This window comes from Giraffa tippelskirchi, chromosome 10, assembly GCF_054371585.1.
Source record: "Giraffa tippelskirchi isolate mGirTip1 chromosome 10, T2T-mGirTip1v1.2.pri, whole genome shotgun sequence".
Taxonomy (NCBI): Eukaryota; Metazoa; Chordata; class Mammalia; order Artiodactyla; family Giraffidae; genus Giraffa; species Giraffa tippelskirchi.
The window spans coordinates 89,716,099-90,686,867 of NC_137284.1; the positions used below are offsets into that span (position 1 = coordinate 89,716,099).

The 970,769-nt window shown below is 38.5% G+C and overlaps 11 protein-coding genes, 2 long non-coding RNA genes, 1 other non-coding gene and 3 pseudogenes across 119 annotated transcripts; 11 read left to right on the forward strand and 6 right to left on the reverse strand.

The window, feature by feature from the left end:
* The first annotated feature begins 3,342 nt into the window (after positions 1-3,342).
* On the forward strand, positions 3,343-3,491 carry LOC145524940 (small nucleolar RNA SNORA57). Its single transcript, XR_014067970.1, has one exon. It is a non-coding gene; the product is annotated as a small nucleolar RNA SNORA57 (small nucleolar RNA).
* Positions 3,492-18,987: 15,496 nt separating this feature from the next.
* PTPN12 (protein tyrosine phosphatase non-receptor type 12) lies at positions 18,988-112,083 on the reverse strand. 20 transcript variants are annotated; one of them, XM_081535716.1, is made up of 19 exons: positions 111,690-112,083; positions 111,439-111,545; positions 72,756-72,864; positions 59,217-59,293; positions 57,552-57,647; positions 56,635-56,673; positions 53,723-53,794; positions 50,286-50,345; positions 48,115-48,257; positions 46,148-46,214; positions 43,992-44,069; positions 43,797-43,895; positions 33,834-33,919; positions 29,157-30,133; positions 25,039-25,116; positions 24,139-24,206; positions 23,188-23,218; positions 20,395-20,502; positions 18,988-19,860 (listed from the first exon to the last, which is right to left on the reverse strand). In XM_081535716.1, exons 2-19 carry the CDS (start codon positions 111,502-111,504, stop codon positions 19,799-19,801), a joined length of 2,316 nt encoding a protein of 771 aa, XP_081391842.1. In that variant the 5' UTR covers positions 111,505-111,545; positions 111,690-112,083; the 3' UTR covers positions 18,988-19,798. The 20 variants fall into 20 exon arrangements, 16 of the variants coding, with proteins under 16 accessions (XP_081391842.1, XP_081391841.1, XP_081391844.1 ...); XM_081535715.1 differs by having other exon boundaries at positions 112,061-112,077; XM_081535718.1 differs by adding an exon at positions 110,424-110,775 and having other exon boundaries at positions 111,439-112,053.
* Positions 110,699-328,400, forward strand: GSAP (gamma-secretase activating protein). Of its 5 annotated transcripts, XM_081535704.1 has the most exons (33): positions 110,699-110,990; positions 111,459-111,514; positions 178,458-178,724; positions 235,335-235,411; positions 237,149-237,205; positions 239,119-239,188; positions 239,482-239,535; positions 243,622-243,710; positions 248,081-248,150; positions 249,335-249,384; positions 254,890-254,994; positions 255,233-255,292; positions 256,396-256,439; positions 257,615-257,694; positions 267,970-268,047; positions 269,499-269,576; positions 274,234-274,326; positions 274,447-274,664; positions 286,635-286,704; positions 287,236-287,318; positions 290,549-290,602; positions 299,748-299,876; positions 300,883-300,941; positions 301,620-301,651; positions 303,451-303,512; positions 310,857-310,952; positions 313,448-313,518; positions 313,994-314,088; positions 322,544-322,663; positions 323,494-323,555; positions 325,102-325,203; positions 325,375-325,474; positions 325,869-328,400. In XM_081535704.1, exons 3-33 carry the CDS (start codon positions 178,577-178,579, stop codon positions 325,958-325,960), a joined length of 2,598 nt encoding a protein of 865 aa, XP_081391830.1. In that variant the 5' UTR covers positions 110,699-110,990; positions 111,459-111,514; positions 178,458-178,576; the 3' UTR covers positions 325,961-328,400. The 5 variants fall into 5 exon arrangements, with proteins under 5 accessions (XP_081391830.1, XP_081391831.1, XP_081391834.1 ...); XM_081535705.1 differs by lacking the exons at positions 110,699-110,990; positions 111,459-111,514; positions 178,458-178,724 and adding an exon at positions 225,916-226,107; XM_081535708.1 differs by lacking the exons at positions 110,699-110,990; positions 111,459-111,514; positions 178,458-178,724; positions 325,375-325,474 and adding an exon at positions 225,916-226,107.
* LOC145524119 (large ribosomal subunit protein uL23 pseudogene) lies at positions 149,025-150,767 on the forward strand (annotated as a pseudogene). The gene has a single exon (XR_014067211.1). The product of XR_014067211.1 is annotated as a large ribosomal subunit protein uL23 pseudogene (transcript).
* On the reverse strand, positions 172,076-172,660 carry LOC145524120 (peptidyl-prolyl cis-trans isomerase A pseudogene; annotated as a pseudogene).
* A 1-nt stretch (position 328,401) lies between the features above and the next one.
* On the reverse strand, positions 328,402-467,684 carry CCDC146 (coiled-coil domain containing 146). 22 transcript variants are annotated; one of them, XM_081535675.1, is made up of 20 exons: positions 467,383-467,684; positions 443,318-443,487; positions 376,638-376,720; positions 373,264-373,473; positions 367,801-367,858; positions 367,638-367,719; positions 365,767-365,943; positions 362,141-362,214; positions 361,021-361,248; positions 360,196-360,382; positions 346,198-346,293; positions 345,460-345,630; positions 341,835-341,923; positions 341,578-341,742; positions 340,108-340,332; positions 338,314-338,542; positions 334,796-334,924; positions 334,118-334,255; positions 330,173-330,421; positions 328,402-328,865 (listed from the first exon to the last, which is right to left on the reverse strand). In XM_081535675.1, exons 6-20 carry the CDS (start codon positions 367,674-367,676, stop codon positions 328,662-328,664), a joined length of 2,400 nt encoding a protein of 799 aa, XP_081391801.1. In that variant the 5' UTR covers positions 367,677-367,719; positions 367,801-367,858; positions 373,264-373,473; positions 376,638-376,720; positions 443,318-443,487; positions 467,383-467,684; the 3' UTR covers positions 328,402-328,661. The 22 variants fall into 22 exon arrangements, with proteins under 22 accessions (XP_081391801.1, XP_081391786.1, XP_081391802.1 ...); XM_081535660.1 differs by lacking the exon at positions 367,638-367,719; XM_081535676.1 differs by lacking the exons at positions 443,318-443,487; positions 467,383-467,684 and adding an exon at positions 384,141-384,346.
* Positions 413,888-417,626, forward strand: FGL2 (fibrinogen like 2). The gene is made up of 2 exons (XM_081535800.1): positions 413,888-414,566; positions 416,746-417,626. The coding sequence occupies exons 1-2, from the start codon at positions 413,951-413,953 to the stop codon at positions 417,453-417,455; spliced, it is 1,326 nt and encodes a 441-aa protein (XP_081391926.1). The 5' UTR covers positions 413,888-413,950; the 3' UTR covers positions 417,456-417,626.
* A 98-nt stretch (positions 467,685-467,782) lies between the features above and the next one.
* FAM185A (family with sequence similarity 185 member A) lies at positions 467,783-609,912 on the forward strand. 11 transcript variants are annotated; one of them, XR_014067205.1, is made up of 10 exons: positions 467,783-468,459; positions 471,695-471,804; positions 476,836-476,928; positions 485,539-485,677; positions 501,011-501,052; positions 510,644-510,739; positions 514,608-514,742; positions 571,356-571,409; positions 591,349-591,495; positions 593,339-593,579. XR_014067205.1 is itself a non-coding variant. In XM_081535811.1 (9 exons), exons 1-8 carry the CDS (start codon positions 468,030-468,032, stop codon positions 571,397-571,399), a joined length of 1,089 nt encoding a protein of 362 aa, XP_081391937.1. In that variant the 5' UTR covers positions 467,783-468,029; the 3' UTR covers positions 571,400-571,409; positions 609,775-609,912. The 11 variants fall into 11 exon arrangements, 8 of the variants coding, with proteins under 8 accessions (XP_081391937.1, XP_081391938.1, XP_081391941.1 ...); XR_014067207.1 differs by having other exon boundaries at positions 593,415-593,579; XR_014067206.1 differs by having other exon boundaries at positions 591,395-591,495.
* Positions 545,574-760,842, reverse strand: FBXL13 (F-box and leucine rich repeat protein 13). Of its 22 annotated transcripts, none has more exons than XR_014067184.1 (22): positions 760,676-760,842; positions 744,774-744,877; positions 744,166-744,256; positions 731,829-731,896; positions 730,852-731,006; positions 727,755-727,864; positions 725,343-725,507; positions 689,082-689,177; positions 686,395-686,527; positions 659,854-659,906; positions 656,337-656,437; positions 640,768-640,897; positions 617,217-617,315; positions 616,547-616,664; positions 616,285-616,447; positions 609,693-609,812; positions 608,832-608,958; positions 584,422-584,505; positions 559,741-559,875; positions 554,369-554,532; positions 552,958-553,073; positions 545,574-545,947 (listed from the first exon to the last, which is right to left on the reverse strand). XR_014067184.1 is itself a non-coding variant. In XM_081535691.1 (21 exons), exons 1-21 carry the CDS (start codon positions 760,739-760,741, stop codon positions 545,764-545,766), a joined length of 2,466 nt encoding a protein of 821 aa, XP_081391817.1. In that variant the 5' UTR covers positions 760,742-760,842; the 3' UTR covers positions 545,574-545,763. The 22 variants fall into 22 exon arrangements, 19 of the variants coding, with proteins under 19 accessions (XP_081391817.1, XP_081391824.1, XP_081391818.1 ...); XR_014067182.1 differs by having other exon boundaries at positions 760,667-760,842; XR_014067183.1 differs by lacking the exon at positions 584,422-584,505 and having other exon boundaries at positions 760,667-760,842.
* LOC145524125 (uncharacterized) lies at positions 549,217-556,206 on the forward strand. Its single transcript, XR_014067217.1, has 3 exons — positions 549,217-549,609; positions 553,421-553,488; positions 554,357-556,206. It is a non-coding gene; the product is annotated as an uncharacterized LOC145524125 (long non-coding RNA).
* On the forward strand, positions 591,435-677,619 carry LRRC17 (leucine rich repeat containing 17). 7 transcript variants are annotated; one of them, XM_081535807.1, is made up of 10 exons: positions 609,775-609,917; positions 612,733-612,802; positions 637,358-637,493; positions 638,895-638,940; positions 639,262-639,410; positions 640,449-640,827; positions 662,403-663,308; positions 672,563-672,718; positions 676,139-676,512; positions 676,994-677,113. In XM_081535807.1, exons 7-10 carry the CDS (start codon positions 662,537-662,539, stop codon positions 676,994-676,996), a joined length of 1,305 nt encoding a protein of 434 aa, XP_081391933.1. In that variant the 5' UTR covers positions 609,775-609,917; positions 612,733-612,802; positions 637,358-637,493; positions 638,895-638,940; positions 639,262-639,410; positions 640,449-640,827; positions 662,403-662,536; the 3' UTR covers positions 676,997-677,113. The 7 variants fall into 7 exon arrangements, 6 of the variants coding, with proteins under 6 accessions (XP_081391931.1, XP_081391933.1, XP_081391928.1 ...); XM_081535805.1 differs by lacking the exons at positions 609,775-609,917; positions 612,733-612,802 and adding an exon at positions 591,435-591,495 and having other exon boundaries at positions 637,358-637,485; positions 676,994-677,619; XM_081535802.1 differs by lacking the exons at positions 609,775-609,917; positions 612,733-612,802; positions 638,895-638,940; positions 676,994-677,113 and having other exon boundaries at positions 676,139-676,887.
* Positions 644,093-653,167, forward strand: LOC145523931 (large ribosomal subunit protein uL6 pseudogene; annotated as a pseudogene). The gene is made up of 3 exons (XR_014066970.1): positions 644,093-646,136; positions 648,379-648,431; positions 653,133-653,167. The product of XR_014066970.1 is annotated as a large ribosomal subunit protein uL6 pseudogene (transcript).
* Positions 760,843-761,145: 303 nt separating the features above from the next.
* On the forward strand, positions 761,146-830,108 carry ARMC10 (armadillo repeat containing 10). 2 transcript variants are annotated; one of them, XM_081535820.1, is made up of 6 exons: positions 761,146-761,387; positions 790,101-790,249; positions 793,052-793,186; positions 796,250-796,426; positions 827,721-827,792; positions 828,658-830,108. In XM_081535820.1, the coding sequence occupies exons 1-6, from the start codon at positions 761,249-761,251 to the stop codon at positions 828,910-828,912; spliced, it is 927 nt and encodes a 308-aa protein (XP_081391946.1). In that variant the 5' UTR covers positions 761,146-761,248; the 3' UTR covers positions 828,913-830,108. The 2 variants fall into 2 exon arrangements, with proteins under 2 accessions (XP_081391946.1, XP_081391947.1); XM_081535821.1 differs by lacking the exon at positions 796,250-796,426.
* Positions 829,843-918,861, reverse strand: NAPEPLD (N-acyl phosphatidylethanolamine phospholipase D). 17 transcript variants are annotated; one of them, XR_014067203.1, is made up of 6 exons: positions 918,657-918,860; positions 855,063-855,111; positions 840,482-841,128; positions 837,497-837,611; positions 832,848-833,147; positions 829,843-832,673 (listed from the first exon to the last, which is right to left on the reverse strand). XR_014067203.1 is itself a non-coding variant. In XM_081535789.1 (6 exons), the coding sequence occupies exons 2-6, from the start codon at positions 908,488-908,490 to the stop codon at positions 833,019-833,021; spliced, it is 1,230 nt and encodes a 409-aa protein (XP_081391915.1). In that variant the 5' UTR covers positions 908,491-908,551; positions 918,657-918,861; the 3' UTR covers positions 829,843-833,018. The 17 variants fall into 17 exon arrangements, 12 of the variants coding, with proteins under 12 accessions (XP_081391915.1, XP_081391918.1, XP_081391917.1 ...); XR_014067201.1 differs by having other exon boundaries at positions 854,805-855,111; XR_014067202.1 differs by lacking the exon at positions 918,657-918,860 and adding an exon at positions 882,953-883,036.
* On the forward strand, positions 835,005-843,817 carry LOC145524127 (uncharacterized). The gene is made up of 2 exons (XR_014067219.1): positions 835,005-835,106; positions 841,850-843,817. It is a non-coding gene; the product is annotated as an uncharacterized LOC145524127 (long non-coding RNA).
* Positions 918,862-918,880: 19 nt separating the features above from the next.
* On the forward strand, positions 918,881-933,939 carry PMPCB (peptidase, mitochondrial processing subunit beta). Of its 3 annotated transcripts, none has more exons than XM_081535785.1 (13): positions 918,881-919,005; positions 920,070-920,210; positions 920,790-921,036; positions 921,447-921,576; positions 924,437-924,635; positions 925,076-925,155; positions 927,570-927,682; positions 928,506-928,649; positions 931,466-931,626; positions 933,025-933,110; positions 933,194-933,282; positions 933,451-933,526; positions 933,617-933,939. In XM_081535785.1, exons 3-13 carry the CDS (start codon positions 920,962-920,964, stop codon positions 933,679-933,681), a joined length of 1,218 nt encoding a protein of 405 aa, XP_081391911.1. In that variant the 5' UTR covers positions 918,881-919,005; positions 920,070-920,210; positions 920,790-920,961; the 3' UTR covers positions 933,682-933,939. The 3 variants fall into 3 exon arrangements, with proteins under 3 accessions (XP_081391911.1, XP_081391910.1, XP_081391909.1); XM_081535784.1 differs by having other exon boundaries at positions 920,946-921,036; XM_081535783.1 differs by having other exon boundaries at positions 920,946-921,032.
* DNAJC2 (DnaJ heat shock protein family (Hsp40) member C2) lies at positions 933,893-968,641 on the reverse strand. Of its 4 annotated transcripts, none has more exons than XM_081535781.1 (17): positions 968,419-968,641; positions 966,166-966,267; positions 963,667-963,742; positions 951,854-951,952; positions 950,474-950,615; positions 949,046-949,126; positions 948,077-948,142; positions 947,663-947,754; positions 947,465-947,586; positions 946,921-947,070; positions 939,942-940,030; positions 939,799-939,868; positions 938,187-938,371; positions 937,450-937,550; positions 937,220-937,327; positions 934,273-934,427; positions 933,893-934,026 (listed from the first exon to the last, which is right to left on the reverse strand). In XM_081535781.1, the coding sequence occupies exons 2-17, from the start codon at positions 966,196-966,198 to the stop codon at positions 933,952-933,954; spliced, it is 1,644 nt and encodes a 547-aa protein (XP_081391907.1). In that variant the 5' UTR covers positions 966,199-966,267; positions 968,419-968,641; the 3' UTR covers positions 933,893-933,951. The 4 variants fall into 4 exon arrangements, with proteins under 4 accessions (XP_081391907.1, XP_081391905.1, XP_081391908.1 ...); XM_081535779.1 differs by having other exon boundaries at positions 966,166-966,356; XM_081535782.1 differs by having other exon boundaries at positions 951,854-953,762; positions 966,166-966,356.
* Between the last annotated feature and the right edge of the window lie 2,128 nt (positions 968,642-970,769).

Here is a 970,769-nt window from a genome sequence, read left to right on the forward strand (position 1 = left end):
GCCCAGGCACCCCTTCCCAGTAGAGCCTCATGCTTTGTCAGCATGTGTGTCTCCCCAGACAATTCGTTTCTGAGTGTTAGACAAGCCCCACTGGAGCCCTGGAAAGGATCCCCCTGACAGCAACAGAACTTCTGGATCATAGGGTAGTTTTATTTTCAATTTTTTAAGGAATCTAAGTACTGTTTCCCATAGTGGTTGTACCAATTGACATTTCCACCAACAACACAGAAGGGTTCCCTTGCTCTGCATCGTTTTCAACACTTCTAGTCTTTTTGATAACAGCCATTCTAACAGATATGAGGTGATATGTCATTGTGGTTTTGATTTGCATTTTCCTGATGATTAATGATGTAGAGCATCTTTCCGTATACCTGCTAACCAGTTATCTGTATGTCGGGGGGAAGCTTGTGCTCCCTTCTGTGCTGTGCTTAGTCACTCAGTCGTGTCCAACTCTTGCAGCCCCGTGAACTGTAGCCCACCAGGCTCCTCTGTCCATGGGGGATTCTCCAGGCAAGAATACTGGAGTGGGTTGTCATGCCCTCCTCCAGGGGATCTTCCCAACCCAGGGATCGAACCCAGGTCTGTGCATTACAGACAGACCCTTTACCATCTGAGCCACCAGGGAAGCCCAATAATACTGGAGTGTGTAGCCTATCCCTTCTCCATGGGACCTTCCTGACCCAGGGATCGAACTGGGGTCTCCTGCATTGCAGGCAGATTCTTTACCAGCTGAGCTTCCAGGGAAGCCTATCAGGGAAAACTGTTCTATGCAGTTTTTATGCAGTTTTTAATCCGATTATTTGTTTTCTGATATTGAATTATATGAGTTTATTGTATTTTTGGATGTTAACCACTTATCAGGTATATGATTCACAAATATTTTCTCCCATTTGAGTAGACTGCCTTTTCATTTTATTGATGGTTTCCTTTACTGTGCAGAAGGTTTTTAATTCGATATAGCCCCAGTTGTTTATTTTTGCTTTTGTTGCTTTTGGTGTCTATTATTCTTATTCTACACATGATGAAATTGAGAGGATTAAGTGACTTGCGATGATACTGCAGAAGATGAATTGCCTGCTGCATGCGTGTGCTTAGTCACTCAATCACGCCCGACTCTCTGTGACACCTGGGACTATATACCACGCCAGGCTCCTCTGTCCATGGGGATTCTCCAAGCCAAAATACTGAAGTGGGTTGCCATGCTCTCCTCCAGGGGATCTTCCCAACCCAGGGATCGAACCCAGGTCTCCCACATTGCAGGCAGGTTCTTTGCCGTCTGAGCCACCAGAGAAGCCTATCACAGTGTTTTATCAACACAGTCCAATTATTTGGTGGTGATGAAATATGAAACTCAGAGTAAATTCTTGTTTGATTTTGTGTCTTGCATACAAGATTCTCTCAAAAGTAGTAAGTTTTATTTTAAAGAATAATTCAAGTAATTTATTAAGGATATGTAATATGACAGTAGCCAAAAGGTGGAAATAACCTAAGTTTTTATTGATAAATGAATGGATGAACAAAATGTGGTATATCCATAGAGGCGAGTATTATTAACCTTAAAAAGAAGTGAAGTTCTGATACATACTACAACATGCCTTGGAAACTTTATGCTAACTGAAGTAAGGCAGACACAGAAGGCAAATATTGTATGACTTCACTTATTTAAGGTGCCTGGATTAGTCAGATTCATAGAGATGAAAAGTAGAATGATGTTTCCAAGCGGCTGGGGGATGGGGTGGTTGTTGTTTACTTGGTAAGTCGTGTCCAACTCTTTGCGACCTATGGACTGTAGCCCTCCAGGCTCTTCTATCCATGGGATTTTCCTGGCAAGAATATTGGAATGGATTGCAATTTCCTTATCCAGGGGATCTTTCCGACTCGGGGGTCGAGCCTGTGAACCCACATCTCCTATGTTGGCAGGTGGATTCTTTATCATTGAGACACTAGGGAAGCCCAGGGAATGAGGTAATAGGTAGTTATTGTTTAATCGGTACAGAGTTTCAGTTTATGATGATGAAAAAGTGATGATGAAATCTTTAGATAGGTTACCTGATTTAATATTCACAACAGCCCTATGATGTAGATACTATTATTATCTTCATTCTATGAATAAGGAAATCGAGGCACAAAGTGGGTTAAGTAGTTTGACCAAGGTAATGCAATTGGTAAGTGTCAGAGCTTAGGCAATTGACTTCAGAAGCTGTGTTGTATTAGTTAATTTTATTACATTCCTTGAGGGAATTTCAGATGCTTTAGGGGGCTGAAAATGGAGGAATTCCTGCCCTAACAACCAGTAGTTTTTGATTTATTCAGTTTCATGTCCAGTACCTGAATAGGGAAAATGAATTCATAGAGTTGTTGATTATTTTATTTATTTTTTGCATTACAGAATCTTAATTTGGAAGAGACTTTTTGACTTTTCCAGACATTAAGCTTTCATGTACAATTAAAATTTCAGGATAATTTTGGAGACTAACATGGAGTTTTTTACTTTCATTTTTACTAAGGTAAGTACAATGAAAACATGAAACTATCATTCATTACCACTATTAACAAAAAGGATATCTTAACACCAAAATAAATAGGATGGTCATAAAGACAGAAAAAAAGGGAATCCAATTCAGTTGGATGAATTTACCTTTATGAAAATGACACTTGCTGCTTGTTTATTATTTCACTGAATGTACCTGTGGTTAGAGTAAACCTTGACATAGAGAAGCAGCATTCTGAGAAAGAACAAATGAATATTTGGTCTCAGTCAACTGCCTCTCACCAATATCCAGTTGCTTGGATTCTATCACATTATATCAAGTGGCAGGGAGCTCTAATGGCTCACTTAGAAGAATGTGGTTTCTCCGAGGTATGTTTTAATGACCATCTTCACTGGGCTTATTTGAAAGTGTGTAGGGGCCTGCAGATCTTACCTTCCTTTAGTAAGAGGGTAGCACTTGCTGTAGCAGATTACTTTGGACATTTAACCTTTTATAGCTTATGCCATGAATTTTCTCTAAATACCTATTTTGAGTACAAAATACAAGGTGATTTTATGGATTTTAAATCTCGTTTGCTTGTCCTTGATTCCCATCTAGGTAGGCTACCAATTGTGATCTCTAATAGGAAAACGGATAGATCTGAAATTATTATTTATGTTGCTCTCTATATAGACACATTAAAAAACAATTTGTCTCTCATTCTCTTTTTTTTTTCTCATTCTCTTAAAGAGACAAAAATATATGTTTTTTAAAATATCACAGTAGCGGAGGGCGGTGACTGAGTGACTGTGGCCTAGTAAACGTAGGGGTCGGGCTGGGGATCTCAGGGAGGGAGACGGTGCCTGTGGACCCTCCTTTTCTTGGCGAGGGTCGGGCGTGCAGTCCCGATCCGCATAATGTACAGAGGTAGAGGGACTGGGCTCTGGCCCCCTCGGTGTCATGTCTTCAGTACCAGCAGCTACCAGTCTGCCGGTTCTATCCTCAAGCGCTGGGACACAGAGAAAAAAACAGAGGGGTGGGGGCAGGGGGAGAAAAAGAGAAAGAAAAAAATAAAAAGAAAAAAAGGAAGAGAAAAAGAAAAAAAAAAATCACAGTAGCTGTTGAGATATGTGCTAGCTTGGTGAATTTGTGCTGAATATGGAAATACTCTTCCAGGCCAAGGAAATCTCGAAGAAAATGTTCACCTTAAAAAGGTAATTTTAAAGTTGCAGCACATTTGAATTTCCTCAAGTATCACCAGTCTAAAAGCCCAAAAGGAGAGTAACATCAATAGCAATAATTCAGATTCCACTGACTCATCCCCATTGGTTCACAGACAGACTTTATATTTGTTTCTAGGAAGTCCCATCGCGTGTTTGAAAAGTGCCCTAACAATTCTGTGAAGCTTTCCTGTGGTCTCCATCAAAAGGCAGTGCGGCTTCTGCCCAGCCAGGGGCTTCAGCAGAACCTGCTCACCAGTCAAGTGAGCCTCAGCAGTGGATACACTATAGGCTTGTGCTGAAGTTCCCACTGCATATGGAAAACGTGTCATTTCTGTATAATTGCAGCTCTAGCTCTAGATAATCAACCTGTGCACTTATTTTTAAGTTGAGGCTTATTTTTATTTTAGAAAAACCTCTTTGATTAGTAATGACAGGAAATATGTGAATATTATATTTTGAATTAAGCACTTGAATTCACCCATTCTTTCAGTGAATATTTATTGAGCACTAGTATGTGCTAGGCAGTGTTCTACATGCTAGGGATAAATGATAAACTAAGCTCCTGCCCTCATGGAAAGTTAACATTGAGTTCATGATGCCAGCTCATTTCTGTAAATATAACATCTTGATTTCCATCAAGTTTTCTGAAATTCTTTAAAGAGTTTCTACCTTCAATAGCACAAATCACTTGAGTGGGAGAGAAGCCAGTTATGTGTTTTCCCTTTTATAATTGAAGTAGCTGTAAAAAGAGGAGGAGAGGTATGAGGGTAAAAATAAAAAATGTTGTAGTTTTGCTGGATTTCAGATTGGGTCTCTCCGTCTGATTGATGCCCTTTATACTCCATGCAACTTCTTGCCTAGACCTTCCCCAGGACTTGACAACTTAGACACTATAGACTAGTTTGGAGTTCCCTGATAGCTCAGCTGGTAAAGAGTCTGCCAGCAATGCAAGAGGGCCCAGTTCGATTCCTGGGTTGGGAAGATACCCTGGAGAAGGGAAAGGCTACCCGCTCCTGTATTCTGGCCTAGAGAATTCCATGGACTGTATAGTCCATGGGGTTGCAGAGTTGGACACGACTGAGCGACATTCACTTCTATAGACTAGTTTTCCTTTTTAATGCATTTTACAGCATTTGGAAGCCCTCCAGTGGCCAGATACTATACTTGAAAAAAAAAGTTTTTGCTATTCTGAAGTATTTAGGCGTGAAGTGTACTCAAGTTTCGGGCTTCCCAGGTGACACAGTTGGTAAAGAATCTGGCTGCCATGCAGGAGACTCAAGAGATGCAGACTTGATCCCTGGGTTGGGAAGATGCCCTGGAGTAGGAAATGGCAACCCACTCTAGTATTCTTGCCTGGGAAATTCCATGGATAGAGGAGCCTGGCGGGCTACAGTCCATGGGGTCACAAAGAGTCAGACAGGGCATGACTGAGCATGCATGCACTGTACTCATGCTTGCAACTTACTTTGAAATGTATCAAAAAATAAGATGGATTAATGTTTGATAGATGTATAGATGGTTAGATGTGTGGTAAAACAAATATAACTTAATTTTAGAGTTCAGGTGACAGGTATAAGTATAATTTGGTCACTGGATAGGTCATGGTATAGTTCCTTTCAACATCTCTCTGTTTTACATTTATGTAATAAAATATTGAATAAAAATCTCTTTGCCAGACTCTGAAGATTTATTGCCAGACTCTATAATATTTATAAATAAATATTACTTCATATTATAGAATTAAAATTTTGTGAAGATAATAAATTACTTTTCAATAAAATTGTCTTCATTAATGGATGTGGATTAATTTTTCTTAACATGGATTAATTTTTAAATGTTTAAAAAACACTGAGAGGAGGGGTAATTGGAGGAAGGTGGTCAAAAGGTACAAGTTTTCAGTTATAAATATGTACTAAGGATATAATGTATAACATGGTGACTAGCTAACACTGCTGTGTGACATGGGAAAGCTATTAAGAGAGTAAATCCTAAGAGCTCTCGTCACAAGGAAAAAAAATTTTTTTTCTTTTCTTTTTATTGCATCTACAAGATAATAGATGTTAACTGAACCCACTGTGGTAATCATTTCACAATATATGTAAATCAAGCCATCATACTGTATGCCTTAACCTTGTACAGCGATTCATGTCAGTTATTTCTCAGTAAAACTGGCAGGGAAAGCACTTCTTTGTTTCTTTTAGAAAGTTTATACAATGTTAATGTGAAATTGCTACATGATTTTTTTCTTTTAAAAAGGCTTATCTTTCTAGGATATCTATTTTACATATGTAGGAAATTGTTAACAAGCTTAACTAAATTCACTCTTAAAAAAGTGAGAGGCAACTGTTTGGCAATTGCTGAAAATATTTTTTCTTAGTGGAGCTATATTAGTCAGGATTCAAAGCAGAGAACAGAATCCACTCTGGTGGTTTAAGCCAAAAGGGATGTATTACATGGTCTATCACAAATGGTTGGCAGGGTTGAGGAAACAGCCAGTGGGTTGAGCTTCAGGAGTAAATCACAAATCTAGGCTAAAGAACTGAGCTGCCAAAGGACTGTTGATCAGGCCATGCTCAGGAGGTTACCTGCTGAATGGGGAAGACACCCCTACAACCACTGTTTCCACAGCCACGTGTCTTTCACTATAATACACCCTGTCATGAAGGTGCCTCACAACCTGACCCTTCACAACTGAGTTCACTATACACAACTGCCTATAGTTGATGGAATTCAAATCACGTCAGTAACTCTAGCTGCAAGGGAGTTTGAGAAATGCATTTTTACCCTTCTAGATACTAAAGCCCAGGAAGGCATATTAAGAGGAGGATGGCATTATATGAAACGTTGAACACTTTTTGATGAATAAATCAGCCTGACAGCATTCATTGATCAACATTACCACTGAGACTTCTAGACACTATGACTGGGTATAATGAGTAGATGACAGCATATATGAGGCATTCTTGCCCCAAACATCAAACCTGAATCTGAGAAGCTCACTAGATCCAGCTATCAAGTTTACAAGAGTTAGAAGGATACAGGCACATGTTTTAAAACACCACAGGGATGCAGTTAGCAAAATCGTGTGGGAAACTATATAGGAAAAGTGACACAATTCAACAAATAAATGGCAAGGGGAAAAAAAGGGAGAGGAACCTAAAATTAAGAAATTTAAAAGATGGATCAAGTAAATGCAGTATGTGAATCTTGCATGTATCTTCATTCAAATAAAACAATTGTCAAAAACATATTATGAGACTCTCAGGGAAATTTGAACATGTAAACTTGGAAAACTAATATTAATAATTATTTTTAATTTTTTAGATTTGATAATAGTATTGTGTTTATGACAACAATCATTTTATTCAGTTACACAGTAAGATCTTTGCTTTTTCAGTTGATTATATGTTGTTTCTTTCATAATTTATGGCTTTGTGTTTTATACTAAGAAGAAACTATATTATGCTAGGCATTTTATGTATATTAAATAATTTAATCCTTGTAGCAGTGCTTTGGTAAAAGGAAATTATAGTGTTCATTAAGGGAAACACACCTATTATAGCCTTTCTGGATGGGGATGAAAACAAATGTCTATTTTAAAGTACACTTGTCAATAGTATGTTTAGGAAGGAACAGGAGGTAGAGTCAGGGAAGGAACACCATTAGCATTTTAGCTAATTAATGGGTAAGGCACATTATCATATATCTCCATTCAAGAGAACGAATTTGTTAGATTCCATAAAATAAATATTAGATTCAGTGTTCAAAATATTTTCAGATTGTTCCCTTGTCCCTGAAACTATAAGAGGGCATGAAACTACTGTCTCATTTTAAAGATGGAGACAAACCTGAAACATCCCATCAGGGTGATATAAGGGTGAGTAGCACATTGAGAGTCTTAATATTACCAGACACAGCCAAGGGGATGCAGCCAAGGGGATGACACCTGGACCACCAGTGACTCCAAAACTAGTTGGCTGCAATCTTGAGTTTGCAGTTTTCTGTTCATGGGCTTACACCATGCATTCTGAAACTTTCTTAAAGGCAAAAACCTCTCGGATATAATAATGATTTGTGTCCTTTCAAAGCTCAACTCTACCCAACAAAATCTTATTCCTTATCACTCTCACTAGGGAGAATTTAAATTTAACTTAAATATTCTCCTGTAGGGGTAGAGCAATAATGGAAAAAAGTTTCAGAAACACTGGCTTAGACCAAAAGGCTTTATTTAGAATACAGTAATTTTTTAAAAATATAGTTGATTTTAAAAGTTTCATGTACATAGCACAGTGATTCAGTATTATATATATATATATATATATATATATACACACACACACATATATATAAAATGGAAAATAATATATATAGGAAAATACACATATAATGGAAAATAATCCAAAAAGTATACATCTATATACATGTATATTCTTTTTTCAGATTATTTTCCATTGTTGGTTATTACAAGATACTGAATATAGTTCTTTCTGCTATATAGTAGATCCTTGTTGTTTATCTATTTATATCTAGTATTGTGTTTCAGTTAATCCCGAATTCCTAATTATCCCTCACTACTTTCCCTTTTGATAACTGTAAGTTTGTTTTCTATGTCTATGAGTCCATTTCTATTTTATAAATAACTTCATTTGCATCATTTTTTAAGATCCTGGATATTTAGTTCAGTCGCTCAGTCGTGTCCAACTCTTTGCGACCCCATGAATTGCAGCACGCCAGGCCTCTCTGTCCAGCATCAACTCCCAGAGTCTACCCAAACCCTTGTCCATCAAGTTGGTGATGCCATCCAACCATCTCATCCTCTGTCGTCCCCTTCTCCTCCCGCCCCCAAACCTACCCAGCATTAGGGTCTTTTCCAATGAGTCAACCCTTCACATGAAGTGGCCAAAGTATTGGAGTTTCAGCTTCAACATCAGACCTTCCAATGAACACCCAGGATTGATCTCTTTTAGGATGGATTGATTGGATCTCCTTACAATCCAAGGGACTCTCAAGAGTCTTCTCCAACACCACAGTTCAAAAGCATCAATTCTTCGGCGCTCAGCTTTCTTCACCGTCCAACTCTCACATCCATACATGACCACTGGAAAAACCATAGCCTTGACTAGATGGACTTTTGCTGGCAAAGTAATGTCTCTGCTTTTCAATATGCTATCTAGGTTGGCCATAACCTTCCTTCCAAGGAGTAAGCATCTTTTAATTTCATGGCTGCAGTCACCATCAGCAGTGATTCTGGAGCCCAAAAAAATAAAGTCTGACACTGTTTCCACTGTTTCCCCATCTACTTCCCATGAAGTGATGGGACCAGATGCCATGATCTTAGTTTTCTGAACGTTGAGCCTTAAGCCAACTTTTTCACTCTCCTCTTTCACCTTCATCAAGAGGTTCTTTAGTTCTTCTTCACTTTCTGCCATAAGGGTGGTGTCATCTGCATATCTGAGGTTATTGATATTTCTCCCAGCAATCTTGATTCCAGCTTGTGTTTCTTCCAGCCCAGCGTTTCTCATGAATTACTCTGCATATAAGTTAAATAAGCAGGGTGACAATATACAGCCTTGACGTACTCCTTTTCCTATTTGGAACCAGTCTGTTGTTCCATGTCCAGTTCTAACTGTTGCTTCCTGACCTGCATACAGGTTTCTCAAGAGACAGGTCAGATGGTCTGGTATTCCCATCTCTTTCAGAATTTTCCACTTATATTCTGCATATAAGTGATGTCATATATATGTCTTTCTGTCTGACTTCACTTAGGAGGGTAATCTCTGCATCTATCCATGTTGCTGCAAATGACATTATTTCATTCTTTTTTTGTGGATGAGTAATATTCCATTGCAGAATACAGTGATTTTTAAATCATGGTTTAATGTTCTTAGAAATGGATATCATTACATTTACTTTTAATTAATTTTAAAAGCAAATACTCAAGCACATATAGGTGTTTTTGCCCCAGATTCCAAGTGACTTATGAAATCAAAGTACTACCTTGTCTTCCTAAAAATGATTCACCAAAATTGTGGCTTCTCTGCCTAATGGAAAATTGGTATTAATTGATTAAAAGAATGACTGGATAGCTCCTTGAAGGAACTGCAGCCATATTTGACTTGGTCTGTATGTCAGTGAGCTTATCTATCAGTGAAACTAGTAGTAAATGCTAGTTACCACTAAACTTTGTGCTTCATAAACAATCTAAAACTTGTTGGTGGGTCGACTGTTTAGTTAGTGTCCTCTGCTTCTAGAGTTTGTCCCCTGAAAGTGAAAGTCGCTCAATCGTGTCCGACTCTTTGTGACCCCATGGACTATACAGTCCATGGAATTCTCCAGGCCAGAATACTGCAGTGGTAGCCTTTCCCTTCTCCAGGGGATCTTCACAACCCAGGGGTTGAACCCAGGTCTCCCGCACTGCAGGCAGATTCTTTACCAGCTGAGCTACCAGGGAATCCCTGATTTCGCCCGCTACGCTTGCTCATATGAAATTGCTGTGGAATTTTCTAACTTGAACTGAAAATAAGAGGTTGTTATTCTTTACCCTGAAACTGACAGTGCCTTGAGGCAATATCAGAAATGTCACCTCTACTTGTCTCTAAAGTTTATATTATAGTAACTGAGTCTGGAAAAGATGCCCTCTTCACCCTGACTGAATGCCACCTCTATTCAGATGATATCATTACAATGAATGTTTTCAAATACACACTGTAAGCAGAAAAATGGGTTAGGCACTCAAGAAAATTGCAAGTTACTATGGAAGATATATTTTATGAACAACTAATTAAAGTCATGTAGGAGGAACTTCCCTGGTGGTCTGGTATTTAGGATTTGGTGCATCTACTGCAGGGGGAATGGGTTTGATCCCTGGGCAGGAAACTAAGATCCCACATCCTGCAGAGCACAGCCACAGAATTAAAAAAAAAAAAAAATTAAGAAAGTGATGTGAAAAAATTGATTAGAATCCTAGAGCTAAAGAAACATGATGGAAGGAGCAATTGATTCTGCTGGAAGTCTAGAGAGTAATATTAACATATTGAGAATTTGGAAGGCTTTGTGGGGAAAGTACTATTGGTGGACTTTGAAAGGTATATGACTCCACTTATACATTTGAAGAAGGTTCTGTGTAGTGGGTGGCTGTTGGATGGAGCCAAATGAGCAAAACAGGAGAAAAATTCCAAGGTATATTTAGGGGCTGTTTTCTATAGCTATAGGGTGGAGGGGCCCATGGTGGTGGACAAAAGCTGGAAATATTGGAGACACATCATGGACCTCAAATGACATGCAGCAGCCTACTTGCTCTCATGGTTACTTCCCTGGGAAGAATTACTTACACAGAGCTGTTATTTGAATACATAATACCATCTAACTCCATTTCTGCTTTCTACTCTTCCCCCTTCATCCCTCAGAGAGAGCAAAATTTCCCTGCATTGTAACCATGGACAACTTAACTTCTCTCTGTACCCTTATTTCCTCATCTATAAATGGATGTTAAAGATAATGCCTTCTTATTAAGTGAGTCACAGCAATATATGGACATAGTAACACAGAATGTTTGTTACATAAATAATGTATATAGTTCTACTTAGTAGAAAGTCTCAATTGTTCTGAAGCATATAAGGAAAGGAAAGGGTTTCAGATCTGTTTGGATCTCTGCTAACTTGCAACCTTGAGCTTAAGACCTTTCACATTACAGATTATTTATGTATATCATTATAGCCTTAAAGAATGTAATTGCTAAAAGAACTACTAGTGTGTCTTTTTATTTTAGAGCTCATTTCAGTTCAGTTCAGTTGCTCAGTTGCAACCCCAGGAACCACAGCACGCCAGGCCTCCCTGTCCATCACCAACTCCCATAGTCCACCCAAACCCGTGTCCATCGAGTCAGTGATGCCATCCAGCCATCTCATCCTCTGTTGTCCCCTTCTCCTCCTGCCCCCAATCTTTCCCAGCATCAGGGTCTTTTCCAATGAGTCAACTCTTCGCATGAGGTGGCCAAAGTATTGGAGTTTCAGCTTCAACATCAGTCCTTCCAATGAACACCCAGGACTGATCTCCTTTAGGATGGGCTGGTTGGATCTGCTTGCAGTCCAAGGGACTCTCAAGAGTCTTCTCCAACACCACAGTTCAAAAGCATCAATTCTTCGGCGCTCAGCTTTCTTTATAGTCCAACTCTCACATCTCTACATGACCACTGGAAAAAACCTAGCCTTGACTAGATGGACCTTTATTGGCAAAGCAATGTCTCTGCTTTTTAATATGCTGTCTAGGTTGGTCATAACTTTCCTTCCAAGGAGTAAGCTTCTTTTAATTTCATGGCTGCAGTCACCATCTGCAGTGATTTTGGAGCCCAGAAAAATAAAGTCAGCCACAGTTTCCCCATCTATCTGCCATTAAGTGATGGGACCAGATGCCAGGAGTTGAGCTTTAAGCCAACTTTTTCACTCTCCTCTTTCACTTTCATCAAGAGGCTCTTTAGTTCTTCTTCACTTTCTGCCATAAGGGTGGTGTCATCTGCATATCTGAGGTTATTGATATTTCTCCTGGCAATCTTGATTCCAGCTGGTGTTTCTTCCAGCCCAGGGTTTCTCATGATGTATTCTGCATATAAGTTAAATAAGCAGGGTGACAATATACAGCCTTGACATACTCCTTTTCCTATTTGGAACCAGTCTGTTGTTCCATGTCCAGTTCTAACTGTTGCTTCCTGACCTGCATACAGGTTTCTCAAGAGGCAGGTCAGGTGGTCTCGTATTCCCATGTCTTTCAGAGTTTTCCATAGTTTATTGTGATCCACACAGTCAAAGGCTTTGGCAGAGTCAATAAAGCAGAAATAGATGTTTTTCTGGAACTCTCTTGCTTTTCCAATGATCCATTGAATGTTGGCAATTTGATCTCTGCCTTTTCTAAAACCGGCTTGAACATCTGGAAGTTCCTGTTTCACGTACTGTTGAAGCCTGGCTTGGAGAATTTTGAGCATTACTTTGCTAGCGTGTGAGATGAGTGCAATTGTGCGGTAGTTTGAGCATTCTTTGGCATTGCCTTTCTTTGGGATTGGAACGAAAACTGACCTCTTCCAGTCCTGTGGCCACTGCTGAGTTTTCCGTATTTGCTGGCATATTGAGTGCAGCACTTTCACAGCGTCATCTTTCAGGATTTGAAATAGCTCAACTGGAATTCCATCACCTCCACTAGCTTTGTTCATGGTGATGCTTCCTAAGGCTCACTTGACTTCTAGAGCTCAGAGAAATGCTTTTCCAGCCCTTGGAGCTGCTTACGGAGTTTCATCATGGGTACATTTCTAATTATGTAAGGTATTATTTAAGATGTTGGAAAGTCCTTGGCTTTTAGCTACAGCCTTTTGATATTTTCAGTTCATTACCAACTGTGTATTATAAAAAGGAAGAGAAAGAACACATAGGGCTATTTTATACCTTTATGAAAATTGGAAAAGTGATAATAGATAGGAAAAAAGTGGAATCTACATTAAATATTTTGAGATTTAACTTATGCATTTTTTTGTTCCCCATTTTTGTTTTGGTTATATACTACATAATAAACTTTATGATAAAATGTAATGTCTTTAAAACATCACTTTGTCTCTCACAGTTCTGGTGATTTGGAAGTCTTCCTAGACGCTCCTCCACGTGGTGTCGGCTGTATTAGCTCTCCATATAGTTTCTCATTATTCTCTCATTGTTCAGTGTTTTAGCCTGCATGTCTATACATGCCAGCAGGACCCCCAAGAGATTGAAGTAGCCTGCCCTCTCAAGGTCTAGACAGAGTCAGCTGAGAAAACACATCTGCTGCATTTTATGCGTCAAAGCAAAGCACAAGTCCAGCCCAGATACTCAGGGTGGGAAAACAAACTTCACCTTGATGGGAGGAGCTGGAAATACCGTGGCCATGATTTCCAACCCACGACAGTATCTGACCAAGTTAAATATAAAGTTAAAATTGACCAAGTTGGTAAAACTCCAGATTCTGACTTCTGTCCCACACTTTTGCCCTAGAATTACTCTACTGCAGGATAGGAAATAAACAGAGACACCAAGGAAAAGCATGCAAATGGACTTCATCTGGTTTTAACTTTTTTTTTCCCCTTTTTGGGATCTTAGCTCCCAGATGCCCCCTGCCATGGGAGCTCAAGTCTTAACCACTGGACCACCATCAGTTTTCAAGCCATGTATTTTAAAGCCTATTAGTGACATTTGACTTAAGAAACTAATCCCTTTTCTAGTCAACTAACATATCCATGTTTCTTGCCTGCTAAAGCCTACACTCCTAGCTTCTCTGAAAACTAGGGCATATAGTAGTGTCAGTGGTTAAGTGCAAGGACTTTGTAATAGGAGCTAGGCTTAATTCCTGGCTTTGCTACTTTTTGTGACTTTGTGTTCCCCAGATTAACAGCAATGTCAATCTTCCCAGATTAAGAAAGGTAATGTATTCAGAGATTAGCAGGTCTGGCACTTGGTAACCATTCTGCAAGGTTAATAATTTTTATTAGATAGGCCTGAGTCTGCATGAAGGTGTATTGATGCCTTAAGATTTGCTTATGGGGTGGAGGGCACTTGGCTTTAGGGACTTTACACTCTCAAACAGTGAACCCCAAGAAGCTTTGGGGCTATACCTTTCTGAATTTTCTTGAGTGACTTTCCTAAGTCTTTTTTTTTTTTTCAGGGGGTCGGGTGGGGGGTAAGTTTTCCTATAAATTTCCTTTGCTTGCTTTGCTTGCCCCCTTCTGGCAGAATGGGGAAGAGTTCAATGATGTCCCACCCCTGCAACCACTGAAACTGCTAAAAGCTATTAAGGTTAAAGAATCCAACTTTCAAAAACCTTTAGCCCTAAATTCAAGTGAATTCACATGAAAGCAAAGTCTAAATGTAAAATCTCTACATATAGATTTTTGTTTTTATCTGTTACATGGAAATTGATATTGACAGATGAAATAATACGAAAATGGACAACTCATTTTAAGTTGAAAAAATGTTGAGAATAATTTGTTCTTCTAAATGGTAATAGTAAATTTCTTATAAACTTCATTTTACCTTTTTGACACAACAAAATCTTTACCATATATAATTTTAATTTAAAACATGTTTTCCTAGGGAATTCCCTGGCAGTCCAGTGGTTAGGCCTCAGTACTTTCACTGTGTGACCAGGGTTCAATGCCTGGTCAGGGAACTAAGATCCTGGAAGCCAAATGGTGCAGTGCCAGGAAAAAAATTAAAAATAACACAAAAAGATTTTCTAATGTTAACCTCAGCTAATTGCAATATCCTTCAAATGATACAACATATGTAGTACCCCTAGATTGGTATTTAAAAGTGTTTGTATAGAAGCTGCATGAAAATGTTTTTGTGTACTTATTTCAAATACAATGAGAAAACTAAATACTTTGATTTTTATATTTAATACAGTAAATTCTTTCTCATATTTTAGTTTTAGGAAGTATTGAAAATACTCTAACAAGTTTACATACAAGTAGATAAAGATAAAATTTAAAAACCACAATATTTTAAAACATCACAGATGTATTACATGTTTGTATACTTATATGTTCTGGCTGAAATGTTGGCAAGAGTGAAGTCACAAGTGCTATTACATTAAATCATGATTTTAGTACATATGGCATTTTATCTCTAAAAAATGAAAAGTGGCTGGAATCTTTGGAATTCTCTTCCCCCACTAACTCAACAAAGCCCAGATTTGTTGTACTTTCGAACACTGAGACACATCTTGAGCTACTCAAGCATAGCTGCTTTTTCACTGGTTCAATTGTTCACGATCTAATTGGTTATTTGCCTACGGTCATCTGCCTATCATAGAAGACTTGTGCACCTTAAAGACAAATAGCAGGGGAAACAGACTACAGCAAATCAGTTAAGAAAATACAGTTTGTATTAAAAACTAGAGCTACTTTTAGGTGTTAGAGCTACTTTTAGGTGTTATTGAATAGATATGTACAAAAATCTTTTTTCAATATCTAAAATAACATTACTGAAAGCAGGAAGGCTTCCCTGGTTGGGTAAAGAAACCACCTGCAATGCATGAGATCCAGGTTTGATCCCTGGGTTGAGAAGATCCCCTGGAGAAGGGAATGGCAACGCACTCCAGTATTCTTGCCTGGAGAATCCCATGGACAGAGGAGTGTGGTAGACTATAGTAGCCCATGGGGTCGTAGAGAGTTGAACATGAATAAGTAACTAACACATTTACTTTCACTTTCAAAAACAGGCAATTAGAGGAGATATCTGTGTAAGAAAACAAAAACAGCAAAAATTCTTCCAAAACTAGCACAAGAGTGATTTAATTAAAATTTATTCTATATTTAAGATTAAACTAGAACGACTTCATGGATTGCAATCAATACTACCAAATATGTACTTCAACAAAAATATTACAATCAGAACACATTTTAAGACTAAATATAATTAAGATGTCATTCTTCACTTGAATTTCTCTCAAACCTTCAGACTGCATTATTTTTATTGTTCCCTGTCACATTTAGCACAAATTGTCTCTTTTTAGTTAACTAATTATGTGCCCATCAATAGACAAATGGATAAACGTGGTGTATATATACAATGAATATATATTACCCAGCCCTGAAAAAGAATGAAATTTTGCCATTTACAACCAAAAGTATGGAACTAGAGTGTATTATGCTAAGTCAGACAAAGGAAGACAGATACTGTTCAATTCCACTTATACATGGAACTTAAAAAACAGAACAAGTGAATCTAAAACAAAAAAACAGAAACAGATTCAGATGATAAAACTGGTTGTTGCGAGGGAAAAGGGGTGGGGAAATGAGTGAAATAGGTGATAAAGATTAAGAAGTATAAACTTCTAGTTATAAATGAGTCACAGGCATGTAATGTACAACATAGGAAATATAGTCACTATTGTAATAACTCTGTCTGGTTACAGATATTAACTACAGTTATTATGGTGATAATTTTGTAATGTATAAAAATACTGGATTACTAGGTTGTATACCTGAAGCTAATACTATAAGTCAATTATACTTCAATTTAAAAAAATGACACAGGCCATAGCATTAAGAAATATTTTAAACAATTAAAAAAGAAAGAATTTCATAGATTCATCTATTTTAAGTGACCACAGGGGTTTAGGATATACAGTTATATAAATTTGCTCAGGCAAAACCAACCACATGTCCTACGAGGCTGTTACCTGTGAGGAAGTCACTTAACTATTGTCTGAGCCTAGCTCACCACTCACGTACAACTATGGCTTTATTGCTCTGTTTATCAGTATAAGGAAAAAATGTCCATAAAGTGAAAAATACTACAGTAAAAAATCCTATTTGTGAAAAATTGCTTCCAAAAGAAAGGTAACTGATAGTGTTACAATGGAAAAGGAAAGATTAAAAGTCTTGCAATATAAAAATCACTGGGAGAAAGCTAAAGATGGAAAAAGGCAGAATTTAAAACATAAAGATAGGCAATGGAATAGAAAGAAAAAAATCTAGTAATTGACTAAGATCAATGAATATATAACTTATAATGACAAGAGTATATTTAATGGAGAAAGGACATTAAATAGTGATTCATCAAGGAAAAAGAAATCTACTTCATACTCTATACAAAAATTAATTCTGCAGTTTTAGATAAAAACATAACATAAAATAAAAATATAAATAAAAAATTAAGCTTCTAGAAAACTGAAGAATATCTCGTGATCTTGGAGTGGGCAAACATTTCTAAAAGAGAACACCAAAAAAGAATAATTATAAAATAAAACATTCATAAATTAGATTTAATTAAATTTAGGAACTCTTTTTATTAAAAAAATAAAATAAAAAACACCATTAATAGAGTGAAAAGGCAAAGCCCAGGCAAACCCACAAGGATTAAAATGTGGAATATATAAATAATTCCAACAACTCAATATGAAAAAGACAGTAACTCAAGAGAAAAACAGGTACAGAGTTGCCAGATGATAGAATATGTGTGTACTCAGCTTTAGTAGATATGCCAAACAGTATCTTTTTGAGACTTGAACAGGTCCTTCACAAAAGTGAACAGCATGGTCCTAAGCACATAAGAATGTACTCAACCTCATTAGTCAGGAGGGAAATACGTAACAATCAGAACAACCAATTTTGAAAACTGTTTGGCCATATCTACAAAGCTGAATATATATGCTAACTCTACAAAAATTGCACTCCTGAATTATATACCCAACAGATGGATATATATAAGTGCACCAAAACACATTAAAAAGCATTTGTAGCGACAAAATTTTTATAATTTTCCAAAGCTGAAAACAACACAAATGTCTGTTAGTAGCAGAAAAGACAAACTGTGATATAGTCACACAATACAAAACTCTAGCAATGAAAAATGAATAAAGGAACTGCTGCACATAATGAACAAATCTTACACGCCCAGAGGGAAGCTTCTCAGTGGCTAGTCCTGTTCTACTGCTTGAGGGTGGTCACACTCATAGGAGTGTGTACTTTGTGATGGTTAATATACTTTCTGCACCCTCTGAATACATGTATACTTCAATGAAGTACTTCAGTGAAGGTGTTCCAAAGCAACTCCTTCCCAAAAGAAGTCTTTACAAATGATTTCAGCGCCATATTATACAAGTCATAAAGTGTATGGAGACTAAGTATTTTTTTCAGTTAAACTTTATTAAGAAAATGACATGCTATAGAGGTGTTTGTTTCTTGTGAATATCAGAGGTCCACTGGATTCACAATTTTTTTTTTTTACCAAATATATGAGGCAAATGTGAAATTCTAAGACTATTGAGCTTTGAAAAATTTTTGATATGAAATTATAGTACTATTTTCTCTTCCACAATGATCCTCCTTCTATTCATATATGATTACTTTATCTCACCTTAGTCTTGTAATTTTTTCCCTCTTTTGTATGCAGAGGAAAGGTACAGATGTCTATCAACTTCAATCCACGATGTCAAAATTCAAACTTGGTACTTATGGACAGGACCTCTGCTGCAGTGCAGGATGGGAAGAAACCAGTTCCCCTTATCCAACCGCACCTTTGTTTGGAGTTTTCCTGGATCCCAGTAGGCAATAATGATAAGGCTGAGAAGTATGCATAGGGCTGACTCAAGATAAGTATTTAGAACTGCACAGCCATTTTGCTGCAGAAGGTGCTCCCTATTTTTTAATCAAGAGATTAAACCCCACTCACAACAAGACTTAAAGATAAGATTGAGCTGGCAGGAAGGTGGATATTAAGTCTAATTTTCTAAAAATGAGGAATGAAAAACCAAAACAAATAGGCACTGTAAAATTGTTTTTGTTTTTTTAATGGCAGGTCAAATATCCTGAAACATACATGTAGTTTGATAGTCTTCTAATCCCAGTTGAGTTCAAATATTAAAGTAATACACACAAGCTAAGAGAATTCAATATTGTTCCAAGGCACTTACTGAATCTCCATGACTAGATGAAAACAAGGACAATTAGGATGGACAATTAGACAGTATATAATATAAAAATAACTTTTTGCTTACAATTTACAAAATGTATTATTATTACAATCTTTGATCTCTGATAGCCTGTAAAGCTGGCTGCATGAATCCAGCAATTTTAAAAATCAGAAACTATTTTCTAAAACTTCAGGGCAAATAATTTACAAGTAAGGTACACAAAGATTTAGCCCATGCAGAAATTTCTTACATCTTCTGTTAATAATATTTTATGACTGCAACTTTATCAAATTATATACCTACTTGCCCTGTACATATACAAAATAATGCATACATGATAAAACATTAGCAAAAAAGAGTAGTCCTTAAACTCAATTTATCATAAAAGTATTACTATATTAACATGTCTACAAGCAGCGTGTAACAGGGTTAAGAGACATTAAGGCAATAATACTTGAAGTTACAAAATAAACCAAATGTAATACTTTTCCTAAGTGTAATATAAGGCAGGTAGATGGTCCCAGCAAAAAAAAAAAATAATGAAAAAATCACTAAGGTAACAATCTACACTGCTGTTAGTCCCACATTTTTAAGATGGAATACTATTAAATCTGGCTTTCAGTGGCACTTGAATTTTCCAGTATAATTTAAAGTTTCTTTTAGTTCCCTGAATCATGTCCATTCTGAAGGTGGATCTCTTGGTCCTTTGGGTTTTCCACAGCGATTACCAAAACCTATAATCAAAATACCACAATAGTTGGCTAGTGTTCAGAAATACTTTTACACTATTAAACCATATCTGTAGACATTCTTGTTTTCTGGAACAAATAAATTTCCATATGGGAATTTAGCATTTAAACAAATATCTACAAACATAAACCAACTCTTAATTTCTTCTGTATAGTTGAAAAAATAACTGCTTCTTTTATAAAAATAAAATCAATTCTATAAAAATGTAAAAGAAACATTTAGGATATTTTAGTCTTTTCAACACAAAAGTAAGATTTGTTTACATACTGCATTTTACATTTTAGTTTTTAATCTCAGTATGAAACAGGATAAATTTATTTTACAATTAATTTCAAGCAACTTTGACAGTACGTTTTATTCTTAGCAAGTGTTGTTTAAAAACCTGAAGAAATCATAGCAAAAAGTTTGATAAACTTTGCCTTAAGGTAATTCTGGAGTGATAGCAAATAACTGTTTTTCATTCTTGCCAGCATTAACTACACAATTATAGCTTAAAAATTATTTTGGAAACAAATTACCCATGTCTGTGGCTTCTGTTGGACTTTCTGACATTTGATCTTTCTTGTTACTAAAAGTAGGTGGACATTCTGTACAGGTCTCTGTATGAATACCTCGTGCTGGATGATCTAAAATTCAAACCAAAGCCATTATTAATCACAGTAATTTGTAGGATAATATGTAAAAAATTCCTCTAATTGCTTTTAATGTGGGCAAATAGTTAAAAGAGCAGTTTTCTTTTGAGCATCATAATTTTAGAGGCCCAGGCAAATGCAAGGATAATGAACACAGGAAACCATGTTAGGTGTGCTTACTGCTGCTGCTGCTGCTGCTAAGTCGCTTCAGTCGTGTCCGACTCTGTGCGACCCCATAGGCGGCAGCTTACCAGGCTCCGCTGTCCCTAGGATTCTCCAGGCAAGAATACTGGAGTGGGTTGCCATTTCCTTCTCCAGTGCATGAAAGGGAAAAGTGAAAGTGAAGTCGCTCAGTTGTGTCCGACTCTTAGCGACTCCATGGACTGTAGCCTACCAGGCTCCTCCGTCCATGGGATTTTTCCAGGCAAAGAGTACTGGAGTGGGGTGCCATTGCCTTCTCCGAGGTGTGCTTATAGGCACCTAGAAATCTACAGCGAGTACTTCTGCTATGTGAGACTTCTCCTTATACTCTTACTTTAACTTCAACTGAAATGCCTTTCTGTGGAAATCAATAGCAAATAAGTTCATAGTTTATTAATGGAGTTAACATTTGCACCTAAAAAAGTAGTAATTCTTTTAAGGTTTAGCATTGCTTAAATCGTAGATAGTTTACTTATTTAACTGCCAGTGCTTAGGACTAGTAACAAAAGAAATCAACTACTATGATTCAGTCATTCTTTCACCACTCACCACCTTCATCACATCCCCTATATCCCTGTAAGGAACCTTTCTGGAAACTTGGAATACAAGTCAAATGATAAGACTATCCTTGTCATCAGGTACTCATAGTCTAGAAAGAGGCTGACAAACTTTTTCTGTATATGGCTAGACAATAAATATTTTAGGCTTTGTAAGCCACATATGGTCTCTGTCCCACATTCTTCATTGATTTTTGTTTTTATTTTCTAAAATTAATTTTGGTTTAAAAAATAAAAAAATTTATTTTATTTTTTAATTTTACTGGAGTGTAGTTGATTTACAATGTTGCATTTCTTTGTTTTAATGTTTAAACAACTCTTTAAAATGTAAAAAATATTTATTCAGCTCAAGGGCAGAATAAGAAAACAAGCCAAGAGCAGAATTAGGCCTATGGGATATAGTTTGCCAACCCTTGGTCTAGTAGGAGAAACAGACAAGAACATTAATTATTACAGCAGTGTGGTAAGCATAGGGACAGAGAAGAGAAGCATGTAGATGAAACTAGTGGTGGTGATATATTCATGGTTGCCTTCTATGAGGAAATGATGATTTAGATGAAAAGCCTCAATTTTCTGGATGAAGTAAAATGTTTACTACCGAGTAAGAGTTAGTGGGATTCATGATTTTATAAAAAAATAAATGCAGAGGATTGTGGATCAATCCTAGAACTGTACTGTGGATCAATCCTAGAACTGTATGCTCAATCTATAAAACTGAACAATGTTCCCCAGCAGTATTGAATAATCTTAAGGGATAAAACAAGATGGCATAGGAATCAGGGACAAGAAAGTTAAAGATAACTATGTGTGTGATTAAAGTGATGGATGATGGTATCTAGACTGAATAGAGGAGAAAGAGAAACCAGAAAGGAGTTAACAGATACAAAGAAAATAAAAGACCCAGGGATCTAGCAGTAGTAATATAATACAGATAATAATAACAGCACTGCTGTTAGGCACTTCAATGCCTACCATGTGGTGGGCACTGTGTATATATGATTTAATTTAATTAAACCTTCATAACAATCATAACCTACTCTAGAGTAGGTTACTATTTTTATCTGCATTTCACAGAGAAGAAATTGAGGCCTAGAAAGATTAGGTCACTTCCCAAAGCTACGTCATAAGTAAAATGGCAAAAATAAGATTCCAATCTCAGTAGGCTTGACGCTAAAACTTCTGCTCTTTTTCCTTATATGTTGCCTCAGAAAAGTAAATAGAGAGTAATAAAGAGTTTATGTGATGGAATGAGCCCGACCAGGCACAGATTCAGGAAGACAGCAGCTGAGGCAGAAGAGAGGTTAGTGCAGAGATGATAGATAAATTGAGGGAATTGTACAGGCTAGGATGTTCGGTGAGCCACTCACATGGTTACTCCTTTAAAGGAATGAACAACAACTTGACCTATTTTACTATGATAGTAAAAGTAATGCAATGGAAAAATTTTCTAACTTGGCATTATAACACTGGGTTGAGCTAACATAATCTTACAGGCCTTCACAAATGTGAAAGTCCTAAAAAAATTTCTAAAACAACCCAATTCTATCATGTAGGTTAATTTCGGGCATTTATTCAAATCACTGTCACATCTAGATTCTAGGTGTTTTTATAAACAACAGAAATAAAATATAAGAAAATATTCTAAAAATAATTTCCTTCCCATCAGCCATTAATGACTGATGATAAATGCTGTTATGCTCCTGACCCATAATAATACCTGGTATAATAATAAATTTAAAAGAATTACACTACATAATTCAGGTTTCAGAAAAGTCATCCTACATATTTTTTCACATGGAGAAATAACCAAGTAATAACAACAAAAACAAACAAATAACCAAATGTGTACACCATGAGACATGCTATTTTATGTAACTTAATCTATATAATCTATAGCAGAAAAGAACACAATCCAACTTACCACATGTTTCACTTCTAGAGGTTATCAAGCCCTATAAGGAAGACATTCAAAAACTATTATAGTATATTCCTTTCATGCACAAAGTATAAAAATGTGGTGTTATGAGTATATATCCCAATAAATCAAGATCTGTCAAGACTCTCAGTGTCAAAGGAAAAGAAAACAAAGATCTTTTCAATTAAGAGTTAAAAAGTTTTAATGTGGTATTTTTATATTGGGAATAAAAAGACAGGGAAATTCATTTTTCCCTCTGGATGAAGACTGAACTTGCAGCATTTACTGATGAGATAATATGCATACAAGTGCATTTTGCCAAGCCTCTACTGTATTCATCAAATTATATTACTGACCATAAGACATATCTTTATTATTATGTTACCAATACTTTATGTACCAGTTAAAGTATATCACAATGCTTTTTTTAACCAATTTTAAGATAAACTCCAATTTCAGAGATATTCAAATGAGGAAAATATGCAAAATATTAACATTGATAAAAATAGCAATCCCATTGCTAAAATATTGAGCTACCAAAACATTTCCTGAATGTGAAAGTAAACCTCACATAACCAGAAGAAACAACGGGATAGACTATATACCTGATTTTATAATGGAAAGAACAAAATCTAGGATGTACTACGACCCTGAAAATAGTAACTCCTGTTCCATTCATACCTCCAAAATGGTATGAAACAAGGCATAATTTACAAATTTCAAAAGCAGCTTGGAAAATAATACTCTGAAGTGATGGTCATGATGTTCTTTAAAAAAAATTTTGATCTGGCATTTTATATAGGCTTTTTATCTGAAATCCTAGCATAAGATACAATTATCAAAAATTATATTTAATAGTCTTAAGGTAACAGTTATTACAATAAACAACTGTTAAGATCAATTTTGTTAAGAACAAAAATATTGAGCTATAGCTGTTCTAATACCCAAAAGACTCACTTCAGGTTTTCTTTGTTCAGACTGTTCCTGATTTTGATGTTCACTCCACTCAGCTCTTACAGATGTATCTGAGAAAAATAAAATCTTACAATTAAAACTAACATCTTTAATTCTTGAAATTTCTTGCATTCAGGTAACATTTAAAAACAGATACTACAGATCTTTAGAAATTATCACTTCCACTAAATCTTTTCCCAGTTTTTATTACCTGAAGAATATTCCTTCAATTTTTTCTTCTTAAAATTTAAAATTTCCATTATCAGAGCTTATATAAGCACATTGTAATCTACAGGTATGACAGATTTACTTATTTAGTATTAGTGAAGTTTACAGCTTCACTATTTTTTTTTAAACTCTTAAAATCAGTTAAAATTAATAAAATATTGGTAAAATGCAACAGATAAGACTGGTAGTGAGCACCTCCACTGAGCACAAGACATTGTAAATACAGTAAAGTTGTTTCTGTACTCTTTTTCAGGATGAGGAGGAGAAATATGTATGTGTTCACTTTCTCCCACTTTTCACTGATATTCTTGTGGACTTAAGTGTCACACAACATCACCTGAGTGACGCTGCCAACAACAGAATTTAAATGTATGTCTTTTCATATGTAAGTGCTGTTTTTAATGAATGAAAAGACAAATTATATACTGTTACAATTACATTTAACTGAATTATAGTATTTGACATAAATTCAGCCATTTTATTAGCAGTCTTAGCAAATAAAAACACCATTTTAAGGTATTTTTCATACAAAGTATTAAAAACATTTATCAGTATAAATTCAAACTTGTTTTTGAATTTAAATATACAGCTCAAGAGCAACAGATTATAATTAGCCATGTTTTTCAGAGCTTATTATTCGAGTATAAAATACACAAAATCAGAAGATACACTCACTGTGTTCATTTGCTAATACAAATGATTCAGGAGTTCTTTCAGGTAGGGGAGGAGGCGAATCTTCACTAACATCAACATCTATATTAAATACATAAAATTTACACAAATTATGAACTTGTTAGAAATATTAACTCATTTAAAAATGAACTTGTTATCTAAACAAAATGAGAGCTTTTTTGACATTCTTAAAGATCACTGTCACAAGTATCTAAGAGAACCAGTCTTTAAAAGTGCAAAAAATAAACAAGATATCCTTATCACTAGACTCATTATCAAAAAGAATTAGGAAGCTTACTGAGCAAAAAAACCTCCATCATTGTTGCACAGAGGAAATGACTACCGTGATTCTCCTGACACCCTCTAGGCATCAACCATACTGTCCTCTGAGTTTGAAGGCATCTCCCATAGAGAAGTCAGCAAGGAAGTGCCTTTTCTACTGGGCTTGCTGATGATCCTTTGAGTCCACGAAGGGAAGCTTTGTCATTTGAAATCAGTGTTTCCCAAACTATAATCAACTGCTTAACTCCTTTTATGAGTTTTGCCATACTGTGGACCATATAAATATATATTTAAATCCCACTCATTTTCAACTTAATGATGTACTTCAGTCATGTTTTAAATAAATATCCATGACTAAAATAGATTGACAGTGCTATTTATTTTTCTAATACACAAAATATAACCATTACAAATCTTAGGGCAAGAGAGGGGACTTATGTATACCTATGGCTGATCCATGTTGACGTATGGTAGAAACTAACATAATATTGATAAGCAATTATCCTCCAATTAAAAATAATTTTTAAAAAGGGTCCAGTAAAATGATTCACATGAAAAAGAAATTTTTTTTGGAATGTTCATTTATTTAATGCCTAAAATCTTGTGAACATTGTCATATAACCATACTTTGAGAATACCGATTGAAGCCATATTATAAAAGCTTTTCATCAGCAAAAACAAAATTAGCTCTTGGAAAAGATAATGCATTAAGTAAGTCTCATCAGTTAGCCTTATGATCCACATGAAGACTATTAGATCCTTTGACGTTTCACTGGAGGTAGCTAAAGAAAATATGAAGATACAATTCTGTATCTCCCTAACCCTTAAAAATATTAACAACTGTGCTATGATACTTTGCTGTTTTACATTTGACAGGACATGCATTAAAAAGAGAGTGAAAATCAAAAAAAGCCTTTGCAATTTTAAACATGCATGAGGCCAGGTATGATTATTCTGGTCCTTCCTACATTTATTTAACTGAAGCCAAAGAAAATACAGCCCCCAGGATTCTCCTGAGAAGAGTTCCAGCCCAGTACTTTATATACATAACATCAGTACTGTAACTCTTTCTTGCATATAAAGTCAAGCAAGTAAAAGAATTATCCACCTTGCCTGGCAGTAACAGTATGAGTATTAATCCTATTTCCCCTTGCCCCTTTGTTACTAACAGCTCACAGTGAAGAGATGGGTATTGGAAGGAAGGAATGCATAATCTTGGCACTGTGGTGTCATTTCATAATTAAGTGAACAAATCAGTAAGTAGTCTGGTTGTTCACATCAAGTATCAAGTATCTTTTGGAAACTCTATACCTCTTCTGTTGTAACAGTCCTCATTTTTAAGACTTTATTTTCTAACCGTAAACTTGGCTTCTCAATTGCATGTTTCTCCTTGGATCTTTGAATTGCCTTTTCTGTGTAATAAAATTCTGTTTCAGATGTTAGCTAACCAGAGATGCACATTTTCATAGACTTTTGTAAATAATACACTTTGTGGGAGCCTAGTGTAGCCATGTTTGAGAAATCGTTCAGGAGGCCTGAGTCAATATTAAAATCAGAATTCATAGCCAGGAATTTGTTTTCAGGCAATAACTTATGCAAAAGGTTGTTTCAGGCATCAAAATTATTCCATAACAAATTTTAAAACAAACAAGCAAACAATAATCTAATCCTGGTGCCAATGGTTCACCTACAAGGTAAAGAATGAATAACATTAAAATTTAGGACTGCTTGAGGGACCTCCCCGGCAGTCCAGTGGTTAAGAATCCACACTTCCACTGCAGAGTATATAATTTCGAGCCTTGGTCAGGGAACTAAGATCCCAGTACAGTGTGATCAAAACAAAAACAAACAAAAAAAGAACTGCCTGTAGTTATGTTGCAACACAGAATGTTCTACAGGAAAATCTTTAATGCCAAAGTCATTTAAGCATAGTTTTGGTCACACTGCACTGCCTGGTATGCTAAAACAAACAAAAAAACCAAAAATGACAATTTCTTGTCTAAGTATTTTCTTGTGTAGCTATAACTTAGCAGTTATTTTTCAAATCCTGAAGTTGAGGGAAAAAATATTAACAATTTTAAATTACGCCAAACTGTTGTATTTACTATGGCAACTAATATCTTCTAAAGATCCCTCAAATAAAATGCAGAAGAATCAAGAACTAGCTTAGTTCTTAGTAAATTTAAGAAACTAGCTTAGACTCTCATCTACTCTATCAGATACATCCCCCAAATAAAGAAAATGATAACAAAGAATGTTTGAGGTGAGGAAAACAGGTACCGCAATATGGGTGTACTTATCAGATCAGAATTAGAAAAAGTCATCTTTCATGTTCACAGTGCTAATTTTGCCTGCACATAATAAATAGCAGTCTGTATGTGTCACTACCAAAGTTCATGGACAAGTAAAAGACCATTGATAATCAATCTATCAGTAAATAGCTTTTGTGTTTATATATTTGCTCTCAACTTTACAGTCTGTTTAAGATAGCAATCATGGTAATTTTTATCAGATTAAAGAGGAGTTTCTGGAGAAGGAAATGGCAACCCACTCCAGTATTCTTGCCTGGAAAAGTCCATGGACAGAGGAGCCTGGTGGGCTGCAGTCCATGGGGTTACATGACTGAGCATGTGTGCACGAGGGTGGAGGGAGACGAGTTGGTAGCAATAAACTGGTAGAACTAAAAAATAAAAATAAAAAAATAAAGAGGAGTTTCAAGACCCAATAATACATCATGGAACTTAGGGCATGTGTTATCTTGAAATGCTTAGATTGCTTAAAGAGTCATTAATTCAACAGTAGTAGCACTGATGACTAGATATGGAAATATCTCATTTTTTACTAACTGAATTAAACTTCCCATATTCTGTTAAGCAGTTGCAATATTGCTCCTTGGTTAAACTCAGTGTTGAAAGGAGCCTTTACTAAGAACAATTTTAAAAAGGTATGGTGTAGTTAAAAGATCATACAAGATAATGAAATAGATATCTGTTACGTTTTTGTTGTTTAGTTACTAAGTCGTGTCCAACTCTTTGTGGATTGTAGCCCACTCCTCTGTCCATGGGATTTTCCAGGTAAGAATACTGGAGTGGGTTGCCATTTCTTTCTCCTGAGGATCTTCCCAACTCAGGGATAGAACCCTCATTTCCTGCACTGGTAGGCGGATTCTTTACCACTGAGCCAACTGGGAATCCCTTACTTTCTGTAACATACATGGGTGAAATTAAATAGCCAATCAAGCCATTCTACAGTACTTATGTCAGTGTCACTTTAAGTAATTCTACCTTCTCTAAATTATTTCTAACTATTCAGTCATAGAAACTTTTAACCCATTTATACTAAGAATTGTAAGATATAAGGAGAGAAAGTTTTCAGTTACAACTGAAATATTTTGGAAACACAAAGTCTGGTAATGCAATGTGATCAAACTAAGGTAACAATAAAAATAAATTGTTGTTATTGTTCAGTTGCTAAGTCATGTTTGACTCTTGTGACCCCATAGACTGTAGCCCACCAGGTTCCTCTGTCCATGGGATTTCCCAGGCAAGAATACTAGAGTGGGTTGCTATTTCCTTCTCCAAGAGATCTTCCTGACCCAAGGATCAAACCCATGTCTCCTGAAATGACAGGCCGATTCTTTACCACTGAGCCACCAGGAAAGCCAACAGTAGAGGCTTACTTTAAAAAAAAAATTAGCATAAAAAATAATTAAATTTTGCTGTATGTTCCATAGTAATGTGTGGAATAAAACATAATGAATTAATATAACAAAACTGCTTAGAACAGTGACTGACTGGCACAGAGTAAAAATTTTTAAGTGTAGATACTATTATTATTACCTTTTTCAGCACCTGAATGTATTGTTCCCGCTATATCATGTCTAGCAATGGACATTGTTAATACTTTCCTTGTAGAAATGCTACTAGTGGCAGCAGAAACAGTGGCACTTGCTGTTGAAATACTGGTTTTATTCTTGGTCACAGCACCATCAGAGTTCCTTTCATCTGAGTCAGAGTCATCAGAGTGAAGAGGATTAGTAAAACTGAGGGGTGCTCTGAATAGAGGGGAACTGTCATGATGATCTGCAAGATCATGGGTTTCAACTTGAATTGTGGGGCTTGGTGTTGAACTCACAGTTTTCATTGTTTGACAGTGGATATCTGAGGATTTGCCTTCAGATGAATCAGGCATGGGTAGAGTGTTCTCAGGTCCATGAAATGACCACGTTAAATGTCCTTTTCCATCAAGAGGTAAGTGGTCTGGCCTTGGAGGTGTGTCTGAATTCTTCTGTGATGCTTCTGGTAGAATAATCGGATCTTTATTTGACTGTGTTGCATTGCAGTCCACACAAGAATTCTGGGAAATATCATCAACTTTTTGATCTCTTGAACTCAATTCCTGTGACTTAGAGATTTTATCAACTGTACACGGTGAAGCCGAAGCTGATTTAATTTTAATTGCATGTCCCCTATTCAAGAGTGTGTTCCCATCAAAACTTTTTGGTCCTTCTTGAAGAGGAACCTTCTTAATCTCAAAACTTAAATTTCGCTCCAATTTTTTATCTATCTGTTCAACAGTTGATTCATTTTTCCCTGTAAGTTCTGTTGATTTATTATAGTTTCTGTTGAGGTCTGTTGAAGGTTGTTCTGATGAAACCATGTGCAACACTGGCTTTGGATGGTATCTGTCATTGTCCTGCCACACAGTAGTGACTGTTGGAAAAGCTGAAGGGGGAGAAGGTGTCAAGATGGGGGGCACTGGGTGAGGTTCTGGAGGCTGCAGTATTTCTTCCTTAGCATCCCCTTCTACAAGGCAACTGGAAAACATGAAAAAAAAAGGTATTATAAGAATGTTCATCCTTTTAAAAAATAAGTTGATAGGTAAGTTATATAGCTAAGCCTCTTATGTTAAAAGTCAGTAAATAAACTCTGTAGTTATGAATAAAAGATTAAAATTTGCCCAACTAAGAAAATTAAACGTTTAACAAGGCAGTAATACATGAACATTGTTTCAAGAAGTCAAATAATAGTAAGAATTTTAATAAAAAACCAGCTGTCCCCTCCCGGCCCTCCAGTTACCCTGAAACATCAAATTTCAACTTTCTTTCTTTTTCAACTTTAATTGAAGGATAACCACTTTACAATATTGTGTTGGTTTCTGCCATACATCAACATGAATCACCCATAGGTATACATATGTCCCCTCCCTCTTGAATCTCCCTCCCACCTCTCACTCCATCCCACCCCTCTAGGTTGTCACAGAGCCCCAGTTTGAGTTCCCTGAGTCACACAGCAAATTCCCACTGGCTATCCACTTTACACACAGTAGTGTATTACATGCTATTCTCTCCATTTCTCCCTCCTAAAGTTTCAACTTTTTAAAAACTGCTGCTTCTAAGATTTACACCCATATTTCAAAATATTATAAAATGCACAAACTTATTCTGGATCTTTCTATTTCACACATACTTTACTGTCTTCCAGCTACGTAAATGTCTTCTCCATCTTCCCAAGACTACTAATGTTTGGTTAGTTCAGTCTTATGACTAAAGCTATCATTCACAGCAATGATAGCATCATTTCCTATTTTTTCTTACATAACTCTCGTTTTCCCCTAATAACTGCCTTGGGTTTTGTATATATTATCAGTAATTCAGTCCTTCAAATTTTTCTGCAGATTTGAATACCTCCTCTCAACTGGTCAAAAACACCACATAACCATCAATACCACAGAGACATCCCTCTTAGAAACCTTAAGCTTCCCACTCCAGTTTGGACCACTGGCCGCTGAGGCCACCACAGAGCAGACAATCCTGATTCCCAGATCCTATCTTCCTTTTTCTAGGTACACACGGTTGATTTAGTGGGTTATACCCTCCAACTGCTTCTTAAAAACTATAAATAGAAAACAAATTTCCTGAGGCCTATATAATTATTATATTTTCAAGGTTACTAACTTTTGGAAAAGGTATATAATTCTAGACTAGATGTAACTTTCCTTCAGAACTTCTTATCAGAATTATGATTCCTGTTCCTTTGAATGTGAGCTGTTTTTTCTCCCTCTTAGAGCTTTCAGGTTCTCCTTTAAAAAAAAAAACAAAAAACCTTTGATGTTCTATAATCTCAAGCATGCTTAATTGCTCAGTTGTGTCTGACTCTGCGATCCCATGGACTGCAGCCCCTCAGGATCCTCTGTCCATGGGGATTCCCCAGGCAAGAATATTGGAGTGGGTTGCCCTCCTCCAGGGGATCTTCCCAACCCAGGGATCAAACCCAGGTCTCCTGCATTGCAGGTGGATTCTTTACCATCTGAGCCACCAGGGAAGCCCACATTCTCACAGTGTTAACTTTTTAAAGTCCTTTGTATTACAGTTTTTAATCGATTATATTGAGAACTTTCTATACAAACATTTATGTGAATACTAGGGACTTACTTCTTTGCTAATTTATTCTCTTCCAGTCTCCTTCCAGACTATGGCTAGGTTTAGTTTTAGTTACTATTACTACTATTACTATGTGACATACTTCCTAGTTTGATTCCCTAATATCTTTTCTCCACATTTTCTCTTTTTGTTCATTTTCTTGGGAAATTTCCTTATCTTCGAGCCTTCCTTAATTAAAATTAAATTTTAATTTTAAAAACATATGCTATTATTTTTAATTTTCAAGAGTATCTTCTTTATTATGATCTGGCTCTCTGGTTCTTATTTCATGGTTGTAATATTAAGTACTGAGAAAACAGACAGGCCCCTCCCCACATTGTGTGTTGTCTCTATTTCATCCATGTCCCCTTTTTTCCTGCTTATTTGGATATGTCTTTTATGTTAGAATCTTTTATCAAATGTCTGATAATTCCTGGCTCTGTTCATTTTAAATCTACAATTTACATATTTATAAACCAGAATCATATGACTGACTAAATCTAATACAACAAACGGGCCTTCTTCTCCAATAACTCCAATATAATCTATACAACAGATTAACTTGCTTACTGCAGCCATACTAAAAAACAAAATATACTGCTTTTTTATCAGTCTTATGCTATTTGGATTTTATTTTCAGTTAACAAAGTATTCTTTGTGGAACACAATGAAATTCTGCCAATTTACTGCATGAATAAGAAAGAAGATGACCTAAGTGTGTTATACAAAATCACACACACATAAAAATTTGAGTATCTATCACCAAATAAAACCCTGACATAAGTTGAATGAACATTTTCCTGTCAACACTCATTTACTACTTTTTAAAATTACCTTTTTGTTTGTTGAAAAAAAACAGGAGTCAAAGTTTTAAAAAAGGTGTATGAGAAGGGTTTAAAATTCAGAACACTCTACTCATTTTTTCTCCTTCAAAATTAGGAAGAGGCTACCACTATTTGTTGTTGGAGGTAGATGACCATATCAATCACAAATATCAGTGCACACTTTGAGGACCTCTACCTTGGCTCAATCTCAAAATCCAAATGAAAAGACTTTAGTGTAGCAAAATAATGTTTCTTAATTTCCTTTAAGGTCATTATAGTGTCTTTAGGACTCTAAAGAAATAATATGGAAGACAAAAAAGTTAGAGAACTGACAATCTATAAGTTTAAACAGTCTATAGGTTTAATCCTATACAAAGAAGTTCTACTTTGAGGAAGGTCAAGCTGTTTGGGCAGATCTATGCTCGGGATAAGACATAGTAAAGTCATTCCAACAGTATTATCTTCCACTGCACTTCCTTTTAATTCATTAACTCAATCTTAACTCCACATTGTAAAGAGAAAACCAACATTTGGTGAAAACCAAGTATGTGCCATGTCCTATACGTAGCACTTTCATATACTTCATTTCATTTATTCCTCAGGAAAATACTTAAAAAGAAACCAACGAACCAACCGAACAAACAGAAAACAAAAATCAAATAAATTAAGTCACTTACAACTTCAAAGCTCGTAAGCAGCTGAAAAGGATTTGAAACAAAATCATTTTGACTATCTATATTCCTTCCACACTACCATCTACCTGACCTAGCACTAACCTAAAAGAAATGGGAGAGAAAAAGGTTAACAGGAATATATATTTTTATCTATTATAAATGAGCACTTGGTATGAGATTAAGATAATCTAGAGATAAATTAACTCATCTTTGCTAATAATATTATTTAACCTCTTCATATAACTTCAACATGCAAATAATTTGACAGTCTTATTACTTGTTATTAGAAAACTGAAATAAATCTTTAGAATAGCTAAAATATTAGTTGTACCATACCAAAAGACCAGCTATAATCAATTCATGATTATGCTCACTGTTCTGGTATACTACTGAAAATTTATCTAAATTGAAAAGAATTTTTTATAGTATACCATTATGAGATCAGCTGCCATACATATGCTACATTCTAAACAACAGAATGATAAAAGAAGTTATTAAAAAAAAAAAAAACTTAGTAATATTCAGATTTTTGTTGTTGTTTTAGTAACAGTAAGTAAAAGTTAAGTATCCTTTTAAACAAAATGTGACATACAATACCTGCGGGTCCTTGGTGGTTTTGGAGGGGGAGAATCTTGTTTGTCATGATCTATGGAGCTGATCATATTTTCAGTGTTAACTTCATTCTGCCAAGAGGAAAAAAAGCTTCATTACGGTTAAGGGAAAAATAATTTTCCTTCCTCATGTTTCAGATAAACTTTTTTATTGGGCTTTTGAATTTTTAAAACAATGTTAATTTTGCTAAATAATAAAATAGGTATTATATCTTCTGTATTTAAGAATGAAAAGCCAAATTCAATGAGAAAAATTAATATATAAAAAAAGTCCATCTCTAGTTACTAAAAAAGTCAATCATATAGAGCAGCATTTCAACATACTTCAAATGCTCCTGCAAAGAAACAGATGTTTCAAGAAAAGGAAGATCAAAGATCTTTTTTTTAAGGCATCACTACCACTAGATTCATAACATGCAGATGTCGGGGAAGGAGGAACCACAAAGTAATTCTTATGTCCTTCACCTTTCCTAAACTTCTTGGAAACACCTATTGCTACCTACTATTTTTAAACAGGTTATGAAATGAACTTTAATCATTCACTGCTCCACCATCCGTCTGTCAACACAGAATGCCTACTCCATTAGGGTACACAACCCCTACATCACTGCCTAACCAAATGGACCCAAAACAGGCAGGCAGAGCCTATCCAGGGATATACTCGGTTCTTGCTGGTGACATGGACCAGTGAAGTCATTAAAAGGGATGATCCAGAGTTAGTACATCTTTAGGTTGTATTTAGTTATGATTGTGAATAGAGATGTGAAATTATTATATAAAACATTGTCTTGAATTAGTTTAGCTTCAGAAAGTACCTCATTTTTATATAGCTAGGCTGTGTTATGGAGAAGGCACTGGCAACCCACTCCAGTACTCTTGCCTGGAAAATCCCATGGACAGAGGAGTCTGGTAGGCTGTAGTCCATGGGGTCGCTAAGAGTAGTACATGACTGAGCGACTTCACTTTCCCTTTTCCCTTCCATGCACTGGAGAAGGAAATGGCAACACACTCCAGTGTTCTTGCCTGGAGAATCCCAGGGACAGGGTAGCCTGATGGGCTGCCGTCTATGGGGTCACACAGAGTCGGACACAACTGAAGCGACTTAGCAGCAGCAGCAGGCTGTGTTAATTCTGGGCCAGAAGACAAGAATGATTTTCACCCTTGCCTACATCTTAGATAATTCTAGAAAACAAACAAACATCTTTCTAGGTACTATAGTCAACTAAAAAGTTAGTCACTCAGTTGTGTCTGTCTCTTTGTGACCCTATGAACTGTGTCAACTAAAATCTCTGAAACTATAGTTTGCTTTTTTTTTTTTTTTTTTAAATCAAACAAACCTCTTCCATGTCCATCATGGCATCTTCTTTACATAACAGTTTCTTGGCAATGTCCTTTTTTAACTAAGTACTCCCAACAAAAGGAATCAGAGACTTTAACTCTACAGCAAATTTTAGTGCACCCGTCTCCTAATATCAGATGCATTTGAAGTGTCTTACACATCTTACTGAGTACCTTGTTCTAATCAAAACAAGTGTTACATTATGAGATGAAAGTTTTCATCCTTCATTACCACCTCTCAAATTAGAGGCTTCTGCAGTAGGGATATCTGCTATAGATAGGGTGACCATGGAATTTATTGTCCAAATTAGGACTTACACCTAGACAACAAGTATAAACTGGTTTTGCTTCAAGTAAATCAGGACTTTTCATTACTACACTTTTAGATCCTCAACTATCACCAGAATTTAGACTCTGCATCCTAAAGATTCCTCTAACATGGTAGTAATTCATTTGCTTATTATTTCTATCAATTAAACAATCATACACCCAAAATAACACTCATTAATATTTTTGTACCAAAATCTATATAAATATTCTAAGTAGGTTAAATAACTGTTTCTAACCTACAAAAACACAGCAATTTGTAATAATTAAAAGATAAATAGCCTCATGTCATGTCAAGTCAGGTTTTGCTGCCAAATACCAAACACACAAACACACCAACCGTACGTTTTCAGCGCATTTTCAATTTTAGAACAGCAAGCATTGGAAAAGATACAAAAATGTAAAGGACATGGCCCCTAATTTCAAGAATTATATAACCATCCAACAAAAAAGTGAAAGGGTAGTAAATGATAAAGTGGTAAAATCTGTACACTGAAGCTATGAAATCAGAGAAAGAAAATGTTATAGATGAGATTATTAAGGATATAGTTGGGAAAATATTAAGAAGTTGAAAATATGAACGTATCATGCAGAGTGGCATTAAGGGGTGGATAAGACATTGACAAGGAAAACAGAGGAGTGAGGTACAGAACAGGTGGGACTGGAACAGGAAGAGAAAGTAAGGGTATTTGCAGGCAAATGACTATATGTGACAAGGAAAGAAGGTGTCATTAAGACTCCTTATTCTGGGTGAAAGAGTACCATTAACAAAAAGGGACAAAAGAGGAAAAGACCTGGGGGAGGTCAGATTTTGAGCATGTTGAATTTCCAATGATTAAAGGAATCAATGTGGCAATGCAGAAATGCAACTCAAGAGAGCCACTGCCCACACTGCAAGAACAAATCCTCCTACTCCCTGGACTTAAGAACGGAACAATGTTCTTGGATTCCTAGTTTTTACCTACAATAATGTTTGCTGTACTTTTATATCTTCTGATCCTCTTATATATACACCTTTTGTCCCCACATTTGTCCTAATGTATACTGCTCTCTTTGGCTACTTTTATTAGCAGTTAAAACAATCACCAACTTTTGAAGTTGAAAAGTATTTTAAAAATTAAAGAATCTACCAGAGATTAGGTTCTAGTATATTGTTTGTTTCAAGCAGAGATTACTAAAATTACTTTTTAAAAAACTTCTAACCACCTTCACCCATTTCACTAAAGTTATTTTATGTATTAATATTTCCAGATAACAGAGCTGTATCAAGGGCCACAAAAAAAAAACAATTAGAACCTAATAATCAAATACTTAAAGATGACACCACTCTTATGGCAGAAAGCAAAGAACTAAAGAGCCTCTTGATGAAAGTGAAAGAGGAGAGTGAAAAAGTTGGCTTAAAGCTCAACATTCAGAAAACTAAGATTATAGCATTCGTTCCCATTGCCTCATGGCAAATAGATGTGGAGACAGTGGAAACAGTGGCAGATTTTATTTTGGGGGGCTCCAAAATCACTGCAGCCATGAAATTAAAAGACACTTGCTCCTTGGAAGAAAAGTTATGACCAACATAGACAGCGTATTAAAAAGCAGAGACATTACTTTGCCAACAAAGATCTGTCTAGTCAAGGCTATGGTTTTTCCAGTAAGTCATGTATGGATGTGAGAGTTGGGTAATAAAGAAAGCTGAGCGCTGAACAATTGATGCTTTTGAGCTGTGGTGTTGGAGAAGACTCTTGTGAGTCCCTTGGACTGCAAGGAGATCCAATCAGTCCAAACTAAAGGAAATTAGTCTTGAATATTCATTGGAAAGACTGATGCTGAAGCTGAAACTCAAATACTTTGGCCACCTGATGTGAAGAACCAATTCATTAGAAAAGACCCTGATGCTGGAAAGATTGAAGGCAGGAGGAGAAGGGGACGACAGAGGATGAGATGGTTGGATGGCATCACTGACTCGATGGACATGAGTAAACTCTGGGAGCTGGTAATGGACAGGGAGGCCTGGCGTGCTGCAGTCCATGGGGTCGCAAATAGTTGGACATGACTGAACGACTGAACTGAACTGAACTAAGGATGTATTATCAGTTGCAGGACAAAATATATATTAAAACAAGGTGCTTAAAAAAAAACAAACACATATGAGGAAAAAACTCAGAATTCAATAATATCACTACTAAAATGTACAACATAAACATAACAAGGATCATAACACAAATTATTGTTGTTGTTACTCAATAATCCTAAAACCGAAAATTCTGGTGTCAACTGATGGTGCACACATTAGAGATACTTGCTCACTGGGGTATTTCTATATCCCAAGTCCATGCTACTGAATTTGAAAACAAATTTTCTCTTTAGATCTCCTACTCTTGGAAGCGATTTTAGTTGTAGTTGTAAATATCTCTAACATACTATTTATTAAAGAGCCATAGTGTTGACTAGCATTTCAAACTAAAATCTCTACAAAAATAATTCCAGAACATAGAGCTTTAAGAGGTTTTTCTTTTTAATTCCTCAACTTCCATATTAAGTAGTCAGAGAAATAATAAATGGAGATTTATGATTATTTCTCAGAGCATAGGTTCAAAAATGTAAGTTCAGTTCAGTTCAGTTCAGTCGCTCAGTCGTGTCCGACTCTCTGCGATCCCATGAATTGCAACACGCCAGGCCTCTCTGTCCATCACCAACTCCCGGAGTCTACCCAAACCCATGTTCATCGAGTCGGTGATGCCATCCAAACATCTCATCCTCTGTCGTCCCCTTCTCCTCCCGCCCCCAATCCTACCCAGCATTAGGGTCTTTTCCAATGAGTCAACCCTTCACATGAGGTGGCCAAAGTATTGGAGCTTCAGCTTCAACATCAGACCTTCCAATGAACACCCAGGATTGATCTCTTTTAGGATGGATTGATTGGATCTCCTTGCAGTTCAAGGGACTCTCAAGAGTCTTCTCCAACACCACAGTTCAAAAGCATCAACTCTGCTGCGCTCAGCTTTCTTCACCATCCAACTCTCACATCCATACATGACCACTGGAAAAACCATAGCCTTGACTCGACAGACTTTTGTTGGCAAAGTAATGCTCTGCTTTTAAACACGCTATCTAGGTTGGCCATAACCTTCCTTCCAAGGAGTAAGCGCCTTTTAATTTCATGGCTGCAGTCACCATCAGCAGTGATTCTGGAGCCCAAAAAAGTAAAGTCTGACACTGTTTCCACTGTTTCCCCATCTACTTCCCATGGAGTGATGGGACCAGATGCCATGATCTTAGTTTTCTGAACATTGAGCTTTAAGCCAACTTTTTCACTCTCCTCCTTCACCTTCATCAAGAGGCTCTTTAGCTCTTCTTCACTTTCTGCCATAAGGGTGGTGTCATCCGCATATCTGAGGTTATTGATATTTCTCCCAGCAATCTTGATTCCAGCTTGTGTTTCTTCCAGCCCAGCATTTCTCATGATGTACTCTGCATATCAGTTAAATAAGCAGGGTGACAATATACAGCCTTGACGTACTCCTTTTCCTATTTGGAACCAGTCTGTTGTTCCATGTCCAGTTCTAACTGTTGCTTCCCGACCTGCATACAGGTTTCTCAAGAGACAGGTCAGATGGTCTGGTATTCCCATCTCTTTCAGAATTTTCCACAGTTTATTGTGATCCACACAGTCAAAGGCTTTGGCATAGTCAATAAAGCAGAAATAGATGTTTTTCTGGAACTCTCTTGCTTTTTCGATGATCCAGCGGATATTGGCAATTTGATCTCTGGTTCCTCTGCCTTTTCTAAAACCAGCTTGAACATCTGGAAGTTCACGGTTCACGTATTGCTGAAGCCTGGCTTGGAGAACTTTGAGCATTACTTTACTAGCATGTGAGATGAGTGCAATTGTGCGGTAGTTTGAGCATTCTTTGGCATTGCCTTTCTTTGGGATTGGAATGAAAACTGACCTTTTCCAGTCCTGTGGCCACTGCTGAGTTTTCCAAATTTGCTGGCATATTGAGTGCAGCACTTTCACAGCATCACCTTTGAGGATTTGAAATAGCTCAACTGGAATTCCATCACTTCCACTAGCTTTGTTCGTAGTGATGCTTTCTAAGGCCCACTTGACTTCACATTCCAGGATGTCTGGCTCTAGGTGAGTGATCACACCATCATGATTATCTGGGTCATGAAGATCTTTTTTGTACAGTTCTGTGTATTCTTGCCACCTCTTCTTAATATCTTCTGCTTCTGTTAGGTCCATACCATTTCTGTCCTTTATCGAGCCTATCTTTGCATGAAATGTTCCTTTGGTATCTCTAATTTTCTTGAAGAGATCTCTAGTCTTCCCAATCTGTTGTTTTCCTCTATTTTTTTCACTGATCGCTGAGGAAGGCTTTCTTATCTCTCCTTGCTATTCTTTGGAACTCTGCATTCAGATGAGAATATCTTTCCTTTTCTCCTTTGCTTTTCGCTTCTCTTCTCTTCCCAGCTATCTGTAAGGCCTCCTCAGACAGCCATTTTGCTTTTTTGCATTTATTTTCCATGGGGATTTTCTTGATCCCTGTCTCCTGTACAATGTCACGAACCTCTGTCCATAGTTCATCAGGCACTCTGTCTATCAGGTCTAGTCCCTTCAATCTATTTGTCACTTCCACTGTATACTCATAAGGGATTTGATCTAGGTCATACCTGAATGGTCTAGTGGTTTTCCCTACTTTCTTCAATTTAAGTCTGAATTTGGCAATAAGCAGTTCATGATCTGAGCCACAGTCTGCTCCTGGTCTTGTTTTTGCTGACTGTATAGAGCTTCTCCATCTTTGGCTGCAAAGAATATAATCAATCTGATTTCGGTGTTGACCATCTGGTGATGTCCACGTGTCGAGTCTTCTCTTGTGTAATGTAAGTAATATATATCAAATCATTTTACTCATTATACAGTTCTAAGATAATTTCCCCCAATTTTTTAGATCCCACATTTCTCCGACTGGGATTTGTGCTTCCAACCATATATAAACATGTTTAAAAAACAAGTCATTTATATTTTAAAGTACCTAGAAAACAAGATTTCTTGAAAGGAAAACATTAAAAACTTATCTAAAATGATAAGCTATCTTATCTTCTATCCACTTGTCTTTCCACTTTTTTACCCATTCATCCACTGAAAAATACAGTTCCAGACATTATGGTACACAACCTTTGGCAAAGCTGTCAAATACAGCTTTCTTAGAATGGATTCTATAGAAAATTGTTTTTCCCTCTTGCAAAACAGGAAAACCCACCTTGTTCCAATGGCAAATTCAGCAGTCACCCTGTCAGCTTTAACAGAAGTTAAAGTTGCAAGCATGTAGTATGTGTCTCCTATATAACCAGGCAATGAGATGAGAGACTAGGACTGAAATAACTACTATCTGCTATTGTCTGTTATTTTATCTAATCTCATATAATTATGATTTTTATTGTATTCCTTGGGGATTTGTAAACCTTTGAGCTACTAGGCGGAAACTATAACAAAATTATACTTATAATGTGGAGTTCAGGCTAGTAAAAAGGAAGTTTAATTTTAGGAATAAAATCTAAAGAAAACTCAGGTAATGAGAAAAACAAAGATGAAAATAATGCAATATTTATCACATTTTCTGGAGATAACTTAAATACAGTTAAAAGCTTTAAAAAATACAACACTGAACACTGTATTAATTTTTTTTTTCCTAGCAAAGGCAACAAAAGCAAATTTAAGCAAGTGAGATTATATCAAACTAAAAAGCTTCTGCATAGCAAAGCAAACAATCAGGAAAATGAAAAGGTGACCTACAAAACGGGAACCAATGTTTGCAAACCATGTATCTGATGAGGGGTTAATACCTAAAAAAATTTAAGGAACTCACATAACACTGTAGCAAAAAAAAAAAAACCCACCACAAACAAGTCAATTAAAAAATGGGCAAAAGATTTGAAAAGACAGACACAAGGATGGCCAACAGGTATGTGAAAAGGTGCTCAACATCACTAATCTTAACGGAGATGCAAATCAAAACCATACTGAGACCTCATATCTGTCAAAATGGCAATTATCAAAAAGACAAGGGAAAAACAAAGTGTTGCAGAGGATATGAAGAAAAGGGAACCTTTGTGTATTGTTGGTGGGAATGCAAATTGATGCAGCCATTAAACAAAACAGCACAGAGGTTCCTCAAAAAATTAAGAATAGAACTACCATATGATCCAGCAATTCTACTTCTGTATATTTATCTGAAGAAAACAAAACACTAACTTGAAGATACACACACACACACAAATGGAATATCATTTGGTCTTAAAAAAGAATGAAATCTTGCCATTTGCAACAACATGAATGGAACTTGAGGGAATTATACCAAGTGATCTAAGTCAGAGAAAAGACAAATACTGTATGATCTCATATGTGAAATAAGAAAACAAAAAAACAAACTCAAATATACAGAAAACAAATTGGTACTTGAAAGAGGTGGTGTCAGTGGTAGACCCAAAGTGAATGAAACAGGGTCAAAATTTGCAAATTTCCAGTTATAAAATAAGTAAGTCATGGGATATAATATACAGTTTGGTGACTATAATTAATAATACTGTATTTTATATTTGAAGGTTCCTAAGAGTATATAGGCTTCCCAGGTGGTGCCAGTGGTAAAGTATCTGCCCGCCAGTGCAGGAGACATAAGAGACATGGGTTCAGTCCCTGGGTCAGAAAGATCCTCTGGAGAAGGGCATGGCAAGCCACTCCAGTATTCCTGCCTGAAGAATCCCATGGATAGAGGAGCCTGGCAGGCTACAGTCCAAAGGGTCACACAGAGTCAGACACAACTAAAACGACTTAGCACATAAGAGAATAAATTATTAACAGTTCTAACCACAATAAAAAAATTCTGTTAACTATGTATGATGATGGATGTTAACTAGACTTATTATAGTGATAATGTCACAATATATGCAAATGTTGAATCACAATGGTGTACACCTGAAAGTAATGTTACATGTTTATATCTCAACAAAAATTAATGTAAATAATTTCTATACATTAAAAATATTTTTGTTTCTAGATATAAGGAAATGGTATAACTCTGAAATACAAAAACTTTAACTTTGAAATTAATATTGCATTTACAGAAAAAAATAAAAATATTTTTCAATTAAAGTTTAAAGAAAAATGTAGCCTACTTAGTTTTTGTAAATTTAAAGGAGTCTCAAGTTAGGTAAAATTATACACAGTAATATACAGACATTCTATTCTATATTATAAAATATTTGGCTATGTTGAGCACAGGCTATAACAGGCTTTAATTAAACTAAAGAGAAAACAGATGTGATAATACACGAGGCATAGTTGCACAATGATTCCTTTGTTGATGAAGGAAATAAGAATGAGGTCACATACGTGAATCTTAAAAATCTGAAACTATCACATGTCTAATAAAGGAAATACACTAAAGCATTTGGTTAACAAATCTCTCATTTATAACACCAAGATATTTCAAACAAATAGTCTCGGAAATTGCCAAAACCACATAGAGGGGGAAAAAAATTAAAACAAAGGTTATAAATTTTACCACTAATATCTTCATTTTACTTAAGTTATTGGGGCTAAATTGGTTTATCAAGTGACAGTTAACTTAGGTTCAATAATAAAGACATAAAAAAATGTATCCAAAAAAACTCCAAAAAATAGCCCAATACCTTCAAGGATAGAATGATTATATAGAGGAAGGAAGAGGAGTACTTTTTTAAAAAGCAGGAAGAGAGCACTGTGAGAAAACAGTACTTTTGTCAATAAAATAGCCAATAAAATCTTTTAACACTAAAATGACAAAGAACTAAAGCCCCAAAGGGACATAATCGTGGTCCTATAATTCTACTTAATTAAAAAGCACAAAGTAATGACAAAGCTGTATATCATGATGACCAAAAACAAAATAAAATTCATGTAGAATCAACTTAGAATTACTTTGGTTGGATGGAAGGGGAGACAAAACTGCAGTTAATTTGTTAAAAAGTAATCTATACTTGAAATGATATTGAATTATATAATTTTTAAGATCTAAATTCATAACTATATTTTATTTAGAATATTATTTAACTTTTATTAGGGTCATTAAATATTCATCACAGTAGAAACTGAAATAGGGAGAAGAAAAGGAATTAAAAAATAACAAATAAAACTAATAACTAACAGATATTTATTATTAGATAAAACACAAGATGGAAATTAAAAAGCTAAATATCACATCTTGGTAAAAAGTAAATTTTCTAAAATTAATAGGTAAAGAACACCTACCACTCCATCAGTAATTTTCTGGGTGCCATGAATTTCATATAGTTGTAGTTGTTTTTCAAACAGTTGGGCGATAGCTCTATGAACAAGCTCATATTGCTCCTATTAAGGAGATGAAGTGATAAACAAGGGAAGAAACATTAAAAAATGAAGGCAATTATGAAAATTCACTTCATAAAGTGAAACAGAAAAACATACCTTAGTTTGTACTGCAGAATGCCTCTGTGTTCTCATTTCTTGTATTAAGTTAAAAACATTAAATTCTTCTGGTATTTTCTAAAACAAAGAATTTAATACATGAACTCTGGACAACCATTCAGAAAAACAGTGTAACAGTCTTCAACTTTTCATACAAATGTTATATATAGCCGGACATAACTGAAAACATTTATTAAGCACTATCTACCATGTTATCAGAGACTGTATAGAACCAAGAACTAATCTCGACTCTCAGCATCAAGTTACTGAGCCAGATACACAGACAGATAAATGACCAGCCAACATATGGTTGCAGTACAGTGGGAGTAAATATGCTGCGACCAACTCTGATTGGTATGTGAGTGAAAAATGAAAGAAATGTACACAAACATGGCAGATAGAATGTATAATCTATTTGGGGAATAGAGAAGCTTGATGTAGATAAAACTGACTAAAAGATGGAAAGAAGGAGAGCTATTCAAAAGAGAAAAGATAAGGCTACTTGGCATCAGAATACAAACATGATAAAGAGTTTGAATTCATTCTATAGGCTACTGTTTTCTTGGCTGTCTCTATAAGGACCAGTTAAGAGAGCTACATCTCTGGAGACTGATTGTTAATCCTACAGAATTAGTTTCTGCACCTGGTATTTTAACTACTACAATAGGCAACCAATGAGCACATCTGATATTTGGGTAACTTTTGTAGCAGGGAAAATAACAGAGTGAAAAGGGGAGAAACTGGTGGAGGTTTACTGAAGCAGTCCAAAAAAAAAAAAAACAACGTAGAAACAGATTTGAGGCATATTGCTGAGGCAGAATTATTAGAACTTGGTCATCAGCAGAATACTTTGGAGAGATAAAGATAGAAAAGTTAAACATGATTTCTAGGTTCACTGCTTAGGAGTCTTGACATATATCAAAATATTTTTATATCAATTCCTAACCTAACGCTTAAGATTATATTTGTTATGTCAAACTCAATCAAATGGGGACTATATTCAAGATACACAACCCTTTCGAAATGACAAGATGTTTGTCTGCTTGTATTCATCCAAATGCTTCCCACCCCCAATTTTAATCCCTGATTTTTATGTTAAAGTGTGTTATCAAGCCACTTAAATTTTGTTCACTTAAAAATTTTCATATGAGTATCAGAAAATGATTAGAATGGGGAAATACAAAAATAAAATTCAACAGCAGGCTTTTTGAAAAACTATTGAAAATTTAAATATTCCTTATGCAAAAGTACAAAATGGAAAGGCAGAGAAAAAAACGTAAAATGAATAAAAGGAAGAAGGAAAAGAAAACAAATATTTTATTGTATTTCATATGACAGATTGACATATTCATAGCAACTATAAAGCTATGAAGAATAAAACTTCCTGACTCATAGAAAATGAATGTACTATAGAACCAGCAAATAAACCAAATCTACCTATAATGAGGAGACTTATGCTTTTTAAATCTGTAATGAAGGCTATTTCTTTATATTCTCCATTGTATCAAAACCAATTTCTTGGAAACACAACTAGTAGCAACAATAATAACAAGGATAATAATAAAAACTAACAGTAAATGGAGCACTTGCTACCTGCCACACATAGTAGGGATGAACTTCACAAGTTTCTTAAGAACTTATTTAATTCTTCAATTATTAACATTATGATTCCCACTTTCAAATAAAGAAATTATGGTACAATGAGATCAAGTAATTCAACCAAGATCCCACAACTAGTAAATGACAGAGCCAGAATTTTAACCTGGGAGGTCTAACTCTAGTCAGCATTCTTAACCACTATACTATATAATGTTTCTAGTTAGACATAGATATTCACTGAATTGATTATATTTATACATAAATATAAAAAGCAACAGGGGTGCAGTATTTGGAAAAGTCAATGCAGAGCATACATGTCTAATGTAGGTATAAAGTCATCCAGAACAAATGAGTGACAATATGTTTATTTTGCTGCCCAGTGTATTACCTCAAGCTAACATGCATCATTTATACCTTTCACTGCCTTTATCTCTTACATAGCAAAGCTACTTCTAAAAAAGTAGTAACATGTATGCTATAATTTATTGCAATTAGTCATAAGTCTAAAAATCATAACAGATGAATTAGATATAACACTATATAAAAATTATTCTTACCCCAGCTTTTAGTAAATTCCATGTATAATCTATGGCACAAATGGCACCTGTTCTTCCACAGCCTGCACTATGGATATAAAATTTGAAAAAACAATTTGATTTTTGTAATAAAAGAACTATACAAAAAAATCATTTAAAAAAGCTGATAAAATTCTACTTATTTAGTAAGTAAACTACAACTTAAGGTGTGTGCAGGGCAAACATCCTTAACATTATGATTTATATCTTGTTTTCCTCTAATTCAAGGAACTTTCAAGAGTAATACCTAGAAGCTTTCACTTTGAAAGTCTGTCTACCTCTTGAAACCTTGTCTAGCTAACAAAATACCTTGCAGAGATAAATTTATACTATGTTCTAGATAGCTCTGGTAGAGGAAGAAATCTACATTATTTAAATCTGCAAAAGGTACAGGAAAGATGAAGATTAACAAGCCCTATAAACTGGTTTGAACATGAGCAGTGATTACACTAAAGAAAGAAGGGCCACTAACGCTTTCTAATCTCCTAAAGAACAGAACCTAAAGAATATAAGATAAAATATCAAATTAGTTATTTTAAAACATGACAAAAATACTTTAGAGCAACTGGTTTTCAGCTAGAGGGAGGCAAATACACCCAAGGACTGGAAATTACTATGAGGAAATAAAGATGTTATTGACATCTTTATTTTTAAACCACTGATTTATTTGTCAATTCCACACATCAAAATATTTCTAAAATTTTAGAGTTAACAGTTACTAGAGCTAAATGATATATATTTAAAACTTGATGGTTAAAAGTGTGATATGACAAAGATAGAGACAACAATATCAATGAAACACTACAGTTAGTATTTTGGTTGTTCAAAAATATTAAATGATCAACTTTATTTTATTAAAAGAAAATCTTCACATCAAATTGGGTTCATGACCTATGTACATTGGCTGGACAATATGACTACAAAGGACATAATTTCAGTTAACTTGTAAAGAAGTCAAGCCAAAGCAATTTCTTTATCTTATAATTCTACAACTAAACAGATCCTTCTCTTTTTAACCAGTTAACTACTTAGACTCAACTAATCACAGATGAACTAAAGAAAAATAATCTTAATTAAGCAGGTTGCTAACTTATTCCCACGACTACATCAGCAGGTCACCTTTCTGGTTCATAAAGAAAAAGCAGCCCTTTCACTTCACAGGCATCACAATCCAACCAACTGGCTAAGAAAACTATCTTTGGTGTTCCATCACCACTAATGTCTTTTTTTAACTTCTTATTTTTTTATTTTTATTTTTTTAATAATTTATTTATTTGAGTGCACCAAGTCTTAGTTGCTGCATGTGGGATCTAGTTCCCTAACCAGGGAATGAACCTGGGCCCTCTGTATTGAGAGCTCAGAGTCTCAGCCATTGGACCACCAGGGAAGTCCCAACTTTTTATTTTTTATATTTGAGTCAATTAACAATGAGGTGACAGTTTCAGGTGGAAAGCAGAGACTCAGCCATACATAGACATGTATTCATTCTTCCCCAAACTCCCCTCCCATCGAGGCTGCCATATAACATTGAGCAGAGTTCCCTGTGCTATAGAGTAGGCCCCTGTTGGCTATCCATTTTAAATATAACTCCACTAATATCTTTTAACTATTGAATTAACCGGAGTTAATTAACCTCTGAATCTGAAAAATTTCATTTACTTTTTATAACAAATGTGAATGTAGGTATAAATCACTTAAAAAATAAATTGCTGTTTTATGAAATAAGTACTATAATTTTAAATCTTTTGGAAGAATCTAATGTAAAATAAAAAATTAAGAGAAGGAAAACTGCCTCAGGATTCAAATAGCTTTTATTATTTAGAAACCCATACAATAACCAATCTAATGAAATTTCAAACTTATGTTTCAAAATGCTATACATTACCCACATTATAATGCCATCTATATTGAAAAATATTTAATTAAATATTTAGAAAATTCTTTTGTACCTGCAATGAATACAAATAGGCACATCTTCATGTTCCTGGTATTTCCTCATTAAGCTTATCATGTCCAGAATAGAATCAAATGATGAAGGAACATCATGGTCTGGCCAGTTCACATAATGAAACTGATACAGCCTACGAGATTCCTTCAAGAATAATAGAAATTCAACCATTATGAAAATACAGTTACAAATTTTAAACCATACAGAAAAGCTGCACATCTCACTTTGCTGCCATTTCTAATTTATGTATGTAATATTCAGCAGTTCATTAAAAAAAAAAATGATAGCCTACATTTAGCACATACCTTTACTTAATCCCCCATGTAATACAATGGAGAAAAGTACTGTTAGTACTATCCTAATTCTACAGGTAAGGCAATTGATTCAGAAAGAATAATTTGCATAATGTTTCACAGCAAATGACAGTATGGGATCTGAAAGCAGGCAGTCGTACTTCCAAAACCTGCACTTTAACCATTATGCTATATATACTATTTAGTTAATCTACAGTAGTAAATGGATGAGCAATATACCATAAGCATTGTTTTAGAATCTATCATAGTTAGAAGGCTAATAGACTATTTAAATGAAAAAGAAAATTAGAAATGAAAATTTCTGAACCCAAACCTACTCAAATTATGGTGCAAGCTGCCATCCATCTCCCTACCCTTTCAAGGGGTTTGTGAAATAGCTTTCACGCTATTTTAATAATAATACTAAGGTGCTATTTGCCATTTCCACTCTCATTCTCTCATCAGCAGTCTTCTCAAGGCTATGTGACTTAGGATGATGTCATCACTTTGAGAGCTAATGGAATGTCTGCTTGTGTATTAAAAAAAAAAAAAACTCAGTTTTAATTTCAAATATAGTAAATACTAAAAGATATAACCCACATAAACAAGAGCTCTTTGGAAACTTCAGTAATTTTTAAGAACCTGAAGAATGGCTATTCTAGGTGTTAAACAGAAAAAGCACTGCTTGGAATTCAGGCAAAACTGTATTCAAATTTACTTCTGTCATTTACTGAGTAACTTTAGGTAAGTTACCTACCTTCTCAAAGACTCTACCTTCATCAGTGGGCAATGGAGAAAACAGTATCTACTGCTATACAAGTTAGGAGGACTGAAATGCCTGATATACTACTGAAATTTCATAAAGTACCTATCATTATTAGTACAGATTAAAAAATAGCAACCAAAGTGATAATAATTCAGTCAACTAAAAGGAAATGATTAGTCGGGTCAGGGGTTGCTACAACTACTGGAACCATGCCCACTTATCATCAGGAAGGAATTAAGTATGTTTATAAATGCACTGGTTGGGGAAGAATGGTACGCTTTATGGCCAAGCTTATTTACTTTAAAGTGATTTAAATTTAAGACTGAGGAAGAATTGATAGGCATTCTCTCATATCTGTCAGATTTTTGACTCCTTCCTGAAAAAATCCAATTTTATATAGTTCTGTTGAAGTCACAGGCCTCAAGTGAAAACAAGATATATCTAACTGAAGGCTTAGTTTTGTTTTTTTTTTAATTTTTCATTTTTGAATGCACTGTCTTCATTGCTGCACACAGGCTTTCTCTAGTTGTGGTGAATGGGGGCTACTCTTCGTTATGGTGCAACGGCTTCTCATCGTGGTAGCTTCTCTTGTTGCAGAGCACAGGCTCTAGACAAGCAGGCTCAGCAGTTGTGGCACATGGGCTTCGTTTCCCCAAGGTACGTGGGATCTTCTGGGACCAGGGATCCCTTGCATTGGCAGACAGACTCTTAACCACTAGACCACCATGGAAGTTCGAAGACTAGCTTTAATGGTGGCTTGTCTCTTTCTAAAACATTGTAAACTAGTAAAAGTGGGTAATAATTATGTAAATAATAACATAATCTGTTTATTGCAAGAGGGAAAATATCTACAGCAAAGTAACCAATTATTTCACAGTATAAATTTAATTTAGGGAAAGATTCTAAGTCAGTTAAAGTTTATATTACTTTAATTGACAAATATAACGCTTAAGATATATTACATCTGATTTTCTTCTTTGTTACACTACATAACAACAACAACAAAAAAACACATCTCCTTAACTATGTAAGATAAGATAGTATGCTGTTTACACATATCCTCTCTTTAGGGTGCATATTCTTAGAAACAGTCTCTAAATGGAAAATACTTACATTTTGAAATTCAAGTAAGAGTGTCCTAATGAAGTAGTCTGTTCTTGCTTGTTCAGCTTCCTAAATAAAGAGAAACACTTGTGAATCGGTGAGAACACTAAAACAAAAATATTTACATGCCAAAACAATAATTTCATATTTATAGTTTACAATATGAAATTACCTTTAAAATTCTAGGTATGTCTAATAATTATAAAAACAACCATTCTAAAAGTCATCAATTTGGTTATTTAAGTTTTATTTAGAAGTTTGTTTTTAAACAGAAGTGTCTGTCAACCAGTTACTTAGCTAGGAGTGGATCATCCAACAAAATACTTGCAAGGTGACAACCATCACCAGAATCATGTAACAGAAATAACACCTACAAACAAAATGTCACTCCTAAGTACCTACAAACACCTTCAATCATTTTATCTATTAAGCTTGATTTTTCTCTACCTAATACTCAAACTCTTGAGTTAAATGGATGTGAAATGGGTAAGGAAAAGGATGCATTCAGAAAATCCCAAATTATTATTTTGGTTGATGACAACATAGTCACTTTAAAAGTCTCTTGCTGTTATTTGTCATTGTATTAGAATGAAGCCTCTTCATCAGTTTGTCACTAAGTAAACTACTATTTTTTTGCCTTTTTTAACTGAAACTACAGATAGGCGAGGATACCAATTGTCAAGAGCAACAGGTATGCTGCTTTATTAATAAAAAAAAATCAACATTATTCCTGCTTTAATGTTATAAACCATAATAATTTATTTTGAACTTTTCAAATAACATTAGGGGGAAAGTATGTTTTTAAAACAGAGAATAAATGAAAACATTGGTCCAAGACAACGTTTTCTCACCTATAAAAGGTGAGATGAATATTTTTGACTTTGTAGGCCATAAAGTCTCTGTTGCGTTGTGATAGGCAAATATGTAAATTAGTGGGTAAGGCTGTACACCAATAAAACTTCACTCACAAAACAGGCAGTGGGCTACACTGATCCATGGACAGTGCTGATCGAAGTGGTTACAAGCAGCAACATGCTCCTAAGCTCCTGCTAGCCAGGCCCTCACCCTTCACCAACACTCGACCCTCTTTCCCATCCCCAAATCGAGAGAGCTTCTAATACTCTCAGTCTGAAACACTGTGATTGCCAAGTCGAGTCAAATCACTTACTATGGTTATTTTCACTACCTTGCTTTCTATTCATACATTTGATTTGTGTTGTACAACAGTGATAACTAAGTTCTCTGAAACAATAACATTACATACAAATTATTTTCCATTTTGAAATCTTGAAAGAAAAATTTTGCTTCTTCAGCAATCCCATCACTGACAAATCAAACCAGCTCTTATTGATCAAATCAAACTTTTTATTAACAGGACTTTAAAAAATTACTCTTTAGTGCAATTGAAAAACCAACCCTCAAATGAATTCATCTTTTTCCAGATTTTAAACTATTTCCTACTTTTCTCTATTCATTATGATAAATTGTTTACTATTCCTGATCCCTGCCTGTTAAAAAATTTTGTTTTGTTGTTGACCATTAATCACTATATGCTGTCACCTAAACTGTGACACTCATTAGTTAGTCCATTTAAAATTTACAAATGTTCAACATAACCACAGTGCACAGAACGAGGTTTCCTGAACTGTCCAGGAACTTAATACTGTAGAATACTCTCTAAACTGGTGATGGGGGTGTGGGTGGGGGTGTGGGTGTGTGGTTAGGTAGTGTTCCATCACAGAAGTACAATATGGCTATATACTGTTTTTTACTCATTGCAAATAATATGAAATGCAATAGGATTTTAATTTTTTTTAATATTTAATCCACAGTTAATTCTAACCAGGACTTTAGAGAATACATTAAATGCAGGCTGTTATAATTATGAGTTAAAGTTAACATTGTAACAGTTACACTGCATTATAAAGGAGACTGTGGAACATAGTTTGAGTCCTTATCGAAATCAACCTAGATAGCACTAAATTGCTGGTAGCATCAGAGGAATTCATGAGTCATAAAATTAAGGACTTCTTGAATACAACAATGACGAGTAAGAGCATAGAAATTATATTTCATTTAACCATGGAAAACAAAAAACAAACACTTTTGAGATGGGTAATGAAATGGTCAATTTTATGTGTCAATTTGGCTTGGCCACGGTGTGCTCTGATTCTTGGTCATACGTTATTCTTGATGTTCCTCTGAGGGAGTTTCAGGGTGAGATGAACATTTAAATCAGTGGGTTTTGAGTAGAGTGGCTGGCCCTCATCCAATCAGTTAACCCATGAATAGAACGAAAGGATCAGACTCCTCCAAGTAAGAGAGAATTCTCCAGGAGACTGCTTTCAGCACTGGCTCTTCCTGGTTCTACAGCTGACCGTCTTTGGACTGGAGCTGAAACGTTAGTTTGTCTAGGTCTCAGCCTTCCCACCTTCAGACTAGAATTGCGGTATTGGCTCTCGGTCTCCAGGCTGTGGGTCTTCAGCCTGAAATCGAAGCATCAGCTCCTCCTGGATCTCCAGCTAGTCCACCCTGACTGCAGATTTTGGACTTGCCAGCCTCCATAGTCACGTGAGTCAATTCTGTAGAATCTCTTTTCTGTATTATACACATTCTACTGCTTCTGTTTCTCTGGAAAACCCTGACTAATATGGGGAAGTTATTTTATTTTCATGTATGCTTGATCATGGTCTTTTGAGTTGAACAAATAAGACAATTTTCTTTTAAGTTATTAAGTTATTATAAAAAGACACCATCATGTGTAATCCAAAGCAAAGTGTTGGTTCTATTCTAAATCTTGCTGTTTTTCTTTTTTCCCCCCTCATTGTTTTTGTTTTTTAATTCATCTTCTCAGATTTGTGCTTTGTTAGTTTTAGAACTTGAATTCATTTCCAAAGCTCATTAAATAGGTATCTATTTTAAGTTTCATGTCATAAAGGGTCAATCTCTGCTTTTAGGATGGAGGTTCTCAAACCTATCTTTGTACATAATTATAATAATTCTGGAGAGAATAACATAGATGTGAAAGAGTAACATCATAAACTATGCTTCATCATCAAGGATCTTTCCCATTAGTTGAATAAGAGCATAGGTATTTGTTTATTCTTAGATATGTAACACTTATAATCAACTTACATGCAAAGACTAAGACAGAATTAACATAATAAGGAAATTATACATTTATGAAAAATCATTCTCAAAGTTCCTTAATTTATAAGCACTATGCAACACAATATTGTAAAACAATTATACTCAAATTTAAAAAAGCATTATAAAACAAGCATTATTAATATTTGTTTATTATAATTAAGTATAGATTCACATGAAAACATTGAGTGCTTGGCTTATACAACCCATAAGATTCAACACATATTATAATTTAACTACTCATCAGTCTGACATACCCACTACCTGATTAAATAATATATATGAAAATAGGTACTTACACAAGAAATTTTAAATGGTGCAAATGTTATAGGGTCTTCTCCATACAAAGGCCAATACCGTTCACATTTTTTCTGTTGTCCAAAAAAAGGTTAGTAAATAACTGATAATTTGTTTTATTTGAACTTTTACAAATATTTTGTGTTCCGCTTGTTCTTCATTCCCAGAAAACAATCTAGGAGCTTAGATTTATCCAATTCTTTAAAGGTGGGCTACTAATTCCTCTTCAAGATTAGTAATAAGAACTTTATTAACCTAAGTGTATAAACTGTTCATTTCTACCTGCTTGTTATATAGACTCCAAAGATCCTCATCTAGAAAAGAAAAATTGCTTTTTTTTTTTTTAAATGCCTAGCACAAGGAGGTCAATTTAGTATAAGAAGTTGCTCAATTTAGTGTAAGAATTTAGCATATAAGTTTTAATGGTTATAAAATGACAATATCTATAATACCTAGTTGAATTCTCATTAAGTATAAAATCTGTGGCATAGCGGAAAGAGCACTCCATTTGGTATAAGAAAATGTTACAGGTAGCAATTTTACTATTTGTTTACATTTAGTTCCTTTACCTATAAAAACAGGGATAATAATCTTTATCTTACACGATTGTTTCAAGTAATTTGAGTATATTTCAAATGTTCTACTGTTGGTAAAAACACTATACAAGAATAATGTATTATTTAAACTATTCACTTTTATTTGAGATTAGAGAATGTATAATTAAACAGTATCCTGTCTTATTTTCCCATAATAAACAGGTCTAGAAATAGTAGAATATTCATTTACATTGGTTTCTAGTATCAAGCCTCATTATTTTAAAATTTTAGGTAAGTGAATAAAAGCCTAACTTCATAGAAGAGCCAGTGATTCTGATGCAAGAAATAATGTAATTTTACCAGTAAGACCCAATAAAATGAAATGTCTTTATAATTGACAATCTAGCTTAAAACACACATTTTAGCAGTGGGAAATATATCAGCTCTTACTAAATCCTCATAGTTCTAAATACAGTAAGTGGAATTGTTACTTACAGGCTGGCATTAACTGTAAGTTGACAATCCTGCTCTCAGGGCAAAAGTAGAACTGCCTAGTTGGTCAGTTTAGCATAGAGTAAATACTACTAAAATTTTTAGAAAGCTTAAAGTAACAAACTTCATGTCCTAGTAGAAGTTTATAGAAAATGATAAAATTAATTATTTTGAAGTTTTTTTTTTTTTCTTCTTCTTGGTCTTTCACTTAGTAAAGCTTTAATATCTTGAAATAGAAAACAAGTTTATAGGAGATTAATTTAGTAAGAATTGAAAGTCTGTGACTAACATGCCTCTCATTCAGAGCAACATTGAGTAAAGATGATACTGGTATTTATCTTTCAGATATGAACTAATTACTGATACAACTGATACCAAATGTATGTGTTAAACATCATACATGAATTTTATTGTTGTTCAGTTGCTAAGTTGTGTCCAACTCTTTGTGACCCTATGAACCACAGCACACAGGCTTCCCTGCCCTTTACTATCTCCTAAAGTTTGCTCAAACTCATATTCAATGAGTTGATGATGCCATCCAACCATGTCATCCTCTGTTACCCCCTTCTCCTCCTGCCCTCAACATTTCCCAGCATCAGGGTCTTTAATCTATAATAATTTGTCATTGGTTTCAGAGATGAGGAAACTGAAGCTCAGAGGGGGCAGTTCACTGAACCATGCTCCAAATGCCAGTAAAGTGTAGGTTTGTTTGATTTCATTACCTGTGCTCTATTAGGTCACACTCTAAGTCAAAGTGGAAATTATCAAATGAATTCATAGTGCTGACCGATAAAACAACAAAACCAACTAACAAAGCACTATGAATCCAAAAATTCATTAGGTTCAAAAAGTTTTTGCATTCAATACAACTTAATCTAAATCTTAAAAGTAACTTAAAAAAATTTAGCAAAGTGAAATTTAAATTTTGCAATACGACTAATTAATAATAATAATGGTACCAAAGTACATACTGACAATATTTAAACAGATAATTACTTAACAGTATCTCAGTCTGTATATTAATCTTACACTGTTCATTTTCTGTCCAATGTTGCTAATGTTTCCACTACTGGTAACTGATGTGGTTGGGAGGAATGACAAAAATTACTAGTAAAAATAAGGTTTTCTAGTGATTTATATATAATAATATCTCACATAACTGAAAGATGTAGTAACTTGTTTTATGCAATGTATCCTTGACTGAAAATTTTAATAAGAAGTTTTAAAACTTTTAAATCATTTCTTAGTTTAACTATAATGCAGTTAATGAACTATACTTGCATAAGGATACTTCAAATTATCACATAGTTTTTGTCACATTTATAGATTTGTCACATTTATAGATGCTCATGCTTAAAATGAAGATTTAGGAATCAGTTCTGCAGGAGATCAGAATGATTTTGATACAAATTTCATTTGTACACGTTTTTTTACCAATGTAAAAAATTTCAGATTAAGGAATTTTCTTCTCTTTATTTTGGAGATACCATTACAATAATGTAGTGGAATTGGCAGACAGAAATTAGAAATTTCAAGCTGTAAATTAATCAGAATTATTTAAATCATTTTTATTGTCCATAAATAGTGTTCTACTTACAATGCCATTAAATATTGGAAGACTACTAAGTAACAATACAAAATCTATTATTTTAAATATGTCATAAAATGTACCTATAAAATATAAAAGTATTTTATGTGCTTAAGGATGATTTGGCTCCTTTTGTTAAAATGAAAGCAATAGCAGAACACACAAAAAAGAAAAGAATGAACTACTTTAACAACTACAGCTAAGAATATAATAAAAGACCAAGAATATATATCCCTAGAAATGAAATAATAAAAAAAAATAGTCCACAATTACTTTAAATGTTAACAGTTATACGTACCCTTCCCATTTCAAATTCACGACAGGCCATTACAATGATCTAAAAAGAAATGGGGTGGAATAAGATTGAGAATATATCAGTTAAATGCAATTTTACTTTTCCAACAAAATGTACATTTCAAGAATTATTTTATCGGGGCTGGGGTGGTGGGATGGCCTGGAGGGAGGGGGGAGGGGGGTCCAGGAGGGGGAACACATGTAAACCCATGGCTGATTCATGTCAATGTATGGCAAAAACTACTAAAAAAAAAAAAAAAAAAAAAAGAATTATTTTTATTCTGAGCAGAAGTATACCTGGCCTGTCAAAAAAAGTAGGTTTAATATTAAAAGTATGAGTTATATTGGCTTTAAATAACAAGATGTATTTAATTTGAATTGAATTTTTTGAATCTTACAGATATGTCTTTTGTAATTAAAATAATGCATTCAGGATATTTACCAAACAGAATAGCAATATTAAATACTTTGCTTACTAAAGGTTGAATGTAACTGTCTTTAAACATGAAGGTTATTACATTTGCTTTCCCATCCCAACAGTTTTATAATGTAATGTTTCAAACATACAGCAAAGGTGAAATAATTTTACAGTAAACACTGTATAGCTACCATCTATGTTCTACCATTAACACTTGACGATATTTGTTTTTATCACATAGCTGTCCTTCCACCCATCTATCAGTGTTTGGTAGTTGTCTTATACTACCAACTTAGACCAAGATTTAAAGTACTGTCATACTGTATTCTTGAAATCTTTCAACAAATTTGTCAAAATTTAACAAGACAACCTAGCCATCAGTTTCTGTCATTTTAGTAAACTAACTATAATTAACATATCATTATGGCTCAAAAGTCATATTGTAGGATATAGTTAACACATCATTATGGCTAGAAAATCATGCCATTTCTTGCAATACTTACTACAACATTGTACTCCCATATCATCCTCCAAAAATCTATTACCGTATTTGCTAAAGGTCCTTGGGTTGCCACATATGCTTTTGGCCCATAGACACCCTAAAAAGGTTAAAAGCACACAAATTATGATTACCAAAAATATTTTCTTACCTAAATTTTAAGTTTTCAAATTTTATTAGCATTCCTGCTGTTTTCACCTAAACAATTTCCAAATAATTTTCTTTAATAATGTATAAACGCATGACAAAATATATTTCACTTCAGCTTCTGGTGAAACATGGTTCATAGAATTCAAAAGTAAACCTCCTTATGCTGTTTTAAAAATTATTAGTTACCTAAGAATTGAAAACCCTGTCAACAAAACTAACTAGCAGAAACTTAAAAGCATGCATCAATTCTAAATAATAAGACTAGAACTAGCTAATAGTTCTTTCTTAGCTAAATTCTTCCATAGCTGTCTTTGGTTTAAGCACCTACTAAATATACTTTTAATAGTAAACCCAAGAATATATCAAACAAACTAGCAGACTAAAATGTTAAACCAGCACATACAGTGAGCCAGTGTTATTAGGTGCAATTAAAAACTAGAACTTTTAACAAATGTCCTTATAAAAGAACATAAGCATCAATTACATCTGAAAGAATGAACTACGTATTAGTTTTTTTTTCATATTTATTCATTTATTTGGTTATGCCAGGTCTTAGTTGCAACACTCAGGATCTTCGTTACTGTATGTGGGAGCTTTCTGTTTTTTAGTTGCAGAATGTAGGATCTAGTTCCCTGACCAGGGAATGAACCAGGCCCCCTGCATTAGGATTGGGAAGTCTTAGCCACTGGACCACCAGGTAAGTCCCTATGTATTAGTTTTTGTTTAACTATTAGTCTTGGGCTCTGCCATATTTGTAATAAAATTGACTTTTCAGGAAAAAGCTTTTATTTGGAACCGCAATTCTTCAATGTTGACACTGGTATTAATTTTACCATATAACTTTTACCACCTTAGTATTTTTCTCAACAAAATGCTTTATTAAATAGATTCAAAACCAGAGTAACAGAACAAAATAGTCTCTTATTTACTCAAGTAGCAGTCTGAATCTATCTACTGATAAATACCCTATATGGTTCATTAACAGAAATGACTAAGTATATTTGTGTACATAACAAATGAGACAATTTAGCAATCAGTAAAGGCTTCCCAGGTGGCTTGGTGGTAAAGAACCTGCCTGCCAATGCAGGAGATGCGGATTCGATCCCTGGGTCTGGAAGATCCTCTGGAGAAGGAAACGGCAACCCGCTCCAATATTCTTGCCTGGGAAATCTCATGAACAGAGAAACCTGGCGGGCTACACAGTCCATGGGGGTCAACAAAAAGTTGGACATGACTTAGCAACTAATTGGCAACAAAGGTGTTTATAATAAGTCTTCAATGTAAAAGAAGAAACACACAAACAAAAAAATTTTATCACCACTATCATAAAATTAAGCAAAAATCTTTTAAGAATAAGGATGCTAGAAGGAAAACATAAAAATATGTCATGGCTGTGACTTTATTTTTACTTCTTTTACTGTTGGTATCACATTAGGCAATTTAAAATTTTTTAATAAAACTAGTATTGTAGGAAGTCATTAAATATGGCAGAGAAACACCACTTAAAGTTAATACATACCTTAATAAAATTTGCATTGATATAGTCTGAATCTTGAGAAGGAGTCTTTAAAGTCAACTTAACTCGGCTATGATCAACTACAGGGGAGAAAAGGGATTTTTTAAATAACATCCTATAAGCAGACAAGTTTTTTCCCTAATGAACCATAAATAAGATTAAATAACTAAAATTATTTACTTTAAAAAAAATGAATGAAAATTGACTTTAAGTATAAGCAGGGTAATTTCCAACGTCATATTGATAGGAAGTAGGTCTCATTGTAAAGCTGTGTTTCAAAGTAGGAATCAGAATATTCAGGACCTCTTTTAAAAATACAAAGTTCTGGGCATCATCTTAGATTTACTATACAAGAGTTTGGGATTTACATGTCTACAGTTTTTAATAAGCATTCTAGGTGGTGAGCACTAAAACCACTTAATACACTAGTTTGTTTGTCAAAATTCTTTTAAGGAACTCTAACTTTCATATTTTATACGAAATAAAAAAAATTAAGTAAAAGTAAAAAAAATTAAGTAAAAGTGACAAATAAATTAAGATCATGTATGAAAAGTGCTGAATACTTCACTTGACCAATAATATTTATTATTGGGTTGTGTTGACTCAGCTAATTTGGTGTCAGCTGATACCTCCACTGTTAAATTACTATCCTTTCTTTTGTACTTAGTAAATATCTGGGGCGAGATTTTGAGCCTATGAAATCCTGCTAGAGTAGTCAGTTCAGTTCAGTTCAGTCACTCAGTCGTGTCCGACTCTTTGCGACCCCATGAATCACAGCACGCCAGGCCTCTCTGTCCATCACCAACTCCCGGAGTCTACCCAAACCCATGTCCATCAAGTCGGTGATGCCATCCACCCATCTCATCCTCTGTCGTCCCCTTCTCCTCCTGCCCTCAATCCTACCCAGCATCAGGGTCTTTTCCGATGAGTCAACCCTACGCATGAGGTGGCCAAAGTATGGGAGTATCAGCTTCAACATCAGACCTTCCAATGAACACCCAGGATTGATCTCTTTTAGGATGGACTGATTGGATCTCCTTGCAGTCCAAGGGACTCTCAAGAGTCTTCTCCAACACCACAGTTCAAAAGCATCAATTCTTCAGCGCTCAGCTTTCTTCACCATCCAACTCTCACATCCATACATGACCACTGGAAAAACCATAGCCTTGACTAGACGTACTTTTGTTGGCAAAGTAATGTCTCTGCTTTTCAATATGCTATCTAGGTTGGCCATAACCTTCCTTCCAAGGAGAAAGCGTCTTTTAATTTCATGGCTGCAATCACCATCAGCAGTGATTTTGGAGCCCAAAAAAATAAAGTCTGACACTGTTTCCACTGTTTCTCCATCTATTTCCCATGAAATGATGGGACGAGATGCCATGATCTTAGTTTTCTGAACGTTGAGCTTTAAGCCAACTTTTTCACTCTCCTCTTTCACCTTCATCAAGAGGCTCTTTAGTTCCTCACTTTCTGCCATAAGGGTGGTGTCATCTGCATATCTGAGGTTATTGCTATTTCTCCCGGCAATCTTGATTCCAGCTTGTGTTTCTTCCAGCCCAGCGTTGCTCATGATGTACACTGCATATAAGTTAAATAAGCAGGGTGACAATATACAGCCTTGACGGACTCCTTTTCCTATTTGGAACCAGTCTGTTGTTCCATGTCCAGTTCTAACTGTTGCTTCCTAACCTGAAGACAGGTTTCTCAAGAGAGGTCAGATGGTCTGGTATTCCCATCTCTTTCCGAATTTTCCACAGTTTATTGTGATCCACACAGTCAAAGGCTTTGGCATAGTCAATAAAGCAGAAATAGATGTTTTTCTGGAACTCGCCTGCTTTTTTGATGATCCAGCGGATATTGGCAATTTGATCTCTGGTTCCTCTGCCTTTTCTAAAACCAGCTTGAACATCTGGAATTTCACGGTTCACGTATTGCTGAAGCCTGGCTTGGAGAATTTTGAGCATTACTTTACTAGCATGTGAGATGAGTGCAACTGTGCAGTAGTTTGAGCATTCTTTGGCATTGCCTTTCTTTGGGATTGGAACGAAGACTGACCTCTTCCAGTCCTGTGGCCACTGCTGAGTTTTCCAAATTTGCTGGCATATCGAGTGCAGCACTTTCACAGCATCACCTTTGAGGATTTGAAATAGCTCAACTGGAATTCCATCGCCTCCACTAGCTTTGTTCGTAGTGATGCTTTCTAAGGCCCACTTGACTTCACATTCCAGGATGTCTGGCTCTAGGTGAGTGATCACACCATCGTGATTATCTGGGTCGTGAAGATCTTTTTTGTACAGTTCTTCTGTGTATTCTTGCCACCTCTTCTTAATATCTTCTGCCTCTGTCAGGTCCATACCATTTCTGTCCTTTATCGAGCCTATCTTTGCATGAAATGTTCCTTTGGTATCTCTAATTTTCTTGAAGAGATCTCTAGTCTTTCCCAATCTGTTGTTTTCCTCTATTTCTTTGCACTGATCGCTGAGGAAGGCTTTCTTATCTCTCCTTGCTATTCTTTGGAACTCTGCATTCAGATGGGAATATCTTTCCTTTTCTCCTTTGCTTTTTGCTTCTCTTCTATTCCCAGCTATCTGTAAGGACTCCTAGTAGGATCACCTAATTTCAGGTCCTAATAACATGTAACATGCCATAATCATTTTGGTTGTTTCTAATCCAGGGACAATGATTATTAAAGGCAATTAAAATACAAAAAGACACATAGAAATGGTAACAAATACAAATAAACTTCTTAACAAACTTTTTGTTTTTTGGCCTCGCTGCATGGCATGCAAGATCTTAATTCCTCAACTAGGAATTGAACCTGTGACCCTGCAGTGGAAGCGTGGAGTCCTAACCACTGGACTGTCAAGAAAGTCCCCTAGCAAACTTTTTAAGAAGAATAACTAATTTATTAGTCAACAAACTTGAATTTATACATTAATACAAAGGTCCAGTTCTGCTAATTTCATTTCTTTATTTTTGGTGAAATCTTCTTTGGAAACATGTAGGAAGAAATATATAAGAAAGACATACTAGTTTCCAATTAAATTTATTTATCCCCTTCCCATGTTTCCAGGAAAGAGAATACATACATGTGTATCAATGCTTTGTTTCTTGTTTCATTACATCATACATGTCTTTTTTAAAAAGCCATTTTAGATCAGAAATGTACATATGAAAAATGCTATGCTTTGGGTAAATGATAATAGGACAATTCTGAAGTTAGTACCATGGCAGTTAAATAACTATATGACGCTTCTTCTTACCATGTTTGCCAATAATAGGTCCCAATTAATTACCCTTATTCATGTGGCATATCAGCCTCTATTCAAAGTATCTCAAAGACAGAGACTTTGTACCAATAGATGGCTGACCACTGAATCCTTAGTAAATGTTTCTGGGGGCTGTGAATCCAAATGAGAGCCAATACTGGTGCCAAGTTGCTTGCTATATACAAGTTGGGAAATTTTTTAAAAAATTTCTCTGGAAAATTTTATGTGTATATAAAAATAAAATAGTATAATGAACTTCATCTATCCATTACCCAGCTTCAATAAGTGTCAACATTTTGCCATTCTCATTTCATCTATTGCTAATCATACAGCAATGAGGGGCTGGGGGAAACAACTTAGAAAGCAAGATTTCTGAGGCCCATATTCTGCAGTAAGTCTGATTCAGTCAGTTCAAGATGGGACACAGAAAAGGATTTTTTTTTTAAATGAAATAATGCCATTAGAAACAATATGATGGACCTAGAGATTATCATACTAAGTGAAGTCAGAAAGAGAAAGATACCATGTGGCATCACTTATATTTGGAATATAAAATAGGACACAAATGAACATATCTATGAAACAGAAACAGATTGACAGACATAGAAAACAGACTTGTGGCTGCCAAGGGGGAGAGTGGAAGGGGGAAAGAAGGATGGGGAATTTGAGATTAGCAGATGCAGACTATTATATATAGGATGGATAAACAACAAAGACCTACTATATAGCACAGGAAACTATTCTATATCCTGTGATAAGCCATAATGAAAAGGATTATGAAAATGTGTATGTATAACTAAATTACTGTGCGGTACAGCAAAGACTAACACAACGTTGTAAATCAACTATACCAATAAGAATTTTTTAATGGCTTTTTTTTTAAACACTCTAAGGCATAGGCAAATTTTCTAGTCACTACTTCATACTGTATAATCATAGAATATGATTGAGAATTTAAAAATCAATATTATGCTGTGTATAACATAGCATGCATATTTTAATATTCCTCATTGGTGGTCCTATTAAGCAGAAACATGAAGAGAAATAACTTAGAGAATATGAAAGAAATGATTGTTTTCATTTCATGGTTTTGCTGCCTGCTTCTGCAGTCTCCCAGGAGCCAATTCCAAATAGATAAAACTGATATTCGCTACACAGGAGGCTCTTTAAAGTAGCAGTTTTTTCTTCTTCAACATCAACATCTATTCCAACAACAAACACACACATACACAAAACAATATATAAATGTACTGTTGCCTCCAAGAAAACACACACCTATTGATAAATCCTAGGTATGAGAAATAAAAGAATCTCCATAATAACATTGGAATAGGCAGGATATCCTGATCCATCACTTCTAAAGGCTAGCCAGCTCAGTTTTAGCCCTTTCAACAAACAAAAGCAACAGGTCATCCTTGACACAAGAGTATCTAGAAATTTCTTAATTATGGGACTGGTCTCAGTGGTCTAGCATAAAATAAACCAAATATCCAAGATAGCCTGAGAAAAACCTAAGTGATCTTTGAATAGTGATGAAATTAGTTTTAATGGATCAACAGCAAGAATGTCTGCTCTTGCCACTTTAAGTCAACATTATACTAGAGGTTTCAGCCAGTGACATAAGGCAAAACAGACACTCAGACTGGAAAAGAAGGAGTAAAACTATCATTATTTTAAATGACAAGATTCTGATATGTAAAAAATCCTAACATTTCCCCAGAAAAATTACCAAGATAACTGAGTCCAGGAAGGTCATGGTCATTTAGTCACTCAGTTGTGTCTGACTCTTGTGACCCCATGGACTGTGGCCGGGCAGGCTTCTCTGTCCGAAGGTCAGTGGATTTAAAAAAAAAAAAAATTGATGTGCAAATATGAACTATATTTCTATATACTAGTAACAGAAAACTTGAAAATAAAATTAAAATAATTCCATTCACTTTAAAAGAAGAGATACAAGATTTGTACACTGAAGACCATAAAACACTGCTGAGAGAAATTAAAGATTTAAATAAACAAAGTTGTATTATATATATGGTTCCCTGGTGGCTCAGATGGTCAAGAATCTACCTGCAATGCAGGAGACCTGGGTTCGATCCCTGGGTTGGGAAGATCCCCTGGAGAAGGGCATGGACAGAGGAGCCTGGTGGGCTACATATAGTCCATGGGGTTGCAAACAGTCAGATACGACTGAGCAACTAAGCACAGAACATATACATATAAACTCTTTACCCATTCATCCGTTGACGAACACTTAGATTGAGAGTCAATATGGTTTAAGATGGCAATTATCCTTAAACTGATCCACAGATTCAACACAATCCTTATTAAAATTCCAGGAGGAATTTTTGCAGAAATTGACAAGCTTATCCCACAATTTATATGGAAATTCAAAGGACCGAGAATAACCAAACCAATTTTTTAGAAGAATACAGGGAATTTGACACTTCTTGCTTTTAAAACTTACTATAAAGCTACAATGATCAAGATACTGTGATCTGGTGTCAATGAAATAAAAACAAGGGTCCAGAAATAAACTCTTACATTTAGGGTCAAATGATTTCCAACAAAAGAGCTAAGTCAATTCAGTGGAGAAAGGATAATTTTCAAAAACTGGTGCTGGAACAATGCCATGTGCTCGAAGATTATTTTAGACCCTTACCTCATACCATATTAAAAATTAACTCAAAATAGACTATACACTTAAATGTAACAGCTAAGACTATAATACTTACAGAAATGAAATGAAAAAACATAGGAGAAAATCTTTGTCATCCTGGATTAGGCAAAGAGTTCTTGGACTGAACATGAAAAGCATGACCCATAAAACTGATAAACTGGACTTCATGAAAATTAAAAGTGGGCATTAAGACACCACTAAATGCTGGGAAAACTGGTCAACCACTTGTAAAAGAATGAAACTAGAACACTTTCTAACACCATACACAAAAATAAACTCAAAATGGATTAAACATCTAAACATAAGACCAGAAACTATAAAACTCCTAGAGGAAAACACAGGCAAAACACTCTCTGACATAAATCACAGCAGGATCCTCTATGACCCACCTCCCAGAATATTGGAAATAAAAGCAAAAGTAAACAATTAGGACCTAATTAAACTTAAAATCTTTTGCACAACAAGGAAACTATAAGCAAGGTGAAAAGACAGCCTTCAGAATGGGAGAAAATAATAACAAATGAAGCAACGGACAAAGAATTAATCTCAAAAATATACAAGCAACTCCTGCAGCTGAATTCCAGAAAAATAAACAACCCAATCAAAAAATGGGCCAAGGAACTAAACAGACATTTCTCCAAAGAAGACATACAGATGGCTAACAAACACATGAAAAGATGCTCAACATCACTCATTATTAGAGAAATGCAAATCAAAACCACAATGAGGTACCATTTCACGCCAGCCAGAATGGCTGCTATCCAAAAGTCTACAAGCAATAAATGCTGGAGAGGGTGTAGAGAAAAGGGAACCCTCTTACACTGTTGGTGGGAATGCAAACTAGCACAGCCACTATGGAGAACAGTGTGGAGATTCCTTAAAAAACTGGGAATAGAACTGCCATACGACCCAGCAATCCCACTGCTGGGCATACACACTGAGGAAACCAGAATTGAAAGAGACGCGTGTACCCCAATGTTCATCGCAGCACTGTTTACAATAGCCAGGACATGGAAGCAACCCAGATGTCCATCAGCAGACGAATGGATAAGGAAGCTGTGGTACATACACACAATGGAATATTACTCAGCCATTAAAAATAATACATTTGAATCAGTTCTATTGAGATGGATGAAACTGGAGCCCATTATACAGAGTGAAGTAAGCCAGAAAGAAAAACACCAATACAGAATACTAATACATATATGTGGAATTTGATAGACAGTAACAATAACCCTATATGCCAGACAGAAAAAGAGACATAGATGCATAGAACAGTCTTATGGACTCTGTGGGAGAAGGTGAGGGTGGGACGATCTGAGAGAATAGCACTGAAACATGTATATTATCATATGTGAAACAGAATGCCAGTCCAGGTTCGATGCATGAGACAAGTGCTCAGGGCTGGGGCAGTGGGATGACCCAGAGGGATGGGATGGGGAGGGAGGTGGGTGAGGCATTCAGGATGGGGAACACATGCAAACCCACGGCTGATTCATGTCAATGTATGGCAAAAAACACTACAATATTGTAAAGTAATTAGTCTCCAACTAAAATAAATAAATTAAAGAAAGAAAAAAGATACCACTAACAAAATGAAAAGACAAACCATAAACTGGGTGTGTGTGGGGGTGTGTGTGTGCAAATCATAATATCTGAAAAAAGACTTGGATCTGGGGTATATAAAAAACTTTTATAACTAAATGGGATAAAAAAATCAATTAAAAAACTACAAACACTTTGAAGAGACTGTTCACACCTTCTTTATCCATTTATCCACTGATGGACACTTAGGTTGCTTCTGTATCTTGGCAACTAAATAATGCTCATATGAATACTGGGATGCATGTAGCTCTTCAGATTAGTGTTTTTGTTTTTAGTGTATATACAGCCAGGAGTAAAATTGTTGGGTCATATGGTAGTTCTGTTTTTTGTTTGTTTCTTGAGAAAACTCCATACTGTTTTCCACAGTGGCTGAATGAATTTACAATCCCATCAACAGTGTAAAGAGTCCCCATCCTAAAAATGGGTCAACTTTATGATATGTAAATTATACCACAATAAGGCTGTTAAAAAAAAAAATACCTGCAAGCACTGGTCATGCTAAATACTCAAAAAAATTGTCAACTTGCATTATTCTTATGACAGGAGGAAAATATGTATCTCTAAACACTATTACTTTCAATTTAATTCTCCAAATTAAAATGATTAGAAATTTATTGGAAACTGACTTATCAAACCTTAAATAACTTAAAGTAAAAAGGTACTGCTACTCTGCCTATAGCACAATGGTTAAGAGCTCAGACTCTAGGGCAAGGTTTCTCAACCTCAGCACTAATTTTTATTTGACCTTGGCTAATTCTTTGTTGTGAGGAGGCTGGGGCCTCTAGATTGTAGGATGCAGTAGCTTCCCTGTCCTCTACCCACTAGATGCCAGTAGCGGTCTGCTCACTCTACATCCTAGTTGTAATAACCAAACAACCAAACCACCTCTAGCATTGCTAAATGTCCCTCCAGGAGCAAAATCACTGTGGCTGTAAACCAATGCTTTGGATAAAACTGCCTCGGGTTAAATTCTCACCACACTATTAGCTGTGTGGCAAGCTATTTAAGTTGGTGATGGACAGGGAGGCCTGGGGTGCTGCAGTCCACGCGGTCTCAAAGAGTCGGACATGACTAAGTGACTGAAATGAACTGAAGCTATTTAACCTTTGTCTCAATTTTTTCATCTGCAAAATGGCATACAATAGTACCTCCCTTGGTTTTGTTTTGATGATTATGGTAAATAATCCATTTCCTAAAGAAATTGGCAAACAATACAAAGCAAGACTTTTATTTTTCAGAGGGCCTGTGTAACAGCACTGAACTTCCCGCTTATCTCTAGTTAAAATAAAGATACCCCCTATTCTCAGTTTTCTCTGTGTAACTCCTACTACATTATTCTCAATAGCACGAACCACTATGAGAGACCACACATGTTATTTGAATTTTTCATCGCCTTGCCTACACTATAAGCTCTACAAAAGCAGAGGATTTGGTCAGTTTCTTTTCTGCTGTATCTGCAGCACATAGTATATGTTCAAAGCTTCTTGAAAATTAATGAATGAAACAACATATGAAAACAGAAACCTGAAGCTATTTGAGAATCCTTTCCTCAGATGGTAGAAAAAGCAGGTGGAAACACTATTTCTTTAAGAGTGTGCACATTAATTCTGTCTCTTCATTCCAAAGCAAAAACAACACCCAGTTATGGATGTGATTAGTGACAGAAGCAAAGTCTGATGCTGTAAAGAGCAATACTGAATAGGAACCTGGAATGTTAGGTCCATGAATCAAGGCAAATTAGAATTGGTCAAACAGGAGATGGCAAGAGCGAACGTCGACATTTTAGGAATCAGCGAACTAAAATGGACTGGAATGGGTGAATTTAACTCAAATGACCATTATATCTACTACTGCAGGCAGGAATCCCTTAGAAGAAATGGAGTAGCCATCATGGTCAACAAAAGAGTCCAAAATGCAGTACTCAGATGCAATCTCAAAAAAGACAGAGTGATCTCTGTTCGTTTCCAAGGCAAACCATTCAATATCATGGTAATCCAAGTCTATGCCCTGAACAGTAATGCTGAAGAGGCTGAAGTTGAACGGTTCTATGCAGACCTACAAGACCTTCCAGAACTAACACCCAAAAAAGATGTCTTTTTCATTATAGGGGACTGGAATGCAAAAGTAGGAAGTCAAGAAACACCTGCAGTAACAGGCAAATTTGGCCTGGGAGTACAGAATGAAGCAGGGCAAAGGCTAATAGAGTTTTGCCACGAGAACGCACTGGAATGCGTTCCTCTTCCAACAACACCAAAGAAGACTGTACACATGGACATCACCAGATGGTCAACACCAAAATCAGATTGATTACATTCTTTGCAGCCAAAGAAGGAGAAGCTCTATAGTCACCAAAAACAAGACCAGGAGCGGACTGTGGCTCAGATCATGAACTCCTCATTGCCAAATTCAGACTGAAATTGAAGAAAGTAGGGAAAACCACTAGAACATTCAGGTATGACCTAAATCAAATCCCTTACAATTATACAGTGGAAGTGAGAAATAGATTTAAGGGACTAGATCTGGTAGACAGAGTGCCTTGTGAACTATGGACGGAGGTTCATGACATTGTACAGGAGGCAGGGATCAAGGCCATCCCCAAGAAAAAGAAATGCAAAAAGGCAAAATGGTTGTCTGAGGAGGCCTTACAAACAGCTGTGAAAAGAAGAGAAGCCAAAAGCAAAGGAAAAAAGAAAAGATACCCATTTAATGCAGAGTTCCAAAGAATAGCAAGGAGAGATAAGAAAGCCTTCCTCAGTTATGAGTGCAAAGAAATCGAGGAAAACAACAAAATGGGAAAGACTAGAGATGTCTTCAAGAAAATTAGAGATACCAAGGGAACATTTCAGGCAAAGATGGGAACAATAAAGGACACAAATGGTAGGGACCTAACAGAAGCAGAAGACATTCAGAAGAGGTGGCAAGAATATACAGAGGAACTATACAAAAAAGATTTCAGGACCCAGATAATCACGATAGTGTGATCACTCACCTAGAGCCAGACTTCCTGGAATGTGAAGTCAAGTGGGCCTTAGAAAGCATCACTACGCACAAAGCTAGCGGAGGTGATGGAATTCCAGTTGAGCTATTTCAAATCCTGAAAGATAATGCTGTGAAAGTGCTGCACTCAATATGCCAGCAAATTTAGAAAACTCAGCAGTGGCCACAGGACTGGAAAAGGTCAGTTTTCGTTCCAATCCCAAAGAAAGGCAACGTTAAAGAATGCTCAAACTACCGCACAATTGCACTCATCTCACACGCTAGTAAAGAAATGCTCAAAATTCTCCAAGCCAGGCTTCAGCAATACGTGAACCGGGAACTTCCAGATGTTCAAACTGGTTTTAGAAAAAGCAGAGGAACCAGAGATCAAATTGCCAACATCTGCTGGATCATGGAAAAAGCAAGAGAGTTCCAGAAAAACATCTATTTCTGCTTTATTGACTCTGCCAAAGCCTTTGACTGTGTGGATAACAATAAACTGTGGGAAATTCTTCAAGAGATGGGAATACCAGACCACCTGACCTGCCCCTTGAGAAATCTGTATGTAGGTTAGAAAGCAACAGTTAGATCTGGACATGGAACAATAGACTGGTTCCAAATAGGAAAAGGAGTACATCAAGGCTGTATATTGTCACCTTTTTTCTTTAACTTACATGCATCATGAGAGATGCTGGGCTGGATGAAGCACAAGCTGGACTCAAGACTGCCAGTAGAAGTATCAATAACCTCAGATATGCAGATGATACCACCCTTATGGCAGAAAAGTGAAGAAGAACTAAAGATCCTCTTGAGGAAAGTGAAAGAGGAAAGTGAAAATGTTAGCTTAAAGCTCAACATTCAGAAAACTAAGATTATGGCGTCCAGTCTCATCACTTCATGGCAAATAGATGGGGAAACAGTGGAAACAGTGGCTGACTTTGTTTTTTTGGGCTCCAAAATCACTGCTGATGGTGACTGCAGGCATGAAATTAAAAGACACTTCCTCCTTGGACAGAAAGTTATGACTAGCCTAGATAGCATATTAAAAGGCAGAGACATTACTTTGCCAACAGTGGTCCGTCTAGTCAAGGCTATGGTTTTTCCAGTAGTCATGTATGGATGTGAGAGTTGGAGTATAAAGAAAGCTGAGCATCAAAGAATTGATGCTTTTCAACTGTGCTGTTGGAGAAGACTCTTGAGAGTCCCTTGGACTGCAAAGAAATCCAACCAGTCCATCCTAAAGGAGATCAGTCCTGAGTGTTCATTAGAAGGACTGATGTTGAAGCTGAAACTCCAATACTTTGGCCACCTGATGCAAAGAGTGGACTCATTGCAAAAGACCCTGATAGTGGGAAAGATTGAAGGCAGGAGGAAAAGGAGACAACAGAGGATGAGATGGTTGGATGGTATCACTGACTCGATGGACAGGATTTGGGGTCAACTCCGGGAGTTGGTGATGGACAGAGAGGCCTGGCATGCTGTGGTCCATGGGTCACAAAGAGTCAGACACAACTGAACTGAACTGAATATTAATTCCAGAGCACAATAAGAGTACCTCAAAATCATGTTGCTTAATTTAAAAGAACTGTTCTGAAACCCATACTATTCACTACTCTTACGTGGATTGGTAAGAAAAGTGAAATATATTTTCCAAAAGCTTAATGGGTAGTTACTATGTGCTAGAGACAACTGTAAGCATTGTACATGCACAAAATAATTTTTAAGGTAATTATTATTTTAATCTCCATTTTGAAGATGAAGAAACCAAAGCACAGAGAGGATGAATCCAAAATCACATAGATAACAGGTGATAGAAACAGGATTTGAACTTCCAGTCAGAACTCTTCATTATGCTCTGCTGCCACTTTGTAATAACTGTGCTACTAGCAGCCACCCACAGATCCGATATCTGAGAGTAAAGTTGAATAACAACAGAAAGATGAAGGATTAAATTTATGCAAAGAGGACAGTAAGAAACAGAGGGAAGAAGACAAGTGAGGGAGGAGGCAATTTGAAAAAGGGGTATTATAGAAGAAGGAAATTTAAAAAATAAAGACTGGTCAACGACGTCAAAATAGTTAACAGAAAAGAATACACACTAAACAATAGTAAGAATAATAAAAGACTATCAAATATGATAATTAAAGTCAGTGGAAGATTTATCAAGGACATTTTAGAGAGAATAAGCTTTAGGAATGAATGAGATTTTGTTAATTATACTTCAATAAAGCTAGAAAGAAAGGATGAAAGGAGAGTTGAGAGAATGGTATCATGGAATGTATACATTTCTATATACTTGAAGGAAGGAAAAGAGAAAGATTATTGGCAGCTTTAAAAGACAGCAGGTATGATATAAATTTTTAACTATTACAGTTAAAGGTATTCTGATAGGAAACTATACTATTTAAGAATAGCAAGGAGGAGGGCTTGTAAGAATATAATATTATCATTATTAGAATGTAATGCTATCAGTCTTAAGCATGCCCTCAGAGATACATACCATGTTCTTAGACTACTAAGAACAGCAGACACACAAGTATGAATCATGATTCATTTTTTTTTCATGGTTCATTTTTAATGCTCAATTAATCAATTATAGTTCTTATGAATAGACAATAGATGAGTTAATATTTTTAGCATTTTATAAAATGTATTATACTTACTGACTTACGCCTGTATTACATTATTTTTTACAAAAAATTTCTCTAAACAGGGAGTCCACAAAAGATATTTTTACTTGGATTTTTCAGATTTAAAAGTGGGGCAGTATCAGAGTAATTGTGATGCTTAAAGGGGAAAAAAAATGAATGAACAATAAAACAACAACAACAAAATCTACTATCATAAGGAAAGGCAAGCACAACCACAAATTATTATCTTGTAGTGTACCTTGAAAGAGAAGCTCATCATCATTTTCTTAACAAATTAACTCATTAGGAAAAATAAGGCTAGTTTAAGCTATAAAACTACTAATTAGCATATCCATTTGTTCCGTTAATGGCATTTTAAACTTACATGGCAGTATGTCCTTATATCTGTTCTTTTTAACATTTTCTTCTTTTTCTCCAGTGGCTGTGGGATAAATCTTTTCTGTTCTATATTTGGTTGACAATCTTCTTAGTCGCTTAAAATTTAAAAAAAAGAAGATTCAAATTTAGAAAAACATTACTATTTCAAAATGTTAATGAAAATTTGAATGATAAATAGCTCTTCATTGAATTTTGCTAACCCCAATTTCTCACAACGCAGTTTCTTGTTTTTCTAAGTTCACGGTATCTCCCTAGTGCTTAATAATTAAGCCCTTAATAATTAACCCTAAGATTTTTTTTCTTAGCATAAGAGCAAACCTAAGATTAATATTCCAACTAGTAATTTTAAAAGGGGGGCAGTAGAATAACAGTGGTAAAGAATCCACCTAACAATGCAGGACTCAAGAGACTGGGTTTGATCTCTGGGTGTGGGAGATCCCCTGGAGTAGGAAATGGAAACCCGGTCCAGTATTCTTGCCTGGAAAGTTCTATGGACAGAGGAGCCTGGCGGGTTACAGTCCATGGGGTCACAAAACAGTTGCACATGACTGAGCAACTGAGCACAACAAGGCATCAGATATGAATAATTTTATTTAAAGAAACCATTAATAAGCTGAGTCAGAATATTTAACTCAGGATCTGAAAAACAAACTTTAAAATCACACCTAAAACATTACATAAAAGTTCTTATTTCTTCTCTCAATAAACCTTGAGCACCCATGATGTGCCAGGCTCCTTCCAAGGTATAAGCTAATAATTACTTATAAGACACTGCAAAACAAAGTTGTTTGATACTCAATTGGAAATGTTCAACAAAGACCAATTCTGCTTATTCAGTGCATTACAGAAGTGGTTTGTGAGTTAGTGAGAAATTCTTACCACATATGGCAGTAGGGATGTTCTTTGGGCTGGAATATTTCTGCATGTCAGTAATACACTTCCTGCTTTCAGAAGCACTGAAAGTCAGCATTGTGAATTGTTTAAATTCACTACTCAACCACATTGCTGAAATCTAATTTCAAAGAAGCCTACTTTCTTCCAGGCTTAAAAACATATCAAAGGCATTCTCGTTTTACTATTCAACCAAAGTATTAAATACAAATGAAAAAGATGTCTGGTAACATTTAACTTTTTCACCATTTTATTTTTGTTCCTTGTGATACTGATAATTAAGCAACTAAGAATAATATGTCCGTATTTTTATAGATAGAACTTTAATTGAAGATCCTTAACTTATTCTTGTATTGACATACTTAACATTTAACATTTGAAATAATCTTAAAGTAGACCCTCACATAGAATAGTAAGCTTTTTTTGTTCTTTTCTGAAAAAACTCCTAAATTTTATCATCCCAATCTTAAGAGACCTAAAGCAGGAATGTATGTTTTTTAAAAATGAAAAATCTTAACTAGAATTTTGTTTTGCACAGGCACAATGCCAAAGCAAAACTGTCCACTTTTATGATGTTATTTCCTGTAGTAATAAAGTTTTTAAAGTATGTAAGTGCATGCGGGGGCAGGGAATTGTAGTTATTTAGAAAGTAAACGGGCTGTTGGTGAGGGTGTGGGAAGACCAGAACTTTGATGCCAACACTGGTAGAAAAGAATATTAGTACAACCCCTAAGGAGGGTAATTTGGCAATTACAAATACACATAACCTCTTAACCTAGGAACTTAACTTCTACAAATTTGTTCTCTAGATTAATGGCACACGCTCATGAAATGATGTACACACAAAGTTATTTATGGCAGAATTATTTATAACAGGAAAAGAACACAAAATTGGAAAAGACAGTAGAGGACTGGCTAAAAAGATTTGTTTCATTTACAGAAGTAGATATGATAGGGCTGAAAACAAATGAAGAAGCTCTTAATATACAGTGATATGGAGAGATCTCAAAAATATATCTTAAGTGTAAAAAAGCAGAGAACACAGTAGTGTATATAGTACTGTTAGTGTTAAAAATATTTATTTGTATTTGCTTATACATGCATAAAACATCTCTGAAACTATTTATAAAGATTGTGGTCTATGGGGAAGAGAATGAGTAGCTGTACGATATGGATGGGAAGGAAACATTACTATACATTCTTTCATACATTTTGGATTATATGAATGCATGACCTATTCAAAAATAAAATTGTTTAAAAAAAAGTAGAAAAGATTATTCACGATTTCTTTATTCTACATTAACAAAGATCCTCCTAGTTACTTACAATATATCTTGCATATTTAGTCAGAATTTTTGTATTTTCTCTGCTCAAAGATTTTCAAATATAGTATCAATGTATTACAAAATATTCTATGTGAATGTGACTAACAGAAAGATAGCAATCCAAACAGTAGCAGAAACACAGGGGTAATAGAATATAACTTAGGTAGCTATCATTGGAAAAAAAAAACACCACACGCACACACTAAAAAAAAAAAAAAAAACCAACAAAAAACTACAAAGAAAAGGAAAGAAGGAATGAATTTAATTGTAAACTGTAAATGCACTTCTGGAATACCTGCTCCAGTCACTCCAAGCATTTCTTCTTTTATAAGATAAATTATGTTATTTAAATGTGCAAATTAAAATTTTTATAGGAAATGACTTTTCATTTCTCATATAATGAAACTTTAAGAACACTTTTGTGTACGAGTAGATATCTAATTTGAGTCTGAATTTTTATAGATCCAGTTTTCTTACAGACTAACACAACATGGGATGTTTTTCTACAGGCTTCCAACAAATCTAAGTAGCGTACTTAGAAATTTTCTTACCTCTTAGAGATACTAACCTATGTTCTTATCTCTTAGAGATAATCTATGATATAGTATCAATAAAACCATAGTGGTCCATTAAACATAAAAAATTGTTTTGTGCATTTGAAAAATTGACATAAAAAATTCTACCCAACTATATCAAAAAGATATCTTCAAATAGGAACTTATTTCCTAACAAAAAATCAGCTTCATAGTTGGTTGAATTAAAAGTGTTGATCTGAAACTCTCTAGCTGCAAGACACAGAATATATTTAACCTGTGTCTCCTCCTCTGCGATCTGAGGATAATAACTACTCTCAGCAAAGAGCCTGGCATGAAAAAAATGGGCTCAATAATTGTTAACAATTACTACAGAATATTACTGAAACTCTTTAAATGTTATTTGCTACTACCATTTTCTTCCTTTCTTTAAATAAAACCTTTCCTAGATCAGAAATCACACATATTCTAGGCAATTTGTTTTCCTGGGAGTGTTGCATATTATAAAGCATGCTTCATTCATACTGTCAATTTTGAGCATGCTTCACAATCACCTGGAGGGCTTGTTAGACCAGAGACTGCAGGGACCCATCCTCAGAATTTATATTTAATGAGTTCCCAGGTGATGCTGCTGCTGCTGTCTGGAGTCTGTGCTTAAGAACCCCTGCTGTAAAGTATGTTCAAGGAGGAGTATAGTGACTGAACTGCATGATAAGTACATAAAGAGAATGCATGTTACTTCCTCTACTAAACTTTAAACTCTATGAGTACAAGATTACTGTCAGATTAAAAAGTGTAATGCCCTGTATTACTAGAGCATACTTAATGCTTATATGTTAAATAAGTTAATTTTAGAATAAGATCTGAATGCTGGGCTAAACAAAAGAAAATGGTTTTATTTTTTTAATACCACATAAAATTTAATGTCTCAGTAGTGCCTGGAGGAAACATAGCACCACCAAGGTTTATTTAACTTTATGAAATGGAAAGTATTTACACAAATAATGTCATTTTAATTTCCTGACCACCATTTCCATTATCTGTAGTGAAGTTGTCACTATGAAATTGATAAACATGTCATAATGTACTAAGGAACGTTATTTTTAAGTATAGTGCTATGTGACAGTTGTATGAGAACAGCACTGAACCAAACACTAATAAAAATTATTTATTTATTAAGTTACACATAATTATACTGAAGCAAGAAAATACTTTGAAATCACTGTTCTAACTGAGTAAAAATATAGCTAAATGGTATATTTACCTAAACTTATAAGTATTATTCACACCCTTTATTATGTGTGGCTTTTTTAACTAAGCAAATGAAAAAAACCTTTAAGAAAGACATTTTCAGGTACCCTTAAAAGTCTTGAGAAAAATCACATAATAAACTCATATAATTCGACTCTAGAGTTTCTATTCTATAAAGCAAGTCTAGTCATTTTAAATCCCACACCTAAAAATTCTCCAATGGGTCTATCACGTCCTAGACAAATTACCAAATCCTTTAATTTTAACATATTTTGAAAGCTGCCTGTCTAATTTCCCAGCTTCTTTTTATAACACTCTCTCACACAGAGTATGACACTTCAGCCATACAGATTTACCACCATCGCCACCACCACCACCAGCAACCTTCCACCCCTCATTATGGTTCTACAGGTTTTACTCTTCCTGGTAAGTTAATAGGAGGACTCTGGCTAGAGTGTTATTTCCTTTCCGAAGCCTCTCTTAAACCTTCCCTTCCTCATTGCTCCCAATTCCCAGAACTAAGTAGTCAAGAATTCATTGCTCCATTACCGCTTGTGAAAAGTATTTATAGTTTAATGTCTCACCCATTAGACTATAATACTGAAGACAGAGACTGGGTATCTTATTGTACTTTATAAACTAGTGCAGTGCAAATCACATTAAAACGAGTGATTTCAAGAACTGTTTAATTAGATTTCTCAGACAAGTCACAGAGATGTCTCTGATACGTTAGAATTTGTGATGCAAACAAAAATAGGGTTTAACAATCACTGTGCTTTTAAAGTTTCAAACAAATCACTTTCTCTTTACTTTTTAAAAACACAAAAGTTTTACTCCCCAATCCTAAATCAGTAACTGATTCCCAGAGGACTCTAAAGCCATATACAATATGACTATCCTCTTTAAGGTATCCAGTTGTGTGTCAAGACTTGGTTCTTTAAAGCGTAGAACAGTTTCCTTGTTTATCTAAGGACCAAAGCTAATGAGAATGTGTTTGTGATACTTGTTGACTCCAGAACTCTGTCTACTCAATTGTCCACTGGGTGTCCCACAGGCATCACAAAATGTCCAAAGCACATGTCTACACAGCACTACCATTCAACAGTCACTCAAGCCTAAAAGCTGGGAATCATCCTGACTCCTACCTTTACCTCCTCTCACCTCAACATCCAATCAATCCATTAGCAAGCTGTGTTAGCTCCACCCCTCAAATTTATCTAATTATTTTCATATTAACAAAACAGAATTCAGAGTACATGTAGACAAGAACAAGTATTAAATTTGATTCTTACCTAGATTTTCAATCAGGAAAATTAAGAAAACAAACTGACAGAAAAACAGTAGAGCTTAAATAAAATTAAGGTAACTCAAATTCTTTTTGGTGTAAAGATGGAAAATAGATAAATTAGGTATTGGAGATCAAGCCTTCTCATACTTAGTTACTAGGCCATACACTACTGCCTCCAATTCCTAAATGTCCCCAACAATTGAAAAAAAAACAGTATCAACTTCATAAGACACTAATTTTAGTAAATATGCACACAAGAACATGCAAATCATAATAATGTAGCTTAAAGTTAAAGTGAAATTACTTACTTTAAGCTTTAGTTATACTGTAGCAAAATATAAGAATAACTGAACAGTACTGCTTTTGCCATTGCTCTGAATATTTCTGAAGCAATTAGGAAAATTCATCTGAAGTTTTAAAAGGCAGAAAAGTTTTAAAATTCATCTACGTATACTGTGGCACATAGTTGGCACACAGTAACAACTGTGAGATGGAAAAAATTCATCTGTTTTTATGCCTAAAATATTAACGTCGTCACAAAAAGCCCCTGAATCATAATACTACTGGGTTAACCCAATGACAATAACTGGATGATTATTAAGACAAAATTAAAAAATTTAAAACCTCAAATACAAAGTAGCAGCAGTAAGTAGTAAAATCAGAGTATAATTTCCATAAAACATATACTATCTCTAAATGGCTATTCTTTATATCTTTAAAAATATATTTATGTAAAAATATGTATGCTACTAATAATAACTGTTATAAGCAATTAAAATAACAGGTCTTTCAACTACACAACTGCAATGTTTACCTTTAGTTGTAAATTATGCAACTCTGCCTTTCAAAATTCATCTTCCTATCTTTGCTCACCCTTTTATCTACTGCTGCATGACAGACTACCTTATCTGTCATTCTTCTTCAGAAGTGCATAGCTATGCCTTCTCATTAAAGCTAAGTCAGGGCCCATACTACTGCTGCTAAGTCGCTTCAGTCGTGTCCGGCTCTGTGCGACCCCATAGACGGCAGCCCACCAGGCTCTGCCGTCCCTGGGATTCTCCAGGCAAGAATACTGGAGTGGGTTGCCATTTCCTCCTCCAGTGCATGAAAGTGAAAAGGGAAAGTGAAGTCGCTCAGTCGTGTCCGACTCTTTGCGACCCCATGGGCTTCAGCCTACCAGGCTCCTCCGTCCATGGGGTTTCCCAGGCAAGAGTACTGGAGTGGGGTGCCATTGCCTTCTCCAGAGCCCATACAGCTGATTCATTTTGCTGTGCAGTAGAAACTAACATAACATTGTAAGGCAACTATACTCCAATGAAAATTACTTAAAAAAAAATCTAAGCCAGGGCTGATACTTAAAAGACATACTTTGAAGTAAACAGGGGCCAATTGTGGGCTTCCCAGGTAGCACAGCAATATAAAAAAAAAAATTCAACTGCCCATGCAGGAGATGTAGGTTTGATCCCTGGGTCAGGAAGATCCCCTGGAGGAGGAAACAGCAACCCGTTCCAGTCTTCTTCCCTGGAGAATCCAATGGAAGGATGAGCCTGGTGGGCCGTAGTTCACAGGGTCACAAAGAATTGGACACGAAAGAAAATGCATGCATAAAAGGGGCTAATCTTACCAGTCTTTAGGTAATAAAACGATTTTACTCTTTGTTCACATAAATTTCAATGCTTCAGTTATTTTCAATTGGCTAAGCAAACTCCTTGCTTCTTTACAGCTCAGTACAGAAATCATCTTGTTGAAACATTTCCTGAGAATAGTACTGGCACCCTACCCCATATTCCACTTCCTCTCATATTGCTTCCTCATTTCTACTCACAGCACTTGATATTTCTCTCTCATCTAGGACATATCCCAATTCGCAATAATTATTTATATGTGTACATATACCATCCCTGACAGAATATGAGTTCCTGGAAGATAGAGACCATGTCTCTTATGCTATTAACAACAGCTACTACCAGCGTAACCTGTGACAAACTCCAGCAAGTCAATAACACTGTTTAGGTCTCCTCAGGTGGTAATATTCAGAGGGAAAGGATGCAAATCAGAATTGGCCAGTAAACTTAGGAAGTGATTTTCCTTCCCTCCTTAAACTTCATTACCACTTCATAACAAGACAGCTTTGAGTCAAAGAAGCTAGGGTTCAATTCCTAGTTCCATTAAACACTAGCAAAAGAGATGTCTTCAACATAGTAGTTTTATAATACTCCATGAATGGATGAAGCAATAGAACTTCATTTTGAGAATTAGTTTTTAAAAACTTTTTACTGCAGACTTTATATTTTAAAACAATAAATATGGCAAAACACAAAAGCTAACAGAAAAAAGGTAGTAAAAAATTTCACATCAAGCCTATAATCATTTTTTGCATACCCTAGACAACAAGCAAATGGCTTGCTTTTCTTATAGGAAAGACTCTGGTTCTCTAGTTGGAAAAGAAAATATAGTACTTTCTCAAGATCAAAATATTAGAAGGATGTAATTCAAGTTTATCCTTTGCCTACCTCTAGGCTATTTTTTTTTTAATGTAAAAAAACTAGAATCCTATTTGAACTAAGAGAACAATACAATTGTTTTGCTAATACAGCAAATGGAGGGACTTCTGTTGAGGTTCAGTGGTTAATACTCTGTGGCTACTGAAAAGGTCATGGGTTCAATCCCTGGTGAAGCAACTAATATCCCACATGCCATGTGGTTTAGTCTAAAAATAAATGTAAAAAATAATTAATAATTTAAATACAGCAAATGGGAAAAAATGGGTTCTCAAGTTTATTTTACTTTTGTTTCTGTTCACAAAGTCCTCAGCTTCTCTTTCATCTCTTTCTTCATCATCCTTTATCTCATGCCTCTCTAACCATTTAACTCATGCAACCACTGACTCCGTATTTTCAATGTCAAGCCCAACTTCAAATATTTTCTTCCACTGTCCCCACAGCAAATTGCTCAAAAATTTCAAAAATCTACATATTAATACTCTGGCTTCTGACTATGCCTCTCTTCGTCTGGTAATGTCTTGATTTAAGAAAACACAATCAATACAGTTCTCTTTACTCTGTAGTCTAAACTGGGAAATACTCTATGCCCAGACTTTCAAAGTATTCCAAAGCAATTCATCACTAATCTCATTATTCCAAAATATATAGTATAAATATACAGTTAACTTGAGGATTTTGAGTCCCAGAGTCAACACATTAAGTTACAATAACTGTCCAACTAAAAAATAAAGACCCCTCAAATTAATAGCATGGATGCAGAATTCATATTTTCATCTTTGCAAAAACAAATGTAGCACAGGAAGAGTCAACTTTGCAGTTTCAGTTCAGTTCAGTTCAGTCGCGTCCGACTCTTTGCGACCCCATGAATCACAGCACACCAGGCCTCCCTGTCTATCACCAACTCCTGGAGTCTACCCAAAATCATGTCCATCCAGTCAGTGATGCCATCCAGCCATCCCATCCTCTGTCGTCCCCTTCTCCTCCTGCCCCCAATCCTTCCCAGCATTAGGGTCTTTTCCAATGAGTCAACTCTTCACATTAGGTGGCCAAAGTATTGGAGTTTCAGCTTCAACATCAGTCCTTCGAATGAACACTCAGGACTGATCTCCCCTAGGATGGACTGGTTGGATCTTCTTGCAGTCCAAGGGACTCTCTAGAGTCTTCTCCAACACCACAATTCAAAAGCATCAATTCTTCGGCGCTCAGCTTTCTTCACCATCCAACTCTCACATCCATACATGACTACTGGAAAAACCATAGCCTTGACTAGACAGACCTTTGTTGACAAAGTAATGTCTCTGCTTTTAAATATGCTATCTAGGTTGGTCATAACTTTCCTTCCAAGGAGTAAGCATCTTTTAATTTCATGGCTGCAATCACCATCTGCAGTGATTTTGGAGCCCAAAAAAATAAAGTCTGACACTGTTTCCACTATTTCCCCATCTATTTGCCATGAAGTGATGGGACCAGATGCCATGATCTTAGTTTTCTGAATGTTGAGCTTTAAGCCAACTTTTTCACTCTCCTCTTTCACTTTAATCAAGAGGCTCTTCAGTTCTTCGCTTTCTGCCATAAGGGTGGTGTCATCTGCATATCTGAGGTTATTGATATTTCTCCTGAATCTTGATTCCAGCTTGTGTTTCTTCCAGCCCAGAGTTTCTCATGATGTACTCTGCATATTAAGAAAGCTGAATTCATATTTACCACTATATGGAAATGAAACTTATACTTCTGGTAAACCGTTAACTCCTGAACTTCCTGAAAATTTCATTCTTCTCTTTACCACTTGTACTGAAAACTACTTCTATGAAGTCACCAATAATCTCCAAAAGGCATCAAAATTAATACCCTCAATTCCTATAAAGTGTTTAACAAATGATCTGAGCACCAAAGAATTGATGCTTTTGGACCGTGGTGTTGGAGAAGACTCTTGAGAATCCCTTGGACTGCAAGAAGATCCAACCAGTCCATCCTAAAGGAGATCAGTCCTGGGTGTTCATTGGAAGGACTGATGTTGAAGCTGAAACTCCAATACTTTGGCCACCTGATGTGAAGAGCTGACTCACTGGAAAAGACCCTAATGCAGGGCAAGATTGAGGGCAGGAGGAGAAGGGGACGACAGAGGATGAGATGGCTGGATGGCATTGCCGATTCGATGCACATGGGTTGGGTGGACTCAGGGAGTTGGTGATGGACAGGGAGGCCTGGCGTGCTGTGGCTCATGGGGTCACAAAGAGTCGGACACAACTGAGCAACTGAACTGAACTGAACTACCTCTTTTTAAAACTCTTTTCTTCTATTCCATGAAACAACTGTCTCTTGACTTTCCTCTTACCCTTTCTAGTCCTTTAGGCATGTATTCTCTATTCAACTATTTTCTCCTCAAATTTTGTCTTTTAGCAAGTCTATCCCCTGCTTACTCCTTTAACTATTACACTGGGCTTTGCTGGTGGCTCAGTGGTGAAGAATCCGCCTGTCAATGCAGGATACACAGGTTCGATCCCTGGGTTGGGAAGATACCCTGAGGAAGGAAATGGCAACCTGCTGCAGTATTCTTGCCTGGAATCCCACGGACAAGAGGAGCCTGGCAGGCTGTAGTGCATAGTGTCGAAAAAGAGCAGGACACAACTTAATGACTAAACAACAAACAACTATTATATTACACAATCCCCAAATCTGTGTCTTCTGGAACATCCACAACAGCCTCTCAAATCTAACTAGATACAAAGAAATTGACTGATTTTTTCAAATGCTTGTATGTCCCTTTTGATTTTCATGGCACCTCTGCCCTCCTTAGCCATTGAGGCGTAAAACCTCACAGCAGTTTTGGACTTTCCCCGCTTATCTGTCCACTTGCTTCCTCTCAAATCCAACCAGTTTCAAGTTCTAGTGAGAATACTTCAGTAAACAGCTACCAAACCTGGTCCTTAACTTTCTAGTCCCACTACCAATGAAGAAAGATAGTTGTTTTAAGGACGGAATGATGGGTAACTTAATTTTCTGCCCTTTAATTATATTAAAGGAATTGTATTGTCTTTTCAATTAAAAATATTTAAGAAACCCTTTGAATGACTAAAGAAAAATGGGAAATTTGGTGGCATAACAAAATAGTATAATAAATAACTGATAATTAATGTATCCCAAGGAGCAGACACACAAAAATGCATTTGTGTTCATCATCATGCAAGCAAAGCACGCTACCCAACATTTACCATAGGGGTTGCCTTTAAATATGTAAAGACTGAGAACAGCATATAAGATCAACAGATGAGGAATTTAAGGAACATTTTTAATTACCTGCCTCAGATTACTGACTTCTTATGTTGGTGGTTTAGTCGCTAAGTCGTGTCTGATTCTTGCGACCCCATGGACTGTAGCCCGTCAGGCTCCTCTGTCCATGAGATTCTCCAGGCAAGAATACTGGAGTGAGTTGCCACTTCCTTCTCCAGGGGATCTTTCCCAACGCAGGAATCGAACCTGGGTCTCCTGCATTGCAGGCAGATTCTTTCCCAACTGAGCTATAAGGGAAGCCCCTGACTTCTTATAGAAACTAGCAAATACCAAAATGTCTTTATTTGTATATTCAAATAGTGTCTTTTTTTTGTTGTTCTTAAACAGATTTTAATCTCTTTTTGTGTGTACCCTAAGATTTGATGCAATACCAGAATAGAATACTTGAGACCACATTGCTCAATATCAACTACAATTTCTATTTAAAATTCAGAAAGCAATTTCCAACTGTACATTATAAGTCTATTTAGGCAGCATTGGACAAAATAAACTACAGGCAAAACTCCAGAACGACTCACTGATGTTCTCCCTAATCCTTCCATTATGGATCTATGCAGAGACCATATATGTCCTTTAATTTACCTAAAAGCTTGAAAATTACCTGGCAAACCAGGCTTAAGTTTACAAGCCATATTTTTGCGTCCTCTCACTCCACTCCCCAAGTCTAGTTACATATAAGGAACTCCTATTAAAGGATATGCTCTGCCAATTTTCCCTATCAATGCATAAAAATGCTTTGATTAGTATGAAGTATTTATGTTTTTAAGACATAAAAAATTAAGTATAATAAAGGATCTACTTGCACACAATCGTTTCATTTTTCAAAAAGGAGACCAAGTAGAGATAAAATCAAGTTAGGTTGTTAAACTTTTGTTTGTAAATTTAAATCTTAAATTCTTATTAGAGACACTTTGGCAATACCTTAAAAGGTTAAATATAGAGTTACCATGTAATCCAGTAATTCCACCCCTAGGTATATACTCACGGGAACTGAAAACATATGCCCACACAAAAAACTATACACAAATGATCACAGTAGTATTACTCGTAGGAGTCAAAAAGTGGCAACAACCCAAATGTCCACTGACTGGTAAATATAAACAAAATGTAGTCTAGTCAAACAATGGAATATTATTTGGCCATAGAAAAAGAATAAAGTATTGACACATCCTTAACTGATGAAAGTTGAAAACATCATGCTAAGTAAAAGAAGGCAGACAAAAAAGGAACATATCATTCCATTTATATGAAATGCCCAGATTAGGCAAATTTATAATCAGAAAGTAGATTAGTAATTTCTAGGATGCTGGGGTGAGGGGGAATGAGGTGTGACAGGTAATGGGCATAAGGTTTATTTTTGCAGTGATTTCTGATATTAGATACTGATGATTTTTTGCAAAAAGTATTTCATTCTGGCATTATTTTAGACTTGGTCTGGAAAAGGCCAGATTATACTACTGTGAAGGTATGTCCACCCAAAGTTACCAAGGGCATAATTTTGTCCTTGAATATCTCTTTGTAATAAAGATAAATAGTACTCCTCTTCAAACAAAAAGCCAGACTTCAATCATGAAAAGCTAGGACCTACCTACATACAATTATCAAGATTTCTGCAATATTTTAAATAAAAACAAACTTGCAGTAACAGAGTAAATACACAACAAAAATAATTCACAAATAAAATCTAGAATGTTTCTTAATTTTAGAATCCTTGAATCAAAATAACCCAAGATTTTAAATAAAAGATGTGACATTTTGATGACTTTCAAAACCATGGTCAAAGTCATTGAAGAGAATTTACTAATATTTCCTCTAGTAAAACCTTTACTAAGACAGGCAGAAGATAATGTCAATCTGTATAGCAATCTTGGTAGAAAAAATAATAACCACAACCTCAGCTGATTTTAAGAATTGTTAATTAAACTGAATTCTAAGTCCATATAAACTGTTCTGAGAGAATTTTCCTTTGAAAATGAATCACAAGTTTTATTTTCTTATGACTGTTAAATTTTCATAAACTGTCCTTTTTATGCAAAAGATGAATATGAATAGAAACACTATATAAAGGACTCCTACAACTCAATAAAAAAAAAACACACAATTTAAAAAGACACAAAGGACTTAGATACTTCTCAAAAATATATATAAAAAGCATATGAAAAGATGCTCAATACAACTAGTAGGCACAGAAATACAAATCAAAACAACAATGAGATGCCACCTCACCAGTGCAACGGTTACGATCAAATAAATGCCCCCCACCCCCAAAACAAGTGTTGGTGAGGATGTACTGTTGGTAAGATTGTAAAATGGTGTAGCCATGGTGGAAAACAGCATAGTAATTCAAAAAATTAAAACTTGGATCCAACAAGTCAACTTCTGGATATATACCCCAAGTAACTGAAAGTACAGAATGAAGCAGGGCAAAGGCTAATAGAGTTTTGCCAAAAGAACTCACTGGGCATAGCAAAACCCTCTTCCAACAATACAAGAGAAGACTCTACACATGGACATCACCAGATGGTCAACACTGAAATCAGATTGATTATATTCTTTGCATCCAAAGATGGAGAAGCTCTATACAGTCAGCAAAAACAAGACCAGATCAGATCAGGAACTCCTCATTGCCAAATTCAGACTTAAATTGAAGAAAGTGGGGAAAACCACTAGACCATTCAGGTATGACCTAAATCAAATCCCTTACCATTATCCAGTAATGAAAATTAGAGTAAAAAAAATTAGAGATACTAAGGGAACATTTCATGCAAAGATGGGCTCAATAAAGGACAGAAATGGTATGGACCTAACAGAAGCAGAAGATATTAAGAAGAGGTGGAAAGAATACACAGAAGAACTGTACAAAAAAGATCTTCACGACCCAGATAATCACAGTGGTGTGATCACTCACCTAGAGCCAGACATCCTGGAATATGAAGTCAAGTGGGCCTTAGAAAGCATCACTACGAACAAAGCTAGTGGAGGTGATGGAATTCCAGTTGAGCTATTTCAAATCCTGAAAGATGATGCTGTCAAAGTGCTGCACTCAATATGTCAGCAAATCTGGAAAATTCAGCAGTGGCCACAGGACTGGAAAAGGTCAGTTTTCGTTCCAATCCCAAAGAAAGGCAATGCCAAAGAATGCTCAAACTACTGCACAATTGCACTCATCTCACATGCTAGTAAAGTAATGCTCAAAATTCTCCAAGCCAGGCTTCAGCAATATGTGAACCGTGAACTTCTAGACGTTCAAGCTGGTTTTAGAAAAAGCAGAGGAACCAGAGATCAAATTGCCAACATCCGCTGGATCACTGAAAAAGCAAGAGAGTTCCAGAAAAACATCTATTTCTGCTTTATTGACTATGCCAAAGACTTTGACTGTGTGGATCACAATAAACTGTGGAAAATTCTGAAAGAGATGGGAATACCAGACCATCTGACCTGTCTCTTGAGAAATCTGTACGCAGGTCAGGAAGTAACAGTTAAAACTGGACATGGAACAACACACCGGTTCCAAATAGGAAAAGGAGTACGTCAAGGCTGTATATTGTCACCCTGCTTATTTAACTTAGATGCAGAGTACATCATGAGAAACGCTGGGCTGGAAGAAACACAAGCTGGAATCAAGATTGCCGGGAGAAATATCAATAACCTCAGATATGCAGATGACACCACCCTTATGGCAGAAAGTGAAGAACTAAAGAACCTCTTGATGAAAATGAAAGAGGAGAGTGAAAAAGCTGGATTAAAGCTCAACATTCAGAAAACTAAGATCATGGCATCCAGTCCCATCACTTCATGGCAAGTAAATGGGGAAACAGTGGAAACAGTGGCAGACTTTGTTTTTTGGGGCTCCAAAATCACTGCCGATGGTGACTGCATCCATGAAATTAAAAGACGCTTACTCCTTGGAAGAAAAGTTATGTCCAACCTAGACTGCATATTAAAAAGCTGAGAAATTACTTTGCCAACAAAGGTCCGTCTAGTCAAGGCTATGGTTTTTGCAGTAGTCATGTATGGATGTGAGAGTTGGACTATAAAGAAAGCTGAGTGCTGAAGAATTGAACTGCTGTGTTAGAAAAGACTCTTAAGAGTCCCTTGGACTGCAAGGAGATCCAACCAGTCCATCCTAAAGGAAATCAGTCCAGAATATTCATTGGAAGGACTGATGTTGAAGCTGAAACTCCAATACTTTGGTCACCTGATGTGAAGAACTGCCTCATTTGAAAAGACCCTGATGCTGGGAAAGACTGAAGGTGGGAGGAGATGGGGACGACAAGGATGAGATGGTTGGATGGCATCACAGACTCAATGCACATGAGTTTGAGTAAACTCCGGGAACTGGTGATGGACAGGGAGCCCTGGTGTGCTGCAGTCCATGGGGTCACAAAGAGTCAGACATGACTGAGCAACTGAACTGACTAGTGAATTAACTGCTGTATTTGAAAAAAAAAAAGAAAACCACTTTCTCAGTTTGTTGACATACTGGATCTGGACACCTATAATAAAAGGAAAAAGTAAGAATCAATTATCACCTCATGAGGATATGTCTTATATCATTTTTTTCCTAACCTACTCTCTGTGTCAGGTATTCTTTTAGGTAGTACAGATAAACCTGCCCTTATGTAGCATATATTCCAAAAGTAGATCCTAGTCATATATTTCATTCCTTCTTCTATCCATCATTTGTTTATAAGTTTTATCCCATCACTACTACTACTGCTGCCACCCAAGATTTTAATTTTCTATCTGCCAAAGATAATCTTCTATATTTATTTTTACTCCTCTACAATACATAGGGTCTTCCATGTATCACATATACAATAAAATATGACAAGTCTTTTAAACAAAATTGGCACTGATAAGCATATTCAGAGCATCACATAGTCAATGAATTGGCACCCTATTATCACACTTATAACATACTCAGTTTGGTAAGTTGAGATAACATAGTCTGTATAACTCGAGAGTATACATTTAAAATGCTACTTGAGGGACTTCCGTGGTGGCTCAATGGTAAAGAATCTACCCACGCGCCACAACTACTGAACTTGTGCTCGAGAGCCCACGAGCCACAACTACTGAAGCCCGCACGCCTAGAGCCCGGGCTCAGCAACAAGAGAAGCCACCGTAATGAGAAGCCCACACACAACTAGAGAGGAGCCCCCACTTGCTGCAACTGGAGAAAAGCCCATGCAGCAATGAAGAGCCAGCACAGACATAAATAAATAAAATTAAAATGCTACTTGAAATTTCATCTGTGTTGTTTACCATTATACTGATATATGAAACTGATAAAAAATCAAGTGTAATTTAAAGTAATTATTTAAATGGAATAAGATAGAAAGTCCAGAGATAAACTCACACACCTATGAGTAACTTATCTTTGACAAAGGCAGCAAAAATACACAAGGGAGAAAAGACAGTCTCTTTAATAAGTGGTGCTGGGGAAACTGAACAACTATGTGCAAAAGAATGAACTTAGAACACTTCCTAACACCATACACAAAGATAAAGTCAAAATGGATTAAAGATCTAAATGTAAGGCCAGAAACTATAAAACTCTTAGATGAAAACACAAGCAGAACAATCTATGACATAAATCAGAGCAAGATACTCTATGACCCACATCCTAGAGTAATGGAAGTAAAAACAAAACTAAGCAAGTAGGACCTAATTAAGTTTAAAGCTTTTGCACAGTAAAGGAGACTATAAACAAGATGAAAAGACAACCCTTAAAATCGGAGAAAAGACCAGCAAATGAAACAACTGATAAAAGTGTATGTGTGTGTGTGCTCAGTCATGTCCGACTCTTTGCGACCCCAAGGACTGTACCCGCCAGGCTCCTCTGTCCATGCGATTTCCTAGGCAAGAATACTGGAGCAGGTTGCCGTTTCCTTATCCAGGGGATCTTCCCAACCCAGGGATTGAACCTGTGTCTCACGAGTCTTCTGAATTGGCAGGCAGGTTGTTTACCACTAGTGCCACCTGAGCAGCCCCACTGACAAAGGATTAATTTCCAAAATATACAAGGAGCTCATGCAACTCAATATCAGAAAAACAAGCAACCCAATCAAAAAAAGTAGGCAGAAGTTCCATTAACAGACATTTCACCAAAGAAGATAGATGGCTAATAAACACATGAAAAGATGCTAATCACCACTCATTATTAGAGGAATGCATATCAAAACTACAATGATATATCACCCCACACAGGTCAGAATGGCCATCATCAAAACATCTACAACAATAAATGCTGGAGAAGGTGTGGGAAAAAGGGAACCCTCTTGCACTGTTGATGGGAATATAAATTGATGCACCCACTATGGAGGACAGTATAGAGATACCTTAAAAAACTAGGAATAAAACTATCATATGGCCCAATGATCACACAATTGGTCATATATCCTGAGAAAATCATAAATGAAAAAGACATATGTACCCCAATGTTCACCGCAGCTCTATTTACAATAGCCAGGACAAGGAAGAAAAGCTAGATGTCCATTGACAGATGAATGGATAAAGAAGCTGTGGTACATACATATAATGGAGTATTACTTGGCCATAAAAAGGAATGCATTTGAGTCAGTGCTAATGAGGTGGATGAATCTAGAGCCTATTACACAAGAGTGAAGTCAGAAAGAAAAAAAACAAATATTGTATATTAACACATATATATGGGATCTAGAAAGATGGTACTGATGAACCTATTTGAAGGACAGCAATGGAGACACAGAAATAGAGAGCAGATTTGTGGACACAGTGGGGGAAGGGTCATGGAAACATATACATTACCATATGTAAAACAAATAGCTGTAGGAATTTGCTGTATGCCTCAGGGATCTCAACCAGGTGCTCTGTGACAATCTAGAGGAGTAGAATGGGGTGAGAGATGGAAGGGAGATTCAAGAGGGAGGGGACACATATATACCTATGGCTAATTCATTGATATATGGCAGAAACCAACACAATATTGTAAAGCAATCATCATCCAGTTAAAAATAAACTTAAAAATAAATAAAATAAAGTAATAAGCTCCTTTTCCTAAATAACATACATGAAAACACTTTGTTTTTGATTTGTTTCTTTATTTTATTACCTACAATGTCACCAAAGAAAGTTTTCAATCTTTCATCGCCAAGGAGGAAAAGGTGTAAATGGGTGTTAATACACACATATAAAAACCCATCCACAGAGTGTTAGGGATGAGGTATGTATGTGCGCCTATGTATACACACGGTTTCCCAGATAGCACAGTGGTCAAGAATCCGCTTGCTAATGCAGAGGATGCAAGAGGCTTGGGTTCGATCCCTGGGTAGGGAAGATCCTCTGGAGTAGAAAATGGCAACCTACTCCAGTATTCTTGCCTGGAAAATCCCATGGGCGGGCTACAGTTCATGGGGTTGCAAAAGAGTCTGACATGACTTAGTGACTAAACAACAACAACATATTTGTACAGTAAAAGCAAAAGGAGCCATTCTCATCATGGAATGATGGGAAGCCTCTCAAAAGTCCAAGTTCCCAGATACCCACCAAGGGCAAATCTTGCAAACTGGCTTTCCTGAGGATAGCAGTCCCAGAGTTGTTAACTTTTTCTGCACATAATTATAAATGAAAAAATAATCACCTCTCCTCCATATCCCTCCCCTTTGAAGTAATCAACCATGCTAAGCTTCTTGCCTTCCAAAAAAAGTCTTAACCTATCAACAGATCTAGAAAGCTAGTTTTTCTCTATCCTGGCCGACATTTGCTATTATCAATTTCTGAATTGCCGTAATTACCAATTTTTGAAATTTCCCAAATTTGGTGGGATCTGATAGACCTGTCTCCAAAGTAAATGCTAAAATAATTTGTATTTCTCTGATTATTGAATAGGTTGGTGACTTTTTCCCCATGCTTAGTAATTATTTGCATTTTTCTCTGTTAATTTTCTTAGCATTTCTTAATTTTCCTATTGGAGTATTCTTTTTATTTATATATAGAAGCTACTTATATTTTGGATAATAATCCTCTAACTGTTAAATGTGTTAAAGTGTATTATCTTAATCCACTGCTTATGTCTGCATTACCTTTCATATTATAGATTTTTTTTAGTGAGGTCAAATTTGAGCTTTATTATTGTAATATCTGGGCTTTAAATACAAGTCAGGAGAAAAAGCATTCTAATCAGATTGGCTCTGTCCCTAAATGTTTCACCAGTCTCTTTACATGGCATACTGACTCCTTTAGAGAACTATTACATTAAAAAAAGTTTACCCAAATATGATGGATCTTTTTGTACTTATTTGAAAATAAAATGAAAAATTCTTGTAATTCAGCTACTATTTTAGACTACAAAGGGAAGTCTCAAGCAAAGCAGTCTTCTCTTGCCTCACTTTGTAAAGTAACTATTCTTAGGTACTAGCTAATTTCTAATAGGATGAGGCCATTAGGCATCTGGTCCCATCACTTCACGCCAAATAGATGGGGAAACAATGGAAAACAGTGACAGACTTGATTTTCTTGGGCTCCAAAATCACTGCAGAAGGTGACTGCCACCATGAAATTAAAAGACACTTGCTCCTTGGAAGAAAAGTTATGACCAACCTAGATAGCATATTAAAAAGCAGAGATATTACTTCACCAACAAAGGTCCATCTAGTCAAAGCTTTGGTTTTTCCAGTAGTAATGAAAGCTGAGTGCCAAAGAATTGAACTGCTGTGTTGGAAAAGACTCTTGAGAGTCCCTTGGACAGCAAGGAGATCCAACCAGTCCATCCTAGAGGAAATCAGTCCTGAATATTCATTGGAAGGACTGATGCTGAAGCTGAAACTCCAATACTCTGGCCACTTAATGAGAAGAACTGACTCATTTGAAAAGACCCTGATGCTGGGAATGATTGAAGGAGGGAGAAGGGGAGGACAGAGGATGAGATGGTTGGATGGCATCACCAACTCCATAGACATGAGTTTGGGTAAACTCCAGGAGTTGGTGATGAACAGGGAAGCCTGGCATACTTCAGTCCATGGAGTCGCAAAGAGTTGGACACGACTGAGGAACTGAACTGAACTGAAGTGAGGCCATTAGGGTGACTTGGCACTTCACTGTCAGCTTGATTTCTCTGAGTTATACAAAACTTCCTGTCATAATACTTAATGTGTAGTGTAGTTACACTGACATTCTCTGGGAGTACATTATTTTAGAGCATATCCCCTATAATCAAACACTTATTGTTTAAATTATAAATCTTCTGCTACCCAGAACATTTCCTCTAAATCTACTTTTACTACTTCTACTGTGGAAAACTGATTTAGTATTTATTCTAAAAATTCATAGTATTTTTAAGCAATTCCGTGTTTATTAAGTATGTCTTAATACTTAAGAATCACTAACAGCTCAACTATATTAGTTATTTCTAGAAATGTTCTTTTTGACTGTGCTTGTTTAGTTAATGATTCTACAAATTGCTGTTCCCTGTGCTCGCTTAGTCACTCAGTGGTGCCCAACGCTTTGTGACCCCATTGACTGTAGCCCTCCAGGCTCCTCTGTCCATGGGACTTTCAGGTAAGAATACTGGAGTGGATAGCCATTTCCTTCTCCAGGGAATCTTCCTGACTCAGGGACCAAAGCTGTGTCTCCCGCATTGCACGCAGATTCTTTACCACTGAGGTACCTTGGGAAGCCCATCATACCCAAAAGTAAACTCATGTCATTTAGAGTAAAAGCCCAAGTTCTAACAATGACCTACAAGAACCTGGATGGTTTGCCGTAACTCCCAACACTATCATAAATCTACTAAATCTACTACTACTCTCTTCCTCATTCTGCTCAAGCACACTAGCCTCCTTGATATCCCCTCAACACACTCTTCACTCAGATACTTGGGCACTTAATGCTCTTTCTGTCTGGAATACTCTTCTCCCAGATAAATGCATGGCTTACTCCTTATTTCAAGTCCCGGTTCTATGTCTTAACTACTTTATATAATAATAATATCTCCTACACTTGTCATATGGTAGATTTATCATATTAAAAACCTGTTTTTCAGCTCTTCCTATATTAAAACCACACAAGACTTTGTAGTCCTTCCAACTTAAAGGGTATAATCTATTTCCTGAACCTTTGAGGTTGAGGTGGCATTATAACTTGCTTTGGCCAATAGAATGTAAGAGCACTTAGAACATATTTTAAAATACTAGATATGGCATAAACAATACATGCACACAAAACATGGCTTATTAACAATATAAAAACTGGCATATAATAAAGCAACAATGGGAAAATTAAATGTGTTGGTTAAATATCCCATCTTTTACTTCTGGTCTAGATTAAACTGCATTTTCCAAAAATAGTTTAAAAAGAATCCACCAGCCATTACAAGAACGTAGAGTATGAGAAAATATCAATGTTTTATTATTGTCTGAGACTCTTAATAAGCAGCATTAGAATTCATGTCACTGTAATATTTTATAAGATTTGTAAGATTATTTTCTATTTTTTAAATATTCAAGTATTCAATTATATTTCCCTTAAAACCCTAAGAGCACAAAAAACAGGAAATATGCTGTATCTGAGCCAATAATAGAAGAGAGAGACTAAAGAGGTAGGTGAAAAACTAGGTATAATGATATTTCATCATTTAGGAAAGAAGAGGCCAACAAAGTAGAGTCAGCCAGTGCCTAATTACCATTCAAGAAAGTTTAAGCATATATCTTATAATTAATAACTTCTTTGAATGCTCTTTTTCACACAAAGTATTTCTGTTTCTAGCTTTTAAACTATTAAAATACCTATCCTCTTTACTTTTCCATAAAATGAAAAGATCAAAACATCTAGCATATTAAACATTAAAACTGTATTCCTTACCTTAATGATTAATTTTCTACTATCTAAATCATACAGTTATGAAAAAATAAAATTTGTTATTTTATGCAACATCTAATAATGCCAGTGAATAGGTTTAGAGATAAATATTTAAATACATTCAATTTCTTCAAAAAGTTGCAAAATCCTAATATTAGTATCTACCTGAGCTACGTTCCTCCTTGGCATTTATAACCTATTTGCAGCACTAGAAGTAAAGAATTATAAACAACTAGGCATAAATTACAGGAAATTTCTGAACTATACAGTACATCCAAATCTACCTCTGCTGCTGCTGCCGCTGCTAAGTCACTTCAGTCGTGTCCAACTCTGTGCGACCCCATAGACGGCAGCCCACCAGGCTCCGCCGTCTATGGGATTCTCCAGGCAAGAACACTGGAGTGGGTTGCCATTTCCTTCTCCAGTGCATGAAAGTGAAAAGTGAAAGTGAAGTCGCTCAGTCGTCCAACTCTCAGCAACCCCATGGACTGCAGCCTACCAGGCTCCCCCGTCCGTGGGATTTTCCAGGCAAGAGTACTGGAGTGGGATGCCATTGCCTTCTCCAAATCTACCTCTAATACCCATTAATGAATCTTTGGCACAGATAGGCCAATGGACAGAGTAGATAAAGATAAGACAGAGGTACACAGTCAGGCAGACAGCACAGAGACAGACACACTGGCAACCAGGCAACACACAGTATTAAAGTACTTAAATTTTAGATGAATCTAACTATATTTAGATTTATTCATGCAAAATCTACTGGGAAGAAAATATATTAGTCTTTCAGATAGTGATAAATTTCAGATGTATATTTAGAGAGAGAATAAAAAAATGACTAGATGTAATACTCTGATAAAACTGATCTTTAGAATTACACTTTCATCAAGAAGGTAATGTTCTGGTTTCATATTTTAACACTGAAAAATTATAGCTTAAATCTTAAGTACCATAAATGGAGCTTATAGATTATCTTACTTTTATAGTTTCTACACAGTTTAAGGTTTAGTATGTACTGTATATGTGAAATTATGCTCTGCCAGAGCCAACAGAGTTCTCTCAAGTCACAAGGACTCTGTGCTTCTTTGTCCCTTCTCTGAAAGAAGGTGGGTGGAGTTTACTTGGGACTGAAACCTTAAAATAGAAGCTCATTTTTTCCCCCCAGTTTTGCTTCAAAGATTTTTGTATTAGATACACCTTGGGCTGTCAGTCTAGTTAAGTTCACTTCAGTTCAGTCAGTTCAGTTCAGTCACTCAGTCGTGTCTGACTCTTTGCGACCGCATGAATTGCAGCCTGTCCATCACCAACTCCCAGAGTTTACCCAAACCCATGTCCATCGAGTCGGTGATGCCATCCAACCATCTCATCCTCTGTCATCCCCTTCTCCTCCTGCCCTCAATCCTTCCCAGCATTAGGGTCTTTTCCAATGAGTCAACTCTTCGCATGAGGTGGCCAAAGTACTGGAGTTTCAGCTTCAACATCAGTCCTTCCAATGAACACCCAGGACTGATCTCCTTTAGGATGGACTGGTTGGATCTTCTTGCAGTCCAAGGGACTCTCAAGAGTCTTCTCCAACACCACTGTTCAAAAGCATCAATTCTTCTGTGCTCAGCCTTCTTTATAGTCCAACTCTCATATCCATACATGACTACTGGAAAAACCATAGCCTTGACTAGACGGACCTTTGTTGGCAAAGTAATGTCTCTGCTTTTAAATATACTATCTAGGTTGGTCATAACCTTCCTTCCAAGGAGTAAACGTCTTTTAATTTCATGGCTTTTAAGGAACTATAACTTTCTTTCACTAAGAAAAGTCCCTACCAATCACATATGAACAAACTCCCCACCCTGGTCAACCCCGCACATTTATACTACATAGTACCCATCTCACTGGAAGCAGGTTGACTGATGGGATGTGAATTTCAGGAATGTGAACGTGAAGCAGCAATTCTAATTATTCTGAGCTCTTTCTCTAAACAGAGATAAAGTGAGGAACATAGGTTAGATCACTTAAGAGATGCCTTTATTCAACAGCACATGCAGTGAAGGTTGAATGTGGAGAGCTAAGAGTAAAGCAGGTGCACAGAGAAGCAAAGACAAGTGTCCAAGCAGCTCTAGATGGAGAAATTGATAATATAGAGAACCACAAAGAGCTGAAATAGTCGTCCAGGTTATGAATGGCTCCCATTTCTTCGTTCCTGTCCCTAAAGCAGTTAAGTAGAATACTCAAGGGCAGTATTCTACTGTGAGATATATACATAGGTAGATAGATAGATAGATGGATAGATAGATACATATATTCTGCACACACACACCCCCCACCTTAAACTAGTTTCCTGGAGAAGGAAATGGCAATTCACTCCAGTATTCTTGCCTGGAGAATCCTATGGACAGAGGAGTCTGGCAGGCTACAGTCCATGGGGGTTGCAAAGGGTCAGACATGACTGAAGCGACTTAGCACACGAACTGGTTTGCAAGTAGGCTACAACCAAAAATCTATACCAACAAAGAATTCTTCTATATTTTTCAGTATATTTATGCCCCACTTTTTTCCTTTTATTAACTTTTTCCCTAAATAATAATCAGGTAACTGTTGGTGTCAGCAACATCATGCTACAGAAAAAACATCTGCTATGATAACTTGGGACAAACTTAGCTCTAGTAACTTCTAAACTGTAAAACCTGTAACAAGCTCCTTAGTTTCTAAATACCGTTCATGTTTCCTTTAACATCAAAGGGTCTATGACTTTTAACTCCAGTGTACGATGAGGGGAGAAGGCGTCCAGAAGAAGCCACTCTCCACATTTTCATAGAATGGGAGTTGACTTCTTTCCATTCTCACTATAGTTGTGGTCCCAAATATGTTGTCTCAAAATCTCAGTCATCACCTAGAAAACTCAAATATACTGAGGAATCTAAACTAAACAGAGGCTTACCACTATAAATAACTTGCTGAGGTTCTACAGACTCTTTTTTAATGTAATTTTTTTACAGAGCACTTTTAACAGAAGCTAATGAAAACCACTTATCTGGCCAATTACTGCTACTGCTACTGCTAAGTCGCTTCAGTTGTGTCCGACTCTGTGCAACCCCATAGACGGCAGCCCACCAGGCTCCACCGACCCTCGGATTCTCCAGGCAAGAACACTGGAGTGGGTTGCCATTTCCTTCTCCAATGCATGAAAGGGAAAACTGAAAGTGAAGTCACTCAGTCGTGTCTGACTCTTAGCGACCCCATGGACTGTAGCCTACCAGGCTCCTCCGTCCATGGGATTTTCCAGGCAAGAGTACTGGAGTGGGGTGCCATTGCCTTCTCCTATCTGGCCAGTTAAGAACTATATAAACCGACAGTACTACTTTATATATCTGGGATAAGGTAAAATTACCAGATTAAAAAACACTGGCTTTGTGGAACTCCATTTTAAAAAGATCCTTCATAACAACCAAACCATACATTGTAACTAAAAGTAAACAACTATGCCACAATCATGAGACATCAAAACACTCCTCACCAAAACATTCAGGAATGCTAAGGCCAATACTATATGCATCTCATACTCAATTTAGGCTCTTCTCCCTTTGGGAATCTCTTCCTGTTTATTTGGTTAAATCAGCTTTGCTTACTTTTTACACTGCCAGCCACCCTGTTCCTCTCATCTAAAACCTACAGTTCTTATCTCTGTGTCTTTGCAAATGCTGTTTGTTTTCTACCTCTGAAATGCCTTTTATCCTAGTCCACCTGACAAACTCTCCCTTCAAGAGCCAAGTCAAATGTGGCCTCTGTGCTAAAACTGTCCATGTTCTCTTCAGGCAGATTTAGGCTCTCCTCCCTCTATGGTTTTAATCTTGAATATACTTCCCTTAGAGTAATAACACGTCTTAAACTACTATTGAGCACCTTCTATGTACTACATTAGAAGCTTTAAATACACATTATCTTGGTCCTTCTAGGTAAGTATTATAGCCCCAATTTCCCTACATAACCTGCCTATATGGATAACAGGGCCAGGACAGAAATTAATTACTGTATGGTTCTGAAGCTGATTATCTTTCTACTAGTCTAGAGTTTCTAAGATTTTTTTGAACCCTTGAGAATCTAAGAACCTTCTCTACCCCCTCCCAACAGGTTTACACACAAAACATTAAGTATAATTTGAAAGGGTTCACAGACCCTCTGAAGCCCATCCACTGCTCCCAGGAAAACTTCTTGCTGCTTCTCACAAGTCTATTCACAGCCAGTAAATTTCTTAAGGGAAACAACTGTCATATTTTCAGTTGCCAGTTCTAAATACAGTGCCTCAGGTGTAGTGAGTGGATGGTAGGAACCATGATAGACCTGCATTGTTGCATTTCTTCAGAGCCAGCGTAACTACTCAAATGTTGTTAAACAGCTTTTCAAATGTAGATTACAACTAAAAACAGTTATTACAGGAAATGCAGGTATTAGTGTACATCCCAAAGCCTCTGAGATTAACATGATCCACATTCCACATTCTCTAGGAAAAGCTTTTAGGGAACAACTACTTACGTCTGCCATAAGCCAGTTCACAGACACTCTAATCTTATACAAATGGAAACAATATCTGTATTATTTCACAAGGAAGGAGGTAAATGTCAAGGTTTGAATGCATGAATCTAAAAAAATTAAATACTACAGGAAATATGAAATGCTGGGAGAGGGGTTCAGTTCTTGTTTGGAAGACTAGTGATTTAGAACAAGTGCGTTTATCACTGGACTTGCCTTAACAAGTCTTCAACTTAGATCTAATGAAAGGCTTTTTCTCCATAGTATTAAAATTCAAATTTGCAAAGGAGAACAAGTGCTTTAAGATAAACTGGACTAACAGATTTATCTCAGAAAGTGAGTTAATTATGATTCTTGCTTCTGAGTTCTGGGTGAATGTGGTCAAGTTATTCTAAATTTTTAGTGTCCTGATCTTCAAAGTACTGGACTATAGAATAGAAGGAAAGTTTTCTAAGAAAGCGGAAAAATGTGTTTAGCAGTACAAACACAGATAAGCATTTTCAAAGGATGAGAAACAGCTCATTCCAGAGGAAAGAAAGGACACACACTGCAGAGTAGATGAGTTTAACACTGGAAAGGTATGAGAGACTATGTTAAAAGGCTCTGGAAGGCCAGGTTAAGAAGTATAAACTTTATCCTATTGGCCTGTGATTCTAACCAGGACAAAAACTACAAAAAAGGGGTAGGGAGTAGGGGAAAGGGAAATTTATAAGGTAGACATATAACTACAGTTTGAAGAAAAGCAGAGCTTGGGTTGAATGCTTTGAGTTGCCTTAGGCATTTAAAATTCCAATACTTTTAATGATCATCAAAAGGATTTAAAATTCCAATACTTTTAATGATCATCGAAAGGAGCCTTGAGGGTTTCTGTGAAGCCACATTTTTCTGTGATAAAAATAAAACCGTGTTTCCAAAACGGTTCTATATAAATATTAAAGAAAACAGAAGTAGGCAGCAAACAGTGGGACTCAAACCCACATCTTCTGATTTTAAAACCAGTATGCCTTCCATTATCCTACAGATGCCAGCACTTGAAAGCAGTATTTTAGGAAAGTGAGCATGATATATGGAAGGAATTACATCAGGCAAGAAACTACAGGCAAGGAGAAAACAACAGCTATTGCTGTAATCACTCCTAAGACACCCACAACTTACAAGATACGGCTACTGTTGAAGAGATGCCAGTGAACTGATATCTGGATTTTCTTAATAAAATCTAAAACCAAAAGTTAAAAATGGACATTTTTAAAATTAATAGTCTATGATAATATACCCAGAGTATGATTCATGGAGTGGAGGATACACAGGCAGTTACTTTAAGTGCTTCCCTCAGTCCTTATGACAGCAACCAGTGTCCAGAGAAAAATATGTACCACACTATTTTCCACATTTATATAGAAGATATTACAATTAATAAATATATACTTACTTAAAAGTTTTACTGAATTCACTCTAGTGCTTTATCTTTTATTTTCTTTTTTCTTGTGTACTGAAAATAAAAACATTTGTGCAAGCATGCCTGTAGGCAGGTGAAGGAAAAAGCAACTCCCATGCTGGTCTAAGAGACAAGCCTCTTGGACCACTTGAAGAATCCACCTGAAGAATAAATCTGTCTTACAGCATTAAGCTCGCTACAATTTCTGCTCACGCAACAGCCATTAATGCCTAAATGCCAGGCACTACATTAAGCTGTGGGGATACAGAGATAATTAAGTCCCAGTCTCTAGCCTCGGAGGCTTTCAGTCTGGGGAAGTCAGAAATGTAAATGTTTATGAATCTAATGAACTGAGTATTACAGAAACTCAGAAGTGTTTAACATATGAGCAAAAAATTTTAACCTATCTAAATGTTAGTATCTTACTTTCAGTTTCAATCTTTCAAAACCCTTTTCCAAATTAAATGTCAAATATTGACGGAAAAAAGCTAACAAGATTCTAAAAGTAAATACAATAATACAACCTTGAGAATTAACACTTCAGGTAAATTTTTAGTGTGCTAGCTCAGTGAGCCATGTCTGGAAAGTTACTTAAAAGTTCACTTCCAATTGTGAAGTTAGTTAAAAGATAAATACGTTTGGCTGGACACTCATCAGAGTAAGAAAATCTTAACTAAACCAGTGGCAATGGAAAAGGACTAAGATTAGCTCAAATGCTAGGACTGCAAAATATTGCCTATCATTCTAGCTTTAAAGACATTTTAGACATACCACACCATTTATATAAGCTTACTGAGATATATCTACAAGCCAACCACAAAGTAGAACTTCACACCCTCTTAGGCGGTTATAAGAAGACAGACAGACAATAACAAGTATTGGTGAGGATGTAAAGAAATTAGTGGGAATGGAAAACGTGCATTTTCCTGGTAGAACCATAAAACGTACAGCAGCTTTGGATAACAATCTGTCAGTTCCCTCAAAATGTTAAGGGTACTTATAGGTATATATCCAAGATAATAAAAAACAGATATCCTAACAAAAATTTGTATAGGTTCACAGTAGCAGTATTCATAAAATAATACAAAATGTGTCATATTTCATGTATTATTATACAATACAAAATATTCCAAAAAGTGGAAACAACTCAAATGTCTATCAAGAATTGAATGGGTGAACAAAATGTGATATATCCATAGAACAGAAAATTATTCAGTCATAAAACAGTATGAAGTCTTTCTGACCACGCAACAACACAGATGAATCTTGAAAACATGTTAAGTCAATGGGGTCAGTCACAAAACACCACATATTATGATTCCATTCATATGAAATGTCTGCTGCTGCTAAGGCACTTCAGTCGTGCCGGACTCTGTGCAACCCCATAGATGGCAGCCCACCAGGCTCCTCCGTCCCTGGGATTCTCCAGGCAAGAACACTGGAGTGGGTTGCCATTTCCTTCTCCAATGCAAGAAAGTGAAAAGTGAAAGTGAAGTCGCTCAGTCGTATCAGACTCTTCGCGACCCCACGGACTGCAGCCTACCAGTCTCCTCCGTCCATGGGGTTTTCCAGGCAAGAGTACTGGAGTGGAGTGCCATCGTCTAGATGAGGCAAATCTATGGAGACAGAAGGTAGACTAGTGGTTGCCGAGGTCTTCGAGGAGGAGAGAGGGTGGGAGGAATAACTACTAATGGGTATGGGGTTTCTTTTTGGGCTAATAAAAATTGACTGTGGTAATGACTGCACATTTTTGTGAACATACTAAAAACTATTAAATTGCACAGCTTAAAATGAATGAATTTTATGCTAAATAAATTATATCTCAATAAAGCTGTTATTAATTTTTAAAACACTACAAGCCACAATATTGAACAGTTTAACAAACAATGAAATTTTTAATACTATCTAGTGTATGCAGTACTATCTAGTGTATAAGCTCCTGCCAGGCTTTCAATCTTTCCTCTCTCACTTTTTTAGCAAATCAAATTCAAACCTTAAATCAAAACTTCAGAAGTCTTATTTGACAAGTTCTTGTTATCTGTATTTTTATGTGCGTGCTCATTCGCGTCCAACTGTTTTGTTACTCTGTGGACTGTAGTCCGCCAGGATCCTCTGTCCATGGGATTTCCCAGGTAAGAATACTGGAGTTGGTTGCCATTTCCCACTTTCGGGAATCTTGCCAACCCAGGGATCGAACCCACGTCTCCTGCACTGGCAGGCGGATTCTTTATCACAGAGCCACCATCTGTCTTTTAAAATTATACCTAAATAGCAATCATTTTACCAAAAGATATACATATAGATAAGAAATACATGTATGAAAAATGCTGTCCCTATCTTATTATTATTTTTTTAAGCAGAAAGCAGGAGGGGATCTGTGTCTTCCTCTGGCTTCAGCCATCTACATTCAGAACGCTAAAGTAAATGGAAGGAATTTATACTACTTCAGCTATTTCCTCTTCAGCCTATGATAATCTGGCTTTTTCCCATACCCCAACTCCAAACTGCTTTTTCTAGTCACCAAATCACTGCTACTTAGCAAACAGAATGGGTGCTTTCTTAAGCTCACCTTACCGGTCCTCCCAGAATTATCTTACTTTGGTAATGTCTTCCCTGAAACTCTCCCAGGCTTTTCTGACATCCTCTAGGTTCTTTTCCTTCCTCTTTGACCACACCTAACCAGGAGCAATCACCAATATTTTCATTTAGAGGCTGCTCTTTAAATGTTGATGCTTTTCAGCCTTAGGTTGGCCACACCATACACTTGTCTGAATGAGTTTGTGATTCTCATGCTTTCACATACCTCTTACATGCTTTAATTCTGTCCCATTAGCTCTCTTGAGCTCTACATTTCTACAGTATGTCTCACAGGCACCTCAGTTTTAACGTGTCCAAAACTAAACTCATTCTCTTTAATTCTCTAGTTTCTTCCAACCATCTTCTCCCTGGTCGCCTCTGCTTTTTGTCCTTCCTTCCTCCTTACCCTACCAAATGGAACCTTCCAATTTGGGTGACAGTATTATCAAGCTAGAAACTCTGCAGTCATACTACAATATTCCTCTCTCTTTCACTACTCACATCTAGTGAGTCATGAAGACTTCTTTCTTAATCTTTATCAGGTCCTTTGTATAGTCTCTGTCCCACTGTCTTACGTTTGGCTCAGGCCGTCATATCTCACTTCCTATATTTCAACAACTTCAAAAATGCTCTCCTTCATCTGGTCATCCATTCATCCATCAGAATCAACTTTCTGCAACACAAATCTGTCAAATGACTGCTTACTTTCCCTGTAATGCTGAGATCTGTAGAGTGTAAACTGTTCAAAATTACTATTACTGATCTATAGAATAAAATACAGCACAGATTCAAGAACCTTCACAACCTGATCCCTAACTGGCTTTCTCAGCATCCCATTAGCCTTTACCATGCTAATACCATTGTTTCACTGGTTCTCAAAATATAGTCCAGAGATGGCCCACACCTAGACCATTTTAAAGAATTCACGAGGTTAAAACTGTTTTCTAAGTTATGCTTCCTCACCTGAAAATATACAAATGCACAGACTTTAGTACAATATTTTTATCATGCTCATTCTCTTTAGGAGTGTACACTGGATTTTTCTAGAGGATACATGACACTTGATACTGTGAAATATGATGCTGCATCAGTATGAATGCAACAGATATGAGAATCCAGATCTGTTAAGCCAAACGGTAAAAATAATTTGCAAAAGTATAAAAATAATGCTTCTTTCCACCAGTAATTTTTTCAAAAAATCACTTGTTATAAAATACAGTGTATGTACGGAATGGTTTTATCACCATTATTTTAAAGTAAATTATTTTTTAAAGTATCTTTTAATTTATAATACAGTAAAAACAAACAAACCTCCTTGGAGTCCTCAGTAATTTTGAGAATGTAAGACTCCTGAGATCAAAACGTGTGAGAACTGCTACATTAGTTATAGCAGATTATCTACCACTCTCTAAACATGCTCAACTCTAAAACCCCTATGCTTCTGCATGGAAATGCACCCTCCACGACCTGCCAAGTCCCAGCCAGGTCCAAAGTGACCTCAGATGCATTCTGGAGGATAAAAAAGATCAGGTTTTGAAGTCAAGCAAGATACTTTACTTCTCAGAGTGCATTTCCTTATCTCTAAAATTTAGGTTATAGCCACCTCATAACGGCAGACATGTTAAATAAGACACAGTGTAAAATGTATGGCACAGTGTTTAACAAATAGAAGGGATAAAAAATGTTAATCTTTGTTCTACTTAATTTATAACATCACAAACACTACTGTAGTAAGATAAAAACAATATAACAATTATTTAATCATAGCAAAGCAAGCAAATTGGTTGCTTTGAGCAGTTCTGTCAAGATTACTATTTGTAGAGCAGATGGTTTTATATAATAAATTCCTTGAATGCATAACTACTAAGGTACTTCTGCAGTTACCTGTGATTGATAAATTTAGATTAATCTAAAATATCAGTTAGTTTAAATGGTATTTTAACACAGGAATGCTTGCTATAATGCCTGTTTAGCCTTAAAAAAAAATCCATAAATCTTCTCCTTCATGTTTCACAAAAGTACTGTAATTCACACCTCTGCTGCATCCTGTTTTTGAAATACTCCACTGACTCTACCTACTATTGTTTTTATCTTCATAAGTACGAGAATGGGTTTTTAAACTGAAACTGCCATATTTATTTGCAGCTTTACTGTTTATCTTTTACAATTTTTAAATATACAAGTGTCTATCACATAAACTTTAGCCCAATTAGAATAAATTTACTTCTTGTTTCAATACTTTAATAATACATGACAAAGCTTTAAAAAACAAAAGAAAATTACTGAAAAGCGAAAGCCCAGACATCTCTTTTTCCTTCTATCTCATCTCTTTTTCCTTCTATCTCTAGTTATATGTAACTGACTACATAAGTCAGCCATTTGAGAATATTGAAGACAGCACGATCGTTTGTTGGATGAAGATCCTAAATATCAGTCCCATACTTCAGTCTTGTGAAGTAGGTAGCATTTATCTTCTTCTTTTTTATTTTTTTTAACTTTTTTTTTTAATAAATTTATTTATTTTAGTTGAGGGCTAATTACTTTACAATATTGTAATAGTTTTTGCCATACATTGACATGAATCAGCCATGGGTTTACATGTGTTCCCCTTCCTGGACCCCCCACCCACCTCCCTCCCCATCCCATCCCCCTGGGTCATCCCAGTGCACCAGCCCTGAGCACATGTCTCATGCATCAAACCTGGACATATGATAATATACATGTTTCAATGCTATTCTCTCAGATCATCCTGCCCTCGCCCTCGCCCATAGAGTCCAAAAGACTGTTCTATACATCTGTGTCTCTTTCTCTGTCTCGCATATAGGGTTATCGTTACCATCTTTCAAATTCCATATATATGCATTAGTATACTGTATTGTTGTTTTTCTTTCTGGCTTACTTCACTCTGTATAATGGGCTCCAGTTTCATCCATCTCAGTAGAACCGATTCAAATGTATTTTTTTAATGGCTGAGTAATATTCCATTGTGTATATGTACCACAGCTTCCTTATCCATTCGTCTGCTGATGGACATCTAGGTTGCTTCCATGTCCTGGCTATTATCTTCTTTTAAAGTTGAGAGAACTCAGTCAATTCATTTCCTTTCAAGTGGCCAAGGTCAGAAAACTAACCAATGGCAGAGATGGCAGTAAAACCTACACATGGGCATCACCCTATGTACACATTAACTTTGCATGACCACTATCTGCAATTTCATAAAGATGACAAGCTGAGATAGTTGTGATCAAGTTCTGGATCTGACACAGATTATCGGTTTAACCATCAACTTGAAATCATTTTGGTGCTGTAGTTTACACCATCTCAGTACCTTAGTATTCTCCTTTTTCACAGGATGGGGCACACAAAAGGCCAATGCCAGGAATAGACAACTTACAGAGTAACGACAGTCAGAAAAGTCTCTACCCTTACTAGTCATTGAGATATTCAAATTAAAACAGCATACTATTTTTCAACCTCGAATTACCAAAGATCCAAGATTATTATATGAACACTCATGCATTATGGTTAGTTGTAAAAAGTGATACTTCAAAAAGGTATGCATTTACATATATCAGATGTTTACATCCTTTTAGCTAGTACTTCCAACACCACTGGAAGATATCTTATGCAATAATTCAAAGTAAAGAAATTTTATGCTTAAGTGTTCTCCACAGAATTATGACACATAATAGAAGAAAATCAGTGGCCTAAACTTTCAACTGTAAGAAAATGGTTAAGCTAAATGACAGTGGCTAGGTGAAATATTATATAGCCACCTAAAATTATTTTTACAAAGGAAAAACACCTAAATATTAAGTTGGAAAAAACCTAAGAATATTAGATGGTACATGTAGTATGGTCACAGAGAAGCATTAAAGACATTAACAAAGATAGCCTTTGGGTGATGGAACTATAGGAAGACTGAACAGAATAATGGAAAGACCACAATATGAATGCCTATTCCATTTTCCTAAAGGTAAGGCATTCTTAATTACTCTTCTATAATTTCCAAATTTGAAACAAGGAACATTATCACTTTATAACTGAATAGGGTTATAATAGCTAGATTATCCCTAAGGCTCAGTTCTCAAATGCTAAAAATTTAAAAATGCATTTTTAACCCATGTCAGAATTTACGAATAACAGAAGTTTATTATTAGAAGAATCTATTAGTTGATATATTTTCTTTTTGTCGCAGAAAGGACAAAGTTTTCCTCTAGCTTTCTAGTCAAGAGAAAAAGAGGAATAACTAGCAGACTTAATTATAGCTATTGCTTATCAAGTCACAGAATAAAAAAAGCAAGCATTGTAAAAGAACAGCCTTAGTCATCAAATCTTAAATGCAGAATCACCTAGCTATCCCTAGGTATTACAGAAGAAAAAGGAAACTCATTTAGTCCTGGAGAAATGAAATCTCCAATAGGAATCCCTGACTCATCCCCAAAGCATGAACCCGAAGGCTACTTCCCCTGTACAGGAGTTCAGAGACTGGGCACTTGTCCTGAAGGCCTGCATCACCAAACAATGCCCTTTCCTGACAGGATATGCCCATAGAGAACAAGAGGACCAACATGCCAAGTGGACAGGGGTCTCACACCTCTCCTTCCACAACCAAAGTAAGACTGCATAAGACTAGTTTTAAACATTTTAAATCTAAGTAAATATTTTCTTTTATGTTTGCTAGAGAGTAATAAAAGGGGGACTCTGTCCAATTACTGTGATATCATTCCAAAGATACCTAACACATTCAATATTCCCAATAGGAAGAAGGACACGTCCTTAACTTTTTCAGATAAAAGAGTAATGGGGGGGGGGGGGGATACATGGGCTAAGTATCAAGAGAAAATGTTTAAAATGAACCATAAATTATTTAATCAACATTTTTTACACTTTCAAAAGATACTAACAAAACCAAACTCCTATCTTCTATTATTGGTTTAGGGAGGCGGGAATCACGAAGCTCAACTATACTGTTATGACACTGAGTCAAGTTAAGGGTAAAGAATTTTAACGCTGAAGTTTTACTAGACCGAAGTCTCTTTAAAATGTGAAAAGTATTTCGTATTTCAGTGCGAAAAGCCATTTCACCTGCACCTTGTAAACAATTAAACTGTACTTTGAAACAAAAACTAGCCAATGTTTGCGACTCATTTTTATACACATTAACTGTGTATTCTTTTCACAATCCATAATTTCAGAGTTAGGTGACTACTCTTGGAGGTGAATCCTGCCCAGAAGCAGAATTTTCCCTAGCTTATTTCCCATTTCCAAACCCCGCCAAGACTAAGGAGCAACCACTTCCCAAAGTCCCACTTCCTTTTCCATGCCCCAGACCTCCAGGGTTTCCAACGCCCCAGTCTTGCGCAATATCCGTAGGAGCAGCGCCGCAACCACCGCCTCCTAAGCCGAGAAACAACCCTAAAGGGAACATTGTCCAGCAGAAAAATAAAGGAGGGGGGGTGGCAATGGAGGAAGTCGACTTCTGGTCCCACGCCTTTGGATCTGACCCCCTCGTAGTGATGGCTCGAGAGCAATTCCACGACCAAGACTTTTAACCTCCTCTCCAGCCCGCCAGTACAAGCAAAGGGCGGAAGGGGGAGGGGGGATGTCGGAAGGGGGGTGGGGAGACTACGAAGGTTATCTCCCAGTTCAGGGCTTCAGTCCGTACAGTCGCCTCCGCCCCACCAGGACTATTGTTCCCAAGTTCCCCACCCCCACCCCGGATAGGAAGTGATAGTCACATCCCCTCCGCCTTCGGCAGTATCCCCTAGGGAGTCTGAAGTAGGCTTCCTTAAGGATAACCACGCACCCTCCACCCCCACGTCCTGCCTCCACACACACTTATCCCTCAACCTCAAATCACGTTGACCCCTACACCATGTAAAACCTGGGTCTCAAGAGACAAGAAACAGGACGGCAGTAAATGGAAATTGAACATACCACGAGATTTCCTATGGGTTATCCTTTCTCTTGCATTGGAGATAATACTGCGAACCCAGAAAGAGCAAAAAGTCCTACCTTGCCCTCTTTTGAGACCAGCTTGAGCAAAGGAACCCCACGAGTTAAATGCAACCTTAATAGCCCCGTTCCTCAGTCCGGCGCTATCCGCTCTCATTCCTGCCTCGACCCTCCCAGGAGGAGCAGATTGGATGGGGATATGATAAAAGCCCACCGGCCTGCACCTCATTCGCCTCCCGCTCCCAGCCCGAGAAACAATAGGTGGTCGCGGGCGGCGGCGCTGAGTGCGGGCTTGGCCAGCGGCCTCTCTCTTCGCGTCCCGGACGCGGGCGGAAGGGGCCGCGATCGCAGGACGAGAGAGGAAAGGAGGACGAGGGGCGATCTCACCTCCCAGCCTCCGAGTCCAACCCGGCCCTTGGGGTCGGCGCGCGCCCCCTCGGCCTCTCTCCTTACAGCCACACACAAAGCGCTGGCTGCTGGGCCGGGCGGGAGAGGCGGCAGTGGGCTCGGATGCCGGTGAGAGGAGGCAACATTGAGGGGAGGGACTCACCATGAAGTCCCGGGCGAAGTTGTCCTCCCCATTGTGGTCCGGACTCTTCATGGCCTGGACCCTCTGGATGAATTTCCTCAGAATTTCCACTTGCTCCATCCTCCCGCGTCCCCCCGGCTGCGGTCGCTGGCCCCCCCGCCGCCCGCCCGCCCGGCGCAGAGCCCGCTCAGTCTTCCCCAGCTCGCCCCCCCTAACCGTCCTGTCTTTCCCGACCCCTGACGCTCCCTGCTCCTCCCCACCGCCCAAGGTAGCGGCGGCACCGGCGGCACCAGCCCGGCTCCCGATCCTACAACTTCCAGGAGCAGCCACTCTCCCACAGTAGTAGCCGAGCCGCAGCGGCTAGCGCCAACCCCAACCCCCAGCTTGCTCCATCCTCCTTCCCCGCCCTGCTCCTGCTCTGTCGGAGACGCAGCCACCGCCTTAGGAACACGGCTCTCCGATCGCCCTGCCCCCCCCACCCCTTCCCGGTTCCTCCTTCCCTCCCTCCCGACTAGCAACCGCAGCCGCCACTCTCCACGGGCGCGCCCCCGCCGCCACCCAGACGCGCGGCCCCGCGCCGAGGCTAGATCCCCGGGGCTGCGCGGAGCTGAGCCGCGCCCGCTTGCCACGCCCCCAAGCCCGCCCCACCGGTCCTAGCCCGGCTAGGAGTGGCTGGAAGGCGCTTCAGCAGTCAGCTGGGAGACTTGACCTCATTTCCGGGGCGTGATTCCGCCCCAGCAGTTTGCTGGTCTGAAAAGAGCTGGTCGTAGGGGATTCGCCTCCGTCGGGCAGACCCTAGTCAGTTGGAGTAGGACTTGAGTTGGAGAGTGAGGTCTCACTGCCTTTTTGTGGGAAAAGCACATTTCTAGACTGCTTTCGCGCCGCCGCCAGCCGTGGGCTGGGACTGCAAGTCCCGGCCGGCAAGAGTCCAGGAGTAGGGGCGGGAGAGGGCGGCGGTGGGAAGAGAGGCATGCTGGGAACTGTAGTGTCTTCACGTTCGCAGCAGGTACGTCTTCATCTTAATGTTGACGGCAGTTGGATCTTGGCACTTTGGGCAATGGCTACGGCCAAGAGAAACGAAACGCTTCTTCAGTGAGAGGACTTTTTTGCTTTTTTGCAAATCAGTCTAAAACCTGGTGAATGAGCGCCTGAGATTCACAGTGTGTCCTAATACATACCACAGGTTTGCTGAATTGGAGAGAATTTGTCTTCTTGCTTTTAGGTTCTGAGCAACTCAGAACTGAATAATGGATTTTTCACCATAGAATGCATCTTTGTAAGTCTTCTAGTAATCAAAGAAAATCTGTCCTAGTCTAAGTCACTATTTTACAATGAAAGTGTCTGCTCACGGTCCCCCAGTATATTCTTAGTAGAACCCAAACTAGAACTCAGATCCTTTTTCTCTCACCGGCACCATGTTGCCTCTCACTAAGGAGCGTAAACGTGATAATGTAACTGAAGTGAAAGACTTGATCCATGAACTTCTCTAGGTCACTTTCTTTTGTTCACTATACCCACAAACAACGCTTTTTCCAGATAAGATTGGTTAGGCAATTTGGTTAAAATAAATATCAGTAGCAGGCCCCGTTTCCCAGATGAATGTTTAGAAGCACCGTGGAATTTAATAATAAACTTGAAGAAAACAGGTGTGAGTAGCAAGATCCAATTTCCTATTTGTTTTAAAGAAAAATACTTCTTTTTAAAATAATACAACTGATACATACCAATCTACTCTTCTTCTCAGAAAGAATCACTTCCAGATGTGTCCTTCCAAATGTCTTCCTGTGCATTTGTATACAGGTATGTGCATATAAAAAGATACAGTTTTGTCCTATATTTAAAAAAAGAGTCCCCTTAGAGGAATAGTTTAATTTCTGAGGTGAGCTTTTAAATCAAGTATCTGGAGTATTTTACTCTAATCAGATTATTGAGACTCACTGGATATGAGAAAAGATTAAGATCTGGATTCGCTCACCCACGAGTATAGCTCACCGTAAGGTACCCTTTTCCCCTAGAACTAGGCAAGAAATAAGACTGTGAGCAGAGAAATGGGCAGATGATCAGGACTGCCTCTACTTTTGATATGTCAGAAGAATGTGCAAATCAGGTTGATAAAAACTATATGCTGGACAAACTATATCATTCTAGTGACAGTAGGGTGGGAGGTGTTAATTTGTTTGAGTTATCCAGCCCTATTTTGGCTGATGGTTTTGCTGAGGCTTTTTTGTTTTTGTTTTTTTTAACTTTTCTTAGTACAAGCTTCTCTCTCTTTCTTGCAACACGAGTGTCTCCAGATCTCAGCAGCTACCTTTGGCATCTCATGTAGATTAGGGAAAGCTAAAGTACCCTTATGGATTTCAGGTCTTTCTGGCTGTGTATGAGTAAGCTGTGAGGTAATAAGGGGAGAGAATGGAATGAACACTATTGGGAGGCAATACATGACACAACAAAAGCTGAAACTAAGATCATAGTGTTGCAATTACAGAGACACAGAAGCAGGTGAGAGAGAATGAAAGAACTCACAGAACTCAGTGACTGACTTAGTGGGCAAAAAAGAAGGTGAAATTTTAAAATAACTAAAATTACCAGATTAGAAAGTTTGACAGAACACGAGGCTGTGCATGGTATGGACAAATGGAGACTTTTGCACAGATGGTGTGAGAAATTGGCACACCATCTTTGGAAGCAGTTTGCGTGTATGTGTGTGTGTGTATGTGTGTGTGTGTTAGTTGCTCAGTGGTGTCTCTTTGCCCCATACCCCATTAACTGTGGCCTGTGAGGCCCCTCTGTCCATGGAATTCTCCAGGCAAGAATACTGGAATAGGTTGCCATTCCTTTCTTCAGGGGATCTTCACAACCCAGGGGTCAAACCCAGGTCTTTCACATTGCAGGCAGATTCTTTCCCATCTGAGCAACCAGGGAAGCCCAATTTGGCCATGTGTGTGAGTGTGTTAGTCACTCACTCATGTCCTACTCTTTTCAACCCCTTGGGCTGTAGCCCACCAGGCTCCTCTGTCCATGGGATTCTCCAAGCAAGAATACTGGAATGGGTTGCCATTTACTTCTCCAGGGGATCTTTATAACTCAAGGATCGAACCCATAAATGTATCAAAATGTAAATGTCATGCATACTTTGACTAAAAAATTTATTGATAATATTTAGAGCTGTGTACAAGCATATGTACTTTATACAGGCTTATTTGTAATGTAAGAGTGAAAACAGTGTACCTGCCTATCAAAAGGGCACTGATTAAAACAAAAATCACGTTTTTAAGTTCTATGAAGCCATTAAAAAATGAAAAACATAGTCTATATGTGTTGAGGTCAAATAGGTTTCAGAATCTGCTTATTAAGTGAGAAAAGCTTAGCACACATTGTGTTCATGTTATTCTTCCATTTATGTAAAATGGAATGTGGATAAAATATGAATAAAATGCCTGAACATGCATAGAATTTTTCTGAAGTATGCTTCAAAAACTGTTAGCTGTGATAGCCACAGAAAGGATACAACTTCCAATGAGCATACTCTGTTATATTCTGAGTATTTTAGGATGTGTGTGCATTACTTTTCAAACAAAGTTAAATCTATCTAATTAAAAAATGTTTAGACTTTCAGTCTAAGCAATAGGAAGAATGGCAATATCTTTAATAGAAACACACAAAAAAAGGAGGAAGCAAATCTTGTCTAGGTGATGTTTTAAAATGGCACAGGCTGTTTCATAATATCCACCTACTTATATCACAGTTCCCAAGGAATGTGACTGCTCTAACCATCCACAGCCAAGGGTTTGGGCGCTTGACCCAGGTTAACCAACCCATGTTGACTGGCCAGCAGCCTTGACCTGATGTGGGAACATGATCTGAGAGTGTCAGTTCTCACTGTTAAGAACTGGAACTTAAAACCTAGAGAGAGTAAGTCATTAAGCTCAAGGGCAGAAGGTGAATGCCCTAGGGTAGAATTAGGGATTTGACAAGCTGAAGCCCTGTAAGAAGAGTAGGAAGTATGGAGAATCCGGTTAGTAACCATACAGAAATAGGTAGAGATGTCACCTTACATGCATGTGGCCATGGGAGAGATGGGGAGAATCTCTGGGGCAACTTAATTTCCTTGTAATTTTCTAAGGCAGATTCTGTTAACATTTATTCCAGTGGTCAATTCTGCTTTTCCTGAAATACAGTAGGGCAGTAATAAAGATCATGGGCTCTGAAATGAGAGAGATGAAGATTCAAAAACCCATTGCATTTCTTAACTCAGGGCAAATCACTTAACCTTGACTTTAAGCCTTAGTTTCATCTTCTAGAAATGCTAGCTGGTGCTGTCTTAACACGGTGTGTTTCAGAATTAGTGTACTACACCTTATACTTACTTATAGAAAACACAAAATAAGAACTGGTTAAGCAAAGAAGGGAACAACAGAGGGTGAGATGGTTGGATGGCATCACCGACTGGATGGACATGAGTTTGAGCAAGCTCTGGGAGTTGGGGATGGACAGGAAACCCTGGCGGGCTGCAGTCCTTGGAGTTGCAAAGAGTTTGGACACAACTGAGCGACTGAACTGAACTGAAAGAAGGAATTAATGATTTCCAGATCTTTTACTTTTTTGCCCCAACCTCTCTTCTTTGGCTCTTTCCCTACTCAATAGTAACCTTCACTGTGGGGAAATATGTGAGGGGTGAGAAGAAAGCCAAATGTCTTAAAAGATCTCCGTTAGTACTTTTGTGAAGATTTGAGTGGGAATTTAAAACTAATAATCTGAAAGAGAGTTCAGGATTATATATCTATTTCATATTCATAGTATTCCTTCCCCTCCTAGCCCAGGTAGAAGTAATGCTTTATATCTATATAGAAATTTAAACTTTTATAGTATTATTACATCTATTCTCATAAAAACTGCCCTTGTTATAGCTTTCATAGTTATAGCTCTATGTGAGTTCTGGTTTTTTTCTATTACCTGGAAAGTTATTTGGCATCTTTGATTCATTAATAGATGAAAAACTAAATAAAACATGGGAGTGAACCTGAGTAGCTCATGTGAAAAACAAATGTCAGGTGCATGACCAGAAGCCACAGGTCCTAAGTTTCCAGCTTGTTGCATAAACCACTGAGTCACAGTGCTTTTATACCTATTATAAGTGAAACTACAGATAAAGAACCAAACCCATTCCTAAGATTCTCCTAAAGTAGCACTTCTAATATTAACCTGTCATATCATGCTCCATTCCTCAGTCTTCTCCCTACTCTCAAACTTAAGGACTGATTGCTGAGAAGTTATGGGAGCATGGATAAGAAAAGAGAGAGGGAAATTCTTCTCTACTTTATTTCTGGTATTCTTTACTCCCTCATTCCTAGACCTAGTTATAGCAACAAAGCTCTTTACGTCTTTTTTTTTTTTCTTTTTTGATTGAACTGGGTCTTCATTGCTGCAGGCAGTCTTTCTCTAGTTGCAGCAAGCAGGAGCTACTCTCTGGTTGAGTGTGCAAGTTTCTCATTGTGGTGGCTTCCCTTGTTGCAGAGCTTGGGCTCTAGTGCACTTCAGTTGTCGTGGTGCACAGTTTAGTTGCTCTGCAGCATGTGGGGTATTCCCAGAGCAGGGATCAAACCCGTGTTCCCTGCATTGGCAAGCGGATTCTTAACCACTGGACCACCAGGGAAGTCCTGTGTTCACAGTTTTTTAATATGTAAGTTTATTATCGAAATAAGAAGTCCAGTTTATAGGGAACTGGATGGGAAAGGAGCATATTTTCTTTAGTCTATAGTCGAATAAGACTTTTAGAAGAAAGTCATATAAAAATGGAAAGAAGTTTTGAAAGGATGAAATTTTAAATACACTTCTAAAGTTATATGTCAAGAGTTTTTTTTTGTTTTTTTTTTAATACTGTACTCCTTGTTTATTCTTATCACTCTGCCCTAAAGTAAGCAAGCTGGATAATATCATCTCCATCCTTATTTATACATTAGAATACTAGTAAGGATATTAATGCCTAAGCTTAAAGAAATGAAATGATTTGCCCAAAATCATATAGATGGCAGAACTGAAATCAAAACCCAGATGATTCTCAACTCTCTTGAAGCGTCAGTGTTATGCAACAAAGGCTGAATAGGATAACAATAAATGCTAACTACAGTAGAATACTGTAATTAAATCCACTCTCTTCTCTAAATTTTCTGTCTCATATTTGTTATGCTGTTTCATTTAACATTCAAAGAAAGATTAAAATTTTATAAATAACTTCAAAGTCAAGTACTACCTGAGCATCTAGTTAGTGATCTTTTAACGGGATGACTTTTAGTTCCTGTATTCAGGAATGGGTTGTTAACAAGGGCTGTAACATATGACTGCACCATGTATAAAAATCCATCCAGTATATTGGCTGGACTCAGGTTCAACTGTCAGCAAAAAGCCACAAAACAAAACAAGCAAAAAAATCCCTTTTATTCAGTGACTGCTATGATTTTAAATTAAAGATAAATTGTGGACAGAGACAGAGAAATACTGTATTATTTCACTTATATATGGAATCTAAAACAAACTCATAGAAAAAGAGATCATACTTGTGGTTGCCAGAGGCAGAGGTGTGGGGAGGGGAGACTAGAGGAAAGTATTCAAACGGTACAAACTTCCAGTTATAACATACATAAGTACTAGAGATATGATATGCAATATGATGACTATAGTTAACACTTTGATGATATACAGGAAAATTGTAGAAAGAAGAGTAGATCCTAAGAGTTCTCATCACAAGGAGAAAAACTATTTTCTTCTTTTTATTGTATTTATGAGATGATTGATGTTAGCTAAACCTTGTGGTAATCATTTCACTATATATATAAATCAGACTATCATGCTATACACCTTAAATCTACACAGTGACTCATGTCAACTATTTCTCAATAAAACTAGAAAAAATAAATAGTGATTCCACTTATATGAGGTATCTAAATTGTCAAATTCATAGAAACATAAACTAGAATGGTGGTTATCTGGGTCTAGGAGCAGGGGGAAGGCCAGTTGTTTATTGGGTTTAAGTTTTGATTTGCAAGATTTTTTTTAACAACAATGTAAATATACCTAATATCACTGAACTGGACACTTTAAAGTGTTTTACTGTTTCCTGGAGGTAAGAGACACTTAATATTTACTTAGCTCCCTGATTTTTATGTCTGTTGCACCAGTTGGGTGGCTGCTGTCTGGAATGTCTCTTCATTGCCTAGTTCTGATAGCCAGGAAGCTTGCATTTCTGGGTCCCATGGCAATGTGGCAATTTTTTGGCAAGTTATACCCCCAAGGCACTGTACTGACAGTGGACTGAGGCACACACCCCCAGCATTTCTGTGAAGGAAGCCTCTTTGTTTATCTTGGATTTTCAGTCTGAGGAGCAGTCTTCAGGTTTGGCCACATTTTGTGGCATGTAGATCTGCCCTCAAGGAACATAGGCCTTGCCTTGCCATGCCATCTGGGCTGTTTCCCTCTGCCTTGCTTCAGTTAATCAGTATCATCCAGGAAAGACATCATGCACTTGTCTGAAGCTCTGATATTTGCAAGTGCCACTTAGGGACCCCTCCAGATCATCTGGCTATGGTGGCCAGTGGGGCTTACACTTGTGGTCCTACAGGACTGTATATATTTGCATACATTTAAAAACTGATACTTGAATGTCTGACTTCCAAACAGCCTGAATCTAGGTGCTGAGATCGTCCCCTTTGGGACACTGGCAGATCTTGTCACATACTCAACAACTGGGAGCTATTAGAAATATAATAAGTCTGCTTGATCAAGCACAAAGATTTGAGAGACAGGCAAGAGGAAATGAAACAGCAAATTTCATCTCCTACTTGAGGCCACACCTTCAAGACTGGGAGAGATGGTTTCTTCTGCTATTAGAAACCAACACACAGAGTCACACAAAATGAAGAAACAGAGGAATATGTTCCAAATGAAATAACAAGATAAACCCTCAGGAAAGCAAAACATTAATGAAGTAGAGATAAGTAGTTTTTATGATAAAGAGTTGAAATTAATGATCATAAAGATGGTCACTGATCTGGGGAGAACACAGTGAAAATGTCAACAAAGAGATGGCAAATGTAAGAAAGTACCAAAAAAAGTCACAGAGCAAAGAATCCAATGACTGAGCTGAAAAATACACTAGCTGGGTTTAAGAGCAGACTAGACGAAGTAGGAAAAAAGATCAGTCAACTCAAAGATAGAGCAGTGAAACTCACCCAATCAGAGAAGCACAGTGAATATAGCTTAAGGGATTAATGGTACATCAAACAGACTAACATTTGTATCATTGAGCTCCCAAAGGAGAAGAGAGAAAGGGGCAGAAATCTTATTTGAAGAAATAATGGCTAAATACTTCTCTAACCTGAGGAAGGAAACAGACATTTAGATCCAGAAATCCCAGAGTTCCAAATAAGGGGAAATCAAGAGACCCACATACCAAGACGTGCTATACTTTAAATGTCAAAAATAAAGGTAAGAGAATCTTAAAAGTAGCAAGAGAAAACTAACTTGCTACACACAAGGAAACCCCCATAAGACTTACCAGAGTTTTCAACAAAAACTTTGCAGGCCATAAAGGAATAGCACAATATATTCAAAGTGCTGAAAGAAAAATACTTCTAACCAAGAATACTATACATGGCAGCAGAGCTCACTCAGACGTGAAGGAGAGAGAAGGCGTTTTCCAGATGTGCAAAAGCTAAAGGAGTTTATCACCATTAAACTGGTCTTAAATGCCAGTGGAAATTCTTTGAGCTAAAAAGAAAGGGTGCTAATTAATAACAAGAACACATGAAAATAAATCTCACTGGAAAGGCAAATATGTAGTAAAGATAGTTAATTAATCACTTATAAAGCTAGTGTGAAGGTTAAAAGACAAAAGTAGCAAAAAAATTAGTTATAAGGGATCCACAAGAGAAAAAGATGTAAAATGGGACATCAAAAACATTAAAACATGGTGGGAGAAGTAATAACAACAAGCTTTACAATTGGATCAAACTTAAGTTATTTTTACTTAGAATGTTATAGATACAAGTTGTTATGTATAAGCTTCATGGTAACCACAAAGCAAAAATCTTTAGTAAATACACAAAAGGTAAACAGAAATTAATATAAACATACCACTAAAGAAATTTAACCACAGTCAAAGAGAGCAGGAGAAGAATAAAGGCACAGAAAGGAACTACAAAAAGAATCAGAAAATAATTTACAAAATGGCACTAAGCACATACCTTTCAATAATTACTCTGAAAATGGACTAAATGCTCCAATCAAAAGACCAAACAGCTGAATGGATTTTTTTGTTTTTTTTTTTAAGGTCCATCTATATACTGTCTACAAGAGACTCACTTTAACTGTTGAGAATCACACAGACTGAAAGTGAAGGTATATTTTCCATGGAAATGGAAACCAAAAGTAAGGTGAAATAGCTATGCTTATATCAGACAAAATAGAATTTAAAACAAAGAGACAAAGACATTACATAATGATAAAGGGTCAATCCAACAAAGAGATAAAACATTTTATAAATATTTATGTAACAAGCGTAGGTCACCTAAATTTTGGAAGCAAATATTAGCATAGCTAAAGGGAGAAATATATAGTACAATAATAGTAGGGGACTTTAGTATCCCACTTACATCAATGGATAAATCTTTCAGACAAAGCATCAATAAATAAACACATTGGTGTTGAACAGCATATTAGACCAGATAGACTTAACATGGGTTTACATATGATCTATATTCCATCCAAAAGCAACAGAATACACATTCTTCTCAAGTGCACATGGAATACTTTCTAATATAGATCATATGTTAGGGCACAAAACAAGTCTTAATACATTTAAGAGGATTGAAATCATATCAAGCATCTTCTCCAACCACAATGGTATGAAAGTGAAAGTGGTAGTTGCTCAGTCGTATCCAACTCTTTGCAACCTCATGGACTATATAGCCCACCAGGCTCCTCTGTCCGTGGGATTTCCTAGGCAAGTATACTGGAATGAGTTCCCATTCCCTTCTCCAGGAGATCTTGAACCCAGCTCTTCTGCATTGTATGCAATTCTTTACCGTTTGAGCAACCAGGGAAGCCCTTGAAACCAGAATAAATAACATGAAGAAAACTGGAGGATTTGCAAAAATGTAGAGGTTAAACAACATGCTACTGAACAACCAATGGGTCAAAGAAGAAATAAAAAAAAAACATAAAAATATACCTTGAGACAAATGAAAATGGAAAAGGAATATACCAACATTTATAGAATGCAGCAAGAGTAGTTCTAAGATGGCAGTTCAAAGCAATAAATGCCTTCCTCAAGAATTAAGAAAAGTCTCAAATAACCTAACTTTATTTTTTTTTTCTTTTTCATTATGGTTTATTATAGCATATTCAATATAGTTCCCAGTGCTATACAGTAGGACCTTGTTATCCATCCATTCTATATGTAATAGTTGGCATCTGCTAATCCCAAACTCCCAATCAATCCCTACACCGTTCCCCCATCCCATTGGTAACCACAAATTTGTTCTTTATATCTTTGAGCCTCTTTCTGTTTCACAGTGAAAGTCGCTCAGTCATGTCTCTTTGCGACCCCATGGCTATACAGTCCTGGAATTCTGCAGGCCAATATACTGCAGTGGATAGCCTTTTCCTCCTCTAGAGGATCTTCCCAACCCAGGGATTAACGCAGGTCTCCCACATTGCAGGCAGGTTCTCTACCAGCTGAGCCACAAGGGAAGCCCAAGAATACTGGAGTGGGTAGCCTATTCCTTCTCCAGGGAATCTTCCCAACCCAGGAATTGAACCAGGGACTCCTGCATTGCAGGTGGATTCTTTACCAACTGAGCTATGAGGAAAGCCCTGCCCTTCTGAAATCAAGAACTTGTGTCATATTTTAGGTTTCAGATATAAGTAATATGGTAGTTGTCAAACAACCTAATCTACGCTTAAAGGAATTAGAAAAAGAAGAATGAACAAAGATCAAAGTTAGTAGAAGGAAGGAAATAACAAAGATTAGAGCAGAAGTAAATTAAAATGAGACTAAAAAGACAGTATAGGGAAATGGGAGGGAGGTTCAAAAGGGAAGGGATATATGTATACCTATGGCTGATGCTGATTCATGTTGAGGTTTGACAAAACAACAAAATTCTGTAGCGCAATTATCCTTCAATTAAGATATAAATTAAAAACAATAGAAAAAATCAATGAAATGAAGAGCTGGTTATTTGAAAAGATAAACAAAATTGAGAAGTCCTTAGTGAGACTTACCAAGAAAAACAGGACTCAAATAAAATCAGAAATTAAAGGAGGTAATATGATCAATACTACAGCAGAAGAGTGGATCATCAGATCAGTTCAGTCGTGTCTGACTCTTTGCAACCTCATGGACTGCAGCACGCCAGGCTTCCCTGTCCATCACCAACTTCCAGAGTTTACCCAAACTCATATCCATCGAGTCGGTGATGCCATCCAACCATCTCATCCTCTGTTGTGCCCTTCTCCTTCTGCCTTCAATCTTTCCAGCTTAAGGGTCTTTTCAAATGAGTCAGTTCTTCACATCAGGTGGCCAAAGTATTGGAGTTTCAGCTTCAACATCAGTCCTTCAAATGAACACTCAGGACTGATCTCCTTTAGGATGGACTGGTTGGATCTCCTTGCTGTCCAAGGGACTCTCAAGAATCTTCTCCAACACCACAGTTCAAAAGCATCAGTTCTTTGGCACTCAGCTTTATAATCTTTATAGTCAAACTCTCACATCCATACTTGACTACTGGAAGAACCACATCTTTGACTAGACAGGCCTTTGTTGGCAAAGTAATGTCTCTGCTTTTTAATATGCTCTAGGTTGGTCATAACTTTTCTTCCAAGGAGCAAGCGTCTTTTAATTTCATGGCTGCAGTCACCATCTGCATTCATTTTGGAACCCCCAAAATGAAGTCTCTCACTGTTTCCATTGTTTCTGCATCTATTTGCCATGAAGTGATGGGACTGGATGCCATGATCTTACTTTTCTGAATGTTGAGTTTTAAGTCAACTTTTTTTTTTTAATTTAGTTTATTTATCTATTTTTTAACTTTACAATATTGTATTTGTTTTGCCATACATTGACATGAATCCACCATGGGTGTACATGTTTTCCCCTTCCAGAACCTCCCTCTCCATCTCATCCCTCCAGGTCATCCCGGTGCACCAGTCCCGAGCACCCTGTATCATGCTTCGAACCTGGGCTGGCAATTCGTTTCACATATGATAATTTACATGCTTCAGTGCCATTCTCCCATATCATCCCGCCCTTGCCCTCTCCCATAGAGTCCATAATACTGTTCTATTTATCTGTGTCTCTTTTGATGTCTCACATACAGGGTTATCTTTACCAATTAACTAAATACCATATATATGTGTTAGTATACTGTATTGGTGTTTTTCTTTCTGTTAAGCCAACTTTTTCACTCTCCTCTTTCACTTTCATCAGGAGGCTCTTTAGTTCTTCTTCACTTTTGCCATAAGGGTGGTGTCATCTGCACATCTGAGGTTGTTGATATTTCTCCTGGCAATCTTGATTCCAGGTTGTGCTTCATCCAGCCCAGCATTTCCAGTGATGTACTCTTCATATAAGTTAAATAAGTAGGGTGACAATATGCAACCTTAACATACTACTTTCCCGATTTGGAACCAATCTGTTGTTCCATGTCCAGTTCTAGCTGTTGCTTCCTGACCCACATGCAGATTTCTCAAGAGGCAGGTCAGGTGGTCTGGTATTCCTATCTCTTGAAGAATTTTCCACAGTCTGTTGTAATCCACACAGTCAAAGGCTTTGGCATAGTCAATAAAGCAGAAGTAGATGTTTTTCTGGAACTTGCTTTCTTTTTTGATGATCCAGCGGATGTTGGCAATTTGATCTCTGGTTCCTCTGCCTTTTCTAAATCCATCTTGAACATCTGGAAGTTCACGGTTCACATACTGTTGAAGCCTGGCTTGGAGAATTTTGAGCATTACTAGTGTGTGAGATGAGAGCAACTGTGTGGTAGTTTGAGCATTGTTTCGTATTCCCTTTCTTTGGGATTGGAATGAAAAGTGACCTTTTCCAGTCCTGTGGCCACTGCTGAGTTTTCCAAATTTGCTGGCATATTGAATGCAGCACTTTCACAGCATCATCTTTTAGGACTTGAAATAGCTCAACTGGAATTCCATCACCTCTGCTAGCTTTGTTCGTAGTGATGTTCCTAAGGCCCACTTGACTTTGCACTCCAGATTGTCTGGCTCTAGGTGAGTGATCACACCATTGTGATTATCTGGGTCGTGCAGATCTTTTTTGTATAGTTCCTCTGTGTCTTCTTGCCACCTCTTCTTAATATCTTCTGCTTCTGTTCGGTCCATACCATTTCTGTCCTTTATCGAGCCCATCTTTGCATGAAATGTTCCCTTGGTATCTCTAATTTTCTTGAAGAGATTTCTAGTCTTTCCCATTCTATTGTTTTCCTCCATTTCTTTGCACAGATCATAAAAGACTGAAAAAGTGAAAGTGTTAGTTGCTCAGTTGTGTCTGACTCTTTACAGCCCTGCCAAACTCCTCTGTACGTGGGATTCTTCAGTCAAGAATACTGGAGTGGGTTGCCATTCCCTTCTCCAGAGGCCTACACACACACACACACACATGTGGAATCACACAGTATTTGTCCTTGTGACTGATTCATATCTAATACAACACATTTTCTTTATTCATTCATCTAAGAACTGGGCTGTTTCTACCTTTGGCCATTGTGAGTGGTGCTGCTATGAACATGTGTGTATATGTATGTAGAGCAATATTGCTAGGTCATATGGTAGTTCTGTGTTAAACTTTCAGAGGAACCACTAACCTATTTTCTATAGTGGCTGCACCATTTTATATTCTCACCAGCAATGTACAAGGGTTGTACAATGTACAATTTCTCCATATCCTTGCCAACACTTGCTATTTTCCTTAAAATTTTGTTTCTTTTGCTAATTTCTAGCCATCTTAGTGAGTTTGAAGTGGTACCTTGTGGTTTTGATTTGCATTTTCCAAAGATCTTCGATGTTGAGCATCTTTTCTTATGCTTTTTGACTATTTGTATATCTTCTTTGGAAACATGTCTATTCATGTCTTTTACTCGCTTTTTAGTTATATTCTTTGTCTTTTTACTGTTGAGTGATAGCAGTTCTTTCTGTCTTCTAGTTACTAACCCCTATCAGATATACATGAGTTGCAGATATTTTTTCCCATCCTGTGGTTGTCTTTTTCCTTGGATTTTAAAACACTGTTCTCTGCTATTTTCATCCTATCTCTTTTTCAAACAATTAATTTCTTCAGTAGGATAATTTTGAATACCTAATATATTGTTAGTCACTGCTTTAGGTACTAGCAGTAAAAATACAACTATCGTTTACTCTTTTCACACACTTTTTTTTTCACTATCTGCTGTTTTTCTCTTAATGAATTAGTGTGAACAGTTTCTGGAGTTATGTTGCCTTCTCTGTGGAGGCTTCTTGCCCCTTTTTTTTGTCCCAGACAAAGTGTGTTTAATCTTCACGGCCCAATCTAAACATCAGTCCTCTGGGAAGATTCTGTGATTTCACCAGGAACAATCAATCACTCCTTCTTTGCTCCTATAACACTTTATACATTTAAAACAATATTCTAGTCTTCACATTGTTTCATAACTGTTTGTTTATATCTCTGGGATGTGAGCTCTTTAACATAAAGATCTTATCCTCATAATTAATAAATTTCTCCCAAGCTCCCAGTAGAAGTCGGACACATAGAGGTTATTCAACGAATATTGTCTAAATTATCAGACCCTGATTTTTTTAACTTTTCATTATGAAAAATTTTTAATTTATTCAAAAATAAAGACAACAGTGAGATGAATCACTGTTACTTATCTGTCGGCTTTGACAATTGTTAGCCTGTGGCCAGTCTCATCTCATCTACTTCCCTTCCATTCTCTCTCTCCAATGAGTTATTTTGAAGCAAACCTCAGAAATCATTTCAGTCAAAAATGCTTTTCTGATATTTTTAAAGGAAATGTTTAAATATTAAATATAAAATTTTAGTATGCATGGAATCAGCTAACTAGTACCCTCAATTAACTGTCCCCCAATTTTAACAGAACAAGACAAATAAGAAATTATCTGTGACCTCAAAGCTTATATAATTTGATTTAGTAGGTTCTAATCTTGTAACAAATCCAGCATAACCTTCTAAATTTCTATACTTAGAAAAACTCTCAGATTTCACTAAGCTTAACGGTATTGCAAGACCTAAATTATCATAGAAATAGCCAAGGTAAAGTATTTCACTTAGGCAAGAAATATACTTTTTTATAGTAAAGTTAAAAAAAATTTTTTGTTAAATCTCATTTTATCAGAAACATGTTTCATTACATTTAGATATAAAATGATAAAGCTGGAGGCACAATTTTTTTTTTTAATTACATTGCATAATGAAGTGTGGAGTGTTATATGAGTATGGTTGAGAATATTGAAAATTACTACCCTTTACTTCTTTTAATCTAAGGGACATTTTTTGAGCTCTTTCTATTTTCTGCATTACCTTTGGGGGTCTGTTGGAAACTTGTGAAGGTTTTTTTCCGATACATCTAATGATTTACCACTTTGCTAAGCTACTATCCTCTCTTGCCTGCCTTTTATGATAGTCTTCTAACTGGTCTTTCTGCATCAGCCCTTGCCTGTCTGCCTCAAATGTCAGAACAGTCCATTATAAAGTATGTCAGATTCCATCACTGCTCAGCTCAAAACCTCCTAGTGACTTCCTATCCCACTAAGAGACAGCATGCTATATTCTCAGTGTATATGATATTGCTCACTAGGGTGTGTTTTGGAAATTTGTGCAAACCTTTTGGGATGTACCTTGATTGAGTGGCATTTAGTGTGTTTGGGCCTGCTAGTCCCTTAAACAATCATTTCTCATACTGTATGATTTTCAAATCAATTTTAGAGGTAAAATTTATATAAAATAAAATGGGCCATTTTAACTGTGCAGTTTGATTAGTTTTGACACATGTATACACCCTTGTAACCACCACAACAATCAAAGTATAAAGCATTCTCATCATCGCAAAAAGTCCCCTTGTGTGTCTTCTGCATGACTTTTGGATGTCCTTCGGACATTCTTGAAGGTGAAAAACCTGTTTATAATGATCTGAACCTAGACCTAACTCCATTTATATAAACATACAAAATGTTTTTGCATGGTTTTAAAGTACATTTGATTTTCCAGAAATGCAACCATCATATAATTTGAGGGAAAGATGACACTCTAGAGTGTTCAGAATTTTACCAGAGGTTTGTCATTTGGAAAGGCGTTTTAAAGATTGAAACAACATCACCACTGGTGACTTTTGAGGCTTAAAGAAAACACTCCTTTATCATTCTGCATTTGTAGCTGTCACATTTGTAGTGGTTAGAAAGGTGACATTTTTATCTTTTATAGTGTTTATGTCTAAACATTTACCTATTGAAATAGATAAATTTTGTTATAACTTGCTTCCATTTATTTCTCATTTGTATTAAAGGTCCAGTATTGTATTAGTTCTTTTGAAGTTAAGTATGTAGAAAAGTTGTATCATCAGTGAGGTCAATTTCAGAATGTAAGGAATGACTAGAAAACATTTGTTATAAAAAGAGAGCACTGAACCTTCAGATTAGAGGACTGTCCTATATATTCCAATCCTGCCTCTTTCCTCCCCTAGATTACCTCTCTGAATCTGCTATTTACTATTCTCCTCCCTGCCCCTTTGCTCTAGCTATACTGGCCACTGACTTCCTTGCTGTTCCATGAAATTTCCAGGCATGTCTGGACCTGTGTCCTCATTTGCTGTTGCTTCCTCTGCTGGAATGCCTTGCTACCACATATCCATATGGCCCTCTCCCTCCCTTTCTTCAGCTCTTTACTTAAATGCCACTTTCTCAGTGAGGCTTTCCCTGACCGCCGTATTTTAAATTGCACCTCTACCACTCAGCACTCCTCATGACTCTTCCCTGATTTATTTCTCTTACAGACTTATTACTCTCTGGACAGACTTTGTATTTTGCTCTTTTTTTTTTTTTGGTTAACTGTTGACCTGCCCTATGCCCTTCCCCTCACCCTCGCCCCCCAAAACACACTCTAAAATCTAAATTTCATGAGGACAGCTGCAAAATGTGGATTGGTGCAAAGTGGAAAAAAAAAAATCATCCAGTTCCCCAGCCAATTGAAATTTGTTTTTGATATGCTACAAAATCAGCCCTGGGCTCCCTTTATCTTCCAACCTGGTGTATTGTACTGGCTTCCCCAACCTTTAGTCTTACTTATAAAGGCAGCAGTATCCATAAAGTTTAGAACAGTGCCCAGTTCACTGTAGGTACTCAATAAATATTTATTGAATGAATGACTGTCTTTAGAATTCCAAGAGAGGTGTTTTTGTGTGATTTTATCTAAAAATTTGGAGCCTTAAATACCTTTAGTTTTATATTAATGCAGCTTTCTAGAGAGTAATACAAAATATATTACCTGGAGATGTGCCATTTGCATTCTCTTTATGTTGTAAAAGTTGGTTGATTCATAATTTGTTCTCTAAAGGTCCTATTGTATTCTTTTCCTCATTAAGAAGATTGATAGCTATAACCTAGTGTTATTTATAAACTATACCCATAAGGCACATTGATGTGTGTGCTACATATGGTATAATTAATCTGAATCATAAATTACTTACCAATCATTTGCCTCCAGGTGTCAGAGGCAATATATGGGATCTTTCTTAAGAATAATACGGGGGAAACATTGTTAATACAAATATACCTCATTGATTTGAGCTCCTACTAATTTAGAAATTGAATTAATTTTCTTGAACTGAGCTAAAAATTTTAACCCTTGAATAATCTCCAGATAAAAGCAAGTCAGTGGTTTAAAGAGAATTACAAGTGGATCATCCACCTGTTTAAGAGAACAACCTACCTATAGATAATCATTTGACATAATCATGTGTTTATTCATTCAGGCCAATATTTATTAAGCAGCTGTATGCAGAAAGCATGGGTCTGGAAATATAAGGGCAAATGAGGCAGACTCTCAGTCTAAGACAAGCAAGTATTGACACAAGTATAGACACAATAAAATGTCAAGGTCGTCAATATAGCAGTCTTACAGGGGACAGAAAGGAATAGATGTGGGCCTGCAATGGTCATATCTACCTGCAGAATTGAGAATTAGATTGAAAAGTCTTCAAAAAGAAGTTAATGGTTGAACGGAATCTCTGGAGTTAAAAATGTGGTTGTGTGGGTTGAATGATGAGATGAAGATATTGTAGGCATAAACAGCGACAGGATCTAGAGGATGGAAATGATCCACCTGATTAGCAGAACTGTTTGAAAGTATTGGAGTACAGACTACTGTGGGAGCTAAATGAGTTAAGACTGGAGTAGTGGGTAGAGATCATTAATGAATGGCCTGGTACCATGTATTAGAGGAATTTGAACTTTATCCTGCGGGCCATGGAGAACCAGTTAAGTCCTTCAAGAGGATCATTGCATCACTTTACTTCACTGGAGTTCAGGAATTCATTAGACAGATGGAACAGGAGGTATTTCAACTGTTAACAGCAGTCCAGGTGAGCATTGTTTGAGATCCCACAGTAAGAATGTAGCAATTGAGATGAAGAAGAGGGAGACAGATTGGAGAAATGCTAGAATCTGTAGGACTGGCTGATGGTTTGGGTGAAGGTATGAAGGGGAGAAAGGACTTAGCACAAGTCATAATCTCAGATGCCTCAAGAGCCAAACAGTTGACAAAAATGAATCAAAGAAACCTCAGCACCCACTGTGGCTGTTATGAATACTAGCTGAAATGAGAGCTCACCTGAGTCTAAATGGAACATCTGCTCTTCAGTTTTATCCCATTGTTCTGTATAAGTGGAGCCTGATGTTGCATCTTCTGATTTTTAAAGAGAATCCTAAATCTTTATTTTTCTGTGACATCTCCCAAATCTTATATGTTGGCTCAAAGTTTGTTTTTTTTATAAGTTCTGTCTGAACCAAAATAAACAACTTCAGTAAATAAGCAGCTAGGTTGCAGCCTCTGTTCTAAGATGATGCCTATTTTTTTTTAGTGATTAGAAGTACAATGCTATTCACTAAGATAGGAAGTAGAGGGAGAGAAGCAGATTAGGGAGATGATATGGAGAAGACTAATGAGATTTTGAACATGTTGAGTTTGAGGTACATCAATTAACAGCAAGCTACAAATGCAGGTCTGGAACACAAGTGAAAAGTCTGAACTGGAAAATAAAGACCTGGGAGTTATTAGTAAATGAATGGGAGGTGAAATTGTTAGCCAGTTTGCTTTAAACAACATTTCAAGAAACCTTTGTTTTTCTGTTCTTGCTCACTGGCAACAATTGTTAGGGATACCTCTCCTGGTCCATTTAGGAACCCTCCATAGTACCTGACACAGTCAAGGGCTTCAGAAAAATTCACTTTATGACAAAAACAAGGATTTTTCTTGAAGATAGTTTCTGTAACACTACCCTTATTCCTATGTCTGTTTGCCTTTTGTCTTTCTAAGCAGGATCTTCCTGTCACTGGTGGAACCAGAAGAACTGACTTGTGGTAGTCTCTCTGAAGGCAAAAGTCAAATCTCCAAATACCACTGTTTTTGTTTTTTTTTTTTTAAATATTACAGATTGTAAGATCTTAGAAAATAGAGATTCTTCTTTGTTTCATAGCTCCTCATTAGCAGCTCATTTTCTTCTGTGAATACTTAGAAATAAGAATTGAGTGACATTATTGAGAGTTTGAATGCCATGTGAAGATGAACTCATTTCCCAAGGTGGTAATCTTAGTAGCTTGCTCATATTACATGTAGGATGTGAGTTACTTGCAGCTCTATCAGCCTTCAAGTAGGTATAACGTGTGTCCTCATTTCAGGACCTAGGCTGAAGGAGCATTGCTTTTTGGGATGGCAGGTAAAGATGGCTGGTGGAAACTCACTGTCTATTAAAGCTTCTGCTCAGACATTATGTATATCATATCTGTTCACATTCCGTTGGCTAAACCTGACATCTGTGGGTGGGGATACATAATCCTCTTGGGGATAATCACCATGATCTACAGTAGTAGGCAAGTGTATTTTCTGTGCTGGGGTGTGATGAGATGATGAAAAGAAAGGAAGTACCATAATTGAGATCTTACTTTTCTGATGGGATAGGACAAGTGCTTATAAATAATTCGATATCTGTGTGGGAGAGTAGAGGATTTATTTTTATTAACGTTGTGAAAGAAAGAGCCAGATTCCAGGTACTATAAAAAAAAAAAGAAAAGGGCCAGATTCCAGTGAAGTGAGTCTACAGTCAGATCACATGCTGGGTGCTGGTGACAGCCACTAACGTGGAAGTAAGTAAAAGCAATACTGACACTACAATGGCAGTAGGGATGCATTCCTGGCATTCAGTTCTCTGGTGGCCTCTCTGATTTTAGACTCTCTGTAGATCATGGCAAACACAGACTTTTATGGACTATGATCACCTGGAGAGCCTCTGCCCCAGCTATGGGGAGCAGCTGCCATTTCTCAACCCCAACAGATATTGCCATATGGGGACATTAAGGACACTGTTGCCACCTTCTATATTTGAAGTCTCACTATTTTTCAGTGTTGGCTCAAATTTTAAAAAAACACACTGTGGGCCAAACAAAATATAGGTTAAATCAGTAGGTTAAATCAGTCTTAGTTTGTGACTACTAGTCACAAACTAACTAGTAGGTTAAATCAGTCTTAGTTTGTGACTACTTATCTAGAGGAATGGATTGATTTCATATCCTTCAGATAATCTCCCATGAACACACTTCTCTCAACATATGTATTTGTTCTAGTTGTTTTCCAGGTCGGAGGTATGATTAACTTCCTTTTGCAAGAATAGAGTTGCTTAAATGACATACGTTCCTGAATAAAAGGCCAAAAGGAAGAGAAGGTAAATTCATCCCTTCTCGATTTTTATGCAATGATCAAATTATCAGCAGAATATTAACTTTAGAGCTGGCTTTTTTCCATGGTATACTTGGAACCAACCTGGAGAGGCCTGACTTATTGCATAGAGGCTGAAAATGATCTGGTAGCAGCACCTAGAAGGTACTCCCTTCTCATTTCTATTCTTGTATTTGTTGTTTCCACCACTGGCATTAGTGCTTGATGTTCTCCTCATACATAGCCAGTTCAGAGTTCATAGATGATGGTGACTAGAAGAAGGTTTTACCCCTAATTTTATTAGAACCAAAGAGTAATATTGAAATGTCTGTATTTGGATGTGTGGGTGTCCCAGTTGTTTTATAGTGGCTTCCACAGCTAAGCCCTTTGGTTGCATGAATAAGGCTAATTCACGAAGAATAAATACTCTACCGCAGTGATCTTCACTGGGGTCTTCTCAAGGACAAGTACAACATTTCCATAACCCCTGGACTGACAAGATTCATATTTGAAGATGACCTCAAATATTCAGCTAATCAAAGGGGATAAAAACTTTAGAAACCACACCCAGAAATATGTCACATGTGTTTCTTTTCTGACTATAAATCCAGAGAACAATTGAGATTCTTTAAGTATAAAGCCCTATGGTTTATAGAATTAAAGGAATTTTTCAGAGTATTAGAAGTGCATAGCATTGTACTGATAGGGTTGTTGTTTAGTTGCTAAATCACATCCAATTCTTTTGCGACCCTGTGACCCCATAGCCCACCCAGCTTTTTGTCCACTGGATTTCTCAGGCAAGAATACTGGAGTAGGCTGCCATTTCCTCCAGGGCATCTTCCCGACCCAGGGACTGAACCTGCATCTCCTGCATTGTAGGTGGATTCTTTACCGCTGAGCCACTTGGGAAGCCCATACTAATAGTGTACATATTTCTATTTGGAGCAGTTTGACATAGTTAGAGGTAACAACTACATATACTTGCCACTACAGTATGTTAATAGATTATGTCTAAATAAACACATATTCGTAGCATTTGCCTCTTGTGATCGAGTATTGTTTAGAAAGAGATAAATTTAAGCTTTCGTATTATATACTCAAATGCATTAGCTTTAATTACAGTAATGGTTTAAATTAAGAAAAAAAGTTGTATTAAGTTTGACAATGTAAAGTTATTTATCTGTACTCTTTAAAGAATATTTTAATTTGAATTAGCATATAATAAAATACAGAAGTACTTATAAATGAGAAAGAACAAAAGCTAGTTTATGAATGAGTTTGTGGGAGTGGAAACAATGTGTAGAGATGGTGAATAATTTACCTGAAACCTTAACAATGACTAGATGTTAAAACTGAGTAGAAAACTTAACTCAGGATTTCTTGGTAAAAGGGGAAATGTAAGTTGCATAGTCTTACTAACCACTAAATTGAAATATATCGGTTGCTCAGAAGAAACAAATATTGCTTAACATTGAACTCAAAGGAAAATTTACCTCACAGATCTTATTATGAAGGACACTGTACAAAGAAAAATATCACCAAATTGCAATTTAATGAAAGATGCCACAATATTCTTTTCATGGTCACTTCAACATGGGCTTTTGGCAGAAGTCCAGAGATACAATGTTAAATAGATTTCTATGAAAGCTGAAGAAATGTACGTTAATTTTGTAATTTGCGGGTGATGGTAACATGAATGAGGATAGATTAAATAATTGCTTTGCCCTTTAAAGTGTCCGCTTAGCAAAAAATGAAAGCAATATTGAGGACAACATATTGTAAAACTCACAGACCTCCTGAGATCTTTTTGTTTTCATTAATTCTAAAAGTATTTGTTGATGTCACAATGTATATACTTGTTCTGCATGTGACCTAAAAATGTTCATGAAGATCATATCTTTAGATGATCCTTTAGTATTTATATATGATTTATATATCCACTTGTTCTAAGGATTTTCACCTATGCTGAGGTGAGGATATACAATTAAAAAGAAAAAAATCAATAAAATAGTTCATGGGTCTAATTTGGACAAAATATTTTAAATTATTAATAAGACAAATAGTTCAAATAATGAGCAAAGGATTTTTAAAAATCCAGAAAAATGTGAGATTCTCATAAATTTTATCTGTCTCTTTGACCTAGTCATTTGCATTTCTGTTAAATAAGTGTTTCAGGTCATGTTCATATGCATCTATTTTGAGCTTTGACTTTGGGAACACAGATAGCTAATGTACGTGCCGGGTGATTTAGATCATAATGAGTGATAAAAGATGAAAGAGAAAATGTGGTGACACAAACCCTATATCAAACTCCAAAGCATAAAACCTAATAGTTTTCTCACTTTCTGCCCTTTTTTCCCAAGGGAAATTGTGTGTGACATTAGTTTGAAATGGGTAAGGAACCTTTCCAAAGGTAGCAGAAAGGATGGGATTTACTTTATTAAGGCTCTCCTATGAGAGACATTGTGAAGTTTTATGTTGTGTTTCTTTTACAGGTATTATATGTCTTCAGCTCTTGTCCATAGCATCTTGTACACGGGTTAAGTAATTTGACCAAGAAAGTGTACCGAGTGAGGACTGTAATGATGGCAGTAACACAAGGAAGCTGGTTCCACAGGGGGTTAGGTAACCTGCCCAAAGTCCCACACTGAGGAGAGGGCACAGCTGGGGTCTGACTCCATAGTACACAAGCAGCAGTATCAGCCTAGAGAGACCATAGAAACAGATACGTTTAAAATGGAAAGAGACTTCATAGATCATCAAATTAGTTCATTGTCCTTTAGCACACCCATTTTACACACAAGGAAAGAGAGATACAATAGCATTTATGGTCTTTCAGATGGAAATAAGGTGTGAAATTATTGAAAGTGAAAGTCCCTCAGTCATGTCCAACTCTTTGTGAACCACAGTCCATGGAATTCTCCAGGCCAGAATACTGGAATGGATAGCCTATCCGTTCTCCAGCAGGTCTTCCTGACCCAGGAATTGAACCAGGGTCTCTTGCATTACAGGTGGATTCTTTACCAACTGAGCTATCAGGGAAGTGTGAAATTATTGGATCAATTTAATTCTTTGACTAGTACATAATTTATCGTTGTTGTTTTAGTTATTAAGTCGTGTCCAGCTCTTTTTCAAGCTCCTGGACTGTAGCCCAGCTGGCTCCTCTGTCCATGGGATTTTCCAGGCCAGACTACTGGAGTCTGTTCTCTCTCCAGGGGATCTTCCTGACCTGGGGTTTGAACCTGCGTCTCCTACATTGGCAAGACGATTCTTTACCACTGAGCCATCAGGGAAGCCACTCATATTTTAATAAGTAAATAAGAGGACAATGTGGTAATAATTATTAACTTTTTTGTGAAGAGAAAGACATTGGCAGTAAGACAAACAGAGTGAACTGAATAAATAAAATCTAGGTGCCTGAACTTTCCTGAGGTCCCCACCTAGACCTTCCCCCACTTCTCCCACTGTTTTCCTGTCAAATGCTTATAAGCTGGTTTAAGACAACATGGGAGTTTAGAGAATTCATAAGAGCATATTTTCATGTCTGAAGTTCACCCAAATCATTTAGCCTGCCCTTTACCAATTCCTGGCTTCCCTGGTGGCTCAGTGGTAAAAGAATCTGCCTGTCAATGCAGAAGATGCAGGAGACACAGGTTTGATTCCTGGGTCAGGAAGATCCCCTGGAGGAGGAAATAGCAACCCATTCCAGTATTCTTGCCTGGGAAATCCTATGGACAGAGGAGCCTGGTGGGTTACAGTCCATGGAGTCACAAAGAATCGGACACGACTGAGGACATGCACAGCACAGTCACCAATTTCCAATTGGAAGTATTTCTGAAAATTAGGAGAGGTGGCCTATTTAAAAAAATTAGTGGTTCTGAAAACCTGAACTCTGAGGTTCTCCAGATAAAATGTTTTTGTAATGTGGTAACTGTCTATTTTTGCTTTGGATAGAAATAACTACTTTACTCCTCATATTTAATTTTTTTTTTCTTACCAGACGGCAGCAGGTTTAATAGTGGCCCCAAAGGTATGCCCAAGTTGTAACCCCCAGAACCTACAAAGAGGACCTTATTTGGAAAAACAATCTTTGTACATGTGATTGTGCATTTTGAGATGAGATCAGTCTGTATTAAGGTGGGCGTTTGTTTGTGCTCAGCTGCTCAGTTGTGTCGACTCTTTGCGACCCCATGGGCAGTAGCCTGCCAGGCTCCTCTGTCCATAGACTTTTCCAAGCAACAATACTGGAGTGGGTTGCCATTTCCTACTCCAACATTTAATTTTTTAAAAAAACAACTACTCCTTTGCCTCTTATTCAGAGCAATGCTTGTCTTCCCTCAGTGTGTCTAGTCATGTCCAGTTAGGGGTATGTGGTCCACAGAGGTTTTACCCGTGAGAGAACTTGGAGACTGCAAGCTCTCTCTCCCTGAGTAGCTGGTTCCAGTGTTTATCCATTCTTATAATTAGGGCGTTCATCTTTACACCTACTATGCACGACTCCTGCATTTTCTCTGGCTCTGCTTGCTGTGCTGACTGGGACAAGCTGGACAGAAATTCCCTTCCCAGGGAAGCTTCCCACATGCAGGCAGATGATGCTCAGTGCAGTGGTTGTTGCCATGTGAGATGCAAAACAAATTGTAATGTGTCCATCATATCCTTTAAGTCACAATAATCCTACTCTAATGCTCAGCTCAACCTAGTCACCCTGGTAAATCTTAGTACCCCTAAATTATTGTATCTTCTCCTTCCTTTCCCCCGTCAAGACTGCTACTTGTTAGATATTGAGTACAACAAAATAATTATGTGATGAAATGTTTTTCATTTGGTAAGATTGAAGGAAAAGACTGTTTTCTTCAGCAGCCATTTGCTTTTTAAAGTAAACACCTATTGATTAAGGAATAAAATGCTTATTACTAGTAATTATTAGAACTTGAAGCTAATGTTACTTCCTTTCAGGCTTGTGCAAAGTTTAGAAATAATAATGAAGTGTTTAGCAAGTTGTATTCATCCCCCAAAGTAACACCAATTATTATTAGATCCTGTAGTCCAAACAGTTTTTTGGTTCTATAAATAATATTTCCATGCCCTTATCTGAAAAGTTTTCTGCTTTAATACAGTCCATATTAACAGTTCTGAAGTAGACAGTAGGTTAGTAAGCTCATTTTCTTAAATTTGTCTTTATAGGTCTCATTATATGTCCTTTAAAGCTTTAAGTTGCCTTTCCCTGGAATCTAAGTAATTTGTAATATGTCTATAAGCATTTATTTTTCCCATATTCCTATAAGATACATACTTTAAAAAATGTAAACACCCAAAACAGAAACATTACTGTAACTTAGAATTAACCCATCCTGGGAACAAAGGAAAGGTAGCTTCTCGGTTAATAGGTTTTGCAGTATTGCTCATACAGGACAATGTTAGACACAGTTTCAAATGTGTTACTTTCTTGACTCATATTTACAATGAAAATCACCCTAATCCTCTATTCTTTTCTGTTCTCTCCTGGTATACTTGTATAAACCCCATCCTGTGCCACTTTATACTTGAACAGATTGTTTTTCTTTCCTAAAGTAATTACACTACTGTGTTGTTCAGTCACTAAGTTGTGCCTGATTCTTTGCGACTGCATGGACTGCAGCACGCCAGGCTTCCCTGTCGTTCACTATCTGCTAGAGTTTGCTCAAACTCATGTCCATTGATGTGGTAATGCCATCCAACCATCTCACCCTCTGCCGCTCTCTTCTCCTGCCCTCAATCTTTCCCAGCATCGGGGTCTTTTCCAGTGAGTTGGCTACTTGCATCAGGTGGCCAAAGTTTTGGAGCTTCACCTTCAACATCAGTCCTTCCAATGAATATTCAGGGTTGATTTCCTTCAGATTGACTGGTTTAATCTCCTTGCAGTCCAAGGGTCTCTCAAGAGGTCCTGGAGGCCTCAAAAGCATCAATTCTTCAGCACTCAGCCTTCTTTACGGGCCAGCTCTCACATCTGTACATGACTCTTGGAAAAATCATAGCTTTGACTATGTGGACCTTTGTCAGCAAAGTAATGTCTCTGCTTTTTAATATGCTGTCTAGATTTGTCATAGCTTTCCTTCCAAGGAGCAAGTGTCTTTTAATTTTGTGGCTGCAGTCACCAACTGCAGTGATTCTGGAGCCCAAGAAAATGAAATCTGCCACTGTTTCTACTTTTTCCCCATCTATTTTCCAGTAAGTGATGGGAACGGATGCCATGCTGTTAGGTTTTTTTTTTTTCCAAAATACAAAATATTGCTTATATTATTTAAAAGACAGTTCTTCACACAATGCCTAGCCATCATGTAGCTAGTAATCAGAAAATGTTTGCTGAGGAAAATGTAACCAGGATGATCTCTATGTCTGCCTTTATTCTTTAGTTTGACTTGAAAACAGCTTTTCCAGTTTACCAGTTAATAAACCCTGAGGTTTTTTTCTATACTTATATACATGAATGTGTGTGTGTATGGTATATATATATATATATATATGTGCATAAGTAAAATCTCAAGAATTTGCCATTTAAAAGTTGTAAGCCACTTCTAAGTCTCTCAGTAATGATAATCTTTAACCTTGGACAGATCTTCATTCTTAGCTGAATCTTATCAATGGACTATTTTAATCATGTTTTAGAAGTAGAAGGTAAAATTAGAGCTTCTGGGCTTCCAGGTATGCAGAATTAAAGGATCCCAGGGAAAAAAAAAAAAAAAGTGCTTGAATTCACATTAGGAGATTGAGAGCTCTCATGTATGAAAGAGATTGAAATTTATTCCCTATCTTTTAGCATTCAATATAAACAGAGTACCACAGCACTGATGAGGTCCCAGATGAGGCCAGCTGTCTATAAAGTTTATTAAAAGTTCTGAAGAAGGCATTCAAACTGACAAAAGAGATGGTCAAAGATTGGTGAACTTGGCTCAATGCCAGGACCTCAGTTGTATGAGGGAGGTTAGGTTTTGGCATATTAATGGCTAGAAATAGAACCCCTTCTCTTTCTTCAATCACCCAACCATTCTAGGTTGAGTGGACTTTAAGGAGGGTGGTCATATAATGCATCATTCAAACCTAGATTTTTGTTTTTTTAATTTTTATTTATTTTAGTTGGGGGCTAATTACTTTACAATATTATAGTGGTTTTTGCCATACATTGACATGAATCAGCCATGGGTTTACATGTGTTCCCCATCCTGAACCCCTCTCCCACCTCCCTCACCATCCCATCCCTCTGGGTCATCCCATTGCCCCAGCCCTGAGCATTTGTCTCATGCATTGAACCTGGAATGGTGTTCTGTTTCACATATGATAATATACATGTTTCAATGCTATTCTCCCAGAACGTCCCACCCTCACCTTCTCCCTCAGAGTCCATAAGACTGTTCTATGCATCTGTGTCTCTTATTCTGTCTCGCATATAGGGTTATTGTTACCATCTTTCAAATTCCGTATATATGCATTAGTATACTGTATTGGTGTTTTTCTTTCTGGCTTACTTCACCCTGTATAATGGGCTCCAGTTTCATCTATCTCAATAGAACTGATTCAAATGGATTCTTTTTAATGGCTGAGTAATATTCCATTGTGTATATGTACCACAGCTTCCTTATCCATTCGTCTGCTGATGGACATCTAGGTTGCTTCCATGTCCTGGCTATTGTAAACAGTGCTGCGATGAAAGAAAATGAAATCTGTCACTGTTTCTACTTTTTCCCCATCTATTTGTCAGTAAGTGATGGGAATGGATGCCATGCTGTTAGTGTTTTAAATGTTGAGTTTTAAGCTAGCTTTTTCACTCTCCTCTTTCACCCTCATCAGGAGGCTCTCTTAGTTCCTGTTCATTTTCTGCCATTAGAGTGGTATCATCTGCATATCTGAGCTTATTGATATTTCTCCTGGCATTCTTAATTCCAGCTTGTGAGTCATCCAGCCTGGCTTTTCACAAGATGTACTCTTCAAATAAGTAAAACAAGCAGGGTGACAATATACAGCCTTGACATACTTTTTTTCCAATTTTGAATCAGTCCATTGTTCACATCTGGTTCTAACTATTGCTTCTTGATCTTCATACCCGTTTCTCAGGAGACAGGTAAGGTGATCTGGTATTCCCATCTCTTTGAAGAATTTTCCAAACTCTGTTGTGATACACATAGTCAAAGGCTTTAGTGTTGTCAGTGAACCAGAAATAGATGTTTTTCTGGAAATCTCTTCCTTTTTTATGATCCAACAGATGTTAGCAATCTGTCCTCTGGTACCCCTGCCTTTTTTAAACTCAGCTGGATGTTCTCGGTTCACATACTCCTGACGCCTAGCTTGAAAGATTTTGAGCATCACCTTGCTAGCATGTGAAATGAGCTCACTTGTATGGTAGTTTGAATATTCTTTGGCATTGCCTTTCTTTCGGGTTGGGATGACAACTGACCTTTTCTAGTCCTGTGGCGACTGCTGAATTTTCCAGATTTGCTGGCATATTGAGTGCAGCACTTTAACAGCACCATCTTTTAGGATTTGAAATTGCTCAGCTGGAATTCTATCACCTCTACTAGGTTTGTCCTTTAATAATGTTTCCTGAGGCCCACTTGACTAAACAGTCCAGAATGTCTGGCTCTAGGTGAGTGACCACACCGTCGTGGTTATCCGGGTCATTAAGACGTTTTTGGTATAGTTCTTTGTGTATTCTTGCCACCTCTTCTTAATCTCTTCTGCCTCTTTTAGGTCCTGGCCGTTTCTGTGCTTTATTGTGCTCATCTTTGCATGAAATGCTCCTTTGGTATCTCCAGTTTTCTTGAGGAGATCTCTAGTCTTTCTCATCCTATTATTTTCCTCTATCTCTTTGCATTGTTCACTAAGAAAGCTTTCTTATCTCTCCTTGCTATTCTCTGGATCTCTGTATTCACTTGGGTATGTCTTTCCTTTTCTCCTTTGCCTTTCTGTTCTTTTCTCAGCTATTTGTAAGGCTTCCTCAGAGAGGCACTTTGCCTTCTTACATTTCTTCTTCTTTGGGATGGTTTTGGTCATCGTCTCCTGTACAGTGTTATGAACCTCCATCCATAGTTCTTCAGGCACTCTGCCTACTAGATCCAATCGCTTAAATCTATTTGTCACCCCTACTGTATAATCACTAAGGGATTTGATTTAGGTCATACCTGAATGGTCTAGTGGTCTTCCATACTTTCTTCAGTTTAAGCCAGAATTTTGCAATAAGGAGTTCATGATCTGAGCCACCGTCAGCTCCAAGTGTTGTTTTTGCTGACTGTGTAGAGCTTCTCCATCTTTGGCTGCAAAGAACATAATCAGTTTGATTTTGGTATTGACCAGACGGTGATGTCCATGTGTAGAATTGTCATCTCTTGTGTTGTTGGGAGAGGATGTTTACTATGACCAGTGTGTTCTCTTGGCAAAACTCTGTTAGCTTTTGCTATGCCAAACTTTTGCTAAGGCCAAACTTGCCTGTTACTCCAGGTATCTCTTGACTTCCTACTTTTGCATTCCAATCTGGTATGATGAAAAGAATATATATTTTTGGCGTTAGTTCTAGAAGGTCTTATAGCTCTTCATAGAATCATTCAACTTCAGCTTCTTTGATGTTAATGGTTGGGGCATAGATTTGGATTACTGTGATGTTGAATGGTTTGTCTTGGAAATAAACTGAGATCATTTTGTCATTTTTTGAGATTTTACCCAACTACTGCATTTTGGACTCTTTTGTTGACTATGAGGGCTACTCTGTTTCTTCTAAGGTATTCTTGCCCACAGTCATAGTTTTAATGGTCATCTGAATTTAATTCACCCGTTCCTGTCCATTTTAGTTCACTGATTCCTAAAATGGCAATGTTCACTCATGCCATCTCCTGCTTGACCACATCCAATTTCTCTTAGATTCATGGACCTAACATTCCATGTTCCTATGCAATGTTGTTCTTTATAGCATCAGACTTTACTTTCATCACCACACACATCCACAACTGAGCATCATTTCCTCTTTGGCCTAGGCTCTTCATTCTTTCTGGAGCTATTTCTCCATTCTTCCCCAGCAGCATATTGGACACCTACTGACCTAGGAGGCACTTCTTTCAGTGTCGTGTCTTTTTTGCTTTTTCATACTGTTCATGGGGTTCTCAAAGCAAGAATACGGGAGTGGTTTGCCATTCCCTTCTCCAGTAGACCATGTTTTGTCAGACCTGCTTGACAGGTGGAATTCTCCACTACGACCTGTCCATCTTGGGTGGCCCTGCACAACATAGCTCATAGCTTCATTGAGTTACACAAGGCTATTATCCATGTGATCATTTTGGTTAGCTTTCTGCAAGTGTGGTTTTTGTTCTGGATGCTGTGGGGTTGTACTTCTTGCTTCTTCTGTCTGCCCTCTAATGGATGAGGATAAGAGGCTTGTGCATGCTTTCTAATGGGAAGGACTGGCTGTAGTGAAAACTGGGTCTTGCTCTGGTGGGCAGAGCCATGCTCAGTAAATCTTTAATCCAGTTTTCTGCTGATGGGTAGAGCTGTGCTCTCTGTTAGTCGTTTGACCTGAGACGACCCAGTCCTAGAGTCTGCAGGCTCTGTGGTACGGTAATGGTGACCTCCAAGAAGACTTATGCCAGTACGCATCTCCCGGGACTACTGCTGCCTGTACCCCTGTCTACACGGCAGGCCACTGCTGACCCATGCCTCCTCAGGAGACCCTCAAACACACAGGCAGGTCTGGCTCAGTCTCTTGTGAGCTCACATTAGTGGTATCCCCCTAAGCATCTCCTGTTCTTATTCATCCATTTTTCTGTCTTGTTAGAAATTTTAGTTTTAATGCAAATTTCCTTGGTGGCAGCCACCTCTTTCAGTTTGAAATTACTCTTAGCCATCATCATTAAAATTACTAATGAAAATGGTTATGGCAGAGGGTTTAGGATGGATCCCTTGAGATGATCTTCAGTGCCCAAGTCCCTGTTAGCTGTGATAATATAATGGAAATTAGGAAACACTGAAAAGATGAAGATAAAAATTTGTTTTGAAAAAGGAAAGAGGCCATAATGTCAGAGAAATCTAGAGAGTCAAATATACAGAAAGAAAGATACAGATTAATAATATGACTAAATGGGAAGATGTGGGAACAGGGAGAAAGTATGTGATCAAGAAAGACATATGGCAAATAAAAGTTCAATAAGTAGATAAAAGTTCAATATATGCAGCAAGACTTGCTTAAAACTGGCACACCAGATTTCCATTATTCTCAATGCTGGTTTTAAGATATACTTCTAAGATAATTTTTAAAATTTACCATTGGCATTTAAAATTCTCTTCAAAAGTTAATCTACTTTTTTATATGGAGAATAATCAACATTTATATTTGATTTTGGCTAACATAGAAACTTAGATTTTTCATTTAGTAGAACTGGAGTATGAAATGGAAGAGTAAGCAGGGCTTTGAGATCCAGGTAGATTTGAATTCAAATCTTGTTTTTTCCATTTGCTACTTGTTAATTCCAAAAGAACCACTGAATTCTCTTGCATCATAAGCAAAATGGAGCCAAAATTAAAAATGTTCAGGTCTATAATAAAGTTTAGAAATTATACATGCTGAAGTGTTTTTCAGATAGTGTACATAAAATATATAAAAGCTATTAAGTCATGTAGTCCCATTAGTCATTGATATAATAAGTAATATTTCTTGTTTGGATTACTTGCATTTCATTTAACAAGTCTTGTATATTTTCTTATTTTTGTGTGCTTGGTATTGTGTCATTAAATGTGAAATTTAAATATTCAAAACCAATCCATACAAAATAACTCTAAAATTTAATATAATTATTTCCTATTTGCAACCAGAATTCATCCTATTTTGCTAATGGGTATCACTTAAACCGAGTAATCAAGTTAAAATCACTAATGAGAAAAACTTCTCATTGTGTGTCCCTAATGCAATGCACCAAAGACATAGTATCACTTACTACACATTCTTGCCAGTGATACATGCTTTGATCTCATAATGAGGAAACTTCAAAGTAATCCAGATTGGAGGATATTCTGTAAAAACAAATGGACTGTATTTTTTAAAAACATTTAAGAGGAAGGCTGAGCAACTTTCCAGATTAATGGAGATCGAAAGCTATAACAACTAAGTGCAGTGAGTAATCCTTGATTGGATTCTGAATTAGGAGAAAAGTTGCCATAAAGATCATTATTGGTGAAGTTTGACTATGGACAGTATATTAGATAATAATATAATATTGTATTAATCTTGAAATTACTGATCATGTAAAATAATAACTATAAATACATACATAGATAGATAGGCAGAGAAAGAGAGAAAGCAAATGCTGAAGCAAGTGTGACAGACTGGTAAAGCTGGTGAAACTGGATGAAGAATATCAGGAATTTTATGTCCTATTTTTGCAGTTCTTTTGTAAGTTTTGTAAATTATTTAATACGAAAAAGTTCAAAAATTACATATCTTGTTTTATAGAAAGTAATTGATTTCTTGATGCAACCAGTTAACTTTTAAAATAAAATTTATTTAGAAAAGGCTTACAAGTCCAAATTACAGGTATAAGTCTGCCCTTAGCAACCTATCAACTTGTCATAATTGATGTATTATTCTCATGAATGTACTTAAAAGAAGTAATGAGAGTGATGAATTCTCTCTCATCCTTTTTAATTTGTGGTTCCTCTAGGCTAGCATAATGCCATAGATAGACCTGCAAGTAGAAGTTTGCATTATTAATGTGAACCAAATCGATGATTAAGTAGGAAGCGACAGTTACAATAAACAGTTTTGAAGTTTAATTTTTTTTATATTTTTACCTTTTTACATATGAATATGTAAAAGTTGGACCTAGTAAAAAAATAAACTTCTTTTGGGAAAAATAAATCTCAACCTAGCCACTGATTTTCAGTGAAGACCATTGATATATATGTTTTAAAGAATCATTTTAAATATTTTAGATTTGTTTTCTTTGAGAATCTAAGAAGATATCTCTCATATAACTTTCTCTGAAATCTGGAAACAAATTAAATCTTACTTTTTAGTATTTGGTATTTCAAAAGGTAAAAGAGAGTCTTGAATGTTTCATTGTTTCCTCCTCTATTAGGAATGAGAAATTCTTTGTATGTGACAGTCAAAATGTGCAGTTTTCAAACAACACAAAAATGGTACTGTTATTTGGATTAGTATCATTTCTGTATCGGAGAAGGCAATGGCACCCCACTCCAGTACTCTTGCCTGGAAAATCCCAATGGACGGAGGAGCCTGGTGGGCTGCAGTCCATGGGGACACTAGGGGTCGGACACGACTGAGCGACTTCGCTTTCACTTTTCACTTTCATGCACTGGAGAAGGAAATGGCAACCCACTCCAGTGTTCTTGCCTGGAGAATCTCAGGGACGGCGGAGCCTAGTGGGCTGCCATCTATGGGGTCGCACAGAGTCGGACACGACTGAAGTGACTTAGCAGTAGCAGTAGCATTTCTGTATTCTCAACTTTGTGTGCATGCATTCATTTTAGGTTATAATTTTAGATTCTATTTTTGTTTAAAAAAGATTTTCTTTATAAAACTAGCAAAAAGCAAGTGCCAGTTTATTTCATATATTCTCCAGTTGAGAGTGGCCACAGGATCCAAGAGGCCATGTGTCATGAAGTCAGTGTTGCGGGGGCTGAGGGGCTTTTGTAAGCCCCTGGTTGGTCTGGCTGGATTTCCAGGGTGAGTTAGAACAGTCTTTTATATCATGGGATACCTTTCCCAGGTTGTGCAATGTAACCTTTAAAACCAAGCAAACCTGTTGCTCAACTACTTCAGTCCTGTTTCTTCTGTATCCAAATCAGGTTATTTCCATACAAACACGGTTCATTCAATAGGATATTTATACCACCTGACAAGAAGGACTGGAAAAATGTCTATGGACTTCGTGAATTTTTTTTTTAATTAATTTGAAAATATGCTGTAAGCCAACTGGGGTTTGGAACACACTCTGAAAAGCAGGCTTTATTGTCTGGATAAAATTCAGGTTCAACCAAGAAGAGGTGATATCAGATGTAATTGTTGTTTATGGATGGCTCTCCCCCTTCTTTCTAACCACCTGGGCTACCACTGGGCTATGCTTTATTGCTCATCCTAGGACTATGCCACAGGTGTGGCAGGTGTGGCACTGCCACTGCATAATACTGGAAGAGTCACTTCCCACCAAGACCTAAGACCAGGTCACTGGAGTAGGAATGGACATGCATGTTCTTGTTCTGGGGCAGAAGGTGGGAGGGAAAGTGAGAAGAGTATATGAATTGTCCTGACAAGAGAGCATACTTAATAGTTTTAATCATTACAAATTTCTTTAGTTTTTACACAGTAACTTTAAGAGTCAGTCATCTATTCTCTTTGAAGTAGACAATTCATTTCTGACACTTTGTGTTCTGCCTTCCAAATTTATTTTGAGAAAAATGTACATCAACCAAGTTTGAACTCAGTTTTAACTGATACTTAATTTGTTCATTCCTCAAGTATCAATCCCTCAAATAAAAAGAAAACAATGTGATCCCAAAAAATGAATTTGAAATTTTTATTTTTAAAAAGAGGAAAAGAAATTGCTAACATTTCTTTGGGTGGTTCTATGCTGTAACTTTTCACTGTCAACATCTGAAACTTCCAGAGTTGCTGTTACAAAAGCAGCTCTTGCATAAGGCTCTCTTCTTCACTTTATTCTGTAGTATTTCAAGCCCACAGTTACTTTGCTGCATTATGAGGATATTTCAAGGTCTACCCCATGTAAAAATACACGTATTATTAATTTTATCCAGGTATTCAACAAATGATTACTGAAGGCCTGTTGTTGCTCAGTTGCTCAATGGTGTCCAGCTCTTTGCGATCCCATGGACTGCAACACACCAGGCTTCCCTGTCCTTCACCATCTCCCAAAGCTTGCTCAAACTCACGTCCATTGAGTCGGTGAGTCCATCCAGCCATCACTGTCTGTGAGCCAAAGATGCAAAAATGAAGCCCCCAGCCTAATAGGAGAAATGTATACACAATAATTATAGTCACAGAAATGTTAGAAAAAATACCTACAAAGTGAAACCGGGACCAGACAATGGATAAGCTAGTTGTGCCAAAGAGATTCAAGGAATGTGGTAATATTTTTATCAAGGTCTTAAAGGATGACTAGAGATTCAACCAGTGGGTCCACCCAGTGGGAGTAGGCATTCCAGTCACAGGGAACATTGTTTGCAAAAGCACGGAGGCCTGAAATGCAAAATAAATCCTGAAAGTGGCCTGGAATCACTGGAATTTAGGGTACAAAATTAAGAATAACTTCCTTTCACTAGTTGGCTGGTTCTCAGCTGCCTCTCACATTATCCTCTTGATTTCTCCCTGGCTTCTGCTCCCAATACAACAGGGCTCTTATTAGCACTCAGCATCTCTGGTCATTGAGGGTAATTTCTGAGCTAGTTTATGAGCATCAGACTCCTTTCATGAAAGGGACACACCTTGTGCCTCTGCGTATATTACTCTCTTTAACAAACCAGTCCTGCCCAGTCTAATTATTCCCCCTATTTGTTGGGGTTTATTCCCAAAGACTTTTGACTGTTTTCAAGTCAAGTCTACCCTTGAAGAGTAAAGATTTGTCATCATTTCGGATAATTAACTAAGGAATACAATGCAAATCCTGGAAATAATCCTGAGAAGTATTCCAAAATGCTTCTAAAAAGTATTTAGAAATGCTAGCATCTTTATAGCCTTTTAAGATGGTTCTTTGGAGAGAGATACATCCAGAAATAATAAGGTAAAACTGTGGAATTCAGTGGTGGGAGGGGAGGGTAGTGTGGAGAATTTAGATGAAATAATACTAGTGAATAGACATTTGAGGTTCATTGTAATAATCTATTTTTATATATGTTTGAAACTTTTAATAATAAAAAGTTTAAAAATTCACCTTACATTATAGTCATACTTCATCTGTTTTATAGGTTGGCAAGGAATAATCATTTTCATAAACATCAAGATATATGGTACACTTTAATGTCATCAGTTCATTCATTACTTCCCCCACCCAAGTTGAGAGAATCTAAGTTCTCTATAAGGACCTCAGGTACCTTTCACTATAAATTTTTTTAATATCTATTCATATATAGATAAATAATCTTTTATTAATTTCAAAGATAATTAAGTAGGAAACTAAGTATGTACTGTAAATCTAGTAGATTGTTCAATCGTGAAATCATGTCCAACTCTGTAACCATGTACACTAAAAATTCTACCTTTTACCTCAAAGAGTGCATTACTTCTTATGTTAGCTTGTCATTTTTTTTTAATTTTACAGTACAACTGCACTATGAACACTAATGAAAATATTGTCAAATGTAAAAGTAGAGTTATTTTCCCCTCTGTTATATCAAGTTATAGTGATTTATTTGCCCCCTTTATAATGCCCTCCTCACCTATTAAAAAAAAAAACAACTTTTTTTGAGAACTGGAGGCATTCTTAGAAAATACAAATCATGTTCAAATCCGACTCTATTTCAAATTGCCTAGCCTGTAAAGTAGCTTATAGATGTCTTCAGCCCATTTCCAGAATATAAAATGTTTTGTTACAGGAATGGTAAAGTGACTCAGTGGGTCCTGTTCTTCCCTGGGAGAACCCACAGACTCCAGAGCACAGGGCAAGCTTGCCAGTCCAGCTCACCTTTCAACCCAGAGAGCCTGTGGAGGTGAACGATGACCGCAAGCAAGGTTGTGCTCTTCCTGTTCAAGTCAATCCTGAACTCACAGTATGTGTGTTTTGTCATGGTTCTCCTTGCTCCAAATCCAGCTAAATTAACACACTCCTGGTTCTTAACTTTTTCATTTTATATATCACCTCTCAAATTTGCACATTTTCTAGGACACTTTCCCTTTAGGTGATGGTTTCCTGAAGTGTCTCACACCTAAATCACTCGGAGTGCTGCCCCCACCACAGACATTCTGGATCAGAAACTCTGGAGTTGGGGCCTGGGAATGGGACTCCAGTGCACATTGATGACTGACAGCTAAGTCTTTGGAGGAAGTTTTCATTTGGTTATGGAACGGCAGAACCAAGAGCAGTAAACCACCTCTCTGTTCCTGCCCACCCCCATCTTGAGAAGTGTATTTCCTCAAGTTGTAAAATGCACTGTTGATTTTACAACACCTTTTCATGCAAAAAAAAAAAACAAAAACCTTTTTGGTAAAATTTTAGAAATAATTGCAAAAATATCCATCAGTTCTAGAAATGGTGACATTACACCTGTATTTACCAGTTGTCAAGTCACTTAATAGTGAGCTCTTTTAAAATACATGTTTAAGTGATTAAGAATCACTTAGATTTGAAATTTTTATTTTCAAATTGTGAGTATTTTATGCCAATGAGAAGATACTACTGAGGCAAGTTGTGCTGTTTTGCAGTAGCAGTCTTCAAACTGTACCTATGCCTAAACTATGATATAAATACTTTGCAAGAAATATGAAGGCCAGAAAAAAAGAGTTTTAGGAGAATTAGGATTCTGTATATTTAGTTTCTCTTTGCACTCCTTAACAGTGATCTGAAAAAGAAATTTCTGGAGAGAGGACCAAGATGACAACCTAAGAGGCTTCCGAGCTACCCTCCTCCCATGGATGCACTAAAAGTTGCACTTAGAGCAGATACCCCTGAAAGATCCAGAAACTAGCCAAGCAACTCCTACATGCTAGATAAGTAAGAAAATACCCACATAAAAACAGGCAGGAGAGAATGAGACATTCTCTCACCATAAATCTTACTCCTGGCACGGAGCCATACAGTAAGGACTAAACCCGCAACCCCCAGTTTTCCCTTCAGTGAAAGGCTTGCACCCTACATGAAGCACCCCAAGTTTTAGAACTCCCATTTAACTAGTTCCCCAAACACCTAGCTCTGAAAGCTGATAGGACTTACGTTCACAAGGCCATAGCAAACAAAAATAATATTGTTAATAAATTGTGTTGGAAAATTGGATGCTTATCTAACATCCCACACAAAAATCAATTCAAAGTGGATTAAAGACTTGAATATAGCGATTCCATAAAATTCCTCGAAGAAATCATAAGGGGGTAAGCTTTTTGACACCTGGGCTTCCCCAGTGACTCACCAGGTAAAGAACCCACCTAGAAGGCAGGAGACACAGGAGACACGGGTTCGATCCTTGGGTCGTGAAGATCCTCTGGAGGAGGAAATGGCAACCTACTCCAGTATTCTCACCTGAAAAAAATCCCATGGACAGAGGAGACCGGTGGGCTACAGTCCACAGGGTCACAAAGTCAGACACAACTGAGTGACTAAGCATGCATGCAAGCTCTTTGATGTTGGTCTTGACAGTGATTTTTTTTTGGATTTGATACCAAAAGTAAAGGTAACAAAAGCAAAAATAAAGAAATGAGGTGACATCAAACTAAAAATAAAAAGCTGCACAGCACAGGAAATCATCAATAAGATGAAAAGGAAATCTGTGGAGTGGAAGAAAATATTTGCACACTACATATTCATAAGGGGTTACAATGCAGAATATACAAGGAACTCGTAGAGCCCAGTAGTAAAAAAGGAAATAACCCAATTAAAAAACAGACAAAGTATCTGAATAGACATTTTTCCAAGGAAGACATACAAATGGCCAGCAGGTACATGAAAAGGTGCTCAGCAGGTAAATGCAGATCAAAATCATGATAAAGTATCACCTCACACCTTCTAGTATGCTGCTGCTGCTGCTAAGTTGCTTCAGTCATGTCCGACTCTGTGTGACCCCATAGACGACAGCCCACCAGGCTCCCCCGTCCCTGGGATTCCCCAGGCAAGAACACTGGAGTGGGTTGCCATTTCCTTCTCCAATGCATGAAAGTGAAAAGTGAGAGTGAAGTCGCTCAGTCCTGTCCGACTCTTCGCGACCTCACGGACTGCAGCCTACCACCCATGCTTCTCTGTCCATGGGATTTTCCAGGCAAGAGTACTGGAGTGGGGTGCCATTGCCTTCTCCTGCCATTGCCTTCTCCACCTTCTAGAAATGGCCATCCTCTAAAAGACAAGAGATAGCAAGTATTGGCAAGGCTGTGGAGAAAAGGAAACCCTTGTGTCCTGCGGGTGGAAATGTAAATTGGTTCAGCCAGTATGGAAAACAGTATGGAGATTCCTCAAAAAATGAAAAATAGAACTGCAGGATGATCCAGCAATCCCACTTCTGGGTATATATCTGAAGGAAGCTAATCACCATCTCAAAGAGATAGCTGTACACTTCTCTTCATAGCAGCAATATTCAGAGTAGCCAAGATGTGAAAACAGCCTAAGTGCCTGTCCTCATGTGAATGGATAAAGAAAATGTGGTTTTATATATACACATACACATATAATGGAATTTTATCCCGCCTTAAAAAGGAAAGTCATCTTGTCATATGCATTGATAAGGGTAAAGCTGGAGAGCATTATACTAAGTGAAATAACCCAGACAAAGATAAAGACTGCATGGTATTACTTATATGTGGAATCTGAAGGAAAAAAGAAGGTCAAACACATAAAAACACAGAGTAGAAAAGTATCTTCCCAAACCCTTTTCATGAAGATGGCGCCGAAGGCGAAAAAGGAAGCCCCTGCCCCTCCTAAAGCTGAAGCCAAAGCAAAGGCTTTGAAGGCCAAGAAAGCAGTGTTGAAAGGTGTCCACAGCCACAAGAAAAAGAAGATCCGGACGTCACCCACCTTCAGGCAGCCCAAAACACTGAGGCTCAGGAGGCAGCCCAAATATCCTCGGAAGAGCGCCCCTAGGAGAAACAAACTTGACCACTATGCCATCATCAAATTCCCCCTCACCACTGAGTCAGCCATGAAGAAAATAGAAGACAACAACACACTGGTATTCATTGTGGATGTCAAGGCTAACAAGCACCAAATTAAACAGGCTGTGAAGAAGCTCTATGACACTGACGTGGCTAAGGCCTGATGGAGAGAAGAAGGCATATGTTCGACTGGCTCCTGACTATGATGCTTTGGATGTTGCCAACAAAATTGGGATCATCTAAACTGAGTCCAGCTGGCTAATTCCAAATATAAAAGTTTTCACTATGTAAAAAAAAAAAAAAAAAAGTATCTTCCTGTGGCAAGGGTGGGGAGCTGGGTCCAGTGAAGGAAATAGGGAGAGGCTGGTAGCGTGTTGTACAAAAAAAGATGAATAACATCTGAGGATATAAGTATAACATGACTATGGTTAATAACAGTGCATTTATTTATTGTATGGCTGAATTTGGTAAAAGAGTAGAACTTAAATGCTCTCACCAAAAAAAAAAAAAAGGTAAGTACGTGAGGTGCTTGATATGTTAATTAGCTCAGTGGGAGCAATTATTTTACAATGTATCATATATCAAACCATCACATAGTACATTTCAGATGCTTTATAGTTTTGTCAATTATACATCAAAAAAACTGGAAAAAAAAGTTTTTTAGCTGATCTGCCTGAGGATACAACATTTCCCCCTCTTCTTTCACACAATCCTTCCCCATTATCTCATTTTAAAGAGGCAAGGCCTTCTCTTACTCTAATCTTTCCATAGTGTATTACCCTACAGTAGAAAAACCTCTGTAACTCACTGGGATAATATAGAATAGATATTGGTATTGTTGTTGAGAAAGGGAGTCACACTAAAGAATTAATAATGCATCCTTTTCCTAGTTTTACTATGTTTTACATATATTTTCCTAGTTTGCTTTTAGTAAAATCAGAGGAAGATGGCAACTATTTGGTGCTAGGTTTCCCCTGATTTTTGGCATATGTTTCTAACAGAATGCAAAGAATTGAGGGCATTGCTGTAACAAAACTCCCTTTATTCCCACCTTTTTATTTACACGAACAAATTTTTCTCAACATCTACATTAATAATAAAATGCAAAAAGGTGGGGAGATAATACTGAGATTGAAGCCTATCTCAATTTAGTCATAAGTAATGCATAATCATCTCTAAATTGATACCTGACCTAATTTTAGTAAAAGTTAAATGCTTGACCTAACTTTAACAAAACCATCCAGTCCTCATCCATCTGATTAAGAGACATACTTAAAGTTTTGTTTTTTCTGTTTAATAATCAAAATTTATAATATATTTATATTATCTTTATGAATAGAATACTAGTAGTAATAGAAATGATAACTCAGTCCAGAATAATTTTTAAACACAGCTGCATGGTCACTGATATAAAAAATGCAGTTTCAACATTTATGCCTTTTGTTGTGATAATTAAGACAATTGACAAAAGACAATAATAAAAATTTGTCATATTAGGATCAAAAATTTTAATAGAAGCAGAATGAAAATACAAGTTAAAGGAGAAAAAGGAAAGATGCAAAATCTCATTATTAAAGAACAGCTTGTTCATGTATTTTTTAAAAAATAGACGTTGTGATACTTAGATTCTGTTGGTTATATTTTTTACAGTGCTGTATTACTTTTTTAGAGACAATATTTACAAGACACTGGAAGTTACATCCTTTGCAACTATTTTAACTTGGGATGAAAAATTTTAGATGTCAGCTTAATAATATGCAAGAGAATACAAAGCTCTACAAGATTCTTTTGGAAATGTTTGCAAGTAAAAAGTTTGAAGACCACTATTTTAGGAAACTCTGTCAGCGATCAATGTGTAGAATGGAATAGAATAGAGAGAAATTGGGAAGGATACCAGTTAGGGAACAATTGATTTTTTCCAAACATAAGGAATTTGAACTGTATTAAGTTTATAGTCATGGAAATGAAGATAAACAGACTGAAACCAAAAGCTACTATGAAATAAAAATTGTTAGTGTCAGTCCCTGCTTCATTTCATCTTAAGTTTTAAATATTGTCAAAACTGAATTCCCCAGTGTTTTCCATCTATGGCTTCTGCACAACTTGATCTTGAGCTCTTTCCTATCTTCTCTTCCCCACTCCCTTCCTTTTCTCCTCTCTTCTTTTCTTCCTTCACCCACTATTCATTAGATACTCTGCAAAGTGCTGGGACTTCTGAAACAGTTAAAATCCCAAGTCCCTCCTCTATAGTAGGGAAGCTTACAGCTGAGTGTGGTGGTGAGAGAGATGCCATATGTGGCTCACATAACTCCACCTCCCTCCCGTTTGTAACACGCTGAAGGATAGGAAGCGTAAGGGTCCATTTCCCAGATTTCCTGTGTGACCCAGCCTCTACCCTAGCAGACGTATGAATGTCATATTTGGAAAACAAAAGTGAGACAGAGGTGGCACATCTGCTGTGTCCAATAGCAAGCAGGGATGCCGAGGATCTGGTTTTCTATGGCAATGTAGTGGAGGTCCCAGGGTCTGGTACCTACTTCTGTGGGTGCCAGGGACATGCATTTTGATGACGTGGACCTGGGCTGACGCCATGTGCCTGGAACCAGCATCTGAGGCTCCTATTTCCTTATTCCCTAGCTTTCTGATCATTCCCCAGTTTTCTGACCATGGCACAGGCAATAGCTACCTTGGTTGACAATCATTCCTGGAAGCTCAGACTGGAGCCTGTTTCCCCAGACTGTCTAACAATTTTATTAACATCTGATTCATTATATTAAATCTCTTTATTTTCAATGAGCTAGAGTGGCTTCTTTTATTAGCAGCCTAATTCTGAATGACACAAATGAAGCCCATCATTTCTCACAGCCTCCTAACAGCCTCTTGTATTGTTTCCTAGGTCTGTTTTTGTTGTCAGAGCTGTTACCCTACAAGCCAGGGATAACCCTGGAATGGATACATTGTTGCCTGAGTTGCTACTGTTCCTCTCCTGTGTATTTTAATTCTCAGAACTAGTCTCTGACATGACTTGTTGTTGATCCTCTTTTTGGTGAACTAGAGTCTCTCCTGCCCTATCCTCGTGACAGCTATTCATGAATAGATCTAAAAGGTGACTTTGGAAATATTAAACCCTTACAGACTGTTTCTCCGTCTCTGTGTTCCACCCACCTGCTTGGGACTCCTTTACTTCCTCTTGTGCCCTTTGGACAGTATGCCTTGCTCACATGGCTGTGCCTTCATGGTGTATCTTTCTGTAACTGGGTAATTTCTTTTAGAGCACTGATTCCGTTTAGCTCGGATGATAAAGGATCCACCTGCAATGAAAGAGACCAGGGTTCAATCCCTGGGTCGGGAAGATCCCCTGGAGAAGGGAATGGCTACACACTCCAGTATCCTTGCCTGGAAGGTTCCATGGACAGAGAAGCCTGGTGGTTTAGGGGCTTCCCTGGTAACTCAACTGGTAAAGAATCTGCCAGCAATACAGGATACCAGGGTTCAATCCCTGGGTCGGGAAGATCCCCTGGAGAAGGGAATGGTTGGTTACCCACTCCAGTATTCTTGCCTGGAGAATTCCCTGGACAGAGAAGCCTGGCAGGCTACACAAAGTCCATGGGGTCACAAAGAGTAGGACAGGACCGATCAAGTTTCTGTTTAGTTGACCTAAGAAGTTCCCTGGAGAGCTCATTTAACATGTAGGTTGCCCAACCCAACTCTGATTCAGTAGGTTTGAGGTGTGTCTGGTAGTCTGCATTTTAAACAAATGCAGCAGGGCTCTCTGACCCACCCTGACCTTGCATTGCACCTTGACAATTCTCTGATGTCAGTGCCTACCCCACTTTGACATCAGAGAGTTGTCAAGGTGCCATGCAAGGTTAGGGTGGGTCAGAGAGCCCTATTGAGAAATCTGTATGCAGATCAAGAAGCAACAGTTGGAACTGGACATAAAACAACAGACTGGTTCCAAATAGGGAAAGGAGTACATCAAGGCTGTATTTAGTCACCCTGCTTATTTAACTTATATGCAGAGTACATCATGAGAAATGCTGGACTGGATGAAGCACAAGCTGGAATCAAGATTGCTGGGAGAAATATCAGTAACCTCAGATACGCAGATGACACCACCCTTGTGACAGAAAGTGAAGAACTAAAGAGCCTCTTGATGAAAGTGAAAGAGGAGAGTGAAAAAGTTAGCTTAAAACTCAACATTCAGCAAACTAAGATCATGGCATCCGGCCCCATCACTTCATGGCAAATAGATGGGGAAACAATGGAAACAGTTACAGACTATTTTGGGGGGTTCCAAAATCACTGCAGATGGTGACTGCAGCCATGAAATTAAAAGACACTTGCTTCTTGGAAGAAAAGTTATGACCAACCTAGACAGCATATTAAAAAGCAGAGACATTACTTTGCCAACAAAGGCCCATTTAGTCAAAGCTATGGGTTTTTTTTAGTAGTTATGTATGGATATGAGAGTTGAACTATAAAGAAAGCTGAGCACTGAAGAATTAATGCTTTTGAACTGTGGTGTTGGAGAAGACTCTTGAGTCCCTTGGACAAAAAGGAGATCCAACCAATCCATCCTAAAGGAAATCAGTCCTGAATATTCATTGGAAGGACTGATGCTGAAGCTGAAATTCCAATACTTTGGCCTCCTGATGCGAAGAACTGACTTGTTGGAAAAGACCCTGATTCTGGGAAAGATTGAAGGTGGAAGGAGAAGGGGGACGACAAGAATGAGCTAGTTGGATGGCATCACTGACTCAATGGACATGAGTTTGAGTAAACTCTGGGAGTTGGTGATGGACAGGGGGGCCTGGCGTGCTGCAGTCCACGGGGTCGCAAAGAGTCAGACATGACTGAGCAACTCAACTCACTCTCACTCACCCTACTTTAGTGGGTTAGAGCAGAGACTGGGTCCTAGCTCCTTCTCTCTTCCATGTACCGTGAAGAATGAGGGAAGAGAGAGGTTAAAGGTAGCCCCTAGGTTGTAAATTTGGATGAGTAGGATTATGATGGAGCACTGATTCAAACAGGGAAATGAAGAAGGAAAGCTGGTTTGTAGAGGAAATAATGAATTCCATGTGAGACATGTTGGTTTTGACATCCAATTGAAGATGGTGATTATACTGTTGGCAGCTTGTAATTGATTGATGACTCAGGTCTTGAGGTTGAGTAGTGAGATAAATTGTCTGTTGGGTGAACTTCAGAGAATTGCTGCTATAACTGAATTATTTCTTTAATGTGATGCAACCATGATTGTCCTGAAGATGACATACATCTATTGGTGTCGTTCCCAGTATGACATGGAGTCAAATACAATGTATTTTGCGTTTTCTGTTGGGTTGTAGAATAGGAAAAGTGAGAGGATTCATGGTGGGATACTCAGTGTTATATGTTGCTTAGGAGATGCCTAGGGCCTAACTCTTTCCCTTAGAGCTCTCCTCCTCTCCCTCAATCCTTCCTTTCCTCCCCTCCAGCTAACTGACAGACATATCTCTGTTTTATAAATTGGGGGAGGCAAAATTATGTAGGATAATTGTAAGAGAAGAGAATAAAACCCAAAACTGCAGTTATTACTGTAAATGTTTCAACTGGGCACAAAACTAGGTAATATGAAGTAATACTTTTCCTATAGATGTCTCACAGGTCTATGTCTAGGCTCCATCCAACCTATTGTAGAAGTTCTTTTTCATCACTTGGACTTAAAGCCATTATTTAAAAGTGGCTTTCAAGCTCTCTTTTCAAGTGAAATCTTTCATAGAAATAGTATATCAGAAATGTAACTGTACTTGATTGAGTTCAAATATATACCATTTATTCAGTCTAAAGTTGTTGCCTACATTTCATGAGAACAGTGAGGTTATTTTGATGAAGATAAAAATTTTAAACTAGGATATATATGGATGATGGTTGTATATGAGCAAACAGATTTCTTTCCATATATATATATATATAGTTTAAAATCCTGATTCATTCAGAAAAGTGGATTCAAATTGAATGCTTAAAAAAATGTTTTGGAAATACAGGACACTATAGATAAACAGATATGGTACCATAATCGTAACTCTGAAATCTACCCTAAAATGATTTGACCTTGGCAGTGGGTCAGTCATAAATAGTCATTGAACACTTAGTATGTTCTAGATACTGAGACTGCATTAGAGAAAACAGACACATGGAATTTATAGCCTAACCAGGAGGATAGTCACTAAACAAATAATTCTAAGTGATTTTAAGTACTTAAATTGCAAGGTGAAAGGAATTCTAAGTATGCTTGGGGATGTATGACAGGAGACCTAACTTTGTGCAAAAGTGATCAGAGATGTTCTTCTTAAGGGACATGATGTTTAAGTTGAGACATGAAAGGTGAATAGGCAAAGGGAAGAGCAAAAAAAGTATTCCAGGTAGATAAGCCACTATGTGTGATGGCCTAAAGGCTGGAGAATCATGGTTTATATGAGAAACTAGAACTTGTCATGGCTTTTCTCCAACAAAGCTGGAGAGACTAGTGAGCTGTTCATTAGAGGCTGTAGAGTATAAGACTTTCTAGCCAATGCAGTGGAGTAATTTATAAACTATTAATTGATGTGTTTTTAGTACCTGAACTGTATTAACCATCAACCCTACACCACTTGGGCTATAGGCAAAGAAGTATTTCCCCAAGATGTAAAAAGAATACCACAAAGAAAACAAAAAAAATAAACCTCAAATTTTGACATTTAAATCTAAACAAAACAACAAAAAAATGATAGTAAGAGGCCAGAAACTAGAAGACATGGGGCACTGTAGTTGCTGAGTAAGGTTATAGTACAAGGCCATCATAGGGTGCCTAGAAGGACTGGCAGAGACTTACAGATAAAGATGATTTCCAGCAGACTGTGGGGAGAAGCCAGATACTATCCCACATGACCAGAAAGTGACACATAAGAGTAGGCTGACCTTGAGGGTACTGGATGCAAGGCAAACACTGATGAAGCAAGTGACTAGAGGAGGAAGGATCAGGGATCATTATATTGGGGTGGTGTTGAAGTCCATCAGTTAATAAATCCTATACCATCCTGACATATCAATGTTAAATGTTTGGGCATTATTTGAAAGATAATGGAAAGCCACTGAAGGATTTTAAATAAAAACCTGATTTGATATTGTCTCTGTAGCTGGGTATAGAAAATGATTTGAAGGAGGTGAGGCTCATCTGGAAGGATGTTACAGTCATTTAGGTAAGAGATGATGGTAGTCTGTGCAACAATGGTAGCAATTGGAATAAGAAGAAATGAACAGCTCGCAGACATCTGTTTTAGTTGGCTCAGGCTACCGTAATAAAATATATAATAAATACTGGGTGTCTTAAACAGTAGAAACTTATCTTCTCACAGTTATGGAGGCTGAAAGTCTCAGATCAAGGTCCCACCAGGACTGGTTTCTGGTGAGAGTGCTCTTCCTGACTTTCAGATGGCCACCTTCTTACCATGTCCTCAAAAGGAAGAGAGATCTCTATTCTGTTTCCCTCTCTTCCTCCTCTTATAAAACCACAGTCCTAGCTAGGGGAGGGTGGGAGGAGTCAAACATGACACTTAGTTTTCTTGAGTGGAAATGATAGTAATGTTTATGGAGATTAGGATCACTGGAGGTGGAGAATATTTGGGGAAGAAATATCTGAACCTAATGTTAAATGTGTTTATTTTGAACTACTATGAGATATGAGAAAGCAAATGCCCAGAGAGTAAGTTGATTGTATGGGTTTGGAATTCAGAAAAGACGTCCGGGGTACAGATGCTGACTCAGGACTTATCTCTCTACAGATGGTCAGTAGCCATGGGAGTGGGTGAGAGCCCCCAGGGCAGTGGTTCTCCATATTATACACGCATCAGAATCACTTGGTTAGCTTGTTAAGACACAGATCGCTTGGCCACACCCCCCAAGTTTCTGATACCACTGTACTTTCAGAGGCATATGAACAGTTTAAGGCTTTTGAAATTTTGACTTTCAAGAGAGCTCATAGCAATTTGTATTTTTAATCAGTTGAGTATGAGAAAGTCTACCCCACTGTACCCTTTATTTCATTCAATATTGTAACTATTTGATGTTAGGGGCAAAAAATGTGAACTAACTGCAGGTTTGTTGTTGTTGTTGTTGTTTTCTTGGCCACTCCACACATCATGAGGGAATCTTAGTTTCCTGACTAGGGACTGAACCCATGCCTTCTGCAGTGGAAGCTTGAAGTCAACCACTGGACCACCAGGGAAGTCTCTAATTGCAACTTTATTTCACACATCTTGGGTATTTTTTCAAATTGGTTTTGTTTTATTTATTTTTTATTTCTGTCAGTGAGCAGCATTTCCCAGTTTTGCCTTCCCCCAAAAAATTGTTGGTAACTTCATCAAGTGGAATTATAGGATGCCTCTGTGATGGTGAACATTTTTTCCCCACATTTTAAAATGCTGTTTGCGTGTCCTTCAGTTTTTGGTAAAAACCTTTCTGTTTTTACATATTTATCTTTTAGCACATCTATTCTTTGGCCCCTTCAATACACCATCACATTTTGTGACTGGCATATTTGGGAGATAACTCACATTGATGAAATGTACCCTATTGTGTATGGATCATCACAATTAGGCAGGTCTTTAATATTCATCTCTGTGAATATGATGAAAATACTCTGCTACTGATACTTTTCCAAGTTGAGTAATACAAAAATGTGACCTAGATGGTGCTGGAGACAGTTTCCATGTAGGGTAAGTAAAACCAAGACGTCATTCTGATTGACCCTAGTTTGTCCTATGGCTGATTAAGGAGATACGGCCCAGAAAGTCTTCCTCTTTGTCTAAATGTAGATCACACTTGACTGGCTCTGGTAAACTGGCCATGACCTAATGTTCCATTTTACACAATCCCACTTCATGTGAAAGCCAGCCCATATGCTTAGCAATGAAGCTACTGATGACAAAACCAGATCCTGCTAGGAGCTCAGCTATCTTGTCCCTGTGGCTCTTCCAGTCAAAACTGGGTTTACTTTTCTGACAACCTCTTTTAGTCAGCCATGTTAGGTGACTTGAAATTGTACTTCAATGTATGCTTCGAACAGTTTCTGACTTTCCTGACCTGCAGTCTCCCTTGTTAATTTGTCATAACATCTGCCGGGGCTCCCTGTCATCACTTCCTTTGGCACTTGACAATCTCAGTGCAGTGAAGCTGGGATTAGGTCTGGTTTCATGGCTGTGAAGCAGATGTTCCTGCAGTCATCATCAAGTTGCATTTCTTAAACCCCTACCCTAGTGTTAGTTAATCATAGAGATACTTTCTGGCTCTTTGAAGTGAAGAATAGTTGGCAGATTTTGCAGAAAGTGAACAGAGACATAATGTGGCCTCATAGCAAGGCCAATTCTCTCCAAATCCAAGGGACATTTGATTTTACAATATATTTTTACTCCAAATGGAGATTTGGAGATCCTCTACCTTCTTAGATGGGGAAAGGACAAAACATAGTGGGATAGACTTGAATTTTGAGTTATGAGGTCAGTCCTCTGGCTGTATGATCTTGAGCAACTGCTTATTTCTTAGAACTTGTTCCTTCATTTGTGAAGTGGGGTAATACATTTCTTACAGGGCTGTTGTGAGAATGTGGAAACATGTAAAACATATTGCAGGTGCTCAGATGTTAGTTCCCTTCCCTTATTGACTAGGAACAGCTATGATTCTGTGAAACAGGTTGTCAGTACATGACTAGGACTCAGAAAGTAAGTTCTTTAATAATAGCCTGAATCTTGGTTAACACTGGCTCAGCCACAAAGGCTTGGGTAATTATTTTATTGCCTTGAACTTCCTTTGGCACAGGGCCCCACCCACCCCACATGAAAATGAATACTACTGAGTAGCCAAGTGTTCCTCAGTTGTAACCACTCTCAACACAAAGGTGTACAAAGGAATTTAATGCTCAGAAAGCAAAGGACTGCAATTGAGTATTGCATATGAAGAACAAGATTCCCAATAAATCCAAGGACTCTCATATGCATGTCCTTAGCATGACTATCTTCCCTTCTCTTTTTATAGTCCACAATGATAGGAGGAAACAAGGAAGTAGATACAGAATGTTCCTGGTTAGGGCTCATTGAAAGCCTCTGATGCAGCTTCCTGCCAGACCTTCACTTTCTCTTTGCTGGAGATTTTTCACAAGTAAAATAACACCATAACTTGAACTTCTGAAAATCACAAATTAGATAGAAGCTGGCTGGGCTTTAGATCCCACCTATGCAGAGGGAGATGAACCATCCAACTTAGACTTGAGATACGCTGATCACTACCATCCACATCAGTTACTAAAACAGAATCTCTAATCTTTATGAGCAAGACATGGTGGACTCATAGTCTCATGGCTGTGTTTACTCCAAAGAACATATTCTTATAAATTTTTTAAAATTTCATTCTTTTGATTAATTTGGGCTGTTGTCCAAACAACCTTCCTTCTAATCCAAATTCGACAGGTATAATTGTTTGAATATATTTTACTTTAAGCATACTGAATACAGATATGAAAATCAGAATTTGTATAAAATATAATGTAATTTAGAGGCTGGTTATTAACTTTATAAAAAAGAGTTCCTTCTTTAGTTGAAATTTCATTGGCTCAATGGGAAAGACAGGCAGGGCTACATGGGAAGAGCTCTAATCTAGATCCTAGGGCCATCACCAACTAGTTTTATCTTGTTAGTTATATCAGATAATCCTTTGACCCTCAAAGAATTTCTTAATATTGGAAAGTTTAGCAAGATATTCTCCATTGTTTCTCCTGTAAATTCTAGTTATAGGAACTCATTTCTTGTGTCAATCAAGGCCCAGATTTCTTTCTTGGACATTGAGTTATGTCCAATAACTCTTATGGAATTCTTAATTCTTATGGAATTCTTAGTGGAGTCAGGAATTTCCCAAGCTCTATTTCCCATAATTCCTGAGTTCTGCTGTTAAGCATCACTGGTAATCGAGTTCTAAATATTTTAACAACAGCAATATAACATTCAATGTAATGGCATATGGAGAAAAAACAGTTCAAATTAAAAACATGCTAATATGTTTCATATGATAATAAGCTTATTCAGTAAACTTGCAAAGTTTCTAACAATGTTATATGTTGCAACTAATATTTGTATCTATTTGTTTCTAACTAATGCAGTATTATGTTTTTCATTTTTATCTATAAAATCCATTGAGCAGTGCCTTTCCCATTTGATTCAAATGTGTGCAAATTGACACTAGTGAGATCACTTTCCTTTAAATCACACCTGCCATAATACATGATTTGAGACCTAAATTTAAATTCATACTGCATTATAATTCCCTTGCCTTTTTCTGATTCATTTAAGAAGGTTGATAGTATTACTCAAATTTTTTAACATTTTGGATAACTCTCATTATTTAAAACAAATTTGAGAACCGAAACTCCACTAATCATTAGAATGACTTTAAAAGTGACTCACTGAGTTTGGTGGTCAGCCTATTTTTTAAAACCTTGGTTTGAATGGAAAATTGAAAAAGCAAAGGGCTATTAATAATGACAGGAGGTGGGTGTATGAACAGGTGTAGTAGATTGTGGTGAGAGAGATGTGAAATTGCTGCATTTCTAAAGAACCACATCCCCATCCCCATTTTTTTTGTCACCTTCTTCGCAAATAGTGGTTTTATGATTCAGAAAAATATGTACTGAATATTGAGACTACATCATCAAAATATTTTTCATTGAAGAGGCTGAAAAGATTTCAGTATAAAGTTTTCGTACTCAAAAGTAAGAATGAGTATTATTTGTTTTAACCTGAACTTTATACCAGTAAAGGAGATCAAACATTTTCACAAGTATTTATAATGACCATGACCAGAAGGTCCTTCATTTCCCACATCCATGCAGTTATCAGGTCTTACTGGCTCTGTGTCCTAAACATCTTCAGTTTCATCCTCTTTTCTCTCTCTTCACTGTCACCATCTATGCTCATGCCATTATCATTTCTTCTGATTCCATTAGCTCCCAACTATTTTATTTCCAATATTGGTTCTTCATTCTGTGAAAAACTACTGACCTTCTAAAATACAAGTCTAATTATGGCTCTCTTCTGTTAAAAAGGTTTCAGTGAATTCCCATTGCCTTAAAAATAAAATTCAAGCCTCCAGCGTGACATGGAAGATTCTTTATGATCTGACATTTGTGCTTCTGTTCATCCTTATCCTCTCCGTTCCACTCTCCAACTTAACTTCTTGGTCATGCTAAACCAAAATTTAGCTCCCTAAATGCGCCTTGTTTTCTCACCATACTTCTCTGCACGTACTGCTCCTCTTGCTTGCAATGACTTTCTCACTTTTTCATCTGGGAAACTTACTCATACTTGAAGACTAAGCCACCATCTCCTTTCTTCACCTCTAATCACTCTTCCAGTTTGGTGTTCCTCCAGTATGTTCCCGTAGGTACCCCACTGCCTCTTCGTTCTGCTCTGAATTGTACCTCATCACAGCACTGTAGTACAGTTGTCCACTGTCTCTATATTGAGATCTCTTAGAGGAAGAGGATTGTATCTTGTTTATCCTTTTCTCTCAGCACTTAGCATAATGCCTGGCACAGAGTAGGCCTTCTGTAAATGTATGTTAAGATAACCAATGTATAAATACCCTGGGAAAGAAAAATTCAACATGGAGCAGCTTTAAAATGGGATAATTTTGACAGTTCGGATTGTTTTCAGTGCTATTGAAAGTGCTATGTTTTACAATAGAAAGGCTAAAAAAGTATAAAAAACTCACAGTAAACATTATTTTTACTTGACTAGAAAGAACCACATTAAAACCTTTCTTGATACACTTTTATTTTACTTAGAAAAAGAAACTTTTTTCCCCCTCCATAATTTTGTAAATTCATAATTCCCTTTCTCAAACTGCAGTTATCACTTGCATTTTAAATCTGTGAAACCTTACCAATCCCAGTTCAAACGGTAGAGGTAACTATTGTTTGCACTTCAACAACCACTCTCTATAGTAACTAGAAATTCTTCTAGTTGTATTTTCACAATGTAATTCTGTGAAAAACCCAAGTCCCAAAACAATATACTTTCATAGGGAGAAACAGTAGGCACAGCAAGGATGAATCTTCATAAACTTGGGCATCCAGGAAGTATTATCTTATTTTTTTTTAATATAATGGTCATTCTAAGAACTTAATTTCTACATAAGAAACCCATTCCAGTATTCTTGCCTGGGAAGTTCCATGGACAGAGGAACTTGGCGGGCTATAACCCACTGGGTCGCAAGAGTTGGACACAACTTAGTGACTAAACCACCACCACCAAGATACTGAAAACGAAAGTTGCAGCATGTAGCTTTCTACCAGAACCAAGTGATGGATATTATTATCTAAGCTCCAAAGCACATAATATGCCTTCTGGGGTGTTCAAACCAATTTCAAGTAAGTTAAGAATGTTATACAAGGTTAATACATGTAATGAATTCTGTGTAAATTAAAATATTGTATAAGGTTCAAAGTGTGTAATATTGTGTTGAACAATAAAAATTTTTAATGTCAAAAATAAATTATTTTTAAATTGTCAGCACTGTATCTGCCAAACCAAGGATGTCTGCAGGACAGATTCAGCTTCCTGGTAACACATTTGGACCTGTTGATCCATACTTTGATTAATCAGTTTCCAGTGTTTCCTAACATATTTGACACCAATATACAAGTAAAAGTATGAAAATATTTGTACAGCATATTCAAAGCTTCTTGTTGCCTAGAGGTATCTCAAATGTGGCCTCCTAATGCTTAGTTCTCAGCCCTCCCCTCTTAATTATGGAGGGGTTGAAGAGCTATGTTGGGTACCCCTTCATTGCATCTCTTTGCAGTACCCACTAGGCGTGGCCCAGTCTACAGTAGAAAGCTTTGAATAGTGTTTGGAGAAAATGAGATGGCAGTAACTTTTGGTGATGGTGTAATAGGGAAGAGGGGATGGTGGGAGGAGAAATACAAAAATGTGGAGAAGTATTTGGTAGGAAGCAGGAAGGGTGGCTGGCTAGAGCACCTCAGTGAAGAACCTGAGTCCTGAGTGGTCAGTGTAATTCCCTTAAAGGTCGTTGTACCTCTGAGGCCTGGCACAGAAGCTGACCTAGTGAAAGTGAAAATCGCTCAGTTGTGCCCAACTCTTTGTGACCCCATGGACTATACGGTCCATGTAACTCTCTAGGCCAGAGTACTGGAGTGGGTAGCCTTTCCCTTCTCCTGGGAATCTTCCCAACCCAGGGATCAAACCCAGGTCTCACACGTTGCAGGCGGATTCTTTACCAGCTGAGCCACAAGGGAAGCCCAAGAATACTGGAGTGGGTAGCCTATTTCACCAGAGGATCTTCCCAACCCAGAAATCAAACTGGAGTCCCCTGCATTGCAGGCAGATTCTTCACCACTGAGCTATCAGGGAAGCTGACATAAAAGGTACCTAAAAAATGTTTGTTCAGTAAATGAAATACAGTACCAAAGTGTTGATTCCAGGAGCGGGCTCAACTCTACCTTGGGGGGAATAGGGTAAAAGTAGTTCCTTATCTGTCCCACCCAGGAATATTTAACCTCTCCTTCCTCCTTCTCCTCACCACACCTCCTTCCCTGGAGAATTCTTTATCCTTAGGGATCAGACTCATTTTCTCTTTTACTATAACCCTCAAAAAATATTCCCAGATTTATGTTTTCTTTCCTCTCTCTTTTTTTTTCCCCTATGGTAAGGTAAAATGAAAGAAAGGAAATACTAGTTGGTTTAAACCAAGTAAGGGTGCGCAAAGACTTCTAAGGGATAAGAAAGCCAAAAGACAGAATTACTGGATGGACCCAGCTTCTGAATTTCAACTTCTTTCATTCTTCTTAAAACTGATCTGCTCGAGACACCCCCTCACTACACTTCTTTCTCCTTCCTCACCTCCCCTTGCATAATCTCCATCCGCTCCACCTCCCACATTAAGAAAAAAAGACTTCCCTCCCTCTGAGATGTTACAGCTCTTTGCCTTAGGGTAGAGGAACTTCTGAAGTGCCAGGCAATTCAAATTATTGCTGTGGACAGTGAGCAAGAGGAATAATTATAATGATCCTTTTGAAACTCAAGAGGTTTTCACTTCTTTACTTTCCACAAAATTAAAGGAGGAGTTAATTGAGTGGTCAGTTGGTGATTCATTAAAGATAATTTTTAGTTATCTATAACTATGTGATTTTAATTATATAACTCTTAGAGGTTCAAATAATTGTAGGTTATTGCTATAATAAAACTCCTTTCAGTCCCATCTTCTTATTTATGTGAATAAGTTTTTTCAGAGCTTGGACTTCGCTGTTGGTCCAGTGGCTGGGACTCCACACTCCCTGTGCAGGGCTCCTGGGTTCCATCCTTGGTTGGAAAACTGGATCCCACATGCTGCAACTAACTCCCAACACAGTTAAATAAATTAAGTATTTTTAAAAATAGAAAAGAACAAAATATATGTCTAAATTCTGGCAATGTGTAATATTAGCCCATAGATGCATGTTGTTGTAGTTGTTGTACAGTCTCTTAAGTTGTGTCTGACTCTCTGCAACTCCATGGACTGCAGCACACCAGGCTTCCCTGTCCTTCACTGCCTTCCAGAGTTTGCTCAAATTCATGTCCATTGAGTCGGTGATGCTATCTAACATCTCATCCTCTGCTGCCACAAATGCATACACTAATTGAAAAAAGGCCCCTTCATGGTAGGTGGTGGTAGTGGTGGTGGTGGTTTTAGTCACTAAATCTTTTCTGACTCTTGTGACCCCATGTACGATAGCCCACCAGGATCCTCTGTCCATGGGATTTCCCAGGCAAGAATACTGGAGTGGATTGCCATTTTCTTCTCCAGGGGATCTTCCCGACCCAGGGATTGAACCTGGGTCTCCTGCATTGCAGGCAGATTCTTTACCACTGAGCCACAGGGAAGCTCCTCAGGGTGTGTAGAGGGTGGCAAAATAGGCGAAGGAGATTAAGAAGTACAAATCTCCAGTTATAAAATCAATAAGCCGTAGGGATGTAATATTCAGAATAAGGTATATATTCACTAATACTGTAATAACTTTGTGTAGAGAGAGATGATGCCTAGATTTATCATGGTAATCATTTTATAATGTATGCAAATGTCAAATCACTATGTAGTATACCTGAAATCAACATAATATTGTACACTAACTGTATTTCAACTTTAAAAAATGAAACCTCATCTACTTCAGGGGAGTATCAATACATAATGACTAAAACTTTTTTAATCAACAAATAGCAATATAACTGTTATTTGGACATATGGAGGTAAAAATAGAAGTAGTTGCCTGTTTAAAATAGGAAGTAGGGGGAAGGCATGTAATACTTTGTTATATGTCTTCTAGGGCAATTTGAAATGGCAACCCACTCCAGTATTCTTGCCTGGAGAATCCCGGGGACGGAGGAGCCTGGTGGGCTGCCGTCTATGGGGTCTCACAGAGTCGGACACGACTGAAGTGACTTAGCAGCAGTAGCAGTAGCAGGGCAATTTGATTCTGTTTAAACCATAAAGAAGGCTTCCCTGGTGGCTCAGATGATGAAAAACCCACCTGTTCACCTGCAAAGCAGGAGATTTGGGTTCGATCCCTGAGTTGGAAAGATTTGCTGGAGGAGGGCATGGCAACCCACTCCAGTATTCTTGCCTGGAGAATCCCCATGGACAGAGGTGCCTTGAGGGCTGCAGTCCATGGGGTCGCAAAGAGTCAGACTCAACTGAGTGACTAAACACGCAAACCATAAAGATGTGTCACTTTAATATTAGAAAAGCTAATAAAATAACACATGCTTATCATACCCTTATTGAAGTAGTAAGTAAATAACAGAATCTTGAATTCGTACACAAAAAAGAAAAAGAAACCCATTATCTCATTAAAGCATATATTTATAATAAAATTTTAACTTTGCACATTTGACACTTATTTGTGTTGTTTATGTTCTTTGATCATTTTAATCTGTTTATTAACTGTAATGGTAACTACAAAAGAAAAAATAACACAGCTTTATAGAACCAGAGAATATATCAATTTGCATGCAGATTTTTACTGCAAAAAATTGATAGTGATCAAAGATTTTCAAACATCAAAACATGGTATAGGGTCTTCCCTGATGGCTCAGTGCTAAAGAATCCATCTGCCAGTGCAGAAGACAGGGGTTCAGTCCTTGGTCCAGGAAGATCCCACATGCCGAGAAGCAACAAACCTGTGTGCTACAGCTATTGAGTCTGTGCTCTAGACCAGGGAACCGCAACTACTGAGCCCACATGCTGCAGCTCCTGAAGCCTTGTGCCCTAGAGCCTGTGATCTGCAACAAGAGAAGCCACCAGGATGAGAAGCTCGTGTACTGCAAGTAGAGAACAAAGTCTGAGCAGCAACAAAAACCCAGCACAGCCAAAACAAAAAGAAATGAATAAATAAATAATCCTTAAACAGTCAATTAAAAGAAACATATCAATAGTTATGATACTCCAAATCACACCTTTTGCCATTATTTAAATTTGATGAAAAAATTTATATGCAAATTTTAAAAGATACAAGAGAATATAAAGTTTTTCAAAGTTATTTTAGGGATGTTGCAAGCAGAGTCTTAAAACACTGCTGTTTTAGGAGCCAGGCCCCAAATCTTGGGACCAAATAAAATCCTATGTACTTTTTTCAGTGGTTGGAGAGAATCCATCTTTAGTATTGTAATAAATGGTCTTATTTTTCACTTTGGCAATGGAGCAGATACTAAAGAATGCTGCAAGAAAATCTCAGTAATTAATGTTATTCAGATAGGAGAAAATGTCTAGGGTATTTAGCTTTAAATAACTTCTAAATGCAGATGATTCACGAACTTATAATTCTACCCAAGACCTCTTTTCTGAGTTCTAGATTTACATTTCTAGCTACCTGTGACATATCCACATGGTATCTTCTCACAGGCAATTTGCCAATGTCTTGTCCACAGTTACAATTCTGGTATCGTGATTACCCTCCCTGCAACCCCACACTGGTTTCTCTTCTCAATAAACATCTTTTCCATCAGAGTTTCAGGCACTGTGACCCCTTGCTTCTGTCACAGTTACAGCTGCCACCACTGATACTCCTAGATTACTTGGAGTCTAAAATGGGAAAAGAAGAAATGGAAAAAAGAAATTAAAACACTAGGTGATTTCTTCTGTCTTCTTTGGGCATTAGAGATCCTCTTTCTTTTTCTTGGGCCAGAACTAGAGGCTTCTGGAGTCTCTCTGTCCAGGACCAGGTCCCAGTTCTGGTTTCAGTCTTCCCTGAGTCCAGACTAGGAGATACTGAAAGGGGAAAAAAAAAAAAGAAAACAAAATACAGGAAACTCCCTGCTGATTTAGCAGGATTTCACATTCTCATTGTCTTTTCCAACCTGACTACTATATTTCATTTTAGAGCAGTTGTTTATTCTGTCCACATTATATCTCCATTCAGTGGGAAAGACAGGAGGGAGTCACTTACCCTCAACTAGAACCTCTATATTCTGCATCTTCACTTCTTTTTTACAAGCATTTTCTATTTTATAAAATAGTCAATAGGCACCTACCACACTCTTGATCAGACATTTAAGCTGCTTTCAGTTTCACCCTATTATAAACTATAGTGAGTGTATACTTAGAACTCAGGAAAATCTCTTTTTGTGGGGCTTAGGTCTTCCAAGCAGATTTGTATTATAATGAGACTTCTATTCACCATCAGGATCTCTCTTACATTAAATGACTCTAATAGGTATTAATTTATAAACAAGATCAAGGAACTCTGTTACGGTACAATAGTTCTCATTTAGGGGCAAGTGTTGTATGTGACCTTTAAGACCACAACTGTCTTTTTGCAATGTAATTTGAGGGTGTAGGAATGGTCCATCTGCAAGTTTGACCATTGTTGACAAGACCCTCGGATGCTGGATAGTGCCATAAAAATCAGTCTCCCCCTGACTCTGTCTGTCTCTCCAGGGCAGCTTGGCACAATAGGATGCAGGTCAGCGTGATATGTTACACCTTCTGAAACCTAGAGAAAGCACTGCTTTCCTCTCCTATGGGTCTGAGGCAGACCCTGTGATCTGGAGAGACATCCAGATGCTCCCAGTTCTCTCCACTGTCAGGATGCTCTGCCTCTGTTGCTGGAATGGTGACAGTTACAGACCTTCCTCTCTCTTGGGGTAGAGATTCTCATCTTTCCATCCCACTGAGTCAGCCGAGGGCTAGAGGTGGCATAAAGCTTGCTTTTTGTTTTATCATATATCATGATTCTGTATTGTCTATGTAAGGACTCACTTGATTAGAGGAAAAAGAACCAGATTTTAGTTCCAACTTGAGTAGTAGGAAATTTCTCTGATTTTCTTCTGTCAGATTAATCTCTCTATATGGTTAGATTTCTCTCCAGAAAGATGGTACCAACTTTTCATTTCTACTAATCATATATGAAAATGCCTGTCTCACCATACCCTTGCACATAAGTATAATTTTTAATATTCATTAATTTGACAGAAGAAAGGTGGCAGTTTCTTACTTTAAATGTGTGTTTCTTTAATTGCCCGTGGAATGGAACATTTTCTGATATTCATTGCCAGTTGAATTCCTTTTGTGAATTTTCTATTCTTGTTTATTGCCCATCTATTTCTCCACATTTTTTGTTATATTTTTAACGATTTAACACTTTATATTGATCATTCAGAAAAATCAGAGTGAAAATATAGAGAAGTATAGGTGGTGCTAGTGGTAAAGAATTTGCCTGCCAATGCAAGAGACATAAAAGCCATGGGTTCATTCCCTGAATCAGCAAGATCCCCTGGAGGAAGGCATAGCAACCCACTCCAGCATTCTTGCCTGGAGAATCCCATGGACAGAGGAGCCTGGTGAGCTACAGTCCATGGGGTTGCAAAGAGTCAGACATGACTGAAGCGACTTAGCATGCGTGCAGTGCAATCCTAGTCTCCAGTTCTGATCATTTTGCTCCATTGTTTATTCTGTGGTGGGAAAATTTCCATTCATAACTGAAATCTAGAAAGACTCCAAAACTCTAAGTTGAGGTAGTGGTCTAAGTTTTCTTCTTCCAACTCTTTGATCAAGCAGGTTACCAGTGCTCTTCTTCCTGCTCTGCCTGCCCTCTGGTGGAGGTGCCAAAGAGCAGACGAGGAGAGCAAGCGGCTATAAAAGGGGGTGGGTGTGGGGGGAAGACCGAGATATGCCTAAATGGCAAACCAGCCCCTGAATAATTAAAGAACCAGTGTTTGACTTAATAAACCTCTGTTCCTTGGCTTCTCTAACCTCAAATCGTGTCCCCACAATAGAATCTATCATGAGGCAATTATTCCCAAACTGGTACTTCTCTATAGATACTGCTCTGCACCTTTGGTTTTGTTGACCTGATAATTCTTGCACAGGGAAAACATTTTCTTTCCCAATTTTATATCTGGAAAAAACACAAGTTGGTGAATTAGAAAGAGCTAGGAAGTGAGGGTTCCATTCCCAGCTTTGTTGTTCAGTCACCCAGTCATGTCCAACTCTTTGCGACCCCATGGACAGCAGCATGCCAGGTCTCCCTGCCCCTCACTATCTTCCAGAATTTGCCCAAGTTCATGTTCATTGCATTGGTGGTACCATCCAGCCATTTCATCCTCTGATGCCATCGATCTTTTCCAGCATCAGGGACTTTTCCAATGACTCTTTTGTGTGCATCAGATGACCAAAATAATGGAGCTTCAGCTTCAGGATCAGTCCTTCCAGTGAATATTCAGGGTTGATCTCCATTAAGATTGACTCGTTTTATCTCCTTGCTGTCCATAGGACTTTCAGAAGCCTTCTCCAGCACCACAGTGTGAAGGCATCAATTCTTTGGCATTCTGCCATCTTTACAGTCTGTCTCTCACAGCTGTATGTGACCACTTGGAAGACTATAGCCTTGATTATATGAACCTTTGTTGGCAGAGTAATGCCTCTGCTTTTCAACATACTGTCTAGGTTTGTCATCACTTTCCTGCCAAGAAAGAAGCATTTGTCTTCTGATTTCATGGCTGCAGTCACCATCCACAGTGATTTTGGAGCCCAAGAAGAAGAAACCTGTCACTGCTTCCACCTTTTCCCCTTCTATTTGCCATGCCATAATGGGGGCGGATGCTGTGATCTTAGTTTTTTTAGTATTTAGTCTTAAGCTGGCTCTTTCACTCTCCTCCTTCACCCTCATCAAGAGGCTCTTTAGTTCCTCTTCACTTTCTGCCATTTAGAATGGTATCATCTGCATATCTGAGGTTGTTGGTGTTTCTCCCTCCTATCTTGATTCCAGCTTGTAACTCATCCAGCCCAGCATTTCTCATGATGTGCTCAGCATATAGGTTAAACAAACAGGGTGACAGCAGATAGCCCTGTCATACTCCATTCTCAATCTTGAACCAATCAGTTGTTCCACACAGGGTTCTAACTGTTGCTTCTATTTTTTTAATTGTTTAGTTTTTATTTTATAATCATAAATTTAACTTTGAAATCCAGCTAAACTTGGAGGGGGATAAGGAAAATATGGAACCCAAAGAACTGTAGCGAGAGCACAAAGATTATAGGATATTTCAAGCAGATGGGGGTGAAGGGATGCTCTCCTGGGCTACAGAAGGAATGGTCTGGTGGTTAAGTAAAACACAAGTCAAATTTATTAGATTTGTCCACAGTCAGCAATGATGATCTTCTTGCTGGTCTTGCCATTCCTGGACCCAAAGCGCTCCATGGCTTCCACAATATTCATGCCCTCTTTCACCTTGCCAAAGACCACATGCTTGGCATCCAGCCACTCAGTCTTGGCAGTGCTGGGAACCATTTGTGTTGGGGCCAGCATTTGCCATGAACAAGATGCCAGGACCTGTATGCTTCAGGATGAAATTCTCATCATCAAATTCCTCGCCATGGATGGACTTGCCACCAGTACCATTATGGCGTGTGAAGTCACCACCCTGTCACATAAATCCCAGAATTATTCTGTGAAAGCAGGAACCTTTATAACCAAATCCTTTCTCCCCAGTGCTCAGAGCATGGCAGTTTTCTGCTGTCTTTGGAACTTTGTCTGCAAACAGCTCAAAAGAGACACAGCCCAAAGGCTCGCCATCGACAGCAATGTCGAAGAACACGGTGGGGTTGACCATGGCTAGACAGCACGGGAGGCTCCAGGGTGGTGGTGTCTGCAAGGCCTAACTGTTGTTTCTTGACCCACATACAGGTTTCTCAGGAGACAAGTAAGATGGTCTGGTATTCCCATCTCTCTAAGAACTTTCCACAGTTTGTTATGATCCAAGCAGTCAAAGGCTTTAGTGCAGTTGATGAAACAGAGGTAGATGTTTTCTGAAATTCCCTTGCTTTCTCTGTAATCCAGAAAATGTTGGCAATTTGATCTCTAGTTCCTCTTTCTCTTCTAAACACAGCTTGAACATCTGGAAATTCTTGGTTCATATAATGCTGAAGCCTAGCATACTAAATTTTAAGCATGATCTTACTAGCATGGGAGATGAGTGCAATTGTCTGATGGTTAGCACATTCTTTCACACTGCCCTTCTTGGGAATTGGAATGAGGATTGACTTTTTCCAGCCCTGTGGCCACTGCTGGGTCTTCCAGATTTGCTGATATAATGAATGCAAAACCTTGATGGCATCATCCTTTAGGGATTTGAATAGTTCTGCTGGAATTTCATTGCATCCACTAGTTTTATTAACAGCAGTGCTTCTTAAGGCCCACTTGACTTCACACTTCAGAATGTCTGGCTCTTGGAGACTAACCACACCATCATAGTAATCTTATTCATGAAGTTCTTTTTTTTTACAGTTCTTCCGTATATTCTTTCCATCTCTTCTTGATCTCTTCACTGTCTACTAGATCTCCACCATTTTTATCTTTTATTGTGTTCATCTTTGGGTGGAATGCTCGCTTGATGTTTCCAGTTTTCCTGAAAAGATCTCTAGTCTTTCTCTTTTTTTGTTATTTTCTTCTATTATTAACCATTGTTCATTGAAGAAGGCCTTCTTGTCTCTTCTAGCTATTTTTTGGAACTTTGCATTTTAACTGAATGTACCTCTCTCTTGCTTTTCACTTCTCTTCATTCTTCCACTATTTGTAAATCCTCCTCAGATTACCACTTTGCCTTCTTGCTTTTCTTTATCTTGGTTCAGATGGTAAAGAATCCCAGCTCTAGTGCTGCTAATTAGTTGCATACCCTTGGACCAGTCCCCTGATCTCTCCTAGTCTGGGTTTCTTTATTTGTAAATTAAGAACAGTGTTACTAATGGATCTATTGTGAGGATTAAATGAGGTAATGGTAGTGAAAGTGCTTTGTAAACAATAACCACTCCACACATCTAGCGTAATACTAATGGTGTCCACAGCTCTTCTCCTTCTGAGTCAATGTTTAACTTGACTTCGTTGCCTTTGTATTTTAAAGCAAGAAAAAAATCATCTATCCTTTTAATCTTTAGCAAATAAATGAAGCCTTTGGGCTTAGATCCATAGAAGAGGCAAATTGCGTGTCCTGATGTGACCCAGGTCTTTGTGTATATTCTCTAGATCTCACGTTCATTTTGCTTTTTATTACAGCATTACAGAGTGGAAACTTTGAAGTGACACCTTTTAGAACTAGTCATTATTTAGTGACTCTACATTTCAAAAATATTTCTCATGTCTTAAAAATAAATTGTCAAGTTCTTTTATTATTCAGTTCAGTTTAGTTGCTCAGTTGTGTTCAATTCTTTGCGACTCCATGGACACCAGGCTTCCCTGTCCATCACCAATTCCCAAAGTTTGCTCAATCTCATGTCCATTGAGTCAGTGATACCATCCAACCATCTCATCCTCTGTCGTCGCCTTCTCCTTCTGCCTTCAATTTTCCCAGCATCAGGGTCTTTTCAAATGGGTCAGTTCTTTGCATCAGGTGGCTAAAGAATTGGAGCTTCAGCTTCAGCATCAGTCCTTCCAGTGAATATTCAGGACTGATTTCCTTTACGATGGACTGGTTGAATCTCCTTGCAGTCGAATGGACTCTCAAGAGTCTTCTCCAACACCACAGTTCAAAAGCATCAATTCTCTGGTGCTCAGCTTTCTTTGTGGTCCAACTCTCAAATCCATACATGACTACTGGAAAAACCATAGCTTTGATTAGATAGACCTTTGTTAGGAAAGTGATGTCTCTGCTTTTTAATATGCTGTCTAGGTTGGTCATAGCTTTTCTTTCAAGAAGCAAGCATTTCTTTTAATTTCATGGCTGCTGTCACCTCTGCAGTGATTTTGGAGCCCAAGAAAATCAAGTCTGTCGCTGTTTCCATTGTTTCCCCACCTGTTTGCCATGAAGTGATGGGACTGGATGCCATGATTTAGTTTTTTGAATGTTGAGTTTTAAGCCAGCTTTTTCACTCTCTTTGTTCACTTTCATCAAGAGGCTCTTTAATTCCTATTCACTTTGGGTGGTATCATCTGCAAATCTGAGGTTATTGATATTTCCTCCGGCAATCTTGATTCCAGCTTGTGCTTCATCCAGCCCAACATTTTGCATTATTAATACCCAGCATAATGCCCAGTGTTATTACTACCTTGGCCTAAATATAAATTTATTGACAGAGTGATGATAATGGTTTTTAGTTTAGTTTTATTTTTTAAAACATTTCCCTGAAATTGTAATAATTTAAAAGATTTACTTATTTAAACATATTACATGTTTAAATTTAAATGTTTAAATTGTATATATATTTTGTTCTGTGTGGCTGAAGATAAATGTGCAAATATATAGAATTTTTAAAAAAATTTTTTTATTGATTTAATGTCAGGAGAATGTGTAATTTCCTTGTTTCTGTCTCGCTGCAACAAAGATTTGAAACTGCAGACCAGTGTTATAGCTCGGTTATGGCTCAGAATTTTATTCAGTAAGCAAAGAATAGTACACCCTGGAGGCGTGAGGGCTGGCCAACCCCAAAGGAGAGGCCTCAAACCGGCTTGGCTCCCTCTTTTTATAGGTTTTGTTTCCTCCCCCCATGAGCCTGCACAATGCAAATTAGGCCTAGCCAGGAAGGGGGCGTGCTTGTTTCACCTGTGATTCTCATTCGGGTTTGCGGATTTTCTTTTGTTCTGTTTTTCACGGACTTTTCCCTTTCTTTGTTGTTTAGCCACCGCCATTTTGTGCTCCTTTTTCCTATTCTAATTACCTAACATTGAATTATTTATTTTTGGCTGTGCTGGGTCTTCATTGGTGTTCTGGTTTTTCTCTCATTACAGTGAACAGGGGCACTCTCTGGTTGCAGTACATGTACAGCTTCTCATTGCGGTAGCCTCCCTTGTTGCAGAACACAGACTCTAGGGCATGTAGGTTTCAGTAGCCGTGGCACATCGGCTCCATAGTTGGGGCTCCCAGGCTCTAGAGTACAGGCTCAACAGTTGTTGCACTCGGGCTTAGTTGCTTTGCGGCATGTGGGATCTTCCCAGACCAGGGTCGAACCCATGTCTCCTGCATTGGTAGATGGATTCTTTACCACTGAGCCACCAGGTAAGCCCCAAAATATATTATATAATATAGTTATTATATAACTATATATAATTTGGGAGTTCTGTACTCCTTTCCCTTCTATGCACACAATCTCTCTACCCTTCTGCATCATACTAGAAGAAAAACAGAAAAGGTAGTTATCTGAAAAGAGAAAACTGTCAAAAGTACCTGGTCTGAGTCACCATTATTCTTGCCTCCATATTCACAATAGCCACATATCTGGTTTTCCAGCTTCAATCTGTTCATAAAATAGCAATCAAATGATTCTGTTAACATCCAAGTCAAATAATGCCACTTATATATTCAGAAACATCCGATGGCCTTTACTCTTCAGTCTTCTTTTCCTGCCCACCCCTGCACTCCCTCAGTCCAGCCACACTGGCCTTCTTGACCCTCAGATCCACTTCAGCCTTGACCTGAAAGATGCTTTCCTCAGGTGTCTGCAGGAGTGGTTTCCTCACCTCCTTCAGGTCTGTTCACCTTGCTGGCAACTTCCTTGTCATCTCTTAAAATTCCAATTCTCACCCCACCCATATGTTCCTTCCTTTTGTAACAGTTCTTACTGAATAACATAACAATATGTTTACTTATTTCTTTTGTTTATTATCTATCTTCCCCTCACTGTAAGTCCCAGGAGTACAGAGGGTTTTTTGTCTGTTTCATTAACTGCTGTATCCTCAAAACCCAGAAGAGTGCCTAGTTCTTAGTAAGTGCTCAATAAATGTTCAATGAACAGATGAATAAAACAAAGATAAGTCATGGCCTTACTTGATTTGCAACACTTACTTGAAAAATTGCAAAATTTTCATTAAAAACTTTTTAAAAATGACACAGAAGCTTTGAATATCTCCTGAGGATGAGACCTATGACTATAACATCCAAAGCATCAGTGTTCTTTTCCAAATATTTTGGACATTCTATGTCTCAAGAATTAAGATCTCTTTTAATCTATCACTGTCAAGTCTAATGTAAGTATAACTATATAAACCACTCCTAATTTGTCATGAAAGGAGGGAAGAATTGAATTATAATGAAACATCTGCCCTTTGTTTTCCTTTTCTTTACCTTTTCATTTTTTTCTTTTTTTGAAAAATATTTATTTATTTTAATTGAAGGATAATTACTTTATAGGATTGTGATGGTTTTTGCCATACGTCAGTATGAATCAGCCATAGGTGTACATGTGTCCCCTCCATCCTGATGTCCTTTGTTTTCTTTGGCTCTATAATTTCCTGATGATCTTAATTTTGGCCATCCATTCTCTGACTTCCGTTTCTCTCCTATTTCCAAGATACAGATAGTAACAAAGAGTCTTGCTTGCATTTCTTCTCTCACTTGGCATGCCCTTATCCATTTTTATGGCTTCTGTTACCTCCTTTTTTAGATTGCTCTCAAATGTGGAAGTCCAATCTTGACATTTCTTTTCTTTTCTTTTTTAAATTTGTTTGTGTATTTATTTGGCTGTGCTGGATCCCAGTTGCAGCACACGGGATCTTTAGTCGCGGCATGTGAGATCTAGTTCTCCGACCAGGGATAGAACCTGGGCCCCCTGCATTGGAAGTTCAGAGTCCTAGCCACTGAACCATAGGGAAGTCCCCAATCTTGACATTTCTTATTGGCTCCCAGTTCTACATTGCCCAGGGTGGTTACATCCATCTGGCCATCTTTCAAGTTCTCAAACCTCTCATATCTAAAATCACATTTACCTTTTTCCTTTGAAACTCTTTCCTATTCCAGTAACCTGTTTCCGTTAATGACTCTGCCTTCTTCCAAGTTTGGAACTGTTTCCAAGTATTGTAATCATTTGTGACTATTTTTTTTTCACATTGTCAGTTGTCAAGCCTTGCTGCTTATACTTTTAGAATATCATTTTAACCATCCTCTTCTTTGCTTTCAGTGGATCAGGGATGGGACCTGAGATTCTGCATTTCTAATATGCTTCTGAATCAATCTGATGGTGCTTCTGTATTGACTGCACTTTGATAAACAAGGAGGCCCTGCTCTAGGCTGACAGTGGCCACCTGACCTAGTTGCCTACTTCCCAGCCCATGGCCAAATCTGAGACTCAATTCTCTTTCAAAAATAGAGATCAAATATTGCCTAGTCTTGCTTGAAAAGAAAAAAAGGTCTTGTCTATGTCATAGAAGATTTGGAAAGTTACAGAGTCAAAAAATAAAAAATTCAAATCAGCCATATTGGTCATTAATACTTTGAGATATATTAATATATATGTATTTCCTTTTAGTTGTTTCTAGATTGTAAATATATGTTCAGGTTATATCTGTGTTTTTCAAACCCTAAAAGGATCATTTACAGCTTTCTTTTGTTTTCCAGTGTAAAAATTTGCTAATTGTATTGAATCCCCTGACTTACAAAGTAGAATCTGTCTTTTCTATATGATAAAATGCTTAATTCTCCTTTGCGCAATCTCCCTTACAGCTGAGAACTGAGGACTTGGTACAGCCAAGCAGATGCATCCTCTAGGCTTTGATTCAGGACCTGGTGACTCAAAGCAGCAGGGATGACACAGAATCCGTTCTGGCCAGGGCACAGCAGTGATGGCAGCTGCATCCGGTTTCCAGTGGCAGCAGAGACAGCTGTTCTGGGGCAGTGTGCAGTGTCCGGCATCTGAAGACTTGGCAGTGCAAGCCATGGGGTCAGTGCTTGGCAGCTGCTGTGATGACTTCACAGGAACAGCTCTGCAGAGTATGTTGGGTGTGGTTCTTGCCCTGTGGTTTGTCTTCCCACCTTTACTTCTTAAATTAGTTTAAGAGTTGAATTAATTTACTGGCAACGAGCACTAATGATGTTAATAATAACTAACTCTTAGTTACTAACAGTAACTGACTCAGATATTAACAGTAACTAGCTTTGGATAGTGCTTACTGTGTGCCAGGCAGATTTCAAAATGCTTTATGTACATTAATTCATTTAATTTTTACAACAACCCTATGACATATATACTGGTATTATTCCCAGTTTACAGATGATGAAACTGAGCTGCAGAGAGGACAGGTTACATGTTCAAGGTCATATGGCTAAATAGCAGCTCTGAAACTCTAATTCAGTTAGTCTTAACCTAGCTCTTAAGAGGTCTGATACATATAACATTTCATATCCTACATTTTTCATGTAATGGAAATTTTGTGAGCATTTCCATGTTCCTCTGAATATTTAAAGTAGTTGTATACTGTTCACTTATAAGGCTGATTCATGATTCATTTAACCAACTTGCTGTTGTTGGACATTAAGTATATCCTGGTGGCAAAACTTTTTTTTCTTGTTTCAGTTAATACCCATCACTGTTTCTCTAAGATAAAGTTCTATGAGTAGAATGCTTGGTCAAAGGGTATTCTGATTGCCTTCCAGAAATATTATTCCAGTTTACACATACAGCAGTGTGTGGGAGCATCCTGTTTTCCTTGAGACCTTATTAGCACTAAATGTTATTAACATTTTTAAATTTGTGGTACTGAAAATGATACATAGTTTTCTTTTAAATCCAAAATTCTTTAAATATTTAAAAAATACATTTATTGACCATTTGCAGTTCTTTTTGTGAATTGACTGCCTCCATCACATGTGGGATAAAGTTGAAACTTAGAAGGCAATTCAAGGCCTTTCTACTCTAACCCCAACTACTTGCCTAACTAGTTCTCCTAAACATTCACCCAACACACCAATGGGGATTATTTTGTGTTAGTTGAAACCATATGAGGATACTATGTTTGCAGACAAGAAAGTGATTGACTATTGGCAGTTTTATGTGGTTAAACCTTATAAATCTCCAAAACATTTGCTCTCCCACTAGTATTTTCACGAATGTCCTCTGCCTGTCTCTACTTGGTGAAATCCTTCGTATTCTTGATGAGGCTGAGTTCACTGGCATGTTCCCTGTTTCGTTGCCAACCTTATCCTGTTCGCCTCTCACTGCAGCAGAGGTTACTGTAAATCACCCTTCTTCATAATTTCTACTCTATGTCTTTCCTGTCAGAGCTGTAGGATGGTCCCAAGGTACTGCAGCTGAATAATGCATTTGTATCTGTGTGGCAGAGGCCAAGCCCTCTGTTGCTTTTTGCCAGCAGAGACTCTGTCTTATTTATTTTGGCAGCCACAAAGCTAGCAGAGTTTCAGGCTCATAGCAGATACACAACAAATATCTGTTGACTTGAATAACCAGTAACGCTAGGGCCCAGAAAGTGCCCTATTGGCCACATATTCATTGTGATTTCCTTCCACGTTAAGTAAGGAAGAACATGTGTAACACTCTCTAATATCTTCTAATTTGACCGGTTTGTATTGTGTTTGTAATCAGTCCTCCTTATTTTGAATCCTCTATCCTTATAATTTTTTTCCTGTATTTTCAGATGTTATCATTATATTGGAAATCATTGATCATTATATTGGAAGCAAAATTCTTAAGGATGAAAGAACACAGTTCTCTTGCTAGCTAAATAAGTAATCTATGTACTTCTTATTTTTTTCCCTTTTAACCATATTCACCTTTTAGTCTTGGATGAACTTTCAGGAACTTCTAGTGACTTTTAGTGACAGTCACTAATGCTAATGCTGAAGTTACTATAACAAGATTCAGGATCATCAAAAGTAAAAATGTTTTTAAGTAAACATTAAAAGCATTTCAGCTGAGCATTAAGACAAAGGCTTCTGTTTATAAAAGAGATACATAGTGCATTCAGTTTAAATTGTACTTCAGAAGGAAAATCATGGAATCATATAACTTTAAAGGTAGAGAAGAACTCCCAAGTATGTACTCAATATGTACTGTCTGGTGGAAAAATCCAAGTGAGAGTGGATGAGAGAAGATAACTTTGGCTCCATATTCCCCCACCCAGTTAATTTTCAAATGATGAACCTTTGTTCATCTCTTACCTACATATCCTGCCCTTGCCATGCCTTGAATAAGTTCAAGTAAAAGTAGTGTCAATGCCAGGCATTGTGTTTTTTGTGTTTTTTTTAATTTTATTTATTTATTTTTGGTTGTGCTCAGTCCTCATTGCTGTGATGGGTCCTCATTGCTGTGCATGGGCTTTCTCTAGTTGGGGCAAGCAGGGGCTAGTCTCTAGTTGCAGTGCACGGGCTTCTCATTGCGGTGGCTTCTCTTGTTGCCAGCTCTTGCAAGCTCTAGAGTGTGTGCTCAGTAGTTGTGGCACATAGGCTTAGTTGCTCCGAGGCATGTGGAATCTTCCTGGACCAGGGATTGAACCTGGGACCCCTGCATTGGCAGGCATATTTTTAACCATTGGACCACCAGGGAAGTCCTTCTTTGTGTTCATACTCAGAAGGGACTGGGTGCCCTGACATTGGCCTTGTCTTTCCTGCTTGGTCGTTGGTATATGTGTGTTCAGCCTTTTGCCTTTTGTAAGTGGGCTCCTCTAACCAGGGAGCTGGTTCAGTTACCAGACCGAAAGATCCAAAAGGTCTGTTTAAGATTTAAAATAAGAGATAGAATGTTACAATGAAGAAGACAGATATTAATAAAAGCAGCTACTGACAAGAGTATAGAGAAACTGGAACCCTTCTGTACTGCCTGTGGGAATGAAAAATGGTACAGCTGCTTTGGAAAACAGTCTGGCAGTCTGTCAAATAGTTAAACATAGAGTTATCATATGATTAAACAATTCCACTTCTAGGTATACAGAAGAGAAATGAAAATATATGTCCACACTAGAGCTCACGCTTGTATGTGAGTGTTCTTTGCAGGGTTATTCAGAATAGCCAAAAAGTAGAAAAAAACCTAAATAATCATTAGCTAGTGAATAGACAAATAAAATGTGGAATGTTATTCAGCAATTAATAGGAATGAAGTACTGATACATGCTACAGCATGGATAAACCTTGAAAAGAGGCTGAGTGAAAGAAACCAGTCATAAAGGACCACACATTGTGCACTTCTATGTGAAATTTCCACATAGGCAATTCTCTACAGATAGGAAGTAGATTAGTGGTTGCCCAGAGTGCTGGCTAAGAGGGGTGGAGTTTCTTTTTGATATAATGAAAAGTTCTAAAATTGATTGTGGTGATAGATATACAAGTTTGTTAATATACTAAAAGCCATTAAATTGTATACTTTAAATAGGTGAATTGTACAGTATGTGAATTATATGTTAATAAAGTTGTAAAAAGGAAAGAATGTGTGTTCTTTTCTTTTAATTTTGTCTCCTATTACTTCTCTGACTAGCTGGACATTCCCAGTGTAATTTCACATTTGCTTTGCCCTTTAATTCCACTTGAAGTCCAGCCAATAGCTAATGTAACAGGGTAGAAGTTTAACTCACACTACAGCTCAGACGCAAAGAGAAAATGGAAGTTCTTTATTTAGTCTATAATTAGTCTGGCTTTCCCCCTGAAGCCCAACTAATGGATAGTGGGAAAAATGAATGGCATGTTTTGTTACCAGTCTCTGGGAGGCTGCTGGTGTGGAAGGAAAGGCTGGAACTCATCTACCTGCTGCTAACACGTACTATTCTTGCTGTAGCTAGATCCACTCAAATGACCAGCGGGCTGTGTGGTGCTCCACTTGCATGGTTCTGAATTCTTGTCTTGATTCTTGATCCCGTGCCTTACTTGGGCTTCTGTTTTTTATGTGATTCAAGGCTTACTTTGAACTCTGGTTGTATGTGCTCCGTAACTCATGCTGGCTCTTCTGATTACTGGCTCTGTTTTGAGCACAGGCTCCCAGTCAGGGCCTGTGACCTGGGTTTGCTGTGGCTGGTCACAGAGATTCATTGTTTTATTCTCCTAGTCTTGGCTTCTTATGCCACCTCTATGATCAGTAGGAGCTCAAGTGATGAAATGAGCATTTTGTGGTTTTCCGAAGCAGTAGAGCTTAATAGAATAGAATGTGTGAGTGCGTGCTAAGTCACTTCAGTCGTGTCTGACTCTGTGACCACCATGGATGTAGCCCACCAGGCTCCTCTGTCCATGGGATTCTCCAGGCAAGAATATTGGAGTGGACTGCCATGCCCTCCCCCAGGGGATCTTCCCTACCCAGGGATCAAACTTGTGTCTCTTACGTCTCCTGCGTTGACAAGCGGGTTTTTTACCATTAGCGCCGCCTGGGAAGCCCCAATACACTAGAATACGTGCACGTATTCCCTTCTTTTGAAACTGTATTTAAAAGCACTCTAAAGTGTTTTAAGTAAAATTTGTCATGTTTTTGTAATTTTGTATTAATGATGCTATGAATACTTTATTTTTTTTTTAGTAATCTTTCTGTCTTTATCTACATCTATATCCATATTTTTCTTTTGGCAAGAGGGCTATTGCAATTTGAATGGAGGGAAGTATAGAATAGTACCATATTCATTGATCTGGAGGGAGATACCCTACGATGTACATGTGTTTTTGTTGTTGTTGTGGTCCTTGCAGTATTATTATTTTTAAATTTATTTTTCATTGCATGTTGATTGCTTTACAATGTTGTGTTGGTTTCTGCCATAGAACAATGTGAATCAGCCCTAAGTATACATACATCCCCTCCCTCTTGAATCTTCCTCCCAGCGTTACCCATGCTACCCCACTAGGTTATATGTACTTTAAAACTTGTTTTAGCTTGGCCAACCCAAGTCAGTGATGTGACAGTTTGGAAAGCAGTTTGAAGTAATATATTAATTGAAAAAAATATGTGTATAAGTGGACTCAAGCACTTCAGACCTATATTGTTCAAGGGTTAACTATTTACTGGCTATTTTGAGAAATTTTTATTCTGAAAATTATTATGTTATATAAACAACCAAAGGCAAAAAGGAAATAAAGAGCCTCTTGATGAAAGTGAATGAAGAGAGTGAAAAAGCTGGCTTAAAACTCAACATTCAAAAAACTAAAATCATGGCATTTGGTCCCATCACTTCATGGCAAATAGATAGGGAAACAGTGACTTTATTTTCTTGGGCTCCAAAATCACTGCAGGTGGTGACTGCAGCCATGAAATTAAAAGATGCTTGCTCCTTGGAAGAAAAACTATGACCAACCTAGACAGCATATTGAAAAACAGAGACATTACTTTGCCGACAAAGATCCATCTAGTCAAAGCTATGGTTTTTCCACTAGTCATGTATGGATGTGAGAGTTGGACTATAAAGAAAGCTGAGCGCCGAAGAGTTGATGCTTTTGAAATGTAGTGTTGGAGAAGACTCTTGAGAGTCCATTGGACTGCAAGGAGATCCAACCAGTCAATTCTAAAGGAAATCAGTCCTGAATATTCATTGGAAGGACTGATGCTGAAGCTGAAACTCCAATACTTTGGCCACCTGATGGAAAGAAATGACTCCTTAGAAAAGACCCTGATTCTGGGAAAGATTGAAGTCAGGAGGAGAAGGGAACAACAGAGGATGAGATGGTTGGATGGTATCACTGACTCGATGGACATGAGTTTGAGTAAGCCCTGGGAATTGGTGATGGATAGGGAAGCTTGGCATGCTGCAGTCCATGGGATGGCAAAGAGTCGAATCAATTGAGGGACTGAACTGAACTGATGAACAAGCAAAAATATTTCAAAATTGATATTTATTCAGGACTGAATGGTGTCCTACAGTGTGAGAGCCAATGTGAGGATAGTAATTTTTTTTTTTCTTACCAAATAATATATTGTTTTGGGAAGGAAAACTCAAATTTAAAAATATTTAATAGACTTCCCTGGAAGTTCAGTTGTTAAGACTCCATGCTTGCTCTGTAGGGGGCATGGGCTGATCTCTGGTCAGAGAACTAAGATCCCAAATGCCACATGGTGTATGACCCCCCAAAAGCTAAACATTTAAAAATGTATAACATATACATGCAGTTTTTTTTGGCTGTGCCCTGCAGCATGCAGGATTTTAGTTTCCCAAGCAGGGATTGAGCCCACACCCCCTGCAGTGAAAACACAGCTTTGACTCAACCGCTGGACCACTAGGGAAGTCCTGCATATTGAGTTTACAAAAAGACAAACTTGATTAAAATGTTTGATTACTAAATGAATAGGGATTTGAGAATGTATTTTTTTTAGCAGGTATTTATTTATTTGGCTGTGCTGTGGCACATGGGATCTTAGATCTTCTTGAAGCATGCTGGATCTTTAGTTGCCGCATGCGGGATCTAGTTCCCTGACCAGGGATCAAACCCAGGCCCCCTGCATTGGGATCATGAAGTCTTAGCCACTGAAACACAAGGAAAGTTTTGAGAATGTACTTTTTTTTGAGAATGTATTTTATAAAATCTTTTATTCAATAGAAGCTATCTATGTGTCTATTATGTACATATATGTAAATTTAAAATTCACAGATATATATGTAAAGGTATAAAATAAATATGCATATATAAATAAATAATAAATGCATGTATATATTCTTAGGTATATTGCCTAAGATTCAACTGGACATAATTTTCACATTATCACTTAATCAAAATCATACCTGTTAATTCATAAATTATACCTGTTAATTCACAAAAAAATGAAAGGTTGATAAAGACAATTTAAAACAAGTGGTACTCTTTTGAGTATTTATTACTTATTCAGATATTCAAAAGTATTAAGGAGGTATAAAAATTGCCCAGGTCATTTCTAACAACACTAAAGCGGTTAGAAGTAATACTAATAAAACGTGTGAAATTACATAGGTCACTAGACCTAAAAAACTGTTATAATGGTAGACAAAGAATAGCCAAGCAAGAAAAGGAAAATTGGAAATGAGAAGAGGGAAAAGAAGGACTGAGCTAACCAAAGCCCTGGAAGGATCATTGGCAATCAGCATGGAAGAGTATAACATAGGAAAAATGTGCTTATACAAGTTAACCACTGATTGCAAGGACTTTATGTACTGTTCTTACACAGCTCATACCTCTCATTCCATTTGTATTGATTGGGATACAGATTAGACAGACTGCTGTATCCAAAGGGCCCAACATATAATGACAGCAGGTAAAATCCAGGGTCTGTAAGGTGGCTTGACTTGGGCCTCAGTGTCTGGGACCAAGGCTCCCTCTATTTTGTGGCTTTGCCGTTCTTAAAGGCGTTGCTTTATCATTCACGCCACTGAAAATGGTTCATTACCATACCAACCGAGTCCACATTCCAGCCAGTGGGAAATGGAAAAGAGGGCACAGAAGGCCTTATGAAACCTGGCCTGGTTATTGGAAAGGGAAATGAAAGAGACAGACACCTGACAGTGTGTCCAGTACAATTTAAGAAGAGTTCGATTTGGAAATTTAAACAGTCCCAGTAGGCAATACTGTATCTTTCCAGGAAAAAATTATCAATCTATGAGATACCCCCATCCATCTTGTTTCTCTCCTGAAGGTTCCTGGTGTAAATGGAAGAGGGATGTGGTTTATGTTTCCCTGTAGATGTGGGATGAATTGGAGAGATTTGGCTGCTCACTGGTTTCAGCAGGGTACAGTCATTGAGATGATCGCTTTCCAGGTCACTGTGTAAGAATCAAGGACAAATTCCTCTGCCCTTGGTTTTACTTTCACTTGTTCAATACAGTGATTCCTGGACCAGCAGCCTCAGTACCACCTGGGAACTTGTGAGAAATGCAAATTATTGAGTCCTAATTTAGACCTACTGAATCAGAAACTCTAGGGGTGGAGCCCAGCAACTGTGTTTTAACAAATACTCTAGGTGATTTAAGGCTTATTACAGTTTGAGAGCCATGATTTAATGCAATTCACTGAAAGGACAAATCAGAATACATGCTTAACTGACTGACTCTGCTTTTGTCTTGGTCTCTCTCTTGTTTTTACAATTCCCTGGATCTAAATGAAGTAAGCTGTTTACTTCCCCTCATGTAATGGGCTACTACCGTAAAGCACCAACTTTCAGAGCAACATCCCACAACAAAACAAACCAACAAACAAAACTTGTGGGAATGGGCTCTTTGAGTTTGGTTGGCATAAGTTACTTGGAAAATAACCTGGATTGCTGCATGATTCTATTTTGAGTACCAGAAGCTATTACATTTGCCTTTGCATTGCTTCTTTAAGATACACTAATTTCCAGCTCCCTCCCCTGCTGGATACCATGAACTGACCTTGCCAAGTTGTCCTGTTCTCAGAGCAGTAAGAGAAAAGTGTATTATTTTTCCAAGTATTGCATTAACCAGTTGCACGTACTCACTTTTGCCAGGAGTCTACCCCTAAATTTGATGAGAATGATGAAGAGGACTGGCTGCCTGCTCCTGCATACTACACAGGAAGAAATAGTACAAGGACAGAGAAATAGCCAAAATAGAGAATGTCTAATTCTGGCTCTGTTTCTGTCCCAGCATTCTCAGTGAAGTGCACAGTTTCCTCAGATTATAAAATAGAGATAATGTTCTGAATGCAGCATTACATAAAAAGGCATTTGTTTTGATTCCTTCTCTGCATAGCAATAATCATTTGACTTCCTTCTCAATGTGAGTTAGAATTTATACTGCCTGAATAGAAAACAGTTCAGTTTTCATTTATTTAACAGTAGTATGTTTCCTTCAGAAAGGATTCTAGTAATGCCTAGTAAACAAACAAACAAAAACAAGTGGAATATAAAACTTTTATAATTATTTAAAAACAATAACTCTATGCTACATTAATATAGTTGTAAATTGGAAAGTTGTCATTTTTGTGAATGGGGGATTTAGAGAGAGAGATGATTCTGTCTCCACCTAAGCTCTTCTCCATATCTAACCTTTTGAATAATTGTTTTAAAAATGTGAATTGCACACTCCCCTATTGTGGGGCTTCCCATTGCATTTAGAGTCCTTCGGTTTTCAGGGCTCCACAGGCGCTGCCCTTGTGTTGTGTTCCTCCCCAGTGTCACATCAGGGATTCTCTCCTTAGCCCCCCACCCCCCACTCCTGCCCTTTGCTCATTTTGGCTTTCTTGCCATTTCTTGAAGGAACCACATTCTTTCCCACCCCAGAGCTTTGGGATATGCCCTTTGCCAGGAATGTCCTTTCTCTAACCCTTCACAAGGTTAACTCTCACTTACTCTTAATTTCTCAGAGAATTGTCTCTTACTCAAAAATGTCTCTTCCTATGTAATTTTAGGAGTCTCTCTTTGGCTTCATATTGATTGTCAAAATTTGTAGTTATGTGGTAATTTGGTGCTTTTTACTGTCTAAATTAGATTATAAATCCTGTACCATCAGAGATCTTTTCCATTTTGCTTCCAGCATAGTGCCTTGCACACAGGAGGTGTTCAATAATTTTTTTTCAAACCTTTCACTTCTATTTATTTACTTTTGGCTGTACCTTGAGGCATGTGAGATTAGTTTCCTGACCAGGGATCCAACCTGTGCCCCCTGCATTGGAAGGTGACGTCTTAACCACTGGACCACCAGGAAAGTCCCTAGGAGCTGTTCAATAAATATTTGATGATTAGATTACCAAGTATGATACAGCAAAATTGACACTGTAGTTTGAAATGTAGATAATAAATTATCCATAAATTTTAACATTACAATGAGTTGAATTTGATTGGTCACAAATGGGTTGAATTTCAGAATTTGCAGACTGGTTATTTGACACTCAGATTACATTTCTCTAACGGAAAAGCTGTTACTGTCAGTTCAGGCCTGCATCCACTGAAAGCAACAGCTACAGATCTTCTGCAAGATCAGGACCTTGGTTTCCAATCAGGATTCCTGGTTTTCAGCCCGTACATAATTTTTAAGGCCTGTGTTTGTGAAATTAAGATAGGAATGACAGATTCAAAAGGTGATTTTTAGTTTTCTTCTCTCTCAGTGTCTCTTTCATGATCCGATTGCTGGCACGGGGAGAAATATTGCTGTCAAGCTGTGCTCAGGATAAGGGATAGCCTTAAGAAGCTAGGCAAAAGGATCACTTCCAGAAGTAGTTTGGAAGGAGATCTGTCAGCACACCACTGTAGCTCCGGGTGTAGAAATATGTTTGTGAGTAAGTGAATGAGGGGTAGGGAGTAGGGGAGGAAGAGGACGACTGCTCCAAGGAGGGGGGTGACCCTGGAATCGGTCCCTTGTACAGTATGGCTGGAGTATCCCACTGTTTAGTCACAGTGACAGCTGCACAGACCTAACTACTGTTGGAATGCTGGCTATCAAAGACTTTGCCAGTGGCACGAAACGGCCACCCACAAGTGCAGTTGTATTACTAAAAGGGTCTAATATTGCAGCTCTCTTCCCTTGAGGTCAGTTCACATCAAACTCAGTTTTGTTTTTCAGTCTGTCCCACACCTATAGATGCATAACAAGCTCGCAAAGGCCTAAGTGGCTAAAAATTTCCTGATCAGAACAGGAATTTCCACTAAAAACATGCCTGACAGGTATTCCTCCGGCCTTGTTTGAATCAGTTAGTCAGTTCAGTCACTCAGTCGTGTCCAACTCTGTGACCCCAAGGACTGCAGCACACCAGGCTTCCCTGTCCATCACCAACTCCCAGAGTTTACTCAAAATCATGTCCATAGTCGGTGATGCCATCCAACCACTCATCCTCTGTCGTCCCCTTCTCCTACCGCCTTCAATCTTTCCCAGCATCAGGGCCTTTTCCAGTGAGTCAGCTCTTCGCATCAGGTGGCCAAAGTATTGGAGTTTCAGCTTCAACATCAGTCCTTCCAATGAATATTCAGGACTGATTTCCTTTAGGATGGACTGTTTGGATCTCCTTGCTGTCTAAGGGACTCTCAAGAGTCTTCTCCAACACCATGGTTCAAAAGCATCAATTCTTCGGCAATCAAGTTTCTTTTATAGTCCAATTCTAACATCCGTATATGACTACTGGAAAAACCATAGCTTTGACTAGAGGGACCTTTGTTGGCAAAGTAATGTCTCTGCTTTTTAATATGCTGTCTAGGTTGGTCATAGCTTTTCTTCCAAGGAGTTAAGTGTCTTTTAATTTCATGGCTGCAATCACCATCCACAGTGATTTTGGGCCCCAAGAAAATCAAGTCTGTCACTGTTTCCATTGTTTCCCCATCTATTTGCCATGAAATGATGGGACCAGATACCATGATTTAGTGTTTTGAATGTTGAGTTTTAAGCCAAGTTTTTCACTCTCCTCTTTCACATTCATCAAGAGGCTCTTTAGTTCTTCACTTTCTGCCATAAGAGTGATGTCATCTGCATAGCTGAGGTTATTGATATTTCTCCTGGCAGTCTTGATTCCAGCTTATGCTTCATCCAGCCTGGCATTTCTCATGATGTACTCTGCATATAATTTAAATGAGCAGGGTGACAATATGCAGCCTTGACGTACTCCTTTCCCAATTTGGAAACAGTCTGTAGTTCCACATCCAGTTCTAACTGTTGCTTCAAGAAGCAACCACCTGCAGGTCAGGTGGTCTGGTATTCCCATCTCTTGAAGAATTTTCCACAGTTGGTTGTGATCCACACAGTCAAAGGCTTTGGCATAGTCAATAAAGCAGAAGTAGATGTTTTTCTGGAACTCTTTTGCTTTTTTCATGATCCAGAGTATGTTGGCAATTTGAACTCTGGGTCCTCTGCCTTTTCTAAATGCAGCTTATATATCTGGAAGTTCATGGTTCCTACTGTTGAAGCCTCGCTTGGAGAATTGTGAGCATTACTTTGCTAGCGTGTGAGATGAGTGCAATTGTGCGGTAGTTTGAGCATTCTTTGGCATTGCCTTTCTTTGGGATTAGAATGAAAACTGACCTTTTCCAGTCCTGTGGCCACTTCTGAGTTTTCCAAATTTGCTGGCATGTTGAGTGCAGCACTTTCACAGCGTCATCTTTTAGGACTTGAAATTGCTCAACTGGAATTCCTTCACCTCCACTAGCTTTGTTCATAGTGATGCTTCCTAAGGCCCACTTGACTTCACATTCCAGGATATCTGGTTCTAGGTGACTGATCACACCATCATGGTTATCTGGGTCCTGGAGATCCTTTTTGTATAACTCTGTGTCTTCTTGCCACCTCTTCTTAATATCTTCTGCTTCTGTTAGGTCCATACCATTTCTGTCCTTTATTGAACCCATCTTTGTATGAAATGTTCCTTTGGTATCTCTAATTTTCTTGAAGAGATCTCTAGTCTTTCCCATTTTATTATTTTCCTCAATTTCTTTGCATTCTTACTGAGGAAGTCTTTCTTATCTCTCCTTGCTGTTCTTTGGAACTCTGCATTCAAATGGATATATCTTTCCTTTTCTCCTTTGCCTTTTTCATCTTTTCTTTTCTCAGCTATTTGTAAGTCCTCCTCAGACATCCATTTTGTCTTTTTGCATTTCTTTTCTTGGGGATGGTCTTGATCCCTGCCTCCTGTACAATGTCACAAACCTTGGTTCATAGTTCTTCAGGCACTCTGTCTGTCAGATCTAATCCCTTGAATCTATTTGTTTGAATACTCACCTCCTTTACAGTCAGTCCACCTCATATTTGGACAGGTCTCATTTTTACATCTTTCACTTCCTTATACTGTAATGAAATCTGCCTCCCTAGACTTTCACCCCATTTGTCTTTGTTCTACCCTTGGGAACTATGCGGAATATGTCTAATCTGTCTTCAGCATGATCGTTCTTTAGACGTTTGAAGACAGCTGTCAGATCCTCTTCCCTAAATTCTCTTTTTACCCAGGTAAAATAGCTTTCAGATCTTTCTGGTATACCTTTTATAAACAGTGTATTAATGTGGAAAATATTTGAGCAGTTGCCCAAGGCAGACCTGAGTTCTGTCAATTTGTTTATTCAATTATTTATTCTCTTTGCACTTATTCCCACTATAAGTAGAATAAGCACGATAAGTCCAGTAAAGAAGAGGTACACTAGGGAGGAATCTGACCATGGCAGGGGAGTTCAGCTGAGGCTGTTTTAGGAAGTCATGATTGAACTGACCTGATAGATGAATAATCGTTAACAAGGTGAAGAGGAGAGAAAGTGCTTTTCTGACAGAAGAAGCAATATGTACAAAGGCCCTGTGTGGGGTAGGGCATGTGATGGAGGCATCACTTATCGTTGATTTAAGTTCTGTATATATATGACTGTAGATTAAAATAATGTCTTCCCTATTGTCCCTATGGAATCATTCATAATAAGGTAATCCGTTAACCAAGTCAGGTCTGTTCCTTCACTGTTCCACCAACAGTCATTCCCACTTCTGTCCTTTTCCTTCTGTTATTCTCTTTCTAGAAAGGTCTCTCCTTTTCTGTATATCCAGTTCTTACAATCTTTACAGTCCATCTCCAGTTTTGTTTCCTCTGGGAAGTTTCCCTGGGCTCAGCCTCAGGTCTGTTTTGAGGTCTGTTCCTTCACTGTTCCACCAACAGTCATTCCCACTTCTGTCCTTTTCCTTCTGTTCTTCTCTTTCTAGAAAGGTCTCTCCTTTTCTGTATATCCAGTTCTTACAATCTTTACAGTCCATCTCCAGTTTTGTTTCCTCTGGGAAGTTTCCCTGGGCTCAGCCTCAGGTCTGTTTTGTGATATTATGGTTAAATGCAGGATTTTGTAGTCCTGGGGCTTTGAGTCTAGGTTTGATTACTGACTACTTGGTGGCCTTAGGCAAATTACTTAACTTCTCTAATATTCGATTTTCATATCTGTACAAAAGAGGTAATGACAGTAATGCTTCATTAAAGTGCTGGTGAGGATTAAGTGAGATTACATGTACATGTATCTGGAAGCCCTTCCTAGTGGTTTTTACTTCCTTGTTCTGTACATCCTCTGTTACTCTTGTTCAGTAGCTAAGTCCTGTCTGACTCTTTGTTACTCCATGGACTGCAGCACAGCAGGCTTCCTTGTCCTTCACTATCTCCCAGGGTTTGCTCAAGTGATGTTATCTAACCATCTCATCTTCTGCCTCCACCTTCTCCTTTTATTAGTAAGATTGACTCTAAGGATATAGGAGCAGGGAGGAAGCCATTTGCTTTGCTCCTGGGTGTTTGACGTCACTGGTTCCCCAGCTATCATTGCAGCCCACCCAGTGGAGGTGCTCTGGCAGTTAGCCCTGAGCTACTGAGCATGCACTCGGAGCCTCGGAGCTATTCACGGGCTGATCTACTTACCTTCCGGCTCCCCAGGTGCAATGCTATTATGCACAACCAAAAGAGCCCAGGAAATTACAGAAGGAAGTTATATTCATGCTTTAAATGGCAAGTAAAAGTATTCATCAGAATGTCATATCCAAGACTTTTTTGATTTAATAATTCTTTTGCAGAATCTTATTTTATAAATATAGCCTGGTGATTTTTAATAACAGAAAAACAAATTATTTAATTAATGAACAGACAAGTTTTTAAAGAACTTAAATTCAAATGAGGTTAACTAAGTGAAATTCTAGTATTATCTTTAAAAAGATAGCAACCTATATGTCAAGACTGCAGTCAAAGTTGTAGTGGAAGAATATTGAATTTCTGTCTCAAAAGAAGGAATAGAAGTATGCTAAATTGATTAAGTCCATTGATTTAAGATTTTGTCTGTTTACAGACTGAAGACAATTGTGATTCAATATTGCGAGTAATTTTCTTTGTAGAGTTAAAAGAATCTGCAAAATAGAAACCGAATCAGTGCTGCATTTGCAATTTAAAATGCAACCCCTTACCAGTATCACTCTGCATTTATTTCATACTTCAGATATTTCTCATACTTTGCTAGGTCAGGGACTATAAAAGACATTTTAATGCATGTCTAATCCTGCAATCAATTAAGCTAATTTAAACTATCCTCTAACAGGTGAGGTAAAAGATTAGGATTAAGGTCTGGGATTAACAAGTGGAAACAACTCATTCTGTGAGATCCTCAGGGACACAGCACAGTTCAGGGTTTAAGGCTCAAAGAAAATCTATTTTGAGAAAGGCATGAGTCAAAAACTCTGTTGTGGACAGCTTTGTGTCCTACTAAAGATTTTATCTTTAGCTTTTGTTCCCAAAACATCATCTCTTTATTGTGATATAACACATCTTTACCCCATGGCCCTCAATTCTATCAACTGAATTTTTCTGCCCTTTCCTTTGTGAAACAGAACCTCCACTCACATTTACTTCAATTACTGTTTTGACAGATACTAAAACCAAGATCAGTGTGCCTGTTTTTCTGTTACAACCATTTTGAATGTAAGTATTCAAACAGTATGTAAAATCTTACTGAAGCATGTAATTCAGAGTTTGCAGCCCTGATTTTTGTTGTTCCACATTCTTGTCAACAATTATTGTTGTCAGTCTTTTGAATATTAGCCATTTTGGTGGGTATATAATGATGTCTTCATATAGGTACTCATTGGCATTTCCTAGTAACTAATAATGTTCAGTACTTTTCATATGCTTCTTGGTCATTCATAGGCCTTTATTAGTGAAATTTCTCTTTAAATCTTTGTCTTCTTTTTTATTAGGTGGCTTATGTTTTTGTCATTGAGTTGTAGTTCTTTATATGTCCTGGATACCAATCCTTTGTCAGATATATGTCTGTGAACCCATTTCTTCTCTGATTTCATCCATCTTGGTCTCCTTTCTATAGCATAATTGAACCAGCGTCAAGTATTGTCTACGTGTCTTGTCCAAAGACCCTTATAAGTCTGTAAAATAAATACCTGCTAGGTGGTGTCCTTCTTTAGTGCCATAGGAAGGCAAAAGTGCAGTTTCAGAAAACTATTGAATGTCAGGGAATGTTTTTTCAATTTGTCATTCTATAGTATCAGTGGTTATTTTCAGAATGGAAATTAGCATTTTTAGTTTACTTTCAAAAAATAGTTTCATCTAGTTTTTTTTTTTTTTCTTTTTTGGTTATTGTACATATCTTTTTATTAATTTATTTATTTTTAATTGGAGGATAATTGCTCTAGAATATTGTTTTGGTTTCTGACATACATCAATATGAATCAGCCATGGTATACCTATATCCCCTCCCTCTTGAGCTCCCCTCCCACTAGTTTTTTTTTTTTTTCTGTTCATAAAGTAACACAAAGTAAAATAAATATAAGAATAATTGTAAAAAAATATAAATAAAACTAATGTTTTAATGTTACTTTATTCATAGTTATCTAGGGGAAAAAGTAGCTAGTGCTATCTGTAATTTCATGGTAATAAAGTTGATAATGATATTTCAAGTTTGTGAAGACATCTTTTCCCCCCTCAAAGTACTTTCACACCTTTTTTCAAATCTTTAAAATCAAGAAATAAACTTAGAATTAATCTCTAAGAGAGGAATTAATACTGCAACTTGTGTAACTGTTATGGCAAATTATTGTATTCAGTATTTGTTCTTAAAACCAAGATGCAAGTGAAAATCTTGGCATATTAAAGTACTTTTGCACCATGCATTACCACACTGATAGTAATGCAAAAGATTAAAAACATTTCAAGCATCCCCCTATAGGAGACCAACTCAGATAAACTGTTCATGCATATGATGGAATACTTCCCCTTCTATGTCTCCTCCTACTGAATATATCACTTATGTTGTTTTATTTTTTCTTCATTATTTCATAACCCTGGAATTTTACCGATAGAAAGTACTTTGGGGTCATCTGACTCTATCCCCTCATTTAATAGAGGAAGAAAAAAGATACTTAAAAAAAAGTCCGAAACAATAGAACTCACAATTTTGGAAGTTGGGACTAGATATAAGTCTTCTGATTGAATAATCTTTCAATTTCATCTTTCTCCTCTGTTAATCAAACCCTATGGATTTGTGCTTTAAGATGACACTTACATTTACCCTTTTCTTTCTACTGTGTTTGCCAATATGGTGTGTAATTATATCTAAATTGGATTGTCACTCAGACTGATCTTTTATCCTCAGGTCCATCTTGCACTCTTTTGTCTCACTGATTTTCCTAATATAGACCTTTCATCAGTTATGCTTGTACTCCAGAAACTTCAGTAATTGCCCCTGAATCATGTCCTAAATTCTCAAGGATCTGCATACTCTAATCCCATCCTGCCTCTGCATCCTTATTTCCCACTCCCTCCAGCCTGCACCTGCCCACCAAAATGGCCTCACTGTGCCCTAGCTGTATGTGAACTGCTCTTGTGGTTCCTGTGTTGGTTCCTTACACTGGTTAACTCCCTACTCTTCTCTCCATTTAGCTACTTACATATAGTTCATAGTTGAACATCTAGCTCAAGCTCTGCCTTCTCCAGTTTTCTAAATTTTCTCAATTGCAGTGATTTCTAACCCCTACATATACACTACAGCATCCCACTTAGCGACAGATACCTGTACTGGCTTTATAACTGATAAAACCCAGAATCTCAGTGGCTTAATATCATAGATCTATTTGTTGTTCAGTGAAGATAGTGTAAGTGTTCGTGTGTTGCTCATGGTGCTGGTAGGGGTGCTGTGCTTTTCGCAGCCGTTTAGGGGTCCAGGGTGATGCAGGCTCTGTCATATTAAATGCAAAGTTCCCAGAGTTGCCCAGGCATTGGAGAAAGAGTGGAGAAGGTACATCTGCTTCTTAGGCACCTCAGTCAAGTAGGGAGAAGTCAACACTTTTGGTAATGAGAACTAATCACCTTTGCTGGGTAATGTAACCCCTGACTGGGCAACTGCATCCTTGGAACTACTGTACTCTTACTCTGTTGTTTGGTGGAAAGCACAAATCTCAGAGAGGGGAATAACCATCTGGCTTTGTTACAGTGTTATCCTGTACTGATTTTAATTGCTTGGTGTCTTTGTATTCCCAGTGGGATTTTACACTGTAACTAAAATTCCACAAATATATACAACAAAATGAGAGTCTGCCAGGTAGTGCCAGTGAATGATTGTTAAATAACAGAATAATTTACACAATCTTCTTTTTCTTTGAGTTTCTAATTCCTAAATTAAACCAGAAAGAAAAACAAAATAACAAATCTCTAGCGGTTCTGTCGTTGTCTTTTTAAAGAACACATTTGCATTGGATTCTTCACAGGCAGAAAGTGAAATTTAGCTGCTTCGTGTGTGTTAATCGCTCAGTCGTGTCCGACTCTTTGCGACCCCATGGACTGTAGCCCGCCAGGCTTCTCTGTCCATGAAATTCTCTAGGCAGGAATACCAAGTGGGTTGCCATTCCCTTCTCCAGAGGGTCTTCCCGACCCAGGGATTGAAGCTGGGTCTGCTGCATTGCAGGTGGATTCCTTACTGTCTGAGCCACCAGGGAAGCCTTAGCTGAGTTATCTTCACATTAAGAATAATGAGATTCTGTCCAGCTTTTAAAACTGTTTTCAGTTGGTGTATTGTTTCTCTTTCTTTTCCTAAACCTGTTCTGTTATTGAAAAATTGACACATATACAAAATAGAGTGAATGTTATAACTAAACCCTATGTACATACCACCTGCCTTCAGTGATGATTGAGGATCCAAATCCTACATTTTAGACATACCTGTAAAATATATTTTTTTAATTACAGTTCTCTCTTCCTCACTTTTTTCTTGGAATTTATTTATTGAAGAAACCAACCCATTTGACTTATAATGGTTCTCACATTCTGAATTTGGCTGAATCCATCCTTATGGTTCCTTTCACAGTTTAGTATACCTCTGTCCCCAGTATTTCCTGTAAACTGAAGTTAGGTCTAGAATCTTAATCAGATTCTGGTTTGATTTTTATCATAGATGAGGTTATGTATATCCGTCAGAAAAGACATAATGTCTCGTTATCTCTCTTTTTTGCTTTTAACATTTGTCAGTGGGTTTAAGAGTTGTCACCCTCATGCATCCATTATAAAGTTCTCCCTTAGCTTTCACCTTTGGTCTTGGCTGCCATTGATGATCATTACCTAGATTCATTATTTCATTAGGCACATCCTGTGTTTGTTTACAATAAGACCTTCCAGAATTTTGAAATGTTTTATTATTTTTTCATCTTATATTATTAAATATATTTTAGAGATTTAAACCCCACCCCCCATCATAAATGTGGTAATTAAGATCTGTTTGACACAAAGTATTTTCACATACACTGTTTCCCAGATACCATCTCATTATCTCAAAACACCTTGGTGTTAAGCTGGCTCTGTGACCTTGGGCAAAGGTCCTCATCCTAGAGATGAGGAAAACAGTAATAGCCACCTCTAGGATTATTATGAAAATTAAACAAGTTAAATACAGTCAAGTTATTTAGAATAGTGCTCACCACATTATAGTAAGAGTGAAATAAAAATTTGCAGTTGTTATTATATTGTTACATTGCTATTGTAAAAATTTCTTTCAATTTTAATCTATTATGTTGCAGTTTTAACTAATGTTTCTTTGACATTTTTATTTTAGTTTTTATGAAGATTAATAGAAACAATTTAATTACTATGTTTCCACATAGTTTCATAGTCTCTGATCCCCCGAGTCATAACCTTGATTAGCTTACTTGTGATAGCAACTTAGCTTTTACTGTTGCTTACTGTTAAATATTATTTAAATGCTCTGTTTTCTTTATTTATAGAAGACCAATGAACAATCATTTTCTAGCCCCAACCACTCCCTCACCCCCCTAAAAAAAGCAATTAAAAAAAAGATAATATTTAACTTGTATTATTTAGGCTACCTATACCATATACCTGTATCTATATCATTATGAGATTAAAAAAGCAGCATGCTTTCACTATTTTGTATGATAAGCTTTTAACACATGTTAGAATAAATGTTAATGAAATCATAGCATCAGAGCTTAGAGGATTTTGGAGAGCATTTCATTTGCAGGTGAAGAAGCTGAGGACTAACTAGGTTAAATGACTCATCCCAGTTGTCCAGCTGCAACAACCAACCAATGGCAGAGCCAGGACTAATATCCAGATCTTAAGTCAAAACCAGCCCAGGTCTCCAAACTCTCCATTATACTGCATGATGCTCAACTATTTTTACTGTTCCTCCATTAATGCTCACAATGTCTTTCTACAGGCAACAATATTAATATTTAGAGTTAAAACTGCACGCTTGAAGACACAAATGTCAGTGGAAGTTAGCAATGTAGATCCCAGAAATCCCTCTCTGTTTCATGACACCTGAGTGATAACAGATGGTAAATGTATGTAAGACTGAGTATAATGTGTATGTACATTAATGCTTAGACATAAAGAGAAAGGACAGCTCCTTTCCACCGACTCTGTGGAAAGGTGACACACTCGTGACACACAGTCATATATGAGGATAGAATTGCAAGGCAGATTTTAGGTAATTTTTTATTTTTTTTTTTTTGGTTTTACCTTTAATTGTGGAGAATTTTAAATATACACAAAAGTAGACATAATAGTATAATGAATTCTTCTGTTCCCATCACTCAGCCCCAGTCTACATTAACCTAAGGTCAATCTTATCCCATTCCTCCCCTCATCCACTCCCTGTTTTGTGTTATTTTTTAGCATATTTTTCTAGAAGACAAAACCAGTTTTTTTTTAATATTTATTTTAATTTATTTATTTGGCTGCGCTGGGTCTTAGTTGCGACATGCAGGATCTTCATTGCAGCGTGCGGGAACTTTTTTTAGTTTCAGCCTGTGGGATCTAGTTCCTTGACCAGGAATTGAACCCAGGCCCCCTGCATTGGGAGCTTGGAGTCTTAACCTCTGGACCACCAGGGAAGTCCCCAAAAACAGTTTTAAAATAATTACCACATGACCAATTATCATGCCTAAAATTTCTTCATATAATTAAACAGGCAGTTGGTATTCAATTTTCTCATTGTTTCATTGATACAAACATCAGCTTTCTTAGTTTGTTTTTTAAATCAGAATCTAATCCCTCACACTGTGATTATTTCTTTATATGTTACCTCGCTGTTTCTTTACTCTTTGCAATTTACTTGTTGAAGAAAATAGATTTTTTTTTTTAACCTGTCACTTTCCTCATAGTCTGGACTTCACTGCTTACATCCCTGCAGTGTAGTTACAAGACAGCTTAAAACAGTAAAGAAAGGTTTGCACGTATTATTATCAGGTTTCACCAGTTTGGTGGTAATATCTTAGGCACCGATGATGACAACCAGAAGTCTGTGCTTTGATCCTACTGGCTGTGAGTGCCTGGTGATGGTGTGAGGTGGGCTTCTTCAAATGAGCAGCTGCGGCCAGGCTGAGAAAGCTTGGCTAGTGCCCCAGTCCCTTCCTCCTTTCTAATCTGAATCGGGCATTTTTTATATAGTTTCAGAGCATCCCTTACTTTTCCTTCACAGTAGTTGTCACAATGTGTAATTGTAGTGGTCTTTGAAGATTTATAGTCAGAAAAGTCAGGGGTGCATGAATGTAACAGTGTATATAACTAAATTCTTTATAACAGGCAAAGCATGGTTTCTAGCTCAGCATGGGAAAATATAAATTTGACAAGTCATGTTAATCATTTCCACATTGGAACTGTTTTTCTCTTGTGATTAAGCACCAAGTCAGATTCCATTCTTCCTTCCTCTTCTTTTCTTCCCAGGGTTGACTGTGTTCTTAGGCTGGGTCATGCAGTGTATATGCTGTTCTTAACTTGGTCCTCACCTTTAACTGAGTTTAACTGAGTTAGGGACTATTTCCTCAGCTTTCATTTTTCCCAGTTTCCTAGGCTTGTTGTAAAAACTCTATGGTGAATCAGTCTTCCAGACAAGAAGAGGAGATTCAGAGGAGGCGGGAGTAGACTATAGACGCTAAAGGGCCCTGAGAAGGGTGCTGGCATTCTATCCCCTGCTGGGGCAAAACTGAGGAGGTAATGTCAATACCCAGATTTACTTAGTTTAATCTCAGGTTTGGCCACACCCAGCTAATAGGACCTGGCCAGGAAGGACTGAATGAGTCCTGGCAGATGGGCTGCGGCCACCTTTATAGAACCTTGCACATGCCAGGGTGCTCTGAGGAAACTGTTGAGAGGTTTTAAGCCTCTGAAGGGTTTGAGGGCAGTGGCAAACTGCCAAGAGGCCCAGCGAATCAGGAGAGACGGAGTATGTGGACCTTGAGGCTGGAAGCATGGCAGGGACCAAGGCCACCAGAGTGGATGCCAAATACCACTTGTGGTAAGCTGTACCTGCTGGTGCATGTTCGTGACCCACCAAGGACTGCATGGACATCACCACAGATGTCCCCAGTGCTGGAAGGTAGTTAAAATTTCTTGGGGAAGTTGGCTCATTCTCAAGAAAAAGGGAAGCAGAAAGAAGAGGAAAACTTTGAATCATAATGAATATTTGTGCTGTGCTTTGTTGCTCAGTCGTGTCTGACTGTTTACGACCCCATGGACTGTAGCCTGCCAGGCTCCTCTGTCCATGGGGATTCTCCAGGCAAGAATACTGGAGTGGGTGGCCTCTCTCAATGAATATTTAGTAGTTTTAAACAAAAGGAACTGAGCTATCTTCAAATGGCAAGGTTGAGTTAATTTTTTTTTTCTTCTGTCAGCAGAAAGAGGACTAAAAAGCTAAGTTTGAAAAAGATAGATAAAGGCAAATTCCAGCACGTCTGGGTAACTATAAATTTTAAACTCACTACACAACTTGGATTTATCTGTTAATTTTTAAATGTCTGTCTTCACTATAATGTAAGTTTCATGAGGGCACAAACCATCCCTTTTAGTCTTCTGCATTCTTAGCACCTAACCCAATGCTCAGCACTTGACAGATACTGAAGAGGAATTTACTATATGAATATTAGGCCCACACATCTGAGCTCCTTCCAAAGTACTTGATACAGAGCAAGCACATAATAAATGATCTTTCTCTTCCTTCCTGGAAGAATATATATTTCTTTGGGCACAGTCCAATAAATAAGCAGGGTGACAACATGCAGCCTTGACGTATTCCTTTCCCGATTTGGAACCAGTCTATTGTTCCACATCCAATTCTAACTGTTGCTTCTTGACCTGCATACAGATTTCGCAGGAGGCAGGTCAGATGGTCTGGTATTCCCATCTCTTGAAGATTTTCCACAGTTGGTTGTGATCCACACAGTCAAAGGCTTTGGCATAGTCAGTAAAGCAGAAATAGATGTTTTTCTGGAACTCACTTGCTTTCTCGATGATCCAATGGATGTTGGCAATTTGATCTCTGGTTCCTCTACCTTTTCTAAATGCAGCTTGAACATCTGGAAGTTCACGGTTCACATATTGTTGAAGCCTGGCTTGGAGAATTTTGAGCAATACTTTGCTAGTGTGTGAGATTAGTGCAATATTGCGGCAGTTTGAACATTCTTTGGCATTGCCTTTCTTTGGGATTGGAACGAAAACTGACCTTTCCAGTCCTGTGGCCACTGCTGAGTTTTCCAAATTTGCTGGCATATTGAGTGTAGCACTTTCACAGCATCATCTTTTAGGACTTGAAATAGCTCAACTGGAATTCCATCACCTCCACTAGCTTTGTTCATAGGGATGCTTCCTAAGTCCACTTGACTTTGCACTCCAGGATGTCTGGCTCTAGGTGAGTGATCACACCATCTTGGTTATCTGGGTCATGAAGATCTTTTTTGTACAGTTCTTCTGTGTATTCTTGCCACCTCTTAACATCTTCTGCTTCGTTAGGTCTGTACCATTTCTGTCCTTTGTTGTGCCCATCTTTGCATGAAATGTAGTCTTCCCCATTCTATTGTTTTCCTCGATTTCTTTGCATTGTTCACTGAGGAAGGCTTTCTTATCTCTCCTTGCTATTCTTTGGAACTGTGCATTCAGATGGGTATATCTTTCCCCATCTGTTTTCTGTGATTGTGGTTTTCATTCTGTCTGCCCTCTGAGGAATAAGGATAAGAGGCTTATGTGGAAGCTTCCTGATGGAAGAGACTGACTGAGGGGGAAACTTGGTCTTGTTCTGATGGGCATGGCCATGCTCAGTAAATCTTTAATCCAATTTTCTTTTGATGGGTGGGGCTGTGTTCCTTCATATGTTGTTTGGCCTCAGGCCAAACTGTCCACCCACACCTCCACTGGAGACCTCTGGGCCCTCACTGGCAAGTCTGACACAGTCTCTTGTGGGGACATTTCTCCTTTTTCCTGGCTCCTTGTGCACACAAGATTTTGTTTGTGCCCTCCAAGAGTCTGTTTCCAGTCCTGTGGAAGTTCCTGTAATCAAATCCCACTGGTCTCCAAAGTCAAATTCCTTGGAGTTCTCAGTCCCTTTTCTTGATCCCCAGGTTGGGAAATCTGTTGTGGGTCCCAGAACTTTCTTAACAGTATGAGATTTTCTTTGGTGTAATTGTTCTGAAGTTTGTGGGTTGTCTGTTTGGTGCTCTCTGCTGGGGATAATGGCAACCTTCTCCAAGAGGGTTTATGCCACGGGCTGTGTTACCCAGGTATGCTGCAGCCAGAGCCCCTGTCCCCTGGCTGACCCATGCTTCCATAGGAGACACTCAAACACTCAAAGGAAGGACTGGCTCAGTCTCTGTGGGACCTCTGGGTCCAGGTATGCACAAGGTTTTGTTTGAGCCCTTTGAGCATCTGTGGCAGGTATGGGATTTGATTCTAAATGCATGTCTAACTCATTGAAACTATGAGTCATGGCTTGTAGGGCCACCCAAGATGGATGGGTCATGGTGGACAGTTCTGACAAAACATGCTCCACTGGAGAAGGGAATGGCAAACCACTTCAGTATTCTTGCCTTGAGAACCCCATGAACAGTATGAAAAGGCAAAAAGATGTGACACTGAAAGATGAACTCCTCAGGTCAGTAGGTGCTCAATATGCTCCTGGAGAAGAGTAGAGAAATAACTCCAGAAAGAGACGGAGCCAAAGCAAAAACAACGCCCAGTTGTGGTTGTGACTGGTGATGGATGTAAAGTCCGATGCTGTAAAGAACAATCCTGCATAGGAAACTGAAATGTTAGGTCCATGAATCAAGGTAGATTGAAAGTGGTCAAACAGGAGATGGCAAGAGTGAACATTTTAGGAATCAGTGAACTAAAATGGACTGAAATGGGCAAATTTAAATCTGATGACCATTATATCTACTACTGTGGGCAAGAATCACTTAGAAGAAATGGAGTAGCCCTCATAGTCAACAAAAGAGTCCGAAATGCAGTACTTGGGTAAAATCTCAAAAATGATACAACAATCTCTATTCATTTCCAAGGCAAACCATTCAATATCACAGTAATCCAGTCTATGCCCCAACCACAAATGCCAAAGAAGCCAAAGTTGAGATATGATGACCTACAAACCTTCTAGAACTAACACCTAAAAAAGATATTCTTTTTCCTTATAGGGGACTGGAATGCAAAAGTAGAAAGTCAAGAGATACCTGGAGTAACAGAAAAATTCGACTTTGTAGTACAGAATGAAGCAGGGCAAAGGCAAAAACAGTTTTGCGGAGAGAACCCACTGGTCATAGCAAATACCCTCTTCCAACAACACAAGAGACGACTCTACACATGGACATAGATGGTCAATACCAAAATCAGATTGATTATATTCTTTGCAGCCAAAGATAGAGAAGCTCTATACAGTCAGCAAAAACAAGACCAGGAGCTGACTGTGGCTCAGATCATGAACTCTGTATTGCCAAATTCAGACTTAAATTGAAGAAAGTAGGGAAAACCACTAGACCATTCAGGTATGACCTAAATCAAATCCCTTATGATTATACAGCGGAAGCGACAAATAGATTCAAGGGATTAGATCTGATAGACACAGTGCCTGAAGAACTTTGGACAGAGGTTTGTAACATTGTACATGAGGCAGTGATCAAGAACATCCCAAAGAAAAAGAAATGCAAAAAGGCAAAAGGGTTGTCCGAGGAGGCTTTACAAATAGCTAAGAAAAGAAGAGAAGTAAAAGGCAAAAGAGAAAAGGAAAAATATACCCATCTGAATCCAGAGTTCCAAAGAATAGCAAGGAGAGATAACAAAGCCTTCCTCAGTGATCAATGCAAAGAAATTGAGGAAAACAATAGAATGGGAAAGACTAGAGATCTCTTTAAGAAAATTAGAGATACCAGGAAACATTTCATGCAAAGATGGGCACAATAAAGGACAGAAATTGTACAGACCTAACAGAAGCAGAAGATATAAAGAAGAGGTGACAAGAATACACAGAAGAACTATACAAAAAAGATCTTCATGACCCAGATAACCAAGATGGTGTGATCACTCACCTAGAGCCAGACATCCTGGAGTGCAAAGTCAAGTGGGCTTAGGAAGCATCCCTATGAACAAAGCTAGTGGAGGTGATGGAATTCCAGTTGAGCTATTTCAAGTCCTAAAAGATGATGCTGTGAAATTGCTACACTCAATACGCCAGCAAATTTGAAAACACAGCAGTGGCCACCGGACTGGAAACAGTCAGTTTTCATTCTAATCACAAAGAAAGATAATGCCAAAGAATGTTCCAACTACCGCACAATTGCACTCATCTCACACACTAGCAAAGTAATGCTCAAAATTCTCCAAGCCAGGCTTCAACAATATGTGAACTGTGAACTTCCAGATGTTCAAGCTGGGTTTAGAAAAGGTAGAGGAGCCAGAGATCAAATTGCCAACATCCATTGGATCATCGAGAAAGCAAGAGAGTTCCAGAAAAACATCTACTTCTGCTTTACTGACTATGCCAAAGCCTTTGACTGTGTGGATCACAACCAACTGTGGAAAATCTTCAAGAGATGGGAATACCAGACCATCTGACCTGCCTCCTGAGAAATCTGTATGCAGGTCAAGAAGCAACAGTTAGAACTGGATGTGGAACAATAGACTGGTTCCAAATCGGGAAAGGAATACGTCAAGGCTGCATATTGTCACCCTGCTTATTTAACTTATATGCAGAGTACATCATGAGAAACACTAGGCTGGATGACTCACAAGCGGGAATCAAGACTGCTCGGAGAAATATCAATAACCTCAGATATGCAGATGACACCACCCTTATGACAGAAAGCAAAGAAGAACTAAAGAGCCTCTTGATGAAAGTGAAAGAGGAGAGTGAAAAACTTGGCTTAAAACTCAACATTCAGAAAACTAAGATCATGGCATCCAGTTCAGTCACTTCATGGCAAATAGATGGGGAAACAATGGAAACAGTGACAGACTTGATTTTCTTGGGCTCCAAAATCACTGTGGATGGTGATTGCAGCCATGAAATTAAAAGACACTTACTCCTTGGAAGAAAAGCTATGATCAACCTAGACAGCATATTAAAAAGCAGAGACATTATTTTGCCAACAAAGGTCCTTCTGGTCAAAGCTATGGTTTTCCACTTGTCGTGTATGGATGTGAGAGTTGGACTAGAAAGAAAGCTGAGCACCTTAGAAACGATGCTTTTGAACTGTGCTGTTGGAGAAGACTCTTGAGAGTCCCTTGGACTGCTAGGAGATCCAACCAGTCAATCCTAAAGGAAATCATTCCTGAATATTCATTGGAAGGACTGATGCTTATGCTAAAGCTCCAAAATATTTGCCACCTGATGGGTGAACTGACTCACTAGAAAAGACCCTGCTTCTGGGAATGATTGAAGGCGGTAGGAGAAGGGGGTGACAGAGGATGAGATGGTTGGATGGCATCACGAAGTTGATGGGCATGATTTTGAGTAAGCTCCAGAAGTTGGTGATGGACAGGGAAGCCTGGAATGCTGCAGTCCATGTGGTCACAACGAGTGGGACAAGACTGAGCAACTGATCTGACTGAACCAGTAAGAAAAAAATCTATGAGCTCGATTTTAGACTTGAAAAATATGGACCCCCACTGTATAGTATTCCTGTACTTGCCTGCAGCTTTTAAGTGTGCCAATTCTCTCAGCAGTTAACCTAGAGATCAAGAGGGTTGGCCTGAAACCTTTTAATTTTCTTTAGTTAATTCTTTGCATCTGTTAAGTTTAAGAAAAATTTCCAATGTACACAGCAAGGACTAGGAGGACTACATATGATAAGTAGGGACATGATTGGCAGAGAGCAGAGACAAGGAAATTTTTGAGTGAAAAGGAATTTGATCCAGCACCTTTGTTCTTTCCCCAGTACCAATATATCTGCGTGAATGCTGATATGAAAAAAAAGAAAACTGGAACTTCCCTGGCAGTCCAGTGGTTGACTCCATACTGCCAATGCAGCGGATGGGGGTGTTCGATCATCCTTGGTTGGAGAGCTAAGGTCCAACATGCTGTGCAGCCTAAGGGTTTTGGGGGAACCTCATGGAATCATGGTAAACTGATAATATTGTTGGTAGCAAAAGATATTGAACTATCAAAAAATACTGAAAATGTTGGTCAAGCTTGCCAAACAATATTAATTACAGTAATTTCAATGACCTTCTTTCTGTTTTGTCTTACTACAATGCAGCACAAACAGTGACATATAGTATCAAATGTGTGACTAAGCTGTAAGTTTTATTTGATTAGAACAGTAACCTGCCTCCCTCTGAATACCTATTTGTATCTTTATATAGTCAGTGTTCATAGGTAGTTGTGTATGAGCATGTTATTTTCTCAACTGTAAAATGTTAAAAAGAACACTGCATAGATAAGGCCACTCTTTATTCTCATTTTTTGGAAATTCAAGGCAAACCCCTGTTAGAAAAGTAGGTTACCCTTGTTATGATCTCTGCCTCTTTTGAGAATTTTATTTCTACCCCATTCCACCTTGAATAGGAGAATTTCACACTTCAAACTTACTCTACTTGGTAAAGAACAGCACTTACAGAAAGGAAACCCTGGAGCTTTGTACTCTGAGACCTCCACCCACCCACCTTCGCCACTGAAGGCATTCTCAGTCGTCTCTCATTCCCTGCAGTCTCAGGATCAGGGGAGGAGAGCTTTCTCCTTTCTTTGGGTGTGTGCCAGCGGCAGGTAGGGAAAAGAAGAGTAGAGAGCGGGAGTGGGCTGGTGATGCCTGGAGTCCTCAGCGCTGGGGGTTTGAATGGCCTTGTGGAAGCTGGAGCCGTCTAGGCCTTCTGGTTCATAATCATGTCACTGTGTCCATTCCTTAAAAAGTGAGAATATTAGGATAATAATTCTTAAAGGAAACAGTTTTGTAGTACGAATCTCTTCTTAACGAAGCACATGAAAGAGGATTCATAGCATGGGCTTTCAGGCTGTTGTAGTCTCCTCTCCCCAGAATCTGTGGCTCTGCTGTTTCATGTCAGCAATCTGGCTTGTGGCCAGAGACAGCATAATTTCCAAGCCTGTTGCTCTGAAAACTATTGTCATTCAGAAAAATTCCCCCCTGCTTCTTAAACTAGTACTTCCCAAATGTTGGATACTTTGAGAGGTTTGCAGACTTGCAGTCATGTCATTTAGTTTTGTATTAGCCACTCTTCCTGTGGTATTATGCAACTAAAAGCATTGTGCTAGCTGATCGGGTACTGATGGAATTCAGCATTGAAGGACCTTGACTGTATTACTCAGGAAAATTAAACCTTGGTTCCCCGAGACTTGCACTCATGTTCATCATTTCCTCTCTTTAGCTGTACCTACAGAGTTGAGAACATCACTGAAGAATGAAAAAACAGTGCCTTCTGAGTTCTCCACAACCTATTTTTGTGAATCAAAGGAAAATGGCACTGATAAGGAGAGGCAGGTTGTATCAGAATTATTTGAGTCCTTAGCTGGATTTCCTTACTGTCTGATTCAGTCCCTTCCTTTGTGTCTGCCTATCCGTCTGTGAAGAGGGGATAATTACACCTGTTCCTTAGAGGGACATTACAGAGATTCGTTTTAGAAGTCTGTAAAGCTTTGTGAGCATAGTGAAGTATAATTACGAGAAAAATATATTGTCATTGCAGTGGTCCTGGCAAGTCTCAATTCCAGTCATTAATATATCGATGAATATGCATTATTCATTTTCATTACATAGAAGTTGGCTCTTCATGCTCCATTTTTCCTGATGCATGTATGTCTAAGATGAGGGCATTGGGAGAATGGATAATCAGCCACAAATGTGGGTTTTAAAAGATCCATTTTCTTTTCACTCACTCGTGTTCAGGCTTTAAGCTAAAGGAGATGAATTAAAGAAATGGCATGAAGAAAGTGTCAATCCTGAATGCCACTGTGCAGATTCTAATATTTTTCTAGCTTATGATCAAAAGGGATCACTTGAGTCAAAAAAGATTTCTTCAGGTCAGAAATGTTTGTTCTGGAAAAAAACATCCTGTGTAAATCTTGGCAAATCACTTGAACCATTTTAATTGATAAATTTCCCTAAAGATTTGAAAGAAAAAGTCAATGGACAGAATCCCTGTAATGGCAGTTGTCGATTATGCCAAAGGCAAGGCTATCACAGATATATAGGAAAGGCTAGTTTCTTCCCAAACATCATTTAACCTATTATTAAATTTCCATTGTCTTTTAAGGAGGAAAGCAACAGCTGTTTCCTGAAAATTGTTTAAATTGCAGTAACAATGCTAAAATTGCATCAACAATGTGGTCAACTGAGGAAAAGTGCAAACAAATCCATGTTAACTCAGAAACCCAGAATGGAATGATTGCTCTTTTCTTCTATCCCACAGCACTGATCCCTCACCTCTCATTATGCAGATCCACAACAAATGTTGGTTAAATGCCTGCTGTGTGGTGGAATGGCAGTTCTCAAGTGTGGTTCCTCACACCAGCAACCACAGCATCATCTGAGATCTCTTATTAGAAATGCAAATCAGAAACTCTGGCTGTGGAGCCCAGGGATCCTTATTTTAACAATCGCTGCATGAGATGCCCATTCACATTAGAGGCGCCTCGTAGAGCTGGGATTTCACAGGGTAACAGCGAGGTAGACTGGGCTGTGCGTTGAATGGGCAGTGCGTCCTATGGGCGGTGCAGGTAGTGGCTGATCACCAGGGGCAGAGCCCATCCCTCGCACTCCTTACAGGGTGCTCCTCTGTCTGAGCCAGCTCAGAACTTGTATTTTGGGAGGGAAATTATTCTCTGGGATTCCGATCTCATTCCAAGTAAAAAGCTCACATGGGAGCTATTCCAACTTGTGGTTAATACTGTGTACGATGAAAAACAAAGCTTTCCTCTACTGCTCTCATAACGTCACTTACAGAGATGGAGGAGGGGCCCATGATGGAGAAAAAAACGGACGCAAAGGCCTGAAAAGGACTTAATCCTTACCATTACTATCTCTTGTCTCTATCATTCCCTACCACAACGCTTCTCCCCTTCTCCTCTTAACTTCCCCATGTCTAGCATGCTCTCCAGTGAACATTGGGAGAGGTGAGAAAGTGAGGGGGAGAAATGTTAGAGAAGGCTCAGAGAGAGGATGCCCCGGCCAGTCCCCTGCCTGCCCATTCACCTGGGATTCTCATTTCAAGGGGCCAGTTGCATGTTGCTAACCATAGTGATCCAGTATCCAACCCCACTTCCTTCTCCCTCTCCTCAGACAAAAGGCGGTTTCTGGAAATAGAACTTGTCTTTCACTTGAACAGGATGTGACTATGATGTATGTTCCAGTTTCAGCTCTTGGTGACCCGACTCTCAGTAGGAAAAGCCATCCCCACCCCAGGCTTTGGTGGAGAGTGGTGGACAGTGTGGCCAAATCCTGAGGCCCATAAAGCACTTCGGTCCTCACACAGTCTTAGCAGTCAGATTCAGGGGACTGATCATACTTGGAATCAATATTCCCTGCAAGAAACCTTCCCTTAGGAAGCCTTTGATCTTTGCAACATCAAAGAGAGACTGGGAGAGAGCAGACTTTACTTTACACCTATGGTTTAAAATTAATATATAAATATATGAAAGAGAAAAAGGAAACTGAATAGATCCAGCTGTCTGAGGCATCTGGGTCTTTATTTACTCCAATCTATGTTTTTTTAATGAGATGATTATTTACAGAATACACTGCAGACTTCCTAAGGAGAGGAGGACAGCAGGGTTGGATTCCATATCATCAGTACACAGGGAGTTAGGATTTTTTTTAACAACGAAAGAAACTTCGAAGAAGGCATTTTTTAATTTTCTTTTTTCTTTCAATCTTTTTTTTTTTTAGATGAAGACATTTTAAAGAAAAAATTAGCAACATTGCTTGAATTTTAGAAGGGATTAACTACCCCTAAAGGATTATCAGGCATTTATCCAGTAGTATGTGGTAAAACCTACAGTTTGCTTTTTGAGTGGGAATTAGGGAGTATAAGTGAACTGTTTCTTAAAACTCCCTAATATTTCTTAATCTTCTATTCCATTTTCCTCATTGGCTTTGTAGGATGTGTCTTACCTGGCTATACAGGATATCTTTCACTGTTAAAATTTTTGTGTTTCCTTGGTTACTCAGTTCAGTTCCGTTCAGTCAGTCGCTCAGTTGTGTCCGACCCTTTGCGACCCCATGGACTGCAGTACTCCAGGCCTCCCTGTCCATCACCAACTCCTGGAGTTTACTCAGACTCATCTCCAATGAGTCAGTGGTGCCATCCAACCATCTCATCCTCTGTCGTCCCCTTCTCCTCCTGCCTTCAATCTTTCCCAGCATCAGGGTCTTTTCAAATGAGTCAGTTCTTTGCATCAGGTGGCCAGAGTATTGGTTACTAGAGTTGCACTATTTCTCTTAAGCCTCTCTCCACATATATAGTTAGTGACAGAGGTTGGTGTGTGAATATCCTTTTTAGATTATCTTATTGCCACTACAGTTAATAATCATAGAACTGTTTATAAAAAGAGACTTGGGGATCATGGTCAAGCTTCTTGTATTTTACAAACAAGAGAACCAAGTCCAGGAAGTTTGAGTGACTTGCCCAAAGTCACAGAGCCACCTGATGCCAGGGCTGTAGCAAGAATTCAGGCTTCTTAACTCAGTTGAGTACTGTGTAGGTCACCCTTTTGCTTTTTTTTTTAAAGTTAATTTTTATTGGAGTATAGTTGCTTTACAGTGTTGTGTTAGTTTCTGCTGTACAGCAAAGTGAATCACCTATACGTATGTGTGGTGGTGGTGGTGGTTTATTTGCTAAGTCACGTCCAACTCTTTGCAACCCACCAGGCTCCTCTGTCCATGAGATTTCCCAGGCAAGAATACTGGAGTGGGTTGCCATTTCCTTCTCCAGGGGATCTTCCCTACCCAGGGACCCAACCCAGGTCTCCTACATTGTAGGCGGTCTCTTGCATTGCAGGCAGAAAGTATTAGTAGCTCAGTCATGTCCGACTCTCTGCGACCCCATAGACTGTAGCCTGCCAGACTCCTCTGCCCATGGAATTCTCCAGGCAAGAATACTGGAGTGAGTTGCCATTTCCTTCTCCAGGGGAATCTTCCTGACCTAGGGATTGAACCTGGGTCTCCTGAATTGCAGGCAGATTCTTTACCAATTGAGTCACTAAGGAAGTCCATACAAATGCATATATCCCCTCTTTTTTGGATTTCCTTCCCATTTAGGTCACCACTGAGCATCAAGTAGGATTGCCTGTGCTATACCTACAGACTATCAGACAGAGTGAAGTAAGTCAGAAAGAGAAAAACAAATACCGCTTGTATGTGGAATCTAAAAAATTATACATATGAACTTATTTGCAAAGCAGAAATAGAGACACAGATGTAGAGAATAAACATATGCTTTTTTTTTTTTTTAAATACCTGAAATTCTTCACCCTCTTGAGACTCAGCTAAGCGTTTGACCAACCTGGTGTAGATATCAGGCTTTTTCTTAAGCAGCAAGTTTTGATACTATCAGAGAACACCCTGACTGGGAACTGTACTGTCTGCTCCCAAGGGTGGACACAGATTAGATGGGCGTTTGGAAAGGTGGAGTCGGTGAAGGAAAAGGGGGCGCATTACAGGCTTCAGGCCACCATTCGTACCAGGCATTCCACGGTGTTCAATTCCATGCAGGACAAAGAGATACCTCATTCACGTTGGCTTGTATTTTTCTCTCTAGTCTCTCTTCCAGTGAAAGCCCGGAGACCAGCCTTCACTATAATGACATAGATAGAGATCATCTTTTTAAAGAAAAATTCTGCAGGGCAAGGAGGTATAACTCAAAATTTGGAAAAGGTTTGGATTTTTGAGAGTGAAGAGGGTTTAAATTACATATTTCAAAAAACTAAATGGACATATGGGGGAACATTCATGGGCTCTTCAATAAACGTTTTTTTTTTTCAAATTATCTGCAGATCTCACTACTTCCACCTATTAAATTATTTTTGGTAAATAACAGGGATTTTAAAGAGGACTAATGCGTTGTCATTTTAGTGATTAACTGCTTGGATCCTCTTTTGAATGTGCTGGGCTTGTTTCTGTTTCTCTGAAGTAATCTGTATTAATAGCATGCACACAGGGAAAGGATCAGAGGCTTCCTTTTTTTTTTTTTTTGGCGCAGTAAAATCTTTTTCAAAAAGGTTTTCTATGATATGGATTTTTTCTGTCAAGTCATATTCCCTTTGCATATTGTTATTCATGGTAAGAACAGAAAAAATAAGCCATCACCAAAATTTAAAAAGAAGCTACTTAATGAAGAAGATCTTCAAGCAGTTAATGAGTCAGTGTGTATTCATAGAACTTTGATCAATGCTTTCAGGGACTATTTTGTACTGAGAACAAAGACACTAAAGAGATAGGCCACTGGGAGGAAACGGGAGGGAGGGAAAAGGCTACCATGGAGCGCTGGAATCAGGAAATTCCCAGCCCTAACTACCAAAGCCCAGTGGAGGGGACAGTAGCGAGAATAAAAACAAAAACAAACCCCGAACTGCAAACAGGTAAAAATTCTTTCATTTTAGATCCCTTACAGCATATTTTCACTGTGGAATCTTGTCCAAGAAAAGAGGTTCGTCTGATTCAACAGCTGAAGGACAGCCTGTCATGTCCCTTCCCCCTACAGCTGACACTCACTGGAATCCACTGAATTGGAGCTTCACATCATCCAGCAAGAATATTTCATTTTCATCAAATTTATTTTCCCAGGAACATTCAAAAGAGCACCCTAAACCACCCTTTTCGAGATGGTAATTTACTTACGTAGTTTTTATTTATTCAAGACCCTGGACTGGCTGAAGCAGTCCCTGCAGGAGTTGCCCCTCCAAAGGGGGTGACAATAGGCTTCTGTGGAGGGAATTGCAGCTTCAGTAAAGGCAGCTTTCAGGGAAACAGGAGCTGCGGGCTCTGCTGCCAAGATTTTAATGAATTGCTTCAGATATTCTCTCTCGTGGTTTCCACTGTGCTTAGAAATCTGAAGGAAAAAAAAATCTACGTACAGAACACATGGCAGTTGGACATTAAAAATCTGCTACACACACAAATATCTGTTACACATTTCTTTTTAAATGGGTGAGTGTTGTTAATGAAATTCAATGTGTGCATTTTTAGTGAAAATGTTTTTGTAATATATATTTATTCTTTTTATGTATTTATTATATTTATGCCATCAATTTTTCTATGAAATAAAGCCATCTGATTGCTCTGAAAAAAATGTTTAATTTTAGGAATTTTTTTTTTTTCCCCTGAAAATAGTTAATGGAAGATTCCTATTAAGGAAAAAAGATAGTCATGTAAGAGGTGAAAAATTTTTCATCACACTTCTCCTTTTATTTGACTATGGTTTCTTTTCAGCTAGTTTTGGAGAATTCACTTCATAGAGCACAAGAACTACTAAGTTTAGTAATTTTCTCTGCATTTCTGTCAGTGCAATCTAATTAGAAATCTTCGCATCTTCTGATAATTCACTGTTTTAAATCGAATCCATTCATGTCACTATTTCAAGTTTGCTCTTAAGACAATAGATAGTATTTCCTTCTATAGAAAATAATGAGACTTTTGAAACACCAATCATTCTGATAGCATTTATGCTTTTAAAAATATTTTTCACCTTTAAAACAATCACTGAGAGTTGGGAGTATCACCAAAATAATTTTTTTTTTTTTCCTGAACCATTTGGGAGTAATTGCTGATCTGATGGGCTTCCCAGGTGGCAGAGTGGTAAAGAATCTACCTGCAATGGAGAAGAGATAGGAGACATGGTTTCCATCCCTGCATCAGGAAGATCCCTTGGAAGAAGAAATGGCAACCCACTCCAGCATTCTTGTCTGAAAAATCCCATGGACAGAGGAGCCTGACGGGCTACAGTCCAAAAGGTTGCAAAGAATTGGACACTACTGATCGACTAAGCATGCACAAACGCTGATCTGATGTCTCATTATTCCCAAATACTTTAGTATGTATCTTCTGCAAACAAGAATATTCTCCTACATAACTACAGTACAGCAATAAAAATGAAAAAAATTAATTTTGAAACATTACTACTGCCTAATTCTCAGACCTGTTCAAGTTTATTCAGTTGACCCAATAATGAACTTTTTTTTTTTTTATGGAAGTATAGTTGATTTACAATGTTGTGTTAGTTTCAGATGTACAACAAAGTAATTCAGTTATAATTTCACATATATGTGTGTATATATATATGTTATTTTTCAGATTCTTTTCCATCATAACTTCTTATAACATATTGATTATAGTTCCCTGTGCTATTCAGTTGGCCCTTACTATTTATATATTGTACATGTAGTCATGTATATCTGTTAATCCAAAACTAATTTATTCCTCCCCTCTTCCCCTTTGGTAACCATAAGTTTGTTTTCTGTGAGTCTATTTCTGTTTCATATGTAAGTTCATTTGTATCACTTTTTTTAGATTCTACATGTAAGTGATATCATATGATATTTGTCTTCCTATGTCTGACTTCACTTACGATAATCTCTAAGTCCATGCATGTTGCTGCAAATGGCGTTATTTGATTTTTTTTGTATATTTGTACCACATCTTCTTTATCCATTCATGTGTCCATGCACACTTAGGTTGCTTCCATGTCTTGGCTATTATAAATAGTGCTGCTATAAACATTGGGGTGCATGTATCTTTTCAGATTTTTCTGAATATATGCCCAAGAATGGGATTGCTGGATCATAAGATCTCTATTTTTAGTTTAGTTTTTTTTTTTTTTTTTAAGGAAGCTTCAGACTGCTTGCACCAATTTACATTCCCACCAACAGTGTAGGAGCGTTCCCTTTCCTCCACATCCTCTCTAGCATTTAGACCCAATAATGAATTTTATATCAAAGTATTCAGGTTATAGTGTTGTGCAGCATTTAGCTGTCATGTTTCTTTAGCCACCTGCTGTCTGGAACAGTTTCTCAGTTTTCCAGTGTTCTTCATGACTTTGACACTTTCAAAGATAACAGTCCAGTTATTTTGTAGAACTGTCTTCTATTGGGTTTGTCTGATGTTTTCTCATGATTAAAGTTATAATTTTTGGAAATGATTTTATCCTGTAATTTCTGTTTGTATTATTACCGATATTGTTTACTTTGATCCCTTAATTTCGGTGATATATTTGAGGCTTAACCAGTATTTTGTGGAGTGGTACTCGGAAACTAGCTAGATATCCTGTTCTGCATCAAACTTTATTTATGTGTATTATGGTGTGTGTGTGTGTATTCCTGCTTTATTTGATTTGTTACATTAATTAAACAGGGAGGCCATTAGACTACGGTGAATCTAATGCTGTGGCAGCCTTTGTAAACAAACCAGAATCTAAGCCCATATATCCCTCAAGATTATGAAATCAAAACCTAAGAGTTACCAGTCACAAAGAGCAAACCAAGTTGAAGCTAGAGCCAATCAATAATTTCCTTTTGTTGTTCCCTGGTGGAGTGCTCTTAACCAGTTTCAATTTGGTGTTGCCCAATTCAAATGGAATTTTGTTCAAATAAACTCTTAAATTTTTAATATGCCTTTTATCTTTTAACAGTTCACAATCCTTTATTATAAATATTATTTCAATGCTGAAATTTTCCAAGGTGTGGCCAGTGGGAACCTCCTTTACACTGGCTCCTATGTGCTGACATGTTGCTATCATTCTTGGAGCACATTCTTGCTTTCTGGCACTAAGAGATGTTTCCAGCTCATCTTCTTTCTCGTACCAGACAGGTAAACTGGCATTGGAAGTATTGCTGCTCCCAGGCTTTCAATGGATGGAACTAGTGTATGTGTATATGTATATCTAACACATACACACATTTATATCACATCTACATTTCTATCTATCATCACCATCATCTCTCTAAAGAAAATTGTAGGTTTACACTAATACTTCCAAGTCCTGTCAATACTACAGAGTTTACTTAAGCCTTTTTCTCTTTTCTGGTGACACCCCTGCTGCCAATGAGAAACATGACTTATATCATTCTTAATATATTTACTTATCTGATACAATCCCCATGGTAAGTAGCCAGTCTCCCATCTCGGCTGCCATACCCACCCCTGTGCAGATGCCCTCCCCAAACCACCCGAAAGCTGATATCCCATACTGAGCAACCACCCTCACCTACCTGCCCAGCTCACCTTGATTGGATTCTGACACCTCATGCTAGGTGACACCTTCCACCCCCCTCCACCCCCTATAAACACCCTCTTCATCCTGCTTGGGCCCCGAAATATAAATCTTGGCCAACATCCTGCCCTCAACTCTAGCTATGTGAAAGCTTTGCCCCACCTGATGGTTAGAAGATGGAATTGTTTGGGATCAGAAGGGGAAAGGGCTTTGAAGGAGGAAGGGAAAAGAATAAGGAGAGAAAAGGGGGAAGAAGAAGGGAGGGGGAAAGCACACCTTTGTTTAAATAAATCACAAGTAAGCAGATTCAGTTTCTGTTAAAATGATACAGTTGAAATAAGAGAAAACTCTAAGAAGCCCCTTAGAAATGGAGTGCTTTCTGACTGAGGTAGAATATAACAACATTTTTTTCCTCTGGTCGTTACAAGTAATACCAAAGTCCAGATATTAGAGATGGCAACCCAAATTTCACATGATTGTATACTTCTTAGATGATCTTTTTATATTTTGTACATACCACTGTTCTTCCTATTTGAGAAATAGTAATTCCGCACAGATGATATTTACTCATCAGCTAAACTTTAAAAGGGAATTGGGGAAGCATTCTTGCTGTCAGAAGTATTTAGCACCATTCTGATGATTTCACCCCATTTTTTCCCTATGCCCTGATTAAAGCAGGTGTAATTCCTTTAGAATGGGTCCCAACTGTTGTCTAGTCCATCTTGTTAAATGTCAGCCCTCTATATCCCTTCTAATCATAGGGGCTATTATTGTCCAGAGCCTTTCCTTACAAGATCTATGTCAGTCTTTTCAACAAACTGCAGGGGAAGTACTCTCACACTAACATTGTAAATGATAAGCAAGCAGATTTAAACAGTTGTTGTACCAATCACTGCTGGGAAACAGTGTCAGCTCTCTAAGAAAACCTGTAAGAACAAATACGATGTCCCTAAGCATACAGCCATCTCCACAACACACAGGACAAAGATTTGCACATTATATCAGGAAGATGTTCCTTAAAGCTTAAACAATAATTTTATTACCAAATTCAGAGTGAAGATAATTTTTTTTTAATTTAAACTAGCTTTTAAAATTAAAAAAATTCATATGTGGCTAAGGTTTTAAAAAAAACTTTATCTAATTATATTTCCCAGAGTTAACCATTGTTAACAGTTGAGACAATCTTTAGAATTCCATTTGTAAATGGTAAGAAATAGGACTATGTCTTTATCTCTTTAAATACAGAGAAATAGGATTACTTTTTTAGATGAATAAGTCTATTGGATGTCAATGTGCTTCACTTTCACATTTAGGACAGAATTTTAACATGACTGCAAAAACATCCTATCATAACAGAATTTGGAATTGATTTAGGTACATACAAATTATCCACCTTGACCATCTTGTATATTTTTAAAGATTCCCTAGAAAAAACACATCTTTGTTCATTTCCTGTTGTGTAGATCTCTAATATTGCTGAAGCCACATTCAGTAAAACAGTGTAAAGTATGAACACAACGAAGGAAGTCCCTTTATTTCTTTCAGGGTCACTTGATATGCATAGAGTAGGTGTACCTTGCAAGGAGTCTTGCAATTCTGAACCACTTGTCTCCTGTTTCTTGGAGTGAGATCTCTACTTCTGCACCAAATCCACACACACTTGGAACTCAATAACTCAGTCACAAAGAAAGAGAGAAAACAACTGTTATTTAAAGCATATAGTAGCTAGAACACTGCTTCTCAAACTTTAACAGGCACGTGAATCATTCAGGGTCTTGTTAAAATGCACAGTCTGCTCCACTCTTGACCTCTTTTCTTGCCTGTGTTTGCATCTCTCCTGTGAAGTGTTAGCATTTTACTCTTTGTCCACACTCTGCTTTCTAAATGTCCTGGGCTAAGATCCTTTTCTGTTTCCTAAAATTTCCTCCCTTCAGTTTCTGATTTCTGCAATTTGCTGCTAGAACTTGTGGCCCATGGTCCGGTTCTAATTTATGTAATCAGTACTCACCCCCATTTTAGACTTTTCTCTGGACCGAGACTTTTAGTTCTGCGATGTCACCACAGCTAACCCATCCAAGCCTTTTCCTACCTGGCCCTCTCTGTGGTGAAAGTAAGGTAGCAGTACACAAATGGAAAGATCCTTGCATGATGTAGCAGGACTTTGCTATTCAAAGTGTCAGCTGTGGACCACCAGCATCGGCATCACCTATGAACTTGTTAAACTGGAGACCTCAGCCTGCTGAATCAGAATCTACAGTTTCACAAGATCTTCAGGTGATGTGTATGCTCATTAAATTTAGAAAATCTCCACTTGGGGTGCTTTTAGCAGAAATAACTGAGAATTCAGTCCAAACTGGCTTATATAATAAAGGAGATGTATTGGCTCTTATAATTAAAAAGTCTGCTGAGTGAGTTTTAAGTGTGATCTGATACAGAGGTTCTTAAGTTATCAGGGATCTGAAACTAACTTTTTGCTTATCTGAGTTTTTTCCTCCAAGCCTACTCCCTTAATATTATTTCAGTCTATGTTAATAAGAACAATACAAAAATATAGGACAATGATGTGTCCTAATGTGTTCAAAACCTATAGGACTGTAGATTCTTTCGTGGAAGTTATGAAAATTGCAAAATGATAGGAGAGCCTTGGCCTCAAGTAAAATAAAAATCTGATTCAATTTTGTTTAAACAATAGGGAAATTTGTTATCTCTAGTATCAAGAAGGCCAGAGATAGGGCTGGCATCAAGAATCAGAGGCCAAGGCCCTCTTTCTCTGCAGTTCTCTGGGCTCCACCCAGTTCTATCTGTTGACTCCCTCTTCAGACTGGTAGCAGGACTGATGAAGTTCCAGGAATCATATCCAGGCCTTGAAAAAGATAAAGGCTTTTATAGATTTCTCACGTCATTTTTTTTTTTTTTCTTTTTTTTTGGGAGGAATAGAGAAATCTTTCCCAGAAATACCATATTAAAGGTTTCCTTAAAACCCATTGTCCAGAATCGGGTTTCATGCCATGACAGAGACCTCTAGTTGCTTCTAATATATGTTCTCCCCATTTCCTTTAGTAATATTATCCTGATTTTTATCAGAGCTTATGACTAGTCATTTAAATTCAAATTAAATTCCTTGTAAATTATTTCCATGTAAATGTAAATAAAAATGTTATGTAGAACTTGTGGGAAGTATTTTTTAAAAGGAAGGCAGCATCTTCTTTTATCTTTCATTCTGATTTCTATAATGCAGACATGATGGCTGAAACTTTCACATTCACCTTGGACCATGACGACAAAGACATACTCAAAAAACTGGAAGAAGCCTGGGTCCCTGACGATTTCAGAGACCTGCCGTTAACGAGCATTGGACTACCTACCTTCAGATAGTAAGACCTGTGTCTTTAATTTGTTGTTAATTTGGGTTTGCATTGAGTTCTGGTGAATCTAATCCTGACTAGTACACATGCCCATTCCCAATCAGTCACTGGCAGGAGGAACTGTCACCACCTGACTGGGGGCAAATGGATTGGGGGTGGGGGTCGTAATGATTACCACAGTAAAGACTACTTAAAAATATATTAAGTACTTCTGCTAGAAACAGATTACTATAGGAAAGCAGCATTCGCAATATCTACATAAGAAGCCACCTTATTGTAAGTACTTTATCATCTTAGTTACAAAACTTAGATTTTTATTTCCTAGAAAGTTCAGAAGAATCTTCAGTTCAGTCCAGTCTCTAAGTTGTGTCTGACTGTTTGTGACCCCTGAATTATAGCACTCCAAGCTTCCTAGAGCTTGTTCAAACTCATGTCCATTGAGTGAGTGATGCCATCCAACCGTCTCATCCTCTGTCATCCATTTCTCCTCCTGCCTTCAATCTTTTCCAGCATCAGGGTCTTTTCCAATGAGTTGGCTTGTCTCATCAGGTGGCCAAAGTATCGAATGGAACTTCAGCATCAGTCCTTCCAATGAATATTCTGGGTTTATTTCTTTAGGATTGACTGGTTTGATCTCCTTGCAGTCCAATGGACTTTGAAGAGTCTTCTCCAGCACCACAATTCAAAAGCATCAGTTCTTCGGTGCTCAACCTTCTTTATGGTCCAACCCTCACATCTGTACATAACTAGTGGAAAAACCATAGGTTTGACTATATGGACCTTTGTTGGCAAAGTAATGTCTCTGCTTTTTAATATGCTGTCTAGGTTTGTCATAGCTTTTCTTCCAAGGAGTAGGCGTCTTTAATTTCATGGCTGCAGTCACCATCTGCAGTGATTTTGGAGTCCAAGAAAATAAAGTCTGTCACTGTTTCCATTGTTTCCCCATCTATTTACCATGAAGTGATGGGACTGGATGCTATGATCTTAGTTTTTGAATGTTGAGTTGTAAGCCAGCTTTTTCACTCTCCTCTTTCATCCTCATCAAGAGAATCTTTTGTTCCTCTTTGCTTGCTGCCATTAGGGTGGTATTATCTGCATATCTGAGATTGTTGACATTTCTCCCAGCAGTCTTGATTCCAGCTTGTGATTCATCCAGCCTGGCATTTTGCATGATGTACTTTGCATAGAAGTTCAATAAGCAGGGTGACAATATACAGCCTTGATGTACTCCTTTCCCAATTTGGAATGAGTCTGTTGTTCCATGTCTGGTTCTAACTATTGAGGAAGAGGAACCTTACTTATGCATTACTTAGATTCTAATGGGTTTTCTGATAACCTCTATTAATTTTCATGAAAAAGTCATCAGCTGTGCTTTCAAAGAACTAGCCTCCAAACTATGAAGTTTGGATTTTAGTTGATTCACTTCTACTTAATTTCAACCACTTGAGCTTACAGGTAAAAATGTCCTTTTAGCACAGTTATTGCTCCAATGAATGCCAGTTTCAACCCTAGTATCTATAGTCCTTTCCTTAAAATCCTTGCAATTTTAGAATTTTTGGTTAGATTTGTTAAATAAGCCATTTTCTAACTTCTTCAAAATCAACATGTATAGTTTCCCACTTTCAGAAGTCCTTTCTTGGTTAGAAGAATGGTGTGAAACTTTTAATTTTAACATCTCTATTAGATAAACTATTTTCATTTACAAATGAATCACTCATCCCACATTTCCAATTCCTTCAGTTTTTCTTCAACTCTAAAACTCTAGATGAAACTACAAAGAACCTAGGCTATTTTGAAGAAGTTATGTGGTTCAAATTCTGTGATTTCTCACTGTGGTCCCAGAATTCCACTCCAGGTAGGGTGTGGTATTTGTATAACTAGGAATCCTCAGCCTGGATGGTAATTTGAGTCTTCTAAGTCAGTTCACTGAACATAATCAACACAAACACCAGTTGCCGTAGACCTATGTTCTGATCCCAACCTTGTGGTTAACTACTAGCTTTGCTTCTTGAGACCAGACACCTTTTTAAGCCTGTGTCCTCATCTATAAAATAAAGGTCTTGATTATAAGATCTTTAAATCTCCAACTCTATCCTATGCTCTGATATTAAGAAAGATGATGGTTAATTCTTAGAACCCTCCAAAAGCAGAATATCCCTACTCTATCCAAAAGACAGTTCCAGTATGTAATAATTCTGAGGCAGCTTTCTTTTCTTTCTTTTTTTTTTTTTGGAGGTAATATTTTTTATTTTTTGGAGGTAATGTTTTGGAGGCAATGTGAGGTTTAATATAAATTGTGAAATGATTACCACAGTCAAGTTAACACATCCATCAAAGAAACAGCTTTTTAACTAAAGATAGGACATTATCCAGTTCTGCCTTCTCTAGAGCTAAAGGATAATCCATCAGCATTCTTTTCCTATTTCAGTTCAGTTCAGTTGCTCAGTCGTGTCCGACTCTTTGCGACCCCATGAATTGCAGCACGCCAGGCCTCCCTGTCCATCACCAACTCCCAGAGTTTACCCAAACCCATGTCCATCGAGTCAGTGATGCCATCCAACCATCTCATCCTCTGTCGTCCCCTTCTCCTCCTGCCCCCAATCCTACCCAGCATTAGGGTCTTTTCTATTGAGTCAACTCTTCGCATGAGGTGGCCAAAGTATTGGAGTTTCAGCTTCAACATCAGTCCTTCCAATGAACACCCAGGATTGATCTCCTTTAGGATGGATTGATTGGATCTCCTTGCAGTCCAAGGGACTCTCAAGAGTCTTCTCCAACACCACAGTTCAAAAGCATCAATTCTGCGGCGCTCAGCTTTCTTCACCGTCCAACTCTCTCATCCATACATGACCACTGGAAAAACCATAGCCTTGACTAGACGGACTTTTGTTGGCAAAGTAATGTCTCTGCTTTTAAATATGCTATCTAGGTTGGCCATAACCTTCTTTTCCTATTTACCTTCCACAAATTGTAAACCAGTAAGTCACCTTTCAGGGCTTCCCTGGTGGCTCAGTGGTAGAGAATCCCCCTGTCAATGCTGGGTTCCATCCCTGTGTCTGGAAGATTCCCTGGAGGAGAGCATCGCAACCCACTCCAATATTCTTGCTTGGAGAATCCCACAGACTGAGGATCCTGGTAGGCTAGAGTCCAAGCGTTCACGAAAGAGTCGGATGCAACTTAGTGACTATACAATTACAAAAACCTCACCATTCACTAATCTTTTCCTTAGTGAGTTATCTCCAAAACTCATCTATTTGTATACTGTTTTTATGACTTTGGCTGTATCTTTCTGGTACCTTAGTTATTATTTCTCACCTTCTCTATGTTCTTTTTTTTTTTTAATTTTATTTTTTGGTGGTTTTTGCCATACATTCACATGAATCAGCCATGGGTGTACATGTGTTCCCCATCCTGAACTCTGCGTTCTTTTTTACTTAAATTTATTTTGAGGGGAATTTTTATATAAACACTGCTTGATGAGGACTATAAAATCAATCTTGCTTCGCAAAAATAGAGGTTAACAGAAAAAAAAATCAGAAACCTACTGAATTTTTAAAATAGGAAAGTGAAGACGTTTCTGTATGACAAAGGCAACCTGCTCCATTTGCTATGAAAGGTTCAGTGTAGTATCTCCCCATGATTTCAGTGGTCTCACTTTTATGCACTCCCAATATTATCAGCCTGAATAAGCATTTCTGTTAAGAGTTTCATGCACTTTACAGGTAGGATGATTTTCTTATGAATATGGTGGTGAGAAGTGGAGAACTACCTGAAATCAACCACTACCTCAACTGGAGAAACATGTCTGTATGAGAAAATCAAGAGTTTCTTTTATCTTTATTTACAGAGGAAGCTTTCAAATCTTAGCAAGCCTAAAAAATCACCTTAAAAAAGAAAAAAAGTGAAGCTGTTAGTTGCTCAGTAGTGTCCAGCTCTTTGCAACCTAAGACTCTGGTTAAAATGCACATTTTCTATGCCTTGCCCAAGTCTAGACTAGGGCCCAGGAGTCCACATTGTAAAACACCTTCCCAGATGACTGCAATGCAGGTATTTTCAGACCCTCACTTTGAGAAACGTGACACAGAGCTCCTTAGTCTGTTACTGCATTTACTCACTCTTCAGTAACGGACAAGCAACTTCTGGGTGCTGCTGCAGAGAAGTGTGCCAAGACGCAAAACTCAGTTGATGTCTCCATGTGGTATTTGATTGTCAAATGAAGTGTGCTAGCAACACTTCTCTAGAAGTTCAGGGTTAGGAAGGTCACTAGGGGCTGAAGCTGTAGGAAGACTTTGTGGATCCAGCTTGGAAGGCTCTGGTGATTTTTTTTTTTCCCCCCAGAGGGAAGATGGTGGAATCAGAGGGTTTCTGGAGTCAGGCCAACCTGGGAACTGAAGGTCTAGGTGAAAAGGCTGGAAGGGTCAGGTAAAGCATAGGCACTTGTTCCTGGGGTCGGCTTTCCTCCAGGTCTTTACATAGGGACATGAAGACAGCTTTGAGGGAGAGTAATAAGTTGGCATTCGTGTTCAGGATGGATTGGATCTGCAGTGCCAAAGGTACAGCAAGCAGTAGTAACAGAACACTCTCAGTTGGAAAGAAACCTGAGTGGCAAGATTAAAAACCAAACAAACAAACAAAAAGCAACACTGGACTTGTTTGTACTTGTATGGGGGTGAGATGGCGTCCAAAGTGACAGGTGACCCTGGAAGAAGGAGAGCACTTTTAAAAGATAAAGTGCAAAGGGAGCCTTAATTCAGCTCCGTTGAAGCCAGTGTAGGGAACAATCTCCTAAACAGGCAGAGGACCTGTTTGTGTTGAGCCAACTGACCCTTTCCAGTGTCTCCCCATCTCTCTTAAAATAGAATCGTCTTTTTCACACACTCTTCGCTGCTACTGACTACCTAAATAATACTAATAAAACACCGTCACCCTGAAATTGGGTCTAATAGGCCCAAGTCGCCACCCTCTTTGGCCTTGGCGATGAACTTGAAACTTCGCAGGTGAACCAGCTAGTATTACCTCTCTCTAGCCAACTGGTTTCCGAACTTTGTTGCACAGTGGACTCACTTGGGCATTAAAAGAGGGAAAAACAAACAAAAAACCAAACACCTAGTGCCCACATGTAACGTGCAGCATAATTTGGAAACCATCGGTCCAGCCACATCTCCACAGCTTTTTTTTTTTAATTTATTTATTTTAATTGGAGGCTAATTACTTTACAATATTGTAGTGGTTTTTGCCATACATTTACATCCACAGCTCTTAAAAGACCAAATCCTTCTTCTCTGCCTTCAGCCTGGAGAGTGCCAGCGGCGGGTTTGGGGCCGGGTGGGGTCTGGTCCCCGCGCCGCAGTCTCCCTTCCCCCCAGCCGGGTGTGCGCAGCTCGAGGCTCGCGTGCGCGGCGCGGGCCGGGAGGAGGCGGTGCTGGGGCCTCTCGGGCCCCGGAGGCGGCGGAACCGAAAGCGGCGGCGGGGGTGTGGGGGGGAATGGGGAGGGGAGAGAAGGAGGGGCCGGAGTCGGGCGCGGTGGTGCGCAGAGGGCCGGGAATGCCCGCAGCGCGGGGCCCCAGAGCCGCTCCGTGGCCGCGTCCAGGCGATGGCTCTCCGTCTGATCGCCGACTTCGATCTCGGGAAGGACGTACTTCCGTGGCTGCGGGTGCAGCTGGCGGCGTCAGCGGCCGCCGGGGCCGGAGGCGGCGGCCCAGGTGCTGTAGGCGCGCGTCTGGCCGGGGGGCGGGGCGGGGGGCGCGTCTGGCCGGGGGGCCGTGGGGGGAGTGGAGGCGGGACAGTCATTCATACCTAGGGATTCTCGGGCTGCGCCCAAGTGGTGAGCACAAGTGGTGAGCGGCAGCCTGTGCCCCCTGCCAACCTGTGAAGTTTGGTCCTGAAAGGGGAAGCTTGCCCTCTTTAGAGTCGGGGCTGGGGCTTTGCCATCCTCACCCCGGGCCGCTGGGTGAAGGTTGGAGGGGCAGCCCCTGGGCAAAGTCTCGGCCGAGCTACGCTGCTTCTTCTGGCGAGTCTTCCATCTTCTGGCTTACTGTTTGCCCACAGTAAGTCACCTTAAGTAGAAAGGCAGGGGACACTAGTGGTACCCTAAGCATCATCTCATCAGGCAGGAGAAACAGCTGCCCAGGCTCTGCTCCCCTCGCTCAAGGCTGCGGGGAGTGGGAGAGGGTGGTTCTCTATACTTCATTCACATCTCACCTGTTTTAAAAAGATTTGTCACCCGGGTAGGGGCTCTAGCAAGACTAGGGGCTGGAAGGTCTCACCTTATGAGAAAGAAAAGATGCTCAGGTGTCCTGCCCTACTTTCTCAGGGTGGATTGGAATACATTCCCGCAGTTGAGGCTTTGGTTTTCGTGTGTCTCAGAAATCCTTTGATTTTGAGGGAGTGAAAAGTGACTTTTGAGCCTTCCCAGCATTGATCAATTGAAACTTTAAAGAAGGGGAACTCCGTGATTTCTCATGTTGTTTTGTAAGAAGAGAAGTTTGCTTTACATAATGTTGCATCTTCAGGGCTTAGGTTCAGGTCCTAAGCAATGATACCCTGGAATCCCGGTTGTGCACAGGAGCTAGCCACTTCAGTGTATTTCCCCCACTTCTGGTTTTCCTTAAGCACTGTAGACTGCTGGAAGGCATTTTTGGGAAACAGCTATCAAATTACCCTTATCTACAACTCCTTTCCCCTCATCACTGGAGACAGTTTTCTATCCTGTGGTTTTAGCAGAATATTTGTAGGGTTCCTTGTTTTGGCATGTTGGCTCTCTTGGTTCCAAATACAGAGTCATCTTTGTCTAGCTCACGACTCCAGTTTGGGACTTCCCTGGCAGCCCAGTGGTTAAGACTTCACCTTCCAATGCAAGGGGTGCAGGTTCAATCCCTGGCCAGGGAGCTAGGATCCCATATGCCTCGTGGCCGGAAAACCAAAACATAAAACAGAAACAATATTCTAACAAATTCAATAAAGACTTAAAAAAAAAACAAACTTCAATTTGGCTAGTGAGTTTGACTAACGACTAGCGGAAAGGCAATGGCACCCCACTCCAGTACTCTTGCCTGGAAAATCCCATGGATGGAGGAGCCTGGTAGGCTGCAGTCCATGGGGTCGCTAGGAGTCGGACATGACTGGGCGACTTCACTTTCACTTTTCACTTTCATGCATTGGAGAAGGAAACGGCAACCCACTCCAGTGTTCTTGCCTGGAGAATCTCACGGACGGTGGAGCCTGGTGGGCTGCCGTCTATGGGGTCACACAGAGTTGGACACGACTGAAGCGACCTAGCAGCAGTGGTAGTGTCATTATTGTAAAGGCTCACTTTGGCGGGGTAGGGGGGTGGGGGGTTGGGGGGTGCTGCATTTTAAAAAGTCTCCTGGATGTCTAAAGAGTTTCTGAAGATTTGTGCTTTTCAACACAAAGTAGTCCTTTCTCTGGCATATGTACTCAGTCATGTCCGGCTCTGTTACCTGGTGAACTATAGCCTGCCAGGCTCCTCTGTCCATGGAATTTTCCAGGCAAGAATATGGAGCTGGTTGCCATTTCCTACTCCAAGGGATCTTCCCAACCCCGGGGTCGAACCTGTGTCTCTTGAGTCTCCTGCATTGGCAGGCAGATTCTTTACCGCTGCGCCACCTGGTAAGCCCCTTTTCTCTGGACCATCTCATATAGCTAAGTGGCAGGTGCTTGAGAATGAGAAGTTAGATGAAGTGTGAAATGCCACAGTCTTATGTTTCATAATGTGTTGTGATTGAAAAGCTGTGTGTGAGCCGGTTAGATTTTGGCTTCCTTGTGTCTTTAATTCATCTGTGAAGACACATAGACTTGTGCATTGACATTCCACCAAACAGCAGATACCCTTGGGTCCTCAGAAAGTAAACTTACTAGAAATACCAGCCTTTTCTCATATTGGTAGTATTTTGCTCCTACAGAGCAGCTTGGCAAAAATATTAGCCCTGTTATACTAAAAGACATTGTTACTTCTGATAATCACTAGTGGTGGCAGCTTAAAAAACCCCACAAGTTAATTCTTCTTCTGCTGTAATTTGTAGCACTGGCAGAGCAATCTGGAATTCTATTTTATTTCTAGCACAGCTCTGACTCCACACATTTGTGCAAATTATTTTCCTTTCAAAGTATCGGCTTTTCAAATGTAAATTATGAATAATTATACCATTTTAAAGTCTCCTCTCTGCAGACTTGCTCTCTAAATTTGAAGCCTTAATGTTTTTACATCAATAAATACAGTTGAAGACTTCTTAGTGGTGCTAAGTAGTACTCCTGATGTATGACATATTTCTGGCAAAATAGCCAGAGAGCTAGGCTAACTTAGCCAGGCAGAAATTCAGTGGGATAACATTTTAGTCAATAGGGGGTTAAGAAATAAGGAGACCAGATTTGGTTACTGCCTCTGTTCCTGGTTCTGGGTTGAACTTTGGGGAAATTATTTCTCCTGAAATAAATGAAGAAAATATTTGTTCCTTAAAAAAATTAAAACAGTTATACAAAAGAATATTTTAACACATGTAAGCTATAAATAATATAAAAGCAAAACCATGTACCTGTATTAAAAATAGAACACTAGCAAGACTTTTGTCGGTTCTTGGGTCTCCCTATTTGATCCTATTTCTCTTTATATTCCTCATCTATATGTTGTTGCCTACAACCGTTTAAACTTTTATATTTTCACATTCCTTCAATCTTATTTGTAGTTTTAACCTGTATCTGTCTCCCTAGGCAAAATATCATTTCCTTTTCTTGTTTGTGAACTTTAAGTAAGTGAAAGAATATCATATGTATTCTTTCTGCTTTTTTTTCCTTCTCAGTATTGTAAGATTTATCCATGTTGACTGGTATGTGATGTGTGATGAATTGCTTCAGTCATGTCTGACTCTTTGTGATACCATGGACTTTAGCCTGCCAGGCTCCTCTGTCCGTGGGATTCTCCAGGCAAGAATACTGGAGTGGGTTGCCATGCCCTCCTCCAGGGGATCTTCCCAACCCAGGGATCTAACCTGGATCTCTTATATCTTGTGCATTGGCAAGCGGATTCTTTACCACTAGCGCCATGTTGACTGCTATAGGGCATTACTTTTCACTGCTATATAGTATTCCATTTGTGTGCCTATACAATATGGTAAACATGGAGATGCAATGCTTAGATCTTTGTTTCAAGGAAGGGCTTGTCCCAGGTGCTGTGAATGTGGTAGCAGAGGCCTCAGATGTCAGCATCTCTAGGGATGGCCTTGGCAGAGGGCTGTATCACCCAAGTTTATGCCCCTTTAGGTATGCCCTCCTATAATAAGGGGTTCAGGTAGGATAAAAAAGCCTGGGCATTTTGACTCACATGGGACAACTGTGGCAATTCATTTCAATTCTTGAGTTTCCTTAATGGAGGACCTCAACATCACCTGAGGCCACTGGACCTTTATTGCAGCTTGACTTCTTCCCCCTGCCCTGGTCCTGCTTTCTTCTCCTTCCTGTTACAGGCATTAATCCCACTTTAATAAGCACAATCTAGTAAATATCCTGTGTACTAAAGTGTCTCAGGGTGTTCCCTAGGGAACCCAGCTTACTTATCCTTTTCCTGATGGTGACATTTGGGAGGTTTCTGGGGTTTGCTGTTATACTCAATGCTCTTACTGACCGTGTGCACGTCACCTGGTGCAAACTTCTCTAGGATAGATGTCTGGCAGTGAGGTTGCTGAGTCACAGGCCGTGCACATCTTCTCTCTTCCTGCGTGCTCAGTTGCTGCAGTTGTGTCCGACTCTTTGCGACCCTATGGACTGTAGCCTGTCAGGCTCCTCTGTCAGTGGAATTCTCCAGGCAAGAATGGTGAAGGGGGTTGCCATGCCCTTTTCTAGGGGATCTTCCAACCCAAAGATCGAACCTGCGTCTCCTGCGTCTAAGACATTGAAGGCAGATTCTCTATCTACTGGGTTACCTCCTGGGTAGTACCAAATTGCTATCCAAAATACTTGTATCATTTGTGTTATCAAAATGTTTTTTGTACTCTGTATCTTTACAAGCTCTTGATTTTTCCAAGTGTTTAATTTCTTGTCAGACTGGTGAGTCTAAATAATACTTCTTTATGGTCTGAGGTTGAACATCTATATATACTTAACTGGCTATTTGTGTTTCTTCTTCTGTAGGGTGTTCATCCTTTTGTCTGTTTTTCTGTTGTGGGGTTTTTTTCCATATTGATTTTAAGGCATTCTTAATGCTGGATTCTAGTCCTTTGTTTATCATATATGTTGCAAGTATCTGTTGTTTTTTTTCAGTTTGTAATTACCATTGATAAATAAGTGTTCTTGATTATAATGTAGTCTAATTTGTGAGTGTTTTTCCTTTATGGTTTGTGCTTTTGGGATATTTTAAAGAAACTTAGAAGCCGTATAGGCATTTTTATATTAACTTCTAAAAGCTTTAAAGCTTTTCTTTTTGAATTTTGTTATTTTTAAAATTCATCTGGAATGTATTTCTATGTGTAATGTGATATAGGAATCAGATAGGGGAACACTGGAGCCTTTAGAAGTAGTCTTGATATCGGTTACTTTTAAGCTGGGTGATCGTTACATGGTTTTATTTTGTTATTATCTATAGCTTACATGTGTTAAAATATTCTTTTGTAAACTGCATTGTTTTTCTGTGTTAATAGCTAGTAGTTCTACGGTCACTAACCAGATAGCCCTACCTTTTCTCATTGACAGCAAAACCACTTCCTTTACACATCATGTTTCCGTATGCGTGTGAGTCTTCTTTTCTGGGTTTTAAATTTTGTTCCATTGGTCAATATAAGGTGAAGACATCTTAATAACTATCTTTCTGTTAAGTCTTGGTAACTGGTAGAGTAAGTCTCCTCACCTCAGTCACTGTTGGGATCCTCTTGGCTATTTTATGCTCCTTGTTCTTACATACAGATTTTGGAATCAGCCTGTCAGATTTCACCAAAAACTCTGTTGGATTTTTTATTTGAGTTACATTGAATCTATAGATCAACTAGGGGAGAAGTTGCATCTTTACAATATTAAATCTTCCCAACTGTGAACAAAGTATATAGCCTGTTATTTATTTAGAGCCTTTTTATGACTCTTAACAAGTCTTAGAATTTTCTTCATGAAGATTTGCTAGATTTACTCCTGAGGTATTATTAGTTTTTGTTGCTCTCATAAATGGCACATTTAAAAACATTATATGTACTATTACTGGTATGTAGCAATATAATAGATTTTATATATTAATTTTTGTGTCTAATGCTTAGTCTCCTCTTGGGATGTATCAGATCCTCAGGAAACTTAAGAAAAAATCTGTGGTATGTAAATTTTCTGAGTTTCAATGTCACATATACTTAAGACCAGGAAGAATGTAGGTTTCCATTCCTGTGTCTCCTTGTCCGTGTCGATTAGTACTAGATTTGTGAATTTGTTAGAATCTAGTAATATTCCAGACTGATTATTCTTTCTAATATTGTAATTATTCAGCTTTTCCAGGGAAGTGATATATTGTACCAAGTGACTGCCTCAAGGGTAGTGCTTTTGTTGTTGCCTCCTAGATACCCCCAGACACGTTTGGGGGCCAGAGGATTGGCTTCGTCACATTATTTTTGTTTATTGTTTCAGTCTTCTCTTGCCACTGTCCTTCCTGTTCACTATTCCTTCCGCTGCTTTCCTAGTCTCCTTTTCTGAGTCTCTTCTCTCTTTATGGCTTCATCATCCCACCCTTGATTTTCCTCATTTTATCCAGAATATTAAATATAAATCACATAATGATGTTTACTTCATAAGCTTAGGAATTATAGCATCTAGTCATGTTGAACAGGAGGATTTATGTGAATTATGTACAGAATAGAAATGTCATAGGTATAATCATATTTTAGCACTCCTTGATCTGTGTTTTAGATACTAGTTCAAATTTTTGTATAAGGCTGTGAGACTCCCCATGCTCCTATAGTCAGTCATTGGAAAGAAAAGAAATACTTTTATATGAGATTTATCTTATTTCATAGCAATTGGAAACCAAATCTGCGTACTTGGTAAACATCTTTTAAAGTTATGCACTGGAGAAGGAAATGGCAACCCACTCCAGTACTCTTGCCTGGAGAATCCCAGGGACGAGGGAGCCTGGTGGGCTGCCGTCTATGGGGTCGCACAGAGTCGGACACGACTGACGCGACTTAGCAGCAGTAGCAGCAGCACTGGTGTTTAGCAAAGAATACATTGAGCTGGATGAGACTATGTGGCAAACCAGCTTAAATTTCACAAGAACTGTGACTTGCCAACACCTTTAGTATCTAGTTATTTATTTTTTTAATAATAGATTTACTTTTATGCAAGTATCTATCAAAATGCTACATTTTTTCTTCATGAACTCTGATTTAACTAAACTGTAAAATTAAACCACATTTCCTCATTTGAAATTGCTAAACTTCCTCCTCTGGACTTTCCAGTGGTGAACTGTGGGAGAATAGTCAGAATGAATAAGCAAAGAGGTTATTGAATAAGTCTTTTAAAAGGGTGTGTCTAAAACATGAGCAGCTAATCTGAAGGGGAAGGGCTTGCAGGTTTATAGTATGTGGTAAGATGCCACTCTCTGGATTTCCAGTATAGCCAAATTTATCTAATGCAAATGTCCTAGAGATGAGAACCATGTGCTTAACTGCAGGATTATTTAAGACTGCAGTCATTGCTCCCTAACAGACCCATGAAGGCATAATTTTTATTATTTCCTTCAAATCTGTATATCATGATTACATTATAAGCTGGTTATAATTGTACTGTCTAATAAATATTGTTTAATGTATATTATAAGCATGTAGTTCAGTGGTTCTCAGTACTGGCTGCACATTAGAATAACAAAGCGAACTTAAAAACACACACAGGAGAGAGTAGGACTTTCACCAGCTCAAAAAAATCAGAATATTTCGGGGCAGGATTTGGGCATCCATGTTCTTTTAAAATTTCCCCTGATGATTCTAACACAGCCAGCCTTGAGAACTACTGATTTAATGGAATATGCATATATCATTTGTTGTAATCTGCACTTGTTGAAGACTTTTTTTTCTCTTAATATTATAGTGATTTGAAAATGGGTGTGCTTTTGCAAGGAAATTGGATTTTCTTAGCAAGAATCTTATAAAGCAGTTTCTTATCTTAGTTAAAACCTTTTAAGTGTACTTTTGAGAAAGTCCCAGCATCCTTATAATCGGGAAAGAAAAAAAAATACTTTGCAAAATATTGACACATTCCATTCCAGGAGTTTTGAGTCATATGCAGGATGAAAAATAACTCACAGAAATTCTCTTTAGATGTCTGCAAAATCTACCTTAAAGGATTTTTCAGTAATTACCCATTTTCCTATTCTAAGTATGATAGAGGAAACAGTTCATTCTGTTTACCTTTTCTTTGCTATTCGGCAGTAAGCTAACTGAATCATACTATTATCCCAAGAGACCAAGTGATTATTATTATTTTTTAATCATTGAGAAGTGTTTCTGATACCTCACTAGACATTGAAAGTTGTATACACAGATATATAAGCAACACTTGCCCCTCCCTTTGCCGTGTCTGCAGAAAATCCATGCAGTTTCTTTCTGTGAAGAGTTGGGAAGAGAGATCGCAGGATGATTCCTGGGTTCTTAGTGAACCTGTTCTTTGCCTCTCTAAATGTTTTCCACTGCCAGCTCCAGTTCAGAGATTGAGCTCACCAACTATCCTGATTTTGTATATTGATTTTTCCTTTTTAATCAGGAATACAGGCTAAAATTTGCTCTGATTTATAGGGTATTTTGCGTATTTTTTTCCTGAATATTGGTATTTGTCATAATCAACATGATATTTTAACATCTAAAAACACTATTCTTGTGTGGGGAAGATGAGTCAAGTTTAAGCAATTTATTTTGAGGAAATTGGGGAAATATGCGTTTCTCTCTGATTAATGACGATGATGCTGTTTCTAACCAGTGTTTGAATCCTTTAACTGTAGAATTCAGAGGAATATCCTAAAATTTTAGAAGAAAGGTGATGATCAGTTAACTTACAAGTTAAATGTTTTGTGTAAACAATCTTTATATCCATCGTTGAAGATGGCCTTCATACAGAAAAGTATACAGATCACAGTGCACAGCTCAGTTAATTTTTTACAAAGTGAGGCACCTCCGTGGAAGCAGCACTCAGAACAGGAAGGAGAACGTTAATAGAACTCCAAAGATTCCCTTCGTACTCCTTTTCAGCTGTCATTCATCTAGCACCATAGATTCTTTTTGCCAGTTTTTGAAACTTGTGTATAAATTAAATCATACAGTTTGTGCCTTTTTGGGGAGGAGTGAAAATATGTGTTTCTTTTACTCAATTATTTATGTATTTATGCATGTTACAGCAAGTTAATTAATTCTTATTATTATATAACATTCCATTGCTTGAATATATAATGATTTATTAGTTCTTTGCTTAATGAATGTTTTGGGTTTCCAGTTTTGGCTATTATGAATCATAGTGCTGTATATGTCATATGTGTCATTTGCCAAACTATGTATATACTTCTGTTGAGATGTAAGTACACAGACAATTGTTGAGCCATATATATTTAGCCTTAGTGGATTCTGCTAGTTTTGTCCAATGTACACTTCCATTAGCAAGATTCCCTTGAGATACTTGCTAATCACTACTTTCCTCTTCCTTAAAGGTCATTACTAATCTGATCTCCAGTAAAATAGATTAGCTTTGTCTGGTTTTAAGCTCTATATAATGGAATTATCAGTGTTCTTTTGTATTTGGCTGTAAAAAAAAAACACTACAATATTGTAAAGTAAATAGCCTCTAACTAAAATAAATTAAAAAATAAATAAAGAAAAGAAAAAAAGTCTAATGCAGATATATTTTTGTTAGGTATGTTTTTAAACATCCCCTTCTAGATATTAACTTGTGATTATTTCTGTTCAAGGTGTTTTAGAAAACAATTATGAGTGCTTACGTGTACTAAATGTTGAAAGAAACAGAAATATTATTTATACCTATAAGGTAAGTCTATATTCTTTTTTAAATTGTGGTAGAATATACATAATATGAGGAGGGCATGGCAACCCACTCCAGTAGTTTTACCTGGAGAATCTCCATGGATAAAGGAGCAAAGCATCCATGGGATCGCAAAGCATTGAACACAAAGAGCAGCTAAGCACACACACACATACTTAACATAAAATTTACTCTTTAACCATTTACATATATATATATTTTTCAACAGAGTTTTATGCTTTATCTTTTTAAGGTGTAGTAAATAAGACTTGTTGGCATTTGATCTTTAACATATGACTTTTTTTTAATTTTGTGAGATTGAATAGGGTAATTGAAATTCAGTCTTATGTAATGTTTTTTCTTTTTTAAATAAAATAAAACTATACCCAATGTCTGATACAGTGCTCAAAGGTTTTGAATAAATGAACAGTTTCATCCTCTAGAGGAAAAGTGCCAAGTAAGACATATTTAAACCTCATCAATATGTTAAGTTTTTATCTTTGAGAAAACATTAAATGTTATTACTGTATATCATCTGTTTGGATTTCTGTATACTCAGAGTTTTGAGGCATTATTATTTAACAGTGTGTTTTCAATGTTAACTGTTATAAGGAAAGAAAATTTAACTTTGTGGATAACTTTACTGTAATAGTCAAACATGAAAGAATAATTGCAGTGGCCAGTTTGCTTTGCAAGTTGTATACTTTTTTTGCTTAAAAAAAGTTATTTTAATTTGTATCCATGAGGATGCTACATTCAAGGAATTCTATGATTCATGAAGTTTTTGGTTGTTGTTCAGTTGCTTAGTCGTGTCTGACTCTTCCCCAAGCTTCCCTGTCTTTTACCATCTCCCGGAGTTTGCTCAAACTCATGTCCATTGAGTCGGTGATGCCATCCAGCCATCTCATCCTCTGCTGTTCCCTTCTCTTCCTGCCTTCAGTCTTTCCCAGCATCAGGGTCTTTTCTAATAAGTCAGTTCTCATCAGGTGGCCAGAGTATTGGAGCTTCAGCTTCAACATCAGTTCTTCCAATGAATATTCAGGGTTGATTTCTTCTGGGATTGACTAGTTTGATCTCCTTTCAGTCCAAGGGACTCTCAAGAGTCTTCTCCAACACCACAGTTTGAAGGCATCAATTCTTTGGTTCTCAGCCTTTTTTATTGTCCAGCTCTCACATCCATACCTGACAACTGGAAAAACCATAGCTTTGACTATACAGACCTTTGTCAAAAAGTAACGTCTCTGCTTTTTAATACACTGTCTAGACTTGTTATAGCTTTTCTTCCAAGGAGCAAGCATCTTTTTATTTCATGGCTGCAGTCACCATCCACAGTGATTTTGGAGCCCAAGAAAATAAAATCTGTCACTGTTTCCACTGTTTCGCCATCTATTTGCCAAGAAGTTTTACTTATAAGACTATCATGGACTTATTCTACCTACTTTCAGTATCCATCGTTCATATTCTTTTGTAGAAATAAATGAAAGTAGAAAAAGATTTGCTCCTTCACTATGCTGTGTCCTATAGACAGGCTCCCTCAAACTCACTGAGCTGTACGTTTGGTTCTTGGTTCCCTTTCCCCGCTTGACCTGTGTTGCTATAGGAAACATTCTCTGACATGCACAGCAGGCTACTTTTAGAGTGCTTATTGCTAATACTGGTTGAATTATTGCAGATTTCTTTTAAAACTAGTAAATTCCTAAACAATGACCTTTAATAAACATCTAGTTAATTTTTTCTTTTCAGGATGATAAGGGAAATGTCTTCTTTGGATTGTATGATTACCAAACCAAACAAAATGAGGTAAAATCAACATAAATTATACATTAGTTATCAGTTATTTTATTGCCTTTAGTTTTCCTTTTTTTAAGATACAAATTTATTTTATATTTCTTTGTCTTCCTTCTCTTCTCCTTTTATACTGTCTTTAAAAAAAAAAAGTGTGAGGACTCCTAGACCAAATGTCAACTGCAGTCTTTTAGTCCTTTGAAATTTAAGCTGAATAGGCTCAAACCAATTATCCCATGTTCTGTAGGAATGTAGGAAGTCCAGTGGCCTCCCTAGGATGTGTGTTTCCCAGAAGCTTAGGATGTCAGAATGACCTCTGACTCTGAGTTCTGCGTCTGCAGAACTTCACTGATTTTCTTCTCGTTATTTCTCAAAGATCCAGTTATAGAACCAGCCTCTTTTTCTTAATCTTTCCCCAGACAACTCACATAAGACATTGGTTAATGTGACAGGCTTGTCTAATTCTTGAGGCAAATGCGAGAGGGTCCCTTTGTATCTATGTAAAAATAATTTGTAAATATCAAGGAACTGAGAAGTCTATAAATGTACACTGTCACAATCATTCCAAAACACATTATTACATGAAAAAGCTAGTTGCCAGTATAGTGCATTCCATTTATGTTTTAAAAAAACTTGCAAGAAAATGACATAATACATATGTGTGTAAATATATTAAAAACTCATTTTGAATGATCTGAAAGACTACAGAGTAAATTACAAAATGTTTCTTTTTCAAAAGGGGTTGGGATTGGGTGAATATAATGGAGAACTTAGACTTTTTATTTGGTAGTGTTTGAATGTTTTAAACACTTATTAGACTATGTGTGTTATTTTATAATTAAAAGGATGAAGCAGTTACAATTAAGTATATACATTCATGCCTCTTCTTACTTATAAATAAGAATCCCTCAGAGCAAGAATAAAGGAAACCATAATTTGTCACATGAATTCAGAGCCTTCTTATTAGCTCAAAGTTTACTTTTCCTGACTTCTCGACGTTTTTTATCAACTTTTGGCCATTGCATTCTAGTATGTTCTCAGTGCTTTTTCAGTCTGCAAGTACTATTTACCTTCTTAATAGTTCTGCTAGTCACTGTTCTCTTAACTTGTTCTCTCCTGAAGTCTAAGATTCTATCTTTCCTTATACCCTGAATATGTTTTAAGAGAGTTTGCTTAATATAACTGTGATTGTCTCCATTTCCTCAGTCTGCACCTCACATCCTCCTTCTGCATGACCATTTTAATTTTCTTTGATATTACAGGAAATAGAATCTTGCAACATTTAAACAACAAGAAAATAAAATACAGGTTAAATAAAAATAGCAGATTACTTTGCCAGTATTCTAAATATGGGCATCCTTTAGGAGGTGTACTTGTGACAGTCTCTTAGACATAGTTAATGATGTCATAGTTATGTAATTTGATTAATATGTTAACTTGCCTTCATAATCCTAATTGCTCACCCTTGAGTGCTTATTATGTGTGGCAGACATTGTGGTAAGTATTCTCACATGGATTATTTAACTTAGCACTTCTAAGGATCTCCCAAGATAGGTAGTAACATGATTCCTATTTTGCTGATGGGAGGATAGAATGGTTGAGTAACTCATCCAAAGTCACACAGCTAGCAAGTGACAGAATTAGGGTTTGAGCCTGGGTCAAGCTTGACTTCAAGGTCTGAGCTTTTAACCATTACACTGTGTTGTCTCATGGTTAAATTTCAGTGCCAAACATGGCCTACAATAGCAAACTTTTTTCTTAAAAAATAATCTGAAACTTCTCAGTATAGATAAACTGGTTCATTGGTGGTCCTTTAATAAAATATTTGCTACAGTGATACTTGCTAAAGAGCTGAGTGGGGATTTGCATTCATAAAATTGTTATTTAACATAAAAATACAAATTAAAAAAATCCTTCTGTTTTAATAGCATCTCTATACATTTGAGAAAGATTTGCAAGTTGTCAGTTGCTCAGTCAACAGGGAGAAAACTTTGCTGGGTAAGTTGAACTCTTTTATTGCTACAAGTTGAGAACTAAGCTATATTTTTTGAGTTTCAAAGTATTGAATTTTTACAATAATTCATTATTCTGGGAAAAGATGTACTTTTGAGATAAGATTTGAAATAAAGAATTTGTAAAGTCTACCTACAATAAAGAGTGCTTTGTATTTTACTTTAATCATCCACTGACAGATCCTTTGAGCCCTCACTTATTCTGGGTATTATCTGGTCAACTTTAACAAGCCACTGCATAGATCATTTGCTAATGGATTTTTTTTCTTTTTCCATTAGCTACAAGTTTAGTTCAAGCTGCTAAAGAAGGAAGGAGTAATGAGCTTCAACCAGGTAATGAAATTACAGTTTTTAGTACTTATTGATAAATGACGATTTATTGAGCTACTAAGTCAAACTGCAAGCATATTTACAAATAGCTTTATCTCAGAATAAAAAGGCAAAGGTCATGTCAGGCATGTTCTTTGCATTTTTTTCCAAGTAAACAAGAAAGTACAGAAAATAATATAACAATGAATAACAGAAATATTAAAAAAGGCAATTAGCACCTGCAGACTAAGCAGGTGCTACAGGCAGAAAGAAGCTGGTACCAAAGATTGGGAAGAGGTTAGTATTTGAGCCCAGATAGTTTGAGAGATGATCCTAGGAAACTCCATTAAAGGAGTTTTTAACAGAGACCTGAAAGGAGGGAGGCAACAAGCATGCGTCTATGCAATACAAGAGACCCAGATTTGATGCCTGGGTCAGGAAGATCTGCTGGAGGAGAACATGGCAACCTACTCTTGCCTACAGAATCCCATGAACAGAGGAGCCTGGCAGGCTGCAGTCCATAGGGTCACACAGAGTCGGACACCGCTGAAGCAACTAAGCAGCAGCAGCATGGGGAACGACATTTTTGGCAGAAGGAACAGTCAGCATGAAGGCCCTGAGGCCAGAGTGTTTGGTAGACTCTCTGGCTGTTCCAGGATAGTGAGGTCAGTGAGGCTGGACTGGAGTGAACAGGGCAGAGTGGTGGAAAATAAGGCCAGCGGGACATAAAAGTGAGTTGCAGACAGATCATGGAAGCCCTTAGGAGGTCTTTTGTTCAGCTACAATTTCAGAAATTATGTGACCAGAAAGAACTATAGGATCTGTTTTAATGATTAGTCCTTTGAACAAATATTATGCAAATATTTTGCCTTTTGCTGAAGGCTAATTTTTTGTTTGTGAATAAGTTGATAAGCCAGTTGACTATAAAATGTAGTTTGCCTCAAGGTGTTAACACTGTTGCTTATCATGAGATTTTTCCATTGCAAATGAGACAGACTATAATGTATCTCATATAAGCAAGATAGGATTCCTTGGTCTACAAACTTTACGACAAAATTTTTGTCAGCAGTGCTTCTTCTCTTCTTGGCTGAGGCCATGCAAACTTGTTTTATTCAGGAAATGGTCTTCCATAGGAAGCCAGGCACAGCTGCCCCTTTCACCCTTCCTGGAGGTATTATATTTTCCCTAAGGCATAGCAGGTCCCTGTGGGCAGTGTCTTTGGCCCCACTGCTGCTCCAGGGCCCCAGGAGCCTTTGTAGTCAGTTAAGTGCTGCAAATGGTCCATGGAGCTCCAGAGCTTCTAAACAACCAGACTTGATTGAACTCTTCCGACCTTTTCACTATTTCACAATACGTACCTTTACCTGCATCTGACCAGGTTCTTTTTCTCACTCTTCACCCTCCCTGTGCCATGCCAATGCTTGTGCTTTTTTTTTTTTTTAATTTAAATTCAAGTTAAACAAAGCAAAAATATTCACTCATTTCTCCCCTCACCTCCTACCCCCTGCCTCCTGCAACCACCAATCTGTTCTCTGTATCTAAAAGCCTGGTTTTGGTTTTGGTTTGCTTTTTTTTTTTAGATTCCACATATAAAAGAGATCATACGGTATTTGTCTTTTATTTTAGTTGATTTACTATATTGTGTTAGTCTCTGGTGTACAGAAAAGTGATTCAGTTACACACATATGTTTTTTTTTTTCAGATTCTTTTCTATTATGGGTTATTACAAGGTATTGACTATAGTTCCCTATGCTCAACACTAAGAACTTGTTACCTATTTTATATATAGTAATGTGTATCTGTTAATCCTAACTCCTAATTTATCCTTCCCTAATCCTTTCTCCTTTGGTAAAGTTTGTTTTCTATGTCTGTGAGTCTGTTTCTGTTATGTAAATAAGTCCATTGGTATAATTTTTTTTTTTAGATTCCACATATAAATATCTTGATATTTGTCTTTCTCTGACTTAACTTCATTAGGTCCATCCATGTTGCTGCAAATGGCATTATTTCATTCTTAATATGACTTGCTTCACTTCGCATAATGCCTTGAGGTCCATCCATGCTGTCCCTTTTGGTCCTTCTGCTCTACTCCCTACAGCATCGGTGTCCTGCTGGGTCTGTTTTGCCTTTCAGTGATGTACTCCCAGGCTCCATTGATACCTGGATTGTCTGAATTCTTAAGACAGCTTTAAGCACTTCATGGAATCACTGTGGATTTTAGGGCTGAAAGTGATCGTAGAAATGATCTGATTCTGTAGTTCTTCACTTTATTTTTTTTAAATAACAAAACACTGATAATTCCCTGGCAGTCCAGTGGTTAGGACTTGGCTTTTTCACTGCTAGGGCATGGGTTCATTCCCTGGTTGGGAAACTAAGATCCTGCAAGCTGCACTCAGTGTGGCCAAAAAAAAAAAAAAGCAAAAATAAACTAAAAACAAAGCACCAAGGCCTAGGAAAGCTTCGTGATTTATTGAAGTATAGTTATCAGGTTAGTGACAGATTTTAAACTAGAACTGATATCTCTAGAATCCTATTCCAGAGTGCTTCCCGTTACACTGTGAAAGCACATGGTATGTTATTGCGAGACATTTTTGTTTGCCCAATTACTCTTTTCATCAAGCTACTTATAGTAAGTATCTGGGCTGCCCTAAAGAAATGAAAAATTAGTGTAGGAAGGTGATTTCTGCCCTGCCCTCGATAAGCCTCCCATTTTAAAGGTAAGTGAATTTAGCTGATAATCTCATCTGGGAACAGATTCATTGACAAAAAACCTAAATATAGGTGATTTGTTATTTTTCCAATGAGAAGATTCCCCTGCCTGCCCCCTAAAAAGCTTTTTCCTCTAGTTGGAATATATAAACGTTTTGGGCAAGAGGTGAAATAGTCAAATATCAACTTGTACTATTTACTGTATTAAATTAGTTATATACACTTAAGACAATAAGGAAAATTGCTTTTTTTTTTGTCATTCCCACATTTCACAGAACATTTCTGTTCTATTTTTCTTCACAAGTATCTTTGACATCAATATTTCTTATTCTTAGAGCCATTTTTTGAGTCATCAAACAGACTCCCAAAGCATCTCATTTTACCTTGTCTCAGTTATTAGAAGTATAGCCCTTTTGAATCGTCAATGACCTGTCACTGGAATTTTTATTCTAAATATCCATCGACCAAACAACCTTTACTTTTGATTTTTTTTGTTGTTGTGTATTTGTGATCCCACATAATAACTCACTCACTGTTTTGCTTTCAGTAAACTCTAAAAAGTGTTTTTACAGAAATATCCAGTTCTTGAAAATGTGAGGCAATATCCCAGAAAATATTTTATATTCTTTACATTTTTTTTTCTTGACATACAGCAATATTGTTAGGTTGCTTTCTTAAATAGTGAAAACTGGCATTGATTCAATTCCAGGCTCCTATGCCATCCCCAAATTGTAAATTATTATTCAAAATAAAGTCATTGAGAAAGCACATGAGAATATTAAAGCTGTTATAAGAACTCAAATATAAGGCAACTCCTTTTCTGAGAAGGGAAACTCTTGGTCTAAATTTGAATATCTGTGGTAACCCCATTATAGCCTGTGTCCAAAACTTCCTCCTAATTACTATCTTTAATGACATTTGCTCAGATGTGACACTGAGGAAATAAGTGAGTCTTTATCCATGCAGCTCCACCCTTCCTGAGGGAAGCGCAGCCCCTGTCCTAGTTGCTGTCAACCCTGACACATTCATTCATCAGAAAGTTTTTTTTATATTTTCCTACACAAACTGTATTTGCTGTTGTGCTACAGAATTGTAGTGACACTGAACTGAGATGTATTTGTTTAGACTTAAAAGCTGAGAGGGCCTGTGAAGTGATGGAAAAATGGCTGAGAAATGAGTGGGAACTGGTTTCTCATTCCATGTACATTGAATTCTTTATGATGTTTTCTGTATCTACTTGCGGTTTTAAGAAGTCTCAATTTTAAGATAACTGCTTTGGTTTGTGGAGTAACTAATACAGTAAGTAACACGTTTTACATTTTCAAAGTTCAGGCCTATGTGGAAGAGTAATGTGTAATATTCTGGACTTTGCTACTATTAAAAGCATCCTTTACTTTATAGGATCAAAGTGCTTAACTTTGTTGGTTGAGATCCACCCCATTAACAATGTGAAGGTTCTAAAAGCAGTGGATAGCTATATTTGGGTACAGGTAAGTGAGCATATCTTTATCACTTATCTCTTTAATCAAAATGCATGAGACCTAGAGACAGTGGTGTTAAAAGTGTTTTCATACACATTATCACATTTAATCCTCAAAATAATCCAGTGAATGGGTATAGCTGGAATGAACACCTCTTCCCTCGCAAACATGGAAATCAAAATTCAAATCTAGCTCTCTGTCTCTATTACATCATGGTTTTTTGATATAATAGATGTTTTTACATGATAAAATATTGAATATCAAAACACATTGAAAGGAACATTAAAAATGGCTTATCTAATGTTTCATAGAGTTGACAGGTTAAATACCTGTGTTTAAATGACATAATTAATCCCTGCATTTCTCAACTCCATGCACTGATGGAGAAGCACTGTGTGTATAACACAAATAGATATAGTCAATCCTCATTACTTGCACATAGAATTTGCAAATTCTGCTACCCACTAAAATTCATTTGTAACCCCAAAAGCAGTCGTTGGTAGACATGTGAAAATTTGTCACCCAATGTACATGTTCCCAGCTGAGGTAGAACAAGGTGACCCTGCCTTTCAGATTCAGTTCTCAGACTATAAACAAACATTGTTTTCATAGTCAACTTAATGCCATGTTTTTCACATTCTTTGGCAGTTGATTTCATATTTAACATGTCCTCCAAGTATATTGCTGAAGTAGTGTTTCATGTTTCTAAGTGCAGAAAGGCTGCTACATACTTTAGAGAGAAAAAATGTGTGTTCATTAGATCAACTTCGTTTAGGCATTAGTTTATAGTGCGGCCGACTGAGTTCACTGCTAGCGAATCAACAGTATCTTTAGTTGTGGCACACCAGATCTTTTGATCATGATGCAGCATACAGAATCTTTTTAGCATGCTAACTCTTAGTTGCGACATGTGGGACCTGGTTCCCCTAAAATTGGGAGCACGGAGTCATAGCCACTGGACCACCAGGGAAGTCCCACAATGTCTTTAAATAGGGACACACATTAGACCAAGTTTTGTTTTATTTTGTTGACAAAAATGTTGTAGCTAGAGACTCATAGGAGCCTTTATCACTATTTCCCTTGGGAACAGTGGTTCATAGTTCAGTGTTTGTGGTGACCTTATGGAACATAAGGCTTCCATGGTGACTTAGAAAGTCAAGAATCTGCCTGCAATGCAGGAGAGTCAGGCTTTTTCCCTGGGTTGGAAAGATCCCCTGGAGAAAGGCATGGCTATCCACTCCAGTATTCTTGCCTCGAGAATCCCATGGACAGAGGAGCCTAGCGGACTACAGTCCATGGAGTCACAAAAGAATTGAAAACGATTAAGCACTGAAGCAGGCATGTATGGAATGTAACTATCACTGAGAACAAGAATCGATTACCTGCGTTCCTGCTGGGTTGCATGAACAGTTACCTGGTGTAGCCTCCCCCTACCCTACCTACTTTCAGCCTCTGACCTTGGGTCTCCCTCTGGCAGTGTGTGTTGGGAGAATGGGTTGTCTCTCATGTGCCTGGTTGTCCACTGTCAGCCAGTCCTTCCAGTTGTGCATTTCACCATCACTCCTGGCTTCTCTCTGGGCTGCTGCTTGCTGCCAGACAGGGCCTGGCCTGGAACTTGTAAGCTACATTCCCTCCCCCAGGAATCCACTCTGTTTATTTATACTGTCTTCAGTGCAGGGGTGACTGTGGGACACTTCCCTTTTCTGGCATGTTCTTTTGGTTTCTTTACCATTTTTATCCAGCACTGTGTAGGCAGTGATGATGTTGTTGAAGGATGGGTAATCAGAGTGTAGGAAGGAAAAAGGTTTTACAAATATATAGTTGCACAACACTCTGAATATATTTAAAAAATACTGAATTGTATTATTAATAGTGAAAACTGTGAGTAGTGAATGTTGTTATGTGCATTTTATCTTAATTAAAAAAAATAAAAATGCAAGGTGCATAATTGCACCCCCACCCATGTGAAGTAGACCCACACTCATCTTGGTCTGTCCAGTTTCCAGCCCTGCTCCTTGCTTTCATGCTCAGGCCTCTGAAGAAAGAAACTCCTCCAAGCCTCCACCCATGGCAAATCCCCACCTTCACCCTCTCACCATTCTGCTCTCCTTTAGAGAAACACCATTCATTGTCCACAAAATTTGCTCCTACCCTGTGATCTATTTCCTTTTTCTTTCCAAAACATCCATGATGATTTCCAGTAGTATATTTTCCCTCTACCTGTGCAGCCTCCGTGAAGAAACTTCTTCAGGACAGTAGTGAGTGGAGTCCGGATCTCAATCTGGGACCGTTATAGAGTTCCCCACTGGCATGATCACACCTTCCAGATAGTTCATTGGATAATTACACACTGGCCATGTCCTCATGCCTATAGTATGTACCTTCCATCAATGAATATTAACAATCACAATCTAGCTCAATATTTACAAAAATAATTATTTTCCTAATATAGTCTATATAGATTCCTACTCACAAAACAAGCAAAACAAAATCTTCAAAATCGTTGCATGCTTTTGTAGAGCTGTGTCTGAAGCCTGTCTTATGTATATTCTCACTTGTAGTCTTTGCTCCGGGGTTGCCTCAAATTAGAAATAAAAACAACCACATGAATGGAACTTTTAAAATCATGATTGCCTCACAGAGACCAGGCAAAGGTTTAGAACTGGTCATCACCTTAGTCTAGGTCACAGCCCTAAGCCAGCAGGCCCTGGTCACCTCTGGAGACCCAGGGAACACCAAATCTGTAGTTTCTCCTTATTTTGAGGCATTGAGTATTTGCTCTTCCATTATCTGTGTGGTTTCTTTCATCATTGCTTCTCCGCAACTCCAGTACACAAAGTATGCTTTTTGATGTACACAGTTTCACAAATCAGCAGAAATAAGTTCAATATTCTTCTCATAGCTGAATTTTGCATTGCTTTCTATTTTACAGTTTTGAGTTTATTGCTGTGAAGAATGCGTGTGTGTGTGTGTGCTTAGTTGCTCAGTCATGTTCAACTCTTTTGCTACTCCATGGCCTGTAGCCCGCCAGGCTCCTCTGCCCATGGGCTTTTTCCCAGGCAAGAATATTGGAGTGAGTTGCCATTTCCTCCTCCAGAAGATCTTCCCTACCCAGGGATCAAACCTGGGTCTCCTGCATTGCAGGCAGATTCTTTACCTCTGAGCCATTGGGGAAGCCCTGCTGTGAAGAATGGTATAAGTTAATGCTTTGTTTTTCTCAAAGGGAAATGACTACAAGCAGTTTTAAAAGTTAACCAATTCTAGGGACTTCCCTGGTGGTCCAGTGGTTAAAACGCCAAGCTTCCACTGCAAGGGGCATAGCTACAATTCCTGGTTGGATAACTAAGATCATGTATGCCGCAGTGTGGCCAAAAAAAAAAAAAGATAAATCTTTTTAAAAGTTGACGAGTTCTATTCTAATTTGGCATTATGAAAAGTTAGGATACCATGTAATGTATTTTGTCAAAAATTTCCCTAGTGTTTAGAAAAGCTGTAGGCTGTAAAACAGGGACGTGAAAAGTTCTGTTCTTTTATTACGCTTTCAAGTTTGGAGGGAAAACCCAAAATTCGCCAGTGGACCTAGTGAGCTGTCTTTCATGTTGCAAAGTGAAACTTCAGATTTATAGTTACTCTTATAATGATGAAGGAATTAAGTCACTGGAGTCATCCCATGGCCAGGTTCCCCTCATTATCACAGCTGATGGTGTCAGGCCTTGTGTTTCTGGCTGCCCGCTTTGTCCTGTGGGCTGACAAATAAGGGCAGGCACAGAGGAGGAGGAAGGGCTGGATCAGGCCTTTTCTTCCAGTGGCAGTCGTTGAATACTTTGAGGTAAATCCTCCACCACATGCCACACTGTGACTCACTGTCCTTTCCTGGAAAGTCCCTGGTTCTGTTGTGCTTTGTCTCTTGGATGTGGGACTTTGGAAGTTGTCGTGGAGAGTTTGTTTACTTGGCTCTCAAATTAAACACTAGGTTTAGCTGCATAAGAAATTGTTATCGATCACTCTTTTTTGGTGCTTGTGAAATGGAACTTTCTGTTCAGATGTTGTTTATTGAGATTGTTTTTGATTGACTTCAGAATCACACATTCCAAATAGGAAGCACCATCCCTAGGAATGGCTAACAGTTTAGCCTAACTGTTTAAAGAAATTGTGTTGGACCTACCATCAATCCCCTCCTGCAAAACCGAGCTCCTGAAAGTGTTCCTTTTTCTTCCTTGCTTCCATCTATAGTGTGTGTGTATGAATGTAATTTGCTTAAACTATTTTGCAGTTCCCACTCCCTTCTATGGTATGTAGTAGTACAGTAATTGAACATAACTTTTGAAATAATTGTGTAAGCAAGGTAGTTGCTTATGACTTTAATTTCCTTTTTATAGTTCCTCTACCCACATGTTGAAAGTTGCCCTCAACCAGAGAATCATCTGTTACTGCTTTCAGAAGAGAAATGTAAGTATATCTTTAGGTTTTTTATAGGGACTTCATGAACAGCATATCTCCTAGTGAAGCATAGGATGTGATGAAGCTGCTAACTGTCCACTCACCAGTCCAAGAGTCCACTGACTTTGATGTCCGTTGGAGATCTAGGACTCCTGTGGAAGGACTTTCTGCCTCACTTGTTGTTCTCTTGGGCTCTGTCTCCATATGTGATGGCTTCTGCAAATATGGATTTCCAGTTTGGGCACATGGTAGAATGTTTGTAGAACAGTCATTTTTGTCTTCTTTAGTCCATCCTTCTTTAGGATGTCTGTCACGGTTGAAACTATAATGTAAGGAGGGAGGCTTGGATGGACAGAGGGAACGGCATTAGAAGCTGGAAGAAATCCATGGCAGAACTCGAGGATACATAGTGACTTGGTCACCTTCAGGTAGAGGCAGATGAGACTGGGACATCCTTTAATGATGATTTCAAGTAGAAGGAGGGATGGAGAAAGGACAAAATTCACTGGTGCATCTTATCTAGGAAGCCGTCTTTCTTGTTATGAGGTGAAGCAGCTGATTTATAATTGGAGGTACAAGACTGAAGATTCGGTTTGTGTTCACTTCTTTTGCTCTTGCCCAATTATGTATCTCACATTTTTGTAGGTAGAACCAGCAGAAGATCCATATGGCTCAATGTAAACTGCTTCCTGAGAAAAATGGTCCATCTATACATCAATAAAGTGTTTATAGTGTTCTGTTAATGACCCCTATAAAAATACCTCCCCCTAATATCTGGCATAATGAGTTTTCTATATGATATTTTCATATAAAGAGGTATTTGGTATTTGGAAATTGAAGATAAACCCTGCCAAATGAGCCCCTATTAGCCCTATATAAGACTGATGGTATTGGGGAGGGAAACACTTGTTCAGTTAAGCCAGGGGAGTAGCAGAGTTAAATGCTTCATGTGTTGGTATTGAGGAGCAGAGTAAACGCTGGACTTGAGACAGCCTGTAGAGGGAGGGTGGAGAAAGGTGGGTTTTGTTTTGAACCTTACTTGTGAGATTGCCATCTGTGATAATACTATTTTTCAGCCAGTTGTTTAATCCGCTTTGCTTTTATAAAAAAAAAAAAGTTCACAACTGTTGGGTGAAAAAAAGTACTCATATTTTTCATGAAGGTTAAACTGTCTCTGTTTTCGTTTTTAAAAGATATTGAACAATTTCATATCCAAGTTGTCCAAGAAGATGGAAATCGAGTGGTAAATATTTGAAATTCCTTTTGCTTCAGAGTTTTTTCCCATAAAGAGTAGCATTTCTAGACTATTAAGGATGTATTAATGTTATGGAAACATTCTGTTTTATTTGGTGTCTTTCAAGTTATAGACTGGTTGTTATAACATGTGAAATAATATAAAATACATGAAGGAGTTGATTATCTCCTTCACGTCTATCACACCCCCACCCCGCAATCAGTCTCCTGAGATAACTAATGACAGCCTTGTGTGATGATTCCATGCCTTGTACCTTGCTCAAGGTTAGGTGCACAGATACTGGGATTCAGTTGCTTTTACTAAAATAGATTCATAGTATAAATATTAATTTGCTGCCTTTGCTTTTGCTTAATATATCAGGGGTATCCCTGTAGGTTTCTAAATAGAGATATGACTTCTTTTAATTTGTATACATGTATACGTATACATGGATATAATAAATGAGATCATAGCATATATGCTGAGGTTCTATATAGTTCAGTTTTCTTTTCTTTTTTGCTTGTTTTCCACATCCCCCTTGACTCTTCACCTCTAACTTTTGTTCACAACCATGTGTATTGTGTATCTTTTCATACTTTTCTCCATACCTCTGTATCTCACATCCCTACCCTGATACACCCAGGGGTTTGTTTGTTATTCACTCTTTTCTTATTCAGCTTTGTGGAATTACTGCCGAGCAACCTAGAGTAGCTTAGTTCATTGTCTTCAGAAGTGCAAACAGTCCCTGGCATGGATGTACACAATTTTGTCACCATTCTTTTATTTTATTTTATTTTATTAAATTAGTTTATTTATCTGTTTTTTAACTTTACAATATTGTATTGGTTTTGCCATACATTGACATGAATCCCCATGGTTGTACATGTGTTCCTCTTTCAGAACCCCCCTCCCACCTCCCTCCCCATCCCATCCCTCTGGGTCATCCCAGTGCACCAGCGCCGAGCACCCTGTATCATGCATCAAACCTGGACTGGCAATGCATTTCACATATGATAATTTACATGCTTCAGTGGCATTCTCCCACATCATCCCGCCCTCGCCCTCTCCCATAGAGTCCATAATACTGTTCTATATATCTGTGTCTCTTTTGCTGTCCCGCATACAGGGTTATCTTTACCGATTTACTATATTCTATATATGTGTGTTAGTATACTGTATTGGTGTTTTTCTTTCTGGCTTACTTCCTTCTGTATATTAGGCTCCAGTTTCATCCACCTCATTAGAACTGATTCAAATGTATTCTTTTTTTGGCTGAGTAATATTCCATTGTGTATATGTACCACAGCTTCCTTATCCATTTGTCTGCTGATGGGCATCTAGGCTGCTTCCATGTCCTGGCTATTATAAGCAGTGCTGCGATGAACATTAGGGTACACGTGTCTCTTTCAATTCTGGTTTCCTCAGTGTGTATGCCCAGCAGTGGGATTGCTGGGTCATATGGCAGTTCTATTTCCAATTTTTTGAGGAATCTCCACACTGTTCTCCATAGTGGCTGTACTAGTTTGCATTCTCACCAACAGTGTAAGAAGGTTCCCTTTTCTCCACACCCTCTCCAGCATTTATTGCTTGTGGACTTTTGGATAGCCGCCATTCTGACTGGCATGAAATGGTACCTCATTGTGGTTTTGATTTGCATTTCTCTGATATTGAGTGATGTTGAGCATCTTTTCATGCATTTGTTAGCCATCTGTATGTCTTCTTTGGAAAAGTGTCTGTTTAGTTCTTTGGTCCACTTTTTGATTGGGTCGTTTATTTTTCTGGAATTAAGCTGCAGGAGTTGCTTGTATACTTTTGAGATTAATTCTTTGTCCATTACTTCGTTTGCTATTATTCTCTCCCATTCTGAAGGCTGTCTTTTCACCTTGCTTATAGATTCCTTTGTTGTGCAAAAGCTTTTAAATTTAATTAGGTCCCAATTGTTTATTTTTGCTTTTATTTCCAATATTCTGGGAGGTGGGTCATAGAGGATCCTGCTGTGATTTATGTCGGAGAGTGTTTTGCCTATGTTTTCCTCTAGGAGTTTTATAGTTTCTGGTCTTACATTTAGATCTTTAATCCATTTTGAGTTTATTTTTGTGTGTGGTGTTAGAAAGTGTTCTAGTTTCATTCTTTTACAAGTGGTTGACCAGTTTTCCCAGCACCACTTGTTAAAGAGGTTGTCTTTTCTCCACTGTATATTCTTGCCTCCTTTGTCAAAGATAGGGTGTCCATCAGTTCAATTCAGTTCAGTCGCTCAGTCGTGTCTGACTCTTTGCGACCCCATGAATTGCAGCATGCCAGGCCTCTCTGTCCATCACCAACTCCCAGAGTCTACCCAAACCCGTGTCCATCTAGTCAGTGATGCCATCCAACCATCTCATCCTCTGTCGTCCCCTTCTCCTCCTGCCCCCAATCCTACCCAGCATTAGGGTCTTTTCCAATGAGTCAACCCTTCGCATGAGGTGGCCAAATTATTGGAGTTTCAGCTTCAACATCAGTCCTTCCAATGAACACCCAGGATTGATCTCTTTTAGGATGGATTGATTGGATCTCCTTGTAGTCCAAGGGACTCTCAAGAGTCTTCTCCAACACCACAGTTCAAAAGCATCAATTCTACGGCGCTCAGCTTTCTTCACTGTCCAACTCTCACATCCATACATGACCACTGGAAAAACCTTAGCCTTGACTAGACGGACTTTTGTTGGCAAAGTAATGTCTCTGCTTTTAAATATGCTATCTAGGTTGGCCATAACCTTCCTTCCAAGGAGTAAGCGTCTTTTAATTTCATGGCTGCAATCACCATCAGCAGTGATTTTGGAGCCCCAAAAAATAAAGTGACACTGTTTCCACTGTTTCCCCATCTATTTCCCATGAAGTGATGGGACCAGATGCCATGATCTTAGTTTTCTGAACGTTGAGCTTTAAGCCAACTTTTTCACTCTCCTCTTTCACTTTCGTCAAGAGGCTCCTAGTTCTTCTTCACTTTCTGCCATAAGGGTGCGTGGATTTATCTCTGGGCTTTCTATTTTGTTCCATTGATCTACCATTCTTCCATGGATGGATATTCACTTGATTGCCTTTCCCCCCCTTTTATTTGTTTACATTACAAATTGTTTCAGATGTTTTTAACTTTACATGTTTGGTACACATGTTTCTTTGGCTTAAGCCCTTAAGGATGGATAAGTGGGTTGATGGTTATATGCGTTTAATAAACTTCAACACATTTTGCCAGATTACTTTCCAAAAGACTTGTAACAATTTAGTTTTGCAAGCAAAATATAAAAGTACCCTTTCCTTCTATCCATACCAGTAATAGATGTATTTCCCTTTTTAAAAAATCCAGTTTGATGGATTTAAGTTGTATCATTATTATTTGAGTTTGTATTTCCTTTAATATTGTTGAGTTTGAACATTTTCTATGCTTATTGGCTATGTGAATTTATTTTTCTGAAAATTAGTTATATTCTTGTCTATATTTTTGCTAGGTTGTCTTTTTTCTTGACAGTTGTTGTGATATTACTGATATTAAAATGATTTCCTTCATATTTAAATAGTCTACATCAAAATACTCTTTCCCTGATTTTAATTTTAAATTCTGTGAACAAAATTGAAATGAGAAATGGCATTTGTTAATTGTGTATCTATGATTGAAAGCCTCAAATCAAGAGGCCTGGCTGGGAAATGACCAGAAAGTATGTGACAGAGCTCTGGGCCCCAGATGGGTGGGAGGCAAAGACAAGGACAATGGTTGGAAATGGTCAGGCCAGAGAGGAAGGACCAAGGTGCAAAATCCCAAAACCATCAGTGAGGATTTGGAGGTAGTTAAATAAACAGATTGGAGTCGGGAACTGGAAATGGATACAGACAGAGGACTGCTGGTCAGAAGAGGGGTTGGGAGTCATGAGAGACATTCCCGGGAGAGTGAGGCCAGGAGGCACTTGTCAGAAGCCCAGGAAGGAGTCTCCTGGCCAAGATGATACAGCCCCAGCACACCTTCATCCATGTGTGCCCTTCTGTGAGGCACTGCTAACATCCCTATATAAAAACCCTATAACAACCTATAACCTGTATAACCTATAACAACCTATAACCCCTATAACAACCCTAACATGCCTATATAAAAGTGATGGTATTATATTTATCCCAGTGATTTCAGGAAATACAACAAAGTAGACTCACACAGGTGAGGTAACTCTGGAGAGTGAAGAACTGCTATATGAACCTGGGTTGCCATCAGATGGAAAAAAGATGGGTTTCCCAAAGTTAAGAATCAGATAAGTACTCTTGGATCTTTTTCCAGCAAATGTGATGGAACCAGGCAAACAGAAATAGAGGTGTATGATTCTGCTTGCCCTGTGCCTCCCTTGAGTTCCAACTTAGCCTCAGGGGAGAAATCCCGTTTGAGATTAGAGAGGGTTTAGGTACAAATATGGACCATTCTGATGATCCATCAGACCATCAAAAAAAGGTCCATCCCTTTTTTTCCTCATTCTCCTACATCAACTTGTCTTCGTTCTTTATTTACCTGTCCCACTATAGATAGCTTTTGCTTGTTGAGCATTTTGAGGAAAATGAACTCTTAATTCCTTGTATTACATTTAGCATTTCTTTGTCAATTTACCCTTGCATACCTTATTTCCTTTCCCTTCATTTGACAAGTATTTCTTGAGTACTACTACATACTAGAAACAGTCAAGTCATTGAAAATATAAAGGTGTTGTAGAAGAGTGCATACTCATTGGGGTAGACTTATAGCATTAATTAAAGTATAAATGTGATAGAAGCATGCCAAAGTGACATACAGAGATGGGGACCTTTGCCTTCATAGTGGGAGGTGAAATTGGGATTTGTACAGGAAGCAATGCCTCAGCTGGATCTTGAAGGATGAATAATTAAGTATTGCTGAGAAATGGGCAGTATCATCATGCTCATTGTAGAAGATGGACGGGTAAGAACTGTGACCAAAGCCACATAAAGGGTTTATGGCAGATCTAGGATTGTTGCCCAGCACTCCCCTCTCCTAGGCTTGAGTTTTCCCTTGTCCTCACAGTCGACCTTTGGTAGTAAAGCCCTCTAGACTGCAGATACTTGAGTGTGTTATGTCCAAAACAGGAAGCTTTGAATCTTCTATTTGCCTAGCTGTTGATTTGTGATAGGTATGGCCTTGCTTTCAACAGCCCCAGCCTATCTGTCTAACTAATAACAAGAATAAAATAGTTTATTGCTGAGTGTTATGAAGAGCAAGTAATGAAATGATACCTTAAATCTTTTTTGGAAAGAGTTTCCATGTGTATGTGTTGGAGGTTCAGTTCATTTCAGTCACTTAGTCGTGTCTGACTCTTTGCGACCCCATGAATCACAGCACGCCAGGCCTCCCTGTAGGGGGCAACTAAAAATAAACTGAGGAAATATTTACATGCATTGTAAAGATAGAATATTCAAAATAATTATGAAACCCAGATATGTTCTCCTTTAAAATAGTTATTTATTTCTAAAATCTCTTTGCCTCCTTAGGTAATTAAAAATTCTGGCCATCTCCCAAGAGAGAGAGTAACCGAAGATTTTGTTTGGGCTCAGTGGGATATGTCAGAACAGAGATTATACTATATTGATCTGAAGGTAAAAACTAGCCCACTGGCTTTCTTTTTTATGGGAGTGTTTTAATTTTGACATTATCATTATTGTAATTTATTAATTACTTCATTTTCATTGATGAGAGCAGTCAGTCAAAGTTTATTACAAATAATGAAGATTTTCATTACCGTTTGCTTTTTGGTTGCTTCCTTTTCTCTCTCTCTTTAGTGTTTGTTTGTTTGTTTGTTTCTTAATTTGTCACTTACTCTGTTTTCTCTTTTAGAAATCAAGGAGTGTCTTAAAATGCATCCAGTTTTATGCTGATGAGCACTTTAACTTAATGGTAAGTCCAGAAAATGACTGGGCTATATCGTGAAATTTTATACCCATTTTGTGATTTGTGTGAAAGTTGCTCAGTCATGCCCGACTCTATGACCCAGTGGACTACACAGTCCATGAAATTCTTCAGGCCAGAATACTGGAGTGGGTAGCCTTTCCCTTCTGCAGGGGATCTTCCCAACCCAGGGACCGAACCCAGGTGCCCCACATTGCAGGTGGATTCTTTACCAACTGAACCACAAGGGAAGCCCTTATACTAACCATTACTCCTTTTTAATGAAAGTTATCATAAAGAGCATTTTGGCATTCTTGATCATGTATTAATAACTTGTATGGGTAAGTAAAATAGTTCCTGCCAGCTCAAAGCTTCAGCTTTATAGTAAATGCAATTAATATAGGTGATTAGAAAAGTACACACAGGGAATTTCTGCTAACTGAATGCTTCACAATAAAGAAACATGGTTAAGAGTGAGGGTTAGTAGAAGTTAGTATTTAGTAGGAGGTAGTATGTGGTAGGTGTGTTCAGTAGTACATGATTACACGTCATTTAATCCAAAAGGATGTGTGAGGATGGTGGATTGAGTCTAAAGTCGATGAGAGGATATAATTTAATTAGTAAAAATCTAGAATCACTCCTGGAAAAGTATTTGGAGTGTAGTGAGAAGTATCATTGTAGTGAGGAGTCATAAGTATCTTTATCTGTGATGGACAGAACATTATTATTCTTCCTGGCTAGGAGTAATATTGGTGTCTAATGCAGATTGACATCATACCATGATAAGAATTTCATTTACTCCTCCTGTCCCCCTCCCCTTTTTTGGACTCACACTCATCCTCTTTCTAAAGATACCATTCCTTCCCTCCCTACACAATCATCTGTGTCCTATAAAACCCTACTCCTTCCAATTGACTTATTACCCAACCCATCTACAGTAGTCAAATCTCAAGCAAAATCTTGATGTATATTTATGATTGATAAATATGGTAGTTAAAGGAGCTCTTCATCATTATGTAAGCACAGTGTCATTAGGTTTGCTCTGGTTTCCAGAACTATTGTCACTTAACTAATGTCATCTTTTGCTTTGTTATCACCTGATTTTTTGACAGTTTGAAGCACCCTTGGATATATCATTAAGTGACTCAGGATTCAAGTAGGTTACTCCTAAATTATTATTATTTTTTATAGACACTTCCGGACAGAATGATTATATTTAAACATAATCTGTGATATACTGCTAAAAGGATAATTTGATGTTCTGTTTGTGTGAGGGAGTGTTTGTCATCTTTTCTGTTTCTGTTTTCTATAGGGGATATAAACAATGTTATCAAGTATGAACACAGGGTTTTTCCATGTAAAGGCAATCATATTGATTTTCTTAGCCATTTATTTCTATAGGGCATCTTCATTCTTTTTTGATCTGTGGAAGTGCTGTTTGATTCAATAAAAAGATTCAGAGTCAGAGTCAGAGAGCTCTATGTTTAGAACGAAGCATCAGAACTCTTTTCTTGTTGCCATCAAAGAGGATGTCTCAGGTCAATCCACTTATAGCTCAGCTGAGTCTATTGCTTTATTTTTTCCCCTGTTCTCATTTTTATACAAAAGGCAAGATCCCCCCCCCAGACTATTTTACATTTAGTAAAAACAAGAGATACTTTTGAAAAAATAGACTCAAAGCCATAAGTGCACAGAAGAAATGAAAGTCTTCCTGAATTAATGATAATTGCAAAATGCTACATTTCACTAGCTTTATCATATATGAGTATTCAGTTCTGTTTATATTGAAATGTAGCATCGACAGTATTCTAAAATTAGACAAAACTTTGAAATATTGTGTATTCTTTTCCCTATTGCCAGGACCATGCCATTTATGTACCATGTATTTTTAAAAATTACGGTTTTTTAAAAAATAATTTTATTTATTTATTTTTTGGCTGTATTGAGTCTTCATTGCTCTGTGGGCTTTTCTCTAGTTGTGGCAAGCAGGGACTACTCTCTAGTAGCTTCTCATTATAGTGGCTTCTCTTGTAGAGCACAGACTCTAGGGCATGAAGGCTTCACTAGTTGTGGCACGAGGGCTCAGTAGTCGCGGTTCCTGGACTCTAGACCACAAGCTCAGTATTTGTGGCACGTGGACTTAGTTGCCGTCTGCAGCATATGGGATCTTCCTGGACCAAGGATTGAAAAGTTATAGTTTTATTTATTTATTTTAACAAAAAGACATATTATCTATTTAAATTTCTCAGAGACATGTGGATAAACTATAGTGGTTACTCACATCTTTTATGAGGGAACTTATTTGTAAATTCTTATCCTTTATGTTCTTAGACTTGTCAACTTTGGATATAGTGATCTTCAAGAGGAATTATCCGAACACCTGACCTTATGTGTTTTTACCAACCATACAGGTAGAGCCGGGCTGTATTTGTCAATTTATTTAATTTTACTTGAGTTCCATGTATTTAGCCATTGTTCAGCTATATGGATCCTGAACGTAAGTGATCATGTGGATATTTACATACCAAATTAACTTCTCCACTGTAATTTTATACATTTACTGTCTGTATAAAAGAAGCCACAGTCCAGCTATTGTTCTAAAAGTTTTTCTTTGTATTATTTCTCTAGTAGAGGGGATGGGTTCATATTTAATCAAGCTACGTTTTCTCACCTTCATTTTAAAGAAACGACGTACAATGAGAGGGATGCTTTTTGTGTCTGGCTTACTGATGAAGTTCTAAACCCATGTGACCTGCTACTTTCAGAGCCATGCTATAACCTACTGAGCTGACAGTCAAATCTTCACATGCAAGTTATGAGTGTACAGTATTCCATCTCTTAAGACCTGTTTATTGTAGATAGAAAAAATAGGGAGGGGGGAATATAATGCCTGAAAATGAGAGAAGAGGAGTATGATTACAGTCAATGAACCTCGTGAAAAAACTGCTCATTGACTTTAATAATCATCTAAGTAATAAACTCTAATAACTAAATCTAATAGCCATATTTAATACCCCAACTTGAGTAGACAGTTACTATGAGAGTTAAGTAGCACTTGGACTAAAATTACATTCATTTAAAGCCATATTATGTGGTATTCATTGAGCTGACACTTATGGAGCATTAATAGAAAGTTACTACTTAGTATGGATGTTGGACATTAAGTAAGTGCACACATAGTATTTGAATAGAATTGTGGTACCTTTTATGAATGAGAATTATAGGAAGTCATGAGAGCATATGCTGCTACTGCTACTGCTAAGTCGCTTCAGTCGTGTCCGACTCTGTGCGACCCCATAGACGGCAGCCCACCAGGCTCCGCCATCCCTGGGATTCTCCAGGCAAGAACACTGGAGTGGGTTGCCATTTCCTTCTCCAGTGCATGAACAGGAAAAGTGAAAGTGAAGTCGCTCAGTCATGTCTGACTCTTAGCGACCCCATGGACTACAACCTACCAGGCTCCTCTGTCCATGGGATTTTCCAGGCAAGAGTACTGGAGTGGGGTGCCATTGCCTTCTCCGAGAGCATATAGTGGAGGTTTAATAGAAGATACTGTTATAGTATATTCAAGTATGTTCTGCTTCAGCCAATGCATTCTTAGTCCTGAAAATTGCTTTCTTTTCCACCTCACTCTTTCAAAATGCATCCCATAGTTTTCTCTCCATTTAGGGTCTCCTTTAGGCCCACAAGTCCCTCTATAAACCAGTCTTGGGGAATTTAGGGCAGGAAATAATATTTCCCTTGATACTTGAAGGATATATGTGAGCTAAGAACAGGGTGACTAGTTGCAGTAGAGTGAGCAATAGGAAAACTATTGGGAGAGAGAGCTGAAGAGATAGGCAGGGGCCAGGTCATGTAGGGCCTCGCAGACCATGGGAGGATTTTAGCAAGAGATGAGGGTGGCTTCTCTTGTGTTGTTGGAAGAGGGTGTTTGCTATGACCAGTGTGTTCTCTTGGCAAAACTCCATTAGCCTTTGCCCTGCTTCATTCTGTACTCTAAGGCCAAATTTGCCTGTTATTCCAGGTATCTCTTGAATTCCTACTTTTGCATTCCAGTCCCCTATAATGAAAAGGACATCTTTCTTGGGTGTTAGTTCTAGAAGGTCTTGTAAGTCTTCATAGAGCCATTAAGCTTCAGCTTCTTCAGCATTACTGGTTGGGGCATAGACTTGGATTACCGTGATATTGAACGGTTTGCCTTGGAAACGAACAGAGATCATTCTGTCGTTTTTGAGATTGCATCCAAGTATTGCATTTCAGGCTCTTTTGTTGACTGTGATGGCCACTCCATTTCTTCTTCTTGTGGGATTCTTGCCCACAGTAGTAGATATAATAGTCATCTGAGTTAAAGTCACCCATTCCAGTCCATTTTAGTTCACTGATTCCTAAAATGTTGATGTTCACTCTTGCCATCTCCTGTTTCACCACTTCCGATTTGCCTTGATTCATGGACCTAATATTCCAGGTTCCTATGCAATATTGCTCTTTACAGCTTCAGACTTTACTTCCATCACCAGCACATCCACAACTGGGTGTTGTTTTTGCTTTGGCTCCATCCCTTCATTCTTTCTGGAGGTATTTCTCCACTCATCTCCAGTAGCATATTGGGCACCTACCGACCTGAGGAGTTCATCTTTCAGTGTCTTATCTTTTTGCCTTTTCATACTGTTCATGGGGTTCTCAAGGCAAGAATATTGAAGTGGTTTGCCATTCCTTTCTCCAGTGGACCACGTTTTGTCAGAACTCTCCACCATGATCCATCCATCTTGGGTAGCCCTTGGGTAGCTCTTAGTTTCATTGACTTAGACAAGGCTGTGGTCCATGTGATCAGATTGGTTAGTTTTCTGTGATTGTGGTTTTCAGTCTGTCTGCCCTCTGATGGAGAAGGATAAGAGGCTTATGGAAGCTTCCTGATGGGAGAGACTGACTGAGGTGGAAACTGGGTCTTGTTCTGATGGGCAGGGCCATACTCAGTAAATCTTTAATCCAATTTTCTGTCGATGGGCGGGGCTGTGTTCCCTCCCTGTTATTTGGCCTGAGGCCAAACTATGGTGGAGGTAACAAAGATAATGGCGACCTCCTTCCAAAGGTCCTGTGGTCCCGTGCACACACTGCTGCACTCAGTGACCCCAACCCTGCAGCAGGCCACAGCCGACCCACGCCTCCACCAGAGACTCCTGGACACTCATGGGCAAGTCTGAGTCAGTCTCTTGTGAGTCCATGGAATTCTCCAGGCCAGAATACTGGAGTGGATAGCGTTTCCCTTCTCCAGGGGATCTTCCCAACCCAGGGATCAAACCCAGATCTCCTGCATCAGAGGTGGATTCTTTACCAACTGAGCTATCAGGGAAGTCCAAGAGAAGACACAAGACTCTACACATGGGCATCACCAGATGGTCAATACCAAAATCAGATTGATTATATTCTTTCCAGCTGAAGTTGGAGAAGCTCTATATACTCAGCAAAAACAAGACTGGGAGCTGACTGTGGCTCAGATCATGAACTCCTTATTGCCAGATTCAGACTTAAATTGAAGAAAGTAGCAAAAACCACTAGACCATTCAGGTATGACCTAAATCAAATCCCTACGATTATACAGTGGAAGTGACAAATAGATTCAAGGGATTAGATCTGATAGACAGAGTGCCTGAAGAACTACTGATGGAGGTTCGTGACATTGTACAGGAGGCAGGGATCAACACCATCCTCAAGAAAAAGAAATGCAAAAAGGCAAAATGGTTCTCTGAGGAGACCTTACAAATACCTGTGAAAAGAAGAGAAGCAAAAGGCAAAGGAGAAAAGGAAAGATATACTCTTCTGAATGCAGAGTTCCAAAGAATAGCAAGGAGAGATAAGAAAGCCTTCCTCAGTGATCAATGCAAAGAAATCGAGGAAAACAATAGAATGGAAAAGACTAGAGATCACTTCAAGAAAATTAGAGATACCAAGGGAACATTTCATGCAAAGATGGGCTCAATAAAGGACAGAAATGGTATGGACCTAACAGAAGCAGAAGATATTAAGAAGAGGTGGCAAGGATACACAGAAGAACTATACAAAAAGATCTTCATGACCCTGATAATCACGATGGTGTGATCAGTCACCTAGAACCAGACATCCTGCAATGCGAAGTCATGTGGACCTTAGGAAGCATCGCTACGAACAAAGCTAGAGGAAATGATGGAATTCCAGTTGAGCTATTTCAAATCCTAAAAGATGATGCTGTGAAAGTGCTGTACTCAATATGCCAGCAAATCTGGAAAACTCAGCAGTGGCCACAGGACTGGAAAAGGTCAGTTTTCATTCCAATCCCAAAGAAAGGCAATGCCAAAGAATGCTCAAACTATTGTACAGTTGCACTCATCTCACACAAGTAAAGGGTCAAAAAAAGGGAGGAGGGTTAGGAATTAGATCTGGACATAAATATACAAAGGTTATGTGGAACATCCAATGAAAAAGGAAAGAGTATGGGGAGAGAAGAGGGAAACCAAGTGAGATGTTATAGCCGCCAAGAGCCAAGGGGGTTTCATAAAAAAGAGTGACTCTTAGTAGGTGGTAAGAAGTGGAGCCCAGTTACTGTGTGTAGTTTGTGCTGTGTGATTGAGGTAAAATCTTGATTGTGCTGGGTGAAATCTCATGTGATAACTGAAAGATTATAGCAATGTGTATATGCATAAGAGAGGCAGCAGCTGGATGGGGAAGTGGGATTGTGGGGATATTATTTTTTGAGACGGTAGAGACTGTAGTATGTTTGAATGCTTATAGGATATTTAGTGGAAAAGAAATCATGACAATATACAGCAGAGAGAAATAACTAGTAGAGTGAATTTGCTTAGAAGGTGGGATGTAATGGGATCCAGAGTTCATGTGGTGCCCCCAGGGTTGGTTCTTCCCTGCTACTTACTTTAAATCTGTTGGATATAAACAATCATTTTAGGCTTTTATTCTGTAAAGATTTTATTCCTTTTTACTTTATTCCCACAGGAATTTCTCACAAATATTAGTAGTTTATAAATAGGCTATCTATGACATATCTTAAGAAATGTTAGGTTAATTTGGCAAAAGATGTGAAAGAGCCTATTTTTCCTTTCTCAGTGACGTCTAGGAGCCTTGCTTTTCACAGTCAGCTTTGAAATAGAAAAAATAAGCCTGTTTCAAATGGGATGCTTTCAGATTTAAGATGAAATAAACCAAGAGAAGCACCCTTTTTATTTTCAACTCGTAAGTTGTCAGTTCATGTATTTCCCAAATTACTTTTCAAAAACAGCTTTTGAAACTTTGTGATTAAAACAGATACCTACTTCAGTAAATGGAGAAAGGTGCAAATAGTCTAATCCCTATATGGCTCCCTCTATAATAAGGAGCTTAGTTTTCCACTGGTGTGGAGAACAGAAAACATGGTTCATGAAAGAAATGCCAGTAGACTCAGGGCCTTTTACAAACTCTACTTCTTTCAACTATTACATTCATGCTGATGCTGTAATAACATTTGTTGTTCAGTTGTTCCATATTGGTCGTTGAGAGCTACTTTGTCCTTTCACCATCACTTCTTACATTCTTAAAAGCATCTTTCTCCTGAATTTTCCTGCCCTAAGAAAGGAAATCTGCTATCCTTTCAGGGATTTAAAGGTTAAAATCTTGATGATGAGGCTGATCATAAGAGTTAGTGGTTGGCAAAAGTGCTCTGCTAATGTCAGACCACTGATATATTAGGATTATGAGTTCCTATAGTTTTTTCTAATACATTTTTAACAATAAGGGGGTGAATCAGGGACTTTCTAAAGCATTGAATGAAAGACTGCACACACTATCTGAGTTGCTCAGTCGTACCGACTCTTTGCGAGCCCATGGATTATACAGTCCATGGAATTCTCCAGGCCAGAATACTGTAGTGGGTCAGTCAGTTTAGTTGCTCAGTTGTGTCAGACTCTTTATGACCCAGTGAATCGCAGCATGCCAGGCCTCCCTATCCATCACCAACTGCCGGAATCTACCCAAACCCATGTCCATTGAGTCGGTGATGCCATCCAACCATCTCATCCTCTGTCATCCCCTTCTCCTCCTGCCTTCAATCTTTCCAGCATCAGGGTCTTTTCCAATGAATTGGTTCTTCACATCAGGTGGCCAAAGTATTGGAGTTTCAGCTTCAGCATCAGTCTTTCCAATGAATATTCAAGACTGATTTCCTTTAGTTTGGACTGGTTGGATCTCCTTGCAGTCCAAGGGACTCACAAGAGTCTTCTCCAACACCACAGCTCAAAAGCATCAATTGTTCAGCGCTCAGCTTTCTTTATTACCCAACTCTCACATCCATACATGACTACTGGAAAAACCATAGCCTTGACTAGATGTACCTTTGTTGGCACAGTAATGTCTCTGCTTTTTAATGTGCTGTCTAGGTTGGTCATAACCTTCCTTCCAAGGAGTAAGCGTCTTTTAATTTCATGGCTGCAGTCACCATCTGCAGTGATTTTGGAGCCCCCCAAAATAAAGACAGCCACAGTTTCCACTGTTTCTCCATCTATTTGCCATGAAGTGATGGGACCAGATGCCATGATCTTAGTTTTCTGAATGTTGAGCTTTAAGCCAACTTTTTCACTCTCCTCTTTCACTTTCATCAAGAGGCTCTTTAGTTCTTCTTCGCTTTCTGCCATAAGGGTGGTGTCATCTGCATATCTGAGGTTATTGATATTTCTCCTGGCAATCTTGATTCCAGCTTGTGCTTCCTCCAGCCCAATGTTTCTCATGATGTACTCTGCATATAAGTCAAATAAGCAGAGTGACAGTATACAGCCTTGACGTACTCCTTTTCTTATTTGAAACCAGTCTGTTGTTCCATGACCAGTTCTAACTGTTGCTTCCTGACCTGCATACAGGTTTCTCAAGAGGCAGGTCAGATGGTCTGGTATTCCCATCTCCTTCAGAATTTTCCACAGTTGGTTGTGGTCCACATAGTCAAAGGCTTTGGCATAGTCAGTAAAGCAGAAATAGATGTTTTTCTGGAACTCTCTTGCTTTTTCGATGATCCAGCAGATGTTGGTAATTTGATCTCTGGTTCCTCTGCCTTTTCTAAATCCAGCTTGAGCATCTGGAAGTTCACGGTTCACGTATTGCTGAAGCCTGGCTTGGAGAATTTTGAGCATTACTTTACTAGCATGTGAGATGAGTGCAGTTGTGTGGTAGTTTGAGCATTCTTTGGCATTGCCTTTCTTTGGGATTGGAATGAAAACTGACCTTTTCCAGTCCTGTGGCGACTGCTGAGTTTTCCAGATTTGCTGGCATATTGAGTACAGCACTTTCACAGCATCATCTTTTAGGACTTGAAATAGCTCAACTGGAATTCCATCACCTCCACTAGTTTTGTTTGTAGTGATGCTTTCTGAGGCCCACTTGACTTTACATTCCAGGATGTCTGGCTCTAGGTGAGTGATCACACTGTCGTGATTATCTGGGTCATGAAGATCTTTTTTGTACAGTTCTTCTGTGTATTTTTGCCACCTCTTCTTAATATCTTCTGCTTCTGTTAGGCCCCTACCATTTTTGTCCTTTATTGAGCCCATCTTTGCATGAAATTTTCCCTTGGTATCTTTAATTTTCTTGAAGAGATCTCTAGTCTTTCTCATTGTATTATTTTCCTCTATTTCTTTGCATTGATCGCTGACAGGGATCAAATCCAGGTCTCCTACATTGTGGGCGGATTCTTTACCAGCTGAGCTGCCAGGGAAGCCCAAGAATGCTGGAGTGGGTAGGCTATCCCTTCTCCAGGTGTCTTCCCAACCCAGGAATCGAACCAGAATCTCCTGCACTGCAGGCGGATTCTTTACCAGCTGAGCTACCAAGGAAGCCCGAATCAGGGACTTTCTAAAGCATTGAAGGAAAGACTGCACTCCCTATCTTGAGAGTCAGCCCGGGAGTGTTCCCTAGAACGCTGTGTGTGTTCTGAGTCCACAGTGGCTGGAATTCTTTCTTGTGCACCACCTACTGGGAGGTGGTGAGGGGTGAAAAGTGTAACTTCTCCATCCTGCACATTTAATTGTAAGAGTTGCCCTTCACAAGTTCCCAGAATTAGGCCTCTGTTTAACATTTTATAGAGCTTTTTACAATGAGATAATTTCCCTTGGAAAACTTGGTCCACAATAGCTTTCATTGTCCAAATGGTTTCCCCCAGGCTAGCCAGCTTTGAGATATTATCTTCATCATTGATGAATATTCATTAAACATCACTGGATATGCCATAAGAGCATGCTTTCCCCCCCCCCCATACTCTGACTTCCCCCAACTCCTAAATAGCAGCAAAATTATTCTGGAATAATAATAACAGCAGCTAACCTTTATGACTACATATAACTTTTTTGCCAGAGCTTTATACATATTATCTCATTTAACACTTATATTAGAACCATATGAAGGAGGTGCTGTTTTCCTTATTTACAGATGAGGAAACTGAGGCTTAAAGATTTCAATTAATATGATTCAGGCAAATTTAAAAAATACTGACGCCTGAGTATCAGCCCCAGAGATTCTGATGTAGTTGGTCTTAGATGGAGCCTAGGTGTCTGTGAGCTCAGGAAGTGTTAATTTACTTTCAGAGGTGAGAACCAGTGCTCCAGAGTTGTGTTGTCCGTTATGGTAGCCACTAGCCATGTGCGGCTATTAAAGTTGTTAAAATTAAATAAAATTTAAAAGGAGTTTGTCAATCACAGTAGCCATCTTTTAAATGCTCAGTAGTCATATGTGGCTCATGGCTACCAGATTTAGAACATTTACACTATCAGAGAAAATTCTAGGAGCGGGACAGGTTTGCAGAGCCTGTGCACAGTCCATTTCCCCTTGCTGTGTCTTTTTTCCCACTTTGGGATTGAGAAGGGGCACTAAGCTGCAACCTGTTTGGAGATACTTGATATGAAATCTGAATGTGGCTCTCGTAAGTTTATCCTATATTCCATGTTAACTTTCTTCAAAACAAGGAAAACAATAACCTCGATTCTCTAAAGAATGGTGTGTAGAGTTTTTTGCTAGAATGGAGATTATAATCGTCCTTACATTGTTTACATTTCATGCTCATTCCTCAGGACAGATTCCTAAAAGAACAGTTACTGGGTCAACAGGTGTGAATATATTTAATTCTCTGCAAAACTGTTTTTCAGAGACGTTGTACTAGTTCACTTTTTCATTACTATTATTTGAGATTGTTCTTCCATTGGCAGAATTGATTATAATTTTTAAAACTTTGTTAATTTTAAAGGAAAAATGTGGTACCTTGTTTTAATTCTTATTTCTTTATTATCAGAGAGAGGCTGAAGTTTTAACTCTGTCTGCTAAAAATGTCTTTGTCCTTGTGATCCTAGAACATAAAAGAACAGGATAAACCAGTAGGTTTACATTCTATAGTAAACATATGTTTACTATATGAAAGTATTCAAAGTGGTACACGGGACCTTGGTAACTCTTTTAATTACTATTTTTGTTTATGCTTTAGTGTAGCATTATTTTATGCTTGGTGAGTCTGCTGTAGTTTTAAAGAAAGATATTATTGTGTGGTCATTAAGCATAACGGCAATTTAAAATCTAACAGAATTGTTACCTTTTTTAATCTGATAAAGTTATTCTTTTTTGTCATTTCATGTTGAAAATATTGCAATAAAATGAATTTCTAACAATATATTGCAATCTTAAAAATCATTAAAAGTGTCGAAACTGATAAATATTATAACAGAATGCTTAAATATATCCTGAAATAGCCTTCTTAGGGAAAATGAATCTTTTTTCCCTACCATGATTTTTAACAAAGGAACTCTAGTGGAGTATGGTAGAGGAAATGATTCACTGAAGTAGAATAATGATAGAGTTCACATAGCTAGTTAATATTCGCTCTGGGACTAGAACCAGGTTTGTCAAGTTCCTTTCCTCCCTAGAAATCTCCTATTTCAGGTGATCGCATAAATGCTAGCATTAGAATAGAAGTATCAGTCTAAGCATAATGCCCTCATGCGTAAGTCGCTGATGGATTTACCCAAATGTACAGGTGGCAGCAGCTGCTGGACGTGATGGCCAGTTTTACACATTGAAGCGGGTGGGCAGGCTGAGGTTGTTCTGAAGTGGTGGACGAAGTGAGGGTGGTCAGGGCTCATCTGGAAAAACCAGTCTATCCCAGGAGCTCTCCTTTGACCTTGGCCACGGACCTCAGTGACCCAAATATAGCTGGGAACAGGCTCACACACTACTTGCTCTCATTGCCTCAGTTTGCCTTCCATTGTAAATAAATAATAAGACTGGAAACTTTCTGTAAAAAGGAGACATATTTTTGATCAACTGAGGTCCACAGCTATTAGTAATGGCTGGAGAACAAACTGAAAAAGAGCACAGGGGAGGATATGTATATAAGGAGAATCTCATGAAGCTTTGTGAACTTCTCCAGACTCCCATGATTTCGTATATGGAAGTCTCTCTTCATTTCCCTAGCCTTCAGTAGCCTACCACAATACATTGCATATAGTGTGTGCTGAGTAATTGTTGAATTGAAATTCTTAGCAACTTGTTAATAGTTAATTTCTAGAATTTGGGAATAATCTATGAGGTAAATTGAGGCAGAACATCTAAAGGAATGGCAGTAAGGTTAAGTAGCTTAGGAAATTTTATTTATCTGTGATTCTTTTAAGCTTTACTAAATACTTTCTTCCTTCTAGGAAGTTTGTGTGTATGTTACTGCCCGAACTTTGACTCTTGGGAACAAATCACATATTCAGTGTTTTACTTGCATAAAGGTACTTTTCATTTATTCCTTTTTTTTAACATAATCATTTTTTCCAAATAGCAAAGTATATAGATTTTAAAGTTTTATTACCTTATAACAAATTTGATCAGTACATCATATATCTGTATACCTATATAATACATATTTCCTAAAGAAATTTATGAATGATAAATATTGTCAGCTAATTATTTTTATATTATTTTAAAAATAATATTATGTAATATATATATTTTTCCTGACCTATATCTTTTTACCAGGCATATAGACCAATGCAAAGGGATGTATTTGCTGATAGTGTGTTTTTGATTTTTATATTATTACTAATTGAAAGGTACCTATAGATTTAGCTTACAAAGGTACATAAGGTTTTAGTTAAAAAAGTTTCTACCATCTTAGACTTTAATAGCTCTTAGACCTAAGATACATTTATTTCATTTCATACATCTGTGGTTCAAGAAATTGATATTCAGTAGTCAGCCTGGAGGACAGGAGTAAAGTGTCCAATCTTTTCCAGTTATGTAGTTGACAGCAGAGTGCCCTTTAATGGTTTTAAAATTGACTTTTAATAGTTTTAGCCTGAACCATGCTAAAGAGTATTTATTCTGCTTGTTTAGTTGCTTAAAATTAGTAGTTATGTAATAATACTGTGGGTAGACTTAAAATTATTTAAAATTAGGATTTTCATTTTTTTTTTTTATTAGGATTTAAAAAAAAAAAATTATGCCAGGTCACACCAGATTTTATTCTGCAGCCACGCCTAATGTTATATTAAGAAGTTAGAGATCAAAGTAGAAAATGTTTAATAACTTAATAATGAAGAAGACAGAAGAAAATTCAGAAGACCTATATGCATGTTTTAATAATACAAGTTTGATATTTGTGGAATGTTTTCATACCTTTTTCAAATGGTTAATAATTAAAGCCAGTAAATAGAACTTTTCTGAAAGTTGTACTAAGAGCTAATACCCATGATTAAGAGTTAGAAGAATGGCAAGTGAAGCCCAGTACTACCCAGAGTGTGCTAGATAAACAGCCTCTCTGACTCACAGTGGGCTTCCTCAGTGATTCAGAGAAGCCTTCAAGGGCCTTAATGACTGCAAGAGTGTGGCAGTGAGCCTTGAGGCATAAGGGCCAAAGAGCCACCTGGTTCTCCATCTCTTGGATTCTTAAGGAAAGTTCTTTAGATTCTTCTATCCTACCACAACCCACCTTTTAAGCTCTAAGACTATGTGTAAGCCCAGAACAACTACTGACTTGTGACTACACTCAGGTGATCCGTCTTCAGTGCTGGCTTCTGGAGAATGATGGGGGAACCATGAGCTCTAGGGCTCTGAAGACACTTGCTTTGTCAGTTTCACAGTTACTCAGTGTGGAGAGTATGATGTGGAGTCACTGCCTTGGGTGGAATCGCAGCTCTTTGTTTCTTAACATCCCCTCTCTGGCTTGGTGTTTTCTCCACAGGGCACAGCAAGACCTTCACTACTACTCTTGGGAGTGTTGACTCATGTGTGACAAAGGGCATTACTTTTCTCAACCTTGGTGAGTGAGCAGCATATGTGTCTCTCTGCTCTGACCTTTCCTTCTGGTACATGTTAGGCCTCGTTTTTCTTTGCACCCCATTTTCTCATGCCTCTTTGGGACTCAGGTTGTGATGACTATGACTGACCTTTTTGAAGCCAGACAGGGGAAGGTTTTCTCTGGATACACCCCCACCACCACCAAAATGAGCTTTTTGAAAGGAGGGACAGTGTGAGGGGAAGGTATCTCCCTTCTTAGAACCTAGGATGTCAGCGTTCCTGTGTTTTTAGTAGCAATCCTAAAAGATCATTTGTTAGTATAAAAATGATGACAGTGAATGAAATGTTTCTTAAAAGCCTATGAGAAATAATAAATACATCATGTTGTCCCTTGATTTTAGAGACAGAAACCCTTGAGAAATCATCTGTTCCCTGTTACTAATTGCTAAAAGCTTCTGAGTCCCATAAATCATTTATAGATAGATCAGCTTGAGTGAGTTGTTTTTCACTGAGTAAATATGGTAAAGGGAACTTGAGTATTAGACTTAAATACATTAAGTGAAAAAAAAAAAAAAAACATATTAACTGAGTCTATAATGAAGCCAGTAAAGAAGGGATTTATTGTGGCTCACAGTGGAAAGCTGCTTTTCCATGACAGTTGGGATGAGGAGGCACAAACCAGTTAGTTAGTACAAGACTAAACAGAACTATTGCTTGCCTGCATATGGGACATGGCACAGTATTTTTAAAAGAAAAACTTCAGGTTTAGAGCAGATGAGTTCTTTAATATTTTCTTTATCTCTGTTTCCCAGTTTGCCTACTATCATGGCAAAAGCTTGTAAAGGAACTGGGCAAAGAAAGAACTAAAATGATAAGAAAGTTTATAATTTTTTTTTGGTCTTTTAAATTGAAGTGTAATTAACTTATAATATTATATTAATTTCAGGTGCACAACAGTGATTCATTATTTTTATAGATTATACTCAACTTAAAGTTACTACAAAATAATGGCTATGTTTCCTTGTCTGTAAAATATATCTTTGTAGCTTATTTATTTTGTACATACTTTGTACCTCTTAATCTCCTACCCTTATTTTGCCCTTATTCTCTCTCCTCACTGGTACCACTAATCTGTTCTCTGTAAGTCTACTTTTGTTTTGTTATAGATAATTGTTTTATTTTTTTAGATTCTTCATATAAGTGATACAGAATATTTCTTACTTCTCTATCTGACTTACTTCACTAAGCATAATACTCTCTAGGCCCATCCACACTGTTGCAAAAAAAAAGATTTTTATTTTGAATGATACTGTTGATAAGGGGAGATATCCTATGCTAAGTGGGCCAATATGTGGCAGTTTTTAATATGAGCTCTGAACCTGTGGGAAATTGTTTTTGAGAGGCCTGATTCTACTGCATCCTGTGGTAAGAGAGATAAATGTAAGATTTCCTGGGTCTGAGACTTGATTCTTATCAGCAAACCTATATCAGTATCCCATGTCTAGAGTGATATGGGAAACTTTTCACTAAAAAACTTCCCATTTTGCAAGGTCAAATGTATGCTTCCTTTTTTTTTTTAACCCCTAGGAATGACTCTTGATAAGGGCAGCCATGATTTAATCTATGATCTTTAGAGTGTGGAGAGTGCAAAAATCGTAGAGCTTTGTAAAAACAGGCTATCTTACGTAAGTTGTCTTTCCTTCTTGAAACAGATTTTATTACATAGACACAAGTTTGTACCCAAGATTAAAACTATTCTAGAGGTGACTTTTATGACAATAGTATTGCTTTTTGAGTGAGGTCTTTTTGCAATTTACTGCATGTAATTTCCCTGAAGTGTCACCCTGTTAGAATGGGCTTATACTGATTTAAATATCAAAGAATAGAGTTTTGAGGGAAGTTTTTCATGAACCCCAAACCACCTCTATATCAGAGAGATGTATTTATACATTAAAAAACTATCTTTTCTAAAATTAACATTATATTCTAAGTGTTTTGCTTAAGTTTTCTTCATCTTTACAGCAGTTCTTCTTGGTGATGTTATCCCTGCTTTCAATTCACTTCAGTTCAGTCGCTCAGTCGTGTCCAACTCTTTGCAACCCCATGGACTGCAGCACGCCAGGCTTCCCTGTCCATCACCAACTCCCGGAGCTTACTCAAACTCATGTCCATTGAGTCAGTGATGCTATCCAACCATCTCATCCTCTGTCGTCCCCTTCTCCTCCTGCCTTCAATCTTTCCCAGCATCAGGGTCTTTGCAAATGAGTCAGTTGTTTGCATCAAGTGGCCACTTAAAGTACTGGAGTTTCAGCTTCAACATCAGTCTTTCCAGTGAATATTCAGGACTGATCTCCTTTAGGATGGACTGGCTGGATCTCCTTGCAGTCCAAGGGACTCTCAAGAGTCTTCTCTAACACCACAGTTCAAAAGCATCAATTCTTTGGTGCTCAGCTTTCTTTATAATCCAACTCACATCCATACATGACTACTGGAAAAACCATAGCCTTGACTAGATGGATCTTTGTTGGCAAAGTAATGTCTCTGCTTTTTAATATGCTGTCTAGGTTGGTCATAACTTTTCTTCCAAGGAGCAAATGTCTTTTAATTTTGTGGCTGCAGTCACCATCTGCAGTGATTTTGGAGCCCCCCAAAATAAAATCTGCCACTGTTTCCACTTTTTCCTCATCTATTAGCCATGAAGTAATGGGACTGGATGCCATGATCTTAGTTTTCTGAATGTTGACAGCTCAGTTGGTAAAGAATCCCTACTTTACAGATAATGAAACTGAAACTCAGAAAGTCTGTGTTGTGTGCTCAAACTTCTTATAAGTGTCTCTTATCAGGGACACTGCTTCCCTTGTGGCTCAGCTAGTAAAGAACCCACCTGCAATGTGGGAGACCTGGGTTCAACCCCTGGGTTGGGAAGATCCCCTGAAGATCTTATATTAGTTTATTGCTACAATAAAAAATCACCACAAATTTAGCTCTTAAATAAACAACACATTGTCTTGTGGTTCTGGAGGTCAAAATTCTAAAATGAGCAAGTCTTAGAGCATCAAGGTAGGGGCAGAAATGGTTCCTTCTGGAGATTTCAGGGAAGAGTTGATTCTTTGCCTCCTCCAGCATCTAGAGACTAGCATCTCTTGGCTTGTGATCACATCACTCCAGTCTCTTTCATCATCGTATGGTCTTCTCTTCTGTAGTCAAATCTTCCTCTTCTTCCTTATAAAACCATTTGTGATTACACTGGGTCCAACTGGTTAATGCAGGATACTCCTATCTCAGGATCCTTAATCACATCTTCAAGGTCTCCTTTATCACTTGAGGTGACATAGTCTTAGGCTCTGGGAATTACCACATGAACATCTTTGGGATGTTCAGCCTACCACAGGTACTACTGACACTTTTGGTGAGACAGTAACTTTTGTGTGCACACTGAGGGGTTTGACATTCTTGGAGCCCACTCATTCATCAAATGGCAGTGTAAATCTCCCCTCTGCCTCGATAATTGTGACAACTTAGAACACCCTTATGTATTTCCAAATGCCCCCTTTCCCATGGACATAGTACTACCTTGATTAACTGGTTAAGTAAGTGGTAGGATAAGGTGTTAATTTAGGTCATGATGTCTTTCCATTGTGCCCTACCTTATCATGATTTGTGTTTTTCTACTTAATTTGTGTTTTTCTGCCATAATGATAACATTGCAACCACTTATGCTAAGTACTTTAACATCACTTAATCCACAGTGACTTGAAAGGACAGTTGTAAGTCAACTGTTTAGAGTTTTACATCCTCTTTCCTTTCCCTTCCACAGAATGCCTTTTATGCAAATAATTAGCATGTATTTCTTTATTTCTTAGGGAGAAAAAAATGAGTCTAGCTGGTTCACTTATATTAATAATCTAAATGCTTCATCTGCATGAAATTTGCTCCTGCTATATGAATTTTTCTGTTTTTCTAAGATCCTAGAAAAATTATTGGCAAGGACTACTTCTATCCTGCCCCCTTCTCCAGAAACCTATTTTGTATACCTTGCCTCAATCCGTATACAAAAGTTCTGTTCTTTATACAAGAATATCTCATGAAGGGACTGTGAAGATATGAATTCTAGGAAGCTTGTTATGCAAGGAAACAAATTAGTACATCATGAAGTATCAGAATGCCTACAGAGATTGTTTTGATGAATATCAGTTTAAAGGTTCTTTAGAGAAAATGCTGCTGCTGATGATAATGGTGACAGTGAGCAGTGGGCAAACATAGGACACTAAATTTTAGAACTTCCCTCACATATCAGAAATTATGAAGCAAATTCCCATGATAAACTATTTCCAGCCTGTCATATTAAGGAATAATTCATGTTGCTGGATATTTTTTTAATTCTGATTTGTTCTCAGAGTTCATTCAGATTCATATAAAGCCACAATTCATAAACAAAACAACAGATATAAATTAATATAACCATAGCTAAATATCTGAAGAAAGCTATAGGTAGAAATAAATGATATCTTGCTAGTAAGATGAAACATACTGACATCAGACAGCTTTTTATTACATTGGTCAAAATTTCTGTGTTTTAAGAGGTTCAAAGAAAAATAGGGATACTGTAAAGTTGTTGACTTTAATCTGTACTGTACAGCACTTGCCACTTGGAGCTGACTTAAATCTCTCTTCCATAGACTATTATGTCGCTGTTTACTTACCCGGTCATTTCTTTCATCTCCTTAACATTCAACATCCAGACCTGATCTGCCACAGTCTGTTTCTGACAGGTATGCCTATAGTTTTTCCCTCATGAACACGGTCTGTTTGGGTTCATTTAAATGTTAATATTTATATTTGGGGAAGTAGGGTTCTTTTATTTGCTGATGTACTTTTTTTTTTTTGGCCAGAAAACAGTGAAGTGATTGATATGCTACCTCATAGTCCTTTACAGTCACTGTCAGGGTCTCTGGTCCTGGATTCGTGTTCTGGAAAGCTCTATAGGGCGCTCCTCAACCAGTCATATTTACTGGAGTTCCTGTGGAACACCCGTCTGGACTGTGAGAGGATGGCCTTGCTTCACTGTGTGCTCTCGTGTGGCCGAGACCCACGACGACTGGAAGCCAAGGTGGGAATATAGCTTAAGTTTAGAAATTTGCAAATGGACAACCCCAGATGTATACGTTTAGTGGTTGAAATGAGCAGAAGTTAGGTTTATTTGGTGATAACAGGTTTATCAGTTTCATTCTGACTTGAAGGTATTCTTCCCTTGTATTCTCCTTTTTTATGCACACAGACCTCATAACTGTGAGGCATGTCTGTTCTTTTCACTATTCTCTTTTCCATATTGTGAGTGAATGTTAGCTCTATCAGTAACATTCCAAGGAAGTGCTCAGTAAAATAAAGAGTTTCTCAAATATCTACCTTTTTCTCCTGGTCTGTATTTTGTGTATATCATCAAAAGAACTAAATCTATTTATTACACTTTAATTAGAGATAGCTCACATTTATAGTTCACATTATAGTTTATGAAGCACTTTCATACATCTTATTGCTTAATTTTACAACTATTTGGTGAAGTTGGAGAAACTCTTCATTAGACTTGATTGGGACCAATGGGTGGTTGATCAGTTGAAAAAAGATATCTTAAATATTTTATTATTTTAACCTAAAACGTGTAGATGTGCATTTATTTCCCTATCTTTTAATGTAGATTAAGGCCCATTCTTTGTCAGCTAATTGGAGTTAAAAATTATTTTTCTTACATAAAACCACTACTAATGTCTTAGCTTTATCTGTACCTGTAAGGCTCTTCCAGTTACTTTCTTTTTCTTTTCTTTTCATTTTATTCTCTAAGGAGGTCAATAGTTTAAAGATCTTTTCAAATCAGTTTGTATATTATCAGGCAGTTTTTCCTATTATAGTTGTCTCACACCTAGTTTTTTTAGTAAGTGTTTTTAGGGACATGCCTTGGAATCTTTCCCAAACATTCAACTTTATTTTTGTGTGTGTGTCTGAAAATATCTTTATTTGACCTTTACTTGTAGCAGGGAGTGAGATTTATATTGAGAGTTTTGAGGGGAATAACAAGAGAAGAAATGATGATAAGGACCATAACCAGCAGCCGTGCCAGCATCCCAGGCTCATAACTGCTGGGGAAAGCTGCTCTCCTTCTTTAGTCATCATTTAACTGAGTATAGATATGAAGTTGATAGTTACTTTCTCTTATTTAGAAAATAGTAGAGAAGGACCCAAGGCAAGGGAACCCTCTAAGTGCCTGAATGGGTGGAGCTATGGAGAAGGACTGGCCAAAGAGGCCTTCTGATCACCAGCTACAAGAAGCTCAACAAAAGACTCTGATAGGGCCATAACTCCTGCAGTAGAGGCAGTCCGTGTCCCTGCACACTTGGCGCCGACAGGATCCCCGCAAGCCAAGCAGCTGCACCACCCTCAGGCTCAACCCTCACTGGGGCAGAGCTGCCACAGGCAAAAGAAACAGTCTTACGTTTGTGCGCACAGGGTCGCTTCAGTCGTGTCCGACTCTTTGCAATCCTGTAGACTGTGGCCTGCCAGGCTTCTCTGTCAGAGAGGGGGTTCTCCAGGCAAGAATACTGGAGCGTATTGGCCAAGACTGGTTGCCATACCCTTCTAGAGCACTGTATTTCCTACTACCCTAGCCGCCAACCCCTCTGAGTCCCTGGTGCTGCAAGAACGCCTGTGACCCAAGCAGGTGCACTACCTCCACACCTGGCCCTCACAGGGGCAAACCCAAGCCCTCCAGGGCAGCCTCAGGAGCTAAACCCCAGTGGATGACCCACATGCAGAGGTGGAAATAAAACCACAATTGAAACCCAGGGGCAGTGTGGCTAACTGAGTAAGAAGATCCAAAACCTTCCCACCAGTTGTACAAGCTGCAGATTAAATCCACACAATCAACTAAGCAGACTCTGTGTCTATGGAATATATAAAAGGCCATTAAGAGCTCCCACAAAAGAAGACGCACTAGCTCTGATAGCTGTGGACATTGGGGGCAAGAACACACAGGAGTAGGACCAGATTAGAATCTGAGCAGCCCCCACAGCAGGTCCAGAGATCAGCACAGTGTTGGAGGGCATCCTAGGGAGGGGACTCTGACAGCAGTGACTCAAGAAAAACATTTATTATTCTTATTTTTTGACTTGTTCTGTAGATCTTTTTGGATTGTTTTTTCTATTTTCCCCCTCTGTTGTAGTTGTTGATTTTATTGGCACTAAGAAACCCAGTTAAGCTTTTGAGCTTTTCTTTCCCCCCTCAGTCACATTTTTTATTGTTGTCATAAACCTCTGCCTCTATGTTGGGCTTTTGCAGTTCTGTGGAGTTTTCCTCTTTTTTTTTTTCTTTTCTCTTTTTTTTAATTTTAATTTTTAATTTTTTAAACCTATTGTTTTTTCTACATTTATTTCTTTGTTTGCTTTTGCTACTGTTCTTTTCCCCTTGCAGTTAATCTTTAACATATATAAACATTTATATGTTATATTTAACATATCTATATTTAGCATTATCTACCTCTATTTAACTCTGCATATCTATTCTTTCTTTCTTTTCTTTCTCTCCTTTCCTCTCAACTTATTTGTTACTTTTATTTTCATTGCTTTATTCCCCAATTGGCACTTTGCTTTAGTTTTGTTTCCCAGTTTGTGCTTTAATTAGTGTTGTTCTGGTAGATATAATTTTCAGTTTCCTTTGTTCACTGGGTCAATCTATTGTACTTTATTTTTGTTGAACTGTTTTGATTTTGCTTATGGGTGTATATGTATATGTGTATATTCAGTCACATTTTCTATTCTTGTTATAAACCTATGCCTCTACAGTGGGCTTTTGCAGTTCCGTGGAGTTTTCCTTTTTGTTCCCTTTTTTCTTTCTTCTTCTGTTTTTACCTCTTTTCTCTTTTTTATATTTCTAATTTTTTTAAACCTATTTTTTTCTACATTTATTCCTTTGCTTGCCTTTTCTTCTGTTCTTTTCCTCTTGCAGTTAATCTTTAATTTATATAAATCGTCTTCATCTACCTCTGTTTAACTTTGCATATCGATTCTTTCTTTCTTTCCTTTCCTCTCAACATATTTGTTAGTTTTGTTTTCATTGCTTTATTCCCCACTTGGCACCTTGCTTTAGTTTTGTTTTCCAGTTTGTACTTAAGATAGTTTCATTCTTAACTGGTAAATATAATTTGTGATTTCCTTGTTCGCCAGATCAATCTACTATACTTTATTTTTGTTGGACTGTTTTCAGTTTGCTTATGGGTGTATATGTATATGTGAATATTCCATTATTTTAATTATTATTTGATTGATTTTGTAACTGTCATTTATCTGGGGTTCATCTTTGGTTTCTTGTTTCTGGATATTTGTTTTAATATCACTTAATGCCATAACAAACCACTTGTGGAATCTTCGTTCCTGACCAGAGTTTAAGCCCTGAGCCTTTGGAGTGGGAGCACTGACTCCAAGACCCTACGCTACCAAGGAACTAACCCTAGGGAGTATCAAATAGTGAGAACTCACACAAAGGAAACTACTTGAATACAAGACCCAGCATCACCCAACCACCAGTAGCACCCTCATCTAAACAACAAACAAAACAAAAATACAAACCCAATCATCAGCCAACAGGATTACCAGGATTACCTCACTCAGCCTTTCCCATCAGAGGAAAAACAAACAAACAAACAGAAACTCAGCACAAATCTCACCCTATATGAAGCTCACACAAACCACTGGACCAACCTTAGGAGGGCAGAAACTAAAAGGAAGAAAGAATTCAACCTTCTTCAAGGAAAGAATTCAACTTTCCTTGAAGCCTGGGAAAAGGAGACCTCAAATACAATAACTTAAAAAAAAAATGAAAAGGCAGAGAAATACTGCACAAATGAAGGAACAAACTAGAAACATAGAAGTCCAAATAAATGAAGAGGAAATAGGAAAATTACCTGAAAAATAATTTAGAAAAATGATAGTAAAGATAATCAAAAACCTTGAAAACAAAATGGAGAAAATTCAAGAATCAATTAACAAAGACCTAGAAGAATTAAAGAATAAACATATAGAGACAAACAACACAATTACTGAAATTAAAAATACTCTAGAAGGAATCAAGAGCAGAATATCTGAAACAGAAGAACGAATCAGTGAGCTGGAAGATAAAATGGTGGAAATAACTTCTGAAGAGCAGAATAAAGTAAAAAGAACGAAAAGAGCTGAGGACAGTCTCAGAGACCTCTGAGACCGTATCAAATGCACCAACATTCAAATTATAGGGGTCCCAGAAGAAGAGAAAAAGAAAGGGTATGAGAAAATTTTGGAAGAGATTATAGTTGAAAATTTCCCCAACATGGAAAAGGAAACAGTCAATCAAGTCCAAGAGGCACAAAGAGTCCCTTACAGGATAAACCCAAGGAGAAACACACCAAGATACATACTAATCAAACTAACAAAGACTAAACACAAAGAAAGAATATTAAAAACAGCAAGGGAGAAGCAACAAGTAACATACAAGGGAACCCCATATGCTTAACAGCTGATCTTTCAGCAGAAACTCTGCAGGCCAGAAGGGAATGGCAGGATATATTTAAAGTACTGAAAGGAAAAAATCTACAACCAAGATTACTGTACCTGGCAAAGATCTCATTCAATATTGATGGAGAAATAAAAAGCTTTTCAGACAAGCAAAAGTTAAGAGAATTCAGTACCACCAAACCAGCTTTACAACAAATATTAAAGTAACTTATATAGTCAAGAAATACAAGAGAAGAAAAAAGATCTACAAAATCAACCCCAAACAGTTAAAAAATGGCAATAGGAACATATATATCAATAATTACTTTAAATGTAAGTGCATTAAATGCTCCAGTCAAAAGACACAGACTGGCTGAATGGATACAAAAACAAGACCCATATATACTCTGTCTACAAAAAACCCACGTCAGATCTAAAGACACATACAGACTGAAAGTGAGAGGATGGAAAAATATATTCCATGCAAATGGGAAGCAAAAGAAAGCTGGAGTAGCAATCCTCATATCAGACAAAATAGACCTTAAAATTAAGAATATTACAAGAGATAAGGAAGGACACTACATAATGATCAGGGGATCAATCCAAGAAGAAGACATAACAATTGTAAATATCTATGCACCGAACATAGGAGCATCTCAATACATAACATAAACACTAACAGACATAAAGGGAGAAATTGACAGTAACACAGTAATAGTAGGAGACTTTAACACCCCACTCACACCAATGGACAGACCATCAAAACAGAAAATTAACAAGGAAACAAGCCTTAAATGATACATTAGATGAGATGGATCTCATTGATATCTTCAGGACATTCCATCCAAATGCAGAATACACCTTTGTCTCAACTGCACATGGAACATTCTCCAGGATAGACCACATCTTGGATCACAAATCAAACCTCAGTAAATTTAAGAAAATTGAAATCTTATCAAGCATCTTCTCCAACCACAATGCTATGAGACTAGATATCAGTTACAAGAAAAAAACTGTAAGAAACACAAACACATGGAGATTAAACAACACGTTTCTAAATAACCAACAGGTTACTGAAGAGATCAAAAGGGAAATAAAAAAAATGTCTAGAAACAAATGACAGTGAAAACACAACTCAAAACCTACAGGGTGAGGCAAAAACAGTCCTAAAAGGGAAGTTTATAGCAATACAATCCTACCTTAAGAAATAAGAAAAACATCAAATAGATAGCCTAACGTTACACCTAAAACAACTAGAAAAAGAAGAACGAAAAAACCCCAAAATTAGTAGAGGGAGAGAAATCATAAAGATCCGAGCAGACATAAATGAAAAAGAAATGAAAGAAGCAATAGTAAAGATTTATAAAACTAAAAGCTGGTTCTTTGAGAAGATAAACAAAATTGACAAACCCTTAGCCAGACTCATCAAGAAAAAAAAGAGAGAAGAATCAAATCAACAAAAGTAGAAATGAAAAAGGAGAGGTTACAACAGACAATGCAGAAATACAAAGGATTATAAGAGACTATTATGAACAACTATATAGCAATAAAATAGATAACCTGGAAGAAATGGACAGATTCTTAGAAAAGTTCAATCTTCCAGGGGGGAACCAGGAAGAAATAGAAATTATGAACAACCTAGTTACAAGTACTGAAATTGAAGCTGTGATCAAAAATCTCCCAAAAAACAAAAGCCCAGGACCAGATGGCTTCACAGGAGAATTCTGTGAAACATTTAGAGAAGAGCTAATGCCTGTCCTTCTAAAACTCTTTGAAAAAATTGCAGGGGAAGGGACACTTCCAAATTCATTCCACGAGGCCACCATCACCGTGATACCAAAAGCAGATAGACAACACAAAAAAAGAAAACTACAAGTCAATATCCTCAACAAAAGTCCTCAACAAAATATTAGCAAACAGAATTCAGCAACACATCAAAAAACTCATACACCATAATCAAGTTGCGTTTATTCAGGGATGCAAGGATTCTTCAATATATGGAAATCAATTTGATAGACCATATTAACATATTGAACGATAAAAACCATATGATAATCTAAATTGATGCAGAAAAAAGCCTTTGACAAAATTAATCAACCATTTATGATTAAAACTCTTCAAAAAAGTTTGAAGAGTACATAGAAGGAAACTACCTCAACATAGTAAAGGCCATATATGAAATAGAGGAAAACAATATAATGGGAAAGACTAGCGATCTCTTCAAGAAAATTACAGATACCAAGGGAACATTTCATGCAAAGATGGGCTCAATAAAGGACAGAAGTGGTATGAACCTAACAGAAGCAGAAGATATTAAGAGGAGGTGGCAAGAATACACAGAAGAACTGTACAGAAAGAACTTCATGACCCAGATAATCAATGGTGTGATCACTCACCTAGAGCCAGACATCCTGGAATGTGAAGTCAAGTGGGCCTTAGGAAGCATCACTACAAACAAAGCTAGTGGAGGTGATGGAATTCCAGTTGAGCTATTTCAAATCCTGAAAGATGATGCTGTGAAAGTGCTGGACTCAATATGCCAGCAAATTTGGAAAACTCAGCAGTGGCCACAGGACTGGAAAAAGTCAGTTTTCATTCCAATCCCAAAGAAAGGCAATGCCAAAGAATGCTCAAAGCACCACACAACTGCACTCATCTCACACGCTGGTAAAGTAATGCTCAAAATTCTCCAAGCCAGGCTTCAGCAATACGTGAACCATGAGCTTCCAGATGTTGAAGCTGGTTTTAGAAAAGGCAGAGGAACCAGAGATCAAATTGCCAACATCCGCTGGATCATCGACAAAGCAAGAGAGTTCCAGAAAAACATCTATTTCTGCTTTATTGACTATGCCAAAGCCTTTGACTGTGTGGATCACAATAAACTGTGGAAAATTCTGAAGGAGATGGGAATACCAGACCACCTGAGCTGTCTCTTGAGAAACCTGTATGCAGGTCAGGAAGCAACAGTTAAAACTGGACATGGAACAACAGATTGGTTCCAAATAGGAAAAGGAGAATGTCAAGGCTGTATATTGTCACCCTGCTTATTTGACTTATATGCAGAGTACATCATGAGAAATGCTGGGCCGGAAGAAACACAAGCTGGAATCAAGATTGCCGGGAAAAATATCAATAACCTCAGATATGCAGATGACACCACCCTTATGGCAGAAAGCGAAGAAGAACTAAAGAGCCTCTTGATGAAAGTGAAAGAGGAGAGTGAAAAAGTTGGCTTAAAGCTCAACATTCAGAAAACTAAGATCATGGCATCTGGTCCTATCACTTCATGGCAAATAGATGGGGATACAGTGGAAACAGTGTCAGACTTTATTTTTTGGGGCTCCAAAATCACTGCAGATGGTGATTTCAGCCATGAAATTAAAAGACGCTTACTCCTTGGAAGGAAGGTTATGACCAACCTAGACAGCACATTAAAAAGCAGAGACTTTACTGTGCCAACAAAGGTACATCTAGTCAAGGCTATGGTTTTTCCAGTAGTCATGTATGGATGTGAGAGTTGGACTATAAGAAAGCTGAGTGCCGAAAAATTGATGCTTTTGAACTGTGGTGTTGGAGAAGACTCTTGAGAGTCCCTTGGACTGCAAGGAGATCCAGCCAGTCCATCCTAAAGGAGATCAGTCCTGGGTGTTCATTGTAAGGACTGATGTTGAAGCTGAAACTGCAATACTTTGGCCACCTGATGTGAAGAGCTGACTCATTTGAAAAGACCCTGATGCTGGGAAAGATTGAGGGCAGGAGGAGAAGGGGACGACCAAGAATGAGATGGTTGGATGGCATCACCGACTCGATGGACATGGGTTTGGGTTGGCCCCGGGAGTTGGTGTTGGACAAGGAGGCCTGGCGTGCTGCAGCTCATGGTGTCGCAAAGAGTCAGACATGACTGAGTGACTGAACTGACAGCAAACATTATTCTCAATGGTAAAAAACTGAAAGCATTCCCCCTAAGATCAGGAACAAGACATGGGTATCCACTTTCGCCACTATTATTCAACATAGTTCTGGAAGTCTTATCTACAGCAGTTAGAGAAGAATAAAAAAAAGCAATCCTGATTGTAAAAGAAATAAAGCTCTCACTGTTTGCAGATGGCATGATACTGTACATAGAAAACCCTAAAGATAGTATCAGAAAGTTACTAGAGCTAATCAGTGGATTTAGCAAAGTTGCAGGATACAAAATCAATACACAGAAATCACTTGTATTTGTATATGCTAACAGTGAAAAATCAAAAAGAGAAATTAAGGAATCAGTCCCATTCACCACTGCAACAAAAAGAATTAAATATATCTAGGAATTAACTTACCTAAGGAGACAAAAGAACTGTACACAGAAAATTATAAGACAGTAATGAAAAAAGTCAAAGATGACATAAACAGATGGAGAGATATTTTGTTCCTGGGTAGGAGGAATCAATATTGTGAAAATGTCTGTACTACCAAATGCAATCTACAGATTTAATGCAATCCCTATCAAATTACCAATGGCATTTTTCACAGAACTAGAGTAAAAAATTTCACAATTCATATGGAAACACAAAAGACCCTGAACAGCCAAAGCAGTCTTGAGAAAAAAGACTGGAGCTGGAGGAATCAGCTTTCCTGACTTCAGATTATACTATAAAGCTACAGTCATCAAGACAGTATGGTACTGACATAAAAACAGAAATACAGACCAATGGAACAAGATAGAAAACCCAGAGATAAACCCATGCACCTATGGAAACCTTATTTTTGACAAAGGAGGCAAGAATATACAATGGGGCAAAGACAGTCTCTTCAATAAATGGTGCTGGGAAAACTGGACAGCTACGTGTAAAACAATGAAATTAGAACACTTCCTAACACCATACACAAAGATAAACTCAAAATGGATTAAAGACCTAAATGTAAGACCAGAAACTATAAAACTCTTAGAGGAAAACATAGGCAGAACACTCAATGATATAAATCAAAGCAAGATCTTCTATGACCCGCCTCCTAGAGTAACAAATAAAAACAAAAGTAAACAAGTGGGACCTTATTAAACTTATATAGCTTTTGCACAGCAAAGGAAACTCTAAGCAAGGTGAAAAGACAACCCTCAGAATGGGAGAAAATAATAGCAAATGAAATAACTGACAAAGCATTAATTTCTAAAATGTACAAGCAGCTCATACAACTCAATGCCAGAAAAACAAACAACCCAGTCAAAAAGTGGGAAAAAAACCTAAACAGACATTTCTCCAAAGAAGACATACAAATGGCTAACAAACAAATGAAAAGATGCTCAACATCGCTCATTATTAGAGATGCAAATCAAAATTACAATGAGATATCACCTAACACTGGTCAGAATGGCCCTCATCAAAAAGTCTGCAAACAGTAAATGCTGGAGAGGGTGTGGAGAAAAGGGAACACTCTTGTGCTGTTGGTGGGAATGTAAATTGATACAGCCACTATGGAAGACGGTATGGAGATTCCTTTAAAAACTAGGAATAAAACCACTATATGACCCAGCAATTCGACTCCTAGGCATATACCCTGAGGAAACCAAAATTGAAAGAGACATATGAATCCCATTGTTTCCTGCAGCACTACTTACAATTAGCTAGAACATGGAAGCATCCTAGATGTCCATCGACAGATGAATGGATAAAGAAGTTATGTTATAAAGAAGTTGTGGTACATCTACACAATGGAATATTACTCAGCCATAAAAAGGAATGCATTTGAATCAGTTCTAATGAGGTGGATGAACCAAGAATCTATTATACAGAGTGAAATGAGTCAGAAAGAGAAAGATAAATAGTATTCTAATGTATATATATGGAATCTAGGGAAATAGTACTGAAGAGTTTATTTACAGGGCAAGAATGGAAAAACAGACATAGAGAATAGACTATGGACATGGGGAGAGGGGAGGAGAGGGTGAGATGTATGGAAAGAGTAACAAGGAAACTTACATTACCAAATGTAAAATAGATAGTCAACAGAAATTTGATGTATGACTTAGGAAACTGAAATAGGGACTCTGTGTCAGCCTGGAGGGGTGGGATGGGGAGGGAGATTAAAAGAAAAAAAAAGAAAGAAAATAATATTTGATCATCTGTGGCATCTGTTGTAACCAGTCAAAAGTCTGCTGTCTGATTGCTGCTCCTTTTCAGATACACATTTTAAGATTTTTATATCATCTTGCATATTCTGTAGTTTCATTGCAATGTATTAGCTGTGGATTTGTGTTATGTATCTTCTTCAGAATTTAGGGTTCTATTGCAAACTGGTCTAATGCTTTTTCATTATGGAAAATTCTCTACCAATATGTCTTTGACTATTATCTCTCCTTCATTCTATCTCTGATTTATTTCTGTAATCCTTATTAGCTGTATTTTGGAGCTTCTTGCTTTGTGTTCCTTGTCTCAATTTCTCTTTCACCTTTATACCAACTCTTTGTCTCTTTGAGCTGTATTTTGAGCATTTTATTTTTTCAGCTTTGTCTTTTTTTTTTCAGATTGGAGTATAATTGCTTTACAGTGTTGTGTTAGTTCCTGCTGACAACAAAGTGAATCAGCTATACATATACTCACATCTTCTCCCTCAGGAACCCTCCTCCCACTTCCTATCCCAGACCTCTAGGCCATCACAGAGCACTGAGCTGAGCTCCCTGTGCTATAGAGCAGCTTCCCACTAGCCAAGCGCTCAACTTTTACTGACCCACCAGTATTCTTTTTGTATCCATATTTCACTTGTCTGGGGTGATATTTTATTAATATTTAAAGATTTAAATATTATTTAAACATCTAGTTGTTTAAATATTTAAATAATGTTTAAATATTCAAATTTAATAATATTTAAATAATATATTTAAACAATCAAATATTTAAATATTATCAATTAATAATATCATTAATATTATTAAATAATAAATGTTATTTAAATATTTAATTGTTCAAAATAAGACAACTAGCATGAGTACGTTTGGAAATAAGAACAACTTATTGGCAGGATCAGAAATGTGAGAGGTTCCATGGCTAGTCAAACCTCATAGCATGAGTTCTAAGGTTCAGGAACAAAGAGTTTTGTTTCTGCAGCAGGATGTTATAGAGGTTGATTGAGATAATCATAGATATAACAGGGATTATACTGTCCTTGGGAAGACAGCATAGCCATGCTGACAACGATTAAATGGTGTGACTGTGCTGAAATTCAAACCCAGGTCTGCTGTCTCCAAGCTCAGTGGCTGAGTTTGATTTTCTCCTGTATCCATAGCTCTTCACGCCGTGATTTTGCTGTTATATATCCTACTCTAGCAAAAACAAACACTGAATTCAAGAAGACTTATTTGGATCCCAGCCAAGGGCGTTTATTAAAATGATGTATGAAGAGGACCTCATTTATAGTGCTGTTTTACCCACACAGCTTTGTGTTATGTAGAAGTGAGTGTATTCCTAGGCAATTCTAAAATAGATATCACACTGTAAAAGATTCATACATATCTTGTACTTCTTTGGTGGGGGAAGGGCACAGTTTAGATTTAAATACCAATGAAATTGTCTTCTTACTTTTTAAAGATTATTCAGTGGATTTCTGAGAACATCTCTGCCTGCCATTCATTTGACCTCATTCAGGAATTTATAATTGGTAGGTGTTTCTGATGGTGCATGTTAAATTGAATCCATGATCCTTTTGCTTAAGGGAAAGCAGTAAATTGATAATGCCTCAATATGTCAAAATGTTGGATAGGAGCATTTTATTTTTAAGCTCTATTGTAGTCAGCAGCTAATTAAACTTCATTCTCTTGTGGTTTTGCAAGAAGCTGTGACTCTTCGGAGACTGATGAAATATAAGACGTGATCTTAATTCTATCCTTATTAGTGATTTTTTTTTTCCCAGTAAAAAGTAATGCTCAGCATTGTGTTGGCTGGTTCTGTGTGAAGTGATATAATGTCATTTGGACAGATGTAAATGTCAAATAATTTTTGAAATTGTTCTCAATGTAAAAAGTAGAACCTGAACATTTTAATCAGCAGATAGAACCATGACGATTAGCCTTTTGAGAATGAAGAATAAGACAATGAAAACTTTTGTTGGTTTGCTTGTTTTTATGAATTACAAAGTCTACTGCCTGTTCTTCATATTAAAACATGTCTCCCCATCCCCAAACTTACTCAGCTTCTTCATATTGGAGCATTTATCCAGAGACAAGTAACATGGATAAACTTTTGCCATATTCCTCACTGCTCACTTGGGATACAGTAAGTTAACACTTTATATATTCCTTGTGTGATTAAAATTGATTCACAGTTGTGGGTCAGTTGTAGGACATCCTTGTCGCAGTAACCAAGGCCGTGATTTCATTTCTATTTTGACTCATAAGAATCTGAAAGTGAAAGTGAAAGTCACTCAGTCGTGTCCGACTCTTTGTGACCCCATGGGCTGTACAGTTCATGGAATTCTCTAGTCCAGAATACTGGAGTGGGTAGCCGTTCCCTTCTCCAGGGGATCTTCCCAACCCAGGGATTGAACCACACTGCAGGTAGATTCTTTACCAGCTGAGCCACAAGGGAAGCCCAGGAATACTGGAGTGGGTAGTCTATCCCTTCTCCAGCGGATCTTCCCAACCAAACAATCAAACTGGGGTCTCCTGCATTGCAGGCAGATTCTTGACCAACTGAGCTATCAGGGAAGCCCCCGTAAGAATCTGAATTGGAGATTTCTGGCAGAAGAAAGATAGTGAATTGTTACTGTTGGCCAAATGTATTTAACATAAAACTCTAGAATTGAAGGAGAAGATACAGTGTATGTGTTACCCTTCCTACTGCCAAGCAGAATGAAGCTTCTATCATCTTCAGATTGTTTTAGTTTTTAAAGTATTTTTAGCAGCGGGAGTAGATGAAAATAAATCTTAGGATTTTATAAATGAGCAGCGGCTGGACCACTGCTGTTATTCAGAGCCATTCTATTTACTTAGTAGATTAGCACCTTCATAAGCTTTTCCCTCAGCCTTAGGAAGAAAAGCTGTGATAACTCTAGAGTGTCAAGATCAGTTAAAGTCAGTAATCTTAAGCAAATTCACCCCATTCATCGTTTTCTTCCTGTTGGTCCAGACTCCCTTCCTTTCAGTTGGGAAGAAATGTTTCAGGAGAAAACATTGTTCATTTTCTCTTGAATGTGGTTCAATAAACTGAACTTTGTTGGATCAGAAGTGAAAACCATGTACAAGCTGCCCCTGAAAAAGGTTCCGCCTCTCCTCCTTTCATATTTAGACATTAGAACTACTGTGTGCTTACTCTTGAGGCAGAAGTTTGTATCAACAAGGCATTTAGAAAAATAAATTTATTTCAGGAGACACAGGAAAATAAGTACTAGGATAAACTGTAACACTTCCCATTTTGTTTTAAAACCATCTAAATTTAATCCTTTAAAAAAGCCTTTCAAATGTGTTTGATTTTTTTTTTTTTTTTTTTGGTGGTGGCCCTGTCATGCAGCATGTAGGATCCTAGTTCCCCTCACCAGGGATCGAAGCTGTGCCCCGTGCAGAGAAAGTATGGAGTCTTAACCTCTAGGGAAGACTTAATCACTAGTCTTCCAGCCAGGGAAGTCCCATGTTTGATTAATTTCTAAATTTTTGACATACACAATGGTAGTGTTTTCCCAAAGGCCCTTTCTTCTTGTCTCTCACTGTTAGAGTTGTTAAACTTTCATGTCTCGTTGTGAAGTTATAAGGGAAAGATCTGAGCTTGTTTCTTCTCCAGGTCCTCACTGTTTGAAGAACAGGGTTCTTCAGACATGCAGACTCTGTGGTAATGTGGCAGGAAGTTTGCAGGTTAACCCCCACCTCCACCCTGGCCAGAAGCAGGAAATGTACATTTCAGCTTCCTCCCCTTGCCACCAATGCTGGCTGTCACTGTCCTGTGTTCAGTGTCTGGGAGACCAAACAGGATCTCTAGTTCCCAGGGTTGAGAACATGTTAGTTGGATGTTGTGTGACTGTCACCTGACAGACAGTTCTTCACATTTGTGTTTCTCCTTTTTTGTGGGGCAGAGGAACTTTGTGGACATATAGAGTGACATCAGGAAGTCCTACGAGAAGTACAATATGAAAAATATGAAAAAACCCAGTTAAACCACTGCACAGAGCTTATTTTAGGGTTTACCACGTTGCTTTAAAGTTCTTGTGGTTAGAGTATGTTACCTTAAAGGTCTCTCCTAGTTCTGAAATTCTATGATCCTATGATTTGATTTTAGCAATGATATAGATCATTTACTTTTCTCTAATCTGCATATGCTCTTAATGCTATACCCTTAATAAATACTTGCCACAATAGAATATTTTAATTCATACTTCTATTACTACATACTTCGATTACTATATGGAAATAGAATATTTCTGTAAATAGCTGAATTGGATTTTTTAAGATACTAGGAAATATTGTGCTGTTACATATAGATAATCCTGAATTATGCTTTGCAGACAATGAGGCCTGTTGTGCCTATTTTAAGATGCTATTTATAACCTAAAACTGTAGTGAAATTTCTGTTCCTGAGTAGTGATAAGTGAAGCACATATAGATTCTTAAAATAGGCTTTCTCCTGTCACAGTGAAGATCTCAGTTGCTTGAATGTTCCAGAAATTTATTTCTCCATCCCTGTGATGCTGTTTTTCTCAGGAATATTGTATGTCAATGAAACCCAGGACATTTGAGTTCTAAACAAATACCAGATTTTATTTCTATTTTCCCATATATCATCTACTTTTTTTTTAGGAAATGAAAGAGGAACTGACTAGTTGAGAGATTAATATATACATAACAACAAGGAACCACTCTTTTCAAAATAAGTGGCAATTTTGGCAGTTTATCTTTTTATTTAAATTTCTGTTGTAATGCTCATGAGTTAGAAGAATGTTATTATTTGGATTTCCTGATATGACTTGCCTCTTGCACATTTGCCATGATGATTGTGCTGTATAAACTCTTTATGGAGATCTCTTATTTCTGAAATTATGTTGGAGGATGAAGTGCAGAACAGTTTTCCACTGAAGTCAAAAAAGAATCCCATTAGTGAGACGGGAATCAACTATAATATATTTAAATGAAGGGGAAGAGGGAGAAAGGAGTAAAAAAAAAAAGGAAAGTGTCCATCTTATCATCACACTTATGGTACAAATGTAATTTGCCTCCTTTGTTCTTAAATGGAAATGTATAAATAATACATTATTCTGTGTTTCTTCATAGTAGTCTTATTCTTTCCTTTAGTGATACTGTCAACTATTATAATCGTAACTTTACAGAATATTTCCTTCCTGAGGTAAGAGATAGGCTGTGTTCACTAGTATTTATAAACCCCAAGGTTTATTTAAAGTAGAGGTTAGCAAACTGGGAGCTGCCCTCAGCTTCTGTGTGCACAGAAAACACTTCCTGAAGGCTCAGGCTGGTGGTAGTTGATACGTTTAGCAGTAGTATGTGTGTTTCCCCCCTCCACAGGAAATTCCTGGAATAACCCTTGTGACAGAAGAGATTCCGTTGCCTCTTATGAAGGTAAGTGCTTACAGAGAGACAAAAGCCCAGGCCTGCATGGCTTCCTTTCTGGCCTCCACAATCACCTGCCCCAAACATCATGGTGGTTCCAGAAGGGATTGTAAACTATCGGGGGAGGATGGGGTGAGGAGGGGTAAGGCTGGTTGTCTAGGCAGTCCTTCCTAAGTGGCAGTCTCTAAGGATGGTATCAGGGCAATTCTTAGGAGTGCTCTTTAAAGAGGGAGGTTTTCTGAAGACAGAGAATATGAAGCATGTAGAAGTCATACTTTCCACTGTGCTTGAAGCCAGTCCACGCTGGAGGAAGTCCTGTAAATTTTCTCTAGAGGACCCGAGAGCTGTGTGTTTTTTTTTTTTTTCACTTCATTTACTTTGTCACCCCCTCAACACACACACACACACACACACACTCTCTTAAAACCATTAACACACACACACACACACACACACACACACACACACACACACACACACACACACACACACACACACACACACACACACACACACACACACACACACTCTCTTAAAACCATTAAGTAACCTGGGCTGGCTGGGATTATCTAGTTTCCTTCTGGTTCTGAGAGCGAGCTTTCTGCTTCTTCAGAGTGACCTGTTCGGCTGTCTCTGTGGTCTCACTGCACCTTCTTCCTGCCCACCAAACAACAGCGTTAGTGTCTCTCTACAGGCTGGTGGTTTCACAGGAGTTTCTAAGACAATGGGGAGGGTGGGGTAAGGTGGGTGAGTAGAAAAGAACGTGTATGTAGTTAAAAACTGGGGAGTATTTTAGCACAGTTTCCTTGAGGCTCCTTTGTTGTTTTTGGCACTGCCTCCTGTTAATTATAGCTTGCTGTGTGCTGGGAAATCTCAACTTTTGGCAGCGGGCAGCCCAGTGTGCCTCTTGGTATTTACATTTGATTATTTTGAATCCATGAAGAGCAGGCCAGGCCCAGGAAGCTTGGGGGAAGCTGTGGGCGTTTGAGGTCATGGTGATGCCCTGGGGGTGAGAGAGGGCCAACTGGGGCAAGTTTAGTGGTTCTTGGTTTTGAACTTCAAGCATCCTTTAAGTGGAGATGGATAAGAGAGGTTTCTAGGCAGCAATGTGAGACAACTTTGAAGATCTACAAAAGCAGGAAAACGATGCAAAAGAAAGGTTTAATAGCTTAAATATGCTTATTAAGAACCTCCATCCTTTCATTTTATTGTTTTTGCTTTTACCACTAGTTCAACAAATCCAGAATGCGTTTAATGGACACACAATAAACCAGTGAAGGAATATTTAGAAGAGAGAAATGTCACCCACAGTTCTTTAATTTCTAACATAGCTGTCTATTTGCCCCATTTCCTCTTGGTCTTTGTCATAGGTGTGCATATTTTGCCTAGTAGTACTGGCCATCTACTGCTGCTGAGTCACCTCAGTCATGTCCGACTCTGTGCGACCCCATAGATGGCAGCCCAGCAGGCTCCACCGTCCCTGGGATTCTACTGGCCATCTAGTGATATTTAATAAAGATTATGAATTAGAGTATATCATGTACATTTTCATGTTGGTACATAAACTTCATAATTTTCATAATTATGATTCCTAATGACTCCATAGGTTTCCACTGTGTTGCTGTGTCTTAGTTTACTTAATCATTCTTCCATTTTGAGACATTTAGTTTGTCTCTAGCCCCCATTGAAAAAATCATTTTTGCTATTAAAAATAATTTGGCAGTGAATGCTTTTATGTAGGTTTTTTTTGGGTGTGTGTGTGTGTTATGTGATTTATTCCTCTAAGGTTAAATGCTCAGGAGTATTACTGAGTGAAAGGCCATGACAATTTTTAGAGCCTTTGATTTTTATTGCCAAACTCATATTCAAAAAATGTTGTGATAATTTACAGTATTACAAGGGATTTATGAGTTTATCAGTTTTACCTTACCAACATTGTGTATTTTCAATTAAAAAATTAAGTATAAAAGACTGATGGGAAGGTTCTCAAGATTTTTACCCATTGATTTATTCTAAGAATACAATTTATTTTTGCTTGGGAACAAGCTAGCTTATTTTTGCACTCTCTAACTGTGTGTGTGTGCACATAAAATTATTTTTTTATGTAGTTCATTTTTTTCCTTCTTTGTTATTCACTTTGCCTTTTCCTCACTTTTTTCTACTCTCCCCTAATTATCTTTAGTATTTGGCTCTGCAGAGAATTATTTCCCATTAACTGTTCCCAAACATGCTTGGGAGTTCTTCTGAGACGCTACATGTTTTCATATACGAGTCAGAAGTATTACATAGGACAAGTTTGAGCTGTGGATCTCTTCACTGTCCTTTCCACGCAGACATGATCCATCAAGGAACCATAGTAATGCTGAGGGATTTGCCCTTGGACTCAGGAGAAGATGGTACTGGGTTTGGTTTGGCCAGCTCCTGCCCCTCTCCCCCACCCCCATAACTTATCGAACCTTTCAGTTCACAAGACACTTGGCCCTCACAACTCTCATTTGTTTCCCCATCTCTGCTTGCATAATACCCTCACTATAAGCAGCTGCCTTTGACCTACTTCTACCGCAGATCCCAGCCCAATTATATTGCAGTGGATCTTGTTGTAGTAGCATATCCTCCCTACTTTTCCTCCCTCCCTGGCCCATTATGTGACTGTTCTTGCAACTTCCCTGATAGGAGTTGGCTTTGAGCAGCCTTAACCTGAATCACAAGTTAACTTTCAAAAGTGTGCTTGCTACTGGATTTTCCATGAGGCCCAAGGGACCCCTGTCTGCTCTGAGCACACTTGCTTCCATTCTGCTTGTAAAATGACTGCCCTGATAAGGAGTCTGGAGAAGGAAGGACCAAATGAAACTAGACGAGCACTTTCCTTCTGGTCTTCCTGCAAATAATTTTAGTGTGAAGTGGAGCACTTTATAAATGTTTAATGTATGGACATCGAATTTAATTGGTTTTGTACCAGTTTATCATCTGAAAGGCAAAAGGTTTCCTTTATAGAATGGTTTCCAAAATAATTTTTAAAAATGAAACAAAAAGTATATTAAAACATGGTCTGCACCTTAAAACATTAAAAGGAATGTCATCGAGAATGGCCTTCCAAAGAATGATTTAATCCCTTCCACAGGAAGTCATGTAAGAATTTAAAAAAAAAAAAAAGTGGAAACAATAGCTTACTTGAATATCAAGAATGGAGAAATGGAGTATTTTTATTAAAGTATTTTTAAGCCAGACATCTTTAGTTTCATTTTATACAGTAAGGAAGGCTTTAATTTAACCATTTGTGTTGTGACTATAACTATCTGACCCAGAGACTGGCAAGGAGAAGGACTTCACACCCTTTCCCAGTTATGGCCACTCCAAGTGAGGAGGCTGCTGCCGTGTCCAGCAGGGGTCTGGATGCCCCTGAGCAATTGGAGAAAGAGTGGTTGACACCTGTGCTGTTCTCCATTCAGAGACGTTTTCACTTGATTATGCTTCTTCTCTTAAACACTTAAAAAGTGTTTAAAAAATACTGTTTTAATTGGGCAAAGCATGACCATAATTAAGCTTTTAGTGAGACACGAAAGACACCTTTTTCCTTGACCCTTCCAGTGCAGGCAGCCACCATCACTTGAAGAAAAGGTTTCTTAACGATTCAAAGTGTCAACACAATCACAGCGTAACAACTTACAGGTTTTAAAAATGAGAATTGTTGCTTTGACAACAGTGTAGTATTACCAGAAATGTCAATTGGTTATGTGTGAGGTATTGACTTTCCAAAGTTTAGTTTGTACATATGCAATATTGTGATATAACTAGAAATACATATTTCATCTTCTTCCATGGTTCCTGGCACAGAGCTCTTAAAATCTTGGTGATTTCCTAAGCGATAAGAACTATAGGGAGATCTTTTGTTATAATGTTTAGTGTTCTAGTTCCTGAAATAGCTCCAGAGCACAAAGGTGAAAAGAAGGTCTTATTATTCCTAACAAGCCCCTTTCAGCCGCACCTGAGTTTGTCAATGAAGTTACTTTTGGAAAGCACCAAAGGGTGGAGCTGGTTGCCAGTAGAACTGACCATGTGATTAGAGGGTTGGCCCTTTCAGCCCTCTACCAACACCACCTTCCAAGGCTAGAGTGGCTAGAGATAGAGTTCAGCCACTGATGGCCAATGATTTAATCAGTTGTGCCTGCGTGATGGAGCCTCCATAAAGAACCCTAGTTGAAAGGCTTCAGAGATTTAATGGGTTGGATGAATATATGGAGGTGCAGGGGTGGGGGTGGTGCACCCAAAGAGCACATGGCAGCTCAGAGCCCATTCCTGCCCTACGCAGCTCTTCAGTCTGGCTATTACTGAGTTGTATCCATTTGTGATCAACTGGCATATAGGAAGTAAACTGTATTCCTGAGTTCAGAACCACTGTAACATATTATAGAACCCACGAAGGGGGCGCTGGGAACCTCGGATTGATAGGCAGTTGGTCAGAATCACAGGTAGCAACCTGGACTTGAGATTAGCATTTGAGAAGGGGGCAGCCTTGTGGGACTGAGTCCTCAAGCTGTGGGGTCTGAGACTGTCTCCAGATAATTGTAGGACACCTTGCTGGCACTGGAGAATTGATGAATGTGGAGGAAAAAACCCACACATTTGGTGACCAGAAGTGAAGAATTTTGTGAATAGACTGTTGGAGAAAAAAAACACGAGTTATTCCTATATAGTATATTTTTAGAGGCAGAGATTTATGGCAAGTTCAATTAGGATTGTAGAAACATAATTTTATAATGGTCCAAAGAAACACTACTTGTTAGAGACAGAGCACCAGGCTGGAAATTCCTGTTATTTTCTGTAGAGATGGGAGTACCTTCAGTTTACTTCCCAGATATTGAAATTGAGGAACAGACCTGATCAAGGATTCTTGTTTTTCTTTCTCTTCTGCCAGTCATTCGACTGTGCTGCTTTTGTCCATAGTTTGGTTGAAGACATAATGTTTAATTCTTAAGATTTAGAGGAGGAAATTATCTTAGCATGGGCTTTCTCAAGATACATGCTGATCATGAGATGTAATAGTTTAGAGCCATATTTAGGAAGTTACATTAAAAATTACATCCCATTAAAAATGAGTACTACCCAGCTGGGAAGAGAAGAGAGATATTTTTACTAAATGTTGGAAAGAAGGAGAAAGTCCACTTGTAAATAGGAGAACTTGCACTTACAACATGCACTCTTCCTAGCAGGAAGCCTCAGGAGTTATAGTCACTGTCCTCTGTATGGATGGCCCTGCTTAGAGCATCTTGGCTTAGTATGGTACCTTGCTAGCTTTATGGACACATAGATGTTTCTGTTTTATTCTGTTTGTACTGGAGGTGGTGGGCCACTGTGTTTCTCTGGACTCCAAGTAAAAGCTGATACTGAGATAGTATGCACTGAAGAGCCAAGTTTGGTGCTTTACCTCTGCTAGTTGAGCCCTGGCATGAAGGGTAAAGTTGGCTTCCTCTTTTGTAAAAGAAGATGCTGGTTAATCAGCAGATGTTGGATCAAAACCAGAGGGCCTTTTAGAAATGAGAGGCAGATGTTTTTTTCCTGGCAGTAATTTGCAGATGAGCCAATAAGTACCACAGTGTTTTTTGGGGTTTTTTTGTTTGTTTTTTTTTCCCTTTCTTGGTACTTCTTTTTTAAAGAGAAAAAAATCAAATTTATTTCCCACATAAATGGGAAACAGTCTCTTAATATAACCCTTTAGTCCTTTTGTTCAATTAATATTAGTTTGTGGTGGGCTGCATTTGGTAATTATTTCACATCATCCTAAAAGTCAAATAAAGATTATCAAGAAGAGACTTGAAATAATTCTCCTTCCTTTAAAATCAAAGTGTAAAACTGTCCCTTGTATAGGGAAATGCTCCTGGGTCATTCCTTGAGGATCTGATGGCTTCTAACACCAGAGTCTCCCAGAAGCAGCTAAACTCATGGGTATTTTCTTATAAAGCATTTTTGTGTATTTGAAAGCATTATAAGCTCTTATCAAGAAGCTGGCAATGTCCTTCTTAGATTGTTGTGGCTTTTCCTTTCCTGTTGTCCCTGATGAATATGGTGCTTAGTGCTCAGCTAGTTCCGTAAATGCTGGCTGACGGAGAGGAGTGTCTTTCTGTGCTCCCAGGTTGGCTGGTAGGGTATGATTGTGTAGCTTCCACGCCCTCTTCCCCCCATACTATGTAACAGCAGCTAACACTTTATCTTGGTGCTTCTTTTACTCTCTGGGTCAAGGAATGTGCTGGTGTTACACTGGCATTTGAAGTTTCTTTGAAGGTTAGATTGAATCTCTCTAACCCTATCTCCTATTATGTCACAACACAATTGGAAGTCTTCAGGCAGGTGGTTCTTCATCAGCCTTTAAGCCAGAGATGTAGATGAAAACCTTCAAGAGTGGGTAAGAGCCTGACATGACCTGGATGTACTCAAGCATGTTCTCAGCCCAGGCTGAACAGTAGACTTGCCTGGGAAATGTCTAAAACTCACAAGGCCCAGGTCACAGCCCACACCAGTAGGAGTCTAGGAAATGGAACCCAGGTGGTTACTGAGGTTGGCAGTCATACCCAAGGGGCAGATATCTTCACTGCAGAGATTGAAGTGCCAGGCGTTGTTTTCTCTCCTTTTTCTAAAGCTCTGTCTATGGTCTGAATCTTTGCTCATTTCCTAGGAGCTGTACCTGGAACACCCTCTCTTCACCCTTCACTTATGTATTCTTTTTCATCTTCTGGGGCTTATCTATTTCCCAGACTTCCAAATGGGTTTCCCTGGTAGCTCAGCTGGTAAAGAATTCACCTGCAGTTCAGGAGACCCTAGTTCAATTCCTGGGTCGGGAAGATCCCCTGGAGAAGGTATAGGTTACCCATTCCAGTATTCGTGGGGTTCCCTGGTGGCTCAGACAGTAAAGAATCCACCTACAATGTGGGAGACCTGGGTTCGATACTGGGTTGGGAAGATCCCCTGGAAGAGGGAATGGCAACCCACTCCAATATTCTTGCCTGGAGAATTCCCATGGACAGAGGAGCCTGGCTGGCTACGGTCCATGGGGTCGCAAAGAGTTGGATATGACTGAGTGACTAAGCACAGACTTCCAAATAGACCTCCCAATTTATAATGATCTTTGTGAATTTTCATAGCTTAAAAAATTGCATCACTTATCTCATAGATACCAAGTAGTGACATATGCCATTAACTGTTTGCACTCTCTCAATATCTATATCATAACATCTAGCCCAGTAACCTTCTTCAATGACCTACACATATTAAATAGACCTACAAATATTAAAATATTTCTGGGGCTTTTTGGCTATCCTTATTTAAATGTAAGTTATTGTTTTAAAATTAGATAATGTTTCCTTCTACCTCCGTAGTTTTAAACTACTTTAAACTGTGGATTCCTCTGAAACTCTGATATGAGCTGTAGACCTTCATCCCAGCAAAGTGATCATAAGAACACATACTCTGTTTTACATACAATCAATAGACTCAGGATCGCCTCTGAAGCATGTCCTTGGACTTGTTTTATCTGCTTATTCTCAACTAAGACAAGGTTATGAGGAAAGGGACTTTTTTAATGGGGTGAGGGTGAGAGGAAGGTAGTTTGGGAGAGATCTTTTCTTGGGAGCCACAGTGTGAGTATGAAAATAGGGACTTCTGACAGAAGGACGCCTTTGGCCTGAGGAGAAGAGGGTCTTGCACAGGTAGGGCACCATCATCCCTCCCTCCCCTGTCTCATCCTGGGCAAGGTTGAGTGGACCGTGCAGTGGGACTCCAATGCAAAGCAGGCAGAACTAATTGCATAAATGACCACTAGATGTCACCACAACACCAGTTAATTTGCTGGCTTTGTGCACTAGTTGCCTAAGCTCAGATGTAGAATAGCTGCAGCAAGAAAAGCTGCAGTGACTTCCTGTCGGGGTCCTAATTCTGTCAATTGTCTACAAGGTTTGCTTTCATTATTGTTCTTTCAATATAAGGGAGACAAAGTGGTGGACAAAGATATATTCACTATCCATGCATGGAGAAGGAAAGAAAAGATAAGAGAGAGAGGTCAGGTGGAGAGTGGGACCTGACTCCAGGGTTCCGATTTCCTCTTGAAATAACACTTTCTTGGAAATAGCTCTTCCTGTCTCTGTGAAAATGGGTGTTGGCTGGACAGGCCTTTCAAGCTTCTAAAACAGCAAGTTCGTTTTGTTATATAACTCACTTTCCTGATACTCCGGTATCCATTTTAAGCCACTTGTGACTGTGCTTTCAATAAGAATTTGCGTGATTACTTAACAAAGGGCATTTTTTCTTGATGGGACATTTTTTTTTAAGTTCTCTTTTCTTTCCCCTTGTCATACAGCCAAGTCTGTTCCCACCATAGGCATTAAGCTCGCTTTGTTTCCTGGCCACACATTGCACCCTTGATCCCAGTCAAATCTTTTATAAATGCATATATTTTGGCAAGATAATAGGTATCATGAATCTGTCTTCATTAATTTGCAAAAACAATTTTTTGTCAGGATATCCTTTAACATTAAAAATGGATTACTATAGCATTTTATTTTAAAATGAACATAATGAATATTTTTTGCTTTGGACTAGTACAGTGATATCAATATGTCAAAAACCTAGAGGGGGATGGTTGCCAGCTAATTCCATTTTGAAGTAGTTGACAACTGAGTGTGAAAGGAGTTCACTTCACCTTTCTGATTCTTGAGTTTTGAAAAAGACCCTTTGGAAGTAAATAAACTTAACTGGAAAGTAAACCTATGCTTCCATGTGCTCCAAATCTTGTGACCATTCTGTCACTGAACATGGCATCGTTGATATAACCTGAGTCAGAGTGGGTCTCTGGGAGGAAATGACTTGATGTGTTCAAAGCAGGCTTCCCTGCTTAGCCCTCACCCAGGGGAAGTCACACTGGCTTAGGGAAGTGAGCAGCTCTCTCTGTGTGTAAAAGGGGCTCGAAAAGAAAGGGAGGGAGGCAAGCCTCTTTGAGTCTGTTTTAGAATTCCTATTGGGACAAGACTGCCATCCCTTGCGGGAAGTATCTGCTCAGAAATGCTGCCTCATGAGAGCTTTGTAGCAAGGCTTGCACGGGCCGTGCCATGTAGTTTGGGCCACAGGACCTGCTTCTCAAGCCCACTGATGTTTTTGTCTCTTACAGGTGCATAGCTTTAAGGGCTACTGGGAGAAACTGAACTCCAACCTGGAATATGTTAAGTACTCCAAACCACACTTACACTATAGCAACAACGTGGTCAGGAGAGAGTGGCACAACCTGATCTCAGAAGAGGTATGTGTGGGTTCCTAAAAGGAGAGCAAGAAGCCCAGCAGATTAGGTTAGGTGAGGCCCTTAGGTCATAAAGCTGGCTTAGGTCCAGCACGCTCCACTGTTGCCAGGCACTGTTGATTAGTGCTGCTGATCCTCAGTAGGCAGACCAAGGTGCTTCTGTGATCTCTTTTTCTTCAAGAGGAAATTAAAGTGCAAAGAGGTTAAGGGACACACACAATACGTTCATAGTAGAAGTGGGATTCACATTCGAGTCTCAGATGTGTTTTTGCATTACTTACATAGTTAAAAAATGATTTTAAAAAATCTATATGTTCCCAAATTTGTGATTGCTAGGAGTTAGGGAGGGCTTCCCTGATGGCTTAGTGGTAAAGAATCCACCTGCCAGTGCAGGAGACGTGGGTTTGATCCCTTGATGGGGAAGATCCCCTGGAGGAGGAAATGGCAACCCACTCCAGGATTCTTGCCTGGAAATCCCATAGACAGAGGAGCCTGGCTGGCTACAGTCCATAGAGTGGCAAAGAGTCAGACACGGCTGATCAACTGAGCACAGACAGATGGGTTAGGAATGGTTGAAAGCAAAAGAGTGAATATGACCCCTATAAAGGGGTAACACAAGGGAGATCTTTGGGGTGATGGAGCAGTTCTGTATTTGGATTATGGTTGTACGTTGTCATACGTGAATCTATACATGTGATAAAATGACAGAACTGTATGCTCACTGATTTGGGTATTGTACTGTTGTTGTTTATATAAGTTATGAACACTGGGAGAGACTGGGTGAAGAGTATGTGAGCTCTCTCTGCAGCATTGTTGGATATAGTTGTAGTGTTATTGTATTGATATATAAAATATAGTTGGACTTACAGCTCCCTGAAAACTTGTAATAGTTTCAGAATAAAAGTTTTTTAAGCCACAAGGGAAACTATATTGTATTATGACCTTAATGTGAAAAATGTTACCCACAAAACCTTCACCTTCCACACCTCTGATGTATTTTCACTCCTAGAAAACAGGAAAAAGAAGGTCTACGGTGTATGTGAGAAATATTCTTGATAATGCAGTAAAGTAAGTAAAATGAAGGATTATTGTAGCTATAAGATGGCTATCTTTTGTAATTACTTTGCTGGCTGCCTTTCAGGGAAGTAGCTTATTACTTTTGTTGTGTATTCTCAATGAGATGATGCTGTCAGCAGCCACCCGAGCCCTGTTCTAGAGATTGGAGCTAGAGTTTGTTGTGGGAAAAGTTTATACGTTAAACCTTTTAGATTTGCATCCTGGGGATGGATGGCTCAGGAGGAATAAGTGGGAATGAAAGCTCTTATCAATAGAGCACTTTGCAGGGGCACAAGTAGTGGGTTGGTTTTAAACAAGAGTTAGTCGGCTGGTGAACCTGCTCTTATTTTGAAAGCATATTTTCTGAGTAGATGAGTCATCTCGGAGTTCTACAAGCATAGGCCCCATTCCAACCCCTGTTCTATTTTCTGTTCCCATTATTTCCAATAATGAGAGCTGCAATTGTTCTAAATTACCGTCATTGTTTGCACTGAAGAGTTTTGAGATTTTATAATTGCTTAATGTGGCTTTTGCCAAGTTGATTAAAGTTTTTGAGGTTTTCAGCAGCCTGAGAACAGTTTCTGCAGTGGTTTTATGGGTTTTTAAACGACAATATCTTTGTATCGTATTGTGGGTTGTTTTTTTATTAATGTTTCCTGTGTGCATAACATTGGCTAATTTTTCTTGTAGGGTGATTTCTAACCTAGAAGCAAGGAATTTGGGTAAGAAAAGACCTGTAATAAAGCTTTCTGGATTTGAGTCAGTTGTTTGTTTGTAACACCATTCTTCCTCCCACTGTGGGCTGGCAGGGAAATCACTTCCACTAGCTCAGTGAAGACAACACCCTTTACTGTCTTCCTGTCAGAGCGGTTCCCAGTTTCTTCCATGTCTCTTTTGGCACCAGGTCCTTCGGGAACAGCTGCTGAATGTGCTTTTGCTGGAGGACTCCCTGACTGTAGGTTTTCCTCCTGTTTCCCCATAGAACTGATCTAATTAACGTGCTCACTGGCTGTATTCTCAGGGTGTAGTTCTCTTGACTTAGAGCTATTCTCTCTCCAGCTGTCTATCTGTGGGACTCTTTCACACCTCTTAAAGGTCAGCCTCACTTTTTTTTTTTTTTTTAAAGCTGTTATTTTTATGTTGTTTTATGGGCTTGGATGTTTAGGTATATGCTGGGTAACCCTAATGGAAATTATTTTATACAGTGCTTTGCTGCACATCCTGCAGCTGTGCACACAGCCACGTGAGCAGTGACGTTACTGAGCAGCCCTGGGGGAACAGGTCGTCCCGGCCTGAAGCCAGGGCTCTGCCACCAACCCCAGGCAGGAGCAGTCAGCCAGGGGTGCGAGGATGCTTGCAGGCTCCCCTTGCATCGCTCAGGGATTTGTAGTATGGGAAGTGTGACTAGTCTGGCTGAGGTTTCTGTGTCCTCTGCTCCCACAGCTTGTTAGAGCTCCTTCTGCTCCTTCTGTACTTCAGGGCCGTTTGCATCTATTACTAGTCATTCTCTCTTGATGCACTTTAGGGAACTCACTGCTTCCTCTCACATTCTTTGTTTGTGCTAGCTTCCTAGGAAGAAAGTCACTGTCAGAAGCGAACATTCTTTGTGAAATGCGGAACAACCATGAAAACTGCTGGGCTCTAGTTTTGAATTTTTCATGAAGGTTGTGTAGGATCCAGTTAGGATTTATCCCAAGGAGTCAAGAAGCATCTGTGCCCTCCTGAAAGGAGTCCTCAGCTCCCTGACCAGGGCAGTTCTACCTCTTGACCAGCACTGTGATGCAGGTTCTGGCAGAGGACGATGGGGCACGAAGGTGCTCTAGGAGATCTTCCTAGAGACAGCGTTTGCCTGCCCCTCCAGTCTTGCTGGCACAGTGCAAATCATGGTGGAGAAAGTGCCATTTGGTTTAACCTTACATGCCACTTTTCCATCTCAGTCTAACTACATTTTCAGTCTAATAACTTTTGCCAATTATTATTTGCTGCAGTAGTTGACTGCAGTGACTGGTCCCCTCACCTCAGTAACTCTATAAACTACAAGTTGGAGTCAGAAAGAAGGGAGTCACGTGATCCTTCCACTTAGTCCCTGTTCCTGGGTTTGCCACTCCTTAGGTTTAAGAGAGGACCTGAGTTGTTTAGTCTCCTGTGAAGCAGAGGATCTCAGTGACGAGTCTCTACATTGAAGAGAAATTGAAGCCAGAGGGTATTGGTGTTGGGACGAGTCTCCACACTGAAGAGAAATTGAAGCCAGAGGGTGTTGGTGTTGGGAATGTGTGCCTTGTGTTCTTTCTTCCTTTCACAGTCTGTGCCTCTCTCTGGTTCACAGCACTCCCTGCATATCACCTGAGTGATAAGTTGCAGCGTGTAGGACAAGGTCACACTGAATGAAAAGTTTTCATCCCATCAGGAAAGTGATATATTTTCCCAATGACTCAGAGAAAGGAAGCCCAGACTGAGGCCTCTTCCTTCTGGTCATTTCCTAAAAACCACCCTGCTTGACTATCGCTCTGTTTAATTTCAGAGCCAAGATTAACACCCCTCTTCCAGGAGGAAGACAACCACCAGAAGCTGCTTATCGGGCTGGTAAGTGGGACGTTTGGTGCTGGCAAACAGTGAGCTCCAAGGAAAGGGGGAAGGGCTAGATTGTATTTCTCATTCTGATCTTGTTTTTCATTCATTCTGTCAACACATGGTTGTTGCCATCCACTCACTGTAGGGACCTGCGTGTTCACTGGTAAGGAACACATATATAATTTCTGCTCTCTTGGTATTTGTAGTCTTGTGAGAGAAACACAAATTAATCAGTCACCCCAATAAATGTATAATTATAAAGCATCATAAAGAAATGTATAGCACTGAGAGTATTTAAAACAGGAAAGACCAACATCTCTGTGGCCTTTGCATTTGGGTTTAAAATACAAAGGAATAAAGTATTCTTTCTCAAGAGGTCTTACAGCTAGGAAGACCAAAGATGTAAATCAAAATAAATTAATTAAAGAGCAGAATTGGCAAATAAATCCAAAATCTTAAAAAAAACAAAAAACAACTAGTTAAACATCTAAATCTGAAAAACATCTTCAACTGAAAAACTAGTTTTAAAAAAATTTAATAACATATTTTTAATGCTGTGCAGGCTTACGAATGGGATAATTTATTAACTTAGATAAGGCTAGTTTAAAAATATGAGGAAAATATGTGTAAATACATAGCCATACACTTAAAAATTCTAGTTAAACAATGTTTCCTTGGCAAATAGAAATTACAAACTTGAGCCCAGAAGAAATAGAAAACCTGAAAGTATAATAACCATAAAATAATTTAGAAAAAATGTCAAAGATTATCTCTAAAAAAGGCCTCAAGTTATCTAATGAGTTCTTTCAAACTTTTAAAGACTAGATTATTCTCATATTATATAAAGTATTTTTGAAGACAGATGGGAAGCTTTTTATTCACTTTAAAAAGCATAATCTTTAAACCAGAATCTGACAATGACCACTTTTACTTGTGAATATAGATACCACAAGCTTAATTAAAATACTTTCCAATACTCTGTTTGAAAATACAACTTGGCCACATGGGCTTATTTCCAGGAAGGCTTAATATTAGAAAATATATTAATGTAGTTCATCATATCTCTGAGTCCAAGAGGCAAAAATGATTCTATGGGTGCTAAAAGTTGATGAAAGTATAATTCCACTCTTGGAATTTTAAACAAAGTATAGTCTCGTACTAGTAGTCAACATCCTTCTTAATCCCACTTTGGAGGCATTCCTATTAAAATCAGAAAGAAGCTAAGTATACTTGCTGTTTTCACTGAAATTTTACATTATCCTAAAAATTCTAGCCAATGAAAGAAGAAACAAGAGTAAAAGAAGATGGTATAATTGTCTAATGCAACAACAAAATAATCAACTGGGAAAATGGAAAATAATAAAATTTTAAAAATAAAGAATAAAAATAATAATGTAAGTTAGTAAGCTGACAATGCTATATTTATTTTCATTTTATTAGAATTAATGAGTTAGAAAAGATGATGAAAAACAGTATAAAACTTCCAAATCCTTAGCATCTAGATTTAATGAAATTACAAACAAAAAGCCAATGAAATTTCTCTGACAATTGACTAAGTGACTCACTTAAAAAAATAAGGAAGAGTGGGACCGACATTATGGGATATCTAAATGTGCTTTTGATCTACAATAATTGGAAAAATATGGCACTAACACAAAGATAGGAAATTCTAATTTACTTTTGAATATTTGGTGAATGATAAATGAAATATTTAAAAATCAATGTGAAAAGAAATAATTGTTAGTCCGTTGAATCAGTGGTTGACTATTTTGAAAAGTCAGTTAAATTAGATTTTTCCCACCCCAAATACCACTGTATGCCATAGAAATATCAGATTAAGGAATCTAATATAAAAATTAGTATAATGTGTATGTTAAATAAAATTAATATATAAATATAAAAAATTAAACTGAAATAATTTGAATAAGTGGACAATTAAATAATACTGAGAAAGCTTTTCAAGTGTATTATTAAATGTAAACATATTGGAGAAGAATCATTGAAATCCTGAAACAGAACAACAAAAAGGCAAGCAATAATATTTAGAAAAAAATATTTGCCACATAATGTGATAAAAGGATAACATTTGGCATATACATAAAGCTTATAAATCAGTAAGAGAACAACATACCAGAAGGGAAATGAACAAAAACTGTTACCAATGAATTTTCAAAAGTTAATTTAGGCTGAAAATATCTCGAGTTGGGGCAGAGAAAGAAAAACAATACTTAACATTGCCAACCAAATGACAAACAAAATAAGTATTTTTTTTTGTTTGTTTTTGCCTATCAAATTGACAAAAATTAAAAATAGAGACCATAGCAAAAATCAACAAAACTAAAAGCTGTTTTTTTGAGAAGATAAACAAAATTGACAAACCATTAGCCAGACTCATCAAGAAACAAAGGGAGAAGAATCAGATCAACAAAATTAGAAATGAAAATGGAGAGATCACAACAGACAACACAGAAATATAAAGGATCATAAGAGACTACTACCAACAGCTATATGCCAATAAAATGGACAACCTGGAAGAAATGGATAAATTCTTAGAAAAGTATGGCTTTCCAAAACTGAACCAGGAAGAAATAGAAGATCTTAACAGACCCATCACAAGCACGGAAATTGAAACTGTAATCAGAAATCTTCCAGCAAACAAAATCCCAGGACCAGACGGCTTCACAGCTGAATTCTACCAAAAATTTAGAGAAGAGCTAACACCTATCCTACTCAAACTCTTCCAGAAAATTGCAGAAGATGGTAAACTTCCAAACTCATTCTATGAGGCCACCATCACCCTAATTCCAAAACCAGACAAAGATGCCACAAAAAAAGAAAACTACAGGCCAATATCACTGATGAACATAGATGCAAAAATCCTTAATAAAATTCTAGCAAACAGAATCCAACATCATATTAAAGAGATCATACATCATGACCAAGTGGGCTTTATCCCAGGAATACAAGGTTTCTTTAACATTCGCAAATCAATCAGTGTAATACACCACATTAACAAATTGAAAGATAAAAACCATATGATTATCTCAATAGATGCAGAGAAAGCCTTTGACAAAATTCAACATCCATTTATAATAAAAACCCTCCAGAAAGCAGGAATAGAAGGAACATACCTCAACATAATAAAAGCTATATATGACAAACTCACAGCAAACATTATCGTTAATGGTGAAAAATTGAAACCATTTCCCCTAAAATCAGGAACAAGGCAAGGGTGCCCACTTTCACCACTACTATTCAACATAGTTTTGGAAGTTTTGGCCACAGCAATCAGAGCAGAAAATGAAATAAAAGGAATCCAGATAGGAAAAGAAGAAGTAAAACTCTTACTGTTTGCAGATGACATGATCCTCTACATAGAAAACCCTAAAGATTCTACCAGAAAATTACTAGAGCTAATCAATCAATATAGTAAAGTTGCAGGATATAAAATTAACACACAGAAATTCCTTGCATTCCTATATACCAATAATGAGAAAACAGAAAGAGAAATTAAGGAAACAACACCATTCACCATTACAACGAAAAGAATAAAATACTTAGGAATATATCTACCTAAAGAAACAAAAGACTTATATATATAGAAAACTATAAAACACTGATGAAAGAAATCAAAGAGGACACAAACAGATGGAGAAGTATACCATGTTCATGGATTGGAAGAATTAATATAGTGAAAATGAGTATACTACCCAAAGCAATCTATAGATTCAATGCAATCCCTATCAAGCTACCAACAGTATTTTTCACAGAACTAGAACAAATCATTTCACAATTTGTATGGAAATATAAGAAACCTCGAATAGCCAAAGCAATCTTGAGAAAGAAGAATGGAACTGGAGGAATCAACCTGCCTGACTTCAGGCTCTACTACAAAGCCACAGTCATCAAGACAGTATGGTACTGGCACGAAGATAGAAATATAGATTAATGGAACAAAATAGAAAGCCCAGAGATAAATCCACGCATCTGTGAACACCTTATTTTTGATAAAGGAGGCAAGAATATACAATGGAGAAAAGACAATCTCTTTAACAAGTGGTGCTGGGAAAACTGGTCAACCACTTGTAAAAGAATGAAACTAGAACACTTTCTAACACCATACACAAAAATAAAATGGATTAAAGATCTAAACGTAAGACCAGAAACTATAAAACTCCTAAAGGAAAATATAGGCAAAACATTCTCCGACATAAATCACAGCAGGATCCTCCATGACCCACCTCCAAGAATATTGGAAATAAAAGCAAAAATAAACAAATGGGACCTAATTAAAATTAAAAGCTTTTGCACAACAAAGGAAACTATAAGCAAGGTGAAAAGACAGCCTCTGGAATGGGAGAAAATAATAATGAACGAAGCAACAGACAATCAATTAATCTCAAAAATATACAAGCAACTCCTGCAGCTGAATTCCAGAAAAATAAATGACCCAATCAAAAAATGGGCCAAAGAACTAAACAGACATTTCTCCAAAGAAGACATGCAGATGGCTAACAAACACATGAAAAGATGCTCAACATCACTCATATCAGAGAAGTGCAAATCAAAACCACAATGAGGTACCATTTCACGCCAGTCAGAATGGCGGCTATCCAAAAGTCTACAAGCAATAAATGCTGGAGAGGGTGTGGAGAAAAGGGAACCCTCTTACACTGTTGGTGGGAATGCAAACTAGTCAGCCACTGTGGAGAACAGTGTGGAGATTCCTTAAAAAACTGGGAATAGAACTGCCATACGACCCAGCAATCCCACTGCTGGGCATACACACCGAGGAAACCAGAATTGAAAGAGACACGTGTACCCCAATGTTCATCGCAGCACTGTTTACAATAGCCAGGACATGGAAGCAACCTAGATGTCCATCAGCAGACGAATGGATAAGGAAGCTGTGGTACATATACACAATGGAATATTACTCAGCCATTAAAAAGAATACATTTGAATCAGTTCTATTGAGATGGGTGAAACTGGAGCCTATTATACAGAGTGAAGTAAGCCAGAAAGAAAAACACCAATACAGTATACTAATGCATATATATGGAATTTGAAAGATGGTAACGATAACCCTATATGTGAGACAGAATAAGAGACACAGTTGCATAGAATAGTCTTATGGACTCTGAGGGAGAAGGTGAGGGTGGAATGTTCTGAGAGAATAGCATTGAAACATGTATATTATCATATGTGAAACAGAACACCATTCCAGGTTCAATGCATGAGACAAATGCTCAGGGCTGTGGCAATGGGATGACCCAGAGGGATGGGATGGGGAGGGAGGTGGGAGGGGTGTTCAGGATGGGGAACACATGTAAACCCATGGCTGATTCATGTCAACGTATGGCAAAAACCACTACAATATTGTAAAGTAATTAGCCCCCAACTAAAATAAATAAATTTATTAAAAAATAAAAAATAGAAATATACCTGACTCCCCCCAAAAATTAATATAATGTGTATGTTAAATAAATTTAATATATAAATATAAAAAATTAAACTGAAATAATTTAAATAAGTGGACAATTAAATAATACTGAGAAAGCTTTTCAAGTGTATTATTGAATGTAAACATATTGGAGAAGATTGAAATCCTGAAACAGAACAACAAAAAGGCAAGCAATAATATTTAGAAAAAAATATTTGCCACATAATGTGATAAAAGGATAATATTTGGCATATAAATAAAGCTTATAAATCAGTAAGAGAACAACATACCAGAAGGGAAATGAACAAAAACTGTTACCGATGAATTTTCAAAAGTTAATTTAGGCTGAAAACATCTCGAGTTGGGGCAGAGAAAGAAAAACAATACTTAACATTGCTATAACCAAATGACAAACAGAATTAAGTATTTTTTTTGTTTGTTTTTGCCTATCAAATTGACAAAAATTAAAAATTTTATTAGGAAAGGTCAGAGTATGGGGAATTTGACAGTTTCATGCAATGGAATTTGAAATTAGTATTAATATAACCTCAGTAGATGGAATTTCAGCAGTGTCTCTGTAAGTCTAAGTACAGGACCCAAGAAATTCCATTTCTAGGAATTTAGCCTGACAAAATAATCAAGGATATGACAAACAACCCTTGTATACAGAGTTTTCGGTGGTATTATTAATAGTAATAAATATTCCATATGTATAAGAAGGGAATAAATAGCTCAATTATAATATTTTTTTATAAAATTGGTTACTCTACAACTATTACAACTAGTGTGATAAAGAATATTTAATGACAAACTATTAAATAAGAAAGCAGATTGTAAAATATTAGAATGACTATACACACTGGACAAAAGGAAAGTAAAAAACCGAAATGTTAATGTAAATGTTAGGATTATGAGCAATGTAAGTTTTCATGTATATGATTATTATAGAAAAATTAAAATGACAAGAATATGCATCATATCTTATGCAGAAAAAAATAATGTTTTTTTAAAAAAGCTTAATCATTTAATACATTCAGGAGACTGAAATAATATACCACTCTGTCTTGGCCCAGGATGCCGTGGGCTTAGTTTTGCCCAGGGTGTCTGTTGTAAATCTGCTTAGATATTAATAGAAGATACATATATACGTGTGTGTGTGTTGTCAGTTGTACAACTCCCATGGTGTTTATTGGTACAAAGATTTCTCTAGCCAAGAAGGTCTGTTGCTGAGCAAAGCATTTAGACAAAAGAGACAAGAAAAGGAAGAAGAGAAGAGAAAAGCAAAAAGCTGGGAATGCCACACTAATTGGGGAGCCCCAGGGATGGTCATAGCAGTGTGGCTATAGAAACAAGCCCATTTGGAGGCACTAGAATAAATATTTCCATGCCTTTGCATGTCAGGGAACTGTGTGGAATTGTTTTAGCCATTGTGCAGAGGGAGGTACCTGGGGCATTTCCTTTTTATTCCAGCCTCTGTCCTTCCAAACATCAAAACCCTTATTCCTTCCCACTAGCATAGACTTTCCATGTTTAGAGTTGCTCCTGTTAGTTCTCCAGAGCCAGGAGCAGTAGACTTCAATCCTTTGGTAGATCCCAAAGCTTTTGACTACTGAGCCTAGTGATTTCCACTGGCTAACTTCCACTGGCTACTTTGGAGAATTCTTAACAGGACTGGCAGCCTGACTCTCAGCTGCTCACTGGGCTTTGAGTGTATCATAAGTCATTCCTCTTGAGGAAAAAGGTAATGCTGCCTGATTTATGCCCATCAAAGGAACATCATGGGTTATACATTTCTGCTAGTGGGATCTTCAGGTCCAATATTTTTCCTATTGATAGGGAATGTTAATAAATGAATTCAAACCAGTTGCAGATGTGAGTGAGTAGGTTGTAACTTATCTACATTCTATTTTCAGATGGTGTCTGAACTAAGAGACCATCTTTTGAGACATCTACAGGGTGTAGAAAAGAAAAAAATTGAACAGATGGTTCTGGACTACGTTTCAAAACTGGTTGGTTTTGCTTTATCTTCTCTACCCGTGCACCCCTCCCCCAACCCATCTCCTTGGTCCCCTGCTGTATAGTTTCCAGTATGTGGTTCAGTATGTTTTTCATATTAGGATTTTGGATCTCTCAACCTGTATATATGATGCTGTAGATTGAAGAAAGGGGAAAAAGAACCAAAAAACGAGGAGAACATGGCCTTGGAAGTGGTTTATTTTTCTCTTCCAGTAGTGGTTATATATGCTTATGGAATAGTGCATATATATATGTTTACATATGCGTGGAACAGTGATGAATTCAGCATGGGTGCCAAATGTTCATGTCATCTTGGCATTTTCCAGCTCCTTATTAAACTGTAGGTAGTAATTTCTGTACATGGAGGTTTATGCAAACGTGAGAAAACCTTGAACTTCAATTCTTAATTAGCTCCAAAAGCCTAATTAGGTGAGATTCCAGCTCAGTTATATAAATACTACCACGTTAGAATCTGCAGGTGAGATTGGCAGCTTATTCACCGGGTAGCCACTCACTGAAATTGTGTGATCGAACTTAATAACACTGGTCCTTGTGTAAACAGAAGTGATGAGGCCGGATTGAAATTTGAGCCTGTCTTGGTATCTTTCAAAACATGTATGGAACTGAGGCCTGACCCTACTTTGAATCTAGAAATAATATGATAGATAAAACTTTTTTAAGTATTTAAATATAAAGAAAGAGAAAAAAAAAACTTCAATACTCCATTTCTCTAGTTTGGATAGGACTAGTGTATAAATGTGAGCAAATATTTTTGCATTGAACTCCAGAAGATTCAATTTATTGGATATGGCCCTGATTTAATTTCATGTTCAATTTTTATAGTTTTCCCCTTTTATTGCAGTCACTAGTATCTGTTTTTAAATGATATATTTGAATTTCTACAGCAAAGTTTGACTTTTATAGTTTTTAATATATTAGGAGAGGTTGGTAATTGCATATACTAATGTGTACAAGCAGGGCATTGGAACTTTCTTAAATAATAATTCTTTGCAGTAGAAAAGGAGCTCACTTTACAAATATGTTACTGATCTTTCTTATGTTGATACTGACTTGATTTCATTGTCCTTTTTAAAGAAAAAAAATTTTTTATTTATTTTTGGTTATGCTGGGTCTTCATTGCTGTGCAAGCTTTTCTCTAATTGTGGCAAGTTGGGGCTACCCTTTGTTGCACTGTCTAAGCTTCTCATTATGGTAGCTTCTTGTTGCAAAATGCAGGCTCAAGGGTGCATGGGCTTCAGTAGTTATAGTGTGTAGGCTCAACAGTTAATATCGCTAAGCTCTAGAGCACAGGCTCAATAGTTGTGGCGCATGGGTTTAGTTGCTGTGTAGCACGTGGGATCCTCCTGGACCAGCAATCGAACCTGTGTCTTCAGCACTGGCAGCAAATTCTTTATCATTGAGCCACTAGGGAAGCCCCCTTCTTTGTCCTTTCATAATGCACAGTTATTTATCATATCATGTATCATCTTTCTTTCTGTTGACTTTAAACGTCCTCTTCCAGAGTGTTAGGGTTTTTCTTCAAGCATCAGTCTTCCCTTTAGTTAATCATATTAAAAAAAAAAAAAAAAATCCATGTGACACTAGTTTGTGCTAACAGCTCCTAGAACCAATAGGACCAGAAATGTAGCAATGTAGTTTCAGAAAACTGAGACTTGGTGCCCCCTGCCTTTCCAACCCAGCAGTCACTGACTGATGCCAAAGCTGCTTACCCTGCCCAGAAGCAAACATCTGCATCTCCCAGTCCTAGAAGGGTGACTGGACAGCCTTTAAAAATAAATCCTGGGAAGTTGCTGCAGAACCTGATTATATCGCTTGTGTGTTATCTTACATGATTTCAGCCAGAAAGAAACTGAGAATCTATATCATTGAGAATAAATAGGGTCTGTCTGTGAAAACTCTTCCTAATTTTTCTCCCTGTCCTTTGCCTACATGTGCAGTACATGGATTTGTGGTCCTGATAACAATTCCTTGAATACTGTCCTATTGCTGACAAGCTAGTAAAATGTAGAACTAGACTTGAAACTGGTTTTACTTCACAATCCATGCTCGGGACCTCCATTCTGTTCAAAATCGCCTTTCCTCTGTCAGCTGTCTACCGTGTCACCCTCACCACGTAACAGGCCTAAGGCAAAACCCTGTTGCACTTGACCTTCACTGGTGGACAAAGGCCTGCGATTGAGGGCCTGTGTTGTGAGCAGTCGGGCGGGTTAGCGGTGGGGAAGCCCAGCTGGGGCACTACCCACGATGACAGTGGATGCTCTGTTAGATGTGGCTGCACATTTTCAGTCTTTCCATTTTGAATTCCAGTGCTTCAGAACTGACCTCTGAAAGGCTGGTTCTATGTCCAGGCACAGCCTGAATGCCAGCTGCCCTGAATGTGCCTGTCAGAGCTATGGAAGCAGAGCTGTAGGGGCTCCTGAGGGGAAAGGGTGTGAACAGAGGTTAACAGACTCTCTTTACCCTCTAGCTGGATCTCATTTGCCAAATACTGGAAGCCAGTTGGAGGAAACATAATCTTCATCCCTGGGCTCTCCACTTGTACGCAAGTATTTCTTGCTCTGTTTTATTCTGGTGTACAAAATGCCAAACAACTCTGCTGCTGGTATTAGCAAAGCCTTGATTAAACTTAGTAGATGAAAGTAACTTTCACCAGTTCTTGCACCATCCATCCTAGTTCTGAACTCAACATTTAAAGTTATGCCCCTGCTGTTTCACCCGTCCTCTTTCTTTGGCATATGCTTGGTGAGGAGGGAGGGGCACATAAGCTCAGTACTGCCAAAAATGGGAATTTGAGTTAACGCGATTTGTCATTTATGTGCCTACTGTCTTGTTAGATTCTAGGCATTACAACAATGGTCATCATCATATCTGTGAAGCTTTCCATAGGGTATTGCCTTTCACGGATAGCATGAATTTCATCTGAACGTGGCACTCAGAGCCACTGCTTATGTGCAAACGGGGTTTTGGAAATGAGCTGCTTGGCTGAATTGCTGCTTTGTTCTTTGACCTGTAGCAATAAACAGGCGAGTGCTGCTGAATTTGCGGTCTTTCACATCATGACCAGGATTTTGGAAGCTACTAATACTTTGTTTTTACCCCTGCCTCCTGGTAAGTCTTGGCTTTTTGTTGTTGTTGTTGTAATAAATTTGTTCTTTCTTCTGGACTTTGGCACATTATGAGTTTAAGAATGAAACCTCCTGAGTCTGAGAAATTTTGGGTCTCATGTCACTGTAAGAGATGGGTCTAAGGTTGGTCTCTGCTGACCACATCTCTGATTTTTTTTTTTTTTAATATTTATTTATTTGGCTGCGCCAAGTCTTAGTTGTAACACATGCGATCTTTAGTTGCGACATTTGGGATCTAGTTCCCTGACCGGAGATAGAACTCAGGCCCCCTGTATTGGGAGCATAGAGTCCTAGCCACTGGGCCACCAGGAAGCCCACCTTGTATATTTTAAAGAGCAGACTGAAGAAGGCCAAGACAATAGCCAAGTCTAACTTCTATGGAAACTTGCTAGTACATGCTTTCTCAGTAGATGCGGGAAGCTTGGAGTCAGCTACTGTTCCTTTCTGGAAAGATGAAGTACTGAGCAGGGGAAATGGGAGAAGTCTTTTAGGAGGGTGCAGACTGCAGTGATGTAATCCATCTCCTCTTTCCTAGGGGAGGATTTATGGCCTCCTGCTCCCTCTCCTTCAGTGTCGGTAACTATTACCTGGATTCAAGGCCCTATGGACGAGGGAGCTATGGTTACCCAGAAACTCTCCTCTGATTATTAAACTGTACTGTAAGCTTGTCACCAACTTTAGGGAGCCAAATCTGGTCCCCTTGCAACTGTCTAGGATATTTTGAACCAGTGGAAAACTTTCGTTGGTGTCTCCAGGCCTAGTTTATCTGATCAAGAAAGTTAACACTCAGAAGGAAGTGGGCCTGGCTGTGTTTCAAAAATTGAGTTGATTCTTATGTGTTCCTTGGAAACTGAAAACTTCCCTTGGGATTTTGAAACAGGACCAAATCAGGTCTCAAAACACTCTTGGCACGTGTGCCTGCAGTCATTGATTTAATTGGTCATTTTTTTAATTCAATCAACAAACATTTGTTGAGCAATTACATGCCAGGTACTGGCCTGGTAATTAGAGCAGTTCCAAAAATTAACAAAAGTCTACTAGGGAAAATATGCATACAAATCAATATTCATTTTAAGAAACAAATAAGCTCCTGTTTGCTCTAAACTGCTTAACTTAATACTGAATATGTTTAAGTTCTGATGAATTTTAAGTTATGGTAGCTATCACTATGTAATATATATTAGCCAATTTTATTTAATTTGTTCTTTCATATACGTCTATCCATCCATCCCTCATTAATTTGGTCCTTTGCTCATTCATTTTCCACTGACATGTATATGGTACCCATTTTTGTGCCAGGTACTGTTTTAAGTACTTTACATAAATTAGCACATTTATTTTTCATAATGATGCTATTGATAAGAGCTTAAATTGAACCACAATAAATTATTTCTATACAATCAGCTTTTGACCAACAAAGATGGCACTTTCATGTGGTTCCATTTAATATTATTCCCATTTTATAGATGATAAAATTGAGGCACAGAAAGGAAGTAACTTGCCTAAAGTCACATAACTATTAAGCAACAGAGCAGCACTCAAATCCAGGGAGTTTGGCTCTAAAATCTATGCTTCTAACTACTCTTCTGTGCTGCCTCTTGAATTTTATATTCCAGTTGAATTAGTTGATATTGAAACATTGGCTATTTATGGGTGCAGAAAATCCCCACAGCACATCTCAGCTTCTTGGCATTTGTGAAGTATCTGATACAGTCTGGAATCCATTATACTTTCTCTATCCATACACTTTATCTTACAAGATCTGCTTGTAGTGGAGGCACAAAAGGAGTTTCTGGTGACTTTGTAGGGATCTGAAAGTGACGGTTCATGAGAAGAATGGTAGGTTTTAAATGGAATATGAATTGTGAAGTACCCTCTAGAAAGAATGAAAGGATTTTGTGAAAGTTATGTATGGTTTTCTGGCTTAAATTCTTAAATGCTTGTCTTTAACACAATAGACCTGGAGAAGGAATGTTCACCATGGATATCTAAGCTCCTTTTATAAATAAATAAAACTGACTCACTGGGGATAATATTCTATCTGGGAGATCATAAAAATCCACTTTCTCAAAAGGAGAAGAATCAAATCAACAAAATTAAAAATGAAAATGGAGAGATCACAACAGACAACACAGAAATACAAAGGTTCATAAGAGACTACTATCAGCAACTATATGACAATAAAATGGACAACTTGGAAGAAATGGACACATTCTTAGAAAAGTACAACTTTCCAAAACTGAACCAGGAAGAAATAGAAGAGCTTAACAGACCCATCACAAGCACGGAAATTGAAACTGTAATCAGAAATCTTCCAGCAAACAAAATCCCAGGACCAGACGGCTTCACAGCTGAATTCTACCAAAAATTTAGAGAAGAGCTAACACCTATCCTACTCAAACTCTTTCATTTAATTGCAGAGGAAGGTAAACTTCCAAACTCATTCTATGAGGCCACCATCACCCTAATACCAAAACCAGACAAAGATGCCACAAAAAAAGAAAACTACAGGCCAATATCACTGATGAACATAGATGTAAAAATCCTTAACAAAATTCTAGCAAACAGATTCTAACAACATATTGAAAAGATCATACATCATAACCAAGTGGGCTTTATCCCAGGGATGCAAGGATTCTTCAATATCCACAAATCAATCAGTGTAATACACCACATTAACAAATTGAAAGATAAAAACCATATGATTATCTCAATAGAAGCAGAGAAAGCCTTTGACAAAATTCAACATCCATTTATGATAAAAACCCTCCAGAAAGCAGGAATAGAAGGAATATACCTCAACATAATAAAAGCTATATATGACAAACCTACAGCAAACATTATCCTAAATGGTGAAAAACTGAAAGCATTTCCCCTAAAGTCAGGAACAAGACAAGGGTGCCCACTCTCACCACTACTATTCAACATAGTTTTGGAAGTTTTGGCCACAGCAATCAGAGCAGAAAACGAAATAAAAGGAATCCAGATAGGAAAAGAAGAAGTAAAACTCTTACTGTTTGCAGATGACATGATCCTCTACATAGAAAACCCTAAAGACTCCACCAGAAAATTACTAGAGCTAATCAATGAATATAGTAAAATTGCAGAATATAAAATTAACACACAGAAATCCTTTGCATTCCTATACACTAACAATGAGAAAACAGAAAGAGAAATTAAGGAAACAATTCCATTCACCATTACAACGAAAAGAATAAAATACTTAGGAATATATCTACCTAAAGAAACAAAAGACCTATGTATAGAAAACTATAAAACACTGGTGAAAGAAATCAAAGAGGACACAAATAGATGGAGAAATATTCCATGTTCATGGATTGGAAGAATCAATATAGTGAAAATGAGTATACTACCCAAAGCAATCTATAGATTCAATGCAATCCCTATCAAGCTACCAACAGTATTTTTCACAGAACTAGAACAAATCATTTCACAATTTGTATGGAAATACAAAAAAACCTTGAATAGCCAAAACAATCTTGAAAAAGAAGAATGGAACTGGAGGAATCAACCTGCCTGACTTCAGGCTCTACTACAAAGCCACAGTCATCAAGACAGTATGGTACTGGCACAAAGACAGAAATCTAGATCAGTGGAACAAAATAGAAAGCCCAGAGATAAACCCACGCACCTATGGACACCTTATCTTTGACAAAGGAGGCGAGAATATACAATGGAGAAAAGACAATCTCTTTAGCAAGTGGTGCTGGGAAAATTGGTAACCACTTGTAAAAGAATGAAACTAGAACACTTCCTAACACCATACACAAAAATAAACTCAAAGTGGAGTAAAGATATAAATGTAAGACCAGACAGTATAAAACTCCTAGAGGAAAACATAGGCAAAACACTCTCCGACATAAACCACAGCAGGATCCTCTATGACCCACCTCCCAGAATATTGGAAATAAAAGCAAAAATAAACAAATGGGACCTAATTAAATTCAAAGGCTTTTGCACAACAAAGGAAACTATAAGAAAGGTGAAAAGACAGCCTTCAGAATGGGAGAAAATAATAGCAAATGAAGCAACTGATGGAATTAATCTCAAAAATATACAAGCAACTCCTGCAGCTGAATTCCAGAAAAATAAACGACCCAAAAAGTGGGCCAAAGAACTAAACAGACATTTCTCCAAAGAAGACATGCAGATGGCTAACAAACACATGAAAAGATGCTCAACATCACTCATTATCAGAGAAGTGCAAATCAAAACCACAATGAGGTACCATTTCACGCCAGTCAGAATGGCGGCTATCCAAAAGTCTACAAGCAATAAATGCTGGAGAGGGTGTGGAGAAAAGGGAACCCTCTTACACTGTTGGTGGGAATGCAAACTAGTACAGCCACTATGGAGAACAGTGTGGAGATTCCTTAAAAAACTGGAAATAGAACTGCCATATGACCCAGCAATCCAACTACTGGGCATATACACTGAGGAAACCAGAATTGAAAGAGACACGTGTACCCCAATGTTCATCGCAGCACTGTTTACAATAGCCAGGACATGGAAGCAACCTAGATGTCCATCAGCAGACGAATGGATAAGGAAGCTGTGGTACATATACACAATGGAATATTACTCAGCCATTAAAAAGAATACATTTGAATCAGTTCTAATGAGGTGGATGAAACTGGAGCTTATTATACAGAGTGAAGTAAGCCAGAAAGAAAAGCACCAATACAGTATACTAACGCATATATATGGAATTTAGAAAATGGTAATGATAACCCTATATGCGAGACAGCGTAAGAGACACAGATTATAGAACAGTCTTTTGGACTTTGTGGGAGAGGGCAAGGATGGGATAAATTGGGAGAATGGCATTGAAACATGTATATTATCATATGTGAAACAGATCACCAGTCCAGGTTCTATACATGAGACAGGGTGCTCGGGGCTGGTGCACTGGGATGACCCAGAGGGATGGGATGAGGAGGGAGGTGGGAGGGGGGTTCAAGTTGGGGAACACATGTACCCCCTTGGCGGATCCATGTCAATGTATGGCAAAACCACTACAATATTGTAAAGTAATTAGCCTCCAATTAAAATAAATAAATTTATATAGAAAAAAAAAACTGTATGACCAGAGCACATGTTAAAAAGTTACTCTCTGTATGGTTCTCAATCTGATATACAGCTTATTTGTTTCTGTTTATATTCAATTTGGGGGATTTTATTTTTTTATAAATCTTAAAAAAAACTTCGCAATTTTGAAAAAACATTTATGTGGTCCAAGAGTCAAAACCAGATTTAAAAGTTGCTTGCAGAGAAAAAAAAAAGTCCACTTTCTACAGAACGTTGCATTTCTTCACAGAGATGGATAAAGACAGAAAACAGAAAAACATTACCCACAGTGACTGAGGATTATTATGAGTAAGACTTAAATGACTGGTGTCCATGGATCAAGTAAGGAAGAGCAGTTTCTCTTTCTCTTTTTTTCTGAAATGTTTCCCTAATATGAAGTGGCACTGGATTGTGTGTGTGTGTAAATGCAGGTTATTTCTGTGTGTTCATATGTAAATGAGCTTGCTTTCCAGGCCCCCTGGACTAATGAGAACTGTTTGAGTTCCAAGTACAGGAACTTGTAACTGGAATTAGTTAAAGATAAAAAAGGGAATGGGGACCACAGAAGGGAAGTCATAGTTTAGAGCTGGAGCACTTACAATTTAAAAGGGACCTGTGTTCCCCTTACTGCCTGGAGAAGGCCCAGAGCCCTAGAGGATGAGTACTAGAGTCGGCTGGTAGAACTCTCTCTTTTGGAACTGATGCCTACTTCCCAGTTTGCTCTGTTGCTTAAAGCTGACATGCTGAGAGGAAGCCAAGATCGGACTGTTGAATTTGGGACTGTGCCCTTGGGAAAGAGGATGAAAGGGCGTGAGGGATCTTTAGGACATGAATGTGAGGCCAGAGAGGGATTTTGAATCCAGAGAACTATAAGATCAGTAGCCTATTATAAACTCTTTTTCAGAAATAATCTCATAACTTTTTAATCTTGGGAAGACTGTCCAAATCCATTTGAAAAATCTCATGTTGTTAACTAGATAGTAGAATCTTTTTTTTTGAATCAGGGCATTTGGAAGATTCATCCCATTGTCAGCCCATTAGCATTTGCTTGAGGGCAGAGTCTGAACTTTATCTGACCCTCAATGTTGCCAGGACAAGGGACTCAAGTCTCCCTCTGCTTGTGATTCATGTGCTTGGAGAAAGAAGCTCTGCGACCTCTCTGAATCCAAGTCCCAGCTGTCTTTGGCCATTAGGTCTTTGTCACGTGTGCCTTTCAGGCGAGGCAGTGAATCTTCGTCATTCCCCACCCACATCTAATCAGTTTCCAAGCCAGTTCACATCACATTGCCCCTCCAGTCCCTTCCCTTCCTGTCACTATCAGTGTCCGCAATCCCTCATGCACTGGTCTCCCAGCAGGCCTTCATTCCTCTGGTAGCAAACTGTCACTCCTATCCATTCTTTGCCTGCACAGAGTGTGCTTAGTCTCCCAGTTGTGTCTGACTCTTTGTGACCCCATGGACTGTAGTCTACCAGGCTCCTCTGTCCATGGAATTTCCCAAGCAAGAATACTGGAGTGGGTTGACATTTCCTTCTCCAGGGGATCTTCCTGACCCAGGGATAGAACCCCCATCTTCTGTGTCTCCTGCACTGCAGACAGATTCTTTAAGAAAGAATCTGAGCCATCAGGGAAGCCCATTCTTTGCCTGTTGCTATGTTAATATTCCTAAAGTAAAATTCAGAACCTCCAACCATCCTGCTCAAAAGCTTCCGGTGCCTGCCCAGAGTTTACTAAATGATAGATTCCTTGCTGTCATTCAGCATTCAATCCCTGACACCTACATTCAGAGCACGCTTTACTTTTCCTTCGTAGAACTGGTCATTAAAAAAGTGTATATTTATTTTGTGATTATTTGATTGTCAGTCTTCCCCTTAGACTGGAAAGTGGATGAGAGCAGCAGTCATGCCTGTTCTCATCACCACACACCCAGCCCCTTTGCCTGTTTGTTGAATAAATTAACCTTTCCAGCCTTACCTCCCACCATTCCTCTTATACACCTGTTTTAACCCAACTGGATCGTTTACTCTTTCCTGAATGTGCCACATGCTTTCTCACCTTTGAGCCTCTGTTCATATTATTCCATTAATACCAGTTATTGAGGCAAGATAACATGGTTAAAAGCCTAGACTACAATGCTACAGCCTGGGTTCAAATGTCAGCTCTGCCATTTCCTATTTGTATGATCCTGGGAAGGTTTCTTAGCTCCTGTGAATCTTGGTTTCCCAATTTATAAAATAAGGATTGAGTAGTACCCACCCCATGGTGTTATATAAGAATCAAGTGAGCCTGTACATAGATGAAAGACCTCAGTACGTGTCTGGTATCAGTCACTGTTGTTGTACCATGTGCCAGGCTCTTCATAGAGCTAGCTCGAGTTCTCATAGCAGCCCTGCAGGAAAGGTGCTGATGATTCTATTTGAGGGATGAAGAGACAGAGACCAGAAAGGCTTAGTTACCTGTATCTAGTAAGCAGCATAGCACGATTCTGGCCTCTGTTTACTCAGGCCCACCTGGCTTTTGCTGCTTCTCCAGTCTGTATGTTCTCTCACATCATTTCCACTCTCAGGAATGGTATCAACCCTTCAAAGCACCTCTCACCTGACATCCAAGAGGGCTTTTCTGGTTCTCTTCCATTGTGATATCTTCTTCTCCCATGGATGTTGTATGTCTGGGTTAGTGTCAATAGTGGACTTAGAGCTCTAGCTTTGTGAGAACTAGGGTAGCCCTGCCCATGAGACTTTGAGAGGCATGAGAATGCCTTTTTCACTGAATTCGTATAGATTTGCTATCTGACCATATCATTTTAGTTTTTCTTTTCTATGATTTAGTTCAAGTGGACCCCAAAAGCCTTTCTCCAGGGCATACCCAGAGATGAGTCATAAAAAGTGTTCCCTTCTGGTCCAAATATTTTCTCCTTCAACAAAATGGTCCCTGGCCACCAGCCTTTAGCCTAGGCATGTGGAGTTTGAAGCTCTTCTGTTAATTTTTCTATTTTGCAATTTTACCATAGAATTATAGACCTATTAAAAGTATTAAAAAAAAAACTATATAGAAGAACTGTAAAAAAGAAAAAAAGTCCATTTTTATGCACTCTTCTTCTCTTTGGCCTAGGAAGATGTACAAGGTGGAGGGAATACATGTTTATTGGGAACTTACTATATATCATACTTAGTTGTGATAATACAAAGAAGGAACCTTGGACCTTATCTTCAAGGGTCTTCAAGAAGCATTTATTTGACTCTAGGCACCAAGCGGGGAGCTGAGTGCTTTATTGCCATTACCAGATTCATTTCCTCTGGGAGGCTGGAGATGCTGATTGACCGTGTTTATCACCCTGGATCTCTCTTCCCAGGTTTTCACACTCTGCACACGATCCTTGGCGTCCGCTGTCTGCCTTTGCATAACCTGTTGCATTATATTGATCACGGAGTGTTACTTCTCACAGAAGCAGCTGTCACAAGGCTCATGAAAGGTAAGGCCTCTGAGTTTGCCTCATCCCAGCCCCAACACCCCCAGGGCTGCCTTTGTGGGTGTGCAACTGTGTGGCCACTCCAGGCCCTGCCACACTCAGAAGGGCCCACACACTGTTTAATGTTCTGCTTTCAGTCTATAGCTGAAGACGGGCTCCATGATTCCACAGCTGGGCCTGCTGAGTACAGTTTGTTTCCCGTAACCATCCTTGGGCCAATGTGCCTTAGCCCTTCAAGGGCTTCTCAATCCACACACAACTCTTAGACTCCTTTTCTGTACATGAGAGTACTTGAGGATAGGAGACTGAAGGCTTGTTTCTCAAGAAAAATCTCATGAGACAGCTTGCTTTCAGCTGATTAACTCTGTCCTCTCAAAGTAAGACTTGGAATGCAAGGAAAAATGAGAGATACAGTACCTATGGGAATTTGAACGTGAAAAAAGGTCTGTATATAATGATTGTTAAATTATTCGATTGTGGTATTTTATGGATGAGTTTTGTTAATATATATTGAAGTATTTGCCATTCCTCAAGGTGCCTTCTGTTTTAAGTTAGCAAAACTGCTTTTGTGACTGGCAGCCTGTTTCAGAACCCTGTTCCATGATATGTAGCAGCGGCTTCATTAAGAAATGCCTTTTTTATTCATAGAGACACAAACTAATATTTTCATAGCGTTGTTAGACTTGTCTTGGATAACAAGGTTGGGACATGTTATCAGGATGAAGCACGAAGTATTAGCTTGCTCAGGTATTAAAATGGAGATTTATGTTTTGTTTTGTTTTTTTCTTTTTGTTTTGTTTTATTTTGTTTGCCAATTTCTAACTTTCTCGTAGATCTGGACAATGCAGAGAAAAATGAAAAACTAAAATTCAGCATCATTATGCGGCTTCCTCCGGTAAACCTGAAGTATACTTTATTTTCTAAGCCTTGGCATGTACCTTCTTCAATTTTTTCTTGCAAGAAGAGCATTTACTTGCTTTGGGTTGAAGTCAGTTGAACTGTTTCACGCTTCAGCCTCTTCCAAGAAATCCCGTCCGTCCCCACCCCTTTGTCTGCTGCCCCCGCTGGGCCTACCGAGTACTTGCCCCTCTGGCTGTGTGTGTGCTTCTTGGCACAGACCACCTGGAACGTTTAACCGTTTTCTCCTCTTAGGAAACCACACTAATGTTTACATCTGTGAGTCTGAGGGGAGGCAGAGGGGAAACACATGCTTTTGACATTTAAACTGATAAGAAATTTAAATAAAGGTGAGGTCAGAAGGTTCTGGAACTGCATTTCCTCCCACTGTTGTTCCTGCCATGGCAGGAAAACATTCCTGGGTTGAAGGAAAGATGAGAAACATGAGCGAAAGGGTTAAACAGGCACTCCTTGTTTTTGTGGAGTATATTAGCTCTCTGAGTCAGAAATGCTGTGAAATTAAGAAATCCCACTGCAAGGTCTTCAGAGCCTCTGACTCTGTCTGTGGACTTCCTGGCCCCAAGAGCCTTGGCCAGCTCTGTGCTGTTTACATACCTTGAACACTCATATTTCTAGCACGATCCTCCCACCAAGGGGTGTCTGATGCCTTTCGGGACCTAATCATCTTGCTTTGTAATGTCTTCTCACCTTCACAGGCTTACCGAAGCAAAAGCAAGAATAGAAAACAAAGCATATTTTCCATGGCTAGATCTCTCTGGGGAATATCTCTGAACATTTAGTTTGGTTTTTGAGCATGTTTTTTTTTTTTTTCCCTTATACTCTTAGGGAATTGAAATTTTTGGGCAAGACATTGGCAGAGTACATGCCTACAACCTTTAGCTTCATATCAAAATATCACTTAGGATCGGCATGCACATACTTAGTTTTGAAGAGTAACAGATGAACTCCATTTCACAAAAAAAAGAGTTTGGCAGCATCAGTGCACAAATTGCTTTCCACAGAGTTGCATTTAAGGGAGTATTTATTCAAAATTCAGAAGCATACCTCATAGGAAAGGGCCTTTCTCCAAGGTCATTAACCATAAAGATGATATCTTTTAGACTAACTAGCTGGAATACAGCTTGTAAAATTATGAATAGATATAAGATAAATTTACTTATTACTATGAGCTATAGGCTCCTCTCTATATTTTTGAATATTTTTATTTTTTATTACTGACTTAAATTTTTTTTAGTGTGGAAGGTACAGAGATTTCCTACATGCCCCCTGTCCCTGCACATGCATGACCTCCCCCATTATCAACAGCCCCCACCAGAATGGTCCATCTTTTACAATGGATGAACCTACACTGACACATAATCATCAAAGTCCATAGATAACATTAGGGTTCATGCTTGGTGTTGGTCATTCTGTGAGTTTGGAAAAATGTATAAGGAGATATATCTCTCATTGTAGTATCATACAGAGTATTTTCACTGCCCTAAAAATCCTCCTCTACATATTTTTTTAATTTGCAAAAATAGCTTACAGGTCAGAAGATCTGTCGACTTTGGGATCATCCTGTTAGTTCTAATATTATTTCCCGGAACCATGTAAAGCGACTGCTTCAGAACTACAACAAACAGGTGAGTCTGTGTGAAGCAGAGCCCTGCTATATGTTTCTGGGGGGCTGCTTTGCCCATTTTATGAATGGCCTTTCTTTGTGCTGAAGTATGGACAGCAATGTATAGTTCTTACCACTTTAAGTTCATGCTTTTTTGGAGAATCAACTGACTTCACAGCCATTTCCCTTTTAGCCCTGGAGTTCTGCAATGGACAAGTCGTCATTCAGTGTAGAATTTCTGCCTCTGAACTACTTCATTCACATCCTGACAGACATCGAGTCCTCCAATCCAGGTAAGTCACTCTGTTTCTCACAAGTTGCCTGTTTTCCCTTGATACATCCATCAGTCTCTGTTTACTTCTGTGTACCCTTTTCTTGCCAAAATGTCCCTTACTGGTAAGTAGGATCTTATTGCATTTGGTTTTAATTAGCAATATACAGTTTACTACCTAAATTACCAAGGGAATAACCACCTTTCATGTCTTAAAAAAATCAAGAGTTATAGCCCATTTGGTTGGTGTGACTGGCCTTTCTTGGTGCTGAAGATTAATAAATTTTAACAAGACATTCTCAGAATAATACATTTTACTAGGATATAAAATAACTATGATTTCAGTGAGTTGTAGGCACAATATTATAAATGTTCTGTGACCTCATAGTAACTCTTTTCTCTGTTTTTCCTTTCAGCTTTGTATGCTTTTGAAGGACATGACAATGTGGATGCAAAATTTGTAGAGGAAGCAGCTCTGAAACACACCACAATGCTTTTAGGATTATAATGAGAAAATACAGTTATATCTGCTTCCAATATTTTAATCTTGCTTATGAGCTCCTTTCTCATTGAGAATTCTTTAGCAATATTTTAAGTTGGTAACCAAAGTCAGAGTACCTTGTTGAACCATCTGAAAGTCAGTTTGATACTTTGTTCAGCTAGAACTAAACCACTGTGCTTTATCCCATTTTGAACAGAAGATGAACAGTCAAGTGTAGAGAAATGACAACCTGTCCAAGGAGGTATGCAGTGGTGTAAATTCTTCCAAGTGACTGATCTTCCTAGTACTCTCATAGGCCAAAAGTTAGCTTCTGTTATACTCTGAAATAAAATATGCTTCAAAAATGTAGGAAGAGTGCTTAGAAAAACAAAAATTAGATGTATCATTGAAATGAGTATGTGACAAGCAGAAAAATTAAAAGTTGCAGAAAAACTCTATTGGAAAGAGGATACTTCTTTAAAAAACTAAATTTAAACAAAGTGAGATCTATTAATTCCAATACAGAATAATTTGTAGAATACAACCATTTGTACATACATAGAGTAGGATTTGTCTTTGTGAAGGTTCAGATGAAACTATTTAATATTGTAAAGTGTTTTTTTATATTTATAAAAGTTTGATTTAGCAATACCTCATCATTTAAAAAAAACGCTGAAAGTTTTAGCCTGACTCCTTTGTTCTTTGAACTTTGCCTTTTCATTCCTGTCAAGAATCATGAGTCCATGAACATGTTCCCCCAACCCCATGAAGCCTAATGAGTTCTCCCACTTTTCTTTTTTTTTCCCTTTCTCTTCTATAGTGACATTCTGACCATAATATAGTTGCTTCCTGTAAAAAAGCCCATGACACTTTACTTTTGTCTCTTTACACTGTTTCCCTCAGTGAACTTGTAAAATTTTAATGATTACAAACATCACTAGCTGGTGTAATAATTTAGCTTTTCTTAAATCATCATTGTATTCTAAAAATTATCCTTTCCTACAGAATTTCCCATTTTGGTTAAATATTTCATGGTCACTGAGGCTCAAAATCTTGGAGCCATATCAGCAAGGCGGTGCTGATTTTTCTTCCTGATAAGGTCACTATTTTTCATTCCCTGCGCTTTCCTTTTCTCACTGGGGTTGTTTCTGTTGCTTTCTGAAGTCTAATTCATCTGACGCATATTTGACATAAACACTAGTTTGATCCTGTCACCACTTTCCTCATAATCCTTCAAGCACTTGGCATTTATAACAGGATAAATTCCAAACTCCTTGACGTTCAAGAGCTCCCGTATCCTGGCCTCATACACTTCCCTAGCACTAGTGTTCCCTTCGCACCGCGCTGGCTCACTGGGCCTGGAGCACGGCTTTTGTCTTCTTACTTCCAAGTCCCCTCCACTTATTAAAATCTTATTTATGCTTAAGGGCCAGATAAAAAGTTGCATCTGAGTGATCGATCCCTGGCCACTCCAATGCACAGTGATATCTCACTCTCTAGACCTGTAGCATTGTTGTAATATTTAAGCATTCAAACCTTTCTGATTTTTAAAAATTATTTTTCCTTTCGATATTGTTAAACCTCCTATGTGTTTGTTTTTTGAATCCCTAATTTCTGATCCTACAGCACAGCAGTTGTGTGTAAGTATGCAGTATTTTCTGGCGTTAATCACAGCTTATACAGCATCACTTATAGGCACTCCCAAGGAATTGCCTTTTAATGATTTCACAAAGCAGTCAGGTAGATTCAGGACTCCTAGACTGAGGAGGAGATTCAGTCTATCTATAGATCCAGTCTATCAGGTGGGGGCTTGGCACAGATTTTGTTTGATTTAGCAAAACAAACGAATGTGATATTTCTCACTCCCAGAGTAGAGAAATTAAATCTGTAACTGATATCAATGTGAAATTACAGTAGTTTGAGCATATTAATGAGTGGAAAAACCACAGGCTTCAAATCTACTTGTGTACTTTTATATGAGAAAGTAAACAGAATCATGAAAGTATATTGGGGTGCAGTGCAATATAGAGTAATGAAATATGTGAAACTGGCCTCATTTTCAACTCTTTCACATGCAGAGTTATAAATATTTTCATTGAAATTTTGAAAGATCTGGCATCAAAAGAAAGTAATCACAAGTATATTTGCCTATTATATTGTGGAAAATCTAGTTTATAAGAAAGGTAAAATAGGGCATGATTGTTTTTGCACAAAAGGATTATTTATTTGTAAACAGAATCATTTATAATGTCACTTTAAAAAAGACAAGGTCCCTTACTGCTTTTCACTCAGTTTAGATTTACCAACATCAACTTCCAATACAGCTATTTACTTAACAAAGTGAGTTATGCCCCTGTGATACTTGGGATATTTTTCTTTTAAACCATTTTTTCTTTCTCTTTAAAGTGAGTATTTTGAGTGGGATCTCCTTTTCTTTCTGTAATAAAGACCACTGCCAATTTCTGTACTTTGTTGAAAAGTTATTTATTTTTATTGCATTTGTATAGCACTCAGATTACTATATATTTCTGAAATGTAATCAAGAGATGGAGTGAAATAGAAAAATCGATGAGTGTGAAAGGAAGGAAGTATATGTTGCTGTCTTCTGGGTAATTGTGGATACTGTGTTTGTTTGTAATTTAGGGCTGTTTGCTGACATTTTCTAGCTGTGGATGTGAAGAAGCCTGGTTGAAGTATCTCCTTCAGAAGCCTGGGTTGGTTCACATGTTCAGATTTCAATCGGCTTTATAACAGGTTTCCTTATGTGTCTTATGTTGGCTCCAGGTTCACTGGGTTTGAAAGGAGCCAGAGCACCATACGGTTTTGGCAGAGGAAGAGTGGCCTCTGCCTCTGGGATGTAGGCATTTGGACGCTGCTCCGCAGTTGTGTAAACACCATTGGGCAGCTGGCGAGTTTCAGCTTCCAAGAATTCCTGCAAAGAATGATTTAGCCTTTTCAGTTTTTGAAAACAGTGGTTAAGTCACTTCATCCCCAGGGCCCATCAGGCACAGCTGGGTCTGAGCACCCCTTGGCTATGCTGGCCAACATTCCAAGGGACAAAAGAGTGTGAGGGTGGACTCACCAAACACACACACGCCCACACACATTTCCTCTCACTAGAATGACCCATGTGGCTCCAGCATCACTCTGTTCCTGGGGTTTAGGGTTTACTGTAAACTGGTTGATAGGACCTAAAGTCACCACATTCCAAACTCAGCATCTTATGTTAAGCACTAGTTATTTCCATGTCTGTGACAAAGGCAGGATAATCTATTTCCTTTGGTAGGTAACTGGTGAGCAAACGGTACAAAGGAAGAGATAAGGAGTAAAATAGCATCAGAGGAGAGAAGTGGTCAGCAGCTTACTTTGAGCCTCAAGATTCTTCCTGTGTTTCTGGAAAATAGGAATCTCATAGCATTAAAAAGAACTTGGGGGAGAAAATGGAGACAGGTAAATGACAGCTGGGACACCACAGGTAAAAATCTGAATGCCTTCAAAAATACAATCCTAGGCAGTGAGTGTGAGAATGATAAGTCAGACCCTATTTTCAAGAATTCTTAGTCTGTGTTTGGAATACACTTTTTTCTTGGCTTAGAGAGTGAACAGTGATCTTCTGGGTATGTCCGCCCCATAGTCAAGAGTAAGTTGTAGGTCTCTTTTGAAAGAGATGCCTAATTCCACTCTTAAGATTATTGAAAGGTCATGGGAGTAGGAAAAAGAACTGGACACCCAGCTCCTAGGTGGGGTCAGTGATAGAGTTAGGTCATTGGTGGGAGAAGAAGGGTGGCACTGGAGTCATCGCTTCTGACCAAATGCAGAGTCTGCAGAAACCTGTGATGAGCATATGCTTGAGGCCTCACAATATGCTGTGATGGCCACAGCAGACAGACATCGAAGAGTAAGGTATGGTCTGAGCAGGGCTGCAAAGACAGAGACTAGAGATCTAAGATAAAACCAATGCCAGCATGGTCATTGCCATGCCAGTGAAAGGCCCTGGCATAGGACTTGGTGCTTGCCGAATGTTCTCCAGGGAATATTCTGATGCTTTGCACTGTTGTACTTTGACTGCCTACATAATAGCTTGAAAAAGCAAAACTTCTCTCTAATGAGTTGTTGGGACTCTGTGTGCGGTGGAGTAGAAAAATTTCATGTATTTTGGGAGGATTGACAACTCCTGAAACAGCCCTTCCTGGCACACTTTACAAATGTAGTGTAGAAAATACAGAAGCCATAGCTTACCCGAGACTTTTCAGCGATGGCCAAGGCATACATTTCTTCATCTCGAAGTACTTTCAACCATTCTCTCTCAATCTCTTTATTGAGAGGCAGACCCTTTTCCATCCTGGAATTGCAAGTGAAGATGAACTCTTCCTTCTCCTTGACTTCCTTTTGGAGTTCAATGGCCATAGCTTGTTTCATGGACAGCTCAGCAACAAGAGCCATCATTTTTTCAGTAGCATCTTTGATCTTTTTCTGGTAGCCATTCATCTAGGATTAAAAAGCCCAAGGCTCAGCCTATGTATACACTCCATGAAGACAGGCTACTGGCTGTCTGTGATAGTAGGTGGCATTCTTGCCTGAAGAAGGGAGAGGTTAAGTGGGAATTCACAGAGACTAAGCACTGGAGGAGACCTCAGAGATTCAGCCCAACACTGGCTGTGAAATAAGGACAAGAAGGAGGGAAAAGAAAGAGATCTGTCCATCTAGTCAACAGATTTCCAGGTAGGTACAATTGAGGGGAATAGTTTAGTGTCTTCTTATTTAAGAGATGGTAAGAACAAGGGAAAGGATATTCTTGATGTTTAAGTTTTGACCTGATTTTGCCTTCTTACTAGTTTGCTACTTATCCAGGGGGGAGAATCCAATAGAATGGAACTGTATTAGTTACTAATACATTGGCTTAAATAAGATAATCAGCATCTGTGATGATTTTTAATAGAAGCTATTACCCTTCAACATGTGTGTTTTATTGATCATAGTTCCAAGGATGCATCATTATGAGGTCATAAGCAAGCATGAGCTGAACTGGACCATCTGGACAGTAATTTGAAATGCAATATTCCTAGTTGTGTGTGTTTACATGCATGTGCTTACCTTTTCATATAAGCTATTTATCATTAAAGAATCAAAGAATTAAAAGATAAGACTAAGTGGAAATTTTGATTTTAAAGGACAGAAAAGAAGTAAAAGTTGAAATTGGTGGTTCCTATAAGCTTTCTGGCCCACTGCATGGCCTTTCAGTGTGGCCGTAGCCCTGGTGGGGCAGTAAGAGATGACTCTTCCCATCCGCCAACACTCACTGTTGTATTACTTTGCCTTAGTATTTCTTCATATCCTTTCCCTACTGACATCATAGTATAAATGTATTTGGTTATAGCCTGTCATCCCACAGGAATGTATTCTTCATGGGGACAAGGACTATTTGTTTTATTCATAATGTTCCCAGTGCTTAGAATATAGGAGGCAAAATTAAAACTGAATGTTGAATGAAGGAATGAATACATTCTTAGTCTATTTTAATTGCTCAGTCCTTTGAACCAAGGTAAATTGAGACACAAATATGAGCTTCCAAAAACTACACCCTACCTCAAAACACTTTCTTCCCTAGAGTATATACTGGTCTATCTGTACATTTGCTTACAGAAACATTGCTGCTGGTGATTTAACTTTCCTCTGAAAATATAATGACCAATTATCATGTGCAAACTTTTTAATGCAATAGGGAATATAATTTTTTTTTTTTTGGTTGCACTGGATCTTCGTTGCTGGACACAGGCGTTCTCTAGTTGCAGCAAGTGGGGGCTACTCTCTAGCTGCATTGCATGGGCTTCTCATTGTGGTGGTTTCTCTGCTGTGGAACAAGGGCAAGCAGGCTTCAGTAGTTGTGGCCCATAGGCTTAGTTGCCCCATGGAATGTGGAATCTTCCCAGACTAGATACTGAACCCATGTCCCCTATAGTGGCAGGCAGATTCTTGACCGCTGGACCATCAGGGAAGTCTGGGAATATAAATTTTTATAACTCTTCTATGCTGCACTAATTTTCAGGAAGCATAATTTGAATAAAAATGATAGGCATTCAAAGCTTCAATGATGAGTCATTATCTCTTTTAAATGTCATTAATTAATCAGCCATTGCACACTTGAGTGTGTGTATAAGTAACCAACCTCTCTTCTCCTCCATAAAAAAAAAAAGGATGGTGTTATTCTGGGTTCTCTAAGTCCTTGCTGAAATTTCCCATTTTCTGTTCATTTGGGAAACTTGTAAGAGGAGCCATAAGCTCTCCAGGAGAGATAAGAGATGAGCTATGCAACCTTGCTGAGCACCTGCAAGGGGCCAGGCCATTTCTGCTCGACTATGTGATGCTTGCCACCACGTTAGCTGACATCACACCCATTTCACAGATCAGTAAACTGAGTTTTAAGATTATGTATATTTCTCAAGATCACTTGCTAGTGTTGGTAAATCACAGATCTGGAATCTGAATGTCTTCTCTTCCAACTCTGCCTACTATGAAGACATTATTTTAAATGGAGGAGGATGAAAGCCAGGTAGAGAGCATGGAAGGTGGGGAAAGGAAAGGGGAGATAAATCATGAGGACAGAACTCAGTTCTGCTGGAACCTTCCTGGCCACGTGTATGGTCTTGACAGCTCCTATTTGGGTTACTGTAGCTTTCCAGTTGACCACTGGAGAGACTGCCATCAGCTTTGACAAGCCAACCCTCAGCAAAACCAACTTCCCCCACAGAAAGAGAAATTCACTTTCCAAAAGAAAGGAAGGCAACATTTAAAGAAACTCCAAATATGCTAATTCAGGCTAAGTTTATGAGCTTAAAAAAGTTTCTTAAGGTTTCTTATTTTATGAGGTAAAGCTGAGATTTGCACAAGTGCTGCAGTCCATCAGTGGAAGTGATTAGAGCAGAAGAGGAAAACCCAAATAAAAGTGGCTACGAAGGCTTAAGATTTACAGTAATTTAGTGTAAAAACAGCCAGAACAAAACTGTCAACTTATTCAATAAATGTTTTTCTAGAGGTTAGTACATGCGAGGTATCTGGAAAACTAAGAATGAGAAAGAACCACTGCCCTCAGGAGCCCACAGTGGGGGACATGGTGTCATTGTTATCTGTGGTATCTTCTTTTTGTGTGTGTGTGTGTGGTATCTTCTTAACTGTTCCCTTCCTTTTGCAATCTGTGGACATTGGTCCTTTCCCCTTTTGCACACAGCAGCTTAAGTAACTGTTGCTGACTGAATAAAACCCTGAGCTGTCACAGAAGGATTCTCCAAGGGGCTGGGGAGGCCACGCAGGCAGCAGACTCTCTGACCCCGGACAGTGCAAAGTCCTGCTGCATCCTAATCACCAGCCTCCCTCCTCTTGGTATAGCTTCCAGAGTCTCTGCCTGACCCCTAAGCTTTGGATCAGAAGCCCTGGTATATTAAGCTTAAGGAATTAGGAAGCTCAGTGTTACTGGCCTTTCCTCACTAGTGGGGCCTGGTGGCAGCTTCACCCCATGGTGTTGTGTGATTGCTGTTCTCTTTAATGGTTCCCTTCCATTCTGGGGGGCTTCCCTGGTGGCTCAGTGGTAAAGAATCTGCCTGCCAATGTAGGAGACGTGGGTTCGATCCCTGGGTCAGGAAAATTCCCCTGGAGAAGGAAATGGCAACCTACTCCAGTATTCTTGCCTGGGAAATCCCACGGACAGAGGAGCTTAGCAGGCTACAATCCATGGGGTTGCAAAAGAGTCAGACACGACTTAGAGACTAAACAACAACACTATTGCTGGGATCTGGCTGCTTCTGGATTCAGGCAATTCCCATGCAAACCGCTGGATAAGTGAGGCCCTTCCTTCACAAGGAAGTAGAAAGGATTTAACATGGCACATGAAATATGAAGATAATGATGGTTATTTTTGAGTACGTACTCTGTTAAGTGAAATTTGTGTACTGTCATTGAAAGGCTTAGAATTTCCCATTATAATGAGAATTCATTCAGGGAAACGACTGAAACTTACCTTGGGCAATTCTCTAAGAGTCATCTTTACAGTATAAATTTTAATTCTTTGTATTTCTCTAGTCATAAAGCCTAACCTCTCCAGGGCTTTTCTCAGTAAATGAAGCCATCTATGGAAAATGGAGGGTGATGAGGAGGAAGGGCAGAAGAGAGAGGGCAGGGACTTGGGCAGACCTTCTTGGCTAAGAGTAGTGTGTCCTGCTTGCAGGCCTGCGTCTTGCTGTAGAGCCTGTCTGTGAGCCGGGAGACCTGTTCATAGATGAAATCCTTCTCCAGCAACTTCTCCTCCTTCTTGGCCAGCTGTAGTTCCAGCTACAGTTAGAAAGAATTTCAAAGGGAGAAAAAAAATCATGCAAGTCAAAATCTTTCCTAATTAGAGTACTATTCCCCGTTTCCCCCAATGAAAACCCCTTGCCTTCATAATTCCAGAAGGTCTTTAGAACTGGACAAAGTCCAGACTTACCCTCTCCAACCTCCTCCATCCCCTCCCCTCACATGCGCTGTGGAGTTCTTTCGCCCCGTGGCAAAAAATGGACCTCTTGGCTCCATCTAGCTCCCATATTGTCATTCCTCTGATACGCTCCCATCAGGAAGACTAATTCATTTAAGATGCCAAAATTGTTCCTATGGGCTGTGAGACAGAGATGTGTATCTTGAAAGCACTCAAATTTTGCTTCTTTTGGCAACATCTAATGTCAAGCTTAGATTTTGTTACTAAATTACAATGAAAGGACTATATTAGTGACTAGAATCATGAGGGATTAATCCGCATAACATGAAACAGTACCACAGATATCTGTGACACTGATCAACAAGGGGATAACAGATGCTATTTTAAGAAAAGACATTTACCGCATCCAATTTTTTGATCATTTCTTCCTCAGTCATATCTTCCCCTGGAAGTAAGCGTGTTCTGTTCTCACCCTCAGGGTTTATAAACTTTTTCTCCAGGTCTTTTATTCTGTCTGTACACTGTGAAAACTATTAAACAAGAAAGAAACATTAACTTTGCTCAGTAAATCTTCAAGTCACATAGCCCAGGGTCTTTAGGGTCCTTCCAGGCAAAGCTGGGAAGGGAAGGGAAGGGAATTCTTAACAACCCTTCAGCTGGGACTTGGGATGAGACAGTATTTCTTCTCACTCATGGTACCATGAGGAAGATGCCTGTTAATTGACTCTATCAATACAAAGCAAGGTGGTGACTTCTGGGGCATAAAAAAAAAAAAAAAAAGACTTTATAACCAGTCCTTTTATTACTTCCCATTTGTGTTATATTCATGAGATGCTGTGTAGCTGCAGAGCTGTGACTGTACACACTTGATCTCTTTATTGCGTACTGTTAACAGGGGCCAAGGTAGACAGCACACAGGGTACACAACACACTAGACTCCAGTTTAAATCCCTTTGCTGGCAATAGGCTTAATGGTACCAGAGAAGAGTGAAGTTCTTATTACTAGGTGAACACAGTGTACAGTCTGTGAGGAATAGCCAGAACTATTTGTATTTTTTGGTAAACACCCATTATGTTGTTTCTTGTATCAGCTCTATTTGTTGACCCTGAGACTTTGGAGGTAGATGAAGAGTACAGAAACTCCCAAGTAGGATGGCAGCTAACCCTATAGTTGTTTTATAGGGAGAGATGTTGAAGACAGTGAAAACCAAGGTAAAACCATCACTTTTAGCTTTTCTACTGAAAATCTGTATAATCTCAGGCAAATCATTTATCTTCTCTAAACCTTAGTTTCCTCAACTGTCAAATGGGAAAATAAATCCCAAACTCATGGGATTGATCCATTAAAAAAGATAATACATTTAGAGTACTTGACAACATGTCCAAGAGTACTATAGTTAGAATTTAAAATTTTAAATTCTTGTCCTCCCAACAAAAAAGAATTTCAAATGAATATTTTTTTCTTTCTCTCTCCACACTTCCTAATTGCCCTTAATATGGAGTTAAAGTATCCTTGTGTGTTTAATCAAGCATTTGTTGTATTTGTTATTAATAGTATTTAATGTCTCCATGGTTAATTAGGGAATTAAATAGAAAAAAATATATAGTACTTGCTTATCAAACTGGTACCTTGATTGATCTTGTTTTCCCATGGGCTTGAAGAAAAACTGTTTCCTTTTTCTATATAAAATGGTGTTCTTATGTCCTAAAATAGTTCACATGACTTCTGAGAACTCTAAAAAGAGGCTATCATTACAAGTTAAATACTGCAGGAAAATGTGACTCATGGTAATCCTTGAATTAGACTGTTGGACAATTAAAAACTGTTTAAGGAACCAAAAAAATTCAAACCTTAAGAGAATTCTGAAAATGATACAAAAAAGAGGAAGATTGGGGGGAAAAAAAAGACCACAAAACACTGTCACTATAACAACTAACAGGATATGACAGGGATCTGGCACTACATGGCAGGGGCTTGCCTGAAGTTCCAAATTTCACATCATATCCTTCAAAGGGCCCAAGTGATCAGTGCTGAGGATACAATGAAATGCAGTCTGAAGACTAATAGGAAACTTTCTATTCAACTGTTCTTTAGCTTAGAACTAACTAAGATTGCCCCTGGGAGGCAATCTGGAATGGTGAGGCTGTGGAAGGGAGACGGTGGCCGATGAAGGATGGAAAGACAAGCCTGTGAAATGGAGCTAGGCTGGGGTGCTGCATGGGTCAGTACACCTGGGGGACTGTTCCCAGTGGTGGGGTGATCCTAAGAACTCTACTTGTCTGATACTTAATTTGAATTCCTTTGCATTTCTTTAACATATCCTCTCACACTAGTGTCCCAGTTCTTCAGTAAAGCCAGTTTACAGACACAGACCTCACAGGAATGGCCTTCTGTCAGCGCAGGCGGAAAGAGGAGTGTGACACAGAAGTGGACCCAACACCATGTTTGCGATCTGAGGAGGGGATCCCCCAAATGAACCACTAATTGGAAGCAGGAGTCAGTTTGTGGGAGACCTGGTCGGGGGGCTGGGGACTGTTCCAGCCAATCCGTCTGACTCAGGGCTGCACTTATTGAAGAAGTGAATGGGAGGACATAGAGCTAAAGAAACGCTGGAATCAAAACCTTAGCATATTTGTGCAAAATGAAAGATCGTTTTGTCTGTATAGCATATTACACAAATGCCATGAAATAGTAGACGCATCATCCAGTTTCATAAAGTCCTATAAATTTCCATGACATGATTTAAAAAAAAAAAATGACCCAGAATTGTGTCTATAGCATGAGCTAATGAAAATCATTTGCCTGTATACCTAGAAAAAGACCAGAAGGATCTCATCTAATTTTTTCATAAGTTTAATAGTAATTGTATCTTAGGGATGTAATTTTTTCTTTAACTTTTTAACATGTTTTACAAAACTTCCTAAGTGGAACTTGTCTTAATTTTATAATCAAAAAATCTGAAAGCAAACTTGACTTTTCAGAAAACATAGATTAAAATGTGTTCCTGCTACATTGAATCAATGGAAAATATTTAGCCTCAAATCTTTTAGGTTTTTTTTTCTTGTATTTTCACTAAGAAAAAAAGTATAATTATTACATAAGAAGAAAATAGCTTTATATTAATGGTTTTATTTATTGGCTATTTTGTGTTTAAATGCTATGACTTTAGTCCACTTTAAAAAAAAAAAACACATCAAAGGCCAAGTTATTAAATTACAGGGAAATTACAGGTGTTAACAAGGAGTCTATATATGATTATCAGTGTATAAGAAACAAAAATCTTGGCTCTAGAGAACAAGAGTATCAAAAATAAGAGAGCTAGATGGTCTGCAAGATCTTCCAGCAGGCATCAAAAACATAATTATGTGGGTAGTGGTGGGAGCCTGTCATCTTCCCAGGAGGTGCAGTGGTAAAATATCCACCTGCCAATGCAGAAAATGTGGGGTTCAATCCCTGGGTCAGGAAGATCCCCTGGAGAAGGAAATGGCAACCCACTCCAGTATTCTTGCCTGGGAAATCCCGTGGACAGAGGAGCCTGGCGGGCTACTGTCCATGGTGTCAGCTACAGTCTAACATGACTGAGCACACACAGCAAAAGCCTAGATTACTAAAGTTTTGAGCTCTGAAGAAGCTGAGCTAGAGTTGAGATTTGTGAGGGTCTAAGTTCCAAGAAAGGCAGAAAGTGATTCACAAGGGATTGAAAGACAGTCTATAGTTCAGATGTCTGAAGCACAGATTGTACCCTGGAGCAGTGTTCAAAGGCATTTCTAAAGAAGACATTTAACTCATGAGTTCTCCTAGGTACCAGGAGTAGCATGGCTTGATTTACAAGAAAGAACTTATATGACATACAAACAAAGGAGGGGAAAAAAAAGGGGCAAATGGTCCCAGGAATTGTGTCATGAATACATTTCCCACCTGAATCTGGAGCACTGCTAAGTCAGCATCCAAAGCACTCTTGACTGGCAGTAATTTCCGGGTCACGTGAATCTGTCTTTGCTTCTCAGCAATCTTGAGTTTCAGGAATCGGATCTTTTCCTCCAGGACATGTAGTTCAATTTCTCCATTTAGCTTCATCTTCTCTTGGATATTTATTTTTTCATAAAAAATGCACACTTCCTCTTCCCGCTCTATCAGCTGAACACCACTACGGTCAAATTAAAAGGCAGAGGCTGAGAGGATTTTGAGGCCACTGTTTTACTAGTCATTGTGGTTCCCTCTGGATTTGGGTGCAAAATAACATATCAACATTGCATAATTCCAGAAGACAATAGATACTCACTGTTGGCTTTCTAGTTAAACTCTACATTTTGAATTTTTCTGGGCATGAGACAGAGGGGGTTGTTTAGCATCTGGACTCTGAGCTAACTATGTTGTTGGCTGGCCGTAGTATATCTGCAAGTCCCAAAGGTTCTCCTGGGGTGGGAAAGAATGTCACTCTTCACGCATGAACAATGTGATCCCAGAGTCTGATTTTCTGCAGACCCTTTTCATGGGCCAGACTTGCCAGCCGAGATCTGGCCAGAAGTACCCAGGCAGGCAGCCAGGGAATGTGTTTCTTGCAGCTATTCTGCTCTCTCTAACTTGCCAGACCCATTAGGCTCTTTCACAGTTAAATAGTTCTGATGCACATTTCCCCATAAGCAAAATCCTGTCTTTTGAAATCATGCCAGGGGAAAGACCCCTCCTGAGGAGACTATGGGAAAAAAACAAAGTAAGAATTTTCTAATTCCAGCCTCACAGAACTGACCAGGGTCTGGGAGCACACTGCCTACATGCTTTGATTTGTGCCAGTAGCCACATAAGAGGACTTTCTTTTCCCAGAGAGAACACCTGCCAGCCCTTTGAAAAAGTTGTGTCCGTCAGGACCCTGAAGTTCTCCCCTGATACTTTCAGCATCTATTATCCCAGAGTTATCCCATCTATTATCCCAAAGCAATCTTTAATTGCTTTTTCTTTCTTTCTCTCGCCTCCCTCAAGACATGTGTGCACAGGGTTATATTTGGTTAATCTTAGCTCTGTTTTTGTCTCACTTGCTGTTCACTGGGTCATCTCCTGAGCTTCTTTGATCTCTTGACATCAGAAGCCAGGTGCGATGCTTTATCACCTCTTTTACTTTCAGGGCCCAGCACTTACACAGAACACCGCACAATCAAGGTTTGATGAAAAAAAAAAAATACATAATGCCTGACATAATTACTACAGGGTTCTATAGTCTCAAATGCCAGATTTCTTAGAGCACAAGAAAAGGGAAAACTGTTAAGTAGTAATTGATTAATATTATTATACCTGGGAGAAATAATGCTTCAAGAGTAACACCTCTTGACGGTGATACTTACTTGCTGAGAAAATGTACTGGGTGAATCATTTAATAGATCTGTCCCCAAAGTGAATACAGGATCCAAAGACTTCTTATTTATATCAATTATTCTGAAATAATTTGATAGTATCCTAAATGGTAGCCTGAGAAAGGACTGTGATCTTTAAGCGAGCAGCTTCCCAAACCCTACTCTTGCCTGTCTCTCTTATGAGGACAAAATGTCTTATTTTCAAGGAAAGCATACAGCCCCCTCCCCGCCCTGCAGAGGCTAATGACATCTAAGTGTCAAATGTCCCTCACTGTTCACTGTCAAGTCTAGACAGAAAAATGGGCAACATTTCTAAATCAGATCTCTTGGTTCTTTACTCTCACATCAGGTTCCTGGTTTTCACCTTTCATTTCGACGCTGAACAGCTCTTTCATATTTCTTCCGAAGCTGTACCATCTCCTCTTCAATCATTGTGATCATGTTGGCAAGTCTGTCGATGTTATTTAACTGGGCTTCTTTCTTCTCTTTCATTTCTTGAAGTTTTGCTACAATTTTGCACACATCATTTTGCATGCTTTCTCTGATGGTAATGTTGTTGGCATGCTTCAGCATAGAATTTTGTAGCTTTCTTTAAAAATAATGGGAAAAAGGGTATAATTATGACTTCCTTTAGTTTCTTTAAAAACAATGAAGACTTCAGAAACATAAACTATCAAAGTAGCTCTTGCCTTAGTATGTTCCTTGAAATGACAATAGTAATAGTAATGATGATATTCATCATGTCATACTCTTAAGGAATTTCTGTAATTTTCCAAGTCTCCAAGTTCCTCTAATCTGGATTAGGACATCTTTCCCTTGTGCCCCAAGAATCTGCTGCTCCCCTTTATCAAAGCAAGAGACTATAGTGATTCATTTACTGCTTTGTTGTCCCCAGGGGACTCTGCTGTCTTGAGGGTGAAGGTGGTTATATCTGACAATGTCCATTGGACCTAACGTAGTGCTTGACTTAATATGGCATCAGAATCAATGCCAAATGAATGCATGGCCTCTGTAAATGACATTTGCTTTCATGTAGGATGAGAACCTGATTAGGATGTTAGTTTTGCCTTTTCATACCAGTCTCCTCCCAGCTCTACCCCCATCTCCCTTCCACTACCCCCGACACAAGAGCCTATTTTGTAATATCTTTAGAAAAGAAAACCAGGCAATAGTGGCCACTAGAAAAAGTTCAGGTTGTATCGATTCTATGGATCAGGGACTAAATACAGGTGGGAGAGTCCACCAGATCTTGTCACATGGTAAATAATAAAGTTAAAAAAACAACCATTGGGTTAATTCATTTAATAACAAAAAGTCCTATATAAAGGACTATTTCTATGGATTAAAAAAAGTGGGCCCAGAGAGGTAGGATTGCTTGCCCAAGGTCACACCACTAGTAAGTGGCAGGACTGCAATTTGAGTCTAGAAAAGTCACCTCTCTTAACACCTCTGCTATACTGCCTCCCACAAGCACATTAGATGCTTTAGGACTACAATCTTGGGATGCTGGTTAATTAACATTTGATTGTCTTCTAACTTTAAATGCAGATTGTCAAATTTGTGCTTTTATTTCTAGATGAATAAGTGAAAATAAAATGAGAATAGTTACAGATTTAGTTTTCCCCTCACTTAAAAAAAATACAGCTCCCAAGTAGGAGCATAAGGAATCACATTCAAATGCTTAGTTTGTCAGCTCTAAAGCAAGGTATGTGAGCAGGGGCTTTTCTAGCTATGTAGAAGACTTGTTTTCTACTTCATCATCCACAGGGTATTTTATCATTCAGTGACTCAGAAGAGAAACTTTTGAAAGGACAGTAGTTACTGTAAGACTTACCTTTCTTGAGTAACTGCACTATTTCTTAAAATCTCCAGTTCATTTAATGACATTTTATGCCTTTCTTTTATTTCATTGACTTTCTGGTGAGCTTTGTGAAGTAAGTTAATAAATTTGTTTCTTTCATTTCGAATAGTGTCATACAGTTTAGCAAACTCTCTGAGTCTGTGAAAACACAAGAATTTTTTAAACTTGTGAAATAAATATCTGTTTCCCTCTCTAAACTAACTAGATAAGTCCTCAAGTAATTCTTTTACCTCCGATGAATTTCACGTTTTTTCTTCCTGTGTATCCGGATTTCAAGATCCTTTGCTTTGATCTCCCTAACAATGTTGGTATATTTTTGCTGAAATATAAAAGTTAATTGTGAAATTTTTAAAAAGTCCACCACCCACAGCATATGGATATTCCCAGCCTCACCCCATCTCATAAATATCCAATAAAGACCATTCTATCTTCATCAGCTGGGTTGTGCAGATCACAGGGAAGAGGCAAGGGCGGGGGCTGAAAATTACCTGGCCAGCTGAACTGAATTGCATTGACTAGGACAAAGTGTTCATTAAAGGACAGAAAGATCCAGAGAGGAGGAAAAAAAAGGAGCCTGACCAGGTTGGTTTGAGGAAAAGTTCAGGGAACTTTTCAAGAGCCAAAGAATGATTACGGAAAGCACGATTGGGTTGGGTGAGTGAGGAATTTGTGAACAATAGTTGAGGGAGGGGGTTTGGAATCAGGTGTTTTTTTCCCTTTAATTAGAGGATAACTGCTTTACAATATTGTGTTAGTTTCTGCCATACATCAACATGAATCAGCCATAGGTATACATATGTCCCCTCTCTCTTGAACATCCCTCCCACCTCACCTCCCACCCATCCCACCCCTCTAGGTTGTCACAGAACGGTTGTGAGTTGAAGCCTCAATGATTTTTGGTGAGAGACTGAAGTCATAATTTCATTTTTATTTATTTATTTTTGGCTGCGGTGGGTCTAAGTTGCGGCAGTCAGGATCTCTGTTGCAGCACCAGGGTTTCTCTCTAGTTGCCTGCAGGGGCTCCAGAATGCGGAGGCTCAGTTCTTGGGGCGCAAGGGCTCTAGGGTGCAGGCTCAGTGATGCACCAGCTTAGTTCCCTCCCACCCCCACCCCCCGCACGTGGAATCTTCCTGAACCAGAGCTCAAACCTGCGTCCCCTGCCTTGGAAGATGGATTCTTAACCACTGGACCACCAGTGAAGTCCCTGAAACCAGGATTTTAAAGCACCTTTCTATCTTTGAAAGATGGTAACGATAACCCTATATGCGAGACAGAATAAGAGACACAGATGCATAGAACAGTCTTATGGACTCTGAGGGAGAAGGTGAGGGTGGGACATTCTGGGAGAATAGCATTGAAACATGTATATTATCATATGTGAAACAGAATGCCATTCTAGGTTTGATGCATGAGACAGATGCTCGGGGCTGGGGCAGTGGGATGGCCCGGAGGGATGGGATGGGGAGGGAGGTAGGAGGGGGGTTCAGGATGGGGAACACATGTAAACCCATGGCTGATTCATGTCCATGTATGGCAAAAACCACTACAATATTGTAAAGTAATTAGCCCTCAACTAAAATAAATAAATTTATTAAAAAAAATAAATAAAGCACCTTTCCATTATTTTGTATGGTGGGTGTTTTTTCCTACAGAATGAAGTGCTATGCTGAGACCAGCCCCATAAGGAGGTTAAGAAACAGATTCCACACAAATATTTTAAAAGACAGCAGTTATTGTTTCCAAAGTCCTCAAGATATACCAAGTGCTAAATGAACTAGTTACATCTTCAAATCTAAAGATGTTTTGTCTCTCATCAAGGGTGAGAAATGTATTCAAAGAAAGTACAGAATTTTGCTAGTAGAAACCAGTTTTTGCTGGCCTCAAGGACTGTGAGAGTAATTCCCATATGGTGTGAGTGATGTAAAAAAAAAACTAGGCATTTAAGTAACTGTGTCTATGAAGAATTAAAGAGATGTAAAATGTAGTCATCCACCCCCACTTGGAGGTGACAGCAACGTTGACTTTCTTTGTCCCTTCACCTTTTATCTTAGGGATATAGATGAGAGGTGAAAATAAATGATAAGATTGTTCCTTATGGAAAGTATAGTGTATTACCTTTGTTTAACAGATTAATCCCCAATGCTCAGAATACTTCGGGGAAACAATATTTTTCCTTTATTGATTTCCATATTTCAAGAGAAAGAATTGATCTCCTTTGAGAGCAATTAGAGAGCTAAATTAGCCAATTTAGTCATGAGATTTGGCAGACATAGATTAGTCACATATGGGTAACACACGTATCAGGTTTTGTCTAGTTCATGAAACAGATCCATGTACCTTGTAATGAGTATCCTGCTCCTTACTTTGCTCCTCTTCCTCCTCCCCTTGGCCACGCTGTTCCCTCAGGCTGCCTTCTTTTCCCCATTCCTCCCTGGCCACTGCCTTTCCTTTCTTAACTGAACCCCCCCCGAACTCTACTGGGCTTTGCCTGAGCTTCTGAGACAAGGATCCAAACTGTTCAACAGGGATTAAGTGACCTTCACTGCTGGACCTCTCCTCTTGGGTCTCACTATTTGACACACTTTCCCCATCTTCCCATGCCCCAGCCATGCTAAACTTTTAGTTTCTCTCTCTCAAATATTCTGAGGTGGTGGGGGATGTGGCAATAAACAGCTAAAGGGCAGTTTGAATAGTTGGCTGTGGGTTGTGTGATGCAGATCTATACCTTAGTTTTCTCTCATCTGTATTTACCCTCATGGCTCACTAATGCTTTGTTGTGCATTCTTTCCGAAAAATAAGAAACACTACCCTGTGTGAATGCTTGCTCAGAATTAAACAAAAGCTGCACTCAGAAACAGCCAGCATCTGGGTCACATGGTAAATTTAGGTATTCTACTTTAGTAACATGACATATCATTTTTAAGGAGAGTTATATACTTATTTATTTTTAGTTTTGGGGGTGGTGGGTCTTCGTTGTTGTGTGTGGGCTTTCTCTAGTTGCAGCGAGTGGGAGCTACTCTTTCTGGGGGTGCTCGGGCTTCTTATTGTGGTGGCTTCTCTTGTTGTGGAACACCAGCTCTAAGTGTGTAGTCCTCAGTGGTTGCAGCACTCGGGGTTCGTTGCTCTGGGGCACGTGGGATCTTCCTGGACCAGGGATGGAACCCATGTCTCCTGCATTGGCAGGTGGATTCTTTACCACTAGACCACCAGCGAAACTCCATAATTTTTAAAAGAGGGTCTCTGGACACAGTCCTTATGTGGAATAAATGATTGTAATGTTAGGATTTTAGCTATGATAGAAGGATTGTTTTGCTATTGTTTCATTGTTGATTTTGTTTGGGGATGTTGCACTGGGTCAGCTCTGGTACTTGGTCAGGAGCCCAGGAAAGGCATAGGGTGAAACAGTTACTAAAGGTAACTGTCCTCACATTGGTATAAATGATGCTGACTCGATGAACTTGGGAAGGAGAGTGGTCTGATGCTGCGGCTCCTGAGTTGTTCTGAGTAAATCATGATGGACTGTGGGATGGTGGTGAAGCACAGACACCTGTGGCTTTGGGCCTGTCAGCCGTTTCCCCTGGAGGTACCCACCTTATTCTTACTGAAATTGTCATCTGTTCAAATCCTCTGCTCATTGTCATTGATCTAATTCTTTTCCCCTCTAGATTGTTGACTGTTGCCAGCTGAATCCTGGGACTGTGTTTCAATGCATGGTTGAGTTTTGTTTAGGGAAGCTGTGTAGTCACTGAACTTGAAGGGGACTTAAAGTCATAGTTCTCTAATGAACATTGTATTAACATGAGGCTACCCTGGACTGTTGGGGTAATTAATGAATGGTTACAAAAATGCAGTTACCTGAGCTTTCAGGAAATCCTTGGATTTTTGCTCCTTCTCATCAATTTTGATTTGAGTCATACGGACAAGGTTGAATACCAGTTCTTGAATGTTTTCTTGCTCCTTTAAAAGCTTGTTTTCCTCAGCAAGTTGCTGTTCTACTAACTTAGACTCAGCTTCTGATAGGATTTTCTTTTGGAAAAACACAAATATTATAAAGTATTTATTTGAAGGAACACACTAAAGCCAGTATCTCAGACTACTTTTTAAATCTTCTATGTAGAGTTTATTTTATTAAAACACAAAAAGTAACTCTGCTGCCTTAGCACCAAGTATTTATCTTATAAAAAGAGTGTGCAAACATGATAGCATAGAACTTTTTCTTATTCAGACTGTATTTTCAAGTAAATTTTTGAAGATAAATGAAGCATGTTTTACTTTGACAGTGGTTTTGAATAAACAAAATTTGAAATTGGATGTTGGTGAAATAATGCATTTATTATTTATTTTGAATCAGTAGGCTTTTTACTTTAAACTCTCATGAATTTGTATAATATTTTTGCCAGCTCAAACATACTTTTTCCCTCCTCCAAAATTTTAATGTGGATTTAAGTGGACTTTAAGATAAAGAAACAGACTCATATTAGGTAACATCATACTCTCTTTGACTCTTCTATTAACGAGGTTTCATGGAACACAGTTAAAAACACAGCTTTACATTAGTCATTCTTAGAAACTTAAGTGACAGTTGATATTAACCTGCTGGGTTAAATTCCTCTTAGCTACTTCAACTTCCTTGTGGAGTTCTCGCCTTCTCTCAGATAATGTAGAATCATCTTTAGGAATAGCTTCAATCTGGAAATCAGAATTTAAAACAGGTATTTATACAAGAAAGAAATTTTCAGTGTCCTGTAGTCAACTCCATCATGAACCTTTTGAAAATGGTGGGCAAATTATGATTCTCACTCTTACAGGAAACTGCTTATTATGCTGAATATTCTTTGTAAAGTCATGGTAAATTGAAATATGAAGATCTGCAAGAGATTTGTAATTCACCAGCTGCAACTATTCTACTTCTTATTCATTTGGAAATAAAAACCTTACTACTAATAGTTGCTAACATTTATAGAGCATGAGTGTGTGTTAAGCAAAGTTCTAAGTGCTTATGTGTATAGTCTTATTTAATTCTCATAATAACCCCATTGCTGCTGCTGCTGCTAAGTCGCTTTAGTCGTGTCCGACTCGGTGCGACCCCATAGACGGAAGCCCACCAGTAATATTTTCTCCAGTTGTACAGATGAGGAGAATGAGGAACAAAGACATTTAAGCACCTTGCCATGGTGGTATATGTGTAAACCCAGGCAGTTAGACTCGGAGCCCATGGTCTTAACACTGTATTTTACTACCTCTTTAACTAATGACTCAGCACTTTGGAAACATGTATTCAAATGATATTTTTTATATCAATACTTACCTGAATTCATTTATGAAATACTGTAAAGAAAAATAGGAATTATTAAGAACAGAGTAGTTGTCTACTCTGTACCAGTTTGAGTACCTGGAAAGTTGTTATACAAAAGAAAACTCTCTTTTTTGTTGATACTTGAGATTCCACCATTACATTTCTATTGTATTAGCTTTTTGCTTTTGTCCTCTGTCAAAGTACTTTGAAAAGAGAACATCTTATTATAAGATGTTGTTCCCTTATTAGCAATGAACTTATTGGATTCTTTATGATGGAGAAGAGCAGAGAAAAAGAGGACAGGTGGCAGCTGATGGGGAAGGAATACCATCCAAGGATACAAGAAGGGTTACATTGGGGTGTTGACTGCATACTTGACTCAGAGAAGATTTAGAGTTGGATCTTCACATCAAAAGCTCAGGACTCCAGTTTGATGTGGTTTATTTCCTACTGTGACAGCACACACTTCTAGGCACCAAAGTTGAATATGGGCTAAAATTTGTCCCAAGAAGAGAAGATCACACTCTTAGTGATTTAAAGGTCACTAAACAGGATCCTTCTGAAGTTCACACTGATCTTTTAAAGGAGCTGAAATGTGTCTTTGGATGCTCCACGAACATGTGCATCTTCGGTAGCATCTTTTTTGCCCACAGAGGCCCAATGACATCCTGCTTTCCATGGCCTCTCCTACTGCAGAGAGCTAGCTGCTGAGAAGCACATACTGGACTTAGGAAAATGAGACATGGTATTGTGAAATCCATATAACAATATATAGAATTTGTGATTTGGATGAGCAGATAATTCCTACAGCAGGTCAGAAAATGGAGAGCTCCACATAGACTTGAATAATCAAGGAAGGTTTCAAGGAAGAGTTGAGAAGCCACCGAGGAAGACTGATTTTTCCTTCTGGAAAGTAAGAGTTAATTCTTCCTGGACAGATTGGAGTCCAGCAAGTATCTTGGTCCCTGACTATTTCTCTGCCACTGATGCCCAGGAGCAGGCTGCTCCAAATATTGCTCCCAAGTGTAGGCAGATCTGTACATGCACACTGACAGGGACTAGAGAAGCTTATACAGTTTCTACAGAAGATATGATAAGAGCAAACTCATCGACTTCTCTGTCAACTAAAGGCTCCTGACAAATTTTCCTGGATTCAGATCTCAGGCATTAAAATTAAAAAAACTTAAAAGTTTTTTCCAATGTTTTAAATTACAAACGATGCTACAGTGAATACTAATTTTTGAACTCTGCATAACTGCTTTTTGACATTTTCTCATTCTCCACAAACCCAGCCCTCTAGTTTCAGGAGGGAATTAAGTGTGGTTTGTTTGTGAAAGAGGTAACAAGGTGAGCCATTGGTAGCAGAGCTTCCTGGCTGCCTAGCCAATATCTATCCTCCACTTTGACCTTACTAACAGAACCCCAGTTTTGTTCAGAGCTGCAGTGTATCCAAAAATCTTCAAACTCCTTCAAAGTTGGGGGTGATGATAAGAGCCAGGGCGGGCCAATAAAATGTAAGTGGAAATCTGGAGGGGCTCCTGGAAAAGTGACTGTTTTAGAAAGACAGTGTCAGCCAAGTCAGCTGCCATATGCATTTTGCTCTCTGCCCTTCCTCACTTCTGTATGATTTTATGTCCAAAGGCTTAATGGCCATTTTTGCAACCTTGGAGAAAAAAACATACATGTTAAAGATGACAGACAAGAAAGCTCAGAAGCTCTGGACTTTTCGTTATGTGAAACTGCTTTGTGTGTGCCTATCTTTGGATTTTTTTATTATTTGAATGAAGCAACCCCCTATTTACTTAAGCCACTGTAATTGAGTTTCTATTACTTCTTGAAGCCAAATTGAAAACCTGATTGATACATGTTTTCCAAAGGAAATCTTCCTAAGGTAATCTGGGGAATAGGCTGGAATTAGGCTGAAGTTTCCACTAATGGAGAAGGGAAAAACTGATCAAGTACCAGAGTTCTAATATTAAGTTTTAATACCGAGGTAAAGTAACTGACTATTATTTTCGAGCCCCCAAGCTGTATATATAGCATGTTTTGTTTTAGTTATTTATTTGATTTTTATAGAGTAGCATTTGATATATTTTTTAAAACTGTGTGTTTATTGTAACAAAAAATGAAAAAAATAGGTAAAGTAAGAAATTAAACATCTTCGCTCCCCACTTCCACATTCAGATGCTACTCATCAGGAGGCAGCATTAATAGTTTGGTGTCTGTTTTTCCTGACATTCTTAATACATGAACAAACATTTACTTTCATAGAATTAAGAAATTAGGCATATTCTGTTGTTGTAAACATCCCAATTACTTTGTATCAGTGAACTTCAGTTTCTTTAAGGATCTGTTGTTTTTCTAAACTGTTTCAAATTTTCATGAGGTCTGTAGAACTCTGGGAGAGTCTCTACAGTCAAAGGCCTAAGAGAATCAAACAGTTATCCCTAGGGGGAAACAAATTTTGAAGAATAGTCTGAGCCCTTCATGCTTATCGTTTATCTTTTTTGTTTTTGGAATGCTTGCAAGTCTGAAATGTTCATTCAGGCTGGGAGTGACTGACCTGAGCCACTCCTATTTTCAAGTACTGCCAGTCAGCATAGGACCATGACTGGGCTAATTATAAGCCATAAGTTCAAAGAGGAAGTTAGTCTCTCCCTGAAACTGAACTAGAACAAAAGCATAGACTTTTCTTGAAATCAGTGAAGGAAAAGGACTTTTATTTTCATTTCTGTTCTATGCTATATGAGTGTTATTTTATGGACTTAATAGCTAGAAGTAGTCCAATATAAACAGCATTTCTTTACTAAAATATGAACAACTTGTGAGCATTCTACCACAATTTCTTCTTTGGTCAGGAGAAATCCCTTATATATTTGTGTCAAGTGAGATAAGTCTATAGTGGCAAACCTCATCATCAGAAACAGCATGCAGTTAGCTTTATAGAACTCTCACTCTTAAATATAACTTGATATCTAAGGATTACCAGATATATGAGAAAAAGTTCTAGTAAGAGAGAAAAAATAAACAAGAACACAAAAAAACACAAAAAAACAGAAAAATGTAATTTGCAGAGAGAAGAAAAAAATAAAAAGCTATTAATATCTTTGGTGAGATTAAAAAAGATATGAAGTATGCATAAGGGTACAATAAAAAATAAGCATTAGGAGGAAAAGAGCTCATGGAAATTTAAAATATGACAGAATGGGAGAAAAAGTGGAGGAAAGTTCGCTTGTAGCAAGTCAGAAAAACGAAACAATGGAAAATATGAGAAAAAAAAAAGACAAGAAAATTAAAAGGATTCTTTGAGAAGGTCTAACATCTGGATAATAGAAGTCCTAGAAAGAGAATAGTAAACTAAAAGTGGACAAACTTGGAGAATTATTTAAGATGGTGTTTCAGAGATGAAAAACATAAGTCTCTTTATGCAAAGAACCCACTCTGTGTCCAATATGATGGCTAAAAATAGAAGCCTCACAAGTGGGAACTTCATTGTGAAATTTTAAATTTCAGGGGGCAATAAAAAATCCTACAAGTTTCCAGCATGGAAAAAAAGAAAAACTGGTTTCAAACAAAGAATCAAGCATAAGAATGGCACCAAGTGTCTTAGTAGTGCAATAAAAGACAATTGATCTATACCTTCATTATGAGGAAAAGTAATTTCCAATTAAAATGTCATATCCGGTAAAATTATTAATGATCTGTTAAGCTAAAGTGAGGATAAAATATTTCCTGATATGCAGGATGTCCTGACAATGCATTTTCTGACACACCGGTCTTAAAAGATTACTTTCCATTCACCTTTTCTCAGGGAAAGGTGGACAATATCCCCTTCCCACAAAAAGAGAGTAAGTCAAAAGAGAAATAGAAGAGACTCATGGAATACGGGATCCAACATAGGAGAGAGATAAAGGGAGTCACCAAGATGGTGGAGTAAGGCTCCTAAGCTGGGGAGTGTACATGTAGAGAAGTGAGTCCCAATTTGCAACATATCAGAAAGCTGAGAAGAGAAAAGCAGCTTCTGATATCTGGCAGTTGACCTGGCACTCACAGCTGGGCCTTGGTGTTCTGTTGAACACAATTTTACAGAAAATCACCATCAGACAAGGCCATTCTATGATCATAAACAAAAACAAGACCACTTTGTATTTGTCTTTGGTCACAGATACAAACAAGAACATTGTCCAAGCCACAAAATATCATGTATTCCCATCTCCTGGTCTTCCTTGCCTATTACAGCTTTAGCCTCAATCTAGTCTTTTCTCTTTCTGTCATAAAATTTATTAAGATACTCAATCATAGGGTTACCCTCACTTTCTGACAATATTCAAATCTAAGGCAAAGTCTTGTTTTCTTTAACCATCCCCCAAAACATATAACACTAGCCCCAATCCTATATGTCCTTTCTAATAGGCTATACTGAGATACCCTACTATTCCGCCTGGTGTGTATTTTCCCTTGCTGCAATGAGTAGTAAACTCAACTCATTGAACCATAGATGTGTTCCTACTGGTCTTTGGCTAGAGATTACTGAAAAGTCTCAGAAGTGATTTCTATGAGAAGATTAAATGAATAGACTACCAAATGTGTTTTAACATGCTGAGAGGAAATTTACACACTTAACAGGACAGTTTGGGGTTGAACTAATGATAAGTACACAGAAAACTACAAATAAAAACACAAAGTATATAAATATTGGGGAACACAATTTTGTAAGTAATCATCTAATGTGACTCAGGTGTGAATAACATTTATTCATAGTAATGCAAATATGAAACTTCAAAATTGTTAAAATTATAGCATAAAGCTATTTAGTATATGGCAGGACAAGAAATAGGTATGTTCAATGGACAGGGTATAAAATAAGCTTAATTCTCATCTTTTATAGTGAGAAGTAAAAATAATCAGGTCTAAAACTGAAAAATGATGTAGTAGCATTATTCACATATTACTTAAATGATGAAGATGGATCACAAGAATTAGCTAAAGGAAGAGGACTTAATTAAGAATAGGAAATATATGATGTGTGTGCTGTCATCTACTTTCTATACCTGAGGCAGACATCACTAATCAGCTACAGAGCTGATAAGCCAGTGCTGAGTCTCAGAATCCTTTGCAAAATGTTCACTACAGGGGGGCTACCACCAGCTGAAGAGAATTGGCACTTGCCTTCCTTGGACCATATGATCTTTACAATTCCTCTCAGTTCTTTCATTCCTATGATTATATAAAATAAAGAACATTGAATGTCTTGAGCAGGTGACACATGAAAGTACCATTTAAATTTTTTTTTTAATTTTATTTTTTCATTTAAGAATATTAAATTAGTAGCAAAATGGAGAGTAGATTGAACCTGGAAAAAATAGAACAAAGGGAGAATAGCTGGTGGCAGTGGCAGTCATTCAGATAATGCAGAGTGGATACTGAAAGGCTTTCCTGAGGGTTATCAATAGGGCCTGAATGTGCTATCCTCGCCATTGGAATGAAATAGCCATATTCAAAGTCTTATTCTGATTATAAAATTTTCTTTAGCCTTTGAAAAAGTTTATACAGGAAGAAAAGCAACAGTTGTTTCTTGGTACCGTCTTCTTGGAACCGCATACTTTCACATCTGTAATCACTTTATTCCTTGCAATAATCCCAGTTCAAAGGTTGAAAATGCCAAACATCAGCAGCTGTTCAGTGAATCTACGATTTAAACCTGACTCTGCCTGACTCAAAACTGATGCTCTCCTCCATATAGTTAAGTTGTCACAATTGCCTTGAACACTGGAAGGGAGTCACTAAGAGAAACGCAGAATTACTTCTAAGTCAGAGCAGAGAGAGATGAATCTTCTGGAAAACTACAAATAAAGGAAAAGTGCTGTTGGAAAAAGCAGTCTCCTGCCTGCAGCCTTTCCACCCCCACTTGGCTACAAAAGAATGGGCTTTGGCCCTAGAACTCTTCCTTATGAAGAGATAGGGAATCCACACAGCCTGTACTGGGTTTATCACTTTGTGTGGGAATATCTTTCCCTGTTTCAGGCACAATGAGAACTCCTTGGTTCTGCTTAAGCCTGTATGTCAGTGGCCCTCAGGCATACCGCCAGCTTTCAGTATTTCAGACTCCACAAGAAGGATCAAGGTTCCTTTCACTGTGCTAAGACAATTGTGAGCATAGGCCAATCACCCTGAGTTGGCCATCAAGAGAGACTGCTGGCCACTGGGGACCAAAGTTCACTACTGAAGCTGATCTTCCTCTGTCTCTTCTTTGTGTAGGTAGCGTTGTTCCATCCAGTGCTTGACTGTCGTGTTTTCCTTGGTAACTCCAGCACCAAGATGCAATGGGCCCCCTCCCCAAGATAGGTGAGTTGGTGCATGGCATTCTGCTTCCTCGGGATTGATGACCTGCGAGGTACACGACTTGACATGTCCATACAGAAAATGACATAGTGACTTGGTTAGAGCATTTTGTTGTTGTTGTCACAATCCTGAGCATGTTTTTATTTTGAAAGAAAATAACCTTACAGACATAATATTCCAACCCTTAAAACATGACAGTGAATGTCAAAGCAAAATCCCCAGAGTCACTGAGGGGACTATGTTAGAATGTAGATATGGGGTTTTATTCCTCTTCTGTATCTCAATGGAAGTCAATATGAGCTATGATTAAAATCAGAAGTGTACTTTAATGTGTAGTTTGATTTCCTGAAAGTGTGATATCTTTAAGAAATTCTCTACATTTCAGTTTGTCATGGTTTTGCCTAACCCTAGCAAAGTCTCTCTCCTTATGGCAGGCTGGTCTTCTTTTTCTTTTTTTAAAGCCCAATAAAAATCATATATATATGTCATGATACTGCATGATCAGCTGTATTTCAACATACAGAAACAAACAGAGCCCACTGTACTTTAGTAATATAGGTAAAATGGCACTTAAGGCTTTTCTTAATTAATAGCCAAGAATCTTATTTGCATTTATTTGAAGGAAAAGACTGTAAAGGACAAAGTATTGGCAAAGTGATGAACCAAACAGAGAGGAAATTCTGATTATAGACTTCAGAATTCAGTTTAAGATGTATATGTATGTCGCTTTTTTTTTTTTAACACTTTTCACATAACTCATTATTTATTTTGGATATATTTCATTTTAAAGTAATTTACAGTGTTATGTTAATTTCTGCTATACAGCAAAGGGGTTCAGATATATAGAGAGACATTCTTTTTAAATATTCTTTTCCATTATGGTTTATCACAGAATACTGAATATGGTTCCCTGTGCTATACAGTAGGACTTTATTGTTTATCCATTCTGTATATAATAGTTTGCATCTGCCAACCCCACATTCCCACTGCATTCCTCCTCCACCTCCTCTCCCTTTTGGCAACCACTGATCTATCCTCTATGTCTGTGGTCCTGTTTCACAGATAAATTCATTTGTGTCATTTTTTTAGATTCCACATAGAAGTGATATTTGCCTGTATTTTCTCCCAGTCCATTGGTTGTCTTTTCATTTTGTTTATGGTTTCCTTTGCTGTGCAAAAGCTTATATGTTTGATTGGTTTAGTCACTAAGTCATGTCCGACTCTTACAACCCCATGGACTATAGCCCGCCAGGCTCCTCTGTCCATGGGATTCTCCAGGCAAGACTATTGGAGTGGGTTGCCATTTCCTTCTCTAGTATGTTTGGTTAGGTCCCCCATTTCTACTTTTGCTTTTATTTCTATTGCCTTGGTTAACTGACCTAAAAAAACATTGGTACAATTTATGTCAGAGAATGGTTTGCCTTTGTTTTATTCTAGAAGTTTTATGGTTTTGCATCTTATATTCAAGTCTTTAAGTCACTTTAGTTTATTTTTGTGTGTGGTATCAGGCAGTGTTCTCTTATAACTTCATGAATTTTTATGAGGTTGTGTTCAACTTCCCCAACACAACTTACTGAAGAGACTGTCTTTTCTCCATTGTATATTCTTGCCTCTTTTGCCCAAGATTAACTGACCGTAGATGTGTGGGTTTATTTCTGGACTCTCTATTCTGTTGCATTGATCTATATGTTTTTGTACCAGTACTATGTTATTTTGATTACTGTATCTTTGTAATATTGTCTAAAGTCTGGGAGGACTATGCCTCCAGCTTTGTTCCTTCTTGGCAGGCCCACCTTCTTTCTACCTGCTCATGCCTAGAATTGGCAAATGCTTCCCTGGTGGCTCAGAGGTTAAAGTGTCTGCCTGCAATACGGGAGACCCAGGTTCGATCCCTGGGTTGGGAAGATCCCCTGGTGAAGGAAATGGCAACCCACTCCAGTATTCTTGCCTGGATAATCCCATAGAGAGAGAAGCCTGGTAGGCTACAATCCATGGGGTCGCAGAGAGTCGGACACGACTGATTGACTTCACTTTCACTTTCAAGGAGAAAAAAGGCTACCTGTATCTGTTCACCTAGGAAGTGTTTATACTGTTATAGAATTTGCTTCCACAACTCTCATACGTCTTTTAAAAATATGTGATTTTTAGTTTATTAATTTTTTTCTTGTTCTTATGACAGGAACCATGGTCTACTCCAATACTTTATGTCTTAACTGGAAGTAGAAATGGCAGAATTACATTTTATATTCTGTTTATGTGCCCTTCTATTTTAGATTTTCTGGTAAAGACAAACTTAATTCTGTTTAGTGTGTGTCATATTTTAGAACCAATATTGCGACTGTTATCAGCGTATAACTGCTTTTGAGATCACTAATAGATATTTCTCTATGTGACAAGCTATCTTTTTTTTTTTTATTTTTTTATTTATTTATTTTTTTTAATTTATAAATTTATTTATTTTAGTTGGGGGCTAATTACTTTACAATATTGTAATAGTTTTTGCCATACATTGACATGAATCAGCCAAGGGTTTACATGTGTTCCCCTTCCCGGACCCCCCACCCACCTCCCTCCCCATCCCATCCTTCTGGATCATCCCATTGCCCCGGACCTGAGCCCTTGTCACATGCATCGAACATGGAATGGTGCTCTGTTTCACATATGACAATACACATGTCTCAATGCCATTCTCCCAGAACGTCCCACCCTCACCTTCTCCCTCAGAGTCCATAAAATTGTTCCATGCATCTGTGTCTCTTATTCTGTCTCGCATATAGGGTTATCGTTACCATCTTTCAAATTCCATATATATGCATTAGTATACTGTATTGTTGTTTTTCTTTCTGGCTTACTTCACTCTGTATAATGGGCTCCAGTTTCATCCATCTCAGTAGAACCGATTCAAATGTATTTTTTTTAATGGCTGAGTAATATTCCATTGTGTATATGTACCACAGCTTCCTTATCCATTCATCTGCTGATGGACATCTAGGTTGCTTCCATGTCCTGGCTATTGTAAACAGTGCTGCGATGAACATTGGGGTACACGCGTCTCTTTCAATTCTGGTTTCCTCGGTGTATATGCCCAGCAGTGGGATTGCTGGGTCATATGGCAGTTCTATTCCCAGTTTTTTAAGGAATCTCCACACTGTTCTCCATAGTGGCTGTACTAGTTTGCATTCCCACCAACAGTGTAAGAGGGTTCCCTTTTCTCCACACCCTCTCCAGCATTTATTGCTTGTAGACTTTTGGATAGCAGCCATTCTGACTGGTGTGAAATGATACCTCATTGTGGTTTTGATTTGCATTTCTCTAATAATGAGTGATGTTGAGCATCTTTTCATGTGTTTGTTAGCCATCTGTATGTCTTCTTTGGAGAAATGTCTGTTTAGTTCTTTGGCCCATTTTTTGATTGGGTCGTTTATTTTTCGGGAATTCAGCTGCAGAAGTTGCTTGTATATTTTTGAGATTAATTGTTTGTCTGTTGCTTCATTTGCTATTATTTTCTCCCATTCTGAAGGCTGTCTTTTCACCTTGTTTATAGTTTCCTTTGTTGTGCAAAAGCTTTTAAGTTTAATTAGGTCCCATTTGTTTATTTTTGCTTTTATTTCCAATATTCTGGGAGGTGGGTCATGGAGGATCCTGCTGTGATTTATGTCGGAGAGTGTTTTGCCTATGTTTTCCTCTAGGAGTTTTATTGTTTCTGGTCTTACGTTTAGATCTTTAATCCATTTTGAGTTTATTTTTGTGTACGGTGTTAGGAAGTGTTCTAGTTTCATTCTTTTACAAGTGGTTGACCAGTTTTCCCAGCACCACTTGTTAAAGAGATTGTCTTTTCTCCATTGTATATTCTTGCCTCCTTTGTCGAAGATAAGGTGTCCATATGTGCGTGGGTTTATCTCTGGGCTTTCTATTTTGTTCCATTGATCTATATTTCTATCTTTGTGCCAGTACCATACTGTGACAAGCTATCTTATTGCTCCCATTCAACTTACCTTGCTTTCCACTTTTAAGGAGAATGTTTTCTTGAGTCAGCATTAATAACATATTTAATAGACTAACTTCACTTACTACTGGAATCACCGTAGTAGATTACTAAAAGCAATGATAGTTTTTCCCTTATTATTATTTAAAGAAATCTTACTATGGTTATTTGCTTAATAAACAAGGATTGTTTTATTAATAAAAGCAACATTTACTGGTCTTAAGAGCCTTCTATTCACCACATCTAGGTTTCCACCAATTCTTGGAATAAATATTTTAACTGCTCATCACTGTAGATCTCACTGTGAGTGAGGTAGAGTACCAGGAAGTCTGTGTTTATCCAAAGTTCCAACTTAACTTTCTAATGTGCAAGGCTTTGGGCTAAGATTTAATAGCTTGCAGTAAGCCAGTAATTTGAGTAAGAATAACCTGAAAATTTGGATTAAAAAATACATTTGAAGGTATAAGAGTTGCGAAGATCTAGTCTTCAAAAGTTCTAACATTATCTAGGATAAAAGAATTTATGCTGGACTCTAATAAGTCAAGGATGAATGATGTAATCTTAAGGGTAGCCACTGAAAGACTGAAAAGAGAGTGCAAAACTAATGCATATCAAAAAATGGGGAAAACAGAAAAATCCATCTTTTTGGTTAATTTGAAAGAAGAAAAAACAAGAGAAAAAATGGTACAAAAAATAGATAAGACAGAGAAAAAGCAATAGGAATACAGCAGCCATAAGCCCAAATGTACCTGTGCATGCTCAGTCGTGTCTGACTTTTTGCGACCCCATAGACTGCAGCCCACCAAGCTCCTCTGTCCATGGGATTTTCCCAGCAAGAATACTACAGTGGACTGCCATTTTCTTCTCCAGCAAATGTGCTTTTGGACTAAATACAAGAACTGAAAGGCAGAAATTTTCAGACTAGATATTAAAAAGTATATGCTGGTATGAAAGACACACCTGGGTAAGGACACAGAAGGAATGAAAGAAATGGATAGATGAGGAAATAACCATGAAAAATCTGAAAACAACAACCAAAAAGTAGTGTAATGGTGGATGTAGAAAATGTAAGCTTTTATGGAAAAAAAAACATTTTTAGAGTTTAAAACTTTTCACAGTTATAAAGGAATCAATCAATCTACATGTAGGAATTTTAATAAAACTATTAAAAATAGATGAGAAATATAAATACTGTTGTTTTAATAATAAAAATAATAAATGTTCTGTTTGTTTTGTAAAAGTGTGAAAAGCACTTTTTACCCCAATGAGATATAAAAAAGTTCATGAGCGCCATCTGACAGCAAGATCAAGACCTAGTCGTTTAGAACATTCATAAGTCTACCAGTTATTTTCACAATTTAATGAAAGTTGGTCTTTCAATCATAATAGGGTAGGTTATTGCCTCAGAAACAAGCCTAACTATCATTACCCCAAAGCATGAAAGCTTATTTCTTGCTCTGACAAAGTGTCTGGCCAGTCAAGGTGGTTCTCCAAGACCACAGATGGCTCAGTATTCCTGGATGCATTCATTTACAACATTTCCATATCATCATTGGAAGTCACCACAATGGCCATGGGAGGGGGGGAAAGGGGCTAGAGGTTCTCGCACTGTCATAGGATGGAAGGAACGTGTGTCCTTTCTGCCCACAATCCATTGACCAGAACCAGTCATATGACCCTGCTCAATGGCAGAGGGTACAAGGAAGTATAAACTTTCTATATGCCCAGAAGGAGAGGAGAATTAGGCTTATAGGTTAGAATTGAAAGTGTCTACCATAGCTGGAAACTCCTGTGTACGTTTCTGAGGTCATGAACCTCTATAAGGTCAAGGACCTTGACAATCCTGAAGAAAACAGTATGATCTTTGTACCCCCAGCTGCTTCATCACAGAGACTGATCTCTTTTTCACCAAAGGAAGCACTGGCCAAGGCCTGGGCACAGGGATGCAGTCCTTTTTATGATTCACTGCCTTTCAGCTGTGCTTGGTCCATTAGCACAGGAGGTACCATGTGAAAGAGGAGGGAATCAGAGACAACAGGACCAAAATCCCTCCATATGGGAGCACAGAGCTAGTAAGAAGGTAATAGGTATATTGAACATTCTCTAGCTGTAGTACACCTCTGATACACACAGAATTATTCAGGGAGCTGACACTGGGTTCTGATGCTGCTGCTGCTGCTGCTGCTGCTAAGTCACTTCAGTCGTGTCCGACTCTCTACGACCCCATAGACGGCAGCCCACCAGTCTCCCCTGTCCCTGGGATTCTCCAGGCAAGAACACTGGAGTGGGTTGCCATTTCCTTCTCCAATGCATGAAAGTGAAAAGTGAAAGTGAAGTCGCTCAGTCATGTCTGACTCTTAGCGACCCCATGGACTGATGGCGTTGGCTAATTGGAGGTGCAGGATGTCTGTCTGTCTGTATTCACATGATCTGGTCTCCTTTCTGACTGTTGTAGTCTCAGTAGCAGCATTCTGGATCTGACTCTGAACTCTTTCAAACATAGTGGTTCACTTGGTCCTACCCTGAAGTGAACCCATTAGCTCTTCCAGAACTGGATGGCCTAACTGCCTCCCCTGGCCAGGCTGATGCATGATCCCAATAAAACATTTCTCTAATCTTGGAATAACAAAAAGATTGAAACATACTGTAAAGCTGAGCCTCTATAACAGATCTGATGCATTTTAAAGCTATCTTTTATCTGTTCTTTTCCTTTCCCTCTTTCTCTATTGAGAGCAAAAACAAGTTCTTGAAATATTTTTGCTTTAAAAAGATGGTACTGAGGGAATTTCCTGGCTGTCTATGGTTAGCACTTTGTGCTCTCACTGCTGAGGGCCTGGATTCAATCCCTAGTCAGGGAACTAAGATCCCACAAGCTGCACCAGTGCTACCCAAAGGAAAAAAAGAACAAAACAAAAAACAAAAAGATGGCACTGAGCTTGCAAACCAGATAGCAGTGTTCAGCACCCACCTCTAATAGAAGCCTTTGATGCAGTGCTTGAGTTTGAGTGAGTGCATCCCAGGACACTTTCAAGAGTAGCTCCATTTTTTTTAAATTTCGAAGATCTCGTTCTTTTTCTCTTTGCTTACGAGAAAGTTCATCGTGGTAGTTATGCTTGTCAATAAGACAGTTTCGTAAATTAAGATCCAAGATCCCTCTGTTCCAGGTAAAAAGAGAATATGAAAGTGATTTGTCATCAACTGCTCCTTTTCAAGGTAGCATCATCAGCAGATATATACAGAACTATTTTCATGTTAGAATCAAATTTTAAGTAATGCCAAAAGCAGTTTTGTTTGCAAGTTCTTGTCAGTGTCACAGTCATAAAAAACCCAAATGGAAGAGCAAATTGGCAGACAGAAGTCCCTAGTTGCTCTGAAATTTTACTTAAAAATGGGAATTAATACTCTCCTAGAGACTCACATCACAAAATTGCTCCCTTTAGGAAAAATATCATGATTACCTCAGAAATACTGTAATCTGCAGGGGAAAAAAATCCCTCAATTATAGCACACTCCAATGATACAATTTTCCAGAGGTACATTAGAGAAACTTTAAAAAAATACAATAAATTGTGTCCTTAAGATTTGGTCACAAGAAATCGAGGACAATGAAGAATAAAGGATAGAAAAATACTTTGAAATGCTTTATTTAATAATATTATATTTTTATTAATGGTAAAATGATTTAAAATTCTATAAAAATGTTTATTAAGTGAATATAAATGTTTGAGATTATTTTGAATCTTAAAATATAAAAGAAATATTTAGATGACAAAAACACGTTAATATAACAAACCTTTCAGTTAGTGAACTTGCTTCATTGTCTCTAGTTAATTCTAATAGCTTGACCAATTGGTTATATTCTCGCTCTTTAATTTCAAGTAAGGCCCGTTTGCCTTCAACTTCCTTTATTACATCTTCCTTCTCTTCCATTACAGCATTAATTTTGGTTTCAACTTTCTTTAGAGAATCATTTAGCTCTTTGAGTTCATTTTCCAAGACAAGTTTTTTCTTTTCCATTTCTCTGTGGGGATACATGCGTACATATATGTGTATGTACACAACATATTCACACATACCCATTGGCCTTATTTTGAGCCCGGTCTTCACCTGTTTGTACTTTCTAACCAGGCAACAGAAGGTCTAGTCATAAATTCAGAAGTGAGATGAAGACCGCAGATAAGTGGGACTGAGGGGTATCTCCACTGAGTGTCACTGAGGGTAAGCATTTGTCCAGCTTCCCTACTTTCTCCCCAGGTCCCCAGCACTACCGTCTCTTGGGATTCAGCCCTTATCCCCACCAGCTTCCCTGAACTGACCTAAATTTCTCAGCATTGGTACTGGTGGGGCTTGGGTTTTAGAACCACTACTACTGTCTTATCTCCTTTTCCCCCTCTTCTCCAGACTTTTGTATCTTCACTTATATATCTTTTTTGGTTCCTCTAAACTTTGAGAATTTTCTCTGTGATTTCTGCCTCCAATCTACTCTAAATGTGTAGGGGCTTATGCACATGGATAGCTGACAAGTGAAGAATTACTGTTTTTTGGGCTTCAGGCATCTGGCTGGCTAACATATCTAGACCATGAAATTCTACACAGTTCAAACAACTTATTCCATATGCAGTTCTGTTAAAGTCAGTTAGAGCTCTCCATAAAGATATGATTTATATATTAGAAAGAGAATATTGTCCCAAAATTAAGACATAAATAAGTGTTAGGAATGACAGTAATGGGCTGCACTACATTCTTTTAAAGAACTTGATGTGTACAACCTAGACAGAGCCAAATGCAGATATTTCTAAAATTATAGTAGTAATTTGATATGTTCAGTGGCTAATATTCTTGTTTTAGCATGCACACATAACTTGGGGAAGTGTGGGCTGGAGGGATAAAAAGTAAAAAGTATTAAACCATACACTTTCTTGCGTGTTGTTTTTTCTATCTCTTTTCCAATTTGCACGGGGATAGATTGATGGTGGACCACTTCATCCTAGTAAAGAAATGGAGCCGTGTTAAATTATGTACTCTTAGATGAGAAGCAATTAAGCAAATTAAATAGAGAAAGGACCTACAAGGTGTAGAATTTTTACTATCTGTCCTGTGCCCCGCAGTGTGCTTTAAATATTCCATTTAATTCTCATAATGACCTTTCAAAATGGTTGTGGTTACCATTTGAAAGAGGAGCTAACTGACTGTAGCGAATGCTGTGGGTGCTCTGCCCAGATTCTCTTTACGGAGATACACCCATCCCTCAGAGGTTCTGAAGGCTGCTAACAGCTTATGCTTGTTCTCGCCACAGAGTGCCATGGCTGTGCAGGGTTGCCTTGGTGGCGGGCGGGGGTGGGCGGGTAGGGGGATGGAAGGAAGAGGGGCATAGGCTGTACCTGATGTGGAGGTACAGCAGCCCACCCCTGACTCAGGGTGGAACAACTTCTGTGGTGCGATTCATGATCTCAGTTCCTTATAGGATCAGGTTGAAACCAGGGGTCTCCTGAAACCATGTTTTGGCTTGACTTCTGCAGCGCTGTCCTGTTTCCCTCACTCACCTATCGGATTCTCCTTAGAGCTTTACCTCCATGAATACGCATCTTAATCTCTAAGGCTGAGGCTAAGAGAAGATAAATGATTTTCCCAAAGTCACATAACTTCTAAGCAGCAAGGCCAAGATCAGAAGCTAACTTTGTCTAACGCCGCTTTGCACTATGCTCTGTTGATTCACGAAGATTCCCTTTTAGCCTCAACAATGGTATGTACATACATGGCAGGGGTTGTGGAAGAGCCCCTTCCCACCTGAGGATCGTGCTGGACTTTGGGGCCTGGGGTAACACAGATGCTTGGGGCTTGAAGACATCCCTGCAGTGCGGTATATTTCTGGGGGTCCTGCTCAGTCTTGATCAGATCTAAATTTTGTGAGGCTAAAGCTTGTACAATTTGGGGACTTCTTTTTAAGAGAAAGAATCACAAGTTACAAATGCTAAATTAGGTTCAGGGCCTTGGAGATGGTTCATGCATGTGAGGAGCTAAAGCCTTAGCTTCACTGGGTTCCTTGTAAATCCATCTCGGCTCAGTGTCCATGTTCTAGGTGGCAGTTGGGTATGTCTTGGCTGACTGCTTCATCTCTTAAGAAGGAGGTCAAAGTGAATCCTAATTCTAAGCCAAGGCATCTCAGATGTGTTGCTTTAAAAAATAGCTCTAGGTTACTTAAATTGTTTCAAGACCTGTTGCAAAATATTTCCAAATAAAATGAATTTTAATTATTTCTTAAAACATAAATATGTTTTAGGAAAGAGTTAGACACGACTGAGAGACTGAACTGAACTGAAAACATAAATATGGGCCTTGTATAATGTTCACAGTGAGAGGGAAGTGAAGTGGAATCAAACAGGTAGACAAGGATAAAGTAATAACAATATATAAAGAGGTAAGCAGAAATAGATGTTTTTCTGGAACTCTCTTGCTTTGTCGATGATCCAGCGGATGTTGGCAATTTGATCTCTGGTTCCTCTGCCTTTTCTAAAACCAGCTTGAACATCTGGAAGTTCACGGTTCACGTATTGCTGAAGCCTGGCTTGGAGAATTTTGAGCATTACTTTACTAGCATGTGAGATGAGTGCAATTGTGTGGTAGTTTGAGCATTCTTTGGCATTGCCTTTCTTTGGGATTGAAATGAAAACTGACCTTTTCCAGTCCTGTGGCCACTGCTGAGTTTTCCAGATTTGCTGGCATATTGAGTGCAGCCCTTTCACAGCATCATCTTTCAGGATTTGAAAAAGCTCAATTGGAATTCCATCACCTCCACTAGCTTTGTTCGTAGTGATGCTTTCTAAGGCCCACTTGACTTCACATTCCAGGATGTCTGGCTCTAGGTGAGTGATCACACCATCGTGATTATCTGGGTCGTGAAGATCTTTTTTGTACAGTTCTTCTGTGTATTCTTGCCACCTCTTCTTGATATCTTCTGCTTCTGTTATGTCCATACCATTTCTGTCCTTTATTGATCCCATCTTTGCATGAAATGTTCCCTTGGTATCTCTAATTTTCTTGAAGAGATCTCTAGTCTTTCCTATTCTGTTGTTTTCCTCTATTTCTCCCCCCACCCTTTTTTTTTTTTAGTAAATTTATTTATTTTAGTTGGGGGCTAATTACTTTACAATATTGTAGTGGTTTTTGCCATACATTTGCACTGATCACTGAGGAAGGCTTTCTTATCTCTCCTTGCTATTCTTTGGAACTCTGCATTCAGATGGGAATATCTTTCCTTTTCTCCTTTGCTTTTCACTTCTCTTCTCTTCCCAGCTATCTGTAAGGCCTCCTCAGACAGCCATTTTGCTTTTTTGCATTTCTTTTCCATGGGTATGGTCTTGATCCCCGTCTCCTGTACAATGTCACGAACCTCTGTCCATAGTTCATCAGGCACTCTATCAGATCTAGTCCCTTAAATCTATTTGTCACTTCCACTGTATACTCATAAGGGATTTGATTTAGGTCATACTTGAATTGTCTAGTGGTTTCCCCTACTTTCTTCAATTTAAGTCTGAATTTGGCAGTAAGCAGTTCATGATCTGAGCCACAGTCTGCTCCTGGTCTTGTTTTTGCTGACTGTATAGAGCTTCTCCATCTTTGGCTGCAAAGAATATAATCAATCTGATTTCAGTGTTGACCATCTGGTGATGTCCATGTGTAGAGTCTTCTCTTGTGTTGTTGGAAGAGGGTATTTGCTATGACCAGTGCATTCTCTTGGCAAAACTCTATTAGCCTTTGCCCTGCTTCATTCTATACTCCAAGGCCAAATTTGCCTGTGTTTCTTGACTTCCTACTTTTGCATTCCAGTCCCCTATAATGAAAAGGACATCTTTTTTGGGTGTTAGTTCTAAAAGGTCTTGTAGGTCTTCATAGAACCGTTCAAGTTCAGCTTCTTCAGCGTTACTGGTCGGGGCATAGATTTGGATTAAGGACTGATGCTGAAGCTGAAACTCCAATACTTTGGCCACCTCATGCGAAAAGTTGACTCATTGGAAAAGACCCTAATGCTGGGAAGTATTGGGGGCAGGAGGAGAAGGGGATGACAGAGGATGAGATGGTTGGATGGCATCACCGACTTGATGGACATGGGTTTGGGTAAACTCCAGGAGTTGGTGATGGACAGGGAGGCCTGGAGTGCTGCGGTTCATGGGGTCGCAAAGAGTCGGACACGACTGAGTGACTGAACTGAACTGAACTGAAAGAGGTTAGGACATTTGGTTGCTCTTGAAGGAAGTGATTGTGTCTGTGACACTGCTTTCTAATATTGGAAAATGCTTGACGAGGTCTAGAGAGACCTTTTCTTCCAGTCAGGGCTCCAACTGAATATTCAAAAATCTTTTGTGAATCCCCAGAGCCAGGTTTAGTTTGATAGGATCAATCACAACTGCATAACATTTCAGTTTTTGTGTTTTGGTCTTTGTCAAACCTATGTAGTCAATGCAAAAAGTGCAATGGTACCGATGCATTTTTATGTCTTGCAGGTACAATGTTTACATATGTATGAGTTGAAGTAGCACACCTTTAAGGTGACCTGATATTCAAGCAGTTCTTCTAGCTCCTTCTGCTCCTTTAGTAATTGCTTTTGCTTAGATGTCAGATCTTCCCGTAAATTTTTAATTTCTAATTTCTTCTGCATTACTTCCTTACGTAATTCTTCAGTGCTTTCTTTCAATATTCTCATCTTCTTCTCCATTTCCTTTAAAAGGCATGAAAATCATCAGGTTATACAGAGTCCGAGCAAGCATCTGTTTGGCTAAAAATCAAATTAAAAATTTTACTTACCATTTTGATTATATTTGTTTTGAGCTTCATAAATAATTTCTTACAGAGTTAAATGCAACTTTTGATTTCTGACCTCTTCAGTAAACACATAGCAATTATACTGTATGTGTTAAACATTTTACATTAGATTTGAACTTTTTTTTTTTAATTAATGCTCTTTTCTGTCTTCCTACATTTTAAATATTTCCTTTTTCTGAGTTAATGTTTATTTGATACCAAAAAGCATTAGTAAAAATTTCCAGCCTTTTTTCTAGTAGCCTTGTGATTTGACAAATCAGATACAAATAATGTTTGAATATCTAGGTTATGGTTAGTCTGAGTCACACATGAGAATTAAAGATTAGGGAGTTCATATTTGGAATGTCTAATCCTTGACATTCCTTAATCCCCCACTCTCATTAATACTACTTCTCCAACTCAAGCACATTCTCCTCAAATGCCCTCTGCCTCAGACTCCTAACAGGGCTTTGACTGTTTCCCGTGACTGATTATCTGAGGAGTGTTTAACTTATGAGAGAGAAGCCTTCTTGTACTCAGGAGGGCCACACATTACTAATGACTAAGGGGAAGGATCCACTTAGCCTCCTCTGGCCTTTCTGCATATGGCTCTCTTCCACTGCTGCTCCTGGAGGGTAAAATTGGTGAGTGATCCTATGATCTGAAACTAAAATTCAAAATACTTTTTCCCATAGAATCTCTATTGAAAATGGTGGTTAGGAATACTTATATGATAGTATATAATATATATATATATATATGCATATATATATACATTCTTACATTCATATATAATATGTATATTCATACTCATATATGTAATAGTATCTTACTCTATGTTTAACATGTTTTTGTGCCTTGGAATTAAACTACCAACAACATACTTTTTTAATAAAACCATTCAGAAGATGTAGTGCAGTCCCATTCAATGTGATGTGTGCTGATCTTTCCATTTACTTTCTATGATAGATTCCAAAAGAAAGGGACATAAATTCCTCCTATTCTTGTTTGCATGCCTCTTTGCAATATGGCTGTGTCATATTTAGATGTAAGACTTCTGCCCCTTGATTCCAGATGTGGCACTATGACTTGCTTGGATCAATGTGATGTTACCAACAGTGATTTAAGCAAAGGCTCAAAAACTGCTTGTGTTGAGGTTTTCCCTTTCTTGAGACTATTTGTCTCTTTCTTGAGACTGGAAACCCTTCCATCATCATGAGACTAACCAATGACATGTGACCTTAGACCAACTACACCCCAATGACTGACATGAAGCCATCCTAGGTCATCCAACCCGAACTGAGCCAGCTTAGGCTAGAAGAATTCACAACTGTTGAAAATAAGAAATGGCTGTTGTTTTAAACTAGTACGCTTTAGAGAAGTGTGTTAGGCATGAATTACTAAGTGATACATCTGTATAAAAATTTCTTACAATAAGCTTAAGACATTCAGGAAGCTAAGAGAGTAATAACTATAGCAAAAATAATGTTTTTAAGTGGCAACCATAGAATCCTTTTTTCTTCTGAAAACAAAGCAGATATTGTCCAACCAAACACAACCTAAATTAGATGCCAAGTAGCTAAATCCTGTAATAGGCACACTTATGCTTACTGCAGAAGTTATACAGGTATTCCTTTCATCATCATCCATAGTTAAGACTTCTGTGTCTTTCAAATGTTTCGGGATATGGTTTCTGTGATAAACATTAATATTTATCAAAAAGGTTGTTTCAATCCAGCTGTATTTAACAAAGTCTAGATCATCTAAGACTTACTCCTGGCTTAGGTATCTTCTCGAATTCCTTTAGTATGAGGTTTTTTTCTTCCACTAAGCTGCAAAAAAAAAAAAAAAAAAAACTGACAAAGTACAAAAAAATAAACTATTTGCACAGTAATAAGTTTCTACTTTCTCTTCTCAGAACGCTCTCCCAGGTGTGTTTGTCAGCCTGGTGTCCATCCTTCCTGATGGTTTTACTGACTCCCACAGGCTCATGTAGGGGCTCCCTCTCCAGTCCTCCCTCAACACTGTACACACACCCATCAAAGGAGTTCTCTCGCCACATTGTAACTGCTTGGGACCACGACCTCTCCTCCAGACTCAGGTTCCTTCCAGGCAGGCTCTGGGCTTTTTCTTTATATTATTTACGAGAAACTAGTACCTGTCTCGGAGAAGGCAATGGCACCCCACTCCAGTACTCTTGCCTGGAAAATCCCATGGATGGAGGAGCCTGGTAGGCTGCAGTCCATGGGGTCGTGAAGAGTCAGACATAACTGAACAACTTCACTTTCACTTTTCCCTTTCATGCATTGGAGAAGGAAATGGCAACCCACTCCAGTGTTCTTGCCTGGAGAATCCCAGGGACGGGTGAGCCTGGTGGGCTGCCATCTATGGGGTTGCACAGAGTTGTACACGACTGAAGCGACTTAGCAGCAGCAGCAGCAGTACCTGTCTGGATTACTGCTACAGCCTTTACTGGTTCCATCAAATTAGCAGATCCCACTAGCCAGTAGGTCTAAAGAGGCATGCATACCAAGTTTATTTTTATGAAACTATATTTGCAATAAAGTAAATGAAGGTTTTTGCAATAACTGGGTGCCACACAGAATTTTATAGGTTAGTTGTGTGGCCTTTAGGCTGAAGCTGAATTTCTTCAGAGTTTTGAATACTTATACCTTTCCTTTTAGAAAGAAAGAAAGTGTGCGACCCCATGGACTGTCACCCGCCAGGCTCCTCTGTCCATTGAATTGTCCAGGCAAGAATACTGGAGTGGGTAGCCATTCCCTTCTCCAGGGGATCTTCCCAACCCAGTGATCAAACCCAGGTCTCCCGCACTGCAGGCCAGTTCTTTACCATCTGAGCCACCAGGGAAGTCCTTTCCTTTTAGAGCTTGTGTATTTAGTTCAGTTCAGTTCAGTCACTCAGTCGTGTCTGACTCTTTGTGACCCCATGGACTGCAGCACGCCAGGCCTCCCTGTCCATCACCAACTCCCGGACTTTACTCAAACTCATGTCCATTGAGTTGGTGATGACATCCAACCATCTCATGCTCTCAACTTGTGTGTATATTGGTATTTTACTTCCAAACTGTTGATCCTGCACCTCAGCTGTGTTGCCACCAGGGGGCGATAGTGTGCTGCCATCTCTGGGATGCAAAGCCCACCTGAGTGTCCCTGAATTTCAAAATGGTGACATGAGACTCTCCCACAAGATAAGACTTAGTCTCTTCTTTAAATGTAAAATGTTTTTTTTTTTCTTGAGCAAACGTAAAATGGCTAATTCTTTTGAACGTTTTAAATTAATTAAATTTCAATCATACATTTTCCTCTTTTTCATTAAGAAACATTGAAACTGAGGAGTTAGGCACCTCTTCCAAAGTCACCAGTCAAGGCTAAACAGACTTTTAAACTCAGCTCTGTCTGACTCCAAGGCACTGTTCAGTATCAAGCTATACCTGGAATACACTATTATTGAAATATTCCACTGTTTTTTAGAATTTAGATTGCTTTAGATTTTTTGCTTTTATAAATAATATTAGGCATCTTCATGCAGTGTCTTTTTTCTTGTTTTGGATTCTTAGTTTTGTGGGGCATTACTGGGATGAGAAAAAGTTGTTGTGTGTGTGCCTTTTGATATACATAAACCTCTAATCTTTCATGCATTGGAGAAGGAAATGGCAACCCACTTCAGTATTCTTGCTTGGAGAATCCCAGGGACGGGGGGGCCTGGTGGGCTTCCATCTATGGGGTCGCACAGAGTCGGACACGACTGAAGCGACTTAGCAGCAGCAGCAGCTAACCTTTCAAACTGACATTAAAATCTAAAACTGACACTTTCAGCTTTCCTGACTTAGGGGTGTTTCAGGATCAAAGCTCCTCAGGATTAATTTCTTTTCTGCAGCAAGAGCCCTAACTGAAACCATGTCATCAAGGGATTTTGGTTTCAAGGACTTGTAGGCCAAGAAGCAATGCCGGAAGCCATGTGTGCTGCCACGTGCACGAGGCATCATCCACCATCAGGAGTAGAACCAGCTTGACTGGGTGGAAGTTGTAAGAAGGTCGATTTCTTATCCAATATAAGCAACAGCCATCTACGAGTCAGGCTGTCCCAAGCTGGGCTGCGCTGCTGTGGGAGGCTGTGAGCCCCCATCACTGGAGGCGTTTGAGCACAGAGTGAGTGGTTACTGAGAGAAGGTTTGGGTGATTCTGAGAGTATGCAGGGTTGAGAACCTCTTTGGAGACCAGCAGTTTTCAAACTCTGACAAGAATAAGAATCACATAGGAAGTATGTGAAAAACTCAAATGTTACCTGGGGTGAGGAGGCCTGGACAGAAAGTGGAATCGTTAGTGTTAGAGTTGGATCTGCCTTTTAAGCATGGATGTAAGGTGCTTCTCTTTCAGTTAGGAGGACTATATGCAGCAAAACCTGTTCTAAGCTCTTTCTGTTCTTGGTTGCCACAAGAACATTTTTTTTTTTTTTAATGTTTAGAAGGTAAAATCTGTTCCAGCTGTGAGTTTTTTCCTTGCTACTAATCTTGATGATTTGCATGCCCCTCTGTCAGTCTAACTTTCTGGAATTCCAGAGGCATCACTAAAGTAATCTCTCTGTTCCTTTCTTATCAGATCTGTTTGTTTTTTGGTTCCAACTTTGCTATTGCTATTGGACTAAGAATGGAAAATGACTACTAAACCCTGGGGTGAGCACCGACAGGGAACGAGCCATGGCGGAGGAAGTAGTCACTAAGGCCATGATCGCACTGCGCCGTCCTGCACACGTGCAGCATGCCTGTCCCCCACGCCACATCCACACCCACAACAGATAGCACTGACCATGGCTCTGTTTCCCCAGCCGACTAAGACTTGTCAGGATATTTCAGATTTAGCATGAGAGACTCAGCTGATTTGCTGTCCAAATCTTTAGGATTTCTAGGAAGCAGAGAAGCCCCCAAAAGGTAACAAAGTAAAAGCTAGAAAAACCTTGAAAAGAATACTAAAAAGTCTTTTCAGGGAGAGTTGCTGGAAAAATAATGACTTCTACTTTGTTTTAAGCATAAGTTCTCAGTGGTATTTAATCACTTCATTGTTTATTTGTATGTGTTTACTTATTGAAGTAAGTTCCATATTCATTCCTGAACTGCATAGTTACCAAGAAAGCATCAGTGAGTATTAATCCAAAGCCAAAAACTATTGCAACAAAATTTAATTATTAACCAACCATTTAATTATACTTCCCTTAGCACTGTATTAAGGAGTTTATATTATTTGAAAACATAAGAAAATCAACTAAATTAGAGAGGGAAAATCTTTTCTCTGGAATATTTAAACAATATATTGTTCTTACTAGTTGCCAGTGATTCAGAAGTTCCTGAAGATGTTGGGGCAGAGGAGTGGTAGTTATTTGGACTTCTGTTATTCAGGCCCAGAATAAAATGAGATTTTGTTGTGCTGATCTGAAAAATATCATCTGTATATTTGGATGAATAGTTTTTGTTTTTGTTTTTTTTTTATCTCACTGGCTTAGTTTCCTTATTTTTATGTGGGGATGGAAATATCTACTTTCTTCCCAGGGAGGAAGTGTTGAGTGAATTTGTTTCCGTACCATGTAATACTAAGTATGTTAAGCCAGTGAAATACACAGTCTAAGTCTTTCCTAGTATTTGTTTTGATATCACCATTATTTTTATGGAAATAAGTTTGTTAATTCTTGAGCTGCTAATAGTTGAGAATGCAAGAAAGTCTGCTTAAGCTAAAGTATTACATGTTAACAAATCCAAAAATAATACACAAAACATTTCTGCAAATGTTCACTTTAAATGTTCTTGTTTACTGTAGATCACTATGTACAGTCCCCACCCCCACCCCCATCCCAAGCAACTCAGTGAACAATTTCCCTGTCTATACCTAAAAGGCAAGAGTTCTGGTCATTTTTTTCCTTTCTTCTTGGCAGGAATACTTGGAAATTTTAAACAATTTAAATATCAACTGACTTATGTTCCTCTTACCCTTTCATGGAAATGTCAAGCATTCATATTTTCAATACTAATGAACAACTACCAATTGTTTTAATTTCATTATTTTCTCAACTGAAAGAGTGCTTACAGAGCACAGAAATAGCAAAGCTTTCTTTTTATAGATCTCACTGGTGAGCCTGAAACAAGTTTAGATTGAAAGACAAAGAAGAACTCAAAATTTTTCCCCCTGAATATAATTCTCCTGATTAAGCTAATCTTCATTCCCCAGTTGAAATAATAGGCCTCAAAGAGAGGATTCAGAACCAGGGCTAGCAAAGTCCTCCAAAGGTCACTCAAAGCATTCCCTTATCTCTTGGCAGGACTGAGTTCCATTACTCTGCAGGGAATCTACCTACTCTTAAAAATAGCCAGAGAAAGTTCTGCCACCTTAAATGGTAACACATTCTAGAAGAGATGGTTTGGCTTTCTCTCTGGTGGTACCCAGGCATAGTACATATCACAAAACCTGGACTGCAGTTGTTTTGAAATCCTATCTAATCCTATCCTATTTGCTGAACAAACTCTTTCACTGACTTGCTACTCACAGGAGGAATGCTAGAGGAGATTTTAGAAATAGCATTTATCCCTTCCAGCAATACATTTCTGCTCTAGTTCACTGAATGACATACCCCAAATTTGGATAAGTGAATGTGTCTTCCAAAAGGATATCACTTTTTTCCTTTACTTTAAGGAATAGTCTAGTAATAGGAGAATAGGGTTGACTATGTGGTCCCCGTCCCTGTATTAGAAGAATTGAGGGAACCAGGTATGACCCTCAGCTCACATAGGCTTGTTTGGAAAGTCCTCATGGGGCACTCGCCATGCAGATACGGGATCCGGTACCACAAAAGGAAAGGGGCCACCACCAGGGCTGAGAAGCCAAGAGTGTATGCCAAGTCCTTGTTCTATGGAGTGTATCCTTTGGTTGCAGCTCCCAATGCTTATGGTTTTCCTGACACACGGAAACCCCTACAGGGATCTCCTCTTCCTAAGAGCATCGTCCTGAAACTTGAGCTTATTTTTCTAAAATTTTGTAACCTTGTTGTTCAGGGACTGCCTGTTCTAGGGAATCAAGGAAAGAACTAGGCTTGTAGTTCTATCATTGCTATCTCATAATCCCTGTACCTAAAATTCTTTCTTCAGTTAGTCTTAAGTTTTTTCACTTAGTTTATGTGGAAGCAGCTTTGCTTGCATCTGTCTTCAGTGAACTTGAGAGAATCATGTACTTACCTATTCAGTCTGTACTGATTATGGAACTCTCTTTCCTTCACTGCATTGTATTCATTTTGATACTTGAGAAGTTGTTCTCTCATTTTGGAAACTTCGGTGGTGAACGCCTGTGGAAAATTATCAGCTTGCTGCAGGTGAAACTGCTGCTCTTGTATTTGCTCAGTGAAACGTTTGGCATCCTGTAGCAGTTGGACCTCTGATTCTTGTGTGCTGGATCCCATAAAAACAGAGATTCACATAATGAGAAGTGTATAACTTCAATACCCTTAGTAGCTCCTGTGGGGGGTCTGGTAAGGTGTGGAGAGAGTATGTCCACACTGCTGCCCTGTTTCTTCCATTCCTGGGTTCAGTTCAATTCAGTGGCATTTCTGTGCCAAGTATTGCACTAGGTATTAAAGGCAAATGGACCTCACAATCTAGCCAAGGGGAGCAGACATGAGTAGGAATCTGGAGTACCAGCTGACAAGTGCTGCCACTTGTGTCTAGATCAAGATGGTGGGAGATGACAGATAAAGCATTAGTTGTATGGGAATGTGATATTTGCACTTGACTTTAAAGAATGATCATGACCTTCCAGGGGGTGAGAAGAATAATACCGAGAAGAGTGGGTTCTCCCTCCAACTGCCCTAGCAACCCTGGCTTTCTTGAATTCTTGGATTCTCATGACCTGATTAAAGGAAAATCTTTTCTTCCTTAGTGATAAGAAAAAACAGTTAAATTTTCTAGTGACACTTTACCAGGAAACTAGGACGAATAATTCTTCTATAAAATTATGAACTTAATTTACATATTTCTGATCATAACTTCAATGCCTGGCTACAGCTGGATGTGAATGTCACAGAAAAGAGCAATTCCTACAATTCCAAGTATATTCTATGGCTTTGGCCTTATCTTGGGAAAGGGTTAAGCATCTGGCTTGAGGCAGAATTGAATGAGCATAGAAACTGGACTTATTGGAATCTCTAGTGTCTTCAAGGAATCACTGACCTGTGGTGCAAGCTAGTGTCAGAGCCAGCTTTATCAGCAGATTTGACTCTTCTTTCTCAGAAATCCTCTCTCCTTGCATTTGCTGTCTCTCTTGTTCGGAAGCAAGACCCTGCCAGTTCCTGTTTTAAAGGCAGCACTGTCTGCATGCTCCCCACCAACTTTTCTCACTGGGAGAACTCTTCAGGGTTCTGTTCATTTGCAGAGATGCCCAATGATTTAATCAAGCCTGTCTTGACTGAAGTTACCAGCCCCACCCATTTTCTCAGTCTTTACTACATCATTTCCTCAACAGCCAAACATTTATTGGGACATCAGACATTTCAGGCACTGTGTTAGTTACCAAATAGCAACAACAGCTATAAAGATACACATGTAATTTCCATTCATGAATGCTAGAGTTATTTCTTACAATTCATTTCCTTGTATATACTGTATATATATGAAGTTACCTGATATTCTTAACATGAGTCTTCAACTATGGAATTGTAAGGTATTGTCTCAGGCCATTGAGCCCATTTTCCCTCAGAAAGTAAGCAAACACAGTGGTTACGGTTCCAGCCAGAACACAAATGGTAATTTACACACATGAACTTGAAATAGAGCATCAGCAGAAGAGAATTTAACAACTCTTGTAACATGATTTCTATGGAAACCTCGTTCAATTTCAGTTCAGCATTTCCAGCCTGTATCTGTCCTGCTGCAGCCCCAGCACCAAGAATGAGGAGTCTGCATCTTCATGTCTTTCCCACCCACCAGGCAGTGGGGGTGGGAGAGAGTGGTGGGTGTTCGTTGTAATCACAAAAGAGGGAACTCTTTTGTGTTTAGGGGTCAGAAGGAGGTAAAATGTGGTAGCCGAAGGGAAGTGATGGTTTTGCGACACAGCCTGGAAGAAGGAAGAAAGAATGCCACGGCCTTGGTGCTGCATGACTCTCACAGGAGTCCAGGGAGCTGAGTTGTGAGCCAGGCAAGGAGGCAGCCACATCAGCACCACACAGGACTCTGTGGGGCTCTAGGTTCGAGCCATCCAGAGGGTGAGAAGTGTTTCAGTCTGCAAGGAGGCTCAGATAACTGTGTGGAATTTCTCACAGTAAAGCAGTGTGAAATATGTTGAAAAGCTCACCCCAGACTTTCCATCTAAATCCTCTAAGTTCCTGAGTCCTGAGAGCTGCGTGTACACGCTGGCAATTGGGATCAGTTGTGGAGTCCCTGTTATAGGGGTGAGGGTGAGAATTTGGTTTGGGGCTGGGGAGGAGCAGGAGACAAAGCTGAGGGCTCTGGAGGGTGGTTAGGAGCCAGGATGTAGCTGAGTGTGTATGAGGTGGAGCCTAGGGGAGGGTCCATAGGGATGCAGCTCTGCTCTCCTTCACTCCTCCCCCAGGCTCCCATCCTCAAAGTAGCCAAATACCTGGGCAAGCAAAGCAGTAGGAGTAATGGTTGGATATGAGCAAGGGGGAGGATGGGGTGTCTATTCACTGTGTCTCTCCTTGGACTGTAATGAAGACGTCATGCAAAGCTCTGAGGCAGGAGGTGGGGAAAAGGAAGAATGGGACTTGGGAGTAGCAGCACTACAGGATTTCCACTTCTTTCTTCACTCTCCTTCCCCCTTGATTCCCACTGGCTGATAGCACACGCTTAGGAAACCTGGTTGAATTATTCTCTTGTCGCCTAGTCTTCTAACCTCTGCTGATTAGAACTGGGCTAAGGTGAGTAGCTGGGGATAGGAGGAACAGGTAAGAAGTAAAGACAGAAATCTTAGCAGACATAGATTGGAGTTGTTATAGAACCTACACCTCTTGAGTGGTGAAGGTGGGGAGGAGAGAATCTTACAGGAGTGTCCTGTAGCAGATAATGTCAGTGCCTCACCAAAGTCACCTAGGCCCACTCTAGTGGTCACCAGTAGCTTTGGTGGACAGTTGTCATATATAACAACAGCATCTGTGTGCCTCTGCCTGAGAGCTTTCTCTGGCCATTGGAACTTATGGCTTCTCAGAGGGTAAGCTAGAAGTGTCAGGAGCTTATATACCTAGAAGCAATCCTAGATCAACGAGAGATGGAAATTAGTGAACAGATATACCAGTGTTCTCACCCTTCAGTGGGAGAGTTCTGAGGCGTGTTCTGTAGTCACTCAGAGAGTCCTCAGTGAGACTGAGCCCCAGTTGTCTGCAGTGTTAACCTGAAGATTAACACATCCCTAGCTGAGTAACTTTCTTCCCCATGTCGCTTCCCCGCTCCCTCATGATAATTTTTGGTATCACTTCTTAAACTGCTTGAACTCAAATCTTTGTCTCAGAGTCTGCTTTGGGGAAAATGAAAAATAAGACGGGTCCCGTTTCAAGTAAGAAGTAGAAGCATGAGTAAACATGTCTCCACATTGGTAAATAGCATACCTCATCACGGTATCATGCAGCAAGGTGTACTTGGCTTTTAACTCTGCCATCCTGGTTCCAGGAAGTTTCCCCAGAGCATGTAACTAGCAAAGAGAACACAAGGAACACAAGACCACTATTAGCCATAACCCTCTTTATGCTTTAAGCAAAGATAAAGTGGATATATCATAAAATCTTTCAATTAAACATTAGGAAACATGAGGCAACAAGGCATATTAGAAAGGTGGCAGGTGTTCAGAGAAAATGGTTCTAGTTCTATTCTGCTGAGTTCCTGGGAAAGTCTTTTACCTCTCAAGATGAATACTATGATTTCTTCATCTGTAAACTGAGGGAAAGAATTGATTTAAATTCTTCCAACTCTAAAAAAAATCTCATATATCTAGCTTTAGCAAACAAGGTACAGAGTATAAATTACTAGGGTGGCTATTTGTAAGTTGAAAGAACTAATAATTATTGAGCATCTATTATGAACAGCTGTTGTACATCAGCTATTTCATTCTTGAAAATGTTTTGTAAATAGGGATTTTTTTCCTCTCAAACTAAAGTTTAGAAAGCTCAAGTAATTTGTTTAAAGTTACAGAAGTAGTTAACATCAGTCGTTGTTTAGTCACTAAGTCACGTCCGACTCTTTTGTGACCCTGTGGACTGTAGCCTGCCAGGCTCCTCTGTTCATGGAATTTCCCAGGCAGGAATACTGGAGTGGGTTGCCATTTCCTTCACCAAGGGATCTTCCTGATCCAGGGATTGAACTCGTGTCTCTTGCACTGACAGGTGGATTCTTTACTACAAATGTCCCCAAATGTATTCATATGCCACCTTAAATATAATTCATATGTAACTTTTTAAGTGTTGAGTTGTTTTTGATAGGTTGACCTAATATTTGATTTTATAAACATTTAATTAAACATATTTATTTTGGTTCTGCAGTTTTCTTTCTGTATTTCTGAGCCAATATATAATTTATTTTGAATCACATACATTTTCATTGGCTTCAAAAAAGGGTGTAGGCCATAGGCATTGTGCCTTTCAAGTCTAATTGGTTAAAAAAATTCACATATGGGCACTCTTAAAGGAGACAAGTAACTGGGAAAATGTTGTGAAAAGGTTAAGTGTGTGAGTGTGGGCTTATATGATTATGTGTGTACCAGGAAGCCCACGTGGGAGCCAGCCTTGTAACTAGCAACAAACTAGCCTAGTGAGATAGTCACTGAAGTTAAGCCATTAGGTAAGGTAATCATAGAATCATATGTTTAAAAACACATATAGTATTTTGTTTTAAGTCTGTAAAGACCATTACTTCCCATCCATTGCCCTGCACCATGGAAACAAATGAATTGACATAGGGCCTGCCCTACAGTAGCTCCTAGTTTGAGGCAATAGGCACAGAAGAAATCACTGAATGCTTAGAACTACACTCAGTAGTTTCATTGCTCATAAAAAAAGTGTATTTGATATTTTGTAATTATTTTTTCTATATTGTAAGTTAAAGCAAATAAGTAAAATTATAAATTATAGACCCCTTCCATGGGGTGGAACTTCTAAAATGGTGGTGTGAAGTGGTTGATGAAGCCCCTCTCTCAAAGAAACATTGATCAAGCTGGTCAAAATTATCTAAGACACCCCTTTATGGTCTCTGGAAATTGACCTAAGGGCATGAAAGAAACTGAGAGCTATTTATTTAATAAAATCTACTGAAACTCAGAAGAGTAAGAAGACTATGGCATTTACCCCATGAGCTGCATCCATCACTCTTAGCTCCCTCTTGTATAAGAAGCATTCTGAGCAGGGTTGACAGTCAATGAAAATCCCATTGCCCCACCTTTCAATTGCTGAAGATGTATTCCAGGGGGTGGGGCAGCCCCAGAAAGCTGCTGCACTTTACCTCCGCTCGCCCCAAGCTCTGTATGTGAAAGAGCTTTACTGGGTAGGTGACTGAAGCTGTTAAGTAGTGCCCATCCCCACTCCCCAATCTCCTGCTGTACAGGGAGACTCTGGGTGGGCTTGGCATCCTAAGAAGATCAGACCCCTTAACAGATGCTGATCACCTCCTGCCTGAGGATGCTCACTCGATTTGGAACAGTGTAGACTATTCATGCCCCAAAGAATTGTCAAAAAGAATAGTTATCACAAGAATTAACAGTAAAAGGAGGCTAATAGCTTAGTGATACCAGTGGAGGCAGACCAGCAGAAGTTTAACAGAGAAATTGGGGCCAGAAAGAGTCAAAGAGGGCCCTGCTAATATCACACTTGATACCAGTGGTCCAGAGGCTGCGGATAAGCTTAAGGCTGTGACCTGTGAGGAGGAACCAGAGAGGATACTTCCAAGGTCCCTGAGCTAAAGGCAGGGCAGATATGTAAACTCCCTGAACCTTGAAAGCAGTCCCCAAGCCACATACAGACTCAATGGAAAAGAATGAAACCTTGAAATGTTTACTGGCTCAGGAGGCTTAAATACAATCTCTGACCAACCAGTGGTTGACCAAGCTATGGAGCACCCCCCACCCAAGAAGCCAATCTTAACAATAAAAACAAGGAAACAGAGACATCAGAGGCTGCACAATAACAAAGACTAAACAGCAAGAAGAAGCCTGGAGAGGATCAGAATCTGGACTTGCCCCAGTGTTATCCAAAATGTCCAGTTTTTCAACAAAAAATCATGAGAATGCAAAGAAAAAAAGTCAGAAACTGCTTTGGGGTGTGTAAATGTTGGACTTAAAGACTTCAAAGCAGCTATTATAATATGTTCAAAAAATGAAACAAAATCACATTTAAAGAATTAGAAGAGATTATGATGACAGTTCATCAGATAGAGACCATCAATAAGATATTGATCTAGGTTAAGAACTAAGATTTTTTAAAAATGATGTTCTTTGGGTAATAAGAATATATAGTTTTTATATTTTTATTTTTGCTTACCTATATTTCATAATTTTCTCTAAGTGGATACATACTACTTTTAATAACAAAAAGTTAAAATATGCTTGAAAACAATTGCTATAAGCAGTAAGAATTCAGAACAGAATTTCAAACTGGAGAATACTGTGATCAGATCGTAGTGGCAGATACAACCGAATTCTAGCTCAGACTTATTGAAAACTCAGCTGAATTTTCCCTAACTTGAGTCTCATCTGAAACAGCAGTAGTTTGAGGCCTGATGGCAGGTCAGCCATGGATGCCTGTTGGCAGGTTTTATGACCATGGAAAAAGCGGGAAGGTGGACAGGTTTCTTTTCCTATTTGCTATGTACATCACTTCACCAGCCAGATTACTTTTGGTACCCAGAATCTGGAATAAAGCTAACAGTGCAACACTTGTGATATGTGTTTGTAGTTTCTGCATAACTTGGAAAAGGTTAAATCATAGATGTTCAGAAAAAGGAGTGATAAGCCATCTTACTATGATCTACTCTACTAAACACAAATCTCTCTTAAAAAGAGTCAGGCTTCCCTCGTGGCTCAGTGGTAAAGAATCCGCCTGCCAATGCAGGAAACAAAGGTTCTATCCCTGGTCCAGGAAGATCCTACTTAGTGTAGAGCAGCTTAGTCCATGCACCACAACTGCTGAACCTGTGCTCTAGAGCCTAGGAGCCGCAACTACTGAACCAAATGTCCTGGTGACTGTGCTCCACAAGAGAAGCCACCACAATGAGAAGCCTGCACACCACAACTAGAGAAAAGCCCCCATAGCAATAAAGATCCGGCACAGCCAAAAATAAATTGCATAAATAAATATAAATAAAATTTTAAAAAGAAGAAGATTCAGTTCTAGTAGATGAAATTATTTGTCTGTAAACAAAAACGTGGAAAAGACAGTTGCATTTTCACCCTGCATGACACAACTGGGTACAGAAACCAAGTTTGTCATGTTTTAAAAATGCATGCTCTGAGAAATAGAGCGTAAAGCCCAATCTTAAGTTGTCAAAGAGTATATACAACAAAAGGTTAGATATAATGTCAGAAGTTCATAAATATGATTTCACAATAGATTCTTGTGTTACTGAATCGCCTTGTTGGTAATTGAGATTGGAAGGAAACATTTACTCTAGAGCTAAAAGTTTAACAAGAATTCATGATTCATAGATGACATGTAATAATATGGAAAAAATTCCAAAAATTGAAATTTTAGGACATTCCAAGGAGACTAATAGCTCAGTAAGAGCTTTTACCAAGTGGACTTATCTGGAAGGGGGTCAGCATGAGGAAACAATTAGGTGTCTGTGTGGGTGTCTGCAGGGCAACCAAGGTGACCATGGTTATTAACCTACTCCATTCTTGTTGCTTCTTTGACATTACCTGCTGGTGGTCTCATCCTGAGAAATAGCTGCCATGCTTTGGGAGATAGGATAAATATTTACCATCCTTATCTCTCTCTCACCCTCTCCCTTTCACTGCTAGAAATAAAGAACATTACTTATAGCTCAAATGCAATCAAACTCAACAACAATTCATCACTCGTTTTGTTTGACTTCTCCCCTTGGTTGTCATATCAAGTTTCAGCTTTTCTGTACACCTAACCTAACACATTCACCAAGCAAAATTTGGCCACCTAAAGTCATCAACAAATCTATTTATCTACACTTACACACAGCCTTAATTTCTTTCCCCAAATCTCAAAACTGAAGTCTTCCTTTCCTTCTGGTCGTGTCCCACCCATCCACATGTGCTCTCAAATATATATCTCCTACCCCTTCCTAGGCATCAGTTATACCTTCTCGCCTTTATAATAACCCCTGCTTCCCCTCTTTGCTGGCTCAGCACATACAAGTCAAGTACATTACAAGTGGACTTTGATTTGAATTCCAGCTCTGCTACTTTTTAACCCTGTAATTTGGAGTAATATTTAATCCATCTGTACCTCATTTATAAAAGAGAAACAAAAATAGCCCCATTGCATAAAGCTGTGAAAGTGAAAGTTGCTCAGTCTTGTCCAACTCTTTGCGACCCCATGGACTATATAGTCCATGGAATTCTTCAGGCCAGAATACTGGAGTGGATAGCCTTTCTCTTCTCCAGGGGATCTTCCTAACCCAGGGATCCAACCCAGGTCTCCCGCATTGCAGGCGGATTCCTTACCAGCTGAGCCACAACGGAAGCCTTCATAAAGCTGTAGTGAAGACCAAAGGAATCAATATATATAAGGTATTGAGGTATAGTATCTGGTAAACAAATAAGGGCTTTATCAATGTTAGTTATTTTATTATTATCATAACATTATCCTCAACCTATAAATTCGCTCAAGTCTATCTTATAAAAACAAAACAAAACATACCTTGAATGCTATGCTCCCATTCAGTTACCTCTTTCTTTCTCTCCTCTTTCATTTCAGTTTTTTCTCAGAAGAGTTGGCTCTGCCCTTTATCTGTACTTTCTTACCTTCCAGTCACTCACCAATCCATAGTGATCAGGCTGCCACAGTATCACCAGATTGGTAAACTGACTGATGATTTCCTTATTTCTCTGGCTGATCTTGATATTTTTCTCATTATCACTGTTTTTCAATAATTTGTTTAGGATATGTCATGGTGTGGTTTTCTTTGGCTTGAGATTTGTTCAGTGTTTTCAATCCGTGGATTTATAGTTTTCATCAAATTTGGAAAAAAATTCAAGTGTTATTTCTTCAAATATTTTTTTCTGTGCCCTTTTCCTCTCCTTCTGTGATTGTAACTAAACACGTTGGGCCACTTGATGTCCACAGATCACTGATGTTCTGTTCATATTTGTCTTCCAGTCTTTTTTGTTTCATTTTCAATAGTTTCTATTGTTATACCTAAAGCCTCACTCATCTCTTTTTCTTTAGTATCTAATCTGCTGTTAATCCCATCCAGTGAACTTTTCACCTCAAATGTTGTTTCTTCATCTTTAGAAGTTTGGTTTGGGTCTTTTTATAATTTCTACCCTCTCATTATGCTCATGCTGTCCTCTGCCTTTCCCCCTACATTCAAAGTGTGTGTAACAGCTGTTTTATTGTCCTTGTCTACTCATTCTGTTTTTGTGTCTACTCCATTATTGGTTTTTCTCATTACAGGCCACATTTTCTTGTTTCTCTGCATGCCTACGAATGTTTGATTGGACGACAGACATTGTGATTTTTACACTGTTGTGAAATGCATTTTGGGGGGGGTAGATATTCCTTTAAATATTTTGGGACTTTGTGAATCACAGTTAAGTTACTTGGAAATAGTTTGATCCTTTCAAGGCTTGCTTTGAAACTTTGTTGAGGAAGTCTAGAATGCTCTTTCTTTCTGGGCCAGTTTGGCCCCACTCCTGAATCAATACACTTCTACAGTGCCAAGAGGTCTTCCAATCTCCTAATGAACTATTCTTGGCGCTGTGTGAGCTCCAGGTATTGTTCTATCCTGATCTCTCTGGGAGTTCTTTCCCAGCCTCAGCACTGTCCTCACATGCATGCACTGATCAGCATTCCTGGGCAGATTTCTGGAGCGCGCTCTCTCTCTCTCTCCCTGTGAAATTCTCCCTTAACCTCACCTGCATAATTTAGCCAATGTGGCCTCCCTGAACCCCAAACTTATCTTGTCAAATCAGCAAGGCCAGCTGGCTCTGTTTGGAATCCCCCCCCTCTGTTATCACTTGGAGAAACACTCTTGTAAGTAGTAAAATGGGGCAATTATAGTTCTCAACTCATTTATTTACCTATTCCAAGGGATCACTGCCCTGTGCTATTGTCCAAAGTCTGGAAACCATTGTTTCACCTGCTTTGGTCCATTTTTTAGTTGTTTAAGGTAAGAGGGTAAACCTAGTTTCTGTTACTCCATCTTCGTAAGAAGTGGAGCCTTAGTGACCCCTTAATTATTAAATTCAAACATCCCTCTGTCCTTATTATACTTGATAATCTTATGACATTTATTACTATTGACTTCTGACAGTTGATTGTTTTTGAATTCTCTCCTCTGGTTCCTGTGGCATATGGTCTCATGGTTCTTTCCTAATTCTTCTGTTTTTTTCTCACCAACTTTCAAAAAGTTGGTGTTGCCCATGCTTTTGCCATGACCTGTTTTCTTTTTAAACTTATCCACTGTACCTAGTCTGAACTACCTGTATAGTCTGAACCTGCCTGTATGCCAATGACTCTCGAACAGAGGAGCCCACAGGCTACTGTTACTGGACAAACTAGGACTTTGTTTGGGCAAGAGCCATTCAAGACTCTGGGAATTAAGAGTTAGAGGGCAGTAAACATCTTTCTCTAAAAGTTAGAATACATGATTTATTTAAATGATATAATATCAATGTTCATATACCGTGACCATTTTTTAAGAGAGAAATTTGATATTACGGGGGATTTCATCCATAGATTCTGTTAAACTAGATATGTCAGATACTTTCATAGAATAGACAGAATCTATTTAGTGCTGTACACAAGTCTTCATCACTTCTTTTTGAGAATGTGGCAGTAGATAACTAAGCACTTTCCTGACTTCAAGTTGTGTCCCCTTGAATCTCCTTCAAGCTGCCAGCAGAGTGCTCTATCTAAAATAAATTTTCATACCTTTCCCCAGGGAGAGGTCAATCCTGTTGAGGCATAGCCATTTGGGGAAGAATGCCCATGCCTTAAAATACAATTTTCACCTTGCTTAAAACCCTTCAGAGGATCCTGTCACTTTCAGGATGAAGTCTAAGTTCCTCTAGTTGGTATACAAGAGCCTTGGTTATCTGGAGATTGCCACCCTCTCCAGACTTGGCTCCTTTTCTTCTAAAACCTACTGTGACCATTTCATTTCTAGAACATGTCCTGTGGTTGGCAGAATGATGCCCCTCCCCCCAATCCCAAGATGTCCACATCATAATCCCTATTATGTGTACATATGTTACTTTTTATGGCAAACAGGACTTGGCAGATATGGACTTTAAGATGAGGACATTATTGTGGATTATCTGACTGAGCCCGGTCTAATCACATGACTCCTTCAGAGCAGAGAATGTTTCTTGGCTGAGTTAGAGAGATGAAATGGAAGAAGGAAAGGTTGAAAGTGTGAGAAGGACTTGACCTGCCAGAGGAAGTGGACCTCAAGACAAGAAATAAGGGCTGCTTCTAGAAGCTGGAACAGGAAGAGAACCAGATACTCCCCTAGAGCCTCCAGAAACGAATGCAGTCCTGTCAGCACCTTGATTTTAGCCCATCAAGACCAGTATTGGACATCTTACCTACAAAATATAATAAATTTGTGTTGTTTAAGCCACCAAGTTTATGGTAATTGGTTATGAGAGCAGTAGAAAACGAATACCATCTCACACCATGTCTTTGTATGTTGTATTGCCCTAGCTTCAATTTCTCTCTCCTGTCCACTTGGAGAATTCTTATTCTTCTTTTGAAACATCTCAGTTGTCAGCCTCTGTGGCTGCCTTACATTTCCAGGCAGATTACTTCTTTCTCTCTTCAGTTCAGTCGCTCATTTGTGTCCGACTCTTTGCGACCCCATGAACTGCAGCACGCCAGGCCTCCCTGTCCATTACCAACTCCCGGAGTCCACCCAAACCCATGTCCATCGAGTCGGTGATGCCATCCAGCCATCTCATCCTCTGTCGTCCCCTTCTCCTCACGCCCTCAATCTTTCCCAGCATCAGGGGCTTTTCATATGAGTCAGCTCTTCCCATCAGGTGGCCAAAGTATTAGAGTTTCAGCTTCAACATCAGTCCTTCCAATGAACACCCAGGACTGATCTCCTTTAGGATGGACTGGTTGGATCTCCTTGCAGTCCAAGGGACTCTCAAGAGTCTTCTCCAACACCACAGTTCAAAAGCATCAATTCTGTGGTGCTCAGCTTTCTTTATAGTCCAACTCTCACATCTTTCTCTCTACTGCTTCTTTAATTTTAGATGCATATCTTTGTATACATGGTAAACTATTATCAACACATGTTTAAATATATCGCCCCCGTTAGGCTGTGTACTCCCTGATGATAGAAATCCTAGGGTGTTCATCTCTAAGCCCCAGCACATAGCTTGGTATCTTATAAGTACTCGGTAATATTCTTTACATTGTGTTGACTTAAGCTTATCTTAAAACCAATGATGTGGCTCTAAGAACTCTTGTTCATTCATTCACTTCCACTCCACCTTTCCCATCAGAGAGGGCAGGTGTAGAAGGAGGACAAGAGCAAGGTAACTTGGCCTCAACACGGGGCTTGAAAGAGCAGACTATGTGCCGTACAACACGGGCTGCCTCACCCACGGCTCCCTTTCTCCCTTCTGTATGGTTGGCAAGGCTCACAGGATGAGCAGAGAGCTCTGGGACTGTTTTCCACAGCTGTCTTGTTCCTCCTTTGGTGGCCGACCACAGGAATGCGGGGGAGGCCACAAGTGGCAAACAGGGCCTCCCAGAGTTAAGGTATCAAATGCAGTGGACACTGGGTGAGTAATGCAGGTGGCTTAGCTCTGTGTAAGACTTTAAAGTTAAGTTACAATAATTTTAAGATAACATGCACAGCCAAATAAATAAAAAGCATGTCTAAGCACGTACATGCTAATGAGTGGCATTCCTTTAAAATACATTTGTCCCAGTTAAACTGCAGTTGCTTGGAATTTTAACAATCATTTATCCTTTGTTTAAATGATTTCCCCCCTGCTTCCAAAGATCATGGGAAAAGATGATAGCAGGTTGGAGTGGCTGTAAGCCCAGGAGGTAGGAAATGAGCCGGATTAAAACCCAGATTCCTCTTTCCGAACTTCAAAGGGCGAACTAATGGTTAAGAGTAAAGAAGCTAACTGGGCCAGAGTCCTGAGGGGTATTTACATGAGAGTCAGAACATAATGGAGTTAGGAAACAGAGTTAAAACCACGAATGACTAAAATCACAAAAACAGGAACTAGAAGAGTAGGGGTGGGGACAGAAATGGCGGTGTGGGGGCGGGGACAGAAAGAACTGTGTTGGCTGCTGACTCTGACCAATCAGTTTTCATTCATTTACATGCAGGGGCCCCACCTCTAGGGCACCTTCACAGACCTGGAGTGCCTTTAGGCAGGGAGAGATCGAAAGTGGAGCTGGGACCCATCTCTCACACAAGGGTTACAAATGTATAAAAGATGGTCAATTATTCATCTCACTATGCAGATCACAGAGTACAACCCCTGCACAGCTGCTGTCCCAAGGAGCCATGACTGTAAATGTGGGTGAGCCTGGAGCACAGTGGCCTGGGTCCCTGGACCTGGCTACTCTCTGCAGCTGCTCTCACCTTTCAGGCTCCTCTTTGTGCTAAGGACTCCGCCCCTCTCACCTGGCTGGCAGCCAATTCCTCCAGCTCTGGGCTGTGAGGTTACAGATAGAGGATACAGCCACTTCCCACAACAAAGAAACTTGGGACCTTTGGTGCCCATCTTCCTGTTTTGAAGATGCATCTGCCCACACTGCTCTTCCCGGTGTTCATAAATAACAGTGCATTTACCAGAGAGGCATCTGGGAAGCCCCGGTGCCAGCTGAGCATTCTCTGTGACAATGTCCTCCACTTCCCCTTCTAGCAGGCAGATTGTGATGGACAGTGAAGCGTTTCACTGCTAACCGAAGAAGTGTTCTTTGGAAAAGAACAAAAACCCAAAGTGACAGCTGGCAACTTCCTCATTGATACCATGAAATGGAAACTCAGGAGCAGAATATGAGGATGTTTGAGTTGCATTCTTGCTAATCCCCTGGTAGAGGAGCTTTAAATCCTGGCAACGTATTTGGGCAAGCCATTTAAATTTTGTTCATCTTATTCCAAAGTATTTTAATCTTTTTGATTCTATTATCAGTTCAGTTCAGTTCAGTTCAGTCGCTCAGTCGTGTCCGACTCTTTGCAACCCCATGAATTGCAGCACACCAGGCCTCTCTGTCCATCATCAACTCCCAGAGTCTAACCAAACTCATGTCCATCGAGTTGGTGATGCCATCCAACCATCTCATCTTCTGTCGTCCCCTTCTCCTCCTGCCCCCAATCCCACCCAGCATTAGGGTCTTTTCCAATGAGTCAACTCTTCACATGAGGTAGCCAAATAATTGGAGTTTCAGCTTCAACATCAGTCCTTCCAATGAACACCCAGGATTGATCTCTTTTAGGATGGATTGATTGGATCTCCTTGCAGTCCAAGGGACTCTCAAGAGTCTTCTCCAACACCACAGTTCAAAAGCATCAATTCTGCGGCACTCAGCTTTCTTCACCGTCCAACTCTCACATCCATACATGACCGCTGGAAAAACCTTAGCCTTCACTAGATGGACTTTTGTTGGCAAAGTAATATCTCTGCTTTTAAATATACTATCTAGGTTGGCCATAACCTTCCTTCCCAGGAGTAAGCGTCTTTTAATTTCATGGCTGCAATCACCATCAGCAGTGATTTTGGAGCCCCAAAAAATGAAGTCTGACACTGTTTCCACTGTTTCCCCATCTATTTCCCATGAAGTGATGGGACCAGATGACATGATCTTAGTTTTCTGAACGTTGAGCTTTAAGCCAACTTTTTCAATCTCCTCTTTCACTTTCATCAAGAGGCTCTTTAGTTCTTCTTCACTTTCTGCTATAAGGGTGGTGTCATCCGCATATCTGAGGTTATTGATACTTCTCCCGGCAATCTTGATTCCAGCTTGTGTTCCTTCCAGCCCAGCGTTTCTCATGATGTACTCTGCATCTAAGTTAAATAAGCAGGGTGACAATATACAGCCTTGACGTACTCCTTTTCCTATTTGGAACCAGTCTGTTGTTCCATGTCCAGTTTTAACTGTTGCTTCCTGACCTGCATACAGGTTTCTCAAGAGACAGATCAGGTGGTCTGGTATTCCCATCTCTTTCAGAATTTTCCACAGTTTATTGTGATCCACACAGTCAAAGGCTTTGGCATAGTCAATAAAGCAGAAATAGATGTTTTTCTGGAACTCTCTTGCTTTTTCGATGATCCAGTGTATGTTGGCAATTTGATCTCTGGTTCCTCTGCCTTTTCTAAAACCAGCTTGAACATCTGGAAGTTCACGGTTCATGTATTGCTGAAGCCTGGCTTGGAGAATTTTGAGCATTACTTTACTAGCGTGTGAGATGAGTGCAATTGTGCAGTAGTTTGAGCATTCTTTGGCATTGCCTTTCTTTGGGATTGGAACGAAAACTGACCTTTTCCAGTCCTGTGGCCACTGCTGAGTTTTCCAGATTTGCTGGCATATCGAGTGCAGCACTTTCACAGCATCACCTTTGAGGATTTGAAATAGCTCAACTGGAATTCCATCACCTCCACTAGCTTTGTCCGTAGTGATGCTTTCTAAGGCCCACTTGACTTCACATTCCAGGATGTCTGGCTCTAGGTGAGTGATCACACCATTGTGATTATCTGGGTCGTGAAGATATTTTTTGTACAGTTCTTCTGTGTATTCTTGCCACCTCTTCTTGATATCTTCTGCTTCTGTTAGGTCCATACCATTTCTGTCCTTTATCGAGCCTATCTTTGCATGAAATGTTCCTTTGGTATCTCTAATTTTCTTGAAGAGATCTCTAGTCTTTCCCAATCTTTGTTTTCCTCTATTTCTTTGCACTGATCGCTGAGGAAGGCTTTCTTATCTCTCCTTGCTATTCTTTGGAACTCTGCATTCAGATGGGAATATCTTTCCTTTTCTCCTTTGCTTTTCACTTCTCTTCTCTTCCCAGCTATCTGTAAGGTCTCCTCAGACAGCCGTTTTGCTTTTTTGCATTTCTTTTCCATGGGGATTGTCTTGATCCCTGTCTGCTGTACAATGTCACGAACCTCTGTCCATAGTTCATCAGGCACTCTGTCTATCAGGTCTAGTCCCTTCAATCTATTTGTCACTTCTACTGTACACTCATAAGGGATTTGATCTAGGTCATACCTGAATGGACTAGTGGTTTTCCCTACTTTCTTCAATTTAAGTCTGAATTTGGCAATAAGCAGTTCATGATCTGAGCCACAGTCTGCTCCCGGTCTTGTTTTTGCTGACTGTATAGAGCTTCTCCATCTTTGGCTGCAAAGAATATAATCAATCTGATTTCGGTGTTGACCATCTGGTGATGTCCATGTGTAGAGTCTTCTCTTGTGTTGTTGGAATAGGGTGTTTGCTATTACCAGTGCATTCTCTTGGCAAAACTCTATTAGCCTTTGCCCTGCTTCATTCTATACTCCAAGGCCAAATTTGCCTGTTACGCCAGGTGTTTCTTGACTTCCTACTTTTGCATTCCAGTCCCCTATAATGAAAAGGACATCTTTTTGGGGTGTTAGTTCTAGAAGGTCTTGTAGGTCTTCATAGAACCTTTCAACTTCAGCTTCTTCCGCGTTACTGGTCGGGGCATAGACTTGGATTACTGTGATATTGAATGGTTTGCCTTGGAAACGAACAGAGATCATTCTATTGTTTTTGAGATTGCATCCAAGTACTGCATTTCGGACTCTTTTGTTGACCATGATGGCTACTCCATTTCTTCTAAGGGATTCTTGCCCACAGTAGTAGATATAATGGTCATCTGAGTTAAATTCACCCATTCCGGTCCATCTTAGTTTGCCGATTCCTAGAATGTCGACATTCACTCTTGCCATCTCCTGTTTGACCACTTCCAATTTGCCTTGATTCATGGACCTAACATTCCAGGTTCCTATGCCATATTGCTCTTTACAGCATCGAACTTTGCGTCTATCACCAGTCACCTCCACAGCTGGGTATCGTTTTTGCTTTGGCTCCATCCCATCATGCTTTCTGGAGTCATTTCTCCACTGATCTCCATTAGCATATTGGGCACGTACTGACCTGGGGAGTTCATCTTTCAGTGTCCTATCTTTAGTGGGCATAGGAGGGCCGAGAGGAGTTACTCCACATTCAAGGTCAGGAGGGGCCGTCATGAGTAGATACTCCTTGTCCAAGGTAAGGAGCAACAGCTGCACTTTGCTGGAGCAGCCGGGAAGAAATACCCCACATCCAGGGTAAGAGAAACCCAAGTAAGACGGTAAGTGTTGCGAGAGGGCATCAGAGGGCAGGCACACTGAAACTAAAATTACAGAAAACTAGCTAATCTGATCACACGGACCACAGCCTTGTCTATCTCAATGAAACTAAGCCGTGCCGTGTGGGGCCACCCAAGACGGATGGGTCATGGTGGAGAGGTCTGACAGAATGCGGACCACTGGAGAAGGACATGGCAAACCACTTCAGTATTCTTGCCTTGAGAACCCCCTGAACAGTATAAACAGTATGATTCTATTATAAGTGGAGTTGTTTTTGCAATTTCATTTTTAGATTGTTTATTTCTAGTGTGCAGAAGCCATTTGATTTTGATGAGTAAAATTATTAACCATGAAAATATGGGCCAATCCTTAAAACCTACTGTAAGCTTTCCTATGTGTTCTACAGATGTTTCTGTTAAGGCAGAATATCTCTCACTCTTTTATTCACTTGATATAGCCCAGATAACTAGAACCTGCTGAACAGTAGAAATATTTCATGAGTGATGTTACTATAGCTCACACATTCCTCAATTAGAGTGCTTATCTTGTAATGTTAAAATCATGCTCAAATGTCTGTCCACTAGATGGGAAGCTCTCTGAAGGTGAAAGTCATTCTGATGTCTCAAGAACCTAGCACACAGCAGGTGCTCAGCACATGCCTCAAGAATCCATCAGCATCTGGCAGATAGGGGTGTGGCATGAAAGGTTGCACATATCAGTAAAATTATTAACCATGAAAATAGAGGGCAATCCTTAAAACTTGCTGTTTTATCTCAATATATGACCTGTCCTCTCCATGTACCCATGTGAATTGGGCCAAAAGGGTAAAGGACATCACCGAAATAATATAAAAAAGTCAATCTAGAAGAACACCAACAGCCTGAAGGGTGTGTGTGCTTGTGTGGTGTGTGTGTATGTGTATGTGCATGTGGGTGTGTGTGTATAAAAGTTAAGAGGATATAAGCTGGTATTATTTGTGGAAGATTTATGGATTGGTTGATTGTATGTGGAATGCACACTCCCCATACAGGTTGGAATGAAATATTAGCCTTTGAATAGAAAAACTATCAAACATTTTCTCCTGACAGCTTGTCACTGGGGGAAAGTCCTCAACTCAACCTGATCTACCTCCAAGGATGCGTAGCTCAGCCCATAATTATTCAGACTTCCGTAGACTGTTAAGTCAAATTTAAGTACCAGAAATATTAAAATCCACGAATAAAGCATAAAATCCAATACCTGAATGTTTGAATCCTAACAAAAACTCTTTAAAGGGAAAGATAATAGACTTTTTATAACTAAATGGGTATTAGAATGTGTTACATTCAAACTGAAAGTTAGATCCTCAGAATCTTTTGTTATGTACTTATGTGAACCAGGAGAAGGCAATGGCAGCCCACTCCAGTACTCTTGCAACCAATTAGTCACTTTACAGATTTCTTGAAATACTATAACTTGAATGGTAACTAATGGATAGCAATTGCTCATGGTAATTATATAACAGCCGATTCTGGGATTTCCTCAGAAAAGGGTGGAATATTCAGAAATTAACAGTTTGCCAAGAAGTCTGTTTTTTTATGATATTTGAAGACATAGTTTTTAGTTTTGGAAAAAAAAGAGAAAACCATATGTCACCAAGTATAATTTTAATTTTTTTCACTTGATACCAACTTTGATACCCAAGCAAAGTAAAATAAAAATACATGAAAAAAAGTTTAAAAAGTAGATTTTAATAAACATTTCACCAAATACAGCTGTTTCTAGTTCACTAAGTCAGTGATTACAAAATATTTTTATGTGCTTTCTGGCAAATATAAAGAGCCTCATTTCATGGAAATGCCACATTTCCAGTTATCCTTGATAGGTTGTAAAATTTAGGGGCTGGTAACTATTCCTACATATTTCTTAATCAGGAAAAGTAGATAAGATACTGCCTATATCTCTTAAAATATGTGAGATGGACCTTAATCCATGTCACAGCAGTATATTTTACTCCAAATATTGCAAACTAGCAGTCCCAGGTGGTGCTAGTGGTAAAAATTCCACCAGCAAATTCAGGAAACGTAAGACTCAGGTTCAGCCCCTGGGTTAGGAAGATCCTCTGGAGAACGAAATGGTAACCCACTCCAGTATTCTTGCCTGGAGAATCCCATGGACAGAGGAGCCAGGTGGGCTACAGTTCATAGGGTTGCATAGAGTCAGACATACGTGAAGCAACTTTAGCACACAGCAGTCAAAAGTATAAATCTGAAGATATTTTTAGTATGTACAATTTTTAAAATTAGAAAATTAGCTGGTAACATCTAAAAATTTGTAGATTTTGCCATAAAAACTGAATTTCCAGCTTCTCTTGAGAAACTTGAGATTTGATGACACTGGATTCATATTCCAACATTACAATAATCAATTGGCATTTAGCAGAGACTGACTTTCAGAAGTAATAAAGAAGGATTCCCCTTTTAAAAGGAGCCCAGTCTACCCTACTCTTTCAATGTGTGTACAATGTACTAACACCTAGGCTGTTTCACTTGTTACCTTTACAGACCTTGTGCAGCTAAGTCGCTTCAGTTGTGTCCGACTCTGTGCGACCCCATAGACGGCAGCCCACCAGGCTCCGCCGTCCCTGGGATTCTCCAGGCAAGAATACTGGAGTGGGTTGCCATTTCCTTCTCCAGTGCATGAAAGGGAAAAGTGAAAGTGAAGTCACTCAGTCATGTCCGACAGACCTTGTAGTAGTAGGCATTTAACATTGGGACGCTGCTTTGTTTTATGTTTTATTAATACACATACACAAACACACACAGCTATATTATCTGAAGTTTAAAACTTAATGCTTTAAAATTTTTGAGATTTTCTTACTGTTTTTCCATTTTAGTTTCTGATAATTGTATGAAAAGATTAAATAAACATGATTCTGATACTTTTGACTAACATTTTAAAAATATTTAAATTGAGATATTTTATTATTTGGATATTGAAATATATTTTATTCAGTTTATTAAAACTTTATACATCATGGAAAAAATTAAGCTAAAAAGGTTCTGAGGAGAATGTGAAAAAATATGTCAATTGGCTCAATTTTGGAGGAGGGAGCTGAAAAACAGGAAACATTCAGTTAAAATAAAGAGATTTTCCTTATCTACAAACATTATCCTAGCAGCTAAGGATATTTTTGACTTTGTACATTATAAGCTTTGAGAAAATAGCAAATTATAATTTGTAAGAAAGTTGCAGATAAATCCTGAACAACTTACCCTAGCAGTTATCATTTTAGCTGAGGTTTGAGCCAAATAAGAAGTAAACATTGAGTAATGTAGTCAAATGAGAAAATTATTTCCAGGCAAGTCAAGCAGTGGAACCCTAGGGATTCTAAGAGGGGAGTCATTGGGACAAAAATATAGATTCAAAAAGAGCATAATTTATGACTTATGAAAGACTGAAAATTCCATTCAGGTAGGGACCATGCTCATCTTTCCCATCACTATGTTTCCAAGGTCTAGTTCATATGGAACTCAAAAATACACGCTGAGTAAGTGAAAGGAAACACATATGCAAGTGCTTAGCAAATAGCAGTCATTCAATGAGTATTTATTAAATAAATGGGTAAATCATTGAATGAATTTATTCAATAAATATCAATATTAATGAAATAGAACCATACCATAGTGAAAGTCGCTCAGTCGTGTCCAACTCTTTGCGACCCATGGACTATATAGTTCATGGAATTCTCCAGGCCAGAATACTGGAGTGGGTAGCCTTTCTCTTCTCCAGGGGATCTTCCCAACCCAGGGATTGAACCCAGGTCTCCTGCATTGCAGGCGGATTCTTTCCCAGCTGAGCCACAAGGAAAGCCCATGAATACTGATGAAAATATACAAAAAGTACAAATTAATAATTCTTCTTTTTGACATTTTTTATTGAGAGATTATTATGTACTATGTTAGGTGCTTTATGTATGTTATTTTGTCATCACAATAACCCTATGAAATAAATATTCCAATCTAAAATTAAAAAATAAAACTGAAGATGCTTGAGAAACCTGAACAAGGTCACAGGCTCTTAGGAGGCTTTGTAGGAATTCGACCACAGTCCTGTTCTGTTACTCATTTTTAAGTGAATTGGAGAAGCTCAGGAATAAGTAGCATAATCTTGCTGGTAGCATGGAGATAGTGTGAAATACATCTAGAGAACTAAAGGTAGTACAGGTTGGCAGACATAAAACACCATGTCGGAGGGGGTGATATTTGTAGAAGGACACTGGGCCACATCGATGCTGTGAGGATGGGTAAGAGGAAGAAGATGATATTAGCTAATTTGAAATCACTTATAGTGTGAAACCAAACAACAGTAATCAAAAATAATTATAAAAAAGGAGAAATGTTATTATGTAATGGTATGAATATAAAGGTAACTATTATAACAAAAGCACAAGTCTTCCTAAAATCCAGATGCCTTACTATGTATAAAGAGAGACATATGTAAATATAAAGGACAAATAAACTTTAAAATAGAATTATACTGTAAGAAGAGAAAACAGGCAAGGAGCTAGGGATAGAAACAATAATTGTTTGAATACTTTGTTTTATAGACATGATTTAGAGCAGTATAGTACCTTAATTATAAAATTAAAATCACTTCCTAAAAGCTGAAAACAAAATCAATCAATCAAACATAACTATGTATCCAGTTGTTTCATAACTGCATAATAACTTTAAAAATTATGTAAAACAGAGAAGTATGAACTGACTGGATAGCTAATATATCAAGTAACTTTTCTTAGTTGAGGAAATATGATAATGGCATCATGGTTACATTTTAAGGGAGTTTTTGTCTTTTAGAGATACATAATGAAATATTTATGAACAAAATTGCTTTGACATTAGGGATTGCTTTAAAGTAGTCAGCAGTTCAGTGATATGGGAAATGAGTGAGGGATAAATCAATGATTGCTAAAGCTAAGTTTTGGGTTCTTGGTGGTTCATATACTATTTTCTTTAATGTAGGTTTGGAAATTTTCCTTAAAAGGTTATGTATATTTCTTGATAATCAGAAGTATCAGAATTTAGATATCCAAGAGTGTTGACCTAAAATACTTTAAAGGCCATTAATTTATTCCAGTAATATTATAGTTTCTATATATATATATTATAATTATATATTATGAGCTTCCCTGGTATCCTATATAATTATATCTTATAATCAAAATTATAATATATATTTAATCATCCATATAGTCAACATTGGGCTTCCCTGGTGGCTCAGATGTTTAAAGAATCTGCCTGCAGTGCTGGAGACCTATACCACAGAATTAGAATATACTATATTGACAAGTTTAAAAGGAAAGCATAAAGGAACAAAACTTCCTAGAACATATTAAAAAGATACTTTGAATATATTCTGATATTCTTATCAAACTTAGAGACTACATTCTATTCTACAGAGGAAAAGAGATACAACATTGATTGGTATTTCATCAAAGTGGTTATTTATTTATTTTTTACAGAGAATACCCTTATTTTGAGCATTTTGAGAAGTACTGTGTATTTTGGGAACAATAGATGAATGTAATTAATATATAGATGAATAAAATATTAGTTATAATTGCAAAGAAATCTGTGGAAAAATCTAACAATCTAAACAATAGTGTTTAGATTTTGCATAATAACAATATATGCCAGAAAACTACACTAGGAGCCTAGAATATGTTATCTCAATTAATCTTCTGATAATCCTATGAAATAGGTATGTGTCAGAGAGTCTGTGTTCTAAGGAGAGAAGCAAGGGTTCAAATTCATGGTGACTTCAGGGTTCATCCTCTTTTCACTATTTTACTCTGTCTCCTGCCATGTTGGCTAGAATCAGACAACAACAGTTACAGATTTAGTACTAACTATTGAGAATTTATTATTCCTTAAGCACTAATTTCAAACAAATAGCTGGCACCATATTTTAATTATGGAACTCTAGAAGAATTCCCATTAAAATCAGAAGTAAGGTAGGGAAGAGTGATAGGTATGAATCATTAAATATAAATCAGAAAATATATACCAACACATTTAGACAAGAAAATGATGTGTATATATGGCAAAGAAGGAGAAATAGTCATTACTTGCAGCTGATATAAATGCCTACATGAAAAATAATTTTGTAATGCAGTAACGTAACCATTTATAAAATAAATTTATAAAAATATAGGTTTCCAAACTAATCAGACTAAGAAGTTTTAAAACATATTGAAGAAGAGGCCTGATTCATAACAATGATGGGAAAGACAAAAAAAAATATGGAAATACATTTAATAAGAAATTTGAAAGCTCTATATACAGAAAACTATACAAAAGTGTATAGGAAAATGTAAAAGAAGATTTGAACAAATGTCCCAGGCTGATTTCTTTTTAAAAAGGCCAGTTATCCCCAAATTAGTCACTAGAATTTTTGGAACTTAAATGATTGCCCACTCCTAGGCATATAACCTGAGGAAATCAAAATTGAAAAAGGCACTTGCACCCCAATGTTCACTGCAGCATTATTTACGATAGCTAGGACATGGAAGCAATCTAGATGTCCACTGACAGATGAATGGATAAAGAAGCTGTGGTACATATATGCAATGAAATACTACTGAGCCATAATAAGAAATGCATTCAAGAGTCAGTTCTAAAGAGGTGGACGAACCTAGAGCCTATTATACAGGGTGAACTAAGTCAAAAAGAGAAATATAAATATCAAATAGTGATATATATATGGAACCTAAAAACATGGTACTGATGAATTTACTTTCAGGGCAGCAATGGAGAAAGAGACATAGAGAACATACCTATGGACATGGGGGGAGGGGAGGAGGGAGAAGGTGAAATGTATGGCGAGAGTAACATGGACATTTACAATCCCGTATGTAAAATAGATAGCCAGTGGGAATTTGCTGTGTGACTCAGGGAACTCAAACAGGGGCTCTGTGACTGGCTGGGAGGGTGGGTGGGGAGGGAGTAAGGAGGGAGGTTCAGGAGGGAGGGGACATGGGTGTACCTATGGCTGATTCTTGTTGATGTATGGCAGAAAACCACAAAATTCTGCAAAGCAATTATCCTGCAATTAAGAAATTTAAAAAAAGAATTCCCTAAAAAAGATTGTAAAGTACAGTTAGAATAATAAGTTATTTAAATTTTATAAAAGGAGGACTTTTTAGTGTGCATTTTCCCTTTCAGATTTAAGATGCATTCTAGATCTATGGTATTTAAACAGTAGGACAGCACCAGAATAGGAGCCATATCAATGTAAACAGAAAACATTTTGCTTATGGATAGGTTCAAGTCAGAGCAAGGAAAAGGTGGAATTCATTAACACATTATATTGGAAGAACTAATCAAACATTTTGGGGAAAGTTGTAGCTAGGCTTCTATCTCACACTTTAAAACAAATCCTAGAGTAGTAAAATTCAAACATAAAAATTAAAACCATAAAAATAATAGAAAATACACATGGCCTTTAGATGATTGTAGTATTATGAAGGAATCATAAGGAAAAGATTAATAGATATAAAAATGAAACATCTAAAGACTTCCATATATTTAATTACTACAACTGAAATTCAAATGTCAAAGTTGAAAAAAAGTATGCAAATATTTGATATACAAATGGTTAATAATACAACTTACTTAAAAAAGAACAAATAAGGTTTTACAAATTAAAAAAAATCATGTTAGAAGCATGAAGATCATGAAAATATAAGTCACTTAAACCCAAATGACTAATAATTATATGAAAAATTTCCTGATTATACAAAGCCCGTAACAGGCAAATTTGGCCTTGGAGTACAGAATGAAGCAGGGCAAAGGCTAATAGAGTTTTGCCAAGAGAACACCCTGGTCATAGCGAACACCCTATTCCAACAACACAAGAGAAGACTGTACACGTGGACATCACCAGATGGTTAACACCGAAATCAGATTGATTATATTCTTTGCAGCCAAAGATGGAGAAGCTCTATACAGTCAGCAAAAACAAGGCCGAGAGCAGACTGTGGCTCAGATCATGAACTGCTTATTGCCAAATTCAGACTCAAATTGAAGAAAGTAGGGAAAACCACTAGTCCATCAGGTATGACCTAGATCAAATCCCTTATGAGTATACAGTAGAAGTGACAAATAGATTTAAGGGACTAGATCTGATAGACAGAGTGCCTGATGAACTATGGACAGAGGTTCGTGACATTGTACAGCAGACAGGGATCAAGATAATCCCCATGGAAAAGAAATGCAAAAAAGCAAAACGGCTGTCTGAGGAGGCCTTTACAGATAGCTGGGAAGAGAAGAGAAGCAAAAAGCAAAGGAGAAAAGGAAAGATATTCCCATCTGAATGCAGAGTTCCAAAGAATAGCAAGGAGAGATAAGAAAGCCTTCCTCAGCGATCAGTGCAAAGAAATAGAGGAAAACAAAGATTGGGAAAGACTAGAGATCTCTTCAAGAAAATTAGAGATATCAAAGGAACATTTCATGCAAAGATAGCCTCGATAAAGGACAGAAATGGTATGGACCTAACAGAAGCAGAAGATATCAAGAAGAGGTGGCAAGAATACACAGAAGAACTGTACAAAAACGATCTTCACGACCCAGATAATCACGATGGTGTGATCACTCACCTAGAGCCAGCCATCCTGGAATGTGAAGTCAAGTGGGCCTTAGAAAGCATCACTACGAACAAAGCTAGTGGAGGTGATGGAATTCCAGTTGAGCTATTTCAAATCCTCAAAGGTGATGCTGTGAAAGTGCTGCACTCAATATGCCAGCAAATTTTGAAAACTCAGCAGTGGCCACAGGACTGGAAAAGTTCAGTTTTCGTTCCAATTCCAAAGAAAGGCAATGCAAAAGAATGCTCAAACTACCACACAATTGCATTCATCTCACACGCTAGTAAAGTAATGCTCAAAATTCTCCAAGCCAGGCTTCAGCAATATGTGAACCGTGAACTTCCAGATGTTCAAGCTGGTTTTAGAAAAGGCAGAGGAACCAGAGATCAAATTGCCAACATACACTGGATCTTCGAAAAAGCAAGAGAGTTTCAGAAAAACATCTATTTCTGCTTTATTGACTATGCCAAAGCCTTTGACTGTGTGGATCACAATAAACTGTGGAAAATTCTGAAAAGAGATGGGAATACCAGACCACCAGACCTGTCTCTTGAGAAACCTGTATGCAGGTCAGGAAGCAACAGTTAGAACTGGACATGGAACAACAGACTGGTTCCAAATAGGAAAAGGAGTACGTCAAGGCTGTATATTGTCACCCTGCTTATTTAACTTAGATGCAGAGTACATCATGAGAAACGCTGGGCTGGAAGAAACACAAGCTGGAATCAAGATTGCTGGGAGAAATATCAATAACCTCAGATAAGCAGATGACACCACCCTTATGGCAGAAAGTGAAGAAGAACTAAAGAGCCTCTTGATGAAAGTGAAAGAGGAGATTGAAAAAGTTGGCTTAAAGCTCAACGTTCAGAAAACTAAGATCATGTCATCTGGTCCCATCCCTTCATGGGAAATAGATGGGGAAACAGTGGAAACAGTGTCAGACTTTATTTTTTGGGGCTTCAAAATCACTGCTGATGGTGACTGCAGCCATGAAATTAAAAGACGCTTACTCCTTGGAAGGAAGGTTATGGCCAACCTAGATAGCATATTGAAAAGCAGAGACATTACTTTGCCAACAAAAGTACGTCTAGTCAAGGCTATGGTTTTTCCAGTGGTCATGTATGGATGTGAGAGTTGGACGGTGAAGAAAGCTGAGCGCCGAAGAATTGATGCTTTTGAACTGTGGTGTTGGAGAAGACTCTTGAGAGTCCCTTGGACTGCAAGGAGATCCAACCAGTCCATCCTAAAGGAGATCAGTCCTGGGTGTTCATTGGAAGGTCTGATGTTGAAGCTGAAACTCCAACACTTTGGCCACCTCATGCGAAGAGTTGACTCATTGGAAAAGACCCTAATGCTGGGTAGGATTGAGGGCAGAAGGAGAAGGGGACGACAGAGGATAAGATGGTTGGATGGCATCACCAACTCGATGGACATGGGTTTGGTTAGACTCCCGGAGTTGGTGATGGACAGAGAGCTCTGGTGTGCTGCAATTCATGGGGTCGCAAAGAGTCGGACATGACTGAGCGACTGAACTGAACTGAATTGTGACAAAACAATTCTACTCCTTGATAAATGCCCACAGAGGTGCATGCACGAGTACACCAAGAGACAAGAATGTTGAAGTTGCATTATTAGTTATATATGAAAATTGGAAACAACCTCAATATCCACTGGCAATATATTGGATAAATAATATTGGTATAACCATGCAGTGGAAATAGACATGCAAAAATATGAATGTTTCTCATAAATATAACATGGAGTGAAATAAACTAAACAGAAAATAATTTATAGGATTCTGTTTACATCAAATTTAAAAATGGGTAAAACAAAACTATGGTGTTTAGGGATTCATTATGAGATGGTAAAACTGTTAAGAACAAAAAGAAAGTATTATCATAAAAATCAGGACAGTGGCTACTACAGGGTAAGTGGCAGAATAGGAGGGGAATTTGAGGGAGCTGGCCGTATTTTTTTTTTTTTTTTGCCTTGGATGGTGGTTGAGTATTTGATTTGAATTGTCTCTCTATATTTTGGACACTTTATGTACACTTCAGACTTTTGAAAGATTAAAATCTATGTAGAAGATGGTCTAATTTTTCTAAAGTTACACACACACACACACACACACATATATATTTGGAAAGATGATTTGAAATATCTGAAAATGTTAAGAAAAGTATCATTACACTGTACTCAGCAACAACAACCAGGCATCCAAAATGGACAAAGGATCTAAATAGACATTTCTCCAAAGAAGAATACAAATCGTCAATAAGCACTCAACATCACTAATCACAAAATCAGAATGAGATACCCCTTCACATCCATGCCATTGCCTTCTCCTATCCAATAGGATAGCCATTATCAAAAGAACAGAAAATAACAACTATTGGCAAGAGTGTGGAGGAATTGGAACACCTGCGCATGGATGGTCAAACTATTACAATATTGTAAAGTAATTAGCCCCCAACTAAAATAAATAAATTTATTAAAAAAAAAAAAAGAATATAAAATGGTACAACCTGATGTGGAAAACAGTATGGCATTTTCCTCAAAAAGTTAGAAAACAACCAAAAGTCCATCAATATATGGGTAGATAAGATGTATTAATATAGTGGAATATTATTCAGCCTTAAAAAGGAACTATATTATGATACCTGCTATACCATGAACAGATCTTAAAGACATTATACTGAGATAAGCCAGATGTAAAGGGACAAATATTGTATGATTCCGCTCATACAAGTTACCTAGAATATTCATATCCATAGAGACAGAAAGTAGAACAGTGGTTACCAGGAATGGGGCTGCAGAGAAGAGGGGTTTATTCTTTAATGAGTACTGAGTTTCAGTATGAGATGATGAAAAGGTCTGGTGATAGATGGTGGTAATGGTTGCATAGTAATGTGACTGTGTTTAATGACAATGAACTGTATATTTAAAAATGATTAAAATAGTGAATTCCATGTTACGAATATTTTACCACAATAAAAAGTGATAGGAAAAAAAAGATTTAAAAAAAGAAAAAAATGGTGGAAATGTAGTTGTCATATATACTTCTACATTTTCTTTTTTTCTTTTATTGAGGTATAGAAACAGTTGATTTACAGTACCATGTTAGTTTCAAGTGTACAACATAGTGATTCAAATTTTTTTAGATTATGCTCCATTTAAGATTATAGGATATTGGCTATATTCCCTGTGCTTTATGATATATCCTTGTAGCTTATTTATTTTATACATAGTAGTGTGCCCCTATTTCAGTCTTGGTAGTTTGTACATTTATAGGAATTCATCTATTTCTTCTCGGCTGTCCACTTTATTGGTATATAATTGTTCTTAGTAATCGCTAATGCTTTTCTGTATGTCCGTGGTGTTGGTTGTAACTTCTCCTTTTTCATTATTGATTTTATTGTTTTGGGCCCTCTTGTTTTCTTGATGAGTCTGGCTAAAGGTTTATCAATTTTGTTTATCTTTTCAAAGAACTATTAGTTTCCTTTATCTTTTCTATTTTTTAAGTCTCTATTTCACTTATTTATGCTCTCATCTTTATGAGTTATTTTCTCTTACTAACTTTGGGTTTTGTTCCTTTAGGTGTAAGGTTCTAGTTTTTTTATGTATAAGGTTAGGTTGTTTGAGATTTTTCTTGCTTCCTGAGAATTTCTGTATTTTCTAATTTTTTTTTATAATGAACAAGTATTACATTTATAATCAGAAAATTTTTCTATGAAAATAGATTAAAAAAATTTTTTTTTTCACATGTCTTCCAGAATGTAGCTCTGGGCAGGGTGAGGCATAAGATGTGTTTAAGAAATTATTATTCTAAGAATTTATATTCTAAGCCAAACAACACAAACAAGCATAAAAAACAGGTGAAAAAATTGTAGCAATGGATTATGTTTTATATAATTAAAAATTGTAGCAATGGATTATGGATTATATACATATGTATATGTAATATATATATAAAAATATAAGGAAAAGACCCTGATGCTGGGAAGGATTGGGGGCAGGAGGAGAAGGGGACGACAGAGGATAAGATGGCTGGATGGCATCACCGACTGGATGGACATGAGTTTGGATAAACTCTGGGAGTTGGTGATGGACAGGGAGGCCTGGCATGCTGCGATTCATGGGGTCGCAAGGAGTCAGACACAACTGAGCGACTGACTGATAAGAGAAACTGAATCATATAACAAGACATATGAATAGCTGATTTGGTAACTCCCAGTTATTTTGAACTATAAGGAAACTATTGCTTTCTAAAACCCCAGAAGCATTTAACTAGAGAAGTTTTCATATGGGTGGACTTTATTTTTGTAGCATGTTTCTATAGTCTAGCTACAAATTAAGGGTACTGTCGAGATCAGTGTAGAGTAGATGGTGTGGAATTGGGAGACTTGAGCGGCCTTGGTCAGGCATGGGCAGGACATTTAGTTGTTCTGAGACCTCCTTGCTCATCTGTAAAATGAAGCGGCTGGTCCTGATAACATGTAATGTCATTTCCTGAAGTTTTACAGCACTAGAAAAGTGTGAAATTGTTGTTTAATATTAAAGTTCATTTAATAAACTAAATGCAGTTTGTTTTAGATATATTAATTACTGGAATACATATCTAGTATATTCAACTTCCACCTGATCATGTTATTATTATATTTGCTATAGTACTGGTATTATAAAATATGAAAAATTCAAGAAATCACAGTGAATTAAATTGTTATGAAAGCAAATAGCTCCACAGTGAAACTCCTTTAAACATTGGAAATTAGGTATGTTAGCTAAAAATTTACATTGTTTGTAAAGTAAAGCTGTTTGGAACTCCTATGTCCTAAAAGTTTATTTAACTTCATTTATATCGATGTAATAATACAATCTGAAGCAATTATTAACACAACTGACCACTGTCAAAATGATGGATAAAGGATTTATCTTTGATGCCCTAATGCTTGAATGCAGTCATGTCCTCTAACTTTGTTCTCTCAATACCCATTCCTGAAAAGAAATCCTATAAAATTAGCTTTACATATGGACTTAATATCTTCTTTAAACAAAATACTCTGGTACAGACCCTACCATAATTCAATTTCTCTCCCTCTTTCCCCCTTGAGTCTCTTTTCTTTGTTTCTTTGTCATCTTTATCCCACCACCTTCATCTCTCTGGGCTCCACTACATTCCTCTGCACTATATTTTTGTCCTCTGTGTTTGGATGGGAATTAGCAGGAAAATTAGAGAAGATGGGCCACATAATAAGCAGCAGATGTTAGCTAGCTGTGGAGCAGGGAGGAAGAGCAACTTAAACTCAGCCTAGATTCTCCAAGTCAGGCTAAACCCCTCTTCTGGGTCTTGCCTTAGGAAAGAGAAAAGTAAAACCCCCTAATCCACATACTTGTAGTTGCTAAAGAACAACTTCTTCCTCCATGCCCCTACTGCTTCACAATGCAGAATCAAAGATAAAACAGGAGGGAGAAAATTGGTAAAACAGCATATATAAAAGCAAAAAGTTTTAATATATTTACTTTCTATGCTCTTATATTTTCAGTGCTACAGCTATATCTTTATTCTGTGCATTCTGCAGAATCCATTCTTTATTGAATTAATAAACCCTATGCTCATTAGGACTTCCCAGGTGGCGCTAGAGGTAAAGAACCGCCTGCCAATGCTGGAGACATAAGAGATGCAGGTTCAATCTCTAGGTTGGGAAGATCCTTGGAGGAGGGCATGAAACACAACCCACTCCAGTATTTGTGCCTGGAGAACACCATAGACAGAGGAGCCTGGCGGGCTACAGCCCATAGGGTCCCAAAGGGTTGGACATTACTGAAGCAACTTAGCATGCACATGCTAATTAAAGTAAAATTTAGACCTAGGGAAGCTATACATGCCATTTGTATAAAATATGGTTTTCTTTTTAAAATCCCTTTCGTTCCAAACACTTGTTTTTCTTTGCTTTGTAAATGGATCATTTTGGAGTGGTAGCAGTTATGGAGGTGGGTGAAGAAGCAGAGAAATAAGCCTAATAAAGAAAAGAGAAATTTCTCTTCTCTGCCAGGCAGTATATATCCAACATAGCCATCATTATATACGGAGACTGTGCTATCTTTGTGGTCTAATTTGAAAAGAATGACTCTAAAAGTGGCTATTTTCAGAGTTAGCGAAGGGAGAGGCCAATGCCATGGCATTGAGTGAGGGAGTTGAGGGGTGCAAAAGACCTTAGTGTGCTTACTGACCCCTCTCTAAGGCCAAACATACTGTCTTGGCCCAAGGCTGTGTCTGGTTTGAGCTACTTCGCAGCTTAAAGCTCCATGAAGTGAGGAATAGGTCTGTTTTTTCACTTTTGTCATCCCCAGGGTCAGTACAGAGCACGACTCAATAAATGGAAAATAAGGACTCATTGAATAGAGGAATAACTGAATTAATGATTTAATCAAAGGACCATCTGCACTTACAACTTTCTTTGCTATTACATGGCTTCTAATTAATAACATTTAGTCATAAACTATTACACCTGAGAAGGACCTTGAGCTCTCTAATCTGACTTCATATTACAGATGAGGAAAAGTGACAAGAAAGTGAGAGTTTGCTCACTAAGGTCATGGGTTTCTGGACTACCACCCTAAGGCTCTTTTCACTCTGTCATGTCATGCTGTTTTTAAGATGATAATGGTAGTAAATGGAAACTTACTTTAAGCCTATGTTTATACCATAACTGACCACAACTTATGCATCTATTTTGTCATCTTTTTGTGCAACAACAATTGTTAAAGCTGAACTTTAATATATATAAAGTATCAAAACACATGCCATCTCATTTGTACATGTAAACATGATTAAAACAAATACACAAGCAGAGGAAGCTGTGGTAAATAATGGTGGACACTTTAAAATAAACAAAATAAGGGCCAAGCAATTTTACACTTGTTGATAATGATCAAGAAATGGTTTCTTATACTCTGAAAATTTTTCACTGCAAACAACAGGATATGACTGAAATCATAGATAACATCAAGCCAAGAGCAGAGAAAGAAACTCAGTAAGATAGACTATACCTCAGAATGCTATAGTTTGAATCATGTTTAAAAAGATTTACTTAGAAGAACTTGGATGATGAGTTATCAGTGTGTTCAAATGTTTACTATTAAATTACTACATTTACTCCATTTCATAAATTTTCTTTAGCTACTAGTACAGTGGAAATCAGCTTAAAATGAACATTTATTGAGAATTCATATACTGAGATGTATTTCATAAGATAAACTTGAGTCTTTTAAAAACAAGTTTTGAAGAAAATAAAGAACAAGCATGCAAAAGATATACATTCAACATGAAATTATTCAAGTGGCATGGAATTAGTTTAATAGTTTTGCTTTTCCATAATAATTTAATTGTTTAAGATGCACACTATATTTATGAATGAACTGAAACAAATTCCTAAGCTAAAGTTTATTATTCAGTTTAAATTTATATGACCATATAATATAAATGATATTGCATGATATTATATACATTATATAAAATATAATTAGACATGTAATATGTTATATATTATATAAATTCATATTTATATATTATTTCTAAATGCCTAGCAAAAACAAAACAAATAATACCCTAAGGAACAAAAATGATAAAACAGATAAAACCAAATTAACACTTAACTTGAAATGCCTATATAGACATTTCCAAGAATTTAAAGCCTTGGATTTTGTAACAATATACAGTGAATCTTAATTATTCATGTACTGTGTGTTTGCAAATTTGCTTACTTATTAGAATTTATTTGCAACCCCAAGTAATACCTGTGGGCTTTGGGGACCATTTGCAGACACGTGCAGAGCTGTGAAAAGTTTGAGTTGCCCAGCACGTACATTCCCAGCTAAGCTCAGAGATCAACACTGTTGTCTTGTTTCAGCTCTCATACTGTAAACAAGTGCTCTTTTTGTGGTCTAAGTGCCATGTTTTTCAACATTTTTGTGTTTTTTTTAATTGATGTTTTCACTATTTAAAATGGCCCCTGAGCATAGTTCTGAGGTGCTATCAAGTGTTCCTCAGTGCAAGAAAGTTGTGATCTACCTTAAGGAGAAAATACATGGGTTAGAAAAGCTTCCTTCAGTCATGAATTATTGTTCTCCTGCTCATGAATTGTGTGTTAATAAATTAATAATATATGTTAAATAAGATGTCTTTGCTGCTGCTGCTGCTAAGTGGCTTCAGTCATGTCCGACTCTGTGCGACCCCATAGACGGCAGCCCACCAGGCTCCGCCATCCCTGGGATTCTCCAGGCAAGAACACTGGAGTGGGTTGCCATTTCCTTCTCCAGTGCATGAAAGTGAAAAGTGAAAGTGAAGTCGCTCAGTCATGTCTGACTCTTAGTGACCCCATGGACTGCAGCCTACCAGGCTCCTCTGTCCATGGGATTTTCCAGGCAAGAGTACTAGAGTGGGGTGCCATTGCCTTCTCCGAAGATGTCTTTAAACAGAAACATATTTAAAATAAGGTTATATATTGATCAGTTGACAAAAATATTATGACCACAGAGGCTCATAGAGACCTAACCCTATATTTCCCCTAGGAGCAATGGTTTGGTCTTTGCTAATTCAGTGTTTGTGGTGACTTTAGAAAATATAACTACCATAAATTATGAGAAACAATGGGAAGACACACAAAAAAACACAATTTCATTTTTTTATGATTTCTTTCTCACCATATTTGTTTTGTTTGAGGAATATAAAAGGAAACTCAAGATCAGTCTCTAATACAAGATACAAAAATATATTTTGCTTCTTCATTGGTTATGTGAAGATTTTTAAGTCTCTGGAAATTTAGAAAAATGACAGCAAAATTAGATGCCATGCCCCATGGATCTCTTGGATCCTCCATGATCCCCTTCTTGGTGTGGGATACATAGTAAAGAGATTTTGTTGCTAAGGTATTGACAGATGGACATTCCAAGACTCCCATGGAATATTCTAGTTTCATAAAATTCTAACCTGACAATCTCTGGATACCCCGCTGAAGACAGGCCATTAGTACATCAAGTGACTATATGTTCTGTAGTCTTATAAAGAGTGGACTTTTGGATATTTCTGTTGATCCAGAACCCCTCTAAGGACCCACATAGTGGGTCTTTCATGGTAGGTCCATGCTGGAGGGATTTCTAGTCTGAATCGCTTCATCTATGCTAGTGTGAAGTACTTGCAAAATGTAACAAAGAACCTACCAACTGTTATTCTAGCTTTAACCAAAATCAGGCAATTCATGATCCCTCTCTGGGTTGCTGAAATCAGGCTTTTGTTTAAAGTTCTTTCCATGAGATATACAATGAACCTTTAAGGAGTATTAAGATAAACAGTATTTACTGTTGACATTTCAATTCAAGTAGTTTAAAAAGTGAAAGTTTTAATTTTATCACGAAAGCATGCACTCCCTAAAGAACCATTTAATAAGTCAGAAACTACAATATGTTAAATTAATAGGTGTAATATCAACAAAGGGATCTCAATATTACAAATAATAATAATTATTAAATTTACTTATTCCCTTTGATAAAAATAGAAACATAAAGGGTTTCTTTATTTTAAAAAAAAACTGTATTAAGGGAAATGAAAATTTGCTTTTGGAATCTGATCCAGATACAGTAAATGCAAATCCCTTCTTGAATATACTTTGCATAAAAAAAAAAGTTTGAATATGTTGTGAGCATGGACTGATGAAAGCACTTTTCACATAGGGCTTATAAAAACATATCTTACTACTTTAAAATTCCAACATATATTGGTGTTAATTTGTTTAGATCTGAAAAACAAGTGTATAAGTGGGCATAATGTGTCAGTTTTACATTAAGAGTGGATATGGGATAGAAGGTTCTGACTGCCATCATCAGTAGATGATCCTAGGAGTCAGGACAGGCTGAGCATGAGAAAGTCCAGAATGGTTTCCTAGCAAGAGGGAGAAGACAGAGAGTCAAGGTCAGAGGGTGGGAATTTTGTGCAAGTTGAGGACAGGAAGTCAGCTCTTCAAGTTGTTGGTCATTTGATGGCTGACTCCTTGAAACCCTCTGCCCTGGTCTTTGTGATACTGTACTCTTCTGATTCTCATATTTTACAATCCTTTTGGTTCCTGTGGTTTCAAACTGACATCCGTTTCCATTCTGTGTTGTTTGTAATACTTAGATATTCAACTGTATATTAGATATTTCTACTTGGTGGCTTGTCACTCTATTCAAAACAGAAATACTACTGCTACACTCTCCCCAATTTACTGCTCCCTCTCGACTCTCATTGCCATAACATTACTTAACTTCAATTGGAGTTATATTTCATGTGCTTTCTCAACTCTCCCTCTCCTTCCATTTTTCATCCCTTATCAGATTCTGTAGCTTCTATTACTCTTTGCTAAAAATAGCTGCTTCCCAGGTGACTCAGTGGTAAAGAATCTGCCTGCCAATGTAGGAGACTCAGAGACACAGGTTCTATCCCTGAGTCGGGAAGATCCCCTGGAGAAGGAAATGGCAACCCACTCCAGTATTCTTGCCTGAGAAATCCCATGGATGGGAGGAACAGAGGCAAGCTACAGTCCATGAGGTCACAAAGAGCTGGACACAACTTAGAGACTAAACACACACACACATAACAATAGCTGCTACCCCTTCACCACCCTTCTGCCACCATGCTAGCACCTTTCATGTGCAATAGCATTTCCTACTGGTTTCTAGCAGAAGATTCATTCTTTAAAATTGTGCTAAAGAAAAAAAAAAAGATTCCTATTATCAATCATAATTTAAAAAATGCAGCATATATTATTTAGCTTTTTGCCAGCTATAATGCACGCTAGCAAATGACTGATAATTTTCAGATCCACCTGTCCTGGAACTCTATTTTGACATAATAAACATTTAGCAACATCTACTCACATTCCAGAAAACACACTTTGGGAAACAATGACTTGGACTATTTAAATGGCCTCTAAACTGTTCTCCTTACCTGATCTTTCCCTTTCCAATGCACCTACAGTTTCAATGATTAACTTCTCTCAAATGCTTAACTGATTAAATTATTCCTCTGCTCAAAACTTTTAGCAGTGATTTAAGCACCAGGCTCTCCACAACATGGTACCAGTATTCCTTTCCAGTAGTATCTCCCTGCCCCCCACATGACAGGATGGCATAGGAGAAAAGACATGAACTTTGGAGTCAGACCAGGTTCAAATTCCAGCTCTGTCGCTTGTTGTTCAGTAGTGTCTGACTCTTTGCGACCCCATAGACTGAAGCACGCCAGGCTTCCCTGTCCTTCACCATCCCCTGGACCTTGCTCAAACTCATGTCCATTGAGTTGGTGATGCCATCCAACCATCTCATCCTCTGTCATCCCCTTCTCCTCCTGCCTTCAATCTTTCCCAGCATCAGGCTCTTTTCTAATGAGTGGGCTCTTCACACCAGGTAGCCAAAGTATTGGAGCTTCAGGTTCAGCATCAGTCCTTCCAATGAATATTTAGGATTGGTTTCCTGGTTTGATCGCTTTGCATTCCAAGGGACTCTCAAGAATCTTCTCCAACACCACAGTTCAAAAGCATCAATTCTCTGGCATTCAGCCGTCTTTATGGTCCAACTCTCACATCCATACATGACTACTGGAAAAACCAGAGCTTTGATTATACGGACCTTTGTTGGCAAAGTAATGGCTCTGCTTTTTAAAACACTGTCCCTTAAAAAGTGTGAAACTATAGGCAAATCATTTATTTCTTTGAACTCTTTCTCTGCTCATCTGCACATGCAGGCAGTAATTATGTGGATGGGAGGATGTAGGAGGCAGTGTTTGTGAAAGCTTCTTGAACAATTGTAGCAAACTCTCTGCCCCCACGGGCTGTAAATTTACTAGGCAGGTTGCGCCTCTTTCCCGTGGTAGTCAGTGTCTGCCTATGGTAAGTGAACAATAATCTTTTAAAATTAAGAACTCAGAATCCCACCTGTTACTGTCAATAAAAATGATTAATAAAGCAATTTTCTGCCTTTATTTTGGGTATTTTCTATGGTCTTGAAGGGACAGGAGCCAGTTGCCATAGCACATCCAAACATTTTAGGTGGAACTATAACGCTGGCCTTTGGCTAAGTGAGGTTTGCAGGGCCCAAGAATCAACAGCAGTGCCTGGAAAGCAAATCCCTGAGTCACAGGGATGAAACAAAAGCCCAATGCAAGAGTCAGAAAGCTGTGCTTTTGTTAGATTTGGAAAAGCTTAAAAGTACTTAAGATTTCACTTGAAAGTTCAACATGAACAAAATGCAAAGTCCTCAATACTCCTTCCTAAGAAGGAAAAGGGGATTTTTGTTTGATGTCTGCAGCCTAAGTGCCTGGAATAGTGTCTTGCATGTACGGGATGCTCAGTTAATATAGGACGGGTGGCTCCATCTTTTATAAGCTCTAGTATACATATCTTTATGCTCGGAATATACAAATCTGAGTATACAGATCTTTAATAAATACTTGACGGGACTTGACTGACTAAATGTGTGGATTAAAAAATATATACTTATTAAACCCAGCTGTGCCAGGCGTTAGTTTCAGCACACAGGATCTTAGTTCCCTGACTAGGGATCAAACCTAGGCACCCTGCACTGGGAGTGTGGAGTCTTAGCCACTGTACCACCAGGGAAGTCCCTAAACATGTGGATTTATAGTCAATTCAGTCAAAGGCATTTAATAATATACCTTAAACTAAACATTGTTCCTATGTATTTCTACTTTATAAGGTATTTTAATCTATTATCTATATTATCATCATTCTTATTCTTTTTAAAATTCCCTAATCATTCATTTACTTCTCCCCTCACAATACGGGAGTGTCATAGCTTGAATGTGGGTGAGGAGAGAGAAATGAAATTAGGAGATTAAATATATATATTTTAGTCAAAAAGTTAAGAGTGTATCTAAAATTTATTTGAATATATTAAGGAATGAAGAGAAAAACAAGCTTAATTTTTTAAAAAGCTGGAAGAAGATGGAGGAAAATGAGACCTAAGGTGTGTATAACATGTTTGTCAAATTTGTTTGGAAAGAATGTTACATTTTATACACTGCATTTTTCCTTCAGCACTCCAGCACTCAAGGTGTTTATAACTATCATTCCTGTATGAGAGAAGAATAGCCAAACCCCTCTTTCACAGTTACAGGAACCAAGATTCAGCAAAGCTAATGATAGATCCAATAAAAAGTAGATCCAGAGGTAGAATCTAGGTCTCCTGAGTAGTCAGGAATAAATACAGTTTGTAAGTGTAAAGTGAGCCTGACACATTTAGAGAACATGAATAGTTAGGTTGAATAGGAGAGTTTGGCTGGGATGAAGGAATATATAGAAAAAGAATAGGAAATCAGGTTAAAGAAATAAATAAGAGACAAATTATAGAGTACTGCAAATAATAATAGTAAGAATTTAGATTTTTAGCCATAATTTTGAAATGAGTTTTAAAGGCTTAAAATCCTTTTTAAATAAATCTTGTTTTAGTCGCTAAGTCATACCTGACTCTCTGTGACCCCAAGGTCTGTAGCCTGCCAGGCTCCTCTGTCCATGGGAATAACAACCCACTCCAGTATTCTTGCTTGGGAAATCCCATGGACAGAGGAGCCTGGCGGTACATGGCGTTGCAAAAGAGTCAGCCACAATTTAGCAACTAAACTACCACTACCACCAATAAGAAATCTTGTATGAGATGCCAATATGTAAAACAAATTAAAAGGAAGTGGTTTCTCCAATAAAAGCTGTTCCCTCTTCCTGCCCTCAGCCTCTCAGGAGAAAAGTTTGAAAACTGTGGAAAAAAAAGTTTGAAAAGTGTGTAAAGTCAGGAATGCAGACATGTTTGGGGCAAAGTAGTGACATAGCAAGTGGCATTGAGACCAAGTGGAGGGCCCACTGTGGAGGCAGAAAGCACAGAGGCGGGACTGGCAGGGCTGCCAGGAGGAAGGGAAGGCAAAGATGCTCGAGACAGAGGAAGGATCAGAACACAGATGGGACTAGCTCACAGATTCACTTGGGTGGTTGTGGAAGGACAGCACAGTCACAAAACTGCTGAAGGGCAAAGGAGAAGGCTGCTGGTTTTGATAAAAGACAATGATGTACCTTATAAAGTGTGTTCATAATTTAGACATCTCTCCTACACTGTGCGACAGTCAAAGAAATAGAAAGCAGAACTTTTTTCTTTACTGGTTTTCTTCCCTTTTCAAATAGATTAAACAAAAGTCCACTGCAAGAGTCAGAAAATTGAGCTTTATTATATTTAAAATTGTGTTTAAGTGCTTGAGATTTCACCTGAAAGCCCAATGTGAAGGCTTATTCCAAAAAGAAAAAAAAGAACCATATCCATTTTGGTAACATTTCTGTCCTTCACACAATCTGGATAGCTAGCACATTCAATTTTATCTTTAAAAACTATTTCCCCCACTGGGGAGTTAAGTATCATGAAATGATTTACTCCAAGTACAAATATTTTCTTGTGCTTCATAAAATAAACAATGAAAGTGAAACTTGTTGAATATGTGCATCTGACTGGCTGCAGGAATGCCAAAGAGGATGATTTTGATTGAGAATAAATAACAGTTTTGGCAAACTGAGTTTGATGAGGACAGTCTCTTCCTCTGCGTAGTTTCTGAGACTTGTGATGCAAAGAGCTCCCGCCCTTTCCTGAGAACACAGAAAGCCTGACTCAGGCCGGCAGCTGCCGCTCTTAAAACAGCTCCAGCCCGGCACCCTTCCCTGCTGGGGTGAGTGAGCGCCACCGCAAAGATGAAGCTGGCGAACTGGTGCTGGCTGAGCTCAACTGTCCTCGCTACATATGGTTTTTTGGTTGTGGCAAACAATGAAACAGAGGAAATTAAAGATGAAGCAGCCCAGGATGCCTGCCGGGTGAGACTAGAAAGCAGAGGGAGATGTGAGGAGGAAGGCGAATGTCCCTACCAGGTGAACCTGCCCCCGCTGACTCTTCAGCTCCCCAAGCAGTTCAACAGGATCGAGGAGGTGTTCAAAGAAGTTCAGAATCTCAAGGAAATTGTAAATAGCCTGAAGAAGACTTGCCAAGACTGCAAACTGCAGGCTGATGACAATCGAGACCCAGGAAGAAATGGATTGCTGTTACCAGGCACAGGAGCCCCAGGAGAAACGGGGGACAGCAGAGTGAGAGAGTTAGAGAGCGAGGTGAACAAACTGTCCTCTGACCTTAAGAATGCCAAGGAGGAGATCGACGTGCTTCAGGGTCGCCTGGAGAAGCTGAATCTTGTAAATATGAACAACATAGAACATTATGTTGATAGCAAAGTGGCAAACCTCACATTTGTCGTCAATAGTTTGGATGGCAAATGTTCATCTAAGTGTCCCAGTCAAGAACAAATACAATCATCCCCAGGTATGTATAATAATGTTTTCTTATCATTTGTTGATGAATGTTATGTAACTCAATAGGATCTATAAACATTAACCTGAGAAATTATACTAAACAAAGGACAAATTAAAAGTTAAGCCTTTTATTCATCAAGGTAGTACAAGGGAAACTATTATCTTTCTAAATGTGACCACAGAAAAGAGATAGGACCTACTTACAAAAAAAATCATAATGAGTTCTGTATCCATTTTAAAGCACTTTTAAAGGTTTTAATTTGCTGATACCAGAGCTACACACAAGCAGAAGTGGAGAGAATGTCTTAATGTTTCAGTGACTTTAACTTACTTATCTGTTCACTGAAGTATTCGAAAACAATAGAGTTAAGGCAGTGTTTGTGGTTGTACTCTGTTCCTCGCAAATCAGTTATTTTGTGGTTGGGAGATTGCTTCTTATACAGCAACAAGAGACCTTTGAAAGATTTTAGCAAGTAATCTGCGGTTAATAATCCCAAACATCTAGTGGAAATGGGAGATTTTATAGATCGGATAAAAATATTTATATGGCTTCATGTGTGTGCAAAACTCTTTACTTTGAGACCTAGTGGCACAAAAACTATTTTATGCAGAGTTTTGACATGCTACTAAGGAAAGGTATACATTCTTATTTCTTCCTTTCTTTTACTAGAATTCAAGCATATAGCAGTAGAATCCATCCTCCCCATCCAGATTATTTGAATTAACTTTAATAAATACACGTTAAAGACCACAAACCTAACTACCCACTCTGTCCAAGAACTGCTGGCTGTGGCACTGGTTCCCCCAAACCCTGGTTTTTCACATGAGTTCCTGGGACCCTTGCTGATGGTCTTCTGAAAGCTGTCTTTGCATGAGTGTGACGTTGAAGGGGTGTGGTGCCTGCGGCAGAGATCGGGTTCCTTTGAAAGAAGCACCTCATGCGTGCTCCACTCCCAGGGAATCAACCAGTGAAGGTGTTTGGGAGTTTCAAGGACCACTGTTGCTAATACTCCCAGCAACCTGTACCTAAACAGATCCTGCACATTGCAAGACAGGTTCATGTTGTGGGTGGCATACCTGGGTGCGTATTAGATTGGTACTACATGGCAATGTGTAATGACAAGAACAAGATTCTGCTATTTTTCTACTAAAGTTTTGGGGAACTGTCTGAATATTCTGAGTTCTAAATACACATGAATAGATTATTTGTGGCTCATAGTGACTTGTATTAAACTTGCCTGATCTGGCAAGGATTTTTATAAAAATTATTTTGGAGTAAATATCTCTAGTGGTTCCTACAGAGCCACATTATTTGATTATTATACTTATCCTGAATGTAATCACCTATGGTTTCCTTCTAAAAACCAAACATGTGAAATGCTAAATATTTTCCTGGATAATAAATTCAGAATAAGAATATTCATATATTAGTTAAGTTTTTTTTTTTTTTTAACTTGAGCTTCTTTAATTGTCAACCAAGTAAGATAAATGGAAATGTTGATCAATGCTGTATTTTAGAATTTTAATAAATCATTTGGAATAATCTTGTAAAATGGCCTGAAAGTGGAGTATATCAGCCTCTTTAGGTGAAAGGAAATAGAAGCCTGTGCATCCTCTGTATGCATGGAATGCAATTCTAGGAGAGTTGGAATCATCTGAGTTTCAGGACTAAGGAATGAAGGGTTACAAGGACAAGCTTTGCCCTGTTCTGGCTCTGCCATTTAAAGATCCTATATAATTGAGCAAGCCACTGCTTCTTTTTGAGCCTAAATATTCTTTTTCACCAGCAGATTAGTAATATTACCTATGTCATAAAGTTCATGTGCAGATCAACTGTAAAGATGTCACCAAGTCTTTGGCAGAATCTCTAAGACACAGGCAGAGCCCTCACTAAATATCATTAAATTACTAAAACTATCACTTTTATTTCTTGTTGTTATTAGTTGTTGATATTGTCAATATTATTAAACCAAGAGTGTGTTAGAGAACTTTGCCTGCTTTATAACACCAAGGTCTTGTTCCGAGGCTTTAATAACCATTTGTTAAACAGGTTCAAGTAATTTAGCTGAGCAACGTTGCATTGTCACCATTGATCGAATTATCAAACTGCTTTTGTGCATATCAAGAATTCTTTAGATGCTTAGTTTTTATTAACAAAATCCAATGCCTTTCTTTTTTTACTCCTTCAGTTCAACAACATCTTATATATAAAGATTGCTCTGAATACTACACAATAGGCAAAAGAAGCAGTGAGCTCTATAGAGTTACACCAGATCCCAGAAATAGTAGCTTCGAAGTTTTCTGTGACATGGAGACCATGGAGGGAGGCTGGACAGTGCTGCAAGCCCGTGTGGATGGAAGCACCAACTTCACCAGAACATGGCAAGACTACAAAGTAGGCTTTGGAAACCTCAGAAGAGAATTTTGGCTGGGGAATGATAAAATCCATCTTCTGACTAAGAGTAAGGACATGATTCTAAGAATAGATCTTGAAGACTTTAATGGTGTCAAACTCTATGCCTTGTATGATCACTTTTATGTGGCCAACGAGTTTCTCAAATACCGTCTACACGTTGGTAACTATAATGGCACAGCTGGAGATGCCTTACGTTTCAGTAAACATTACAACCACGACCTGAAGTTTTTCACCACCCTGGATAGAGACAATGATCGATACCCTTCTGGGAACTGTGGGCTCTACTACGGTTCAGGCTGGTGGTTTGATGCTTGTCTTTCTGCAAACTTAAATGGCAAATATTATCACCAAAAATACAGAGGTGTCCGAAATGGGATTTTCTGGGGTACCTGGCCTGGTATAAGTGAGGCACAACCTGGTGGTTACAAGTCCTCCTTCAAAGAAGTCAAAATGATGATCAGACCCAAGCACTTTAAGCCATAAATCACTAATGCTAATTCTTCTGGGTATTCATTACCCAATAGGGCAATTAATTCCTTCAGCACTTTGGAATATGTTTCATACTCCTTCTCTATGGCTTAAAATTTATCTCTGAGCAATGGGTTCTTATGCTACATAGCATTTGAAATAAAGCTGAAAAATATGCCTTTTAAAGAAGTCGTTTGTCGCTATTCTGCTGTTATCCAAATAAACACTTGCAAGCAGTTGGGAATGTTAAGAATCACACATTAGACTTATAATTCTTTTAATTTCTCTTAGTTTTATATTATATTACTCACTCTAATTAAAAAAGAATTGTTTTTTTCAGCAGGCTAGATTTCACACAAGTGACCTCTATTTTGACAGTGATTTAAAAATATCTTTTCAGGCTATAGTTACTGGGTATTTATTTGTCTCTAAATACCCTGTTCCTCATTATGAGATAAATTTACTCACTTTATGGCACTTACAGAATTTTAGTTTCCAAGAAAGGGGAAATATATATAATTAAACCTGCTCATGTACTATTCGTGAAATGTAAAATTTTATCATTGAAAATATTTTAAAATGTGATAGTATAATGTCACTCCAAAAAGCATTCAGAAAATTAATTTAACCTTAAAGACCATGATTTAAAGGTAATTCTTTTATAGTTTATAACTCTTTAGATGTTTGAAGGTAAAAACTGCTTTAATATAAAAAATATCTTCCTTTGCTCTAATGCATAATAGTTTTTAATTTAAGACTGCTCATTGCTGTGCAAAACTACTGGTAAACTTTCTTTTGGAGAAGTAGGTGTGGGTAAGGAATCAAGCACTTATTTAGAGGCTATAATATTCTGAAAGCCAATTTTAGATCCAAAGCATTAATATTATTAAGTGATTCACTTTATACAAAGCTAAGTTTGTATGACAAATAGGTAAATCTTCATATTTATAAAAAACTTGAATTTGAAATATATAGAAGAGCAGTTCAAACATGTATTTCAACCCTAACTGGTGTATTGCTTACTTTGCTATCAGAAGATTCAAACACAGTTTTGTTTTTTTTTTAACAAAAGTAGCTAGAACGCTTATAATCCATTAATTCTAAAATGCAAGAATCATATTTAAAGGATTATAAAAATAATTTGTTAAACTTCTCTATCATAAAAAGGAATCATTTCAGAGAGAACAGCAGTATTCTACAGCATGTTTTAAAAATGCTCTAAAATAACATTTGGAAGAATACACAATACTGTATGTGAGTCATAGATATACAGTCAATCTTTAATTTCTAGTGTCTTTTTCCACTAAGGTAGCCAAGTTTTCAAAAATAAATTCACACAAATGCAGCTTTACCCATTATTTGAAAATAATTGAGAATAGTATCGTTAGGTAAGAAGTTAATTTTTCAAGTATTGCCTTTTTATAGATAATTTGAATCGAAAAGCAAGACATTCTTTTAAAAATATATAATGTACAAAGTTCAGGTAAACATAATAAAAAATTATGTTATTATTAATAATTATTAAAATGCCAAAACAAGGGGAATGCAAATAGAATTAAGTAATTACCAAAATGTAAGATATCACTGTAGATTTCAAAGACTTCATATCTCTCAATTGGATACTAAGTGTAAATGTTGTAACTAATTTATTCTTTACTTCTCTCTCTTTTCTGATTTTTACAAAAAGGCTAAGAAGATTTTGATATTATACAATATAATATTTCAGATAAAGGCATTTTTACTTACTATATGTAACTACTAACATGTATAAATTTAGGCAAATTTCTGAGATGAAAAATAGATTCCTTAAAAAAATACAGTTCTAAAAATAATAGCTAACATAGCAACTATCCACACTGATTTTAATAGGATGCAGGTATCATTTCAGGAGAATTTGGCAAATAATTCATTAATCAACATAAATATTCAAAAGCCTACCTATCTCTCCACCTTATTCAAAGAATCAAAATTTTATTTTCTATTATACATTTATGGCACCTTTCTAATAACAAATTCTATAACAAAATTTCCTTTATGAAGTCAGTTCATGTCACTTATAAAATATATTTTAGATTTTTATAATCTTTAGCATATTGATGGGAATAGATTCTATTTGAGAGAGTTTTTTGCCCTAGCAAAACTATTCACGAATATCATGAGCTAATGTTCACAAATGTGTATTGACTACTAACAAATATTTTAGAGTCTTGTCTTGGTTCCATTTTAATGACTAATATTTGTTATCTGAGGTAACAAATTATTTCTGAGCTTTATTATACTTTGAAAATACTGACTAAGATTAGGTCTTTAGAAATTCCAAACGGAATTGGTTCACTAATCACTGAGGAAAAAAATCAAATTTTTCTGATAAGTAGTAATGCTCCAGATGAAATGATGACACATTTATCCAATAAATAAAGAGCTTAAATATACAAGACAAAAGAAATCTGAGTAACAAATTTGCTGCTCCTTATTTTTGAATGTCTACCAAAGGAAAGGGTAGAAGGTTTAAAGGTAAAAAGTGATGGGTAATATCATCATGATAAGCCTTTGTTTAGAATTCTTATTTTCTTTTATGTATAAAAGGAAATGTTTATATGTTTATATAAAACATAAAAATAGGTTTATGTTTTATGTCTTTTAAAAACGTTGTAAAATAAAAGATTTAATCGTCACATCTATTTATTTCTTCAATTTGGAAACATTAAGTACTATTGTTTGTAAAATAATTTCTATATATTTACTCTTAGCTGAAAAGTTACATAATGTTTACCTAATTAGACAGTACCTTTGACTCACTGACAACTTTAATGAGAACTATTTCATTAACAGGAAGACAGGGGCAAATACAGGAACACCATTATCTTATTTTCCTCTTGAATACTGTTGACACATTTGAAATATGGAAGTTTTGGTTTCATTTTTGTGACATTTAACCCCATCTCCTCTTTTTTCCATCATTCATGTTGCTCTTCTGATTTAGCCCTCAGCATCCTCTTAGGATAATGCAAGCCCTTTCCTAAGTGTGATCTGTGTCCTCAGTTTGAATCTGTTCCAACCTGTCCTCCATATCACTGCCAGAGGAATGATTCAAAAGTACAATCCCTGGTAACCCAGTGGTTAAGATGCATGTTCCCAATGCAGGGGGCACAGGTTCAATCTCTGATTGGGGAACTAAGATCCAGCATGCTGACTGGTGCAGAAAAAAATTAAAAAAAAAAAAAATATATATATATGTATAATTCTGATCATGTTATTTTCCCGCTTAAAACCTTTTAACTATTCCTTCTTTTTTTATACAATAAATTTCAGCAAATAAGCTCCTTCATTAACTGATTTCTGCCTATCCTTTCTGCTACTATTCACACTCTTGCCATACTGAATGCCTTGTTCTAGAATAAACCATGTTCTCTCATATTTTCATTACTTCGTGTTGTTGTTCCCTTGGTCTAGGTAGAATGCCATCCTTAACCCCCACTGAGTTTTGTTTTATTATCCATGATTAAGAGCAGGGACTCAGAAGCCAGAATTAAGTTTGAATTTCAACCCCATTATTTGCAAGCTCTGTGAGCACAAGCAAAATCACCTAATCTCATTTTTTTTGGTTCCTTCAATTATAAAATAGGAGTTATAGTAGAATCTGACAGAGTTATTGAGAATATTAAATGAGATAGTGTATATAAAGCACCTAGAATATACATAGGTATTATCATCATTATCATCTATCATCATTATCATCTTTCTAAATAATTATATTTTCTGGGCAGTCTTCTCTGATGACATCAAGGGAGATTTGGTGCCTCTTCCCATTGGTTTTATACCATCCTGTATTCCTTATTATCCATTATATTATTCAATAATTGTCTAGGTTCTACTCTGAAATCAGTCTGTTCGACTAGGATGTAAAGGAAATTTGAGACAGGAGTGTTATTACTCAAAGTGGTTCATGAATATGTTACCACAGATGCAGAGCTATAGTCAAAAGAACCCAGAGTTATAAATGGGGAAGGACTGGGTATCATCAAATCTGAGAACTTAGGAGATTGTGAATACAGGTTAGCACTGAATTGACTTCAGGGGAGGATATGGCAAGACAGGATCAGATATACTATAGGGTTGGGTACTTAAAACAATGGCAAACTTTTAGAAAGGATTCTGGGAACATGCTTCTGGGTATATTATCATGCAGAGAAGGATGGTTTTATGAGGCCAGTGATTGTTCTACCTGGCTGAGTTCCTAAAGAAAAAAAGCATTTTACATACTTGTATTGCAACTTTGAAATTAATTTTAATCATAAAAAAATGCATGAATGCTTTAATTTTTTAAACAATCATCACTTAGACTAAAGACCCCTTTGCAAACCACCTTCAGTTCCAGGCCCCTCCCTCTCCCCAGAGGTAACAAGCAGAGTTGGCTAAATCCAGACTTGAATTTCATTCTGCACATTGCCAAATTGTAATGTTTACTGAATGATAGCTTTGCCAGGTTTCTTTTGTTTATTGATTGGGACGAGTGGAAAGTAAGAATAGAAGCGAGGGAGGGAAATGGGTGTACTTGGAGAACTCAGAGTCCCCTGAATTCCTAAATGTGACTGAGCCTCCATTGCTCCTTGAAGCAGTTCCCCCCCCACATGTAATAAGGTATTTCTTGCTAAAGGCACTGTTGCATTCTTTCCTGAGGGAATAATCTTTCAAAAAATTTTTATATAATTGTTAAATGTTACTTTCCATTTACAGTCATTACAAAATATTGGCCATATTCCCTGTGGTGTACAATACATCCTTCAACCTGTCTAATACCGAATAGTTTATACCTTTCAGTCTTCCACCCCATATTGCCCTTTTCCTTCCCCAATGGTAATGACTGGTGTGTTCTCTATGTCTGTTAGTCTGCTTTTTGCTATATTCACCAGCTTGTTGTATTTTCTAAATCCCACATATAAGTGATATCATGAAGTATTTGTCTTTCTCTGTCTGACTTTTTTCACTTAGCATAATGCCTTCCAAGTCCATGTTTCTGAAAATAGCAAATTTTCATTTTTAATGGCTGAATAGTATTCTATTGTATTTATATACCACACATTTCTTTATCCATTCATCTATTGATGGATACTTAGGTTTCTTACATATCTTGGCAATTGTAAATAATGTTGCTATGAACATTGGGGTTCATTTATCTTGACAGCTACATGTAAAAGAATGAAATTAGAACACTCTCTAATACCATATACAAAATTAAACTCAAAATGTATTAAAGACCTAAATGTAAGACTATACAACTTGTAGAGGAAATCATAGGCAGGATACTCTTTGACAAAAGTTTCAGCAATATTTTTTGAATGTGTCTCCTAAAGTAACGAAAATAAAAGCAAAATTAAACTTAACTTTTACACAGCAAAGAAAACCAGCAGCAAGATGAAAAGACAACCTACTGAATGGGAAAAAATATTTGCAAATGATATGACCAAATAGGGATTAATATCCAACATATATAAACAGTTCATACAACCAAAAAAAAAAACCAAAAAACAAAAAACCCACAAACAGCCCAATTGAAAAATGAGCAGAAACTGAATAGACACTTTTCCAAAGAGGAAATACAGATGGCCAACAGGCACATGAAAAGATGCTCAATTTTGCTAATCATCAGGAAAATACAAATCAAAAACCATAATGAGATATCACCTCATACCTGTCAGAATGACAACCGTAAAAAAAAACACACACACAGATAACAAATGTTGGCAAGGATGTGGAGAAAAGGGAAATCTTGTATATTATTGGTGGGAATATAAATTGATGCAGCCACTGTGGAAAACAGAAAAGAGTAAAAATAGAACTACCATATGACACAGCGCTTCTACTCCTGGGTATATAGCTGAAAAAAACAAAAACACAAATTCTGAAGGAGTGAGGTTAACCCTCCTTTAGGCTCTTCCATCTCACTCCTCAGCATCTCCAGATCTATAACCAAGGTAAGACATGCCCTCCTGAGAATTATAAAGTCAAATTGCCAGAGAAGCTTTTATACAATTTGGCTAATTTATATCAGCAGAAAGTTGGGGAACACACATAAAGATAGATTTTGAGGTTGCTTGACCAAGAAAGAAAGAAAAAAGTACCAGAATTTCATATGTGACTGAATTCATTGACAGAGGTATATTTACCAGAAATTCTGTATTCAGTAGGCTAGTTTGAGCAGATGTATTTGGTTCTAATTGTTTGATTAGTTAAAACAAACTTTGATTCAGTAGCAGCTAATACTAATTGAGGTTGAGAAGTCAAAAGTGTCTTGGAAATAAAAGACTTATGAAGAGAGAAATGTTGGGGTGGATTCTGCTGTAATTCATTTTCAAAGTATTTATTGAGTGTCTACCATGTGCTAGATAGTCTTCATGGAAGACCAAGATATATCAGTGACTAAAATGGACAAAATTCCTGTGGCTCAGATGGTAAAGAATCTGCCTGCAATGCAAAAGACCTGGGTTTGATCTCTGGTTTGAAAAGATCCCCTGGAACAGGGAATGGCAACCCACTCCAGTATTCTTGCCTGGAGAATTCCATGGACAGAGGAGCCCGGTGGGCTCCAGCCTATGGGGTTACAAAGAATCGGACACAACTGAGTGACTAACAGCATACTTTGGGAGTTTATGTTTAATCAGAGGAGATGAATAAACAATATATGATAAGTGCCATGAAAAATTAAGCAGGGCAAGAGAGATAAGGAGCTTCAGAGGGAAGGTGTTATTTTATATAGGGAGGTCTGAGGAGACCTCCTTGAGGAAGTGACATTTGATCAGAGACATAAAAGATAAGGGAGAACAAGCCAGACAGACAACTGGGAGAAGTATGTTCCAAGCAAAGAGAGCATCAGGTACAAAAGTGCTTGGTGTGTTTTAGAGTCAGCAAGGAGCCTGGAAAAGCAGGCAGTCTGGGGAGGAGGGGGCTTAGGAGATGAGATCAGAGAGAGCTTGGGGAGCTGGGCTTCAATAAGAAATGAGGGTGGGGGCTGCCAGCTCATGTGAGTCATGATAAGGATTTTGCCTTTTAAGTAGATAAGAGCCATAAAGGTTTTGATTCCAGGAGGTAGATGATCTCATCCAGTTTTAAAAGGCTCACTCTTGTAGCTACGCTACCCTGGTGGCTCAGCTGGTAAAGAATCCACCTGCAATGCAGGAGACCCTGGTTCAATTCCTGGGTCAGGAAGATCCCCTGGAGAGGGGATAGGATACCCACTCCAGTATTCCTGGGCTTCCCTGGTGGCTCAGCTGGTAAAGAATCTGCTTGCAATGTGGGAGACCTGGGTTTGATCCCTCTGTTGGGAAGATCCCCTAGAGAAGGGAACAGCTACCACACCAGTATTCTGGCCTGGAGAATTCCATGGACTGTATAGTCCATGGGGTTGCAAAGAGTCAGACATGACTGAGTGACTTTCACTGAGTTCTTTCTTGTAGCTGAGGGAAGAGTACAGTTAGGACAGAAGAGTGAAGCATGAACACCAGGCTGATGGTGTTTGCAATAAACTTGGAGAGTGATGGGGTAAAGGAGTGGACAGTGGAAAGATTTAGAGGTATCATAGAAAACTACAGTATTTTAGTCTGAGCAGCTTAAGTAGAGAGCTGCTGTTAACTGAGAGGGGGAAGATTGCAGGGGGAGCCTGTCTGGAAAGTGTATGTGGGGGTGGTGGGGGAGGGGATGGGGATCAGCAGTTTTGAATATCTTAAGTTCAGATCTATAACACATTTAAGTGGATGGCATTTGGATGTTAGTGTGATGTTCAGGGAAGATACGTAGGTTGCTAAAATATAGCTGCTAACAAATTCGTGGGACTAGAGGAAATAACATAATAAACAGATGCATGTGAAGTGAAGACTTTCAGAGAAGAAGCTGGAGATAAGGAGGAACCAACACAGTTGCATCCCATCCGATCACCCTGTAAATGTGTCATTTGAGAAGTCCCAGGGTAGCTTCCTTATGAAGAGGGCAGAGATTTATTCCTAGTGGAACAGATACTTTCTCTGGATTATTGGAGATTTGGATGTGCTTTTCTTGCTTCTGCCAGCCACACTGTGGTGTTGGCTTACTGGATGTCTTAGAAGCCATTATGTTACTGTGGATTTCTACAAATCGTTGCTTTTGTCTTAAGCAGTCATTTCACGATGAAGGGAGGAGGAATACCATATTGAGACTATATTACACAGCGCATCATCTGGGAGACGCCACCTTCTGAGGGTGGAGGGTTGTCATTCATTCAGGATATGGTGTATGCGTGTGTGTGTACACATGTGTATATAGCCAAAGAAATATGACCTAGGCTACAGACTAAAAAAAACATTCTTTGTTGACAGTGTAATGCCCAAGTATGAGGAACCATGTATGGACATTTTAAATCATTAGAGCACTAGTTTGCTATGATTATAAACCTTTAGTTAAGAGGAGACTTAGTTTTACTCCTTTTTATTTTTGAGATGTTAGTGATCTTAAAACTTGTTTTTTTTCACAAATATTTTCTGATAGTTTTCCAAGTTAGATGTAACCTAATGTTGTATTTCTAATAGCTTTCAAAGTGCTTACAATGGAATGGTTATCAGTGAATGTGACTGGAAGTTTCCACTTAGGTTGGGTCCAGCAGCAGATAGAGGGTAAGGAAGACCCCCTAGAGAAGGAAATGGCAGCCCACTCCAGTATTCTTGCCTGGAGAATCCCCATGGACAAAGGAGCCTGGTGGGCTGTAGTCCATGGGGTCAGAGAGTCAGACATGACTGAGCTACTAAGCAGCAGCAGCAGCAGCTGCAGATAGCAATCAGTGTAGGTCTCTGCATGTGGGGAGGTTCCCCTTGTGGTGTGTAGATGCATGCACACATGCACATACATGTGCACTCCACGTGTACATATATGATATACATGCAAGCTTACACACGGAATTTGTGACATGCATGCTATAACACACAAGGAAGCCTGTCCATTGAAATAAAATAGATATGCAGCTCTTATATGTAGTCCAAAGTCAATACAACAAAAATCACAATGGGCCAATAGCTAGCTTATATAACATAGCTCGTTTTATATAAACACATACAAATAGATTGCCATAAAATTGAGCTTTCGGCAGTTTCTTTAAATCCTTGAAATGAATTCTGTGCTCTTAGTGCTGCTGGTATTCCTTGATCTGCTCCTTCGGCACTGCCTCTCTTCTCATCCACAGTCCCATAGCATGGCTCCTTCTACTTTGCTCTTTTTTACTACTTTGCTCTTTTTACTCCTTTGCTCTTTTTACTCCTTTGCTCTTTTTACTTCTCTGTCAGGTAAGCAACCTACTGTCTCCATCATTATATTCAATTCTCCCTGTGCATCTTTGCTCACCTAAAGTCCCAGGAGGGAACCGAAATTAAAACCTAGCTAACTTGTGATCAGTGTCCTCCTGAGCTTCACATAGTAACTCAAAAAGATCGTTATTATTTTATTAGCTATTTTCAGAAGGAAATCTACACTATAATGCTGAGAATCTATACTCTTCTCTTGAAAGTGAAAAAAATCACATTTTAAAATAAACACTTTTTTTTTTGTTTTAGCCCCTTATAACAACTATTACATGTATAGTTATTATTTTAATCCAATAAATATTTATCATTTGCCGACTATGTGTATAGCATGGTGCTATGTGCTTATTAAAGTATTCTGAATAAGATTTTTTCCAAATAACAACTTTCTGAACTCTCAAAATCTGAGTTTAATTTCTAGCATTCAGGATTTTCTCTGAGTAATTAAGGATGACACTATTAAGATGAATTGCTTCTCCATTACAAAAGGCCTCATACAAAAGTTCAGCAAATTTGAAATCATGTAGAATCTGAAAACTTGCTCACTTGATATCTCTGGAAATTGGGTTTCTCATCTTCTACAAGAGGGAAGTACTTTGTGCTTATATAGTTCTGAAATTTTATCAAAGAAGGGACTCAAAACTGTTTGCTTACATTTATTTCTCATTCAGTAATGAGTATCATAATTTTTCAGTCAATCAATTAATCTGTTTTACTTTTTGTTTGGAGAGTTTGTTCTAAATGCTCATAATAAGCAACTCTCACTTGCCGAGAGCCAGCCATGTGCTGGACACTTTCCTAGGAGCATTTCCAGTGTTATTTCTGTTTGCTGTGATTCATGCCACAATAAGGAGGTAATGTTTTACACTCACTAAAGTCTTCCCTGAAGGAGGGAAAAAAAAACAATTTTTGTTATCTACAAGCTGTATATCATGTGTGGGCCATTATCTATTTTCAGCTCTCCTGGCCTTCTTGGTGTTTTTCTCACGAGATGAACTAATTTTCTATGATAAATTACCTGTGATAATTCCATGGTAAAGTATTGAGTTGGCCAAAAAGTTCTTTTGGGTCTTTCCTGTAAGATGGTATACAAAAGCTTGAACGAACTTTTTGGCCAAACCAATACATACATTATAAGCCTCAGTATCACCCCTGCTCTGACTTTTTGTGTGAATCTACAAAACAGAAAATGATTCCAAATAAGTCTCAACTTAAGGTGAAATAACTCTCCTTGTATCTTCTCAAAAAACAATTACATAATATTCTGTTGACAGGAGATATTTTTTAAAAAATATATATTTTCAAGGGTGTTAATGTCCTTACTTAATCTAGTGGTTAAAAATTATTTTCTTCCTGTAGCTAAGTCAGAATTAATTCTGACAGAAAAGGCAAGCAAGTTTCTGTACTCTCCAAACACTGTTTTACTTCCATGGTTACGTGGCGGGATTCACTAAGGAAAACATTCCATTTAAGTACAAAGCACTTTGTAAGTTCTTTGGGAGCCAGAAGATTTCTCTTGTAAACACTAAAGTTTTTATTTTCATTTGTTATATAATTCTTTTCAAATGCACATATCATTTATATGAATGGTACTGGTGATGGTGACTTTGAAAATTTCTAACCTATAACAAGTCAGTGATTAAAAATCTAGAGAGACTCATGGTTATATCATGGGTAGTTATGTCAGTTGGATGGTTATGGGAGTTACAGTATTTATGTACAGTATTTATGGGGTTGGTATTTAACAGGCTGAACCACTAGAGGAAAGGTTCTCGAACTGTGTCCCCAGTCACCCTAAAAGGTTCTGCAGACATATGTCATGAATGCTAAAGGAAGCGGGGAAGGAGAGGATGCCAGGAGAATAGATGGTACATGAAACACTGTTCACCTTGAATAGTTCTGGTTTTACTTTTATCTTGAATCTTGGGGCTTCACCTTCAGTTTCACTTAAAAGATTTTGTTCTGTTTTCAAAAAATATTGTAAAATCACTGCCTCCCCATTGCATATCCCTTTTCGGGATCAGTCAGCAAAAATAAAACTAAAATAGATGCACAATAGTTCTAACTTGGTATGATATTTCCAACTTTAAACATTTAAATATCTGAGGATTTTGGTGCACTTGATGTGGAAAATGCATTCAGAAATTCAGAAGAAATTTCTTCTCTTTAGTGTGCCTTGTAAAGTAGCCATTCAGTAGTGTGATTATTTTGGTGGGGGGCTTTACTAATTACTATATACATCTATTCCTTTGAAAATGGCAGTCTATGGCCATACCACCCTGAACGAGCCTGATCTCATCTGATCTCAGAAGCTAAGCAGGGTCAGACCTGGTTAGTATGTGGATAGGAAAATGGCATGGCTACATGTGCAACAGTGTGCCAAGAGTTTGCAAAGAATATCAAGAAGAATAACAGGCTTCCTGCTTTCAAAGTTCCTAAAGCTACTATAGATTAGCTTTTTAAAAAAAAAAAAGAAAAAAAATAAGTGATATGTGGTACAAGCACATGCAGAGAAGTTACAGCAACAGAAGTGTCCCCGCTTTGTCAGGAAATACCATGCTTTAAGAAGGTGGAATCTGAACTGTCCTGGGGGAAAAATGGGTAGAATTCTGAAGCACTGAAATGTGGAGGAGAGCAGTCCCAGGCTGGGTAGAGGATGAACAAAAGCAGGCTGGAAAACCAGGAGCTAATTAGGAAAAAAATGATACGTGTAATTTGACTGGAGCATAAGGTATGTAGCAGAGAACAGTTAAAAAAACAAAATAAAAAAGGAAGAAAGAAATGGTGAATGAGACTACATGGAAGTAACATTTGATCTTTATGTTAAAGCAGGAAAAAATTCACAATCTAAGTATCTACAGTCTCCCCCTGCCACCTATTGACTGGTTTTGTGTCTGAATCTGGAGTGATGTTGGGACACTGGGTGGGGAGGGAAGCTGGAAGTAACTCTGAAGATTGTTTTATAAAATAATGAAATGGCCAAAGATATCAAGGAAAAGATGGGTGTAGATACGAAGAGGAAAACCCAGCTGGGGATGGGAAAAAAAGTTCCTGGAGGAGTTTTTAAAGAGGGAACAATGGGGGTATATGTGGTGGGGAGAGGCTTCTGCTATGATGAGGAATTTTAGGAAGTTTGCCATATGACATGCGGTGGAGCTCCCTCCTCTCTCCCTGAAGGAACCTTCAGTGTATTCACATGGCTTTCTACAGGTTTCTGAGACAGATCTGTGTTTCCTTTGGCTGTGCTGAGATGGGTTTTAGGGTGGGAAGAGGCAGCTCGATTATATTCAGTTCATAGACTATCTGCACAGAGCATGGGGGCTTTCCCCAGTGCCTTGAGGGACTGGGGCCCTAGTGCTGGTGGTGACAGGAGATGTGAGTGGAAAGAATAGGGGACCTTCACCTCCGCATCCTTCACCTCTACATCCACCACATCCAACTCTGTCTTACATATTGTGCTTCTGTGTAAGATTTTTTTTTACTGGGAAACAAGTAATAAAAGCAGTTTAAAAGGAGGGTGAAAATCACAATGGTAGGCAGTTTGAGGTGCCTCTGAAGATGAGAAATGTACTATTAGTGTAAAGTGAGGCCCAGGAATTGAAAGTGTATGACTAGTACATGCAGAGCAGGAAATTTGACCCATTTTTTACTGAACCATTTTTCCACTCCCTGCCTCCCCCCGCCACCATGCCCCACCAATCAGAGATTTTCTTTCCAAATCATTCAAATTTAAGATAGTTTGAGCCTGTCCATTCTTAGATGTAGACAGCAAAATTCCTGTCTTCTTAATCTGTGGTTCAATATTTGGTAATTCTTGTACCCACTTAATTCATATCTCTGATGCCACCCAGGTATACCTATTTGCCCACACCTAGGTATACATGGGCTGGGAGAATATGTAAAGAACATTTGCCTCAGAAGATAAGTCCAGAGGTTCTGGACTTGGCATGAGGATCTAAGCTTGCTGTCATCTCCTTTCTGTTTCCCCTTATATCAGCATACATGCTAGATAGAATAAAGGTTAAAATATGATGACTCAAACTATCAATATACTAGGAGAAAACACAGGAAATAATTTATGATAACAGAGTACCAAAGGTCTTCTTAAGTATGGCATAAAATCTTGATGTTGTAAAAGAAGAAGTCAATAAATATAAGCACATATAAAATAAATTTCCACATGGAGAAAAATCATCTTAAGCAAACTCAAAAGAAATCCAAAATCAGAGAATAAGATTTCTGCAATGCATATTATGCACAAAGGGCCATTTTCTATATGTATAAAGAGTGTCTATGAATCTCTAAGAAAAAAACTACACACAAAAAAATTGAAAAAAAGGATGTGAACAAAATTTACCAAAGAAACAAACAAAAAAACCAAAGTACAAGTAGGTCTCTGTATTAACCAGCTTCTGTAAATTTGATGCTTTAACATCTGCCATACATGCCTATGCCAGATACGCCTTGTTCTAAACGACCTGATAATATGCCTGAGTCACCTTGCCTCCCTCATCGTCCTTCTCCCCTACATTGACAAGAGTCTTCCTCCTTGGAAGAAGACTACTTGTCAAATGGAAACCAACCAATCCAGAGTCCACACCCTCACCAATTTCCTTTACTGGGCCCTCATGCTCAGGTCACTGTACAACTGTGCTAATCATCCCAATGCCAGGTGCCAAACAACTCAGGACATCACCTATGCCCCAGAGTCTGCTGAAATTATTCACACTAGCCAATCCTAAGCTGTTTATCCCAAATCACCCATTCCTTCTCAGGGAAACCACAATAAAAGTTCTTACATACCATTCCTCCCTCTCCTCTGTCTCCTGATCAACCTGATGCTTCCCCATGTGGCTCCCCGCCCCCCCATGTTATGGCATGCCTCCTTTTTTATTTTTTTAAAGAAACTGTGAGTAATAAACTATCATTTCAATGACAATTCTCTCCTGACCTTTTGGCCTTCCTATACCTCACATTTTCTATTAATACATCTTATTTATTTATGTATTGGCCATGCCCCAAAATTGTAGGTTCTCAGTTTCCCAACCAGGGGTTGAACACAGGTCACAGCAGTGAATGCACTGAATACTAACCACTAGATCACTAGGGCGGAGAAGGCAATGGCAGCCCACTCCAGTATTCTTGCCTGGAAAATCCCATGGATGGAGGAGCCTGGGAGGCTGCAGTCCATGAGGTCGCTAAAGAGTTAGACACGACTGAGCGACTTCACTTTCACTTTTCACTTTCATGCATTGGAGAAGGAAATAGCAACCCACTCCAGTGTTCTTGCCTGGAGAATCCCAGGGACAGGGGAGCCTGGTGGGCTGCTGTCTATGGGGTGGCACAGAGTTGGACACGACTGAAGTGACGCAGCAGCAGCAGGAGATCACTAGGGAACTTACAATACACTATATTTTAAAACAGTCTTAAATATATGAAAAGGAACTATTCATTTTGAGATAAATGTGAATAAAGACTTGGGTATTCTTGCCTGGAGAAGTCCAAGGACAGAGAAGCCTGGCGGGCTACAGCCCATGGGGTCACAAAGAGTTGGACATGACTGAGCGATTAACACACACACAACCTCACTTACAGGAGGCAGAGGAACTGCCAATTCCTTTCGGTTCCCAATTTTTAACAGTCTCTGACTCCTACTTGCCACTGATCACATGTTCAGATAGCAGAGTTTGTTTTGTTTTGTTTTGTTTTTTAACCACACCCCAGATTCATGTCCAGAATCATCTTTGAAGGTGCCAAGGGTGAGGATACCCTAACATGGGACCTTCTTTTATCTTTTCCTGATACATTTGTTACTGACTGAACTGGGGGTGTTAATCACTTTGTGAAGTGGAGTATGGCTTCTATTCCCATAATCCTAATGTGAATTTCCAATCTTTATAGATAGACACAAGCCATGTTAATACCCCAAATGTTTAGTGTATTCCAAGCATGATCCATGATCTTCTTCCATACTGTAAAGATTTTAAAATTTCCATCTTGCTCTTAAAGTAAAAAACAAAACACTTTATGGGGAAAATGGAACCTATCTGTATTGTTTAATAAATTATTAGTCTGTTTGAATTTTCTTTACAGCCAAACAAAATCCTGAAGAAATATTCTTGCAAGCCTACCTAGATGTCTGAAGGAAAAGTAAAAAGATTCTGAAAAGTATAAGACTTGTAGAAACATTTTTAAAAGAAATTTAGTTTTTTTTTAGTGCATATCCTCTAAGTACAACTATTAGTGAGGTGTGATAACTAAGAAAGGATAGGGAAACCAAAGAGAAATATTTAAGGGGCGAGTTAAAATATTTATCTTTATTTTTTCTTTTAATATACAGTTTATTTTAAAAGTAAATTTGTAAAATCCTAAAATAGCAGTGTTTAAATGTGTGACTGTCAAGTGAATCATGTCAGGTGAAATGTGCATCACGGTTGGAGACAGGAGACTAGGTTGCATGCCTGGCTCTGTATCTGCCTCGCAGTGCAAAGCAGGGCAAGCCTCAGTCTTTCAGAACCTTTAAGTGGAAATAATGATATCTCAAACTTCTTTATGGAATTATTATGAAAATTAAATTACATAGTTGAAACTGCCTTGCCTGTAAGCTCCTTGGGGTGGGGGGATACCTTACATTTTCTTCTTTGTAACCAGTTATTTGATTAATTAGTTCATGTATGAAAGAAGTAGAAAACATTATCTCAAGAAACTCATCAGTAACTCAAAGATCCAACTTTGAAAATGAAGGAAGCTTTAGTAGCATCAGAAAAATCACCAGTATTTTCAGAAATTTATAAAGTTTTTATTTAAAATTCCAAAATTTATTTAATCTGTTACAAGCCTTATGAAAAAGATCAAAGTGAATACAAAATAAGAAAGTGCCTTTTGAACATGTGAAAGAGATCATTTTAAAGGTAGGAAATTAGGTGAATGATAGTAACATCTTTTTTATAAATATGCAGTGGTAGACTATGCTGTTAAATATACATAAGAAGCAATTTGCATTCTTTTCAGAAAAGCCATCCGAATAACAAGAACCTGCTATGTCTGTATCTTCAGTCAAGGGCCTTCCTTGGTAAGCTCAAGACTTACATATTGGACACTTCCTTCAGACTGTTGCTTATTCTGAATTTTCTGTCACTTACAATACCATAATCCAGCCACTTTCCTAAATCACAAATCTAAACATCAATTTAGACTCCTTTCCCTCACTCCATCCATATCAGTTCAGACAGTTGATTTAGCATTTTGTACTTCCTTACTATCTCTCCTATATGTGTTCTCTCCTTTCCATGGCCACTGCTTGGTTTGGTCTCCACATCTTATCTTGATCACTGAAATGGCATTCTGGTTGGTGAGATGGTGGGAATGGAAAACAGAAAACTTTAATGGATATTTAAGAGTGAAAACCAACTGACAGAATACAGGAGGAAAATTAGGTTTGGGAGGAAAATAACAAATTTAATTCAGAACATGTTTAGTTGGAGGTAACCTGGGATCATCCAGGTAAAGATATTCCAAGTATGTGCATATATCAGTGTGGGCAAAGCTTAAGATAGAAGAGTAGGTCCACAGTGGACACCATGGATTTGGACAAAATATTCTCTCTCATGTCCTACTGCTTCTGAAAAGCTCTTTCCAGATCATCTCAACCAACAGTGTTTGTTTCCTCCATGTAGTTCTAATCACAGTGTTTGGACCTTTAGGTTCTCAACCATCCATTGCCTTTTGTTGATGTTTACCACAACAAGTTTCTTATTTCCCAAATTAAGTTTCTAAAGAATTGCATATTGTGTGCATGCTCAGCGTCTCCGATTCTTTGCAACCCTATGGCCTGTAGCCCGCCAGGCTCCTATGTCCATGGGATTTTCCCGGCAAGAATACTGGAGTGGGTTGTCATTTCTTCCTCCAGGGGATTAGCACCCTTTAAAATACTTTATGCCTATGAATGTCCATGACATCTAGCACTGTACAGCACATAGGAGTTTCTCAAAAGAGAGGAGGAGCTGAAGGGATAAATTTGAGTAAATGTTAGTAACTTTAATAACAATGGTAATAAATATTTCCTAACACAGAGCCTGGCACATAGTGGGTGCTGAATTAATATCTGTTAAATAGATTAAGATTTAACATCTCTCACTGGAATTCAAAAACTTCTTGCTATCTCAATTCTTTTCCAATTGGACATGCAACTAAACCTTGATCACAGATATATTTATTACACATTTTTAAGGAGTCCAACAGTGGATAGTTTTATATAGAATCTGTTTCAGTGAAAAGGTCACTTATCAGCAAGCCTAATCCATCTCAATCTACACATCCACAATACTTGCATACCCTACACTCTAACAGAATTTTGCATTATATACAGATTCACACTTTTACTTCCTTAGCATTTTCCTCCAGTGTTCACACTGTCCCTTGTGTCTCCCAAATGGTCTGTGCTACTTTTTCTCTATCCCTTGGTTAAATCAGGTCAAAGACTTAACAATGATTGGCATAAAAATTATTTTTAGGAAATGAAAGGAGTTGCTGACTAGTTCTGATGAAAAGCAAAAGAGCCAAAAGGCTCAGGCAAGATACACTCATGTTTTGGTTTTGGTTCTTGGCATTCAGACAAGAATGATTTTATGACTTCCAAAGCTTGGAAAAGTTCAATATCTGACACACTGACATTTGACAACCAAGTTGACCCTTAGAAATCAGTGCTACTTTACATAACCATGTACATATTAAAAGTAGAAATTTTGACTTGGGGAATACCATGAAAGCTATCACTTAAATTAAGCCTGAATGTGCAACAGACATGATGCTTTGAACAAAGAGACACACACTATTTGTTAACAATATTTTTAAATCCTAAATATTTACTACTTATCTCTGTGCAAGATCTTGAGGCAGGTCCTGTTTAACACATGGTCCTTGCCATAGTGTTGGAAGAGGACAATTGCTTATAGCTCATCAGAGTGTATATCTTGGTACAGTTTTTTCAGAAAGTCATTTGAAAGTATTTCCCAGCATCAGGGACCCAATTAGTCAGTGCTTCCCATCAGGTGGCCAAAGTATTGGAGCTTCAGCTTCAGCATCAGTCCTTCCAATAAATATTCAGGGTTGATTTCCTTTAGGATTGATTGGTTTGATCTCCTTGCTGTCCAAGGAACTCTCAAGAGTCTTCTCCAAGACCACAATTGGAAAGCATCAATTTTTCGGTGCTCACCCTTCTTTATGGTCCAACTCTCACATCTGTACATGATTACTAGAAAAACCATAGCTTTGACTGTACAGACCTTTGTCCGCCAAGTGATGTCTCTGTTTTTTAATATGCTGTCTAAGGTTTATCATAGCTTTTCTTCCAAGGAACAAGCATCTTTTAATTTCATGGCTACAGTCACCATCTGCAGTGATTCTGGAGCCCAAGATAATATAATCTTCCACTGTTTCAACTTTTTCCCCATCTATTTGCCTTGAAGTGATGGGACTGAATGGCATGATCTTAGTGTTTTGAATGTTGAGTTTTAAGCCAGCTTTTTCACTCTCTGCTTCACTTTCATCAAGAGGCCCTTTAGTTCCTCTTCACTTCCTATCATTAGAGTGCTATTTCTCCTGGCAGTCTTAATTCCAGCTTGTGATTCATCCAGCCTGGCATTTTGCATGATGTACTCTGCATGTAATTTAAATAAGCAGGGTGGCAATATACAGCTTTGATGTAATCCTTTCCCAATTTTGAACCAGTCTGTTGTTCCATGTCAGGTTCTAACTGTTGCTTCTTGGCCTGCATACAGGTTTCTCAAGACAGGTCAGGTGGTCTGGTATTCCCATCTCTTTCAGAATTTTCCCCACTTTGTTGTGATCCACAAGTCAAAGGCTTTAGCATAATCAATGAAGCAGAAATAGATGTTTTTCTGGAATTCTCTTGCTTTCTCTGTGATCCAACGGATGTTCACAATTTGATCTCTGGTTTTTCTGCCTTTTCTAAATCAGCTTGTACATCTGGAACTTCTTGGTTTAAGTACTGCTGAAGTCTTGCTTGAATGATTTTGAGCATTACCTTGCTAGCATGTGAAATGAGCACAAATGTACAATAGTTTGAACATTCTTTGACATTGCCCTTCTTTGGGGTTGGAATGAAAACTGACCTTTTCCAGTCCTGTGGCCACTGCTGAGTTTTCCAAATTTGCTGACAAATTGAGTGCAGCATTTTAACAGCATATCCTTTAGGATTTGAAATAGTTCAGCTGGAATTTCATGACCTCCACTATCTTTGACGCTTCCTAAAGCCCATTTGACTTCACATGCTAGGATGTCTGGCTCTAGATGAGTGACTACATCGTCATGGTTATCTGGGTCATTAAGACCTTTTTTATACAGTTATTCTGTATATTCTTGTCACCTCTTCTTAATCTCTTCTGCTTCTGTTAGGTCCTTGCCATTTCTGTCCTTCACTGTGCCCATCTTTGTCTGAAATGTTCCCTTGGAATCTCTAATTTTCTTGAAGAGATCTCTAGTCTTTCCCATTCTATTGTTTTCCTCTATTTCTTTGCATTGTTTGTTTAGCAAAGCTTTCTTATCTCTCCTTGTTATTCTTTGGAACTCTGCATTGAGTTGGGTATATCATTCCCTTTCTCCTTTGATTTTCACTTCTTTTCTCAGCTATTTGTAAGGCTTCCTCAGACAACCACTTTGCCTTCTTGCATTTCTTTTTCTTGGGGATGGTTTTGATCACTGCCTCCTATACAATGTTATAAACCTCCATCCATAGTTCTTCAGGCATTCTCTACCAGATTTAATCCCTTGAATCTATTCATCATCTTCACTGTATAATCATAAGGGATTTGATTTAGTTCATGCCTGAATGGCTGAGTGGTTTTCCATGCTTCCTTCAATTTGGGCCTGAATTTTGCAATAAGGAGTTCATGATCTGAGCCACAGTCAGCTCTAGGTCTTCTTTTTGCTGACTATATAGAGCTTCTCCATCTTCAGCTGCCAAGAACATAATCAATCTGATTTCAGTACTGACTTTTTGGTGATGTCCATGTGTATAGTCGTCTCTTGGGTTGGAAAAGGGTGTTTGCTATAACCAGCACGTTCTCTTGACAAAAATCTGTTAGCCTTTGCCCTGCTTCATTTGGTACTCCCAAGGCCAAACTTGCCTGTTACTCCAGGAAACTCTTGACTTCCTACTTTTGCATTCCAATCCCCTATGATGAAAAAGACATTTTTTTGGTGTCCTTGTATGTCTTCATAGAACTGGTCAACTTCAGCTTCTTCTGTTTAGTGGTTGGGGCATAGATTTTGATTACTATGATGCTGAATGGTTTGCCTTGGAAGTGAACCAAGATAATTCTGTTGTTTTTGAGATTGCACCCAAGTACTGCATTCTGGACTCTTGTTGGCTTTGAGGGCTACTCCATTTCTTCTAAGGGATTCTTGCCCACAGTAGTAGATATTTGAAGATATCAACTAAAGTTGAATATAAGCATAAACTATGACACAGGAACTCCAGTCCTAGGTATACACCCAAGTTAAATGACTTCATAAGTATAAAGCATGCACAAGAATGATCATGGTACTATGATTCCATTCATATGATTTTTTAAAAGAGGCAAAACAAATATGTAATGATAAGTCAGAATGGTGGCTAACTTCGGTGGGAGCAATGACTTGGAAGAGTTTCAAGGAACACCCCTGAGTTGCAGGAAATATATTTTCATGTCAGTGTGAATATGGCATGAATGAAGAAGAGATAAATTCAATAAATAGTTAATGGAGATATTTAGCCCTCAAACTGATAAAAAGAACACAGGAGGAGAATTAGGATTGGGAGAATAATGAATTTAGTGCTGAACATGTTGGTTAATGGCATACATAAAAAAGTGCTATAGCCTGAGTATTTGTGGTGTTTACTGAATATATATTACACCTTAACAAAAATTTTTTTTTTAAATAAAAGTTTTCAACAGGACAAGAAAAGTCTGTAGAGTGTCAGTCCTCATCATTAGGCAGCCATGGCAGGGTTGAGGAGCAGGTGTCCAGAATTAACCCACACAATCCATTGATGTGACTTCGTTCCCAAGCACCACTTTGAACATTAATCCCAAAGAGTGAATTTAACACAATGTAGTCCCTGCCCTGTTAAGTCTTACTGTTTAATGTGATCATAATATCAGTGAGGAATTAAATCTGCTATGCAAAATATTGCACAATGAGAAGATATTCAATAAATATCTGTTAATGATCCTGTACCAAGTGGAAGGTACAGCCTACAAATGCCATAAGAATTGACAGGTTGGAGAAAATACTGTGCACTGGCTGCTCAGATACAGTTTCTTGAAGGACGTGGGAACTAAGCCAGATTCTAAAACGTTAGGAACTAATGCAGGGTTGCAAGGTGTGGCCTATGCAAGTGTTTGATCTGATTTCTTTTTTAGGGGAGTAGAATAGTCTTTCAAGAGGCAACATGAATAGGAGGATTATGGGTGGCCATGACCTTGCATCATGCTTTGTGAATATGTTGCTAGTTTCCTAGCCATCTAAATATGGGAGACTCCATACTAAGAGGAGTAACATAAACAGAAGATCATGAGGGCCTATGTGAACTATTATATTGGAAAAGTAGTTTGGGCCCAAATCGCAGAGTGCCATGACTGCAGAACACATTCTGTATGCAGTGTTAGATGAGAGCATGACATCCATGCTTTACAATTAAGTAGCACTGGGACAATTGTATGACTTGCATTAGCAACAATAAATGCGTAAGCAGCGTCTGGTTATTTCAATGAAATGCCAAGCATCTGGATCTTTAGAAGTGGATTTCTGACTGCTTTCTTTCAGAACTTTTGTTATTCTGCAGAATCAACTTCTGTTTGACAACTGAAGGAGGAAGGCTTATATATAATAGGTTAAAAAATTGTAAGACTTGGGAATCTTAGACTTGTGAATCTTAGAAAATAAAAATAGATGCCAATAGGAATAACCTCAGGGGTGTTTATTATGGAAGTAAAGTTGTTTGAAGCCAATAATTCACTCTGTAAGATTTTGCTGGCTAAAAAAAAAAAAAGTTCTCAGGCAGTAAAATCATTGGTGTAAATACTACTCAAAACAGTTGGACAGTTCTTTGACCTTACAATCAAAGGTATCCACTCTATTAGGGGGGTCATACCCAATGATTAATAGCTATAATTTGTGCATACATAAGTATTAACAGATTCTTGAAATATTTAATGAATCGTTACCTTGAAGAGCAATATTCAGGAGAAGTTGTCCTAAGTTCTCCTTTAACGTTACAAAGCAAACATTTCCTGTTTCTTTATCTATGGATTAAAAAATTTGACTATAGTTTTTATTGTTAGCATAACCTTTGGTAGAAATAAACTGTTCCCTTATTTGATAGAATTATTAGGAATAGTGGCATGAAAGTAGAAATACTATTTCATAGTTAGACATATGATGGATTTTAACAGAAATAGAGAACCTTGATCATTTGAAAATATTAATAATAGAGATATAAACTCATCATTATAAATATATAAAGATACAGATAGAAATATATATAAATTTGTGTAGAATAAATATATTTATGCGCCTATTTCCTGTCTCTGAGAGTACTTAGAAGCAATGACAGTCCAGTCAGCAGTGAACACATCCAGCACTGAGATCTTAGTTTTCAAATATCGTTCTCCTCTGAAAAGGGAACTAAAAATCCTTTGAGAAATGGCTGATCCTAGAGTTGGAGCAAAGAAAATGCAAGATGAACCTGCCGTATATTCTTATGACAGAAAGTTAAAAAGTACATAAAGAATCTTAGGAACATGTCAAAAGGGTAAGTGAGCCTTCTTGAAAGAGTTACACTGGCCAAATCTGGGACAATTGAAGTATCAAAATGAATAATGGCAATGATGGATTATAACTCACTGAGTAGAATAAGAACTCATAAGGTCACCCTGATGGATGGATGGATTGATAGATACAGGAAGAAGAGAACATTCTACCTTACAGTAGGAAGCTGACTAATAAATGTAGAAGAAATGATGGAATAAGAAACTTGCCATTTTGCAGCCATCATAATAATAATTAATTTTGGCAAGAATCATCAGACATGTAAAACTAGTAGGTGAAAATTTTAGCAGAGCAGGATACTTAAATGGAGGCGATGTAATCCCAGCTAAGCTACTTCAAATCCTAAAAGATGACACTGTTGAAGTGCTGCACTCAATATGTCAGTAAATTTGGAAAACTCTGCAGTGACCACAGGACTGGAAAAGATCACTTTTCATTCCAATCCCAAAGAGGGGTAATGCCAAAGAATGTTCAAACTATCATACAGTTATGCTCATTTCACATGCTAGCAAAGTAAAGCTCAAAATCCTTCTAGCTAGGCTTCAGCAGTATGTGAACTGAGAACTTCCAGATGTACAGACTGGGTTTAGAAAAGGCAGAATAACCAGAGATCAAATTGCAAACATCTGCTGGATCACAGAAAAAGCAAGGAAATTCCAGAAAAAAAAAATCTGCTTCTTTGACTACGCTAAAGCCTTTGACTGTGTGGATCACAACAAATGGTGGAAAATTCTGAAAGGGATGGGAGTACCAGACCTGTCTCCTGAGAAACCTGTATGCAGGTCAAGAAGCAACAATTAGAACCAGACATAGAACAACTAACTGACTGATTCCAAATTGGGAAAGGAGTACAACAAGTCTGTATATTGTCACTCTGCTTATTTAACTTATATGCAGAGTACATTATGTGAAATGTTGGGCTGAAAGAATCACAAGCTGGAATCCAGATTGCCAGGAGAAACATCAACAACCTTAGATATGCAGATGATATCACTCTAATGGCAGAAAGTGAAAAGGAGCTAAGGAACCTCTTGATGAAAGTGAAAGAAGAGCGTGAAATGGCTGGCTTAAAACTTGACATTTAAAAAACAAAGATCATAGTATCTGGTCCCATCACTTCATGGCAAATAGATGGGGAAAAAATCAAAACAGTGACAGATTTTCTTTTCTTGGGCTCCAAAATCACTGCAGACAGTGACTCAGCCATGAAATTAAATGTGCCTGCTCCTTGGAAGAACAGCAGATTAAAAGGCAGAGATAACACTTTGCTGACAGAGGTTCATACAGTCAAAACTACGGTTTTTCCAGTAGTCATGTATGGATGTGAGAGTTGGACCATAAAGAAAGCTGAGTGCCAAAGAATTGATGCTTTCAAATTATGCTGCTAGAGAAGACTCTTGAGAGACTCTTGGACTACAGAGAAATCAAATCAGTCAATCTCAGTCCTGAATATTCATTGGAAGTACTGATGTTGAAGCTCCAATATTTTGGCCACCTGATAGGAAGAGCCAACTCACTGGAAAAGACCCTGATGCTGGGAATGATTGAAGGCAAAAGGAGAAAAGGGCAGCAGAGGATAAGATGGTTAGATAGTATTACCAATTCAATGGACATGAATTTGAACAAACTCCAGGAGATAGTGAAGGGCAGGGAAGCCTGGTGTGCTGCAGTCCATGGGGTTGCAAAGAGTTGGACATGACTTAGTGACTGAATGACCTCAAAGAGGATACTTATATAGCCTCAGATTATCTCCCCATAGGGCCTTATTAATTTTGAGAAGAAAAACAATAACTTGATAGAAAAGAAAGCTAGAAGTCACCACCTTAACCAAGTGATAAAAGCTGAAAACATGAGTAATGGGACAAACTGACATCAGGTGTGCCTGATATGTGGTTTATATGTATATGTAAAACAAAAGCTCAAGAATCAATTATTCAAAACATTTACACCAACAAAATATTTGGGTGGGGATTTACTTTTGCTTCTGGTTTTAAGTAAACTCTGATTTTACCCAAAGATTTTTTTAGCTTATTTTTATTATTACTATCAAATTTCTTAGATGTTTTATTCAGTTATATTCATGTAAAGTAGGAGTCCAGAATTCATATATCCTCTAAATTCTTTTCTCAAGTATAGCTCTCAAAACTGACAAGTTGCTATGTGGTCAGTTACTATTAAAGAAAATATTCTCCTCATTTTTGGGTATTTCCTAAATGTTCATCTTATTTTTTAAAAAAATCAGACAAAAATGTAACAAAAATCATTTTCCCTATTTTGCTTCTCTGCTAACAGAAAACAGTATATTTCAGTGCTCTTCTGAAGTAACCACATTTAGTTAACTAAATGTATATTCTGTCTATCATTATAAGACAAAACCTTTTATCTTCATTTTACCAAAGTAGTCTATCCAATAATGAAAGAAATCTCTCTTAATTAATTTACCAACAGACAGAATGTACTTAAGTAGTTGCATGTATGTAAAGATTTATTATGCCTTTAAAGTATCAGAACCTACACTACTGCATTAGTCCAGGATTGTATGATAGGCTTTTGGAAGAGAAGATAGGGATTATTTTAAAGAGCTTCAAACAGTAAGTATCACATACAGATTACATATAATAAATTATTTTGATAATGATATTAACTTCATCTGAATTTTTAAGTAGATAAGGAGGCAAGTCTCATTGTAGTAATTTATAAAGATAGAAATAAATATATATGTACCTCATGCAGACAAATGAAAGCTGGAGTTGTAGATAAATCAACAAGTCGCTCATCTTGGATATTAATTGTGGGTGCAATGGCATAAATGGGGTCTTCTTGAGCCTTTCTACCTTTCTCCTCTTCCTCCTCTTGTTCTGTGTCTGTGGTACTGTCTTCCATTTTTCACAATTCTAAAATAAAATCATTCCATATTTAGCTATTTATGGATATCTTCAGTTATAAAGTAAAAATTAATGGAGGATAGGATAATAAAAGCAATTAGAGTAATCTATTCAATGAAATTATAGGTCAGGAAACTTAGCTGCAATCACATTACTATAAAAGACTGCTTTGTTGCAAAGGTGCTCTCCATTGATACACTCAAAGCAATACTTCCGATTTTAAAGAGTAGATTATTTCATTAATTGGAAAAAATAATTAGTAACTAGAATTTAGGTTCCATGAAGGCAGAAAATAAACCTAATTTTGTTCACTGAGTATTGTAGTAGGCACTCAATTATTATTCATTGATTGGATTAATAAACAGAACCTTTATCCTTAAAATAAAGCACAAAGTTAATGCAAATTATTTTTGGAAACATAAAAAACAACACCCTGTGGTGCCCTACTCTGCCTTGGGCATGCACTTGTGCACACGGCCACCAGGCTAATTGCTCGGTACCCACACTGCCAGCTGCTGCCCCTGCTCAGGCCTGTATGCTTGTGTGCCCCAACACCTGGCCGGCCCCTGGGCTCCTGTGCATATGCTCAACTGTTCCATCAGACTCCACTTACAAAATACAAGCTCAAAACAAAACTACTAAGTATTTCAAGCTGGTGACACCAGAACATTAAGCCAAGTACAGGCCCCTTCAAAAATGGGTCATTTTATCACTGCACAGGTCACGCATTCTTGAAACCAGCCCTGTTTATTGACCATTGATTTGCTCATGTAGTCAAGTGGACCTAGAGTCATTTCTAAAAGGACCCCTGTGTTGGCTAGCAAGGTCTCTACCAGTTTACTTTGGTGGCACTGGGATGGCTGCTCCTCTGAGAGCCGGTAAGAGGCCTCCACTGCCAATCTAATCTGCTCTTTTGATCTCCGCATATGTGAATGTGCACTCAACAGAAGAGCGTACCTGCTTTCTTCTCTTACTAGACAGGATAACTTCAACTGTCATAATTTCTTTTTGCTTTAATTTTTTTTTAATTTTTATACAATTTTTAAAAGTTACTCTCCATTTCACTTATTACAAAATACCGGTTCTATTCCTTATGTTGTATAATACATCCTTGAGCCTATGTTACACCCTACAGTTTGTACCTTCCTGCTGGTAATCACTAGTTTGTCTATATATTTATGAGTCTGTTTCTTTTATGTTATATTCACTAGTTTGTTGCATTTTTTAGGTTCCACATATAAGCGATATCATACAGTATTTATCTTTTTTCCGTTTGACTTATTTCACTTAGTGTAATGCCCTCCAAATCCATCCATGTTGCTGCAAATGGCAAAATTTCATTCTTTTTTATGACTGAGTAGTATTCCATTGAATGGTTTTCTGCATCTTCTTTATCCATTCATCTGTTGACAGACATTTAGGTTGTTTCCATATCTTGGCTGTTGTAAGTAGTGCTGCAGTGAACATTGGGGCACATGTAGTTTTTTGAATTAGTGTTTTTTCAGATATATACCAAGGAATGGAATTGCTGGGTCACATGGTAGTTCTATTTTTAGTTTTTTGCGGAATCCCCCATTCTGTTCTCCACAGTGACTGCACCAATTTACATTCCCGTCAATAGTGTAGGAGGGTTCCCCATTTTTCCACATGAATGCCAGATTATGTTACTTGTGGTCTTTTTGATGTTAGCCATTCTGACAAGTGAGGTGATACCTCATTGTAGTTTTGATTTGCATTTCCCTGATGATTAGCGATGTTGAGCATCTTTTCATGTGCATTTTGGCTGGCCATCTACATTTTTCTTTGGTAAAATGTGTTTTCAGGTCTTCTGCCCATTTTTTGATTGGTTGTTTTATTTGATGTCGAGTTGTATGAGATATTTATATATGTTGGATATTAATGCCTTATTGGTCATATCACTTGGAAATATTTTCTCCCATTCAGTAGGCTGTCTTTTCATTTTGTTGATGGTTTTCTTTGCTGCACAAAAGCTTTAGGTTTAATTAGGTTCCATTTGTTTACTTTTGCCTTTATTTCATTTACTTTAGGAGAGGATCCAAAAATATATTGCTGTTTTATGTCAAAGACTGTTCTGCCTATGTAATTTTAAGGTTCTGTTGAGCACGTTTCGCCTCTCATGTCTATGTTATCCCTGCTCTGATGATAGGGATCCTCCTTCCTTTAATATGGAAAATATGTTCTAAAATATGAATCTAGATGGCATGGTAGGCTCTGATTCCTGAATTTATTAAAGTGGTCACAGGCATATCACTGATTCATTGTTTTCTCCTCTCTAAAATGGAAGTGATAGTAACTAATTTTTCTGTTTCATAAAGAAAATGCATATTAGATGTGATAATGCCTCTGGACTTCTAGCTTCTGCTATACTATCACCACAGCCATAAATTGCACATGCACTTGCCTTCCTCCTCTTGCTACAAAAACACTTCACAGGTATAGCATGCACTTCCATCATGAAGCACTGAATGTCTGGTTGTTTTTCTTTATGTGATATTAATAGTAATTGATATTGTTTGGACTGCCCCTCCTTTAACACACATATTTTTAATGCCATAATACAGTTTTTTAAAAAATAGAACCTGTTATTATTAAGATAGCACAACCTTAGTCAGTTTATTGTTTAAGTCTTCAGGGAACTGGAGATGGCTTGATGACATATCTAGATTTGTGTTAATAAGCTAAAATATGTACGTTCAATCATTTCATGGATGAAAAATGTTTAGGGCTTTCCCAGCAAAACATTTTCTTCAGAAAATCAGGTCATTACTGTTATTTTCAGCTCTTTCTTTTAGCCTTTTCTTTAAGAAATATATCAAACATAACCATAGTAACTTCAACAAATAACAATTCATGAGTAATTTTTTTTATCTAAACCCTTTCACTTTCCATCTCCACTCTCCATATTATTTTGAAGCAAAACCTAGACATCTAGACTTAATAATATATACTGAAGAACTTCCTAAATATTTCTCTATATTTGTAGAGATAGTTCTCATTTCATTTCACAGCTGCAAGGCACCCCTTTGCATAGGTGTGCCACAAGCTAGTCAAATAATCCTTTATTTATAAATATATGGAATGTTTCCAGTTTTATGCTATTACAGTTTTGCAAAGTAAAGTACACCAATTTATTTAAAAATATATTTTCAAGGCTCTTGGAATCTTTATAATCCAGATGGCATTAACCTGAAAACGGAAGCTCAGGCTATCTTCTCAGCGCATGGCACCTTTAAATATGGTACAGCTTACCTGGGCAACAAAAGAAGATGTCATGCTGAATTTGCACAAATTCCTGAGTCTGTTGATGTTTTCAGGCTCTACTATCTTGAAAACATTCTAAATATTTTATGGCAGGTAAGACATTTTACATAGGAAAGCAACTAAAGGACACTAATGGAATTTTAATAGACATTATCAGACAAACTTCAGCCGTTAGAAAAGAAAGGGAGAGTAAGAAAGTAAAAAAACACAATAGAGGCGAGTGCAAAAGTCTCATGTGAATTAAATATAAAACACTAATCAATCTAGTTAAATATAGTGACAGAAAGGCTTTAAGTAGATACCAAAGTTTAACAGACAAAAAAATATTCAAGGATTAGTTAATATAGCGAAGCCCATTGTACTAATATTATCATGCTGCAGTCAATATGACTTGAGAGCTGTAAATAAAACAACAATATATACTCACAGGCCACAGTGATGTAAACAAGAGAATATTTATAAAACTTCTAAATGCCTGGTGTAAGAACTACATAGCTATCAAGTATAGTGGTTCTAGAGCCATATATATCTCCATAATACCTAAATCAATTAAGCAAACATTTATTGAGTCGTTTTATGAAGACCAAGAGTCTACAAAGGTGCAAGCGATTTACAATCTAAAGAGGAAGGAATGCAGGGAAATAATTTCTGTGTCATACAAGATAAGGTACAATCAGTCAGTTCAATTGCTCAGTCGTGTCCAATTGTCTGCGACCCCATGGACTGCAACATGCCAGGCTTCCCTGCCCAGCACCAACTCCCAGAGCTTGCTTAGACTCATGTCCATCAAGTCGGTGATGCCATTCAACCATCTCAGCCTCTGTCATCCCCTTCTCCTCCCGCCTTCAATCTTGCCTAGCATCAGGGTATTTTCCAGAGTCAGTTCCTCGCATCAGGTGGCCAAAGTATTGGAGCTTCAGCTTCAACATCAGTCCTTCCAATGAATATTCAAGACTGATTTCCTTTAGGATTGACTGACTTGATCTCCTTGCAGTCCAAGGGACTCTCAAGAGTCTTCTCCAGCACCACAGTTCGAAAGCATCAATTCTTTGGCACTCAGCTTTCTTTATGGTTCAACTCTCACATGCATACATGACTACTGGAAAAACCATAGCTTTGACTATATGGACCTTTGTCAGTAAAGTAATGTCTCTGCTTTTTAATATGCTGTCTAGGTTGGTCATAGCTTTTCTTTCAAGGAGCAAGCGTCTTTTAATTTCATGGCTGCAATCACCATCTGCAGTGATTTTGGAGCCCCCCAAAATGAAGTCTGCCACTGTCTGCATTGTTTCCCCATCTGTTTGCCATGAAGTGATAGGACTGGATGCCACGATCTTCGTTTTTTGAATGTTGAATTTTAAGCCAACTTTTTCACGCTCCTCTTTCACTTTCATCAAGAGGCTCTTTAGTTCCTCTTTGCTTTCTGCCATAAGGGTGGTGTCAGCTGCATATCTGAGGTTATTGATATTTCTCCCGGCAATCTTGATTCTAGCTTGTGCTTCATCCAGTCCAGCATTTCACATGATGTACTCTGCATATAAGTTAAATAAGCAGGGTGACAATATATAGCCTTGACATACTCCTTTCCCAATTTTGAACCAGTCCATTTTTCCATGTCCAGTTCTAACTGTTTCTTCTTGATCTGCATACAGATTTCTCAGGAGTCAGGTAAGGTAGTCTAGTATTCCCATCTATTTAAGAATTTCCCACAGTTTGTTGTGATCCACACAGTCATAGACTTTAATGTAGTCCATGAAGATAAACCTAAATAAAAAGCAATTTTCTTAGAAATGTGGATAAGGCTTAAAAAGAATCTTGTATCCTAGAATTTAGATTTTAATCTATATGTATTGGGAACCATTACATTTTTTGCAGAGAGAAGTTATCTGAATTTGTAAAGATGTTGCTGGCAGTGAGAAGAATGATCTGGAAAGGGTGTGAATTTGGAGGCAAGGAGACAATTTAGAGGCTTTAAGCCAGTCCCTGTGCTATGGGTAGCAGATGGATGCCATAGTGAGCAAAACCAGACAAGTCCCTGACCTCAGGGTGGTTCACAGACTGGTGAGCAAGATGGCAATTAATCACAGAATCACAGAGATAAATATACAAATTATGAGTAACTGAAAGAGGTGCTGTGAAAGCATGGATGCAGAAGCAGGGTTATGGGGCAACTACATGTTCCCAGTGAGTGCCATTCGCAGGGAAAGTTCTTCAGTGAAGCAACCCTGACTGGAAGGTTAGGTACTGAGAGCTGTAACAAGGCAGCGCCATGCTACACTGTAGGAGTCCAGAGGAGCGAGGCCGTGGCTGTCTGAGGCTTTCTACAAGGGAAAGGACATGTACTGAGCTTTGACACAGAAAACAAAAGGCCGGTGAAGGAGGAAAGAAGAAAAGTAAAAGCTTTAGTCCCATTGCAGAAGAACACTGAACTCCTCTATTATTCACACTTCACCTCGGGGCTAAAAGATAGAGCCAAAATAGGAAGCTTCCCAAAGAATAATTAAGCAATAAACATTGCAGGGCATGCCTTGTTTTGTAAGATACACCACTACTTCCTCTTCTCTAAAGCTAAAGAGGTGATCATTTTGTCTTGATTTTTTTTTTTTTTTGTTTGTTTGTTTTTTTGTCTTGATTTTGAACTGTTCAGGAGATTTGTCTTGACATTTACAAGAAACACATGCACAAAACTGAAAACCCCACACACCAGAGAATGGGCAGGATACACAAATGATGTGACTTTGAAGGTAAAATGGCAATGCTTGCTTCAAAATAGATGCAGCGGGAAACCACCATATTGCCTTTTGATATCACTAGTCACTAAACAGGCATACATTTTGCTTATCTTAGAATAGTGAGGTGTAATGTAGAGTCAAACATAGTATTTCTTTGTCCCACACAGAACCTGGGCATTATTTTTCTTAATTTAGCATTTTTAATTGCCCTGGAAACATAATCACATACTCCTTTCCCCATCACCACTGCTATAAAAGGTTAGTTACATGAATAATTACATAATATTTATACATAATTACATAATATAATATAACATACATATATAATATACATATATGTATACATATATAATTTATACATAATTATGTATAAATAATTTATACACAATACATATATACATATATATAATTTATACATAATTACATAATATAATTACATTATATTATTACATAATAATTCAGAGCTAGACCCCTTGGAGGACAGGAAAAGTCTGGGACACCTAATTTTTTGTTGTTTCAGTTTCCTATATTTATTAAAAAACATAAAAATGTCAAAATGGGGTTAAAAACTGTGGTATATTTAAAGTTGTAGGGCAAGTGCCTCTCAATCTTGTCAGTGCGTCTCTGTGATTACATGTGTATTCTCTTTTGAAGGTAACATTAAAGTCTACACTGAAGGCTTTTCTTTCTGAGAGGCCTCTGGTCCACAGTGTGACAGGCTCAGAATACTGGGCAGCCAACCCAACATGCAGCCTGCAGTCACCTCGGATCCAATTAATTCAACAATAACAACAACAAGATCATTATCAGATATTAAGACATTGGCAGTCTTAAATGCAACAGATACAATTATTGAATTTTTTCATGTCTAGGTACTTTATTCTATGTACAATTAAATAATACTCATTAGTACCATGCAAAGACAAGATTAGACTTGAAACTTTTTTTTATTAATAACATATAGATACAGATTTCAGGTCATGTTTTTAAGAAGAAGGAATAGAAAAGCTTTGTCATTCAAAGACCCAGCAAATCAAACCACAGCTTCTTTCTGTTCCTAAAAAAATGAGAAAGAAAAAGAGCCACTCAAAAAAGAATCTTGAAAAAAACCCCACAAAAAACCATTCTTGCACAGAAAAAAAATAAGTGAAACTACTGCAGTCAGTAGATAAAATCTGGTTCAAAATCAAAGGGTTAAACTAACAATGTGGCTTGGACATCCTTTAATTAAAAACATTTCATACACTTAAAAGAAAACAAAACTCTTGAGAGGAAGCTCCAAGTGCATATCTAAACTTTAAAGTAAATGTTCACAGTATTAGAGAGTTAAGTCTTAAATGATAATATATGCATGTGTAATCAATGAGGAGGGCTTCCCAGATAGCTTAGTGGTAAAGAATCTGCCTGTCAATGCAGGAAACATGGGTTTGATCCCTGGGTCTGGAAGATCCCCTGGAGAAGGAAATGGCAACTCACTCCAGGATTCTTGCCTGGGAAATCCCATGGACAGAGGAGCCTGGCGAGCTATAGTCCATGGGGTTGCAAAAGTTGGACATGATTCAGTGACTAAACAACCACCACGGCCAGTGAGGAATCTGTTAACTGTCCATGATCATAGGGAACCCAGGACTCTTACAGGATGAGCTCCCTTCTCTGGGATGGAAAGATGCTGAGAGAGCTCTAGCCCCACTCCCAATTCATTTCACGGTCCTATCACCTCCTCCTGCACACTCCCACCCCAAACACAGATATAAGAAAAGCTATCCTTTCTTTAAAGCTTCCTGCTTTCTTCTTAGAAATCTGCACTGCTAAAAGGAGCTCTATGTTACTCATTTTTGAGTGGGTGTAACATATTGGGTCATGATGGTGAGTACCATCTATTTCAGGAAGAACTGTTTCCATGACAGTTCTTCTACACAGATGTGAAACTGACATGATTTTTGTCTCTAACATATCCTCCTGATTGCCCCCATAAGCATGCACTTACTCTTGACCAATGGTCACTTACCTGTGCACCTAATTATAAAAACATTTATATAGTCCCCTACTATTTAAACAAAACTTTCCCTCATATTGTTTTACTTAATCCTTACAACAGCCATGTTCCATAAGAATAATTATCTCCATTTCATAGGTGAGGGAATTGAAGGTCAGAGAATATAAATGATGTGACTAAGATCAGACAGCAATAAACGACAGTATTTATTCAAACCCATGTTTACTGCTCTAGATCCCTTACTCTTTTGCATTTTACTCTGTGCTACACTTGCCTCGGTCTTAGCAAAGCCCTTGCCCCTAGGCCTCCAGTAGTGGAAAGCAGGATCAAGAACACAGGCAGGCTGGTGGAATTCAAATTCTGTCGCCACAAAGATGTAAGGCTAGGAGCCCTTTGGGAAAGAGCAGGCCAGCAGAGTATAAATCAGTTAGAAACAAATTAATTCTTGTAAAGCAGTGATTGTCAGTCCAAAAGGCCTTAAGACTGATCTGTGCAAAACCATGGACTATAGAACTTGTTGTTATAGTTACAAACCAAAGGAATGCCTTCACATATACGAAGTATGACAAGAAATGCTGGATCTTACATCTGTAATAATTTACAATCAGTCCACAAGTCCGGTCAGGCTTCAGAAATTCAAAGAGTGCCTGAGAGTTCCTATTGATCTCCCTAATGGTTTCCAAATAATTTAGTATTAAGCAGAGACCGAGTATCAAAGCCTGTGTGAGTTATGAAATGCCCAAGTATTTCTGGGCATTTCTGACATCTTCTGCTATCTTCTGCCAGTCTTCCAAAAGGTCTGTTAAACAGAGATTCTTACACATGTGCATATAATCTAGAATCTTCACATTGTAGGCCATTCCTCACTCTTGCTACGAAAATGTCCATGGTTTTGAAGTTCCATTGTCTTTGCTTGAATTAAAAAAAAAAAAAATGATACCAGAAAGCACATTCATAACATTCCAACATTTGTCTATCCTATCTAATCAGACCATTGCCTTGTATACCTCTTCTGTCATTTACATCTTTTCTCTTCCCCATATCACAGTCAGGAGAAACTGTGGGTCTACATGGGTCTGTTTCCGTAGCAAAGATGTTCATGAAATATGGGAGTGTCACTGCCTCTGATCTGCAAGAACCCAGGTCTCTCCCTTCTTCCTTCTCCTTCCCTCTGTCCTCCCCCTTCTCCTGTTATTTCTTCTAAGACTGAGATTAGTGTCTTTTACTTAGTCTACCAGGATGACAGCATGGGCTAACTGATTGACTACTTGGAAGTTCCTCAGTGTGGGCTTATCTCGTTCCTCTCCCCTTCCTGTATAACCTTGGGTAAGACCTTCAGCCTCTAAGTGGCTGTCTCCTTAACTGCAAGATGATTTAAGAGTTGTTGCAAAGATAAAATGGGACAGTGTATGTGAAGTCTCTGCCCAGATTCAGCATATAGTCCTCAATAAATGGCAGCCCTCTCCCATCTCTGCCTGGTTCCTCTGCTTTCATATACAATATGCCTTGGATTATTTTTATAGGGAAAAAAAGTAAACAGAGGTCAGCCTGGGACTGGACCAAATTATTTCAGGAATCTATGGTCTGGAAAAGGTGACCTGGGTCCTCTTCAGCATGATTTTGTCCCAGAGCTCTCCTTAGGATTTGGTGTGAGAGTCCTGGTAAACCTAATCTTCAAATCCCACTGTGAGATGGTTAAATCTAGGATAAGAAAGGCTATGTAGGATATTGGGTACTGGAGAAGCAGAAAGGGAGCAACTAAAAATTTTAAAAGTCCTTAAAAAGAATATGTGTCAACTGTGAGTCACGGAAGAGCCAACTTTTTTTTTCCCTAGATTTTATTTGTATTTATTTTTGGTTGCACTGGGTCTTTGTTGCTGTATGTGAGCTTTCTCTAGTTGCAGAGAGCAGGGCCTATTCTCTCGTTTGGGTGCACAGGCTTCTCATTGCAGTGGCTTCTTTTGTTGCAGAGCATGAGCTCTAGGTGCATGGGTTTTAGTGGGCATGGTATATGGCCTCAGTAGTTGTGGCTTGTGGGGCTTAGTTGCTCTGTGGTATGTGGGATCTTCCCGGACCAGGAATCAAACCCATGTCCCCTGCATCGGCAGGCAGATTCTTAACCATTAGGCAACCAGGGAAGCCCTGTGGGAAGAGCCAACTTTACAGACAGTAACTAAAGCAAGCAAGTTCCTTATCCCATATTTAGAAATTTCACAGATTTCTATTTTCATTGCATGAGTATTTCCTGTTTACAGGTTTCCTCTGGTCCAAGGCAGATCTCTATTTTTGTCTTCCTCTCCCCAGGCAGCATCCCTTACTCAATTTCTTTCCTTTCTCTAAAGGCAAAGGTTTTTACATTGCTTATTACAGGGTTAGAAAAGCAGAGACATTAATTGTCAACAAAGGTCCATCTAGTCAAAGCTATGGTTTTTCCAGTTGTCATGTATGGATGTGAGAGTTGGACCATAAAGAAAGCTGAGTGCTTTTAAACCATGGTGTTGGAGAAGACTCTTGAGAGTCCTTTGGACTGCAAGGAGATCAAACCAGTCCATCCTAAAGGAAATCAGTTCTGAATATTCATTGGAAGGACCGATGCTGAAGATGAAGCTCCAATACTTTGGCCACCTGATGGGAAGAGCCAACTCATTAGAAAAGACCCTGATGCTGGGAAAGATTGAAGGCAGGAGGAGAAGGGGACAACAGAGGATGAGATGGTTGGATGGTATCACCGACTCGATGGACATAAGACTGAGCAAGCTCCGGAGTTGGTGATGGACAGGGAAACCTGGAGTGCTGTAGTCCATGGGATGGCAAAGAGTCGGACACAACTGAGTGACTGAACTGAACTGAAATGATAGGGTTAGAAGAATATTTAGCAAGACAATCTTCCTATTGTACATTGGAAGAGGAAATTAAAAATAAAATAAATCAAAACACCCTCTTTCTGAGCTGGGGAACAAGGAGAGGTGGTGAGGAATCAAGCTGGCATGGTCCCCTGAGGCACTCTGTCCACCCATGATCAAGCTCAGGAAATGAGACAGTGAAACTTGGACTTTCCAGGACATCAGAGGGATAATGTGCCTCTCTTGCCAAGTAGGACTTGGGGAAAGTGGCAAGTTTCCAGAGCCATCATCAGTCCTACCCTTTCATGTGATAAAGCAGAGAGGGTTGAAGAGATTTTTGAGTGGAGTAGGTGTTGAGGTTGACTGGGAGTGCTGCACCCTGAGAGCCCTTGGTGTTATGATGAGAAGACATTACTTCAGAAAGTTCTGTGGATCATACAATTGAGCATCAAACAGGGATGTAGGATTCTCAGACGATGCCAGCATGGAGGCCTACATAGGGGACACAGGTGGATGCATGTCTCGGGAGGAATCAGCATGGTCAGACACCACTAACTAGACAGCCACCCTGAACTCTAACGCTACCTAACAACCCTGAACTTGGATCTCATGCTCAGGAGTAGGAGAGGAATGGGGAAACATGAATTCAGTAATTAAAAAAAAAAAAAAAGCTTTATTGAGGTATATAATTTATGTTAAATAAAACTCAATTGTAAGTATACATTTGATCAGTTTTTACAAATACTGACAGGGTGTGATCACTGCCATGAACATTCCCATTGCTCTCAAAATTTCCTTTGTGCCCCTTTGCAGTCAGTGCCCCTTCCCTTCCCATCCTCTCCATCTCAGGCACCTGGAAACCACCAGTAGTTTTGCCTTTTCTAGAATTTCATGTATGTAGAATCATATATGTTCCTGGCTTCTATCATTTAGCATAAGGTTTTTGAAGCTCATATACATTGCTATGGATATCAATATTTCATGTCTTTATTGCTGAGTAATACTCCATTGTATAAATACACCATGATTTATTTGCCATTCTCCAGTTGATAGACATTTGTTTCTCTTTCCCGGCTATTATGAATACAGTTGCTATGAATATTTAAGTACAAGTCTTTTTGTGAATGTATATTTTGGGTAAACACCTAGGAATGGAATTTCTGGGTCAAATGGTAAATTATGTTTAATTCTATAAGAAAGTCAAATGGTTTTCCAAGATGGCTGTACCATTTTATATTCCTACGAGCAATGTATGAGGGTTCCCACTGCTCTATATCCTTGTCAATACTTGGTATTGTCAGTATTTTTAGTTTTAGCCATTTTGGTAGGTTTGAAGTAGTATCTAATAATTTTGTGGTTCAATTTGCATTTCCATAATGACTAATTATTTTGAGCATCTTTTTGTGGGCTTAGTTGCCATTTATATATCTTCTTAGTTTAAGTGTATGTTCAATTTTTTTTTTTTTTTTTGCTCATTTAAAATAGTCAGTTTTTCTTATCATTGTTGTAAGAATTCTTTGCATATTCTGGATACAGTCCTTTTTTAATTTTATTTTTAATTGGAGGATTGGGTACAAGTTGTTAATCAATGTTTCATAAATATTTTCTCTCAATCTTTCCTAGGCTCTTCATTCTGAAGAGCAAAACTTCTGAATTTTGAGGAAATCCAATTTATAATTTTTCCTTTTGTAATTCATGCTTTTTGTATCTTATTTAAGAAATCTTTGCCAAACTCGAGGTCACAAGATTTTCCCTACGTTTTCTTCTAGAACTTTTATAGTTTAGCTCTTCTATTTGCAACTTAAGTATTTCAAATTTTTGTGTATGCTGTGATGTAAAGGTTAATGTTCTTTTGGAGGAGGGATGGAGAGGCATATGGATATTTAAAGTTTCAGCACATTTTCTGAGAAAAGTATTCTCCTCCTATTGTTGTATTATAATTATAGTACTACCTTCCTCAAAAATTAACTAACCAGATATTTTTAGGTCTATTTCTATAGTCTCTATTCTGTCCCACTGATTTAAATGTCTCTTCTTACAATCATACAACATTGTGTTGATTATTGCAGTTTTAAAATAAGTCTTAAAATTAAGTAAGATAAGTCCTCAAACTTAGCTATTTTTTAAAAATTGTTTTGGCTATACTTGGCATTTTACATTTCCATTTCCATTTTAGAAGTAACTTGTCAATTTCCATTTTTTAAATAGAATTTAAAATGATTCATGTCAGTCTATGGCAAAAACTACTACAATATTGTAAAGTAATTAGCCCCCAACTAAAATAAGTAAATTTATTAAAAAAAAAATAAATAAAATAAATAAATAAAATAAAATAGAAGCCAGCTAAAAATTTTGACTGAACAATGAATCAATAATTAGTGTGAGGTATATGCCATCTTGAATCTTATTTTCCTTGAATATGGTATTTCACTCCACTTATTTAGACCTTCATTTTCTCTCAGCAGTGCTTTATGGTTTTCAGAAAATAGGTCTTGTATATAATTCATTAAATTTATCCCTAAGTATTTCACATTTTGTATTTTATTATAAATGGCATTGTCTTTAAATTTCAATTTCCAAATGCCATTTTAAGCCCTTAGAAATAGAATTGATTTTTTTCTTATTGACCTTGTTTCTTGTAGACTTTTTAATTAATTCAGTTAGCTTTGTATAATAGTCCTTAGAATTTTCTACTTAGATGGTCATGTCTACATATAGCCAATTTTACTTCCTTCTGTCCAACGTAGATGCCTTGCATTTCCCTTTATTGCCTTATTATAATACTTAGGGCCTCCAGAACAATCAAGTGGTGAGAGTGCACAACTGTGCCTTGTTTCAGATCTTAAAAGGAAAAAGCATCCAGTCTTTTATGGTTAAGTGTGGTACTAAGTGTGTGTTTTTCATGAATGCCTATATTAGGTGGAGGAAATTCCTTCGCCTCCAAGTTTGTGGAGGGTTTTTAACCAGGACTGGGTACTGAATTTTGCTAAATGTTTTTTTTTAATCCATTAAGATGATCATATTTTCCAACATGATGCTGGAACAACTGATCTTTAACATCCTTATGTAAAAAAATGTATCTCACCTCATACTCTGACTAATTTATAAAAACTAACTTGAAATGAGGCATAGGCCTAAATGTAAAACCTAAAAGTAGAAAAACTTCCATAAGAAAATGTAGAGGGAAATCTTTGCAACCTTGATTTGGAGAAAGTTTTGGGTTTTTTTGTTTTATTTTATTTTATATTTTTTGTTTTTAGATGGGTGAGTTTTACTTTGTGGAAATTATACCTCAATAAACTTGACTTTAAAACAAACCAAAGTGAACAAAAAGATCTAAACACACACAGAATACTGAAATGTAAACTATTATAACAAAGGGAAAAAATTTTAAAAATAACCAAAAATAAAAAATAGATTCTCCACAAAGGAAGTAAATTAGACAAATAGAAGAGTTTTCATTAGCAAAAACTGTACTTCTTCAGAGTACTGAGAGACAGTGCTGTGTGCGTGTCACTCAGTCGTGTCTGGCTCTTTCTGACCCCACAGACTGTAGCCCACCAGCCTCCTCTGTCCATGGAATTTTCCAAGCAAGAATCCTGGAGTGGGTTGCCATTTCCTACTCCAGGGAATCTTCCTGACTCAGGGATAGAACCTGTGTCTCTGTGTCTCCTACACTGGCAGGCAGATTCTTTACCACTGAAGCCACCTGGGAAGCCCACTGAGAGACAGTGTATGTCAACGAAGTTATTACTTAAGAGTGGGGGTAAAATAAAAACACTTCATTGTCTGAAGAAATTACTCAGAGACTCTCAAACAAAAATAAATCTAGAAGAAAAGAGATGAGCAAATAAATTGATAAACTTTGCTAAATTTAAATAAGCTTTAAATATAAACAGCAATAATAATAGCTACTTGCTTGGCTTCAAAAACAAGGTGGAACTAAAAAGCACAAGACAATAAATGACATGAAAGATGGAAGGGAAAAGACTTATGTTAGAGAATTCTATTATTTGAGATGAAGATAGAGATATTGATTGATTAGATATTTGCTAAGTCAAGTGAGTATGTGAAAAATTTAAGGATAATGATTAGAAGAAAATAGCCTTTCAAATTACTATAGAGGCAAAAGGTGAACAAAGAAAAACATTTAAACTAAAGACATGAATGAATAAAAGCAGGAACAGCAAGAACTACAAAAAAGGCACAAAAAGGCAAGGTTAATAGAAAACACAAAATAAGATGGTATGAATAAGTATAAATGTAAAAGTAATTACAAAAAAGTAGGTAGATTCAATTTACATGTTGATACAGGTTCTTGAAATAGATTTAAAATATCTATCTATATTCTGTTTATAAGAGACAAGTCCCAAATATAATGTCACAGGTTTGAAATAAAAGGATGAAAATATTATTATTAGATTAAAATATACATCAAGATAGAAAGCAGTATTAGAGATAATGAGGGGTATTATTTAATCACAGAAATTTTATTGTGTAGTATTAATCCTGACCCTGTACACAACTAACAGTATTGCCTCAAAATATGTAAAATGTAAATGGAATTTCTACTCAGAGTATATGTTAATGGTACTGTAATGTAAATGGTTGCAACACTATTGCTGCTTTGTAGAAGTGCAATGAAAAGTTAGCACATATAAGAACTCTAGCCTAAAGTGAGCTTTTAAAGTTTTTCTCTTATAAGTTAACTTTGTTTGCAATAAATATTATCTTAGACACACACACACACACACACACACACACACACACATTGCTTAATGTATATCCTGAGAATCTTCTTCAGATATTTGTAAACCAGACGATTTCTCAAGGTGTTCAATGTGAGAGAAATTTGACTACATTAACAAGCTTTTTCTGGTACATCATCTGCATGAAAACAAATAACATGGGATTTACAAAACAAATAAGATGGGATTACCTACATATTCATTAACTACTTCTTAAGTGTTATAGTTATTACTCTAAATTATTGAGTTTATTAAGATTTTGTAAGAAGAACAGAAATTGTAAGATATATTTATTTCAAAAGTTTATAATTAAGAAAGTTATTAAATTCCTAGGGCATCCCTCACTTAAAGTGAATTTCAGAATCCTTTCTTTAGGTTACTTTTTTTTTTTCTGAAAAGTCTCCAATGCCCTCTGCTGTTCATTTATTGAATTTTTTGTTGAAGTATCAGATGGTAAAGGGAGAAGGAAATGGCAACCCACTCCAGTATTCTTGCCTAGAGAATCCTGTGGACAGAGGAGCCTGGTGGGCTGCTGTCCATAGGGTCGCACAGAGTCAGACACGACTGAAGTGACTTAGCATGCATGCATGCATTGGAGAAGGAAATGGCAACCCACTCCAGTATTCTTGCCTGGAGAATCCCAGGGACAGAGAGTCTGGTGGGCTGCCGTCTATGGGGTCACACAGAGTCGGACACGACTGCAGCTACTTAGCAGCAGCAGCAGCAGATGGTAAAGAATCTGCCTGCAATGCAGGAGACCTGGGTTTGATCCCTGGGTCAGGAAGATCCCTTGGAGAAGGGAAAGGCTACTCCAGCATTCTTGCCTGGAGAATTCCATAGACAGAGGAGCCTGGAGAGCTACAGTTCACAGGGTTGCAAAGAGTCAGACGTGACTGAGCAACTAACGCTTATAGTTGATAATGTGTTAATTACTGCTGTACGGCAAAGTGATTCAGTTATACATCTATCTATATACATTATTGATATATATATTATTTTCAATTATGAGTTATCATAGGATACTGAATATAGTTCTCTGTTTTACAGTAGGATCTTGGTATTTATCTATTCTTATATAAAAGCTTACATCAGCTAACCCCAACCTCCCACTCTATCCCTTCCCCTTGGCAACTACCAGTCTGTTCTCTGTGTCTGTGATTCTGTTTCTGTTTTATAGATAGTTTCATTTGTGTCATATTTTAGATTCCACATATAAGTGAAATTGCATGGTATTTGTTTTTCTGTATTTGACTTACTTCACTTAGTATGATAATTTCTAGCTGCATTCATGTTGCTGCAAATGCCATTTTTTCATTCTTTTTTATGGCTGAGTAGTGTTCCTCTGTTTATATGTACCACATCTTCTTTATCCATTCATCTATTGATAGACATTTAGGGTTCTTTCCATGTCCTGGCTATCGTGAATAGTGCTGCTATGAACATAGGGGTGAATGTATCTCTTTGAATTATAGTTTTGTCTGGATATACGTCCAGGAGTGGGATTGCTGTATCATATGGGTAATTCTTTTTGAGGAACTTCCATACTGTTTTCCACAGGGGCTACACCAACGTACATTCCCACTATCAGTATAGGAGGGTTCCCTTTTCGCCACATCCTCTCCAGCATTCATTATTTGTACAGTTCTTAATAATGACCATTCTGACTGGTGTGAGGTAGTACCTCATTGTAGTTTTGATTTGCATTTCTCTAAGTTATTAGTGATGAGCATCTTCTCATGTGCCTATTGGCCATCTGTATTTCTTCTTTGGAGAAATTTCTGTTTAGGTCTTCTGTCCAGTTTTGGATTGTGTTGTTTATTTTTTGTTGTTGAGTTGTATGAGCTGCTTGTATATTTTGGAAACTAAGCCCCTCATTTGTTGCATTGTTTGCAAATATTTTAGAAACTAAACCCTTATTGGTCGCATTGTTTGCAAATATTTTCTCCTAGCCAGTAGGTTTTCTTTTTGCTTTTGTGACAGCCTGCTGTGGCTGTCCACACATGATTTTTGTGACTGATGTCACTCAGAGCATCTTGTAAGATGGAAGACAGGTGCTGATTTCATGTAAGTATCATCTGTCATTCATAGGGTGTAAGAGTTGTAGAGCTCTGCAACTTATAAAACCTAACTGACATTTTTTTAATGCTGTAATGAAATTACTTACAATAATACTTATCCTTGTATGTGACCTTACAATTGTGAGTTATTGGATCTTCAAGGACAAATCTTTTAAGTTTCTTATTTCTGTAGCAGGAGACAAGTAAATTTCCCTTTTTTAAAACTTGAGAGAGATCCCTTTCTGAATAGATTCAGTCCATAGAACTTAATGTGAGGACCGTTTCCTATCATCCACAAAAAGCCTTGAATCTTCACGACTTTACAGCCTGAGAGCCTTGGAGGCTGAGGATGGGTTAACTCTGAGAAGAACTCTCTGTAAATCACAGCAGCTGGCCACTGCGAAGGGGATGGAAGACACAGGGAAGGGATCGCCTGAGCGTGATCAGGACCTGGTGTACTTCAACCAAATCGAAAGTCTAAAGAGCCCTAGGTGGACCAGGACTCCCAGCTGCAGGGGCCCCACCCTCCCTGCCCCGACACTTGAAAAGACTCAGCCACTCAATGAGAAAATGTCATTCACTTTGCAGAATGTATACTCCAGTATGGAATGAATTTGTTCCATTAGGCTGTCTGGAGTATGTTAAGTCTTCATCACAGGACAGGTATCACAAATTAATCACTAGGCTAGCTTAGGAAACAGCTGCTTAAACCACGGCTTTAACTATCAGAATAGTTAAATATAAAATATCTCAGACAAAATTTCATCATACTCTATTAAATTGTACACTTACTGAATATTAATTATTAAGTAAAATATTCATGGGCATTTAGATGGTAAGAAATCCTCTACCTACTTAATTATTTGAGTCGGTCTTAGGAAACACATGCTAAGAAATGTATCTAAATTTTTATATTATAAATATAATATATATTCATTGTTGAAGACACACACAAAAAAAGATGAAGTAATTTGTCTTACTACTTAGAGATAACCATTGTTATCAAGCTGTGTTTCCCTATAATTGTTTCTATGGAATATATTTTTAAATATAGTTTTATGTTAAAATTCCTGTTATTTTTATTATAGAGCTGAGATCATACACTATACATACAATTTGATATTCTACTCATGTCATTTAACATTATTGTGAGATAACAGAACAATATATATCTATTGGTCTCTGCCCTTGGCTCTCAACAAAGGGCTCCTGAAACTCTTGTATTTCCTGGGTGATAGGAGTGTCTTTTGTTTTAACTAAGTCCCTTTGGGTAGACTCCTGATGAGGTCTGGTCACCAGAAAGAACAAGACATGATTTGAAGCTTGGAATCTACAGCTCTGCCCCCAAGTCTCTTGAGAAGGAAGGACTGAAAATGGAGTTGATAAGCCTACGTGATGCAGCTTCCATAACAATCAGACTGTATGCAGTTTGGAGAGCTTCCAGATTGGTAAACACTCAGACCAGGAGAGGAACACATCCTGACTCCACGGGGATAGAGGCTCCTGCAGTCCAGACCCTCCCAGGCCGCACCCTCTGTGTTTCTTCATCTGACTGTTCATCTGTATCCTTTACTAATCCTTTAGTAAAGTGGTAAATTCAAGTATTTTCCCAATTTCTGTGAGGCATGCTAGCAAATTAATTGAATCTGAGGAGGGGCTTGTGGGAATCTCCAACTTCTAGCCAAATGGGTTAGAAGTTGTGGGTAACTTGAGGCCCTCCTACTTGTGATCGGCATCTGAAGTGGGTGGGAGCAGTTTTGTGGAATTGAACCCCTAACCTATGGGATCTAACATTAGTGTCAGAATTGAGTTGAATTGTAGGACATCCAGCTGGTGTCACAGAAATTGTTTTTTGTTGAGGGGAAAACCTCCACATTGGATGACTGGAAGTGTCAGAAGGGAAGTTATGTGAGTGTGGGAGTTGTGGGTGTAGTTCTTCCATACAAAGAAGGAGAATTATAGGTTTCTCTTTATGTTGTAGAAGATTTCACATATCATTGAACAGTCTTCAAAATATAATTAAGTTATTGCATAATATTTCAGATGTTCACAAATTATGTAACACCCTCCTATTTTTGGACATTTAAGTTGCTTCAGTTCTTTATTATCATAAGTAATCCTGTAAAAAAAAATCCCTGAATGTAAGTTTTTGTGAATATCCCTAATTTTATGTCTACATTAAGTTCCAAAAAGTACAATTTCTAGGTCGTGGATACACACATTTTTAAGGTGCTTTACGCATATTGCTAAACTGAACTCTGAAAGTTTTAAGAACGTACTCCTACCAGCACTGCATGTTCATGACCACAGAAATGGCTTTTAAAACACTGACTGTGCAAAAATATTTTACAAGTAAATTCTAAATATGGGGGGAAGTTATATACAACTTTCTATTCATTTTGTAAATAATTTTTTTTTCTCCAAAGGTGTCAGGAAGATAGAAGGACCTTTTAGTAGAGTGGTGAGAGGGTCAGACCTTCTAATTGTTTCTTAGTCTTTCAAAACTTGTTTCTTCATCAATAATGTGAGCATAATAATACTTGCCCTGCTAAACACAGAGTGTTTTATGAGGATACCATGAGATGATACATGTCAACACACTCTGAAAACTATAACGTCATAAAGGTGGAAGATGGTACTTTTATTGGTTATTATTGATATGTGGACAGACTTGCTACATGACATCAGACTTATAAATGTATCACTAACTTTTTAGTATCTTATGTTAACCTTGATGTACATAATCTCCATTTTAAAGCTCAGATAATCCAAAAAGTAACGGTTTTGGTCACTTTTATTTTATTTATTTGAAAATAGTAAAGCAATGACTTTTGCCACATAGACAATTATTGTTCAGTTGCCAATTCCACTGACTTGATTTGTGTCAGAAAAATCACCATAACAAAATTACCATACCATAACGAAAACATCTATTAGGGTTTCCTATTTAATCTAAAAATATTTGCCACCTGTAAGTTGAATGGTTCTATGAAGACCTACAAGACGTTCTGGAACTAACACCCCCAAAAGATGTCCTTTTCATTATAGGGAAATGGAATGCAAAAGTAGGAAGTCAAGTAACACCTGGAGTAACAGAGAAATTTGGCCTTGGAATACAAAATGAAGCAGGACAAAGGCTAATAGCGTTTTGCCAAGAGAATACACTGGTCATAGAAAACACCCTCTTCCAACAACACAAGAGAAGGCTCTACATGGACATCACCAGATGGTCAATACTGAAATCAGATTGATTATATTCTTTGCAGCCAAAGGTGGAGAATCTCTACACAGCAAAAATAAGACCGGGAGCTGACTGTGGCTCAGATCATGAACTCCTTATTGCCAAATTCAGACTTAAATTGAAGACAGTGGGGAAAACTACTAGACCATTCAGATATGACCTTATGACTACAAGGTCAAATCCCTTATGTAAGTATCATCTGTCATTCATAGGGTGTAAGAGTTGTAGAGCTTAAATCAAATCCCTTATGACTATACAGTGGAAGTGAGAAATAGATTTAAGGGACTAGATCTAATAGACAGAGTGCCTGATGAACTATGGACATAGGTTCATGACAGTGTACAGGAGACAGGGATCAAGACCACCCCCAAGAAAAAGAAATGCAAAAAAGCAAAATGGCTGTCTGAGGAGGGCTTACAAATAGCTGTGAATAGAAGAGAGGTGAAAGGCAAAGGAGAAAAGGAAAGATATACCCATTTGAGTGCAGAGTTCCAAAGAAGAGCAAGGGGAGATAAGAAAGCCTTCCTCGGTGATCAATGCAAAGAAATAGAGGAAAACAATAGAATGGGAAAGACTAGAGATCTCTTCAAGAAAATTATATATACCAAGGGAACATTTCATGCAAAGATGGGCTCAATAAAGGACCGAAATGGTATGGGCCTAACAGAAGCAGAAGATATTAAGAAGAGGTGGTGAGAATACACAGAAGAACTGTACAAAAAAGATCTTCACAACCCAGATAATCACGATGGTGTGAGCATCATCTTGAGCCAGACATCCTGGAATGTGAAGTCAAGTGGACCTTAGGAAGCATCACTATGAACAAAGCCAGTAGAGGTGATGGAATTCCAGTTGAGCTATTTCAAATCCTAAAAGACGATGCTGTGAAAGTGCTGCACTCAATATGCCAGCAAATTTGGAAAACTCAGCAGTGGCCACAGGACTGGAAAAGGTCAGTTTTCATTCCAATCCCAAATAAAGGCAATGCCAAAGAATACTCAAACTATTGCACAGTTGCACTCATCTCACACGGTAGCAAAGTAATGATCAATATTCTTCAAGCCAGGCTTCAATAGAATGTGAACTGTAAACTTCCAGATGTTCAAGCTGGATTTAGAAAAGGCAGAGGAACCAGAGATCAAATTGCCAACATCTGTTGGATCATCAAAAAAGCAAGAGAGTTCCAGAAAAACATCTATTTCTGCTTTATTGACTATGCCAAAGCCTTTGACTGTGTGTATCACCACAAACTGGAAAATTCTGAAAGAGATGGTAATACCCGACCACCTGACCTGCCTCTTGAGAAATCTGTATGCAGGTCAAGAAGAAACAGTTAGAATTGGACATGGAACAACAGACTGGTTCCAAATAGGAAAAGGAGTACATCAAGGCTGTATATTCTCACCCTGCTTATTTAACTTATATGCAGAGTACATCATGAGAAACACTGGACTAGAAGAAACACAAACTGGAATGAAGATTGCTGGCAGAAATATCAATAACCTCAGATATGCAGACGACACCACCCTTATGGCAGAAAGCGAAGAACTAAAGAGCCTCTTGATGAAAGTGAAAGAGGAAAGTGAAAAAGTTGGCTTAAAACTCAACATTCAGAGAACGAAGATCATGACATCTGGTCGCATCACTTCATGGCAAATAAATGGCGAAACAGTAGAAACAGTGGCAGACTTTATTTTTTGGGGGGCTCCAAAATCACTGCAGATGGTGACTGCAGCCATGAAATTAAAAGACGCTTGCTCCTTGGAAGAAAAGTTATGAGCAAGCTAGACAGCATATTAAAAAGCAGAGACATTACTTTGACAACAAAGGTCCCTCTAGTTAAGGGTATGGCTTTTCCAGTGGTCATGTATGGATGTGAGAGTTGGAGTACAAAGAAAGCTGAGCACAGAAGAATTGATGCTTTTGAACTGTGGTGTTGGAGAAGACTCTTGAGAGTCCCTTGGACTGCATGGAGATCAAACCAGTCCATCCTAAAGGAAATCAGTCCAGAATATTCATTGGAAGGACTAATGTTGAAGCTGAAACTCCAATAGTTTGGCCACCTGATGCCAAGAACTGACTCATTTGAAAAGACCCTGATGCTGGAATAGATAGAAGGCAGGAGGAGAAGGGGGCAGCAGAGGATGAGATGATTGGATGGAATCACCGACTCAATGGACATGAGTTTGAGTAAACTCCGGGAGTTGGTGAAGGACAGGGAGGCCTGGTGTGCTGCAGTCCATGGGGTCGCAAAGAATCGGACATGACTGAGCGACTGAACTGAACAACTAAGTTGAGTGCATTCTCAACATGCTTAAATCAATGCCTTTTGTAAAGTTATTCCTGTGGGATTTTATTAAAAAGACAGTTTGAAGATGAATTTGAATAATTATGATGAAATGAAACACAAAGCCAAGGACAGAACTAATATGCAGTGGGAACTTGATGAACTTAAAAGCTTGCACCTATCATGAGTGAGCCTTTATAAGGAGGGAGGAAGGACTAGGACAGAAAGGAGGAAAGGCTAACTTAAGAGAAACACTGAATTTTTAAACAGGTAATGGCTTGCGAAGAACTCTGTGACTTGGGCCCCTGAGGACTTTAGCTCAGTTCATTAGGATTTTTAGATATAAAATAAAAACAGTATAAACTGCAACTTGACAGCCTGTGCACCGGTGTTCACATCCATTATCTCATTTGATCCCTAAAAGTAAAAACCTCTGAGGCAAGACAAAGAAGGTATTATTGACCTAATTTTAAGAGCAAGCAGTTAAAACTCAGATACATTGAATGAGTGGCCTGAGGTCATTTAGAATCTGAAAGGAGACAGGACGCTAATGCTATTCCTATATTTGCTCTCGACGAGGGAGTTTCCTTTGAGAGCACTAATGAGTCTTTAACCTCTTGCAGAGGTATTCTCTATCCCAGGGTAACCCGCACTAATTTAATGACGTTTGGAGCTAACCACTCACTAAGGGTACTCCTATTTTAAATCACGTTCTCACCTTTAAAAGCGCAGTTTCTTAGCTCTTCTCTTCGTCCTGATCCTTATTTAGGCTCCTAATTTTTCTCAGTGGATCTTCCTCCTTCTCACTCCAAAGCTCCACCCTCTTCGAAGAAGTCGCGTCCTCGGTATCCAAGGAAACCAAGCAGCCTGGCCCATCTTGTGCTTTCCTCGCTTTCCATTGGCCAGTGGATTCCGGTGTAGATTTTTTTCCCCCCGTCCCTCCAACGGCTAATGGGCTTGAGGGAAAAGCGCAGGCCTTCCAAGTTCCGTCCAACACCTGCTCTAACTACCCTTAGCATCCTGCGCATTGCCTTCTGGGAAATGTAGTTTCTACGTTGTTCAAGCCCTTCAATATCTAGTCACCAATGGAACTACCTATCCCACCGGCCTTTGCGAAAGGGGCGGGAGTAGGCTAGGGGTTCTGGTCAGGATGGATACTCAGAACTTTAAAATTCCAATTTGCTGCCCAGAACCGTGTAGCTGACGTTTACGTTGCTGAACGAAGTGAGTGGTCTTGCTGTTGCTTCCGCAAACCCTCTTATCAAGTGTCTCCCTTTTGGCTTGGTCAGCACAGCGGCAAGCCAACAGAACGTGGGGAGACTAACCTGAGGCTGAAGTAATCTGAGGAAGAAAGAGGGGCACGCCATGTTCCCCTTCTCGGGATGGGGGGTGGGCTGCCTCCGGCTCTGTCTGCTCAGAGTGTGGGCCGGCGAGGCCACCGGGCGCTGGGCCTGTGGGACGTGTCAGGCCCGGCTGTACGGCTCAGGTGGGTCCCAGCCCGAGGTCTCTAGGTCTGACTCTGCGCGCGGGACTCTGAAGGAGTGGGCGCTGCTGGTGAGCCCTTTCGGCCGGCTGCGGGCGCGGCTCCCATGCCACCTGACCGTGAGGCCCCTGGACCCCCTCACCTACCCAGACGGCGACCGCGTGCTGGTCACAGTGAGCGGAGTGGAGGGCGGGGCGCGGGCCCTGGCCGGCCTGCAGGTGAACTACGACGAGGCGCAGAAGGAGGTGACCATCATGGCTGATGTCATCGACCACCAGGCGTCCGTGGAAGTGAACGCGCCCCTGAAGTTTGGCAAGTGACTGTAAAGCGGGTTTGGGTCCCGGAGCACACCCTGGGAACTGAAATTAGGCCGACGTGCATTTTAATTTGTCTCTTTGGATCTGACTTTACAACGTAATTTACTCTTGACCCCTTCAGAAGCTATGTCTTTTTTTTTTTTCTATTCTACTTTGGGTTTCTGAGTAGCAGTTAGGAATTAAGTTTTCAGTTATAGCAATTTTGTAAGTCTAGTAGAAACATGATTTGGAATAACCTAAGCCACATAACATTTTTTTGCCCTATCCTCCTTTGATAACTTTGTTCCTATTTGTGTTACTGCACTTTGTCCATAACAAAGTGTTTTATTTTTCAGGGTTAAAGTATCTTGGTAATCCATCGAGTGGCATGGCAGGCCGTTCACATTTCCACTTGCTCATGGCCTGAGGTCCGTTCCCCAAACAGCCTTGCCTATAATATGTTCCATATAATCTGGACCAAGTGTTTGGTTTCTAATAGACTTCTTACTGAAAACGTCAGCATTCATTTTGGCCTAAGTAACTTTTCTGTGAGTTGCAGGCTTTGAAGAAAAACACATAGTTAGGTTGCCCCAGAAAGGTCAATTGATAATGGCTGCCAGATATGTTTTCTAGGTGTTTTGAGTTCCATGTTATTTCTTACAGGGAAGCCACAGTTTCTGCGACACTTCTCTAGGAAAGTCTTCCCACGTTCTCTGCCTTCCTAGGACTGAAGGAAGATCCTATTAATGATCATAATAGCAGATAACACTTATAAGATAATCTTTTCTAATTATAATTGCTCTATATTATAGACACTGTTTTTGTCACCATTTACAGTAAGAGAATTGAAATACAACAAGTTTGATGACCGCCCCCTAGTGGTAAAGAACCCACTTGTCAATGCAGGAGGCCAGAGACAGTGGTTTAGTTCCCTGGGTGGGGAAGATCCCCTGGAGGAGGGCATGACAACCCACTCCAGTACTCTTGCCTGAAGAATCCCATGGACGGAGGAGCCGTCCACAGTGTGGCAAAGAATTGGACATGACTGAAGCAACACGGCACAGCCCAAGTTTCATATGCTGAGTATTATGGGTGAAAAGTAGAGGAGATCCATGCCCTCATGAAACTTAATTTCTAGTGGGATAGATAAAATATGCCTGTTGTCTCTCAGATATAAGGTGGTGGAACTGAGATTTGAACTGACTGAAGTCTACTGAACAACTATGCTTTATTGCTTCTCAACTTTTTTTTTTAACTAACCTAGATGAGTAAGAGACCCTGATCTCAAAATATAAAGTTTACGGTGGGGAGGAAGATTTGCTAATGCATTAGATAGTACAGAATAAACTGAATATTGAAATGCTGCTGCTGCTAAGTCGCTTCAGTCGTGTCTGACTCTGTGCGAGCCCATAGATGGCAGCCCACAAGGCTCCCCCGTCCCTGGGATTCTCCAGGCAAGAACACTGGAGTGGGTTGCCATTTCCTTCTCCAATGTATGAAAGTGAAAAGTGAAAGTGAAGTCACTCAGTTGTGTCCGACTCTTAGCGACCCCATGGACTGCGGCCCACTAGGCTCCTCCGTCCATGGGATTTTCCAGGCAAGAGTACTGGAGTGGGGTGCCATTGCCTTCTCCAGAATATTGAAATAGAGATAAGCAAAATTTTATGGCAGCTCTGATAAAAATGAACTACCCAAACCTCATTATTTGTTGATTCCTCTTTTTAGAGCCAGAATCCCATTTCCAACTTTACTGTTTCCATATGTGTATTCCACAGGCCCCTCAAATCAACATAGTTCAGTTTTCTTCATACTCAACTCATGTTCCTCCAGTTTGTCTATATCTGTTTCAGTGAAGGAGTGAGAATAGCATTACTACCACTCAATATCTAGCCTTAACTTCTCTACCCACCTGTTGAGGATAGAGTGTATTTAGAATCTGTTTTCTTCTCCCCATGCCTATCTTTACTGCCTGAGATCAAGCCTTATGTTATAACACTACTTAATGGCTAAAAATTTGCCAGTTATATTTGCATCCATGTAAGTATGGGGTAAAATTGTCTTTTATGTTTTGTAAATTAATCCAAATCAAAATATTGCCTTTATTGAGACTGCCATATACACAACTGTAGAAACTGATCTTTATACCATAACTATTGGAATTGTAGTGTTAGGCCCCAGTAGATTGTGTTTGGGGCACCTTTACTTTGCTTGTCTGGTTCAAGGGAAATCATCAATATTTGAATTAGGTATTAAGAATTAGTGTTTTAAATTTTTATACAGAGACATCTAAGGTTACATATTAAGTTGAATTTAAGGTTAAAGTTGGGCTTTCCAGGTAGTGCAGTGGTAAAGAATCTGCCTGCCAGTACAGGAGATGTAAGAGACGTGGGTTTAATTCTTGGGTCGAGAAGATCCCCAGGAGTAGGAAATGGCAGCCCACTCCAATATTCTTGTCTGGAGACCCGTAGACAGAGAACCTGGTGGCCTGCAGTACATGTGGTCGCAAAGAGTCTGAGACGACTCAGCATGTACGCATACACACAAGGTTAAACTTTCAAGCTAAGAATGGCTTATTTTCTAAACTTTTTTCATGTGTATTACTGTTATCCACAATTTTGAGGTTTTAATATTATTTAGTAATAAATTTTTCAGAGTTGTTCTACTCTTTATTACTTCACATTACCTTGTGATATAGCTGCATGATAATATGAAAGGTTAGAGGTAGGATTTGAAAACCTTAGTCATGATCATGTACACTGATACATACATTTCTTCTACAGTATGCTTTAAATTTGAGGGAGGTTTGGAAACAAATCTTTAAACTTTAAAAGAGAATAATCTAACTGACTTATCCAGTTCACCATAATGATGTTAAGTTGCTGTATTCTTACTCAAATTTGTGTGTGTGTATTTTCTCAGTGGGAAAGAGGCTTCTATGATCTTTCCCAGGTGTGCCTATAAGAATTTGGAATCTTCCACCTCCTTTGCTTACCTCCTATGTTACTTCCTTTCTTTAGATGATAGCGGCCAACAGAAATAACTGCTTTTTAAAAACTGGTAGAAAAGGGCTTACATTTGGTCCTGCTGTGGTGGAGGTCCCTTACTTTTAGAGAGAGACTACTGACAACTATGCTCTTTCCAGAATTCTGTAATGTTATGAACATGACTGAGGAACTGAATTTCTGTGGAATACTTAAATGCTTTGGAGCCATTAGCCATAGTAACTTGGTTTTTCTTTTTTTCATTTGTAGATTTGAATATCCAGTCATCAGGGTCTGGCTGTGTAAAGGTCCAAAATATTGAGTGTGATAATTGCAAAATTGAAACTGAGCAGGGGACTAGCATCTTACAGTCTATTAAGGTATATTTATTTTTCTGATTTTGTTTTAATATTATTTTTTAAAACACTTTAAACTGTGAATCATGGTATCTAATGAAGGCTGTTATTCTGAACATCATTTACTGAAAATATTGAGTATCATTTATTCATCACTCAGAAATTCCTTGTAAAACTTATGTTTTAAAATCAATTTTGTTTTGACACTGTAGAGGTTGTAGCAACTTTGGAGGTTTTCATCATATTACATTTAGATTTCATTTCAAAGTGTACAGCAAAACTCATAATATATTCTTAGTATTCTTAGATCTTACCAAGTTTAAGAAATTAAAGAATGATTTTCTTACATTTATTAAGGAGTAAGGAAAAGTCTTTAAGCATTATAAATGTGCTTAAAATATTAAGTTAATCAAAATGATAATGTACCAGGTAGCCCATTACTTAAGGATTAAGTAGGTATTTCGCTAAACAACAAAAGCTTCGTTTTGTGCTGTAACACTTTTATATTTAATTTTCTTAAAATTAGATTTGTCTCAGCTCTAAATGATTTCAAATTCATATTGATAAATTTAGCTTATTCTTACTGGTACTTCTTATATTTGCATATTCAAAACTCAATACTTTTGTGAACTTTGTTAGTATTGTTGAAGAGAAGTCAGTCATCTCTGCTTCATAATTGCAAAACATTTTCACTTTTAGTTTCATAAACACTAATTAGAATGATTAATTGGATGCATTAAATTTTTTTTTACGTTATTTGTTTTGTTCCAACCACCTTTGTTTACACACCTGCATTTGTCATCTGTTCACATGTGATCATTTTCAATACATTTAGTTGCACAAATATCAAAAAGATTACATACCCTTTTGGAAAAATGAGATGGTTCCCATTCTTGTTGTAAAAGGTTGCACAATGCAGTTTTCATGTTGAATGACTAACTGGATGAGAATACCATGGTTCCTTTTTGTTCATATAAACGTATTGTTCACTCATCAATGCTTGAATTTCAGAACACTCATCTAGAATATTGTCCCCTGGAGACTCAGAGTCTTAGATTTTAAATTTCACAATCAAAATTAGAAGCAACTGTATTGCTGTCTTTGTCTTTGCAATCATCTTTTGATTCATCTGAAAATTCTGAAATATCTATTTTGTCAGTTTTTCTTTTTTCTATCATTATGTACATAACATGAAAAATGATTTCTCAGCTTTGGCACTATTGACATTTTGGGCTGGATAGATTTTTGTTGTCAGGGGCTGACCTATGCACTGTAGGGTGTGTAGCAGTATTCCTGGCTTCTACAAACAAAGTGCTAAGAAACAGTCCTCATTTAGGACAATGAAAAATATCTCCACACATTGTCCTCCTGTGGGGGGCAAAATCACCTTTAGTTAAGAACCACCATTCAAAGCTTCCCTCGTAGGCCAGTCTGTAAAGAATCCACCTGCAATGCAGGAGTCCTCCTGCAATGCTGGAGACCTGGTTTCAATTCTTAGGTTGGGAAGATCCCCTGGAAAAGGAAATGGCACCCCATTCCAGTATTCTTTCCTGGGAAATCACATGGACAGAGGACCCTAGCGGGCTACAGTACCTGGGGTCGCAACAGTCGCACATAACTCAGCAACTAAACCACCACCACCACACACACCATTCAAAGCAAGTTTATCATTCTTCTGTTGTCTTATTCTTTTAGACATTTTCTGTCAGAGTTAGGAATAATTGAAAAATGATATTGAAATAACTACTCGGATAATGAAGTAGGAAAATGTTTTGAGACATATGAAAAATAAGATTACTAAGATCCCATAATGTATTTTAGATTTACAAAGGAGCCCAGTGGACCATTACAGTAATTTTAAGATAGAATACTACTACTGCTACTGCTAAGTCACCTCAGTCGTGTCCGACTCTGTATGACCCCATAGATGGCAGCCCAACAGGCTCCACTGTCCCTGGGATTCTCCAGGCAAGAACACTGGAGTGGGTTGCCATTTCCTATTTAAAATATTAGTAGATCTTCTATTTATTTTTTAGGATACCTCTTAGAAGGAATAAAAGTCATAATATATCAATCCTACAAATAGAATACGTTAGCTGCTCAGTTGTATCCTACTCTTTGCAACCCCATGGACTGTAGCCCACCAGGCTCTTCTGTCCATGGAATTCTCCAGGCCAGAATATGGGTTTGGTTGCCATTTCCTTCTCCAGGGGAGCTTCCCCACCCAGGGATAGAACCCAGGTCCCCTGCATTGCAGGCAGATTTTTTTACCAACTGAGACACCAGAGAAGCCCACAAATACAATAGTTCAAAAATATTCAAAAATTAAATTTGGGTCCACTGAATCTTAGTGATAGTTAGGAGAATTGAGTTGAGAGAATCATTCTTGAGATCTCTGAATTTAACTGACTTAAATTCACAAATGGGAACGCTTCTTAAAATATCTGGTTTAAAGCTTTAAATACAGTATAATATTATTTCTAGTTAGTGATTGCCTTTAATGTAAGTTTCTCTTCCACTCATTTTAAGGATTTGAGATATATTTGATCTATGTAATAAGATGTTTATAGAAATAATAATAGCTACTGGTGGCTCAGTGGTAAAGAATCCACCTGTTAATGCAGGAGACATGGAAGATATGGGTTCCGCGATCCCTGGGTCGGGAATATCCCCTGAAGGAGGAAATGGCAACCAACTCCAGTATTCTTGCCTTGGAAATCTCAAGGACAGAGGAGTCTGGTGGGCTACAGTCCATGGGGTCTCCAAAGAGTCATACACAACTTAGTGACTGAACAACAACAAATAACAAAACTGTCCACTGAGTTCTTATTATATATCCAGAAACTTAGCTAAGCCTTCATTTATTCCGTGAATTGTCTCCTTTTTATCAAGGAAGAAACTGCCAGATAGAGACTGAGGAACTCATTTAGGTTCTCATAGTTAATAAATAGAGCTAAGATTTGAACTTGAGTCTTTCTGCATTCCAAGCTTGTGCTATTTCCACCTTTCTTTATTGTCCAAGCAAAATGTCTAGCAGTAGTACATTTTTTCAGCATAATTGGGGAAAAAATAAGTAAACTTTTCAAGCAATAGTCTCTTACCTCATTGAATGCCACACATTTGCATTTTTTAAAATGCAGTAATAATAGTTTATATTTTACTAAATAGCTTCTGACTTATTTAAACATTTTAACTATTTCATAATATTTTTGAGCTTTAGACTTCTTTGAAAATATGATTATTTACTTGGAAAAATATACATATATATGAAATTTTGCTTACAATTTCATAACTTTTGCAGACTCTAGAATGTCATGTAAGTTTGGTTAAGAACTCTCGTTGTTGTTCAGTCCTGTCTGAATCTGCGACCCCATGGTCTGTAGCACACCAGGCCTCCCTGTCCTTTAGTTATTTTGGAGATACTCTTTTCTAAAGTTCATCAATTACTTGTCTGCTTGATAAAGACTGTATTATTAAATACAATTGGACTTCTGACTCATGTTTCTATGGGCATGAAGTAGTCTACCATGCTGTAACATAAATGAACTTTTTAAGAGTGGTTCGTTTTGCCCTTTTCACTGGATTTTTTTGAATTTCATCCCTGGGCTGTTTTACCTAAAGTTTTACTGTTTTTTGTTTTTCCTCCGAGTAAAGCAACCAGAAGGTATATGATTGTTTTGAACTTTTTTCTCTACTTTTTAGATACTTTTTTGTTGTTGTTGGTTGTGATATTGATGGGTTTGCTTTTGCTGTCTTTCATTCTCTGGTATTTACCTTTTCTTTTTCTCTTTATACTTGTGGTAGTACTGAAGACTTAGGCAGATATTAAGGTGAAGAAAAGTACTCTGAAAAATAGATCAAACCATCTAATAGCTCACACACAACTATAGTTTAGTTTTCATTTGTGTCCAAGTTTATTTTTCATTTGTGTGGGTGACTCGTTTCTATTCAGTTACTGTAGGTTCCTTTCATCTTCTACTCTGTCATCTGCTGCTGTTGCTGCTAAGTCGCTTCAGTTGTGTCCGACTCTGTGCGACCCCATAGATGGCAGCCCACCAGGCCCCCCTGTCCCTGGGATTCTCCAGGCAAGAATGCTGGAGTGGGTTGCCATTTCCTTCTCCAATGCATGAAAGTGAAAAGTGAAAGTGAAGTCGCTCAGTTGTGTCTGACTCTTCGCGACCCCATGGACTGTAGCCTACCAGGCTCCTCCGTCCATGGGATTCTCCAGGCAAGAGTACTAGAGTGGGGTGCCATTGCCTTCTCCACTCTGCCATCTATTAAAGCCTTATTGTAATATACACTCACCTGATAGTAGGGGCAGAGCACAGAGAAGTCACATCAGTTCTTCTAAAAGCACAAGCCTGGGTATTAAACATAGCATTTCCACTTATATTCTATTGGCAAGAACGTAGAAGCACCTAGGTGGAGCTAGTGGTAAAGAACCTCACCTTCGAGTACAGGAGGTGTAAGTTTGATTCTGTTAGTTTATAATTTGCTGTTTTCCAGTATATAACCTGATAAAGTTGTTTAACCTTTCTGATTCTTGAATTTCTTTCTCTGTAAAATGGGGAAACACATAATATGCATCACTCTGAGTTGTGAGAATTAAATGTTAGTTTGTATAAATAATGAACACTGTTATTGATGCAAAGAAAATACCAAGTCATAGATGTTATTATTATTAATAATATGCATATTAATAATGATGAACAGTTACATTGATTATTGTTATCATCTTCATCATTTATGTTTAGTTCGCCAGTCACAGTGATCTTTGACTCCTACCCCTTTCTTCAGTTAAGCCGCTGAAACCCCTGAGTATCTTTTTTTCCCCTTTAGTCCAAACAGCTTTATTTAGTCGCTTTAACAACAGTTGACATTCTTTTCTCACAGATGTTATTATTCAAAGCAGTACATTTCTATTTCATTCCTAGTTCCTGTGTTACTGCTTTATTATTATTTAAAAAGAAATGTATAATATGTTGAAATATTTATTAGTGTAAGTCAAATTTATGCTCTCTTTTTCTATATATGTATTTTGTATTTGTCTTTCAGAGTCAAAAATTACATGTTCAAACAACAGGAGGCAAAGTGATCTGTCTGGGAACGGTTTATGGAAATATAGATATCCATGCATCAGATAAAAGTGTAAGATTGAAATTTTCTTTTTTAGTAGTTGCAGTTTTGTCTCAGGTTGGCTTATATAGAGGGTAGGTTCTACAAAATTTGTGGTATAACTTCCCGTTTTTAATGCATTTTAGTTTATTAGTAAATTTAAGTTTGAAATAGAGATGATTAAATATTATGCAATTTATTTTAAATTTGTGTTTTAAAACTTTTGTTATTTAGTTCCTTATTTGGTATCAGTAATATCTTTAAATACTTAATATTTGTTTCAACTTTTTTTAAATTGAAGTAGAGTTCATTTACAGTATTGTGGTAATTTCTGCTATATAGCAAAGTGATTCACTTATACACACATATGCGTTCTTTCTAATATTCTTTTCCATTATGGTTTATCCCAGGAAATTGAATATAGTTCACTGTGCTATAGAGTAGAACCTTATTGTATATCCATTCTATAGGTAATAGTTGTGTCTAACCCCAAACTATTGAAGAAATGGAGTAGCCATCATAGTCAACAAAAGAGTCTGAAATGCAGTACATGGTTGCAATTGCAAAAACAACAAAATGATCGCTGTTCGTATCCAAGGCAAATCATTCAATATCATGGTAATCCAAGTCTATGCCCTGACCAGTAATGCTGAACAAGCTGAAGTTGAATGGTTTTATGAAGACCTACAAGACCTTCTAGAACTAACACCCCAAAAAGATGTCCTTTTCATTATAGAGGATTGGAATGCAAAAGTAGGAAGTCAAGAAACACCTGGAATATCAGGCAAAATTGGTCTTGGAGTACAGCATGAAGCAGGTCGAAGGCTAATAGAGTTCTGCCAAGAGAATGCACTGGTCATAGCAAGCACGCTCTTCTAACAACACAAGAGACGACTCTACACGTGGACACCACCAGATGGTCAACACTGAAATCAGATTGATTATATTCTTTGCAGCCAAAGATGGAGAAGCTTTATACAGTCAGCAAAAATAAGACTGGGAGCTGACTGTGGCTCAGATCATGAACACCTTATTGCCAAATTCAGACTTAAATTGAAGACAGTGGGGAAAACCACTAGTCCATTCAGGTATGACCTAAATCAAATCCCTTATGATTATACAGTGGAAGTGAGAAATAGATTTAGGGGACTAAATCTAATAGACAGTGCCTGATGAACTATGGACATAGGTCTGTGACATTGTACAGGAGACAGGGATCAAGACCAACCCCATGAAAAAGAAATGCAAAAAAGCATAATGGCTATCTGAGGAGGGCTTACAAATAGCTGTGAATAGAAGAGAAGTGAAAGGCAAAGGAGAAAAGGAAAGATATACCCATTTGAGTGCAGAGTTCCAAAGAATAGCAAGGAGAGATAAGAAAGCCTTCCTCAGCGATCAGTGCAAAGAAATAGAGGAAAACAACAGAATGGGAAAGACTAGCGATCTCTTCAAGAAAATTAGAGATACCAAGGGAACTTTTCAAGCAAAGATGGGCTCAATAAAGGACAGAAATGGTATGGGCCTAACAGAAGCAGAAGATATTAAGAAGAGGTGGTGAGAATACACAGAAAAACTGTACAAAAAAGATCTTCATGACCCAGATAATCACAATGATGTGATCTCTCACACTCACCTAGAGCCAGACATCATGGAATGTGAAGTCAAGTGGGCCTTAGGGATCATCACTACAAACAAAACTAGTGGAGGTGATGGAATTCCAGTTGAGCTATTTCAAATCCTAAAAGATGATGCTGTGAAAGTGCTGCACTCAGTATGCCAGCAAATTTGGAAAACTCAGCAGTGGCCACAGGACTGGAAAAAGTCAGTTTTCACTCCAATCCCAAAGAAAGGCAGTGCCAAAGAATACTCAAACTGCTGCACAATTGCACTCATCTCACACGCTAGTAAAGTAATGCTCAAAATTCTCCAAGCCAGGCTTCAGCAATACGTGAACCGTGAACTTCCAGATGTTCAAGCTGGTTTTAGAAAAGGCACAGGAACCAGAGATCAAATTGCCAACATCCGCTGTATCATCAAAAAAGCAAGAGAGTTCCAGAAAAACATCTATTTCTGCTTTATTGACTATGCCAAAGCCTTTGACTGTGTGGATCACAATAAACTGTGGAAAATTCTGAAAGAGATGGTAATACCCGACCACCTGACCTGCCTCTTGAGAAACCTGTATGCAGGTCAGGAAGCAACAGTTAGAACTGGACATGGAACAACAGACTGGTTCCAAATAGGAAAAGGAGTACGTCAAGGCTGTATATTGTCACTCTGCTTATTTAACTTATATGCAGACTACATCATGAGAATTGCTGGGCTGGAGGAAGCACAAGCTGAAATCAAGATTGCCAGGAGAAATATCAATAACCTCAGATATGCAGATGACACCACCCTTATGGCAGAAAGTGAAGAACTAAAGAGCCTCTTGATGAAAGTGAAAGAGGAGAGTGAAAAAGTTGGCTTAAAATTCAACATCCAGAAAACTAAGATCATGGCATCCGGTCCCATCACTTCATGACAAATAGATGGGGAAACAGTAGAAACAGTGGCTGACTTTATTTTTCTGGGCTCTAAAATCACTGCAGATGGTGATTGCAACCATGAAATTAAAAGACGCTTACTCCTTGGAAGGAAAGTTATGACCAACCTCATTAGCATATTAAAAAGCAGAGACATTACTTTGTCATCAAAGGTCTGTCTAGTCAAGGCTCTGGTTTTTCCAGTGGTCATGTATGGATGTGAGAGTTGGACGGTGAAGAAAGCTGAGCGCCGAAGAATTGATGCTTTTGAACTGTGGTGTTGGAGAAGACTCTTGAGAGCCCCTTGGACTGCAAGGAGATCCAACCAGTCCATCCTAAAAGAGATCAATCCTGGGTGTTCATTGGAAGGTCTGATGTTGAAGCTGAAACTCCAATACTTTGGCCACCTCATGCAAAGTGTTGACTCATTGGAAAAGACCCTGATGCTGGGTAGGATTGGGGGCGAGAGGAGAAGGGGACGACAGAAGATGAGATGGTTGGATGGCATCACCGACTCAATGAACATGGGTTTGGGTGGACTCCGGGAGTTGGTGATGGACAGAGAGGCCTGGTGTGCTGCAATTCATGGGGTCGCAAAGAGTCGGACACGACTGAGCGACTGAACTGAACTGAACTGATGCTGGGAAAGATTGAAGGCAGGAGGAGAATGAGGGGACAGAGGATGAGATGGTTGGATGGCATCACCAACTCAGTGGACATGGCTTTGGCTAGACTCCGGGAGTTGGTGATGGACAGGGAGGCCTGGTGTGCTGCAGTTCATGGGGTCCCAAAGAGTCGGACACGACTGAGCGACCGAACTGATCTGAACCCCAAACTCCCAGTGCATTCTTCCCAAATACTTAATATTTAATTCTGACTCTGAAGAGATTTTTTTTTTTTGATCATGGGTTAAAATTATTCATTAAGTAATACTATGAAGAAGTGAAGTGAAGTGAAAGTTGCTCAGTCGTGTCCAACTTTTTGCCACCCCATGGACTATACAGTACATGGAATTCTCCAGGCCAGAATACTGGAGTGGGTAGGCTTTCCCTTCTCCAGGCGATCTTCCCAACCCAGGGATCGAACCCAGGTCTCCTGCATTGTGGGCGGATTCTTTTACCAGCTGAGCCACAAGGAAAGCCCCAAGTAATACTATAATTGGAATTAAATTTTTCTTAGTGTTAGGTTTATTTGAGTATTTTTTTTTACCGTATACCAGTTTATTTTGCGTTTAAGCAATTGAAGGATGAGTTTCAAAACTCAACTTTCTTCAGTGTTTTCCACAAGATGGCGCCATTAGATAGCATTACTGTTTTCCAAACACTTACTAGCCATAGGAATTTTCATTTTTATAAGACCGTTTGCATTTTTCATTCAACTTTTGTTGCTTTCTGTGGTTTAACATAGTATTAAGAATAAAGATATGATTTTGAAGTATAAATTGTCAACAATTTTTCAGCACAATCAGTAATATACTGAATCTTTTAGAAAGGTGTAAGCCACCTTTTGGGCTTCCCAAGTGGCAATAGTGGTAAAGATCCCCCTGCCAATGCAGGAACCATAAGAGACGCCAGTTTGATCCCTAAGTCAGGAAGATCCCCTGGAGGAGGGCGCGACAACCCACTTCAGTATTCTTGCCTGGGGAATCCTATGCCCCTGGAGGGCATGGCAACCCATTCCAGTATTCTTGCCTGGGGAGCCTGGTGGTCTACAGTCAGTGGGGTCGCAGAGAGTCAGACATGACTGAAGTGACTTAGCACACAAGCACAAGCCACCTTTGGGGGCTTCCGTGGTGGCTCAGCAGTAAAGAATCCACTTGCAATACAGGAGACAAAAGAAATGCAGGTTCGATTCCTGGGTCAGGAAGATCCCCTGGAATAGGAACTGGCAACCCACTCCAGTACCTGAAAAATTCTATGGACAGAGGAGCCTCGCAAGTTACAGTGCATGGGGTTGCAGAGTTGGTTATGACTGAGCACACAAGCCATCTTTTATTTTACACTTAGATAATTTACATGGCTCTTTCGTCATAAATTTGTTCAGTTCCATACTCAACTTTATCCTCAGATGATTGGTAGAGAGGAACTGAAATCCTATATGTAGATTATTGTTGGCATAATTAAACAAGGCAGGTTATCACACTAATTATTCTACCTTTTTATTTTTATCGCCTTTTCCTTAGAACCTGTGGGAGACTGTTTAAATCCAAACATTCAAATTTATCTTTTTAAAAAGTGTTGAAAGACACTGCCTGACTTTATGTGGTGGTTGTTTTGAGATGGCATTTAGTTTCACCTCTCTGATTGTGATCTTGGAGGTACCAAAAGGAAATGAGACAACTGCAGTTGTAGAATATTACATAATGATGTTCAGATGTAACTATCAAAGATTTAAATCATCATAATTATTTACTATTTTTAATATTTTGGCCACTGTTTCCACTCATCATTTATCTGTTCTGTCAACTTTCATGGTTTATTGAATATTCATTTTTTCCTACTTTCTGTTTTTTTTGTTTGTTTGTTTCCTGCCTGAGTTTTGTGTTGTGCTAACAAATCTATTTTGATATTTCTTTTAGTTTATATTATGCATAGTGTTAATTTTTAAGACATATTTCTAAGTTTGTGGCTGCTGCTGCTGCTAAGTCGCTTCAGTCGTGTCCGACTCTGTGCGATCTCATAGAGGGCAGCCCACCAGGCTTCCCCGTCCCTGGGATTCTCCAGGCAAGAATACTGGAGTGGGTTGCCATTTCCTTCTCCAATGCATGAAAGGGAAAAGTGAAAGTGAAGTCGCTCAGTCATGTCTGACTCCTAGCGACCCCATGGAGGCTTTATATAAAAAAATGCTTATAAAATATATTCTTTTAATATACAGCTTTCATGGAAATGTTTTGGATATTTGAGAGGTAGCATAGTGAATTGGTTAAGAGCACAAAATTGAGAATCAGCGTACTTGGGTTTGAATCCTGGCACAGCCACTTACTAAGCTCTTCACTTTCAGATTAGTTATTTAACCTCTATGTATTTTGGTTTTCTGGAAAATGGAATAATAATAATGGTGTTAGCTCAGATGGTTGTCATGAGAATTAAATGAGTTAAAACATAATATAGATAAAGTACTTAATACAGTCTCTGGCATAGCTATCTCTGTTGTAGTGTTGACGTTGATGATGATGATAGAGGTAAATGAAACAGGAAAGATAATTTGATAAGTCATAAACCTCCCAGTTAACTTCCCAGTTACCTCCCAGTTAATCTTTCATGATTCATAACGGGATAGTGTTTTTTTTTTTTTTGCTCAAGAAGATTGTGAGAATCAAGTGAACATTGTAAATACTCAACAGTATTCTTTATGTATCATTTTATATGGAATGGCTATTTTTAAATTGTATTGTTAATTTCAGTATCCTAAGTTTGATACAGAGAAGATAGAAATCCATTTTATCTGATTGTTGAATGAATTGATGATACAGTTATCATTTGACCTTCCTTTCTTAGTTTGGGCTACAAGGCCACAATTTTTCCTTAAAACTTCATTTTAATTTGATAATGGAGAAGGCAATGGCACCCCACTCCAGTACTCTTGCCTGGAAAATCCCATGGACGGAGGAGCCTAATAGGCTGCAGTCTGTGGGGTCGCTAGGAGTCAGACACGACTGAGCGACTTCACTTTCACTTTTCACTTTCATGCATTGGAGAAGGAAATGGCAACCCACTCCAGTATTCTTGCCTGGAGAATCCCAGGGACGGGGGAGCCCAGTGGGCTGCTGTCTATGGGGTCGCACAGAGTTGGACACAACTGAAGCGACTTAGCAGCAGCAGCAGCAGCAGCAGCAATTTGATAATGTTTATTTATAATAACTAGACTTTTTGAGAAAAAGTTCTTTTTGTGTAGGAAGGCAGATTAATTTATAGCAATATCTCTCCAAGAAAGGTATTTTTGAGTCTGCTTTTTGTTCTTTCTTTAAATAGCTCCTTTTCTTAACAAGCAAGCTGTACAGTTTAAATGAGTCTATTTTTTACTCTTTGTGCTATTGCCATTAATAACTATAAATCAGACCATCAATATTTAAACTATGGTGTCCTAAGTTTAATTGTTCCAGTTAGTATCTGATACAATGCATTATTATGGCCCTCAGTGAATTTTCTATTCCTTTAAAGTAATTTTATTGATTGATTGGTTAAAATAGTTATATTATTGTGGCAGGGAGAGTTGTATTTTTGCTTGCTTTCATTTGCTTTGAGGATATTTTGTTAGCTTCCTACAGGGTAAAATATTTAGTATTTAATGAACAAAGTAAATTTTTAGCTTTTTCATAAATACATAAGGAATGTCTTAAAGGCTTTATTTGATTGTGGGGAGCATCTAATCAAAAGTTCCTCCTTTGCTAATTCAATTAATTTTCAAATATTCTTTCAATATTTATCTTTTGGTATTCCCTAAAACATCCTCACTGTTTATAAAAAGCTAGAGTATTCATACTTGTCTGCTTTATGGAAATACTCAGAGAATTTGAAGCTATACATAGAGCAACTTTTCATAAAGAAATTTTGTAGGTAAAGGATAATTTTTTTAGAAATATTAAACTTTTACTGTTACACTGAAGAATGCAAAGCATGTGTATCCTCACAAATCTGAATGTATTTAATATATCTATCCTTCTTTGACAGATTTATCAAAACTAGATTTAAAGTAAACCTGTGAATCCATAATTAGTGGAAAAGAAACTGTAGTAGATAAGAACTAATTGGGTGTATTTGATGTATCTAATAAAAGTCCATTAAAAAAGAAAATTCTATACTTCAAATCCAGATGGCAAAGTAATTCTAGTGTACTTACCATAACAACCTCTAGGTTCTTTTATTTCTCTTTTCATATTTTAGTATTCTTGAAACTCAGTTCTTATTAGATAATATTTTGCACTCAACAATTTTTGAAGTAAGTGTTAAGATTGAATAATACTGATGCCAATGTGTTGAGAAACAAAGATGTTCTGTCTTTAAATACCTCAGTGTAATGCTTGAATCTGACCCCGGGCAAAACTGTGGCATGCCTTCCTGGTGCTTTAGTTTTTATGTCACAATTTTACATTATCACTTTATACTTATAAAATATTTGTTTAAAATACTATAAAGATAATCTGGAGTTCTTAATTAGATATCTTCATTTTACACTGTGCTCAGTATTTGAGACATAAATGCATACTAAATTTTGTTAGGGAAGCTTAGACATAAATATAAAAGTATTTCCATTTTGCCCAATGTAAAACCACTGACATTCGATGTAAGGGGGAAAATTTCTAGAAATAGTTTATTTACTGTATTAACAGATGAGAGGAGAAAAATCATATGATAGTCCAATAAAATCAGATAAAGTATATGCTAAAATTTAAAATCCATTCATGATTTAAACAGCAACACAACAAAACAGATATGAAATAAAAGGGAACTTCCTTAGTCTAACAAAAAGGGATCTAGAAGATCTCTATAGCAAACATCATACTTAATGATATGGTGTTGTAAGCTTTTCCTCTGAGAACAGGAATAAGATAAGGATGCTTACTTGTAATCTCATCACTTCTATTCACTGTTGAATTGGAGGCCTGAGCTGGATAAGCCAAGAAAGAACAAGAAAAACAGTATGAGAATTGGAAAGGAAGAAATGAAACTATCACTTATAAACAATATAATTATGCATATAGAAAAATTATTTTAATTCGGGTAAATTATTAGAATTAACTGAGTTTAGTGAGGTTTTGGATTTAAGGTCAAATACAAAAGCCAGTTAAGATGAAATGATGTTTAAAAAAATGCCTTTTATAATGATATTTAGAAAGCATAAAATATGAATAAATTTAACAAAATGTGAAGAACTCTACATAGAAAATATAAAACATTATTAGGAGAAAGTAGAGAAGATCTAAATAAATGAAGGAATATAATGGGTCTGTTCCACAGAGAATACACTGTTGCTCATAATCATGTAATTAGAGCTGGGGAGTTGAAGTCAATAAGTTGATTGCATGCTATACATATTAGTTGCTCACTAATTCTGTTGGTACCATTTTCACTTTTTGTTAGCCTTCATTTTATGCTGATTTGAATCTTTCTCTTACTAGACTGTGACTGTAGATAAACTACAGGGAAGTTCTGTTAATATATCTACTGAAGATGGTTTGCTGAAAGTCAAATATCTTTATACAGAATCATCGTTTCTGTCTTCTGCTGCTGGGGACATTACATTAGGAAGTGTTCATGGTAAGATGACAAAGGCCTAATACATCTTAGATATACCATGTAACAAATTTTAAGAGATGACTCTATTTCTTTGTAGTTGAAGGAGGATCTGCAAATTAGGAAGGTGTCCCTCTAAATAATTAATTACAAACTAATCATCTTTAAAAACTCACAAAATAAAGTGACTCATAATGTACTGAATTTTATTTTGTCAAGAAATTGAATATCATGTTGTTATACATGAAGCTAAAAATAATTCTGATTTTTAATGCATTTCCTTGTAGAATGGAACAAACAACAAAGAAATGTGTGCAGGATTATTCAGAGGAAAGCATGATGAAGTGAAAGCAGTGTTAAAAAATAAAGATGGGTTCTGAGTGTTTTATGTTATGATAGGAAAGCTAAGGATGAAATAAATTAATGAAACATTTGTGTGAGAGGTTATAGCAATTCAGTGATACTAATTTTGGCTAAAATACTTTAGTGTATTAGTACTAGCACCAGGTCCTCTCAGTGCCCTGCCATTTTCAGTGTTCTTTAATTAAATACAATCTTACAACTTTCAAAACATGTCTCTGCAGTTAAATAATGTACTTAGTTAACTTTTGTGTTATTGAAGGAAAAGAAGAGAACATTATGGTCAAGTATTATGGCAGAGGGCATGCTGGCATTTACTGTCACTCAGCATGCTTCTTAATTTCCAGATAGCAGGTGATTTAAGTCCAGGCATATTTTCTGAAATATATATCGATTTTAGTGGAATTAAGAATCTCTTATCCTGGCAGGTAGTGTATACACATCTGCTCAATGCCTTTTGGACCATTTTCCAGGAGTTACAAACCAACTTTTGCTGTACATAGACCATACTCATTTAACTTCTATAGGAAAGCTGAATATTATTATCTATATACTTTGGTGCAACTTCCAGATTTTTATAATCAACATGAATTATTAGGTAGTATTAGAAAACCTGACTAATGCTAACCATGCTGTATAGCAAACTGGCAAGTAGTCTTACAGTTAAAAAGAAAACTAGAAAAATGAGTACTTAAATGCTTGAAATAATTCTTGAACCTCAATTTCATAGTTAAACCTTGTCAATCATTCTTGTAGGCTTAAAGTATTATTTTAGACCAGAATAGCTTGTGTCCAGTAGAGCTGCACCTAAATAAAGCAAATAGCTTTCTTACTTATTCATCAGGTTTTTTGTTTGTTTTTTTTTTACTCAATTGTGCCTTGAATAGTTCTGGTACTTTGTAACTCCATATTTGAACAATGACTTGTATGTAAGGATTGCATTTCTAACTGTCAATTGTAACTAAAAGTGCTGTTCTTAATATATTAAGTAACTTTTAGTGGAAAAGCAGTTCCTTACCATATTACATGTTGATTAACACTCAGGATAAGAAAGCTCTCTTCTCTGCAGTACTTTATATCATGTTTATTCTAAATTCATTAATGTTTAATCTTTTTTTTGCTTAAAGTTAGTCAAGAATTGAACTTGGTACAATTTAACATCAATAGTTTCCATGGTAGTAAAACAAATGTACTTTTTTGAAGCAGTCCTCAAAATACTCTAGGTCTCTTGATTAGTTACAGTGGCTGCAATGAAAACAGATGGCTAGGAATAAAAGGGTTCATTCTTTAGCTTTTGTAAAGTGTTTTTTATTTACTGACCTCTACTTTGAAGTCAAATAAGAAATAGAGGAAAACAACAGAATGGGAAAGACTAGAGATCTCTTCAAGAAAATTAGAGATACCAAGGAAACATTTCATGTAAACATGGGCTCAATAAAAGACAGAAATGGGATGGACCTAACAGAAGCAGAAGATATTAAGAAGAGGTGGCAAGAATACACAGAACTGTACAAAAAAGATCTTTACAACCCAGATAATCACGATGGTGTGATCGCTCACCTGGAGCCACACATCCTGCAATGTGAAGTCAAGTGGGCCTTAGGGATCATTACTACAAACAAAGCTAGTGGAGGTGATGGAATTCCAGTTGAGCTATTTCAAATCCTAAAAGATGATGCTGGACAGTGGTGCACTCAATATGCCAGCAAATTTGGAAAACTCAGCAGTGGCCACAGGACTGGAAAAGGTCAGTTTTCACTCCAGTCCTAAAGAAAGGCAATGCCAAAGAATGCTCAAACTACCGCACAATTGCACTCATCTCACACGCTAGTAAAGTAATGCTCAAAATTCTCCAAGCCAGGCTTTAGCAATATATGAACTGTGAACTTCCAGATGTTCAAGCTGGTTTTAGAAAAGGCACAGGAACCAGAGATCAAATTGCCAACATCTGCTGGATCATCGAAAAAGCAAGAGAGTTCCAGAAAAACATCTATTTCTGCTTTATTGACTATGCCAAAGCCTTTGACTGTGTGGATCACAATAAACTGTGGAAAATTCTGAAAGAGATGGGAATACCAGACCACTGACCTGCGTCTTGAGAAACCTGTATGCAGGTCAGGAAACAACAGTTAGAACTGGACATGGAACAACAGACTGGTTCCAAATAGGAAAAGGAGTACGTCAAGGCTGTATATTGTCACCCTGCTTATTTAACTTATATGCAGAGTACATCATGAGAAATGCTGGGCTGGGGGAAGCACAAGCTGGAATCAAGATTGCCGGGAGAAATATCAATAACCTCAGATATGCCGATGACAACACCCTTATGGCAGAAAGTGAAGAAGGACTAAAGAGCCTCTTGATGAAAGTAAAAGAGGAGAGTGAAAAAGTTGGCTTAAAACTCAACATTCAGAAAACTAAGATCATGGCATCTGGTCCCATCACTTCATGGCAAATAGATGGAGAAACAGTAGAAACAGTGGCTGACTTTATTTTTTTGGGCTCCAAAGTCACTGCAGATGGTGATTGCAACCATGAAATTAAAAGACGCTTACTCCTTGGAAGGAAAGTTATGACCAACCTCATTAGCATATTAAAAAGCAGAGACATTACTTTGTCAACAAAGGTCCATCTACTCAAGGCTATGGTTTTTCCAGTAGTCATGTATGGATGTGAGAGTTGGACTATAAAGAAAGCTGAGTGCTGAAGAATTGATGCTTTTGAACTGTGGTGTTAAAGAAGACTCTTGAGAGTCCCTTGGACTGCAAGGAGATCCAACCAGTCCATCCTAAAGGAGATCAGTTCTAGGTGTTCATTGGAAGGACTGATGTTGAAGCTGAAACTCCAATACTTTGGCTACCTCATGCAAAGAGTTTACTCATTGGGAAAGATCTTGTTACTGGGAATGATTGTGGGCAGGAGGAGAAGGGGACGACAGAGGAGGATATGGCTGGATGGCATCACCGACTCGATGGAGATGAGTTTGGGTAAACTCCGGGAGTTGGTGATGGACAAGGAGGCCTGGCATGTTGCGATTCATGGGGTTGCAAAGATTCGGACATGACTGAGTGATTGAACTGAACTGACCTTTCCTTGAGTGGTTTAAGTCTAGTCAGACCTGGATCCTCTTTCAGACTTTGTCTCTGGTTGGATTTTTGAAAGGAGACTCTAAGATGGAAATTAAGAGTGCAGCAGATTTACCAGGGAGGCCTCTGGGGCCCAATGCCATACAAAGGAAGAAAGCCTAGTTTCCCCAGGAGAGATTAAACTTGATGAGTCTCAACAACCCCAAAGGATGCTGTGAAGCTGAGATGGTCCTTAGAATTGTTTCAGGTTGGGATGAGGGGAGATGGACCTTTATGTCCCCAATCCTAAGATGCAGGCTGCCCCAGAAGCATGGATCCTGGATCAAAATGGCTCTCTTTAGCTAAACCAGTTTCCTAAGGGGTCAGACACCTGAGGACTGTCTGCCAGCAGTATTCCCAGTAGATCGGAAAATAAGTCCTTCAGTTGCACGGGGATTCTGGATGACAGCGCACAGCATCCTCTCTCTTTATATTTGTTGATTCATGCAGTACCTTTATTGACCACCCTACTGTGTGCCAGATTTTCAGGCCCCAGGGGTATGAAGTTGGGCAGGAGATGATCTCTATCTTTAAAGAACTCATAGTCTAGTGGGAAGATCTTTCTTGTTTGTAATACTAGTAGAGCAGAAAGAAGTAGAAGGGAAAATTGGTCCAGTTGCTACGGTACAAAAGGTTCCATTTGTACAAAGGTTGTACAAATACAAAAGGTTGTTCAGCCCTACTTTCTCTATCTAATCCTTGGCTCTCACTGTACTTGGTTTTCCAGTGGTAGTCAGTATAAGAAAGAGAGAGATTTGAAAGAAACCTTTTTTGTTTTTTAGTCACACCCAGTGCCTGCCTACTTTTTAAGTCACCCTTCAGAGAGGCCCAAGTTTCTTGCCTTTCCCTTCTATGCCATACCTAGTTCCATCCTTGTCCCAGGGGATTATATGCACATGTTCCTTGAGTCTGGAGTGTGAAGATGGGATGGGTACAGAAGAGTAGCCAATGTTCTAGCCCTACATCCTAATAAATTTAAAGATAGAGTCATGACTGGGAGGAGGAAGTCCTTATGTTCTAGCTACTGGAGTTTAGTAGGGAGAGATACTTCCCAAGGATCACCCTAAGCTGGAATGCTAAATATATATTCTAGTGAATTCTTTGTTGTAAGTGGTGATGGTCATATAATGCAAATTAGATCCATATTTTGGTTGTATTTAAATAAACTAGCTTGGGAATCTTTTATGGGAAAATAGATTGCTATTTCTAAACATCTTACAGAAAACAAACTCATTAAGAATATATAAATTTTAAGACCTGCCTGTTCAGGATTTGTTTAGTTTGGCTTCTTTTTCACAAGGTAGATTTTTGTTTTTTGACTCCAACATACGGATGTTGTAAAAGCCTTTTATACCACAAACATCATAACAATAACTGTCTTCAGATATATGAATTTGGAGCCCTTGTGTCAGTAGGGTTGTGTGTGTGCACTAAATTGCTTCAGATGTGTCTGAATCTTTGTGACCCTAGGGACCATAGCCTGCCAGGCTCCTCTGTCCATGGAATTCTCCAGGCAAGAATACTAGAGTGGGTTTCCTTGCCCTCCTCCAGGGGATCTTCCCAACCCAGGGATCGAACCCATCTCTCTTAGGTCTCCTGCATTGGCAGGCAGGTCCTTTACCAATACCATTGCCTGGGAAGCCCATCAGGAGGTGGGTGGGTGTTTGTGTGAAAGAGTGTTGAAAGCAAACATTTATTGTGTGCTTAAGTGAGTCTGCTTCTTTTACTTACTGGTTAATTGGCTGTTTACAAATGAAGAAAACAAAACTTAGAAATGTCTAATTGTTTGCTCTCAGTTATAAGTTAATTAGTGGAAGAGCAAGTATTCAATCCAGCTTTCTTGACTTTTAGGGAGATGTTTTAAAACAGTGTTCAAAGAAATGTGTGTACATAGCCATGGTGAATTTCTTGATTGCAACCCAAATTCTGTCATTGCTTTGAGAGCTTCCTGGGTTGCTCTACAGATGCTTCCTCTAGGCAAACAACACTATAACACAGATGCACTGCTTCACTTAGGTTCTAAATTGTAAACTCCAATTTCAGGATCATTTCAGTTCAGTTCAGTTCAGTCGCTCAGTTGTGTCCGACTCTTTGTGACCCCATGAATCACACCACGCCAGGCCTCCCTGTCCATCACCAACTCCCGGAGTTTACCCAAACCCATGTCCATCGAGTCGGTGATGCCATCCAACCATCTCATCCTCTGTCGTCCCCTTCTCCTCCTGCCCCCAATCCTTCCCAGCATTAGGGTCTTTTCCAATGAGTCAACTCTTCGCATGAGGTCAATTTGCAAGGCCAGGAGAGACTTCACCTTCAACATCAGTGCTTCCAATGAACACCCAGGACTGATCTCCTTTAGGATGGACTGGTTGGATCTCCTTGCAGTCCAAGGGACTCTCAAGAGTCTTAATGCCTTAAATGAATTTTTGGTATTCCATATAGTGTCTGGGTTCAGGTTAGCTCCGTGGAGCCATTCAGGTACTCAGTTCATTCTATAAGTGTTGCTTCTATCTTCAGTGTGTGGCTTCGAAGGGTTCCTTCCATAAAGGAAGAGGGAGCTTGAAATTTATTTTTTGTCTATGTATTCTCTTTGTTCATATACTCTGATGCAACCAGTACTGCTGAATACTTAAAAGAGGATGCTCAGTAATGAAAAAAGGGAAAATGAAAGGAGTAATAAGTCTCTCCTGGCCTTGCAAATTGACTCCTATATGTAGAGAAAAAAAAAAAAAAATCTAAAATGTTTTTTTAAATGAAAATTTAAAGTATAGCTAACTGTATTTTCTTGATAAAAAAATGAGTAATCTAACTAGTAATATTTACTATTTGTAATATTGAATACCGCACAGTTGCACTCATCTCACACGCTAGCAAAGTAATGCTCAAAATTCTCCAAGCCAAGCTTCAGCAGTTCGTGAACTGTGAACTTCCAGAATTCAAGCTGGATTTAGAAAGGGCAGAGAAACCAGAGATCAAATTGCCAACATCCGTTGGATCATCGAAAAAGCAGGAGAGTTCCAGAAAAACATCTGCTTCTGCTTTATCAACTGCACCAAGCCTTTGACTGTGTGTATCACAAAACTGGAAAATTCTGAAAGAGATGGGAATACCAGACCACCTGACCTGCCTCCTGAAAAATCTGTATGCAGGTCAAGAAGCACCAGTTAGAACTGGGCATGGAACAACAGACTGGTTCCAAATTGGGAAAGGAGTATGTCAAGGTTGTATGTTCTCACCCTACTTATTTAACTTATATGCAGAGTACATCATGAGAAATGCCAGGCTGGATGAAGCACAAACTGGAATCAAGATTGCCGGGAGAAATATCAATAACCTCAGATATGCAGATGACACCACCTTTATGGAAGAAAATGAAGAAGAACTTAAGAGCCTCTTGATGAAAATGAAAGAGGAGAGTGAAAAAGTTGGCTTGAAACTCAACATTCAGAAAACTAAGATCATGGCATCTGGTCCCATCACTTCATGGCAAATAGATGGGGAAACAATGGAAACAGTGACAGACTTTATTTTGGGGGACTCCAAAATCACTGCAGGTAGTGACTGCAGCCATGAAAATAAAAGACACTTGCTCCTTGGAAGAAAAGTTATGGCCAACCTAGACAGCATATTAAAAAGCAGAGACATTGGTTTGCCAACAAAAGTCCATCCAGTCAAAGCTATGGTTTTTCCAGTGGTCATGTATGGATGTGAGAGGTGAACTATAAAAAAAGCTGAGCACCGAAGAATTGATGCTTTTGAATCATGGTGTTGGAGAAGACTCTTGAGAGTCCCTTGGACTGCAAGGATATCCAACCAGTCCATCCTAAAGGAAATCAGTCCTGAATATTCATTGGAAGGACTGATGCTGAAGCTGAAGCTCCAATACTTTGGCTACCTGATGCATAGAACTGACTCACTGAAAAAGACCCTGATGCTGGGAAAGATTGAAGGCAGGAGAGGGAGATGACAGAGGATGAGATGGTTGGATGGCATCACTGACTCGATGGACATGGGTTTGGGTAGACTCCAGGAGTTGGTGATGGACAGAGGCCTGGCGTGCTGCAATTCATGGGGTCGCAAAGAGTCGGACACAACTGAGCGACTGAACTGAACTGAACTGAACTGATTGGAAAAGCACATTGAACACGGCGTTGTCTTACCCAAATCCTTTCCTGCTCAGTGACTTAGCTAACTTACTACCCTTTTTTGACCTTATGCTTTGTGTTCTAAAATTACGCAATCTCTTACTTCTTCCTGTATACACTCATACCTGTTTTATACTTCTGAGTTTTTGATCAGAGCCCTTGATCATACTGATAGGTTATAGTCTTTCTAAAATGTTTTCCCCAGCTTTCTTCATCTCATTTGCTTTTAGTAATCTTTTCATAGTCAGCTAAAGCAGCCTTTCTCCATTTCTGGTCTTCCATTGACCCATAAATTCTTTCCTGATTATAAACTCCTCAGTAGCAGGGATCATGTTTTATTTACCTCTTTATGCTTTGCACTTAGCCATGTGCTTGCAAGTAGAAAATACTTTCTTTCTGGTCCCGTAATCTTCCCCTTAAAAAAGAAGCACAAAAAGGATCTAACCTTTATGAATATTTTATTTCTCTGTTTGTATAATGAGAGAATGTATGCTCTTTTTACCAAAATCACATTTATTTTAGTGAAGAAAAATAAACTATTTCTCTTTAAATTGATAGCTAATTCTTCCTCTGATCCTATTAGAATGAAGAGTGGTTAGTTAAGGAGAACTGTTTATTTTCTCGAACTTTGGGTTTTGTGCAAAAATTTAATAACTTGAAACAAGAGTAAGCACACATAATTGTTACAGATCATATGGCATCTGCTTTATTGAAAGGAAAGCTTTTACAAAGATCTGCTCCTCTCAGATGGTTGATTTGTTTATTGTTTTCACTGTCTGGTGATGGAAAAAGGTAAAACAAATTGTAGAAAACTGTGCTGGTAATGTCCATTTGATTGATCTGTGTACTTTAAAATATTCTGTCTTCTTCCACAAAGTATTTGAGATAAAAGTTCCATGTTGTGTATTTTAATGTCGTTGGAATATTTCTGTTTAGGGTAGAGATTTTCTAAATATTTTGATGAGTTGAGAATATTTTTTTGTTTATTGTTTTAAAAGTCTTTTAGCACTAGCAAAAATATTTTGATATATTCTGTATATTTACAGATATTCTTTATTTCCATAGTTTTCTTATTCTTTTATGCTTTTACTGTACAGAACTCTAACATTCAAGAGAGATGTAGTTTGAGACTGTATAGATTCTGCTATAATTTAACTGACTTCCCTGATGGCTCAGATGGTAGAGCATCTGCCTACAATGCGGGAGACCCGGGTTCAATCCCTGGGTTGGGAAGATCCCTGGGTTGGGAAGAGAAGGAAATGGCAACCCACTCCAGTACTCTTGCCTGGAAAATCCCATGGACAGAGGAGCCTGGTAGGCTACAGTCCATGAGGTTGCAAAGAGTCAGACACGACTGAGTGACTTAACTTTATAATTTAACTAGTCCTTTTTTTTTTTTTTTTTTTTTTAATGAAACTGAAACTTCTATTTTTTGGCTCTAAAACCATTGTTTATTGATCACTTTTATCGTGCTCACTACTGACTGACTTTTTGAAAAAGACCACATTTTCTGTTTTTGTTTAAAAAAGTAAATTTTTACTGCATTCATTGGAAACTAGTTTAGTAAAACTAAACTCCTTTTGTCTTGCTGAATGGATGAACTCACTAGCTAAATGACTGACTATAGAACTATGTCATAGTTTTTTTATTGTTGTTGTTGTAGTTTTACTAATAGTTAAAATCACAAATATCAGAGGTCTGCTTTATCTTATTTTTAAGGTATCCATAAGGTGAAAACAGTAAAGAGAATTCTGAGTGTCTGACACTAGCTTAATCTTCCTAAGGATTAGGAAGGAATGAATACTAGATGGTTTTCTTGTGTTCTTCTCATCTTGAAATTCTTCTTTGACTCCTTTAGTGTAGGACAAAGTCAATAGACTAAACACTCTATGATTCTTCTACAAATTTCTTTTTACCTGTTTTTCCAAACTAAATTTGAACATTGGTTCAAAAAATAATAGGATTTACTATGTACAGGGCAATATGCTAAGCTCTCAAAATATAACGCTAAGTAAGAAACAATCCCTGTCCTCATAGACTGGCCTAATTGCTCCAACCTAACTGATGAGCATGATTTAAATATAGCACGTGTTGTTACGCCTTTTTACCTTTGCTTACATACCTTTTCAACAAAATCGTTCCCCCTCAGCATCAAATTTTACGCATATTTCAAACATTGACTCTGATGAAATCTCCAATATGATTTTCTCCCTGTTCATGCCACATCATTTTAGTCTGCTTCCTCAGAATGGTTATGGAACCTAATACATACTATTCAGTTACAACATAAACTTAAAATTATTGATAAACACTCATTTTTAACTTTTCATGTGTATATATCTCCCTAGAGAGCCTGTAAGGTTTTGAATGGCCAGGCTATCTTCTGCACCCCCTGCAAGTGATTTGTGTACTTCCCACGTACAAAATACACTCCCTTCCTTTAGAGGTTCCCAGAGTCTCATCCTATTGCATATCTGCTCAGAGTCCAGAATGTCTACACCAAAATCAGATCCAGATATAGATGAGCCTCCTCGGATATAGTTGCTTAGGTCTAACTCCTCAAGTATAGTTCTCAGTCTTAAGACCTGTGAACAAAAGAGACAAGTTCTCTAGCCTCCTCAACCCATACACATCACCTGCACACTAAGCATACAGTGATGGGATACACATGGGATAATTGCTATAGACTTTCCTTTTCAAAAGGGAGAAGAATAAGAGGCACAAAGGAGTCATTGGTCCATAATGATTTTGAAATATAGGTAGGAAAACATTGGAGGTTCTTTGATTAGATCTCATGGCCTTGTGATAATTCTTTATGTTTCCAGGCTTTGCCCTCTGAGCTCTTGGTTTCTCCCTTCGAGTTATCATTCCTTTTTCATGAAATGTAGCCTGTGTTTGCAGCTGAGGAATTTTCTTAGTCTCCTTCCTGCCAGCAGAATTTTGGGGCTCCAGTGGTCTCATTTCACTTTGTACTGTTACTGTCCCCTTAGGTCAAAGTTAGCAATGTGTTTGCTGATATAATTTTCACAAATTTTGTCAGCCTTCTAGAATCACATTGGTGTTTATTCCATTAGATGAAGGCCACATCCAAGAATCTTTTCAAAATGTGGACTTCTGCAGAGAAATTAAGATATGGTGCTCGCAAGCTTTCTAGGGGACCTGTTGCTTGATTTAGAGGATCTGTGAGACACCCTCAGCCAGTTTAATGGACTTTTTATACAGCTAAATTAATACTGTGAGGTATCGCTCTTAATCTTTCTGGAGTCTTGACAAAAGATTTTACCATCAGTTTCATTTTTAGGCCGTGTTCTGGCGGTACACTGAACTCAAACTTTGTGTCGAAGCTATTCTTAACTTTCTCATCTTTTGCCATCTTGAGAAGCTGAGAATTTTCAAAATGATTCTTGTCCTGCTTCTTTTTTTAAACAATCATTTCTTTAGTTTATCTTACTTTGTTTGCATTTTACTGACGCTACAAGAAAAAAATAGGGAGCGCCTACAACACTTTGACTCTGCTTGGCCATCTTCTTAGCTAGATCATTCAGTTCATTAGGCACATTTTCTACTTTCCACATTACTGAATGTGATAATGTTGTGAAGTTTCTAATACTGCTTAACAAGGATCTGCCTTCCTCCAGTTTCCAAAACACTTTTTTCACTTCCATTTAAGCCCTTATATGAGAAGCACTCAAAGTCTAGCTTTCTACTAACACACTGTTTAGGCAATTTAGGCTTTCTCTACCATGCTCCTAAAAATCCTTCCAATCAATGCCTACTGCCAAGTTCCAAAGCTATTCCCATATTTTTAGTTATTTATTGTGGCATCACCCCACGTCCAGCTTTCAACATCTTTTCTAGTTACCTCTTCCTTTGTAACATATTTAGCAGCTGAAAATAGCAAACACTTATTTTCTTACACTTTGGGTGGTCTGGAATCTGGGTATCACTTAACTGGGTCTTCTGCCTCAAGATCTCTCTTGAGGTTGTAGTCAAGGTATAAGGTGGGGCCATGGGTTTATTTGAAGGTTCAGCCAAAAGTGAATCTGCTTCCTAGTTCACTCATGTTGTTGTTAACAGAATTCAGTTCAGATTCTATTGGCTGGGGGCCTCTTTTAGGTCCTTGGTCTTGGGCCTCTTTGATAAGGCAGATAGACAACATGGCTAGCTGGCTTCCATTGCAGCAAAAGAGAGCTGGCAAGATAGATGCACGAATCATTGGTAACCTAGTCTTGAAAGTAACATCTCATTGCCTTTGCCCTTATTCTCTTTGTTAAAAGCATCAGTAGGTCCAGCCTACATATGAGTAAAGGAGCTCATACATGGGCATGAATACCAGGAGGCAGGGTTCATTGGAAGCTGTCTTAGAAGCTATGTGATCCTTGGCCACTATTTGCATGTGAATCTACATTTGCTGGGTTTGAAAATTGGAAGAGTATCTAGAACACACCAGTGAAATAATATTTACTTAACCATGTAACAGGAGGATCTGCACAGGCTTGTAAATTACTGAAACTTGAAAATAATTTTATAAGCTTAAGTTCACACAAACCAAGTTTTACTCCTACATAAGTGTGCCTCTTGTTCATATGCTCACATGAAGTATGATGAAATATAAAACTTTTAGAGAAATTTTTACAGTCAAAGCACTTTAACTGTTGGACAAATGAATCAAGTGCCTCCTTTCTTTGTTTTTTCTTTTTCCCAAGTACTGATACATGTCAGTATTTACAAGACACATAAAATGAAATAAATGATTTTATTCATCCTCGATTAATTCTGAGACAAAATTCGTTCTTTTACTCTTTACTTCTTTTGTTGTTTTTGTTCAATTGATAAGTTGTGTCTGACTCTTTGTGACTCCATGGACTGTAGGTTGCCAGGCTCCCTATCCTTCACTATCTCTCGGAGCTTGCTCAAACTCAAGTCCATTGAGTCAGTGATGCCATCCAACCATCTCATCTTCTGTCACCCCCTTTTCCTCCTGCCCTCAGTCTTTACCAGTTTCAGGGTCTTTTCTAATGAGTCAGCTCTTCATATCAGGTGGCGAAAGTATTGGAGCTTCAGCTTCAACATCAGTCCTTGCAATGAGTATTCAGGGTTGATTTCCCTTAGGATTGACTGGTTTGATCTCCTTGCAGTCCAAGGGACTCTCAAGAGTTTTCTCCAACACCACAGTTCAAAAGCATCACTTCTTCAGCACTCAGATTTCTTTATGGTCCAACTCACACATTCATACATAACTACTGGAAAAACCATAGCTTTGACTAGACAGACCTTTGCTGGCAAAGAGATGTCTCTGCTTTTGAATACGTTGTGTAGGTTTGTCTAGCTTTTCTTCCAAGGAGCAGGTGTCCTTTAATTTCATGGCTGCAGTCAGTGTCCACAGTCATTTTGGAGCCCAAGGAAAGAAAATCTGTCACTGTTCACACTTTTTCAACATCTATTTGCCATGAAATGGTGGGACTGGATGCCATGTTCTTAGTTTTTTGCATGTTGAGTTTTAAGCCAGCTTTTTTCACTCTCTTCTTTCACCTTCATCACGAGGCCCTTTAGTTCCTCTTTGCTTTTTGCCATTAGAGTGGTATCACCTACATATCTGAGGTTGTTGATATTTCTCCTGGCAATTTTGATTCCAGGTTGTGATTCAGCATACCACATGATGTACTTTGCACATAAGTTAAATAAGTAGGGTGAGAACATACAACCTTGACGTACTCCTTTCCCAGTTTGGAACCAGTCTGTTGTTCCATGTCCAGTTCTAACTGTTGCTTCTTGACCTGCACACAGGGTTCCCAGGAGGCAGGTGAGATGGTCTCGTATTTCATTTCTTTAAGAATTTTCCACAGTTTGTTGTGATCCATACAATCAAAGACTAGTATAGTCAATGAAGCAGGAGTAGATGTTTTTCTGAAATTTTCTTGCTTTTTCTATGACAGTTTGATCTCTGGTTCCTCTGCCCTTTCTAAACCCAGCTTGTACATCTGGAAATTCTAGTTTCATGTACTGCTGAAGCCTAGCTTGGAGAAATTTGAAGATTACCTTGCTAGCATGAGAAGTGAGTACAGTTGTATGGTAGTTTGAACATTCTTTGGTGTCAGGATACATTTAACAGGAGGCTTCCTGTGTGCTGTTTTCAGTCTTGCATGAATTCTATGTTCCTTAACAGCACCTGAATATGGGTGCCAGAGAGCTGGCAAGCCGGCTTTCGGGGATAATAGAAATTCATGTGTCTCATTCGTATGGAAATTCCATACGGTGAATAGCAACCATTTACAAGCCTCCTCCTTTCTGATATGTAAAGTTACTTTTACAGCCCCCTCTCTAGAGAATAATTCTAGCCTCCGGCTTTCTGGATGACTTGTTAGATTTTTGATCCCTATCTCTGCTAAAAAGGGCTATCTGGTAAGAGAGTATATATATGCCCATAATATGTTGAATAAATGCCTTTGTTCCACCAGAGCACTGGTCCCGTGTCTTTCCTCATTTTCCCTCTCTCTCTCGCTCTCTCCCTCTCTCCCTCTCTCTGTTTCAGGCTGCTTCCACGGAGCACAGGTGTCCACCATGTCTACTTATTTGCCCGGGCTTTCAAGACCTCTTTGAGAGGGTGCCCTGAGCCTACGTAGACGGTGCTAGCTCTTTGTCCTATAGTTATATTGGCATACTGTGTAAACCAGGGAATATCAGCCTCTTTTCTTCCTTCTTTCACTTTCTGATCAGTCGACTCTGTACCCTCAAGTTCCGGTCCATTAAAGGACCATAACACTTTGGCATTGCCCTTCTTTGAGATTGGAATGAAAACTGACCTTTTCTAGTCCTGTGGCCACTGCTGAGTTTTCCAAATTTGCTGACATATTGAGTGCAGTACTTTAACAGCATCATCTTTTGGGATTTTAAAAAGCTCAGCTTCTTTTACTCTACATGTTTCTTACCATTTTTTTTTACTCCTTTTTTACTCTTCACTATAGTTTTAGAATCACGATAGTGCAGTAAATATAGCTGGTATAACTACTCTAGGAGTAGTTATCCCTTATTTAAACACACATGAAGAAAAATCCTGCTGTTTTTGATGCTGGAGGAAGGCACTGGGAAGAATGGTTTCAGAGTCCTATGTTTATCGTGGAAAATAGATTTTCATTGAAAGAAAGGAATATTTGAAGTTTTTTTTCTTTGTTAGTCATATTTCAATTATGTATTATTCCTGTCCCAAACCTTTTAAACTCTTAGCAGAAAAACCACCGTAATCTGACAGATAGATTTGCCAAACTGGCCTGAAAAATAACAGTAATTACTTTTTTTCCATGGATTGTTTTAGTGTTATTTGGTTCAAGACTTGGCTTTGTGTGGTCTGATAAATATTGTGATGTTTAGGTTGAAAATGTGTAGTCAGTACATTTAAGTCATTTTTTTTACATTTTTTAAGTTTTAGAGGAATCATTATTTTTCCTCCATGTTTCCCAGAAAGTACGAGGGTTTGTTTTTTCAGTTGTGCTATAGTAGATTAAGGTAGAATGGAAGAAGAGAGTTTGTATAGATACCTAAAGCTATTTATTTTGTAGTTGCACCTAAATCTCTGACAAAGTTTGTAATACTGAGAAAAATTGTGAACAACAATAATAATATTATTAAATAACCTTGTGGGTATCTAACCATGTTTTAGAACATTATTAATAAATTTCCTTTCTAGATTATCCCTAATGTGTAAAGTTGTCTTTTTCTCTCTTTTGCAGGTAATATAACATTACAAAGCAAGATGGGTAACATCACAGTAGGTATGTGCTATGTCATTGTTGGTAAATTTTACATTCTTTTCAAAATAGCTATATTTGCCATATTTTATTAGAGTACATAAAGTCTACAGTTTAGCCGACGAACCTAATAGTATCCTGATATACCAGTCAGATGTAGGCAGACCCAATCTATGAACTGAGGGTGAGATGGTTGGATGGCATCACTGACTCAATGGGCGTGAGTTTGAACAAATTCCGGGAGGTAGTGAAGGACAGGGAAGCCTGGTGTGCTGCAGTCCATGGGGTCACAAAGAGTCAGACATGACTTAGTAACTGAGCAACAATAAACATATGAATGTGTGAAATTATTTCTAAAAGTTCATTGATTCATCATCCTATAAATACTATATAATTATAGGTTTGCTATCAATCAGAATACTGTTAGAATTCTAATTTCACCACTTTCTATTCATGGAAAATTACCTACCTGCTCTGTACCTAAGCTCCACCTCTGAAAAAAGTAGAAATAACAGTAAGTACCTATCAAATGGGGCTCTTGTAAGGATTAAATGAGATATATAAGGTACTTTAGCATAGTATCTGACATATGATAAGTACTCAATAAATAATAGCCATTTTAATTATTGTTATTGTTCTATTCCTAGGCCAGAACTAACAGTGGCTAACGGTCCTTTAGACCTGATCACCACATGTGATGCTGTGCCTGTGGGAATAAAAGTTCAGATTCCCAGATAACTTAGATAGAGCTCTTCTCTATCCCTAGTTGCACCTGCTTGCCTGTTAGGCAAAGGCACACTCCGAGCTCTAAGAGTGGTGGTTGATTTTTAGACCTTAGAGCATAGAGGTCAGTGGTGGGAAACCAGGATCTTTGTTGAGGAGCTATGGCTTACTGTCAGTATGAATGCCCTGGCTTCCTGGTTTTGTCCTTTTGACATTTTACGTTTTCTTTTGTATGTGTGCTGATTGAAATGGTAAATATACTCAACAATCCTTTTCACTATCATTTATTCTGGTTTCTCAAACTTAGGGTGCAAATGCCTTTTTAAGTTTTCTAAACATTGTAACCTTTATGTTCAGTGAGGGATAAGTAGAAGATAAAGGCTTCCTAAGTGATAGTTGTAAATCATTTTAACTGAAAACATGACAGGATTTACTTTTGTCCCAGAGAGAAATCAAAATTCACTGCTGACTCTTCAGGCCATTCCATCAGAGGGTGCATCTGGGGTTAGTAAGGAAAGTTTCTATGGTGAAAAAAAGATACACTGGTAAAAAGCTGAGCTATCTGGCGGGGAGCGTGTCCTAGACATGGGTAGAGTTTGTAGCAGTAAGGGACGGGGAGGAAAGAAAAGGAATATTTCAAATTGGGAAGCACATTGAGTTTCACTGCCCACTAGCAGGCCCTTTAGGCAGATGAGAATTTGAGAAATACTTATATGATAATGCTAGTATTATTGTTGGATGAATTGTGGGAACGTAAAGGGAAAACCATTCTTTCGAAAATTGGAAATAAATGCATTATTACTCATACTGAAAAAGAATAGCAACAGGCAGGATGAAATGAACAGTAATTTACATCTTTGAAGATGGTTTCACACTATATAAATGATTAACCGTATAAATTTTAAGGCCTTCCCTGGTAGTTCAGCTGGTAAAGAATCCGCCTGAAATGCGGGAGACCTGGGTTTGGGAAGACCCTGGGTTGGGAAGATCCCCTGGAGAAGGGAAAGGCTACCCACTCCAGTATTCTGGCTTGGAGAATTCATGGACTGTATAATCCATGGGGTGGCAAAGAGTTGGATACGACTGGGTGACTTTCACACACATACACAAACTAATCTGGATGGGGGTAAGAAGAGTGGGTAGTGTCCTTCTCTTTCCTCTTTCTTTTTATTACCTATAAGACAGTAAGCCACAATGATTTAACGTTAATAATAGTGTTCATTTTTTAAATTCCTTTAATTCTTTGAATACTTTTATTAAGACTCTGAAAAAAAGTATAAATTATGTCACTGTTTATATTGGTCTTAAAATTGTGTTAGCATTTGAAGACAGCCCTGAATTTGGCAATAACTAGTCCACATATATTTACCAAGTGCCTGCTCCATACCAGGAGCTATGTAGATACTGGGGAAAATGTTGGTCAAAAGATATTGTCTTCGTGCTCACCTTTGGGCTGAGAAGCAAGAACAGTAAGTATGTGAATGACAAAAGATAATTTCACATAGTGTAATGAATAAATAAGAAAGGGTAATGTAATAGAGGGGAAAGAAAGCTGCTTCGTTTAGGAATCAGGGAGAGTCTGGAGAAGAGATACTTGACTTAAGGTCAGAATAATGGGGAAAAGGCATGTAAAATTCTGGATGCACAGCTCCGTAGATATAGAGGGCAGCCAGTGCAAGCCCTTAACATGGAATGAGTTTATCAGTTTACATAGAAGATACACTCACAAAAATTGAGTCTTTCATAAGCAAAGAGTCATTTTTCATTTATATATATCTTTAATTTCTCTTATCTTGTTTTATAGTTTCCAGTGTAGTGGTCTGAGATATCTTTGGTTAAATTTGCTTTTTTGCCCCCATTATGAATGGAATTTTAGAAAATTTCATTTTCTAATAGTCTGCTGCTGGTATATAAAAAAAATACAACTGACCTTTATTCGTGGACTACGTTTCTTGTGACCTTGCTAAATTTATTTATTTATTCTAAATAGTGTATTTTTTAGAATCCAGAATTCTTTTCTAGGTAGGCAGTCATTCCATTTTCAAATTAATACAGTTTTATCTCTTTCTTTCCAATCTGTTTTCCTTTTTTTCTCTTTTGCCTTATTAGGCTAGGTAGGTTCTACAGCACAATATTGAATAATAGTGGCAGATTGTTCCCAATCATAGTATCCAGTATTAGAGGGAATACATTCAATGTTTTCCCTTTTAAGTGTGATATTAGCTATGCAGGCTTTCTACAGATACTCTCTATCAGACTGAGGAAATTCTTTTTATTCCTAGTTTCCTGAAAGTTTTTTTTTTTTTTTCTTTTCTTTGATTTTGAATGGATGTTGAATTTTGTCAAATGTATTTTCTGTATTTATTGAAATGATTGCTTTTTTATTCTTTTTTTACTCTATTAATGATCAACTGCATTGATTTTTGATGTTAACTAACCTCTTATTACTCGGATCAACCATACCTAATCATGAGGTAGTATCCTGTTTATGGCAGAAAGTGAAAAGGAACTAAAGAGCCTCTTGATAAAAGTGAAAAAGGAGAATGAAAAAGCTGGCTTAAAACTCAACATTCAAAAAACTAAGATCATGGCATCCAGTCCCCATCACTTCATGGCAAATAGATGGGGAAACAGTGGAAACAGTGGCAGACTTTATTTTCCTTGGCTCCAAAATCATTGCAGATGGTGACTGCAGCCATGAAATTAAAAGATGCTTGTTCCTTGGAAGAAAAGCTATGACAAACCTAGACAGCATATTAAAAAGCAGAGACATTACTTGACTTTCAAAGTTCTGTCTAGTCAAAGCTATGGTTTTTCCAGTAGTCATGTATGGATGTGAGAGTTGGACCATAAAGAAAGCTGAGCGCCGGAGAATTGATGCTTTTGAACTGTGGTGTTAGAGAAAACTCTTGAGAGTCCCTTGGACTGCAAGGAGATCAAACCAGTCAATCCTAAAGGAAATCAGTCCTGAATATTCATTGGAAGGACTGATGCTGAAGCTGAAGCTCCAATACTCTGGCCACTTGATGTGAAGAGCTGACTCATTGGAAAAGACCCTGAAACTGGGAAAGACTGAGGGCAGGAGAAGGGGGCGACAGAGGATGAGATGGTTGGATGGCATCACCGACTTGGTGGACATGAATTTGAGCAAGCTCCTGGAATTGGTGATGGACAAGGAAGCCTGGCATGCTGCATTCCATGGGGTCGCAAAGAGTTGTACATGACTGAGCGACTGAACTGAATTGATCCTATTTATAGATGTTGGGTTGAGGTTGCTAATTTTATTTTTTTTAAGATTTATTTATTTATTTATGTTATTTTTGGCTGTGCTGGGTCTTAGTGGCTGCATGTGGGCTTTCTCCAGTTATGGCAAGTGGAGGCTACTCTTTAGTTGTTGTGTGCGGGTTTCTCATTGCAGTAGTTTCTCTTGTTGTGGAGCACAGGCTCCAGGGTGCATGGGCTCAGTAGTCGTGGCTTGTGGGCTCTTGAGTACAGGCTCAGTAGTTGTGATGAATGGACTTAGTTGCTCCAAGGCATGTGGTATCTTTCCAGACCAGGGATTGAACCCATGTTCCCTGCATTGTCAGACAGAGTCTTTACTGCTTAGCCACCAGGGAAGCCCAGTTGCTAATATTTTGTCAAGGATTTTATATTCATGTTTATGATGAATGCTGATCTGTGATTTTTTATTTTGTAAAATCTCTGTAGGTTTTGTTATTAGGATTACCCTATCCTTATAAAATGAAGTTGAATATATATATTCATATATAATCTCTGTCCATATGTGTGTACAACAGATGAGAGGAAAAGGAACACTTAGTGGGATGGGAACATGGATAAACATGAACAAGCAGTTCACAGAAGAAATACTGTATATACATGTACAGTGTTGTCCCACCTTACTGCTAATCAAAAGCATCTAAGTATAAACCGTCACGAGTTAAAACATTGATAATATCCATTGTTGGGAAAGTTAGGGTGAAACAGGGATTCCCATCAATTGTTAATTCAGATTTAAATTGGTCATTATATAGGTCAGTTTGTCAATGTATAAAATTGGAAGCATCTACATTTGCTTTGTTCTAGAACTTCCTCTTTTAGAACTTTATCTCAAGGAGATAGTCTGGTAAGGATATAAGGATATATACATGAGGATATAAAGATATATACATGATGTATGTATATATCATCTCTATTTTTAATAGCAAAAGAAAGTATACATTTTAGGTTGTTCCCAGTAAGAGAATAACTAAGTGTAGTATGATACAGTCATAAAGTGAATGTTCTTCAGCCTTTAACAATATTATTACTTAGATCTGTAGTATACATTATAGAAGGATATTCCTGACATTTAATTAAATGAAAAACATTGTAAAACATTGTACTATTATTTCAAAATATGCTTTCATATTGAGTCAGAAAAAAGAAGGGAGGGAAGGAGGATGAGAGTGAAGTAAGAGGAGAGCACAGCAGACTTCATCCAGAATTTATATAGAAATCAAAGTTGTTTGGATCCTGTTACAGGTTTCTTCCTTTGAATATATCTGGACCTAAGTCACTGATTTGTGGGAATACATCCCATTTTTACTGACAACCAGAGCAGGAGATGCCATACAATTCATCAAGAGCCCACTGGAGCTCTTTTGTAAGTCAAAAATCAGCATTGCTCATTTTTTGTTCAATAAGAGCATACTGTGTAAAAGATTAAATATATAAACAAATAAGCTGACATAATCTTTATGCAAGTCATTATAGTCCTGGTTACTTACTTGGTGATGTGCTGTTTCTCACTTTAATAAATTGGATGGAAACAACTCTGTTAGTGCTAGAAAATAGTAAACAATCAGGGTCAATGAATAGTCAGAACTGCCCTGAGACAACAATTTTTTTCATTTCTGTAAGCAAGAGTTGTGTACCTGTCTACATTACTGAAGTCTTAGAAAAAAGAACTGATTTTACTAAATTGCTAAATCTTTGTCTTAAATAGAATCAAATTTAACATTGTGGTTTTTTTGTGGGGATGGAAGCTCATTTTCTTAAAATGTTTTGCTCTAGGAGCAGTAGACTTTATCTGTAAAGAGCCAGATAGTAAAATTTTTGGACTCCGTGAGCCACAATAGTGTATGAACACTGCAGCTTTCTCATTTTGATATGCTAGCAGCCATTGACAGTATACAAACAAATGGATGTGTCTGTGTTCCAATAATACTTTATTAATAATAAGAAGAGGTGGACTGTAATTTGATGACCCTGCTATAGAATCTAAAGACCATTGTTGTTATGATTCTGGAGAAATGTTGGGTCTGTTACCTTAATCCCAAAGGTGACAAGTGGGTAATGTTTATTTGAAATTTCTTGATTGGTTGATTTTTGCTTTCCTTAAATCAGAAGATTTGTTGGACAAAGTTGAGGCAGCTCAGCAAATCATGACAACCCAATTAAAGTCACTTCATAACTTGGGTTTTGAGAAATTGAGATCAGTAGAAGCAAAACAATTACAAAGAAACAAAAAGTGATTTAGGTACCTGAGAAGGAAATTTGTTAGTCTACCAGAGGTTTCAAAATATTGGAATGGATGTAGAGAAAAGGCTATACAATATTATCAAATTGGAATATTAAAACACTAAAGATGATACAGGTATTGTATTGTTTGATTTCAGGAAAATAGATTGTGTTATCTCCATGATTCCTTTTAGGAAGAATATGTGTAATTATGGTCCTTTAAATCTACTTTAGATAATATAATTGATCAGCTTCTTAGGTAATGGCCTCAGTCACTTGGATTTTGTATATACATTCTAACCTACATACCAAAACCCTGTTCTTCCTAATTTCCATAATACATATAGAGTGCTCTTAGAAGCTGAAGTTCTAGAAAAAAAATTGATTATGTATATAAAAATCCTAATTTTCCCTAGACTTATATTTTTAAAAATAGTATCTTTCTTCTGGAATATCTGGTCATCTTCCATTTTAAAAAAGTCAGTAGGAGAAAGCAGAGCTTGAGAGTAGATAATGGTGGAATAGAAGTTGCTCACCCAGCCTTACTTTTCCTGTTCTATGTTCCCTCTTTTGGAAGGCACTGCCAGAAGCTGTATACTGGAAATTATATCTTTTAAAAAGGGATATTTTCATAGTTTTTTGTTTTGAGGTGGGGCTGGTAGTAGCAGTTGCCTTGTGTGTTTCTTATAAGCTCAGCCTGCTATAAGCTACCTTCCTAACATAGAATACCTAGGGGAAGGACATTAATTTTGAAAATTCTCCTCAAAGTGACCTTAAAATTCTGCCTTTGCAAATCCTTTACATCCTGTATATAAAATTTGTTCCTTGTTCTTGAAATTAGTGTAGCTTTGGAAGTATAGGAATCAAACTGCAGAAATCATTATCTTTTGTGTTGCTGTTCCTTAATTATCTGCATGTTGAAACAAGGTAAAATTATAAAAATTAAGAAGAACTTTCTGAATGTGTTTGAACAATTTCAAGAGAATTCTCCCTTTATCTGAAAGAAAATAGAAAAGTTTGGAATTTTAGCCTTTTGAGCTTAGTTGTTATTCTTTGCTTAATAGCAGAGTATTTATTACAATTTATTTGGTTATATGTAGTGTTAGCTGGTAGCTGACATCAGTTTTTCCCTTTTGTTTGTGTGATTTTCCAGGAAGACTCAGTGGTCTCTGTCAGATGAACAAAATCTTTTTCCAAAGTTGTGGTGATAGAAAACTCTCTGTGGGATTTTATTTATTCCAGTCAGTGTCTGTACTAGTAATTTTTGTTCACTTAATCTCTAACGCTTTTTTCCTTAAGGCTTCTTCCAAGATCTATAATAGAATTTCTCTGTTTTGTGAATCTCCAAAAAATGAAATTCTATGAATGAAGCCTTAATTTGACTCTTGGTAATTAATTTTTAGTTCCATTCATTTGTATTAAAGTGAAAAGTGAAGTCACTCAGTCGTGTCCAACTCTTTGCAACCCGGTGGACTGTAGTCTACCAGGCTCCTCCATCCATGGGATTCTCCAGGCAAGAATACTGGAATGAGTTGCTGTTACACAGCTTTTAAAATATTACCTTTGCTTTCTCTTTTGAAAATACATCTTGAGTTTTAATTTTTTTGACAGCCTCCAGTGGGTGGGCCAACATTAGAGCTCAAGACTGATAACATGAGTGTATAATTTATTAATGGGTTAAGTGATAATTACTTAGCTGTTGTTTATGTCCCATGTGAAGAGAAAAAGAAGTGAAAAGCATTGCTGATGAGCTATATAAAAATCCTGTGGGTTTCCTCCTAGAAAAAGCAAGAAATTAAATATTGTTTCAAATATTTTACTTTGTTCAGCTTGGGGTAATACACATTTTGTAGTTTACTTTTTTTTTTTTACCATGATATATTTTTACTTGGATTTTTTAGGATGCAGTGAGAAGTTTTTCTTTAGGATGCAATAAGGCAGGAGAAGGGGACAACAGAGGATGAGATGGTTGGATGGCATCACTGACTCGATGGACATGAGTTTGAGCAAGCTCTGAGAGTTGGTGATGGACAGAGAAGCCTGGCGTGCTGCAGTCCATGGGGTTGCAAAGAGTTGAACACTACTGAGCGACTGCATTGAACTGAATTGATTGAAGAAGTTGTTATAGGAGTTTCTCTTGGTACCTGAGGAGAGAAAGATTCATCTTTGTCCAGCTACTCCATGTCATTTATCTCCAGTGGCTTAAATTCCCAACTTCAGTGTTCACTTGTGACACTTAAAAATTAAATACATTGGATCTGATAAATGGCATTTAGAGTATAGGTTAGAGATAAATTATTATAAATTATCTTGAAGTCACATTTTAAACTATTTATTCACAAGTTTTTGTCTTTGTTTAAAGTCTTAAACATTTATTTTAAAGAAGAATGATGGTTCCTGTTTTTTTCCTTCACATTTTGTAAAAAGTGTATAATTTTTGGCATTATTTTCCCCATACTCCCTAATTTGTTTCTACCCTGAAGTAATAAAAGCACCTAATAAAATATGCTTTTTACAAGATCTCTCTAAAAAATATGCTTTGATCTTCTCAGGACAATCAAATAGAAAAACTCAAAGTTCTGTTGCTGTGGGAAAGGACGAAAAAGGAGAAGCTACACAGCACGGACTCTTCACCACAGTTATCTTACTTCTTTATCTGACTGCCAGCATTCCCTGAAACTTGAAACGTTGGATGATTGAAAACTGGGTTCAGTGATAACAAAGGGAAATCTGAGTGTCAAACCAGGACCACCTTAATTATGATTTTCTTCCCTTGACTTAAAGATAATCTGTTCAGTTCCCCAAACTTGAAATATTTAGATATAAATAAACTTCACCCTTTTTTCATGTCATTCCTTCCCCTCCGCATCTCTCTAAGAAATGCAACAAAACCTTATGTAATGTAGTCTTTCACTGTTAGCTGCACTTTTTAGTACTAGCTCATTTGCTAAAAGAAAATATAAGAGTTTTTATTTTTATTAACTTTGCTACTACTTCTATGTGACTGTATGTGAGATAGAATTCTTTAGTAAATATTGAAAGTTGATAATAAACTAAATATGTCAATGATGCTTAATGGTTTGGGTTGTCATTACTTCCATAATATCTTTCCTATGAATTGGGTTTTAGATTAAACATGTTTAGAGTTAAGTTTTGTAGGTTACTGCAGACATAGGGATTTTCTTATTAGCTACCTAAGTGTAGATTTGTAGACCTCTGATTCTGTTTTCATTTTTAAAGCAAAAGATGGTATGGTTACAAGGAAAATAGAAAGCCTTCAGGACTCTTAGCTCCTTATCCTAATGCTGAAGTAGAGCCTTTTATTTCAAGTTTATAATTCCAGTTACTCGGTTAAGAATGATTATGCTTATGGTTCTTTCTTCCTCCTAGATTCGTCTTCTGGATGTCTAAATGCCTTGGCTCAGCAGGGTGCCATAGATGTTTATGTCAGCCAACTGGGAAAAGTAGAATTGAAAGTCCATAAAGGTTAGCCAAGTGGAATGTTTTATTTTGACATATGATATCAGGAAGATTTTATGTAACATTCAGGAAACAGATGGTCAAATTATCTTATCTATACTGACAGAGATTTCAATAAAATTTTTCTCTGTTAGAACCTGATTTAAAGACTGGAATACTGGCCCTCTAGACCAATGATCTTTGAAACTTTTGGAATAGATGGCCATGAAGACTATCTTTTTTTTTTTTTTTTTTTGTATTACAAACAAAAATGTTGTAATTTATTGACTGTTATTTTGGAATTTTTCAGTTTAATGTGTGAAATAAATACTGTTTGGAGGGAAAGAGTTCTTATACATTATTTTGGTAGCTTTCCTGCTCCCTTGTAAGAAGACTTTCTCAGGCCATTATGCTAGAATAATACTTTTAAAGGTATGATCCTGAAATAAATGTGTCACCAAGAAGGTCCGCTAAAGTGATTATTAACTAAGTCTCTTGTAGCAGGGGTCCCCAACCCCTGGGCCACAGACCAGTAGTGGTCCCTGGTCTGTTAGGAACTGGGCTGCACAGCAGGAGGTAAGCAAAAGACCAGTGAGCAAAACTTTATCTCTATTTACAGTCACTCCCCATCCCTTGTGTTATGGCCTCATCTCAGGAAAATAAGCTCAGGGCTCCCACTGATTCTGCATTATGATGAGTGTATAATTATTTCATTATATATCACAATGTCATAATAATAGAAATAAGGTACACAATAAATGGAATGTACTTGAATCATCCTGAAACACCACCCTCTGACCCCGGTCTGTGGAAAATTTGTCTTCCACAAAATCTTTCCTGGTGCTGAAAAGGTTGGGGACTGTTGTAGTATCAGACTTATGATGTGTCTCTTTCTGTAATCTTATTTCTAATACAAATAGCTTATTCTAAGAGTTCAAGTCTTTCATGAAAAATTATTTACTTTTTAATCACCTGAAGGCTGAATATACAAGTCTTTGTATGCATGCATGCACATAGATGTACACATACATGGTGATAAGTGACTTGGGTACTTGTAGCTTGGCTCTAGGGGCTTAAGTGATCTGGGTTCGGAAGGTTAAGAACCATACCTCTATATAAAAATTTTTTTAGAGAAAATCTGGAAGCTCTTGCATATAGGCCAGAACATGGCTATGTTTATAACAAGGAAAAACACCTCCATAGAGACCAGTTGTTCCTGTTGTTAGTAATTTCTTTGTCATGTTGGTTTAGTACTTTTTTTGTTCACTGAGGCTCTCTTCTCAGTATCAAAATAAAACTACAAGCATAAACTTGTGAAACTGAAGTTATTGCTGATACACAGGTATTATTTGATTTCTCAAGATCACATTTTTTCCTTTTAAATAAGATAATATTATGCTCTCACTAAATTTCTAAGAGCTTCAATAATACTATTTAGGATATTTTGTAAATGTCAAAAAATTCATATAATTGCATTCTTCTATTGTGAAGACCCAAGGAGAAAAACCATTACTACATTTAATGTAACTAGTAACAGAGTAAAAATATAGTTTTGGATAGCTCTTACTTGGAAATCATTTACTATTTTGTATGAATGGGCAAAAAAGTAAAAGCAAACAAAAAGCATTGTTAATCTTCATCCGCTTGAAGTATTTTTAACTATTATTTGGATTGTTTTCCCAGTAACTTACTGAAATAGCACATGATAGTGCAAGATTTGATTGGAATTACAATTTTATGTTTTCTCCTATTGGGACCATGATACTGGCAGGAGTGTAAAGATAACTGGAAACAAAGTTTTCTATCTTAATTTAGGTCTCTTAATTCTCACTAGACTTGGGAGCACTAACTTTCCAGAGTGATGGAAAGTTTTCACAATTCTGTTGCTTACTAGTTAGTAAAGACATCTGGAATCCTTTCCAGCTCTGCCACTGTCTTGCTGCAGGGTTTAAGAGCCAGCCACTTGAGTCTCCTCCACTGTCCTTTCAGTCCCTGTAGTCATTTTGCCAAATGAAAAAAACTGTCACAATGCTTATTTCCTCTCTTCCTATGAAAGTTAACATGGTGACCTTATGAATTCATTTGAAAAGGCTGTGTTGAGGCTTGAGAGTCAGAGTCGCATCTGAGTACTGACTTTTCCACTTAAAATTTTTCCTTGATAATGCCTTTAACCTTAACCATGTAATATCCCTTCAATAAATGATGTTATCGTTAGTATTCACTTTTTAATTTTTAAAAAATAGAATTGATGTCAGTAGCCATGAAGCAGTTTTTGAAGTGGAAAGAGGTTGACACTTTGGGTAGAGCTTTCAGAAATTGTGAGACTTCATTCACAGATAGGAATGGAATTTTGATAGTGATAGTTTTTGCTCTTTAAGGGTGTGGAGAGATAAGGATAGAACTCTTTGCATCATTTAACATTTTTAAGACTCCCACAGATTTACAGTCCCTTTATTTAAGAACAGAAAAAAATAATTATCACATTTGATGTATTGAAAGTTTTAAAACCTTTAGAAAAGTTTTTAAAATCCATTATTTTCTACATTTTAAAGTATATTTGGTAGAAGAACATGTATCTTCTATTTATCCTTATATTTTCCTAGTTTGCTTTTATTTTGAGTTTTCCTAAAGCCCTCATAATATGTTTTTATGGGCAGCTCCTATTTAAGTAGCTGACATTGAAACTCTGAGAAGCAATTTGTTTTTTAAATAAGATAAACCAATTGTAGTAATGTGCTTTGTTCCTCCCTTTTTGAGGAGTAAATACTAAAGTTCATCAGTTTTAACTCCATATTTCCAGCTCCCATTAGAAAGGCTGAGAAGATACAGAATTACTTAGGGAAGCGTAAGCTGATGTTAACCAAACTGGAAAGCACACAATGACCCATAAACAAAAGCCTTCTAGAAGAAATCTTTACAACATTCACAATAGTTGTCATCCTGACCTTCTTTGTGGACAGAGATGAGGTTACTGTTTTATGGGAAGGGCCTCTTATTTATTTGCTATGTAAGAAATGGAGAAAGAAAACTCTTGAAACAAGAATGTACTGGTGAATTTTCACTGCAACCCATGTAATTGTTTTGAAAAATGACTTCTCCTTAACAAGTGTTTTGTTGTTGTTTTGGTAAGATTGTAGTAGAAATAAAATTGAGTGTCTTGCTTCAGGTACCCCAAAAGAAGTCTATAATCTATTAAAAGAAACATTAGTGAGTTGAAATCTAAATATTCCTTTTAAAATTTTTGTTATTGACCCTCCCCTCCTCCACAAACAAGGTACTACTGAAAGCATAAGAGCTCAGGGTTCTAGTTGTGTTATAGTGATCAGTGAGATCACAAGTCTGGTGATAAAATGAGGTAGCAGTGTATGAAACACTGCAGTGATTAAGAGCACTGGTTTGCTGTCATTGCAATGGATCTTGATTCTAGCAATAGCTGTCGTGGAAACTTGAGCAAGTTCTTACCTGTAAAATTGGGATTACAATAATACCTCATAAAGTTGAGAGGGAAATTAAAAGATAATGTAATGAAGGTGTCTGGCTCTTAGTAAATGCTCAATTAATGGTAAATTCTGTCTATAAGCTGCATGTCTATTAAACTCCTCACTTTTCTGGTATTGGACAAGCTGACTAAGACTATTGGCAAAAGAAGGAATAGTAGTTCATGATGGCCTAGTGGCTCATATTCTTGACAAAAGATACTGTGATTGCCTTGGGAATAAGAGATGCTGACCACCTGAGAGTGAGGAAAAGGTATTGCTACTTAAATCAAATATACTGATGAGTAAAGACAGACTATTGGGAGCAATGCAGCATGCTCTTTAAATAATTTTTATAATAGTCTCCAGTACTTTTTATTTCTTTGCATTAAATAAGCTCTCCTTTAAATTTATCACAGGCTCTATTCTTGTCAAGGTTGCATCTTCTCTTCAAGCTTATTTACAGTTATCAGGGAAAGAGATTGATGTGAACTCAGATGTCCATGTTGAAGAAATGAATGAAGCTCATAGAGATGATGGTGTGATAATTACTGGTAAGGAGACTGCATTTTACTATGTAAGATGAATAGTCATTGTCCATCTGTAAGTAGAAATATGCTATACTTAACTGCAGCTTTAGTCTTTTATTCTTTTCTGTTGTCACATAGTGATGTTTGACACATTTTTCTTCCAGCTGCTTATTAGTAATACAATTGCAGGCATTTAGTCCTGTCGTTGGATAAAGTAGATTTTAAAAACTTTCCTATCAAAGAGATTTCATTTGTACATTCATCCATCAATATAAATTTGAGTTGCTTCTACCTCTTGGCTACTGTGAATAATGTTGTCATGAACATGAGTGTGCAAACTTAGCCTTTAAAAGGAAGGGACTCTTGTTATATGCTTACAACATCAGTGCACCTTGAGGACACTACAGTAAGTGAAATAAGCCAGTTACAAAAAGACAAATAATGTTTGATTACATTTATATGCGATATGTAAAGAATCAAAATAGGAAAATGGGGAGTTGTTCAGCAGGTATAAAGTTTCAATTTTGAAAGATGAAAAAGTTCTGGAGATCTATTGCACAACAATGTGAATATACTTAACACTACTAAACTGTAAATTTTAAAATAGTTAAAATGATTATAATTTTATAAAATGACTGATTTTTGATTATAATAAAAAACAAAATAAAATGGTAAATTTTATTTTCTGTGTTTTTTACTATAACCAAAAATCCTTTTTTTTTTTTTTTTCTGGCATAGTTGCTTTCTAATTCTTGGTCCTAAAAATCAACTACAGTTGACCCTTGAATAACAGGGAAATTGTGGTCATTGGTCCCCCACCCCAGTGCAAAGTCAAAATTCCACCTGTAATTTTTCAGTCAGTCCTCCATATTTGTGGTTCCACATCTGTAGATTCAACAGACTGCAGATCATGTAGTAATGTCATATGTATTATTTTTAAAAAATCTGTGTGTAAGTGGATTCACATAGTTCTAACTTGTGTTCTTCAGTTTGAACTGTAAACACATATATTATATTGTAAGATATGAAGTTAACTTTGTATAATTGTAATAAATAAATAGGAGTTTGGTGTGGTATTATGCACATTGTAAACTTGATCTTTTAGTTTGACAAATTCTTAATTCCAAAAATGTGTGAAGTTTTTCCACATTTTTTTTAATTACATTTGGCTATACTGATAGCTGATACTACTTAAAAAAATATTTATGGTATGGATAATACATTTATATAGTAAAAAAAGTAATAAGTAATGCCAGTGAACTTCTCCTTTACATTTTACCAGAGTGCAATTGAGAAAGACATTGAAATCACCATGAGGTTTTGATATAATTATATATATATATATATATATATGTATATGTATGCAAGATTGTTTTAAATTGCTGGTCTCTTAATTTCAAATGCATTTCCAATATCCTGCATTTGCACTCTCTTCTCACGGTTGCTGGTTTTGATATCATATTTGTGTGTGGATGATTCCCTATCTTTATTTTATGTTTGTCTTTATTGGTGAGCTTTCCTATTTGTAATTTGTTTCTAATTGTGGCCTTTTCTTTTCCACATAGAGAAGTTCATTCAGCATTTGTTTCAAAACTGACCTGGTGATGCCAAATTCTCTTAACTTTTGCTTGTCTATAAAGCTTTTGATTTCTTCATCAAATCTGAATGAGAGCCCTGCTGGGTAGAGTATTCTTTGTTGTGGGTTTTTCCGCTTTCATCACTTTAAATGTATCATGCCACTCCCTTCTGGCCTGCCAAGTTTCTGCTGAAAAAATCAGCTGATAACCATATGAGGATTCTCTTATATGTTGTTTGTTGCTTTTCTCTTGTTGCTTTTAATCTTTTCTCTTTAATTTTTGTCAGTTTGATTAATATGTATCTCAGTATGTTCTTCCTGGGATTAATCCTGTAATGGGCTCTTTCCACTTCTTGGACTTGAGTGTTTCGTTTCCTGTGTTACAGAATCTAAACTATAATCCCTTCAAATATTTTTCCTTCCTTTCTCTCTCTCTTCTCCTTCTGGGACCCTTATAATGTGAATGTTGGTGCATTTAACATTGTCCCAGAGTTTGTCTTTATTTCTTTTCATTCTTTTTTCTCTATTCTGTTCCACAGCAGTGATTTCCACCAATTTGTCTTCCAACTCATTTACTCATTCTTCTGCCTCATTTGTTCTGCTTTGATTCCTTCTAGTGTATTTTTTCTTTCAGTTATTGTATTGTTCATCTCCATTCTTTAAGGCTTCTAGTTCTTTATTGACCTTTCTTGTATCCTCTCAGTCTGTATGCCACTCATTTTATGAGATCTTGGACCATTTTACTATCATTCCTATCAATTCTTTTTCAGGTAATTTGCCTATCTCCATTTCACTTAGTTGTTTTTCTATAGTTATATCTTATTCCTTTGCCTGGAACATATTTTGCTCCTATCCCATTTTGTCTAACTTTCCATGTTTGTGGTTTGTTTATCTCAGGATTGTAGTTCTTCTTGGTTGTAGTATCTGCCTCCTGGGAGGTGAAGTTGGCCCAAGGTCTTAGGCAGGCTTTCTGGTGGGTGGAACTGGGGCCTGCCCACTGGTGGGTGGAGTTGAGACTTGTCACTCTGGTGGGCAGGGCCGTGTCAAGGAGTGTATCTATAGGCAGCTCTTGTCTCAGGACCAAGAAACAGAGAAGAAACGGAGTAGCCCTCATGGTCAACAAAAGAGTCCAGAATGCAGTACTTGGATGCAATCTCAAAAATTACAGAATGATCTCTGTTTGTTTCCAAGGCAAACCGTTATAATATCACAGTAATCCAAGTCTATGCCCCAACCAGTAATGCTGAAGAAGCTGAAGTTGAACAGTTCTATGAAGACCTACAAGACCTTATATAACTAACACCCAAAATAGATGTCATTTACATTATAAGGGACTGGAATGCAAAAGTAGGAAGTTAAGAGCTACCTGGAGTAACAGGCAAATTTGGCCTTGGAGTACAAAATGAAGCAGGGCAAAGGCTAATAGAGTTTTCCCAAGAAACCGCCCTGGTCATAGCAAACACCCTGTTCCAACAACACAAGACAAGACTCACACATGGACATCACCAGATGGTCAACACCGAAATCAGATTGATTATATTCTTTGCAGCCAAAGGTGGAGAAGCTCTATACAGTCAGCAAAAACAAGACCTGGAGCTGACTGAGGCTCAGATCATGAACTCCTTATTGCCAAATTCAGACTTAAATTGAAGAAAGTAGGGAAGACCACTAGACCATTCAGGCATGACCTAAATCAAATCCCTTATGATTATACAGTGGAAGTGAGAAATAGATTTAAGGGACTAAATCTGATAGACAGAGTGCCTGATGAACTGTGGACAGAGGTTCATGACATTGTACAGGAGACAGGGATCAAGAAAATCCCCATGGAAAAGAAATGCAAAAAAGCAAAATGGCTGTCTGAGGAGGCCTTACAGATAGCTGGGAAGAGAAGAGAAGCGAAAAGCAAAGGAGAAAAGGAAAGATATTCTCATCTGAATGCAGAGTTCCAAAGAATAGCAAGGAGAGATAAGAAAGCCTTCCTCAGCGATCAGTGCAAACAAATAGAGGAAAACAACAGATTGGGAAAGACTAGAGACCTCTTCAAGAAAATTAGAGATACCAAAGGAACATTTCATGCAAAGATGGGATCGATAAAGGACAGAAATGGTATGGACCTAACAGAAGCAGAAGATATTAAGAAGAAGTGGCAAAAATACACAGAAGAACTGTACAAAAAAGATCTTCACGACCCAGATAATCACGATGGTGTGATCACTCACCTAGAGCCAGACATCCTGGAATGTGAAGTCAAGTGGGCCTTAGAAAGCATCACTACGAACAAAGCTAGTGGAGGTGATGGAATTCCAGTTGAGCTATTTCAAATCCTCAAAGGTGAACCTGTGAAAGTGCTGCACTCGATATGCCAGCAAATTTGGAAAACTCAGCAGTGGCCACAGGACTGGAAAAGGTCAGTTTTCGTTCCAATCCCAAAGAAAGGCAATGCCAAAGAATGCTCAAACTACTGCACAATTACACTCATCTCACATGCTAGTAAAGTAATGCTCAAAATTCTCCAAGCCAGGCTTCAGCAATACGTGAACCGTGAACTTCCAGATGTTCAAGCTGGATTTAGAAAAGGCAGAGGAACCAGAGATCAAATTGCCAATATCCGCTGGATCATCGAAAAAGCAAGAGAGTTCCAGAAAAACATCTATTTCTGCTTTATTGACTATGCCAAAGCCTTTGACTGTGTGGATCACAATAAACTGTGGAAAATTCTTAAAGAGATGGGAATACCAGACCATCTGACCTGTCTCTTGAGAAACCTGTATGTAGGTCAGGAAGCAACAGTTAGAATTGGACATGGAACAACAGACTGGTTCCAAATAGGAAAAGGAGTACATCAAGGCTGTATATTGTCACCCTGCTTATTTAACTTACATGCAGAGTACATCATGAGAAACGCTGGGCTGGAAGAAACACAAGCTGGAATCAAGATTGCCGGGAGAAATATCAATAACCTCAGATATGCGGATGACACCACCCTTATGGCAGAAAGTGAAGAAGAACTAAAGAGCCTCTTGATGAAGGTGAAGGAGGAGAGTGAAAAAGTTGGCTTAAAGCTCAACATTCAGAAAACTAAGATCATGGCATCTGGTCCCATCACTCCATGGGAAATAGATGGGGAAACAGTGGAAACAGTGTCAGACTTTACTTTTTTGCGCTCCAGAATCACTGCTGATGGTGACTGCAGCCATGAAATTAAAAGACGCTTACTCCTTGGAAGGAAGGTTATGGCCAACCTAGATAGCATGTTTAAAAGCAGAGACATTACTTTGCCAACAAAAGTCCATCTAGTCAAGGCTATGGTTTTTCCAGTGGTCATGTATGGATGTGAGAGTTGGACGGTGAAGAAAGCTGAGCGCTGCAAAATTGATGCTTTTGAACTGTGGTGTTGGAGAAGACTCTTGAGAGTCCCTTGGACTGCAAGGAGATCCAATCAATCCATCCTAAAAGAGATCAATCCTGGATGTTCATTGGAAGGTCTGATGTTGAAGCTGAAGCTCCAATACTTTGGCCACCTCATGCGAAGGGTTGACTCATTGGAAAAGACCCTAATGCTGGGTAGGATTGGGGGCGGGAGGAGAAGGGGACGACAGAGGATGAGATGGTTGGATGGCATCACCGACTTGATGAACATGGGTTTGGGTAGACTCCGGGAGTTGGTGATGGACAGAGAGGCCTGGCGTGCTGCGATTCATGGGGTCGCAGAGAGTCGGACACGACTGAGCGACTGAACTGAACTGAACTTGTGAGTCACCCACTTGGCCGATATGGAATTTGATTATATTGTCAAAGCTCCTCTTAAACCATCTTGTTGTAGCTTCTCCATCTTTGGGTATAGAATATTATTTTTGGTAAGTTTGAATCTTTTTGTTGATGATCGCTCAGCAGTTAGTTGTGGTTTTGGTGTTTTCTTGAGAAGAGGTGAACTCAAGTCCTTCTGCTGCACAATCTTGTCTCTAGCGCAGAGGACACTGAAATGAAAGTGTGTATATGCATGTATGCTACAGGCTTACCCATGAGATATTCTTGAGAAAAAGGAAGTATTTGTGGTCGTGGTGGTGGCAGTGGGGTGTCTTCTTGAGATCAAGTTTCACAATAATTACCAGCCACTATATTAAATCTTGGCAGAGAGTAGAGATTATTTGGGGGGAGGGAGAATTTTTTTCCTCAAAAGTAAAGGAATTTATTTAATGACCCCCCCAAAAATCAAGTTTTTGTCTTAGATATTCATTTTATATATCATGAAAGTTAAAAAGGCAGTCTTAAAATCATAAAATATTAGCAAAAAGTGTAGCAGTAGTAAAAAATAACACCTGTACAATTTCAGATTAACTCTGTGCTTGATGGTCAGACTCTTGGTTACACAGAGAAAATCTGATGAAAATTTAAGTGTTAAATGTGGTAAGAATCAATTTCTTGTGATATGATATCTTGAATTTGATAAAGAACCAATAGAGTTAACCTTTTTTGGCCCTCTTAATGTAAAGTAATAATACAAATTTATTTAATAATGCTCTGAATGATAGCATAATCAAATTATTTTGCATGTTAGAATGTTTGAATTACAAATTTTTTTTCACTTTTCATTCTGTAGCTCATAAAGTCATGCATTTCTGAAATTTAGATTTAGTCTAAGTTCTTTCCAAAAGCCTATTCTCATCATTTCAGCCTTTAAAAAAAGACCTCATTATATCCTCTAAGAATACTTAGTAGTCCTGTCATTAGATAAAATCATTATTTGCAGACCCAATATCTTTTATTAAGTTCTTGCCCATTTCCATTCCACTAAACGGGTACCACTTCAAACTTAATATATGTAAAAACAGATATTATCTTTTACTATGCTAGTTCTTCCTCCTCCTGTCGTCTCTATTTTCGCTTTTTTGGTCAGTCACTCAACAAACATTTATTGAGTCAGGTACTGCTAGAAATAAGGAGTGCAAAGATAAGGTAATAAAGCATGGTCTCTCTGACATATGAGAAGCTTATGTCCTAGTGAAGCAAGATAGACAAACCAATGAATATAATAAAGTGGAATAAATGGTGTAATAAAGGTATGTGCATGGTACTGTGAGAGCATGAAAGTGGCACGTCTAAATTATACTAGCACTGTGAATTTGAGGAAGTAAGACAAGTTCAATATAGTAGAGTGTAGCGAGTGAGGGGCACAGTGGTATAAAAGGAGGCTGGAGAGTTCAAGAGGGATCAGATCATAGAGGGCTAATTTGGCTTTTATAACAAATGCATTGCAAAGGCACTGCAAGGTTTCAATCTGGAGTTCATATAATCGGACCTGTGTATTAGAAAGATCACAACTTCCTAGTGGTCCAGTGGTTAAAATCCACCTGGCAGTGCAGGGGACATGGATTCAAACCCTCGTCTGGGAAGAGTCCACATGCTGCGGGGCAACTAAGTCCATGCATCACAACTAGTGAGTCTGCATGCTGTAGAACCTGTGCTCTGCAACAAGAGATGCCACCATAATGATAAGCCCATGCATTACAACTAAAGAGTAGTCCCCTCTTGCCACCACTAGAGAAGGCCCCTGCACAGCAATGAAGACCCAGCACAACAACAATAACAACAAAAAAAGAAAGATTACTGAATGTTGAGTGGGAAAATATTGGAAAGGACAGTGGCAGGTGGAAGGAAAAGAAAAGTTAATGATAATTAACAGGTTATCACGGTAATTCAGGGGGAAGAGTTTAGTGGCCTGGACTCCACAATGATCTATTTTAAACCAAACAAGTGAATTAAAAGCCTTAAATAAATTTTGGTTGAAAAACGTAGATACTTCACAGATACTGTGTTTTTCACAAATTGAAGTTTTATGACGATTCTGCGTGGAGCTTGTATATTGGTGCCATTTTTTTCCAGAACATTTGCTTCCTTTGTGTCTCTGTATCTCATTTTGGTAATTCTCACAGTATTTTAATTTTTAAAATTGTTATTATATGTGTTTTGGTGATCTGTGATCTTTGATGCTACTGTTAAAATTGTTCTGGGACACCATGATGATCCCCCTATGAGACACTGAACTTAATTGATAAAGGTTCTGTGTCATCTGATTGCTCCACCAATTGGCTGCTCACCTGTCTCTCTCCCTCTCCTCTGATCTCCCTGTTTCCTGAGAGACAACATTATTGAAATAGGGTAGTGAAATAACCCTACAATGGCCTCTAATAAGTGTTCAAGTGAAAGGAAGAGTTCTAAGGAACTCTTAGAATGAAAGGAAGAGTTCTAAGTGTTCAAGTAAAAGGAAGAGTTTGAGTGAAAGGAAGGAACTTCTAAGTGAAAGGAAGAGTCCTAAGTGTTCAAGTGAAAGGAAGAGTTGCATATCTCTCACTTTAAATCAAAAGCTAGAAATGATTAAGCCTAATGAGGACCACATGTTGAAGCCAAAATAGGGTGCTAACTTGACTTCTTGCACCAAACAGGTAAACAAGTTATGAATGCAGAGGAAAAGTTCTTGAGGGAAACTAAAATTGGTACTTCAGTGAACACATGAATGATTAGAAAGTGAAACAGCCTTATTGTTGATATGGTGAAAGTTTTAGTGGTTTGGATAGAAGATCAAGCCAGCCACAACATTCCCTTAAGCCAAAACCTAATCCAGAGCAAATCTCTAATTCTCTCCAATTCTACAAAGACTGAGAAGGATGAGGAAGCTACAAAAGAAAACTTTGAAGTTAACAGAGTTTGGTTTAAGGAAAGAAGCCATCTCCATATCATAAAAGTGCAAGGTGAAATAGCAAATGCTAATATAACTGTAGCAAGTTATCCAGAAGATCTAGCTAAGGTAATTAATGAATGTGACTATTCTAAACAATAGATTTTCAATGTAGAAGAAACAGCCTTATATTGGAAGAAAATTCCATCTAGGACTTTAATAGCTAAAGAAGTCAATGTCTGGCTTCAAAGCTTCAGAAGACTCTCTTATTAGGGGCCAGTGCAGCTGGTAACTTAAAGCTGAAGCCAGTGTTCATTTTCCATACCAAAAATCCTACACAGCTTGAGAATTATGCTCAACCTACTCTGTGGGAAAGACTAGAGATCTCTTCAAGAAAATTAAGATACCAAGGAAACATTTCATGCAAAGATGGGCACCATACAGGGCAGAAACGGTATGGACCTAACAGAAGCAGAAGATATTAGAAGAGGTGGCCAGAATACAAAGAAGAACTATACAAAAAAGATCTTAATGACCCAGATAACCACGATGGTGTGATCACTCACCTAGAGCCAGACATCCTGGAATGCGAAGGCAAGTGGGCCTAAAAAAAAATAGAAAAAGCAACAGAATTCTAGAAAAACATCTACTTCTGCTTCATTGAATATGCTAAAATCTTTGGCTATGTGGATCACAACAAACTGGAAAATTCTTTAAGAGATGGGAATACCAGACCACCTGACCTCCCTCCTGAGAAATCTGTATGCAGGTCAAGAAGCAATAGTTAGAACTGGACTTCGAATAACGAACTGGTTCCAAATTGGGAAAGGAGTACATCAAGGCTGTATTTCATCACCTTGCTTATTTAACTTTTATGCAGAGTACATCATGCGAAATGCCAGGCTGCATGAAACACAAGCTGGAATCAAGATTGCCAGAGAAATATCAATAACCTCAGATATGCAGATGACACCACCCTTATTGCAGAAAGCAAAGAAAAACTAAAGAGCCTTTTTTTGAAAGTGAAAGAGGAGAGTGAAAAAGTTGGCTTAAAAGTCAACATTCAGAAAACTAAGATCATGGCATCCTGTCCTACCTCTTCATGGCAGATAGATGGGGAAATAATGGAAACAGTGACACTTTATTTTGGGGGGCTCCAAAATCAATGCAGATGGTGACTACAGACATGAAATTAAAAGACGCTTGCTCCTTGGAAGAAAACTATGACCAACCTAGGCAGCATAATAAAAAGCAGAGACATTACTTGACTGCAAAGTTCTGTTTAGTCAAAGCTATGGTTTTTCCAGTAGTCATGTATGGTTGTGAGAGTTGGACCATAAAGAAAGCTGAGTGCCGAAGAATTGATGCTTTTGAACTGTGGTGTTGGAGAAGACTCTTGAGAGTCCCTTGGGCTGCAAGGAGATCCAACCAGTCCATCCTAAAGGAAAAAAGTCCTGAATAATCATTGGAAAGACTGATGTTGAAGCTGAAGCTCCAATACTTTGGCCACCTCATGAGAGGTGGAAAAGATGGAAAAGATGCTGGGAAAGATTGAAGGCGGTAGGAGAAGGGGACGATAGAGGATGAGATGGTTGGATGGAATCACCAACTCGATGGAGATGAGTTTGTGCAAGCTCTGGGAGTTGGTGATGGATAGGGAAACCTGAGCATGCCTCAGTCCATGGGGTCACAGAGTCGAACAGCACTGAACGACTGAACCTAACTGACTCTGCCTATACTCTAGAAATGGAACAGCAAGTCCTGGGTTTGTTGTTGCACATCTGTTTACAACATGGTTTACTGAACATTTTAAGCCGACTGTTGCTACCTAGTGCTCAGGAAAAAAAAAAAAAAAAATTCAAAATATTGCTTCTCAGACAATGCACCTAGCCACCTAAGAGCTGTGATGGAGACATACAATGGTGTTAATATTGTTTTCCTGCCTGCTGATACAACATCCAGGTTGATGTGGAGTAAATTCAACTTTCAAGTCTACTGTTTAAGAAATAAATTTCATAAGGCTCTAGCTGCCAAAGATAGTGATCCTCTGATGGATCTGAGCAAAACAAACTGAAAACCTTCTGGAATGGATTCACCAGTCTAGATGTCATTAAGAATATTTGATTTCATGGGAAGAGGTCAAAATATCAACATTGAAAAGAGTTTGGAAAAAGTTGAGTCCAACCCTCACGGATGACTCTGAGGGGTTCAAGACTTCAGTACAGGAAGTAACTGCAGATACAGTGGAAATGCAAGAAAGCTTGAATTATAAGCAGAGCACAGAAAGATATGACTAAATTACTGCAGTTTCATGATGAAACTATAATGGTTGAGGAATTGCTTCTGTGAATGAGCAAAGAGAGTGATATTTTTGAGGTGGAATCTAGTCCTGGTGAAGATGCTAGCAGACTGTTGAAATTATAACAAAGGATTTAGAATATCACACATATTTAATTGATAAAGCAGGAGCAAGATTTGAGAGGATTAGCCCCAATTTTGAAAGTTCTACTGTCGATAAAATGGTGTCAAACAGATAAAATGGAGAAATTGTGAAAGGAGGAGTCAGTCAGCAGAGCAAACTTCATTGTTATTTTATTTTAGGAAATTGCCATATCCATTCCAGCCTTCAGCAACTACCACCCTAATCAATCAGCAGCCATCATCATCAAGGCAAGACCCTCTGCCAGCAAGAAGGTTATTAATTGCTAAAGAGTCAGATAATGAGCATTTTTTAGCAATATATTTTACTTTACAATTTACAGATTTTTATTATACTTAAAAATGTATCAAATTTTAACTTATGATTGTAAATGTATGCTATGAGGAAGATGTATGCTTACCTCATTCATTATTATGAAGCTCCTTAGCCCATTTAATTATTTTTTGTGTTGTTATGTCTTATACTCTAGCCCGTTTCCTAAACCAGGAAGGACCAAATTGAAGAACAAAGTTTATTTCCTGCTCACAGCCCAAGAATCAGATTTCTTTTGGCGAGTGGCACATGGTACACTGTGAGATTGGGCCCCAAATGGATCTGTAGGTTGTCTCTGATATTAGATTAAATCCATGAGAGTGGTAATACAAAGAGATTTCAGATAAAGACAGGAGTCTTTTGTAGAGAGAGCTATATGATCAAGTTATTGGGTTTAGAGAAACGTTTATGTTTCATTTTGATTTCAAAACTGGTACTCAAAAGTCCACAGATCTCATTTATGAACTGGATATAATAATTTAAGAGGTCTTGAAAATCAAAACAGATGTTTTTTCTGTAGAGATCTCCAGTCTGAAACCCAGTTTTGGAAGTAATGAGCAGCTTTATATGTGAGTTGTTATTATAGGCAGCTGAGCTCAGCTCTTCTGGGCCTTCCTTACAGAGTCTGTGAGGCATAGAAACAGAAATACTCTTGCTGCTAAGAGGTCTGGATTGTATCTGTAGCATGATTTCTATAAGAAACCATGCCAGTAAACCTTAGTTCCTAGGGCTCAGACTTCCCACAGGGTTAGCATGTGTCAGCATGTAATTTTATTTGATTTCCTGCTCCATGGTTTCCCTTGTTGCCATCACTGATAAATAAGTGTATGTTGTATAATTCTTAAAGTGATTTATAAATATGTGCTATTCTAAGGTCAAAAAAAGCCTGGAACTCTTAGGCTAAAACACCTACTAAAGAGTTATGCACAGTATATTCTTTGGGATATATTCTCTAATCCTTTTGAGATCCTTGATTCTAAAGTTTTGTGCTCTACCCATATATGGTAGGGCTTCCCTGGTATCTCAAACGGTAAAGAATCCACCTGCAATGTGGGAGACCTGGGTTAGATCCCTGGGTTGGGAAGATTCCCCTGGCATGGCAACCCACTCCAGTATACTTGCCTGGAGAATCCCCATGGATAGAGGAGCCTGATGGGCTGCAGTCCATGGGGTCACAAAGAGTCGGACATGACTGAGCTACTAAGCACAGCACAGCAGGTATATGGTAAATTGGATAGGTGGTGAATAGTTTAGGTTAGATATTTCTAGAAATAAATTGATTTATCTATTAGGTTTTAAACTGGATTCTCCAACTTAAATTTGAAACCTCCCCATTGTATATCAAGCCATTCTCTAAGACCAGAAGTGCATGTGGTACAAAGTTCTTTTATCTTAAAAGTGCCCCAATTTAAATGGTTAGAGAGTATTAGAAATAAAGTATGTTGTCAGCCAAACAATTGTTTGTTTGACATTGTCTGCATGGTAGGGAGAGTGGTATTAAATATTACTGGGTTCACTTTATGTTAGTCAAACTGTAAATGTAAAGCATGATAAAAGTAAGTTCATTTGGGATCAAAATAAACTACCAAGTCAGAAGAGAGTTCTCAGCTTGTTTGTATGCTGGAAACATATTTAATGGTATTGTGATTTCTATTGGAAAACTAGTTCATTGGTTGGAAAAGAGGTTGAAATGAGACTAAGCCCACAGGATGCTACTTTTAAGAGCTAGAGACAATATTTTCTCTCTAAACAAGAAAAAAAGTCTCGTCTTTTGATATGACTCATAGGAATAACTATTTTTTAGAACACACAAGTTTTGGTTTTCTTCCATTTTATAGCATTTGGAGGAATGTTGATTTGTCAGTCATGTAGATGTGCTTCAGGATGACAAGGAAGAAATTTGGTTAACATTGAAGAATGCTGTAGGTTTATGGCTGGCTGCTTAAAAATACTTTGACAGAGAGTTAATGTAGAAACTGCCTTCAGATTATTTGGTATTATTTGGTATTTTTGTTTCTCCATTTTGTTAAAGTTTAAAATCCTGGGAGTGTAATAGATAGACATCAGCTTTATTTGTTAAGGTTTACCAAAAAAGGAAGATCAGGTTTTGTTTCTATTCATCTGCAAACCTTACCTGTTAAGGACAGATTGTAAATGTTAGATTTTTCAGGCTACATATGGTTTCTGTTGTGTATTCTCTTTTGTTTTTTTTATAACCCTTTAAAAATGTAGAAGTCATTCTTAGCTCTTAGGCTATAAAAACAGGCCTCAGGCCAGATTTGGCCTGTGGGCCATAATTTGCTAACCCCCTAGACTAGAGATCAAAGTGCAGACCCCAATCTTAGAGCATGTGAATTCTGTGTGTGATGCCTAGGTTTGTTTCTTTTTAAATTGTTTTTGTTTTCATGTTTGTTTTGGTCATTCAAGAAAGACTGAACTGTAGCCAAATCTTACCCTGAGGAAACTCTTCCCAGTAATGAAGAAAAAAAGATTTGTGCACATAGAAGTATAATAATGTAAAATTTAAGAAACAGTACAGACATAGAAAATTTAAGATAGCAAGTAAAAACACAAAAATATGTTCAATATTGCTAGTCAGTCGTGAGATATGAATTAAAACCAGAATGAGATGCTACTACATACCTATTAGCATGACCAAAATAAGAAATATTGATAATATCAAATACTGGCAAGGATGTGGAGAGATTGGGTCCCTCCTGCATTGCTGTTGGGTATGTAAAATAATATAGCCACTCCTGAATTCAGTCTGGCATTTTGTTAAGAAAAAAAAAACTAAGTGTGAAACTACCATATGATCCATATGACATTCCTGGGCATTTACCTTGGAGAAATGAAGCTTAGTGTTTCACATAAAAACCTGTACACAAGTATTCATAGCTTTATTTGCAATAGCCCAAAACTGGAAATGACTAAAATATACTTCTACCAGTAAATTGTCACACTGTGTGATACGTCCATACAATGGAGTACTGTTCAATAATGAAAAAGAATGATCTATTAATACAACTTTGCTAGAACCTAAAGGCATTATCCTGAGTGAAAATAGCCAGACTAAAATTGAATTTCTAGAAATGAAAGCTGCATTATCTGAGATGAGAAGTACAGTTGGTGGAATTAGACACAGAATAATATTTCTTGGGCAAAACTGATTACTTGTATACTTGCTCAGAGCCTAGCCTACTGTTGACTTTGTCATTATCCATGATAATTGAAAGAAAATACAATAATGGGCAGCATTAAAACCAGCTCAAAAATACTTTCTTGTAGAAATTTGTCAAGATGTCCTGGGTTGCACTTTTGTCAAGGGAAGACTGTATATAAATAGTTTGAGAATGTTGACAACATTGAAATATTTGGTTATGTGCTTGTGTTTGGTATTAGAGCTTTTGTTTGTGAAATATATAAAATAATAAGATTTCAAAGTAATTATTTTCATGCTTTTTCTTAAGTGTATAATTTATTTTCCTAGCCAGCTGGCAAGCTTTTGAGTATATTAGCATGTCTCTTTACATTGTTTAAACCTCCCTAAGATACTTAGCATGGTGCTTCCCACTTTGGGTGGTCATTAGTGTTTATAATGTAAAAGAGGGAATCCTCCAGCTGTGATGCACTGAAATTTGATTGGTTCCTAATAAGATAGCACCAGAATTATCCCTCTGAACCCAATGTAAGTAAACAAAGTCAGTTACAGGGTTTGGAGTGGGGAGTGGTGGGATGGGTGGCAGGAAGAAGCTCACCTTAGCCAAGATGCTTAAGCCTGTTTTTAGTTGGGGGCTAATTACTTTACAATATTGTAATAGTTTTTGCCATACATTGACATGAATCAGCCATGGGTTTACATGTGTTCCCCTTCCTGGACCCCCCACCCACCTCCCTCCCCATCCCATCCCTCTGGGTCATCCCATTGCCCCGGCCCTGAGCCCTTGTCTCATGCATCGAACATGGAATGGTGTTCTGTTTCACATATGATAATATACATGTTTCAATGCTATTCTCCCAGAACGTCCCACCCTCACCTTCTCCCTCAGAGTCCATAAAATTGTTCCATGCATCTGTGTCTCTTATTCTGTCTCGCATATAGGGTTATCGTTACCATCTTTCAAATTCCATATATATGCATTAGTATACTGTATTGTTGTTTTTCTTTCTGGCTTACTTCACTCTGTATAATGGGCTCCAGTTTCATCCATCTCAGTAGAACCGATTCAAATGTATTTTTTTTTAATGGCTGAGTAATATTCCATTGTGTATATGTACCACAGCTTCCTTAAGCCTGTTTTTAAACAAGAGACTGAAATTTTGCCACTTACTCCTTACAGCCCTATCTTTGCCCGTGGCTAGTGCTGATTAGATCAGGTTCATTTTGGGTTAAATAATGTGTAACACCTCTCAGTTAGGTATTTGGAAATCAATCAATCATATAAATGTCCAACTTGGATGTTGATCTACTTGGGTAAATTTGAACATGGCAGATTTTGAGAGCAAATGCATAAGTTTAAAAACATTCTGAGAATAAACTTTTCTCCCAGTTAATGAAAGCCAGGCCACATGGGAATAGAGTAGTCATTTCCCATTTCTTGGTCAAAAATATCGCCTAATTTTCATTGGCAAAGGGAATTAAAAAAGGAACAAGGGTTCTGCAACCCCAAGTTCTAATCCATGTTACAAGATTTTTGTAGGAAGGGATTTATAAACTTTACAAATTAGAATTGGAGTCTCCACAGATTCAACCCAAAGTTCAGAGCTTTTAGTAAATTACTTATTGGCAAGATAAAGCTCTTTTTCAGCAAGCTAAATGGAACTTTATAAACTGTCTTGCTTGTGAGTATTTTTTATAAGCTAAAATCACTTGTGTGTTCAGTTTGTTAGTAGTAATAGCACTGTGCATGGTCTCTATGGTTGCAGAAGGAAATAGGTAGATTTGGCTTCTCTTTCCATAAGCAAGCAACTCATGATTGGGGAGGTAAAAGGTCTTACTTTTTTAAAAAGATTTTACCTCTCCAATCATGAGTTGCTTGCTTATGGAAAGGAGGAGAAGGGGATGACAGACAATGAGATGGTTGGATGGCATCACTGACTCAATGGACATAAGTTTGAGTAAACTCTGGGAGATGGTGAAGAACAGGGAACACGGGCATGCTGCAGGCCATGGGGTCACAAAGAGTCAGACATGACTGAGCAACTGAACAAAAGATTTTAGGTATTTGGGAAACCCTTACTATTTTTGACACTTTACTGTTGTTGCTAAAAGGTGTAAAAAAAATAATAGTTATCATTATTCCTGGTTGTTTTAACAACTGGTATTCAGAATTACCAAAAAATTGATGTTTTTGTACTGTGGTATTGGAGAAAACTCTTGAAAGTCCCTTGGACTGCAAGGAGATCAAATCAGTCAATCCTAAAGGAAATCAGCCCTGAATATTCATTGGAAGGACTGATGTTGAAGCTGAAGCTCCAGTACTTTGGCTACCTGATGTGAAGAACTGACTCACTGGAAAATACCCTGATGCTGGGCAAGATTGAAGGCAGAAGGAGAAGGGGACAACAGAGACTGAGATAGTTGGACTCTGGACATGAGTTTGAGCAAGCTGACTCAAGGACATGAGTCAAGGACACTGACTCAAGGACATGAGTTTGAGCAAGCTCCAGGAGATGGTTATGGATAGGGAAGCCTGGCGTGCTGCAGTCCATGGGGTTACAAAGAGTCGAACATGACTGAGCAACTGAACTGAACTGATTCAGAATTACCAGTTCTTTCCTTTGTGTTTGTTTTAATTACTAGAAAAAGAAATTCTATACTATAGAAAAACTGTTGGTTATAGATACCTTGAAATCATGATCTATTAAATACAGTATAGGCACAAAAAGATGAAGAGATTAAAATTGACAAAATTGTGAATCCCTTAATAATGAAGATTAGAGGAAAAAGAGAAGCCTCTAACACAAAGATTCACCGGTTGAATGAGAAAGATTTTAAGCAGTTTCATGAGAAATTTGGATGTGATGATACTGGAAATACAGCAAAAGAAGTGGAAGGAAAAATCTCCAGAGGAAGTCATTGACTACTCAACTGTCTTTTGCAAAAGATGCAATAAAGAAATAGACAAGATTATGGCTCAGATCAAAGGGGAGAGGCAAGAATTCAGAGAGTTTGTATCAAAGATACAAAGTCTTGACACAAAGACTGAATGGTACAAAGTACCTTTTCAGCAGGTGGGAACATCATATATACTAAGGAAGGAGAAAACTGTAGTAGAGAAGAGTTTATTTCCTGATTTGTGTGCTTGGATTCAACAAAGAAAATGTATTATATGATGAATTGAGACAGTGTATTCACAATATTCCTCAGTTCAGATTTGACTGGTTTCTTAAGTCCAGAATTGCAATGGAGCTCCAGAGGTGTAACACTTTAACTACCTTGATTGAAAGAAAAAAGAGAACTAGAAGACTAGAGATGGCAAAAAAAAAAAAAAACAACAACAAACAAACAGGTGAGCACAATGATTGCCATAGCCTATTAGCTTGAGAGTTTCCAGGCTGTAGGGCAGGGAGAGGAGTAACACAGGCAGAGCCCAACAGATTCACCACATGGAAGAGATAAGGGCTGCTGGAGTTAACAAGAGAAAGTTCCAGAGTGAGCCGAGTTATACAGGGTGCCCATGACTGTTTAGTAAAGTATGGATCAGCATATGTGTAAGGAAACCACCTGAAACATGCTACAATGTGAACAAACCTCAAAATAATTATGGTGAAAGAACCTAGATATTTTTTAAAAGACTACATAGGGTGCATATTGTATGATTCTATTTATTAAAATCTTAGAAAATGCAACTAATTCACAGTGACACAAAGTAGATTAGTAATTCTTGAGAGATTGGAAGAGGTCCAGATAGGACAGGCATGGCAGGGCAGGAGGGAAATATTACAAAGGGACACAAGGAAACTTTTGGGAGTGATGGATATGTTCATTATCTTTTTTTTTTTTATCGAAGGATAATTGCTTTACAGAATTTTGATTTCTGTCAAACCTCTTGAGGATGGTTTTTCAGACTTTTTCATACGTAAAAGCTTATTCCATTACATACTTCAAATACATGTATTATTTAGTCAGTTATACTTAAATAAAGCTCTTTTTAAAACCTGCATACAAAAAATGAATAAATAAAAAACAGAGTAGTTTCCCTTTCCCTGTTGTTTTGAGGAAAAGAAAGGAGAGAACAAGCCCAGGTAACTAACCTCTTTGCAACTCTTCTAATTCAGGCTATCTTTACTAAGATTTTTGCTGTTTGAAATGTTTTTTAGTTTTAGAGATATATTGTTAGGATATATGTAGTCAGTATTGCTCTTGTCAATCAGGATATAACTTTATGCAATTTTGTGTTTCAGGATTCCTGAATCAAACAAGCAAACATGAAAAATGGATTAAGGCTGATGCCCCAAAAGGCACTGTACGTCTTAGAAGCCAAAGCTGGTTTCAGTCCCTGAAGCTGCAGGACTGAATGACTTGAATTATATTTCTAATTTTTAACAATGACTAGTAGATCTATGACTACAAAAAAGCAAATAACAGTGTTCATACAAATGTTGAAAACATCAAACTGGAATGTCTTGGAGAAATCTTTTCAAAATTTGTACTTTGCTGTTACTTTTCTTTCATAACAGATTACCACAAACTTACTGACTTTAAAAAAATACCTGTTTGTCCTGGAATCTCCTGGTTGCTGACACTACCCAACACTAGCCCAAAGACCTCTACAGTCAACCACCTCATTACCTGATTCCATCAACCAGTGGCCAGCAGCCTCTGCACAAGGAAGCACCTGGCAACCAAACAGATCAGGGGCCAACCAAGCCTGCCAGACCACCTACACAGTCAGTCTGCCAAAACAGAAAGACCCATGCCCTCATAGGGGGAACTCCTAGGGCATATAGCTTTTGATGAGAGGAGAGTACACTGCTGGAACACAGAAGATCACTTCTTCATGATTGGAAAACATAACCAACCTGTCAGATACATAAAAAAACAAAAACAGCTAGTTAGGCAAAATGAGGCAACAGAGGACCATGTTCCAAACAAAGGATTGAGATAAAAACCCCAGAAGAAGAACTAAGTGGTGTGGGAGATATGAAATCTAACCAAGAAAGAGTTTAGGGATATCATCATAAAAATGACCAAAGAACTTAGGAAAAGAATGGCTGCACAGACTGATAAGTTAGAAGTTTTTAACAAAGAAAAAATAAAAAGAACAACCAAACATAGATGAAAAATACAATAACTGAAATGAAAAATACACTAAAATCTACCAGTAGTAGACTAAATGATACAAAGGAATGGATCTGAAGCTGGAAAACAGAGTAGTGGAAATCAGTGATGCCAAAGAGAAAAACAGTGAATAGAAATGAGGACAGTTTAAGAGATTTATGAGACAACATCAAGCTCATTTTTATTTGCATTTTAGGATTCCCACAGAATAGAGAGAAAGAGGGAACATAATTGAAGACATAATAGCTGAAAACTTTCCTAACTTGGAAAAAACAAACAAAACCCAAAATTAGTCAAAGGAAAGAAATCATAAAAATCAGAGCAGAAATAAATGAAATAGACTCTTAAAAAATACAGTAGAAAAGATCAGTGAAGCTAAGAGCTTGTTCTTTGAAAAGATAATCTGAATTGATAAACCATTAGCCAGATTCATCAAGAAAAAATACATCCAAGTCAATAAAGTCAGAAATGAAAAAGGAGAAGTTACAACTGATGCTACTGAAATACAAAGGACCATAAGAGACTACTGCAAACAACTATATGTCAAAAAAGGGAACAGCATTGAAGAAATAGGCAAATCTTAAAAATGTATGCTAAAAGGAATCAACAGTAGACTCCCAAGACTGATTCAGGAAGAAGTAGAAAATATGAACAGATCAATTATAAGTAATGGAATTAGTGACAAAAAATTCCCAACAAACAAAAAGTCCATGACCAGATGGCTTCACAGATGAATCCTACCAAACATTTAGAGACTAGTTAGCACTTATGCTTCTTAAACTATTCCAAAAAATTGCAGAGGAAAGAACACTGCTGAACTCATTCTACATGGCCAGAATCACCATAAGATCAAAACTAACAAAGATAATTATGCTAATGCTAAGTCGCTTCAGTCGTGTCCGACTCTGTGCGACCCCATAGACGGCAGCTCACCAGGCTCCGCCGTCCCTAGGATTCTCCAGGCAAGAATACTGGAGTGAGTTGCCATTTCTTTCTCCAGTGCATGAAAGGGAAAAGTGAAAGTGAAGTCGCTCAGTCGTGTCCGACTCTTAGCGACCCCATAGACTGTAGCCTACTAGGCTCCTCTGTCCATGGGATTTTCCAGGCAAGAGTATTGGAGTGAGGTGCCATTGAGGCCATTATAACTGATGGATATTGATGTGAAAATACGCAACAAAATATTGTCAAATCAAATCCAACAATACATCAAAAGGATCATACATGGTGATCAAGTGGGATTTATCTCAGGGATGCAAGAATTTCTCAATATACACAAATCAATTAATGTAATACACCACATTAACAAATTGAATAATAAGAACCACATGATCATCTCCATTGATGGAGGAAAGGTTTTGACAAAGTTCAACATTTCATTTATGTTTAAAAACTCTCCAGAAGATGGGACTAGAGGGAACATACTTCAGCATAATAAAGGCCATATATGACAAATCAGTACAAACATCATACTTAGTGGTTGAAAGCTGAAAGCATTTACTCTAAGATCAGGAACAAGACAAGGATGCCCACTCTTGCCAGTTTTATTCAGCATAGTTTTGGAATTTCTTGCCACAGCAGTCAGACAAAAAAAAAAAAAGGAATAAAAGGAATCCAGATTGGAAAGGAAGAAGTAAAATGGTCACTGTTCACAGATGATGCACGGTACACAGAAAATCCTAAAGATGACACTGACAAAACTACTAGAGCTTATCACTAAATTTGTAAAGTTGCAGGATACAAAATTAATACAGAGAAATCTGTTGTTTATTTGCACACTAACAACTATCAGAGAAATTAAGAAAACAATCCCATTTACCATCTCATCAAATATAATAAAATACTTAAGAATAAACTTACCTAAAGAGGTTAAAGGTTTGTATTTGGAAAACTATAAGACACTGATGAAAGAAATGGAAGGTAATTCAAACAGGTGGAAAGATATGCCATGTTCATTGATAGGAAAAATTAATTTTATAAAATGACCATACTAACCAGGGCAAGCTACAGATTAAATGCAATCGCTATTAAAATACCGAGGGCATTTTTTTCACACAATTAAAATAAATCTTTCTAAAATTTGTACGGAAACACAGAAGACCCTAAATAACTAAATGATCTTCAGAAAGAAGAAGGAAGCTGGAAGAATCACATGCTCTGACTGCACACTGTACTAAAAAGCTACAAAGTAATCAAAACTGCATGGAATTGGCACAAAAACAAGGGTGTAGATCAGTGGAACAGAACAGAGAGCCAAGAAATAAACCCACACACTTATGGTCAATTAATCTGTGACAAAGTAGACAAGAATATATAATGGAAAAAAACAATCTTTTCAATAAGTGGTGTTGGGAAAACTGGTCAGGTACATGTAACAGAATAAAATTAGAATATTCTCTAACACCATATGCAAACACAAATTAAGGATGGATTTAAGAATTAAATGTAATACCAGAAACAAAACTTCAAGAAGAAAGCATAGGTGGAACACTCTTTGACATAAATTGTAGCAATATTTTGGGTAAGCTCTCCTAAAGCAAAGAAGGTGAAAACAAAAATAAACAAATGGGACCTAATTAAATTTAAAAGCTTTTGCACAGCATAGGAAATCATCAACAAAATAAAAAGGCAACCTACTGAATGGGAGAAAATATTTGCAAATGATATAGCCAATAGAGGCTTATATCCAAAATATATGGACAGCTCTTACACCTCAATGTAAAAAAATAAAAACTGATTGAAAAATGGGCAGAAGATCCAAATAGACAATTTTTTTCCCAAACAAGTCATACCAATGGACATCATCACTTGAAAAAATGCTCAACATCATAATAATCAGAGAAATTCAAATTAAAAGCATAATGAGATATCACCTCACATTTGTCAAAATAGCCATCATCATAAAATACCACAAATAAAAAAATATTGGCAAGGATGTGGAGGAAGGGGAACCTTCTTATATTTAGTGGGAATGTAAATTGGTGCAGCCACTATGGAGAACAATATGGAGGTTTTACAAAAAACAAAACCTAGGACTAACATAAGACCCAGCAATTCTACTCCTGGTTATTTATCTGAAAAAACAAAACCCACTAATTTGAAAAGATATTTTCACCCCAATATTAATAGCATTTACAATTGCTAAGGTATGGAAACAACCTAAGTGTCCATTAACAGGTGAATGAATAAAGAAGATGTGGTATATATACATATGATAAGGGACTTAACCTATTGGTCTAGTGGCTAAGACTCCATAGTCCCAATGCAGGGGTACCAGGTTCAGTCCCTAGTCAGGGAGCCAGATCCCATATGCTGCAACTAAGAGTTCGCATGCTGCAATGAAGATTGAAGATCCCAGATGCCACAGATAAGAGCCAGCACAATCAGATAAATAAATATTTAAATGCATTGGAATACTACTCAGCCATGAAAAAGAATGAAAATTTCAGCAAAATGGATGGACCTGGAAGGTACTATGCTAAGTGAAAGTAGTCAGAGAAATATGCATACTATATAATATCACTTATATGTGGAATCTGAAAAATATAGTTACTGAATATAATTTTTTAAAAAGAAACAAACTCACAGATACAGAGAACACGTGAGTGGTTACCAGTAGGGAGAGGAAAGTGGGGAGGAACAGGAAATAGGTAGGGGATTAAGAGGTACAAACTGCTGAATATAAAATAAGCTACAAGGATATATAGTACAACATGGGAAATAGCCAATATTTTGTAATAACTAAAATGGAATATAACGTTTAAAAATTGTCAATCACTATGTTATATACCTTAAACTTACATAATATTGTATATCAACTATACCTCATAAATTTTTTTTTTTTTAAATATGAGTTATTGAGCTAAAAAAAAACCCTGTTCATCAGCTCACTGTTCTGTATATCAGGAGCTCAGTGTGGTTAGATCCTCTGCTCACGGTATTGCAAGGCTGGACTTAAGGTGTTGGCCAGACTGAATTCTCATCTGGATGATCTGAGAAATAGTCTACTTCCAAGCTCATTCATATTACTGGCAAACTCCAATTCATCATGACTGTGTGACTGAGATCGATGTTTCCATTCTGTCAGTTGGCAATCACGCTAAGCTTCTAGAGACCACCTGCATCCCTTCTCATGTGGCCCTCTCCATTTTCAAGCCAGCAATAATGCAATTAGTCCTTCTCATAATTCGAATATCTGAGTTCTTTTTCTGCAACCGGCTTGAGATAACTGCTTTTAAAGAGCTCAGAGGATTAGGTCAGGCCTACTCAGGATAATCTTTGTTTTGTCATCTAATCTAGTATAATCATAAAGTGATATTTCATCATATTCATAGTTTCCACTTAATTTAAAAAGAAGAAATTATACAAAAATAATAGGTAATGGGGGCAGTTATTTTAAAATTCTTTACACCAGGGCTCTTTTATAAAATGTTTTCTACTTAGCACTTATTATGACAACAATATAAATTTAAGCTGTGGCTACATCACAAATACATACACAAATAAAATACATCACAAATATGATGCAATTGCTACTGATTTTTTTTTTTAATGTAATTTAAGGCATAATGCATTCTGGTGGTGGGGCAGCATTCAGCTACTTTATGGACTGTTGTATGAAGATAGAGTTTCAATTTTACAGTGACATACTGAGTTATTTTATGAATTTTCTTTCTTCAAACCTTGTTTACCCCTGGAAGATTTAACAGATACAATACTGAATAGATGTTATCTATTGGATTGTATTTCTTTGCTCTTAAATTCTGATTTTCTAATAAACCTTTCCAAATATGACCTGCAATAGTCTCTTTGTTAATATTTAATTTATTTGGAGTTCTGTTTATAACTTTTTATTTATGAAGCAAAAAGTCAGCTTTGTCAGGTGTCTCAAAGTCTCTTTTTACTTCATACTTCATAAAATTATAATTTGTATGGGTTTGGACAAATCTCACATGTTAGTATGTTTGATGTGGTTGTGGTGTGTGTGTATTAAATTATTAAGTAGAAGGAACTGGGAGGCAATAAAGCAATTTTTATCATCTTTTCCACCTTCTGCAATTATATAAACATTTTCATGACTAAAAATAAAGTTCATGAACTTGGTCAACAATAGCCATAAAGGTGAGCATAAACAGCAGTCAACTATATTTACAATTATTATAGATATGGTACATATTTGGATGACAGATTCAAGTCCAAACTGAAAGGTAAAGTCACATATTTTACTGTCTTGAACACGGACCTATATATTTCAAATGCTTAAGATCTGAAGACCCAAGTATCAATAATATTATGGATACCTTGAGTAATTTGTACCCAGAACTTAACAATTTCACCACTTGTTTACTCCACTTCTTGGTCCCCTTTCATAGCCAACCTTTTCTAACACCTAACCTTTTTCTTTCATTTCTGCTACTATAAAATCTGTCTCCCCATAATGAACAAATGTGTCTCTTGTTTTTGTTTAAAACAGGATCTTACTCAAAGAATTTTGCAGCAAGTTTTGACAGTTAAATACCCTGCTTGGTTTCTAGAGAAACATATGGGTGTGTTTCTCCTTACTGTGGTTTTACCCAGGCAGGCATTATTCCTTTAGAAAGCAGTTGCATCTTGCATATCTTTCCAGTTGTGCACTCGAAATACTTAGGGGTCAAAAGCCAATTTCTATGCAGCTGCCAGAATCTCCAAATTTAATTAAAACTCACCCTCTGGAACAGTCATCTTATATCTCGGGTTAGGTGTTAAAATTTCCTACTCAGCTGATTCCACAGCTATCCACTTCCAGGAACCATTTCACAGCTAAGTGATCCTGCTTATTTCAGAAACTTTCAAAACCAAACCTAAGAAAGGGGAGAATTACTAAAAGCATTTAGCTAATTTTAGTTCAGTTCAGTTCAGGTCAGTTGCTCAGTCGTGTCTGATTCTTTGCAACCCCACGGACTGCACAACGCCAGGCTTCCCTGTCCATCACCAACTCCCAGAGCCTACTCAAACTCATGTCCATCATGTTGGTAATGCCATCCAACCATCTCATCCTCTGTCGTCCCCTTCTCCCACCTTCAATCTTTCCCAGCATCAGGGTCTTTTCCAATGAGTCGGTTCTTCACATCACCTGACCCAAGTATTGGAGTTTCAGCTTCAGCGTCAGTCCTTCCAATGAATATTCAGGACTGATTTCCTTTACGATTGACTGGTTTGATCTCCTTGCTGTCGAAGAGACTCTCAAGAGTCTTCTCCAACACCACAGTTGAAAAGCATCAATTCTTTGGTGCTCAGCTTTCTTTATAGTCCAATTCTCACATCCATACATGACTACTGGAAAAACCGTAGTTTTGACTAGATGGACCCTTGTTGGTAAAGTAGTGTCTCTGCTTTTTAATATGTTCTCTAGTTGGTCATAGCTTTTCTTCCAAGGAGCAGGCATCTTTTAATTTCATGGCTGTAGTGACCATCTGCAATGATTTTGGAGCCCCCAAAAATAAAGTCTCTCACTGTTTCCATTGTTTCCCCATCTATTTGCCATAAAGTGATGATGGGACCAGATGCCATGATCTTAGCTTTCTGAATGTTGAGTTTTAAGCCAACTTGTTCACTCTCCTCCTTCACTTTCATCAAGAGGCTCTTTAGTTCTTCTTCACTTTGCCATAAGGGTGGTGTCATCTGCATATCTGAGGTTATTGATATTTCTCCCGGCAGTCTTGATTCCAGCTCGTGCTTCATCCAGCCTGGTGTTTTGCATGATGTAATCTGCATAGAAGTTCAATAAGCAGGGTGACAGTATACAGCCTTAATGTACTCCTTTCCCAATTTGGAACCAGTCTGTTGTTCCATGTCCAGTTCTAACTGTTGCATCTTGACCTGCATACAGATTTCTCAGGAGGTAGGTCAGGTGGTCCGGTATTCCCATCTCTTTCAGAATTTTCCAGTTTGTTGTGATCTACACAGTCAAAGGCTCTGGCATAGTCTATAAAGCAAAAGTATATGTTTTTCTGGAACTCTCTTGCTTTCTCGATGATCCAATGGATGTTGGCAATTTGATCTCTGGTTCCTCTGCCTTTTCTAAATCCAGCTTGAACATCTGGAAGTTCACAGTTCACGTGCTGTTGAAGTCTGGCTTGGAGAATTTTGATCATTACTTTGCTAGCTTGTGAGATGAGTGCAATTGTGTGGTAGTTTGAACATTTTTTGGCATTGCCTTTACTTGGAATTGGAATGAAAACTGACCTTTTCCAGTCCTGTGGCCACTGCTGAGTTTTCCAGATTTGGTGGCATATTGAGTGCAGCATGTTTATGGCATCATCTTTTAGGATTTGAAATAGCTCAACTGGAATTCCATCACCTCCACTAGCTTTGTTTGTAGTGATGCTTCCTAAGACCCACTTGACTTCACTTTCCAGGATGTCTGGCTATAGGTGAGTGTTCACACCATCGTGGTTATCTGGGTCATGAAGATCTTTTTTGTGTAGTTCTGTGTATTCTTGCCACCTCTTAATATTTTCTGCTTCTGTTAGGTCCATACCATTTCTGTCCTTTATTGAGCCCATCTTTGCATGAAATGTTCCCTTAGGATCTCTAATTTTCTTGAAGAGATCTCTGGTCTTTCCTATTCTGTTGTTTTCCTCTATTTCTTTGCATTGATCCCAGAGGAAGGCTTTCTTATGTCTCCTTGCTATTCTTTGGATCTCTGCATTCAAATGGGTATATCTTTTCTTTTCTCCTTTGTCTATTGATTCTCTTCTTTTCTCAGCTATTTTTAAGGCCTCCTCAGACAACCGTTTTGCCTTTCTTTTTCTTGGGGATGGTCTTGATCACTGCCTCCTGTACAATGTCATGAAACCTTCATCCATAGTACTTCAGGCACTCTATCAGATCTAATCCCTTGAATCTATTTGTCACTTCCACTGTATAATCGTAAGGGATTTGATTTAGGTCATACCTGAATGACCTAGTGGCTTTTCCCTGCTTTCTTCAGTTTCAGTGTGAATTTGGCAATAAGGAGTTCATGATCTGAGCCACAGTCAGCTTCCGGTCTTGTTTTTGCTGACTGTATAGAGCTTCTCCATCTTCGGCTGCAAAGAATATAATCAATCTGATTTCGGTGTTGACCATTCTGGTGATGTCCATGTGTAGAGTCATCTCTTGTGTTGGAAGAGGGTGTTTGCTATGACAAGTGCATTCTCTTGGCAAAACTCTATTAGCCTTTGACCTGCTTCGTTTTGTACCCCAAGGCCAAATTTGCCTGTTAATCCAGGTAGCTCTTGACTTCCTACTTTTGCATTCCAGTCTCCTATACTGAAGAGGACATCTCTTTTGGGTGTCAGTTCTAGAAGGTCTTGTAGGTCTTCATAGAACTGTTCAACTTCAGCTTCTTCAGCATTACTTGTTGGGGCATAGACTTGGATTACTGTGATATTGAATGGTTTGCCTTGGAAACAAACAGATCATTCTGTCATTTTTGAGATTGCATCCAACTTCTGCATTTTGGAGTCTTTTGTTGACTATGATGGCTACTCCATTTCTTCTTGCCCACAGTAGTAGATGTAATGGTTATCTGAGTTAAATTCACCCATTCCAGTCCATTTTAGTTCACCGATTCCTAAAATGTTGATGTTCACTCTTGCCGTCTCCTGTTTGACCACTTCCAATTTGCCTTGATTCATGGACCTAACATTCCAGGTTCCTACACAATATTGCTCTTTACAGCATCAGACTTTACTTCTGTCACCCGTGACATCCACAACTCGGTGTTGTTTTTGCTATGTCTCCGTCTCTTCATTCTTTCTGGAGTTATTTCTCCACTGTTCTCCAGTAGCATGTTGGGCACCTACTGACCTGGGGAGTTCATCTTTCAGTGTCATACCTTTTTGCCTTTTCATACTGTTCATGGGGTTCTCAAGGCAATACTGAAATGGTTTGCTATTCTCTTGCAGTTGACCACGTACTAAAAAAGGGGAGAATTACTAAAAGCATATAGCTAAGTTTAGGGAACCATATTAAAAATACCTTATTAAAAAGTAAGACTTTAAAAAATTTTTCAAAATAAGTTTCATATCTTTTACCTAAAGTTTTATCTTTACTTCGTATTTGTGGGGTACAAAAGACAGTAACCCAATTTAAGAGATGAGTAATGGAGGAAATAGAAAGGGTAAAAGACTGATCTAATATTATAAACATTGTGGCAGAACAAAATTTTTTCTTGGACTCTATAAGCCTTAGTGTTACATAGTATGAAATAAATAATCATACACTGGCATGTGATCATTTGAATTCTGTTAAAACCTAAAGAGAGTTATTATCTTTTACCCTAATGATATAATTCCATAGATTTATAAAAAAAAAAAAAAAATCAAAAAAAAAAAGATTAAAAAAAAAAAAAAGAAAGCTTATTAAAAACTATGTGTAGGTATACAATCAGTAACCCATATGTCCTAGCATAAAGTTGGAAGCTTTTTTTGGTATAGGATAGTTTAAAAATTTCTCCATAGTGAAAATTTGATTAAAAGAAAATCTTTTTGTTTTTTAAGTTACCTCCATACATTCCCCATAGTGGCTGTACCAGCTTACATTTCCACCAACTGTATGGGAGGGCTCCCTTTTCTCCATTCCCTCCCCAGTATTTATTATTTGTAGCCAGTGAAGTGGTACTTCATTATAATTCTGATTTGCATTTTTCTAATATTTACTGACATTGAACATTTTTTCATGTGCCTGTTGGCCATCTGTATGTCTTTTTTGGAGAAATTTCTATTTAGATCTATCCAGTTTTTTGGTCATTTGGTGTTTTTTTGATATTGTGCTATATGAGCTGTTTATATAGTTTGTAAACCCCTTGTTGGTCACGTCATTTGAAAATTTTTCTTTCATTCTGTTGTCTTTTCGTTTGTTTAAAGCTTCCTTTACTGTGCAAAAGCTTTTAATTAGGTCCCATTTGTTTATTTTTTATTTTATTCCCATTATTCTAGGAGATGGATACAAAAAGATACTTCTGTGGTTTTTGTCACAGTGTTCTACCTATGTTTTCCTCTAGGAGTTTTATAGTACTTAGTCTTACATTTAGGTCTTTAACCTACTTTGAGTTTATTTTTGTATATGGTGGTAGAGAACATTATAATTTCATTATTTTACATATAGATCTCCAGTTTTCCCAGTATCACTTATTGAAGAGACCATCTTTTCTCCATTGAATCTTCTTGTCATAGATTAATTGACCATAGATGTCCAGGTTTATTTCTGGGGTTTCTATTGTTCCATTGATTTCTAGTTCTTTTTTTTTGTGCCAGTACCATACTGTCTTGATTACTGTACCTTTGTAGTATAGTCTGAAGTCAGGGAGCCTGAATAAAAACAACTTTTTGTTTAGTTCTATGGAAAATGCCATTGGTAAATTGGTGAGAATTGCATTGAATCTGTAGATTGCCTGGAGTAGTATAGTCATTTTAACAATATTGATTCTTCCAATCCAAGAACATATCACATCTTTCCATCTGTTTGTATCATCTTCAATTTCTTTCATATGACCTAGCACTCCCACTCAGTGCTCTAATTTGAAAAGATACTTGCGCCCCAGTGTTCATTGCAGCACTATTTACAGTAGTCAGGACACATGAAAGCAATTTAAGTGTCCATCGACAGATGAATGGATAAAGAAATGTGAAATATATAGAGATACGTATACATACATACATACACCAGAATATTACTCAGTCATAAAAAGAATGAAATAATTTGCAGCAACAAGGATGGACCTAGAAATTATTACACTAAGTGGAGTAAGCTAAAGACAAATATCATATTATACCACTTACATATGGAATCTAAGAAAAAGATACAAATGAACCTATTTACAAAATAAAAATAACCCCACAGACAGAAAGCAAATTTATGGTTACCAAAGGGAGAGGGTAGTGGGAGGAAGGATAAATTAGAAGTTTGGGATTACTACTCACTACTATATATAAAATAGATAACAAACAAGGATCTTCTGAAAAACACCGCAACTATACTCAAGATTTTGTAATAATTTATAAGAGAAAATAATACAAAAAGAATATGTATGTATGTGCGTGCATGTATATAACCGAATCACTGTGTTATACACCTGAACTAACACAGCATTGTAAATCAGCTATACTTCAATAAAAAAAGATCTTTCTGAGACATTGCAGGGACAGTGCAAATTTGATTAAAAGGGACTGTTTCTTTTTAATTTGCCTCTGATAAGTCAAATGTTGAAATGAGTCCTGGGTTAATTGGCATTTAGGTGTCTCTTGTTAAGTGTCTAGAAATTACTATAAAGCTTTGTTTCTTTTAAAAATGTATATCTATATCATTTATAATAAAGCCTTTATAATAGATCCTTAATGTCATTGCTCTCATTCAAAACTCTTACTGTTTTATATAGCCTTCTGCTTTCTTTTCTAAGGAGAAGCTTCTAAATTTCTTGTCAAAAACATCACATCTGTCAGGATTGCTTTGTATACAACTGTAACCATAAATTTGATAATCTCATCAAAACAGTTGGTTTGATTAAGGTAAATTTAAGTAGAAAAGTTACATAGTAGCATTACTTGATTTGGCTTTTTTTAATCGTGATTGTTAGAAGAATTCGTAGATGTATTTACAAATACATGGCTGGAATAAAAATCTGGAAATGATTTCCGGCTTGTTTACACTGTTCAGATCCAGCTAGTAAAAAATACTTGCATCAAATGAAGTTGCCAGATTCTAGATTTTTTTGTTCTTGCTCGAGGTTGAAGGTCATACTGCTTCCTCTTCACTACTGTATGTTGACTCTTTTGCGGTCGATTCTGAATCTTTAAGTGATGTATTTTGTTGCTCTGTAAGAGACTTGCCTTCAGAATCATAGCCAAACCAAACTGGAGGGTCAGAATCGCTATATTCCTGGTGCTGAACTATAGATGACATTCTCATAGCTGCCTCCCTGTAATAACAGTGATGCGCATTAGCTAGTTGAAAAAGTAATTGCTAGTGCAGAATTTTCAAATTTGACCACATTTGAAGTTAAAGAACTCACTGTCACAACTCGAATTCACATCTCTTTTGCCTTCCTGAGGGGGAGGGTGTGGGTAAATTGTGCTAATAATCAGGATCCCAAAGCTTCAGTAGCTCAGTAGTTCTCTGATTCAGTCAGTTCAAAGATTAACAGATACTGAAATGGGTAAGGAAATAGCATGGCCAAGGCATGGAAACACTGAGGGCATTCTGTAGCTAGCACTCTTAAGTGAGCTCTCTGCTTGTTATTCGAGTTTCTTTGATGGGAGTATCCTAACTAGGCAACCTGTGAAAGTTAGCTATGCACCAGGGCAGGAGCTCCTAACCTTGAGTCCACAGATCCCTGTTGGATATGTGGATGAACTTCAGGGAGGACCCAGGGATTCCTTGAAAATTCATGCAGTTTTGTATCTACTATGCATTTTCTTTTTTTTTTTTTTGAGGTGAGGGTTTGTGTCTTTCATTAATGTCTCAAAGGTGTCCATGGCCAAAATGGTTAAAAATATGTGTTTCTTAGAAAGAAGGAAGCAAATAAATCATCTGAAAGTTATTTGGGACCCCAGTTCTAACATGGGGTGGTGGTGTTCCCCACACCACTGAACAGTTCTAAGATACCAGCTGGCCATCCTATAATTCAACCCAATTCTGACACTATATATCCAGGTATAGCATTAGATTCTGCAAGTTAAGGGCTCAGACAGACCCACGAAAAACCTTCCAGATGTCAATCTCAAGTCCAGGTTGTTACCTGGGCTTCTGATCTACCACCTAGAGCTGCTCACAGAAAACAGAGACATTTACTTACTGAATCACTGGTTCATTAAAGGATATTACTCAAGAACAACCATGTATCAGAGCTGCATGGGGCAAGATATGGGGAAAGGATGCCAATCTTCCTTGCTCTCTACAGGCATACCACTTGCCCCAAATCTATGCATTCAGCAACCTGGAAGGTCTTCATCCCTTTCCTTTTGGGTTTTTATGGAGGCTTCATTATGTAGGCATGATTGGTTAAATCATTGGCCATTGGTTACTGGGTCAACCTCCAGTCCCTCATTTCTCCCCAAAAATCAGAGGGTGATTTTTGAAAGCATCCCGAAAATGTTCCACTCCTCTATTCCTGGTTGATTCCTTTGGCAACCAGCCCTCATCCTTAGGTGCTTTCCAGAAGTCACCTCCTTAACATAAACTCAGTTGTAGTAGAAAGGGACTTGTTATGAATAACAAGACACCCATATTTCACCTTGTGGCTCTGAATCGGTTTCAGAAACTGAAGATAAGAGACCAAATACTATGATAAAAGATTCTTCCATTGCTCTTATCACTCAGGAAATCCAAAGATTTTGGGAGCTGTAAGCCAGAAACCATGGAGGAAGACCAAATATATATAAAAGATAAATTTTGATTCTCTGAATGACCAAATATATATGTCCTATAAAGCACAATATTTCAACATCAGAAAAAGAGTATATCTAACTTGAAAATAATGTCATTTCCAGGATAGAAGGATTTTCCTGGGAAGCTGGTTTGAATGGTGAGATCAGCACTAGAAAGGAAATAAGTAACTGGCAGCATCTGTAGGAACAGAGATAAGTAACGTTTGCCCATGTGGGGGATTCTTTGCTTGCTATTACTGTATAAACATTCAGTTATTAATTGCATAAAGTTTGGAAACTGAGTCATTGATACAGAGGCTGGTGTCATATACTTTCACTTAAGTTTGTGTTCAATGGCCATTTGAGTTCTGCTATGGCTATGAAATTTACAAAAAAGCTAAGATACATCAGCTGTTTAAAATACTGATTCACTTCAGTCAAATCTTAGGTAGTTTAAAATAATTGTAAGCAAACTCAGCAGAGAGACAGCCAAAGCATTACCAGTTCTTTTCTTACCACATTGCTTTTTGGCTAATATACTTGGACTCATAAAACTTAAAAAAGTTTAAAGAACAATTTAAGGAAAAGCAGTTGTTATACTAATTTCTAGTTCTGAGCCACGAGTCCCTGTGCGTTAAAACTTAGCAAACAGATGTCTTCTCTTTAGAGAGATATTTATTCTCAAATTTGAAGATAAATTCATAGTCCAATATCAATATAAAGTTTTGCATTCTGCTAATTTTTCAATCTTTTTTAAAAAGTGTGATCCTATGTTTTAAATTTCTTATATAATCTTTGTATGTCCTCTAAGTAGAATAGTATCATGCAAAAATAATAGATATATTTAGCTTTCTCTGTTTTCTTCTGAAGATTTTTCTCCTTTTTCAGTTCCATGTAGTTTACAAGATTGCCATGTTTTTGAAAGTGTTTCCTGTGAGATTTTTACCTCAAAAACCTGCCACAATATGATACCAAATGCTGGGGGACTCAGAAGCATAGCTGAATGGTTAAAGCACTATCCCGGGCAACAGAGATCTGTTGTTACTTACCCTTCAGCCTGTCTCTGCCTGTCTAAACTTTGCCCGTCTTTTAAGACTCCAACCCAACTGTTTCCTCCTCTAAACTTTCATAGGAAGTTGACCATAGAATTAGTTTCTTTCCAGTACATAGTTTCATGGTATTAACTGTTTATAATTTTAGACTTTTTTATTTTCCTTTCCTTTAAGAAGGTATTTAAGGGCATATTACATTTCTTTGTATCTCCTGAAATACAGCAGTAATAGCAAAATCAAGAGACTTTAGTAGTTTACACAGGAGCCCTTTAGCTGTCTTATCTTCTGCTGGTTTTTGGTCTAGTTTGGTTTGGTTTAAGTTGCTGTTTTCAACATCCTAACAGCAGAGCGCTGGACACACATACTATATTTCACAGTTATTGATAATGATTTAATGCCACTGATGATAACGGTGCTACTGAGTTTAGGCAACAAGGTCTTGACCTACAGAAAAAGGACATGTTTGGGAGTAAAAGATTTGTAAATAGTTGAGCAAATTATGTATAACTTTTGGCCTCAGAAGAGCAAGAGTTTTTGAGAATTCTAGTTAACTGATAAGAGGATAAGTACTCTTAATGCTAAGTTTGTTCAGTTGCTAAGTTGTGTCTTACTCTTTGCAACTCTGTAGAATAGAGCCTGCCAGGCTCCTCTGTCTGTGGAACTTTCCAGGAAAGAATACTGGAGTCGCTTGCCATTCCCTTCTCCAATATTAAGTTTGGGGATACATAAATACTGGGTAATAGAGTTCTTCAAATGACTTATAAGACCCAGTAAGATAGGTTGTAGGTCATGTGATATAAAAAGTTAGCAAGTAATGGGAGTTTGAAAAAATAACAAGGAAAAGAAAGTGGGGGATTTTGACTCAATATAGACAAGAAAAGGAATAAATAGGAAAACTCCTCATTAAATGCAACATCATGTGACAGAATAAAAATGAACTGCATATTAAAAAATAAAAAGCTGCATATTGAGTCCTGGCCATGGATGAAGTACACAGTGGTATAAGCATTTCTTAGATCTGCAATTCCATACCGTCTCTACTTTAGCTCTTAGTGATAAGCACTGCTCTGCCTTTTACCCACAGTCAGCTTCAGTGAAACTACACATCAGAGGGTCTCCTGGCCATTGAAGGTGATCCAGACAGGAGAGGAACAAAGGATCAGGTCTGAGACCCCTCTTCCCCCAATCACAAATGCAAGGAGGTTAAGGCTTCCTCAAGTCTAGAATGTGTCTAGGGCTAACTTAGTCCTACATATTTTACCAGCAAGCATGGTCCTGGGGAAAACTGAAAAATCTGAAACTGTTTAGGGCAAATTTGGCATTAGTTTTAGAGTTTGAATACTAGTGTAGACTATTTCCTAGTCTGCTTCCTCTCCACCCTTTAGAAAATCTTTAGACCATAAACTAGCTGCCCTCACCACCTTACTAGGACCTTTGTCATCCTTGCATTGACTGACTCCTAAGACTCAGGACCTAACCAAGAGAACAGACCAGCATGGTGACTGCCAGTGAGTTTCAGAGTTACTTTTCACAACATTCTGTGTAGCTGTGTATTTGCACCTAAGAACTTTTGAAAAGTATCAGGAAACTTGAAAATGTAGAAACTGATTGCTCCTGCTAGAAACGTGTTTGTCTGTCTGTCTGTCTCAAACTCCCCCCGTCTTTTTTTAATAGCTTGATGCTCTAATCTATATGGGAGCTGGGAAATATTGAAAAGAAAATGTTTACTTAGGAATCACTGTGTGTTCTAAGTTCCTTCAAGTGCATATGGAATCCTTTCAGTACCTTCTACTCAGGCTTGGCCTGAGCAATACCAAGATCTGGTAGGAAATTATTTGAAAACTGAAGCGGTCTACTGCAATGGTTAGTCATTACACATTTAACCTGGTGAGAGAGGTTTCTTTGGATCAGGATAGAACAAAGATTTTCAAACATGATATGCCACAAACAGTTGTATTACGTTAGAGGGTTTAGTTTATAAATGATTTTTATTTTTCATAAATTAAAAGGGATTAAAAGTTATCCCTATATAAACATTGCTACCCTCAATTTCCTTCTAGTTAATTGAGTAAGCTAAAAGAAAGGAGAATTTGGAGCCTACATCAAAGACTGCTTATAATCAGCCTTTTATTTATGCATCAGCTAGTAAAGTAGGCAGAAGAGTACTTGTCTTCCTTTACTGATCAAATCTCTTGAATGTTAGGGCTTTAGAAAAGCTTGAAAATCAGTAATCTAAAGACAAAAGAGCAGAATAGCAATGATAAGACCTAGGTACAAAGTATGGCTCTTTTATTTGTATGACTTTAGGCATGTTATTTAACCTGTTTAAGATAGTTTCCTTATTCTTTTTTATGGTAATAGAGTATTTGTGAGTATTAGATAATAAAATAGGATTTTGCACAGTACATGGCAAATAATAATAGTTAAGTAATATTATTTGTTTATATTAGTAATAAAATTCAGTAGGTCCAGATTACAAAGGCCTTTCCACAAAGACATCCCCATGAGCTGGAGAGGAGAACTCTGAGTTTTATTAAGATTTTCTAACAATGCAGATCTCTTAGAGTGTTTAGGTGGTAATTGATGCTGCCAACAACTGCTAAATAGGGTCTTCAAAGAATCTCTGTATGCTCTGACAACCATCTAGATTTTCTCTGCTCATCTCTCTAATGTTTAAAATTTTGGATTCCAGACCCCAATAATGTTAGAAGGGTCCTTTTGCTCTTTGCCAGTTATAGACTTAATGGCTCTTCTGCTTCTTTGTGGCTCAGACCCTCCTGGATTGTGGAGACCATTGTTTGGGTCTTTCTCTGACTTTCCCATTATGCTTTTCATTCTTTCCTTTGCCTATCTTGCTTTCCTCACAGAGGTCTATAAGTTGAAAGACTTGTTGAATACAACTGCTTCAAATGTAGACAGCTAGATTTTCTTTTCCTATTTATAATCTCATTTATTAAGAATTTCTCCTTGAATTAAAGGAGAATTATGTCTCTTATGGGCTTCCCCGGTGGCTCAGACAGTAATGAATCTGCCTGTAATTCAGGAGACCTGGGTTCGATCCCTGGATCAGGAAATCCCCTGGAGAATGGAATGGCAACCCACTCCTTGTGGGCTATAGTCCACAAGGTTGCAAAGAGTCAGACACGACTGAGCAACTTTCATTCACTTATTATGTCTCCACATGAGACTTCTGGAATCATTTCCTGGGATCCCTTCAGGCTCTGAGGTTGTAGAATGACATAATATCTCATGCTAGAAGCTCTCCTGCAAAAGAGCTATACCTAATTTGCTCACTGACCAAAAGTTTACTACTTCCCTGGTTCAGAAAGGGTGGGCTGAATAGACCTCTTTGATTTGTAAAGCTGGTAAAGTGTTTTCAGATTCCATTGAGTATGGAGGAATTTGTATATAGGATAGTTTCTTCTGAGGGCTATAACTAGATTTTATATGATTTCATACATTTTTATGTTCAAATGGAGTTAAATGTGTGGGAATATTTTGCTTTGTGATTCAAAGTCACGAAACCTCTTCCCAAGAAAAATCTCCTCCATCCTAATTTCCAGATGTTTCATTTCACCCAGACGAAACAAAGCTCTTGCTGTTGAGGGAGCAAGAGCAAACAACTGCCTTTTTTAGACTGGACATAGGTAAGGGATTAGATACCATTGTGAGCTTGTGTCTTCAAGGGTTCACATACTCTGCAGCATTTTCAGCTCCACCCAAGGATCCCATGGGTCTAAGTGAAGAAGAAAATGCTCTAGTCTTTAGATCTGAGCCCAAACAGCGAAATGAGGCCAGACCTTACCACTTCTCTAATCAAAATTTTGAAACCCAAGTATCTTGGGACCTCCTTGACTGACAAGTAGCATGCTCTCCTGGAAGCTGGATGTCAAGGCAGATGCTCCTGGAGCTTTACTAGCCTAGCCACCATGCTGTGGGACAGCCCTGTCCATTGCTAGACAAGGACAGAATCAGAAAATTCTAGGCTTCTTTCTTACTGGATCTTAGCAGAAGTGGAGCTATAAGGGAAACTAAGATGGTTTGGCCTCTTTAGACAATAAGATGGGCAGACAAGCTGGCTCCCCTTTAAGCATGAGGGCCAAGTCTCTGTCTGCTCCTGGCTGATAGGGACAGCCAGGCCTGGTGGTAGAAAACAAAATAGGCCTTTAACTGTCCTGGATTGAGTAAAGGAATTTTACATAGATTCAGCTAGTTAACTAGAGTTTTGCATTGGTTTGGGGGGCCAACCCCAGCTAGTAGTAAAGTCTTACTTGTTTATTTTCTTTGCATATATATATTTTTTCAATCTAAGGACCTTGTATGAGGAGTGGGTAACCATGTTTAGGTTCACAGGGACCCTAGCTAAGTCTTCCATTCATTCTGCTTAACATCCTATATTTCAGAAGTTTAATAATATTACCTCCCCCAAAATAATGATTGGCAAAATATAATCAAAAGACTAAAAACTAAACTCCTTTGTGTAATACATTGTCCATTGACTATCATCTTACCCAAAGGTGACATCTTGGCTGTTGTATGATATCACAAGTTCAACAGAAACTCCTAGGACCTTATTTCATGGTGTAATACTCTGAGTTAGTAATATTCATGTCAGTCATCTCCAGACCTATCAAGAAAGGTTGAGTCTCTATTCAACAGTTTTCAAGAACCTGCCCTCTTTTTTCTGATCCATTTTCAGTTGGCTGCCTTCTCCCCTGGCAAGTCTAGGCCCAGTGGGAGTGCTTATTCTATAAGTAGTAGTTTTGTTTTTGTTTTTTCATTTCATTTTAGCACACATATCCTTAGATCAGAAATCATTTTATTCCTCAGTTATCAAGTGACCAGATCTCATGGTTCAGCTCTTGCCAGGGCTGTTTAATTAAGAAAGTTCCTCTGTGAAATCTACATGCTTAGAACACATTATGTACTTTGTACCTTGATATTAATTCTAGTATTCATTTTTCCAACTTTAAGAAAAGAACCTGACCTTCAGGGACTGGTCAAGAATTCTCATATGAACACTCTATGGGTTACTTCATCAGGTCAGTTAAAATACTTCCACGTTTTTATTTCCAGTCAATAGAAAAAAAAAAAAAATTAACAACAAAGCAAAAAACTGCTTTCTATCTAAAAATTATGGGGTAACACCTGATACCTTCTACCTTTATAGGTTTCTTGTTTACCTAGCTGTTATTTCATTGGAAACATTTTGTAAATTGAGGAAATAGGCATTTGGCCTGTAGCAGTTATCAGAATACCTTACTCTGAGCTCTAGATCTTAGTAAAATAACAAATATAAAACAAATAGCTTTGGGGGAGATGGGACTCTTAGGATAACTATTAGTAATTTGTACCTAATTGTGAGCTAGCTCAAACAGTAAAGAATCTGCTTGCAATGCAGGAGACCCGGGTTCAATCCCTGGGTTGAGAAGATCCTCTGGAGAAGGGAATGGCAACCCACTCCAGTATTCTTGCCTGGAGAATTCCCATGGACAGAGGAGCCTGGCAGGCTACAGTCCGTGGGATCACAAAGAGTCAGACACAACTCAGTGACTAACACCACTACTACTATGTCTGATGATTTTCTTAACCCACAGGGGAGAGTAACTGAATGGTATTATTTTGAGAAGGAAGTAGAGGAAGACCTAGTGATTATTCCTTGAGGAGCTGAGTTAGGGCTTTGGGCATCTGCACAGTCAAGGAAAGGGAAGCACTAAGAGTAGAAGGGCTACTGGAAAAGGAGTATAAAACCACAAAGACCATTTTAGAGGTCAGCTCAATATATTGGCTTCAGTTAGGTGAAAAATAAAAACTTCCTAACTCTGAAAGCCACTATGTATTGTATTATGAATGCTGTGGTGACATAATCTGTTTTCTCAGGAAGTAGTTCTCAAAACTTTTCATATTCAGGTACACACTTACTTGGAAATAAGTCTGCAGTACTGCATCTTTAGGATCCGGAGCTGTCGGCAGCCCATTTCAAGATTCTCAAGCATTTGGTTGGTAAGCAGGATACAACCAGAAACATCCAAAATGTGCAGGTAATGGCATTTTGCTGATAACATCTCCATTGCTGAGTCAGTAATCTGGACATAGAGCCACAGTAACTACTGATTATTTCTACCAACTGCATCCCAAAGAATAGTGTATTGATCAGTTTGGGCTGTTATAACAAAATACCACAGACTAGTTAGTTTAACTAGCATACATTTGTTTCTCAGAGTTCTAGAAGCTGAGAAGTTCAAAATCAAGTTGCCCATAGGTTCAGTGTCTGGTAAGGGCCTTCTTCCTGATCTATAGATGGCTACCTTCTTGCTGTAACTGTACATGGTGGAATAATGGAGTGGGTTGCCATTTCCTTCTCCAGGGCATTTTCCCAACCCAGGGATTGAACCTGGGTCTCCTGCATTGCAGGCAGATTCTTTACTATCTGAACCACCAGGGAACCCCGAAGGGAGCTCTAGTTTCTTCCTATTCTTTAAGGACACTAATTCCATCATGGGGGTGCTACCCTCATGACCTCAGTCTAAACCTAGTTACATCCCCAGAGCCTCGCCTCCTAATACTGTCACACCAAGGATGAGAGTTTCAACATGTAAATTTTGGAATGACATAAATACTCAGTCCATAACAAATATAATCAGAACCCTTACATATTCTCTTATCATGTGGTGAGACTATAACTCAGATCAGTGACTTAGTCTGTTTCCAGAACAGTGAAAGATCTGTTTCAAGTGGCACTAATAGAATTTATGATCTTGCTGTTATTTTTATTTTAGAGTTACCTGTTTGGGATGGGAAACTTCATCAAAATTTTCCTAGTAATACTTGTCACAGCAGTATGAGCAACTTACAAAATTCTGCTGTAACAGCATTTGGCTTTAAATTTGAAATCCACTCTAAGGCATCATCAATTTGAGAAGCATAAGTTTAATAACATCACATGTTACAAAACTGTAATATATGTATTACATAAATATATATATGTATGTAAAATGTATATGAACCTGCAAACAGAATCAACTTGCTGTAAGAAGGGATCTGGACACCTCTGATGATTTGTATATGGAATAATTGGTTCTGGAAAGGGACTAGTTGGTAAGAGAGATGTTTGTAGACAGCAGAGGAAAGAAGAGCAGAAGCCACAGAGACTACATGAATCTCACGCTGAGAATTTCTGCTAAGGGTTCCAACATCTTGAGGGTTTGCACAGATGTTCTGTAGAAGTAATTCAACTCCACTTCTTAGATTACTTCACTTACTCAAGGTCTAGCATTTGAATTTATAGCTGAACTGAGACTTGCTGCAGAATCAACTAGACTACTCTCCCCAAAGGAATTTTTTTCCAACTGGATTTAATTTACTTTAAATGTTTGAACATTCTAAAAAAACATGCCATGAGGCTAAGCTCTTGTTTTTTACATAAATTGAGAGAATTATGCAGAAATCCCCTTTAATTTGAAATGTATACTTTTTACTTTTGGAAAGATAGATGTCATTGTCTAAGTATGCCCTGTTTCCAGGACATGCTCAGGACCAAGGTTTAACATTGCAACTGATTCTCACATAAATGCCTACAGACATTCCTGCCACACTCTATGGGTCTCTGAGGATCTGATATCATGGGGAGCAGGAGTTAGCCTGCCTCTAATGAACTGTAGGGGAAAGGAAAGACAATGAGATAATGGAAAAATCCCAGAGAGGTAGAGGTCAGAGTACTAGGTTTTTTTGATACCGGAGGAACTGAAAAGGAGCCCAACATTTCCTGTAGATCAGAATCCCAAGTGTTCAGTGACTGAGGTGATGTTTTTGGAACTTATGGGAACTAGAAACTGGAGGTCGAGGTGACTGGCCACATTCTTAACTCCCAGATACAAGGTCTTGATCTCAGTCCTATTGAGCAGAGATTATGTTATTCCCATTTTAGTGCTGGGTAGAATGAGGTCATAGTACTACTCACTAACCTTGGAGGTGAGCTGGTTGTAGGGACCTTCCAGGAGGTGTATAAGATGCCCATTCAAGATTAACTCATGGACTTTTGGGAAATGTAGCCTAGAATGATAAGCCAGACACTGAAGTGTATTATGGCTCATCAGAAACAATGGAACTGAAATATATTAGACAGGACCACAGCCTTATGATTTCTGAGGCTGTGGGGAATGTTCATATTATGGTCATTACATCTTCTGAATCAGAATTTTCATTTCACCTGCAGAGATGGTAAAGCTCAATCCTTTTCCTTTACATTGAGATTCTGAAATCATCTACTCTCCTTCCTTTTTCTTAGTCTAGATCTTCAGTGTAGAGTGATGCATTTTATAAAATGTTATTTGTGTAATCCTCCTTAGTTTCTAGGCTATAAGACAATGTCCACTGCACATTCTGTAGAAGGAACTCTCGGTTTTTCCTTACAAAAACAAAACAAACACAAATCCTCTGCCTCAGTTCTTGTTCTCTTTGGAGTCTTTCCTTTTCTCATTCTCCTATTTCCCTCTCTTATTAGTGGAGCCTCTTAAAAACCCAATCAACATCTGTGCTTTTTTTAGAGCCAGGGCAGTTCCCAGTGAGCCATGTGTTACCCATGTGTCTGTGTGTCCGTGTGCAGTGAAAGCAAGGACCCTGCGAGCTGTGACTGACCAAGCTGCAGAGGGTTGATGGTCACTGCTGTCCTGAATACCTTGCCCCAGCTTACTTCTAGAACAAGATGATGCTGACCAGAAAGACATCTGGTTTCCCTAGTTCTAAAGGCTGTTGAACAAAGAAGAATTTTATTGTAAATTTTCTAGATCAATTTTATCATGATTGACCATAGCTTTCCCACCACTGCCTCCTCCTTATTGTGGGATGGTTAATGATAGAGAAATCAGGAGGTTCTAGCATCACTCTCTTAACCTATTCATTACCCAGACTGAACAACTGAGAAGCTGAATTTTTAGACCTGTTAGAATTCAAGGAGTCTTGAAAGTTCAGGTGATACTTCAATGTGTGCAACAGAAGAGGACAAAATTGTTAGTAACTTAGCAATTTCTGAGGATTTTTTAAGAGATACTTTAGTTTTCTTCCCTTTGAGTATTTTACTTCCTCTAAGGTTTTTCTGTTAATTTGTTTTGGTCTTTATCTTCTCCTTTAGAGGCTTTTCTCCTAAGTGTGGCCTCATGTCCTTGACTGTCTGCTCATGATTAATAGTGGAGAGCTAAAAACTGATTGGACTTCCCTAGAGGCTCATCAGTAAAGAATCCACCTGCAATGCAGGAGATGCAGGTTTGATCGCTGGGTCGGGGAAATCCCCTGGAAAAGGAAATGGCAACCCACTCCAGTGTTTTTGCCTGGGAAATCCCATGGATGGAGGAGCCTGGTGGGCTACAAATAATGGTGTCGTAAAAGAGTTGGACATGACTTAGCGACTAAACAAAAACAACAACAAAAGCTGAATAGAAGGTCTGAGTGCATAATATGGGCCTTCTCTTCTTTCAGCTTCAATGGGCTAAATGAGTTATTTGTTGGAAAATTCACAAATGTCAGTATTTTTCAGTGTTTCATCTTGGACTAGTCAGAGTCCTTAGAAAAAAGGATTCCAGCCTCCTGCCTGGAGGGAAAGATCTGGCAAACAAATTCTGGATGCTGTGTTGGAAAAGTGCTGAGTATCTCTGCATTAAGCATTTAGTCACTTAATTCCCATTTCACTTTTGTATCCAAGCTCTCAGTTTTACATGATTTCTCCCAGCCTGGCAACTTTCTGTTTTATTATCTGTAAAGCAGATAGTAGAGAGATTTTACATCAGAGGACATTCAGCAATATCTGGAGACATTTGTTATTGTTATGACTGGAGGTATGGGGGGGCTAGGTGCTACTGACATGTACTGGATAGAGGGCAAGGATCCAGTTAAACATCCTACAGTGCATGAAACAATCCCCCACTGTAAAGAATGATCTTGTCCAAATGTCAGTAATGCCACGGTTGAGAAATCTGGCTCTAGGAAATATATCTCAAATCTGGTGAGGATGAGGAGGGGCAGTTGCCTGAAAGCATAGAATAGCGAAGGAGATCTACTGATGTACCTACTTCTCAAGAACTTTTAACCCAGTCTTCCTTATTTTAGCTATCCTCTTAACCCAATTACAGAAGTATACAGTATTGACAAGTTTGAAGGTTATGGTGTAAATACATTCTTTCCCCAGCTTTCTCTACTATTGGTTTAGGATTCAAAGTTGTCTCTGGTATGCTAAATTAATTCATCTATTTTCAGGTTTCCAAAATTTTGTTGCTTTTGTCTCCTACTGTTTTCCCTATCATTGTGGGCCCTCACCCTCTTCTGCAGTTTTGGTGGCATTTCAAGACGGAACAAAATTATCAGGATATATTTAATCTGCCGTATTAATCTAGAACCAGAGACTTCTATTTCTTGACCTGGTGATATTATCCGTATTATATTAAGAGAAAAGAAAGTAGGTTACAGTGTATTTTAGAAAGTATGATTCTATTCTTTAAAAAGCAAGACAAACCTTCTTTAACTATAATGTCTGTACATAGGAAAGAATTCTAGAAGAGTAAGTATAAAATGCCAGTGGTTATGTCCTGGATGGTGATATGGCTTTGAATTTTTACTTTCATACTTTTAATATATGCAGTCTAAAGATTTTGCAATGGGTATATATTCCTTTCAAAGACAGATGTCAAGAAAAATTGTCAAACACTTGAAAATAAGACAAAAGATGGTTGCCTACCCTTTCAGCGTTTCCTAGAACATTTTAACAGGTCCAACTGAGAAATTCTACAAGGAATTATGCCGTTTTTTGGACGTACTATTTATTATCGATTAGGGCTCAAACTCTACCTGTTGTATTTTTGTCTAAGAGAGATGCAGATTATTTCTGGTAGAAACTATAGCTCCAAGGTTATTGATTTGTTACTTTGTAGGACTTTAACCAATTTTGGATTTAACCTAACAATCATGTTCCAACATTCTTTCTTCAGTTCCTATAAATACTCAGTTTGATCAAATGCTGTATGAACTGACTTTATCATTTTGCTGGTTCTCTCATTAGTGAATTAAATAAATATTTGACACATTTTTATACTTGTATGAGAATTGTCTTGAACTTTTTCCAGGTACTACTTTTACACAAATGAAATCATAAAGCTATTTACAGTTTGGAGAAGGAGAACTCAATGAATACCTCAGATATGGCAAAGAAAAGTTCTATTATGAGTCCAACACCTAATTGCTACCCTGCCTGTGTTCTTTGGCAGTACTTCAGTCTGACATATCTGAGCTCTAACTCCTGCACATACCTTTGGACAGCCAGCAACACTGAGAGATGTGAGATTAATACAATAAATGGCCAATGCTTTAATAATCACATCCGATAGTTGGGGGCAATAAGAGACATCCAGATGTTCCAAGATCAGTGAGCCTTTGCAGAATACCTGCAAGAAATTCCAAAGTTAGTGGGTTTCTGTTTTTTTCTTTTTCTTAGTCTTTATTCAAATTTTATGCCGTCTTACCCCATGGCAGTTTATTTAGTATGCATTTCAGCCCTTGAGATGTAGACATGTTACATTTTGTTGCAAACAAAGAATCCATTACGTCCAAAATCTCCTTATAACAAAAGATACTCGGATACCACTTAACAGTTCAGTAATATTCAAATTCCTGCTAACAGAATTTGGTTTTCTATCACTAATGGAATTTTACCCATATGGTTAGTACTTATTAGAGTTATATTCAGCTCAGTGAGTAGAAGAAAAGAAATCTGGAGATAAGAATTAGATGGCAAACACTCTGGGGTTGACACTAAAATATAACAGAAAAAGCACAGTTTTTGGAACCAGACAAACTTGAGTTTTAATTTCATTCTACCACTTTATTAGCTTTGAAACCTTAGCAAGTCACTCAATTTTTCTGAGCCTCGGTTTCTTCAAGTTAGGGAAAATAATATCTACCCTCCAGCATTGTTCTGGAATGCCAAAATGTTCATCTAAAATTTCTAGGGCTAGAAAAGGTCTGGAAATGATTGAAAATTCTTCCCTTTATCTTGGCTGTTCTTAATTTTCATTCCTGCTTTCAGGAAGAAAAAAAGCCTATATTAAAATTTATATACAGTGTCATTTGAGAGGCAGTTTAACATATTGATTCGTTCTTGGGAAAGATTGAAGGCAGGAGGAGACAGAGGATGAGATGGTTGAATGGCATCACTGACTCAATGGACATGAGTTTAAGCAAATTCTGGGAGATAATGAAGGACAGGAAAGCCTGGCACTCTGCAGTCCACGGGGTAGCAAAGATTCAGACATGACTTAGCGACTGAACAACAAGCACTCAATAAATATTAATTATTACTGGAATTTGCATATGATACCAGTAATAATAAAGATGCACATTTATATTGTACTTTGGAGAAAACCAAAAGATATTGGTTATTTTATCCTAAATCATCATCTTTTTCTGACCACAGTAACCATCAGTGATTCCTCTTTCATCTGACCTCATACAAAACTTGTTTTTTTCAACTGATTCAGCACTTACAGTAGACTCATTCCTGTTTTGTAGCTCAGTTTATATGGAGATTTGTTTTCTCTAGCAGCTAAGTGATGTCATATATTGGAAGGGGCAGGAGATATTGAGGGGAAGGAGATATTGAGGTCCCTGTTATTGAAGCTAATCAAGCATAGAGGGCACAGCTAGGGAAATCTAGCTTTAAAGGATTGGAATTGGTCTTAAAACTCAGTTCACATTCAACAAGTTTTTCAGTTAGAGTGCAATAAGTCTCTCAGAGGTACTGTCTAGAACTCTGCTATCTTCTTATACCCCTTTCATAAGCATCATATTTAGAATACAGTAAGTTCTCAATAAATACTAGCTGCTTGCTCAGTCTGTTTGTGAGTATCTTCAAGGATATAAAGACTTGTGTTTTAATAATACAGGAATTCTTATGTTGCAAGGGGTAGGATAACATTAGTTTTCTATTTAGAGAATGGATAGAGTTCAAGGAACCAGAGAAAATGTAAAGCAAGAAGGAATAGTTAAACTATAAGAAAAACTTATTAAAAGATGCAACAAGCTTCAAAGGGAAATTCAACTCTCTGCATGTCTGCAGACTCTTTTCAGAAACATCTGTCTGTGTTTTGGACTGCTTGAATCAGTTCTGCTTTAAGCTTTTTTAAAAGCTTTTATATTCTTTGAAGTTAAACTTTCTCATAATTTTTAAATTAAAGAAGAACTTATAAAAATGATTAACAAGGCCTATGATGCATTCGTGGTAGCATTCTCATTCAGGGAAAATCTGAGGCACAAAGATGAGTCCAGGGCTTTATGTTTGGCATAAATCAGTGCAGATCTAAGAAATAAGTCAAAACTTTTCCTCTCTTACAATCTATATTTTCCTTTAGAGACTGTAAGTTGTATTAAGTACTTAAGCCTACAGGCATGTTTTCAGCATAATCACTCATGAAATTCCATACCCACCTTACCCATAAAATTATTTATGCTCTTCTGGCTACAGTGCTTCAGAATCACACATATATCAATGCTGTTGATTTTCTTATCTTGGAAAATGCTAGACTGAGCTTCTTCAAAGTAAAAATCTTTTATAATGAAAATGGAGAGAAAGTGCAAAAATTATCAAGTTTGACTTTCATCCCTTGTATCAACCAGTTTTGCCAAGGGTTAGCAGTCTTGAGAAGGAAATGGCTACCCATTTCAGTATTCTTTCCTGGAGAACTCCATGGAGAGAGGAGCCTGGTGGGCTATAGTCCATGGGGTTGCAAAGAGTCAGACACAGCTGAGTGACTAACACTTTCACTTTCTGAGCAGTCTTTAAGACAACTTCCGAATCTCTTAGTGAGTTAAATAATTTCTTCTCTGTATTTCATGAATTGAATCACTGTGTGGGGGCTCAATGACTGCATTCCTAAATTGGATATGTGGAAGAGACTGAATCTCACTAACATTTACTGATCGTGACAATAATGTGCTTCTGTAAAAATCCTAATTTAAACCACCTCAAAAGGTGCCAGCTCCCAGTCTTAAAAAAGGCTCACCTCATGGCACATACTCAGAAAACCATCTCTTGACTATTTGCCTTATTGAGTTCTGATTAACCCTGCTACAAAGTTCTGTGTGGGAGTAGGATAGAGTTTTCTACTGATAATTATGGAGAATTCTTGTACTATCATGAACCATTTTCTGTAATGAAGACTATTTGGGGCTAGTTGAAATACAACTTCCTCAATTCTAAGTTATAAACTGAATTCAAAACTATAGTCTCTTATAATGCTTTGTCACCATTAGGCATCAGAACAGGTAGGAGTGGTGGTTACCTGGGCACACTGAGCTGTGAAATCTGGGCCCTGGCACCAAAACCAAACTATCAGAGCCTAAGTGTCCACCACCACCTTTACCACCCCACTGATAAGATGCCTCCCCTGCATTCGTGTTCTCCCTGCCAGGGAAACTAGGCTTAGCTTGGGCTCAGCGTTAGAGGATTATACCACTTTTAGAGGAGCCTAGTGTTTCTGAAGGCAATGCCAAAGAATGTCCAAACTACTGCACAGTTGCACTCATCTCACACGCTAGTAAAGTAATGCTTAAAATTCTCCAAGCCAGGCTTCAGCGATACATGAACCGTGAACTTCCAGATGTTCAAGCTGGTTTTAGAAAAGGCAGAGGAACCAGAGATCAAATTCCCAACATCCGCTGGATCATCGAAAAAGCAAGAGAGTTCCAGAAAAACATCTATTTCTGCTTTATTGACTATACCAAAGCCTTTGACTGTGTGGATCATAAGAAACTGTGGAAAATCCTGAAAGAGATGGGAATACGAGATCACCTGACCTGCCTCTTGAGAAATCTGTATGCAGGTCAGGCAGCAACAGTTAGAACTGGGCATGGACCAACAGACTGGTTCCAAATACGAAAAGGAGTATGTCAAGTCTGTATATTGTCACCCTGCTTATTTAACTTGTATGCAGAGTACATCATGAGAAATGCTGGCTGGAGGAAGCACAGCTGGAATCAAGATTGCCGGGAGAAATATCAATAACCTCAGATATGCAGACGACACCACCCTTATGGCAAAAAGTGAAGAAGAACTAAAGAGCCTTTTGATGAAAGTGAAAGAGGAGAGTGAAAAAGTTGGCTTAAAACTCAACATTCAGAAAATTAAGATCATGGCATCTGGTCCCATCACTTCATGGCAAATAGATGGGCAAACAGTGGAAACAGTGGCTGACTTTATTTTTCTGGGCTCCAAAATCACTGCAGATGGTGATTGCAGCCATGAAATTAAAAGACACTTACTCTCTGGAAGGAAAGTTATGACCAACCTAGACTGCATATTAAAAAGCAGAGACATTACTTTGCTAAAAAAGGTCCGTCTAGTCAAGGCTTTGGTTTTTCCAGTGATCATGTATGGATGTGATAGTTAGACGATAAAGAAAGCTGAGTGCCGAAGAATTGATGCTTTTGAACTGTGGTGTTGGAGAAGACTCTCGAGAGTCCCTTGGACTGCAAGGAGATCCAATCATCTGGTATACAGATGAAGTTCACGATGAGAGTTTCCCAAGAGAATGGAAAATGTCTCTCATCAAAGGAGTGAGAAGAACGAGCTCCCATAGATTCCACTAAGCCCAGTCCTACCAGGCACTCTGTTCAGTAACTGCTAGTGAGCAAGAGTAGTTAAGAGGACAGAGTTTGGGGTCCACTAGCCTAATTTCAAATCCTGCCACTTAGAAACTCTGTCTCTAGATAAATTATCCAACTTCTCAGTGTCTGAATGATCTCACTTGCAGCATGGGAATAAAATGGTACAGTATTATGGCACCTACTGCATATAGTTGTTAGGGGGATAACGTGAATTAAGATGAATAAAGGAAGTGAACAATGCCTGGAACATAGCAGTTAGTAAGTAATAGCTAGTAATATTTTTATTATTTATCTATTTTTTTACTTTACAATATTGAATTGGTTTTGCCATACATTAACATGAGTCCACCATGGGTGTACATGTGTTCGCCTTCCAGAACCCCCCTCCCACCTCTTTCCCCATCCCATCCCTCTAGGTCATCCCGGTGCACCAGCCCCGAGCACCCTGTATCATGCATCGAACCTGGACTGGCGATTCATTTCACATATGATAATTTACATGCTTCAATGCCATTCTCCCATAGCATCCTGCCCTCACCCTCTCCCATAGAGCCCAAAATACTGTTCTATACATCTGTGTCTCTTTTGCTGTCTCGCATACAGGGTTATCTTTACCAATTTACTAAATTCCATATATATGCGTTAGTATACTGTTTTGGTGTTTTTCTTTCTGGCTTACTTCACTCTGTATAATAGGCTCCAGTTTCATCTACCTCATTAGAACTGATTCAAATGTATTCTTTTTAATGGATGAGTAATATTCCATTGTGTATATGTACCACAGCTTCCTTATCCACTTGTCTGCTGATGGACATCTAGGTTGCTTCCATGTCCTGGCTATTATAAACAGTGCTGCGATGAACATGTGTCTATTTCAATTCTGGTTTCCTCAGTGTATATGCCCAGCAGTGGGATTGCTGGGTCATGCGGCAGTTCTATTTCCAGTTTTTTAAGGAATTTCCACACTCTTCTACATAGTGGCTGTACTAGTTTGCATTCCCACCAACAGTGTAGTAGGGTTCCCTTTTGGCCACACCCTCTCCAGCATTTATTGCTTGTAGACTTTTGGATAGCAGCCATTCTGACTGGCATGAAATGGTACCTCATTGTGGTTTTGATTTGCATTTCTCTGATAGTGAGTGATGTTGAGCATCTTTTCATGTGTTTGTTAGCCATCTGTATGTCTTCTTGGGAGAAATGGCTGTTTAGTTCTTTGTTCCACTTTTTGATTGGGTTGTTTATTTTCTGGAATTGAGCTGCAGGAGTTGCTTGTATATTTTTGAGATTAATTCTTTGTCAGTTGCTTCATTTTCTATTATTTTCTCCCATTCTGAAGGCTGTCTTTTCACCTTGCTTATAGTTTCCTTTGTTGTGCAGAAGCTTTTAATTTTAATTAGGTCCCATTTGTTTATTTTTGCTTTTATTTTCAATATTCTGGAAGGTGGGTCATAGAAGATCCTGCTGTGATTTATGTCAGAGAGTGTTTTGCCTATGTTTTCCTCTAGGAGTTTTATACTTTCTGGTCTTACATTTAGATCTTCAATCCATTTTGAGTTTATTTTTGTGTATGGTGTTAGAAAGTGTTCTAGTTTCATTCTTTTACAAGTGGTTGACCAGTTTTCCCAGCACCACTTGTTAAAGAGATTGTCTTTTCTCCATTGTATATTCTTGCCTCCTTTGTCAAAGATAAGGTGTCCATAGGTGCGTGGATTTATCTCTGGGCTTTCTGTTTTGTTCCATTGATCTATATTTCTGTCCTTGTGCCAGTACCATACTGTCTTGATGACTGTGGCTTTGTAGTAGAGCCTGAAGTCAGGCAGGTTGATTCCTCCAGTTCCATTCTTCTTTCTCAAGATTGCTTTGGCTATTTGAGGTTTTTTGTATTTCCATACAAATTGTGAAATTTGTTTGAGTTCTCTGAAAAATACCGTTGGTAGCTTCATAGGGATTGCATTGAATCTATAGTTTGCTTTGGGTAGTATACTCATTTTTCACTATATTGATTCTTCCGATCTATGAACACAGTATATTTCTCCATCTATTTGTGTCCTCTTTGATTTCTTTCACCAGTGTTTTATAGTTTTCTATATATAGGTCTTTTGTTTCTTTAGGTAGATATATTCCTAAGTATTTTATTCTTTTCATTGTAATGGTGAATGGAATTATTTCCTTAATTTCTCTTTCTGTTTTCTCATTGTTAGTGTATAGGAACACAAGAGATTTCTATGTGTTAATTTTATACCCTTCAACTTTACTATAATCATTGGTTAGCTCTAGTAATTTTCTGGTGGAGTCTTTAGGGTTTTCTATGTAGAGGATCATGTCATCTGCAAACAGTGAGAATTTTACTTCTTCTTTTCCATTCTGGGTTCCTTTTATTTCTTTTTCTGCTCTGATTGCTGTGGCCAAAACTTCCAAAACTATGTTAACTAGTAGTGGTGAGAGTGGGCACCCTTGTTGTGTTCCTGACTTGAGGGGAAGTGCTTTCAGTTTTTCACCATTTAGAATAATGTTTACTGTGGGTTTGTCATATATAGTTTTTATTATGTTGAGGTATGTTCCTTCTATTCCTGCTTTCTGGAGGGTTTTTATCATAAATGGATGTTGAATTTTGTCAAAGGCTTTCTCTGCATCTATTGAAATAATGATATGGTTTTTATTTTTCAATTTGTTAATGTGGTGTATTACATTGATTGATTTGCGGATATTGGAGAATCCTTGCATCCCTGGGATAAAGCCCACTTGGTCATGATGTATGATCTTTTTAATATGTTGTTGGATTCTGTTTGCTAGAATTTTGTGAAGGATTTTTGCATCTATGTTCATCAGTGATATCGGCCTGAGGTTTTCTTTTTTTGTGGCATCTTTGTCAGGTTTTGGTATTCGGGTGATGGTGGCCTCATAGAATGAGTTTGGAAGTTTACCTTCCTCTGCAATTTTCTGAAAGAGTTTCAGTAGGATAGGTGTTAGCTCTTCTCTAAATTTTTGGTAGAATTCAGCTGTGAAGCCATCTGGTCCTGGGCTTTTGTTTGTTGGAAGATTTCTGATTACAATTTCAATTTCCATGCTTGTGATGGATCTGTTAAGATTTTCTATTTCTTCCTGGTTCAGTATTGGAAAGTTGTACTTTTCTAAGAATTTATCCATTTCTTCCAAGTTGTCCATTTTATTTGCATATAGTTGCTGATAATAGTCTCTTATGATCCTTTGTATTTCTGTGTTGTCTGTTGTGATCTCTCCATTTTCATTTCTAATTTTGTTGATTTGATTTTTCTCTCTTTGTTTCTTGATGAGTCTGGCTAATGGATTGTTGATTTTATTTATCTTTTCAAAGAACCAGCTTTTGGCCTTGTTGATTTTTGCTATGGTCTCTTTTGTTTCTTTTGTATTTGTTTCTGCCCCAATTTTTTAGATTTTTCTTTCTACTAACCCTGGGATTCTTCATTTCTTCCTTTTCTAGTTGCTTTAGGTGTAGAGTTAGGTTATTTATTTCACTTTTTTCTTGTTTCTTGAGGTGAACCTGTATTGCTATGAATCTTCCCCTTAGCACTTCCTTTATAGTGTCCCATAGGTTTTGGATTGTTGTGTTTTCATTTTCATTTGTTTCGTGCATATTTTGATTTCTTTTTTGATTTCTTCTGTGATTTTTAGTTGGTTATTCAGCAGCGTGTTGTTCAGCCTCCATATGTTGGAACTTTTAATAGTTTTTCTCCTGTAATTGACATCTAATCTTAATGCATTGTGGTCAGAAAAGATGTTTGGAATGATTTCAGTTTTTTTGAATTTACCATGTCTAGATTTATGGCCCAGGATGTGATCTATTCTGGAGAAAGTTCCGTGTGCGCTTGAGAAAAAGGTGAAATTCATTGTTTTGGGGTGAAATGTCCTATAGATATCAATTAGGTCTAACTGATCTATTGTATCATTTAAAGTTTGTGTTTCCTTGTTCATTTTCTGTTTAGTTGATCTATCCATAGGTGTGAGTGGGGTATTAAAGTCTCCCACTATTATTGTGTTATTGTTAATTTCCTCTTTCATGCTTGTTAGCATTTGCCTTACATATTGTGGTGCTCCTATGTTGGGTGCATATATATTTATAATTGTTATATCTTCTTCTTGGATTGATCTTTTAATCATTATGTAGTGTCCATCTTTGTGTCTTTTCACAGCCTTTGTTTTAAAGTCTATTTTATCCGATATGAGTATTGCTACTCCTGCTTTCTTTTGGTCTCTATTTGCATGAAATATCTTTTTCCAGCCCTTCACTTTCAGTCTGTATGTGTCCCTTGTTTCAAGGTGGGTCTCTTGTAGACAACATATATAGGGGTCTTGTTTTTGTATCCATTCAGGCAGTCTTTGTCCTTTGGTTGGGGCATTCAACCCATTTACATTTAAGGTAATTATTGATAAGTATGATCCCGTTGCCATTTACTTTATTGTTTTGGGTTCGAGATTATACACCCTTTCTGTGTTTCCTGTCTAGAGAAGATCCTTTAGCATTTGTTGGAGAGCTGGTTTGGTGGTGCTAAATTCTCTGAGCTTTTGCTTGTCTGTAAAGCTTTTGATTTCTCCTTCATATTTGAATGAGATCCTTGCTGAGTACAGTAATCTGGGCTGTAGATTATTTTCTTTCATCACTTTAAGTATGTCCTGCCATTCCCTTCTGGCCTGAAGAGTTTCTGTTGAAAGATCAGCTGTTATCCTTATGGGAATCCTCTTGTGTGTTATTTGTTGTTTTTCCCTTGCTGCTTTTAATATTTGTTCTTTGTGTTTTATCTTTGTTAATTTGATTACCATGTGTCTTGGGGTGTTTCACCTTGGGTTTATCCTGTTTGGGACTCTCTGGGTTTCTTGGACTTGGGTGATTATTTCCTTCCCCATTTTAGGGAAGTTTTCAACTATTATCTCCTTGAGTATTTTCTCATGGTCTTTCTTTTTGTCTTCTTCTTCTGGGACTCCTATGATTCGAATGTTGGTGCGTTTAACATTGTCCCAGAGGTCTCTGAGGTTGTCCTCATTTCTTTTAATTATTTTTTCTTTCTTCCTCTCTTGTTTCATTCATTTCTATCATTATATCTTCTACCTCACTTATCCTGTCTTCTGCCTCCGTTATTCTACTGTTGGTTCCCTCCAGAGTGTTTTTTATTTCATTTATTGCATTATTCATTATATATTGACTCTTTTTTATTTCTTCTAAGTCCTTGTTAAACCTTTCTTGCATCTTCTCGATCCTTGTCTCCAGGTTATTTATCTGTAACTCCAATTTGTTTTCCAGATTTTGGATCATTTTCACTATCCTTATTCGGAGTTCTTTATCAGGTAGATTCCCTATCTCTTCCTCTTTTGTTTGGTTTGGAGGGCATTTATCCTGTTCCTTTACCTGCTGGGTATTTCTCTGCCTTTTCATTTTGTTTGTGTTGCTGTGTTTGGGGTGGCCTTTCTGTATTCTGGCAGTTTGAGGTTCCTCACCGTGGGTGGGGTTGGACTGGTAGTTTGTCAAGGTTTCCTGGTTGGGGAAGCTTGTGTAGGTGTTCTGGTGAGTGGAGCTGGATTTCTTCTCTCTGGAGTGCACTGAAGTGTCCAGTAATAAGTTTTGAGATGTCACTGGGTTTGTTGTGACTTTGGGCAGCCTGTATATTGTAGCTCAGGGCTATGTTCCTGTGTTGCTGGAGAATTTGCATGGTATATCTCATTCTGGCACTTGTTGGCCCTTGGGTGGTGCTTAGTTTCAGTGTAGGTATGGAGGCATTTGATGAGCTCCTATCGATTAATGCTTCTTGGATTCAGGAGTTCTCTGGTGTTCTCAGGATTTGGACTTAAGCCTCCCGCCTCTGGTTTTCAGTCTTATTCTTACAGTAGCCTCAAGACTTCTCCATCTATACAGCACTGATGATAAAACATCTAGGTTAATGATGAAAAGTTTCTCCACAGTGAGGGACATCTGGAGAGGCACACAAAGTTATATGGAGAAGAGAAGAGGGAGGAGGGAGATAGAGCTGACCAGGAGGAGAAGAGGGGAATCAAAAGGGGAGAGAGCAAGCTAGCCAGTAATCACTTCCCTATGTGCTCTCCACAGTCTGGATCCCTCAGAGATGTTCATGGAATTACACAGGGAAGAGAAGAGGGAGGAAGGAGACAGAGATGGCCAGGAGGAAAAAAGAAGGAATCAAAAGGGGAGAGACAGATCCAGCCAGTAATCAGTTCCCTAAGTGTTATCCACAGGCCAGAACACACAAAGAGATTTACAGAGTTGGGTCGAGAAGAAAAGGGAGAAGGGGGAGATAGAGGCGACCTGGTGGAGAAAAAGGAGAGTCAAAAGCGGGAGAGAGCAATCAAGACAGTGATCTCGCTCCCAAGTAAAAATGGGTACAAGATTGAGTTCTTAAAGATACAAAGTTGATAACAAATACAAAAAAGCAAAGATTAAAAATCTAGAGTAGAGGTTAGATTCTCAAAAATACAATATTAAAAAAAGAAAAGAAAAAAAACAGTCACAAAAATTATGAAATATATATATATGAAGTTTGCTTTAAAAATAGGGTCTTTTTTGTGCAAGGTAGTAGTAGGTTATAAAAATGAAAATTGAAGGAGTAATAGGGGACCTAAAAATAAAATAATAATAATAATAGTAAAGTTTTAAAAATTTTAAAAATGATAATAGTAAAAATATATCTAGGACTTTCTCTGGAGCTGTTGCGGACAGTGTGGGGTCAGTTCATTTTCAGATAGCTCCTTGGTCCAGCTTGTACTTCTCAAGGTCTATAGGCCCCTTCCTATGTAGTCGGTGCCAACTACAGGGGTTTTAATCTAATATTTTCTTGTCACACTGAAATAGATTATCTCGTTCACTTGCCAGAGTAAATGCTTTCTCTAGAGAAACCTACTCAATGGTATGCCTTTGGTTGTCAGTAAACCTTAATGACATACTGGCTATACAGACTCTAGGTATTTGGTAAAAACAAGGGGATTACTGTTAAAGTATCAAATGTGACATGTACATAAAAAGATGTCAAATGTAAGAAAATTATAAACAGGTTGAGTGAGTAGAAGAAAATGCATTTTGGAAGGAAGATCAAGAAAGATCAAAACAAAGTATCTTTAAATTATAATTTGAAATTAGGACTGTTGAAAGAAAATCCTAGATTTTCATCTTCAAAAAAAAAAAAATGAGCTAAGGTTGGACTACACAAAGGTCAGTTAGGTATTTTTTTGTGGCTTGAAATATAACCGATGTTTTTTTTCCATTTTTAAAAAATAAAAAAAGGATATCGAGTGGCCCAGTTACCTGACACTACAGCAGCCCTGTAGGACCAGAAGGGTAAGGAAATTGCTTTTTTCTTTTTTTTTTTTTTTTTTTGCTTTAAATGATTATTAATAATATTTTTAAATTGAAGTGTAGTTGGTTTAAGTGTTGTGCTAATTTCTGCTATAAAGTAACTCAGTTATACAATATATGCAATATTTTTTGTATTCTTTTTCATTATGGTTTATCCCAGGAGATAAGCTATAGTTTCCTATGCTGTACAGTAGGACCTTGTTGTTTATCCATCCTATGTATATTAGGTTACATCTGCTAATCCCAAACTTCAGTCCTTCCTTCTCCCAGCTCCCTCCCCTTTGGTAACCACAAGTTTGTTCTGTATCTGTGATTCTGTTTCTGTTTCATAGATAATTTCATTTGTGTCATATTTTAGATTCCACATATAAGTGATATCATATGGTATTTGTCTTTCTCTTTCTGACTTACTTCACTTAGTATGAAAATCTCTCCATGTTTCTACAAATGGCATTATTTCATTCTTTTTATGGCTGAACAGTATTCCATTGTATATATGTGCCACATCTTCTTTATCTATTCATCTGTCAGTGGACATTTACTTTGTTTCCATGTCCTGGCTGTTGTGAATAGTGCTGCTATGAACATAGGGTACATGTATCTTTTTTAATTAATAGTTTTATCTGTGTATATGCCCAGAAGTGGGATTGCTAGATATTATGGTAATTCTTTTTTTTTTGTTTTCTAAGTGACCTCCATAATGGTCTCCATAGTAGTTGTACCAATTTACATTCCCACCAGCAGTATAAGAGGGTTCCCCTTTCTCCATACCCTCCCCAGCACTTGTTATTTGTAGATTTTTTTTTTAGTGGTGACCATTCTGACAGCTGTGAGGTTGTACCTTATTGCAGGGTTGATTTGCATTTCTCTAATTATTAGTGATGTTGAGCATCTTTTCATGTGTCATCTATATTTATTCTTTGGATAAATGTCAATTAAGATCTTTGGGCAGGGAAATTACTTAAGCTATAATAATCAGCTTTAAAGAATTGATGGGTTTCTATTTGCACAGTCAGCCACTCGACTTATTTTTTTTCCTTCTTTCCCAAGAAAATGGCAGCTCAGAACTTTAAGGATAAAGTCACAGTGTCCTCCTGTGACCTCTTCCATTTAAGAATCTCTATTGAATAATGAGTTCATCAACCATTATTGATGCTTTGATCTCCAATTTTGGTGCATAATGGAATAAGAGATGATGTAATCAAGGGAGGTTACTGGTCTAGAAGAAAAACAAAGGGCCAGAAATTTGAAGTTGTGTCTGTGACCTTGGGCAAGTTACTTAACTTCAGATTTCCTCATCTGTAAGAGGAGAATGAAAACAACTGTCTATCTCTCCGGTTTATTGGAAGGTAGAGAGAAAATGTGTACTCCAGAATCCCTTAGCAGACGTAATACCCTATGTAAATGCTGACTTTTTGTCTGTCAGGAGTGGTACCAGAGAGGCTGTAGAACAATCCTGCCTGCCAATTAAGACATGAGAACACTACCTCACCACCTTCAACGTGCTGGAGGGTTTGAGATGAAGAAATATCATGCACACAATTTAACTGGAAGTTAACAAAGAGGATTATTAGAAGTCATAACATAGAAAAATCATAGCTCCTATAAGACATGCTTCAGGTGCTCAGTTCACGTCAGGTGAGGTGCAATGAGCCTAGGCATGCTGCATACAAGAGAGACCAAAAACACATTAGACACTTAGGCTTAAGAAGCATAAACTCATACTATTGTAGGAAAGTGAGATTCTGACATTTATTTTTCCTGCCCTTTTTTTTTTGCTATAATCTTACAGGTTCTCTTTAACTTTTGGCAAATTTTAGCTTACATAGGATAAACTAATGTTCCAGGGACAGCTTAAATTGAGAGAAGCCTCCAAAGGATTATCTTCCTTTAACACATTTTCTTATAGTTTTTTTCTGTGGATGTTCAACGTGAAAATAACAGATGTGTGCATTCATTTAATGAATCCATCAGCATTTCAGTTGTTGGAGAATGGTTCTCTCCAGTGGGAGTAGGCAAGAAGCCAAGACTTGTGTGGGGTGTTGTCAGTTTCAGCTGTTTATCAGACATGAAAACATGGTACCCAAGACTCCATTATGCCTTGAACAGTAGAGACTGTGGGAAAATGACAAGCTGTCAAATCCCATATCCTTTGAAGTGCTGGCAAATTTCTAATTCTATTGAATTGGCTCAACAATTGGAAACACACTAGCATAAGGAGCAGTGGAGAATTCTGAGCTTATTTCTTTTGCTCATAGCCTTTGAAAAGAGAATAAAGCCTAGGTATCTTAGTAGGAGTTTGTCTGTGACTCAGTTGATTTCAGGTGCCTTAGGTCTCTAAAGAGTATTTTGTTCTATTATAAATCCTAGGAGACTATTCTTGGCATGGGTAGCCATGAAGCATCAATTTCTGTAACAAAGCTCATACTTATTCCAGGTTTTGTGGGAGGTGCTTTTTCCATAAGGTTTCAGATACCCCCTTCTTAATTCTACCAGAGGGATTCCTTAGTTCCTTCTTCTAAGACCATGTAAAATAATTCTAAACCTGGGATCTTCTGGTATCACCATTGTAGACTGTTTAGTCAGTTACTTCCTAATAGTAACCTATATTAGTGGATAAGATAAAGAATTTTCCTGAGTAGTATAGCCAAGAGATAAAGTGTCCAGATGTCTGGATGCCCCATTTTCCCACATGCAGGAGATTTCAGAGCTTCCACTGAACCAGAGGCCAAGAATTGTGGCTGTTTTGGAAATGGATCTTCTGTTTGTTGCTTCCCTTGCAATCAATAAACATAACTGTATCCCTGGGGAAGAGGTGGAGTTATTGAAATTCCATGATTTGATAATTCTTGAATGGTTTAATCTTAGAAACCAAATAGAAATCAATGTTTTTTTAAAAAAAAAAAAACATTGTTACCATGTAGAGCATGGTAACAAGAAAAGAGTCACTGGCGAGTCATTCAGTTCTTGTTTTTAGGTCAAGAATGAATCCAGAATGAGTGCTAGGGCAAAACAAGAATCCAGTTTTTCTTACACTTCCAGAATAGGCTGGCCATAGGCGATTATTAAGGAGGAAGACGCAGATAGGACTGTTGGGGAATGAGATGAGTACTCCTAGGCCTTTCCAACCTGAGTAGCCATGTAGATGCTCCACACTAGTTGTAAGGGTTTCAGATCTCTAGCGCAGGTAGTCCAGGGTACAGGACTGAGAACTCTGAATCCTCAGTCTTCAGTTGGACTCAGCCTGGAGCAGACCCGTATCTATAGAACCATTCAACTTACTAAATATTCCTGGGTTAGGCTGAAAGCCAGATGAATAGCCATGGATCTTGCTTTGCTGTTCTCCCAGCTATGAAATAGCTTATAATTAGCCCCATATGGCCACACTTCCCCTGTGCCTTATTCCTTGATCTCTCCTCTCTTCTCCTCTCTTGACTTTGTAAGTCAAGATAAATCTGTTACTAAAGATCAAATAAAAAATAAAATCAAAAGTTTGTAAGTCAGGATAAAAGAGGTCAAAACATGCTGAAGATTAAAGGGGAAAAGGAACTTGTTATTTCAAGTGTCCAAGCAGTTAGGGCAAAATTAAGGATCTCAAAAAAAAAGAGTCCCTAAGAGAACAATGAGGGATGTGGAGGTTCTAGCACCTCCACTGCTGCTTTCACCCAAAACCAAAGTAATCAGATACCTTTGTGATCATCAGAGAATATGACATTAACCTAGACTTTAACTGGGCTCTTAAAATTCATTAGCGGTGCCATTTTCAAGATACCAGTAAACCAGCTTGTGAAGAATATAAACAACAAACTAGACAGAAAAGACACAAGAGAGTAGATTAAGCTGAACCACTACCACATGCCTCTTACCTCTCTTATGTGGTTATAAGTCCTACCCACTGCATTCTGGTTAGAGGGTTTTAAAAGATAGATAGCCTGCTCTGTTAGAGATACTTTTTTTCATTAAAAAAATACTAATAAATAAAGAGGAGGCCATTATTGGGTTTGAAGAGCAATGACAGTTACCTACATCTGAATCTTCCCCTCTTCCCAAAGCCATAAAATCTATTGAGAGAACAGATAAAACTACATAGGACCCATACATTCATCATTACTAGGACACAGAGAACACCTCACATTACCTATACATAGAGTAAAAACAGAAACAAGTGATTTTCCAACAGATAGGCTCTCATTGTCATTCCCATGCTGGATTATGTATCTCAACTGAATCCTTCTGTAGCTTCCTTTATCATAGCATAATGGCAAGAATTGTCACTCTGGAATAAGACATGTTATACCCTAGCTTACATGCTTGCTTGTTTCATTATTTGGGGTAAGATTCATAACCTCTCTGAACTCCAGTCTCCTTATCTGTAAAGTGAAATCAAAAGTATTACCTATCTCATAAAGTAGGTAATTACTATATGGGAAATACTTAGAACAGTGTCTGGCATGTAACAGATGCTAAATTAATGTTAGCTAACAATGACTGAGTGGTATTGGATTTTTCTAAGTCTCTTTCTAATAGAATAATATTAGACCCAACCTCAATATTCTTTAAAGATTTTAGAATGATTTCTCTTTTCAAAAACAGATTATCTCAGTGACCACTACATACAAAGTCCAGTCCAAATGTTTTCAGTTCAGTCACTAAGCAAACTGTCACATTTTCATAAAATCAGTTAATCTGAATTAGACAGATTATTGTCTTACATGAGGGCGTGGAGTTCTTCATTCAAGTTGAACTTAATCTAAGTTTTCTCCAATTTAGTAATTGCAAATAAAATTCTAGTGTTGTACTAAGGAAACTGAAGATCTTTCTGGAAGAACCTGACCAAAGAAAGTACTTGAACTTTGGGGCAGCCACAGGCCCCATATAAGCACAGCCAGGCACACTGCAGAGAGCTCACAACAGCCACAGGTGCCATGCTCATCAATGACCGCCTACCTGCCCAACTTACCTATGGGCCTCTGCTCTTGGCTCCAGTGACTTTCAGTTCCTGACTTCATTGCTGGGCCTCAAGATCTGATTCAGAACCCACTGTACATTGGTCATCCCTTCTTGGATGCTACTGATTCAGCCAACATCCAGGGATCCAAAACTCGTGTTCCAGACTTCCAGTTTCCAGTCTGTCATGGAAGTCTGGAACTTATCACTCCCATCCTCAAAACAAGAAAAAAGCTGAGCAAACTGAAAATCAGCAGCTCTCCTTAGATCTGTCAGATCATTGAGGTCATAAAGCAAACTACCACTGTCAAAATTGGAGAGTCAGGCAAATACAAAGAATTAGGGCTTACTAGGAGTGGAAACTTGTGGCTGAAGCCAGTACCAGTAGAAACATTGAAAGGGTAATTGACTAATTGCTGGAAACTGAAAATGGAGTAGCCTGAGAGAAAAATTCCTAGCAGGCCAGCCTTAAGTGGGCCTACAGACTTTCATGAGCTTTACCTGTAGGAGGGCCTCTAAGTTCTCACAGCAAAGACTCAAGAGGAGGAATAAAGTATTTAGTAACCATTTTGAAATAATGCTGTGGACATATGCAAGGCTGGTTCAAAATTCAAAAATCAACTAATGTAATTCATCACATCAATGGGCTAAAGAAGAAAAACTATATGATCATATCAGAGATTGTATTTGACAAAACCCAGCACCCATTACTGAAAAACAGTCTCAGCAAGACTAGGAATAGAGGGGAACTTCTTTCAACATGATAAAGAACATGTACAGAAAATCTATAGCTAACATCATACTGGTGAAAAGAAACCTATGGTTTCCCCCTAAGATCAGGAGTGAAACAAGGATGTTTTCCCTTTTCACTCCTATTTTATGTCATACTGGAAGTCCTAACTAATTCAGTAAGAAAAAGGAATAGAAGGTATATAGATAGAGAAGGAAAAAAAAATGCCTGTGTTTGCAGATGGTATGACTGTTAGGTAGAAAATCCCCAAAGAATTAACAAAAAGCCAAAACAAAAAACATACCAACTACTAGAACTAGTAAGCAATTATAACAGAGTTGCATGATATAAAATTAGTGTACGAAAAGGAATGTTCCGTATGTCCATTTTGGCCCTATAGACCTTCTTCCTCCAAGATTTGACAAGCCTTGCTCATACACAGGTGGGCAGTAAGAGGGCTTAAACAGAGAGGCCTGCCTTTGTAGTAGGTGAACATGATGCACAGTGTTATAAGATTGTAACAGAAGTAGATATGGAGTCAGGCTGAGTAAAGATGGAAAAAAAAAAAAAAAAAATCTGGGGGCTTAGGGCACATACACGTTGCCAAAAGCAAAAAGGTTAATTCAGTGCCTAAGTGTACACATCAATATCCTGAGTATTATACTAATTTAACTGGGATGTTGGAAATATGTCTAAAATCATAATCCTAATGAAAAACAATGATCCATTTCCTTTTTACTTTGTATATTCTCTTATAGCATTCTCAAGAATAGTAGTAATTAATTATGTAGTGTCGTAGAATTGCTTAATGCTCTTATACATACATATGTTTAATCAATTATAATTTAGGTGCTACTAAAAAGTGCACCCAGGGATCAAATCCACGTTCTCGCGCATCACAGGCAGATCCTTTACTACTGGGCCACCTGGCAAGCCCCCCAAAATGCACTGGTTCATTCATAGGAATAAAAATTTTTTAATTGTTTCTTCTAAGATCATATTCGAAACTATCTCCTTACCATAGGAAAAGGAGTCTTGCCATTTACATAGATACTTAATTTTTTAAAATATAAACAAAAAGATAATTCTTTTTTTTTTTTTAAATAGACTTGATTTTTTAGAAGAGTTTTAGGTTCGCAGCAGAGTTAAGCAAAAGTTACAGAAATTCCCCATATATCTCCTACCTCCACACATGCATAGCCTCCCCTGTTATTAACATGCCCCACCAGAGTGGTGTGTTTGTTACAATTGATAAACCTGTATCAATACATCATAATCACCCAAAGTCCATAGTTTACATTAGGGTTCCCTCTTGGTGTTGTACATTTTATTAGTTTTGACAAATGTGTAATGACATGTTATCACCATGATAGTATCATACAGAATAGTTTCACTGCCCTTGAAATCCTCTGTGCTCCACCTATTAATCTCTTCCTCTCCTATAGGTTTTGATCTTTTTACTGTCTTCATAGTTTTGCCTTTCCAGAATGTCATATAGTTGGAATCATACAGTACTTAGCCTTTTCAGATTGGCTTCTTTCATAGTAATAGCATTAATACTTCCTCCGTGTCTTTTCTCAACTTGGTGTCTCTTTTATTTTTATTGCTTAATAATGTTCCATTGTCTGGATGTTTATTTATCTATTTACCTATAGAAGGACATACTGGATGCTTTCACATTTCGGCAATTATAAATAAAACTCCTATAAACATCTGCATGCAGGTTTTTTTGTGTACATATACTTTTAGCTGAACTTTGATGCTTTGCAGGATTTATTTCCCATTCTTTGAAACAAATATGTCTAGTCAAGGCTTCCAATATACCTCTCACATTCGTTCGTTGATGTAGTGAACCTTTGAGATATTCTGCAGTATGCCCAGATGTTTTACATCCTTTCAGTTTGAACTGGAAGGACGGACTCTTCCAAGTTGACTTAAACTGAAGCAAGAGGGCTTGGCCTCTGCCTCATAGTATCAACCAGCAGCTGGATTAGCTCTGATCCAGGGAAGAGGCCTACCCTGGGATGCAGCAGCTCCTGAGGAAGGACTCAGCTGGGGGAGTGAGTGCCTTATCACCTGTCCCCCACTGATTCACCAGCTGAAACCATGGAACTCAGGTTGGGACTTGAACCCATGGTCTTTAAACCAAGATCACACACCTGATCTCAGGAATTAATGAAGCTCAGGTTCTTGATGTCTCATTGCAGAAAGAATTCAGTGAGAGACAAAGTGATAGGTAAGAAGCACATTTATTTAGAGACAAACACACTCCACAGGCAGAATGTGGGCCATCTCAGAAGGTGAGAGCAACCAAAAAGATAATTCCTTAACAAGCTAATTTTTATTCGCCTTGAATATTGACCACAATTTATTTGGTATTAGTTAGTTCAGTCGCTCAGCCATGTCTGACTCTTTGCAACCCCATGGACTGCAGTACGCCAAGCCTCTCTGTCCATTACCAGCTCCCAGAGTTTACTCAAACTCATGTCCATTGAGTCGGTGATGCCATCCAACCATCTCATGCTCTGTCATCCCCTTCTCCTCCCACCTTCAATCTTTCTTAGCCTCAGGGTCTTTTCAAATGAGTCAGTTCTTCGCATCAGGTGGCCAAAGTATTGGAGTTTCAGCTTCAACATCCATCCTTCCAATGAATATTCAGGACTGATTTCCTTTAGCATTGACTGGTTGGATCTCTTTGCAGTCCAAGGGACTCTCGAGAGTCTTCTCCAACACTACAGTTCAAAAGCATCAATTCTTCGGCACTCAGCTTTCTTTATACTCCAACTCTCACATCCATACATGACTACCTGAAAAACCATAGCTTTGACTAGACGGACCTTTGTTGGCAAAGTAATGTCTCTGCTTTTTAATATGCTGTCTAGGTTGGTCATAACTTTCCTTCCAAGGAGTAAGGGTCTTTTAATTTCATAGCTGTAGTCACCATCTGCTGGAGAAGGAAATGGCAACTGACTCCAGTACTCTTGCCTGGAAAATCCCATGGATGGAGGAGCCCGGTGCGCTGCAGTCCATGGGGTTGCAGGGAGGCGGACACGACTGAGCAACTTCACTTCACTCACTTCATACTTTATCACTGGAGAAGGAAATGGCAACCAACTCCAGTATTCTTGCCTGGAGAATCCCATGGACAGAAGAGCCTGGCGGGCCATGGTCCATGGAGTCGCAGAGAGTCAGACACGACTGAAGTGACTGAGCAAGAGCAAGTCACCATCTGCAGTGATTTTGGAGCCCCCCAAAATAAATAAAGTGTGCCACTGTTTCCACTGTTTCCCCATCTATTTCCCATGAAGTGATGGGACCAGATGCCATGATCTTAGTTTTCTGAATGTTGAGTTTTAAGCCCACTTTTTCACTCTCCTCTTTCACTTTCATCAAGAGGCTCTTTAGTTCTTCTTCACTGTCTGCCATAAGGGTGGTGTCATCTGCATATCTGAGGTTATTGATATTTATTCCAGCAATCTTGTTTGGTATTAGGCTAAACTAAATAATATTATAACATCCCTATACACAATTTGGGCATACTAAATATACACACACATTGACATATTCATGTAATCTAACAACCACTAAGATGTATACATATATTTAATTTATACACATATACTCAACAATTGGGCTTCCCTGGTGGCTCAACTGGTAAAGAATCCGCCTGCAGTGCAGAAGACCTGAGTTTGATCCCTGGGCTGGGAAGATTCCCTGTAGAAGGGAAAGGCTACCCACTCCAGTATCTTGGCCTGGAGAATTACATGGACTTTGTATAGTCAATGGGGTTGTAAAGAGTCAGACACGACTGAGTGACTTTCACTTTCTCCTGAATTGCAAGCAGGTTCTTCACCATCTGAGTCACCAGGTTAAGGGAATGTAAAAAGCAATTAGACTAAATAATTTTATTTATTCCATTGGTTCTATTCAAACAACTTAATAGAACAAAACTTCTAATATATTTGTACCATAGCATCTCAGTTAAAGGGGCTTCCCAGGTGGTGCTATTGGTAAAGAATCTGCTGCCAAATGCAGGTGACACAGGAGACACGGGTTTGATCCCTGGGTTTGGAAGAGGAAATGGCAACCCATTCCAGTATTCTTGCCAGTAAAATTCCATGGACAGAGGAGCCTGGCGGGCTATAGTCCGTGGGGTTGCAAAGAGTCAGACATGACTGAGCAACTGAGCACACACACACATCCCAGTTAAACCAATTCTTTTGCCAAACTTGACAGTCTGTTATTTAAATTCGCAAAATGCTCAAGGAAAAGTTTCTTGAGAAATGCCCAGCTATGACTATATCAGACATTGCTTCCAAAATGGGTGTGTCTTTCAAGTGTACCAAATAATTTTAGTTTAATGTGATCATTGAATGTCTGATGTTCTCAGGAAAAAAACTAAAGTTGGGAAAAGTAATTAAAACCAGATCCTAAAAAGTTAATACATCTGAGGCTCCAGATACTCAAACTTCATATGCTGTGATTTCCAGTAAAACTAAAATGAGGTAATTTTTTATGCTTATAATGTTCATGACTCTTGCAAAACCAAGCCAGGGTAAAAATGCTTATCTTCTCCTTTTTCTCATTAAATCATTATGTAGTTTTCAATGTCATATGCCAAAAAGAGAGTCCCCTGCCTTCTAAATAAGAAGAAATTTCCTGATAAATTTAGGATAATCTAAACATCTCAATTTAATCACGTTTGTTTCAAATCCAGATAAAGAATTGTGAAATTGGCTTATGTATCACTTTCTCCTCCTCCCTCTTTGTTTCATCTCTTTTGGAACTTAATAATTAGCCTGGAGGAGGGAAGGAGGGGAAAGATTACCACATGTCCATTAGTGTAAACCTTGAAACCTTGGAAGAGGTAAAAAGAGATTGAAAGTCACAGCATTTCAGTGTGAGCATACAGACACACATACACATACACACACACCACACACACCACATATACTCCAAAAGCAGGGAGAAAAGAAGAAAAAAAGGGATGATGAAAAAGAGAAAAAAAGTATTTTTTCATGAACTTGAATAGAACAGCCAATCTTGTGCAACTGATAATTAAATAATTCTGTATTTCCATGCTCCTGTATTCCCCCATCTTTTGTTTTCTTTTAGATCACTGAAATCAATACATCAATAAAAGACTACATTTTTAAAAGCTATGCCAAACTCAGCTATATGATCATACAGTTAGCATATGGGTAAACTTTTTCATCTAAAATCTCAGAGCACCTAAAAAGAGTATGATTTTCAGGCTCCCAAGAGGGAAAATAAAAAGGCCATGGCAGAAAGCACTGGCTTCCTGATACTTAGCTTCAAACTTTGGTCAGCACTCTCTTTCATCCCCAGAAGCACTTTTAAATGAGTAGTGATGAATATTAAGAGGTCTTGTATGTCATCACCATAGGGGGTTTTAATACTTCTGAATGATTTGTAGTTATTGATCAAATGTAATTGATCACCATGAAGGAAATATAACCTGATATTAGAAATGTTAATACCTGTTTAATTTTAATAACCTTTATTCTGTTACCTTGTTAAAGACCTTTTGAAAGCTTGACTAGATCATATTCATGGATAAAGTTTTATGTAAATTCATGTTTAATCCTTAAATGAACTGCAATACATAAATCATGGTTTAACCTTAGAGGAACCTCTTGGCTTTTTCTTCTAGTAGGTTACATGTATTATAACACCTTTTGTTATTGTAGAGTTACAATCTTGCCCTATGCAAGTTGTTGGCCCTCTCTGGAATCTTTGCTTTGAAAAATAGTGTTTGTTCTTTTTACCTCTTTATACAGTTGAACATACTACTAGGTAGATTTCTTAGGAACCTGCTAGAAATTTGGCAACCAGGATCTGAAACTGGGAGAAATTCACATTGTTTGACATTATTGCCTCCTAAAGGAGACTTCTTTTTTTTTTTTCTTTCCCTTCCCTTCTTTTTAAAGGAGACTTCTTATCACTGTTACATTTTCCTCTTCAGTACCATTACATTGTCCCGATACAATGAAGTACAGTGAAAATCATTTGAAAACAATTTTTCCCACTAGGTTATGTTGACCATCAACCATTTAGAACAGCAGTTCTCTGTTTCTGCTCTTCATTTCTGTAAAATTAGATTAGTTTGCTGAGAAGGCATAGGACTTTGGACTGTTTAAGCCCTCTGGGCCTTAGTTTCCTCACTTGTAAAATTAAAGAGATGATTTAGATGATTCTAAGATTCTTTCAGCTTCAGAATGGTGAAATTCTATGCTAAAGTCTAGGCACCATTTGACCTGGCACTCTCTGTAGCCCAACAGTTCATATAATGTTTTAACACTCTCCTATTAGTTATGTTAGAAGTTCTTGAAAAGTTCATTTCAAATTCATGGAAGAGAGCTTAACTTCAGGTCTGCTATGCTCTGGTGGGCTTTTCAGCTAATATTTGCATTATTTTTCTACATGTGGGATGACTTCTTTTATGTCAGTAAGAGTTTGTATTTAAATTATTTTTCTGAGTTTAACCCCAGGTTTTCATAAATATTGGGGTTTCTGAACTCTCAGAATACTTTAAATGGGGTTTCCAATGCATTTAACAGTTTCCACATTCCTAGATTATTCCGTTTAAAAATACTATCTTCCACTATTTTACTAATCAGTAAACAGATTTTGCCTTAGTTCAATACAAGTAAGATACATAATTTCAGTTGTCTTCTTTTAACAGCAAATTGATATGCTTAATGTTGTGATAAACACCACGTGTGGCTTGCTCACAATAGTTACTTTATGACTTCCTATCTGTCCCTCAACACCAGGTCTAGGAAATTTACTGCTCATGAGTTCTTAACGTACCATTTGAGCATATAATCATTTATCTTATCCAATTACTTATCTCATAATTTTCCATCCTGGCAAAGTATACTACCAATTATGTTTGAATAACTTAAGTCCCCAATTTTCATGGTTAGAAGATATAACATTTCTTTCTACAGGACATTTCTATTATATTAATATGAGAAGACTTTTACCACATTGCAGTTCATTATTCTCCAAATAAAATGTCAACCTATCCCTAACTATCCTATGAGTCTGACATCTGGAAGGGGGAGAGTAGACAGGAAAACATGGGAAAGCAAATCCTCTCAATCACCTCGGGCTGTGGAGACCTGACTAAAGGCAGAGTTGATCCTGGCTCAACCAAGATCACATATGTATTATTAGTTTCATTCCGCTTCTTTTTTTTTCCTATTGTTACCTACAAAGGTTATTCAATTTGCACTTAATTTTCAATCTTAATTCTTCAACAACAACAACAAAAAAACATAATTATCTTACCTGGATTCCAAAATCGGTGATTTTATCACACTCAGACACAGAAAGTTCCTTTAATTTTCTATGTCTGGAAAGAGTCATCAAACCCTAAAAATGTTTAATATAAAGATTATTTGATGATATATTAGTATAGAAGGTGTATTTCCAATAAGATAACAACAGTTTATGCAAACTAAAAATATTTAGCTTCTGTTTTATATTTCTTTAGACTTAATCATACAATCACTTTGGTTAGGCAACAGTATTAAATACAATTTTCAGGTTATCTCTAATGTTTTACAAAAAGTATTACAAATCCAAGAACGAGAAAACTTCTTATCTTGCCTCCTGCTGCTGCTGCTGCTAAGTCGCTTCAGTCGTGTCCGACTCTGTGCGACCCCATAGATGGCAGCCCACCAGGCTCCGCCGTCCCTGGGATTCTCCAGGCAAGAATACCGGAGTGGGTTGCCATCACCTTCTCCGATCTTGCCTCCTGTTTTCAGGTAAATGTTATATGGATCAATGTAAAGAAATCTTCAGATGCCTAAGTTTACAGCTTTATTTTATTTGAAGACACTTCATGTGGCTAATGAATCTATTTATCGATAAATTCTTATTTATGCTTAGCCTAAAATCTCAAAATGTGTAGCTCATTTTATTATGTTTAATTGCTTGGAGGGAGAAGAAACACATCTTTATGTGAAGGCCCATAGGCAGATAATTATTCACTAGTAGTTAATTTCTTTTTTCAGGCTAAAAGTTTTGTTTCTTTTTATTTAAAAAAATGTATTTCACTTTCAGCCCTTCACTTTTTTAATGTGTGGCTTTGTTAGTGCTCAGATGATAAAGAATCTGCTTGCAATTCAGGAGACCCAGATTCAATCCCTGGGTCGGGGAGATCCCCTGGAAAATACTGGCAACCCACTCCAGTTTTCTTGCCTAGAGAATTCCATGGACAGAGAGGCATGACGGGCTGTAGTCCATGGGGTGGCAAAGAGTCGGACACAACTGAGTGACTCACTTTCACTTTCACTTTTGTTGGTTGGCCCATTTCTCAGTACCTATTCTCCTAAACTGGTACAACATTCAGTTAAGGAACTGACTATTGTGCCTTATAGATGCCATCCTTCTGTTTTGCATTCAGGATCATGTTACTTTATTTCCTAGATATGGTCCCTGGACTATGTGGACTAGAGCAGTTTCTCCTCCTTTTATGGTCCCAGAGCTGGCTGGCAGAGAAAAATGGTGGAAATGGTATCTGATTTGTCCTTTTCACATTTTATTTTCAGGACTGATTTACCTTTTAATCATAAAAACCACATTTGGACTATAATTTGAAATGGGTCATGCAAATATTATATGCTGTTTTTGTTTTAACCGATTTACATATCAGGCCTTTCATTTTTCAAAAACAAAATGCATATCAAAGAGAAGAGTGCTTGAAATTCTGCTTGATTGAAGTCACTGTTAAATTACAATTTCTAATTTTATTTAACAGTGCTGTACGCCACACAAAAATAAAATGACCCCACTTATTCTTTTAATTTCATTGCAAATGTGGATTCCTTTCCTAAGAACACATTATATTTTCTGTCCTGTTGTTTCAAAACAAAGAATGGGCAAACTCTGTGAAGCCATCACATGTGGTCTGGGTTCCAGATGTGGATGCTGTTTTATTCATGTTAAAAGAATTGGAATTTAGATACTCTCCCAACAGAAGCTAAATTATTTGAATGAAAATATCAAGTAAGTGATGCAGAGTTTTTCTCTTTGCCCTATACTTGATCATAGCTAAACATGTTTTATTATTCTATGTGGAATTTGTTTTATGAAACTATCTCTAAATAGTTTTTCTGAAGTTTTCACGTTTTATTGCTTCTATGTAGGCCATGTTAGAAATTTTTTAAATTAACTATTATGAAGTATACTTGATAAGTATGACATTTAACAGACTATGGACAGATGATAAGCAGCCTTGGCACTGAAATTTATAAATGCTCCAAATTAGAAGGTGTTCTCTGAAGCAATTGATGGTTCCAACATTTTACAGTCTTTCTTTATACCTTAGAAGTCTTAAATCTCAGGTCTAGGCAAAATTCGTTCATTCTTAATTTATTATTCATTTGATAAATATTTAATTAGCATATATTATATTGATCAGGCTCTGGGATAGAAGCTGGGAGTATAAAAGTCAGTGAGGTGCAGTGTCTGCCCTCAAGGAGTCCATAGTCTGGCATTGAAGACATACTTAAAATAGATCGCTACAATCCTGTGAAGGTAAATATTGTGCACAGTGATTAAACCAAAGAGGGAAGATGAAGCCACTATTTTGGATTAGAGAAGATTAGGGGAGAGTCAAAAGGGAGAGTAATGAATGGGGAAGTGTAATTTGCCAAGTAAACTACAGAGGGAAGGACATTCCAGGCTGAAGGAACAGAATGCGCAAAAGCATTAAAGTATGAAATAGTATGGTGTATGTATGAAGCTGTATAGTATGGCATGATTAGATTACATGGATTTTTTAAAAATTATGTGAAAAGCTGGTCGAAGAATTTCTCTTGAGAAGAAACTACAAGGTTTTGTTTTGTTTAATCCCTTGTTAATTGTTTGAGGGAAGAGTCTTGGGAGTTGGCTGTGCCAAACTTTTACTTCTGGGAGGGATGGAAAGGGGAAAGTAGGAAGATAAGACACAAATAAGGAAAGTGGATACTTAAATTTCCAGGGAATTTGTAGTATCATGAAAATGTAAATCCTCCTTCATCTCCTTCAAAAGTAAGCCAAACTCAAGAATGCTTTGCAGGAAAGATTCTGTTTCATTTTGCCAAAACTTAGAAGGGACTGAATTTTGTAATCAGTTAAAATGCAAAGGAAAGCAAATATGTGGTAGCCTGCAGAAGTCACTAGCATTGCAGGTTATATGAGAATACAAGGCCTTAGGAATTCATAGGTATCCTGGGGAGCACTTTTCTCCTCGACAGGCCATGGAATTGAGGGACCAGGAGTCCCTAGTGGAAAATTGATTTATATTATAGCTCCTATGGCTTCTCAGGTGGCTCAGTGGTAAAGAATCTACCTGCCAATGCAGGAGATGAGGGTTTGATGCCTGGGTCAGGAAGATCCCTTGGAGTAGGAAATGGCAACCCACTGCTGTATTATTTTTTATTTTAATTTTAATTGAAGGATAATTATTCTATAATATTTTGATGGTTTCTGCCATACATCAACATGAATCAGCCATAGGTATTCATATACCCCCTCTTCCCCCAAACTGCCTTCCCACCTCTCTCCCCATCCCCCAACTCCAGTATTCTTGCCTGGGAAATCCCATGGACAAAGAAGCCTGGAGGGCTACAGTCCATGGGGTTGCAAAGAGTCAGACATGACTGTGTGACTAAACATGCATAGCTCTGATATCATGTCTATAGAATGGAGTGTCAAGACTTAAGATTCAAAAGGAGGCACGTCATGAGGGCTTTGAGCATCATTCTGGAATATAGACATTATCCTATGCAACACTGTTAAACAAAACTTTCCCTCTTTAGGGAATAAATGGCAATAATGCAAAAAGGAATGAGGATGTGTTTCAAAAGAGGTTATAGGGACCACAGAGCAGGGAGTGATTTATTTTAGTTGGAAGGAGGAGATGTCAGTCTAGAAGAAACTTTCATGGAGGAATAAGAATTTGAATTAAGCCTTAAAGACTGGGTAAGATTTTGACAAGTAAAGTAATAGGAACAGTGTTTCAGACAGAGAAAGTAGCATGAACAAAGGCTTCCTTTGGAAAGTGTGAGTTGTTTGGGAAGTAGTTCGGTCTGGGGTCACTGGGCGTAGTGGGAGGGAATACTGCACACTGCCAGGAAGACTTGCATGTACACCAGATAGTTGGGAGCAGACAAAGCCTTTGAAAACTATCCTTTTTTTCCCCCAGTTTTACATCTGGAATTGTTTAGCTGATGTCGATACACATCAGCAATGAACTAGTTACCAAATGTTGAAATAGTATGTGTGTTTGTGTGTACTATATGACTGAGTCATACTACTCCAGCTTAGAATATCACTGATGTAAACAGAAAACATACCTCCCCCAGCTCTTTATTGTGAAAATATTCAAATCTATAGACAAGTTCAAAAAATGGTATAATGAACACTTACATTTCCTTTATATTTATTTAAGAATATAGATTTATACATGTATACGTTGTTGTTGTTGTTCAGTCATTAGGTCCTATCTGACTTTTTGTGACCCCATGGACTGTAGCCTGCCAGGCTCCTCTGTCCATGGGTTTTCCAGGCAAGAATACTGGAGTGGGTTGCCATTTCCTTCTCCAGGCTAACTTCCTGATCCAGGGATCAAACCTGTGTATCTTGCACCTCCTGCATTACCAAGCAGATTCTTTACCACTGAGTTACCAGGGAAGCATATGTATATATATATAATATATATATATTTTTAAATTCATATGTGTAGCATGAACCATTTGAAAATAAGTCTCTGATATCATGATGCTTTACCTCTAAATATTCTATATGCATCTTCCTAGGACATTTCCCTATGTAGCTATAGAGTCTTACGTATATATAATATGATACCTAAGATTAACAGTAGTACCATACTGTATAATAGAGTCAGTATTCAAATTTGCTTTTTATCCAATCCCCAGAGTTCATGCATTGCATTTGGTTGTCATGTCTCTTTAGCCTTTCTTTTTTTTTCTTTGAATTTTACCTTTCAAGATCCCAGGCCAGCCATTATATAAAATATCCTCCATTCTGGATTTTTCTGATTGTTCCTTATGATTGGATTCTAGGTAAACATTTTCTGCAAAACTACTGCCTAGGTGCTGTTTCATTAGAACTGTATTTTTCCTATTTATTTAATAAATAATCCATGATGTGATCCTTTGAGACCACATGAGTTCCCTGTTTCTCAAAATCTTTTTAGTCAATGATTTGAGCATTAATTGATGATCCTTGCCTAAATCAGTTGTTTTGTTGATAGTTGCAAAAATATTGAGTTTTCTGATTCTGTCTTTCCTTCTGAATGTGGAATCTGGTATTCATTTAAACCTTTTCTTCCATTATTCTTTCTCTTACTCCCTGCTGAATAATTTGGGAAGTACTTCGAATAAAAGATTATTTTAGACATAACAATTACTGTCCCACTTAATTTTTTGTGTCACTTATTAACAACCTTTTTTATTGAGATATAATTAACGTATAACATTATATTAGTTTCAGGTATACAACAGAGTGATTCAATATTTGTGTATATTGTGAATTCATCATCACAATAAGTCTCTTTAAAATCTGTCACCACGTATAGTTCCAGTTTTTTTCTTGTCATGAGAACTTCTAAGATCTCTCTTAGTAATTTTCAGATATACAATGCATTATTATTAACTGTAGTCACCATGCTGTATATTATGTCCCATGACTTATTTATTTTATAACTAAAAGCTTATACCTTTTGTCCCCCTTCATTCACCCTTTTCGCTCACAACCTTAACCCCACCTCTGCCAATTATCAATCTGTCTTCTGCATCTATGATGTTTTTTAAGATTCCACATATAATTGAGATCATGTGGTATTTATCTTTCTGTCTGACATTTCACTTGGCATCATACCCTAAACATCCATCCATGTTGTCACAAATGGCAAGATTTCCTTCTTTTCTATGGCTAAATATACACACACATACATACATACAGACCACATTTTCTTTATCCAGTCATCCATCAATGGACACTTAGGTTGCTCCCACATTTTGGCTATTGTAAATAATGCTGCAATGAACAGGGGGGTACATATATCTTTCTAAATTACTGTTTTCGTTTCCTTTGGATAAATATACAGAAGTAGAATTGCTAGATCATATGATAGTTCTTTTTTTAATTTTTTAAGGATCCTCCATACTGTTTTCCATAGTGGCTACTCCAATTTACATTCCCACCAACAGTGTACAAAGGGCCCATTTTCTCTGCATTTTCACCAACACTTGTTATTTCTTATCTTTTTGATAATATTTATTTTAACAGGCAAACAATGTTTTAATTTTCCCACATTCCTGTTAAGTGTGCTTACAAAATGGAGTTACTCTTTTGCTTAGTGTAATTATGTTGTTTGTTGGCAAAAAATGATACATTGAAGAAAATAAAAACATCAGTATTTTGCCCCATTATAAGACTATAAACATTTGATCATAATTTAAAAAGAACCAAGTTTTATATATGAAATTGAACTGTATGAAACCTTGTTAATCAGTTTCACAATCTGAAAGATTTAGTCTTTACCACTTGGATGTGGCTTTTTTTTCTGAGAGACAGTGCTTTCAGAAAAAGTCTAGGCATTATAGAATACTAACATTAGAATAAAATATAATGTAATTTCTCTGATAGCCACATTACCACAAACCACCCTTGTTTATAGTATATTTCAGTTTGGGAACTGTCAACAGCTTAATAAGGCACACCAGAAAACTAAATAAGCATAGATAAATTTTATAATCTGTTCTGCTTTGATTAAAGAAAGTCTCTAGAAAAAAAATCTATATAAAATTACATAAGACTGCATAGTTTGTCCAACTTTTAATTCATTTTTTCTTTAATATTCTTTATAAGTATAGCTTGTAGACTTTCAAGATTAAAACACTAGTACAAGCCTCTCTTCCACAGTTATGAGATAAGCCTTTATAAAGCTATGGTAAAAATATGAACATATGACAAATGATTAATAACTACATTAGTACAAGTAGTTCATACAAATTGGCAGAAATATTGAGACCCCCAATATATAAATGACTAAAGAATATAAACATAAAATTCACATAAGAAAAAATAAAATCACAATGATAAATATAGGGGGAAATTATATTGCTAGAGTTTTTTTAAAATGCAAAATCAAATAGCAACAAAGTTATAATGTATATCTATTTTTTGTTGAAATTAAAACAGCCAATATTGGTGAATGAGTATAAGGCCGGCCTACTTATTTTTTTAGTTGATGGCAATAAAAATTACTACAACTTATTGGGAAAGCAAGTGACCAAAACAACAAGAAAATATCCTGTTGAAAGAAGAGAAGATTTGACGGGGAGAAAGGTTAGTAAAAACTTTGGGTCAGGTTTCTTGCCTTATTCCTGTCTCTACACTGAAACCTAGAATTACTGCCTTAACTATAGTAGGGATTAGATAATTAAGTATCAAGAGAAGGAGGAAAAAAGAATGAGTGAATAAGTAAATAAAATGTCTCAACATGAAAAGTAATTTAGAATAAATTGGGGGAAAAAAACCAATACATGGGTGCATTATTAAATTCTTATGTATATCAACAAAGAATTATATAAAGTATCAACACCATGCATATTTCCTTTACGAGACCCACAACAGTTGTGGGGAGTTTACTGTCTGTTCCAAATAAACTGTAACAGCACAAAAACACCAATATTCAAGCAAAATATTAAGCTTTGTATATTAACATATACAAGTATGTATGTATATGAGCAATTTTAACAGAAATTAATATATCCTTCTCTGTCTTCATGTTACTTTGTCCATCTGTGAAGTTCAACCCTGCTTTCTGAAACATCACTTCCCTTAGTTCCCATGACACCACTCTGAACTCTTTCCTTATCTACTGCTCTGGATGATCATTTTCAGCTTCCTCTGTGGGTTTATCTTCCAAATCCACCCAGTAAGTATCTTAGTTCCCTGGAGCTTTGAAGTTGACCTCTCTTCTGTCTTTCATCCATAACTTTAGGCACCTCAGTCTTCTCTACAGCTAGCCCAGATCTCTCTCCTGAGCTCCAGAGTTTTTAAATTAGACACCTGAATGTGCCATAAGCACCTGAAACTTAGCACTGTTACTTTCAAAGGAGAAGTATTCAAACTGGAAACCACAGTGTTGAATGAGTTCTTTCTACTGTTTCTTCTGGTTTAAGCAAGAAGTCTGGTTAAAGTTGAATAACTCATGGTAGACTTTTCTTCGATTTAATTAAGTACATTGTTCCTTTCTCTGCATTTTACAACTTTTATGACTCTTTGTTTTGGTCTTTTTTTCTTAATTGAATATAGTTAATTTATAATGTTGGTTAGTTTCAAACATACAGCAATGTGAATATATAGTCTTTTTCAGATTCATTCCATTATAGGCTTTTAAGATATTGAGTATAGTTCCCTGTGTTATACAGTAGGTCCTGTTGTTTACCTATTTTATATATAGTAGTGTGTATATGTTAATCCCAAACTCCTAGTTTATCATCCCTCTACCCTGCTATCCTTTTTGGTAACCGTAGTTTGTTTTCCATATATGACTCTCTCTATAGCGCCTAGATTTCTCTACCTGGGAAATCTATAAATATAATCCATACAACTTAGGATATTTAATATCTGATTACAGGATGTTGGAAAACACATCCTAAGAAATAAGATGGAATGTGGTACACAAGAGTCTAGGATGACTGACAGTTTTGATGTAATTATTGGAGGTGTGAAAAGTGAAGTCGCTCAATCATATCCAACTCTTTGCAACCCCATGGACTGTAGCCTACCAGGCTCCTCTGTCCATGGGATTTTCCAGGCAAGAGTACTATAGTGGGTTGCCATTTCCTTCTCCAGAGGATCTTCCCAACCCAGGGATCGAACCCAGGTCTCTTGCATTGTAGGCAGACACTTTACCGTCTTTGCCACCAGGGAAGTCCATTGGAGGTGTAGGTCTACCATTGGAGGTATAGATCGTGATAAATGTATAAAGAACAAAAGGTCCCTAACAGCAAACATAGGAAGCCTCCTTTCTTGTTGCTTTTTTTGAGGATAAAATGGGATATAAGTTATTGTGATAGAGGGGATAGAGTTAGAAGGTATTGTTGAAAATCTTTTGTGTAAATTTTCTGCTTTCAGTAATGCTTATATTGTAATATACCTAATGCCTATGATTACTTGTCAGACGTGCTGAGAAACAAAACAGACAAAAGTGAAGATTCTGAAGTCAAATGAGTCTCTGTCTTCTATCTGTCAACCAGGACAAAAAGAGCTCTTAGTCTGGAGAGAAGTGTCCTGGTACTGGATTGAAACACGTTGAAATAGAATTCAGCATCTTGCGTCCAAATCCTAATCCTTCTCATGTTTCTTGTCCTGGTAATGGTACTGCTATGTCCACAACTGGTCAAATAAAAACCTGGATTTTATCTGTGTTTACTCCTTGCCCCACTGCTCCGCATAGCCAATTAATCAACCACCAAGCCCTACCTACACTACCTCTAAATATCTCTTATACATGCCTCTTCTGCCACCATGCTCAGAACCTCATTATTTAAGCTGTCATCGCAAAAGCTCATCCTTCTTAAATAGATCTTCCTTACTGTTATGTCTCTATACACAAATCTGTTTGAGTCCTACTCTGAGTTTTGCATTGGCTCCCTTTGTATATAGTACATAGTCTGAATCGCTTTGCACGGCACACAAGGCCATACTCATTCTACCCTCCACCTATTTCTCCAGCCTCATCTCCTGCCACATCCTCTATCTCAGGCCATGCTCTCACAATACAAAGGCACTTGTGGATCCCCAACTCATAACCCTCTCTCATGTCTCCATGCCTTCTTCCCTGCTTCTTCCTTCACTAGAATGCTCTTCTTTTCTTCAACTTACAAACACCTACTAGAGCTCTTAGCTGCACCTCAAGAGCTGAAGAGCATCTCCTGACTCCACCAAAGAGCTAACAGAGACAGAAGCACTCACATTCCAACTCATTCTTGCTGCCAAGATGTAGTGCAGTACACATAACTCCATAACAGCAAATATACCTCATACCATATGTCATAGGTCTGATAAATTACTGCTAGTTTACCATGTGCCATATAGTTACGTTGGAGAAGGCAATGGCAACCCACTCCAGTACTCTTGCCTGGAAAATCCCATGGATGGAGGAGCCTGGTAGGCTGCAGACCATGGGGTCACTAAGAGTCGGACACGACTGAGCGACTTCACTTTCACTTTTCACTTTCATGCATTGGAGAGGGAAATGGCAACCCACTCCAATGTTCTTGCTGGGAGAATCCCAGGAACGGGGGAGCCTGGTGGGCTGCCATCTATGGGGTCACACAGAGTTGGACACAACTGAAGCGAGTTAGCAGCAGCAGCAGCATATACTTATGTTAAGCAGTTTACAAGTCCTCACAACACTATGAGGAAAGTAATATTATAACTACTGCATTAAAGAGAAGGTAATGGGGGCATATTTAAGAGCAGAGACATTACTTTGCCAACAAAGGTCCGTTTAGTCAAGGCTATGGTTTTTCCAGTGGTCATGTATGGATGTGAGAGTTGGACGGTGAAGAAAGCTGAGCGCCAAAGAATTGATGCTTTTGAACTGTGGTGTTGGAGAAGACTCTTGAGAGTCCCTTGGACTGCAAAAAGATCCAACCAGTCCATCCTAAAGGAGATCAGTCCTGGGTGTTCATTGGAAGGACTGTTGTTGAAGCTGAAACTCCTACTTTGGCCACCTCATGCGAAGAGCTGACTCATTGGAAAAGATCCTAATGCTGGGAAGGATTGGGGGCAGGAGGAGAAGGGAATGACAGAGGATGAGATGGTTGGATGGCATCACCGACTCAATGGACATGGGTTTGGGTAAACTCCGGGAGTTGGTGATGGACAGGGAGGCGTGGCGTGCTGCGATTCATGGGGTCGCAAAGAGTTGGATACCACTGAGCAACTGAACTGAACTGAACTGAACTGAATGGAGGCACAGAGAGGTTAAGTAACTTGCCTGAGCTCTCATAATGTAGTGAAAACAGTGAGGATGTAAAGCCACACTCTGAATTCCTGCTTTTAGTAATTTTTAGCCATCTAGTACTGTTACTCTTGGTGGTGTTCTTTTGCCACTAGGCTATACCTTGAGACCAGGACTGTGTCTATAAGTTTAGTACTCCTAGACACTTTCATAGCCTTTGACACACAGCTGACAATGAATAAGTATTTGTGAATGGATGAGTAGTCTATTTATAAAATTACCTATTTTTATGAACCCAATTTTCTCTTATCTTGCTAGTGTACTCTCATAATTCTTGAGTGGAATCTATTTCCCTTTGTAATTGTGCAGCTGGTGGCTCAGATGGTAAAGAATATGCCTGTAGGGAGGAAACCTGAGTTCAATCCCTGGGTTGGAAAGATCCCCTGGAGAGGGAATGGCAACCCACTCCAATATTCTTGCCTGGAAAATCCCATCAACAGAGGAGCCTGGCAGGCTATAGTCCATGGGGTTGCAAAGAGTGGGACACAACTGAACGACTAACAGTTTTGTAATTGTGTGAACCATTGTTTACATTTAATATATTTCTTTCTGAAGCAGTCACTGTATTCAGTATTGCTTACACATTCTTTTAGGAATAAAGAACAAAACTTTTATCTGAAAATATGTTTTATCTTAATTAACACATCCTCTTTCTAAAATCACTGATAACACTATCTTGTACAATGTCCATGAAAATATATCTTTAACCTCACAAGTGATCTTCCCTTTTACACTCTGGTTAGCAATTACAATTTTGTAAAAATAATTTACCTTTTCTTTTTAATTATTTTTATTTCTATTTACTTGATTATTAGTATGGATTTTGTAACCATACTTTTTAAAAATGTGCCAACATTTCCAACCTAATTTACCAAACTACAAGTCTAAAGGAAAGCAGGCTTTGGTCAATACACAGAAATAGGTCTTCTATATGTTTGTGGAGGGAAAGAAAATAAGCATCTCTGTTTCCTGGAAATAGAGTAAGTCACCTTGGGTCTACTTGCCTCCTACCTGGTGGAGGTTGAGAGGAAAGTTATATCAACCAAAGATTCTCCTGGAGGGAAGTGACAAGCTCAAGTTGGTCACTTCTTTTTTGCAATGATTTTAGTAGGCATTTTTCTGGAAACAGGAGAAAATTGACTGGAAGCTCTATGAAGAAAACAACTATTGCTAGTGATGGGACCAGCAGATTCATATAAGGCCACTGGCTGTAAAGAGGGGCCTGGAATGGACTAAGGAAAGGTCCAGCTCCATAGGAAAAAGTTCAATAGGGCAAACTTCTAATGTTTGTTTGTTTTTTTTTTTGCTGCTGCTGCTGCTAAATCACTTCAGTCGTGTCTGACTCTGTGCGACCCTATAGACGGCAGCCCGCCAGGCTCCCTCGTCCTTGGGATTCTCCAGGCAAGAACACTGGAGTGGGTTGCTATTTTCTTCTCCAATGTATGAAAGTGAAAAGGGAAAGTGAAGTTGCTCAGTCATTTCCGACTCTTAGCAACCCCATGGTCTGCAGCCTACCAGGCTCCTCTGTCCGTGGGACTTTCCAGGCAAGAGTACTGGAGTGGGGTGCCATTTTTTTTTTAATCCAAGGCAAATCCATTTATCTCTGAGTTATTCTGCTTTCTTTTCTTTCTGTTTGTTAAATCTCAAGTGATTTCCTGTGCTTCCACTTTAGGAGTTGTGGTGCACCAAACCAAAGCCTTTATTTGTGTTTGTGTTCCATGCAGATGGGTGATCTCTTGAAAGCATATCATCAGGTTAAGACGTGCAGCTGTAAGCACTCCCACTCCAGCTCAGATCATAGCTGAGAAGATGTGGCATTTTGAAAAATCTTGTATTTGGTTTAGAGGAAGAAAATGGTACCAGATCCATTCATCCCCTTACTCACTACTCACTGACGAAATATTTTACATACCTTTTATGTATTAGGTGTTATGCTGGGCATCCCAAAGATTGGACAGTCCAGCTTCTGCCCTGAAAAGTCTTACAATGTTGTTAAGGAGGCAGGCATGGAAAAAAATATTAAAATACATTGAGTGACTCAAAAATATATTGAGCTGATTGCTTTATTGGAGACATTATAAATTACAGTGGAAACACAGGTGGGGAGATCCTAAGCTTTGCCCGAGAATTGCCCAGGAATTCCAGGGGAGCTTCACACAGCTGAAACTTGAGGGATGAGCAAGAAGTTAGCAGGTAGACAGGAAGAAAGGGTGTTTCAAACAGAGAGAATAACTCACATAAGTGAGAAGAAAAGAAGAGCAAGACATGTCTGAGGAGCTGTAGGAGAATCAGTTCTGTGTCTCTGGAGCTAAAAATGAAGGTGGAAATTATCTGGAAGTGAGGCTTCATAGGTGGGCAGGAACCACCTTAGGAAGTCTTGGTGCCCCATACTAGATTGTTTCGATTTTATACTGAAAGCAATGTAGATCTCCTGACGATATGTGAGCAAAGAAGTGAAAGACTCAGATTTGCATGCTGGAAGATCACACTGCAGCAGAGTGAAGAATGGATTAGGGACAGTGATGCTTAAGACAAGAGAGGTTAGTAAGAAGAATGATGATTGAACTATGGCAGTGACAGCAGGGATGGAGAGGAGGCAGGGGGACAGAATTGAGAGATGTTTAGACTACACTAATTATTGTTAAAGATCTCACATCTTTATTCTTCTATTCTTATATATTACTTTCTTATATATTCTTTCTATTCTTATATATTACTTAGTCTTAGAGATTTTTTTTTTTTGCTAGATCTGAAATGATCTTACAATATATACAGTTAAAATTAATATGGAAAACATGCCAATATTCAATATAGTTCAGTTCAGTTCAGTCAGGCAGTCATGTCCGACTCTTTGCTTCCCCATGGACTGCAGCACAGCAAGCTTCTCTATCACCAATTCCCGGGGCTTGCTCAAACTCGAGTTGGTGATGCCATCCAATCATCTCATCTTCTGTTGTCCGCTTCTCGTCCTGCCTTCAGTCTTTTCCAGTGTCAGGGTCTTTTCCAATGAGTCAGCTCTTCGCATCAGGCAGCTGAAGTATGGAGCTTCGGCTTCATGATTTACTTTAGAATTGATTGGTTTGATCACCTTGCAGTCCAAGGGATTCTCAAGAGTCTTCTCCAACACCACAGTTCAAAAGCATCAATTCTTTGGCACTCAGCTTTCTTTATAGTCCAACTCTCACATCCATACGTGACTACTGGAAAAACCGTAGCTTTGACTAAATGGAACTTTGTTGGCAAAGAAATGTCTCTGCTTTTTAATATGCTGTCTAGGTTGTTCATAGCTTTTCTTCCAAGGAGCAAGCATCTTTTAATTTCATGGCTGCAGTCACCATCTGCAGTGATTTTGGAGCCCTCCAAAATAAAGTCTCTCACTGTTTCCATTGTTTCCCCATCTATGTGCCATGAAGTGATGGGACCAGATGCCATGATCTTTGTTTTTTGAATGGTGAGTTTTAAGCTGGCTTTTTAACTCTCCTCTTTCACCTTCATCAAGAGGCTCTTTATTTCCTCTTCACTTTCTGCAGAGTGGTGACATCTGCATATCTGAAGTTATTGATATTTCTCCTAGCAATCTTGATTCCAGTTTGTGCTTCATCCAGCCTGGCATTTTGCCTGATGTACTCTGCATACAAGTTAAATAAGCAAGGTGACAATATACAGCCTTGACATATTCCTTTCCAGTTTGGAACCAGTCCATTGTTCCATGTCCAGTTCTAACTGTTGCTTCTTGACTTGTATACGGATTTCTCAGGAGGTAGTCTGGTATTCCCATCTCTTGAAGAATTTTCCACACTTTGTTGTGATCCACACAGTCAAAGACTTTACCATAGTCAACGAAGAAGAAGTAGATATTTTTCTGGAATTCTCTTGCTTTTTCTATGATCCAACGGATGTTGGCAATTTGATCTTTGATTCCTCTGCCTTTTCTAAATCCAGCTTTAACCTCTGGAAGTTCATGGTTCACTTATTATTGAAGCCTAGCTTGGGGACTTTTGAGCATTACTTTGCTAGCATGTGAGATGAGTGCAATTGTGTGGTCATTTGAACATTCTTTGGCACTCCCTTTCTTTGGGATTGGAATGAAAACTGACCTTTTCCAGTCCTGTGGTCACTGCTGAGTTTTCTTAATTTGCTGGCATACTGAGTGCAGCACTTTCACACCATTGTCTTTTAGGCTTTGAAATAGTTCAGATGGAATTCCATCACCTCCACTAGCTTTGTTCATAGTGAAGCTTCCTAAGACCCACTTGACTTTGCACTCCAAGATGTCTGGCTCTAGATGAGTGATCACACCATCATGATTATCTGGGTTTTTAAGATCTTTTTTGTATAGTTCTTCTGTGTATTATTGTCACCTCTTCTTAATATCTTCTTCCTCTCTTAGGTCCATACCTATCCTTTATTGTGCTCATCTTTGCATGAAGTGTTCCCTTGGTATCTCTAATTTTCTTGAAGAGATCTCTAGTCTTTCCTGTTCTGTTGTTTTTCTCTACTTCATTGCATTGTTCACTTAAGAAGGCTTTCTTATCTCTCCTTGCTATTCTTTTGAACTCTGTATTCAGTTGGATGTATCTTTCCCTTTCTCCTTTGCCTTTCTCTTGTTTTCTCAGCTATTTGTAAGGTTTTCTCAGACAACCACTTTGCCTTCTTGCATTTCTTTTTCTTGGGAATGGTTTGGTAACCACCTCCTGTACAGTGTTACTAACCTCTGTCCATAGTTCTTCAGATCTAATCCCTTGAATCTATTTGTCACTTCCACTGTATAATTGTAAGGGATTTGATTTAGGTCATACCTGAATGGTCTAGTGGTTTTCCCTACTTTCTTCAGTTTAAGTCTGAATTTGGCAATGAGAAGTTCATGATCTGAGCCACAGCCCGCTCCTGGTCTTGTTTTTGCTGACTGTATAGAGCTTCTCCTTCATTGGCTGCAAAGAATATAATCAATCTGATTTAGGTATTGACCATCAATGATGTCTATGTGTAGAGTCGTCTCTTGCGTTGTTGAAAGAGGGTGTTTGCTATGACCAGTGCATTCTCTTGGCAAAACTCTGTTAGCCTTTGCCTTGCTTCATTTTGTTCACCAAGGTCAAACTTCCCTGTTACCCCAAGTATCTTTTGACTTCCTACTTTTGCATTCCAGCCCCTTGTGATGAAAAGGACATGTTTCTTTTGGTGTTAGTTCTATAAGGTCTTGTAGGTCATCATAGAACTGTTTAACTTCAGCTTCTTCAGCATTACTGGTTGGGGCATAAACTTGGATTACTGTGATATTGAATGGTTTGCCTTGGAAACAAACAGAGATTATTCTGTTGTTTTTGAGATTGCATCCAAGTACTGCATTTCAGACTCTTGTTGACTATGAGGGCTATTCCATTTTTTCTAAGGGATTCTTTCCCACTGTAGTAGATATAATGGTCATCTGAATTAAATTCGCCCATTCCAGTCCATTTTAGTTCACTGATTCCTAAAATGTCAATGTTCACTCTTGCCATCTCCTGTTTGACCACTTCTAATTTACCTTGATACATAGACCTAACATTCCAGGTTTTTATGCAATATTGTTATTTACAGCATCGGGCTTTACTTCCATCACCAGCCACATCCACAACTGGGCGTTGTTTTCTCTCTGGCTCAGCCTCTTCCTTCTTTCTGGAGCTATTTCTCTGTACTTCTCCAGTAGCATATTGGGCACCTACTGACTTGGGGAGTTCATCTTTCAGTGTCATATCTTTTCGCCTTTTCATATTGTTCATGGGATTCTCAAGGCAAGAACGCTGAAGTGGTTTGCCATTCTGTTCTCCAGTGGACTTCATTTTGTCAGAATTCTCCACCATGACCTGTCTATCTTGGGTGGCCCTACATGGCATGGCTTGTAGTTTCATTGAGTTAGAGAAGGTTGTGATCCATGTGATCAGTTTGGTTAATATTCAGTTAAGGTTACTTAATTAATTTATTTTTTTACAGTTTGATTTGAAAATAATTTGGGTGCTACCAGCAATTCAAGAGCCTTTATTGCTGTGAGGCCTTCTAAAAGTACAATACCTCTTTTGGAGACTATGCTCTAATGTGGCAGAGATGAGATATGGTATACTAGGAACTAAAGAATGCTAACTTATTTAGAAAGACATGTAGAAAGTTAATCTCACCATGTGATTTATGTTTTCTTAAAAAAAAAAAGAATGCAGGATAGCATGACTAATGTTTATTATAAATAAAATTACATCCAAAATATCTTAAAAGACACTATTAGCTTATGTTAGGAAGTTGCAGCTATTGTCAGAAATATCAGTGATTTCTTGCTCAGCATCTACCCACCCAGGCACAAATATGGAAGGAGGAGCATCCGAAGCTGAAAGAACAATATGTGTAAATATCCCAAGGTAGGAAAGAATTTGGCTTGTTTCAGGAGCTAAAAAGTGGCAGTGGTGATGGAGGAAAGGGAGTGAGAGGAGCAGAGACATGAATGATATTGGAGGAGTCAGCAGTGATCTGTTTAATAAATGGTAAATGTTCTTTAAAACTTTGGTCTTTCTCTGATTTTATTTCTGTTTTATTAGACATTGTTGCATTATCCTCTCAACATTCCACACATGACTGCACTCTTCTGGTTCTCTTAAAAACCTTTTTCATCTTCTATCTTTAGTATACTCCATGGATTCATCTTCTTCCCACTCTTTTCTGTTGTATTCCTCCCAGGTACACATTTCTCCTTACTCCCTACACTCTCTTAGGATCTTTGGCACACACAAACCTCCATGCTTATGACTCCTAAAAATCTGAGTCTTCCTTCAGGAACTCTCCCCCAAGCCTTTGGCCTGAATATCCCACACACTCTAACTCATTCTAATGAAACCAAAACCACCTTTCCCTCAAAACCTGTTACTTTTCCTGCATTACTCAACTTTCTTTGATGTAGGACCTCCATCCACCCAAAGTCAGGTTTGAAATCACTCTTATCCTCTCGACCTATATACTCTTATCTTTCCCATCTAGTCAGTCATCAGATTCTTTCAGTTTCACCTCCTAAGTAGACTTGAAAGTGTTCTTTCCACACTACTACTCTGACCTAGTTAAAAAATTCATGTCTTTAACTACTGAAATAACTCCCACTGCTTTCCCCTCCAATCTGTCCCCCAGAGAATTTGTTGTTGTTCAGTTGCTAAGTTGTATCCGACTCTTATGACCACATGGACTGCAGTATGCCAGGCTTCCCTGTCCTTCACTCTCTCCCAGAGTTTGCTCAAACTCATGTCCATTGAATCAGTAATGCCATCCAACCATCCCATCCTCTACTATCCCTTCTCCTCCTGCCCTCAATCTTTCCCAGCTCTTTGCATCAGGTGGCCAAAGTATTAGAGCTTCAGCTTCAGCATCAGTCCTTCCAATGAATATTCAGGGTTGATTACCTTTAGTATTTATTGGTTTGATCTCCTTGCAGTCCAAGGGACTGTCAAGAGTCTTCTCCAGCACCACAGTTTGAAAACATTCATTCTTCAGCATTAATTCTTCTTTATGGTACAGCTCTCACATCCATACATGACTACTGGAAAAACTATACAACTTTGACTATATGGACCTTTGTCAACAAAGTGATGTCTCTGCTTTTTAATATGCTGTCTATGTTTGTCATAGTTTTTCTTCCAAGGAGCAAGCATCTTTTAATTTCATGGCTGCAATCACCATCCGCAGTGGTTTTGGAGCCCAAGCAAATAGAATAACCCAGATAATCTAAAATGGGAGGCTGACCATGACTGTGACTCCCCTTCTAGGTGCTACTTAATCATCCACTGATTCCAGTCCAGACTCCTGGCATAGCATGATATTCCCTTGGTAACATCTTCTTTTCACAGTATATTCTAGCAGTACTAAGCTGCATAAAGTTCCCTGAATAAGCAAGCGTAGGCATGCTTTTGTGTTAGACTGGCTGAGTTAATAGATCCCTTTCTCTACATCCTCTTTCGCTCCATCTGCCATACCATATTTAAATGAGTCACACTTACTCTTCCAAATTTGGCTGCAGGGAACAAATCTTACTCATATGTGGTATTGTAGAGCTCAGCATTTGTTCCTTCATTCAGTGAATATTTATCAAGCGTCTACTACCCTCAGGATTCTGGGAAAACAGCAGTGAACAAAATTAAGTCTCAGCCTCACGGGTGTTACATTCTAGTGAGGGGACGCCAGGAGATGGCCTACACAATGGACACTTAGGGTGAACATTTTTCTAGTGCTCATGGTGAAAAATTTTGAAAATCAGGCAAATGAAAGAGTCTTCTTAAACCACTGTCTAAGCATATGTCTGGAACATAGCTCTGACTCATTTTTCCTTTAAACAAGTATGGGTGGTGACTAAGCCAACCTAAGCAACAGATTTAACTGCCCTAACTGGGGATCCTGTGGTCTTCAGTAAATGATAATTCTCCTAACTAGTGGAAAACATGTTCCCATATACGTGGAAATATAACCTTATATTCAAACAATCCTCTGGGGTAATAGGGAATGAATAATATCCCACTGAATTAGACATTAAGAAAAAGCTATAGAAAATTAAAGATTTTTAAAGATTCCATAAAATATCATCACATTAGTAAGCTATTTCCTTCACTTACAGACCCTGTTATCTTTATATTGAAAGGTGAAAATTGATATCCTTCCTCTTTCTGTAAAATATGCTTATTAGATAACTTCCTAAACAAGTTTTATTCTTGGATGATGTAATAGATTAGTCACTATTTTTCCCAAAAGGAATGGCTGAAGACAATAAAATTATTAAAAGGAATGTATAAAGTTTGAAGTAACTGTTCTCTTCCTTGCTGTCCCCATTTAAATTAGTTCTCTCTGTTAAATATATTGCTTGATTTCTAAATATCTGTAGTTTTTTCTTTGCTGATTAACTTCCTCATGAGCATCCATGATTTTCCGAACATAAAGGCCCGTTACCCATGCAACCTTAAAGACCTCTTCTACCTTCAAGTAGTAAATTTCACTGATTTCCCTGCTTATTTCTAGAGCTCTTCTACATCTCTGTAAAGCTATCTTGCAAGTGACTCAAACTAAACATGCCTATTTCCACAACCTGTAGCAATCCTTCTCCTCCCACTGTGGAAAGGACACAGCTCAGTAAGGGATACCACCATTTATTCAGACACTCAAGCCAAAAATCTAGCATCATCCTTGATTTTCTCCTTCTCTTCCTTACCTCCATATTCATTCTGTCTCTAGTTCCCATTGATTCTTTCTCCAAATGTCTCTCAAATCTGCTATGCCAATGTTACTACCATTTCCCTGGTTCTAGCCCTAATACAGACCCTCATAATTTTTCACCTGGATTACTGCTTTATAATCAGTCACTGACCATTTATGCTTAGTCGCTCAGGCATGTATGACTCTTTGTACCCCTGGACTGTAGCTTGCCAAGCTCCTCTGTTCATGGGATTCTCCAAGCAAGAATACTAGAGTGGGTTGCCATTTCCTTCTCCAGGGGATCTTCCTGACCCAGGTATCGAACCCAGGTCTCTGGCATTACAGGTGGATTCTTTACTGCCTGAGCCACTAGAGAAGCCCTAGTGCATTATTCCCATGTCTATCCAGCAGATAGAGTGATCTTTTTAAAATTTCAGTTTTAATATGTTATGGCCTAACTGACAATACTGAATATCCTTCTACTGCCAACAAGACAGAGAACAAATTCTTCACTGTGGCTTCTGGGCCCCTCATGACCTGACCCCTGCCTACCTGTCAAACATCATCTCTCCCCACTCTCCTCACAATCAAGCTATATCCAAATGTGCAGATGTCCTTAATGCCACCATACTTTCAACCTCTTTATCTTTGTGCAAGCTGTTTCTGTGACTTACCACATACCCTTTCTCCTTCTCTTGTAAAAGAAGGTCTTCTCTGACTTTGATTCAGGTTAAGTTTCCCTTCTGTTTGTTTCCTGCACCCATCTCGTTTTATAACCATTGTTCCACACCTGTCTTCCACTAGAATATAAGGGCTAGGAGGAGGGGCCGGGTCTGTTTTGCTCATTCCAGTACCCTTAGCACTGGAGCAAAATGTAGTCAGAATAAATATTTGTTAACTAAATATATAGTATGATTCAAACTGAAAACTCACTATTGAAAAGAATCATGAGTGAACATAATTATTAGAAAACATAATCTATTTTTTCCCAAAGGTATAAATGGTCACATTTGACCTCTGGTAATAGCTGTAACATTCCAGAGTTTAAATCCTAAGTGTTAAATCTGTAGTCATATTTGCACTTCATCAGACCTACAGTCCATGCTGGTGTTAGCTGCCCAGTTTGACATCTGGGCTGACTCATTTTAATTTGACTGTTTGAGGTTAGCTTCCAGAGCTGTTGTATCTTGTGTTGTCAGTCATTTGCCTTTCAGGTCAGAATTTAACTGACTTGAAGGAAGAAAACAATAGCCTTCAGAAGACTAATTTTTCCATCTTTTAGCAGAAAACAACTAACTTTCTTCTCCAAAGGTGTTCTTTCAGATTGTTTAATTTTTTTTTTTACAAGAAAATAAAAACAGTGAATGGAACTTGAGGCTATATCCCTAAATTTTATGCTTATCCTCAGTTGATAAAAATTTTAATATATGATCTTTGACAATAAAAACTGAGTTTTTCGCAAATGCTAAAAACTAGGATAGAGCATCTAAACCTTTCGTTAATTCAACAAATGTTCACCAGGTACTTCAGGCTTGTGAGAAGTGCTGTGGTGGAATTATATTTTGATGTAATTTATAATGCGCTTTGATCCTTCTCGTTACCCTGTGATCCTTCAGACAGCAGCTGGGCCTTCTGCTTGTATGTGTCAGGGAAGGGTTTTTACAGAACAGTGCAGTAGAAAAACATCCTGGACTTGTAAGCTTAAAATTCTAAACCCTGAAAGACTTGGAGCATGACATTTTTAAAAACCATGTAATCAGTTGGAACATGTCTTCCACCCCCAGATTAGATGAAGTATCTATGCCAAGAGAAAAGACAGGGAGCAAAGAAGAGAAGAGGGGAGAGGAGAAGGGAAAGGGGAGGGGAAGGGAGAGAGGAGCACAGGAAGGAGGGGAGCTTGGAGGAAGCAAAGGGGAAGGGAGAGCCAGAGGGAAGCAAAAGGATGAGATGCTGGGACACAGGGCCCACTTCCAGACCGCCCTGGACTCTATCTCCTGATAGGCTGGGAATGTAAGAGTACGTGAAAACTCATTCTATCTTTCCCTGGTATGCTTGTGAAAAGCAGCAAGGGATCAGAGTTTCCCTATGCTCATCATTGTACCAGCTAAAATCTAATGAGGAAAATAAAAATAGCTCTTGTTTAAAACTGAGGAAATAGAATCGTGAAAGAAAATTGACTAATAGGTATTAGACACCTCAGGACCCTAATGGAATAAGGACAAAATCTAGAAATTAGCAGTAGCAGGAAGCCAGTACCATGCCTATGCTGGAAGGACAATGTAAAGAGATGGTGTTTCTAACAGCCCAAAGTCCAAGGTCATGTGGGAAACTGGAACCACAACAACCCTGACCAAAGGGAGTAGATCACAAAAGAAATGCAGCTGATAATAATAATGCAGGGAAAGGTGGACAAAAACCCTGGCCTCACCCTGCTTCCGACCCTCCTGTTGTTCACAGATACCTTACAAGCACCAAACCCAGCTGGACTCTAACTGACATAAGTCAGCCACTCTGTAGGAGAGTAAGAAGGGTGAGGCATGGTTCTGAGGACAAATACACCCAGATGTAAAAGTGGGAAAATGTCTGCAGGGGATGTCTGGGACTGTGGACCTAAGAAGGCTTCACAGAGTCCCCACATCTCAGGATGACCCAGAGGGGCCCAGAGCAAGGCACATACGACAAAGGAGCCCCAAAACTTGAGGGGACCTTGGAGCTGGGACAGAGAATAGACATCTGGGATTTCCCTGGAAGGAAACCAAAGACCAGATGGGCTGTCAGACACTTCAGGGGATTCCCCCTTGGACAAAAGGCAGCATTGAGAAGACCAGGCTTGATTTCACCATAATGAGTTGACTACATGTAACTATCCCAACCTCCCCACCTCATTCTACATTTAAACAACACTCCAACACTCCTGCAGAAGGCAGTGGCACCCCACTCCAGTACTCTTGCCTGGAAAATCCCATGGACGAGGAGCCTGGTAGGCTGCAGTCCATGGGGTCGCTAAGAGTCGGACAAGACTGAGCAACTTCACTTTCACTTTTCACTTTCATGCATTGGAGAAGGAAATGGCAACCCACTCCAGTGTTCTTGCCTGGAGAATCCCAGGGACTGGGGAGCCTGGTGGACTGCCATCTATGGGGTCGCACAGAGTCGGACATGACTGAAGCGACTTAGCAGCAGCAGCAGCAGCAGCAGCCAACACTCCTTAGTTGGTAAAGAAGCTGCCTGCAATGCCAAAGACTCAGGTTCGATTTCTGGGTTGGGATGATCCCCTGGAGAAGGGAATGACAAACCACTCCAGTATTCTTGCCTGGAGAATCCCATGGACAAGGGAGCCTGGCAGGCTACAGTCCATGGGGTCACAAGAGTCAGACATGACTTAGCAACTAAACCACCACCAACAACAACACTCCAAGTAAGGGGAGAGGAGACCAGCTAGCAGAATGGATGCCAAATCTAAATTCACTCTTAGATAAAGAAGAGAAAGAACTGTACCAATAAACAGACACGGTTCTTTATTTAAAAAAGCTGACTGAATGTGTGGGGAAAGATGGACATATAACACAGATATATCAGTAATGTGGTGAGAAAGAGGTCACGGTAAAGGATACACGGAGGCTGCAGATGTACACAGAGAAGTTGCTGTGTTTGCCTGTACGGTAGGACTTCTCAGAGAAGGCCTCAGAGACAGTGGTATTTGATGAGATTGAGGGATGACTAGGGATTTAGCAAGCAGATGGGGGAGAGATCCTCACCTCTGTTGTCTTCTTCTGTCCCTCCTAATGCTCTGATTTCAAGAGAAGCCAGCATATTTATTATCTAACTGCAGTCCATTAAAGTCTTTAAGAAACATGACAAATCTCTGGATTTATCTTCATTTTGAATGGAGCAGTGTTGAAATGGTAGGATGGGTGTGACCTGTGTTTCAACTCTAATGAGTAGCTACAGCATCTTGCAGGAAATTAGTTTCTTAAAATATATCCTTTTATAGATTTGAAGAGGACGTTTTTATCCCCCCCCTTTTTTTCATTTTTTTAAAACTTATTTTTTATTGAGGAGGCCATTTTTAGATTTCAGTTTTGAACTAAAGACTTGGATCTGAAGGCACTAAGGTAGTCTTTTGGAATGTGTAATCCACAAGGAAAATATATTTAAGCCATCTAAAATGTATCTTCACAATGAACAAATGTCCATAGTTGAAACAAATTTCAAATCTAATAGTCTGATCTGTCAGGACTTTCCTGCAAATATTGTATTTTGCCATTTTCTGAAGTAGAAACAAAACCATTGATTTACAAATAACCTCAACCATCACTATTCCAGAAAAAATTTTCCCAAACTTACCCTTTATAATCTAATAATTTAAGAAACAAATAATTGTTGTTCTCTCCATTGTTTACAAAATGGAAAATGACTGTGTTACAGAAAACAATAGAAGTCATTTTTTTTTTACCTCATTAGAGATGTCTGTTCCAGAAAGATCAACTGATACCAAAGAAAAGATGTTTGCAATAAATTCAACTCCTAGGTCAGTCAGATGTTCACAATTTCGTAAACTCAAGTAGTTTAAATTGTAGCACCTGAAGGAAAGTAGCATGAAAAATTACTTTAAACTTTTCATCACCCTGTCAAATAGCAATTTCTTTGCATAAAAACTATCTGGGGAAAGCAAATGCTATTGAAACAAGGATTTTATTTTTCTCATCATAATGTTAATAGTGAGCTTAAAAGTGGAAATAATTGACATTACACAAGTGAGTGAAAAATTTTTTCTGTGATTTCATTTCATATTGCAGTTTCTGATAAAAAAATATTGCATGTATGCAAAAAAAACTCATATAAATACCAAGCTGAATAACGACTAAAAGGACAAAGTTAAATCTCTCACTTTTCCTTACACATTTACTACAAGAATTGGACTTCACCCTGTAGTGTACACAAGACCTTTGACAAGTAAAGAGGTTCAAGAATAAATTCACCCACTAGAATATCCCTTGGGATACACTGGAGTAAAGATTTACATAGAGACAATGTTCTTGAAAAGGATAGATAAGTCACCCAGGTATAGCTATTTATAACTTCTTGAGTGATTCCATCTCAAACTTTCTCCAAGATGAAATTAGTAATAAACAGAGATAGAAAAATATTAATTTGATCTATGACTCCAATATCTTACTTTGTTTAATTGAATATTGGACCAGCTTCTAGGCATTCCTTACATTTTCCAAATAGCTTCAAAAGTCCATCTTTGATCTCTCGTATCAACAGATATACAACTACTAATAATATATATAATATTATTGTTTTATCGTACCGTTCTGATAGTTTTGCAATGGAGGCATCACTCAGGTGGATACAGTTACTTAAGTTTAATTCTCTTATCTTTGTGATTGCAGGACCATCAAGAAATTGCTTTAGTCCCATATCACCAATTCTATAGGAAAGAATAAGGAAAGCTCTACATGTGATTTTATGTGGAAATATGTACAGTACTATTAAAATAAGAGCTACTACACCCAGTACATTCCAAAATAGCAAGGTAATATCTATATCTGGTATTTTGTCCACATTTGTAAATCAAATTTGGTTATATACTTTTACTTTAATAGAAAATATATAAATGATAGTAATAGAAGCATTAATAAAAATGCTATTCCTGTTCATTTGTTCATTTAATTAGGTGGCATGACTATTAATAAAACAGATGGCCTGCAAGGTTTCTTCCCTGAAGTTAAAATCGGATCATGTTAAATAGTGCCTGTTGCAATCTCCTGCAAAAGAAAAAGACCAAAGCTTAGAATAGAGAGAACCAAAACTTACAATCAAACTACTATCAAAATCTTGGAGGAATTTCCACTAAGTGCAAGTCAGTTTAGCTGGACTAGAAAAAACCCAGTAAGTTACGTGTCGATCCTTTCTGAAGCAGACAGAACCTGACGCTGTGAGAAGACCTTGACCTGACACATGGGTGTCAGTGCCAACCCCCCTCTCCCTGTAAGCCCTTGATTTATAAATGATTCTCTAAATTATAGTCAGCAAGAAACACACTTTTAATAAAATGGCAACAAGAAGAAAACTGTGAAGTAGTATTAGGCAAATTAAATAAAATTAACACAGGGAAGGCAATTCAGTTAAAATACTATGCTAGTAAAAATATTAAACAAGACTAACAGTTTTATATTGATTAGGATTAACCCCCAGTGACGAGAATATGGATGGGTTTGGAACTTGGAGATCATATTCTTCCCTGCCATGAAATTATGTACAGTGAGATGGTATAATAATGTGGCAATTTAAAATATGTGTTTGTGATCTAGCAATTTATAAATATATATGTTATGTGTTAAAAAAAATCTTACTACCCATAGAAATTAACATAACATTGTAAATCAACTATACTTTAATGAAATAAATGTTTAAAAAATCAGATTGGTCTTGGATTTCTTCTCTGCAAGAGAAATACCAAATGTATAAATATGACAGTATAAACAATATTAATAAAATATCAATTATAAATATATTTGCTGTTTCAGAGGAAAAATCCAAGGCCAGTCTGATTTTTTTTTTCTGGTAATTTGATTTTTTTTTTAACATTTTAAATCAATTTATTTGCTTTGGAACATTTATAGGCAATTCTGGGCTTCCTGGGTAGCTCAGCTGGTAAACAATCTTCCTGCAATGCAGGAGACCCTGGTTTGATTCCTGGGTCAGGAAGATCCCCTGGAGGAGGGATTGGCAATCCACTCCAGTATTCTTGCCTGGAGAATCCCCATGGACAGAGGAGCCTAGCAGGCTACAGTCCATAGGGTCACAAAGAGTCTGACACAACTGAGCAACTAAGCACACACACACAGGCAAAGTCATGTTTATGGTCATTGTAAATCAAATCTTACTCTAAATTTTGGTTGCCTTTGAATATGGGTTACAAATTTCTAAATATTAAGTATATTCATAAGCCTAATCATAAAAAAACTAAATCATCCTACAATCTTTTAAAAAATTACCTTTTAATCAAATAATTCTTAAAAATACTACCATGAAGACAAAAATCCAAGTCATGACTTTGTATGCAACATACAGTGTTAGTCACTCAGTCATGTCTGACTTTTTGTGAAACCATGCCAGGCTGCTCTGTCCATGGAATTCTCCAGGCAAGAATACTGGAGTGGGTAGCCATTCCCTTCTTTAGGGGATCTTCTGAACCCACGGATCGAACCCTGTTCTCCTGCATTACAGGCAGATTCTTAACCATCTAAACTAGCAGGGAAGCCCCTTTATGCAAACATAATATAGCATAAATACAAATTGAAGGAAAAATAATTAGGAATTCACAAAAGAACATAATTAAGATACAATTTTGTATTAGACTTGGCTTTTGACAAACAAATGGGACATAAAAATTAATATAATTAATGTAATTTAAATTCCATGGACTATTAAAGTATATTCAACATGATAAACAACTTAACCATCAACCTTCCCATCAGCCTTACCCCTAAATAAAGACTCCAAAAGACAGAGGTCACATTTTTGTACCATGATGTTATAAAACTAAAAGTTAGTAACACAGTTATAATTAGATATAAACTACTTAGATATCTGAATGCATTTTTAATAAATAATTCTTGGACAAAGAAAGAGAAACTCAAGTATTATAAAACTATATATCTTTCCAAAATTTATTTATTTAACATAATTTCAATTAATATCTCAATAGGATTTTTTTCTGAAATGTGACAAAATTATTCCAACATTCTTTTGGAAGAATAAACTAGCAAAAATATCTGATAATTTAAAAGAAGACAACTCATGAAGAGAGTTTCAGTCTGTTAGATATTAGAATATGTTTTGTTGTTGTTGTTCAGTCGCCCAGTCCTTTCTGACACTTTGCAATCCCATGGACTGCAGCATGCCAGGCTTCCCCGTCCCTCACCTTCTCTCAGAGTTTGCCCAAGTTCATGTTCATTGCATCGGTGATGCCATCCAGCCATCTCATCGTCTGATGCCCTCTTCTCTTTCTGCCCTCAATCTTTCCCAGCATCAGGGACTTTCCAATGAGTCATCTGTTCATATCAGATGACCACAATACTGGAGCTTCAGCTTCGGCATCAGTCCTTCCAGTGAATATTCAGGGTTGATCTCCCTTAAGATTGACTGGTTTGCTCTCCTTGCTGTTCAAGGGACTTTCAGGAGTCTTCCCAGCACCACAGTTCAAAGGCATCAATTCTTTGGCATTATGCCTTCTTTACGGTCCAGCTCTCCCAGCCATATGTGACCACTGGGAAGACCATAGCCTTGACTATATGGACCTTTGTCAGCATAATAATGTCTCTGCTTTTCAACACACTGTCTAGGTTTGTCATTGCTTTCCTGGCAAGAAGCAATCATCTTCTGATTTCATGGACTTCCCTGGTGGCTCAGATGGTAAAGAATTTATTAAGCTATAATAATAATGATAATAGATAACACTTATTGAGTGTTTATTAAGTGCCATACACTATTCTAAACATATTATATGCATTGATTTATTTTATCCTCACAAAAATCCTGAGTATGTACTCTTTATTTTCCCCATTTTTACAGATAAAATACTATGCAAGATTAGGTAGAAGACAGATGAATGATTGAAACAGAAAAAATAGCCTGAAAACACGCATTTACACACACACACACACACTGACGTGTATCTGTGTTTATATGTATGTATATAAAAACTTATAAGATAATCCAGGAAGCATAAATATCAATAGAAGGGATTTTTTCACATAATGGCCAAGTTGATGGGTTAATGTAGTTAGTACTAAACCTGGCTGTGCATCAAAAGCACCCATGTTGCTTTTTTTAAAAAATATGTAAGTTGGTGTTCCATCCCTAGATATTCAGATTCAGTAGCTCTGGGATAGAGCTTGGGCATGTGTAGTTTTATTCATCTCTTCAGGTGATTCTGATGCTCTGGAATTTTCATTTTAAATCATAAATATTTTTTAAATGTAGCTTTCTATAACTGATTCCAAATTTAATTGCACTGTAGTAAGAGAATATAGTTTGTTGTTACCAGTACTATAAAAGTTGTGAGGACTTGCTCTAAAACTCTATACACAGTCCAATTTTTGAAAGATTGATATGTGATAGAGAAAAATATATGCTTTGATTCTCAAATTTCCCATTTTAAATGTATCTTCTATAGATGAATTTTTAAAAATCTAATCTAAAACTCTAATATTAAACCTCCCCTATCTTTTGTTATACTCTATTACATTTTTCTTTTTATTTTTTCACTCTGCTATCATATCTTCAGTTATCTTCCAACTTTGTATTTCTCTCTTCACTGAGTTTTAATCTGCTGATTAGCAATCCATTTTATTTCAATAACTATATCATATTTTTTTTTATTTCTAAAAATTAGTTTTTCAAGTTGTTGTTGTTCAGTCATTAAGTCATGTCTGACTCTTTTCGACCCCATGGACTGGAGCACACCAACCTTCCCTGTCCTTCACTATTTCCTGGAGTTTGCTCAGACTCTTATCCATTGAATCAGTGATGCCATCCAACCATCTCATCCTCTGTCATCATCTTCTCCTCCTGCCTTCAATCTTTCCCAGCATCAAGGTCTTTTCTAAAGAGTTGGCTCTTTGTATCAAGTAGCCAAAGTATTAGAGCTTCAGCTTCAGCATTAGTCCTTCCAGTGAATATTCAGGGTTTATTTCCCTTAGGATTGACTGGTTTGATCTCCTTGCTGTCCAAGGAACTCTTGAGAGTCTTCTATAGTACCACAGTTCAAAAGCATCAATTCTTCAGCGCTCAGCCTTCTTTATGATCAAACTCTCACATCCATACCTGACTACTGGAAAAACCATAGCTTAGTTATATGGACCTTTGTAGGCAAAGTGATGTCTCTGCTTTTCAATATGTTCTGTAGGTTTGTCATAGCTTTTCTTCCAAGGAGCAAATGTCTTTTACTTCCATGGCTAGTCTAGTTATTTTTATCATATTTTGTTTCCTGCTCATATTTCTGGTTCCATTATCTATTTATTCAAACATTTTATACATAGTTACTTAATATTCTATGACTGATTCTTCTAGTATCTGAATTACTCAGCTCAAATTTATTTTGCATATCTTTTTACACTTGATGACTCATATCTTCATACATTTGATGGTCTTTAATTGTGAGCATCTATTTATTTGATCTTAACCTATGAGAATCCTGGATGCTTAAAGAGAAGATGCTTTCCTTCAAAAAAGCTTGGAGATAACTTCTTCCAGGGGCTTGGGTACCATCTATTTGAACTATTTTGTCCCTTTTGAAGGGTCCAAACACTGCAGAAGTCTCATCCTGCTTCTCTGTCTTGAGTCTTACTAAAATTGATTCTCTCAATGCCAATGTTGAAATGAACATTTACGCTAATAGCAGCTCCACCTTTTATGTTTGCTTGCTCTTCACTCTCCATCTCAGAGAGTCTGCTCATTGACAGGATGGTGATGGATCATGAACTGGATATTTCTCTTACTCTTTGTAGGCTCAGCAATGTATTGAAAGTATGTTTCATCAAGAATCTAAATAGTTTGTATTAATAGCAAGGAGTCCTTTGAAGTGTTTTGTCAAGTATACTGCTGGCAGCATAAAAACTTCCATTTATTTTTAAAATTAATTAACCTACAGAAGCCTGAGTGAAATACATGAGTGCAATCCAATTTTATTTCATGTTAATACAAATAGGATTAACTGTTATGTTCTTAGTCACTCAGTCGTGTCCGACTCTTTGCGACCCCGTGGACTGTAGCCCACCAGCCTCCTCTGTCCATGGGGATTCTCCAGGCAAGAATACTGATGTGGGTTGCCATGCCCTCCTCCAGGGGATCTTCCCAACCCAGGGATAGAACCCAGGTCTCCTGTACTGCAGGTGGATTCTTTACCAGCTGAGCCACCAGGGAAGTCCATTAGCTGTTGTATAATAGCTTCCATATTGTGCTTCCATCATGATGCCAGCTTGTTCATGAGCTTTCAACTACAAGATATCAGCTGGGGCTTTAGTCATCTGCAGAATTTACTGAGTATGGAGGATCTGCTTCTAAATTCACTTACATGTCTGTTGGTAGGAGGCCTCGGTTCCTTATTGGCTATTAACTAGAGGCTTCATTTCCTAATCCAGGTTTTTCCCATTTCAGATCCTGTCTTTGCCTTCCCTCCCAACCCTCTGTGCCTCCCCATTTTAATAATAGGGACCATGGGTTAAGATTTTGTTTAGCTTAGCTTATTACTCTGACTTGTCTTATGTTATGCAAACTATTAACCAATTTCTTTGTAGATCACATGCTATTTGTTATCTTCTGGCCCCATAATATTTTAAGAAATTTACTTAGGAAAGAGGCTGAGATAATTAATTGGGGAAGAAATTTTAGCAAGAATTTGATCCTTGCCCACCTGAGAATGCCAGGTTAGAAGCCTATTTGTAACTCAGGTGAAAAAGAGGGTTTCAGTAAGAACTTGCCATCTGTGAGCAGATCCACACAGAGGAAAAATCTAACTAGTACCCAAGAGGAAACACTTCAGTAAGATTGGTTCTTCACAGGCAGGTCAGAATCCATTTGGGAAAAAGACCTATTAACTGAACTAGCTGTGAGAACCTTCACTAGGATAAGTAGCCCACAAATGTTCTAGTGAATTCATTTAATCTTACAAGAGCCTGTGATTCCCACATATCCTGAGCATTCCCTGATAATCTCCCCGTGCCCACATGTAACTAGTCTGGGTTGGGTGCCTCTCCTTTGTTTTACCACAAAACTCTGCACTTACCTCTACTTAGATCCCTGACTTTCATGTTTACTATACTAACCAATGAGCATCTTGAGGAAGCCTGGAACATTCTAGATAATCAGTGTTTCTTGACTGAATGACTGTTTACCTTACACAGTTTGCCAGATTCAACACAGTGAGTTGCTTCAAAGGTGAGAGTGATTTGAGGCTACCATCTGTTATTCCCTTGCAGTCTACCATGTAAATATGACTGATATTTGGATAACTCTTGTCTATAAGTTTGAAGCATGCATCAGTAATCCTTTTATTTCCTGTTTAAAAAAAAAAAAGAAAAAGTTAAGGATTGTATTTGAATCTCCACAAGATTAAAAGTAAAAATTAATGCTAAACTACTTTTTAATATCTCACACCTTCAAATCGAATCTTTTTGATGTCACAAGCAGAAAGAGCTTTGAAAGTACTGTCGGAAATATGTGGTGCACCAATGAAGACTACTGATGAAATACGATGGCAATTTTCAACTAAAGCCTTTAGAAGGGAAAAAATAAAAGATTAATCAGATTATATAGAACACATTTATCAAAGTCATGAGATTAGTTTTTCTCTCAGTCTTTTCAAAAATGGACACATTAACTATTAAGTTGTCCTATTGTCAAAGAAAATGGGAACTTTTACTTTTTCCAATATACTTTACTAACTACAGTTACATTTGAGTAACGCATAGGATTCAACTAAATGATATTATAAAAGATAGGAAAACATGAGACAATGGAATGCTGAAAGAAATCAGTACATTTAGAAGCATAACATTTAGAACTAGACTTAAGGTTTATGCTTAAGCTTACATATGATTTTGTAAGATTTGATTGCAATATCATTGAAATAAAATATCCTAAATGTGAAATGAAGTTTCTTAGGGTATTTAAAGATTCAAATGTTCAAATGTGTGTATAAATTTCATAATTATATAAAACATCAACTGCAATGAAAAGCCCATTCATATTTTTCAATAATTCAAGCCATTAGAAAATGTGCCTGCCAAATGGGACTGAGAAGAAAATGTAGTTTTCAAATACCTACTTTTACACAGTTGTCCGTCAGAGTCGGCATGTCATTGATAGTCAGATGCATTATCCCACTGCAGCTGTTTGCAATGTTCCTGAAGCCTTGGACTGAAATCTGAATTGTACAAAGTTGGTGAAAATGATGGGCAAACCCATTAACATCACCTCTAATAAAACCCAAAGATAGTAATAACCAAAGATGTGTTATGATTTTGCTACTGTGTTTTAAAATTGAAACCATAACATGTTGCAGACGTAAAAAGGAAACACATATTCTAATCTTGATTTCTTTAATTTTTATATGTATGTTTTGTGAAATGATCACCATGGTAAGCCTATTTAACTTGTTATTCTATTTTGTATTGAAATAAAATTAGTCAATTAAAGTCTCTTAACTAATCATAATTTTGTACAGTCACAACTTCTATGTAGTTTCAAAACATTTATCACCCTAAAAAAAATCCTTTTACTTATTAAGAAGTTGCTCCCCATACACACCTTCCCTAGCCCCTGGCAATCACTAATCTGTTTTCTGTCTCTATGGATTTACCTATTGTAAATATTTCTTACAAGTGGAATTAGGCAGTACGTGGTCATTTTGTATCTAGCTTCTTTCACTTGCCTTGATGTTTTTGAAGTTCACAATATGGTATGTGTCAGTACCTTATTCCTTTTTATGGCTGAACAATATTCTATTTTATGCCTATACCACATTTTGTTTATTCACTTATCTGTTTTAGATCTTTTGGATATTTTGAATAGTGCTGCTGTGAACATACATGTACGTCTATTTGTTTGAATACCAGTTTTAAATTCCTTTGGGTATACACCTAGGAGTGAGATTGCCAGATCATATGGTAATTCTATTTTTAACTTTTTAAAGAACCACCAAAATATTTTCTACAATGCCTATACTATTTTACATTCTCACCAGCAATCTACAAGGGTCCTAATTTCTCCACATCTTTGCCAAAGCTTATTTTTTATTTTTTCATATTTTCCTTTCTCAAAAAATTTCCTGAGTTTGAAATAGTACCTCATTGTAATTTTGAAATCTACATCGCAGGCAGATTTTTTACCAGCTGGGCTTCCACCAGGGAAGCCCAAGAATACTGGAGTGGGTAGCTTATCCCTTTTCCAGCAGATCTTCCAACCCCAGGAATTGAACTGGGGTCTCCTACATTGCAGGCAGATTCTTTACCAGCTGAGCTACCAGGGAAGCCCAATGACTAATGAGATTGAAATCTTTTCATGTGCTTATTAGTCGTTTGAAGGTCTTCTTTAGGGAAATGTCTATTCAAGTCCTTTGACTATTTTTTAATTGATCATTTGTCATTTGTTGAGTTATAAGAGTTCCTGTATATTCTGGATTCTAGACCCTTAGGTATATGACTTGGAAATATTTTGTTCATTCTTTAGGTTGTCTTTTCCCTTTTTAATAATGTCCTTTGATACACAAGTTTTTTATTTTGATGAAGTCCATTTTCTCAGTTTTCTTTCACTGCTTATGCTTTTGATGTCATGTCTAATAATCCATTGCCAAATCTAAGATCATGTAGACTTATTCTCAGTGTTTTCTTCTAAGTGTTGTCATTTTAGTTCATATTTAGGTCATTGGTCCATTATCAGTTAATTTTTGTATATAGTATGAGGTAGGGAACCTACTTTATTTTTTTCATGGATAATCCACTTGTCCAGCACCAGCTGTTGAAGAGAATATTCTTTCCCCAACTGCATGGTCTTGGCACCTGTGTTGGAAATCAGTTGGCCATAACAGTATAGATTTCTGGACTCTCAATTCTACATGTCTGTCCTTGTGGCAGTACCACACTGTTTTGATTACTATAGCTTTGTATGTTGATTTCTTTCAGCTATCATTATCTACATTAATAGAAGCAACAATGGTAGAGAGTGTTCAAAAATAGTTACTGGTCAAAAGATCAAATATATTTGCCTATGAATTATCTTAAAATAACATTGTTATTTAGACTTCATTTCCTAACAAATGGTCATGGATGGGCAATAAGATGATGCTCTGATTCAGTAATGGGAAAGTAAGACTCTTTCCAAAAACAAATATCAGGGGGAACTCTCGTACCAAGTCATCTTCACAATATGACAGGGAGATAGAGGAATAGCAACCGTATATATTATGATCTCAGTGTTGTTTTAAAAAATATATGTGTCACAGACAAATAGACAAAAAACTAGAAACATTTCAAAATATTATTTATCTTTGGATACTGAGCTTATGGATGATTTTTTTTTCTTTTATGTTACTTTTATGTTTTAAAAATCTTATTTAATGAACATATAATTCTTCTGTAATCAGAAAAAATTGAATAAAAGGAAAGAAGAAGGAAATTCAGTCCTCTTCCTCACACAGTAGGCTTGCAGTCACATACCTAAAGAAATCTAATGTATGCTGAAAGTGAGTATCTACTGAAGACTTCTGCTCCAGGACATGGTCCTTTTAACTTGTTAAAAAGCCAGGCCTCTAGGTGATATTTGGCCCAGAAGTGTCCTGTTAGATGACTTCAAAGACTTCCTAGTAAAGCTCAGGAAAACATTAATTGAATTCCTCTTACCTCTACTCTTTAGTCATGGACTGGAAGAAAAATTTCTGATCATAGGATCCAAAATGTTCCATGAGAGGCTGTGGTGAGCAATAGGAGCCCAGTAGGGCTCATAATAGCTATCATTTAAATAACACTTATTGTTTACCAGGTACTTTTTAAGGCAGTTTTCATATTGTTGTTCAGTTACTCAAACATGTCCAACTCTGCAATTCCATGAACTTCAGCATGCCAGGCTTCCCTGTCCTTCACTGTCTCCCAGAATTTGCTCAGATTCATGTCCATTGAGTCGGTGATGCTATCCAACATTTTATCCTCTGCTGCCCTCTTCTCCTTTTATGTTCAATCTTTCCCAGCATCAGGGTCTTTTCCAGTGAGTTGGCTCTTCACATCAGGTGGCCAAAATATTAGAGCTTCAGCTCCAATATATTTTCACATAACTGGTCTGTGTCATACTCACAACCACCCATTAGGATATGGATCCTAATGCTACTGTGTTAGTCTGGGTTCCCCAGAAAAGACAGATCCAATAGGAGATAAGTAGATTGATAGATAGATAGACAGACAGACAAATAGATGGAAAGGAAGGAAGGAAGAAAAAACATGCATACATAGGTAGGTAGAGTTCTTATAAGGAACTAGCTCAAACAACAATAGAGTCTAAGAAGTCCCAAGATCTGCAGCTGGTAAGCTGAAGACCCAGGAGAGCTGAAGGTATTGTCTGAAGACAGGCAAAGACTGATGTCCTAGCTTGAAGACAGTCAGGCATAGAGAGTATATGTTTCCTCTCAGCCTTTTTGTTCTATTCAGACGCTCAACAGTTGAGATGAGACCCACCTACGTTGAGGAAGACAATCTGCTTTAGTCAGTCTACTGATATGAATATTGATCTCATACAGAAACACCCTCATGGACAAACCTAGAATAATATTTATCAAAAAAACTGAGCACCCATGGCTCATTCAAATAGACACACTAAAATTAACATCACAGCTTCCTTGAATATTTTGGACGTTGACTTTTCCTAGACTCATGGTCAGTGCTCTTTTTGCTCTTGCCTGCTTTGTCCTGGCTGATCATCTAAGCTTGCCTGGCCACATTTTTATCCAGATCAGCATCTTTGAGACCATCCACCCCATCTGGCACCACTAACTGTTTGAATCATACACAACTAAAAAGAAAGCCTTAAGACCTTATTGTTGCCCCATATTTTCAAGTTAAAACACAAAGTCTCAAGTCTTAAAATTTTAATTCTAAATATTTAATTAAGGAACTTAGTCAATCATAAAGGAAATCAGTCCTGAATATTCATTGGAAGGACTGATGCTGAAGCTCCAATATTTTGGCCACCTGATGCGAAGAACTGACTCACTGGAAAAGACTCTGATGCTGGCAAAGATTGAAGGCAGGAGAAGGGGATGACAGAGGATGAGATGGTTGGATGGCATCACTAACTCGATGGACATGAGTTTGAGCAAGCTCCAAGAGCTGGTGATGGACAGGGAACCCTGCCATGCTGCAATACATGGAGTCACAAAGAGTCGGACACGACTGAGCGACTGAACTGAACTGAGGTCCTAAAGCTAAAGTTTGAAATCAGTAGGGGAAACATTCCATTTTAAAAAATATTTTAGTGAAGTATATAGTTGATTTACAATGTTGGGTCAATTTCTGCTGTACAGCAAAGTGATTCAGATATATTTTTTTCTGTTCTTTTCCATTATGATTTATTACAGGATATTGAATATAGTTCCTTGTGCTGTACAGTAGGACCATGTTGTTTATCAATCCTGTGTATACTAGTTTGCATCTCCTAATCCCAAACTCCCAATCAAAAATTCCATTTTTAATGCTTGTGTATGAGTATTATTTAACTTGTATAGCCTGAATTTTATTATTTAGACTGTATAACTTAATTTTTATTATTTAACTTGTGTAGCTTTGTGACCAATCATGTTTTTCAGCACTGTTAAAGTTCTCACAGAGTATATATGATTATACTATGTTGTGGAAGGTCTCATAACTGACTGCTCACACTTAAAAGACATACTACAAAAATGTCCGGAGGCAGGAACAGTAAGAGAAGAGAGGCTGTTTTAAGGAGCTGAGACTTCTATAGACTGAGGTAGCCCCAGGAGATGAGGAAATGAAGACTCAGATCTCTTGGTCGATTTTCTCCAGATTACAAATTAGTAGAGCAAGAACACAGATGTGCAAATCCTTAATCCAGTACTCCTTCCGATTAACATTCTTCAACAATAACATCCAGATCAACTGTTCCATCCCAGCTTCCAGAGCTCTTCAAACTTCGTCATTCTGGCCAGAAAGGCATCCAACTTCTCCAGTACTCAGTGGACCTGTCTGCTCTTTGTCTGACCTTGTAACCTTTCTCCACCTCTTTCTCTTTTCATCTAATCAAGCCTTAGGTATTCCTCAAGTCCCAGTGACTCCAGCCCTATCCTGGTACCTTTCTTCTCTCGCCCTTACAGGTCTGTAACTACTTTAGCACAGAACAGGCCTGTAATCTGTGCATGTTTTATTTCCCCCAAGGAGATGATCTTATACTCTTTTTCTTTTAAACTTCTTACTGTGTTGAATAACTATTAGGGGATGGATGAATTAAATTTAGGAGAAAGACAAAGTCTGGGAAAGAGTACAGAATTTGGCTACAGACAAGACTGAAAATGATTCAAAGTTGAAGGTAAAGCACAAGCAGAGGCAAAGCAGTGGGAGCACTGGGCTTAGATGAAGTGGCAAGATCACCCTTGGGATGAATAAGAAAAGCTTAGTAGGTAAGGAGGAAGGAAAAACTAATGGAAAACCCATAAGACAAAAATTAGGTATTTCATATTGTACTGCCATGGATTCTTGAATAAGTTTTCCATAAATACTCACAGGGAAAAGTCCATGGGACATAAATTAACATTATAAATCTGGAGAACAGAGGACAGGGAAAGAATGCTGGGCTTGGAGCCAGCAGAGGTGGGTTTAAGTCTATCTCTTTCTCACTTATAACAAAAGGCAACTCAACCTGTCTGATGCTTAGTTTTCTCATCTATAAAATGGGTATAATAATACTTATTTTAGGAGATTCTTGAGAAAACAGAGTCATGTATATAAAAGTGGTTATTGAGCATGATACCTGGTATGTGTTTCAAGTACCAGTTTTCCTATTACTGTTCTTCTGGGCATATTGTGAGCTCACTGAAAAATAAAGATTCAAGAACTAGAGGTAAAAGACCTTGAGAGATCATTCTAGTGGATCCCTCACACCATAAGTATGAAGAAATGGTATTTAGAGAAGTTGGGTGATTTGAGAATAGATTCCTTATCTATTCCTCATTGTGTGTCCCCAGTGCTGGACATGGTGCCAAACACAGAGTGGGTGCTCTATAAGTACTGAATGAATGAATGAATGTTCTTGAGTCACACAGTCAATGGCAGAGCCAAGGCTACAGACCATTTCTCCCCATAATGAATAACTCCAGATCCAGGGATGGGAGCAGTTGTTTTTCACAACACTTCTAAATTTCTCCCCTTATCTCAGCCCTAGTGTATTGCCCTGCTTCTCCAGTGGCTAAGCAGAATCTGCCTGCAATGCAGGAGACGCAGGTTCAATCCCTGGGGTAGGAAGATCTCCTAGAGAAGAAAATGGCAACCCAATCCAGTATTCTTGCCTGGGAAATGTTATGGATAGAGGACCCTGGCAGCCTACAGTCCATGCGGTTGCAAAAGAATCAGATATAACTTAACAAATAATAACAACAAGTCTTTTACCCTAACACTTGTATCTCCAATAATGGCTTCCCCAAAACAAGTAAAACTTTTTCTCTCTTGCTGTCTTGGAAACATGTTCATGACAAGATTTCCTGAACAAGGGGGGAAAAGTGATAGCAGAAATCAGCCACAGCTGAGTGGTTCCTTGTAATGCAGCCAAAAACTGGGTGCTATCAGCCAATAAGATTGTATCCAGGAAAGAAAGGGGAAGGGGCAGGGAAACCTCTGAGAAAAGCTTTTCAGTTTTGTCCTGGCATGAAATGCTTAGTTCTGTACATAGTTTATTTTAGAATATCCAAAAAGATGCTTGGCTAATATTTTATGACTCAAATATTCCTGCCAGAATCTTTTAGGCCAACCAACTATTAGTTGTCCTTTCTCTTCACTGACATAATGGGGATACAAGCCTAAAATTAAAGATTCTTCTCTAAGAGAAAAAGCAAACTATTTCAACCATGGTAAAATACTGGGTTTTGCCACATCTGCTATCTGTGCATTTTCTGTATAGGATTCTTATAAAATTTGGGGTTGGATCTCTCTTTGTTTACTTCTGAGGTAATTTTGGCTTCAATTTGGACAACAACTGGAGCCCTGCCACACTGCTGTTTTCTGGTTAAGCTCCCATTGGTAGGGAACTTGAGGAAGTTGGCCACACCAGTGGTGTTCCAGTCTCAAGTCCTAGCAGACAGCTACTGCTGCTAATGGGGGCAGAGAAGCCTTGGTGCTCACAGGGAAATTCTCTCCATCTGCCTCTGGCTAGGTCTCAGCACAACAGGACAGAGTGGTCTGTGAAGGAAATGAGCTCTCAGTGAGCCACACGAAAAGAAGACCAAAGTGCTGAGCAGCACAATCGAGCTCAGATCCCTCCTCAGTAAGGATCACATCTTACCAAGCTCCCATTTTCCAGTCCTTCTTTACGACATTGTCTCTGAATCAGTTAGCTCAACAACACAGAAAAAGAGATATATGTAGGGTGAGACCCTCGACGACAGAAATACCCATCTTAGGCAGACATAGCCCATGTTGTGTTCCTGTACCATTTTCAGCTGTCCCTCTCATTCTAACCAGCACTGTAACCAATGGCTAGTGAGTAATGTGATGACTTCAGTCATATCCATATATCCTTCATAACTTCTTGATGACCTCAAAGAAGCCTGGCTTAGCAAGTGGAATGAACTGTTGGAAAGAAGGATTTCTTCCAAAACATTATGGGACATTCTGTTTTATTGCATTCAAATGTGCCACAGGCTTCAATAGCAACACTTCCCAGGATCTGTGTTAAGAGGGCTTGACAGGCTTTCAAATATTATGTCCTCTGTGGTGATAGAATAAGAGGCCTAATTATCATACCTACCAATCTGTCTCTTTGGATGTGCCTGTACTTTCCAGTCTATATATTCTTCATGGCCACTCCCGCCGCTATGTTCACTAATACACTTCTCCAGGTAGCTCTGGAAGAAGCTTCAGGTAGAGCTGTCTCTTTCTCTTACATCTCAGAGCACCAACAACCAGAGCCCTCACTTTGCATTGTGCACCTTCTGCCTTGTATAATAATTCCAGGTGCACATGTGTAATATCCCTGCCCATCTTATCCATCAGGCCCTTTACAACACCATGCTGGGAGCAAAGTATGATGCAACAACAGCTTGTAAATAGGCCAAGTAGTTGTCAAGTAAATTGTGTGTAGAATGTAAATTAGAATTAGTAATTCTAAAGTGGAGAGGGGAGGCATGGTCAACATTGTCCTTTGTTAAAGATTGCCATATTTATCTAAAAACATTAAACAGCCAAACATGAAAAAAAAAAAAAAAAAAAGAAAAAAAACTTTCATTTTTCAGTGTGGGTAAGGAGAATAAAACTAAAACACAAGATTAGTGAAACCTGCAGATACCAGGAAGGCAAGCATGGGTGCCAACTCTGCATGTATGTATTCACCGCACAATGACAGAGCTGAGACCTGCAGAAGCAGGCTGACCCTTCCTAAACTCTACCGTTCTTGTCTGGAGTATACTACGTTGTTCTCTTCCTCATCCACTGGCCAATTACTTACAACTTCCCCTGTGCTATAATGGAGGCTTATCTTCTTTTAAATCAAGAGAATCACAGCTACAATACTTTCTTCTTAAAACACAATGATCCACAGAGCTCCTTTGTCTAGATTTATTGAGTTAGATGGAGGCTTTATGGCTACAATCCTAACCACTGGCTGCACCCAGATCCAAAGAACTAAAGTAGAATTTTATGAGCAGTTATGAAATTCTGTGTATAAGCCATTTGCTATGATAGGGAAAAGATAAGAAACTGAAATAAGTTTAGTTTTTCAGAAAGCATTACAATTTTTTCAAACCTATTTTCAGGAGGGGGAAATATGATCTGAGTCCCCAGAGACTCATCATTTCGTCATCCAATTCTTCAAGATCTAAAAATTGTTGCCAGATGTTTTATTTTTTACTACTTAATGTAATAAACATCCTTAAATATTTTGGCTACAGAGATTACATTAATCTATGGATGATAAACAATAGGCTTTTGTTTTATTTATTTTTTATTTCAATGAAACTTGTATTAAGTTTCATTCAAACTAATAATTATGAAAACCATTTAAATTTATATGAGTCTTATCTATAAGATTCATAAAATTTTTCATAAATTCTTCAATATTTTTTCCAAATACGGGTTGAAGTGTGATTCAGAAAGGACACAAAACATTCGTTTAACAGGAAAACTGAGGCCCAAGAGCTGACCCAGAGAAGCAGAAATTTCACTGTGTCTTTTCTGCTTCATGCCTGCTTTTACACTACAACCCCTCCTGAGTGATAACACGTAAGACCATGTAACATTTTTCTCAAATACAAAATTTAAATGCAGCAATATTTTCTTTATTGTATACAGTATATAGCACTTTATAGTTTTACAAATGATAGTCTAATGGCTCAATAAAGGACAGAAATGGTATGGACCTAACAGAAGCAGAAGATATTAAGAAGAGGTAGCAAGAATACACACAAGAACTGTACAAAAAGGATCCTCATGACCCAGATAATCATGATGGTGTGATCACTCACCTAGAGCCAGACATCCTGGAATGCGAAGTCAAGTGGGCCTTAGGAAGCATCACTACAAACAAAGCTAGTGGAGGTAATGGAATTCCAGTTGAGCTATTTCAAATCCTAAAAGATGATGCTGTGAAAGTGCTGCACTCAATATGTCAGCAAATTTGGAAAACTCAGCAGTGGCCACAGGACTGGAAAAGGTCAGTTTTCGTTCCAATCCCAAAGAAAGGCAATGCCAAAGAATGCTCAAACTACTGCACAATTGCACTCATCTCACATGCTAGTAAAGTAATGCTCAAAATTCTCCAAGCCAGGCTTCAGCAATATGTGAACCGTGAACTTCCAGATGTTGAAGCTGGTTTTAGAAAAGGCAGAGGAACCAGAGATCAAATTGCCAATATCCACTGGATCATCGAAAAAGCAAGAGAGTTCCAGAAAAACATCTATTTCTGCTTAATGACTATACCAAAGCCTTTGACTGTGTGGATCACAATAAACTGTGGAAAATTCTGAAAGAGATGGGCATACCAGACCATCTGACCTGTCTCTTGAGAAACCTGTATACAGGTCAGGAAGCAACAGTTGGAACTGAACATGGAACAACAGACTGGTTCCAAATAGGAAAAGGCGTACGTCAAGGCTGTGTATTGTCACCCTGCTTATTTAACTTATATGCAGAGTACATCATGAGAAATGCTGGGCTGGATGAAACACAAGCTGGAATCAAGATTGCTGGGAGAAATATCAATAACTTCAGATATGCAGATGACACCACCTTTATGGCAGAAAGTGAAGAAAAACTAAAGAGCCTCTTGATGAAAGTGAAAGAGGAGAGTGAAAAAGTTGGCTTAAAGCTCAACATTCAAGAAACTAAGATCATGGCATCCTGTCCCATCACTTCATGGCAAATAGATGGGGAAACAGTGGAAACAGTGGCTGACTTTATTTTTGGGGGCTCCAAAATCACCTCTATTTCTTTGCATTGATCGCTGAGGAAGGCTTACTTGTCTCTCCTTGCTATTCTTTGGAACTCTGCATTCAGATGGGAATATCTTTCCTTTTCTCCTTTGCTTTTCGCTTCTCTTCTTTTCCCAGCTATTTGTAAAGCCTCCTCAGACAGCCATTTTGCTTTTTTCCATTTCTTTTCCATGGGGATGGTCTTGATCCTTGTCTCCTGTACAATGTCACGAACCTCTGTCCATAGTTCATCAGGCACTCTGTCTACCAGATCTAGTCCCTTAAATCTCTTTGTCACTTCCACTGTATAATCATAAGGGATTTGATTTAGATCATACCTGAATGGTCTAGTGGTTTTCCCTACTTTCTTCAATTTAAGTCTGAATTTGTCAATAAGGAGGGAAAAAGTTGGCTTAAAGCTCAATGTTCAGAAAACTAAGATCATGGCATCTGGTCCCATCGCTTCATGGGAAATAAATGGGGAAACAGTGCAAACAGTGTCAGACTTTATTTTTTTGGGCTCCAGAATCACTGCTGATGGTGATTGCAGCTATGAAATTAAAAGACACTTACTCCTTGGAAGGAAGGTTATGACCTACCTAGATAGCATATTTAAAAGCAGAGACATTACTTTGCCAACAAAGATCCGTCTAGTCACGGCTATGGTTTTTCCAGTGGTCATGTATGGACGTGAGAGTTGGACGGTGAAGAAAGCTGAGTGCCAAAGAATTGATGCTTTTGAACTGTGGTGTTGGAGAAGATCTTGAGAGTCTCTTGGACTGCAAGGAGATCCAACCAGTCCATCCTAAAGGAGATCAGTCCTGGGTGTTCACTGGAAGGGCTGATGTTGAAGCTGAAACTGCAATACTTTGGCCACCTCATGCAAAGAGTTGACTCATTGGAAAAGACCCTAATGCTGGGTAGGATTGGGGGCAGAAGGAGAAGGGGACGACAGAGGATGAGATGGTTGGATGGCATCACTGACTCGATGGATATGGGTTTGGGTAAACTCCAGGAGTTGGTGATGGACAGGGAGGCCTGGAGTGCTGCAATTCATGGGGTCGCAAAGAGTCGGACACGACTGAGCGACTGACCTGAACTGACCTGAAAATCACTGCAGATGGTGATTGCAGCCATGAAATTAAAAGATGCTTGCTCCTTGGAAGGAAAGTTATAACCAACCTAGATAGCATATTAAAAAGCAGAGACATTACTTTGTCAACAAAAGTCCGTCTAGTCAAGGCTATGATTTTTCCGGTAGTCATGTATGGATGCAAGAGTTGGACTATAAAGAAAGCTGAGCTCAGAAGAACTGATGCTTTTGAACTGTGGTGTTGGAGAAGACTCTTGGAAGTCCCTTGGACTGCTAGGAGATCCAACCAGTCCATCCTAAAGGAGATCAGTCCTGGGTGTTCAATGGAAGGACTGATGTTGAAGCTGAAACTCCAATACTTTGGCCACCTGATGCGAAGAGCTGACTCATTGGAAAAGACCCTGATACTGGGAAAGATTCAGGGCAGGAGAATAAGGGACGACAGAGGATGAGATGGTTGGATGGCATCACCGACTCAATGGACATGGGCTTGGGTAGACTCCGGGACTTGATGATGGACAGGGAGGCCTGGTGTGCTGTGGTTCATGGGTTCGCAAAGGGCGGACACGACTGAGTGACTGAATTGAACTGAATGGTTAAGAGCCTGGTCTTCAGAATTAGATGGATCAACGTCCTAATCTTTGTCCAGACATTTTCAGTGTGACCATAAGCAAGTTACTTACCCTGTCGTGGCATCATTATAAGTGGAGATAGCTTATATTAGCTTGCAAGAGCAGGTTGTTAAAATTTTAGGAACTATGCAAGCCAGTTGTTAAACACAGCCAGCTAAAAAATTAAAACACATAAACTTAAAATTAAATAAGCTATATTAACAAATGTAGTGAACACCCAAACTCATGACTTCATAATTATTTTACTATTATGCTTTACCATTATCTATGCTCTTAAGATATATATGTTTATTATATCTGTATGATTATTACATAGTGCACATTTCTTCCTGTCTCACTGTTCAGTGACCTCTGTTAGCTTGAAATAGACCATATTGAGAGTATTTACACCAGGGAAGTTAGCAACCAGTGTAACTCAGGGATTTGCCTATTCCTTCTCAGGTGTAAGATGTTGACCAACACATTAGTGCTCAGTTTCCACATCTCAAAAATGGGAATAATGATACACACCTCTTATAGTTATTTATAAATATTAAATAGATAATAAATGCAGAGCACATACCTCAACATTTAGTTCATAGTCAATACTCAACAAATGGTACCAATTTTTATTGCTGTTGTTTAGTTGCTAAGTCATGTCCAACTGTTTTGCCACCCCATGGACTGTGGCCCGCCAGGTTCCTCTGTCCTCTGTCCATGGGATTTCCCAGTCAAGAATACTGGAATGGGTTGCCATTTCCTTCTCCAAGGAATCTTCCCAACCCAGAGATTAAACCCTGCATTAGCAGGCAGAATTTTTTACCACTGGGTCACCAGGGAAGCCCACCAATTATTAATACTGTCCATTAAAATATAGAATAAGGTAAAATATAAGTAAATTATAATTTTGAATTTAGCTGTTACCAATTCATTTTGGTACATAATCTCTTTATTCACAGCTGGCTTAGCTGGTCACATAACTCTTACTGTTCCAATTACCCTCTATTGATAAACTACCAAATCTGTACCTCCATTCCCAGCTCTGCTGCAAGGACTGGACTTCCACTTTCAAGTAGTTCTTGTCATTGACAACTAGATGTATCACAGAAAGCTCAAATTCAGCTTTTCCAAAATAAAATTCATTATTCTTTTCCCCCACACATACTCCTTCTTTAGTTATCTTAGTTAATCATCCTACAGAAACACAAAATCCTTAAAGCTGAAAAAGATTTCAAAGATCTAGCCTAACCTAGCCATTCTACAAAAGAGAGAACTGAAGCAGAAAAACCAAGTAACTGCCCGGGGTTGCACAGGTGCTTATGTGGCATAGCAAAGACTAGATGGGGGTCTCTTCACTTTAGTTTGGGGCTCCATTCACCATCCCATGCCTTCTGCTTATGAGGGAGAGAGAATGAGATTGCTCTGCTTATGCAATCTCTGTTCCATTTGGCTAATACATTCATCTCTGGAGGTGACTCCGCAGCTTTCTCCCACTTCTACCACAAACCCCAGGGGTGAATAACTAAGACCTTCCATGATCTTTGCCTCTCTGAAAGGGGAGGTTGGAATTTATGTAGCGTAGAGAGAACTGAAATGACCTTAGAATCTTCCAGTTTGCAGTTTACACAGTCCACCTTTAAGATTCATGAGTCTCAGAGAGATTTAATAGTATAAGAACTACTGATAAACCTCTGTTGTTGTATTGAGTATTCTAATCATTTGAACATTTCTGGGATGCTATCCCTTTTCATTTTTGTTGGCTTGTATAATAACTGAAAAACAGTTGATGAAACCATAACTTTCACTGTAATATTTTGTAGTTTCCTAGACTCTTTTCTCCCAGTAAATCTGAAGAAATGTCAGACTCAGCTCTTACCAAGGAAAGATAATCAGACCTTGCTCTAGCAAGTTACCAACTTCTCAGACACCTAACAAGTGTCCTGAGCTTCTACCTGATGGACTTCGCTAACCATGCTCTGAAATCGGCTGCAGTTTCATTCATTCATTCATTCATGAAACGATCAAAGTCTTACTATGTGTCAGGTATTTATGATATACTAAGGACACAGATACAGATAATCAGGCTCAATCCTAGCCATCAAGAGCTCACAATGGGGCAGAGAGCAGACAAATAAGCAGACCATCAAATACATAGAGAACACTTAGTGGAATTGGAATGAAGAGATCTTAACCCAGATGGGTTAGGGGAAAGGAGGGGTCAGTGAACGGTTCCTGGAGAAGGTTGTCATTGAACAGAACCTCAAAGGATATGTGAAAGTTAACCTGATGAATGGGGAAACATGACAGTATGAGGGTATTTAGGCAGAAGGCAAAAAGTGAGCCTAGTGAAAGTATTTAGGCTGGATGGAAATGAAGAACAAAGGAGCAGAGAGGCAGAAACTCTTCTAAGCCCTCTTGCTGTCTGGTTTAACTTAAATCTGAAAATCTTAAATCCTTGTACCTTGGCCCAAACTACCCCCTCTTCATCTGGATCCTTTTCCCACTCCATGTTCAGGGTTACTGGTTTCTGGACAATTGCGTTTCAACCTGAGATTGGCTACAACCCAGCCTTCATTACCAGCACAACTGTGATCATTCTATGCCTAACTTTCTATATAATGCCATAACCCACTGCTAAACACAATTGGAGAGACATTAAATCTGTAGGAAAAGTGGCTACCCAAAGGCAATATCAACATGAGAACCCTTGAAGTAACACACAAACAGAGCAGAGAGTAAAGGAAAAACATAACCAGTAATCTGCCCTCATAATTGGCACTTTCTCATGTATGCATAGGATAGATTTATCCTTTCCATTAAAACTGTAAATCCTACCCATATTTCTTCTTTGAGATTTTGAAAGAAACAAGATCATATTTTAGAGAGCTCTGATATGAACATGGAAAACTAATGTGGATCTCTTTGGAGCATTTTGGCTGATGCCTTTTAGTCACTTCTTCATTCATTAGGGGCATATATTAGGTAGACTAGGGCTTCCCTGATAGCTCACTTGGTAAAGAATCTGCCTTAAATGCAGGAGACCCTGGTTCAATTCCTCAGTCGGGAAGATCCCCTGGAGAAGGGAAAGGCTACCCACTCCAGTATTCTGGCCTGAAGAATTCAGTCTGGCCCCTGTACAGTCCATGGGGTCGCAAAGAGTTGGACACGACTGAGCAACTTTCACTTTTCATGAGATAGCATAAAAGAAGGTGAGAAGCTGTACAGATGGCTGTAGAGTGTTGCAGGCAAGGAAAACAGCCGGTGCAAAAAACCCAGAGGCAAGAGCTTGTGTGTTGAAAGAACAGCGAGGAAGCCAGTGTGGCTGGAGAGGAATTGATAAGGGGGAGAATAATAGGAAGTGATGTCAGAGAGACAGTTAGGGAAGGAGGCAGATTACACGGGGTCTTGAAGGTCCTTTCAAGGCTTTTGTTTTATTGAGCAAATAGGAAGACTTGCCAGGCATTTGAACTGAGGGAGTACATTGACTTCTGTTTTCCGAAGACCATTCTAGGTGCTACTTGTTGAAAAGAAACTTAGAGGTTGAAGTGAAAGCAGAGAGACCAGTTAGGAAGCTGTCACAATAATCCAGCAAGAGATGATGGATTGGATGATGACTTGGATTGGAGTAGTAACTGTAGAAATGGTGAGGAGTGGTCAGATCCTGGATAGATTCTGAAGTGATAGTCAATTGGACTTCCTGAAAGAATGCATGTGGAGTGTGAGAAAAAGAGGAGTTAAGATTGCCATATTAGTTGGCTAGGTATACTGTAACAAAGGACCACAAACTGGTGGCTTAAATAAGAGCAATTTGTTGTCCAGCAGTTCTGGAGGCTAAAAAGTCCAAGATCAGTGTTAGGGGTATTGGTTCATTCAGTGTGAGGGAAGGATATGGTTCAAGCTTCTCTCCTTGGTTTGTAGATGGCTGTCTTCATGTTTACATGGCACTCTCCAGTATGCATATGTTTGTGTCCAAATTTTCCCAAATTTTAAAAAAAAGGACATTAGTCACACTGGATCAGGTCCCACCCTAATGATACCATCTTAACTAATTGCATCTGCAATGACATTATTTCCAAGTAAGTTCACATTCTAAGATACTAGGGGTTAGGAATTCCACATATTAATTTGGAGGAGATACAATTCAATCTGTAACAGATGAATTCAAGACTTTTGGCCTAAGCATCGGTAAACATGGAGCTGTCATTAACTAAGATAGGGAAGGCCAAAAGGGGAGCAAGGAGTTATTTTTTAAAGCAGAGACTTTTTTTTTTAAGATATGAATCTAAAATTTGAGAGAGAAGTCTGGATTGAACATACACATTGTCTATCATTATATGTGTCTATGTCTATGCATATATATGTGTGTGTATATGTATATAAATGTACACACATATATACATGTATTCTCTGTATAACATATATATACACGTACTCATACACATATATACTCCTATAAGCATATATACTTATATATGTATATATGCATATATAAACATACTCTTATATACATACATTACATACATGTATGTGTATATGTGCATGTGAACATATATTTGCGTGTGAATGTTATACATATATGATTTTATGTGTGTGTGTGTGTGTATTTGTCATTGTAGGTGATATTTAAAGCTATAATCTGTTAATAGGAGATATCACCAAAGGTGTGATGAGAAGAAAAGTAGACCCAAACTGAACCTTGAGGCTCTCTGTGATTAAGAGGTTGAAGAGAAGAGGTGACTTAGAGAAGCACCTTAAGAAACTTTGTCAAAATAGAAAAGAGTGAGAGCTATCAGTTCAGTTCAGTCGCTCAGTCGTGTCCAACTCTTTGCGACCCCATGAATTGCAGCACGCCAGGCCTCTCTGTCCATCATCAGCTCCCGGAGTCTACCCAAACCGATGTCCATCGAGTCGGTGATGCCATCCAACCATCTCATCCTCTGTCGTCCCCTTCTCCTCCTGCCCCCAATCCTACCCAGCATTAGGGTCTTTTCCAATGAGTCAACCCTTCCCATGAGGTGGCCAAAGTATTGGAGTTTCAGCTTCAACATCAGTCCTTCCAATGAACACCCAGGATTGATCTCTTTTAGGATGGATTGATTGGATCTCCTTGCAGTCCAAGGGACTCTCAAGAGTCTTCTCCAACACCACAGTTTAAAAGCATCAATTCTTCGGCACTCAGCTTTCTTCACCGTCCAACTCTCATATCCATACATGACCACTGGAAAAACCATAGCCTTGACTAGACGGACTTTTGATGGCAAAGTAATGTCTCTGCTTTTAAATATGCTATCTAGGTTGGCCATAACCTTCCTTCCAAGGAGTAAGAGTCTTTTAATTTCATGGCTGCAGTCACCATCAGCAGTGATTCTGGAGCCCAAAAAACATAAAGTCTGACACTGTTTCCACTGTTTCCCCATCTATTTCCCATGAAGTGATGGGACCAGATGCCATGATCTTAGTTTTCTGAACGTTGAGCTTTAAGCCAACTTTTTCACTCTCCTCTTTCACCTTCATCAAGAGGCTCTTTAGTTCTTCTTCACTTTCTGCCATAAGGGTGGTGTCATCCGCATATCTGAGGTTATTGATATTTCTCCCAGCAATCTTGATTCCAGCTTGTGTTTCTTCCAGCCCAGCATTTCTCATGATGTACTCTGCATATAAGTTAAATAAGCAGGGTGACAATATACAGCCTTGACGTACTCCTTTTCCTATTTGGAACCAATCTGTTGTTCCATGTCCAGTTCTAACTGTTGCTTCCTGACCTGCATACAGGTTTCTCAAGAGACAGGTCAGATGGTCTGGTATTCCCATCTCTTTCAGAATGTGAGAGCTATAGCACAATATAATTTATGAGAATTAACATCCACACACAGAACCACAATATAAGAATTAAAAAATACAGTAATGTATGTATATTAATGTATTCTTTTTTGTTGCTAGAGGAACACTTTCATGTTTTGCTCGTTTTTTAATTGAAGTATAGTTGAATTACAATATTGTATTAGTTTTAGGTGTATAGCATAGTGATTTAGTTTTTTTGCAGATTATATTCCATTATAGGTTACAAGATACTGGGTATAATTCCTGTGCTACACAGTAAATCCCTGTTGCTTATCTATTTTATGTATGGTAGTTTATATCTGTTAATCCCATACTCCTAATTTGCTCCTCCTGCCCTTCCCTCCCCTTTTGTAACCATAAGTTTGTTTTCTGTGTCTGTGAGTCTGTTTCTGTTTTGTATATACACATATTTTTGTATTTTTTTTAGATTCCACATATAAGCCATAACATACAGATTTCTGTTTTCTCTGACTTATTTTACTGTATATATATGTAATATACATGTAACATGTGTGTGTGTGTGTGTGTGTGTGTGTATTTGTATACATAAAGTTGTTACAGTACCTAAAGAGTTCTGAATGGATTCTGCTAAGGTCATGTTCTTCCTGGAAAAATTGTAGCAATTGCAGATGGAACTTAAGAATGTCTAGGCCTGGGCCAAATGATAGTGGCCATTGGAAAACACTGTTAATAATCTAAAAATAATATCTAATAGTGGCTAAGCATTTACTGTATGCAGCCATCATTGTAAGCCTCTTATATGTGTCAAATCATTTAATTGATACAAAACACAGGTAGTTACCATTAATAGCATTTTCCCTGTTTCATAGATAAGGAAGGTAAGGTATACAGAAAGATTAGGACCTGCCCCAGCCCCATACCTATCAAATAGCAAACTCAGGATTAAAATGCAGGTGCCCCAGAACCTATGTTCCCAATTACTGTGGTATGTTACTTTCACGACGTCATGACTGACAGCTCCTCAGAACCACAAGGTAAGGGAGAGGAGTGGTTCCTTGAAGCAGAGAATGAGATGCAAAGGAAAACTACCAACATCTCATACAGTGGTTCATTAGTTTCACTTATTTAACTAAACCTTAATCCAAATGTTCAACAAGCATCTGATAAACATCTACCATGAGTTAGGTCACACATTATTCCTTAAGACGTAGAAAAAGATGAATCCATTCACTGTCACCAAATGTCTCCCAGATCATAAATTACAAAGGAGCACAGGAAAGAGTGCCTTCTTTACATGATAAAACCATTTTGTCTCCAAAGAGTCTTACCACATTGTATTTAAATGTGGTTTTTAAAAAATCATTTTATGGTATAAGCTTAGATTTTATAACTTTGAATAAATAGTAAATATAAAAGCAAACAAATTAAATTTGTTTGACTGATTCAGCCAGAATCATTCTGTTAAATGGATGTAGCTTTTTTTTTTCCTTCTGAAAATACTATAAGGAAAATGTTGCACTCAGGCTCTGAAGAAAATTTTTTGAGAGAAATATACTAATAGGCTTTATTTTTTAACACCAACTGTGTCAGGAACTTAAGTTACATTATCTCCAATATTCCCCAGTTTGAAAGAAAAATTTTAATTACTTTGAAAAATATTTTAACAGTGGCAGCTTATTGAGATAAAAATGCTATCATTCAACAAATATTTATTAAGTGCCTGTGTATGGTTTAACTTTGCCTGGAAATCAAAGAAATACAAATTAAAAATATAAAATAGCATAATCAATGTTGAATTGACAAGCTTTTTATATAGAATATATTTATGAAGATAACAAACTATTTTACATTCATCATAAATGTAAATTGAGAATCTTTGTAGAGCATGGACAACCTTAAAAATAACCTCTGATCATTTCATTTCTAAAAATTTGTACCCCAAATTGCATACACATATGCTAAGATATGGCTACAATAATTTTCCTCAGAGATTATTTATGATAGCCAAAAAAAGGTAGACCAGGAAAAAGAATTGTAGGCCAATAATGAATGGTTAAGTATAAATTGGTGTTTTGATACAATGGAATACTATATACCTATTAAAAGTAAGTTACAGGAAAATATTTAATGGAATAAAGAAATGGAATAATGAAAGATATGTGTACTGTATAATCCATTTCAATTCAGAAGAAGTCTAGACATGCATAGCATAAAGACCCTGAAATTCTAGTAGTGTTGACTATTTCTGGGTGGTGAGTTTTCAGGTAATTTAATTTTTTTCTTTGCAGAGGATAGTGAGAGAGCTCACTGCAGCAGCCCTATCACAATTCAGGCCAAGAAGGAGCAGAGGTTTTTCCAAAGAGAAGAAACTGGGCAGAGGCGTTACTTCAGCCACATCGAAGATGATAACATGCAGGTGAATATGTAAGTGCTAGTATTCATTAGGAAATCAGTCATATAATTTAATGCACCCTACAGTGTTTATCCAATCCCATAAGAATGTAGAATATTTCTAAAGCATATGTAATGGATTTTAACTTTTCTTTGTAGTTCTCCATCATCCACTTATTTATTTTTTCTAACAAGTATGGTTCAAATACTTTCACAATATTGTATAAATACATCTTTCCTTTTATTGGGCAGCCATGACTACATTAACGTTTAGCTCTTGACATATTTTGTTTATGTTAATCCAGAGTTTCCAAAGACAGAGATGCTATTTTACTCATCACATTGTCCAGTATGCAGCAGGCACTCAGTATACACCAGTGAAAAACATTTAGTCATAAGCTTCTATTCTCAACTCTTTTTGTTTTATTAGGACATTTTTCCTTGGTCAGGTATATTAACACATGTCTTCATAGTGCAAAATTCCAGACATATACAAAGAAACTACATTTTAGTTTCCAAGGGATGAACCTATAAAACCTGTGAATAGTCAGCTTTGCTTCTTTGAAACCATTTTGTATTGTCATACCAATGGAATTAGACCAGGTAGGGTGAAACTATCCTCACAGGTAAGTAGATGGAGCCAGAAAAATAGATGAAACCTCCTCAAAAGACTTCGTAAGTCCCTCGGGAGGAGTAACTTCCTGATTCATCCGGAAGTTATAGCAGCAGCCATTATTAAAATATCTATGGTTCATAATGAGCCCATTTCTTAGAAAGTTTCAAATAGTAAAATTTCCAATGCCCGACACCTAGGGTTAAGTCTCTGTTTGTTGTTAAATTATTAAGTGAACAAAGGGAAATGGAATATAGATGAATAAAAAACAAACACCCTGACATTATTTTGCATGATGTGAAATACCAACATCACTGTGGTTTGAGAATTACTAATTAAGGATCAGTTAGGAAACAAAATCTGTTCTTGATACATTCAGACCAAACTCAAACACCTACTAAGACAGGCAGGCAATGCACTGAAGTGGTAACTGTCCCAGAGTAAGTGCATGTTTGGACATTACTGAGTGGAGGAGAGGGCTCCATTTCAAGGGAGTGAGGCTGACTCTGTTCCAGCCCCTTGTTACCATGTGGGAATGCAGGCCCGCGTTTGCTAGTTCTTATGTATTTTTTTTAAGAGAAACTTGAAGCCTAGGTTTTCATTTGAAAACTCCAAAATTCCAAATGTTGGCTCAAAATTTAAAGACAGACTATATCTATATGTTTTACATAAATATCTGGCCAGAAGGTCATTAATTTGAAACCTCTGACTTTGAGCTGTGTTTGAAAATATGTAACCTTAGGACACGTGTATGTGTGTTTGTGTGTCTCTGCATGTGTTTGTGTTGTTGCTGCAATAATTACTTGGTGGAAACTGAGAAGAAAAAGGAGTTAAGTCACACTGTGAGGAGGGTTCTGAAGCACTGAGGTGAGTTAGACATTACTATATATAAAATAGATAACTAATAAGAACCTACTGTATAGCACAGGAAACTCTACTTAATACTCTATAATGACCTATGTGGGAAAAGAATCTAAAAAAGAGTGGATACATGTATATGTATAACTGATTCACTTTGCTGTACAGCAGAAACTAACACAACATTGTAAATCAACTATAGTCCAGTAAAATTTAATTTTAAAAGAAGGACTAAAGGATGTATCTTTCAGGGAGAGATTGATCAGTGGGATGTATCAAAAGCATATTGAGTTATTTCTGAATTTGCAAATATTCCTCCTTTGTGATCAGGCCATCTGTGTTTGCTGACATTCATATCCAAGTTAGGCCCCCATCATTCTACGGAGACTGAGAGATACCGAAGCTCTCTCTCTTGATGGTTACATATCAAAGGCTGGCTCCCAGGTCCTTGAGGAAGACATTCATGCGTTGTAAAACAGGTAAGAAACTTTTTAAGAAGTTGACATTTCAAAGGGAGCAAAAACAGAATGTACAACTGCAAGTTTTCTAAAGTAAGAAAAAGGAGGTCAGGGATTCAGAGTCAGGAAGAAGCCTATCTGAAGTTTTGTCAATCTGGAGGGAACATTAAGGCCATCTTGATCATAGAGTGGCAGATATCGGTGCCTAGCAAACTATTGATACATCAGTAGATTGGATTTAAACAAATGCAAACTCTAGCCTTGCAGCCCTAGCTTAGCATCCCTTGCATCCTTTCCCCTACATCCTCCCCAATGCCTAGTGTACCAGGAAACCATGATATGCCAGTGGTTGTGGCTAAGTAAGATTTCTGTCCATTCAAGAACTTGGAGGAGAAATCCATTCTGTCCCTATATTCCTTCCAGGAATACCTGCTTATAACAGCAGTACCAGTATGCTTTTACCAGCTGTGCAACCCTGAGAACCTTGGTCTTTTCATCTAAATAAGCTATATTGCACAGCATTTGTATGAGGAGTAAATGTGATATGTATGAAACACTCAACATGATGCCTGGTATATAGTAACAGTTCCCATTTGTGTTATTATATTATTTTCATAGAATGATGAACATACTATGACACTAATAGCAATACACAGAGAGGTGGAAGAAAAGTTAAATGAATGGTGACTTAAATCTAACAAAACAGAGCGAAAGAAACTATCAAGGTTGCAGGAACTGCTTCCACAGTGCCATGCCATGCCATACCCTCCACAATTCCACAATATTTTCTGCCCAAGTTTCTTAGTCTTATTTCTTCAGACTTAAATATTTCCCCACGTAGACCTCAAATCTTCATGTTATTTAGCCCAAGGATATAATGCAATTAAAAAATCATTATCTTTGTTGTATTTCCTTTCTTACATTTATTGCTTGTAGCGTTTTACCTAATATTATTTACTCTCAGAGTCCACGTGGAACCAAAGTAACTTTTCAGGAAGTTCTTTGCAAATTCTCCCCTCCCTCTCCCCCAAATATTTTTCTTTGTTTGTATCTTGGTAGCAATTCTAAAAAGTTTTCAAGATTTGGACTCTGCTATCATAATGGTGCACTGAGTTTCTACACTGAAGTGGTCTGCTTCATCATCCAATGAGCTCTGCCTCTTTGTGGATGTGACACTCCAATGGAGGGAAGCCAAGAGCCTATAGTAGCGATCCTGGGGAAAATTTAAGCAGCTGTGTTCACGTAATTGAAAACCTCTGAAAAGTGTGCTGCAGTCCGTGCACAGCGTTAGTATAACATGAGGGCTGGGGCTGGATGCAGCCCGTTCTCTGGAGGACTTCTTTGCCTGCTGCAGGAAAGAGAAGGCTGAAAGACAAACCTGTGTGCAGCCGGAAAGGTCCAGATAGATGAGCTTGTGGCATCCGTTCCCCAAATTCAGGTACTGTAAACCTTTGTCTGTGAACTTTCTGCAGTAAGCCAAACTAAGATTCTGTAAATTGTGGAAGTACCTGAGAAGACAGGGAGAGAGGAGAGGAAGGAAAGTGATTATACTTAAGCTGTTTCCTCACATCTTTGTTAAGCCACCCTGACAAAGAGAAGTAAAGCTGTAAATTAATCTTTTCTCCTTGCAGATATTCAAGAGTTGAACTTTATTGTTAATTATCTTCCTGTTATGGAGATTGCAGTAGCATATCAGATAATGCATAATCACATTTCAAATGAAAATAAAGATTTGTCTAGATTTTTAAGAAAACCGATTGGGATAAAGCTTTGGGGGCGGGGGAGGTCTGTGCATTCATATTGTTTGCAAGTTAGTTTGTGTTTGAAAGCAGTTTCAGTTTGTGTTATTGTTGCATTTAGCTTTTATATTGGAGCACCGAAATAACAGTGCAAATGTCTAGGAGGACAAACTCTTTGTAAACATTTAAATGGTGATTAACTGTTACATGAGAGTTAGGATTTGGGGCAGAAAGGAGGCAAAGTTAAACATAATAGGCTCTTAAAATGGACATAGTAAGCAAATGGCTTGAAAAAATAGATTTGCATGTGCATGATTTTCTAAGTAACAGTTTCATCATTATAACTAAAGAAAGACTGACTGATACACAGTTTAAAAGTGGATTAAGAACAGTCTGCAAATATGTGGGCAACATGTGAGAGGAATAAAGCCATATCAGAAGCTATAACTCTCACTGGAGTTGCAACAGATTAACTATGGCATTACCACCATAACCAAAATGAGAGCTTTCAGGAAAAATTAGGGTCTTTAGGACAACTCTCTGTAAGACTCACAGTTTGAGGACACTCTATGGGCAACTTTCAAAGCCCTCCTAAGCCTGGCATTTTTTAAAAGTGCAAGAACTCTCACTTCTGCTCTTGTAATAGAATTAAACAACATGCTCTTGGCTTGTGATCTGCAGCAGTTTAACAGTGAGCTAGAAAGCAAAAAGAACAAAAAGTAGGAGGAAAATGCCTGTCTGTCCCTCAAAAGCCCACAAATGACTAATAAAGTTTACTTTCACATAAATGGGAAATTAGATATGCAAGCTTTGATCATTAATCAGATTTATTTCCCAAATCTGAAAATATCATATGATATAATTCATATTTCATAGCGAATTATTTGACTCATACACATTTCCCTCTGGTAATGACTATTTCCATGAAATTCAGTAGAACAGAAAGGGAAGTCTTCTGGATTCCCCAGTGGCTGGGTGGGCAGGGCTCTGAAGGAGAAAGCAGCATTAACATCCCAAAGACACAACCCTCCTGGGGCCCTTGAGAGCATTGCCAGAGTTTTAGAAATGCTTTATCTTCCTCTCCCTGAATTATACCCTTGTGATTCAACTAAGTAAAGTACAATTTTCTTGGGGGGTTGTCATTCCTAAGAACTTTTTAGCTCTCCAATTTGGAGAAAGGAATAGTAAGGCAGGCAGCATGACACAATGGAAAATACACAGGGTTTTGGAATCTGACCAAATTGGATTTGAATCCCAGCCCTGACACTTACTGCAACTGCCCCTTAACTGCTCAGAGACTGTTTCCACATTTTTTAAGTGGAGATTATAGCATTATCTTTTTTTTCAACCCTGACCAACTGTGGGGCCTCCAGCTTTCCTGAACCGTAGTTTTCTGTAATATGAACATCTGTAACATGAACGTAACGTATCTGCTTTTTCCTCTTAATAAAGATGTGACAATTACATAAGAATGTATATATAATAGTATTATATTGAGGATGATTTTTGATGATTAAAATCAGCAGGGATATGGTAGATCCTTTAAAAATACATATATTGTTATTATTGCTACTACTGTCTCAAATAATACATATGAATTATTCTTACAAAGTTTGACCTATCTTTTTTCCGTTTAATGGAATAGGTACTTAACTGGCAATAGTGGTGCATACAACTGATTTGAAGAGTTTGAGGGGCCTCGTATTCCATCTGTACCCTATTTCAGTCGTGGTGGTAAAACCATGTGTAATCTGTTAACCTGATAGTCTGCTGTAGTTTCTGTCCCTCCATCTGTTGCCCATTCATTTGCTGACTGTTCTTCCTAACCTATTTTTAAGCTCTGTACATCAATCAGTCTTTCTTCAGGTATAATAATGAAACCAATACTTACACAATCATGCATATTCAAATATATTCAAGTCTGGTCCAAGTCTATTTTTCAGTTTCTTTAAGTGCATGTGATCCATTAACAAATACCAAAACTGAGAATTGAACAAGCAGCTTTTAACCTTTTTGTGTGTCACAGATACTTTTGGATCTATGGCCCCTTTGTCAGCATGTTTTTAATGTATAAAATAAAATACAATTACAAAGGCAGCCAATTTTATCCAAAGATGTTATTAAAATATTTTTAAAAACCAAATGAGTGAAATAATGTATATGCTTCTTTATTAACATGCTAAACAACAACATCTAGTGACAGGTCTATTAACTACAATGCTTTTGAAGCAGTACTGAGTACCAATGATAATTTTAAATATTTGTAACAACTATAAGAAAATACATGTGATGAGAAAATAATTGTAATTTGTATGGGTGAAAGAGTCCCAGGGACTGCTAATACTACCCTGATTTTTTTAATCTATATTTCAGTTAGAGCTTAGTGAAAATAGAGATTTTTTTTTTCTCCTATCAAAATTTATGGAACCCCTGATTTCCATTCCTGATCTTCTTGGAGGATCCACTGACCCCAGGTTTGGCAAAAGAGTCATTTAATTAAACTAAATGACTCTGAGATTAAAAGTCTAGATCTATCTCTTCAAAGTGGAACCTCATGGAAACTATCGGTTTGAAAGTGAAACACAAATCTTGAGTGGCTCTATTAGCCTTTCTAGGCTTCTATAGTGCCGCAGTCTTAGAGCTTTAGGGGATGAGAAAAATATTGGTTGACAGTGAAATCACACTTGGAAAATTTTATGCAATATTGCCACTTTTTATCCTGAAATTTGGCAAAGAAATATGTCTCTTATATGAGTAAGATCTGGTTCATCATTTTTCCAATCCAGAGATGACTTGATAATTCTAATTACACTTGAGGCAGTGTTTTCAGACAATGTCTTCTAATTATTTGATAACTTTTTCTTATGTGTGTGGGGAAGGTTCTCTTTGTGATTTATTTTTCTACTGTTACTATAATCTTTAAGACATCACAATTCTTATAGAAACTACAGAGATCACTTTTTCTTCTTTCTTTGGGATTTTTTTCTATTAAAGAATTGAGGCCCTCTGTGTTAGATCTTCAACACCTGAGGATAGCTATTACTAGAAGGAATGTAGAATTCTGTATTTAAATTAACATTTCTCTGAAAAATCTCAACACAAGGTCCAGTCTGTAAAAGAGATAATTTGCATATGGATTCTTTTGAGTTGAGTACTGGACTTAGTCTCGCAGAGGCAGTTTTTTAATAGAATTCCTGCAGAAAATCCAAATGAATTGACTTGACCTCCTATTTACAGAGTGGACCCTAAGGATTCCCAGTCACGGCCACAGCTTACTCTGTCTACCCGCCTCTGATGAACTGTGGCTAGACTATATAACATGAGAGTACTTGTCAATAAGAAGTTCCCAGTCAATTTAAGGGTTGATTCATCTATAGGAAAAATAGACATCATGCTGCTATAGCATGTAAGGCTCCATTAAGAAGCAAAGATCATAATATTAATATCTTTACTCACAACTCTGTGCCCAGAATAGTTGGAAATAGCAGTTGATCAATACACGGTGAATAAGTGAATGAATGTTGCTACTAGAACTCAGGGAGGAATCACTGTGGAGTTCTGATAGATGGTGTGACTTGAGATGTAAAGTCTGCAGATTAGCAAAGAGCGGAGAAAGGCATTCTAGCTTGTAGAGAAAGAGAAGCATGTAGCGATCAACTGACCAGAGTTGAGAGTTTCCTTTGGAAAACCTAGGCAGATAAGTTTGATCAGATAATGATAAAGAACAGTAAAGGAAGAGTCTAGACCTTAAGCATGTCAAAGACATGATAAGACTAAGTTCAGGACAATATGCCTCACAACATAAGGGAAGAGAGACCAAGGGTGAACCATCTGGATGCTGCACCAAATGAGATACTGAGAATGCCTCCTTGACTGTGGCAGTGGTTTAATTCAGGAAATATTTAAAAGCAAAAAATACTTTGGAATGGGCATGAGCTATGGGCAGCCCTTGTTTTCAACTTTAGAAAACTGAGCAAGTCCCCAAAGAAGTGAGGAAAAATATTCAGATAAAAAACTGGCAAATCACTGTTGCCAAGAAAGGCAAACAAATCACATTTTTCTTTGGAAAGAAACACTAAATGCACCAGAGAGAGAACAAGAACAGCAACAAACAACACTTCTCTAGTTATTTATAGCTTAAAAAATGTTATTACATACCCAAGCATGATTAAAACAATAGAAAGCAGAGCAGAAATAGAGAATCATTATGAAATGTATTTTTATTATAGATAAGAAAGTCAGTGTACATTTTTTTCATATGATGAAAAATATCAGTATCAAGTAGCATTTATCCTGAATGTTGTCTCAATAGCAAGAACTAGAAGTTAAAATCAAAACAAAATTCTCATTTTAGGTCCTATTTTCCTATGTGTTGCCCACTAAAGATACAGCTTCATTTGTAAAATAAACATCCTTAAAAAACTATGCAGAGCTCTTTGCCGCATCTACTGTGAGAATGAAGACCATTCTCATCAATCAGACTGTCGACATCCCAGAAAATGTCGACATTACCTTGAAGGGATGGACAATTACTGTGAAGGGCCCCAGAGGCACCCTGCGGAGGGACTTCAATCACATCAGTGTAGAACTCAGTCCCCTTGGAAAGAAAAAGAAGAGGCTCCGTGTTGACAAATGGTGAGGAAACAGAAAGGAACTGGCCACTGTTCACACAATCTGTAGTCAACGTACAGAACATGATCAAGGGTGTTACACTGGGCTTCCGTTACAAGATGAAGTCAGTGTATGTCCACTTCCCCATCAACATTGTTATTCAGGAGAATGGTTCTCTTGTGGAAATCTGAAATTTTTGGGGTGAAAAATAAATACGCAGGGTTCGAATGAGGCCAGGGGTTGCCTGTTCAGTATCTCAAGCCCAGAAAGATGAGTTGATTCTTGAAGTAAATGACATTGAACTTGTGTCAAATTCAGCCGCTTTGATTCAGCAAGCCACCACAGTTAAAAACAAGGATATCAGAAAACTTTTGGATGGTATTTATGTTTCTGAACAGTTCAGCAGGCTGATGAATAAGATCTCAGTGATCCCGCTGCAGAAACGACAAGATAGCAGATGGTTCTATGGACTCAGTTCTGATATTTTAAAGAGACAATAAAAACCCTCGATTTGGAAAAAAAAAAAAAAACTATGCAGAGCTGTACTATTATTTTAAATTTCCTAGAAGAAAAAGTTATCTCAAAGTATGTTTGGAAAAAATGTTTTGAGTTTTTTAAAAAAGTGATATATGCTACTCCCAAATCGTCTACTTAAAAGAGTTCAGATTTTCACATATGGATTTATAGATTTTTAAATATGTATCTCTCTCTCCCCTCTCCAGCCCCCCGACTCACTTTCTATCTATAGATAGATAAAATACATATATACACATACACACATGTACTATATATATAAACACATTCATACATGCACATATATTCATTCACACCACACATATATATCTTAATGTGGAATTTCTAAAGAAAACTACTGAGTGATGTTCTATACTGCAGGGCAGAGAATCCTACAGAATTCCTGAAAGGGTCAGAAGCCCTCCACAGTGATGCTGCTGGAGCTGGCTTGCAGTAGCCCATGAGAACCAATTGTTAGCATCTTTTCTCAACTCTACATTCAGTGGCATGTTGATAGCTTAAAACTGGCCATGATGGAATTATTTATGTCACAGAAATCAGTAAATCCTACAAATCAAAACATACCTTGACCCCCTACCTCAGCCAGTTATTAAACATTTATTGGAACACTGCTGTCCTTGGAACACACTTTGAGAACTACTGGTACAGAGAATGCAGTATTGCTGAGAAAACAATGATGAGAGATAAGATGATAGCTTTGAAGGAGTGCAATAAAAATCTGACCTGAAAATGAAAGGAGATTCTTAAGATAAAACATGAACAAATAGGGTTGAAACATTAAAAAAAAAAGAAAAATGTCTATCAGTTAACCCAAATTGAGAGATTGTTTACAAAATAAATAAACAGTATTCTTCAAGTGTCAAGATCATGAGATACAAGGAACAACTGTGGACTGGTACAAACCAGAGGGCACTAAGAAGAAATGAGAGCTGAATGTAGTATGGAAGCTTACATTGGGTCCTAGAGCAAAAATAAAAGAACATGAGTGGAAAATTTGATGAAATTTGAATAAAGACTTTAATTTAGTTAATAGAAAAGTAAAGAGAGAACTATCTCTTTTTTAGCTGAGAAATTAGTTTTAATGACTAAAAGGTTTACTATGTCCCAGGAAAAATTAATTAAAAGAACACAAGTTTGGAAAATGTTTTTAATTTCTCAGAGAAAAGGAAATTCCTGCCAGCATCTTGGCAGAAAGAAAATAGATTACCAACAAAAGAAGAGAAAAATCAGGCTGGCTTTAGACTTTTCTTTAACTTGAAATAGTGAAGATTATGGAGCAGCATTTCCAGGGTTTTAAGTAGCGAAAGGGACATGATTCAAGAACTATACCCTGAGAGAATTTGTTGTTCATCCTCTAACACAACAAAAAGTCATCTTCAGAAAGCAATGACTGAAAATCTAATATTTGCACATATTTCCAGATAAAGAGTTTGTAAAACCATGTTTCCAGTCATCATGTATGCGTCTCTGTCACTTCAGTCATGTCCAACTCAACTTTTTGAGACTCCATGGACTGTAGCGCACCAGGCTCCTCTGTCCATGGAATTATCCAGGCAAAAATACTATATAATATATATATAGTATTCCCAAATAGGAAAAGGAGTACATCAAGGCTGTATATTGTCACCCTGCTTATTCAACTTATATGCAGAGTACATCATGAGAAATGCTGGGCTGGAAGAAACACAAGCTGGAATCAAGATTGCCAGGAGAAATATCAATAACCTCAGATATGCGGATGATACCACCCTTATGACAGAAAGTGAAGAAGAACTAAAGAGCCTCTTGATGAAGGTGAAAGAGGAGAGTGAAAAAGTTGGCTTAAAGCTCAACGTTCAGAAAACTAAGATCATGGCATCTGTTCCCATCACTTCATGGGAAATAGATGGGGAAACAGTGGAAACAGTGTCAGACTTTATGTTTTTGGGCTCCAGAATCACTGCTGATGGTGACTGCAGCCATGAAATTAAAAGACGCTTACTCCTTGGAAGGAAGGTTATGACCAACCTAGATAGCATATTTAAAAGCAGAAACATTACTTTGCCAACAAAAGTCCATCTAGTCAAGGCTATGGTTTTTCCAGTGGTCATGTATGGATGTGAGAGGTGGACGGTGAAGAAAGCTGAGCGCCGAAGAATTGATACTTTTGAACTGTGGTGTTGGAGAAGACTCTTGAGAGTCCCTTGGACTACAAGGAGATCCAATCAATCCATCCTAAAGGAGATCAATCCTGGGTATTCATTGGAAGGACTGATGTTGAAGCTGAAACTCCAATACTTTGGGCACCTCATGCGAAGGGTTGACTCATTGGAAAAGACCCTAATGCTGGGTAGGATTGGGGGCGGGAGGAGAAGGGGACGACAGAGGATGAGACGGTTGGATGGCATCACCGACTCGATGGACATGGGTTTGGGTGGACTCCGGGAGTTGGTGATGGACAGAGAGGCCTGGCGTGCTGTGATACATGGGGTCGCAAAGAGTCGGACACGACTGAGCAACTGAACTGAACTGAACTGAACTGATAGTGGGTTGCCATTTCCTCCTCCAGATTCCACACATCATAGGATGAATCAAAATCAAAATTAAAGAATAAGGAAATTGTGATACAAATAGACCATCAGTGAATGACAAAGCTACAGTTGGTGGTGATGGTGGTTTAGTCGCTAAGTCATATCCAACTCTTGCAACCCCATGGACTGTAGCCTGCCAGGCTCCTCTGTCCATGGGATTCTCCAGGCAAGATTACTGGAGTGGGTTGCCATTTCCTTCTCCAAAACTCGAGTTAGGACTACCTAATCATAAATATGATTATGATATTGAGTACACCAAAAATCAATATTAAAAAGAAAGTTAGATGATAAAAATCACAATTAGTATGTATTTACATATAAGTGAGTCAAAGTAGAGGAACATCAAGTTCAAGGGAGAATTAGAATGTATTAGATCTCTTGTCGAACACAGGGGGAGCCAAAGTTACTGTTTCATTGTGACTGATAATTAGAGAAATGCATGATAGAGCATGTTTTTAAAAAACATAGAAATAACCACTAGTTAGAATACACGACAGAATATGCATTTATCTAAATGCATTCAGATTATAGATATAACACATTTTATAACAAAAAGCAGAAAAGATAAGTACAGTGCAGTAAGAAAAATAAAAAATAAAAAACATAAAGCAAGATGATAAAAATAAGACATATACTCAGTTTTGACAAGAAATATTAGTCTTTTAAACCGGTTTCTTAAAAAGGCAAAGAGATTGAAATTTTTAAAAATAGAAGTTAGCTCTTTTGCTACATGTGAAAGATAAACCTAAAATATAGCAACACAAAGGTTAAAAATTATGGGTATACATAAAGTTATTTCACAAAACCACAAACAAAAGAAAACAAAGGTGACTGTGTAAATAGCATTTTAAAAGAATTTAAGACAAAGAAACATCAACCATGATAGAAAAATATAATTTTATGTAAACAAGTGCTACAATTTATAGATAGATTGTATGTACAAACATACTACTTATTAATCCTTATGTGTTAAATAACATAAAAATAAATTAATAAAAACTTCATTATAATAGGCAACTACTATATCACTATGACATTAAGAATTTATACATGCACATGCATATATACATAGAAATTTTGTTCTCTGAAAGAAACTCTCTTGTTTTAAACATTTATGGATGATTTATTGAAACTGATTTTATTAAGTAGTCCACCAAGAAATCTCCATAAATTTCAAAAAGTAGAAATAATTCTGTCCATATTTCTTGATCACAGTATATGAGTTTGAGTTCAGTCGCTCAGTCATGTCCGACTCTTTGCAACCCCATGAATCCCAGCATGCCAGGCCTCTCTGTCCATCACCAACTCCCGGAGTCCACCCAAACCCATGTCCATCGAGTCGGTGATGCCATCCAACCATCTCATCCTCTGTTGTCCCCTTCTCCTCCCGCCCCCAATCCTACCCAGCGTTAGGGTCTTTTCCAATGAGTCAACCCTTCGCATGAGGTGCCCAAAGTATTGGAGTTTCAGCTTCAACATCAGTCCTTCCAATGAACACCCAGGATTGATCTCCTTTAGGATGGATTGATTGGATCTCCTTGTAGTCCAAGGGACTCTCAAGAGTCTTCTCCAACACCATAGTTCAAAAGCATCAATTCTGCAGCGCTCAGCTTCCTTCACTGTCCAACTCTCACATCCATACATGACCACTGGAAAAACCATAGCCTTGACTAGACAGACTTTTGTTGGCAAAGTAATGTCTCTGCTTTTAAATATGCTATCTAGGTTGGTCATAACCTTCCTTCCAAGGAGTAAGCGTCTTTTAATTTCATGGCTGCAGTCACCATCAGCAGTGATTCTGGAGCGCAAAAACACAAAGTCTGACACTGTTTCCACTGTTTCCCCATCTATTTCCCATGAAGTGATGGGACCAGATGCCATGATCTTAGTTTTCTGGACGTTGAGCTTTAAGCCAACTTTTTCACTCTCCTCTTTCACCTTCATCAAGAAGCTCTTTAGTTCTTCTTCACTTTCTGCCATAAGGGTGGTGTCATCCGCATATCTGAGGTTATTGATATTTCTCCCGGCAATCTTGATTCCAGCTTGTGTTTCTTCCAGCCCAGCATTTCTCATGATGTACTCTGCATATAAGTTAAATAAGCAGGGTGACAATATACAGCCTTGACGTACTCCTTTTCCTATTTGGAACTAGTCTGTTGTTCCATGCCCAGTTCGAACTGTTGCTTCCTGACCTGCATACAGGTTTCTCAAGAGACAGGTCAGATGGTCTGGTATGCCCATCTCTTTCAGAATTTTCCACAGTTCATTGTGATCCACACAGTCAAAGGCTTTGGCATAGTTAATAAAGCAGAAATAGATGTTTTTCTGGAACTCTCTTGCTTTTTCGATGATCCAGCGGATATTGGCAATTTGATCTCTGGTTCCTCTCCCTTTTCTAAAACCAGCTTGAACATCTGGAAGTTCACAGTTCACGTATTGCTGAAGCCTGGCTTGGAGAATTTTGAGCATTACTTTACTAGCATGTGAGATGAGTGCAATTGTGCGGTAGTTTGAGCATTCTTTGGCATTGCCTTTCTTTGGGATTGGAACGAAAACTGACCTTTTCCAGTCCTGTGGCCACTGCTGAATTTTCCAAATTTGCTGGCATATCGAGTGCAGCACTTTCACAGCACCACCTTTGAGTATTTGAAATAGCTCAACTGGAATTCCATCACCTCCACTAGCTTTGTTCGTAGTGATGCTTTCTAAGGCTCACTTGACTTCACATTCCAGGATGTCTGGCTCTAGGTGAGTGATCACACCATCGTGATTATCTGGGTCGTGAAGATCTTTTTTGTACAGTTCTTCTGTGTATTCTTGCCACCTCTTCTTAATATCTTCTGCTTCTGTTAGGTCCTTACCATTTTTGTCCTTTATCGAGCCTATCTTTGCATGAAATGTTCCTTTGGTATCTCTAATTTTCTTGAAGAGATCTCTAGTCTTTCCAAATCTGTTGTTTTCCTCTATTTCTTTGCACTGATCACTGAGGAAGGCTTTCTTATCTCTCCTTGCTATTCTTTGGAACTCTGCATTCAGATGGGAATATCTTTCCTTTTCTCTTTTGCTTTTCACTTCTCTTCTCTTCCCAGCTATCTGTAAGGCCTCCTCAGACAGCCATTTTGCTTTTTTGCATTTCTTTTCCATGGGGATTTTCTTGATCCCTGTCTACTGTACAATGTCACGAACCTCTGTCCATAGTTTATCAGGCACTCTGTCTATCAGATCTAGTCCCTTAAATCTATTTGTCACTTCCACTGTATACTCATAAGGGATTTGATCTAGGTCATACCTGAATGGACTAGTGGTTTTCCCTACTTTCTTCAATTTAAGTCTGAATTTGGCAATAAGCAGTTCATGATCTGAGCCACAGTCTGCTCCCAGTCTTGTTTTTGCTGACTGTATAGAGCTTCTCCATCTTTGGCTGCAAAGAATATAATCAGTCTTATTTTGATGTTGACCATCTGGTGATGTCCACGTGTAGAGTCTTCTCTTGTGTAGAATTAAAAACAAAATTCTCTTCTAAATAATTATTGGGTCAAAGAGGTAAGCAAATATACAACAGTTTGTTCAGAAAAGGAGAACAATACTTATCAAATCATACAAGCTTTGCCTAAGTTCTTCTTTAAAAGTAATTTCATACCTCTGTTTTCTTATTTTATAAGAAAACAGGTCAATTAAATCATACAAATGAAAAGTTTAAAAAGATACGTGTACATCATATCCAAATCCAAAAGTATTCATTTAGAAAATATAATGAGGAATCATAATCAGAAAGGATACCATGCACAATGGCAATTAAAAAGACACCACAAAGACTATCTGTATGAATAAAACAAAACTTTGAGACATCTAAGAGCATTTGAAAAAAGATATTTTTTTGAAGTATACTATGTTCCTGATGGACTTTCCTGGTGGCTCCTCGGTAAAGAATCTGCCTGCCACTGTAGGAGATGCAGGTTCAATCCCTGGGTCGGGAAGATTCCCCTGGAGGAAGAAATGGCAACCTACTTCAGTATTCTTGCCTGGGAAATCCAAGGGATAGTGAGACCTAGTGGACTACAGCCCATGGGGTTGCAAAGAGTTGGACACGACTAAGCGACTGAACAACAAAATGTTCCTGATAGGGAGACTAAATATTGTAAAAACATGGCTTAGTTTCTAATTTTATCTTTAATTATTGGCATACTGGTAAATATCTAACAACTGGCTCTTCAAAAACATATATGCATATGTATATATGTTTACTATAAAATTATACATCTTACTATTTTACATTAACTATTTTACAGATATAAAAGATGAACAGCCCACAAATTACAAATAGTAACATACACAATACTGTTTATTACTGATTTCGTATAGCCAGTTGATTCTTACACAATGCTTTCATTCATTGACTTTTGCCAAACTCATAAATATAGCTGGTACTTTTGTCTTCTCCTGTGTGTACTCAAAGGAAAAATAAAATTGGTCAGTCTGCTATATTTATTTTTACCAAAAAATAGAAGTAAAATTTTAAAAATTGAGGAATGAGTATAATTCCAATGCGGATATATTTATTTATATTAATGAGTAAGACAAAAGTGAAAGAAAAAGATATGTGTCCAGATTTCACTCAGTCATCAACGACGTGACTTCTTTGCTGAATCAGATAACAGTTTTCAAGTCCTGAAAAGATGCTTGCTCCACTTTTTTGTGCTATTCACAATGTTGCAGCTACAGACATGACATGCCTTTTTTCAGTATTTTTTGTGGAAGTATAGTTGATTTACAATGCTGTGTTAATTTCTGCTGTACAGTAAAGTGATTCAGTTACACATATATTTCCACACATTCTTTTTAATATTCTTTTCCACTATGATTTGTCATGGGATATTGAATATAGTTTTCTGTGCTACACAGTAGGATCTTGCTATTTATCCGTTGTACATATAAACACTTACTTCTGCTAACCCCAACCTCTCACTCCATCCCTTCCCCTAACTCCCTCCTTCTTGGCAACCACCAGTCTGTTCTAGGTCCATGATTCTGTTTCTGTTTCATAAGTAAGTTCATTGGTGTCATATTTTAGATTCCACACATAAATGATATCATATGGTATTTGTCTTTCTCTTTCTGACTTACTTCATTTAATATGACAATTTCTATGTCATCCATGTTGCTGCAAATGGCATTATTTCATTCTTTTTTATGATTTTCTATCATGTATGTATATACCACATCTTCATCCATTCTTCTGTCGACGGACATTCAGGTTGTTTCCATTGTCTTGGCTATTGTGAATAGTGCTGCTATGAGGAACATGTATCATTTTGAATTATAGTTTTGTCTGAATATATGCCCAGGAATGGATCATATGGTAATTCTATTTTTAGTTTTCTGAGGAACCTCCATATTTTTTCCCACAGTGGCTGCACCAGCTTGTATTCTCACCAAGAGTGTAAGAGAGTACCTTTTTCTCCACACCCTATCCAGCATTTATTATCTGTAGACTTTTTAATGATGGCCATTCTGACATGTGTGAGTGAGGTGGTACCTCATTGTCGTTTTGATTTGCATTTCTCTAATAATTAGCAATGTTGAGCAGCTTTTCATGTGTCTATTTGCCATTTATATCTCTTCCTTAAAGAAATGTCTATTTAGGTCTTCTGCCAATTTTTCAGTTGGGTTGTTTGATTTTTTTGTTGTTGAGTTGAACTATCTGTATATTTTGGAAACTAGGCCCTGTCAGTGGCATCATTTGCAAATCTTTTCTCCCATTCTATAGTTTGTAGACATGACACAGTTTTAATCTACTATATTGTTTTCTCCAGCCTAAACAATCAACAGAAAAATAAACCAGGCCCTAACTTTGTATTATTTGCCATTTTCCATGCCATTTTGGCTGATTTCAAGCTATCAATGAGAGATCACTGAGCATGGAGTTGGGAAGAGATGCACAGAGCACACTATTTTATAGTATTTTCACCATACAGATACAACAGACATAAATAACCTCAAGAACATAGATAATAGTAATGTGTACAAAAACATTAGAAGGTGATGAGTTTTTAGTACTACCTATATACAAACTCTAGATATGTAAGGAGATATCACACATCACTTGAGAAAAGTTTTATTCAGTAAATGATGCTGCAATAATTGGTTATTTAACAGCTCTTTTTTTAAATCACTGAAGTATAGTTAATTTATAATGTTGTGTTAGATCCCAGTGTACAGCAAAGTGATTCAGCTATACATACATGTATACATATATATATATATACACACACATATGTATATAATATATTCTTTCTCAGATTTTTTCCATTATAGGTTATTATAAGATATTGAATATAGTTACCTGTGCTATACAGGAGGCCCTTGTTGTTTGTCTATTTTATATACAGTAATATGTATATGCTAATCCCAGACTCTAAATTTCTCTCTCCCCCTCCCCTGCTCCGCCCTGCTGTCCCCAGGAGTTTGACAACTCTTGATGTGAAAAACAAATATTCTGAGCTCATGGACTGCACACAAACAGGCTTTGGGCTACATGGGTCAAACCTGTTAGATCGTTGCTTCATTTATCTACCAAAATAAATTCTAGCTTAACTATAAATTTAAAAACAAATCATAGAAGAAAACAAATGTATATCAAATGCCTGGAAGGAGGAAAACTCTATTTTTAAAAGACTCACAAGAAATTTCAAAGGGAAAATTTGGTAGATTTGACTGAACAGAATGTGACAAGTCAATTAATGAGATAAACAAATATGTCACTACCCTTTTCCTAGGCTTGCACATTTCCAGAAAATGGTTAGAGAGATAAGAAAGAGTACCACCTAGAATTTTCTCTGTTTAAGCATCTCTAAATGCCTCATTGTCATTTTTAAAAAGATCTAAAAATAGTTACATTCTCAAAAATGATTCACTCCTTCATAGGAGTTTGAAAAATGTTTTGAATCTCTCCCAATATGAGTATATACTCTTTCCTGATTAGTTTTTCCTTGGTGAAAATAAGGAATAATTGAATGATGTAAATTTTGGATAAAGTTGAATATCCTGTCAGCTCTTAGTAATATATTCTTCTGTGCCTTCTCCTCCAAAGAAGTGCTAGCTTGTCAACAGTCCATAGGTCAAAAAAAGGATATTGGGTTTCTGTTGTAGAGAAGTCTGAACACTGGACTAGAAATGAGGGGCCAGGCTTCAAAGTCCAAGAATGAGCACCACCAGAAAGAGACAAGCAGAGCTTAACTCAAGCTCCTGGGCAAATTGCTACAAGAGTGACACCAAAACACCCGCCAAGGCAAAGGATCAGTTAATTATTCAATGGGTACCCACCAAGAAGGGAGAGCATCGGCACTTGAAAGCAGTGGGACTTGAAAGCAGTCTCCTGTTATCAGGATGGGGGTGTTAGTAAAAGGAACACTGCCTTTGGGTGATACTACAGCAAGTCAGGGCCCAGAGGAGCATAACTATTTTCAGGGTAATACAGATAACATAAGCATTACCTTGGCAGGAGTCTCATTGTCCTGTTGGTGATAATTGTGTTAGATAGATTGAGATACAGGACTCCAGGGCAGCTCTCAGAGATGTATCTCATTGATTCATCCTGCATAACAATAGAGGGAAGAATCTTATCAAAGTCTAACAGGGTTTGCTATTTCCCCATTATCTATCATCTCTCTTCCTGCCCCCCAAAAAGTATATGCAAGACTTGGTCTCATCACACTCTTTATTAGTTATAAATCAAATTAAGTAGAAGGTTGCTTTGCTTGCAACTTCATCACTCCCTCCCCTTCCCTTTCTTTGGGCTTTCCTGATGGCCCAGACGGTAAAGCGTCTGCCTGTAATGCGGGAGACCTGGGTTCTATTCCTGGGTCAGGAAGATCCCCTGGAGAAGGAAATGGCAACCCACTCTAGTACTCTTGCCTGGAAAATTCCATGGATGGAGGAACCTGGTAGGCTACAGTCCATGGGGTCTCAAAGAGTCAGACACGACTGAGCAACTCCACTTCACTGTTTCTTTGGAAATAAAAGTCCCATTCCGTCACAATGACACTTTATTAAAATTTGAGCCCTTGCCATTTCAACTCCATGACAGGAAATTTGAGCTCATGTCAAAGTGTCAAACAGTCTTGACTCGTTAGATGCATGAAAATGATTGAAAAGGGATCCATTTTTAAACTTACTAAAATCATTCTGAAAGACAGGAGTAGTAAACTCTTTCAGCTGGATTTCATTAAAAAGTGAGTCCATATTTATACATGGATAGAGAGAGATGTTTGTGTGTGGTGAAGCTTCTGTGGTTCTGTTACTGAATATTTAAAACAGCTGAACAGATTTTACCAAACTTATGATAAGTTTGAGATGGCCTGAATTATAGGCTGCATACATGTTGAACATGAAATTTAGTGTTGGGGAAACTGTGCAGGAGAATCTTAAAGATTCAGTCAGCCCTCCTCCAGAGAGCTGAAAACCAGAACAGGAAAACAGTGTGACTGCAACATGAGAAAGACATAAAAACAAAGAATGATTTCAATCATGAGCCCTAAACTCACATTTACAAGACAGATGAATTGCAAGCTTGGATTGCAGTGGTGCTGCTTCTTGTGTGTAACTATTTGTAAAATGTTCTAGAATGAGTAGCAGCAAGTTTGTGTTTATTTAATGATGGTGGATGAGTCTCCCCAGAAATACTGAAGAGGTCTGCTAGTTTTAAATATCTGTGGTACATTGTCCTAGAAATAGGCCATTACAGGAAGAGGTAAACTGTCACTAGGCTAGCTGATGTGGTTTGGGGAGGGATTCTGCGTGGTCAGTATGGCTGCCCCCAACAGCACAAAGGATGGCAAACATTTAGTTTCAGCAGGATTATCGGTGCTTAATATTCTATTCCTAGCTACTTCTTGGAATCATGAATATTAAAATAACAAAATCCTACAGGTCAAAGCATCTTGCACATGGGATAAGATTGGTTGATTTAAGGTGCAAACCACACTTTAAAGAGAACACAAGGGTTTTTTTAAGGTGTAAAACTGTAGTTTTGCTGTAGAAAAGATTCTGTATGTCAATAATGCCTGAGAACAAGCACAGGGCTTTTAATAAACAGTGTACTCTTGCCACTGCATTCAAGATGCTGGTGAGTTTTCTAGACATTCCATCACAGAAATGTAGGATTTGGATATACATGTATAGATTTAAAAAAGTAAACAGTACACTTTTCCCCAACAGGAATGGAGAGAAAAAGCATAATGTGTGGCATTATAGTTTAATACAAAGAATCTATCTTCAAAAATATTCATGGTGTCAATCAACTATCAAAGTGACTATGTGCCTGTTGGAAGATTCCGGCAAAAATGCAGATGAAATGGGACATGGAGGAGGAGAGAAAGCTGGTTTACACCCTCAGAGAAGTAGCCACACAGATGTAACTGTGGGAATCAGCGAGAGGAAGATGTAGTAGGCTTTCTGTAACATGGAATAATCTGATGTTCCTTTGAGATGAGGAAGCAAACCATTCTCTTCATTTTCCTGTCTGAAGGAAATTCAAACTAATTTTGTTTTCAATATTTAAAAGAACAAAAGAACTCAAGTTGCAATCCCCAAGTACTTGAGCACATAAATGGAAAAAACTGTCTGTGTTTAACACTGCAAGATGGTCTGTGGAATTTGTCCACAATGCATTCAAATATTTCTGGATGTAATATATTCATAAGGCAAGCTTCTTAAAAATCAAACCTTTTTGAATGAATGTTACTCAGCTCCTTAAATGTAAGCCTGTCTCTTAGTCTTTGTCTCAAAAGGAAAGACAATAGTAAAATGTAGCTGGATAAAATTATCAGCCCTGTATATTATTAGACTAAAACTGGAAAAAAGACTTTGATGTTCACAAATTCAGCACAGATGGCATTGTTTTGACTTTCCTATTAGAAAGCCAAATTTACAGAATATGATCTTTTTTTCAAGCAAGAAGTAAAGCTCCCTGAGGGCAAAAATTGGAACCTAATTCATCTTAAATTCCCTATAATGCCTCTATTTTATAATATATAAGTTCCCTATATATAATATATCTTTAACACAGTAGGTACTAAAAATATGCTCATAAAGAATGAAATAAAGTAGAAACCTGAAAGAAGAAACTAATGATGAGTCTTGGTAGACAGCAAGAAGGAGCTGATTCATGAAGTCTTTTCACCTGTGCCAAGGTGCATGGACTTCAATCTGGAACTGGTGATTTATGAGGAGCACGAAGCAATCAGGCTCTTCATTCTGTTCCTCCTATCTCCAAGTGAAGAGCATAGCCTGTGCAAAGGCAGAACAGCAAGAGGAGCTTGGTGCATGCAGCGAAGAAAACATAGGTTGTGGCTGCTACAACTTAATGTGCAGCAGGATTTAGAAGAAGTTGAGACTGGAGAGCAAGGCAGAGGCAAGATCACCAAGGGTCTCCAGAGTACAGTAATTTTAAAGAACTGACTTTATCCAGTAGTGTGGATGACAGGCATTTGTATAAATGGTGGAAGATAGTAGTGAAATGGTCAGATCTGCCTTTTAGAAAGAATTTTCTGTGATCATGCAGTGGAAGACAGATTGAAAGTAGAGGATAGCCTGGAGACAGGGCCAAGGAAGGAGCTGACTAGGGTTATGTGTTCATTTCTATCCTCTTGGGCACCACAGTTGACAGCCAGGAAGACTGATAAATTGACCCTGTTGTCTCTGCTGGAGCCCATTTTTTTCTGTCTCATACACACATGACCTTAAACATAAATATAGCTCATTTTTGTGTTATTGTTGAATAGTTTTCACTATCCAGAGATTCCATCCTTGGGCATATCCATAGGATAAATAATAGCATTATATAAATTGGATAAAATTTCTTGGCAATGTTTAACATAGTTTGCTTTTTCCATATTTAATATAAATGAGCACACAGGCATGTATTTTGGCAGAACCTCTGTGTTATTAGTACTCTAGTGGAGCAAGTCTGAATCCATATAAAGAACAGTAAAATAAGCTTCTTATACTCACTGTGAGTGTGGGACAGTCAGAGACATTCAGCTCTTGCAGGTTTTTACAGAGACCTAAATCAAACAAGTTACATATTACTAAACAACATATTACAAATATCTAAACTTTAAGTTTTTCCAACCTACATTCAGTGCTGTGTATTCATTAGAAAGCAAACCAAAACCCCTGGTAAGTAACTTGTTCTAAGTATATGGTTTCCTTTCCTAGAAAAATGATTTCTTTGGGCTTTAAAATTAAAATATGCTTATTATTGTTTGAGAATTACAAAAGGAAAGGGGATAAGAGAAAAATACTACTGTAGTTGAGAAACTATATATACTTAGAGCTTTTTAGCTTTGAAGCATTTGAAAAAAAACAATTTGGTTTTTTTTGTGGTGTGACATTTTTGTTAATTTGGGAGGTTTTGTTTCCTTTTAACATTATGAAATTTTTCAAGCATACAAAGAAAGTTGAGAGAATTGATGGATTGTACAATGAATATACCCACCACCCATATTCTACAATTCATATTTTACTATATTTGCTTGACCACATACCCACCTGTACATCTCTCTCTCTGTCCCTCAATCCACCTTAATTTCTTATGCATTTTAAAGTAAGTTGCAGACATCGGGACACTTCCCCCCAACAAATACTTCGGTATGAATGTCATGAATAATTCAGGATGCACAATAATAGACAGAATGTTTATATTTTAGGTTAGATATCCATAAAGTTTACAATGAATTTTAGATTGATATGTGGAGAGTCAGAAAGGCCAAGTGCCTGATGAGTTCTGGGACCAGAGACACCTGCTCAGCTTGTGATCTAGCAGGGAAATCAAGACATGAGTGCAAAGAGCTAGACAGCAAAGTGTTACACAATCAGCTCTCTGGGTCTAGACTGGCATGAGTAAGACTCCAAATATGAGACAGAAAAGAAGCAGTGAGGGAACACAAAACAGTGAATGGGAGGAATGTTTGGGGCAAAGAGGGGAGAAGGCATTCTAAATGGAGGAGACCCCTACAATCAGGAAAACTCCAGGCAAGGGGGTGATCCTGGCATTTACACTGAGACAATGAATAGAAAACACATCTGTTGCTCGTAACCTCAGAGACCCACGATAATAACAAAAGAAATGTTATCAATTATAAATCCATTTTGAACATTTCTTCCTCCTTACAACTATGTCCTAAGTAATAAGTGCAAACCAGAACCAATTTCAGAATTTTAAAAATGAAAAAAATTCTTTAAAATGTGCAGATTTTGGAGTCATCAGTAATACTGAAGAGAAAATAGATTCCAAAACGACAGCTAAATTTATGAGCTTATTTATATTTTAAATAGCAGTTACTTGAATTCATGCAATTCAACAAACATTTAACAAGAACCTGCTATGTGCTAGAAACTCTGCAGGTGCTGGAAATACAGCAGTGAACAAAACAGAGAAAAATTCCTGTCCTTAGGAAGTTTATATCCTAGTTGGGAAAGAAGGACAATAAACAAAAGAGGCAAAATATTTATTTTGACAGATGGTGATACATGCTCTGGAGAGAAATAAAACAAGAAATGGATTAGAGAATCACCAGTGAGTGGGAAGGGATGCTACTTTAAATAGAGCAGCCAGAAAAGGTTTTGCTGAGAAGGTGACATTTGAACCAAGATGTGCAGGAGATGGCAAGGACAGTTGCAATTTACCCTGAGCATTTCTAGAGCCCACATTCAACATGACTGGTGATTGGGAGACAGCAAAGGAAAGAAAAAAATAAGTTCAGAACATCCGTTGGAGTCCTACTCTTGTTTGCACATCTCAAAGCTATAAGAAAAATCCCTTTAATTTCTTGAATCCAGTTTCAGTTTTCATAATGCTAAGCTCTAACAGTTTAACTGAGTTCTTCCCCTGGACCAGGAACTGTGAAGTATTCAATGTGGTGAGCCTGTTTCATCTTCCCCCAAAATACTAGAGGTATCATCAGTCCCTCTTCACAGATGCTGAAGATGAGGTTAAGTAATTAGCCTGAAAACACACAGTTACAGTAGAAGAGCCTTGATTCACATTTAGAGCCCAAACATTTAGCCATGAAACCAGGCAAGCAGGAGGGCATGGAGCTTTGTACACCACTTTCTACATGTACCTTTATTATAATAATTGGAATGCCTTTGCCTTAAAATAAAAAATAACAAGTTCCATGTCTCCTGGTTTAGAGTTTATGGGAACTTGAATAGAATTTGTATCCTGCTGTTGGGTGAAAATTGTATAAATCTTAATTATGTTGAATTGGTTCATAGTGTTGTTCAGGTCTACTCTTTCCTTCTACTTTTCTGTCTATTCTATTAATTTTTGAGAGTTTGATATTGAAACCCCAACTAAAAAATCTTCATTTGCCTACTTAAAAATAATTGTAATATATAGTGGAACTATATGTAACTTTGCTCTGTATTTTCCAAGTTTCCTGTAAGTGTGTTATCATACTTTCATAATTTAGAAAAAAAATAACTTGAAAATTTGATTTTATTCATCAGTTGCAGTGTTCACAAAGGTCTCTATTTTTTTTCCTTTTGCAATCTAGGGACTGCCGTACCTCAGCTGGGTCTCTTTCTTCCTGAACTGCTTTAGTTAAGATTTCCCAAACTTGGATTTCAAAGGAATACTTTCCTTGTTCCATCTGTCACACCAAGTAATTGGGACCAGCTGGATGTCAGGATGCGTGTGGTGACCATCGTAATCCTACTTTTCTTTTGTAAAGCCGCTGAGCTCCGCAAGGCAAGCCCTGGGGGTGCAAGAAACCGAGTGAACCATGGCAGGGCTGGTGGGAGCCGGAAAAACTCCAACCCGGTCAAACGCTATGCACCAGGCCTCCCCTGTGAAGTGTACACGTACCTTTACGAAAAATACTTAGATTGTCAAGAAAGAAAACTAGTTTATGTGCTGCCCGACTGGCCTCAGGATTTGCTGCACATGCTGTTAGCAAGAAACAAAATCCGCATACTGAAGAACAGCATGTTTTCCAAGTTTAAAAAGCTGAAAAGCTTGGATCTGCAACAGAATGAGATCTCCAAAATTGAGAGTGAGGCTTTCTTCGGTTTAAATAAACTCACCACTCTCTTACTGCAGCACAACCAGATCAAAGTCTTGACAGAGGAAGTGTTCATTTATACACCTCTCCTGAGCTACCTGCGTCTTTATGACAACCCCTGGCATTGTACTTGTGAGATGGAAACACTTATTTCAATGCTGCAGATTCCAAGAAACCGGAATTTGGGGAACTATGCCAAGTGTGAAAGCCCACAAGAACTGAAAAATAAAAAACTGAGGCAGGTAAAATCTGAACAGTTATGTAATGAAGAAGAAAATGAACAATTGGATCCGAAACCCCAGTTGTCAGGAAAACCCCCAGTCATCAAGACTGAGGTAGACTCTTCTCTTTGCCACAACTACGTATTTCCCATACAGACACTGGACTGCAGAAGAAAAGGTTTGTAAGTTGCTTACTTTTTCATTTTTGTGGATGATTAAAAATGCTTTTTGAATGTTAGGAATCCCTGCACCCCCACCCCCCACCCCCATGACTTAGAATTTCTGGTGTCATTTCCACCATGGGAGATTTTAGTGAGGCTCTTGACAAATTAGTGAAGACACTCTCAAAGTGTGGCCTGAGCACTGTTAATCTACCCTAGGACAACAAACAATTTAGTTGTCTCTTTCATTTCTGGCATGGGTTAATAACTTATTTGTAATATTAAATTAAAGCCAGATGTCATTGAATTAGGGTCGTATAGAGCATGGTATTATTCCTTCCAATTACTGTAAGGGTTTTTTGTGTTTTTTTTTTTTAAGAACAGAAAGTAAAGGTTAAGATGAACCGAGAGACTCCAGCACCTCTCGAAGAAATTATAGACAAGAATCTGTTGATGTTGAAGAAACAGAAGTCAATTTGTTGATTTATCAGCAAAGTCATGCTTAAGGCTTGCCCCCCTCACTCTGAGTGTGGAAGGTGGCACCTGGTTAGATCACACCATGACCATATGACACCAAAAGATTTGCTTACTATGACACTGTGTGAATTTTGATGCTAAAGTAGAGCAATTACAGCATTGTAAGCTAGGAGATGCCATCATGGGATCCTCTAAGTTTGAGAGAAAGTGCTCATTAATTGAGAACCTACTATGCTCCAAGTATTCCACATACATGCTGTCCACAGCTGCCAGCAAGGTAGTAGTAGTATCCCCATCTGTAGAGGGGAGGAGGAGGAGAAAGAGGCTAAGGGACGTTCAGACACTTGCTTGTGGTCTCACAGGTAAGCAGCAAAGCTAAGTCCACCTGAGCCTGCTGACATCCAGAATTAATCTAATCATGTTCAAACAAGCTCCTGAACAAGGGAAGCATTAAAGAATTCAAGGAAAGTCAGTACACTTAGTTTCTCTGTAGCCAGATTGGGTGGAATTTCCCTAACACTGTTACAGTGAGTACTTGGTGCTTCACACCAAAGAACATGTTTTACTAGGATTTTCTTTGTAATGCTTAAAAACTTGAATTATGTATTTAAAAAAGCTATTACAAAGCTACTATTCCTAGACTTGAGTTAGAAAATTACTTGATATTGCTGAGGTTCTATCCTTAAGCTAAAGTTCATTTGCACTTACTATACCAGAGAAAATAGAGTTAACTCATTAATTATCTGAGAAAAAATGCCATCAAAACAAAGTTGAAGATTTCTACAACTAGACCACACTGTAATTTAAAAAAAGATAACGTAGTAGGAAAGAACTTTCTTTTTTACTGTTTTTCTACCCTTGGGCCATTCCCTCTCCAGTGAGTCTATTTCTGCCTTTGTCTTTGTTTCCATAATATTTTTGTCTCTTGGCAAACTTAGAAAACTTAGAAAAATACGAATTTATTTTTATTGCTTTCCTTCCTCAAGTTATTGTTGTCTAAATATAACCTTTCAGATATGCCCCATAAATTCATTACCCTTGCTTTAGAAACACATATTATTTACTGGAAAGCAAAGTTTCATGACATGCACAGTCAGTACATTTCATTCAGGTTCATACACTAAAGGACAACTTAAGTTCCTCCACTTATTAATAATGATGTGAATCAGAACCTATACATTTTAGATTATAAAATGAAGGGTAGTTTTTTCTTTTAATATCATCAATATAAATCTCTTTCACTGTGGTTGATATCACTCTATTGATTCAGCTGATCATTTACTTTTCATTTTTTATATTGTTGATTCCTATAAGTTTAAAGTCAAAGATCTTGTCTTTTAAATTCCCTTTGATACTGCCTGGCACAGGGCTGTGTTCTTTAGATTGATGGCAATAATTGAGCTTCTTCCTTTGCTCTTACAAAGCAGTAATTTAAGCAACTTTTAAAAATAAAAATACATAGAAATTAAAAATCATGACTAGAACTCAAGTATGACAATCTGAATTTTATCCATTGTAGTTTTCCTTATTTCATTCTACAAATAGATAATAAATGTCAACTACTAAGAATGAATGTTCAGCAGTGTTCATCTCTTAACTCTCTGCCTGAATAGAGTAATATTTTTGATTGTGATCCACATGTTGGACACCATGTAGGATCTCTTTTTTTTTTTTTTAAGTCACACAGTTGTGTCCAACTCTTTGCAGCCCCATGGACCGTAACCTGCCAGGCTCCTCTGTCCATGGAATTCTCCAGGCAAGAATACTGGAGTGGGAAGCCATTCCCTTCTCCAGGGGATCTTCCCAACCCAGGGATCGAACACAGGTGTCCCATATTGCAGGCAGATTTTTTACCATCTGAGCCACCAGGGAAGCCCTAAAGAAGTCAAGAGTGGAACTAGCAGTGTCCAACTAGCACATGTTGGACACCATGTAAGATCTCATGTAGGATCTTCCCAAACCAGGGGTCAAACCCAGGTCTTCTGCATTGCCAGCAGATTCTTTACCATCTGAGCCACCAGGGAAGCCCATATTAATGAGAACTGCCATCTAAATGCTCTGTGTGCCTAAGATATAGCAGTTTTATGCACTTTTTTTTTTTTTTTGGATTCTAAACATCTTTACTAGAAGACCAAAAGCGAAAGCTCAAGACCCAAGCAGAGCTGTAAGGCAGCCTTTCAATGTGGACAGGCCCCTGCATCAGGATCGTCACATCCATGCCGAGTAAAGCTCTGCCAGCCTGGGCAGTGAGAAGGAAGGAACCTGGGGGCAGCAGTCAGACTGATGTGGATGGGTGGGGGTGGTGAGCGATGACTGCCCATGGGCTGGGGTCTGCACAGAGCAGTAGGAGCTGAGGTGGGGCGGGCTGCTTCAGGAGACTCTAATGTGGTTCCTTCTGAAAGCACTTCCTTAAAGGCAAATTAAGCAATTCCTTTTTAAAATATGACAGGACAAACCTAACAGAGATGTCAACATCGTGTGTAATGAACTTACCAATGTGACTTTCTCAAACGAATGCTGCTGCTGCTGCTGCTAAGTCGCTTCAGTCGTGTCCAACTCTGCGACCCCATAGATGGCAGCCCACCAGGCTCCTCCATCCCTGGGATTCTCCAGGCAAGAATACTGGAGTGGATTGCCATTTCCTTCTCCAATGCATGCATGCATGCTAAGTCGCTTCAGTCGTGTCTGACTCTGTGCGACGCTATGGACAGCAGCCCACCAGGCTCCTCTGTCCACAGGATTCTCTAGGCAAGAATACTGGAGTGGGTTGCCATTTCCTTCTCCATATGCATTGTCATTTAATCCTTGGGGCTTCCCCAGTGGTTCAATAGTAAAGAATCTACCTGCAATGCAGGAGACCTGGTTTCTGATCCTGGGTCGGGAAGATCCTCTGGAGGAGGGCATGGCAACCCAGTCCAGTATTCTTGCCTGGAGAATCCCATAGACAGAGGAGCCTGGTGGGCTATGGTCCATGGAGTCGCAAAGAATCAGTCATGACTGAAGCGACTGAGCACACACACACACATTTACTCCTCACAACCTTAAAAGAAATACTAGCATTATCATTTTATGAAGAAAGAAGCTGAGGAGTAGAGAAGTTAAGTTGCCCTTTAAGGTCATGTAGGCAGTCCCTAAGCATTCCCAAGCCATTGGTCACCATACAATTCACCATATACCATCACCTTCAAGATTTGGGGTATGCCTGTTAACCAAGAAGATTTTATAAAAGCCTTCTGGGTGCTTCCTCCCAGTATTGACTGTCCTCTTAGGCTATGTACAACACATCAAAACTCAATCACATACAAGGAACCTGAATACAGATTCCCAAACTTGGGAGTTATGCCTTTCCCAGCTGACAGATGATGAGTCAGATGGTGTGCGTAGGGTACCTAATACATACCAGTTTGACCACATAGACCTCAAAGATCACTATTTTTGGCCTAAACATCTGACAGCAACAAAAAGAGATAATAACTCTATTCACTGGGAGACAGGCACTTTGCCAACAAAACTTAGTCTTTCAAAGGGAATAAATGTGAGATTAGTTGAAAGGCATATTTATGCCTTATTGAGATGGGTGGATTTGGCAAAAATATGTGAAAGTAAGTTTTAAAACTGCTTTTTAGCTTCACACTTACCAGAATAATTTGCTATTTTTAAGGATTCATTTTCCTGCTAAGATTAGGGCTGAGGAGAATTATGCCCAAAAATTGCTCCCAGCTGCCTCCAAAGTTAATTTCACTTTTAGTTTGAAGAGTAATTAGGAATCTTTAATTGGCAATAGACAAGGTCATTTATGTCTCTTCACCTACCACTACCAAACCTTCAGAGTAGTTCTGACATTGCTAACAATCAAGATAGCCTACTAGTTGGGAAATTGCATGGAAAAAATCCCAGTTTCCTCCTCAAATTGGTGAGGGGAGAGGCAATGCTTGTCAGAGGTGATAATCAAGTAAATTTGGTATTTATTGAAGGTTTACCAAAATTATTGGGGCTTCCCTTGTAGCTCAGTCGGTAAAGAATCTGCCTGCAGTACAGGAGATCCCTGGGTTGGGAAGATCCCCTGGAGAAGGCAATGGCAACCCACTCCAGTACTCTTGCCTGGAAAATCTCATGGACACAGGAGCCTGGTGGGCTGCAGTCCACAGGGTCGCAAAGAGCTGGGCACGACTGAGTGACTAACACTTACTTACTTACTTACTTAACAAAATTATTGGATAGCAGCAAATAACCATGTGGCTCCTGGTCTAGAAATGGGGGCATTGACCAAATTTGACTTCTGGTCTCAGGACATTTATATTTATATAATCTTTATCAAAGGCAAACATATTTCACATCAATATTTGCAATTGTCATTTAAGTTTAAGGTTAAAAACAAAGGACTGTTTTTACTCATCCGTACAACAGATGAGATTTTTCCATGTGTTCTGAGCCTACTGGTAGAGGCTTTGGTTTGCCTTTGCTGGTATTACTTGTGGATCCTATTTTTACCCAGGGCTGCTGGTAACAATGCCAAAGTTGGTTCTGCAATTCATATTCCTCTTCCACAGATCTGCCACAATGGTTAAGCTGGGTTTTAGGGTGTTCTCATAAACATTTTTTCTACCCATTTATTTGTGGTAAACCCACTTTAACTTGTTCTACGGTGGTTGCTTGGAAGGTCTCTTGTCATTCACTCTCATGTCCAACCCAGCAGACGCTGGTTCAGCAAGCAAATCCTGATAAATAGGCTGCTTTCCAGAGCCTAGAAGATACTAATTCTGCTGGCAAGGAAGACCTCAGCCCTTAATGGCTTTGTAGGGTTTGGGTGAGGACTTGGATTTTTATTTATAGTGAGATGAGAAACAAAGGATTCTGCCATCTGGAGGATGGCAAGCCATCTGGTAAAATGACAGATCTGACTTACGTTTTAAAGTCACATGGACTTAGGACAGTATTGGGATAATCCAGACAAGAGGTGATGGTGGCTTAGACCAATGTGGTCACAGTGAGGGAAGAGAAGGGAGGTGGGATCCTGGGTATTTTGAAATAAAACTTTATTCCTCTTTTAAAAATCTGAGAAAATGCCACAAACATTCATTGTCAATAGTTATTCTAAATGCTAAATGTCAAGAAATTATTTCTTCTGCCTGCCCTCAAGTGTTCTCTGTGGTTTTCAGTTCTTCCTAGGATCTCCATCTCCTTGTTTACGAGTATGGAGTATGTAAGAGAGAGTATGTAAGTGGAGTATGTGGAGTAAGTGGAGTATGTGGAGTATGTAAGAGAGAATGTAGCTCTCCAGTCAGGGTCTTGCTGGTCCTAAAGGAGGATATTACCTCAGTGTTGCAACATTATAATAAATTCAAATCTCAAAATCTTTCACATTTCTGTGTGTTGGCAGACACAGCTCTAGGTCAGACAAGACAGTATCTTATCACAGGATGGAAATAAAGTCAATCCAAATTTTCAAAGCACTTTTACTATAAGAGGGCTCAATATTCTTATGGCTTCCCTGGTTGCTCAGATGGTAAAGAATCTGCCTGCAATGCAGGAGACCTAGGTTCGATCCCTGAGTTGGGAAGATTCCCCTGGAGAAGACAGTGGCAACTTACTCCAGTATTCTTGCCTGGAGAAGTCCATGGACGAAAAGCCTTGCGGGTTACAGCCCATGGGGTCGCAAAGAGTAGGACATGATTGAGCAACTTACACTTTCACTTTCACACTTTCAATATTGCTGAATCATTTTGGGCTTCAAAAATCACTGCAGATAGTATCTGCAGCCATGAAATTAAAAGACAGTTGCTTCTTGGAAAAAAAGCTATGACCAACCTAGACAGCATATTAAAAAGCAGAGACATTACTTTGCCAACAAAGGTCCATCTAGTCAAAGCTATGGTTTTTCCAGTAGTCATGTATGGATGTGAAATTTGGACTATAAAGAAAGCTGAGTGCCAAAGAATTGATCCTTTTGAACTGTGGTATTGGAGAAGACTCTTGAGAGTCCCTTGGACTGCAAGGAGATTGAACCAGTCCATCCTCAAGGAAATCAGTCCTGAATATTCATTGGAAGGCCTGATGCTGAAGCTGAAGTTCCAATACTTTGGCCACCTGATGCGAAGAGCTGACTCATTTGAAAAGACCCTGATGCTGGGAAAGATTGAAGGCAGGAGGAGAAGGGGATGACAGAGGCTGAGATGTTTGGATGGCATCACCGACTCAATGGACATGAGTTTGAGCAAGCTTCGGGAGTTGGTGATGGACAGGGAAGCCTGGCGTGCTGCAGTCTATGGGATCTCAAAGAGTCGGACACTACTGAGCAACTGAACTGAAACTCAACATACTTAACAAGCTCATTATTTCCCATGTGTTATTAGATAACTAACTTTGTTGCTGCCAAAAACTACCCCAAACCCAAGCAGCTTAAAACAACACACTTTGTTATCTCACAGTTTCTGTAGGTCAGGAAATCAGACATAGGTTAGCTAAGTCCATTGCTTCAGGATCTCTTACGAGGCTGCAATAAGGTATTGACAAGGGCTTGGGGCTGTGGTCTCATTTGAAGGCTCAACTGGAAAAGTATCTTCTTCCAAGCTCATATGGCTTGGCAGGATTCAGTTCCTTAAGCACAGAGGGCCTGAGTTCCTTGCTGGCTGTCAGACAGAGGCCTCCCTTAATTACTTGCCGTGTGAGTCTCTCCAACATGGCACCTTGCTTCATCAAAGCCACCAAAAGAGAGTCTGCTAGCCTGACAGAAGTCACAGTTACTTATTAACCTGATTATGAAAGTGACATCCTATCATATTTGCTATATTCTATTGTTAGAAGCAAGTCACTAGGTTCAGCCCATACTTAGGGAGAAGAGTTTACACAAGAACATGAATATCAGAAGAGGGATTGTTGGGTGCCATTTTAGAAGCTAGCTTATTTATTTGTGATATATTAGGCATTGTTCTAAACCTCCTTCATGAAGCTTTCGTGGCTAGGAGGGTACAAAAATGGAAAAAAACGTCAGTAAGATGTACACTGTGTCTGATGTTGCTATCTACTATTAAAAAAAAACGGAAATGGTATTATTACTGTTGTCTGCTTGAAAGCAGAGAGATGTCATTTTAAATATAGAGCCAGACAGGTCTTATAGCCGTCCCAATATATATTGTTTCCACCCCTGTTGCTGCTCAACCCTCACTTTACCCTACATATGCCAAGTTTGAGGATTCTAGGCAGATGGGCAGCATAAATGAAGCTGAAAGGTACCATGACTAGCCAGCAGAGCTTAGCAGTTAGAAGCATAGGTTTGGGGGCTAGCATGTCTGTGTTTAAATCCTAGGTGTGTGACTATGAACAAGTTGTGCCTCTACTTTATCTGTAAAATGAGGATAAATGTACTTACTAGCTTATAGGATTCTTGCACATAATAGGGCACCTAGCAAAGTTCTTATACAAAGATACTAAGATCCCCTCAAGAAGAAAAAGCTAATTTAACAGTAATAAGGATACCAGAGAAGGAACCATCCATTGACCATGGATTCTAAGCTGTTAAAAGAAGGGAGGAAATAAGACTGGATCTTTATGAAGGTAAACATGCTATTAGTTAAGAGATCATATATACCAGAGGGTTTTTAAGAAATATTTGGAAGAAATTATCAGCAACTCTGTTATTCTGTAGCAAAAAGGGAATCATGGATAGATGGATACCACCTTTCATAAACTTTACTGTACCTAGTTCAAAGAATTTCTACATATTCAAGAAGCCTTTGTGTCATGCTACTTCTCAGGTATGAACTAATCTGCATATTTTATTTGTTGCTTCTAGTTTCTTTGGTCCGAACAGGTTTGTTTCTCTTCACAGGTTCCACTTGCTCTACTTAGAATTGAGCAAAACCTCTTCAGAATATTTTGCTAAAGATTAAAATAAAGGGCAAGTATTATGCTAAAATATAAAATAAACACACTTTATAGTTTTATAAAAGAATAATTTAAAGACAAATATGAAAGATAGGTGAACCTTAATTGTCTATTAACCTATGAAAACTGGACTCTTCTTCCAGAGGCTTCTCTTGTAGCAGTAGTAGTGGTAGCAGCATTATTATTATTAATGTTGTTCCTGAGGAGTCCAGTTACTGCAGTACCTTGGGAAGAGTTAGGGATGAGTGAGTACAGCTGAGTCACAAGGATTCAGGGAGTAAATGGTGATCAGGAAGCAGGAGGAGCAAATGAGGACTATACTTTCTTGAATTCTAGCATCCAAGGAAAGGAGAAATAAGATAACAGCTTGAGGGTCATCAAAATCAAGGGCTTTTGCTTCTTTTTTAGGATGGTGAAATCTAGCTTATCTGTTGAGAGGAGAGGGATGAAATGAAGATGCTGCAGAGAGGCAGTAATTAGTAGTCAAAGCTCTTGGATGAGTAGGAAGGGAATCAGAGGGGACGCGCATGGAATGGTTTGATTTGTAAGTTTTATTTTGTTTCAGCTTTCTGTTTTTAAAAAGCTTTCCAGGTGATTCTAACAAAGGGTTAGCCTTGAGCCCAACTAGCCCACACTGCCTGTTGTCCTCCTGTTGATTTCTTGCCATCTCTAGGAAGTTTCTCAGAACATTTCAGCAATGAGCGATATCTGCTCCTCTAAGTGAGATGCACTTAGGTTGCTGGGCTTTGGTGGAATTCAGTATATTCTCAGGCTTGTTCATAGTAAAGTTCTTTGGCTTTAGATGGGTTATCCCTTTTCCTTTCAAGAGCTGACTCTTTAGTCACATGAGTGATATAGTCAGTGGGGTCAAGAGGAGAGCTTGGTAACCTGAACATGATTTTTTTTCTAGAGTTGAAGAAAGTTCCAAACAACATTCCTCCAGATATTGTTAAACTTGACTTGTCACACAATAAAATCAACCAACTTCGACCCAAGGAGTTTGAAGATGTTCATGAGTTAAAGAAATTAAACCTCAGCAGCAATGGCATTCAATTCATAGATCCTGGTAAGTTCCACAAATAGCCCTTTTAATAGGCCACAAATATTCCCTGGCAACATTTATAGTAAATGCAATTTAGTTTTTGAAAAACTAAAAAGAACTTTGAATTTAAATTAATATGATGCTTAAATTAGAACTTGCTTGGCACTCAAATTGTTGCTTTATGAAGTATGTAATAGTGTATATAACTAAGCAACAGTTATTCAATTGGTCAGTTATTCAATTGGCCCAAAGAAGTGTTTTGTAGACTTTTTGATGACGACCGTTCTGACTGCTGTGAGGTGATATCTCATTGTAGTTTTGATATGCATTTCTCTGATAATGAGCAATGTTGAGCATATTTTCATGTGTCGGTTAGCCATCTATTTGTCTTTGGTGAAATGTCAGTTTAGGTCTTTTTAAATTGAAGTATAGTTGATTTACAATACTGTGTTAGTTTCATTTGTACAGAAAAGTGATTCAATAATACATATGTATTTTTTCAGGTTCTTTTCCATTATAAATTATTACAAGATATTGAATATAGTGACCTGTGCTACACAGGAGATCCTTATTGTTTATTTTATATATAGTAGTGTATAGTTTTACTGACTTACTCACTCATTATTTTAATCTCTAAGCCCATCCATATGGCTGCAAATGGCAATATTTCATTCTGGCTGAGTAATACTCCATTGTGTGTATATGTGTATATATATATATAAACATTCATCTATTGATAGACACTTAGGTTGCTTCCATGTCTTGGGTATTGCAAATAGTGCCTGCAGTATTATCCTTTTCCCCCTTTGTTCAACTCAGTTTCAGGAAAGTATGATATTTTCTACATTAACAAATATGTACTGAGCACCTGGCAAATGTCAACCACTTTCCTTGGTAAATCTTCTGGAACAAAAAAGTATCTCAGAACTTTTAAGTGGTCATTTCAGGCTGGTCATTTAAGTCAAATGACCTTTAAAACTTTTAAAATAAATACCTTCTCTATTTCAGGGTTTTGAGTTGAAATACTGCCAAAGCAAACTTACTTTAATACCTATCCTGGTAGGTATACAAATGCAGTGAAATATATCAATCTTTAAAAGGCAGTGTGAATAACAGTCTCATAAAATGCCAGATATTATTGCAGTAAAAGGAAAAAAGACATCCCCATTTTAGAATCTACCTCCTTTAAGGAACAAATGAAAAGTAGCTTTCCAAAGTGCCCGAATACGTATGGTTTAAGTAACAACTTTAGCATTTTCAAAGTAAAATATAGGACTGTTTACAGATGTTTTCAATCTGAAGGGCTAACTTCTGTTAAGAAAAGTAAACAGTGAGATGATTGACTCACAAATGTTAGCAATTTTTTTTGAATGCAGTGTTTTCAGAACTATCATTGCAAGGGCTGACCTTTTGCTCCTTCGCAGCAGCCTGCTCCTCACTCCCTCCTCCTCCCCACACCCAAGTCATTGCTTTGCACCAAAATATAATTCTCTGAGGGCTTCCCTGGTAGTTCAGCTGGTAAAGAATCCTCCTGCAATGCAGGAGATCCCGGGTTCAATTTCCTGGGTTGAGAAGATCCCTTGGAGAAGCGATAGGCTACCCATTCCAGTATTCATGGGGTTCCCAGGTGGCTCAGAAGGTAAAGAATTCATCTATAATGCGGGAGACCTGGGTTCAATCCCTGGGTTGGGAAGATCCCCTGGAGGAGGGCATGGCAACCCACTCCAGCAGTCTTGCCTAGAGAATCCCCATGGACAGAGGAGCCTGGCGGACTACAGTCCACGAGGTCGCTAAGAGTCGGATACAACTGAGCAACTAAGTATACATGGGTTTTGTCTGAGAACAAATGATATGAAAACGGTTAATGGTATTGGTTTGAGAGTGTATTTTTTAAATTCAACATAAGCTCACTGTATACTCTAACCAAAAGTATTTTATAACAGCAATGAGAAAATGTTTAAAATAAAAACAAAATATTTAAAATCGGGATTGGCCTGTTATAGAGTACCTGGTCTATTCAAATTAACTGAAATAGGGATAATTTATGTTTAGATTTCTTTACTCTCAGAGAAGGAAAAATAGCTTTTTGGTGTATTATTTTGTGTTATGTGTTCAATATTTGTTTTAATTATCTACCCTCTGGTTAAATTAAATACATAATGAGTTCAAAGCTGATAGCTACCATAGCTTGCCAAAATACAACCAGATGTTTTCAAAATATTGATAAATTTTTTTTTGTTTGTTTTGGGCAATACAAGAATATAATTCCTTCCCCATAAACTTGGAAATAGTTGTTTTCTAGGCATTTTCAGAGTTTATTCATATCCCAAAGAGCTGTCAGATTTCTGAACACATTTCTCATTTGTTATGCACTTATGTCTTACATTGAAATATTTTCCTAATTCATGTCTCTCTGTGGCATTTTTCCAGTGAGTATTAAAAAAGTGCACATGAGCACAAAATACATTTTTTAGAGAGCTAACTTAAAACTGATTTTTCAAATAAAAATTGTACTCTAGTTAGTCTAATCAAGGGGAGAGCTTTGAGTAAAAACATGTTTCAGAATTTTGCATTTAGACATGTGTACTATTAGGGAAATATAATTAAAACCAGAGTCCTCACCCAGCACAGAAATTCTGTCCACAAAGTAGTAGAGAAAGAACACTCTTTTATTATTGAATAAGCATTAAATTGGAATGTGATGTACACAACAGGCAATCTGCTAAGAGATTGCCAGAGGCAGAAAGAAATCTCACCCTTTATAATGGCCAAGCAGATACAACCTAGCATATATGTGTTTTCAGGATACATGTTTGATCCCTGGGTTGGGAAGATCCAACCCGGAGAAGGGAAAAGCTACCCACTCCAGTATTCTGGCCTGGAGAATTCCAGGGACTATACAGTCCATGGGGTTGCAGAGTTGGACATGACTGCATGACTTTCACTTTCATTTTCAGTTATTAAGTAAGAAGACTTGACAGCACCACTCGCCAAACATAGTTCATTCTAAAACCTTACGAGCAATTGGAGTGGCCATCTGTGGTAGCTAATTGGCTTTATCAAGAAGAAAACAAACTTCTGTCTTTATGACAAGAGATAATTTTGTGCCTTAAAGGCTCCTACCCTCCCACAGTAACTGGGAGGCAGGAGTGTTTCCTCCCTTGATGTTGCCATTTCAAAGAGATTATTCCCAGGTTTTTAAGAAGGATGTTCCTCAGAGAGCTGAGAAAGGCCTCTTTAGTCTTCTAAAGGATGTGTATACATTTCAAAAAAGAAGAGAAAGTACTTGGAAGTTTTCTAAAGTAAGACCTCTGAGAAAAAGGAGGTTAAGGAAAATCTTTTCCTTTATTTTCAACAGCGAGAATTGTCTCTTACTTTTAAATTTGTCCTCATAATATACAGTGCTAATTACTCATTGGTTTAATAAGTATTTTCTGTTTCTAGCTGCTTTTTTAGGACTCACACATTTAGAAGAGTTAGATTTATCAAACAACAGTCTGCAAAACTTTGACTATGGTGTATTAGAAGACTTGTATTTTTTGAAACTCTTGTGGCTCAGAGAGAACCCTTGGAGATGTGATTACAACATCCACTACCTCTACTACTGGTTAAAGCATCACTACAACGTGCATTATAATGGCCTGGAATGCAAAATGCCTGAAGAATACAAAGGGTGGTTTGTAGGAAAATATGTTCGGAGTTACTATGAAGAATGCCCCAAAGACAAATTACCAGCATACCCTGAAACATTTGACCAGGATATGGAAGATGATGAATGGGAAAAAATACATAAGGATCACACAACAAAGAAGCAAAGTGTAAGAATCACTATTGTGGGATAACAGAATTGTTCTTGTTGCAACTAGTTTTGCCTTTGCTATACTGGTGTTGGAAAACCGCATGTTTACATTTTGATTAACTGTATTACTTACTTATGCAGGATTATCCAACTAAAGGAAGGTTCCCTTGATTATTATTGTTGTTGTGACAATATAGTAATCAAAGGAATACTCTTATCCTGCTTGCCTGCCTGTTTGCCGAACAGCTTTTGATGATGATTCCACACTGGTAACCTGCAGAAGTTGGGTCCTAATGATGGCATTAGATTTTCATAATGTCCTGTATAAATCTTTTTACTGCTTTTTGAAAATAAAAATAAAAAAAAAACTTGGTTCATTTTTACATGTTTCCAAGAGCTGCGTGCACATACCTAAAGATGATCAAAATGAAGAGATACAAATGATTAGTAATAATAAAATCTTATTCTCTCCCCTCTACCCCCCCTTTTTTTTTTTCCAGTAAGTCAGCTTATGCACTGAATAAATTCCATGTTTGATTCCTGTGCACTCCAAAATGAGGTCCTGGTAAACCCAAATTCTCCACTACTTTTCACTGATCCTTGCAAAACAAAAAAAAAAATGTCAAGCTAAACCGGAAGAATTGTCACATTCAATAAGCCAAGAATCTGAGAATTATATTAGAGACTGGTTAGAAGACCGGACTCTGAGAAGCAGTTGTACATGGTGTGAATCATGAGCCCTGAACAGGTATAAACACTAGTAAGTGTGGAAATAGCACTGGTGTTTTAACAGAATTTAGGCTATGGAGTCGCCTGTCAGTGAGAAGGATCTGAGCCCTTCCTGTTAAGCTAATATGTGAAGGAGCATAAAACAGGATTAAATTAGGATTCAGGGTCAGGATTTGAGATGAAAAAGAAACAAAAAAGTAATTGATATAAGAAGCAACTGAGGGAGCAGGTAGTATGGAAGAGAAGCCCTATGGGGTTGCAGGTTAAAATTAGCTCACCTAGAAAAACAGATCACCAGAAAGAGAGGAAATATTTGGAGACTAACCCCATCAGTTTGTATTTTGATAGTACTATTCTATTAGAAAAATAAAATGAAATATGTACATATCACTAGAAATATAACTTTTTTATGCAGATTTCCTTTTTCATACTGAGTTGAATATATTTTCATTTCTTATATCAAGGTATTCACACAAATTTTAGCAACTGATCTTTGATACTTGCACAGATTCCGAAGTATAGAAATGGTAAATAACAAATGGTATTGAACATGTTTTTTTGGCTGTGCCATGTGGCTTATGGGATCTTAGTTCCCTGACCAGAGATTGAATCCAGGCCATGGCAACAAAAGTGCCCAGTCCTAACTCCTGGACCACCTGGGAATTCTGTTGAGCATTTCTGAAGCACCTACTAGAGCTCAGACACTGTGCTAAGAGCTTCACATATTCTTTTTCTAATTCTTACAAGATCCCCCTGAGGTAGATAATATTATCTGCCTTTTCTAGATGAGGAATCCAAGGCATAAAGTATATATTTTTTCTCCTGAAACACCTGTGAGGGCAAGAGACAATCTTTGGGTCAAGTCATTTAAATCTGTACTAATATGTATAGGAAACCAAGAGAGTGGGAAACAGGAAGAATTGCTGGAGCTTGTGGTTCAGGAAATGACACTGCATTGTAAGGTTCTAACCTCTATACCCTTTTTCCTATGGTTTGGGTCAGGGTGGAGACTTAAACAGACACTGGTTCTCAAAGCAAGTTCTCACATTTTTCAACATGAGATATTAAAGGCAGCTGTTAAATCTGAAGTATTACCAGAGAAATGTAATAAATTTACTTATTGTTGATGAGCACTTAGAGTGGAATATTAAAGAAAACATCCAAGATTTGACGGTGGAGAGAGCCCAGGTGTGACCATAGTAGAAAACAAAGGCACACAATGGAGATGTGGAGGTTCTGGAAAGGAATAAGGATATTAAATCTGATTCAGAGAAAGGACCCAAATTACTCTCTGGTTTAGTTTTTAGAGGCTAGTTGGGAATTTTATTGGTTGATTTTTATATTCAGGATTATCCCCAGGGATCTATTTGGAAATAAAGCTGTGGAACACATTGTGACACAAACTGATCTGGATCATCTAAAAGTAAGTTGTTTAGAATCGCTACTATCTTCCATGGCCAAAATTTAAATATGTTTTGAAAGCTTAAGATTGCTATTTTTCTGTATCAGAGTTCATACTTTCTCAGGGAAGCACTGCTGATCAATGATGGAATGAACAATTAGATACTTCCTCTCCTGCCAATTTCTTACTTATCATTTAATAACTTGTCGTTGCAACTTCCTTCTGTTCAATAGGTGATGAAATTCAGGAGTTTTTTAAAAGCATATTTTATAGTAGTCAAAAATAATACAATCCTGAGATCTCCATATTTGAACACATATGTTTAAATATCACTTGAATTTTTATTCAAATACCCAAGTGTTTGTTTTTTTCCACTAGTTCTAAGAGTCTTTGATTTTTTTCTTTTTTTGAAGTAAATAAGATTTACTACAAGCTAAGGTCTCCTGAGTCCTAAGTCTGAGTTAGTTCTGACCTAAATCTTGACTCTTTGAGAAAGATATTTAATATTAAACAGTGTGGATTATTCATTTATTAAACATTCCCTCCCCTGGAGTTTTCACCGTGGCTCAATTAGTACCCATTTCTGAGAAATCTGAACAAGGCTCCTGCTCTGGCAAATAGAAGCAATTCAGTAATAAGAATCTACTTGGCTAAGTTCTGTGAGATTTTGGGGCTTCTTTCTGCAGGAGGCAGAGTATTTGGTGAGTGGATGGGGAGATGTAATATGTATCAGTCAACAGTGTAACTAATCAGTATAAATGAGAGAATCAGTAATAATAACATGAATATGGTAGGCAAACTGGAAAATTACTTCATAAATTCTATTCCAAAAAAAATTAAGTATTTTATTCTATGAATTCTAGAAACATAAACATGCAACTTTGGGAGTATTTACAGGACAAGCGTTTTCTGAACTGGTCTCATCTTGCCAGTTATCGAGTCAGTGTAGAAAAACTGCAGTCAAATGGAGCCTCTCATTTTTTATGAATTTGTTTTGCTCAGGTTCAAAAATGCAACTGCTGGACTTAAAAATCACTATGTGCATCCTTCCTAAATGTATGCTCAAGTGTTTCATCATATACTCTGCATCAGTTCAGTTCAGTGCTACATGACATACGCTGCATCAGTTCAGTTCAGTCGCTCAGTCGTGTCTGACTCTCTGCGACCCTACGGACTGTAGCATGCCAGGCCTCCCTACCATCACCAACTCCCGGAGTTTACTCAAACTCATGTCCATTGAGTCGGTGATGCCATCCAACCATCTCATCCTCTGTCATCCCCTTCTCCTCCCAGCTTCAATCATTCCCAGCATCAAGGTCTTTTCAAATGAGTCAGCTCTTCGCATCAGGTGGCCAAAGTATTGGAGTTTCAGCTTCAGCATCAGGACTTCAGTGAATATTCAGGACTGATCTCCTTTAGGATGGTAGGGTTGGATCTCCTTGCTGTTCAAGGGACTCTCAAGACTCTTCTCTAACACCACAATTCAAAAGGATCAATTCTTTGGCACTCAGCTTTCTTTATAGTCCAATTCTCACATCCATACATGACTACTGGAAAAACCATAACTTTGACTAAATGGATCTTTGTTGGCAAAGTAATGTCTCTGCTTTTTAATAAGCTATCTAGGTTGATCCTAGCTTTCCTTCCAAGGCGCAAGCATCTTTTAATTTCATGGCTGCAGTCACCATCTGCAGTGATTCTGGAGCCCAAAAAAATAAAGTCTGTCACTGTTTCCACTGTTTCCCCATCTATTTGCCATAAAGTGATGGGACCAGATGACATGATCTTAGTTTTCTGAATGTTCAGTTTTAAGCCAACTTTTCACTCTCCTCTTTCACTTTCATCAAGAGACACTTGAGTCCTTCTTCGCTTTCTGCCATAAGGGTGGTGTCATCTGCATATCTGAGGTTATTGATATTTCTCCCAGCAATCTTGATTCCAGCTTGTGCTTCATCCAGCCCAGCGTTTCTCATAATGTACTCTGCATATAAGTTAAATAAGCACGGTGACAATATACAGCCTTGACATACTCCTTTACCGATTTAGAACCAGTCTGTTGTTCCATGTACAGTTCTAACTGTTGCTTCTTGCCCTGCATACAGATTTCTCAGGAGGCAAGTCAGGTGGTCTGGTATTCCCATCTCTTTCAGAATTTTCCACAGTTTATTGTAATCCACACAGTCAAAGGCTTTGGCATAGTCAATAAAGCAGAAGTAGATGTTTTTCTGGAACTCTCTTGCTTTCTCGATGATCCAACAGATGTTGGCAATTTGATCTCTGGTTCCTCTGCCTTTTCTAAATCCAGCTTGAACATATGGAAGTTCACGGTTCACGTATTGTTGAAGCCTGTCTTGGAGAATTTTGAGCATTACTTTGCTAGCATGTGAGATGAGTGCAATTGTGCGGTAGTTTGAGCATTCTTCGGCATTGCCTTCCTTTGGGATTGGAATGAAAACTGACCTTTTCCAGTCCTGTGGCCACTGCTGAGTTTTCCAGATTTGCTGGCATATTGAGTGCAGCACTTTCACAGCATCATCTTTTAGGATTTGAAGTAGCTCAGCTGGAATCCCATCACCTCCACTAGCTTTGTTCGTAATGATGCTTCCTAAGGCCCACTTGACTTCTCATTCCAGCCTCTAGAGTCTGGCTCTAGATGAGTGATCACACCATCGTGATTATCTGGGTTGTGAAGATCTTTTTTGTATAGTTCTTCTGTGTATTCTTGCTACCTCTTCTTAACATCTGTTTCTGTTATGTCCATACCATTTCTGTCTTTTATTGTCCCCATCTTTGCATGAAATATTCCCTTGGTATCTCTAATTTTCTTGAAGATATCGATAGTCTTTCCCATTCAATTGTTTTCCTCTATTTCTTTGCACTGATCACTGAGGAAGGCCTTCTCAGCTCTCCTTGCTATTCTTTGGAAGTCTGCATTCAGATGGGTATATCTTTCCTTTTTTCCTTTGCCTTTAGCTTCTCTCCTTTTCACAGCTGTTTTGAAGGCCTCCTCAGACAACCATTTTGCCTTTTGCATTTCTTTTTCTTGGGGATGGTCTTGATCACTGCCTCCTATACAGTGTCACGAACCTCTGTCCATAGTTCATCAGGCACTCTATCAGATCTAGGCCCTTAAATATATTTGTCACTTCCACTGTATACTCATAAGGGATTTGATTTAGGTCTTACCTGAATGGTCTAGTGGTTTCCCCTGCTTTCTTCAATTTAAGTCTGAATTTGGCAATAAGGAGTTCTTGATCTGAGCCACAGTCTGCTCCCGGTCTTGTTTTTGCTGACTGTATGGAGCTTCTCCATCTTTGGCTGAAAAGAATATAATCAGTCTGACTTCAGTATTGACCATCTGGTGATGTCCATGTATAGAGTCTTCTCTTGTGTTGTTGGAAGAGGGTGTTTGCTATTTACAAGTCAAGCATTTTCTGAACTGATATCTTGCCAGTCATTGAGTCAGTGTAGAAAAACTGCAGTCAAGTGGAGCCTCTCATCCCTTATGAATCTGTTTTGCTTAGGTTCAAAAATGCAACTTTTGGACTTAAAAATCACTATGTGTATCCTTGCCAAATGTATGCTCAAGTGTTTCATCATATACTCTGGCTACCTATCATAATATTTTAACAGGCATTTCCCACCCTTGCTCTCATCTGTCTTTTAAACTTTTAAAATAATATGTTAAAGTTAATTTGCTTCTAAAGATTTTTGTAGATAAGGATTACAAGTACAACTCTTGTGGCTACTCAGCCAAACAGCCTAAAATATCAGCCAATATTTATTTTCAATCTAACAAAAAGAAAGTCAAACTTCAGAAATATGTATAACTTCAGGCACATCAATAAATCAACTGACCTTAGCTGGGGGGAAAAAAAAAACTGGAAAAGCTGAAACATCTCTGAGATTTGTTTTTTAATCTTTGATAGACTCAAGGTTGTTGAAATGAACAGTGATTTTATTAAATAAGCTATGGCAACCAGACACCCCCCCTAACACCTGCTGCCAGCAGCCCTGGGAACTGGCCCCATCCTTCAGCTGGTGAACACCAGCCCCAAGACCTGCACAGCCAACCCAATGGGCCAATAACCACTGAACAAGGCAGGGTCTTTCCACCAAACACACCAGGGCCCAGCCATGTCTACCAGACTGCCCGCTGTCGTTGGCCCTGCCACAACAGAAGGACCCTCACAGCCCGCACTGAGGACAGCCCTAGAGCATTTAACCTGGTAACCAGTGGAGAGTGCTGCTCAGCCCCACAGGACATATCCTACATAAGACCACCTTTCCATGATTGGTAAGTTTTTTACATTTCCTAAACACATAGAAATAAAAACAGTGAATTAGGCTTAATGAGATAACAGAGGAATATGTTCCAAATGAAGTAACAAGACAAAACTCCAGAAGAAGGACTAAGAGAAATAGAAGTAAACAATCTATGCAATAAAGAATTCAAGGTAATGATCATAGAAGTGCTCAATTAATTGGGAGAAGAATGAATTAACACAGTGAAAAGTTTAACAAAGAGAAAAAAAAACAACTGAGGAATATCATAACTGAAATAAAAATATACTAGGAGAAATCAACAGTAGATGAGATGATGCAGACGAACAGAACTGGAAGAGTAGTGGAATCACCCAATCTGAAGAGAAAAAAACAATTTCTTTAAAATAAGGATACTTTAAGAGACTCCTGGAAAAACATCAAGTGTACTAACATTGGGCTTCCCAGGTGGTACTAGTGGTAAAGAACCCACTTGCCAACGCAGGTAGATGTAAGAGATATGGGTTCAGTCCCTGGGTTGGGGAGATCCCCTGGAGGAGGGCACAGCAACCCACTCCAGTATTCTCCAGTATTCTTGCCTGGAGAATCCATGGACAGAGGAGCCGGTCAGGCTGCAGTCCATAGCGTCGTACAGAGTCAGTCATGACTGAAGCAACTTAGCACATCTGCATGTACTAACATTTGCATTATAGGAAGAAGAGAGAAAAGGGCAAAAAACTGGAAGACATGATAGCTGAAAAATTCCCTAACCTGGGAAAGGAAAGAGACATTCAGGTCCAGAAAGAACCAAGAGTCCCAAACATGATGAACTCAGAGGTCCATACCAAGACACACTATAATTAAAATGGCAAAAATTTAAAAAGAGAATCTTAGAAGCAGCTAGGGAAAAGCAACAAGGGAACTAACATAAGACCATCAGCTGACTTTTCAGCAGAAATTCTGCTTGCCAGAAGGGAGTGGCATGATATGTTTAAAATGATAAAGGGAAGAAGAATACTCTGTAAGGCTACCACTCTGATTCAAAGAAAAGACCAAGAAGTTTAAAGAGGAGCAAAAACTGAAAGTAACTGGGTTTACAAAAAATGTTAAAGGGACCTCAGTAAGTCAAAAAGAAAAGACTACAACTAGAATTATGAAAATTACAAAAGGAAAAAATTTCATTGGTAAAGGCAGGTATCCAGTAAAGGTAGTATATCAACCATTTATAAAACTAGTAGGAAGGTTAAAAGACAAAAGTAGTAAAATCATCTATATCGACAATAAGTAGTTAAGAGATACACAAAACAGAAAGGTATGAACTGTGATGTCAAAAACAGTAAACTTGAAGGGGAGTAAAAATGCATTCAAACTTAAGAGAAGAACAACTTAAAAGAATCAAATATGTATAAAGATTGCTCTACATACACTTCATGATAACCACAAAACAAAAATGTAAAATAGATATACACACAAAAAAAGAGGAAATAAATCCAAGCAAACACTGAAGATAGTCACCAAATCACAAAGAAAAGAGAACAAAAGAAGAAAAAGTAAAAACTGGTTTAAGATGGCAGACTAAGTACCTGTTTCAATTTTCCTTTCCTACCCAAATTACCAGAAACAAATTTTTCTAATCTATCATGTCCTTGAAAAACAACAGGGATGGTCTTGGTGGATCAGAAATTAATAGTTCCTAAAAATCCAAATGCAAACATTACCAGATTGAATGAGGAACATTCAGAAGATGGCTACTCTAAAAGATGGAACAGCATTATGTCTTTGTGAAGGGTGTGTCCCAGAAATTCAAATATATAATAATATTAACACCATTCTCATTAAAAATATGAGAAAAGGATTCAAGAACAAGACAAGATAGCTGCATATCCTTGCTACCAGAAAAAAAAGTAGAAGATATAAGAATAGGAATGAATGGAAATATTTCCAGATGATATGATAGTCTACCTAGAATACCCAAAAGAATCAACTGACAAACTATTGAAACTAGAAAGGCAGTTTAATATATGATCAGATAAAAAGACATTATATATAAAACCATTGCTTTCTGCAGCACCAGCAATAACCAGTCAGAATAACTCCATTTTGTATTTTTCTTTTTTCAATTAAAAAGATACAGCTAACTGTTCAAAGCCCTGTGAACTTCTTCCCCATTTCATTCAACTCTCTCCATCTCAGAGGTAACCACTATCTTGCGTTTGGAGTTTTTCATTTGCATGCATGCTTTTTATATTTTGCTGTCTGTGTGTGTGTCTGTGTATGTGTACACAAGTGCCCTTAAATATATAGTATTGAAATTATTTCAAAATATGAAGTATTTAGTATTATTTTACACATTGAAAACTTGTATACAAATGGTATTAGATTATATATATATCATTCTGCAACTTGCTTTCACCCATTAATATCTTTGTCACTCATACTGATATTTTGAAATTTATTTTTTCTCTCATTTCCAGACATATATATATGGAAACTTAAAAATGTACCTCAAAGGACATATGTTTTAATGCAATGGGCTGAATGTTTGTGTCCCCTCAGAATTCATATGTTGGAATCCTCACCCCCAATGTAATGCTATTAGGAGGTTGAGCCTTTGGGACATAATTAAGATGGAATTCTCATGAATAGGATTAATGCCCTTATACAAGGGATTCCAGAGAGCTCTCTCTGCTGCTCTCTACCGTATGTGGATACAGGAAGAATACAGAAGTCAACAACCAGAACAAGGCCCTCACTAGAACCCAACCAAGACTAGGCACCCTGGTCTTAGACTTCCAGGCTTTAGAACTATGAGAATTAAGTTTCTGTTGTTTATAAGCCACCCAGCCAAAACAGAACTTTATTATAGCAGCCTGAACTAAGACAGTTAAACACAAACTTTACAAAGTAAGTTAGAAAACTTGGAAATAACCTTAGTGTCCATCAGTAGGAAGAAAGTTAAATAACTTATGGTATAGCCTTAGTATGGTATTCCCTAAAATCAAGGAAATTATTTTAAGTACTTAAAAATAATGTAGTAGTCCTATATGTACTGACAGAAAAGATTTTCAGGATATAAAAGAAAATATAAAACAATATTATCCCTTTAATGTTACAAATTAAAATTGTGTATTTTTAATCACAAATGCTTAAATGCATTTTAGAAAAACAGAAAACGTGATAATGTTGAGTGCCACTGGGTAAGTGAATGGGTTTGAGAGAGAGGAAAGTAGATTTTTTCTTCCTCTGTCTATTGTTATTATTTCTTTAGTGAGAATATGTCCTTATATTGTGGATAAATTGATGATATGTAGATACACAAATGCTAGACAAAAAAAATCAATGAGAATGACCAAAGGACCAGGTCTCAGGGCATACATTCCAGGAAGAGCTGACTGTATTATAGGACTTTTAAATAGTTTTAATGGGCATTCTCATGGCCTAACTGTAACTGAAGTTTCCATTTTAAAATACAGGGAAGCAAGACAAACAGTTAATAAACATACTTACTGACAGATCTCAGAGTTTTCAATCGGAGAACACAACCACGAAAATTCAATCGCAGCACATTTAGACGCCACCTTTGCAAAATAGACACTATATATTTATCTGTGATTACATTTTTTACTGCAGAAAAATCAATCTAAAAAGGATAAACAAAAATGTTAAGAAATGAGAAAGATCTTTGGCATGTGAAATTTTAAAATATTTTTAAAGCATCAAAGAACTAAAATTTCTTTATCTCATCACTCTTTTTTGTTTGTTAGGGTGTTTGTGGTCATTCCCAGGTTTAATTACAAACAATTGCAAATGTGCAGTCCAGGTTGACAGCTGGGAGGGCAGGGATCTCACATCCACCCCCTAATAAGAGTCAGTTGTGGAGTGCCTGGATGCCCACCCCCCATTATCCAGGTGAGCCCCAAGGCTTCCCCCTACTTCAGTGTCAATGGACCCTTCTTCATTCATCACTAATGTGTGCCTGCTTCTTTTTTCATAAGCACAAACTATACATTGAGTGCTTGACTATGGAAAGACAATATAGTTTGTGGATTATGATGGCTTTTCCATAACTCATAATTTTGTGGGGGTAGTTCTAGAGATAAGGAAAGATGATCTGAGTGCAGTGTATAAAACTGAAAATCACAGGATTTTCTATAACCTCTGAATGGCCAGGGCTGGTGGATAAACAACAACATAGTATTTTTTTATTGAAGTATAGTTGATAACAATAACATAGTGTTAATACCACCTTTCAGCTAAAAGGTTAAGTGTACTGAACATCCCATTTCTTATTGCTTTCTGAACAAAGTTATTCTTCATGCTAAAATGTTTATTACAGTTGTTTCACATTTGAGCACTCACAAATAAAGACAGAAATAATTGCAAATGAAGGGCAACAGATAATTGTGGAAAGAGAAGTTTGCTGAACATAACTAACTTCCTATTCTGGCTTTGCTCTTCGCTGCCATGTATGTGCTCATATTTTCTCCATCTTTACCCAGTGAGGTCTCTGGGCAGGAGTGCTGGCTTTTTCTGCCAGTTTTCTGTAAGATTTGTCCTGATTTAATATGGTACATATTCCTTCTTTCCCAGACCATTTGGATTCAGTTTATTTCTTCTTTATGGGTTTTCCCAAGGAAAAAGTGACACCCCCTAATCTGTCACATAAGTAAGAGATTTATTATTTTAAATCAGTGGTTCTTAGTGTGGTCCAGGGACAAGCAGCATCAGCATCTCCCAGGAACTCATTGGAAATGAAAATTCTCAAGCCCTTTCTCAGAAGTTCTGAGTCAGAAACTCTGGAGGTGGCAACCAGCAATCTAACAATCCCTTCCGATGATTCTGATGCATTCTAAAGTTTAAGTATCACTGCCTTTAACTAAAAATTACATCTAAGATAAGAATACTAAATTTGGTAGCTGCTGCTGCTGCTAAGTCGCTTCAGTCATGTCCGACTCTGTGCGAACCCATAGACGGCAGCCCTTCAAGCTCCCCCGTCCCTGGGATTCTCCAGGCAAGAGTACTGGAGTGGGTTGCCATTTCCTTCTCCAAAATTTGGTGGCTAAGAGGTGTTAATTAAGACAAGCACATTTTTTAAAATTTCCATTGCTACATAAGGTAAGAGTAGAACACTATAGTCAAGAATGGAACGGTGCTCTGATGGGATGTAAAAATGCTGAGTTGATTATGGAGCTAGATTCCTTGTACCTTGCCAACTCCTCTTGGGTTCTTTGTCAAAGTTTCTGCAGAAAGACCCCAATCACCTATTCATAGGTCAGTCTGAGCACATGATATCGTTAGTCCTCTAATCAATAGCAATTAAGGAAGGGTGGTAAAGCCAGCTATTGACTGGACATAGTCAACAAGGAAAATGTTGCCACCCCAACATTGTTGATGGCATAAATGATCACAGTTATTAAAATTAAAGCAGTCATCCAAGAAAAAGAAAAGAAAGGTCATCAAGGGTAATACATGCTTATTTTTATCATTGGCTAAGACCTACCACCCAACGTTTCTTTGGAATGAAAAATAAAGCATGTTCTACTTTATGGGAATAGTACAAATACAGTGCAATGACAAGAATAATACAAGAGGCATGAGCCTAGAAGTCCACATTAGAAAATGCTTGAGTGTATATATGTCTACGTGCATGCAAACACACCAAAAATTATCAAATAAGCTTTGTTTGTTTGTTGTCTGTTTTAGCCTGATTTCAAACTCAGTAGTTTTTTTTCTTCTCTTTTACTCCATATTTTGTGCTTCTTTGTTGTGTGTTTTTTTTTTTTCACTAAGAACAGTAGCTAATATTTATTGAGTGCTCCCCACATGCCAGACTCTACAGTAAGCACCTTTCTTGCATTTTGCTTAGTCTATCTCTGGAGCTCCTTGAGTAAGGCAATGTTAAGCCTAACTCAGATATAATAGGGCTTTATTTCAATCCAAAAAACAATATTCAATTTATTTGTACTATTTAAATTAGAAAATACTTCTATCAAATCTCTTCAAATAACATTTTTTATCTTTTCCTTCAGGCTGTGCCTGGACAAAAGTGAAACAAGTGTACCTCATTTTTGTGATCCCATGTTGTGGAGCAGGGAAGAAGGTAATCCCCATTACTGCTATAAGGTGGCCTTAGAGCAGTCTATTCTTACTTAAGAACTAGAATAAAGACATAGCTTCAGGTAGTGTCTACTTACACCATTCCACAATGAGCCCATTTGTATCATCAACAACCAGGAGCGATTAACTTGACCACATATTACCACATCTCTTAAATTGAGGTAGGAGAAAATCTAAACACAAAGAAAAATAATACACAATTTTGAAAAACGTGAATTTTGATCTAACTCTTCCATTTTGCATTTGTGTGTGTGTGTGTTAATAAGGGTAATGCAATCCATATATTGTGGTAGCAGGGGTTTATATGCTTGCATTTTATCTAAAGATAGAAATTTTATCTAGAGTTCTAGAACTTATCTGATGATGCCTTTGATATAGTGTGATCAAATTGATAGTTGCAGAAGGATGGTGAAGAAGATAGGTAGATTTATTTTGTTTTCTGAATGAAAGTAGCATTCTGCTAGAAAGTGAATGATTTCCCTAAATGAAGGCATTCAATAATCATTTGCTGAAATGAACTGGGTTCTTTTTAAAGTTACAGGATTCCTGGGAATATACTTAAAATGTATGCTGTAGTGAGTTGATATATGTATACTTTGTGAAAGGATTCCTCCATCTAGTTAAACACATCCAACACTCACATATTTATCTTTATTTTAATTAATTCATTTTTATGAGAACATTTAAGTTCTGTTAGCAAATTTCAATTTTACAACACAGTGTTGTCAGCCATAGTCACCATGTATCACTTAGATTCTCAGACATTATTCATATTATAGCTAAATGTTTATACCCTTTTTCTAAACTGTGAGTTACATAGCAGAAGAAACCCAGCTGATGCAAGAAATAGCAAACTGGATTATGTAAGATAAAATTACACAGGATAAGGCACAGAGGTAGAAAGAGATGGAAAATATGAAGGAAGTTAAGAGCACATTATATAACATGAAAAGGTTATAGATAACATTATACAACATTTTATATATACCCTTATAGAATTTCCAAAAGAAAGGAAGAGAGCAAATGAAAATCAAAGCAAAACTCAAAAATATTACAAATAAAAATGCTTTAGAATGATAAAAAGCAACAATTCTCAGATTTAAGAAGCACAAGAAATCCCAAACAGGATACTTATTCCATGGCTTTGTAGTGAAATTACAAAAGGCCACTAGCAAAGGAAAACCTTAAGTGCAACCAGAGACAGATTATCTACAAAAGAATGTCACTTAGCAGTCTCAGAAAGCAAAAGTCAGCAGAAAATACTTATCAATCTCAGATACCACATGTAAGTAAATTACAACTCAAGGATGACTATTAAGTAGACACCCTATGACAAAGATTGAGAGAGTTTGCCTCCAATGGACCCATCACAAAAGTACTTGTAAATGATGTTTATGTAAGAAGAAAGGAGTGAGATGAAATAGTAATGAGGGGCAAAGAAACTAATAAGCATAGGAGTAAACCCAATAACCTTATAAAAGCATATAATGATGATGACTAATGTGGGGGGTACAAAAAGCAAGGGACAAAACCACTAGAAAATACTAATATTCTAAGACTGGAGAGAGTAATCAGGGTTAAAATGTTCTAAATTCTAGTAGTTATTCAGGAAGAAAGTTTAGATATTTATTTGCTTTAAGCTTTATTAAGGTAAATGTGCACATTAAAAATATTTAAGTGAAACCATTGAAATAGGAGAAATAGAATGGATATCTTCTAAAACATAAAAATGGGGGAAGGGAATAGCTTTTTAAATTCAACAAATAAAGTCAGGAAAGGACAAAACAAGGAAGCATATAAAAAAAACAAATAGTATAAAGTGAAATGAAAAACTGAATCTAAGTATATCTAGTAATAATAAATTTAATAAAATTCACTGGTGGAAAGACAAAGATTATCCCTAATAATGTTTTTGCTTTTAAGTTTTTCCTTCTGATATTAATATAGCTATCAAAAATCTCCTTTCAGTTGTGTTCATCTTGTTCAGCATTGTAATTTAGGTGGATTTTTAAAGTTTATCTGATAAAGAAGTATATTTAAAGAAAGTAATTCTAACAATCTACTAAGGATTTATAACAATTCTTAATGTGTAAGCATCTGAAAACACAGCCACAAGGATACAAGGAGAAATTGACAAATCCACAATCATATGAAAGGTTATATCAGAACTCTCAATTGTTGATAAATCACTCTGAGGCAGTAATCTTTCCTGGATTCTTCAGTGCTCCTTCAAAAAACTCTAGCCTCCGGAGACACAGAAATCTGTATGACATAAAGGTAATGTTTTAAAAAATAAATAAAGGTAATATTTTATCTTTACTTCCTCTATAAACACTTTACTTTTCTGTGAACTGTGGAGATTAGATCTGTAGCTATCTGTCTAGTTAATTCTCTGATCTGAAAGGATGATAAAAGTTTTCTTTTCTCCCCAAGAATGTCAAATGGATATAATCCAGCCTACTTTCCTAGGTCAAGCTCCCAAGATGTCAGGAAGATCCTTACTAATTTACATTCAAGGAGATATGGGTCCCAGGACCTTGGCAACATCTCCATGTCATAAAAATCAGAGATACTGATTCTTATCTGTCCCTTGGAGAGATGTATTTAAGCCCTGCCTCCCTGATAGGTCAGTTGGTAAAGAATCTGCCTGCAATGCAAGAGACCCTGGTTCGATCCCTGGGTTGGGAAGATCTGCTGGAGAAGGGATAAGCTACCCACTCTAGTATTCCTGGGCTTCCCTTGTGGATCAACTGGTAAAGAATCCACCTGCAATGCGGGAGACCTGGGTTCAATCCCTGGGTTTGGAAAATCCCCTGCAGAAGGGAAAGGCTACCCACTCCAGTATTCTGGCCTGGAGAATTCCATTGACTGTATAGTCCATGGGGTCACAAAGAGTCTGACATGACTGAACAACTTTCATTAACTAACTAACTCCCTCTTTTGTTTATAAGGACCTTGTTACTACATTGGATCCACCCAGATAAGCAAGGATAATCTCACCCTTTCAAGATCTTTAACTTACTCACATCTGCTAAGACTCTTGCCTTGTATTCACAGGTTCTGAGGATTTGGTGGGGTACAGGGGTAGGGTGGGGGAGCAATTATTATTCTGCCTATCATACTATGTAAGGAAATGAAGGTGAAAGTGAATTTCCCCTAAAGTCAGGAACAAGACAAGGGTGCCTGCTCTTACTACTGCTAGTCAACATAGTTTTGGAAGTTTTAGTCACAGCAATCAGAGAAGAAAAAGAAATAAAAGGAATCCAAATTGGAAAAGAAGAAGTAAAACTCTCACTGTTTGCAGATGACATGATCCTCTACATAGAAAACCCTAAAGACACCACCAGAAAATTACTAGAGCTAATTAATAAATATAGTAAAGTGGCAGGATATAAAATTAATACACAGAAATCCCTTGCATTCCTATACACTAACAATGAGAAAACAGAGAAATTAAGGAAACAATCCCATTCACCATTGTGATGAGAAGAATAAAATACTTAGGAATAAATTTACCTAAAAAAACAAAACACCTATATATAGAAAACTATAAAACATTGATGAAAGCAATCAAAAATGACACAAACAGATGGAGAAATATACCATGTTCATGGATCATAAGAATCAATATAGTGAAAATGAGTATACTACCCAAAGCAATCTATAGATTCAATGCAATCCCTATCAAGCTACCAATGGTATTTTTCACAGAACTAGAACAAATAAGTTCACAATTTTGTATAGAAATGCAAAAAACCTTGAATAGCCAAAGCAATCTTGAGAAAGAAGAATGGGCCTGGAGGAATCAACCTGCCTGACTTCAGACTATACTACAAAGCTACAGTCATCAAGACAATATGGTACTGGCACAAAGACAGAAATCTAGATCAATGGACCAAAATAGAAAGCCCAGAGATAAATCCACACACCTATAGACACCTTATCTTTGACAAAGGAGGCAAAAATATACAATGGAGAAAAGACAATCTCTTTAACAAGTGGTGCTGGGAAAACTGGTCAACCACTTGCAAAAGAATGCAACTAGAACACTTTCTAACACCATACACAAAAATAAACTCAAAATGGATTAAAGATCTAAATGTAAGACCAGAAACTCCTAGAGGAAAACATAGGCAGAACTCTCTCTGACATACAATCACAGCAAGATCCTCTATGAAACACCTCCCAGAGTAATGGAAATTAAATCAAAAATAAACAAATGGGACCTAATTAAACTTTCTGCACTTTTACAAGCTTTGTAAAAAGCTTTGTAAAGCTTTGTAAAAGCTTTTGCACAACAAAAGAAACTATAAGCAAGGTGAAAAGACAGCCTTCAGAATGGGAGAAAATAACAGCAAATGAAGCAACTGACAAAGAATTAATCTCAAAAATATACAAGCAACTCCTGCACCTCAATTCCAGAAAAATAAATGACCCAATCAAAAAATGGGCCAAAGAACTAAACAGACATTTCTCCAAAGAAGACATACAGATAGCTAACAAACACATGAAAAGATGCTCAACATCACTCATTATCAGAGAAATGCAAATCAAAACCACAACGAGGTACCATCTCACGCCAGTCAGAATGGCTGCTATCAAAATGTCTGAGTGAGTGAAGTTGCTCAGTCGCGTCCAACTCTTTGCGACCCCATGGACTGTAGCCTACCAGGTTCCACCGTCCGTGGGATTTTCCAGGCAAGAATACTGGAGTGGGTTGCCATTTCCTTCTCAAAATGTCTACAAAAAAAAAAAAAAAATGTCTACAAACAGTAAATGCTGGAGAGGGTGCAGAGAAAAGGGAACCCTCTTACCCTATTGGTGGGAATGCAATCTAGTACAGCCACTATAGAGAACAGTGTGGAGAGTCTTTAAAAAACTGGAAATAGAACTGCCATACGACCCAGCAATCCCACTGCTGAGCATGCACACCAAGGAAACCAGAATTGAAAGAGACGCATGTACCCCAATGTTCATCGCAGCACTGTTTACAATAGCTAGAACATGGAAGCAACCTAGATGTCCATCGCCAGATGAATGGATAAGAAAGTGGTGGTACATATACACAATGGAATATTACTCAGCTATTAAAAAGAACACATTTGAGTTCATTCTAATGAGGTGGATGAAACAGGAGCCAATTATACAGAGTGAAGTAAGTCAGAGAGAAAAACACCAATACAGTATATCAATGCATGTATATGAAATTTAGAAAGATGGTAACGATGGCCCTATATATGAGATAGCAAAAGAGATACAGATATAAAGAACAGACTTTTGGACTCTGTGGGAGATGGCAAGTGTGAGATGATTTGAGAGAATAGCATTGAAATATGTGTATTACCATATGTGAAATAGATGACTAGTCCAAGTTCAATGCATGAAACAGGGCAGTCAAAGCTGGTGCCCTGGACAATCCAGAGGGATGGGGTGGGAAGGAAGGAGGGAGGATGGAGGGAGGTTCCAGACTGGGGGACACGTGTGCACCCATGGCTGATTCATGTCAATATATGGCAAAACCCACAATACTGTGAAGTAATTAGCCTCCAATTAAAATAAATTAATTAATTTTTTAAAAAAGAAGTGGGGAAAAAAGGAGAGAAAATGAAAGTCGCTCAGTCGTGTCTGACTCCTTACAACTCCATGGACTATACAGTCCATAGAATTCTCCAGGCCAGAATACTGAAGTGGGTAGCCTTTCCCTTCTGCAGGGGATCTTCCCAACCCAGGGATTTAACTCAAGTCTCCCACATTTCAGGCGGATTCTTTACCAGCTGAGCCACCAGGGAAGCCCAAGAATACTGGAATGGGTAGCCTATCCCTCCTCCAGTGGATCTTCCTGACCTAGGAATTGAACCAGGGTCTCCTGCATTGCAGACGGATTCTTTACCAACTGAGCTATCAGGGAAGGATATGTAAGGAAATGATCAACACTAAATTTAAGAAACCAGTTACATCTGAAGGAGGGAAAAAAATACAGTCAGAGAGGCTTTAATTGTATTTGTTAAATCTTATTTCTTAAGCTGAGTGGTGATTACATTCATTATATTTTTTTGTTTATGCCTAAAATATTTTATTTAAAAAACCTCACTCTTGACAAAAATATCTATGAATGAATGTAACTAAGGTGAAAGACTAGTACACTGCAAGCAACAAAGCACTATTGAAACACATTTAAGACCTAAATTAATGGGAAAATATACCATGTTAATAGATTGGAGGACATAATAACAATAACAATAATTTTAACCAGAATTTGAATTCTGTGTATGAGTAAACACACACACACAAACCCTGCAGACTCAAAGAGTATTCTATCAAATATCCAAAGAATTGATAATACTAACAAGAAAAATACTTAAGATGTCAGTACCACCCAAAGTGCTCTACAAATTTAATACAATCTCTATCAAAATGCCAATGGTCCTAGCAGGCAAGAATATACAATGGGGCAAAGACAGCCTCTTCAATAAGTAGTACTGGGAAAACTGGACAGCTAACTGTAAAAGAATGAAATTAGAACACTTCCTAATATCATACCCAAAGATAAACTCAAAACGGATTAAAGACCTAAATATAAGACCAGAAATTATGAAACTCTTACAGGAAAACATAGGCAGAACACTGACATAAATCATAGCAAGATCCTCTATGACCCACCTCCTAGAGTAATGGAAATAAAAACAAAAGTAAACAAGTGGGACCTGATTAAACTTAAAAGCTTTTGCACAGCAAAGGAAACTATAAGCAAGGTGAAAAGACAACCCTCAGAATGGGAGAAAATAATAACAAATGAAACAACTGACCAAAGATTAGTTTCCAAAATACACAAGCCGCTCATACAACTCAATGCCAGAAAAACAAATAACCCAATCAAAAAGTGGGGGAAAAAACCTAAATAGACATTTCTCCAAAGACATACAGATGGCTAACAAACACATGAAAAGATGCTTAACATTGCTCATTATTAGAGAAATGCAAATCAAAACTACAATGAGCTATCACCTCACACTGGTCAGAATGGCCATCATCAAAAAGTCTACAAACAATAAATACTGGAGAGGGTGTGGAGAAAAGGGAACGCTCTTGCACTGTTGGTGGGAATGTAAATTGATACAGCCACTATGGAAGACAGTATGGAGATTCCTTTAAAAATTAGGAATAAAACCACCATATGACCCAGCAATCCCACTCCTAGGTATATACCCTGAGGAAACACAAATTGAAAGAGACACATGTATTCCATTGTTCATTGCAGCATTATTTACAATAGCTAGAACGTGGAAGCAACCTAGATGTCCATCAATAAACAAATGGATAAAGAAGTTGTGGTACATATACACAATGGAATATTACTCAGCCATAAAAAAGAATGCATTTGAGTCAGTTCTAATGAGGTGGATGAACCTAGAACCTATTATACAGAGTGAAGTGAGTCAGAAACGGAAAGATAAACACTGTATTCTAATGTATATATACAGAATCAAAATGCTGTTATGTATACACTGGCCAAGTCCAAGGACTATGTGTTCAAGTTGCTTGGTAAAGCTGAAGAAGGGTGACTATCAGGTTGAGATATATGTATTTCTTGAGGTTTATACAAAAAAGAAAAAGCAGGAATGAGAAAAACGTGCCTGGGAAAGGCATTGGAGCATTGGAACTTCAGTGGGAGAGGTGGGCACCCCAAGTGAGACAAGGGTGAGGGGTGGGGACTGGAAGATGAGGGCATGGTGTGGGAGGTGAGGCTGGCCCCGCACAGGGCTTAGAGCCCAAGTGCACAGAAAAGGGGTCTAGTCAAGGAGTTGGACCCAGGGGAAGAATTGTTAGAATGAGTGTGGAAAGGAAGAAAACTAGAATGAACTCTGTGCTGTTAGATTGGAATTGAGTATTACTGGGAAATCATGGTTTTCAGTACACAAGTAGATAAAGAGATGAGGTTAGGAGTGGGAAAATCCTCCCCTGAAGCTCATGGAGAGTGGACTCTTGAACCAAATCAAGCTTCTGTCAGCAAGAAAGAGCAGAGGGATTGACTGTTGAGCAACAAGCATCTTGCCAGTCCACTGTCCAATAGATCATCAAAGTAGGGAGCAAACGCCTTTAGCTCCAGAACGCTTTTACCACTTATTTGATTTCCTGGGTCTTACTCACTAAACTACAGTATTTCTAAATTATTGATAGACCAGGCATCAACAAACATTTTCTAAAAAGGGGCAAAAAAGTATATATCTTGACTTTGTGGGCTAAGAAGAGAGGTCTCCAACTCAGTTCAGTTCAGTTGCTCAGTCGTGTCCGACTCTTTGCGACCCCATGAATTGCAGCACGCCAGGCCTCCCTGTCCATCACCAACTCCCGGAGGCCATCCAAACCCATGTCCATTGAGCCGGTGATGCCATCCAACCATCTCATCTTCTGTCGTCCCCTTCTCCTCCTGCCCTCAATCTTTCCCAGCATCAGGGTCTTTTCCAATGAGTCAGTTCTTCACATCAGGTGGCCAAAGTATTGGAGTTTCAGCTTCAACATCAGCCCTTCCAATGAACACCCAGGACTGATCTCCTTTAGGATAGACTGGTTGGATCTCCTTGCAGTCCAAGGGACTCTCAAGCGTCTTCTTCAACACCACAGTTCAAAAGCATCAATTCTTCTGCACTCAGCTTTCTTTATAGTCCAACTCTCACATCCATACATGACCACTGGAAAAACCATAGCCTTGACTAGATGGACCTTTGCTGACAAAGTAATGTCTCTGCTTTTTAATATGCTGTCTAGGTTGGTCATAACTTTCCTTCCAATGAGTAAGCGTCTTTTAATTTCATGGCTGCAATCACCATCAGCAGTGATTTTGGAGCCCAGAAAAATAAAGTCAGCCTCTGTTTCCACTGTTTCCCCATCTATTTGCCATGAAGTGATGGGACCAGATGCCATGATCTTAGTTTTCTGAATGTTGAGCTTTAAGCCAACTTTTTCACTCTCCTTTTTCACTTTCATCAAAAGGCCCTTTGGTTCTTCTTTACTTTCTGCCATAAGGGTGATGTCATCTGCATATCTGAGTTATTGATATTTCTCCTGGCAATCTTGATTCCAGCTTGTGCTTCCTCCAGCCCAGCGTTTCTCATGAGGTACTCTGCATATAAGTTAAATAATCAGGGTGACAATATACAGCCTTGACATTCTCCTTTTCCTATTTGGAACCAGTCTTCAACTCATTGAACAATTCACCAAGAGATAAATTGTCTTTTTTTTTTTTTTTTTTTTTACGTTTGAAAATGTGAAAACTGTTCTTAGTTAGAAGTTCATACAAGAAAAGGTGGTGGGGGGCAGTTTTGTCCCTTAGGCCACAGTTGGCCACCCTTGCTATAGCTCATCCGCATCCCCATCTCTCCATGACGGGCCCAGCCAAATTCTTAACCCTGTTTATTTTTTTTGTCACCCCTGTCCTAAGGGCAACCTGTGTCCTGAAATACTCATTCCATCAGAACAAATAGAGCCAAATTTAGGGACAAGAAATGAAAATTCCCCAAAGATATTTTTTGGCAACACTGCCTCAAAAAGGCCAGTTTTCACAATTCCCAGAGATTAAAAATAGAATTGTTAGAATGTGAATGTATTTAAAGATTGACTAGTAATTCAGGTCATCATTAGACATAAGTGTTTTTAAATGTCAGATTAAATGTCTTGGGTCCATTCCACCATTGATTGTGTACCAGTGGGATTGTTTAGTACTGGTTTAGTCACATTTAGTATTGGTAGGCATGTTCACTTATAGATCACATCAACTTTATCCCCACTATACAAATCAGGAAACTGAAGATTGGAGAGATTAGATTACATGCTGTAGGTTATACAGAATCTCAGTCAGGTCAGGCTACTATAACTAAATATCATAGACTAAGTCACAGTTCTGGAGACTGGGGAGTCCAAGATCAAAGCACTGGCAGGTTTGGTTCTTGGTAAGGGTTCTTTTCCTGGCTTGTAGGCAGCTGCCTTCTTGCTGTGTCCTACATGGCAGAGAGGAAGCTCTGGTTTCCTTCCTCTTTTTCTCAGGGCAATAATGCCATTATGGGGACTCTACCCATATGACCTCCTCTACACCTAATTATCTCCCAAAGATCCCACCTCGTAATACAATATCATCTCACTGGGAGTTCATTCTTCAACACATGAATTTGGTGGGGCACAAACATTCAATCCACAACACACAATTATTCAGATCTCAGGTTCATACTCTGATTTTCTACATTTAAGATTCATTTCCTTACACAATTTCCACAGAAACTTTTCCCCATTCTAGAATGATAGATTGTTCTCACCTGACTGCCACCCTGCCTAGAATAGAATGAGTCACAAAACACCTTTCAGCATAAAATTTAATCCTCACCATATAAACTCTATATTGGACATTTTTCCAAAGTCTCATAGTCACTGGACATTTTCTAATCATAAACTTCTTGACAGTATGTAATGACTTTCATACTTTTGCTGATAAATTCTCCTAAGAGACATTTGTATCAAAATTCTGCAAACACCCATTTACTTGAATTAAAAAAAAAAATTGTTTGAAAGTAAACTGCAGTTGTTTAATAAAGCCATTCTCCTCATCCAAAATCAAAATGAAAATTTTACCAGCACAAGGTCAAGAGTTTTCTGTTCATTGTTTAAACTAACCTTTCCTTTTAGCACAACACTGAATGTCAAAAAATATAACAACACTGTCACCTCCAAACACGTAGTGGAAAATTTATATCCTGTTAGAAATAGAACTCCCAAGAATAAAACAATTAATCTGCTTCCATGTTCTATTAATGCTTAATCTTTAAAAAAAATCAAATATTATTTAAACACCTGGACTGTTCTTAGGAACTATCTTGTTCTGCTTACCCAAAGTAGAACATTCCAGAGAAGTTATTTTTGTGATTTTTTTTAATTGAAGGATAATTGCTTTACAATATTGTATTGGTTTCTAACATACATCAACATGTATCAGCCATAGGTATACATATGTCCCCTCCCTCTTGAAACTCCCTCCCACCTCCCTCCTACCCCATCCAACCCCTCTAGATTGTCACAGAGCCCTGGTTTGAGTTCCCTGAGTCATACTGCAAATTCCCACTGGCTATCTGTTTTATATATGGTAGTGTCTATGTTTCCATGCTACTCTGTCCATTTGTCTCACCCTCTCCTTTCCCCACTGTGTCCACAAGTCTGTTCTCTATGTCTGCATTTCCATTGCTGCCACACAAATATGTTCATCAGTACCATCTTTATAGATTCCATATATATGCTTTAACATACAATATTTATTTTTCTCTTTCTGACTTCACTCTGTGTAATAGGTTCTAGGTTCATCCACCTCAATAGCACTGACTCAAATATGTTCCTTTATATGGCTGAGTAATATTCCATTGTATATATGTACTTCTTTATAGCTTATTTATCCATTCATCTGTTGATGGACATCTAGGTTGTTTCTATGTCCTAGATATTGTAAATAGTACTGCAATGAACACTGGTGTACATGTATCTTTTTCAATTATGGTTTTCTCAGGGTGTATGCCCAGTAATGGGATTGTTGAGTCTTATGGTAGTTTTGGAGAAGGCAATGGCACCCCACTCCAGTACTCTTGCCTGGGAAACCCCATGGACAGAGGAGCCTGGTAGGCTGCAGCCCGTGGGGTCGCAGAGAGTCGGACACGACTGAGCGACTTCACTTTCACTTTTCACTGTCATGCACTGGAGGAGGAAATGGCAACCCACTCCAGTATTCTTGCCTGGAGAATCCCAGGGACGGGGGAGCCTGGAGGGCTGCCGTCTATGGGGTCGCACAGAGTCGGACACGACTGACGCGACTAAGCAGCAGCAGCAGCAGCATGGTAGTTTTATTCCTAGTTTTTTAAGGAATCTCCATACAGTCTTCCATAGTGGCTGTATCAATTTACATTCCCACCAACAGTGCAAGAGTGTTCCCTTTTCTCCACACCTTCTCCAGTATTTATTGTTTGTAGACTTTTTGATGATGGCCATTCTGACCAGTGTGAGATGATGCTTCTTTATAGTTTTGATTTGCATTTCTCTAATAATGAGCAAACAGTGGAAACAGTGGAGGGCTTTATTTTTGAGGGCTCCAATATCACTGCAGATGGTGATTGCAGCCATGAAATTAAAAGATGCTTACTCCTTGGAAGGAAAGTTGTGACCAACCCTGACAGCTTATTAAAAAGCAGGGATATTACTTTGCCAACAAAGATCCATCTAGTCAAACTATGGTTTTTCCAGTGGTCATGTATGGATGTGAGAGTTGGACTATAAAGAAAGCTAAGCACCGAAGAATTGATGCTTTTGAACTGTGGTGTTGGAGAAGACTCTTGAGAGTCCCTTGGACTGCAAGGAGATCCAACCAGTCCATCCTAAAGGAGATCAGTCCTCAGTGTTCATTAGAAGGACTGATGTTGAAGCTGAGGCTCCAATACTTTGGCCCCTGATGCGAAGAGCTGACTCATTTGAAAATACCCTGATGCTGGGAAAGATTGAAGGCATGAGGAGAAGGGGACAACAGATAATAACATGGTTGGATGGCATCACCGACTCAATGGACATGAGTTTGGGTAAACTCTGGGAGTTGGTGATGGACAGGGAGGCCTGGCGTACTGAGGTCCATGGGGTCGCAAAGAGTCGGACACGACTGAATGAATGAACTGAACTGAACTGAATAATGAGCAATGTTGAGCGTATTTTCATGTGTTTATTAGCCATCTGTATGTCTTCTTGGGAGAAATGTCAGTTTAGTTCTTTCTTCCCACTTTTTTATTGGGTTGTTTGTTTTTCTGGTGTAGAATTGCATGAGATGCTTGTATATTTTGGAGATTAATCCTTTGTCAGCTATTTCATTTGCTATTATTTTCTCCTATTCTGAGGATTGTCTTTTCACTTTGTTTATAGTTTCTTTTGCTGTGCAAAAACTTTTAAATTTAATTAGCTCCCACTTGTTTGTTTTTGTTTTTATTTCCATTACTGTAGGAGGTGGGTCATAGAGGATCTTGCTATGATTTATGTCAGAGTGTTCTGCCTACATTTTCCTGTAAGAGTTTCATAGTTTCTGATCATATATTTAGGTCTTTAATCCATTTTGAGCTTATCTTTGTGTATGGTATTAGAAAGTGTTCTAATTTCATTCTTTTACAGGTAGCTGTCCAGTTTTCCCAGTACCACTTATTGAAGAGACTATCTTTTCCCCATTTTATATTCTTGCCTCCTTTGTCAAAAATAGGGTGCCCACAGGTGCCTTGGTTTACCTCTGGGCTTTCTATCTTGTTCCATTGGTCTGTATTTCTGTTTTTGTGCCTAACGATATTGTTTGTAGTATAGTCTAAAGTCAGGAAAGTTGATTCCTCCATCTCCATTCTTCTTCCTCCAGATTGCTTTGGCTTGTTTTTGTTTTTAATGCAGTATTTCTGATGTATAAAATGGTAGATATTCTGAAGACTTTATGAGTGTCTTCTCATGTATATAAAATCTTAAGAAAAATAAGAATTTAATGTTTACGTTTTTCACTTTGTATCTTTCTTCTATTTCTCCCTAATTTAAATTTATTCTCAAAGGAGACATATGCTCTCTAGAAGACAGTATCCTAAAAAACATTCTACTATGATCTCCAAATGCCATTATAAATCAAAGGCTGTTTTGGATATAATAAGTTTCATATGGGTCTGAACTATGATGGTTAGAGTCTGACATTCAAGAATTGGGCCCCAGGGACATATAGGCCAATATTTTAATGTGTCACTTAAAATATTAATATATATATATATTTCATAGGAAAAATAATTATGTGGCCAAATAAGTTTGGGAAATTCGATCAAAACAAAGTAAAATATTATGAAACAGTTAAGCACAGAGAGAAAGAAAGTCATAAACACTAGGCTTTTTAATGGAAATTCTCTATTCTCATGCTTCCAAGATGCCACATTGTCCTGGTTTTTCCCTGACACTCCACCCCTGGTTCTCTGCTCTCTCCATTTTCCTATTAGTCTAAAGAAACAATAGGATACACAAACATATACACACACACTAAGGAATTTGCTCCCACAATTACGGAGGCTGAGAAGTCCAAGATCTGCAGCTAGTAAGCTGGAGACCCAAGAGAGCCAGTGGGGGTAGTTCTGGTATGAGTCCAGGGTCTGAGAACCAGGAAAGGCAGTGGTGTAATTCCCAGTGCCAGTCCAGTCAGAAGGCAGGAGACAGATGTCTCAGCTCAAAGGCAGTCAAGTATAGAGAGAATTCTTTCTTGCTTACCCTTTTATTCTACTCGGGCCTTCAACAGCTTGGATGATATCCACCCACACTGGGGAGGGCCTTCTGCTTTACTCAGTGCACTAGTTTAAAAATTAATCTCATCCAGAAACATCCTCACAAAACACACCCAGAACTAATGGTTAGCCAAATATCTGGGGACTCGTGGGCCATTCAAGTTGACACATAAAATTAACCATAACAGTCCCCAGTTGGCTTCCTTGCCTTTTCTTAAATCATGAGTATTTCCCAATACTCACCCTTTGGCACCAGCAGACTTTTAAAATTTCTCTCCTCAAAGAGTTTGTTTATTCTTAGGGCTTATATGATATTTATGATAACAACCTAATCAAATTTTTTAATGCTATACTTTCAATAAGAAAAAAAGGTTGTGTGGAAGTGGAAAGGGCACTTAAATTTATTGTGGACTTCCTCTGTGCTAGGCATTTCATGTCAATTCTTAGAAGACTCCTGTTATGTGTCCATTGTTATCCTATTTTAAAGATGGAGGGACCTAACTCCACATTACTTTCTAGTTCTATCTGGATTAGGCTTGACAAATAAGATACAGGATGCCCAATTAAATTTGAATTTTATATAAACAACTAATAGACTTTTAGTACAAGTATATGCCACATATTGCATAGGACAAAGTTATACTAAAAAGGAATAGCAAACTTTACTTGAATTTTAAATTTAGTTGGGCATTCTATATTTTTACTTGCTAACTCTGGCAACCCTCAATCGGGTTGGGGTCTCCCATTGCTTGTGCTTTTCCTTTAGCTCTGTATATAGACCCTCAGTGTCAGCCTGGCCATCACTTGCTTGTCACCATGGTCATCACATGTTGACAGCTTCCATACCCTGATCCATGTGCTATACACACCTATAGGACTCTCATCAAGAAGGAATACATCCATGCTCAATACTCGGCCTAGTTGTGGCTGTTTGGCCAAATCCTCTAAAGACTATTCTCTACCACAAGCAACCATGGGACAGTCTGCCCCCTACTCCACCTAGAACTAGCACCACCCTGGCAGTCATGCTTCTGGTTGAGTGCCCCACTGGCATATAATTCACCTCCAGGAGAAAATGTGGATGGAGAACTGATTTAAAACAACCATGGGACAGTCTGCCCCCTACTCCACCTAGAACTAGCACCACCCTGGCAGTCATGCTTCTGGTTGAGTGCCCCACTGGCATATAATTCACCTCCAGGAGAAAATGTGGATGGAGAACTGATTTAAAAAAACAAAGCCGGAACACTTACCTGGCAGGGGACATAACCACGATCATACACACACACACACACACACACACACACACACACACACACACACACACACACACACACACACAAAGGCAGAAAGGCATGTCACAGCTCAGGGCAGCATGTGTGCCCCAGAAAGAGAGAGTAAACAGGATTTGTGTTCAACATTTTTTCACCATGGATAAGATTGTAAGTATCATGTTTATCAAAGCAGTGAATTCCACAGGCTGTACGACATAGCTAACTCACTGAATATTGGAACTAGTACCAAAATCAACAAGATGAAATTGAACAGAAATAACAGGAACCACTGTGTTGAGGTTGAGAATAGCAGTGTCATAAAGTAAAACTGCTGGCCAGCAGTTCAGATAAAGAAGACCTCAGCATTTTTGTTCAACACAAATTCAAGGATAGGCATTATGATGTAGTAGGGGGAAATACAAGACTTAGATTCAGACATACCCTATCTCAATTCCTGATTTCACCACTTAAGGAAAGAATGGGAGCTTATGGCAGACATCTGTGCATTCCCATGCAGACAAGGTGACAGGCCCCCTAGTGGGAGCCCTCTGAAGGCCACAGCAACTGACCACTGGATAGCCTGCCTTGAGGGCGATGGGAGAAGTCCCTGTGCTCAAGCTTGTTTCAGAAACTGTGGAGCCTCCTACCTTCAAAGGACTGAGTCAACTTAGGAAGCACAGGTGTAGTGGCCGGTGTGGGCTCAAGTGCAGTATTCTTCTTGGGCTCTAAGATTTGCACAACCAAGGAGCAGGACCCAGGGGGAATCAGGATTACAATTCATGATTGAGATTGACTTTACTGGCTGCCAAATGGGGGCGTATAGCAAACTCACCTAAGGCCCTCAGGGAACACATATGAAGGGTAACTAACCAAGACTAAGGGAGAGGACAGAAGCCTTTCTGGAAATGTAGCCTTTCTGGAAAAGATGATGTCTGAGCTGTGCATAACAGGAGTGAACCAGTCAAGGAAAAGAAGGGGGCCGATACAGAGAAGGCATAGTGCCTGCAGAGAGTGTCCTGTACTTGGGTAATAGACTAAGTAATGCAGTATGGCTAGAGCCAAAGATGCCTACAGAGAAATGGTGGAGGATGAAGCTGAAAGATGGTGACGGGCTAGATCAGGAAGGGCTTTATGGGCAATGTTAGAGCCAGTCGGAAATCAAGGAGAGATTTTTAAGCAGGAAAGTGACGTGAATAAATGTGACTTTAGAAAGACAGCTCTGGTGGACAAATGAAAAATGAGTTGGAAGGTTAAGGTCAAGAATAAGTGCTGGGAAAAATAAAAAAGAATAGATGCTGGAAGACCCAACTAAGATGCTTTGATATTAATAATGTCAGTGAAGACTCCGGGAGTTGATGATGGACAGGGAGGCCTGGCGTGCTGTAGTTCATGGGGCCGCAAAGAGTCAGACACGACTGAGCAACTAAACTGAACTGAAAGTAATGAGTGCCAAAGAGAATGGAGAGGAGAAAGTATGAGAGATTACATGTTAAAATGGAAAGGTAGGGACTTTGCTGGTGGCCCAGTGGTTAAGAATTCACCTGCCAATGCAGGAGACATGGGTTTGATCCCTGGTCCAGGAAGATCCCACAGGCTCTGGGGCAACTAAGCCTTTGTGCCACAACTACTGAAGCCCAAGCACCCTAGAGCCCATGCTCTACAAAAAAAGAAGCCACTGCAATGAGAAGCCCACACATCACAACTAGAGTAGCCCTCACTCACTGCAACTAGAGAAAGCCCTTACGTCACAGTGAAGACACAGCACAGCCAAAAATAAATAAATATAATTTTTTAAAAAAGAAAATATATTAATAAAAGAAAAAGAGGACAGCATATGTAGTGGGGAATAAAGGAGGAAAGTCTATCATAATTTGCAGATTCTAGCTAGCATAGAAGGCAATGACAACCCACTCCAGTACCCTTGCCTGGAAAATCCCATGGACGAAGGAGCCTGGTAGGCTGCAGTCCATGGGGTCACGAAGAGTCGGACACGGCTGAGCGACTTCACTTTCACTTTTCACTTTCATACATTGGAGAAGGAAATGGCAACCCACTCCAGTGTTCTTGCCTGGAGAATCCCAGGGACAGGGGAGCCTGGTGGGCTCCTGTCTCTGGGGTCGCACAGAGTCGGACAAAGTGCCTTAGCAGCAGCAGCAGCTAGATTACTGGAGTCAATGATGATGCTGTTCATTTAGAAACGGGATACAGGAGAAATAGAGGGTTGGGGGAGGGAAATGATGAGTTCTACTTTGGAAATGATGAATTGGCTTGTACCTTTGGAACACCCAAGTAGAGACCATTTTAAAAGCAGTTTTTGAGTGTCTCTGTAGGTAGGTGGGAGGTAAAGTCAAGATATTTGACAACTCTTACAAGGAGAAAAATAGAATATTTGCTCAAGAAAGGAGGGTTGAGAAATGTTTTATAGAATAGGAATGAGTTACATACATTTATAGACACAAGGAAATAAATTAATATAAAGAAAGAAACTAAAGGGGGCAGGGGAGGTGCAGGGGTAGCAGTTCTGTCCTATTTAATTTTACCCTGTAGTGCAGTAAAAGGAGAGCTGTCTTCTGAATATAGCACACAGCTTCTTGAGTTAACTGGTAAATTACCTAGTGCAGATCATAAGCCATCTAAAACAGATGGTAAACTGCTAAAATGAATTAGGTTCCACCACCCATTTTAATGGAACGTTGTATAGTATGGAAAGAAAAACACTTGGCAAGGCAGAAGCATGAGTCAGGAGTAAGTGGTGAGTGGTGTGAGTCATGCATACATTTAAGATCAGTAAAACCCTGGCTCTGCTCCTGACTTCATTACTTCTGAGCTTCTCATCCCTCTAGTTGCCCAGGCTCAATGATATCCTATCAGCCTCCTCACTCACTTTTTCACTCTACATACTACCTGTTTCGGAATTCTGTGAGTGCTTTGGTTCTCACACGGGCCCTTTCCTTTTCATTCCCACTAAATGTCTTTTCAAGTCTGCCATCATGTCACTGCCCACAGGTTTAAGCCCAAATCCTGAGTGGACACTCAAGGCCTCAACAGTATGGCTCTGTCTCATTTTTCCAACTTTACATCTTGCTACTCCCAACACATTATTTTCCATTCCAGTCAAACTGACCTTATTCACCCATACCTGAACTGTTTCTACCATTTTCCTGGCATTATTTTTCTTTTAATTCTTTCACCAAATACCCCTGTTTTTGTTCTGTTAGAAAAGTGTTTCCTGACAGGACTGTCTATAGCAGCACACCCCAGTCACTTTTTCTTTTTCAATTAATCGTGTCTGACTCTATGTGGCCTCATGGACTGCAGCAAGCCAGGCTTCCCTGTCCTTCACTATCTCCTGGAGTTTGCTCAAACTCATGTCCCTAGAGTCAGTGATGCCAACAAATCATCTCAACCTCTGTTGCCGTCTTCTCCTCCTGCCCTCAATCTTTCCCAGCATCAGGGTCTTTTCTAATGAATTGGCTGTTTGCATCAGGTGGCCAAAGTATTGGAGCTTCACTTTCAGCATGAGCCCTTCCAATGAATATTCAGAGTTGATTTCCTTTAGGATTGACTGGTTTGATCTCCCTGTAGTCCAAGGGACTTTCAAGAGTCTTCTCCAGCACCACAGTTCAAAAGCATCAATTCTTCAGTGCTCAGCCATCTTTATGGTCCAACTTTCACATCCGTATATGACTAATGGAAAACCATAGCTTTGACTGTATGGACTTTTGTTGGCAAAGTGATGTCTCTGCTTTTAATATGCTGTCTATGTTTGTCATAGCTTTCATTCCAAGGAGCAAGCGTTTAATTTCATAAAAGTAATTTTATTAATTAATTTTAATTCGTTCATAAATTCATTTTAATTTCATTTAATTTCATGGCTTCAGTCACCATTCACAGTGATTCTGGAGCCCAAGAAAATAAAATTAGCCACTGTTTCCATTTTTTTCCCCATCTGTTTACCATGAAGTGATTGGACTGGATGCCATAATCTTAGTTTTCTGAATGTTGAGTTTTAAGCCAGCTTTTTCACTCCACTTTTTCACCTTTATCAAGAGGCTTTAGTTCCTCTTAACTTTCTGCCATTAGGGTGGTGTCATCTGCATATTTGAGATTGTTGATATTTCTCCAAGCAAACTTGATTCAGCTTGTGATTCATCTAGACCAGCATTTCTCATGATGTACTCTGCATATAAGTTATATAAACAGGGTGAAAATGTACGGCCTTAAGGTACTCCTTTCACAATTTTGAACCAGTTCATTGTTCCATGTCTGGTTCTGTTGCTTCTTGACCTGCATACAGATTTCTCAGGAGGCAGGTAAGGTGGTCCAGTATTCCCATGTCTTTAAAATTTTTCCACAGTTTTTTGTGATCCACACAGTCGAAGGTTTAGTGTAGTCAGTGAAGCAAAAGTAGATGTTTTTCTCTGGCATTCTCTTGCTTTTTCTATGATCCAATAGATGTTGGTAATTTGATCTCTGGTTCCTCCGCCTTTCCTAAATCCAGCTTGTACATCTGCAAGTTCTCCATTCACATACGACTGAAGCCCACCCTGAGGGATTTTGAGCATTACTTTGCTAGTGTGTAAAATTAGCACGGTTGTACAGCAGTTTGAACATTCTTTGGCATTGCCTTTCTTTGGGATTGGAATGAAAACTGACCTTTTCCAGTGCCATGGCTCTTGCTGAGTTTTCGAAATTTGCTTGGTGTATTGAGTGCAGCCCTTTAACAGCATCATCTTTTAGGATTTGAAATAGCTCAGCTGGAATTCCATCACCTCCACTAGCTTTGTCCCTAGTAATACTTCCTAAGGCCTACTTTACTTCACACTCCAGGATGTCTGGTTCTAGGTGAGTGATCACACCATCGTGGTTATCCCGATCATTAAGACCCTTTTTGTACAGTTCTGTGTATTCTTGCCACCTCTTAATCTCTTCTGCTTCTGTTAGATCCTTACCTTTTCTGTCCTTTATTGTGCCCATCTTTGCATGAAATGTTCCCTTGGTATCTCTAATTTTCTTGAACTGGTCTCTAGTCTTTCACATTGTATTGTTTTCTTCTATTACTTTGCATTGTTCACTTAGGAAGGCTTTCTTGTCTCCCTTGCTATTCTTTGGAACTCTGCATTCAGATGGGTATATCTTTCTCTTTCTCTTTTGCCTTCCACTTCTCTTCTTTTCTCAGTTATTTGTAAGGCCTCCTCAGACAACCATTTTGCCTTTTTGCATTTCTTTTTCTTGAGGATGGCTTTGGTTACTGCCTCCTATACAATGTTACAATCCTCCATCCATAGTTCATCAGGCACTCTGTCTATCAGATCTAATACCTTGAATCTATTTGTCACTTCCACTGTATAATCATAAGGAATTTGATTTAGGTCATACCTGAATGGCCTAGTGCTTTTCCCTACTTTCTTCCATTCACATGTGAATTTTGCAATGAGGAGCTGATGGTCTGAGCCACAGTCAGCTCCTGGTCTTGTTTTTGCTGACTGTATAGTGCTTCTCCACCTTTGGCTACAAAGAATATATTCAATCTGATTTTGGTATTGACCACCTGGTGATGTCCATCTGTAGAGTCATCTCTTGTGTTGTTGTAGGAGGGTGTTTGCTATGACCAGTGCATTCTCTTGGCAAAACTCTGTTAGCCTTTGCCCTGTTTCATTTTGTACTCCAAGGCCAAACTTGCCTGTTACACCAGGTATCTCTTGACTTCCTAATTTTGCATTCCAATCCCCTATGATGAAAAGGACATGTTTTTTTGGCGTTAGTTCTAGAAGGTCTTGTAGATCTTCATAGAATGATTCAACTTCAGCTTCTTGTCTTTAGTGAATATAACTGACATTAATATGTTAGTTTTAGGTATACAACATAGTGATTCAACCTTGGTATGTATCACAAAATGATCACAGTAAGTCTAGTTAACATATATCACCACACAGTTACAATTTTTTTCCATGTGATGAGAATTTTTAAGATCTACAGAAATTTTCAAATATATAATACAGTATTATTAACTATACTCACAATACTGTACATTACAGGACTTATTTTAGAACTGAAAGTTTATACATTTTGACCACCTTTACTCATTTTGCCTACCTCCACCAGTCTGTTTTCTGTATCTATGAGTTCGTTTTTTCTTCCTGTTATCTGTTTTTTTAGATTCTACATATAAGTAAGATCATACAGCATTTGTTTTTCTCTTTATGACTTATTTCACTTAACATAATGCCTCCAAGTTCCAACCATATTGTCAAAAATGCCAAGATTTCCTTCTTTTTATGACAGAATAATATTCTAATATGTATTATATGTAATAATTTCACATTTTTTTAATCCATTCATCTGCTGATGGATACTCAGGTTGTTTCCATGTCTTGGTTAATTGTAAATAATGCAGCAGTGAACATGGGGTATCTTTTTGAGTTAGTGTTTTTGTTTTCTTCAGATAAATACCCAGAAGTGGAACTGCTGAATCATATGGTATTTCTATTTTTAATTTTTTTTGAGGAACTTCCATAATGTTTTCCATAGTGGCTGCACCAATTTAAATCCCCACCTTTGCTTTTGGCATTCCTTTTAGTAAAGGTGTTCTTCTTTTACCCTGATATATTTTCTTCATAGCATTTAATTCTGTGTAACATATCCTTTTGTGTTTCCTTTTTTACTATCTGATTCTTCACACTTCTCACACTTTCCCTGTGAGAGCAAGATATTTGTCTAATCCGTCACTATGCCCCCAATACCTAAAATGGAGCCTGTGTATTACAGTAGTATAGGCATCCAACATAGTTATTAAATAAATAAAATTACATCCTTGAGTACCTGCGTGTGCCAGTCTCCTAGATGCTTAGGATAAAGAAATATAAAAAATCAATAGACAGAAACTTCAATTAAATAGAATTGAGAGACCAGAAAGAGGATCTCTCATACCTATAGGGATAACAGAGCCCAAGAAGGACTCCTCTTCCTCCCATGGCAAGACTCAGCCAGTGAGAAGCCGTGGGCTCTTTGTTTACTTAACCCTCGCAACTTCCTTCTCGTTCCCTATAAAAGTGTTCACCTTCCTTTGCCATGGGGGGACTTGCGCGTGACTCACAATGGTTACAGACCTCTGATTGCAATTCTCTGCTGATTCTGAATAAACAAACCTTTGCCAGAGAACTGACAGTGCATTTGTTTTAGGTCAACAGAAGTAATCAAAACAGATGTAATCCCAGTACCCCAAAAGCATGTAATGTAGTGGGAGAGACAGACAAAAAATAAGAACACTGTTAAAAATTAATATTAATACTAATTACAGTGAGAAGTGCTATGAAGGAAAAGAACAGGGATTGATTTTAGATTAAGTAATCATTTGTAAACTTCTTGACTTAGCATTACTGATTAGGGCTAAAGCAATAAAAGTCAGGTCTATGGGGAGAGCAATCTTGTGCCAAAAATAAACTGATCCTAAAACAATTTTTAGATGTTTGGATTCATTTGCTTTTTTATCCACACCACAAACTGAGCCAACGTACACATAGTTCTTTGATGGAGCAGTGTAGTTTTGGAAGCTTCCCTTATGTGAAGTTCACACAATACTTTCCTAAGAAAACTGGAACCACTCTGCTTTGGTGAATTGAGGTCAGACTGACCCCTGAGGTTATGAAAATATGGACTCAAAAGCCATTGAGAATACTCTTTTGTTTTAGAATCCCAAGTAATTTAATCTAATGTAATTTAACCAGATGGCATGAACCATCTGGTTTTCCTCCTGCAACATGGTACAAGTTTTAACAGTTATCCAGTTTTTTTTTAATCCCCCAAGTGAGATGAGTCACTATAAAATCTGAAGGTGATTTTGTAAATTTTTGCAAGTCCACATACTATTATCTTTTACAAACAGAAAGTTATAGGTGTTTAAGATGAAAGACAGCCCTAAAATACTACTTATATTATTAAGCTAATCAAGCCCTCGTTCATCTTAAGACAACTGCATTACTTAACTAGATTATTTAGACTTTCCAAATTCATCAACATAGAAGGTTTTTTTCTGTACTGCTTGCCAAACTACACACATACAAAAAACCTTGCATTTTCATGGAAAATAATCTTTGCCAACCCTCTCAACTAGCTCTGAGTTTGACTGATATTGTATGAGCTCTACCATCTGCTAACAAAGCAGCCTTTCATAATGGATAAATGATACTAAGGAAAATGATAGTGAAACAGCACCTGACTTGTTTTCATAAGTTGATGCTGCTGCTGCTGCTAAGTCGCTTTAGTCGTGTCCGACTCTGCGCGACCCCATAGACGGCAGCCCACCAGGCTCCCCTGTCCCTGGGATTCTCCAGGCAAGAACACTGGAGTGGGTTGTCATTTCCTTCTCCAATGCATAAAAGTGAAAAGTGAAAGTGAAGCTGCGCAGTCGAGTCCAGCTCTTAGCGACTCCATGGACTGTAGCCAATCAGGCTCCTCCGTCCATGGGATTTTCAAGGCAAGAGTACTGGAGTGGGGTGCCATTGCCTTCTCCGATAAGTTGATGCAACTGAACATAAAAAGCAAGACTACACTTTTCCAAGTGAAGTTCAAATTGTATCCTAATAATTGAAACTGGGTGCTGTTTGAAATTATTCCTTCAAAACATTCAGTTCAGTTCAGTCGCTCAGTCGTGTCCGACTCTTTGCGACCCCATGAACTGCAGCACGCCAGGCCTCTCTGTCCATCACCAACTCCCGGGGTCTACCCAAACCCATGTCCATCGAGTTGGTGATGCCATCCAACCATCTCATCCTCTGTCATCCCCTTCTCCTCCTGCCCTCAATCCTACCCAGCATTAGGGTCTTTTTCAATGAGTCAACTCTTCGTGTGAGGTGGCCAAAGTATTGGAGTTTCACCTTCAACATCAGTCCTTCCAATGAACACCCAGGATTGATCTCTTTTAGGATGGATTGATTGGATCTCCTTGCAGTCCAAGGGACTCTCAAGAGTCTTCTCCAACACCACAGTTCAAAAGCATCAATTCTGCGGTGCTCAGCTTTCTTCACCGTCCAGCTCTCACATCCATACATGACCACTGGAAAAACCATAGCCTTGACTAGATGGACTTTTGTTGGCAAAGTAATGTCTCTGCTTTTAAATATGCTATCTAGGTTGGCCATAACCTTCCTTCCAAGGAGTAAGCGTCTTTTAATTTCATGGCTGCAATCACCATCAGCAGTGATTTTGGAGCCCAAAAAAATAAAGTCTGACACTGTTTCCACTGTTTCCCCGTCTATTTCCCATGAAGTGATGGGACCAGATGCCATGATCTTAGTTTTCTGAACATTGAGCTTTAAGCCAACTTTTTCACTCTCCTCTTTCACTTTTATCAAGAGGCTCTTTAGTTCGTCTTCACTTTCTGCCATAAGGGTGGTGTCATCCGCATATCTGAGGTTATTGATATTTCTCCCGGCAATCTTGATTCCAGCTTGTGTTTCTTCCAGCCCAGTGTTTCTCATGATGTACTCTGCATATAAGTTAAATAAGCAGGGTGACAGTATACAGCCTTGACGTACTCCTTTTCCTATTTGGAACCAGTCTGTTGTTCCATGTCCAGTTCTAATTAGGCAGTCTAAATATATAAATCTCTTTTAAAAACTAACACTTCCAAAAACTTTAAATAAAGTTTAGATCCAACTCATATTACATTGTTTAAGTCCCCGAGAATTAATTGACCAGAGAAGTTACCAAATTAAATGTCATTTTAAAACTATGATTAAAAAAATTAGCTCTGAAAATTTATTGCATTAATAGGCTTAATAAACCCAACTCTTCAAGACATGAGTGTTAGAATCATTAATTTCCAGTTTTACACTCTAAGTTTACTCTTTTATTACCTGTACATTTTAATGGATCTCCTTGACAACTTATTTGACTGGGGAAAATTTGAGAATGTCTCCAAAAATAATGCTGTGCTTTAGTGTCATGTCAAGATTTAGTAAATTTTAAAAGTTACTCTTTAATTTTTTAAAAGTAGTACAACTATACAGATATATAATGGCTCTTAATTATTGTTTTTTGTTTCATGATTATTTTACTCATATGTATACATATTATGAGGCTTCCCAGGTGGCACTAGTGGTAAAGAACCCACCTGCCTGCGCAGGAGACATAAGAGACACAGGTTCCATCCCTGGGTTGGGAAGACTCCCTGGAGGAGGGCATGGCAACCCACTCCAGTATTCTCGCCTGAAGAATCCCATGGACAGAGGAGCCTGGGGGGCTACAGTCCATAGGGTTGCAGAGTCAGACACAACTAAAGCGACTTGGCATGCATACTTATTATAAATTATTATTTTACATATATATGAATAGCACATTCATATGTGTGTGTGTGTGTATACATACATACATATATATTTGCACACACACATATATATATATATACATTCTTTTTACTTAGAATTCTCTAAGAGGAAAAACCAGAGTGATATAGAGGCTATAATTTTAGCCAAGTAGTCAGGAAAAACAAGTGCTGGTCTTAGTTTCATAGCTGTCTGGCTTTGGGAATGTCATTTAACTTCTTAGTTCCTCAGCTGTCCCTCCTGAAAAAGGTAAAATCTCAGTATAAAAATCTGTTCTTTTCGAGATCATGCTATGGTTTGACTATTCTGGCAGACTCTATAAATCTATCCCCAAAGGACTCAATATCAGTCCAGACAGAGGCAGGGTGGGAATTGGAATAGAAGGAGGGACAGGAAGCTTGATCATTACCCATGACATGATGTCACAAAGCAATATTTAAAATGCAGAAACTGGCAATGATTTTCATTGTCCTCAGCAACATCCCCAATAATTTTACATGTTTCCCATATCCTGATAGAAGTGAATCCAAATGTCAATTAATTCAACATAAATTCTTCTCTGTAAGTTTAGTTTTGTTGGGGTGATGAGCAAGGGCCAAGAGGGTTGAAACTACCAACAGTCATATCACTAGTGAGTAGCTGGACTTCTAATTACTATATTATCAAACGAAAAGACTTCTTATGAGAAAACATGCAAGCTCATATCTCCATCATAACTGCTGAGGTTTCCATGTACAAGTTTCTGTTAAGGCCTGGATCACATTAAAAAATGGTTTATTGGCTCCTGGGTTCTGTGGTTCTTTATTAGTTGGCATTTTTAGTTTCTCTGAACCGGAAGGAAAGCTATAACAAAGAGACATCACTTTGCCAACAAAGGTCCATATAGTCAAAGTTATGGTTTCTCCAGTAGTCATGAACAGATATGAGAGTTGGACCATAAAGAAGGCTGAGCACCAAAGAATTGATGCTTTTGAATTGTGGTGCTGGAGAAGACTCTTGACAGTCCCTTGGGCTTCAAAGAGATCAAACCAGTCAATCCTAAAGGAAATCCATCCTGAATATTCATTGAAATGACTGATGCTGAAGCTGAAGCTCCATTACTCTGGCCACCTGATACAAAGAGCTGACTCACTGGAAAAGATCCTGATGCTGGGAAAGATTGAAAGCAACAGGAAAAGAGGATGGCAGAGGAAGAGATGGTTAGATAGCATTATCGTCTCAATGGATATGGATCTGAGCAAACTATTAGAGAGAGTGAAGGAGGGAGAAGGCTGAAGGGCTGCAGTCCATGAGGTCACGAAGAGTCAGACATGAATTAATGACTGAACAACAACAGAACTGGAAGGTGGAAGTGGCTCCTTCGCAGCCACTATATCTTCTTGTTTCTTATTTGTTGTAATTTTTGTTTTGCTTTTCACTAAAACCAACACATTTTTTTTTCTGACAAAGAGGAAGGCCCTTTTAAATACTGAATGATGAATGGCAGTTTAGATCCACCTTCAATGAGACTGACTACCTGTTATCTCACCCAAGCCCCCACTCACAGTTCCATGGCAGTCTTGCAGTTAGATGTGGCTTAGTGGCAAAGTTCTAATCTAAGGCACATCACTGGAAGTCTTGACTGTGAAGTCTTAGGGAAACTTTGGCTTTCCTAATAATCGAAGATAGACGACCTATTGCCTCTCACCACTGTGATATTCCCCCTTCTTCTGGGCTGGTAAGTGAATATGAGGTTGAAAGAGGAGAAGCCATATTGCAACCATGAGACAATAACCAAGAGGATACTAAGGGTTGTGAAGTGAAAAAATAGAAGAATTCCATTTTTATTGGCATTGTGGAGAAGCAGCTCCAAATTGCCTTCTTCTGTTATAAAGAAAAAACAAGTCCTTGTTTCTTTAAGCCCCACCATCAGTCATGTTTTCCTGTATTGGTAGGTGAAGACAGGATGACCTGGTACCTTAGAGAATTACTAGACCCCGAGTGTTGTGCCTAAAATAGCTACTGTGAAGCACAGTGTTTGCATCCAGTCAGCTTCTGAAACTAAGGACTTAAATGTTTGTATGCTCTCTGTAAGTCACCTATATGGAGGCCCATAAAAAGAAAGGCACTGTGTTCTTGAGGCCTAAAGATAGTTCAGAACCTTATCCTTTTTCTCTTCTGTTTCCATCAGCACTAGAATTTTTTTAATTATCGAAAACTTACTTTTTATGTCTAACCATCAATAATTGTTGACTGTCACAAGCACAAGAAATAGCCTAAGGAAAACCATGATCCTTTCATTCTAGATCTGTACTACCTTTTTAACCTTGAATTGGAGCAGCATAGTCTAATTTCTTAAATGACATATTCATTCACTTGATTAAATATTTTAAAATATTCTGTATGCTTGTAAATCAGAGAATATAAAATGAATAAGACATACTCCTAGACATCCAGGAATAATTTCATATATGTGTGCCATTGAATGACTTGATTAACAGGCAACAAAACTATGTTGAGAAACTGTCTTGTGTTTGAAGTTAATTATGCCACTTTCTGTCAACTTCTCATGGACTCAAAACTGACATTAATAATGGCCTGAAAATAGCTTGCATCACTACCTATGGCAGAATTTAAAGAAAGGTATCTGATATAAATATTCTATATTATATACACAAAATGCCATTAGAACAGAAAAGGAAGCAAAGATGGGTATGGATGGTACCTTTGAAAAGAGAGTACAAAGATTAGGGAAACAGAATTGAGGAAAGGGGTCAGAAAGTAAGCTGAAGGAGTTCCTACCTGGTGGCATATAGTTATTCAGTGAAGAAGGATGGAAAGTGAAGGTGAAGGACAATGAAGGAGGGTATTTAGCATGAAAAACTGAACAGTGGTAACAGTCTGTTCAGGGTGCCATAACAAAACACAATAAATTAGGTGGCTTAAATAACAAAAGTGTATTTCTCATAGTTCTGGAGGGTGGGAAGTCCAAGATCAAGTGTCTGTCCAATTTGGCTCCTGGTGGGAGCTCTCTCTTCTCTGTCTTCTTGCTATGTACTCACGTGGAGGACAGAGAGCTCTGGTGTCTCTGCCCCTTTTTATACAGGCAACTACCCTATTGGGTTAGGATCCCAACTGTATGACCTCATTTAAGCCTAATCATCTCTTCACAGGCCCTGTCTCCAAATACAGTCACATGGAAGTGAGGGCTTTAGCATAGGAATGGGGAGAAGGGGGGACACAAATATTTAGTCCATAAATAAGAGCTTCCATTTCTGTAAGAAATGGAAGGAAAAGACCCATGGAAGGAGACATGGGCACTGTTTGGAGCAACTGAAGTTAAATACCATTCAGGTTCAGAAAACCATGATCGCCCAGGCTTTCTGCATGGAAGTACTTATTGGTGGCTTGTGAGAGAAAGAGTGCCAGGCAGGCTCACTAAGTCAAGGAAGTAGATAATGGGGTTCTGGAGGTTGCTGGAATTTATTGGCAAAGTGCTGCCAAAGTGGAAGTTACACAGAAAAGAGGGCTCAAAAAGTCTGCTTAGGGATCCTTGCCTCTTTGACTGCATTTTAAACAGTGTGTCTGTGCAGGGGACATGCCTTGAGGCTGAACAAGAAAACCACTCCTGGGGACAAAGCATCTACCAGGAATCTGTAAACAGTACAACTCTAGCTCATACCAGACTGGGAAATTTACAAGTTGAGACAAATCAGAGTAGAGGCATGTCACAGAACACTTCAGTTCAGTTAAGTTTAGTCGCTCAGTCGTGTCCGACTCTTGCGACCCCATGAATTGCAGCACGCCAGGCCTCCCTGTCCATCACCAACTCCCAGAGTTTACCCATCGAGTCGGTGATGCCATCGAGCTGTCTCATCCTCTGTTGTCCCCTTCTCCTCCTGCCCCCAATCCTTCCCAGCATCAGGCTTTTCCAATGAGTCAACTCTTCTCATGAGGTGGCCAAAGGGTTGGAGCCTCAGCTTCAACATCAGTCCTTCCAATGAACAACCAGGACTGATCTCCTTCAGGATCGACTGGTTGGATCTCCTTGCAGTCCAAGGGACTCTAAGAGTCTTCTCCAACACCACAGTTCAAAAGCATGAATTCTTTGGCGCTCAGCTTTCTTCACATTCCAACTCTCACATCCATACATGACTACTGGAATAACCATAGTCTTGACTAGATGGACCTTTGTTGGCAAAGTAATGTCTCTGCTTTTTAATATGCTATCTAGGTTGGTCATAACTTTCCTTCCAAGGAGTAAGTGTCTTTTAATTTCATGGCTGCTGTCACCACCTGCAGTGATCTTGGAGCCCAAAAAAATAAAGTCTGACACTGTTTCCACTGTTTCCCCATCTATTTCCCATGAAGTGATGGGACCAGATGCCATGATCTTAGTTTTCTGAATGTTGAGCTTTAAGCCAACTTTTTTACTCTCCTCTTTCACTTTCATCAAGAGGCTTTTTAGTTCCTCTTTACTTTCTGCCATAAGGGTGTTGTCATCTGCATATATGAGGTTATTGATATTTCTCCCGGCAATCTTGATTCCAGCTTGTGTTTCCTCCAGCCCAGAATTTCTCATGATGTACTCTGCATATAAGTTAAATAAGCAGGGTGACAATATACAGCCTTGATGTACCCCTTTTCCTTTTTGGAACCAGTTTGTTGTTCCATGTCCAGTTCCAACTGTTGCTTCCTGACCTGCATACAGGTTTCTCAAGAGGCAGGTCAGGTGGTCTGGTATTCCCATCTCTTTAAGAATTTTCCACAGTTTGTTGTGATCCACACAGTCAAAGGCTTTAGCATAGTCAATGAAGCAGAAGTAGATGTTTTTTGAAATTCCCTTGCTTCTTCTGTGATCCAGCAGATGTTGGCAATTTGATCTCCAGTTCCTCTGCCTTTTCTAAATCCAGCTTGCACACCTGGAAGTTCTCAGTTTATGTACTCTTGAAGCCTAGCTTGAAGGATTTTGAGCATTACCTTGCTAGCATGTGAAATAAGCACAGTTGAATGATAGTTTGAACATTCTTGGGCTTCCCTTGTGGCTCAGCTGTAAAGAATCTGTCTGCAATGTGGGCGACCTGGGTTCGATCCCTGGGTTGCAAAGATCTCCTGGAGAAGGTAAAGGCTACTCAATCCAGTATTCTGGCATGGCGAATTCCATGGAAGTCCGTGGGGTCACAGAGAGTTGGACACGGCTGAGTGACTTTCATTTTCACTTTGAGCATTTTTTGGCATTGCCTGTCTTTGGGATTGCAATGAAAACTGATATTTTCCAGGCCATTGCTGAGTTTTCCAAATTTGCTGGCATACTGAGTGCAGCACTTTAACAGATTCATCTATTAGAATTTGAAATAGCTCAGCTGGAATTGCATCACCTCTACTAGCTTTGTGCCTAGTAATGCTTCCTAACGCCCGCTTGACTTCACACTCCAGGATAACCACCATCGTGGTTAGCCGGGTCATTAAGACTTTTTTGTACAGATCTTCTGTGTATTCTTGCCACCTCTTCTTAATCTCTTCTGCTTCTGTTAGGTTATTGCTATTTCTTTCCTATATTGTGCCCATCTTTGCATGAAAATCTACCTTGGCGTCTCTAATTTTCTTGAAGAAATCTCTAGCCTTTCCATTCTATTGTTTTCCTCTATTTTTTGAAAATAGAGGCTTTAGAAGGCTTTCTTATCTCTCCTTGCTATTCTTTGGAACTCTGCATTTACTTGGGTGTATCTTTGCCTTTAGCTTCTCTTCTTTTATTTGCAAGGCCTCCTCAGACAACCATTTTGCCTTCTTGCATTTCTTTTTCTCTGGGATCGTTTTGGTCACCACCTCCTGTTCAATGTTATGAACCTCCGTTCCACAGTTCTTCAGGCACTCTATCAGATCTAATCTCTTGAATCTATTTGTTACTTCTACTATATAAGCATAAAGGATTTGATTTAGGTCATACCTGAATGGCCTAGTGATTTTCTCTACTTCCTTCAATTCAAGTCTGAATTTTGCAGTAAGGAGCTCAGGATCTGAGCCACAGTCAGCTCCAGGTCTTGTTTTTGCTGACTGTATAGAGCTTCTCCATCTTCGGCTGCATATAGTCAATCTGATTTTGGTACCAACTATCTGGTGATATCATGCTGTGCTATAAAGTAGGGAAGTGCTCAGAGGATGATAGTTACATGTCAAAGGGACATAGAAGGCAACTTGAAAGGACTCCTACTTCTGAATCTGGAAGAATTTGAGCACCCAAATAAATAGTGATAGTATCAGATTATATCTCATTGAATAAAATAGAAAACCACGAGTCATACGGATATAAATAAACTGAAAGTTTGATGAGGAATGGGAATATTTATATAATTGTAAAGTACCTCCCCACAAAATGCATATCCATTTCAAAGAGGGCAGTTGAATAGTGGAGAAGCAGACACCACCTTAAACAAGCAATCACCTGTGAAATGACCAATCCTGGGCAAATCCAAATTCTGTACCATATAGTAAGAAGAGCACAGCCTGATGTCTGTGGTATTTCTAATAAAAATTCAGAACCTGAATCTATTCTAGAGAAAACAGAACAAGTTAAAATAAGAGATCTTTTACAATAAAATTGTCCTGATCTTCATGTCAAGGGAATGAAAATTAAAGAAAGGCAGACTCAAGGAGACGAATGGCCATGGTAATCAGCTGTTCTTGTGTGATTCTGGACTGCATCCTTTTGCATTATTGGGACAACTGGGGATACCCACATTAGATCCAAGGATTTTGATGGCTGACTTCAAGAGGATGCCCTTGTTTGTAGTGAAAACTCCAGTAATATTTAGAGGTGATAGATTATCATGTCAGCAACTTACTCTCAAATCATTCAGATAAAAAAGTACTTTGTATTGCACTTGCAACTTTCCTGTTTGAGATTATTAAACATTAAAAATACACATTGGAAGAGCCACAGATAAACAGAACAGTATTATGGACTCTATGGGAGAGGATGAGGGTGGGATGATATGGCAGAATGGCATGGAAGCATGTAAATTATCATATGTGAAACGAATTGCCAGTCCAGGTTCAACGCATGATACAGGGTGCTCAGGGCTGGTGCACCGGGATGACCCGGAGGGATGGGATGGGGAGGGAGGTGGGAGGGGTCTCTGGAAGGGGAAAACATGTACACCCATGGTGGATTCATGTCAATGTAGGGAAAAACAAATACAATATTGTAAAGTTAAAAAATAGAAAATAAACTAATTTAAATAAAAAAATACACATTGGATAAAATATAATTGACTGTTTAAAGGAAAAATAAACTCTAGTGTAGGGATTATAAATACATAAAAATAAAGTTCATGGAAATAATAGCATGAAGCACAGGAAGGGGAAGATGAAAGCATACACTTGCTAGGTTCTTACATTACATGTAAAGTGATAAAAAATATTTTAAGGCATAATATGAAATGAATTGAAAATTTAGTTCAGTTCAGTTCAGTCGCTCAGTCGTGTCCGACTCCTTGCGACCCCATGAACTGCAGCACGCCAGGCCTCCCTGTCCATCACCAACTCCCGGAGTCTACCCAAACCCATGTCCATCGAGTCGGTGATGCCATCCAACCATCTCATCCTCTGTCGTCCCCTTCTCCTCCTGCCGCCAATCCTACCCAGCATTAGGGTCTTTTCTAATGAGTCAACTCTTCACATTAGGTGGCCAAAGTATTGGAGTTTCAGCTTCAACATCAGTCCTTCCAATGAACACCCAGGATTGATCTCCTTTAGGATGGATTGATTGGATCTTCTTGCAGTCCAAGGGACTCTCAAGAGTCTTCTCCAACACCACAGTTCAAAAGCATCAATTCTTCAGCACTCAGCTTTCTCCACCATCCAACTCACATCCATACATGACCACTGGAAAAACCATAGCCTTGACTAAACGGACTATTGTTGGCAAAGTAATGTCTCTGCTTTTAAATATGCTATCTAGGTTGGCCATAACCTTCCTTCCAAGGAGTAAGCATCTTTTAATTTCATGGCTGCAATCACCATCAGCAGTGATTTTGGAGCCCCCAAAAATAAAGTCTGACACTGTTTCCACTGTTTGCCCATCTATTTCCCATGAAGTGATGGGACCAGATGCCATGATCTTAGTTTTCTGAACGTTGAGCTTTAAGCCAACTTTTTCACTCTCCTCTTTCACTTTCATTAAGAGGCTCTTTAGTTCTTCCTCACTTTCTGCCAGAAGGGTGGTGTCATCCGCATATCTGAGGTTATTGATATTTCTCCCAGCAATCTTGATTCCAGCTTGTGTTTCTTCCAGCCCAGCATTTCTCATGAGGTACTCTGCATATAAGTTAAATAAGCAGGGTGACAATATACAGCCTTGACGGACTCCTTTGCCTATTTGGAACCAGTCTGTTGTTCCATGTCCAGTTCTAACTGCTGCTTCTTGACCTGCATACAGGTTTCTCAAGAGACAGGTCAGATGGTCTGGTATGCCCATCTCTTTCAGAATTTTCCACAGTTTATTGTGAACCACACAGTCAAAGGCTTTGGCATAGTCAATAAAGCAGAAATAGATGTTTTCTGGAACTCTCTTGCTTTTTCGATGATCCAGCAGATATTGGCAATTTGATCTCTGGTTCCTCTGCCTTTTCTAAAACCAGCTTGAACATCTGGAAGTTCACGGTTCACGTATTGCTGAAGCCTGGCTTGGAGAATTTTGAGCATTACTTTACTAGCATGTGAGATGAGTGCAATTGTGCAGTAGTTTGAGCATTCTTTGGCATTGCCTTTCTTTGGGATTGGAACGAAAACTGACCTTTTCCAGTCCTGTGGCCACTGCTGAGTTTTCCAAATTTGCTGACATATCGAGTGCAGCACTTTCACAGTATCACCTTTGAGGATTTGAAATAGCTCAACTGGAATTCCATCACCTCCACTAGCTTTATTTGTAGTGATGCTTTCTAAGGCCCACTTGACTTCACATTCCAGGATGTCTGGCTCTAGGTGAGTGATCACACCATTGTGATTATCTGGGTCGTGAAGATCTTCTTTGTACAGTTCTTCTGTGTATTCTTGCCACCTCTTCTGAATTGAAAATTCAGGTGCTTACAATGTAAATAAACACTAGCAATTAACATATAGGAGTTCAAAGAAAAAACAGCTACGTAATTGTAGGAAGTAGTTTGATTTGGCTTAGAACAATAGCTAAGAATGACATATTAATATGACACAAAAAGAGAAATAATCAGGGTAATAGTAATGGATTTTGGTACATAAAGCTTTAAATTTTCTCTTGTCAGACTCCATAGGCAAAACTGAAAGCAAGCATTAAGTGTAGGCATTAAGGGCTTCCCTGGTGGCTCAGATGGTAAAGCATCTGTCTGCAGTGCAGGAGACCTGGGTTTGACCCCTGGATTGGGAAGATCCTTGGAGGAGGGCATGGCAACCCACTCCAGTATTCTTGCCTGGAGAATCCCCATGGACAGAGGTGCCTGGTGGGCTACAGTCCACAGGGACTGCAGTCTGACCCAAGTGAGTGACCAAGCACAGCACATTAAGTGTAGCGGAAAAATATTTCAAATATGTTCCAGACAAAAGGTGAAAACTACCAGTATATAATAAAGGGTTTTCTTATAAACTGTAAGAATATTATAGGAATTCCAATTTAAACACAAAGAAGATGTGAACAGGTAATTTATAAAGAAAAAACAGTGGACAAAAATGTCCTCATTCTGACTCTGTGCTATACATAAAGTGCGAGATGAAATATAAATACAGGTATACATCTTGTTCCCCAAAATAACTTGAGCTCAGTTCTGCATTTAGAAAGATGGGTTTAATACATGGGACTTTATAATGTAAATTTGCCATCAACCAGAGTAAGGTGATATTTTACAACTCTTCCACCATTTATCAGGTAGTCCCACAAAATAGGGATTACATATTTATCAAAATAGGACAGAATATAACCAGCAGTTGGAATTATGGTTTATATTTCAGAGATCAATTCAATGAGTTATATCATTCTTGTTTTTATGAACTCACAATCTAAAGAAGAAAGATGAGAGGCATAAATATATTCAACTAACTGCAAGTTGCATTATGACAAGCCCCATTTACATTCCAGAGTGTAGGTTTAACATTAAGGTTAAAGGATTAGGGATTAGAGATTAAAAGGTATGCAGTGAAGTATCCAAAATCTGTTGTACCTTAAATGACAACATATTCTTGAACAAGAAAGGAAAGAAATACATTTTTTTCATTCTTATTTACTATTTCTTTAATTTCTCCATTTTTGATTATTATAACAATTTACAGCCATCCAAATGGATGACTTCCAAAAACTGAGATAGCCCAAATGTAGTTGTAAAAAATATTTTTTCCTTCAAAATATGATTTCCATCGTTCATACAAGGTTCATAAAACCACTGTTTAAGAAAACATTATCAAAATAACTAGTTAAGACATGAATTCATACGAACCTGTAATATTGCTCTTTTGGGTAACTGTGAAATGTCAAATTCATCAATCCCACCTACAAGAAAGTCTTCAGACACAAATTGTTCAGGAAAAAAGTGTTCTTCTTTAGTATTTGTTCTTAATTTTAACTTGGAGAATTTTTGTAACTGAAGTTCATGCTTTAGCATCTGCCATGAAAATAATTTACAGATTCCATGGAATTGTTGTAAGGACTAAATGAGATGATACATATAAAGCACAATGCTTGATACAATGATAGCACCAATTAAACATTATTATCATCACTGTCACTATATAAATTATCATTGTTCAGAGCATATGTAATAGCCTCTGAACCACCAAAGCATTATAGATCATTTCCACTAGTTGTCATACAATACTGGCATAGGCGGTCACCTTGAAGATGTGGGCCAGCCTTCTCTTGTAGAAATGAGAAAGCTGAAACCCACAGAGTCAAGGTTCTGGTAATGAGAGAACTGATATTTGGGGCATGGAAGGGTAAGGGTTACCCTGGAGCTATAACAGGAGAGTCAGGGGACTTCTTCCCTGGTTCAGTAGTTAGGACTCCACCCTCTCACTACCAAGAGCCCGGGTTTAAGGTCCCTGGTTGAGGAACCTAAGATGCTAGAAACCATGTGGCATGGCCAAAAATGAAAAGAAAATATATATATTTTTTTTCTTTAAAAAATGTCAGAAGGAAATAATTTGGAGAATTGCCTGATGTATCATACAGTAAATCCCCATTTTTACTTTCAATACATTCATTAAAAGTGCATTATCAAGAAAAAAACCCTAAAGGGTAAATAAGTGTCGTACCCATACACACACACAATTTTGCTCTAATATATGTACATATTAGAGCCTAAGGCTGCTGCTGCTGCTGCTAAGTCGCTTCAGTCGTGTCCGACTCTGTGCGACCCCATAGACGGCAGCCCACCAGGCTCCCCCGTCCCTGGGATTCTCCAGGCAAGAATACTGGAGTGGGTTGCCATTTCCTTCTCCAATGCATGAAAGGGAAAAGTGAAAGTGAAGTCGATCAGTCGTGTCTGACTCTTCGAGACTCCATGGACTGCAGCCTACCAAGCTCCTCCGTCCATGGGATTTTCCAGGCAAGAGTCCTGGAGTGGGGTGCCATTGCCTTCTCCGAGAGCCTAAGGAAGAGCACAAGTGGAGAGCTAGCACATAGCTCTCCCCTCCCAGCAGACACCTGCCACCCTCACTCCACCCTAGTGAATGCAGTAGTACTGTTAGGCCAAGAAATCACATAGCTAAAAGAAAACATTTTCTTTAAATACTCAATTAACTATTTAATACACATCTACTCTAGTATTATTGCCTGGAAAATCCCATGGATGGAGGAGCCTGGTAGACTATAGTCCATGGGGTCGCAAAGAGTCGGACACGAGCGACTTCACTTTCACTACTTTCACTTATATTAAGGATAATATTACTATGTCATATATAATATACACTATCATATATATTTATATATATATCAATTACTACAAAACATTATGTCTAGTATATGGGGATGGTTAAAGAGAACAGTACTGCCTTCTCTCAGGGACATTCAGTTTAAGGGGATATAAAATGGCAGCCTGGTCACGCAGTTACCTTTTTACCAGGAACCATAAAACAGGGTTTAATTTCTTCCTATTTTCCTCTTTCCTATTTATCCCGACTTTATATTTCAGACTATTAGTAAAGCATTACATACTAAATAATGTAACTACAAAAAATTCCGGCATGTTTCTGTAGCTGTTCCTAGTAGTTACTGTGAATAGTCTAAAAAAAACATTAAATGATAATTTACTATACTGATAGCTAAAGCAAACTAGAGATGCTTTTATTATTATAAATTTGGAGAAGTTTGCTTGGATCCTCTGTTTTGACTGCTTTAATTTCTAATAGGTGTCCCAGTTAAGAATGATTCAAGTGTAGAAATTTAGTAGTTTTAAAGATAATTTAGTATTAAGATTTTAATTTACTAAATTGGATGTTGAAAAGAGTAGACAGAAATGTAATCTTATCTAGAAAAGAATAAATTTAGTCTTTATCATTTATTTCTATTATAATCATATCAAACCATTTCTCTTCCACTTTAAACATTTATTTCCACCTAAACACTTGCTTAAACAAAATTCTTAGTGGCTTTATCAATAAATTTAAATGAAATGTTAAAAAGATTTTTCCTTGATGTTGAACTTCAAATGAAAGAGCAAAATTTACTAGGAAATATTTTGGGTAAGTGAGGAGGCATTTAGATTATTAAATTAAAAGAACAAGTACCCCATTAAAAGTATATAATATTCAAGTCTTTAGTGTTTTCCACACATAGCATTATTATCTGAGACAACATCAACGTAACAGCAAAGTTCAGTTTCTAAAAAAAATAAGTTTACAATATGCCATACCAGCTCATCTTCTCTCTTTTTAAACTTATGTCTTGCTCTGTCCCTCCATTTATTTAGGATAACTATCATCTTGTAGCAGTGGAACATCTGTTGTATCCGCAGTAGTGAATCTGAAGAAAATGCATTATTACTGTATATAATTACACAGTATTATACTTAATATTCTATCAGGTTTATAATATGAAACAATGCTGCATCTGATAGTTTTTATTTTAATTACATCTGAAATTTGTTTTGTTTTGTTTTGTTAATTTATTTATTTTAGTTGGAGGCTAATTACTTTACAATATTGTAGTGGGTTTTGCCATACATTGATATGAATCAGCCATGGGTGTACATGTATTCCCCATCCTGAACCCCCCTCCTATGCCCCTCCCCATCCCATCCCTCTGGGTCATCCCAGTGCACCAGCCCTGAGCACCCTGTCTCATGCATCGAACCTGGACTGGCAATCTGTTTCACATATGATAATATACATGTTTCCATGCTATTCTCTCTGATCATCCCACCCTTGCCTTCTACACAGAGTCCAAAAGACTGTTCTATACATCTGTGTCTCTTTTTTTGTCTCGCATATACAGTTATCGTTACCATATTTCTAAATTCCATATATATGTGTTAGTATACTGTATTGGTGTTTTTCTTTCTGGCTTACTTCACTCTGTATAATAGGCTCCAGTTTCATCCACCTCATTAGAACTGATTCAAATGTATTCTTTTTAATGGCTGAGTAATATTCTATTGTGTATATGTACCACCACTTTCTTATCCGTTCGTCTGCTGATGGACATCTAGGTTGCTTCCATGTCCCAGCTATTGTAAACAGTGCTGCGATGAACATTGGGGTACACGTGTCTCTTTCAGTTCTGGTTTCCTCAGTGTGTATGCCCAGCAATGGGATTGCTGGGTCATATGGAAGTTCTATTTCCAGTTTTTTAAGGAATCTCCACACTGTTCTCCATAGTGGCTGTACTAGTTTACATTCCCACCAACAGTGTAAGAGGGTTCCCTTTTCTCCACACCCTCTCCAGCATTTATTGTTTGTAGATTTTTGGATAGCAGCCATTCTGTCCAGCATGAGATGGTACCTCATTGTGGTTTTGATTTGCATTTCTCTGATAATGAGTGATGTTGAGCATCTTTTCATGTGTTTGTTAGCCATCTGTATGTCTTCTTTGGAGAACTGTCTGTTTAGTTCTTTGGCCCATTTTTTGATTGGGTTGTTTATTTTTCTAGAATTGAGCTGTAGGAGTTGCTTGTATATTTTTGAGATTAATTCTTTGTCAGTTGCTTCATTTGCTATTATTTTCTCCCATTCTGAAGGCTGTCTTTTCACCTTGCTTATAGTTTCCTTTATTGTGCAAAAGCTTTTAAGTTTAATTAGGTCCCATTTGTTTATTTTTGCTTTTATTTCCATTACTCTGGGAGGTGGGTCATAGAGGATCCTGCTGTGATTTATGTCGGAGAGTGTTTTGCCTATGTTTTTCTCTAGGAGTTTTATAGTTTCTGGTCTTATGTTTATATCTTTAATCCATTTTGAGTTTATTTTTGTGTATGGTGTTAGAAAGTGTTCTAGTTTCATTCTTTCACAAGTGGTTGACCAGTTTTCCCAGCACCACTTGTTAAAGAGATTGTCTTTTCTCCATTGTATATTCTTGCCTCCTTTGTCAAAGATAAGTTGTCCATAGGTGTGTGGATTTATCTCTGAGCTTTCTATTTTGTTCCATTGATCTATATTTCTGTCTTTGTGCCAGTACCATGCTGTCTTGATGACTGTGGCTTTGTAGTAGAGCCTAAAGTCAAGCAGGTTGATTCCTCCTGTTCCAGTCTTCTTTCTCAAGATTGCTTTGGCTATTCGAGGTTTTTTGTATTTCCATACAAATTGTGAAATGATTTGTTCTAGTTCTGTGAAAAATACCATTGGTAGCTTGATTACTCTTGACAGCAATATATAGTACTGCTGAGACTTCATTAACTTGTAAACATCACCTTTGCCCTTACAAATTAAGATATTATAGATGTAACAAAATGTCAAGTTGTATAGCATTTCCTTTTTAACAAATCTGTTCTTTATAAAACCAGAACTTCCAGATTTATTCATAGAAATAGAGTCATGAGATAGTACTTTTAAATACTCTGTGATTAAATAGATTGCCATATACATATATTTATATGTTTAAGCAGGGGTCCAAAGCTCAAACACAGGGGCCAGGCCAGGAAGGAGGATGATTAAGGCAGGCCTTGGGGACACCATTCTTAACTATAGCTAATTGCTTCCTCGCAGAAAGAGAGACCCACTACCTAGCTTAGTCGGTAAAGTATCTGCCTGCAATGTAGGAGACCTGGGTTCAATTCCTGGGTTGGGAAGATCCCCTGGAGAAGGAAATGGCAATCCACTTCTTGCCTGGAAAATTCCATGGACAGAGGAGCCTGGTGGGCTACAGCCCATGGGGTCGCAAGAGTTGGACATGACTTAGCGACCTAACCACCACCACCACCCTTATGTTAAAACAATCAGAGTCCACTCTGAGGTACAAACAGGAGCCAATCAAGAGGATTTGCTGATTTGTGGCAGCCATAAACAGATCAATATATAGTTAGCTGGATGAAATCTCTATTCCTGCTCTGAAGAGCACATACATGCCCTGTCCACTTGTTGCAACTATCAAGGGTTTAAGTAAAAGAAAATTATTTTTCTTTAAGTTTTCTCAGAAATTCATTAAATAAAATATAAAGAATGAAGAGCTCTTTATAAAAAACAGTCAATTTTGGTATCTATCTGTCCATCTACCTATCTATCCCAACTCTCTATTTTGTAAAAAAAGTTAGTAGTAGCTCCCTATTTATATTGAAATTTGTATATATATCACACAAATAGATATAGAATTTTATTTTAAATATGCCTGCTTTCTATTACACTAAAACTCTTTGGGTCAAATCTCATTAAATACTTTAAATTAGTGACTTTACATTTCATGACAGTTTTCTAGACATAAAAATAATAAATTCTCTAGTATAAATTATGTTTAACTTTTAAGTTTGTTGAAACTTTGGATCCATGAAAACAAAAACCAATTGTTGCTATGTAAGGATTTACCTCTAAGTTGTTCTTTTCTGTTTTTCACATAAGAGTGCCAGTGATGTAATACATGTTTTTTAAGTCTGGAATTGTCATATACTATTGCTTCTTCCATTTTTGCAGCCAGAAGTTTATCTTCATTTGAAGGAGGTATTGCTATCTCTCTCCATGTGCTATAAGCAGAAAATACAGGAACATAACATTTTGAAGTTATAGTAATACATTAGTAAATAAACTGAGAGAGAGAGGAAGTAATATCCTGGGCCTCCTTTACCTCCTCAAAAACCACAGCTTCAAAGAAACTGTTAAATTATTTGCATTGTTTTATTTACAGTCAGTCCTTGCATTTTATTTAAGCTTGCATTTCCCTTGTCTACATTTCTAAAGCCCCCAAAGCTCTGAAATTGAAACATTTTTTGTTTTTTTTTTTTTCCTCCCATAACCTATTTAGAGGCAAAGCTAGACCTGACCTAAACTAACTTTGCATCAAAACTTCTCAGAATCTGACACATAACGGTTCATAGTATTTCTTCATTTCACTTAGCAAGAATATACATATATGTTTTACTGTAGAAATACTAATGTATTCAGATATGTTTGGTTCCAATGTGTCATCCCAGACACAACTGAAGATGTTATATAATACATAGTGTGTGCAGAGATTTCCTTTCTAAAAAAATTTTAAGAAAGGGAATCTAGATTTCCGAATATGTCTGTCTCCAAGGATTTCAGATAAAGAGATTATAGACCTGTACTTTCAGTTTTGAAGTTCTATTTAAAAAAAGACAAAGTGGTACCTTGAAGAAGCAGAGACTATCTTTTGACTAAGTAAAAGCTGAATAAATATAAAAGAAATATATAATATAAAATGGTGAAAACAAGATTAAATAGATAAAATCAGTACAACTGGCCAAAAGTGAGTTGTCTTCATATGGAGAATCTCTAGAATAAGAACACAAAGAGGAGGGAATAATATATAAAACTCATGTTCTTACTAAAAGTGGGTCTTCAGTAAACGCCCAGTATAAAAAGTACATGCTTTTATCATTAATTCTGGAGTCACCTAAAATGAAGAAAGACATGAAATAACAAGCATTAGAAATAAACGGAATGCACAGGCTACCTCTGGGAGATATACAAGAGAATGAGAGCAGTGATTGCATCTGGGAAGTAGAATTAGGCCTAGGGAGATAGGAACAGACTTCTAGAAGAAGTATAGACCATTTATATATTTTGGAATTTTATTGTGCATGGCTAACCTATTTTTTAAAGTTAAAATCACAGCTTAAAATTTCATTATATTGTACTTACTTTAAAGCATTTTAAGGTAAACACTATGGCATCATTATATTGATAGGAGTATAGAGTTGTTGGGCCAGGTTTGGCTAGTCACTATTAAGTTGAATGGTTCTGCCTTCTCAAGAGTAGAAAATGAGGGAAGGATAAATTGGGGGACTGGGATGACATATACACACCACTATATATAAAATAGATGACTGATAAGGACCTACTGTATAGCACAGAACTCTACTTAATACTCTGTAATGGCCTATATGGGGAAAGAGTTTAAAAAGGAGTGGGTTATTGACATGGTCTACAAATAGTTATTTTTAAATTAATTTCTTTGTTTTAATTGGAGGCTAATTACTTTACAGCACTGTTACATCGCAGCACTGTTTACAATAGCCAGGACATGGAAGCAACCTAGATGTCCATCAGCAGACGAATGGATAAGGAAGCTGTGGTACATATACACAATGGAATATTACTCAGCTATTAAAAAAAATACATTTGAATCGGTTCTACTGAGATGGATGAAACTGGAGCCCATTATACAGAGTGAAGTAAGCCAGAAAGAAAAACAACAATACAGTATACTAATGCATATATATGGAATTTGAAAGATGGTAACGATAACCCTATATGCGAGACAGAATAAGAGACACAGATGCATGGAACAATTTTATGGACTCTGAGGGAGAAGGTGAGGGTGGGACGTTCTGGGAGAATAGCATTGAAACATGTATATTATCATATGTGAAACAGAACACCATTCCATGTTCGATGCATGTGACAAGGGCTCAGGGCCGGGGCAATGGGATGATCCAGAAGGATGGGATGGGGAGGGAGGTGGGTGGGGGATCCAGGAAGGGGAACACATGTAAACCCATGGCTGATTCATGTCAATGTATGGCAAAAACTATTACAATATTGTAAAGTAATTAGCCCCCAACTAAAATAAATAAATTTATAAAATAAATAAATAAATAAATAAATAAATAAATAAAAATAAAATAAATTAATTTCTTTGTTTTAATTGGAGGCTAATTACTTTACAGTATTGTAGTGGTTTTTGCCATACATTGACATGAATCAGCCATGCGTGTACATAAGGCCACATAAAATTATACAAAGAGGCCACATAAAAAATGCATAATCACAAATAATAATAACCCTATCTAAAGTACAATGACAGAGTATGAAAATTAATTGTTGATTATTCAAAGCAAGCAGCTCACTAGTTGTATTAATATAGTGTAGCAGTTAAATGCATTGCCTTTATTACTAGCCCAGCCAGGTTCAAAACTCCATTCAGGTCCTAACAAAAGTAAGATTTAGACAACTCGGTCTTCTCTGCCTAGATTCCCTTCACCTTTACAATGACAATAAATATCAGTGTTTGGGTTCTATTGTGAATTTGTGAAGAATAAAGAAACTAACATATGTATTGCCTTCATAACATTGATTCATACATTGTAAGTGCTCTTTAAAGAGTAGGTATTCAAATGTTCAAAGATTTGTAATGAATTTTAAAAAACTCTTTAAATAAATATTTTAAAGTGAAATAAAAAAAAAAAAAAGGAGTGGGTATGTGTATATGTATCACTGATCCACTTTGCTGTGCACCTGAAACTAACACAACATTGTAAATCAATTATACTCCAATAAAATTTTTAAAATACAAACAAATAAAATTGGGGATGAAACGAAACTCAAAATAGCAAAGTAGAAAATGAGATTCTCTGTTTTAAAAAATATATAGGAATGCCTCATTTAACAAGCAGGAATAGGAAAACTACGTAAGTTAAAAGTCTAAACTGTGGAATACACTGAAAGAGATGCAGGCGTCACTTCCAGTTACTGACAATAACACACATGTGGGAATAGCTCACCAAGGATTGCTGAAATTGTTTGTGCCTTCTCTGTGTTCTTAACTATTTATTATAGGTACATGGCTACTGTTAAGTGTGAATGATGGTTTTCTCTTGTTATTGCCACCTGTTTACCATTTGTTGTTGTTTATTCGCTAAGTGGTGGCCACATCTTTGCAACCACATGGACTGCAGCATGCCAGGCTTCCCTATCCTTCACTGTCTCCTGGAATTTGCTCAGATTCATGTCCACTGAGTCAGTGATGCCATCTAACCATCTAATCTTCTGCTTCCCCCTTCTCCTGTTGCCTTCAATCTTTCCCAGCATCAGGGTCTTTTCCAGTGAGTCGGCTCTTTGCATCAGGTGACCAAAGTTTTGGAGCTTCAGCATCAGTCCTTCCAATGAATATTCAGGGTTGATTTCCTTTAGGATTGATTAGTTTGATCTCTTTGCAGTCCAAGGGACTATCATGGTCATATCTATTGAGTGTAGAGATAAGTTTGGTTCAAATATATACCAACTTCCCAGAATTCAGAATTCTACTTTTCTAAGTCAAGCATTTTTCTCCTTTGCTCATTGCTGTAAATGCTTTGATAAGTTAATAGATACAGCATGCACATGTCGATCATGCAGTCAATTTTAGGCATATAAGAAAGGCCTGTGTGCCCCCTGATATTCTGCCTCATGTTCAATGACATTTGAAAATTCTTGCTTTTAATGAGGATTACAAGTAAATTGTCTGTGGTGAGGGGAGAACATAAGTTATTGAAGTCTTTCTTTACTAAATTCTGATCTTCATGGGGGAAAGGAATCCAGAGGAGTAAAATCAGAGTATTGGGGTTGGTGCAGGGGGAGCTGCATGACATCTGTCTCAGCCCCATGGATTGTGGCTCTGAGCCTTATGGAGGAAGAGACTACAGCAAAATCCAAAAACTTGCTCTTATGAGGTGTACAACACAAAACAAGGAAAGGCATTTCCCCCACTTCTGTGCTGCACACACAGCACAGTGCCATCAAATTTCATGTGACTTTAAATTTTGAAAGTTGGAAATCATGTGATATAAAAGTATTACCTACCAAAATCTTACATTATGCCAGGTTTTGAAATAATGCAGACCCTCAAAATAAAATTTTATCAAGAAGCACTTTATTTCAAAACTAGTGGGAAAATGAATGGAAGGTTTTAAGTTCTCACTACACTGTGGTACTATTTGGGCATGTAAATAAATGTGGCCTTAGTCTTGAAGTACAAGTTTGACTTACTAGACATCTTCAGAAAAGTTATAAAAGTTATCTCTTTTGAACAATGTGACCACCAGGTATGGTTTGAGTAGAGCAAAGAATCCAGTGAAAGGAGTGCTATTTTGGCATCATGAGGATTTGTGGTTAAAGAAGCCTGAAGCTCCACCTCAAGTTAGACGTCAAAGCTCTTAGGAAGGCAAGAATAGCAGCACTATGACTCCACCTTTAGATGGTTTCACAGGTTTGGGACAGAAACAATCTTGGAATTCTTGAATTCACACAGGAAAGCTTTGAGATTCCCAGGAGCAACTGGTTGGAATTTTAAGGAAAAACCAACCTCTGTGTTACCCAGATAGGGGCTGGAAGCAGTGAAATTTGGGATATCAATACTGTTAGCAATGAGATGTTGAGCTTCCCTGGTGGCTCAGTAATGCAGGCATGGGTTTTATCCCTGTGTCGGGAAGAGCCCCTGGAGAAGGAAATGGCAACTCACTTCAGTATTCTTGCCTGGGAAATCCCATAGGCAGAGAAGCCTGGTGGGCTACCTACAGTCCATGCAGTTGCAAAAAGAGTCAGATGTGACTTAATGACTAAACAACAACATCAAATTAGCACTCTTACTTGTATCCCAGGCTGCTGAGAGCTGGGAAATTTTTTTTAATGAATTAATTAATTTTATGGGGAAATTTTGAAATAAATGAAAGGATAATGAAATGCCATTACAAATCATTAATTCTAGCTTACAAACATACCAAATTCATGGCTGTTTAATGTCAGTAGTGATTGGTCCCATTAATTTTAAACTTTGTAAGACACTTACTTTATTTGTGTGTGTGCTCAGTCACTTCAGTCGTATCTGACTCTTTGTGACCCCATGCACTGTAGCCTGCCAGGCTTCTCTGTCCATGGGACTCTCCAGGCAAGAATACCGGAGTGGGTTGCCATGCCCTCCTCCGGGAGATCTTCCGAAGCCAGGGATCAAACCCCTGTCTCTTATGTCTCCTGCATTGACAGGCAGGTTCTTTACCACTAGCAGCATGCTAGGCTTCCCTATCCTTCACTATTTCCCAGAATTTGCTCAAATTCATGTCCATTGAGTCAGTGATGCTATCCCACCATCTTGCCCTCTTTTCTTTTTGCTTTCAATCTTTCCCAGCATCAGGGTCTTTTCCAATAAGTCAGTTCATCACTCCAGATGGCCAAAGTATTGGAGCTTCAGTGTCAGCATCAATCCTTCCAATGAATATTCAGGGTTGATTTCCTTTAGGAATGACTGGTTTGATCTCCTTGCAGTCCAGTACTCTTCAAGAGTCTTCTCCACCACCACAGTTCAAAAGTATCAATTCTTCATTGCTTGGCTTTCTTTATGGTCCAACTCTCACATTGGTATGACTACTGGAAAAACCATAGCTTTGACTATATGGACTCTTCTATTTCACCCTTATCAAGAGGTTCTTTAGTTCTCTTCACTTTCTGTCATTAGAGTGGTATCATCTGCATATCTGAGGTTGTTGATATTTCTCCCTGCAATCTTGATTCCAGGTTGGAATTCATCCAGCCTGGCATTTCACATGATTGAATGTTTATGTTCTTCATATGCTGAAACCTAATCCCCAATGGGATGGATGGTATTTAGAGGTGGAGCTTTTTGGAGATGATTAGGTCATAAGGGTAGAGCTCTCATGAATAAGAAGTGTGTTTTTAGAGAAGAGACCCCAGCGAGTTCAATCTCCCCTTCTGCCATGTAAGATTATAACAAGAAGATGGCAGTTTATCAACTAGGAAGCAGGCTCTCAAGACATCAAATCTACCAGCACCTTGATCTTGGACTTCTCGGCCTCCGGAAACATTAGAAATAAATTTCTCTTGTTTATAACCACCCTGTCTATGATGTTTTCATTATAGCATCCTGAACAGACTAAGACAGGGTGGAGTGAATTAATTAAAATCCCTCCCAGTTATAAATTATTTATTTTTCATAGGCTATAAAAGTTAATAGTAAAAGCAATAAAAGTAAAAAAGAAACCATGCCTTTAATGAGGAAGTGAGCAGGGTCTAACATAGGTATCATGGCATGACATAAAATGTTAGATTTCTCATGATGAGTAGTTTTATTTTTTGACCTCAATATTATTGAAAGACTATTTAATGCTCAAGGGGCTTTTGTACATGGAGGGAAACAGTGACTACTTTTTGTATTTTAGAGCTATGTTTAATAAACATATTTAATTCAGTACCACTTGGAAAAATTCATTTTTGTTAAACAGGTAAATGTCTATTGCAAATTTTATTAGGTAAATTCCTTGAATGGCACCACCAACTCAATGGACATGGGTTTGGGTAGACTCCGGGAATTAGTTATCGACAGGGAGGGCTGGCGTGCTGCGGTTCATGGGGTCGCAGAGAGTCGGACATGACTGAACGACTGAACTGAACTGAACTGAAACTCCTTGAAACAACTTAAATGATATTAAACCTTACAAAGATGTTCTTAGAACTCTCAAATGCCATACATAGCCGAAAAAAATACATTATGCCATGTCATTAGCTACTATTACTTAACTTTACACTTAAACTTATCCTAAAGTAAACAGTATGAATCTAGTTTCATATCTTCATTTGTTGTTGTTGTTCAGTTGCTAAGTCATGTCCGACTCTTTGCGACCCCATGGACTGCAGCACTCCTGGCTTCCCTGTCCTTCACCATCTCCCTGGGTTTGCACAAAGTCATGTCCATTGAGTCAGTGAGGCCATCCAACCATCTCATCCTCTGTCGCCCTCTTCTCCTCTTGCCCTCAATCTTTCCCAGCATCAGGGTCTTTTACAATGAGTTGGTTGTTCACATCAGGTGGCCAAAGTATTGGAGCTTTAGCACCAGTACTTCCAATGAATATTCAGGGTTGATTTCCTTTAGGATTGACTGGTTTGATCTCCCTGTAGTGCAAGGGACTCTCAAGAGTCTTCTCCAGCACCACAGTTCGAAAGGATCAATTCTTTGGCGCTCAACCTTCTTTATGATCCAACTCTCACATCCATACATGACTACTGAAAAAACCATAGCTTTGAGTATGAGGACCTTTGTTGGCAAACTGATGTCTCTGCTTTTTAATACACTGTCTAAGTTTGTCATAGCTGTTCTTCCAAGGAGCAAGCATCTTTTAATTTCATGGCTGCAGTCACTGTCCACATTGATTTGGAGCCCAAGAAAATGAAAACTGACACAGTTTCCACATTTTCCTTATCTATTTACCAAGAAGTGATAGGACCGGATGCCATGATCTTTGTTTTTTGAATGTTGAGTTTTAAGCCAGCTTTTTTCACTCTCCCATTTCACCTTTATCAACAGGCTCTTTAGTTTCTCTTCAATTTCTGCCATTAAAGGGGTATCATTTCCATATCTTCATATGCATATCTGCATATCTTCATTATTTCTATACCTTTTTTATTTTTATTCCTTCCAGATTACAGTGACACTTATCTTAATGCCTGCTCATGAAATAATAATCCACCCACTCTCACAAGAAAATGAATACTTTTGTAAACCAGCAAGGATATAAGATATGGTTATCTTGTTTGGGGAACAAGGCCTGTCTGCTTCTCCCAAAGTATTAAAACCCCAAATTTCCTTTTCATAGTTAAGCTTTGTTTGTTGTATCAGTAAGATTTTTTTTAAGTCTGTATCTTTCATTTAAAGTTTGGTAACAAAGTGCTCTCTCTGCCAGCAAGAATAGAAGGCTATATGCAGTCTGATACTTCAGTGTAAGAAGTAAAAGTGAAGGGGGATACAGTGTATTTGCTCACATTTTTTTCAAAAATAACAATGCGGAGATACACTAAAAGCTACTAAAATTGGTTACCTAGAGAAAGGGATGGAATAGAGTGGATAAAGAGGCTGGAAAGCAAGCAGTACTTCCCTGAATACTCCTCATTTTATTGCTTTGATTTTGCCATCATGTAATGTTAGAAATAATTGAAAACGCATAATTGTAGCAAAGAAAGAACAGATGACACATCAACACAAACAATTATTATTTTAAATAACAAAAAAGTATTATTTTAATGAAAATACCAGGTAGGATAGATACATCTTAAAAGCAAAAAGAACTGAGTAATTTTCTTAAACTGCTCTCCATAGTTCTATGGTTAGTGATCCTCTTGTATAGTTATTTCAAAACCATTATATAGGTATAGTAGGATGAAACTAATAACCAATTAGTTAACGTCTGTAGGAATCAAGATTCATTAAAAGTGGGCCAAGCAGACCATGGGTGCCTCCTGATACAATGCACTGGAAGGAACCCAACATCCACGCTGCAGTATTCTTGTTACCAGAGAACAAAAGGAAAAACGAACCTGAATATCAAGTTTGTAGATCTACCTGCAGACTTGCAGGAAATACAAGAAACAGAACAAACGAAAGGAATTAGAGGAAATGAGAATGTGGGACCTTTTACATGACAGATGATCTGTTTTCTTCAATAAATTAGTGGCATGGGGAAAAAAGAAGAAAGAACTATTGCAGATTACTAGCTGCTGCTGCTGTTAAGTCGCTTCAGTTGTGTCCAACTCTGTGCGACCCCATAGACAGCAGCCCACCAGGCTCCGCCATCCCTGGGATTCTCCAGGCAAGAATACTGGAGTGGGTTGCCATTTCCTTCTCCAGTGCATGAAAGGGAAAAGTGTAAGTGAAGTCACTCTGTCGTGTCTGACTCTTAGCGACCCCATGGACTGTAGCCTACCAGGCTCCTCCATCCATGGAATCTTCCAGGCAAGAGTACTGGAGTGGGGTGCCATTGGAGATATTAGATATTAATATGTAACAAGCAAGTATAATATGTGGACCCTGTATGGATTTCAATTTAACAGAGCCATATGTAAAAAGGCATTTTTGAGGCAATTTGGAAAACCCAAATATGGACTGAATATGGAGTCTATATATATATCTGAATGTAGTCAGTACTAGACGATATTCAGGAGTTATTGCTCATTTCATTACGTTTCATAGACAATTGCACTGTGCTGTGTTCTCTATCAGGACTTTCCAGGTGGTGCAGTGGTAAAGAATCTGCTTGCCAATGCAGGAGATGTGGATTCCATCCCTGGGTAGAAAAGATCCCCTTGAGTTGTTGTAGTTGTTGTTGTTGTTCAGTTACTCAGTGGTGTCCCATCCCCTGGAGCAGGAAATGGCAACCCACTCTGGTATTCCTGCCTGTGAAATCCCAAGGACAGAAGAGCCTGGTGGGCTCCAGTCCACTGGGTTGGACATGACTGAGTACAATATTCTCTAAAAATGCCGTTTCTTGTTAAAGATGCACAGTGAAGTATTAACCAGTAAAAGCAACACAACTCCTGGGATTTACTTTCTAATACTCCAGACCAAAGGTGGAGAGGAGAATAATTAAGAAAATTGGCAAAATATTGATTATTGTTTAAGCTGAATGAGGGGGATGATTATATACTTTCACTTTTTAGTTATGTGTAAGTTTTTTCTATAATAAAAATGTTTTAATGCTATAAATGCCGTTTCTTCTTGTAATTAGTAGGCCCATCTAGAGATTTCATTTCTTAAGAAATGAGAATCAAGTCTGTGAAGTTATTTTTCCTTCTTAACAATAGACAATTCTTTCATCTTGGAACACATAGTTAAACTGTCTATCTACTGTTATGAGAACAATTCCTCTATCTTTTTATAATTGTTTGGCTTATGGTTTCTTGTATTCATTCTTCTCTTGGCAAAGAATAACAAACAAATGTTTATTATTAAAATGGGCATGTAAACAGGCTGTCCTTGCTGTGTAGGACTGCATAGTGTGAAGCCATGATAATGACTGCACCATAAAAAAATGCTGAAACCATGCAAAGCACTCTTAAGTACCAACGAGGAAAATTGCGATTGTTTGTGGTCTGTAAAACATTTTTATCAAAACATTAAAATCTCTCTGACTAGCAGTTATAACTATAGGAAAGAAAAATGAAGGGGGGAACAAAACTAATGTTTATTTGGTGTACTGTAATTTAAAATGCCTTGGGATTGTTTAGTCATTAAGTTGTGGCTGACTCTTTTGTGACCTCATGGACTGTAGCCTGCCAGGCTTCTCTGGCCATGGAATTTTCAGGCAAAAATACTGGAGTGGGTTGCCATTTCCTTCTCCAGGAGATCTTCCCAACCCAGGGATTGAACTTCAGTCTCCTGTATGCATCTTTTGCATTGCAGGCAGATTCTTTACCACTAAGCCACCAGGGAAGCAGTCATTGCAGATGGTGACTACAGCCATGAAATTAAAAGATGCTTGCTCCTTGGAAAGAAACCTACAACAAACCTAGACAATGTGTTAAAAAGCAGAGATATCATTTTACCAACAAAGGTCTGTGTAGTCAAAGCTCTGTTTTTTCCAGTAGTCATGTGTGGATGTGTGAGTTGGACCATAAAGAAGGCTGAGTGCCAAAGAATTGATGCTTGAGAATTGTGGGGCTGGAGAAGACTCTTGAGAGTCCCTTGGATTGCAAGGAGATCAAACCAGTCATTCCTAAAGGAAATCAACCCTGAATATTCATTGGAAGGACTGATGCTGAAGCTGAAGCTCCAATACTTTGGCCACCTGGTGTGAAGAGCCAATTCATTGGAAAAGACCCTGATGCTGGGAAAGATTGAAGGCAAAAGGAGAAGAGGGTGGTGGAGGATGAGATGGTTAGATAGTATCACCAACTCAAGGGACATAAATCTGAGCAAACTTCAGGAGATAGTGAAGTAAAAGGGAACCTGGCATGCTACAGTCCATGGGGTTGCAAAGAGTCAGACACGACTTAGCAACTGAACAACAACACAGATTTACAGTTTGCAAAGTTATATCTAGTTTCTGTTTTTTCTGACTTATGAAGTGAGCATTCTTTCTATGCCTTGGTGAATTGTCATATCCCATTCTAAATCTGGATCCGCTGCCAATATTTTGTACTTTTAATGTCATGAAATATCTCTGAGAATTTCTTTTCAAGTGAAACACAAGATTTGAAGTAGCTACAGTGTCTCTTAGAATTCTGTGCAAACTTTTAAGGATTCTGTGCAAAATTTTAAAAGCTTCTAGCTAGACATTGGACACAATCTGATTGTGTTTTATGAGGTCAGTTTCAAAATATTGACAATGTTTACCCTTCTAGATCAGTGGTTTTTAATAATTTTAGTATCTTACAACAGTGGTTTTCAAGCTTTTTTCATGTGACATTATTCTCAATGCAGGACTATTCTAGAGAGTAAGGGGTGAGGAGGAGAGGACCAATAATGCCATTCCCTGGATCTTCCCTCTCCAGCTCCTGAGGTTGCCCCAAAACACCTCCAAGAACACACTTTGCAGATGTCTGTACTCCATAGTGGATCAAAATTCTGTGCTTGATAAAGTCATTGAGACTCACATATCAGGATGCAGATCATCTATGATCAAACAAATGGGGTCTTCCCAGTGTATTGGTGCCTCAGAATCATCCCAGGCTTGACAGAAATATCCTCTCCCTCTATTTGTATCTCTCTGTTGCAGACACTGGTTAGGATCCAATGTTACTCTCTATCCATCCTTCTTCATTTTTTTTTTTAAACAAGTTTTTAAATTTATTAGTTTTCCCTGGTGGCTCAGTGGTAAAGAATACACCCACAATGTAGGAGATGCAAGAGACACGGGCTCGATCCCTGGGTGGGAAAGATTCCCTAGAGAAGGGAATGGCACCCCACTCCAGTATTCTTGCCTGGAGAATTCCATGGACAGAGGAGCCTGGCGGACTACAGTCCATGATGCAAAGAGTCAGGACACATCTGAGCGACTAACACTTTATTTTTGGCTGTGCTGGGTCTTTGTTGCTGCTCGGGCTTTTCTCTAGTTGCAGCGAGCAGGGGCTACTCTGCATTGCACAGGCTTCTTATTGCAGTGGCTTCTTTTGTTGCGGAGCACAGGCTCAAGGGCACTGAGCTTCAACTGTTGTGGCACGTGGGCTCAATAGTTGTGGTTCCCCAGCTCTAGAGCACAGGTTCAGTAGTTGTGGCCAATGGGCTGAGTTGCTCTGTGGCATGTGGGATCTTCCTGGATCAGAGATCAAACTTGAGTCTCTTGCATTGGTGGGCGGATTCTTTACCACTGAGCCAACAGGGAAGCCCCTCCACTCATCCTTCTAAATGACTCTTCAGTTTGTTCCTGGCTCTCAGCGCTCACTGTGACCATGACTTTGATTCCACTTTTCAATGCCTGGCTTCATCAGCAGCTAGCCCTGCCTACGCTCACCGAGACACTGGTGAGGGATCTAGAGATATCACACATCTAATTCATGTTGCTGTTTCTCTCCCCACATGCCTTTTGTTATTTTAGCTTCTCTCAGTTATACAATCTTTGTTCTAAAAGTCTCCATATCCTGCAGTACTTCCTTGCCCTCTTTACAGGATCAAAATCAACTGTTGGAGCTGGTTGTTCCTCTCATTAAGTTGGTCTGGCTTTTAAGTTAGGTCTTATTAATGTTTCAGCCATATCTTTGTGAGCATAATTCCTGGACAGACAGCAGAGAAAATGGAGGAGGATGGAATACAGAGGAAGTAGATTAGAATGGAAAGAAACTATCCTCCTTTAATTAAGGCTTTCCATAATGCTATTTTTTTTTACCATTATAAAGATGAAAGAGAGGGGCAGAAGGAAAAAGGGGGAAATTTAATGGGAAGATTTTATCAGAAAGATGAATAATAACTGCCTATCCAAATGCTTCTTGGAAATTTGGGGAGGTAACTATGAATGTTGCTTTGTGTGTGTGTTTGTATATATGTATGAAATGTTCCTTCACTTTCCTGAGTGTCCTCAATTTCAAAAACAATTTGATCTCATACCTCTCATGAAATCTAAAATCTATTTGAGAGCTTCCATCCAAACTTAAGATGTATAGCATAGAATGTTGGTTAATGATACTTACCAGCTGATCATCCAATCCAAAAAGTTGTTCCAGGTAAGTTTCAGACAGTCTCCGAATTTTTGGTTTCATTAATGGATCAATGCACATATCCCTTTAATAAAATCATAAGATGTAGTCAAAAACTCATTTCATTTCATAGTTGTTAGTTCCATAATTAAATCTGTGATTTTAAAGGGTGAAGGGGAAGGGAAGGAAAAACACTTCCCCTTGGGAGAAACATGTCAGAATCAACTGGAGAACTTTTTCAAATTACTCCCCCTCACAATTCTGCTGAGCTCCCCAAGAGGGCATGCCTCTGTCTCCATCCTCAAGTTGAAATAAACTGCCCTATGAGCACATGTTCTTGATAACACTGAGTTAGGAACCAGTGGAGAAATTGTTACTATTGAAGTTTAGGGGATTTAAAAGCCCATGAAAAGATTCTTTAATAATCTTTTATTAGTTATAAAAGATTATTAATAATATTTTATTATTAATTCTTTAATAATCTTTTCCAATCTAAATAAGATTGGAAACATTCATTAGCAAGACCTTTTTGGATACTATACAACGAGTGTTTTATCTTCAAAATAAAATATCTCCCTACCATTAATCAAAACATTACTCACCAGAGTAGAGTTTCAAGCCCATTTTCCATTATTACAATGATCATTTCCTCCAAATACCTCAGAGGATCTTCAGGACATGTAACAAGTAGACCACATAACAGAGCCTGGGGAAATGAAGTTGAATCAGTGTGTCTGGATATGCATGTTCTTCCTAAGCAACAGATAGACTTTCTGTTCAATTACAAAGTCAAATAATGTGACAGTTTTTAAAGTAAATATGCCTTATCGATACCCCCTCTGTATTTATTCAGTGCTACCAAATGACCAGAACAAAATGCAGTTTACCTTTACTCTTAAAAAGAATCTGTTGTAAATGGCAACAGAGTCATTGCACAGAATTTTGCATTACTTGAGAAGTACTTTACAGTCCAATTGAAGACACAGTTGTGATTACCATAGATCAATGGTTTCTGCCAATTTTAAATATGAGGAGCCCTTTTTTATTGAAGTATAGTTGATTTACAATGTTATGTTAGTTTCTGGTGTACAGCAAAATGCTATATATATACACACACATATGCTGTGCTCTGCTTAGTCGCTCAGTCATGTCTGACTCTTTGTGACCTCGTGGACTGTAGCCCACCAGGCTCCTCTGTCCATGGGGATTCTCCAGGCAAGAATACTGGAGTGGGTTGCCATGCCCTCCTCCAGGGGATCTTCCCAACCCAGGGGTCGAACCCAGGTCTCCCACATTGCAGGCAGATACACACACACACACACACACACACACACACACACACACACACACACGGGCTTCCCCAGTGTCTCGGTGGTAAAGAAACCACCTGCAATGCAGTAGATGCAGGAGACATCATGAGTTCAGTCCCTGGGTGGGGAAGATCTCCTGGAGGAGGGCATGGTAACCCACTCCAGTATTTTTGTCTGGAGAATCCCATGGACAGAAAAGCTTGGCAGTCTACAGTCTATAGGGTCGCACAGAGTTAGACATGACTGAAGTGACTTAGCAATCACACATGCATATATCCATATATATATATAACTTTTCATTATGGTTTATTATAGGATATTGAATATAATTCCTTGTGCTATACATTAGGACCTTGATGTTTATCTATATTAAATATAGTAGTTTGTATCTGATAATTCCAAACTCTTAATTTGTCTCTCCCCACTTTTCCTTTTTCCTCTGATAACTGTTTTCTATGACTGTGAGTCTGTTTCTATTTTGTAAATAAGTTCATTTGTATCATATTTAAATTTCACATATAAATGATATCATATGACATTTGTATTTCTCTTTCTGGTTTACTTCACTTAGTATGATAATAACCAGGTCCATCCATGTTGCTGCAAATGGCATTATTTCATTCTTTTTTATGACCAAGTAGCTTTCCATTGGTTATATATACTGCATCTTCCTTATCCATTTATCTGTTGGTGGACATTTGGGCTCCTTCCATATCTTGGCTATGAGGAACTCCTTTTTAAAGTCAAAAATTTCTCTGACTCAACCATGAAAATGACTGAGAAAATCCAACATCAAAATCAAAATCTACTGTGAATTCAAAAATTCTTTTAAAAATGCTTTCAAATTTTATCATTCACAACATTTTCAGAGTTATATTTGAAAAACTGTAGCACAGTTCATATACTTGATAAACAAATGACTTACTGGATTATATCTAAGATAATCCTTAAGGCATATATATGGAATCTCAGAAAGCTGCTACCATCTTATTTTCTTCTATGTTCAGTTCAGTTCAGTCACTCAGTCATGTCCAACTCTTTGAGACCCCATGAACCATAGCACGCCAGGCCTCCCTGTCCATCACCAACTCCCGGAGGCCACCCAAACCCATGTCCATCGAGTGACATGGCATTGGTGATGCCATCCAACCATCTCATCCTCCGTCGTCCCCTTCTCCTCCCTCCTTCAATCTTTCCCAGCGTCAGGGTCTTTTCAAATGAGTCAGCTGTTCCCATCAGGTGGTCAAAGTATTGGAGTTTCAGCTTCAATATTAGTCCTACCAATGAACACCCAGGACTGATCTCCTTTAGGATGGACTGGTTGGATCTCCTTGAGGTCCAAGGGACTCTCAAGAGTCTTCTCCAGCACCACAGTTCAAAAGCATCAATTCTTCAGCACTCAGCTTTCTTTATAGTCCAACTCTCACATCCATTCATGATCACTGGAAAAACCATAGCCTTGACTAGATGGACCTTTGTTGACAAAGTAATGTCTCTGCTTTTTAATATGCTATCTAGATTGGTCATAACTTTCCTTTCAAGGAGTAAGCGTCTTTTAATTTCATGGCTGCAATCACCATCTGCAGTGATTTTGGAGCCCAGAAAAATAAAGTCAGCCACTCTTTCCACTGTTTCTTCTATGAGTTCCTCCCAAAAGAAGAAACTTCTTATTAAAGTATTGGTGAGATGTATATTGAATATCTCTCCATTTGAGACAGAGGAAAAGGATTTGCAGCACCCATCTCACAGAAACCACCTGGAATCCTTAGACATTTCTCTTTGCCTCTTGGTTCACTTGTGGGTCTTCTGGGTGTGTGTGTGTGTGTAGTGACAGAGGCACTCTCTTTGGCCCTTATTCTGCATAAGACCTACTCTTGCTGGATTTTTTCCTGTTCTTCTCTCCCATGAACAAAATAATTCCACCTTCCAGTCATGCAGAGTTCTTCCCACTTCCATGGGCCAAGTCAACAGATGCAGGCCTGGGGTCCTATATTAGATCCTCAGCTGTTCTCACAGTATTCCTTCAAATAAGAAGAGGATCATCTCTTTTGATTGAACCCGCACAGCACATTTTCCCCCTTTCAGTAACTCCATCTCCCCCTCTTAGCGTGCAGCCTGCAAATTGGGAATCTAGCCTTTAGGATTGTAGTAAGACCTCCAAGTCTCTCCCTCCCCACCTCTGCCTCCTGACCTAGCCCCACCCCAGGTGCTTGTAGTGAACACTCAGCCATCTGCAGACTAATTTCCTTCTCCCTCAAACCTAAAGAATATTGTGACAGAGGAGATCAGTGTTTTCACCAAAGTTGGCAAGCTGGATTTGAATAGCCTTCTATTGAAGTTGTTACCTGGAGGCTAGACTTCAGAGCCTGGCAGGCTACAGTCCATGAGGTTGCAAAAGAATCAGACACGACTTAGCAACTAAACAACAACAATAACAAGGATTCAGCCAGCTCCCTAAATAGCCCTGATGAAAAGCCCATCTGCATTCTAGCACTTCTGTGCCTTGATCACTAGAGTACTGAGTTCCTCCACTCCCTGCTCCATATCCTCCCCTTCATTCTGGTCTGGTACCCAGAGGACATCTGCATCAGCATAACCTGGGAAGTGACCTGGTCTCAGAGGATGAGACATAGGAAACTGCATTTTGATTAGCTCCCCAGGTGATTCTTATCACCCTAAAGTCTAAGAACTAGTGCCCTACTGGAGATCACCTTTAAAATAAATTATTAAGGAAACTGGCATCTGATTAATGAATATGAGAAGTTGCTTATTTCTTTATATTTCCAAGCTCCACAGATCAGAAAACTACTTCTTCTGAAAAGTTATCCTGCAGAAATCAAATCAAGTTGAAAGGGTAAGTCTCTGGATTGCTAATAAAGTCATGTAGAACTAGCATACTTCAAGTGTTCACTTTTTACATAAGAAATCTCACTGTTCATAGTTTCCCATTGGGCAAAATAAAAATCTGAGGTTCCACATATTAATGTGTAAATAGTGCATAGCTCCATATAAATAAGAAAGCATATTTTTTATGCTTTAAGAATAAGAAATAAGAAAATCTGTTAGTGAATCAACAGATTTTTTTTTTCTGCTCAGTGAAAATAAAAACTATAAAACCATTAACTTGGTTTTTATAAGCAGAGACAAAATATGCAAACATGCCTGCAAGATGAATGTTTGATTCTGAAAAACAATGAGTAGGGCTTTGTTATTACTAGTCTTCTTAGTAAAAACTTACATGGTCAAGGACCAAAAAAACACCATGACTTAGTTGTATTCTTCAGGTTTATAAATTCACAAAGCAATTGTGCAACCCTCCACTTCTTTTGGCTCTGCTTCCCTAATCTCAGTCCAGAATATTCTCAGATATTCTGATAAATGTCTGGGTACTGAGGACAAATGGGAGTTTATCCAGAACAATTGTTTCTACTCCTTTACACTACTACCCATCTTTCAAGAAGCAAGATAATGCAATGAATGGAGTCCACTGGGTTTAACTCTGAGATCTGCAATTTTCTAGTATGTAACCTCTGATAAGTTACTTCTCTTGTTCTGTTTCCTTAACTATACATGGGATAATGAAAGTATATATGTTATAGGGCAATCCTGATAATTAAATGAATTCAGGCATGTAAAGAACTTTAACTTGTTTCCTAGCACAAAATAAGTACTCAATAGATAATAATGATCATAAGCCATCCTCATTTTTAAACCATTACACTACTAATTATCACTTCCATTAGAGAAAAAAGACTGGACAAAGAGAAAAGAAATTTAAAAACATTCCCTCGTACCATTCAAAAGCCAGTGTAATGACAGTGTAATGACTTTATACCAAGTCTACTAGAAGAAATGAAAACCAATGCATTTGGTGGGAAATGGTTAGGAGAGAGAAATTTATAGAACAATAATTTAAACAGCAAGATAGTAACAGTCTATTAGAACTATGGGTAGATATAAGACACTTGAGAGAACAAATCTTGTTTATCTTTTTAGATACTCAGATAAACATAGTAAAAAAAAAATGCTAAGGGCCTAAATAGCAATATAGAAGATAATTTCTTCTTGAGGGCAGAGAAGAAAATGACTGCCAAATGCTTGTGGGACACTCAGAAGTTGGAGAAACTTTCAAGTGGTCAAGAAAGGGTAAGGGTTTTTCTCTTGGCGAGAGCAGAGCCTCAGGAGCACAGACCAGCTTGGCTGGAATGAAGGGTAAATGTGAGAGATGAAGTCAGAGTAACTCTGTGAAGACACCAGAATTCCATACTGGGACCCAGGACTGGTTTCTCCTCTATACCCATTACGTCATTCATGATCAAACCCATGTAAGATCATTCATGTGGCCAAAGTCACAGATGGCCATATGTCAGAGAGTCACAGTTCAGTGTGTTTCTAAAGTCCCTCTAGGGATGACCTTGACTTTTAGCAGGTATATTCTTGCTTCTGGATTTCACAGATGAAGCAAAGAAGGGCCAAGTGATTCACAGAGCCAGCATATTTTTAAACTACACACCCAGGACTCCTTCCTTGCCCATACCATGCACTGAAACAAAATTGTGTATCTTCCTCCAGAACTTGAGAATTTTTTTTCACATTGTCTATCCCCCCAAATTTTATTCATATGCAAATGCAAAAACACATTCTTCTTTCAAATAGGCCATAATCAACATATAGTTTACACCTTGTTGCTGTTTTTTTTTTCTTTCTTTTTTTCAGATGAGATTGCTTTTAAAATTGCAGTGTTAGCATCGTATACAGAAACCCCTTTATTTAGGAAGTGGCCTAAGTTCCTAAACCCTGTTCAAAGTCCCTTCTACCTCCCTACCCTCCAACCTCCAAAACAAGTCCAAAGTGACATCTTAGAAATGCTCACCATCCCCATCTGTGGTAGAGATGGTGTTGGCATGTGTTTCTATGGATGTTACTAAGTTAAAAATGTGAAAGTAAAGGGAGTTCTGTGTCTTGTGGACATTTAAGTAGAGGGTGCTAAATTTTTATTTTAGACACTCTATAACTAAAAACATACTGAAAATTATTGAAAGGTACCAAATGGCTTTAACCATTAAGGAGGGACCTCAGAGGCAGGAAGATGCCCCTCAAGGTCAGAACTTGAGGAGTTTTAAGGCAGACTGGACAGGTGAGGAGACACAGTCTGTATAAGGTGAGAGCAAGACACTGGATCCCAGGCCCAGCAGGATTGTGCGTGGCCCAGTGGGGAGGTGGTTATCAGCCAGGTAATCCCTAGTTGAGTAGGTGAATTGTTACTAGAGAAATATAAGTCATATGCTTTTTGGTGAAGTGTCCCATGGGTTTGTCTCTGAACTGCATCTATGCATCTGTGGGCTGGGCTCAGCAAGCACAACTGCCCCCAGGGGAAGCCACAACCTTCTAGCTCCAAGGTCTAGCAAGATGAGTTAGCGTGACCAGTTTCTTCTCTTCTGCATAAGCCTGTAGTCTCTTGCTCACATATTCGGTAATTCCTGATTCTTACAACTGTGGCAAGTATTTGCGGCAATTAGTCTAAAAAAAAATTCTGATAGTAGAATCTATGTGATTTAGGAATAAATACGGTACTTTTAAAACACAGATTGGAAACTTAATCATGAAAGAAACACAAAGTATAAAAACTGCATAAAAATTTTTAAGAAGTATTTATTTCTAAAAATGGAAAATTTTGCATAAAAACCATGATTTGTAACTTAAACATGCCCTCTGCTGGGCAGATCTAGTTTTGCAAATTCCTTTAATCTTTCTTACATGTTAAACCGAAATCTGAGCTAACCCTTTTTCACTCTCAGATATAGTCTCTGTATGTAGCTGTTTAATAGTTTTGTAGACACTATATTATACCTTAATATCTTGCCCGTCTTTGGTCCTTATGGGGCAGGCCTTGTTTGTAGACAGTGTGCTGACTTCTGCCTAGTTGTAGAAAACTGAAGGAGAAATAGATTTCTAAATACTTTTGATGACCTACTTTTGATAGTCTGCCAACAGGGCTTCATTGTATGGACTCCTAGCTTGGTGATAGTTTTTTAAAATACAAATATCTTTTGAAAGGAATATCTCCAAGGAAGGAGATTTCAACAGTGGTAGGATGTGTATTTCAAAGTTCTCAGAGAGAAAGAAATGATGAATATAGTGAGAGTGAAGAATTAGAAGGCAATATTCAGTTTCCCTACAATTATATTGAGGTGCAGGCTCTCAGTGTTGACATGTATGCAGCTTTTTTTAAGCTTTGAATTTCTAAAGTATACTTTTGCCAAATCTTAGAATAATATATAGAAAGTAAATATTTTATTGTCTGAATCCCCAAATCTTTGATCATTTAGTTCCTTTATTTCAAATCTGAAATTAAAGTTAAAAAATATTTGGCTCCAAGGTCTGAAAAAGGTCTCTCTGTTTATTTCTGTTGTATAAACAAATACATCTAGGTTGCATGAAAGCTGTGCTAGATGCTAATGGTCTATGAGGGAAAACACTAGCTTGCTGCAACACGGAAGATATGAACCATGAAGGCAGAGATTATTTCCTGTGATTGATCACAGTGGTTTCAAATTTATTTTTTAAATCAGAAAGAGAAAAATCTTTAAAAAAATCTAAACTCATGAGAATCCCCGAATATAATCCAGATGAAAGCAGAGTTGCTCTCAGATGTCTCTGGATGGGTATAAATGGGAAAAGCAAAGCTCTTTGTTAACCTCAAGAGCATACCCTACAGGAGTTCTTAGAACTAGGATTCTGCTAAAAACATAAAAATAAAAAAAACCTTTGGAAACCTATCAGTGTGCAATCAGCCACACACAGGCCTACCTGAAACCAGAGTGAGAGGGTTTTATGAAAGTGCCATCGTAAGCTGGAACAGAGGCTAGCCCATCTAGGGAAGAGGGTGTCCAGGAGACCCCAGCTGGCCAGAGGAAAAGGATACTCATCCCAAGGAGACCAGACAAAGGCCTGCGAACTGGCTAGCCCTCCTGACTTCCGGACTTCCTTGGATGAAAAGCCAGCACTTCCCAGCAATTAGTGTTTTTATGCTTCCTATGCTTGCTGTGTATGTTTTTCTGATTCTCCACCAATAAAATTCACTTGATAATAGTATGGGAAAGCAAAAAAAAAGGAAGCACAGTTTCCTACACATAAGCCTGTTTTCATTATTTTGTTTTAATATAGGAACTTTCTGATTATAAAAATGGTACATATTAGATGTAATTTAGAAAATTGAAAAATACAAAGAAAATAAAAATCAACCACCATCCGGACAACCAGAAATAACCTCTAATAAAAATTTTAATTTTAGTCTTTCCTTAATACATATATTTTTTACAAAATTAAAATTAGGATCATAATATATAAATTATTTCTCTTTTTTAAAATTCCTGGCTAGTTATTATATTGTGAACATTTTTCCATGCCACCAAAAATTCAAGACATCATGTATTGAGATTGGTAGATAATCTATTGCATAAAAAGTGTACCATAAATGTTAAAAAATTTCAAAATGATTGGACATTTAAGTTGTTTCTTTTTCCCATTATTAAAAATTATATGATATACATATTAATTTTCACTGCAAATGATAACGTATATATCTTCACTCTATTTCCTTAGAAATAGAATATAGAATCAAAATGTGTATTTTGAACCTCTTCATACATTTCTCAAAATTGCTTTTCTAAGAAGATATTATCAGTTTATACTTTCATTAGTAGCCAGTGGAAGTGTCCATTTCACCTTGCCAACTCTGAGAATCAAAACATTTTTAGTTTTGTCGATTTGAGGAAAAGACTTTGTTTTATCTATATTTCATTTTTGTCAGTGGAGTTAGTTTTCTTACGTTTCCCAACTGCTATAGAATGAATCATGTCACTGAAAAATTAATATATTGAAACTCTAATCCTCAATGTAATGGTATTTGGAGACTGGGCCTTTGGGAAATAATAAGGTTTAGATGAGGTCATGAGGGTAGGATCCTCACAATGGGATTAGCACCCTCATATAAAGAGACACCAGAGAAATTTGCTCTTTCTCTGCTCAGTCAGGACATGGTGAGAAGGCAGCCATCTGCAAGCTAGGAGGAGAACCATCACCAGAACTCAGCCATGTTGGCACCATGATCATAGACTTTCAGCCTTCAGAACTGAGAAAACAATTTTTTGTTATTTAAGCCACCCAGTGTATGACATTTTATTTTAGCAGCCCAAGACATCTAAGACACTAGCCACCCACGATTTTCTATACGTTTGATATGTCCTTCATTTAGATAGGGATGCAAGATACAATAGTAACCAAAGAGAGAATCTCAAAGGGATGGTAAATTCAGAAAGATAGCAGGACCACTTGTTGAATCCCTACTCATATCCCCAGAAGTCTCGCCTGGAGTCTTTCTCAGCTAAGGGTTTAAAGGCTTTTGTGGTTTAAGACAAGCCATGGCAACATTTAGTCCATGACTTATTCTCTGTTTTAGTCCATTTGGAATCTTATAACAGAACACCATAGACTGGATGACTAATAAGCAACAGAAACATATTCCTCACAGTTCTAGAGACTGGGAAATCCAGGATCAAAGTGCAGGAAGATTCTGTGTCTGGTGAGCAGCACTTCATAGATGGCCATCTTCTGACCGTGCCCTCATGTGATGGAAGGATCAGTGGAACTCTCTGGAGTCTTCATTACAAGGACTCATACTCCATCCATGAGGGCTCCACCCTCATGATCTAATCACCTCCCAAAGGCCACACCTCCTAATACCATCACATTGGAGATTGGGTTTTAACATATGAATTTTGGGGAGAAACATTCAGTCTACAGAATGTTGTTATCACTTTGTTCATTTCCACAGTAAATACTAATCATTATGATTCCTGAAGATTTGAAAATAGGTATCTATTTGCTCTGGTGCATGTGAGAACAACTGTCTCATCTGTGACACATTGCAAGTGACCAGCCTGACTAGACAGCCACTTCACCCTCCATGTGCTACTCAGACTCTTGCTAAAGTTACAGAAACTAGGTGCCCGTGAAAACAACAACCTTCTCAGAGACACAATGATCATTTCTGGGTCAAAGCTAATTTTCTCTGGCTTATTAAATATGTTAATATATTCTCAACGTGCACTGTCTAATGGGGCAGCTATTAATTTCATGCTGCTATTGAGTCAGACACAACTGAGCGACTGAACGATTGAACACTTCAGATGTGGCTTGTCCAAACTGACATGTGCTCCAAGTGTAAAGTACACACTCAGTTTTGAAGACAATATGATTTTATATTGAGTCAATATGAGTCCATATTAAAATGATTACGTTCTGGATAGATTGGTTTGTAGAGAATCTAATGTCACCTATTTCTTTTTACTTCTTTAATGTGTCTGTAGGACACTGAAATGGATAAATGCACAGAGTACTAAGGAGAAACTTTGAGCTAGAGACAGCTTCAGAGTCATAGCTGCAAGTAGTTGAAGCTGTTGAGGTGTTTTTCTACCAGCACAGGATAGATGCCTAGCAAATGTTTGCTGATGAAAAATGGTCTAATGTACCCTTCTTAGCTGACCACTCTTGCCATCTCGTCCAAGAAAAAAAAGGATCCTAATCTGTTGTTTAAAAAAAAGAAAGGAACCTGACTAACTTGAATTGAACATAAAATCCAGCAGTCTTTAAGCTTGTGTGCAAATCTCTAGAAGCCCACAAAGGCTTTCCAAGGGGTATGTGAGAGTGAATCATATAAAGGACTCCCCAATCTCCAGATCCTCGCCTTATCCATATATTCTTTCCTGAACTTAATTTGCCTCAGGACACATTTTGTGGTTTTCTTTTCCCAGTCTTCCCTTTCACAATCGCTTTCTCCTACTCTAGAAAGTGAGGGCCTGTCTCATTCATCTGGAATCTTACTACAAAGAAAACCGAGTCAGAGAGATTTAGAAACTTGCTCAGACTTACACAATTAGTAATTGGCAACACCAAGAGTCAAACCTAGGCAATCTCAAAATAAAATATTAATATAATTCCTTTGCGTTGCTTCAGATGCTTTAGGTTTCAGTTATAAATGTCAACTAAACATGGAGTTTATTGGGTCCTACACTAGAAATTCTAAAGGGATCCTGCTGCAGGGTGAATTTAATCCAGTGACTTACTGATGGCACAAGAGACCTGATTTCTTTCCATTTTCCAACTCTACCTTCTTTCACCCTCAAACCATCTTCCCATGTGGACTCAAGAGAATTGGCAATGGCTCCCAGGGCTGCATGCTTCCCCACAAACATCCAGAGATGCTATATCTGTGTCCCAGCATTCCAACCAGCAACCTGATCTAAACTGGTTTAGATCACATCTTGCCCTCCCCCATGATCCTTGCTACCACCCGCCATAGTCACAAACATTATGACCAGGGGAACCTGAATGTGCTAGTTGCCATAAGTCAATCAGGGTCCAACCCCAGAGATAAGGATAATCAGCTTCCCTGAAGCACCCAGGCTATGTGGGGAAGAGGTAGTTATGGAATAAGAATGTAAGAAATATTAGGAAGAGGGAAGTAGATGTTGTGTAGGCAACTTGTTAATGTCCAGTATACATCTGCACCTGAGGAACATAGAAAAGAAAGGAGAAGGGATATTTACAGAAGGGTTGAACCCACTTGCTGGATGATAGTAAACTACATCTTTGTTCAGATAATACTTGGAGATTCAACTTGATCCCAGATTCTTCTTGTATGAACAAGTTGGGTGTATCTGATTATATTTCCCAAAATGGCCATTACAATATCTCCCATCCCATGAACTCTTTTTGGATTGTGACTTTGATACACTTCCCATTAAGAAGTGGGGTCTATGTTCCCTCCTCTTGAATCAAGGTGAAAATAATGTTATGTTGACTTCCAAGCCTAGGTCATAAATGATGATATAACTTCTACTTAGTTCTCTCTGGGGACACTTGCTCTTAGAATTGAGCCCCCATACTGTGAGGAAGTGCAAGAAGCCCATGGAGAGGCACATGGAGGAACCAAGCCTCCTGGTTCACAGACCTAACCTAACTTCCAGTCAACCTCTGGCACCAACTTGCCAGGCATGTGAATGAACCATCTTAAAAGTGGATCTTTAACACCTTGCTGATCCACCCTAGATGGTATCACATAGAGCAGGGACAAGCTTTCCCTAGAAATCCTTGCAAGAATTTCAGATTTTTAAGCACACTAAATGCTTCATGTTCTTTTAGGCCATGAAGTTTTGTGGTTGTGTTACATAGCAATGAATAACTGATATAGAAAACAAACAATAAATGACTGTACAGCCAGATCAAGCTTGTCATTCCATCCATCCCTAGCTACATATATTAAGATAGAAAACACGCAGCCATGACTATCTTTTAACATTTTATTATGGAAAATTTCAAACATATATAAAGTAAACAATGAACCCCTATGTGCCCATCACCCAGTTTCAACAGTTGTCACCATTCTGTGATTTGTGTGATTCTTTGGGTTAAATCAACATAACATTATTTTCATCTAGATTATATGTTTCCCCATTTTCCACCTGTTCTCTATTATAATATTTTAGGTAAAATCTACATGAATTCAAATGCACAAATCCTAGTTGTATAATTCTGACAATGGATACACTTAAATCTCAGTCATTTTCCAACTCCCCAGAAAGCTCCCTTGTGTAGCCTTCCAGTTAAGCCTTCTGTATCAGTCAGGATCCAGTTAGGATGACAGAAATCACACCAGTAATTTGAATAAAGAACATTTATTCTATTTTAATAACTATTTTCTAATAAATAAGTTAATTCAAAGTTGTTCATGTTAACAATGATTTTAAATTAATAATAATTAACATGTTAAAGAAAACAGGAAATGATAGACAAAAAGGATGAAAAGATGCAGGATTTTAATTGGAATGTATAAAAAATCAAATGGACATTCTAGAACTGAAAAATACACTATCTGAAAGTAAGAACTCATTTGATGTACTTAACAGTAGACTAGACTCAGCATAAAACAGAATCTGTAAACTTGAAGACAATCAATGAAAACTATCCAAACTTAAGCACAGAGGGAAAAGAGAATGGGGAAAAAACAGAAAAGAACAAAAGAGGGATAGAACCAAGTTAAAAAAAAAAGAAAAAGCTAACATCTTTATGACAGGAGTCCCAGAAGAAGAGAGAATTAGAAGCAAAATTTGAAAATGATCAAAAATTCTCTAAAACAGACGAAAAATATGAATCAACTGATTAAGTAAGCCCAGTGAATCAAGCAGGATTAAAAGAAAAAAAAATCAGCCTCTATTCAAAAGTTGGCAGGGAAATGATATCCTAAGGAGACAGCCAGGTTTTATTCAGAACAGGTAGGTGGAGTTCAGAAGAGGTTAAATATACATGGGAATCTGTGATGAAAGATGATGTATTTCAAAACTTGCAGAAGATGGGTTTTAGAAGAGTGCTAGGCATGGAAAACTGGATCAGGTGAATAGATGCAAAGAAAGCAGGTAACCAGGTTAAGGTAGGTATATGATGCTTTCTTGCACCTGCTGGTAACGTGGTAGCAGAGGTAAGTGAAGGACTCCTCAGAATAATATTGTCTTAGGCAGTGGGGAGCACTTCTAAGGGCTTCCTTTCTCTGGGGGCAAAGCAGGGTGGTAGGCTGGTGTGGAAGAGGTGTTCTCATCCAGAGGAGGAACCAGGGGTGCCTCCAGCAGCTGGGCAGTTTTATGGCAAGTGGAGAGGAAGGTGAGGAGAGGTTACAACTTCCCTGATCCTCAACTCAAGTCCACTTGTGCTACCTGTTCCATGGCCAACTTGGACATAGCTATGACTCAGAATGGCTTCCTACTGAATCACAAATACAGTCAGCCCTGTACCTGCAGGTTCTTCATTCATGGAGTTAACCAAATGTGGGTCCAAAATGACTGGGGAAAAATTCCATTGTTTCAAAAAGCAAAACTTCAATTTTCTATGTGCAGGCAGTTATTTACATGGCATTTATACTGGATTAGGTACTATAAGTGATCTAGAGATGATTTATTTAGAGGTGATTTATACAGTAAGATGGATGTATGTTGTATGTAAATACTGTGCACAGACTTTAGTATCCATGGGGGTCCTGGAACCAAAGCTGAGAATACTGAGGGATGACTGTATTATGTCCTTTGAAGAGGCTCCGTCTTCCTCCCCAGCTCTGGGTGTGAGCATCGTTTCACCCCATCCAGGCCTACTTGCATTGATGATAGTACAAAAATGGTTTCAAAAAGGAAAAATAGATGACCCACAGATTTTTCAGATTCTCCCCATGGACACTAAAATTCATTTTCTTTATAAAAGTTTGAAATTGTGCACTATGTAGTCACGTGTTAATATATCTAACCAAGAAAAAGGTTTAATAGAAAAAAAGATGATTCTGAGAGATAATTGTGCAAACATTCTACTTTCTGGGCCCCACCTCCTCCGTTTCCAGCCCCCTCACTCAAATACTCTCTCTACCCTTTTTTATTCACCTTTTACAAACTTCCACTTTCTACCCACATATCAGTATTATGTCTTGTTCTCATATCCCACCCAGTCCTTAGAGTTCTAGGCCCATCACTTTAGGCACTCTCAAAAGCTTAGCTCCCTCCCCACTGCCCTTCCATTATATATGTGTTGCAAACTCCTATCCTGGATGAAATCAACTCTTATTTGAGTACTTAGGTCTGATTTACTGAGTGCTGCTTGAGAAAATCATGCAACTGGGAAGATACGTAGCAAGCTTTCTACACATTTTCAAGTATAATTGTATAGAGGTAAAACATGAATGAAACTCAATCATAAAAAAAATTAAAACCATACAGATGTATATGGAGTAAAAGATTAGAGTTCTCCCCTAAAACTATCCCCCAAAACATTTGCTGTTAATAGTTTGCCATATATTCTATGCATGTATTATTGTCATATATATATATACACACATATAAAAACACTTACATACATATACACATACGCATACAAATATGAAGTCAGATAGGTAGCTAGATTTTAGTAGACACTTTGTTAGGCAATTTGCATTTTTGTCTTAAGGCACAGGTACATATTGTTCTACATAATATCCCATTCCCTTGTTTACACTTATTTACTATGTTCACTATGTGACACTGTTACAATGAATATACTTGTACATCCTTCTGGTTACATGTGCAAGTATGTCTCTAAAGTGGATCCTCAGAAATGGAAATGCTTGGTTAAAGGGTATTCATATTTAACATTTTAATAAATATTTGAAAATTACCATCCCAAAAGGAGGGGGCTGTACTTAATTGCCCTCCCACTTGCTTAGGAGTTACTCCCCTAGCTGGGCTCTCAACACTGCCTCACCCTCCTTCTCTTTCCTTCCCTGAACTTCTAACTCTCCCTCCTTGTCTGAATAACTTAACTACTCAAAACCCCTTTTACAACCGCCATCCCCTCCCAAACATCCTCATTCTTGACAAACACTTCACCTCATATTTGTAGAGAAAATGGAAGTCACCAGAAGATAATTTTATTGGCTTCCTAACTGCTGCTGCTGCTAAGTCGCTTCAGTCGTGTCCGACTCTGTGCGACCCCATAGACGGCAGCCCACCAGGCTCCCCCGTCCCTGGAATTCTCCAGGCAAGAATACTGGAGTCGGGTGCCATTGCCTCCTCCGCAAAGGCTGACCACCTTCTATCTAAAGATCTCAGTTTCCAGTCCTCAGCTAGCCTCAATCTATTTTCTGCCTTCATCACTCCATTGAAAACCCACACTTACCTTGGGCCAAATCCACTACAACTTTTCAAGTCTTTATCTTAGGTGACACTATTGCCTACTTTCTTCATAAAGCCATACTCCCCTGCTTTTCCTCCTCTATCTCCAAGGCATTTCATTCTCACTCCTCTAGTCCTTAGTTCCTCTTGTCCAGACCTTAAAAGTTGGAGTTTGGGGTTTCTGTCCTGAGGCCCTTCCCCCTTTCTCCCTGGGAGATGTCACTCATTCCTCCCCTTTCAGCCACCATCACCCCTCTGTCTTCAACTCTCTGATCTGTATGTTCAGCCCAGACCGCCGTCCAGTCCAAAGCTGATTCCATCTCTTCCCTTTTCGCTCCTCTTAACCTCCACTTCCTCTCTTCGCCAAACTCCAGTCCCTCCTCTGGGAATTCTCTGCCCATTCCTCCCTCTTCTAACTCCGCCGCCACGTGGCTCCAGTACCTCGCAGACCTGAGGAATGTAGTTCTCCCTGAAGTATTTCCTCAGCCTGGGGCTGGCCCGACGCAGCGAGGCCATGACCTGAGGCCCTACTGAAATCCTGCGCTGCTCGCTGGCCCTCCCCACGCCCGGAGCAGCAAGAGCCACTCCCGAGCTAGGGGCCAGCGCGTCCCGGCGTTGCCACGGCAACCGCGCGGCGTGGAAGGAGGGGCCAGGCATTGCGTAGCCTCGCGCCCTCAGTGCCCTGCCCGGAAGAGAGGCGGGCCTCCGGCCGGGGCGGCGACCCGCCTCCGGGCGTCCGGGGCGGCCCCCGGCGTGTGCTCTTGGGACATGCAGTGCTTGCAGCGCTTCACCCAGTCTAGGTCGTCTCCAGCCGTGCCCCGCCCATTCTTCAGGAAGCAGCCAGGAAGCGTACAGGCTGAGTGGACTCTTTCACTTTTCAGCGGGGCGGTTTCTGAGAGGCGGAGCTCAGTCCCCCATTTCCTTTCCCCCGCGGCGTAATCCCGGGCGGCGGCGGCGCCTGCACCCGCTGGCTTCGGACACTCCCGCGCCGGGCCCAGCGCTGTGCGCGGCCCCAGAGGTAGCATGGGCGGCGCCCGGGACGTGGGCTGGGTGGCGGTGGGCCTGGTCCTCGCGGCCGGCGCCTGCTACTGCTTCTACAAGCTGACGCGGGGCCGGAGACAAGGCGGCCGCCAGCTTCGGCTACGCCCCTCGCCGTCCGCAGGTGAGGCCACGGTGTCCCCGGCATGTGGCGGGGACTGGGACTGGGGCTTTCCCTGGATGAGAGGTTGAAAAAGCTCCCCGTCATTGTGTATGATCCTTTAATGCGTTTGCTTGGAAGCTCTTGGCTTCCCTGCTGCTGCTGTTGCTAAGTCGCTTCAGTCGTGTCCGACTCTGCGACCCCACAGACGGCAGCCCACCAGGCTCCTCTGTCCCTGGGATTCTCCAGGCAGGAATACTGGAGTGGGTTGCCATTTCCTTCTCCAATGCATGCATGCACGCTAAGTCGCTTCAGTCGTGTCCGACACTGTGCGACCCAATGGACAGCAGCCCGCAAGGCTCCTCTGTCCACGGAATTCTCCAGGCAAGAGTACTGGAGTGTGTTGCCATTTCCTTCTCTATAGCTTCCCTGTGCTGGGATTAAAGAAGAAGCCCAGCCGGGGAGGGAGGCTGGTGAGAAGGGCGCAGTCGGGAAGCACAGGTGCAAAAGGCGGATCTTCCTCTTAATTGGATGAGTGTAGGGTTCGGTTCCCTACCTCCATTTCTTTTTTTCAAAATATCAGGATGGGAAATTGCTGTAACTTTCTTGCCCAAGTCTGGTGGCGCAGAGGAGGATTAAGTTTCCCAGAAGTGTGTTGATTGCTTTTCGCGTTAAATCTTGCTCCTGACCTTTCTGTTACCAGAGGGTTTCTCCTGAGTGTGCGTCGGGTGTTGCCCGGCCTGCAGCGATAGATGAAATTCTGCATGCGGTTAGCCTGGAAGAAGGGACACCTGAGGGGCAGCTCTGAGAGGAGGTACTTTGAAGTCACCATGGTCTATGTATATGCAAAGTTTGCGAGACAGGAGATACAGATATAGCTGTGTATATCAAATTAGAACGCTTGTCTGTATGCAGGACAACCCTCCTGGCGGACAAGTGCATGATCAAGTTTGGGTCCAAAAGTTGATTGGTCCTTTCAAGATTCTAACAATTTGCTGATGTTCTGAGGGGATATTTCAGGTCATGGGAGTTGTTACAGAAATTATTAAAAAATAAAATCTGCCAACTAAGAAATTCCTCTCTACAAATGTGGGAAAGAACTAAATAGCTTTATTATCAAATAAGCATTTAACCAGATTGCTACACGCATCAGGAGCAGTCTGCTAGTGGGATTGCAAAGACTGAATTATCACCCCTTTAAGTATCTATGCAGGTGTAACCTATTTCATATTATGTACATACCCTCATGATAAACAGTAATTTGTCCTTAAGAGGACTTAACTGAACCCTTTGCTACACGTGGTTCATTCTAAATTCACTGGTAGTTGAGATGGTGTTTGTGTTAGCTAATTACTTTTATATAGAGGAAAAAATAAGACTTCTCAGTTTCCTGATAACCATGTAGTCACAACATAGAACTAAGTACCAAGCTCAGACTCAAATGGTTAAGGAGATAGGGACTCCTTCCTTGATTTTTACACTTCAAACAGATGACATCAAAGCCACTGAGAAGGACTTTCTTAGGTTGTAAACCAGCAAGAGGCTTAGCTTTTTAAAAGATGTACATTCATACCAAAGGGACAAAGGATTTACAGTTAGAAGTTTGCTCAAGGAAATCTTTGCAAAAAAGGGAGTAGGAAAAAGGTTCCTTTCCCTTCTGGCACAAGAGGAAAAGAATCCATTTTTTAAAAGATTTGTACTTATTCTTGCTGCCAAAGCTTATTTGTTGTCTTTGTGTCAAAGATATTTCTGTATAAGTATTTAGTCAGGTAACCTGAACCCAGATGCCTACTCTCTTGTACTTACTGAAAAAGACGAAACTGACGAAGTCTTACTACTTCCCCAAATCACCATTACCATGGTCAGACAGCTTAACAAAATAAGTTGTTCACAGTCCCTTCCTGAAGCTATACTTTTTTTTCCTTTGAAGAAGATTTAAGAAATGCCCATTTTGTCAGCATCATCCTTATATTTTTGCATGGTGATCTTTTTTTTTTTAATTGAAATAAACATTGTATTAGTGTTAGATAAATAGCAAAATGATTTGAAATTTGTATGAATTGCAAAATGATCTCCATAAGTTTAGTTGACATCCATCACCACAAATTTTCTTCTAATGAGAGCTTTTAAGATTTATTCTCTTAGCAACTTTCAAGTATACAACACAGTATTATTAATTATAGTCACCAAGCTGTTTATTACTGTAAGTACTTATTGCCCTTATAACTGGAAGTTTGTACCCTTTGACCAAAATCTTCCCATTTCCTTCATCCCTCAGCCCCTGGCAACCACCATGACACTCTCTGTTTCTTTGAGTTAAGAATATTTTTTTTATATTCCACATCAAAGTGAGATCATTCTGTACTTGTCTTTCATTTGTTTGACTTATTTCACTGAACATCATGCCCTCAGGGTCCATCCATGTTGTCACAGTGGCAGAATTTCCATCTTTCTTTTGGCTGAATCACATGCCATTGTATGCATGTGCGAGTGTGTGTGTGAGTGAGTGTGTTACCATGTTTTCTGTATGTATTCATCCATCAGTTGACACATAGGTTGTTTCCCTATCTTGATTATTGTAAATAATGCTGTAGTGAACTTTGGGGTGCAGATATCTTTTCAAGGTAGAGGTTTTATGGAATCATGAAGTGGAATTGCTAGATCATGTGATAGTTCTATTTTTAATTTTTTGAGGAACCTCCATATTTTCCATAGTGGTTGGAAATTTGCTTTCCCACCAACAGTGCGCAAGCATTCTCTTTTCTTTACATCCTCACCAGCATGTGTTTTTCCTTTGAGGAAAGCCATTCTGACAGGTATGAAGTGATAGGTAACTGTGGTTTTGGTTTGCATTTCCCTGAAGATTAATGATGTTGAATCCCTTTAAATGTACTTCTTGGTCGTTTGAATGTCTTTCAGAAATGATCCATTCAGAGCCTCTGCCCATTTTGTAATCAGATTGCTTCCTTTTGTTTTTTCTTACTGAGTTGCATGAGGATTTTAAGTATATTTTAGATGTTAACTATTTATCAGATACATGATTTGCAAATATTTTCTCCAGTTTCATAGATTGCCTTTTCATTTTGTTAATGGCTTCCTTTGCTGTACAGAAGATTTTTTAATGTTAATTCCACTTGTTTATTTTCCTTTTGTTGCTTCTGTTGTTGTTGTTGTTTAGTTGCTAAGTCATGTCTGACTCTTTTGTGACCCCATGGACTATAGGCCACCAGGCTCCTCTGTCCATGAGATATTCCAGACAAGAATGGAGTAGGTTGTTATTTCCTTCAGCGGATCTTCCCAACCCAGTGATCAAAACTGCTTTTCCTGCATCAACAGGCAGATTCTTTACCAGTGAGCCACCAGGGAAGCCCTTTGTTGCTTCTATTTTTGGTCAAATTCAAAAAATCATGTTAAGACCAATGTTAAGAAGCTTACCATCTATTTTTTTTAGGAGTTTTAAGTTTTCAGGTTTTATATTCAAGGCTTTGATCCATTATGAGTTGATTTTGTATATTGTGTAAGATAATGGTCCAGTTTGATTATTATGCACTGTCTGTTTGATTATTTTGTAGCTGTCTAGTTTGCCAGGCACTATTTATTGAAGAGACTGTTCTTTCTGCAGGTATATTCCTGGCTCCTTTATTATAAATTAATTGATCATATACATGAGGGTTTATTTCTGGGCTCTCTGTTCTATTCTGTTGATCTTTGTGTCTCGCTCCCCCGCCCCAGTACCATACTGTTTTGAGTACTATAACTTTGTAGTATATTTTGAGTTCAGGAAGCCTGATGTTTCCAGTTTTTGTCTTAACATTACTTTGACTATTTGCGATCTTTTTTAGTTCCATAAAGATTTGGGATTGTTTTATTTCTGGAAAATTGGCATTGGAATTTTGATAGCTATTGCTTCCTTGGTGGCTCAGATGGTAAAGTATCCTTCTGCAATGCAGGAGACCTGGATTAGATCCCTGGGTCAGGAAGATCCCCTGGAGAAGGAAATGGCAACCCACTCCAGTATTCTTGCTTGGAGAATTCTATGGACAGAGGAGCCTGGTGGGCTACAGTCCATGGGGTTGCAAAGAGTTAGACATGACTGAGCAACTAACACACTTTGGGTAGTATGGACATTTTAGCAATACTAAATCTTCCTACCCCTGAGCACAAGTATCTTTGCATGTATTTTTATCTTCTTCCATTTTTCCATCAGTGTCTTATAGTTTTCAGTATACAAGTGTGTCACCTCCTTGATTAAATTTATCCCTGGATATTTTATTCTTTTTGATGCAATTACAAATGGGATTGTTATCTTAATTTCTTTTTTTTTTTCTACCAGTTTATTGCTACCAACCCATCTCCCTCCACCCTCATGCACGCGTGCTCAGTCATGTGACCGCATGGACTGCAGTCCACCAGGCTCCTCTGTCCATGGACTTTTCCAGGCAAGAATACTGGAGTGGGTTGCCATTTCCTTCTCCATTAATTTCTCTTTTTTATAATTTGTTTTTGTGCAACTGATTTATTTTTCAATTTTTATGTATTTGTTAGTTTATTTTTGGCTGTGCTTGGTCTTCCTTGCACTGTGCAGGCTTTCTCTAGTTGTGGTGAGCAGGGGCTACTCTCTAGTTGCAGTGCACAGGCTTCTTATTGCCATTGCTTCTCTTGTTGCAGAGCACAGGCTCTAGGAGTGTGTGGGCTTCAGTAGTTGCAGTACACAGGCTTAGTTGCTCTGTGGCATGTGGAATCCTCCAGGACCAAGGATCAAACCCATGTCCCCTGCATTGGCAGGCAGACTCTCAATCACTGGACCACCAGGAAAGTCCACAACTGATTTTTTTTTTTTTAATATTGAATTTGTATCTTGCAACTTTGCTGGATCCGTTTATTGGTTCTAACAGTTTTTTAGTGGAGTCTTCAGAGTTTTCTCTGTGTGTCATCTGTAAATAGAGTTTTACTTCTTGCTTTCTGATTTGGATGCCTTTTATTTATTTTTCTTGTTGAGTTGCCCTGGCTAGGACTTCCAGTACTATGCTGAATAAAAGTGATGAGAGTGGGCATACTTGTCTCATTTCTCAGAAAGCTTTCGGTTTTTCACTGCTGAGTATGATGTTAGCTGTGGGCTTTTCATATATGACCTTTATTATGTTGAGGTACATTCCCTCTATGGGGCTTCCTTGGTGGCTCAGTGGCAAAGAATCTGCCTGCCAATGCAGGAGAAGCGGGTTTGATCCCTTAGTAGGGAAGATCCCCTGAAGAAGGAAATGACAACCTACTCCAGTATTCTTGCCTGCAAAATCCCATGGACAGAGGAGCTTTGCAGGCTCCAGTCCATGGGAAGAGTCAGATATGACTTAGTGACTAAACACCACCAACAACATTATCTCTGTACCCACTGTTGAGAGTTTTTATCATGAGTGAATGTTAAATATTGTCAAATGCTTTTTCTCCATCTCAGTTCAGTTCAGTCGCTCAGTCGTGTCCAACTCTTTGTGACCCCATGAATCGCAGCACGCCAGGCCTCCCTGTCCATCACGAACTCCTGGAGTTTACTGGGAGTTTTCTCCATCTACTGAGATAATTATAAGATTTTTATTCTTCATTTTATTACTGTGATGTAACACAGTATTGATTTGCAGATATTGAACCACTCTTGCATATCAGGAATAAATTCCACTTGATCATTGTGTAGATCCTTTAATGTGTTTGCTGATATTTTGTTGAGAATTTCTGCATCTATATTCTGGGTATATTGACCTGTAATTTTCTTTCCTTGTGGTGTCTTTGTCTGAGTTTGGTATCAGGGTAATACTGGCCTTGTAAATAAGTTTGAAAGTGTTCTCTTTTACTTTTTTGGAAGAGTTTGAGAAGGACTTGTATTCATTCTTCCTTAAATTTTTGGTAGAACTCATCAGTGAATCCATCTGATCCTGAACTTCTGTTTTTAAGGCAAGTTTTTGATTACTGATTCAATTTCCTTACTGGTAATTGGTCTGTTCAGATTTTCCATTTCTTCATGATTCAGTTTCGGTGAGTTTTATGTTTCCAGAAATGTATCTATTTCTGCTAGGTTGTCTAGTTTACTGGTGTGTAATAGTTCTTAGTAGTCTCTTATGATCCTTTGCATTCTGTGATATCAGTTATAATGTCTCCTCTTTCTGATTTGGTTTGTGTCCTCTCTTTCTTGGTAAGCCTAGCTAAAGGTTTTTTTATTTTATTTATCTTTTTAAAAAAAGCAGGTCTTTATTTCATTGATCTTTTCTGTTGCGTTTCTTGTCTGTTTCATTCATTTCTGCTGAGAAATTTGTTATTTTCTTCCTTCATCTAACAATGGGCTTTGTTGTTTGTTTCTCTGGTTCCTTGAGGAGTAGTAAAGTTAGGTTGTTTGACATCTTTCTTGTTTCTTATGTAGGCATTTATTGCTATGAAATCCCCTCTGAGAACTGGCTTTGGTACATCCCATGTGTTTTGGTATGTTGTATTTCCATTTTATTGCTTTATTTATTTTAATTTATTTTTAATTGGAGGATAATCAGTTTACAGTGTTGTGTAGTTTTATGCCAGACATCTGTGTGAATCAGCCATGTTGTAGACGATGTTCAGTCGCTCAGTAGTGTCTTGAGTCTTTGGACCCCATGGACTGTAGCACTCCAGGCTTCCCTGTCCTTCACTGTCTCCCAGAGGTTGCTCAAACTGATGTCCATTGAGTCGATGATGCCATCCAACCACCTTATCCTCTGTCACCCACTTCTCATCTGGCCCTCAAATCTTTCCCGGGGTCTTTTCCAATGAGTCGGCTCATTGTGAGTTTGGCTCACATCAGGTGGCCAAAGTATTGGAGCTTCAGCTTCAGTCCTTCCCATGAATATTCAGGTCTGATTTCCTTTAGGATTGACTGGTTTGATCACCTTGGTTTCCAAGGGACTCTCAAGAGTCTTCTCTAGCACCACAGTTCCAAAGCATCAGTTCTTCAGCCGTCACCTTTCTTTGGGCTTCCCTGGTGGCTCAGCTGTTAAAGAATCTGCCTGCAATGGGGTAAACCTGGGTTTGATCCTTGGGTTGGGAAGATCCCCTGGAGAAGAGAAAGGCTACCCACTACAGTATTCTAGCCTGGAGAATTCCATGGACTGTGTAGTCCATGGGGTGCCAAAGAATCAGACACAACTGAGCAACTTTCACTTTCAGCTTTCTTTATGGTCCAAATCTCATTCATATGTGACTACTGAAAAAACAATAGCTTTGACTATACGGAGCTTTGTTGGCAAAGTAACGTCTCTGCTTTTTAATACACTATCCAGATTTATCATAGCTTTTCTTTCAAGGAGCAAGCATCTTTTAATTTCATGACTGCAGTCACCATCTTCAGCAATTTTGGAGAGCCCAAGAAAATAAAATCTGTCACTATTTCCATTTTTTCCCCCTCTATTTGCCATGAAGAGATGGGATTGGATGCCATGTTCTTAGATTTTTGAAAGTTGAGTTTTAAGCCAGCCTTTTCACTCCACTCTTTCACCTTCATCAGGAGGCTCTTTAGTTCTTCTTTGCTCTGCCATTAGAGTGATAGCATCTGCATATCTGATGTTGTTGATATTTCTCCTGGCAATTTTGATCGCAGCTTGTGATTCAACCAGTCCAGCATTTCTCATGATGTACTCTGTATAGAAGTTAAACAAGCAGGGTGACAATATACAGCCTTGACGTACTCCTTTCCCAATTTTGAACCAGTCCATTGTTCCATGTCTGGTTCTAACTGTTGCTTCTTGACCTGCATACAGGTTTCTCAGGAGGCCAGTAAGGTGGTCTGGTTTTCCCATCTCTTTAAGAATTTTCCACAATTTGTGGTGATCCACACAGTCAAAGGCTTTAGTGTAGTCAATGAAGCAGAAGTAGATGTTTTTCTGGCATTCTCTTGTTGTTTCTATGATCCATTGGATTTGACAGTTTGCTCTCTGGTTCTTCTGCCTTTTGTAAATCCAGCTTTTACATCTGGGAGTTCTCAGTTCATGTACTATTGAAGCCTAGCTTGGAGAATTTTGAGTATTACCTTGGTAGCATGTGAAATGAGTGCAGTTGTCTGGTAGTTTGAACATTCTTTAGCATTGCCCTTCTTTGGGCTTGGAATGAAAACTGACCTTTTCCAGTCCTGTGGCCACTGCTGAGTTTTTTAAATTTGCTGACATATTGAATGTTGCACTTTCATAGCATCATCTTTTAGGATTTGAAATAGCTCACTCAGCTGGAATTCCATCACCTCCACTAGCTTTGTTCATAGTAATGCTTCCTAAGACCCACTTGACTTCACACTCCAGGATGTCTGGCTATAAGTTTGTGACCACATTATTGTGGTTATCTGGGTCATTGCTGCTGCTGCTGCTGCTGCTAAGTCGCTTCAGTCGTGTCCGACTCTGTGCGACCCCATAGACGGCAGCCCACCAGGCTCCCCTGTCCCTGGGATTCTCCAGGCAAGAATATTGGAGTGGGTTGCCATTTCCTTCTTCAATGCGTGAAAGTGAAAGTGAAGTCGCTCGGTCATGTCCGACTCTTAGCGACCCCATGGACTGTAGCCTACCAGGCTCCTCCGTCCATGGGATTTTCCAGGCAAGAGTACTGGAGTAGGGTGCCATCGCCTTCTCCAATCTGGGTCATTAAGACCTTTTTTTGTACAGTTCTGTGTATTCTTGCCACTTCTTCTTAGTCTTCTCTTCTGTTAGGTCCTTGTTGTTTCTGTCCTTTATTGTGCCCATCTTTGTGTGAAATGTTCCTTGGTATGTCCAGTTTCCTTGAGGAGATCTCTAGTCTTTCTCATTCTATTGTTTTCCTCTCTTTCTTTGCATTATTCTCTTAAGAAGGCTTTTGTATCTCTCCTTGCTGTTCTCTGGAACTCTGTATTCAGTTGGATGTAGCTTTCCCTTTCTCCTTTGCCTTTCTCTCGTTTTCTCAGCTATTTGTAAGGTTTTCTCAGACAACCACTTTGCCTTCTTGCATTTCTTTTTCTTGGGAATGGTTTGGTCACCACCTCCTGTACAGTGTTACTAACCTCCGTCCATAGTTCTTCAGGCACTCTGTCTACCAGATCTAATCCCTTGCATCTATTCATCACCTCCACTGTATAATCATGAGGAATATGATATAGATCATACTTGAGTGGTCTAATGGTTTTCCCTACTTTCTTCAACATAAGCTTGAATTTTACAATAAGGAGCTAATTATCTGAGCTTCTCCATATTTGGCTGCAAAGAATATAATCAGTCTGATTTCGGTATTGACCACCTGGTTATGTCCACGTGTAGAGTCATCTCTTGTGTTGTTGGAAGAGGGTGTTTGCTATGGCCAGTGTGTTCTCTTGGCAAAGCTCTGTTAGCCTTTGCCCTGCTTCATGTTGTACTCCCGAGGTCAAACTTGCCTGTTACCCCAGGTATCTTTTGACTTCCTACTTTTGCATTCTAATCCCCTATGATGAAAGGACATCTTTTTTTGGTGTTAGTTCTGGAAAGTCTTGCAGGTCTTCATAGAACCTTTTGACATCAATTTCTTCAGCATTAGCGATTGGGGCATAGACTTGGGTACCGTGCTGTTGAATGGTTTGCCTTTGAAACAAATAGGGATCATTCTGTCTTTTTTGAGATTGTACCCAAGTACTGCATTTTGAACTCTTTTGTTGACTATGAGGGCTACTCCATTTCTTCTAAGGGGTTCTTGCCCACAGTAGTAGATATAATGGTCATCTGAATTAAATTTGCCCATCCCTGTGCATTTTAGTTCATTGATTCCTAACATGTTGATGTTTGCTCTTGCCACCTTCTGCTTGACAACATCCAATTTACCTTGATTTATAGACCTAACATTCCAGGTTCTTATGCAATATTGTTCTTTACAGCTTGGACTTTACTTTCACCGCCAGACAGATCCACAACTGAGTGTTGTTTCTGCTTTGGCCCAGCCTCTTCATTCTTTCTGGAGCTGTTTCTGCTTTCTTTCCCAGTAGCATATTGGACACCTACAGACCTTGGGGGCTCATCTTCCACTGTTGTATTTTTTTGACTTTTCATACTGTTCATGGGATTCTTGAGGCAAGAATACTGAAGTGGTTTGCCATTCCCTCCTCCAGTGAACCACATTTTGTGAGAACTCGCCACTATGACCCGTCTGTCTTGGGTGGCCCTGCATGGCATGGCTCATAGCTTCATTGAGTTACACAAGCCTATGATCAGTGTAATCATTTTGGTTAGCTTTCTGTGATTGTGGTTTTCATTCTGAAGACTGTTCGATTACAGTTCTTGCTTCTTCTGTCTGCCCCCTGATGGATAAGGATGAGAGGCTTGTGCAAGCTTCCTGAGGGAGGGACCAGCCGTGGGGAGAACTGGCTCTTGCTCTCTTGGGTAGAGCCACGCTCAGTAAATCTGTATTTCAGTTTTCTGCTGATGGATGTGGCTGTGCTTCCTCCCAGTTAGTTGTTTGTCCTGAGGTGACCCAGTCCTGGAGTCTACCGTGTCTACAGTAGGGCTAACTAGCAACCTTCAAAAAGGACTTACACCAACATGCACCTCCCTGGACTGCTGCTGCCAGTGCCCCTATCCCTCAGGGAGTCTTCTTCCCACCCAGGCCACTTCTGAGCCACGCCTCTGCAGGAGACCCTCAGACACTCACAGGCAGGTCTGACACAGTCTCTTGTGAGGTCAACGCTTCTTTCTGATGTGCACAAGATTTTGTTTGTGCCCTCCAAGAGTCTCTGTTTCCCCCAGTCCTGTGGAAGTTCTATAATCAAATGCTGCTATCCTTCAAAGTCAGTTTCCCTGGGGATTCCCTTTGCTGGATCCCAGTTAGCAAGTCTGATGTGAGGCCTAGAACCTTCACAGCAGTGTGAGAACTTCTTTGGTATTATTCTCCAGTTTGTGGGTCACCTACCTGCAGGTATGGGATTTGATTTTGACGTGATTACATCCCTCCTACCATCCCGTTGCAGCTTCACCTTCATCCTTGGACATGGGGTATCGTTTTTTTTTTTTTTGGTGCGTTCCAGTATCCTGTCAGTGGTTGTTCAACAGCTAGTTGCTATTTTGGTGTTCTCACAGGAGAAGATGGGCACGTGTCCTTTTACTCCAGCATCTTTCATCTGGTGATAATGACCATATCGTTGTGGTCATAAACAAAATTCTTAGTACTGTTTCAGTCTTCTTAAATTTATTAAGACTTTCTTTGTTGCCAACATGTGAACTATCCTGGAGAATGTTCCACATGTGATTGAGAAGAGTTTGTATTCTGCTGCTTTTGAATGGAATGTTCTATAAATATTAAGTTCATTTGGTATAATGTGTCCAATGTTTCCTCATTGATTTTCTGTCTTGATGACCTATCCATTGACAAAAGTAGGGTTTTGATTCTGCTACTATTATTGTATTGCCACCTATTTCTCACTTCAGGTTTGTTAATTTATGTGCTCCTATGTTGGGTGTATGAACATTTACGTATGTTATATGCTCTCGTTGGTTCAAATCCTTTATCATTATATGATGACCTTCTTTATGTCTTATTATAGTATTTGTCTTAAAATCTGTTTTGTCTGATAAGTATGTCTGCCCCTGCTGTTTTATTATTTCTATTTGCATGGAATATCTTTTTTCATACCTTCACTTCAGTCTTGTGTTTGAATCTTTAAAACTGAAGTAAATCTCTTGTACACAATATATAGTTTCTGTAATATTGTGATTTATAATAAGAAATGTGTATTTGGTCTTTGGGCTTCCCAGGTGGCTCTGTGGTAAAGAATCTGCCTGCCAAGCAGAAGATGCAGGTTCAATCTCTCGATCAGTAAGATTCTCTGGAGAAGGAAGTGGCAACCTACTCCAGTATTCTTGCCTGAGAAATCCCATGGAGAGAGCTGGTGGACTGCAGTCCATGGGATTGCAAAGGAGTCAGACACAACTTAGCGACTAAATGACAACAACAAATATTTGGTCTTTATATCCGTCTCTGGCACAGAGTTCCTAAAACCCTTGGAATTTCCTAAGGGATGTGAGTGGAAAAGGTGATTTTTAATGTTGATGAGGTGACTTTTGGAAAGCACTGAAGGTTGGGGGCTGATTGCTAGTGGAGCTAACTTTGTGATTAGAGGGTTGGAACGTTCAGTCCCACTTTCCCCTGACCTCTGAGCTGGTGAGAGGGGCTGGAGGTTGAATCTGTCACCAGTATCCAACAATTTAATCAGTTGTGCTAATGTAAAGAAGTTTCTATAAAAACCCAAAAGGAGGTAATTCTTTTGTTCGTTTCTTCTTCTGTTGTTATTTTCCTTTATGATTTGATAATTTCCTGTAGTGCTTATGGGGCTTCCCTGATAGTTCAGTTGGTAAAGAATCCACCTGCAATGCAGGAGACCCTGATTTGATTCCTGGGTCAGGAAGATCCGCTGGAGAAGGGAAAAGCTACCCACTCCAGTATTCTTGGGCTTCCCTTGTGACTCAGCTGGTAAAGAATCCGTCTGCAATGCGGGAAACCTGGATTCAGTTTCTGAGTTGGGAAGATCCCCTGAAGAAGGGAAAGGCTCCTACTCCAGTGTTTTGGCCTGCAGAATTCCGTGGACTGTATAGTCCATGAGGTTGCAAAGAGTCAAACACGACTGAGTGACTTTCATGGTAGTGGTTGTAACAGTCTATTTTAAGTTGACAACAGCTTTCAGTTTAAATGTATGCATTCTAAAGCTCTGCATTGTTACTCTCCCCACCTGCAACACACACACTTCTGTGTTTTTGATGCCACAGTTTGCATCTTTTTAGTTTGTGTATCCCTTAACAAAGGCTTCCCTGGTGGCTTAGAAGGTAAAGAATTTGCCTGCAGTACAGAGACCCCGGGTTGAAATTCCTGGGTTGGGAAGAGCCCCTGGAGAAGGGAATGGCTATCCACTCCAGTATTCTTGCCTGGAGAATCCCATGGACAGAAGAGCCTCGCAGGCTACCACAAAGAGTTGGATAGGACCTAGTGGACTAAGCTCACAGGAAAGGCCAGTGTAGTGGTGTTGAATTCCTTCAGTTTTTGCTTGTCTGGAAAATCCTTTATCTCTCCTTCATTTATGAAGGACAGCTTTACTGGATACAGTATTCTTAGTTGACAGTTCTTTAAGCATTTTGAATACATGATGCTCCTCCTTTCTGGCCTTCAAGGTTTCTGCTGAAAAGTCTGCTGTTATTCTAATGGGGGTTTTCCTTGGATGTAACAAGTTGTTTTTCTCTTACTGCTTTTAAAATTCTCCCCTCATCTCGTAATTTTTGTGTTTTAATTATAATGTGTCTTGTGGTTCTCTTGTGTTCCTCCTGTTTGTAACTCTCTGCTTTATGGATCTGGTTTTCCTTCCCCAGGTTAAGGAAGTTTTCATCCATTATTTCTTCAAATAAATATTCTGCCTCTTTCTCCTCTTTGGGATCCCTGTAAGGTAAATGTTGATCCACTTGATGTTATCTTCACTTTTTCTTTTTTCTTTTTTCATTTTTCTGTTCAGATTGGATGAGTTTCACTACATTTAGAGTTCCATGATCCTTTTTTTACTTCATGTAGTGTGCTGTTGAACCCTTCTAACTTCTTTTTCAGTTCATTTATTGCATTCTTCAGCTCTATGGCTTCTTTTAAAAATTTGTTTTAAATTGGAGGATAATCGTTTTTCAATGTTGTGTTGGTTTCTGCCATACGACATTGTGAATCAGCCATGAATAAACTCTTACTTCTGTTTAGTCCTTTTTTATATTTCCTTTCCCTCTGTTGAAGTTCTTGTTGTGTTCATTCATTCTCCCAAATTTGGTATGCATCTTTATGACCATTACTTTCAACTCTCTATCAGGTAAATTACTTACCTGCATTTTGTTAAGATTTTTTCTGATGTTTTGTTTTGTTCTTTCCTTTAGAACATATTCCTCTCTTTCTTCATTTGGCTTGATTCTCTGTTGGTTTCTATGTATTAGATTGAAACAACCATCTTTCTCATTTTAAAGGTCTTGTGTAGGAGATGAACCTTATAGTTCAACCTTGCCCCAGCTCTTAGCTGTTTCTCAAAACTTGTGATTGTCCAAACAGCTTGTTTTACTTTTATTAGCTCCTAGTATTTGATGATGTGCCAAGAGCTGTCAGTGTCCCAAGAGGAGATTCTCAGTAAACCCCTAAGTGAAGATTGACTGGAAGCCAGACCCTAAGGTAGCAACTTTTAAACTATGCAAATGTACTTCTTTGGGGGGAAGTCTGAAAGATGGGTGTTTCTGTCTGTACCTTCTTTACTAAGCTGTGGAATGGCAGCCAGCTAAGTACCGTTTCCTTGTTTGCTACTGTCTTATTGAATCTGTGAACATAAGCCCCACTGACCACCAGAGCCAGGTGATCAAGGGGTGTCCCTTGGGTGGCAGCCCCAAACCAGAGGCATACACAAACTCCTTTCTGGGAAATACCAGTGACCTACAGCAAGGCAGGGAGAGAGTGCAGAGATGGCACCTGTCCTCCCCGTCCCTGGAGAGCCTTGCTCTTGGTTTCTTTCATTGAAAATGTTGGTTTCCGTCTTTTGCCTCTCCTGTGTCCTTGGGGGTTAGCCACGATGATTCTGTAGAAACGCTTTAGGTTACTCTCTCTGAATTCACTGTAGCCTTGTGAGTCTTGTGAATGCAAGTCCTGTTAACTTTCAAAGCTAGTGTTTTGGGGGACTCATCTCTCAGGTGGAAGTCTTAAAAGTTGGGGCATAAGATGGGGACCCTAAACCCCTTGCTCCTCAGGGAGAAGCTGGGAGTTGTCAGTTCCTTCCCAGTTGTGTGTCCCTGAACCAGGGGTGGGGTTGATGGTGACAGTGTCTCAGCCTTTCCTACCTGTTTCCCAGTGAGTTGTTTTCTCATTTGCCCAGTGTATAGGAATCGCTCAGTTTCAAGATTTTGTTCACAGGAAATTGTTTCATATGTAGCTGTAGATTTGGTATGTCCACATAGGAGGTGAGTTCAAGATCTTCCTATGTGACTATCTTGAACAAGAACCAAGTGGTCTTTTGTCTTAAACTTTAAGAAAAATTTAATTCCTGTTCTGTTAACGCTGTTTGAGAGCTTGAAAGAGATGGAAATAGTCCCAATTCATTCAGCAACCTGATCCCCAACCTGACAAGAATAGCATGAAAAAACTGTAAATCTATCTCAATTGTGAATAAAGATATACAAATATTAAATAAAATACTAACAAATTAAACCCATTACACAGTTAATGTAATAATATTCCAAAACTGAGTATATTCTTTGCAGCCAAAGATGGAGAAGCTCTATACAGTCAGCAAAAACAAGATCAGGAGCAGACTGTGGCTCAGATCATGAACTCCTTATTGCCAAATTCAGACTTAAATTGAAGAAAGTAGGGAAAACCACTAGACCATTCAGGTATGACCTTAATCAAATCCCTTATGATTATACAGTGAAAGTGACAAATAGATTTAAGGGACTAGATCTGATAGAGTGCCTGATGAACTATGGACAGAGGTTCGTGACAATGTACAGGAGACAGGGATCAAGACCATCCCCATGGAAAAGAAATGCAAAAAAAGCAAAATGGCTGTCTGAGGAGGCCTTACAAATAGCTGTGAAAAGAAGAGAAGTGAAAAGCAAAGGAGAAAAGGAAAGATATTCCCATCTGAATGCAGAGTTCCAAAGAATAGCAAGGAGAGATAAGAAAGCCTTCCTCAGCGATCAATACAAAGAAATAGAGGAAAACAACAGAATGGGAAAGACTAGAGATCTCTTCAAGAAAATTAGAGATATCAAGGGAACATTTCATGCCAAGATGGCCTCAATAAAGGACAGAAATAGTATGGACCTAACAGAAGCAGAAGATATTAAGAAGAGGTGGCGAGAATACACCGAAGAACTGTACAAAAAAGATCTTCATGACCCGGATAATCACGATGGTGTGATCACTCACCTAGAGCCAGACATCCTGGAATGTGAAGTCAAGTGGGCCTTAGAAAGCATCACTACGAACAAAGCTAGTGGAGGTGATGGAATTCCAGTTGAGCTATTTCAAATCCTGAAAGATGACACTGTGAAAGTGCTGCACTCAATATGCCAGCAAATTGGAAAACTCATCAGTGGCCACAGGACTGGAAGAGGTCAGTTTTCATTCCAATCCCAAAGAAAGGCAATGCCAAAGAATGCTCGAACTACTGCACAACTGCACTCATCTCACACACTAGTAAAGTAGTGCTCAAAATTCTCCAAGCCAGGCTTCAGCAATACGTGAACCGTGAACTTCCAGATGTTCAAGCTGGTTTTAGAAAAGGCAGAGGAACCAGAGATCAAATTGCCAACATCCGCTGTATCATCAAAAAAGCAAGAGAGTTCCAGGAAAACATCTATTTCTGCTTTATTGACTATGCCAAAGCCTTTGACTGTGTGGATCACAATAAACTGTGGAAAATTCTGAAAGAGATGGGCATACCAGACCATCTGACCTGTCTCTTGAGAAACCTGTATGCAGGTCAGGAAGCAACAGTTAGAACTGGACATGGAACAACAGACTGGTTCTAAATAGGAAAAGGAGTACGTCAAGGCTGTATATTGTCACCCTGCTTATTTAACTTATATGCAGAGTACATCATGAGAAACGCTGGGCTGGAAGAAACACAAGCTGGAATCAAGATTGCTGGGAGAAATTTCAATAACCTCATATATGCAGATGACACCACCCTTATGGCAGAAAACGAAGAAGAACTAAAGAGCCTCTTGATGAAAGTGAAAGAGGAGAGTGAAAAAGTTGGCTTAAAGCTCAACATTTAGAAAACTAAGATCATGGCATCTGGTCCCATCACTTCATGGGAAACAGCTGGGGAAACAGTGGAAACAGTGTCAGACTTTATTTTTTTGGGCTCCAGAATCGCTGCAGATGGTGATTGCAGCCATGAAATTAAAAGACATTACTCCTTGGAAGGAAGGTTATTACCAACCTAGATAGCATATTAAAAAGCAGAGGCATTACTTTGCCAAAAAGGTCCATCAAGTCAAGGCTATGGTTTTTCCAGTAGTCATGTATGGATGTGAGAGTTCGACTGAAGAAAGCTGAGCACCAAAGAATTGATGCTTTTGAACTGTGGTGTTGGAGAAGACTCTTGAGAGTCCCTTGGACTGCAAGGAGATCCAGCCAGTCCATCCTAAAGGAGAACAGTCCTGGGTGTTCATTGAAAGGACTGATGTTGAAGCTGAAACTCCAATACTTTGGCCACCTCATGCAAAGAGCTGACTCATTGGAAAAGACCCTAATGCTGGGAAGGATTGAGGGCAGGATGAGAAGGGGGCAACAGAGGATGAGATGGCTGGATGGCATCATCGACTCAATGTACATGGGTTTGGTTAGACTCCGGGAGTTGGTGATGGACAGGGAGACCTAGCATGCTGCTATTCATGGGGTCGCAAAGAGTCCGACACGACTGAGCGACTGAACTGAACTGAACTGAACTGATTCTAAGACCAAGTTGATGTAAAGGGAGGATCCAAATTGGGAAACGGATTGATGTAATTTTTTGCATAAATAGATTAAAAGCAAAAGCACATAATGACCTCATAATTAGAAAGCCATTTGATACAACCTTGTAAATCAGCTATACTTCAATTTTTTTTTTAAGTTGCATTAGAAAGATATTTCAAGGGGAAGTCCCTGGTGGTCCAGTGGTTAGAGCTCTGTACTTTCCCTGCCGAGGGCCTGGATTCGATCCCTGGTCAGGAAACTAAGATCCCACAAGCTGTGTGGCATAGTCAAAAAGGAAAAAAAAAAGAGAGACATTTGAATATCATTGTTTCTAATAAAAACAGCAAGTTAGAAATAAATAGAAGGCAGTATTCTTAAGTTGTGAGGAACATCCATCAAAAACCAAAAGCAAACATTCTGTTTCATGGTGAAACACTGCTAGCATCCTTATTAAATTCAGGAGCAAGAGAAGTATGGGACTTTACTGGAGGGCCAGTGGTTAAGGCTCCACACTTCCACTGCAGGGGGTACAGGTTTGATCCCTGGTCAGGGAACTTTAAGATCCCACATGCTACATGGCATGGCCAAAAATAAACAAAAACAACAGGAGAAGGGTACCTGATGTCACAACTGTTATTCAGCATTGTCCTGGAGTCTTTGGTAGCTTGATAAGAAAGGAAAAACTGGATGAATATTAGAAAGGAGGCAAAAGTATAATTAGTGAATGACATAATGATTTACTTGGAAAAACCTAAGAGAATAAACTGAATAACTTTGGAAACAAGAAGAGTTGAATAAAGTAATTTGAATGCAAGATAAATATACCCTATAGCTTTTTATATATAAGCAGTAACGAATTCAAAATATAATTGAAAAGATTTTATGATAGGTATAAAATCTTTAAAAGCTAGGAACACATCTAGCAAGAAGCCTATACGAAGATAATTTTTTATGAAGGACATAGACTCCATAAAGAGAAAAACATACTATGTTCCTGATTGGAATGATTCTGTATGGTAACAGTTATCTTGAAATTTATCTTATTAGAATGTTATTATTTGGTAGTTACTTTTCTTTGAGAATTGTAATGTCTCCTCAGTTTACTTGAAGAGATGGTGAACTACTGAACCTAAAATTCTTTCACTGTCTTACTAATATAAAGCTAAGTGGAGAACTGGGACATACATACCTGACCGCTACTGCTACTGCTAAGTCACCTCAGTCGTGTCCGACTCTGTGCGACCCCATAGATGGCAGCCCAGCAGGCTCTGCCATCCCTGGGATTCCCCAGACAAGAACAGTGGAGTGGGTTGCCATTTCCTTCTCCAATGCATGAAAGTGAAAAGTGAAAGTAAAGTCGCTCAGTCGTGTCCGACTCTTAGCGACCCCATGGACTGCAGCCTACCAGGCTCCTCCATCCATGGGATTTTCCAGGCAAGAGTACTGGAGTGGGGTGCCATTGCCTTCTCCACATACCTGACTGCCTCACCTATATAATAGCAATTCGAAAACTAATCAGTTGAAAAGCTGGATATTTGATCATCACCGTCCTCTAAACCTTTTAGACTTTAAGGCTTATGTTCTTTACTGAAAAAGTAAAACGTGATTTTTATTAAAAATTCAAGCAGACACCCACCAGTGGGCTGACACCAACTTTGGGAACCCCAAGACCCCGCATCCACTCATAAGTGAGCCAGCGGTAGCTTTGGGCCTGAACCCCACTCACCAGCTGCCGGATACTTTGGACTTCTTAGCCAGCCGCCCCAGAAATCAATTCCACCCACCAGAAGACCAGTGTTAGATCTGGGAACCCCAGCCCTGTGGTCACTCATCCCAGAACCAAGCTCTTCCCACCAGTGAGCCAGCACTAGGCCTGGGACTCCCAGAGTTTTGCAGCCAGCTATCTTATGGCCCTGGCCACCAACTGGATCAAGGGTTAGCCACACCTACCAGACCACCACAGTAGTCAACCCTCCACAACAGAAGAACCCATGCCCCCCCATGTAGGGAGCACCCCTAGGGATTATAACTCTGGTGACCAGAAGGAGTATGCTGTTGGAACCCATAAGGTGTCTCCTACATAAGACCGTTTCTCCAAGGTCAAGAAACGTAACCAGCATACCAGATAAATAGAAATAAAGACAGTAAATCAGGCAAAAATGTGACAAAGGAACATATTCCAAAGAAGAAACAAGGTAAAACCCCAGAAGAACTAAATGAAGTGGAGATAGCCAGTCTGCCCAATAAAGTGTCTGAAATAATGATAAAGATGATTAAGGAACTTGGGAGAAGAATGGATGAGTACAGTGAGAAGTTTAGCAAACTAGAAGATGTAAAAAAGACCCAAACAGAGCTGAAAAAGACAACAACTGATTTAAAAAATATACTACAAAAAAATCAACAGAAGAAGAATAGGTTAGTGAGCTGGAAGACAATATAGTGGCAATTATCAAAGCTGAACAGGGAAAAAAAAAAGTAGTTTGAGAGACCTCTGGGACAACATTAAGCACACTAATATTCACATTATGGCAGCGGTCCCCAAACTTTTTGGCACCAGGGACCAGTTTCATAGAAGACAATTTTTCCATGAATGGTGGGCAGTTGGTGGTTTTGAGATAATTCAGGCACATTACATTTATTGTGCACTTTATTTCTATTATTACATCAGCTTCACCTCAGATCATCAGGCATTAGATCCCGAAGGTTGGGCACCCCTCAATCATGGTGTCCTGGAAGGATAAAAAGAGAAAGGGGCAAAGAACATATTTAAAGACATAATAGTTGAAATCCCTCCTAACCTGGGAGAGGAAACAGACGTCCAAGTCCAGGAAGCAGAGAGACTTCTAAACAGGATCACCCAAAGGAGATCAGTCCTGGGTGTTCATTGGAAAGACTGATGTTGAAGCTGAAACTCAATACTTTGGCCACCTGATGTGAAGAGCTGACTCATTTGAAAAGACCCTGATACTGGGAAAGATTGAGGGCAGGAGGAGAAGGGGACGACAGAGGATGAGATGGTTGGATGGCATCACCGACTCAATGAACATGAGTTCAGGTAAACTCCAGGACTTGGTGATGGACAGGGAGGCCTGGTGTGCTACAGTCCCTGGGGTCCCAAAGAGTTGGACGCAACTGAGTAACTGAACAGAACTGAACTGAAAGAGGGTCACACCAAGAAACATTGTAATTAAGATAACAAAAAATAAGATAGAGAATATTAAAAGCTCCAAGGGAAAAGCAACAAGTTCCATGCAAGCGAATTCCAGTATGTCTATCAGCTAACTTTTCAGCACAAACTCTGCAGACCAGAGGGAAGTGGGACAATATATTTAAAGTCGTGCAAAGGAAAAACCTACTTGGCAAGGCTGTTGCTCAGATTTGATGGAAAGAATGAAAATTTTAGAAACAAGCAAAAGCTGAGTTCAGCACTACCAAATCAGCTTTATAAGATGTTTTTTAATTGTTTTTTTTTTTATGTTGGAGTATAGTTGATTTACAATATGTGTTAGTTTCAGGTGTACAGCAAAGTGATTCAGTTATACATATATCCCTTCTTTTTCAGATTCTTTTCCTATCCAGGTTATTACAAAATACTGAGTTCCCTATGCTACACAGTAGATGGTTGTTGAGCATCTATTTTATATATAGTAGTGTGTATATCGGAGAAGGCAATGGCACCCCACTCCAGTACTCTTGCCTGGAAAATCCCATGGACGGAGGAGCCTGGTAGACTACAGTCCGTGGGGTCGCTAAGAGTCGGACACGACTGAGCGACTTCACTTTCACTTTTCCCTTTCATGCACTGGAGAAGGAAATGGCAACCCACTCCAGTGTTCTTGCCTGGAGAATCCCAGGGACAGCAGAGCCTGGTGGGCTGCCGTCTATGGGGTCGCACAGAGTCGGACACGACTGAAGCAACTTAGCAGCAGCAGCAGCAGCAGTGTGTATATGTTATTTCCAGTCTACCAATTTATCCCTCCTCCCCGCCTTTCCCCTTTGGTAGCCATAAGTTTTTTTGTTTTTGTTTTTTAATTTTCCTGGGTCTGCCAAGAACGCAGTCTAGGGTTTGTGTTCTTGTGGTCAGCAGTTTTCATCTGCTTTCTGTAAAAACAACTTGGGAATGTGTGTCAGGCCTTTATCTGTATCTTTCAATGAACTAGGAGTTTGGTGATTCTGTTATGTGGCAGGATTATAGTCTAAATTGTTACCCGTTCCTTAGCCCAACAGCTGTTCTTTGTTTCTTCTCATTTCCCAATCATTAACTGTTGAGTAAGCATTTTACTTCAAAAGACAAAGGCACGGGCTTGTACACAGTTTCAGAATGATCATCTCTAGGTCCATCCAAAGAAATGTTAGTGCAAATGGCATTATTTCATTCTTTTTTATAGCTAAGTAATATTCCATTGTATATATGTACCACATCTTTTTCTCTTCCTTTGTGGATGGGCATTTTGGTTACTTCCCTGTCTTGGCTATTGTAAATAGTGCTGCAGTGAACAGTGGGGTACATATACCTTTTTGAATTACTTTCTCCAGATAATATACCCAGGAGTGGGCTTGCTAGATTATGTGGTAGCACTATTTTTAGTTTTTTAAGGAACCTCCATTCTGTTCTCCACAATGGTTGTACCAATTTACATTCCCACCAACAGTGTTTAGGACGAGGCCCTTTTCTCCAAACCCTCTGCAGCATTTTTGTTTGTAGATTTTTTGATGATGGCCATTCTGACAAGTATGAGGTGATACTTCCATGTAGTTTTGATTTGTATTTCTCTAATAATCAGTGACATTGAGTATCTTTTCACATGCTTTTCGACCATCTGTATGTCTTTGGAGAAATGTCTATTTAGATCCTCCGCCCATTTTTTTGGTTAGATTTTTTTCTTTTTTTTTTTAATACTGAGCTGCATGTGAGCTGTTTGTATATTTTGGAGACTAACCCCTTGTCAGTTGCTTTGCTTTCAAGTATTTTCTCCTATTCTGTGGGTTATCTTCTTGTTTTCTTGATGGTTTTATTTTTGTTTTTACTTTCATTACTCTAGGAGGTGATTCAGAAACAATATTGCTGCGATAGGTCTCAGAGAGGATTCTGCCTAGATTTTCCTCTTAAGAGTTTTATAGTATCTGGACTTATTTTTAAATTTTGAGTTTATTTTTGTGCATGGTGTTAGGGAGCATTCTAATTTCATCCTTTAACATGTTGCTGTCCAGTTTGCCCAGCACCCAATGTTAAAGAGACTGTGTTTTCTCTATTGTATATTGTTGCCTGCTTTTTGTAGTTGACCATTGGTGCATGGGGCTTCCCTAGTGGTTCAGACGGTGAAGAATCCGCCTGCAGTGTGGGAGACTTGGGTTCGATCCCTGGGTCGGGAAGATCCCCTGGAGGAGGGCATTCTTGCCTGGAGAATCCCCATGGACTGAGGAGTCTACTGGGCTACAGTCCATGGAGTTGCAAAGTCAGACATGACTGAGCAACTAAGCAAAGCACAGCACATCGGTGCATGGGTTTATCTCTGGAGTTTTATCCTGTTCCATTGATCTATATTTCTGCTTTTGTGCCAGTAACATTGTTTTGATGACTCTAGCATTGTAGTGTAGTGTGAAGTCAAGAAACTTGATGCCTCCAGCTCCATTTTTCTTTCTCAAGATTGGTTTGACTACTTGGGGTCTTCTGTGTTTCCATACAAATTGTAAAAAAAAATTTGTTCTAATTCTGTGAAAAATGCCATTGGTAGTTTGTTAGGTATTGAATTTAATTGGTAGATTGCTTTGCTTAGTCTAGTCATTTTAATGATACTGATTCATCCAACCCAAGAACATGGTTTATCTTTCCATCTGTTTGTGTCATCTTCAGTGTCTTTCATCAGTCTTACACTTTTCAAAGTACAAGTCTTTTATCTCCTTAGGTAAGTTGTTTCTTGGTATTTTATTCTTTGTAATGTGAGGGCAAATGGGATGTTTTCCTTAATTTGTTGTTCTGATCTTTCTTTGCTAGTGTATAGAAATGTGACAGATTTCTGTTTTTTAATTTTGTATCCTGCAACTTAACCAAATTCATTGATGAGCTTTAGTAGTTTTCTGGTAATGTCTTTAGGAATTTCAAAGTATAGTATCGTGTCATCGACAAACAGTGAATTTTACTTCTTCTTTTCCTCTTTCGATTCCAAAATTTTATTTCTTTTTCTTCTCTGATTTCCCGTAGATATGCCTTTAAAAATTATGTTGAATAATAGTGGTGAGAGTGGATATCTTTGTCTGGTTCCTGACCGTAAAGGAAATGCTTTTGGTTTTCACCATTGAGATTGATGTTTACTGTGAATTTGTCATATATGGCCTTTATTATGTCGGGCTTTCCAGGTGGTGCAGTGGTAAAAAAATCTACCTGCCAATGCAGAAGACAGAAGAGATGCAGGTTTGATCCCTGGGTTGGGAAGATCCCCTGGAGTAGGAAATGGCAACCCACTCCAATATTCTTGCCTGGAAAATTCCATGGACAGAGTAGCTGGGTGGACTGTAGTCCATGGGGTTGCAAAGAGTCAGACATAAGTGAGCCCATCCTAAATATATATAGAGAGAAGGGGAGGGGGAGTTTCCCTCTCTGCCTCCTTTCTGGAGAGTTTTTTTTTTTTTTTTTTTAATAATCACAAACAGGTATTGAATTTTGTCAAAAGCTTTTTCTGCATCTATTGAGATGGTCATAGTATTTTTTATTAGTCAGTTTGTTGAAGTGGTGTATCACTTTGATTGATTTGTATATGTTGAGGAATCCTTACATCCCTGGGATAAATCCCACTTGGTAGAATTTGCTTATGAAGCCATCTGGCCCTGGACTTTTGTTTCTTGGGAGCTCTTTAATCACAGTTGCAATTTCGGTACTTGTGATTGGTCTATTCATATTTTCTGTTTCTTCCTGGTTCAGTCTCAGGACATGGTACCTTTCCAAGAGGTTGTCCATTTTATTGGCATATAGACTACTACTTGTAGTAGTCTCTTATGATCCTTTGTATTTCTGTGATGTCAGTTGTAACTTCTTTTTCATTTATAATTTTATTGATTTGAGACCATCTCCCACTTAATTGGGCAGCAGGCACATGAAAAGATACTCAACGTTGCTAATTGTTAGAGAGATGCCAATTAAAACCACAATGATATATCATCTCACATCTGTCAAAATGGCTGTCATCAAAAAGGCCACAATTAACAGATGCTGGTGAGGATGTGAGAAAAGGGAATCATTATACACTGTTAGTGAGAGTGTAAATTGGTGCAGCCACTGTCAAAAACAGTATGGAACTTCCTCATAAAACTAAAAATGAGACTACCATATGATCCAGCAATTCCACTCTTGGATATGTATCAAGAGACATAAAAATGCTTTAAGGTTGGCACTGTTGTTACTCAGTCACTAAGTCATGTCTGACTCTTTGCAGCCGCATGAACTGCGGCACTCGGTGCTTCCCTGTTGTTCACCACCTCACAGAGTTTGCTCAGAGAGCAAACTCAGATTCATGTCCATTGAGTCGGTGTTGCTGTTTAACTATCTCATCCTCTGCCACCCTCTTCTCCTTTTGCTTTCAATCTTTCCCAGCATCAGGGTCTTTTCTAATGAGTTGACTCTGCATCAGATGGCCAAAGTATTGGAGCTTCAGCATCAATCCTTCCAATGAATATTCAGGGTTGATTTCCTTTAGGATTAACTGGTTTGATCTTCTTGCAGTCCGAGAGACTCTCAAGAGTCTTCTGCAGCACCACAATTTAAAAGCATCATTTCTTTGGCACTCAGCCTTCTTTATGGTCCAACACTCATATCTGTATATGACTACTGGAAAAACCATAGCTTTGACTAGACGGACCTTTGTAGGCAAAGTGATGTCTTTGTTTTTTAATATGCTATCTAAGTTTGTTATAACTTTCCTTCCAAGAAGCAAGCATCTTTTAATTTCATGGCTGCAGTCACCATCTGCAGTGATTTTGGAGCCCAAGAAAATAAAATCTGTCACTGCTTCTACTTTTTCCTTTTCTATTTGCCATGAAGATGGGACTGGATGCCATGATCTTAGTTTTTTGAATGTTGAGTTTTAAGCCAGCTTTTTCACTCTCCTCTTTCACCCTCATCAAGAGACTCTTTAGTTCCTCTTTGCTTTCTGCCATTAGTGTGGTATCATCTGTGTATCTGAGGTTGTTGATATTTCTTCAGACAATCTTAATTCCAGTTTGTGATTCATCCAGCCTGGCATTTCACATGATGTACTCTGCATAGAAGTTAAATAAACAGGGTGACAGTATACAGCCTTTTTGTACTCCTTTCTCAATTTGGAACTAGCCCATTGTTCCATATAAGGTTCTAACTATTGCTTCTTGACCTGAATACAGGTTTATCAGGAGACAGTTTGGTCTGGTATTCCCATCCCTTGAAGAATTTTTCACAGTTGTGATCCTACACAGCCAAAGGCTTTATCGTAGTCAATGAAGCAAAAGTTAGATTTTTTTTTTTTTTGGAATTCTTATGTTTTCTCTGTGATCCAGTGAATGTTTGCAATTTGATCTCTCGTTCTTCTGCCTTTTCTAAACCCAGCTTTAGAAATGGGTACATCTGGAAGTTCTCAGTTTATGTACTGCTAAAGCCTGGCTTGAAGGATTTTGAGCATAAGCTTACTAGCATGCGAAATAAGCATAATTGTCTGGTAGTTTGAACATTCTTTGACACTGCCCTTCTTTGGAATTGGAATGAAAACTGACCTTTTCCAGTCCTGTGGCCACTGCTGAGTTTTCCAAATTTGCTGGCATATTGAGGGCAGCATTTTAACAGCATCATCTTTTAGGATTTGAAATAGCTCTGCTGGAATTTCATCACCTCCACTAGCTTGGTTTGTAATAATGCTTCCTAAGTCCCACTTCACTTCACACTCCAGGATGTCTGGCTCTAGGCGAGTGACCACACCATCGTGATTATCCAGATCATTAAGAGCTTTTTTGTACAGTTCTTCTGTGTATTCTTGCCATCTCTTCTTAATCTCTTCTGCTTCTGTTAGGTCTTTACTGTTTCTTTTCTTTATCGTGCCCATCCTTGTATACAATGTTCCCTTGATAACTCCAATTTTTTTTGTAAGAGATCTCTAGTCTTTCCCATTCTATTGTCTTCCTGTTCTTTCCACTGTTAACTCCCTTGCAATAGATGAAGAAACTGAGGCTTGGAGAGGTTATGTCTCTCAGCTGGTAAATAGCTTAGCTGGAATTTGAACTAGACTTAACCTTGGCTTACTTTTAACTACCACATTACACCTCCTTCTTTCAAGAGAAAATTCTCTGCTTTAACCCTTTTCTCTATAAAATTTTATTTGGTTATTCATTAATAATTTATATATCTATAAAACCTTTTAATGGTTTGTGGGAAAATGTATGAGGAAGTTATAGACTTTGAAATAGTTTGGAGGTCTGAATGAGTTAAATGTATCCTTTTTATGCCATGTGTACATGTATAAAATTACACAACTTCAGGGCTGCATAGGGACTTTTGGAATCATTGTCGTGTTTGACCAGCCTTATTTTACATATGAGAAAACTGAGACCCCAAAGAGGTTAGGTGGTTGCCTGCAGCTTTGTGTTTTCACTTCTCTTGTCTCTGCTACTAACTCCTGTGTGATGTTAGGCAAATCCTTAAATGATCCTGATCTCAGTTTTCTTGTGTGTAAAAACACTTTTGGATGAACCCCCAAAAGTCTTTCCATATGACAGTCTGTGTTTTTTATCATTCTTTCACTTACCTTTTCAAATATCGTTTGGGTGAAATACTTGTATAAGGTGTAAATGAGGTGGGTAGTGGGTTCAGGAGTAAAAGCATGGTCCAGAGGTTCTGATTATAAGATATGGGAGTGAGAATCTGCTCCCTCTTTGGCTTTTAGATTTTCCTAATAGTTGATTTCTTATTTGGCTTCTTCAGGGCATCAGATCACCTATTGGTTCTCAAAATCTAAGCTTGTTCCTTTACCTCATATTTGTCTGTGATTCCTCTTTAAGCAATATATTCTATTTTAATATAATAATATGTGTTTATTGTAAAAAAAGAAAAGAAAAAACAAGAAAGAACTCACGAGCACAGGGTAGAAAGTAAGTCATTTGTAATCCCAGGACCCAAAGATGATAAATTTAATAGTTTGAGACACATTTTACTTTTTAGGATTTGATGAATTATTGTGGGTGGTTAGAGAGAAGTATAAAGCAAAGATGCCCTTGGTTTGGGAAACCGGGTAGATAGCGGTCTCATTCAGTGAGGTAGAGATAGAGATGGAGTGAGCCTAGTAGATTTGTGTGGGAAGGCGATGTATTCAGGATAGAGTACAGTTAGTTGGCGGTGTCTTTAAGGAACCTAAATTGAAGTGCCAGTTAGTAAGTTGATTTATATAAATTAAGCTCCAGAAATAGAGTTTTAACTTGGGGATTAGGATTGAGGAGTCATCAGCATATAGATGAGCACAGCTCTGATATCATACAGCAGCACCTATTGTAAATTGCAACACCCTGCCCCCCGCCCCGGCACAACTCCACGGAGGGCAGTGTATTGTGGACACTTGTGCTGTCTGACCTGTATTCATAGCTTAATTTGGAAAGAATCATGTTCCATGTTTATAACACAATGACTGCATTATACAAATGGTTTCTTTTTTTCCTGTGGAGATTTCTGTAAAGAGGATTTTTTAAAACGTCCAAGCTTTAAACTTCAAAACTTCCTGAGCGGATCCAGCATTTGACTGCTCGCCCTTTTCCTTAGAATGACAGCTTCTGTCATCACTCCCAGTTGGACTGTTCTTCTAGCATCACAGTCGTCATGCCTTGCTCACAGAAACTGAACAAAAGCGCCTCGCTAGCAGCATGATTGGGTCCCTCGCATAGCTTTTCCTCTGGCCTGTGATCGGAGCAATTCTCCCAAATGCAAATTCTGTTCCTTAATGAAGCTATGCCTGTGGGAAGTGTTCCACTGGATGGGTGTACCTGATTTTTAGAAAGAAGAAACAGGAAATGCTGTTGGCATGCAGTGCCTTATTAAAAGAAAAGAGAAGTACCAAGAGCATCGGCTAATTTCTTAAAACCTATAAGGCTCAGTATTCCATCTGTAAATTGAGGATCATAATAGTATCTTCTTCCAAGGAATCACTTGACGATTAAATGAGTTTAGGTATATAAAGTGCTCAAAACTGTGCCTGGCATCAGAATATGATTCAGGATTGTCCCTTTAAGTCTTATATTGATTTTAAATGAACTTTAAATAACTTTATTCTTATGTAGAAGACTTAACCAGCGGATCATATGATGACACCCTAAATGCTGAACAAGTTCAGAAACTCCTTTACCTGCTTGAATCAACTGAGGATCCTGTCATTATCGAACGAGCTTTGGTCACTCTGGGTAACAATGCAGCCTTTTCAGCCAACCAAGTGAGTACCCTAGTCTCTGTAAACATGCTCCTTCCATTCTCACATGCCAGCAGTAATTGTGACTCTGATAAGTTACTTAACCTTCCAGAGCCTCAATTTTTTCATCTATATATAGTATGGTTATGGATATCTACAAAATAATGTTTGTTTACTTCTAAAAAACATAGCCTGATAGTAATACGATTAGTAATCAGATTGTCTATATCTATGAAGTTGGTCAGCAGCATCACGTTTGTAATAAGTGTATCTAGTCAGTGCCTGGAAAATCCCATGGATGGAGGAGCCTGGTAGGCTGCAGTCCATGGGGTCGCTAAGAGTCGGACACGACTGAGCGACTTCCCTTTCACTTTTCCCTTTCATGCACTGGAGAAGGAAATGGCAACCCACTCCAGTATTCTTGCCTGGAGAATCCCAGGGACGGCGGAGCCTGGTGGGCTGCCGTCTATGGGGTCGCACAGAGTTGGACACGACTGAAGCAACTTAGCAGCAGCAGCAGCAGTCAACACTTAGTATCATTGCATGGCCTTTTTAATTATTCACAACTCAGCAGTGCTGCAGTAAAGCAACAGAAGCATCTGACATTTAAGTATGTGCTTTACATTGTGCAAAGGGCTGACAAGGATGGTTCTGAAGCAGGTGTTCCCTGGACCACGCTCTGACAACAATGGACTAGTGTAAATGTAAATGGCTTCTGCTTCCCCCCAACCTCCCGTGGAGAAAGAGTAAAACAGTTTTTGTCATTATTTTCAGCTAATGCCCTTTGTTAACCTACTCATGAATGCAAAATTTTGAATTTATACTTCATTTCAGTCCATCTTTATCCATCATGTCAAGGTTAGCTCTGGAGATAGATAGGGAGATATAAAGAATATATATGTATTATGTACATTTCCGTTATAAGTGACAGACCCCAACTTAGGTTATTTTAAAATGAAAAGGGAAAATACTGAGCTCAGTTAACTTGGATGTCCAAGAATAGCTTTGGTTTGAGACACAAGTGTGAATAGAGATCAAGGTTACAGAAAGCATAATCAGACCTCTCTCTCACTGTCTTTTGACTGCTTGCCCCTATTTCATTTTGTGTAATGATTTTTGTCTCTCTGGCCACAAAGAGGTTTTCTTCACAGGGATGGAAAGAAAGCCACTGGCCTCTCAAGCTTTCATCTTGGACCCTCATGATCTAAAAGGTGGAGTCACTCTACTAGTATCGAGCGCCAACCCTTTGGCTCGATTGTCGGGCTGGCCGGGGCCATGGTTAGCAGGTCCTGGCTCACATGCAGACAAAAACAGCAGGGAGGGTGTGAACACAGTTGACCAGCAGTCTCACCAGGAACTGTATGGGATAGAGGAGGTGCTGTGTCTGTCCCAGTAGAAAGAGGGGTGCCGGGCAGACAAAAATAACAGATGGTGACTAGCTTATTAGCATGCCTATATTGAGGTATTTCTGATGCCATTGTTTTATATTCCTTTGAAACAAACTGTAGTCAGAGTGGGTGAGAAGCCACTGGTGAACAAGTACCTTCTTGGGTGATAGGAGTTGGTGTCCCTTGTCATCAGTTATGGTGCCTTCATGTGCTTTTATACAACAGTTTTTTTGTTTGTTTAAGATTGTCTCCTAGTAACCACAAGTCCTTAGGAAGAACCTGAAATTGCAGAGGGAAAGCTCCTTTATCTCTTTTCTTGATGGAACAGCATGTTTTGACCTGATAGGAGTCATTTTCAGCTTATGTTTCTTGTAGGAAATGAAGTATTATGCCTCTTTCAATGTTGGGATGAAGACACATAATATTTAGTGTTGTAGTTGGTTGTGAGAAATCCCCAGATTATTTTTTCTATGAAAATTTGGGCATCATTTCTAAACTGTGTGGAACTTTTAATTCATCAGGATGTTAATAAGTGTTCCTCCCCTCCCACAATTGAAAAATGATCTTCTTTTTGGATAAAGTTTATAGAAGTACAATATTCAATACTCCCCTCTTGGAGATTCCAATCACATGACTATAGGATTGCATCACAGTAAAGAGACATGTTTACTCTTGTTATAACCAGTGTTTCTCAAACTTACTTATCTATGAAACCTACTTTTCAAATGAGACTTTTGGTTGCACTTGGTTTTCGTTGATGCATGTGGGTTTTCTCTATTTGCTATGAACACGGGCTTTTCATTGCAATGGCTTCTCTTGTCATGGAGCACAGGCTCTAGGCGCACAGACGTCAGTAGTTGCAGCATGCGGGCTTAGGAGTTGTGGCACATGGGTGTAGTTGCTCCATGGCATGTGGAATCTTCCCGGACCAGGTATTGAACCTGTGTCCTCTGCATTGGCAGGTGGACTCTTAAACCACTGTACCGCCAGCAAAGTCCCAAATCTCCTTTTTAAAAAATGGCACATCTGTTTACATCTTGAGGGATTAGTGTTCCAAAGTATTCATTTCCGCAAAACACTAGTTTTGTTCTAAATCTTAATGCATTTCCAAATTGCCCTGTAAGAGATAACTTATTTCAAAGTAAAATTATTTTGTTTATAAACTACTTTGAGATCACGGTAATAGCTCTACAAATCTTCATTGTATATCTCCATGCTATAGTTTAAATATTACATATATTAATAATTTATTTTCAGTTAGTTTCTTTAGCTGTAAAATTATGGGTATTAAACTTTTTTTACAAATAGGAATTAGAGGTTGTATATGGGAACATTATTTCCGAAGAGTCATTAATTTTTATTTGTATTTGTAGATGCAAAGAATGTAATAAAGGGGAGGTTGCATATTGAAGTCATGGTTCTGTTTTTTCCCTCCTAGATCGTTATTCGTGAATTGGGTGGTATTCCAATCGTTGGAAGCAAGATCAACAATCCCAATCAGAGTATTAAAGAGAAAGCTTTAAATGCACTGAATAACCTGAGTGTGAATGTTGAAAATCAGATCAAGATAAAGGTAAGTTACCTGAAATTACAAAAGGTAAGGTTTTCTAATAAATGAGAGAGGAAAAAAAGGTAAGTAATGAAATTTTAGTAGATCATACTTTATAGCTGTTAGCCAAGAATTTATTATTGAATTTATTATTATAAAGCCAGATTTATTTCTGGCTTTATTGAGATAGAATCAACATAAATATTATATAAGTTTAAGGTATAAAACATGATTTGATACATGTATGTATTGTAAAATGATTACCACTACTGCAGAGCGTTGGGCTTTCCAGGTGGTGCTAGTGGTAGACAACCTGCCTGCCAATGCAGGTAGACGTAACAAACATGGGTTCGATCCCTAGTTTGGAAAGATCCCCTGGAGGATGGCACGGCCACCCACTTCAGTATTCTTTTCTGGAGAAGCCCATTGACAGAGGAACCTGGTGGTCTATGGTCCATAGGGTCACAAAGAGTTGGACATGACTGAAGCGACTGAGCATGCATGCACTATATAGCAGTAGCTGTCACCTCCATCACCTCGTAATTACCTGGGTGTGTGTGTGTCATGAGAACGTTTGAGATCTACTCTCTTAGCATGCAAGTATACAATATAGTATTGTGAAGTATAGTTATCTTGCTATACATTAGAGCCCAGAATGTATTCATTTTATAACTTTTAAGTTTATATACTTTGATCAGAATCTCCCCTTTTCCTTCACCTGAACACGCTACTCGCTGTTTCTGTGCGTTTGACTTTTTCGTATTCCACATATAAGATCATGCAGTGTTTGTTTTTTCTGACTTATTTCACTTAGCATAATGCCCTCAGTCCATCCATTTCTCACAAATAGCAGAATTTCCTTCCTTTTTTATAGTGAATAATATTCCATTGTATATACAGATTACATTTCCTTTATCCATTTGTCCATAAATTGACATTTAGGTTATTTCTGTGCCTTGGCTGTTGTGAGTCATGCTGCAGTGAACATGGGGGCACAGATACTGCTTTGAGATAGCACTTTTGTTTCCTTTGGATCTATACCCAAAAGTGGGATGCTGAACCATATGACAGTTATATTTTTAATGTTTTGAGGAATATCCATACTGGTTTCCATAGTGGCTGCACTAACCACCAACAGTACACAAGGGTTCCTTTTTCTCTTCTTGCCAATACTTGTTACTTTGTGACTTTTTGATAATAACCGTTCTAATAAGTGTGAGGTGATATTTCACTGTGATTTTGATCTGCATTTCCCTGATGATTAGTGATGTTGACCATCTTTTCATAAACCTGTTGACCATTTGTATGTCTTTGGGAAGATGTCGATTCAGATTTTCTGCTCATTTTTTATGCAGAATAAGAGGAGGAAGGCATCTGAACTAGCCAGTAAGAAGTGCAGTGAGTGGACTTTTGAATTTGACATTCAGTTTAATCTAAGTGTGAAAAACGAACCAGGCCAAAGTCAGATAATATCAGTAGAAAGACACAATAAGTTAGGAAATAACGTTAATTCAACTTTTATTGAGCTCGTGCCCTGTGTTGCAGAGTTTAGAAATGAACGTGATTAATTCTTGTAAGAAAGCTAGAAAGAGGGATAAGGGAAGTCCAAAAAGAATTGTAATTCAAGGCAGAACATGATGAAATACTTTAAGGAAAAATGCAAGTAAAATGTTGTTGAATACACAGAAAGGAGAGTTTTCATTCAGAAGTTTCTGTAAAAGGTAGAGCCCCAGCTGGCTCATAAAACTGTCCAAGGTTTCTACAGCCAGAATTGAGGAATGAGGGAATCCCAAGAGAAAGGAGCAAGGTGAGGTAAGCAAACTCCAGGAATAACTGAGGTGGCCTGTTTGGTAATCTTGTTGCTAGAACTGAAGTGAAGAAAAGATTCAGAGGCAAAAAGGATGTAAATGCTTAGCACATTTTAGGAAATGCTTGGAAAGACAGGAGCATCCTATGAAAATATATGATTTATAATAAGCTAAGGAAATGCCATTTTTTAAAGGATGGATGCATAATGAAATTGTGACCCAGAACAGATTGATTTGTAAATATCATTTGGATTTTGAAACCAGATTAGAAATTTAATCTCTTTGTTTTACTTACGCAATTTGCTTTACTGCCATCATTTTCATTTCTGTGGTAACATGAATACATTTGGAAATTTTTTAAAGTTAGTACTGGCTTATGGGGCAGTTGGTAATTCCTTAGCATTTTATATTAGGGAATTTTTCTTACCAATTAGAACTTTTGATGAAGTTCAGACTTAGATGAATACTGATTACTTGTGAGACATAATTATTTCAAGCTGGAGGGCTCATGGCCAGACATAGAAAATAGAGTTTCAGAAAATTTTCTGTCCCCCTAGGTTTAGTCTAGATCTATCGTGTGTGACATGGGCATACTACTAGCATTGCATTAGTTTTAGCCAGTGGTGGTGTACAGTATTATGAAGGAGAAATTCATCTACATATATGTCATAAATAACAACCTTGGACCAAATAGAGTTTGCCTGTGCTTACTCATAAAAGAAAGAGCTCTGAAGAAAAGCTCTATTCAGTGTCCCCCTCAATTCTTTACTTCTAACATGTTGTGCTCCTAGATCTTACAGTTCAGGTACACACTATGGTACAAAATGTCACCACAGATCTTCCTCCTTATCCTGACATGCCCAGACACAGAAAGGTAGACAGAATTGGGAGACCCCCAACAAGTGAGAGGCCCCCCACTGATTTTGAGAGCATGGTCTCTGGGTCTGGACATTTGCTCCACTGTCTTGTTATATTGGGCAGAGAATCCAAGCTTCTTGAAGGGTTTACAGTCCTTATCTATAAAATGACCATAATACCACTGTCTCATTAGTTGTCTTAGGGCTGAAGTGAGTATATCTGTAAAATGCTCAGTGCCTGCTATTAACTAGGGAAATTAAAAAAAAAAGAGTTACCCACGTTTGAGATCTTGATAGAAATGCCATCTTTCTTAAAGAGTCAGTCTCATCCTAAACAAGCACCTGATTCCAGTGTGCAAGAGTTACGGTTTAATAGGAAAGTTTTGGAGATTCTAAGAAGATCCCCCTTTTCCCATCTTCAGGTATACATCAGTCAAGTCTGTGAGGATGTCATCTCTGGCCCCCTGAACTCTGCTGTGCAACTGGCTGGACTGAGGTTGTTAACAAACATGACAGTGACCAATGACCACCAGGACATGCTTAGCAGTTACATTACAGACCTGTTCCACGTGTTGGTCACAGGAAATGGAAGCACCAAGGTATGAAGGAAATGGTGATTATTTGCAGTACAAACAGCTATTGCATCCATGTTACTAAGATTGAAATTCATTTTACAAGTCACCTGTCTTTTTGTTTGTTTGGGTTTTTCTTTTTTTTTTTTTTTTTTTAATAAATTTATTTATTTTAGTTGGGGGCTAATTACTTTACAGTATTGTAGTGGTTTTTGCCGTACATTGACATGAATCAGCCATGGGTTTACATGTGTTCCCCATCCTGAACCCCTCTCCCACCTCCCTCCCCATCCCATCCCTCTGGGTCATCCCATTGCACCAGCCCTGAGCATTTGTCTCATGCATCGAACATGGAATGGTGTTCTGTTTCACATATGATAATATACATGTTTCAATGCTATTCTCTCAGAACGTCCCACCCTCACCTTCTCCCTCAGAGTCCATAAGACTGTTCTATGCATCTGTGTCTCTTTTTCTGTCTTGCATATAGGGTTATCGTTACCATCTTTCAAATTCCATATATATGCATTAGTATACTATATTGGTGTTTTTCTTTCTGGCTTACTTCACTCTGTATAATGGGCTCCAGTTTCATCCATCTCAATAGAACTGATTCGAATGTATTCTTTTTAATGGCTGAGTAATATTCCATTGTGTATATGTACCACAGCTTCCTTATCCATTCGCCTGCTGATAGACATCTAGGTTGCTTCCATGTCCTGGCTATTGTAAACAGTGCTGCGATGAACATTGGGGTACATGTGTCTCTTTCAATTCGGTTTCCTCAGTTGTGTATGCCCAGCAGTGGGATTGCTGGGTCATATGGCAGTTCTCTTCCCAGTTTTTTAAGGAATCTCCACACTGTTCTCCATAGTGGCTGTACTAGTCTGCATTCCCACCAACAGTATAAGAGGGTTCCCTTTTCTCCACACCCTCTCCAGCATTTATTGCTTGTAGCAAGTCACCTGTCTTAAGTTGATGATCCTCAAAAAGAGAGAAAGTTTAAAATTTATTATTAAAAACCATTCATGGGCCCAAGAAAGTATATTATTTTTATATCCTAACACTGAATTTCAAAATTAACTTATGAAAATGGTCTGTTATTTCTCTTATCAAAAGAATGATATTCATTTGGTTTTATGAAAATCAGTTTCCTCTTGACAAAAGGAGCTAGTGTTGACTGCACCAGATACAGGACTATTGTGATAAAAGGAGACTTTGAGTGCCAGTGCTGGCAATCCCAACCTCCTGATTTATCCCTCCCACTTACCATTCCCCTTTGGTCACCATAAGTTTGTTTTCTAAGTCTGTGGGTCTGTTTCTATTTGGAAAATGTAGTGTATTTGTATAAATGTTCGTTTCCATCTCTCAGTGATGTACACTGTGTTTCTCTGACTGATGTACTTCTATTAGTATGATCATCTCCAGGTCCATCCCTGTTGATGCAGTTGACATTCATTCTTTTTTTATGGCTGAGTAATAGTCCATTGTATATATTTACCACATCTTTTTTATCCACCCATCTGTGGACATTTTGGTGGCTTGCACATCCTGACTATTGTAAATACAGCTGCAGTGAAGGTTGGGGTACATGTCTCTTTTCAAGTTATGATTTTCTCTGGATATATGCCCAGGAGTGGGGATGTGTGATCATTTGGTAGCGCTTTTTTTAGTTACTTAAGGAACCTCCATACTGTTCTCCATAGTGGCTGTTACCAATTTAAAATCCACTAACAGCCTGAGAGGGTTCCCTTTGCTCAATGTCCTACCCAGCACGTATCCACTGTAGACTTGTTGATAATGGTCATTCTGGCTGGTGCAAGGGAAATGACCACAACATGTCAGAGGCGACCAGGCACTACAGGTCCAAGGGGAGCTCATTTGCTGGCACCTCCTTCCCAGTCCCTTAACAGTCCACATTTGGGGACCAAGGCTGCTTAGGCTTCAGGAATGTGAACCAGCCTACGAACCTGAAGCCAGAGAGGGATATAGTAGGCATTTTTTTTTTCTTTTGATTTTTAGATTCTATTGGATTATAGTTGATTTACACTGCTGTGTTTAAGTGTTTGGTAGCTTGATCCAGTTATATGTAGACATACCTGTGTGTTTTGGGGTTATTTTCCCATGTAGGTTATTAGTGTGTCAAGTCAAAATTCCTGTGCTATCAGCTAGGTCCTTGTTGATTACCTGTTTCATTTCTGTTAGTGGGTATGTGTTAATTCCAGCCTCCTAATGGATCCCTGCCTTCTGCCTTTCTCCTTTGGTTAGAGTAAGTTTGTTTTCTAAATCTGTAATTGTGTTTCTGTTTGGAAAATGTACTTCATTGCTCTCAGTTTGTAGATTCCACCAATCAGTCACATCATAGTGTTTTTGTCTTTCTGTCTATGACTTACTTCATATGATTGTTTCCAAGTCCATTTATGTTGCTGCAGATGCTGTTTCTTCCTTCTGTTTTCTGGTTGAGTAATATTCCTCCATAAAATATACCACATCTTCTTGATCCATCTGTCTGTGGATATTTTAATTACTTCCATATTCAAGCTACTGGTCAGAGTGTGTGTTTCTACTCCAAGTATGGATTTCTCTGGATGTAGGGCAGGGAGTGGGATTTCTAGGTCATATAATAGCTCTATTTTTACTTTCTGAAGGAACCGCCATCATCTCCATAGTGGCCGTTACCACTTTAAAGTCCAAGCAACAGCTTAGCAGCATTCCATTTTCTCTAATTTTTTCCCACTAATTTATGTTTCTAGATTTTTAATGAGGGCCATTCTTTGTGCAGCCAAGTGAAACCTGATTGTGCTGTGATAAATTTCACTACTGTAACCAACGTTTAGCATCTTTCCTTGTGCTGCTTTTCTTAAATCACTGTGAATGAAGTTTACTTCTACGAGGTGGCTTCCTGAAACACGGACTTTTAGTGAATTCTCTTTCAGTTACATACCCTGGGACATTTGTCGAGGGCAAGTATCTTTCAAAATGTGAGAGGCCTTTTGAAAATGAAGTGCCCGTAGGCGATGATTTTCCCATTGTAGTTTCAAGAAGTGACCACAAGGAGGCAGGATTTCCTCAGGCTCCACAGGGCTTGCTAGGATAAACAGAGCCTTGGTGAAAGTGCTGCTTCTGACATAAATGAGAGCCCCATGTGCCAGAACAAACAGCCAAGGCCTAGTGTTCCATTACATCCTCCACCTTATTATTCACCCCATTGGAGACGTCCCAAACATGCAAAAGCTTGTTGGTGTGCTGTGGTCCAAAGTTGAGGTGACCCTAAGGAAGGAGGGTGGAGGTGGGAACCCCGGCAGCAGGAGACCTGCAGACCAGGTGCCTCCTTCACAGGTTTGGGTCTCGAGGGTCCACCATCCCACCATCCTTGAGTGTACTTGCCTAGGTTTAGCTGTGAGTGGTCCTGCCTTGTTCCTGACTTTGTCAACCTGTTCACAGGGGACCAGCCACTACAACTCCAAGGTCCTGTAATGTCATTTGCTGGAACGTGCTTCAGCAGCTCCCTCAGCCCCGTGATAGTCCAAACTTGGGAACCAAGGCAGCTCAGGCTCCAGAAACGTGAAACAGCCTGGGCTCTTGAAGCTTGAGGGGAATGGAGTAGGCATTTAATTTTCTTTTTAAATTACTTTTTAGGTCATATTGGAGTGTAGTTGATATACATGTGGTGTTTGTTTGAAGTGCAGAATTGGATGATTGAGTTTAATGTGATATTAATGTACTCGTTTTCTGATAACTTTTTTCATGTTAGTTATTACCGTGTTGACTCGAGCTCCCTGTGCTTTACAATACGTCCTTGTTGATTATCTGTTTTATTTGTATGAGTGGGTATGTGTTTATTTGAGACTCCAATACATCCTTGCTTCAATCTTTTTCATTTAGGATTAGTTTGTTTTCTAAATCGGTGTGTTTCTGTTTATATTGGAGTATAGTTGATTTACGCTGTGATGTTTGTTTGAAGTGTACAACTGGATGATTGAAGTTTTTTTTTAATATATATATTTTATTGAAGTATAGTTGACTTACAGCTATATAGTTTTAGGGGTACCACAAGGTGATTCAGTTATACATATGCATATATTATTTTTCAGATTATTTTCCAATTTAGTTTATTACAAGATACTGACTATAGTTCTAAGTGCTATACCTTTGTAAAGCTTTGTTGCTTGTTGCGTATCTTTTTAACTAGAAATCTAGCATTTTATTCTTACTAAATGAAATAAATGGAATCAAAATGTCATAAATTTTTTAGTTTGGCAAAATTTCACAAGTTTTCTAAAATATATATGTTATACATACTATTTATATATATATATATATATATAATACAAAAGCTTTTCCACTACACTTGATAAAGGCTTGAGAAAGAACATCCAAAAAAAAGGGATGGAAAAATTGGAAAATATAAACTAAATGAAATAGAAAAGTAAAACAAACTAGATAAAAGTAAAAGATCATCATATAGTCAAGTTGATTTTAGACATGGCTGCTCATTAGAAACATATCTGGAGCTTTGGAGGAAAAAAGCAATAACTGGGCATTTATACTTTTCAAAAAATTTCAAGGTAATTCTGATATGCATCTGGATTAAAAACGTGATGAGAGGTTTTTTATTCACTGGTAATTTTGGTGATACAGAATTGTAGTATTTTTCTGTTGACCAGTCATGATACAGTGGTGCCAGGTTGCTTCAGTCGTTTCCAATTCTTTGTGACTCTATGGACCATAGCCTGCCAGGCTACTCTGTCGAGGGGGTTCTCCAGACAAGAATACTGGAGTGGGTTGCCATGGCCTCCTCCAGGGGATCTTCCTGACCCAGGGATTGAACCTGTGTCTCTTAAATCTGCATTGGCAGGTGGGTTGTTCATGACTAACGCCACCTGGAAAGCCCAATACAATGGTGTGTAGTGAGTAATTGTTACATAATCACATTAGTGAAAAATGTTTATCAGTTTTTCACAAAAGATAAAGGATAATTACAGACAAAAAATAAAAGATGATTATAATTTAAAACTATAATGGAACATGATTAACCTAACAATATAAAATAACTACATACAATTTGGGCATCAAGCACAGTGATGTGTTAAGTGGAAGTACACGCATGTACATGTTTTCATCCACCCAGCCAGTCTGTGTCTTTTGGTTGGTGCATTTAATTTGTTTACATTTAAAGTAATTATCAGTATGTATGAACCTGCTACTATTTTCTTATTTGTTTTGGGCTTCTTTTCTGTAGGTCTTTTCCTTCTCTTGTGTTTCCTGTCTAGAGAAGTTCTTTCAGCATTTGTTGTAAAGCTAGTTTAATGGTGCTGAATTCTCTTAACTTTTGCTTGTCTGGAAAGCTTTTGATTTCTCCATCAAATCTGAAGGAGAGTGTTGCTGGGTAGAATATTCTTGGTTGTAGGTTCTTACTTTTCATCACCTTGAATCTATCTTGCCATTCCCTCCTGGCTTGTAGCGTTTCTGTTGAGAAATGAGCTGATAACCTGAGTTCCCTTGTATGTTGTTGTTTTTCCCTTGTTGCTTTCGATAGTTTATCTCTGTCTTTAATTTTTCTCTGTTTGATTACTGTGTGTCTTGGTGTGTTCCTCCTTGGGTTTTATCCTGCCTGGGACTCTCTGTGCTTCCTGGACTTGGTCAACTATTTCCTTTCCCATGTTAGGAAAGTTTTCAACTACCATCTCTTCTTCTGGGACCTGTGTAATGTGGTTGTTGTCCCAGAGGTCCCTTAGGCTGTCTGCATTTCTTTTTTAATTCTATTTTCTATATTCTGTTCTGTGGCAGTGATTTCCACCATTCTGTACTTCAGGTCATTTATCTGTTCTTCTACCTTAGTTATTCTGCTGTTGATGCCTTCTAGTTTATTATCCATCTCTTTTGGCTTGTACTTTAGTTCTTCTGGGTCTTTGATAAATATTTCTTGCAAATTCTCCACTGTTTTCCTGAGATCCTGGATCACCATCAGTATTATTATTCTGAATTATTTTTCTGGAAGGTTGCCTATCTCCACTTATTTTACTTGTTTTTCTGGGGTTTTATCTTATCCCTTCAGCTGGGACATAACTCTCTGCTTTTTCAGCCTGATTAGCTCACTATAATGTGGCTTTAGTTCTAGCTATGGGATTATGGTTCTTCTGCCCTCTGAAGAAGGAGGCTAAGAGGCTTATGTAAGCTTCCTGATGGGAGGGACAGTTCAGTTCAGTTCAGTTCAGTTGCTCAGTCATGTCCAGTTCTTTGCGACCCCATGAACTGCAGCACACCAGGCTTCCCTGTCCATCACCAACTCCTGGAACTTGCTCAAACTCATGTTCATTGAGTCAGTGATGCCATCCAACCATCTCATCCTCTGTCATCCCCTTCTCCTCCTGCCTTCAATCTTCCCCAGCCATAGGGTATATGTACCACAATTTCTTTATCCATTCATCTGTCGATGGATGTCTAGGTTGCTTCCATGTTCAAACTATTGTAAATAGTTCTGCAGTGAACAATGGGATACATGTGTCTTTTTCGGTTTTGGTTTCCTTGGGGTATATGCCTAGGAGTGGGATTGCTGGATCATATGGTGGTTTTATTCCTAGTTTTTTAAGGAATCTCCATATCGTCTTCCATAGTGGCTGTATCAACTTACACTTCCACCAACAGTGCAGCAGCGTTCCCTTTACTCCATACCCTCGCCAGCATTTATTGCTTGTAGACTTTTTGATGAGGGCCATTCTGACCGGTGTGAGGTGATATCTCATTGTAGTTTTGATTTGCATTTCTTTAATAATGAGTGATGTTGAACATCTTTTCATGTGTTTGTTAGCCATCTGTATGTCTTTGGAGAAATGTCTGTTTAGGTCTTTTTCCCACTTTTTGATTGGGTTGTTTGTTTTTCTGGCGTTGAGTTGTATGAGCTGCTTGTATATTTTGAAAAATAATCCTTGGTGAATTGTTTCATTTGCTATTATTTTCTCCCATTCTGAGGGTTGTCTTTTTACCTTGCTTACAGTTTCCATTGCTGTGCAGAAGCTTTTAAGTTTAATCAGGTCCCGCTTGTTTACTTTTGTTTTTATTTCTGTTACTCTAGGAGGTTGGCCATAGAGGATCTTGCTTTGATTTATGTCATCAAGTGTTCTGCCTATGTTTTCCTCTAAGAGTTTTTTAGTTTCTGGTCTTAAGTTGAGGTCTTTAATCCATTTTGAGTTTATCTTTGTGCATGGTGTTAAGAAGTGTTCTAATTTCATTCTTTTACATGTAGCTGTCCAGTTTTCCCAGCACCATTTATTGAAGAGGCTTTCTTTGCCCCATTGTACATTCTTGCCTCCTTTGTCAAAAATAAGGTACGCATAGGTGCATGGGTTTATTTCTGGGCTTTCTATCTTGTTCTGTTGGTCTATATTTCTGTTTTTGTGCCAGTACCATACTGTCTTGATGACTGTAGGTTTGTAGTATAATCTGAAGTCAGAATGGTTGAATCCTTCAGCTCCATTCTTCTTTCTCAAGACTATTTTTGCTGTTTGGGGTCTTTTGTGTTTCCATATGAATTGTGAAATTTTTTGTTCTAGTTCTATGAAAAATGCCATTGGTAATTTGATAGGGATCTCATTGAATTGGTAGATTGCGTTTGGTAGTATAGTCATTTTCAGAATATTGATTCTCCCTACCCAGGAACATGGAATATCTCTCCGTTTATGTCATCTTTGATTTCTTTCATTAGTGTCTTATAATTTTCTGTGCACAGTTCTTTTGTCTCCTTAGGTAAGTGTTTTCGTAGATATTTAATTATTTTTGTTGCCATGGTGAAAGGGATTGATTCCTTAATTTCTTTTTCTGATTTTTCATTGTTAGTATATAGAAATGCAGTGATTTCTGTGTATTGATGTTGTATCATGCAACTTTGCTAAATTCACTGATTAGCTCTAGTAGTTTTCTGAGACTATCTTTAGGGTGTTCTATGTACAGTATCATGTCATCTGCAAACAGTGAGAGCTTTACTTCTTCTTTCCTGATCTGGATTTCTTTTATTTCTTTTCCTTCTCTGATTGCTGTGGCTAAAACTTCCAAAACTACGTTTTTTGCTGTAGCTAGGACTTCCAGAACTATGTTGAATAATAACGGCAAAAGTGGACACCCTTGTCGTGTTCCTGATCGTAGGGGGAATGCTTTCACCAGTGAGAATAATGTTTGCTGTAGACTTATCATATATGGGCTTTACTGTGTTGAGGTAGGTTCCTGCTATGCCCATTTTTTAAGGAGTTTTAATCATAAATGGATCTCCAGGGGATCCTCCCAACCCAGGGATCGAACCCAGGTCTCCTGCACTGTAGGCTGATTCTTTACCAGCTGAGCCACAAGGGAAGCCGAAGAATACTGGAGTGGGTAGCCTATCACTTCTCCAGGGCATCTTCCTGACCCAGGAATTGAACTGGGGTCTCCTGCATTACAGGCACATTCTTTACCAACTGAGCTATCAGGGAAGCCCAAAAATCCACCTGCAATGCAGGAGACGTGGGTTCGATCCCTGGGTTGGGAAGATCCCCTGGAGAAGGGGAAGGCTACTCACTCCAGTGTTCTGGCCTGGAGAATTCCATGGACTATACAGTCCATGGGGTCGCAAAGAGTCGGACGTGACTGAGCGACTTTTACTTCACTTCACTTCAATCATAAATGGGTGCTGAATTTTGTCAAAGGCTTTTTCTGCATTTATTGAGATTATCATATGATTTTTATCTTTCAATTTGTTAATATGGTGTATCACATTGTTTCCTTTGCATATATTGAATCGTTGCATTCCAGGAATAAACCCAACTTGATCATGGTGTTTGTTCTTTTTGATGTGTTGCGAATTCTGTTTGCTAAAATTTTTGTTGAGGATTTTTGCATCTATGTTCATCAGTGATATTGGCCTATAGTTTTCTTTTTTGTGTTGTCTTTGTCTGGTTTTGGTATCATGATGATGGTGGCCTCGTAGAATGAGTTTGGAAGTGTTCCTTCCTCTGCAATTTTCTGAAAGAGTTTTAGAAGGATAGGCATTATCTCTTGTCTAAATGTTTGGTGAAATTCTCCTGTGAAGCCATCTGGTCTTGGGCTTTTGTTTTCTTGGGAGATTTTTGATCACAGCTTCAATTTCAGTGCTTGTATTTGGGTTGTTCATAATTTCTTTTTCTTCCTGGTTCAGTCTTAGAAGATTGAACTTTCTAGGAATTTGTCCATTTCTTCCAGGTTATCTATTTTATTGCCATGTTCAGTTCAGTCGCTCAGTTGTGTCCGACTCTTTGCGACCCCATGAATCGCAGCACGCCAGGCCTCCCTGTCCATCACCAACTCCCGGAGTTTACTCAAACCCATGTCCATCGAGTCGGTGATGCCATCCAACCATCTCATCCTCTGTCGTCCCCTTCTCCTCCTGCCCCCAATCTTTCCCAGCATCAGGGTCTTTTCTAGTGGGTCAGTTCTTCGCATCAGGTGGCCAAAGTGTTGGAGTTTCAGCTTCAACGTCAGTCCTTCCAATGAACACCCAGGACTGAACTCCTTTAGGATGGACTGGTTGGATCTCCTTGCAGTCCAAGGGACTCTCAAGAGTCTTCTCCAACAACACAGTTCAAAAACATCAATTCTTCGGCGCTCAGCATTCTTCACCGTCCAACTCTCACATCCATACATGATCACTGGAAAAACCATAGCCTTGACTAGACAGACCTTTGTTGGCAAAGTAATGTCTCTGCTTTTAAATATGCTATCTAGGTTGGTCATAACCTTCCTTCCAAGGAGTAAACGTCTTTTAATTTCATGGCTGCAATCACCATCAGCAGTGATTTTGAAGCCCCGAAAAATAAAGTCTGACACTGTTTCCACTGTTTCCCCATCTATTTCCCATGAAGTGATGGGACCAGATGCCATGATCTTAGTTTTCTGAACATTGAGCTTCAAGCCAACTTTTTCACTCTCCTCTTTCACTTTCATCAAGAGGCTCTTTAGTTCTTCCTCACTTTCTGCCATAAGGGTGGTGTCATCTGCATATATGAGGTTATTGATATTTCTCCCGGCAGTCTTGATTCCAGCTTGTGTTTCTTCCAGCCCAGCATTTTTCATGATGTACCCTGAATATAATTTAAATAAGCAGGGTGACAATATACAGCCTTGACATTCTCCTTTTCCTATTTGGAACCAGTCTGTTGTTCCATGTCCAGTTCTAACTGTTGCTTCCTGACCTGCATACAGGTTTCTCAAGAGATAAGTCAGATGGTCTGGTATTCCCATCTCTTTCAGAATTTTCCACGATTTATTGTGATCCACACAGTCAAAGGCTTTGGCATAGTCAATAAAGCAGAAATAGATGTTTTTCTGGAACTCTCTTGCTTTATCGATGATCCAGCGGATGTTGGCAGTGTGATCTCTGGTTCCTCTGCCTTTTCTAAAACCAGCTTGAACATCTGGAAGTTCACGGTTCACGTATTGCTGAAGCCTGGCTTGGAGAATTTTGAGCATTACTTTACTAGCGTGTGAGATGAGTACAGTTGTGCGGTAGTTGGAGCATTCTTTGGCATTGCCTTTCTTTGGGATTGGAATGAAAACTGACCTCTTCCAGTCCTGTGGCCACTGCTGAGTTTTCCAGATTTGCTGGCATATCGAGTTCAGCACTTTCACAGCATCAACTTTCAGGGTTTGAAATAGCTCAACTAGAATTCCATCACCTCCACTAGCTTTGTTCGTAGTGATGCTTCCTAAGGCCCACTTGACTTCACATTCCAGGATGTCTGGCTCTAGGTGAGTGATCACACCATCGTGAGTATCTGGGTCGTAAAGATCTTTTTTGTACAATTCTTCTGTGTATCCTTGCCACCTCTTCTTAATATCTTCTGCTTCTGTTAGGTCCATACCATTTTTGTCCTTTATCGAGCCCATCGTTGCATGAAATGTTCCCTTGGTATCTCTAATTTTCTTGAAGAGATCTCTCATCTTTCCCATTCTGTTGTTTTCCTCTATTTCTTTGTATTGATCACTGAGGAAGGCTTTCTTATCTCTCCTTGCTATTCTTTGGAACTCTGCATTCATAATAGTCTCTTATAATCCTTTTTATTTCTGCATTGTCTATTGTAACTTCTCCTTTTTCATTTCTAATTTTGTTGATTTGATTCTTCTCTCCTTTTTTCTTGATGAGTCTGGCTAAAGGTTTCTCAATTTTGTTCATCTTCTCAAAGAACCAACTTTTAGTTGTATTAATCTTTACTATTCTTTCATTTCTTTTTCATTTATGTCTGCTCGGATCTTTATGATTTCTTTCCTTTTATGAATTTTGGGGATTTTTTTGTCTTCTTTTTCCAGTTGTTTTAGGTGTAAAGTTAGGTTGTGTATTCGATGTTTTTCTTATTTCTTGAGATAGGATTGTATTGCTATAAACTTCCTCTTCGAACTGCTTTTGCTGCATCCCATAGGTTTTGAGTTGTCATGTTTTCATTGTCATTTGTTTCTGGAAATTTTTTGATTTCCCTTTTGATTTCTGCAGTAACCTGTTATTTAGAAACGTGTTGTTCAATCTCTATGTGTTTGTGTTTCTTACAGTTTTTTTCTTCTAACTGATATCTAGTCTCATAGCATTGTGGTCGGAGAAGATGCCTGATAAGATTTCAATTTTCTTAGATTTACTGAGGTTTGATTTGTGACCCAAGATGTAGTCTGTCCTGGAGAATGTTCCATGTGCTCTTGAGAAGAAGGTGTATTCTTCTGCATTTGGATGGAATGTCCTGAAGATATCAATGAGATCCATCTCATCTAATGTATCATTTAAGACTTATGTTTCCTTATTAATTTCTGTTTTGATGATCTGTCCATTGGTGTGAGTGGGGTGTTAACGTCTCCTACTATTATTGTGTTACTGTCAATTTCTCCTTTTATGTCTGTTAGTGTTTGTCTTATGTATTGAGGTGCTCCTATGTTGGGTGTATAGATATTTACAATTGTTATGTCTTCCTCTTGGATTGATCCCTTGATCATTATGTAGTGTCCTTCTTACCTCTTGTAATCTTCTTTATTTTAAGGTCTGTTTTGTCTGATATGAGGATTGCTACTCCAGCTTTCTTTTGCTTCCCATTTGCATGGAATATATTTTTCCATCCTCTCACTTTCAGTCTATATGTGTCTTTAGGTCTGACGTGGGTTTCTTGTAGACAGCGTATATATGGGTCTTGTTTTTGTATCCATTCAGCCAGTCTGTGTCTTTTGGTTGCAGCATTTAATCCATTTACATTTAAAGTAATTATTGATATATATGTTCCTGTTGCCATTTTCTTAATTGTTTGGGGCTGATTTAGTAGATTTTTTCTGCTCTTGTATTTCTTGACCATATAAGTCCCTTTAACATTTGTTGTAAACCAGGTTTGGTGGTACTGAATTCTCTTTTAACTTTTGCTTGTCTGGAAAGCTTTTTATTTTTCCATCAGTTTTGAATGAGATCCTTGCCAGGTACAGTAATCTTGGTTGTAGATTTTTCCCTTTCAGTACGTTAAATATATCCTGCCATTCTCTCCTGGCCTGCAGAGTTTCTGCTGAAAGATCAGCTGTTAAGCACATGGGATTTCCCTTGTATGTTACCTGTTGCTTCTCCCTTGCTGCTTTTCATATTCTTTCTTTGTGTTTAGTTTTTGTTTAGGCACTCTTTGTGCCTCTTGGACTTGATTGACTATTTCCTTTTCCATGTTGGGGGAATTTTCAACTAGAATCTCTTCCAAAATTTTCACATACCCTTTCTTTTTCTCTTTTTTTCTGGAGCCCCTATAATTCGAATGTTGGTGTGTTTGATATTGTCCCAGATGTCTCTGAGACTATCCTCAGTTATTTTCATTCTTTTTACTTTATTCGGCTCTTAAGTTATTTCCACCATTTTATCTTCCAGCTCACTGATTCATTCTTCTGCTTCAGATAGTCTGCTCTTGATTTCTTCTGAAGTATTCTTAATTTCAGTAATTGTGTTGTTTGTCTCTGTATGTTTATTCTTTAATTCTTCTAGGTCTTTGTTAATTGATTCTTGCATTTTCTCCATTTTGTTTTCAAGGTTTTTGATCATCTTTACTATCATTATTCTGAATTCTTTTTCAGGTAGTTTGCCTATTTCCTCTTCATTTATTTGGACTTCTGTGTTACTAGTTTGTTCCTTCATTTGTGTAGTATTTCTCTGGCTTTTCGTTATTTTTTTTTTTTAACTTATTGTGCTTGAGGTCTCCTTTTCCCAGGCTTCAAGGTTGAATTATTTCTTCCTTTTAGTTTCTGCCCTCCTAAGGATTCGTCCAGTGGTTTGTTTCAACTTCGTATGTTTTTTACATATTTTTGTTTTATGTTTGATAAATGTTCTTCATTTGTACTGATGTTTAGTTTCTGCCTATCAGTCACCTCATATCAAGTTCTTTTTTAGCTTGTGAACTCAGAATTCAAGGGAAGGAAAGGGCTGAATCCCCTTTAAGAGTCTCAAAGAGGTGTTTAAGTGAACTGGTAGGAATGCCTAAAGCAGGGCTCAGTCAATTAATATCGCCTAAATCTAAAAGCCTAAAAGCTTTTGAAATCATTTAATGTTTTGAGATTATCGCATCTAATGAATACCTTTTGGGGTATGACAGTACTTTCTGAAACCTGATAATCTAAATAGGAAAAGGAAGCTGTTTTTTGAATTTTTTCGGGGGCTACATGTACTCCCCATTGTATAATATCATCCCGGTGAAAGAGTGGGTTTAGAAGAGGCTCCTCTGGGGCGACTAAGACTGTCATCCATATAGTGAATGATGTAGGCTTGAAGATAAAGGGATAGAGCTCCTCCAGAGCACTAGCCATGTATTGGCATAGTGTAGGACTCTTCATCATCCCCTGAGGCAACATTTTCCATTGGTACCGCTTCATGGGAGCTTGTTGGTTAATACTGTATACAGAAAATGCAAGTTTTTCTTTGTCTTGTGCAGCTAAGGGGATTGTATAAAAACCATCGTTAAGATCCAGAACTACAATTTGTCAATCTTGAGGTATGGCCAAAGGGGATGGGAGTCCAGGCTGCAAGGCCCCCACAGGTAGCATTACTGCATTAATAGCTTGAAGATCATGAGGCAGCCGCCATTTGCCTGATTTTTTAGGTATTGTGAAAACTGGAGTATTCCAAGGGCTAGTACTCTCCTCTATGTGTCCTGCTTGAAACTGTTCTTCTGCGAAGGCTAGTAAATGTGTAAGTTTTTCCTTTGCTAGCAGCCATTGACTCACATTTAGATTTACATTGAGATTGATTTACATTTAGATGTAAGCCATGTTAGAGGTGTGGCGTGTGGTGGTGGAGAAACTTCAATGGCCCCCATTAAAAATTTTTATATCCTAGCCCTTCTCTGTCCAGTTTGGGTTGAATAGGTAAAGGAGAAGGATCTCCCTGTAAATTTTTTCCTAGCCCTTTTCCTGGTCGGCACCCCATTCTCGCCATCATTTGATCCGCCTTTCCCTCATTGAAGAGAAATAGGTGCCATTGGACAAGCAGATCTCTGCCCCATAAATTTCAGGGAATGTCTGCAATAAAAGGTTGGAAATGAGCAAGTTGTTTGTTGGGCCCTAGGCAAGGCAAGGAAGAATTGCTGCACTCCGAGCAAGTTGTTAGGGTTCCTCTAAGCCTGAGATTTTCCCCTGGGGTTCAGTCATGGGCCAGTCATCTGGCCATTGATGAGAAGTAATGATGGAAACATCAACCCCAGTATCCAAGAGTCCAGAGAAGGTTTTTCTTTGAATTTTAACCTTATAGGTGGGCCGATCTGAGACTATTTGTTGAGTAAAGCACCCTACTTGATCACCTTTGCTCCCAAATCCTTGTTCTCCTCTGGTAACAGGATTATAATTGTTAGGAGCATGGTAAGGCAAGAGAAAGAGCTGAGCAATTCGTTGACCTTGAGGAATGACATGGAATGAGCGAGAGATAGCCATTACTTTAATTTCTTCTGAATAGTCTGGGTCAATAAGGCCAGGAAGAATTGGAGGCCCTTAAGAGTAAGGCCACTTCTACCCAAAATGAGCACTACGGTCCCTGGTGGAATGGGGCCTCGGATTCCAGTAGGGATTGCTACAGGGGGATCTGATTCATTAATCTGAACAGTTACTCAGGTTGGGAGGTCTAATCCAGCACTTCCACTGATAGTGGCTGAGAGGCTGGAGGTAGGCTGAAGGGTGTGCTGGAGGGCTTCATCAGGTATCGTTTGTAGGGGCTGGGGCCGGCCCTGTTGGCCTGCTGCTAAGGGGAACCATTCTTATGGAATTTTGATCTGCATTAATTAGCCCAATGATTGCCTCTCTGGCACCAAGGACATGGTCCTGGTGTTTTGTTGTCACAAGTAGGTGGCAGTATTGTAACACCTGTTTTGGGCCCGGAACGGCAATCCTTTTTCATATGTCTGGGCCTTCCACGTTGAAAGCATTTCGCAGGGGAAGAGCTAAAATTATTTTTAAAGACAGCACAAATTGCTTGAGCTAGCATGGTTTGTTTGTGAGCCTGTGTAACAATATTTTGACATGCTTGAACAAAATCGGCAAGGCTGCCATTTTGATGAATAGGGTTAAGGGCGGCCTTGGAGTCTTCATTGGCATTTTCATAGGCTAACTGTTTTAACAAAACAGTAGGACTGGAGGACTATTAATTTGATGGCAGAGAACAGATGAGAGCCGGTCTACAAATTGAGTGAAGTCTTCTCCAAGTCTCTGTAATATTTCAACAAATGAAGTGGTAGGCTTGCCGGGATCCGATACTGTCTGCCACGCCCTTTGGCAGCATTTGGCCATCTGTTCACATTCTCCCACTAGAACACCTTCCTAAGTCAGTTGGGCTCTTGAATTGGTATATTGCCCTGTGCCTGTGAGCATTTTAAAAGTAAAAATATGTCCATTGGCCCAATTAATATGGGCTTGCTCTTGGCACAGCTCAGTATAAGAAGCAAAAAGCTGTAAATATCGGGGACCACTTAAAGTAGCTTTGGCTAACATTTTAACATTGTAAGGAGAACATCTCCCATGCAAACAAATTTCCAGTAGCTCCTGTGTATACAGGGAATTAGCCCCGTTCAACCTAACACTAGGTTTTAGTTCCTTTAAAGCCTTGATGTCAAAAGTTTCATGGGTTTCAGTAACCTGAGTGTGATTATTGGGGTCTGGCCTGTAATCAGTAGGGAAAGAAAGATGGTCCTCAATGTCTAAAGCACCCATACAAAGGGCGGAGGCTGTGGCCTGCTGAAGCCAAGTCAACGGCTTATCCTCCTGAGACATTTCTGGACCCAGTGGAGGGAGTGGTGGTGGAAAATCGTCCTCGAGCTTAGGTGACAAAGGGGCGGAAGGGTTAACAGGAGCCGCCTCTGAGGACACTGCCTTCACACGTGATTTCCTAGTCTGTAAAGGGTATGGGACCGATGGCACTAGCCCCCAGGTCGCAAATACTGTCACGGGTATAAGGTCCCCTCTCCTGTGTGCTGCTTTCAAATTTTCTCCTACTCCATCCCAATTTCCAATATCTAGAGTGCCTTCTGGAAACCAAGAATTATATTTAACCACCTCTCTTAGCAATTGTGTCAATTGCTCCTGTTTCACCTGTGCTCCAGCAGTCCAGAGGAGGTGCCTCGAAAGCTCAAGATAATGTTTCTCAGCTTTACTCAAATCATTCCCCATTGTTTACCCTGACTTTGTAAGACAACAAGGGACTTTCCACCCCTAGAGTTTGAGGGCCTGGTCGTGATCCAGGCGTCTTACTTAACACTTGCTGTCTTCACTTTCAATTTTTTCCCTCGGGGGAATCCTTCCTGACTTCAGGTCCCTGTGAGAAAGACCTGAAATGGGGGTGAGCACGTAATAAAAAGACAGACACTTATAATTTGGCAAGTGGAGAGTCAGAGGGCCCTCCTGATCTCCATGATAGGAAGAAAAAATGGCTCCTTTCAGCCCACACTTTTATTGGCAGAAGTCACATGAGATCTTTAGGAAATAGCTATACCGGGGAGTTTCATCAGCACAACATAAAGAGGGAGTAAAGTTAAGACATCTTGTTTTGTTTCCGTGGGAATGGACACAGGGACAGGCAGTGAAGTGGAACAGAGAGCATGTCCCGCCCCAAGTATGAGTTTACCCAAACTCATGTCCATTGAGTCGGTGATGCCATCCAACCATCTCATCCTCTGTTGTCCCCTTCTCCTCCCGCCCTCAATCTTTCCCAGCATCAGGGTCTTTTCAAAAGACCAACCTAGATAGCATATTAAAAAGCAGAAACATTACTTTGCCAACAAAGGTCCATGTAGTCAAAGCTATGGTTTTTCCAGTAGTCATGTATGGATGTGAGAGTTGGACTATAAGGAAAGCTGAGCGCTGAAGAATTGATGCTTTTGAACTGTGGTGTTGGAGAAGACTCTTGAGAGTCCCTTGGACTGCAAAGGGATCCAACCAGTCAATCCTAAAAGAAATCAGTCCTGAATATTCATTGGAAGGACTGATGCTGAAGCTGAAACTCCAATACTTTGGCCACCTGACGTGAAGAACTGACTCATTGGAAAAGACCCTGATGCTGGGAAAGATTGAAGGCAGGAGGAGAAGGGGATGACAGAGGATGAGATGGTTGGATGGCATCACTGGCTCAATGGGCATGAGTTTGAGTAAGCTCCAGGAGTTGGTGATGGACAGGGAAGCCTGGCATGCTGTAGTCTATGGCGTCACAAAGAGTCAGACATGACTGAGTGACTGAACTGACTGCCCAAACCCAGAGAATGGACTTGGAGACAGGAGGTGCACTGGAAAGCCAGGCTTTAATGACAGTCTTGCAAGATCGGATGTCTGGTAGGCAGGCACACCCCTGGCAGTTACAGCAAGCATTTTTATATTCTAGCATTCAAGTCCCTCCGTCAGTTCCTCGTTGGCTGAGTACTGTAGGGTGAACAATCTTCCCGAGTGTCTCCTAGGTTTATCCCCTTCTTTTTATGGGCTGGCCCTCCTTTAACGTCTTTTTTCCCCTTTCCTCTGCACTTTTTCTTATATTTTGAATTCACCAATAGAATGAGCCCGCGTGAAAACCCTAAGCATTCTGCTCTCTCTTTGTTTACCTAGATTTTCCTGCTTTGTAAACCTTGGGCTGTTAAATCAGCAAGCTATCACTCAGAGCTAGCTATCCTTGAAAATGGACCATTTTAAGTTGTTATTTCTTATATTCACTCTGCTTACCAGAGTAAGCAGAGCCTTGGTGAAAGTCCTCCTGGCTTATAAATGAGAGCCCAGTGTGCCGGAACAAAGAACCAAGGCCAGGTGTCCTGTTATTTCTTACCCTATCATTCATCCCACTGGAGAAATTCCAAACCCTGCGAAAGCTCTGCTGAGGGTGCTGTGGTCCATTTGACTTTGGGGCGACTCTAAGGAAGGAGGCCAGAGGTTGGAACCCTGACACCAGGAGACCTGAATACCAGGTGATTCCCTCTCAGGTCTTTGGGATTCCAGGGTCCACCATCCCACCATCCTTGAAGTGCACTTGCCTTGGTTTAGCTGTCCTACCTGGTTCCAGACATTATCATCCAGTCCGCAGTGGAGCATGCACTGCAGGTCCCAGAGGGACTATTTGCTGGCACATTGTTCACAGTTCCCTCAGCCCCATGATAGTCTAGACTTGGGAACCAAGGCTGCTCAGGCTCCAGGAATGTGATCCAGCCCAGGACCCCAAAGCTTGAGAGGGGAGTGTCCTAGGCATTCCACTTTCGTAAAATTAATTTTTAGGCAGTATTGGACTATAGTGCATGTATACTGCTGTGTTTAACTGTATATTGAATTATATGTAGATATGCCTGTATTCATTGTCAAGTACTTTCTTCATGTAGGTTATTACTGCGTTGTGTCTAGGTTCCTATGCTATGCAATAGGTCCTTGTCGATTATCTGTTTCATTTGTATGTTTCAGTCCCATCTTCCAATGCATCCTTGGCTTCCACCTTTCCTTTTTGATTAGAATAAGTTTGTTTCCTAAATCTGTGTGTTTCATTTGGGAAACATACTTCATTTCTTTCAATTTTTAGTTCCTACCTATCAATCACATCATAAGGTGTCTGTCTTTTTATGAGTTACATCGCTTCATATGATCATCTCCATTTCTGTTACTACAAATGGCATTACTGCATTCTGTTTTCTGGCTCAGTAGAATTCTCTTCCATATATGTACCACATCTCTATCCATCTGTCCATGAACATTTTCATTACTTGCATCTCCGGACTACTGTAAATAGTACTGCAGTGAATGTCAGAGAGTATGTGCCTATCCCAGGGATGATGTTCTCTGGATATCGATCCAGGAGTGAGATTTCCAGATTGTGGGGTAGCTATGTTTTTAGTTTCTTTTGGGACCTCCATCCTGTTTTCCATAGTGGTTCTTACCAATTGACAATCCCAGCAACAACATGGGATTTGGTTGTTCAAATCCCATTTTCATATTTGGTTAATAGTTTCTTTTCCTAGAATTTTTCATGGTGGCCATTCTGTTTCCTAGTAATAGCTCATTATCACTGTGAATTGAATTTCTCTACTCATAATCAACAAGCTGAGTGTTGGAGTTCATAGGACAGGGGCCTGGGATCAAAGGGAATATGTTCACAGTAAACTCTCATGTACACAGGGGAGCCAGCTGGAGAAGGCAGATTCTGGAAGGGTCAGGTATTGAGAAAAAGATAAATGTTTTTTTGTTTTTTTCTTTTCCCTCATACAGGTTATTACAATTTGTTCGTTCAGTAGAGTTCCCTGTTCTATCCAGTAGGTACTTTTTTCTTATCAACGTGATATATATTACTGTGTGTATTAATATTTTCCTCCTAAACTCTTAATTTATCCCTCCCTTCTAACTTTCTTTTGATAAGCATAGTTTGCTTTTCTCAGTCTATGAGTATGCTGCTGTTTTGTAAATTAGTTCATTGATGTGAATGTATAGATTCCATCTGTACACGATATCCTACGATATTTGTTTTTTCTCTCAGCTTACCTCACTTAGCATGATAATTTCTCGATCCATCCATGCTGCTGCCAGTATCATTATTCGTTCTGTTTCATGGCTTAGTAGTATTCTAGTGTATAGATATACCACTTAGTCTTCATTTTTCTGTCAGTGGAAATTTTTGTGGGTTCTATTAAAAATTGGGGTGCGTGTATCATTTTGAATGATGATTTTCTTTATGTTTAGTGTTTCAAGGAATCTCCATACTGTTTTCCATAGTGCCTTCACCATTTACATCCCCACCAAGATTGTAGGAGGATTCTCTCTTCCATACATTCTTTGCAGTATTTATTCTTTGTAGACTTTTTTGATGATGGCCATTGTGACCAGTGTGAGGTGATACCTCATTGTAGGTTTGATTGGCATTGATTCAGTAATTACTGATGTGGAGTATCTTTCCATGTGCTTTTATTTTTGTATACCTTGTGAGTACAGTTTACCTCTTAAAACTGGATTCTTGAAAGTTGGCCTTCCTTTTGAATTCTTTTCCAATGATTTGTTGTTGTTCAGTCGCTAAGTCGTGTCCAACTCTTTGTGACCCCATGAACTGCAGCACGCCAGGCTTCCCTGTCCTTCACTATCTCCTGGCATTTGCTCAAACTCATGTCCATTGAGTCAGTGATGTCATCCAACCATCTCATCCTCTGTCGCCCCCTTCTCCTTTTGCCCTCAATCTTTCCCAACATCAGAGTCTTTTCCAGCGAGTCAGTTCTTCACATCAGGTAACCAAAGTATTGGAACTTCAGCTTTAGCACCAGTCCTTTCAATGAATATTCAGGGTTGATTTCCTTTAGGATTGACTGGTTGGATCTCCTTGCAGTCCAAGGGACTCTCAACAGGCTTCTCTAGCACCACAGTTTGAAAGTATCAGTTCTTCAACACTCAGCCTTCTTTATGGTCCAGCTCTCACATCCATACATGACTACTGGAAAAACCATAGCTTTTACTATATGGACCTTTGTTGGCAAAGTTATATCTCTTCTTTATTACACTAAGTTTGTCATAGCTATTCTTCCAAAGAGCAGATGTCTTTTAATTTTGTGGCTGCAGTCACCGTCCACACTGATTTTGGAGCCCAAGAAAATAAAATCTGTCACTGTTTCCACATTTTCCTCATCTGTTTGCCATGAAGTGATGAGACCAGATGCCAGGATATTTGTTTTTTGAATGTTGAATTTTAAGCCAGCTTTTTCACTCTCCTCTTTCACCTTCATCAAGAGGCTCTTAAGTTCCTCTTCACTTTCTGCCATTAAAGTGGTATCATCTGCATATCTGAGGTTGTTGATATTTCTCCCTGCAATCTTGATTCTAGCTTGTGTTTTCTATGATTATCTCAGGACATTTCTTGAGGGCAGATGGCATTTACAGACCTGTCAGACTTGTGACTATTAAGAGCTCTTGAGTACCTGTTTTAAGGTGTATATATTGATCTGAACCAGCTAATTACTACCTGACCCCCCACACCTCTCCTTTTTGGTAACTCTAAGTCTCTTTTCTAAATCTGTGAGGCTGTTTCTCTTTTGTAAAGATGTTTATTTGTATCCATTTTTAGATTCCACCAGAAGTGAAATCCTATGATACTTGTCTTTCCCTGTCTCACTTCACTTACTGTGATCATCTCTAGTTTCTTTCCCGTAACTGGAAATGGCATTGTTTCATCCTTCTTTATGTCTGAGTAATCGCCTTGTGCATATGTACCCCGTCTTCTGTATCTGTTCATTTGTTCTTCTGCAGTTACGTTGCTTCCCTGTCTTGGCTGTTGGACTTGGTGCTGCCACGGTATTTGGGGCTCAGGTGTCTTTTAAAATTTTGGTTTTCTCTGGATCTGCATGTGTGGGATTGCTGGGTCATTTGGTACTTCTTTTATATTTACTTACTCATTTGGCTGTGCAGAGTCTCAGTTGTGGCATGTGGGTCGTTAGTTGCAGCATGGGGGATCTAGGACTAGGGAAGGAACCTGGGCCTCCTGCATTGAGAGCACAGAGTCTTACCCACTGGACCACCAGGGAAGTCCCACTTGGTACTTCTGTGTTTAGTCTTTTAAGAACCTCCATACTGTTCTCTCTAGTGGCTGTACCAATTTATATTCCCACCCACAGTGTAGAAACATTCCCTTCTCCACACCCTCTGCAGAATTTATTGTTGTAGGTTTTTTGAGATGGCCATTCTGATTGATGTGAGGTGATAACTTCATTGTACATTTGATTTGCCTTGCCCTAAGAACTAGTGATGCTGAGCATCGTTTCATGTGCTTAATGTGCATTTAGATCTTTGGCCGATTTTTTATTGGGTAGTTTGTTTTTTGATATTTTGCTGTGAGAGTGGCTAGTATGTGTTGGAGATTTAATTCCCTGTGGGTATCTTCATTTGCAAGAATTTTTTTTTTTTTTCCCATTCTGAGGGTTGTCTTATTCTTTCACTGATGGTTTCCTTTGCTATACAAATGCTTTTAATATTTATTAGGTCCCATTTGTTTATTTGTGTTTTATTTTTCATGATTCTAAAGGGTGGATCAAGAAAGAACTTGCTGCATTTTATGTCAAAGCATGTTCTGCTTTTTTCCGCAAACGTTTCATAGTATCTCTCCTTCAGTCTATTTGGAGTTTATTTTTGTGTACAGGGTTAGGGAGTATGCTAATTGCATTCTCATTTTCCTTGCTAAGGAACCTGTGCACTGTCCTCCACAGTGGCTGTTGCCAGTTTCCATTCCCAGTATCAGCCTAGGAGGGTTCCCTTTTCTCTACACCCTTTCCAGCACTTATTGTTTGTAGAGTTTCTGCTTATGGCTGTTCTGTCCAGTGTGAGGTGAATACCTCAAACCTCGTTGAAGTTGTGGTTTGCATTTCTCTCATATTTAGTGATGCTGACAGCTTTTCATGTGATTTCTGTAAACAGTGAGTTAAACTTGCTTATTCAAATTGGCTTTTTGAACATCTGCCCTGTTATGAAAAATTTCCTGGTTACCTCCTTTCTGACATTTCTTGAGGGAAGATTTTTTTTACTTACAGCCCAGCAGGCATTGTGAATATTAAGTGCCCATCAACAGTGGTTTCAAAGTTGTTGTTATGGGAAATGACCAAAGGTGGCAGCATGTCTTTATGCCCAACTCGGGTTACTGGGGAAACCAGAGCCTTAGGGGAAGGTCCTGTTCCTGGATTGTAAGTTAAGAGTGGAATGTGCCAGAAGACACATTTAAGGCTTGTGTCTCATACCTTCTTCCCTCCTTACTCCTTATTGTTTGTTGCTTAGTCATGTCCAACTCTTTGCAACCCCATGGACTGTAGCCTGCCAGGCTCCTCTGTCCATAGAATTCTCCAGGCAAGGATACTGGCTGGAGTGGGTAGCCATTCCCTTCTGAAAGGGATCTTCCTGACTCAGGCATTGAACCCGGGTCTCCTGCATTGCAGGCAGATTCTCTACCATCTGAGTCACCAGGGAAGCCCTCCTTACACTTTATCCCCTGGACAAATCCCAATTCCGGCAACACCACTCTGCAGAGGGTGCTTTCATCCATAGGTGGGGCAACCCTAAGGAAGGAGGCTGGAGGTGGGAACCCCACCACCAGGAGACATGGAGCCCAGAGGACTTTTCAAAGCTCTTCCGACCCAGAGGCTCCACCATCCTTTGGGTGCAGCAGCCATAGTTTCGCTGCAGGAGGACCCGCCTGGATCTGGAGGCTGTGGGCCCATGCAGAGGGACACAGGCACACCAGGTCCATGGGGCAGGGCTCACTGGCTGGCACATCCTCCCCAGACCCATCAGCCTCACGTCAGTCCACCCTTGGGAACCAAGCTTGCCCAGGCTTCAGGGATGTGACAGCAGCCCCAGTCACCGAGGCCTAAGGGGAATAGTCGGCATTTTCTTTTTGTAATTTGTATTTTGTATTGGTGTATAGATGACTTACAATGTTGTAAGATGTGTTTGTTTTTTTTAGGTGTACAGCACCATGATTCAGATATGCATAGACATATGTGAATATGTCTATATATATATATATATAGGTTTTCTTCCCATATAGTTTATTATATAGTGTTGACCAGTAGGAGTCCTTGTCCTACAGTGAGTTCTTTTTGATTATAAAGAGTATGTTCATCTCCACCTGCTCATTTCTTACTGCCCACCACCTTTACCTTTTGGTAACCATAAGGTGCTTTGCTATGTCTTTGAGGCCTTTTCTGTTTAGTAAAGTTCATTTGTATCCATTTTTAGACTCAATCTCTAAGTGGTATCATATGATACTTGTCTTTCCTTGACTCACTTATTTCACTTAGTATTAAACGTAATTGTCCTTCCTTCCTTCCTGCTGGTGTGTGTATGTATCCCATCTTATATACCCATTCATCTGTCCTCATCCACTTAGGTTGCTTCCATGTCTTGACTATTGTACATAGTGGTGCCATGAACGTTGGGGTGCATCTGTCTTTTTTTTTTTTAATTTATTTATTTTAATTGGAGGCTAATTACTTTACAACATTGTAGTGGTTTTTGCCATACATTGACGTGGGTGTACATGTGTCCCCCATCCTGAACCCCCCTCCCACCTCCCTCCCCATCCCATCCCTCAGGGTCATCCCAGTGCACCAGCCCCGAGTGCCGTGTCTCATGCATCAAACCTGGACTGGCGATCTGTTTCACATATGATAATATACATGTTTCAATGCCATGCTCTCAAATCATCCCACCCTCGCCTTCTCCCACAGAGTCCAAAAGTCTGTTCTTTACATCTGTGTCTCTTTTGCTGTCTCACATATAGGGTGATCATTACCATCTTTCTAAATTCCATATATATGCGTTATTATACTGTATTGGTGTTTTTCTTTCTCACTTACTTCACTCTGTTTAACAGGCTCCAGTTTCATCCACCTCATTAGAACTAATTCAAATACATTCTTTTTAATAGCTGAGTAATATTTCATTATATATATGTACCACAGCTTTATTATCCATTCATCTGCCAATGGACATCTAGGTTGCTTCCATGTCCTAGCTATTGTAAACAGTGCTGCGATGAACATGTACACGTATCTCTTTCAATTCTGGTTTCCTCGGTGTGTATGCCCATCAGTGGGATTGCTGGATCATATGACAGTTCTATTTCCAGTTTTTTAAGGAATCTCCACCCTGTTCTCCATAGTGGCTGTACTAGTTTGCATTCCCACCAACAGTATAAGAGGGTTCCCTTTTCTCTGCACTCTCTCCAGCATTTATTGTTTGTAGACTTTTTGATAGCAGCTGTTCTGACCGGCATGAGAAGGTACCTCATTGTGGTTTTGATTTGCATTTCTCTGATATTGTGTGATGTTGAGCATCTTTTCATGTGTTTGTTAGCCATCTGTATGTCTTCTCTGAAGAAATGCCTGTTTAGTTCTTTGCCCATTTTTGATTGGGTCATTTATTTTTCTGGTATTGAGCTGTAGGAGCTGCTTATATATTTTTGAGATTAATTCTTTGTCCATTGCTTTGTTTGCTATTATTTTCTCCCGTTCTGAAGGCTGTCTTTTCACCTTGGTTATAATTTCCTTTGTTGTGCAAAAGCTTTTAAGTTTAACTAGGTCCCATTTGTTTATTTTTGCTTTTATATTGGTTACTCTGGGAGGTGGGTCATAGAGGACCCTGCTGTGATTTATGTCAGAGAGTGTTTTGCCTATGTTTTCCTCTAGGAGTTTTATAGTTTCTGGTCTTACATTTGGATCTTTAATCCATCTTGAGTTTATTTTTGTGTATGGTGTTAGAAAGTGTTCTATTTGCATTCTTTTGCAAGTGGTTGACCAGTTTTCCCAGCACCACTTGTTAGAGATTGTCTTTTCTCTATTGTATATTCTTGCCTCCTTTGTCAAAGATAAGGTGTCCATAGTGCATGGATTTATCTCTGGGCTTTCTGTTTTGTTCCATTGATCTATATCTGTCTTTGTGCCAGTACCATACTGTCTTGATGACTGTAGCTTTGTAGTATAGTCTGAACTCAGGCAGGTTGATTCTTCCAGTTCCATTCTTCTTTCTCAAGATTGCTTTGGCTATTCAAGGTTTTTTGTATTTCCATACAAATTGTGAAATTATTTGTTCTAGTTCTCTGGAAAATACCTTTGGTAGCTTGATAGGGATTGTGTTGAATTTATCGATTGCTTTGGGTAGTATACTCACTTTCACTATATTGATTCTTCCTATCCATGAACATGGTATATTTCTCCATCTATTTGTGTCCTCTTTGATTGCTTTCATCACTGTTTTATAGTTTTATATATATAGGTCTTTTGTTTCTTTAGTTATTCCTAAGTATTTTATTGTTTTCATTGCAATGATGAATGGGACTGTTTCCTTAATTTCCCTGTTTTCTCATTATTGGTGTATAGGAATGCAAGGGATTTCTGTGTGTTAATTTTATATCCTGCCACTTTACTATATTCATTGATTAGCTCTAGTAATTTTCTGGTTGAGTCTTTAGGGTTTTCTATGTAGAGGATCATGTCATCTGCAAACAGTGCGAGTTTTACTTCTTCTTTTCCAATCTGGATTCCTTTTATTTCTTTTTCTTCTCTGGTTGCTGTGGATAAAAGTTCCAAAACTATGTTAAATAGTAGTAGTGAGAGTGGGCATCCTTGTCATTTAGGGGAAATGCTTTCAATTTTTCACCATTGAGGATGTTTGCTGTTGGCTTATCATATGTGGCTTTTATTATCTTGAGGTATGTTCCTTCTATGCCTGCTTTTGGAGGGTTTTTTATCATTATTGGACGTTGAATTTTGTCAAAGGCTTTCTCTGCATCTATTGAGATAATCATATGGTTTTTATCTTTCAATTTGTTAATGTGGTGTATCAAATTGATTGATTTGTGAACTGAAGAATCCTTGCATCCCTGGGATAAAGCCCACTTTGTCATGATGTGTGATGCATCTGTCTTTTAAAATTATAGTTTTCTCTGGATCTGTGTCCAGGAACGGGATTGCTGGGTCCTATGATACTTCTCCATTTAGTTTTTAATGAACCTTTGTCCTGTTCTTTGTGGATTTACTGACTTTCAGTCACACCAACAGTGTAGTAAGGTTCCCTTTTCTCCACACCCTCTCCGACATTTATTGTTGTAGATTTTTTTGATGATGACCATTCTGAACTGCGTGATATCACACTGTACTTTTGATTTGCAGTGCTGTAATAACTTAGAAATGCTGAGCATCTTTTCACGTGCTTAATGGCCATCTCTGTGTCTTCTTTGGAGAAATGTTCATCTAAATCTTGTGCCCCTATTTGATTGGGTTGTTTCTGATATTGAGGTGCATAAGCTGTTTGTGTGTTTTGGAGATAAATTCCTCATGGGTGTCTTTGCAAATATTAGTTACATTCTAAGGGTTGTCTGTCTGTCGTAATTATGGTTCCCTCTGCTGTGCCAATGCTTTCAAGTGGAATTAGGTCCCATTAGTTTAATTTTTCATGATTCTAAGAGGTGGATCAAAAAAGAACTTTCTGAAATGTATGTCAAAGCATGTTCTGCCTGTATTTTCAAGAAAAGAGCATTCATGCTTTTGTTGAGGTCTTTAATATGTTTGGAGTTTATTTTTCCATATGTTAGTGAGTACTCTAATTTCATCCCCCTTTTTCTTTATTAAACAACCTGCACACTGTTCTCCATCGTGGCTGTTACTAATTTACCTTCTCCCCAAGGGTGCAGGGAGGTTTCCATTTTTCCACACCATTTCCAGCATTGTCTTTTGGACAGTGGCCATTGTGAATGGTGTGAGGAAATCTTTGTACTTTGGATTTGCACTTCTCTAATATGTAGCAATATTGACATCTTTCCCTTTCTTTTTGTAAACAAGGTGAGTGAAACAGCTCTTGAAATTGGGCTCTTGAGCATCTGCCCTGTTTTGAAATCTTTTCTGATGTAATACCCCAGGATATATCTTGAGGGCAGGTGTTTTTCTTGACTGCCCCTTGTGAATATTAATTGCCCATCAGCACAGGTTTTTAGTTTCCCTTAGGGAAAGAGCCACAAGGTGACAGCATTTCTTCATGGCACCCTCCCTCCCCCCCTTTTTTCTTTTTCATTGGTGCAGAGTTGATTTTCAGTGCTGTGTTTGTTTGATGTACAGGACCTTGATTAAGTTGTGTGTAGCCCTGAATCTTCTTTTTTGGGTTCCTTTCCCATATAGATTATTAGATTATAGTTCAGTATTGTTCATTGTGCTATTCAGTAGCTCCTTTTTATCTAGTCAATATACATTAGTGTGTATATGTTAATAATGAGTGATGTTCTGTGTCTCTCGATGTGCTTCTATTTTATGAAGTGTAAATAAAATTTGCCTCTTGAAATTGGCTCCTTTAAAGTCTGCCCTGTTTTCAATTCTCTATTGTTGATTTACCCCAGGGCATTTCTTGAGAACAGGTATACTTTAGAGCCCTGCAGGCCTTGTGAAGATTAAATACCACTCAACTCTGTTGTTAATGTTGTTGATCTAAACAGTGGCCACAAAATGGCAGGCTCTCCTCAGCCCAGCTGTGGTTATTTAAAGCAACCAGAGCCTCAGTGAAAGTCCTGATTCAGTGTTGAATTATAAAGTGGAAAGTATGACAACACAGACTGAAAGCTTGTCTCCATCCTTGTTATTTTTAATTAAATTCACTTTTATTTCTTACTGTACTAACATTGATATACAAGGTAATGAGTGCTGTAGGTATACAAAATGTATTTTCGGTTTTGCATATATACATATCGATTCACAATCAAATTTTTTTCCCATATAGCTTATTAGAGTGTTGAACTCCCTTATTATACCTAGGTCTTTGTTGATTATCTATTTCATATAGACTGATTATATCTGTTACATCTAAACTGTATAATTTATCCCTTACTCCTTCTCATTTAGTATGTTTTTTAACTCACGTCTGCTTATATTTTCTCAAGTAACCTATGTGTATTTTTAGACTCCACTTTTAAGTGATATTTGTATTTTTCTGATTCTGACTTTCTTCACTTCTTTAATTATCCCCTAGTTTTATGGCACCCCACTCCAGTACTCTTGCCTGGAAAATCCCATGGATGGAGGGGCCTGGTAGGCTGTAGTCCATGGCGTCACTAAGAGTCGGACACGACTGAGTGACTTCACTTTCACTTTTCACTTTCATGCACTGGAGAAAGCAGTGGCAACCCACTCCAGTACTCTTGCCTGGAAAATGCCATGGACGGGGGAGCCTGGTGGGCTGCTGCCTATGGGGTCACACAGAGTCGTTCACGACTTAAGCGACTTAGCAGCAGCAGCAGCAGTTTTATCTGTGTTCCTGAAAATCACAATAATTCATTCTTTTTCTTGGCTGAGTCATATTGTGTATATGTGTCACTTCTTTATCCATTCCTCTCTTGATAAACATTTTGTTTGCTTCCATTTGTTGGATGTGAAAAATTCTTGTCCAATGCATACTTGGCTGCATGAGACTTTTCAAAATCTGGTTTTCTCCTCAAATACCCTTTGAGGTGGTTCTGCATGAATTTTGTCTCAACAGTTTCTTTCAGACATATATCCAGGAGTGGGATTCCAGATCAAATGTAGCTCTACTTAATTTTTTAAGGAACCTCCATAGTGTCCTCCGTCATGGCTGTCACCAGGTTACTGTCTAAGCAACAGACTAGGAGGCTTCCTTTTCACCCCGCCCTCCCTGGCAGTTGTTGATAGAATTTTTAATGATGGCCACTCTGATTGGTGTAAGGTGATCCTTCATTGTAGTGACAGTTTGCATTTCTCTATTAATGAGTGATGGTGAGCATCCTCTTATGTGTTTCATTTCTTAAAAGAATGTTGTCAGTAAAACTTACCTCCTGAAGTGGCTTGAAATTTGAGCCTATTTGGAATTTTCTTTTGATTGCTTACCACAGCATATTTCTCCAGGGCAGGTTTCACTAATAGCTCTGCAGGGCTTACAAAAGTCCATAGTTCCCCTCAGCCCTGGTTTTTCCAGTTGTAATGATGGGAAGTGTCCACATGGCGGCAGCATGTCCTCTTTTCCCAGCAATTGTTCCATAGGGCAAGGAGATTAGGGAAAGTCCTGCTCCTTAAAAAAACTAGGAATGCGTATGTACACCTATGACTGATTCATGTTGATGTTTGACAGAAAACAATAAAATTCTGAAAAGCAATTATCCTAAAATTTAAAAAAACTAGGAATAAAACCACCATATAATCCAACAGGCCCACTATGGGGCATATACCCTGTGGAAACCATAACTGAAATGCAGCATGATTTACAATAGCTACAACATGGAAGCAACCTAGATGTCTATCAATAGATGGATAAAGCAGCTGTGGTACATATGTACAATGGAATATTAGCCACAAACAGAAACACATTTGAGTCCATTCTAATGAGGTGGGTGAACCTAGAGCCCATTATACAGAGTGAAGTAAGTTAGAAAGAGAAAAGTATCATAAATTAACACATGTATATGGACTCTAGAAAGATGGTACTGATGAACCTATTTGCAGGGGAGCAATGAAGATGCGGAAATAGAGAAGAGACATATGGACACAGTGTGGAGATGAGAGAGTGGGATGCATAGAGAATAGCACCGAAACATATACATTATCACATATAAAATAGATTGCCAGTGGGAATTGGCTGTATGATGCAGAGAGCTCAAACCCAGTGCTCTGTGACAAGCTAGAGGGGGGTGGGGTGGGGTGGGAGGTTCCAGAGGCAGAAGCCATGTGTATACCTATGGCTGATTCATGTTGATGTATGGCAGAAACCAACATAACACTGTAAAGCATTTATCCTCCAATTAAAAATGAAATGCCAAAAAAAGAATGCAAGTAGTTTAGCTAGTCCAGTGTAAGTTGTTAACATGTTTTTGCTGATTTTATCATTGGATCTGTTTAAAAGATTGTAAAATTTTTCACATAACAGTATGCACCAGGAATCACAGAAAGCTAGTAAAAAGCACCTTATTGTAAGTCTTCATAACCAAACTCTCCCTAAATTTTCATACTTTAAAGTAGAAATAAACTGAAATTTGAGAGATGGCTTTTTTGTTCCAAAGATCACATTTTACATAACAGTAATCATAATAAAGATTATTTATGTAACATGTTAAAGTTACCCTGTGTTAGGTATTTGTGTGGGCCAGTGGTGGGAAGTGAAGACATTCACTATTTTCTCCCTATCAGTATAATTGAAAAACTAAGATTTTTAAGTAAAATGAATTGAGACGACTTGAGAGAATTTGAATCAGACCTTGAAGAACAGGCAGGACTTTAAAATATGGACATGGTTGGGAGACAGCATGTCAGGTAGAGAAGATCCATGCTTGGTTGTCTGAAATAATCTGATGTTTTTCTTGTTTCAGGTTCAAGTTTTGAAGCTCCTTTTGAATTTGTCTGAAAACCCAGCCATGACAGATCGACTTCTTGATGCCCAAGTAAGTACCTGCGTATTTGTGCTGTCTATATAAATATATCAATTTGGACAGACAGATCCAGAAGGAAAGGATTTATCCCAAAGTATTAACAGGAATTCCCCCTGAGGAGCAATATTAGAGGTGGGTTTTCCTTCTGTTTTGGTTCTCTTTGCCTTTATGAATTACCTCAATTTTCTGTAATGACCATATTTGACTTCTGAAAACTGTTCTGGAAAGGCCTCCCTAGTAGTAATAAATGTTAATTTTTGTGTCTCTGTTCACTTTGGGGTACTTATCGCACCTTTTATACTTGACCTGTTAATGCTCAGTGTGTCTCAGTGTCCGGAGACACTAGTGTTCATGGAGGCCCCACCATGCGCCCGATGCCCAGCTTGGTGCTAGGATATACCAGTGAGTACAGCATGATGTGGTGTTGTCTGCTTGCGCTTACAGTCTAGGTAGAGCAGACAGAAAATGTAAGAAATGAGCGAGATAATCAAAAACTGTGGTGTTTTGAAGGAAGCATAGTTTGTACTATGATAGAATATCCCATAGAAAAAGGACCCTGTTTTATTCATCTGCTCAGCCCTTATGCCTGGCACCTTGAATTAATGAGTTTCCATGATGACTATATATGATGGATCTTAAAGAGGAAAAATGACTACATTCTAGGATTCCCAGAAAATAGTATTTTTAAGCTAAGACACAAAACCTCCTGTTTCCTTTGGTATACGATACAGGGGTGCTTAAGATTTTACACATTTATGTTATGCTGTCTCAAGGATAGTTTTCCATAACAGGATTTTTAAAATGTGTTCAGTACCTGTGAAAAGACCCATGGAAAATGTTTTCGTATATTTTTAATTCTGATTGTTTCCTATTTCAGGTGGACTCATCATTCCTTTCACTTCTTGATGGCCATGTACCAAAGGAGATTCTTCTTCGAGTTCTCACACTGCTTCAGAATATAACAAACTGCCTCAACGAAGAGCGCCGTTTAGCTATGCAGCCAACTTTCCCTGCAGGTTCACTGTTTTCCCTGTTGTATGGAAAAGAATGTGCCCAGAAAATGAAAGCTTTAGTTCAGCACCATGATGCAGACGTGAAGGAAAAGGTAACAACGATCATACCAAAATTCTAATTGCTTGGTTATATTTTTCCAAAGAGTAATGCAGTCCATAAGTAATACACCGAAATTTCTCATTTTCACTTTCCTCACAAAGAGATTCTTTCAACTGCTGAATTTAAATGGTAAAAATACCATGTACTGTAAATACATTTCATCTTCAACACAGCTACAACTTGCCATGGTCTTCTGGTTTGTTTTGGACCATTTTATTGATACCAAATGAGTATAAGAGCTTGTTCTGAAACTGTTTTTGCTTTTTGCTAAGCTACTTCAGCTATTCCCTCTACACGGAGCAACAGTGACCTTTCGTGTATAAGCTACTCTTCCCTTGTGGAAAGTGATTTGCAGTTACTCCACTGGGACAGAAACACTGTTTCCTAACTGCCCTCAGAAGGACCTTGTTCTTCTAGTACCGATGAGATCCTGTACTCCCAAAGGCCACCTGCCACTTGGCACTCCGGTCTGTTCTAATCATTAGAATCTATTTTTAGTCCATGAAAACTTTTAACTGTTAGGAAAAATGTTTCCTAATACCTGCTCCTATTTACTGTGTATAACATACTGGTATCAATCAAAATCCATCCAAAGGCAGTTGGTTAAATCAGTTATCTAGTCTTTAAAGAGGAAGTCTGCTGATACAGAAGGCCATCCATGAAATACAGTTGTTTTTCAAAATACATGTTGTAGAAAAATATAGCTATAATGTGACTCCATTTGTGGTTTTTTAAATCTGAAAACACATGCTTATATATGGACAGAATGCTTCTGTCATTCATATATAGGCATTTTGGTCTATCTAGAATGAAACCCAGACTCCTGAGAGGATTGGAGAGTGAGGAAACGACTTTTCTTTGTACAGGTGTTTAGTCTAGTGTTTAAAATTTATGTTCAGAGTAAAAAATTCATAGGTTTTTTTTTAAGTAGAAAAAAGTGGCAAGATTATTTTCTCCCTTTAAGTGAAAAGTTTTATTCATTAATTAATTTACATGACTAAAATTACAAGATATAAAAATTCTCAGTTACATGACTAAAATTACAAGATATAAAAATTCTCAGCTGTTATTTTAATAGTATCTTTGTCACATAAGCTACTGTAACAGTTTGTTATATTTGACTTCCCCTTCTCCACCCCACATCCCCATGTTTTGTAATATTCAAGTTCATGACCACCACTATGCTTGGTTATTAAGTAAATCAGTTTGCAAGCAGAAGGTTTCCTATTCATATATTTAAGGCAAAGCTTTAAGAAAAGAGTACTTTGAATTTCATTTCTAAATACGTACATTTCCAAAGGAAGTTGTTACAAATCTTCAAACAGAAAAATGTGCTTTCTCAGGGTTATAACTGATACAGAAATGAAACTTGGGAGAAATAGTTTTTATAGTAGAAAACATTCAGTATATGATGAATTTTCTCAACTAGCTGTACATTATGAGAGCTAAGAATCATTTTCAGTGATGCAAACTTAAGTATTACTTCCCTGAAAGGCACATTTCTTTATAACAGTTTTGCGTAGTTTTCCTCATTTAATGAAAATATATATTCAAAATGTACACACATTAAAATCAAGATTAGATTTTAATGTGCTGTAGCAGCACTGGATTCTAAAACTCCCTCTATTCTTTTCCTCAAACAAATAACATTTCCTGGAGATCAGAGCATTGAGTTTGAAATGTCAAACTGCTAGAGAAAATCGGCAGGGGGGTGTCATTTTAACTATCTAGAAAGAATTACACAGTGAAAATGCACAGTTAGAGCTTTACCTTTGTAGGGCACATCTTACTTTTTTAGGTGGTCCTATTTGATGGCCCCACCCTCTTGGGCAATGAGTATCAAAGTGTTCCTCAGACCACAGAAGAAATGGATTTCAATAAAATCTCACATGTTGGTATGGATGCTGGCTAATTAATCAAAGAGAAAAATGAAATCGACTTAGAGGATGAGACAAATGAAAGGTATTAAACTGACTGGAGGGAACAGAGGGCATTCGTCTAATTTTTCAAAATCTGTCTTTGCTTTGCACATAAAACCCTTCAAAATGTAGATAGGAAAGATGAAGCTCAATGTACTTAAGGAACAAAATGCCAAAGTGGAAAGAATGCTAATGTAATGCTAATGTTGATAAAACTTAAAGCATGGAGGAAGCCTAAAAAATGAGGCAGGAAGCCTAAAAAATGAGGCAGGTCCAATTAAAGTGCTTGGAGACCCTCAGTTAAACAATACATGTGGAAACAAAATTAACATTAAGGCCATTGAAGGAGAAAAAATAACTACGCAAGATGTGCATGGCTTGCTTCACAGAGGTGAGGTGAGATATGAATTTTCAGTCTGGCGTGCAACAGCGAGGACAGGAACCACAGAGCACAGGCTAGTATTAGGGCAACACGTGCCAGAGCTAATCCACCAATAAGCCTAATGTCTTGACTCCTATCTGCTTGCAAAATATTCCTTTGGAGTGAAAGTGTGTTTTTTCTCCTTCTGAAGGTTTATTTTATGGGGAAATTTTCTGTGCTTTAGTGCCCTCAAATCATATACATTCACCTGTATTACATATACATTTCCCCTTAACAGATTTGCTGCATCTTTGTAGATAGAAATACTGAAATTTCTATAGATTATTTACATTTATTTTGGCTATAACTCTGCAAATTTACAAAATGCAGGAGATAAAGTTGTCAGTCCTCAATGTTTTACTCCCCTATATATGCTTGAATATATCAAAAGCAGTAGCCTGTGTTCCACTTTCAAATCTACCTATCTGTAGTAGGCAATGTATTTTCAAAGTGCTTTAAAAAAAAAAAAAACTGACTATTATTTATTCGGTTTTGGAGGTAGGTGGGAGTCATCCTCTTGTTGCACGCGAGGACACTGAGGCACAGAGTCCACGGTAGAAGCAGGACTGAAGTTCAGATTGAATGGCTAATGTGCACATATATGTGAAAGAAATTACAGGGCACTGCCTGGGTAGCATTTGGTGTAGAAAAACCTGTACTTTGATTATTTTGTATGAATAAAATTCATTTTTACTGAGACTCTCTCAGGAAGACAGAACAGGCTTCTGCCCAGCTCTCCCCCTTAGGAAGGGTCAGTCACCACGTGCCTGCAGAGCCCATCTACAGCTAAATCACTGTCTCTTACTAACCACTACCATTCCACACTGGCTTAATACAAGTAGAACCGTACTTAAAGATCATTTGATATAAAAATATAAAACATCACAATCATGTAAAACATAGAATACTTATAAATCTCGCTGACATTGGAGTTTGAGCTAAGAAACCAGGAAAAAAATGAGTATATATACACAGAGAGGAGATGGAATAGGGAAAAAATAAAAATCCAAAGTATATGGTCTGTCAACATATAAGATGTGCATTTGTCTTTTTAAATTATTTCCTTGCAGCTGTATTTGTGCTGAGCAGGTCTGACTTTTAAATTAAAAATAGAAAATTTCATAAGTCACGTCTCTTAACCACAATTTCCAGCTCAGAGGGCTTCTGCCATAGGGACTGTAGATGTGCCATAGAATATACTGTTCCTCTCTTTAAAAAATTGTCTTTACAAATGGTAACTTAGCCCAAACTCCTATGTTTTTATGTTAAAAAAAATAAATCACTTACCATTTGGCATAATCTTAATAGAGCACAAATTGCTATAAGCATATGGGAATCAATGTCATAATTTACTCTGTAACTATGAAAAATGTTTCTCTGTGCAGGCCTCTGAGAAAATCTAGGTAGGTATATAGCCTTGACTCACCTTGCAGAAGGCTCCTAAGAACAAAAAAAAGAGAAGTGAGTTTTTAAAATCGGTTTTTCATAACCTCAAAACCCTACCATGAAAGTAGAATGCTTTAGTAAAAAAAAAACACAACCCATTGCAGTGTTTATGTCACTGAGACAGGACCTTAAATAATGAGTTGGCTAATGTGGATTTTAATGACCCACCTCTGAACTCGTTTATATGGACCAGCAATCATATTAGTATCAGGTTATAACAGAACATAACCCTACAGAAGTTGTTTCCAGATGTAAAAAATCATAATATTCATGAATTTCTTAGTCTTTTCACAACTGTATCAAATGATGCCTTTTTCATGAAAAGCTCTTATGTTTGTATTACTCAGCGTCTTCATCATCAGTGTTAAGGTATCTTGATTCGCCGTGCTTTAGGACAAAAAAATCCTCAGTCTTAAGTCCATATCTTACTAGAGCTTCACACAGTTTCGCTGGAGGCTCTAAATAATGCTGGCAAAGGTCAGAGAGAAACAAAAATGGAAAAAGATTAAGCACACCTATATTTGAGGGGATAATTCAAACAAGATTTCAACTAAAATAACCAACATAGCCTGCTTAAAATAATATCGTTCCGTTTCATTGAAAGATTAGCAAATGAGTCAATCACTTTCTAATATATAATTGTTGTTAAGTTGATATGTGTCAAATGTATCAATTTATCTAACGGTTGGTGCCAACTTAGATTGAACATCATTAGACTGCATGAACTCTGATCACTATTTCCCTACATGAAATTCCAGTCTAAATGGAACCACTGCTAAAGAATTAAGTGTTACCAATATCTGGGGAGAATATAGAAACTTAAGATTATGAGGAAGAGTATCTGTGTGTAAGCAAACACTAGAGACAGTATCTTTGGCTGCAGAAGGGCTGTCATCCCCAAGCCCCCGCCACATACCACTTCTGTAGCCAGAGACGTGAAGAGGGAGCTGGAGAACAGATTTGACAAGTGGAGTTTCATTGTGTTTCCTCACTTTTTCACAGCTCAAAAAAAAAAAAAAAAAAGTGAAGCTAGCACAGTACTGAAGGATGTTTCAACCTACTCAAATGTTTTCCAAATAAATTAAAACCACTTGAATGTGTTATAATTATTAAAGTAAAAGGTATAAAAGAAATCATTTCACCAGTTATTTCTCTTTTGAGTTAAATCTGTACATTGGATAGTGGCTATTTTATATCAAATAAAGGGGAAAAAACAGCTGTTACAGAAAGGGTTTTTATTTTCTTCAGTTTCAATCAGAAAAGCTGTAAAATGTGAAAGTTAAAGCAGGAGTAAAAATCACCCGGCCTCTACTCTGATCGCCGGCGGTAAGTCGGCTGCCACCCTTCAGGCAGTAGTGCCGTGACTACCCGGAGCGGCCAGGTCAGGGGGCCAAGTAAGAGCGCTGGCCTTCCAGGAGCTTACATCCCAATACGCAGACAGTAAGAAGTGAACCAATAAGAAAACAGTATTGGGGTGGGTGATATGCTCTGAGGACAAAATACTATCAGAGGTGGAGGTTTAATTTTAAATACAACCACCTAAGAAGTCCTCTTGGAGATGGCAACATTGAGCAAACACCTGACGGAGAAGACTGCACGGGGGCTTTACAGGCGGCTGTTAAGAGTCACTGTGGCTTTGACTTGTGGGGCAGGGGTGGGGGTGGGGCAGGGAGTCTCCTGGAAGAGAAATGTCATGATCTGATTTAGGGGTAAAGGTCTCTGCCCTCTGCAGTGTGGAGAACAGACAGCAAGGGGCAGTGTGGCATTGGTGAACGGGATAAGCAGCAGTCAGAGTCCAAATATAGTCTGAAAGGTGAGCTGACTGCACTTGGAGAAAGTGGGACAGAGGATTATGACAGTAAAGATTTTAGCTTGAGGAGCTGGAAGGAGGATTTTGCCATTTACTGAGATATAAGAAAAACAAGTTTGACGAAAGAACAGGAAGTTTGGTATGAAGCTTTTTAACTTTTAGTATGAAGTTTTTGTAACCTGATGGACATCCAAGTGGAGAAAAGTAAGTAAACGTGGATTGTAGGGAAAAACCTGGGTTAGAGAGCTTACAGTGCATAGACCGTGTTTAAAGCCATGAGACGGGTGAGATCCCCCAGGGAGTAACCAATTAGAGAAGAGAAGGGGCCCCTGGACTAGGGAGTCCTAACATTCTCACTGCTGGGAGGGAGAGGAGGAACCAGTCACAGAGACTACCAAGGGGCAGCCAGTGATGCAGCAGGAAAACCAGGCAAGTTTTCTGTGGTTTCAGATGTACAGATCTGCTAATAGCTTAGCCACACTTAAGTTTTTTCCTCCCTGCTTGCTCACTTCTAGGTTTATGGCTGTGTTCAGAGATGTGCTGCCACTGTCTGCTGAGTAACAGAGGTTAACTAAGCATTGGTTACCCTGTATTCCTAGAAATAGCCACTTATTAAGGTTAGTTGATAACAGAAATCTACTGTTAGTCTTTTCTTTGCACATAGGAGATTGCTAATATATCACCAGTAAAATATAACTTTAATAGCCCAAGTCAAGAAGCTTTCCTTTGCAAAATTGTTTTTAAGAGATTTCAAAATGATGAAACTCTTCCCCACTTCCCCTGTGTTCTACAACCATATTGTTCTACAACAATAATAAAACACTTACACAATTATCTCACACTAATAATTTCTTTCCTAAACTGTAACTTTAGTTATAAACTATAACTTAGTATGGATTTTGATGTTGTAGCATCTCTGTGAGTTTCTTCACAGGTCAGTTCTTGGCTTCTTCAACCATCTAGAAGATAACTTGAGAAGTAGGCAAGAAAACTATTTTAGTGCAGGCATTTTAGTCCTGCAGGGAAGACAGAAATGCCCCATAGCCCTGGGACCAAACAATATACATTAATCAAGATAGTAGATAAGACATAAATATGAGTAAGTGGTGAAAGCTCCCAGCAGTCTGGACCCACTAAAGGCCAGGCAACTAGCCCCAGACAACTCAAAACTGTTCCCTTTCTAAGATATAAGATACTCAATATAGACAGCCTGGTCATTTAAGAAGTTAGCATATATTATGTAGTGCCTACAGTTTGTTTCCACCAAAACTAGTGACTTAAATGCTTAAATACATGTTAAGAAATTCACTCAACATTCCTCAGATAAAATGTATGTACAGCAACATCTGATTTAAGTGTTGCCAAGTCAAGGATATCCTTAAGCTGCTTATACTGTAGTAAGCAGTTATTACAACTATTTACATGCAAATCATTTTAAACTGTCTGCAAAGCATAGGCTAAACAAACTCCCAGTTGTCAGATTTACACAACTAATGTCAAAAAGACTAAATGAGTTTGTATTTTATGTTTCATTAACAAATAAAGATGAAGGTTAGATTTTTAACAGGAGTAATTCCTGAAGACTGAATAATACAATACCTCTTAAAGACTGAGGTTTTTCTCTCCTCTCCTCAAGTTCCCATCTCAGTCAAAAGCATAACCATCTTCCCAATTACTCAAGTTAAAAATCTAGGACTCATCTTTGACTCTTCTGTTTGCAGGGTTTAATAAAATACTATTACTTCATCTAAGTTGCTGAAATATATTATATATGGAACATAAATAAGCATACTTATATCTAAATTTATATACACATGGAATGCACACACACATGGAATAAGATTCTGCCACTAAATATAGTGGTAAACCTGTGTACTTGTTTTTCTCCAAGTACACAGAAGCACATACTCACCTTCACCCTTCCTATGCCCATGGTCATTCAGCTATTGATTCTATTGTGTCCCCCCAACAGTGTAGCTCAGGATCGTAGCACCGCAGAGTGGGAATTTTGATGGGAGGGAGTAGACAGGGGGCAGGCAGTGTATTAATTATGGAATAAGATGCAACCAGGGAGAAGGCAGGCCAGAAAAAGGAGGGAGAGAGTGAATGCTTAAATAGCACTAAAGCAGAGGACTCCTGCAGAGAGGCCCTGGAATGTGGGAACTGCTGCAGAGAGCAAGGAGAAGCAGCCCAGTTCACTTGTCCATTTCTAAGTTTTGCTTAGGACAGGCCCTGGCTCCAGGAGAGAAGAGAAAGCTTTTTGCTAAGCTTCAGTTTGATCCCACAACTCTGCCTAGTAGCAGAGTTCTAGGGTCCGGATACCTTATAGAAAAATGAAGTCTTCTCTATTAGTCTAGGAATAAAACCACCATTTATTTATCCCAGTGCCTGGCACACAGCAGACACGGAATCAGTGTTTACTGGACAAGTAAGACTTCTGAAAAGTTCTAAGCTGTCCAGCCTTACTTCCCCTGCTGCTCTTGATAGCATTTATACTCTGCCCGAACTCACTGCTCACCATCTCCATGCCCACACTTTCCTCCTCTTGAGATGCCTTCTTCCTTACCTTCTCATAGCCAAGTTTAAATGTCTTCTCTTCCATGAAGCTCTCCCTGATCCCTTCAATTAGTAACAGTCCCTGACTCAGACCCCTTTATCAGTCCCACTTTTTATAACACTTTTAGAGTAATTCCGTACATATCTTGTATCTTCCGCTAAAACAAAAGCCTGCCTTAAGAGGAATGACATGATGATTCATTTTTCTATTTCCTAAGACCACACATATTTTTGGTTATATAAATAATTCAAAAGACCTCATGCAATAAAGGTTTTTTTCACTGTATATACTATTTTACTAATTAATAATTTACCACTGTAATTCACATTGATGACTATGATGACCACGCAGGTTCAGATTCTAGTCTGGTTTCTGAACACACTGCCAGGTACCTGAATCCTATCCTATGTCAGATACACAATGAGTTACTGTGACCACAGTCGTACTTACCTCATTTGCTAAGGCAAAAGTTCCCCAGTGAATTGCCACAGACTTCTTTGTCTGAATATCAATGTGAATCTTTACAGCCTCTTCTGGGTCTACATGCTGGTACTTCATAAACCACCTTAGAAAATAGTAATTTATTAAATATGGCCTTTGAAATATACACTAAATTCTAATTACTGCTTCATCAACCCTTAAGATTCTACACAGGAGTAAGTCACAGTGGTCAAAAACATCTCCCTCAGACCACTAAAATATTTTTTGTACAAACTGCTATAAAGTAGGTAAGTCTCAAGCAAAACTCCCCTTTGACTAGTAAGATTTTGTTCCACATGTATTTTCATTTTACTGAGGATTTATTCTGAAGAAATGTCTTACCTTAAAAAGATATTTTGCAGTCTTGGTATTAATCAAAGAAGTGGAATAATGGGTAACAAATTAAAAATCAAAACTTCAGTTGCAAAATAACCTGAATGACTTACAGAAACCATTTTTTTAACATGCTTAAGTGAAAAAGCAAACAAAAATTACTGTATAATTTGTAATATCAGGAGCAAAAAAAATCCAATTACTAATCAAGGATTTAATTAAACATCATACAACCGAAGATGAGGTGTGTGGTTTGGCAAGAAAAAAGGGGACTTCGGGGGACTGGACAGAGTGTAGAAATGCTGACCGGCTGCCTCATGCCTGGGAAGAGCAGAGCTCTGGAGACAGGGGGCCTGGGCGTGAACCCTGGCTCTCCCGATTCCTGGGAATGCCTGGGCAGCCACTTCAAATTCTCCAGCTTGCATCGTCCTTGTCTGTGAAATAGTAGCTATTCCCACTTCACAGGGGTGATGTGAGGATGAAACAAGACAGTTTATTCAAAGCATCAAAGACAGCACCGACTTAGTTGACAAAACCAGCACTTTTAGGATGAAGAATTATTTCTGATAAGTAAAATGTTCTATCTACAAGTAAATCCTTTGCTTTCCCAGCCACCACTTCAGAAAAACAAGTGTCTTCACATTATTTATATCCTGGGTCTGCTACTGTCAGCTGATGCTGCAGTTAAAACTAAGCGGTCTGGATCCAGCAGGGAGCTGCTCCGGTTTTGAGAGACATTATGGAAAAGTCAATCTATCTGCAATAGCACAAGGGGTGTTATCGACGGTGAGGAGCTGTAGGGCTTAGGACAAAGACCCTGTGTTCTGCTCAACAACAGATGAGAGAAGCACTTGCCCTGCTGTATCTCCTGACACTCAGAAATCAGGGCAGGATGAAGACAGTTTCTACTGGTTCTACTGTAGAATCAGGTGTTTCTACTGGTTTTTTGAAACTTGTACTTCAAAGAAACACACATATCCTTTCTACCTTCATGTCTGTCTGAAATAAATTTAAAATGCTCACTACAGTATAAAAATTAAAAACTTAAAATCCTACCTGACTTGGATAGGGAACTTGATGACAGGGGATCCCAGATGTAAGGATGAAGACATTCTAAGATCACTGAAAATCATTTTGGGTGTAATCATCTTACATTTATAGACTACTTTGAAATGTTGCTGATAACGTTATTTCTAAAACTTTAGTACTGACCAGATAACTGGATTGCAGAGTAGAGGCTACCATGATTTAATTATTTAGAGCAAATACTGCCCCCTCCCCGATCCTTCTCCCATCTTAGGAACAAGACAGCTACAATGCAGGCAGGAAGGGGAATTATATGAGTGCATTTGTGTACCTGGCTGTACACATTGTATCATCACCTATATATATGACACATGTATCCTGCTACATATGAAAACTTATTTTCACAATTACACGTAAGAAGTATTCTAATATACTAAGAAGATATATTGAATAAGGATCAATACCATATAAAATTGATGTGTAAACAGGTTGTCTGATATTTCGAGAGATTTCATTAGAATTGAGAATTAGAAGTATGTGGAAAAGGGAAATTCTGGCAGTGTTACTGGTTCATAATAGTTTTCAATAAGGTAAAAATATCTAGTCCCTTAAATGAAACTAGGGGAAAAAAGGGAGAAATAAGCAGTAATAAAAATAGTAATGGAATGGTTTCGATGAACTTAAAAGTTTTAAGTATAACAAAATCAGAAACAAATGATCAGATTTGCTCAGTTCATCTCTGAGTCAGTGTTCTTCTCTTTGTAGGACTGCCTAAATAAAATGCCATCCTACATACCATTCTGTCTGCATACATGACCTACACACACACCTTAGAAAATAAAGCATTTTTAAAATTAGCCCGTACCTCATTATTTTCAGTGTTTTTTTTCTCTTCACATGTACATATCAACCACAGTCCACTGAAATCTAACCAAGTGCTTTGAAATCACTTCCTTTTTTCTTTAAATAGTGTTAAGGAAAAGATAGGCAGTGGATGGGTCTCAAATGCTAGCGTGACCTTTATCTGCTCTGAAGTCAGGTGACGAGCGCAGAGAGGTTGGAGGGCCAGTGAAACCATGAGTCGTGAAACGGTCTTGACCCGACTGACTTCACTGCTGACTGAAGTGAGACCATCACCAGGGACTGATGCTATAGGCCAAGTCCTTGCTTTTTCTGCCCTCAACACAGGGCAGGGGATGGGGGCAGTCCAGTCATGGAGCAAAAAGGTGGTTCTTTCTATAAGGAGAGTACCTTCCATGTGAAAGGCAAAGCCGGGGTCAGATTTAATGATCGGCTGATGGGTTTAACTTTAGTCAGAATAGTACATGAACTTTGCGCTAGGTATAGTAATTTTTTAAACTGTGGTGTTTTTTCTTGGCAATATAATTTCTGATTTTGAATAATTATTTAACTGATATGACTAATTAAAATGTTTTAAAATTAAAAAAAAACTTTTAACTGAGTCTGACACACAAGCCCCCTACCCCATGTATAACAAAGTCCACCAATAAAATCACAAATTACATGTTTCATGACTACTTTGAACCCAGTTGATTTACCATGTAGCAGGAATGCTTCCTCTGGACATCTACATACCTTGGTTCATACGCTCCAATGGGAATAGCTGCAAGGTCAAAAGGGCCAAATCTTTTTCCTATCTCTTCAAAAGCAGAGCAATAACCAGTATCTCCTGCGAAAAAAAATCGGTTCCAAGGCCCCAAGACAGACCAGCTGCCCCAGAGAACCTTGTTGTCATCCATCAGAGTCCTTTTACACCAGTGCTGGGAAGGCGTGAACACAAAGGTGACCTCGTCATGTCCGGGGACACAGTTCTCTTCCCACCAGTCCAGCTCGATCACATTCTCACAGCCGCATTTCTGCATCCAGTCCAGGAGCCCCAAAGGCACAAACCATCTCAGCTCGTTGCCGAACCGCTCATTGAGAGCGAGGACGGAATTGTAGTCCAGGTGGTCGTAGTGGTTGTGGCTGACAAGGATGGCGTCTATCCGGGGCAGCTCGTTGACAGTGCATGGGGGGCGACGAAACCGCTTGGGACCCACGTGCTGGGATGGGGAGGCCCGAGCACTGAAGATGGGGTCTGTGAGCAAGATGAGCTCATCCATTTCCACCATCACTGTCGCATGTCCCAGCCATGTGACTCTTAAGCCACCTTCCCTCACTCCAGCTTCTTCAGGGTCATCAATAAAATATGGCTTAAGCACCGGGAGTTCTCGATCAAGCTCCTATGTGTACAAAGAAAGGCAGCAGTTAATTTAAAAACAAACAAAAAGAAGGTATATATATCATCATGAGCACATTTTGACCTAAATTATAGAGAGAAGGGTTATTTGAGAAGAACTGAAGTCACCTGATAAATCTTTTTTTTTTTTTTTGCTTTTCTACTGAAAATGCATATACTTCTTTCTGAATCAGACGCAGTAATCACTATATAGTAATGTAAGATCTTACTTGCAAATACAACTGACAAAGGGAGAATTAAATTTAAAACTTTGATTGTAAAGGCTCTCTTCTGTAAGTGCCAGAAGCTGACTGACCTAGATGCAGTCCCTTTGCTCAGCTAGTGCAAAACTACCTCAGGAAGTCAGCCTCTAGAAATAGTAAAGAAGACCTTTGACGACGTAAGTGCAGATCCTGGATCTCTTATGAACCTAACTTTCTGAGTACACAGAATTCAAAGCAGAGGACTGTGATCACTGCTGGATAATCACACACAAAGATGGTTCTCCTCATTCCTTTCCTTTGAAGTTTTCTACCACTAATCAAAGTGAAACGTGGTCCTGACTTGTGATAAGATGATCACTTTTGGGCATAAGCAGGTGTAAAGCAATAACTACAACAAATGTGTTAAGTACTATTCCTTAGGTTATTCTACATTTTATCCTTGAATTAAGCAACAAGAAGCTGTGTTTTAGGGTCATATATGTGTGCATGCTGTCACTTCAGGCATGTCTGACTCTTTGTGATCCTGTGGACAGTAGCCCGCCAGGCTCCTCTGTCCATGGAATTCTCCGGGCATGAATACTGGAGAGGGTTGCCATTTCCTTGTCCAAGGGATCTTCCCAACCCAGGGATTGAACACGCATCTCCAGCAGTTCCTGCATTGCAGGTGAGTTCTTTACCGCTGAGCCACCAGGGGAGCTCATTTTAGGGTCATATTACTGGGTTCTATAAAACTTTCACAAACTGTGTTTTGCTGTTCTGCCACTGAGCTGCATTGAGGTCTCTCCCAGGAAGCCACTCGTGAAACTTGCCAAGTATGTCCCATGAAGCTGTCTTTAGAACTGGGTACCCACTCAACCCTACCTCCACCCTACCTTCCCACTCACCCCAGAAGGATTTCTCTCAGTTTCCTGTACCAGGAAAAGCTCTTCTTTTACAGAGCAATTTGCTTTATTCATTTGATTGTCATGCTCCGATTTTTGCTTGGACTAGGAAGTTCCGAGTAAAGGCTGAAGCTGTGCCATCCATGTGCAGGATGGAACAGGGAAGGACACAGCAGGCAGTGATGGAAAAGACTGCTGTACTAACTTAATCTTAGAACTTTATTGTTCCACCCTACTTGTCCACTTCCTCTTCTATGTTTATCTATCTCCAACCACTATGAGAACAGTATAGAGAGTCCTTAAAAAAACTAAAAACTACCATATGGCCCAGCAATCTCACTACAGGGCATATACCCCAAGGAAACCAGAATTGAAAAAGACATGTACGCCAGTGTTCACTGCAGCACTGTCTGCAATAGCCAGGATGTGGAAGCAACCTAGCTGTCCTCTGAGAGATGAATGGATAAAGAATTTATGGTACATATACAAAATGGAACATTACTCAGCTATTTAAAAAAAAAAAAAAAAGACCATGCATTTCAGTCAGTTCTAATGAGGTGGATGGACTTAGAGCCTATTATACAGAGTTAAGTAAGTCAGACAAAGACAGACCATATATTAAAGCATATATGGAATCCTGAAAGACGGTACCAACAATCCTACTTACAGGGCAGCAAACGAAACACAGATGTAAAGTAGACATAGACTTCTGGACTCAGTGCAGGAAGGCAAGGCTGGGATCATTGATTAGAACAGCACTGAAACATACATTATAACTTGTAAAATAGATGACCACTGCAGGGTAATGTGTGAAGCACGGCATGCAAAGCTGGTGCTCTGTGAAAACCTGCAGGGACAGGCTGGAGAGGGAGGTGCGAGTGGGGTTCAGGATGGAGGGGACACATGTATGCCTATGGCCAATTCACAATGTCTGGCAAAAGAAAAAAAAAATCAGAATATTTTAAACTAATTATCCTCCAAGTAAAATGAATAAATTTTAAAACACACAAACATAAGAGGAACACACCAGCACTCATCAGGATAGAAATGCCACTGGTAACTGCAATGAGGGATCACCTCGGAACAGTCAAAGAGTGTCCACTATTAAAAACTCTATGATCAATCCTAGAAAGGAGCTAACGGTTAAAAGGAAACACGCTAGCCATATCCTCTGAAGGGAAACCAATAAAGCTACTAAAGGAGGACACTATGAAGGTTCCGTGAATGGTAAGGAGACCTACATTCGATCTGTATTCACACGCCTGGGCTTATATCCAAAAGAAACACTAATAAAAAAAATATATGCACCTCACATTCACTGCAACATGCTGTCCACACCTGGAAGCCAGCAACATACTGGCCATCAGCACAGGGTGGTTCAGGAAGACGGGGTACACAGAAGGGAAAATTACTCAGCCATGAAACTCAATGAAATCAGACATGCGCAACAAAAATTCTCACATGACCAAAAACGAGTGATAAACCGTACTACAATACCATACAACCTGCAAGCGCTATCTGACCAAAAATACAAACATCGATTTCTAAAGGGAAACAGACTCACAAATCACAAACATAGAAAAGAAAATTAAGGTATCAAAAGGAAATGCTTTTTGGAATTAACACCTACATACTGACAAATATAAATCAGTAAGAAACGTGGGCCAGCTGGCTGGCACAGAGAAACTTCTTAACACTGGAGTAACCTATGGGACAAGACTAGGTGTACACATCACGATATGTGAATCGAGATGCTTGTCCCCTAAAGCATACACAACGTTAATCAACACTAGTCCCACATGAACGAAAAATTAAACAACAATCTACAACAGAAAGAAGCTGACTCAATTCCCCACATGCCTGGCTCCTCGGGCCTAGTATTTCATCCCTGGAGCCTGAGCTGGCTGTATCCTAATGTTGCACAGTCATGGGGCTCAGGGAGCTGGGAGGCATGTGGTAAGAGAGTATCCCCCTTGGACCTGTCGTGCCTGGAACCTCGGGATGGGACCAGACTGTCCTGATGCAGGAGGGTCACTGGACAAGGAAGGTAAGCAAGGACTGGAAAAACACGATTGACTCTCTGGGCCGCATAGCTTTGCAGTATCACCTGGCTTCCACATATCCTGGTGCTCCAGGGTCCCCATAGAAGCTTTCTTCCTTGGAGACCCTAGCCCAGAAGATAGAAACCTCAGCACCAATCCTTGGCATAAGCTGACACCTGTTCAGAGTAAAGAGTAAGGGGTGGAAGTATTGAGACAGTCCAGGGCGTTTCTTCTGGCACCAGGCATTCCCAGGAACAAGCCAGGAGCAGGGCTTTTCCTAACCTTCTGGCCCTATTAAACCAGTGCTGGGACTGTGAAAATGCTGCCGCCTTGTGGACACTTCTATAAGTACCACTGGAAAACCAGTGCTCTTTTCAATTGCACCAGAAAGCCTGCAAAGCTTTTAATCACCTGGGGAAATTTGCAGGTTCTTTGGAGGAGGAAAAGGCAACCCACTTTGGTATTCCTGTGTGGAAAATCCCATGGACTGAGGAACCTGGAGGGCTACAGTCCATAGCGTTGCAAAAATTCGGAGGAGTAGCATGCATGCAGGCAGGTAACTGAAAGAAAATTCAAAACAGGGCTAAATCTCAGGAAGCCAATTTTAAGAGGTAGATTTTTCTCGGGTTTTTAATAAAAGACATATACTAAAGATGCTCAGTACCCCTCATTAGTAGATAAATTCAAATGTTAACTACAATGAAGGGTCACCTCAAACCAGTCAGAGGAGCCATCATTAAAAACTCTACACATAGTAAATGCTGGGGAAGGTGTGGGGGAAAGGAATCCTCCTAGCCTTCTGCTCAGAAGGTAAACTGGTAATAGCCACCAGAGAGGACACTATGCAGGTTTCTTTAAAAACTAATTATTGCTACATTTGATCTGTAATCACACATCTGTGCTTATATCAGAATGAAACTGTAATGAGAAGAAATTTGTTCACCTTAAGTTTCATTGCAACATGCTTTCAAGAGCTAAAGAACTGGAAGTCAGGCCCCAGCTGTTCATCATAAAACAGATATAAGAGGAAGACATCAAATGGATATAAAAGGGGGCACTAAGCCATGATACACAGTGAAGTAAGTCCAGTTACAAGGACAGAGGTAGACAGGGAAACACTCATACAACGAGAAGCAAGTCAGAAAAAGAGCACTAGCATATGCTGTCACCCCAAGAACAATCAAAAGACTGATACAAAAACACCAATTTGTAAAACAGAAACAGACTCACAGGCTTAAAAAAAGAAATTTAGGGTTACCAAAGGGGAAAGCTGGGGGAGAGGAATAACCTTGCAGTTTGGGATGAACATCTGTACACTGACAGGTATAAAATAGGAAAAAAAATCTGGATCTACTGTCTAGCACAGGGAACTCTTCCCAACACTGTGGAGTAACTTATATGAGACAACAGTCCGAGAAAGACTAGATGGACACCTCAGTGAACTGAAGCAAGCTGCTTCACACCTAAAACAAACATGGCAGGGTTAATCAACTCTATTCCAACATTAACTAAAAAACGACAATCTAAAAGGGAAAAAAAGTGAAGTCGCTCAGTCGTGTGTGACTCTTTGTGACCCCATGGACTGTAGCCCGCCAGGCTTCTCCATCCATGAGATTCTCCAGGCAAGAGTACTGGAGTGGTTTGCCATTTCCCTTTCCAGAGGATCTTCCCAACCCAGGGATCAAACCCGGGTCTCCCACATTGTGGGCAGACTCTACCATCTGAGCCACCAGGGAATCTCAAAAGGGAAAAAAGCTGACTTTATTCCCCACATGCCTGGCTGTTTGGGGCTGGTATTTCATCCCTGGTATCTGAGGCTGGATCCTAAGGCAGGACTCTCATGGGGCTCAGGGAGCTGGGAAGGATGTGCCAAGAAAGCAACCCCCTTGGACCTGTGGTACTGAAACCTTGGGCTGGGACCAGACTGTCTTGATGCAGGAGGGCCATCCAACAAATAAGCTAAGCTAAGTGCATGGAAAACAAGTCAGACCCCTGGGATGCAAGAGCTTTGAAAAGTCAGCCAGGTGCTACGTCTCCTGGTGCTCGGGGACCACACCTCCAGTCTCCTTCCTCAGAGACCCCACCACAGAGGAGAGCAACCTCAGCACCCATCCTTGGCATAAGCTGAGATGTGTCCCAGGGTTAAGGGTAAGGGCTGGAAGAATTGAGACAGCGTCTCTTCTGGCACCCGGGGTTCCCAGGAACAACCCAGGAGCAGGTCTTACCCTGGTCTTGTTCCCTGTAGAACCAGTGCTTGGAATGAGCAAATACTGCTGCCCAGTCATGCTTCCCTTAACAACTGGAAAACTAGTGCTGAGGTCAACTGCCTCATAAGACCTGCGGAGCTTTTAATGAAACCTCCCCTAGAGAAATGTACTGGTAGGTAATGATGAGAAAATACAAAAGAGGGTGAATTTCAGGATATGCAATGAGGTAAATTTTAGTCACAACGTTCTATCGGGGGAAAAAAAAAAGCCTGAGCACCTTCATAGCTCATTAGTAGAGAAACGCAAATGCTAACTACAATGAGGGATCACCTCCCAACATTCAGAGTGGCCATCAGTAAAACCTTTACAAACAATAAATGCTGGGGAACCCTCCTAGCCTGTTCCTCAGAAGGTGAAGTGGTAAGAGCCACCAGTTAGACACTATGGAAGTTCCTTAAAAAAATAATTAGAGCTAAATTATCTGTAATCCCACTCCTGGACACATATCTGAAAGAAACTATAAAAACTTGTACACCTGAAAATTCACTGCAACATGATTTCAATAGCCCAGACTTGGAAGTCAAGACCAAACTGTCCATCACCAAAGAGATGCATAAGGAAGACAGGGTCCATATATACAAGGGAATATTACTCAGCCAGGAAACAGAATGAATCAGACCATTTACAATGACAGTGATGCATCTGGGAAAGCTCATACTATGAGAAGCAAGTCAGATAAGGATCAATAGCATATGAAAGCACCTCCACGACCCATCTAAAAACCGATACAAATCCATTAATTTGTAAAACAGACTCACATCTCAGTATTTCTGAATCAAGGTGCTTCACACCTAAAACAAACATAACCATATTAATCCACTCTACTCCAACATGGGAACGCCATGAACAGTATGAAAAGGCAAAAAGATATGACACTAAAAGATGAGCCCCCCGAGTCAGCACATGTCCAATATGCTACTGGGGAAGAGCGGAGAAATAGCTCCAGAAAGAATGAAGAGGCTGAGGAAGTGGAAACGATGTCCAGTTGTGGATGTGTCTGGTGGTGAAAGTAAAGTTGAATGCTGTTAAGAACAATACTGCACAGGAACCTAGAATGTTAGGTGCATGAATCAAGGTCAATTGGAAGGGGTCAAACAGGAGATGGCAAGAGCGAACATCGACATTTTAGGGATCAGTGAACTAAAATGGACTGGAATGGGCGAATTTAATTCAGATGACCATTATATCTACTATCGTGGGCAAAAATCCCTTAGAAGAAATAAGTAGCCCTCATAGTCAACAAGAGTCCTGAAAGCAGTACTTGGGTGCAATCTCAAAAATGACAGAATGATCTTGGTTCGTTTCCAAGGCAAACCACTCGACATCACAGTAATCCAAGTCGATATCCCAACCACAGATGCCGAAGAAGCTGAAGTTGAACAATTCTATGAAGACTTACAAGACCTTCTAGAACGAACACCAACAAAAGATGTCCTTTTCATCAGTGGAGATTGGAATGCAAAAGCAGGAAGTCAAAAGATAACCTGGAGTAACAGGCAAATTTAGCCTTGGAGTACAAAATGAAGCAGGGCAAAGGCTAATAGTTTTGCCAAGAGAACACACTGGTCATGGCAAACACCCTCTTCCAACAAAAGAGATGACTCGACACATGGATATCACCATATGGTCAATACCAAAATCTGATTATATTCTTTACACCCAAAGATGAAGAAAGTTTATACAGTCAGCAAAAACAAGCCCTGAAATGATTGTGGCTCAGATCATGAGCTCCTTATTGCAAAATTCAGGCTTAAACTGAAGAAAGGAGGGAAAACCACTAGGGCTTCAGGTATGACCTAAATCAAATCCCTGATGATTATACAGTGGAAGTGACAAATAGATTTAAGGGATTAGGTCTGGTAGACAGAGTGCCTGAAGAACTATGGACAGAGGTTCGTAACACAGTACAGGAGGCAGTGACACAAACCATCCCCAAGAAAAAGAATTGCAATAAAGCAAAATGGTTGTCTGAGGAGGTCTCAGATAGCTGAGCAAAGAAGAGAAGTGACAGGCAAAGGGGAAAGGGAAAGATATACCCAACTAAATGCAGAGTTCCAAAGAATAGCAAGGAGAGATAAGAAAGTGTTCTTAAGAGAACAATGCGAAGAAATAGAGGAAAACAATAGAATGGGAAAGACTAGCGTTCTCTTCAAGAAAATTAGAGATACCAAGGAACATTTCATGCAAAGATGGGCACAATAAAAGACAGAAATGGTATAGACGTAACAGAAGCAGAAGAGATTAAGAGGAGTTGGGAAGAATACACAGAAGAAACATACAAAAAAGATCTTAATGACCTGGATAACCACGATAGTGCAGTCACTCACTTAGAGCCAGACATCGTGGAGTGTGAAACCAAGTGGGCCTTAGGTAGCATTACTACGAACAAAGCTAATGGAGGTAATGCAATTCCAGCTGAGCTTTTTCCTAAAAGATGATGCTGTTAAAGTGCTGCACTCAATATGCCAGCAAATTTGGAAAACTTAGCAGTAGCCTCAAGACTGGAAAAGGCGAGTATTCATTCCAATCCCAAAGAAGGGCAATCCCAAAGAATGTTCAAACTACAACACAATTGCGCTCATTTCACACATTAGCAATGTAATGCTTGAAATCCTTCACGCTAGGCTTCAACAGTACATGAACCAAGAACTTGCAGATGTACAAGCTGGATTTAGAAAAGTCAGACGAATCAGAGATCAAACTGCCAACATCTGCTGGATCACAGAAAAAGCAAGGGAATTCCAGAAAAACATCTCCTTCTGTTTCACTGACCATGCTAAAGCCTTTGATTGTGTAGATCACAACAAACTGTGGAAAATTCTTAAAGAGATGGGAATACCAGACCACCCTACCTGCCTCCTGAGAAACCTCTATGCAGATCAAGAAGCAACAGAACCGGACATGGAACAAAAGTCTGGTTCAAAATTAAGAGATGAATACATTAATGCTGTATATTGTCACCCTGCTTATTTAATTTCTATGCAGAGTACATCATGCAAAATGCCAGGCTGTATGAATCACAAGCTGGAATCAAGGTTGCTAGGGGAAATATCAACAATCTCAGATATGCAGATGACATCACCCTTTTGGCAGAAAGTGAAGAGGAACTAAAGACCCTCTTAATGAAGGTGAAAGAACAGAGTGAAAAAGCTGGTGTAAAACTCAACATTCAAAAAACTAAGATCATGGCATCCAGTTCCTTCACTTCATGGCAAATGATGGGGAAAAAATGGAAACAGTGATAGACTTTATTTTCTTGGGTTCCAAAATCACTGCAGATGGTGACCACAGCCATGAAATGAAAAGACGCTTGGCTCCTTGGAAGGAAAGCTATGACCAACCTAGACAGCACATTAAAAAACAGAGACATCACTTTGCTGACAAAGGTCTGTCTAGTCAAAGCTATGGTTTTTCCAGTAGGCATGCATGGATGTGAGAGCTGGACCATAAAGAAGGCCAAAGAATTGATGCCTTAGAACTATAGTGTCGAAGACTCTTGAGAGTCCCTTGGACAGCAAGAAGATCAAACCAGTCAATCATAAAGGAAATCAACCCTGAATAGTCATCAGAACAAATGATGCTAAAGCTCCAATACTTTGGCCACCTGATGCAAAGAGCCAACTCACTGGAAAAGACCCTGATGTTGCAAACAACTGAGGGCAGGAGGAGAAGGAGGAAACAGAGGATGGTTGGATGGCATCATCGACTCAATGGACATGAGTCTGAGCAAACTCAGAGATAGTGTGGCAGGGAAGCCCTGTGTGCTGCGTTCATGGCATCACAAACAGTCAGACACGACTGAACAACAACAACTCCAACATAAACTAAAAAGTAAATGACAACCTAAAAAGGAAAGAAGCAGGCTCTATTCCCGCCTCATGCCTGACTTTTCAGGGCTGGTATTTCATCCCTGGAGCCTGCGGCACCTGGATCGTAAAGCTGGACTGTCATGGGGCTCAGGGAGCTGAGAAGGACGTGCCAAGAGAGTAACCCCCTTGGACCTGTGGTGCCTCGTACCCTGTAATGATACCAGAATGTCCTGATCCAGGAGGGCCATCGGAAAACTAAACTAAGCCAAGTGCAGGGAAAACACAATAGACCCTCTGGGTTGCAAGAGCTTTGAAAAGTCACCTGGCCTCCGTGTCTCCTGGTGCTCCAGGCATTCCCACCTACAGCCTCCTTCCTTGGAGTCCCCACCTACAGAGGACAGCAAGCTCAGCACAGCGCTTTGGCAGGGGTTGAGATCTGACCCAGGCTTAAGGGTAAGGGGTGAAGTATCGAGACATAGCCCAGGTAGGTATTTCTTCCGACACAGTGGGCTCCCACTAACAACCCAGGAACAAGACTTGCCCTAATCTTCTAGTTGCCCTTTGTGACCAGTGCTGGGAAAGAAGAAATGCTGTTCCTTTGTGGACACTTCCCATAACAACAACTGGAAAACCATGAGTGAGGAACTGCATCACAAGGCCTGCAGAGCTACTGTATTTGTGACTTGCCCTCATGCAAAGTGCTGTCCTGCTGCTGCTGCTGCTGCTGCTAAGTCGCTTCAGTCGTGTCCGACTCTGTGCGACCCCATAGATGGCAGCCCACCAGGCTCCTCCATCCCTGGGATTCTCCAGGCAAGAACACTGGAGTGGGTTGCCATTTCCTCCTCCAGTGCATGAAAGTGAAAAGTGAAAGTGAAGTCGCTCAGTTGTGTCTAACTCTTCGCAACTCCATGGACTGCAGCCTACCAGGCTCCTCCGTCCATGGGGTTTCCCAGGCAAGAGTACTGGAGTGGTGTGCCATTGCCTTCTCTGAATGTGCTGTCCTAGGTAATCAAAAAAAAAATACAATACAGGGGTGACTCTCAAGAAGCTCATTTCAACTGGTAAATATTACTCACAAGGCTCTTTTAAGGAAAAAACCCCAGGAATAGATGCTCAACATCACTCACTATCAGAGAAACGCAAATCAAAAGTACAATGAGGTATCATCTTGCACCAATCAGGATCGTCAACATCAAAAAGTCTACAGAGAATAAATGTTGGAGGGGGCTTCCCTGGTGGCTCAGTAGTAAAGAATCTGCCTGTGAATGCAGGACACATGGGTTCGATCCCTGCTCCAAGATCCCACATGCCTCAGAGCAACTAAACCTGTGTCCCAGGACTACTGAGTCTGAGCCCTAGAGTCCGGGAGCTGCAAATACTGACCCCACGCATCGCAGCTACTGAAGCCCACTCACCCTAGACTCCGTGCTGCTCAAGAGAAACAACAGCAATGAGAAGCCCACACACTCCAACTAGAGAGTAGCCCCTCTGCTCTCTGCAACCAAGAAAAGCCTGTGCACCAGTGAAGACCCAGCACAGCCAAAAATGAATGAATAAATAAATAAAATTAAAAAATAAAAAAGAATAAATGGTGGAAAGGCCATGAAGAAATGGGAACCCTCCTATGTTAACTGGTAACAGCCTTTATGGAGAACAATATGAAGGTTCTTTAAAAACTAACAGTAGATATACTATATACCCGGCAATACCACTCCAGGGTGTCTATCAGAGAAATCCGTAATTTGAAATGACAAATGCATCCCAACAGGCATTGCAGCACTATTCACAGCAGCAGCACATGGATTCAGCCAAAATGCCCATCAGTAGATGAAGAAGATAGATGAAGACAGGTAAGGAGGATGTGGTGCATATCCATATAAGGGAACATATACTCAGCCATTAAAAAAAATGAAATTATGTCATCTGCAGCAATGTACATGGCCCTTCCAATGATCATACTGAGAGAAGCAAGTCAGACAGAGAAAGACAAATAAAATCTGGTATCACTTTTAGGTACAGTTAAGGAAAAATGATACAAATGAAGTTATTTGCAAAACAGACTCACAGACTTGGAAAGCTCAGTGGTGGCTGCTGTAGGTATAAGAAAACATGGCAGTGAGGGATAAATTAGGAGTTTGGGATTAACATATAGACACCATTAAATACAAAATAGATAATCAACATGGATCTTCTGTAAGGAATAGGGTACTCTTGTCAATATTTCAGTAATACCCTACATGGGGAGAAGCTTGTAAATCAACTATAATCCAATATAAAATAAAAATTAAACTGAAAATCAAAGAAACAAGAAACCTACCTTTAAAAAAAAAAGGGTGGGATGGGGAGGGAGGTGGGGGGATATACAAGTGGGCGGGGACATAGGTAAACCTATGGCTGATTTCATGTTGATGTTTGGTAGAAACCAACACAATACTGTAAAAGCAATTATCCTTCAACTAAAAATAAATAAATTTTAAAAAATACTTATGCTTCATTAAAGAATTTGGCTCCCAACCCCCCCCCATTTCCTTTTCCGCTTTATTATTCCTCAAAGCACTAATCGTTTTTCACTATCACACATCATTTACTTATTTACTGTCTCTCTTCCACTAAACCTAAGGCCCCAGGAGGCAAGGGTGCTTTCTGCTTTGTTCATGGCTTGAGCTTTAGCACCTAAACAGTGGAGTTTAAGAACCGCTGGCCTGATGAGTTCTCAGAAGTGAACCCAGTTTCTAGTTATCTCTAAATCGTCAGCGTTCAGAGATGTATTTCTGCTTTCATGTGGTCACTGAGCTTCCTCTTTGAAAGGAAGGAATACTAAAGACACTGCTGCTACTGCTGTATTTTTAGAGGCTGTGGCCCAAATACCAGGAAGGAATTTTACCCAACAGGTAGTCTACCCATCTTGGCCTCCTGCCCTATGCCCTTCTTCTCATCTTGACTCCATGTTTCTCTTCATACCGGGTTCTCTAGAAGAAATAAAAATGTTCTTGTTCCTCCCATCCAGGTTTTATTTATTAATCTCCTGACTCACTCTTAAAAAGTGCTGGGAAAATATTATTCATTCTTGTTATTTCTGTTAACTAGGATTAATAGTATGCACATTCCTTGGCATTGAAGTGACAATGTGGGTTGTGTTTTGTTTTTTAATCCCATATCCTTTAAAGAAAAATGGACACACTTACCTAAAAGATCTAATGCTGCCACCAACCACCTACTCCCCCCCTCCTGCCTCCCTGCAGATCAAGCCTTCAGTGATGTCCCTACTCTTTTCCCACCTACTTCCCACTTCCAATCCCACCCACTTCCAGTGTCTGCTTCCTTATCTCTCAATTCCCCACAATCGCTGGCAGGACAGGCACTGCTGGAAAAGAGAGGACAAGGTGGGTAGGAGGAATAGAGCGGCCAGAAACTAAGAAAAGAGAAGCAAGTCCTACTGCAATTGGGAGCCACCCACTCCCAGCCAAAGTGAAATCTCATTCATCTAATAAACCGTAGGCCAAAGTTTGTTTCATCATAAGCATAACTGGCATATTGAAAGGCCAGGAACCTACTCTCAATTTTTAAAGGAGTGGAAGGTTATTTGATGATTTCTTTTAAAATTTTAGCAGCTTTATCCAAGAATGAAGAGCCAAGCACTTTAGGCTTAACCCTCATAATTCATATTCCAAAGCACGGGTTAGTACAATCTGGAACATGTCATGCTCTCTCACCTTTTGTGACCTTCTTCACGCCACCATCCACTGGGATAACCATTGCCAAATACTTTTTATCTTTCTAGGCCTACTTCAAAGATCATCTCCTTTGTAAATCCATTTCCAATCCCATCAGTCAGAATCAACAGCTTCCTTCCCTGCACTTTTAAGACATTCTGTTCCTACTTCCAGCTGCCACCAGATCAGAGCTAGTTACACACACATGCACTTTGCTGTTCCACTATGAATGTGAAGGTACCTTATTCATGTCATCTCTCCAGAACCTTATCATATAAAAGGGCTCAACTGCCTAACTGGAGTATCTTAATACAATTTACAGCAAAGTTAAGGAATACATATATTACGAGCAAATACACGGGGCTTCCCTGGTGGCTCAGTGGTAAAGAATCTGCCTGCCAACGCAGGAGACACAGGTTTGATCCCTGGCCTGGGAAGATCCCACATGCTGCAGAGCAATGAAGTCTGTGCAACACAACTATTAAGCCTGTGTTCTAGAGCCTGGGAGCTGCAATTGCTGAGCCCACCTGCTGCAATTACTGAAGCCCAAATGCTCTAGAGCCTGTACTCCGCAACGAGAGAAGCTGCTACAAGGAGAAGCCTGGGCACTGCAACTAGAAAGAAGACCCAGTGTGACACAACTGGGAAAAGCCCACACAGCAAAACAGACCCAGCGCAGCCAAATAAATAAATAATATTTTTTAAAAAAGAGCAAATACACAGCACTTGGAACACAAGCGCTACCTCTTTGGAGCATGGAACACTGCTGTGATCTCTTTCCATTATCAGCCACCTGAGAGCACTTGGAATAGAGGGATTTTTCCACGTTGGCCAAGGATTAACATATCTCCCATCCTTTCCTTTCTTTGATTTAGTTACGTCTTCTTCTAGTCTGTAATCCAGTTTGAAACTCTTCCTGGAAAACCTAGAAGAATCACTTCCTCCAGAATTCCGTGAATTTTGGCGCTTTCTTACTGCTTCTTTAGGATACTGGCTACTTGCCATTGGGGGCTCGTTGGTTTCATTTTCATCCATGTTCTCTGGTGAAGACCTAAAAACAAAAAAAGCAGAGGGAAGAAGAATATACTGAGTTTTAACAAAGAAGTTAAAAAATACAGATGCTGTCATCTCTATTAGGCTGAAACTTTCTTCCTGCAAAATATCATTTTAGAATCCACTGTTATTGCTTGCTAGTAGAAAAGGTGTTTGTCTTACTTGTTACTGCCTGTGCTGTAATTCAAAACAAATCTACTTCACCAGCCAGCACTGAAACATATGAACAATTTCCATTTCAATAACATTCTATAGAATAAAGTATCTTCATGAATCTATAATACTTTCATATCTGCATTTTAAAAATATCATGGTTAATAACACATAATAAGAAGGATTGTCTTAGTTCTTCTAGGATATTTCACTAATTCCAATGTCTTAGTACAACCCCACAAGGCCTAGTTATTTTTACTTTGAAGACAAACTGTTACCAACGCCCTCCAAAAAGTCCATTGAGTCCAAACACCACAAAAGGCGATACACATTAGTTGAGAGACATTTCAACAATGTAACAGGTTAACAATACAAATTTGAATTAACTCAGATATAGACTGCAAGCATGAATCCTAGCTCTATAAACGTAAGCAAGTGTCCTATCCTCTCTGTGCCTTGATTTCTTCATCTAAAAAAATGGAGATGATAATACCAGCCTCCAAAGGGTTATTGAGAGGATGAAAAAGTGAATGCAAGTAAAGTACTTAGAAACATGCATGCAAAAAGTATACAGCAAATGTAACACACATGTATGCACATCCTCACATGCATTAGTCACACGCATCAGGCTCATCAGCTCAACAAACCTGAGCTGTTGCTGCTGCCCTCTTAATTACTTGCTCCCACACCCATTCACACCACCTGCCTCAGGCACTGAAATCCTCGCTTTTGAGCATACAGGATTCCAGACAGATTAAAGTGAGCAACGGTGCAGTAAGACTATCCATTCACCTGCCGTGGATTTCATCCCTTTCCTATTCTGTTAAACAAACATTTGCTTTCTGAGAAAAATAAGCACAAAGAACAGAGAGCCAAGCATTATGATTTGACTTCACTGGTGTTTAAACAGAAATATTACCCAGGAAGAAAGGGAAATAACTCAAACCCCAGGATGAACACGTACACGCAACCAAAAACTTTTCCCCCAAAACTGTCTGGAGTAAACACTTCATGGTCCAGAGAAAAACAGTATTAAGAAACCACAGCTGACAAAAGCTGAAGCACCCACTTCTGCTCAGGCATGGCTGCTGGTGGGAGAGCCCAACAGCTACCACAGTCTAACCAGCTTTATGTCTTGGGCAGGTGACTTGACCCTTCCAGTCCTCCATTATCTTATCTGTTAAATATCTACTTATCTCAAGTGAGGTTTCAAAGGATTAAATGACATAATATACATAAAGTGCCTGCTACTCACCCAACTGCCAATTCTTTATTCCCTAATCCAGTTAACATCTAAAGTCCTTAACTTCTATTAGAAAGCAAAGGACCTGGGAGATTTATCTCAGTTCCTCCTATAGAATAGCTTTACCTGGGTTATAATAAAGTTTGGGTCCAAGTCCTTACAAAGTTTGGGTCCAGACAGAAACAAAGACCATCCATTTAAACCCTACTTTACTGAACAGATGAAAATACACAGATTTAGAGAGTTTAAGTCACTTCTGGACAAGATAACATGTCTAACCAATGGCAGAGCTGACCTCATGCCCACCCCTTGGGATGACTGACAGTTTGTGAGATTGTGTGCACTTGTTGCACACAGACATTTATATTCATACAGACACACATATGTAATAAGTTTACCAAATATATAATAAAGTATTGGCTCATTGTTTTCAACAATCAAGAGATAGGGGAGAAGAAAAGGAAACTCTGATTCAAAACCAAACACAAAAAACTCAAAGCAGGGTTTTCAGACAACATCCAGGTGTCAAATGTACCTGGAACATAAGATGCAAGAAAGGCTTTGAAAGTCGGGGTGGTAAAGGTGTAAGGATGGCATGAAAAGGATGGGCCTGCGGCTGTGACGTTAAGGAGGTCTGGCTACCCTCAGGTAATGGGGAAACACTAAAGGCACTTAAATAGGGCATGTTTGGGGACGACAACTCTGGTAGCAGGATAGAAACAAAAAGGGAGTAGCTAAAACCTGGAGCCAGGGACATAAATGAGTGAGCAGGAAATAGAAGAAACTCAGAACGTCACTAACAGTGAGGCTCTATGCGACATGTTTCACACACGGCATTTAAATTAACATCCCCAGCAAAATTTCAAGGTAGCTATCATAATCATATATTTTTAACTGAAGAACTAAAAGGCAGAATAGCAGACCAGGCAAAAGATGATGAGACAGTGATAGTGAGAAAGGAAAGATTAATTCGAAGAGACAAGAAAGAAGCTGCATCACCAAGATTTGAGAGTGGATGGTGGCCAACTTTGGCCACTTTGTAGGGCAGGTTGGGGCTAGGAGTTAAAAATGGGATGAGTCAGAACTGGAAGCCTACTAACGCAGTAAAGGAACTAGGGGAAATTAAGTACATGTTTCAAGTGCGGAAGACAAACTGGACCTGTGCCCCAGTGAGTCTGAGGCAGGGTTTGGGATCACAGGGAAGAAGGATCCAAGGTGAGCACTGCATCCAGTGCAAACAGATCTCTGGGATCCAGGCTGCTCTGGGGGTGATGCAAGTGACAGAGCAAAGAGGCTTCCAGGGGCCTGGAGACTGAAACAAGAGTGAAAAATGGGTTTGGTGATTGTTTTCTTCCTGGACAAGAAACTTTTTTAAAGTTGTCTATTCACATGGAACCCATTTTTTCCTCCGACTCAGGCCCAGATCAATCCTTAGAAGCAGGTCTCCACCAAAACCTATCCTCTCTTAATATACCCCACCCCTAACACATACAAAATCCAGACTTCAGAAGAGAGCTTTTTAAAGGCATATCTTTTTTTTTTTTTTTTTAAAGGTGGGGATGTGGTAAAGGGGAACCTCCAGAGAATGTCCTTTGTTCTCAGAATGAGGACAAAGTCAGTAAGATGGTCCGTGAGGGTATGGGCTTCTAGCTCTGCCCACACTCTCCTCTGTTCCAAACACAGGCCCTTCATCTATTTCCTTCATCCGTTTCTTCAGATGCATCATACTCCCCTTCAGGGCCCCCTTGCCATCACAGTGCTTGTGCACGTGATTCTTAAAATATCCTTGGGGTGAGAGGAGGGAGTAGCACATGGACGCCGGTGAGTTCACAGGGTTATGTGTGCCCGTGAAAGGTGCTCAAGCAACACAAAATGCTGGCACTAGGATGCACCATTCCACACTGGACAGTGTAAGCCTGAGATGATCGGAAGGAACCAGAAGAACATAACCTCAACTGTGACAACCTGGACTCGTTCCTCTGGAGGAAAAGTACTAGAAATGCGTCTGGTGAATGTGCACAACGACGAGCTTTGTCAACAGATGACCCAGTGACCAAGGGAGCATCAGCCCATGGAGACTCACAGAGCTGCTGGACGCCTGGGTCAGGTAAAGGCTCTGCATCAAATATCACCCTTGTGATCACTCTGTAGTGGATATAGAACAATCTCACAAAGGCCATCCTTAAACATCAAAGATAAAATAACAGAACAACTAGAACTAAGGAAGACTGGATCCTGCTCTGCTGACTAGCTTTCAGCTTTGCAAACTTAGAAAATATATCTAACTAAACATACCCAGGTTGGAGTTTCCTTTTTCAAATGTAGCAGACGTCCCAATTATTTTTTGTTATATATCTGTCTCCAAAGTTAACCATAAGTGAAAATTCTGCCTTGATTTCTGGCCAACATTGAGTACAAGGAGAGAGGCATATTCATAAAGACATGTAGACTGTCAACAATCTGTGACAAAAGGGAGTTCAAAACTTGATGAAGATCTTCACATTATACTGATTTTCATCCAACGTAAGACACCATGGATTCGTAAAGCAGTTGTTTTATGTGCCACTTAGAAAGTTAAAATGTTATCAAAGAACTAAACGTAAGACCACATACTATACAACTCAGAAGAAAACATAGGGAGAACACTCTTCGACATAAATTGCAGCAGTATCTTTCTGGATCAATCTCCTAAAGTTAACGAAAACAAAAACAAAAATAAAAAGAAACCATTGGGACCTAATTAAACTTAAAGGCTTTTGCACAGCAAAGGAAACCGTAAGTAAAATGAAAAGACAACCCACAGAGTGGGAGAAAACATTTTCAAATGAAGAGACCAACAAGGGATTAATCCCCAAAATGTAGAAATAGTTTACGCAGTTCAATATCAAAATAAATAAATAAACAATCCATCAAAAAATGGGCAGAATATCTAAACAGACATTTATCCAAAGAAGGCACATGGATGGCTGAAAAGCACGTGAAAGGATGCCCAACATCACTAGTTATTTGCAAAATGCAAATCTAAACTACAAAAAATGAGGTATCACCTTACACCAATCAAAATGGCTATTACTAAAAAAAAAAAATCTACAAACAATATATGCTGGAGAAGGTGTGGAGAAAAGGGAACCCTCCTACACCGTTGGTGGGAATGTAAATTGGTACAGTTATTATGGAGAACAGTACAGAGATTCCTTATAAAACTAGAAATACCTGGAGTAGGAATTGGCAACCTGCTCTAGTGTTCTTACCTGGAAAATGCCATGGACAGAGGAGCCTGATGGGCTACAGTCCACAGGGTCACAAAGACTTGGACACAACTGAGCACACACACGTAAAGAATATAGATTTTTCCAAACAGTGTAAAAGTAGTCCCCAACAAGTTGAATCAACTTTTCACGGAAAGCAAAAAAGATTGTATATTCAGTTTTGAGTGATGGTTTTCAATTTTAATAGGAAAAGGGCCCAAATGTAGAATTTGGCCATAGCCAGAAATTTCAAGATAATATGCAGTTCACGTGTTTGTTTCAATAAATGATCCCTCAAAATTCTGGCCTTTACCTCAGACTCCAGTGGATCCTCTCTCATATGGCCAGAATCTAGTTTATGTTCATTGTGGCCAATCTTTGGCCAATGTTTAACTGCAGTTTCAGAAATAAACGCTTGTTCTCTATATCGATCAAAGTTTTATGATCCTTTTCTAAAGCTGTGGCTTCATTTTGCCAGAATATTTCTGCAATTCTTTAAAATATTTGCTTTGAGTTTGTGAAGAACCAACAGGAACTGTGTGGTCTTCCGTTGCAATGTAACACCACTTTAAGCTAGCTAACATATACTGAGTACTTACTATGCACCTCTTAATTCACATACCCATTTTGACACTAAATCCAACACTGCATTGGAAGATTACTATTTTTTATCTGCACTATAGTTTCAAAATCAGTGTGTTCAGATATAACCATAAGAAAGTATATTATTATGTGCAATTGGGTTTGATTCGTTGAACCTTTCAAGATCTCTTCCTTTAAATCTGATCTTTGAAAGTTGCTCAACAAATCTATGGAAGTTTCCACAACCTACAAAAAAAAAAACCCCTAAAAACAGAAGTAACATATGATCCAGCAATCCCACTTCTGGGCATATATCCAAAGAAAACCATAATTCAAAAAGATGCAGGCACCCCAACGTTCACTGCAGCACTATTCACAATAACCAGGATATGGAAGCAATCTAAATGTCCATCAGCAGAGGAATGGATAAAGAAGATGTGGAATTCGATAAGATTCCATATAATAATGGAATATTACTCAACTATTAAAAATGAAATAATGCCACTTACAGCAACATGGGTAGACCTAGAGATGATCATACTAACTGAAGTCAGACAGAGAAAAGATCATATATCACTTATGTTGGAATCTAAAAGAACAACAGAATTGAACTTATTTACAAAACAGAAACAGACTCACAGATTTTGAAAACAAAGTTATGGTTACCAAAGGGGAAAAGTTGGTGGGAGGAGGGATAAATTAGGAGATTGGGATTAACATATATATACCACTATATATAAAACAGATAATCAACAAGGACCTAGCTTATAGCATAAGGAACTCTACTCACTATTCTGTAATGACCTATATAGGAAAAGAATCTGAAAAAGAATAGATATATGTGCATATATAATTGAATCACTTAGCTGTACACCTAAAACATAACATTATAAATCAACTATAATATAAAATAAAAAATAAATTAAAAAAAGAAAATTGAGAATTCAGTATTATTTTTGATATCTGAAAATACAGTTCTGAATATTTTCCAGATAAATGTTAGCATCTTTGATATGTCATGGATAGTCACTCAATTATTATTTATTAAATGTCAAATCTAGGAAGGATGATTTCCAATGTTATGATTCATGAGTATGTTGAAATCTCAAACACACATTGTACTGTTATTTATTCCTTAATTTTTTAAATGATAAAGCAACACATTCAATTCCAGGCAGCTGGCAATCCTTAAATGTCAAAGAAAGATAAAACACTTGCTTTTGAAATAAAGCATTCTTGTTTTTTGAAAGTGTTTTACCCATGTGTGCAATTTTTGAAGTAAAATATTTGTACTTGGACAACCTGTCTTCACCAAATGTCGCAGTTCAAACTTCTCTTTGGTTAGAGACACAGGAATAAAAGTTTTTCTGCTATTAAGCTGGCATTTAATCTTCTAAGAAATGTAGAGAATGCAGTTGATAATTACTAGATGGAATTTATGCTGTCCTTTTGGAAACAAATTGGTCTTAAAAATTTTATATTTTATATTTATCAGTTGTCACAGAGGCTTTATTACCTCAAAATCTGCTTCTGGATTCTAGCTTTTTTTCCCCAAACTTAGCTATCAATATTATTCACAAATCCATCTGTTGTTCACAAAGGAAAAAAGGGTCAGCAAATTAATACTTAAGTACCAAGATCCCCTGGAGGAGGAAATGGCAACCCGCTGTAGTATTCTAGCCTGGAAAATTCCATGGACAGAGGAGCCTGGCAGCCTTGCAAAGAGTCGGACACAACTGAGCATGCACACGTGGCAATGGTATTAATATACAACTCAGTAACAATCGGAGAAGGCAATGGCACCCCCACTCCAGTTCTCTTGCCTGGAGAATCCCATGGACGGAGGAGCCTGGTAGGCTGCAGTCCATGGGGTCTCGAAGAGTCGGACACGACTGAGCGACTTCATTTTCACTTTTCACTTTCATGCATTGGAGAAGGAAATGGCAACCCACTCCAGTGTTCTTGCCTGGAGAATCCCAGCGATGGGGGAGCCTGGTGGGCTGCCGTCTGTGGTGTTGCACAGAGTCAGACATGACTGAAGCGACTTAGCAGCAGCAGCAGTAACAATTATTGTATCAAAAACATATTAGTTAGAATTTATATATATATATATACATGATTACACTTAGATATATGTATATATAATATACATCAGTGAGCAATTTATCTTCACAGTAGTGGAAAGTACATTAGTAGGGAATCGGGACAGGACTCAGTTCTCCCATTAACTAGAGGTTAAGCTTAGAGAGTAATTTAACCTCTCCAAATTTGGGTGTGGTAGTGGTTTAGTCTCTAAGTCGTGTCTGATTCTTGCGGCCCCATGGACTATAGCCCTCCAGGATCCTGTCCATGGGATTTCCCAGGTACAAACACAGGGATAGGTTGCCATTTCCTTCTCCAGGGGATCTTTCAGTCCCAGGGATCAAGCCCACATTTCCTGCATTAGCAGGCAAATTCTTTACTGCTAAGTCAACAGGGAAACCCAAACTTGGGCTTACTCAACTGCTAAATAAAGATAATACCTAACTACATCCTTAAAGGGCTGTAATGAAGAGCTATGACATCATGGGTTAGTATTTCTCCTGTGTTAAGTCATTTCAGTTGTGTCCAACTCTTTGTAACCCTATGGACTGTAGCCCACCAGGTTCCTCTGTCCATGGGATTCTCCAGGCAAGAATGCTGGAGTGGGTTGCCATTTCTTCCTCCAGGGGATCTTCCCAATTCAAGGATTGAACCTGTGTCTCTAGCATCCCCCGCACTGGTGGGCAAGTTCTTTACCGCTAGCGCCACCTTTCTCACTGTGACACAAATACAAAGAGTATTACTGTTATTTGTGATCAGAAGAGTAAATAGAGTAAATATGACAAATAGAACCTTAAGATCCAACTGAGCTGTTTTATTTTTTTCAGGGGCAGGATAACATCCGAGAATTTCAGATTTTAAAATTCAGATTGCTGAAATTTTTCTTTCATTAAAAATTTTACGTAAAAAAAGTAATAAAAAGTTTAAGTGTCCTTATTCTTTATATACATCAGTTATCTTCTGTGTTAAAAAAAAAGAAACTTTAAATCTGTCTTATAAAGTGCTCATCTGATTAGTCAGAAAAATTACTTTGACAAATGATAAAGTTAATACACATACATACACATATATATACATATACGTATATATATATGTGTATATATACACACACATAGGGCTTCCCAGGTGGCACTAGTGGTAAAGAATCCACTTGCCAATGCAGAGACATAAGAGATGTGGGTTCGATCCCTGGGTGGGGACGATCCCCTGGAAGAGGGCGTGGCCACCCTGCGGGCTACAGTCCATAGGGTCACAAAGAGTCGGACACGACTGAAGTGACTTCACACACACACAATATATATTTATCAGGACCACCTCCACCACCCAGTAGCCTGGCCCACATCACAAATCTGAACCCAAGTCAGCCTTCACTTAGGGGAAATACCTGTCAAGGAATCCAAACATACAGCATGCACAAGCCTCCAATTTAGCTAAACTAGCTTATGACGTTACCCTAGAAAATAGGACCTGCTGGCTTTATAAGGAAATGACCAGTCTCTTGGCCAATTGAATCCTGTCTCCAGGCTGCCTCTTCTAAGGAGTTCTTCTGTAGAACTCCCTTTTGCCCAAAATCCCCAGGGAGGAGCACTCCACTGTTTGTGAGGCCCTGTACTCCCCCAATCCATGGGCTGTTTTCCCTTGAAAAAAGGGTTGCAAACTGGTTACTAAATTGTTTTGTTTTTGTCATTAGACACAAATAATTCCCAAAGAAACACTAACTTACCAAGAGCACACAGAGCTGAATAAATGGTTAAACCATGTAAAAAACAAAAGAAATCAGAATAGGCAGTTTTAAGAAGGATGAATGTAAAATACAATCAGACTCTGCAGGATACGAATTAGAAAACATGTTTTCTTTTTAAAAAGCAATCAAGAACAACTAATGTCTTTGATCATAGAATGCCAAAGGCTTTGAAAATTCTTTGCTATTGGACAAAATTCATTATGTTGAGCTAAAAATCATTTCATAGGCTATTTATAGATTTTAAGTCACCAAGATAAACTCTGCAGATGCTTCCTCTATGATAAAAGTTTTTCCTATGTTAATAAGAAACCAAAGCTTTGATTAGGATTAGAAACAAAACAAAACAAAAAAAAGATAAAGAGCCAGCTTAAGACCAAAGCCCCTTCAAAAATACAACTTCCATTATTACAACAGGAATCCTTGGGATTAGCAAATTAAAATGGCATGTTACAGCAAATTGAGAAGACATGCATAAAATAAGTTTAATGAAATGATATAGTCATCACCTCCTTAATACCTTGAAAATAATACCAAACAAAAAGTGCAGATTCCTTTCTGGTATAATCAATAATGCCTAAATAATACACAGAATTACTTAATTGAAAAGGTTGGGAAGGATGAGAAGGAAAAAGTCTAAATTGATGCCTGTGTGACTTCAAAATGTATCACATTTTGACCTCTAAATATGTTAAGAGGATCTTAAATGTTCATTTACTATTCCTTAATCCTAGGTTTCAACAAAAATACACTTGTCAAAATGTGGTCTCGGGCTTCCCTGGTGGGTCAGTGGTAAAGAATATGCCTGCCAATGCAGGAGACACAGGTTTGATCCCAGGTTCGAGAAGATCCCACATGCTTTGGAGCAACTAAGCCCACGCACCACAACTACTGGCCTGTGCTTCAGAGCCAGGGAGCCAGAACTACTGACAGCTGCACACCTGAGGGCCTGTGCTCCACAACTACAGAGTAGCCCCTGCTTGCTGTAACTCGAGAAAAGCCCTGACAGCAACAAAGACCCAGCACTACCAAAAATAAAAACAAAGTTATTAAAAAGAAAAATATGGCCTCTCTTTCTCCTGTCTCATAATCAATGATGGAAAAAGAAAAACTGCTCGTGTAGTTTTTTTTATAATTAGATAATAGCTTTACAATATTGTGCTGGTTTCTGCCACACATCAACATGCATCAGCCACAGGTATACAGACATATGCCCCTTCCTTCTTGAACCTCCCTCCCATCTCCCACACCATCCCACCCCTCTAGGTTGTCACAGAGAACTGGGTTGAAAGCTGCCTGTTTTTAAAGCATAACTCATAAGGAAAGGAATCGAGAAATGTGTCTTCATAGCTCCCGGATAGACACAAAGGATAAGGAGGGGAAAAGTGCACTCTTTTAAAAGACTTCTGACTTCAGTTCTGGTTCCAAATTTGCCCTACTAAATTCTGCAACCTTTAAAAAGTCACTTACTATCAAAGCTCACTTTCTTCATCTGTAAAATGAGAGGACTGGACCATACCTGCAAAAAGTCAACCCTTTCCTAACAGTCTTTGCACCAAACAGCCCGTTTATGCCACTCTGCCCTGTCTAAAGTGGCCAAGAGCCCTGGGCTGCCCTCTCCAGTGCCACAGCCTCCCAGGAAGTTTCCAGCTCAAGCAGCTCAGATCTGGCCACTTTCCCTAGGCCAAGTTGGCAAGGGATTTGGGCTTCCCTGGTGGCTCAGACAGTCAAGAATCTCCCTTCAATGCAGCAAACCTGGGTTCGATCCCTGTGTCAGGAAGATCCCCTGGAGAAGGGAAAGGTGGCCCACTCCAGTATTCTTGCCTGGAGAATTCCATGAACAGAGGGGCCTGGTGGGCTCCAGTCCGTGGGGTTGCAAAGAGTCTGACACGACTGAGCGACTAGCACTTTCACTTTCAGGTCAAGTATTTTTCACCTGAGAACAGCAGAGTCAGCCACAGGGACAGTTCCACAGGTTGACTAGGCAACCAGGAGCCATTCAGAGCAGAAAGTGTGTCAGAAGGCATTTCATGACAAATCTGATACATCAAACAACCCTTAGACTTTCAACCTTAAGATCTGAGATATCTTTTGTAAGCGCCTCTAGTTAAAGCGTTTTTAAAGTCATATTTAACAAGCACAGTTTGTACTGTATCTAAATTCTAACTCTCTAGGTGCAATGGGTAATACAAGCCCCTAACCTCCAAGCATTCAAAATCCTTCAGGGGCAAAAAAAACAACAAAGCCCACAAGCAACCATACCATATTTACAGAAAGTGTCAGCTTTGAATAACGAAAAGTCATCTTTAGAATAAGGCACTTCCAAAACAATGGGCCCTACATCTTGAAATGGCAAGAAACACTTTTCCTTACATGCCAAGTATTAATAGTTCACACTGACAAAGTCCTTTGATCCCCGGGGTCAGTAAGACTGAAAAGGCTCTTAAGCTCCTGAATACAGACAAGTTAAAGGGCCCTGATGTTGACAGACAGTGACGGGAAGCAAGCAAGTCACTAGAAGGGTTACGTGAACCCCTGATTCACTGAACACATCAGAATGGCAGACATCATTCTGTCCTGGGTGTCAGTCTTGCTGATCCTTTGTGAGAAAGAAGTAAATGACAAAAACCAAACCAACAGTGGGGGCTTTTACAAGGAAGCAAGGCCCAGGGCAGTACTGGAGTCAGACCCTGGTCAGCCGATCTCCTGTCAGTGTAACAGGTTCAGAGTAAAGGCCTTCAGGCACCCCTGATAGAATTTTGAGGCTCAAAAGTATTTTGAGATCCCTGAGTTAATTCAGTATTTTATGAATACTAGGATGTAGTAAATTATACAAGCATTATCCAAAAACAAAAAAAAAAGAACATAATGTATATTTTAAATCATTTATCAGGAAAAAACACATTATCAGGAAAAGAAGCATGGGAGATTTAAAACATTTTAAAAATAAATACTTCTCAACTTGGCACCCCTGTCAAGTTTTCTAAGCCTAGTTTCCCTGTTTGATGCCTATTCATTGGATGATTGGACAAAAGACACATAATCCTTCAGCCCTGTGTCTGGCACACAGTAAGTCCTCAATAACTAAGTCACTGTTTTACTACATGCTAAACACTATTTTAGTAATAAGGGTTAGTGGAAAAAATTCCACTTTGAATTCTGTTTTGACATTTCTGCACTAATAAGATGGGGGCTGAGGGCAGTGGTGTGAACAAACTTGAATAAACTCTGGACTGTTTTTGTTCTTATATTTGAGGAAGAGAAGCCCTGGTCTTCCTAGAATTCACACAACTCAAAAAAATATGAAACCACGATTCTCCACAGAACTCTTCTGTAATCCCACAGCTCCATGTGGCCACACCTACTCCTCCAGATTCACCAGGAGGCTCTCACAAACCTTACCAGTATTCAGTTCTGAAAATAATCCCCGCCCCCTTCATCTCCCCTTATTGTCCCTAGAGAACAAAAATGAGCAAACTCACAGTATTAATAGCAGCCATATCCACAACTTGCACTCTCCCCAGAGCCTGAGCCCCAGTTACTGAGGTTCTCCAGCTCAAAGAAAAATATCTCACAATAGGTACAGGCAAATCAGGCAAGCAAGGCCAGCTCTAGTTAAGTGTCCCCTAAAGCATTTCACTGTCTCACATGTGCTATCCAGGTACTAAATCTCTGAGCTCTCCCACATTCCCCTTCTGGCGGTCAAAACAGGTGATCAAGGAGGGCTCTGCTTGTATGATTGACAACTCATAAAGAGCAAAGTGGGACTCCTCCCTAGAGTATTTCCAAGCCAGCTGGGTACAAATCCTCAAACTTGTGGTTCTCAGTGCTGGCTGCACATCAGAATTACCTGTGGAGCTTTTTAAACTATACCAGAGGCTCCTGAATCAAAATGTCAGGTAGGTGTTCCCCAGGTGGTTCTTAAAAGCTCTATGGGTGATTCTGATGTGTAGGCAGGATTGGGAACCACTACCTTCAATCAGCAATTTGTGCAAAGCTAGCATGGGCATTTAGGTTCTCCAGCTCAAAGAAAACACCTTGGTACCCTCGAATTTATGCTAGCATAGCAGTTGCCAACAACAAAGCCTATTCTTCCTCCAAAGTCTTGCACTCCAAGTTAGCAAGGTGGCCTAACCTCAAGATGGCTACACATTGCGAAGACTACACTGCTAGAGACAAGGCTTGACAGGTCACAGACCTTGTACTCAACCCAGCTGAGTCACAAATTCAACTCTGTGAACCCAGGAAGCCAAACCAAAAAAAAAAAAAAAAATGGGAAACACACTCGGTGATAATGAACATTGTCTGTAATAACCCACAGCAGCCTATGCATGATGAGTGCTCAATAAATATTTATTGAATGAATAAATGAACAGGAGCTTAAATCCTAATTACTCTTCACTGGGGTAGACTTAATTTTTCTCAGAGAATCTGGTGGGAATCAAATTACAGGAGAAGCAAAAGTAACCAAAGAACAATGAAACAAAATTCAACAAGGGGCATTCCCATTAAGACTACTAATTATGGAGATAAAAATTGAAAAGTCTTTATCAAGGAATACTTAAGTAGCTGAATTCTGCAGTGGTAAAGTGGTGACAAAAGGTAGAGCCCAGAAGATGCCTACCATAAAATCTAGTCTCCATTTTCTCTTCAGTAACAGAATGCCAGTTATACTTAGGGTAGGTATGCCCCAGATAAGAAGAACTAAAGAGCCTCTTGATTAAAGTGAAAGAGGAGAGTGAAAAAGTTGGCTTAAAACTCAACATTCAAAAACCGAAGATCATGGCATCCGGTCCCATCACTTCTTGGGAAATAGATGGGGAAACAATGGAAACAGTGACACACTTTATTTTGGGGGGCTCCAAAATCACTGCAGATGGTGACTGCAGCCATGAAATTAAAAGACGCTTGATCCTTGAAGAAAAGCTATGACCAACCTAGACAGCATATTAAAAAGCAGAAACATTACTTTGCCAACAAAGGTCCATCTAGTCAAAGCTATGGTTTTTCCAGTGGTCATGTATGGATGTGAGAGTTGGACTATAAAGAAAGCTGAGCGCAGAAGAATTGATGCTTTTGAACTGTGGTGTTGGAGAAGACTCTTGAGAGTCCCTTGAACTGCAAGGAGATCCAACCAGTCAATCCTAAAGGAAATCAGTCCTGAATATTCATTGGAAGGACTGATGCTGAAGCTCCAATACTTTGGCCACCTGCCGTGAAGAACTGACTCACTGGAAAAGACCCTGATGCTGGGAAAGATTGAAGGCAGGAGGACAAGGGGACGACAGAGGATGAGATGGTTGGATGGCATCACCAAGTTGATGAACATGAGTTTGAGCAAGCTCCGGGAGTTGGCGATGTGTAGTGGGAATTCCTAATAATGTACTTTCACAGCCTCGAGAAATTCCAGAGAAATAGCACCTGGAAAAATAGCATATATTAGGAAATTATGTTAATGATTATCTTTCATGTTTTTCTTAAGAATAATCTCCTTGCTATAAACCCCAAGGCCAGAACCAGAAGGGAGTATGACTGGGATCATAAAAGCATGGACCTTGGAACATCGGGTCAGTGCCAGGCATGAATGCTGCCTACACACTTGCTAGTTGTTCCTGAGACTAGCCCCGAAGGGAATGGCCTGAGGTAAACACAAGATCTGGACTATGGCAGTGTAGCCCATGACATTTAGGAGTACATGATTAACACAGCATGTGTCTTGAAAAACATAAGATCTGAGAAAATCTTGTAGTCTGCAATTAGGAATAAAAGTTGTACTCAGAGTGGACTCTGCAACTCAGTCCAATAGAGACCACAGGTCCCCTGACCCACTGCACCAGATTCTGTGTTCTGTCTTCATTCTCCTCGCTCGCTCCCAGCCCATTAGGGCAACAGTGATAGACAGGGAAGCCTGGCGTGCCCCGATCCATGGGTCGCAGAGTGGGACACAACTGAGCTGACTGATGCCCCAATTAATGACTACCTCTCCACACCTTCCAGCTATATTGACAACACTTTAGTGGATGTGACAGAAGGAGAAGTCTCATACGGTGCCTCTGGGAGTCTCCTTAAGGGAAAGGGAGGCATTCTTGAGTCTCCCTGCATCCTGCTGCCTCAAGCCCTCTTGAGCCATGATATGATGTTAACTCACTGGGAATGGCACAGACAGCTAGGACTTCAGACAGAGGCCATGTACCAAGCCTGGGCCTTGCAACACGGGACCTCCCAAAACTAAGCCTAACTGACACAATGATCTTAACTTGGAAGTTTAGGGAAGCTATAAAAACATGTAAAGTAATTGTCCAAAAACAGAGCCTTCCTAATCCAAACATGGGTACACAGAGAGGCACACATGACTGCTGTAAGTATATCATTTACTGAGCACTATGTGTCAGACAATTTATACACATTCATTATCTAGTTTAATTCTCATAACATTCTCACCAAATAGATATTATCTTCATGTAACAGGTGACACACCAGAGGTTCACAGAATTTAATAGTTTTCATAAAGTCAAAAGGCTGGTAACAGTTAGACCTGGAAATCTAACCCAAGTTGATAAGACTCCATAATCCATGCTCTTTCCACTAATCAAGTTGAATATGTAAGAAAAACCCAAAAACTTTGTCTTGAAAAGATATCTAGGTTCTAAAGTTAGTAGCACACAGCCAACAGTATGGTCTCACAAACAAGGCTAGCCTTTTTTGCTTTCAACAATGTTTCTCAGCTGCTACTGCTGCTGCTAAGTCGCTTCAGTTGTGTCCGACTCTGTGCGACCCCATGGACGGCAGCTCACCAGGCTCCGCCGTCCCTAGGATTCTCCAGGCAAGAATACTGGAGTGGGTTGCCATTTCCCTCTCCAGTGCATGAAAGGGAAAAGTGAAAGTGAAGTTGCTCAGTCACGTCCGACTCGTAGCGACCCCATGGACTGTAGCCTACCAGGCTCCTCCAGCCATGGGATTTTCTAGGCAAGAGTGCTGGAGTGGGGTGCCATTGCCTTCTCCCCATGTTTCTCAGACCCCAAAGTAAAAAGCACTTCAGTTCAGTTCAGTCGCTCAGTCGTGTCCGACTCTTTGCGACTCCATGAACCGCAGCACGCCAGGCCTCCCTGTCCATCACCAACTCCTGGAGTTCACCCAAACCCATGTCCATTGAGTCAATGATGCCATCCAACCATCTCATCCTCCGTCGTCCCCTTCTCTTCCTGCCCTCAATCTTTCCCAGCATCAGGGCCTTTTCATTTACTAAACAATAAATAAATAAATAAAAAGCTCTTAGTAAACAATAAATACCAATTCTCACAACTGCCCTTTTAATTTTACATGGAGATTTTAAATGATGTAACTATTTCCTTTAACTGCTAAATTACTTTTGTTTAAAGTTACATGGAAAAAAATAAGTTAATCTTATATTTCAGTCATATAAACAGAAGATACATATGAGGCCTTGAAGATATCTTCCTTGCCTTGAAAATATGTCTTTGAATTCATCTAGTATATGACTACCTGGCATTTTATCCTTCCAACTTGAAGAATTTTTAATCAAATCCCAAGAAGAGACACTTTTAGGTAAGAGGATCAATACCCCAGGGCTTTCCCAGTTTTAGCACTTGAAGACTTGTATCCTGGGAACTCCACCATTCCTGGGATAATTTGAAGACTGATCACTCTGTGACCTCAGGGTACCATATATATGCATAGTTATGTCTTCAACAAAATGTATTAGAACGTGGCCAGTTTATATGAAATTGGAGATGCGCATTATTAAAAAGGGTAATTCCCTAGTGCCTCAGCGGTAAAGAGTATGCCTGTAGTCCAGGAGATGCGGGCTCGATCCCTCTGTCAGGAAGATCCTCTGGAGAAGGAAATGGTAACTCACTCCAGTATTTCTTGCCTGGGGAATCCCATGGACAGAGGAGCTACAGTCTATGGGGTCACAAAGAGTCAGACACAACTGAGTGACTAAATCACCACCATTGTTATGAAGTATGATTGTAAGATATTTGGGCAGCTAAGCAAAAAAGAAATTATAAAGCTCAATATAATCATGCTTAACCAAGAAAATGTTGCTGAGAACATCAAAAGTATATGTCAGATTCTTCACTGTGGTGATATTCAACAGGGTCACCAGGATTACCATTCACCCAGTCCAAAAATGGGCTCTGACAGGCACACATATGTTTACATACAATAGACATTTCATATATATATATATATATATATATATATATAAAACTGAGACACTATATGAGGAAAGAATGAGAAAGGAACAGTTTTAAAGTACAAATGGTTCTCAACTTGTGTGTGCACGTGTGCCATGTGCTTAGTTGTGTCCAACTCTTTGCGACCCCATGGACTGCAGCCCACCAGTCTCCTCTGTCCACGAGATTTCCCAGGCAAGAATACTGGAGTGGGTTGCCATGCCCTCATCGAGGGGATCTTTCCAACCTAGAGATCAAACCCACACAGCCTGTTTCTCCTGCATTACAGGTGGATTCTTTACCCACTGAGCCATCAGGGAAGCCCAACTTACAATGATTCAACTTATGATTTTTCGACTTTACCAATGGCACAAAAGCAATATGCATTTAGTAGAAATCCTACTTCGAATGGTGAATTTTGATCTTTTCCTGGGCTAGTAATACTTGGACCAAAAGATTCTCTTGCCTTGATGGGCAGCAGCAGCAAGCCACAGCTCCCAAAAGATAACTGGGGTCGCTGGCTAGCAACCACCATGGTAAATGACCCATATTCTTACAACCATTCTGTTTTTCACTTTCACTACAGTATTCAATAAATTACATGAGACATACAACACTTTATTATAAAATAAGCTTTGCGGCAGATGACTGTGTCTAACTGTGGGCTAATGTACATGCTCGAAAGTCATTCAGTCATGTCCAACTCTGTGACCCGATGGACTGTAGCCCATCAGGCTCCTCTGTTCAAATTCTTTACCATCTGAGCCACCAGGGAAGCCCAATGTAAGTGTTCAGAGCACGCTTAAAGACAGCTAAGCTTAGCTATCATGTTCGATAGGTATAGTAAATGTATTTTCAAATGATGATATTTTCAACTTATGTTTATGAGAATGTAACCCCATCACGGACACAGGAGCCTGATGGGCTACAGTCCATGGAGTCACAAGAGTCGGACACAACTTAGTGACTAAACCACCACCAACAACAACCCCATCATAAGTCAGGGAGGGCGGTACCTCATCTCTGTGAAATGGTGGAAAAGTTTAATTTTGATGTTTCAGTTCCAAGGTATCATAAGAGGCTTAAAACTCTTTCAAGGGTAGAAACAGGAAATCTCTAAGTTAAAAGAGGTTGGACCAGCCATATACTTAGGTCCTTTGTAACTTGAACACTCCATGACCCAAGTCATCCCTTTGTGACCTCTTTCTTTTACAGGAGAAACAAATTAGGCCAGAGAGTTACATGGCACTCCAAGGGTCCAGGTTTGGCTGGTGATAGAGGCTGGACAGCTGATCAACCATATTCTCATCTGAATTATGCTCAGACACACTTAGAACCAACATAGCTTGTGGTCAGCGTGGAGAGATAAGTAACACATTTCACCTCATGGGGGATATTTCACGTAGTTTAACTCATAAACAGATAAACTTGCCTCAAGTTTTAAATAGAACTCTGAGCTCAGAAACTCTTTGTTATTAGTTACATCAACCATAAGATAGCATGATATACATAGCAGTACTTTTCATGAACTCTCTAAACAAGCCTAAAGAATGAACAAAGTAATCTGAAAACAAACACCTTTGTAGTCTGAAGGACCTTTAAAATACAGAAAACAATTTTCAAAACTAATTACTGCTGTTGTCCAGTACTTCCAGCATCAGGGTCTTTTGTGAGCAAAACAAGCATCTGCCCATTATAAGCGGTGCCGGAAAAATGAGAAAGCTTGGTGTGTATTCGGACAATTTCATTCTTATAGCTGAGAGAGATTACAAATGAGCACAGAACTCTACAGGCATATACTGTTTGAACAGTGTATCACTGTCTCTTAATCTGGGAAGGCCCCCAAATTAAATAAATAGGAAAATCTGCTGCCTCGGAGGGGAAAGATGAATTGTTCCAGATAGCAGGCTTGTACTGAGTTGATTTTCAATCATTTTTTAATTTATGCTGATCCATCTAGATGCCTGCCCTGTGCCCCAATAGCCAATAATACTACCATTTTAAGGGTACAACTTACGGCTGTGATACTGACCAAAGCTTGCTGATCCAAACCACACTTACCTTGGCTTCAACTGGTACCCCTTTCTAATAAGCAGCAGCAGTGTATACACATACTGAGCCTAAGGCCAGGGCTACTGGGCTAAGGAACCTCAGGTAAATCACTAAAATCTCCCAGGCTCTCAGTTTCCTGTTTTCCTCATCTGTGGAAGGGCATTAATAATCTCACATATCGTAAGTCTCTAAAACCATAGTAAATGTAAATATATTAAAAAAAAAAAAAAATACCTGAAAGAGTTTTTGTAAGTTATGAAGTTATAATACTGAAGAGGAAAAGTTAAAACTTTATGTAACCTTCTGCTCCTTCTGCCTCTCTAACACAGCTTGCTCCTTGCAAAGTCTGGATCACGTAGGTCACAAAGTCTCAGAAAGTGGGGAATACTAGGAACTGGAGCTTATCTCACTTACCCTTGTCCTGCTCTTTGCAATTGCTCAGCCCCTGCAAACCTGCTTGGAGAAGGCAATGGCACCCCACTCCAGTACTCTTGCCTGGAAAATCCCATGGACGGAGGAGCCTGGTAGGCTGCGGTCCATGGGGTCGCTAAGAGTCAGACACAACTGAGCGACTTCACTTTCACTTTTCCCTTTCATGCACTGGAGAAGGAAATGGCAACCCACTCCAGTATTCTTGCCTGGAGAATCCCAGGGACGGCGAAGCCTGGTGGGCTGCCGTCTATGGGGTCGCACAGAGTCGGACACGACTGATGCGACTTAGCAGCAGCAGCAGCAAACCTGCTTGATCATGCCTGTCCGTGTAAAGGTCAGGCATCCCCCTCCCCATCTTGACTGCTGTTCCCACTTGAGCGCAAAACCCCTTAGTTTAAACCAGCCTGTTAGCAGCTAGTGTTGCCCACTATAGTCTGTCTATAAAAACTCTGTAACACCTTTGTTCGGGGCTCAGAGCTTGTAATGTTAACTCCTCTGGGCCTGCCAGCATAATAAATCTGAGTTCTCCAACTGTCCAAGAGTGGTGCTTGGTTTCTTGACTACTGGTTTCTGCAACATTTCTGGAGGCCCCAGCAAGATTCCAACCATGCCGACTCCTTGAGCTGCCAGACTGGTGGCTTGGCTGGGCTAGAGTGAAGGAACCCCGAGACAAACGAGGAGGCATGCCACCTGATGGTATTCCGGGTTCTCTTTCAGACTGGTGTTCCAACTCTCCAGATGGCCAAGCCCCAACTGGACTCATTGGAGGGACGAACCAACTCACCAGGAATGGCCACAGGATAAGGTAAGGTCCTGGGGCCAGTCCCCAGTCAGGTCCTACCCCAACGGGTAGAAGAGAAGACTGATAACCTCCTTGGAGTTCCCAGGAAAGAAACATCAGATAGGGAGAACTGGAGACTCGGGAGAAGGGAGGCATTGTGACTGACAACCTCCCTGGAGCTCCCAGGAAAGGAGCAACAGTTGAGGAAACCTGTGGACTCACGAGAAGGGAGGCATTGTGACTGATAACCTCCCTGGAGCTCCCAGGAAAGGAGCAACAGTTAAGGAAACCTGCAGACTCAGGAGAAGGGAAGTATTGTGATAGCCTCTGAATGATTGTGAGTGCGGGATTGCTGACTGAATGGAGTAAGAGAAATTTTCCTTTTTGGAAACTGCAAAATCAATTCTTTTTGCATTTGAAATTAAAAACAGCTAGCTTGTTAAAAGGCTTCCCTAGGGAAAAGCTTGACGTTAACCCTTTCCATGTCCTTGAAATACACAGCCAACTTTGCCTGAGACCTCAGCCTTTGGCAAATTAGAACTTCAAGCAAGGAAAAAAGGGGGTCAAAGAGATATTTTAAATCTCAAACAGAAAACTATAAGATCTCTCTCTATCTGGATTTATGTATGTCTCAGTGTATGTCTTTTGTTTTTTTTTCTGATAATATTGTTGAAGTTGTAAATGAGTTCTAATTTAAATGGCCTAAAGAAAAGTAAATGCTTACAAATCAAACAATTCTAAATACAAGAAAAATTAATCTAAATAAATTTCAGAGTCACATAAACTGGGAAATATTCAACATTAAATATCTAGTATTAATGTTTGTTTGCTAATCTAATAAGGAAGAAGTAGGATGTATGTTTTTAATAAAGAAGATATAAAAAATAAAATTACATTTTATAAAGGGAAAAGAAAGTAGGTCTGACTTACAGGTGACTGTTACAAAAAGTGGTTAAAAGGTATGTGAAAGGTAGACTCTGAAAAAATGTTTTGTGCATGGTTAGGACTGACTAAGTTTAAAATAACTTTAATTAAGTTTACCTAAATGAGTTTAAAGTAAGCTGGTGCAAAAACTTAAATTCAGCCTTTCTCTCTGTCAAGAGGACATACTTTCTTCAGACGTTGAACTGCTTTTAATTATAGATTTAAGTTTCTTTACCTCTTAATTGATCCGTTCTATATTTACTTTTGAAATCTTTAGTTAACTTTGGCTAAGTAAATAACTATTATTTCACAGTAACTTATATGATCCTGAGTGTTATAAATCCTTTTGACATTTATTGACAAAACTTCCTAAATAACTTGACTTCTAGCTAACTTTGGGATGCTTCAGAGGCCCCCTGAGACATTCCTAAGAGCTATTAAGCTACCTGGGTTCACTGGACATGTTAAATCACATGGGAAGTACTGTTAAAGGGATGATAAGTATTTTCAGGTTATACTGTATGGTTGATGTTACTAATATAGATATCGTAAAATTATGTGAAATTCATATAGCTCTGATATGCCCTGATAAAGTATGGTCAATTGTAATTCTAGTTATCATATTAAAGTGTTATGACCAGGTTTCTTTGTCAATTGCAATAGAATCAGATTTTAAGCATGCCTTCTATGGTTTTACTCTCATATGCCTTTAGAAAAATACTGCTAGTTCTTCAAGATTGACGGAAAAGACTTTCTAAAATTAAGCAAATAAACAAATTTTCTTATTAACAGTAAGCTGGTACCAGACTGGAATTTGGTCTTCTGTTTAAAGAACAAAGTTTTCTTAGAATGCAGCTTTCAATAACCGATTATGAATTTCTTTGCCTTTAAGTGATTTTTATTTGTTTTTAAAATCTTTTTGTTACTTTGGTAAAGGAAATAAACATTATTTAAGATTATGGTACATGTAGACAAAGCTCATTTTGCTTCAACAAAAAAATATAACCCCTCACAGTTAGATTTTTGCTATCCTGATGTCCTTAAAACATGGCAATAGTCTGCTCCTAAATCAGGAAATTAAAAATGGATAAACAACAGCTGAAAATCAAAGAGCCAGGGCTATGGGAAATCCAAGACAGCCACTTGGCTTTTCCCGGCTCCCTGACAGACCTCATTTTTATTTGATGGGTTAAAGTCTTACCTAGCTACAGTGTTAATGTCCTCACAATGAGTTCTCCAAAAAAGAAAAAATGTTTCACTGAATATTCTAGTTTTGTTAATTAAGGTCTGTGCTTACTAAGACTCACTTCTGAGATAGTTCCTTGTTATATTGCTAAAAGGTTTAATTAAGTTATTAAAAAGGACACTATAAGATTGTTTCTAAAGCTTATCTCAGTAACCAGTCTTTGGATAAAGGTCAGATGCTCCATGTGGAGAAGGCAATGGCAACCCACTCCAGTACTCTTGCCTGGAAAATCCCACGGATGGAAGAGCCTGGTAGGCTGCAGTCCATGGGGTCTCGAAGAGTCGGACATGACTGAGCGACTTCACTTTCACTTTTCACTTTCATGCATTGGAGAAGGAAATGGCAACCCACTCCAGTGTTCTTGCCTGGAGAATCCCAGGGATGGCGGAGCCTGGTGGGATGCCGTCTATGGGGTTGCACAGAGTCGGACATGACTGAAGCGACTTAGCAGCAGCAGCAGCAGATGCTCCATGATGTACAACCAGGAGATTAACACTTGGCTATAATCATTTAACTGAGTCAGATGACCTGGGGTATACCGGGCTATACCCAGTGAAAGTTCTTGACTTAAATTCTTGCTTGTAATCTTACTAATAACTGCTAGCTATATTATTTTCTATGTAGCTTGCTTCAGAAGATTATTTCTTATGTTACTAAATGTGTGACTGAGCCTGTGATAAAATGATGGTATGCAGTTTCATATGAGATCAGTGATTGTAATAATGTAACTCTAGATATGGGAAGAAGCAACAAGAGGAAATATTTTCCTGGACCGAGAGGCTAGTAAAACAGGTATGGTCCAGAGACTTTTGCTACTTACCGGGCCTGGTCTAGTGACAACACACTGAGTGGCCTGTCAACGGAATCTTTGTTAGATCTGGGACTGAGACTTCCCAGCACTGTGGGACACAATGACCATAAAATGCCCCAAAACACGGTCAAATACGTGGCTATGAAAGGGCCCTGCTGACTGCAAGTTGGCCCTTGCCAGCTGCCTCTACAAAGATTAAATCATGACCACTGTAAGATGCTGACCTTCAACATCCCCTTGAAACGAGCTCAGGGTGGAGACAAAAAATAAGGCACTCTGTGCTCTGGGAAAACCCCAGAAAAACAGGCTTTCAGACAGTCAGATGTTTTCAGGTAAAGATTTTTATGAGTTCAAATTCTTGCATCTTCTCATACCTAGAGAAACACTAATGTCACAAACCAATGTCTGGACCTGGTTCTCCTGGCTAGCCCCCTAGCAGCTTTCCTACTTCTATTAATCTTTCGGCCATATATCTTTAACTTTCTTGTTAAGTCTGTTTCTCCAAGTAGTAGTACGACAGGAATATCCTCCAGCCAACACCCAGACAATGCTAGAACAAGCTGCCTTATCATTCTGGAGACTCTCATCTCCCTCCGTAAATGCACCCCGAGGTCCTCTGGCTATTCTCCCTTTGAGATCTTATATGGGAGACCACCCTCAGTGATAGAAAAGCTCAAGGGAGACCACCAACAACTAGCTGACCTGGAGAGGTCCCAACACCTCCGGGCCCTGGTAAAAGTCTTCCACCAAATTGCCCGAGAAACCTGAGAAAGGACACCCATTCCTTTGGGCAGTTGGGTTCATCCCCGTCAGCAGGAGATGAGGTATGGGTTAAAAGACCGGAAAAAGGAACCACTTTGGCCAGTCTGGACAGGCCCTCACACGGTTGTCCTGGCAGCCCCTACTGCTGTTAAAATTATAGGTGTTATTTCTTGGATCCACCAAACCAGAGTCCAGAAGGCAGCGACTTCCTGTGATGAGGACACCTAGAAAGCAGTTCAGGACCCCCAAAAACCTCCTCAAGGTCTGGTTCCAAAGACAACAGCCCTCACCCATGAAGGACTGAGCCCTGCTCTAATCACTCCAGAAGCTGACTAGTCAACGCATGGCAGAAGCTTGAGGATTCTTCAGCCTTGCTCCAGTCACACTCCAGCAGCTGGCTGGTCAACACATAGCCGAAGCTTGAGGATCCAGCTATCAAAATATCAATAGATTTTCACTGTCAACCCTGGCCTCTATCCCTAGTCGGTATTATTGCTGTTCTCTTCATTACAGGACCAACTAGACTCCCTGGCTGAGGTGGTTTTACAAAGTAGAAGTCTAGGCCTACTGACAGCTGAAAAGGGAGGCATCTGCCTCTTCTTGAATGAAAAATGCTGCTTTTATGCAACCAATCAGAAATAGTCAGGGACATGGCCCAACAGCTAAGGAATAGAATCATAAAAAGGAGAGAGAAACTAGCTAATTCCTGGGATAATTGAAACAATATCTGGAGCTGGGCATCCTGGCTTCTCCCTTTAACAGGCCCTCTCTTCATACTCTTGGCCGTGCGCTTGTTTGGCCCTTGTATCCTCAATACAATTATCAGGATCATAACCTCTCGGATTGAATCCATAAATTTACATACGGTAATAACTCAATATAGTCCCCTAAACAATGGAGAGCTCTGAATGTCCTACCAAAACATGAGATGATGCTTTCTACAATGAATGATAGAAGCATCAAGAGGGGAGAATGAAGAGGAAAAGTTAAAATTTTACATAATCTCCTGCTGCTTCTGCCTCTGTAACTCAGCTTGCTCCTTGCAAAGTCTGTAGGTCACGTAGGTCACACAGTCTCAGAAAGTGGGGAATACTAGGAACTGGAGCTTATCTCACTCACCCTTGTCCTGCTCTTTGCAATTGCCCAGCTCCTGCACACCGGCTTAATCATGCATGTCCGTGTAAAGGTCAGGCATCCCCCTCCCCATCTTGACTCCTGTTCCTGCGCGTGCAAAACCCCTTAGTTTAAACCAGCCTGTTAGCAGCTAGTGTTGCCCACTATAATCTGTCTATAAAACTCTGTAACCCCTTTGTTCAGGGCTCAGAGCTTGGAGTGTTAACTCCTCTGGGCCTGCTGGCGTAATAAACCTGAGTTTTCCAACTCTCCGAGTATGGTGCTTGGTTTCTTGATTTCTGGTTTCTGCAACAATACATTATTTAAACAACTGAGTTGGCAAAGACGGTATCTCTGACGTAACAATACTGCCCCTGAGATGTATGACTTCATGCATGATCTGTCACAAAGTCTGTTAATTAAAATATTTAAATACACAATTAATGGTTATTAAATTCAAAAGACAAGTCAAGAAAAGCACTATAAATACAGAAAGGTAGAAGTCTTCAGTATTCTAGCACCAAGAATAGTACACTACTTCACTTAGGCTGGAAATCACATGGGTGATTCTTTCAATACCAGTTTTATGCATGCCCTCAGGCCTTCAGGATGAATTGTGTGCGCATTAATTATGTGCACAATTCATTTCCTCAGTAATACTTCAATGAAAACATTTCTTACCTGTATGCATTTCAATCTAAAATGCCCAGATCAACACAAACCACTTACAGGCATATTCTAATTTACAAAGAAAAGAAAGAATAGAATGGAATGGAAAAACTCACTATAATTACAGCTGTCTACCACTACAAAGAAAAAGCAGAATGAAACAACAAATTAAAGGCAAGCAGTACTTTTTCAAACACAGACAAAAATGTTCTTAAAAATCTCCCCGCAAGGGTGGGGTAAAAAAAAAAAAAAAAAAACTCCCCAATTTCCCAAGTCACTAATACTAAAAATTAACATAACACCCTTTTCGTATAGGATGACTCTATCATAGAAAGCGTAACAAAAACCCAAACCCTACGAAGGAATGCTTAGATTAAAATGCCCTTCATATAGTTATAACTGAATTAATTTCATAGTTAAATTTTGCAATATGAAATCCTGTACAGTGTAATGCAAGACGCTGAATGAAAATAAGAGTATGAGAAATACACTAAGTATTACTTGGAGACTACAAAATTCTTGCAGCAGGAAGGCCTGCAGAATGTAATTAAATAAAATCTGAAAATGGTGACTATATTTTCACTTAACTTAAAACATTTTGAAGTCAGTATCGCTCTTAAATTTTAAACAAGACCTAAATTTCTTCTCTAACAGACTGAAATTTTCTTCCAACAAAATCAGACTACTGTGGGACACTGGTAATCTTTTCTTTTTAAACATTACATAACTTCTTTCTAAACAGTATGGATGTCTGAGGCTAAATCAAAACCAATGAAACCGAAAACAGAAATGGAACTCCTAGATATTCATTCTTAACAAAGATGGAAATTATCTCTTAATTTTCAGAGAGCCGTATTTCAGGAATAACTTTCTCAATACATTAACCAGAAGTATCAACCAGCAAACACTTGATGTTAATTAGCCAAAGTAAACCAGGTGAGTCATATTATAACATATACAGAACAACTGCAGTAAAGGAAAAACCAAAAATCAAGTGACTTTTTAAAGGTTAACTTTTCTCATACTAGTATTTTCCAGGTACAACAGAGATATGATGCATTAGACTCAGAAGCCTGTAGAAACGTACTGGCCTCAACTACCAAGATTATAGCGAGTTCTAGTCAAAGGAGGGGGGAAAAACTATCTGAATACCTGTTTTGAAAAGCCTGCAGTAACACTCAACTTGAGAAACAAACCACCGAACAGAAAACAAGAAAGCACGGTCAAAAAACAAAAAAAGAAAGCACCGTCTTCTATCACCTCGCCGCACCTTGCTCCAAACTTGAGCTCATTTCCTTTCCGTGGTTAACTTTCAAAATAAATGGGGAGAAATCTGTCGGAACGAATTTTTAGAAATAAGTACTATAGGTGAAGCAGAAATTGTTCTATGGGAGTTGCCTAACCACTCATTCACACACACCAAAAGACACCCACATATATTCCAGTCGGTGAAGACGCTACCTCGTGAACTGCAGAGAAGCTTGGACCTATATATAACAAATCCCAGAGACGGCTACTCTCCCAAGTGGGGGAAGAAAAAAAAAAACCTATGTGGCGCTTCAAACACGCAGCTTCAGAGATGCGGGCTCCGCACAAATTCAAACGAACCCCTGCCATTCACAAGTGCAGCATCTCCGAGACGAAGCAGGGCTCGGGAGCAGGAATCCACCCACAGCCCGCTCTACTCCGCCGAAGAGGCCACAGCAGCCCCAGGCCGGGGCGTGAGGACCGCTCCTCGCGGAGACCGAGAGGAAGCGAGCCGAAGCGCGGGGGAGGGAGGCGGGCGCAGGGCGTGGGCTCACCTGGCGCGGGGGGCGGTCAGGCGCGCGCGCCGCCGCCTCTGCTGCTGCTGCTGCTGCTCCTCGGCTACTGGCCACAGCGCCCCCGGACACAGCGCCCCAGCGCAGCGGGAGGGGCCACGGCGGCCGGCGCCCGAGTTCCTCCGCCCCCGGCCCCGCCGCGCCGGCTCCGCCAAGGGCGCCAGCAGCTGCAGGCAGCGCCTCAGCGCTCGCCGCTTCACCATCCGCGGGCGGAGCAGGCGCCGCAGCCCACCCGGCGGCCCGAGGCTGCGCGGGGCCCTGGCCGAACTAGGTTCCGCTCCACGTCGCCCGATCACTCACTCACTGTGACCTTCGAATCTGGCAGCCCCGGGCTGGCCGCTGCTCTGGCCTTTACCAAGATGGCCGGACCCCGGCGGCGAGGCCGTGTTGGTAAAGGAGGTGCCGCGGCGCGTTACGCCCCTCCCGGCCCAGCCCCTGTCCTTGTCCCACTCGCCCTCCGCACAAGCCCTTCTGACACCAAACTGGCTATCCTGTCCTAGACCAGACGCTAACTTGCAGATAGCTTGAACAGCTCCGGGATCAGCCGCCCTAATTGCTAAAATTAAGTGGAATCGCTGTGGCGGTTCATAGCCTGCGCTATCCTAGTAGGCCAGTACCCGGTAGCAAGATACTTATGGTGATGACCAAATACCACCAGATTCTTAGCTTTTTCCCAGGTTTTCATTTTTGAAATGCAGGATGCAATTCATTGTTTTTTAAAATGTTTTCTAAAGTATAGATAGATGCAAATAGAATTCAACAATGAGTGGTTGGGTGTTCACGGGCCAGAAAGAAATGCCTTCAGCCTGGGCCTCCGAATGCAGATACAACTGCCGGAAAATGCAAAACAAATAACTTTGCAATTTGAAGGTGAACGTGCCAAGTGTAATAGCGTAGGAATGTAAAGCAGATTATATCGGGTGTGGACTTTTACCCCCTCGGGGAGCTTGCAGCTGAATCTTATTGACTTAAGGGTGATTAAGAGCTGCTTGTTCCTGGGTCACAGAGTGTTCCTTGCTGCAGTAGGGAAAAGGAACAGCGCTACAAAACCAAACTATAAATTGAAGCTACTGATAGCTCAGGAGGTCTTCACAGTTCCCTTAGCTAAGGAACTTTTGAAAAATGCCCTCTGTTCCCCTCACCCCAATTCTTTATGATGATTTTCAAATATACAGAAAATAGAGATGCCTTTTTGTTATACCGTCTGAATAAATTGCAGGTATCAAAATCAATCACCCCTAAATACTTCAGCCTGTGTCTTCTAAAGAAATAAGAACATTCGCTTCAGAATCACAATACTAATACCACATCTAAGACAATTCCCTGATAGTGTTGAACGTCCAGTCCATTTTCAAGTTATGTGATTGTCCCAAGAAGGTCTTTTAAGCCTTTTTTTCCCCTAAACCAGGATATTGCCTAGGCTCATGCACTGCATTAATGTTTATGCTTTCTAAACTCTGGAATATCACGTAAACTTTATGGACTGTGTTGTCATTTCTACTCTACTTCTGTTGTAGAAAGGCGGGGGGGGGGGGGGGGGGGACACACTCCAGGCCCCAAGAGCGGACTCTTGTCTAACAAAGAGTGCTGACAATGGCTAACAATGTGCTGACAAAGCAAGAGACTTTATTGGAAGTAGGCATCCGGAAGTAGAGCAACAAGGTAAGGGAACCCAGGAGAACTGCTCTGCCACGTGGCTCACAGTCTCAGGTGTGAGACTTTATGGTGACATTATAAGTCACCATAGACTTTATGGTGATGGGATTAGTTTCTGGGTTGTCTTTAGCCAATCATTCTGATTCAAGAGTCCTTCCTGGTGGTCCACGCCTTGTTCAGCCAACATGGATGCCAGAGAGAAGGATTCTGGGAGATGGGCAGACATGTGGTGTCTCCTTTTGACCTCTCCCAAACCCTAATGGTTGGTGGTGGCTTATTAGTTCCGTGTTCCTTACCAGGACCTCCTGTTGTAAAACAGCTGATGCAAATAGTTACTATGGTGCCTGTCCAGGGTGGGCGGTTTCAGTCAGCGTGCTTCCCCTAACACTTCTAAAGCTTAATTTTTCTTGACAATGAAAAGCTGTTTGGTATACCAATTTTTATCATTTCCAGGCAAAACCTAGCTTGTCCTGCTTCACAGTACAGAGCAGAATGAACGCTGTGCCTCTTGCATTTCACTCATGGTTTAATTTTAGATCCTGACCTGCTGAATTGGGTCTTATATGTCCTTCGCTCTTTGGTGACCCCTAGAAAGTCAGGCATTTGGCATATAATGGTTTGTCTTTTAAGTTGTCACTGTTAAAAACAAGACAACAGGCCTAAAATAGAGTCACTTTTGCTCAACTCCACATCACCAAAGGGAGACTTAAAATGTCAGCCTCTCCCGGAATTGGAATCTTAAACCAGTCAATCAAGGAATCACCTGGTCAGCACTAGTGAGATAATTAGCCGGATATATCTATGCCATGACAGGACACACCCAGACTCACATCATCCCCTAAAGGAAAGTGACCTTGTCACAGCCAATTCACTTTCTGCTAATATAACTTCCTGGTCCCACTCCCTTCTGCCTGTAAAGTTCTTTAATTTTGTACAACGCCTTGGAGCTTCTTTCTGTCTGTGAGATGGGATGCTGCCAAATTCATGAATCATTGAATAAAGCCTATAAAATCTTTAAAATTTACTGTTGAAATTTTTTAAAACATTACTTCTTTTTTAAATGTTAATTAATGCTGTAAAGAAGAGGAGCAAATTTACACAGCTCCCTTAAGTGGCTAGGTGGCCAAGGTAACGTTTCTGGAGACTAGTATTAAATGAGCTTATTTTAAATACTTCACAACATCTTGAACACTACTTAAATAACTTTTGTAAAACCACATATAAGCCAATTTTAGCACAATAGCTCATCTGTAAAGTGAGTTCTGCAATCAGTATTGTCCTTTCTTCTCTCAACTCCAAGCCTAAAGGCACAGAGGACTAGAGCACCACGTGACTACTTACTAGGGGAGTTTAATTCAATGTGTATTTATAGCAGCACCTGTGGAATTAACTACTGCGTTCTCCTCCAGTTAAATCAAAAATCGTTTGCATGAACATTAAGAATCTATAGATAACTCCAAATAGCAATGAGGCAGCTAACTTCTAAATCAATGAGGCAGCTAACATCTACTACCTCTTTGACCTTGGAAAATACCCATCTCAGGTCACCAGGCCCCCACTCCTACCCTCCAAAATGACCAAGTCTCTATGGCCACTTACAGTTGTAACATTCAATGAAGATTGTGGGGGGGCAGGTTAAATATGTGACGACTGCATGCTGATTGCAGGGTAAGTTGGATTACATTAGGCCAATGATCAACCAAAGTTGGTCTGAGGACCAAGTCTAACCTGCCCGCTAGTTTGTTTTGGTTCTGATTCAAACTAGTTCTCAGAATATAAAATCCTCAAATTTTACATTATAATAATAATACTTTTTCATTTCTTGTATTGGGGTAAAAAAACACATAAGTAAAATGGTTAAGGTGGAAATTTTTAAAGGTACAGTTCAGTAGCATTAAGTATGTTCACACTGATGGCAAACAGATCTCTAGGATGTTTTCATTGTGCAAATCTAAAATTCTATACTCATTAAATAATACTCTCTTTTCCTCCCAACTCCCAGGCCTTAGTAACCACCATCCTATTTTCTGTTTAGGTGGATTTGACTATTCAAAAACCTCATCCAAATGGAATCATCCATGCTCCCTTCAGCAGCACATACACAAATGGAATTATCCAATATTTGTCTCTTTATGACTGCCTTTTTTTTTAAGTCTTTATTGAATTTGTTACCATATTACTTGTTTTATGTTTTGGTTTTTTGGCCATGAGGCACATGAGATCCTAGCTCCCGGACGAGGGATCGAATCCCCAGCCCCTGCACTGGAAGGCCAAGTCTCAACACTGGACCGCCAGGGAAGTCCCACGCCTTACTTCTCTTAGTGTGATGTTCTCAGGGTTCATCCATGTTACAGCATGTGACAAGATTTTCTTCCTTTTTAAGGCTGAATAGTATTCCATTGTATATATTTGCCAAATTTTATTTATCCATTCATCCATCAATGGACATTTGGGATGCTCCCACAGATAAGACTGTCAGGTGTTTCTCCAGAAAAGATGGGTTTATTTGCGGTCAGCAGAGAATTGCAATCCAAGGTCTACAACCATGGTGAGCCATGTGCAAGCCCCAAGAGAGCAATGGAAGGAACATGCTTTCATGGAGGAGGAAAGGGAGTGGGAGGGCTCAGGAAACAAAGAGTTCATGACTTTTCATTGGCTGAATCCTTGCCAGGAAAGAAGAGTCTTTCTCCTTTCCACTGGGCTCTTCTATCATTGCACGGTGTGACAGCTTCCCCTTCTGGTCTCCCAACTCTATTTAATTGAGGTTTATTAATTTTTTTTATAGTTTTCATAGTGGCTACATCATTTTACAGTTCCACCAATAGTGCACAAGGGTTTCAATATCTCCATATCCTCATCAACACTTGTCATTTCTGTTTTATTGATAGTAGCCATCCTAATGGGTATGAGGTGATATTTTGTTGTGATTTTGATCTGCATTTCTCTGATGATTAGGGATGTTGACCATCTTTTTGTATACTTGTTGGCCGTTTATTAATATATACCATCTTTAGAGAAATTTCTGTTAAATGCCTTTGCCCATTTTTAAATTGAGTGATTTTTGTTGTTGTTGAGTTGTAGAATTCTTTATATATTCTGGATATTAACCACTTATCAGAAATATGATTTGCAAATATTTTCTTCTATTCCATAGGTTCTTTTCACTTCATTAACTGTGTCCTTGATACATAAAAGTTTAAGTTTGGTATAGTCCCATTTGTCTATTCTTACTTTTATTGCCTGTGCTTTTAATGTCATATCTAAGAAATCACTGCCAGTCCAATGTCATGCTTTTCTTCGGTTTTGTAGTTTTAGGTTGTAACCTGGTTTTTTATGGCCTGTGAGCTAAGAATGATTTTTTTTTTTTACAGTTTTACATGCATGATTGGGAGGAAATTCAAAAAATGATATTTTGTGATACCTGAAAATTCTGTAAAAATCAAATTTCAGGGTCCATAAAAGTTTTACTTACATAGTCATATTAATTCATTTATATATCATCTGACTGCTTTTGCAATACAAGGGCGGAACTGGGTAGTTGCAACAGAGGCATGACCCACAAAGCCTAAAATATCTAACCTTTTACCAAAAAAGTTTGCTGACTTCTGTGTTAGGCTATTTTTAATCATGAAACTTTAGATATATTAAAAAAAAAAAAAAACGGTGAAAGAGGAAACTTAAAAGTCACCAATACACAAGTATTTTGTGATTAAGAAAAATTATTAGACTTCCAGGGTTTTTTTAGACTTTTCTATTTGAGTTTATATTTTATATAACTTTTAAAACATAAGTTTTAACTTCTAAAACACTGCTCATGTTGACTATACACTTCAATGTTTAATCCTTGTGTTATTAGATTGTCAGGTTGAATCCACTGACAAAATAACCAGAAGAGTATGGGAAGACCCACTTTGCTTTTCTCCAATGAGAGAGGACTCCTCCTACACCTAAGTGGTTGAAAGAGTATGACTTGAGGGAAGTCTTCATCTGGGCACACCGCCTGTGAAAAAAATGAGCTTTCTTTGTTCTCATGCTTTTCTGCTAACATTATTTTGGGTTTCCATGCAGCTGAATTACACAGTTAAAACCAAAGATTGGAATTTAGAATAAAGAATCAGACACTTTTCAAACAGCAAAAACTGACTGCTAATGTTGAAGACATTAAATCTCATTTATCCTCTTCAGTCTAGCTAACTAAACATTTTATCTTATGAAGGTTGGACCTTAAAATAGACATTTCCCTATTGACTTGTTGGATTAATATAACTTCTTTTTACATTCAGTTCACTGCCCAAAGAAACAATACAATGTTAATTCAACTTGGATGACATTTATTATGGCAGAGAGAGAGAAGATTTCTTGCCTTCTTCCCGACAAACACCTCAGGTTATCTGATTTTTCAGAGATTGAGGACTAGTGAGGGTTACTTGTCCCAGTTCTCCTCCCTAAATTCCCAGGTCCCCAGCCAACAACAGCTGTGTGTCTGCTGCTTCTAATTCAAGAACAAAGAATATGGCTCCCTGTGTTACACTAAAGAATCCTCTCTTCCCCTGAAAATATTTACCTCCTAAGCCCCAGAGCCTGTGAATACTACCTTATGTGGCAGAAGAGATTTACACATTGATTAAGGATCTTAAGACGGGGAGATGAGCCTGGATTATCCACGTGGACCCTACATGTAATCACAAGGGACCTTAGAAGGAGGCAGCAAGAAGGTCAAAGAGAAGCAGGCCCTGTGGTACCAGCAGCGGGGACCCGTGTGGTGCAGCCACAGCCAAGGAAGGTGGGCAGCCAAGGAAGAAACCAGCCTTGCTGACACCATGACTTTAGCCCAGTGAAAAAGACTATGGCTTTTGGCTTCAGAACTGTAAGAAAATACATAAATATGTATAAACCACCAAATTTATGGTACTTTGTTACAGTAGCAATGGGAAACCAATATATTCTCCTTTAAGCAGTCTTTTGAAGTGTGATAACAACATATATAAAATATTTGTCAATTAGCATAGTTAATGAATGGACACATACGTCTAAACTCTATACTTTGACTTCCAAGTTGAGCTCTGAGAGACCCAATTTCCAGGCTTTGTAGGACCAATATTCCAGGCTGAAGCCAGGAGCCATGGCTGGAGGATTCAGAGAAAGGAGCAGAAGACCTTGTGTGGGAGAGGTCCGTAAGGAAGCAGAATTGACCAACCTAAAATGTGTCTCTTGACATGAAGAAGAAACGCAAGGCTCTGGAAATTTTTCTTTTCAACTCTCACTTACCTACCTGAAAGAATGTAGACAGAGGGCCTATTCCAGAAAAAAGAACTATCACCAGAGTTATCTATAGCAGGCGTCCCCACCCTCCGAGCTAAGTACCAGTACCTCCTTTCAAATCAGCAGCAGCATTAAATTAAAGTGCACAATAAATATAACGCGCTTGGATCATCCTGAAACCACCCCACACTTTCCCAGCCCGAGGAAAAGTTGTCTTACACAAAACCGGTCCCTAGTGCCAAAAAGTTTGGGGACCGCTGATCTACAGTATAATATGAACTAGGTGCGGTAGATGTGAAGGAACCTAGAAAAGTCTGTTAAAATTCTCTTCTGTGTCCCATTGTTTGTTTATCCCAGCAAATATGTGTTTACTAAACATCTGCTCTCTTCATTCTTCTTATGAATTTACTTCTTTATTTTTCAAGGCCCAGACTTCTACTCTCGTTTCCTTGGTACAGGATGACCTCATTTTACTCTCTGGAATCTCCTGTATTTATCTGGATTCCCTGTACATCATGGGCTTCTTTGTGGTTCAGTCGGTAAAGAATCCACCTGCAATGTGGGAGACCTAGGTTCAAGCCCTAGGTTGGGAAGATCTCTGGAGAAGGAAATGGCAACCCATTCCAGTATTCTTGCCTGGAGAATCCCCATGGACAGAGGAGCCTGGCTACAGTCCGTGGGGTTGCAGAGTCAGACACAATTGAGCAGCTAAGCACAGTACATTCATAATTAAATTTTTTTTATCTGTTTAGCTGTCTTATGTCATTTTAATTATTCAACCAGCCAAAAGAATTAAGAGGGGAAGGAGAAAATATTTTCTCCTCCCAGCAGATTGCTTCTGGTCCTACCGTGTACAAGTCATTAAGTACCCTGAGCCTCTATGAGGTTAATTTACATAATCCCTAAGATCCCTTCCAATTCCAAAATTCAGAGCTGAAGCAAAACATGGTTTAACTTTGAATTTCACATTCACATGTTCCTGCTGTTACAGTCACTGTTCAGCCAACCTTTTTGGCCTCCCTGTCCACCCAGAGCCTGCATGTCAACCACACACTTACCTGAACTTGTGTACACACTGCTTCTTCTGCTTAGAATGATCTTCCCTGGCTTCACCACTAAGCACTCAGGCTCATCTCGCAACACTCAAATCAAGAATCACCATCTTTGAGGAGCTTTCCCACCTTCTCAAAGCAGAATGGCCAACTCTACCTTCATGCGGTCAGTTCAGTTCAGTTCATTTCAGTTGCTCAGTCATGTCCGATTCTTTGCGACCCCATGGACTATATCAATTCCCGGAGCTTACTCAAACGCAAGTCCATTGAGTTAGTGATGCCATCCAACCATCTCATCCTCTGTCATCCCCTTCTCCTGTCTTCAATCTTTCCCAGTATCAGGGTCTTTTCCAGCGAGTCAGTTCTTCGCATCAGGTGGCCAAAGTATTGGGGTTTCAGCCTCAATATCAGTCCTTCCAATGAACACTCAGGACTGATCTCCTTGCAGTCCAAGGGACTCTGAAGAGTCTTCTCCAACACCACAGTTCAAAAGCATCAATTCTTTGGTGCTCAGCTTTCTCTCACATCCATACATGACTACTGGAAAAACCATAGCTTTGACTAGATGGACCTTTGTTGGCAAAGTAATGTTTCTGCTTTTAATATGCTGTCTAGGTTGGTCATCGCTTTTCTTCCAAGGAGTAAGCATCTTCTAATTTCATGGCTGCAGTCACCGTCTGCAGTCCCCCCAAAATAAAGTCTGTCACTGTTGCTATTGTTTCCCCATTTATTTGCCATGAAGTGATGGGACCAGATGCCATGATCTTCGTTTTTTGAATGTTGAGTTTTAAGCCAGCTTTTTCACTCTCCTCTTTCACTTTCATCAAGAGGTTCTTTAGTTCTTCTTCACTTTCTTCCATAAGGGTGGTGTCATCTGCATATCTGAGGTTATTGATATTTCACTCAGCAATCTTGACTCCAATTTGTGCTTCATCCAGCCTGGCATTTCACATGATGTACTCTGCATATAAGTTAAACAAGCAGGGTGACAATATATAGCCTTAGGTACTCCTTCATGCTGTCAGAGAACAATTAAAGCAGGGAGCAAATTATAATGTGACTATTTGTTTCCATTTCTGTTTCTCCAAACCAGGATGTGGGCTACTCATATGCAGATACTCTGCTTGAGTCATATTTATACCTCTAGCACCTACTACTGTGCTTGGCACACAGCAGACACTCCTATTGTGTCTGTGGACTGAATAAATAAATTATGATTTACTGAATTCTGAAGAATCTACTTGGGGCTGGGCAGGAGTGGGAATTGGGGGGAATGGAAGGGAAGTACAAGAGGACAGGAAATTTATGTTTCTGCAAGACTTCCAGAGCCCTGGAGAAAAAAATGAGGCTGACGTGTGTGATGATTTAATTCAAGGCTGTCCTCAGATACTCATTGTACATGCAATCTAGCATTTCTCTTGACCTTGCTTCAAAGTCAGTTTTTAAGTGGAGTTAACAGTATAAGCTGCCTCACACAGCAATCTGCTGATTATTCTCTTAACTGAGGTGGATGGCAGGCAGCCATGCGTGATTTGTCAGCTTTGCATCCTTGTGTGCTGCTAGGTAGAGGCCGCAACTTTAGAATTTTATGGTAGCTTAGTTAACAATTTTGTCCTTACAGACCATTCTGAGTAACACTCATAAAACTGTCTACATTCAGTATTCTTTCTTAGGCATAAGAAATACCCTCCCCCTGCTCCTTGAGTGATCTGGATATGCCTTCCATTTTCTTGAAACAAAGTAAAAATGACAAATCTACTCAGAAAACCTCCTTAAAGTGGAAATGAGGTTATCATTTCCATACTTTAGAAAACCTAAGTAGTATTTTCACAATATATAGACTGATGGTAATTTACAGTTTGTCTTTGATCATGCATTTCTATTTATGATGTAGTCATCTCTGTATGTTCCTTTGATGTATTAATCCATATCCTTGTGTCAGTTTAGAGTTTTAACATTTGAGATTCAGCTTATTATTTTTTGGCATCACTTATTGTAAATTTTCCACATACCAGACACTATGCTACTGCTGCTGCTGCTAAGTCACTTCAGTCGTGTCCGACTCTGTGCAACCCCATTGACGGCAGCCCACTAGGCTCTGCCATCCCTGGGATTCTCCAGGCAAGAATACTGGAGTGGGTTGCCATTTCCTTCTCCAGTGCATGAAAGGGAAAAGTGAAAGTGAAATCGCTCAGTCGTGTCCGACTCTTAGCGACCCCATGGACTGCAGCCTGCCAGGCTCCTCCACCCATGGGATTCTCCAGGCAAGAGTACCGGAGTGGGGCGCCATTGCCTTCTCCAAGACACTATGCTAAGGGCTTTACAAATCTTTTAGTCCTCATAACAAACTCAGGCACTAAGCATTATTTTACTCTTTATTTTTTAGAGAGGGAGCCGAGATTTTTAGAGGCTAATTAACTTTGCTGAGGGCACAAGGCTAATAAGATGTGGAAGCAAGACCCATGAGAGTTGGAGAGTTGTGTCCATTGGAGAGTTCTCTCCGTTTCAATTCTTAGAAGAAAAAAAAAAAACCAGTTAATTTATAAAAGTATATTAGTTTCAGGTGTACAGCATAGTGATTCAGTATTTTTTTACAGATTATACTCCATTAAAAGTTATTACCAAATAATGGTTATAATTTCCTGTGTTGTAAGCTATGTCCTTGTTACATCTGGTTTATACACAGTAGTTTGTATCAATCCCGTACCCCTAGCTTGCCCCTCCCCTCTCCCCACTGGTAACTCCTAGTTTGTTTTCTATACCTGTGAGCCTGTTTCTCTTTTGCTATATACATTCATATATTTAAATAGGTAATGAGAGAGACAGGGCTGGGGGGAAGGATTAGACAGAAGTGACTAGGTATCTAGTGACTAGAAGACAAAGGTATCTTTGAAAGGATGAAATTTAAGGTGAGACTTAAATGATGAGGAGTTACTCTTGTCCAAAATCTTTTTTAAAAAGTTAAAAAAAAAAATTTCTGTAAGCGTATTACCACACATTCCAGCGAAGTCTAGCAAAGGCTTGAGTACTGGAATGAGGTTAGTGTTCAGGAACAGCAGAAAGAAGGTCAATGTAGTTGGACTACTGGGAGAAAGGGGAAGAGACGCAGAAGATAAAATAAGAAAGGCAGATAGAGGCCAGATCATTTAGGAGCCACTTAGGAGTTTTACATATGGAGTGTGTGTTGGGGGTAGGGAGCAGGATCTGGTTTAAACAAAGAGCAGCACATGGTAACTCACAGATACTGCCTGGAGATGCCTTACTCAAGGTGTTTGGGCCTGGAGGGCACTTAGCGTATTGTTTTACTCAGTCCACTCATCCAGAAATTTCTGTCCCTCCATCTTTCTGTCACATAAGACTTTATAAGCATGTTTTTCAATGTTTCATCCAGGTTATGATACGAACATAGCTTCATCGAGAGATGCTGAAGTCCCCAGCCATCAATAATAATAGAAAAATCCGAAACGAAGGTCCAGATCACAGTGCAGGAAGGTCAGCTGCAAGAGCAAGGGGATCAATCAGCTTTCCTCCCCCTGTTCTCCCTCCATTCTTTTGAAAGAGGAAAATCCTATTTGGAACTAAAAGATGAAAAAATACATCTTGAACTTAAAAAGGGAAAAAAAAAGCAGCTCTGCTGTCAATAAGCTGGGGAGGAGGAACATAGAGTCAGCTGCAGAGTTAACAGAAACCATTGTTCTCCCTAGTCTGTAAAATGCCACAACCCTCCTCTTTGAATGACTGCTTCTTTCCTTTCAAGGATGCCTCAGCCCATCTTATTATTCTCATCTCTTACTGGGGATCCCTAATTGCTAAACCTCCATTCCTGTCAGTACCCACCACCTGGTGGTTTACCTCTCCTAAGCCCACAGCAGAAACAGCATTCAGTGCAAGAGCTGTGCCCTGCTTCCCTGACGCCCTTCTCGGAATCCTTCAGAAGGAACCTAAGCTTTACAAAAGGCTTTCCTCCTCCCTCTCTTTAATGCGCTCCCTCACTGCATGGAGTCAGTAAGTCTGGTTTTTTGGGACCACAGGTTTGTGCCTGAGGATCTTACTACCTGGCTCATTCTGACCCCTCCCTGCTTGCTTCCCTCTAATGACTCTAAAATATAGTCATGGTGAGGTTGTGATTCAATTTTAACCTGAGATACTGGAATTTGGGATTGTAAAAGACGAACATGCAGCCAGCTCTCATCTATATGCTATTCGATTGGTGGAGAAGGCAGTGATACTGCTAGTTTTGCTACAGAAAAGAGGGTAGGGGACTGGGACTCAAAGTCTTTTCAGAAACCCATGACCTCAAACTCTCCCACCAGAATTCCTGTTCCTATTGACAATTTCCTTCAACTTGCAGTGTCTAATCTTTTAAAAACTTCTCTAGTTTTGTATAAAAGGGGTTCCAATGGCTATCAGCTAATCTTTATTTTCAGGGTTTCCAGAATTAGCAAAATGGCCAGAAAAAATTCTGAAACCACTACCAGGAATGTTTATGTTTTCTGAAAGTAAGGACAGAGTTCACTTATTAAAATATGGAAATACAAATATATGTTAGTGAGACTACCAGCTCCACACTTGAGTTGACTTTCCCATGAACAGAAATTTTACTGTTTTAACATAAATCATAGGTTTCATGTATGATGTTACCCCCAAGAACAGAAAAACTGGAGTCACCTGTGCTCAGATACAGTGAGGAATAAATGTGTTCCTGGAGTAGAAAGATCCTGGGTTAGAAGTCACACAGATTTTGGACTGCTTTTTTTGTAACTCTATGACCTTGGGCTATTACTCATCCTCTAAGCCCCAGTTTCCTCATTTATCAAGTAGAGATAATTATACCTTCCTCACAGGGGTGTTTTGAGGTGAGTGAAACTATATGCAAAGTCCTAGTACAGTGACTGACACACAGTAGGTGCTCATTGAGCAGTTGCTATTTTTATTAATATCAGGTTCCACCCTAGTCCCCCAACCACTTAATTCCTGCTCCCCCCACACTGTGATACCATTCACACCCACTCCAGCCTCTACTTCACGAAGGGTGGCCCAGCTCTGGGCCAGTGTGCGGGCTAATCCTGACTGTAATGTCCAGCCATCTCCACTGCCGACTTTCTTGCCCTCCTGCTTCTGCTTTGAGATCTGGCCCCCTGCCATGTTCCCATGGGCCTGCGTCTGTCTTGGTGCTCCATCCACTATCAAGTCTCCCTCTTTGGGACCCTTCTGTCAAACTTCCCAACTCTCATAATCCTTCCTCCACCAGGAGGATCAAGAACAAGAGTCCTGCTCATGAGGCCAGTCCAGGAACATGGTTCTACCACAAACTAACAAGCCTCCCTGATCCCACTGCTTGGAGTTCCAAGTGTTACCTGTTCTGTCCTTCCAGGCCTTGCCCCTCATCAGTTGGGGGATTCCAGTTACTAGGAGCTAAATCCTCCTTCACCTGGCTTGGGTTGTGTGTCCTGCCTTCTGGAATACAACTTTCTCCTAGTATCTGTTCTCTGAATACCTGTCCCAACCCAGCTATGAGGTCTGATTCACGAATTCTGTTTATGTCTCCTGCCTATTCGTACTGGAACACGGATCAGGGTATTAGAACCATCATACTGAGGGACATACTGAGGTACATAAAATCTGGTTAAGTCCTTGACCTTTTGACCTTGAAGATGGTCATGGAGACTGCAAATATCAGGATTAAAGTACTCTGGGGATGCAGGCAAGTCACTGCATCTGTGGAGCTTTAATCTGATGTTCATATATTAAAGAACTGGAGAGTAGCTGCTCCTAGCATTAATATTTACTGGGACTGAGCTTCAGTGTAGATAGTAGATTAGTGTTGTAGTATCACCAATTCTTATACAACACAGCTGTCAGTTGGTTGTTGACTGTATTGGGGAGCTTAAAAGTATTAAGAAGCAAGCATAGCTGGTACTATTTTGCCAACACTGTTTCCTAGGTTTGCTCAATTTGGACCAGCAGGTCACTGGGCTCAATCACCTTTATTCCTGATGAGGCAACTGGACAAATTTCAAGCAACAGTGTGTTGTTCTGAAGAACTGTTTCTCTAACGCTTCTATCTGCCTGTTGGTATTAATCTAAGTTATAAACAAGACAATTAAAAAGAGCATTTTAGATGACAGAACAATGCATGCTCACTTTAGAAACTAAGAAAATACAGTGAAATACAAAGAAGCAGATAAAAAAATCACCATTCACCCCAGCACCTAGAGATAAACATTGCTAACATTTTTATGCTATCATATTTGCCAGTTTAAAAATAACTCCATTTGACTAACAGACTTACAGGATGAACTTACGGTTGCCATGGGGGAAGAATAGGGGAAAGGGATAGTTAGGGAGTTTGGGATAAACTTGGATACATAGCTATAGTTAAAATGGATGACCAACAAGGACCTACTGTATAGCACATGGAACTCTGCTCAATGTTATGTGCCAGCTTGGATGGGAGGGGAGATTGAGGGAGAATGGATACACATATATGTATGACTGAGTCCCTTCACTGTTATTCACCTGAAACTATCACAACATTGTTTGTTAATCAGCTATACTTCAATACAAAATAAAAAAGTTAAAAAAAAAACATAAAATCCCACACCAACAGCCTATTTACCACAATTCCTAAAGTTAATATTATTGATCTGGAAAATCATCATAAAAATAAAGCATATCATTATGTTAAAAAATAGCTCTGCATATAATAATATGTGTTTATTAGGAAATAACACTTGGGAGAAAAATAATGACAGTAATGACCACTTACTGAGAGCACTTACGTGCCAGCTTCTGTACTAAGTGGTTTAACCTATTTAATTCTCCCAACGGCGCTGTGAGGTGAGCTGGTGAAGTAAGCAAAAGGGGATTCAAATGAGGCAGCCTGTCTGGAGTGTGTGTTCTTACCCAACACACTACACAAAGAAAACAGAAGCTACTCATAATGCCAGTGGATTCACAGGACTGCTTTTCACGTGTTACATTTCAAAAAACAAATTTCAGATGTCACCAGATGTATTTTGTGATTTAAGAAGCAACAGTGATATTAAACAATGCATCAGTAACATTTAATAGTTCTTTTATATGGCGCTGCTCCAAACTTAGACATTTTCTCTCACAAGCAAAATGATGCCATAGAAACTAACCTTCTGTCAATTCATTTATTTCTTAATGCATTTGATCAATTAAACTGAGCATCGGTGACTAAAGGGAAAAAGTCTGAATAAAGAGGAAAATGAAAAACAGCAGTGCCTAAACAAGCTGGGATGGAAGACATCACAGATATAACTTCCTGAACTGACAGTTTAAAATTAGCCTCTTCTGGACTAGATGACTCTTCCATGGACTATTGTGAGTTATTTTGCTGGTCTACCAGCACCCTCTCTGGCATGCTTTGATCCATTTTCCACAGACAGTAGTGAGAGTTTCCTTATAAAACACAGATTTTGGCCCTCTACCTCTTAGAATGAAGATAAGCTCCTTACCTGTCTCATTGGACTCTGCACACCTTACTCTTAAAAGTATCACAGGTTTCCACAGGTGCTAAGACTCCTACGCCTCTACCTCCCAGCAGTCCCTGCATCCACCAAGTACGTACATGGCATTGTCCACTTCTCCTTAGCATGTCACAACCCCAGTTTTGCACTGGTGCATTTGACCATTTATTTGATATCTGTCTCACTGACTAGAGTGTGAACTCCATGAGACCAGGCTGTGTATCAGCAACAGATCCCCAAAGCTTAGCATGATGCCCGGAGCAGAGTAGGCACCCAAAAAGTTAGTCAATGAAAGACTAAATAAATATTTACTGAGAAATTTACTATTTTTATAATAAGTTGCTATATGAATTACTCTGTAATTGAGATGATAAGTTAATATATGTAATATTAAGAAAAAACAGACTGATACAGAGTGAACACCAAGTTGAATTTAATGTCCCAATTTGTTTTTCAGTTGCTAACTCGTGTCCAACTCTTTGTGACCTCAAAGACTGCAGCACACCAGGCTTCCCTGTCTTTCACTATCTCCTGGAGTTTGCTCAAATTCATGTCCATTAGGTCAGTGATGTTATATAACCATCTCATCCTCTGTTGTCCTCTTCTCTTTTTGCCTTCAATCTTTCCCAGCATCAGGTTCTTTTTGAATGAGTTGGCTGTTCACATCAGGTAGCCAAAGTACTGGAGCATCAGCTTCAGCATCAGTTCTTCCAATGAATATTCAGGGTTGATTTCCTTTAGGATTGACTGGTTTGATCTCCTTGCAGTCCAAGGGGTTCTTAAGAATCTTCTCTAGAACCACAATTCAAAAGCGTCAGTTCTTTGGCGCTTAGCCTTTTTTATGGTCCAACTCTTACATCTGTACATGATTACTGGAAAAATCATAGCTTTGACTTACATGGACCTTTGTCAGCAAAGTGATATCTTTGCTTTTTAATACCATGGACTACAGCCCACTGGGCTCCTCTGCCGATGAAATTTTTCAGGCAAGAATACTGAAGTGGGGTGCCATTTCCTACTCCAAGGGATCCTCCAGATCCAGGGGTCAAACCCACGTCTCTTGAGCCTCCTGCATTGGCAGGCTAATTCTTTACCACCAGCGCCACATGGGAGCAAATAACTGATGCAACAGGGAAAGGATTCATCTCTGTGGGATGGAGCCTTGAGGAATGGACTTGATACAGGGATTTAAAGCCAAACCCACAACGGCTATGATCTAATGGACTTGCTGATTGGTTGAATTCATGACGTCCACTTGAATTCAGACAGTACAATTAGGTCACAGACAGAAAACTATTTCACCATTGGGACATTTTGCTGCTGGTTCCAACCAATATTCTGAGAAAATCTATTCCAGTTCTTTCCTCTGAAGTTCTGACTGCTTGCTATCTTGCAATTTCCCCTGACCTTCAAAGCTCAGTTCTGTAGATCCTCACTTCGGGGACTCACCCAGAAAGATCATCTTTTCTATTACCTGGTCAGTACATTGGTTTGCATTCATCTCTCCAACAAAGCCAGTGATAACTTTCTCAAAGGATTCTCGTGGAGATTATTAAAACAACTCAAGGGTGGAAGGTGGTAAGTGTGTAATCTACTACTTAATAAAGATCGTTAGAAATTATTGAAAATGGTGTTAGTGATTCAAATGATAAAATTGTTTTGTATGAGGACCAGTATGCCAGGCCCCACTAAATTTTGCTATGCTAGTAAAGACTATCCCCGTTTTTCCATAGATCTTCTAAAGGAGAACAGGAAGGATAACTTATGGAGAATCTCCCTGAACAAGTTTTTCTTCATTATGTTGTTGACCAAAAAATTAATAGTCAATCTGACAAAGAAATAGAAAATTGTATTCAAGTCAACCTGAAGATTATAACCCAGGAGATAGTCTTCTAGGAAGCTCTGAGGACTGTTTCAAATAGGTAAGGATGGGAAAATGCAAGAAATTGGGTTCTTAAAATTTTCTCCTGAAAATATTTAACTATCTGAGGGCCAGTCTGCCAGTTTTCCCAGAGTCCAAAATGCTTCATCCTGATCTTTGCCCTGAATTCCTTTCAAGGTATATTATAGGTCAGCAACTACAGCAGCTAATGACTTGATCTTTGTAGAACTGGATGGTGGGCTATGTTCTTTATTTTACAGAGCCCTCTTTTTAGTCTTATTTTTGCTAGATTTCAGAGTCATTTCATGATCAATGTGTCCCATGGTGCTAGAAACACTCATTCTCAGATCAGGCAAGGATTTCGTTGACAGGCTGCACAATGTGCCATTATTGGACTAGGCCTTGTTAACAGCAGCCAAAAGCCCACCTGTCTTACTAGTCTGTCATGGTCCAGGAAATGGTTCCTTCTTGTTGCTTCTTCCCATATCTAGAGTTGCACTATTATAATTATTGATCATATAGAATTATATATTTGGTTGTTTCAAATCACATAGTCATTATTTTTAATGAGAGTCAGTCATACATTTGGTAATGCAAGAAACAACAATATTGTAAAATAGGCAGAATACAAGTAATGTAGCTAGTAACATTAATAAGGTTTTATAAATAAGTAATACTATCTTCTAAGGATTACATGGCTGGCACCAGAAGAAAAATTGAACTTTATGGTTGAGCTGGTATTTCTGCCCTTGGGGAGGTCTGGTTAATGCATAATGCAGATGTACAATGCACATCAGAGGGGTGGGAGGAGGTCAAAATGGGCAGAGAAAAATTTTATGTTTAAATTTTTGTCTTACCTTAAAATATGAATTTTATTTCATCAATATTAAATGAACTCATGTCTTCAGTACCATAAAATTCAAGGCTGAGGTTGTTCTGAGAAATCTCTGAGACATCTCGTAGAAGTAAAGCCTTAGAATTATAGAAGCCATGAAGCATAGAATTTGGTCAGAGTTCTAGGTTGTTTTTAGCATCTCTCTTCTGTTTCTTCAAAGCTGTGTCATCTTAGCTTCTCAGATCCTCAGTTTCCTCATCCATAAAGTAATCATATCAGCTGACCACCAGGTTGTTTTAAGGACTTAAGAGAAACTTTTCATGGGAAACTTAACTCCCATATAAATTCAGTAATTATTAGTTGTGTATACAATAATATCACTTTAATATACAATAATAATAACTGGCAGGACAAGAAAGGGAATAAAATTTTAGATAGAGAAGTTAATCATAAACTCAGCATGGGAACTTGATTTTAGGAGGACTCAGTTTCCCATATATGTATGTATCTATATACATGTGCATACATATAGCATATATTTTCCCAAAGAAACTTCCATTTATATGATGTAAATAAATGAATCATTTTGTTTGTCATTCCCCTCATCATTTTATTTTTAAGGTGGAGAAATGATTTCATGAATCATTCATGCCTGAAAAGGTCTGCTATCTTAGAAGCACCCTGATTTGAGACAAAGTGACAGATCTACATTTTGTGTGTCTTCTAAAGTTCTTGGTAGCTAACATCTAGAAGCAAAAACTGTGTGTAGATATTGCAGCCTGATCCTCCCTGAAGGAAAATGCTAAATCACTCCTTTCAAAAGCCTGAGCTTTGCTAATGAGGAACATTGCAATCTGCAGCCACTTATGTTTTACTTTAAGCCAGATTTCCTCACAATTCAAAAGTACAAAGAATCAATCTCAATGCCCTGAAGACTTTCCAGGCTATTGCTCAGCTATTAACCTGGGGGAAAAAAACCCTATTTTCAACTTAATTGGTTGGAGAACAATCTATAGATATAAAAAAAAAAAGTGCAATTCACAGCCCACTAATGAACAGCTATTCAAGAAATGCTCACCCTGTGTGAGCACTATGTACCTTATAAGAAACATATAAAGCAGCGTACTGCTTAATTCACATAAAATTTTTCTGGTCTTATTTGCTTGCTTTATTTTTTCAGTTCCTATCTGCTGCTTCAATGAGTGAAAAGAACTGCTAGGCAGAAGTCTTTGAAATACTCTTTAAATTCTGTGCTAATTTTTTATTAAACATTCCTGGCTGAATCACAAAAGCTGACGCTAGCAAAGCAGTCACAGTAGGACAAGGGGGCAGGGGCTTAGGTGCTTCATTTTCTCAACACTACTTTGTTACTATTGTTATAAATCTTTGGGCAATCAGTTACGGTTTAACTGTCTGTTTAGCCAGATTTTGTTATATCTCAAAAATGAGTTGGGAAACTATCAAGGCTTAGAATGGTAGAATCTCAGTTCAGAAGAGACCTTAAATCAGGGAAGGTCCTGGCAGAAAACAGGATTCTATGCAAAGGGTTAAAGTGAAGATAATTTAGTGGCAAGATGATTTACAGGGATATGGGCAGGGCTAAGAGTCCGACACGACTGAGCGACTTCACTTTCACTTTTCCCTTTCATGCATTGGAGAAGGAAATGGCAACCCACTCCAGTGTTCTTGCCTGGAGAATCCCAGGGACGGGGGAGCCTGGTGGGCTGCTATCTATGAGGTTGCACAGAGTTGGACACGACTGAAGCGACTTAGCAGCAGCAGCAGCAGCAAGGGATCCAAAAAGGGATGAAAAACTGAGGCAGGAGATAGATGGGCCCGGGGCTGAGCAGCTAGAGCTTGTCCCCTGTGGACAGACACTCCAAGATGAAGACAAGAGGAGCTGAGCCCTGCCCAGATAAGAGACCACATATTTCTCATTCTCAAGGTCATGGAGACCTTTCCGACCTCACATGTGCAGAAATGCTCCTTGGAGTCAAAAGGGAGGTGGTGACACCTCATAGTAAATGATGTCAACCTACCCATAGGCCTCTTCACCAGAATCCATCTTGGCTAAGAGATGTGTGCAGACACGGGGAGGACCCTGAGATAAACCAAATATGGATTCAGAATCAGGTAAAGCAAGGAAACTGGCCACAGGAAGCCTGGAAGAAATGCCCCATATGAGTGATTCAAACTACCACAAGGATGTGACTCTCTCTGAGCCTGCCCGTGTGTGCCTATTCACAGATACTCTTTTCTCTCCTAATAAACACTTTACTTGTCTCACTATTTTCTGTCTTTGAGGGAATTCATTTCTACAAAGCCTAAGGGCAAGGGGCCTTGTCACTGGCCACTGGTCCCTGGTGGTCTAGTGGTTAGGATTCAGCATTCTAACTGCTGCAGCCTGACTTCAATCTCTGGCTGGGAACTGAAATCCTGCTTCAAGCCTCTGCAGGCTGCGGCCACCCGAGATCACAGCCACCCAGGACTAACAGTGGGCTGGGTACTACTTTGGGTGTGAAGGGCAAGGGCGGAAGACAGTGTTGTGAGTGCTGGAGCTATGAAGGGAGGGAGCTGTAGTCCTACGCAGAGGAAGACAGAACCACTGCTGGAACTGAGCTCTGGGGCAGGGAAGCAGCAGGAAGAAGAACTTCTATCTCCCACTCCCCGTCCCTTGGCAGTGCCTCCTATTGGATGAACCCTAGGGGAAGCCAGAGGTGGGGAGCCTGGATGATTATGTAAGGCTCAGCTCTCACCTGGGTACAGAGATCAGGGTAGAGAGGGACAGAAAGGATGAGGGAGAAGGGTAGAAGATAACCCAACAGACCCTTAGGGGCCCGCAGGTCCAGAGATTCCCAGACCTGGACAGGCAGCAAAGCATGTGGAGACTGGCTTATTCCTTACATAATAACTTCAGTCCAGCCAACTTTAACTACACACCTAACATATGCCAAGCCCTGCTAAAAGCAGGTAAATTTGGAGATGCATAAAGCATCATTTCCTGCCTCAGAGGAACTTAGAGCTTAAGTCAAGATAGACCATAGGAAGATAATTTCAATATAATATGATGTGTATACGTAGTCATCTACTGCAGCACTGTTTTATAATAGTGAGAGATTAGGGGCCTGGTGGGCTACAGCCTATGGGGTTGCAAAGAGTCGGACACAACTAAGCAACTAACACACACACACACACAGGAGGAAGTTATAACTTAGCGACTGAACAAATAAATCCATCACTGGGGATTGGTTAAATAATGACACATCAATTCAGTAGCTGCTGCTGCTAAGTCGCTTCAGTCGTGTCCGACTCTGTGCGACCCCATAGATGGCAGCTCACCAGGCTCCGCCATCCCTGGGATTCTCCAGGCAAGAACACTGGAGTGGGTTGCCATTTCCTTCTCCAATGCATGAAAGTGAAAAGTAAAAATGAAGTCGCTCAGTAGTGTCCGACTCTTTGCGACCCCATGAACCATAGCACACCAGGCCTCCCGGTCTATCACCAACTCCTGGAATCTACCCAAACCCATGTCCACTGAGTCAGTGATGCCATCCAACCATCTCATCCTCTGTCATCCCCTTCTCCTCCTGCCCTCAATCTTTCCCAGCATCAGGGTCTTTTCCAATGAGTCAGCTCTTCACATCAGGTGGCCAAAGTATTGGAGTTTCAGCTTCAAAATCAGTCCTTCCAGTGAACATTCAGGACTGATCTCCAATTGTATATTTATAATTTAAAATTGTATATTAAAAGATATTTAAAAATTTAAGATCTTGATGCAGTGCTATACAATGATCTCTGAGATGTATTGTTTTAAAAAAACAGGAGTTGAATGTTGTATATAATATGCTGTCATCTGTATTTTAAAAAGGAAGGGAGAAAGGAGAAACAAAGAATATAGAGTGTGTATATATGTTCCTCTATGTTCATAGCAGCTCTATTCATAACAGCCAAAACAAGGAAGCTACCAAAATCTTGACCGATAGATAAATGGATGGATAAAAATGACGTATTCTGCACACAATGGAATACTACTCAGACGTAAAAAAGAACAAAATAAAGTCATCTGCAGCAACACGGATGGACCTGGAGATTATCATACTAAGTGAAGTCAGAAAGAGATATAAGAATCTAAAATATGGCACTAATGAACCCATCTACAAGACAGAAACAGACTCACAGATGTAGAGATCAGACTTGTGGTTGCCAAGGGGGAAGAGGGAGGGGCAGAGGGATAGACTGGGAGTATGGGGTAGGTAGATGCTAACTATTATATTTAGACTGGATAAACAACAAACTCTTACTGTATGGCACAAGCAACTATATCCAGTCTCCTGGGATAAACTATAATGGAAAAGACTATAAAAAAAAAAGAATATGCATGTGTGTATAACTGACTCACTTTGCTGTACAGCAGAGGTTGGCACAACACTGTAAATCAACTATAATTCAATTTAAAAAAACACTCGGGGGTTAAGCATGGCTTTGAGGGAGATGAAACTGGAGATACAGAGGCTATGCTACTGTTCTAGTCCTTGCAACACAGGTACATTTAATAAACACAGGTACGTTTAATTCCATCAGGTGACCCTGGAACAACTGGGCCAGCAGCAAATCCAAAATCAAAATCATCTCTACTCACAAAGAAGGTGTGGTGTATATATATATATATATATACACAATATAATATTACCCAGTCATAAAAAAGAATGAAATATTGCCATTTGTGTGATATGGATGGATCTGGAGAATATCATACTAAGCAAAGTCAGAGAAAGACAAATATATGATATCACCTATATATGGAATCTAAAAAGTTAATACAAATGAATATAAAACAGAAACAAGACACACAGACATAGAAAACAAATTTATGGTTACCAAAGAGAAAGGGGACAGGATAATTAGAATGGGATTGACAGATACACACCACTATATATAATATAGATAAACAACAAGGATTTACTATATAGGACAGGGAACTATATTCAATATCTTGTAATAACCTAGAATGGAAAAGGATCTGAAATTATATACATATATATGTAATATACATATATAAACTGAATCACTTTTCTGTATGCCTGAAACTAGCACAATATTGTAAATCAATTGTACTTTAATTTTAAAAATCATCTCCAATTAATTTCCATTTTTCATCATGATGAGGTCAGTGTTTAACATATTATAGATGTTCAATACAATATTGTAGATTGACTAATGGCAATTCATAAGACTAAGAGGATTTTAAGATTTATATCCAGTTTTAACATTAACTCAAAGTTCATATATTTAAACCTTTACTTATATTTGGTCCAAGATAACTTAATTAAATAAGCTAGTAGGTTGAGAGAGAAAGAAACCCTTGGAGGAGGAAAGCATGGATTTTAGAGTCAGAAAGCCCGAGATTAGATTCCAAGTTCAGACTTTCATTCATTTTGTACCTTGGCAAGTGGCCTAATCCCCTTGAACCTCAGTTTTCTCACCTCTCTAATGTGAATAAAGAAACACCACCACCTGCCATTCTATTTTCTAACCCCCACCCTCCTCCTCCTGAGCAAAGAATGTAAATTAGTGAAGTTTAGTTTTCTAAGTGCTTCCACTTAGAAAGACATAAAGGAGCCCCATACAACTTCCAAGTCATAGCCCGAGGTACCATGTATGCATTTTATCCATTACCAGCTACACTCATCTTGAAGACAGACACCAAAACCACAAATTCACTCATTTGTTCAACAACTTATGAGCTCCCCCATGGGACTAGACATGGTGCAACTTGTTGGGGTAAAACAGAGGTGGGTAAAACAGGCATGGTCCTCACTCTCACAGAGGTCAGGGCTAATAGGGAAACAGGTACAATGAATTAATCCACAGACAAATATAAAATTGACATTTGTGAAAAGTGCAGTGAAGGAAAAGAAGGTGGACATGAGACAAAAATGGGGAATGTCACTTCTACTGTGGGCATCTTAGGGCAAGTTCTCTAGAAGTAGAGCCTGAAGTGGGGATGCCCGTGCAAGTGATTCGCTGAGAGAGCGCTCCCAGGAGTCCGGAGGGAGTGAAGGCAGCAGAGCGAGGGCAGGGGGAGAATCTGGGCAAAGATGGGGTTTCGGGGGAACTGTAGCTACAGCCTGATCCCACCAGGAGCTCTGAAGCTTCAGTTCAGGACCAAATCCGTCCTGCTCAGAGGTAAGAGGCCTGAGCTGCTTTACTCCTGCTTCAATTAATTGACAGTTGGTTAAGGCCACCCTCTTGGGGGAGAATAACCTCCCAAGCATCTTCTAGCCAGGCAGTTCTCATCAGTCAAAGGCAATGCCCTAGAGAAAGGTGCAGGTGTGAGCAGTTAGCAGCAGCCACACCAGCAGTGGCTAAGGGATGTCCACTACCTGGATACACAGGATGAGGTGAGGCTTCAGCAGCATCTGCTACAGGGTGTTTGGGGAGGCTTTGTTGAAGAAGTGACTTTTGAGTGAAGACTTGAAGGATGAGGGAGAGTTAGCCAAAAAACGTGTATCCAAGGCTCAAGAGACAACATGTGTCTGATGAAAAACAAAAAAATCAGCAGGGCTGGAGAACTGTGCTACAGAAGAAAGTGGATCTAGATTATTTTGGGGAAAGCCCAGGTCATTTTGGATTTTATCCTAAGGACAATGAAAAAACATTGAAAGGCTTTAAGTGGGGAAGAGACATAATTCTCCCTGCAGTGTTTTTATAGCTCTTTGGACTGATCAGGAATGAGTGAGAAGAAGGAAAGGGGAGAAGCTGAGAAACCAGATAGGAGGCTGGTTTACAGACGTCTGGGCTACAAGGGATAGTGGTTTTGACTATAGTGGAATGGGAATTGAAAGGAAAAGATGGACTCAGGATATATTTTGATCATAGAACCAACAGAATTTGGTAATGAATACTCTGTGATGAGGGAAGTTTTATATCCTGATGGAAGATAAAAATAAGAATTTATATTTATATTATTTCCCTCTCTTTTGTCTATAATAAGCAAAACACAGGCTTAAAGCCTGGTCTTGGGGATGCTTTTTTTTCCTGGTGGCTGGTAGGGCATACTGAAAGAAACTGACAATAAAACAAGGAAACAAAATAGCCACTCTGCAACAGCTAACTAAACTTCTAGAGATTAAATTGTGTATTAGTTTTCTATGGCGGCACACGTCAACACAAATTTAGGGGCTTACCACGTCCATTTGTGATTTCATAGGTTTCAAAGGAGGCTGAGCACGGCTTACCTGAGTTCTCTGCTCCAGGGTCTCACAAAACTACAATCAAAGTATCAGTTCAGGGCTGGGGTCTCACCTGAGGCTTGGGGTCCTCTTTGAAGTATACATGGTTGTTGGAAGAATTCACTTCTTTGTGGCTGCAGAACTCTTACTTCTTACTTCTTCAAGGCTAGCAGTAGAATGACTTAGGTGAAGTCTTCCCAGGGCTATCTGATGAACTTAAACTCAATTAACTAGGAGCTTTAATTCCTTCTGAAAAATCCCTTCACGCTTGCCATATAATGTAATCTAATCACAGTAATGAGAGTCAACGGGAGGGGATTATATAAGGGCATGGGTCATTGGGGGTCATCTTAGAATTCTGGCCATCACACACTGAAACTAAAAAGACATCAACAGAAAAAAGTTTCATGCCAGCTTATGGATTTGGTAGGGATTTTTAAAAATACCTTTATATTAAATTATACTTCAGGGTTAGCTATCTCTGGTAGCTCAAACGGTAAAAAATCCACCTGCAAAGCGGGAGACCCAGGTTTGATAACTCAGTCGGGAAGATCCCCTGGAGAAGTGCATGGCAACCCACTCCAGTATTCTTGCCTGAAGAATTCCATGGACAGAGGAGCCTGGTGGGCTATAGTCCATGAAGTCACAAAGAGTCAGACACGACAGAGTAACTAACAATACTACTACTACTAGCTATCTCTATACAAATTTGGTGAAATCAGCCAGGGTTAAGAAGAGAGGGATGCATACAAGAGATCTAGGTAGATAGAAAACCAAATTGACTTGACTAACTTCTCTCCCTGGAAACCTAAAGGTTTATTTATTTATTTTTGGTTGTGCTGGGTCTTCCTTGCTATGTGCTGCTGCTGCTGCTGCTAAGTCACATCAGACGTGTCCGACTCTGTGTGACCCCATAGACGGCATCCCACCAGGCTCCTCCGTCCCTGGGATTCTCCAGGCAAGAATACTGGAGTGGGTTGCCATTTCCTATGTGCTGGCTTTCTCTAATTGCAGCAAGCGGGGTTTACTCTTCGTTGCGGTGCGTGGGCTTCTCATCGCAGTAGCTTCTCTTGTTGCAGCACATGGGCTGTTAAGTGCAGTGGGCTTCAGTAATTGTGGCTCATGGGATTTAGAGCACTGGCTAAGTAGCTGTGGCGCAGGGGGCTTAGTTGCTCCGCGGCATGTGGGAACTTCCTGAAACAGGGATTGAACCCTTGACCCCTGTATTGGCAGACAGATTCTCAACCACTAGACACCAGGTGAGCCCCTCCCTGGAAATCTAAATTACTTAACTGGCAGATCATCATTCCTATAGTTTCTGAATTGCCTATTCTTTTCTCAGGTACCAGATAATGAAGAAAATGTTGAAAATAGGTTCAGTTCTCACTTTTGTAAGAACCTTATACTCATGTCTGATGAATAGCATCCTGTGATTCAGGTGATTTCATACTCTTGTGTATTTGTTTTGAGATCTTTATAAAAGCTTCTCCAATATTAAATTAGAACCTGTACTCTGCCTTCTACATTCCTTCTCTACCAGAACTGTTGGATGCTTCCTATGAAGATTTAATAAATTTAAGTCTTTCCTAAAGATGTGACCTAGTGACTGAGTGCGTGCGCGCGCACACACACACACACACACACACACACCACTGGAGTCATCCACAGCAGAATATCTTTTTAGAAGGTACTGTAGGTCTTCACTACAGAAAAGACAGAGTCTCTAGGAAGGTTTGTGGAGTAAATGGGGCCCAGGGGAAGAAACATTTAGTGCATATCAATCCAATGAGAGTCAAGGAGCACTGAGTAGATAATCAATGGAGAACAAGATGAGGAGGCAATTCATGATTTAAGAGTCCCAGAAAGACCACAGGATATGCAAAGATCCTCGAAATTTGGAGTCATCTAGACTAGCAGAAAATGAAGGTGAGGAAGACAGAAAATCAGATTTTGCTACCATCATAAATGCTAGACTTAATTTCCTATAGAAGAGACATAGTGACTTGAGTGGATGTAAGTGGGAGTTCAGATTTTTCAGCAATTACTTTTCTTCTGCCACACTTGTTTATAATTGATTCCTAGTTAATAAACACAAACCAGAACTTTGAAGGATGTAAATTGTTCGTATAAAGTACCCTACATTTTCCTCTGTCTCTGTCCTCAAGGACAAATCAGGTAATCTATAAAAATGACAAACATAGACACACTTGCACACACTCACTCAAACTCAGAAACATTCAGGACATAGGAAAAATGCATAAGAAGGACTTTGACAATAGTCATGTGGGGGGGCCATGAGCTACATTCCCAGGGATTGACTGTAGCCTCTGTTCCCATGGTGATTATACATTCAACTCAGGGCCTCCTTCCCACTCCATGTAACCTCCAATAAGAGGCAAAAAACAAAAGGAAATAAAGCTAAAGCACTTCAGTGAGTCCACACTGGGCACAAAAGCTGCCAATACCATAGCCAGATGCAGGGAGCTGCTCCAACTGTCACATTACATGCCTCATAGTTCACCAATAGCTCCCTCCTCATTAGAGGGCCACTGTAGAAAATGCTGGAGCTTTGTGAAACATGCAAAGATTTTTTTACTCCAATCCATTTGCAATTTGCTTTATTACCTTATTAGTTATGCCCATATGAACAATTCTAAATTTCTCTTCCTATATCAATTTGTAAGAACCTCTGTGACTAATGTGTGTGTGTGTGTATGTATGAGTGCCTGACTGTGATAAGTGATGATCAGTAGATACAAACAGTACTTTCCCCACATGGTTCTTCTCCCACAATACAAAATTTTTTTGGAACTATAACCTCTTTTTCTCCTAAAATTCAACTTTTTATTTTGAAGTAATTGTAGATTCACATGCAATTGTAAGAAATAATACAGAGAGATCTCATGTACCCTTTATCTATCTTGTCCAACAGTAATATTGCTCATAACTGTAATACAATATCACACCCAGGTAATTAACTTCTGATATAAAGTCTAAAAATTCTTCACCTAGCCCTACATCCCAAAGATTTTATGTTATGTGTTTTTCTAAAAGTTTTATAGTTTTACATTTAAGTCTATGATTCAATTTTAGTTGATTTTTATATAAGGTGTGTGATTTAGGCTGAGGTTCACTGAGGGAAGTGGGGAAGGTATCTAGAAATATATCCAATTGCTCCAGCACCATTTGTGGGAAAGGGTATCCTTTGACCATTAAATTACTTTCTCATCTTTGCCAAAAATTAGTTGGCTAGATGTGTGTGGGTCTATTTCTGGCTTGAGATAATCACAAAAGATTGAGATGAAAATGATAAAGCTTTAAGAACTTGGAGAGATGCTAATAAACATGGAAGACAGATAAAGTAATTCATCATAAAGAGAACTGTTATCCCCAATAAAGAACTCACTGAATGGAATGCCAGAAGATGTAATCAAAGAGAATTTTCTTAAAATGAAGAAAGATGTGAATCTGCAGATTGAAAAAATATATTGTGTTCCCTGAAAATTCGATGAAAATCACTGAACACAAAAATTACTCAAAAAAAGAAAAAAAAATTACTCAATATTAAGGTATATCCATAGTTAAGTTATTAGACTTCAAGAATAAACTACTTTTTTTAGATTTTCAAACAGACAAAGTGAGCCATATTTAGGGTAGTTAAATCTGGTTAGCCTCTGTTTCTCCAAAGCAATATTGAAGAAAATAATGGAGCTGTGTTTATGAAATTCTGAGCAAATGAAAATGTGACCCAAGAATACCAAGCCCAGATAAAATATTGTTCAAGGATAAAGACAAAAGCAGATATTCTCAAACATGAAAAGCTTAAAGGAATTTGACATCCATAAAGAAACTTTCAAAACAACAAAACTAGCAACAACTATTTGACAATGAAATTCAGTCAAAAGATTAATCGGTTTAGAAAAGCCACATGAAAGGACTGCAATAAACATCAACCCTTTTAAATATCATGATCATACCAACAAATAGTGCTGAGACAATTAGACATCCCATGCAGAAGCACAAAATTGGACATCCTATCTCATATGATATTATAAAAATTAACTCAAAATGGATCAAAGACGTAAATGAAAGAACTAAAATTATAAAGCTCTTAGAGGAAAACACAGATGTAAATCTTCATAATCTTTGTGCATTTTTTTTTTTAATATGACACCTAAAACACAAGCAACTAAAGAAAAAAACAAATACACTGGACTTCATCAAATAAAAACTTTTGTGCTTCATAGACTCAGTGGAGAGACTGGAGAAGCAAGGTCTGAAAATGAGTAGGAATCAAGGTCAGGCAGGATGCCTACAACACTGCCACCACCAGGAGTTCAGTGCCTCTAACACTCCTAGGCTCTCCAAAGGCCACTTCAGCTATAAGTCATTTCCCCACCTCCCCTACACTCCCTCAGATGTCAAAGTCAAACTCAAAATCCCAATGAGATACCATTTCACCTCCACTAGGATGGCTAAAATTTTACAAAGAGACAATAACAAGTAGTGGTATGGATGTAGAGAAATTAGAACCCTTACGTGCTGCTAGCGGAAACGTAAAGTGGTACAGCACTTTGGAAAACAATATGATGGTTCCTCAAAAAGTTAAGTGTAGAGTTACCATTTGACACAGCAATTCCACTCCTAGATATACACCTGAGAAATGAAAACAGATGTCCACTCGTATACTGATGTTCATAACAGCGTAAGTCATAAGAGCAAAAAGGTGGAAATGACCCACAGGTTTATATCCATGAAACAGAATATTACTCAGCAGTAAAATGAATGAAGGACTTACATGTTCAACAACATGGATGAACCCTGAAAATATTATGTAAAGTGAAAGAAGTATAGTTCTTGATTATAAGAAACAAGTATACTCAATGATTATATGAAAGACTATACATTCTATCATGCCATTATTAGAAATGCCTAGAAAAGGCAAAACTGTCAAGAAACAAAGTAAATTTTTTTTGGTAGTTATCTAGGGTTGGGGGAAAAGGTAAGAGTGGAAGTTGACAGCAAAGGGTATGGGTTTCTTTTTCTGAGGTAATTAAAATGTTCTGGAATCGGTGGTGATGGTGACCCAACTCTGAATATACTGAAAGTCACTGAACTGTATAATTTTAAGTGGCAGAATTACATGATGTGTGAATTATTTCAAAATTGTTACCAAGACTTGGATAAAGGATTTGAATAGATATCTTAGTTGTTCTGCTTTTAAGATTTTCTCTTTCTATAGTTTTATTATTATGATATGTCTAGGTGTAGATGTCTTAAGAGTTGATTCTACTTTGAATTTGTTCAGATGTTTAGACATGTAGATTAGTGTTTTCCATCAAATTTGGGTGTTTTGGATCATTATTTCTTCAAAGATACTTTCTCTCCCTTCCTCTCTGTACTTTCTGTCTGGAACTCCCATTATGTGTATGCTGGAATGCATGAAGGTATCTCAAAGAAATCTGAGGCTCTGTTCATTTCCCTTCATTTTTTTTCTCTTAAACCCACAGACTGTTAATCTCAGTTGATCTATCTTCACTTTCTGGCTCTTTCTTCTACCTGTTCATAGCTGCTGTTGAGCCCACCTAATGAATTTTCCATTTCATTTATTGCATCTTTTAACTCCAGGATTTTGATTTAAAGATAATTACTATCTCTTTGTTGATATTCTGTATTTGATGAGACATAATTCTTATACCTTCCTTTAGTTGTTTACACATTGTTTCCTTTAGTTTTGTTAACATTTTAAAAACATCTCATTTTAAAAGGTCTTTGTCTTTTTAAGTCCAATGTCTTGGCTTCCTCAGGGACATTTTCTTTGATTTTTTTTTTTTTCCTATGCATGACTGTATTTTCTTAGTTCTTTGAATGTAATTTTTCTTTGACTTGCAATTTTTTTGTTAAGTACTAGACATTTAAAATAATATCATGTGTCAGTTCTGGATATCAGATTCCACTCTCTCCCAGATACAGTCGCCACTGTTTGCTTTAGTGACTTTTCTAAATGAATTCCTTAAAGTCATGTGTTACCACTGAAGTTTCTGCTCAAATAGCTTAATGGTCAGCTAATAATTATACAGATACTTCCATGAATGCCTAGATCCAATGAACTTCTGAGTTGTTGTCAAGAAGCTCTGTGTACACCTTCAACACTTAGCCAGGCAGTTGACAACTCTGCCTTAGCCTTTTCTTCCTGCTTGCACAGAGCCTCAAGGTCAGTCAGTGGGTCCTCAGATCTCTCCTGGGCATGTGTACAGCCCTGAGTATGCACACAGCCATAGACATGTGCATGGCTTTCCAGACTCCCAGAAACATGTCTGGGCTTTTCAAAGCCTCTATAGGTAGACCTCAGAGATCTTGTAGGTTCACCTCCAGACTACCACAATAAGGGTAAATATTGTAATAAAGTGAGTCACATGAATTTTTCAGTTTCCCACTTTACATAAAAGTTATGTTTATACTATACTGCAATGTGCAATAGCATTATGTCTAAAAAGCCAATGTACAGACCTTAATTTAAATATTATCTCTTGCTAAAAAAGCGCTACCCATCATCTGGGCCTTAGTAACATTCACGATCACTGACATCACAGATCATCATAACAAATATAATAATAATGAAGAAAGTTTGGAATACTGTGAGAATTACCAAAATGTGACATAGAGACACAAAGTAAGCAAATGACCCAGTAGAAAATGGTGCCAATAGGGTTGCCGCAAAATTTCAATTTTTAAAAGTAACAACATTTGTGAGGCACAAAAAAATATAAAGCAGTAAAATGAGGTATCCTTATATGGACAACTGAGGCCCTAGCTTTTTCTTTTAAGCTTGCTTCTTGGTTTGCCTATTGTTTGCCCTAATCATTACCTGCTACCTCCAAGCAGCCACCTAAAGTTAGACAGCTGCCTCTAAATATTTTCGACAAACATCTCCAGAAGAAGGCTTCTGGCCTCAAGTCAGGTCAAATAAAGGCAAACTTACAAGTGAAGTCATCCAGAAAAGCATGAAAAGTGAAAAAAGTGAAAGTGTTAGTCGCTCAGTCATGTCAACTCTTTGCAATGCCATGGACTGTAGCCCACCATGCTCCTCTGTCCATGGTATTTTCCAGGCAAGAATACTGGAGTGAGTTTCAATTTCCTTCTTCAGGGGCCTTCCTGACTCAGGGATCAAACCCACATCTCCTGCATTGGCAGGCAGATTCTTTACTGCTGAGTCACCAGGGAGGCTCCAGCGGAGCATGAGACAGGTCAAATAATTTAGATTCTCTGGATTTGAGACCTTGAAGGAATTCCAACCCAATTTTGCCCTCTCTGGTGGCTGCCAGGCTGCTGATTTTCACCTTGGTTGTGGGATCCTGGTTTTCAAGGGTACCACAGAGTTAGGGGAAAGGGGCTAAAGACAGAGTTAAACACTATAATTTTAAACCCTTAAGTTAGAACAGTATGAAGCTCAGTATTCTTACTGAGATTTCAGTGTTTTTACTGGATTAAAAAAAATAGCACCCCAGATTACTGCAAGCTTTGTTTAATTTTCAGAGTTTTGAAAATGTTGATTCTGGTCATTTTTATTTTTCATTTATTTATTTAGGCATGCTGCGTGGCATGCGGGATCTTAGTTCCCTGACCATGGATCAAACCCATGCCCTCTGCAGTGGAAGCCTGGAATCTTAACCACTAGACCACCAGAGAAGTCTCATATTTTGGCCAGTTTTAAAACCAGTTTTCTCATTTATTTTATGAAAAGAAGAGAGAATTTTCAGAGGTCTTTATTCTGTCATTTTCCCTGAGATCCTAAACTAAGTTTGAATTAAGATGTGCTGAAATCTCCCAGGTGCTTCCTGTGATTATACCTAAATATTTTTGTATATATGTATGATGTTTGTATTTATTTATTATTAACACACATTTGTTTTAGAAACATGAAGGAATAAACTTAGCTGTCTTTATGATATAATAGATCCTTTAGGCTGAAACTGTGGATCATAGCAGAAGGGAGAGGTGGAGAGATGAGTCTGGAAAGATAAGCAGGAATCAGCTCATAAAGGGCCTGTCTTCCATACTAAGGAGGCTTCACTTTATCCTGACCAAGGGAAGTTACTGGGGGGTTCTTCCCAATGGGACTATCACACTAAAAGTTGCATTCAAAAAAGACCCCTTGTTCCAAACACAATGACAGTTGGGCTGGAGTAAATTGAAAAGGCTGGAAAGGTGTGTATTAATTGGATGTTGAGAATGAGAAAAAGGGAGGAGCTGAGGATGAAATCCAGGTTTCTGGTTTGGATGTCTAGTGAATGGAGGTATCACTGGCTGTTTTCATTGACTATACAAGAATAGACTTAGGAGCAAGCCAGTGAAGTGCATTCTGGACAAGTTGATATTGAGGTGCCAATGGGATATTCAAGTGTGGTTGTCTAGTCACTGAATGGTTAAGTGGGCCTGGTCTCAAAAGACAAACAGGGGAGGCCTCAAGTGAAAGTGGAAACCATCAGGGAGAGTGTGCAGTAGAAGAGGCCTAGGCCGAGGTCCAAAACCCTGGGGAACACCAACTTTCAGGGTAGGATGATGTGGTGTTTAAGAGCAAAGGCTTTGGAGCTACATAGCCTATTATTAGTATCCTGAACTTTAGTCATGTATGGATGTGAGAGCTGGACTATAAAGAAGGCTGAGTGCTGAATTATTGATGCTTTTGAACTGTGGTATTGGAGGAGACTCTTGAGAGTCCCTTGGATAGTAAGGAGATCCAACCAGTCCATCCTAAGGAAAATCAGTCCTGAACATTGATGCTGAAGCTGATTGAACATTGATGCTGAAGCTGAAACTCCGATACTTTGGCTACCTGATGTGAAGAACTGACTCATTTGAAAAGACCCTGATGCTGGGAAAGAGTGAGGGCGGGAGGAGAAGGGGACGACAGAAGATGAGATGGTCAGATGGCATCACGGACTCAATGGACATGAGTTTGAGTAAACTCCGGGAGTTGGTGTTGGACAGGGAAGCCCGGTGTGCTGCAGTCCATGGGGTCACAAAGAGTCAGACACGACTGAGTGACTGAACTGAACTAAACTGAACTCAGGCAAGTTATTTATCCCAGTTTCTACATCTATAAAAGAGCACAGGACTAGCACAGTTAGTACAGTGCTGGCTAGTTTTAGTCTAAGAGATATGTACATAAAGAGCTGCCCAAGAAGGTAAAGAAGAAGGGACTAGAAGAAAGAGCAGCTCTTAAGATACAATGAGGAGGATTTCCCTGGTGCCTCAGTGGCAACTAGAGAGTAGCCTTTGCTCACTGCAACTAGAGGAAAGCCTGCACAGCAACCAAGACCCAGCACTGCCAAAATAGATAGGTAATGTAAAATAAAATGATACAATGAGGAAAGTGGACTTCCCTGGTGGTCCAGTGGTTGAGACTTCTCTTCCAGGGATTCGCTGGTTGTCTAATGATTAAGAATCTGCCTGCCAATGCACTGGACACAGTTCTATTCCTGGTCCAGGGAAGATCCCACATACCTCAGAGCAACTAAGCCTTGTACACCACAACTACTGAGCCCAAGAGAAGCCACTGCAATGAGAAGCCCCTGTAAGATAACAGAACAGTAGATAACAGAACAGTAGCACCCTTCTCTCTGCAAGTAGAGAAAGCCCCACTGTCGCAGCAAGGAAGACCCAGCACAGCCAAATAAACAAACAAACAAATCTTAACAGAAGGAATCCTCTACCAACACACGGGATGTGGGTTTGATCCCTGGTCATGGGAACTAAGATCTCACATGCCACAGAGCAACTACACCCACCGCGGGCAACTACTGACCTAGAATAGTTCATAGTCAACTACAGGCACCCACACTAGAGAGCCCCTGTGCTCTGGAGCCCGCACCACCACTAGAGAAGTCTGAGCTTTGCAAGGAAGAACCCGGTGTGCTGCAACTAAGACTCCATGCAGGAAAATAAACAAACAAATATTTTTTTTAACAGATAGAATGAAGAAAGAAATGAAGAAAGAAATCCATGTCAAGGATTGTATGTCCATCTTTCAGCAGTTAGTGGCTTCACCAACAATTTCTGTGGAATGGGATAAGCCAGACTGTAAGGTGCTGAAGAGTGAATAGGTGTCAACACTGATACTTGCTTCTCTCCCCTCACCACACCTGTCCCTTGCACTAGAGACTTCCTCTAAGGACAGTGAGGAATCATGTTCCTCATATTACGGATCAAATCCCCCCTTTTCCAATCAATTTTACCCACTAGTGGGATAATATGTTGCCCCACGTTACCTTTAACTCTTCTACATTTGTGCCCTGCATGTCGTAGGAGATAAAAGTAACCGCTGATACGGGGGCTTCTACAGACTCCCTAATTCGTTTTCTTCAGTCAGCACCACGTCCAGAAAGATTCCGAGACCGCTTACAGGACTGTCATTCCCATCATGGTCACCAGGTGGGGTCCGCCCTCTCGACTGGGACCTCAGGTCATGACCCCGGAAGCACATCCTTCCTACAGTCCAGAACGGAGACGATGGCGGCGGCGGCTGCGGCGGCGGCCCGAGCGGTGCTGTTTTCTGCGGCGCGGCAGCGGCTCTGCGGTTTCACCGAGAGGCTCCTGATCGGAGGCGCTGCTAGGCGGGTGAGCTTCCGTCTACTTGTCTGGGTGCCACTTGGAATCAGGCTAGACCGGGCCTCACCCGCAGGACCCCCGTGCGACGAGCCTGAGTTAACGGGCCCCCGACCGAGCCGCGGGCGTCCGCCCCACACACCTCCAACTGCGGATCGGGCCTTAGCCGGGACCCGTGGGCCACCCGGCTGCCGGGGACGCTTATTTCCCGTCGGCGCTGGGCTGGCTTTGGTCACCCGCAGCGCGTGACCTGCCAGGGACGTGTGGGATGACCCTGGTTTACTAACCCCCTCCCCCAGTTACTCAGAAGTCATTATAAAGAGTGCGTGTTGATTACTAAAATCGCCGTAGTTACAATGGGGGGGGGTGTTAAAAACTGAGGACCACCCCCCGCCACCCGCTCTGAGTTCTCTTTTTGCCTAAAACTGGCTCTCGTCCTGCTCATCAGCTCTGCTTCCTGTGAACCCTGGGGCAGCTAAAGGAAAAGTTTGTCTGTTTATATATTTTTCTCGTAAGAGACTAGCTTTCTCTAGAGTTCGTGGGACTTTTAACATATGTATAAAAAAGAAAACATATGGGGAGTGGCGAATAGTCCATAGTCAATAAATCAGTCAGGTAGAGTGTATCTTGAGTAATTACCCTTCTTCCTACCTTCTCTTTTTCTGTCGTTTTCAAAACTTTGCTTTTCTTGATCAGTGGAAGCTAAGCATTTCAATGCTATGCGTGTATTTTTATATTTTTCTCTCCTTTTCTTGACTTTTTTCTCCCCTTCATGTTCCCTTTATGAATACTAAACATTTCAAGAAGTATTGAAATAAAAGTAGTTTCTTTTAGGATGATGACAAAAACTTCATTTTTCTTCAGGAAAGGGCATGTTTGTAGACATGTTGCTGGCTTTAGGATAAAGTGGTTGGTTGAGGGATGTTCCTAGGGTAGGCAAAGGGGTGGATCTAGTGGAGTAAAAGTTAAGGAGGAAAGAGTACTTTAGAGTCTCTTTGAGGTAGATTTGGTTTTCTAATCAATAATTTGTATTAATAATAGTGATATGTTTTGCTGCTTCCTTTCTCCCCAACCAGTCATTATATTTTGGAGGAAACAGATTGAGAAGTACACAGGCTGCTACAGAAGTTGTTCTGAATGTTCCTGAAACGCGAGTAACCTGTTTGGAGAATGGACTCAGGGTGGCCTCTGAAGACTCTGGGCTCTCAACATGCACAGTAAGTGATTTAGTTTGACCCCTCATTAGGAGAGAGCAGACTGTACCTATAAAGCTTTTCAGTAGGTTGGCAGGTAGTTGAAAGTAGCAGCAGTTATTTTGCCTTGACAAGTGATTGTCACTTGTGAAGCTTTTCTTATAACAATTCCATACTGGGCGCATGTGTGCTTAGTTTAAGTGACTACGTCTTGTAGCAGGTTGTATTGTGCAGTGTTGATAATAATGAGAACAATATATTTGCTGGACTACTGTGTGCTAAATGTTTTTACATATCTTGTCTTATTTGATCTTTAAAATACTTCTTTGTAGCAGGGATCATTGCATCCATTTTATAGTTGAAGAACAAGATTCAAGAAGTTAAATGGTTTTGTCCAAGGTCACAACAACTAATACATGACAGAACCAGGATCTTAACCTAGATTTTCTGACAGTCTCTTCTGATATTCTTTAAACTATACTTGATGATTGACTATAGTAACACATTGGACTAACAATCTGGGTCCTCAGTAAAGCTGGCAAGTAAGTATTTGTGGCACCCAGTAGACTGACAACTAAAATTTTTAAATCTCATCATTCATAGGATTATATTGTCAATCCAGTCAAGTCAAGAAAACTTTAATGTTTAGACTGGAAAGCATTTGTCAGAAAAAGGCAGAACACTGCCTCCACCCTCTACCTTATCCCCTCAAAAGAAAGAAGATGATGTCTTATCTAATTCTTACCTGACTGTATTAAGGTTGGGCTCTGGATTGATGCAGGAAGTCGATATGAAAATGAGAAGAATAATGGAACAGCTCACTTTCTGGAGCATATGGCTTTCAAGGCAAGTTATAAAGATTATTTTTTAAATGCATTTTAAGAGACAGTAAACACAAAGTCTTATTCTAAGGTAAAGAGAACTACTTCAAAAGTATAGCATGTCTTATTTTTATTATTTTTTAGAATCTTTCTTTTTTCAGCATAATTACCTAAAATAATTACTGATAATTGCTCTGTAGAGGTGAAACAAAGATTTTCTCTTGGGATGTAAATGTCATCTGAAAGTATGTCACTATTTCTGAAGTCTGATGTAGTTTAGAAACCAAATTTGGTCCTTACATCAAACTGTACATAGGCTTCTGTCCTCATATTCATTGTCTGAACTGTGTAGAACAAATGAGGGATAAAGGGAGAGATTTTATATGTATATATATATATATTTTTTTTTTTTTTTTCCTCTCTCTCTCTTTTATTTCAGGGCACCAAAAAGAGATCCCAATTAGATCTGGAACTTGAAATTGAAAATATGGGTGCTCATCTCAATGCCTATACCTCCAGAGAGCAGACTGTATATTACGCCAAAGCATTCTCTAAAGATTTGCCAAGAGGTATTATTATTTATGCTGCTGCTACTGCTGCTAAGTCGCTTCAGTCGTGTCCGACTCTGTGCGACCCCATAGATGGCAGCCCACCAGGCTCCTCAGTCCCTGGGATTCTCCAGGCAAGAACACTGGAGTGGGTTGCCATTTCCTTCTCCAATGCATGAAAGTGAAAAGTGAAAGTGAAGTCACTCAGTCGTGTGTGACTCTTAGCAACCCCATGGACTGCAGCCTACCAGGTTCCTCCGTCCATGGGATTTTCCAGGCTAGAGTACTGGAGTGGGATGCCATTGCCTTCCCCGGATGTGAACTCTGATGTCACAAAAAAAAGCAGTGAAACACCCAACGTATACAAAGGCATCCTATTCCTTTCCGGTTATTACTCTGTTTTCCCCAAAGCCGAGACTCATGATGACGACCTTCAGCCGTGATGGAAAGAGGACTTCCTGAGAAAAGGGTTAAAGGTCTTTGGGCAGAAAGGTTTCCCCCATGCCCAGGAACTCCCCCGGGGACTGCCTGGGGGAGGTGGTCCAGAGACAACTGGCATCCAGTGTGAGCCTGTCCTGCAGCCTCCTCCTGCACATTCCCCAGCAGGACTCTGGCATCTGCCAGGCAGGTGTATATTTATGCTGCAGATGTATAATTTTCACAGGCATCCAGAAATAATTTAGTGCTGTTTTCATTATGTTTCTTGAGAAAGAGTAAACCCCAGAAATGTGAAAATAAGTGAATCAACCTCTGGGTGAGGGGGCACCTATTTTTAATTTTTTCTACAAATATGACAAATGATATTAAATATTTATAGGCTGCAAGACTTGTACAAACCAGGTCCTAACACTTGATTCAAATACTAATTCCTCCAGAGTCATACCTGGGAAGTAAACCATTTTTAATTGTTTTATTATATATTCACTTTTACTGTCTACTTTTTATTTTTGTTTTGTCTTTGTTCTGTCATCTTAATTTTTCATTTCTGTTACAAACCAGAACATATTTTATATCTTCTGACTCCCAGGCTTTGTTTTTGAACAGAACGTGCTTGCTTCTTTATTGCATTTGCACATTCTGGTTCCTCCTCCTGGAGTGCACTTCTTTCTTAGCTTCGTTTCCATTAATTTTTTTTCAAAATTCAATTATTTAAACTAAAACAAAAAAAAATAAATCTAAAACAGCTCACTCATTTTTCCCTCCCCCATCTCTGGCGATGACCAATCTGAATAAAACTGTATCATTAGAATACTTAAACAATAGTTTGCCCCACCTAACTCCCAGGTTGTCTGGGTTTGTAGCTACTTCTGGGATAAACAGTGATGGTATTAAATTATATATGTATGTGTGTGTGTGCGTATATATATATAAATTTGATACTTTTGTATATATCCTATTTCTGACTACATTTGACTTAGAATATCTTTAAGGTCCAATTTAATTACAGGTATATTATTGAAGATCTATGCTTTTAAATTTCAGTATTAAATATACATTAGAAAGAAGATTCTGATTAAAACATAAATATTGGGAAATATGAATCCCCACTTTTAGGTACCAGTCTAGACTACTACTTCCAAGTAGAGGAGGTTCTTCATACAGGATCTCTCATTTTCCCATCTGTCTTTGGGCTCTTCCTTACCCATCTGGGCCTTTACTTGTCTGGACAGATGGGGTTTTATTGTTTTTAAATTTTATTGGAGCATTTTTTATTTGATTCACAACATGGTGTTAGATGGACAGATAGCTTTAATTTGGTTTTACAAATTATTTTTTCCTCTTGGTCATAATCTCAGTCCCAGCTTATTCTTGCAGTCTGTTTTGTCATTTTGGGCAATATAGAGGTAATTACGGAGAAGGTAATGGCAACCCACTCCAGTACTCTTGCCTGGAAAATCCCATGGACGGAGGAGTCTGGTAGGCTGCAGTCCATGGGGTCACGAAGAGTTGGACATGACTGAGCGACTTCACTTTCACTTTTCACTTTCATGCATTGGAGAAGGAAATGGCAACCCACTGCAGTGTTCTTGCCTGGAGAATCCCAGGGATGGGGGAACCTTGTGGGCTGCTGTCTATGGGGTCGCACAGAGTCGGACACGACTAAAGCGACTTAGCAGCAGCAGCAGAGGTAATTAATTACAGGAGGTCCTTGGTACCAGAACATTACTGCTTCTGAAACAAGTCCACTTTAAGTGAACTTAAAGAACAGAAGTTTACAGCAGGGTAACAAAATGAAAGTTGATCAATTTGTTTTCTATTTACTAAAATTTAGATGGTGATTACAACTGTATACTAATTCTTCAAGGATAGTTGAAGTTTCTCTTTTTTGGAGAAGTATGTACTTTCTCTCATAAAATTGCTTAATAGCATGATATATCCTTTAGTTTACTTGTGACTTTTTACAAATTAGGGTCGTTTTTGTATAAATATTTGAAGGTTTCATCAGTTTTCCCCAAGGGTCACTTAATTATTCTTTGATAGTCACATGTATGTCTTTTGGAGTAATTATCCTTTTCTTCAACTGTTAACTGTTCCAGCTCTGTTGCATCATCATTTATCAGAGACTTTGATAAACAGTCAGAATCTAACCAACACTGACCACTAACTGGAATTAAGTGGGGAAAGATGTTTGAGAGGACACTAATTCTGGCAAATTTAGGAATTTTCTCCAAGCTCATCTGTACCACAGGGGATTGTATTTTTCTTTTTAATTTAGTCCTTTTAGGTCTATCAAATGTTCAGAAACATTTATTTCTTCCAGTTTAATCATTTATTCAGTATTGAGTGCTGGTCACTATCATGGTTTCTGATGCCAATTTAAGATATTAATAGTGAAAATTAAGACTCTTAGTGTTTCTTCCTGTGGTTTATTTTCAATTAGCTGTAGAAATTCTTGCTGATATAATACAAAACAGCACATTGGGAGAAGCAGAGATTGAACGTGAACGTGGAGTAATCCTTAGAGAGATGCAGGAAGTTGAAACCAATTTACAAGAAGTTGTTTTTGATTATCTTCATGCCACAGCTTATCAAAATACTGCACTTGGACGGACAATTTTGGGACCAACTGAAAATATCAAGTAGGTCTAATTCTCAGATTTTTTTCTTTTTTTTGAGAAAAATTTGAATTGTGAAAATTAACATTCACAAACATACAAAAAGTATGTTTCAGAAAGCAGTTTTTTACCCCCAATAATCTGAATAAAATTGTATCATTACAGTACTTGAATGACCCTTTAGCCCCACTTGACTTCCAGGTATCTGGGTTTACACCTATTTCTGGAGTAAACAAGTGATGATATTACATGTTTTATATATATATATATGTTGAAATTCTTTGATACTTGTTGCATATATTCTATTTGACTGCATTTAACTTAGAATAACTTTAAGATCCAATTTAATTGGATATTAAAGGTATATTATGTGAGGTATATTATGTGAGGTATAAAGGTATATTATGTGAGGATCTGTGCTTTTGAATTTCCCTTTAGTACCGCTTTTCTTACTCCATTTACAGATCTATAAATCGTAAGGACTTAGTGGATTATATAACCACACATTATAAGGGGCCAAGAATAGTACTTGCTGCTGCTGGAGGTAAGTTTAAATTTCTATGACTGTTTTAAACAGAGTGATATGCTTATCAGTTTGATCCTGTTGGGAGATATCTTTAGAGTTTTCATTTACAGAGCAAATTGTTTAGTATCTGTGTAAGGGCAATATGGAACACTGAAACCAGACTTCTCCCGTCTTCTCTTTAGTAGAGTTTTTTAATAGGAAAATTTAGTGACCCTCTAGTACGTAAGTGTACATACATAATGGAATTTACTTTCAAGGAAAGGGCAAATGGGTGAGCTGGAAGATGACAGTTGGAAGATAGTGTTCAACAGTTTGGGAGTCTCTTGAGATTTTAAATTATTTCTTGAGAACCAACTTCATCCTTGGTCAGGCATGGCCTGAGTTATGTTACGTTGTTTATTCATTCTTTGATTTATTCTTTCATTCAGTAGATCTGCTAATTACTGAGAAGGGAAATTATATAAGGGATTTTGAGACTATTTAATGGGAATTTGAACATGAAAGTGGCATGAGGACAAGGCCTCCTTGGAGGAACGTGTTTGAAGCCAGTGAAAGTTTAAGTTCAGGTTAGATTTTGCTAGATTTCCTGGTAGTCTGAATTTAGGCAAATAGTACACCTTATTGGTTTCCAGTTTTCTCTTTAAGACAAAACGAAGATTCACATGGAATGTTCTTTTGTGTAAATTTTCCTTTAGAAATGACAATAGTTTAAAATTGTAGTTGGCCTGGATAGACTTTGAGCTTATTACTTGGGAATAATGAAGAAGATGAAAAGGAGGTTAACTGTCAGAAACATGTTACCTTTGTGTGGCCCTGTGTGCTCCTAAGTTCTCTTGAGTTAGTAACAGTTTCCAAAATGTCTGGTCTAACTGGAGTTCCACAGTGAAACTGCCTCCGAAAGGGGACACTGTTGGTTGGATGGGGCGTCAACAACTAAGTTGTCTAGGAGATTCTGCCATTGTTGGTTCATTGGTTCATTTTGACTTTGTCAGAGTTGGGATATCTTACAATTAATTAATGGCCTATCCTAGATTAATTAGTACATTGTCTTACTGGTACATAAGTGATGATGTTTCTTATAAACAGTGGCATTATAAATTCAGTGAAATAGGCCAGACCCAGCTTCACTTAAAAAAAAAAGAAAAGAAATTATTGGCTCCCCTGCCTTTTGGTTAGAGGTAAGTAGAGGTGGTACTGGGGACAGGAGCTGAATGTCTGGAACATCCAACCAGGAGGGCTACAGATAAAGGTAGTAAAACAGTGGAGGTGGTTGCCAGGTGCTGAGAATTGTGTCCATGCTCATACTTCTACACTCTCTGCTTTCATCTTTGTACCACCAAGGTCTTCCTATTGTTTTGTCACCGTCTGGACTGATATCCAAGGTGGTTCTCCTATGTAGTGATTGTGAAAATAATGTGTATATAATCATTCACTGTCTTGTTTTATACCAGAGATTGTTTGGAAAATATGGGTGTAAGTTGTGCTTTTATGTTCTAATGGAATGTTTCATTAAAAAAAAAATCTCGTGGCGATCTTTTTTAAGGCACTTATGCATGCCTGAATTTGTCTTGTAAGTTTAAGAATCTTTCACTGAATCTCTTTATGCTCAAGTTTGGAAAATAGGGCTATAGAATCCAAGTACTTCTTAAATTTTGGATGGCAAATAGTGAGTATTTGATTAGCTATGAATTTATTCAGGAATCTATATGAGGTTATTTTAGTTCTGAATTTTGATAGCAGAGCACAGAGAATAAAGCATATCTTATGTCCAGCTTTCTTTAAATGATACAGAGCTCATATTCTTTTCTACTTTAAAAATTTTATTGAAAAGTGACCCTTTTTTGCTAGTTTGCAACTAGGACTTTTGGAGGCTTCCCTAGTGGCTCAGCTGGTAAAGAATTCGCTTGTAATGCAGGAGACTGCCTACAGTGCAGGAGACTGGGGTTGGATTCCTGAGTCTGGAAGATCCCCTGGAGAAGGAAATGGCAACCCACTCCAGTATTTTTGTGTGGGAAATCCTATGGGCAGAGGAGCCTGGTGGGCTACTGTCCATGGGGTCACAAGAGTTGGACATGACTTAGCAACTACACCACCACCACCACCATTCTAGGACTTTTTAATTACTTAATATAACATGGTTTTGTATGGAAAGTAATGTCTCAAGCTATCTTATCCTTATCTTTTGATCGGTAGATGAAAACTGATTGTTCTTCAGAATGAGAAATCTGTACAACAGAAAGTCTTATCACCAGGGATAAAATGTGCTTTGTGAGCTTACTCTTGAAAAGGCTTTTACTGACTGCAAGTAGTCCTTGTGTAACCTGTATCAGTTATGCCACCTTAAGCTCATTGTAAACAGAAGTACTGGCAGTTAATTGTGTGCTTTACATTTTATTGTTGCTGGATATATGAAATATTTTCCTTCAATTTAGGAGTTTCCCATGATGAGCTGCTTGACTTAGCAAAATTTCATTTTGGTGAATCTTTGTCCATACACAAAGGAGAAATACCAGCTCTGCCTCCATGCAAATTCACAGGAAGTGAGGTAGGCCAAGCCTCCTAAGCTAGCATTTAACCCTTTGGGTTTCTTATGTTGCATTTATGACCGTTTGTACAAAATGTGCCTGTTCCTAACAGTAAAATGGAGGAAACCAAAGGAGTCTGAATGCACATGGACTCAGTTGCTTATATTTCTTCTTGTTCCATATATTTAACCACCTGTTTTTCTTTTTTAAGGAAAATATTATTTGGTCTTTTTGTGCTTTTTGACATTATGCCTATTTTCCTATTGGCAGGGCATAAAAGGAATCTTTTATTTTAAAAACATCCCACATTTTGACACTATTATATTTATTCCTGACTGAGTCTACCCACAGTACATTTCTGGGCATGGCTGTTAAAGCCAGAACTTCTAGAGAAATCTGCTCTGTATCAGCTATTTCTTTAAGCCTCATTAGAAGCTTTGTTTGCCACATTAGGATGATGCTCATATATTAGTATCTGGAAAGGAGCCTGATGTTGGCAGTTGCATGAGACTAGCATTGGCAGTACAAAAATAAGCCTGTTAAGATTAGCCTAAATTTAGACAGAAAAATTCAGACTGATGATTAATTCTGCTGGTTAAATAATGCAAAGCTTTTTGACCACGTAATTATCTGGTGGCTGTGTCTGTAGTATTTCAACTGGAGATCTTTTGGTGAAATCCTTCTGAACTATGGAGTATAATGAGGCCTGATTGTTTAAAAAACAAGAGTGTCATGGTGAGCATTTTAAGTCTGCAATTAATAGAACTGGTGAATTAGTTTCTTGTCAAGCACGTTATAGAGTGGTAATCTTAACTAGAGCTTTGTATCCTTTACCTCAACTAGATTCGAGTGAGGGATGACAAGATGCCTTTGGCACACCTTGCAATAGCTGTTGAAGCTGTTGGTTGGGCACATCCAGATACAATCTGTCTCATGGTTGCAAACACACTGATTGGCAATTGGGATCGCTCTTTCGGAGGAGGAATGGTATGTGATTTTAAAAGTAAATTTCCATAATGAGAAGGTCAAACTGCTATAAATTTTGACTTACGTATGAACTGATCCTGGCTTGCTCCCAGGCAAGAAAAAAAACAATATTTTTTCTTTTGCTGTATTGTTAAAATTTTGATTAAGGATAGAAGGATTCATTGATAGTACTATATATCAATGTTAATATCCTAATATTATAACTGTAGTGAGGCTAAATTCATTGTTTTTCAGAAGTGCATATTAACAAGTATTTGGGGGTAAAAAGGATATCTGCACTATATTCTCAAACAGTTGAAAAATATGTTAAAGAGAATGATAAAGGGAAAAAAGTAACAGTTGTTAAGGAATTTGGATAAAGGTAATTCTTTGTACTATTTTTGTTCCTATTCTGTTATGTCTGAAATTACTTCAGAATTATTGTTGTTCATTTGCTAAGTTGTGTCCAACTCTTTGCAGCCCCATGGACTGCAGCACACCATGTTCCCTCTGTCCTCTTGTATCTCCTGGAGTTTGTTGAGATTCATGTCCATTGAGTTGGTGATTTCATCCAGTTATCTCATCCTCTGCTGCCCCCTTCTCCTCTTGCCCTCCATCTTTCCCACCATGAGGATCTTTTCCAGTGAGCCAAGCGTATGATGACCAAAGTATTGGAGTTTTGCTTCAGCATCAGTCCTTCCAATGAATATTCAGGGTCGATTTCCTTTACCATTGACTAGTTTGATCTTCTGGCAGTCTAAGAAGACTCTCAGGAGTCTTCTCCAGCACCACAATTTGAAAGCATCAATTCTTCGGTGCTCAGTCTTTTTATGGTCCAACTCTTGTATCAGTATTTGACTACTGGAAGAACCATACCTTTGACTATATGGATGTTTCTCAGCAAAGTGTTTTCTCTGCTTTTTAATACACTGTCTAGGTTTGTCATAGTTTTTCATTCAAGGAGCAAGCATCTTAATTTCATGGCTGCAGTCACCATCCACAGATTTTGCAGCCCAAGAAAATAAATCTGTCACTGCTTCCACTTTTTCCCCTTCTGTTTGCCATGAAGTGATGGAACTGGATGCCATGATCTTAGTTTTTTGAATGTTGAGTCTTAAGCCAGCTTTTTCACTCTACTCTTTCACCATGAACAAGAGGGTCTTTAGTTCATCTTCATTTTCTGCCATTAGAGTGGTATCCTCTGCATATCTGAGGTTATTGATATTTCTCCCGGCAATCTTGATTCCAGCCTGTGATTCATCCAGCCTGGCATTTTGCATGATGTACTCTGCATAGAAGTTAAATAAGCAGGGTGACAATATATAGCCTTGTCATACTGTTTTCCTAATTTGGAACCAGTCTGTTGTTCCCTGTCTGGTTCTAACTGTTGCTTCTTGACCTGCGTACAGGTTTCTCAGGAGACAGGTAAGGTAGTCTGGTATTCCTATCTCTTTAAGAATATTCCACAGTCTGTTGTGACCCACACAGTAAAAGGCTTTATTGTAGTCAGTGAAGCAGATGTTTTTCTGGAATTCCCTTGCTTTCTCTTATGATCCAGTGAACGTTGGCCATTTGATTGCTGGTTCCTCTGCCGTTAGTCTAAACACAGCTAGTACACCTGGAAGTTCTTGATTAACATACTGCTGACACGTAGCTTGACGGATTTGGATTTTGAGCATAAGCTTACTTGCATATGAAGTGAGTGCAACTGTATGACAGTTTGAACATTCTTTGGCATTTCCCTTGGAATGAAAACTGACCTTTTCCAGTCCTGTGGCCACTGCTGAGTTTTCCAAATTTCCTGAAAGTGAGTGCAGCACCTTAACAGCATTATTTTAGGATTTTAAATAGCTAACAAAGTGTATATATTCGTACTCAAAGACTTTGACAAAGTATATTTCATACAAGTATCTTACATTCACATGCTATATTTCAGATTTTTAAGCAAACTGCCAAAAGCTCTACAAAGTACGTTGGTAACAGCAGTGCATTATTTTAGTTTTTAAATTAACCTTTTTAAACTTTGTTGTTGGCAAAGCATATTGGCATAATTTATTGTTTTTTGGTTGATATGGTTATAAATGATTATTCAACAAAGCTGGAACACATAATTAATAACCATATCCCACGTCAGTCAGTGCTAGAAGTGGAATGCTGGGTTGGATTAGCCAAGGGATCCTGAGAATGTGCCCAAACTACAATATGTGAGATCATCCCATTTTTAATTTTAGGGACAGCTCTGTCCTGGCAGGATTTATCACTTCTTTTATTGGTTTTAATTTTTATATTGTAGTTGATTTATAATGTAGTTGTGTTAGTTTTGGGTATATAGCTAAGTGATATATTTATATAAATCTCCATTCACAGAGTATTAAGTAGAGTTCCCTGTGGCACGCGTAGGTCCTTGTTGATTTTATATATAGTGATGTGTATATGTTAATCCCAAACTCAAAGTCTGTGAGTCTGTTTCTCTTTTGTAAATAGGTTCACTTGTATCTTTTTTTGTTTTTTAAGATTCTACATATAAGTGATATATTTGCCTTTCTCTGACTTAGTATGCTAATCTCTAAGTATGATCATGTATTATTTTAGAAGTGGGTGCAGCTTCTAAGGATTAACTCTTTTAACATTATGACTTTCTGGGGATGATGCATTGGGCTGGTGAGGTAACTATAATTCTTAGTTTCATTGAATTTTAGCTTTTTATTGAGATATTGCTGAATAAAACTGAGAAACTCAGCCTTTTTGGGTAGTCACTATTTCTACACCTCATTTTTCTTTCTGGTAGTCTGCACGTGTATACCTACAGTTCTCTTGTACAATTTTTTTCCTTACAGAATTTATCTAGCAAACTGGCCCAGCTTACTTGTCATGGCAACCTCTGCCATAGCTTCCAGTCATTCAACACATCCTACACAGATACAGGATTGTGGGGAATCTATATGGTTTGTGAACCAGCCACTGTTGCAGATATGCTACATGTTGTTCAAAAAGAATGGTGAGAAAATAATTTAAATCTTGCTTAAGAATTACCAATTTAGACTAGTTTCTTTTACACTGTTGATGGTGATTAATTTTTTATGGTGATAGCATTTTATTAAGAGAACAAGGCTAAGTACTGTTCAATAGTAGCAATTGTTGCAATGTTTTAAAGATCACATTTCTTCTGGGTTTCATGTGAAGCTGATTTATATTATAGAAAGTTCTTAATCCTTAAGTAGCAGATTACTTCAGAAAGATGTTAAAAGTTAAAAATGTTTAAACGCCAACTAGAATTTTAGGAAATATTTCTAAACCTATCTGGCTTGGAAAGGCTGTGTTATAAAAATGAATCTGAAGTTGCCATTGCTAAAAGAAATGTAGTGTTTTAGTCAAAACTAGTACCTTGAGACAGGCAGAAGGTCCCACGGCTTCTTGGAGAATGGTTATTTAGCTCTGGTCCCTTTCCTACACCATTCTTAAATGGTTTACACTCTAGCTAGGTATGAAGTGAAGTACCTCAGTCGTGCTTGACTCTGTGAGCCAACAGACTGTAGCCTGCCAGGCTCATCCATCCATGGAATTTTCCAGGCAAGAGTACTGGAATGGGTTGCCATTTCCTTCTCGAGGGGATCTTCCTGCCCCAGGGATTGAACCTGGGTCTCCCACACTGCAGGCACATGCTTTACTGTCTGAGCCAGACTTAAAGAGATGTTAATCATTAACTTAATTATTATGTTTAAGTTAGACTCAGCTAGATTCTTTTGAGAAACCAGTGACCCACTGATCTATCCCCCTGGCAAGTCAGATCCTAACACATGCTGCTAAGTCGCTTCAGTCATGTCCGACTCTGTGCAACCCCATAGATGGCAGCCCACAAGGCTCCCCCGTCCCTGGGGTTCTCCAGGCAAGAACACTGCAGTGGCTTGCCATTTCCTTCTCCAGTGCATGAAAGTGAAAAGTGAAAGTGAAGTCGCTCAGTCGTGTCTGACTCTTAGCGACCCCATGGACTGCAGCCTACCAGGCTCCTCCATCCGTGGGATTTTCCAGGCAAGAGTACTGGAGTGGGGTGCCATCGCCTTCTCCGCCGAACACATGAGGATTCACAAATTTTCAAAATGACTGTAGAATTTCTCAAAATGCAGTCAGCCTATTTTTATATTGTAGTGAATCTCTGCTAACTATATCACTTTTGAGAAATTAACCCTACCAGGAAAATAATCAGTAACATTTTAACTCTTGTGTAACTGTTGGGATCAATAGTAATTTCAACTTTTTACTAAATTGAGTTCATAATCACTTGTACATTGTGGTGTAACAGAGAATATAGCATCCTTCCTTTCTTTAGGTCATTAACTCATAAAACATGTAACATTTTCAAATTACTTGACCTTTGATTTTTCCAAATGGTTTTTAGGATGCGACTGTGTACAAGTGTCACTGAAAGTGAAGTTGCGCGAGCCAAAAATCTTCTGAAAACAAACATGTTGCTGCAACTTGATGGTAAAAGAATAACGACTTTGGTCTTATTTTCACATGGTTGATCTTATATTCCAGTCCTTAGTTTTCCTTTTTCTTTAAAACAGGTTCCACTCCCATTTGTGAAGATATAGGTAGGCAAATGTTATGCTATAATCGAAGAATTCCGATCCCTGAGCTTGAAGCAAGAATTGATGTAAGTAGTCCTTAGATACTGTTGGGTCTTGTGGAAAACAATCTTTGTTATTAATACAACAGCTGGAGATAGATATCATAAAACTTGGTTTAGCTCTAAAACATTCCAGGTATACAATGTCTTGACTACTACAAAAAACTCGGAATGCTTGTATCTTCAATTTTTCAGGCTGTAAATGCTGAGATAATTCGAGAAGTGTGTACCAAATATATTTATGATAAGAGTCCAGCTGTTGCTGCTGTTGGTAAGCCTGACTCCTAGTCTCCCATGAAGAAAGTTGGCTAAGGACTTTCCTTCTATTTACTTATAACTCTCTTTTCTTTTAAATCCTTAGGTCCTATTGAGCAACTACCAGATTTTAACCAGATTTGCAGTAACATGTGCTGGCTTCATGATTAAAAATGCTCCTAATAAACATTTGGAACATTATAAAACTGAGACCCGCAAGTCAAAAAGAAAAAAAAAAAAAAGAACATCTATGCTGGTAAATATGAATAAAATACTGTATGTCAGACTTTGAAAGGATAAGACCACCACAATGAATGGTAGATCTCTGAACTCTGAGAAGTTATGCTGGGACACACTTTAAGTATAATTTTAAGAATGAAAATTTGTATAGTATTTTCAGTTTTATTATAAAAATGCACACACAACAAAGATTGTCATAAGTCATTTCTTGCCTCTACTTGCATTCAGCACTTGCTCTTGAGCAGCTTTCTTTGCTTTTACCATTTCAACCAGTTCCTAGGAAGAAGACAAACATTTTACTTAGACAAAGAAGTTGTCAGGATTTGCAGACATTTCTAGTGTTTGATATAAATATGTAAAACATTCAGATTGGATAAATCTGTACGGAAAAGGCTGATTTTTTTAACTAACTGCCAGAGCTAGGAAATTTCTAATACTGGCCCCACAACTATGGTGGTATTGAAATAAGCACAAAAAAATAATTTAAATGATAATGGAATCTATAAACTAAAGATCTGCAACCTTGTATCGTTTCATGCAGTCCTTCTTTGTCCTGCCAGGCACTGCTTCTGCTATTTTTTCCCATCTTTCAGGTGTATTTACTGGGTATGTTTTCAAAGCTTGTTCCAAAAGCTTCTGTTCTTCTGTTGTCCAGGGGGTGAAATCTGTGCATGGACCTGTTTAAGAAACAAATTTTATTTGAAACATTTATCCTAATTGATAGAAAACTGTTTTGGAACACCTTCTCAGATGAGCCATTTGGTAAGTGCTCATCTGAATCTGGTGTGTAATCTTGAACCTACTTTGAGATTAGACACACATATACAGTTGGCCACAAAGTTTTTCCATGTTATAGAAAAACCCAAATAAACTTTGTGGCCAACCCAATATTAACTGGGGGAAAAAAACTTTAGATAGCTCACATCCCAGAAAATAATCTGAGACAAAAGGAAAGAAATGCTTTTTGTATTGCTGGTCTCTCAAAATATACTTACCAGACATTTTTTAAAAATCAGATTTAAAATATACAGTTGGACTGTTGGGTTCAAAAACACAATCATAAGTCATTTTAGATTTCTGATAAATCTATTTCCTTATAGCATAGAGAAAAGAGCTGCCTAATTACAAAACTTTTAGCTGGATAAGAGCCTGTAAACTACTCTCATTTTACACTGGAAAAAACAATTTTAACAAAATTAAGCCAGGTACCCAGTGCTGTGGAGGCAATGTGAGATTAGATTCCATGTTCCAGTGTGCCACTGTCGGCATGTCCACTAAAGCCTATACTAAACCAAATCTGTATGTCTGATAGAACACTTCATAGATGTATCACAAATATATTCCTTCCTAAGGATGTAAGAAGTGCACATCCCACTTCTGTAGGAAAATTAAAATGTTAAAATGGTTAAAAAGCTGACTTGGTTTAATAGTCTTGGTTTAATAGTTTAAAAGTCTAAGTTAATGGACTGATAGCTTAAGTTATTTCAGACCATGCAATGAGAACACAGTGGTACCTATCCTACCAGTAATGAGACTACTACTTCAAATGGTATCCAGGAGTGAAGTCTTGAAATCTAAATTATTTCCCAATTAAAAAATACTCATAGGCACAGTGAACAAGTTAAAAAACAATACACCTCAAAACAAGGCAGAGAACTTTCATTTAAAGACAGATTAAAGACTTCTGGCTTTTTCGAAGTCACCTTTTAAGTTCCAGAAAGCTCTTAAGTGGAATTTTGTTTTATTGGTTTGAAGACCTGTTTAACATCATAGATTTAACTCACTTTCTCTCTCTCGGAAAAAAGATGGAACTGGCGTGTAATTATTATCTGCTATTATTATCCAAGTATTGGGTTGGCCAAAAAGTTCATTTGGGTTTTTTGTAACATCTTCTGGAAAAACCTGAATGAACATTTTGGCCAACCCAGTACTTCACAATACCAAGATGAATGAAATGTAAAATTTCTATGAGAAATCACAACTCCAAAAAACGCAGCCAGCTTGCTGTTTACTGGTACAGTTGAAGAGAGGGGGGCCTGCCCATTAAATCCATAGAAGAGATAAAGGAGTCGGGCCCAAGTACCACATCACCGCCAATCACTCCTGCCCTCACAGGGTCACCCACTTGCCAGAAAACAACCATCAGTGTCTGCTTCAAGCATGGAAATTAGTCCCACAAGAAAGGGCTGAGAATAACAGTAATATCTGAACATGTCTGCATTTTGTGGAGGGCATAACGGAGCAAGACCATTATCTCCTTTAGACGTGCCCTCCAAGTGTCCTGAAATGTCCACTTTGTTACTTATCTTTCTTGTGCTCAATTGCTCAGTGGTTCCTAGCTTTTTGTGGCCCCACGGACTGTAGCCTGTCAGGCTTATCTGTCCATGGAATTTTCCAGGCAAGAATACTACAGTAGTTGCCAGTTCTACTCCAGGTAACATTCTTAAAAGAGCCAAAATAACACTCAGCCTAGACAAAAGTCACCCTTGATTTTGCAAATGCAACGAGCAAACACAATGATTTTTTTGCTCTTTATAGGACATTCTAAGTCTCTTCTATTAAAATATCTTCAAATTGAAATACAGGATAATAAGTCAGACTAAGAATATAGGAAAAGTGGCACTGCTAAGATAGGGACAGGAGATCACGAAGAGTCAAAGCTGTTAGTTAATCCCAAAACAGATTTGGCACTGTGATCTGGAAAGTATATCCAAGATTAGCTTAGTTAAGGAGAAAGGACTGGTTGCTCACAAATGCATGAAGTGAAAGGGAACTTTTCAAACTTTTGTCAACAACTCACAGTAAGGAAAAATGTATCACATCCCTTTTGTCAACAACTCACAGGAAAAATGTATTACATCCCAAACACATATACATGAATAAAAGTTTCACAAATACCCACTTGCATAACAGATGTAATGCCCTCTGATATTTTCTATTCATGACCCATTAAAGTGATTTCATGATCCACTTCTGAGTCATAATTTGCATTTGAAACACACTGGTCCAGAGTAATCAGATTAGCTAGAACACCCAAGACAATGTCAGCATAACAAATTGTGTCTGTGTAACTTGTTCTGAACCATGTGATTTGTAGGCATGCTGCCCCTCTACTCCTGTCTTCTCTTAAAAACTATATTTCCTTATATATACTGTATTTTTCAAAATCAGGAAATTAACCTTGATAAAAAGTTAGTTACAGACTTTACTTAAATTTCAATTGCACTACTATCCTTTAATACTGATTTGTAAAATCTGACGAACAAAACAAACACACCCCTCCCCTCATGGCATATGAAATGGAAGAACAGTTCTCAGTGGTGTTGAAGTTAAGTCTGTCCTAAAGATTACACCTTGCAGTCCACTAAATGCTTTATTTTCCAGTCATTCTGCATGTAGGCCCTAGATCTTGTATATTCTCAGATAGACACAAGGTTAGCATTTTCTACTCAGAATGAAATTTCATTACCTTCAAATCGTTCTGAAGGTGTTGCATTGTCTGCCTGAGGCACCACGCCATGTTCTTTCTTAAATTTATCAAAAGCCTTTTTATTTATGTCATCCTTTTGATGAGGGTCTGAGAAGGGAAAAAAAAATTTTTAATACAGATCATCTCAGTCTTTCATTAAATTGCATAGATTACTTTTAAAATATGTATCTAAGGTAGTAAAGAAACTGATTTGGCAAAAACTAACTTACCAAGTTTTTGAAGGCTCTTTGCTTTGCCAATAACATCTTTGGCAGTTCTCTTAACTCCAGAAGAAGAATGTATGTTCATGTAATTAGCAATAACTTCCCATCTAGAGAAATGGATATAATAATGAGAACAAAAAACCTAAAACAAAACTCAGAATGATCCTACATTTTTACTGCAGAAGGGTTAGCTATAACATCTAAAAAATTAACTCTAAATTGGTGCTCTTAATTATTACTATTGCCTGGACTTGAGTGTTTAAATCAGCTGTGTATAATCTTGGTTTCAAGTTTGTATAAAATCTTACAAATTCGTGTAAAAAGTCAACAGAAATAAAAGCACACATTTGTGTACACTGCCATTTGGACACATACTTTAAGCTCCAGGCTGAGGTGGGAAGTAATAAAGGAGAATTAAGACTAAAGAGAAACCACGGAATACAAAACCTAGTGCCTAGTATAAGCCACAATGGAATAGGCCAACATGATAGTCAAGGTTTATGTCTCATGATCCTTAATTTCCTGAGAAATTGATGAAGCATCCTGCTGTATATATGGATCTTTGTATGTGAGACTAGCAGGTTCAAAATGCACTTGGCTTTTTACATTTTCCACCGTGGCACAGATTTTAGCATCTAGACCCAAGCATATCTCTGGAAACTTGCAGTAATATGCTGCTATTCAGATGCTTGTCTACATAATCCTGAGGCTCCAGTGAAGAGCAGCTTCATTAGAACCAGTACCTTGAATTTGTTCCAGCGGGGAAGAGATTCACAGCTTTAATGAGTAATTGCAGATCATCTTCTGACCAATGTTTACTTCCGTTTCCACCTCCGCCAGCTGACTTCTCTGCATTCTTAGATGCTTGTCGCATACGAGCCTCAGCTTCCTCTTTCTCTTTTCTAATTTGCTCATTTATTTCTTCTATCTACACAAATATCATAGGTAAGTCAGGGACTTAAAGCATCTTACTACTCTGAGCTCTCTTTCTGGCTGGGCCCCTGTGGTTCTCGACCCTCAGCATCATCCAGACAAGGACCCTACACTGCCCCAGCCAGGCTGCATATCTCTGCTTCAAGGAACCAAGAACCAGCCTCAGCCTAACCTACACTGTATTCCTGTCACATGATACCTATTTGCTGTGGACACTACTTCTCAAGTCTACAGTCAGTGGGTTACTCACCCACAAGGTAATTTCAAAGCTTGTATCTATCCACTCTTTTGCAGACAGTATCATTTATTCTCTACAAAAAGGCAGCAGCACAGCAAAGTGCCCTTTTAATCTTTAAGTTCTACCTTTTACACTGTCACTTTCAGTGTGCCTTCAAATATGCACAAGTGAAAAAACAAAACATGCCTTTACTTGATGTTGCTTCTGCTATCTTGGAGTCATCTTTGACTCATTTTCCCACTTCAGTCCCTTAGAACAAGTCACCTAATCCCCAAAGATTTCAGTGATTCCCATCATCACTCATAGTCCAAGTCCTCCAAGTGAGATTCTTACACCAGTCACTTACACTCATCCAATGCCTCTTGTCTACAAATGCCAGATTAATAGCACAGTGTTAACCCCGTGCCATTCAAAAGATCTGTGCTTATGGAAACTAGTCATCTTGGTATTCAAATCTTGCTTAATTTGGCTCTCCTCTTCTTAACCAACTTAATCTCCCACTTCCCCCCTGCCCCAACTTTCTACTCCTACCTGTATTTTATGGTTCATGCTGCTCCCCTGACCTTCATTTAACAATGTCGTCCTTCAGAACTGGCTCAAACCCTTCACTGAGCTTCCCTGACCACTCCAACCTAGTGTTGGCACTTCCTCTCTAAGCTACAGACAGTATTTACTGGGGGTCCTACATCTTTTGATCCTTAGGCCTTTTCTCTTTAGCGTAACTGTTCCTGAACTTTGTGGCAGCAATAAATAGCATAAGACTTTCTCCACAACACCTAGGCACAGGGTTATATATAGCAGGTACTAACACTTGTTGCACTGAATTGAATTTCTGGGCCTGTTTCCTCATCTGTAAAATAAAAGGTGTAGACTAGACAGAATAAAAATCTCTTTTGGTTCTAAATGTTATTATCCTATAAAAATGCTCAAGGAATTAATCAACACAATTTTTTTAATAACAGTGATTCTGAAAAATCTATGATTAATGTGCTAGATGACCACAAATCAAACAAATATATATGATAGTAAGCATAAATACTTAAATCCAATTTACATCAACCCAAACAGAAATGAGACACTTTCTGCCCCTACAGTAACTTCCATGTTAGGTGGGGAAATACTGAGGTGAAAGTAGTAGTAACGCAGAATTAGGTGCTAAATACAGGTAGAAGTGATACGATTACCTGTTTTTCCAGAGCAGCCTTTCCTACTTCTTTAGTAGACGATGTGAGTGTTTCATTCAAGCACTGTAAACTTCAAAGAAAAAGGGGATGAAACTTTATCCTAAGCCCAACAGAAGACTTCAACAGCAGCTCTATAGTTATACCTTGCTAATTCAAGCCGATCACAAAGTTTTTCCACTTCTTCCATCATTTTAACACGTTCTGCCTCACTGTCAGAAAAGTGATTCCAGGTCTAGAAGTATAAACACAAACATTTTCATCTATCTACTGGCACTCAAGACATCCATACACAATTACAAAGCTTGAAGTTTTTGAGAAGTTCTTAAGTTGAACATGTTGCCTTCTGACCACCAACCACCACATTCCTAGGGCACCTCCCAAGGCTCTCCCTGGCCAGCCAGCAATAAAGAGGCATCACCAAATGGATGGAGGCGCCAAACGGAAACAACGTGATGGTGCAGAAGACCTCTGGATAGTATAAAACGATGATTCCTCACAGAACCACTGAAGAATCAAGAAACTCTTTACAACAAAATCCCTTTGTTAGGATGCCTGTTCTATCTAGTGTGTGCATCAAACTATTAAAAAAATAATGTGTTAAGCAATAGGAGTCCAACAACACCTGTTCACTAGAGATGATACTTAGAATGGAATGTCATGATGTGCCTGGATGAACAAGAATCGGAAAGTACTTCTCATGCTTTAAGCTGCTGCTGCCACATCTCCCGTTCCTCGCTTTTCCTTGCTCCCTTACTCCATGCAACCTGGTGCCAAGGTTCCAATGCTTCTTTTACTGGGACACTTCCCTAGGCTTCCAAAAGCCTTACTGATTTTCTTCCTACCTCTTTGGATCACTCCTCCTCAGGCTCCGCTTCCTCTCAGTTCAGTTGCTTAGTCAGGTATGACTCTTTGTGACCCCATGGACTGCAGCACGCCAGGCTTCCTTGTCCATCACCAACTCCTGGAGCTTACTCAACTCACGTCCATCGAGTCGGTGATGCCATCCAATTATCTCATCCTCTGTTGTCCCCTTCTCCTCCTGCCTTCAATCTTTCCCAGCATCAGGGTCTTTCCCAATGAGTCAGTTCTTCGCATCAGGTGGCCGAAGTATTGGAGCTTCAGCCTCAGCGTCAGTCCTTCCAATGAACATTCAGGACTGATTTCCTTTAGGATTGACTGGTTAGATCTCCTTGCAGTCCAAGGGACTCTCAAGAGTCTTCTCCAACACCACAGTTCAAAAGCATCAATTCTTCGGCGCTCAGCTTTATTTATAGTCCAACTCTCACAATCAAACATGACTACTGGAGAAACCATAGCTTTGACTAGATGGACCTTTGTTGTCAAAGCAGTGTTTCTGCTTTTTAATATGTTGTCTAGGTCGGTCATTGCTTTTCTTCCAAGGAGCAAGCATCTTTTAATTTCATGGTGGCAGTCACCATCTGCAGTGATTTTGGAGCCCAAGAAAATAAAGTCACTGTTTCCGTTGTTTCCCCATCTATTTGCCATGAAGTAATGGGACTGGATGCCATGATCTTAAGTTTTTTGAATGCTGAGTTTTAAGCCAACTTTTTCACTCTCCTCTTTCACTTTCATCAAGAGGCTCTTTAGTTCTTCTTCACTTTCTGCCATAAGAGTGGTGTCATCTGTGTATCTGAGTTATTGGTATTTCTCCTGGCAATCTTGATTCCAGCTTGTGCTTCACCCAGCCTGGCATTTTGCATGATGTACTCTGCATATAACTTAAATAAGCAGGGAGACAATATACAGCCTTGATGTACTCCTTTCCCAATTTGGAACCAGTCTATTGTTCTATGTCTAGTTCTAACTGTTGCTTCCTGACCTGCATACAGGTTTCTCAGGAGGCAGGTAAGATGGTCTGGTATTCCCATCTCTTTCAGAATGTTCCAGTTTGCTGTGATCCACACTGTCAAAGGCTTTGGCATAGTAAGCAGAAGTAGATGTCTTTCTGGAACACTCTTGCTTTTTCTATGATCCAACAGATGTTGGCAATTTGATCTCTGGTTCCTCTGCCTTTTCTAAATCCAGCTTGAACATCTGAAAGTTCTTGGTTCATGTTCTGTTGAAGTGGCGCATGGAGAATTTTGGGCATTACTTTTGCTAGCATGTGAGATGAGTGCAATTGTGCGGTTTGAACATTATTTGGCACTGTCTTTCTTTGGGACTGGAATGAAAACTGGCCTTTTCCAGTCCTGTGGCCACTGCTGAATTTTACAAATTTGCTGGCATATTGAGTGCAGCACTTTCACAGCATCATCATTTAGGATTTAAAATAGCTCAGCTGGAAATCCATCACCTCCACTAGCTTTGTTCGTAGTGACGCTTCCTAAGGCCACTTGACTTTGCATTCCAGGATGTCTGGCTCTAGGTGAGTGATCACACCATCACGATTATCTGGGTCATGAAGATCTTATCTTCTGCTTCCGTTAGGTGCATACTGTTTCTGTCCTTTATTGTGACCATCTTTGCATGAAGTGTTCCCTTGGTATCTCTAATTTGCTTAAAGAGATCTCTAGTCTTTCCGATTCTATTGTTTTCCTCTCTTTCTTTGCACTGATCACTGAGGAAGGCTTTCTTAACTCTCCTTGCTATTCTTTGGAACTCTGCATTCAGATGGGTATATCTTTCCTTTTCCCCTTTGCCTTTCGCTTCGCTTCTTTTCTCAGCTATTTGTAAGGCCTCCTCACACAACCATTTTGCCTTTTCTTTTTCCTAGGGATGGTCTTGATCACTGCTTCCTGTACAATGTCATGAACCTCTGTCCATAGTTCTTCAGGCACTCTGTTACCAGATCTAATCCCTTGAATCTATCTGTCATTTCCACTGTATAATCGTAAGGGATTTGATTTAGATCATACTTGAATGGTCTAGTGGTTTTCCCTGTGTGTGTGTTAGTTGCTGAGTCGTGTCTGACTCTTCATGATCCCATGGACTATAGCTCACCAGGATCCTCTGTCCGTGGGATTCTCCGGGCAAGAATACGGGAGTGGGTTGCCATTTCCTTCTCCATTTAAGTGTGAATTGTGCAATAAGGAATTCAGGATGTGATCCAGTCAGCTCCCAGTCTTTTTTTTGCTGACCATATAGAGCTTCTCCATCTTCGGCTGCAAGGAATATAATTAATCTGATTTTGGTATTGACCATCTGGTTATGTACATGTGTAGAGATGTCTCTTGTGTTGTTGGAAGACGGTGTTTGCCATGACCAGTGCATTCTCCTGGCAAAACTCTGTTAGCCTTTGTCCTGCTTCATTTTGTACTCTAAGGCCAAACTTGCCTGGTACTCCAAGTATCTCTTGACTTCCTACTTTTGTATTCCAGTTCCCTATGATGCCAAGGACATCTTTTTTGGGTGTTAGTTCTAGAAGCTCTTGTATGTCATCACAGAACCATTAAACTTTAGATTCTTTGGCATTAGCAGTTGGGGCTTAGACTTGGATTAATGTGCTACTGAATGGTTTGCCTTGGAAACAAACAGAGATCATTCTGTCATTTTTGAGACTGAACCCAAGTACTGCATTTGGGACTCTTTTGTTGACTATGAGGGTTAGTCTATTTCTTCTAAGGGATTCCTGCCCACAGCAGTAGATATAATGGTCATCTGAATTAAATTCACCCATTCCCATCCATTTTATTTAGTTCACTGATTCCTAAAATGTTGACGTTCACTCTTGTCATCTCGTTTGACCACTTCTAATCTACCTTGATTCATGGACCTAACATTCCAGGTTCCTATGCAATATTGCTCTTTACAGCCATTGGACTTGACTTCCAACACAAGTCACATCCACAACTGGGTGTTGTTTTTCCTTTGGCTCTGTCTCTTCAATCTTTCTGGAGTTATTTCTCTGCTCTCCTCCAGTAGCATATTGGGCACCTATTGACCTGGGGAGTTCATCTTTCAGTGTCATATCTTTTTGCCTTTTCATACTGTTCATGGGCTTCTCAAGGCAAGAGTATTGAAGTGGTTTGCCATTCCCTTCTCCAGTGGAACACGTTTTGTCAGAACTCTCCATCATGACCTGTCTGTCTTGGGTGGCCCTACAAAGGCATGGGTCATAGTTTCACGGAGTCAGACAAGTCTGTGCTCCATGTGATCAGTTTGGTTAATTTTCTGTGATTATGGTTTTCATTCTCTCTGCCCTCTGATGAATAAGGAGAAGAGGCTTATGAAAGCTTTCTGATGGGAGACTGACTCGGGAGGAAACTGGGTCTGGTTCTGATGGGCGGGGCTATGCTCAAAGTGAAAGAAAGTGAAAGTGAAGTCGCTCAGTCGTGTCCGATGTCTCTTGTAACCTGTGGACTGTAGCCCACCAGGCTCCTCCGTCCATGGGATTTTCCAGGCAAGAGTACCGGAGTGGGTTGCCATTTCCTTCTCCAGGGGATCTTCCCAACCCAGGTATGGAACCCGGGTCTCCCACATTGCAGGCAGACACTTTACCCTCTGAGCCACCAGGGAATCTTTAATCCAATTTTCTGTTGATGGCAGGGCTGTGTTTCCTCCTTGTTGTTTGTTCCCTCCCTTCAAATGGCAACCCACTCCAGTATTCTTGCCTGGAAAATAACATGGACGGAGAAGCCTGGTAGGCTACAGTCCATGGGGTCGCAGAGTTGGACATGACTCAGCGACTTCGCTTTCACTTTTCACTTTCTTCCTTAACACCACCTGTTTGGTACTTTCTCAGCCTAGTACTCATCTTTAAGTATTTCAACTGCCTGTTTTCTTATCATTCTCCATCATTAACTAGTGGATCTTGAAAGCAAAGACTGTGTTATCATTCTGTCAACATCAGTGCTCCTCTATCCATACCTTAAGTATTGGTGATGGCCAGGGTCCGATCTCTACAGTCATTGCTCTATTCTTTCTCCCTCATCTACTCTCAGTGGAGTCTCATCTACTCTCCACTGAGATGTGGATGACTCTGTGATGATCCTGCTAAACGCCAAACTTGTACCTCAAAGTCACCTACTGAGTATCTTCATCTCAACATGCCCAAAACTGAAATAATTTTTCCTAAGCCCTTTCCTCTTCCTTTGTTTTCTATTTCACTGAGTAATATTATAAGCCATCTAAAATTCCACTCAAGAAACCAGAACATGTATTAACTCTTATACTTCCTCCAACTTATAATCAATATTGATACCCAACAGGCAACAGCCAATCTTACCTCCTAAATGTTGGTTCATGTCATCTACCTTCTTCTATCTCCACCATCTCTACTAGTTTAAGGCCCATCCTCTCACCTGGATTATGCAAAAGACTTTTGTCTCTTGGCCTCTTGTGTTCTCTTGGCATCCTGAGCAAAACTGACTCAGGATCAGATTTAGACTAGCAATGTTCTTTAAGACCCGACCTCTCCTTCAGCTGCCTCTGGTTCATCAAACCTCTCGGATGGATGTGTCAGTGTTCCTTGATCTCTCTCATCTAATCCCATATACACACTGCTTCACTAGATCCAAAAATCCTTCCTTAACCACCTGTTTGGTACTTTTTCAACCTGGTACTCATCTTTAAGAATTTCAATTGCCTGTTTTCTTGTCATTCTCCATCATTAACTAGTGGATTCCTGAAAGCAAAGACTGTGTTTTCATTATATCAACACCAGTTATAACTGCTTGGCACATACTAAGTGCTTATCAGTTATCTGATGAGTGAATAAAAGAACTTATGCTGGAAAGGAGCAATAATATAAAGTTACCAAAGGCCAGAATTTTAACCCTCTTTTATGTACCATCTCTAAGAACTATTTAAATTTTCTATTTTCTAACTGGCTTTTTAAGTTTTTGATTCAGTTCTCATTATGCCAAATCTAACAAGGGCTACACGTGAATGATCTCATCGTCACAACTCTTTCTAGGTATCAGTTCAGTTACTGTAAAGGTGAGGAAATTGAGACACAAATAGGTTGAGGGAACCTCCTGAGAACCACAGCCAGGACGTAGGAAGTAGAGAATGACTTCAAATCTAAGCTGCTAGCCCTGAGCCCATGCTCTCAACAACTATAATACACTGCATTCTTCTCAATATAATTTTCTAGGTGAAATCTGAGGAAAATATTTCATTTTTTCTATTTAGAGTTTCCTCTTGTCAAAAGTCTGAAGAGATAGATTGTATTTTTATTAAATGTCTTTCAAAGCCTAGTGATGGGGCAGTTTTATTTCAATTTTATTAAGTGAAGATTTAAGATGCCATATTTTAGAATACATATTCTAGTGTCTGGAGCCTTTGGACAGTTACATGAAAGAGTTTTCTGTACATAGTAAGCATGAACATACTTGCTGAATTAAACTACATTGGTGTAGTATATGGTGTGGCAATCTCTAGCTTGGAATTTCATTAATTTATTCATTTGATGCTGTGTGATATGAAATAATACTGGCCTCTAACTTTACCAGTTTAAAACGTAAGACTGTCTCTTGGACAAAACTACATTTGAAAACTTTTGGGCCTTTTTAGTCAATATTTTTAGTAAAATCTTTATTTGAACACAAACTACCAGCACTGAACTAAATAATATCCCTTTATTTAGACAAAAATGAAAGCTTTTAGATCCTTAAAAGCAACCCATGTTTAACTTCTAAAAGAACTTTTTCTGTGATAAAAATTAATTTTACACTATTAAAGAAGCAACCAGACAAAACCAATTGGTGGCACATTCTTAGAATAAATGATCTGATTTCTCCAACTGGGGGAAAGGGGCACGATAGTGACGGTAGGGGACCTGTGACAGACACAACCAGGAGTACACAGCTGACACTGTTGATCTTATTTATATCCTAATTTGAACAGTTCAAGTATAAAAAGATGTTAAGATAAGAAGATCTGAATATGGAACATGTATTAAAATAATAAACTTTTTTCTTTTTGAAGTTTTTAAAAGGCAAGATGGTTATTTTAAAAACAAACAAACACAACATGACCCTATCAGCTGCATACTGAATATGCATGTGTGAAATTTTTAAAAAGTGAATTTTAAAACATTTATGTTTTGAGATAAAATGCAGATAGTAGTTTAATTATATTTTTATCATATAGAAATATTTTTAAGTTTAAACAGCAATCTGATTTACTTGTATGTAGTGCGTGTTCAATCAGTCGACGTACCTTGCATGAGTTTCGAAGTTTTTGCCTTTCTTTCTTAATGGCTTTTTTCTGGATATCTTTTTCCTTCTTTGCCAATAATGCTTGTTGTCTAACTTCCTCTTCTTCTTTCTCCTTTGCTAACCGAGCAGCTTCTAATTCAGCTTGTCTTTGCTTTAATAAAATTATTTAATAATAAAATTAGAATTCTTAAATGCTCTATAACGGTACTAAAAAAATACAATTTTTAGTAATTTGTATTACAAAAAAGTAAACATCAACTTATCAAAGACTGAAGGAAAAGCAGATGGTAAAGTTCTACAAAAATTTATAGAAATGTAAAACAGACATATGAGAAATCAGTGTAGCATTAAGAAATTTATATGACATCATGTTTCTGCCCAGTAAGAATTTGGTGGTAAAAAAGATCCTTCTATCAACTGTGCCAAGTGTCGTAATTCATTCATAGTAGCACCTAGTTCTCTACTGACAGATTCAGTGTTTAAAATAGATCTGAAAACTGATAATATGAACATTTAAAGTCCAACTTTATCAAGTGTTATCTTACTTTCTCTTTAGCCTCTTGCTCCTTTCGTTTTGCGTCTGCTTTTGCTTTCTTTTCTGCTTCTTTCTTGGCTTTTTCCTCTTCTTTAAATTTTTTTATCCTTGGGTCACAGCTATATGCATTATCTACCAAAAAAAGTTAAATCTTTTGAATGTCTAACATTTAATTAAAGAACTCTAAAAACCCATCACTTATACTTACCAACTAATGTTCTTATTCTGTTCATTTCTTCTTTTTTCCTTTGGGCCCTTGTTGCTCTGTTCTGCTTTTCAATCCATCTCCTTTCGTCACGGCTATAGGAAATATTGGAAACAAACTATTGCTTATAGATGGTATGATAGGAAAATGTAATGCTTTATAAATAAAACTAGTTAAGCAATCAGAAAAAGAAGAATTTGCTGACTTGAGTTTTATTATTTTCTAAGTAATTTCATTAGCATATCATATTTAGCACTATCAAGCTTAACTTGTGAGATGGGATCTCAAAAATATAAAAAAACTCATTTAAAATGGATACACAGAAAAATGTGAAAGAAAAGACACACGGTGCATTTTTATATCATCACAAATACCAAAGAACCAAATAAATGTCTTATCAAAGATTTACATACATACCATTCTGCTTTTTCTTTTTCTTCTTCATCTAAATAAGAAAATTCTCTCCAAGAATCAAAATTATACCTAATATAAATAGAAATAAAATAAACTCAAGCCAAAACAAATGAAAAATATCTTCCTTTTAAAATTAAGTTAGGAGCATAAAATTTTAAGAAACTTTAATGACAAGTGCATGAGTTTAATAGATCCCTCCCCTTTTCTGATACTGAAATCACACTATACTCAAGTCTTTTTCTTCTTCTTTTTAAAATGATGATATATTTGGAATGGAAGTCTAAAATACTTATCAGCCCTACATCAAAATTCAGCTTCTTGCTATCTCTTCTGAATATCAGGTTTTACTCTTGACTGGGACTTGTTACAAGTTGTCCCTGCCTTCACCTCCACTAGTTTGTCAAGTTTTAAGGTCACCTAGTAATGGTTACTTTATCTGGTTTGTATTCTCTCAAGGTAAGAGCAACTACAACTGACAGAGCTAAATTTGTCCTTTCTGTTTTTACAGTGATTCTGTTTTCATATTTACCAGATACTTATTGAGAAAATATAGCACACATAATATAAAAATGGGAAATGAGTAATATGTGTTAAAATCAATGAACCAGTTAGAGACAGCAGTCTTCCTTGTCATATATTCAAATAACTTTAAAAAATAAATGAAAAATTATTTTTTACTGAATTCAAATGACTCCTTATTTTTCATTTTTTTTATTGCTATAGTGTGCTTGACATCTAGAAATCTGGTTGACAGAAAACAGACTGAAAAAACAATCATAAAAGCCTAAATATTATACAGGAGATAATACAGCATTCTGTGGAAACTTTGATTTCTTAAAAGAGTCCTCCTTTTGTTCAGTTAAGGTTCTATGATTTTCCCATCCATCAATTAATTTATAAAAGTCAATCAAGTACTTATTGAATACTTTTCTTAAAAAATGAAAGCACTGGATAAACAATGTATTCACTCACCAGAAAGAATAAAATGCATCTACATCTTCAAATGATGAATTCATATCACCAAGTTTAGGGACATTTTTTTTATTTGACCACCTGAAATATTGAAAAAAAGAAAAGCTAAAAACATTTTGTACAAACGTTCAACAACTGATTTGTTAAAAAAGTTTTTATTAATCCCTTACAATCTCCCTGCCCTATGTCCTCCATGACTAAGAGATAGAGCAGGGGGATCAGGACTGCTGTGATGAGCAATACAGGTGCAGTAAAGGGGAGGGCAAGGGGAGGATGGAGGTGCAGGAGAAAACAAGGGAACAGTGTTCTAACTCTCAGCTTATCTTCAGTTCTGTAAATTACAGGGTTGTGGAAGATGCCAGCGTGGCCAGGAAAAACAGGCTCTAGCCCCCCGTTTCAAGCTCACTTAGTCCTGCAGTACAGGCAGTACAGAAGTGCCCTGCAGGCTGAGCCTTTTAAGAAACGTGAATCCTCAGAGGGAATAGATTTCCACCTCCTCATCTCCACCACCTCCCCCTTAAGAATCAGACTTGTACGTTTAGCACTTCACACACCATCTCTGAAAGGATCCTGAGACTGCTACTGACCTGTTTTTCCAACTTGATGCACTGTTCCACACACACATGAATACAATACACTAATTTTTTTCCCAACCTGAATTTTTTTTTTTAAACCACAAAACAAAGGTAAGAAGAAAGGGTGTAGGAAATAGTAGGCTGTCTCAAACCACTAATCAAAGTGCTTCTCAAATTTAGTTACCCATCAAAATCACCTGTGAGCATTAAAAAACCTATAGGCATTCCAAACCACTTAAATTAAAATCAGTTTCTCCAGGTGGAACCCAGGCACCAGGAACTGTTCAAGCTCCTCAGATGATTCCAATATGCAGCTAAGATGTGCTCTGAGGAAACCTTCCAATGCAGATGGAAGCAAAAAAATGTAGATTACTGGTTCACACAATTTGAAACTGATTTTAATTAAATAAATTACATATGACTTAATCTTAAATATAAATTCACCCTTTGTCCGAGAACCTTATGATAATCAGATGCTCAAAAATAGAATAAAAGTTTTTGCTAAATGAAAACTACCCAAATGTAGTAGTGTACCCGTTAACAAAGGGGAAGGAGAAAATGGGAAATCACTGTCACCTGAGTATCAGCATCACACTACATGAAGTGAACCACCATTCTTTCCCCCAAAGGAAATTAAAAGAAAAATGTCCTGTGAGTTAATTTAACTAAAGGAAGGAAGAACTGTTTAGAGAATAAAATAAACAATTATAGTAAGTTCACCAGAGGAGCTCAATATTGTAAAGGAGGAGGAAGAAGAGAACCAAACTATTACCAGAGGTAAAAAACAGAAACTTGGAACTATAAGAAGCCAGCCAGTAGAACATTATGATCACAAGGGGATGCCATAACTCACCTGGAATTCCTTTCAAACACTGGGGAAAACACTTCAAAGAAATTGTCCTTTGCTTCACTTTTAGAAGGAACTGAGTTATCAAAAGTAGGATCTACACTGTTAAATGCTCGTCTTTTCACTGGATCAGATAACATTTCATAAGCTGAAGAAAAAAAAAAACAAATCAAAGGTCACATCACCATGCTGCTGCTGCTGCTAAGTCGCTTCAGTCATGTCCAACTCTGTGAGACCCCATAGACGGCAGCCCACCAGGCTCCCTCGTCCCTGGGTTTCTCCAGGCAAGAACACTGGAGTGGGTTGCCATTTCCTTCTCCGGTGCATGAAAGGGAAAAGTGAAAGTGAAGTCGTTCAGTCGTGTCTGACTCTTAGTGACCCCATGGACTGTATAGCCTACCAGGCTCCTCCGTCCATGGGATTTTCCAGGCAAGAGTACTGCAGTGGGGTGCTATTGCCTTCTCCACACATCACCATAATGCTACATTTTTCTCCTTAAAAAAAAATTTATTTTTTGTACTTAAAAATTGTGTGTGTTTATGGAGAGGGGAGGACTTCAATACTAGCTCAAGCACTACTGATTACAACTGGACTTAAAAACTTCTTTAATTATCTCTTCTGGAAAAGAAAGGACAAAACAATAAACACTCCATCTTGAAGAAAGCATGGCTGAGGAAAAAGAAATAGCTAGAAAATTAACTGTTTGATCCCAAGGCTGTAAAAAAAAAAAAATCAAAGGATCTTTGGCATCCTGAGCACTGTGTAAGAGTGAGCCAATAAAGAGTGAGTTTGAAAGGTGTGTATCCAGTTTTTAAAAAATTAGCATCAAAATTAAAAATCACATTTAAGGAAACATTTAGAAACGATTGTCTCTATTAATTTGCTTATCAGGATATGGCTATATAAATAGCCATTGATAGCTGTGGGTCCTTTACTAGGATAGAATCAACTTCTTGATTTAAATAAGCAAAATACCTGAGGAACAATTTAATCCCATAAAGCGTCTGAAAATGAAAAAGATCTTAGTAGTCTCAACATTAAACACAGCACTTATATGAAGTAACTCCAGGATAAGCTTCTCGTAAGAATCACCTGCAGATCTTGTTAAAAATGCAGATGAGATTCAGTAGGTCTGGGGCGGGGCCTAAGCTTCTGCATTTCTGACAAGCTGTATTTCTGGTATTGCTGATGCTGTTGGTTGGGAGAACCTCACTTTATATAGTGAGGCTCTGGGGGAAGATTACCACAAATAACCAGATGTTAACTAAAAATATTTTTAAATGTTATGGTATAAATGAACTACAGTATACATAGGAAACCCAATCCAAACAATTAATAAATAATCTTCACTATTAAAAATTCCCAACTCTTAATGTGCTTTCTTACCTTTAGTTATGCAAGTGAAGTAGTCATTATCTCCTTCTTTTATTGGTTCACCAGCTGCTTTCCGTTTGTCTGGGTGATGTTTTAAAACCATTGCTTTATCTACAAAGTAAGATTTAGATAACTTGTCCTTTTAGTCATCAAAATTAAAAAAGAAGATCAGTTAAGCAGAGCCATTTTTAAAAGCATAATATTAGTTTAAAAATATTTTCTCCCACAGGAAAACATATGCTTATTAAAAAGAAATTACAGAGAAATAATTTTAGTGTGTGTGTGCTCAGTCATGTCCAACTCTGTGCAACCCCATGGATAGCGCCCTGCCAGGCTCCTCTGTCCATGGGATTCTCCAGCAAGATTATTAGAGTGGGTTGCCATTTCCTCCTACAGGGGATCTTCCTGATCCAGAAACCCAAGTCTCTTGTGTCTCCCACATTGGCAGGCATATTCTTTACCACTGAGCCACCTGAGAAACCCTGAAATAACTTCAAGAACTGGCCAAAGTGCCAGCACCCAAAAAGACAACTGCCATTAATATTTTGGTGTACTTCCACACAGACTTTTTTCCCCTTAAGGATATACCTTTAAAAATGTAGGTATAATCATATTATATACACCAATTTAAGTTGTGATTTTTTTCAACTAAGCATTACAGCAGTTCCATTTTCCAGGCAATTGCAAACGCTTCAGAAAATTTTAACTACTTACTACAGTATTTCAAGGAGATTTATCATAACTTATTCAACTATTTCTCTAGTTAGGTATTTACTATGCATTGTTTCCAATTCTTCACTGAGTTCAGTTCAGTCGCTCAGTCGTGTCCGACTCCTTGCGACCCCATGAACCGCAGGACGCCAGGCCTCCCTGTCCATCACCAACTCCGAGTCCACCCAAACCCATGTCCATCGAGTCGATGATGCCATCCAGCCATCTCATCCTCTGTCGTCCCCTTCTCCTCCTGCCCTCAATCTTTCCCAGCATCAGGGTCTTTTCCAATGAGTCAGCTCTTCACATCAGGTGGCCCAAGTATTGGGAGTTTCAGCTTCAACATCAGTCCTTCCAATGAACACCCAGGACTGATCTCCTTTAGGATGGACTGGTTGGATCTCCTTGCAGTCCAAGGGACTCTCAAGAGTCTTCTCCAACACACTACTATAAGCTATTTCAATATGAATCATGTTGTACAGAAGTATTTTTTCATATTTATGACTCTTTCTTCTCAGTATATACTTAGAGAAGTATATCAGTGAATGAACATGTATGAACAAGCCCCTTTCTAAAGTTATACCACTGCAACCCCTATGTTAACATTCTTGTCACCACAACCTCAATAGCACTGGAGCCAATCATTTAAAATATGATTATCACTGGTGCTCAAGGAGATCAAAAAAATGTCTGTAGTTGTTTCTATCTTTCATCCCTTACTTATGGAGTAATAGAGAGCTATCTTAGTTTTTCTTCTTAGTTTGTGAGTCATTTTACAATGAATAAAGGCTAGCTGTTAATATCCATTAAGCATTTAATAGGTGCCAGCACTATTTATCAATTAATCTTTTCAGTAACTCTCTGAGAAAAGTACTATTAGTCTCTCCATTTTACAGATGAGGAAATAAGGCACAAGGAGGTTAAATAACCACTTACTTTACCTCTATGCAACCTGTCCAAAGTCCTGGCCAAAGCGGGCTCCAATCCAGGCAGCCTGACTCCAGAGCCTGTGCTTGTATGCTGCCTCTCCTAGTCCATCACGTTGGATGCTAATGCTTTTCCCAGCTGCTGTGACCATTCTTGTGTTTTTAAAAAACATTCAGTTCATTAATTCATATTTACTGATCATTTCCTTTATAATGTATTCCAGTACTTATAAAGGAGGTCCTTCATTCTTCAGAAGTTTGATATGTTTCTATCGGAGTATCTTCTATGGTCAAAATTGAAAAGCTTATTTAGTTTTCAAAGTCCTAACATTATCTAATAACCCTTCCCTTCTCTACTGATTTTTTGGCTTCCTTTATCTCAGTATATTTTACCAAGGTCTGTTTCTGGCTACCTATTCTTATCGTGGGATTATCTTTAAAATGACACTATCTTTCTAGTATATTTGATGGTACCTTCCAGAAACTATTATTTTTGTTTATTTCTCTTGCACTTGGCTACTTAATTCAACTCTTATAGTTTTTAGGTAGATCCTGTTACCTACAGCTTCCTTTGTGACTCAGCTGGTAAAGAATCTGCCTGCAATGCGGGAGACCTGGGTTCGATCCGTGGGTTGGGAAGATCCCCTGGAGAAGGGAAAGGCTACCCACTCCAGTATTCTGGCCTAGAGAATTCCATGGACTGTATAGTCCATAGGGTCACAAAGTTGGACATGACTGAGTGACTTTCACTTTCACATATTACCTACAAATAATATATTTCTTTCTTTCTAATAGTTCTCTCTCCTTGAATATCTTAATTCACTGACCCAAACTTCCAAATAGCATAAAAGTCATTGGCAGACTCCCTCATCGGTTTTTATGAGAATATTACTAAGTCACACAGTTAAAAGTTTGTTGGCAGTGAAATCTGAAATATGTGGGAATTGCATTTCTTTTCAAAGTTCTATTTATCAAAAAGGAGTGAATATTAAATTGTACTGTATGTACTTTCACTATCTTCTTAGGACATCACATTGATATATTGATAATATTATGTAAAATGTAAACAGATTTAGCTTTGTTAATATATTTCTTAAGAGTAATATTCATTGGCAGTATTCTTTTAACATATTGTTGAATTCATTTTGCTATTAACTGTTTTTGTTTGTTTTTGGTATTATTCAATACATTCACGGATGATATTTGTAGTTTTGTTTTTTTTTTAAAGCTTTTCTGGCCACATTTTAAAAATTAATTAGAGTAGTTTGAAGAATTGATGCTTTTGAACTGTGGTGTTGGAGAAGACTCTTGAGAGTCCCTTGGACTGCAAGGAGATCCAACCAGTCCATCCTAAAGGAGATCAGTCCTGGGTGTTCATTAGAAGGACGGATGTTGAAGCTGAAACTCCAATACTTTGGCCACCTCTTGTGAAGAGTTGACTCACTGGAAAAGACCCTGATGCTGGGAAGGATTGGGGGCAGGAGAAGGGGATGACAGAGAAGATGGTTGGATGACATCACCGACTCGATGGACATGAGTTTGGGTAAACTCCGGGAGTTGGTGATGGACAGGGAGGCCTGACGTGCTGCAGTCCACAGGGTTGCAAAGAGTCAGACACGACCGAGCAACTGAACTGAACTGAAAGAGTCACAACAAAATTAAGAGGGTGATTAACAGATCTATAGACCCTCTGCCCCCATAAGGTACAGCCTCCTCTCCCTGCCCTTCCTTATCAACTGCCCCCACTAGAGTAGTCCATTTGTTACTTTTTTTTCTTCTAGCTTTTTTTTTTTTTTCCTCCAAATTTGGCTGCACCATGTGGCTTGTGGGATCTCAGTTCCCTAACCAGAGATCAAATCTAGGCCCTGGCAAAGAAGTGCTGAGTCCTAACTATTGGACTACCAGGGAATGCCCACTATTTGCTACAACTGATGACCTTACACTGACACATCATAATCACCTAAAGGCTGTAGTTTTCACTCTTGGTGGTGGACATTCTGTGGGTTTGGATGAATGCATGACAACATTCCTCTAGGCTATGTATCCACCATAATACACAGAGTATTTTCACTGCCCCCAAATCCTCTGCGCTCTAACTATTCATCTCTCCTCAATCCCTCAACCCCTGGCAACCAAGAACTTTTCATGGACTTTTCCATAGTTTTGCTTTTCAATGCCAGGTTTTCATACTAGGATTACATTAACGGTCATGAAATGAATTGTTCCTAAAACAGTTTGTTCAGCATGAGAATTTTCAATTCCTTAAGCATTTGAAAAAAAATTCATCTAAGAAATCACCTAGGCCTAAAACATTTTCAGGAGATAATTCTGGGCAACTCTTTAAATTTCTTCAATTCCAAAAAAAGCCAATTTTATCAAAAATTTAAAATTCCCTGCATTTAACTGTGGTCTCAGTTAAAAATATCTTCTATAAGTGTTTTTATTCCTTCTGTACTATGTTTTCCCTTCTTATAAATCCATTTTAAGGTATTGTTTCATCTACTTTTTTTCCCTCCATCTTCCTCAGTGATATTCTTTTGAATATTTGAATTGAATGTTTTATTTTTTTTCTCCTTTAGAAAAGGTAACAGAGGTATTCTCTGGTGGTCCAGTGGTTAAGATTCCATGCTTCCACTGCGAGGGACCTGGGTTCGATTCCTGATCAGAGGACTAAGATGCCACATGCCTTGCAGTGCAGCAAAATAAAAGGGGGGGGGGGGGAGAAGAAGGTAACATGATAGATTTGAAGGCAATGAACTTACTGATGGTAGGGTTCTAGCTGCCAACCGTCTGTTCTGATAGTCAGTGATCTTGCTGTCACACCTATTAATACAATTTTTATTTCTGTCCAAGTCCATGTGTGTATATACAAATACTCAAGTGATTTTTTTTGTTTGTTTGTTGAATCAGATCTACTTTATTACATAAAGTGTTCATATTTTAAGTACTCCATTCAAAACGTTGTGACAACTGTACACAGCTGCTTAACAACCACTCAAAGGAAAATACAGATTGTTTCCATCACTCAGAGTTCCCGTATACCCCTTTTTCCAGTCAAGTCCCACCCCCCCACCACTTGGGGCAACCTGATTTCTCTCATGAGAGATTATGTTTGTAGGCTCTTGAAGTTCATCTAAATGGAATCATCAGTTCAGTTCAGTTCAGTCGCTCAGTCGTGTCCGACTCTCTGCGACCCCATGAACTGCAGCACGCCAGGCCTCCCTGTCCATCACCAACTCCCGGAGTCTATCCAAACCCATGTTCGTCGAGTCGGTGATGCCATCCAACCATCTCATCCTCTGTCGTCCCCTTCTCCTCCCGCCCCCAATCCTACCCAGCATCAGGGTCTTTTCCAATGAGTCAACCCTTCGCATGAGGTGGCCAAAGTATTGGAGTTTCAGCTTCAACATCAGACCTTCCAATGAACACCCAGGATTGATCTCTTTTAGGATGGATTGACTGGATCTCCTTGCAGTCCAAGGGACTCTCAAGAGTATTCTCCAACACCACAGTTCAAAAGCATCAATTCTGCGGCGCTCAGCATTCTTCACCGTCCAACTCTCACATCCATACATGACCACTGGAAAAACCATAGCCCTGACTAGACGGACTTTTGTTGGCAAAGTAACGTCTCTGCTTTTAAATATGCTATCTAGGTTGGCCATAACCTTCCTTCCAAGGAGTAAGCGTCTTTTAATTTCATGGCTGCAGTCACCATCAGCAGTGATTCTGGAGCCCAAAAAAGTAAAGTCTGACACTGTTTCCACTGTTTCCCCATCTATTTCCCATGGAGTGATGGGACCAGATGCCATGATCTTAGTTTTCTGAACGTTGAGCTTTAAGCCAACTTTTTCACTCTCCTCCTTCACCTTCATCAAGAGGCTCTTTAGTTCTTCTTCACTCTCTGCCATAAGGGTGGTGTCATCCACATATCTGAGGTTATTGATATTTCTCCTGGCAATCTTGACTCCAGCTTGTGTTTCTTCCAGCCCAGCATTTCTCATGATGTACTCTGCATATAAGTTAAATAAGCAGGGTGACAGTATACAGCCTTGACGGACACCTTTTCCTATTTGGAACCAGTCTGTTGTTCCATGTCCAGTTCTAACTGTTGCTTCCTGACCTGCATACAGGTTTCTCAAGAGACAGGTCAGATGGCCTGGTATTCCCATCTCTTTCAGAACTTTCCACAGTTTATTGTGATCCACACAGTCAAAGGCTTTGGCATAGTCAATAAAGCAGAAATAGATGTTTTTCTGGAACTCTCTTGCTTTTTCGATGATCCAGCGGATATTGGCAATTTGATCTCTGGTTCCTCTGCCTTTTCTAAAACCAGCTTGAACATCTGGAAGTTCACGGTTCATGTATTGCTGAAGCCTGGCTTGGAGAATTTTGAGCATTACTTTACTAGCATGTGAGATGAGTGCAATTGTGCGGTAGTTTGAGCATTCTTTGGCATTGCCTTTCTTTGGGATTGGAACGAAAACTGACCTTTTCCAGTCCTGTGGCCACTGATGAGTTTTCCAGATTTGCTGGCATATCGAGTGCAGCACTTTCACAGCATCACCTTTGAGGATTTGAAATAGCTCAACTGGAATTCCATCACCTCCACTAGCTTTGTTCGTAGAGATGCTTTCTAAGGCCCACTTGACTTCACATTCCAGGATGTCTGGCTCTAGGTGAGTGATCACACCATCGTGATTATCTGGGTCGTGAAGATCTTTTTTGTACAGTTCTTCTGTGTATTCTTGCCACCTCTTCTTAATATCTTCTGCTTCTGTTAGGTCCATACCATTTCTGTCCTTTATCGAGCCTATCTTTGCATGAAATGTTCCTTTGGTATCTCTAATTTTCTTGAAGAGGTCTCTAGTCTTTCCCAATCTGTTGTTTTCCTCTATTTCTTTGCACTGATCGCTGAGGAAGGCTTTCTTATCTCTCCTTGCTATTCTTTGGAACTCTGCATTGAGATGGGAGTATCTTTCCTTTTCTCCTTTGCTTTTCGCTTCTCTTCTCTTCCCAGCCATCTGTAAAGCCTCCTCAGACAGCCATTTTGCTTTTTTGCATTTCTTTTCCATGGGGATTTTCTTGATCCCTGTCTCCTGTACAATGTCACGAACTTCTGTCCATAGTTCATCAGGCACTCTATCAGGTCTAGTCCCTTAAATCTATTTCTCACTTCCACTGTGTACTCATAAGGGATTTGATCTAGGTCATACTTGAATGGTCTAGTGGTTTTCCCTACTTTCTTCAATATAAGTCTGAATTTGGCAATAAGCAGTTCATGATCTGAGCCACAGTCTGCTCCTGGTCTTGTTTTTGCTGACTGTATAGAGCTTCTCCATCTTTGGCTGCAAAGAATATAATCAATCTGATTTCAGTGTTGACCATCTGGTGATGTCCACGTGTAGAGTCTTCTCTTGTGTTGTTGGAATAGGGTGTTTGCTATTACCAGTGTGTTCTCGTGGCAAAACTCTATTAGCCTTTGCCCTGCTTCATTCTGTACTCCAAGGCCAAACTTGCTTGTTACGCCAGGTGCTTCTTGACTTCCTACTTTTGCATTCCAGTCCCCTATAATGAAAAGGACATCTTTTTTGGGTGTTAGTTCTAGAAGGTCTTGTAGGTCTTCATAGAACCGTTCAACTTCAGCTTCTTCGGCGTTACTGGTCGGGGCATAGACTTGGATTACCGTGATATTGAATGGTTTGCCTTGGAAACAAACAGAGATCATTCTGTCTGTCTTTATATCTGACATAATGTTTTAAGATTCACCCCCTTATGTATATCAGCAATTTTTAAAAAACTGCTAAACACTACTCTATGAATACAAGCAGTTTTCTTACTCATCATCCTGTTGGTGAACATTTGGGTGGCTTCCAGTTTTTGGACATTGTGAATAAGGCTGTTATGAATACTTCTGTACAAATCTTTTTATGGCATATTTAGTGATTTTTGTATACATTGCAAGGGTTCAGAAACTTTGATAAATACACTTTTGTTTTTTTGAGCTACAGTCCAAAAAAAACAAGTGTATTATCAGTTTATCCACTAACACTCAAGAGGAGACATTTTCACCTTCTAGCTGGTTTAAGAAGAAAAGGAATTTATTGAAGGTTATTAGGCAGCTCACAGGAACTAAGAGTCTGACTGTCAGGCCTGGAAGCTTACTAGCCAGGAACAATAATCACATCATATAGGATAGTTCAGAGGTGTGATGACCCCACCATTGTTGGGCACTGCAGGAAGGGAGCCTTGGCTTTTCCCATGGCCAGTGCTTGGGGAAAACCATAGCTTCTCTAGTCACCACTTGGGGCTCTTCCACCCTGGTTGGCAAAATGGATGCTCTGCAGCTCGGCCTAACTCACACTAAAATGCAAGTGTGTGCTGAGAAGTAAATCGTAATGGCAACCCATTCCAGTATTCTTGCCTAGAAAATTCCATGGAGAGAGGAGGCTGGCAGGCTACAGTCCAAGGAGTCACAAAGAGTTGGACACAACTAACCACATTCATGTACGCACACATGCCTACAAATAATCTCAAGTCACCGCTCTTTATAAATCAGGTAAGTTTTCTTCTTTATTTGCAATTACTGTCTCTGTTACATTTATTCTGACCTGTTCTTTAGGGAAATCTGACATCTTTTCATTCTTTCCTTCTGAATCTTGGGAACATTCCTCTAGGCTGTCCTCTGCTTTACTGTTTTGTAATTGTATGTCAGCCTTTGTAATTCTAAATCCTGCTTTCCTGTTTTGAGTTTCTAGGCAATTCTATGTTTTTTTCCTCTTGAGTCTCTTTTCTGCAATGCCTATGCCGCCCCCCACTTACCCCAATGCAACATCTTTGTATCGCACTGACAAGGTGGAGTAAGTCTCCTTTTGAACCTTATGATAAAGTCTGAGATAGGCGATGCCTGTTTTTTGTTAATAGTCTCCTCTTATGCTACCCTGCTTTTTCCTTCATTGACTTTTTCACCAGTCACCTCTAGTCATTTATGTACAGTATACTCTGCCCAGATGTGGGGCTGAAGGAGGCAAAAGATGTCCTCCAATATTAAAAATGAGATAATGGAGGCCAAAGAACATCTTTCAGTTTGTAAAAGAGACAAGGGTAATTTTTGAGCAGCTGTTGTCCATGTTTATTGTAATTTCAGACTTCTCTCTCCTCCCTTCCTCACCAAAGACAGTTTCTGGGGTTTTGAAGGTACATTACTAAATGGGCTTTTATTGTACATTCATACTGCTATTATCAGAAAAAGCATCTCTGATTTTTTTATATAGAAGTACAGCTGATTTACAATACTGTTTTACTTTCAGTTGTATAGCAAAATGATTCAGATATATATATATATTTCCCCCTAATTCTTTTCCATTACAGATTATTACAAAAAGTCTCTATTATTTCTAATTTTAAGAGGTATTCTATGAAACAGTTTTCAGCTTAAAATACAAGAATTACTTTTCAACTATTTATTTATTTATATTTATTTGGTTGCAGTGGGCCTTAGTTGTGGCCTGTGGGGTCTTCAGTTGCACATATCAGATCCAGCTCCCTGACCAGGGATTGAACCTGGGTGTCCTTCACTGGAGCACAGAGTTCTAGCCACTAGACCACCCAGGAAGTTCTCCATGAGAAATATTTTAAGCTAAAATTATTAAATTTAGAAAATTCAAATCAAAGACTTTATTTTCAAGCAGAGACTATCAAACCTACAAGCATCATCTGCCAGTGTGGCAATTTTTCTTTAAGAAAAAAATGGAAATACTTTTAGTATGCAAGTACTTTCTCTTAATCCATCATTCAACTTTCCTAGCAATTTATTCTTTCAGATAATGCAGAAAAGGAAAAAAAAATAAGACCACTTACTTTATCCACTCATGAATGAATCCCTAATTTTCACCATAGCCATTCAAAAAATTTTAAAAATTAAAAACTTTCAACAAACTATTACGTACAAAATATGCTATAAGGATATACTATACAACACAGGGAATATAATCAATATTTTACAGTAACTATAAGTGGAGTATAACTTTTAAAAATTGCGAATCACTATACTGGACACCTGTAATTTATATAATATTATACATTAACTATACTTTAAAAAATTAAATAAAATGTAAAAAAAGCCTACAACCTCCTTTATGTGTTGGTAATAGGATTCAAGAACTAGGAGGGTCTCAAATGTAATCAGACTCATATTATTAGGCTTGTCTATGCTAATAATTACAAACTTGCAAACAATTAACTTTGCATTTTTACTTTTGGACTAGATTCCAGGGAACAGTAAGTAGCCACCTATTTTACAGTGACAGAGGAAAGAGAATGTCAGTCTTCTGAATAAATACTGAGAATATACAACAAGGAGGCAGAGAGTTAATCATAAATCCACATAATGTTAATAATCTGTACATTGGGGGTCCAAAACTTTTGGCAACAGAATATTAAAAAATTAATTTCTATTATCCCGATAAAATGAATGGACTTAACAGAAGCAAATATATGTTTATTTTATAATTATTACATATTTTTCTATCTTTAGAGAAACAATTCCCTCACCTTAAAACATAAAACTACTTTCATAGTTCTAAATCACTTCCAGTTCTTTCACAAATTTGTATGTATCAACACGTTTATAGTATTTGTATGCTATTCTTCGGAGAAGGCAATGGCACCCCACTCCAGTACTCTTGCCTGGAAAATCCCATAGACAGAGGAGCCTGGTGGGCTACAGTCCATGGGGTTGCTAAGAGTCGGACACAACTGAGCGACTTCACTTTCACTTTTCACTTTCACGCATTGGAGGAGGAAATGGCAACCCACTCCAGTTTTCTTGCCTGGAGAGTCCCAGGGACGGCGGAGCCTGATGGGCTGCCGTCTATGGAGTCGCAGAGTCGGACACGACTGAAGCGACTTAGCAGCAGCAGCAGCATGCTATTCTTTCAGAGTAAGACTTCGCAGATACTTTTCCAGGGCAAATGAATTTTCCTAGCATTTATGTATATTGCAATGACTATTCATATGCATTAACATATGCTTCTTCTAAAATCATGCCAGCCTTTAAAGAAATCCAATAACAGGTCTTAAATAATCTCATAAATTCCTTCAATTAACAAAATGAAGATACTTCCTGTGACTTTCCTAAATACAAGCAATAATGGGAAAATTTTGAGTTTATTTATCATAGTTGTGTGTGCTTTGTGCTCAGTCATATCTGACTCTTTGTGAACCCCCGGACTGGAGTCCACAAGGTGTCTCTGTCCATGGAATTTTCCAGGCAATAAAACGAGTGGGTTGCCATTTCCTGCTACAGGGGATCTTCCCGACCCAGGGACTGAACCCACATCTCCTGCATTCGCACGTGGATTCTTTACCACTGCATCACCTGAGAAGCCCCATTTACTGTACTTAGGCTCAACCAGTATTTTTCAACATGAGGTAGGTCTCATTCAGTCATCTTTCTCCAAGTACAATCCTTTCTCTTCTTGACTGACCCTGATTCCCTCCTCCTTTTCCATATGGCCACAATTTTACCACCTCTGATCTCAGTATCCATTCTCTAGAGTAGAAGGCAGAATACTGTTCTAAGATAAAACTGATCACCTTCGCCTCTTTCATGAAGCTTTACTAATTAGGTGAACAAATGGTGTGTAAGAAATTACGTCCATAAGACTGTAGAGGACACAACAGTTTAGAGCACTAAGTGGACAGTGACTCAAGCTGATGAAGACTGGCTTGCCAACGATTCCTGCCCCTGAATCTGCACCCCATCAATTTTTAACCTTGTCAATAAAAAGAACAATGAAGCATCAGACACCTCTTTCTTGGACAGAAGAGATAAGATGGTATCAACAGAGATGTGACTAAGGCAACTTCCACTAAGCACAGCTGGCCAAACTTCCAAAGGGAGGTGAAATACTATTTTTTAAAAGCGTGCCATTAGAAGAATGTTGTTTATTCTGTCACAAATACACTCACCCGATTTCTTGACCCCAATGAGAATATCTATTCAGGAGACTTATTGCTTATTTTTGATTCTGAAGGTAAGGAGACTGTGGTTATACAGTGGTATACTACATAACTTACATTAAATCTAGAGTTATGCCTAGAGACTGTGATCATGCAATACTTTTTCAAGAGGATAACATTTCTTATAGCAAATATTTGATTATTCCAAAATAACCAAGTACTTACGAGCTGCTTTAATCTGTCTCTGTGTAGCTTTGTATCTTACATGGCCAAGTCCAAGTACTGCATAATGATCTTGGTTCTGATAAAGACACAAAAGGGAGTCAAATGTGAAATGAAGCCATATATCCTATCCCTTGTGTTGCTATCCTAATACAGTGTTTCCTAAGGTGAGACTCTCGTAATAGAAGTCTAGCAAGATATTCCTCAAGTCCTGAGGTCACAGAAGTTTAAGAAACGTGGACCACTGTATATATAGCCTTCTTGATAATTTGTATACACAGAAAGCAAACAAAAGCTCTGAGAAGTCCTGCAGTTAAAAAAAAAAAAAAAAAAAAAACAACCAAAAAACCCAAAACAAAAACAAGCAAACAGAAACCTATAAAGTCTAGTATTTTTTTGAAATTACTTGACCAAATAACTCCTTTTTCTGTTAATACAAATTAATATCCTATGGCTATCCTTAAATCAAGGTATAGCCAGAAAGATTTCAGAACTGAGGGGAGCATTACAGAAGCCCCAGGAGGTTGGGCCAGTGGCAATGACAGGATAGGAACCATGTGGAGCAAACAAGGTTGGATGAACAGTTTGAGAAACTGGCGTTTCTTCGGTTAGGAAGCACCTGCTTTCATTTTTCTTGCAAATTTAGAGGTTGAGGCAGCACTTGAGCAAAGGCTCCTGACAGAACTCAAAGGGTGTATCTAATATCAGAGAATGAATGGGAAGAAAGGGGAGTTGAAGGTATAAAACATGGGAGAAAAAAAATCAAATAGGATCAACTGGTTTTCCTTTAAATTCAGGACTGCAAACTCCCAATGGATGGGTTCCTTTATTATGCCTGGCACTCACACTTCATTCCACTCTCTAAAACTATTATTACATACCTTGGTCCTCTAGTCTTTCCTTAAGCTTCATAGACCCTGCTCCACCCTCTCATCAATGGCCTTGTTTCCTGTTTAATGAAAACTATGTAAATTACCATACTCAAATTCCTGCATCTTTTTGCCATTGTCCTGCATCCGTGTATCTTTTCCCTTTCCCTCACCACTGAGAAAGCCTGTCCTACTAAGACAAATTACTCCATTCCTCTTCTTGGTTCTAAACACCATCTTCTCTATGTCTCTCAAACGCTAGCATCTTTCAGTTGTCTTCTCAATTTCAACTGAATTATTTTCATCAGTATTAGAAGATGCTCTGTTATCGCTCCTCATTCAGACCTTGCTTCCATTCTTTGCTTCCCATCAAAATTACTTCTTGAAAAAGCTGTCCTCCTTTAGCTTTACATTCTCTAGCATTTACTTTTCAAATCACTCCAATCTAGTTCTGCTCTGTCCATTCTCAGCCCTGGGGTTATGAAGCTGCTCTCTTCAGAATCAATTTCCAACTGACAAATACAAGATCACCCAACTGCCTTTACTTGACTTCAACTTTCACTAGCAGCACAGGTGACTCTTTTCTTGAAACATTATCTTGCTTTAGTTTCTGTGAATCCACTGGTTTTCTCCCATCTTTCAGTAGCCTTTCCAGTTATTCTGACTGGCTTCTCAATGCCCTGCAAAGCTCGGTCCTGGGATTTCTTTCTGTCTTTCTCTATACTTCGATCCAAGGTGATCTGATCTGATGCCAGGGTTGGAAGATGGTAAGTGCCCTGTAAATGCTCATGACTCCCTAGTTAACTCTAGCACAGACTTCTGAGTTCCAGATGCAGAGCAACACAACACCACGCCCCCCACAAACTTCTTTTCCTGCAGTTTTGTGCTGGTGACCAACACCACAGTCTAACAAGGTGACTCAAGCTGGGGTGATCAGGAGTCTTCCAAATATGTCCCCTTCTCTTGGGCAGCACAACCAAGATCTCCAAGACTTGTCAAGTCTACCTCCCCCAAAAGCAAATCTTTCTCCTGTCTCAAAACTTGGCTATAAGCATTCACTTGTACACTGGCCCTATTAGCAGCAAACTATTCTCTTCCCCTCTCATCCTGCTCTCCCTTTTCAAGCAAATTTCTGTACTACTAGAAATTACTTTTCTGAAATTAGCTTAGAAACTTCTGATGATGTCTTACTGTCCTGAAAACAAAATATAAATTCCTTCCTTGGTATGGCATAAAAAGGACACTCCAGAGTTCATTCAGATTCTGTTTCCAGTCTGATTTCTCACCACCACCCTTTCATGTGCTACTCTACCCTTCAACAAGTCCTGAAGAGGCAGCACATATTCTTTCACTCCTGTGTCTTTGCATATCTATTCCTTCTGCCCAGAACACCTTTTCTCCCTCTTGCTTCAAAGATTGTCACTTAACCGTTTAAGACCACTCAGATATTACCTTTTCCGTGAAACCTTTCTGGATTTCTCCAGCAGAGACAGTATCCTATGGCTAATGCTGTCTCACTCAGGATTTGACCATAAACAAGTGCTAAATTATGATTATTTTGTTGAATCATTTTAAAACATGGTTTAATAATGGAAAACTACACCTGACTGAACAAGATTCATACATTAAATACCTTCCAGTCTTTGGGATCAAGTGTTTTCAGCATGGGAAACTCTTCTAACTGCAATTCTTCATCTTCCGATTCCTCTGATAACTCTTTCTTATCCTCCAGTTCCTGAAAAGAGGCAGAAGCATTTCTGTTTCTCCTCTTAACAAAAGCTTCAAACCATCTTCCCACAGGTTCAACTTGACAGAGTGTTGAGGCTGTGATTGAAAGTGTTAAGAGAGGCTTCAGTGTATTGCACAGAATAAATCTGTTCCAAGGCAGTAAATAATATCAAACCAGTGACAGCATAAGTATATAATTTTAAAACCATCAACTGAGAAAACAACTGCAGTAATCCAGTTAACATGAGGATAAGCAATAAATAATCATTTCCTAGTATTTACAGAGAGTTAATCAACATCTTCCAATTATCTGATAAAACAAGTCATTCAGCAATGTCAATAAATTGATATTTTCTGAGGAAATGAGAGGAAGATGATGGACAGGGAGGGATGTTTCTGCCTTCTTTTTAGACTAATAATTGTAATAAAGCAACAAATAATTATAAACTCATGAAGAGCTAGCCTCATCAAAAATATCTTCTAAAAACAACTCAAAATATTCTAATTATTAAATCCTGAATTTAGATAGCTTTCAAACATTTTAAGAATTCATTAGCAATGATTTTTTCTGAAAGACAATTTTCAAGCAGCTAACAGGAATTTACTAATGAAACTGTGCTTTAGTGGAACAGCTCTGAAATCAAAAGCTCTGAATTTCAGCGTGGGTCTGACTATTAGTAGCTATGTGAAATGAGTTAGAGATGCCTTCAACTGTAAAATGGGAATACTTATCTGCTTCCTTGTAAAACTGGATGACAAACTATGAAAGCACTTTGAAAATCAAAGAAAGAAAGAAAAGTGAAGTTGCTCAGTCGTGTCTGACTCTTTGCCACCCCATGGACTGGGGCCTACCAGACTCCTCTGTCCACGGAATTTTCCAGGCAAGAGTACTGGAGTGGGTTGCCATTTCCTTCTCCAGGGGATTTTTCCGACCCAGGGATCGAACCCAGGTCTCCCGCATCGCAGGCAGACCCTTTACCATCTGAGCCACCAAGGAAGCACCAACTGTTAAATAAAAGTAAGTCTTTATCATTATTCCTGGGAAGTGCGGTAAGTCACTATACCTTTGTACATTAACAATTCAAGAAAGGTAATTTGGTTCAGGAAAAAAGTGAGCATGTTGATTGCAATTTTATATTTCAAATGAAAGCAAAAAGCTGTACTGTCTAATAATAACTCAGATTTAAGTCTTTCTTTGTACCGAATGGCCACAATTTTGTAAAACTAGTTCCGCTTTTCATGTTTTACTTGGGTAGGAAAATTGAGGTTTCTTCTACCATTCACAGGAGAAGATTCCAAACCACTAGGTTCAAGAAATACGACCTGTGTAGTGCAGGTGTGACTTTCAAGCCTTTCTATTTAGGAGATTACAGAGAAACCTCTGTAAGCAGGAACACAACATGTGCCGTGAAATACGTCTGAAATCACATACAACAAGCGTCTGTATACGCGGTTCTGATAATGAAATACTTGAAACTAGAGACTGTTTAAATTTACAATACCATGACTGTCCTGGGCTATAAATCTAAGAAGCTACGGCAGCAGGGGAACTTTCTCTCCCTTAAAAAAAAAACAAAAAAACTGAAGACAGTTGATTTACATAGGACGTTTCACTTAATGACTGCCTTTAAAAGTCTGTCTATGCGGGTCTTACCACCACCACACAGTGGTCTTTTCTTATCGAATATAAAGAGCACTGTTTGGGTTGGGACATCTAAAAAACAAAGCCGAAGCAAATGGACAGAGGAAGAGAGGTGTTTAAGTGACCGCCGGCAGCAAAGCTTTGTAGGGGCTCAGGCACGTGGGGAGCTCGCTGCGGGCAGTTTCTTGCCTTAGGCAAGGAGATGCTTCTAAGAACCTTTTTAGGGTACTGGAGGGTTCGCTTCCGAACTGCTCCGCCTGATCCATGAGTCAGCAGCAGCGATAAGAGGAAGAAATTGCGGGGGCAGAAGAAAGACGCCCCCCTCCCTCCTTCCTTCCAGTCTGGGGAAGGACTTCTGTGTAACAGGGAGCAAAAAGAAACTCGTGACGTCGCAGCCCCACACTCGATAAGCTAGTTGCCACCGGCAAGGACAGAGAGGTTACGGGGTCACCAAGGTGAAGGACCGAGGGAGGGGCGGCTGAGGCTAGACGGAGCCGGGGCTGAGTGGGCACGTACCAGAGGTCAGAGCGTGGGTGATGGCGGTGCCCTGGCCGTCTGCAGCGCTTGGCAGGAGCAGCATGATGACGCTGGACCCAGCCCCGCGGGCGCAGCGGCTCGCGTCCCAGGAGGAGGGCGCTTAGAGTCCCTCCAGCTCTACCTCCCCGTCCGAGCCTCGCGCCTTGGCTCTACGAGGTCCAGGAACCGGCGCATGGAGACGGCCAATAACTACTTCCGGGATGAATCCTTCGTGGTGCGTAGGCCAATCCCACCCCCACGCCCCTCAGCCAACGTGTGCGGCTGCCTAGGTCCTCTACTGACTAATATCCGGCTGGGGACCAGGATTCACGAATGAAAGGTTCCTAGAATTATCAGTTCCCTGGTTAAAAAAAAAAAAAAAAAGGATTAATTTCCACTTCCAGTGCAATACAAAGAACATGATTTTCTAAAGCAGCTCTTACTATATTCTTTTCCTTTTTAAGTTACTACTACTTTATTAGTCTGAATGTAACCGTTCATTTTTATAGTAGCTCTGTGAAAGTGAAAGTGAAGTCGCTCAGCCGTGTCTGTGATCCCATGGACTGTAGCCCACCAGGTTCCTCCATCCATGGAATTTTCTAGGCAAGCGTACGGGAGTGGGTTGCCATTTCCTTCTCCAGGGGATCTTTCCGACCCAGGGATCGAACGCGGGTCTCCCGCATTGCACATAGAGGCTTTACCATCTTGTATAAAAAGTGAAAAGATGTGTACGAATTAGTATTGAGAATAACTGTTACAGCCTACACGTTTATAGAGAATTCTGTACATACAACTCTAATGCAATTATGTTTACCTAAATAATAATAGAAAGTGAAAGTGAAAGTCGCTCAGTCATGTCTGACTCTTCACGACCCCATGGACTATACAGTCCATGGAATTCTCCAGGCCAGAATACTTAAGTGGGTAGCCTTTTCCTTCTCCAGAAATAATAATAGAAGCTAATGTTTGTTGTTGTTACCTGTGGTATCTCGTTTAACACTCCTATCATTTGCAGAAGAAACCCCTCTTCAGTGTTAGATCCTAATCCAAGGCTAACAATCATTTTACACTGCTCTAGCAGCATTAAGTTTTCTTTCAGGATATTCCCAATTACAGGACTCTGGGATTAAATTGTTCGTTAAAGACCTTTATACTTCAGCTGTATGATTCCTTCTAGGAATGAAGTAAAAAGCAAGAATAAGCAAAAGGAAAACTGGGTGAAAATTCACAGACCCTCCCACCTCCCACTCCCACTAACCCTGCCAGAGTATCTGGATTAGGTTGTGCAAAAGAAAAGACTTGATGTACCCACTCTTCTGCAAAGAGAACCAGAAATAAGCAAATTATTATATAAGAATTAACTTTCATTGTTAAAATACATTGCCTTTACCTGTGTATGTTGCATGACAAAACTGGTATTTCAAAAACTAAGCTAATCAATCTCCCACTAAAACTCTTCTTGACCCCTTTCTTTATTAATTTTCAGTTCAGTTGAGTTGCTCAGTCATGTCCGACACTTTGCAACACCATGGACTGCAGCACACCAGGCCTCCCTGTCCATCACCAACTCCCGGAGTTTACTCAAACTCATGTCCATTGAGTCGGTGATGCCATCCAACCATCTCATTCTCTATCATCCCCTTCTCCTCCCTCCTTCAATCTTTCCCAGCATCAGGGTCTTTTCAAATGAGTCAGTTCTTCGCATCAGGTGGCCAAAGTATTGGAGGTTCAGCTTCAGCATCAGTCCTTCAATGAATATTCAGGACTGATTTCCTTTAGGATGGACTGGTTGGATCTCCTTCCAGTCCAAGGGACTCTCAAGAGTCTTCTCCAATATCACAGTTCAAAAGCATCAATTCTTCGGCACTCAGCTTTCTTTATAGCCCAACTCTCACATCCATACATGACTACTGGAAAAACCATAACCTTGACTAGACGGACCTTTGTTGGCAAAGTAACGTCTCTGCTTTTTAATATGCTCTCCTAGGTTGGTCATAACTTTTCTTCCAAGGAGCAAGCGTCATTTAATTTCATGGTTGCAGTCACCATCTGCAGTGATTTTGGAGCCCCCAAAAATAAAGTTTCTCACTGTTTCCCCATCTATTGGCCATGAAGTGATGGGACCAGATGCCATGATCTTAGTTTTCTGAATGTTGAGCTTTAAGCCAACTTTTTCACTCTCCTCTTTCACTTTCATCAGGAGGCTCTTTATTAATGTAACCACTATTAAAACAAGCTCCAAGGTTCAAGGTGACCTGACTCCATTTTCTTAATATTAATAATTTTTTCTCACACCTCTTCCATCCATTCTCATCATAACCTTTAAATTGTAGTGAAATCACATAAAATTC

What these genes read in the sequence shown, in the direction of transcription:
- PMPCB (XM_081535783.1), top strand. Translation starts at nt 918,898, where the DNA reads ATGGCGGCGGCGGCTGCGGCGGCGGCCCGAGCGGTGCTGTTTTCTGCG. An exon ending in CTCTAAAGATTTGCCAAGAG is followed by an intron (nt 921,577 to 924,436) that starts GTATTATTATTT and finishes ATTTTCAATTAG; the next exon opens with CTGTAGAAATTCTTGCTGAT. An exon ending in CATGTTGCTGCAACTTGATG is followed by an intron (nt 933,111 to 933,193) that starts GTAAAAGAATAA and finishes TCTTTAAAACAG; the next exon opens with GTTCCACTCCCATTTGTGAA.
- ARMC10 (XM_081535820.1), top strand. Translation starts at nt 761,249, where the DNA reads ATGGGCGGCGCCCGGGACGTGGGCTGGGTGGCGGTGGGCCTGGTCCTC. An exon ending in CAGCCTTTTCAGCCAACCAA is followed by an intron (nt 790,250 to 793,051) that starts GTGAGTACCCTA and finishes TTTCCCTCCTAG; the next exon opens with ATCGTTATTCGTGAATTGGG. An exon ending in AAAATCAGATCAAGATAAAG is followed by an intron (nt 793,187 to 796,249) that starts GTAAGTTACCTG and finishes TCCCATCTTCAG; the next exon opens with GTATACATCAGTCAAGTCTG.
- CCDC146 (XM_081535660.1), bottom strand. Translation starts at nt 443,476, where the DNA reads ATGGAAGACAGTACCACAGACACAGAACAAGAGGAGGAAGAGGAGAAA. An exon ending in GCAAGTTCACTAACTGAAAG is followed by an intron (nt 360,383 to 361,020) that starts GTTTGTTATATT and finishes TACCTGGAACAG; the next exon opens with AGGGATCTTGGATCTTAATT. An exon ending in AAACGTGAAATTCATCGGAG is followed by an intron (nt 341,743 to 341,834) that starts GTAAAAGAATTA and finishes GTGTTTTCACAG; the next exon opens with ACTCAGAGAGTTTGCTAAAC.
- NAPEPLD (XM_081535789.1), bottom strand. Translation starts at nt 908,490, where the DNA reads ATGTATACTTCAAAGAGGACCCCAAGCCTCAG. An exon ending in ATTGGAGCGTATGAACCAAG is followed by an intron (nt 837,612 to 840,481) that starts GTATGTAGATGT and finishes CTATTTTCTAAG; the next exon opens with GTGGTTTATGAAGTACCAGC. An exon ending in CTTTTGCCTTAGCAAATGAG is followed by an intron (nt 833,148 to 837,496) that starts GTAAGTACGACT and finishes GACCTTTGCCAG; the next exon opens with CATTATTTAGAGCCTCCAGC.
- FGL2 (XM_081535800.1), top strand. Translation starts at nt 413,951, where the DNA reads ATGAAGCTGGCGAACTGGTGCTGGCTGAGCTCAACTGTCCTCGCTACA. An exon ending in ACAAATACAATCATCCCCAG is followed by an intron (nt 414,567 to 416,745) that starts GTATGTATAATA and finishes TTACTCCTTCAG; the next exon opens with TTCAACAACATCTTATATAT.
- PTPN12 (XM_081535712.1), bottom strand. Translation starts at nt 109,834, where the DNA reads ATGGAGCAAGTGGAAATTCTGAGGAAATTCATCCAGAGGGTCCAGGCC. An exon ending in TATGGGAGTACAATGTTGTA is followed by an intron (nt 56,674 to 57,551) that starts GTAAGTATTGCA and finishes ATTTCTTTTTAG; the next exon opens with ATCATTGTAATGGCCTGTCG. An exon ending in CACCATTTAAAATTTCTTGT is followed by an intron (nt 50,346 to 53,722) that starts GTAAGTACCTAT and finishes CTCTTTATTTAG; the next exon opens with GAAGCTGAACAAGCAAGAAC.
- FAM185A (XM_081535809.1), top strand. Translation starts at nt 468,030, where the DNA reads ATGTTCCCCTTCTCGGGATGGGGGGTGGGCTGCCTCCGGCTCTGTCTG. An exon ending in GAACGCGCCCCTGAAGTTTG is followed by an intron (nt 468,460 to 471,694) that starts GCAAGTGACTGT and finishes TTTCATTTGTAG; the next exon opens with ATTTGAATATCCAGTCATCA. An exon ending in GATGGGTAACATCACAGTAG is followed by an intron (nt 501,053 to 510,643) that starts GTATGTGCTATG and finishes TCTTCCTCCTAG; the next exon opens with ATTCGTCTTCTGGATGTCTA.
- LRRC17 (XM_081535802.1), top strand. Translation starts at nt 662,537, where the DNA reads ATGCGTGTGGTGACCATCGTAATCCTACTTTTCTTTTGTAAAGCCGCT. An exon ending in ACTGGACTGCAGAAGAAAAG is followed by an intron (nt 663,309 to 672,562) that starts GTTTGTAAGTTG and finishes TTTTTTTTCTAG; the next exon opens with AGTTGAAGAAAGTTCCAAAC. An exon ending in CATTCAATTCATAGATCCTG is followed by an intron (nt 672,719 to 676,138) that starts GTAAGTTCCACA and finishes TTCTGTTTCTAG; the next exon opens with CTGCTTTTTTAGGACTCACA.
- GSAP (XM_081535704.1), top strand. Translation starts at nt 178,577, where the DNA reads ATGGCAGCTGCATCCGGTTTCCAGTGGCAGCAGAGACAGCTGTTCTGG. An exon ending in CAGGGAGAAAACTTTGCTGG is followed by an intron (nt 239,189 to 239,481) that starts GTAAGTTGAACT and finishes TTTTTCCATTAG; the next exon opens with CTACAAGTTTAGTTCAAGCT. An exon ending in CATTACTTTTCTCAACCTTG is followed by an intron (nt 269,577 to 274,233) that starts GTGAGTGAGCAG and finishes TCTCTTCCATAG; the next exon opens with ACTATTATGTCGCTGTTTAC.
- FBXL13 (XM_081535683.1), bottom strand. Translation starts at nt 760,741, where the DNA reads ATGGCCTCGCTGCGTCGGGCCAGCCCCAGGCTGAGGAAATACTTCAGG. An exon ending in CCAAAAGAGCAATATTACAG is followed by an intron (nt 689,178 to 725,342) that starts GTTCGTATGAAT and finishes CTTTGTGTTTAG; the next exon opens with ATTTTCTCCTACCTCAATTT. An exon ending in ATTGCAAAACTATCAGAACG is followed by an intron (nt 608,959 to 609,692) that starts GTACGATAAAAC and finishes ACTTTCCTTCAG; the next exon opens with GTGCTACAATTTAAACTACT.
- DNAJC2 (XM_081535779.1), bottom strand. Translation starts at nt 968,482, where the DNA reads ATGCTGCTCCTGCCAAGCGCTGCAGACGGCCAGGGCACCGCCATCACC. An exon ending in TTGATCCCAAAGACTGGAAG is followed by an intron (nt 963,743 to 966,165) that starts GTATTTAATGTA and finishes TGTCTTTATCAG; the next exon opens with AACCAAGATCATTATGCAGT. An exon ending in ACTGCATGAAACGATACAAG is followed by an intron (nt 934,027 to 934,272) that starts GTTGCAGATCTT and finishes TCTTCTTCCTAG; the next exon opens with GAACTGGTTGAAATGGTAAA.